This window comes from Nicotiana sylvestris, chromosome 1 (assembly GCF_000393655.2).
Source record: "Nicotiana sylvestris chromosome 1, ASM39365v2, whole genome shotgun sequence".
NCBI classification, from domain to species: domain Eukaryota; kingdom Viridiplantae; phylum Streptophyta; class Magnoliopsida; order Solanales; family Solanaceae; genus Nicotiana; species Nicotiana sylvestris.
In genome coordinates, this window is record NC_091057.1 from 87,538,383 (window position 1) to 88,691,815 (window position 1,153,433).

General features: G+C 40.1%; 7 protein-coding genes and 2 long non-coding RNA genes across 10 annotated transcripts; 2 read left to right on the forward strand and 7 right to left on the reverse strand.

Moving 5' to 3' along the window:
- The first annotated feature begins 188,085 nt into the window (after positions 1–188,085).
- LOC138872101 (uncharacterized) lies at positions 188,086–188,718 on the forward strand. The gene has a single exon (XM_070150119.1). The coding sequence runs from the start codon at positions 188,086–188,088 to the stop codon at positions 188,716–188,718; it is 633 nt and encodes a 210-aa protein (XP_070006220.1).
- Positions 188,719–223,478: 34,760 nt separating this feature from the next.
- On the reverse strand, positions 223,479–225,839 carry LOC104224377 (uncharacterized). Of its 2 annotated transcripts, XR_710339.2 has the most exons (4): positions 225,408–225,839; positions 225,189–225,323; positions 224,455–225,110; positions 223,479–224,390 (listed from the first exon to the last, which is right to left on the reverse strand). It is a non-coding gene; the product is annotated as an uncharacterized lncRNA (long non-coding RNA). The 2 variants fall into 2 exon arrangements; XR_710338.2 differs by having other exon boundaries at positions 225,189–225,839.
- A 35,972-nt stretch (positions 225,840–261,811) lies between these two features.
- LOC138872102 (uncharacterized) lies at positions 261,812–263,198 on the forward strand. Its single transcript, XM_070150122.1, has 4 exons — positions 261,812–261,931; positions 262,257–262,538; positions 262,587–262,835; positions 263,115–263,198. The coding sequence occupies exons 1-4, from the start codon at positions 261,812–261,814 to the stop codon at positions 263,196–263,198; spliced, it is 735 nt and encodes a 244-aa protein (XP_070006223.1).
- A 336,999-nt stretch (positions 263,199–600,197) lies between these two features.
- On the reverse strand, positions 600,198–600,728 carry LOC138872104 (uncharacterized mitochondrial protein AtMg00860-like). Its single transcript, XM_070150126.1, has one exon. It carries the CDS (start codon positions 600,726–600,728, stop codon positions 600,198–600,200), a length of 531 nt encoding a protein of 176 aa, XP_070006227.1.
- Positions 600,729–668,242: 67,514 nt separating this feature from the next.
- On the reverse strand, positions 668,243–668,662 carry LOC138872106 (uncharacterized). Its single transcript, XM_070150130.1, has one exon. The coding sequence runs from the start codon at positions 668,660–668,662 to the stop codon at positions 668,243–668,245; it is 420 nt and encodes a 139-aa protein (XP_070006231.1).
- Positions 668,663–669,537: 875 nt separating this feature from the next.
- LOC104244604 (uncharacterized) lies at positions 669,538–670,068 on the reverse strand. The gene has a single exon (XM_009800061.1). The coding sequence runs from the start codon at positions 670,066–670,068 to the stop codon at positions 669,538–669,540; it is 531 nt and encodes a 176-aa protein (XP_009798363.1).
- Positions 670,069–830,651: 160,583 nt separating this feature from the next.
- On the reverse strand, positions 830,652–831,564 carry LOC138879988 (uncharacterized). The gene is made up of 2 exons (XR_011402728.1): positions 831,149–831,564; positions 830,652–830,956 (listed from the first exon to the last, which is right to left on the reverse strand). It is a non-coding gene; the product is annotated as an uncharacterized lncRNA (long non-coding RNA).
- A 10,635-nt stretch (positions 831,565–842,199) lies between these two features.
- LOC104235639 (putative calcium-transporting ATPase 13, plasma membrane-type) lies at positions 842,200–845,298 on the reverse strand. The gene has a single exon (XM_009789478.2). The coding sequence runs from the start codon at positions 845,296–845,298 to the stop codon at positions 842,200–842,202; it is 3,099 nt and encodes a 1,032-aa protein (XP_009787780.2).
- A 90,628-nt stretch (positions 845,299–935,926) lies between these two features.
- Positions 935,927–937,288, reverse strand: LOC138872113 (uncharacterized). Its single transcript, XM_070150151.1, has 2 exons — positions 936,289–937,288; positions 935,927–936,141 (listed from the first exon to the last, which is right to left on the reverse strand). The coding sequence occupies exons 1-2, from the start codon at positions 937,286–937,288 to the stop codon at positions 935,927–935,929; spliced, it is 1,215 nt and encodes a 404-aa protein (XP_070006252.1).
- Between the last annotated feature and the right edge of the window lie 216,145 nt (positions 937,289–1,153,433).

Consider the following 1,153,433-nt stretch of genomic DNA (forward strand, 5'->3'; position numbering starts at 1 on the left):
AACTTAAATGTATTCCCGCATTATACTGGTGGGCGACCTAGAACTTAAATGTATTCCCGCATTATACTGGTGGGCGACCTAGAACTTAAATGTATTCCCGCATTATACTGGTGGGCGACCTAGAACTTAAATGTATTCCCGCATTATACTGGTGGGCGACCTAGAACTTAAATGTATTCCCGCATTATACTGGTGGGCGACCTAGAACTTAAAAGTATTCCCGCATTATACTGGTGGGTGACCTAGAACTTAAAAGTATTCCCGCATTATACTGGTGGGCGACCTAAAACTTAAAAGTATTCCCGCATTATACTGGTGGGCGACCTAGAACTTAAAAGTATTCCCGCATTATACTGGTGGGCGACCTAGAACTTAAAAGTATTCCCGCATTATACTGGTGGGCGACCTAGAACTTAAATGTATTTGAAATTGTTTCCCCGTTCTTCCGAGAAAATTTTTTGACAATCGGCAGAAAATTTTCTGCCCCGGTTTCGGTGACTTCCCTGGCGTTGCATCTTGCTGCCATCATCAATCCTTTGTTTTCCTGCAGCAGACAAAAGGATTTAATTAGTTTTCGTCGTGGTGGTAGAGGGTGCCTTTCTGGCGGATGATTTTCCTTTCTTCTCTTTTCTTGCTCTATGTCCCAATTGATTAGTGGGCAAAGTTGCCTGTTGGGGGCCTCTAGCCTGCTGGGGATTGGCTTTCAATTAATCCCCTTTTCCGCTTTCTCTTCAAGCATATTCTGCGGGAGTCTGCTTTTAACTCCCGAAACCACTCCCTTTAGGAGCTCACTTCCTCCAAAATTGCCGGGCACGATCCCTGCATTGCCTGGGATCGGCTTCTAAGACTGTTTGTATTATCCTGCATTGGGTGAATTCCCCTCCAGTTTCTGGTAGTAAGCTTTGAAAAATCCTTTCAAGACACATTTTAGGAAAAGAAATAAAGATATGGAAAAGAGAAAAACTTTCTGAACCAATATTTTGTGGGAGGAGACAATCCAAAGAACTTATCTGGAGGACACAACTGGTCCCCGTGATCATGGCGTGCACCATAGATTCCGACCCAGTCTATTTGTATCAATTGATCTGCTCGATGGTTTGACTTGCTGGGGATGATAAAGGAGTGTTCATTTCGTTTCGAATGTGGTAGCTTTGCTGATCTGTCTTGTCGCCTCATAGTGCCCTTCGAGGGGTTTTCACTAATGAGACTCTCTCTTTTCTCTCATCTCCCGGCGCCTTATGGTGCCTGTGAAGGTTTTCACCAATAAGACTCTCTCATTTCACATCCCTCATCTTACATCGCCTCTCGGTGCCTGTGAAGGTTTTCACCGATAAGACTCTCATTTTATTTCTTTCGAGGAATCGGGGCGTTGTAGATACGACCCTCTCTTCTGGAGATTCCTTTGACCATCAATTCATTCCCAGTCTTACGATCCTCTTCTTTGCTGGAGATCGGTCCTAGACTACCCGGACAATAGCATAATAGTAGTTACGCACAGACTCTTGTCACCTCGTACGTACGTAGCCCCCACAAATAGGAGCACATAATCAATTAACTCACCTATGGGAACAAATCCCTCTTACAAGGTTAGAAAAGAGACTCACCTCGCTCGGAAGATCCATAACCGGCATTTCATGCCCTTCCGAAAACTCGAACCGGTGCACAATGCTTCAAAGCTAGCCAATAATAATGCAAATCCATTAATATATATGCTCAATTACTCATAGCGATCCAATTTATAACAATTCCTAACCTCGATCGAAAAGTTGACAAATACGCCCTCGGGCCCACGTGCCCGGATTCCAAAATATTTCGAAGAAAAACTTTACCCATAACCTCACAAACTCAAATATATAATTTACTCTCAATTTCATACCCAAAATCGTGGTCAAATTCCAAGAATATCAATTTTTAAGTTTTCCCTCAAACCCCAAGTGTTTACCAATTTACATGCTAAAATCCATACATAATCGATATATTTAACTCAAGATATGTGGGATTAGCTTACCTTATCGTTGATGATGTAAATCCCTTTTTGAAACTCTCTAACAATCGCCCAAGCCAAGAAAATATGAGAGAAAATGGTCAAATCCCGATTTTTAAAAGAACCATTCTGCCTCTAGCATTTCCGCACCTGCGGTCCTCGACCGCTTCTGCGGTTCCGTAGGTGCGGCACTTCTACCGCTTCTGCAGATATCTCACCAGGCCTTCCCTTCCGCTTTTGCGACTCAACCACCGCAGGTGCGATCTCGCTTTTGCGGCTGCTCGACTGCATCTGCGGTCCCCTTCACTTTTGGCCCAAACCGCATCTGCGGCTCCTCTGGCCGCTTCTGCGGCTCCGCACCTACAGCCCAATTCTCGTAGGTGCGGTTATACCAGCAACCAGCAACTTCAGCCTTCTAAAATTTTTATTTTCGATCCGTTAACCACTCGGAACCCACCCGAGGCCCCCGGGACACCAACCAATCATACCTACCAGTCCCAAAACACATTACGGACTTGCTCGAGGACTCAAATCATATCACACAATGCTAAAACCACGAATCGGCATCCAATCCAAGTTATTCTCGGCCTCATTTGCCTGACTCGACATCTTTTGAACATTGATCGGGAGGTCTTTTGGACGTTGATGTTGGTTTTGGTGTGGAGTTAAAGAAAGGCTATGAAATTGAAAATAATTTGATGGGTGGTGTGCTACAACTTTTGGAATCAAATCTTTGTTGGAACTTAAAACATAACCTCTGCCCCAGTTTTCTTGCTTGGGGAATTTATTTTTTTACACTTATGTTGCGTTATGTGCGTTACGCACAATGTGCTTATTATGCACACTATGTACCTTATGCATCCTATTATTCACTATGATGCATACTATGACCGAGCCGTGAGGCGCCTACGTATCCTCTTGGAGGAATCAGGTCAAACGTAGTTCCCAAGGTTTTGTATTTCTTGTGATTTTATCTTTTTTTTTTCTTTTCCTTCTTTTCATTTTCTTTTCTTTTTCTTTCCTTTTTTTTTCATGTCTTTTCCATTAGTGATTCCAAAAGAGGGGTATGAAAGAATTACTTAAGGCTAAAAAGGGGGAAGCAAGGGTTAAAAGTGTTTGGATAGAAGAAAGAATTGCCTCCGTCATCTCATTATCCAACAAATGCCAAATACAAACAAATAAACTAAAAATTGCCATAATTAAAGAAATTACGCATAATATCTCTTGACTGCATCTGAATTGATAGCCATGTCGACACATCTACCCTCGACATCTGTCAAACACAAAGCGCCGTTGGACAATACTCTGGTCACGATATAAGGCCCTTGCCAATTTGGGGCGAATTTGCCTTTTGCCTCGACCTGATGTGGGAGGATCTTCATCAATACCTGCTGCCCTACTTCAAACTTCCTGGGGCGCACCTTCTTATTATATGTTCTTGCCATTCTCTTCTGGTACAGCTGACCATGGCACACTGCTGCCAATCTTTTCTCATCTATCAGGCTCAACTGTTCCAATCGAGCTTTGACCCATTCATCATCATTAATCCCGGCTTCAGCGACAATTCGGAGGGACGGAATTTCGACCTCCGCTGGTATTACGGCCTCAGTTCCATACACCAACAAATAAGGAGTTGTGCCTATGGAAGTTCGGACGGTAGTGCGGTAACCCAACAAAGCAAAGGGTAATCTCTCGTGCCATTGTCTGGACCCTTCCACCATTTTTCGCAGTATCTTCTTGATATTCTTATTGGCTGCTTCGACTGCTCCATTCGCCTTGGGACGATATGGGGTGGAATTGCGGTGTGTAATCTTGAATTGTTGGCATACCTCTCTCATCAAGCTGCTATTAAGATTCGCACCGTTATCCGTGATGATCACTTTTGGGATCCCAAATCTGCAGATGATATGGGAGTGAACAAAGTCCACCACTGCCTTCTTGGTTACTGATTTGAAGGTTTTAGCCTCAACCCATTTGGTGAAGTAATCAATGGTCACTAGGATGAACCTATGGCCATTGGATGCTGCCGGCTCGATGGGCCCAATGACATCCATGCCCCATGCCACAAACGGCCAGGGTGCTGACATCTTATGTAACTCTGTTGGCGGAGAATGAATCAAATCTCCATGTATCTGGCACTGATGGCATTTCCTCACAAAAGTGATACAGTCGTGTTCCATGGTGAGCCAATAACACCCTGTTCGAAGGATCTTTCTTGCCAATACATATCCGCTCATGTGTGGCCCACAAACTCCAGCATGTACCTCTGCCATAACCGTCGTTGCTTGACTGGCATCTATGCATCTCAACAATCCCAAATCCGGGGTTCTTTTGTACAATACTCCTCCACTGAGGAAGAAACCATTCGACAAACGCCGAAGGGCTCTTTTTTGGTCTCTAGAGGCATGTTCTGGATATATCCCCATTCTGAGGTATTCCTTGATATCATGAAACCAGGGTTCGCCATCTGCTTCTTCTTCTATGGCATTGCAGTAGGCGTGCTGATCACGGACCTGGATGTGTAGAGGATCAACATACATTTTGTCAGGGTGGTGCAGCATTGATGCTAAGGTGGCTAAGGCATCCGCAACCTCATTGTGAACTCTCGGGATGTGTTTGAACTTCACCGATCGAAATTGCTTGCTCAGATCATGCAAGCATTGTCGGTATGGTATGAGTTTTAGATCTCGTGTTTCCCATTCACCCTGAATTTGATGTACCAAGAGGTCCGAGTCTCCCAAGACCAAGACGTCTTGGACATCCATGTCAGCAGCCAAGCGCAGACCCAGAATGCAAGCCTCATACTCGGCCATATTGTTGGTGCAATAGAAGCGTAGTTGAGCCGTAACAGGATAATGCCGTCCTGTTTCAGAAATGAGTACTGCTCCTATTCCAACCCCTTTTGCGTTTGCAGCTCCATCGAAGAAAAGCTTCCAACCCGGTTCCTCAGGCAATTCCAACTCATTTGTATGCATTACCTCTTCGTCAGGAAAATACGTTCTTAAGGGCTCGTATTTTTCATCAACGGGATTCTCTGCCAAATGGTCTGCCAGCGCCTGGGCTTTCATGGCCGTCCTTGTTACATAGACGATATCAAACTCTGTGAGCAGAATTTGCCATTTTGCCAACCTTCCCGTGGGCATAGGTTTCTGAAAGATATACTTCAATGGGTCCAAACGGGATATGAGATAAGTAGTATACGAAGACAGGTAGTGTTTCAACTTCTGAGCTACCCAAGTTAGGGCGCAACATGTTTTCTCGAGTTGAGTGTACTTGACCTCATGTACTGTGAATTTCTTGCTAAGATAGTAGATGGCTTGCTCCTTCCTTCCTGTGTCATCATGTTGCCCCAATACACAACCAAATGAATTTTCCAAGACCGTCAGGTAAAGAATTAGGGGCTTCCCGGGCTTAGGCGGGACCAATACGGGTGGATTAGACAGATACCCTTTGATTTGGTCGAAAGCCTCCTGACACTCTGCCGTCCAACCTACCGCAGCATCCTTTCTCAGCAGCCGAAATATGGGCTCACAAGTTGCTGTGAGTTGAGCGATGAACCTGCTGATGTAATTGAGTCTACCCAGCAAACTCATTACCTCTGTTTTGTTCCTTGGCGGTGGCAAATCTCGGATGGATTCAATTTTGGATGGGTCTAACTCAATCCCCCGTCGACTGACGATGAATCCTAGCAACTTTCCTGATGGAACCCCGAATGCGCATTTGGCCGGGTTAAGCTTGATATCATACCTCCGGAGTCTTTGGAAAAATCTCCTTAGGTCTGCCACATGGTCCTCCTGACGCCAAGATTTGATGATCACATCATCGACGTACACCTCTATTTCTTTGTGTATCATGTCATGAAACACAGCAGTCATTGCTCGCATGTACGTTGCCCCGGTGTTCTTTAACCCGAATGGCATTACCCGATAGCAGTAGGTTCCCCATGGCGTAGTAAACGCTGTCTTCTCAACATCCTCCTCGTCCATTAGGATCTGATGATAACCCGCATAGCAATCCACAAAGGATCCGATCTCGCGCCCAGCGCAATTATCGATCAGGATATGAATGTTGGGTAATGGAAAATTGTCCTTGGGACTTGCTTTGTTGAGGTTGCGGTAGTCGACGCACACCCTGATTTTTCCATCCTTCTTTGGGACCGGTACCACATTGGCCAACCACTCGGGATATCGAGTGACCCGAATGACCTTTGCTTGCAACTGCTTAATTACTTCTTCTTTGATCTTTACACTCATTTCTGTTTTAAATTTCCTTAGTTTTTGCTTGACCGGAGGGTATGCCGGGTCAGTGGGCAATTTGTGAACCACTAAATTGGTGCTCAATCCAGGCATATCGTCATAGGACCATGCAAAAACATCTTTGAATTCCATGAGGGTTCTGATCAATTCTTCCCTGACATTCGGCTCAATGTGGATGCTGATTTTGGTTTCTTGGACGTTATCAGCGTCTCCTAGGTTTACAGCCTCAGTGTCATTTAGGTTAGGCTTGGGTTTTTCTTCAAATTGGCATAATTCTCGGTTTATCTCTTCGAAGGCTTCACCTTCATCACATTCAGATTCATCATCACAAACGACCTCTTGCATCATTGAGTCAGATTCAGATTGATTTATTAGACTAGGTCGAAGATCCGCTGTGCATGCCATGTCATTAGAACCAGTAAAAAGAGAACTGTTCAGAAAGAAAAAGAACAAAACAAAATTAAAATGGGACAAAAGAAAAGAACTTTATTAAACTTGCGGGATAAAAGGGTTCACACTTTTACAAAAACGAAAGTAAAATTTGGATTACACCCTTGAATAATCCGAACAAACAAACAAACAAAACATAAATCAAGGCCTACTACCAAGACTCCCCTCGGATAGGAAGAGGAGTAACCGTCCAATTGTTGGTCTTGGCCTCAGGCCCCACAAATTGTATCTCTGCTCTGCTGGAACCTTCCCCAGCTTCCACCATACTGACATCCGCGAATAGCCTCTCAAAACTCTGATTCAGGTCTTCATCTATACCGATCAAAGGTCCTCGAATCTTTGGGACCGGCGACCCCTTGGCACTTGCTTTGACAAAAGACCTTGAGAGACGTGGCACTGGTTTAGGCAGAAACCAAACCCTTTTCTTCATTTTTCGCGCTTGCTTCCTATCTGCTGCGGTTGGTTTGAACCCCAATCCGAAAGTTTCCAGATTTTTAGGAAGGGAGACAGGTTGGACAATCCCTTGAAGCTCGACTCCCAGGCCTTTTCCTGGCACAAATCCATTACCCAGCATTTCCGAGACCATCATGACTATCGCAGCAGCTATCCTAGGGTGCGGGATGATTTCTCCTTCAGAAATTTTGTTGGCTGACCCTGTATCGAAAATCTGGTAGACCCAAGGACCTTTGTCATCAGCAGTCTCTATGAAAGGTACAATCGCTCCGCCCCTGGTGCACGCTGTATCCTCGCCGTGTAACACGACCTCCTGTCTTTCCCACTCGAACTTCACCATCTGATGTAGGGTGGAGGGCACTGCTTTTGCTGCATGAATCCATGGTCGTCCTAACAGCATGTTGTAAGATACTGTGGCGTCTAACAACTGGAATTCCATGGTAAACAGGACTGGACCAATGGTCAGTTCAAGTACAACATCTCCTACAGTGGCTGTTCCATTTCCGTCAAACCCTCGGACACAGATACTGTTCTTGTGGATTCTTCCGCGGTCGATCTTTAACTGGTCCAGAGTGGATAATGGACAAATATTGGCACTTGAGCCGTTATCCACCAATACTCGAGTTACCACCGAGTCTTCACATTTGACAGCTAGGTATAGAGCTTTATTATGCTCCGTACCTTCCGCCGGCAGGTCATCATCTGAGAATGTTACCATGTTCACCTCGAAAATCTTGCTGGCAATGGTTTCCAGGTGGTTTACAGAAATCTCACTGGGTACATGAGCTTCGTTCAATATCTTCATCAGGGTCCGACGATGCTCCTCAGAATGGATCAGTATTGACAACAGTGAGATCTGGGCCGGTGTTTTTCTCAGCTGTTCGCCCACATAATAGTCCTGTACTTTAATCTTCCTCAGGAACTCTTCAGCCTCTTCCTCGGACACAGGTTTCTTGGTTGCAACTGGGTTGGTTCTTTTTAGCTCCACCGGAGCAAAACATCTACCTGATCGAGTCAGCCCTTGTGCTTCACAACTGACTTCTTCCACCTGTTTTCCTTTGTACATCACCACCGCCTTTTCATATTTCCAAGGCACAGCCCTGCTGTCAATCATCGGCAGCTGGACCATAGGCTTTATGGTCACCCGTTCTCTACATACCCCTTTCAACATGACCGCCGGTGTGGGCGGGATCCCTGGTATTACCAACTTGCTTGGCTCGGGTTTGCTTGTCATGGCGGATGGGATCTTTCCCAATATCACTACTGGCTTGACGCTTTCTCTCTGCGACTGTACACTCGTTCTTCCACTGGTTGAAACTTCCTTTGGGGCGGCTTGGATCATCATCACTGTTTGTGAGGGTTTTCTCAATTCTCCTCCCTCACACACCAACTCAATCATGTGAGTTTCGTGGTGCGCTGGCAGTGGGTTTTGGTTGATGTTAGGAGCTTCTGGTGTCTGGACCTCGATCTTATTGGTGTCGATAAGATCCTGTATGGCATGCCTTAACTTCCAACACTTCTCGGTGTCATGCCCGAGCATCCCTGAGCAGTATTCACAACTTATTGATCGATCCAAATTCTGAGGTGGGGGATTTGGTTCTCGAGTCTGGACAGGACTAACCAAACCCAATTGCCTCAGCTTGTGGAACAAAGCGGTGTAGGTTTCTCCCAGCTTTGTGAAAGTTCTCTGCTTCCGTAACCTGTCATTCCTAGCATATGGATTTCCCCGAAAACCTGCCCCTGAAGGGTTTCTATATGCCCTTGGTGGAGGGTAGGTATTTTGTGGTGGTGCATATATATTCTTAGGAGCCGGTGCGCGCCATTGTGGGCGAACCGGAGGCTGAGTGTATGCCTGGGCTTGGTGTACGGAACAATGTGGTTCTCGAGGTGGATAGAAATTTTGTGGTGGGTTGTATGGGTATTCTGACCTGTGAGGTCTGGGTTGGTTGTAGTGTGGCCTGCCAGCCCTGGACCAACTGTCTGCCTCGATCGTGGCAACCTCTTCTTTCTTTCTTCTCAACGCACCTCCCGTGCCGTTTTGAATAGCCTGGGTTGTGGCCTTGAGTGCCGAATAGTTCAAGATCTTGTCAGACCTCAAACCCTCTTCTATCATGACCCCTATCTTGACCACCTCGTTGAAAGATTTTCCAACCGTTGTCACCAAGTGACCAAAGTAGGTTGGATCCAATGTCTGCAAAAAATAGTCCACCATCTCTCCCTCTCTCATGGGAGGATCGACTCTAGCTGCTTGTTCTCTCCAGCGGAACCCGAACTCGCGAAAACTTTCCCCGGGTTTCTTCCCAGTTCTCAATAATGTGAGACGGTCAGGGACTATCTCGAGATTGTACTGGAAATGACCTGCAAAAGCCTGCGCCAGATCATCCCACGTGTACCACCTGCTGGAATCCTGCCTGGTATACCATTCTAGTGCAGATCCGCTCAGACTTTGGCCGAAATAAGCTATCAACAGCTCATCCTTGCCGCCTGCCCCTCTCATTTTGCTACAGAATCCCCGCAAATGTGCCATGGGATCACCGTGCCCTTCATATAAATCAAACTTAGGCATCTTGAACCCAGCCGGGAGTTGGACGTCTGGGAAAGGGCACAGATCTTTGTATGCTACGCTGACTTGATTGCCCAGCCCGTGCAAGTTCCTGAAGGACTGCTCCAGGCTTTTGAACTTTCTCAATACTTCATCCTGTTCAGGGGCCCTAGCCGGCTTCTCAATCTCTGCCGGCACTTCTAAATGTTGATTGTAAGCTTGAGGCTCGGGTGTATGGAATGTAGGCTCAGGGGGATAGTATTGGGTATCGTGAGCCTGAAACAATGGCTCACTGGTCGTTCTCTGCAAAGGGGCTGACGCAGGTCCCACAAAAATGGGAATATTAGGTGTTGGGAGAGGTTGGTGGGGTGGTGGAGCTTGGGAGTCATGAGGGCTTCTTTCTTGATGATAAAGGGGATTTGGGCGGCTTGTGGAAGGGCCAGAGTGAGGGTATTCCGGCATGTGTCCCAGTGTTTCAGGGCTCTTTTGTGTTTTGGCTAGGGCTAGTTGCATTGAATTCATCTCTAGTCCCATCCTTTCAATCTTTTCCATCGCTTCTTTTAACAACTGGCTCATCAGCCTTTCTTCCTCATTGCTATTCTCCAAAGTAGTCATGCTTGTTGCTACCGGTCCTTTGGATCTGGTTTGGTATGAGTGTGTTGCCAGAATTCTTTAACAACTAACTGTCTGGTATCAGACAACAACAAACTTTGTTAGCGTTAGATTTTAACAGATTTGATCATAACACATAGAGGATGCAATGCACCTAGGCAGTTAATCGTTTCTACATGCTTTGCCTCAAACAACATGCGTCATCCCGGTTTGCTCATTCGTCCCTTTTTAAAAGTACTTTGGGAAACCCGGTGTTTTATTTTATTTTGTATTTTCTTTTTTTTCTTTATTAAAAACGGTCGAATCTTATGAGGATTGCCTACGTATCACGTCCCCGCGTGAATCAGACCAGGCGTAGTTCTGCCATGAGGCTAACATTTATAAAAAGAAAATGAACAAACATTACATTTGAATACTTTGTAAAAACAATGTCTTGAAATACACACAAAAGAAAATGAACAAACATTACATTTTAAAACTTTGTAAAAACAATGTCTTGAAATACACACATTCAAATTGAAATAAAAAGATACAATTCTTAACATCTCATAACGTGCCTCACTTTCCACTTGTGTTGTAAATTATTAGATCATTTGCTCAAGGCGGGGCTTGACCCAGATGTCCTCCCAATGTTCGATACATCCTTTCCAACTCCACTGCTAGATGACGGGCAAAGGTAGGTGCATGCTCGGTAAACCTTTCATAATCCATTCCTTGGCAGTTTACATAACTTTGAGAGGTGTAGACCGCCAGGTCTTGGATCTGTGCCCTGAAATCTTGGAGATGTTGGCCTTGATTCTGCAATTGCTGCTGGCGAGTGGTGGCTATATCTCGGATACGGCCTTCACGATCTAGGGCTGACTCTAATAGAGCTCGGAGTCTGGCCTGCTCTAATCTCATCTGCGCTCTTTCTCTATCAGTGTCCGCTTGTTGATGCTCTCTGTACCTTCTTGCCTCTTCTAGTTGTGCACGAAGTTGGTCTTCTGATCGTATCCAATGGTCTTTTTCCTTCTTGAATTGTGCCCTGTCTTTCTCGGATTGCCTATTTTGGCGTTCCTTATCAGATCTGGCTTCTTCGTTTAATTGTTGGATCCTTTCTTTTGCTTTGCTCAACGCCCTTTCTTTTGCAGCAAGAATGGAATCATAATCCTGCATTCTTTCAAAAAGATTGGCGATGGTTTTTTGATCCTTCCAATTCCTCATTGGCGTTTCAGAAGCCTTTTTCATTTTCAGAAATCGAGCATGAAGACTTTCATTCTCACAGGCTAGACTCTTCTTCTCGCCTTCAGCTTCTTGTGCTTGCAAATCCTTCTCCAGACTGAGGTTCCTTAGATTTTCCTTTAGGGCGTGGATAGTTGCTTTGTACCCCTTCTCTTTTCTCCCCAGATCAACCGCTCTTGGATTTTATCATTAAAGTTTTGAATATGGGGTCTTTTAGTTGGCCTTCTCAGCTCAGGTTCTGGTACCTCATCCACGCGAGACCGTTTCTCGAACCACCTTGCATATCCAGGATTTATCTCACCCTTTGTAGTGTCTGGGACTTGAGTATCGCTTTTTAAGTATCGACATCCATTCCACATCTGCTGAAGTAACGCCTCAGGAATAGTGGCCTCTGGGTGTAGTTCGATTTCTTGCGCACTCAAATCTTCATCATCAGGAACTACTTGATATCTTCCTAGTTGTCTTAGGACTCTCAATGGCGCGTATGGCTGGATGCTTCTCAATCCCAATAGTAGCAGATAACTATTTGAGTTTGACATATGTATCACTTCCCTCATTGATAGCCATCCCAGAGTCCATTCAATTTGATTTGCCGTTAGAGCCCTTAGCCGAGATACCCATGCTTCTGTCCCTTCTGGAACCTGATAATTTTTCACTCTTTCCTCATAACCCTCGATGTAATTATCGTTGTTTGGCCTGTACTGTATGATCTTGGGCTGTTGTTGGAGATGTTCAATCAGCCACATTTGCAACAAAATTTTGCATCCTTCGAAGACTTTCGCTCCCGCTTTACATAAAGTCAAAGCCCGATAAATGTCTGAGAGAATGATGGGGACAAGGGTGTGGTTTTCCTTGGAGGTGAGGATTTGCACAACTTTTGCGGTGCGAATATCGATTGTTCGTTCTTTGTTCGGGAAGACCATGATTCCTAGAAAAGCCACCATGAAGGCGAAACGACGGTGAACCTGCCATGCGTCTTTGTCTTGTTTGTTAGTAAGGCCTTTCTCATGAATTTCGAACCCATCTGACTTTCCGAACCTTGAATACAAAAAGTTGAAAGAACAACATCCGTTGACGACATTGCTTTTCCTGATTTGACTGCTGATGTTCAGAAGACCGAAGAATCGATGTACCGAGGGAGCCTTCGTGAATATCAAGCTTTGATTCCTTAAACTTCCGTCAAAACCAACATATCCAGCTACCTCTTCTAATGTAGGAGTGAGCTCGAAGTCAGAGAAACGAAAGACATTGTGAACAGGGTCCCAAAAAGTCACTAATGCCGCAATCAGATCCTCACGGGGTTTAACTTTCATAATGTCCGGGAGATTTCCCAAATGCTTGATGACCCACTTTTGACCATCTTCGCCTAATTCACACCACCACATTTGAAGCTGGAATAGAAACTCTTCTTGTATTTGCGGAGGAGGGGTTTTGTGTGGTGCTCATTTTGTATCTGAAATTTAATTTAATAAAGTCAAGACTCATTTTGAAAACATACTCCAATCGTTTTCAGTTAAAACTATTTCAAGATTTAAAACTATTTTTGGGAATTTTTCCAACTATTTTCAAGACTAAATACCTTTCAAGATTAAATACCTTTATTTCAAGATTTGAAAACTATATTTTATTTTTATTACATATATATATATATATATATATATATATATATATATATATATATATATATATATATTTTATTATGACCCATTTTATTCCTCAGCTCTTACCATGATTTCATTTAAGCCGGTCAGCAAGCATGTTCGAGGCAAATGAATGCACATATAGCAAGTAGGATGCATCAGGATGGTCTTTTTATTTCGGGTTCACCTGTCTTAGACAGACCCAACCCCTGTGTTGAGTCCCCTAAGTCAAATGCACGTGATGCAAATAAACGTTCCTACTAGGGATCCGGTACATGGCTGAGTTATTCTAAGTGTAACCCTGAGGTTGATTGTTCTAAACCTGGCTTACCCAAACAGACAGTTTGAGCCGAAGCGGGGGCAACGTACCGGGAGCACGAAAGTCTGCCCGGCCTAGTTACTTGTCCCAACTCCGTCTTATTTGGTATGACTTTAACAGAAAGGTGGGTCACGCGCACGTGTACACCATAAATTCAGAAGACTCAGAAAGAAGGGTTTCGTAGCAGTTTTATATACACAATTCAGATAATATTAAAGCGGTAAAAGCATCATTTAGCACATTAAGCATATATCATGTAAAAATCAGATAATAAATAAAGCCAACCATAACAATTATTCTAAGCTCGAATTCTTAACCCTGAACCAACGGTTTTGGGTGGCCCAGTCCCCAGCAGAGTCGCCAGAGCTGTCACACCTCCTTTTTCTGCACCCGCGGGGGTGCAGGGGAGTTTTTTTCCAATTAAAGGACAATCGAAACGGGATTTGTTTATTTCTTTCAGAGTCGCCACTTGGGAGATTTAGGGTGTCCCAAGTCACCAATTTTAATCCCGAATCGAGGAAAATAATGACTCTATATTACAGTCTGCATACCAGAAATCCGGATAAGGAATTCTGTTAACCCGGGAGAAGGTGTTAGGCATTCCCGAGTTCCGTGGTTCTAGCACGGTCGCTCAACTGTTATATTCGGCTTATTTATCTGATTTTTAATACAATTATGAACCTATGTGCCAATTTTATCTTTTATCCGCTTTTATCGTTCACTGTTATTTTTATAGGACTTGCAACGTCGTGAAAACATATCTCGAACCACGTTACATCAATGCACCCGTGGTTATTGATATATCTCGACTCGGTTGAGATTTGGATTTGGGTCACATAAATGTGCACCCGAATTAAGGAAAATAAATTATTAAGGGCGCGCCTAAAGCGACTAGCGTATTTATTTTGGGTAGGACCGTGGAATTTCACTAAACGGTCCATCCTAAAATCTAAACAATTTGTAAAGCAAATATTTACTGAGGGCCCCGCAATTTGTATTTTATTTGGTGAGGCTCATCTCATTCTTAAAAATGAATTTGCAACGTCATGGACACGCACCTCGAATCACGCCACAATCAATGTACCCGTGATTAGAAACACATTTCGACTCCGTTGAGAATTGGATTTGGGTCACATAAATGTGCACCCGGGTTTAAGAAGGTAAGATTTATTAAGGCGCGTCCTAAAGAGTCTAACGTATTGTTATTTTAGGAGGGTTGTGAGATTTGCTAAACAACCCATCCTGGAAACTAAATGCTTCGATAATATACGTTTAACGAGGGCCCCGCATCTTGTGCGTTCTTGTTTGTCGAAGCTCATCTCGTCTTTATTTTAACAGGATATCCTATAGCAACTACGTTTCTTGTAGCATTTGTCTCTACTAGTTGAGGATAAAAATGACCCTATTCAATTACATGCTTGCAGGTTATTATAACGGAATTCCGAGTGCCTTTGCGGAATAAGAAAACATGGCCATGCCCATGGGCAGCTAATCGAGCATCGTGGGCCCAAACCCAGCCCACACGGTATCGGCTGGACCTGGGCCAATGCCTTTCTGATGAAAGGCTGCTGGGTTCGTTTGATTCGGGCTCGACCTTCGTGAGGTTGAGAAGTGCAGCCTTGCGCCGTTTATTTTAAGGCAATGGTTTGCCAATTGTGAGGAGACAGTTTATCAAAAGGACATGAAATTAACTAACATGGATAGTTCTATGTTTTTAAGGACATGCTAACCAAAAAAAAACCTAAGATACAACCTACTGCATTCGAGACCCTTTTATCTATCAACCTACATATACAAACTAGCATTCAATCACCACATATTGACATCTACTGGGCACACAGGCTACCTTCAGTATCTAAACAAGAATGCAAACTATTACATATTACATGAATATTTAATGTAACCATCTATGTATAAAGATATTCTTCAGGACTTTCATTTATATTCATGCTCAAATTTCCCAATTACATTTGACAGTGCATTGGTTGTGTACCTGGTATAGAAGACAAAGAAGAAAGGAATGATCAGCTGGGCAGTATGCAGTAAACACAGCAACAGCAGATACACAGCAATAACACAGCAACAACTCAACAAACCAAGTGTTTTCCACAACCCACAGACAACCGACAATATTTCCCAGAACAAAGAGAACCAGCAAATAGTCGAGCACCAAATGAGCAATCCCAGGAAAGAGTAATGAAACAACAGCAATAACTGAGTGTTCAATGCAGCAAAACCACCAGTTCAACAACCACAAACAGCTCAGTCAATGCAAACAATAGAACCTGGCCAAGACAGCTTGACCAATATGCACTCTTATACAACTTTCAGGCAGTGTTTGATTACAATGTTTATTGGAAACTACCTTATGCTTTTCAGTTTTCTTTAAACTCACTAGACCTCTCTTCAAACCAAAAGTTCCAGCCTCAAGACTAAAAATTCCAGCCCCTTTTAAGTTCTCAAATGGCCTATTTATAAGCCAAATAACCCAGTGCAGCTAAGCTGCCTCCCCCCTACTTGCAGACTGCCCATCCTCTTTTAACCCATGCTTAAGCATCTTTGATGCCAGCCATTGGTTCCTCACGCCTGGTTTTCTTTAATCAAGAGTTATGGGCTTATTTTATTATTCATTTTAAGCCCCATACTCTTGTGTCTTGTTCCCCATTGGTATTAGTTTAATCCCAAATTAGTACCCTACTTGTCAGCTCACTTAAACTAATCTTTTCTGTCCTTTTCAAACCCCAGAATACCCTTGTTAGCCCTTGATTATTACTGCCCTACCCATTGCAGTATCAGGGCATTTTTGAACTTCTGAAAGTTCAATTTCAGAATTGCCCTAGCCTGATTCTTTTAATTGTTTTTTTACAATGTAGTTACAAACCAACAGTCATAGATAATGTTCAACACTCAAATCACAATACAGGTCCATTCAGTCAAGTGAGGTTGTACATATTAGAATATTTGATCATTCAGTCGTAGGAAGTTAATCGACGACATTTATCAGGTCGACTATACTAATTATAACAGGTAATAATCAGTCGCTCATATAAACAATACGTTCAGGGACCTAAAGGGCTTCGGACAACTTTGGTCAATCACTGGGAACCTCTATAAGTTAACTTATTTGACGATTAATCTAATCGACGAATATGTATATCACAGAGTACATTCAGAACACACACATAGAAAATCAATCGACCAAATAAAGGTCTTTGCTAGAGATGGAAGAAAACAGAAAAAAGTAACAGACAATAACAAATACTCACAACAAAGTATGTTAACAACTCAATCAAAACTAAAACAAACAGCAGGAAAACTTACTGAAAAAGTTTAAACCAAACTGTCCCAAATCTGATTTAGCTTTGACCATTTGAGGCCGAACAAATTTTAACCAGGGTGTTCTCACATGAGAACACCTTGGTTAAGATCCATTAAACCTCAAACCCCTTTCAAGACCGGCCGGATTCCCCAGGTGCATGTGTTCTAGGTTTTGGATCTTCAGATCTAATTTTTTGGAAGTTGTGGGTAGATTCGGACCAAACCAAGTTTGGTTTGGTCACGATGAGGGTCATGGGAGTGTCTGATACAAAGATGGTGAGGTTTGGTATAGATCGAGTTTTGTCTCGAATCTTCAAATCCAGATTCGAGACGATAGGAGGTGATTCGAGGTTCATGGTTAGTGGATTCGTGTTCAGGGTGGTTGGATGCTTCAGGGGTGTGAAGGGGGTGGTCATCGGCGTTCATGCCGCCAGGTTCTGGTGAAAGGGGAACTAGAGCGGCGTTAGGGTTTGGGGTTTCAGAGCTTAGGGAAGGGGACGAGTGAAGGGTGGGGTTCGGATAGGGGGTATGGGGTGTAAGAGAAGGCTTATATACGGAGTAGGGGATTGGATCTGAGCCGTCAGTTCAGATGATCTCAACGGCTTGGATCTGATGGTGAGAAATGAGACGGGGTCGTTTGATAGTTAAACGGGGTCGTTTGGTTTAAGTGAGGGGTTGGGTTAGATCGGTTATTGGGTCGGGTTTGAACACGGGTTGCTGAAAGAGATCCTGAGCCGTTGGATTGGCCTGGACGGGTGGCTCAGATCAAACACCCTATGCGGCGTCGTTTTGGGGACGTGCCTGGGCAGGCCTGGTTTGGACTGGGTCTTGCCTTGGCTTTGGGCCTCATTTTGGGGCCCAATCCGATTTTCCCTTTTTTTTCAAATCAACAAATTAAACTAACAATTCCTAAAAATTGTAAAAATTAAAATAAACTTACACACATATTGGTTAACACCTATAACAATTAACACACCATTTTAACATATATTTTTGATTTTCTTTTTCTTTTTGGAGTAACTTTCGCGAAGCAAAAATCACGTGCTTACAAACATCAAATGAAATATTACCTTTAACAAGAAATTTAATAATTATCTTAGTAGAAATTCCATTTTTAAGTAAAATACAACCTCAGACGGTTTAAGAAAATTTAATTGAGTAACTAAATGAATTGAAGATGAAACAATTATTGAAATTTGAAGTATTGAAAAATATGTAAATACAACCCTAGATGTCATGTAGCCTCCTGATTATAAATGTGGCGCGCTACACATCCATAATCAAGACTCTACTAGACACGGCTCATAGACAACCCCTAGGACAGACTTGCTCTGATACCAAGTTTGTCACGACCCAAACTGAAGGGCCATGACTAGCACCCGACCACACTTGCCGAGCACCAACGTACATTTCATCTAACCTTCATTATTATCTTTTAGGGCTGACGAGATCAATATAAATGGTAGACCTAGATCATGGACAACCAGCAATAAAATATGACGGCATGAACATACATAGCAGGGGATGACCAGACAATCAAGAAACTACATATAAGGTATGAGCTACCACGCTACTATGAAAGACTATACAACAAAAACTAGCCGACAAGGCATACCAAACTATACATGAGCCGACACCTGTCTATGAGCCTCTAAAAGAACATAAGTGTTGCAACATAGCCGGAACAGGGCCCCGACATACCCATAATGTCTATAACAAAAATTGCATACCAAGACCAAGGCAAGTCCGGAGAAGGGATCTCGCCAATCACCGCTGAACTGGACAGTCTACTGTGGTGGGGGAGCTGCACCTGCCTGTCTATCAGGACCTGCAGCATGACATGCAGCGTCCACAAATAAAAGGACGTCAGTACGAATAAAGTACTGAGTATGTAAGGCAAGGAACCATAAATACGATCAGTAATGTAAGCAAGGATAGAGAATATACAACATGTAACATCTTAGTACCTCTGAGGGCTACTTACATGAAATGCATGATACATATGTATAAATACATAAACCTTTAAAGCATTCGCCTCTGTGGGCATCATCATCATCATATCGTACCCGGCCATAATAGGCTCGGTAGAATCGTACCCGGCCACGTGGAGCTCGGTAAAACCCAACTGATCAGTGGTTGCACAATAGGTGCCGTACCCGGCCAACTATAGCGTGGCTCGGTAGAGTAAAATAGATACATATATATAATGCATGCTCGACTCATGGAATCACATTCTAAACCTTTCGGAGTGACGTAAGGTCGGTATCCTCTGTACACGTTATTAGGACTAACTCTTCACTATGAACCTTATAAGAATCAGGAAGTACCAACAACATTGATAACATAAGAATAAGAGAAGCAACATTAACATCAATCGTTCCATAAGAGGGAAAACAATGTAAGTACTGCTAGCTTCTAAGAGTAGAGTATCTTGGAAGCTCGTTCATTACATTATGTACAATCGGAGTCGTGCAAAAGAAGGAAAGGGATAGCCTCACATACCTTATATATACTGCCCCAATCTCAAGCTATGCAATTGTCAAAACTCCTTAGTCTACAATAAGAGAAACGATACTATCGTTATCATTTAAGCGTCATAACTATTATGTATCGACCACAACCTATTTTACGATGAAACGGACAACACCTCCCCTATATATATGACCTCACACCATTCAAAACAGTCACCAAACAGCCCAAACAACATCAATAATAAACATATTGAGCCTCCCAAAATAGTCCACACACAGCCTAATCACTCCATACATACGACGACCACCGTAGTCGTGTCAAACAACCTGGAAATGTTACGAATAACTATCAGCCCATAACCCTACATATATATGGTGTTTCTCCACACCCTTCCTCCTCCAAAACTCCACAAGATAGTAGTAAAATACGCAGCCCAACAACAACGCAAAACAGTCCACAAAACAATAACATTACTACCAAGCCTTTCGATATATATTTCACAAGTTCTAGCTTTAATGGCTTAGCCGCAACTTGGATAATCTTAAATACATATAGATTAAGAGGTTCCTTACCTTTATACAGAAATAAAAACTCCAATTTGACCTTAAATTTCCATGAAATATCCCTCCAATGCTGCCACAACAACAAAAAAGCGAAACTAGCGATCAATTAGTGTTTTTCGGCACTAGAATCACTTTAGAAGGCTTGAAATCACCTAGGATTGATATTAAGAACATGAGGGAGTATTTACAGAACATAAACCCTTTAAAACAACCTCCCACACGGGCTGGAACGACACAAAAATGAGCAACAACAAGAAGAACAAGAGACTTACTAGCGCCACGGAATTCCCGACACTTGATTTGTGTTGTTTGCCCTTTGTTTGGGTCTTGAATCTTGAGAGAACCTTGAGAGGATGTTCCTAGGGTTCTAAGGTCTGAAAATAGTGAGAAGAAATGACTTAAAACGGGTTGGAGGCATCCTATATAGGTCCAAATATCTTAAACCGCCTTAGTGGGCCCCATAGAGAGGTGCTTGGCGCAGTCTCGCGAAAATGCGAATATTTATCTACTCCAAGATCGTATTGATGAACGGTTTAATGCGTTGGAAACTAGACCCATAGATCTTTAATTTGGTTGGTAGATCACTCCGTAATTCCCTGTAAATTAGGAGAAAAGATTAGAAATATTTGACCTAATGTTTAAGTAAAATTATGAACCTAAGTTGCGACAACTTTTGTCGACTTTTGTTTCATAACTCGTTTGACTTCAAGACTTATGATACGGATATTATATGATTAAAATACCTTAATAAATGAACTCTTGAGTGTATTAAGCACCGCTAGATTACTTGAAAATACGAGTTACAACATCCTTGATTCATTTAACTTCTAATACTTGTTAATCACCCTTATACACTCTTGTATCACTTAAGACCAATAGGATTGACTTCTTATCATCTCAAAGATAATTCTTTCATGGATTTATGTTAACTAATATATGGCATGAACTAACACATGTGGATATGGGTTGTAACACCCTCCCCCCTTAGGAACATTCGTCCTCGAATGTAAGGGTTTATGGGGAGTTTAAATCATCGTGGATTCCAATGGAAATTTCCGATCAATTTTCCCCTATAAAATGGTCACTAGCAAAACTTGCAAGTAATTAAGCCCAACATATGGCTTCACAAGGCTACACAAAGCATTATGCATATTTACATTATCTACATATCACCATTTTGTATTAAGGAGGAGTATTCTCAAATTATTGCTTACCTCATAGAGCCGTTTCACCTTCCAATGTATCCTGTCTTCCACCAGCATCCTTGTTATCTTCATTCTGGAATAAGTAAGGGTATTTAGACTTCATCTCCTCTTCTGCTTCCCATGTCATTTCTTCCATATTTTTGTTCCTCCACAATACTTTGACGGAAGCTACATCTTTTGTTCTCAGCTTGCGGACTTGCCGATCTAATATCGCCACTGGCACTTCTTCATATGATAGGTCCTCTGTAACTTGTACATCTTTGATAGGGATGACTCGAGAAGGGTCTCCAATACATTTTCTCAACATAGATACATGGAATACCGGGTGGACAAATTCCAATTCGGATGGCAATTCTAACTCATAAGCAACCTGTCCAATCCGTCGAAGAATTTTATACGGCCCGATATACCTAGCTTTGTTTATTTTTGTGATACTTAAGTATTCATATTCTATATATAGTTTCTTTAGTTTCTTCCTAATTTTCTGCGATTTCTTAGTTATTTTGATTGTTTCACTGTTTTGCGGGTTTGTACTATTAATGTCAGTGTTATTTTTCATGATTTGCTTCTTAATATAAATGTTTATTTTTCATAGCTCTGATACCAATTTGGGGGTGATTACAACAGCTAGAAAGTCAGCAGCATGACTATAAAAATGCGGAGCTAAGTCAATCGGAAGACTCTAAACTTCCAGAGGTAGAAGGAGACGTTGGGAAACTCCAAAAAACCCATAACACAGTTGCTTTATATACAGCTGCAGGTACAAGCAAACAAGTTAGCAAAAAGCCACATATCATATGTTCCTTTATAATAATAGTCTCTAAATGCACAAGTATATTCATCTATATAACACATATTACATATTGCTAATTTTGTCATTAAATTTCTATTTGTAATTTTTTCTTTATTTTGTTCTTCTACTTCTGTTGTCATACTACTAAATTCATTTCTTATTGCTATTTCATATTTATTTTTTATGTAGTTGTGGAATTAAATGCTTTTTCATGATTATCTGTAGCTAGCGAAATTAACCTTGAAATTTCTTTTATATTTTCAAGTGTGTATTCTAAGTATTTAATATCTTTAGTTTTTTGATATTCTTCTATATTTTTTTCTAATATTATTTTTGACATATTTATATGTTTTAGAATTTCTAACCAGTACTTAAAATATTTGTAACTATCAATTTTTGATTTGTTCATATTAATACTGAGATGTATACCTGTTGATACATATATCCATGGTTTCTATATTTCTCAGTGTTATTTCTTTTCTGTGTTGATAACTTTCAAGTTTATCTTCATAAAATTCAATTTCATTTTCTATAGTTAATAAAGCTTTATTACGTAATTTATTATATCTAATAATATCTTTGCAGGTTTTAATATTGTATTTAACACAATCTATTTTTCTATTTATGTTACTGAGGTTTTTAAGAAGTTTCCATTTCTGGGTATTATAGAATCTTATATAATGAAAAGTGTTATGTTTCATTTATAAAAAGATTTTATTAACTTGATATGTGATCATTAGTCTGAATATAAATCTAGTTCATATAGATCTAATATATCTATTTCATGTGATACAATTAGTTCTGTAAATGCTTGTTCCATTACATATATTATTTCAAAAGTAACTAAAATATCGTAAATTTTTCTTTTAACATCGTTATTAAGTCTCTTAAAGATATATAACATAAGTATTTTGTAGTCAATATTTTCTTCTAATAAATACGTGTGGTTGTTCATTTAGATTTATTATTTATCCTTATCATGTGTTTACTAAACATATTCCCTCTAACCTCTTTGTTTATCATAAAGTTTATCATATTTTAATAAGTTATACTGAACAATCTTTTCTGGTCACTACCATGTTTTTCATGCTTCAATCATTTACCCTAACAGCGCCTCAACTCTGTGTACTCCCCTAAACGGCTTCCTTGCCTACTGGTTTCCACTTTAGGATGGCATAGTCTGGGCTTAACTACTCTCAGCATTATTAGACAGGCAAACTTTCTCAAGATGTTCTTTATAACAGTACTATAACATGATAAACAATTATGATATTCAAGAGATTATAAGGAATATATGAGTTTAGTTAAACATGATTATGAATAAACTTACCTGGTTTTGTAACTCGTTTGAATGCTCCATAGCTGTTTTAGATACTTGTAAATAACTCAGATATTTCTTACAAGAGAGAAGATAAGAGAGAATATTAGAGAGAGAAGGTAAGGGTGAGGATGTCTGAGGATGTCCTCCTTCCTCAGATTTACATTCTATATAAAGAAAATTAAAACGACTCTTACTGTTTACAAATGACTCCTACTATTCATGAACGACCTTTACTGTTCATGATTATGACATATACTATTTACTTTATGACTCTTACTATTCATGAACGACCTTTACTGTTCATGATTATGACATATACTATTTACTTTATGACTCTTACTATTCATGAACGACCTTTACTGTTCATGAATGCGACTAGTACTATTTACTTTACATTATATGTTTCCAGTAGCTGTCTTCTTCTTTTGTCTTCTTGTTGATACCTTCATTCTAGTTGGACTTCTGGTACATAGTTATCATCTCCGTTGCACTTTGAACATATGTGGTCTGGATATTTGTGTCCTACTAGTTTGCAGTATCTTGTTAATAACTCGTTTGAAATAAATTCTTTTTTCAATGCTCTGGTAGTTGGTTGCATTTCTGGTTTTAATAATGATAAAATCCATTTCTGGACTTCATCCATATCTCCTTGGCGTAGTTCCTTCGAGTTGGCATATATCATCAATTGGTCTCTGGAATAGTAGCTCCAGATAGCATTTCCTTGTAGATAATTGTTAGCTAGTTCTTGAATAATAGTTGCTATACCAATTATTCTTTTATTAGCATAGAAACTTGGTATCTCCATTTTCTGTATCTCCGGTTGTTTCTCTATCTCTTCCGGTATTATCATATCTCGTGTTAGTCCTATTTTTATCACCTGTATTATGGGTTTTATTTCATCATATAGTATTTCCGCTGGTGCTGTATAGAATTTGATGAAGAATAGGTTGCCTTTTGTAATTCTCTTGAAGGTGACAAATGCTTTGTATAGCTCTGGTATTCCAATTATTTCTTCTCCGTCATGGGTATATACTGTGCTGAGTAGTCCGTAGTTGTAACATGTTTTTACTAGGTTTGCTTTTGTTTTTGGCTGGGCTATAAGCCTATTATATCCCTGTAGTTTTTGGGTTACATAATCTTGTGTTGGATCTGTAGTAGTTGTTGATCTAGGGTTTAGGTTCAGAAATGTCTGGATTTTATATATATTCTCAATATATGTTTGAGTAATATGGTTATATACCTTTTTGTTGTGGTGTAGGCTATTAGCATAGGTTGAAGTTTGTGGGGCTATAACTATTGCTTCTCTTGGCTTTTTTGATGTAAATGGCTTATCAAATACGGTATTTAGGTTTACATTGATATGTGGCTTTTTGCTAACTTGTTTGCTTGTACCTGCAGCTGTATATAAAGCAACTGTGTTATGGGTTTTTTGGAGTTTCCCAACGTCTCCTTCTACCTCTGGAAGTTTAGAGTCTTCCGATTGACTTAGCTCCGCATTTTTATAGTCATGCTGCTGACTTTCTAGCTGTTGTAATCTTTTTCCCATACTCTCCATCTGTAAGGATAGAGTAGTAAGGATTGTAAATATGTCTTTTGATTCTTGGCTTTCATCTGTTTGGGTACCTTTGTCTTGATAGGTAGTCTGCAATAACATTCTTGTCAGTCCGTATTACTTCAATTGTAAATGTAAAATTTTGTATATTTAATACAAGTCTCCTTATTTCCTTTGTAGTTACTGAATCCTGTACTTTCCGAGTTATCCACCATTTTACTTGTGTATTATCTGTTCTTACTATAAATTTGTTATAAACAATATATGGCTCAAATGCTAACAAACATTTATATAATCCAAATAGTTCTTTCCTATTTATTTCCCATTTTAATTGTGGTTCCGTGTATGATCCGGAATAATATCTACAATGGTGTTCAATTTTTTCATTATCATATTTATATTTTAGAACTCCTCCGTAGCTGTGATCACTAGAATCAGTTTCTACAATATATGTAAATTGTTTCTTTTCATCTGGAAAATATAGTTTTGGTAATTTTTTACACATATTTTTTATCTTCTGTATATGTATTTTATCTTTTTCGTCAAAATGATATTCTATGTCCTTTTTTAATTTTTTCTGTAATGGTTTTAAGTTTTCTGCTAATTTAGGAATATATTCTCTTACTTGGTTAACCAATCCTAAAAATGATTGTAACTTCTTTTTTGTATCAAGTGTTTCATTCAAGTTAATTATCTTTTGTACTACATGGGTTTGCATTTTTATTCCGTTTTTATCTATTTGTATACCTAAAAATTCTATTTGATTTTTCATTACTTCTGCTTTCTTTTTACTTAAACTTATTCCTGATATTTCTACAATGTGTATGAATTTTTCTAGTAGTTTTATATGTTCGTTCTCTGTTCTAGAATATAGCAATATATCATCTATATATATTATACAATTTTCTAATTGGTTGAAGTAATTATCCATAAAATGTTGATACCTACCTGGTGCATTTTTATATCCAAAAGGTAATACGTTCCATTCGTAAAATCCTTGTGGTACTGTGAATGCTGTTAACTTTTTAGATTCATCTTCTAGTTTTAAATGGTAAAATCCTGATTTACAGTCAAATTTACTAAAATAGTTATATCCTTGTATTTGTCTAATTTTTAGTATTTTATTTGGTATCGGATAATTATATGTTTTTGTTTTTGCATTTAAGTTTCTATAATCTATAACCATACGGCTTTTTCCTCTTTTTTGTTCACTATGCTTATTTACTATAAATGCTGGGCTAGTATGTTTACTATTACTTTCTTGTATGTAGTTATTATCTAATAATTCTTTTATATGCATTTTAAATTCTGTTAAATCATTAAAATTGTATTTTAAAGGTTTTTGTGTTATTATGCTATTTTCATCTATTAGTTCAATCTTTATTTTTGTTTGATGTTTTTCCCATCCTTGGAGTGGATTATCATTATATAGTAATTCTAGTTTATCTTGTAGTGGTTTTATCTTATTTATTGAGAAAATGATTATCTCTATATTATGGTTACTTTGTATTATATTTTCTAATTTTTGGGTAATCTTTTCACTTCCTTTAATCCAGGGTGTTGTTTTTCTTACTTTATTATTTACTCTTTTTGCTCCTAATTTTTGTTTACACGGGGTAGTAAACCACCAATGTGTTTTTGTTATAATATGTGGGTATAATTTATCTAAAAATGGCATTCCTAATAATATATCTTTATTTGTGAATTCGTAACTATATATTTCTTCTATGGTTAATATTTTATCCCATATTTGTATTTTTATATTTCTTGCTTTATATGTTATCATACTACCTTCATTATTAAATCCTGTTACTACTATGGGGTTTTTTAGCTTTTCCCATTTACTTTCTGGTAAACAATTATGTCTACACATATTAGCTTCTGCTCCTGTATCCACCATAGGTGTATAATATCTATTATAATATCCTTCTACTATTATTTTGGAAAGTATGTATATCTTTGGCATTATATCAAAGTTCTTTTTATTATTATTTTCTTATTTTCATAACTTATTGTTAATTGCCTATCTTCTAATTTATATGGTTTGACTTTTTCTAACCATTTTATCCCTAGTGTAATATTTTTATCTCCTTGATATATTTTAAAATTTATTAATATTGGTATTCCTCCAATAATTAATTCTTTTTCAGTTGTTTCTTCGTTTTTTCTTAACGCTTTTGGTAGTTCTGAATTTTGTTGTTCTATTGTTACTATCTCTTGTTCTGGTATTAGTTCTCTTATAACATAATTCTCTTCCTGCCCTGTATTTATTAGTATTAAATATTTTCTTTGGTCCATTATTCCTGTTATATAATAATGATGTGGGTTTATTTCTTCTATTTTTTGTTCTATTAATTTTTGTGGAGTGGTATAATTTATTCTTTTTGATGTACTTCTTGATGTACTTCTTGATGATGTTTCTGGCATTTCATTATTTATTCGTTTTGATGTGCTTAATCTTTCTTTTACTATTTCTAAATCTTCATCCATGTCTATTTCTGTATAACTGTAATCATTGTTGTCTATAACTGATACTATTCTTTCGAATGGATTTTCTATTTTTATTTTATTTATTTTATTTTTAGCTGTTATCTTATGTTTTGTTGTTAAGACATATAGATTTTTACATCTTGCTGTGAATATTTTACTTCCTGGTGCTAATTCTATTCCAGACATTTTCCAGTATAATACTAATGATTTATCTATATTTTTATCATCTACTGCTACTGAATAGTTAGCACTTACTATAAATTTAAATTTTTGGTATATTAAGTTACCTCTTACAGCACTTATTATACTCTTTTCTATAGGTTGTACAATCCTATCATCTGCCAAGTATATTTCTATAGGGGTATCTATTCCTTCCCTAAAACATGCTTTTATTAGGATCTCCGTTCCTCCTAAGTGTACATATTTTATTGGATTTTTTGCTTTTATATCTTGTATTTCTTTATTTAGTAGTCTTTTATTTAAAATTGGTATTTGTGCTTTACCTTTGATGTATTTACAATCTATTATATGTTCTCTTTGGCTTACTACATAGTATTCTTCTTTTTGTCTTTTAAACCAATTCTTTATTGTTGGTACTTCTAATATTTTGTCTATACTTAGATCCAATTCTTTTCCTTTTATTTGTTCAAATATATTAGCGTCAAATATTATTTTTTGTTCTGAAGATTGTTCATCTTGGTGTTCTTCTTGTTGTATAATTTGTATATCTTTTTCAGTCATAATTTTCTTCATCTGACTCTTCTATATCCTTGTTTATTTCATTTTCAGAGAACTCGTTTTCTGATATCTCATATATGTTGTCTTCACTGCTTAATTCATAATCTACATATTCTACTTGTGTATATTTATCATTATCTATCAATATTTCGGTAATTTGTTTCTTCTTTGGGTTTTTTGGTAATTTACAATCTTTGGCTAAGTGTCCTAGCTTTCCACAATTATAGCAAGTACATTCTGTTAGTTTTTTCTTTTTCCTATATGGTTTTTTATGTTTATAATTTTTTACATAATATCTTCTTCTTGGTTTCCTATATTTATACTTTGAATATTTTGATTTAAATTTCTTTTTCTTTCCTTCTTTTTTGTAATATTTATCTGTGCAGCCAAATTGGGGTGCTATTCTACTTTTGCAACATGCCAAATTTTTTACTAATATTTTTTCCATTTTCATGTTTTCTTTATATTTTTCACATAATTCTATAAACCAGTTTTGTAGAAATTTTATCCTTACTCCTAATGTATCTGCTAGTCCTGCTTCGTTCCAACTTTTTATTATTTTTGAGCTAAAGGGTTCTGGTAATTTTGTAAAATATAATTTTCTTATCTCTTTACTTTCATCTGGACTATATGTTCCTTTATAATAATAGTCTCTAAATGCACAAGTATATTCATCTATATAACACATATTACATATTGCTAATTTTGTCATTAAATTTCTATTTGTAATTTTTTCTTTATTTTGTTCTTCTACTTCTGTTGTCATACTACTAAATTCATTTCTTATTGCTATTTCATATTTATTTAATATATCTGTAACTGTTGTTGTAGTTGTACCGTCAAGTTTTTTATTACTCCTTAATGTGTCTAAGCTTTCACTTGATAAATTTTGTAACCATAATTTTACAGTTCCTATTAATGTTCTTTCTATATATCCTGGTGTTTCCGTTATTGTTATTTTATTATCTATTAGTTGTTTTGAGATATATCCTATCCATAATTGTATTGTTTTATTTATATCTGCTACACAATCTAGATCTAAAAAATTATATTGTTCAGTTATCTGTCTTGGTGCCCATTTCTTATTTAACCTTTTATCCCATAATGTTTTGTTTCTGTCATATGCATCATAACTTACTCTGTAATAGGTTGGGTTTAATTGTTTTGGATTTTTTATTCCTGATATGCTAGGTTTATCTTCGTTCATATCTCCTGTATTTATTTCTGGGTTTATTTTTATCTTTTCTGTTTTTTCTATAAGTTCTGTGTATGTTTCACTTGTTTCTGAATAGTTTTCTCCTAGTTCTGTGTCTTTATCACTTTGGTCATTTATTTCGTTTATACTTATTTTTGATGGACTCTCCTGTACTTCTTCTAACTGTAATTTGAATCTTTCTATCTCATTTGTTAGTTTTAGTTCTTCTTCTTCTTCTTTACGTTTTTCCTTTTCTTTTAGTTTATTTGCATACATCTGTTTTAGCATCTCTAATTCTTTTTCTAATTCTGTTATTTTAGTGTTTTTTACTTCCTCTATCTGTTGTATTTTTTCTTTAGCTTGCTGTTGTATTTCTTTAATCTCTCGTTTTCTATCTATTTCTTCGTTTTCTTTTGTTATTCTAACCATGGCGGTTAAACTATCCTCTAGTTTTACAGTTTCTTTTTCTAACATTAAGTTTAGGTTATTTCCTATTTTTTTATATCTTCTTCCTAAGTTAGAAAATATTATTGTTATTTTTAATCCTTCTGGATTCTCATATGTTTTCTCTTCTAATGCGAATTCTTCTTTATTCATCTTTTATCCTTTAGATAACAAATATATTTATATTCTGTTTTAGATATTATATCGATTAATTTGGACAGCCTAGCTTTGTTTATTTTTGTGATACTTAAGTATTCATATTCTATATATAGTTTCTTTAGTTTCTTCCTAATTTTCTGCGATTTCTTAGTTATTTTGATTGTTTCACTGTTTTGCGGGTTTGTACTATTAATGTCAGTGTTATTTTTCATGATTTGCTTCTTAATATAAATGTTTATTTTTCATAGCTCTGATACCAATTTGGGGGTAATAACACAAAAACCTTTAAAATACAATTTTAATGATTTAACAGAATTTAAAATGCATATAAAAGAATTATTAGATAATAACTACATACAAGAAAGTAATAGTAAACATACTAGCCCAGCATTTATAGTAAATAAGCATAGTGAACAAAAAAGAGGAAAAAGTCGTATGGTTATCTCTCTCTAATATTCTCTCTTATCTTCTCTCTTGTAAGAAATATCTGAGTTATTTACAAGTATCTAAAACAGCTATGGAGCATTCAAACGAGTTACAAAACCAGGTAAGTTTATTCATAATCATGTTTAACTAAACTCATATATTCCTTATAATCTCTTGAATATCATAATTGTTTATCATGTTATAGTACTGTTATAAAGAACATCTTGAGAAAGTTTGCCTGTCTAATAATGCTGAGAGTAGTTAAGCCCAGACTATGCCATCCTAAAGTGGAAACCAGTAGGCAAGGAAGCCGTTTAGGGGAGTACACAGAGTTGAGGCGCTGTTAGGGTAAATGATTGAAGCATGAAAAACATGGTAGTGACCAGAAAAGATTGTTCAGTATAACTTATTAAAATATGATAAACTTTATGATAAACAAAGAGGTTAGAGGGAATATGTTTAGTAAACACATGATAAGGATAAATAATAAATCTAAATGAACAACCACACGTATTTATTAGAAGAAAATATTGACTACAAAATACTTATGTTATATATCTTTAAGAGACTTAATAACGATGTTAAAAGAAAAATTTACGATATTTTAGTTACTTTTGAAATAATATATGTAATGGAACAAGCATTTACAGAACTAATTGTATCACATGAAATAGATATATTAGATCTATATGAACTAGATTTATATTCAGACTAATGATCACATATCAAGTTAATAAAATCTTTTTATAAATGAAACATAACACTTTTCATTATATAAGATTCTATAATACCCAGAAATGGAAACTTCTTAAAACCCTCAGTAACATAAATAGAAAAATAGATTGTGTTAAATACAATATTAAAACCTGCAAAGATATTATTAGATATAATAAATTACGTAATAAAGCTTTATTAACTATAGAAAATGAAATTGAATTTTATGAAGATAAACTTGAAAGTTATCAACACAGAAAAGAAATAACACTGAGAAATATAGAAACCATGGATATATGTATCAACAGGTATACATCTCAGTATTAATATGAACAAATCAAAAATTGATAGTTACAAATATTTTAAGTACTGGTTAGAAATTCTAAAACATATAAATATGTCAAAAATAATATTAGAAAAAAATATAGAAGAATATCAAAAAACTAAAGATATTAAATACTTAGAATACACACTTGAAAATATAAAAGAAATTTCAAGGTTAATTTCGCTAGCTACAGATAATCATGAAAAAGCATTTAATTCCACAACTACATAAAAAAGATCCTATGAAAAATAAGATGAACTCAAACAACCACCCCCAAATTGGTATCAGAGCTATGAAAAATAAACATTTATATTAAGAATCAAATCATGAAAAATAACACTGACATTAATAGTACAAACCCGCAAAACAGTGAAACAATCAAAATAACTAAGAAATCGCAGAAAATTAGGAAGAAACTAAAGAAACTATATATAGAATATGAATACTTAAGTATCACAAAAATAAACAAAGCTAGGCTGTCCAAATTAATCGATATAATATCTAAAACAGAATATAAATATATTTGTTATCTAAAGGATAAAAGATGAATAAAGAAGAATTCGCATTAGAAGAGAAAACATATGAGAATCCAGAAGGATTAAAAATAACAATAATATTTTCTAACTTAGGAAGAAGATATAAAAAAATAGGAAATAACCTAAACTTAATGTTAGAAAAAGAAACTGTAAAACTAGAGGATAGTTTAACCGCCATGGTTAGAATAACAAAAGAAAACGAAGAAATAGATAGAAAACGAGAGATTAAAGAAATACAACAGCAAGCTAAAGAAAAAATACAACAGATAGAGGAAGTAAAAAACACTAAAATAACAGAATTAGAAAAAGAATTAGAGATGCTAAAACAGATGTATGCAAATAAACTAAAAGAAAAGGAAAAACGTAAAGAAGAAGAAGAAGAACTAAAACTAACAAATGAGATAGAAAGATTCAAATTACAGTTAGAAGAAGTACAGGAGAGTCCATCAAAAATAAGTATAAACGAAATAAATGACCAAAGTGATAAAGACACAGAACTAGGAGAAAACTATTCAGAAACAAGTGAAACATACACAGAACTTATAGAAAAAACAGAAAAGATAAAAATAAACCCAGAAATAAATACAGGAGATATGAACGAAGATAAACCTAGCATATCAGGAATAAAAAATCCAAAACAATTAAACCCAACCTATTACAGAGTAAGTTATGATGCATATGACAGAAACAAAACATTATGGGATAAAAGGTTAAATAAGAAATGGGCACCAAGACAGATAACTGAACAATATAATTTTTTAGATCTAGATTGTGTAGCAGATATAAATAAAACAATACAATTATGGATAGGATATATCTCAAAACAACTAATAGATAATAAAATAACAATAACGGAAACACCAGGATATATAGAAAGAACATTAATAGGAACTGTAAAATTATGGTTACAAAATTTATCAAGTGAAAGCTTAGACACATTAAGGAGTAATAAAAAACTTGACGGTACAACTACAACAACAGTTACAGATATATTAAATAAATATGAAATAGCAATAAGAAATGAATTTAGTAGTATGACAACAGAAGTAGAAGAACAAAATAAAGAAAAAATTACAAATAGAAATTTAATGACAAAATTAGCAATATGTAATATGTGTTATATAGATGAATATACTTGTGCATTTAGAGACTATTATTATAAAGGAACATATAGTCCAGATGAAAGTAAAGAGATAAGAAAATTATATTTTACAAAATTACCAGAACCCTTTAGCTCAAAAATAATAAAAAGTTGGAACGAAGCAGGACTAGCAGATACATTAGGAGTAAGGATAAAATTTCTACAAAACTGGTTTATAGAATTATGTGAAAAATATAAAGAAAACATGAAAATGGAAAAAATATTAGTAAAAAATTTGGCATGTTGCAAAAGTAGAATAGCACCCCAATTTGGCTGCACAGATAAATATTACAAAAAAGAAGGAAAGAAAAAGAAATTTAAATCAAAATATTCAAAGTATAAATATAGGAAACCAAGAAGAAGATATTATGTAAAAAATTATAAACATAAAAAACCATATAGGAAAAAGAAAAAACTAACAGAATGTACTTGCTATAATTGTGGAAAGCTAGGACACTTAGCCAAAGATTGTAAATTACCAAAAAACCCAAAGAAGAAACAAATTACCGAAATATTGATAGATAATGATAAATATACACAAGTAGAATATGTAGATTATGAATTAAGCAGTGAAGACAACATATATGAGATATCAGAAAACGAGTTCTCTGAAAATGAAATAAACAAGGATATAGAAGAGTCAGATGAAGAAAATTATGACTGAAAAAGATATACAAATTATACAACAAGAAGAACACCAAGATGAACAATCTTCAGAACAAAAAATAATATTTGACGCTAATATATTTGAACAAATAAAAGGAAAAGAATTGGATCTAAGTATAGACAAAATATTAGAAGTACCAACAATAAAGAATTGGTTTAAAAGACAAAAAGAAGAATACTATGTAGTAAGCCAAAGAGAACATATAATAGATTGTAAATACATCAAAGGTAAAGCACAAATACCAATTTTAAATAAAAGACTACTAAATAAAGAAATACAAGATATAAAAGCAAAAAATCCAATAAAATATGTACACTTAGGAGGAACGGAGATCCTAATAAAAGCATGTTTTAGGGAAGGAATAGATACCCCTATAGAAATATACTTGGCAGATGATAGGATTGTACAACCTATAGAAAAGAGTATAATAAGTGCTGTAAGAGGTAACTTAATATACCAAAAATTTAAATTTATAGTAAGTGCTAACTATTCAGTAGCAGTAGATGATAAAAATATAGATAAATCATTAGTATTATACTGGAAAATGTCTGGAATAGAATTAGCACCAGGAAGTAAAATATTCACAGCAAGATGTAAAAATCTATATGTCTTAACAACAAAACATAAGATAACAGCTAAAAATAAAATAAATAAAATAAAAATAGAAAATCCATTCGAAAGAATAGTATCAGTTATAGACAACAATGATTACAGTTATACAGAAATAGACATGGATGAAGATTTAGAAATAGTAAAAGAAAGATTAAGCACATCAAAACGAATAAATAATGAAATGCCAGAAACATCATCAAGAAGTACATCAAGAAGTACATCAAAAAGAATAAATTATACCACTCCACAAAAATTAATAGAACAAAAAATAGAAGAAATAAACCCACATCATTATTATATAACAGGAATAATGGACCAAAGAAAATATTTAATACTAATAAATACAGGGCAGGAAGAGAATTATGTTATAAGAGAACTAATACCAGAACAAGAGATAGTAACAATAGAACAACAAAATTCAGAACTACCAAAAGCGTTAAGAAAAAACGAAGAAACAACTGAAAAAGAATTAATTATTGGAGGAATACCAATATTAATAAATTTTAAAATATATCAAGGAGATAAAAATATTACACTAGGGATAAAATGGTTAGAAAAAGTCAAACCATATAAATTAGAAGATAGGCAATTAACAATAAGTTATGAAAATAAGAAAATAATAATAAAAAGAACTTTGATATAATGCCAAAGATATACATACTTTCCAAAATAATAGTAGAAGGATATTATAATAGATATTATACACCTATGGTGGATACAGGAGCAGAAGCTAATATGTGTAGACATAATTGTTTACCAGAAAGTAAATGGGAAAAGCTAAAAAACCCCATAGTAGTAACAGGATTTAATAATGAAGGTAGTATGATAACATATAAAGCAAGAAATATAAAAATACAAATATGGGATAAAATATTAACCATAGAAGAAATATATAGTTACGAATTCACAAATAAAGATATATTATTAGGAATGCCATTTTTAGATAAATTATACCCACATATTATAACAAAAACACATTGGTGGTTTACTACCCCGTGTAAACAAAAATTAGGAGCAAAAAGAGTAAATAATAAAGTAAGAAAAACAACACCCTGGATTAAAGGAAGTGAAAAGATTACCCAAAAATTAGAAAATATAATACAAAGTAACCATAATATAGAGATAATCATTTTCTCAATAAATAAGATAAAACCACTACAAGATAAACTAGAATTACTATATAATGATAATCCACTCCAAGGATGGGAAAAACATCAAACAAAAATAAAGATTGAACTAATAGATGAAAATAGCATAATAACACAAAAACCTTTAAAATACAATTTTAATGATTTAACAGAATTTAAAATGCATATAAAAGAATTATTAGATAATAACTACATACAAGAAAGTAATAGTAAACATACTAGCCCAGCATTTATAGTAAATAAGCATAGTGAACAAAAAAGAGGAAAAAGCCGTATGGTTATAGATTATAGAAACTTAAATGCAAAAACAAAAACATATAATTATCCGATACCAAATAAAATACTAAAAATTAGACAAATACAAGGATATAACTATTTTAGTAAATTTGACTGTAAATCAGGATTTTACCATTTAAAACTAGAAGATGAATCTAAAAAGTTAACAGCATTCACAGTACCACAAGGATTTTACGAATGGAACGTATTACCTTTTGGATATAAAAATGCACCAGGTAGGTATCAACATTTTATGGATAATTACTTCAACCAATTAGAAAATTGTATAATATATATAGATGATATATTGCTATATTCTAGAACAGAGAACGAACATATAAAACTACTAGAAAAATTCATACACATTGTAGAAATATCAGGAATAAGTTTAAGTAAAAAGAAAGCAGAAGTAATGAAAAATCAAATAGAATTTTTAGGTATACAAATAGATAAAAACGGAATAAAAATGCAAACCCATGTAGTACAAAAGATAATTAACTTGAATGAAACACTTGATACAAAAAAGAAGTTACAATCATTTTTAGGATTGGTTAACCAAGTAAGAGAATATATTCCTAAATTAGCAGAAAACTTAAAACCATTACAGAAAAAATTAAAAAAGGACATAGAATATCATTTTGACGAAAAAGATAAAATACATATACAGAAGATAAAAAATATGTGTAAAAAATTACCAAAACTATATTTTCCAGATGAAAAGAAACAATTTACATATATTGTAGAAACTGATTCTAGTGATCACAGCTACGGAGGAGTTCTAAAATATAAATATGATAATGAAAAAATTGAACACCATTGTAGATATTATTCCGGATCATACACGGAACCACAATTAAAATGGGAAATAAATAGGAAAGAACTATTTGGATTATATAAATGTTTGTTAGCATTTGAGCCATATATTGTTTATAACAAATTTATAGTAAGAACAGATAATACACAAGTAAAATGGTGGATAACTCGGAAAGTACAGGATTCAGTAACTACAAAGGAAATAAGGAGACTTGTATTAAATATACAAAATTTTACATTTACAATTGAAGTAATACGGACTGACAAGAATGTTATTGCAGACTACCTATCAAGACAAAGGTACCCAAACAGATGAAAGCCAAGAATCAAAAGACATATTTACAATCCTTACTACTCTATCCTTACAGATGGAGAGTATGGGAAAAAGATTACAACAGCTAGAAAGTCAGCAGCATGACTATAAAAATGCGGAGCTAAGTCAATCGGAAGACTCTAAACTTCCAGAGGTAGAAGGAGACGTTGGGAAACTCCAAAAAACCCATAACACAGTTGCTTTATATACAGCTGCAGGTACAAGCAAACAAGTTAGCAAAAAGCCACATATCAATGTAAACCTAAATACCGTATTTGATAAGCCATTTACATCAAAAAAGCCAAGAGAAGCAATAGTTATAGCCCCACAAACTTCAACCTATGCTAATAGCCTACACCACAACAAAAAGGTATATAACCATATTACTCAAACATATATTGAGAATATATATAAAATCCAGACATTTCTGAACCTAAACCCTAGATCAACAACTACTACAGATCCAACACAAGATTATGTAACCCAAAAACTACAGGGATATAATAGGCTTATAGCCCAGCCAAAAACAAAAGCAAACCTAGTAAAAACATGTTACAACTACGGACTACTCAGCACAGTATATACCCATGACGGAGAAGAAATAATTGGAATACCAGAGCTATACAAAGCATTTGTCACCTTCAAGAGAATTACAAAAGGCAACCTATTCTTCATCAAATTCTATACAGCACCAGCGGAAATACTATATGATGAAATAAAACCCATAATACAGGTGATAAAAATAGGACTAACACGAGATATGATAATACCGGAAGAGATAGAGAAACAACCGGAGATACAGAAAATGGAGATACCAAGTTTCTATGCTAATAAAAGAATAATTGGTATAGCAACTATTATTCAAGAACTAGCTAACAATTATCTACAAGGAAATGCTATCTGGAGCTACTATTCCAGAGACCAATTGATGATATATGCCAACTCGAAGGAACTACGCCAAGGAGATATGGATGAAGTCCAGAAATGGATTTTATCATTATTAAAACCAGAAATGCAACCAACTACCAGAGCATTGAAAAAAGAATTTATTTCAAACGAGTTATTAACAAGATACTGCAAACTAGTAGGACACAAATATCCAGACCACATATGTTCAAAGTGCAACGGAGATGATAACTATGTACCAGAAGTCCAACTAGAATGAAGGTATCAACAAGAAGACAAAAGAAGAAGACAGCTACTGGAAACATATAATGTAAAGTAAATAGTACTAGTCGCATTCATGAACAGTAAAGGTCGTTCATGAATAGTAAGAGTCATAAAGTAAATAGTATATGTCATAATCATGAACAGTAAAGGTCGTTCATGAATAGTAAGAGTCATAAAGTAAATAGTATATGTCATAATCATGAACAGTAAAGGTCGTTCATGAATAGTAGGAGTCATTTGTAAACAGTAAGAGTCGTTTTAATTTTCTTTATATAGAATGTAAATCTGAGGAAGGAGGACATCCTCAGACATCCTCACCCTTACCTTCTCTCTCTAATATTCTCTCTTATCTTCTCTCTTGTAAGAAATATCTGAGTTATTTACAAGTATCTAAAACAGCTATGGAGCATTCAAACGAGTTACAAAACCAGGTAAGTTTATTCATAATCATGTTTAACTAAACTCATATATTCCTTATAATCTCTTGAATATCATAATTGTTTATCATGTTATAGTACTGTTATAAAGAACATCTTGAGAAAGTTTGCCTGTCTAATAATGCTGAGAGTAGTTAAGCCCAGACTATGCCATCCTAAAGTGGAAACCAGTAGGCAAGGAAGCCGTTTAGGGGAGTACACAGAGTTGAGGCGCTGTTAGGGTAAATGATTGAAGCATGAAAAACATGGTAGTGACCAGAAAAGATTGTTCAGTATAACTTATTAAAATATGATAAACTTTATGATAAACAAAGAGGTTAGAGGGAATATGTTTAGTAAACACATGATAAGGATAAATAATAAATCTAAATGAACAACCACACGTATTTATTAGAAGAAAATATTGACTACAAAATACTTATGTTATATATCTTTAAGAGACTTAATAACGATGTTAAAAGAAAAATTTACGATATTTTAGTTACTTTTGAAATAATATATGTAATGGAACAAGCATTTACAGAACTAATTGTATCACATGAAATAGATATATTAGATCTATATGAACTAGATTTATATTCAGACTAATGATCACATATCAAGTTAATAAAATCTTTTTATAAATGAAACATAACACTTTTCATTATATAAGATTCTATAATACCCAGAAATGGAAACTTCTTAAAAACCTCAGTAACATAAATAGAAAAATAGATTGTGTTAAATACAATATTAAAACCTGCAAAGATATTATTAGATATAATAAATTACGTAATAAAGCTTTATTAACTATAGAAAATGAAATTGAATTTTATGAAGATAAACTTGAAAGTTATCAACACAGAAAAGAAATAACACTGAGAAATATAGAAACCATGGATATATGTATCAACAGGTATACATCTCAGTATTAATATGAACAAATCAAAAATTGATAGTTACAAATATTTTAAGTACTGGTTAGAAATTCTAAAACATATAAATATGTCAAAAATAATATTAGAAAAAAATATAGAAGAATATCAAAAAACTAAAGATATTAAATACTTAGAATACACACTTGAAAATATAAAAGAAATTTCAAGGTTAATTTCGCTAGCTACAGATAATCATGAAAAAGCATTTAATTCCACAACTACATAAAAAAGAAAATGCATAATACCCTTCATTGGTGAGATCCTCAGGAAAACCCAATCACCAACCTCAAACTCTAGATCACGACGTCGGACATCAGAATAAGATTTTTGCCTGCTTTGTGCCGTCCTCAATCGCTCCTGTATCACTTTCACCTTCTCAATAGCTTGGTGAATCAAATCTGGCCCATATAATTCTGTTTCACCGACTTCGAACCATCCAACTGGTGATCTACATCTCCTCCCGTATAGTGCCTCATATGGGGCCATTTTAATACTGGAATGGTAGCTATTGTTATAGGCGAATTCTATGAGTGGAAGATGATCATCCCAATTCCCCTTAAAATCTAGAACACATGCTCGTAGCATATCTTCCAGTGTCTGAATGGTACGTTCAGCCTGTCCGTCAGTCTGCGGATGAAATGCAGTGCTGAGATTTACTTGTGTGCCTAAACCCTTCTGGAAAGACCTCCAAAAGTTAGCCGTAAATTGAGCTCCTCGGTCTGATATAATAGATACGGGCACACCATGAAGCCTAACAATCTCCTTGATATACAACTTCGCATAATCTTCAGCCGTGTAAGTTGTCTTCACTGGCAGAAAATGGGCACATTTTGTAAGTCGATCAATTATCACCCAGATGGAGTCAAACTTATGATAAGAGCGAGGTAATCCAATAATGAAGTCCATATTAATCACCTCCCACTTCCAGGTCGGAATCTCTATATTTTGAAGCAATCCACCGGGTTTCTGATGTTCTATCTTTACTTGTTGACAATTGGGACACTGGGCTACAAATTCTGCAATAGACTTCTTCATATTATCCCACCAATACTGCTCCTTGACATCATGATACATCTTTGTCGAGCCGGGATGGATGGAATATCGGGATTGATGAATCTCATTCATAATCTTCTCTCGCAACCCTGCCACATTAGGCACACACAATCGGCTCTGGTATCTTAGTGCCCCGTCTTTTCCGATCCCAAAAGCCATACTTTTACACTGTTGAATGCTTTCTCTTAATCGTACTAAGATAGGATCTTCATATTGTCGTGCTTTTACCTCGGCTACCAAAGATGATTCTGATGTATTCTGTACAGTAACACCTCCGTCATCAGAGTCTAACAATCTGATTCTCATATTGGCTAGCTGATGAAGCTCTTTAATCAACCCCCATCTACCTGCCTCAATATGTACTAAGCTTCCCATTGATTTACGGCTGAGAGCGTCTGCCACAACATTGGCTTTACCGGGATGATACAATATCTCGACGTCGTAGTCTTTCAATAATTCAAGCCACCTACGCTGCCTCAAATTCAACTCTTTCTGCTTGAAGATGTATTGTAAACTCTTGTGATCTGTGTAGATGTCAACATGGACGTCGTATAAGTAGTGCCGCCATATCTTCAAAGCATATATTACTGCAGCCAATTCCAAATCATGGGTTGGATAATTCTTTTCATGCTTCTTCAATTGTCTTGATGCATAAGCAATCACATTCCCACGCTGCATCAATACGCACCCCAAACCTATACCTGAGGCATCACAATATACCACATAACCTTCTGTTCCTTCAGGAAGAGTGAGCACTGGTGCAGATGTCAATCGATTCTTCAGCTCCTGAAAACTACGTTCACAAGTGTCAGACCACTGGAATTTGGTAGCTTTTTGTGTTAACTTAGTCAATGGTGATGATATAGAGGAAAATCCTTCTACAAACCGCCTATAATATCCTGCTAGCCCTAGGAAGCTGCGGACTTCTGATGGTGTTGTAGGTCTCGGCCAATTCTTTACTGCATCGATCTTCTGAGTGTCGACACTAATACCCTCATCAGATATCACATGGCCAAGGAATGCTACTGAGTTCAGCCAGAATTCACATTTGGAGAGCTTAGCATATAACTTACGATCCTGAAGCGTCTGTAATACTATCCGCAAGTGGCCCGCATGTTCCGCCTCCGAACGAGAATACACTAGAATGTCATCAATGAATACAATCACGAACACATAAAGATAGGGCCTGAATATAGTATTCATGAGATCCATAAAAGTTGCTGGGGCATTAGTTAGCCCGAACGACATAACCAAGAACTCAAAGTGCCCATATCTTGTCCGGAAGGCTGTCTTTGGAATATCCTTCTCCCTAACCCTCACCTGATGATACCCTGAATGTAAATCAATCTTGGAGAAATACTTGGCACCCTGGAGTTGGTCAAACAGGTCATCAATTCTTGGAAGTGGATACTTGTTCTTTATAGTAGACTTATTCAACTGTCGATAGTCGATACACATCCGTAACAACCCGTCTTTCTTCCGCACGAATAGGACTGGTGCACCCCAAGGTGAAGTGCTAGGCCTAATAAAGCCCTTATCCAGCAAGTCCTTCAACTGCACCTTCAACTCTCGCAACTCTGCCGGGGCCATTCTGTATGGAGGAATAGAGATCGGTTGAGTGTCAGGCAACACATCAATGCTAAACTCAATCTCCCTTTCAGGAGGAAGGCCTGGGAGTTCATCTGGGAAAACATCTGGGAATTCGTTGACCACAGGGATTGATTGTAAAGTAGGCGGTTTCGCCTCCGCATCCCTAACGCGAACGAGATGATAAATGTAACCTTTTGAGATCATTTTCCTTGCCTTAAGATAGGAAATAAACCTACCTTTCGGTGTAGCAATGTTCCCTTTCCATTCAATGACGGGTTCACCCGGAAATTGGAACCTAACCATCTTCGTACGACAATCAACATTTGCATAGCATGAGGCCAACCAGTCCATTCCCATTATCACATCAAAATCAACCATTTCTAACTCAAATAAATTTGCCGAGGTTTGACGACTACAAATCATCACAGTGCAACCTCTATATACCCTTCTAGCAATCACAGAATCTCCTATCGGAGTAGATACCGCGAGGGGTTTACTTATCAATTCAGGTTCAATGCCAAACTTATTAGCCACAAAGGGTGTAACATATGATAATGTAGATCCCGGATCAATCAGCGCATATACATCATAAGAAAACACAGATATAATACCTGTAACAACATCTGGAGACAACTCGAGATCCTGTCGACCTACTAGAGCATAGGTTCAATTTTGAGCACTACTCGAACTCGGCACTGCACCTCTACCCCTACCACGACCTGTCGACTGCTGAAAACCCCGTGCTGGAGGTCGAACTGATGAGGAAGAACCAGACACAGATCCAGTCGGCTGAGCCATACCATCACCTCCTCTATTAGGACAATCCCGCATCATATGGCCAGGCTGCCCGCACGAATAGCATGCATCAGAACCTCGACGACACAGTCCAAAGTGGGCCTTGCCGCACTGATCACAATGTGGTGTTGGGGGTCTCATCTGACTAGTATCCCTGTGATGTTGCGAGCCAGATGCCCGCGAACTCTGACCTGGACCAGAATAGGATCGATCATATCGAGGCCTCTGAAACTGTGGAGGAGCACTAGCTACAGGTGGCGCCGAACTCCTCGAAAACTGTGGCCTGATGCGGCCTCTGAAGTCATCAGAATACCCTGCAAATCTCGCCCTCTTATGCTGGCCTCTATCCTGCTCCCTAACTGCCCTCTGCTGGCGCTTACGATCCTCTAGGGTCTGGGCATAAGCTTGAATACGGGAAATATCCATGCCCTCCACCAAGGAGGCTGTCGTACACTCATTTATCAGATGTGGTCCCAACCCATTCACGAACATATGCACCCTATCACTCATCTCGGCCACCATATGGGGAGCATACCTTGCCAAAGAATCAAACTGCATATTGTACTCTCGCACACTCATATTACCTTGTCTAAGGTTCAAGAACTTATCAGCTCTAGCTCGTCGTATCTCAACTGGCAAGTAGTGACGAAGAAAGGCCTCAGAAAATTCCTTCTACACAGCTGGAGGAGGGTTCGGACCCCTGGATCTCTCCCAACTATCATACCAGAGAACCGCTAAATCCCGTAGCCGATAAGAAGCCAACTCTACTGCCTCTGTATCACTAACATGCATAACCCGAAGTGTACGATGAACCTGGTCAATAAAAGTCTGTGGGTCCTCCTTGGGGTCTGATCCGGTAAACACTGGAGGGTCTAAATTAATAAAATCACGAACTCTTGTACTAACTGGTTTCTCAGCAGCACCTGTATTCTGCCTCTGAGCCTGAGCAGCTACCAAGCTAGTCAATAACTGCAAAGCACTCCGCATATCCTGGTCTGGAGTGCCAGACGGAGGAACTGGAGGCGCTGGGTGCCTTCTAATATCCTCTGGAGGAGATGGAGTAGATGAGGTATGAGAGGGCATCTCACTTTGAGCCTCACTTTGTCCTGCTCTGACTTGGGGCACCTGACTGGTACCCTCTCCCGCTGCTGTATCAAGCCGTCTACTAATCGTTTGCTTCCTAGTCGAAGGCATCACTGAAAAAAACAAGGTGAATATTAGAGACGAACACTTACGACTCAACTCTACGCACGATCTAGATTCAGGAAGAAGGTAACAACCCTAGATGTCATGTAGCCTCCTGATTATAAATGTGGCGCGCTACACATCCATAATCAAGACTCTACTAGACACGGCTCATAGACAACCCCTAGGACAGACTTGCTCTGATACCAAGTTTGTCACGACCCAAACTGAAGGGCCATGACTAGCACCCGACCACACTTGCCGAGCACCAACGTACATTTCATCTAACCTTCATTATTATCTTTTAGGGCTGACGAGATCAATATAAATGGTAGACCTAGATCATGGACAACCAGCAATAAAATATGACGGCATGAACATACATAGCAGGGGATGACCAGACAATCAAGAAACTACATATAAGGTATGAGCTACCACGCTACTATGAAAGACTATACAACAAAAACTAGCCGACAAGGCATACCAAACTATACATGAGCCGACACCTGTCTATGAGCCTCTAAAAGAACATAAGTGTTGCAACATAGCCGGAATAGGGCCCCGACATACCCATAATGTCTATAACAAAAATTGCATACCAAGACCAAGGCAAGTCCGGAGAAGGGATCTCGCCAATCACCGCTGAACTGGACAGTCTACTGTGGTGGGGGAGCTGCACCTGCCTGTCTATCAGGACCTGCAGCACGACATGCAGCGTCCACAAATAAAAGGACGTCAGTACGAATAAAGTACTGAGTATGTAAGGCAAGGAACCATAAATACGATCAGTAATGTAAGCAAGGATAGAGAATATACAACCTGTAACATCTTAGTACCTCTGAGGGCTACTTACATGAAATGCATGATACATATGTATAAATACATAAACCTTTAAAGCATTCACCTCTGTGGGCATCATCATCATCATATCGTACCCGGCCATAATAGGCTCGGTAAAAAAAACGTACCCGGCCATCATAAGGCTCGGTAGAATCGTACCCGGCCACGTGGAGCTCGGTAAAACCCAACTGATCAGTGGTTGCACAATAGGTGCCGTACCCGGCCAACTATAGCGTGGCTCGGTAGAGTAAAATAGATACATATATATAATGCATGCTCGACTCATGGAATCACATTCTAAACCTTTCGGAGTGACGTAAGGTCGGTATCCTCTGTACACATTATTAGGACTAACTCTTCACTATGAACCTTATAAGAATCAGGAAGTACCAACAACATTGATAACATAAGAATAAGAGAAGCAACATTAACATCAATCGTTCCATAAGAGGGAAAACAATGTAAGTACTGCTAGCTTCTAAGAGTAGAGTATCTTGGAAGCTCGTTCATTACATTATGTACAAGCGGAGTCGTGCAAAAGAAGGAAAGGGATAGCCTCACATACCTTGTATATACTGCCCCAATCTCAAGCTATGCAATTGTCAAAACTCCTTAGTCTACAATAAGAGAAACGATACTATCATTATCATTTAAGCGTCATAACTATTATGTATCGACCACAACCTATTTTACGATGAAACGGACAGCACCTCCCCTATATATATGACCTCACACCATTCAAAACAGTCACCAAACAGCCCAAACAACATCAATAATAAACATATTGAGCCTCCCAAAATAGTCCACACACAGCCTAATCACTCCATACATACGACGACCACCGTAGTCGTGTCAAACAACCTGGAAATGTTACGAATAACTATCAGCCCATAACCCTACATATATATGGTGTTTCTCCACACCCTTCCTCCTCCAAAACTCCACAAGATAGTAGTAAAATACGCAGCCCAACAACAACGCAAAACAGTCCACAAAACAATAACATTACTACCAAGCCTTTCGATATATATCTCACAAGTTCTAGCTTCAATGGCTTAGCCGCAACTTGGATAATCTTAAATACATATAGAGTAAGAGGTTCCTTACCTTTATACAGAAATAACAACTCCAATTTGACCTTAAATTTCCATGAAATATCCCTCCAATGCTGCCACAACAACAAAAAAGCGAAACTAGCGATCAATTAGTGTTTTTCGGCATTAGAATCACTTTAGAAGGCTTGAAATTACCTAGGATTGATATAAAGAACATGAGGGAGTATTTACAGAACATAAACCCTTTAAAACAACCTCCCACACGAGCTGGAACGACACAAAAATGAGCAACAACAAGAAGAACAAGAGACTTACTAGCGCCACAGAATTCCCGACACTTGATTTGTGTTGTTTGCCCTTTTTTGGGTCTTGAATCTTTAGAGAACATTGAGAGGATGTTCCTAGGGTTCTAAGGTCTGAAAATAGTGAGAAGAAATGACTTAAAACGGGTCTGAGGCATCCTATATAGGTCCAAATATCTTAAACCGCCTTAGTGGGCCCCATAGAGAGGTGCTTGGCGCAGTCTCGCGAAAACGTGAATATTTCTCTACTTCAAGATCATATCGATGAACGGTTTAATGCGTTGGAAACTAGATCCATATATCGTTAATTTGGTTGGTAGATCACCCCGTAATTATTTGTAAATTAGGAGAAAAGATTAGAAATATTTGACCTAATGTTTAAGTAAAATTATGAACCTAAGTTGCGACAACTTTTGTCGACTTTTGTTTCATAACTTGTTTGACTTCAAGACTTATGATACGGATATTATATGATTAAAATACCTTAATAAATGAACTCTTGAGTGTATTAAGCACCGCTAGATTACTTGAAAATACGAGTTACAACATCCTTGATTCATTTAACTTCTAATACTTGTTAATCACCCTTATACACTCTTGTATCACTTAAGACCAATAGGATTGACTTCTTATCATCTCAAAGATAATTCTTTCGTGGATTTATGTTAACTAATATATGGCATGAACTAACACATGTGGATATGGATTGTAACAATTTCACTTTCAGTTCATATCTCGCTGCAGGCGTACACCCCGATCCCATTTCTCATGTCTCGTTGCAGGCGTGCAACCCGCTCCCATTTCATATATATCTCGTTGCAGGCGTGCAACCCGATCCCATTTCATATATCTCGTTGCAGGCGTGCAAACCGATCCCATTTCATATATCTCGTTGCAGGCATGCAAACTGCACCCATTTCACATATCTTGTTGCGAACGTGCAACCCACTCCCATTTACAAATCATCATCAATAATAATAAAATCCCAGCAAGGGAACAAGAGTATAACTACAACATCCCCGCAAGGGAGACAATATCATAAATAATAACATCCCGACAAGGGAGACAATATTGTAAACAATAACATCCCGGCAAGGGAACAATAGTATAACAACAATATCCCGACAAGGTAAACAATGTGTACATAATAAGAGTCACGGAAAAACCAAGAAGCACGATATCCTCCACAAACAACAAGACATAATAAGCACGTGATAACTACACCGATAACCACAACAATTGGACGTGTAACATATTTGCACGAAGTCATAGAAGAGCTTACAATCAAGAAGTATCAAAACAATAAGGAAGGCAATCACTTCAATTAAGGCAATTAAGTGTCTATGTAACACGTAAGAATTAAAGGAGAGCTAAAAACATTATATGGAGCATATAGAGACAATTTAAGCAATTAGGAAACTCAATCATAACGAGATACTTTCCACATAAGGACCTAAGAACCCTAGAGGTAAATTTTCCATAAATAAGTCCAAGCACACACTCGTCACCTCGCATGCATGGACTACAATTAGCATAGAAGACTCAATTCCTAAGGGGAAGTCCCCCACACAAGGTTAGGCAAGATACTTACCTCAATCCGGCCAATTCAATACTGAATTTAGCTTTTCCTTTACCAATTCATCAATGCTCGGGTCAATCTAGCCAAAAATGACTTGAATACATCTAACAATGCAAGAGAAAATAATTCCAATTAACAAAACTATGATTCTTATACAATTTGCAAAAAGTCAACAAAAGTCAACTCCCTAGGCCCGCACCTCGGAACCCGACAAAATTTACAAAAATCGAATACCCATTCCGATACGAGTTCACCAATACAAAAATTATCCAATTCTGATACCATTTGGTCCTTCAAATCATCATTTTACATTTTTGAAAGATTTCACAATTTTTCCCAAATTCCATCTCAAGTCACGAATCAAATGATGAATTCAATGATAGATTCATGTATTCTAGCTAAATCCGAGTTAGAATCACTTACCTCGATGAATTTCTTGAAAAACCATCAAAATATTGCCAAGATCCGCGCTCTCTAGGTCAAAATATGAAATAAAACTCTAAACCTAGTATTTATAGTGCACCTCCTAGATTTCCATCACTGCTGACCACACAAAAACCACCGCTGACCGCGGTGCAGGTCCATCACCACTGACCGTGGAGAATGTTGACTGCAACGACATACTTTAAGGTTTTGGCCATAACTTTCTAAACAAATTTCCAAATTGTGATTTATTTACCTTTCTGGAAACTAGATACGAAGGGCTACAACTTTTGTTTTTGAATCATCTGAAAATTCCTTGTAGATCAAAAGATATAATCTTCCGAAGTCGGACCAGCAATCCTGCAGAACATCTTGATGTGTGGCCGCACACCAAATTGTGCGGTCCGCAAAATTTGTATGTTCCACACTCTCTTCTGCGGTCCACATATTTTTGGGCACTCCCAAAAGTGCCAGAACCATCTCAAAGTACCGAAATGCCCGGATTCGCTCAAAATTTACCCCGAAACTCATCCGGGCCCCCCGGATTCTTAACCAAATGTACCAACACATCCCATAACATCATACAAACTTAGCCCCACTCTCAAATGACTTCAAACATCGCTAAGACCACGAATCAGATGCCCAAATGCATGAAAATCACTATGAACTTCACAAACCTCTATTTTTGCAACCAAGCGTCCGAACCATATCAAATCAACTCCAAAGAACACCAAATTTTGCAGGCAAGTCCCAAATGACATAACGGAGTTGTTCTAACTTTCGGAATCTTATTCCGACCTCGATAACATAAAAGCCAACTATGGGTCAAACATCTCCATTTTCCAAACTTTAACTTTTCCAACTTTCACTAGAATGCCACAAATTACCCTACGGGCCTCCAAACCCAAATTCGAATACACACCCAAGTCGAAAATCACCATACAAAGCTATTGACATCATCAAAAACTCATTCCGGAGCCGTTTACACAAAAGTCAAATTCCGATCCAATTCTCTCCGCTTAAACTTCCAAAACTATATTCCTTCTTTCCAATTCGACTTCGATTCATCCGAAAACTGAATCCAACCATGCACACAAGTCGATATACATAATGTGAAGCTGCTCTTGACCTCAAACTGCCGAACCGGGTGCAATTTCTCAGAACGACCAGTCAGGTCGTTACATCCTCCTTCACCTAAACATATGTTCGTCCTCAAACGTGCCCGTAGTCGTTCCTAGGCCATTGAACCACTACATGAGCTCCTCATACATACACCGGGCGTGATTCCCTAACACCCAACCCATGCAGAACTGAAAATGCCACTTAATTGAAGGTCTTATCTCCTGCTTAGTCCATAACCTTAGAATAGTACACAAACCTCAACATCTGAAATTTATCATAGGATCTGAATTCCACGTCATCACACTGAACACACCCAAACAAGCTAAATCAAGAAACAAATTCTAATCGAGAATACAATCACATGCTGTTCCACATAACTCACATACTCGAAGCAATAACCTCTGATCACCATAGCTGCTCATATAACATCTTGGATGCCGACAATATACTTCACATTGAATACAACCTTATTCCGACTTCCACAACACTGCCCATGATAAAGAAACATGTGGGAACTCATAGCCGCCTATGAAGTCAATAAGTCAAGAAACCCTCTCGCCCGCTAGGACCATTACTTAAATCTTAGCAAAAACACCCACATACTTACAAACACTTCTCACCCCCAATACCGTAGTACCACTCTCATGTATAAGAACCACATCTCGGCCAATACAAGCAGCCTAACTGATGACTCATCACAGAAACACACAAATTCTCACACTACACAGCTCGTACACCGAACCAGATATAACTCAATTACGTAACACAAACAAAGAAAAGCAAAGTAGAAGAATTTTCTAACAAGTGTAACATGTGCCACAACAAAAATATAGTTTTCATCAAATTGTTCCACAGAGGAAAAATAGAACCCCAAATAAATACAAGTAAAGGGTATCTCATATAACATCCGCTAGGGCGCGCAGCCCACTCCCAATTACACATCAAGCCAAGATGCTCGGGTCCACTGATCATATGAATACTGATATCAAGCACAACATTGTGCACAAGTATAACTGTGGGAACAATGAATAGAAGTAATAAAATAGGAGAGAAGCAAGCACATATAAGGTGCAATAAGCAAATCAACATCACGAGGGCTATCTCACCCGTATCGCCATAAGGCCTGAACAGAATTACAACATGCGTGGGAAATAATCATACAACCTCACCGCCTAACATAGCATAGAAGAGTAGCACATAACATAGACTAGGGGCGCAAACAATATTCAGTTTGCTTGATAACATAACCATAATGACAATTCACAGGAGCACACAAACTCGACCTCATACGAATTACATATTCTTGTTGATCTTCCAAATAGGCCCAAACCTAATCCTGATCCTTCCCAATTAGGTAAATATTCTTCAAAAATCAACAACAACCTATCGATAATACATGCTATTAATTTCCCCATTCTCAACATTTCATCACAATCCACTAATAAGAAATAGCCCACATATGGAGACACCTAGTCTCAAAGCCTCAGGAATACTGAAAATTCCATACCCAGACTCAACTATGTAGATTAAATGGGTTATACATCACTCACCTTCCATCATCTTATCTAAGCACCCAAATAAGATGTTCGGCCGCATAACAAAACTTGAACCTCGAAAGCCTCAGAACCTAGTAATCACCATACTACCAACCACGTACTACAACCAAAACTCAAAGTCCTTTCCAAAAATGCACACTCTTCACATATGGTAGCCAATGATGCCAACACTCTATTAGCTTCAGATACCGATTCAGGAGAAACAACAATGTACCACATATTCTTTATGCCCATAGTAGACACCCAACTCAAGCCGAGTCGCACAAACCGTCCAATCCAAGAGTGCTGCCACAAATGCCAGTAGAGAATTCCCATTCAAAAAGACAATTTACTTCCATTGCTATGCTGACCCAGCACTACTGAACTGACTCATTTCCTCGGACACTCGATATGCAATAATTCCCATCAAGGCCCCACATACAGATAACCCTAGTATGAACCATGTAGCTCAGAAGATCATAAACCACCACATTTCCTCTGAAGCACCCTGTCCTGCCGCACCCACGATGCCCACACTAAATAGACCTTCTATAATTCTAAAGTTGTTCCTCCGACTCCCCTTGATGTTGAAATGTAGATCCATTAATAATGTAGAAATACTGTAAGCTCCAACATCATCTCGTGTAAGATCTCAGACCTTAGTTATATACAAATTTCGGGAACCTACCAACACCACACATACATATACCTCAGGCCGAAACTAATGCAAGTCTGACTATGCAATCCGAATACCGCTGATGGACTCCTCCAGTTGGCGCGAAGCCATAGAATATAATGTCTGATGATCCGCAGAGCTAACCTTCATAGCTCATACAACACAAATCACAAGGTACTCCAATATCGCCAACTATCCTCAATCAACACCCACCACGCTTCCGCTGCGCCTCCATGTAAAAAACTGAATAGTCTCTTAATAACTTTGTATCTTCAGTCTGGACAACACGTCGAGGCAATGCCTGAGTGTCCTTGACTCCTTTGTAGCTCGTCTGTAGCATCATGAACCACTGGCGCATGGCGAACGCTGAGAGCATAATATTATACACGAGTAGATGTAAAGGAACATAAGTTATATACTTCAAGCTGAATTAGTATCGCATGATAAGGAATGAAAAAGGGGAATTTCCTAACAGATCTGTTGCCTCTCGAAGATAAGTACAGACGTCTCCGTACCGATCCGCAAGACTCTACTAAACCTGCTTGTGACTTGTAGCACATATGAACCTAGAGCTCTGATACCAACATGACATAACCCAAAAATCCCTCCGAATGAGTCGTGATGGCAGCAAGTCTCTAAAGTAGGTAAGCGTAACATAAACTGAAATAACATTGATATTTACTAACTTTAGATTAATTTACTCTGAACAAATTACAATTCCCAAAACCAGTGGTACAAGTCACAAGTCTTTCTAAGAGTAGTTATACAAAATAAATACATCACTGCTCCAAAACAAAAAGGAACAAATGGAAATAAGTACAAATGAAGGTGACTCCTATTACGCCCGCAATATTATGTCGATATTACGTTCAGCAGTATTATATTACAACAATGTTATGCTTTGCAGTAATATATTACGATTGATGTTGCATCCTGCAGTATTAAGTTACGATAGTGTTGTACCCAATAGTATTACATTACGGTGATGTTACGCTTCTCAGTAATAAGTTACGACGATGTTGCACCCTCCAGTAATGTACGTTGAATTTGTCGTAAGGCAATTAATATCAGTCTAAGGAAATGATTAATTGGGGATAATAAGGATAAGTAATATCGAAGATAAGTAATTGGGGATTAATACGTGATGAGTAAATTCGTGAAGGTAAGAGGGTAAGTAATATCGAAGAAAACGAATTTTATCGAAGTTTGGCATGTTAGGGTAAAATACGGCCCGGGCTAAAATTACTTGATATTTATGGACTAGTACCATACAAGGTACCACATGCCCATGATAGTAAAGTGTACAAGGTTAGTTAAAAGAGAGTAGTATTTAATTAAGTTGAGTCAATTTTTAAATTATGCGGGTAATAGATTAATTACCGGGTAACAAAACATTACTCGGTTAACTAATAAGTGGATAAATTAAAATCACCCTCCCCAACTATAACGTGGAAGCAAGGAAAAACGTGGTCTAACGTGTAAACACTAAAATTCTTTAAAGGATTAGTGGCTTCTAACGTATAAACATTATAGGTATAGATAAAACTTCATCTATTTTAAAGACTTGGTTCATTTTGGTCAGAGACTAACTAATTAAAGTTAATAGTCTTTCTTTTGAATTCAATTCTTAGGGAAACAAACGCTTGGTTTTCTTTACACAAAGCTTTGTTTCATTTGACTTCATTATATACAACTTTTTTTTCTAACACAAAATCCTTCAGAAACAAACGCAGCTTTGTTTCATTTGACTTCATTATATACAACTTTTTTTTCTAACACAAAATCCTTCAGAAACAAACGCTACAACTTAAGCCTAACTTCCAACCAAAATTCTTGAGACCAAATCGATTCCAACGAGAAATTATTAGAGACTTTGCAACGTAAAATTTTGCGGTTTTAAAGGAGTACGGTGTCATCTTCTCCAAGAATATTATATGAAGTTTTTCCTACTCCAGGTATGCTAAGGCTATCCCTTCTTTCTTTTGGCATGGTCCAAATTATATTGAAGAAACGAGCAAATACACAACTTTCATAAATTACTCTATTCATAGAATTATTAGGGGTGTCTATATTCTTGATTCCCCATGAAAAATATTATTATTTTCTGTTCATGGATCTCAGAATAATACGCAGTTGGAAAAGTTTATCCGGAAGGAAAATATCGAGATTATTATGTATTTTTCATGCATTTCACTCATTTATACATGTGCATTGATCCATGACCAGATGACATTATATACGCTTATATATGTTAATATATGTTTATGGGATGTGGTAAAAGGTTACGGCGTTATATCCGCACCACCACCTGATCAGATGGTATATGATGATGATATTGCCCACATTGGCTAAAATATGATTCAAACGGCGTTATATACGTGTATATATGTATGTAGTCAAACAGCGTTATATACGCATATATATGTATGTATATATATGTATATGGGATATGGGAAAGGTTATGGCGTTATATACGTACCACCACCTGATCAGCTGGTATACGATGATGATTTTGCCCACAATGGCCGATATGATATGATGGGATGCCCTCTGAGGCTGATAATGTTATAAAACATGTAACTATGCACGACATGACATTCATACGCATATGCATGACGCTAAAAGTAATTTATAATTTACAGAGTTATCCAGACATATAGGTTGAGTCAATTACTCTATATTTCTTCCATGTTTGTTATTTACTTATTTATGTGCCTTACATACTCAGTACATTATTCGTACTGACGTCCCTTTTACCTGGGGACGTTGTGTTTCATGCCCACAGGTCCAAATAGACAGGTCGAGAGCCCTCCAAGTAGGCTATCAGCTCAGCGGAAGATGTTGGTGCGCTCCATTTGCTTCGGAGTTGCTCGTTTGGTTAGTATAATTTAGACGTATATTGTTTGGTAAGGCGAGACTCTGTCCCGACCTTTATGACATTTATGTACTCTTAGAGGCTTGTAGACATATGTCGTGTATGTGAAAGATTATACGGCCTTGTCCGGCCTATGTTTTGAGTTTATAAACGATTATGTTGGCCTATTGGGCTCATATGTCACATTTATATGATGATGTAATAAGAAAGATACGTTACGTTGGTGCTCGGTTTAGTAAGGTACCAGGTGCCCGTCGCAGCCCATCGGTTTGGGTCGTGACAAAAGTGGTATTAGAGCAGTTATGTCCTAGGGAGTCTATATGCCGTGTCTAGTAGAGTCTTATTTATGGGTGTGTCGTGTACCACATTTATAAACAGGAGGCTACAGGGAATTTAAGACTGTCACTCTTTTTTCTTACTCTAGATCGTGTGGTAGAGCTCACTTATAAGAATTCAGCTTCTGAAATTCTATTTTATTCGTAATAAGATGATGCCTATATCCGGAACGAAGGTTGGAGAGAGAGATAGTCGTGGAAGAGCTGAGTTAGAAGAATTGGATTTTTGTATGATACCTACGATAAGTAAATATGAGGTCTTTAGCAGATCATGGGTGTACTGAAAGGTGTAAGCTTCCTGATAAGAAGCCTTAAGGCAAGAATTCCTATCCACCTTTTTGGTGAAAGACAATGAGAAATTAAAAAGATAAATACAAGTTTCAACAAGCAAAAGAAGCAAGATGAAGGGACACATATTACCTTAGTGTGGCTCGTGTCCCTAGTAAAGCGAGAACGTTAAGCAACTTGAAGAGCTACTGGATGGAGCAAAGGGAAGTAAAAAGCAAAAAAAAAAATTGTCTTGTTCGAATTTTCAGAATAAAGTGATAGGCATAAATGTTAGCGGGAAATATGAAAAGAGTTAATGAAGCATTATGAGTAAGACGTGGCACATGGATGACAATAGTAGATCAAAAGATGACAATATTATAAAATCTATAGTCAAGTGAAGGAAGAGACGAGGGGTGACAGGCCTTAGGACAACAAAAAAGTATAGGCCATACAGCCATGTCCTCATTTCGAGAAATAAGTTCGCAACTCTAGCGCAATTACCAAGAGGAAAAGTTAGACCCCAGAGTAATAGAAATCAGTTTGGGCTGGTGAATAAGATAAACTAAAAATGAATTAGGGACTGAATGATTGGAAAGTACTCGGCATCATGGGAATTTCAGATTTCGTTCCGAATGTAATAGAATGGACCACAAAAGAAAATTCATGATGAATTCAGAGGATAGTCATTCAGGGAGATGCTTCCTTAGAGCAAGCAATGTGAGCAAAGATAAGCTTAAGGGACTGTATGTACCAGTTACATTAAGTGTCACCCTCGCGAGTAAGGGAATTTGTCATCCTTGGTACAGAAGGATTGCCGCAAGGCAAGTAAGGATCATTGATGTTGAGAAACGACGCCAAAGATGAAGAGGTAAAACATTTATAGGTAGATCCTCATGGCTTCAGCTCTTAGTACAACCCAAAAGGGGGGAATATGGAGTGATGTGGAATTAAGTCAAGATAAAGGGGTTCTAGTGACTATGGAATGGTAAAGGAAGAATGCGATAAATGAAAGAGGAATGAGAGGGCACTTATCCAAATATTACAGATACGCTACGATTCAAGAATATTGTGCAAGTACGACATCAAGAAGAGGAAGTAAAGGTTCCTGCTCGAGCTGTTATTAATAAATAAGGAGCAAGTGAGACGTAAGTTAAGACAAAGGAAGTAACCCAAGAAAGATTACGAGGATCATTGACATGATAATGGGCCAACGAGTAGTTAGTAATTGGTCAGGAAGATCCCGTTATAGCTAAACAGGAGGTTACAAACGAGTCATCAGATTGTGTAAGATAAACATAGTAGAAACCAACATGGAGAATTCAGCCTCAAAGAATATCATTATAATACGTGAGACATATTCAAACAAGAGTAGGGGTAGTTAAATGTACCGTATGAATGTTATAGGAATAAAAGAAAGTTCCACTAGGGAGACAGTCAAAATATCAGTTCAGAAGCAACCCTACAAGAACAATGGCATAGAGGTAAGCAACTACGAATAATTATAGGCAAGGAAGGACATCAAAAGGTCCATAATAAGCTCACAACTTTACAGGAATCAAGGGTTCTCCCTAAGTACTGTAACAAAAGACTAGCTCAGGAAATAAGGAAGAAGGCTTCAACCTAAGCAAAACGACCTAAAAAGGAAAGGGTCGTGTAACAACAGTCTCACAACAACATTGTAAGCACTCCAAAGGAAAGTGTCCCCTACCATGGACAATGAAAGGGAAGAAAAAAAATTAATTAAAGGCAAAATTCGAAGGTCATATGAGTTGCACGAAACTATAGCATGCGTGGGAACTAAGATAAGCTAAGTATGCGCGCAACGAGGGGACAGAAAGACCAGGAAAAGTAATAGCGTACGTTGAAAAAAAAGTTAAGATGGAACAAAAGAATTATTTGATCAATGATCTAGAGTTAGTACGTTATGAATACAATCAAGATTTTGGATCATTATCCAGGAAGCATATTTGTTGACAATCATACAGCCATAGAAGACTCCGATATAAGTTAAAAGAAAGAATTAATTATTAGAAGTGTCATGACCCAAACTGGAGGGCCATGACTAGCACCCGACCATACTTGCCGAGCACCAACGTACATTTCATCTAACCTTCATTATTATCTTTTAGGGCTGACGGGATCAATATAAATGGTAGACCTGGATCATGGACAACCAACAATAAAATATGACGGCATGAACATACATAGCAGGGGATGACCAGACAATCAAAAAACTACATATAAGGTATGAGCTACCACGCTACCATGAAAGACTATATAACAAAAACCAGCTGACAAGGTATACCAAACTATACATGAGTCGACGCTTGTCTATGAGCCTCTAAATGAACATAAGTTCTACAACATAGCCGGAACAGGGCCCCGACATACCCATAATGTCTATAACAAAAATGTACAGGTACCTGCACAATAGGTACCTCGACTCATGGGATCACATTCTAAACCTTTCGGAGTGACGTAAGGTCGATATCCTCTGTACACGTTATTAGGACTAACTCTTCACTATGAACCTTATAAGAATCAGGAAGTACCAACAACATTGATAACATAAGAATAAGAGAAGCAACATTAACATCAATCGTTCCATAAGAGGGAAAACAATGTAAGTACTGCTAGCTTCTAAGAGTAGAGTATCTTGGAAGCTCGTTCATTACATTATGTACAATCGGAGTCGTGCAAAAGAAGGAAAGGGATAGCCTCACATACCTTGTATATACTGCCCCAATCTCAAGCTATGCAATTGTCAAAACTCCTTAGTCTACAATAAGAGAAACGATACTATCGTTATCATTTAAGCGTCATAACTATTATGTATCGACCACAACCTATTTTACGATGAAACGGACAGCACCTCCCCTATATATATGACCTCACACCATTCAAAACAGTCACCAAACAGCCCAAACAACATCAATAATAAACATATTGAGCCTCCCAAAATAGTCCACACACAGCCTAATCACTCCATACATACGACGACCACCGTAGTCGTGTCAAACAACCTGGAAATGTTACGAATAACTATCAGCCCATAACCCTACATATATATGGTGTTTCTCCACACCCTTCCTCCTCCAAAACTCCACAAGATAGTAGTAAAATACGCAGCCCAACAACAACGCAAAACAGTCCACAAAACAATAACATTACTACCAAGCCTTTCGATATATATCTCACAAGTTCTAGCTTCAATGGCTTAGCCGCAACTTGGATAATCTTAAATACATATAGAGTAAGAGGTTCCTTACCTTTATACAGAAAGAACAACTCCAATTTGACCTTAAATTTCCATGAAATATCCCTCCAATGCTGCCACAACAACAAAAAAGCGAAACTAGCGATCAATTAGTGTTTTTCGGCACTAGAATCACTTTAGAAGGCTTGAAATCACCTAGGATTGATATTAAGAACATGAGGGAGTATTTACAGAACATAAACCCTTTAAAACAACCTCCCACACGAGCTGGAACGACACAAAAATGAGCAACAAGAAGAAGAACAAGAGACTTACTAGCGCCACGGAATTCCCGACACTTGATTTGTGTTGTTTGCCCTTTTTTGGGTCTTGAATCTTGAGAGAAACTTGAGAGGATGTTCCTAGGATTCTAAGGTCTGAAAATAGTGAGAAGAAATGACTTAAAACGGGTTGGAGGCATCCTATATAGGTCCAAATATCTTAAACCGCTTTAGTGGGCCCCATAGAGAGGTGCTTGGCGCAGTCTCGCGAAAATGCAAATATCTCTCTACTCTGAGATCGTATCGATGAACGGTTTAATGCGTTGGAAACTAGACTCATAGATCTTTAATTTTCTTGGTAGATCACCCCATAATTCCTTGTAAATTAGGATAAAAGATTAGAAACATTTGACCTAATGTTTAAGTAAAATTATGAACCTAAGTTGAGACAAGTTTTGTCGACTTTTGTTTCATAACTCGTTTGACTTCAAGACTTATGATACGGATATTATATGATTAAAATAACTTAATACATGACCTATTGAGTGTATTAAGCACCACTAGATTTACCTGAAAATATGAGTTACAACATCCTTGATTCATTTAACTTCTAATACTTGTTAATCACCCTTATACACTCTTTTATCACTTAAGACCAATAGGATTGATTCCTTATCATCTCAAAGATAATTCCTTCTTGGATTTATGTTAACTAATATATGGCATGAACTAACACATGTGGATATGGGTTGTAACACCCTCCCCCCCTTAGGAACATTCGTCCTCGAATGTAAGGGTTCATGGGGAGTTTAAATCATCGTGGATTCCAATGGAAATTTCCGATCAATTTTCCCCTATAAAATGGTCACTAGCAAAACTTGCAAGCAATTAAGCCCAACATATGGCTTCACAAGGCTACACAAAGCATTATGCATATTTACATTATCTACATATCACCATTTTGTATTAAGGAGGAGTATTCTCAAATTATTGCTTACCTCATAGAGCCGTTTCACCTTCCAATGTATCCTGTCTTCCACCAGCATCCTTGTTATCTTCATTCTGGAATAGGTAAGGGTATTTAGACTTCATCTCCTCTTCTGCTTCCCATGTCATTTCTTCCATATTTTTGTTCCTCCACAATACTTTGACGGAAGCTACATCTTTTGTTCTCAGCTTGCGGACTTGTCGATCTAATATCGCCACTAGCACTTCTTCATATGATAGGTCCTCTGTAACTTGTACATCTTTGATAGGGATCACTCGAGAAGGGTCTCCAATACATTTCCTCAACATAGATACATGGAATACCGGGTGGACAAATTCCAATTCGGATGGCAATTCTAACTCATAAGCAACCTGTCCAATCCGTCGAAGAATTTTATATGGCCCGATATACCTTGGACTCAGCTTACCTTTCTTCCCCAAACGCATAATACCCTTCATTGGTGAGATTCTCAGGAAAACCCAATCACCAACCTCAAACTCCAGATCATGACGTCGGACATCGGAATAAGATTTTTGCCTGCTTTGTGCCGTCCTCAATCGCTCCTGTATCACTTTCACCTTCTCAATAGCTTGGTGAATCAAATCTGGCCAATATAATTTTGTTTCACCGACTTCGAACCATCCAACTGGTGATCTACATCTTCTCCCGTATAGTTCCTCGTATGTGGCCATTTTAATACTGGAATGATAGCTATTATTGTAGGCGAATTCTATGAATGGAAGATGGTCATCCCAATTTTCCTTAAAATCTAGAACACATGCTCGTAGCATATCTTCCAGTGTCTGAATGGTACGTTCAGCCTATCCGTTAGTCTGCTGATGAAATGCAGTGCTAAGATTCACTTGTGTGCCTAAACCCTTCTGAAAAGACCTCCAAAAGTTAGCTGTAAATTGAGCTCCTCGGTCTGATATAATAGATACCGGCACACCATGAAGCCTAACAATCTCCTTGATATACAACTTCGCATAATCTTCAGCCGTGTAAGTTGTCTTAACTGGCAGAAAATGGGCACATTTTGTAAGTCGATCAATTATCACCCAGATGGAGTCAAACTTATGATAAGAGCGAGGTAATCCAATAATGAAGTCCATATTAATCACCTCCCATTTCCAGGTCGGAATCTCTATATTCTGAAGCAATCCACCGGGTTTCTGATGTTCTATCTTTACTTGTTGACAATTGGGACACTGGGCTACAAATTCTGCAATAGACTTCTTCATGTTATCCCACCAATACTGCTCCTTGACATCATGATACATCTTTGTCGAGCCGGGATGGATGGAATATCGGGATTGATGAATCTCATTCATAATCTTCTCTCGCAACCCTGCCACATTAGGCACACATAATCGGCCCTGGTATCTCAGTGCCCCATCTCTTCCGATCTCAAAAGCCATACTTTTACACTGCTGAATGCTCTCTCTTAATCGTACTAAGATAGGATCTTTATATTGTCGTGCTTTTACCTCGTCTACCAAAGATGATTCTGATGTATTATGTACAGTAACACCTCCGTCATCAAAGTCTAACAATCTGATTCTCATATTGGCTAGCTGATGAAGCTCTTTAGTCAACCCCCATCTACCTGCCTCAATATGTACTAAGCTTCCCATTGATTTACGGCTGAGAGCGTCTGCCACAACATTGGCTTTACCGGGATGATACAATATCTCGACGTCGTAGTCTTTCAATAATTCAAGCCACCTACGCTGCCTCAAATTCAACTCTTTCTGCTTGAAGATGTATTGTAAACTCTTGTGATCTGTGTAGATGTCAACATGGACGCCGTATAAGTAGTGCCGCCATATCTTCAAAGCATATATTACTGCAGCCAATTCCAAATCATGGGTTGGATAATTCTTTTCATGCTTCTTCAATTGTCTTGATGCATAAGCAATCACCTTCCCATGCTGCATCAATACGCACCCCAAACCTATACCTGAGGCATCACAATATACCACATAACCTTCTGTTCCTTCAGGAAGAGTGAGCACTGGTGCGGATGTCAATCGATTCTTCAGCTCCTGAAAACTACGTTCACAAGTGTCAGACCACTGGAACTTGGTAGCTTTCTGTGTTAACTTAGTCAATGGTGATGATATAGAGGAAAACCCTTCCACAAACCGCCTATAATATCCTGCTAGCCCTAGGAAGCTGCGGACTTCTGATGGTGTTGTAGGTCTCGGCCAATTCTTTACTGCATCGATCTTCTGAGTGTCGACACTAATACCCTCGTCAGATATCACATGGCCAAGGAACGCTACTGAGTTCAGCCAAAATTCACATTTGGAGAGCTTAGCATATAACTTACGATCCTGAAGCGTCTGTAATACTATCCGCAAGTGGCCCGCATGTTCCGCCTCCGAACGAGAATATACTAGAATGTCATCAATGAATACAATCACGAACACATCACGATAGGGCCTAAACATAGTATTCATGAGATCCATAAAAGCTGCTGGGGCATTTGTTAGCTCGAACGACATCACCAAGAACTCAAAGTGCCCGTATCTTGTCCGGAAGGCCGTCTTTGGAATATCCTTCTCCTTAACCCTCACCTGATGATACCCTGAACGTAAATCAATCTTGGTGAAATACTTGGCACCCTGGAGTTGGTCAAACATGTCATCAATTCTTGGAAGTGGATACTTGTTCTTTATAGTAGACTTATTCAACTGTCGATAGTCGATACACATCCGTAACGACCCATCTTTCTTCCGCACGAATAGGACTGGTGCACCCCAAGGTGAAGTGCTAGGCCTAATAAAGCCCTTATCCAGCAAGTCCTTCAACTGCACCTTCAACTCTCGCAACTCTGCCGGGGCCATTCTGTATGGAGGAATAGAGATCGGTTGAGTGTCAGGCAACACATCAATGCTAAACTCAATCTCCCTTTCAGGAGGAAGGCCTGGGAGTTCATCTGGGAAAACATCTGGGAATTCGTTGACCACAGGGATTGATTGTAAAGTAGGCGGTTTCGCCTCCGCATCCCTAACGCGAACGAGATGATAAATGTAACCTTTTGAGATCATTTTCCTTGCCTTAAGATAGGAAATAAACCTACCTTTCGGTGTAGCAATGTTCCCTTTCCATTCAATGACGGGTTCACCCGGAAATTGGAACCTAACCATCTTCGTACGACAGTCAACATTTGCATAGCATGAGGCCAACCAGTCCATTCCCATTATCACATCAAAATCAACCATTTCTAACTCAAATAAATTTGCCGAGGTTTGACGACTACAAATCATCACAGTGCAACCTCTATATACCCTTCTAGCAATCACAGAATCTCCTATCGGAGTAGATACCGCGAGGGGTTTACTTATCAATTCAGGTTCAATGCCAAACTTATTAGCCACAAAGGGTGTAACATATGATAATGTAGATCCCGGATCAATCAGCGCATATACATCATAAGAAAACACAGATATAATACCTGTAACAACATCTGGAGACGACTCGAGATCCTGTCGACCTACTAGAGCATAGGTTCGATTTTGAGCACCACTCGAACTCGGCACTGCACCTCTACCCCTACCACGACCTGTCGACTGCTGAAAACCCCGTGCTGGAGGTCGAACTGATGAGGAAGAACCAGACACAGATCCAGTCGGCTGAGCCATACCATCACCTCCTCTATTAGGACAATCCCGCATCATATGGCCAGGCTGCCCGCACGAATAGCATGCATCAGAACCTCGACGACACAGTCCAAAGTGGGCCTTGCCGCACTGATCACAATGTGGTGTTGGGGGTCTCATCTGACTAGTATCCCTGTGATGTTGCGAGCCAGATGCCCGTGAACTCTGACCTGGACCAGAATAGGATCGATCATATCGAGGCCTCTGAAACTGTGGAGGAGCACTAGCTATAGGTGGCGCTGAACTCCTCAAAAACTGTGACCTGACGCTGCCTCTGAAGTCATCAGAATACCCTGCAAATCTCGCCCTCTTATGCTGACCCCTATCCTGCTCCCTAACTGCCCTTTACTGGCGCTTACGATCCTCTAGGGTCTGGGCATAAGCTTGAATATGGGAAATATCCATGCCCTCCACCAAGGAGGCTGTCGTACACTCATTTATCAGATGTGGTCCCAACCCATTCACGAACATATGCACCCTATCACTCATCTCGGCCACCATATGGGGAGCATACCTTGCCAAAGAATCAAACTGCATACTGTACTCTCGCACACTCATATTACCTTGTCTAAGGTTCAAGAACTTATCAGCTCTAGCTCGTCGTATCTCAACTGGCAAGTAGTGACGAAGAAAGGCCTCAGAAAATTCCTTCCACACAGCTGGAGGAGGGTTCGGACCCCTGGATCTCTCCCAACTATCATACCAGAGAACCGCTAAATCCCGTAGCCGATAAGAAGCCAACTCTACTGCCTCTGTATCACTAACATGCATAACCTGAAGTGTACAATGAACCTGGTCAATAAAAGTCTGCGGGTCCTCCTTGGGGTCTGATCCGGTAAACACCGGAGGGTCTAAATTAATAAAATCACGAACTCTCGTACTAATTGGTTTCTCAGCAGCACCTGTATTCTGCCTCTGAGCCTAAGCAGCTACCAAGCTAGTCAATAACTGCAAAGCACGCCGCATATCCTGGTCTGTAGTGCCAGACGGAGGAACTGGAGGTGCTGGGTGCCTCCTAATATCCTCTGGAGGAGACGGGGTAGATGAGGTATGAGACGGCATCTCACTCTGAGCCTCACTTTGGCCTGCTCTGGCTTGGGGCACCTGACTGGTACCCTCTCCCGCAGCTGTATCAAGCCGTCTACTAATTGTTTGCTTCCTAGTCGAAGGCATCGCTAAAAGAAAACAAGGTGAATATTAGAGACAAACACTTACGACTCAACTCTACGCACGATCTAGATTCAGGAAGAAGGTAACAACCCTAGATGTCATGTAGCCTCCTGATTATAAATGTGGCGCGCTACACATCCATAATCAAGACTCTACTAGACATGGCTCATAGACAATCCCTAGGACAGACTTGCTCTGATACCAAGTTTGTCACGACCCAAACTGGAGGGCCATGACTACCACCCGACCATACTTGTCGAGCACCAACGTACATTTTATCTAACCTTCATTATTATCTTTTAGGGCTGACGAGATCAATATAAATGGTAGACCTGGATCATGGACAACCAGCAATAAAATATGACGGCATGAACATACATAGCAGGGAATGACCAGACAATCAAGAAACTACATATAAGGTATGAGCTACCACGCTACCATGAAAGACTATATAACAAAAACCAGCCGACAAGGCATACCAAACTATACATGAGTCGACGCTTGTCTATGAGCCTCTAAATGAACATAAGTGCTGCAACATAGTCGGAACAGGGCCCCGACATACCAATAATTTATATAACAAAAATGCATACCAAGACCAAGGCAAGTCCGGAGAAGGGAACTCGCCAATCACCGCTGAACTGGACAGTCTACTGTGGTGGGGGAGCTGCACCTGCCTGTCTATCAGGACCTGCAGCACGACATGCAGCGTCCACAAATAAAAGGACGTCAGTACGAATAAAGTACTGAGTATGTAAGGCAAGGAACCATAAATACGATCAGTAATGTAAGCAAGGATAGAGAATATACAACCTGTAACATCTTAGTACCTCTGAGGGCTACTTACATGAAATGCATGATACATATGTATAAATACATAAACCTTTAAAGCATTCGCCTCTGTGGGCATCATCATCATCATATCGTACCCGGCCATAATAGGCTCGGTAGAATCGTACCCGGCCACGTGGAGCTCGGTAAAACCCAACTGATCAGTGGTTGCACAATAGGTGCCGTACCCGGCCAACTATAGCGTGGCTCGGTAGAGTAAAATAGATACATATATATAATGCATGCTCGACTCATGGAATCACATTCTAAACCTTTCGGAGTGACGTAAGGTCGGTATCCTCTGTACACGTTATTAGGACTAACTCTTCACTATGAACCTTATAAGAATCAGGAAGTACCAACAACATTGATAACATAAGAATAAGAGAAGCAACATTAACATCAATCGTTCCATAAGAGGGAAAACAATGTAAGTACTGCTAGCTTCTAAGAGTAGAGTATCTTGGAAGCTCGTTCATTACATTATGTACAATCGGAGTCGTGCAAAAGAAGGAAAGGGATAGCCTCACATACCTTGTATATACTGCCCCAATCTCAAGCTATGCAATTGTCAAAACTCCTTAGTCTACAATAAGAGAAACGATACTATCGTTATCATTTAAGCGTTACGAATAACTATCATCCCACAACCCTACATATATATGGTGTTTATACACACCCTTCCTCCTCCAAAACTCCACAAAACAGTAGTAAAATACGCAGCCCAACAGCAACGCAAAACAGTCCACAAAACAATAACATTACTACCAAGCCTTTCGATATATATTTCACAAGTTCTAGCTTCAATGGCTTAGCCGCAACTTGGATAATCTTAAATACATATAGAGTAAGAGGTTACTTACCTTTATACAGAAAGAACAACTCCAATTTGACCTTAAATTTCCATGAAATATCCCTCCAATGCTGCCACAACAACAAAAAAGCGAAACTAGCGATCAATTAGTGTTTTTCGGCACTAGAATCACTTTAGAAGGCTTGAAATCACCTAGGATTGATATTAAGAACATGAGGGAGTATTTACAGAACATAAACCCTTTAAAACAACCTCCCACACGAGCTGGAACGACACAAAAATGAGCAACAACAAGAAGAACAAGAGACTTACTAGCGCCACAGAATTCCCGACACTTGATTTGTGTTGTTTGCCCTTTTTTGGGTCTTGAATCTTGAGAGAACCTTGAGAGGATGTTCCTAGGGTTATACGGCCTGAAAATAGTGAGAAGAAATGACTTAAAACGGGTTGGAGGCATCCTATATAGGTCCAAATATCTTAATCCGCCTTAGTGGGCCCCATAGAGAGGTGCTTGGCGCAGTCTCGCGAAAATGCGAATATCTCTCTACTCCAAGATTGTATTGATGAACGGTTTAATGCGTTGGAAACTAGACTCATAGATATTTAATTTGATTGGTAGATCACCCTTTAATTCCTTGTAAATTAGGAGAAAATATTAGAAACATTTGACCTAATGTTTAAGTAAAATTATGAACCTAAGTTGAGACAACTTTTGTCGACTTTTGTTTCATAACTCGTTTGACTTCAAGACTTATGATACAGATATTATATGATTAAAATACCATAATACATGACCTCTTGAGTGTATTAAGCACCGCTAGATTTACCAGAAAATATGAGTTACAACATCGTTGATTCATTTAACTTCTAATACTTGTTAATCACCCTTATACACTCTTGTATCACTTAAGTCAATTAGGATTGACTTCTTATCATCTCAAAGATAATTCCTTCTTGGATTTATGTTAACTAATATATGGCATGAACTAACACATGTGGATATGGGTTGTAACAAGAAGATTGTATCATGGATATTCCATAACGCCCATGAAAAGCTAAGGTAATAATTGATACCATGAGCCACAGATCGGAAGATAGCTTAATCCTACGTAAAGGCTGATCAGAAGGAAGAGGAAACTAAAGAATTACATCACCTAAGTAAATCAGGAGTCTGAATATTGGACCTAGAAAAATTATTGAAGTTGTGCTGGAGAACATGACAGAATCACTCTTAATATTAGATGTTCAAGAGAAATAACACAACAATCATAATCTATAATGACTCTACAAGCAAGCCAGTTAGAAGAAGTACTAGCCTCATAAGAAGTCAGTACGAAGCTCCCACCGGATTGTGTATGTACCAGAGGTACAATAATAGAACTTCAAGTTATGGATGTGAATTACACCTAGGTGGAAGGGAGGTTATGAAGGAGATAACCGATATGATACAAGATTTTAAGTAAGTAAGATAAAAGTGAGTAACGTACGAGATACTCAAATGCAGGAAGTTGTAAATAGTCCATACTTTGGATAGAAGGCTATAAGCATGGGAGTCCAATAACTGGGAATGATAGCGGCATCGTCGGCGGAATGCCTTCCAGCCTATGCTTTCTAGGTACTGAGAGATCTAGTTAAGAGAATAGAGAAAATTTGGAGATGATGTGATGTCTTGCTCGGCGTTCCAGAATGACATAAGGGAATGTATTATTCAAGCAAGTTGAAGGAAAGTTGCGAGTATTATAAATGGATATATATAGGTCGCAAGCTTAAGTATGATAGAGCAACAAAGTTTTAAGAAAACATGAGTAAGAATGAAGAAAGGCAAGTGAAAAGGTGACGAGAATGGATAAGTCCTCAGGATTAAGTCCATGAAAACAAGAGAGATAATGGTTTATCTAAATTATACAAAGCTCATTATAGCCTGAATAAACTCAAAGGAGTCTAAGACTAATAGCATTTAGAATGCTACCCTGGTAATAAAATGTGGGTGTAATTGTGATAGATAAAAGATGACGTTTAGGCCTTCGATTGACTAATGATTCAACGAAGAAAAGAAACAGATCTTATGAATTGGACAGGATTAAAGTACCCACGCAAGGTGAATCACATTGGGATTCTATGAGGTACGGTTATGAAAGTAGGGTATCGCCCCAGGTGGATCAATCTAATTATTTCAGACGTTCCCCGATAAAACATGAATCCTAGCAACAATATTACATAAAAAGTTAAGTTATCAGTGGTATATTGTGGATCAATATTAAGGTGAATCAACAATGGATGAAAAAAAGTTACAACGTATGAGATAAGATTAGGCCGTCATTCTTAAGACGAACGGTAATGAAGGAGCATTGAAGGGCTGAGATTTATACTTAAAGTATAGGCAACAAAAGTAATTGGGAGCTTGGTAAGCATACCTCAGTAGAGGTAGATTGAAGTATAAATTATGGTATAATATAACCCATGTAAATGCAGTAAAGTCACATGAATGGATAATCAGATCTATGAAATATGACATGTCCATATTCGCAAGTTTTACAAAGTATCGAGCAAAAGACTTCAATATATCTATAGAGGCATCCTATTAAGCCTTGTATATACAAAGTAAGGCCTACAGATTGACTAAAAGATAAAAGGAAAAAGGAAAGATGGATCACACAAGTGCACTTACAAAGCCAGGGTCATATAGGCTGCATGACAGGAGGTAACAACAGTTGCAATATTAGAAAGATTTCGACGACAGGTCATGATACGGGCAAAACGACTAAAGAGGGGAATACCCTAGACTCTGGATTTATTCACAGAGCAACTGCTTAAATGGAAAGAAGAGTATTAAGGTATTCACAAGAGATATAAATTACGAAAATGATAAAAGCATCAGTCAATATTCGAGGACGAATGTTCCAAAGGGGGAAATGATGTTACGCCCCACAATATTACGTCGATATTACGTTCGACAGTATTATATTATGACAATGTTATGCTATGCAGTAATATATTACGATTGATGTTGCATCTTGCAGTATTAAGTTACGACAGTGTTTTACCCAACAATATTATATTATGGTGATGTTACGCTTCTCAGTAATAAGTTACGACGATGTTGTATCCTGCCGTAATGTACGTTGAATTTGTCGTAAGGTAATTGATATCAGTCCAAGGAAATGATTATTTGGGGATTATAAGTATTATAAGTGATGAGTAAATTCGTGAAGGTAATAGGGTAAGTAATATCGAAGAAAACAAATTTTATCGAAGTTTGGCATGTTGGGGTAAAATACGGCCCGAGCTAAAACTACCTGGTATTTTTGGACTAGTATCAACAAGGTTCCACATGGTCATGATATTAAGGTGTACAAGATTTGTTAAAAGAAAGTAGTATTTAATTAAGTTGAGTCAATTTTTAAATTATGCGGGTAATAAATTAATTATCGGGTAATGAAATATTACCCGATTAACTAATAAGTGGATAAATTAAAATCACCCTCCCAAACCATAACGTGGAAGCAAGGAAAGACTTGATCTAACGTGTAAACACTAAAATTCTTTAAAGGATTAGTGGCTTCTAACGTGTAAACATTATAGGTATAGATAAAACTTCATCTTTTTTTTTGAGCAAACAGGAAATATATATATTAAAAGTTACGGATCATGCATTACATGGTTTTTGTAGTTAGTGTCACTTAGGACACTTTGATTACCTAGGCTTGCTAAAGTATTACAAGCATCATATGTTACGAGTTTTTCAAAAACACATAGGTCTAGTACATCATGTTCTACTAGGATAAAACTTCATCTATTTTAAAGACTTGGTTCATTTTGGTCAGAGACTAACTAATTAAAGTTATAGTCTTTCTTCTTAATTCAATTCTTAGGGAAACAAATTCTTGGTTTTCTTTACACAAGTTTGTTTCATTTGACTTCATTATATACAACTTTATTTTCTAAAACAAAATCCTTCAGAAACAAACGCTACAACTTAAGCCTAATTTCCAACCAAAATTCTTGAGACCAAATTGATTCCAACGAGAAATTATTAGAGCCTTCGCAACGTAAAATTTTGCGGTTCTAAAGGAGGACGGTGTAATCTTCTCCAAGAATATTATACGGAGTTTTCCCTACTCCAGGTATGTTAAGGCTATCCCTTCTTTCTTTTGGCATGATCTAAATTATATTTAAGAAACGAGCAAATACACAGTTTTCATAAATTACTCTGCTCATAGAATTATTAGGGGTGCCTATATTCTTGACTCCCCATGAAAAATATTATTATTTCCTGTTCATGGATCTCAGAATAATACGCAGTTGAAAAAGTTTATCCGGAAGGAAATATCGAGATTATTATGTATTTTTCATGCATTTCACTCATTTATACATGTGCATTGACCCATGACCAGATGACGTTATATACGCGTATATATGTAAGTATAAGTATATGGGATATGGGAAAAGGTTACGGCGTTATATATGCACCACCATCTGATATGCTGGTATATGATGATGATATTGCCCCCAGTGTCTAAAATATGATTCAAATGGCGTTATATACGTGTATATATGTATGTATTCAAATGGCATTTTATACGCATATATATGTATGTATATATATGCATATGGGATATGAGAAAGGTTATGGCGTTATATACGCACCACCACCTGATCAACTGGTATACGATGATGATTTTTCCCACAATGGCCGATATGATATGATGGGATGCCCTCAGAGGCTGATAATGTTATGAAACATGTACCTATGCACGACATGACATTCATACGTATATGCATGATGCTAAAAGTAATTTATAATTTATAGAGTTATCCAGACATACAGGTTGAGTCAATTACTCTATATTTCTTCCATGTCTGTTATGTACTTATTTATGTGCCTTACATACTCAGTATATTATTTGTACTGGCGTCCCTTTTGCCTGGGGATGCTGTGTTTCATGCCCGTAGGTCCAGATAGATGGGTCGAGAGCCCTCCAAGTAGGCTATCAGCTCAGTGGAGGATGTTGGTGCGCTCCATTTGCTTCGGAGTTGCTCGTTTGGTTAGTATTATTTAGACGTGTATTGTTTGGTAAGGCGAGACTCTGTCCCGACCTTTATGACATTTATGTACTCTTAGAGACTTGTAGACATATGTCGTGTATGTGAAAGATTGTACGGTCTTGCCGGCCTATGTTTTGAGTTTATAAATGATTATGTTGGCCTATTAGGCTTGTATGTCACGTTTATATGATGATGTAATAAGAAAGATACGTTACGTTAGTGCTCAGTTTAGTAAGGTACCAGGTGCCCGTCGCGGACCAATGGTTTGGGTCGTGACAACTTTGATGCCTGCGAACGCTATAGTAGGTTTACCTTTAGTCTCCACCGCAATGACCCGCACAGCTACTAACGATCAAATACTTGGATTTGTACACAAAAATGTATAGAAGTGTTGTATGAGCACACCACGGCGGTGCCCAGTAAGTATCAAGACTAACCTCGGTGGGTTAGTGACGAGGAACAGTCCAGACACCTACTGGTCAAATAAATTGAACAGGATTTGATAATAAACTATCAATCTAAAATGACATAGTAATATCAACAATAGGGAAAGAGCGAACTACAATCAGTAGAAACAATAAAGAGAAACATGGGTGGAAACGAAGATAACCAAATAAATTAACACCAATATAGCTGGAACAAAAACAAGTAAAAGAAAATGTACTCAAACAAGGAAGGCGATGGCAGCTCAATAACTCATATCGTTTCTGATGCAAAATTCCCAGCCATCTCAAAGATCGATGTCTCATATCATAACCTCAATTACCAAACTTTTAGCACATCCGGCACCTTGTGCCCACATATTTCTATCTCACTTTACACAACAACGTTCTCATGTTACTGAGTTCATAGGGTCTATAACAAATGCAATTAAGGTATTCAAGGAGCCTGATTTACATAACATAAGTGGAGTACAACTTCTAACTAATTAGTAACTCAGCAAGAAAAGATGAAGTGATTTGTTTGAAATCATTTAAATAAAGAAAGTATCGTTTTCAATTAAAGTACAACATCGAATAAAATATTATCTTTACCAAGAAATTTAATAATTATCTTAGTAGAAATTCTATTTTTAAGTAAAATACAACCTCAGACGGTTTAAGAAAATTTAATTGAGTAACTAAATGAATTGAAGATGAAACAATTATTGAAATTTAAAGTACTGAAAAATATGTAAATAAATACGGCAGAGTATTGAAAACATGGTAGGGTTCCTTCACAAAGGATCACAACGGTAAAGGTATCTGAACAGTTAGAACACTTGAATTGGTAACAACAAATAAACATAGCAAACCGAAGATGCATGACACCAAAATCCAATTACTAACAAGGATAAGGAAAACAAACACAGAATTTAACTTTCATTTCATATCTCGTTGCAGGCGTGCAACCCGATCCCATTTCTCATGTCTTGTTGCAGGCGTGCAACCCTGCGGCGTGCAACCCGCTCCCATTTTATATATCTCGTTGCAGGCTTGCAACCCGATCCTATTTCATATATCTCGTTGTAGGCATGCAACCCGATCTCATTTCATATATCTCGTTGCAGGCGTGCAAACTGATCTCATTACATATATCTCGTTGCAGGTGTGCAACCCACTCCTATTTCACATATCTCGTTGCAGGCGTGCAACCCGCTCCTATTTAAAAATCATCATCAATCATAAAAGAATCCCGGCAAGGGAACAAAAGTATAACAATAACATCCCGGCAAGGGAGACAATATCATAAACAATAACATCCCGGCAAGGGAGACAATATCGTAAACAATAATATTCCGGCAAGGGAACAATAGTATAACAAAAATATTCCGGCAAGGGAAACAATATGTATATAATAAGAGTCACGAAAAAACCAAGAAGCACGATAACCTCCACAAACAACAAGACATAATAAGCACGTGATAACTACACCGGTAACCACAACAATTAGACATGTGACATATTTTCACGAAGTCATAGAGGAACTCACAATCAAGAAGTATAAAAATAATAAGGAAGACAATCACTTAAATTAAGGCAATTAAGGATCTATGTAACATGTAAGAATTAAAGGAGAGCTAACAACGTCATATGGAGCATATAGAGGAAATTTAAGCAATTAGAAAATCCAATCATAACGAGATACTTTCCACATAAGGACCTAAGAACCCTAGAGGCAAATTTTCTACAAATAAGTCCGAGCACAGACTCGTCACCTCGCATGCATGGACTACAATTAGCATAGAATACTCAATTCCTAAGGGGAAGTCCCCCACACAAGGTTAGGCAAGATACTTACCTCAATCTGGCCAATTCAATACTCAATTTAGCTTTTTTCTTTACCAATTCATCAATGTTCGGGTCAATCTAGCCAAAAAACGACTTGAATACATCTAACAATGCAAGAGAAAATAATTCCAATTAACAAAACTATAATTCTTATACAATTTGTAAAAAGTCAACAAATGTCAACTCCCCGGGCCCGCACCTTGAAACCCGACAAAATTTACAAAAATCGAATACCCATTCCAATAAGAGTTCACCAATACAAAAATTATCCAATTCCGATACCATTTGGTCCTACAAATCATCATTTTACATTTTTGAAAGATTTCACAATTTTTCCCAAATTTCATCCTAAGTCACGAATCAAATGATGAATTCAATGATAGATTCATGTATTCTAGATAAATCCGAGTTAGAATCACTTACCCCGATGAATTTCTTGAAAAACCTTCGAATAATCGCCAAGATCCGAGCTCTCTAGGTCAAAATATGAAATAAAACTCTAAACCTTGTATTTATAGTGTACCTCCCAGATTTCCATCACTGCTGACCGCACAAAAACCATCGCTGACCGCAGTTCAGGTCCATCACCGCTGAACGCGGAGAATGTTGACTGCAGCAATATGCTTTAGTATTCTGGCCATAAGTTTCTATACGCATGTCCAAATCGTAATTTCTTTACCTTTCTGGAAACTAGACACGAATGGCTACAACTTGCGTTTTTAAATCATCTCAAAATTCCTTGTAGATCAAAAGATATATCCTTCCTAAGTCGGACTAGCAATACTGCAGAACATCTTGATGTGCGACCGCACACCAAATTGTGTGGTCCGCACTGAGGTCCGCGAAATTTTTGTGCGGTCCACACCCTCCTCTGCGGTCCGCATATTCGGTGCGGTCCGCACTCCCAAAAGTGCCAGAACCATCTGAAAGTACCGAAATGCCCCGACTCGCTCAAAATTCACCCTGAAACTCATTCGGGCCCCCGGAACCTCAACCAGATGTACCAACACATCCCATAACATCATACGAACTTAGCCTTACTCTCAAATCACTTCAAACATCGCTAAGACCACGAATCAGATGCTCAAACGCATAAAAATTACTATGAACTTCAAGAATCTCTAGAATTGCAACCAAGTGTCCGAACCATATCAAATCAACTCCAAACGACACCAAATTTTGCAGGCAAGTCCCAAATGACATAGCGGAGTTGTTTTAACTTTCAGATTTGCATTCTGACCTCGATAACATAAAATTCAACTATGGGTCAAACCTCTCAATTTTTCAAACTTCAACTTTTCCAACTTTCACCAGAATGCCACAAATTACCCTACGGGCCTCCAAACTCAAATTCGAACACACGCCCAAGTCCAAAATCACCATACAAGGCTATTGACATAATCCAAAACTCATTCCGAAGCCGTTTACTCAAAAGTCAATTTCCGGTCCAATTCTCTCCGCTTAAACTTCCAGAAATATATTCCTTCTTTCCAATTCGATCCCGATTCATCCGAAAACTGAATCCAACCATGCACACAAGTCGATATACATAATGTGAAGCTGCTCTTGACCTCAAACTGCCGAACCGGGCGCAATTACAGAACGACCAGTCGGATCGTTACACGACCCACCCGTTAGACACCCTTAAGTGAAATAGAACAACACTATGCCTATAAAGAGGAAAAGGAAAAGGAAATAGAGAATACAGAAAGGTAGTTATTCCAAATTTATGATTTTACTCCGCATATTGGGGTTTGCGTCTATCAACCGTATGTTAATATGAATCGCAAAATGCGTTGTTTTCGTCATGTATAAATTTGGGACCAAAGAAACGAGAGAGATAAAATCATATTGTTTCAGTGTCATATTTAATCTGATTGAATGTAATTTGAATAGAGACAACTAATAACATGATCTATGTAGATATATTTGGTGTCGATTTTCCTACCTTTGACGCACTTGTATTGTAGTGGTTTTTGTAGGAGTTTCGACATCATTTACATTTTTGGGAGTTCCAAACAATTGATCAAAAAAAAGGAACAACGAATCGAAGATGGACATGTCCAAGCCTAGTAAGAAAGAAAATCAAGTCACCATCCCTCAAAATATTTCTAATAATTAAGCTCATTTATTGGAATATTAGAGAGATAACGTCCAAAAAAGCTTTTGCAAGACTCAAATATTTGGTTAAGATACACAATGTTAATTTCACTACTCTTCGAGAACGTTTCCTACCAGCTTCTGACATTGAAATATATAGAATAAGGCTAGGATATGATCGTGTTGTGGCCAATGCCAATAGCAAAGTCTGGTTCTTCAGGAACTGCGATTTTGACTGCACTATCTATTCTAAAAGCCAACAGCCCCCATGTTGGCAACTACGATATTGTGCTAGGTGAATTGAGGAATGCCAACAGCCCCCATGAATTAAGTTATTGTAGGGACATTGAGGTCGATGAGGTCATGAAGGCAATGCGTAAGATGAGGAGGGGCAGAGCTACCGGGCCAGACGAAATTCCGGTTGAACTTTGGAGGTGTGTAGGTAAAGCAAGCTTGGAATGACTTACTGGGTTGTTTAATGTTATATTCAAGACTAATAAGATCCCTGAAGAGTGGAGGTAGAGTACAATGGTTCCGCTGTATAAAAACAAAGGCGATGTTCAGAGCTATAACAACTATAGGGGTATCAAATTATTCAGTCATACCATGAAAGTCTGGGAGAGAGTGGTAGAAATGAGAGCGTGAAGGACGGTGTCTATTTCAGATAACAAGTTCGGGTTCATGCCAGGGCGATCTACCACAGAAGCTATCCACCTTATTAGGAGGATGATGGAATAATACAGGGATAAGAAGAAGGATCTCCACATGGTGTTTATCGATCTAGAGAAAGCGTACGACAGGGTTCCTAGGGAGGTCCTATGGAGATGCCTAGAGGAAGCAGGAGTGGAAGTGAGGCTCGACTCTCAAGTCATCCCTAAGAGGGGTAGTTTCAAGTATCTTGGGTCAGTTATTCAGGGGACCGGGAAGATCGACGAGGATGTCACACATCGTATAGGGGTGGGGTTGATGAAGTGGAGGTTAGCAACGGGAGTCTTGTGTGACAAGAAAGTGCCACCGTTACTAAAAGGTAAGTTTTATAAAGCAGCGGTTAGGCCTGCTATGTTGTATGGGACCGAGTGTTGGCCGGTTAAAAATTCACACATCCAGAAGATGAAAGTAGCAGAGATGAGGATGCTTAGGTGGATGTGCGGGCATAAAAGGATGGACAAGATTAGGAATAAAGATATTCGAGATAAGGTGGGTGTGTCCCCCATGGAGGACAGGATGCGGGAAGCAAGACTTAGATGGTTCGGGCACATTTAGAGGAGGAGCACTGATGCACCAGTGAGGAGGTGTGAGCGACTGGATGTGGTAGGCACGAGGAGAGTTAAAGGGAGACCTAAGAAGTATTGGGGGGAGGTGATTAGGCAGGACATGACACGACTTAGGATTTCTGAGGACATGGCCCTTGATAGGGAATTGTGGAGGTCGAGCATTAAGGTTGTAGGTTAGGGGGAAGTTTGTGAATATTACTACAACGCACTAGAGGGAGACTAGCCATTTAGGAGTTAGACTTAGGATGTTACTGATCAGCTACTGATGCAGGGCTGTATCTGTTGGATATTAGTATACCTTACATCCTTTTCGTATTTCCTATATTTCTTATATTGTTGTTATTTTGTTATTTGATGTTATGTATTTTATGTTATTTACTATATGTCTATTTATAGTACTAATATATTGTCTCTTGTTGCTCTCTTGAGCCGAGGGTCTCCTGGAAACAGCCTCTCTGCCCCTCGGGGTAGGGGTAAGGTCTGCGTACATATTACCCTCCCCAGACCCCACTTGTGGGATTATATTGGGATGTTGTTGTATCATCTATTCTAAAAGCAACAAACAAATCACCCTCAAGGTGATTACAGTTGTTTATGCCAATGCCACCAATTCTAGAAGAAAGAAACTATAGAGGAAACTCAGAACTATTCAATCTCATGTTGTAGGCTATGGACTGTGTTAGGAAACTGCAACTCTATTATGACTAGGGATGACAAAATGGTTAAAAGAAAATAGTTAACCACCCATATTATCCACTAATAAATGAGTTGGATAATGAACTTTTTAAAAATGGGTCAAATATGGATAAGAATCATATTATCTATTTACAAAAATAGATAACCAATGGGTAACCAATGGATAACCAATGAGTCTAACTTTTACATTTGTAAAGCCTCAAATTGGGGGTTCCTCAAGTTAGGGAGACTAAAAATTCACCCCAAAAGTGATCTTATGCAAGAAGTCATGGATAATATGGTTACCCATATTATCCGTCGGTTAACCCCTTTTTTTATCCGTATTAAATATGAGTCGGGTCGGATAATTTTTCCAATTTTTTCATTGCTTGTTTTTTATCCGAACCATATCTGACCCGCCCCGCACGTTTGCCACTCCTAATTGTGAATACTGAAGAGAAATAGGGGGAGTTCCTCATAAATTGAGCAAAAGTGCTAATTTTATTAGTCGTATGGAGGATTGTAAATTATCTTATGCTGGATTTATAGGTCATCCATACGCATGGTGTAATGGTAGAAGAAATGGCAATAGAATTAGCAAAAGGTTGGATCTGGTGATGGAGAATGAAGAGTGGTATAATTCCTTTGGAGTATCTAGGATTGACCATTTGCCTAAGACATGGTCTGATCATAATATCCTTCTAATGTCCTGCTATAATAACAACCATGATTCTATTAATTATTTTAGGTTCCTTAATTTTTGTCCGCTTAAACAAGAGGATCCCCTTCCCCCTTCCTCTTTATCATTATTGTTGAGGTGCTTTCTAAGGCTCTCAATCAACTTCATTAGCTTTACCATGAGCAGAAGAGGTCCCCAAATCAATCATCTCAATTATGCAGATGATATTATTCTCTTTTACTCTGTCTACAATAAGTCCATTAAGTTCACTATAAATCAACTCAAAAAATAGCAAGATGCTTCAGGTCAAGAGATTCCTTAATTTCTAAGTCCATTGCTGGTCAGTGGATTTTGTAATCCCATGAATAGTGATCCCGTCACTATTCATCGGCCATAATTCCGTAATTCGGCAAGGTAAGATCACAATATTGGTACCAAAAGAACACCTTTCTCATTGTGAACAACCTCCTTTTGATTTTTCCCTAAAATCTATCACCATTCAAAACAGATCTTAATTTTACTTTTAAGAGTTACTGTAGCAACGACCTCCCATTAGCCAATTTCAACTTTTCTGCCAGTGATAACTATTGCTTTTGTAACGTGAAGCTTGAATGGTTGAATAACAACTTGGATGGTTTGTTTTTAAGCGTGATTCTCAGTTTTGAAGCTAAATCAACAACAAATTAAAAACAGATCTTATTTTGCTTTGAAGAGTTACTGTAGCATCTAATTAGCAAAAACTGTGCTTTTCTTGTCATAAGTATTAACGTGGAAAAGAGTTTTCATAGGTGCAAGAGAGTGTTGACGCGAAAGAGTTTTGATCTATGTTGTCTCAAGTTTTTTTTAAAAAAAAACACTTTACAGTTGGAAGATCCTTCACGGAGTGCTGCCATGGCCACTATGGCCAGTGGCCAGCTACCCGCAAACACTGGGACACCTCCCCAGCCTCCCCTTAACATCACCCAACCATGCACGACAATAATAAAAGTTCCAAAAACTATGGATTATGAAATGTTGTAAAACCCACGACCAGTACTTCGACAATGCAAGATCGAGCAGCAGTAGTTGATCCAATCCCCCCTAGACAAGCCCAACTCTTTCAAGGACAACCAACAGTATGCTTTACAGAATCAGAAGTTGAACGTATGAACTATATTGAAGGACTGCAACAGGCAGTTGTGTGCAAATGTTCATACGGATGGCCAGACATCAATGAAATACGTCGAATTGTTCCTATGCAGTATGGTATCAAAGCTGATTGCAACAATGGATATCTTCGTGACAGGCACATTTTGATTCAATTTTCATTATGGCAAGATTACGTAGATTTCTAGTCAAAAGGTGTGTACTATGTTAAGGATAAGCATGGGGATGAATATCAACTAAGAACTTTGATCTATGATGCAAAATTTAAAGTTGGAGAGGAGACACCTAAGGTAATGGCTTGGATTTCATTCCCTAATTTGCTGCCTACCTATTTTGTCAGAGAATGCTTGTTCTCTCTAGCTTCTACTGTAGGTAAACCCCTTCACTTGGATTTGGCTACTGTCAAGAAAACTAGACCTAGTTGTGCTCGTGTTAAAGTGTTGGTGGATCTGCTAGCTGACCTCCCCAAGAAATTTTGGATGGACATTGTCAATGAAGTAAATGGGGATGTTAGAACTGAATGGGTAACCATTAACTATGATTATTTGCAAAAGTAATGTAAAGAGTGCAAGTTACAAGGCCATGACATGCTTGAATGTTGGAGAATTAATCCTGATTTAAGGGAAAGAAAAAATGTCCAGCAGCAGGAAAATGTTGAAAATGTGAAACAAGGCACTAAGAAACCGGCAAAAACATGATGCATTAACAATACAGCTGTGACAAAACAAATACAAACAACCAACCAATTTGCAGTGCTAGAAATTGAAAATGGTGAGATCAATGAAGGTTACCAATTGGCAGTTGTGGAGGAAACTCCAGTTCAAAAAACCACAAGCAACAACATTCAACAAAATAATTCCATGGCAGGTGTAGAGAATGAGTCAGAGGAGCAGGAATTTGATTTTTCAACTAGACAAATAGTACAAAAGGTAACTTCTCCTAGCTCATATAGGAAACAATCATCCAAGACATAACCCAAGAAACTGAACCCTGCAGCACCTACTTTCAATCCTATAGCAATAAAAAATCATGCAGCAAATAGGGAAGCAACAACTCATTGTGTACAAAAAGATTTGGGGAATGAGCAGAATTTTCACAATAAGTCAACTGCCCTTTGGTTCCAAAAAGCATTCAAAAATAATGTTGTTCAAGTCAATACTTCATGTCAAGACATTCCTTCAAAGGACACCAAAGTTGAACAACAATTAGCAAACAACAAAGAAAATGAATTTGTTGAAGATACAGATTTTGAGAAATTCATGACCAATGAAAAAGAAAAATGGGCAGGAGGGAGACTATGGCTAAACCAAACAGAGGAAGACCTAGCAGATGGTCAGATTCCAGATACAATGCATAGTGATGAAGAATTTGGAGGAAATGAAGTGGAAGATGAGGATCAAAGTTTTAATTGTAATGCCAATGCAATCAATATTAAAAGCATCAGCGAATGCACAAATGCAGCAACAGAAAAGACAAAAGAGGGGAACATTAATATTATAGATCCAGGAGGGACTTCACATAATGCTGTTAGTAAAGTCTTGAAAGAAGCTGAAAATGCAGACAAGAAACAAGACAAGAATGCAGATAAGAACCGAACTATGACAGTGCAGTTTTATGCATGAAGTACTGTTCCCTTAAGCACCGTGCAGGATGTAGCAGGAAGTAACGTTCCACTGAACAATACAATGCTGTTGACCAATGAACATGCTGCAAAAGATGCTGAACTTATCAACCAAGTAGAGGATATTGTTACATCAAAAGAAGAAGTAGAAGCACATGATCAAGTTAACAACGCAGAAATTAAAGGTGGAGACATGGATGAGGAATTCACTACACAAAATTTCCTTAATGTTACCAAGCAGGGAGATCTATCGCCAAGGCTAATTGAACAAGTAAAATCTGCAGCAAAGGGAAAAAAGAAACAGTCAAAAGAGACTTCTACTATCCCAGTTAGTGGAGTACAAACAAGGAGAACACTGTCCAAATCCCAAAACATTTAATGGATGCCATTATATGGAATGTCAGGTCAGTAAACACAATGAAAGCATTTGAAAGGCTGATTACAATGCACAAAAAACATCATTTTGAGTTCATAGGAATCCTTGAGCCTATGCAACAGTCTCACAAAATAGAGAGGTATAGAGCAAGAATTGGTTTGGCACAGGCTATGGCGAATGTGTCAAACAAGATTTGGGCTTTTATTGATGACATTTTTGAGGTTACTATTTTATATAACATGACTCAACAGCTGACTTTGAGATTAATGCACTCTGAAACACATGTTGAGCTCATCCTTACACTAGTCTATGCCAAATGTGATCGCATTGAAAGAATAGAACTATGGGATACGTTGTCTGCAATGGCATCATATATGACGGTACCTTGGCTAGTTGGAGGCGACTTTAATGTGATATAGGATGAGGAAGAGAAATATGAGGGCTTGCCAGTTTCTCTCATTGAAGTAGATGACTTCAGACACTACATCAATACCTGTAATTTGACAGACTTGGGTTTTAAAGGAAGCATTTTTACATGGTGGAATGGAAGATCAGAGGAGGACTGCATTTTTAAAAGATTGGACAGATGTTTTGGCAATAATGAATTGCAACAGACATTTCCTGGATTGGAGATAACTCACCTATCTAAAATTGGGTCTGATCATTGCCCAATGCTGCTGAAATGTGATATAGAAACTCCTCCAATTAAGAAGTCATTCAGATTTCATAACTTCTGGACAAAGCATGAAACATTCAAAGATGTAGTAAAGGAGAATTGGAATGCTGATTTTAGTGCTAACCCTTTCTGCATTTTTAACTCCAAGTTAAAGAAGCTTAAACAAACACTATCTACCTGGAGTAGAGCTACATATGGGGATATATTCCAGAAGATTACAAGCCTTGAGGAGGTGGTCTTGGTTCATGAAATACAATTTGAAGTCAATCCTACACAGATGAATAGACAAAGATTAAAATAAGTCCAAGCTGAAATGATTAAATATCTTGCATTAGAAGAAGAATTCTGGAGACAAAAAGCTGGCATGTCATGGTTCAAAGATGGCGATAGAAACACTAAATTATTCCATGCTCAAGTTAATGGGAAAATGAAGAGACTAAAATTATCAAGGATCGAGAATAGCCTTGGTAACTGGATCAAAGAAGATCACTTAATAGCAGAAGAAGCAATAAAGTTCTACAAGGATCAATTTACTGAGACTGCAGTTCCAAATGATTTTGACATTCCAAATCATGTACCTTCAATGGTAGATAATGATCAACATGAAAGATTGATGGCCTTGCCTTCCAATGAAAAAATGAAGAGAGCAGTTATGGGGTTGAATGGGGACTCAGCTGGTGGACCGGATGGATTCACTAGAGCCTTTTACCAAACATGCTGGGAAATTATTGAAGAAGATGTAGTCCGCATGGTCAAGGCATTCTTTTGCGGTCAGCATTTGCCAAAGAGTGTGACGCACACAAACCTGGTTATATTACCAAAGAAAAAAGAAGTTACGACCTTTGCTGACATGAGCCCAATCAGTCTTAGCAACATTGTTAACAAGATTTTCTCTAGGGTTATTCATGAGAGGTTGGTTGAATTATTACCAAACATAATCTCGGAGGAACAGGCAGGTTTTGTGAAGGGCAGAAGCATAGTTGAGAACGTGCTGTTAACTCAAGAAATTATTACGGATATCAGGTTGAGAACAAAAGCAGGTCCAAACATTGTGATTAAGCTTGATATGACAAAAGCTTACGATAGGCTATAATGGCTATTACTGACCAAAATACTAAGGAAAATGGGATTTCCCGAAGCTTTTATTGGATTGATCTTTGATTTGATTGGGAACAATTGGTACTCTATTCTTATAAATGGTCAGCCTAATGATTTCTTCAAATCATCGAGGGGAGTTAAAGAGGGTGACCCTTTGTTACTAACTCTATTCATCTGGCAGCAGAAGCACTTTCTCGGGGATTGAATTCACAACACACTAACCTGTATTTATGTGGTTTTGGAATGCCAAAATGGAGCCCAAAAATAAATCATCTATCATACGCTGATGATACGATCATTTTCTGCTCATCTGATGAAACTTCATTGAGACTTGTCATGGAGGTTTTGAAAGCTTATGAATCATCATCTGGTCAACTAGTGAACAAAGCCAAATCAGCCATATACCTGCATCATTTAACGGATAATAAGGTGATTAATAAGGTGGAAAGGATTAGAGGTATACCAAGACAATGTTTCCCTATGACCTATCTTGGTTGTCCTATTTTTTATGCAAGAAGAAGGGGAGACTATTACCAGGGATTAATCACCAAGGTTATGGACAAATTGCAGTCATGGAAAGGCAAACTCCTATATATAGGAGGCAGAGTGGTTTTGATCGCAAATGTCCTGCAGAGTATCCCAATTCATATGTTGTCAGTAGTGTATCCACCAAGTTATGTGATCAACAAATTACATAGCATTTTTTCCAAGTTTTTCTGGAGCAGCAATGTGGGAGGCAGCACTAGACATTGGGCATCTTGGACTAACCTTTGTATGCGTTATGAGGAGGGAGGCATAGGTTTCAGGTCCCTATATGATGTATCCAAGGCACTGTTCTGCAAATTGTGGTGGAATTTCAGGACAAAGCCCAGTTTGTGGAGTGCATTTATTAGTCAAAAGTACTGCAAGAAACTAAATGCAGTAATTCTACCTTGGAAGGTTGGATCCCACGCGTGGAGAAAAATGCTAGAATGTAGGGACTTGATTGAGCATCAAATCTACTGGAAACTGAGAATGAGATCAACTCTATTCTGGTTCGACAATTGGACTGAGATGGGAGCCTTATATTTTCATGTTCCGACAGATTTTGGTATCGATGAGGATATTCATAATGTCAATGATATGTTTGAAAATGGTATGTGGAATGTGGATAAAATGTTTGAGAGCCTACCTGAAGGTTTGGCACACCACATTGTGCAGAATATTAGACCACCAACTGAAAGTTCACAGTTAGATACTCCTTTCTAGATGCTTGAAACAAGGGGAAATTTTACACTAAAGTCTGCATGGGATTACGTGCGAAGAAGAGCCAACCCAAGATTAGCTTACAAGATGATATGGGTAAAAGGTTTACCTTTCAAGATATCCTTCTTCATGTGGAATGTGTGGAAATCCAAACTGCCACTTGATAATTTATTGCGTAAACTAGGATACTCAATGCCATCTAAATGTTGGTGCTGTGTTGATCCTAAGGAGGAGTCATTACTACATCTGTTCTTCACATCCAATGCAGCTAGAAGTGTTTGGACTTATTTCCTGAGGAGAGCAGGAATTGCATTAGATGGGTTGTCATTACATCACGCAATTACAAAGTGTTGGACAACACCAGTTGTACCTAGATTGAAGCCAGTATTACAAGCTTTACCTGCATGCATCGTATGGGAACTTTGGAAGAGAAGAAACAGTTTGAAATATGGAGAAGCAGTGTGAGTGAGCAGAGTTATTTACCAGGTGTCGTCTACTGTGCAAGCACTTGTCCAACTGAAAAATCCTGGACTACGTGTGCCTCAAAAGTGGCTGGACTTACTGACAATGATGGAGCAATACACAGCTCAACTGAAATATGATAAAGTGTTATGGGAATTTCCTTCAAGAGGATGGATCAAAGTTAATACGGATGGAGCATGTAGAGGGAACCCAGGGAGGAGTTCAATTGGTTTCTGCATAAGGGATGAGGTAGGTGATTTGATATATGCAGAAGGAAGGGAGATTTCTGAAGGAACCAACAATGAATCAGAAGCGGTAACTATTGTGGAGGCATTGAAAATGTGCAAAAATCTTAATTATTTCCAGATATGGTTGCAGACAAATTCAATGTTGTTAAAGAACATCATAGAGGAATCATGGAAGCCTCCTTGGTATGTTAATGAACATGTAGAGGAGATTTTAAGATTGAAGGAACAAAGTATCATCAAGGTCACACACATATTCAGAGAAGGGAATACATTAGCAGACCACCTTGCCAATTATGCTCTAGATAAAGGAAATACTGAATGCCATGGTTTCTGGGATATGGACTCAATAGGAAGGAGGATTATTAACGAAGATAAGATGCAATGTCCTTACATAAGAGTGAAGGTTGCAAGGAATTAGGAGGAAAAAAGGATTCATTTTGTTACCACACTCGAATCATTCTTAAGGAGAGTTTGGATAGCAATTTTTCGGCTAACTTTGTTCACTTTTTTGCAGGTATTTCATCGAAGCTAAAGCCTAATCTTACAGTAGAATCTCAAGTGGTGGTATTAATGCATTGCATTCAATCCACTGGGAGGACATTAAAGGTGGGCTTTGGCGACTTTTACAATGTTCATTTCATGGCAGTCATTCACATCAAAGGGAAGTACTGACATAGCATGGGAAAACAAGAGGGGCACGTGAAGTTATGGACAATAACAGATGCCAAAACGCTTGGAGAGTGCACTAGCACGCTAGGGAATTTCTAGGAAATGCAGGAATCTCACGTTTTGGATGATGCAAACGAAAGGGTATTCTCTTAATACAAAGCACTGTGCATTTTGTCCTTCATAGATTCCTACAAATCTGTTCATGTGCACACATGGTTTACTGTGGAATGCATGGAAGAAAACACATGATGTTAACAAAAGTATCACATGGAAAAATGAAATTTATCTTGGATAAAGAAAAGCACGAGGCTGGAAATTTTCAACAGATGCTTTGCGACAGAAGAGTATCGCATACTTTCAGTTTACTAGGATACAAAAGTAGGTCGACAATGCATGTTTCCTGCGGAACACGCATGGCAGCAGATGCACGCTGCACACATCTTTTGCTGGAGAGGCACGCTTCGCAGTCATTCAGACGTGAGAGAATCCAACAACTTTATGCGACCAACGTGTGGGAGATAATCTTGAGGAATATTGATGCACGCATGGACGCTGGCATATTTGAAAACAAAAGCACATGCAACGTGCTTTTTTGGGAACAGATGAAATGCAGTATTCTATGACTGGATGCACGACTGCCTCGTTCGCGACTGACTTGGGAATGGGATTGCTGCAATTTTCGATGGATGCTTTTCCATCAGTGCTTCAAGCACTAAGCAATGGAGACAGAAGAGTCAGCTCACACCTGGTGCCGTTAAGGCAGGCTGGACAATGAATTGCAATTACAATTTTGGTCATGCATGAATTCTCACATTGCTGGAGATGCACACATTACTGAAAACATGAACATGGGAAGACAAGAATGTTTGTTTCGGATGCTGAAAAAGCAACATTGGAAACGATACATAAACAAAAGAAAAAGGCTGCCCCAAATTACTGTTAAAGAATGCCAGGACCGAAGCATGCGTGGGTGCAAATAACAAGGAACATGGGTGATAACCTACCAAAGAACATGAGAAGAGTGAGAAATAATATAATATTGTAATAAACAAAGACAACATGGAAGACAGATGTCTGCCAACTTTGATTGTTTATTCAATATAATAATGGCATGAGTAACATGGGTATGTGGAAGGAATGACAAGTCCAAAAACATCTGATAGTGAAACACAAGGAAATAGGCCATTTCTACAACCAATTTGACGCAGATTATGGCTACTTTTCAACATACTACACATTTGAATTGGGCTTCAATGGACTGGAAATACAAGGAAGCAAAGGACATCTTTGGCCTAGAATTAATGTGATATCAATTTTGAGTGGAATGCATAATTTTGATAATAGGCTATTTGTTAAGTTCAAATTTTATTCCTTTCATTTTGTAGGATATCATGACTTTGTATTTTGCTTTTTAATATTGTTATATAAAAAATTAGCCCTAGGCTCTTGCCAAAAAAAAAGAGATTAAAACAAGAGCTTCTTCCTCACTCGTAACAACATGGAACCTTCTAGCTATAAGGGGTAGACTGAAGGACATGGTACAAACATCATAATTTCCCATTCACATAAGTGGCAAGGCAATATGTTATTAACCGGTGAAAAAGCAATCATTATCAAATACATTTTGCAATCTTATGCATTACACTTTTTCTACTAAAACTATTTCCATCCCAATGGAAGGTATTTTTCTATCTTCTTTTGGAGTTTATGGGCGAATATTTGTTACCTCATTGAAGAAGGTGGCTTGGGATTCAAAAGACTTCAAAACGTGTGCTATGCATTCACTACTAAGAGATGGTGGAGATTAGAATAATAGACAATAATTGATCTAAAGTCTTAAATGCTAAGTACTGATGGGTTTCTAACACTTGGAAAGCCCTACTGAATAATTCACGACTCCGGTTCGCCCTCCATGAACCATCATGACGGCACCTAGTCTCTACAACTAGGTAAGCCTAAAACGCGGAAAATAAACCAATTTGTGTAAGAATACAATTTAAAACACAAATAATGTAATAAAACATCATTTTAAAAGTGCCGCTCGACATACAAAATATAATTCTCAAATCCAATATATATATCTCTCCCAAAACCCGAAAACCCATGAATCACAAGCTAAGGATATTACATAGTGCTCTAACTCCAGAATAGTCTAAAACAAGTAAATACAGAAGAGTTGTAACTACAAAAGAGAGACTACTCGGTCTGCGGATGCGGCAGATATACCTCGAAGTCTCCGAAGGGTCGCCTCGCCTCAAGGATGGTAAGTCTGAGTCAATGGACCTAGATCTGCACATGAAAAACATGCGCAGAAAGGGCATAAGTACACCACAACGATACTCAGTAAATGACAAGCCTAACCTCAGTCGGGTAGTGACGAAGAAGGTCAGGGCCCTACTGAGGTTAAATAAAATATAAAGTTCAAGAGTGTAGAACAAAACAATATAAATAAGCACAACAATAAAAGTAACACAAGATATAAAGGGCAACAACAACTATTACAGAGACAAGGTAAACACAGAAAGGAATACGGTTCAGCACCAAAATAACAATTGGGGATCTCCCAGGATACTGTCTTGTAGTCCCCAAATATACATATCCAATGGATCTCCTGGGATCCCATCCATAGTTCAACTCATAGTGCGCGGGGATCTATCGAAATCCCGTTCCATAGTCGCAATTGTAAATATCCAGTACTGGGGTGAATCTATCAGGTGCATTCCCGTAGTTCCATATAACTATACAGGGGATCTGCCGAAATCCCACATCCGTAGTCCCAAGATAAATAGGCAAGGGGGGGGGGAGCTACCAGAATCCCACATTTGTAGTCCCAATGTAAATGCACAGCAGCAATAGGAAGATATTCAGAAATGGCAAATTTCATATTAAGGCAAACAAGTAATTTTGGCCTAGCATGTTGCACACAATTCAGGTAAGGCAGTTTGAGCAAGTAAAACAATTAAGTCACTTAGACATGCTTTCCTAAGCTAACAACAGGCTTAATAGCCCAAGTAATAAAAACAGGACAGGAAACATACTAGTAATTACTTAATGAAAATTGGATTTCCAATAATTAGCACAAGTATGCACTCGTCACCTCACATACAAGGCATTTCAATTACCAAATATATCAAATCCTAAGGGGAAGCTCCCCCACACAAGGTTAGACAAGGCACTTACCTCGAACCGGCTCAATAATCAACCCGAGACCACGTTCTTGCCACGAGTATTCGACTACAAATGGCCCAAATCTATTCAATTCAATTGCATAATGTAAATAACACTTCAAGTAACTGATTCTACAAAGCAATTCTAAGCTAATACACGAAATTAGATAAAATGACCAAAATGCCCCTCGGGCCCACGTCTCGGAATCGGGTAAAATTTATATTTTCAGAATCCACATACTCTCACGAGTTCATGCATACCAAAATTATCCAAATCTAAGGTCAAAATTCCAATCAAAAGTCGAATTCTGGTACTAACAACTTTCTTCCAACATTTCCCCAATTTTCATCTCAAATCTGAAATTAAATGATGAATTCATATTTAGATTAATGGGTTACAAGCAAAAAGGAGTAAGGAATCGTTACCCAATTGATATCTCTGAAAATTCGTCAAAACCTCGCTTAAATCCGAGCTCCCAAGCTCTAGTTTTCACAAAAATGGCTAAACCCTCAATTTTGAACTTAAACATTCTGCCCAGCTAATTCCTTCTTCGCGAATGCGGAAGGCCCCTCGCGTTCGTGAAGCACAATTATACTTGGACCCAGATTTGTTCATCCCGAACGCGATGCATGGGACGCGAATGCGATTCAAAACTTCCTCCTCCTACGCGAACGCGGGAAAGCCATTGCGAACACATAGGTATAGAACTCCCAGCTTCGCGAACGTGGGAGATACTTCGCGAACATGAAGCACAAATTCCTTGACAGCCCCAGCTCCTCTTTGCGAACGCGATACCCCACTCGCTAACGCGAAGAAGGAAACCAGAGTTGACTGCTGCAACATTTTCTATAATTTTCTAAGTTCCAAAAATGACCCGTTGGGCATCCGAAACACACCAAAGGCCCTCGGGACCTCAACCAAACCTACCAACATATCCCATAACTTCATTCAAACTTTCTCCAGCCTTCAGAATGCTCAAAACAACATCAAAACACCTATTTTGGATCGAATTCAAGCGTAAGAATTCCAAAAACTCTAAAAATACGCATTCGATCAAAAAGTCTATCAAACCTCGTCCGAATGACTTGAAATTTTGCACACACGTCACATTAAACACTACAGAGCTACTCCAACTTTCGAAATTCCATTCTGACCCTCAGATCAAAATCTCACTATCGAACCGGAAACTTCAAAATTCAACTTTCGGTATTTCAAGCCTAAATTAACTATGGACCTCCAAAACACAATCCGAACATGCCCCTAAGCCAGAATCACCCAACAAAGCTAACGGAACCATCAAATTTCCATTCCAAGTCCATCTTCATACTATTCTGACTGCGGTCAACTTCCCAACACTTAAGCTCTCATTTAGGGACTAAGCGTCCCAAAACTCTCTAAATCTCAAAACCGAACATCCCGGCAAATCAAAATAGTAGAAATAAACATGGGGAAATCAGTAAATAGGGATCGGGGCATTAATTCTTAAGGCGACCGGATGGGTCGTCACATCCTCCTACACTTATACATTCGTTCGTCCTCGGATGAGCATAAAGACATACCTGATGTAGTGAAAAAATTAGGGTAACGGCCGCCCATATCCTGCTCGGTCTCCCAGGTCGCCTCCTCGACTGGATGGCCCCGCCACTAAACCTTTACTAATGTAATGTTCTTTGACCTAAGCTTTCTAACATGCCTGTCCAATATTGCAACTGGCTCCTTAACATAGGATAGATCCTTGTCCAACTGGTCTGAACTGAAATCCAACATGTGCGATGGATCACCATGATACCTCCGGAGCATCGAAATATGAAATACCGGATGAACTCCTGCCAAGCTGGGAGGTAAGTCAAGCTCATAAGCAACCTCCCCAACACGCCTCAATATCTCAAAAGGGCTAATAAACCTCGGACTCAACTTTCCCTTCTTTCCAAATCTCATAATTCCCTTATAGGTGATACCCGAAGCAGAACCCGCTCTCCAACTATATAGGAAACATCACGAACCTTCCGGTCCGCATAGCTCTTCTGTCCAGACTGGGCTGTACGAAGTCTATCCTGAATTACCTTGATCTTCTCCAAGGCATCCTTAACCAAGTCTGTGCCCAATAATTTAGCCTCACCCGACTCAAACCAACCCACTGGGGATCTACACCGCCTACCATATAAAGCCTTGTATGGTGCCATCTGAATATTGTACTGATAGTTATTGTTGTAGGGAAACTCCGCCAATGGCAAGAACTGATCCCAAGACACTCCAAACTCAATCACACACGCACAGAGCATATCCTCAAGAATCTGAATAGTGCGCTCGGACTCTCCGTCCTTCTAAGGGTGAAATGCTGTACTCAACTCTACCCGAGTACCCAACTCATGCTGAACGGCCCTCCAGAACCGTGATGTGAACTGAGTACCTCTATCTGAAATGATGGAAACTGGAATACCACATAGACGAATAATCTCCCGGATATAGATCTCCGCCAACCGCTCCGAGGAATAATTAGTACACACAGGAATAAAGTGAGCGGACTTGGTTAGCCGATCCATAATCACCCAAATAGCATTGAACTTTCTCAAAGTCTGTGGGAGCCCAAATACAAAGTCCATGGTGATCCGCTCCCACTTCCACTCCGGAATCTATATCTGCTGAAGCAACCCACCCGGTCTCTGGTGCTCATACTTCACCTGCTAATAGTTGAGGCACCGAGCCACAAATCCTACTATATCTTTCTTCATCCGCCTCCACCAATAGTGCTGCCTCAAATCCTGATACATCTTCGTGGCACCCGGATGAATGGAATACCATGAATTATGGGCCTCCTCCAGAATCAACTCCCGAAGCCCATCAACATTGGGTACACAAATTCGACCCTGCATCCTCATTACCCCATCATCACCAATAGTCATTTCTCTGGCATCACCGTGCTGAACCTTGTCCTTGAGGGCAAGGAAATGAGGGTCATCATACTGACGCTCCCTAATACGATCATATAAGAAAGACCGAGAACCACGCAAGCTAGAACCCGACTGGGCTCCGAAAGATCCAATCTCACAAACTGGTTGGCTAAAGCCTGAACATCCATCGCCATAGGCCTCTCCGATGCTGGTAAATAAGCCAAATTCCTGAAACTCTCTGCCCGACGAATTAAAACATCGACCACTACATTGGCTTTGCCCGGGTGATACAAAATAGTGATATCATAGTCCTTCAGCAACTCTAACCACCTCCTCTGGTGCAAATTTAGATCCTTTTGCTTGAACAGGTGATGCAAGCTCCGATGGTCAGTATAAATCTCATAAGGAACCCCGTATAAATAATGGTGCCAGATCTTCAGGGCGTGAACAATGACAACTAACTCAACGTCGTGGACAAGGTAATTCCTCTTATGTACCTTCAAGTGTCTAGACGCGTAGGCAATCACCCTACCGTCCTGCATCAACACCACTCCGAGGCCAATCCTCGAGGCATTACAATAAACCGTATAAGACCCCAAACCTGTAGGCAGTATCAAAATTGGGGCTGTGGTCAAAGCTATCAGGCGGCATGACTTGAAGATCAGTTGAAAACACATCAGGAAAATCCTGGACTACTGGAACTGAATCGACTGAAGGGGTATCAATACGGACATCTCTCACATAGGCTAAATATGTGTCACACCCCTTCTCAACCATACGTTGAGCTTTAAGAAAAGAAATAACTCTATTGGTTGTGTGATCTAAAGCATCCTTCCTTTTAACATACGGAACAGCTGGCACAACCAACATTACGGTTTTGGCATGTCAATGAAGGATAGCATAATGGGGCGACAACCATTACATGCCCAAGATAATGTCAAAATCTACCGTGCTGAGCAACAATAAATCAACTCTGGTCTCAAAACCACTAAGAGCAACCAAACATGATAGATAAATGCGGTCCATAACAAGAGAATCTCCCACAATAGTAGAAACATAAATAGGGGAACTCAAAGAATCCCGAGATACACCCAAATGCGGAGCAAAATAAGAAGACACATAAGAATAAGTGGAGCCTGGATCGAATAGAACCGATGCATCTCTGTGACAAACCAGTATAATACCTATGATGACAGAATCGGATGCAATAACCTCGGTACGGGTAGGAAGAGCATAGTATCTGGCCTGGCCTCCCCCTCTAGGGCGACCTCTACCTCCCCGACCTCCACCTCTAGCTGGCTGAGCAGGTAGGGTAGCAACTAGAGCTGTAACCATGGCCTAAGAACTTTGAGGGGCACGCTGTGGTTGAGAAGTCTGTAGAGGTGCAACCCTCCCAAGTCTAGGTCAATCCCTCACCATATGGCATGTGTCACCATACTCAAAACAAGCTCTGGGAGGACATGGTGGATGTGACTAGCTCGGGCCAAGTCTGCTGGACTGACCTCTAAAAGCACCCCGCGCAGGAGGCGCACTAGATACCGGAGGTGCATAATAAGGCTCCTGAGGTCTAGGAGGAGCTGAAATACCATTGGTTGCTGGAAGAGCTGAATGAACAGGGCGACTCATATAACCCCTACCATGACGACCTGCTGTAGGGGAACGAGCACCAGAGAAATGGCCCGACTCTCAAGACCTCTTGGCCTCCCTCTCATCTCTCTCATTAGCATGCATACCCTCAATCCTCCTAGCAATGCTCACCACCTACTGATAAGAAATATCTATCTCCAACTCACGAGCCATGCTAGAAGTGATGCTGGGAAAAAGGCCCTCAATAAACCGGCGAACCCTCTCGCGAACAGTAGAAACCAAGGAAGGTGTATGCCTAGCCAAATTGGTGTAACGGACAACATACTCTGAGACAGCCATAGCACCCTGGCGCAAATGCTCAAACTCTGCATGCCATGCATCCTTGAGGATTTGAGGAACATACTCCCTCAGGAAAAGATCTGAAAACTGAGTCCAAGTCAGTGAAGCAGCCTCATCCGGACTGTCTAACTCATAGGTGCGCCACCACTTATAGGAGGCTCCTCGAAGATGGAAAGTAGTGAAAGAAACCCCGCTCGATCCTGATATACCCAGGGTACGGAGAATGCGATAGCACTCATCTAGAAATCCAGAGCATCATCCAATGCTAGAATGCTGAAAATAGGAGGCTTGTACTTCTTGAACCTCTCAAGCCTCAGCTGCTCATCCTTGGAAGTCGCTGCCCTATCCTCGAGCCGATCTCGGACTGTAGACTGTATAGGAATAGTCTCAGGGACCTGCTCAACATGCACTCACTGCTCAGGAGTGCGGGCGGCAGGAGTCTGTGTTCCTCCCCCGAGCTGAGATGTAGTTGCAGTAAGAGGAAGAAACCCTGCCTGAGCCAAAGTGGTGTACATGCTCATCAATTGTGCAAGAGTCTCCTGAAAAGCTGGAGTAGTAGTAGTAGTAGTAGGCGTATCAGGTGCCTGGACCCCGGCTGGAACTGCTAGTGGTACCTCGGCGGCAGCTCGCGCAGGTGCTCTGGCTGCACCACGTGCGCATCCTCGGCCTCTACCCTGGCCCCGGCCTCTGACGGTTGCAGTAGGGGGCGCAGGTGCCTGATCATCTCGGGTTGCACGTGTCCTCACCATCTGTGAGGGAATAGAAGGAAGAAATTTATAATTGTGATATAAAAATCTCGCACGAAAAGAAAATCAAATGAAGTGGAATTTTCCTAACAGTTACATAGCCTCTCCTATATAAGTATAGACGTCTCCGTACCGATCAGTCAGACTCTAATAAACCAGCTTGTGATCCATGACTTCTATGAACCTAAAGCTCTGATACCAACTTGTCACGACCCTGGTTTGCCCTCTGTGAACCATCGTGACAGCACCTAGTCTCTACGATTAGGTAATCCTAAAACGCAGAAGATAAACCAATTTGCGGAAGAATACAATTTAAAACAGAAATAATGTAATAAAATAGCGTTTTAAAAGTACCGCTCGACATACAAAATATAACTCTCAAATCCAATATATATATATATATATATATATATATATATATCCCAAAATCCGGAAACCCATGAATCACAAGCTAAGGATATCACATAGTGCTCTAACTCTAGAATAGCCTAAAACAAGTAAATACAGAAGGGTTGTAACTACAAGAGAGAATAGAGAGAGACTCCTCAGTCTGCGGATGCGGTAGATATACCTCGAAGTCTCCGAAGGGTCGCCTCGCCTCAAGGATGGTAAGTCTGAGTCAAGGTACCTGGATATGCACATGAAAAACATGTGCAGAAAGGGCATGAGTACACCACAGCGGTACTCAGTAAGTGTCAAGCCTAACCTCGGTCGGGTAGTGACGAGGAAGGTCAGGTCCCTACTGAGGTTAAATAAAATATAAAGTTCAACAGTGTAGAACAGAACAGTATAAATAAGCATAGCAATAAATGTAACACAAGATATAAAGGGCAACAACAACTATTGAAGAGACAAGGTAAACACAGAAAGGAATACAGTTCAGTACCAAAATAACAATCAGGGATCTCCCAGGATACCGTCCTGTAGTCTCCAAATATACATATCCAACGGATCTCCCGGGATCCCGTCCCGTAGTCCAACTCATAGTGCGCTGGGATCTACCTGAATCTCGTTCCGTAGTCCCAATTGTAAATACCCAGTACTGGGGGAATCTACCGGGTGCATTTTCGTAGTTCCATATAACTGTGTAGGGGGATCTACCGGAATTCCACATCCGTAGTACCAACATAAACAGGCAAGGGGGGGGGGAAGAGCTACCGGAGTCCCACATCCGTAGTCCCAATATAAATATACAGCAGCAACAAGAAGATATTCAGAAATGGCAAATTTCATGATAAGGAAAACAAGTGATTCTAGCCTAGCATGCTCTACAGAATTCAGGTAAGGCAGTTTGAGCAAGTAAAGCAATTAAGTCACTTAGACATGCTTTCCTAAGCTAACAACAGGCTTAATAGTCCAAGTAATAAAAACATGACAAGAAATATACTAGTAATTACTTAATGAAAATTGGATTTCCAACAATTAGCACAAGTACACACTCCTCACCTCACGTACAAGGCATTTCAATTACCAAATATACCAAATCCTAAGGGGAAGGTCCCCCTCACAAGGTTAGACAAGCCACTTACCTCGAACCGGCTCAATAATCAACCTGAGACCACGTTTTTACCATGAGTACTCGACTATAAATGACCCAAATCTATTCAATTCAATTGCATAATGTAAATAACACTTCCAATAACTGATTCTACAAAGAAATTCTAAGCTAATACGTGAAATTAGATAAAATGAACAAAACGCCCTCGGGCCCACATCTCAAAATCTGGTAAAATTTATATTTTCAGAATTCTCATACTCTCTCGAGTTCATGCATACCAAAATTATCCAAATCTAAGGTCAAATTCCCAATCAAAAGTCCAATTCTAGGCCTAAGAACTTTCTTCCAACTTTTCCCCAATTTTAATCTCCAATCTGAAATTAAATGATGAATTCATATTTAGATTAATGGGTTACAAGCAAAAAGGAGTAAGGAATCGTTACCCAATGATATCTCTAAAAATCCCTCTAAACCTCGCTCAAATTCGAGCTCCCAAGCTCTAGTTTTCACAAAAATGGCTAAACCCTCAATTTTGAACTTAAACATTCTACCTAGTTAAATCCTTCTTCGCGAACGCGGAAGGCCCCTCGGGTTCGCGAAACAAAATTACACTTGGACCCAGATTTCTTCATCGCAAATGTGATGCATGGAACGCGAACGCGATTCAAAACCTCCTCCTCCTACGTGAACGCGGGAAAGCCATTGCGAACGCGTAGGTATAGAACTCCCAGCATCGCAAATGCGGGAGACACTTCGCGAACGCGAAGCACGAATTCCTTTCCAACCCCAGCTCCTCTTCGCGAACACGAGACCCCACTCGCGGACATGGAGAAGAAATTAGAACTGACTGCTGCAACATTTTTTGTAATTTTCTAAGTTCCAAAAAATGACCCGTTGGGCATCCGAAACACACCAGAGGCCCCCGGGACCTTAACCAAACCTACCAACATATCCCATAACTTCATTCAAACTTTCTCCAGCCTTCAGAACGCTCAAAACAACATCAAAACACCTATTTTGGATCGGATTCAAGCGTAAGAATTCCAAAAACTCTAAAAATACGCATTCGATCAAAAAGTCTATCAAACCTCGTCCGAATGACTTGAAATTTTGCACACACGTCACATTAAACACTACAGAGCTACTCCAATTTCTAAAATTCCATTCTAACCCTCGGATCAAAATCTCACTATCGAACCGGAAACTTCAAAAATTCAACTTTCGGCATTTCAAGCCTAAATTAGCTACGGACCTCCAAAACACAATCCGAACACGCCCCTAAGCCTGAAATCACCCAGCAGAGCTAACAAAACCATTTGATTTCCATTCCGAGGCAATCTTCACATTGTTCTGACTACGGTCAACTTCCCAACACTTAAGCTCTCATTTAGGGACTAAGTGTCCCAAAACTCTCTGAAACTCAAAACTGAACATCCCGGCAAATCAAAAGAGTAGAAATAAACATGGGAAAAATAGTTAATAGGGGATCGGGGCATTAGCTCTTAAGACGACCGGCCGGGTCGTCACAGAATATTAGACCCAAAGGGGAGCCTAATTATTTATGGAAGATTAACACAATGGAGATATATTATTTTGGTGAAATAATTGGACCAATGCAAGGTCAATCTATGCTCTTACAAACCCGTCCTCCAAACTAAGAAATATCAAAGTCAATCAATTCATTCAAGTCGACGAGTGGAGCTTGAAAAATCTCAAAAACCATGTTCATGATCATATTATCCAAATTAATACTAAAAAAAATATCGGCAATAGGGATATCAAAGATAACACCATCTGGTGCCTCAACATGATGGAAAATTCTCTTGTGCTAGTTCCTGGTATCATTTAAGGTAAAGAAGAAAGTATGTTGCTGACATGTTCAGGATTTGGAGAAAAGAGAACCAATTCAAAGTTTTCTTCTTTATGTGGAGACTGCTGAACAACAAACTGCCCTAATCCATGTGTGGAAATTGTTAATCACTGCTTTGCAACAGGGGAGGGCTAAAAGCCTTTGAAAGACTATGGCTGGACCTTTAGGTATTATAATTCTGAACAATCATTTGCTGGAATTTTGAAGGGTTGGTGGAACATGCATCCCAACAATGTTGCTCACAAGATAGTTCTTTATATCACTCTCCAGCTTCTCTTATGCGAATTATGGAAGGTAAGGTATGCTAAGATTTTCACGACCAAAAATTATATCGAGTCGTGATAGTGCCTAACCCAATTCGCTGGGTAAGCCAAAAAAAATAAATGGCACAACTTAAATGAAAGATCATCAATAAACAATAAATAAAATAGATGAACTCCATACAATATCTCAAGGACCTGTAGTACAACATATGTTTGAAATTTACATAAACAGAATTATAAGTCCTAAACTACCATGAACAAATGATAGCTTGAATCTTTATTACAGCTAAAACTTCAGTGCTAAGAGAACACAAAGTAGTATGAGTAAAATCGACCTCATGTACTCAGTAAGCATGCCGACTAACCTCGGTGAAGTAGTAACGACTAACCTCGCAATCTATGCTTGAAATCCGAAGAAGACATTAGTGCACATAGAGAAGATATTTATAAGTATTGTAGCCAACTGATAGTTCAGCATGTAGAGAATTAAGATACATATTTGATGTCAAATAAAACGTCAAAAATTGCATATAGAGAAGATATGCATGAATAAACGAGTCAGGTTACACGGACTAACATGTAAAAAAGATATGTGTCGTGAATGATCTCATAAAGTAAGGCAACATATAGAGAAAATAAGCATGAAAGGCATATATACATTTCCTAGCTAGCATATAGAAAAGATATGTTGTAAAAAGTATGTATGCATCCAAGGAGTTTATATATAGAGAAAATACACAAAATCCAACCAATGATTAGTTTTCCATAATCCGCATAAACATTATCAAGGAGAAACATGAGAGAACGACCCTAGGGGTGTGGATCCTTATCCACACGCTTTATGGATAACTCACACGCCATAATCATAACAACCATAGAGAGAACTCATGTGCCATAACAAGTGATATCTTGTCATGACCCTAAACCTAGATCCGGTCGTGATGGCGCCTCTCGTGAAGACAAGACCAGCCAACACAAAATCCAATTCATTTTAAGCAATTAAAATAAGACAATTTAAGTCTTTAACATGATTTCATCCAAAATAAATAGTGAAACAGTACAATTGCGGAATAGACACAGCCCGACATCGAGGTGTCACCAGTCATGAGCATCTATCATAATTCTACAAGTCCGAAAGGGTTTACACCATCTATTACATAACTAGGATAAGGGAAATAAAATAGGAGGGAGAAACACTGGGCTGCGAACGCCGAGTAGCTACCTAGTGGACTCCGAATAGCTTGCTGAGCAATCAACTCTTACTGACGGGACCTGAAGCTCCTGAATCTGCACACAAGGTGCAGGGAGTAAAGTTATTACTCCAACTCAGTAAGTTATAATAATAAATGAAGACTGAGCGATAAGAAATCACGTAAAATCACAACAACATGCTATAAAAGGTAGAGTAAAACCAGTAACGTGCAATAAAATAGTGAAATCTCATAAAACACCTTTGTTCAGTATATGTTTCCTTAAAATACCTTTTTATTAGTTAAACATGTAAATGACAGGTTTGTAGAAAAGATAAACAAATAAAAACCGCCCCTCGAGCACAATACCAACAGAATCAGCCCCTCGGGAAACAACATGAAACAACACCAGCCCCTCGGGCTATATCTCATATCACAATAGGTACCCACGCTCATTCGGAGTGTACAGACTCCGAGAGGGTCCCCTTACAGCATAAGCGCAATATCAAGACATCTCGTGGCATAATCAATAAGCTCTCAGCCTCATATTAAGCCACCTCGTGGCGTACAACTCAGGCCCTTGTCCTCGTAATCATAAATCAGTATATCACTGCTGCGACATGCAGACCGACCAAAAAGTATCCTCACAACACAGGCCCTCGGCCTTACTCAGTTAGAATCTCATAAGCCACTCGTGCAACACTAAAACATGATGCTCAGCCCAAAATATCAATTAATGTATTAAAATAGAGTAAACATGGATGAGTTATGAAAACAGTAGAATATAGCATGACTAAGTACAAGTATAAAGTCAAAACAATGAGGAATAGTAGTAAAAATCCCCTAAGGGTCCAAAATAGTTGGCACGATGCCTAAATATGGCATTCGGCCAAAAACGCGATTACAACAAACAAGTTTCAATCAAATACGCGGTAAAACAATCATTCGGGATGGACTAAGTCACAATCCCCAACGGTTCACGATCCCACGCTTGTCATCTAGCGTGTGTGTCACCTCAACATAGCACACCGATGTGTAAATCTGGGGTTTCATACCCTCAGGACAACATTTAAAATCATTACTCACCTCGATCCGGTCCAAACTCTAGCCCACGATACCTTTTCCCTCTCGAATCGACCTCTGAATGCTCCAAATCTAACTAAAACAAGTACATAGCCATTAAAATATGCTAAAGGAACAAAGCCCGCTCGAAAATATCTAATTTACATTAAAAATCCCAAAATTGCTCAAACCCGGCCCACGGGCCCATGTCTCGGAATCCGATAAAAATCACATCAATAGAATCCCCATCCTCTCTCGAGTCTACCCATATCAAATTCATCAAAATCTGACCTCAATTGCCAATTCAAGTCTCCAAAAGAATTTTTAAACTTTTCTTCCATTTTTCCCCAATTTCCACTCTAATTTCTCAAATTAAATGATGAAATTCAAGACTAAATCATGGAATTAAACCAAATATGAGTAAAGAATACTTACTCCAATAGTTCCACTGAAAATCTCCTTAAATTTCACCTTCTCCCGAGCTTTCCAATAGCTTTTGTGATATTGGACTTAAACCCTCGTTTTTAAAAATATAAACTGACTGCCTAGATATTCCTTCTACGCGAAGGCTAATCTTGCCTGCCTCCAAAAATGCTCGTCGCTAACGCGTCCACAGCTTCGCGAACGCGAAGCTTTGCCAACTCACTCCTTCACGAATGCGTTCCTTGACACGCAAACACATAGACCAAAGGGACCTGGGGTCCCCAGCTGCCAATAACCTTCGTGAACGCGGCCCATTGAACGCGAACGCATAGAACACTATACTCAACCTCCGCGTTCACGTCCTCTTCCTCACGAACACATAGAATACATTCCTCAGCTTCCCCATTTACTCTTCACGAATGCAGGACACCACCACGAACGCGATGAACAAGAATTTTCAGCAACAACACTAGAAAATCTACCAAGTCCAAAGTCCAAAAATTGATCCGCCGAGCATCCGAAACTCACCCGAGACCCTCGGGACCTCAATCAAACATGTCAACATATCCCATAACATAATTAAAACTTGTTACAACCTTCGGAATGCTCAAAACAACATTAAAACACTAAATCATCATCGAATTCAAGCCTAGGAATTCCAAAAACTTCTAAATTTCGCTTTCGATCAAAAAGTCTATCAAACCTCGTCTGAATGACCTGAAATTTTGCACACACATCACAAATAACACAACGGACCTACTTCAACTTCCGTAATTCCATTCCGACCCTTATATCAAAATCTCACCTATCAACCGGAAAATGCCAAAATAGAAATTTCACCAAATCAAGCCTAAACCTTCCGCGGATCTCCAAAACACATTCCGACCACGCTCCTAAGTCACAAATAACCTAATGGAGCTATCAAATTTAAGCTTGGTCAACCCTTTCAAATTTTAAGCTTCAAACTAAGAACTGTTCTTCCAAATTCACTCTGATTACCCTAAAAACCAAAACTGGCGATTTACATAAGTCATAATATATCACACGGGGCTAGTCATACCCGAGAACTGGTGAGCTAAGTGCAAAAGCTTAAAACGATCGGTCGGGTCATTACATATCCGGACGGACAACGCACATGATGTCAATCTAGTCCATCACATAGAAAGCATATACAAGACTTCATGTACTCAACAATAAATATCAAATCACATACTCATGGACTGACAAAGTAGCATGTGGAGGTGAATAAATGTGTGAAGTATATAAATACAACTCAAATCAGGCGGGTATTCCATACAATAGTAAATATTATGTTTAAAATCATATATCAACACATACACATGATTTCTAGAGTATTTTAAGTAGTTTACGTAATCGTATAAACATAATAAACTTGATAGAAGGAAGTAGAGTACCCAAAATAAGGCATGGTGTAGCCTAAAGACTACTTCAGTCATGAGTCATACATAGCACATGTATATACGCTTGTTAATACCCAATTTTTATCAATATATATTCAATATGTAAAATACCTTCAAAATAGCATATGTATTCATATATAACCATGTCAAGAGTTTTATTATTTTACCATATTTTTAAAGTTTTTTTAATTGATTTATTTCCCCCTTTTTATCAATAAAATCCCAATAATTATTTCGAAAATTATTATTTTGATAATTCATCTATTGGATTTATATATATATACCAAAATATGGCTAAAATATTTTTTTACATATTTTTACAATTTTATTTAGTATTTTTAAAGCTAAATTGCATATATTTGCAATACTAGCCCCTTTTAAGGTTTAATTAGGTTTTATATTCATAAAATTGGGTCCTGTAATTTTATATTATTAATTATGTATTATAAATCATTTTAGTACTTTGAATTTATTTTCATAAAACTATTTGCTATTTTTTATAATTTAAAAAGGGAAAAAGTAGCTATTTAACTCGTAGCCACATTTGGCTTTCAATTATAACCAAATCAAGCCCCAATTCCCCGTCCCAATTTCTAATTAAACCCGACCCTAACCCTTTTTAACCCTAACCAAACCCGAATCCCCACCTACCCCATTTAATCTAGGCCGTTGATCATTCAGATCAACGACCACCATTCCACCTGCCTAAAATAAACCTAAACGCCCCCTTAACCTAATTTATTTTTACCAACCCGCCGCCCTTGAATCCTTCTCCTCTCAAACCCTCTCTGAAACTTAAGGCTAACCCTAGCCGCCGCCACCCAAATCCACCCTAAACCCCTTCAATCCTCCCTCAATCCATGGACTCCTATGGCCGTTAGAGTTGTATACCGGTCTCCTATGTCTCCTGATTTCCTATTTTTGTGATTTCATGGAAAGATCTCGAAGAGATCTAGTCCAGACCTTGCAAACCTCTATCCATGGCCTTTCTCCTGCCATCCATGACCGTTCGAGTTGGATCCATGGCTTTTCCGACTAGATTGGTAACTTTTCGAAGTCTTTCTCATTTTTCTGGGTTCATCACAACCCTAACTTTAAAGGCTTTCTGATTTTCTTTTAGATCTGTCTTATATCTGTGTATGTTATGAACCTCTTAAGTGTTTTCCTTAAAGGTTTTTCAATTTTTCAAAGCGACTTTTCGTCTTCAACGATTAGGGTTTTTCTTTACCTCTTTTAAAAGATCTCTTCTCCGATTTTCAGTGTTGTTTTATGATTTTACTATGTTCAAATGATTTGTTTATGCTTTTCTTCTACCTGACTCAGCATGTTGAAAACCCTAAATATCTTTGGTTTTATCCAAGGTTCTGAAATTGTCTTTTATTTTGTATACTTGTTTCGACTGAGTTCTTTGTGTTTAAACCTTTTTCTTTGACTGATTCTGAGTTCTTACCCTTTTAGCTAAGCTCTGTTAAAACCCTAGTTTCTTGAAATTTTCCTCACTTGTTACTGAGAGTTTTTAAAAGATCTCCTTTACCTGTTGTTATGTGTTAGACTATTTCCTTTATTTTTTGGTTCTTTGTGACTACTTGACTTTGTTGACTACTATTCTTCGAGTAGGTTCTTTTACTACTGAGCCCTAGCATACTCCTGTTACTGTTGTATGTTTGTGTACATCTAGTTATTTCTTTTGTCAATACGGTTGGCCTTGCATGTTCATTCTTCTCTAATTATATGGCGAAATGCAGAATCATGACTCTTGCTTGATTGATCTTTATTTCCTCAAGTTACGACTGATTGCAAATATTTTCTTATAAACCCCTGGTTTCACTCGTTTTGTTTAAATTGATTGATTCCTTTACTTTGTTGTGATGTTTTACCCCTGTTGAATCCTTTCCCAAAATTATGTATATTTTGTACTTAGACTTAATTATTTACTCTATACTTTTACTATCCCCTATATGGTCAGAAATCAATCTTTCTCAAATTGATTTTCTTTCCTTAATTACCCCTGTTAGTATCCGTTTGAGCGGTAATTCCTCGATTAAAGGGAATACTTGTATTAATTGATTCTGACTGTGATTACTTCATATTTGTTTCAAACCTTTACTTGTTACCTTATTTTTCTACTAGTTTTAAAGGCTATTAATACCCTAATGCTTTCATTAATAAGACACGAACAACTGAGTTCAAAAACACACATTTACACATTCAAACTCTCTTTCTTTCTCTACTACTTGTGCTACTACCTTGTCTAGCCGGCTGAAAGCCAAGGCTAGTCTTTGGAACTCTGATTGCTTTACTTTTCTGCACTTTACTCCTTCAACTGGTATGTTCTTAATTTAAATTCTGAAACTCAACACCTATGTGTTCCCTTGTTGTCAATCACTGTCTCTTTATGCACTAACTTAATGGCTCGTGCTGTTGAGTTATACTGTTTATTTATTGCTTTATCAGCATGCTTAAAATTTTGCCCTTCCCTGTTCAAATGTGATCAACATATTTACTTGTTCTTGTTTATGTCCTTCAACTAGCATGTCTATAATGTACCTAATTCATGACTAATTGTGTGTTTCTGATTTGGGTCCTCTATGTCCCCAACCCCTACTCCCCTGTTTGTAACTACTAAAGCATGTAATTCTCTCTGAACTGGTTCTGTGTGTGTTGTTGTTGCTCCCACCCCATTTCCCTTTTCAAAAACAGTTTATTAGGAAATTCTTCTGCTGTTTTACAAACTCACTTCAAACATGTTGTTTCTAAAACTATTTTCCAACTCAACTCCTTTGAGTCCATGTCCAGCACTCTCACATGCACTGTTAGATCATTAGGTTCTGCCCCTCTTGTGTGATCCTTTCTTTGAGACCCTTGAGCTCCCTTTGAACCTGGACACATAAGAGATGGCCCTTTCACACTACACTAACTCTCTTGGTTATGCAATTTGGGTGTGAGCACTGCCCCGGATCCCTTGAGGTCCTCAGAGAACTCTGACACACCCAGATATAAAAAAAAGGCTTTGAAACAATATTGGCATTGAAGTTGTTTATTACACAACTCAGAGAGGAAGTCAAGATCACGCTTCCTATGATTGTAACTTCTTATTTTGTGCATTTTTTCTTATGTAATTCAATCAAATGGTCTGTAATAATTTGTAAACAACTCTGGGGATGGATAGTGAAAAGGGAAGGGTGACTATTCATGCTTTAGTTATAAAAAGGGGTAGAAAACATGTTATTAGATTTATTTTCCTACTTGTGCAATAGAAACCATCGTTAGGACTCATTTCATGCATTAGAGATCATGTTCCCTAGGATTTACACTTATTGTTTTCAGCATGTCCATTTCATTATCATATCATTTATAAAATCATGCGTTAATTATGTTAATAACCGGAGTTTCTACGATCATATTCCTACTGCCACACAAACTTAAAGATCCTGTTTTAGGCTAAACAACACTAACAAACATATCATTTCTGTATATTCTTGAAATCATGTTTAAACGCTGTAATATTTGTGCATATAGAAATCCTACTTAGGATTCTGTATCATTCTGCATCTCTATACATTAGATACCATGTATTTAGGATTTTATTTATATTCTCTTAAGCACGCTTAGGCTAACTATGAATCAACAAAAAGGAATAAAACAATTTTACTCAGTTTTTACAATCAACTGGCAATAATTCTATGTGTCGAACACCTAGAACTGTCGCGCCCCCTTTTTTTTGCTAAGCGAAAATAGGGTTTATGACATTTGGAGAGACAACCCATTCCTTTTGGGAACTGGGTTTGAATTTAGAGAGTTGCCACCTAATGATTAGGGTGCATTAGGACACCATAAGAGTTCGATTTGAATAACCAGAGATAGGGTAAGGGCTTGAAATTATTCTAAGGGGAAGGTGCTAGACACCCTTTAGAATCCACTAGTGTGGTTCCCGGCCAAACAATTATTGTGAATTGAGGTGCAATTAATGTATAACCAAATAAGGCTCAAATAATAGGGATTTCAACACATAATGGTTTGAAAGTAAACAAGTTTTGAAAGAACAATTAGAAAAGTTGATTTTTTAGAATAAAGAGTTAAATTGCTAAAAGAATAAAGAATAAAGGAAAGGAGGTCCTAGGTTTATTGAAAATATGGATCACCCCACACAATGTCTAGTAATCACTCCTCAATGTGGGGCTACACGTGACATTATCGCGTGGTCATCATATCCATATCTACCCTTCTCACCATGTTAAGGTATTAAAGCGCGGATTGGTCTCAATTACTTATTGCATGCTATTACCCGTCCCATTTCTATCAATCCCGGAGGCACTTAGGACTACTAATCCTAAAAGGGAGAGATGCTAGTCTTATTTGGAGTTTCAAAGGTAAAATTCTAAGGCAACATACAAAAACACATATTGCATATAAAAGGGGAAACACATAAGCATATAGGCTCAAGTATACCTCCTCGAACAAACACATAAAGTAGCATGTCTTACACATACTGCTTAGGTCTGATTGAAAAGCATTAAAGACGAGGGAGACGAGATTGTTGAGGCAGTTTTAGATTATTGCATAACTCAGATAAGAAGTCCGAATCAGGCCTGCCTGCTGGTTGTAGTGATTAACAGATTTAGTTTTCCAGTTATTATTCTAAGGCTTGCCTAAGTGTTTAGATGAGGTCCTATAGACATGATATTTACTGAATTTAAAAGGTGATGAGATAGTAGAAGCTTGAAATAAATTATTCGAAATCCTATAAGCATGCTTGTTAAACCTTGTTAAGCGAGGGAATTAGGTTATTAAGAGAAGCAGAATGAACAAAAAAAACTGAACTGGTTACAGGTTCTGCAGGTGGTAGTATCTACTGTTATCGACTTTAATTCCTAGGAGCATGTTATCTAACATTGACTGTGAATGAAAGCGAATCAGATTGATTTAAGAAACCCCTATATGCATGATTTCTATGCATTGCTCATTCTAAACCTTATAGGCATGACATCTAAATGAAGTTTGAATACACATAATTAAAAGTACCCTATAGGCAGGTTTTCCACATAAAGTTGAATATGCAGAATTAAAAGTACCCTATAGGCAAGTTTTCTACGTGAAGTTGAATATATATAATTAAAAGTATCCTATAGGCATGGTCTCTAGGTGAAGTTCGAATATGTAGGAGTTAAAACACCAAATAGGCATGTTTTCTACCCTTGCATGCATAGTTACCCAACCCTTTTCACTAGCCAGCCCCAAGTGTTTATTACAACTTATTACAAACCAGAATAGCAAATTACACCAGAACAGAAAAATACAAAGAAAGTACAACCAGAGAAGGCCTGATTCTTGACGTCCTCTCTGAGTTACGAGATAAACCAACTCAAAGACCATTGATCTAAAGTCTTTCTCCAATTTGAGTGTGTTAGAGTTCCCAAAGAGACTCAATGGGACTCCAGGCAGTGCTCACACCCAAATTGTATTACCAGAATAGGGACAAGTGTAGTGTGAAAATGCCAGCCCTCAAGTGTCCAAGTTTAGAGGGAGCTCATGGGTCCCAAAGCAAGGCTTACAAGAGGGGGAGGGGGGGCAGAACATAAGTCTAAGAGAGAGTGCAGGTGAAGAAACAGAGTAAAGAAAAGGGAGAGAGGTGCTGGGAAATAGTTACAGAGTTAAAGACTTCACACAAAAGGGGTTCAGGGATTGGGGATTGCAAAGAGCCTATGCACTTGGGCATTAGTTAATTCTGGGCATGCACAGAAATAGGGAGTGTTGTTATACTTACAAAATAAACAAGAATACACAATCACAAAATGGTAGCATAGAAGTTATGATCCCAAGGAAATCACGTTTGAGTCATAGACAGCAATACTTAATACTGTCATGCCTCAAACAAACCATCAGTATCAACATATTGGGGTAGGGGTTTAGGACACATAATAGATTCAAAACAGGTAGAAGGAAATTACATCATGCTAAATTAAGTACTGGACTAAACACAAGCAGTAGGCCAAAAAGAAGGAAAAAGTATTAGGTAAACATATTGTTGTGATGCTGAAATCTTAATCAGAATATACCAGTTCAAAGAAGCAAAATATAGTAAAAGCAGGTAGCAGGACTTTGAAGACAGGCCACAGTACAAGTAGCAAGAGAGAATATTTTGAGTGTAAGTGATTTCAGAACTAAGTGTGTTCGTGTGTGTGTGTTAATGAAAGAGCAGGGTATTTATAGTTTGAAAACAGGCAGAAAATAAGGCAAGAATTATAGTTTAGCAGTAATTATGGAACTATGTACCAATTAAAATCAAATCAGTATAAGGACTTCCTTTAATTAAGGAGTTAAAATCAAACGATAATGGGCAGAAAACATTTAAGGAAAGAAATCAAGTAAGCATCATATGCAAAGTAGACAATTAGGGGTAAGTGCATAGAGGTTCAATTAAGGAAACAACTAATGAATAATCAATAAAAATACTCGGTTAACCAAATAAGGTAAGAAACACAATAGATTTGCAAAATATGGAGACAATCAGCTCACAATAATTAGGGAGTCAAAGGTTTGAAATTACTGATTTAAGGAGAATCACACGGGTTCCCAAGAATAAGCAAATAAACCAAGTTAAAAATAGGTGAATCGAAAGTCTAAGGAAAGTTTTCAAATCAGGCACAGAAACAAGGAGCTCAGAATCAATCAAAGAGAGAACCATGAGTCCTGTTTTAGCATATAAATAGAATGCACAAAACATTAGGCATGTGAGGTTAAACTATGGAGAGAAGCAGCATGTAATAATAACTACAAAGTCAGTAGACAGTAAAACATGGTAGTCACATAGGTCAACTTAGTAATAGAGAAAAGAGGGTATCAGAAGCATGCAAAGGGTCAAGTAAAAAGGCCCTTCTGAAAAGTATAGTCTAGTTTCAATGATTGCAAGAAACCAAATCACATAGAGAAACAGAAGTTGAAACAAAAAAGACTTCGAATCCAGTCGAGCTAATTCAAACGGATGAAGTAGTTTTCAGAAGTTCGAATAGGTCCAGAGAAATTAGGGTTTTGAAATCAATCGAATTCAGAGCATGACGAACAAGTAAATCACATAGCAAGTAGTCTCAGGACTCGAATGAACCCAAAATTTTAGGGTTTTCACCATTAATCGAGTTCTAGAGATGAAAAGCAAGTAAATCAGACAAATACTAACAAAATAGATTCAGAAATATCAAAAGGTCAAAACCCTTAACATGCAAACTCAAGTAAATGAACAACATAAAGAAATACAGTAGAACATATTAGAAAATCAGAGAAAGCTTCAAAATAACTTAACAGAAACTCAAACCGGAAAAGATAAGGGTTCTTGAAGGTAGAGTTTTGAAAGAAACAGATCTAAAGAAATCGGAAGAACCTCAAAGGTTAGGGTTTCAGAAGAACCCTAGATGGTGAGAATGGCTTAGAAACCATCGATCTAAGCAGGAGAAGTCAAGAGTCAGGCTTGAATAGCCATGGCAGGCCGGAGAAAAGTCAAAGATGACCGGAGACAGCCATAAGAACTAAAATTGACCAAGGTCTGGACCGAGCTTTCACGATCTGGCCTTGAAACCATAGTACTCGAACACATAGAAGCCAAGGGAAGTGGATACATGCCTCCAATGGCTTTGGATGCCATGGATTTGGGAGATTTTCAGGTGGTAATTGAGGGCAGCTGCTAGGGTTTGAGAGGGGATTGATAGAGGAGGGGGTTTGAAGGCGGCTGTAGGTGAAAAATTACTAGGGTTTGGGGTAGGTCGGGATTAAAAAAGGAAAAGGCTGATGTGAGTTGTTGATCTAGGCGATCAACGGCTTGGAATAAAAGGAAATCCGGGAGAGTTATTTAAAAAGGGTCGTGGGTCGGGTAGATTAGGATTTGGGCTGGGTAATTGGGTTTAAAATTGGGGTTCAATTCAAGCTACAATTGAAACACAATTGGGCTATATTTTAAATAGCCACTCTTCCCTTATTTATTTTATAAAAAATAGTAGAATAATTTCTGGAAATAAATTAAATGTACTAAAATAATTAATAATACATAATTATCGAAATTAAACATATTGGACCTAATTTTTATAGACATAAATGTAATTAAATCTAAAAGAGGCTAATACTGCAATTATATGCAATTTAGCTTTAAAAATATTAAATAAATTTGTAAAAATATGCAAAAATTACATTAGCGATATTTTAGTATAAATATGAGAGTCCGGTAAATGAATCACCAAAAATATTTTGGGAATAATTATTGGGATTTTTCTGGATAAGATAGGGCAATAAATTGATTTAAAAATCTTTAAAAATTAAGGAAAATTAATAAAATATTTGGACATACTTATATATGCATACATATTCTATTTTGAAAGTATTTTGCATATTAAAAATATATAGGGAAAAATTGGGTATCAACAAGAACATCATGTTTTTAGGTAATAAAAATCGTCTTAATGATTCGGTACAACTACTGCATTGTTTTACGCCTAGGCAAGCCCTAGGTAATAACCTGAATAAAACTGGAACTGCCTTTTTTAATTATTAAATGTTACAACCAGCAGACAGGCCTGATTCAGACTTCTTTTCTGAGTTATATAATGAATCTGGTTCTGACTTAAACAACCTTCTTAGGACTATAAATTCAGACCTTAACTATGTATAAGTCATGCTATCTATGTGCATTCTTTGTGGATGTATAACTGAGCCTTCTACTTGCTTATATGTCCCCTCTAATTGCAGTCTTATATGTTTTTGTATGTCTCCTTAGTATTTTGCCTTTAAACTTGAGGGTCTGCCTAGAATCCCCTCCTTATAGGAATAGTAGTCCTAAATTCCTCTGGGTCTGATAGGAAGGGACGAGTAATAGCATGCAATAAGAGTCAAGACCAACCCTCACTTTAATTACCTTAACGGGGTGGGAAAGGGTAGATATGGGGATAGTGACCGGTGCGCTAATACCACGCGTATCCCCTCTTTTTAGGAATGTCATACCGGGTATTGCATTGATGTGATCCATATTACAAACAAACCTAGGACACACCCTTTACATTCATAAGCATGCCTTAAATTATAACACTTTTGAAAATTTCACCTTTCAATAATTGTTTTCAAACGCCTATATGTTTAACTTAAATCTCCTATTACTTGAGCGTTACTTGTTTATTTCCTAATTGCAAAAATCACAAAAACCATCTGGTCGGGAACCACACTAGTGGATCCTGAGGGGTGCCTAACACCTTCCCCTTAGGATAATTTAAAGCCCTTACCTATCTTTGGTTATCAAACATAGTTGTAGTTGAACCTTATATGTGTCCTAACGCACCTTAAAATTGTTAGGTGGCGCCTCTTCAAATACCCAATTCCCAAAAGGAAATGAATCATCACACCCCATAAATGTCTAAACCCGGACTCCTCTCCGCTAGAAGGGGAAAAAGGGGGTACGACAGCATAGCGACTCTGCTGGGGATATTTAGGCTTTTACCATTTTAGATTGTTCTTGTGAATTTGTACCCCTTCCTTATGTGCAATTATTTGTTCAACTTCTTTAAGCATTTAATTTCTCCTTCAAAAGCAAAACTGACATATCTTCTTTGTTTCTTTCCTTTATTGTTGCTTTAAATTATGAAACCGTTGTATTTATTGCTTTTTTAACGTGCAAATACATGTCAACATATTTTTTTATTATTACATAATCATGATCAACATCATACTCCACTCGTGCCAAACAAATACTATAGCAACGCTTGATGAGTGGTTGCGCTCTTCCTATATCATTACCCCCTAAATTAAGAAAGGCGTATTTGCGGTAACACTAGTCGATCAGCGGTGCAGTCGATAGTTCCGTGCCTTCCCCCTTGAGTTGTCCGCTCAAGAGTACCAGTCTAAAACCCCATAGAAACCTTACTTTGTTAAAATTGTGCATGCATAATGGTCAAACCTAGTCAGGTAAGTTATGTTGTTCACATAATGATCCTTTAAGATAGCCTTGTCAAAAGTCCACTGGGTTTCCCTAAAACCCAAATAGACATCGTCACGTTCTGTGCATTTATTTGGAGAACTAAATGTTTCATGCTAATTGTTGATGATAAATAGTTTTGTCTGGTGGGGTAGGATCTAACCCTTTTGTTTTGCAGAAAATGAGGCACGAGATCCCTATTTTCGGTATGACTAGCACACCCCCACTCTTGGTAGACTATTGGAGGAGTCTTCTATCAAATGACCAAATCAATGAGTGGAAAGAGAGGGCCCTCAAAGCTAGTGAAAAGTTGGAATATCTGGAATACAGTCTGCTGGAATTGGAAGGAAAAGTGAGGAAGAGAGTCACCGACTGCCAGAACACTGAGGGAAACGAAGGAGAACACATGACAATGGCATTTTTACTGGTGAACCTACGCGAGCTGGAGGATTTGATCAACAAGAGCATTCAACCTGAGGAAGGTCCTTCTGGTACCAAGTAAATAGGAGTTTATCTTTTTTGCTTTATCAGTGTAATAAAGCTAATGGCCATTAGTGACTTTTATTTCTTCCTTATTTAGTGTCGTTTTGGGATTCGTGTGTTTTTATCAATAAAATGAGGCATTTAGCATTCTAACTTCTCCAAATCAATTTGTCGCTAGGCCTACCTCGGGCACAACGAGGTTCCCAAATTAGGACATGCTTTTACATTCCCGCACTATGTGTTTAAATATTGCAATGCTTTTTACACTCTTCACTAACTTGGTTACCTTTTTGTTTTTATTACCCCCCTCCCCAAAAGTTAGTTCGTGCATTCTGGCATTGTCATCTTATTTCACAAGATCCAGGGGCCCTCCACCCACTCCTCCTCTTAGTCCTATCAAAGGAAAGAATAAAGACAAGATGGAAGATTTGAATAACATCAAGAAGGAGAACACAACTGAAAAGGTAGAGGCCATTGATGGCCAGGGTATTTGGGTTCCAAACGAGAATGCGTCACAACTTGAGTAGAAGCTGTTGAAATTTCAGGATGAGCTCGATCAAGTTCGGAATCTGGCAAGCCTGTCATTTTCCCTCAGCACTCCGGATGTCAACTTCCCCAACACTCAAAACCCTACACCTCCTCAAAATATCCCAAAACAATAGAATCATCCCGCTCCTCACTATCACATTGCTCCACCAAAGAACCAATGTAATACCTGCCATACCCCAAACAACACTCTACTACTCATCCCAGAACCCCAAAACTCCATAAACGACCATTTCCACATCCACACACCTGGCCACCATAACACTCCTATCTATGTGGAGACCATTCCATACTCCACCCAACCTATCTCAGGCACACCTAAGTCTGATGAAAAAGATCTGCTTATCAGAAACTTGGCAGAGGAACATAAGAAATTGACTAGCCGGATTCAGGGCGTTAAGGGAAGCAAAGGAATCGAAAGGCTGAACTATGAGGATCTTTGCATACAGCCTGATGTCAAAACTGCCCGAGGGCTAGAAACCTCCTAAGTTCGAAATGTTTGATTGTACGGGTGATCCAAGGGTCCATCTTAGGACATATTGTGACAAGCTGGTTGGAGTAGGGAAGGACGAGAGAATCTGCATGAAGCTGTTCATGAGGAGTTTGAAAGGAGATTCATTATCTTGGTACATCAGCCAAGATCCCAAGAAGTAGTCAAGCTAGGTAAGCATGACATCTGACTTTATGGATAGATTCAGGTTTAATGTAGAGAATGCACCAGACGTTTTCTATATTCAAAATTTGAAGAAGAAGCCCACAAAGACATTTTGCGAGTATGTTACTCGCTAGAGGTCCGAAGCTGCTAAGGTCAAACCTGCCTTAGAAGAGGAGCAAATAAACAAGTTCTTTGTTCGGGCTCAGGACCCACAATACTATGAACGACTGATGATGATTGAGAACCACAAGTTCTCCGACATTATCAAACTGGGTGAAAGAATTGAAGAAGGTATCAAAAGCGGTATGGTTACAAACTTCAAGGCCTTGCAAGCTACAAATAAGGCCTTACAGTCCGGTGGTGTGTCCAAGAAGAAGGACGTAGGGGCCGTGGTAGTTGCACAGAGGACCAAATCTCCCCTCAAATACCAAACTTACCCAACACCTCCACTCACATACCAGCCGAACCCAAACTACCAAGCACCCTCACCCTCGTACCAAGCTCTAGCACCAACTTATCAGTCACCTCCACCTCCTACATATCAACCTACGTCACCCAGATACTCCCAACCTGCTCATGTTTAACAAACCTATAATGCTCAACCATCCCACTATCAATCACCTCTTGCACGCCAGAATTTCCCTAGACCTCGACCAAATTTTGATCGCAAACCTCCAAAACAATATACAGCCATTGCTGAACCCATCGACCAGTTGTATGAGAGATTCAAAGTTGATGGTAATGTCACCCCTATCCCTGCTGCAAACCTTGAGAACCCTTCTCAGTGGGTTAACCCAAACAAATCCTATGCATACCACTCCGGCATGAAAGGGCACACCATCCATGAGTGTCGTTCCTTGAAAGATAAGATCCAGTCTTTGATTGACAACAAGATCATTGTGGCAAAATAACACGCTCCAAATATACGCAACAACCCTCTGCCAGACCATAAGGGTGTAGATATCCACATGATTGAAATAGAAGATAACTGGGATCTCGAGGGATCAATCGGGTTGATCGCAGAAGGTGATGACCCAAAGAATCCAACGATTACTCTCAATCCAATCATAGTCTAGATCCAACCGTCTAAGGACACTGAGGTGAATATGTCGGTACCACTTGAGTTTGAAGCAGCAACATCCGCAAAGACACCGTCACCAATTGAGGTTGAATTTGTGTCTCCGACAAATGCACCCGCACCATTTGAGGTTGCAGTCCTGCCACCCAAGGCACATGTTCCATTCGGAGTGAGGATAGCTGCACTGATCCCAGTGGCGATGTCAACCATGATGCCATTCTATACAAATGCCATACCTTGGGACTATACAGCCGAGGCGAGAAGGAAAGGCAAGGTCAGGATTGAAGAAACTATCGCAGTACAGGGTATGACAAGAACTGGTAGAGTCTATACTCTTGAACATCTAGTTGAATCAAGCAAGTAGGCCTCCAATCGGCCACCCCTCATTGAGATAGGTCTGGACAATCATTGGAGGAAGATACATGCCAAGGAATATTAGGTCATCAACCAGTTAAACAAGATGCCAACACAAATATCCATTCTCTCTTTGCTACAAAACTCTGAGGCACACAAGAATGCTCTGTTAAAGGTGCTAAGTGAGGCATACGTACCAAGTTACATCACTGGAGGGGAAGTGGCTAACATGGTAGGACAAGTGCTGGAAAGCCATAAGATCACCTTTCATGAGGACGAGCTGCCACCTGAAGGGTTGGGACATAACAAAGCACTGCACATCACCGTGCAATGCAAAGATTATTTCTTCACCAGAATCCTGATCGATGGAGGTTCCAGTCTCAACATTTGTCCACTGGTAACACTCAAGATGCAGGGTAAAGGACTGCATAAGATAAAAGATGGAGCAATCAATATGAAAGCCTTTGATGGTTCTTAGAGGTCCACCATTGGTGAGATTATTCTATGCTTGCAGATGGGACCAACATGGTTCGAGGTCGATTTCCAGGTGATAGATGTACCAACATCTTACAACTTGTTACTAGGATGGCCATGGATTCATGATGTTGGGGCTGTAGCATCAACGCTGCATCAGGCAGTAAAGTTCGAATGGAATCACCATGAAGTGATCATTCATGGCGACGATAGAAACCCTATATACAGTCGCCAAACCATTCTAGCGATCGAGGGAAGAAGGAAGCTGGGTGGAGAAACTTACCACCACATCGAACGGGTCAATGTTGTCGACAAAGACAAATGGTGGGATAACAAAATCGAGAGTATACTGAATTAGAGTGGGTACGAACCTGGCAAAGGGCTCAGCAAGAACCTCTAAAGAATCTCTAAGCCCATAAAACTCAAGAAACATGACACTACTTTCAGTCTCGGATATGATTACACCTGGGAAGAATTCAATAACTAGTCGCCACCATGGCGCGGTCCTTACTATCCACTACAGCAGCCAATACCGCATCTGGAGCAGACTTTCCAATAAGCTGATGTTATTTATGGGTCAGATGAAGAAGAAGCGCTTGCAGCGGTGGAGAACTTGTTCCTAGAAGACAATGATATGAACTGCTATGTTATTCTCGAAGAGGAGGGAGAGGAAGGCCCTTCCATACATGATGGAAGCAGAGGGGCATATCTCAAGAATTGGACTACCAGAACAACCAAAGCCCTACGTGCCTCGGTGTAGTAAGGCTTAAACAAGCATTATTCACCGTTTTATTTACTAAATGATTTTCTTTTCGCATTTTTCAATTCACGCAATAAAAGCTTCGATGTTCAAAACAGTTATTCAATTTATCAAAAGCATGTTTGATTTTCCGTATGATCTAATATTTATTGTTATCTCTCCTTACTTTACCGATACAACATTACTATTACTTATCTTGATGAACCAATGACTGTGACATGCAATGAGACAACGTAACAAACAGACATTGATTCAGAGAAAGATGACATACCTGACGCGATTGTCAAAGAAGTTGAGAACTTTGAGAAAAGACCTAAGTCCAACTTGGACGAGACCGAAATTGTCAACCTGGGAGATGCAGAAAACGTCAAGAAAACACGCTATCAGAACACAATGTCCAGATCCTTCAACAAGAGAGTTAAGTCAAGATAGTTCACACCGAGGTAGCTGGTGTTAAAGAAATTTTTTCCACATCAAGATAAAGCCAAAGGGAAGTTCTCTCCCAACTGGCAGGGTCCATACATGGTTCACCGGGTTCTGACAGGAGAAGCCCTCATACTTGCAGAAATGGACGGAGAAGTCTGGCCAAAGCAGATTAATTCAGATGCAGTCAAGCATTACTATGTGTAATCTTTATGCTTTCCTTATATAATGTAAATTGAACTACACCTGACCTAATTCCCAGTTAAGAGGGGATACATAGGCAGCCCTATGGATTCGGTCACAATTTAATAAAATTTTCATTTCCCCCCGCAATTGGAAACTGGGGCAGAATTTTGAGGAGGACCCTCAACATTCCGTTTCAACCAATCGCCACACGAGCAATAGTCAAAAGAGTCAACCTATCAAATTGGGGCAGAATTTTGAGGAGGACCCTCAAAATTCAGTAGCAGGAAAGGTTGCAATGTCCCGAACCACATCACAGTCGTCGGTTCATCTGAAAGATATTTTTAATCATACATTTATGTCATATTTTTGTAAAATCATGCATGTTTATTATTGAAACTGCTTTGTTTAGCAACGCTACCCCAGTGATACAGACGGTATCACTAGATCAAAGTCGCACGAGTCAAGAAAAGCCAGCGGGAATACGAACTAACCTTCCCCCCTACAAAACACATCATTTTTCTTTGGATGCAGGCACTAGGATTGCAAAATCATTAAACATATTGTACGCCCATAGAACATACATTGTTCAAGAGAACGACTCTCCGAACCATTGCACTTGCCAACATTTACTATCAGCACACACGAGTAATGCCCCGTAGGCATAATGCTCCCAGTAATCCCAATGCCGTCATCTGCTATTAGCTAAGAAAGCTCTACTATCATTCGTTATTTTATTATCTTGCATAAGGATACTATTCTTCCTTCTGAGACTAAATTCTGTCTCCATCTGCATTTGTATTGCATAAGGCTACTATTCTACCTTCTGAGACTAAACGCTGTCTCCATCTGCATTCTCATTGTATAAGGCTACCATTCTACCTTCCAATCTGAATAAGGTACCATTCTGCCTTCCGAGACGAAACGCTCTCTCCATCTGCATTTTTGCATCGCATAAGGCTACTATTCTGCCTTCAAATCTGCATAAGGCTACCATTCTGCCTTCCGAGACTAAACGCTGTCTCCATCTGCATTTCTACATCAGATAAGGCTACCATTCTGCCTTCCGAGGTTAAGCTCTACCTCCATCTACATTCACATATTTGCATAAGTCTTCATTCTGACTTCCAAGGCTAAGCTTTTCCACCATTTTTCTTCGAAATTAAGCACCATCTCAAGCACTATTTATTTCTCATTTCTTACGGGCTAAGCTCTGCCCTTCAAATCGTAAGACTGAGCTCTATCTTGTCCACATCATACTACTGCATCTTTCATGGTCTGAAATATCGCCAATTCATCGAAAGGTGTCATCGTTCGAAGGCACCATCTTCATAGCCCGAGAGCACCATGTCATGGCCTAAGGATCTCTTTCAATTTGCATATCATTATTCAAAGGCATCATGGTTCGAAGGCACCATCCTCATAGCCCGAGAGCATCATTTCATGGCCTGCGAATCCTTTATCATACGCTTCATGGCCCAGGACATCATGTCTAAAGACATCATCCTAACCGTCCAAAGGCAACATTTATGGTCCGACGGGAATTTGCATCATGTTTAAATTTATGCACAGTATACGCTTATATTGTTTCCAATTGCAAGTAAACCAGCAAGCAACGACCATACCGGCTTGAGCGGTCCCACTCTGGTTCCCCTAAGCCATGTCAAACCTAGCCATTCCTGTAAACTGTTCACTTACCCAGCCCTAGATATTGCGTCCATTCTGGAAAGGTCTTCATCGGTATACATTGCTGATGGATCCTGAACTACATACGACCTGATTCCTGTAAAACTATGGATATGTAGGAAGCTGAGAAGCCAGGTCATGATCTAACCTCTTCAAACCATTTTGCTCGGTCAAAATTGGCCATCATTTCTTTACCCGAAAACTCTTTCATCCTTCCCGGGTAAAAAGGGGCAGTTGTTGATACTCAATTTTTCTCTATATATTTTCAATATGCAAAATACCTTTAAAATAGCATATGTATTCATATATAAGCATGTCCAAGGATTTTATTATTTTTTTAAATTTTTAAAGTTTTTTATTTGATTTATTTCCCCCTTTTTATCTATAAAATACCAATAATTATTTCCAAAATTAATATTTTGATAATTCACCTATTGGATTTTTATATTTATGCCAAAATATAGCTAAAATATTTTTTTTTACATATTTTTACAATTTTATTTAGTATTTTTAAAGCTAAATTGCATATAATTGCAATATTAGCCCATTTTAAGGTTTAATTAGGTTTTATATTCATAAAATTGGGTCCTATAGTTTTATATTGTTAATTATGTATTATAAATTATTTTAGTAATTTGAATTTATTTTCAAAAAACTATTTGCTATTTTTTTATAATTTAAAAAGGGAAAAAGTGGCTATGTAACTTGTAGCCACATTTTGCTTGCAATTATAACCAAATCAAGCCCCAATTCCACGACCTAATTTCTAATTAAACCCGAACCTAACCCTTTTTAACCCTACCCAAACCCGGATCCCTACCTACCCCATTTAATCAAGGCCGTTGATCATTCAGATCAACGACCATCATTCCGCCTGCCTAAAATAAACCTAAACGACCCCCTTAACCTAATTCATTTCTACCAACCCACCTCCCTTGAATCCCTCTCCTCTAAAACCGTCTCTGAAACCTAATGCTAACCCTAGCCGCCGCCACCCAAATCCACCCAAAACCCCTTCAATCCTCACTCAATCCATGGACTCCCATGGCCGTTTGAGATGTATACCGGTCTCCTATGTCTCCTGGTTGCCTATTTTTGTGATTTCATGGAAAGATCTCGAAGAGATCTAGTCCAGACATTGCAAACTTCTATCCATGGCCTTTCTCCGGCCATCCATGACCGTTCGAGTCGGATCCATGGCTTTTCCGGCTAGATCAGTAACTTTTCGAAGTCTTTCTCATTTTTCTGGGTTCTCCAAAACCCTAACTTTAAAGGTTTTCCGATTTTCTTTCTGATTTGTCTTAGATCTGTGTATGTTATAAACCTCTTACATATTTTCCTTAAAGGTTTTTCGATTTTTCAAAGCGACTTTTCGCCTTCAATGATTAGGGTTTTTCTTAACCTCTTTTAAAAGATCTCTTCTCCGATTTTCAGTGTTGTTTTATTATTTTACTATGTTCAAACGAATTGTTTATGCTTTTCTTCTACCTGTATCAGCATGTTGAAAACCCTAAATATCTTTGGTTTTATCCAAGGTTCTGAAACCGTCATTTATTTTTGTATACGTGTTTTGACTGAGTTCTTTATGTTTAAACTTTTTTCTTTGTCTGATTCTGAGTTCTTACCCCTTTAACTCAGCTTTGTTAAAACCCTAGTTTCTTGAAATTTTTCTCACTTGTTACTGATAGTTTTTAAAAGATCTCTTTTACCTGTTGCTATATGTTAGACTGTTTTCTTCATTTTTTGGTTCTATGTGACTACTTGACTTTGTTGACTACTATGCTTCGAGTAGGTTCTTTTACTACTAAGCCCTAGCCTACTCCTGTTACTGCTGTATGTTTGTGTACATCTAGTTATTTCTTTTGTCAATACAGTTGTCTTTGCATGTTCATTCTTCTCTATTTATATGGCGAAGTGCAGAATCATGACTCTTTCTTGATTGATCTTTATTTCCTCAAGTTACGACTGATTGCAAATATTTTCTTATAAACCCCTGGTTTCACTCGTTTTGTTTAAATTGATTGATTCCCTTCCTTTGCTGTGATGTTTTACCCCTTCTGAATCCTTTGGGAAAATTAAGTATATTTTGTACTTAGACTTAATTATTTACTCTATACTTTTACTATCCCCTATATGGTCAGAAAATAATCTTTATCAAATTGATTTTCTTTCCTCAATTACCCCTGTTAGTATCCGTTTGAGTAGTAATTCCTCGATTAAAGGGAATACTTGTATTAATTGATTCTGACTATGATTACTTCCATATTTGTGTCAAACCTTTACTTGTTACCTTATATTTCTACTCGTTTTAAAGGCTATAAATACCTTAATGCTTTCATTAATAAGACACGAACAACTGAGTTCAAAAACACACACTTACATATTCAAACTCTCTTTCTTTCTCTATTACTTGTGCTACTGTCTTGTCTAGCCAGCTAAAAGCCAAGGCTAGACTTTGGAACTCTGATTGCTTTACTTTTTTGCACTGTGCTCCTTCAACTGATATTTTCTTAATTTATATTCTGAAACTCAACACCTATGTGTTCCCTTATTGTCAATCACTATCTCTTTCTTCACTAACTTAATGGCTCGTGCTGTTGAGTTGTACTGTTTGTTATTACTTTACTTAGCATGCTTAAAATTCTGCCCTTCCCTGTTCAAATGTGATCAACATATTTACTTTTTCTAGTTTATGTCCTTCAACTAGCATGTCTATAATGTACCTAATTCATGACTAATTGTGTGTTTCTGATTTGGGTCCTCTATATCCCCAACCCCTACTCCCTTGTTTGTAACTGCTGAAGCATGTAATTCTCTCTGAACTGGTTCTATGTGTGTTGTTGTTACTCCTACCCCCTTTCCCTTTTCAAAAACTATTTTATTAGGAAATTCTTATGTTGTTTTACAAACTCACTTCAAACATGTTGTTTCTAAAACTATTTTCCAACTCAACTCCTTTGAGTCTATGTCCAGCACTCTCACATGCACTGTTAGATCATTAGGCTCTGCCCCTCTTGTGTGAGCCTTGCTTTGGGACCCTTGAGCTCCCTCTGAACCTGGTCACATAAGAGCTGGCCCTTCCACACTACACTAACTCTCTTGATTGTGCAATCTGGGTGTGAGAACTGCGCGGGATCCCTTGAGGTCCTTAGGGAACTCTGACACACCAAGATATGAAAAAGGCTTTGGAACAATATTGGCATTGAAGTGGTTTATTACACAACTCAGATAGTAAGTTAGGATCAAGCTTCCTATGGTTGTAACTTCTTATTTTGTGCATTTTTTCTTATGTAATTCAATCACATGGTTTGTAATAATTCGTAAACAACTCTACGGATGGATAGTGAAAAGGGAAGGGGTGACTATGCATGCTTTAGTTATAAAAAAGGGTAGAAAACATGTTATTAGGTTTATTTTCCTACTTGCGCAATAGAAACCATGCTTAGGACTCATTTCATGCATTAAAGATCATGTTCCCTAGGATTTACGCTTACTGTTTTCAGCATGTCCATTTCATTATCATATCTCTTATAAAATTCTGCATTAGTTATGTTAATAACCGGAGTTTCTGCGATCATGTTCCGACTTCCACACACACTTAGAGATCCTATTTTAGGCTAAACAACACTAACAAACATATCATTTCTGCATATTCTGGAAATCATGTTTAAACGCTGTAATATTTGTGCATATAGAAATCCTGCTTAGGATTTTGCATCTCTGTACATTAGATACCATGTCTTTAGGATTTTATTTATATTCTCTTAAGCACGCTTAGGCTACCTATGAATGCACAAAAAGGAATAAAACAATTTTACTCAGTTTTTACAATCAGCTGGCAATAATTCTATGTGTTGAACACCTAGAACAACATGTTTTTAGGTAATAAAAATAGTATTATTGATTCAAAACAACTACTGCATTGTTTTATGCCTAGGCAAGCCCTAGGTAATAACCTGAATAAAACTGGAACTGCCTTTGTTTAATTATTAATTGCTACAACAAGCACGCAGGCCTGATTCAGACTTCTTTTCTGAGTTATATAATGAATCTGGTTTTGACTTAAACACCCTGCTTAGGACTTTAAATTCAGACCTTAACTGTGTATAAGTCATACTATCTATGTGCATTCTTTGTGGAGGTATAACTGAGCCTTCTGCTTGCTTATATGTCCCCCCCCCAATTGCAGTCTTACATGTTTTTGTATGTCGCCTTAGTATTTTGCCTTTAAACCTGAGGGTCTGCCTAGAACCCCCTCCTTATAGGAATAGTTGTCCTAAATTTCTCCGGGACTGATAGGAAGGGACGGGTAACAACATGCAATAAGAGTCGAGACCAACCCTCGCTTTAATTACCTTAACGAGCGGGAAATGGTAGATATGGATATGATGACCGGTGTGCTAATACCACGTGTATCCCCTCTTTTGAGGAGTGTCATACCGGGTATTGCATTGATGTGATCCATATAACAAATAAACCTAGGACACCCTCTTTACATTCATAAGCATGCCTTAGATTATAACACTTTTGAAAATTTCACCTTTCAATAATTATTTTCAAATACTTGTGTGTTTAACTTAAATCCCCTATTATTTGAGCCTTATTTGTTTATTTACTAATTGCACAAATTCACAAAAATCATCTGGCCGGGGAACCACACTAGTGGATCCTGAGGGGTACCTAACACCTTTCCCTTAGGATAATTTCAAGCCCTTATCCTATCTCCGGTTATCAAACATAGTTGTAGTTTAACCTTATTGGTTCCCTAACGCACCTTAAAATTGTTAGGTGGCGACTCTTCAAATACCCAATTCCCAAAAGGAATTGAGTCATCACACCCCATAAATGTCGAAACCCGAACTCCTCTCCGCTGGAAAGGGAAAAAGGGGGCACGACAATGCTCTTCACCTAGCATATATGTCACACATTTCAATTAGACAAATAAGATCATATCTTAGGGTTATTCCCTTAACAATATTAGGCAAGATATTTACCTCATCTGGGCTAGCTTTCAACCTCAGATTGCATAGGAAGCAATATTATAGGAAGCAATTCCAATCTATACAACTTTGATCATAGAAAAATTAATAACAAGTCAACAAAAGTCAAGCTGGGACGACATGCCCGAATTTCAGAATCAATGCAAAATCTTGATGACCCATAACCTACCGAGTCCAAATATGTGATTAAATTCCAAAAGTGGTTCCAAATTGGTACTCAGATCCCAAAATACACCCTTTTATAATGTAGGTAAAATCTCCAAATTTCATCTTAAAATTCCGTGTTTTGGGCGTTAACAATTCATGTAGATTCTTGAAATAATACCATAAATGAGTATAAATCATTTACCCTAAAGGCTTGTATAAAAAATCTCCAAGTAGAATCGTCTCTCTCCAAGTCTAGGGTTAAAATATTAGAGAATGAGTCAAAATCCCAAAATAAGCACTTAAATAAGTCTGCCTAGGGGCACCCTTCACGAACACAACCCAAGCCTCATATTTGCGAAGCACAACACTGCCGCTGCCCAAAACCTCTTATGCAATCGTAGAATAGAACATGCAATTTCGAACTACTGCAACTCCCACAACATGGAGACACAGACAAAACCACGCAAATACAAAGCACATTTCCCCTAGCTCCAAACTCCACAGTGCGAATGCGATCTCTAGCTCCACAAATGCGATGAATAATCTACCACCTATCACGTCCTCTACGCGAATGCAACATCATCTACGTGAACGCGAAGCACTGACCTAGGCACTATGCGAATGTGAAAGCCTTGTTGCAAATGTGATGAAAAAAATCCCAACTGCCAATATCTTTCTCTGCGATCGTCAGATCTTCTCGGCAATCGCAATGCACTGCAATACACCAGTACATCAGCTACTCCAAGCTCAACAAAAATAATCTGAAAGCACCCTGAATCACACCCATGGCTCCTGGTACCCCATCGAATAATACCTACAAGGCTAAATACATCATCCAAACTTATCCAAAGGCTCAAAATAATACAAAAAGTATCTAAACCACACATTGAAGATCAAATAATTCTTTTAACTTTTCAAACATTCCAACTTTGTCTAACGCGTCCGAACCATACTTAAACATTCTAGATTACAATTAAACTTTGCACACAAGTCTCAATGTAATGACCCGACCGGTCATTTTGAGCTCTAGCGCGTCATTCAGTGGTTTTAGGCCTTGAGTAGCTTTAGTTTATGTATTATGACTTGCATGTGTGGTTGGTTTTGATTTTCGAGGAGTTGAGAGTTGATTTTGAAGAATAATTCTCAATTCGAAAGTTTTAAGTTGGAAGAGTTGGCCAAGGTTTTGACTTTAGAGTAAATGACCTCAGAATCGGGATTTAAAGGTTCCAATAGGTTCATATTATGATTTTGGACTTTGGCTTTTATTCGAGTTGAGTATTGGATGGTTCGTGAGCGTTTCGACGCTTATTGTGGAAAGTTGGAATTTTAAAGATTTAGAATTTCTTATGTTTGATTTGAATAGGACTTTGGTGTTATTGATGTTCGTTTGGAATTCCGAGCTTGGTAATAGGTTCATATTGTGATTTGTAACTTATACGTAAAGTTTGGCGTTGTTCCGGAATTTTTAAGTGTGATCCAGACGCGTTTGACAAAGTTTGAAGTTTTAAAGTTAAAAGAAGGATTTTGGTCGTGATTCGGGATTTGTCATGTTATTCAGGCATTTCTAGCCTTTGGAAAAGGTATTGGGGCAGGTTGGCATGATTGGACGGGGTCCTGGAATCGAGTGTGTTTCAGGGTGGTTTCGGACCATGTCGGATTGTTTTTGTTCTTCGCGAATGCGGAGGGGTGCTCGCGTTTGCGAAGAATAATTTGATCTAGAGGATTATTTTTTCATCGCATTCCCAATGAGGTCCCGCATTCATGAAGGTTCGGGGCAGATGTGAATCGCATTTGCGACAAGGATCCGTGTTCGCAAAAAATAAATACTGGGCTTGGGGATTTTGGCATGCGTGTTGGCGTATATGGTGTTGCATTTGCGATGTGTCTCCTGTAGAGCTTTGCATTCGCGAGCTGCATCTCACGTTTGTGAAGGAGATTTTTGTAGCTGGTGCTGGCTGTGCTTCGCGAACGCGAGGGCAATGTCGTGTTCGCGATGAAGGGTTGCCTAGTAGTGTGTAAGTTGGGAAAGTTGGATTTTGGGTAATTTTATCTCAATATTTCTGCAGGAGCCGAGCTTAGGAGATGTTGAAGTGATATTTCATTAACCATCATGTAGTAAATGAATTCCTACACATTGTGAGCTAAATACATGAGTTATATATGGATTTAAACATGAAAATTTATAGAAATCGTGAAATTATTTGAAGAAATCCTAGAAATTGAATTTTTAATTTTTGTCCACGAAAATAGACATGGAATTAGGAATAAATTATATATTCAAGTTCGTGGTGTTAAAGGCAGCAATTATCTTCAAATATTTCATAATCCGGGCACGTAGGCCTGAGGGTTGACTTTGTTGACTTCTCGAGCGGAGTTGAAAATTATTATAAATTGATTAATTATGAGTATTGAAGTATAATTTTATTGGTTTGCACATTATTTTAATTCTTTCATATTGATGGGCATCAGTTTGAGGTGTTATAGAGGTATTGGAGCTGGTTATGGAACTTCGCAGTTAGGTAAGTCTCCTGTCTAATCCCGTGAGGAGGAAATTACCCCATAGGTATTATATTTATTATGTGCTACAGGTTATGGGATCTATGCACATATGACGAGTGTCCGAACGTATGCTATAGCTCCTGATTATGTACGGGTAGACTTAGACTCACTCCATGCTTTAATTGTACTATCTGAGTTATTCTTGCATGTTTAAATTCTTTAATTCACATTATGACCTTAAACTAGACTCACGTAGAATAATGTAATTGCTATTTTAGATACTTGACGAGCTACTTGATCAGCCGTAGAAATTGTACTTCCCTTACAGATTTCTCTCGCATTATGAGAATTCATCGAATTTTTTTCTTGAATTTAATAACTCACACATACATTCATGAGTGGGGTCAAGGACCCTCAAAAGCTTAATATTCTAATGGGATTGGGTTGAATGCCTCAACAGTACTCTTATGGGATTGGGCCGTTCGCCTCGGCTGGATATAGTAACACACTTTTATGGGATCGTGCCATTCGCCTAGGCAGGATATTGTAACACACTCTTATGGGATCGGGCCTTTTGCCTCAGCAGGATATTGTAACATACTCTTATGGAATTGTGTCGTCCACCTTGGGAGGATAATGTAACGGACTCTTATGGGATCAGGTCGTTTGCCTCGAAAGAATTGTTCTTATTATTTGATAAAAAATCAGTATACCCGTGAGTTTTCCTGACTTGAGACGTGATATGTTATCCGGTGTTGACTATTGTGTATTTCATTTGAGGTAGTATCCGATATTTGTGGACCTTGTGTTTACTATTTAGTTGAGGATCATTATGTATCTATATCTGCTTTTATTGTTTACTTACCATGTTTCACTTGTTTATTTTATAATAGTAGATTTATTGGAGCATTAATAAGTGTCAAAGTCGACCCCTCATCACTACTTCTTCGGGGTTAGTCTAGATACTTAGTGGGTACACGTTGATTTATGTACTCATGCTTCACATATGCACTTATTGTGCAGGTAATTACGGATCATTTGGGGCGTGTAGGTGCAGTTGCTGAGGGGACTTTATAGTGAACTGCATTCCATGCTACGATTCGCAGCTCCATCTTTATTACTCCCTCCGTTTTAATTTAGATGAGGTAGTTTGACTCGGCACAGAGTTTAAGAAAAAAGAAGAAGACTTTTAAAACTTGTGGTCTTAAAAGCTTAAGGGGTAAAAGTTTTGTGGGGCCATGACAATTGTGTGGTTATAAAAGCTTTTCATTAAGGGTAAAATGAGTAAAACGAAGAGTTTAATGTTGAATTATTTCCAAATTTAGAAATGTGTCATTTATTTTGGAATAGACTAAAGAGGAAAGTACCTCATCTAATTTGAAACGGAGGGAGTATTTACTTTATCCTATCTATCTTGTATTCCATACAGATGTTGTATTATTATTGTACTTCCTAGTATATTCCCGTGCATTTGTGATACCGGATTTTGGGATGTTCTAGAATTTGTTTGTGGTTTTGCTTAACATTGACACACTTTTACTTTATATTTTATTTAAATTGTATGTATCCATGATTTTTAATGAATTGATTTATATATCTAATTAAATTCATGATTAAGTTGATATTTCACCGTTGGCTTGCCTAACGGCAATGTTGGGTGCAATCACTACCTATAGTAGGAATTGGGTCGTGATAGCTTGGTATCAGAGCACTAGGTTCACTTAGGTATCGTGAGTCATGAGAAACTCTAGTAGAGTCTTACGGATCCGTAAGGAGACATCCTTACTTATCTTCGAGGGGCTATATGGTTGATAGGAGAACTTCCTTCCTAGATTCTTTATTGTCCGATTTGATTTTGTTGATGCTTATGCATTTGGTTCCTTCCTACTCATTCATACGCGACATCGGGAATTTGTTATCGATTGGGCACCGATGAGTTCTAAAGATGCTATAGATACGGTGTAGGATGTTTTTACCTACATATATAGGCGTACAATTATCGTCACCTTATAAAGGAGTGTTCTATCCATTAAGCCCCGTTGTTGGTGTTGTTTATAGTTTTGAGGCTATACATAGTCTATTATTATGTTCACGTGTTGTTATTGAAGTGCATGTGTGCATTGTAGGGTGCTTACTTATGTGTCGTGTCAATGAATGATTCAGGAGGAAGATTAATCTATTTATGATTGGGAGATTCGTCATTTGATTCAGCAAAAGAGAGGCAGTTAGATTATGGATGTTCAGGCATTGGTTGAAGGAGTCCCGAGGTCGGATATTTTTGAATTTGGTGGAATTCTTGTAAATATCGTAGTGTCACTGTCCTTGATTGAACGCATTAAGGCTCAACGGTATTTTGGTTGTCATTTGTTTGCCTCTAGGCACGGTATTATGAAATGGTATCTAAGAAGCAGTTATCAAAGATGGCGATGTGTTGCGACTATAGAATTGAATCAACAATTCCAGTATTGATGGTTCAATGGAGATGATCCCCGATGTATTTTTGTGCTTAGAGCTTGATTGTAATGTAGGAAAATGTGAGTGTTTGATTACTGTTTTGGATACAATACATCTTCGAGTTTCAAACATATTGTTGGACCGTCATGTGATGTTAACAAATGAAAGGATTCTTACGGCATATGGATCAGTGTGGACCCAGGGAGATTAATTGATTTATGATGGATCTAAATATTGCAATGACGTTGGAGATGTCGATATGGAGTTACACAGGTGGGCTATCTCATATGAGGATGTTAGGAGTTGCATGATTTCAGATGAAGTTTCTATGAAGAGTTCTACTCTATATCCAACGGGAGCATGTACTACGACGCAAGCTTGTATCGCTTGGGAAGATGGTCGACTCTTATGAATTTGAGTATGCATTTAAGACTACCAATTCGGGATGTGTGATGATTTCTGCAACACGAGATTGTGAGAAATCTTGTTGAGTAATAGTGTGGGATCATGGTAGCCAAAGCAGAAGTCGTTGTTGTTCCTTAGACTTTCCAACGGTGGCTAAAAGCCAAGTAGGGGAGCCTACCACCTATGATTGGGTCGAGTGATTTTGTGCCTTGGCAGTATCAGGTTATCGGTACATTGGTGTATTAGTTATACCTAAGGAAAGAAAATAACAATGGTAAGTTGAATAAGGAATTTGATGAACGTGTGCTACACTTCGCCTTATCGATTCATGTGCATATTCTGGGATGACTCAGATTTAATACTTCTTGTGGATGTGATGTACAAGGAAAAGAATTCATTTGGTTTCTTCTTTTGGAAGTGTTTGTGTGCTAACAGAGAACTGGAGTATGGTTATATATTCTGGACCAGGTCAGAGTGGGTGGCTCTCAATAATGGTTCTAGCGGGTTCAAGAATTTAAGTGCGGTGCCTAAGGATTTTCGGAATCATCGTATGGCTAAGGAATTACTTTTGCAGTGGAGTGTGAAATAGACTTGGAGTATTTCTATGAATGTCACCAGCTCTGCAGTATGATGTTAGAGAGATGGGAGAGCAACTTCGGGTTCGTAGGAGATCTTTCAAAATAAGTGTATTAGTTAGAGATACTATTGAGTGCATGAGGAGGGTATAAATGGCTTATTATTATGGAGACAACGTGGTCTCGTGATTTGGGTAACTCGGGATGAGTGTTGTTTAAGGTTTGTTGTGTGTTTGCATAGAACTATTATTTTGGTGGCAAGTCAAGAGTAAATCGGAAGAAGTTGAGTCAATTAGTAGTGGTTTGAATCACCATAGTTGTTGAAATGATCGGTTCCTTCGATATGGTAAGGTTGTACAAGTGATTCTTGTTGTACGTGCCGGCTTGATAGCCGTCGTAATTTGACTGATTTGGAGGTATTTAATTTTGATGCCGCTATTGTGTGTAAGCAAATCCTGGAAGAAATATAGCAGTTTAGAACACGACTTGAGTTCTTTGTCTCTTGCGGTTATGGGAAGTTGGTTGTGTGTGGCGATCCTTCTTCTAAAATGTGTTAAATGAAAGGTTTCGAGCGATGAAGTATTTATTCTACTGGTGGTTTAAGAGCCATGATGAAATTCCTGTACTCTCGCATAGCTGCATGATAGGTGCAGTGAGCGGTATGGAAATTTGAAGTTGAGGATCAAGGTTGCAGTTCAGTTTTGATAAGAACGTCACAAGCTTGGTGGAGCAGGGGAAGATTTCATACGTTCAGAGTATGCTGGTTCTATCTTAGTGTCTCCTGAGAATGGTGTTCTTGATTTTCATCACATTGATATTATGGTAAGTACCCATGGATGTACTGATTTTGCTACCTGGTGTAGTAGGTTGTGGGAGTAACTCCCATGGGATGATTCTGTAAGTGTGAAGTGGTAGTTATTCAAGTGGTAGATATCGAAATTATGTATGAAGATTCTAGTACTACCGCCGATTAGAGATTTTATGCCTAAGAGACGCTCTATTCCTTTGGTTGCGGATTGTAGAAGTTTGTTCTTGATTTGACAATTGATCGTATGCGTCATGGATAGGATCATTGTGGTTATTTAGAAGGTTATTGACCTATTTTGGGATGATCACAATTGGCTTTGAGGACCATTGGTAGACCTAATATGAATGTATACTCTACACTAGATCAGATATGCTAATTCAGCATAGCAATGCTTATGGATGCGTCTTCGGGCGTTAGATGTTATTCATGTCGTCATCTATTCCATGTACTACTCTCTTATTCCATGTGAGTTGTGACATGATTTGATTATTCACACATTTATTGTGATCTTGTGTAGCTTGTGGTATTATATGAGCGAGATGGCTCTCGAGAGGCATGTCGTGTATTTCACATTAGTCATGCTTGGCATCCTGTAGCGCATGGCTCTATTTGTCTCCCCAAGTAATGTTTATGCACTTGGCATGCTTGTTGTTGGTATATATGTGTTTTGTGGGTATGAGCATTTTGGCTCGACGAGTATTTCCCTTACTAATTGTTATGTGTGGATCGGGTGGCACGCTGCCACGGGTATGTTGTTTGGATCAGGTTGCACGCCGCAATGGTATCATCTGTGGATCGGGTTGCATGCCGAAACAATGAGGTGTTGAGTACTTGTTGATATCCAATTTTTTCCTATAATTTTTTCATGAAAAATATCTTTCAAAATAGTATGTATAAGCATATATGAATATTTTCCATGGCTGCATTGTTTTTCTTAAATTTTCAAAGACTTTTAAATTAATTTACTGCCCTATTTTATCAAGAAAACCCAATAATTATCCCCAAAGTTATTATTTTGGTGATTCATTTATTGGAGTCTCATGTTTATATTAAAAATATAGCTAAGGTATTTTTTACACATTTTTTTTACAAATTTATTTGGTATTTTTTAAGGATAGAATTGCATAATTGCAATATTAGCCATTACAGGTTTAAATTCGTCTCATATTCACAAAATGAGATTTTATATTTTTAAATCTATAATCATGTGTTATAAATCATTTTGATGATTTCAATTTATTTTCGAAAATTAATTTATTATTTTTTATAATTCTAAAGGAAAAATTGGCTATTTAAATAATAGCTCAATCCGTTTCAATTTTAGCCTAAGATCGGACCCCTAATTGGACCCCAATTTTAGCCCAATTTCAATTAAAACCCGACGCAGGCCCCAATTACCCCTACCCGACCCAAAACCTTATTAAATCCTAGCCGTTGATCAAATAGATCACGACCCTCATCCGTCCTTATCTTTTTTAACCAAACGACCTCCTAATATCCCGCTCATTCCTCACTCGTCTCTATCTCTCTACTTCTGGTTCTCTCTAGAACCTTCCCTCTCCTCTCCTCTCCGATGAGTTCTGTTCATTTTCTCCGGCCACCTTCTAACCTAAATCTATGGTGGTCTTACCACCCACCAAGCCACCTATGGCTCCTCAAGTTTGGTTAACTGAAGCTTCATGACTCGACCACGAAAATTTGGGTCCATACCTCTATTGATTCAAGCTTTACGGGCATCTCCGGCCCTACTCCGTCAAGCTATGTCTGTTTCAAGCCTGGCTACGACTCCTTCTGTTTAGATCCAAGCCTTTCTCACCCTTTGGGTTCCTCTAAAAACCCAAGTTTTTAGGTTTTTCTGATCTTTTTAGATCTGTTCTAGATCTATTCTTTCTCTATATTTTTAAACGATTTTCTGGATTTTCTTTCAAAAAACTACTTTCAAAACCATTTATTTTTCCGATCTAGGGTTTTTCTGAGATATTTAGAGGTTTCTCTGATTTTTTTTCTTTCTTTTGTGTGTTTCTTCTACTGTATTTTCCTCTACTGTGTTCTTGTGTGTTTTCTCTACTATATTTGCCTCTACTCTATTCTTGTGTGTTTTCTCTACTATATTTTCCTCTACTGTGTTCTTGTGTGTTTTCTTATTAAATTTCCTCTGTTGTGTTCTTGAGTGTTTCTTATTAAATTTCCTCTACTGTGTTCTAGTTAAGTTTCTTCTAATACTTCTTAATATGCTTCTCTTACTGTTCTTAGCATTTTTTTCATTATGTTCGTATTAGTTTCTTCTACCATATTTTCTTTGAGCACCTACTGTATTTCGCATGTTACTCTTCTACCATGTTTCTCATAAGTTTCTGTTGCTGAAAGGAACATGTTAAAGGTTTCAGTTCTTTTCTGAGACCACTGAACTTGTTCCGACTCAATTACTTGTCCTTTCATATCTGCACTCGATTGATGGTAGAACCCTAGAATTTCGGGGGTTTTCCAAGTTTGGAAACCATTGACTATGTGATTTGCCTGAACTGGTTTTGTTTCAAAAACCCTAACTCTTTCAGACCTATTTCGAGTCTCTGAACTGAGTTTTGAAATCCTTGTTTTTCATATAATTCTGACTTTTGCTAAACTCTTCTAAGGTCTTTTACACTGGATCTTTTGTATGCTACTAGGTACTACTTCTCTTCTACATTGCTAACCTATGTGACAACCACACTCCTGTAGTCTATTATCTACTGATTTTGCAATGACACGACATCTTCTTTCAGCTTAACATGTTTGTATGCTCTTTATATGTGATGAACTTCCCTCTAAAATGGCTTTCAAATCTTGATTAGTTTCAGACTTCCTTCTTAATAGGTTTGATTGATTTCTTTCCATTGTTTGTTGATTTCCCTGTGATTCGACTTAAGTTAAAACCTTTCTCAGCTTTTTTGACTTGGTTCATTCATAGACCAATAATTAGAAAATCTCTGACTCTTGATTTATTGGCTACTAATTGACTTTCTTACCTTATTTGTACAACCGTGTATTTCAAAATTCTGTCCCTTAAATAACTTTTATGTATTTGCCCCTAATTGCATGCTTTGCATAAAAGGTTTATTGGACTTCTTCCCTTAAGTAGTATTCCCATTTGAATCTGAATTACTTAATTAAATGAAGTCTCGTGTGATTGATTCTTAATTGATAATCAGTTCCTTAACTATTTTCATACCATATTTATGCCTGGTTTTCACACTATAAATGCACGACTCTTTTAGAAACACACCATCACTCATTCACAATCTTTCTGAACTCAGATTCATACATAATATATTCTCTCTTGTCTGCACTGTGGCCTGTTTACGAGACCTACTGCTTTTATCTATTTGTTTCTTTAAAACTGGTATGTCCTGATTTAAGCTTTAGCACCACAACAATGTGTTTATTTACTGACTTTGTATCCATGTCTACTTACTGTTTCTGTACTTGAATTAGCATGTTGATTTCTTTCCACCCACTCCTATTATGAATCCAAAACCCCTGCCCCCTATGTGTTTGAGCTGTGGTTTAAGGCATGACAATATTCAAATTATTGTCCATGAACTAAACTTAATCCCTCGGGATCCTAGCCTCTAAATGTGTTCTAGTAGGCTTCTGGGTGTATCAGCATTATCCATTACTGGTATATCCACAGCCTGCCTAGACTTTTCAACTTCCCTATTCCCCTTGTACTCCTATGTGCACTTATTTGTAGTTGTTTCCCTTTCCCTTTCCCCCTTTTAGAATTCTGTTTCTGCACTTGCACACTCACTTAGTCCTTAAGTTCTGCCCCCCCTCTTGTGAGCCTTACCTTGGGACCTTGAGCTCCCTCTGAACTTGGACACTTGAGGGCTGGCTCTTCCACACTGCACTTGTCTTAATCTGATAATGTATTTGGATGTGAGCATTGCACGGAGTCCCCTTTGAGGCTATTAGGAAACTTTGACACATCCAAATGACAAAAAGGCTTTGGATCATGATCTCTTGGAGTTGGTTTACCTCATTTTTCAGAAATGAAGCCTGAATTAGGCTCTCCTTGGTTGTACTTTTCAATTTCTGATGTATTCTTTTACTTTTTTCTGGGCTGTAATAATTTGTAATAATTTCTTGGGGATGGCTAGTGAAAAAAGGAGGGGTAACTATGTATGCAAAGGGTAGATATCCTGCCTATAGGTATTTCTGAAATTCTGCATTCCCACATAGATATCCTGCTTATAGGTATTTTTGAAATTCTGCATTCTCACATAGATATCCTACCAATAGGTATTCTGATTTTCTCACATAGATGCCATGTCTATAAGTATTTCTGAATTCTGCATGCTATCATATAGAAATCATGCCCATAAGTACCTGGAAATCTGAATTCTGCATATGCATATAGAGAAATATGCCTATAGGTCCTTTTAAATCCCGTATATCTGTTCTTCATCTAGCAATCATGTTCATAGGTCTTAAACAAAAAATTCAGCATCTATATATCATATCTATAAGGCTTCTACATTCTTTACCATGTCTATAAAAGGTTTTAAAATCGACAACACATAGAAATCATGTCTATAGGAATTATTAATCGAATCTGAATCGCTTCATTCACTTGTAAGGCTAAAACCAGTAATAACGACGTGTCATCATCTGCAAAACTTATAACCTTTTTGCTAAGAACTTGCCTTTATTTAATAATATGGCAACCTTTCCTAACTAGTACGCATTCAATTTATTTCAATGCTTTCTTAATTCATTAGACACCATGTTTATAGGATCCTTGTCCAACACTTAGGCAAGCTTTAGGGTGAAAATTATAAATAGAATCTTTTTTATTAATTACAACCAGCAGGCAGGCCTGATTCGGGTTTCTTATCTGAATTATGTAATAAATCAGTCTGCCTCAGCTTTTAAATTCTTAATCATACCCTAAACAGTATGTGTAAGTCATGCTAACTACATGCTTCTTTGATTGAAAGAGGTATATCTGAGCATTTTTTTACTTGTTATGTGCTCCTCCCCAATTTACTATACATGTTTTTATATGTCGCCTCAGAATTCTGCCTTTGAAACTAAAAATAAGCCTAATATCCCCCCCTTTTAGGATTAGTAGTCTTAAATACCTCTGGGGCTGATAGGATTGGGACGGGTAATAGCATGCAACAAGTAAACGAGACCATTCCGCGCTTTAATACCTTAACAAGGTGGGAAAAGGGTAGATATTGATATGATGACCATGCGATAACATCACGTGTAGCCCCTCACTGAGGAGTGAATATCGGATGTTGTGTGGTGTGATCCATATTATTAATAAACCTAGGACTCCCCTTTCCCTTTGTTTCTTTGTTTCTTCTACGGATTTCAAACTCTCTTTTTTAAGAAAAATCAGCTTTCTTTTAGTTCTTTCCAACTCTATTTGTTTATAAACCCTTATGTGAAAATCCCCTCTTATTTGAAGCTTTATTTGTTTACGCATTATTTGCACCTGAGTTCATAACAACAGTCTAGCCGGAAACCACACTAGTGGATCCTGAGGGGTGCCTAACACTTTCCCCATGGAATAATTTCAAGCCCTTACCCTATCACTGGTTACTCAAATCAAACCCTCTTGGTGTCCTAATGCACCTTAATCATTAGGTGGCGACTCTTCAAATTCAAACCCAATTCCCAAAAGGGAATGAGTTGTCCTCCCAAATGTCATGAACCCGATTTTGCGAGAAAAAGGGGGCGCGACAGTATTATTCCTTATACTTATTTTGTTTGCCTTGTTTCTCATATCAGAGATAGGTTCATAGCATCTATTTGGCCATTTTATTCGTTACGCGGGCCGAATAGTTCTTTACTTAAGTTCATTTTTCCTTAATTTGTCATATTCGAGTTGTGTCTTGTTGACGCATTATGTTTTCGTATGAAATTATAGTTGGTTTTTAATGTGGCTTGTCGATCAATCAACCTGCACTAGGTGATACGAGATTGTTTGACATGAAATCAGCGTAATCAGATTTATAGAAGGTATATTAGAGGGGAAAATGTCACTATTCAGTTCAGGATGAGACAATGGTTCTTGCCGAGTAGAGAGACTCCATTAGTTGTTGATTTGACAGGTGGTTATGAGTTTCTATGCATATATTTCTTTGTTGAAGTATTGAGAGGATTGAAATAGGGCTTATATGTTTGATAAAGCATATTGCGGGCACCAGGTTAGTGAATTTGCAGCTATTTTGGTTGGAGGATGTTGTTGCGTGCATACGAATTATGCGGTGCATTGTGTGATTTTAGCATGGGTGCATGATCAAGTTTTGGTTCAGCGTGTTGAGATTGATACGACGTTCGTATATTAGAATCAGACCTTGTAGATCATTTCAGATGTTGGAATTTGATTCTAAGGCTTGTGGGCTAAGATAGCAGGAAGGATCTTCAGTTTGGTTGAGCTAATGTCACGCCTCAAACCTCGGGAGGCATGGCTGGCACTCGATGCCGCACTGGCCCGAGCGAACCACTCTGCAACTATTTATTTCTTTGTAACTATCATGAGCCAATATGGTCACAACTCGTAATGCACAACTATAAGTGGAAAAACCCTGTATCAATGAACCGTCTTTCTTAAATCACGAATACATATATGCCGTCAAGACCTTTAACATACTATACAAAATGAACCTCTGTCTACAAAGCCTCAAAGATTGTTATACATCAAATTGGGCAGGGTACTGGCCTACCCATAAGTCTGTAGCAAAACTCTAATACGATGATTCATAGACTCGGCTGCACTCCGAATGAGGTGGAGTCTTACCGATCCTTCGCTGAATGTCAATCACATCTACTATGAGGGCTCGTCAAACTGATTATCTATACCTGCAGACATGAATGTAGCATGCACAACAAAAGAACGTCAGTACGAATAATGTACTAAGTATGCAAAGCAGAGCTGAAACATAACCATTATTCAACATTAGTTATAGACATATAAGAACCAACTTGAATCTCTGAAGTGCCACCGTATGTGCATACTTATTATACTTATATATATATATATATATATATATATATATATAATGCTTCTCTTTGAGACTATTATCCATATATATGATGCATGACTGCCCAACTGATCAGTGGTAACTGCCCGACCGTCCGTCGCACGGTGGTAAATGTATGACTGCCCAACCGGTGGTAAATAATGATACATAACTGCCCAACCGCCCAATAACTACCCGACCGACCGTAGCTCGGTGATAAATGCATGTCTGCCCAACCGGCCGTAGCACGTTGGTAAATACATATCTGCCCAACCGGCCGTGGCACGGTGGTAAATGAATATGCATGACTACCCAACCAGCCATAGCACGATGGTAAATATGTAACTGCCCCACTGTTCTGGACCATTAAATGATAATCAATATTCTCTATCTCCAATCTTTTCTTCATGCATGACACAAGATATGTGCCCTTAATTTAATCAAGTTTAAAAATCAGCTAAGGCTTTTCTTATTGCTAAGTTGCTCCAGAACAAAAGGTTTCAGTTGTCCCTTAAAGGAGTAAATATTGTTGCCTGAAGAAGGAATAGCATCTGTGATGCTACTGGCAATCTGGATACTTATCTCTTAAAATTAAAGCATGCTGCTAAGAAAGAGAAAAACGCACAAGCAACAACTTCTATGCGAGTTTTTTTTTTCCAACTGAAACGGTAATCTAGCATGACAAGATTAAGCTTTTACTAACACAAGTAATATTTCCATATACAACTGCAAGTATGTATTGCATAGAGAAACATGTTTTGCAAAAGGAAAAATAAATTACTATATTATAAATAACATCTTTATCAAATACTTCAATAAGGAACTATATACATACTTAGACATGCTTGAACATTACTTTACATGAATTAATAACATAGACATCCTTAACTGCTAAGAGTAGAATCACTTATGAAATAACATTACGTTTACGTATCGTTACATGGATCATGCAAAAAGAAAGAAGGAATATCCTTAACATACCTGAGTCGATTCTCTTGACAATCCTCTAACACACATTAATTATGACAAAACACAGAGCAAATCGTACGAAGAACTCGAAGTAATCACGTTGCTATGCAAAAAACATCTTGGCTAAAGCTCTTTCTTAATAGCGTTGCTATGTTCCTTGGTTGAAACACTCTTAAGAGATTAGAAAGTGATTTGAATCAAGAATGTTATCATTAACTAAGAGGTGCTGAACGTTCTTAAATCCTTCTTCTCACCAAATCATATGTGTATGATATATGTAGCCTTTCCAAAAATGAGAATAAATGGTCATTAGATGTTTGGCTTCCACCTACCATATGTTGGCGGTGGAAGTTCTACATTTATGACACATAATTCCTATTAAAACAAAAGATATAAATCACATGACTATCCTCATATTTTAGTACTTAATATATATAAAATTTACCCGCATAAATAAGAATTATCTCAAATTACTTAAAATACTACTCATTTTGAATACACTTTATATATATTTATATCTTATTATAAGAAACTTTACTATCATGGTCATGTGGTACCATATAAAATCAATATATACACTATCATTTCAATTAAACATCCATATAAATATATATATATATTTTATCAACTTCTAATTTTCCTAATCTCATATAAAAAGCATAATTTTCGTATGCTTAATTCTTAAAATAGTAAAAAGATAACCTTCTTTTCTCATGAAAAAAAAAATAATTCATATATTTACAATAAAGAAAATCTCATAAACTTTCTTATATTATGTGTATAATTTAAAGCAAATTCGAAAATACTAATATTAATACTATATGAAATAATATTTTTCAAACTTTTTTATTTTTTAAAAAATTGTCCCACTCAAAATACCATATCAAAATGTATATAACGGTATCAATGTTATTAACTCACGGGATGTAACAACTAATGTGCTCATCTGGGTAGTTGTGGCATGAGCAGGTGCACGAGGTGTTAAATAGTGATTTTGGGAAACTACGGAACGGTTCTTGGCACGTTCGAGGATGATCATATGTTTAAGTGGGTGAGAATGTAACGACCCGACCGGTCATTTTGAGTTCTAGCGTGTCATTCGACGGTTTGAGGCCTTCAATAACTTTAATTTATGTATTATGACTTGCGCGTGTTGCTGATTTTGGTTTTCGAGGAGTTTAGAGTTGATTTGGAAGAATAATTCTCAATTCGGAAGAATAATACTCAATTCAGAATCTTTAAGTTGGAAGAGTTAACCAAAGTTTGATTATTGAGTAGACAACCTCAAAATCAGTATTTGAAAGTTTCAATAGGTTTGTGTAATGTGTTTGGACTTAAACGTATGTTCGGGTTGAGTATTGGATGGTCCGGGAGCATTTCAACGCTTATTTTGGAAATTTGAAATTTTGAAGATTTTAGAATTTCTTAAGTTTGATTTGAAGAGTAATTTGATGTTATTGAAGTCCGTTTCGGATTCTGAGCGTGAGAATAGGTTTGTATTATGATTTTCGACTTGTACGTAAAGTTTGGCGTCTTTCCGGAATGTTTAAGTGTGATCCCAAAGCGTTTGGCGAAGTTTAAAAGTTAAAAAAAGTATTTTGGTTGTGCTTCAGGATTTGTGATATTATTCGTGGCATTTCAATCCTTTGGACAAGTTTGGATAAGGTAATGGCACTGATCGACATGATTGGACGGGGTCCCGAGGGCATCAGATGCATTTCGGGGTGGTTTCAGACCATGTCGGAGCATTTCGGGGTGCTCGCTTTCGTGATGAAGAATTTGAGCTGGAGGATTATTGTTTCATCGCATTCGCGATGCGGTCCCACTATTGGGAAGGTTCAGGGTGGATTTGAATCGCGCGCGACAAGGGTCCGTGTTAGCAAAGAGTAAATGCTGGTCAAGGGGATTTTGGCTTTTGCGTTCGCGTACATGGTGTCGCATTTTCCGTGAGTTTTCCTGACTGTAGACGTGCTATGTGATCCGGTGTTGACCATTATGTATTTCATTTGAGGTAGTATCTAATATTTGAGGACTTTGTATTTACTATTCAGTTGAGGATCGCATTATGTACCTATATATGTTTTTACTATTTATTTACCATGTTTTACACCTGTTTATTTTATTATATTGAATTTATTAGACCACTACTAAGTATCAATATCGACCACTCATCACTTCTTCTTCAGGGTTAGGCTAGATACTTATTGGGTACACATTGATTTACGTACTCATGATACATTTCTGCACAGATTGTACTGGATGAGATGCACTCCATGCTACGGTTCGCAGCACACAGTCTCCATCTTTATTATTTACTTTATCCTATTGTCACACCTTCTTTTTTACCTACACCCCCGGAGAGGGTGTATAAGGGAGTTTTTCCAATTAAAAGATAATCGAAACGGGATTATTTTTATTAAAAATTCAGAGTCGCCCCTTTGGAGATTTATGGTGTCCCAAGTCACCGTTTCAAATCCCGAGTCGAGGAAAAGGTTGACACTGTATTACAGTCCGCAAACACAGAAATCCGGGTAAGGAATTCTGTTAACCCAGGAGAAGGTGTTAGGCATTCCCAAGTTCCTTGGTTCTAGAACGGTCGCTCAACTGTTATATTCGGCTTAATTATCTGATTTTTGTACATGTTCAAACCTATGTGCATTTTCAACCTTAACCGCTTTTATTCATTTTTAGGAAGATTGCAACGTTATTAAAACACGTCTCAAATCACGTCACATAAATGCACCCGTGGTCTTCGACATATTTTAACATCATTGTTGAGATTTGGATTTGGGTCACATAAATGCGCACCCGAGTTTAGGAAGGTAAATTAATAAATAGCACGCCTAAAGCAACTACGCATTTTAACTTTGCGAGTGCCATGGATAATTTGCTAAATGACACGCCTCGAATTCTAGGAATTTTTAAAAGAAATAATTAAATGAGGGCCACGCATTTGAGTTTTTATTTGGCGCAGCGCACATCAATTCCAATTCTTGAAAGGGAACTCAACACTCTGTTTTGGAGGCCATAAACTATTTTTATTGTCTAAGATGGCTCACCTTCAATCTTCTTTCAATAGAGTCAAAGTTAAAAACAAACCTCAAGTCATACAAAATGGGCCTTGCCATGGTTCTAACTTAAATTGAAAGAAGAACAAAACGCAAAAATCCAATCCCTTTTCAAACCGGGGCCCAAAAGGGAGCCCAATTGGTTACTGCACACGCTACTGACCCACTGATTTTCGGTGACTTACATTAAAATACAAATGAAAGAACCCAACATTGTAAATGCAGGCCGTTGTAAGGACATAAGACTGGACTCAAGATTGAGTCTCCCAGCGTGCGAAGGCATCAGAGTATTTGTGCACCATTCCTTTAAAAAAAGTCATCGGTAATCTCAAATGGCCTTGATTTCATTAATTGGGCCAATGCTGGGCCTAAGTTTTCAGAACCTGTCTTTGTGCACAATGGATTAATTATAAATCAATCAAGACACTACATGAAGCATGAGATGGAATTAACCTTCTACCTCCTGACTTTCAACTATTCGAGCACAAATTGATCAACTAACCATTATGAGTTGAAAAGCAATAAACCCAACTCAAACCTATTCGTGATTAACACCAAAATAAACTAAAGGCTTCTGAATTCTAGCCCATTAATTGAACACTCGGAATTGTATCAATTAATCTAGCTTAATCATGCTCACAGTTAGCCATAAAATACGCCGACAACTGCTTTATTATTAGTGCAGTATGGACCAAATCTTCCTCCCTAAACATAATTCCAGACCCCTGAAATTCAAGAATACATTCAGCTAAACCAATATATGAGCACATGACCAATCTAACATGATTAACATATTACAAATAAAAATTAAAAGAACTATGTATCCTTAAAAGGAATCAGGTCGAACATAGTTCATGTCATAGAAATTACTTTGTGGTTGTGATTTTCTCTTCTCTCTTCCTTTGCTCTCTCTTTTTGCTTTCTTTTTCTCTTTTTGTTGTCTTTTCTTTCTCTCTTACTTTTTTCATTCTTTTCTTTCTCTTTTCATTCATTTATTTCTCTTTTCATTCTTTTCTTTCTCTTTTCATTTTTCTTCCTCTTTTCATTCTTTTCTCTTTTTCTCTCCTTCCTTACTTATCTTTTACGCTTGTGTTTCCGATGTTTGCTACTGATTCCGAAAGAGGGGAATGAAAGAAAATAAATAAGGCTCAAAGGGGGGTGACAAAGGATAAAGTGTTTTAGATAGTAGAACAAAATACCTTCATCATTCCACGTCTTCAAAGATATGCCAAGTACAAACAAATATAAATTAACCAAAGAGAATCATACATAGTATCTGTTGACTGCATCAGAGTTGATAGCCATTTCTACACATTTGCCTTCTACATCTATCAAATACAATGCACCATTGGACAACACTCTAGTTACAACGAACGGCCCCTGCCAGTTTGGGGCAAATTTGCCTTTTGCTTCAACCTGATGTGGAAGGATACGTCTTAACACTTGCTGACCTGCTTCAAACTTCCATGGACGCACCTTCGTATTATATGCTCTTGCCATTCTTTATTGATATAGTTGGCTATGACACACTGCTGCCAATCTTTTCTTGTCAATCAAACTCAATTGCTCCAAGCGGGTTCTGACCCACTCGTCATCATCGATCTTAGACTTCGCGACAATTCGAAGGGATGGAATTTCCACTTCTGCGGGTATCACTACTTCGGTGCATACACCAACAAATAAGGAGTTGCCCCTACTGAAGTACAGACAGTAGTGCAATAACCTAACAACGAAAACAACAGCTTTTCATGCCACTGCCTAGAACCCTCCACCATTTCTCGAAGTATCGTCTTTCTGTTCTTGTTAGCTGCCTCGACTGCTCCATTCGCTTTGGGACGATATGGGGTGGAATTGCGGTGCGTGATCTTAAACTGTTGACATACCTCTTTCATCAAATAACTATTGAGATTAGCACCATTATCTGTAATGATTACCTTCGGTATCCCGAACCGGCAAATGATATTTGAGTGCACAAAATCAACCACCGCCTTCTTGGTTACAGACTTGAATGTTTTAGCCTCAACTCACTTAGTGAAATAATCTATGGCCACCAGAATGAACCTGTGCCCATTCAATGCTGATGGCTCAATTGGCCCAATTACATCCATTGCCCACGCAACAAAAGGCCACGGTGCAGACATCGTGTGCAGTTCAGATGGTAGAGAATGAATCAAATCTCCATGCACTTGGCACTAATGACATTTACACACGAAACCGATACAATCTTGCTCCATAGTGAGCCAATAATAACCTGCTCGGAGAATCTTCTTTGCCAATACATACCCACTCATGTGCAGTCCACAAACTCCAGAATGTACTTCGGTCATAATAGTTGTATCCTGCCTAGCATCCATGCACCTCAGTAGGCCAAGGTCTGGAGTCCTTTTGTACAGAACCCCTCTGCTGAAGAAAAAACCGCTTGCCAATCGCCTAATTGTTCTCTTTTGATCACTTGTGGCTTGTACCGGTACTTCCCATATAACCCGCTATCTCTTCTAAGGTGGGTGTGAGTTCAAAATCCGAGAACTGCAAGACATTGTGAGCTGGGTCCCAAAACGTAACCAACGCCTTTATGATGTCTCCTCTAGGACTGATCTTCAACAACCCGGTGAGGCCTCCCAAATGTAGATTGACCTTATCTTGCTCTGATTTACCCAGATTCTCCCACCACACATGCAACTCCAAAGGGATCTTGTTCCTAACTGTTATTGGCAAACTTTGACTCGTGCTCATTCTGCACATTTATTAGGGTGATTAAGTAAAAAAAAATCAATACTCATTTGACTCAAGGACAAAGTTGACACTTTTATTTTTTTTTTCAAATTAAAAATAAAATCCGGTTTTGCAAATACGGCCTTTCAGCACCTCGAAAACTAAGATTTAAAGGTTGTGTTGGCTAACAGGAGAAAACCTTGAAAAATGACCACAGGCAGTTGTTCTTACGAAAGCAGCCTTCTGGTGCCCTTTTAGAGACATTCGGCTATTTTTAACAAGAATGGCATCACCCTAATTATTTTCAAATAAAAGTAATTTTTTTTGTTCTTTTGGGCTATTTTTGCAAAAGGGATGTTGGACCCGATGAGGGTTGCCTACGTATCTCACACCCTGTGAGAATCAAACTGGCGTAGTTCGGGAAATTTTAAAATAAAAACCAACATTTTTTTTCTTTTCTCTCTCTTTTTTTTCAAAATAAAACATTTTTCCCTTTCAAAATTTCGGCAGAGTTTCAGTACCATTTGGACATTGGTTTCACAAAACAGGTGATTATCTCACTTAGCCTCGCACTGCTATTCTCTTTTTTCAACTTTCTCCTATTATTCAAAAGCCGGTCAGCATGCGACTTCGAAGCAAATAAATGCACAAGTAGCAAGTAAGATGCATCAGGATGGTCTTTTCATTTCAGGTACACCTGTCATAGACAAGCCCAACTCCTGTGCTGAGTATCTAAAGTCAAAATGCACATAATGAAAACAAACGTTCCTACTAGGGATCCGGCATGAGGTATTGTTATACTAGGTTTAAAAACTTGGGTTTATTTGTTCTAGACCTGGCTTACCCGAGAGGACAACTCGAGCCGAGGGGGGGGGGGCTACGTACCGGTAACCAAAAGAAGATCCGGCTTTGCAACTTGTCCGAACCTCGTTCTATTTGGGATATGACACTAACAGAAAGAAGTCACGACCAGCGTGCACTCCTCGGGAGAGAGAATAGAGGGGTTTCGTAGCAGTTTATATATACAGTTCAGATAATATCAAAGCAGTAAAAAACAACATTTAGCACATTAGGCCCAAACATGTAACAAAATCAGATAAAGCCAAATATAACAATTTATCTAAGCTCGAATTTTGAACCCTGAACTAGAGATTCTGGGTTCGATCCCCAGCAGAGTCGCCAGAGCTGTCACACCTCCTTTTTAGGGTGTATAAGGGAGTTTTTCCAATTAAAGGACAATCTAAACCGGATTATTTTTGTTAAAAATTCAGAGTCGCCACTTGGGAGATATATGGTGTCCCAAGTCACCGGTTCAAATCCCGAATTGAGGAAAAGGTTGACTCTGTATTACAGTACGCGAACACAGAAATTCGGGTAAGGAATTCATTTAACCAGGGAGAAGGTATTAGGCATTCCCGAGTTCTGTGGTTCTAGCACGGTTGCTCTACTGTTATATTCGGTTAATTATCTGATTTTAGTGCATGTTCAAACCTATGTGCATTTTCAACCTTAACCGCTTTTATTAATTTTTAGGCAGATTGCAACGTTATTAAAACACGTCTCAAACCACGTCACATAAATGCACCCGTGGTCTTCGACATATTTTAACATCATTGTTGAGATTTGGATTTGGGTCACATAAATGCGCATCCGAGTTTAGGAAGGTAAATTATTAAATAGCGCGCTTAAAGCAACTACGCATTTTAACTTTGCGAGTGCCATGGACAATTTTCTAAATGGCACGCCTCAAATTCTAGGGATTTTTAAAAGAAATAATTAAATGAGGGCCACACATTTGAGATTTTATTTGGTTCGAACTTAAATTGCAAGAAGAACAAAACGCAAAAATCCAATCCCTTTGCAAACCGAGGCCCAAAAGGTAGCCCAATTGGTTACTGCACACACTACTGACCCACTGATTTTCGGCGACTTACATTAAAATACAAATGAAAGAACCCAACATTGTAAATGCAAGCCGTTGTAAGGACATAAGGTTGGACTCAAGATCGAGTCTCCCATCGTGCGAAGGCATCGGAGTATTTGTGCACCATTCCTTTAAAAAAAGTCATCGGCAATCTCAAATGGCCTTGATTTCATTAATTGGGCCAATGTTGGGCCTAAGTTTTCAGAACCCTTCTTTGTGCACAATGGATTAATTATAAATCAATCAAGATACTACATGAAACATGAGATGGAATTAACCTTCTACCTCCTGACTTTCAACTATTCGAGCACAAATTGATCAACTAACCATTATGAGTTGAAAAGCAATAAATCCAACTCAAACCTATTCATGATTAACACCAAAATAAACTAAAGGCTTCTGAATTCTAGCCCATTAATTGAACACTCGGAATTGTATCAATTAATCTACCTTAAGCATGCTCACAGTCAGCCATAAAATACGCCGACAACTGCTTTATTATTAGTGTAGTATGGACCAAATCTTCCTCCCTAAACATAATTCCAAACCCCTGAAATTCAAGAATACATTCAGCTAAACCAATATATGAGCACATGACCAATCTAACATGATTAACATATTACAAAAAAAGAACTACTCGACAACCAAGCCTCAACACCATTTACAATTACCATACTCCTCAAGCATGCATATGTGACTTGAACTTCAATCCATTTAACAAATTGTCCCCAGGTCTCGTAGAAATCCCAGATCAACAACAAAGGGGCAAAAATTTAACTACTTAAAACAGAGATCAGCTAAGCAATATGGCACACTAAGTAGGAAAAGAAGCTCCAAATAAAACATGATTGAATCAGAAAACCACTAAGGTTATGCTTTAAAACCTTTCTTCTCATTTTTATTTTTTCAACTCAAAGCTTCACCAAAACATGTAGAGTTTCTGGAGATATGTACCTGGGAATGAAAAAGTAAAGGGAAAAGTAAGGAATCAACAGTATCAAGTGCAGAAATCAGCATCAGCAACAGAATAACCCAGATTCAACCAAAATCAACAATGAAATCAAACCAGAAGGAAGAAACCAATCCGACTACTTAAACCAGATCTTTCGCTACCCAAGTTTAAACCATTTTTGACATAAAATAGAATCAGCTATTATTCAGAAAATGAAAGAAAACTTCAGTTCAAAGCAGAAATTCCAATGGAACAGTATTTTTCTCCAAATTTTAGCAATTTATCTTGTTTCTGATTTTTATCTCCGAATCTCCTTCTTTCCAATGCCAAGTTAGAGATTCCTTTATAGCCAAAGCATTAGGGCAGCCCCTAGGAATCAGTTTTTGCATTTTGCCCCTTTTGGAATTTTCATTATAGCTTAGATATCCCTAGTTAAAAAAACCAGAAATTCACAACTAACCCCAACCCGAGCTTCCTAGAAGCTTCCTAGGTAGTTATTCAGAGATTCTTTACCTAGACTACCCAAAATACCCCTTAATAACCCTGTTTTTTTTACCTTAAGAAACAGGACAGAGCATGGGTCAAATTGATCTAAATCAATTTGGTATGGGTTTGTATATCGAGATCTTGGACTTCAAATTTTCAGGGTCCAAGTCAAATTGAATTCTGACAAACCCAAATTCCGAAATCAGCAAACAAATTTTATTGGCCTAAGTGACCTATCAAGTCATAAAGACTCATGAGGTCTTGGGCTCAAAGGAAAAATAAAAGAAGTTCGAACCAATCTAACACAAAAATGAAATCATGTTAATTAAGCAAGTTAGTACTAAATGCATAAAGAACATGACCCTAAAGAACTAGGAAGAAATAAGACAGAAACCAGAAGAAAAGAAAGAAACAGAAAATATAAAAAATGATGAAAAAGAAAGGAGGGAAAGATTAAACTAAAGTAAAAAGGAGATACCTACAAAACTTGGACAGTAGGAACTGAACTTGAGTCTTCAAACCTTCCAATTCTCGGCTTAATTTGATAGTAATCGTGTGTTCTTATCAAGAACATACGAATAAAATCAAACTAGGCCTAAAATCTTCACTGAAATCTCGATTCGGAAGTTTTGGGATTTAAGGGTTCGAACTTTGATTCAAGATTCGATGAGGTCTAGGGTGATTCAAGGGCAAAAAATAATGGATTTGGGATGAGGGGGCGAAGGGGGTTCTGCGGTGTGAATTTGGGCTGGTTTGGTGGTGGCGCCGCCAACTAAGAGCGGTGGAAGCTGAGTGCGGCGATTTAGGGTTTTTGAGGTGGGGTGTTGTGAGAGAGACAATTGAGGGGGGGGGGACGATTCGAACCGTTATATATTAAGTACGAGTAAGTTCTAGACCGTTTGATCAACTGAGATCAACGGTCTAGATCAAAAATGAAACGATGTCGTTTTAATTTTGAGGTGGGGCAAACCGGATTGGGGCGGGTCTGGGCTGATAACGGGATGGGTTTCAGGGCAAAATATTTGGGTATATGGAATTTTAAAAAAGAATGACCCAAAACCAGGCTTCATATTTAATTCTTTTTCTTTCTTTTCAAATTAATTTTTATTTCTAATTCCTTTTAAATTAAAATTAAAATTAAACATAAACTTAAATTAATTCCTAAATAAATTATCCTTCAAATTGAATTAACTAACTCTAAATAATAATTACCACGACTAATTAAATACCAAATTAAAGAACAACTACCAAAATTCAACTTGGTTTTGGTTAGTGAATCATTGGGGTAAGTAATTCTAACTTGGTTTTGGTTGATAATCATGAATATATCATTGATTTCATCATTTGATTAGTGATTTGGGATGATATTTGGGGAAAATTTTGTGGAGTTTTATAAAATGAACTTTTGGGATTAGGAAGCCGATTCGAAGTCGGAATTGAGTGAAACTAGTATGGTTAATCTCGAATTCAAATGGGTTGTTGGATTTTGTGACTTTCGTCGGATTTCAAGACGTGGGATCGGGGCCTAGCTTTTGAGTTGACTTTTGACTTTTGACCTTAAGCTTAGCATTTGCTTATGGGATTGAACCCCTTAGCTCGTGTTGATTGTATAGAATTGTTTGTGGCTAGATTTGAGGCATTTGGAGGCCGGTTCGAGAGGAAAGGGCATTGCGGAGATAGATTTTTGATCGGTTTGAGATAAGTAATAATTGTAAATCTAGTCTTGAGGGTATAAAACTGTGGATTTTTGAATCGTTTTACTATTTTGAGGTGACGCGCATGCTAGGTGACGGGTATGTGGGTGTGCATCGTCGGGAATTGTGACTTGGTCCATCTCATACCAACTATAAGTTGCGTATTTGGTTGAAACTATATGATACTTATGCGTTTTAGAAAGAATTTCCTATAAATTAGGCCGAATGCCATATTTGGGCCTTGTGCTAGAGATGTTTGGACCCTTAGGGGCCTTTTTGTTATTATCCTCTCATCCTATAAATTAGGCCGAATGCCATATTTGGGCCTTGTGCTAGAGATGTTTGGACCCTTAGGGGCCTTTTTGTTATTATCCTCTCACCGTTTTGATTGAAAATCTGTAATCAGTCATGCTATGTTTTATTGATCTCATAACTCATTCTTTATTACCTCGTTTTGATGCATATGAAATGTTATTTTAGGCTGAGCACCTTATTTTTACTGGTAACCTGAGTGGCTTAAGAGGTCTGTGACTGAGTAAGGTCGAGGTCCTGTTTGTGAGGATATTATGGGATCGGGTTGCGCGCTGCAACATGTTGTTACTGATTCATGATTAAGTAAGGCCGAGGGCCTGATTGATTTATGCCACGAGGTGGCTTGATATAGCACTTGGGCTGTAGGAGCCCTTCCGGAGTCTATACATACCCCAGTGAGCATAGATACCTACTGAGTGCGAGTACCGAGTGACGAGTAACTGGGATACAAGAGTGATGGTGAGGTATGCCCGATGGACTATTTACGAGTGATTGTGAGGTATGCCCGAGGGGATGTATATGAGTGATTGTGAGGTTTGCCCGAGGGGCTATTTATGATTCATGTTTGTCCGAGGGGCTGTTCACGAGTAATGTTTTTTCCCGAGGGGTTGTTTAAGTTTTCATCAATTTTACTCACCATTTCATCACTTTGTTTGAAAACTGTTGAAAGATGTTTTAAATGGTTTTATTGAAAGATGATTTAAATGAGCTAAGTTGATTCAAAACCCAAACATAAAAAGCCTACTATATTCTATTGAGATTTCATTATATGAATTGTATATATTTTATTGCTCGTTACTACTACTCAATCTTTATTTATTTTTATTACTCATTGAGTTGGCGTACTCACATTACTCCCTGCACATTATGTGCAGATCCACGTATTTCTGAACCCGGTAGCCTATGTTGATTAATCAGTGGCAGGTCTATCGGAGATAGCTAGGCAGCTGCCTAGCGATCGCAACCCTGCTTTTTACCTCCTTATCTTCCCTCAGTTGTATTCAGTTCCATCAGAGTTAGCAAGGTAGCTGCCTGTCGATCGCAGCACTGGTTTTTCCCTCCTTATCTTCCCTTAATTGTATTCATTTATTTCCAAGCTACATCCCGAAAATAAGGAAGAAAAAAGCAGGGCTGCGATCGCCAGGCAGCTACCTTGATAACTCTGATGGACCTGCCACTAAGTAATCAACACATGCTATCGGGTTCAGAAATACTTGGATCTGCATACAATGTGCAGGGAGTAATGTGAGTATGCCAACTCAGTAAGTAATAAAAATAAATAAAGACTGAGCAGTAGTGACGAGCAATAAATCATATACAGTTCATATAGTAACATCTCTGTAGAATACAGTAGGATTTTGAAATCCGGGTTTTTGAATCAACTTATATCATTTAAATCATCTTTCAATAAAACCATTTAAAACATCTTTCAACAGTTTTCAAACAAAGTGATGAAATGGTGAGTAAAAATGATGAAAACATAAAAAAACCCTCGGGCAAAAAACATCACTCGTGAACTGCCCCTCGGGCAAACATGAATCATAAATAGCCCCTCAGGAAAACCTCATAGTCACTCATATATAGCCCCTAAGGCATACCTCATAATCACCTGTAAACAGTCCATCGGGCATACCTCACCATCACTCATGTCTCCCAGTCACTCGTCACTCGGTACTCGCACTCAGTAGTTATCTGCACTCACTAGGTGTGTATGGACTCCGAAGAGGCTCCTACAACCCAAGCACTATATCAAGATACCTCGTGGCATAAATCGATCAGGACGTCAACCTTACTTAATCATGAATCAGTAACAACATGCTGCGACGCGCAACCCGATCCCATAATATTCTTACAAACAAGCCCTCGGCCTTACTCAGTCATAGACCTCCCAAGCCACTCGGGCTATCAGTAAAAACATGGTGTTCAACCTAAAATAACATTTTATATGCATCAAAACGAGGTAATAAAGAATGAGTTATGAAATCAGTAAAACATAGCTTGACTGATTACAGATTTTCAATCAAAACAGTGAGAGGATAATAAGAAAAAGACCCCTAAGGGTCCAAACATCTCTAGCGCAAGGCCCAATTATGGCATTCAGCCTAATTTATAGGAAATTCATTCTAAAACACATAAGTATCATATAGTTTCAACCGAATACACAACTTATAGTTGGTACGAGATGGACCAAGTCACAATCCCCAGCAGTGCATGCCCACTCGCCCATCACCTTGCATGCGTGTCACCTCAAAATAGTAAAATGATACAAAAATCCGAGGTTTTGTAATCTCGGTACTAGATTTAGAATTATTACTTACCTCAAACCGATCAAAAATCCAACTCTGCCATGACCTTGCCTCTCGAACCGGCCTCCAGATGACTTGAATCTAGCCACAAATAATTCGATACAATCAACACGAGCTAAGGGGGTCAATCCCAAAAGAAAATGCTAAGCTTAAGGCCAAAAGTTAAAAACTCAACTCAAAAGTCGGGCCTCAAGCTCACGTCTCAAAACCCGACCAAAGTCATAAAATCCAACAACCCATTCGAATACAAGATTAACCATACTAGTTTCACTTGATTCCGACTTCGAATCGGCTTCCTAATCCCAAAAGTTTATTTTATAAAACTCCACATAATTTTCCCCAAATTTCATCCCAAATCACTAATCAAATGATTAAATCAATGATATATTCATGATTATTAACCAAAACCGAGTTAGAATTACTTACCCCAATGATTTCCTTGAAAAACTCTCGAAAATTCACCTCAAACCGAGCTCCCAAAGTCCAAGATGTGAAATAATACCCTAAACCCCATTTATATAGTACACTCTCTGATCTCCACTATGCGATCTGCGAAAATCCAGATGCGGCTGCGAACATCCAAGCCCCTGCGGTCGCAAAAAAGTGGTGCGGCCACACTTTTGGTGGCTGCACTGCCAGGCTTTAGTATATTGGTCATAACTTTCTATACAGATTTCCAAAAAATGATTTATTTACCTTTCTGGAAACTAGAGACAAAGGGCTACAACTTTTGTTTTTAAATCATCTTAAAATTATTTGGAGATCAAAAGATTTAGGCTTTTGAAATCGGACGAGCGAATCTATAGATCTTCCCTAGAGCGCGGCCGCGACCAAAATTATGCGGTCCACGGCCCATCCACCGCGGTCCGCAAAATTTTGCCGAGTTCTGGATTTCCAAGGCTCCAGAACCATGCCAGAGTTTCAAAAATTCCTCGACTCGCTCAAAACTCACCCGAAACACACCCGAGGCCTCCAGAACCTCAACCAAAGGTACGATCAAGTCCTAAAATACTATACCAACTCAATCGAGCTCTTGAATCACATCAAACAATAACAAAAACATAAATCGCACACCAATTCAACTTTATGGACTTGAAACATCAAACTTTCACAACTGATGCCGAAACCTATAAAACCTCGTCCGAATGACCTCAAATTTTGCATATACATTATGTGGAGCTAGTCATTCCTTCAAAAAATCGAGCGAAGTGCAAATGCTCAAAACGACCGGTCGGGTGGTTACAATTCTCCTCCACTTAACATACTTTCGTACCCGAATGTTCCAAAAGTCATGCAAAAGTCATCGAATCATTGTATAGACTAATCATGCATATAACCATGCGTGATCTCATGTCACCTCAATCAATATAAGCCCACAACACTATCCTAATATAAGATTCTTCCTGCAACCTTGGTCCATATGTCCTTAAACCAAATTTCAACATCCAGAACTTCCTCTAAGATACGGTTCTTATATATATATATATATACAATGTCTCAATCCCCACAAGCTGCATCAAGCCATAAGTATATTCCCAAGATATAAATACACAATTTACAGCACAACTTATATACTCATAGCAATATCTTCTGACCACAATAGTTGTTCACTACAAAAATTGATACCGATAATATACCTCGAATCAAATAAAAATCTTTTACCAAACCTTTGCAATTCTGATAATGATGAAAGAAATATTTAGAAGCTAATAAATACCCATCAAATCAATAACTTTTGGAGTCCTCTTGCCCACAAGAACCATTGCCAAATTCTAAACTGATTGATGAAATTCTTCTCCAAACATACCTTATACAAATCTAATTGCACTAATTCTAGGTCTAATAACCTTATCTCACCCAGTACCAGATGCACGACCAACATTCTACGCCAAATGCCACCTAGAACCACATACGACATATTTCATCCACCAAACGAGCAACTACTTGAATATAACAAATAGTGGAGAGAGAAACAAATAAGAGAATTGTCCAACAAGTTTAACACATACAACCACAAAATCACAATGCTATGAACCCATTTCACAAGGGAGAAGCAAGACACATGAATTAATCACAGGAGTCGTATTCAATCATAACTCCATTGCGGGGCATAACTCGATTCAATTATATCGATCCACATGGAATACCCATCAAGCCATAATGCTCACAATTATCAAACACGTGTAGCAACAAATACCTTAAGTGCATGACCATAACTATGGAGAGATAAATAGCACAATATACCACAGATAGGCAAAACACAACTAAGATGAAATAAGCAATTCAACATCTCAAGAGCCATCTCTCTCAAATGTCACCTTAAGGCCTAAATAAAATTGCATCATGTGTGTGAATAGTCAAGTAGAGTCACAATTCATCCTTGAATAAGAGAATAACACATGAAACATATCTGGATATGAATAAGATCAGCTCTAGCCGATGACACACCCCTAACAATTATTGTGCTGAGTAAACAAATCCAATCCTGTGCACAATATACATTCCTACTACGCCTACCAACATGCCCTCAAACCAATTCAAACCATTCCAAATAGATAAATAGGCTCGTAAATATCTATAGTGACCTATCTATAAAACATACAATCAGCTGTCTAACCCTTAACACACATTTACAATCCCCAATCAAAGGGACAGTCTGCCTCTGTGTCCCACCCCAAACCTTGGGACACGTGGCTGGCACCCGGTGCTGCATTTTCCTGAGCGAACTACTCTGTAACTCATTTTTTTCTTCTGTAACTATCATGGGCCAACATGGCCACAACTCGTAATGTATAACTATAAGTAGGAAAACGTTGTATCAAAGAACCATCGTTCTTAAAACATAAGTACATACGGGTCGTCAAGGCCTCTAACAAACTGTACATAATCAACCTGTATCTGCAAAGCCTCTAAGAGTATTTTACATCAAATGGGATAGAGTACCGGCCTACACATAAGCCTGTAGCCAAACTCTGACACAATGACTTATAGACTTAGTTGCACTCCGAATGAGGTGGAGTCTTACCGATCCTTTGCTGAATGCTAACCTCGTCTACTGTGAGTGCTTGTCAAACTGATTATCTATACCTGCAAGCATACTTATAGCATCCCCAACCTGAATTAAAGATGTATAATGATCAACCTGAATCTCTATATATGCATAATTATTATACTTATATATAAATATAATGCTTATCTTCAAGACTATTATCCATATTGTATGATGCATGACTTCCCAACTGATCAGTGGTAACTGCCCGACCGGCCGTAGCTCGATGGTAAATGCATAATTGCCCAGTCGGTGGTAAATAATGATACATAACGGCCCAAATGGTAGTAACTGCCCGACCGACTATAGCCCGGTGGTATATAAAGATGCATGTATACCCAACAGGCCATAGTATGATGGTAAATGAAGATGCATGTCTGCCTAACCGACCGTAGTGCGGTGGTAAATTAATATGCATGACTGCCCAACCAATCGTAACACTGTGGTAAATGAATATGTATGATTGCCAACCGGCCGTAGCACGGTGGTAAATGCATGATGATGCATGTATCACTATATCAAGAACATTACCATCTTTATCATATACCTCAATAGAGACTTATAAACATACTTAGACGTGCTTGAGTATCATTTTACATGAATGAAAAATATAGACATCCTTAACTGCCAAGAGTAGAATCACTTGTAGAATAACATTAAATTTACACATTGTTACTTGGATCATGCCAAAAGAAGGAAGGACTAGCCTTAACATACCTTACCTGAGGAATTTATCAAACACTTTTACTTGAGCTTGCCAAGAATAACTTTTGCTCCTTTAAATCGTTGAACAATAACTAAGCACTTCTTATGATCATGGCATATTTCATGTTGCTAGACATATAGAGTACAATGGAAGTATGTTTTTGCTGTGTTTCTAAAGTTGGAGACTCCCTAATAATAGAAGGAAAGATTTCAACTTTCTTTCTATATCTCAATTGCAAAAGAAGTATAACATGAAGACTTAAAGGCTTGCATTGTCATGTGTAAACAAGGCACACCAAGTGCTATGACTCATGTGCATATTGGTGCCACCCTTAGCCAACTTCATGCCATGTGGCAACCCAGAAATTCCGCTGAAATGCCACCTAATCTCATAAACCAAAGATTCACCATTTTTCTTGATCAATACCCATACTTGCTGCCACGTTAGGAAGCCTATTAGGCTCATCCATATCTACAATTTCCAATTACATATTAATCTCCCACAAAAAATCAATAATTAACCAATTATCCACATAATTGATAATTATCTCAAATTACTTTAAATATTACACTTTTAACATACTTTATACATTTTACTATCATGATCATGTGGTACTTGTATGGAACTAGTCCATAAATATCGGGTATTATAGTTTGAACCATATTTTATCTCTAAATGTCAAACTTCAACCAACCTCATTTTCTTCAACTCATTTACCTTCTCATCTTCATGACTTTACTTATCACTTGTTTGAAATATCATAAATACTTATAACCTCAAAATAATATTGTCCTCATCTTATAGTACTACTATTAAAATATTAATAAATTATGGTATCATATAAAATCAATACATACACTATTATTTCATTAAAACGTCCATGTAATAATACATATTTTCTGAACTTCTAATTTTTCTAATCTCATATAAAGAGTACAAATTTTCATATGCTTAATTCTTAAAATGGTAAAAAGATAGCCTTCTTTTCTTGTAAGAACATAATCTCTATCTTTACAATAAAGAAAATCTCATTAATTTCCTCATATTATATGTATAATTTAAACCATATTCGGAAGTAGTAATATTAATAACTTTATAAAATCATATTTTTTAAAATTTTACAAAAATATACCACTCAAAATACCATATCAAATGCATATAACGGTATCAATGTTGTTAAACTTATGTGGTCTTATAATAGCATAGTCACAAATCCTCTATAACCTCATGAATGGTTTTAATCCCTTCAAGTTCATAAGGATTAATACGATTCATCCTAATATTAAAGTATCGGATGTAACACTCTCAGTACATCCAACCTCTAAGTGCATATAACGGTATCAATGTTGTTAAACTTATGGGGTCTTATAATAGCATAGTCACAAATCCTCTATAACCTCATGAATGGTTTTAATCCCTTCAAGTTCATAAGGATTACTACGATTCATCCTAATATTAAAGTATCGGATGTAACACTCTCAGTACATCCAACCTCTAAGTGTCATAAATATAATAATCTCCATACCCGATCTAAAAAACATACACTTAAATAATGACCACATCATGCATACACACTCACCTTATGAAAAATAGTCCCATAAACCCTCCATATCGAGTATAATATATGGACATCAATGATTACCGACCACGCGATTTCTATATTACTAGTCAAGCATCTGCAGATTATTACACAATGCATGTACTACACCATACATCCTCCTCAAGTGATATAAAATAATTCTAGAAACCTCCTAAACGTCTTAAATATCTCATGATTATAGAACTCATGACCTTCCTTTCGAAACTAAATTACAACTTTGTCCCTACAATCTCAATCCCACATGGGCCACCATATCTATCATGGTAACATATGAAAATATGTGAATGTCATTATCTACTCTGAATCATAAGCAGGATAACCACTCCATCAACCAGGAACCTTCCACTTAACTCAACCCACGAAGAAAATGCGGCACACAACAAACATTTTATACTCATAGGAGACATCAGTCTTAATTCATGGTCAAGACTACCATAACCTCTTCGGAACCCCCTTTTCACATAACCAAGCCATCAGAGCTGAATCCCTCTAAATCAATCAAGTTACGCAGATTGCCAAACCCAAAATGATTTCCACAACACCAATAAAGCTCTATCATACCAAAGGAACCGATCATTTCTATTATTATGCTAATCCAATCACTGCTAAGCTGACTTAACTTTTTCATATTCCTCTTGACTTGCCTTCAAGGTAGCACTTCTCTTTTTCAATACTTTATGTACCTCAATCAAAACTCATCCCAAGTGATCCCAATATGAAACACGTCTTCCTAAGACTAGTAAAACATTTTCTTCCCTCTACTGCACCAATAGTACCTCAAACTGTAATGCCCGCTCCGAAGAGGCTTTCTACGAATCCAAAGTTATTTCTTTAATCTCTTTAATACTGCAATGTAGAATCATTAATGATATGGAAATACCACAAGTCTTGGAACCATCCAAGGAAAACCTCAAGTCTTAGACATACAAAAATCCAGGAACCCTTGATAACATCATATGAATCATGAACCCATTAGACCCTTCCAAGAGTTACCCACTCTGTACTAGTCCCAAATACATAATGTATATGGTAAAATCAGAGGGTCCAATTTTTCGTCGTTGAGATGCCTTGTAAGCACATTTCAAAGGTTCGAGACTACAGTCAAGATTCACCACTCGAGGGTAATCGATGCCTGACCTCGATGCAGCATAGATCATCAGGTATGGTGAAAAAGTGGGAAGTTCCCAAGGTGTGTAGCTAGAGCCAACAAAGTCTGCCAGGCTAGTCTAAGCCCGCATCATGAAATTAACTTGATGTACTAGCTCCATATCTTTGTAATAAATGTATTTGTACTATGTTGGGATTTCCTCTTATATATAAAAGGGATCCTTGTCATTTTGTAACCATCTGATGCTCAATAATGAATACAAAAGAACATTCTCTCTACTCTCTAACACATTCTCTTGATATCATTGCTTCCATTTATTGCTTACATTTATTGTGTTCTATTTATTGTTCTTCATTTATTCCTTATCATTGATCATAAATAGTCATTATTTTAGCTCTCATAACTGTTAGTCCTCCCTCGATTGCCCTAAGCCGGTATCCTGATTCGACCTCGAGGCCTCATATACGGTAACTCGAAGCCCCGACCTCCAGCCGCTCGGTTCGATTATCACATCGTCTCTCAGCTATAATCTTTCTTTATAACCTTTTACTTTGCATCCGTTGCCTAACAACTAGCATAAAAATAGATCACGTATTTTTAGACCTACAAAATCAAATTTAATTGTTATTACAATTTTCACTATAAACAGTTTGGCGCCCACCATGGGGCTAAAAATAATAGCGATTATTTTTTTGTTGGTTTACTACATAACGCAAGTTACCTTTTAAACTTTTTCTTGTCCAAGATCTTTGATCAGGTCAAAATGTCTAACTCAGTAAGCAACAATCTTGAGGACCATGGAGAGAATGGTGTAGATGTTCCAGATGTTAGTGTACAACCACGAAACCCTGAGAATGCACCGGAACCAATTCCCGTGGATGCGGTCTCAGGCGATGCCCAACACGTCGATATAAGCTCCCACTCTAACAGGAGCATGCACCAAGGAGACCAACAAGAAGCTAAGAAAACCCCAACTAGGGAAGAACGGTAGGTTAGCCTTCACGTTATTTTTGAAATGTAACAGGCACAACAACTAACGATTTCTCAGCAACAAATTCACCAAAAAACTCCCAGCATGGTAGCACCGGTGACGGCTCCCTCTGCCGAGCAGGAACCGGAGTGATCAAGCAACAATGGGTTGGCAGCCGACCTCTCCATCGTAAAGATGCTCGAGGACCTCACAAAGAGGGTCGAGTCGGGCAAGAAGAAAATAGAATCCAACGACGAGACGATAGAGGCCTACAATTCTAGGGTCAATCGAATTCCGGGCGCACCTCCGATTCTGAAAAGTGTAGATTCGAAGAAGTTTTTGCAAAAGTCGTTCCCTCCAAAAGCGGCCCCAAAACCATTCCAAAGACGTTTAGAATGCCCGAGCTTTCAAAGTACAACAGAACCTCAGACCCGAATGAGCACGACACTGCCTACATATGTGCAGTGAAGGGCAACAACCTAAGGGATGACGAGATCGAGTCTGTCCTGCTAAAAACGTTCGGGGTAACACTCTTGAAATGGGCAATGATGTGGTATCACAACCTGGCCCTAAATTCAATAGATTCATTTGCCATGCTGGAAGATTCTTTCATAAAGGCACGTGTTGGTGCCATCAAAGTAGCAACAAGGAAATTCGACGTCTTCAAGATCAAATAGAGGGAGAATGAGATGTTGTGAGAGTTTCTATCTCGCTTTCAAATGGAACGAATGGAACTACCACCAGTCTCCGACGATAGGGCAGTGCAGGCATTCCCTTAAGGTCTAAATGAACGAAGCTTGGTGGCCTCGAAGTAGCTGAAACAAAATCTGGTTGAATACCCCACCGTGACCTGCTCGGAAATTCACAACCGATATCAATCGAAAATCAGGGTCGAGGACAACCAATTAGGAGCCCCCTCTGACTCGGTATACCCAAGAAGGCTTCTGGCAAAGGAGTCAAATCCAAATAAAGAGAGATACCAAAAATATACCGAAGATAGAAAAAATGGCCCAAGGCATAACATACCCCGGAATGATCAAAGAACAGACCGAGGCCAGAACCCTCGGGGACTTGTTAGCAGAGCTGGATTCGATTGGCACATAGGGACAACGGAGGCACCTCGCTTGTCGGAATACAACTTCAATGTCGTTGTTTCAGACATCGTATTCGCCATGAGTAAAATTAAAGACACCAGGTGGCCTAGGCCTGTACAATCAGATCCTTCGCAAAGAAATCGTAACTTAGTATGTGAATTTCACAACATGCATAGTCACAGGACCGAGGATTGCCACCAGCTCAGGGAAGAAGTAGCCCGACTACTCAGCAAAGGTCACCTCTGAGAATTCCTCAGCGACCGGGCCAGAACTCAGTTCTGGGAAAGATAGGCGACCAAGAAGAGCGATACAAATGAGCCACAACATGTCATCCACATGATCTTGGGAGGCATCGATGCCCCACAGGAACCCATGATCAGAAAAGCAAAAACATCTATCACCAGAGAAAAGCGAACTCGAGGTTACATAACCGAGGATGCCCTCACATTCAGGGACGAGGACATCAAGACCTTGTCTCAGCCTCACAATGACGCACTAGTAATCTCTTTCCTTGTAAATACATTTCAAATTAAACATGTACTTGTGGATCCAGGTAGCTCGGCCAACATTATCAGGTCGAGAGTGGTGGAGCAGCTCGGACTACTTGACCAAATCATGCCCGCCTCTTGAGTCCTCAATGGATTCAACATGGCGAGCGAAACAACGAAAGGAGAAATCACCCTCCCAGTCAACGTGGCCGGCACAACCCAAAATGCCAAATTCCATGTCATCGAAGGAGACATGAGATACAATGCCTTGCTCGGAAGGCCATGGATACACTACATGAGAGCAGTACCATCCACCCTCCATCAAATAATAAAACTCCCGACAAAGGATGGGATAAAAACCGTCTACGGGGAACAACATGCAGCAAGAGAAATGTTTGTGGTGCACAATGTGACGCCGACACTAGTACCTCCACCTTCGGAGGAGCCAAAGAATAAACAAATAGTAAAATAGTGGTAACAATCTACACTCTCGGAAACCCCCGACTAAACAAAACAAAGGACTGTAAGGAGTCCTTATAACAAGCGATTGAATCACAGCGAAATCATCGTCAGCGCTAAGGTATGGACGTCTCCCTTTTTCAGTTACATTTTATACTAACTTGAATGCAGGTATCCGATCGAAACGGCTGAGGCACTATCCAACTCGAAGACCTTAAGGTTTCAAAGCATACGTTGCACTCTTTTCCTTTGACCGGGTTTTTATCAAGGGTTTTACTGGTAAAGTTTTTAACGAGGCAACATCTATATGCTACCTAAGGAAAACTCAACAAGTATTCAAGGTTTCTTTTGCAATCAACCTCGAATACTGGGGGGGCATCCCCCCGGAAGGTCACCTACTCGGAGAAGCCAAGATGCGCCAAATGGGGTCTCGATAGGAAAATAATGTAACAGGCCAAACGGTTGAATGAACCGTGTCCGTATAGAACAACTGAGCCCTTAACATCAAAAGGCATGTATACTTGTACCAAGTAATCAAAGAATACTTTCTAAAAGCATTTTGCATTTCAAAGAAGTTTCGTATTTTTGTAAAATGGCTCATCTATCCAAAACGTCCCGAACACTCAGGGACTGGCGTCAACAATATAAAACAATGAGACCCCCGAGTCGGAGTTTCAAACTAGTAACCCCTCAACAAGGCAACAACAAGATCACAAAACAGTTCCAGAGCCAAAAATATCCCGAATACTCGGGGACTGGCGTCGAAAACTTAAGGCCACATGACCTCCGGGTCGAAAACTCCGAAATCGTAAGCCCTCAATGAGGCAATACCAAGTTTACAAGTAATGTATCCCGAGCCAAGAAACCCTCGATGACTCGGGGACTGCCGCCCATCGCCACCCCCATCGACTTTTCAAAATCGGAGGCCATAAGACTACATGCGGGCAGTCTCGGTCTCATAAGACCTATATAAGGCAACAACAATATCTGTAAGACCTCAAGCAAGTCATGAACCACACTCGTACCAAGTGAGAAACAACAATATCTGTAAGACATTAAGCAATGCATGAACCATACTTGTACCAAGTAAACAAAACTGTAAGTCCTTAAAGGCATGTAAAATTTGTAAGACCTTACTAAAGGCATAATACCGATCTTAAAGTTAAGGCTATATATCGAACTTGTAAGACCCCTAAAAAGGCATACCCTCGATATAGACGTCGAAACTACTTCACTCGGGGACTGAAAGGCTCCATCCAAACACAAATGACTATGGTCACAAGGTTGTACCAGCCAATCTAACGCAACACGGGGATGCCCGACCGTCTCTATAAAATCACAAGCCTTCAATTACTTCAAAAATACTTCAAAAAGAACAGGTTAAACAAGCTACCCTCAACATAGGCGAAAGAGCTTCGACCATGTTAGCTCTAAACTATAAGGCTACGAGATACTCAGCCGCCGAGTCAAACCTCCCGAGGTGTTCTCATCTCCATATAACGACTGACAATCGAGGTTTTTATCAAACCGTCGAATAGTCTGGCAAAGACAATTTCAAAATGTCCTTAACGAGGGAAAATAAAGCCTATATAAGAGGTCGTACCGACCCAATACGTAAGAGCCGCTATTGCCAGCCCATATAAGAGGTTGTACCGACCCAATGCGTAAGGGCCACTATCGACAACCCATATAAGAGGTCGTACCGACCCAACCCCTAAGAGCCTAAGGGCCAACTTTAAATTCAAAAACTTGAAGGTCGAATGAGCTCGAGTCGAAACCCGGCTCGGAGACTGCACCCAAAATAGTTAACTAAATTTGCCTAAGAGAAAAAGCATAAGATCTCAAACGTCGGCTTATACTAAAAGGTCGTACCGACCAAGCGCGTAAGAGCCTATGGGCCAGCACAATAAGCCCCAGGGCCATAACATGAATCTGAGGGTTCCTTTTAAGTTGAAGACCAGTTCATCTGGCTAAAATCAAAGCAAAGAGGAATGTATGAAAAATAAAACCGCAAGGCTTCCTTTTATACATGTATGCGAAAAAATACAAGCTCCATTTACAAGTGTTCCATGAAAGAACTATATGCACAGAAGGAAGGCCTAATCTACGTCCCCCTCGGGGACTATAACCCGTCATCCTCTTTCTTGCTATCTTTGGCATCAGACAGAAGGAACTTAGCATCATATTCTTTCGCCTTCACCTGATTTATCTCTTCTGCGAGATCGAAGCCCCTTGCATGAATTTCCTCGAGGGATTCCCTCCGAGATTTACACCTCACATACTCTTTATTCCTACTCTCCTGGTCGAGATCCCTCCTTAGCTCAGCACTGGCATCGGCAACATCCTTCAAATAGATAGCCACCTTTTTAATAGTACGAACAACCTAAACCTACCTCCGAGTAAAGCCAATGAGCTTCCTCAAGAGTTGAGCATACATCTACTGGTCTAGCTCTATCTACCCCGATAGAACCACCTCGGTTTGGGACACGGCCGCCCGATATACGCTCCCCTTAGCATCGAACATCCCTCTAAGTGCCTGCAACGAGAGAAAAAGCCAGCGACAGAGAACCCTCGCTCCTCGAAGCATCTTCAATGGTAAAGGAAGATGCAGCAGAGGAGGGACTGTTTCTCTAAAGCCAAAGACCTCAAGTGCTGCAAGTTCGGCTGATACGCCCTCTAAGCCTCCGGGTTGGACTCGTCTTGCTACAATCACTGTCGTCCTGCAAAGGTCTTTTCTATTTATTGCTGTTATTATCATCCCTCAGTCCTGAGGTCGGCGGTCTTTGTCCCTCTCCTAGAGGGCATGACCTCGCTTTAAAGGACTCTCCAATGCCTACGATGACAGAGTTAGTACGCAGAAAGAAAAAGTGCCTTTCCAAGAAAAAGGGGAGGGGGAGCAAATCGCATAGCACGTACCGTGGTGTTTTGCCTCCCACATATCCTTAGATAAAGCTCGCCACTTACCCTCATTATAGGTTGAGTGGGTCGCTAACTTCCGAACCCAATCCGATAGATCGGGAACCTTGCCCAGTATCCATGAAATCACTGCAGAAAAGGAAAGGAAGGTTCATTTACATAGCCTGCCTTCACCACAAACAAAACTACGAAGGCACGAGCGTACCACTTACATGTAAAATTCCATTCCTCAGGAAATGGCAGAAACTCCACATGGATAATATTGACAGTCCATACTCAGACAAATCAGCTTATCCAACCCCGATCTCCGTCTTCTTAATCATTAACAACAAAAGGCTTGGTGGATCGACATCGTAGGGTTAGCAGACCTCGATGGTGAAAAGGCTGATACAACCTGTTGAGATAGCTAAGAGTGAATTCAAGTCCTGCTTTCTCGCAAAGAACCTCATCATCAATACTATCTACCAAAATGATGGATGAATATGCACCAAGTTAACCTGGTATTTTCAACATAAAACGAGCACAACCCTATCAAGGGGGCCTAGCGTAAAGGGGTACGTGTACACGTTCAAAAACACCTCGGTATGGTCCATGATGTTTTCCTTCGGGGAATTTGCCCACAGTACTACCTCTTCTCCCCCATCCACAATCCTTACTCGTCGACTCAAGAAGATCCCCCCTCGAAACAAAATGCTCAGAGATGGAACTTGTTTCTCTTTGCCAAGCGGAACCTGACGTGGCAACCATGACTGTGGTAAAACTAGGAGATTGGAGTGAGAATTTGAGCAAGGGCATCAAAATTGAAATGGCAAAGAAACTAACATAGGAAATGAGAACTCTATAAAAGAGGATAACTAATCGGAACAATAGAATCTCCAAAAGGGCAAAGACAACCCTATATATGGAAAAGGCGGCGACTACCTGCTTGCCTCAAAGACCGATTAAAAATACTGGCTAAAGCATTAATCACTTTGGGAAGATGTGCCGGCAGGATTGCCTCAGTTATTTCATAACCCTGTCATACACTTGACGCTGCCATATGACATTTTGGGCTCAGATATCCCCACAACAACCAAGCCTCGAGAGGGTACCAGATCTCGAGGACCTTTGCTAAATAAAAGAAAGGCTCTAAGGAGACATCAATACCATTGCAGGACTTAAGATGGTACCCGATCTCGAGGACCTTCGCCAAAAAGAAGAAAGGCTCTAAGGAGCCATCAATACCATTGCAGGCCTCGAGATGATACCCAATCTCGAAGACCGTTGCCTAAAAGAAGAAAGACTTTAAGGAGCTATCAATATCATTGCAGGCCTCGAGATGGTACCCAATCTCGAAGACCTTCGCCAAAAAGAAAAAAGGCTCTAAGGATCCATCAATACCATTGCAGGCCTCAAGATGGTACCCGATCTCGAAGACCTTCACCAAAAAGAAGAAAGGCTCCAGGAAGCCATTGGCATCACTACACATCCCGAGATGGTATCCAATCTCGAGGACCTCCACCAAGAAGAAGATATGCTCTAAGGGTCCATTAATATCATTGCGAAACTCGAGATGCTACCCGATCTCGAGGGCCTCTCTCAAAAGGAAGATAAGCTCTAAAAACCTACTCATATGGGCTTGGCCTCGAGGTACCATCTAAACCCGGGTAAGACCTCATCCACGGTCTATCTACAATGCCTCAAGTATCTCTACACTAAGTTCAAAGCAAGATTCTAGGTACCCCGAGCTTTAGTGAATGCCCACTCGGGGACTGCTCCCGAAAGACTAAAGGCTATCTTTATTCTTAGGCATCTGAGCAAACCTCCCCCCCTATCAAGGATTATCGTGGGGTCTAAAAGGTTAAGTCTTGTACTTAAAGTTCAAAACCCTACTGTCATTCAACTTGAAGTCGGGGATCACGACGACCCGAGTTTATCAAATCGATTCGGGCTCGGTCCATGGAAAGGAAAAGGGTTCTATGGGGAATCATGTTAATCAATCAAGGGCTAGAAGAAATACTTGCACTCGGATTTGATATTCGCACCAATCGATGGATTCATGCATTCACATTCTCCAAAAACGCAGATAAAGAGAAATATAGCATAAATCAGAGACAAATTGAAGAAACATCTTTGTATTCATAAGAACATGATTACAAAAGCCCATGAAGGGTCCTTACATATGATTACAAAAAACCACGAGGGGTCCTTACATAGAAACAAAGAAGCAAAAAAAGAGATACATATATAATAAAAGCCAACAGTATAATGTAAACTCAGGGGTGCATCCTCGGCGGTAGTATCTTCGAGCACCACCTCCTTGGGGGCCTCGTCTCGATCTTCTAAAACGACATCTTCAAGGGAGAATATGGAGAAGAGGAAAGTAACGCAAAAGAAGCAGAAAGGGATGAAGAAGTGATTGGGTGAAAAATCTGGCTAGTATGGATTTTGCTAGCACTACTATTGTGAAGCCACTTTTTGAGACATTACACCGGTGCGGGATGCAACAGTTAGGAGAGAGGCGTCACACCGGGTAGTCAGGAGAGATGAGTAAAAGTTCATAGTCCTCGGATCCTCTAATACGAGGTGAAAGGCTGTTGAAGAACATTTGAATGAATAAATAGTTAAAGGAGACTCCCATTTATTGAAAGGGTTGCAGCGTAACCGACGGCGCCATCAATGTATTTGAAAGACATATCGGCAGACGCAATCAATGCATTTTTGGGAGCTAAACCGGCAGCGACATTGTTGTTTTGAAGAATAAGAATCGGCAGTGCATTGAATGATTGTGGAAAGATGAACCGACGGGATGCCTCGGTTATCACAAAGTCTCACATCATAAGTACAACATCATTATGAGAAGATCGAAGAGATGGATATCGAAGTCGTTTCTTATCGTTCCACTCTAAGAAACGCGGAGACTATCTTTATACGGTAAAATCGGAGGGTCCAATTTTCCATCATTGTGATGCCTCATAAGCACATTTCAAAGGATCGAGACTATGTTCGAGATTCACCCCCGAAGGCAATCGATGCCAGACCTCGAGGCAGCATAGATCAGCGGTTACTGTGAAAAAGTGGGAACTTCCTAAGGCACATAACTAGAGCCAACAAAGTCTGTCAGGCTAGTCTAAGCCGGCATCATGACATTAGCTAGCTATACCAGTGCCATATCTTTGTAATAAATAAATTTGTACTATGTTGGGATTCCCCCTCATATAAAAAGGGGATCCTTGTCATTTTGTAACCATCTGATGCTCGATATTGAATACACAAGATCATTCTCTCTGCTCTCTAACACATTTTCTTGATATTATTGCTTCCATTTATTGCTTACATTTATTATGTTCCTCATTTATTGTTTATCATTGATCATAAAGACCCATTATTGTAGCTCGCATAATTGTTAGTCCTACCTCGATTGCCCTTAGCTGGTCTCCAGACTCGACCTCGAGGCCTCATATATGGCAGCTCGAAGGCCCGACCTCCAGCCGCTCAGTTCGATTATCACATCATCTCTCAGCTATAATCTTGCTTTTTAACCTTTTACTTAGCATCCGTTGCCTAACGACTAGCATAAAATAGATCACGTATTTTTAGAACTGCAAAATCAAATTTAATTGTTATTACCATTTTTACGGTAAATACATAACCTATCACACCAATGACTAGAGCTCCACTAGCACATGAATACTCCAAAAAGAAACAACTGAGAGATGCTATCCTCCTTGTAAACCCCATCTACAATAAATATCAAACCTGAATAATTCTAAGATCTCCATATAACCATAAGTACAATTCACCATGAATCCAGCAAATTCCTTTCCCGATCATCCTCTTCAAGTCATAGAAAATTCACAGGTGTCTCTTAGGCCATAAACTAATATAACACATGACCATGTGATCCGATTGTCGATAGTAGACTCCCTTAATTGGTCCAGAGCTACATGACACATCATCTATTAACCCACAATACTCTTTCTTCATAACTACGATGATTTCGCATTGTCGTCCAGCAAAGTCTCCTCATAATTTCATGAAGCACTCGTCAACGCATACTCATCCTGTGTTAGTCATTCCATCTTCCTCAAGCGATCCAAACTCTAATCGTAACAAATTCATTCCAGAAAATGCTTCATAGAAACCTTATAAGAATCACACAACATCAAACCCTTTCGCAGGAGAAAAACCACCTACTTAGTCTCAAACCTATATCTCCCCATTACCCTATCATGGTCAAAACCACAATGTAATCAATTAATCTTACCGAGTCTATACTTATCAATAAGATATAAAAATCTACTTTATTTTACAAATGAACAACTATAAGATCAATTAGCATACTCATAATTCAAAACTTCATTGTATACCCGGAAAATAATTAAGCATCCAGAGCCCTTTTCATCCTAAGTAAATCCTTCTCCTTAAATCCACACCATTTAACGTTAGTCCTTGGTCGCATAATACTCATTATATAGTTATCTTGCCATTTACTAAGCCATTGATTCCACTCCTATGGACAATACTGGAAATAACAATCCAAAGGCATATACTCCCACAGCTGAATCTATAAAGTTCAAGCTGCAGTCTAGACCTGGCCTCAAGTCCTCTAGATTGGCCTACCTTTACAACATTGAAGCACATCTCGCACCACATGCACAGTATCACAAGTCATCGATGTAGAGTTGAGATCGAGCGCTCAATATGACATATGATTGAATACAATAAACAAATATATAAGCTTCAAATTGAATCAAGACCGCACAATATGGAAATAAAGAAGGTGAAGTTTCCTAGATACCATGTGTCATGTCGAATATAAGTATGGATGACATCCTACCAATATGAAAGACTTTACTAAACATTTGCTCATACATCGTAAAACCTATGAACCTATAGCTCTGATACCAACTTGTTATAATAAGAAATCTCATCAAGACATGATGACACTTAACCAAACGCTCTAAGTAATCCAAATAACAAATGACACAACTCGAATTAAAGATCAACAATAATCAATAAATAAAATAGCTGAAGTCCATATAATATCCTAAGGACAAGTAGAACAATTCATGAGCTACTAAGACTATAACTACAACTTTAGTACAAAGAAATAGTACAATATATGTTTGAAGTTTACATAAAAAAAATTATAAGTCCTAAACTACCATGAACAAACAGTGACATGAATTTGGAACACATTTACAACTTCAATGCTTGCCTTTGCCATCCACAAAAACTTATCTCCAACATCTGCACGCAAGGTGTAGAAATATAGCATGAGTAAAACTGACTCCATGTACGCAGTATCCGGACTAACATCGGTAAAGTATTGATGAGGTTTCGGTTCAAAGGATACTCACTTTACATAACCTGTAAATCTCAATAAGATATATATGTACATAGTAAAAGTATCAAAACTAAGCCTGAAGTCCAGATAAGGCCATCAGTGCAGATAAAGAAGATATGCACAAGCCTTATAACCAACGAACAGTTCAACATATAGAGAAGATATGCATTTGATATCAAATAACACGTTAACAATTACATATAAAGAATATATGCATGAATAAACAAGTAAGGTTACATAGACTAACAAATAGAGAAGATATGTACCGTGAATCATTTCATCAAGTACGACAGCCTATAGAGAATATATGCAAAAAATGCATGTATACATTTGGTAGCTAGCATATAGAGAATATATGCAGTATTAATCATGTATAAATCCGAGTTTGCATATAGAAAAGATACACAAAATCCAACTACTGATAAGTTTTCCATAATCTACGTTTACATCATCAAGGAGAAAAATGAGAGACCACATATAGGGGGATGGATCCTTATTCACACTCTACACGAACAACTCACGTGCCATAATCAAAACTATCCCACAGACAATTCACATGCCATAACTAGTAACATCTACACCTACAACTCACATATTGTCAATGTAGTCCATAACACATAAAACACATACAAGGATACATGTATTCAATAACAAATATCAAATCACATACTCATGGACTGACAAAGTAGCATTATAAGGTATATGCATGCACGAAGTGTGCAACTACAACTCTGATCAACCGGATAGCAAATAATATGTTCAAAACTTGAAATCAATACCAACACATGGTCTCTAGCATATTTCAAGAGGTTGATGAAATCTTAGAAGTATAATAAACATGATAGCAAGAAGCAGAGTATCCAAAACAAGTCATGGTATACATATGCTTGTATCATATGTAGTACCTATATATAGGCTTGTCACCTTCCATCACATCCCATAAATTCCAACTAAACAAATAAGGTTATATCAGCTTATTCCCTCTGCAAGATTAGACAAGATACTTAGCTCATCTAGGCTAGCCTTCTGTTACGCCCCGCAATATTACGTCGATATTACGCATTGTAGTATTACATTACAATGATATTACGCTTTGCATTATTATATTACGACAATGCTACACCCTATAGTATTATACGTGAAATTGTTGTAAAATAATTGACCTCAGTTCAAGGACAAGATTATTTGGAGATTATAAGCATTATGGTATTTCAAATAAGTAATGATTAAATTCATGAAGAATAAAGGCAACACAAATTAAAGAAATGAGTTTCGTTGAAGGTTATCGATTTGGGATGAAATACGGTCCGAGCGATAATACCCGATATTTATGGACTAGTGCTATACAAAGTACCATATGACCGTGATAGTGTGATATATAAAGTATATTAAAAATGAGTAGAATTTCAAGTAATTTGAGGCGATTTTTAATTATATGGGTAATTGTTTAATTACCGGATAATGGGACATTACCTAATTAACTAATAAGTTGGATAAAGATTAAAATTTCCAACTCCACCCCCACGTGGCAGCAAGTCACTTATTAAGCCAATGACTCATAGTCATTCTTTTCTAAGTGGCATCCTAATACACTAAGTTCAAGACACCTCAATATTCAAGACTTTCAATACAAAATCCCTACACCATAATCAGATGGGGAGTTATATACATTAATGAGATTTCTTGCAAAATCCCTACACTTTCCTACAAAAAAGTATACTACAACATGACTTCCTACAACAAAATAGTTCCAGAAAGAATTGTTAAAATCGTAGCAACGTCAAAATTTTGCAGTTCTAAAGGAGTACGGTGCAACATTTTCAAAGAATATCATAAAAAATTTTCCCTACTCCAGATATGTTAAGGTTATCCCTTCTTTCTTTTTGGCATGATCTATGACACGAATGAAGCAAGCAAATGCACAAATTCCATAAATGGCTCTATTCATAGAAGTATTAAAGATATGTATGTTCTTGAATTCCCATATGTCTTATATATATATGTATATATACGTATTTATGTATATATGTATATACGTATATACGCACCACCACCTGATCAGATGGTATACGTTGATGATTTTGCCCATAGTAGCTGAGATGATATGATGGGATGCCCTAAAAGGCCTGATGATGTTATGGAACATGTACCTATGAATGATATGGCATTCATACGCATGTGCATGACACTATAATTGTTTCATCATTGATAGAGTTATCCAGACTTACAGGTTGAGTCATTTACTCTATATTTCTGCCATGTCTATTATGTACTTATTTATGTACCTTACATACTCGGTACATTATTCGTACTAACGTCCCTTTTGCCGGGGGACTCTGTGTTTCATGCCCGTAGGTCCCGATAGACAGGTCGAGAGCCCTCTAAGTAGGATATCAGCTCAGTGGAAGATGTTGATACACTCCATTTGCTTCAGAGTTGCTTGTTTGGTTAGTATGATTTAGACGTGTATTGTTTGGTATGGCGGGACTCTGTCCCGACCTTTATGAAAATTATGTATTCTTAGAGGCTTGTAGACATATGTCATGTTCGTAAAAGACTATATGGCCTTGTCGTTCTATGTTCAGTATACGAGTGATTATTTTGGTCTTACACGCCTGTATGTCTTATGTATAAGTTGGTATCATATGTTGTAATCTACTTATCTCACCACAGCTTTCTGGCTTAGTTATCTATTATAGGATGACATGAAAAGATAAGTTATTGTCACTCCCCAATCTCGGGAGGCGCGACCCGTGCTCAATTGAGTGAACCCAACTAAGCAAGCCTTATTAATACTTTCTACCCAACTGAATGCGATTAAGAAACCATGCTTTTGTTTATTTAGACAATATAAAAATTGTACATGCAACATTGTTAGTTCATTCTCATATCACGAACCTTAAGTCGTGGTTTGAGTCAACATCTGAATAGCTCCCATAAGATCCCCATCAGAAATACCAAAATCGGAAGCTAGGGCTGGAGGTGGAACATGAGTATCAATAGTCGGGATAATAGTACCCTCCGCATGTGTAGGGACTGGGGTAGTTTGCTCTGGAATAGGAGAACCCGACAGGGTGATAGCAGGGCGACTACCCTCAACCACAACATCAAACAGTGATTCATCAGCCACTTCTGAGGTGGCATTGGCTCAGGCAACAGAGAACCGTAAACTAAAAAACAAGATGGAGAGAGAGGCTAACAGTAAGACCCGTTCTACGAGAAACATGGGTGAGTCACTAGGTGGGGGAAGATCAGTTTTTTAGGGAGGGACATCAGGGTCGTCCCAGTCTGCTACACAGTCTTCAGCTAGTGCACCATCATTAGGGCCCAAGCAGCAGCATTAGTGGAATCATTTCAGGCCCAGTCAGGGAAACAGAGGATCCCATCAGCGGGGTCGGTCAGGTGGGGGATCCAAGCAGCAGTAGAGGTCCCCGTGCCCCAACTGCGGGAAGATACTCTTAGGGATTTGCTACTTGGAGTTACCCATATGTTATGGATGCAGGATGAGGGGACACATTCAGAGGCATTGTCATACATCCCGCCATGGTGCGGGTAAGGGCATAGTAGAGTCATCCAGTCTAGCAGTTACTATATATTCAGGACCCTCTCCCACTCGAGGTAGCCCTAGCAACCGCGGGGCGAGGTGCAGCTAGGGGTGGTTCATAGAGTTTGGGAGGACCCAACGGTTCTATGCCATGATTGGCCGCCAGACTACCGAGGCTACTCCAGATGTTGTTACAAGTATTCTGACTGTCCAATCTCATGAACTGTATACACTTATTGATCACGGTTCCACCTTGTACTATGTTGCCCCTTTTGCTGCTATGAAATTTGGGATAGAACCAGAACAACTTCATGAACCATTCTCGGTATCTACTCCAGTGGGTGAGCCTATTACGGCTGCACGAGTTTATAGAGGTTGTGTTGTCATGGTACGTGGTAGGGATACCATGGCCGATCTCATTGAATTAGGGATGGTCGATTTTGATGTAATAACGGGAATGGATTGGCTATATTCATGTTTTTCTAAACTTGATTGTTGTACTAGGACTATGAGGCTTGAGTTTCCTAATGAGCCCGTTCTTGAATGGAAGAGGGAGATAACGTAGTGCCTAAAGGTCTGTTCATTTCTTACATTAAGGATACAAAGATGATCAAGAAGGGGTGTATCTATCATTTAGTTCACATTACGGACATTGATGCCGAGACACCTAGCCTCGAGCCCGTACCAGTTGTGAATCAATTTTTGGATCTCTTTCCAGATGAGCTCCCTAGGATTTTATCAGACAGGGAGATTAATTTTGGGATCAACGTGATGCCAGGCACGCAGCCTATATCAATTCCACCTTACAGAATGGAACTGGCAGAATTGAAAGAGCTAAAGAAACAACTGAAGCATTTGCTAGAAAAAGGTTTCATTCGACCGAGCGTGTCATCGTGGGTCATATGGATTCGGTATGGCACTTTGAATTTCTGGTGATGTCTTTTGGGATCACAAATGCCCCGACAGCTTCCATGGATCATATGAATCGAGTCTTCATACCTTTTCTAGACTCCTTTGTGATAGTGTTCATTGACGATATTCTTGTGTATTCACGAAGTCAGGAGGACCATGCTGACCATCTCAGGGCAGTTCTACAGACTCTTGAGTAACATTAACTGTATGGAAAGTTTTCAAAATGTGAATTTTGAATCGAATCTGTCGCGTTCTTCGGTCATGTCATCTCTGGGAAAGTAATTATGGTTGATCCTCAAAAGATTGTAGCAGTGAAGAATTGGCCTAGACCTACCACTCCAACAGAAATTCGCAGTTTCTTAGGTTTGGCTGGGTACTGTAGGAGATTTGTGGAGGGGTTTTGTACTTTTGCCTCTCCATTGACTAAACTAACGCAGAAAGTAGTTAAATTCCTATGGTCCAATGCTTGTGAAAGTAGTTTCCAAGAATTGAAATCAAGATTGACTACAGCACAGGTATTAGCCCTGCCAGAGGGTACAGAGGGATTTGTGGTGTATTGCGATGCCTCAAGGATTAGGCTTGGGTGTGTGTTAATGCAACATGCAAAAGTTATAGCCTACACTTAGAGCTTAGAGCTTGCGGTAGTGGTGTTTGCGCTAAAGATATGGCGACATTATTTGTATGGGGTCTATGTAGATGTATTTACGGACCACAAGAGCGTTCAATATATTTTCAAGCAGAAGGAATTGAATTTAAGACAGAGAAGATAGCTAGAGTTACTCAAGGACTATGACATTGATATTCTCTACCACCCGGGAAAGGCTAATGTTGTGGCGGATGCTCTTAGTAGAAAATCTATGGGAAGTTTGGCTCATTTGGAGACATATGAGAGGCCATTGGCCAGGGAGGTTCACCAGTTGGCTAGTTTGGGAGTTCTTCTTGCGGACTCTAATGAAGGAGGAGTGATCGTACCAAGGCCGCCTATGTGTTCCAGATATTGACGGTCTTCGGGAAAGGATCATGGCAGAAGCTCACACTTCAAGGTATTCTGTGCACCAAGGGTCTATGAAAATGTATCATAATCTCAAGGAAGTTTATTGGTGGAATAACATGAAAAAGGAGGTGGCGGACTTGGTGGCAAAATGTCTGAAATATCATCAAGTGAAGGCCGAATATCAAAGGGCCGATGGATTGGCTCAAATCATAGAAATTCCAATGTGGAAATAGGAGATGATTAACATGGATTTTATGGTAGGGTTACCACGCACTCCGTGCAAGTTTGACTCAATTTGGGTGATCGTGCACCGACTCACGAAATCAGCGCACTTCTTTCTAGTTAAATCTTCCGACACAATGCAACGGTATTGTCAGTTGTATATCAAGGAAATAGTTAGGTTTCATGGTACTCCAGTCTTAATAATTTTATATTGAGGGGCTCAATTCACGACCAACTTTTGGAAGAAATTTCAGCAAGGTTTGGGCATGCAGGTAAATCTTAGCACAGGTTTTCACCCTCAGACAGATGGGCAAGCAGAGTGAACTATTCAGACGCTTGTGGACATGTTGCGTGCTTGTGTTCTCGATTTCAAGGTAGCTGGGATAATCATTTTCCACTCATAGAATTTGCTTATAACAACAACTTCCATGCTAGTACCCAGATGGCCCTATTTGAAGCATTGTATGGTAGGAGATTTAGGTCTCCCATTGAATGGTTCGAGGTTGGAGAAGCAGAGTTGATAGGGTCAGACCTTGTGCATCAGGCCACGGAGAAAGTCAAAATGATTAAGGAGAAGTTGAAAAACTGCTCAAAGTCGCCAAAAATCTTATTCAGACGTTCATCGTAGAGATTTGGAGTTCAAAGAAGGTGATTGGGTATTTTTGAAAGTTTCCCCCATGAAGAGTATCATGCGGTTTGGAAAGAAAGGAAAATTGAGTCTGAGGTATGTCGGACCGTACCGAATCATTTAGAGAATTGGTCAGGTGGCATAGAAGCTCGAGCTACCACTCGAGATGTCATTGGTACACCAGTCTTCCATATGTCTATGTTGAAGAAGGTAGTGGGAGATCCGTCCACTATTGTGCCAGTTGAAACTATTGAGGTTAACGAGGAACTGTCATATGAAGAATTTCCAGTTGCAATTCTTGACAAGCTAGTCCGAAAATTGTGAAATAAGGAAATTGCCTCCGTAAAAGTGTTATGGTGGAACCAGCAGATTGAGGAGGCCACTTGGGAAGCTGAGGAAGAAATGAGAAAGAAGTACCCACATTTGTTTGTATAGCCATGTAACAGCTTTTTATGCATTTGGTCTTTATGAACTCTTATCTTTTGATTTGATCTATGTAAAATTGTTCTGCCTTGGTTATATGTTGCTTATGCGGCCATGGTTGGTGTTGTACAAGTTATATTGTGTATATGGAACATGTATATGCTGTTAGGATATGTTTTTGGGCTCTTTGACAGGTGGATAGGCCTAGTTACAAGGGAAACCCTAGCAAACTTTTTGGGAATTTAGAGAGTTAGCCAAATTTGGGGCTGTGATATGTTTCATGTTGTGAAAAGCTGAGGTTTCATAAAAATTTCTAATAAGTGAACCTTAATCCTTATTCGAGAATGAACGATCTTAAGTGGGGGAGGATGTAAGGCCCTGTGAAAGTTTATACTCAAAACCCCAAAGCATGGTTTCTTAATCATATTGAGATGGGTAGAAATTGCTAAAAAGTCTTGCTCAGTTGGGTTCACTCGATTCAGCGCCAGTCGCGCCTCCCGAGGTTCGGGCATGGCAGATATGTTGGTACTCGGTTGAGTAAGGTACTGGGTGTCCATCGCGGCCCATCTGTTTGGGTCGTGACACATTCGACCTCATATCACAATAAGAACCTCGCTATAGCCCTCTAATCACGCATTCCTAGCCAATCATCAGAAAATGATGTAAAACAATGCTATAGGAAGCGATCTCTCTATAGAGCTTTGATCATTGAAGAATTCCTAAGAAGTCAACAAAAGTCAACCTAGGCCTACATGCCCGAATCGGGAACAAACACCAAATATCGATGACCCATAACCAACCAAGTGTCATGACCACAGTGCAGAAAGAAAATAATTAAGACTAAGATACAAAATGAAACAGTGTTTAAGATGCCGCCTGGCATATAACAATACTAAATATCAACCTAACACTCCCAAAATTCGAAACCCCATGAATCACAAGCTAAGAGATTACATAAAAAGCTCTAACTCTAGAAATGTCTATCAACAAGAAAAATACACAAGGGTTGTACTAGTACTGAGAATAGAAAGGGACTCTTCGGTCTGCGGACACGGCAGATATACCTCGGAGTCTCTACAACAGTGCTCGCCTCAAGGATGATGAGACTGAGTGGAAGTACCTGGATCTGCACATGAAAAACATGCGCAGGAAGGGCATGAGTACACCACAGAGGTACTTAGTATGTGCCAAGCCTAACCTCTGTCGGGTAGTGACGAGGAAAGTTAGGGCCCTACTAATATTAAATGAAAACTAAGGTATAACAGTGTAGAATAAGATAGTATAATTAAGTGCAACAGTAAGAAACAACATAGAATAGAAAGAACAACACCAAGTATAATAGAGACAAAATAATCACGGAAAGAAGTACAGCTCAACACAGAGATAACAACAGGGGATCTCCCAGGATACCGTCCTGTATTCCCCAAATATAAATGTCCAATGGATCTCCCGGGTGCAGTCCCATAGTCCAACTCATAATACGCGGTGATCTACCGGAAATCCAATCCGCAGTCCCAAAGGTAAATATCCACTACATGGGGAATCTACTGGGATACCATCTCGTAGTTCCAAAGTAAATGTGCAGGGGGATCTACTAGAATACAAATCCGTAGTCCCAAAGTATACATGTAAGGGGGATCTATCAGGATACCGTCCTGTAATCCCAAAGTAAACATGCAGAGGGGGATCTGCTGGGATACCTTCCCCTAGTCCCAAAATAAACACACAGCAACAGCAACGAAGAATACACAATTCAATTCAAATTCCATACTAAGGTAAAACATGTACTTCTAGCCTAGCATGCTGTACATAATCCAAATAAGGCAGTTTGAGCAAGTAAAGCGATTAAGTCAATTAGGCATGCTTCACTAAGCTAACAATAGGCTTAAATTGCAAGTAGTATAAACATGGAAAAAAAGAAACACAATTAAAATTTCTTAGAGAAAACCGGATTTTCAACAATTAGCACTAGTACGTACTCGTCACCTCACATACAAGGCATTTCAAATATCAATAATACCAAATCCTAAGGGGAGTTTCCCCACACAAGGTTAGGCAAGCCACTTACCTCGAACCGGCTCAAAATCAACCCGTAACCACGATCTTGCCACGAGTACTCAACTCCAAATGGCCCAAATCTATTCAATTCATTTGTATTATGTAAATAACACTTCAAACAACTGATTCTACAACAAATTCTAAGCTAATACGTGAAATTAGGTAAAATGACCAAAACGCCCCTCGGTCCCACGTCTCAGAATCAGGTAAAATTTACATATTCAGAATCCTCATACTCCCACGAGTCTAACCATACCAAATTATCCAAATTCAATGTCAAATCCCCAATCAAAACTCGCATTTTGGCCTAAGAAATTTTATACAAATTATGAATTTAAGTGATGAATTCATGTTTAGATTAATGGGTTACAAGCAAAAAGGAGTTAAGAATCGTTACCTAATCGATGTCTTTGAAAATCTCTCAAAACCTAGCTCAAATCCAAGCTCCCAAGCTCTAGTTTTAACAAAAATCACTAAACCCTCGATTTTGAACTTTAACATTCTGCCCAGGTATTTCCTTCTTCGCGAACACGTAAGGACCCTCGCATTCGCGAAGCACACCTTCGCTTGGTCCAGCTTTCATTCATCGTGAACGCGATGCCCTGGTCACGAACGTGCTGCACAATCTCCTCCTCCTACGCGAACGGGGGAATACCATCGCGAATGCGGGAGAAACATCACGGATGCTAAGCATTAAACCTCCCCCATCACCAGCTCCTCTTCGCGAACGCGAGACCCCACCCACGAACGCGAAGAAGGAAACCAGAACTGGGTTGCTGCAATTTTCTGCAATTTCTCTAAGTTCCAAAATGACCCGTTGAGCATCCGAAACATACCCGAGGCCCCCGGAACCTCAACCAAACATGAAAACCAATCATAAAACATCATTCAAACTTGTTTCAATTTTCGAAAAACTCAAAACAACACAAAAACACAACACTACATTCAAGCACAATGACCTGAAATTACACTACATTACACTTTCGATTAAAAAGTCTATCAAACCTCGTCCGAATGACCTGAAATTTTGCAAGCACGTCACATTCAACACTACGGAGCTACTCCAACTTCCGGAATTCCATTTCGACCCTAAGATCAATATTGCACTACCGAACCAAAAATTTAAAAATTCAACTTTTGGCATTTCAAGACTAAATTAGCTATGGACCTTCAAAACACAATGCAAACACGCCCCCAATCCCGAAATCACCCAACGGTCGGAACCGACAGTATTCCATTCTGAGACCGTCTTCACACTGCTGCGACTACGGTCAAAATTTCTAAAACTTAAACTCTCATTTAAGGACTAAATGTCCCAAAACACTCCGAAACTCAAAACCAAACATCCCGGCGAATCAAAATAGCAGAAACAAACACGGGGAAAGCAGTTAATAAGGGATCGGAGCGTTAATTCTTAAAATGACCGACCGGGTCCTCCTACACTTAAATATTTGTTCGTCCTCGAACGAGCATAGAGACATACCTGAAGTAGTAAAGAGATAAGGGTAATGGCTGCGCATATCCTGCTCGGCTCCCAGGTTGCCTCCTTAACCGACTAAACCCACCATTGATCCTTTACTGATGTGATGTTCTTTGACCTCAACTTTCGAACCTGCCTGTCCAATGTTGCCATTGGCTCCTCAACATAAGATAGATCCTTGTCCAATTGGACTAAACTAAAATCCAACACGTGCGACGGATCACCGTGATACCTCTGGAGCATCGAAACATTAAATACCGGATGAAGTCCTGCCAAGCTAGGAGGTAAGGCAAGCTTATAAGCAACCTCCCCAACATGCCACAATATCTCAAAAGGACCAACAAAAACCTCGGACTTAACTTCTCTTTCTTCCCAAATCTCATAACGCCCTTCATAGGTGAAACTCGAAGCAGAACCCGCTCTCCAACCATATAGGAAACATCACGAACCTTCCAGTCCGCATAACTCTTATATCTGGACTAGGCTGCATGGAGTCTATCCTGAATTACCTTAACCTTCTCCAAAGCATCCTGAACCAAGTATGTGCCCAATAATCTAGCATCGCCCGGCTCAAACCAACCCACCGGGGATTTACATCGCCTACCATATAAAGCCTCATACCATGCCACCTGAATGTTGGGCTGATAGATGTTGTTGTAGGCAAATTCCACCAATGGCAAGAACTAATCCCAAGACCCTCCAAACTCAATCACGCACGCACGGAGCATATCCTCAAGAATCTGGATAGTGCGCTCGGACTGTCCGTCCGTCTAAGGGTGAAATGTTGTACTCAACTCCACCCGAGTACCCAACTCATACTATACGTCCCTCCAAAATTGTGATGTGAACGGATTACCTCTATCTGAAATGATGGAAACTAGAATACCATGCAAACGAACAATCTCTCGGATATAAATCTCCGCTAGACGCTCCGAAGAATAGGTAGTACACACAGGAATGATGTGTGGCGGACTTGGTCAGCTGATCCACAATCACCCAAATGGCATCGAACTTCTTCAAAGTCCATGGTGATCCGCTCCCACTTCCAATCCGGAATCTCTATCTGCTGAAGCAACCCACCCGGTCTTTGGTGCTCATACTTCACCTATTGACAATTGAGGCACCAAGCTACAAACCCAAATATATATTTCTCTATCCGCCTCCACCAAAAGTGCTTCCTCAAATCCTGGTACATCTTCGCGGCACCCAGATGAATGGAATACCGTGAACTATAGGCCTCCTCTAGAATCAACTCCCAAAGCCCATCAATATTAGGCACACAAATCTGACCCCGTATCCTCAATGGCCCATTATCACCAATAGTCACATCTCTGGCATCACCGTGCTGAACCTTATCGTTGAGGACAAGCAAATAATGGTCGTCAAACTGACTCTCCCTAATACGATCAAATAAGGAAGACCGAGAAACCACGCAAGCTAGAACCCGACTGGGCTCCAAAAGATCCAATCTCACAAACTGGCTTGCTAAGGCCTGAACATCCATTGCCATGGGCCTCTCCGCTACTGATAAATAAGCCAAACTCCCTAAACTCTCTACCCGGCAACTCGAAGCATCGACAACCACATTAGCCTTGCCCGGGTGATACAAAATAGTGATATCATAGACCTTCAGCAGCTCTAACCACCTCTTCTTGCGCAAATTAAGATCCTTTTGCTTGAATAGGTTCTGCAAACTCCGATGATCGGTATAAATCTCGCAAGGAACACCGTATAAATAATGACACCAGATCTTCAAAACGTGAACAATAGCAGCCAACTCGAGACCATGGACAGGATAATTCTTCTTATGCACTTTCAATTATCTGGACGCGTAGGCAATCGCCCTACCGTCCTGCATTAATACCGCTCCAAGTCCAATCCTCGAGGCATCACAATAGACAGTAGAAGACCCCGAACTTGTAGGCAATATCAAAATTGGGGTTGTAGTCAAAGCTATCTTGAGCTTCTGAAAGCTCGCCTCACACTCTTCCGTCCACTGGAACGGAACACCCTTCTGAGTCAACCTAGTCATAGGGGCTGCAATCGATGAAAACCCCTCAACAAAACGTCGGTAATAACCAGCCAATCCAAGAAAACTACGGATCTCTATAGTTGAGGATGATCTGGGCCAACTCTACACTGCCTCTACTTTCTTCGGATCCACCTGAATACCCTCACTCGATACCATATGGTCCAACAATGCCACGAAATCAAACCGAAATTCACATTTAGAGAACTTAGCATATAACTTTTTTCCCTTAAAGTTTGGAGCACTATCCTCAGGTATTGCTCATGATCTTCCCGACTCTGGGAATATAACAGAATATCATCAATAAAGACAATGACGAACGAGTCAAGATATGGCTGGAACACATTGTGCATCAAATGCATAAAAGCTGTTGGGGCATTGGTCAGCCCAAACGAAATAACAAGGAACTCGTAATCACCATACCGAGTCATAGAAGTAGTCTTCGGGATATCTGGCTCCCGAATATTCAACTGATGGTAACCTGAGCACAAGTTAATCTTAGAAAACACTCGTGCACTCTGTAACTGGTCAAACAGATCATCAATACGAGGCAAAGGATAACAGTTCTTCACTGTAACTTTGTTCAACTGGCGATAATCAATGCACATACGCATAGAACCATCGTTCTTCTTCGCAAAAAAGATAGGAGCACCCCAAGGTGATACACTGGGCCGAATAAAACTCTTATCAAGAAATTCTTGTAACTGATCCTTCAGCTCCTTCAACTCAGGAGGAGCCATACGATACGGAGGAATAGAAATGGGCTAAGTGCCCAGCAATAGATTAATGCCAAAATCAATATCTCTATCGCGCGACATGCTCGTAAGATCAGTTGGAAACACATTAGGAAAATCTCGTACTACTGGGACTGAATCTATTGTAGGGGTATCAATAGTGATATCTCTCACATAAGCTAGATACGCGTCATACCCCTTTTCAACCATTCGCTGGGCCTTAGGGAAAGAAATAACTCTACTGGGAGTGTGATCTAAAGCACCCCTCTAGTCAACACGCGGTATACCTGGCATAGCCTGCATCACAATTTTGGCGTGACAATCAAGAGTAGCATAATGAGGCGACAACCAGTCCATGCCCAAGATAATATCAAAATCTACCATGTTGAGCAACAATAAATTGGCTCTGGTTTCAATACCACTAAGAGCAACCAAAGACGACCGATAAACGCGGTCCATAATAAGAGAATCTCCCATAAGAGTAGAAACATAAATAGGGGAACTCAAAGAATCTCGAGGTATACCCAGATGCGGAGTAAAATAAGAAGACACATAAGAATAAGTGGAGCTTCGATCGAATAGAACCCATGCATCTCTGTGACAAACTAGTACAATACCTGTGATGACATAATCGGATGCAACAACCTCGATATGGCCAGGAAGGGCATAGTATCAGGCCTAGCCTCCCCCTCTAGGGCGACCTCTACCTCCGCGACCTCTAGCTTTAGATGGCTGAGCAGGTGGGGTAGCAACTGGAGTTGTAACCATAGCCTGAGAACTCAGCGGGGCACGTTGTGGCTGAGAAGTCTGTATAGGTGCACCCCTCCTAAGTCTGGGGCAATCCCTCACCATAGGCGTTTGTCACCACACTCAAAACAAGCTCTTGGAGGACATGGTGGTTGTGACTGGCTCGGGCCAAGTCTGTTGGGCTGACCACTAAAAACACCCCGTGTAGGAGGCGCACTAGATACTAGAGGTGCATAATAAAGCTCCTGGGGCCTAGGAGGAGCTGGAATACCAATTGTTGTTGGAAGAGATGAATGAACAGGGTGACTCATATAACCCCTACCATGATGACCTGCAGCTGGGGCACGAGCAACAGAATAATGGCTCGACTCTTGAGACTTCTTGGCCTCCCTCTCCTCTCTCTCCCTAGCTTGCATACCCTTTATCCTACTAGCAATGCTCACCACTTGCTGATAAGAAATATCCATCTCCAACTCACGAGCCGTGCTAGATCTGATGCTGGGAATAAGCCTCTCAATAAACTGGCGAACCCTCTCGCGAATAGTAGAAACCAAGGCTAGGGCATGTCTATCCAAGCTGGTGTAACGGACACCATACTCCGAGACAGTCATAGTATCCTGGCGCAAATGCTCAAATTCTGCGCACCATGCATCCCTAAGGCTTTGAGGAACAAACGTTCTTAGGAACATATCTGAAAACTAAGTCCAAGTCAGTGAAGCTGCCTTATCCAGACTGTCTAACTCATAGGTGCGCCACCACTCATACGCGACTCATCAAAGCAAGAAGGCAGTGAAAGAAACTGAACTCAATCATGATATACCCATAGTGCGGAGGATACGATGACACTCCTCTAGCCAAAGTGGTGTACATGCTCATGAACTACGCAAGAGTCTCCTAAAGTGCTGGAGTAGTAGTAGAACTAGGCGTATCAGGTGCTTGGACTCTAGCTGGAACTGCTGGTGGTACCTCAGCGGTAGCTTGTGCGGGTGCTCTAGCTGCACCACGTATGCGTCCTCGGCCTTTACCCTAGCCCCAGCCTCTGACGACTGCAGTATGGGGCGCGAGTGCCTGATCAGCTCGAGTAGCACGTGTCCTCACCATCTGTGAGAGAATAGAAGGTAGAAGATTAGAGTTGTGACATCAAAATCTCACACGACAAGGAAATCAAATGATGTGAAATTTTCCTAACGGTTACTTAGCCTCTCGTAGATAAGTACAGACGTCTCAATACCGATCTGCGAGACTTTAATAAACCGACTTGTGATTCATGACTCCTATGAATCTAGCGCTCTAATACCAACTTGTCACGACCCCAGTTCACCCTCTGTGAACTATCGTGATGACACCTAGTCTCTACAACTAAGTAAGCCTAACAAATGTGAATAAGGAACAATTTGCGGAAGAAAATAATATAAAACAAAAAATAACAACATGAAATAGTATTTAAGATGCCACTCGGCATATACAATACAACTCTCGAAACTAAAAACATTTCCCAAAACCTGAAATCTCATGAAACAACAAGCCTTTGAATGTCTACAAGTATCTAACTCCAGAATGTCTAACAAAAGTAAGTACAGAAGGGCTAATACTTAAAGAGAGAATAGAAAGGGACTCCTCGGTCTACGAATGTGGTAGATATACCTCGAACTCTCTGGGAAAGTCGCCTCGCCTCAAGAGTGATAGGACTGAGTCGAAGTACCTGGATCTGCACATGAAAAACATGTGCAGAAAGGGCAAGAGTACACCATATCGGTACTCAGTAAATGCCAAGCCTAACCTCGGTCGGGTAGTGATGAGGAAAGTTAGGGCCCTACTGAGGTTAAATGAAATATAAGGTGTAATAGTGTAAAAATAAGACAGTATAATAAGTGCAACAGTAAGGAATAACACAGAATAGAAAGAACAACAAAAACTACTACAAAGGCAAAGTAAACATGGAGAGAAATACAGCTCAACACATAAATAACAACCGGCGATTTCCTAGGATACCGTCTTGTAGTCCCAATTGTAAATATCCAGTGAATCTGCCGGGATACCGTCCCGTAGTCCAACTCATAGTGCAAGGGGATCTCCCAGAATACCGATCTATAGTCCCAAATGTAAATACTCAGTACAGGGGGAATCTACCAGGTGCAGTCCCATAGTTCTAATGTAAATGTGTAGGGAGGTCTCCTGGAATACCGTTCCGTAGGCCCAACGTAAACATATAGGGGGATCTCCCAGGATATTGTCCCGTAGTCCCAAAGTAAACACACATCAACAATAGAAGAATGCACTGTTCAATTCAAATTCCCCAAGGTAAAACAGGTATTTCTAGCCTAGCATGTTGCACGTAATCCAAATAAGGCAACTTGAGCAAGTAAAGCAATTAAGTCAATTAGTCATGCTTCCCTAAAATAATAACAGGCTTAAATTGCAAGTAGTATAAACAGGAAAAAGAAACACAATTAAAATTACTTAAGAAAAACCAGATTTTTCAACAATTAGCACAAGTACGCACTCGTCACCTCACGTACAAGGCATCTCAAATATCAGCAATACCAAATCCTAAGGGGAGTTTCCCCTACACAAGGTTAGGCAAGCCACTTACCTCGAACCAGCTTAATATCAACCCGAAACCACGTTCTTGCCACGAGTACTTGACTCCAAATGACCAAATCTATTCAATTCAACTGCATAATGTAAATAACACTTGAAGTAACTGATTCTACAAACAAATTCTAAGCTAATAAGCGAATTTAGGAAAAATAACCAAAATGCCCCTCAGGCCCACATCTCAGAATTAGGTAAAATTTATATTTACAGAATCCTCATACTCTCATGAGTTTAACCATACCAAAATTATTAAAATCCAATGTCAAATCCCCCATCAAAACTCAAATTTTTGGTCTAAGAACTTTCTCCAAATTTTCTTACAAATTTCGAAATTAAATGATGAATTCATATTTATATTAATGTAATACAAGAAAAAAGGAGTTTAGAATCGTCACCCAATCGATATCTCTGAAAATCCCTCAAAACCTCTCTCAAATCCGAGCTCCCAAGCTTTAGTTTTCACAAAAAAGCTAAACCCTCGACTTTGAAATTTTATATTCTGCCCAGACACGTTCTTCTTCGCGAACACGAGACTACTATCACGAACGCGATGCACAAAAATCCTACTAGCCAACTTCCTCTTTCGCAAATGCGAGGTCCACTCACGAACTCGTAGCTTACAGTAGCGAACCCTACTCGAACGTGCGGACAATGTCGCGAACGCAAAGACCAAAGGGTTCATACCCTCGCGAATGCGGGACATCATCACGAACGTGAAGAACGATTCAACTATTTCACCTAGATGCTCTACGCAAATGCGAGATTCTCTCCCGAACGTGATGAATTCTTTCTCTACAACACAACAACAGAAAATCTGCAATCTTTCCAAGTCCAAAAACAACCCGTTGAGCATCCGAAACACACCCGAGACCCCCAAGACATCAACCAAACATGCCAACCAATCCTAAAACGTTATTAAAACTTTTTCCAATCTTCGGAACACTCAAAACAACATCAAAACACCAATTAAACAACGAATTCAAGCCTAAGAACTCCAAAAACTCTCAAATTACGCTTTCGATCAAAAAGTTTATCAAACCTCGTCTGAATGACCTAAAATTTTGCAAGCACGTCATATTCAACACTACGGAGCTACTCCAACTTCCAAAATTTCATTCCAACCCCATTATCAAAATCTCACTATCAAACCGGAAACTTTAAAAATTCAACTTTTGGCATTTCAAGCCTAAATTAGCTACGGACCTTCAAAACACAATCCAAACATGCCCCTAAGCCCGAAATAACCCAATGGAGCTAACATAATTCCATTTCGAGTCTATCTTCACACTGCTCCGACTACGGTCCAAATTCTAAAGCTTAAGCTCTCGTTTAGGACTATGTGTCCCAAAACACTCTGAAACTCAAAACAAAACATCCCGGGGAATCAAAATAACATAAAGAGACACAGGGAATGCAGTTAATAGGGGATCGGGGAATTAATTCTTAAAACGACTGGCCGGGTCGTTACATCAGCCCGTGTAGCAGGGTTTGAGAATCTGAAGCAAGGTAGCAGAAGTGTGTAGGAGTACCACATGGAGTTTGCCCGCCTGTCCAAGTATGCTATTCACATGTTTCCCACAATGGAGACCAGGGTGCGCCGGTTTGTTCAGGGACTTAATCCTTTAACTATTAATGAGGCTTCTACTACTGCCTTGAATTTCGACATGAATTATGGGAAGATGGTAGCATTTGCTCCGGCCACAGAGAACCGTAAATTGAAGAACATGATGGAGAGAGAGGATAACAACAAGGCCCGATCTACGGGCAACATGGTAGAGTCACTAGGTAGGGGAAGATCATCGTTTTGGGGAGGATCATCAGGGTCATCCTAGTCTGTCGCACAATCTTCAACTAGTGCACCGCCATCAAGGCCCAGCCAATAGCAACAATAGAGTCATTTCAAGCCCAGTCAAGGTAGCAGGGGAACCCACCAATAGGGTCAGTCAGGGGGGAGATCTTAGCAGCAGAAGAGGTTCCCGTGCCCTAAGTGCGGAAAGGTGCACTTAAGGATTTGCTACATGGAGTTACCCATATGCTACGGATGTGGGATGAGGGACCACATTCAGAGACATTGTCATGTATCCTACCAAGGTGCGGGTAAGGTTACAACACAGCCATCCAGTCCAGCAGCTGCTACATCTTTAGCACCCTCTCCAACTCGAACTGCTCCAGCACCTGCGGGGCGTGGTGCAGCTAGGGGCAGTGCGTAGAGTTCGGGAGGACCCAGCCGGTTCTATGCTATGAGTGGTCGCCAGACCGCAGAGGCTTCTCTAGATTTTTTTATAGGTATTCTTACTATACAATCTCATGATGTGTATGCACTTATTGACCCCGGTTCCACCTTGTCCTATGTTACCCCTATTGTTGCAATGGAAGTTGGGATAGAACCGGATCAGCTTCATGAGCTATTCTTGGTGTCTACTCCGATTGGTGAGTCTATTACGGCTACTCGAGTTTATAGAGGTTGTGTCATTATGGTGCATGGTAGGGATACCATGGCCGATCTTATTGAATTGGGGATGGTTGATTTTGATGTAATAATGGGAATGGATTTGCTTTATTCATGTTTTGCCAAACTTGATAGTCGGACTAGAACTATGAGGCTTGAATTTCCTAATGACCCCAATGTGGAATGGAAAGGAGATAATGCAGTGCCAAAATGTCGGTTTATTTCTTACCTTAAGGCTACAAAGATGATCAAAAAGGGGTGTATCTATCATTTAGTTCGGGTTACGGATACCGATGCCGAGGCGCATAGCCTTGAGTCTGTGCCAGTTCTGAATAAATTTCCAGATATCTTTCCAGATGAGCTCCCTAGGATCCCACCAGACAGGGAGATTGATTTTGGGATCGACGTGATGCCAGGCAAGTAGCCTATATCATTTCCACCTTATAGAATGGCACCGGCAGAATTGAAGGAATTGAAGGAACAGTTGAGGGATTTGTTAGATAAGGGTTTCATTCGGCCAAGTGTGTCGCCCTGGGGTGCACCGGCCTTGTTTGTAAGCAAGAAAGATGGGTCGCTACGGATGTGTATTGACTACCGGCAACTAAACAAAGCCACAATCAAGAATAAATACCCTCTACCAAGGATAGATGATTTGTTTGGTCAATTGCAAGGTGCTAAGTGCTTCTTAAGAATTTACTTGCGGTCCGGATATCATCAATTGAAGATAAGGGAGCAGGATATTCCAAAAACAGCTTTCAGGACCCGGTATGGTCACTTTGAATTTCTGGTGATGTCTTTTGGGCTAACAAAGGCCCCGACAGCTTTCATGGATCTTATGAATCAAGTCTTCAAGCCTTTTCTAGACTCCTTTGTGATAGTGTTCATCGACGATATTCTTGTGTATTCCCGAAGTCGGGAGGAACATACTGACAATCTCAGGGTAGTTTTGCAGACTCTTCAGCAACATCAACTATATGCAATATTTTCGAAATGTGAATTTTGGCTTGAATCTGTCACGTTCTTGGGTCATGTGGTCTTCAAGGAATGGGTTATGGTTAATCCTTAAAAGATTACAGTAGTAAAGAATTGGCCTAGACCCTACCACTTCAACAGAGATTCACAGTTTCTTGGGTTTGGCTGGGTACTACAGATGATTTGTGGAGGGATTTTCTACTCTTGCCTCTCCATTGACTAAATTGACACAGAAAGCAGTTAAGTTCCAGTGGTCCGATGCTTGTGAAAGGAGCTTCCAGGAATTGAAATCAAGATTGACTACCATGCTGGTATTAACCCGGCCAGTGGGTACAGAGGGATATGTGGTGTATTGTGATGCTTCGAAGATCGGGCTTGGGTGTGTGTTAATGCAACACGGCAAGGTTATAGCTTATGCTTCTAGGCAACTCAATAATCATGAAAAGAACTATCCAACCCACGACTTAGAGCTTGAGGCAGTGGTGTTCGCGCTAAAGATTTGGCGACATTATTTGTATGAGGCCCATGTGGATGTATTTACGGACCACAAGAGCCTTCAATATATTTTCAAAAAAAAGGAGTTGAATATGAGGCAGAGAAGATGGCTAGAGTTACTCAAGGACTATGATATCGATATTCTCTATCACTCAGGAAAGGCCAATATTGTGGCGGATGCTCTTAGCCAGAAATCTATGGGAAGTTTTGCTCATTTGAAGGCATATCAAAGGCCATTAGCCCGGGAGGTTCACCAGTTGGCTAGCTTGGGAGTTCACCTTGTGGACTCCAATGAAGGAGGAGTAATTGTGTAGAATAGGGTTGAATCATCACTTGTGGCGGAGGTGAAAGAGAAGCAATTCAACGATCAATTATTGGAACAGCTGAAGGAGGGGATTCATAATCACAAGACCACAACTTTTTCTTTTGGCATGGATGATGGTACCCTACAATACCAAGTCCGCCTATGTGTTCCAGATATTGACGGCCTTCGAGAAAGGATCATGGCCGAAGCTCACACTTCCTGGTATTCTGTATACCCGAGTTCTACGAAAATGTATAATGATCTCAAGGAAGTCTATTGGTGGAACAACATGAAAAGGGAAGTGACAGACCTTTTGGCAAAATGTTCAAACTGTCAGCAAGTGAAGGCCGAACATCAAAGGCCTGGTGGATTGGCTCAAAGCAATTCCACTGTGGAAATGGGAAATGATCAACATGGATTTTGTGGTAGGGTTACCGCATACTCCGCGCAAGTTTGACTCAATTTGGGTAATCGTGGGTCGACTCACAAAATTAGCGCACTTCTTGCCAGTTAAATCTACCGACACAGTGGAACAATATGCTCAGTTGTATATCAAAGAAATAGTTAGGTTGCATGACACTCCAGTTTCAATCACTTCAGATCGAGGGGCTCAGTTCATGAGCAACTTTTGGAAGAAATTTCAGCAAGGTTTGGGTATGCATGTAAATCTTTGTACAACTTTCCACCCTTAGACATACAATGGTACACCCAGTCTTCCAAGTGGAATACAAGCTTGAGCTACCGCCTGAGATGTCAATGGTACACCCAGTCTTCCATGTCTCTATGTTGAAGAAGGTAGTGCGATATCCGTCCACTGTTATTCCAGTTGAAACTATTGAGGTTTATGAAGAAATGTCATATGAAGAAATTCCAGTTGCCATTCTTGACAGGCAGGTTCGGAAGTTGATAAACAAAGAAATTGCCTCTGTGAAAGTGTTATGGAGAAACCAGCAGGTTGAAGAAGCCAATTGGGAAGCCGAGGAAGAAATGAAAAGAAAGTACCCACATTTGTTTGTATAGCCATGTAATAGTTTCTAGGAATTTGGTCCCTATGAGCTTTGTATCACTTGATCAGTCTATGTAAAACTGTTCTATTTTGATTACATATTGCCTATGGGGCCGTATTTAGTGTGGTTATGAATTATGCCATGTCAATAGATTGTGTATATGCTATTCGGATATGTTTCTGGGGCTCTATGGCAAGTGGATAAGCCTAGATACAAAGGAAAATCTGGCAACATTTCTGGAAATTTAGGGAGTTAGCCAGATTTGGGGGCTGTTGATATATGGAGTGAAGCCGAAATTGCCTAAGTTGCTGAAAAGTGAATCTTGTTCCTCATTTGGAGATGAATGATCTTATGTGGGGGAGGATGTAAGGCCCCATGTAATTTCTACTCAAAAACCCGAAATCTCATAGTTCCAAGTTAAGAATATGTGTTAGAAATTACTTTCCAGAAGAGCGCATTTTTGCGGCCCATTATGCGGCCCACATTGTTGTTATGCGGACAACTGTTGGCTAATTTTGAGGTCAACTGTGCGGCCAATTATGCGATCACATAATTGATATACGAGCTGCATGGTCATTGCATAACCTCCATGTTATTTTTGCGAAGGGCAGTTATGCGGTGCATTATGCGACCGCAGAACATGTATGTGGACCACATATTGGTCGCATACCCGGGCAGTATATTCAACTCTTAAGGGCCACTTTTGCGGGCCGCATGTCTGTTATGCGATTGCAGATTGAGTCGAGGCTCCTATTTTCTAACTTTTAAAACACGACCCCATTCCATTAAAAATACCCCATTAGACTCTCTTGTGCCATTTTCTACTACATTTAGAGTGAGAGAAAGAGTTCTAGAGGGAAAAAATGATCCTCACTAAGTCACTATTAAATCCTTGCCCAAATCCTTGAAGATTACCAAGTAAAATTACTAAGCCTTCATCCTAAGAGGTAAGAACTTGTACCCTAACCTTTGATTTCGAAATTCATACAAGAATAGGTAATTAACAAGTGGGTTCATGGGTATAATGGTGGATTTTCTTGCATGCATGTGTGATAAAGGGTATGGGGAGCCTATGAGCTAAAAATGTAACAAATAGGGTGTAGGATGATAGAAACTCTCACCAAAGAGGGTCTTAAAAATTATAATGCACACTTAGTGCTTGATAATATGCCCAAATGAGCTAGAATCCTGATTATCCCTCTAATTCTTGGTTAAACTTGTAATTATCATAAAATAGATCAAAGTTTATAGGAGTTCCAGAAATATTATAAGAACTTAAGGAAAGCTCTATTGAGGTATGTATGGATAAAACCCCCTCTTCTTAGAAATTGAGCTCCCATGATGTCCATGAAAATATTTTAAGTCCGAAATTAGATTGATGTAGTGCTTGTTATTTAAATGAATTGGTGTTGTGAGAATATATGTAAAAGGTGTGTCTCCATGTGTTTAATGTGATATACTTTGTAAGTTGAGAATGTCTGAAGAATATGAATTATGTGCTAAATTGCCTAAATTTCAAGTCTAGCTTAAATTGTGATTATTATGCTGAACTATGTGATTTCCCCTCAATGCTTACAACTCGGATTGCTCTCGTATGTGCCCATTATCTTAAATGGCAAGGTTAATGCTGAAAGTGGAAATAATGTGAAACATGAGTTATGAAATGTGACCAAGTGCCAAGTATGATGTGATAATTGTGTCCCCAAGTGCCGATAAACTAATATATGTGAAACAAAAATTGAAAGTGAGATGATTAATGGAAAAGGTAATGTCTTGGTAAGACGGCTTAGCCGATCGGGCCATGATCGGACACCATGCTACACACATGGTGGTATTGTGTTGATATTGAACCCGGAAAGTGAGAACGAAATAGTGATTGAGGTTTATGTCTCAAATGAGGCAGCTTAGCCGATCGGGCCGTGATCGGACTCCGCGCAAGAAAGCGGTTGACCTAAAGCTATGGAAACTAAGTGAAAGTTATGTGATTTATTGTATTTGATGATGTGGTGATTGTTAAAGCTTTTGTTAGTCCATATGATTTCTTTATTATTATATGGTTGTTCTTTCTAATAAGATGGTGTTTAGTTATACATACTAGTACTATTCTATGGTACTAACGTTCCTTTTGTCGGGGCTGCTATATCTTTTGAATGAATGTAGGTGGTGCCGTAGCCGACAGTGCCAATCGCAGGTAGTGGAGCATCCTCCTCTCAGAAGTCTTAGTGAGCCCCTTTCCTTCAGGGGTTATGTTGTACATCTTTTGTTATAAATCTCCACTTTTGAGGTATAGCTGGAGCCTTGTTGATTTCATTATCATAACTATCCTTTGTATCCTTAGAGGCTCCGTAGACGTTTTGTGTGGGTTATGTACGGGCATTGGACGGGTCACTAGACTATGTTGTAATTCTAAACTCTTGTTTCCTCTAAACTGTAACAGCATAATATCTTGGGAATATAGCTATAGTTTAAGGGTTGTAATAGAAAATGAATTAGCGAGGTGCATGATTGATCTTACTTATTGTCTAATTAAATGAAAGCATGGTTACTTACTTAGAGTGAGTTGGGTAGAAGATGTCCATAAAAGGCTTGCTCAGTTGGGGTCACTCGATTGAGCGTCGGTCGCGCCTCCTGAGGTTGGGGCGTGACAAACAACAATTACCAATCAAGAATCCAGATAGCTCTATATGAGGGCCAATATGGGAGATAGTGTCGTTCTCCAGTTTGTTGGTTTGAACTGGGAGAGGCTTAAGTTATTGGGAACAGATTTGGTTTGAGATGCCTTGGAGAATGTCAAGTTGATCAAGAATTAGCTTTGTACAGCCCAATCTACATAGAAGATATATGCGGATTGGAAGTTTTGTAATGTTTCATTCATGGTTGGAGTTCGAATTTTGCTCCGGGTTTCAGCTATGAAGGGTGTGATAAGGTTCGAAAAGAAGGGCAAGTTGAGTCCTTGATATATCAGACCTTTTGTGATCACTGAGAGGATTAGTGAGGTGGCATACATGCTTGCATTACCACTTCATTTGTCTGTGGATCATCTGGTGTTCCATGTTTCTATGCTCTGAAAGTGTTATGGTGATCTGTCACATGTATTAGACTTCAGCACTATTCAATTGTATAAGGATTTGACTAATATTTAGTAGTCGGTGGCTATCATGGATAGAAAGGTCCGGAAGTTGAGATCAAATAATATTGCTTTACTGAAGTTTTAATGGAGGGGTCATCCGGTCCAGGAGGTGACTTAGGAGACCGAACACTACTATGAGAAGTCTATACCCTCATATATTCATCACTTTAGGTATGTCCTTATGTATGTTCGAGGACGATCATTTGTTTTAAGAGGGGGAGAATGTGACGACCCGACCGATTGTTTTTTATAATTTTTCCTATTACCCCTTTTGATACTTGGAACGTGTTTGTTTATGATTTTATGACTTGCGAGGTAGGTTAGTTTTGTTATGGGAAGATTTCAGGTTGTATTGGACCCTTTCGTTCTTGACTTAGAATATTAAGTTGGAAATATTGACCAAACTTTGACTTATGTGAAAACAATCCTGCAACGGTGTTTTGATGGCTCCAATAGCTTCATATCACAATTTTGGATTTGGGCGTATGCCCAAAATTGAATTTGGATGCCCGTAGATTGATTTACGTTGGTTTGTTGGAATTAGGCAATTTGAAGTTGAAAAGTTTGACCGTAGGATGACTTTTAGCTATCGAGTTCGGAATTTTATTTTGGGACGTGGAATAGGTCTGTTATGCTATGTAGAACGTGTCTAAAAATTTTGGTATCATTTGGAATTGAATTAATAGGATTCAGATGATAAGTTGCAATTGTAGAGATTCTTGAAATAAACTTTGAAACTTATGCGTTGTAGTGTTCGATTCCTAGTTTTAGCTATTATGTTTGTGTTCTGATCACGCGAGCGAGTTCATATAATGTTTTTGGACTTGTGTGGATGTTTGGTTTCGAGCCCCGAGGACTCAGTTGAGATTCGAACATGTATCAGAGTGTTTTGGACCGAAATAAAGAATCTGGTGTGTTGATGCCTCAGGTATCACCCTTGTGAACAGCAGGTTTGCAATTTCTAGATTAGCAGTGGGGCCTCAGGTATCGCAATTGTGATACCTCGCTCACTATTGTGAAGTGGATAATTATTTTGGGTAGCTCGCATTTGCTACTAAACTATCGCTTTTGCGAAGGGGCAGGGTTCGTATTTGAGAACCCATTTGTCGCAATTGTGATGTCCTTGTATGCTGGTCAGTGGCCGTATTTGCAATGAGTTCTTTGTATTTGTGTTATTTGCAACTGATCAAAAGGGCTGGAAGTCGAGAAATCATCTCATAATCTCTTAATTTTGGAACCCTAAGCTCGATAGGAGGTGGTTTGGAAAGGGGATTTTAATCTACAAACTTTGGGTAAGTAATTCTAATCTATTTCCATCTATAATCCATCAATGCATCTTATATTTGAATATCAAAATCATGTGAATCAAAGTGAAAATTTGTGGAACCTTGTCAAGTTTTTTAAAAAAAGAATTTGAGTTTTGAGAGTCGATTTCACTAACTAATCATATATATGAACTTGTGGGGTTATGGGTAGTCAGAATCTACCCTTGGACATGTGGTTGAACGGGCAAGTCCTGGGTTGATTTTTGTTGAAATTGCAAAGATGATACCTTTATCTATTGCAAATGATATCCCTTGCATTGTTTGTTGATATTAAATCAATTTTTGTTAGATTTGAGCCGTATAGAGGAGAAGCGGCTAAACGCACACGCAAGTATACACAATTGTCAAATAATAAAGTGATAAAATAGAGTGTCGAACCCACGAGGACTTGTTATCAACTATTAACTACATAAGATCATCCTAATAATCTAAACAAGGAGTACACCCAAAAGTACCGATGCTAAAGCATTTAAACTAAAAAGAAAATAAATAACGAACTTTGAATAAAAGAAGATTAGAGTTCTTGCTTGCGTGGTTTACTTTGTGACATAAAAGAAAATAATGATCGCACCATAGAATGCCAGTATAACGACCCCCATTTACTTTTCCACAAGTACACGGTTCAGTATTGTGATGCCAAGGAGGTTTCTATTATAGATGATGGGGTGTTTCAAATGTAGCGCCGGTTATGTGTGCCCAATGTAGATTGGTTGTGTGAGATGATACTTTAGGAGGCCCACAGTTTTTGGTACTCCATTCATACGAGTGCCGCTAAGATGTATCAGGATTTGAGGCAGCTCTATTGGTGGAGGAGAATGAATAAAGTCATACTGGAGTATGTAGCTCAGTACCTCAATTATCTGCATGTGAAGTATAAGCATCAACGCCAGGGCAGTTTGCTTCAGAGACTTGAGATTCCCAAGTGGAAATGGGAGCATGTTACCATAGACTTCGTTATTTGTCTCCCACGGACTCAAAGGAATATTGACGTGGTATGGGTGATTGTGGACAGGTTGACCAAGTCAGATCATTTCATTTCGGTAGTGACTACCTATTCTTTAGAGTAGCAGGCTCAGGTCTATATCCACGAGATTTTCCGACTTCATGGTGTGTCGGTATCCATCATCTCTGACTGAGCCACGCAGTTCACATTGCATTTTTGGAGAGTTATGCAGCATGAGTTAGGAACATGGGTTGAGTTGAGTATATCATTTCACACCTAGATGGACGGTCAGTCCGAGCACACCATTCAGATATTGAAGGATATGCTTCATGAATGTGTTATGGATTTCGGCAGTTCTTGGGGTAAATTCTTGCCGCTTGCCGAGTTTTCCTACAACAACAACTACCAATAAAGCATTCTGATAGCTCCTTGTGCGGCCCTGTACGGGAGACGATGTCGTTTTTTAGTTTGTTGGTTTGAACCAGGAGAGGCTAATTTATTGAGTATAGATTTGGTTCGAGATGCCTTGGTGAAGGTCAAGTTGATCCAGGATTGGCTTCGTACAGCTCAATCTAGATAGAAGAGTTATGTGGATCGAAAGCATCGTAATGTTGCATTCATGTTTGGAGAGCGAGTTTTTCTCCGGGTTTCACCTATGAAAGGTGTTATGAGGTTCAAAAAGAAGGGCAAGTTAAGCCCTAGGCATATTGGACCTTTTGAAATCTTTGAGAGGATTGGTGAGGTGGCCTATAAGCTTGCATTACCACTTAGTTTGTATGCGGTTCATCCGATGTTCCATTTTTTATGCTCCGAAAGTATTGTGGTGAGACATCTCATGTTTTAGACATCAACACTGTTAAATTGGACAAGGATTTTACTTATATTGAGGAGCCGATGGCTATTTTGGATAGACATGTCCGGAAGTTGAGATCAAAGAACATTACTTCAATGAAGGGGTAATCCAGTCGAGGAGGTGACTTGGGGGACCGAGCATGAAATGCGAAGTCGATATCCTCATCTATTCATCACTTCAGGTATGTCCTTATGCATGTCGAGGATGAACATTTTTTTAAGCAGGGGAGATGTGATGACCCGATTGGTCGTGTTTTGCTATTTCTGCTTATTTCCCCTTTTGATACTTCGAATATGTGCGTTTATGATTTTATGACTTTCAAGGTTGGTTAGTCATTGTTCCGAAAAGATTTCAGATTGTTTTGGACCCTTTGGTTCTTGACTTAGAAGATTAAGTTAAAAATGTTGAACAAACCTTGACTTTTGTGAAAATGACCCAGAACGGTGTTTTGATGGCTCTGATAGCTTCATATCGCGATTTTGGATTTGGGCGTATGCCTGAAATTGAATTTGGATATTCGTACATTGATTCATGTTGTTTTGCCAGAATTTGGCATATTGAAGTTGGAAAGTTTGACCATAGGTTAACTATTAGCTATCAAGTTCAAAATTTGATTTTGGAACTTGGAATAGGTCTGATATGATATATAGAACTTTTCTGCAAAATTAGGTATCATTTAGAGTTGAATTGATATGATTCGGACGTTAAGTTGCAATTGTATAGATTTTTGAACTTTACTTTGAAACATATGCGTTGTAGTGTTCAAGTCGTAGTTGTAGATGTTATTTCGTGTTTTGATCACGAGTGAGTTCATATGTTGTTTTTAGACTTGTGTGGATGTTTGGTTTGGAGCCTCGAGGGCTCGGACAAGTTTCAGGCAAGTATCTGAGTGTATTGAATTGAAATACAAAATATGGTGTGCTGATGCCTCAGGTATCGCACTTGCGAACACCAGGTTCACAATATCGAGCTTAGCAGTGGGGCCTCAGGTATCACAATTGCGATACCTAGCTCGCTATTGTGAAGTGGCTTAGGATTTTTGGTAGCTTGCATTTGCGACTAAACTATCGCTTTTGCAAAGGACAGTGCGAACCCATTTGTCACAATTGTGACGTCCCTATAAGCTGGTCAGTGGCCTTATTTGCGATGAATTTTTCACAATTGCAATATCTGTAGTGGATCAAAAGGGCAGAAAGTCGGTATTTCATCTCATAATCTCTCATTTTAGAACCCTAAGCTCGGTAGGATGCGATTTGGAGAGGGGCTTTTCATCTACAAACTTTGGGTAAGTGATTCTAATCTATTTCCAACTATATTTCATCAATATATTTTAGATTTTAACATCAAAATCATGTGAATCAAAGTGAAAATTTGTAAAACTTTGTTAAGTATTTAAAAAATAAGAATTTGAGTTTTGAGAATCCATTTGGACTCAAATTTTGAAACTAATCATATATATGAACTTGTGGTGTTATGGGTAGTGGAAATCTATCCTTTGATCCGCATTTGGCTGGGCAAGCCACGGGCTGACTTTTGTTGAAAAATATAAAGATCATAGCTTTATCTATTGCAAATGATTTCTCATGCACTGTTTGCCGATATTAAATCAATTTTTGTTTGATTTGAGCCGTGTGGAGGCGAAGCGTCCAAACACACATGCAAATATATGTGATCTTCAAGTAATGAAGTGATGAGATAGAGTGTCGCACCACGAGGACTTGTTATCAACTATTAACTAGATCAGACTATCTTAATTATATAAACTAGGATTAAACCCAAAAGTAGTGATGTTAAAGTAATTAAAATAAAAAGAAAATAAATAACAAATTTTGAACAAAAGTAGAGAAGAATTTTATGTTACCAACGTAATGAAAACGATTTAGGATGGGCAATCTAACCTTCCTATCATATTCTTCAATTGAATTGACTAACTAATTTATCTACTTTATTGGTTGACAAGGTTAATATTGCTATCTAGTTTATTGGTTGACAGAGTTAATTTATCATGTACATCAATCAAGTAAGGCAATTAGGTATATGTCTATTGTTGATGGCCTATTTTGACCTTCCATTTAAAATTAATTTACTTATACTTGATAATTTTTCTTATGAGTTATCAAATTAGAGCATGCACAGAGTCTATCTCATGGTTCATCATGAGTATTCAATATCCAGAGGTCAAACGCAGTGACCTCCGGACATTAGGGTTTAACCGTTGGTCCAAAGGCTTCAATGGTCGACCTCTTCGTGCTCAGGTAAATTCGACATTGTTTTTACCATATGTTTTTTTTCCGATTTCACTCAATTGTGCTTACGTCATCTACAATTTATCAGTTTGCACTCACAATTTGAATATGTTGAAACCTTAGAGCCATAAATTGAACTATATATAGGGGCTCTAGTGTTCTCACCTAAGAAGACCAACAACCTCCTATGTGCTAACAAAAACACAAAAGTAATTCTATGATTTCATAAATCTAGGGTTATGTCACGACCCTAACCCGGACCCGATTGTGATTGCGCCTCTCGTGAAGACAAGGCCATCCAACTATTTCCAATTCGACGTTAAACAGTTAATCAACAATAAAAAGTCTAAACCATGATTAATAGTATGAAGTGGTAGATAATATCAATTAAATGCGGAAGTACAACCAAACACAGCCCTAATCGGGCTGTCACAAGTCACGAGCATCTAACAACACTAACTCCTCAAATATAACTACAGAGTTTAAATACTGAACTAAGGACATAAAGGAAAGAGAAAGGGAAGAGCTCCGGAATGCGAACGCCAACATCTACCTAAAGACTCCTCGAGATCCGCCTGAAGTTGGAATGAATCAGCACCCAGGAGCAGTACCAGCTACGCCTTATTCTTCACACGCGGTGCAGGGAGTAAAATGAGTACTCCAACTCAGTGAGTAAGAAATGTAAATAATGACTGAAAGTAAGAAAACACGTAAGGCATACGACATTCTATAATGAAGCTGTAAAAATCATTTAAATGCAGTAAACTAGTGAAAAATAAAGTAAAACTTCTTTCAACAAGTAAACAAGTAATTGACAGGTAATTAAGGTAAAGTAAACAAATAGAAGTTCGCCCCTCGGGCACAGTATCATCAAATCCGCCCCTCGGGCAACATCTCAAAACAATACCAGCCCTTCGGGCTCAATCTCACGTCACAATGGGTACCCGCGCTCACTGGGGGTGTGCAGACTCCTAGAGGGGCCCCTTATGGTCCAAGTGCAATATCAAGTCATCTCATGGTATCATCTCTAGGCAGTCGACCTCATATCAACAAGCCACCTCGTGGCGTACATATCTCAGGCCCTAGGCCTCAAATCAGTATCAGTGTTTTCCTTACAACTAGGTCCTCGGCCTTACTCAGTCAAAAATAATCACAAGCCCCTTGGGCAATAGTAAAGCTGTGTTTCTCAGCCCAAATATCATTTAAATCTTTAAACTGAGTAAACATGGCTAAGTAATAAAACAGTGGAAAATAATATGACTGAGTTCAAGTTTAAAGTCAAAACATTGAGGATATAGTAATGAAAATCCTCGAAGGGTTGAAATAGTTGGCACGAAGCCCAAATATGACATTCAACCCAAATAATGGTGATAGCAAATAGTTTTCAGTCAAATACGCGGTAAAATCATCAACCGGGATGGACCAAGTCACAATCCTCAATAGTGAACGGCCCCACACCCATCATCAAGAGGGTGTCTCACCTCAATATACCACTACGATGTGCAAGTCTGGGATTTCAAACCCTCGGGACATCATTTACAATCATTACTCACCTCGAACGGGCTAAATCTCTAGCTCACGATGCCTTTTCCCCTCGGATCGGCCTCCACGCGCATTGAATCTATCCAAAATCAGAACGAGAACGTCAAAATATGCTATGGGAAAAAAGCCCAAGCGAAAACAATCAATAAAGGGCACAAATCCCGAAATTACCAAAACCCGACCCCGGGCCCACATCTCAGAATTCGATAATTTTTATATCAATAGGTTCCTCATCTCCCCACAAAAGTTCTTAAATCCGACCACAAATGGTACTTCAAATCCACAATTAAAGGCCTAAGTTTCCAAGCCCTAGTTTCCCCAATTTTAACCTTTGATTTTCAACAATTTCTAGCTCTAATCCATGAAATAATAACATAGGAACGAGTTTTAGGTCCGAATTCCTTACCTCAATGAAGTTCCCTTGAAATCCCGCTTTCAAATCGCCCAAAAAGCTCCAAGGCAGAAGTAAAAAATGGTGGAATAGCTCAATTTTGCGAAATGAAATAACTTATATGTTTTGCCCAGGCCTTTCCGCCTCTGCGGTCCAAAACCCGCTTCACGGTACCGCATATGCGGTCTAATCCTCCGCTTCTACAGAATTCACTTACCAGACCAAATACCGCATCTGCGGTCCACTTCCCACATCTGCGACTCCGCATGTGCGGTCCCTCTACAGCATTTGTGGTTCCTGATTCTACCTCACCATTCCGCATCTGCGAGCCTCCCTCTGTATCTGCGATTCTGCAAATGTGATCCCATTAGCCGCTTCTGCGGTTTCCTATTCCTCAAGCCTCTCCGGCATCTGCAGTCAAATCTCCGCTTATGCGGCGTCACACCTGCGGTCCCTAAATCGCAGGTGCTAAAACACCAGAAGCAGCAAAACTTCAGTAGCTGTAATAATATCTCAACTCCTCTGTCAACCATCCGAAATCACCCCGAGGCGCCCGGGACATCAACAAAAAGTACAAACATAACCCTATACCTTATTCAAACTTGTTCCAATCATCAAAACACATCAAACAACACCAAAACAACTAAAACACCTCAGATTCAAGCCTAAGTTTCTAAAATCTTCCAAATTCCGGTTTTGATAAAAAAACTCGACCAAACCACACCCGAATAACCTGAAATCTTGTACAAACATCCAAAATGACACAACGAAACTACTACAAATCTCAGAATTCCATTCCGACCCCTATATCAAAATATCGCTTAGCAACCGGAAATTGCAAAAATATCAACTTCGCCAGTTCAAGCCTAAATCTACTCCAAACCTCCAAAACCCATTCTGATCACGCTCCTAAGTCATAGATCACCTCCCGAAGCTAACCGAGCCATCGGAACTCGCATCTGAGCCTCTAACACATAAGTCAACATCTTGTTAACTTTTCCAACTTAAGCTCCCTTAAAAGAGACTAAGTGTCTCAAACCTTACCAAATTCCTTCTGTATTCGATCCGACCAACCCGATATAACATAACACGGATAAAAAAAGCATAAAGAAGTAGAAATGGGGAAAACAGAGTGGTAACTCATGAGACGACTGGCCGGGTCGTCACATCCTCCCCAACATAAACAAACGTTCGTTCACGAACGAATCAAGAAACATACCTGAAGCCTCAAACAGGTGAGGATATCTGCTCCGCATCTCCCGCTCGGTCTCCCAGGTAGCCTCCTCCACAGGCCGACCTCTCTACTGCACTTTCACTGAAGCTATATCCTTTGACCTTAACTTCCGATCCTGACGACCCAAAATAGCTACTGGTTCTTCACCATAGGTCAAATCATCATCTAGCTGAACCGTGCTGAAATCCAGAACATGATACGGATCCCCAATATACTTTCGAAGCATAGGAACATGAAATACCGGATGCACACTCGACAAGCTGGGTGGCAAGGCAAGCTCATAATCCACCTCCCCAATCCTCTGAATCACCTCAAAAGGCTAAATAAGACTCAATTTCCCTTTCTTCCCAAATCTCATAACACCCTTCATGGGTGAAACCTTCAACAGAACCTTCTCGCCAACCATGTGGGACACATCTCGAACCTTCCTAACGGCATAACTCTTTTGCCTCGACTGCGTTGTATGCAGCCTCTCCGGAATCACCTTCACTTTCTGCAAAGCATCCTACACCAAATTAGTCCCCAATAGCATAGCTTTGCCGGGCTCGAACCAACCAACTGGAGATCTACACCGCCTCCTATACCAAGCCTCATATGGAGCCATATGAATACTCGACTGGTAGCTGTTGTTATAAGCAAACTCTGCAAGTGGTAGAAACTCATCCCATGACCCTTCGAAGTTAATGACTCAAGCACACAACATATCCTCCAATATATGAATAGTACGCTCGGACTGCCCGTCCGTCTGAGGATGAAAAGTTGTGCTCAACTACACCTGAGTACCCAACTCTCTCTGCACGGCCCTCCAAAACTGTGAAGTAAATTGAGCACCTCTATCTGAAATGATAGAAACTGGGACATTGTGCAAGCAAACAATCTCCTTAATATAGATCCCTGCCAACCGCTCTGAAGAATAGGTAGTACACATAAGAAAGAAGTGCGCGGACTTGGTCAGCCGATCCACAATCACCCAAATAGCTTCGAACTTTCTCAAAGTCCGTGGAAGTCCAACAAAAAAGTCCATAGTGATCCTCTCCTTCTTCCACTCGGGAATAACCATCTATTAAAGCAAGCCACCTGTCCTCTAATGCTCATATTTCACCTTGCTGACAATTTAGACACCGAGCCACAAATCCCACAATATCTTTCTTCATTCTTCTCCACCAATAGTGCTGCCTCAAATCCTGATACATCTTCGCGGCACCCGGATGAATGGAATACCGCGAGCTATGAGCCTCCTCTAGAATCAACTACCGAAGCCCATCCACATTGGGCACACAAATCCGGCCCTGTATCATCAACACTCCATCATCACCAATGGTCATATCTCTGGCATCATCATGCTGGACTCTGTCCTTCAGGACAAGCAAATGCGGATCATCATACTGGCGCTCTCTGATGCGATCATATAAGGAAGACCAAGAAACCACACAAGCCAATACCCGACTAAGCTTCGAAATATCTAGCCTCACGAATGGATTGTCCAAGGCCTGAACATCAACTGCCGGAGGTCTCTCCCCAACTGGAATATATGACAAACTCCCCATGCTTACTGCCTTTCAGCTCAGAGCATTGGCCACCACATTGGCCTTTCCCGGATGGTACAATATAGTAATATCATAATCCTTAAGCAACTCCAACCATCTCCGCTGCCTCAAATTAAGATCCTTTTGCTTGAACAAATGTTGAAGTCTGCGATGTTTTGTGAACACCTCACAAGATACGCCATACAAGAAATGCCTCCAAATCTTCAACGCGTGAACTATGGCAGCCAACTCCAAATCATGAACGAGGTAGGTCTTCTCATAGGGCTTCAACTGACGAGAAGCATAAGCAATAACTCTACCCTCTTGCATCAATACACAACCAATCCCAACTCTCGAAGCATCACAATACACGGTATATGAACCTGAAGCTGATGGCAAAACCAACACTAGAGCTGTAGTTAAAGCTATTTTAAGCTTCTGAAATCTTTCCTCACACTCGTTCGACCTTACAAATGAAGCACCCTTATGGGTCAACTTTGTGAAAGGCGATGCGATAGATGAGAATCCCTGAACAAACTGGTGATAATAGCCTACCAAACCAAGAAATCTGCGAATCTCTGTGGCTGAGGATGGTCTAGGCCAACTCTAAACTGCCTCTATCTTCTTCAGATCAACCTGAATACCCTCGCTGGACACCACGTGCCCCAAGAAAGCCATTGAACTGAGCCAAAACTCACACTTGGAGAACGTTGCATAAAGCTTCTCTTCTCTCAATCTCTATAAGACAACTCTCAAATGCTCCGCGTGCTCCTCCTGAATACGCGAATACACCAAAATATCATCAATGAAGACTATGACAAACAAATCGGGATAAGGCCAGAACACGTTGTTCATCAAATGCATGAACGCTGTTGGGATATTGGTCAGCCCAAAAGACATCACTAAGAACTCATAATGAATATATCGGGTCCTGAAAGTCGTGTTAAGTATATCCGAATCCCTGATCTTCAACTGGTGATAACCCAAATGGAGATCAATCTTGAAGAATACCCTCGGTCCCTGAAGCTGGTCGAATAGATCACCAATGCGAGGCAAATGATACTTGTTCTTAATTGTTACCTTGTTCAATTGCGTATAACCAATGCACATTCTCATTATTCTATCCTTCTTCCTCACAAACAGAACCGGCACACCCCAAGGTGACACACTAGGCTGAATGAACCCCTTATCTAGGAGTTCCTGAAGCTGCTCCTTTAACTCCTTCAACTCCGCTGGTGCCATATTATACGACGGAATAGAAATGGGCTGAGTGCCCGGCACCAGGTCAATACCAAAATCAATATCCCTGTCCGATGGAATGCCTGGCAGGTCTGCAGGAAACACATCTTGAAAATCCCTCACAACTAGAACCAAATCAATACTGGGAGTCTCAGCTCCGACATTCCTCACAAACGCTAGATATGAAAGACAACCCTTCCCAACCATACATTGGGCCTTCAAGAAAGAGATAACTCTACTAGGAACACAATCAGTCACATCTCACCACTCGATCTATGGCACACCCGGCATAGCCAATGTGACTGTCTTAGCATGATAGTCCAAAGTAGCACGACACGGAGATAACCAATCCATGTTCAAAATGACATCAAAATCCACCATGCTCAATTGTAATAGATCCACTCGGGTTTCTAGACCCCCAATAGTCACCACACACGACTAGTACACATGGTCTACAACAACAATATCACCTACTGGGGTAGATACATGAACAGGTAAAGCAAGAAACTCATGGGGCGTACCCAAATAACGAGCAAAGTATGATGACACATAAGAAAAGGTGGAATCGGGATCAAATAATATAGAGGAATCTCTGTGGCATACTAAAACAATACCTGTAATGACAACATCTAAAGCAATAGCATCGGGTCTACCTAGGAGTGCATAGAAATGGGTCTGACCACCCCCTGAACGACCTCCCCCTTTGGGGAGACCCCTAGTTGACTGACCTCTACCCCTAGCTGGCTGAGCGGGTGGTGGCGAAGAAATTGGTGCTAAAGCCGATGACTGACCCCTCTATTGTGACGAACTAGCAACGCGATGAGGACACTGCCCCCATATGTGCCCCATCTCACCACACTCATATCAACTCCCAGGTGCTAGAGAAGAGGACTAAAGGGAAGCCCTCACACGGGAGGGACTAGCAGATGCACCCAGCATGGAAGAGCCCTGAATTGATGGAGCACGGGTTGAACTCTAAGCTGGAAGGGCACTAAGTGATGACTAACCCTGTTGAGAATCATGATAACCATGACCTGAAGACACCACACGATAACGTGGGTGAGCTGGCTGAGCAGACCTGAATGAACAACCTTTGTCATGCTGAAACTGACCCCTCAAAGGTGCACTACTATAGCTGCCAGATCCTCGAGGCCTCTTGGCCTCCCTCTCCTCTCGCTCCTAACGGCGAACCGACTCAATCTCACGGGCAATATCAACAAACTCCTTGAATGTAGCCCTAGATACCCTCTCCCTAGTCATAAGAATACGGAGTTGATAAGTGAGACCATTAAAAACCTCCTAATTTGCTCTCGATCTGTCGGAACCAACCAGATGGCATGACAAGCCAACTCAAAAAACCTCAACTCATACTGCGACACGGTCATCTCCCCCTGTCGCAACCACTCAAACTGCCTACGCAACTCCTCTCTGCAAGACTATAGCACTAACTTCTCTAAGAAGAGAACGGATAATTGCTGCCAGGAAAGGGGTGCTGCACCAATAGGCCTACGCCTCTCAAAATCCTCCTACCAAGTGAAAGCAGCTCCTGAAAACTAATAGGTGGTAAAAGCGACCCCGCTGGATTCCAGAATACCCGCTGTACGAAGCATCCTCTAGCACTTATCTATGAAACCATGGGCATCTTCGCCCTTTACACCACTGAATGACGGAGGCTGAAGTCTACCAAACCTCTCCAACCTACGCTGCTCGTCCTCCGGCATGGAAGGAACTACATAATCCTGAGCAACTGCATTCGGCTAGGCTGGATGCGCTCTTGGCGTCTGAAGTCCCTGCACGACCTACTCAGGTGTTCGAGCGACGGGAGTCTGATTGCCTCCCACGGCCTGTGAAGTAGCTGTGGCTATAGTGGCTGAAAATGCCTGAGCTAGGCCAGTGCAAACTGATAAGATCTGAGCCAAGGCATCCTAAAGACCCAGAATCACAATGGGCACAATTGGTGCGTGAACTGGTGTTGCTAGAGCATCCATAGCTGGAGCCTGATCCTGAGCCGGGGTAACTGGTGGATTTACAGGTGCTGCTCTTGCTGCTCTGCCTCTACCACGACCATGGCCGCTTCATCGGCCTCTGGTGGCCATGGCTGGTGGCACTGGTGGTCGTCTACCCTGTCCGATAGCGTGTGTCCTCACCATCTGTGAGAGAATAGAATAACGGAGGTTTAGTACTCGGATCAACAAATTCGCATGAAAAGAATATCAAGAATATGAAGTTTTTTTTCCTAAAGGTTCTGCAGCCTCTCGATGATAAATACAGACGTCTTCGTACCAATCTTGTAGACTCTACTAAACTTGCTCATGACTCGTGAGACCTATGTAACCTAGGTTGTGATACCAACTTGTCATGATCCTAACCCGGACTCGGTCGTGATGGTACCTCTCGTGAAGACAAGGCGAGCCAACTATTTCCAATTTAACGTTAAACAGTTAATCAACAATATAATAGCCTAAACCGTGATTAATAATACAAAGTGACAGATAATATCAATTAAATGCGGAAGTACAACCCAACACACCCTTAACTGGGGTGTCACAAGTCACGAGAATCTAACAACACTAAGTCATCAAATATAACTGCAGAGTTTAAATACTGAACTAAGGACATAAAGGAAAGAGATAGGGAGGAGCTCCGGGCTGCGAACGCCAACAACTACCTAAAGACTCCTCGAGATTCGCCTAAAACTGGAATGAATCAACACTCGAGAGCGAGACCAGCTACGCCTGAATCTGCACACGGGGTGCAGCGAGTAAAGTGAGTACTCCAACTCAGTAAGTAACAAATGTAAATAACGATTGAAAGTAAGAAACCACGTAAGGCATACAACATTCTATAATGAAGCAGTAAAAATCATTTAAAAGCAGTAAACCAGTGAAAAATGAAGTAAAACTTCTTTCAACAGGTAAACAAGTAATTGACAGGTATTTAGGGTAAAGTAAACAAATAGAAGTTCGCCCCTCAGGCACAGTATCAGAAAATCCGCCCCTCGGGCAACATCTCAGAACAATACCTGCCCCTCGGTCTCAATATCACATCACAATGGGTACCCGTGCTCACAAGGGGTGTGCAAACTCCTAGAGGGGCGCCTAATGTCCCAAGCGCAATATTAAGCAATCTCGTGGCATCATCTCTAGGCTTTCGGCCTCATATCAACAAGCCACCTCGTGGCGTATATATCTCAGGCCCTCGGCCTAAAATCAGTATTAGTTTTTTCCTCGCACCTAGGCCCTCAGCCTTACTCAGTCAAAAATACTCACAAGCCCCTCGGGCAATAGTAAAATAGTGTTTCTCAACCCAAACATCATTTAAAATATCATTTAAGTCTTAAAACTGAGTAAACATGGCTGAGTATTAAAAAAGTGGAAAATAACATAACTGAGTTCAAGTATAAAGTCAAACCAGTGAGGAAATAGTAATGAAAATCCCCAAAGGGTCCAAATAGTTGGCACGAAGCCTAAATATGACATTCAACCCAAATAATGGTGATATCAAATAGTTTTCAGTTAAATACGCGATAAAATCATCAACTAGGATGGACCAAGTCACAATCCCCAGTAACACACGACCACACGCCCGTCATCAAGCGTGTGTCTCACCTCAATATAGCACTACGATGTGCAAATCGGGGGTTTCAAACCCTCAGGATATCATTTACAATTATTACTCACCTCGAACCGACTAAATATCTAGCTCGCGACGCCTTTGCCCCTCGGATCGGCCTCCACGCTCATCGAATCTATCCAAAATCAGCACGAGGATGTCAATCAATAAAGGGCATAAATCCCGAAATTACGAAAACCCGACTCCCAAGCCCACATCTCGGAATTTGATAATTTTTACATCAATTGGTTCCTCATATCCCCACGAGTTCATACATATCAAAAGTTCATAAATCCAACCCCAAATGGTCATTCAAATCCACAATTAAAGGCCTAAGTTTCCAAGCCCTAGTTTCCCCAATTTTAACCTTTGATATTCCACAATTTCTAGCTCTAATCCATGAAATAATAGCATAGGAATGCGTTTTAGGTCCGAATTCCTTACCTCAATGAAGCTCCCCTGAAATCCTTCTTTCAAATAGCCCAGAAAACTCCAAGGCCGAAGTCAAAAATGGTGGAATAGCTCAATTTCGCAAAAAGAAATAACTTATATGTTCTACCCAGGACTTTCCGCATATGCGGTCCAAAATCCGCTTCTGTGGTACCGCATATGCGATCTAATCCTCTGCTTCTGTGGAATTCACTTACCAGACTAAATACCGCATCTTAGGTCCACTTCCCGCATCTGCGACTCCGCGGGTGCGGTCCCTCTACCGCATCTGAGGTTCCTGATTCTACCTCACCATTCCGCATCTACGAGCCTCCCTCTGTATCTGTGATTCAACAGATGCAATCCTATTAGCCACCTCTGTGGTTTCCTTTCCTCATGCCTCTCCCACTTTTACGGCCAAATCTCCGCTTATGCGGCGCCGCACCTGCGGTCTCTAAACCGCTGGTGCGAAAATACCAGAAGCAGCAAAACTTCAGCTGCTGCAATAACATCTCAACTCCTCTATCAACCATCTGAAATCACCCCGAGGACCGCAGGACCTCAACCAAAAGTACAAACATAACCCTATACCTTATTCAAACTTGTTCCAATCATCAAAACACTTCAAACAACACCAAAACAACCAAAACACCTCGGATTCAAGCCTAAGATTCTAAAATCTTCTATATTCCGCTTTTGATCAAAAACCTGACCAAAACACATTCGAATAACCTAAAATTTTGCACACATCCCAAATGAAACAAAACTACTGTAACTCTTGAAATTCCATTCCGACCCATATATCAAAATCTAGCCTAGCAACCGGAAATCGCCAAAATATCAACTTCGTCAATTCAAGCCTGAATCTACTCCAAACCTCCAAAACCCATTCCAATTATGCTCTTAAGTCATAAATCACCTCCCGAAACTAACTAAACCATCAGAACTCACATCCGAGCCCTCTAACACATAAGTCAATATCCTGTTGACTTTTCCAACTTAAGCTCCCTCAAAAGAGACTACGTGCCTCAATGCTTACCAAATTCCTTTCGGATTCGATCCGACCAACCCGATATCACATAACACGGATAAAGAAAGCATAAAGAAGCAGAAATAGGGAAAACAAAGCGGTGACTCATGAGACGACTCGCCGGGTCATCACAGGTTACCTACTGATTTCTGTCTTTTTTCATTTTCAAGTGATTTCACTGCTTCGAGCTTGAAGCTTTGAGTCTTAAGCAAATAAGAGAAATCCTTCTTTGGTCTGTTGCCCTAGAGAAGGTCAGTATTCCTCCATCTCTTCTCTTTTGCTTATCTTATTTTAATGTTATGAGTATGTTCGTTGTCTTCTTTTAACTTTAGTGGTTTGGGATGTTTATCGAGTATAGAAATGTTACCTCAAGTTCATGATAAGGTGTTGTTGATTTGTGGTCATTTTTCATGTTTCTGAATATCTTTAAATTGATATCGGCTAGAGTGTTATGTGACCTTAATGACTCTCATTTGTGAGTCCAAATAGTTTACATGGTTATGTTTTTTTCTTTATATGCCTCAATGACTTTCCATGGTGGTCCAGACTTCAGATTTTCTATAAATGATTCAATTGTCATCTTTACCTCTATATACCGCTTTCCTGCATCTTTGTGGTCGAGATTTTTGTTTGCTAATCCTAATTAGGACAAAGCCTAAAAGTATATAGTTTAATCTTTCACAACTTATTTGAAGCATGAAAAGTCTATGTGTTTATGTGATATACTTTTCTATATCTCTATATGTCAACTCCGAGAGCAAATTTTGAGTTGTCACCATGGTAATCTTATGTTCATATCTAACGGTTGATTGCATCTATATGAAAACAGTCTTGTTGAGGTGAACTCTCATGAACATTAGTAACCCTTCTGCTGATATTATGTTATTATCAAATTGTCTTTTGCAAAATTGGTCATAGTTATGTTATGTTATAGTTGAATGGTAACAGTTGTTAGGTTAAACATAACTGCCTCATGTTTAGATGTAACACTCAATTGCATAGCTGAGTTAAACCTGTTTGGTATAACTTTTTTTGTGTCCTTAATTTCCTTTATGATACTACTAACTTTATGAGTCTTACATTCAGTTATCATTAAGTTATCTTTCATAAAAGCAAGATATAGTAATTTTGTTATAGTTGAGTGATAAATGTTTTCAATATGAAGATAAATGTTTCATATTCAGATGCTAATTTTAGTCTATACACCCAAGTTAAATTTGTTTGGTATAATCTTTCTCTTGTCTATAGCCCCCCTTCCTTTATGACATTTCTTACTTGATCCTACAATAAGTGAAGCTTACCCTCTATGTCTAAGATCACAACCCTATTTGAAGTATCTATGTATAGTTGATCAAATGTTACATGTATCCCTATTTTGTCTACATGACTTCATGATTCCATACTTCGTTATAAGGTTACACTCATTACTCTCTTTAATATTAATCAAAATTGAATCTGATCTGTAATTCCCAAAAGAACTTCTTATTGTTACTACTTGGGCCTACCTGTTTCAATATAGGATTAGTATTCTTATGAAGATGTGATTCTGCCTTCAATCCCAAATATAGTGTGGTTAATGACCTATATTTTTGTTAAGCATCTTTAAGAATTGCATGTTTGAATCTCTAACCTATAGTCATGCTAAAAGTCCTGATGTCTTTGATAATACCTATAGTGGTTGTTAATCACAACCACCTGTCTGAGTCGTTGTTGATTTTTTTATAGAAGAAGTTTCAAGTGGTTTGTCAATTTGTGCATATGGTAGTCACAAGGCTTGAGCTAACTAACATGTTGTTAGAGGCATTTGTGTTGCTGCATATCTGAACGATGTGTTTTTACCTTTCTTTTTGAATGTGTTCTTCAATGTTTAGACCTTGAAGAGTACTATTATAGTGTTTCTGTTCTCTTCCCATATGTATTTGAAGTCTGACCTTTAGATTTACTTAATATGTGTATTATTCATTTGGTATTAAAAATGCAGTCATAAAAATGAAATTATTTTTGTGTCCTTATGCTATTCTGTTAAAAGGAAAAGTATTCGTCTGTGGTAGGGAGTATTATGGTAGTTAGTTTACATTGAAAGGTTCTCATTGGCACTTGACCCCATAGGAAAAATGAGTCGTTAGTGGTTAGGGATATTTGGGAGTGGAGTTTAACTTTAGGTTGGGCTGCTCTCCCAAGCATAAGCATTGCCTTAGGCCTTGAGACCCTTGGGAACTTTGAAGTGTCGGGGAATTCAAAAAGAGGTATTGACCTTGAGTAGTACTCTATCCTTAAACCAAATTTAGTAAGAGCGGCAGCCACATTTTCAAAAGTAAAATCAGATTAGAAACATAAGCTTATTTCCAAAAAGAGAATCCAATTATCTCAAAAATATGAAGTGCTACTCCAAAAGGATTTTTGAAAAATGGCTTTTCTTCAATTCTAAAAGATCAAGGTACATTTAGGCCTACTCATGCTTAGGAACAAGTGTATAATTTAATTTTCCCCTTTCACATACATCCTCAAAAACAAATATCCCATACTCCTTTAAAGCTCCTTTCAAGCATATATATACTAGCGTTATTTTTTTATGCTAATCCATATCCTTTTAAAGTACACCTACCCTTTTAAAAAATTATGTCCTAATATGCGATAAACCATATTTTTAAAATGCTAATTGTTAGTTTTGGTATCGAAATAGTATGCATTATTGTGTCAAAGAATATACAATTTATAGAATAAAACCAATCAATAATAAAGAAAATAATCCCCATGATTCCAAACAAAGGAGTATTTCTAATCAAATCTATGTCGCGCCCCCTTTTTCTCCTGAAATCAGATTTATGACATTTTTGGTTGAGAAAACTCTCTCCTTTTGGAAAGGGGATTTGCATTTTTGAAGAGTCACCACCTAACTATTTAAGGTGTGTTAGGGCACCTATAAGGTTCATTTATAACTATGTTTGGTAACCAGAGACAGGGTAAGGAAAATCCTAAGGGGAAGGTGTTAGCCACCTCTCAGGATCCACTAGTGTGGTTTCCGGCCAAACAGTTTTTTGTAATTTTGTGCAATTAGCAAATAAACAAGTATGGCTCAAATATTAGGGGATTTAAGTTTACATACACAGATGTTTGAAAACAAAACAATTAATGAAAAGCAAGATTTTTTAAAAGAATTACAATATAAGCATATTTGTGAATGTAAAAGGGGTGTCCTAGGTTTGTTTATAATATGGATCACATCAATGCAATACCCGATATGACACTCCCTAAAGAAGGGCTACACATTATATTAATGCACCGGTCATCATATTCATATCTACACTTTCCCGCCCCGTGAAGGTAATTAAAGCGAGGGTTGGTCTCGACCTTATTGCATGTTGTTACTCATCCCTTCATATCAGTCCCGGAGGAATTCAGGACTCTTATCCTATAAAAAGGGGGTTCTAAGCAGACCCTTGAGTTTAAAGGTAAAATACTAAGGCGACATATAATAATCAAGTAGGACTTCAATTAAGGGGAGCATGGAAGACAAATGAAAGGCTCAGATATACCTCCACACGCAGTACACATAAACAGCATGACACATACACAATTAAAGTCTAAATTCAGATCCTACGCATAATATCTAAGTGATAACAGTAGATTCAAATTTATTACATAGCTCGGAGAAGAAGTCCTAATCAAGCTTGCCTACTGATTATAACATGCTGATAGTTAAACATTAATCACAAAGACGGTTCTAGTTTTTATTTTAAAGTTGATTACCTAAGATGTGCCTAAGCGTAAAATAATATGCAACAGTTGCCAGATTAAAAAAACAGCTTGGAAGTTATTTTACCTAAAGCATGTTGTCTTAAACGCTGCAAAGAGATGGAGGAATTGTGACCAGTTTCACTTAAACAGGATAATCAAACATGAGACTGTTTTATGTCCTTTTTCATGCATTAGTAGTTTAACTAGGTGTGACAAAGTGAGTGTGAACAAGATCCTAAAGCAGGGTATCTAACGTGCACATATCAAAATGCAGAATGATTGCAGAATTTCTAAAGCATGATTTCTAAATGCCCAAAGAGTTACAGCATGACTTCAAGACGTGTAGGAGCAACATTTTTATGTTGATGCTATTATTTAGCCTGAAGCAGGATTTCTAAGTGGTAAAGTGATGCCAAATGAGATGTTGAAATAGTAAACCTAAAAACATGGTATCTAATGCATGACATACTTTGAATGGGTTGATGTTACACATGGATTCTAATGCACATATAGGAAATGTAAACCTAAGACATGATTTCTACCCATTGATGTTGGTAGCATACATAATGTTTACCATGAAAATGGTAACAACAATTAAATTTGTAAATGGGATTCTAAAAATACGTGATCTATTCTTGAGCTAGTTGTTAGAGCAGTTGATGCTAATAATATGGAGCTTAGTGATGAAATGCAAGCTAAAACGAGATAGTAATCGAACCGAATGGCCTGCTGCCCGGGTATAGGTCTGGTCGATGGGGGACCTCAAGGTCGACGTCAGGATCAAGTTCAAGCTATCGAGGATAATCGGTAATGGGATAACAACTAAGGATATAATTGAACAAGGCTCTTTACGGCCAATGCTGAGCTATATAATGAAGAACAAGTAAGAGAGCGATGATATTAAGGTGACTTCAGGCTAGTACCAAGCGATAAATAGAGAACATACAAGAAAGTAGTAAAAGCTAAATGGCTTCGAGCCAGTGAGGGCAAGCGAGTTAGAGAGGAGAAAGAGAGAGAATATATTATTGCGTTTGAGTAGAATGGAGAAACATCAGCCGAGCCTACAAAGTAATAGGGATCCCTTTTATATAGGAAGGGAATCCGTTATGGTACAGAACGTGTTAACCGTAAAGTTATGGAGATAGGATGGCTAGACATGACATCTTGGAAATAGGCCCCGGATAGACCAACCATGTCAGGTTAAGTTGCGTGCCTTGGGAACTCCCCGCTCGCCTACCATAGCTTGCGTACTTGTTAGATTACGATATCCTTCGAACCAATATATATCGAACCTCGAGGATGAGTCTCGACCTTGGCTTTGAGCTTCGAGGGGCATGACCGCAAGATGGTTCTATGACGGGGCAATTAGGCCCTCGAATTCACCGTATACAGATAGTCTCTATGTTTCTTAGGGTGAAGGCGACAAGAAACGATAAGAAATGGTTCTGAACCCCTGCTTCCTGTGGTGCCCTTGCGAACGGATACAAGGTATTAAGGCGCATTACGTGCACCGTTCCTGTAGATTTCAGCATTGACTGCGGCGGTTGGCTTCCTTCAATATATCCATGATGCTTTTATAAATACTCGTCTCTTCCTTTCTAGATTCCATCTTGTGTTCAAAACCCTTAGTGAGGTCTGTTGCCCTTCGTTCTCACTCTTTCCCAGGGACGCAAACCCCCTTTTTCTTCTTTCCTCAGTTTTCCCCAAGGATGACGAATATTTCCACTTCTGCTTCCCAGGAGGTTGTGGGCTCATCCTCTTTGCTTTTCTCTCGAGGCAAAGTGACCACTCCCCCCATGCCGAGGAGTGTATTCCGGGACCGTTTGTGATGACCTCCGATTTTAGGGTCGAGAAACCCTTCTCGAAGTCAGGGCGCCATGAGCCTATAACTCGATATATTAGCTCTATAACATACATCAAAAGAGTGGAGGCAGACTGCTGCTAGGGAGATATCGTACTCGTGGAGATTCATGCTCGGGATGAAGATATTATGGCTCATAAAGCCGACTTTCTGAGTGTGTACACCTACACATTCTCTTCAGGGCCGGTGGGGCCATCCTCGCCCCTAATCAACCCCGTGATTCTCGAAATCTGCTGGAGTTACCAGGTGACTCTAGGTCAAGTCCACCCTTCGTTCTGGCATGTGGTTTATATGATCAGGCATTATTCGAGCATGATAGAGGGAATGCACTTTACCCTGAACTATTTGATCCGGATGTATAGCCCATATCTGCTTCGCGGAGGCTTAGTCAAGCTTCATTGTCGAGCCTCGAGGTCCCTTTTTGTCTCCATCAAGGAGTTTGGGGATGATGGGTGGTTAAGCCAATTCGTCCGAGTGAGGACGTCTGATCTGATTCAAGCGGAAAAGATATCGTTCCCTAAGAAGTGGAATGTTGGGCATAAGTAGACGTGGTGCCCTTGCCCTTTCTTGGTAATTTTTCTTTATACATATGACTCTACCTTTCTTGTCTTTTTAGCCGCAGTGATCTACCATGGCGCGGTGTCGGACCTTCAAACTTGGGTCGGCCATTTGTACTTAATCTGCCCATATACCGACCAAGCATGGCGGGATTTATCCCAAGCCCGGTGGGAGGCTAGAGGCCCTGGTAAGCCTTGAGTGTTGATGCATCCATGCATTTTGATGTAGCTTGTTGTTAGTAGCTTTCTTCGTACCATGCATTTTAACATCTGCATCTATGTATGTCTAAGAGGATTCCTACTGATAAGGGAGGTACCGTCCGTTGGAGGGGACACTTAGATGCATGACGAGAAGAGGAAAAGGTAGGAGAGCCTATCAGTTGAGCCACTGGAGCCCAATAGGATCAGAGTGGAGGATTCCAAGGTTGACCCATTGGCTCCAGTATCCGCGGAGATGGGAAATCCTCGTGCTGAAGGTGAGGGAGAAAGCAGCTTCTTGGCACCCTTCGAAGAGCATTTGGGGTTGATTGATCCTCGGGCCATGGGAATAGATGCTTCTGGATAGGAGTTTGATGCTGACGCGGCTCAGATTCATGGTGGTGAGTCAATGGATGGGGTATCGAGCACTGACCTTGAATTGACAGGTGGTCGGAGTCCCGATCTAGGGCGCCCTTGACAGGCAGTTTGGAGGGACCTCGAGCTGGGACCCGGGATGAACAGAGGACGGAGATTCAGGTTAACCCTGTTTGCTTGTTGGATATTGTTGATTCTCCAAAGGGGGAGTTCCTTCTATCTTTCGGAATACAAGAGGAGTCTCGCGAGGAGCCTTTCATGGCGGGAGCACTAATCAAAGGCGGAGACGCACTCGGGGGGCCAGCGATCATTCTTGAGGGTAGTTCCGAGGTCAATGCCTCATCTATTTTGAGCGAGATGGTCAGGCTTTGTGAGCGGGTAACTTCATCTAGCCTTTTCTACTGCTTCGGGCTGCTCCGTCCTTTATCCTCTTAACTTTTTTATGCGGTTTCAGGCTAAGGTGATTTATAAACGGGCCCTCGCCCAGTATCAAGACGAGGTGAGTTGTCATGAGCATGAGAAAACATTTTCACCGAACATGTTATCCATCCCTTGTTCTCGCTATCATTTGAGCCCTAGTAAAATTTCGTCGATTTTAACTCTTCGTGCCCCAATCTGTGCAGTTTGAGAAGGAAAACGCCCTACTGAGAGGGGAGCTTCGGGCCAAGGATGCTGAAATCTCCGAGCTTAGCCTGCATATGAGCGAGGCGTCTTCTGAAAGGGACAACCTCATGGAGAGAGTTACCTTGATTGAGCGTCAGCTTCAGGGCGTGAAGGAGGATAGTGGCAAGTATAAGAGCCTTCATTCTGAGTTGATGGTTGCATTGCTCCGGATCAAAGTTGAGGCCGAGGAGATTGTATCTTCGCATAGGGGAGGAGCGGTTGTCGCATATTCCTGCATTGAGAGGGCGTTCGAGGGGGCTGGCCCATTCTACCTCGAACTGTGGATCACGCTTGGTCGGGTTCCCGGGGGCTAACGTCAAGGGCGTATTGGAAGGCAGCTTGAGCAAGGTTAAAAATGGGGGTGGATCCCCGGAGAGTGGGGACGCTGTCGAGAAGGGGACATCGGGGGATCTGTAATTTCCTAGATGCAACCTTTGAGGCCATCAGTTCGGCGATAGAATAGGATCTGTTGTTTTTTCCTATTGATCTCCTTATTTGTTGTACAGTAATTTTATTTTGGCATATGTATGAGGAGAATTCCCATGACTCTGTTTTCCTTATTCCCTTTCTATTTTGAATTCAGCAATGATTGGCGAAAAAACCTTAGACCTGCAATATAGCCCTGTGGCCTTTTTGGGCTGGCTCGAGAATTGTCGTGTGGCTGGTTGATGCAGCCTCTGACATGAACCGCCGTGAGGGATCTCACGCTTTTGCCCCGCCATCTTGTATTGGGTTTCCGGGCCGGGTTTGTCCCGAGCCTTGTTGATTTTCGCTCTCCCGTGCCCGCGCGGTCGGGCAATGACGGTTCTTACCTTTTTCCCTTGGGCATTTCCCTATTTCAACTATTTTGGTTCCAGTCTCCGAGTCGCGTTGTGATTCGAGCTTTAATTGCCTCTAAAGTCCTTTCCTGCCTACATGGGCGGGCAACGATTGCCTTTTGTATTTCGGGTCAAAGTGACCTTACAGGCGCGTGGCCCGGAGGCTTACTCGGCTGGTCGATAGTGGCATTTATGCCATTCCCTTAGGCATGTTGTAGTTTAACTATTTCAGGTCCAGTCTCCAAGTCGCGTTGTGATTCGAGCTTTAATTGACCCTTAAGTGTTTTCAGACCGGCGATAGTGCCTCTTATGCTGGTTTGGTGGTAGAGACCTTTCAATTTGTGGCCCAGAGGCTTGCATAGTTAACTATTTTAGATCTGGTCTCCGAATCGGGTTACGATTCTAGCTCATTTTAATCCTCAAGTTGTCAATTTTTAAGATGGCGACAATGGCTCTTACGCTGTTTGGTCATAGAGACCTTTCAATGTGCGACCCGGAGGCTCGTTTGGCTTGCGACAGTGGCTCTTACGTTGTTTTGCTCGTAGGCTTTTTGTAGACTTTTTTTCCACTCGTTAAGGTCTTTTGAAATAATTTTGTCTGACCTATCGTCGGTTTTGGAAGAACCTCGATTTCAAGTCAATATCGGTGATGTTTGAGCACCTTGGAAGGTTCATAGCTTGTAGGCTGAGTAGGTCGAAGCCTTATGATTTGGAGCTAACATGGTCGAAGCTCGCTTTTGCCAGTTGAGGGAAGCTATTTTAATCGGTTCTTTCAAAAGTATATTTGAAGTAGTGGCCTTCGATTTTTGTTTAGCAATGGTCGGGCGTCGCCGAGTCACGTTAGTTTGGTTGTATCAGCCGTTTTGACAATAGTCATATGTGTTTTGCTGGAGCCATTTTGATCCCGAGTGATAGTTCAGGCATCTACACCAAGGGTATGCCCTTTCGGGACTCTTACAAATGCGACGTATAGCCTGAACTTCGAGATTTTCATGCCTGTTGAGGTCTTACAGTTTTTCATGCTTGTTGAGGTCTTACAGTTTTTGTTGTAATGTAGAATAGATTTGGTTACGCCGAGTCTGCCCTCTAGGGGTCTTACAGTTTCAGGTTTTCTAGCGCATGGCGATTAATGACAGTCTCCGAGTCATCGAGTTTGTTTAAGCTTGAAGACCGCTTTTCGTGAGCTCGGAATCACTTTGTAAGGGCTTTATGAGCCCAGAGTTCCGACCCTGGGGTTGTGCGGGTGCTGGATTGTTGACGCTAAGTCTCCGAGTATCTCGGAATGCGTTTGGTGGAGAGGCCTTCGCCGTGAGCATGTTGAAATCCCCTTTTCTAGAGTACGAGATGCCGAAAGATATTCTTTATTGCTTGGGGTAAATACATGCTATTTTGTTTTTGCGAGTTCGGCTCAACTGCCTTCTGTGATTGTTATTTGCCTCCATTTCTCGTGCTTGTATCTGCAATGGAGTTAATAGCCCTGGACGTATGTTTATCTCTGCGAATTTGACAAATCCCTCATAGCGATGGAAATTTGATAACTTGATGCAAGGTTGAAGGAACAGCATCCATTACATGGATCCATGGTCTCCCCAGAATTTTGTTGTAAGCCATCTCCATGTCTACTACCTGGAACTTTGTATCTTTGACGACCCCTTCAGCAAAAGTGGTGAGTGTTACCTCTCCTTTTGTGACGACACTGGAATTATCAAATCCAGATAGAGTATGTGCCTTTGGTATTACTCAATCTTCAGCTTGCATCTCACGTAGCACTCTTAGCAAAATAATGTTCACGGAACTACCTGGATCAATCAAAACTCGTTTCACATTAGTATCATGCACAATTAAAGATATTACCAATGCATCGTCATGAGGGATTAATACGCCATCTGTATCTGCATCATTGAATGTAATATTGCCTTCTTCTAGAACATGCTGCACTCGTTTCCCTTGGGTAATAATTACTTTGGAAGTTTTGTTAGCTGCAGTATATGACACACCATTGATGTCTTCACCCCCACTTGTAACGTTAACAGTTCTTTTGGGAGAAGGTAGTTTTAGAGGCTCCTGCTTGTTCTTCATGTAAGCATGCTTGCCTTTCTCGCTGAACAACTTAGTAAGATATCCTTATTTTAATAAATGATCAACTTCACTTTGTAAAAATCTGCAATCTGTTGTTTTATGCCCGTGATCATTATGGAACTCGCACCAATGGTCAGGGTTGCGCCTGTTTGGATTCGATCTCATTTCCTTTGGCCATCGAACCTTATCTCCCATGCTTTTCAAAACAGCTACGAGCTCGGAGGTGCTGACGTTGAATTTGTAACCTCCGCATCTCGCTTTTAAATTTCTATCATCATCCCGTGACTCATAGTTGTTTCGCTCGTTCCTAAATCTTAATGAAGAACCAGATTCTTTGTTTCTTGATCTGTGATCATGCCTTTGATTATCCTGTTTTGACCGCGAGTCTTTCCCCGCAGGTCCCATATAGGGCTCGTACCTGTTTTTACCCGATCTCTTTTCGTTCTCTGCACGTCTTAAACGTATACTTTCTTCTTTTTGAGATCGGGGAACAGTATCTTCCTCAATCCTCAACTTCGTGCTATACCTGTTATCAACATCATTCCACGTTGTAGCTGGAAATTCTCGAAGGCTTTCCTTGAGTCTCCTCGTAGCTTCCGAGCTTTTTTCATTCAAATTGCTTGTGAATGCTATAGCTGCCCAGTTATCAGGTACACGCGGCAATGTCACTCTTTCGCGTTGAAATCTGTCCACGAAGTCTCTAAGCAATTCTGAATCTCCTTGCTTAATTTTGAAAATATCCTCCATTCTTTTTTCCACTTTTTGGGCTCCCGAGTGTGCTTTGATGAAAGAATCTGCAAGCTCAGCAAAAGAGTTTATAGAATTTTCAGGTAAAAAGGAATACCATGTTAGTGCTCCTTTGGTGAGTGTTTCACCAAATTTCTTGACTAATACCGATTCGATCTCCTACTTAGTCAAATCATTGCCTTTTATGCCCATTGTGAATGCAGTCACGTGGTCTCGTGGGTCTGTTGTTCCATCATACTTTGGAATGTCAGGCATTTTGAACTTTTTTGGAATTGGGAGTGGGGCAGCACTTGGCTTCCAGGGTTGTTGCGAATATCTGTCCATGTCTACCCCTTTGATTATGGGCGGCACCCCGGGTATATGCTCTATGCGTTCACTTTGCTCATTGAGCTGTCTCTGCAAGGTTAGTACTAAATTTTGTAAATCAGAATTAATTACATTACCTGGTTCTCTCTCCTGCGGTTTACTGGGAGTTCCACCGCTGCCTGAGTTAACAAGCCCGGAACGAGGGTTTTCTATAGTGTTATTATTTGGAGAAGGTGTGGGTGTTGCAACAGGTAACTGGTTAACAAGTGACCTGAGCAGTAATTAATTTCTTCAAAGCTTCATCAACAGCTTCAGCATTTTCAAATTGAGCATACTCGTTTATTTGAGATCCATCAGGAGTACCCTCACGAGATTGCCGTGGAGAGTCCTGCGGAGTTGGAACTTGAATGTTAATATTCTGTGGGCCTCTCTGACTTTGTTGGTTCTCTTGGTTTCCTAGGGTGTTGTCATTGTTATTCGACATAATTGATGTAACAAGGAAGGTCAAGTGAAAAGGAAATAGATTATCAGATTCCCGGTAACAGAACTAATTTGTTTAACCAAAAAATAGAATTTCAGTCAAAGTTAGAATTTAGAAGAACGCGGGTTACTGATAATCAAAAGAATATGTAAAAGAAAGTAATTTAGAGTAACCAGAGTGTAATCAGGAGAAAAGCAAGTGAATCAAAGTATATTCCGATTGTGTCTTGTCTTTACAAGTGACCAGATACCTCCCTTTTATAGGTATCTTGAAGATATGCGTTTCCTCCAAATCATAATGAGGCTATTATGAATAATTAAAGACATTGAATGCTATGTTACACAGTCATTGTAATCAATACAAATTCTCTAACGTATCCAGTAATTAATGTCTGTCGAATTCCGTATTTGCGCTCTTTATTATGGTCAGATCCATTCCTTTTGATAAATGATTTAAATAGGTACGGGCGCTGAATCCTTCAAATGTCCTCCAGTGCCTCTTCCTTTGGCTTTGCTCGTTTCTACTGCTGCCCGTGTCTCTTGACTAATTATAATTCTTTGACTATTTGACCAGTTCACGTGTCTCAACATGTCACTTGCATATATAAATGCAATTTTTCCCGTTCCGAAAGAGGGTCAATGAGGAACGATCCTTATGCTAAGTGTTCTTGTTCATGAATCTGATGAGTAATTCCCGATCATAACAACATCATCGGATGCCACATACCCGGATTTGGTCTAAAAACTTGTTTAACAAAAGTTAAAGTATGAACGCTTAAGAACTTTAAGGACAACCAAAGCTATCACCAAAATCCTGGAGTACATTCCTTGGAACATAATTACAGAAGAAAGTTAAAGCGGGAAAACCTTCACGGTTAAGTGTTAAGTGATCGGGTAGGGAAACTCCAAGGCTCCATCTAATACCGGTACACATCCTTCATTTCTAAAGAATTATTAGCTCGCTTTTGATAAAATAGCATTTAAATAAAGCTAAGTGTTAGGAACAAAGGAGGACAAGCCTGAAAAGCACAAAAAGAAAGTAGATATTATAAACACAACCAATCACATACACAACCGAGAAAATTTTGAATTTTATTTAATGGGAGCAAACATTATTTGTGCATTAGGGGTCTAAAACGTCTGACCCGGGCACCCAAAGATACAAACAAAAAATATACAAATACAGACATCCACGGAGGACTAAGCAAACTCGATATAACTAGGAGTGACCGAAAGTGCCTGCGGAGGTTGATGGGCAGTTATTGAAGGGCCTAGATCAGAGAGATGAGAACGTGGCCGAACACTATTTCTTTAATAGTGTTGCTTTTCTTGCCGGATGAGCTCTCCAAATCAAGATCGCCCTTCGAAGAACTCTGGTAGGGTTCCAAGGCGGCCAAGGCATTGACTTATAGGACTCGGACCTCCTTAAGCCTCTAAGCAGGATCTACGGCGTTAAAGATAAACGTCCTACAGTGCCACCCTCCGTGCGCTCAGCTGGCTTGTAGTACTTAGAAGATCTCCTTTTTCGGCGTCAGCATTAGCCATTTTTACTTCCCGGGCATTTTTTAACAGAAGATCCTCCTATCGAGATTTGAGCTGAGCTTAAAATTCATTTCTCGGGTAGCGGAAGCTTGCAGCTCGAACTTGGGGCTTTTGGGCCTTCCTTAGAGCCGGCTTAGCTCCTCAGTAAGAAAAGCTTGTCGCTGCTCCTGGAGACAATCTTTTAGCTCATGAGATTGGACCTTGCCAAAGAGATCACAATCATGAGCGATTGAGGTAGCAAGCTTGCCCTTGAATTCTAGAGCATGTAGCTTCTTTGTGGAAATGGCTTCCCAAGCCTCAGCAAGCTGTCGTCCGCGGGCCTCTGTCTCTTACTTCTCTGCGAGAAGTTCTTGATCACGAGCTAATAGACAAGACTTTAGCTCCTCCATCCCCTTAAGCCATTTTGCCTTCTCAGCGTGATAATTACGGAGAATCATAGTAGAAGATGAGTGGATCTGTGGAAAGAAGGAGTTATAAATGGAGTAGGAGCATGAATGCATCAAAAAGGGAGTATGTTACCTTCAGTGTAGTGTGCACCGACTTGTTCAGGAGATCTTCAGTCGACATCTCGCTCAAATGCTCTTGGTATTCAATCCTAGAAGGGCCTGCTATTTGGATGGTACGCTGGACCAGCATAGCAAGAGAACATGTCCTCTCAAGGGACCGGAGATCGACAAGCTACATACCCAGTCAGATGAAGGCCCTCCCTGTTCTGGTGTAGAAATATTTGGGGAGAGCACAGAGGGAATGGGGATGCCGATTGTTCGGAACTCTAAGTATCCAGTGCGAAATTTACTCAGTCTCAATCGGCAGTCGAAGGATCGATCAAGGTAGGGATCTCCACCTTATTAGGTCAAACTTCGAAGATAAGGTCGTGATAGTAGTAGCGGGAGCTACGTCCTCGCTGTCTCCCGCATCGATCATGGTGTTATTAGTCATGGCGTTATCCCCTTCATACACGAGGCGAGAACGAACTTCTTGGGTCCTCACCCTCTGGACCAATACATCATCCCCCTCAGCAGAATCGGGTTGTTTCAACTTTTTTGTCTTTCGTCTCTTGGAAAGGGCAGCAAAGCGAGCAGTAGAAGAGTCGGGCCTCTTCTTGATCCCCTTAGCCATATCCCCGAGCATCAGGGGCTTAGTCACCCCGTGAGGGACTTTCTTGGTTAGAAGCCCTGCAAAAAGGTAAAGAGAAGTCAGAACCCAAATTGATAAAGGAGGGTCAAAGTATGGAAGCAAAAAATTACGCTTACCCTGAGGCTTGGGCTTCCACACGGTGATTTTGGCCACTAGGACGGGTCTTCCGGAACGTTCAGTCCAAGGAGATCTAGAAAGACCTATATCTAGACAAGTAGATCGGGGATGACGACCTCAGGCCCAGTATTGGACTGTGAAATCAAAAAAAGAGGGGTGAATAAGCGTACTGAGCGTAAAATAAAGTAATGATTGGAGGAAGGAAGCAGAACACATACCAGTGTCGTTCTAAGACTTCGAATATAGTCTGTCTTTATAGGATAATGTCAAAAATTGGGATCAACTAACCCAGGTTGTTGTCATCGTCAGTATTGGTAAGAATGTTATTGCCTCCGTGGCTAGACAGCATAAAAACACCACTCATAAAGATCTTGGGTTTTCTGAGGCTAATACGGTGCTCAAGAGTGAGAGGAAGACGTGCCTTCGTATAGAAAAACGAAGGCGAACGACCACCCTCTAGATGGCGGGGCCGACTTGTGCTAGGCACACCTTGCATTGGAGGCAGACACTATTAGAAATCCGGAGAAAAACGATCGCAAAAAGCGACCAGAATTGGTTGCTATTGGGCTAAAAAGCGACCAAAAAGCGACCACAGGGGTCTGGTAGCTATATTGATGGTCCCTTTTATTTAGGGACCAAAGTTGGTTGCTAATCTCTAAACTAAATGGTTTTTCCGGATATTGACTATAGAGACCAACTTTGGTCGCTTTATTAATTTAATAATATAAATTTGGCGACCAAAGTTGGTCTGTAAATATAAAATACGTTTTTTATTTATTTATTATTAATCATTAAAAACCGACCAACTTTGGTCTCTAATCCAAATATTATATTTTAAAATCTGGAAACTAGAGACCAATGTTGGTCGCTTTTTTATTCAATTATTTATTTATTTTATTAAACTAGCGACCAACTTTGGTCCCTAAATACATGAATTTAATTTATTTTTTAAATATTAGCGGCCAACTTTGGTCGCTATATCACCAGAAATTTTAATTTTTTAATGAAATAGCGACCAAGTTTGGTCGCTTTTTGTAGAAATCTGGGTATATAGCGACCAACGTTGGTCGCTATTCTCCAGAAAATTATTTTTTTAACATGAAAAGCGACCAAATAGATACCAACTTTGGTCGCTTTTCTGTGTATTATTTTGGCAGAAACTGCCTGTTTTGGCAGCTACACCACCTGCCAGTCATACCAAAACTCTAACAAGCAACAACAACAACAATTCCAATAACAATACCAAACAAAAACCCAACAACAACAACAACAACACAAAAACAATATTAAAAGCTACATTAAAACCAAGAAAGTGTAAATTTCAATAGAACTACCAAACTAAGTTACTCTTATTACAACCCAATGGAAAACAAATTGTATTTGTCTAGTTCAAATTGTCTAAAATTCATTCATTATTTGGTACATCATTATCATCACCGTCTGATGAAGTTTCATCATCATCAAGGTATTGAGAAGGGTCTACTTGTCGATGACGGGAAGAATGATCACCGGGAGGACGGAAGGAACGGTCACTTGGAGGACGGGACGAACGAGCACGGGGACGGGGAGCCTCTGGCGATGATGGCCGAGACCGGGGAATCGAAAAAGATCCAGCTAGGAGATTTTTGATCTGCTCTTGCATGCTCTGGCACTGAGCGACCACGCCAATATACTGAGCATCTCTAAGCTTTTCTCTTTCCTTGGACGCTTCTAGCTCGGATGTGAGCTTTGTCACAGTCTCCCGCATAGCGGAGAGGCTCTCCCCATCAAGTTGCTCGGCTTGCGAGGAAGTCCCTATTCCTTGCATTCCACACCTATAGCGATGGAATGTCTTAGTAGGAAGGCCGTATACCTTCCCCCATTTTGGACCGCCTGCAGCCCGCGTCCATAGTCTTTCAACATCCTCGGCCGAAAGTTGGAATGGCGCGCCCGACTCATTAGGTGGCTGGCTGTGTATGAATTCCTCAGCTTCAACTCTGAAGCGATCCTATAAGAAAAAGTAAATTGAATTAGTATTTTAAAATTTACATAAAAGTAAATGAAAATACTTAATGAAAAGTGAAAACTTACATGTACAGTCGAGGCACGTCCCTCGACCCACCTTTCTTGATTTGTCTCTTTCTTCTTCTTCACAATATGAGTCTCCCTGAATAGCTCATCTTGGTTCATCAGACGGCCCAACTTCTTTTCCTGAAAACTCATAAATTTTAATTAATAAATATAATAGATATACTTTGAAAATTAAAATAAATTAAGCAATTACGTACCATTCTTCTTTTTATCGTCTCCTGGTTGACCGCACCTCCAGTGTGCAATGATCCTCCCTTCTCAGATGCGCGAGCTTTCTTTACCTTTTCGCTCTTCTGTAAGAACTCTGCAGTAAGCCATTTCCTTTGCAAATCATCCCAAAACTCCTGAAGCAACCAGTCAGGCTTCTGGTTCAGCTGTCTAGCTATGGAGAAAGAATGCGACAACCGCTTGCGAGCTTTGAGATTAAAATTTGCAGCCACGTCCGCGCTATACTGGTGTTCCCATACACACTTGCTCTGTATTTCAAAAGTTAAATATTATATGGAAATATCATAAATATAAATAATTATACTGCTTAAAAGAACATTTATACCTTAAATTCATTGAAAATTGCCTCCTTCAGTGAGAATGGGAATTCACGCCAAGACGCATAAGGGGCATCATAAAGCTTTCAGGTTGCTTTGGTGATTATCCTCGTAGTAATATTACTCGGGAGGAACCTACAATTTAATAAATAAAACAAATTAATATCTTAGTAAAAACTGTACAAAAAAATAAACATAAAAATAACAAATAACTCTTACCCATCACCCTCAGGGACTATGATGATCCTGCCATACTGATCATAATACACCTCCTCGTCAGTAGTAGTAGCAGCATCATCGTCCGAAACATGTGTATCAGAGGCATGTGTGGAATGAGTAGGGGGGTCAGAGCTACTATCCCGCAAGCGAAGACCTCCAATAGGTGGAGTCGCTGATGACGATAGATGTGATCCCTGTGACTGCGACATAGCTGCACGGATCATAAATGGGGCTGTGATACTGACTGCTGTGACCCGAGTGGCTGTGACCCGACTGGCTGTGACACTGATGACTGTGATCCATATGGCTGTGACATAGATCGATGCGATCCATGTAATGTTGCTGGGCGGGATCCACGTGGTAGTGAGGCAGGTGGACTGTATGTCGGATGCACAGTCCGATGGCCCTGTGAAGAAACACCCGGGGTCTACATGAATGTGTAGGGCTGGTGATTTTGTGGCAACTCAGTATAGCCATGGGGTAGAGGTTGTGGCATAGTGATAGGCAAATCAGAAGATGGTGGAAAAGATTGATGAGTAGTATCTTCTACCCTCCTCTTTTGCTTCCTAGCCTTTTCTCGACCCCGAGAACCACTACCTTCATTGTTACCTCGACCCTTGCCTGTCATCTGCATAATATAATACATATTTAGATTGAAACATATAAGGAAACTATCTATAAACGAGAGTTATCGAAGAAACCAACTTTTTAAAGCTCATCAACGTATTCTTCCTCGTCAGAGAATTCTTCTTCCTCGTCAGAGAATTCTTCTTCCTCACTAGTTTGAGCTTCATCAGTTGATTCTTCTTCCTCGTTTTCTATAATTCTTACTTCATTTATATCAACTTCTTCCAATATGTGTTCAGGATGTTCCAAATCATTTTCTAAAAGTTCGTCCACTATTTGGTGAACACTGGAGATATCGTTTTGATATGCAACATCCAACACATTCTCGACTTCGACCCTACCTACAAGCTTAGTTTTGATTACAACCCACCAATCAGACTTATTCTACCGAAATGGATAAGGAGCATAATACACTTGCCTAACATTATGTGCAATTATAAAAGGATCATAGCGATCATACTCCCTCGTATGATTAACCTCAATTATGTTATATTGATTGTGTACTCTCGTACCTCTTGTTGGATTTGGGTCAAACCACTTGCATCTAAAGAGAATAATTTTCTTAAATGGCCTACCTGAATATTCTAGTTCTATTATTTCTTTGAGCACACCATAATAATCAATATCTCCAACTTGGTTGCCATCACCACCTTGAACTCATACCCCGCTGTTGTTGCTTTTTTTATTTTTAGAGCAACCCTCTATATAAAACTTATAACCATTCACAACGTACTTGGAATATGTTGTGACCTCAACCCCAGGTCCCCAAGATATATCTTTCAAAAATTGATTTACACCATTATTTGGATCATTTACCTACATATTGTTAACAAAATTCATAAGTTAGCATAACTTCCAAACATTGTTTACCTACATAGTGTTAGAATATTTTAAGGATATACTTACAAATTGTTTGAACCACCTATGAAATGTCGTATATACAGCATCTTGGCCAAATTGACCCACGAAGTGACTGTGACACATCAAATATTTTTAGTAGTTGCATTGAGATGTAATCACAGTAAATTTTATATTTTGATAACTATTAAATCAATACTTACTTGAGAAATGGTACTACTTCGGGACAATTTAGCAACACATGAAGTGTAGCTGACTTGAACTCCATATCACTCAAATTTCTCTTTTCTACCATCCTTAGAACATCGGCCTGGTTGATTGAATATGGACATAGGCGGATATAATGGATCATTCGTAAGGTCGACCGTGTGCCTGTTGGGCCTATTCCTAGCACATGGCACGTTGCTCTCAAAATAATAAGAACAAAAATGAGCAGTTTCCTTTGCAAGATAAGCTTCGCATATAGATCCTTCAATTCTATTCCTCTGCTTAACAAATTGTTTGCATTTGCCAATTGTCCTACATAATTTTAGGTTAGCCAATAACATTCAAATAAAACAGAAAATTATATATGGACTATAATATTACCTATCAAAGGGATACATCCATCTGCATTGAACAGGCCCTCCAAGTCGTGCCTCGTGTACAAGGTGGATTGGAAGGTGTTCCATCACATAAAAAAAACACATGGAAATATCTTTTCCATCTTACCCGAAGTTACACGAATGTTCTGATCCATCCGGCGTAGGTTTTCTTCCCTTAATGTGGAAGAACACAAGTCTTTGAAAAACAAACTAATCTCAGTGATGGGTTTCCAGATTCTTTCAGGCAAACCAAAAAATGCAATAGGCACTAAGGTCTCCATGAAAACATGTCAGTCATGACTTTTCAAATGGCTCAACTTCCCTACCTCCATATCAACTTTTTTCTCAAAATTTGACGCATAACCCTCAGACATCTTCAATTTCGTTACCCAATCACAAATCTACCGTCTTTCCTCCAAAGTGAATGTGTAACTTGCTTTGGGCTTGAATAACTTACCATTGTTTGTTGTCTGCAAGTGTAATTCAGGCCGCCTGCAATATTCTTGTAAGTCCATTCTAGCATTCGGGTTATCCTTTGTCTTACCTTTAACATCCATCACTGTGTTGAACAAATTGTCAAAATAATTCTTCTCAATATGCATGACATCAAGGTTGTGATGGAGAAGATTATCCTTCCAATAAGGCAACTCCCAAAATATACTCTGTTTGGTCCAATTATGAGTAACACCGTATCCGAGGAATCTATGCGGTGGAACTTCAGTAACTTTACTGAAGTTCTGGACCCTCTCCCAAATTTCATGTAACGACCCGATCGGTCGTTTTGAGCTCCGGTGCGTCATTTAGCAGTTTGAGGCCATGAGAAGCTTCATCTCAGGTATATTGACTTGAATGTATGGTCAGAATTAAAATTCAGGAAGTTTGGAGTCAAATCTAAATGGAAATTCTCATTTTGAAAGCTTAAAATTGAAGAAATGAACTAGGATTGGAATTTTGAGTAAAAGACCTCGGAATTGGGATCCGTTCCAGCAGGTTCGTATGATGATTTCGTACTTGGGCGTATGCCCGGATCGGGTTTTGGATAACCCGGGAGCGTTTTGGCGCCTATTGTGGAAGATAGCATTTTAGAAGAAATTGCATCAGTTTGGCTTAAAATGCATTTCAGTGTTATTGATGTCCGTTTGGAATTCCGAGACTGGGAGTAGCTTCGTATGGTGATTCTGGATTTGGGAGCGCGATCGGAAGTGAATTCGGAGGTCCGTAGGTCATTTTGGAGTCGTTTGGCTAAATATAGAAATTTGAAGGTTTTTGAGAAAATTCGACCGGAAGTGAAAATTTTGATATCGGGGTCGAAATGCGATTCCGAAAGTTGGGGCAAGTCCGTAATGTCGAATGTGACTTGTGTGCAAAATTTGACGTCATTCCTGAATGATTTTGGTAAGGTTTGAGACACTTAGTCTCTTTTAAGGAAGCTTAAGTTGGAAAAGTCAACCGGATATTGACTTATGTGTTAGAGCGCTCAAAATTTGAATTTTATGGTTCAGATAGCTTTGTTAGGTGATTTGGGACTTAGGAGTGTGTCCGGAATATTTTTGTGATGACCGGTGTAGAATTAAGCTTGAATCGGCAAAGTTAGTATTTTGGCGAATTCCGGTTGATAGGTAAGACTTTGATCCGAGGCTCAGAATGGAATTCCGAGAGTTGATATAGCTTCGTTATGTCATTTTGGACTTGTCTGCAAAATTTGAGATCATTCGGACTAGTTTTGACGTGTTTCGACATCGGATGTGAAAATTTGAAGTTTCAAAGTTCATAGGCTTGAATCCGTGGTGAATTTAGTATTTTTGCGTTGTTTTTGGTGATTCGAAGGAACAACTAAGTTTGTGTCATATTATGGGACTTGTTAGTATACTTTGTTGGGATCCCATGAGGCTCGGACAAATTTTGGAAGAGTTTTTGGAAGATTTTTGCCGTTTTGAGCATAAATGTAATGATCTAAAGGTTCATTTTTAGTTCTAGAGATCCAAATTTGATTCCAATACTTCTGGAATTTTGATAATGAATTATAGGACTGATCTGGAAATTTTAGTCTAATTTCATCAAGTCGCGATTAGGTTTTTGACGCGAAACATGAGTAATTGTTTAACGAGCGAAATGGATATCGCACTGGGCAAATGAGCTCCGAATTGAGTTTCGATTAAAGGTTTGTGTTCGTATTATTATTTGTGACTCATAGGAACAAGAATCGTCTAATTCCGAGTTCGTATGCTGGCGTTAGAGTCATTTTAGTGAAAAATAGCTGTGCTGCAATTTAAATTGGCTGCTGGTGCATTTTTTTTAGCAGCAGCGAACAGTAACCCGCACGTGAACAGTACCGCGCGGGTGAACAGTAATTGCGAAAAATATGGGCAGTGAGTTTATATCCGATTTTGGGTCATTTTTCCACCATTTTCAGTCATTTTGAGAGCTTTTGGACGGGGATTGAAGGAAGTTTCAACTGAGATCGATTGGAGGTAAGTTTTATGAGTTAAATACATGATTTTATTGAAGAATCATCCTTGAAATCCATGAAAACATAGCCAAATTATAAGAAATTAGGGCTTGATATTGAAATTCTAAAATGAAGATTTGAGGGGTCATTTGAACTCCGATTTTGGTAAATTTTATATGTACGGACTCGTGACGAGACGAGGAATCCGGTGATGTGACTTTCGTAATTTTTAGAGAAGTGGGCCCGGGGCTTGAGTTTTGCAAATTTCATGATTTTCGATATTTTTCGAGTCTTTTCGATTGAGTTATATTCCCTTAGCCTATTGTAATATATTCCTTGTGGTTTTGGCAAGATTCGACGCGCGAGGAGGTCGATTCGAAAGGAAAGGGCATCGCGGAGTAGACATTTGGCCGTCTTGAGGTGAGTAATAGATGTAAATGCTGTTCTGAGGGTTTGAAACCCCGGACTTTCACATCGTAACGCTATATTGAGGCGTGACACGCACTCCATGGCGAGTGCGGGGTCAGATACTATTGGGGATTGTGACTTGGTCCATCCCGTGTGATGTTTATACTATACTGGTGATTGATACACATACTTCATTGATATTACGGGGCTTGATGCCATGTTTGGGGCCTTGTGCCGATTTGTAAAATCCTTCGAGGATTGATATTACTGCTTAGCATGATTTGCATATCATTTAATTTCAGTCCAAGGTTTTAAATGTTGTTTTGCAAACTCAGCCATAATTCTAAGTGTTGAAAACTTAAATGATATTTTTAAATGTATTCCGGGCTGGGAACTTCTGTTTTGTAAATGCCCAAGGGGCTTATTATATTATTTTCTGGACTGATTATAAAGTGACTTGAAATAGTGGTAACAATGACACTGTGTGATATACTTGAAACAGTGGTAACAATGACACTGTGTGATATACTTGAAATAGTGGTAACAATGACACTGGATGATATACTTGAACAGTGGTAACAATGGCACTATATGATATAAATTGGTCAGGTAACAATGGCTGACCGGCCAGGTAACAATGACTGACCAAGATATTGCGCTTGGGCTCTAGGAGCCCCTTCGGAGTCTGTACACACCCCCAGTGAGCACTGTCGATGATAAATAAATATGGATGGCTCGGGCTGCACGCCGCAGTGGGTACTGGAATGTACCATCATATGCATTGCATTCATGTATTTCTATTTATATTGTTGTTTAGCTGCTCAGTTCCATATGTTGCTGTATATTTGGATTTAGCTTACTTTGTGTATTTACTGGATTTTCTTATCTTCGGACTGTAGTTACATTTATTACTCATTGGGTCGGAGTACTCACTTTACTCCCTGCACCTTGTGTGCAGATCCAGGGCAGTCTCAGGCTCAGTAGATCCAGTTGATCAGCAGATCCAACTTCTGGGAGTATCGAGGTAGCTGCACGGCGTTCGCAGCCATTGATCTTCTCCCTCCTATCTTATCTCTTTATTTTCGCATTATCAGACTTTGGATATACCATGTATTAGGATGATATTCTGTATTCTAGAGGCTCAGATTCGTGACACCGGGTCCTAGTGAGATTACATTGTGTATTTTGTTAAATTCTTCAGCACTTTAATCTTGCTTAATTGATATTTCTTTCCGCTATTTTTGATAAATTGGGTTAAGTGTTGAATAATGGTCGAGCTTGCCTAGTAGAGTGCTGGGCGCCATCACGACCGGGATTTGGGTCGTGACATTTCATCACTTGAAAGTATCGGAGGTGGATAATCATATTCCAGTTTATTCTTTTTGAAAGAATTTTTCATCCTTCTAAACTCATGACCCTCAGGCAAGAATTGACGATGACAATCAAACCATGATTGCTTTCGGCCATGTTTCAAAGTGAATGCTTTACTATTTTCCATGTAGTAAGGACAAGCTAGCTTCCCAGCAGTCATCCACCCAGACAACATTCCATATGCAGGAAAATCATTAATTGTCCACATTAAATTAGCACGCAAATTGAAATTCTGCTTGGTTGATATGTCATATATTTCAACACCATCGTACCACAATTGTTTTAGCTCATCAATCAAAGGGTTCAAATATACATCTATCAAACTTTTCGGATTATGTGGACCGGGGATAATACAATTTAAGAATATATATGGACTAGTCATGCACAACTCGGGTGGTATATTATAAGGTGTAAGAAAGACGGGCCAACATGAATACGGTGTCGCAGATACAGAAAAAGGCGTGAAGCCATCCGCACACAGACCTAACCGAATGTTCCTTGGTTCACTAGCAAAACATGGATATGTCCTATCAAAGTGCTTCCAAGCTTCTCCATCTGAAGGATGGCACATAACACCAGATGGTCTTCTATTTTCAAAGTGCCATCTCATATAAGGAGCAGAACTCATCGACGCATATAACCTCTTTAGCCTAGGTATAAGAGGTAAATAATGCATCGCCTTGATAGAGACCATCTTTCCGCTGGAAAGCATCTTGAAACGAGACTTTCCGCAAAATTTACAACTGCTTAAATTTGCATCATCTTTATAATATAACATGCAACCATCTTCACAACAATCAATTCTCATTGACGAAAGTCCTAACTTAGAAACTAATCTCTTTGCCTTATAGAAATCACCAGGTAATTCGATTTCCTCGTCAACTAGTTCACGCATAAGGTCAATGAAAGAATCCATGGCTGCTTGAGAAATATTCCAATCAGATTTGATACTTAGTAATCTAACTGCAACAGACAACTCAGAGTGCGGACGTCCTTCACGTAGTGGACGACTAGCTTCCTCTAACTGTTCATAAAAATGTCTTGCTTCATCATTAGGAGTTTGTTCAACATTTTCGTTGGGCTCACCCCCAAAGTGCATTCCAAAAGCATTCGCAACCATATCATGAATTCTGGAATCACTATTTCTATTCTCCCTCGACCTACTACTTTCACCAACAACCATGTTATGAAATATCCCATGGCTACCATCCATCTCTCCATGATTAGTCCACACAAAGTAATTCGCTATAAACCCTACCATATAAAGATGAACCTTAACTTCCTCCGGTTTTCCAAACTTCATACAGTCGCACTTAACACAAGGGCACCTAATTACTCCTTCTTTTATGTATGGCGGAAGTGACATTGCATGTCTAATAAAGTCCTCAACCCCTTCTACAAAATCCTCCCGCAATCCCCGCTGATTAGGATAATTCCTATTGTACATCCAAGAACGATGTTCCATTTATTTAAATAAAGCAAGAACAAATTAAATTAGTTAATTCATAGCCTAATCTTTTTTTAGTTAACTGAAAGTCCAATTCATATCCTATTATTGTTGCTTCATAAAATGAAATTTAACCCCATATATAAATTAGTCTACCTAAATAGTTAATTTATTTGAACCTTAAAAGTATTAATAAGAACCCTAAAAATTGCAAATAATATATAACATGGAGAAATTGAACCCTAACATGGAGAAATTGAACCTTAACATGGAGAAATGAAACCCTAACATGGAATTAACTTTTAACTAAACATAGTTGAACAAATAATATATAACTTTGAACCCTAATATATTGGAATTGGACCCCTAAAATCACTGTTTTTCGGAAAAATAAAAGAAAGGAGAGAGAAACTAACCTTGGGAGTGGAGGTCGCCGGAATTTGCTACTGCCGTCAGGGGTCGCCGGTGGCGGGGGCGTCGCTGCTGCTGGAAGTCGGAGGGGGGAAGGGGTTTTGAGTGTTAGAGGAGAAAAATTTAATTTGGGGAATAATTTTGAAAGAATGGACCTGAAACCCGTTTTGGCTCTTGTTAAAAAAAATAGCGACCAAACTTGGTAGCCAAATTATTTTTGACTGTTTGACCAAAATAACGACCAACGTTGGTCGCTATATTTGAAAATAGATAAATAAAATAATTATTTTCCTCTTTTATATATATATATATATATATATATATATATATATATATATATATATATATATATATATATATATATTTATATATATATCCTATAAAAGCGACCAACTTTGGTCGCCTTTTGGTTAAACGGTCAAAAATGGCGACCAACGTTGGTCGCTATTTTGGTCAAACAGTCTATACTTAGTGCATAGTATAGCGTAAGTATGTATATTATATATATATAAGCTATATTCGATACGGTATTACCTAATACACTTATACTTAGTGCATAGTATAGCGTAAGTACATATATTATATATATATATAAGCTGTATTCGATACAGTATTACCTAATACACTTATACTTAGTGCATAGTATAGCGTAAGTACATATATTATATATATATAAGCTGTATTCGATACAGTATTACCTAATACACTTATACTTAGTGCATAGTATAGCGTAAGTACATATATTATATATATATAAGCTGTATTCGATACAGTATTACCTAATACACTTATACATAGTGCATAGTATAGCGTAAGTACATATTATATATATATATATATAAGCTGTATTCGATACAGTATTACCTAATACACTTATACTTAGTGCATAGTATAGCGTAAGTACATATATTATATATATATATATATATATATATATATATATATATATATATATATATATATATATATATATATAAGCTGTATTCGATACAGTATTACCTAATACACTTATACTTAGTGCATAGTATAGCGTAAGTACATATATTATATATATAAGCTGTATTCGATATAGTATTGCCTAATACACTTATACTTAGTGCATAGTATAGCGTAAGTACATATATTATATATATATAAGCTGTATTCGATATAGTATTACCTAATACACTTATACTTAGTGCATAGTATAGCGTAAGTACATATATTATATATATAAGCTGTATTCGATATAGTATTACCTAATACACTTATACTTAGTGCATAGTATAGCGTAAGTACATATATTATATATATAAGCTGTATTCGATACAGTATTACCTAATACACTTATACTTAGTGCATAGTATAGCGTAAGTACATATATTATATATATAAGTTGTATTCGATACAGTATTACCTAATACACTTATACTTAGTGCATAGTATATAGCGTAAGTACATATATTATATATATAAGCTGTATTCGATACAGTATTACCTAATACACTTATACTTAGTGCATAGTATAGCGTAAGTACATATATTATATATATAAGCTGTATTCGATACAGTATTACCTAATACACTTATACTTAGTGCATAGTATAGCGTAAGTACATATATTATATATATAAGCTGTATTCGATACAGTATTACCTAATACACTTATACTTAGTGCATAGTATATAGCGTAAGTACATATATTATATAGATATATAATCTGTATTCGATATAGTATTACCTAATACACTTATACTTAGTGCATAGTATAGCGTAAGTACATATATTATATATATAAGCTGTATTCGAAACAGTATTACCTAATACACTTATACTTAGTGCATAGTATAGCGTAAGTACATATATATATATATATATATATATATATATATATAAGCTGTATTCGGTATAGTATTACCTAATACACTTATACTTAGTGCATAGTATATAGCGTAAGTACATATATATTATATATATATATAAGCTATATTCGATACAGTATTACCTAATACACTTATACTTAGTGCATAGTATAGCGTAAGTACATATATTATGTATATATATATATATATATATAAGCTATATTCGATAAAGTATTACCTAATACACTTATACTTAGTGCATAGTATAGCGTAAGTACATATATTATATATATAAGCTATATTCGATACAGTATTACCTAATACACTTATACTTAGTGCATAGTATATAGCGTAAGTATATATATATTATATATATAGACACACACGCCCGCTTCGTAGTACTATTCATCCCTTGTATTACAAAAGTGTTAATAACTTACATTTATATTATTTACATAGTAAATACAAAAGTGATTTCTAATTTTGACCATATAGAGACCAACTTTGGTCGCTAACTGTAAATGAATTTAATTTAGCGACCAAAGTTGGTCACTAACAGTACATGAATTTAATTTAGCGACCAAATTTGGTCACTAAATTTTAATCAGATTTATTTATATTTTATATAATATTTAAATTAATAATAAAAATTATTAAACGTTAGAACTGGGTCCCACATTGGCGACTAACGTTGGTCTCTATTTCATTAGGCGACCAACGTTGGTCGCTAGCATTTGAATTATATTTATTTATATTTTAATTTTTTTTTAAATAAATATATATTTATTAAAATATTATAACTGGGTCCCATGTTAGCGACCAATGTTGGTCGCTACCAGCTTATCCTTCAATTAGCGACCAATGTTGGTTGCAAGTTTTAAATTATATATATTTATATTTTATAAGTTTTATAAAATAATGATAAAATTATTAACAAATTTAATGTGGGTCCATTGGTCGCTAATCTCAGTATATATTTGACCAAACAAGTCTGACCAGTTCAGTCAACAATTTGACTAAATTTGCGGCCAAATAGAGACCAACTTTGGTCGCTAATATATTTCAAATATTTTTTTTTCTTATTTTCGGCAGTTTGGCGACCAACTTTGGTCGCTTTTCTTGACAGACCAAATTTGGTCGCTAATTTTTGGTCGTTTTTTCCCGGATTTCTAGTAGCGAGATATCCAGAATTACCAAATCAATCGGCAGGTTGAATCCCAGGGGGAATGGGTACATATAGACAAATAGAGAATCGAAGCGATTATTTTAAACACAGAGCAATCTTCTGGAACCCCGGGGAGAATCTTTGAAGTAATAAAAAAGGGGAGGTATTCCACCATCGTATCTCGATTCCTGATTTTAAAGTCCGATTAGGTGGATCAGTCTTGAGTAAAATCCCAACTCTTAACAAGGCGTAGCTTGGCGAGCTATTTTCCTTTCTTCCTGAGGAGAAGGGGTTGCTTCGTGATAGGTTATCTTAGCTTACTGCCACAGAAACCTCTTCCACAGTGGATGTAGTTGATCTTGACGGGTTTTTGACTGAATTATAGGAGATGGAACTTTCAATATTGAAGGAGCGGGTGGAAGTTAAAGGAAAGTCACTCAGGAACAAAAATACAGCTCTACAAAAGAGAAAGAAGGAGGCTGAAAAGGAAGGGATGCAAAGAGGGAATTCTAAAGTTAAGAAGATACTAAAAGATATTGAACATGTGATAAGAAAAAGGGGGTTTACAAGGACGGAGAAAAGGTGCCTTTTTGCCATGGCCTTGGATCAAGTTGAACGGGGTAATCCACTCAGGATTCAACGCATGGTAGAGGTGTAGTATATGAAAAGAAAGGTAACCGGGGTCTTAAGTGCGAAAGGATGCCTATGCTCAGATCATCAATTGCGCGGCAGCGTGAGACTTTCCGCCTATGAATTATGCGACTCTTCCACCTCCCGAATATATTTCATCGAGTATCCAAAAAGTGGGGGACTATCGTACGGTGTAAGAATCTGGACATGTCAAGTATACTAACAGGGATGTGACACATGGGAGTCTGGACCCACCGAAACTCAACAGTCAAGGTATTACGGTGAATGGCCCCGGTTCGAGACTCCGAGATCGTGATAACCAGTGTTTCGGAGCAATGATGATATATACAAGTGATTAATGCCCTCGTGGACCGGTTGCGTAGTGGGCCTGAGTCCAACAGATCTTTTCTTTGACCGTGACTCCGGGCCCAGCTGGAGCGCATTCTTACCAATCCTCTGACAAAAACCATTATCGAGTTTCGTGCTAAACCAGAGACGTCTTTTCAAAAAAAAGCTCTTATTTATCTTATATAGGTAGCTTCTCAATGAAGCTAAAGCCCATGCCTATCACAACATAAGCACCCCAATCTTTCTCTCTTCATCTCTCTATGTATGATTTTTGAAAGAAAGAACTTTAATCAAAAGAAAAAGTGTATGATACTATTTGGTTGATGTCTTAAGCATCGTGTTGTTGATTCATTGAATTTTTTATCTTAAACTTTCATAGGGTCACACGATTCAAACTAGCTCCGGAAAAGTTTTGGATCATTTTTTATTCACTTGCTTTTAATCCCTTTTTCCTATATGAAAACAATTGTTAAAAAGATCAAGTGATTTTCCCAGTAAACAATTAGTAGGAAATAAAAGATTCCTATGAGTAATCAAGAACCTAGGTTAGTAACTATTGCAAATTAATTTATTTGGATAAAGATTTGGTCGCACCAAGAAAGGGTAGCCATAACCTTAGGCTTTTTACTTGTGAATGCTTTAAAAGTATGCAAGTTCGCTTTTATTGCTATTTGTTAATTTAGTTCTTAATTAATATTAGTTTAGATCTAAATCACCCAAAATTATCATGATTTTGATTATTTAACACTTTCATCTCACTTATTACTTGAGTAATCTGTATACTTGCGTGTATATTGAAAACAATTAACAACAACCTTTTTTCGTAGTCCACTATTTGCAAGGACGGATTTACATATAAAAATTGGGTGTCCGAACAACCATTAACCTTGACCTCGAGTATATATAATTATAAAGAGAACTTAAGAAAAGAGATATAATAAAATAGCAAGCTCCCAAATAACAAAAGGCATGGTAGGTGCTTTGGTTTATGAACAGTATTGAAGGGCTCTAAAAGTCCAAGGGCGAGAGATTGAATCTCACTCCTAGCAAGATTTTTTCCTCCATTTTTTTTGGTTAGGCTATATATATATATATATATATATATATATATATGTATGTATGTATGTATTAAATTACCAGTTATGATAAAGCAGTAGCAATGGTTTTTTTTTGGGCGGCGCGGGGTAGGTTTGGGGTATGAGGATTCCCCTGCAACATGATCAAAAGTGTTAATATTACAGGCCAAATTTTTTCTAGAGAAAACAGTTCTTGAGATGTTCGCCCAAAAAGCTTGATTTGCAAACACCGGAGGAATTATCGTTAAACTAATGCTATCAAAAAGCTCCTTGCTTGCACCCTCCTTTACCATCAGGTTAGCTATTTTATTTGTCTCCCTGTAGTTGTGCTTCACCACCACGTCTACTAGTCTTAGGATGATTGACCTGCATTCAAAAATAGTAGAGTCAAATACATAGTTACCCGAGTTAAGCATTCTTATTACTCTCTTTCTTTTGCCCCAATTATTAGTTCATCTATTTTGCTCTTTCAGTTTTCACTAGCGACTTTTTTTTTTTTTTTTAACAATTCTACTACTTTTATTCTTTTGGTTCACACTTTGTTTTACTTTCTTTTCTTTTCTTTTCTTACTTTATCTAATTCAACATAGCAAAGAAATAAAAGAAAATTTGCTTTTAAAAAATCAGGGATTCCTCCGAAACCGCAAAATCCACTAATCTTTTAGCTTACTAATTGTGTTGTTCAGCACAGTTTTACGGCGTTAGTAATATAGTACTATAGTTTTCTCACTAATTTTTTTATCGTGATATTTAAATAATTGCACACTTATACAATGTATTATTAGTAATTTTACGTCAAAAAAAGTTAAGCACTCACAAACCTAAATTCTGGATCTGCCATTGACCATATGTAACAACCTTGGTATTCAAGACAATTTTTGTCGTCTTGGGGTATCCAAATTAAAAAAATCTAAGCAAAACAATTACATAGTCTTTGACCCTGTGGCCATTAAATCTTGTTATTTTTATCCTTTGGCGAGGCTACCCCTTCTTAGTTCAAATAAAGGAGTTGAGTTACATTTTAATCTTTTCTACCTTAATTAGACTGTTGCATTAATAAGTACTACTATGTATCTTCGTTAAGTTTCAGCTTTCTTAGATAAAAATTATATATGCAACCCTATATATATATCACACAATTTTATTTTTTGCCAAAAGAAGCTGTTTATCCTTTTTCTTCTTTTTATATTTTCATTTACCCGACTCTTCCGTAGCATAAATGACGGTCAGAAATTAATAAATCAATGCTCCAAATTGCTATTAAACTCTATGTAAACCCAATATTAAACAAATAGAACTCAGCATTTTGGTATAAATTAACTTATGGAGCTTACTCATCCTTCCACTTTTTAATTGAATTATTCTTGTTATGGTTCTATAATATTCCTCCTTTTCTTCAGCCTCAACTATATGAACATTTGCTTCACTACGTCTCTTTCAGTCCCTTAGTATTGAGTCTTGGAGTAACTGATGAATTGAAATGCCCAGCTGGATGTCACTTCAGGGGACCATTCCATTTGTAGAATGCAACAAAACCCTAGAAGTAAACTGATTTTTTCTTCTTATTTCCATCAAGAGTAAATAAATAACCAAACCAAGAATCATATTGGAAAAGTAAGGAAAGAATCAAATAACTTTTATATGCATATCTTTTTTTTTTTTACTAAGTATAAGAAAGCTCTCAAGATTCTTGCCCAAATATGAACCTTCCTAACTAGGAAAACAAGACAAACTTAAAAGTCTTGCTCAACTGAATTTTGCATATGCATGTGTATACAAAACAGTTTCATTTCACTATCAGAGAAAGAAAAAAAAAACATAATTGAGTAAGGATTGGGGGGTTGAGGGATATAACTTTTGTTGGTTGTATCTACTAATCAAAAAAGGGCCTCTGTGATTTCACATGCATGCATCTGTTTTTTAATGGAAAATTTGTTGTATTCCAAGCTGTCTATTGTGATTCCACATAAAGGAATTCTTGATGGAAACGTATAGACATCTTGTGTAGCAAATGGTAACTTTTTTCTTTGGCTGTTCATTATGTTTTCTTACATAATTCATGTTACACTATCTAACCAAACAGGAGAATTAACCTAGTTAATGTTGTTCTAAACATCCCTTTGAAGTATGAGGTGGGAGGGGATGATTTGTTAGTATTACACCAACAATAACAATTGCGAAAAAATATTAATTGCGGTTCAATCACAAGCAAGTTGTGGTCTTCAATGTCAATCTTTATCGTTCATATTGCTACATTTGATGTAACCGGTAAAGTTACTGCGTTGTGACCAGGAGGTCACAGGTTCGAGCCGTGGAAACAGCCTCTTACAGAAATGCAAGGTAAGACTGCGTACAATAGATCCTTTCAGTCAGCCCTTCCCCGGACCCTGCGCTTAGCGGGAGTTTGGTGCACCCGGCTGCCTTTTTTTTTTTTTTGTTGCTCCATTTGAACTCATCTCAGTCCATTGTTACTTATAACAAAAATAAAAATAAGCACTAAATTTAGGTTGACCGTCAATCTATTGCAACTCTGCTCCTTTGTTCAAGTTTGCGTCCGGCAATATGAACAAGCTCATATATATATATATATATATATATATAGGCAGAGTTATTTGTTAATCTTAAACGACAAAAAATGTTTTTTCCTTCGTTTTAAATTAAAAAGAAGAAATTGGTGTCACAAAAATGTGGGGCTGTCGCTCTTTAGTGATGCCTAAAGAAATAAACAGAAAGATATATATTGATTATAAATGCAGAGGCAGATATGCTAGATGCTTAGGACAATAGAATCTTCACATAAGACAAGTCTGCTGTTTCATTTTTGTACTCACTCAGATCCACTGGGAGTTGAAACAGCTAAGCCCTTCCAATTTTTTGTTTATTGTTGACACACATATGATCTCACGATGTAGGAGCATAAGACAAACACTTGTAACAACACATGGGATGAACTGAAACTTGGGAAAAACAAGTATATATTTCTGAGCAATAAATATTTTAAAAAAAAAAATAAAAAATTGAGGAAATAGTTCCTACTCCCTAACTTCCTTCCCCCTCAATCCTATTTTACATCAAGAATTTCCAGAAGAGAAAAAAGTTCTAGTGTTTAAGTAATTGAGTAACATTAATGTTTAATATATATTTCTTCTTTCTTCTTCTTCTTCTTCTTCTTCTTTTTCTTCTTCTTTTTTTTGGCTTCCCCTTTAAGGTGTCCATTGCACTTAGTCATTGTAATCGTTTAGCATCATTTCATCCAAAATAAAGAAATAATAAACCGTAAAGAGGAATTTGATGATCATTAAATGATCTGTTGTGGTGTTATACCGAACTGGTTCTCATAATTAAAGGTCTCCGTGTCTCTTCCACATTTTAAAGAATGTAGGACAAAATCATTTCATTTCCCATTCGAGAAAACCATGATATTTAAATGTTCAAAGTATGATAGGTCATTATGCAAATTAGGTCTCCAACGTTTTCACCTTCCTTTCTCCTTGATGTGATTCTTTCTTTAGCAAGTTTGAAGAACACTTAATGTATAATGAAAACAAAAGATCCATAATTCACTTTACTTTAGAACACCACTGAATAAAGCGATGAGGCAACCTTAGGTTAAAAAAAAAGATAGAAAAAAAATAAGGTCAAGTCAAAATCATCAGTACTAAAACAAACGGCAGCCTCAAAAAGAAAAAGAAAAAAAACGTGAAATATCAAAACTTGGTCCATTTTCTGCGGCAAACAAAATTAGCAGAGGAAACAGTACGAAGAAAATCTTGGTTTTATTGATAAGGCTCACCCCTCCAAGCATATTTAGGAATCTTCAAAATAATCATGAGATTGTTAACTCAGAAATCAAAATACCAACACCAACAGCACCATTAGTATTCTCTTTCACCAAATTCTAAATATACGAAAACCTTGAAAATATTTGAGAAGAATTGAATAAACAAGAACAAGAATCGATAATCAAACGAAACCCAAAAATACCTCCCGATTTATCAGGTATACTACGAAGAATGGCATCGATTAGTAAAATATACCATTCTAACACAATATTTGGTGGGATAGACGTCGGATTAACAGGTTTATAATCTTTTCAAGTGACGATAAGAATTAAGAAATCAATTCAGATGAAATTCATAGTAAGTAAATCCAAGAAACTAGATTAGAACATTACCCTTTTCTCCGTCCCGAGGAAATAACCTGCAAATACAATTATCTGGTGGGAAGAGCAATACAACAGTATTCAAGAAATTAGGGTTTTATGAGGAAAAATAACAATAATAAGGGAATTTTCGTAGTACCAACTAACGGGTGAAGCCACCACATGATCTAATCTTCCCTCAAACTTAATTAATTACAAGAGGTAAGTTTAGATCATGCTGGCAGCTTCAACTGATAGTGGTGTACGGTGTAAACATTATTCAAAGAAAACCCTAATAAGAAGAGAGGAGAAAAGAAGAAGACCTAAGGTTATAAGAGGAGAGAGCGAAGAGGCGGTATAAATAGGGAAGTGAAGAGAAAAATAGAGGGGAATTATCTCCTTTTTTTTTTTGTGGAATATGATAAAGATAAGAGAAATTAATATTGGTGAATGGAAAAGGTCTGGTAAATTCATATACAAATAGAAACAAATGAATTTGTAGATGTAGGGGGGGGGGGGTCCCAAGTGATGCAAATTGAATATTGTCACGCCAACACTAGGCACCATGCAGATAGCAGATAGCAGATAGGTTAGTGTGAGTTTCTATATTTTTGTAAGAGCATTTATTAACTTTAGGCTTGGAAGGTGGGGACCCTTTCTTGCACCTCTAATTTCTTCCTCTACTCCCTCCGTTTCAAATTAGACGATATAAATTCCTTTTAGTCTGTTTTAAAATAAATAATATATTTTTAAATTTAAAAATAATTTAACTTTAAAATCTTCATAGCCCCACAAAACTTTTACCCCTCACACTTTTAAGATCACAAGTTTTAAAAGTCTACTTTTTTTTAACTCCCTATCGAGTCAAACTACCTCAACTAAATCGAAATGGAATGATTATTGCATTTACCTATCAGTTGGTGTGTCTGATATGACGAAAGTTATTTTTAATGAAATATATTTTATTTTGAAATTTTCTTCATGAAAAATACTTTCCTAAAAGAATATGTTTTGGTGTTTGGTTATAGCAATTAATGTAAATTTAAGATAACTTATAAGGAAAATGATTTTCACCTCTAAGTAAGAGAATATTTTTTTTTTATGAAAAATATTTTTCTCCGTAACTACTAGTCACACGACGAAAAATAACTATCTCATGGAAAATAAATTACTTCCATCATACTAGGCACACCCTAACTTTATATATAGTTCAAGTTGAACGCAACACCGCGCTCAAAACCTCTATATCTCCGCTGCTGCCTTCCGTCTCCCAACCCAGTTCAGAACCTTTTCTCTCCATACATGATATGTGTGGAGGGAAGGTATATGCAGTGAAACACAAAGTGCATCAAGCACAAATAAATCATTAATGGAGGATGAAATTTGGTCGGATAATAGTTGTTGGGAAGATGCAAAATAATTTTGAAAAAGAAAAGAAAAAGGAAATTGGGTGGGGCTCGGGATAATAGGAAGTAAATACTTATCCGCATTATATATTTGCATCAAACTAGAGTATTTTGTCTTGGCAACTAATAATTAAAGTCAAAATACATACTATTTAACTATAATTACGTGATAATATATGTATAAAAGACATATATCTTGTATCCATAAATACTTAAGCAGGAGTAATTTTTCCCCTTAACTAGTGGACCATATATTTCCAATGACTTAAAGCTGTTGCAAAGAAAAGATTAAGGTAAAAGAAGAAATGGAAGGAGCATCTTAACCAGACAAGATTATTATTAATAAAAAGTAATGTGCATTTAAGACATTCCTCATTAGCTGATTTTTCTTTTTATTCAGTTTTAGTGGCATTTTCCTCCATTTGTTGGATACTTACTTCTCGTCACATAGATGCACATTGGTGACAGCTGGTTTTAATTTATGGTTTTCTTATACATATGACTTGATGCAGACAATCAAGAAAATGACTATTGTTAGTAATTAAACTGTAAAAGCAGTAAAAAGTATATTAATTCGTCCTCGGAAATCTCTCCATTTAAAAAAAAAAATTTAAAAGTAGAAGTGTAATTATTGTAAACCCAAAATAAATAAATAAATAAATAAATAAAAAAAAGTGAATCTTCTCAAACGATTAATCTTTTAAATGAGGTGGTTCATACAATTCATTACTAATATATATTAATTAATCTTTTATGCAAATTCTGTTCCGTATTCTATAGAGCCTAGCTAGATTTGAACTTATTATGAGGATATATGCCAAAAGCTATCATGGAGTGCACTCAGTAGAATTATTGTTGGATTATTCCTCTAAACATGATTAATCACATAATTTGTTGATGGTATTAAAAGCTTCCAGATGAACAATCTTCAATTCTTTTACAATAAAAATTCTCTTTTTAATTAGTTTATCTTTCCTTTCCCTTTCACAATTTTTCTATAGATTTTCTTTTTCATTCCTGGAACATATTCCATTGGTTCTTATATTCCTCAAAGATGCACTTTGTCCATTAGAAGATCACTCAGTATCTGATTTTATGATTAAGTCCAATAACATGTAAACACTTAAGAAATTAAAGTAGATCAATTTATACTGTGTTAATTAAACAGTTTGATATAATGATCAGTCGCTTATATTCTATGATTCCCTAGGGGATAATACGTGTGCACGCAGTTTTGGTTTTAGCAAATATTTAAAGTTCTTCTTAAGAAAGAAACAGTGAAATCTTTGGCGAATTTTCATTGGAGCAGATAGTATAAGATGATAAATTAGGGGTGTTTACTTTGTTGAAATGAAGATGCATTAATTATATGCAGGAATCTAACTCAAGGCTCTAAGAAAACATTAGGAATTTCGAATTGATTTATTCTTGCAATTTAAAGATACTATAGTCTACAAATAAGTGAGAGTATAACACATAGCAGCCACAGAAAAGCGAGAACATAAATGTTAAAGATATCATTGGACTCCATAAAATCCTAGGATTGGGATAAAGTAACGTGTAAAAGAACAAAGAGTTAGATATAATTATAATAATAATAATAATAATAATAATAATAATAATAATAATAATAATAATAATAATAATAATAATAATAATTTAACTCACTTATTTTTGTGTTATTGTTTAGAGTGAAAACCATCCTTTAAGATATTTCAAAAACAAATAAGGACAATGGTGCATCCATAATCATAATGTGCTAGCTTGCTTAACTATCTTCATAAGAAACTTGCACCATCATGCGCACAAATCTGAAAAGAACATAATACAACTTTTTCGGTTTAGATTATTATTAATTTCAATGAGAGCTACCCATTTGTTTATTAGGTGTTTGTCCTGATTTTCTTCCCATATTTATTTTTTTATCTCTTAAGGAAGGATAATATATTTACCATAATTGATTTAACCTTTCACGAAAATTCTTTCATATTTGGCTAATCCTTTTCTAGGAGAAAAGCTTTTGGACCTCTATATATTAATGATCATTCATTCTAATTTAGTAGCATTTACAATGTAGCCACAAGGCATTTTAGGGTCTTGTTTAGGGAAAAAAGTTTTGGACTTTGTAAGATTATTCACTCGATATTTTAGATTCTGTTTTATATAGTGAATTGCTCATCTCCGCATGTGGATGTAGGTCAATTGACCAAACTACATGAAAAGGGCCTAAAATACCCCTGTAGTTTTCGCGAGGTGCACAAATACACTCCGTTAAATATTGAGCCTATTTGTGTCCATGTCGTTACCCAAACCGTGGTATTATTGCCCCTCTAGGCTGATGGGTCCTTACTTTAGCCTAATACAGATTTAAGTGTGCCACGCGTCTTAATAAAATAAACTAATTAAATTTCCCTTTTTTACTACCCCCCCCCCAATACCTTTTTACCTGATGGGTCCTTACTTTAGCCTAATACAGATTTAAGTGTGCCACGTGTCTTAATAAAATAAACTAATTAAATTTTCCTTTTTTACTACCCCATACCTTTTTACCCGACCCATTCTTATATACCCACTTTTTCACTTTTTCCTTTATTATACTTAGACAAAATCGATCGGTCCCTCTCCAATTTCACCACACTTCAACTAGAATTTTCACTGCTGGGCATAATCGTGAGGAGAGATTGGTTGAAAATTGATGTCTGAGTTCAATGACAAAATCAAGGTCAGTAGCTTTTATAATTTTACTTTCAAGTTTTAAACCCTTCTATTCTCTGAAGGGTATAGGGTTTTGTAAAGCCTTGTTCTTTTTTTTTTTTAATTTCTGGTACAATAATCATGTGAAAATGATAGTTTATTGTGTAAAGGTGTGACTTTTTATGGTTATGTTGGGTGTTTGTTGGTTCCGATTTAGTATCTTACTTTTATATTTTTTTAGTCATTTTCTTTTGTCATTTATCGATAGCTGATGTGATCCATCTGTGTTTGCTTATCCCCTTTTTAGCATGTGCTTCCTTCAAGGATGATTGATAAGGTGGATATTATTTTCAACTATGGGGGTCATTGAGTCCTTTCACCTCAGTTACTTTATAGTGGTTTTCTAGTCAACAAATGGACTGATTTTTATCCAGATTTATTGTCTGTTAGAGACATTAGTGAAGAGTTCATCAATATAGGGTTTAATGAAGTTAAACAACTTTTAGTGAAAGGCTCATCCGACAAGTATTATGTGGTTGATAATGATAATAGAATTAGGGCACTTCAGCTTCTCATTTCTTCTCAATTCAAGGTTATAGAGTTCTTTGTTGTTGATAGGGATGACCTTGAGCTTACTGTATTTACTTTAAATATCATATAGCATACTGAAAATCTTGATGTACAAGTAGAAATTTCTATTGAGGGTGAAAAAAGTGATGATTTGTTTCAGTTTGGTGCATCTGACTATGATGAATATAATTCTGAGGAACTTGAAATACTTAACCAAGAGAGGAGGAAAAATCTAGGTACAAAATTGAAAAAATATATGGATCTATACTTAGGTATGACCTTTAAGGATATACATGAAGCAAGACATGTCATCAATTTCTATTCTGTTGCTAATAAGGATATACAAGGGTTTAAAATCAAGACTTTAAATCCAAACCACATATGTGATGATGCTTTTTGTGTACAAGAGATCTGATACTTCTACATTGGCTCATTACTTAAAAAACAAAATCCAAAACAACCCAAAATTTAAGGTGAGGGATATGAAAAAGGAACTAAAGGATGATTACATGTTAAATGTCTCCAAATGAAAATTGAAGAGGGACAAAATATTGGCTTTGCAAAAACAAGAGGGCAACTTTGTTGATCATTACAAGAAGCTTGAGGCATATTCTCAAGAAATTGGGAATAGTAATCATGGAAGTGATGTTATCATAAACATATCAAAAGAAGAATTGTTGGCAGGAAAAAGAAGATTCCTTAGAATGTACATATATTTTTATGCTTTGAAGCAAGGTTGGAAAAATGGTTTGAGGCCATTTGTAGGGTTAGATGAGACTTTCTTTGTCATGACCCAATTTCCCCTCTGTTGGGTTTCGTGATGACACCTAGTCTTAGGGACTAGGTAAGCTAACATTTACTGAATAACAACAATAATAAAGAAAATCTAACAGCCTCTATATAGAAATCTTTACAAAACTTACAAATTTCCAAAACCGGTAGTACAAGTCATAAGTTCTATAAAGTTGCTAAAAATCCTCTAAAATATAACTGTCTCGAAATAAGAATGAACGGTGTAAATACAAATAAGAAGGTGACTCCGAAACCTGCGAAAGTAGCAACAGGTTGCCTTGAGTTTCCAAAACAACGGTCCGCACAGCTACTAGCGATCCAATGCATGTATCTGCACAAAAATGTACAGAAGTATAGTATGAGTACATCACAGCAGTGTCCAGTAAGTATCAAGACTATCCTCGGTGGAGTAGTGACGAGGAACAGTTAAGACACCTACCGGTCTAATAAACTACACAAGTATAAGTATTGAAACAACAGAACATGATATCTATATAAAGACTACGAGATGTGTCTAACAATACAGTAATTGCAATAAGGAAAGAAAACAGCAAGTAACAATGGAATACCATAATAAGAACACATAAAAGTGAACGGAAATACAACACAAATTTGAAATCACAAATATAGTAAAGACAAGTCATAACTCAGCAATTACGGCAGTTTTCACATTAGGTCTTTGCCAACAAACTTCAATCAATTAGTCAAATCCTTCAAGTGATAAAAATATTTCAAAATATACTTCTTTCAAATAAATATTTTTCAAAAATAGTTCTTTAAAAATGAATACCTTTCGAATATAATCTTTTCAAACAAATATCCTTTGAATATAAGTCACCTTGTGACACCTCATCTCATAATCATACAATACGGGTCTCAATACATGAACCTTAATACTTGGCATCCTGTGCTCTCATCATGCCTCATGATCATACTGACAACTCACGTTCCAAATAGAGTCATTCTCACATGGAAGGCAAATAAACAAGGGTGTGCGTCTATACTCAGCAATATCAAGAAGCCTCTTATCCGTTAAGGGTGCTTAGCCACGTGTATGCTTGTGCAAGTGTCCTAACATAGTTCATACAGGCTAGTAAGCATAAGGAAAAGAACAGACAACACGTAGAATGTTTACACATGGATAGGATCAATGAAAAACAACAACTCAGCACACAGTGATAATAACAGGGGATCTCCCGGGATACCGTCCTGTAGTTCCAAACGTAAATGTGTAGAGACATCTACCAGAATACCGTTCTGTAGTCCCAAAGTAAATATGCAGAATAAGGGGATCTATCGGGATACCGTGCCGTAGTCCCAAACGTAAATGTGCAGGGGATCTACCGGAATACTGTTCCATAGTCCCAAAGTAAATAGGCAGAACAGGGGGATCTACCGGGATACTGTCCCGTAGTCCCAAACGTAAATGTGCAGGGGGATCTATCGGAATACCGTTCCATAGTCCCAAAGTAAATATATTGTGCAACCAACAAATATAACAGTTACTGCACGGCGGAAACCTCGTACATCACCACAACAAGTACAATAGCAAAAATGACAATAATACAAAGTATGGTGAGTAAATCAATTCAAGAAATTTAAATCACAAAGAAGCGGTAGAACTAATTCACAAGGAATAACCACAGTAAAGAATGCTACGCATAAAGGGAATAGTTCAATAAGGGAAACCTAACATGTAGCAACAACCCCACAATATACAAGTCAACAATAAGGAAGCCAACACGAGTCAAATAGTTCCAAATAAAGGCAAGTCAACTAAGATATAAGTTATCTAAACTCCTTTTAAGATTGCGCAATTGCGAAGGATATTCAACAATTTAAATAATGGTAAGCAGCAGAAGATAGTCATCACTCCAATTAAGACTAAACAATTATATGATGAGATAATAACAATTTCAATTAAAGATAAGCAGTTATGAAAAGATAGCATGACAATAAAAGAGGCAAATCTTCAGTTTAGTCAAATAAGAGTCAAATAGGCAATAAGAGTGAATCCTAAAGCAATTAATTCTAACTAAAGCATGTAGAAGTGAAACCAACAAATAGGAACTCAAACGTATCACGAACAACTTCATACACAGTGAGTATAAGGACCTAAGAAACCTAAAGGCCAACTTTTCACAAATAAGTCCAAGCACGCACTCTTCACCTTGCGTACACAAACTAAAATCAACATAGAAGACTCAAATTCTAAGGGAAAATCCCCCACACAAGGCTAGACAAGATACTTACCTCAAAGAAGACATACCGATAATCTAAAATGCGCTTCTCGGGTGAAAAAACCTCTGGACGACTCAAATCCAACCAAAATAACTTCAAGCACAAATAAAACTCAGAAGAAACTATTCCGGATCATAACATTTCAATCTTTAACAAAATCCAAAATTTGGTCCAAAAGTCGACCCCCGGGCCCGCACTACGGAACCCAATAAATTTTACAAAAACCGAATCTCCATTCCAATACGAGTTCAACCATACAAAAATTATCAAATTCCGGTACTATTTGGTCCCTCAAACCATGATTTTTCATTTTAGAAATTTTCTTTAAAAACCAACATTTTCCTCAATCCAAAACACAATTTAAATGATGAAAACAAGGATAAAATCATGGAATATGTTACATTCTAGGTGAAGAACACTTACCCAATCGATTTGCTTGAAAAATCCAAAAAGAAGCTCCCAAAATCGAAATCCAAAACTCAAAATATAAAAGAAATGGCCATACCCTCGATATAAAGGATTCTACCCAGCACTTCCACATCTGCGCTATCGTATTTGCAGGCAGACGTTCGTATTTGGGAACTTAACTTATAGGCCTAGGTCCACATCTGCGGACAATTAGCCGCATCAGCGTCACCACAGAAGCGATAACTGGAGCGTAGAAGCGGACTCCTTCGCAGATGCGATAGACCAACCGCAGAAGCGGTTTCACACATGCGTTCCAGCATTCGCAGAAGTGAGCTTGCTTCTAGGCCTCAAAGATCACAGATGCGATCAGGCTCACGCAGAAGCAGATTCGCACCTGCGCTCCAAGGTCGTAGGTGTGAAAACACTAGAAATCAAACATGTTCCAAAACCATGCAGAGCATCCGAAACTCGTCCAAAACACACCCGAGGCCTCCGGGACTCCATCTACACACACAAACAAGTTCTATAACCTAATACGGACTCGCTCCTGATCTCAAAACATATCAAACAATGCATAAAATGCAAATCGCGCCATGAATCGAACTATAAACTTCCAAATCTTCCAACATTGAAAACTCATGCCGAAACCAATCAAACCAACCCGGAATGACGCCAAATTTTGCCGACAAGTCCCAAATGACAAGATGGAGCTGTTCCAACTCCCGGAATCCCATTCTGACCTCGATATCACAAAAGTCAACTATGTGTCAAACTTCTCCATTTTCCAAACTTTAACTTTTCCAATTTTTTCCGAAATGCTTCAAATTACCCTACGGATCTCCAAATCTGAATTCGGACGCACACGTATGTCCAAAATCACCATACAAAGCTGTTGAAATCATACAAAACTCATTCTGGAGCCATTTACACAAAAGTCAAATTCCGGTCAAATTCTCACAATTTAAACTTCCAAAACTAGATTCCTTCTTCCAATTTAACTCTGAACCATCCGGTAACTGAATTCAACCATGCACGCAAGTCGATACACATAATATGAAGTTGTTCAAGATCTTACACCAGCGAACGAAGCTTAAATTCTCAAAATAACCGATCGGGTTGTTATACTCTTGAAAGGAAGGGCTAAAGGCCAGTTGTTGGTTGTCATTGGTCAAGATGCTATGAACCAATTCTATCCATTAGCATGGGTTGTGGTTGATAAACAAAATAGCATGACATGGACCTGGTTTATGGAGATGCTGCAAAGTTCTTTGGACCTAAAAGATGGTACTGGAGTGACATTTATTTTTGATATGCAGAAGGTAATGTTTATTATAGCATTCTGAATTTTAATTGTTCTCCTTGTTTTATGAATTTCTGTAATTTTTGTTTTTCTGTTCTTTGATATCATAGGGTTTGCTAGATACATTGAAGACTGTGCTGCCTGAAGAACATCACATATATTGTTTGAGATATATTGAAGCAAACTGGTATAAAAATGGAGAAGGGGTGAAACAAAAAAACTAATATGGTGGTGTACCTGGAGTAGTTATGAGGAAGCATTTGTAGATCAATTGTCAAAATTGGGAGAATTGTCTAAGAATGCTGCAGAAGATTTGTTGCACTATCTACCAACCTCTTGGTGTAGAGCTTACCTTGATACTCAGTGTAAGAACATGGTGGTAGACAACAATTTTGTACTTAGTGTAAGAACATGATAGTAGACAATAATTTCACTAAGTGATTCAATGTTAGGATATTGGAGGCTAGGAGCAAGCCTATCATCAAAATATTGGAAGAAATTAGGGTAATAAAAGTAATAAAATTGTTGGTTGCTAATGAAGCTAAGGTGAGCAGGTAGACTGTTGATTACAACCCACAAAGCATGAAACTCTTTAGTGATTATAGGCAAATTGCTCAAGGTTGTAAGGTGGGTTTTGGTGGTAATAGTGGATATGAGGTATCAGAAGGTGGGGATAGACACACAGTCAATCTCCAGCAAAAGAGATGTACTTGTAGGCTTTAGGACTATTTCAAGAAAGGGAGGTCAGATTACTTGAAGCAAATGTGGTGAACAAAACCACAATGCAAGAGCATGTTACAAGGTAAAGATTTTCATAATTATTATCTACTTTCAGTTACATTATTGTAATTGATATATAATCTTGGCATGATAGGATACTGATGCTGGAATGTGCTCACACATGAGGAAAAGAGCAGCATGCAGTCAAACCTCTAATGCATTTCAAAGTGAAGAAGAGATTGATGCATTTCAAAGTGAAGAAGAGTCTAATGCATTTCGAGATGCCACACAACAATCCCAGCAATTAGTGTTTTCCAGCCAATGTAAAACTTTTGCCACACAAACTTCTGCTGCATATGGTCTCTAGATTGGGAATGAAGAAAAGCCCCCATTGAGGCCAATGATTATTTCTGAGACACAAACAAGACTACAAAAAAAGAATGACTAGGCAAAGCATAACTGGAACAAGAAGGATTCGGTTCAAGAGAGATCACATTGGTATATCAATGCCAACCAACTTGCGTTACTCACCAAAGAAGGTCACTTGGAAAGGAAAGACAGATATGACATCCAACTAGTTGCAAAAAGAGACAACAAAAACAAAAACTGAAGGTGACGGGAAGGAAGGGAAAAGGAGCAGCAGCTAATTCAGATCTTTCTATTTAAGTGAAGTTGTAGTTAATGATTGTTTTGTGGATGTTTAAACTCTATGGTAGCTCTTTTATCTTAACCATCAGGTGGTTGAGTACATCTTATTTTTTTTCATTGGTTAAGAATAATTATGTTTTGGTAATTGTGAATTTTCATATCTAACTTTGAATGATATGATCATATTTAGTAAAGACTTGTTTGAATGTGATTGCACTTTTCATTAGCATATAATTTGTTTGAATGTGATAGAAGAAAATATTGCAACTACTTTCATTTCAATATTACACTATACATGTAAAGAAAAATAACTTCAAGTTGTTCAAAACATTACAACAATATTCCCAACAAAAGTTCAAAACATTGCAACTTTTAGTAGTTCAACAGTTGACAACTTCAAGTAGTTCGAAGCAGCACCATGATAGTCACATTATATTATCCAACTTGAGATTAAACCAACAAAGCAACACCATGATATTCCAATGACAATCCATTGCTTAAACACTTTATCCTTCAACTTTTGAATCAACCCAACATCAACTGCTAGCAAATTCTCAAGCTCTATAACTTTCTTCTTCAAATCATCATTTCTTTCACCTTCTCAATTCCTTCAGCCATATAGTTTTCAAAATCGACCATCCTTTGCTGCAAAAATATTTTTTTCTTGTAGAAGACTATCTTTTTCCTTTTTTAACTTGCAGATTAGTTCTTGATTCTAGAAGGAAGCTCGTCATCCTCCCATTCCCAATAAGAACTTTTTTTCCCTGTCCAAATATCACAAAGAATTAACCCGAAACATCTATTTACCTGTAAATTGATCTTATTCCACATAAAATTAATTGAGACTTACCTCCGGCCTTGAACATTTGAAAAACTGTCTCCCAACATGCTTACCGGGACTACTTAATGAGCCAATAGAAGGGTCTTTATTTTTATATTTGGCTCGAAATTGCTTTTCAGTGATTTTTCCTTTTTTCTTGGATTTTGGTTTGGTCTTGTTGAGGCCAAATCTTTCCCAATGAAGTAGATGGTGTTCATTATATTCTCCAATTGGGTCTTCCAGACAGTTTTGGCAGTCGCAACTAAGATCCCAGCAGCCTTTCTACAGTGACAATTTCTCCAACTCAATTTAGACACTAGAACACTCAGACATTTTCTTTATGGGTGGAGATGCTTTAGATGATAGAAAAATTACCCTAAACCTAAACTTATTTCAAAGTTTATGAGATGGCAAGAAAAATTGAGTTGAGATTAGTGAAATCATAGAATAATAATAATAATAATAATAATAATAATAATAATAATAATAATAAGAAAAAGAAGAAGAAAAAAGGAAAGAGGCAATAAGGAGTAAATAAAAGGAGGTGGTGTTGGTAAAAAGGGGTAGGGTTTGGTAAGAATTGGTTAACATTAATTAAGACTTATTAATGGTGGCAGGAGGCTAAAGATATGTCTGTTAGCCTAAAGGGGCAATAATACCACGGTTTGGGTAACGATAGGGACATAGATGGGCTCAATATTTAACGGAGGGTATTAGTGCACCTGAGCAAAGACTATAGGGGCATTTTAGGTACTTTTTCGTTAAATATTTTTGTATCTTTTGGTATATTTTTCTTTTTCTATTTGATTTATCTTCGTTCAAGATTTGCTTTGTTAGCTTCTACATGACACCTGATTATTTCGATTCTAACAAGTAGTATCAGAGCGAGACTCAAAACAGGTTTATCTAGGCGGGTTTAGTTCTAGCTGCAACCTATTTGACGGTAATCATGATTTATGTTTGAGAAATTTTTACTAGGGTACTATTCACTTACAGAAAAACTTTGCGCTAGAGATTTGGAGATGCAACTTGCTGAAGAATATATGAAGAACGTGTATCAAGTTTATTTTATCAGAAAATTCAGGCCAAGGAAGAGAATTGTTCGATTTTTGTCCTAATTTTCTTACCATATTTGATTTTTCTATATCTCAAAGTAATGGAAATATATGTATCATAATTGATTTTACCTTTTACGAAAAAAAAATATAATTTTTAAAATTTGGCTAGTCCTTTTTCTAAGAGGAAAAGGTTTTGGACTTCTATGTGAGGACCCTTCTTTCTCGTTTAGTAGCATCCACAATCTAGCCATAAGGCATTTGAGAGTCTTGTGACAAGTGTTATTCTGCCACTTGTATCTGTCTCTTTTTGAGTTTATTCCCTTGATATTTTGTACTCTATTTTATATAGTGAATTGCTCATCTCTGCATGTGGATGTAGGTCAACTGACCGAACCACGCTAAATATTTTTTTTTCTCTTTTGATATATTTCTCTTTTGTTGTGTGATTTATCTTCGTTCAAGATTTTCTTTGTTAGCTTATGCATGACACCTGATTATTTCGATCCTAACAAGTCGTATCAGTGCAATGTTCAAGACAGATTTATCTAGGCAGGTTTAGTTCTAGCCGCAACCTATTTGACGATAATCATGATTTTTGTTTGAGAAATTTTAATCGGGGTGCTACTCACGAGATTCAAGACGGGTTCACTAGGCAGGTTTATTTCTAGCCGCAACCTATTTAACAATAATCATGAGTTTTATTTGAGAAAATTGGACCGAGGTGCTACTCACGTTAAGATAAACTTTGGGGTAGAGATTTGGAAACACAACTTGCTTAAGGTTACGTGAAGAATGTGGGTCAAGTTTATTTTATCAAAAAATTCAGGCGAAGGGGGAGAATTATTAGGTATTTGTCCTAAAAAATTTTTTATCATATTTCTTTTTCCTAGCTCTTGAAGGAATGACAATATATTTATCAATAATTAATTTTACCTTTTACAAAAAAAAATATAATTTTTTCATATTTGGCTAATCCTTTTTCTAAGAGGAAAAGATTTTGGACTTCTATAAATTGATGATCATCCCTTCTCATTTAGTAGCGTCCACAATGTAGCCATAAGGCATTCGAAGAGTCTTGTTTAGGAGGAGAATTTTTGGAACAAGTGTTATCCTACCACTTTTGTGTGCCTCTCTGCATGTGAATGTAAGTCAATTGACAGAACTACGTTAAATATTTATATCTCTTTTGATATATTTCTCTTTTACTGTTTAATTTATCGTTGTTCAAAATTTATTTTATTAGCTTCCGCATGACACGTGCTTATTTCAATCCTAACAACTTTACATCAAGATTGACATACAAAATCTTCAATTATTAATGTTATTGTTGCATCTTGTAACTATTATATTCGGTTTACTATCTGTCTTTTAAGATACATATATATATATATATATATATATATATATATATATATATATATATATATATATATATATATATGTATGTATGTATATATATATGTATGTATATATATATATATGTATGTATGTATATATATATGTATGTATGTATATATATATGTATGTATGTATATATATATGTATGTATGTATATATATATGTATGTACACTTGTGTAAGGACTTTTAATATTTTGTCTTAATAATCACAAAAGTATTTGTTTAAACTATTATTTATTTCTCTTAAATATCTCACTTATTTAACAATTCTCTCTTAAATATCTCACAGAGTGTGAATTATGAAAAAATGAAGCAAGTAATAGCAAATATTTGCAAAATATTAGAAACAGATTTAGTTAATATTTACGGAAGAGAATATTGGCAGCAAGGAGCAGCTCATAAAATAGTTCGATCCCAATAGATTTTTGTTCACATTTATTCGTACTTTCTGCTAACTACCCTCACCGAAGATCACTTAACAGAACCAATATTTCCCTAATCTATATTAGATTGTTAGACACCAAAACAAAATGAGGGCATTAATTAGTTTTAATATCGTATCTTTTCGTAACATTCCACATATAGCAAATGAGGAAATAGGGTACCGTGTCGTCCTTCTGCATGTACTTACCTTTCGTATATATTCAAATAAATTGTTAAAAATCCATCAAAGTTGACACAACCTAGGCAATTTTTTCTTTTAGAAAGAAAGTAAAAAAAACAAATATTACAGTATTAACATGGCTCTTTTTTCATAATTCAGATGATATTCACTTACATTCTTTTTAAAAGAAGAACGATTAGTTTGATTTTGTAATGCTTTTTTCTTTTAAGGTGGAAGCGTCTGAATGTTTCGTAATGAACTATGAACAACATGTAATTCAATTTTAAGATGAAATAGAAGACATTTTACTCACTTGAATTTTCGTTTTATTTAATTTACCTTTCTCCCACCCCTCATCTCTCTCATCCTACATCTTTATTTCCTTTATCCCGTGGTTTTCGTCGTCCCTCTCAATGCCGGTGGGACGCCTGCGACTACTTTCACCCCCGACTCTGTTGGCCGTTCTCTCTTCCTCTCGTACCCTTGCCCCAGACTTGTGTGCGTGTGGGAGTGTGTTTCTTTTTCAGGTGTGAACAAGGGCAGCCGACACTGGCGATATCCAACCTAGTCGTGCCGGCGTGTGGGAACCACGAAACCCGTCTTTCAAGCCACTTAAGTCATCATCCAGCAACTCCGGGAAGATCTCTGATGATGGTACCATGTTCTACATTTTTTTTTTGGTTGCACTCTGTTTTTGTTATACTTTGTTTAAATCTGTTCTCTGTTCATAGTGTATTCTCTATTAGTTGTTGTGCTCTAGCCATGGTTTACTTGTTTAGATCACTTGTTTGTTCATTCATTTGTATTGCTTAGATCACTTGTATTTGCTTTTGGGCCTATCAGCATCGTTGAGGGTACTTAGATTTATTTGCTGCTACTATCTTTCTCAGTACCTTAGTTTTTCCCCACTTTTGTGTCTTTTAGTTCAAGATGTACTCTCGAAGTCATAGTTTGCTTTGATTATAGTGGCTATACTTAATGATGGTAGGGTAAGGTCATGTCCTTAGGGAGGGAGTGGTCCTCGAAGGGGTAGGAGGGTGGGGGTAAGGGTGGTAAGGGTGCTTCTAGGATAAGAGTTGGGTTCTGGAACATAGGGACCTTGACGGAAAAGTTTATAGAGTTAGAAAAGAATCTCTATATGAGAAATATAAATATTGCTTGTCTCCAGGAGGCAAGATGGATGGGAGATAAGGCACAAGATGTAGACGGGTTTAAACAATGGTACTCTAGATGCATGGGGCCAAGAACGGGATAGGAATTTTGGTTGATAGGGATCTCCGGGAGCTAGTGGTGGAGGTTAGGAGGGTGAACGACCGGGTGATGAGCATTAAGCTAGTTGTTGGGAGTTTTACTTTAAATGTGATTAGTGCGTATGCACCCAAGTGGGCTTGGACGAGGAGGTTAAAATGCGCTTCTGGGAGAACTTGGATGAGGTTCCCCCTCCCCCCTCTTTCTTAGAATTCAACATTTATGATATATTTTTCATATTGTTCGCCCACTCTTCATTCAGTGGGTTGGTCTGGTATGAGAAGTTATGGGAAAAAGTATATTACAGCATTTCTAATTCATGAATTTATAATGATTTCCGTGTTCTACATGTTGGATCTTCTACTATTCTATGTTCTTCTCTAAAAGGTGTTAATCCCTATGTTGTGCGGAGCTGAGTATCTTCTATCCATTGGGATAAGCATGACATCCTTCATACTGAGAAGCTTTTCATAGGAAAGGATTTTAATGGACACATTAGGGCGGTATATGGGGGTTGCGATGACATGCATGGAGGCTTTAGTTTTGGGGTTAAGAACGGAGGAGGAACTTCGCAGCTAGATTTCGCAAAGGCGTTTGATTTGGTGATAACTAACTCAAGTTTTCCGAAGAAGGAGGAGCACTTGGTTACTTTTCATATTTCGGTAGCTAAGACATAGATGGACTATCTACTCTTCAGAAGATTTGATATAAGTTTGTGCGCGGACTACAAGGTCATCCCGAGTGAGAACGTCACAACCCAACATAGGCTCCTGGTCATGAATTTGGAGATTATATGGAAGTGAAGAAAGAGGGTTACGCATGGTCTACCTAGGATCAAGTGGGGAGCTTTGACTAAAGACAGAGCCCTAGAGTTGGGGGATAAGTTTTTGGCTATGGAGGCATGGAGGAGCAGTGGGGACGTGAGTGGTATGTGCACCATGACTTTGAATTGCATTGGGAGGTTGCTAGGGAGGTATTAGGGGGTCTCGAAGGGCCCCATCTGGTGGTCGCAAAAGGGACTGGTGGTGGAGCACTGAGGTCCAAGGTAAAGTGGAAGTTAAGAAAGCGGCATATTTGAAGCTTTTGGAGAGCACGAACGAGGAGGAGAAGAGGACGAACAGGGAGCGGTGTAAGGTGGCTATGAAGGAAGCGAATATAGCAGTAACAGTGGCTAAGACTTCTACATTTGAACGCTTGCAAGAAGAACTAGGAGGAAAGGGAAGGGATAAGAAGTTGTACAGGCTAGCCAAGGTGTGTGAAAGGAAGACCCATAATCTGGACCAAATGAAATGAATCAAGGACGAGGAAGGCAGAGTGTTGTTGGATGAGGCACTTATTCGTCGGAGATGGCAGACTTACTTTCATAAACTCTTGAACGAAGATTGGGATAGGAACATTGTGTTGGGTGACTTAGATCACTCCAAGAGTCATCGGGACTTTGGGTATTATAGACTTATAAAACTTGATGAGGTAAAGGTGGTTATGCGTAAGATGAGCAAGGGGAAGAACGATCAGACAGACAAAATCACGATGGCATTTTGGAAGAGCGTGAGTAGGGCAAGCTTGAAATGGATAACTGGGATGTTCAATATTATTTTTAGACGAAAATGATGCTCGAGGAATGGAGATGGAGTATGATAATCTCGTTGTATAATAACAAGGCTGATATCAAAAATTGCAACAACTATCGGGATATCAAGCTACTGAGCCATACTATGAAAGTATGGGAGAGGGTGGTGGAGCTTAGGATGAGGAAGATTGTATCTATTTTAGTGAACCAATTCGACTACATAAGTTATTCACCTAGTTAGGATGTTGATGGAGCAGTGTGGGAAGAGGAAGCGAGATTTACATATGATGTTCATCGACTTAGAGAAGGCTTATGATAAAATGTTGATGGAGGTGCTGTGAAGATGTTTGGAGAATAGAGGTGTTACTGTTGCATACATTAGAACTATTAAAGATATGTATGATGGAGCTAAGACTCGGGTGAGGAAAGTGGGAGAGGACTTGAAATACTTCCCGATTGGGATGGGGTTGCACCAGGGGTCAGCCCTTTGCCCATTTTTGTTTGCCCTACAATCAACGTGCCTATGCGACACATTCAAGGGGAGGTGCCATGGTGCTTGTTATTTGTAGATGACATTGTACTGATTGACGAGATGTGAGGTAGTGTTAACGAGAGGTTAGAGGTTTGGAGGCAGACCCTGGAGTCTAAAGGTTTCAAGTTGAGCAAGACCAAAACAGAATACTTGGAGTGCAAGTTTAGTGGCGCGACTTAGGAAGTGGATGAAGATTTGCGGCTTGATTCACATGTCACGCCCCGAGCCTGGAGGCGAAACCGGCATACGGTTCCTCACCTATCCTTACGTACAAACTTGCGACTCAGGAACTCTGGACATATAATGTCATACTTTGGCCAGAGCCACATTGCAAAAGAATTTGCGAAGCAAAATATAAAACTGAATGGAAACTAACGATGACTAAATGTCAATATAAAGCTGGGCCGGCAAGGCCGTCATAACTTCTACAACTGTCAAGCCAACAAAATATACATACAGGCCTACAAGCCCAACATACTGCACTAACTAACAGGATATGTCTACAAGCTACTGATGGATGTATTGTGATCGGAACAGGGCCTCGACCTACCCATAGCCCATATGTATATATACATAAGATGTAGACAAAACTTCTAAACCCGACAACTCTGAAGGACGTGAAGCTTACTGATAAAGCTGAACTTGAACAATACCTAATGAGGAGGTCTACCCGCCTGTCTATCTGAACCTGCACGCATGAAATGCAGCGTCCCCCAAAAAAGGGACGTCAGTGCGAAATAATGTACTGAGTATGCAAGGCAATAATATAAGTGAAAGCTGAAACTGAACTGATAATATAATGGCTGAAAGTAATTGGGAGTCGAAGATAATCTGAAGATATATTTAACTACTGATACTGACTCAACTCTCTCAATATAGTAAGTAAAATAGTTGTCCGACCCTATAAGGCTCGGTATATATATATAACTACTCTTCTATAGTAGGCTCGCTCATAGGAGCTTGGCCATACTAGGCTCTATATCTCAACCAACTGGCCTCACTCATAGGCGCTCGGCCACAGTAGGATCGGTATAGAACTTACCATCTAACCAGAGGTAGCCCAATAGGGGCCTGCCCATTGATTATAGCTCGATGGTAATGAAAATACTATAATACTGCATATATAGACTCTCTGCTCTCTTGACTGAAAGAAGGAAATACTCAATTGAATATGAAGTCTCAATAAGGAGAATATTTGTATCACTAGACTAGGAAAATATACATAAATTTTGGGATATGAATTTCTCTTTATGTCTCGTTATCAAACGCATGTAATTATGTGATCATGCCAAAATGAAGAAAGGGCTTAGCCTTAACATACCTGGAGTAGGAAAAAATCCGTATGATATCCTTGAAAAAGGTTGTACAGTGCTCCTTTAGAACCGCAAAATTTTACGTTGCTAAGGTGCTAATAATTCTCGTTGGAATTGTTTGGTTGCAAGAAGTTTTGTTGAAATTTTTTAGGAATTGCTAACGTTCTGATTGTAGTGTTCTTGGTGTTGAAAATCTTAGAAATGAAGTGTTTTGGTAACTAGCACAGTATTTTGCTTGCAATGTTCTTGGTATTGAAAATGACTAACATTCTGATTGTAGAAATGAAGTGTTTTGGTAACTAATACATTATTTTGCCACCTAATCAAAATTGACTAAGAGTCATGTCTTTAGGAAGCGGCTTTCTGCCACGTAGGTATAGGGGAAAATTTTAATCTTATCCCATAACAAATTAATTAATTAGGTAATATTTTATTACCCGGTAATTAACCAATTACCCATATAATTAAGAATTGTCTCAAATTACTTAAAGTTCTACTTATTTTTAATATACTTTATACATCATACTATCATGGTCATATAGTACCTTGTATGGTACTAGTTCATAAATATCGAGTATTATCGCTCGGCCCGTATTTTATCCCAAATAGACAACCATCAACGGATCTCATTTTCTTCTATTTGCTTACCTTCTCTCCTTCACAAATTTGATCATCATGTGTTTGAAATAACATAATGCTTATAATCTCAAGAAAATCTCATCCTCGAGTCTACGTCAATTAACTGAAGATGAAACTTTAACGTACGAAAAACGCGAGATGTAACATCCTTTCCCCATTAGAAACATTCGTCCTCGAATGTCTACTCTTAGATACTTTGGGAATTTTTTTGCAGAGTCTCCTCTGTACACTAGACTAAAACCACCCTGCACGCAGCCAGATAAACATACTATATATACCACACTTGGCCTCATACAGCTGTCTATTATAAATTCGGAAAGTAAAAAATAAGAGCTTACATGAGGACCTACTGGCCTGAATAGGGTTGTGCTGAGGTATCCCACCTCGAGCCATATCTCCAGTTTGAAATAGGTGGGGGTATTTAGACTTCATTTCTTCCTCTACTTCTCATGTCATCTCTTCCACATTCTTGCTTCTCCATAAAACCTTCACGAAAGCTACCTCCTTATTTCGTAGCTTGCAGATTTGTCAGTCTAGGATGGCAACCGAAATTTCCTCGTATGACAAGTCCTTTGTAATATGTACATCATCCTTGGGAACCAATCGGGTAGGATCGCCAATGCACTTCCGTAACATAGATACGTGAAAAGTATGATGGATAGACTCCAATTCCAAGGGCAATTCTAACTCATAAGCTACTTGTCCCACTCTTCGAATGATCCTATAAGGCCCAATATACCATGGTCTAAGCTTGCCTTTCTTGCTAAACCTCATCACGCCCTTCATAGGTAACATCTTTAAGAATACTCAGTCATTAAACCCGAACTCTAAGTCTCATCGCCGCACGTCAGAATATGACTTATGACGACTCTGAGCTGTCACAATCACTCCCGGATAAGCTTTACTTTTTATATGTCCTGCTGAACCAGGTTCAGTCCATGTAACCAAGATTCTCCAACATCAAACCACCCTATAGGAGATCTGCACTTACGCCCATACAAAGACTCATATGGAGCCATCTAGATACTAGAGTGGTAACTGTTATTATATGCAAACTCGATAAGAGGTAGATGTTCATCCCAAGTTCTTTTAAAATCCAATACACATGCTCGTAACGTTTACTCAAGCGTCTGAATTGTGTGCTCGACTTGTCCATTAGTCTGTGGATGAAAAGCTATGCTGAGATTCACCTGAGTCCATAAACCTTTCTGAAATGACCTCCAAAAATGTGTTGTAAGCTAGGCCCTACGGTCAGATATAATAGATATTAGTACTCCGTGCAGTCGCACTATCTCTTTAATATATAACTTTGCATAATCTTCTGCTATATATGTAGATCTGATCGGTAGGAAATGAGCTGATTTCGTGAGCCTATCTACTATCACCCATATAGAATCAAACTTACTATGAGAATGAGGTAAACCCGTGATAAAGTCAATGTTTATCGCCTCCCATTTCCATGTCGGGATCTCTATAGTCTGCATTAGCCCTCCGGGCTTCTGGTGCTCTATTTTCACTTGCTAGCAACTAGGACACTGAGTGACATACTCAGCAATGTTCTTCTTCATATCATTCCACCAATACAAATCCTTGATGTCATGATATATCTTCATCGACCCAGGATGAATGGAGTACCACGAATAATGTGCCTCTAAAATAATCCTGTCTCGTAGCTCTGCTACATCTAGAACACACAAACGACCTTGTACTTAAGAACCCTATCTCCCTTGAGTTCTAACAACGACTTCTTCTGCTGCAGAAGTCTCTCTCTCAACTCGACCAACTCTGGGTCCTCGTACTGCCTCTCCTTTACTTCATCTATGAGAGATGATTTTGTAGTATTTTGGAGTACAACTCCACCATTGCCAAAGTATACTAACTGAACCCCCAAACAAGCCAATTGATGAATCTCTCTAGTTAATTGTCTTTTCTCGGCCTCTACATGTGCTAAGCTACCCATAGATCGGTGACTTAAGGCATCTCCTACAATATTAGCTTTCCCTGGATGGTAGAGAATGTTAACATCGTAATCTTTCAATATCTCAAGCCATCGCCTCTGTCGCAAATTCAACTCTTTTTTCTTGAAGATATATTGCAGGCTTTTATGATCTGTGAATACATCAACATGAACACCATATAAATAATGCCTCCATATCTTAAGTGCATGGACAACCACAACTAACTCGAGGTTGTAGGTTGGATAATTCCGTTCGTGCTTCCTTAACTGCCTTGAAGCATACACAATTACCTTCCCATGTTGCATCAGGACACATCCTAACCCTATACCTCAAGCATCACAATACATGGCATAACCATCTGGACACTCTGGAAGTGCTAGAACTAGCGTTGAGGTCAATATGTTCTTAAGCTCTTGGAAACTCTGCTCACAGGCCTCTGTCCACTGAAACTTAGTTCCTTCTTACGTCAACTTCGTTAATGGTGCTGAAAGAGAAGAAAAACCCTCTACGAACCTCCGGTAGTATCCTGCTAAGCATAGAAAGCTACAAATCTTTGTCGGAGTGGTAGGTATAGGCCAAGATTTCATAGCCTCAATCTTCTAATTGTCTACCTTTATACCTCCATCGGATACAATATGCCCCAAGAATGCTATAGACTTCAACCAGAACTCGCACTTAGAAAACATAGCATATAATTTACTATCACGGAGGGTTTGGAGCACCACTCGTAGGTGGTCCGTATGCTCATCCTCTGAACGTGAATAAACTAGAATATCATCAATAAATACTATCACAAACAGATCTAAAAATGGCCAAAATAGGTTATTCATCAAGTCCATGAACACGTCAGGTGCATTCATCAACCCGAAGGACATGATAAGGAACTCGAAGTGGCTATATCGGGTCCTGAAAGCTGTCTTGAGAATATATTTCTCTCGAACTCTGACATGGTGGTACCCCGACCTAAACTCTATCTTTGAAAAGCATCTAGCCCCCTACAACTGATCAAACATGTCATCTATCCTTGGAAGTGTATACTTATTCTTAATAGTTACCTTGTTCAGCTGCCTATAATCGATACACATTCTCAACGAGCCGTCTTTCTTCCGTACAAATAGTACTAGTGCACCCTAAGGTGAGGTACTGGTCCTAATGAAACCTTTCTCCAGCAAATCTTTTAACTACTCCTTCAATTTGGCAGGTGCCATTCTATACAGAGAGATGGATATAAAATCAATCTCTCGCTCTGGAGGAATACCTGGAAGTTCACCTGGAAATGCATCCGCGTAATCCTTTACTACTGGAATAGACTAAAGTATAGGTATCTCAGCATCTATATCTCTAACTCGCACAATATGATAAATGTACCCTTTGCGATTATTTTCTTTGCCTTCAGATAGAAATAAACCTACCTCTGGGTATCACTGTATTACCTACCCATTCAAGGACTAGCTCACCTGGAAAATGAAACCTGGATGTCTTTGCTCGACAATCAATTGTGGCATAACAAGCTGCCAACTAGTCCATGCCCATGATAGTATCAAAATCTAGCATCTCTAGCTTAACTAGGTCGGCTGAGGTATGACGACCGCAAACTATTACCGTATAACCTCGGTAAACCCATCTAGCAATAATCGATTCTCCAACCGGTGTAGATATCGCAAAAGGATCACTTAGTATTTCAGGCACTATACCAAACTTCCTCGCAACAAATGGGGTAATACATGATAAAGTTGATCCTGGGTTTATTAAGGCATAAGCATCAGAAGAGCAAATGGTTAATATACCTGTCACAATATCTGGTGAGGACTCCTAGTCCTGTCGACCCGCTAATGTATAGCTACAATTCTGGTTACCACCAGAACTGGAACCTCTCCCTCTGTCTTGACCTCTACCATCCGAAGACTGAAACTCGTGCCCTGAAGGATGCATGAACATAGATGATCCTGTTCTGAATTTGCTGGTTGTGCCATACCCCCAGAATCTCTATTTGGGCAATCTCACATGATATGCCCCGAACGTCTACATGTATAACAAGCATTAGAACTGGGTCGATATTGGCCCAAGTGTCCTCTACCACAGATGGCACACTACGGCGGAAATGGCCATGTCTGCCCCGAACCTCACTGTCGCTGCAAACTTGACGCTTGGGAGCTTTCACCTGGTCTTGACTGAGTATAACAGTCATACCTCTAACTAAGGTGGCGGATGCCTAGGTGGCCGTTCGAAGTACTGGGGCCTATAACTACCTTATGAATGCTCCTGAGACCTAGCAAATCTCATCCTCTTACGCTGCCCTGACTCGGTCCTCTCCGTACCTTGCTACTGACGCCTACCCCTTTCTATATTCTGGGTGAATGCCTAAATCCAAGAGATATCCATACTATCCTACAATCCAACGGTGGCACATGCCTCGGTCAACTCTGAGGCCAACCCTGCTATAAACATGTGGATCTTGTCCCGCGTAGTAGCAACTATGGATGGTGCATATTTGGCCAATGAGTCAAAACGTAGACTATACTCTCGAACACTCATATTGCCTTACTTGAGGGCTAGAAACTGATCGACTCGGGCCTGTCGGATCTCCTGCTATAAGTACTGGTCAAGAAAGGCATCTGAAAAATTCTCTAAAATAGCCGGAGGTGCATTACGTCCCATGGACCTTTCCCATCCCTTGAACCAAAGGATGGCTATATCTCAGAGTCGAAAAGCTGCTAGCTCAACTGCCTGTTTCTCCATGGCATGTATAACCCAAAAGATCCTGTGAAGCTGATCTATGAAATCCTGCGGGTCCTCCCTCTGATCTGTCCCCGTGAACTCTGGGGGACTCAAACCAATAAAATCTCAGACCCTTGAACTCCCAAGCCCCTTAGAAGGTCCTACACTAGAAGATTCCCTAGCTTGTTGCTGGGTAGCTACCAACTGTGTCAACAAATGCACCGCACTCCTCAAGTCCTAATACAATGGAAGCGGAGGGGGAACTGGATGTGTGATCTCCCTAGGAATCTCCTCCGGTGGTGGAGGAGTCGGTAATGGCTGAGTAGGGGTCTCTACCTGGGCCTCCAATTGGGCCCCATCTACTAGGGGTGCCCTGTTAGTCCCCTCACCTACTACTGTATCTCTCCTCTGGATAGCCGTAGTCTTCCTAGTTACCGTCATCTGTAAATGCAAATTACCTATAACTCAGTGCTACAACACGATTTAAATTTGAAAGAAGGGTAACCAACTCCTAAATGTCCTGTAGTCCCCTACTTATATAATGTGGTGCACCACACATCTACAAACAAGACCCTACTAAACACGGCTTATGGACTCCCTTGGACAAAACTGCTCAAGAGAATTTGCAAAGCAAAATATAAAACTAAATGGAAACTAACGCTAACTAAATATCAATATAAAGTTGGGCCGGAAAGGCCGTCATAAATACCACAACTAACAAGCCAACAAAATATACATATAGGGCTTACAAGCCTAACATGCCGCACTAACTGACAGGATATGTTTATAAGCCTCTACTGATAGATGTACTGTAATCGGAACAGGTCCCCGACCTACCCATAGCCTATATGCATATATGCACAAGATGTACACAAAACTTCTAGACCTAGCAACTCGGAAGGACATGGAGCTTACAGATAAAGCTGAACTTGAGCAACACCTACTGAGGAGGTCTACCCGCCTGTCTATCTGAACTTGCACGCATGAAATGCAACGTCCCCGAAAAAGGGACGTCAGTACGAAATAATGTATCGAGTATGCAAGGAAATAATATAACTGAAAGCTGAAACTGAACTGATAATATAATGGTTGTAAGTAACTGGGAGTCAAAAATAATCTGAAGATATGTTTAACTGCTGATACTAACTCAACTCTCTCAATATAGTAAGTAAAACAGTTGTCCGTCCCTTTAAGGCTAGATATATATATATATATATATATATATATATATATAAAACTTCTCTGCCGTAGTATGCTTACTCATAGGCTCTCGGCCATACTAGGCTCTGTATCTCGACCAACTAGGCTCGCTCATAGGCACTTGGCCACAGTAGGCTCGGTATAGAACTTACTATCTGATCAGAGGTTGCCCAATAGGGGCCTGTCCATCGATTATAGCTCGATGGTAATGAAAATACTGCAATACTGTATATATAGACTCTCTGCTCTCTTGACAGGAAAAAGAAAATACTCAATTGAATATGAAGTAGCGATAAGGAGAATATTTGTAACTCACGAGACTAGGAAAATATACATAAATTCTGGGATATGAATTTCTCTTTATGTATCGTTATCAAACACATGTAATTACGTGATCATACCAAAATGAAGGAAGGATTTAGCCTTAATATATCTGGAGTAGGGAAAAAGCCGTATGATATTTTTGGAAAAGGTTGTATCGTGCTCCTTTAGAACCATAAAATTTTACGTTGCTAAGATGCTAATAATTCTCGTTGGAATTGTTTCATCACAAGAAATTTTGTTGAAAATTTGTAGAAATTGCTAATTTTATGATTGTAGTGTTCTTGGTATTGAAAATCTTAGAAATGAAGTGTTTTGGTAACTAGCACATTATTTTGCTTGTAATGTTCTTGGTATTGAAAATGACTAACGTTCTGATTGTAGAATTGAAGTGTTTTGGTAACTAACACATTATTTTACCACCTAATCAACAATGACTAAGAGTCATGTCTTTAGGAAGTAGCTTGATACCATGTGGGGGTATGAATTTTTTTTAATCTTATCCCATAACCAATTAATTAGGTAGTATTCCGTTACCCGATAATTAACCAATTACCCGTATAATTAAGAATTGTTTCAAATTACTTAAAATTCTACTTATTTTTAATATACTTTATACATTATACTATCATGGTCATGTGGTATCTTGTATGATACTAGTTCATAAATATCGGGTATTATCGCTTGGCCCGTATTTTATCCCAAATCGACAACCTTCAACGAAACTCATTTTCTTCTATTTTCTTACCTTCTCTCCTTCACGAATTTACTCATCATATGTTTGAAATAGCATAATGCTTATAATCTCAAGAAAATATCATCCCCGAATCTACATTATTTAACTGAATATGAAACTTTAACGTACGAAAAACACGAGATGTTACATCACAAGTCATCCCTAGGAGAGAAATTTTCAAGTACCTTGGGTCTGTTATACAAGGGTATAGGAAGATCAACAAGGATGTCAGACACTGTATTGGGGTGGGATGAATGAAATGGAGGCTCGCTTTCGGTGTTGGAGGGCTAACGGAGTGGTAGAGGCAGGACGGAGAAGTATTAGAGAGAGGTGATTAGGAAAGATATGGCATTGCTCTAGCTGACTGAGGTCATGACCATAGATACGAAGGAGTGGAGGTTGAGAGTAAAGGTAGAGGGTTAGGTAGACGAGTGTTGTCCTTGTTTGTAACAGTAGCTTTGATACATCACTTAGTGTCCTTCGTGTATTTTCTTATCCCTAGATTTCTGTTATTACTTGTTGCTACCTTTGTTTCAGTTTTCTGATTGTATTACTTAGTGTTAGTTTTGTATTTTAGCTTCGGTTGTTACATTGGTTTACTTGTTATTTTCCCTCCCTTTTCTCTTTCCTGAGCCGAGGGTTTACCGAAAATATCCTCTCTGCCTTTTTAAAGGCAGGGGTAAGGTCTGCGCATGGGCGAAGCCACATTGTACTCTGTTAAGGTGGTCAATTGTCATAAAATTACATTGCATATATAGGCAAAATATTAGTTTTTGGAGATAAATAACATATATTGAATACCCTTTGTCGGAATCTTTTTTTACTCATTTCAAGTTTGAACCCCCTTGAAGAAATTTCTGGCTTCGCCACTGGGTCAGCGTACACTCTACCCTCTTCAGATCCCACTTGTGAGACTACACTGGGTATGCTATTGTTTTTGTTGTTGTATTTGCTTTACCTTTCTATGATGACGTTCTCTTAATTCTTGGTAAGAAGCTCTAGATATGCAAATATCGTGTTTATCTAGAACTTCTGAGGAAGGGAAAATTTGAAAAATAAGAGAGAAGATTATAGGGTAAAGTCTTGATAATACATAGGGATTTGAAAAATGAACAATACATTGGGGAGTTGAAGAAAAATTGTTACAGAACATGGCATTTTTGCGGTCCATTATGTGACCACAGAACTACTCCACGGACTGCAGATCCACTGCGGAGTGAAACAGAAAAATGGCCAATTTTTAGAGGTCTTTTTGTGGTCAAATATGTGATCGCATAATCATTTCGCAGGCTGCATTTTCCGTCACAGAGTTAGTACGAAGAATTTCGTTGGGTGATTCTACGGTCCATTCGCTACATAACTGGTATACGGGCGGCAGACCTGGCCGTGGACTTGACCAAGCTAGCCCAGTTTTTGGGACCATTTATGCGATTCATTTTGTCGGCCGTAGACAAATTTACGGTGCACCCTGCGATCGCAGGTTTGAGTTCGGAGGGTCCATTTTCTGCCATTGGGGCTCGTTTAGAAGGTAAAAATCTGGTGTTTAGAGAAAGGGGAATGGAGCTAGAGAGAGGAGCAAGGTCACCCAACATATCCATACAACAAATCATTGCTCAAGCCTTGAAATTCAACAAGGAAGGCTCACAAGTTTTCATCTAGGAGGTAAGATTCTACCCCCTAGCCCTCAATTTTGGGATTGGACTGAAAGTAGGTAATGGGAAGAGAGCTTCTTGGGTGTAGGTGTTGTTCCTTTTGCATGCATATACCACCAAGAGTTGTGAGGAGGTTGTTGAACTCAAGTGGGTGAACATTGGGTTGTAGGATGAAAGAATCCACCATAGAAGAACCTTGGATTCATATTGCACACCTAGTGCTTGATAGAATGCTTAAATGAGTCGAACCAATGAATATCTTCCTAATTTTGGGACACTTTTGGTTATGTTTCTAAGTAGATTGAAGTTCCTAGGATTTTTGGAACATTATAGAAATTTAAAGAAAGCTCAAAGCGAGGTAAGTTGGCCAAACTCCTCTTGTAAAATCGAATTTCATTATGTCCTCATGAGTTGCGATTATGATTGGCTCAATTTCTTATTTCTCATGTTCTGAGTCATTCCTAATTATTTTGATTATTCTAAAATAAGTGTTGCATTGAAAGATGTATGTACTTAAAATGTTTTCCAAATGTTCCCATCATATTATGATTCCCTCTTAGAATGTAACATAGTATGACCAATGCATAAAAGGTGTTGTGACTTAAAAATCATGTTTCAATTGCGAGTTTTTATGACTAATTGTGGAAGAGAAACTCAATGTAATTAAAACTCTTATTGCTTATATATACACTTAAAGTCTTGATTAGAAATTCCCTTATTGTTGATAATCCATGATGATGCTTAAAAGTTATAGGTGTGAGTATGGAATATGAAATATGGCCGACGTGCCAAGAACGAAATTACACTTATGGCTACTAGTGCTAGTGAAATGGAAAGACGTGTGTTAGATTATGAAATGATTTGTGAATCCTTTATATAATAAATATTTTGGGAGTACCGTTTAGTCACCAAGGAAGGGTAGGTTAAAATAAGCCTAACCCCGAAACTACACGTGTCGGTGTAGGAGCGGTTACGAGGTAAAATACCCGTGTTGATGTGATGAGATTGGTTCCCCTTATATAGGATGAGATGGTTGCTAGTGGAAAGTGACATCGACTCATATGGCATTGTGGTGAGATGGCTTATCCGATCGGGCTGAGATCGGATCCCATGCTACACACATGGTGGTGTTGTGATTGGATGTCTCTGATGAGATGGCTTAGCCGATCGTGCCGAGATCGGACTCCATGCTGAAAAAATGGTGGTGCATCGGTACTAAAGATCTCTCAACTTAAAAATATTGAAAGGTAATTGAAACTTACCTTTCTCTTAACTTGACACTTTGATATTGTTTGAGGTTCTCATTGATTCCACGCTTCTTTCTCATTGTATTGTTACTCCTTCTATTGAGAGGGTGCTTAGTCTTACATACTATTACTATTCCATATGTACTAACGCTCCTTTTGTCGGGAGAGCTGCATATTTAGTAGATGCAAGTGATTCCATAGTAGGCGGCATCGATTCGTGATAGAAGCACACCCTCTCCTCAGCTGACTTGGTGAACCCTACTTCATTTTGAGGTCTTGTATCTTTTGACCTCTGTGTATAGTATTTTGGATGTATAACGGGAGTCTTGTTGCCGATACCATTATAATCTTCTTTTATATCTATTAGAGGCTTCGTAGATGTAGTGTGAGTTGTATCTTGTTTTGGAAAAGTTAAGCTAAAGCTGTTATATTTGTATCGCACGTTTCCTCTCCTAAACTATGAATGTGTAATGTAGTATTTTGGGAACTTTTTATGGAAGTTCTAATGGAAATAAAATTGGTATTGTTCGCGTAATCTTCTCATTTCCTAATTAATGGAATACGTCTTCACTTTATTGCAGGTAAGGTCGGGTAGATAGTATCTAGTAGGCCATCTTGACAGGGGATCATGGTTGAGCGCCGGCCGCGCGCCCCGAGGTCGAGGCGTGACAAACGGAGAGGTAGAGGCAGGCCGAAGAAGTATTGGAGAGAGGTGATTAGGCAAGATATAACATTGTTTCAACTGGCTGACGTCATGACCATGTATAGGAAGGTGTGGAGGTTGAGAGTAACAGTAGAGGGTTAGGTAGCCGAGTGTTGTCCTTGTTTGTAACAGTAGCATTGATGTCACGACCCATTTTAGAAATAGATCGTGATGACGCCCAACACCGTTGTCAGGCCAACCAACGCAGAAATATTAGTGAATTCTTATTTTTCTTACCAGAAGCGGTTATAACACTTTTCTTAATTAACAATTTAAAATAGGTGATAATAAGCAATATTTAATAATAATTATACAACCCAAAAGAACTGTCTACTAATGTGTGTGTCAAGACCTGGTGTCACAAGTAGTGGGCAACTAGTAGAATGTACAAAAGAATAAAACTATCATACTGTCCGGGATATAATAGACACCAAAAGTAAAGAGAGACCCCATCAAGCTGTTGACCGACACATGAAGGGAGCAGCTCACCGTGGAAGTCTCGGTCTATGAATCAGGGGCGCGCACGAGAATGCTAGCCAGATGTACCTTCCTTAGATCCTGTACAATTAAGTACAGAAGTGTAGTATGAGTACATAAACAATATGTACCCAGTAAGTATCCCATATAATGTCGAAGAAGTAGAGACGAGAGGTTGACGTGACACTTACTAGGCTCAAATAATATAATAAAGTCTGCGAGGCATGATAGTCACAAATAATCAACAGTTTGTAGCAAGAGGTAATAAGTCATGTTCTTAACAATTTTACAGCTAATCGTATACATTTCAAATATTCAGCAGAACAAGTCATGGATAAGATTTCACGCACACACACACACACACACACACACACACACACACACACACACACACACACACACACACATATATATATATATATATATATATATATATATATATATATATATATATATATATAATGCACACATTATGCCAATGTCGACGGCCCGATCCAATAGAAAAATAACTGTGCACTGCCAGAGGGTCGAATGGCGTGAACCATAGATACATTTATTTCTACCGAGGAGATCGGCCTGATCCACAATGCCAATTTATATCAAGAAACACATGAATGCGCAATTATTTCCAAGTAAATTCATACAAGTGTCCAACAAGTGTATACATTTGCTTATATTCCTTTCCAAATCTCTAGCATGTCCTAAGTAATCACATTAGCAAGAAAATATAGAGACATTCACAAACATAGCATGATACGGGCCCTAGACTACCCGGACAATTAACATAATAGTAGGTACGCACGGACTCTCGTCACCTCGTGCGTACGTAGCCCCCGTATTTAGTAGCAAATTACTCAATTATTACACCTATGGGGACAATTCCCTCTTACAAGGTTAGAAAGGAGGCTCACCTCACTCCAAAGCACACTTCCAATACCAAGAACGAGTCCAAACCCTCAATTCGGAGCCGAATGATCCAAAACTAGTTAAATGAGGTAGGAACTAATCAATATAAGCTCACAAAATCGTATTCTAACTACTTAAACAATTTCGCATCCCTTACCACAAGTTTCCTAAAACCCGACCCTGGGCCTACGTGCCCGGATACCGAAATTTTTCGAAGGAAGTTGTTCTCATTAACCTAAGGATCAATAATATATGATTTCTAATTCATTTCATAACCAATTTCGTGGTAAAATCTAAGTTTTATTAAAACCCTAGGTCTAGCTCTAACCCCTTGATTTCTCCAAATATTTAGGTGTTAACCTACCCAAAACTTGAGTGTGTAACTTAGAAATAAGGGGGATGAACTTACCTCACGATGCTATGTGGAAATCCCTTCTCAAAAGCTCCAAAATCGCTCAATACCCGTGTGCCAAATGGTCAAAAATGGCTGGAGCTCGACTTAAATGAAGCTCACTACTTCAGCAGTTTCCGCATCTATGGTCAGGGGACCGCATCTGCAAGAGGAGACCGCATCTGCGGAATTGTCTAAAAGGGCTAGGACTGCTTCTGCATTCTTGAAGCCGCATCTGCGTAGCCACTTCTAGGTTTGGCCTGGCTAGCTCTGGGCCGCATCTGCGAGGCTACGACCGCTTCTGTGGTGTCGCACCTACGATAGACCAACCGCATGTGCGGTTATGACAGAAGCAGATGCTTCAGCACTTCCTAAATTCCCAACTTCACTCGAGCCTCGTCCCGAAACAATGCTAAATCTAAGAGTCACCCCCTAAAACCAAATGAATCAAACTTATGAACTTCAAGTTCTTAATTTTCCTCTAACGAGCCGAAACGCCCTAAAACTACTCGGATTGACACCAAATTTTGACGCTCGGGGATCCTAGGCCCCGCCCGAATATACCGACATGTCTAAAATCATGAGACATACCTCCTCAAACTTTCCCAAAACAAAGCTAAATCTAAGAGTCACCCCCTAAAACCAAATGAATCAAACTTATGAACTTCAAGTTCTTAATTTTCCTCTAACGAGCCAAAACACCCTAAAACTACTCGGACTGACACCAAATTTTGCGGGCAAGTCTTAAATGATATATCGGACCCGTACCAGGCTCCGGAACCAACATATGAGCTCGATACCCATGGAATCAATTATTAATTAGTTTCTTTAAATCCTTAGAATTTTAGTTCAACAATTTCTAATAAAAATTAATTACTCGGGCCAGGGACCTCGGAATTCGATTCCGGGCATATGCCCAGGTCCCATATTTTCCTATGGACCCTCCGGGACCGTCAAATCACGAATTCTGGTCCGTTTTATCAAAATGTTGACCAAAGCCAAGCTTAGCCTTTTAAGAAAATCTTTAGGAATCAAATGAGCATATTTCACTCCAAACTCTTCTAAATCCCGAACCAACTATCCCCGCAAGTCATAAATTAGTTAAAGCAGGCGCGAGAAGTTTTATTTAGGGGAACGGGGTTCTAAAAGGAAAAACGATCGGTCGGGTCGTTACATTCTCCACCTCTTAAACAAATGTTTGTCCTCGAATAGACATAGAAAAGTACCTGAGCTACTGAATATATGTGGATATCTGCTCCGCATGTCCTCCTCGGACTCCCAGGTTGCCTCCTCGACTGGTTGGCCTCTCCACTGGACCCTCACCGCAGAAATCCTCTTGGACCTCAACTGGCGATCCTGCCTATCAATAATAGCAACTGGCTCCTTCTCATAACCTAAACTCTCATCCAGCTGAATAGTACTGAAGTCCAACACATGTGACAAATTGGCATGATACTTCCGAAGCATCGATACTTGAAAAACCGGATGAACTCCCGATAAGCTGGAGGGCAAAGCAAGCTCGTAAGCGACCTCCCCAACTCGTCTCAACACCTCAAAGGGGCCAATAAATCTAGGTCTCAGCTTGCCCTTCTTCCCGAACCTCATAATGCCTTTCATTGGCGAGACTTTCAAGAGAACCTTCTCGCCAACCATGAATGATACATCACGCGCCTTCTGATCCGTGTAGCTCTTCTGTCTGGACTGAGCTGTGTGAAGCCTTTCCTAAATCAACTTTACCTTGTCCAAGGTATCCTATACCAAATCTGTACCGTATAACTTAGCCTCACCAGGATCAAACCACCCGACAAGAGAACAACAATGTCGACCATATAAAGCCTCGTATGGAGCCATTTCTATGCTTGACTGATAGTTGTTGTTGTACGCAAACTCCTCCAAGGGCAAGAACTGATCTCACTGCCCTCCAAAGTCAATCACACATACTCTGAGCATGTCATCCAAAATCTGAACTGTCCGCTCCGACTGTCGTCGGTCTGTGGATGAAATGCTGCGCTAAGCTCCACGCGGGTCCCCAACTCACCCTAAACCGCTCTCCAGAAGTGGGAAGTGAACTGAGGTCCTCTATCGAATATAATGAAAATAGGCACACCGTGTAACCAGACTATCTCCCGAATGTAAATCTGAGCCAATATCTCTGAAGTGTAAGTAGTCACCACCGGTATAAAGTGTGTTGACTTGGTCACCCTATCCACAATGAACCACACTGCATCAAACTTCCGCAAGGTCCGGGGCTGAAGTAGGCCACCCGACCTCTGATGTTCATACTTGACCTGCTGGCAATTCAAACACCTAGCCACATACTCCATTATGTCTTTCTTCATCCTCCACCACCAGTAATGCTGCCTCAAGTCACGATACATCTTTGTAGCTCCCGGATGAATGGAATACCACGAACTGTGTGCCTCCTCGAGTATCCTCTCCCTCAGATTATCAAAATTAGGAACACATAGATGACCCTGGAGCCGTAAAACACCATCCTTGCCAATAGAAACCTCCTTGGCACCTCCCTGAAGCACCGTCTCTCTGAGAACCACAAGATGTGGATCATCAAACTACTAGGCCTTTATCTGCCCCAATAATGAAGACTGAGAAACAACACACGCAAGAACTCGGCTGGGCTCCAAAATGTCCAACCTCACAAGTCTGTTAGCCAAGGACTGAATGTCCAGAGCGAGTGGTCTCTCATCTGCTGGAATGAATGCCAAGCTACCCATACTCTCTGCCTTTCTGCTTAAGGCATCCGCGGCCATATTTGCCTTGCCCGGATGATAAAGAATGGTGATGTCATAATCCTTCAGTAACTCAAGCCACCTGCGCTGCCTCAAATTAAGATCCCTCTATTTGAACAAATGCTGTAAGCTGCGATGATCCGTATAAACCTCACATGGCACCCCATACAGATAATGCCTCCATATCTTAAGAGCATGAACGATCGCGACCAACTCTAGGTTGTGCATAGGATAATTCTTCTCATGAACCCTTAACTAGCGCAAAGCATAGGCAATAACCCGCCCCTCCTACATCAATACACATCCCAATCCAACGCGTGAAGCATCGCAATATACTGTATACATCCCTGAACCATAAGGCAACACAAGAATTGGTGCTATAGTCAAGGCCGTTTTGAGCTTCTAAAAGCTCGCCTCACAATCATCGGACCAATGGAAAGGTGCACCCTTCTAGGTCAATCTAGTTAGAGGTGATGCAATAGATGAAAAGCCCTACACGAATCGTCTGTAATAACCTGGTAACCCTAGGAAACTCCTAATCTTGATCATCAAAGTAGGACGTGGCCAACTCTGAACTGCCTTAATCTTCTTGGGGTCCACCTTAATACCCTCTCTTGACACAACATGGCCCAAGAATGCCACTGAATCCAGCCAAAACTCACACTTGGAGAACTTAGCATATAGCTTCTGCTCTCACAAGGTCTGAAACACTACCCTCAAATGTTGCTCGTGCTCCCCCAGGCTACTGGAGTATATCAAGATGTCGTCAATGAAGACGACGACAAATGAATCAATGTAAGGCCTGAATACCTTGTTCATCAAGTCCATGAATGTTGTTGGGGCATTAGTCAAGCCAAAGGACATCACCAGGAACTCATAATGGCCATATCTAGTTCGGAATGTAGTCTTCGGAACATCCGAGTCTCGAATCTTCAGCTGATGATACCCTGACCTCAAGTCAATCTTGGAGAACACCCTAGCACCCTGCAACTGGTCAAACAAGTCATTGATTCGAGGCAACGGATACTTGTTCTTGATGGTGGCTTTGTTCAACTGGCGGTAATCAATGCATATCCGCATAGTCCCTTCCTTCTTCTTCACAAATAACACTGGTGCACCCCAAGGCGATACACTAGGTCTAACAAACCCCTTTGCTAACAACTCCTCAAGATGCTCCTTCAACTCCTTCGGAGCCATACGGTACGGTGGGGTTGATACAGGCTAGGTGCCTGGAGCCAAATCAATATAGAAATCAATATCACGATCCGGTGGCATGCAAGGAAGATCAAAAGGAAACACATCGGCGAACTCTCAAACTACTGGAACTGAATCAATCGTTAGAGACTCTGTGGTGATGTCCTGAACATAAGCTAGATAAGCCAGACACACCTTCTCGACCATATGCCGAGCCTTTAGGAAAGAAATAACCCGGCTAGACATATCAACTATGGAACCCTTCCACTCCAACCCTGGATACCTTGGAATTGCTAAAGTAATAGTCTTGGCATGGAAATCTAGGACGGCGTGATACAGAGATAACCAATCCATGCCCAGGATGATCTCAAAATCGATCATATCGAGCAACAAGAGATCTGCTCTAGTCTCGAAACCATAGAGTGTGACCACATAGGACCAGTAGATCCGATCCACAACCACAGAAACACCCATAGGAGTAGACACATGAACAAGAGTGCCCAAAGGCTCAGGAGAAATAACCAGGAAATGGGCAAACAGAAATGATACAGATGAATAAGTAGACACTGGATCAAATAATTGTAGACATGTGATTTTTGACCTTCCCCAAGATTTTTTATATATTAGCGTAAAATATTTAATTTAGGCATAATATAGATATTTTGAGTAATTTTGACTCTTTTACTTTATTTTATTACAAGAAAACAAAAAATTACAAAAATAGGTTCATTAATGTTTTGTAGCCATTTTTAATCTAAAAAAACAAAATATATACAACAATAGTATCATATTTTTATTTTAATATGATATTTAAAAATACCAAAAATAGATTTATTTTAATGGTTAGTTTTATTTTAATATTTATTTGAATAGTAGGAATAATTAACAAATGGGCCCATATTTTTAATCTCGTTCGCAGCGAAAGAATAGAGCTTGGGCTCGAGCAACCTATCTTTAGGCCTAATTTTGGATCTAGCCCATAACTTTCAAGCCCATAATTCATAGGCCCATAGCCCTTAACCTAAAACCCTACCTAAACCTAGACTATATAAATAAAAAGAAAAAACAAAAAATAACGATAACTGAAACGAGAAAGAGGTTGGAACGAAAAAAGCAGCAAAGCTGCGCATAATAACGAAGAAGGAAATACGCAGCAGCTGCACAAAAATGACCCCCCCCCCAGTATCGTCTTCTTCACGACCCCTCGACCCTCTCTGCGCGTCGCTGTTCCTGTCCAAATGACCCTACGCTGCCGGCGATGCTGTTCTGTCCAAACGACCAGCCTACACCTTGAGCAACCATACACGACCCATGCACGCCAGAGAAAACACCAACGACCTCGTCTCTGCCTGAAACTCGCCGGAAAAACAAGCTCCACATACTTGTCGGATCAACGAGTTCCAGATGCGACAAACAGAACCAAGCAACCTCACCCAGCTCACCATCGTCGCTGGACCTCCGTTCACCGTGAAGCTGCCATTTCCGGCGAAGCTTCACGTCACAAACGACTTGCCATAGAATCCGGCGAATCGGGTTCGAACCCAGCGGTAAACCTATCTCCAAAACTCCCTGAAACTAACTCAAATCAGTGCGAAAGTCAGCTCGAAGACGCTACCCAAATCCATATCAAGTGAATCTGTTTAGTTCCGTCGAGGTGTTCGTTGATACGCTGTACGAGATTTCGACTGTTTTGAATTTCCGGCGGGATCTTCGGTTTGTCGAGGTTGCTGGTCTGAGGTCCATTCGTGGGTGACCATGTTTTCAATATGAACGATTCACGGCTATATGCTCTGTTTAACCAGGTTGGTCGCTACTTATTTGAATTCTTAGAGCGTCGAGTTTGCATTTCCTTACAGTTTGTGTCATGTTGCTTTTAATTCGTTTGAATTTGCACTTCTTATAAATGCTATTATGTCGGTTCTGTGCATGACCATTTTATATACATATATAAAACTTTGAGAAGTATAATCGCCTACTTTTCTTTCCTTGAGTTTTCCTTATTTAAATTATGTTGTCAAGTTGTTACTTGTATTTGAAGTTGAATAGCACAGTAGACGTATGTTTGGTTTTGGTTTGTGCTCAAAGGAAATCGACTGATTTCAAATAGCCCTTTTGTGGCCTTATCTTTGGAAATCGATTAGTTTCATCAAAATTAGACCTACGGGTACGGAGTTTGAGAGGTCTTACTGTATTTTGTTGATCTTTTGAGGGATAAGTTTTATTCCATTGCTAAATCGTACATGGTAGTGCTGAGTGGTGGGTGATAGTGTTAAAGAGAAGCACATTAGTATTTGTGGAATTCGATTGTGTTCGATTGTTATAGTTGATACAAATCTCTATTTCAAAGAAATTGAAGCTCGTGTTTACTCAAATTGGTTATAGCTGAACATGATTTTGTCACAGTATGAAAATTGGGTTACTATTCATAAAAAACTACGTCAATTAGATTAAAGGTGCTCGGGTGTGCATTTCATGTGACCCTGCCATAATTTTGGATAGTAATAATAATGAAATAAGCATGTTAAAATCCGGGGGTGCATTTCATGTGACCCAGTTCTCATTTCCAACAAGGTTAAATAGAGCGTGTCATGAACCACGGGTGCATTTCATGTGGTGTCGCTTGCGATATGTTTTAAATGACCTTGAATTAATTCTTTAAATAAGTAAAAGCAGTTTTTCAAAAGTTAAAAAATGCACTTAGGTTTCATAATTGTTTAAAATCAGATAATTAAGCTGAATATAGTAGTTAAAATCCTCGATTTGGGATTCAACCGGTGACTTGGGACATCATAAATCTCCCAAGTGGCGACTCTGAATCTTTTAAATAAATCCCGTTTCAATTGTCCTTTAATTGGAAACCTCCTTTACACCCTTCCGGGGGTTTAGGTAGAAAAAGGAGGTGTGACAGCTCTGGCGACTCTGCTGGGGATCAAACCCAGAATCTCTGGTTCAGGGTTGAAGAATTCGAGCTTAGAATAATTGTTATAGTTGGCTTTATTCATTGTCTGATTTTGTTACATGATTTGGGCCTAATGTGCTAATTGATTTCTTTTACCGCTTTGATATTCCGTGAACTGTATATAAACTGTTGCGAAATCCCTTTTCTCTCTGTATTCCCGGCACGCTGCCCCCCCGCAGCTCGAGCTGTCCGCTCGGGTAAGCCAGGTCTAGAACAATAAACCCAGGTTTTGAACCTAGTACAACAAGACCTCATGCCGGATCCCTAGTAGGAACTTTTGCTTGCATCATGTGCATTTAACTTTGGAGACTCAACACAGGAGTTGGGTCTGTCTAGGACAGGTACACCCCAAAAAACTAACAGACCATCCTAATGCATCTTATGTGCTACAAGTTGCATTTATTCAAGGGTAAAAGGGTCATTTGGCGGACCAATGATAGCTGAGTGTAAATGAAGAAATGAAAAAAAAGAAGAAGAAAACAATGAATAGAAAGAAGAAAAAAGACAAAGAGAGAGGTTGAAGTGTGAGGATGAAGCGAGTAGGGCCCAATTATATTTTTGTTCCATTTTATTAAGAAAAGAGCATGGAAACTTCAAAAAGATTTTGCACTCTTTATCATTTTCAAAAATCGAAAAAAAAGAAAATCCAAAAAGATTTTGCATGTTTCGTCATTTTTCAAGAAAAAGCAAGAAAAAATGTGATTTCAATGAATTAGTGGTTTTTTATTATTCTCGCCCGTATCCAATCTACCCGAACTACGCATACCTGATTCTCGTCTTTCGGGGCGTGATACATAGGCAACCCACATAGGGTCCGGTCTTCCTAGTAAATCTTAGGTTCTTGGCATTGCGGGGTCATAGCCAAATTTTGCACTTCTAGCCACCTTTTCCCAAATAAGCCAATTTGGAAAAATAGCCTCAATCGTGTCTTGCATGTGTCTTAGGGAATGTTATTGTCTCACATAGTGCTGGTTCAAGTTTTCTTATACAGGTGTGGATTTATTTATCGGAGTTGGAGCATGACGGAGCCCTAGGACAACTAGTTAGGATCACTGCATTCAGGAGCTGCTCGAGGAGCCATTTTATGTTTTTAGTCAATTGTTTTTATTTTATTTTTCTAGTCCTGTATAGTAGTATTTAGTCTTTTAGGTGATGTTAGAGTTTGTATTGTCTAATTAAGTTTGTATAGTCTGTTGTTACTGTATTTCTTATTTTGCATTTGGAAATGTGTTACAAGTAAAAATCCAAAAAAAGAGAGATATTGCAATTTATATTTCGTTATAAATTTTCTTTAGAATACTAATTCTAGAAATGAAAAAAAAATTTAGTACTTCTTTAAAAACTTTCTTTAAGGTGTTAATTCCAAAATCCAAAAAGATCTTCTTTTGAGGTGTTTCTTCGGGAAATTAGTGAAAAATAAAAAAAATTCTTTTATTATCATTAGAACTTTAGGATATTGTACATAAAAAATATACTTTATCTTTTGTTTATCATTGGAATTTTTCCTTTAGGCAATCAAAATTGAAATCCAAAAACATTCTGTTTTATCTTTTTCATTGCTTGCTTCGAGATCTTGCGTCAGGATATCAAATGAGGATTCAAAATGTCTTCCTGTGGTTTATTCTTTAGATTTCCTTCAAAAAAAAGAACCAAAAAATATTTTTCTCTTTTAGGGTTTTTCCTTGATAATTTCTCATAGAGTACCTGTTTCAAAAAAGAAAAGAAGAAAAAAAGAAAAGAAAAATGGAAACGTTAGTTTGTTTACTTTATTCCCGATCTTCCAGAACTACGCAAAGATCTAATTCATGCGGCGTCATGATACGTAGGCAACCTACATAGGGTTCAATCGAATCATTTTTTTTTACTATTAAGAGAAAAGACAAAAAAAGGATAAAGAAAAAAAAAAGAAGAAAAAGGGGGAAACGAAAAAAAGGGTGAAATTGTGGGATGTGAGATATGAGAGAAAGAAAAGAGTGATGAAAAAAAAAGAGAAAAAGAAATGAAGGAAAATGGGCAAGCTAGCGAGTACCAGAAAAACAAAGAGAAGAGAGGTTGAAATGAACAAATTGGGATGATGCCAAGTGACCTTGTGACCCTCGAAGTCATTCTTGGACCGTAAATTATTTCTAGGTGCATGGCACGAAATGTGATATTTTTAGCTATTAAATGATCTAACGCTAACATGATGACTTCATTTTGTTCCTTTTGTTCTCCTCATTGTAACAGAAGGGTGGTTGGTTTGTGGTTTTTAAGACAACTCATCCATTCAACACAAGGCCAAAGGGCAAGGTAGCCATGACTAGCAAAAACTTGGGCATGAGAGTTGTTGACCCGTCAAGGGAGTTTGTAGAGTCAGAGTCTAAATTGAAAGTGGAGTTCCAAAGGGTGAAACAACAGATGGCAGAAATGTATCAGTCTTAGATCAGGGGGCATCCTCCGCCTTCATTCCCCACTAACTACACCGAAAACCCTGCAAATGTCCCACAACTATCCCAAATCTAGATTCCCACTGCTGCTGATATCACCCCACAACCTTTTCACACTCTACCCGCCAAAACCACCTCGTATCCCGCTCCTTTGGCCACTCACGATCTTGTAGCTCCTCCCTCAGCTACTTTTCCTCGATCCTCTAACGAGGTTGTATTCAAAGTCCCTGATGCCCAACACTATGCACCAGAACCAACTTTCAAAGTCTCAGATTCATACTCTCCCGCTCCTCATTTTGAGCCTCCCGGCGAAACGGAAAAGCTTGCTAAGACAATGGAGCAAGATGAGATGTCCAGGAAAGTGAAAATCTTAGAGCAGTATTTAAGAAACATGCAAGGGATAGGGAGCCAGATGAGCGTGTATTACAAAGACTTGTGTTTGTTTCCTGATGTCCAACTGCCTACTGGGTTTAAGATGCCAACGTTTGATTTGTATGACGGGCACGGAGATCCCATGGTCCACTTGAGAGGTTACTGTAGTAAGATGAGAGGAATCGGTGGGAAAGACAAATTATTGATGGCATATTTTATTCAGTGTCTGAGTGGGGCAGCTCTGGAGTGGTACACCCGCCAAGATGCTAGCAGGTGGTACATGTGGGATGATATGGCTCAGGTCTTTGCCAGGCACTTTCAGTACAAAATAGAAATTGTCCCAGATCGCATGTCCCTCGCCAAGATACAAAAGAAGCCTAATGAAAGCTTTAGGGAATACGGGCTCAGATGGAGAGAGCAAGCTGCCAGAGTCCATCCTCCCATGGAAGAAAAAGAGATGGTCGAGTACTTTCTTCAAGCTCAAGAACCAACTTACTTTGGGCATTTGATCACGGCTGTGGGTAGGTCTTTTAATGATGTGGTAAAAATGGGAGAAATGGTAGAAGATGGGTTGAAGTCTAGCAAGATCATGAGTTATTCTGCTTTAAAAGCCACAACACAAGCAATTCAGAATGACACAGGAAGCTTGCTGGGTCAGAAGGAACATGATGGTTTTGCCATAGTTGTTTCAGAGTCACGACATGGACCAAAGGGTCCGCCTCACCAATATACCCAGCCTCAACTCCAACCTTAAACCTGTCCTTGAGCTCCACATAATCCACCTCAGTATTATCCTCCGAACAATGTCCGGTCATATGTCCAACCACCAGGTCACTCCCTATGGGGAGTGCCAACACCACATAATGCATTCTTGACTTCACAACGTTTTCGAGCACCCAAAAACCCTAGAAAATAGGGGCAGGGAAGGGAACAAAGGCAAAGAAATAGTTTCACGTCAATTGAGTAGTCCTACACAAGCTTGTTTGAAAAGTTAAAGCATTCTGGCCTGATTGAGCCGCTCCTCGGCTATACTCCAGACCCATATGCAAAAGGCTTTGATCCTACAGTACGATGCATGTACCACTCTAATGTCCAGGGGCATAGCATTGAAGATTGTCGTTCTTTGAAAAGGGAAATAGAAAGAATGATTCAAGAAGGGGTAATTGTGATCAATGACAGTGATAGGGAGCATGCGAATCCTCTTGGGAACTTGCAGACTGAAGTTAATGATATTGAAGTTGTTAATGGTTTTGGTAATATTGATGGGGAACCCAGTGGCTAAGATGCCGTTCTTGGTAATTGGAAAGACGGTTCATCTCTTGGCTAGCTGGAAAGGAGTCTTGGTGGTTTATTTTGTTGTCATTTCTGTTGTCCAGGTTATTTTCAGGGTTGTAATCCGGATATTGTCTTGTGATTCAAACCCTTCTATCCTCTTATTTTGCCTAGTTTATTTTTCGTAGTAACTCGTTTAGTGTTGTCTAGGTTTGTTCCAGGGTTGTAACTCAGTTTAGTTTGCTTGTTTTGTTGTTCAAACCCTTTCACCATCTGTCTAATGCAATTTTCTGTTATTTTTAGTCATTTTTGTTTTGTTTTCTTTTCCTTTTATAGTCTTTTTCCTGTTGACTCTAGTGACATGACATGCACTCGTAATTCTCAGCTTGGTTTTAAAAGTCAGTTTAGTCACGAAGCAATGAAACAACGTTGAAGATGTAGGGACATTAGAGGGAAATAAGTGAAGGCATTTTGAGATCACTTCAAGCTCGAATTATGTGAAACTGGGGCAGGTGGAACATAAAAATACACTATTGAAATGCATCATACTGCATCGGGTGAAGATAATGGCAAGTTTGCCCCAAATTTATAGGGGGCCGTTCGTGGTAATGAGAGTGAGGGTGTTGTCCAATGGGGCTTGGTAATTAATAGATGTAAAAGGCGAATGTGTGGGTATGGTTATCAAGTCTAGTACAATCAAAAGATGTTACAAATGTTTTCCTTGGTCTGTTTAATTGTATAGTTTGCACTTGGCATATTTTGGAGATTGGAATGACGAAGGCATTTTGTTCTGCTATCTAAACACTTTATCCTTCGTTACCCTTTTTGAGCCTTATCTATTTTCTTTCATACCCTTTTTTCGGAATCAGTAGCAAAGATCATAAACGCAAGCGCGAAATATGAGTAAAGGAAAAAGAGAAAAGAAAAAGAATGAAAAGAGAGAGAAGAAAAAGAAGAAGAAAGAGAAAAGAAAAAAAAAGAAAAAAAAAGAAAAAAAACAACAAGAAAAGAGAAAAGAAAAAAAGAGAAAAAGAAAAGAAAAGAGAAGAAAAACAACAACAAAAAGAAAAGAAGGAAAGAAGAGAAAATAAAAAGAAAAGAAAAGTCACAACAAACAAGGTAATTCCTATCACATGAACTACGTTCGACCTGATTCCTTGTAAGGATACGTAGGCAGCCTCACGGTTCGGTCCCATCAAAATAAAAATCCAAAAGTCCCCAAGCAAGAAACTGGGGCAGAAGTTGTGTTTGTTGCAAGAAATCTGATTATGAAAGTTGTAATTTTGAACCCATGAGAATTGGTTTGAGCCTTTGATACCCTTTCTTTCTAACCCTATCCAAAAAGCCCACATTACGGTCCAAAGAAAGACCTTCTGATCAGTCTTCGAGAGATGTCAAGTCAAGCAAGGAGAGGTAATTCATATCAGGGGCAACACTCTGGTCCAAGCAGAAAAATAATGAAAATAAGGGAGTCTTATTGGTGAAAACCCTCACGGGCACCGTAAGGCGACTGGAGCTGAGAGAAGTCAAAAATGAGAGAGTCTTATTGGTGAAAACCCTCACGGGCACCGTAAGGCAACGGGAGCTGAGAGAAGTCAAAAATGAGAGAGTCTTATTGGTGAAAACCCTCGCGGGCACCGTAAGGCGACGGTAAGTTGAGAGAAAGAACAAATGAGAGAGGCTTGATGGTGAAAACTCTCCGGTACTACAAGTCGAATAAGGATTGTGAGTCAGATTGGATAATTGGAGCATTGAAGCCCAGTTTCACGGTTAAGGGGTACAACAGGAGTTGGACATCAGATTTTCTCAATAGAATAGGCCACAAGTGCATGTCATGGTCATTATAGTTGGTATCCATATCTGATAGGTTTCTACTTTGTAGTTTTCTTGTTAGGAATCACTTCTTTCCTTTGTCCTTTAATCTGTTCTTTTTGTCTTGTTTATTTCCTCTTCCTGAGTCTGTTTGGCCAAAATAAGTGAGAAATGGCTTCAAAATTTGCCACCAGCTTTCCAATTGCACAAAATAAGATCTGGCTAGCACATCACAGTGTCATAAGTCAGGAAAGAACAACAAGCGCACTGAGTTGGTAACGATCAACATGCTTTGGGGTCCATGAGAAATACAAAGGTTTGGTATATTTCAATTCGTGAACAGTGCAACAGATAGAGGATGTTGTGTGAACGGGTCAAAGGTATTCTCTGTGATGAGATCAACAAAGAAAGTGGTTAACCAGTGACAAGCGAGGTCTTCCAAGCAGAAATCAAAGTTATCGTGACAAGTGAGGGAACAATAGACTTCAAGGCCAAGGCCAGTGATTTAAGTCAGGAAAGAAAACAGCATGTGCACTAAGTGGATGGCAATTAACGTGGTTTGGGATTCATGTGAAACACAAAGGTTTGGTAGACGTCAGTTCATGAGCAATGCAATAGATAGAGGGTATTGGGTCTGAACGAAGAAGAGGAATTTTCTGTGATAAGGGTGACAGAGAAATTGGTTAGTCAATAAGTGAGCAATGTCTTTCAAGGTGAAATCAAAGTTATCATGGCAAGTGAAGGAGCAACTGCCGCAAAGTCAAGGCCACAAACCAACCACCATGTTTAAACTCATAAGTTTTCTTTGTCTGAAACGGGGACGAAAGCTATGTTCATATCAAAGCTTGGAAGGTTGAAATTTTCCGGTGTAATGCCCCAATTCTGCTTACGCAAAGGCTATTGAGAAGATCACACTTCACCCCTAGGAGATGCACTTCCTAGTCTGGGTCTTTCGGGTTATATTTTTGCTTTAGGAGACACACTTACTAAATTGAGATTTTACCACTAGGAGACACACTTCCTATTTAGTTCATTTAAGTTCATTCCTAGGAGACGCACTCCCTAGTTTGAGTCATTGATGTTTCACCCCTAGGATACGTACTTCCTAGTATGGGTAGTTCATGTTATATTTTTGTTTTAGGAGATACACTTCCTAAATTGAGATTTCACCCCTAGGAGACGCACTTCCTAGTCTGGGTAGTTTAGGTTATATTTTTGTTTTAGGAGACGCACTTCCTAAATTGAGATTTCACCCCTTAAAAGACGCACTTCCTAGTCTGGGTAGTTCAGGTTGTATTGTTGTTTTAGGAGACACACTTCATAAATTGAGATTTTCTCCTAGGAGACGCACTTCCTAGTCTAGTTCATTTAAGTTCATTCGTGGGAGACACACTTCCTCGTTTGAGTCATTGAAGTTTCACCCCTAGGAGACGCACTTCCTAGTCTGGGTTTTTCAGGTTATATTTTTGTTTTAGGAGACGCACTTCCTACATTGAGCTTTCCCCTAGAAGACGCAATTCCTGGTTCCACGCACTAAAGTTATACCCTTAGGAGACACACTTCCTAATCTGGTTTTTTTTAGGATACATTTTCAGGAGACGCACTTCCTAGTTTGGATCGTATGAGTTTTAGTCACTGAAGTTCTCACCCCCAGGAGACGCACTTCCTAGTCTCGGTCATTTAAATTCATTCCTAGGAGATGCACTTCCTAGTTTAAGTCATTAATGTTCCACCCCTAGGAGACGCACTTCCTAGTCTTGGTATTTCAAGTTATATTTTGGTTTACAATATTGCTAACAACTTACAAATCGCCCAATTACCAAACTGGGGCAGAAAAGTTTCTTTGTTTTGTCTATTTTGTTGAAGTCAGGAGCCCGCCTGGAGAGAAGGGAATACATTTCAAGTTAGCAGTCAGGAGCCCGCCTGGAGAGGAAGGAATACATTCAAGTTTAGTAGTCAGGAGCCCGCCTGGAGAGCATGGAATATATGTCAAGTTCAGTGGTCAGGAGCCTGCCTGGAGAGCAGGGAACACATTTCAAGTTAGCAGTCAGGGAGCCCCGCCTGGAGAATAGGGTCAGTTTTTACTTTAGTCAAACTTAGTTTATAGTTTTCCTAGTCTATTCTTTAGTTTACTTTCATCATTGCATGAATAGTACAAGTGGTTTACAATTTTGCTAACAACTCACAAGTCTTCCTAGTGCAAACTAGGGCAGAAAAATTTCTTTGTTTTGTCTGTTTTGTTGTAATCAGGCGCCCACCTGGAGAACAAGGGGAGACAACTCAAGTTTTTATGGAAAACAGTGTCGAAAGAAGACAACTCGAGTTTCAAGGGAAAGCAGTTTCGAAGGAAGACGGTTCAAGTTTCAGGGGAAAATGGTTCAAGGTGCAAAGGAAAACAGTGACAAGTAACAAGAGAAGACGGTTCAAGTTCAGCAATCAGGCGCCCACCTATAAGAAAGGGAATTCAATTCAGAATGCAATTCAGGTCAGTAACAAAAGAAACTCGCGTCAAGAATGCAAGTCAGCAGTCCTAGATGATCAACAAAAGTTAGTCACAATAAAGGAAAATGAGAGAAAGGCAACAAGTTAATCCAAATGCAGAAGTTGATGAAGGATGTGAGCTGCTCAAGACATGGCCGAGGTCACAAGCACTACATGTCCGGTCTTGGTCCAAAACTCTGAAGAAGAACGAGCTAGCACCTGCAACTAGCAAGCGTCAAGGTTCAAATCTAAAGTCTGCATGAAGAACCATTCAAAACTCAAGATCAAACTTCAGAAGACTTATAGATAGGAATCTTGTAACTCGTAGTTGATAGGCTTAGCTAGTCTTTTTCATGATTTGATTTTTGATGTAATAACAGGACTGCGGACCGGAACCTCGGCGGAATGGCACCTCGACCGGATCTCCACCTCGGCATACTCCGTCATCTCACTCGTTTCTGAATTACACGTGGCCTGATTCCTTTATAGCCAAGGATATGTAGGCAACCCAGATACCAGGGCTCGGTCACACTCCCTTCTCTCTTAGCTTTAGTCTCTCCAAATAAGGGTCGGGTCAAAAATCTGTCTAGTCAGTCTTTGTCTGAAAACTCTGTACGTTTCCAGTCAAAGAGGGGCAGCTGTAGATATGTGATTTTTGACCCTCCCCAAGATTTTTTATATATTAGCATAAAATATTTAATTTAGGCATAATATAGATATTTTGAGTAATTTTGACTCTTTTACTTTATTTTATTACAAGAAAACAAAAAATCACAAAAATAGGTTCATTAATATTTTGTAGTCATTTTTAATCTAAAAAAATCTTTAAAAAAATATATATATACAACAATAGTATCGTATTTTTATTTTAATATGATATTTGAAAATACCAAAAATAGATTTGTTTTAAGGGTTAGTTTTATTTTAATAATTATTTGAATAGTAGGAATAATTAACAAATGGGCCCGTATTTTTAATCTCGTTCGCAGCGAAAGAATAGAGCTTGAGCTCGAGCAACATATCTTTAGGCCTAATTTTGGACCTAGCCCTTAACCTAAAACCCTACCTAAACCTAGACTATATAAATAAAAAGAAAAAACAAAAAATGATGAAAACTGAAACGAGAAAAAGGTTGGAACGAAAAAAAGCAGCAAAGCTGCGCATAATAACGAAGAAGGAAATATGCAGTAGCTGCGCAAAAATGACCCCCCCCAGTGTCGTCTTCTTCACGACCCCTCGACCCCCCCTGCGCGTCGCTGTTCCTGTCCAAATGACCCTACTCTGCCGGCGACGCTGTTATGTCCAAACGACCAGCTTACACCTTGAGCAGCCATACACGACCCATGCACGCGGGAGAAAACACCAACGACCTCGTCTCTGCCTGAAACTCGCCGGAAAAACGGGCTCCACCTGCTTGTCAGATCAACGAGTTCCAGACGCGACAAACAGAACCAAGCGACCTCACCCAGCTCACCATCATCGCTGGACCTCCGTTCACCGCGAAGCTGCCATTTCAGGCGAAGCTTCACATCACAAACGACATGCCATAGAATCCGGCGAACCGGGTTCGAACCCAGCGGTAAACCTAGCTCCAAAACTCCCTGAAACTAAATCAAATCAGTGCGAAAGTCAGCTCGAAGACGCTACCCAAATCCATGTCGAGTGAATCTGTTCAGTTCCGTCGAGGTGTTCGTCGATACGCTGTCCGATATTTCGACTGTTTTGAATTTCCGGCGAGATCTTCGGTCTGTCGAGGTTGCTGGTCTGAGGTCCATTCGTGGGTGACCATGTTTTCATTGTGAACGATTCACGGTTATATTCTCTGTTTAACCAGGTTGGTCGCTACTTATTTGAATTCTTAGAGCGTCGAGTTTGCATTTTCTTACAGTTTGTGTCATGTTGCTTTTAATTCATTTGAATTTGAACTTCTTATAAATGCTATTATGTCGGTTCTGTGCATGACCATTTTATATACATATATAAAACTTTGAGAAGTACAATTGCCTACTTTTCTTTCCTTGAGTTTTCCTTATTCAAATTATGTTGTCAAGTTGTTACTTCTATTTGAAGTTGAATAGCACAGTAGACGTATGTTTGGTTTTGGTTTGTGCTCAAAGGAAATTGACTGATTTCAAATAGCCCTTTTGTGGTCTTATCTTTGGAAATCGATGAGTTTCATCAAAATTAGACCTACGGGTACGGAGTTTGAGAGGTCTTACTGTATTTTGTTGATCTTTTGAGGGATAAGTTTTATTCCATTGCTAAATCGTACATGGTAGTGCTGAGTGGTTGGTGATAGTGTTAAAGAGAAGAACATTAGTATTTGTGGAATTCGATTGTGTTCGATTGTTATAGTTGAATACAAATCTCTGTTTTAAAGAAATTGAGGCTCGTGTTTACTCAAATTGGTTATAGCTGAACATGATTTTGTCACAGTATGAAAATTGGGTTACTATTCATCAATAGAATTACGTCAATTAGATTAAAGGTGCTCGGTTGTGCATTTCATGTGACCCTGCCATAATTTTGGATAATAATAATGAAATAAGCATGTTAAAATCCGGGGGTGCATTTCATGTGGTATGGATTGCGATATATTTTAAATGACCTTGAATTAATTCTTTAAATAAGTAAAAGCGGTTTTCCAAAAGTTAAAAAATGCACTTAGGTTTCATAATTGTTTAAAATCAGATAATTAAGCTGAATATAGCAGTTAAGCGACTGTGCTAGAACCACGGAACTCGGGAATGCCTAACACCTTCTCTCGGGTTAATAGAATTCCTTACTCGGATTTTTGGTTCGCGGACAGTTAAACAGAGTCATATTTTCCTCGATTCGGGATTCAACTGGTGACTTGGGACACCATAAATTTCCCAAGTGGCGACTCTAAATTTTTTAAATAAATCCCGTTTCGATTGTCCTTTAATTGGAAAAACTCCTTTATACCCTTCCGGGGGTGTAGGTAGAAAAAGGAGGTGTGACAATAATACCGAAGCATCTCTACCACCAACGGAAATAATACCTGTGATGACGGCATCTGAGGCCAATGCATTTGGCCTGGCTGGAAGGGGATAAAATCTGGCCGGAGCGCAGGCTGACCGGCCTCCACCTGACTGAGCAGTAGCTGGCTGACCTCTCCCTGCATGGCCTCTACCTCTAGGACGACCCCTACCAGTCTGCCCTCCACTGCTAGGTGGCGGGGCAACCGGTTCTAAAATCATAGGTTGCTGACCCTACTGTACTGCCTTGCCCCAAAGCCTGGGGTAGTATCTCCTCATATGACCAAGGTTTCCGCACTCGAAACAACCCTGTGGTGCGGCGACCTACTGCACTGATGGCTTGTAGACCCACTGGAAGAAGCCTAAATAGCCAATGGACGGTATTAACTCTCCTACATAGCACTAAAATAAGAATCAGAAGAACCCTGTGGACCTGAATAACCGCCGGAGGAACCCTGAATAGCTGGTAGGCTGTAAGAACTCTTCAGTATAACATTGAAATATGGTCTCACTAGAGCACCTTGGGGAGGTGGTGGTGGGGCTGAATACAGGGGTCTGCTGGGCTGACCCCTCCCGAAGTGACCTCTACCCCTAGCTGGGGCACCTCTGAACTCTCCCGAGAACCGGGCCCTCTTGTCCTGCTGAATCTGCTCCCTACCCCTCTGGCGATATCCCTCAATCTTGCGAGCAATCTCTACCACTAGCTGATACTCAGTAACCTTCTCCACCTCTCGGGCCATGCTAGCTCGAATATCGGGGTGCAACCCCGCAACAAATCTCTGCACTCTCTTTGCGTCAGTGGGAAGTATCATGAGTGCATGACGAGACAACTCAGAAAACTTTGCCTCATAATCGGTCATGGAGATCTGACCCTGCTCCAGATACTCAAACTGATACCGCAGCTCTTCCCTCTCAGAGGGTGGAATGTACCTATCCAAGAATAACTGTGCGAACTGACCCCAAGTGAGGGGAGGGGAACCTGCCGGCCTGCCAAGAACATAAGACTGCCACCATCTACGGGCCCTACCCTATAACTAAAAAGTAGTGAAGTCAACCCCATGCAACTCCAATATCCTCATGTTGTGCAGTCTGTCCATGCACATGTCTATGAAGTCCTGGGCATCCTCATGACGCTCGCCCCCGAAGACAGGAGGGTAAAGTCTGGTCCATCTATCCAATAACTTCTGCGGGTCGCCATCCGCAGCTGGTCTGGGCTGGGGCGCCACTGCAGCCACTGGTTGGGCCCCATTTATGGGTTGTGCATCCGGAGCCTGATACACTGCAGCTGCATGTCTGGGAGCTTGAGCAGTAGGGGTCTGTGCTCCCCCTCCTGCCTATGATGTAGCTGGGTCTGCTGGAAATAAACCAGCCTGAGTCATAGAATCCATCAACCGTAGTATACGACCCATGACCTCCTGAAATTCTGATGCTGTCATAAAGTCCGCCGGGGTAGGCTCAGCTGCGGGCACCTCGCCCTGCTCCTCGATGATAGGATCTCTTGTGGGATCTGCTGGTGGTACTACTAGGATAACTCTAGGACACCCTCGTCCCCAACCTCAGGTCGATTCCCTCCCATAGCCTCTGCCTCGACCTCTAGCAACGAGGGGAGAAGCTCCGCCCGAGTCTGGAACATTAGCCGTGCGTGTCCTCACCATCTGTGAGAGAATAGAAGAGGAAAATTTTGCATAACAACCACTGCATGATAGGAAATGAATAAAGAGTAGTTTTTCCTAATACCCTATAGCCTCTCGAAGATAAATATAGACGTCTCCGTACCGATCCGCAAGACTCTATTAGGTTTGCCCATGACTTGTGAGACCTACATGAACCTAGTGCTCTGATACCATGCTGTCACGACCCATTTCCAAAATAGATCGTGATACCACCCAACACCGTTGTTAGGCCAGCCAACGCGGAAATATTAGTGAATTATTATTTTTCTTACCAAAAGAGGTTATAACACTTTTCTTAATTAATAATTTAAAACATGTGATAATAAGTGATATTTAATAATAATTATACAACCCAAAAGAATTGTCTACTAATGTGTGTGCCAAGACCTAGTGTCACAAGTAGTGGGCAACTAGTAGAATGTACAAAAGAATAAAACTATCCTACTGTCCGGGATAGAATAGACAGCAAAAGTATAGAACGACCCCATCAAGCTGCTGAACGGCACAGGAAGGGAGCAGATCACTGCAGAAGTCTCGGTCTGTGAATCAGGGGCGCGAACCAGACTGATAGCCAGATTTACCTGCCTCAGATCCTGTACAATTAAGTACAGAAGTGTATTATGAGTACATAAATAATATATACTCAGTAAGTATCCCGTCTAATCTCGAAAAAGTAAAGATGAGAGGTCGACGTGACACTTACTAAGGATAAATAATAGAATAAAGTGTTATGCTAGGCATGGTAGTCACAAATAATCAACAGTTTGTAGCAAGAGGTAATAAGTCATGTTCTTAACAATTTTACAGTTAACCATATACATTTCAAGTATTCAACAGAACAAGTCATGGATAAAATTTCACACACACACACACACACACACACACACACACATATATATATATATATATATATATATATATATATATATCATATGCACATTATGCCGAGGTCGATGGCCCGATCCAACAGAAAAATAATTGTGCACTGCCAGAGGGTCGAATGACGCGAACCATAGATGCATCTATTTCTAGTGAGGCGATCGGCCCGATCCACAATGTCAATTTATATCAAGAAACACATGAATGCGCATTTATTTCCAAGTAAATTCATACAAGTGTCTAACAAGTGTATACATTCGCTTATATTCCTTTCCAAATCTCTAGCATGTCCTAAATGATCACATTAGCAAGAAAATATAGAGACATTCACAAACATAGCATGATACGGGTCCTAGACTACCCGGACAATTAATATAATAGTAGCTATGCACGGACTCTCGTCACCTTGTGCGTACGTAGCCCCCGTATTTAGTAGCAAATTACTCAATTATTACACCTATGGGGACAATTCCCTCTTACAAGGTTAGAAAGGAGACTCACCTCGCTCCAAAGTGTACTTCCAATACCAAGAACGAGTCCAAACCCTCAATTCAGAGCCGAACGATTCAAAACTAGTTAAATGAGGTAGGAATTAATCAATATAGGCTCACAAAATTGTATTCTAACTATTTAAGCAATTTCCCATCCCTTATCACAAGTTTTCTAAAATCTGACCCCGGGCCCACTTGCTCAGATTCCGAAATTTTTCGAAGGACGTTGTTCTCTATAACTTAAGGATCAATAATATATGATTTCTAATTCATTTCATAACCAATTTTTTGGTAAAATCTATGTTTTATTAAAAATCTAGGTCTAGCTCTAACCCCTTGATTTCTCCAAATCTTTAGGTGTTAACCTACCCAAAACTCGAGTGTTAAACTTATAAATAAGGGGGATGAACTTACCTTACAATGCTATATGGAAATCCCTTCTCAAGAGCTCCAAAATCGCTCAATACACGTGTGCCAAATAGTCAAAAATGGCTGGAGCTCGACTTAAATGAAGCTCACTGCTTCAGCAGTTTCCGCATCTGCGGTCAGGGGGCCGCATCTGCGGAATTGGCTAAAAGGGTTGGGACTGCTTATGCGGTCTTGAAGCCGCATCTGCGGCTAGGGAGCCACTTCTGTGGTTTGGCCTGGCCAGCTCTGTACTGCATCTGCGAGGCTACGACCGCTTCTGCGGTCTCGCACATGCGGTCGACCAACCGCAGGTGCGGTTATGACAGAAGCATATGCTTCAGCACTTTTCCAAATTCCCAAGTTCAGTCGAGCCTCGTCCGTTTGACGCTCCGGTCTCCCAGGCCCGACCCGAACATACCGACAAGTCTGAAATCACAAGACGAACGTCCTCGAACCTTCGGAACGCCCGAAATAATGCTGAATCTAAGAGTCACCCCCTAAAACCAAATGAATCAAACTTATGAACTTCAAGTTCTCAATTTTCCTCTAACGAGCCGAAACGCCCTAAAACTACTCGGATTGACACCAAATTTTGCAGGCAAGTCTTAAATGATATATATCGGACCCGTACCGGGCTCCGGAACCAACATACGATCCCGATACCTATGGAATCAATACTTAATTAGTATCTTTAAATCCTTAGAATTTCAGTTCAACAATTTCTAATAAAAATTTATTACTCGGGCCAGGGACCTCGGAATTCGATTCCGGGCATACGCCCAGGTCCCATATTTTCCTACGGTCCCTCCGGGACCATCAAATCACTAATCCGGGTCCGTTTGCTCTAAATATTGACCAAAGTCAAACTTAGCCTTTTAAGATAATCCTTAGTAATTAAATGAGTATATTTCAATCCAAACTCTTCCAAATCCCGAACCACCCATCCCCCCAAGTCGTAAATTAGCTAAAGCAGGCGTGGAAAGTTTTATTTAGGGGAACAGGGTTCTAAAAGGCAAAACGACCGGTCGGGTTGTTACAGTTGATACATCACTTACTGTTCTTCATGTATTTTCTTATCCCTAGATTTTTGTTATTACTTGTTGCTGCCTTTGTTTTGGTTTTTTGATTGTATTACTTAGAGTTAGTTTTATATTTTTGCTTTGGTTGTTACATTGGTTTGCTTGTTATTTTCCCTCCCTTTTCTCCTTCCTGAGCCGAGGGTATACCAGAAACAGCTTCTCTGCCTTTTTAAAGGCAGGGGTAAGATCTGCGTACACTCTATCCTCTCCAGATCCCACTTGTAAGACTACACTGGATTTGTTGTCGTTTTTGTTTTTGTATTTGCTTTGCCTTTCTATGATGATGTTCTCTTAATTCCGGGTAAGAAGCTCTAGATATGCAAATATCGTGTTTATCTGGAACTTCTGAGGAAGGGAAAATTTGAAAAATAAGAGAGAAGATTATATGGTAAAGGCTTGAGAATACATAGGACCACTTATTCCTCCAAATCGTCATAAGTTCCTTACCCTAAAAAAGACACTTCTTCTAGGGCGAAGAGTATGTGTCGAACAGCAAATACTCTGTATTGTGCAATATGATTGTTCCTTTCACGCATCTTTGGATCTAAAACCTTCTTCTTCTTCTTTTTTAACAAATATGAAAATGGGAATTTATTTAAATGAATCCTAAGAAGTGAATTGTCTTGTAATTCACCAGTAGAGCTGTCATCTTGTATTTGACATTCGACTCTACTAGACCCTTCCTTCCTGGCAGTGGTTGCAAAACGGATAAAAAAAAATAATTATTCGCTTATATTATCTATTTAAAAATGGGTTGAATAATGAATTTTTTAAAAATGGGTCAAATATGAATTAGAACTATATTATTCACTTAGAAAATAGATAACTAATGAATTTAATTTTTACATTTGTAAAGCCTCAAATTGGGGTTTCTTCAAAATTGGGAGATTATATTCAAGAAGTCATGAAGAATATGAATATCCATATTATCCGCCGATTAACCTATTTTTTATCTATATTAAATATGGGTCGGATCAAATAATTTATCTATTTTTGTATTACTCATTTTTTACCCGTTTCATATCCGACCCGACTAGCTTGTTTGCCACCCCTACATCCCTGTAACCTATCTCTGGCCTCTTCTACCCCCAAAAGAAGTTAATTAAAAACATTTTAAAAAATTCCTTAGAAGAACATCAATTTTAGCTGTAAAAGAATCACAAATGAATAAGCAAATTATATTAAGATCAAAGTATCCATACTTTAAATTAATGGTTTGACGAGCTGTAAAAGCAAAGCCACTAGAGATAACAGTTAACACCAAAGTATTGGTAATGGTGTCTCCAACAGCACCTAAGAACCCTAAAACCCTATACCTATACATTCTAGATATAAAATATTACATTAATATACAAATATAATCATAGGAAGAGCTAAAGTTTTAAAATTCGGTAAAACCCAATAGATTTAGCTTAAATCTTGTATTTGTGTTTAGAAATCTACTGAATATATATGTAACTAATTTATATTCAGAATTTAATAAACTATCTTTTCTATTATCCAAAATTTATAAACTTAAAATTTTGAATTAGCCACTCCATATATTTGTATGTATGTATGTGTATGAACCGCGAGTGTACACACGAGGGAGGCAGGCAAAGGTGGTCCTAAACTGATAACGAAATGGCTGGCACAACCCAGGCAGAAGAAGGTTGAAGAAACAAGGTGGTGTTATATTTATATAGTCTATGAGTAGACTATAGAGTGGTCCTCTCAACTGATTCTTGCTCCATTTTAGGTTCTTCCTTCTATGTAAATATTATTCTCCCCCCCCCCCCCTTTTCCCCTTCCTCTCTTTATGATAACGTGACATAACATTGGACAGGGCGGAGTAGCGAGAACAGACTTAATCCCTTCGTTAATTATAATATATATATATGTAAGGCTAAAATTATTTTTTATGTATATATAATATTTTTAATAAAATTTTTGGCTCTGCCACTAGTACTCAGTAGCTCTTTGTGACAACGGGTCTAGATTTAGTATGACTATTTATTTTTATGGGATCTTTATATAAATAGTCGAATGAATTAACTGTTTATTTTTCTAACCCGATATACATAGATATATATAATGATTATACACGATTATGCACATATTGTATAATGAAGTATACATGTACTATATATCATTTGTTGACTATTTTTAGTTTAAACAATTATGTGAGCGGCTATTTAAATTATTCTACATTCATTTTTTTTATAACACGAGTCAAAGATGAGTATACTCAAACATGTTAACTTACATATACATATTCCGCACCCTCACCCACTGATCTTCATGTACATACCGATGTCATATAATTTCGTTTTTATTCATGTAAATTTGGCATAAAGGTTTCTGATGAGAGATTCTTGAAATTCATGTCGTTATGGTTGACGAAATCATGAGAAAAATAAAAGATTGATAATCTAAATCAATGGAACGTAAAAAGGTGTTACATTGTTGTTTCCATACATAATAAAGTTACTAGAAAAATAACTTCTTCGATCAATCCACATTAAAAATGTAACGTTTAGTACGTATAATATAGGAGTAAAGATATTCTCATCTCAAATAGGAACACCCCATGCTAACGTGCCTAATTAGATAATTCAGCATTTATGTTCATATTTAACTAATCCATGTGGCTTAGAGTCATTACAGTTTAGGCACAATAATGCAATTATAAGAGACGATACTCAAAATCTTGCGTTAAGCAATGGATGAACTGATTAACCGTAGAATAAAATTTATATTTATAACGGATAGTGTATATGACGGAGACGCAAAGTCTCCGATCCCTTAACGTATATGAAATAGCCATAGAATACATCTGTAAAAAAGAAAAAGAAACAATTTTGATTGGTGTAAAATGCAAATAAATTTCAATATTTCATTGTCAAGGGACAGAAGTATTATCCATTTTCAGTAAATAAATGGCAGTCATGAGAAAGGAGGACAACCGAAATGCAGGAAAAGAAAGGAAATTTATATTTGCAGGCGGGCAAACTCATTTATTAGTCTGTTTCTGTTTCTATTAAAAGAAAAGTCTGTCGAAGATCGCTCTCATGAACCTATCCTTTCAAAATCTCAGTTGCTTTCTGCTTTTCTATTTTAAATAAAAGATGTTGTTAGTTGTTCTATAGGAATGGTCCACAGACTTTTCTTTCTCATGTCGCCAAATTTTTGTGGACTAGATAATTAGTGGTGCACAGTTCGAAATGCGATGATGGATAATGAAATTGTTCATTATCCTTCTCCACATAGATGCTAAAATTTTTCTACACAAGAGTATTATTTTGTCACTTATGTATAACTTACCCATCACGCGCTAAGCTTTTATCACTAGACTAAAGTTCCGGAGGCAGAACGATCCAGGCATGTGATGACCCAAAGGGTCATCTTTTATTTTAGAATCTGAATCCTGGTTCTGAGACCTTGAAAACTTTATTTTCCTTCTCCTTGATTTATATGCCCAGTCCGAACACATTTCTGGAAAGCCTTTGTGTGAAATTTAAGAAAAATATTGAAATTTACCTTTAAAATTGATTAAAGTTTACTTTGGTCAATATTTTTGGTAAACGGATCTGGAACCGTGATTTGACAGTCCCGTAGGGTCCGTAGTAAAATATGGGACTTTGGCGTATGCCCGAAATCGAATTCTGAGGTCCCTAGCCCGAGAAATGAATTTTTGAAGGAAATTGTTTGCTGGAAAATATAAGGATTTTTAGAAATGGAATAGTGTGTATTCTTGTTGGTATCAAGCCCGTATTTTGTTCCAGAGCCTGGTACAGGTTTGATATAGTATTTAAGTCGTATCTGTAAAATTTGGTGAAAAACGGAAGAGATTTGAAATAATTCGGACCCTTGGTTGAGAAACTAGAAATTTTGAACTATCTTGAGAATTTCATGAGTTTTGGTGTTAAATTCGTTGTTTAATATGTTATTTTGGCGATTTGATCACATGAGCAAGTCCGTAAGATGTTGTTAGACTTGTGTGCATATTTGGGTTGGAGCCCCGAGGGTTCAGGTGAGTTTTGGATAAGCCACAGAGTGAGTTCGGACTTAGAAAAAATTGCTGTTGCATCTGGTATTTGTTGCAGGCTCTGATTTCGCAATTGCGCGGTCAGGCTTCACAATTATGAGCCTCACGGGCTTGGCAATTGAGAGGGCTTTATCACAATTGTGAAGAAGTTCTGGCCAGTATAGTTCGCATTTGCGAACATTCCTTCGCATTTGCAAAGTCAACAGGGAGGGTCAACCTTCACAATTGCAACAAATTGTTCGCAATTGCGACAGAAGCAGACATGCAGCAGGTTCATATTTGCGAAGCCTGTCTCGCAATTGCGAAGCTCATGTCACAAATGCGACATCTGCAACTGATCAAAACATCACTTGGACAGGATTTTGAACCCATTTCTCAAATTTTCAAACCCTAAGCTCCCATAGGCGATTTTCCTAAACGAGAGTTCTTCCCCAAATCATAGGTAAACGATTTTTAACTCATTTTCTTCAATTTATTTCATCTTTTTGCATGATTTCATCTCAAAATCTAGGGGTTTTCATAGGGAATTGGGTGTTCTTGGTTAGAATTTAAGAATTTCAAAATTTGTGGATTTGGACCTCAAATTGAGTTTGAATTTCAAAATCAACTACATAATTGCGTTTGTGGGTGAATGGGTAGTCGGGTTTTGTTCGAATTTCGAGTTTTGACTAAGCAGGCCCGGGGTCGGTTTTTGATTTTTTTCAAAAAATTGGAAAATCTATACTCATGCATTAGAATTGGATTATTTAGTATTAATTAATATTAATTAGTTAATTATGCATAGATTCGGACAGTTTGGAAGTGGAAATTAAAGGAATAACGGTAATTGAGGCTTGATTTTTGGCGGTGGAATCGATGTAAGTGTTTGGTCTAACCTTAGCTTGATGGAATAGGTGTGGTGTCTTATTTGCTACGTGTTAATGTTGAGTACGACGTATAAGTATGGTGACGAGTATCTATATGTTGGTATCGAGCATGCAAGTGAGTCTTATACTATGACTGTTGTGACTCTTATTATGTACTGTTCCTGCTACTTGCACTCCGGAGCAGATGACTCCCCAATTCCAGACTCAAACAGCTCAGCCAGTAGGAGTAGCTCAACCAGTTGTTGCGGCTCAGGCTGCTGGTGGATAATCAATGTCTTCTAAGGCTTTGTTGAGATTGGATAAGTTCACCAAGTTTTTCCCAATTCATTACAGTGGGGTAGCTTCTGAGGACCCCCAGGATTATCTTGACCGCTGCCATAAGGTGTTGAGGAACATGGGATAGAAGAGACCAGTAGGGTTGACTTTGCTGTATTCCAGATGATAGGGTCCGCTAAGAGATGGTAGAATGATTTTGTGTTGACTAGACTAGCTGGGTCACCTGCCTTAACTTGGGACAAGTTCTCTCAGCTATTTCTCGAGAAATTTCTTCTTGTCACTCAGAGAGAGGACTACCGCAGGCGGTTCGAGTATCTTCAGCAGTACGAGACTAGGTTTATTTGATTTGGCTCGTCATGCTCTTCTTATACTCCCCACCAAGACAAAGAGAGAGTGATGAGGTTCATTGAGGGACTCGCTCAACCTATCAAATTGCATATGGCTAAGGAGACGGGTAACGAGATTTCTTTTTAGGATGCGGCCAATATGGCCCAGCGAGTTGAGGTAGTTCTAGCTCAAGGGAGTGGTCAGGGGTCTGACAAGAGGCCTCGTCATTCTGGTAGGTTCAGTGGTACTTCGTCTGGAGGCAGGGATTGTTTTGGTAGGGGCCATCCTCCCAGGCCGTTTCATTCAGCACTTCAGGCTTCTCACGGTGCTTCAGGTGGCCGTGGTTCTCATATGTAGTATTCTGATCAGCTACCCTACAGTGCACCACCAGCTCCTATCAGTGCACCTCCACTCCAAAGTTTTCAGGGTGGTTACTTAGGCCGTTAGGGTCAGTTTCAGGGTCAGTAGTCCCAGCAGCCGAGGACTTGTTATACTTGTGGCGATCCGAGGCACATTGCTAGATTTTTCCCTCGAGCATCGAGCAGTTCTCAGCATCAGGGTTCTCATGACGTAGTTCCGGCAATAGGTGTTCCACTGCCCGCTCAGCCAGCTAGAGGTGGAGGTCGAGGTATTAGAGGTGGAGGTCAAGCCGCTAGAGGTGGAGGCTAGCCAATAGGAGGCCATCCCAGGGATGTAGTTCAGAGTGGTGGGGCACAACCCTGATGTTATGCTTTCCCAGCCAGGCCTGAGGCCGAGGCATCCGATGCCGTTATCATAAGTACGATTTCATTTTGCAGTAGAGATGCTTCCGTTCTATTTGATCCAACGTCTACATACTCCTATGTGTCATCTTATTTTGCTATGTATTTGGTTGTGCCTCGTGAATCTTTGAGTGCTCCTGTATATGTGTCCACATCGGTGGGTAATTCTATTATTGTAGATCGTGTCCATCACTCGTGTGTGGTTATTATCAGGGGTTCTTGAGACCCGTGTAGACCTTCTACTTCTGGATATAGTCGATTTTGATGTCATTTTAGGGATGGATTGGCTGTCAACTTATCATGCCATATTGGACTGTCACACCAAGACCGTGATCTTAGCCTTGCCGGGGTTGCCTCGATTGGAGTGGAGAGGAACTCTTGGTCATTCTACCAGTAGGTTTATTTTTTATATGAAGGCTCGTCATATGGTTGAGAAGGGGTGTTTGGCCTATTTGGCTTATGTTCGCGACTCAAGTGCAGAGATTCCTTCAATGGATTCCGTACCAGTTGTTCGTGAGTTTCCAGAGGTATTTCCTGTAAACCTGCCGGGGATGCCACCCGACAGGGATATTGACTTTTTCATTGATGTGGCTCCGGGCACTGAGCTCATTTCCATTCTGCCATACCGCATGGCCCCGCCAGAGTTGAAAGAATTAAAGGAACAGTTGCACGATTTGCTAGATAAGGGCTTTATTAGACCTAGTGTCTCACCCTGGGGTGCGCCGGTGTTGTTTGTTAAGAAGAAGGATGGGTCAACGAGGATGTGCATAGACTATCGGTAGTTGAACAAAGTCACCATCAAGAACAAGTATCCATTGCCGAGGATTGATGATTTATTTGATCAGCTTCAGTGTGCCAAAGTGTTTTCGAAGATTGATATGAGATCTGGCTACCTTCAGCTGAGGATTAGGGCATCCGATGTCCCTAAGATAGCTTTTCGCACTCGATACGGGCATTATGAGTTTCTAGTAATGTCATTTGGGTTGATAAATGTCCCAGCAGCATTCATGGATTTGATGAACTGAGTGTTAAAGCCCTATCTAGATTCCTTTGTGATTGTTTTCATTGATGATATCTTGATCTACTCCCGTAGCCGAGAGGAGCATGAGCAACATCTTCGAGTCGTTCTCTAGACTCTAAGAGACAACCAGTTATATGCTAAGTTTTCGAACTGTAAATTTTTGTTGAGTTCTGTTGCATTCTTGGGTCATGTTTTATCAGCAGAGGGTATTGAGGTGGATCCTAAAAAGATTGAGGCAGTCAAGGACTAGCCAAGACCCACATCAGCTACAGAGATCCAGAGTTTCTTGGGTTTGGCAGGCTACTACCGTCTGTTTGTGGAGGGGTTTTCATCCATAGCAGCCCCGATGACTAGGTTGACCCAGAAGGGTGCCCTGTTCAGGTGGTTGGACGAGTGTGAGGCGAGCTTTCAGAAGCTCAAGACAGCTTTGACTACAGTGCCGGTATTAGTATTGCCCACAAATTCAGGGCCATATATAGTGTATTGTGATGCATCTCGTATTGGACTTGGTGTGGTGTTGATGCAGAATGGCAAAGTTATTGCATATGCTTCACGATAGTTAAAGATCCACGAGAAGAATTATCCAGTTCATGATTTGGAGCTAGCAGCCATTGCTCACTCGCTGAAGATTTGTAGGCATTATTTATATGGCGGGTCATGTGAGGTGTTCACGGATCACAAGAGTTTGCAATATTTGTTCAAGCAGAAGGAGCTAAACTTGAGGCAGAGGAGGTGGTTGGAGTTACTGAAGAACTATGATATCACCATCTTGTATCATCCTGGGAAGGCCAATATAGTGGCCGATGCTTTGAGTAGGAAGTCAACTAGTATGGGCAGCCTTGCGTATATTCCAATCGGTGAGAGACCGCTTGCTTTGGATGTTCAGGCTTTAGCCAATCAGTTCGTGAGGTTGGATATTTCTGAGACCATCCGTTTTCTAGCTTGCACAGTCGCTCGGTCTTCATTATTTGAGCGTATCAGAGATCAACAGTATGATGATCCTCATTTGCTTGTCCTTAGGGACACAATGCGACACGAGGATGTCAAGAAGGTTTCAGTTGGTGATGATGGATTTTTGAGGATACAGGGTCGTGTTTATGTGTCTAATGTGGATGGACTTCGTGAATTGATTCTAGAGGAGGCCCATAGTTCCCGGTATTCTATTCATCTGGGCGCCGCCATGATGTATCAGGATTTGTGGCGTCATTATTGGTGGAGGAGAATGAAGAAGGATATTGTTGCATATGTAGCTCGGTGTTTGAATTGTCAGCAGGTAAAGTACGAGCATCAGAGACCTATTAGTTTTGCTTCAGAAGATTGAGATTCCTGAGTGGAAGTGGGAGCGTATCACTATGGCTTCGTTGTTGGACTCCCACGGACTCAGAGAAAGTTCGATGCAGTATGGGTCATTGTGGATAGGCTGACCAAGTCAACGCATTTCATTCCTATGGCATTTTTCTATTCTTCTAAGCGTTTGGTAGAGATTTATATCTATGAGATCATCCGTCTTCATGGTGTTCCTGTGTCTATCATTTCAGACCGAGGTACACAGTTTACCTTGCATTTCTGAAGGGCAGTTCAGCGTGAGTTGGATATGCGGGTCGCGGTTGAGCACAACATTTCATCCTTAGACGGACGGACAGTCTGAGCGTACTATTTAGATCTTGGAGGACATGCTTCCAGCCTGTGTTATTGACTTTGGTGGTTCTTGGATTGGTTTTTGCCGTTAGCGGAGTTTGCCTACAGTAATAGCTATTAGTTATGGTAGACAGTGTCGATCGCCAGTTGGGTGGTTTGATCGGGGAGAGGCTCAGTTGTTGGGTACAGATTTAGTACAGGATGCCTTGGATAAGGTTAAGATTATTGAGGATAGGCTTCGTACAGCTCAGTCCAGGAAAAAGAGTTATGCCGACCGTAAGGTTCGTTATGTGGCATTCATGGTCCGAGAGCGAGTGTTGCTTCGGGTGTTGCCCATGAAGGGCGTGATGAGATTTGGAAAGAAGGGCAAGCTAAGCCCTAGGTTCATTAGACCTTTTGAGATCCTTGATCGAGTGGGAGAGGTGGCTTACAGAATTGCATTGCCGCAGAGTTTATCAGCCGTGCAACCAGTGTTTCATGTGTCCATGCTTCGGAAGTATCACATCGATCCGTCCCATGTGTTAGACTTTAGCACTGTCCAGTTGGACAAGGATTTGACCTACGAGGAGGAGCCGATGGCCATTTTAGACTGGTAGGTTTGTCAGTTGAGATCGAAGAGTTATCCTTCGATTCGTGTTTAATGGAGAGGTCAGCCTGTTGAGACAGCTACCTAGGAGTCCGAGTCCGATATGCAGAGTCGATATCCCCATCTTTTCTCCGACTCGGGTACTTTTCTATGTCCGTTCGAGGACGAACATTTGTTTTAGAAGTGGAGAATGTTGCGGTCATTTTTGTTTTAGAATCCGAATCCGGGTTCCGAGGCTTTGCAAACCTCATTTTCCTTCTCCTCGATTTGCGTGTGCAGTCCGGGCGCATTTCTAAAAAGGCTTTTTGTGAACTTTAAGAAAAATATTAAAATTTGCCTTTAAAATTGATTAAAGTTGACTTCGGTCAATATTTTTTGTAAACGGACCCGGACCCGTGATTTGACAATCCCGTAGGGTCCGTAGTAAAATATGGGACTTGGGCGTATGCCCGAAATCGAATTCCGAGATTTCTAACCTGAGAAATAAATTTTTGAAGGAAATTGTTTGCTGGAAAATATAAGGATTTTCAAAAATGGAATAGTGTGTAATCTCATTGGTATCGGGACCGTATTTTGGTTCTGGAGCCCGGTATAGGTTTGATAGTATTTAAATCATATCTGTGAAATTTTGTAAAGAACGGAAGAGATTTGATGTAATTCGGACCCTTGGTTGAGAAACTAGAAATTTTGAACTATCTTGAGAGTTTCATGAGTTTTGGTGTTAAATTCATTGTTTAAGATGTTATTTTGGAGATTTGATCGCATGAGCAAGTCTGAAGATATTTTTAGACTTGTGTGCATGTTTGGGTTAGAGCCCCGAGGGCTCGGGTGAGCTTTGTATAGGCCACAAAGTGATTTTGGATTTAGAAAAAATTGCTGTTGCATCTGGTATTTGTTGCAGGCTCTAATCTCGCAATTGTGAGGTCAAGCTTCGCAATTGCGAGCTTCACAGGCTTGGCAATTGCAAGGGCTTTATTGTGATTGCAAAGAAGCCCTGGCCAGCATAGTTCGCATTTGCGAACATTCTTTCGCATTTGCAAAGTCAACAAGGAGGGTCCACTTTCGCAATTGCGACAAATTGTTCGCAATTGCGACAAAAGCACACATGCAGCAGGTTCGCATTTGCGAAGCCTGTCTTGCAATTGCGAGCTTCGCAATCGCAAATGCAAAATCTGCAACTGATAAAAACATCACTTGGACGGGATTTTAAACTCATTTCTCAAATTTTCAAGCCCTAAGCTCCTATAGGCAAATTTTCCAAAGGAGAGTTCTTCCCCAAATCATAGGAAAACGATTTCTAACTCATTTTCTTCAATCTGTTTCTTCTTTTTGCATGATTTCATCACAAAATTTAGTTTTTTCATGGGAAATTGGGTATTCTTGGGTAGAATTTAGGAATTTCGAAATTTGGGGATTTGGACCTCAAATTGAGGCTGGATTTCAAAACCAATTGCATACTCGGATTCGTGGGTGAATTGGTACCCAGGTTTTGGTTTGAACTTCGAGTTTTGACAAAGCGGGGCCGAGGTCGATTTTTGACTTTTAAGGAAAATATTAGGAAATCTATACTCATGCATTAGAATTGATTTATTTAGCATTAATTGATCTTAATTAGTTAATTATGCATAGATTCGGGTGGTTTGGAAGTGGAAATGAAAGGAAAACCGATAATTGAAGCTTGATTTTTGGCCGTGTAATCGAGGTATGTGTTTGGTCTAACCTTATCTTGAGGAAATAGGTGTGGTGTCTTATGTGCTACGTGTTAGTCTTGAGTACGACGATTGGTGTGGTGACGAGTATCTATATGTTGGTGTCGAGCATGCAAGTGAGTCTTATACTGTGACTATTGTGACTCTTATTATGTACTGTTCATGTTTACATTGATGATTATCCATGTTGAACAAGTCCTATGATATTTTCTTGGTATTTGATCATTGTTGAGTATTGACTCATGTTGAGACTTATTTTGTGAAGTTTACTGTTGAAACGAGATTGGTTATAGCTGATTCCTTTTCCGAGATGTTATTCTTTCTATTCTTTGGGTGAGGAAGAGTGTAAAGTACAAAGGGTGATGCCGTGCACAATATTGTGAGAGAGTGTTAATGCACGAAGGATGATGCCGTGCCATATTCAGTGAGTGTTAATGCACGAGGGTTGATGCCGTGCCTATTTCTGTGAGTGTTAATGCATGAAGGGTGATGCCGTGCCATGATTATGAGAGAGTTAATGCACAAAGGGTGATGCCGTGCCGTTTCTGTTGATTTTATGGTGAGGACGAGAGTAAAAGCACAAAGTGTAATGTCGTGCACGTGTTACTGGGTTATCATTTCTGTTGGTTCAAGTTTGATATTTACCTTGCTTCTTTACTTTGTTGTTGTCATAATCTGATATTCCCCTCAGCATGTTTCCCCTCTTCCCGTCTTTATCTGCTAAATTTCTGTTATTATTGTTTCTCGTATATGATTTAACTGACCAGATTTATATGGTTGTCGTGTCCTAGCCTCATCACTATTTCGCTGAGGTTAGGCTCGACACTTACCAGTACATGGGGTCGGTTGTACTGATATTGCACTTTGCACTTCTGGGCAGATTTTGGTGCTGGACCACGTGAGTAGTGTTGAGGTTGTTGCCTTCAGTCCACGGGAGACCCAAGACAGATCTACCGGCGTCCGCAGATCCTGGTGTCCCCCTTCCCCTTATTTTGGATTATTTGTCTCTTTCCATTTCGAGAACAGTTGTAATTCTTTTAAACCAGTATTTGTAAAACTTTTTCGACGTTTGTGAATTGTGACACCAGATCGTTGGGATAGACATGTATTGGTGTATTTTGAACTGTTATAACACTTCCGCATCTTATATCTGTTTAGCTTTAGTTATTATTTATTTCTGTTTGGGTTAATTGTTAATGTGTTAAAACCGTAATTGTTGGTTTGCCTAGCATTCAAGAGTTATGCGCCATCACGATACCGACGATGTGAAATCCGGGTCGTGACACCACACTTTCCCAATTCTATTTCTCACACACTTAAAATCGCCGTTATTAGCGAATTTAGTCCACTAACACTTGCAGTTACAAAATGTAAAAGTTTTGTAGCTCTTCTTTGTTTTTCTTTTTTCTATCATAATGGTTAATCAACTCTTGCAAGACTTCATTTTTTGTTCCTAAGTAGTAGCAAACCCTTTAACTAATTCTCTTATTTAGCCTACGTTATTACGTACACTACATATACGCAGGTTTTTCAAATACTCATATGTATTCGACTAATATCTTAGCTAGTTACTTATTATGATGGTAAATACACATATTCACAGCTTTGTTTGGGAAGAGGAAGGTTCCATTCAAATGGAAAATAGTTACTCTACAAATATAGTATTTTTACTAGAAATAAGAAAATCAGTGGCTAGATTTATCGAGAAGCATCCTTTTGTTAACCACCAGAAACATCTAAGAGTTTATGAAGAAATTTGACAAAATTGTATATGTGAAATCAGGGGAATCAATTTCTCATTAATAAGGCATTCTGAGAGGTCACCTCGGAGGTTCGAGACTACGGACCGAACACCTCCTCCTCGAGATCTATTGACACCCGACCTGGGGATAATGTTGGCCGAGACCCCAACGGGTAGGGGGCGTTTTCGAGGAATGCAGCAGGGGCCGGTTGAGTCTATCAGGCTAGTCTAAATGCTGGTCTGCGCCTGCATCATGAAACTAGTCAGCTGTCCCATCCCGCTTTCTTTACAATTAATGCATTCTGTACTATCTTGGGATTCCTCTCCTATATAAAGGGGATCCTTACCATTTTGTGAACCTCCCTGTTGTTGCTCCAACTATTCTACACGAAATATACAAGAACTCTTTCTTTTCTCTCTAACATATTCTCTCGACCCTATTGCAATTGCTTATCGCTTTCATACTTGTTCTTCATTTATTGCTTGTTATTGGCCATAAAGAGCCTCCTTTAATTATATTCTAACTGTTAGCCCTCTCCCGATTATCCCTGATAGCTCAAGCCCGAGTCCAGGTATCGACCTCGAGGCCCCTCATCAGTCAGTCCGAGGCCAGAATAGCCAACCTATCGGTTCGATTATAACTCCATTTTAGCTCGCATTTTATCTTTTATCTTCACATATCTAACATCAACTGCTTAACAACTAGCATAAAAATAGATCACATATTTTTAGAGTCCCATCAACAAATTTAATTGTTATTACCATTTTCGCGGTAAACAGTTTGGCGCCCACCGTGGAGCTAAAAATAATAGTGATTATTTTCTTGCTGGTTTCGTTACACAACGCAAGTTATCTTTCACGCTTTTTCTCATCCAAGATCTTCGATTTCATGTCAAAATTTCTGGCTTAGTGAACAGAGTTGAGAAAGACAACCTTGAAAACCACAGAGAAAACAGTGTGGCTATTCCAAGTGTTGGCGCGCCACCACAGAACCTCGATAACGCACCTGCATTCCAGCGGACACAGGTTCGCAAGACGCACAGCAGGTCGACGAAACCTCACGCACCGACATGAGCATACAACATGGTGACCAACAGGAAGCCCAATAAACCCAGCTCGGGAAGAACGAGAAGTTAGCCTTCATGTTATTTTTGAAAAGTTGCAGGCACAATAGTTGGCTATCGCTCAGCTGCAAAGCCACCTAAAGACTCCCAGCATGGTAGCACCGACGACTGCTCCCCTAGCCGAACAGATACCTGAGAGATCGAGCAACAACTGATCGATAGCCAACCCTGCCATCGTGAAAATTCTTGAAGTCCTCACCAAAAGGATCGAATCGGGCGAGAAAATGATAGAAGCGAACGATAAGAAGGTCAAGACCTACAACTCTAGGGTCGACCAGATCCCGGGCGCACCCCCGGTCCTGAAGGGTGTGCATTCGAAGAAGTTCATATAAAGGCCGTTGCCCAAAGAAGCGGCCCCGAAACCCATTCCAAAGAAGTTTAGAATGTCGGAACTCCCAAAGTACAACGGGACCTCAGACCCCAATGAACACGTTACTGCCTACACTTGCACGGTAAAGGGCAATGATTTAAAGAACGATGAGATCGAGTCCGTGTTGCTGAAAAGGTTCGGGAAACACTCTCGAAAGGGGCCATGATGTGGTATCACAACTTGGCTCCAAACTCGATAAATTCATTCGCCATGCTAGTAGACTCCTTTGTAAAGGCGCATGTCGGTGCCATCAAAGTAGCGACGAGGAAGTCCGACGTTTTCAAAATTAAGCAAAGGGAGCATGAGATGCTGTGGGAATTTGTGTCCCGCTTTCAAATGGAACGGATGGAGCTACTGCTAGTCTCCGACGACTGGGCAGTGCAAGCTTTCTCTCAAGATCTGAACGAACAAAGCTTGGTGGCTTCAAAACAGTTGAAACAGAATTTGATCGAGTATCCAACTGTGACCTGGTCGGACGTCCACAACCGGTACCAGTCAAAAATCAGGGCCGAGGATGACCAGTTAGGATCCCCTTCGGGCTCAGTACACCCAAACAGGCTCCCATAAAGGAACCAAAATCAAACAAAGAAAGATGTCAGCCGTACATCGAAGATAGGAGGAATGCTCCGAGGCACAACCTACCTCGCAACGATTGGAGAATGGATCGAGGACAGGATCCTCGAGGACTCACCAACAGAGCCAGATTCGATAGGAACGCAGGGCCAATGAATGCACCTCATTTGTCAGAATACAACTTCAACGTCAATGTATCAGACATCGTGTTTGCCATCAGTAAAATCAGAGACGCCAAGTGGCCCAAGCCTATACAATCAAATCCCTCACAAAGGAATCACAACTTAGTGTGCTAGTTTCACAACACACACGGTCACAGTACCGAGGATTGCCACCAACTTTGAGAAGAGGTAGCCCGACTACTTAGCAAAGGGCATCTCCGGGAATTCCTTAGTGATCGAGCTAAAAATCAGTTCCGAGAAAGAGAGGCAACCAAGAAAAACGAGACAAACGAGCCACAACATGTAATCCACATGATCATGGGAGGTGTCGATGCCCCGCAGAAACCCGTAATGAGAAGGACAAAAATATCCATCTCTAGAGAAAAGTAGACTCGTGGATATATTCACGAGGACGCCTTCATATTCAGCAAAGAGGACACCGAGACCTTGTCTCAACCTCACAATGATGCACTGGTAATCTCTTTCCTTGTAAATTCTTTTCAAATAAAACGTGTACTCGTGAATCCAAGTAGCTCGGCCAACATTATCAGGTCGAGGGTGATAGAGCAGCTGAGACTGCTCGATCAAATCGTGCCCCCACTCGGGTCCTCAACGGATTCAACATGGCAAATGAAACAACGAAAAGAGAAATCATCCCCTCGTTGTCGGCATGACCCAAAACGCCAAATTCCATGTCATTGAAGGAGACATGAGGTATAACGCCTTATTCGGACGACCGTGGATACACTTCATGATAGTGTTACCATCCACTATTCACCAAATGATGAATTTCCCAACAAAATAAGGAATTAAAACCATCTATGGGGAACAACATGCTGCGAGAGAAATGTTCGCGGTGCACGATTTGGCACCGGCACTCGCACCTCCGCCAGCAAATGAGCCAAAAGGTAATCGAGCCACACCATCGATCAAGCTCGATTAAACAAAATAAAGGACTGTACCGCGTCCTCATATCGAGTGATTGGAACATATATATTCTTAAAACAGCGCCGACGCGTCCCACATTAAGGTATGACCATTTCCCTTTTCATTTCGTATTTCAGACTAACCTTTATGCAGGAACCCAATCAAAGTGGTCAGAACGCTAACCCAGCTCGAAGACCTTAAGGTTTTAAAGCATCCGTTGCACTCTTTTCCTTCGACAGAGTTTTTATCCCTATAAAGGGTTTTACTGGCAAGGTTTTTAATGAGGCAACATCTGCATGCTACCTAAGGGAAACTCAACAAATATTTGAGGCTTCTTTCGCAATTAACCCCAAACATTGGGGGGCATTCCCCCCGGAAGCCACCCTCTCAAAAAAACTAAGAAACGCCGAACGGGGTCTCTATAGGAAAGTAATGTACCGGGCCAAACGGTTAAACGAACCATGTCCATATAGCCAGGCATCCAACGGTGAATACATGTACACTTATATCAAATAATCGAAGAACATCTTTTGTCAAGGAATCTCGCGCTCCGAAAGAGACTCGGCACATTCACAAAAACAATTCCTCCACCGTAAACGCCCTGAATACTCGGTGACTGGCATTGACAATTCAACACTTAAACGACCTCCGAGTTGGGACTCCGAAATCATAAGCCCTCAGGTGAGGCAACACAGAAATTGCTAAACATCTTCAATGCCAGAAGCGCCTCGAGTACTCGGGACTAACATCAAAATCTCAAAAGAAAAGCACACAACCTCAGGGTCGGGATCTCCAAAATTGTAATCCCCCGATGAGGCAATTTGAAGTTTACAAAAAATGGCTCCCGAGTCAGGAAATTCTCGACGACTCGGGGACTACCGTCAAAACTCCACCTCTATTGACTTATCAAAACACGAGGCCATAAGACCCCGAGGGCAAACTTGGTCTTGTAAGACCTCCATAAGTCATCAACTAAAACTGTAAGACCTCAATAGGTATGAAAAAACTGTAAGACCTCAACGACATGAAAAAATTGTAAGACGTCAATTGCATGAAGAAACCGTAAGACCTCAACGGCATGGAAATCCTGTAAGACCTCAATAGGCATGAAAAAACTATAAGACCTCAACGACATGAAAAACCTGTAAGACTTCAACGGCATGAAAAAACTGTAAGACCTCAACGACATGAAAAAACTTTAAGACCTCAACAGGCATGAAAAAAATGTAAGACCTCAACGGCATGAAAAACCTGTAAGACCTCAACGGCATGAAAAACCTGTAAGACCTCAACGACATGAAATATTTTTAAGACCTTACTATAGGCATAAACTTGATCCCGAAGTTATATCGAATTTGTAAGACCCCTAAAAAGGCATACCCTCGATATAGACACCCAAACTACTACACTCGGGACCAAAAAATGGCTCCAGCCAAACATAAATGACTACGGTCATACGACCGTACCAACCGAATTAACGCTACGCGGGGACACCCGACCATTGCTACAAAATCGTAGGCTATTACTTTGAAGCTATTTCGAAAAGAACTGGTTAAACAGGCTACCCTCGACAGGAAAAAGAGCTTCGACCATGTTATCTCCAAATCACAAGGCTTCGAGCTACTCAACATATGAGCTAAACTTTTCGAGGTGCTCGAACATAGCCGCAAACAAGCTGAAATCGAGGTTCTTCTCGAACCAACAAAGGGTCAGGCAAAATCATTTCAAAAAGTCCTTAACAAAAGGAAAACAAAGCCTACATAAGCCTAAGTGCAAAGCGTAAGAGCCATTGTCGCAGCCTAATGAGCCACAGGGCCACACATATTAAACAGTCGCCAGCTTAAATTTGAATGTTGGAGGGTCAAAATGAGCTCAAGTCGTAACCTGATTCGGAGACCGAATCCAAAATAGCTAACTATCCATGCCTAAGGGCAAAACATTAGAGCCATTGATGCCAGCTTAATGAGCCTCAGGGCCGTGCATATGAAAGGTCGCTTCGAGCCAAGGCGTTAGAGCCATCGTCGCCAACCCAAAGAGCCCCGGGGCCATGTCACTACCCTAAGGATTCTGACCAACGCAAGAACCAACTAGCCTGGCAAAGATCAGGGCAGAAAAAGATGCGAAAGGAGTAAAGCCGCAGGGCTTTCTTTCATACACATGCAAGAGATGCAACCTCCAACTACAAACATACTTTGGAAATGTTACATACATATGAAAAAATCTATGCCCTCCCCCTGGGGGCTATGGCCTGCCGGTTTCACCCTCACTTTCCTCGGTATCGGGTGAAAGCAATCGAGCATCATGCTCATCTGCCTTTGCTAGCGCTAGCTTCTCCGGTAGGGTAAAACCCCTATCAAGGGTCTCCTCGAGGGTCTTTATTCATGACTTGAAATGAGCATATTCTTCAATCCTCCCTTCGTGACCGACGATCCTTTTCAGCTTGGCTTGAGCATCGGCATCATCCTTCGAATAGATAGCCATCTCCTGGTCAGCCTCAATCCAACTCATTGCAACTTCAGCTTGCGAATCAACGACCTCAGCCCCGACTTTTGAAAGCTCGGACTCGAGCTCTTCAAACATTTTTGTTTGAGCCAAAGCACTACCGCGAGCTAGGCGAAGTTGAGCTTCAAAAGTAGGAACTTTGGCCAGAGCATTCACCCCCCTAAAGCCTGAGCCTCCACTCGAACTTTCAACTCATCACGCCCTGGCCTGGCAAACTTCACCTCCAAGTTATTCCAAGGCCTCCATCTTTTTCTACAGCTGAAATGAACTAAGTGTTAGCCCCAGAAGCCAGAAGGCGGAATGCACATTCATCTGGGATAGAAAGCTACTCGCTCATTCAGGTGGTTTTTGTAGTTTAAGCTCCGGCTCGCCTCACACTGCAAAATGCACCAACTTGACCTCTTTTTAATCACAAAGGAGCCTCGGGGGTCTCTCTTCATCCAGGGCTTTACATAGCCAGGATTCACAATGAAGCAGCCTGGAATAAAGCTTGTCAGATGCCTGCAAAAGAAAACTCAGTAAAGAAAGGAAGGCGTAAAGCTCGAGAAACCTGTGCCAAAATCACCGCAAAGTAAAGCCGCCGGGCTTCCTCAAAGACCGAACGCACACCTGCCAATCCAGTCCCTTCGTCCCTAAAAGAGACTGCTGCGGTCGAAACACGATCACTCGGCGTATATGATCTCAGGTCTTTAGTATCTCCTGAAATGCCATCAACGGAAAAGGGAAGGTGATATCAAGGAAGGAACAACACAACACTCACCATGATATATCGCTTCCCACCTGCCTCGGAACAAAACTCACCACTCACATTCCGCACATGTCGAGTAAGTCTCCAATTCTCGGACCAAGTCTGGCAGATCATGAACGTCGCCCAGAGCCCAGCGCCCATAAAACCGCTGCAGAGGAAGAGAAGAAAACACGATTACGAAACCGGTTCTCGCCATAGACAAAACTATTAAAGCACGAGATGCACCTCTTACGAGTATAGCTTCATTCCTTAGTAAATGGCATGAGTTCCTCGGGTATAATATCAATGGTCTACACCCAGATGGAGCGACTCATCCATACCCAGTCTCTGTTTTCCTCGATAACAACAACGAAGGGCATCGTCAATCGACACCGCAAAGTTAGCAGACCTCAATGGTCCTGAAGACCGGAGGCAGACCTCTCCCCTCACCGCCGGACAGACCCCGACATAGCTGCCGTGGCAGTCACAAAATTTGAGAACTAAAAAATCAGGGATATGTGCAGATGCGTTAGTGCTGGAGTGACGAAGGGCTGGCGCATAAAGAGAAAGACAACTGCTTAAAATGGGGTAACCCCCGAAAAGGCAGAAACAATCCTATTTATGCGTGGTAAAAATGGCGACGATTCGCCTGCCTCAAAGCTGGTTAGGAACAATAATCGAGAACACCCTCTCAAGTCCCGAGGTGGTACCCGACCTCGAGGACCTCCATAAAGACAAGGCTAGGCTCCAGAGAGCCGATGACGCCTTCACCAAAGGAGATACTCGACTTCAGGGAATTTTTGTCAAAAGGGAATCAGGATCAAAGGAAATAAGCATTTGAATTCCACCTGTATGGGCTTGGCCTTCAGTACCATCCAAGATCGGACAAACCCTCTTTCAAAATCTATCGACAGTACCATATGGCTATTCACACTAAGCCCAGAGCACATTTCCAGGTGGTCCGAATTTGAACGAATTTTCGCTCGGGGACTGCCCTCAAAAGATCAAAGGAAACCCCTGCCTATTGGCCCCCGAGAAAATTTCTTCTCAAAGGTTACCACAGAGTTTAACTAGTAAGTCATGATTCCAAGGCCTAAAACATTATTCTTATTTTACTCAAAGTCAAGGTCCCGGCGACCCGAGTCTATCGACCTTATTCAGGTTCGATCCAAGGAATCGCAAGGGATTATGCGCAAAGCCATTGTTATCAACCAAAGGTCGGAAGATATACTCGTATTCGGGTTCGGTATTAGCAATGATAGAAAGAGTCATGCGTTCGGAGCCTCCGCAAACATAAAACAATAAAGCAAGCATCAAAGACAAATCGGGAAAAAATCTTTGTATTCAAGAAATATTCCATTACAAAATCCCACAAGGGGTCCTTACATATGATTACAAAAGCCCACGAGAGGTCCTTAAACGGGAACAAAGAAGCAGGAGTGTGTACATACAATAAAAGCCTAAGAACCTAGCCTATTCTCAAAGGTGCGTCCTCAATAGCAACATGTTCGATATCATCTCCTCAAGCACGCGTCCTCAAAGACAATATCTTCCAAGCCCAATCCCCTCGGGAGTATTATCTCGATTCTCTAGAATGGCATCTTAAAAAGGACAGACAACGAAGGGGAAACTAATGGAGAAGAGTAAAGTGACGCGGAAAAAGCAGGAAGGAATGAAGAAGTGGCTGCGTGAAAAATCTGGCTAGTATGGATTTCGCCAGGCTATTGCTGTAAAGCCACTTCTTGAGATGTTGCGCTGGTATGGGAGGCGATAGTTAGTATATAGTGCCGCCACACCCCAAGGAATCCAAAAGGGGTGTAATGCGCCAAGCCGGGGGAGAAGGGTGGGCAGCGGTGTATAATCCGAGCCCCCTCTTGAGCAGCGGTGTATAATCCAAATATTCCCTCGGGTCAGAGGAAATCAGTCCTCTGCTTCATCGTCCTAAGCCGACGAAGATGACAACAATAACAATAACAACTACAACAATAACAACATGAAAACAGCGTGATCTCGCTCAACCAGAGAAGGTCCGGAAGATAGGCCATTGCATGCTCGATATCTCCATAAAAGCTTGAGGCCATGGGCCCCAAACATGGTGAACGATAAAGAATAAAGATAGCGTGAAAGGAGGAGTGGATAAGAATGGAAAGATACTTGGGTAAAAAGTTGATCCCAAGAGACCTCTATTTATAGAAAGAGGGATAACGTAACCGACGGTGCTATTATCACCCTCGAAAAACATAACGACAGGCGCATTTAATGCGTCCATGGGAGCTGAATCGACGAAGGCATTATGGCTCTGAAGAATGTGAAACCGCAATGCGTTGAACGGTCCTACAAAAGCGAGACAACGAAACGTTTCGATAATCATGGAAGCTTGCATCATCAGCATGACGTCATTACGGGAAGCCCGCAGAGTGGGATGTCAAAATCGTTTCTTGTCGCTTGTCTCTAAGAAACGCGAGGACTATCTGTATATGGTGAAATTAGGGGAACCAATTTCTCCTTAATAAGGCATTCGGGGAGGTCACCTCGGAGGTTCGAGACCACGGACCGAACACCCCCCCTCGAGATCTATCGACACCCGACCTGGGGATAATGTTGGCCGAGACCCCAATGGGCAGGGGGAGTTTCCAAGGAATGCAGCCGGGGCCTGTTGAGTCTATCAGGCTAGCCTAAAAGCTGGTCTGCGCCTGCATCATGTAGCTAGTCAGTTGTCCCATCCCGCTTTCTTTACAACTAATGCATTCTGTACTATGTTGGGATTCCCCTCCTATATAAAGGGGATCCTTTCCATTTTGTGAACTCCCTGCTGTTGCTCCAACTATTCTACACGAAATATACAAGAACTGTTTCTTTTCTCTCTAACATATTCTCTCGACACTATTGCTATTGCTTATCACTTTCATATTTGTTCTTCATATATTGCTTGTTATTGGCCATAAAGAGCCTCCTTTAATTATATTCTAACTGTTAGCCCTCTCCCGATTATCCCCGATAGCTCGAGCCCGAGTCCAGGCATCGACCTCGAGGCCCCTCATCGATCAATCCGAGGCCAGAATAGTCAACCCCTCGGTTCGATTATAACTCCATTTTAGCTCGCATTTTATCTTTTATCTTCACATATCTAGTATCAACTGCTTAACAACTAGCATAAAAATAGATTATGTATTTTTAGAGTCCCATCAACAAATTTAATTGTTATTACTATTTTCGTGGTAAACAAAAATATTCAATTTTTGCGAATTGTATTTCCTTATCTCCAACAGTGAAAACATTTTTCAGCTTAAAATCAAGAAAATGGTTTTCAACTTTTTTGCTCTTTCAGCAAGACATGAAAGAGAGAATTATTATTACAAAATCTGGGACCCCCCCTCCGCAGGAGGGGAGGGGGTAAAGGGGCTTAGATTGAACTATGCCCAGAAAAATGATAATCTTTACTATTTTGGAGATTTTTTGCTTATGTTTAACTCAATTTAAAACATATGCTGCTTAGCTGGTTTTTTTTATTTTGTTGTGAACATACAAATATTTAACTATAAAAGCAATTGTATTGGCGGAAAAATAAACTCGCTACATGGATTAATGATATGCTGAAATACAACATAAGAGTCAGAACAATAAAGAAGAATGAAGATTAGAGAAGGCATGGGTAAAACACCCATGTGATCGTTTACAAGGATATCGTATTTAATAAGTAACAGCTAAAAAAGTAAAGATAGGTGCGTGATGGATAATTAAAGATCACAAGACAACCACAAATATGGAAAGAAATCGGCATAGTCACTGATTATGCGTGATTAACTATTATTACCATAACCGTTTCAAATTACTCATGTAACGGGTAATAAATGTAATTAATGTTACTAACGGACAGGAATTAACTACGCTAAAACAATTATAAATTGTACCCTTACATTAACCCCTTTACTATATCTTGTACACTCATTGAGAAATTCGCGAAATTATACTGTCAATTGCTTATACTTTTATTTTCTGCTGTTTGGAAGTTCTCATTCTCTCCTTTTGGAAAGAAGTTGCGATTATCAATAAGATTTTTATTTTCTTATTCTATCAATATTTTATTTTCATTATATACTGTCAATCTATATCAGGATAAGTGAAGTAAAATTGGTTATTAATGTCACACCTCCTTTTTTACTACACCCCTGAGAATGGGTGTATAAGGGAGTTTTTTCCAATTTAAGTGACAATCGAAACAGGATTATTTATTTATTAAAAATTTAGAGTCGCCACTTGGGATAATTTATGGTGTCCCAAGTCACCGGTTCAAGTCCCGAATCGAGGAAAAGATTGACTCTGTATTACAGTCCGCGAACCAGAAATTCGGGTAAGGAATTCTGTTAACCCGGGAGAAGGTGTTAGGCATTCCTGAGTTTCGTGGTTCTAGCACGGTCGCTCAACTGTTATTATTGGCCTATTATCTGATTTTAATACATGTTTTAGCCTATGGTACAATTTTAACTTTATAATCGCTTTTATTCATTTTAAGGAAGATTGCAACGTCATTTAAAATACGTCTTGAACCACATCACATAAATGCACCCGCAGTCCGCAACACATTTTATCTAACGTTGTTGAGATTTGGATTTGGGTCACATAAATGTGCACCCGAGTTTAGGAAGGTAAATTATTAAAACAACGCGCCTAAAGCAACTACGCGTTTGCCACTTTGCGAGGGCCATGGAAATTCCACTAGATGACACGCCTCGAATTCTAAGGATAAAACAAAATTACTTAAAGCGAGGGCCGTGCAATTGTAATTTTTGTTCGGCACGGGACGCCCCGATCTACTCTAGCAAGAGGTTTCTAAACTACATTTTAAGGGCCATAAATTATTTTATGTTATCCAATATGGCTCGCCTCAATTTATTTAAAAGAAACAAGCTAATTAAAGGAAAAAGGTTTTTTTTGTGATGTCAAAATCCCAACTTAAATTTGCAGAATGAATAATTTAATGCCCATCCCCCTTTTAACTTGGGCCCAAAAGGGAGCCCAATGACTCATTGCATGCTACTGAATCGCCAATTCTCAAGGACTTAAACTAATCTCCAAATGAAAGGCCCAGATGACCAACGTAAACAACTGTAAAGAGGGACTCAAGAGCAAGTCCCTGCAAAGGCCAAATGTCGTACGTCGCTTATCGAAATTGAAATCGAACCCAGAACATACATGTGAATTACTAATTAGCTATGAGATTTAATTGTTTCAGCACGACATGAACAAGCAATCATTTTTGGAACTCGCAACTTTGATGATTATCAAGCAATCAGGCTTGACTCCATTTTTCGAAAAAAAACATACTTCAAAAGACAATTTATACAATTTCACACAAATTTCAAAAGACAACTTCAAAAGACAATTTCAAAGCTAAGCCAGTGTGACTTCACAAACATCATTTGGCATCTAACAATACTTGAAATGGAACTTTCAAAGATCAAAACCCAATCAACTCCCATTTGAACCTCTCTTATTCTCGGAGAGCTTAAGACATTCGCAAAAATAACTCAAGCCAAACTCTAAGGCTATGCAAGGACAGGCTTTAGCAGGATTGTTGGAAAACTACTTTAGTAACTCATAATTGCAATTAACATGTATTTAAAACCTATGATTATGGGATCAAAATCAAACACTGTAACCAATTAAACTTGCAAATCACAGTCCATAATTATTACATGTCTCACCAGGTCTAAAACATGAATCTCTCATACTCACATGAAATCTAGATTTAACATCTAAAATCAAATTGTATTTCATGATAAATCTGTACAGTGGACTAAACTAAATATGAGCAACACAAAATTGAATCACATAGTAGTTATAACAGAAAACTAGTTTGTTTCATTCAAATCTGATTCATATTCACAGATCCTTACACCCATTCAGTCAAACTTAAACTCCATTCAAATTTCACGAGCATACCTGGATATAGAAGAAACAGAGAAAAAGGGTAGGGAATCAGCAACAACAATGCAACAATCAACAGCAGTTTAAGACCAATTTCAAGCTCAGGAAATGATATAAAGTAGTCCAGGAATCAGTTTCAAGCAAATAATACACCAACAAACATCAAACCAAGCTTGAATGACTCGACCTCAAACCATTTCGACCCCAAATAAGTAGAAATTAATTCAGAAAATGAAGACCTTAAACTTTCAAGCATAAAGCTCAATAGAACAATATTTTTCTGTCAAAATCTTCTTTTCTTTTTTTTTTAGCCGTTTGCAGTTTTTTTGGATTTTTATCACTTAATTTCTAATCTCTGAATTTCTCTTAGCTGTTTTGACTTTCAGATTTTTCAGAGTATTCATGGTTGATCCATATTAAGAGAAAGAGGTCTTTATATAGGCATCCCTAAGACAGCCCTAACCTTGCTGACCATTTCCCATTTTACCCCTTTAATTCCTGATCATTTTACCCTTTTAACCTTTTAAAATATCTGAAAATCCTCTGCCCTTAACAAACCAGCTCTCATCTTATCCTCTAGAACTTTCCCCCAACAGAAAATGATTCCCTTAAGACCCCAAATGTCCAAAAACACCCCCTGACATCCCCTTTCTTATGTTTAGCAGGCCAACCTGGATCAATTTAACCCAAGACCCCAAATAAAGTCTTGAGCCCAAAGGAAAGACCAATTGGCAACTTAAACCAATAAATCCATAGATGAAAAAATAGACTTTAAAGAGATATCCGGAAGCAATAACTTGTAAACAATGCACCTAAAAAATCGATATCACAATTAACTAAGGCAACAATTAATAAACAGGCCTAATTCAACCTAGGATGCAATTAAATCAAACATGGCACCAAGAAATCAATAAAAAAAACTGCCCTGCCAACTCTCTCATCTTACTCTCCGATGAATGTCGTTTGGGCTTGAGATGCCCAGCCCATGAATGCACGGTCTGAACTATGCCAAACAAACCCAAAATCAAAAAATGAGAACCAATCACAAATTGAAAACATAAATTTCCCTTTTCATCAATCAACTTAAATTAACCTAATGAACTGGATTAAACTTTGAAAATCACTTAAAACGCAGACAAGAAGAAGAGCATACCAATTCCGACGCGTCTTGAACTCGAATGCGCTCTGCCCAGTCAAGGCAAATCGACCAAACTTTGACAAATCCAGAATGAGTCAAAACTCCCATTAACCAACGACTTTTGATAAAATTCATTAACTAATATTAGTTTTGACTCAAAGTATGCCGAAAATTCAATGAAAGATTGGAAGAACAGAGGCTTGACGCTTTCAGCCTATTTTAGATCTGAAACTTAGGGAGTTCTAAGGTGTTTCGAAAGAAACTAAAGTGGGATATGAAATGAGGGAAGTGTGGGGGTTGTCTGGTATCGATTTGGGGTTGCTTGGGTCATGTCGCCGCCGGTGGAGGCTTGAGATTTTTAGGGCGGCGACTAGGGCTCATCGTCTCTGAAAGGGTGGGATTCTGAGAGAGACAAGTGAGATAGGGGGTGAGAGGTTTCAGAAACTTCTATATTTCCAATAGGATCAGTTCCCTACCATTGATCTGATTGAGATCGAACGGCTCAGGACAAGGATCACTAAAACGGGACCATTTGGTTTTAAAGAAACAGACTGGGTATTGGGCCGAGTTAGACGCGGACTTGGGAGGGTATTAGGGGTAATTTTGACTGGGCTGGGGTGGAAAATCAGAAGGCTTGGCCTAAAAAAAAAATCCTTCTTTTGTATTCTTTCTTTTTCATTTCTTCTTTCTCTTTTTTTTTCTTTTACATTAAAACTAAAAATAAACAAAAATTAATTCCTAAAACAAATTATCCTACCACATTAAATTAATTGAACTCTAAATTATAATTATCACAACTAAATTAAATACCAAATTAAGTGAGAATTACCAAAAATTAAAATTAAAACTAAAAAGCAAAATGAACTATTTTTTGTGATTTTCCATTTTTGTAAAGCAACTTAATTGCTAATTAATTCTTAAAAATGCAAAGTTAAATCCTAAATGCAAATGCAGCCTATTTTTGTATTTTTCATTAATTAAATAAAATAAACATGCCTAGACAATATGCAAACAATTAACAAAAAATGCCACAAAAATCCACAAAATTGTAAACAATGGAAAAATTTTCTTATTTTGAATTTATGGGAGTAATTCATATAGGGCAAAAATCATGTGCTCACAACTGCCCCTCTTTGCTCGGAAACACGAAAAGTTTTCGTACAAAGATGAAGTGAGCGGATACGAGTGATTTTTGCCCGTTTAAATACTCCGTGAGAAGCATTTTTTGAAAGATTTGACCGCACACTACTTCCATGGTTGCCTACATATCCTTGGCTAAAAAGGAATTAGGTCAGTGTAGTTCGGAAAGTTTTGGTAGTTGGGACTACCATGAAGATGTGATTTCACTGTTACTACTGCTGCTACTACTACTGCTTACTAACCTCCTTATTACACCACGACAAAATGAAAGAAACTAGACTAAACTATGATCTACGAATTACAAGAATCCTAACTATATCTTCAAACTTGATCTTGCGGTTCTTGTTGCCTTGTTGACATTTATTCTCCCGGTGAGGTTCCTTTGTTGCCGATTTGAATTGTAATCTGAGATGCTTTCCCTTTTCTCCAGGTGGACGCCTGATTGCCGAACTTTGAACTGTATTCCCGTGCTCTCCAGGTGGGTGCCTGTCTGCTAAACTTGAACTGTATTCTCGTGCTCTCCAGGTGGGCGCCTGACTGCTGAACTTGAACTGTATTCCCGTGCTCTCCAGGTGGGCGCCTGACTGCTGAACTTGAACTGTATTCCTGTGCTCTCCAGGTAGGCGCCTGACTGCTGAACTTGAACTGTATTCCCGTGCTCTCCAGGTGGGCGCCTGACTATTGAACTTGAATTGTATTCCCGTGCTCTCCAGGTGGGCACCTGACTGCTGATCTTGAACTGTATTCCCGTGCTCTCCAGGTGGGCGCCTGACTGCTAAACTTGAATTGTATTACCGTGCTTTCCAGGTGGGCACCTGACTGCTGATCTTGAACTATATTCCCGTGCTCTCCAGGTGGGCGCCTGACTGTTGAACTTGAACTGTATTCCCGTGCTCTCCAGGTGAGCGCCTGACTGCTGAATTTGAATTGTATTTCCGTGTTCTCCAGGTGGGCACATGACTGCTGAACTTGAACTGTATTCCCATTCTTTCCAGGTGGGCGCCTGACTGCTGATCTTGAACTGTATTCCCGTGCTCTCCAGGTGGGTACCTGACTGCTGAACTTGAATTGTATTCTCCCTGTTCTCCAAGTGGATACCTGATTTCAACAAAAATAGACAAACAAGAAAATTTTCTGCCCCAGTTTGGTAGCTGGGCACATATGTGAGTGTTAAACTAAATCATGTTACCAAATATTACTAAGAACTTGAAAGCTAGATCCCATTATCTAGGAGGGTCCTGACAACTCCTGGTTAAATGACAGTTTTTAAAAGTTGAATTATGTTTTCTAAAGGTATGACTTCCGCTAAATCTTGTTATGTAAGAAGGTCTTAAAACTACATCCCATTATCCATGAGGGTCCTGACAATCGAAAATCAAGTTATCTTAAGAGTGATAATTTTTAAGGCTGAATTATACTACCCTACAACAGAACTTATGATAAATCTTGTTATCTAATGGAAATCTTAAAGCTAAGTCCCATTATTCAGGAGAGTCCTGAAAACTCCTAATTGAATCCTATCTCAAGCATGAAAACTTTGAAGCCAACTTATATTCCTTTGGGGTACATTTATGCAAAATTTTGCAACTCATAATTGTTTTGAATTTTAAACTAGGTCCCATTTTCCAGGAGGGTCTTGAGAATCAAAACCAAACCTGTCTGGTGCTTGCTTTTCCCCTACGGAGGGTTTCCCCGAACAATCGAAAACTTTCAGCCCCTGTTTCAATCAAAGAAAAATCTTGTCAGTTTAAAATGTGGTGGTTAGTTTGTGGCATTCTTGCTGAAAGTGGCCTCCCTGCTGTCGTGCTTGGTTTTGACTGACTTCCCCTGAACTGGTGAAGAACCGTTGACTTCCCGACTGACTTTCAAACCACATGACCTCAGATGACCCGAGTATTATATACCCCAACTATTGTTTCACACCTCTGACCCCTTTAACTGAACCTCTGCATCTCCCATGAAATTACTAAATCATTCCGCCAATGGAACTTTCGCTGGCACTTTATATCCCACTTTACATCATACTATCTTTGGTATGTTTTGGCCACACTATGCTTTACAATTTTTGAAGTTGGTAGTGAGCTTTGAAATCCTTTCTTGTTTTCTTGACCAAGACTGACATTGAAACATCTTAGAGAAATGAAACCCAAAAGAACTGAAATGCAATGACCCTGAGAGTTAAGGATACATAATATCCAAAACTGAATGACTTGCTAAAAAGTAAAAAGGAAAGAGACTTATCTGAGTGGAACAGCTGATACCAATGATCATGACATGCATTTCGGATTAATCGGCCCAATCTGTCCAACCAATCAACTTTCAGTTGCCATACTTTATTGCCCCGGAGTTTCTATAACCTGACTTCTTCGCCAAAACCTTGACCTTGTTCGGCCCGCTGTGCCTTGAAGGATTTTTACCAACAAGCCTCTCTCATTTGTTCATCTCTCAACTTACTTTCACCTTACGGTGCCCGTGAGGGTTTTTACCAATAAGACTCTCTCATTTTTGATTTCTCTCAGCTCCCGTCGCCTTATGGTGCCTGTGAGAGTTTTCACCAATAAGAATCTCTCATTTTTTATTTTCCTGCTTGGACCAGAGTGTTGCCCTTGATATGAATCACTTCTACTTTCTCGACTTGGCATCTCTCGAAGACTGATCAGAAGGTCTTTCTTTGGACCGTAACGTGGGCTTTTGAAATTACAACTTTCGGAATCAAATTTCTTACAACAACCACAACTTATGCCCTAGTTTCTTTGCTTGGGGACTTTTGGATTTTTGTTTTGATGGGACCGAACCGTGAGGCTGCCTACGTATCCTTAAAAGGAATCAGGTCGAGCATAGTTCATGTCGTAGAAATTGCTTTGTTGTTGTGATTTTTCTTTTCTTTTCTTTTTTTTTTCTTTTCTTCTTCTTTTTTCTTTTTGTTGGTTTTTCCTCTTTTCTCTTTTTCTTTTATATTTTTTTCATTCTTTTCTTTCTCTTTTCATTCTTTTCTTTTACTTATCTTTTGCTCTCGCGTTTCCGAGTTTTGCCACTGATTCCAAAAGAGGGGGATGAAAGGAAATAAATAAGGCTCAAAAAGGGGTAACAAAGGATAAAGTGTTTAGATAGCAGAACAAAATGTCTTCGTCATTCCAATCTTCAAAATATGCCAAGTACAAACAAATACAATTTAAACAAAAAAATCATACATAATATCTCTTGACCGCATCAGAATTGATGGCCATTTCTACACACTTGCCTTCTATGTCTGTTAAATACAAAGCACCATTGGACAACACTCTAGTTACGATGAACGGCCCCTGCCAATTTGGGGCGAACTTGCCTTTAGCCTCTGCCTGATGTGGAAGGATACGTCTCAACACTTGCTGACCCACTTCAAACTTCCACGGACCCACATTCTTATTATATGCTCTTGCCATTCTCTGTTGATACAATTGGCCATGACACATTGTAGCCAACCTTTTCTCATCGATCAAACTCAATTGTTCCAAGCGGGTTTTAATCCATTCATCATCGTCAATTTTAGCTTCTGTGACAATCCGAAGGGATGGGATTTCGATTTTCGCGGGTATCACTGCTTTCGTGCCATATACCAACAAATAAGGAGTTGCCCCTACTGAAGTACGAACAGTAGTACGATAACCCAACAATGCAAAAGGCAGCTTCTCATACCATTGCCTGGACCCTTCCACCATTTTCCGAAGTATCTTCTTTAGGTTCTTGTTGGCTGCCTCGACTGCTCCATTCGCCTTGAGGAGATATGGGGTGGAATTGCGATGTGTAATCTTAAACTGTTGACACACCTATTTCATCAAATGACTGTTGAGATTAGCGCCGTTATCTGTGATGATCATCTTTGGGATCCCGAACCGACAAATGATATTTGAGTGCACAAAATCGACCACTGCTTTCTTGGTCACAGACTTGAAAGTTTTAGCTTCAACCCACTTGGTGAAATAATCAATGGCCACCAGAATAAACCTGTGCCCATTGGACGCTGCTGGCTCGATTGGTCCAATGACATCCCTGCCCCACGCAACAAAAGGCCATGTTGTAGACATTGTGTGCAATTCAGATCGTGGAGAATGAATCAAATCTCCGTGCACTTGGCACTGATGACACTTGCGCACGAAACTAATACAATCTCGCTCCATAGTGAGCCAATAATAACCTGCTCGGAGAATCTTCTTTACCAGCATGTGCCCACTCATATGCGGTCCACACACTCCAGAATGTACTTCGGTCATGATAGCTGTGGCTTGTCTAGCATCTATGCGTCTCAACAATCCAAGATCTGGAGTCCTTTTGTACAAAACCCCTCCGCTAAAGAACAATCAGCTTGCCAAATGCCGAATTGTTCTCTTGTAATCACCTGTGGCTTGTACCGTATATACCCCCATCCTGATATATTCCTTGATATCGTGAAACCAAGGCTCACCATCAAGTTCTTCTTCTACCACATTGCAGTAAACATGCTGATCGTGGACCTGAATATGCAATGGGTCAACATAGGCCTTATCTGGATGGTGTAACATTGATGCCAAGGTAGCTAAAGCATCAACAACTTCATTATGGACCCTTGGAATATTCCTGAACTCTACTACCCGAAACCGTTAACAAAGATCATGTAAACATTGCCGGTACGGTATAAGTTTTAAATCCCTTGTTTCCCATTCCCCTTCGATCTGGTGCACCAAAAGGTTCGAGTCTCCCAAGACCAAGACTTTCTGGACACCCATGTCCGCAGCCAACCTCAAACCCAAAATGCATGCCTCGTACTCAGCCATGTTGTTAGTGCAATAGAAACGAAGTTGAACCGTAACAGGGTAGTGATGCCCTGTTTCAAAAATAAGTACTACTCCTATCCCAACGCCTTTCATGTTAGCAGCTCCATCAAAGAAAAGTTTCCATCCTAGCTTTTCAACCTGTTCCAACTCATCAATATGCATCACCTCTTCATCAGGGAAATAAGTCTTCAAGGGTTCATATTCCTTATCCACCGGATTCTCAGCCAAATGGTCGGCCAATGCTTGCGCTTTCATGGCAGTCCGAGTCACAAAGACGATGTCAAACTCTGTGAGTAAGATCTGCCACTTTGCAAGTCTTCTTGTGGGCATAAGCTTCTGAAAGATATACTTCAATGGATCCAAACGAGAGATGAGGTAAGTAGTGTAAGATGACAAATAATGCTTAAACTTCTGTGCTACCCAAGTTAGGGCGCAACATGTTCTTTCCAGGTGAGTGTACTTAACCTCATAAGATATGAACTTCTTGCTGAGATAATATATGGCCTGCTCTTTCCTACTGGTGATATCATGCTAGCCCAATATGCAGCCGAATGAATTGTCCAAAATCGTCAAATACAAAATCAAAGGTCTCCCCTGTTCTGGCGTGACCAACATAGGTGGGTTTGACAAGTACCCCTTTATCTAATCAAATGATTCTTGACACTCATTTGTCCACTTAACCACAACATACTTCTTCAATAGCTTGAAGATAGGCTCACAAGTCGTCGTAAGATGAGCAATAAACCTGCTGATGTAATTCAACTTCCCCAACAGACTCATCACCTCAATCTTGTTCCTCGGGGGTGGAAACTCTTGGATAGCTTTGATCTTTGACGGGTCCAATTCAATACCTTGGCGACTGACTATGAATCTCAACGATTTTCCAGATGGCACACCAAATGCACATTTTGCAGGATTGAGCTTAAGGTTGTACCTGCGAAGCCTTTGGAAGAATTTTCTCAAATCTCTGACACGATCAGACTGCTTTCTAGACTTTATGATTACATCATCCACATAAACCTCGATCTCCTTATGTATCATGTCGTGGAATGTGGTTTTCATTGCCCTCATGTAAGTTGCCCCAACATTTTTCAAACTAAAAGGCATGACCCTGTAGCAGTATGTTCCCCATGGCGTGATGAATGCCATCTTCTCTACATCTTCCTTATCCATTAGGATCTGATGATAGCCCGCATAACAATCCACAAAAGACCCAATCTCATGTTTGGCACAATTGTCAATCAGAATGTGGATATTTGGCAGTGGGAAGTTGTCCTTGGGACTTGCCTTGTTGAGATCACGGTAATCAACACACACCCTGGTCTTGCCATTGTTCTTTGGCACAGGTACTACGTTGGCTAACTAAATGGGATACCGAGTGACCCGAATGACCTTTGCCTCAAATTTCTTTGTGACCTCTTCGTTAATCTTTACACTCATGTCTGTTTTAAACTTCCTCAACTTCTGCTTGACAGGAGGGAATGCCGGGTCAGTGGGCAATTTGTGAACTACCAAGTCAGTGTTTAAACCCGGCATGTCGTCATATGACCATGCAAAGACGTCTTTGTACTCAAGTAACGCTTTAATTATCTCCTCCCTAAGTTGAGGTTCAAGATGGACACTTATCTTAGTTTCTCTGATATTATCTGGGTCCCTTAAATTGATTGCTTCTGTATCACTCAGGTTAGGCTTGGGTTTTTCTTCAAAATGGCTTAATTCTTTACTAATCTCTTCAAAGGCCTCATACTCATCATATTCTAATTCATCATCACACTCTATTTCTTGAATTACTATTTCAGAATTAGATTGACTTTTAAGACTGGGCCGGAGATTCCTCATGCATTTCATGTTATTGAAACCAGCATAAAAAGAACTGTACAAGGAAGAAAAGAAAACAAAAATAAAACTGTCATGAATGAGGAAAAATGGAAATTGCATTTCATTGAAATTAAAAGATAACAAGGTTTATACATCCAAACAAACGGAACATAGAATCTGAATTACATCCCTAGAATAATCCAGATAAACTAAAAGAAAATCAAAGCAAACTACCAAAACTCCTTCCTGGTGGGGAGAGCAGTAGCTTCCCAATTGTTAATCTTTGCACTGGGTCCAACAAATTGCACATCAGCCTTGCTAGAACCCTCTCCAGCTTCCACCATGTTCACATCATCGAATAACTTCTCGAACCTTTCAATCAACTCATTATCAGGACCAAACACAGAACTGGGAACTGTAGTTACTGGGCGTTTCTTGGTGCCAGGCCTGACAAATGATCTGGAGAGCCGTGGGATGGGCTTTGGGAGGACCCAAACTCTCTGTTTCAACTTTTTGGCTCTTTTCACGTCCACAACTGTGGGCTTGAACCCTAAACCAAATGTATCCAAGTTTTAGGGGAGAGACATCGACTGTACGATACCTTGTAGAGATGCACCCAAACCCTTGCCCGGTATAAAACCATTTTTCAACATTTCAACGACTACCATGACTGATGCAGCAACTACCCTCAGAGGTGGAATGCACTTCCCTTCTAGAATTTTCTCTACCGATACCGTGTCAAAAACCTGATAAACCCATGGCCCCTTGTCATCTTCAAACTCAAAGCACAATGGCATCACTATGAGCACACCGATTATCTTCGCCGTGCATAATAATTTCCTATCTATCCCATTCAAACTTGACCATTTAATGTAGAGTAGACGGGACTGCTTTGGCAGTATGAATCCAGGGTCGACTTAACAGCAGATTGTAAGAAACAACCACATCGAGTACCTGAAACTCCATGGTAAATTTAATTGGCCCTATTGTAAGCTCAAGTACTATGTCCCCGACTGAATCTTTCCCTCCAACGTTGAATCCCCGAACGCAGATACTGATCTTGTGAATTATTTCATCATCCACCTTCAACTTGTTCAGAGTGGAGAGAGGGCAAATGTTCGCATTAGAACCATTGTCGACCAGTACCCGAGTAACCACAGAATCTTCGCACTTCACCGTAAGATAGAGGGCTCTATTGTGCTCAGTACCCTCCCCGAGCAACTCATCATCTAAAAAAGTGACTATGTTTACCTCAAATATATTGTTAATATCTTTTCCAAGTGGTCTAAGATTCTATCAAGGAATATGGGCCTCATTCAGGATCTTCATCAAAGCCCGACGATGCTCATCTGAATGGATCAACAATGACAATAGTGAAAACTGAGCCGGTGTCTTCCTCAACTGTTCTACAATGGAATAGTCCTGCACTTTCATCTTTCTCAAAAATTCCTCTGCTTCTTCCTCAGTCACAACTTTATTCACTAGCACCGGGTTATCTTTGGAGATCTTAACTTTTCTCAACTCTTCAGGGGCAAAGCATCTCCCCGATCGCGTCAAACCATGAGTCTCACAAACATCGTCTTTAACCTCTTTCCCCTTGTAAGTCACTATCACTCATTCATAATTCCATGGGACCGCCTTGCTGCTGACTATCGATAATTTAGTTACCGGCTTGATAATGACAGGATCTGTGCGGGCACCCTCCACAATTACAACAGGATTGTTTGCCACTGCTGGCACAACCACTTTTTCTCTTTCTTGTTTTACTGCCACATCACTTGGGGTCCGCTTCTTGACTACTGCAGATAGTTCACTGTTTGCCCCGCTCAACCTGATCACTGATTTCTCACTTGTCGGCTCTTCAACCAGCCTGACTTCATTGGACCGAATCATCATGACGGTCTGTGAAGGCTTCTTAGGCTCCCCTCCCCTATGCACTATCTCGATCATATTTGTCTTATGATGGGCCGGCAACAGGTTTTGGTTGATATTGGGCGCCTCTAGAGCTTGGACCTCAATCTGATTAGTATTAGTGAGCTCTTGAATAGCTGTTTTCAATTGCCATCATTTCTCTGTGTCATGCCCCGGAGCACCGGAACAATATTCGCAACTCACAGAGTGATCAAGATTCCTCGGGGGAGGATTTGGCAGTTTTGGCTCGATCGGACTCAGCATACCCAATTGTCACAACTTGTGGAACAAACTAGTATAGAATTCTCCCAATGGAGTGAAGGTTTTCTTCTTCTGCAACCTCTCGTTCTTAAATACTTGGTTGGGCCGGAAACCTAATCCAGGAGGGTTTCAGTAGGCTCTTGGGGGTAGATAGGTATTTTGTGGAGCTGGGTATGTATTATATGGGACTGGCGCACGCCATTGTGCGTGGGCCGGAGGTTGGCTGTATGTTTGGGCATGGTGGACAGACAAATGGGGGTCTGGTGGTGAGCAGTAATATTGGGGTGGATTATACGGGGTATGGGGGTAGGTTTGATGGTGGGGTCGAGGCCGGTTATAGTAATGTGATGGGCTCCTAGGTCCAAACCAAGCTCCTGACTCGATCGTTGCGACATCCTCTTTCTTCTTCTTTCCAATTGCTCCCCCAGTTCCACTTTGAATGGCCTGGGTGGTTGCCCTTATCGCCGAATAACTTATGATTTTGTTTGTCTTGAGCCCTTCTTCTACCATACCACCCATTTTTACTACTTCATTGAAGGACTTGCCTATAGCCGACACCATATGTCTGTAATAAGTAGGTTCTAAGGCCTGCAGAAAATAATCCACCATTTCACTTTCTTTCATTGGAGGGTCAACCTTCGCTGCCTGCTCTCTCCAACGAAAACCATATTCTCTGAAACTTTCATTGTGCTTTTTCTCATGTTTCGTCAAAGACAGACGATCCAGAATAATCTCAAGATTATACTGGAAGTGACAAGAAAATTCCTGGGCTAGATCATCCCATGTGTAACATCTTCCGTGATCCTGCCGAGTATACCATTCTAGCGCTGAACCACTCAAACTATGACTGAAATACGCCATTAGCAACTTGTCTTTCCCACTAGCTCCCCTCATTTTGCTACATAAACCTCTCAAATGCTCCACTGGATCACTATGCCCATCATACAAATCAAACTTGGACATCTTAAACCCTGCCGACAATTGCACATCTGGAAACAAACATAGGTCTTTGTAGGCCACACTTACTTGACCTCCCAACCCCCGCATGTCTCTGAATGACTGTTCCAGGCTTTTAACTTTCATGAACATCTCCTCCTGTTTTGGATTTTTAGATGGTTTTTCGGTTTCCGCAGGGAGGTCAAATGAGGAGTGTAGGAATAGGGTTCTGGAACCTTTAAAGTGGGCTGCGGGGGGTAATACTGGTTGTCGTGAGTCTGGAACAGAGGCTCACTGGAGGATCGGTGTAATGCAGCAGGTGGGGGTTCCACAAAAACAAGAGTGACTGGTGGAGGAGGGTATGAGACTTGTTTAGGTGGTGGAGCTTGTGATGTATGGGAAGTGGTGCCGTAGCATTGTTGGTAGAGGGGAAAGGCCAGAGATGAGTTCACAGTGGGAGGTTCCTGGGGCTGAGCCAATGGCGGGATAAAAGCAGGGTTGGCGGGGTAAACTGGAGGTGGGTGCCCTTTTGCCCATGCTTGGTACATTTCAGCCATCTTCTGCTTCAGCTTATAAAACTCATCTTTCAGATTAACCTCCGATTCTTCCACCTCTTTTGACGGATCGACAATAATTGCCTCAAGTTCCTGGTGGGCCATGTTTAGCTTGTTTTTGGACCGGGTGTTGTAGGAGTGACTTGCCAGAATGCCAATCAAACTAACCATCTGCCTGAACTGGAATTTCATCAATAACAAACTTGTTAGAGATTAGGGCTTTAACATATAGGCAACCGCACATTTGAGAAGTGAATGCACCTAAGCAGTTAACCGTTTCTATTATGCATTTGATCGGTTGCTTGCGTCATCCCGGCCTTTCCTTATTTCCATTTGCAATCTCTTTTCTCTCTCTTTTTTTCTTTTTCATTCTTGCCTTTCCTTGCTTGATCTCTCTTTGTTTTTATTCTTTCATGTCACTTTCTTGTTTCGCCATTGTTTCCTTCTCACGATTTCTTATTTTCTCTCTCTTTTCTTTTCATTTTCTATCTTGTTTTTCCTCTCTCTTCTTATTTTTCTTTTCTCTTTTTTTTTTCTTTTCTTTCTTTTGGTTATGGTTTAATCCTATAGAGATTGCCTACGTATCATGACCCCTCATGAATCAGACCGAGCGTAGTTCTTGGGGATAAGTGTAAAAATAAAATATTTTTGGGATTTTCAAATTTTCATAAAAAGAAAATGCTTTGATTACAACGACTCAAAAACTAACAGACTCAAAAAGACACTAACAGACTTTGATGAAAAGATGAAAATACAAACTCAAAAATAAAAAGACAAAAATACAGACTCGAAAACGCACTAACAGACTCCAATGAAAATTATGAATACATCAACGCTTCAACTGCTCCTGGGACCCGCGAGACATCATTCGGTCTCACCACAGGCCTACGCGCTAAATACCCTTGGAGGTGGTAGAGATCTTCTATTATCTGGCGGACAAAGGTCATCACAGTGGCAAAGAACATGGATCTAGTCATATCCTCACAACTACTGCACTTCATCGCGATGTAGTCAGCGATCCTTCTGACTTTCTCTCTTATGACACCCTTTTTTGCAACAAATGCCCAATCTGCTGGGCCCTGGCTTCCAAATTTTGTTTGGCTACTTGATTCTGTTCTTGGAGTTGGTGCAGGTCTCTTTCTAACTGTGCCATTGCTGTATAACAGTGTTCTCTTTCAGCCTTAAAATCTTTCGCATGCTTGATCATTTTGTTCTCAACGGTGATGACCCTTTTCTTCAACCCCGCAACCTCATTATCATATTTCTCTTTTAACTGTTTAACCAAGCGCGCTCGTTCTTCCGCATTCTTAGCCAATTTTGTTTGAGCCCTGGCAAGTTCACCTCTGCTTTGTTCAAATCGAAACCATACTCCTCCACCTTCTGCCTAAGGTTCTTTATAAGTTTTTCATCCTTTGCACTTCTGGCGGGATATTCAGCTACTATTTTCATTTCCCGAATCTGGGCTCGAAGGGCCTCATTTTCTTTGGCTAGCTTCTTCTTTTTACCCTCATCCTCCGCGGCTTGCAAACCATTCTCAAATTGGAGATCCCTGACTTGCTTTTCATGTTTCTCTATTGTGGCCCTATACTTATTCTCCTTGGCCAACCAAGCCTACTGTTCTTGCGACGCCTCAACGAATTCCCGAATGTGAGGATTTTTGGCTGGTCTTTTAGGTTCACCCCTTGTGGTGTTCTTCTTTCTATACCAGGCAAGATAGGAAGGTGATACCTCACCTCTATATAGGCCACGCACTCGATTGTTCGCTGTCAAATACTGGCACTCGTTCCAAATAGAACAAACTGTTTCTTCATGAAATTGGCCGTCGGAGCTAACCTCGACCGCATAAACACTAAGATCTTCATCTGGGTGCATCACTTGACACCTTCCCAACTGTCTTATCACCCGGTATGAAGCGTATGGCTGAATGCCTCGAAGACCCATTAGGAGGAAGTAAGGACCGGTGGCGGGCATATACACAATTTCTTCAAAAGGAAGCCAACCCAGTGTCCATTCTATTTGCCCCGCAGTGATGGAGCGAAGGCGGGATAGCCAATCTCCAAACCCCTCTGGTAACTTGAACCCTAAAATCCTTGTGTCGAACTCTTCAATGCAACTTTTCTGTACGGACCCATAACTCATATACTGAGGGCGGTGACACAGGTTTTCGATCATCCATATTTGTAGTAGCAAATTGCATCCCTCGAAGAAATCTGCCCCAGCTTTACAAGCTGTGAGATATTGGTATATCTCAGATACTATCATAGGGGCAAGGGTTCTCTTGGTGTTGGTAATCAAGACTTTGACGACTCCAGCCACCCGTAGATCGATATTCCCATTTTTCTGGGGGAACACCATGAGGCCTAAGAAAGCTACCATGAAGGTGAAACGCCTATGCTTATCACATTTTGCTCGGTTCCCTTTTGGTACAAACCCCGCTTTCCGGGTTGTCGAATCCTCCTACATACCCGTACCTCCGATATATGAAACGTAGAGTGGAAAAACCGTCCGCCAACTCAGAGTGCGGGATTCCCTTGATTATTTTTATCAAATCCATGAATTTGTGAGAGTTAACAGCTCTTGGAGAGATCAGATACTTATGCCTTAGACCTTCAATACTTCCCATATAACCTGCTATCTCTTCTAAGGTGGGTGTGAGTTCAAAATCCGAGAACTGCATGACGTTGTGAGCTGGGTCTCAAAACGTAACCAACGCCTTTATGATGTCTCCTCTAGGCCTGATCTTCAACAACCCAGTGAGATCTCCCAAGTGTAAATTGACCTTATCTTGCTCTGATTTACCCAGATCTTCTCACCATATATGCAACTCCAAAGGGATCTTGTTCATGACTGTTATTGTCAAACTTTGCCTCGTTCTCATTCTTTACATTTATTAGGGTACTTAAGCAAAATCAAGACTCATTTGACTTAAAAACAAAGTTAACACTGCTTTTTCTCTCTCTTTTTCAAATTTTTATTTCAAAATAAAATTCGGCTTTGCAAATACGACCTTTCAGCAATTTCTCGGAGAAGATTTTAAAGTTGTACTTGCTAACCGACCAAAATGCCAAAAAAGAGACCAAAGGTGGATGTTCTTGCAAAAACAACCTTCCGGCGTCCTTTTGGGGAAATTCGGCTATTTTCGACAAGAATGACTTCACCTTACTTATTTCCAATCAAAGTAATAAAATTTTGGTGCCTTTCGGGCTATTTTTTTCAAAAAGGAAGTTGGACCCGATGGGGTTTGCCTACGTATCCCACATCCAGTGAGAATCAAACTATCGTAGTTCGGGCAATTTTGACAAAACAAACAATCAACTATATTCTTTTTTTTTTCAAAATTTCGGCAACGTTTCAGTATATTTTGGACATTGATTTTTCAAAAACAGACAATCTCAGTCCTCACATTTACTTTCCTTTTCTCAACTTTTCCCTATAAGCCGGTCAACATGCAAATCCGAAGCAAATGAATGCAAAAGTAGCAAATAGGATGCACAGGATGATCTTTTGATTTCAGGTTCACCTGTCCTAGACCGACCCAACCCCTGTGTTGAGTCCCCAATGTCAAAATGCACATGATGAAAATAAACGCTCCTACTAGGGATCTGGCATGAGGCTGAGTTATTCTAAGTTTAAAACCTGGGTGTATTGTTCTAGACCTGGCTTACCCGAGCAGAAAACTCGAGCCAATGGGGGCTGCGTACCGGTAACCAAAAGATCATCCGGCTTTACAACTTGTCCAAACCTCGTTCTATTTGGGATATGACACTAACAGAAAGAAGTCACGACCAGTGTGCACTCCTCAGGAGAGAGAAGAGAGGGGTTTCGTAAAAGCAACATTTAGCACACTAGGCCCAAACATGTAATAAAATCAGATAATAAATAAAGCCAAATATAACAATTCATCTAAGCTCGAATTCTGAACCCTGAACCAGAGATTCTGGGTTCGATCCCCACCAGAGTCGCCAGAGCTGTCACACCTCCTTTTTCACTACACCCCCGAGAAGGGGTGTATAAGGGAGTTTTTTTCAATATAAGTGACAATCGAAACAGGATTATTTATTTATTAAAAATTTAGAGTCTCCACTTGGGATAATTTATGGTGTCCCAAGTCACCAGTTCATGTACCGAATCGAGGAACCGATTAACTCTGTATTACAGTCCGCGGATTAGAAATCTGGGTAAGGAATTCTGTTAACCCGGGAGAAGGTGTTAGGTATTTCCGAGTTCCGTGGTTCTAGCACGGTCGCTCGATTGTTATTATTGTCCTATTATCTGATTTTAATACATGTTTTAGCCTATGGTTCAATTTTAACTTTATAATCGCTTTTATTCATTTTAAGGAAGATTGCAACGTCATTTAAAATACGTTTTGAACCACGTCAAATAAATGCACCCGCAGTCTTGAACCACGTCACATAAATGCGCACCCGAGTTTAGGAAGGTAAATTATTAAAACAACGCGCCTAAAGCAACTACACGTTTGCCATTTTGCGAGGGCCATGGAAATTCCACTAGATGACACACCTCGAATTCTAAGGATAAAATAAATAAATTAAAGCGAGGGTCGTGCAACTATGATTTTTTTTCGGCACAAACGCCCCGATCTACTCTAGCAAGAGGTTTCTAAACTACATTATGAGGGCCATAAGTTATTTTATGTTATCCAATATGGCTCGCCTCAATTTATTCAAAAGAAACAAGCTAATTAAAGGAAAAAGAGTTTTTTTTTTGTGATGTCAAAATCCCAACTTAAATTTGCAGAATGAATAATTAAATGCCCATTCCCCTTTTAACTTGGGCCCAAAAGGGAGCCCAATGACTCGTAGCATGCTCCTGAACCGCCAATTCTCAGGGGCTTAAACAAATCTCCAAATGAAAGGCCCAGCTGACCAACGTAAACAACTGTAAAGAGGGACTCAAGATCGAGTCCTTGCAAAGGCCAAATGCCGTACGTCGCTTATCGGAATTTAAATCGAACCCAGGACATACATGTGAATTACCAATTAGCTATGAGATTTAATTGTTTCAGCACGACATGAACAAGCAATCATTTTTGGAAATCGCAACTTTGATGATTATCAAGCAATCAGGCTTGACTCCATTTTTCGAAAAAAAAAACTATCTTCAAAAGACAATTTATACAATTTCACACTAATTTCAAAAGACAACTTCAAAAGACAATTTCAAAGCTAAGCCAGTGTGACTTCACAAACATCATTTGGCATCTAACAATACTTGAAATGGAACTTTCAATGATCAGAACCCAATCAACTCCCATTTGAACCTCTCTTATTCTCTGAGAGCTTAAGACATTAGCAAAAATAACTCAATCCAAACTCTAAGGCTATGCAAGGACAGGCTTTAGCAAGATTGTTGGAAAACTACTTTAGTAACTCATAATTGCAATTAACATGTATTTAAAACCTATGATTATGAGATCAAAATCAAACACTTCAACTAATTAAACTTGGAGATCATAGTCCATAATTATTACATGTCTCACCACGTCTAAAACATGAATCTCTCATACTCACATGAAATCTAGATTTAGCATCTAAAACCAAACTGTATTTCATGATAAATCACAACAGTAGGCTAAACTAAATATGCAACACAAAACTGAATCATATAGTAGTTATAACAGAAAACTGGCTTGTTTCATTCAAATCTGTTTCATATTCACAGATCCTTACACCCATTCAGTCAAACTTCAACTCCATTAAAATTTCAAGAGCATACCTGGATACAGAAGAAACAGAGAAAAGGGTAGGGAATCAGCAGCAACAATGCAGCAATCAGCAGCAGTTTAAGACCAATTTCAAGCCTAGGAAATGATATAAAGTAGTCCAGAAATTAGTTTCAAGCACATAACAGACCAGCAAACATCAAACCAAGCTTGAATGACTCGACCTCAAACCATTTCGACCCCAAATAATTTGAAACTAATTCAGGAAATGAAGACCTTAAAATTTAAAGCATAAAGCTTAATAGAGCAGTATTTTTCTGTCAAAATCTTCTTTTCATTTTTTTAGCCGTTTGCAGTTTTTCTGGATTTTTATCACTTAATTTCTAATCTCTGAATTTCTCTTAGCTATTTTAACTTTAAGGTTTTTTAGAGTGTTCATGGCTGCTCCATATGAAGAGAAAGAAGTCTTTATATAGGCATCCCTAAGGCAGCTCTAACCTAGCTGACCATTTCCCATTTTACCCCTTTAATTCCTGATAATTTTACCCTTTTTAACCTTTTAAAATATCTAAAAATCCCCTGCCCTTAACAAACCAGCTCTCATCTTATCCTCTAGAACTTTTCCCCAACAGAAAATGATTCCCTTAAGACCCCAAATGTCCAAAAACACCCTCTGACATCCCCTTTTTTACATTTAGAAAGCCAACCTAGGACAATTTAACCCAAGGCCCCAAATAAAGTCTTGAGCCCAAAGGAAAGACCAATTGGCAACTTAAACGAATAAACCCATAGATGAAAAAATGGACTTTAAAGAGATATTTAGAAGCAATAACTTTTAACAATGCATCTAACAAATCGATATCACAATTAACTAAGGCAACAATTAATAAACAAGCCTAATTCAACCTAGGATGCAATCAAATTAAACATGGAACCAATAAATCAATAAAAAAACTGCCCTGCCAGCTCTCTCATCTTACTCTCCGATGAATGCCTTTTGGGCTTGAGATGCCCAGCCCATGAATGCACGGTCTGAACCATGCAAAAAATGAGAACCAATCACAAATTGAAAATAGAAATTTCCCTTTTCATCAATTAACTTAAATTAACCTAATGAACTGGATTAAACTTTAAAAATCACTTAAAACGCAGACAAGAAGAAGAGCATACCAATTCCGATGCGTCTTGAACTCGAATGCGCTCTGCCTAGTCAAGGCAAATCGACCAAACTTTGACAAATCCAGAATGAGTCAAAACTCCCATTAATCAATGAATTTTGATAAAAGCCATTAACTAATATTAGTTTTGACTCAAAGCATGCCGAAAATTTAACAAAAGATTGGAAGAACAGAGGCTTAACACTTCTGACCTATTTTAGATCTGAAACTTAGGGAGTTCTAGGGTGTTTCGAAAGAAACTGAAGTGGGATATGATATGAGGGAAGTGTGGGATTTGTCTTGTATCGATTTGGGGTTGATTGGGTCATGTCGCCACCGGTGGGGGCTTGGGATTTTTATGGCGGAGGCTAGGGTTGATCATCTCTGAAGGGGTGAGGTTCTGAGAGAGACAAGTGAGATGGGGGGTGAGAGGTTTCAGACACTTTTATATTTCCAAGAGGATCGGTTCCCTACCGTTGATCTGATCGAGATTGAACGGCTCAGGATAAGGATCACTAAAACGAGACCGTTTGGTTTTAAAGAAACAGACTGCGTATTGGGCCGGGTTAGACGCGGACTTGGGCGGGTATTAGGGGTAATTTTGATAGGGCTGGGGTGGAAAATCAGAAGGCTTGGCCCAAAAAAATCCTTCTTTTGTATTCTTTCTTTTTCATTTCTTCTTTATTTTTTTTTCTTTTACATTAAAACTAAAAATAAAACAAAAATTAATTCCTCAATCAAATTGTCCTACCACATTAAATTAATTGAACTCTAAATTATAATTATCACAACTAAATTAAATACCAAATTAAGGGAGAATTACCAAAAATCAAAATTAAAACTAACAAGCAAAATAAACTATTTTTTGTGATTTTCCATTTTTGTAAAGCAACTTAATTGCTAATTAATTCTTAAAAATGAAAAGTTAAATCCTAAATGCAAATGCAGCCTATTTTTGTATTTTTCATTAATTAAATAAAATAAACATGCCCAGACAATATGCAAACAATTAACAAAAAATTCCACAAAAATCCACAAAATAGCAAACAATGGAAAAAAATTGCTTATTTTGAATTTATGGGAGTAATTCATATAGGGCAAAAATCATGTGATCATAATTAGAAACCCGAATTACATTATTATTTATTTTGACCACAAAAACTATTTTTTGGTTAAATAAATTAGTTCTGTTACCGGAAATTCTAGTAATTTTTCACTTTGTTTTTACATATTTATCTTAAGCAACAAATTAAGTCTGGAACTAATGAAATTATTCAGGTTGAGGATGGACAACAACAGAGGACTCCTCCACACAACATACCCACACATTCTCCACGACGTTCACGAGAAAATTCACCCGTCAGATCTGTTAATCGTAATGCTGGGCAACAACTTGAGGAATAGTCAAATGTTCAGGATGACTCGAAACAGTTCATTGCGCATCAGATATGTGAAACTTTGCGTACTTTCACTAGTGGGTTACTAAGTGTTGTTCAGACTCGACCACCAATTAATACGACTGCGGAAAATCCTCATTCAATGCTTGAAATCTCTGAAAGTAGAGAAATACTAAATAATTCTAGAGCCGGAGGTTCAGGTACGCCAAATAATTCCAATTTCTAAAATCTAGTTCTAACTATGCAGAAACAACTCAAAGAGCAAAAGGAGCGGATAGAATAAATACCGGAAGTACCACCTATGATTAAGGAAGTGTATATTGATAAGTATTCACAACATCCATGGAAGCCAAGTGCAGCACCATTACCAATACCGAAAAAGTTTAAAATGCTTGATATTCCCAAGTATGATGGGACTACCGACCAACGGGATCACGTCACCGCATTTACTAAAGGAGTCAAGAGCAACGATTGAACCAAGCAGAAAAATCGAATCAGTATTGGTGAAATTTTTTGGGGAAATCCTCACAAAAGGGACACTAACATGGTAATCTTTCTTACCTGAAATCAATTGACTCCTTTGCTGAGCTCAGATTCATTCATAACATCACATTTGGAAGCTAAAAAGTAGAGAAAAGAATAGAAGATATCTTCAAGTAAAATAAGGGAGTACGGAATTGCTCGAAGAATTTGTGGATCGATTCCAGCGAGAAAGAATTATGTTACTTCGTGTACTTGATAATTGGGCGGTAATGAAATTTGCAAGCAACTTGAATAAGAGAAGTTCAGAAGCCAAGAGAAGATTAAAAGAAAGTTTAAGGCAATTTCCTGCAACTAGTTAAAATGGTGTTTATAACAGGTATAACACAAAGTTACAATAAAAGAAGATACGGGGAACCAACCAAAGGTGGAGGAGAGGTTCGCACCTAGATGCTCAGAATCAGAAAGGAGATCCAGAAAATAGGTACGAACCTTACATGGGACTTGCGGGACAAGATCTTAGGTCAAAACCATACAGACACGGTTTGACCAGAGATCAAGGCAGAAGGAGACAAGTTCTTCTTCTCGATTTGTAAAGGAACAGGATACAACAAGGAGGAACGATCAAAATTCTTGATCAAAAGTAGGATATTATAATTTCAACGTCAGTACTTTCGAGTTAGTAGCTGTATCAAAAGGCATGGGGTGATAAAGTGCGATAGCCAAAGGAGAAAATATCAAATCCCAGCAAAAAAAAGTCACAAATTCTTGTGTGAATTCCATAATGATCATGGTCATAGAATAGTAGATTGCAGGCTCTTACAGGTGGAGGTGGAGATTTACTGCAAAGGGGTTATCTCACTAAACTATTTAGTAAGAAATGAAAGCAGTCTAATATGCAAAATATGGAAGAACCATCAGAACCCCTATCGCCAAAAAGGACGATGAATGTAATAATCGGGGGTGAGGAGGTTAATGGAGCTACATACACGGTAGCAAAAAGAACAAACAAGATCTCAGTGACCTACGGAAAGTGGATTCGACAAGTTTTAGAAGGAGGCATCATACATTTGACGATGAGGAGGTAGTTTACTTGTTCATCCCTAATAATAATGCACTTCTAATATCTATACTTGTTCATGATATTAATGTCAAGCAAGTTTTGATTGATCTAGGTAGCTTTGGGAATATTATATTGTTAAGAATGCTCAATGAGATTCACATGACCGATCGTGTTATACCCTAGGCTCGATCTATGTCTAGTTTTGACAATTTAAGTGTTATAACAAAGGGAGAATTTACATTATCCACATTTGTAGAGGGTGTCGTGAAAGACACCAAATTTTAAGTGGTGGATGCAAAACTGGCTTATAACATTATTTTAGGAAGGCCACAGATTCATGATATGGATGCAATGTCACGACCCAAGTTTTACTCCGTAGGATGTCATGACGACACCTAGTCTCTAAGACTAGGTAAGCTTAACAATTGCATAAAAGATCTGAAATAACGACTAAAATCTTAACATCAACAGATAATATATAACCAAAAACTGCCGCTCGACATGTACAAGTAAAATTGCAACGCAAAGAAGAATAACTCCCAAAACCCATTAGTTTTAATCCACAAGCTCGAAGGAAGTACTAAATATCTCTATACATCAGAGACTAAGAGAATAAAGAAAAATAACATAATAAGGATAGAGGGGGGCTCCGAGGTCTGTGGACGTTGGCAGATATACCTTGAAGTCTCCAAGGAGCAGCACCCGCTATACTATTAGGCTGATAAAATGTACCTGGGTCTGCACAAAATATGGTCATAAGCGTAGAGTACGCCCCAATGGTACTGTCATGACCCCGATTCGCCTTCCGTGGCCATCGTGACGTCACCTAGTCTCTACAACTAGGTAAACCTAAAGTACAGAAGATAAACCAAATTTGAGGAAGAAAAGAAAACAATTTAAAACAGAAATAGTGTAATAAAACAACATTTGAAAGTGCCACTCAGCATACACAGTACCAACTCTCATAAACTAATACAGTTTTCCCGAAACCGGGAAACCCATGAATCACAAGCTATGAATATAACAAAAATGCTCTAACTCCGGAATGTCTACATTAACATAAGAAAATATAAGGGCTATCACTACAAGTTAGAATGGAAATGGACTCCTCGGTCTACGGACACGGTAGATATAACTTGAAGTCTCTAGAGTAGTCGCCTCGCCTTAAGGGCGATAGGATTGAGTCAAAGTACCTGGATCTGCACATGAAAAACATGCGCAGAAAGGGGTATGAGTAAACCACAGTGGTACTCAGTAAGTGCCAAGCCTAACCTTGGTCGGGTAGTAACGAGGAAGGTCAGGGCCCTACTGAGTTAAAATAGAAATATAAGGTATGACAATATAAGATAAACAGTATAGTTGAAGGCTAACAATAAGAATTTAATACAGTAAGACGAGGAACTCAATATTTTAAACAGAGGAAAAAACCGGTACAAAAAAATAATCGAGGATCTCTCAGTATCTTGAGGATCTCTTAGTACCCTCAATATATATGTCAGGGATCTCTTGGTATCCCGAAGATCTCTCGGTATCCTCAGTATATGCTAGGGATCTCTTGGTATCGCGAGGATCTCTCGGTATCCTAAATATATGCTAGGGGTCTCTTGTTATCCCGAGGATCTCTCGATACCCTCAATATATGCTAGGGATCTCTTGGTATCACTAGGATCTCTTGGTGTCCTCAATATACATGCTAAGGATCTCTCGGTACCGCACCTCAGCTCAAATCGTAATTACATGCAGGAGATCTCCCGGGATGTCGTCCCATAGTCCCAAAGTAAATCACACAATAACAACATAAGGAATACTCATTAAACCTCAATTTCGTACCAAGTAAACAAGTAATTGTAACCTAGCATGCTTCACATAATACGATCAAGACAGTTTAATCAAGTAAGCAATTATTTCAGTTAAACATGCTTTTCTAGGCTAATAACAGGCTTAAAGTGCAGGTAGTATAAGACAAGAAAAAGGAACACAGTTAAAATTTCTTAAAGAAAACCGGATTTCCAATAATTAGCTCAAGTAGGCACTCGACACCTCACGTACAAGGAATTTTAATTATCAAATATACCAAATCCTAAGGTGAAGGTCCCCCACACGAGGTTAGGCAAGCCATTTACCTCGAACCAGCTCAAATCAATCTGAAACCACGCTCTTGCCACGAGTACTCGACTCCAAATGACCCAAATAAATTCAATTCAATTGCATAATGCAAATAACACTTCAAGTAACTGATTCTACAAAGAAATTCTAAGCTGATACGCAAAATTAGATAAAATGACCAAAATGCCCCTCGGGCCCACGTCTCGGAATCGGGTAAGATTTACATTTCCAGAATCTTCAAACTCTCACGAGTTTAGTCATACCAAAAGTACTAAAATCGGATCTCAAATGGTCCCTCAAATTATCACTCAAAGGTCTCTAATTAATCAAGCCCTAACCCACAAATTATCACTGATTCTCCTTAATTATTCATACTTATAATGATAAAAATAACTTCAATAACGAGTTTTGGGACCAAAGACCTTACCCCAATGAACTCCTTTGAAAATCCTTCTTGCAAAATGCTCCCCAAGCTTATTTCCGTCTGAAAAGAGGTGAAAAATAGCTAAATTTCGCGAAGGCAAGTATTTATATGTTTCTACCCAGTTAATCCGCTTCTGCGGCTTTGGGACCGCATCTGTGGTCCCGCTTCTGTGAGGACATGGTCGTATCTACAACCTTTCACTTAAAGACCAGCTTCCGCACCTGCGATTATCCATTTGCAGATGCGGTACCGCTTCTGCGGTAAGTCTCCCGCATCTATGGACCATGCTGATCCTCCCCAATTCTGCTTCTGCGATTGCTCCATCGCTTCTGCGGCTCTGCACCTGCGGGACCCAACCGCAGGTGCGGTTATGACAGATATCAGCAGCTTTAGCTACTTCAAACCACTTCCAATTCTTCCGACAACAATCCAAAATCATCCCGAAGCCCCCGAGACCTCAACAAAAAGCACAAACAAGTCTAATACCACTGTCCAAACTTATACCAAACCATAAAATACCTAAAACAACATCGAAACGACGAATCAACCACGGATTCAAGCCTAAGAACTCCAAAACTCTAAATATACTCTTTCGATTAAAAAGTCTATCAAACCTCGTCCGAATGACTTGAAATTTTGCACACACGAAACATTCATCACTACAAGCTACTCCAACTTTCAGAATTCCATTCTGACCCTCGGATCAAAATCTCACTAACGAACTGGAAACTTCGAAATTCGACTTTTGGTATTTTAAGCCTAAATTAGCTACAGACCTTCAAAACACCATCCGATCACGCCCTTAAGCTTGAAATAACCCAACGGAGCTAGGGACTAAGTGTCCCAAAACTCTCCGAAACTAAAAAACGAACATCCCGGCAAATCGAAATAGCAGAAATAAATACGGGAAAAACAGTTAATAGGGTATCGGGGCGTTAATTCTTAAGACGACCGGATGGGTCGTCACATCCTCCTACACTTAAATATTTGTTCGTCCTTGAACGAGCATAAAGACATACATGAAGTAGTGAAAAGATGAGGGTAACAGCTACGTATATCCTGCTCGGTCTCTTAGGTCGCCTCCTTGATCGAGTGACCCCGCCACTGAACCTTTACTGATGCAATGCTCTTTGACCTCAACTTTCTAACCTGCATGTCCAATACTGCCACTGGCTCCTCTATATAAGATAGATACTTGTCCAACTAGAGTGAGCTGAAATCCAAAACATGTGATGGATCACCGTGGTATCTCCGGAGCATTGAAACATGAAATACCGGATGAACCCCTGCCAAGCTGGGAGGTAAGGCAAGCTCATAAGCAACCTCCCCAACATGCCTCAATATCTCAAAAGGGCCAATAAACCTTAGACTCAATTTCCCCTTCATCCCAAATATCATAACGCCCTTCTTAGGTGAAACCCGAAACAGAACCCGCTCTCCAACCATATAGGAAACATCACGAACCTTCCGGTCTGTGTAACTCTTCTGTCTGGACTGGGCTGTACGGAGTCTATCATGAATCACCTTAACCTTCTCCAAGGCATCCTGAACCAATTCTATGCCCAATAATCTGGCCTCACCCGACTCAAACCAAACCACCGGGGATCTACACCACCTACCATATAAAGACTCATACGTGCCATCTGAATGCTGGACTGATTGCTGTTGTTGTAGGCAAATTCCGCCAATGGCAAGAACTGATCCTAAGACCCGCCAAAATCAATCACACATGCAGGGAGCATATTCTCAAGAATTTGAATAGTGCACTCGGACTGTCCGTCCGTCTGAGGGTGAAATGTTGTACTCAACTCCACCTGAGTACCCAACTCATGCTGAACGGCCCTATAGAATCGTGATGTGAACTGAGTACCTCTATCTAAAATGATGGAAACTTGAATACCATGCAGACGAACAAACTCCCGGATATAAATCTCCACCAACCGCTCCGAAGAATAAGTAGTACACACAGGAATGAAGTGAGCAGACTTGGTCAGCCGATCCATAATCACCCAAATGGCATCGAACTTTCTCAAAGTCCGCGGGAGCCCAACTACAAATTCCATGGTGATCCGCTCCCACTTCCACTCCGGAATCTCTATTTGCTGAAGCAACCCACCCGGTCTCTGGTGCTCATACTTCACCTGCTGACAGTTGAGGCCCAGAGCTACAAATCCAACTATATCTTTCTTCATCTACCTCCACCAGTAGTGCTGCCTCAAATCCTGATATATCTTCGCGGCATCCAAATGAATGGAATACTGCTAACTATGGGCCTCCTCCAGAATCATCTCCCAAAGCCCATCAACATTGGTTACACAAATCCGACCCTGCATCCTTAATACTCCGTCATCACCAATAGTCACATCTCTGGCATCACCATGCTAAACCTTGTCCTTGAGGACAAGCAAATAAGGGTCATCATACTGACGCTCCCTGATACGATCAAATAAGGAAGACCGAGAAACACGCAAGCTAGAACCCGACTAGGCTCCAAAGTTCCAATCTCCCAAACTGGCTGGCTAAGGCCTGAACATCTATCACCATATGTCCCTCCAATGCTGGTAAATAAGCAAAACTCCCCAAACTCTGTGCCCGATGACTCAAGGCATCGGCTACCACATTGGCCTTGCCCGAGTGATACAAAATAGTGATATCATAGTCCTTCAGCAACTCTAACCACCTCCTCTGGTGCAAATTTAGATCCTTTTGCTTGAGCAGGTGCTGCAAGCTCCGATGATCAGTGTAAATCTCACAGGGAACCCCATACAAATAATGACGCCAGATCTTTAGGGCGTGAACAATGGAAGCTAACACAAGGTCGTGGACAGGGGAATTTTTCTCATATACCTTCAACTGTCTGGACACGTAGGCAATCACCCCACCGTCCTGCATCAACACCGCTCTGAGGCCAATCCTCGAGGCATCACAATAGACCGTATAAGACCCTGAACCTGTAGGCAGTATCAAAATTGGGCCTGTGGTCAAAGATGTATTGAGCTTCTGAAAGCTCACCTCACACTCTTCCATACACTAGAACGGAGCACCCTTCTGGGTCAGTCTGGTCATAGGGGCTGCATTCGATGAAAACCCCTCAACAAAATGGTGATAGTAACCCGCCAAGCCAAGGAAACTACGGATCTCTGTAGCTGAGGATGGTCTGGGCCAACGCTGCACGACCTCTATATTTTCTTCAGATCCACCTGAATACCCTTACTCGATACCACGTGACCTAAGAATGCCACGGAATCCAACCAAAACTCACATTTTGAGAACTTAGCAAATAACTTCTTCTCTCTTATATTCTGAAGCACAGTCCTCAGGTGCTGCTCATGATCTTCCCGACTTCGGAAATACACCAGAATATCATCAATAAAGACAATGACGAACGAGTCAAGATACGAGCGGAACACATTGTGCATCAAATGCATAAAGTCTACTGGGCCATTGGTCAGCCCAAATGACAAAACAAGGAACTCGTAATGACCATACCGTGTCCTAAAAGCAGTTTTCGGGATATCTGGCTCCCGAATCTTCAACTGATGATAACCTGACCACAAGTCAATCTTAGAAAGCACCTGTGCGCCCTGAAGCTGGTCAAACAGATCATCAATAATAGTTCTTCACTGTAACCTTGTTCAACTGCCGATAATCAATACACATACGCATAGAACCATCCTTTTTCTTCACAAACAAGATAAGAGCATCACAAGGTGATACACTAGGCCGAATAAAACCCTTATCAAGCAATTCCTGTAACTAATCCTTCAACTCCTTCAACTTAGGAGGAGCCATACGATACATATGAATAGAACTGTGCTGAGTGCCCGGTAACAGATCAATGCCAAAATAAATATCTCTATCAGGCGACATGCCCGGAAGATTAGCTGGAAACACATCGGGAAAATACCGTACTACTGGGACTGAATACTATGAAGGGGTATCAATACTGACACCTCTTACCTAAGCTAAATACACGTCACACCCCTTCTCAACCATACGCCAAGCTTTAAGGAAAGAAATAACTCTACCGAGAGTGTGATCTAAAGTACCCCTCCACTCAACACGCGGTACACCTAGCATAACTAGCATCACGGTTTTGGCGTGACAATAAAGAATAGCAAAATGGGGTGACAACCAGTCCATGCCTAAGATAAATCAGCTTTGGTCTCAAAACCACTAAGAGCAACCAAACACGACCGATAAATACGGTCCAGAATAAGAGAATCTCCTATAGGAGTAGAAATATAAATAGGGGAACTCAAAGAATCCCGAGGTACACCCAAATGCGGAGCAAAATAAGAAGACATATAAGAGTAAGTGGAGCCTGGATCGAATAGAACCGATGCATCTCTATGACAAACCAGTATAATACTTGTGATGACAGAATTGGAGGCAACATCCTCGGTACGGGCAAGAAGGGCATAGTATCGGGCCTGGCGTCCCCCTCTAGAGCGACCTCTACCTCCCCGACCTCCACCTCTAGCTGGCTGAGTAGGTGGGGTAGCAACTGGAGCTGTAACCATAGCCTGAGAACTCTACGGGGCGCCCTGTGGCTGAGAAGTCTGTGGAGGCATACTCCTCCCAAGTCTAGGGCAATCCCTCACCACATGGCATGTGTCACCACACTCAAAACAAGCTCTGGGAGGTCGTGATGGCTGTGACTGACTCGGGCCAGGTCTGCTGGACTGACCTCTGAAAGCACCCCGCGTAGGAGGCACGCTAGATACCGAAGGTGCATAATAAGGCTCCTGAGGTCTAGGAGGAGCTGTAATACCACTGGCTGTTGGAAGAGCTGAATGAATAGGGCGACTCATATAACCCCTACCATGATGGCTGCAACTGGGGCACGGGTACCAGAATAATGGCCCAACTCTCGAGACCTCTTGGCCTCCCTCTCCTCTCTCTCCCTAGCTTGCATACCCTCAATCCTCCTAGCAATTCTCACAACCTGCTGATAAGAAATATCCATCTCCAACTCACGAGCCATGCTAGACCTGATGCTAGGAATAAAGACCTCAATAAATCGGTGAACCCTATCGTGAACAGTAGAAACCAAGGCTAGGGCATGTCTAGCCAAACTAGTATAACAGACAGCATACTCTGAGAATATCATAGCACCCTGGCGCAAGTCCTCAAACTCTGCGCACCATGCATCCCTAAGGCTCTGAGAAACATACTCTTTCAGGAACAGATCTGAAAACTAAGTCCAAGTCAGTGAAGTAGCCTCATCCGGACTGTCTAACTCATAGAGTTTCTACCACTCAAAGGCGGCTCCTCGAAGCTGGAAAGTAGTGAAGGAAACCCCACTCAATCCTGATATACCCATGGTATAGAGAATACGGTAACACTCATCTAGAAATCCTAGAGCATCATCCGATGCTAGACCACTGAATACAGGAGGATTGTACTTCTTGAACCTCTCAAGCCTCAATTTCTCATAATCGGAAACCCCTACCTATCCTCGGGCTGATCTCGGACTACATGCTATAACGGAATAATCTCAGGGAACTGCTCAAAATGAACTCGCTGCTTAGGAGTGCGGGCGGCGGGAGTCTGTCCCCCCCCCCCCCCCGGCCTGAGATGTAGCTGCAACAAGGGGAAGCAACCCTGCTTGAGCTAAAGAGGTGTACATGCTCATGAACTATGCCAGAGTTTCCTGAAGAGATGGAGTAGTAGTAGCAGTAGGCATATAAGGTGCCTAAATTCCGATTGGAACTGCTGGTGGTACCTCGGTGGCAGCTCACGTAGGTGCTCTGGCTGCACCACGTGCACGTCCTCAGCCTCTACCCCGGCCCCGACCTCTGACAGCTACAATAGGGGACACGGGTGCCTGATCATCTCGGGTAGCGCATGTACTCACCATCTGTGAGAGAATAAAAGACAAAAGTTTAGAAATGTGATATCAATATCTCGCACGACAAGGAAATCAAATAAAGTGGAATTTTCCTAACAGTTACATAGCCTCTCGTAGATAAGTACAGACATCTCTATACCGATCAGTGAGAATATAATAAACCGTCTTGTGATTCATGACTCCTATGAACCTAGAGCTCTTATACCAACTTGTCACGACACTGGTTCGCCCTCCGTGAACCATCGTGATGGCACCTAGTCTGTACGATTAGGTAACCATAAAATGCGGAAGATAAACCAAATTTGCGAAAGAAAAGAAAAACAATTTAAAACATAAATAGTGTAATAAAACAATATTTGAAAATGCCACTCGGCGTATAGAGTACCAACTCTCATAAACTAATACAGTTTTCCCAAAACTCGGAAACCCATGAATCACAAGCTACGAATATAATAAAAATGTTCTAACTCCGAAATATCTACATCAACAGAAGAAAATAGAAGGGCTAGCACTATAAGATAGAATGGAAAGGGACTCCTCGGCCTACGAACGCGAAAGATATACCTCGAAGTCTGTAGAGCAGTCTCCTAACCTCAAGGGTGATAGGACTAAGTCAAAGTACCTAGATCTGCACATGAAAAACATGCGCAGAAAGGGGCATGAGTACACCACATTGATACTCAGTAAGTGCCAAGGCTAACCTTGGTTGGGTAGTGACAAGGAAGGTCAGGGCCCTACTGAGTTAAAATTGAAATATAAGGTACGACAATATAAGATAAGCAGTACAGTTGAAGGCTAACAATAAGAATTTAATACAGGAATACGAGGAACTCAATAGCTGAAACAGATGCAAAAATAGGCACAAGGAAATAACTGGGGATCTCTCAATATCCCGCAGATCTCTTAGTACCTTCAATATATATTCCATGGATCTCTTGGTATCCCAAGGATCTCTCAGTATCCTCAATATATGCTAGGTATCTCTTGGTATCCCGAGGATCTCTCGGTATCCTCAATATATGCTAGGGATCTCTTGGTATCCCGAGGATCTCCCAGTATCCTCAATATACATGCTTAGGATCTCTCGATATCTTGCACCTCAACTCAAATCATAAATATATGCAGGGAATCTCCCGGGATGCCGTCCTGTAGTCGCAAAGTGAAACACGTAGCAACAACATAAGGAATACTTATTAAAGCTCAACTTCGTACCAAGTAAACAGATAATTCTAACCTAACATGCTTCAAATAATACAATCAAGAAAGTTTAAGCAAGTAAGCAATTAAGTCAGTTAAACATGCTTTTCTAGGCTAACAATAGGCTTAAATTGCAAGTAGTATAAGACAAGAAAAAGGAACACAATTAAAATTTCTTAAAGAAAACTGAATTTCCAATAATTAGCTCAAGTACGCACTCAACATCTCACGTACAAGGCATTTCAATTATCAAATATACCAAATCCTAATGGGAAGGTCCCCCCCACAAGGTTAGGCAAACCACTTACCTCGAACCAACTCAAATCAATATGAAAACACGCTTTTACCACGAGTACTTGACTCAAAATGGACCAAATCTATTCAATTCAATTGCATAATGTAAATAACACTTCAAGTAAATTATTCTACAAAGAAATTCTAAGCTAATACGCGAAATTAGGTAAAATGACCAAAACTCCCCTTGGGCCACGTCTTAGAATCGGGTAAGATTTACATTTCTGGAATCCTCACACTCTCTCGAGTTCAGTCATACCAAAAATACCAAAATCGGACCTCAAATGGTCCCTCAAATCATCACTCAAAGGTCTCTAATTAGTCAAGCCCCAACCCCCAAATTACCACTGATTTTCCTTAATTTTTCATGCTTATAATAATAAAAATCACTCAAATAACAACTTTAGGGACAAAAGACCTTACCCCAATGAACTCCTCTGAAAATCCCTCTTGAAAAATGCTCCCCAAGCTTCTTCCCGTTTGAAAAGATGTGAAAAATAGCTAAATTTTGTGAAGGCAAGTATTTATATGTTTCTGCCCAGTTAATCCGCTTCTGCGGTCCCGCTTCAGCGAGGACATGGTCGCATCTGCGACCTTTCGCTTAAAGACCACCTTCCGCACTTGCGATTATCCATTCGTTGATGCGGTACCGCTTCTGCTGTAAGTCTCCCACATCTGCGGACCCTGCTAATCTCCCCAATTCAGCTTCTGCGATTGCTCCGCCGCTTCTGTGGCTCCGCACCTGCGGGACCTAACCGTAGGTGCGGTTATGACAGATATCAACAACTTCAGCTACTTCAAACCACTTCCAATTCTTTGGAAAATCATCCAAAATTATCTCGAGGCCCCTGGGACCTCAACCAAAAGCACAAACAAGTCTAATACCACTGTCCAAGCTTATACTAATCCTTTAAACACCTAAAACAACATCGAAACTACGAATCAACCACAGATTCAAGCCTAAGAGCTCCAAAACTCTACAAATACGCTTTCGATCAAAATGTCTATCAAACCTCGTTTGAATGACTTGAAATTTTGCACACTCGTCACATTCAACATTACAGAGCTAGTCCAACTTCCGAAATTCCATTCCGACCCTCGGATCAAAATCTCACTATCGAACCGGAAACTTTTAAATTCGACCTTTCGGCATTTCAAGCCTAAATTAGATATGGACCTCCAAAACACCATCTGATCACGCCCCTAAGCCCAAAATTACCCAACGGAGCTAACAGAACCATCAAAATTCTATTCTGAGGTCGTCTTCACACTGTTCCGACTACGATCAACTTTCCAACACTTACGCTCTCATTTAGGGACTAAGTGTCCCAAAACACTCCGAAACTCAAAACCGAACATCCCGACAAATCGAAATAGCAGAAATAAACACGGGGAAAGTAGTTAATAGGGGATCGGGGTGTTAATTCTTAAGATGACCAGCCGGGTCGTCACAAGTACCTAGTAAGTACCAAGCCTAAGCCCGCTTTAATAGTGACGAGGTCTGGTCATGACCTTACTAGAATATAAGAGATAAAGCAAAAGGCAAAATGATAAAATAATGGCAGGTCAGCAAAACAATAAGAATGTACAGAAAAGTAACAACACGAGAAAACAAGAAGAAAAATATAACACGTAAGGAAACGAACGTCCTACAAGTCAAGGAATAACAACAACAACAAACAACAACGCAAATGGTGGAAAACAGTAACTGCACAGCAGAAACCTCGTACCACAATATCAATCCGAACAGAAGAAACCTAGTGCCAAATAACAATCCGCACGAAAGAAACCTCGTGCCAATAACACTCCACATGGAAGAAACCACGTTCCAATCACACTCCACACGAAAGAAACCTCGTGCCAATCACACTTCGCATGGAAGAGACCTCGTGCCAATAACAATCCGCACGGAAGAGACCTCATGCCAATAGCACTCCGCATGGAAGAAACCTCGTGCCAATAACACTCCGCATGGAAGAAACCTTTTGCCAATAACACTCCGCATGGAAGAGACCTTGTGCCTATAACACTCCGTAGAGAAGAGACCTCGAGCCATTCACACTCTGCACAGAAGAAACCTCATGCCAATCACACTCCGCGCGTAAGAAACCTCGTGCCACAACCAAACAGTCATCTAAATAAGAATCATGAAAAATCCAACACATAGTAAATGAAATATTGATAATACAAGCAAGGAATCCTGCAGTTAAAGAGTGAATACAGAATCAAGGAAACATGTAATTCAACTAAGCATGTTTTTACAAATTGCAATTAAGCGATGAGATATGTAGACATGTGAAATTAGGCTAAACATGATGTCTAGACGTGCTAGAATAACTCATTTAAGGCATAAAAAGGAAATTACTTAGCAATGGCTGGATTTCAACATTTAGCACGTGTACACACTTGTCACCTCGTGTACACGACACTCACATATCACAATTTCTTACAACAGTACCAAATCCTAGTACGATTTCCCCCCATACAAGGTTAGACAAGTCTCTTACCTCAAACCAAGCTCAATCATTCAATAAGAATGTCTTTCTCTTGACTTTCCGGCATCGAACGGTCCAAATCTAACCAAAAGTAATTACATATTATAAATATAACTATAAGAAAATAATCTAATTAATGAAATCATGACTTAAACAAGAAATTAGAAAATCGTCCCAAAAAATTTACCCGGGCTCATGTTTCAAAATCGGGTAAAAGTCACAAAATCCGAACACACGTTTAACCACGAGTCCACCCATACAGAAATTACTCAAATCCAATACCAAAACCTCGGTCAAAACCTCAAAATTCGGTCTAAGAACTTTACACCGTTTCCCCCAATTTCTCAACCCAAATCCCTATTACATGAAGAAATTAATGATAGATTAATGGAATATAATTAAAAATGAGTCAATAATCCTTACCCAAATGTTTCGTTAAACCCCATATTTTCGTACATAAAAGTATGTCGCAAGTCAATTAATGTAAGCTATGAAATAAGATCATCTATGAAAGTACATAAAGTAAGGTAATCATGTTAACTTGGAGGTTACAAATATTTAAGATCATGAATACCAAGTACCAAGAGGGTTTGAAGGCTTAGAAGCTAAACGAATTGAAGAAAATAAGTTTCGCCAAAAGTCGACAAGTTGGGAATATTATAACATGTACTTTTGGGGTGAGACTAGGGTACTTAACATGATAAAGATATTACTTTATGAGTTATGTTATCGTATGATAGTCGTGCGTTATGTGCTTAAGTCAATTGAGTAGTGGAATAAAAGTCGATGAAAGTTATCACAAGTTACATTCATAAGTTTTACTGAAATTTGGGTCAAATGTAAATGCAATTTTCTCCCAATATACTTATAGTTAAAGGGTGTTCCCCCTATCAAATTGAATATCTGTGAATCAATTTTCTAATGCATTAAATCATTTTCAATAGGACATTGGAGTAAAGAGATATATGAGTTTTTGCGAGACTGCACAGAGTAGTAGGTGACAAGTAGGTGTGTCACCTACTTGCTTAAATGAAAGGATTAAATATGCCCAAAAAGAGGCTAATTGGGGTCGGCCAAAGATTCCATTTAAGGTATTATCTCCTGCAATATAACACTCATTATATAGCACAATAACCAGACATAAACCCCTGCAATAATCCTTCCAAAAATTACACACAAACCCTAAGTGGTTTTCTCTCCTTTTCAAGTTCTAGTTGGAGGGAAAACCCAGAGTTTGAAGAACTAAGATAGGAGCTGAGTTATTCAACAAATAAGGTAAGTTTACTACTCTCTTTTATCCATTTTTTTTCTATAAAGGTATGGTAAGTCGTTCTATAATTGTAAGAACTCATGAGATGGTGATCGGAAGCCGTGAATTCGAGTTATTCAACTAGTAATGGACTGTTTTGTGGGTTGTTTCGTGTTGCTATTGGGTTATCTCTTTTTCTACTATTTTTATGGAGTTTTGGAGGAGTAAAGTTGTGGAGAAACACCACATAATAGCAGGGTGGTTTGCTGGCTGTTCGTCCTAAAATTTTCGGGTTGTTTGCCACTACTAGGGTTGTGGTTTTGTGCATGAACTAATTGGGGTATGTGGGCTGTTTTGTGGTATTTTGTGATGTATAAAAGGTTGGAAAATGATGTAAAAATGTTGTTATTGTTGTGTTTTTTGCTTTGTTGGTGCTATGTCGAATTAGGAGGAAGTAAAGATTATAAGGAAAATGTTGCCTGTTTTATTATAAATTAAGTTTGTCGTTCGTTATCCGATAGTCGTACCTTCCATAACATGATGACAATATTTTTATCCTTGTTTTAGATTAAGGTGAAACGAGATGAGTTTAACGTGGTTATTGCACAGATTGTGATAAGGTTTTAAGGCTAGACCTTTCCATTATTTTGGCATTATCCTGTAACTACATGTATTTGATAATGAGACATAAAGCGAAGTTCATATTCTTGAACTTATGTACATTATCCTAGTCTCATAAGTTATCATATTCTACCTTGTTGGGACTTTATATTCAATTCAGTATTGAATTTTTCCAGACAAGAGAGCAGAAATTCTATATATATTCAGTATATTCACTACCATTTAGCTATAATTGGTGGGAAGGTCCCTATTGGGCAACCTTTGATCAGATGGTAAGTTATATACCAAGCCTACTATGGCCATGTGCCTATGACCGAGCCCATAATAGCCGAGATACAGAGCCTACTATGGCAAATCGCCTATGAGCGAGCCTACTATGGCAGAGCAGTTATATGTACTGAGCCTTATAGGGCCGGACAACTATTTTACTTACTATATTGAGAGAGTCGAGTCAGTATCAATAGGTATGCATATCTTCAGATCATCTTTGACTCCCAGGCACTTTCAGTTATTATATTATCAGTTCAGTTTTAGCTTTCAGTTATTTTATTGCCTTACATACTTAGTACATTTTCGTACTGACGTCCCTTTTACTCGGGACGTTACATTTCATGCCTGTAGGTCCTGATAGACAATTGGACAGTCCATCTCAGTAGAAAGAGTCAAACATCAGCTTGGTTGGTAAGCTCCACTTCCTCAGAGTTACTAGGTCTAGACCTTGGAGTCCATTATATATATATATAAAGGTTTGAAGGGTCAGTCGAGGCTCTGTCCCGACCATAATACAATTCAATTATCTCTAGAGGCTTGTAGACGAGTCTTGTATATTTTGTATATTAGTACATTTTCATGGCGGCTTCGTCAACCTGCACATTTATATATATTAGGTTTTGGGGCATGTTTACTCCTCATATGAGAGAGAAGTTATTTTCAAGTGATTCAGAATATGGCCTCATCGGCCTAAATTGAGGTTTACCCCTCTAAAGTTCACAGTTATAGAGTGGTACGCTCGAACCGAGTATGGCACTGGGTGCCGGCCACACCTCTTCAGGTTTGGGGTGTGACATACTTTGTATGAGATCAATTCTATCTCAGGGAGTCTACAAGCCGTGTCTAGTAGAGTCTTATTTAGAGATGTGTTGTGCTCCACATTATATAAACAGGAAGCTACAGGGCATTTAGGAGTTTGTTACCCTTCTTTCAAATCCAAATCGTGCTATAGAGCTGAGTCATAAGATTTCACACCAGGATTTATGTTTGATAATGATATAGAGTTGCTTGCAATTAGAAAAATTACAGCTAGCCAAAGGACTAATACATCAGCAGGCAAGGGCACTAGTAGAGAGATAATTCTTGACAACGTGGCCTAGATTGAGGCCTTATCAGATCATGCATACTAGCTGTGCAAATTTCCAACTTAAGTCCCTAAGATGCGAATGTCAAACACACCTCGTGAATAGCAAGCCATGGGAATATCAAAAAGTAAGAGTATAAGTTTTAACAGGTAACATAAGCAAAGTGAAGGAGGGTATGAGGTACCCTATTAATGAAGATTATAAGTATTTACAATTCAGGCAGAGAAATATAAGCATTTTAAGTTACCTCCAACAGTAATAGATGTATGTTCAATTGGCCACAGCCATCTCAGTTATGCCATGTGGAAGCTAACATATATAGTTTAAGAGAAGGATGAGATATCAGGATCCAGCTGGGGTTAGTGTAACCAAAAATGGTGGATAAATTGTTAGCATTAAATGACATTTCCGAAGGATATTTCAAACATGGTAATTGTTCTCCGTGGGAGACACCCAGATAGTGCACTCTAGAATAGTATAGTTAGATATGAATATTAGAAGGTTGTACGCAGCAAAATCAGAGAACTCGATTTCTTGCTGTCAAGTCACTTCGGAAGAACGCCTCGAGACCCCGAGGGCGAGAAGCCACAACTGAGTTCCCAACCTCGGGGCACGTTGAGGCCCGAACTAGAAAAAATGGAGATCTAAGCCAGGACAAAGGGGGAAGCTCCCAAGGCACACGGCTAGGGCTGACAGGGCCGGCTTATACAGAGCCTATGTTGAGGCGTCGTGTCGAGCCATTCCATTTCCATACTTTGTAATTAATCTCCACATGCTGGTAACCGAGCTCCCCTCCTATATAAAGGTGACTCACACTACCTTGTAACGGACTGATGTTGCTCCATTTTTCCACAAGTGCAATAATATATCTCTCTCCCTCTTTTCTTTCTAAGCTTGTTCGTTCTCACTGGCCCGAGGTCACCTTGATATTCATCGCTTTCTTACTTGTTCTTCGTCATACAGCCTAGTATTGGCCATAAGGAGCCTTGTTTAATTATATTGTCAATTGTTATCCCATCCCCGACTATCCCCGATAGCTCGAGCTCAACCCCGACGTCGACCCCGACTATCCCCGATAGCTCGGGCAGCAAGCCCTATGGTTCAATTACTATCTCGTTTTAGCTAACTTTTTATCATTAGATTCCATATTATTAGCATTAACTGCTCTAATAACTAGCTCGGGAATAGATCACGTATTTTTAGAATTCCATTTACAAATTTAATTGTTGTTACCATTTTCACGGTAAATAGTTTGGCGCCCACCGTGGTGCTAAAAATAATAGTGATTATTTTCTTGCTAGTTTCATCACACAAACGCACACTATCTTTCACACTTTTTCTTGTCCAAGATCCATTGATTTCAGGTCAAAATGTCTAGCTTGGTAAACGGAGTTGAGAAACCTCGAGAATCAGGGGAAAATGGCATGGTTGTCCCGGTCGCCGGAGCACCACTATAGAATACAGATAACGTGCCTGGACCAATTCTAGCAGATGTGGACTCACAGGACACACAACAAGTCGACGAAACCTCTCACACCAATAGGAGCATACGGCACATCGACCGACAGGAAGCTCAAAAAACCCCAACCCGGGAAGAACAAGAAGTTAGTCTTCATGTTATTTTTGAAATGTTGCAGGCACAGTAGCTGGCCATTGCTCAGTTGCAAAGCCATCTGAGAACTCCCAGCACAACAGTACCGGAGGTAGCTTCCCCCGCCTAGCAAGTACCCAAAAGATCAAGCAATAACGGGTCAATAGCTGACCCCGCCATAGTGAAGATTCTTGAGGACCTCACCAAAAGTATTGAGTTAGGTGAGAAGATGATTGTAACCAACGATAAAAAGGTCGAGACCTACAACTCTAGGGCGGATCAAATCCCGGGAGCACCCCTGGTCCTGAAAGGTTTGGATTCGAAGAAGTTCATACAGAGGCCGTTCCCAGAGGAAGCGGCCCTAAAGCCCATCCCTAAAAAGTTCAGAACGCCGGAACTCCCCGGGCGCGACAGGACCTCGGATCCCGACAAGCGCGCCACCACTTACACATGCGCGGGGAAGGGAAGTGACCTTCAAGAGGATAAGTTCGAGCCCGCCTCGTTGAAGAAGTTCGAAGAAACACGCTCGAAAGAAACCATGATGTGGCGCCACAGCCTATCGCCCGACCTCACATACTCGCTTACCGTACTGGTAGATTCCTCCGTAGAAGCGCATGCCGATGCCATCGAGGCAATAATAGAAGAGCCTAGTACATCGGAGGCCAAACAGAGAGAGAATGAAACACCACAGGGAGTCGCGCCTCATCTCCCGATAGGACAAGTGAGATTGTCCCCGAATTCGGATGACTGGGCAATGCAGGTCTTCGCCCGAAGCTTAAAGGAGGCATACCCGATGACTCCAGATCTTTTCAAACGATGCCTAGTCAGGTACCCAGCCCAAACCCGACTGTATGACTGTACCCGGCACCGACCACCAATCAGGGGTGTGGACAACCGTCCGGGAGCCTCTACGGTCCCGATATACCCAAGCAGGCCCCCACCGAAGAAACTAATGCCGAACAGGTAGAGATACCATCTATGCACCGCGAATAAGAGGAATGCCACAAGATGCGACCTATCACACAACGGTAGGGAAATATTTTGAGGGCAACGTCCTCGAGGAACTTTTAGTAGAACCGGATCTCACGAGGTGCAACTAGCAGAATACAGTTTCAACATTGATATACCAAACATCATGATCACGTTGAGCGACTTAGGCTTATTCGACCAAGACCCTTTCAAAAGAACCACAACCCGACGCAGGAACCGCAGGGCGCGTGCGACCACGGGTCAGAAATGACTCCCCATCTCGGAGAGACAACAGGCGTAATACTCAATTGAAATCACTCTCGAGTACCATCGAGCAGTACGATTCAGATCCATCCCCAATGAAGGAAGGCAACCTGGAAGAGTGGAGTGAACAAACCACGACGTATTACCACGATAGTGAAAGAGCGGCGACACCCTCCGTGGATTCATAAAATGGAAAGTGAAAATGTTTGCCACCAAGAAAAGACGGGTCCAGGGAAGTATTCCGGAGGACACCCTTACATCCAAGGAAAAAAACATCGAGACTTCGCCTCGGCATCACGCTAACACATTAGTAACCCTCTCCCTCATTTGATCTATTTCAAATAAAACATGTGTTCATGAATTCAGGTGGTCCAATCACGTACAACAACGATGTCAGACCAGAGTCAATAGGGCGGTTCGGGCAAACGGACCAAATCACTCCCGCATCCCGAAACCCTGGCAAATTCCTAATGACGAATCGCCACAAAGACCTTTCTCTTAATACGGCCCGCATGAGCTCGGGCCAGAGCATCGAGATCTTCACTATCGGAGAAGGTGCAATGCACAGATGTCTTATTCAGATGACCGCCAGCATACCACCCGGAGACAGTATCAGCTCCATTTTGCCAAAGCCGTGGAATCCCTCGCAAAAGGCAGAACCAAAATAAGTCGACGGAGAACAATACGCGACAAGAGGAAATTCCTCACTATATGATGCATCGCCGACATCAATGCCCCCGCCCTCGGAAGGATCAAAGGGTAAGCAAACCACATCTTCGGCCAAGCCTGATAAGACATGGCGGAGGACTGAACCAAGGCTCGTGCCCCAAAAGAATAAGAACATACCAAATCTCAAAATGTCACTGATAAATCCCGTGGTGAGGAAGGATTCCTTTACTCCCTTGTTATTTTTCCGCTAAATTGTATGTAGATAGCTGGTCAGGATATTCAGAGGTTCTAACTCCACCCGGAAACCCCTAGACCACAGTCGGGCTTTTGCCCCAAAGAGGGCCTTGTAAGCAAGATTATTAGAAGGGCAGCATACCCCCAGAAAAGGATCCGATAAGGTTGTAGGACTTCTCCTACAAGCCAACAACGAAGCGATGATCTTCTTCTAAGGACATCGTCCCCCCCGGGAGGACTAGGAAACGGCAGACTAAACCCCAATCGGGAATTATGTACCGGATCGAATGGTCCGAGAAGCTGCGCCTGTGCGGGCCAAGCTCACGACGATGTATGTCTACACCAAGCAATAAAATGATATCTTTTCAACACATTTTTCTCCGAGCGAGGAAATCTTAAGTATATCCCCGAGAGGGGCCTCTCCACCAAATGCGTCCCAAGATACTCAGAGCCTTAGCGTTAGCAATTCAGCACCCACACGACCCTAGGGTCAGAACTCCAGGCTCACAAAGCCCCTACAAGGCAACTCCGAGCTCACGAAAAGTGGTCTTCATGCTTAAACAAATTCGATGACTCGGAGATTGTCATTCGTCGCCAATTGCCATGCGCTGGAAAACTTGAAACTGTAAGACCCCTAGCGGGCAGACTCGGCATAACCAGATCTATTCTACATTACAAAATCTGTAAGACCTCAATAGGCATGACAAACTGTAAGATCTCAACAGGCATGAAAATCCCGATGTTCAGGCTATACGTCGCATTTGTAAGAATCCCAAAAGGCCATACCCTAGGTGCAGACGCCTGAACTGTCACTCGGGATCAAAAATGGCTCCGGCCAAACACATATGACTACGGTCAAAGTGGCTAATTCAGCCATATTAACGCGACTCGGGGATGCCCTACCATCCCTAAAGAAAAATTGCAGGCCACTACTTCAAATATACTTCGGAAAAAACCGGTTAAAACAGGCTTCCCTCAATAGGCAAAAACGAGCTTCGACCATGTCAGCTCCAAATCACAAAGGCTTTGACCTACCCAGCCTATGAGCTATGAGCCTTCCGAGGTGCTCAAATATTGCTGATAATGACATGAAATCGAGGTTCTCTAGAACCGACAACGGGTCAGGCAAAAATCATTTAAAAGACCTTAACGAGCAAAAAACAAAGCCTACAAAAAGCCCACGGGAAAAAACAACGTAAGAGCCATTGTCGCCAGCTAAGCAAGCCTACAGGCCGCATATTAAAACGTCTCAACGACCAAATAGTGTAAGAGCCATTGTCTCCAGCTAAAAAATTGACAACTTAAGGATTAAAGTGAGCTCGAATCGTAACCCGATTCGGAGACCTGATCCAAAATACTTAACCATGCAAGCCTCCGGGCAACAAATCAAAAGGTCTCAATGACCAAAATAGCGTAAAAGGCCATTGCCATCCGCCCATTCAGGCAGAAGAAGAACTTAAGAGTCAATTAAAGCTCGAATCGCAATGCGACTCGGAGACTGGACCCAAAATGGCTAAAATACAAAATGCCTTAGGGCACGGCATAAATGCCACTATCAACCTGCCGAGTGAGCCTTCGGGCCACATATGGAAAGGTCTCGACGACCAAAAAAAGGGCACAAAAGGCCATCACCATCCGCCCATGTAGGCGGAAGAGAGCTTAAGGGTCAATTAAAGCTTGAATCGCAATGCGACTCGGAGACTAGACCCGAAATTGCTAAACTACAAAATGCCTAATGGCACGACATAAATGCCACTGTCAACCAGTCGAGTGAGCCTCCAAGCCATATATGGAAAGGTCTCGACGACCAAAAAACAAGCATAAAAGACCATCACCATCCTCCCATGTAAGTGGAAGAAAACTTAAGGGTCAATTAAATCTCGAATCGCAACGCGACTCGAAGACTGGACCCAAAATAGTCTAAATGGCAAAATGCCCAAGGGCAAGAAATGGGAGCAATTACTACCTGCCCGCACGGGCATAAATGACTTAAGGACTAGAAGGCTCGAGTCGAAGCCCAACTGGGAGACTAAGCCCAAACAGCCGGGCAAAACACGGAGGTCCCAGCGCCTACTCGCGTCAAGGATCGCACCTAAGAGCCCCCAGGCCTGTCCGATCAGCTCCGGACCTACGTGGATCCTGCCAAGCACAGAAACCAGCCTACCTGGTAAAAAACAATAATAGAAAATAGATGCAGAAAAAATAAAGCTTCATGTTTCCTCCTATATTACATACGCAAAGAAGGTGCACTCTCTATCTACAGAGATGCTCTACGTATATAAAAAACAAAGCGACAAAACGGCAAAATCTATGCTCCACCCCAAAGGGCTACTACTAGCTGGGTTTGCACTTTGCCTCGTCATCGAGAAGTGATTGCGCATCGCGCTCGTCCGCCCTTGCTCGAGTCAATTCCTCTAAGAGAACGAAGCCCCTCGCACCAATCTCCTCGAGTACTTCTCTTCGGGATCTGCAACGAACATATTCCTCGATCCTCTTTTCCCAGTCGAGGGCTCTCCTCAACTCGGCTTGAGCGTCCGCAATATCATTCATACGAATCGCCATCTCCTGATCAGCCTTGGTTCGGCTTAGTACCGCTTCAGCCCCAGCATCAATTATTTCAGCCCTGATATTCGAGAGGTCAGACTTGAGTTTCCCGATCATATCCGCTTGGACTTCGGCATTATCAGGAGCCAAGAAAAGTTAGGCTTCGAAGGCAAGGACCTTGGCCGAGGCGCCTGCCTCCTCTAAAGCTTTAGCTTGCACCTGAGCCCTCAGCTCACCACAAGCAATTCTGGCGCGGGCAACATCGCCCTTAAGGTACTCCAAGGTCTAAAGGGAGTAAAACACGAGTTGCAGAAAGTTACCTGCTCCGTCAAATAGCTCTCATAATTCAAGCTCTGTTACGCCTCATATCGCTAATGCTGCAACTCAATCTCCTTCTCCTCGCTAAGGAGCCTAAGGGACTCGCCCTCGTCCAGAATTTTCTGGAGCCTGGCCCCTTGACAGAGCAGCTTAGACATAAGCCTATCACAGGCCTGCACAAGGAAAGTTCAATAAAGAGAGGATGACACGGAATACAGGGGAAATGTTCCCAAACTCACCACAAAGTGAAGCGGACGAACTTCTTTGAAGTCTGAACACACTCGTGTTGTTCCTGACTCTTCGGCCCCAGGAGAACCGACCTCGGGCGCAGTATGTTCACTCAAAAGAATCGCCGACCAATAATTAGGTACTTCGAGAGCAGCTGACTCAGATGATGCCATCTCCTCGGAAGCACAGGACCGATCAGCACCACTAAAAGCTCCATCATACCGTAGATGTTGATCCCTCTTATTGCCATCGTCCCTTGGTTCAGAGGCCGATGACTCCTTCCCCTCTTTGTAAGAGTACTACCTCATCCCAATGAAACGCCTGGTATCTACAAGCGGCGAATCCTGTACGAATGAAGAGGTAAAATGTTGCCTCAAATAAACGAAGGCCAAGGCAAAGGCAACATGCATACATACCTTGGTATTTGGCTCCCCATCTGGCACGGAATACAACTCGCCATCGACGCTCATCGTAGGACGAATGGGTCACCAGCCTCCGAACCCAGCCAGGCAGGTTGAGGACTTTGCCCGACGTACATGAAGTTGCTGCAACAAGGGAGACAGCGTTATTACTCAACTGATTTTGGCTATTGGCAAAATCTGAAAAAACACCAGACGCTCCACTCACGTGCATAATTCCACCCTTCGGGAAAGGGAAAAAGCTCCACGAGGATAATGTCGACCGTCCGGACCCGAATAAACAAACCGGCTCACTCTCGACCCCCGTCCTCTTTGTTGTCAACTACAAAAGGCATGGAAGAACAACACCTCAGGGTTAGCAGGCCCTGGAGATGAAAGGCCCGGTATAGCCTGAAAGAGATGGTTAAACATAAATTCAAGCCCACCCTCCTCCGCAAAGAGCCTCATCATCAGCACCACTCGCCAAAACGACGAATGTATCTGTGCCAAAGTAACCCGATACTTCAAGTAAAAGTCAAGCAAAACCCTGTCAAGGGGACCAAACGCGAAAGGATACAGATATACGCTCAAGAATACATTAGTAGAGTCCGTAATACTCTCATCCGGGGGAAGCACCTGCAGCGCTACCCCCTCGTTCCATCCACAGTATTTCCTCACCATCTCCATATGTTCCTCTGTTATCAAATACGCCGTCTTCAGAGCGAACTCCCTCGAATCCTAAGCGTCGGGAGCAATGCTACCCGTTCCCTGCCGGACCGGCCCCAAAGTGGTTTCCAAGACTATGGTAAAACTAACAGGTCAAAGCAAGGGCGTGCACCAACACTTTTGTGCCTAAAAAGATGAAGTACCCTATGCCAAACCAGAAAAGCAGCTATCTAAAAAATAGTGAGGTCTTGCGAAGAAGCCAAAGCCGTACCACAAAGAAGCAGCGACGACTCGCCTACCCGGAGTTAGCCCTGAGAAACCTACAGCTTCGATGCAAATTGACCGGGTCATACCCGATCCCGAAAGCATCCTTCGACGAGAAGCCTAAGTTTGAGAAATTCTCCATATTATCTCCAATCTCGAGACAACGCTCTACCCCGAGGATCCCCGCCAAGGAGAATTCGGAGTTCAGGGAGCTTTCAACGCCATTACTCGACGTAAGGAAAGTACCTGGTCTCGTGGTTCCCTCTTTCAAAAAAGGAATAAACACAGGAAGTTCCGATCACGAAAGTTCCACGAAGCTCCGAGGCAGTGCCTGAGTACAGGCAACTCCTCAGCAAAAATCTATCCTGTGCGTTTTAAAAAGGGCTATCTACATCAGGATCAAAAGGGGACCCCCGGGTACCCGAAGCTGACCTTCATTCAGGGTAACATTCCCAAAGGACCCGAAATTCGACGCATTATCTCCATACAACTCGCAGGGCCTCGATAACCTGGGCCTATTAGATCAATCCAGGATTGGTCCGAAGTACGACGATGGGTTCGAAAGAGAGCCATGTCGATCAGCGGAGGATCGGAAAGAACGCTTGCGCCAAGTCAAATATCAGTAGTTAACATATAAAATACGATATTCAAAGGGCCTTGAAAGGGCATGAGAGCATACAGAAATGAGCAAACCAGAAGTCAATAAAATGTATTCTTTTTCATAAAAATTTGTGTACAAGCAGACCTCGAGGGGTCCTTACATACAATTACAAAACTCCTATAGAGGATCTCTACGCATGAAGGAAGAGACAAAGGGATGCACATGCAAAGCCTGAAGACCGGTCCACCTTCGGAGGTCCGCAGCGGGTGCTTTCGGACGCATATCCTCGGGAGTTTCATCCTAACCATCCATACTGATATCCCCAAGGGGAAAAGTGAGTGGCAGGGAAGGGTGAAAAAATGCCATAGCTCTCCAAAGCTCGAGGACCCTCTTTGGCCAAGGGAGCCTTGAAGAGACAGCGGACCGAACAATCTCCGGTCCTGCTTGCATGACTACTTAGAATCCACTTCTTGGAATGTCTAGCCGTGCAAGCCCGCGACTCAGAGCAAGGCACCACGTTGAGCTGGGGTATGAAGGTGAGCAGGGGTGTATAATACAAGCCCCCTTTTGAGTAGCGGTGCATCATCCGAACGACTGTCTGCATGAGACGGAAACCAGCTCCCCATCCATCATCATCTCGGGCCAATAGCAGCAGCCATAGTGAACATGATAACAACCACGATAGTAGTAGGACAACATGGTTATGCTCGACGAAGGGAAGCCCCGACAAAAGGCCACAACACAATCTAAGGATGCTCTGCCTAACGACCTTGAGTCCATGAACACCAAGCATAATGCTCAAAGGTAGAAGAAGATGGTAAGAGGGAATAGGCAAGCAAGCCAACAAAGGCATTGGGATAAGAAAGACAATGCCAGAACATCCCCATTTATAGGGGGTTACGACACGGTCATCAAGGCTTCAAAAGATTGACCTACGGATGTAGTTAATGCATCCTTGGAAAAACAAACCGACGGCGATACCTTCACCTTAGGGAGTAGGAATCAGGAGTGTATTGAATGAAGTTGAAAATGCATGAACCCGGGGATGGACCAATCGCCACAAAGCTCACGCCAGGAGCTCGAGGAGTCAGAATCATTTCCCATCACTTTTTTATGGGAAACGCGGAGACTATCTGTACGTGGAAAAATCAGAGGACTCGATTTATTGCTGTCAAGTCACTTCGGAAGAACGCCTCGAGACCCCAAGGACGGGAAGCCACGACTGATTTCCTGACCTTGGGGCATGTCGAGGCCTGACCTAGAAAAAATGGAGATCGAAGCTAGGACAAAGGGGAAGCTCCCAAGGCACACGGCTAGGGCTGACAGGGCCGGGCTATATAGAGCCTATACTGAGGCGTCGCGTCGAGCCATCCCATTTCCATACTTTGTAATTAATCTCCACGTGCTGGTAACCGAGCTCCCCTCCTATATAAAGGGGACTCACACTACCTTGTGACAGACTGATGGTGCTCTATTTTTCCACAAGTGCAATAATATCCCTCTCTTCCTCTTTTCTTTCTAAGCTTGTTCGTTCTCACTGGCCCGAGGTCACCTTGATATTTATCTCTTTCTTACTAGTTCTTCGTCATATAGCCTAGTATTGGTCATAAAGAGCCTTGTTTAATTATATTGTCAACTGTTATCCCATCCTCGACTATCCCCGCTAGATCGAGCTCAACCCCGACGTCGACCCCGAGGTCCTTCATCGATCAGACCTATACTCGAGCAGCAGGCCCTACGGTTCAATTACTATCACATTTTAGCTAAGTTTTTATCATTAGATTCCATATTATTAGCATCAACTGCTCTAACAACTAGCTAGGGAATAGATCACGTATTTTTAGAATCCCATTTACAAATTTAATTGTTGTTACCATTTTCCAGTAAACAAAGGTTCAGAAAAATTGAGAAGGTACGCACTTGTCATGACCCCAGTTCTCCCTCCGTGAACCGTCGTGACGGTACCTAGTCTCTACGACTAGGTAAGCCTAACAATTTTGGAAAAAGGGAAAACAACAGATAAAACTAATAAAAATTGTGGAATAAACCTAATGAAGATTTAAAATGCTGCTCGACATATACAAATATAACACTCAAACTAGACAACTTCCCAAATCCCGGAATCTCATGAAATCACAAGCTATGAATACTACATAGTGCTCTAACTTCAGAATGTCCAGATCAAAGTAAATACAGAAGGGCTATAACTAATAGAGAGAGTGGAAATGGACTCCTCGGTATGTGAATGTGGCAGATATACCTCAAAGTCTCTGGAGAATCGCCTCGCCTCAAGGATGATAGGGCTAAGCCGAAGAACCTGGATCTGCACATGAAAACATGCACAGAAAGGGCATGAGTATACCACAATGATAATCAGTAAGTGCGAAGCCTAACCTCGGTCGAGTAGTGACGAGGAAAGTCAGGGCCCCTACTGAATATAGATGAAAAAAACAAGGTAAAATATTATAGAATACGACAATATAATTAAGTGCTAGCGGTAGGAGGTAACACAGGATAACAAGAATAATAACAACTACAACAAAGAGAGAAAACATGTAGAGAATATAACTCCACACAGTAATAGCAATCGGGGATCTCCTAGGATACCATCTTGTAGTCCCCAAATGTAAATATCTAGTGGATCTCCCGGGTGTCGTCCCGTAGTCCAACTTATAGTGCACGGGGATCTACCTGAATCCCGATCCGTAGTCCCAAATGTAAATACCCAATACTGGGGGAATCTATCGGGTGCGGTCCCGTAGTTCCAATATAAATGTGCAGGGGGATCTACCGGAATACAAATTCGTAGTCCTAATGTAAACATCCAGGGGGATCTCGCGGGATACCATTCCATAGTCCCAAAGTAAACATACAGCAGCAACACAAAGGATATTCAATTCAATCCAAATTTCTTACCAAGGTAAAACATGTATTTCTGACCTAGCATGCTGCACAGAATTCAATTAAAGTATTTTGAGCAAGTAAGGCAATTAAGTCAATTAGACATGCTTCGCTAAGCTAACAGTAGGTTTAAACTGCAAGTAGTATAAACAGGGAAAGAAACACAGTTATAGTTACTTAATGAAAATAGGATTTTCAACAATTAGCACAAGTATGCACTCATCACCTCATGTACAAGGCGTTTCATATATCAACAATACCAAATCTCAAGGGGAGTTTCCCCCACACAAGGTTAGGCAAGCCACTTACCTCGAACCAGCTCAATCAACTCGAAACCATATTCTTGCCACGAGTATCCGACTCCAAATGGCCCAAATATATTTAAAGTAATAACATAATGTAAATATAACTTTAAGTAACTAATTCAACTAATTAATTTGAAGCTAATACGCAAAATTAGGAAAAATGCCCAAAAAGCCCCTCGGGCCCACGTCTCGAAATCGGGTAAAAATTTTAAATTCGGGGTCCTCACACTCTCACGAGTTCATTCATATCAGAAGTACCAAAATCCGACCACAAATGACCCCTCAAATCTCAAATTTTAGGTCTCCAATTTTCCAAGCCCTAACCCCTAATTTGCTACTGATTTTCACATAGATTTCAAGTTTACAACCTTAAAAATCATCATAAAAATGATTTTAGGGACCATGGACCTTACCTCTAAGAAACACTCTTGAATACTCCCTTGAATTTGTTCCCTAAGGCTTCTTCCCATTTGAAAAGAGATGGAAAATAACTCAAATTCTCGAAGGCATCAATTTATATGTTCTGCTCAGCGATACCGCATCTGCGATCTAATCCCCGCACATGGGGGACCGCTTCTACGGTTTTTTCGTTTAATCCACTTATCCGCACCTACGTCCCAGGCTCTGCATCTGCGGGCTCGCAGGTGCAACACACCTTCCGCATCTGCGGCTTTTACCTTCTTCGCCTATGGCTACATCTGCGGTTTGATCTCGCATTTGCGGTCATCGCACCTATGGCTCCCCAACTGCAGGTGCGGTTATGATAGAACTTCAGCAACCATCAAATTTCTCCTAAATCCAATTCGACTTCCGTTAGGCACCTGAAACTCACCCGAGGCCCCCGGGACCTCAACCAAACATGCCGACCAATTCTAAAAAATCATACGAACTTATTCTAACCCTCGAATCACATCAAACAACGCTAAAACCTCAAATCGCTCTCCAATCCAAGCCTAAGGATTTCCAAAACTTCCAAATTCCACTTTTGATCAAAAAGTCTATCAAACCTCATCCAAATGACCTAAAATTTTGCACGCATGTCACATTCAACACTACAGAGCTACTCCAACTCTCGGAATTCAATTCCAACTCCTAGATAAAAATCTTACTATCAAACCAAAAACTTCAAAAATTCAACTTTCAGCATTTCAAACCTAAATAAGCTACGGACCTCCAAAACACCGTCCGAATATGCCCCTAAGCTCGAAATCACCCAACGGAGCTAACTGAACCAACAAAATTCCATTCCAAGGCCGTCTTCACACTGCTCCGACTACGGTCCAAATTCTAAAACTTAAACTCTCATTTAGAGACTAAGTGTCCCAAAACTCTCCGAAACTCCAAATAAATCCTCCCGGCAACTCATAATAGCAGAAACAAACACGGGGAATCCAGTTAATAGGGGATCGGGGTGTTAATTCTTAAAATGACCGGCCGGGTCGTTACAACACTGGCATCTTAGAACGGATAAATATTTACTTAAGTATGACTCTCGTCTCTAGTAAAGAGAGAATGTTAGGCGACCTGAAGGGCTAGTGAGATGGATCAAGGGGAGCTAAAGTGAAAGAATGTTTCATTGATGTTTTTAAAATAATGTAATAGGTAGAGATATTAAAAAAAGATTAAGAAAAGAGTAAATGAAGCATTATGAGTAGGATATGATAAAGTCTATAGTCAAGTGAAGGAAAGGACAAGAGGAATAAGCGTTGATACTATAAAAGAGTATATGCCATAAAGTCGTATCCTTTTTTTGAGAAATGAGTTGGTGACTCCAACATTATTACTAGAAGGCTAAGTTATATCCCTAGAGTAATAGAAGTTAGTATGCGCTGGTAAACGAGAAAAAAAAATCGAACATAATTTAGGGATTGAAGGATTTGGTAATAGTCGACATCGTGACAATGGACAACAGAAGAATATCATTTAAAGTTCATTCAGGAAGACGCACCCCTAAAGCAAGCGCTGTGAGCATAGTTAAGCTTAAGGGACTAAGTATACCCGTTACACTAGGTGTCACCCCTCGTGCGTAAGAAATTAAGTTATCCTTGGTACAGAAGGATTATCGCAAGGCGAATAGGAGTAAAGATGTGAAAAGACGCCATAGATGAAGGGGTAAAACATACATAGGTATCTTCACATCATTAAATGTTAGTACTCCCCTAAAGGGAGAAAGATGCGGTGATATTGTATTAAGCCGGAGATAAGTGATTTAGGTAACTATGGAATAGTAAAGGAAGGATGTGATAAAAAGGAGAAAGGAATAAGATTGCATTTATTTTTATCCTACAGATATGTTACGACTCTAGAACATTATGCAAGCACGATGCCGGAGAGAGGCAGTAAGTGTTCTCGACGAGGATGTTATTGATAAATAAGTGTGAATGGACACTTGATACATTAGGAGCCAGTGCGAAAGGTAAGTTAGGACAAAAGACATAACCCAAAAGAGGTTATGTAGAATATAAATATAAGGATGTACTGACGAGTAGTTAGTAGTTGATTAAGGAAGAGCCTAGTTATGGCTAGACAAGAGGTCTCAGATAAAATCAACAGATCATGCAAGATAAACATAGTGAAACCCAACACATGAAATTTAGTCTCACAGATATGATATCATTATCCTTGAGAAATATTCAGATAGGAGTTGGGATAGTAAAAGGTACCGTATAAGTATTATGGAAATAAAAGAGAGTGCCAAGGGGGAGACAATAAAAAATTTGAATTCAGATGTAACCCTATGAGAACAAGGGAACATAGTATATAACTAAGGATATTTATAGGTGAGTAAGAATGTCAAAATTTCTATGGGGTATACAATGTAATATGCTCGCAGGTTTACGAGAGTCAGGGGGTCTTCCCTAAGTGTTACGATGAAAGACTTGCTAAGAAAATAAGGAAGAAGGTTTCAACCTAAGAGTAACTTGAAGAATAAATGGTATTGTAACAGAAGTCTCACTAATATTGTATGCACTCCATAAGAAAGTGACACCTATCGTGACTAAGGAACGGAAAGTAAAATTCAAAGTAATTTTTGAGATCATATGAGTTGCATGAAATTCCAATATATGTGGGCACTATGATAAGCCTAAGTATTCATGCAACATGTTCCAGAAAGACCAAGATAAGTAATTATTTATGTTTAAAGACAACAGAGAAGGCACAAAAGGAATTATTCGATCTATGATCGAGAGTTAGTTACGTTACGACCGAACATAAGATTTCAGAGTATTATTCATGCAACATATATGTTGATATTAGTTCTAGGTTATTATTATTGCATGTCATCTATTTTATGGTTTTTAGGATGTTGTCACTATTTCTATGGTTATGTTGACGATACTGATGAATTATCTTTTCTTGTTTTATTTCCATCTTCTTGAGCCGAGGGTCTATTAGAAATAGCCTCTCTACCCTATCAGGGTAGGGGTAAGGTCTGCGTACACACTACCCTCCCCAGACCCCACTTAGTGGGAATTTACTAGGTCGTTGTTGTTGTATTATATATGTTGATATTCTTGTAGTTATAGGAGACTCTGGTATAAGTTAAAGAAATAATTGAGCCCACGTCACACATAAAGGCTTGAATTGTTAGAAGTTTATATCATAGATGTTCCATAGCGTCCATGAAAGGCTAAAGTAATAACTAATACCTTGAGCCGCAGATCGGAAGATAGTTTAAGCATACTTAAAGGCCGAGAGAGACGAGGAAACTAAAGAGTTACATCAGCTAAGTAAATTATGACTCTTAATATTATATCTAGTTAATTATAGAAATAGGGATTCAGAATATTGCAGAATCACTCTTTATATCAGAGGTTCGAGAGAGATAGTACAACTAACGGCTCTACGATAAATCCAGTTAGAAGAGTATCAGCCTCATAAGAAGTCAATATGAAGATCCCACCGAAATGTGTATGTATCAGAGGTGCAAGTACTCTACTAGTGTGGACATGAATTCTACCTATGAGGAAGGAAGGTTAAGAAAGTGATAGAATATACAATGCAAGATTTAAAGTTAAGAAAGGTAAAGGAAAAGAAGGTAGAGACACTAAAATGCATAAGGTTGTGAGTAGTCTAGACTTTAGATAGAGGGATAAAAGCAGCGTGATTCAATATCCACAGATGATAGTGGTGTCATCAGTGGCATATCTTCCAGCCTATGATTTCCAGGTACCGAGACGTCAAGTTAAGAGAGTAAATAATAGTTAGAGACGATGTGATGTCTTGCTTGAAGTTCCAGAATAACGTAAGAAAATCTGTGGTGATAGCAAGTTAAAGGAAGGTTGCGAGTAGTATAAATGGATATGCATAGCTTGCAATCCAACTTATGGTAGAGCAATAAGGTTTTAGGTAGTCAAGAGTAAGGATAAGAAAAGGTGAGTGAGAAGGTGACCGAATAAGTAAGTCCTTGAGATTAAACCCAATCAAAACAAGAGAGCTGATGGTTTCTTGTCACGAACCCGTTTCGCCCTCCGTGAACCATCATGACGGCACCTAGTCTCTACGACTAGGTAAGCCTAACAATGAGAAAAATAAACCAATTCGCGGAAGAAATAATTAAAAACTGAAATAGTGAAATAAAATAGTATTTTAAAGTGTCACTCGGCATACACAATATCAACTATCGAAAACTAGTAACATTTCCCAAAACCCAGAATCTCATGATCACAAGCCTTTAAATGTATACAAGTATCTAACTCCGAATGTCTCACAACAAATGAAAGTACAGAACGACTAATACAAAAGGGAGAGCAGAAAGGGACTCTTCGGTCTGCGGACGCGGAAGATATACCTCAGAGTATCTATAAGCGCCTTGCCTTACGAGTGATAAGTCTGAGTGGAGGTACCTGGATCTGCACATGAAAAACATGCACAGAAGGGCATGAGTACACCACAGCGGTACTCAGTAAGTGCCAATCCTAACCTCGGTCGGGTAGTGACGAGGAAAGCTAGGGCCCTACTGAGATTAAATAAAATATAAGGTATGACAGCATAAGATAAAGTGGTACAGTTGAAAGATAATAATAAGAATCAAATATAGGATAATAAGGATAACAACGACTGAAACATAGGTAAAACAATCACAAAGAATACCACTCTTCACAAAGATAATAACCGGGGATATCTTAGTATCCCGTCGATCTCTTAGTACCCGCAATATATGCAAGGGATCTCTTGGTATCCCGAGGATCTCTCGGTATCCTCAATGTATGCTAGGGATCTCTTGGTATCCTCAATATACGTACTGGGAATCTCTCGGTATCCCGCACTTCAGTTCAAATCAAATACGTACAGGGGATCTCCCGGGATGCCATCCCGTAGTCCCAAAGTAAAGTACAAAACAATAACACAAGGAATACTCAATTAAACTCAACTTCATACCAAGGTAAAATAGGTAAGTCTAAACTAGCATGCTTCACATAATACAATTAAGGCAGTTTAAGCAAATAAATCAGTTAAGTCAATTAAACATGATTTTCTAAGCTAGCAGCAGGCTTAAATTACTTTAGTGAAAAGAGGATTTTCAACAATTAGCACAACTACACACTTGTCACCTCACGTACAAGGCATTTCAACTATCACATTACAAATCCTAATGGGAAAAGTCCCCCACACAAGGTTAGGCAAGCCACTTACCTGGAACCAGCTCAAAATCAACCGAAACCACGCCTTTGCCACGAGTACTCGACTCCAAATGACCCAAATTTATTCAATTCAATTGCATAATGTAAATAACACTTCAAGTAACTGATTCTGCAAATAAATTCTAAGCTAATACGCGAAATTAGGTAAAATGACCAAAATGCCCCTCGGGCCCACGTCTCTGAATCGGGTAAATTTATATTTTCAAAATCCTCATACTCTCACGAGTTCATGCATACCAAAATTATCCCAATCCGACATCAAAATCGTGATCCAAATTCAAATGTTAGGTCTAAGAATTTTTCCAACTTTTCTTTAATTTTTCCACCCCAAATTTGAATTTAAAGGATGAATTTAAGTATAGATTCATGGAAAACAATCAAAACCGAGTAAGAATTGCTTACCCAAAACACCCAGGTAAAAATTCCTCTCAAAATTGCCAACCCCCAGCTCCTAAAACAATTTTTAACTTTTTGAAACTAAACCCTCGAAACTAAAATTTTCTGCCCAGCAAATCCGCTCTTGCGGTCCACCCATCGCATCTGCGATACCGCTTCTACGGTTCTCACTTAAAATTCCCTTTTACGCACCTACGACCCATGTGTTGCATCTGCGATCACGCAGGTGTGGTAAGACATCCTCTTCTGCGATTCCTGCACACTTTCCCCTTGGCCGCTTCTGCGGCTTGACTCCGCATCTGCGGCCTCTCAACCACAGATGCGGTTATGATAGCAGCACAAAAGACTTCGGCTGCAAATTCCAACTTTCCAACTTCCCGTTAACCACCTGAAATCATCCCGAGGCCCCCAGGACCTCAACTAAAAGCACGGACAAGTCATATACCACTATCCAAACTTATACAAAACTCCAAAAAACCTCAGACAACATCGAATCAACCAATTAGCATCGGATTAAAGCCTAAGAACCTCAAAAACTCTCTAAATACGATTTCGATCAAAAAGTCTATCAAACCTTGTCCGAATGACCTAAAATTTTGCACACACGTCACATTCAACACTACAGAGCTACTCCAACTTTCAGAATTCCATTCCGGCCCTCGGATCAAAATCTCACTATCGAATCGAAAACTTCAAAAATTCAATTTTCGGCATTTCAAGCCTAAATTAGCTACAGACCTCCAAAACACAATTCGAACATGCTCCTAAATCCGAAATCACCCAACAGAGCTAACGGAACAATCGGAATTCCATTCCGAGGCCGTCTTCACACTTTTCCTACTACGGTCAAATTTCCAAAACATAAGCTCTCATTTAGGGACTAAGTGTCTCAAAACTCTCCGAAACTCCAATTAATTCCCCCCGGAAACTCACAACAGTAGAAACAAACACGGGAAAGCAGTTAATAGGGGATCATGGTATTAATTCTTAAGACAGTCGGCCGGGTTGTCACATCCTCCTACACTTAAACATTTGTTCGTCCTCGAAAGAGCATAGAGACATACCTGAAGTAGTGAAATGATGAGGGTAACGGCTGCGCATATCGTGCTCGGTCTCCCAGGTCACCTCCTCGACCGGCTGACCCCGCCACTGAACCTTTACTGATGCAACGTCCTTTGACCTTAGCTTTCGAACTTGCTTGTCCAATATTGCCACAGGCTCCTTAACATAGGACAGATCCTTGTCCAACTAGACTGAACTGAAATTCAATACGTGCGACAGATCACCATGATACCTCCGGAGCATCAAAACATGAAATACCGGATGAACTCCTGCCAAGTTGGGAGGTAGGGAAAGCTCATAAGCAACCTCCCTAACACGCCTTAATATCTCAAAAGGGAAAATAAATCCCGAACTCAGCTTCCCTTTTTTCCCAAATCTCATAACACCCTTCATAGGCGAAACCCGAAGCAGAACCCGCTCTCCAACCATATAAGAAACATCACCAACCTTCTAGTCCATGTAACTCTTCTGTCTGGACTGGGCTGTACGGAGTCTATCCTGAATCACCTTAACCTTCTCCAAAGCATCCTGAACCAAGTTTGTGCCCAATAATCTGGCCTCACCCGGCTCAAACCAATCCACCGGAGATCGACATCGCCTACTATATAAAGCCTCATACGGTGCCATCTGAATGCTGGACTGATAGTTGCTATTGTGGGCAAACTCTGCCAATGGCAAGAACTGATCCCAAGACCCTCCAAACTCAATCACACATGCACAAAGCATATCCTCAAGAATCTGAATAGTGCTCTCAGATTGTCCATCCGTTTAGGGGTGAAATGTTGTACTCAACTCCACCCGAGTAAACAACTCATGCTGAATGGCCCTCCAGAACCGTGATGTGAACTGAGTACCTCTATCTGAAATGATGGAAATTGGAATACTATGCAGACAAACAATCTTCGGGTTTTAAATCTTCGCTAATCGCTCCGAAGAATAGGTAGTACACACAGGAATGAAATGAGCTGACTTGGTCAGCCGATCCACAATCACTCAAATGGCATCGAACTTCTTCAAAGTCCATGGGAGCTTAACTACGATGTCCATGGTGATCCGCTCCCACATCCACTCCAGAATCTCTATCTGCTGAAGCAACCCACCCGGTCTCTGGTGCTCATAATTCACCTGCTGACAATTGAGGCACCGAGCTACAAACCTAACTATATCTTTCTTCATCCTCCTCCACCAATAATTCTGCCTCAAGCCCTGGTATATCTTCGTGGCACCCGGATGGATGGAATACCGCAAACTGTGGGCCTCCTCTAGAATCAATTCTCGAAGCCCATCAACATTGGGTATACAAACATGACATTGCATCCTCAATACCCTATCATCACCAATAGTCACATCTCTGGCATCGACATGCAAAACCTTGTCCTTGAGGACAAGCAAATGAGGGTCATCAAACTGGCGCTCCCATATACGATCAAATAATGAAGACCGAGAAACCACGTAAGCTAGAACCCAACTAGGCTCCGAAAGATCCAATCTCACAAACTGGCTGGCTAAGGCCTGAACATCCATCGCCATAGGCCTTTCCGATGCTGGTAAATAAGACAAACTCCCTAAACTCTCTTCCTGGCAACTCAAAGCATCGGCCACCATATTGGCCTTGCCCGGGTGATACAAAATAGTGATATCATAGTCCTTCACCAACTCTAACCACCTCCTCTGGCGCAAATTTAGATCCTTTTGCTTGAACATGTGCTGTAAGCTCCGATGATCAGTATAAATCTCACAAGGCACACCGTAAAAATAATGAAACCAGATCTTTAAGGCATGAACAATGGCAGCTAAATCGAGATCATGGACATGATAATTCTGCTCATATACCTTCAACTGTCTGGATGTGTAGACAATCACTCTACCATCCTGCTTTAAAACTGCTCCAAGGCCAACCCTCGAGGCATCACAATAGACAGTATAAGACCCCGAACCTGTAGGCAAGATCAAAGTCGGGACTGTAGTCAAAGCTGTCTTAAGCTTCTGAAAGCTCGCCTCACACTCTTCTATCCACTAGAACGGAGCACCCTTCTAGGTCAGCCTAGTCATATAGGCTGCAATCGATGAAAACCCCTCCACAAAACGACTGTAATAACCCGCCAAACTAAGAAAACTACGGATCTCTATAGCTAAGGATGGTCTTGGCCTACTCTGCACTGCCTCTACTTTCTTAGGGTCCACCTGAATACCCTCACTTGATACCACGTATCTTAAGAATGCCACGGAGTCCAACAAAAACTTACATTTCGAGAACTTAGCATATAACTTATTTTCCCTCAAAGTCTGGAGCACAGTCCTCAAGTGCTGCTCGTGATCTTCCCGACTCCGGGAATACACCAAAATATCATCAATAAAAATAATGACAAATGAGTCAAGATATGGTCGGAATACACTATGCATCAAATGCATAAAGGCTGCTGGGGCATTGGTCAGCCCAAATGACATAACAAGGAACTCGTAATGACCATACCGAGTCCTGAAAGCAGTCTTTGAGATATTTGGCTCTCGAATCTTCAACTGATGGTACATTGGACGCAAGTCAATCTTAGAAAACACTCGTGCACCCTGTAGCTGGTCAAACAAATCATTAGTACGAGGCAAAGGATAACGGTTCTTCACTATAACTTTGTTCAACTGGCGATAATCAATGTACATATGCATAGAACCATCCTTCTTATTCACAAACAAGACAGGAGAACCCCATGGTGATACACTAGGTCGAATAAAACCTTTATCAATCAATTCCTGTAACTGATCCTTCAACTCAGGATAAGCCATACGATACAAAGGAATAGAAATGGGACGAGTGTCCGGCAATAGATCAATGCTAAAATCAATATCTCTATCAGGCAGCATGCCCAAAAGATCAGCTGGAAACACATTAGAAAATGATCGTACTACTGGGACTGAATCAACTGAAGGGGTATCAATACTAACATCTCTCACATAATCTAGATATGTGTCACACCCCTTCTCAACCATTCGCTGAGCCTTAAGGAAAGAAATAACTCTACTAGGAATGTCATCTAAAGTATCCCTCCACTTAACACGCGGTACACCTGGCATAGACAACACCATGGTTTTGGCGTGACAATCCAGAATAGCATAATGGGGCAACAACCAGTCATGCCCAAGATAATATCAAAATCAACCATGCTGAGCATTAATAAATCGGCTCTGGTCTTAAAACCACTAAAAGCAACCAAACATGACCGATAAACGCAGTCCACAACAATAGATTCACAGGAGTAGAAACATAAACAAGGGAACTCAAAGAATCCCGAGGTACACCCAAATAAGTAGCAAAATAAGAAGACACATGTGAATAAGTGGATCCTGGATCAAATAGAACCGATGGATCTCTGCGAGAAACTAGTATAATACCTATGATAACAAAATCAGAGGAAACAACCTCGGTACAGGCAAGAAGGGCATAGTATCTAGCCTGGCCTCCCTCTCTAGGGCGACCTCTACCTCCCCGACCTACACCTCTAGCTAGTTGAGCAGGTGGGGTAGTAACTGGAGCTGTAACCATAGCTTGAGAACTCTACGGGGCGTACTGTCGCTGAGAAGTCTATAGAGGTGCACTCCTCCCAAGTCTAGGGAAATCCCTCACCACATGGCAGGTGTCACCACATTCAAAACAACTAGGAGGACGTGGCGGCTGTGACTGGCTCGGGCCAGGTCAACTAGACTGACTTCGGAAAGCACCCCGCGTAGGAGGCGCACTAGATACTGGAGGAGCATAATAAGGCTCCTGAGGCCTAAGAGGAGTTGGAATACCACCGGCTATTAGAAGAGCTGAATGAACAGGGCGACTCATATAACCCCTACCATGATGACCTGCAGCTGGGGCACGAGCACTAGAATAATGGCCCGAGTCTCGAGACCTCTTGGACTCCCTCTCCTCTCTCTCCCTAGCATGCATAACCTCAATCCTCATAGCAATACTCACCACCTGCTGATAATAAATATCTATCTCCAACTCATGAGCCATACTAAACCTGATTCTAGGAATAAGCCACTCAATAAACCGGCAATCTCTTTCGCGAACAGTAGAAACCAAGGCTGGGGCATGTCTAGCCAAGCTAGTGTAACAGACAGCATACTCTGAGACAGTCATAGAACCCTGGTGCAAATGCTCAAACTCTGCGCGCTATTCGTCCCTGAGGATCGGAGGAACAAACTCCCTCAAGAACATATTTGAAAACCAAGTCGAAGTCAGGGAAGCTGCCTCATCCAGACTGTCTAACTCATAGGTGTGCCACCACTCATAGGCGGCCCCTCGAAGCTGAAAGGTAGTGAAAGAAACCCCAATCAATCCTGATATACCCATAGTGCGGAGGATATAGTGACACTGCTCTAGAAATCCCAAGGCATCATCTGATGCTAACCCACTGAATACAGGAGGATCATACTTCTTGAACCTCTTAAGTCTCCGCTGCTCATCCTCTGAAGCCACTGCCCTATCCGCGGGCTGACCTGGGACTACAGGCTATACAGGAATAATCTCTGGGATATGATCAACATGCGCTTGCTGCTTAGGAGTGCGGGTGGTGGGAGTTTGTGCTCCTCCCCCGGTCTGAGATGTAGCTGCATCAAGACGAAGCAACCCTGCCTAAGCCAAAGTGGTGTACATGCTTATGAATTGTGCCAGAGTCTCCTGAAGTCCTGGCGTGGTAGTAGCACTAGACGTATCAGGTGCCTGGGCTCTAACTGGCACTACTGGTGGCTCCTCAGTGGCAGCTTGTGCGGGTGCTCTGGCTGCAACGCATGCGCATCCTCGACCTCTACCCCGGCCCCACCTCTGAAGGCTCTACAAGGGGGCGCGGGTGTGTGATCATCTCTGGTAGCACGTGTTCTCACCATCTGTGAGAGAATGGAAGACAGAGGTTTAGGATTGTGATGTCAAAAATCTCACACGAAAGGGAAACCAAATGAAGTGGAATTTTCCTAACAGTTACATAGCCTCTAGTAGATAAGTATAGACATCTTTGTACCGATCAGCGAGACTCTAATTAACTAGCTTGTGATTCATGACTCCTATGAACCTGGAGATCTGATACCAACTTGTCACGACCACGGTTCGCCCTCCATAAACCATCGTGACGGCACCTAGTCTCTACGACTAGGTAAGCCTAACAATGCAGAAAAATAATCAAATTTGCGGAAGAAATAATTAAAAACCAAAATAGTGAAATAAAACATTAGTTTAAAGTGGCGCTCGACATACACAATATCAACTCTAGAAAACCAATAACATTTCCCAAAACACGGAATCTCATGATCAAAAGCCTTTGAATTTCTACAAGTATCTAACTCAAGAATGTCTGAAAAGAAACGAAAGTATAGAACGACTAATACAAAAGGGAGAGTAAAAAGGGACTCTTCGGTCTTCGGACACGGTAGATATACCTCAGAGTCTCTATATGTGCCTTGCCTCACGAGTGATAAGTCTGAGTGGAGGTACCTGGATCTACACATGAAAAACATGCATAGAAAGGGCATGAGTAAGTTCCAAGCCTAACTTCGGTCGGGTAGTGACGAGGAAGGTAAGGGCCGTACTGAGATTAAACAAAATATAAGGTGTGACAGCATAAGATAAAGTGGTATAGTTGAAAGATAATAATAAGAATCAAATACAGGATAATAAGGATAACAACGACTAAAACAGAGGTAAAACAATCACAAGGAATACCACTCTTCACAAAGATAATAACTGGGGATCTCTTAGTATCCCGAGGATCTCTTAGTACCCTCAATATATGCCATGTATGTTTTGGTATCCCGAGGATCTCTCGGTATCCTCAATGTATGCTAGGGATCTTTTGGTATCCCGAGGATCTCTTGGTATCGTCAATATGTGCTAGGGATCTCTTGGTATCCCCAAGATCTCTTAGCATCCTCAATATACATGCTAGGTATGTCTAGGTATCCCACACTTCAGTTCAAATCACATACGTACAGGGGATCTCCCGGGATGCCATCCCGTAGTCCCAAAATAAAGTACACAGCAATAACACGAGGAATACTCAATTAAACTCAACTTCATGCCAAAGTAAAACAGGTAACTCTAACCTAGCATACATCACATAATACAATTAAGGAGGTTTAAGCAAATAAAGCAGTTAAGTCGATTAAACATGCTTCTCTAAGCTAGCAACATGCTTAAATTTCAAGTAATGTAAGTAGGAAAGGAAAACACAATCAAAGCTACTTTAGTAAAAACAGGATTTTCAACAATTAGCACAAGTATGCACTCGTTACCTCATGTACAAGGCATTTCAACTATCGCAATCCCACACAAGGTTAGGCAATCCACTTACCTCGAACCTGCTCAAAATCAACCCGAAACCACGCCTTTGCCACGAGTACTCCACTCCAAATGGCCCAAATCTATTCAATTCATTTGCATAATGTATATAACATTTCAAGTAACTAATTCTACAAATAAATTCTATGCTAATACGCGAAATTAGGTAAAATTACCAAAATGCCCCTTGGGCCCACATCTTGGAATCAAGTAAAATTTATATTTTCAGAATCCTCATACTCTTACGAGTTCTTGCATACCAAAATTATCCCAATCCAAATTCAAATGTTAGGTCTAAGAATTTTTCCTACTTTTATTCAATTTTTCCACCCCAAATTTGAATTTAAAGGATGAATTTAAGAATAGATTCGTGGAAAACAATCAAAATCGAGTAAGAATTTCTTACCCAAAACACCAAGGTGAAAATCCCTCTCAATATTGCCAAACCCGAGCTCCCAAATCAATTTCTAACCTTTTGAAATTAAACCCTCGAAACTCTGATTTTCTTCCAAGCAAATCCGCTCTTGCGGTCAACCCATTGCATCTGCGATACTGCTTCTGCCGTTGGGGAACCGCTTCTGCGGTTGTCACTTAAAATTCCCTTTTACGCCCTACGACCCATGTTCCACATTTATGTTCACGCAGGTGCGGTAGGACATCCGCTTCTGCGGTTCCTGCACACTTTCCCCTTGGCTGCTTCTACGGCTTGACTCCGCATCTGCGGCCTCTCAACTGCAGATGCGGTTATGGAAGCAACCCAAAAGACTTCAGCTGCAAATTCTAACTTTCCAACTTCCTGTTAATCACCCAAAATCATCCTGAGGCCCCCAGGACCTCAACCAAAAGCACAGACAAGTCATATACCACTATCCAAAATTATACAAATCTCTAAAACACCTCAAACAACATCGTATCAACCAATTAGCATCAGATTCAAGCCTAAGAACCTCAAAAACTCTCAAAATACGATTTCAATCAAAAAGTCTATCAAACATCGTGCGAATGACCTACAATTTTGCACACACGTCTCATTCAACACTACGGAGCTACTCCAACTTTTGAAATTCCATTCCAACCCTCATATCAAAATCTTACTATCGAACCGGAAACTTCAAAAATTTAACTTTCAGCATTTCAAGCCTAAATTAGCTACAGACCTCAAAAACATAATCCGAACACGCTCCTAAACCCGAAATCACCCAACGAAGCTAACGGAACCATCTTAATTCCATTCTGAGGCTGTCTTCACACTATTCCTACTATGGTCAAATTTTCAAAACTTAAGCTCTCATTTAGGGACTAAGTGTCACAAAACTCTCCGAAACTCTAAATAATTCCTCCTGGTAACTCACAACAGCAGAAACAAACACGGGGAAAGCAGTTAATAGTGGATCAAGGCATTAATTCTTAAGACGATCGTCTGGGTTGTCACATTTCTGTAAGTTATCAAAAGCTCAGTATAGCTTGAGTGAATTCAGAGGAGTTTGAGACTATGGGAATTTAGAAAATATAGAATACTGCCCTGGTAGTATAATGAGAGTGTAATTGTGATAAATGATAAGAGAATGATGTTTAGGCTTTTGATTGAGTAATGATTTCAAGAAAAGGAATTTCGTGAATTGCCCAGGATTAAAATACCCCCATAGGATGAACCACATTATGATGCCATAAAATACAGTTATTGAAGTGTAGTATCGCCATAGGAGGATCAAGTGAATTATTTCAGAAGTTCCTCGATGAGTCGTGAGCCCTAATGACAATGTGTTACATAAGAGGTTTTAACTTATCAGTTGTAGATTATAGATCAACATTAAGGTGGATCAACAATAGATGGATAAAAGTTCCAAAACATGAGATGAGATTAGGTTGTCATTCTTAAGATGAACAGTAATAAGGAAGCATTAAAGGACTTAGATTTATACATATAGGTTATGCAGCAAGAGAGTAACCTAGAGTTGGATAGCAAACCTCGATAATAACAAACTGAAGTAATTGTTATAGTATAGTATGACCTACCTAGATGTACTAAATTAATAAGGATAGATAAACGAGGTTATGAAAGAAGATATAGAAATATTCGTAAGTTCGACAAAGTACCAAGCGAAGGACTTCGGTACACCTATAGATGCCTAGAGGGACAACTTGTCAAAATTCTATATATATTCACAAAGTGAGACATAGAGATTGGATAATAGCTAGAGGGAAAAGGAGAGAAGAGTCTCATAGGCACACATATAGGGATAGAGTCGTACAGGCTGCACGACAGAAGGTAGCAACAATAACGATATTTGAAGAATTCCGACTACAGGCCATGGTGCGAGAAAGAGGCCTAAGGGGGAATGCCCCGAGATTTGGATTTATTCACAGTATAGTTGCCTAGATGACAAGGAAACTAATAAAGTATTCATAAGAGCTATAGGTTTTGACAATATTAAGTGCATCAGTCAACATTCGAGGAAGAGTGTTCCAGGGTGAGGGGGATGATGTTACAACCCATTTTTTCGTACGTAAAAGTATGTCACAAGTAGATTGATGCAAGCTATGAAATGAGATCATCTATGAAAGTATATAAAGTAAGTTAATATTGTTAACTTGGAGGTTATAAACACTTAATATCATGAATACCAAGTACCAAGAGAGTTTGAAGGCTTAGATGCTAAATGAATGGAAGAAAATAAGTTTTGTCGAAAGTCGACAAATTGGGAATGTTATAACATATGCATTTGGGGAGAGACTAGGGTACTTAACATGATTAGGAGGTTATTTGATGCATTATGTTATTATATGATATTCGTGTGTTATGTTTTTAAGTCAAGCGAGTTGTGGAACAAAGGTCGATGAAAGTCATCACAAGTTACATTCGTAAGTTTTATTGAAATTTGTGTCAAATGTAACTACTATTTTCTCCCAATATACTTAGAGTTACGGGGTGTTCAACCGATTAAATGGAAGATCTATGAGTCTAGTTTCTAAATCATTAAACGGTTTATCAATACGACACTGGAGTGAAGAGACATATGAGTGTTTGCAAGACCGCGCAGACTACTAGGTGACAAGTAGGTGTGTCACCTACTTGCTTAAATAAAAGGATTAAATATGCCAAAAAGGGGCTATTTTGGGTCGTCCAAAGAGCCCATTTAAGGGATTATCTCATGAAATGATTATATTGCACAATAACTAGACATACACCGCCGCAACAATCCTCCCAAAAATTTCCCACAAACCCCAAATAATTTTCTCTCCTTTTCAAGTTCTAGTTAGAGGAAAAATCTAGAGTTTGAAAAACCAAGATAGGAGCTGAGTTATTCAAAAAATAAGGTAAGTTTTTTTTTTGGCAATCCGCTAGGCAAGCGCCTAGGGCTAGGTTTTTATTAATAACAAAAAAGAAAAATACAACAATTAGGAAAAGTACAAATAAGGGGGACAATAGCACCAGAATTGTTACCCATATGCCTTGGCTATATAATCACTCCTCTGCACCTAACATTGCTTTATGGTAGCCTAATGTAGAGGATTCACGGTGTAGCTGCCTGCAAAGTCTCACGAGGGCATATAATCTCATAGCCGTGTGGATAATTTCCAAAGGCATAGGACCAAGGCAACACAAACCGAGCTAAACCTTACCATACTATTCCTATTGAGGTGAAGAAAAAGCCTCATCTTCTAGCAAGCATGTAAAAAATATGAACTTGAAAGTACCAAGTACTCTATGATCGCCATAGAGTTTATAACACACTCTATGATGCTGTTACAAGTGATGATGCTTTGAAAATGATAAACTAAAACAATGTAGAAATTAGTATCTTGCCCCTCATTTATCAAACTTGTGAGTTCTTCAATTTGAACTTCCTTAAAATCCTCTTGAACTGTCTTCAAAAAATCTTCAAAGTTCTTCATTTCTTATCAGATCTTTTGGACTTCGTAGATGTGGGGGGGGGGGCAGCCCTTTTTTTCTTTGCAGCTCTCATTGGGAGTTGTCTGAGTGTTATTTCTTGAGTCACCTTATTTTTTTCACTGTTCTTATGAGCGATTCTAGCCGCCTCTTCCGGACAAGATTCAATAAATTCTTCCTCTTTTGCTTCTTCGGAGATGGCAACGCGTAAGTTGGACTCAAGTTTTTGATTTGCTTCATCTTGTATAACCATCCACATGGTTCATGCCTTTTCAATGTCTTTGCACTACGTGATTCATGTCTGTTTGTCACTGAAAATTTCAGCTTCAGTCCAGATGTTTTTGAGCATGATGAGAATGCACTTTTGTGTGGTTTTGGTCTGCACAAAGCATCCATCAACTTTCTGTCATCCAACGAAATAACATGTATATCAGTTACCATTACTACAGCTCCAGTCGAGTTTGCATTGGACTGCTGCTGCCCAGTCGTGTTTGCATTGGACTGCTTCTGCCCAGTTGTGTTTGCATTGGACTGCTGCTACCCAGGATTAGTATTAACATCAGCTGCAGTTGTTGATGTACTAGGGACAAAAACAGGAGCATTGTAGTTAAGCTTTCTTTTGATAAGAGAAGTCGATGCATTCTATTTTCTTGGCATAGGTGGTGAGCCAACTGAGAGTAAGTCTTCATCGGCACTCTCTTGAATATCATCATCAGTAGAAGCATTATCTTCGCCAGCTGAGTATCCATATCTGTGAGGTTTTGGATTGTCCAAAACATCCAATAGTGCCTGGTCATGGTTAGAAATCTCCAAGTCTACTATTGCATTGCTTGAAGTGATTGCATAGTGCTGTTGTTTTTGTAGTGGACTTCCTGTAATCAGCTGCTGCGTTCCAGCCATGAATTGTCCTGCTTTTGGATGCAACAGTGCATCACCTGTACCTTTGTGTTGCTGCGCATGAGATTGACCAACCACATAAGCATCTTCTTGACGATGTTGTTGCTTCCCAGATTTACATGTACTGACTTTTTGTGATTTGGTAGTCACAATTGCCTGATCACTGTCAGCATTATCTTTCTCCATTTTAAACTGATCTGCCCAGCTTTTGGATAGTGCAGAAGACTTCATGGAAACTTCCTATAGAATATCTGTTGGGTGCACTGAGTCTTTTGATTTGTTGAGTTGCATTATAAGAATTGGAGATTGATTTCCAGGGAAAGATTGCAATGGATTTGTATTCTTCATAATTTGTGAACCAAGTGAAGTGAATTGCACAGTCGATGGAGTGGAGGAGCTGTTTTGATCCATGTGGTGTGCATCATTATCCTCCACCAACTGAAGATTCTGCTCAGCCTGCTGCAAGTTACTCAGGTCTGGAGTCTGCCCTGTATTTCGCCTAATTATAAAATAAAGTTGATGTGAGCATGACCCTTTAGCATCCCTAGATGCGACTGTCACTGCCTTTTGCTCACCAACTAGAACACTTTCCTTAGAGACAACAAGCTGCCCACCTGCATCGTGATCAACCTGCTGTATAGTCGTCCCAAATCTGGACTGGAAATATGCACTGTTGGAACAGCTGTAGCTTGCATTTCTACTTCCCCTTCTTTGTGATCATCAGAAGGATTTAAGTCCCTTTCTTTATGTGGTCGAGCAGCTGCATTTTTGGAATTTTGATGCTTTTTTCCATTGCCTGGAGAATTGGCTTGAGGAGCAACTAAATTTGCATCACAATCTTGCAAGTTCTTCCCATCACTTTCTGAACCATGTTCATTCCCCACAGTCAAACCATCACAATTATAAGAGCTGCTGATGTTTGTTTCAATAGAAACTTATTTTTTGCGACTGGAAACATCATTTTCACTAGGTGATAGGTGCGCAGGATTTACTACTTTCCAGATTTCACCCTTAGCTTGTTGCACACCTTGAGCACCAGTAGATAAAGTACCTGCTGATTTTTCAACTGCAGCAACTCGATCACCAGTTGTATTCAATGCAGCTGTAACATCCAAAGTCGAACCAAAAATAGCTGGTTCTGTTAACTTCTGTAAGTTAATTTGCCCATGTCCTTTAGATATTTGATGGCCAGATTCTGTAGTTTTTTGCCCAGCACTTTGACCATTATGAAGACCAGTTGAGCCTCGATCAAAAAAAGGAACTATAGCATCCTTCAGGTCATTAGCATGCCTATTAAGAGCTGCTGCAACCGAAACTACCACAACACCATCAACAGCTGCTATATGTTGCGACCTAGCAGCATCTGATCCTTGACCAGCTTCCTTAGTGTGTGAGGCAGCAACTCGATCAGCTGCATCAATCAAATCTTGCTGCTCTACTCCAACTGCAAACTTAACACCTTTACGCACCCTACTTCCATCACCAATAGTGTTCTCCACACTTGTTGCTACCCCATTATTTTCCATCTGATCAGTTATATTTTGAGACAAACCATCACCATGACCAATAACACTAGCTGGGACAGTTTGCACAACACCAGCACTCCCTGTCACACTTCTAACAGTTGGCTCCACACCAGTATCATTGGCCACGGCCACTTCCTTATTAGCTCTAGCCAGAGTTCGATCACCTAATGCGCCTTCCTTTTGTAACAACTGTTGCTCGACCAATTCATTCTTTGTTGCTTCATCTCTCAAATTATAATATTGTGTTGCTACTTCCTTACCTATTTGTTCAGGTCTTTTAGCATTTAGATAGTCCCTAGCATCTCCTTGAAGCTGTGCATTCATGGATGCATCTATAACTGGCAGATTACTCTCGATTGGTGCACTTGTTGTGACTATCTCCTTTGCACCTTGTTCTTTCCACAATCGACACCCTTTACCATCATGTCCTTGATGCTTACAATATGTACAATATTTTGGAAGATTGTCAAAAACAACTTCCTGGTAATGCACGATTGTTTTACCTGTAACTTTATCGACAATCAAAATTTTAACCTTCTTAGGATGTTTTTCCAGAAGATCAATAATGACTTTAACTCTAGCAGCACTATGCCTAGTTCTATCCTGTGTTGCCATGTCCACAGCAAGAGGTTTACCCATAGCAGATGAAATAGGCAATAAGGACCTCTTAGCGAAGAAACTAGGCGCCATACCTGGAAACGAAATCCACACCACTGCCATGGACGTTTCCTCTTTAGGATTGAATCCTAACATCCATGCGAAGGTTCTGAAAAAAAATTCATCACCTTTTGCCTTGACATATCCAGTTGATCTTGATAAACATTGAACATAATCAATGTATAGATCAAATCTAACTAAGATATGATGAAATTCCAGTAGTCCTATGTTACAACGTCCTTGAATATCGAATTGCGACGAGAAAACTTTTCAAAACTCTTGAAGATCAGGTTTCCCGTAAGAAAACTTCAAGATAACAGCTTGATGTAATCCTTACTCTCTTGTGAATTGATTAATCTCATACATTGAGAATTCTATCGTTGGTTCACCATGTACAATAGTTACAGGAATCAAATCGATTTTGGACAACATTGTGGCAGAATGATTTCCATTGAGCTGCGATGCATATGAATGTTTTAAAATGTGGTTTACCTGTGTTTCTTTACTGCTTTGGGTAGACTCTCCCACAACTTGGATATGGGGAGAGATGAAAGTATCAATGGATGCTCTAAACCTCACATAACTGACGCGAAGAACATCCAAAAAGGCCAAAAATCTGGAAAATATTTCTCGATGCTACAGTAGTCGCGAAATAAAATTTAAGATCTGGAAAAATTGGCTATGAATTTGAGGATGAAACCAATTGGGGATTGTGCGCAAAGAGAAAATAAATCTTTTGATACCAATTTTGCGAAAATCCACCGCTAGATTCCGAAGTTATGGCCGATGAATAGTAACGGGTTTACTATTCACCCTTCTTCTTATCAGTTTCTCTCTTGTAAATATTCATTTTACTTTCCGCATTTTTCTTTTCTGTGTAAGGTAAGTTTAATTCTCTCTTTCATCGATTTTTTCTTCTGGAAAGGTATGGTAAGTCATTCTATAATTATAAGAACTCACGAGACGGTGATCAGAAGCCGTGAGTTCGAGTTATTCAACTTGTAATGGACTGTTTTGTGGGCTATTTCGTGTTGCTGTTGCATTGTCTCTTTTGCTACTGTTTTTATGGATTTTGCGATGAGAAAAGGTGTGGAGAAACACCACATAATGGCAGGGTAGTTGGCTGGTCGTTTATCATTACATTTTCAGGTTGTTTGACACTACTAGGGGTGTCGGTTTGTGTATGAACTAATTGGGGTGTATGGGCTATTTTGTTGTATTTTGTGATGGATATAAGGTTGGAAAATGATTTATACATGTTGTTATTCTTGTTATTGTTGGTGTTATGTTCGAATTAGGAGGAAATAAAGATTATAGGGAGATGCTGCCCGCCTTATTATAAAATAAGTTTGTCGTTCATTGTGCGATAGTTGCACCTTCCATAACTTTATGATAGTATTGTAGATTATGGTGGAACGAAATGAGTTTAAGTGGTTATTGGACAGTGTGTGATAAGGTATGTTAAAGATAAACCTTTCCTTTATTTTGGCATGATCCCGTAACTACATGTGTTTGATAACGATACATAAAGAGAAGTTCATATTCTTGAACTTATGTACATTATCCTAGTCTCATAAGTTATCATCTTCTCCCTTGTCGAGACTTTATATTCAGTTAAGTATTTACTTCTTTCAGTAGAGAGAGTAGAGAGTCTATATATACACACACACACACATAAAATATTACAGTATTTTGACCACCATCGAGCTATAATGGTGGGCAGGCCCCTATTGGGTAGTATTACAGTATTTTCACCATCATCGAGCTATAAATGGTGGGCAGGACCCTATTAGAAAAATTCTGATTAGATGGTAATTTATATACCGAGCCTACTGTTGCTGAGCACCTATGAGCGAGCCCATATTTGCCGAGATACAGAGCCTAGTATGGCTGAGCGCCTATAAGCGAGCTTACTATGGCAGAGTAGTTATATGTACTAAGCCTTATAAGGCCGGACAACTATTTTAATTACTATATTGAGAGAGTTGAGTCGGTACCAACAGGTAAGCATATCTTCAGATCATCTTTGACTCCTGATTACATTCAGTTATTATACTATCAGTTCAGTTTTAGCTTTCAATTATTCTGTTGCCTTACATACTCGGTACATTATTTCGTACTGACGTCCCTTTTACTAGGGACACTGCATTTCATGCCTACAAATCCTGATTGACAGTTGGACAGACCCTCCCAGCAGACAGAATCAAACAACAGCTTGCTTAGTAAGCTCCATTTCCTCAGAGTTACCAAGTCTAGACCTTGGAGTCCATATTATATATAAAGGTTTGAAGGGTCGGTCGAAGCCCTGTCCCGACCATAATACAATTCAATTATCTCTAGAGTCTTGTTGACGAGTCCTATATATTTTGTATATCAGCATATTCTCATGGCGACTTTGTCAGCCTACACACACACACACACACACACACACACATATATATATATATATATATATATATAAGATTTTGGGTATGTTTACCCCTCATATGAGAGAGAAGTTATTTTTAAGTGATTTAGAATATGGCCTAATCGTCCTAAGTTGAGGGTTACCCCTCTAAAATTCATAGTTGTAGAGTGGTACGCTCAGACCGAGTATGGCACCGGGTGCCAGCCATGACTCTTCAGGTTTGGGGCATGACATGTTTCCTATGAAAATCACCTTAAATTTCGCCTCAATCCGAGCTCTCAAAATTCCCAAAATTAAAATGAGAGAAAACCCTCAATTTTGAAATATAATCTGCTGCCCAAGTGTTTACACTACATCGCAGAACTACCCACATGATCACGTAGAACAAAATTCCATTAGCTCAAAAATACTTATACGCGAACACGGAAGATTGGTTGCGAAGGCGGACCACTACCATGCCAAGATACGCGATCGCCTAACACCACACGCGACCACATAGAGCAAATCCTTCCACTGCCCAGATCCTCCCTTCTTCACTGCGAACGCGACAAAGCCCACGTGTTTGCAATTCACTGGCCCATGCAAGCTCACAGATTCATTCGGGTGATCGCATAGAACAAAAACTATTACTGCCAATCTCAGACCTTTGTGGTCGCGTGCCTACTCATGCAATCACATAGGAGAAAACCAGTAACTGGAAACCACTAATCTTCAACAACCTTTTAAGTCAATTTTTTCAATCCGTTAACCAACCAAAATCCACCCGAGGCCCATGGGACCTCAATCAGACCTACCAACAAGTCCTAAAACATCATACAAACATAATTGAGCCTTCAAATCATATCAAACAATGCTAAAATCTCGAATCGCACCCCAATTCAAGCTTAATGAACCTATAGACTTCTAACTTCCATATTAGATTCCGAAACCTATCAAAACACGACCGATTGACCTCAAATTTTGAACACAACTCACACTTGACATTATAGACCTTCTCCAACTTCCAGAATCGGAATCCGACCCCGATATCAAAAAGTCCACTCCTGGTCAAACTTCCCAAATATCTTCCAATTTTCCAACTTTCGCCAAATAATGCCGAAATGACCTACGAACCTACAAATCAACGTACATGCCCCTAAGACAAATATCACCATACGAAACCAACAAAACTCCATTCTGGGGTCGTCTTAATACAAGTCAAACTATTGTCAACTCTTACAACTTAAACTTTAATCTTAGGGATATTGTGTCCCATTCCACTTTGAAACTCTCCCGAACCTGACACCGAGAACCCCGGTAAGTCAAGTAACCATAAAATGAATCATAGAGGACAATAAATAAGGGATCAGGGCTAATATTCTCAAAATGACCTGCCGGATCGTTACATTCAGTTCTATCAACTTTGTATCAGGTAATCAAATTTCTGTAACAGTGTGGATTTCATCAAATCATGGGAGATCAAAAAGTGGCATGTGAAACTAACACATTTGCGGTGGAAAGTTAAACGTGTCAAGACAAAGGATGGAAAATAGCAATTACAGTGTTCAGTTATGGAGAATGTTTTTCTACCTCAACTGAAAGTGCGAGGAACAGAGCACATATAGATGTGAGACTAGACGTGATCCAAGACCTAGAGGAGAACAAAAATATTAAAACAACAATGGAAGAACTCGAAGCTGTTATGTTGTTTATCCACTGGCCCGATAGAAAAGTTTATATTGGAACAAACATAAGCCTATTATTACGCGCTAACGCTAATTGTTTTTCCTGGTCGCACTCAGATATGATAGGTATTCCACAAAAGGTAATGACCCATAAGTTAAATGAAGATCTGTTACACCCCCGGGTGAAGAAAAATAAACGAAGCAAGGAGAATTCAAAAATCAGGTAAATCAAGGTGAGGTGTCGAAACTTCTAAAACTTGGTTAAATTCAAGGGGTAAAGTACTCTAACTGGTTAGCTAATACTGTTGTAGTGCCAAAAAAAATGAAAAATGGCAAATATGTGTAGATTATACTAATCTAAATAAGATGTGCCCTAAAGATCTATTATTTTTACATATAGATCAACTAATTGATTCTACCGCTAGTCATGAATTTCTATGATCTTTAGATGATTATTATGGATATAATCAAATAAAAATGGATCCCCTAAATGAGAAATAAAAACTTATTTTATTACAGACAAGGGGACTTATTGTTACAAAGTCATGCCTTTTGGCTTAAAGAATGATGGAGCTATGTACCAAAGATTGGTGACAAAAATGTTCCAAGAACATTTAGGTTAAACCATCAAAGTCTACATCGATGACATGCTAGTAAAATCGGCACAAATAATAGATCATCTCTGGCATTTTAATGAAACCTTTGACATACCTCACAAGTATAACATGAAGATAAACCTGAGAAATGCACCGTAGGCGTTCGGGTAAATTTTTGGATTTCCTTGTCTCTAACAGGGGGATCAAAGTAAATCCGCCTCAGATTAAAGTGATTGAAGAGACACCAGATATGCTCATGAGTAAAAAGGAAGTACAAAGGTTAATAGGGAGAGCATCAGCTCTGGGGAGATTCATAGCTAGATCCTCAGAGAAGTATTTTAAATTCTTCTCGTTATTGAAAAAACAAAATCAATTTGAATGGAATGATGATTGTCGATGTCATGACCCAAAATAGAGGGCCACGACGGGCAGCTAGTGCCTTACCCAAATGAGTACCAACGTAACGTATCTTTCTTATTATCCCATTATGGGTAAATGAGATGTAACGGACATCATAATATAATCAGAATAAAACATAAGGGAATACTTGACATAGGACGACTCAACATAAAATACAAACTTATACATATGACATATGGGCCTATAAGACCAAAATGGTCACTCGTACACTAAACAGAGGCCGAAAATGCCATACAATCTTTTATATACATGACATCTGTCTACAAGCCTCTAAGGGTACATACACATCATAAAGGTTAGGACAGGGCCCCGCCATACATATCAATATATGTCCAAATCATACTAACCAAATAGGCAACTCTGTAGCAAGTGGAGTGCACCAACACCTTCTGCTGAGCTGATAGCCTACTGGGAGAATTGTCATCTGTCAATTGGGACCTGCGGGTATGAAACTCAGCATTTTATGGCAAAAGGGACATCAGTACGAATAAAGTACTAAGTATGTAAGGCAGGAAAACATAAATAAGAACAATAATGTGAAGTGAAATAAAGGAGATACAACCCATAACATCTGAGGGTTACTAACATGAAATGAATGGTACATATATATATACATAAACTTTTAAAAACATACACCTCTATAGGCATCATTATCATCATCATATTGTACCTACCTCGAAGAGGAATTGATAAAAATGTACCTAGCCATCATAAGGCTCGGTAGAACCGTACCTGGACACGTGGAGCTCGGTAAATGCAACTGATCAGTGGTTGCACAATAGGTGCCATACCAGGCCGACTATAGCGCGGCTTGGTAAAGTAAAATAGATACTATATATAATGCATTCTAGACTCATAGAATCACATTCTAAACCTTTCGGAGTGACGTAAGGTCGTTTCACCTTTGATTAACCTTATGGACATCCATACTCTCGAGATGAACCTCAGTAGGATTCAAGGATCATACACACTTGCTTAGAATAAATTTATAAAGAAAGAACAACATGGACAACCTTAGTCCCTGGGAGTAGATCCATTATGAATTAGTGTATTGTTTATTTTCAATTCACTCTAGATCATGCCAAAAGAAAGAAGTTGTCACGACCCCAATTACCCCGGTCATGATGGCGCCTATCACAGTACTTGGCAAGCCAATCCAACACTTACCACATCGAATTCTTTTTATAAATTCATTTTTCTAAAGCAGATTAAGTCTCAAATCTCTCATATGGAATATATAACTCAACAGAAATATGCAAAAAATAGTATAAAAATACACTAAGTAAAGGCAACTCCAGAAAGAGAATAGAGAATTGCTGCCAGGTAAGGGGCGCTGCATGAACAGACTTACGCCTCTCATATGCTTCCCACCAAGTAAAGGCAGCTCCAGAAAAGTGAAAAGTAGTAAATGTTATACCACTGGTCTACAAAATACCTGATGTATGAAGGATCCTCTAACACTTGTCCAAGAAACCCGGGGCATCCTCGCCCTCTGTACCATTGAAAGTCGGAGGTTGAAGTCTACCAAACCTCTCCAATCGACGTTGCTCGTCGTCAAGCATAACCGATACAACATTGTCCTAGGATGGTGTAACCGGCTGGGCTGGAGGTGCCCAGTGTCTGAAATCCCTGCACAACCTGCTCAGGTGTGCGAGCAGCAGAAGTCTGAGTGCCTCCCCCGGCCTGAGAAGTAGTTATGGCTGTAGTAACTGAGACTGCCTGAGCCAGGCCAGTGCATACTGATAGAATCTGAGCTAGGGCCTTTTGAAGGCCTGGAATCATAATTGGCACAGCTGGTGCCAGAGCTGGTGCTGCTGGAGCATCCGTAACTGGGACCTGATCCTGAACTTGGGCAGTTGGTGTATCTGCAGGTGCAACCCTAGCTGTTGTGTGGGCTACACACCCTAGGCTCTGATACCAAATTGTCACAACCCCAAATACCCCGGCCGTGATGGCGCCTATCAGAATACTAGGCAAGCCAATCCAACACATAACATATAAAATTATTTTTATAAATTCATTTTTCTAAAGCAGATTAAGTCTCAAATCTCTCATATGTAATATATAGCTCAACAGAAATATGCAGAAAATAGTATAAAAATACACTAACACAACTCGAATCTGGTTTCACTAGTCATGAGCCTCTAAGTACAACCAAAACATTGTTTGAATAATACAAAATAGTCTGAAATAACAAAATGCTAAGATAGGAAGGAGGAAGGCAGGGTTGGGATCCCGTGCAGCTACCTTGCGATCTTTAGATACGACTCTGAGAGTGCTAGAATCTCTCACTCTGATGCTCGGGCACCTAGATTTGCACACAAGGTGCAGGCAGTAAGCACACAAGGTGCACACAAGTACGCCAACTCAGTAAGTAACTAACATAAATAATGCCCGGGTGTAGTGATGAGCATTTAAAATCATATAAGAAATCTCAATACAAATATCAAGTCAAAATCTACAGTTCAATAGCTAGTTATCTTGTAAAATTCTAGTTTCAATTAAAATTCCTTTGAAAACATTTACTCGACATTTTTCAATAGAGGATCAGCATAAAAAGATGTGTGAAAGCAGCAAAATGTCGTAAACAAACCCCTCGGGCAAGGTATCACTCACAAATATAGCCTCTCGGGTAAGCCTTTCAGTCACTTGTGACTCAGCACTGCGGTTCAATAAATATCTCATAATAATAGTAATCGTTACGGCGTGCATCCCGATCCGTAATATATAGTCGACTACGCTCACTGGGGGGGTGCAGACTCCGGAGGGGCTTCTACAGCCCAAGTGTCATATTGTTGATGCATGCAGCCCAATCCAATATATATATTGATGCGGCGTGCAACCCGATCCAAATGTATATCCATACGGCGTGGAGCCCGATCTATATATATAATATCATTGCGGCGTGCAGCCCGATCCATAACATATATATATATAATCCTCACCATTAGGTCATCAACCTCTCTCAGTCATTAACTCAGCCCATATAGTTTTCATGTATTGAGATGTAGGATAATGAAACTGGAACAATAGCAGGTCAAACATGACTGAGGATATACTTTCAAACCAAAACAATGTGAGAAAAGTAGTAAAATAACCCTAAGGGTATAAACGGTTCGGCACGAAGCCCTAAACATGGATATCATATAAGGTATATCAAAATATGCAACTATACAGTCGCCACGGGACGGACTAAGTCACAATCTCTATGGGTGCACGCCCACACACCCGTCACCCAGCATGTGCGTCACCACATTTACCAAAACAATACGAGATTTCGGGGTTTCATACCCTCAGGTCTAGATTTACAATGGTTACTTATCTCAAACCAGATGAAATACTACTCTGCGACTCCCTTGCCTCTCGACTCGGCCACAACTCACATCAAATCTATCCAAAATCGAGATTATAACATCAATATATGCTAAGGGAATGAAGCCCATGCAAAAATAAACAATTTACATCAAGAATCGCGAAATTGGTCAAACCCAACCCCTGGGCCCACATCTCGAAATCCGATAAAATCACATCCACTGAATCCTTATCCTCCCGCGAGTTCATACATAACAAATACATCAAAATACGACCACAAACGACCCCTCAAACCCTCAAATCAAAGCTCTCCAATTACAAGCCCTAATCCCTCAATTTTCTTCCCTAATTTCCACTAATACCATGATTAAACAATGGAAAAATGGTCATAAACACAAGTAATGAAGGTTAAGTGGCTTACACAACTGATAACCTTCAATTTCCCTTGAAGAATCACTGCCCTAGCTCACTTTCCGTCTTCAAAAATGGAGAACTTAGCAAAAATTTGAGAAGGAAACCTTATATACTTTCTGACCCAGGGATTTTGCACCTGCGGTCCTTTTCCCACTAATGTGGTACCCCTTTTGCGGTATTCACTTACGTTCCTGGTACCACACCTACGCCTCACTTATCGTACCTGCGGTCTAGCAGGTGTGTTCAACCTTCCGCACCGGCGACTTCTGGCCTTCCTGCTCATGGCCGCATCTGTTGCATCTCTTAAGCTTCTACGATCTTGCACCTGTGGTCCCCAATCCGCAGGTGCGGTTATGACAGGGGAAGCAGCTGAAGGTGCACACTTTCAAAACCAACCTTTCTGAAAAATCTTCTGAATCCATCCCGAGGCCTCCGGGACCTCAACTAACAATACGAACAAGTCACATAACTATTCAAGATTATACCAACTTTTGGAACACTCAAAACAATACCGAATCATCAAAACACCCTCGGATTCAAGCCTAAGGTTTCGAAAAAACTTCTAAAATTCCGCTTTTGATCAAAAGTGTATCAAACCTCGTCCGAATGACCTAAAATTTTACACACATGTCCCAAATGACACAACGGACCTACTCCAATTTTCAGAATTTCATTCCGACCCCTAAATCCAAACATCCACTACCAACCGGAAATGCCAAAATTTAAATTTCGTCAATTCAAGCCTAAATCTACCATGGACCTCTAAAATACATTCCAATCACGCTCCCGAGTCCCATATCACCTAACAAAGCTATCTGTATGCGGCAAAATCAGAAAGTCCAATTTCTTCCTATCAAGTCACTTCAAAAGAACATCTCGAGACCCCAAGGGTGCGAAGCTTTGACTAAGTTCCCTCCCCCGGAGCCCGTCGAGGTCCGACCTAAAGAGGATACCGATCGAGGCTAGAGTAGAATGGGAAACTCCTAAGGCCCGCGGCTAAGTCTGGCAAAGCCGGCCTATTCGGAACCTGTATCAAGGTGTCAGTCTAGCCGTCCCATCTCTATCCCTTTACAATTAATATTCTTTGTACTATGATGGATTTCCCCTCCTATATAAAGGCGATCCTCATCACTTTGTAAGGGGTTGTTGTTGCTCGAACCATTCTACACAAGATCAATAACAATTCTCTGTCTCTTTTCTCTCTAACTTACTCGCTCGAGACTACCATTTTCAGTTATTGTTTTCATACTTGTTCTTCATTTATTGCTTGATATCAGCCATAAAGGGCCTCCTTTAATTATATTCTAACTGTTAATCTCTTCCTTGTTATCCCCGATAGCTCAAGCCCGAGCCCAGGCATTGACCTCGAGGCCCTTAATCGGTTAGCCAGAGGCCCAGACGGCTAACCCTTCAGTTTGATTATAACTTTGCTTTAGTTCGTAATTTTGCTGGTAAGCTTCACATATCTAGCATCAACTGCTTAAACAACTAGCATAAAAATAGATCACGTATTTTTAGAGTCCCATCAACAAATTTAATTGTTGTTACCATTTTCACGGTAAACACTATCTGAACTATCGAAATTCACATCCGAGACCTTTTTCACATAAGTCAACATCTGGTTGACTTTTCCAACTTAAGCTTACTCAAAAGAGACTAAGTGTCTCATTTCACTACAAAATCACTCCGAACCTGAACCAACCAACCCGATACCAACAAATACAACTGAACAAGACATAAAGAAGCAGAAATGGGGAAAACAAAGCAGTAACTCATAAAATGACCGGCTGGGTCATTACATTCTCCCCCTCTTAAACAAACGTTCATCCTCGAACGAGTCAAGAAATATACCTGAAGCCTCAAATAGGTGAGGATTTCTGCTCCGCATCTCTCGCTCGGACTGCCAAGTAGCCTCCTCCATGGGCCGACCTCTCCACTGCACTTTCAATGAAGCTATATTCTTTGATCTCTACTTTCGAACCTGACGCTCCAAAATAGCCACTAGCTCCATATCATAAGTCAAATCATCATCTAACTGAACTGTGCTGAAGTCCAAAACATGAGACGGATCTCCAATATACTTCCGGAGCATAGAAACATGAAATACCGGATGCACACTCGACAAGCTGGGTGGCAAAGCAAGCTCATAAGCCACCCCCCCCCAATCCTCCGATGCACCTCAAAAGGCCCAATAAACCAAAGAATCAATTTACCCCTTTTCCCAAATCTCATAACACCCTTCATCGGCAAAACATTCAGTAGAACCTTCTTCCCAACCATGTAAGACACATCACGGACCATCCTGTTAGCATAGCTCTTTTGTTTCGACTGCGCTGTAAGAAGCCACTCCTGAATCACCTTCACCTTGTCTAAAGCATCCTGCACCAATTGTGTACCCAAAAGCTCAGCCTCACCCGGCTCAAACCTACCGACTGGAGATCTACACCGTCTCCCATACAAAGCCTCATATGGAGCCATCTGAATACTCGACTGATAACTGTTGTTATAAGCAAACTTTGCAAGAGGTGGAAACTGATCCCATGACCCTCCAAAATCAATGACACAAACGCGCAACATGTCCTCCAATATCTGAATAGTGCGCTCAGACTGTCTGTCCATCTGAGGGTGAAAAGATGTGTTCAACTCAACCTGAGTACCCAACTCTCGCTACACGGCCCTCCAAAACTATAGAGTAAACTGAGTACCCCTATCTAAAATGATGGAAACTGGAACCCCATGCAGGCGAACAACTTCTCGGATATAAATCCCTGCTAACCGCTCAGAGGAATATGTAGTACACACAGGAATGAAGTGCACGAACTTGGTCAACCGATCCACAATCAGCCAAATAGCATCGAATTTCTTCAAAGTCCGTGGGAGCCCAACTACAAAGTCCATGGTGATCCGCTCCCACATCCACTCTGGAATATCCATCTGCTGAAGCAAGCTACTCGGTCTCTGATGCTCATAATTCACTTACTGACAATTTAGACACCGAGCTACAAATCCCACAATATCCTTTTTCATTCTACTCCACCAATAATGTTGTCTCAAATCCTTAAACATCTTCGCGGCACCCGGATGGATGGAATACCGCGAGCTGTGGGCCTTCTCTAAGATCAAATTCCGAAGACCATCTTTATTGGGCATACATATCCGGCCCTGCATCCTCAACACCCCATCATCACCAATTGTCACATCTCTAGCATCATCGTGATGAACTATGTCCTTAAGGACAAGCAAATAAGGATCATCATACTGGCGCTCTCTGATGCTATCAAACAAGACCGAGAAACCAAACAAGCTAAGACTTGACTGGGCTCAAAAATATCCAACCTCACAAACCGATTGGCCAGGGCCTGAACATCAACTACAAGAGGTCTCTCCCCAACAAGATTATACGCCAAACTCCCAATACTTACGCCTTCCTACTCAAAGCATCGACCACTACATTGGCCTTTCCCGGATGGTACAAGATAGTAATATCAAAATATTTTAGCAACTCCAATCATCTCAGCTGCCTCAAGTTGAGATCCTTCTGTTTGAACAAGTGCTGGAGGCTATGATAATCAGTAAACACCTCACAAGACACACCATACAAATAATGCCTCCAAATCTTCAACGCGTGAACAATGGCAGCCAACTCTGGATAATGAACACGGTAGTTCATCTCATGGGGCTTCAATTGACGAGAAGCATAAGCAGTCACTCTACCCCCCTGCATCAACACACACCTAATACCAAATCTCGAAGCATAACAATACACGGTATATGAACCTGAAGCTGATGGCAAAAGTAATACTGGAGATATGGTCAAAGCAGTCTTGAGCTTCTGAAATCTTGTGTCACAGTCATTAGACCACCTGAATAAAGCACCCTTTTGAGTTAATTTGGTCAAGGTGATGCAATAGATGAAAATCCCTGAATGAACCGACAGTAATAGCCTGCCAAACCAAGAAGCTGTGAATATTTGTGGCTGAGGACGGTCTGGGCCAACTCTGAACCGCCTCTATCTTCTTCAGATCAACCTGAATACCCTCACTAGACACCACGTGCCCCAAGAAAGCCACTGAACTGAGCCAAAACTCACACATGGAGAACTTTGCATAAAGCTTCTTCTCCCACAATCTCTACAACACAACTCTTAAATGCTCTTCGTGCTCCTCCTGACTACGCGAGTGCACAAGAATATCATCAATGAAAACAATTACAAACGAGTCGAGATAAGGCCGAAATACTCTGTTCATCAAATGCATGAACGCTGCTGGGGCATTGATCAGCCCAAACGACATCACAAAAAACTCATAATGACCACAAAGGGTCCACAAAGCTGTATTAAGAATATCCGAGTCCCTGATCATCAACTAGTGATACTCTGAATGAAGATCAATCTTGGAGAACACTCTAGCTTCCTGAAGTTGGTCAAATAAATCATCAATGCGAGGCAAAGGATGCTTGTTCTTGATTGTAACTTTGTTCAACTACCGGTAATCAATGAACATCCTCATTATGCCATCTTTTTTCTTCACAAATAGGACAGGCGCACCCCACGGCGACATACTAGGCTGAATAAACCTCTTATCAAGGAGTTCCTGAAGCTGCTCCTTCAACTCTTTCAACTACACTGGTGACATACGATACGGTGGAATAGAAATGGGCTGAGTGCCCGGCACCAAATCGATACCAAAGTCAATAACCTATCCGGTAGCATGCCCGACAAGTCTATAGGAAACATATCGGGAAAATCACTCACAACATGAATAGAATCAATACTAGGAATCTCTGCACTGACATCCCTCACAAAGGCTAAGTATGAAAGACAACCTCTCCCAACCATCCGTTGGGCCTTCAAGAACGAAACCACCCTACCGGGGACAAAATCAGTCGAACCTTGCCACTTAATCTGTGGTACACCCGGCATAGCTAATGTCATTATTTTAGCATGAATGTCTAATATAGCCCAACACGGAGATAGCCAATCTATGCCCAATATCACATCAAAGTCCACCATACAAAGCAACAAAAGGTCCACTCAGGTCTCCAGACCCCTAATAGTCACCACACACGACCGATACACATGGTCCACAACTATAGTATCGCCCACCGGATTATATACAGGACCACATGACACTATAGACTCATGGGCGTATCAAAATAACGATAAAAATATGATGACACATATGAAAAAGTGGAACCAGGATCAAATAACACAGAGGCATCCTTATGGCAAACTGAGACAATACATGTGATCACGACATCTGAAGCAATAGCATCGAGTCTAGCTAGGATTGCATAGAATTGGGCCTGACCGCCACCTGATCGACCTCCCCCTCTGGGGAGACCCCTAGCTGACTGACCCCCACCCTAGCTGCTTGAGCGGGTGGTGAAGTAACTGGAGCTGAAGTCGAGGGCTAACTCCTCTGTTGAGATTGACCCTCAAGAAGACGAGGACACTGCTTTCTCATATGTCCAAACTCTCCACACTCGTAACAACTCGTTGGGGCATGGAATAGGAGCTAAAGGGAATACCTAGTATCGGAATGACCAGTAGAAGGACCTCGTATGGAAGAAACCTGAACCGATGGAGCACGGGACAAACTCTGGGCTGGTAGGGCACTGAGTGATGAATGACTTTGATGTGAGCTGTGAGAACCATGGCCCGATGACACTCCACGATGAACTGGGCAAGATGACTCAGTATGTCTGAATAGATGGCCCTTGCCGTGCTAAAATTGACCTCTCGAAGGAGCACTACTAAAACTACCAGATCCCCAAGGCCTCTTGGCCTCCCTCTCATCTCGCTCCTGGCTACGAGCTGACTCAATCTCGCGAGCAATGTCCACAACCTCCTCAAAAATAGCACCTAACACCCTCTCCCTAGTCATGAGAATCTGAAGCTGATATGTAAGGCCATTAATGAACCTCTTAATCCTCTCTCTGTCCGTAGGAACCAACCAAACAACATGACAAGCTAACTCCGAGAACCTCATCTCATACTGCATCACAGTTATATCTTCCTGATGCAACTGCTCGAACTGCCTGCGCAGCTCCTCTCTACGAGACTGTGACACAAACATCTCCAAAAATAGAATGGAGAGTTGCTGCCAGGTAAGAGGCGCTGCATCAACAGGCCTACGCCTCTCATAAGCCTCCCACCAAGTAAAGGCAGCTCCAAAAAAGTGAAAAGTATTAAATGCTACACCACTGGTCTCTAGAATACCCGCTGTACGAAGGATCCTCTAACACTTGTACAAGAAACCCTGGGCATCCTCACCATCTGTACCACTAAAAGCCGGAGGCTGAAGTGTACCAAGCCTCTCCAATCAACGTTGCTCGTCGTCAGGCATAACCAATATAACATAGTCCTGGGCTGGTGTAACCGGCTGGGCTGGAGGTGCCCGCGGTGTCTAAAGTCCCTACACAACCTACTCAGGTGTGCGAGCAGTAGTAGTTTGAGTGCCTCCCCCGGCCTAAGAAGTAGCTGCGGCTGTAGTAATTGAGACTGCCTGAGCCAGGCTAGTGCATATTGATAGAATCTGAGCTAGGGCCTCCTGAAGGCTTGGAATCATAATAGGCACAGTCGGTGCCAGAGCTAGTGCTGCTGGAGCATCCGCAACTAGGACATGATCCTTAATTGGGGTGGCTAGTGGATATGCAGGTGCTACCTTAGCTGCTGTGCGGGCAACTCCCCTGCCCCTACCATTTCCTCGATGCGTTCTCGACCTCTAGTAGCCCCAATTGGTTGTACTGGTGGTCGTCCATCCTAATTGGTAGCACGTGTCCTCACCATCTGTGAGATAATAGAATAACAGAAGTTTAGTACTAGAATTAAGAGATTCGCACGACAGAAATTTCAAGAATGTGAAGTTTTTCCTAAATGTTCTACAGCCTCCTAAGGATAAGTACAGATGTCTCCGTACCGATCCGCGAGACCCTACTAAACCGGCTCAAGACCTGTGGTATTAGGTAACCTAGGCTCTAATACCAACTTGTCACAACCCCAAATACCCCGGTCGTGGTGGCGCCTATCACAATATTAGGCAAGCCAATCCAACACATACCACATCAAATTCTTTTTATAAATTCATTTTTCTAAAGCAGATTAAGTATCAGATCTCTCATATGTAACATATAGCTCAACAGAAATATATGGAAAACAATATAAAAATACACTAACATAGCCCGAATCTGGCTTCACTAGTCATGAGCCTCTAAGTACAACCAAAACATTGTCTGAATAATACAAAATAGTCTAAAATAACAAAATGCTAAGATAGGAAGGAGGAAGGCAGGGTTGGGAAGCTATCACTCTGATGCTCGGGTACCTGGATCTGCACACAAGGTGCAGGGAGTAACGTGAGTACTCCAACTCAGTAAGTAACTAAAGTAAATAAAATTTGAGTGCATTGTCGAGCATTTAAAATCATATAAGAAATCTCAATAGAAATATCAAGTCAAAATCTGCAGTTCAATAGCCTGTTAACTCGTAAAATTCTAGTTTCAATTAAATTTCCTTTGAAAATATTTATTCGACATTTTTCAACAGAGGCTCAATATAAAAAGAAGAGTAAAAGCAGCAAAATGTCGTAAACAAATCCCTCGGGCAAGGTATCACTCACAAATATAGCCTCTCGGGTAAGCCTCTTAGTTATTCTTGACTCAGCCCTTGTCAATCAGTACTCACACTCAGCAATCCGGTTCAATAAATATCTCAAAATAATAATAGTAACCGCTGCGGCGTGAAGCCTGATCCATAATATATAGTCGACTACGCTCAGTGGGGGGTGTGTAGACTCTGGAGGGGCTCCTACAGCCCAAACGTCATATTGCTGCGGTGTGTAGCCCGATCCATATGTATATCGCTTTGGCATGCAACCCGATCCATATATTTAATATCGCTGCAGCGTGCAGCCCGATCCATAACATATATATATAATCCTCACCATTAGGTCCTCAACCTCTCTCAGTCATTAAGCTCACGGCCGCACGGTCATGTCAGTGAAAATTAGGGAAACTCCGCCCAAGCAGTTTTCATATATTAAGAAGTAGGATAATGAAACAGGATTAAACAGTAGTAGGTAAAACATGACTAAGGATATACTTTATGTGATGACCCAAAATCTCATCACTTGATATTCGGGTAAATTCTATGTTTTGAGGCCTTAAAAACTTTCTTTTATCTCACCTCAATTTGTGTGCATGGTCCGAACGTATATCCGAAATGCTTTTATGTGGAAATTTGATAAAAATGCAAATTTGGTCTTTAAAATTGAATTTAAGTAGACTTCGGTCAATATTTAGGTAAATGAACTCGGACCCATTATTTGAAAGTCCTAGAAGGTCCGTAGAAAAATATGGGACTTGGGCGTATGTGCGAAATCGAATTCCGAAGTCCCAAGCCTGAGAAATGAATTTTTGAAGGAAATTGTTTAACTGAAATTTTAAGAGATTTTGGAAATTTAAATGTGTTTGAAATTGATGGTATCTGGCCCGTATTTTTGTTCCGGAGCCCGATACAGGTCTTATATTGTATTTAGGTTGAGCTTGTAACATTTTGTAAGAAACGGACTTGATGTGACGTGAATCGGACCCTCGGTTGTTAAAATTTGAACTTAAGAGTTCTTGAGATTCATCTTTGATTTTGATGCTAAATTCGTTGTTAAAGGTGTTAATTTGGCGATTTGATCGCACGAGTAAGTCCATATGATGTTTTTGAGTTAGTATGCATGTTTGGTTTGGAGCTCCGATGGCTTGGGTGAGTTTAGATAGGTTTCGGGGTGTTTTAGACTTAGAATTTTCTGCCGTTTTGCTGCTTCTGGTGTGCTGGTGTATTGTTCTTTGTGTTTGCAAAGGATCTCTCGCAAACGCAAATAGTAAATCAGTCTGAGGGACTTTTTCCTCTATGCAAACGCGAGGCTCAGGACGCGAACGCGAAGAATTGGGGGTGTTACCCTTCGGGAACACGACTTGGCTATCCCGAACGCGAAGGCCATTTAGCCAGGAACTGGGGGAAGCGATTTTACCCTATGAGAATGCAAAGGTCATGGTGGTTAAACCTTCGCGAACATGATAGGCTTCTCGCAAACGCGAAGAAGACCTATCTAGTGAATTAAAAACAGAACCAAAAATCGGAATAAGCCATATTTTCATACCTCCTTTCTTAAAATCAGACCTTAGGCGATTTTTAAAGAGCAAATTCAATCCCAAATCATAGGTATGTGTTCCTAAACTCATCTCCTTCCTTTCCCATCAACACCCATTAGATTTCTAGGCTTAAATATTGTTCTTCCATGGAAGAAATTAGGGATTTGGGTAGAGTTAGGGCTTTTTGAATAATTAGAAATTAGACCTCATTCTAGGGTCGAATTTTGAAACTAATTGTATATTTGGGCTTGTGGGTGAATAGGTGATCGAGTTTTGGTCTGAACCTTGAGTTTTGACAAAGCGGGCCCTAGGTTAATTTTTCACTTTTTGGGAAAAACAATAGAAAACCTATAATTAAGCATTGGGTATAAATTCTTTAGCATTTATTGATGTTGCTAAATTAATTTGGACTAGATATAAGTAATTTGGAGGCAAATTCTATAGGAAAAGTGGTATTGGAGGCTTGAGTTGGCCGTGGAAGTTCAAGGTAAGTGTTTGGTCTAACCTTAGCTTGAGGGAATAGGTATTGTGCCTTATTTTCTATGTGCTAGTATAGTATATGGCGTATAGGTGTGGTGATGACTATCTATACGTCGGTGTCAAGCATGCCCGTGAGTCTTAAATTGTAATTGGTGTATTTCTTAATAAGTACTAGAATTGCCTAAACTGTTCATTCTTCGTGTTGAGCAAGACCTATGATTAACTTGTGGTATTTGTTTATTATTGAGCTTTGGCCCTAGTTGAGGTTTCGATTGTGAATTTAAGTGTTGGTACAAGTTTGGTATAACTTATTCCCTTGCCGGGACGTACTTATTTCTTACTGTTGATTCCTTTGCCGGAATGTGTTTATTCTTGTTGTTGATTCCCTTGCCGGGATATTGTTGTTGCTATTGTTTGGGTGAGTAAAGAGTGATAAAGCACGAAGGGTGATGCCTTGTACCTTTTTATTGATATTGATGCATATGGTGAGTAAGAGAGATAAAGCACGAAGGGTGATGCCGTGCACATTTCTAATATTTATATGGTGAGGAAGAGAGATAAAGCACGAAGGGTGTTTCCGTGCACATTTTCATTATTTGATTGCATTGGTGAGGATTGAGAGTAAAAGCAAGAAGGGTGATTCCATGTACTTATTGTCTGTTTATTTTGATTTCTTGCTGCTTTAGTTCAAGTACCTTAATTGTCTTAATCCACTATTGTTGTGATTCATTATGTTGGTATTTTCCCCCTAGCATGTTCCCCGTTAATTTTGAATTACTTTGATTATTGTTATCCTGTTAGATACTATTTAGTTGTAGGTTATTGGTTGTGTCCTAGCCTCGTCACTACTCCGCCGAGGTTAGGCTCGATACTTGCTAGCACATGGGGTCGGTTGTGCTGATACTACACTCTACGCTATTTTGTGCAGATCCCGATACTGGGGCATACATACCTTAACTAGGGGTTATTGCCTTCAGTCCATCATGAGACCCGAGGTAGTCCTGCAGGCGTCCGAAGGCCTTAGTGTCCCCTCCTTATCTAGTTTTCATCTGTTCTTTTTACTATTTCCGAGATAGACATGTACTTTTTTGTTCAGACTTTATTTTAGTTTTCTTAGATAGTCCGTGAGATTGTGACACCAGTTCTGGGTAGTTTATATTATGGATTCGTATTGATATTAGCTAAATTGTTAAATTTTCATTCTTCCACTCTATTAATTTTCGCTGTTTATAAATGTCAAATTATAATTGTTAATGGATTAAAAATGAAAAGGGTAAAAATAAGCGGCTTGCCTAGCTTTCACTAGTAGGCTCCATCACGACTCCCGAGGGTGGAAAGTGCAGGTCGTGACACTTTCAAACCAAAACAGTGTGAGGAAAGTAGTAAAATACCCCTAAGGGTCTAAACAGTTTGGCACGAAGGCCCCAAAAATGGCATTCGGCCCAAGTTAGCAAACCAATTTCTAAAACACATGGATATTATATAAGGTATATCAATATACAACTATACAGTCGCCAGGGGATGGACCAAGTCACAATTTTCTATGGGTGCACGCCCACAGTCCCGTCACCTAGCATGTGCGCCACCTCATTTACCAAAATAGTATGAAATTCCGGGGTTTCATACCCTCAGGTCTAGATTTACAATGGTTAGTTACCTCAAACCGGATGAAATACTATTCCGCGATGCCCTTGCCTATCGATTCGGCCTCAACTCGCATCGAATCTATCCAAAATCAGAATTATAACATCAATATATGTTAAGGGAACGAAGCCCATGCGAAAATAATCAATTTAAATCAAGAATCCCGAAATTGGTCAAACCCAACCCTGGGACCCGCGTCTCAGAATCCGATAAAAGTTACATCAATAGAATCCTTATCCTCCCATGAGTTCATACATACCAAATACATCAAAATCTGACGACAAACGACCCCTCAAACCCTCAAATCAAAGCTTTCCAATTACAAGCCCTAATCCCTCAATTTTCTTCCCTAATTTCCACTAATACCATGATTAAACAATGGAAAAATGGTCATAAACACAAGTAATGAAGATTAAGTGGCTTACCCAACTGATAACCTTCGATTTCCCTTGAAGAATCAATGCGCTAGCTCACTTCCCGTCTTCAAAAACGGAGAATTTAGCAAAAATTCGCGGAAGAAACCTTATATACTTTTTGACCTAGGGATTTCGCACCTGCAGTCTTTTTCCCGCTCCTGCGGACCGCTTCTATGGTTTTCACTTAAGTTCCTGGAACTGCACCTGTGCCTCATTTACCGCATCTGCGGTCTCGTAGGTGCATTCAACCTTCCGCACCTGCGACTTCTGCCCTTCCTGCCCATCCGCATCTGCAGCTTCTCTTATGCTTCTGCGATCTCGCACCTGTTGTTCCCAATCCGCAGGTGCGGTTATGACAGGGGCACTAGCTGAAGCTGCAGACTTTCAAAACCAACCTTTCCAAAAAATCTTCTGAATCCATCCCGAGGCCCCCAGGACCTCAACCAATAATACGAACAAGTCACATAACACTATTCAAACTTATACCAACCTTTGGAACACTCAAAACAACATCGAATCATCAAAACACCTTCGGATTCAAGCCTAAGATTTCCAAAACTTCGAAATTCCGCTTTCGATAAAAAAGTAAATCAAACCTCGTCCAAATGGCCTAAAATTTTGCGCACATGTCCCAAATGACATAACAAACCTTCTCCAATTTCCGGAATTCCATTCTGACCCCTAAATCAAAACTTCCACTACCAACCGGAATTGCCAAAATTCCAATTTCGCCAATTCAAGCCTAAATATACCACGGACTTCCAAAATACATTTTGATCACGCTCCCGAGTCCCACATCACCTAATAAAGCTATTCGAACCATCGGAATTCACATCCGTGACTTTTTTCACATAAGTCAACATCTGGTTGACTTTTCCAACTTAAGCTTACTCAAAAGAGACTAAGTGTCTCATTTCACTACAAAATCACTCCGAACCCGAACCAACAAACCCGACACCATCAAATACAGCTGAACAAGACACAAAGAAACATAAATGGGGAATATAAAGTGGTAACTCATGAAACGACCGGCTGGGTCGTTACAGAAGTAAGTGCCTTAATATACCTTAACCATGTCGAGTCCTTAATACTTTCCAGCCAAATCTTCAAACAAGCCAACTCAATCTATTATAGTATAAGGAGATTCAAAATCAGTATTGACAAAAGGCTAAGTCTGTAACTTAAGTTAGTAGATGATTTACGTAAATTCGGTCAGCAGCTCCCCTGTAGCAAGGTCCTCTTCCCATACCATATACCAACAACAACAGCCAGAGAAATCTAGTAACATATAATTATCAATAAAAAGACACCATATAACAACAACATGTCACAACTACTTCATGACGAGTGACATGCTCAGATTGGAATCTGTATAACCCATATTACCGCTTATAAACTTCTTACATTAACTTATCAGAATAATTAACATGATAATTAAGTAATTCATCAATGATTCCATACTTATACCATATATTTATAACAAAGGAAACAATCCACAACTCTAACTATCTTCAATTAGCAACTTTATTCAATTGTTCATGTCTAGTCCAACCATTTAACTTAATCAACATCAAGATAACCTTAAGCACCTGCAATAACACAATACAAATACCTCCTACAGAAGCTTCAAGTCGAAAACCAAGTTATATTTTACCTACAACAACCCTCAATGGCAATACGACACCATAAAAGTGACTTAAGCTAATTCAAGTATTATCTTGTAGTTTATCATCCTAAAAACGTAAACAACATACAACCAATGTTAAGCACAATTAGTAGGCTATTATACTTGCCTTATCCAGTAGCAACAACCTGAAATTACAGCAAAACATAGCCCGCAACTATCCTCAATGGCAACACAACCTCAAATTGGTGTTATTCTTTGCTTGACTTCAAAATGTTGCACACGACTATCATTCGACTAAAATAAATCATAACATAGCCTCCTTATCATGTTAAGAACCATAGTATCACCCTAAGGTACATGTTATAACATTCCAAACTTGTCGACATTCGACGAAACTTATTTTCTTCAATTAGTTTAGCTTCTAAGCTTTCCAACCCTCTTGGTACTCATTATTCATGATTTTAAATATTTGTAACCTCCTAGGTAACATGATTAAATTAAATTATATGCTTCTAAATATTATCTTATTTCTGAGCTTACATCAATTTACTTACACTGTACTCGCACGTACGAAAACATGGGGTGTAACATTATTCCCCCCTTTGGAACATTCGTCCTCGAATGTTGATTGATGTACTTATCCGTCTCTTAAGCAATAGCTTTTACGAATACTTTAATATTTTCTATTCCATATAGGGAGTTTTTCGGTGAATAAATCCAAATGCTAGGGCATTCCCCCGTTTGGGCCTCTTTCTCACGCCACAACTTGTGGTAGAAATTCTTCCAATATCATAACTGTTTCTACCTTCTTTCACGTAGCATGTACGATTCTGACCTTGTATGTGCACCTATGCGACTCTTATCTCCTTTTTTCGTTAGCTTTTAACCAATCTCTAGACCTAAATTTATGAGCATATATAGTACTATGACAAGTTATCCCTCTACGAATCTATAGGTGTACCAAAATTCTTCGCTCGGTACTTTGTCGAACTTATGACTATTGTTGTATCTTGTTCCATAGCTTGAGTTATCTATGCTTATGGCTTTACTAACACTAGGTAGGTCATACTATTCCACTACTCTTACTTTGGTTTATTATTATCGAGGTCTGCCACCCAACTCTAGGTTACTCTCTTACCACTTATCTTATATGTATAAATCTAAATCCTTTAATCCTTCCTCATTACTGTTCATCTTAATAATGACGGTCTAATCTCATCTCATACTTTGTAACTTTTATCCATCTACTATTTATTCACCTTAATGTTGATCCATAATCTACCACTGATAACTTGCAACCTCTTGCATAATAAATTGTCACTAGGGCTTACGTCGCATCGGGGAAAATTTGAAGTGATTGTCCTGATCCACCTAGGGACAATATTATACTTCAATAACTGTATTTCATAGCACCCCAATGTGATTTATCTTATGGGGGTATTCTAATCTGGTGCAGGTTCATGAAATCCCTTTTCTTAAAATCATTACTCAATCAAAGGCATAAACGTCATACTCTTATCTATTACCATTACACCCTTATTCTACTACCAAGGCAGCATTTCATCTCTTCTAGTTTCTCCTAGTCTTAGACACCTCCAAGTTCATCCAGGCTATAATGAGCTTTTTATTATATACATAAACCATCAACTCTCTTGCTTAATGGGTTTAATCCCGATGTCTTACCTATTCATGTTACCTGCTAACTCATCTTTTCTTATCCTTACTCCCATCAACCATAAACCTTGTCACTCTACCATACTTTAGCTTGCGACCTACACATATCTATTTGTACTACTAACAACCTTCCTTTAACTTGCTAGCACCATAGATTTCCTTTTGGGCCTTCTCATATGTGTTTAAATGTAAACAATTACTTTTCTTGGTCATTCTGCCACTTTTTGCATGAATACTTGGCTTATATTAGGGACCACACATATTGGAATTCCATGAAACCCATATGATCTCGATAATTACTTTTGATTTTACTTCCCGTTCATTAGTCACAATAGGTGCCACTTTCATATAGAGTGCATGCGATTTTGTAGTGAGACTGTTGTTACAAGACCATTATTTTTTAGGTCACTATGCTTAGGTTGAAGCCTTCTTCCTTATTTCCTCAACTAGTATTTCGTTGTATTACTTAGGGGATACCCTTTGACTCTTGTAACGTTGTGAGCTTATTACATTGTGTACCCGAAAAAATTATCGATGTTCTTACTCGCCTATAAATATCCTTAGTTACATAACTTCATACCTTTGTGCTTGTAAAGTTACTTCTAAACTCTTATTATGATTGTCTCCTTAGTGGCACTCTCTTATTTTAGTAAAACTTAAATGGTACCTTTAACTGCCTCAACTCCTATCTGAAAACTTTTAGACGATTGTGATCTCGTATCTGTGAGACTGAATTCCCTATGTTGCGGTTCACTATATTTATCTTGCATGATCTATTTATTTTTGTATGACCTCTTGTCTAGCCATAACTAGGCTCTTCCTGAATCAACTACTAATTACTCGTTAGCCCATTCTCATATCTATATTCTATGTAATCTCTCTTGGGTTATGTCTGTTTTCTTAATTTTACCCCTCACACAAGCTCCTTATGAATCAAATGTTCATTTGCACTTATTTATCAATAACATCCAGTGCTGGAAACCTTACTTCTTCTCCATGTCGTCATGCTTGCATAATATTCTGGAGTCATATCATATCTGTAGGATCTGAATAAATGTAATCTCATTCCTCTTGCCTTTCTACCACATTCTTCCTTTATTATTCCATAGTTACCTGAACCACTAACTCCGACTTAATACTATATCCCACCATCTTCCCCTCTTTAGGAGAGTACTAAGATTTAGTTCCACGACGATCAACCTATAGATGTTTTACCTCTTCATCTTTGACGTCTTTTCACATCATCAATGACCCTTACTCGCCATATGGTAACCCTTATGTACCAGGGATAATTGAATTTCTTACGCACGAAGGTGACACCTAGTGTAACTGGCACACTTAGTCCCTTAAGTTTAACTCTTCTCACAGTGCTTGCTTTAGGGAAGCTTTTTCCTGAATGAACTTTAACGGTTATTCTTTTATTGTCCATTCTATTATTGCCAGAACGCTATGTCTGAAACACTCAATATGGCAACTATTATCAGACCTCGTGATCCCTAATACATGTTCAATTTATCTTGTTCTCCAGGCCATAGTGATTTCTATTACTCTAGGGTCTAACTTTTCATTCTGGTCATCATGTTGGAATCACCAACTTATTTCTTAATACGAGGATATGACTTTATGGCTTATACTCTTTTATTGATTCAATGCATGTCTCCTCTTGTCTTTCCCTTCACCTGAGTAGAATCTGACATCCTGTCATATTTTGATTTACCGTTATCACCCATTTATCACATATTACTCATACTACTTTATTTACTCTCTTACTATTCTTCGATTAATATTTTTGTCTATCACTTTATTCTGAAAACTTCAACAAAATATTTTTTTCACTTTTAGCTCCGTTTTCTTCGTCTCACTGGCTCTTCGGGACACCTAACTTTCTCTTTTTTTTACTAGGGGTGGGAGTCATGCTAAGGTAAATATTTATCAGTTTAAGGATTCCATTGCCTATCTTCGGAATTTTTTGAACATTCTAGTATACATATGTGACTGTACTATTCTAGAGTGCACCATATGGGTGTCTCACAAAGAAATCTATTACCATGTTTGCACTATCGTTCGGAAATATTAGATAATGATAACGATCCTTCCACAATTTTTGGTTACTCTAACCCCATATGGATCCTGATATCCCATTCTTCTCTTAAGTTATATTTGTTAGATCCCATAGGGCATAATTGAGATTGGTATGGTCAATTGTATATATCTCCATTACTGTAGAAAGTAATTCAAAATGCTTATATTTCTTTGCCTGAACTATAAAAACTGATAATCTTCACTCATTGGGTACCTCGTACCCTTCTTCACCTTGCTTCTCTTACTTGTTGAAACATGTATCTACCATCTGATTCTCTTGTTTCTTTTTACCATATGGGTGGATGAATATACTTGTCTTAGGGCTCCTTTTAATGAAGCTTACACGTCTTAGTATACACATAATCTACTGAAGACCTCACATTTACTCATCATAAACATGATGCAAAATAAAATTCCTCTGACTCAACTCTTCCACAACCACATTCAATCTCTTACCAACTATCTTTCTAGATGGAGGTATCATTGTATTACGAATAAAATAGAATTTAGAAGTTTGAATTATTACAATTGGGCTCTATCACACGATCTAGAGCAAGAAGAAAGAGTGATAGTCCTAAATGCCCTGTAGCCTCCTTCTTATAAGTGTGGTACACAACACACCCATAAACAAGACTCTAATAGACACGGCTTGTGGACTCCTTAGTACGGAACTTCTCTAAGACCACTTTTGTCATGACCCAAATCGGATGGCCGCGATGGGCACCCAGTGCCTTACCCAACCGAGTACCAACATAATGCATCTTTCTTATCATACCATCATGAGTAAATGGTCCAGAAGGGGCGTCATGATTTAGCAAGACTAAAACATAAGGGAATACTCGACATAGGACGACCCAACATGTAATTCAAACTTATACATGTGACATATGGGCCTATAAGACCAAAATGATCACTCGTACACTAAACATAGGCAGACAAGGCCATACAATTTTTTATATGCATGGCATCTGTCTACAAGCCTCTAAGAGTACATACACATCATAAAGGTCGAAACAGGTCCCCGCCATACCAATCAATACATGTCCAAATCATACTGACCAAATAGGAAACTCCGAAGCAAGTGGAGTGCACCAACACCTTCCACTGAGCTGATAGCCTACTAGGAGAACTGTCAACCTGTCAATAGGGACCTGTGGGCATGAAACGCAGCGTCCCCAGGCAAAAAGGATGTTAGTACGAATAAAGTACTGAGTACATAAGGCAAAAAACCATAAATAAGAACAATAATGTAAAATAAGATAGAGGAGATATAACTTGTAGCATCTGAGCGACTCTAAGGACTACTGACATGAAATGAATGGTACATATATATACATAAACTTTTAAAAACATACGCTTCTGTGGAAATCATCATCATCATATCGTACCCGGCCTTAAAGAGGACTCGGTAAACCCAACTAATCAGTGGTTGCACAATAGGTGCGTACCCGGCCGACTATAGCATAACTTGGTAGAGTAAAATATATAGTATATATAATGCATGTTAGACTCATGGAATCACATTCTAAGCATTTCGGAGTAACATAAGGTCGTTTCACCTTCTATTAACATTATCGACATCCATACCCTCAATATGAACCTCAGTAGGATTCAAGGATCATACACACTTGCTTAGAAAATCTTTATAAGGAAAGAACAACATGGACAACCTTAATTCCTAGGAGTAGATCCGTTATGAATTAGCATATCATTTCTGTTCATTTCACTCTAGATCATGCCAAAAGAAAGAAGTAAGTGCCTTAACATACCTTAACCACGTTAAGTCCTTAATACCTTCCAAGAAACTCTTAAAACAAGTCAACTCAATCTACCATACCATAAGGAGATTCAAAATCAGTGTTGAGCAAAGGCTAAGTCTGTAACTTAAGCTAGTAGCTAATTTACGTAAATTCGGGCAGCATCTCCCCTGTAACAAGGGCCTCCTCCAATACCATATACAAAAAACAACAGCTAGAGAAATCTAGAAACATATAAATATCAATAACAAGACACCATATAATAACAACAAGTCACAACTACATCACGATGAGTGGCAAGCTCCGATTCGAATCCGTATAACCCATATCACCCCATATAGACTTTTGAAATTAACTTAAAAGCATCATTAACATGATAATGAAGTAATTCATCAATGATTCCATCCTTATACCAAATATTTATAACAAAGGAAACAATCCATGTCACGACCCATGTTCTCTGTCCATGAACTGTCATGACGGCACCTAGTCTCTACAACTAGGTAAACCGAACAAATTGCGGAAAAAGGAAATGAAATATGAAATTTGCAAGTTACAGGTAAAACATAAATAAAGAGATTAAAAATGCCACTCGGCATATACAATATATAGTCTCAAAATTTAATCAAACTCCGAAAACCCGAAATCTCATGAAATCACAAGCTATAGAAAACTACACAGTGTTCTAACTCCACAATGTCTAATCAAAAGTAAATACAAGAATTCTAACGCTAAAGGGGAGAATAGAGAGTGACATCCAGGTCTGCGGATGCGGCAGATGTATCTCGAAGTCTCTTATATGGACCGCCTCACTGATAGAACGGCTGAGCTGAAGAACCTGGATTTGCACACGAAAAACATGTGCAGGAAAGGGTATGAGTTCACCACAGTGGTACCAGTAAGTACCAAGCCTAACCTCGGCCGAGTAGTGACGGGGAAGGTCAAACCACACGGTCTCTGGTGCTCATACTTTACCTATTGACAATTGAGTCACCGAGCTACAAACCCAACTATATATTTCTTCATCTGCATCCACCAATAGTGTTGTCTCAAATATTGGTAAATCTTCCCGACACCTGGATGGATGGAATACCGCGAACTATGGGCCTCCTTTAGCATCAACTCCCGAAGCCCATCAATATTGGGTACACATACCCGACCTTGCATCCTCAATACCCCATCATCACCAATGGTCACATCTTTGGCATCACCATGCATAACCTTGTCCTTGAGGACGAGCAAATGAAGGTCATCATACTAATGCTCTCTGATATGATCAAACAAGGAAAACTGAAAAATCACACAAGCTAGAACCTGACTAGGATCCAAAAAGATCCAATAGCACAAACTGCTTAGCTAAGGCCTGAACATCCATCGCCATGGGCCTCTCCCCTTCCAGTAGATATGCCAAACTCCCCAAACTCTCCGCCCGGCGACTCAAAGCATTGGCAACCACATTGGCCTTGTCTGGGTGATAAAAGATAGTGATATCATAGTCCTTCAGCAACTCCAACCACCTCCTCTAGCTCAAATTAAGGTCTTTCTACTTGAACAGATGCTGCAAACTCCGGTGATCAATATAAATTTCATAAGGCACACCACACAAATAATAACGCCAGATCTTCAAGGTGTGAACAATAGTAGCTAACTCAAGATCAAGGACAAGATAGTTCTTCTCATGCACCTTCATTTGTCTGGACGCATAGGCAATCACCCTACTATCCTGCATCAATGCTGCTCTAATGTCAATCCTCGAGGCATCACAATAGACAGTATAAGGCCCCGAACCTATAGGTAATATCAATATTGAGGCTGTAGTCAAAGTTTTCTTGAGCTTCTGGAAGCTCTCCTCATACTCTTCCGTCCACTGGAACGGAGCACCCTTCTGGGTCAGCCTGGTCATAAGTGCTGCATTAGATGAAAATCCATCAACAAATCGACGGTAATAACCTGCCAAGCCAAGAAAACTACATATCTCTGTAGCTGAGGATGATCTGGGCCAACTCTGCACTGCTTCCAATTTCGTTAGATCCACCTTGATCTCTTCATTCAATACCACGTGACCCAATAATGCCACAAAATCCAACCAAAACTCACATTTTGAGAACTTCACATATAATTTCTTTTCTCTCAAAGTCTAAAGCACTGTCCTCATGTGTTGCTCATGATCTTCCTGACTCCAAGAGTATACCAGAATATCATCAATAAAGACAATGACGAACGAGTCAAGATATGGCCGGAACACGCTGTGCATCAAATGCATAAAGGCTGCTGGGGCATTGGCCAGCCCAAATGACATTACAAGGAACTCGTAATGACCATACCGAGTCCTGAAAGAAGTTTTCGAGATATTTGGCTCTTGAATCTTCAATTGATGATAACCTGAACGCAAGTCAATCTTGGAAAACACTCGTGCACCCTGTAACTGGTCAAACATATCACCATACGAGTCAAAGGATATCGGTTCTTCTCTGTAACTTTGTTCAACTGGCAATAATCAATGCACATACCCATAGAACCATCCTTTTTATTCAAAAACAAGACAGGAGCATCCCACAGTGATACACTAGGCCAAATAAAACCTTTGTCAAGCAATTCCTGCAACTGCTCCTTCAACTCTTTCAACTCAGTAGGAGCCATACGATAAGGAGGAATAGAAATGGGCTAAGTGCCTGGCATCAAGTTAATGCCGAAATCAATATCTCTGTCGAGTGGCATACCCGAAAGATCAATTGGAAATACATCAAGAAAATCCATCACTACTGGGATTGAATCAACTATAAGGGTATCAATATTGATATATATCACATAAGCTAGATACGCATTACACCCCCTCTCAACTATTCATTGAGCTTTAAGAAATGAAAGAACACTAATGAGAGTGTGATCTAAAGTACCCCTCCACTCTACTCGAGGTACACTTGGCATAGCCGACATCACGGTGTTGGCGTGACAATCAAGAATAGCATAATGGGGCGACAACCAGTCCATGACCAAGATAACATCAAAATCTACCATGCTGAGCAATAATAAATCAACCCTGGTCTCAAAACCACTAAGAGAAATCAAACACGACCGATAAACGCAGTCCACAACAAGAGAATCTCCCACAGGAGTAGAAACATAAATAAGGGAACTTAAGGAATCCCGAGATACGCCCAAATGCAGGGAAAAATGAGAGGACACATAAGAATAAGTGGAGCCTAGATCGAATAAAATCGATGCATCTCTATGACAAACCAGGACAATTCCTGTGATGACAGAATTAGAGGTAATAGCCTTAAGGGCATAGTATCTGGCCTGGCCTCCCCCTCTAGGGCGACCTCTAACTCCCTGACCTCCACCTCTAGCTGGATGGGTTGGTGGGGTAGCAACTGGTATTGTGATCATAGCCTGGGAACTCTGCGAAGCACGATATGGCTGAGAAGTCTGTGGAGGTGAATCCCTCCTAAGTCTGGGGTAATCCTTTACCATATGGTATGTGTCGCCATACTCAAAACAAGCTCTGGAAGGACGTGGTGGCTGTGACTGGCTCGGGCCAGGTCTGCTAGACTGACCACTGAAAGCACCCCATGTAGGAGGCGCACTAGATATTAGAGGTGCATAATAAGGCTCCTGAGGTCTAGGAAGAGCTGGAATACCACTGACTGCTGGAAGATCTGAATGAGCAAGGCGACTCATATAACCTCTACCATGATGAACTGCAACTGAGGTACAAGCACAAGAATAATGGACCGACTCTCGAGACCTCTTGGCCTCCATCTCCTCTCTATCCAGATCATGCATACCATCTACTCTCTTGGCAGTTCTCACCACTTTCTAATAAGAAATATCCATATTCAACTCCCGAGCCATGCTAGCCTTGATACTGGGAATGAGCCCCTAAATAAATTGGCGAACTCTCTCACGAACTATAGAAACCAAGGCCAGTGCATGCCTATCCAAGTCAGTGAAATAGATATCATACTCCAAAATAGTCATAGTGTCACGACCCAAATCGATGGGCCACGACGAGCACCCAGTACCTTACTCAACTGAGTAGCATCATAACTTATCTTTTCATGTCATACTTTCATATATAACTGAGACAGAAGGTTGTCGTGGGATAAGTAGAATACAATATGTGATACCAACTTATACATAAGACATACGGGCCTATAAGACCAAAATAACCACTCGTATACTGAACATAGGCCGATAAGGCCATACAATATTTTACGTACATGACATCTGTCTACAAGCCTCTAAGAATACAAATTTTCATAAAGGTCGGGACAAATTCCCGCCATACCAAACAATACACTTCTAAATCATACTAACCCAACAAGAAACTCTAAAGCAAATGGAGCGCACCAACATCTTCTGTTGAGCTGATAACTTACTTGGAGGGCTCTAGACCTATCTATTGGGACCTGCAGGCATGAAATGCAGCATCCCCGGGCAAAAGGGACGTCAGTACGAATAATATACTGAGTATGTAGGGCACATAAATAAGTACATAACACACATGGAAGAAATATAGAGTAAATGGCTCAGCCTGTAAGTCTGGATAACTCTAAAAATTATGAAATAATTATGGTGTCATGCATATGCGTATGAATATCATGTTGTGTATAGGTACATGTTTGATAATATCATCAGGCCTCTAAGGGCATCCCATCATATCATCTCGACCACCGTGGGCAAAATCATCAATATATACCAGCTGATCAGGTGGTGGTGCGTATATAATGCCATAACCTTTCCCATATCCCATATATATATATATACATACACGCACACAAACGTATATAACGTCATCTGGTCATGGGTCAATGTTCATGTATAAATGCATGAAATGCATATGAAATACATTAATAAAATCTCTCGGTACGTCATTAGACCATTATGCCTCTGATTGATATCATGATATAAACTTTATCAACTTACATACTTTTGAGACCCATGAACATATGATAGAATAATATGTCACATGGGGAATCAAGAAAATAGAGACCCCTAGTATTTCTATGAATAGATTTGCTTATGAAAATTGTGTGCTTGCTCGTTTCGTCCGTATAATTTGGATCATGCCAAAAAGAAAGAAGGGATAGCCTTGACATACTTGGAGTAGGAAAAAATTCGTATGTTGTTCTTGGAAAAGGTTGCACCATACTCCTTTAGAACTGCAAAATTTTACATTGCTAACAATTCTCGTTGGATTTCTTTTGGTTGCAAGAATTCACATTTTTGTTGAAACTTGAAGAATGGATAATGTTATTATAGCTTTGCAAAGAATATGATACACCAAATGAAGAAAAAAAATGGCTGAATGTTATCATAGCTTTGCCAAGAATGAGATACACCAAATGAAGCAAAAAAAGGTTACAAATCTTCTTAAGTATGTGTTTGAATGGGTGTGTGGGATTACTTCTGGTGGTGGCTTAGCCACATAACTTTAGTTGCCACATTACAATAATAGTCATATATGTACAAGCATAATGGGCTGCCACGTGAACTCCTTTGGTCTTTATCCAAAAGACCTTAACCACCCACTAAATTCTTAATCAATTAGTTAATCTCGCATTAACTAATAATTAATTAATTACCCACATAATTAAGAATTATCTCAAATTATTTAAAATACTACTCACTTTTAACACACCTTATACACCTTACTATTATGACCATGTGGTACCTTGTACGACACTAGTCCATAAATATCGGGTATCATAGCTCGGATCGTATTTTATCCCAAAATATCAAACTTTGACGAAACGTATTTTCTTTGATTCATTTACCCTATAACCTTCACGAATTTACTTATCACTTGTTTGAAATGACATAATACTTATAATCTCAAAAATAATCTCATTCCCGAGCTTATCTCAATTTACTCATGGCATACTTTCATATACGAAAACATGGTATGTAACATCATTCCCCCTTTTGGAACATTCGTCCGCAAATGTTGACTGGTGCATTATTACTCTCTTTGCCATTTAGGCAACTGTTTTGTGGATAAATCTAAAGTCCAGGGCATTCCCCTCTTTAGGCCTCTCTCTCACACCACGACTTATGGTCGAAATATTCCTAGTCTCGTAACTGTTGCTACCTTCTATCATGCAGCTTGTATGACTCTGACCTTATAAATGCGCTATACGACTCTTCTCTCCTTTTTCCCTCTAGATTTTAGTCAATCTCTAGGCCTGACTTTGTAAACATATACAGAGCTTGACAAGATGTCCCTCTGGGCATCTATACGTATACTTGAAGTTCTTTGCTCGGTACTTTGTTGAACTTATGATTACTGCTATATCTTATTTTATAGACCCAGTTATCCACTCGCATGCCTTTACTGCATCTAGGTAGGTCATGCTATACCATAACTCTTACTTTGATTTATTGTTACTGTGGTCTGCTACCAAACTCCAGGTTACGTTCGTTGCTTATCCCATATGTATAAATCTATGTCTTTTAATGCTTCCTTATTACTGTTAATCTTATGAATGATGGCCTAATCTCACCTCATACTTTGTAACTTTTATTCATCCATCATTGTTTCACCTTAATATGGATCATAATTTGCCATTGATAACTTGACCTCTTATGTAACATTGCCGCTAGGGCTCACGTCTTGTCGGGGAACATCTGGAGAAATTTCTTTAATCGTATTTCAAAGTATCCCAATGTGATTCACCTTATGGGGGGGATTCTAATCCTGTGCCGTTCATGAAATATTTTCTTCTTCTTTTTTATTCAAATCATTATTCAATCGAAAGCCCAAACATCATTCTTTATCTGCCACAATTACACCTTTATTCTACTAGTAGGGCAACATTCCATCTCTTTTTAAATGCTACTTACGATGAGTAACTCCTTTGAGTTCGTTCAGGCTATATTGAGCTTTCTATAACTTTGAGAAATCATCTGATCTCTTGTTTTCACGGGCTTAACCCCGAGAACTTACCCATTTCTCGGGACTATCTCATTAGCCCTTTCTTGTCCTTATTCCTCTCTTTGTAAAACCTTGTTGTTTCGCCGTACTTTAGCTTGCGTCCTACATATATTTATTTATACTACTCGCAACCTTCCTTCAACTTGATTGCATCATAAATTTTCTTATGTCATTCTGGAACATCAAGTGAGACATCACATTATCTCTAACTCTTCTTTACTCTCTTAGTTAGCCTCCTTGATACCTAGAAACCATAGGCTGGAAGACATGCCACTGACGATGCCACTATCATTCGTGGATACTAAATCACTGCGCTTCTAGCTTTCTATCCAAAGTATGGACTATTCACAACCTCTTACATTTGAGTATCATGTATGTTGCTCACCTTTACCCTACTTACCTAAAAATTTTACATCACATCTTGTATCTCTTTCATGACCTTCCTTCCACATAGTTATAATTCATATCCATAACTTGAAGCTATATTATCGTACTTGCACATATGGTGTATACATAATTCGGCGAGGGCTTTATACTGACTTATTATGAGGCTGGTATTCTTCTGATGCACTTATAGAATATGGCTATTGTACTGTCTCTCTTGTACCTTTGATATTTAAGAGTGATCATGTAATATTCTCAATCATCAGGTCTATAATTTTTTGGGTCCAATAATCAGACTCCTAATTTACTTAGTTGGTGTAACTCTTTAGTTTCCTCTTCCCTCTGATCAACCTTTATGTAGGCTTAAGTTATCTTCCGATTTGTGGCTCATGGCATTAGTTATTACTTTAGCCTTTCATGGAAGCTATGGATTATCCATGATACCATCATCTAACAATTTAATCCTTTGTCTATAACCTGGACTCAATAATTTCTTTTAACTTATACCAGAGTCTTCTATGGCTGTATGATTGTCAATCATATATGTTGCATAATACTCGGAAATCATAGGTGCATTCATAATGTAATTATCTCTGGATCATTAATCGAATAATTCCTCTCAACTTTCTATAAATGCGAGCAATTGCTTTTCTTGGTCGTTTGCCACTTGTTGCATCTATACTTGGTTTATCTTAGTTCCCACACATATTGGCCATGATAGGTGCCACTTTCTTATGGGGTGCATACAATGTTGTTGTGAGACTGTTGTTACAAGACCATTTTTTTTCTCCTTCGAGTTACCATGTTTAGGTTGAAGCCTTTTTTCTTATTTCCTCAGCTAGTCTTTCGTTGTTGTACTTAGGAAGACCCTCTGACTCTTGTAAAGCTGCGAGCTTATTACATCGTATTCCCAATAGAATCTTTGATATTCGTACTCACCTATAATTATCCTTAGTTACTTACCTCCACACTCATGTGCTTGTACGGTTGCTTCAGAAGCTGAAGTTTTGGCTGTCTTCGTAGTGGGACTCTCTGTTATTTCCATAATACTCATATGGTACCTTTAACTGTCCCAACTCCTATCTGTGTATATCTTCAAGTATTGTCATAACTTCGAGGCTGAATTTACTATATTAAGTTTCTATGTTTATCATGTATGATCTGCTAATTTGTCTATATCCCCTTGTCTAGTCATAACTAGGCTCTTCCTGAATCAACTACCTGCTACTCGCTGTCCTATTCTCATATCAATATCCCATGAGATTTTTCTTGGGTTATTTCCTTTGTCTTATCATACATATTATGCTAACTCCTTATCTATCAATAAAATCTCGGCAGGAACCCTTACTTCCTTTCCTTGACATTATGTTTGCATACTATTCCGGAATCGTAGCATATCAGTAGAATTTGAGTAAGTGTAATCTCATTCATTTCTCATTTTTATCGCATTCTTCCTTAATCATTCCATAGTTACTAAACCACTTATACTATTTTTGTCACATAACTCCATATTCCCTCCTTTAGGGGAGTGCTAAGATTTTGAGCTACGATGATCTACCTATAGATATTTTACCTCTTAATCTTTGGCGTTCATTCATATCATCGATGACCCTTACTCGCCTTGTAGTAATCCTTTTATACCAAGGATAACGAAATTCCTTACTCATGAGGGTGACAATTACTATAAATGGCACATACATTCACTTAAGCTTAACTCCACTCACAGTGCTTGCTTTAAGGAAGCGTCTTCCTGAATAACCATTCTTTGAATTTCTCATGAATCTTATTTTGTTGTCCCTTGTATTATCGCCGGAACGCAATCTAAAATTCTCACGATACCGACTATTATTGAATCACTCAGTACCTAATTCATGTTTAGTATATCTTGTTCACCAACCCATACTGGTTCTATTACTATGAAGTCTAACTTTTCCTTTTAGTAATCATGTTAGAGTCACGAACTTATTTCTTGAAATGAGGATATGACTTTATGGCCTATGCTCTTTTGTTGTCTTAAGGCCTACCACCTCTTGTCTTTTCTTCACCTGACTATGGACCCAGTAATATCGTCATCTTTTTTAACTACTGTTGTCATCCATATATCACATCTCACTCATAATTTTTCCTTATGTCTCTTCTCATTACTCTTCTAATATTTCTCATATTGCTTGCTTTAGGGAAGCGACTTCCTGAATGACCATTAAAGGGCATTCTTTTGTCATCCATTCTATTATCGTCGGAATGCAACCTCTGAAATTCTCATGATGTCGACTATTATCATATCATTTAGTCCCTAGTTCACATTTAGTTTATCTTGTTTACCAACCCATACTGATTTCTACTACTCTGGGGGTATATCGTTTCCTGCTGTTAATCGCGTTAGAGTTGCGAACTTATTTCTCGAAAAGAAGATATGACTTTATGGCCTATACTCCTTTGTTGTTTCAAGGCCTGTCACCTCTCATCTTTTTCCTTCACTTAAGTGTACACTCTATAATTCTGTCATTTTCATCATCATTTTTTTTTCAACCGTTGTCATCCATGTGGACATCTTACTCATAATTCTTCATTAACTCTATTCTTATTTTCCTACTAACATTTATGTTTATCACTTTATTCTGAAAACATCAACAAGATATTCTTTTGCTTTTAGCTCCCCTTGCTTCACCTCACTGGCTCTTCGGGATGCTTAAAATTCTCTCTCCTAGGGACACGAGCCATGATAAGGTAATATTTATCCCTTCAAGGCTTCCAGTGGCTATCTTTATAGTACTAATATCTAGCTATACTATTTTAGAGTGCGTCATCTAGGTATCTCACAAGGAGATTTATTAGCACATTTGCATTATGCTTCAGAAATTGTCAACTAACACAAACAATCAATTCACCATTATGGGTTATCCTAACCTCAACCGGATCCTGATATCTCGTCCTTTTCTTAATCTACACATGTTAGCCCCCAATAGGGTATAACTGAGATGGGTATGGTCAATTATACATACCTGTGTTACTGTTGAGGGTAACTTACAATGCTTATATTTTTCTGCCGGAGATGAAAATACCGATAATCTTTATTAACTAGGTGCCTTGTACCCTTCCCATCTTGCTCCTTTTACTTGTTGAAGCTTGTATCTATCTTTTGAATCTTTCATTGCCTTTAGGGGTGGATAGATATTCTTTGCCTTAAGGCTCCTTATCGAGAAGCTTACACTTCTTAGTACACACATGATCTACTGAAGACCTTATATTTACCCATCATATGCATCATGCAAAAATCGAGCTCCTTTAACGCAACTCTTTCACAACCACATACAATCTTTTACCAACCATCTTTTTAAATGTAGGTATCGTTGTATTACGACTAAAGTCGAATTTAGGAGTTTGAATTCTTACAACAGAGCTCTAACACACGATCTAGAATAAGAAGAAAGTGTGACAGTCCTAAATGCCTTGTAGCCTCCTGCTTATAAGTGTGGTGCACTACACACCCATAAACAAGACTCTACTAGACACGACTTCTAGAATCCTTAGGACAGAACTGCTCTGATACCACTTTTGTCACGACCCGAATCAGAGGGCCGCGACGGGCACCCGGTGCTTTACTCAACCGAGTACCAACGTAACATATCTTTCTTATCATACTATCATGAGTAAATGAGCCAGAAAACCGGTCATGAGATAACAAGAATAAAACATAAGGGAATACTCAACATATAAAGACCCAAAATGATATACAAACTTATATATGTGACATACAGGCCTATAAGGCCGACATGACCATTTGTAAACTCAAAACATAGGCCTACAAGGCCATACATATGTCCGTACACCTGACATCTGTCTACAAGCCTCTAAGAGTACATAAAATCATAAAGATCGGGACAAGGCCCCGCCATACCAATCAATACATATCTAAAGCATACTGACCAACTAGGCAACTTCGGAGCAAGTGGAGTGCACCAACACCTTCGCTGAGCTAATAGCCTACTAGGAGGACTGTCAACCTATCAATCGGGACCTGCGGGCATGACACGCAACATCCCCAGACAAAAGGGATGTCAGTACAAATAAAGTACCGAGTATGTAAGGTAGGAAAGCATAAACAAGAACAGTAATGTAAAGAGAGATAGAGGAGATACAACCTTTAACATCTGAGTGCCTCTGGGGGCTACTGACATGAAATGCATAATACATATATATACATGAACTTTTTAAAAAACATTCGCCTCTGTGGGCATCATCATCATCATATTGTACCCGACCTCAAAGAGGACTCGGTAAAAACGTACCCGGCCATCATAAAGCTTGGTAGAATCATACACGGCCACGTGGAGCTCGGTAAACCCAACTGATCAGTGGTTGCACAATAGGTGCCATACACGGCCGACTATAGAGCGGCTCGGTAGAGTAAAATAGATACATATATATAATGCATGCTCGACTCATGGAATCACGTTCTAACCCTTTCGGAGTGATGCAAGGTCATTGCACCTTCGATTAACATTACAGACATCCCTACCATCAATATGAACCTTAGTGGGATTTATGATCATACACACTTGTTTAGAATAACTTTATAAGGAAATAACAACATGGACAACCTTAGTTTCTAGGAGTAGATCCGTTATGAATTAGCGTACCGTTTATTTTCATGTCACTTTAGATCATGCCAAAAGAAAGAAGTAAGTGCCTTAACATACCTTGTATATTCTTCCCAACCTCAAGCTATGCAATTTCACGACTCCTTAGTCTACAATAAGAGAAATGACACTCTCGTTATCGTTTAAGCGTCGTAACTATTGTGTATCGACCACAACCTATTTTACAATGAAACGGACAGAACATCCCCTATATATATGACTTCACACTAGTCAAAACAATCACAAACATCCCAACATACCCCTATCACTTCATACACAACACGACAACCATAATAGTGTCAACCAACCCGAAAATGTTACGACGAACGACCAACAAACAACCTTGCCATTATGTGGTGTTTCTCCACAACCTTCCTCCTCTCAACTCCATAAAAATAGTAGTAAAAGAGACAACCCAATACCAACACGAAACAGCCCAAAAATATTCCCACAAGTTCATCAACTCAAAAATAATTTTTCAGTTTACTTAAACACGTTTCGACTTGTCTTTTCTTTCAAATTGGGAAATACAACCAAAAGTACATCATTATACCTCTTATCCAATAAACCAGCCATGAATTCAACTTAAAAATAAGTTTACAACCAGCCAACCATTACACAAGAACAAACAACATACCATTCTTTCGAAACTAGCTAGGTCTATTCTTTACGATCGAGTTACAACTCGCAAATCCATAGATAATAGAAGGAGAAGCATAAACTTACCTTGTACTGAGTATAACCCACGAAACCTGGTCCGTTTTCATCAAAAATAAGTTCCTCAACACGGATACAAGAAGGAGAAAGAGAAACTAGCAAGCTGTCCGGACTTTTCAGCACTAGAATCGCGTCATAACACCCGGAATACCCTAGGGTTTGTGTGGGATTTTTGGGGAGGAGTTGTAGGGGTTCAATTAGGTTTTCTTGGTCTGAAAGATAGGTGAAATAACTGAGTTTATAATCCCTTAAAACTCCCCTCTTGACCGACTTAGTTGAGGCCTCTCTTTTTGGCAAGTAGGTGATGCACCTACTTGTCACCTACTAGCTGCGCGTTCTCGCGAAAATGCAAATATCTCTATACTCCGAGATCGTATTGATAAACGGTTTAATGAGTTGTAAACTAGACTCATAGAACTTAAATTCAATATGTAGATCATCCCTTTATTCAAAGTATGTTGGGAGAAAAGCTCATGTACATTTAACCTAAGTTTCAACTCATTTTTGAATGTAACTTGTGATGACCTTTTCCAACTTTTGTTCCACAACTTGCTTGACTTAAAAACATAACACACGACTATCATGCGACTAAATTAACTCATAACATAACCTCATCATCATGTTAATCACGCTTGTCTCACCCCAAAAGTATAGGTTATAACATTCCAAACTTGTCGACATTCGACAAAACTTATTTTCTTTAATTCATTTAGCGCCTAAGCTTTCCAACCCTTTTGGTACTCGTTGTTCATGATCATAAAGATTTGTAACCTCCATTATAAAAGGATTAACTCACTTTACGTACTTTCAAAGTTGATCTCATTTCTGAGCTTACATCAATTGACTTATAGATACTCTAACATACGAAAACATAGGGTGTAACACCTTGCTTCATTCATCGGCTCTTTGGGTTGCTCAACATCCTCGCTCTACTAGGGATGAGAGTCAAACTAAGGTAATGTTTGTCCCTTATAGGCTTTCAGTGCTTATCTTTATAGTACTCATATCTAGTTGTACTATTTTAGAGTGCACCATTTGGGTGCCTCACAAGGAGACCTATTAGTACATTTTGCAATATCCTTTAGAAATGTGAACTAATGCAAACAATCCATTCACCATTTTGAGTTACTCTAACTCCAGCCAGATCCTGATATCTCGTCCTTCTCTTAAACTACACTTTTTAGCTTCTGTATGGCATAAATGAGATGGGTGTGGCCAATTATACATACCTTTGTTACTGTTGAAGGTAACTCACAATGCTTATATCTCTTTTTCCGAATTGTAGATAATGATCATCTTCACTAACTGGGTATCTCGTTCCCTTCTTCACCTTGCTTCTTTAACTTGTTTAAACTTGTATCTATCTTCTGAATCTCTTATTGTTTTTCACCATATGGGTGGATGGATATTCATGCCTTAGGAATCATTTTCCAAAAGCTCACACTTCTTAGTACACACACAATCTGCTGGAGACCTTACCTTTACTCATAATAAGCACGTAGCATAAATCGAGTTGCTCTGACTCAACTGTTCCACAACTATATCTTTTACCAACCGTCTTTCTGGATGTAGGCATCGGCGTTTTATGAATAAGACAGAGTTTAGAAAATTGGGTTCTTATAATTGAGCTCTACCACACGATCTAGAGTAAGAAGAAAGAGTGATAGTCCTAAATGCCCCGTAGCCTCCTTCTTATAAGTGTGGTGCATGGCACACCCATAAACAAAACTCTACTAGACATGACTTCTAGACTCCCTAGGACAGAACTACTCTAATACAACTTTTGTCATGACCCAAACTAATGGGCCGCGACAGGCACCTGGTACCTTACTCAACCGAGTACCATCATAACGTATCTTTTCATGTCATACTTTCATAGAGAACTGAGCCAGAAGGCTCCCATGGGATAAGTAGAATACAACATGTGAAACCAACTTATACATAAGACATACGGGCCTATAAGACAAAAATAACCACTCGTATACTGAACATAAGTTGACAAGGCCATACAATCGTTTACGTACATAAAATTTATCTATAAGCCTCTAAAAATACACAATTTTCATAAAGGCCGGGATAGAGTCCCACCATACCAAACAATACACATCTAAATCATACTAACTTAACAATAAACTCTGAAGTAAATGGAGCACACCAACATCTTCCGTTGAGCTGATAGCTTACTTGGAGGGCTCTCGACGTGTCTATCAGGACCTACGGTCAAAAAACGCAGCGTCCCCAAGCAAAAGGGATGTTAGTACGAATAATATACCAAGTATGTAAGGCACATAAATAAGTACATAATACACATGGAAGAAATATAGAGTAAATGACTCAACCTTTAAGTCTGCATAACTCTGTAAATCATGAAATAATTATGATGTCATGCATATGCATATGAATGTCATGTCATGTATAGGTACATGTTTCATAACATCATCGGGCCTCTGAGGGAATCCCATCATATCATCTCGACCATTGTGGGAAAAATCATCAACGTATACCAGCTGATCAGGTGGTGGTGCGTATATAACGCCATAACCTTTCCCATATCCCATATACATATACATATACATAAGACCATTATATATGAAAACCATTAGGCCTATATAACGCAATCTGGTCATGGGTCAATGTGCATGTATAAATGCATGAAATGCATATGAATTATGTTAATAAAATCTCTCGGTACATCATAAGACCATTAGGCCTCTGATTGATATCATGAAATAAACTTTACCAACTTACGTATTTTTGAGACCCATGAACAGATGATAGAATAATATGTCACATGGGGAATCAAGAACATAGAGACCCCTAGTATTTCTATGAATAAAGTCGTTTATGAAAATTGTGTGTTTGCTCATTTCTTCCGTATAATTTGGATCATGCGAAAAAGAAAGAAGGGATAGCCTTAACATACCTGGAGTAGGAAAACATTCGTATGATGTTCTTGAAAAAGGTTGCAATGTACTACTTTAGAACCGCAAAATTTTATGTTGCTAACAATTGTCGTTGGATTTCTTTTGGTTGCAAGAATTCACATTTTTGTTGAAACTTGAAGAATGGATAACGTTATCATAACTTTGCCAAGAATAAGATACATCAAATGAAGCAAAAAATGGGTTGAACGTTATCATAGCTTTGCCAAGAATGACATACACCAAATGAAGCAAAAAAAAAGGTCACAAATCTTCTTAAGTATGTGTTTGAATGGGTGTGTGGGATTACTTCTGGTGGTGGCTTAGCCACATAACTTTAGTTTCCACCTTACAATAATAGTCATATATGTACAGGCATAATGGGCTGCCACGTGAACTCCTTTGGTTTTTATCCAAAAGACCTTAACCACCCACTAAATTCATAATCAATTAGGTAATCTCCCATTAACCAATAATTAATTAATTACCCACATAATTAAGAATTATCTCAAATTATATAAAATACTACTCACTTTTAACATACTTTATACACCTTACTATCATGGCCATATGGTACCTTGTATAACACTAGTCCATAAATATCGAGTATTATAGCTCGGATCATATTTTATCCCAAAATATCAAACTTTGACGAAACTCATTTCCTTTGATTCGTTTACCCTCTAACCTTCACGAATATATTTATCACTTGTTTGAAATGACATAATACTAATAATCTAAAAAATAATCTCATTCCCGGGTTTATCTCAATTTACTCATGGCGTACTTTCATGTACGAAAACGTGGAGTGTAACACATAGCACCCTGGCGCACATGCTCAAACTTCGTGCGCCATGTGTCCCTAAGGCTCTGAGGAACTTACTCCCTCAAAAACATATCGAAAAACTGAGTCCATGTAAGGGAAGCTGCCTTAGTTGGGCTATCCAACTCATAAGTACGCCACCACTAATAGGCTGCTCCTCGAAGCTGGAAGGTAGTCAAAGAAACCCCACTCAATACTGATATACCAATAGTGCGGAGAATACGGTTGCACTCCTCCAGAAATCCCAGGGCATCATCTGATGCTAGACCAATGAATATAGGAGGCTTGTACTTTTTGAACCTCTCAAGCCTCCGATTCTCATCCTCTGAAGCTGCTTCCCTATCCTCAGGCTAAAATGGGCTACAGGCGGCACCGGTATAACCTGTGGGATCTGATCAACCTGGACACGCTGCTCTGGGGTGCAAGCGGCCGGAGGCTGCGCTTCTCCATCAGCTTGGGATGTGACTGCAACAAGGGGAATAAACCCTGCCTGAGCTAGAGTGGTGTACATGCTCACGAACTATGCAAGGATCTCCTGAAGAGCTGGAATAGTTGTAGCTGTAGGCGTATCAGGTGCCTGGGCTCCAGTTAGAGTTGCTAGTGGCTCCTCTGCGGTAGCTCGCATGGGTGCTTTGGTTGTACCCCGGCCCCGACCTCTGCCAGCTCTAGCTGGGGGTGCAGGTACTTGGTCATCTCCGATAGGATGTGTCCTCACCATTTGTGAGAGAATAGAAGACAAAGGTTTGGAATTTTGATATCAAAATCTCTCACGACAAGGAAATCAAATGAAGTGAAATTTTCCTAACAGTTACATAGCCTCTCATAGATAAGTACAGACATCTCCGTACCGATCCGTGAGACTCTAATAAACTGGCATATAATTCACGACTCCAATGAACCTAGAGCTTTAATACCAACTTGTCACGAACCAAGTTCTCCCTCCGCGAACTGTCGTGATGGCACTTAGTCTCTACAACGAGGTGAGCCAAACAAATTGCGGAAAAAGAAAATGAAACATGAAATTGGCAAGATACAGGTAAAACATAAATAAAGAGATTAAAAATGCCACTCGACATATACAATATATAGTCTCAAACTAAATCAAACTCCCAAAACCTAGAATCTCATAAAATCACAAGCTATAAAAAACTACATAATGTTCTAACTCCAAAATGTCTAATCAAAAGTAAATACATGAAGTCTAAAGCTAAACGGGAGAATAGAGAAGGACTTCTAGGTCTACGGACGCGACAGATGTACCTCGGAGTCTCTGATATCGCCCTCCTCACTGATAGAACGGCTGAGCTGAAGAACCTGCATCTACACACGAAAAACATGTGCAGGAAAGGGCATGAGTACACCGCAGCGATACCCTGTAAGTGTCAAGCCTAACCTTGTTCGAGTAGTGACGAGGAAGGACAGGGCCCTACTAGTCATAGATATATAAAACAAGGTAAAATAGTATGAAATATCACAGTAAAATTTAGAGTACTAAAGCCGATAAAGAATAAAATCATAGAATGAATATAACTCAGTACACAGAGATAGCAACAAGGGATCTCCCAGGATATCGTCCCGTCGTCCTCAAACATAAATGTACAGAGGATATCCCGGGATATCGTCCTATAGTCTGAATCATAAGTATGCAAGGGAATCTCTCGGAATACCAATCCGTAGTCTTAAAGTAAATATCAAGTACAGGGGAATCTCTCGGGATGTCGTCCCGTAGTCTCAAATATAAATGTGCAGGGGGATCTCCCAGAATACCGATCCGTAGTACCAAGTAAACATGCAGGGGGATCTCCCGGGATATCTTCCCGTTCTCCCAAAGTAAAAGCACAATAGTCTCAAGAAAGATTCTACAATTCTATAAAAGTTTGTACCAAGAAAGCAGAGATTTCTATTCTAAACATGTTGCACAGAATTTCAAGTAAACAGTTTAAGCTGATAGAACAGTTAAATCACTTAAGCATGCCTTCCAAAGATAAATAGTAGGATGTAAAATACAAGTAGTGTTTAACAAAAACGAAACACATATATTTACCTAATGAAAATGGGGTTTTCCAACAATTAGCACATGTACGCACTCATCACCTCACGTACACGACATTCATATAATAACAATACCAAATCCTAAGGAGAGTTCCCCCACACAAGGTTAGGCAATCCACTTACCTCGAACCAACTCAAAATCAATCTGAAATCACGCTCTTACCACGAGTATCCAACTCCGAGTAGCCCAAATCTAATCAAATCAATATCTTAATGTAAATATAACTACAAACAATGAGTTTAGCTAAAAGAATCGAAGATAAGGTAAGAAAATAGGAAAACACTCAAAAATCCTCCTCGGGCCCACGTCTCGGAATTGGGTAAGAGTCACAAATTATGTGTATACGGTGAAATCGGAGAGGCCAATTTCTCGTTGTTAAGGCATCTCAGAAAATCACCTCAAAGGTCCGAGACCATGGACCGAGTACCCTCCCTCAAGGTTCGTTGATACTCTAACTCAGGGTAATGACGACCTCAGCGATGGTAGGAATGGCAAGCTCCCTAGGCGAACGACTAGGACTGACAAAGCCTAGTGGACTAGTCTAAGACCCGAATTAGGGTGTCATCTAGTTGTCACATCTTCGTATCATTGTAATTAATGTTTGTTGTACTATGATGGAATTCCTCTTCCTATATAAAGAGGATCATTGTCACCTTGTACGCTGTTGCTTCAATTGCTCCACACGAAATATATAAGAATATTCTCTTTCGCTCTCTAACATATTCTCTTGACATTATTGCTCTTATTTATTATCTTCATTATTGTTCATCATTTATTGCTAATTATTGGCCATAAAGAGCCTCTGTTAATTCTATTATAAATGTTAGCCGCATTCTATTAATTGTAGCCGATAGAATCATGCATTCAGAGTCTCCATAAACGCAAATAAAAGGAAATATAGCAAACATCGAAGACAAAGCTAGGAAAACATCTTTATAATCAAAAAACATATGATTATAAAAGCCCACAAAGGGTCCTTACACAGAAACAAAGAAGTAAGAAGGTATACATATAGTAAAAGCCTAAGAGCCTAGCCTACTCTTGAGAGCACAACCTCGGCAGCAGCATCTTCGAGCACTCTTCTCGAGCATGCATCCTCGACGGTGATATCTTTGACCGCCACCTCCTCTAGGTTCCCATCTCAATCCCACAACGCAATATCTCTGAGGGCGAAGATGAAGAAGAGGAAGGTGATGCAGAAGAAGCAAAAAAAAAAAGAGACACAGCCCGCCGAAGCCGAAGGTAGAAGATTCGCGGGCCTTAACCCTACTCGCATGACCACTTCAAGTCCACCTTCCGGGACATTAGGCCATGTGAGCTTAACGACCGGTTGTTCCATTTTATCCCTTGGGAAGAAACCTGAGGGATGAATTGCCACACCAGGACAGGGCAGGAGAGTAAGCAGCGGTGTATAGTTCGAACACTCTCTCGAGCAGTAGTGTAGATTCCAAACATCCTCAAAAGTCAAAATAGGCCGACCTCCTTATCTCATCACCTCGATCCAACGACGACTGTAGTGATAACCGTAACAATAACCACAACAGCGACGAGAAAGTATAGTCTCGCTCAGCACTGGAAAACCCAGGCAAAAGGCCATGGTGTGGCTGATAAGAATGCATCCATAAGACATTAAAGCTAGAGACCCCAAACATGTCGGGTATTGATGAAGAAGGAAAATGAGAAGAAAGGGATGGAAAGATGTTGAAAAGCATGTGGATAAAAAGATAGTATTGAAAGGCCCCAATTTATATGGGATGATAATGTGGCCAACAATGCCATCAATGCCTTTGAAAATCACCTCGAAGGCCCGAGTCCACGAACCGAATACCCTCCCTTGAGGGTAGTCGATACTCACACTCAGGGTAATGACGACCTCGACGATGGTAGGAATGGGAAGCTCCCTAGGCGTATGGCTAGGATTGACATGCCTAGTGGACTAGTCTATGACCCGAATCAGGGTGTCATCTAGTTCTCACATCTTCGTATCTTTGTAATTAATGTTTGTTGTACTATGATGGGATTCCCTTTCCTATATAAAGGGGATACTTGTCACCTTGTAGGCTATTGCTCCAATGCTCTACACGAAATATAAAAGAACATATGCTTTCGCTCTCTAACATATTCTCTTGACATTATTGCTCTCATTTATTATCTTCATTATTGTTCATCATTTATTGCTTATCATTGGACATTGAAAGCATCCGTTAATTCTATTATAAGTGTTAGCCGCATTCCGAGCCCCCTCGATAGCTCCCTGCCAAGCTCCGGAATCGACCTCGAGGCCCCGAATCGACAGTCTCAAGGACCCGATAATTGGCCCAACGGTTTGATTATCACCCTATTCTTAACTGTTATTTCGTTTCTAAGTCTCATATACGTAGCATCAACTACCTAACAAGCTAGCATAAAAATAGATCACATATTTTTAGAGTCCCATAATCAAATTTAATTATTATTACCATTTTCACGATAAATAGTTTGGCGCCCACCGTAGGGCTAAAAATAATAGTGATTATTTTCTTGCTAGTTTCGTCACACAACACAAGTTATCTTTCACGCTTTTTCTTGTCCAAGATCTTCGATTTCAGGTCAAAATGTCTAACTTAGTGAATGGAGGCGAAGACAACAATCTTGAGGACCACAGAGAAAATGGTGTGGACATTCTAGGTGTTGGTGTGCCGCCATAAAACCCTGGGAATGCTCCAGAACCAATCCCTATAGAGGCGGTCTTACGCGATGCCCAACGGGTCGATATAAGCTCGCATACCGACAAGAGCGTGCATCAAGGAGATTCACAAGAAGCTCAGAAAACCCCAACCAGGGAAGAGCGTGAAGTTAACCTTCATATTATTTTTAAAATGTTGCAGGCACAATAGCTAGCTATTGCTCTGGTGTAAAGTCACCAAAAAACTCAAAGCACGATAGCACCGGGGATAGCTCCCCCAGCCGAACAGGTACTGGAGAGATCGAGCAATAACAGCTCGATGACTGATCCCGCCATTGTAAAAATGCTCGAGGACCTCACCAGAAGGATAGAATCGGGTTAGGAAATGATAGAAGCCAATGACAAGAAGGTCGAGACCTAAAACTCCAGGGTTGACCAAATTCCGGGCACACCCCCAGTCCTAAAAGGTGTAGATTCGAAAAAGTTCATATAAAGGTTGTTCCTAGAGGAAGTGGCCCCCTAAACCCATTCCAACGATGTTCAGAATGCCAGAACTCCCAAAATACAATGCGACCTCGGACCCCAATGAGCACGTTACTACTTACACTTGCACAGTGAAAGGCAACGACGTAAAAGACGACGAGAACGAGTCCGTCTTACTGAAGAATTTTGGGGAAACACTCTCGAAGGGGGCCATGATGTGGTATCACAACCGAGCTCCTAACTCCATAAAATCATTTTCCATGCAGCAGACTCCTTTATAAAAGCACATGACGGTGCCACCAAAGTAGCAACGAGGAAATCTGACGTCTTCAAGATCAATCAAAGGGAGAACGAGATGCTGCGAGATTTCGTATCCTGCTTTCTAATGGAATGAATGGAACTACCACCGGTCTCCGACGACTAGGCAGTCCAAGCTTTCACTCAAGGTCTGAATGAACGAAGCTCGATGGCTTTGAAGCAGCTGAAACAGAATCTGGTCAAATATCCAGCCGTGACCTGGTCAGACGTCCACGATCGATACCAGTTGAAAATCAGGGTCGAAGATGACCAGCTGGGAGCCCCCTCGGGCTCAGTATACCGAAGCAGACTCTTGGCAAATGGGCCAAAGCCAAACAAAGAACGATATCAACCATACACCGAAGATAGGAGGAACGCCTAGAGGCATAACCCACCTCTCAATGATCAAAGGATAAACCGAGGATAGGATCCTCGGGGACTCATCAACAGAGCCAAATTCGATAGGAACGCAGAGCCAACGGGGGAACCTCACTTATCGGAATACAACTTCAACGTCGATGTATCATATATCGTGTTCGCCGTCAGTAAAATTAGAGATTCCAGGTGGCCCAGGCCTATAAAATCAGATCCTTCGTAAAAGGAATCATAACTTAGTATACGAATTTCACTACACACACAACCACAGAAGTGAGGACTGCCACCAATTCTAAGAAGAGGTAGCCCGACTACTTAACAAAGGTCACCTACGGGAATTCCTCAGCAACCGAGCTAAAAATCAGTTCCAAGAAAGAGAGGTGGCCAAAAAGAATAAAACAAATGAGCAACAACATGTCATGCACAGGATTTTGGGAGGCATCGATACCCCACGGGAGCCCGTGATGAGGAAAACAAAAATGTCTTTCGTTAGGGAAAAGCAAACTCGGGGTTACATACCCGAGGACGCTCTCTCAATCAGTGACGAGGACATCGAGACCTTGTCTCAGCCTCATAACAACGTACTGGTAAACTCATTCCTTGTAAATACATTTCAAATTAAACGTGTACTTGCGGATCCAGGTAGCTCGGCCAACATTATCAGGTCGAGGGTGGTAGAGCAGCTCAGTCTGCTCGACCAAATCGTGCCCGCCACTTGAGTCCTCAATGGATTCAACATGGCAAGTGAAACAACGAAAGGAGAAATCACCCTCCTAGTCAACATGACTGGCATGGCCCAGAATGCCAAATTCCATGTTATCGATGGAGACATGAGATACAACGCCTTGCTAGGAAGATCGTGGATTCACTGTATGAGAGCAGTACCATCCACCCTCCATCAAATAATGAAAATCTCGACAAAGGATGGGATAAAAACTGTCTATGGGGAGCAGCATGCGGCAAAGGAAAATTTCGCAGTGCATGACGTAGCGCCAGTGTTGATACCTCCACCACCGAAAAAGCCAAAGGATAAGCAAACAATAAAATAGCGATGACAAGTTAAATTCTCGGCTACACCCAACTTAACGAAACAAAGGACCGTACCGAGTCCTCATAATAAACGATAAAGTCACACCAAGATCCGAAGTGCCATTTGCTCTAAGGTATGATCGTCTCCTTTTTTCGGTTGCATTTTATACTAATCGAAATGCAGGTACCCGGTTGAAACCGAAGCTCTTCCCAGCCCGAAGGCCTTAGGTTTCAAAAGCATACGTTGTACTCTTTTCCTTCAGCCGAGTTTTCATCCCAAGAAGGGTTTTATTGGCAAGGTTTTTAACAAGGAAACATATATATGCTACCTAAGGAAGATCCAACAAGTATTCAAGGCGTCTTTTGCAATCAACCTCGAACACTAGGGGGCATCCCCCCGGAAGGCCTTCCGCTTGGAAAAGCCAAGAAACGCCAAATAGGATCCCAATAGGAAAATAATGTGTCAGGCCAAACGGTCGAACGAACCCTGTCCGTATATTTGGGTCCACGATGGCGAAAACATGTACACTTGTACCAAATAATTGAAAAATATCTTTTATAAAAGCATCTCACGCCCCCAAAAAAACCCGACACCTCCGCAAAAGCAACTTCTTCGCTGAAAGTGCCCCGAATACTCAGGGACTAGCGTCAAAATCTCAGAAAATGCACTACCTCAAGGTCGGGATATCCGAAATTGTAAGCCCTCAATGAGGATACAAAGTTTAAAGTAACGACTTCCGATCCAAGGTACCCTTGATGACTCGGGGGCTGTCGCCAATATCCATTCATTAAAAAACCCGAGGACATAAGACCCCGAGCAGGTAGACTCGGTCTCGTAAGACCTACATAAGGCAGCAACTATATCTGTAAGACCTCAAGCGAGGCATGAACTACACTTGTACCAAGTGACAATATCTGTAAGACCTCAAGCAAGGCATGAACAATACTTATACCAAGTATCCAAAACTGTAAGACCTCAAAGGTATGTAAAACATGTAAGACCTTGCTAAAGGAATAATCTCGATCTCAAAGTTTCGGCTATATATCGAATTTGTAAGACCCCTAAAAAGGAATACCCTCGATATAGATGCCGAAACTATCTCACCAGGGACTCAAAGGCTCCGGCCAAATGCAAATGACTCCGATCACAATGTTGTACCAGCTAAACCAACACGACTCGGGGATGTTTGACCGTCGCCACAAAATCACAGGCCTTCAATTACTTCGAATCTACTTCAGAAAGAACTAGTTAAACAGGCTACCCTCGATACAAGCAAAAGAGCTTCGTCCACTTCAGCTCTTAAACATCGGCTTTGAGATACTCAACCGCCAAGCCAAACCTCCCAAGGTGCTCGATCATCACCATATAACGACTCACAATCGAGGTTTTTATTAAGTCGTCAAAGATTCAGACAAACACTACTTTGAAAATTCTTATTGAGGGAAAAATAAAGCCCACATAAATGGTCTCATCAACCAAACGCGTAAGAGCCATTGTCACCAGCCTAATGAGCCTCAGGGCCACATACATAAAAGGTCACTTCCACCCAAAGCATAAGAGCCATTGTCGCCAGCTCACACAAAACTTGAGGGTCAAAATGAGCTCGGGTCGTAACCCGATTCGAAGGCTGGGCTCAAAATAGTTAACCAAATATGCATAAGGGCAAAAGCATAAGAGCCATTGTCGCTAGCCTAATAAGCCTCAGGGCCACCCGCATAAAAGGTTAGTTCGACCCAAGGCGTAAAAGCCATGGTCGCCAGCCTAATGAGCCCCAAGGACGTATCACAACTCTAAGGATTCCTACCAATTCGAAGACCAGTTCACCTGGCCAAAACAGAAAGAGATACAAAAAGAAATAAGTCGCAAGGTTTTCTTTTACACACATATGCAAAAAAACACAATCTCTATCTACAAACTTATTTTGAAAATGCTACATGCAGATAGCAAAATCTATGGCCTGCCGGCCTCATCTTTGCTTTCTTCAACATCGAGCAAAAGCAACCGAGCATCACGCTCGTCCGCCCTCGCTCGTGCCAACTTTTCCGAGAGGGCAAATCCCCTATCACGGATCTCCTCGAGGGTCTTTTTTTGAGATTTGCAGCGAGCATATTCTTCAACCCTCTCTTAACGGTCGAGGATCTTTCTTCGCTCAGCTTGATCATCGGTAACATCCTTTAAATAGGTTGCCATCTCCTGGTCGACCTTAGTTCGGCTCATTGCAGTTTCTACCTGGGGATAAACGATCTTAGCCATAACCTTCGAAAGCTCGGACTCGATCTTCGCAATCATTTCTGTTTGAACCAAAGCATTATCACAAACTAAGTGAAGTTGAGCTTCAAAAGCAGAAAATTTATCCAGAGCATCCTTCCCCTCTAAAGCCTGAGCCTCCGCCCAAGCTTTCAGCTCATCACGCTCGCACCTGGCCCCGCCAACTTGATCCCGATGGCACTCCAAGGCCTCTGTCTTTTTCTGCAACTGAGGTAAATGAAGTGTTAGCCTCGGGAACTAGAAGGAGAAATGCACGCTCACCCAGAACAGAAAATTACATGCTCCTTCCAGTAGCTCTCATAATTCAAGCTCTGGCCTACCTTATACCGCAAGTATACCAATTCGACCTCCTTTTCATCATAAATGAGCCTAAGGGATCTCTCCTCATCCAGAGCTTTCCGCAGCCTGGCTTCATGACGAAGCAGCCCGGACTTAAGCTTGTTGAAGGCCTGCAAAAGAAAACCCAGTAAGGAAGGGAAGGCACAAAGCCCAAAAGGCCTATGAAAAAACTCACAACAAAGTGAAGCCGCCGGGCTCCCTCGAAGGCCGGGAGCACACCTGCCAATCCAATTCCTTTAGCCCTGCAAGAGTCGATTCCGGTCAAAGCATGGTCGCTCGGTGTATGCGACCTACTGTCGAGGAAAAAAAAAGGCAACATCAATGGAGAAACCCTCTCTCCAGAACTAGGAACCGCTGACACTGCAAGCTTGGATGATGCTTCCACTCCGAAGCCCCGGTACCGTTTTGCCTTGCTTTGAATGCCATTGCCCTATAAAAGCATCTCTTGCTTATTGTTTTTGTTCTTTAGCCCAGAAGCTGGCAACTCTTTCAATTCTCCGAAGGAGCATGGCCTCTCCTAGAAAGACTCTCTAATACCTTTGTTGGAAGGATTAATACGCATACAAGGAAAATGCCTCTCCAAATAAAGGAAGAGAGGGGAAAGAATAGCATAGCACTCACCACGTTCTTTTGCTTCACATCGGCCTTGGGATAAAGCTCACCACTTGCACTCGTCACAGGTCGTGGGTCACCAACTTTTAGTCCCAATCAGACAAATCAAGAACGTCGCTCGATGCCCATAAGATCAAGAAAAGAGGGCACAGTTACGAAACTAGCCTTCGCCATAGGAAAAATTGAGAAAGCACGAAGTGCACAACTTACGTGTAAAGTTCCATTTCTCAAGGAATGGCATACTCTCATTGGTCCCAAATGCCAGAGGCAGAGCTCTCCCCTCTCTGTCGTACAAACCCCGACGTAGCAGTCATGGCTATGACAAAATTGGAGAACTAAAGCGGGAATTTATGCAAGTGTGTTAGAGCAGAAGTAATAAAAGGTTTGATACGGAAAGATAAGGGTAACTTCTTAAATAGTGAGATCTCTAAAAGAGAAGAAACAATCTTATTTATACATGGAAGAAATAGCGACGATCTACCTACCTCAAAGCCGAGTAAGGACACTGACCGATGTCATTATCGCCAGTCCCGAGGTGGTAACCGACCTCAAGGATCTCCATCAGAAAAAGGTTAGGCTCCAGGAAGCCAATAACACCTTCACTAGTCCTGAGGTAGTACCCGACCACAAGGATATCCATTAGAAAAAGGTTAGGCTCTAGGAATCCAATAACACCTTTGCTAGTCCCGAGGAGGTACCCGACCTCAAGGATCTCCATCAGAAAAAGGTTAGGCTCCAGGAAGCCAATAATACCTTCGCTAGTCCCGAGGTGGTACCCGACCTCGAGGATCTCCATCAGAAAAAGGTTAGGCTCCAGGAGGCTAATAATACCTTCGCCAGTCCCGAGGTGGTACCCGACCTTGAGGATCTCCATCAGAAAAAGATTAGGCTCTAGGAAGCCAATAACACTTTCGCCAGTCCCGAGGTGGTACCCGACCTCGAGGATTTCCATCAGAAAAAGGTTAGGCTCCAGGAAGCCAATAGCACCTTCGCTGGTCCCGTGGTGGTACTCGACCTCGAGGATCTCCATCAGAAAAAGGTTAGGCTCCAGGAAGCCAATAACACCTTCGCCAGCCCCGAGGTGGTACCCGACCTCGAGGATCTCCATCACAAAATGGTTAGGCTCCAAGAAGCCAATAACACCTTTGCCATTCCCTAGGTGGTACCCAACCTCAAGGATCTCTATTAGAAAAAAGTTAGGCTCTAGGAAACCAATAACACCTTCTCTAGTCCTGAGGTGGTACCCGACCTTGAGGATCGCCATTAGATAAAGATTAGGCTCCAGGAAGCCAATAACACCTTCGCCAGTCCCGAGGTGGTACCCGACCTCGACGGCCTCTGTCAAAAGGAGAAGTTAGTCTCTAGAAAGCCAAAAGCACCTCTGCTAGTCCCTAGTTGATACCTGACCTCGAGGACTTTTATTAGCGAGAAGTCAGGCTTTAAAAGTCCAATGGCGTCATCACCAATCCCGAGGTGGTACCCGACCTTGAGGGCCTCCATTAAAAAGAAGTTTGGCTCTAAGGAAATAAGCACTTAGGCTCCATCCGTATGGGCTTGCCCCCGGGACACGATCTGAGATTGGACAAACCCTTTTTCAAGATCTATCTACAGCGCCTTAAGGCTATTTACACTAAGCGCAAAGCACGTTTCCAGGTGGTCTGGATTTGAACGAACCTCCACTCAGGGACTGCCCTTGAAAGATCAAACACAGTATCTGTCCACGGTCCTCCGAGCAAATTTCTCCTCAAAATTTACCGTGGAGCTTAAGTGATAAATCACAGTTTCAAGGTTCGAAGCATTACTTTCATTCGACTCGAAATATGGGGCCCGATGATCCGAGCTTATCGATCCAATACAGTCTCGACCCAAAAGATGACGAAGGGTTCCACGGAAGGTCGTATTAGTCAAGCAAAGGTCAGGAAAAACATCCGCATCTGGGTTCGACATTAATTGTAGCCGATAGAATCATGCATTCAGAGTCTCCATAAACGCAAATAAAAGGAAATATAGCAAACATCGAAGACAAATCTAGGAAAACATCTTTATAATCAAAAAACATATGATTATAAAAGCCCACAAAGGGTCCTTACACAGAAACAAAGAAGTAAGAAGGTATACATATAGTAAAAGCCTAAGAGCCTAGCCTACTATTGAGAGCACAACCTCGGCAGCAGCATCTTCGAGCACTCTTCTCGAGCATGCATCCTCGAAGGTGATATCTTTGACCGCCACCTACTCTAGGTTCCCATCTCAATCCCACAGCGCAATATCTCTGAGGGCGAAGATGAAGAAGAGGAAGGTGATGCAGAAGAAGCAAAAAAAAAGAGACACAGCCCGCCGAAACCGAAGGTAGAATATTCGCGGGCCTTAACCCTACTCACATGACCACTTCAAGTCCACCTTCCGGGACATTAGGCCATGTGAGCTTAACGACCGGTTGTTCCATTTTATCCCTTGGGAAGAAACCTGAGGGATAAATTGCCACACCAGGACAGGGGAGGAGAGTAAGCAGCGGTGTATAGTTCGAACACTCTCTCGAGCAGTAGTGTAGATTCCAAACATCCTCAAAAGTCAAAATAGGCCGACCCCCTTATCTCATCACCTCGATCCAACGACGACTGTAGTGATAACCGTAACAATAACCACAACAGCGACGAGAAAGTATAGTCTCGCTCAGCACTGGAAAACCCAGGCAAAAGGCCATGGTGTGGCTGATAAGAATGTCTCCATAAGACATTAAAGCCAGAGACCCCAAACATGCCGGGTATTGATGAAGAAGGACAATGAGAAGAAAGGGATGGAAAGATGTTGAAAAGCATGTGGATAAAAAGATAGTATTGAAAGGCCCCAATTTATATGGGATGATAATGTGGCCAACAATGCCATCAATGCCTTTGAAAATCACCTCGAAGGCCTGAGTCCACGAACCGAATACCCTCCTTCGAGGGTAGTCGATACTCACACTCAGGGTAATGACGACCTCGACGATGGTAGGAATGGGAAGCTCCCTAGGCGTATGGCTAGGATTGACAAAGCCTAGTGGACTAGTCTATCACCCGAATCAGGGTGTCATCTAGTTCTCACATCTTCGTATCTTTGTAATTAAAGTTTGTTGTACTATGATGGAATTCCTCTTCCTATATAAAGGGGATCATTGTCACCTTGTAGGCTGTTGCTTCAATTGCTCCACACGAAATATATAAGAATATTCTGTTTCGCTCTCTAACATATTCTCTTGACATTATTGCTCTTATTTATTATCTTCATTATTGTTCATCATTTATTGCTAATTATTGGCCATAAAGAGCCTCTGTTAATTCTATTATAAATGTTAGCCGCATTCCGACCCCCATCGATAGCTCCCTGCCAATCTTCTAAAATCGACTTCGAGGCCCCAAATCGACAAGCTCGAGGCCCTGATAATCGGCCCAACGGTTTGATTATTGCCTTATTCTTAGCTCTTATTTCATTTCTAAGCCTCACATAGCATCAATTGCCTAACAAGCTAGCATCAATCTAATTTTTGAGTTATGAACTCAAACCCTCAATTTTGGAATTTAAATTCTGCCAAGATGTGTTCTTCTTCGCGAATGTGAGACCACTATCGCGAACGATCTACATACCTCATAGCCGAGTAAGGACACTGACCGATGTCATCATCGCCAGTCCCGAGGTGGTAACCGACCTCGAGGATCTCCATCAGAAAAAGGTTAGGCTCCAGAAAGCCAATAACACCTTCACTAGTCCTGAGGTAGTACCCGACCTCGAGGATATCCATTAGAAAAAGGTTAGGCTCTAGGAAGCCAATAACACCTTTGCTAGTCCCGAGAAGGTACCCGACCTCAAGGATCTCCATCAGAAAAAGGTTAGGCTCCAGGAAGCCAATAATACCTTCGCTAGTCCCGAGGTGGTACCTGACCTCAAGAATCTACATCAAAAAAAGGTTAGGCTCTAGGAAGCCAATAACACCTTCGCCAGTCCCAAGGTGGTACCCGACCTTGAGGATCTCCATCAGAAAAAGGTTACGCTCAAGGAAGCCAATAACACTTTTGCCAGTCCCGAGGTGGTACCTGACCTCGAGGATTTCCATTAGAAAAAGGTTAGGCTCCAGGAAGCCAATAACACCTTCGCCGGTCCCGAGGTGGTACTCGACCTCGAGGATCTCCATCAGAAAAAGGTTAGGCTCCAGGAAGCCAATAACACCTTCGCCAGTCCCGAGGTGGTACCCGACCTCGAGGATCTCCATCACAATATGGTTAGGATCCAAGAAGCCAATAACACCTTTGCCATTCCCTAGGTGGTACCCAACCTCAAGGATCTCTATTAGAAAAAAGTTAGGCTCTAGGAAGCCAATAACACCTTCTCCAGTCCTGAGGTGGTACCTGACCTTGAGGATCGCCATTAGATAAAGATTAGGCTCCAGGAAGCCATTAACACCTTCGCCAGTCCCGAGGTGGTACCCGACCTCGACGGCTTCCGTCAAAAGGAGAAGTTAGTCTCTAGAAATCCAAAAGCACCTCCGTTAGTCCCCAGTTGATACCTGACCTCGAGGACTTTTATTAGCGAGAAGTCAGGCTTTAAAAGGCCAATGGCGTCATCACCAGTCCTGAGGTGATACCCGACCTTGAGGGCCTCCATTAAAAAGAAGTTAGGCTCCAAGGAAAGAAGCACTTAGGCTCCACCCGTATGGGCTTGCCCCCGGGACACGATCTGAGATTGGACAAACCCTTTTTTCAAGATCTATCTACAGCGCCTTAAGGCTATTTACACTAAGCGCAAAGCACGTTTCCAGGTGGTCTGGATTTGAACGAACCTCCACTCAGGGACTGCCCTTGAAAGATCAAACACAGTCTCTGTCCACGGGCCTCCGAGCAAATTTCTCCTCAAATTTTACCACGGAGCTTAAGTGATAAATCACATTTTCAAGGTTCGAAGCATTACTTTCATTCGACTCGAAATAAGGGGCCCGATGATCCGAGCTTATCGGTCCAATACAGGCTTGACCCAAAAGATGATGAAGGGTTCCATGGAAGGTCGTATTAGTCAAGCAAAGGTCAGGAAAAACATCCGCATCTGGGTTCGACATTAACTGTAGTCGATAGAATCATGCATTCAGAGTCTCCATAAACGAAAATAAAAGGAAATATAGCAAACATCGAAGACAAAGCTAGGAAAACATCTTTATAATCAAAAAACATATGATTACAAAAGCCCACAAAGGGTCCTTACACAGAAACAAAGAAGTAAGAAGGTATACATATAGTAAAAGCCTAAGAGCCTAGCCTACTCTTGAGAGCACAACCTCGACAGCAACTTCTTCGAGCACTCTTCTCGAGCATGCATCCTCGACGGTGATATTTTTTACCCCATCTCCTCTAGGTTCCCATCTCAATCCCACAACGCAATATCTCTGAGGGCGGAGATGAAGAAGAGGAAGGTGATGCAGAAGAAGCAAAAAAAAAGAGACACAGCCCGCCGAAGCCGAAGGTAGAAGATTCGCGGGCCTTAACCCTACTCGCACGACCACTTCAAGTCCACCTTCCGGGACATTAGGCCATGTGATCTTAACGACCGGTTGTTCCATTTTATCCCTTGGGAAGAAACCTGAGGGATGAATTTCCACACCAGGACAGGGTAGGAGAGTAAGCTGCGGTGTATAGTTCGAACACTCTCTCGAGCATTAGGGTAGATTCCAAACATCTTCAAAAGTCAAAATAGGCTGACCCCCTTATCTCATCACGTCGATCCAACAACGACTGTAGTGATAACCGTAACAATAACCACAACTGCGACGAGAAAGTATAGTCTCACTCAGCACTGGAAAACCCAGGCAAAAGGCCATGGTGTGGCTGATAAGAATGCCGCCATAAGACCTTAAAGCCAGAGACCCCAAACATGCCGGGTATTGATGAAGAAGGACAATGAGAAGAAAGGGATGGAAAGATGTTGAAAAGCATGTGGATAAAAAGATAGTATTGAAAGGCCCCAATTTATATGGGATGATAATGTGGCCAACAATGCCATCAATGCCTTTGAAAATCACCTCGAAGGCCCGAGTCCACGAACCGAATACCCTCCCTTGAGGGTAGTCGATACTCACACTCAGGGTAATGACGACCTCGACGATGGTATGAATGGGAAGCTCCCTAGGCGTACGGCTAGGATTGACAAAGCCTAGTGGACTAGTCTTTGACCCGAATCAGGGTGTCATCTATTTCTCACATCTTCGTATCTTTGTAATTAATGCTTGTTGTACTATGATGGGATTCCTCTTCCTATATAAAGGGGATCATTGTCACCTTGTAGGCTGTTGCTTCAATTGCTCCACACGAAATATACAAGAATATTCTCTTTCGCTCTCTAACATATTCTCTTGACATTATTGCTCTTATTTATTATCTTCATTATTGTTCATCATTTATTGCTTGGTATTGGCCATAAAGAGCCTCTGTTAATTCTATTATAAATGTTAGCCGCATTCCGACCCCCCTCGATAGCTCCCTGCCAAGCTCCGAAATCGACTTCGAGGCCCCAAATCGACAGGATCGAGGCCCCGATTATTGGCCCAACGGTTTGATTATCTCCCTATTCTTAGCTCTTATTTCATTTCTAAGCCTCACATAGCATCAATTGCCTAACAAGCTAGCATAAAAACAGATCACGTATTTTTAGAGTCCCATAATCAAATTTAATTGTTATTACCATTTTTACGATAAACATTATGAACACCCATTCACTCAGGAGTCTAACCATACCAAATTCACTCAAATCTGACACCAAAATCTTGATCAAAACCCCAAAATTAGGCCTAAGAACTTTTCTCAAATTTTCACCCCAAATCCGAAATTATATGATGAATTTATGTTTAGACTAATGGGTTATAATCAAAATGGAGTTAGGAATCATTACCCACAAACTTCCTCCAAAAATCTCTCTATATTTTGCCTCCTAGCGAGCTCTCAATCCAATTTTTGAGTTATGAACTCAAACCCTCGATTTTGGAATTTAAATTCTGCCCAGATGCGTTCTTCTTCGCGAATGTGAGACCACTTTCGCGAACGCGATGCACAAAAATTCCACTGGCCAAATTCCTCTTTCGCAAACACGAGGGTCCACTCGCGAACGCGTAGCTTGCACTGGCGGACCCTTCGCGAATGAGAGGACCTTTTCGCGAACGCATAGGCTACAGGGTCCACTCCTTTGCAAATGCGGGAGCATCATCACGAACGCGAAGCACAACTTAGCTGCCTCTCCACGATACTCTTCGCGAATGCGAGACCCCTCTCGTGAACGCAAAGAAATATTTCTCTGCAACAAAACACCAGAAAATCTGCCACTTCTATAAGTTCAAAAATGACCCGTTGATCATCCGAAATACACCCGAGGCCCCCTGGACCTCACTCAAACATGCCAACCAATCCGAAAATAATATACGAACTTAATCCAACCCTCGGATTACATCAGACAATGCTAAAACCACGATTCACCCTCCAATCCAAGCCTAATGAACTTTAAATCTCAAGAATTCTACAACTGATGCTGAAACCAACCAAATCATGTCCGATTGACCCCAAATTTTATAAACAAGTCACATTCAACACTATAAAGCTATTACAACTTTCAGAATCGGATTCCGAACCCGATATAAAAATCTCACTATCGATCCGGAAACTTCAAAAATTCAACTTTCGGCATTTCAAGCCTAAATAAACTACGGACCTCCAAAACACAATCTGAATACGCCCTAAGCCCGAAATCACCCAACGGAGCTAACGAAATGGATGTAATTCTATTCTGAGGCTGTCTTCACACTGTTCCGACTACAGTCCAAATTCTAAAGCTTAAGCTCTCATTTAGGGACTAAGTATTCCAAAACACTCCGAAAGTCAAAATGAATCTTCTCGACAACTCACAATAGCAAAAATAAATACAGGGAAAGCAGTTAATAGGGGATCGAGACATTAATTCTCAAAATGACCGGTCGGGTCGTTACACTCTACAACTCCAACTATCTTCAATTAGCAACTTTAATCACTAGTTCATGTCTAGTCCAACCATTTAACTTAATCAACATCAATATAACCTTAAGAACATGCAAGAACACAATACAAATACCTCATATAGTAGTTTAAAGTCGAAATAAAAGTTATATTTAGCTTAAAACAACCCTCAACGGCAATACAATATCATAGACTTAAGCTCCCTACTAGAAAAATGCAAATTTTCCAGGGAAATTTCCCACAGATATATTATCAGTGGCAGTTCCCAATGAAATGTAAAAATATTCAGTGGGAAATAGAAAAGTTTTCCTTTACCTTTTTTTAAAAATATTCCCACAGATTATAGGTGGGAACTAGTTGGTGCAAAAAAGTGCGTAATTTGTTTCCCACCGAATTAGTGGGAATGTCATTAAAAATAAAATTATTAAAATCTAACCCGTGAAATGGCAGGAACCTAAGAAAAAAAATTATTTTAATATTTCCACTGATGTAGTGGGAAGCTCAAAATTTTGAATTCTTATATTTGGTCTAAAAAACCCACGAGTTTAAAAATTATCTCACCATAAAATTTAATTTATATAAAGACAATTCCCCCAAAAGTACCTAGTGAATCAGTGGAAAAGTATTTCCTATTACATTAGGTATACCCCTTATTTTTTTTTATCTCTTTTTTACTCTCATTCTTCTCTTTCTCTCTCATTCTCTTCTTCGATCGAGCATACCTAATTCCCCCATTTTCGCTGATGAGCTACTAAGCTCATGAAAAATCAGTAAGGCTCCGCCCCCTCTTTCTGTCTCTATCGCTCTCCCCCCTTTCTTTAATTTCCTCCTTTCTGATTTTACTAAACCTAGGATTCCAGATTAAGTTGGTCATTTCTTATACTGTAGATGTTTTTTGAATTTTCTTCTGAAGTTTTTCAATCTTCTCTTTATGTTAGTTGGTTTTTGTGTGTTTAGTGATAGGTGAGGGGAAAAATGTCAGCTGAATACAGAAATTTATGATGACATTACCAACAAGGTTGGTCTCGTACCTATTGTTTGTTGAGATAACGTCGTCTGTTATGAAGTTTCCATGGTTCTGTGGTACTATTAATTGCAGCTTAAATTCAATCTAGCTTGTAGTGAAGTTTCTCTATTTAATGTCTCTTTTTTCAAGCATATGCACAATTCTGCTTCTCTGTCTTTAATTGAATGGAATTTCATTATAAAGGTTTTCAATTTTGATCTATTGTGCGTGTCAATAGTTTGATATGTCCTAGTCTACTAAATTACTATGATATGGGAAACCTCAACTTGGATTCAAGAATGGTTTATTTAAATCTTGGTGCAACTTCTTCAGTGCTGAAGAGCCTGAAAATGACTTTCAGTAGCTTGAAGGGCTATTATGTTTTGGTAAAAAACTCTTTGGTATTTTTATTCAATTGCTTCCAATCAGTTATTTGTCATTAGATATAGGGTCAAGGGTAATCCTAATGAAGAGCATCTGAAATATAGTAGTAGTAGTTAACTGTTTACTGCTCTTTTTGTGATTACTATTATTTTTATTTTTATCTTTTCAAATACTTAGTACTTTGTTTGTTTCATTTATGGGTCAAAGGTGAAAGACTCAGGTCTCGAAGTAATTTCCTTTCGTTTATCACTTTTCATTAAAAGTAGGAGTTAGATTAATTCTTTTTAGATGAAAACCTATTACTCCTACGATCTAGGATAATAGCCCTATGAATATGCTACTCCAATAATTGATGGTAAATTTTTGATAATGCAATAAAATATTTATAGTGTTATTGCAATTTAACTTGTTAGAGAAAGTTACTTACTTTTTCTTAAATTTTACTTGTTATGAGTAATTAACTTCAATAGGTTTTCAAGTACCATAATAGGGTAATGAAATATAGGTTTCCTATTCTCATAGAAATCAATGGAATTATGCTACTTTAATTAAGTTTGTACGTGGAAAAGTTGATTTCCTAACCTTGCGCATTAATAGCGATTTCTCCAAACAGTTTTCATGGAATATATGCTTACAAGTTTCCGACTTTTTTAAGTGACCAGGAAGTGAAGATACAAAAGTATAAAAGAAGACAAAATCAGATTATAAGTCTTGAGGTAACTTCATTTGCTAATTTCTAGGTTGGTTTCAGCTGTTAAATTGCTAGAACAACTACATGAATTTATTTAGCTTTTACCTTGATAAAAATCCTTTATTGTGAATATTATATCTATCCTCCAAGTTTAAATTTATTAATGGATGATAACCAATGTGTTAGAACCTTGGTTTGCCTTTTAAACTGATTCCAAGAACTTAATAAAAAGACCAATGAAAGTGAGTTCTTTAAGGTATACTATTCATAATTAATTGTAAACTAAGTGAGTTCTTTAAGGTATACTATTCAAAATTAATTGTAAATTAACTTGAAACAAATAAATTGTTCTAAGTATATTCATTTGTTTGTGTGTGTTTGTGTACTAGATGGAACGTGAACATCGTAGATAGATGTACGATAGGAATCATCCTAATTGTTGTGGATTAAAGGAACAATTTGTTTAAGTTGTTAAAGGATTTATTGCACATGCTAAAACACTTCCTAAATTTTGTAATGAAAGAACAATTAGGTGTCCTTGTGTGAAATGCAAGTGTACAAAGTTGTTGCAATCAAAAAATGTTAAAGTTCATCTTTATAGCAAGGGGTTTGTGGAAAATCATTATGTGTGGACTGTTCATGAAGAGAACTATTGTAGTGTTGGTGATGCTCATTTTCAAAATCTAGTTAGTGGTGAGAGAAGTACACAAATGGATAATAACGTTGAAAATTCTCGATTACATGAAATGCTATCAGATGCTTTTGGTTTTTACCCAGGGGTTCAATCCTAATAAAATGTTGTTGAGCCTCTCAATGATGAGGAAAAGCGCTTCTATGAGTCATTAAAGTCGTCTAGTCGTCCACTCTATAAATGCTCAATGCACTCTAAGTTGTCTGTTGCAGTTAGATTACTAACTATTAAATCAGATTGGAATATTTCTCAAGTGGGCATGAATGCTATAATTAGGCTCTGAGTGAAATTAGTCCGAGTATTAACTTACCCAATGATTACTATAATGCAAAGAAATTGGTTTCTAAGGTAGGACTTTCCTCAACAAAAATTGATTGTTGTGAAAATGGTTGTATGTTATATTATAAAGATGATGCGTCTCTAGAAGCGTGCAAATTTTTTGGACTGTCTCGTTTTAAGGAAGTCACAAATGCCAAAGGTTAGAAAGTTGCAGTTAAGAAGATGCATTACTTACCAATTATTTCTAGATTAAAGAGGATGTATGCATCAATGAGTTTTGCTCCTCACATGAGATGGAACCATGAAAATAGAATGCCACCTGGTGTTTTGTGTCATCCTTCGGATGGAAAAGTGTGGAAGCATTTTGATAGGATGTTTCCAAACTTTGCTAATGAACCAAAAAACGTTAGGTTGGGTTTGTGTGCTGATAGATTCACTCAATTTTCTGTCTCTCTGCACCATATTCATATTGGTCTGTCTTTGTTATGCCATATAATATTCCACCTGAAATGGGCATGACAAGTCCATATTTGTTGCTAACTTGCATAGTTCCGGGTCCAAGTAATATAAATGGTTCAACTGATGTATATATGCAATCGTTGATTAATGATCTAAAATTATTGTGGCATGAAGGTATTGAAACATACAACATATTAACTAAGCAAAACTTTAGATTGCGTGCTGCTTTGATGTGGACTATTAATGATTTTCCTGCTAAGGAATGTTGTTTGGGTGGTTGACTGCTGGAAAGTTAGCTTGCCCCTACTGTATGGAATATACAAAAGTATTCACTTTGAGACATGGAGGTAAAAACACATGATTTGACTGTCACCAGCGGTTCTTGCCAATGGATCCTGAGTTCAGGAGAAATACTAGTGCGTTTATGAAGAATCAAATAGATTATGATGAGCCACCACCAACATTGTCAGGTGAGAAAATTTGGGAGAGGGTTAAAGATCTACCTAGGGTGATGGAGTCTCCATCGGCTAGAATACCTGGTTATAGTGTTGAGCATAATTGGACTAAACAAAGAATATTTTGGGAGTTACTTTATTGGAAGCATAATTTGGATGTCATGCATATTGAGAAGAATTATTTTGATAAACTATTTAATATTGTTATGGATGACAAGAATAAGACAAAACATAACTTGAAGGCCAGTATGGATTTACAAGAATACTGCAGGTAAAGAGAATTAGAACTAAAATAAGTAAATAACAGGATGGTGAAGCATAAGGCTAGTTGTACATACACTTTGGATGATAAACGAAAGATCTGTGACTGGGTTAGGAATTTGAAGATGCGCAATGGGTATGCGTCAAACATATCTAGGTGTTGACATGAAAGCAGAAAATTTGATGTATATGAAAAGCCACAATTGTTGCATTTTCTTGGAATCATTTATTCATATTGCATTTAGTTCATTTCCTGAGAATATGGAAACCCATCACAGAGATAAGCTTGTTTTTTAAGGACTTGTGTTCTTGTCACGACCCCAGTTCGCCCTCCGTGAACTATCGTGACGGCACCTAGTTTCTACGACTAAGTAAGCCTAACAAGTGCGGAAAAAAGGAAAAAAATAATAGATAAAACAATAAAGGCTTCAGAATAAACAAAATGAAGGTTTAAAATGCCGCTCGGCATATACAAATATAAACTCTCAAACTGAACAACTTTTCCCAAAACCTGGAAACCCATTAATCACAAGCTACGAATATAATAAAAATGCTCTAACTCCGAAATATCTACATCAACAGAAAAGGTAGAAGGGCTATCACTACAAGATAGAATAGAAAGGGACTCCTTGGTCTACAGATGCGGCAGATATACCTCGAAGTCTCTGGAGCAGTCGCCTCGCCTCAAGGGAGATGGACTGAGTCAAAGTACCTGGATCTGCACATGAAAAACATGCGCAGAAAGGGCATGAGTATACCATAGCGGTACTCAGTAAGTGCCAAGCCTAACCTCGGTCGGGTAGTGACGAGGAAGGTTAGGGCCCTACTGAGATAAAATAAAAATATAAGGTATGACAAAATAAGGTAAGCAGTACAGTTCAAATCTAACAATAAGAATTTAATACAAGCAAATAAGGAACTCAATAACTTAAATAGAGGCAAAAACAAGAACAAGAAGATACCATTCTTCACAAGAATAATAACGGGGATCTCTTAGTATCCCAAAGATCTCTCAGTACCCTCAATATATGCCAGGGATCTCTTGGTATCCCGAGGATATATCGGTATCCTCAATATATGCTAGGGATCTCTTGGTATCCTCAATATACGTGATAGGGATTTCTCTGTATCCCGAGGATCTCTTGGTATCCTTAATATACATGATAGGGATCTCTCGATATCCCGCACCTCAACTCAATATAAATACGTGCAGGGGATCTCCTGGGATGCCGTCCCATAGTCCCAAAGTAAAACACGCGGCAACAACACAAGAAATACCTAATTAAGCTCAATTTCATACCAAGTAAAATAGGAAATTCTAGCCTAACATGTTTCACATAATGCAATTAAGGCAGTTTAGGCAAATAAGCAATTAAGTCAATTAAACATGTTTTTTCTAAGCTAACAGCAGGCTTAAATTTCAAGTAGTATAAAACAGGAAAAAGGAACAAAATTGAAATTACTTAAAGAAAATCGAATTTTCAACAATTAGATCAAGTACGCACTCGTCACCTCACGTACAAGGCATTTCAATTATCAAATATACCAAATCCTGAGGGGAAGGTCCCCCACACAAGGTTAGGCAAGCCACTTACCTCGAACCAGCTCAAATCAACCTGAAACCACGCTCTTGCCACGAGTACTCGACTCCAAATGGCCCAAATATATTCAATTAAATTGCATAATGTAAATAACACTTCAAGTAACTGATTCTACAATTAAATTCTAAGCTAATGCACGAAATTAGGTAAAATGACCAAAACGCCCCTCGGGCCCACGTCTCGGAATCGGATGATATTTACATTTCCAGAATCCTCACACTCTCATGAGTTTAGTCATACCAAAAGTACCAAAATAGGACCTCAAATGGTCCCTCAAATTATCACTCAAAGGTCTCTAATTAGTTAAGCCCTAACTCCCAAATTACCATTGATTTTCCTTAAATTTTCATTCTTATAATGATAAAAATTACCTCAATAACGAGTTTAGGGACAAAAGACCTTGCCCCAATGAATTCCTCTAAAAATCTCTCTTGAAAATGCTCCCCAAGGCTTCTTCCCGTTTGAAAAGAGGTGAAAATAGCTCAAATTCGCGAAGGCAAGAATTTTTATATTTCTACCCAGCTAATCCGCTTCTGCGGTCCCGCTTCCATGGATCCAAGGTTGCATTTGCGACTTCTAATTAACTCAACATTTCCGCTTCTGCGACATGCTCCCCTCGCCTGCAACATTGCAGGTGCAGCCTAACTCTCGCATCTGCATATCTAGCCCATCTTCCTCTTAGCCACATCTTCGGCTTCCCTTATCGCTTCTGTGGGCTCGCACCTGTAATCCCCAAGCCGCAAGTGCGGTTATGATAGCAGATTTGAAACTTCAGCTGCAAACTCTCAACTGCAAACTTCCTGTTACCCACCCGAAATCATCCCGAGGCCCCCGGGACCTTAACCAAAAGCACGAACAAGTCATATACCACTACCCAAATTTATACCAATCCTTAGAACACCTAAAACAACATCGAAATGACGAATCAACCACGGATTCAAGCCTAAGAACTCCAAAACTCTAAATTTATGCTTTCGATCAAAAAGTCTATCGAACCTCGTCCAAATGACCTAAATTTTGCACACACTTCACATTCAACACTACGGAGCTACTCAAACTTCTAGAATTCCATTCTGACCCTCGGATCAAAATCTCACTATCGAACCGGAAACTTCAAAATTTGACGTTTCGGCATTTCATGGAAAATAATATTCCTTTAATCATAAATAAACTAAGTAAAGTTTTTCCATGTGGTTTATTCAATGTAATGGAACATCTCCCAATTCACCTTGCACAAGAGGCACGACTTGGAGGACCGGTTCAATCTAGATGGATGTATCCCTTCGAGAAGTAAGGACCATTAACTATTTTCTCTTTATGTATTTTAGTTAAAAGAATTCCTATCGAAAAGTGTGGTATGCAGGATTATTAGAAAATGTAAACGGACCATGAAACAAAAGTCCAAGATTGAGGGATCAATATGTGAAGTGTATCTACTTAGAGAAACCTCTCACTTTTGTTCGTATTATTTTAAAAATCATGTTCCATTTTGAGAAATAGGCCGAAAAGGCATGATGAAGGCGATAATGATCCTTTGGAACCCCTTATATCCATATTCAATCAATTGGGTAAACTTCGGAGAAGTCGTCAAAAAAGAAGTTGGACTGATAAGGAAAAAAAAGTGGCTACAACACATGTATTATTGAATGTCACGACCTTAAAATCGACCCGGTCGTGATGGCGCCTATCGTGAAACTAGGACAACCAACACATTTCCCAAATCAACCCTTTTTCTATAAAAGTTATTTTAAGACATTCAATTTAACAAGAAATCCCATAATAAAGGTCCAAATAACTAGTGCGGAAAACATAACACAAGCCGACATCGGGATGTCACAAGTCACGAGCATCTACTAAGGTCTGGATACAACGAAGAGTCTGAAAATATACTAAAAGCAGTCTAAGGAAGACACGAGAAAGAAGAGCAAGGCTGGAAACGCCGGGCAGCTACCTTGTTAACTCCGATGACTCTGCCACTGAGCAATCAATGCCCACTACCAGTTTCAGAAATACCTGAATCTGCACACAAGGTGCAGGGAGTAATGTGAGTATGCCAACTCAGTAAGTAATAAAAGTAAATGAAAGCTGAGCAGTAAGAAAACACGTAAACCATGTCATAACGCTACAGTAAATACAGTACATTTTCAAAACAGTACAAAAATTATTTATTTCCTAAATCAGACTCAGTTTCAGTAAAAACCCTTTTCTTTTTAAAAAATCTTCCAATAATTTCAAACGAGTGATAAAACAGTGAGTAAAAATGATAAAAATGTAAACAGCCCTTCTGGCAAAACATGTACCATAAACCACTCCTTGGGCATAATATCAATAGAACCAGCCCCTCGGGCTACCTCACAATCACTCGTAATCAGGCCCTCGGGCATAACATGAATCAAGAACAGTCCCTCGGGCAAAACATGGATCAAGAACAGCCCATCGGGAAACAACATGAAACAACAACTGCCCCTCAGGCTACATCACATCACTCACACTGGGTACCCGCGCTCACTGGGGGTGTTCAGACTCCGGAGGGGCTCCTACAGCTCAAGGGCTATAACAAGCCATCTCATGGCATAATCAAATAGGACCTCGGCCTCATAACAAGCCCCATCGTGGCATAACAAACCAGGCCCTCGGCCTCATAATCATGAATCAGTAACCACATGTTGCGGCGCACAACCCGATCCCATATTATCCTCACAACATAGGCCCTTGGCCTCACTCAGTCAGAAATCTCTCAAGCAAATTGGGCAACAGTAAAATATGATGCTTAACCCAGAATATCATTTAAAATATGAAATGGAGTAAATACGGTTGAATTATTAGAACAGTAGAATACAGCATGACTGAGTACAAATATGAAGTCAAAACAGTGATGAATAGTATTAAAAATCCCCTAAGGGTCCACAACAGTCGGCACGAGGCCAAAACATGCCATTCAACCCATAACATGGTAATATTTTCCAAAACACAATGATATCAAATAGCTTTCAGTCAAATACGCGACTTAACAGTCATACGGGACGGACTAAGTCACAATCCCCAAAGGTGCACGATCCCACGCTCGTCATCTAGCATGCACGTCACCTCAAAGTAGAACAACAATGTGAAATCCATGGTTTCATACCCTCAGGACAACATTTACAATCATTACTTACCTTAATCCGGTCCAAACTTGAGCCCGCGATGCCTTTGCCTCTCGAATCCGTCTCTAAATGTTCTGAATCTAACCAAACTCAGTTACACATTATTAATACACGCTAAAGGAACAAAGCCTAAGCGAAAATAATTGAATTAACTAAAAAAATCCAGAAATTGGCCAAACCTGACCCCCGGACCCACGTCTCAGAATCTGAAAAAAATCACATCAATACAATCCTCATCCTCCCACGAGTCTATACATACCAAGAATATCAAAATCGGAGCTCAAATGACCCCTCAAATCTCCAATTCAACTCTCCAATTTTCATCCCAAATTCCCAAATTAAATGATAAAATTAAGATAAAATCATGGTATTCAACCAAAATTGGGTGAAGAACACTTACCCCAATCAATCCTCTGAAAATCCCCTCCAAAATCGTCTTCTCCCGAGCTCTATAGCTCCAAAAATACAAAAATGGCCGAAATCCTGGAAATAGAGTACTTTATAAAGCTGCCCAGGCTTCCTCTTTCGCGAACGCATGACAACTATCGTGTTCGCGATGAAGAAAAATTCGACTCCCAAAAAAATGCTCTACGTGTTCGCGGCACAAGCCTCGCGAACACAATACCTCTGGAGACCTAACTAAGCGAACACGACCACCAACGCACGAATGCGAAGAACACAACATCAACACATCACGAACGCGACACCCAAAGAGAACGTGAAGAACAAAATTCACCACCTTAGAGAACATTCTTTGCAAATGCGAATCCCTAACCAAGGACACGAAGAACAAACCGTCTACTACAAAATAGCAGCAAAATCTGCCAGCCTTTCAAGTCCAAATATGACCCGTTGAGCATCCGAAAAATGCCCGAGGTACTCAGGACCTCAACCAAACATGCCAAAACATCCCATAACATCATTCAAACTTGTTCCAACATTCGGAACGCTCAAAACAACATCAATAAATCAAATCACCCTCAGATTCAAGCCTAAGAATTCAAAAACTTCCAAATTCCGCTTTCGATCGAAAAGTCTATTAAACCTCATCTGAATGACCTAAAATTTTGAACACATGTCACAAATGGTACAATGGACCTACTACAATTTCTGGAATTCCATTCTGACCCCGATATCAAAATTTCCACTGCTAACCAGAAAATGCCAAATTTCTAATTTCGCCAATTCAAGCCTAAATCTATCACGAACCTCTAAAATACATTTCGGACGCGCTCTCAAGTCCAAAATCGCCTAACAGAGCTAACCAAATCATAAAAATCCAAATTCGAGATCGAATACTAAAAAGTCAAAACATGGTCAAACCTTTCAAATTTAAAGCTTCAAACTGAGAATTGTTCTTCCAAATCTATTCCGATTATCCTCAAAACAAAAACTGACAATTTACATAAGTCATAACACATCACAGGGGGCTAGTCATGCTCGAGAACTGGCGAGCTAAATACAAAAGCTCAAAACGACCGGTCGGGTCATTACATCCTCCCCCACTTAAACATATGTTCATCCTCGAACGTGCCAGAGTTATTCCGAAAATCATCGAATCGCTATGTAACCTTACCATGCACATACCCGGGGGTGATCCAATGTCACCCTATATCATATAGGTCCGATAACAGAATGTAACTGAAATTTCACAATCCAACCTACCCCATAAACCTTATAACCAAATTTCAACTTCCGAAATCATCTATAAGGTCAGAACCTCACATCTATACTCTGAATAAGTCCGAACAAGCTGTATCAACCATACTCGTACCCAAGATGCAATTACATGATATACCCCATAATTGAGACACTCCTAGCGATAACTTCTAATCACAGCAATTTCCCAAAACAACCGAATACCGATAATAAAAATCTTATCATATAAAGCCCCATTCCAACACTTTCATATTTTGCCAATGATGAATGAAACACGTAGAAAGTCACAACCATTCCTCAAATCAACCATTCATGAACCTCCCTCGCCGTTGGCACGGACCATAGTAAATTCCTAAGCCGAACATTGATATTATCCTCCCAACATGCAGAAATCGAATCCGATAGTATTCATTCTAGATCCCAATGACCTCATCTCATTCATTACGACTACTCTAGTGACATGACACATCGATACAATCTCAAGCCACATCCCGTGCACCAATAAGCAATAGTCCAAATATACTCAAATCATGGGAAGTGACTCAATTGAGAGAGTTGTACTACAAGCTCACCAGTACTACCACAACACGATACTAGGAAGTCACCACACACCGTAGAACCAAAATACACAAATCTAACACGAAGGATAATGCCTCCACATAACTTCGCTACAATGCGCAACCTTATCAAAACGCTGGTCCACATGAAGCACCTCAAGTCACTATGCTCAAAATCAACAATCTCGCGCCATTTGATGCATAGTACCAAAAGCAAATCATCATAACCATGGAGAAGCAACTGACATGTTACCACACAAACCCGAAAGGACATAGCCAATATGCCATCCACTGAGCAACACCCAATACTCTTCACGCTCGAATTCCATTATGAGACCCTAATAATACCGCACCACATGTGCCTATAGTGCACAATCATAACGCCTTGCGACATGGAAAGGTAACTCATAGATCACTCTGGAACTCTAATAAGCTCAATAACAATTAAATCAACACATCCCTCGACAATAGTAACTTGGAGTCAACAAAGCTGACTCGATGCAGATCATACATCTATATAGGCCTACCAATGAACCCCTTATCAAGGAGTTCCTAAGGTTTCTTCTTCAACTCCTTTAACTCCACCGGTGCCATATGATACGGTGCCCGACACCAAATCAATACCAAAATCAACAATCTTACCCGGCGACATGCCTGGCAGCAGGAAACACATCCAGAAAGTCCCTCACCATTGGAACTGAATCAATGGTAGGAGCCTCTACATAGATATCCCCATGAAGGCCAAATAAGAAAGACAATCCTTCCCAACCATCCGCTGGGTCTTCAAAAATGAAATCACCCTACTGGGAACATAATCCCTCGAACCTCACCACTCTAATCTGTGGCATCCCTGGCATAGCTAACGTTGCCGTCTTAGCGCGACAGTACAGAATAACACGAAACGGAGACAGTCAGTCCATAGCCAACATCACATCAAAATCTAACATACTAAGCGACAAGGGATCCACTCGGGTCTCCAAACCCCGATAGTTACCACACAAGGCCGATACACACGACCCACAACCACAACATAACCTGTTTATAAGAACTTCCAGTCTCCAAGTCCATATTGCAAACGAATCACCATATTCGATCCCAAATCAACCGTCCGAATATATAACACACCTCTAATATCTAATCATCCCACGAGGGGTACTCCTATAATTCTCCTGTGCCGCCAAGCAAACTCGAACATCAGCAGTCGATCAAACAAGAGAGTGACACAATACTAATGAAGTATCCATAACTCAAACACATCGCCCCTTTTTGAAATATATACCCTCATCAAGCCACACCAATCAGTGATCTCATTTATCTAGTCATCTGAAACTATCCATGTTGCCTAAGAATTTGTGACCTTCCTTTCAAAACTAAACTGTGACCTTACACAAGCAAATCTCAATCCTACACAACATACCGCATATACCATACCATCCTAGGATAAACATGACAACTTCATATCCATTCTGAGTCGCAAGCAACTATGTACTCAACTAGCTAAGAACTTTCCATTGATCCCATATAGAAGAAAATCACTATACATCACATGCTCCTCACGCTCGTAGAAAAGGTACATCTCCAACTGCGGTACAAACCATCAAGGACTCTCCGAATTCCATTTGCGCCCGACCAAACCATCAGGTTAGAATCTTTTTAACTTGATCAAGCTACGCAGATCACCAAAAACCCAAGAGCATTGCCACGAAATGCCTGTAGAAACTCATGACCTCGTAAGCATCCAAAAAACTAATCATATCCCTTACCATGCCGGTCCAGCCTACTACCAAGCTATCCTATTTATCCCAAGCTCCTTCTAAATTACCTTCATATTGATACTTCTCCTTGCCAAAATACCATAATCCTCAACCTAGACTCACTATGCGATACCCAAGCATAAAATTACACTGCCCTAAGCCCCTTGGACCATTGTATTCTTCTGAAGCACCCCCAAAAGTACCACAACCGAGATACCCACTCTGTAAAAACCTTCTGCGAATCAAAGGACGTTACCTTTGCCTTCCTGATACTGGTATGTAAAATCCATAATGATACAGAAATGCCACAAGTCTTGTCATCCTCCAATGTAAACCTCAATTTCTAGCCAAATACACACCTGAAATCCAAATTATTACATGTAAATTCTTTAACCATTAGGACCATTCTTGAGAGTCATCCACTCTTCTCAAACCTCAATTAGACTGACCAAACGGTTCGAACAGCCAGTGCCCATTAGAACAGCAACACCTATGGAAGTAACCCCACCTTAATGCAACCGAACAACTTCTTGTTCTATGCACCGTACATCCTCTACCAATAACAACTCAAGTCATTCCGTGATTCTCATACACCCATAAAGAAGAACATAACCTTTATTGACATTTCCTTTACTCAAGCCATCCTCTATCTCAACCTCTGTAAACCATAACAAATTCACCGGTACGCCTTAAACTGGGGCCAACATAGCACATAACCGTGCAATCAGCTGATCAATAGCAGACTCCCCCACTTGGCTCAAAGCCATAGGTCAAAACACACAGAACTCACAATGCCCATAATCTACTACCGCCATAATACCATGGTGACGTTAAACTAAATCCTTTATAAGCTCATGCAACACAAACCCTCTAGCACTTCAAATCTTCTGCAAATCTCGCATTCACCCTCGTAACAGTAAAGACAACTCCCATACATGATCCAAGCTAAAATTGCAACGCATATATTTCACTGCTAAAAGGGGTCTTCCAACAAACAATATAAGGATCACACAAACTTCAGAACACTCCGTAGAAGATAACCCACCTGCTTCACCTCAAACTAACATCTCTCTATACCCTTCCACCGTCGTAACCATTACGCAATCACTTAATATTCCTGAGTCTAAACTCATATCATAACATGAAATCTACTTCACTTCCCAACCGGACAACATGAAAGGATCCATCAACACACCCACAATTTGCACTATACAACAAATCATGATGGAAATCAAGCACAGATAGTTCTTTCTATCCTCAAGCAGACCCTTCTCATCACATCCAAATCCTATGAATACATCTCGGAGTCACATCATACTTATCACATAGTCATCCAGCCATCACTTCCACTAATAGGGACACTACCGAACATATAAATTCAATAGCACGTGCTCACACAATCAATGCCTCACTACTCAAGCTACAGGCAAAACCCGGCCTCAAGCCCTCCAGACTGGCCCAACATCAACAAACAAAAATCACATCTCGCCCCTCGATTAGGGAATCACAAGTCGTCGATGCACAACCGATACCGAGCGCTCATGCGTGCATACGAACGCCTGGATGGAATTTCAAGAGTTACATTTCATACTGAATCAAGGATGCACGATAAGAATTCAAGAATTCGGGATTTTCTAAAGGTTTTGCAGCCTCCCGAGGATAAGTACAGACGTCTCTGTAATGATCCGCGAGACTCTACTAAACCTGCTCATGACTCGTGAGACCTATGTAACATAGGATCTGATACCAACTTGTCACGACCCTAAAACCGACAAGGTCATGATGGCGTCTATCGTGAAACTAGGCCAACCAACATATTTCCCAAATCAACCATTTTTCTATAAAATTCATTTTAAGCCATTTAATTTAACAAGAAATCCCATAATAAAGGTCCAAATAACCAGTGCGGAAATATAACACAAGCCCGACATCGGGGTGTCACAAGCCACGAGCATCTACTAAGGTTTGAATACAACGGAGAGTCTGAAAATATACTAAAAACAGTCTAACGAAGACAAGAGGGAGAAGAGCAAAGTTGCGAATGCCAGACAGCTACCTTGCTAACTCCAATGACTCTTCCACTGAGCAATCAACGCCCACTGTCGGGTTCAGAAATACCTGAATCTGCATACAAGGTGCACGGAGTAATGTGAGTACGCCAACTCAGTAAGTAATAAAAGTAAATGAAAGCTGAGCAATAAGAAAATACGTAAATCACGTCATAACAGTACAACAAATAGTACATTTCCAAAACAGTACAAAAATCATTTATTTCGTAAATCAGACTCAATTTCAGTAGAACCCATTTTCTTTTTAAAACATCTTCCAATAGTTTCTAAAGAGTGATAAAATAGTGAGTAAAAACCACTCATTGGGCATAATATCAACAGAACCAGCCCTTCGGGCTACCTCACAATCACTCATAATCAGCCCCTCGGGCATAACATGAATAAATCATAGCCCTCGAGCAAAACATGGATCAAGAACAGCGCCTCGGGCAACAACATGAAACAACAACAACCCCTCGGGCTACATCACATCACTCATACTGGGTACCCGCACTCACTGGGGGTGTTCAGACTTCATAGGGGCTCCTACAACCCAAGCGCTATAACAAGCCATCTCATGGCATAATCAAATAGGCCCTCGACCTCATTACAAGCTACCTCGTGGCATAACAAATCAGGCCCTCGGCCTCATAATCATGAATCAGTAACCACATGTTGCAGCGCACAGCCCGATCCCAAAATATCCTCACAATACAGGCCATCAAACTCACTCAGTCAGAAATCTCTTAAGCTACTCGGGCAACAGTAAAACATGATGCTTAGCCCAAAATATCATTTAAAATATCAAAACGGAGTAAATAAGACTGAGTTATTAAAACGGTAGAATACAACATGACTGAGTACAAATATGAAGTCAAAACAGTGAGGAATAGTAGTGAAAATCCCCTAAGAGTCCAAAACAGTCGGCACGATGCCCAAATATGGCATTCAGCCCAAAACATGGTAATACTTTTGAAAACACTATGATGTCAAACAAATTTCAATCAAATACACGACTTAATAGTCATACGGGACGGACTAAGTCACAATCCCCAAAGGTGCACAACCCCACGCTCGTCATCTAGGGTGTACGTCACCTCAAAGTAGCACAACAATTTGAAATCTGGGGTTTCATACCCTCAGAACAACATTTACAATCATTACTTACCTTAATCCGGTCCAAACTCTAGCACGCGATGCCATTGCCTCTCGAATCGGTCTCCAAATTCTCTGAATCTAACCAAAATCAGTTCCACGTCATTAATACACGCTAAAGGAACAAAGACAAAGCGGAAATAATTAAATTAACTCAAAAATCTCGAAAATGGCCAAACCCGACCCCCGGGCCAACGTCTAGAAATCCAATAAAATTTGGACCTCAAATGGCCCCTCAAATTCCCAATTCAACCCTCCAATTTTTCTTCCAATTTTCATCCCAAATTCACAAATTAAATGATAAAAATTAAGGCAAAATCATGGTATTCAACCGAATTTGGGTGAAGAACACTTATCCCAATCAATCCTATGAAAGTCCCCTCCAAAATCGTCTTCTCTCGAGCTCCATAGCTCCAAAAATGCAAAAATGGCCGAAATCCTCGAAATAGAGTACTTTATAAAGCTACCCAGGCTTCCTATTTCGCTAACGCGAGACAACTATCGCGTCCACAATGAAGAAAATATCGGCTCCCAAAAAAATGCTCTACGCGTTCGCGACACAAGCCTCGCAAACGCGAAACCTCTGGAGACATAACTACGCGAACACGACCACCAAAGTGCGAACGCGAAGAACATAGCATCAACACATCACGAACGTGACACCTAAAGCGCAAATGCGAAGAACATAATTCACCACATCAGAGAACACTCTTCACGAACGCGAGTCCATGACCGCGAACGCAAAGAGCAAACTGTCTACTACAAAATACCAGCAAAATCTGCCAGCCTTTCAAGTCCAAAGATAACCCGTTAAGCATCTAAAACATGCCCGAGGCCCTCGGGATCTCAAACAAATGTGCCAACACATCCCATAACATCATTCAAACTTGTACCATCCTTCAGAATGCTCAAAACAACATCAAAACATCGAATTACCCTCGGATTCAAGCCTAAGAATTTCAAAACTTCCAAATTCCTCGTTCGATCAAAAAGTCTATCAAACCTCATCCGGATGACCTGAAATTTTGTACACACATCACAAATGATACAAACGAACCTACCCCATTTTTCAGAATTCCATTCCGACCCCGATATCAAAATTTTCACTGCCGACCAGAAAATGCCAAATTTCTAATTTCGCCAATTCAAGCCTAAATCTACCACAGACCTCCAAAATATATTCCGGACGCGCTCTCAAGTCCAAAATCACCTAACAGAGCTAACAAATTATTAAAATCCAAATTCGAGATCGAATACTAAAAAGTCAAACCTTGGTCAAACCTTTCAAATTTAAAGCTTCAATCTAAGAATTGTTCTTCCAAATCTATTCCGATTATCCTGAAAACCAAAACCCACAATTTACATAAGTCATAATATATCACACGGGGCTAGTCATGCCCGAGGACTTGTGAGAAAAATGTAAAAGCTCAAAACGATCGGTCGGACCGTTACACTGAATTGCCCTGAAGTTCAACAATTTTACAAGTAGGTTTAAAAATATACTATTGTCATATGTGCATAATCTATTTAAAAATTATAAAATGTCTGACAATTACTTTGTGAGTCAGTTCGGCCATGCTGATGTTTATCCTAGATTTTCAGAGTGGTTTTGAGAATACGTATGTGCTAATTAATATGTAACAAATTTTTTATTATTTACACACTATATGATTTTCTAACTTCTTGATTTTCTTCAACTCTATATAGGTTCATAATCCAAAAAATGGTATATGTGATCCTTTTTTGCGTGATATAGCTTGGGTCCTACCGCACAAGTCAAAATCATATCTACGTATTTTATCAATGGATACAAGTTTCATACGGAAGAATGGTCTAAGAATGAGAAAACCATTAATAGTGGGGCATGGGTGAAAGGTGGTGATGGTAACCAAGGTGGGGATATTGATTATTATGGTGTGCTCCAAGAGATTTTAGAAATAAAGTATGTTGGTTGGCCAAAGAAACGATTGGTACTTTTTCGATGCAAGTGGTTTGATCCCACACCAAATAGAGGTACCAAGGTACACCCACAATACAAAATAGTAGAAGTTAAGCACGCCAAGGAGTACGAAAGCTATGATCGATTTGTTATAGCACAAAATGTGAAGCAAGTATATTACGCTCCTTACCATCGACGTGTAAAAATATGAATGAAATGTGGGTAGTTATTAAAACTAAGCTAGTTGGAAGAGTGGAAGTTGAGGATTCACTGGTTGTAGCGTACCAAAATGATAGATCAAGTGTTCAACAAATTGTGGATAATAAATAAGAATATGAGCTGCATAGTGAAGGCATATACGAAGAAGTTGATCTGTCAGTTGAACAAAATTATGAAATTGGGACATCTATGGCCAATGCGGAGGAAGATTCAGGTGATGAAAATGAATTCATTGAGAAGGAAGAATTTTCTGATGAAAATGAAACAAGCGAGGAGGATGAAACTGATGATGAAAATGTACCAACCGATGACGATGGAATGGATGATGAAAATGAAACAAGCGATGATAATAATTGACATGTTTGTTTTTTCTAACTTATGTGGTAATTATGCTTTTAAATTTATTGCTAAGAGAATTAACATGCTATTTTTTTTCTTATGCTTGTATTATTCAGATGGCTGCTGGAGGTAAATAAAGAAGAAGAAACAAGTTTCACGTAACTTAGGTCATCTCCCTACCCCTCCACCACCTGCACCTTCTGGTCCGCATGTGCCTCCACCTACATGTCCGTCTTTAGTTCCACCTCCCTCATACTCTATACCATGCCTAGGGTATACTACTCCATCCTCTGGCCCTTACTATCATCATATGTCTTCCCAAAACATAAATGGGACGTTTTCATCTAGACCTGCTTGCCCATCTATGCCTACACCTAGACCTGGCATACACCCATCATTTACTCCAGTCATTCCATCCCATGGCATTCAAACATCATCGTCTCCCGTTATTCCTTTATCATCTTCCCCCGGCATACCCTCTTATTCTTCCCCTAGCATGCCCACATCTTCTAGTCGGCCTACAAAGCACTCTTTCATGCCTTCATCTGAATCTACTCCATTATGTATAGGACGTTGGTATGTGTTTATTATACTAGTCTAGTCCTGGCATCTTCCTGTGGCATAGCACAAGCATCTTGCATAAAACTAGGAGTCTAATGACTGATAGAGTCTTTAGTATTATGGACAGACGTTTCGTGGATATCTTGTATGGCAATTCCCCTTTGATCTGCAGTTATGCGTTAGAAACCATTACTGTTTTTCTCTCCAATATGAAGACAAATATAAATCATGAAGCAAGAGGTGTCTTATCTTTGTTTTTGATCTTTCATTTTTTGGGTTGAGTAAACTACTTTTGCTCATTTTGATCCTAAGACCTGAGTGTGCATCTGGAAAACATATCTTATTTGGTATGTCAGAAGTTTTAGTTGAATTGGTTGTCATTGCCAAACAAATGCCTTAGCTGGTCAGTAGATTGATAATATTTAGTACTTAGACATATTTAGTATATTGATAATATTTGTTGTTGTTGTTGTTAGTACTTACACAAATTGTTTTATTTTTTTGAATTACTATCTTATCTTCATTGTATCATTTCATACTAATGAGTAGTTCCAAAAGTTTGTATTTTGAATATTTTGTGTATTAGAATCGGTTTTTTTTTGTAAAAATAGATTGGTCCATCTATTGACATGTTGATTTGCTTGTGTATTAGAATCTGTTTTTTGTTTCTTTACCTAAGAATTCATTAATCTTACATTCTGCAGAAAAGGAAGAAACTATTTCCACTTTGAGAAAGATTTGGTTTTTAATAGGTACTTGAATGATCATCTTTTCTGAAATCCGAGAGCTGCGTATTTCTTCAACATTCATATGTCTTATACTTAATTCCTCTACTGCAGACTTTGCTAAACTACTATTTTCATCGTCTTCTAGTTTGATTACTTCCTCTATAATCTTCTATAGGTACATGCTCAAATTCATTGAAGCAATTTCCATTTTTTGACCATTCCAAATTCATGGCCCCTGCATTATATTTCACATTAAAGAAGGTCCTTAACTGATGAGCAACATGCTAATCTTTTGAGGTTGCGCTTCCTTCAGTTTGCAGAAAGAAAGCTTGACTTGCATCAAAATTTAGCTATGAAATATCCTAAAATTTAAGCTGTGATCTAAAACAGTATGATCTTGAAAGAGACAAAAAAACTTAAGCCAAATAGAAAAGTTTAAATTACTTGCTTTGACGTGGATGTCAAATTCTGCTTCAATAGTTATTCTTGCAACAAATTGTAGGACACATAATCAGTGCTTCCACATTGACTCACGAGTTGTAACTGATAATGTATTTAACAGGAAAAGTTTTTAAAAAGACCAGCTACTCAAGATGAGGTATTTGAGTATACACATATGAAGAAGCTAAAGGATGGAACAAAGACAATTGGGATCGAGCCGCGAGCCAAGACAACCTATGTAAGATTTCAAGTTACTTTTTAATATTTTTTATTAATTAAATTTGTTCATATAATAGTTGTAATTTTTTTGCAGAATACTTGCAAACAATCCTTGTATGAGTTCATTCAAACCAACCAACTGATGATCAAGGAAAGCCAATCCAACCATCGCATGAGAATTATATGGACTTGTGGATTAAGGCGGCTGGTGGCGTACACAAGGGAAGAGTTTACGGCCTTGGATCAGAGTTTAGTTCTAGCCGTCGGTCTTCTGGTGGCTCATCTTCCTCAAGGTCCTCGATTAATCAGAATAAGTTTGAGCTATTGAATAGAAGAATATCATAGATCACTTAGTTGTATGCACAGGAAAGGGTTGCGCGGGAGGAGGAGGCAAAGCAAAGGGAGGAAGAAGATAGGGGAGGGAGGAAGAGGAGAGGCGGAGGGAGGATGAAATGAGGCAAAAGGATGGTGCATTTGCACGTGTCACTAGTGACATTGAAAGCCTCAAGGCCCAGCTAAACTCCCTCTTAGCATCTGGTGCATTCCTTTACCACGTTCTACATCACGCTCTAACAATACTAAGGAGTAGTTTTTTTTTATTAATCTAATTTTGGGTGGGACTAGGATGTTGGATATTATGTATCAATTGGATAAGATTAAATGCTGAATTTCTTATTTGAATGTTTAGTTGCATTATTGGTTTCTAGTATTTTCAGTTTTGGTTGGTTGTTAATGAAATAGATCGGGAGATGCTGAATTTTGTGTGTGAATGTTTAATTATATTTAGGTTGTTAGTGGTATTTTTTGTTTGTAGGTGGTGCAGTATAAAAAGCAGCATTATGCACAAAAAAATTTCTAGATTTCCCGTGCACTTCCCACTGAATCCGTGGGAAGGTTCGTCAATTTAGTTACAGAACTTGTATATTTCCCACTGATATCGGTGGGATTGTTCATACGTTTTTTAAGAATTTGCATTTATCCCACTGATATCAATGGGAGAGTTCATACTTTTATTTTCATAATTTACATATTTCACACAGATACTTGTGGAAAAGTTCATACTCTATTTTTCTGCATTTGCATATTTCCCACGGTTATTAGCGGAAAATCTCATACTTTATTTTCAGATCCCCATGCATTTTCCCACCATTTCCCTCGCTAATGTATTAAAATTAATAAAAGTTACTAATAATATTTCCCACTGATTGGTGGTGGGAAACTTCTTTATTTTTCATATTAATTCTTCGCTGGGAAAACCGTGGGAAATTTCCCACCTCTTCTCTGGGAAGATATTTCCGGTAATCTGTTTCAGTGAGAGTGCAGTGGGAAAACTCGATTTTTCCACCAGTTTTCCACTGATTTCGCCGTGGGAAAACCATGTGTTTCTAGTAATGGCTAATTCAAGTATTATCTTGTAGTTTATCATCGTAACAACATAACCAACATACAAGCAAGCTTAAAACAATTAGTAGGCTGTTACACTCACCTTAGGCAGTAGCAACAACTTGAAATTTCAGCAAAACACATCCACAACTATCCTCAATGACGACACAACCTCAAAGAGATGTTATTCTTCACTAGAACTAACTTTTGATGTTGAAATATGGTGTAATCCATTTGCTAGACTTGAAATAACCTAGGATTGATATAAAAACCATGGGAGAGTATTTTACATAACATAATCCACTAAAAAAACCTCCCCCACGAGTTGGAACCACCCAAAAATCAGCAACAACAAGAGAAACAAGAAACTTACTAGCGCGATGGGATTCCCGACACTAGATTTGTATTGTTTGCCCTTTTTTGGGTCTTGGATCATGAGAGAACCTTGAGAGAGTTATTTTTGGTGTCTAGGGTCTGAAGATACTAAAAATGAATGAGTTCAAATGGGGTTGAGGCATCTATATATATCAACATATCTAAATGCCTATGTAGGACCCATAGAGAGCTGTTTGGCACAATGTCACTAAAATGCGAATATCTCTCTACTCCAAAGTCGTATTGTGATGACCCAAAAGGTCATCACTTATTTTGAAAGTAAATTTTGCGTTCCGAGGCCTTAAAAACCTCTTTTTGTCTTACCTCAATTTGCGTGCGCAGTCCGGGCGCATTTCCGAAAAGATTTTATGTGAAATCTAAGTAAAATAAGAAAATTGACCTTTAAAATGGATTAAAGTTGACGTTGGTTAACATTTTTGGTAAACGTACCCGGACCCGGACCCGGACCCGTGATCCGACGGTCTCGTAGGGTCCGTGGTAGTATATGGACTTGGGTGTATGCCCAGAATCGAATTCTGAGGTCCCACGCCCAAGAAAAGAATTTTTAATGAAAATTGTTCGCTAGAAAAAATAAAGGCTTTTAGAAGTGAATTGATGTAATTTGTTGATGGTATCGTGCCCGTATCTTGGTTTCGGAGCCCAGTACAAGTTTAAATTAATAATTAAGTTGAATATGTGATATTTGGTAATGATCAAAATTGATTTGGTATAAAACGGACCTATAGTTGAGAAAATAGAAATTTCAATGTTCTTGAGTGATTTCATGAATTTGAGGTTTAATTCATAGTTGTTGAGATTATCTTAATGATTTGATAGCATGAGCAAGTGCGTATGATGTTTTTGGACTTGCGTGCATGTTTGGTTTGGAGCCCCGAGTGAAATTGGACTTAGGAAAAATTTCTGGTACCTCGTATTTTTGCCCAGGTCTCTGATCTCACAATTGAAAGATCAGGCTTCGCAATTGCGAAGTGGACATACTTGGTAAATGCGACCCCACTGTCGCAAATGCAAACCAAGCCTAGGTAAGCCTTTTTCGCAAATGCGAACACTGGGCTGGGAATTGCGAAGCACACCCCATCGCAAATGCGGCATTTCCTTCGCAATTGCGAAGATGGCTAAATTTAGCAGGGGTCACAAATGCGATAGTTTCTTCGCATTTGCGAAGACAACAAGTTTCCAAAGAGGTTCACAAATGCGAACCCTTGTCGCAATTGCGACAACTGAGACCTGCTAAATGAAATTTTGATGGGATTATTCCCCATTTTCCAAACTCCTTCAAACCCTAAAACATCTTGGGCAATTTTTTGAAGGCACCAACTCTTCCAAATCAATAGTAAGTCATTTTTAACTCATATTTTTCAATCTAATCCATCTTTTTACATGATTTTATTTCAAAATCAAGGGTTTTTCGTGGGAAATTGGGTGATTTTGGGTAGAACTTAGGATTTTCAAATTTTGGAGATTTGGACCTCGATTTGAGGTCCGATTTCAACACAAATTATATATTTGAGTTCGTGGGGAATGGGTAATCGAGTTTTGGTTCGAATCTCAGATTTTGACCAGCGGGCCAGGGGTCGATTTTTGACCTTTTTGGATAAATCATTAGAAAACCTATTTTCATGCATTAGAATTGGTTTATTTAGTATTTATTAATGTTATTAAGTAAATTATGGCTAGATACAAGAATGTTGATGGTGGAATCAAGAGGTAAAGCGGTAGTTGAGGCTTGATTGTGTTCGTGGCATTGAGGTAAGTGTTTGGTCTAACCTTAGCTTGAGGGAATATGAGTTGTAGTCTTATTTTCTATGTGTTAATTGTTGAGTACGACGTATAGGTATGGTGACAAGTATCTAGCTATATGTTGGTATCAAGCATGCCCGTGAGTCTTATACTATGATTGTTGTAACTCCGTTATGTATTTTCCGCTTAATATGATGATTTCTAATGTTGAACAAGACTTATAGAAGTATTCTTGGTAATTGAACATTGTAGAGCATTGGCTCAAGTTGAGAATTGTGTTGTGAAGTGATTGTGGAAAAGAGAAGACGTTTATGATATTGTTTCCCTTACCTGGATGTTATTGCTTATGATATTGTTTCCCTTGCCGGGATGTTATTGCTTATGATATTATTTCCCTTTCCGGGATATTATTGTTATACTATTGTTCCCTTGCCGGGATTCTATTGTGATTTTATTGATAATCTTGCCTGAATTGCTTTGTGATTGTTGCTTGGGTATGGAAGAGTGTAAAAGCACGAAGGATGATGTTGTGCGTGATATTTGTGAGTGAGTGTTAATGCACGAAGGGTGATGACGTGCCGATATTGTAAATGTAAAAGTACGAAAGGCGATGTCGTGCCATGATATGAGTGATAATGCATGGAGAATAATTTCGTGCCATAATTATGTGAGGTAAAAGCACGAAGGATGATGTCGTGTCGAATCTATTGATTCTTATGGTGAGGACGAGAGTAGAAGCACGAAGGGTGATGCCGTGCACTTGTTACTGTTTTCCTTATTCTTGTTCATAATTGATTTATGGTGTTCTTTGTGCCTCTCTACTGAAATTCTATTAGTACTTGTTATCCCCCGCAACATGTTCCCCCTTCCCATCTTTAACTACTAGTTTCTGTTTTTATTATTTGTTGTGTATGATATAACTGCATAGGTTTATTTGGTAGTCTTGTCCTAGCCTCGTCACTACTTCACTGAGGTTAGGCTCGACACTTACCAACACATGGGGTCGGTTGTGCTGATACTATACATTGCACTGTGTGCAGATCCCGATTCTGGAGCTTTTGGACTAGAGTGAGGTTGTTGCCTTCAGTCCAGTGGCGGAGACCCGAGGTAGTCCTGCAAACGTCCGCAGGTCTTGGCATCCCCTTCTATCTTTCCATTCTGTTTTTATGTATTTTAGAGACAAATTTGTATTTTTATTCAGACCGCTGTTCGTAGAATTCGTAGAGGGTCCATGACATTGTGACACCAATTCTGGGTAGAGTAGTATGTTGGATTTTGTACTAGTATTTGGTTAAACTATTAATTTTTTTCTTCCGCATTTCTGATTATTATGAGTATTCCGTTGTTGATCACATGTTAATTCATAACTATTAAAAATTTAAGGAAAAAGGGTAATAAAATCGGTAATACTCGGCTTTCCTAACTTTCACGAGTAGGCACCATCACGACTCCCGAGGGTGGAAAATCTGGGTCGTGACATGTTGGCATCATAGCTCTAGGTTGCCTAGGTATTACAATTCACGGACAAGCTTAGTAGAGTCTGAAGGATCGGTACAGAGATGTCTGTGTTTATCCCCCAAAGGCTACAGAGTTAGGAAAAACTTCACATCCATTCTTTCCTATCTTGCGACTTGATTTCTCAATGCTAATTGAACTTCCACTATATTCTTTTGCAGATAGTGAGGACACATACCGCTTCATCATCTGACCAGCAGCCCAAGCCCCCAATAGCAGCTCCTGCGAGGGGCAGAGGCCGAGGCCGTGATAGGGCCTAATGTAGAGGTAGAGCTCAGCCCGGAGCTCGAGCAGCAGCACTAGCAGCGGAGCCTCAGGTTGAGTTTGATGATGAGGTTCCATCCCAGACAGTTCCAGCAGGACCAGCTCAGGTCCCAAAGGTGTTCATCGCCACCACGGTACTTCAGGATTCTCTGGTCCGACTAGTGGGCCTTATGGAGAGTGTCTCCCAGGCAGGCTTGCTTCTTATAGCACCAGCCATCTCTTAGGCTGGAGGAGGAGCCTAGACTCCTCTGCTCGAACTTCGGAGCAAATGGCTCCCCAGTTTCAGACTCCAACAGCTCAGCCAGTTGGGGTAGTTTAGCCAGGTGTTGTGGCACAGACTAGTGACCTTGTCCAAGCTTTTTACTACTACTTTTGGTGGTATATCTTCTGAGGATCCCTAGGATTATTTGGATAGTTGTCATGAGGTTCTACGGAACATGGGGATAGTGGAGACCAATGGGGTCGAATTTGCTACTTTTTGTCTCTTTGGATCCGCCAAGACTTGGTGGAGAGATTATTGTTTGGCTATACTAGCTGGGTCACCGGATTTGACTTGGGATCAGTTCTCCCAACTATTTCTGGAAAAGTTTCTTCCTATCACTCAAAAGGAAAACTATCGGATGCAGTTTGAGCATCTCCAGCAGGGTTATATGGTTGTCATTCAGTACGAGTCTAGATTTATTGATTTGGCCCGTCATGCTCTTCTTATACTTCCCATTGAGAGAGAAAGGGTGAGGAGGTTCATTTAAGGACTCGTTTAGCCTATTCGATTGCAGATGGCTTAGGAGACGGGGAGCGAGATTTCTTTTCAGGATGCAGCTAATGTGTCCAAGAGAGTTGAGATAGTTCTATGACAGGGGAGTGATTAGGGGTCTGACAAGAGGCCTCGTCATTCAGGCAGGTTCAGTGGTGCCTCGTTTAGAGGCATGGATTCTTTTGGTAATGGCCATCTTTCCAGGCCATTTCATTCAGCACTACAGGTTTCTCACGGTGCTCCAGGTGGCCGTGATTCTCATATGCAGTATTCTGATCAGCTGCCCTACAGTGTATCACCAGCTCCTATCAGTGCACCTCCACTCCAAAGTTTTCAGGGTCTTTAGTCCCAGCAGCCAAGGGCTTGTACACTTGTGGCGACACGAGGCATATTGCTAGATTTTGCCCTCGAGCACCGAGCAACTCTCAGCATCAGGGTTTACGTGCCATGGTTCAGGCACCGAATGTTCCACCGCCAGCTTAGCCAGCCAGCAAGAGGCCGTTCCATAGAGGTAGTTCAGAGTGGTGGGGTCCAACCCCAATGTTATGATCTTCCAGCGAGGCCTAAGGCTGAGGCCTCCGATGCAGTTATCATAGTTACTGTTCTGGTTTGTAGTAGAGATGCTTCAATTCTATTTGATCCAGGATCTACATACTCCTATGTGACATATTATTTTGTACCATATCTGGTCATGCCTAGTAATTCATTGAGTGATCTTATATATATGTCTACACCGGTGGGTGATTCTATAATGTTAGATTGCGTCCATCGTTCATGCATAGTTGTGATTGGGGGTCTTGAGACTCGAGTAGATCTATTACTTTTGGATATGGTTGATTTTGATGTCATATTGGGGATGGAGTGGTTATCACCTTACCATGTTATCTTGGATTGTCATGCCAAGACTGTGACATTAGCCTTGCCGGGGTTGCCTCATTCTGAGTGGAGGGGGACTTCTGGTCATTCTACCAGTAGGGTTATCTCATATTGGCGCAAGGTTGAGAAGGGATGTTTGGCCTATTTGGCGTATGTTCGTGATTTTAGCGCTGAGGTTCCTTCCATGGATTTTGTGCCTGTCGTTCGTGAGTTTCCTGAGTTATTTCCTTCAGACCTGCCGGTTATGCCACCCAATAGGGATATTGACTTTTGCATTGATTTGGCTTCGGGCACTCAGCCCATTTCTATTCCGCCATATCGCATGACCCCACCTGAGTTGAAAAAATTGAAGGAGCAGTTTCAAGACTTGCTTGATAAAGGCTTTATTAGACCTAGTGTCTTGCTTTGGAGTGTGCCAATGTTGTTTGTTAAGAAGAAAGACGGATCGATGAGGATGTGCATAGATTATTGGCAGTAGAACAAGATCACAATCAAGAATAAGTATCCATTGCCGAGGATTGATGATTTGTTTGATCAGTTTCAGGGTGCCAAGGAATTTTCGAAGATTGATTTGAGATCTGGCTACCATTAGTTGAGGATTAGGGCATCTGATGTCCCTAAGACAGCTTTTCGCACTCGGTATGGGCATTATGAGTTTTTGGTGATGTCATTCGGGTTGACAAATGCCCCTGCAACTTTCATGGATTTGATGAACTGATTGTTCAAGCCTTACTTGGATTCATTCATGATAGTATTCATTGATGATATTTTGATCTATTCCCGTAGCCGGGAGGAGCATGAGCTGCATTTGAGAGTTATTCTTCAGACTTTGAGAGATAGTCATTTGTATGCTAAGTTTTCGAAGTGTGAGTTTTGGTTGAGTTTAGTTGCATTCTTGGGTCACGTCGTATCAGCAAAGGGTATTAAGGTGGATCCGAAGAAGATAGAGGCAGTAAAAGACTGTCCTAGACCCGCATCAGCTACAAAGATCTGAAGTTTCTAGGGTTTGGCAGGCTATTACCATCGGTTTGTGGAGGGGTTTTCATCTATTGCAGCCCCTATGACCAGGTTGACCCAGAAGGGTGCCCAGTTTAGGTGGTCGGACGAGTGTTAGACGAGCTTTCAGAAGCTCAAGATAGCATTGACTACAGTGCCGGTGTTGGTTCTTCCCATAGGTTTAGGGCCATATGCAGTGTATTGTGATGCATCTCGTATTGGACTTGGTGCGATATTGATGCAGGATGGCAAGGTCATTGCTTATGCTTTGCGACAGTTGAAGATTCATGAGAAGAATTATTTAGTTCATGATTTGGAGTTAGCAGCCATTGTTCACTAGATAAATATTTGGAGGCACTATTTATATGGCGTGTCATGTGAGGTGTTCACAGATCACTAGAGTCTACAGTACTTGTTCAAGCAGAAGGAGCTAAATTTGAGGCAAAGAAGGTGGTTGGATCTATTGAAAGACTATGATATTACCATCTTATACCATCCGAGGAAACCCAATGTAGTGGCCGATGCCTTGATTAGAAAGTCAGTAAGCATGGGCATTCTTTCGTATATTTTGGTCAGTGAGAGACCGCTTGCTTTGGATGTTCAAGCTTTAGCCAATCAGTTCGTGATGTTGGATATTTCTGAGCCTAGCCGTGTGTTAGCTTGCACAATCGCTCGTTTTCATTATTTGAGCGAATTCGAGATCGACAGTATGATGATCCTCATTTGCTTGTCCTTAGAGACACAGTGCGGCACGGAGGTGCCGAGCAGGTTACATTAGGAGATGATGGAGTTTTGAGGATGCTGGGTCGAGTTTGCATGCCTAATGTAGATGGACTTCGAGAGTTGATTTTGGAGGAGGCTTATAGTTCCCATTATTCCATTCATATGGGCGCCGCTAAGATGTATCAGGACTTGTGGCAGCAGTACTGGTGGAGGAGGATGAAAAAGGATATTGTTGCATATGTGGCTTGGTGTTTGAATTGTTAGCAGGTAAAGTACGAGCATCAGAGACCTGGTGGGTTGTTTCGGAGGATTGAGATTCCTGAGTGGAAGTGGGAGCGTATCACTATGGACTTCTTTGTTGGACTCCCATGGACTCAGAGGAAGCTCGATACAGTGTGGGTTATTGTTGATAGGCTGACCAAGTCAGCGCATTTCATTCCTGTGGCAGTTTCCTAGTCTTCTGAGAGATTAGCCGAGATCTATATCCGGGAGATTGTTCATATTCATGGTTTGCCCGTGTCTATCATTTCTAACCGAGGTACGCAGTTAACCTCACATTATTGAAGGGTAGTTCAGCGAGAGTTGGGCACACTGGTCGATTTGAGTACAACATTTCATCCTCAGACAGATGGGCAGTCCGAGCGTACTATTCAGATTTTGGAGGATATGCTCCGAGCTTGTGTTATTGACTTTGGAGGCTCGCGGGATCAGCTCTTGCCTTTAGCGGAGTTCGCCTATAAAAACAGTTACTACTCAAGCATCCAGATGGCTTCCTATGAGGGATATATGGTAGGCAATGCCGGTCGCCGGTTGGATGGTTTGAACCGGGAGAGGCTCGGTTGTTGGGTACGGATCTAGTACAGGATGCCTTGGACAAGGTCAAGATCATTCAGGATAGGCTATGTACAGCTCAGTCCAGGCAAAAGAGTTATGCCGACCGTAAAGTTCGTGATGTAGTATTCATGGTCGACGAGCGAGTGTTGCTTTGGGTGTCTCTTATGAAGGGCGTGATGAGATTTGGAAAGAAGGGCAAGCTAAGGCCTAGATTCATTTGTCCTTTTGAGATTCTCTATAAAGTGGGAGAGGTGTCTTACAGACTTGCATTACCTCTGAATTTATCAATCGTGCATATAGTGTTTCATATGTCCATGCTTCGGAAGTATCACGGTGATCCATCCCACGTGTTAGATTCAGCACTGTCCAGTTGGACAAGGACTTGTCCTATGAGGAGGAGTCGGTAGCTATTCTAGACCGGCAGGTTCATCAGTTGAGATTGAAGAGTTTCCCTTATGTTCGTGTTCAGTGGAGAGGTCAGCCTGCCGAGGCAGCTACCTGAGAGTTCGAGTCCGATATGCAGAGCCGATATCCCCATCTTTTCTCCGACTCAGGTACTTTTCTAATTTTCGTTCGAGGACGAACGGTTGTTAAGGTCATCACCTATTTTGAAAGTAAATTCTACGTTTCGAGGCCTTAAAACCTTTTTTTTCTCACCTTGATTTGCGTGCATAGTCCAGGCACGTTTCTGGAAAGCTTTTATGTGAAATCTAAGTAAAATAAGGAAATTATGTGACGACCCAAAGGGTCATCACCTGTTTTTAATTGGATTCTATGCCTCCAAGGCCCTAGAAACCTCATTTAGAGTAACCTCGATTTGCGTGGGCAGTCCGGGCGCGTAGCCTTAAAGCTTAAATATGAAATTCTGTGAAAAATGTTAAGTCTTGACTTTAAAATGAGTTAATTTGACTTCGGTCAACCTTTTGGGTAAACGGACACTGACCCGGACCCGTGATTTGACGATCCCAGAGGGTCCGTAGGAAAATATGGGACTTGGGCGTATGCCCGAAATTGAATTCCAACGTCCCAAGCCCGAGAAATGAATTTTTAAGTGAAATTTTATAAGGAAATTCGAAATGAAAATTGATTAGAAGGTGATGGTATCGGGCCCGTATTTTGGTTCCGGTGCCCGATACAAGTATTATATATGATTTGAGTCATTCCTGTGAAATTCGGTTAAAACGGACGTCGTTTGACGCGATCCGGACCTTAATTGAGAAATTTGTTGTTTAAAAGAGTTTGAGAAATTTCATTGATCTCGAGGTTTAATTCGATGCTCGTGATGTTATTTTGGTAATTTGATTACACGAATATGTCCGTACAAAATTTTTGAGGTTGTGTGTATACTTGGGTTCAAGTTTCGAGGGCTCAGGTGATTTTCGAGTAGGTTTCGTGATGCCTTAGGCTTAGAAAGTTAGATGTTGCAGGTTCAGGAAGTTGCAGGTCTCTGAACCCTTTAGTGTGGTCCACGAGAAATCGTGTGCGACCGTGGAGGGGTCAGCGCGACTGCGGTCGCCTTTGTGCGGAGCGCGGTGGAGGTTGTGCAGCCGCAATCGCCTCTGTGCGGTCCGCACAGGGTGCTGAACTGTAGGTCTTCAAGGAGGCTTGTGCGGCTGCGGTCCATTTGATGCGGTCCGCACAGGGGGGTCTGAGAGGGGTATAAATTAACAGGAATTTCAGTTATTTTTCACTTTTCAAAACCCCAAAAACATAAGAGGCAATTTTTCAATCAACCTTTCTTCTCCCGAACGTTGGTAAGTGATTTCTAACTCATTTTCTTCACTCCTTAACATCTTTTAACATGATTTCAACTTCAAATCAAAGATTTTCATGGGGTAAATTGGGTATTTTGGGTAGAACCTAGGTTTTTCTAAAATTGGGGATTTGGACCTCAATTTGAGGTCCGATTTCAAAACAAATTATATATTTGGATTTGTGGGGGAATGGGTAATCGGGTTTTGGTCCGAACCTCGGGTTTCGACTACATGGGCCCGGGGTGATTTTAGACTTTTGGGTAAAACTTTGGAAAACTCATTTTCATGCATTGGTGTTGATTCATTTAGCACTTATTGATGTAATTAAGTAGCTTGTGACTAGATTCTAGCGGATTGGTGGTGGAATCGAGGGGTATAGCTATAATTGAGACTTGAGTGGTGTTCTAGGCATCGAGGTAAGTGTTTGGTCTAACCCTAACTTGAGGGATTAGGAGTTGAGTCATATTTGCTACTTTCTTCTTGTTGAGTACAACGTATAGGCATGGTGATGAGTATCTATACGTTAGTGTCAAGCATGACCGTGAGCCTTAAATTGAAAGTTGTTGTGTTCTTAAATGACACTTGGGTGCTTTACTTAATGATCTTCTATGATTGAGCATTTTCAATAATTGTACTGAGTACAAGCTAAGTTGAGATTGGTTATAGCTGATTCTCTCTTGCCGGGATAACTGTTTCAATATTGTTGTTCCCTTCCCGGGAAAATTATTACATTGTTGTGTTCCCTTGCCGGGAAGTTATTATATTGATTATTTTCCATTGCTGGGATTCCTTGAAATTACAAGATATTATGAAATGGGAGCGGATGGTATTCTTACACAAGATATTATAAAATAGGAGCGGGTGCTACGCGTACCATAAGATATTATGAAATGGGAGCGGGTGGTACACTGTCACACCTCTTTTTTCCTACACCTGAAAGCGTATAAGGGGAGTTTTTTTCAATTTAAAGAGACAATCAAAACGGGATTAATTATTTAAAGATTCAGAGTCGCCACTTGGGATAATTTATGCTGTCCCAAGTCACCGGTTCAAATCCCGAATCGAGGAAAAGATTGACTCTGTTTTACAATCCGAGAACACAGAAATTCGGGTAAGGAATTCTGTTAACTCGGGAGAAGGTGTTAGGCATTCCCGAGTTCCGTGGTTTTAGCACGGTTGCTCAACTGTTATTATTGGCCTGATTATCTGATTTTAAAACATGTTATAGCCTATGGTAGATTTTAATTTATTAACCGCTTTTAGTCATTTTTAAGAAGGTTCAATGCTATTTAAAACGCACCTTGGACCATGCCACATGAAATGTACCCACAGTCCGCGACACATTTTATCTAGCGTTGTTGAGATTTGGATTTGGGTCACATGAAATGCACACTCGAGTTTAAGGAAGTTAATTTAAATTACGCGCCTAAAGCAACTACGCACTTTCAAGTTTGCGAGGACCATGGAAAATTCACTAAATGGAACACCCCGATTTCTAAAGAATTAAAGTTAATTAAGTGAGGTCCATGATTTGTGATTCATTGTCTTTCAAAATATCTTCAGATGTAGTCTTATTTATCCAAAATGTTGCAGTTACTCATTTCGTCATAATTACATGATACAATAAAACATCTGAATAAAAAATATTTTTTTGACATAATAATTCGACAAACATAACTCACACAGTGAAATCTCAAATTCATAGGAGAAAAATAAATAAGGAAATGCATCCTGGAGTCAACTTCACAAATCTGATATTGAAATCATTGGCACTCAACGTATTGATGTGAAAATAATCTCATGTTAGTGTATTAGATCCATTTCTACAGTAGTTTCCAAAGTCATTGTACAACTCTATACTCTCCTTTATACAACCAAACACAGAATTGTCCAAAGTGAAGGTAAAGTAAAAACGGACATAACCATCCAACTCGAACAACTCAAGGCAGGCTACCACCACATGCTAACTTAAAAAACTAAGAAAACAGTAAGCAATTATGGCTTGAACATCCGTCAACAATAACAAATAAAACAGTAAGACAATCGTAGATCAATCCATAAGTAGAGAAGATAGATGACACAAAAATTCAACCTTATGGCAAGCATAATATGAATTGGGATACAAAAATTGGAAAACGAAACATTGACCTTTTGTAGCTTTCAACTTATCAAAGAGCTTCCTGCCCATCTACAAAGAAAACCAGGCCGACGAAGCTAAACACGAACATACCTGTTAACAAAGACCACGTCGGAACCTCGATTCTTCCTGGAAACATCGAACTATGGCCTCAAACGACATCAACAGCTCAATTTCGATATCAGCAGTTTCGACGAATATCGTCGGTTTTCTATTCGTTCGGAGTCGATGGTGCAACTCCACCGAAACAGTGACAGTAGAAGGGGAAGCAAGGACAGGAATAGTAGTTAAATATAGGGGTGACAGTCATGGCCATCGCGAAGCCCCGCCGAATTTGGCTATCTCGTCGGCGAGACAGAATTCGACGAGAGCCAAACGAGGCGGAGAGGGGGGTGATTTTCCGAGATTTGTTCTCTTTTTCTTGTTTCTATGTGTGTGCGTTGCTGGTTTTCAGAAATGGAGGGATCGTGGCTAGTTTGTGTTGTTAGAGGAAGAAAGTAGTTGATGGAGGGGATTTTGTTGTTTATTGTTGATGTCCCTTATTTGCTGAAGAAGATGATGGCTCAAAGGGAGGGGGTCCTATGGTTTTTGCTGGTTTTCCAATCGATGAAGAAGAAGCAGGACGATGGATCTCTGTGTATTTGTTCAGAACGGCGCTAATTACCCTCTGTTCAGATTTTCTAGGCGTTAGTCTATATTCCCTAGTCTAGGTCTATATTTTTGTATATTTTGCCAACTAGTCCCTAGGTCTTTTGTGTATTAGGTCCCTAGGTTTTTTAAAAAAAAGTTTTTCTAGGTTAAAAGAGTATGGTCTTGGTCTTATTGGGCCTAAATTTAGAAGATTGGGGTAAGTTCATGTCTTGTTGGGTCTTAAAATTGGGCTCCAAGACTCCAAAAAATTATTATTCAAAACCATAGCTAAATTCCTTTAATATAAGATAAATACACTACATGATGCAAAAACAAATTCTAATTAATTACACTAAACTATATTAAAACATGAAACTATTTTATATTTTTTGTATTTTCAAGATTATGTAAAGATAAAAATAAGGTATTATTTTTGTATTTTTTAATATTAAAAATGACTACAAAATGTTAATGAACCTATTTTTTTGCAATTTTTGTTTTCTTGTAATAAAATAAAGTAAAATAGTAAAAGTGAGTTGAAATAGCTATATTAGGACTAAATTAAATATTTACGTGCTAAATATGAAAAATCTTGGGGAGGGTCAAAAATCACATGTCTACAGCTGCCCCTCTTTGACTGGAAATGTGAAGAGTTTTCAGACAAAGAACGACTAGACAGGTTTTTTGACCCGACCCTTATTTGGAGAGACTAAAACTAAAAAAAAAGTGGAATGTGACCGAGCCCTGGTATCTGAGCTGCCTACATATCCTTGGCTATAAAGGAATCAGGCCACGTGTAGTTCTGGGGTGAGTGAGATGATAGAGTATACCGAGGTGGAGAGCCGGTCGAGGTGCCGTTCCGTCGAGGTTCCGATCTACGGTCCTGTTATTACATCAAAATCAAAACAAATGAAAAAGACTAGTTAAGCCTGTCAACTACGAGTTATAAGATTCCTATCTATAAGTTTTTAGAAGCTTGATCTTGAGTCTTGAATGGTTCTTCATGCAGACTTTGGATTTGAACATTGACGCTTGCTAGTTGCAGGTGCTAGCTCGTTGTTCTTCAGCTTTTCGGATCAAAACCGGACACAGTGCTTGTGACCTCAACCATGTCTTGAGAAGCTCACATCTTTCATCAACTTCTGCATTTGGATTCCCTTCTTGCCTTTTTTTTTCTTTTTTCTTTTTTTTTTCTATATTCTGGATTGTGACTAACTTTTGTTGATCACCTCAGACTGTTGACTCGCATTCTTTCCGCGAGCTTCTTTTGTTGCTGACTTGCATTGCATTCTGAAGTGAATTCATTTGTCTCCAGGTAGGCACCTGATTGCAAATATTCGAACTGTCTTCCTTTGAACCTTGCTGCTTTCCCTTGAAATCTATGCTATCTTCCTTTGAAACTTGAATTGCTTTTCCTTTGTTCTCCAGGTAGGCTCCTGATTACCAACACTTGAATTGCTGCTTCCCTTCGTTCTTCAGGTGCGCTCCTAATTACCAACACTTGAACTGCTTCCCTTTGTTCTTCAAGTGGGCTCCTGATTACCAACACTTGAATTGCTGCTTTGTTCTACAGGTGGGCTCCTGATTACCAACACTGGAATTGCTGCTTTGTTCTTCAGGTGGGATCCTGATTACCAACACTTACATTGCTTCTTTGTTCTTCAGGTGGGCTCCTGATTACCAACACTTGAATTGTTTCTTTGTTCTTTAGGTGGGCTCATGATTACCAACACTTGAATTGCTGCTTTGTTCTTCAGGTGGACTCCTGATTACCAACACTTGAATTACTGCTTTGTTCTTTAGGTGGGCTCCTGATACTTCCTAGTTTGAGTTATTGAAGTTTCACCCCTAGGAGACGCACTTCTTAGTCTCGGTCTTTCATGATACACCTGTAGGATACGCACTTCCTAAATTGAGATTTCACCTCTAAGAGACACACTTCGTAGTTTGAGTCATTTAAGTTCGGCCCTAGGAGACGCACTTCCTAGTCTGGTTTATTGAAGTTTTACCTATAGGAGACACACTTCCTAGTTTGGTTCATTCAAGTTTCACTCCTAGGAGACACACTTTCCAATTTGGTTCATTCAGGTTTTATTTTTAGCAGACGCATTTGCTAGTCAATTTTTTTTTTACTCGTAGCAGACGCACATCCTAGTCTAGTCTTTAGTTTACTCATCATTTCATCAATAGTGTAAGTGGTTTACAATTTTGCTAACAACTCACAAATCTTGCCAGCGCAAACTGGGGTAGAAAATTTTGTTTTTTTTTTGTTTTGATTGCAGGAACCCACATGGAAAATAAGGGAACACGGAAAGTTAGAGCAATCAGGCGCCCACCTGGAGAACAAGGGAAGACAGTTCAAGTTTCAAGGGAAAACAATTCAAGTTTTAGAGGAAAGGAAAACAATTCAAGTGTTGGTAATCAGGAGCCCACCTGAAGAACAATGCAGCAATTCAAGTGTTGGTAATCAGGAGCGCACCTGGAGAACAAAGTAATTCAAGTTTTGGTAATCAGGAGCCCACCTGGAGAACAAAGCAATTCAAGTGTTGCTACTCAGGAGCCCACTTGAAGGACAAAGCAGCAATTCAAGTGTTGGTAATCAGGAGCCTGCCTGAAGAACAAAGCAGCAATTCAAGTGTTGGTACAGGTGTATTATGAAAGACCCAGACTAAGAAGTGCGTCTCCTAGGGGTGAAACTTCAATGACTCAAACTAGGAAGTGTGTCTCCTATAAATGAACTCTCAATTTAGGAAGTGCGTCTCCTAAAGGTGTAACTTCAATGACTCAAACTAGGAAGTGCGTTTCCTATGAATGAACTCTCAATTTAGGAAGTGCATCTCCTATGGGTGAAACTTCAATGACTCAAACTAGAAAGTGCGTCTCCTATGAATGAACTCTCAATTTAGGAAGTTCATCTCCTATGGGTAAAACTTTAATGACTCAAACTAGGAAGTGTGTCTCCTATGAATGAACTCTAAATTTAGGAAGTGCGTCTCTTATGGGTGAAGCTTCAATGACTCAAACTAGGAAGAGTGTCTCCTATGAGTGAACTCTCAATTTAGGAAGTGCGTCTCCTAAAGGTGTAACTTCAATGACTCAAACTGGGAAGTGCGTCTCCTATGAATGAAGTCTTAATTTAGGCAATGCATCTCCTATGGGTGAAACTTCAATGACTCAAACTAGGAAGTGCGTCTCCTATGAATGAACTCTCAATTTAGGAAGTGCGTCTTCTATGGGTGAAACTTCAATGACTCAAACTAAGAAGTGCGTCTCCTATGAATGAACTCTTAATTTAGGAAGTGCATTTCCTACAACAACATATAACTTGAAAACCCAGACTAGGCAGTGTTTCTCCTAGGGTGATGTGCGATCTTCTCAATAGCTCACTTGAAAATTTCAAGCTTCCAAGCTTTGATATGAACATAGCTTTCGTCCCTGTTTCAGACAAAGAAAACTTGTGAGTTTAAACATGGTGGTTGGTTTGTGTCCTTGACTTTGCGGCGATTGCTCTTTCGCTTGCCATGATAACTTTGATTTCACCTTGAAAGACCTTGCTTGTTTATTGACTAACCACTTTCTCTGTCAGCCTTATCACAGAAAATACCTTTGCTCCATTCATACCCAATACCCTCTATCTGTTGCATTGCTCATGAACTGACATTTATCAAACTTAGTACATTGATTGTTACCAACTTAGTGCGCATACTGTTCTTTCCTGACTTATTTTGCTTTGATGTGCTAGCCAGACTCCGCTTTGTGTAATTGGAAAGCTGGTAGCAAATTTTGAAGTCATTTCTAACTTGTTTTGACCAAACAGACTCAAGAAGAGGAAGTAAACAAGACAAAAGGAATAGAGTAAGGGACAAAGGAAAGAGATGATTCCTAACAAGAAAACTACAAAGTAGAAACCTATCAGATGTGGATACCAACTCTAATGACCATGACATGCACCTGTGGATTAAGTGGCCTAATCTGTCAAACAAGTCCGATGTTCAACTCTTGTTGTACCTCTAAAACGTGAAACTGGGCTTCAATGCTCATATTATCCAATCTGATTCACGATCCTTATTCGACTTGTGGTGCCCGAAGGGTTTTCACCATCAAGCCTTTCTCATTTTGTTATTTTTCTCAACTCACCATCGCCTTATAGTGCCTGTGAACGTTTTCACCAACAAGACTCTCTTATTTTGTTCTTTTCTTCTTATTTCCTCTGATTCTGCATATGGCAAGGCATCAACCACGGTAAAAATATCATGTGCTCCTGGCATGGCTAACTCAGCACTCTCAAAGATTATATGGGAGGTCTTTTTGGACTATAATGTAGCTTTTGGACAGGGTTAGAAAGAAAGGATATCATAAAGGCTCAAAATAACTAAGACAATGGGGTTAATTTATTTACAACTTTTGGAATCCATTCTAAAAACTTTGCCCCAATTTCTAAAACAAGGAATTCTCTTTTTCCTTTTTTTTGATGAAGTTACTAAGAAAGACCGCCCCACTCTCGACTTCGTGGGATTATGAAATTTTTTTATAATTTTATTTTGTATGACCGAACCCTAAGGCTGCCTACATATCTTGTGGTGACAAGAATCAGATCAAACGTAGTTCACAAAACTACTTTTGTTGTTGCGATTTTTCTTTTTCTCTTTTTTTCTTTTCTTTCTTTTTCCCCTTTTTTTTATTTCCCTTTTTTATTTCTATTTTGCTTTTTTTTTTGAATTTTCCATTTAGTATGAACCTTTTCAAATAAACCTATTGGGACATAAACTTTTTTTCTCTTTTTTTTATGACTCTAACTTGATTCCAAAGGATGGGAGGTCAAAGAAACTAGTATAGTCTCAAGAGAGTATCAAATGGTATAAGTGTTTGGGTAGCTGAAAGAGGGCTTCCCAATCCCTAAAAATGCCAAGTGCAACACATGCAACTTGAAAAAGAATTTGAAGATCATGCACAATAATTCTTTTGCTGCTTCGGCGTTGATATCACTGATATACCTTCCACTTTTCTTTAGCATCTTGTCAAGTACAGAACCCTCGTTGGATGATTCCCTTTTCACAGTGGATATCCTCCGTCAATTTGGAGAAAACTTCATTGACTTTATCTTGTTACTTGAGGTGCACTTAAACTCAAAGTGGCTTGCTTCAAATCGTTCGAGATGCATTTTCCTTTAAAAATTCTTGCCAACCTATTAACTTCCCAAATTATCTGCCCCAGTTTCACATGGTTCGTGCTTCAAATGATCTCAAAATGTCCAAATCTGTAATTATTTTCCTCAAATGTCCCTATCATCTTTAAAATTGATTCATGATTAAACAAACTTTAAGACCAGGCCTAGAATTATGCGTGCACGTCAAGACACTAGAGCCATCATGAGAGAAAAAAAATATAAAAGGAGGAGAGAACTAAACATAAATGACTAGAAATAACAAAAAATAGAAAATTGCATTAGACAAACGGTGAAGGGGTTTGAACAACAAAACAAGCCCTAAATAGGGGTTACAACCCTGGAAAAAACCTAGACAACACTAAATGAGTTACTACGACTAAACAAACTAGGAAAAATAAAAGGATAGAAGGGTTTGAGCCACAAGACAATATCCGGATTACAACCCTGAAATATCTCGGACAACAGAAATGACAATAAAATAAACTACCAAAACTCCTCCCTAGCTAACCAAGAAAAGAGCGTCTTTCCAATTACCAAGCTCAACATCTTAGCCACTGACTTCTGGATCAACAATACTAGGACCTTCACAAGTCTTCATCACACTGTTCTTAACAAATTGCTTTTGGGTTCCCTTTGCCTGCTCATTCTTAAGATCAACCTCTGATAGTGCTGAAAGCTTTGCAGCATGTGGACCTCTGAGGATCTCAAAAGAATTCTCATATTCCTTTTCAAAACAAATCATACCCACCATATGCGTCTCGTTACGAACAGGTGATGGACTTTGGCTAGTGTCTGCTGCATCTAGATTTTGCACGACAATGTCACCTGCATCAATAAGCTTTTGAATTGCATTTTTCAGGTGCCAACACTTTTCTGTACTGTGACCCGGGGCATCAGAGCAATATGCGCACCTTTGAGAAAAATCAAACTTTTTTGGCAGAGGGTTTGGCATTTTTATCTGAATCGGCTTCAACATGTCCAATTGCCTCAACCTTTGAAACAAACTGGCATATGATTCTCTAATAGGGGTGAAAGCCTTTTCTTTTTTCAGTAGTCTTTTCAGTTAGTATTCCGGCCTCATTTGGAACCTTTTGCGGGCAGGTGGCTGATATGCTTTAGGGGGCGGGTAAGACATTTAGTGAAGTGGTGCGGGCCATTGCAGGACTCATGGGTGTGGAGCATATGGTGGTGCATTGTGGATAGGGTACGGGGAAGGTGAGGTATGACTTTGGGGATTTTGTGGAGAGAAGTAGTATTGGGGATAAATATTTTGAGCACGAGGATATCCATGTGGTCGATATTGAGGCTGAAAGCGTTGAGCAGGAGTGCCCACCGGACCATCCTTTCATTGGCGGGGCTCAGCAACATCTTTTCCACTAACCGGAGAACTGACCCGAGCAGCTTGTTCGTTCCATCTGAACCAAAATTCCCTAAAACACTTCTTGGGTTTCTTTTCCATATGAGATAGGGAGGAACAGTTTAGGACAATGTCTATATTGTACTGAAAGTGTCGCACAAAATCTTGAGCCATGTCACCCAATGTACGCCACTTACCGACATATTGACGATTATGCCATTCTAAAGCTGCCCCAGTCAAGCTCTTACTAAATACTCCATCAACAAATCATTTTTCTCGCCAACACTTCTCATTTTAATGCAACATGTAGCACAAAGGATGCATCAAGACGGTCTGTTATTTTGGGTACACCTGTCCTAGATGGATCCAACTCCTGTGTTGAGTCCCCTAAGTCAAGTGCACATGATGCAAACAAACGTTCCTACTAGGGATCCGGCATGAGGCTGAGTTATTCTAGGTTTAAAACCTGGGTTTATTTGTTCTAGACCTGGCTTACCCGAGTGGACAGCTAGAGCCGGGGGGGGGGGCAGCGTATCGGGAATACCGAAGCTTTGCCGGCTTTGTAACTTGTCCGAACGTCGTTCCAAATTTGGGATATGACTCTAACAGAAGAGAAGCTACACGAAGTGCACCCTTCTCAAATTATTTAGAAGAATTAGAGAGTGGAGGGATTCGTAACAATTTATACACAATTCACCAATATCAAAGCGGTAAAAAGCAACATTTAGCACATTAGGCCCAAACATGTGAATAAAACCAGATAATAAATAAAGACAAATATAACAATTCATCTAAGCTCGAATTCTGAACCCTGAACAAGAGATTCTAGGTTCTTGTCCCCAGCAGAGTTGCCGGAGCTGTCACACCTCCTTTTTCCTACACCCGAAAGGGTATAAGGGTAGTTTTTTCCAATTTAAAGAGACAATCGAAACAAGATTAATTATTTAAAGATTCAGAGTCATCACTTGGGATAATTTATGGTGTCCCAAGTCACCGGTTCAAATCCCGAATCGAGAAAACGACTGACTCTATTTTACAGTCCGCGAACCCAGAAATTCGGGTAAGGAATTCTGTTAACCCGGGAGAAGGTGTTAGGCATTCCCGAGTTCCGTGGTTCTAGCACGGTCGCTCAACTGTTATTATTGGCCTGATTATCTAATTTTAAAACATGTTTTATCCTATGGTAGATTTTAATTTATTAACCTCTTTTAGTCATTTTTTAAGAAGATTCAACGCTATTTAAAACGCACCTTGGACCACGCCACCAGAAATGCACTCGCAGTCCGCGACACATTTTATCTAGCATTGTTGAGATTTGGATTTGGGTCACATGAAATGCACACCCGAGTTTAAGGAAGTTAATTTAAATTACGCACCTAAAACAACTACGCACTTTCAAGTTTGCGAGGGCCATGAAAAATTCACTAAATGGCACACCCCAATTTCTAAAGAATTAAAGTTAATTAAGTAAGGGCCATGATTTGTGATCCATTGTCTTTCAGAATATCTTCAGGTGTAGTCTTATTTATCCAAAATGTTGCAGTTACTCATTTCGTCTTAATTACATGATATAATAAACCATCTGAATAAAAAATATTTTTTTAACATAATAATTCGACAAACATAACTCACACATTGAAATCTCAAATTCATAGGAGAAACAGAAACAAGAAAATGCAAAAGGAAATGCATCTTGGAGTCAACTTCACAAATCTGATATTGAAATCATTAGCACTCAACGTATTGATGTGAAAATAATCTCATATTAGTGTATTAGATACATTTCTACAGTAGTTTCCAAAGTCACTGTACAACTCTATACCCTCCTTTATACAACCAAACGCAGAACCGTCCAAAGTGAAGGTAAAGTAAAAACGGACATAACCATCCAATTCGAACAACTCAAGGCAGACTACCACCACATGCTAACTAAAAAAACTAAAAAAACAGTAAGCAATTATGGATAGAACATCTATCAACAATAACAAATGAAACAGTGAGACAATCGTAGATCAATCCATAAGCAGAGAAGATAGATGACACAAAAATTCAACCTTATGGAAAGCATAATATGAATTGGGATACGAAAACTGGAAAACGAGACATTGACCTTTTGTAGCTTTCAACTTATCAAAGAGCTTCTTGCCCGTCTACAAAGAAAATCAGGCCGATGAAGCTAAACATGAACAGACCTGTTAACAAAGACCACGTCGGAACCTCGATTCTGGCCGAAAACATTGAACTACAGCCTCAAAAGACATCAACACCTCAATTTCGATATCAGCAGTTTTGACGACTATCACTGATTTTCTATTCGTTCGACGTCGATGGTGCAACTCCGGCGAAACAGTGACAGTAGAAGGGGAAGCAAGGATAGGAACAACAGTTAGAGACAGGGGTGACAGTCATGGCCATCGCGAAGCCCCACCGGATTTGGCCATCTCCCCAGCGAGATAGAATTCGATGAGAGCCAAACGAGGGGGAGAGGGGGTGATTTTTCGAAGATTTGTTCTCTTTTTCTTGTTTCTATGTGTCTGCGTTGCTAGTTTTCAGAAATGGAGGGGTTGTGGCTAGTTTGTGTTGTTAGAGGAAGAAAGTAGCTGATAGAGGGGATTTTGTTGTTTATGGCTGTTGTCCCTAATTTGCTGAAGAAGATGATGGCTCAAGGGGAGGGGGTCCTGTGGTTTTCGCTGGTTTTCCAATCGAAGAAGAAGAAGCAAGACGATGGGGTCTCTGTGTATTTGTTCAGAACGGCGCTAATTACCCACTGTTCAGATTTTCTAGGCGTTAGTCAATATTTCCTAGGTCTAGGTCTATATTTTTGTATATTTTGCCAACTAGTCCCTATGTCTTTTGTTTATTAGGTCCCTAGGTTTTTAAAAAAAGATTTTTCTAGGTTAAGGGAGTATGGGTTTGGTCTTATTGGGCCTAAATTTAGGAGATTGGGGTAAGTCCATGTCTTGTTGGGTCTTAAAATTGGATCCAAGACTCCAAAAATTATTATTCAAAACCATAGCTAAATTCATTTAATATAAGATAACTACACTACATGATGCAAAAATAAATTCTAATTAATTAAACTAAACTATATTAAAACATGAAACTATTATATATTTTTTTGTATTTTCAAGATTATGTAAAGATAAAAATAAGGTATTATTTTTGTAGTTTTTAAGATTAAAAATGACTACAAAATATTAATGAACCTATTTTTTTTTTTGCAATTTTTGTTTTCTTGTAATAAAATAAAGTAAAAGAGTAAAAATGAGTTGAAAACCTATATTAGGGCTAAATTAAATATTTACGTGCTAAAATATGAAAAATCTTGGGGAGGGTCAAAAATCACATGTCTACATACGCCTACCACAAGATATTATGAAATGGGAGCAGGTGGTACGCCTACCACAAGATATTATGAAATGGGAGCAGGTGGTACGCTTACCACAAGATATTGTGAAATGGGAGCGGGTGGTACGCCAACCACAAGATATTATAAAATGGGAGCGGGTGGTACGCCTACCACAAGACATTATGAAATGGGAGCGGGTGGTACGCCTACTACAAGATATGAGAAATGGGATCGGGTTGCACGCCTGCAACAAGATGTAAACTGAAAGTGAAAGCCATCTTTACTTCTCTTTATCTGTGTTAGAAGTTATATTGTTAGCTTCCTTGTTATTTCTTGTTATTTTGTTTTGTCAGCTACCCCCGAAACATGTTCCCCTTTCCCAGCTTTAATTGCTTATTATCTGCTTACTTTTCTGCCATATATTATATAACTGCACATGTTTATCTGGAGTATGGTCCTAGCCTCGTCACTACTTCGTCGGGGTTAGGCCAAGCACTTACCAGCACATGGGGTCGGTTGTGCTGATACTACACTCTGCACTGTGTGCAGATCCCGGAGCAGCTTTAGGACAGTAGTTGGAGGGCTTCCTTCAGTCCATCCGGAGACCCAAGGTAGACCTGCAGACGTTCGCGGGCCCTGGCGTCTCCCTCTATCTCTATTTCCTCTTTCCTTTATCTCTTGCTCGGGAACAGTACTATGTATTTTCTTCAGACTTTGTATGTAGTGACTCTTAGACAGTCTGTGGTACTGTGACACCAGGTTTTGGGGTATTTGAGGTTTTAAAAGTTATAGTAGACGTAGCCTTCAGACATTTCATGGTTATCTTCCGCTTAATCATTTAAAGTTCTGCGGTTTTTTATGTTATTGCTCGTAATTGTTAAAAGGAAGTAATTTGGTAAGTAATTAGATAGTTAAGGGTTGGCTTGCCTAGCTCTCATTAGTAGGCGCCATCACGACTCCCGAGGGTGGGAAATCCGGGTCGTGACAAATTGACATTTAAAAATAGATTAAAGTTGACTTTGGTCAACATTCTTGGTAAACAGACCCAAACTCTTGATCCGATGATCTCGTAAGGTCCGTACTAAAATATGGGACTTGGGCGTATGCCCGGAATCAAATTTCAAGGTCCCAAGCTCGAGAAAAGAATTTTTAAAGAAAATTGTTCGCTGGTAAATATAAAGGCTTTTAGAAGTGAATTGATGTAATTTCTTGATGGTAGCGGGCCCGTATCTTTGTTACAGAGCCCGGTATAAGTTTAAATTAATAATTAAGTTGAATCTGTAAAATTTGGTACAGATCGAAATTGATTTGGTACCAAACGGACCTATAGTTGAGAAAATAAAAATTTCAATGTTCTTTAGTGATTTCATGAATTTGAGGTTTAATTCATAGTTGTTGATGTTATTTTGATTATTTGATAGCATGAGCAAGTATGTATGATGTTTATGGACTTGCGTGCATGTTTGGTTTGGAGCCCCGAGGACTCGGGTGAGTTTTGAGTAGGACATAGAGTGAAATTGAACTTAGAAAAATTTGCTGGTATCTGGTATTTTTTCCCAGGCCCTTTTCACAAATGCGAACACTGGGTTGGGAATTGTGAAGCCCACCCCATCGCAAATGCGGCATCTCCTTCACAATAGCAAAGATGGCTGGATTTAGCAGGGGTCGCAAATGCGATAGTTTCTTCGCATTTGCGAACGCAGCAGGTTTCCAAAGGGGTTTGAAATTGCAAACTCTGGTCGCAATTGCGAGAACTGAGGCCTGCTAAATGAAATTTTGACGGGATTTTTCCCATTTTCCAAACTCCTTCAAACCCTAAAACATCTTGGGCGATTTTTCAAAGGCACCAACTCTTCCAAACCAATATTAAGTCATTTTTATCTCATTTCTTTCAATCTAATCCATCCTTTTACATGATTTCATTTCAAAATCAAGGGTTTTTCATGGGAAATTGGGTTATTTTGTGTAGAACTTAAGATTTTCAAATTTTTGGGATTTGGACCTCGATTTGAGGTTCGATTTCAACACAAATTATATATTTGAGTTCATGGGGGAATGGGTAATCGGGTTTTTGTTTGAACCTCGGGTTTTGACCAAGCGGGCCCGGCGTAGATTTTTGACTTTTTGGAGAAATCATTAGAAAACCTATTTTCATGCATTAGAATTGGTTTATTTAGCATTTATTAATGTTATTAAGTAAATTATGGCTAGATACAAGCATGTTGATGGTGGAATCAAGAGGTAAAGCGGTAGTAGAGGCTTGATTGTGTTCGTGGTATTGAGGTAAGTGTTTGGTCTAACCTTAGCTTGAGGGAATAGGAGTTGTAGTCTTATTTGCTATGTGTTAATTGTTGAGTACGACGTATTGGTGTGGTGACGAGTATCTATACGTTGGTATAAAGCATGCACGTGAGTCTTATACTATGATTTTTGTGACTCCATTATGTATTGTCCATGCTTAATATGATGATTTCTAATGTTGAACAAGGCTTACGGAAGTATTCTTGGTAATTGAACATTGTAGAGCATTGGCTCAAGTTGTGAATTGTGTTGTGAAGTGATTGTGGAAAAGAGAAGAGGTTTATGATATTGTTTTCCTTGCCGGGATGTTATTGCTTATCATATTATTTCCCTTGCCGGGATGTTATTGCTTATGAAATTGTTTCCCTTGCCGGGATACTATTGTTATACTATTGTTCCCTTACCATGATTCTATTGTTATTTTATTGATTCCCTTGCCCGAATTGTTTTGTGATTGTTGCTTAGGCAAGGAAGAGTGTAAAAGCATGAAGGGTGATGTCGTGTATGATATTTGTGAGTGAGTGTTAATGCACGAAGGGTAATGTCGTGCCGATATTGTAAATGTAAAAGCACGAAGGGTGATGTCGTGCCATGATATGAGTGATAATGCACGAAGAATAATGTCGTGCCATGAATATGTGAGGTAAAAGCACGAAGGGTGATGTCGTGCCGAATCTATTGATTCTTATGGTAAGGACAAGAGTAGAAGCATGAAGGGTGATGCCGTGTACTTGTTACTGTTTTTCTTATTCTTGTTCATAATTGATTTATGGTGTTCTTTGTTCTTCTCTACTGAAATTCTGTTAGTACTTGTTATCCCCCGCAACATGTTCCCCCTTCTCATCTTTAACTACTAGTTTTTGTTATTATTATTTGTTGTATATGATACAACTAAACAGGTTTATTTTGTAGTTTCATCACTACTTCACCGAGGTTAGGATCGACACTTACCAACATATGGCGTTGGTTGTGCTGATACTACACTCTGCGCTGTGTGTCGATCCCGGTTCTTGAGCTTTTGGACCACAGTGAGGTTGCTGCCTTCAGTCTAGTGGCGGAGACCCGTGGTAGTCCTGTAGATGTCCGCAAGCCTTGGCGTCTCCTTCTATCTTTCCATTCTGTTTTTATGTATTTTAGAGATAGATTTGTATTTTCATTCAGCCCGCTGTTTGTAGTATTCGTAGAGGGTCCGTGACATTGTGACACCAATTTTAGGTAGAGTTGTATGTTCGATTCTGTACTAGTATTTGGTTACACTATTAGTTTTCGTCTTCCGCATTTCTAATTATTATGATTATTCCGCTATTGATCACATGTTAATTCGTAACTGTTAAAAAGTTAAGGAAAAGGGTAATAAACTCGGTAATACTCGTCTTGCCTAGCTTTCACGAATAGGAGCCATAACGACTCCCGAGGGTGAGAAATTCGGGTTGTGACACGTGTAGATGAACGGTTTAATGTGTTGGAGACTAGACTCATAGATGTTAAATCTGGTAAGTAGATCATCCAATAATTCCAAGTATTGGGAGAAAACCTCAGTTACATTTGACCTAATTTTCAACAATTATGAATGTAACTTGTGATGACCTTTGCCAACTTTTGTTCCACAACTTGCTTGACTCCAAAATATTGTACACGACTATAATACGACCAAAATAACTCATAGAATAACTTCCTTATCATGTTAAGAACCATAGTCTCACCCTAAGGTACATGTTATAATATTTCAAACTTGTCAACTTTCGACAAAACTTATTTTCTTGAATTGGTTTAGCTACTAAGCTTTCCAACCCTCTTTGTACTCGTTATTCATGATCGTAAATATTTGTAACCTCCAAGGTAACATGATTAAATTACATTATATTCTTCCGAATAGAATCTTATTTCTGAGCTTACATCAATTGACGTACACCGTACTCGCACGTACGAAAACATAGTAACAGTCGATAAGTTTTGAGAGATTGGAAAGCATATTTATCAAAACCGCCTCTATTGTCAAAGCCAAGGGATGGAGAGAGATTACTCGTCTACTTAGTCATATCAGAAGTAGCAGTAAATGCGGTATTGGTGCGGAAAAAAAAACTGCGCAATCTCTAATTTACTTTGTTAGTAATTCTTTGTCGGATACTGAGACACGACACCCTTATCTATAAAAAATAACACTAGCATTCATAATGGCATCAAGAAAGTTACGACTGTTGATACACAATTTTTCCCTTATATTTTATGAAATATTATATGTACTTTCAAAATATCATTTCTGCATCATTACTCAATTTACAAGAGGAAAATAAGTATTTTCTATAATTTTTCATAATTTTTAAAGCTTTAAAATTGGTTTTCTTGCATTTAAGTTTTTCAAATATTTATTAATTATCTTTTCAAATTATTTTGTGATGACCTAATCATTCAAACTTATTTTTACACCCATATATATGCTTTATAATATTTTTACTTCAATTCATATGATTGCATTTGTATTTTTGATCTATTTACACATATAATAATAGCCTACATTTTATACATAACTATATCTATTATATTATTTGTGTTAGAATAGCATTTTTATATTTTTATACTGTTAAGCTAATATTTTTCAGCATTTACTGCATAAATAATATTTTTATTATTTATTAATCACTTTATTTAAAATAATTTTCGCATATTTAATTTCATAGCCAAAAATTAAGCCAATTTTCGAACCCAAGCTGCCAGCCCATACCTCAAAACCCTTGGGCCAATCCCCTAGCCCAAACCAAAAGACCCTTTGATTTCAATCCGGTCGGGACCCGACGGACCCGCACCATCCCTCTCTTTAAAATCACAGTTGTTGATCTCTCAAGATCAACGACTCAAAATACCTTCCCCTTCTTTCCTTATATCTCAATAACCCAACCCTAAAGACCACTCCTCTCAAATCAGCTGCCTCTTTACTCTCTTGAACCTTCTCATCTCTTATGCAAACCCTAGCAGCCGCTGCTTAGTTCCTCTCTGATCCTGACCCAGAGATGGAATCTACCAATGATCTACTTACCTTATTAGTCTTCTCTCATTATTGGTCATTTGTTGATGGTGTTACTTAGGTACTTGCCTAAGTTTGGCAAGTATCACTTCCAAGATCGGTCTGTAATGACTTGAATCTTTGGATTTTGGGCGGTATTCCATCAACATACGCTCAACAAGGAGCTATTTTCACTCTTGGTTCGATTTTCAGACAATTGAATCCAATTAGGATTTGAGACTTTCCATCTCCTCTACTAATTTTGATTTGCATGTGATATTTTCTTTCCTTATTTGTGCTTAATTGATTGTTTTCCATGTTTGTTATTTCTATTTCTACCACTATATAAACCCCCTTCCCCCGCTTCCCCTCTAGGTCTTAACGACTATTACTACGACTACTATTCTACCACTCTCATTCATTCTATATTATTCTGAAATTTTGATTTTGGCTGGCTGAAAGCTAAGGCCACCGAATTCCGTTCATTAACCTCCTCCAATGCAAGCACTGCTCGGAGTCCACTTCGAGGCCTTTGTGAACTCTAAAGCATAGGGGATTTGGGGTTTCATCGCTTCCAGTAATCGCAGCTATTCTTGAGATTTTGAGTTCTTCATTCTTTGTTTACTTTGCTCGCAACTAGTTAGTACCTTATACTCTCATAATTTTACTTCCCTCTGATTTTGTTTATGTTATGTGCATTCCTTTGGGTGTTTAATGTTGTGCCACTTCAAGCCTGCTAGTCCTAATACCATCTTGTAGTTCCAACTATGTTCTAATTCTAATTTTTGCATAGTTAGCTAAGTTGATTCATGACGTTTGCTTGGTTTGCAATTAAACCTAATTGATGTTTATTGCACTTTGTTTGGATTCTTGGGAAATTATGTCATTTCTCAGAATCTTTTTCTCCATGTTGAGTCCCTTATGCATTACCTGCTATTTTGCTGAAAATTATGTGATAACACTGCCTAAGTGCTTAGCCTAATATGCTCTTCCTTGACATTACTAGCCTTAATGCATGCCTATTGTAGATGTCCAACTTGATTGATTGCTTATCTTCACGTTTAAGTCTAATTGATCACTTAAGACTGTTGCTTATCATGAATTTGTGACGTAGAATCTCCTAGGGAACTAATGCATGCCCAGAACTTATTGGAATGTGTCTTTGCTAAGTCTTTCATATACACCTGTTATTTCCTTGGAATCAGCTTGTCATTATATGAATTCTATATGCTCATACTGTTGCAATGCCAAGGCAGACTTATTCTTTGCTTTTATGTTGTGTGCTCACTAATCGTTTAAGACTCCCAGGGTGAATTCCAATCCATGTCTAGTTTATTTCTCCTTATGTCAACTAAGACAAGTTCATGTCCTCTTCAAGTGATGCCTGCTTACCTTATTTAGTTAAATCCAACCTCTTCTTGTCTAAATGCTTACCTATTGGATTTAAAACTTTTTTGTGGTGAATTGTATTTGTTTGAATATTTCACATGTTAAGCTCTGCAAGTTAGTTTTTCTCATTGGGCTCTCATGTTAAGGCTTCCATGCTAAAACTGTATCTCACATGTTCTTGTTTATGGAACTATTAGGTTTTCATGTTCAAACCTCTACCAAAAGCTCTCTAAGATAGTCCTAGGCTAAGCACTGTTTTGAAAATTTATTTGAAATAATCTTGTTGCTCTTAAGTTCTATTTCTGGAATGATAAGAATGAACTTGCCTCATATGTGTAATGCATATCTTCCAATTTACTCATGGTCATGCTGATATGCCTTGATTAGAATGGTTATTAGCTACAACTTTAAGAATAGTTCTATTACCTATATGGCTAAATTTAGCATTCCCTAGATTAATCATTGGAATTATTGGGCCTGGTATGTTGGGCATGCCTTTTGTTTGAAAGTACTGTCTGCACCTAGAGTTTGGGCTTGTTGTCCCCATGTAGTCCTAAGCCTAATTGAAGTCCTAGATGTATTAGTGAAAAGGGGTTGGGGCATTTTGATTCCCGCATGAACGGGTAGAAATTTTGGCCATAGGATTTAATTGCCTTGCTATTCGATTGGCATGCTCCTATTTTACACACTCATGTGCACTCTTCCAAGCATGTTAGTATATTCCATACTTGTTTCTATGTCTATTAATGTGCATACTTAGATAAAATTCCTATAGGATACAATAACGTAAGTTTTGCTAATGATACCATGTCGATAGGGTTTCAACTAATCAATCAATCATCCACTTCTATTACTTTTAGCACACTGCTCATCTATATATCATGACTATAGGATCTTAATCAACTAATCAATTACTTTGTTGCTTCGTTGTATCGCCATACTTGGATGACATGCCTATAGGGATAAAGTATTATAAAATCATTTTTAATTGTCAACTGTTATAAATCATGCCTAGAGGATACTGTTACTCATATTAGACAGAATGTCTATAAATCAAACGTCATTAACCCTGAGCTTTCGAATAGTCTTACTGCCTCATTGCATGAACAATGTAGATGTCATGCCTATAGGTTTGTAATACCTTTAATTTGCAAATCCTTTAGCCTAAAGCTGCAATGCCTCCTGTATAAAGTGGGATATTAGAATCACATAGAAACTATGCCAATAGGACTTAATGATTCTAATGCATCTTAAATTGTCCACTGCCTAATCTACCCATGTACATTTGTTGTTTATGCATGGCGGCTAACTTGAGCCCTTCAATGTCTTTATATGAAGACCTATATATTTTGAATGTGCGCCTGGTTTTATCATTTTTGAGCATCCTAAGTATAGTCTAGAACCACCAAATAGTAGGCAAGGGATGGGTAATGCACGCATAGGATACGACCTAGAATTGAATTAGAACACCTTTAGGTAAACAACTTTAACATAGTAATCAGGTAGCAAGAGTAGATAGTCTGTGTCCGCTAAATAATATGAGCAACCCCTACCTTAAAGGAGTTGTGAAGTATTATTTATGCTACACGAGGTGATTCTTTAGGTTAAAAAACTTAGAACACTCCTCTTTTATATGTTTATTATTTACACTTAGTCATCAAATATAGACTAATCAAGTTGTACCTTGTAACCTCCAAAGACTTGTACTAATCATCTATATAGTTTGATTTTTGCCCGATTTTCTTTGCACGTGTTCATAATAGAACCTTTAAATTCCTTATCTTCTCTCACTTGTATGATCACTTAGGACAATTTTAATCCAATAATCCCACATAATGTAAACTTCGGTCAGGACCCACAATTGTGAACCTCGAAGAGTACCTAACACCTTCTCTTTGAGGTAATTTGAGCCCTTACCCAATCTTTGGTGGCGTTGACTAGTCCAAAAAGAGTTATTTGCAAATAGGTGCCTTAACTCACCTTAAAATTATTAGATGGCAACTCCTCTATTTTAATACTCATTTAAAAGAGTTATTACATGTCAAAACCCGCTTTAGCGAGAAAATGGGGCGCCACAATGGCCTTATTTTCAATACCATACTATTTCTACTGTAACCACTTTTCCATTAAGACATAATTTACCAAACATGAATTATTAGGAAGTTTAGCTGAATGGGCAATAGAATGTTGTGAATATGATATTGTTTATTAGCCACAAAATGCCATAAAGTCATAGGTACGAGCAGATTTCATAGCAGATTCCAACTTGAGTTTACTTCCTGAAGAAGCTCAAAATGAGATACAAATATTTACCGGATCTAATATGGCTACTTGGACAATATATACTGATGGATCCTCGAATGTAAAAAGGAGAAGGTTTGGTTATTTTTTAATTTCACTTTCAGGAGAAATTATTAGGCAAGCAATAAAATATAACCCTATAATTAAAATGAAGCCAAATATGAGGCAATGATTGCAGGTTTGGAACTTGTAAAAGAGATGGAAATTGATCAGGTTAAATCAGAAGCAATTCACAACTTGTTGTAAATCAAATGTAAGAGAATTACGTGGCTAGAAAAAACACAAATACAACAATACTTGGAAAAAGTGTGTCAGTCATTGCGTCAGTTCCGAGTGTAAAAAGCAATTCAAATTTTAAGAGAGGAAAATGTGGAGGCTACTGCATTAGAAAATCTGAGATCAGTAGTCGATGTGTGAAATACGAAAATGCAATTGTGGTACATCTATTCCACTCAGCACTCGATCAAGTCAGGAATGAGGTAAATTTCAATAATTTAACATATGAGTGGAGAAATGAATTTGTGAGTTATCTACAATATGGAATATTTCCGGAGGATAAAAAATAATCCCAATTGTTGTGAATAAAAGTAGCTCGATACTGTTTAATAGAATGAAATTTGTATCAAAAGATGTTTGTGTAATGACCCGGTCGGTCGTTTCATGAGTTACTACTCTGTTTCCTCCCATTTCTACTTCTTACTGCTTTTTTTACCAGTGTTATGTGTGATCGGGTTGATTGGCTCGGGTTCGGAGAGGTTTTGGTAAGGTTTGAGACACTTAGTCTCTTTTGAGGAAGCTTAAGTTGAAAAATTCAACTAGATATTGACTTATGTGTTAGACGGCTCAGATGTGAATTCTGATGGTTCGAATAGCTTTGGGAGATGATTTGGGACTTAGGATCGTGATCAGAATGTTTTTTGGAAGTCCGGAGTACATTTAGGCTTGAATTGGCGAAATTGGAATTTTGGTGTTTTCCGATTGATATGTGAGATTTTGATATAGGGGTCAGAATGAAATTCCAGGAGTTGTAGTAGGTCCATCGTGTCATTTGGGATGTGTGTGAAAAATTTTAGGTCATTCGGACGTGGTTTGGTAGACGTTTTGATCAAAAGCGTAATTCGGAAGATTTTGAGAACCTTAGGCTTGAATCTGATGTGTTTGGTTGATTCAATCTTGTTTGAGGTATTTTGAAGATTGGTATAAGTTTAGATAGTGGTATTGGACTGGGTTGTGCTTTTGGTTGAGGTCCCAGGGGCCTCGGGTAATTTCGGATGGTTGGCGGAGAGTTTAGAAGTTGGATGTAGCAGCTAAAGCTAAGTCTGCTGTCATAACCGCACCTGCGGCTAGGGAACCGCAAGTGTAAGCTTGCAGAAGCGTAGAGGGAGTTGCAGATGCGGCCAAGAGGAGGATCAGCTGAAACCGCATAAGCAGTAAGGGGAGCGCACCTGCAATAGCGCAGGTGCGGGCAGTGCATCACAAATGCGGATATTGGCCCATAAGTGAAAACCGCAGATGAGGTGTCTTGGACCGTAGAAGCGGTACCGCAAATACAGTAGATGGACTGCAGGTGCGAAAAGCCTGGGCCAGAAGGTGTAAAAGAATTCCTTCGCGATTTTTGAGTTGTTCTTCACCATTTTAAGTTGGTTTTGGAGCTTTTTGGGAGATTTTGAAGAGGGATTCAAGGGATAACGGCTGGAGGTAAGATTTTTGACCCTAGTAATCAATCCTATGGCATTATTTCACTGATTTGACCTAAGATTAATAGAAATTAAGGGTTAAAATTGGGGATTAGGGCTTGGTATTGGAGACCTTGACTTGAGGATTTGAGGGGTCATTTGTGGCCGGATTTTGGGACTTTTGATATGTGTGAACTCGTGGGGAGACAAGGAATCTATTGATGTGAATTTTATCTAATTTCGAGATGTGGGCTCGGGGGTCGGGTTTTGGCTAATTTCGGGATTTATGTTGTAAATTGATTATTTTCGCATGGGCTTCATTCCCTTAGCAGATTTGTTACGTCGTGATTCTGATTTTTTGATAGATTCGACGCGAGTTGAGGCCGATTCGATGGGCAAAGGCGTCGCGGACTAGAGTTTGGACAGGATTGAGGTGAGTAATGATTGTAAATATTGTCCTGAGGGTATGAAGCCCCAGATTTCACATCGTTGTGCTATATTGAGGTGATGCACACTCTAGATGACGAGCGTGGGGTCATGCACCGTTGGGGATTGTGACTTAGTCCATCCCGAATGACTGTTTTACTGCATATTTTATTGAAAACGGTTTGTTATCATCATATTTTGGGCTGAATGCCATATTTGGGCCTCGTGCCAACTATTTGGACCCTTATGAGATTTTTACTGCTATTTCCTCACTATTTTGATTTTAATATCTATACTCAGTCATGAAATATATTATACCGTTTTCATAACTCAGCCATGTTTATTCTGTTTTAACACATTAAATGATATTTTGGTCCTAGCATCATGTTTTACTGTTGCCCGAGTGGCTTATGAGATTCTTACTGAGTAAGGCCCAGGGCCTGTGTTGTGAGGATACTTTTGGGTCGGGCTGCACGCCGCAGCAGTGATACACTAATTTATGATTATGAGGCCAAGGGCCTGAGATTTTACACAACAAGGTGTCTTGATATGAGCCCGAGAGCCTATTGATTATGCAACGAGATGGCTTGATATTGCGCTTGGGCCGTAAGGGGCCCCTCCCGGAGTCTGTACAACCCTAGTGAGCGCGGGTACCCATTCTGATATGAGATATAGCACGAGGGGCATTTTTTATGTGTTTATCTCTTCTAGTTGCCTGTCATTTACTTGTTTAACTGTTAAAAAGGTGTTTTAATGAAGCTTATTATGAACTAGGGTGTTTTTATAAGATTTCACTGTTTCTTTGCCTTTCATTGGTTTTTACACTTCTTCTTTATAACATGTTGTTGTGTTTTTACGTGATTTCTTATCGCTCAGTATTCATTTATTATTATTACTCACTGAATCGGAGTACTCACATTACTCCCTGCACCCCTGTGTGCAGATATAGGAGCCTCGGGTCCCGCTAGCGAGTGCTGATTGCTTCCAGCTCAGGCGGTTCGGAGTTCACTTGGTAGCTGCTCGGTGTTGGCAGCCCAATGCTTCTCCCCCTATCTTATTTTTCCTTGTTTAAGTTCTGTAATAGACTATGTAGACTCTTCCTACTTTTAATTGGTTACTAGATACTCATGACTGGTGACATACCGATCTCGGGCTGTGTCTATTCCGCAAATTGTATTGTCTCACTGTTTATTTGAGATTTAATAATGTTAAAGACTTAAATTGTGTCATTTTAATTGCTTAAAATGAATTGAGTGTTGTGTCGGCTGGACTTGTCTTTACGAGAGACGCCATCACGACCGGGTCTGAATTTAGGGTCGTGACAGTTTGGTGGACCTTTAGCTCAATGCATTGGACCCTCACAAACTAAATATGTGATGCGAGAGGTATGTGAAGAACATTATAAAAATCATGCTAGTGGAAGGTCACTGGTGAAAATACTAATAAGACTAGAGTATTATTGGCCAAAAATAGAAGACGGAGCAGAAAAGTTCGCAAAAGAGATGCCACAAATGCCAACAGTATGCAAATAATGTGCATCAACAGGCAGAGTTGCTCCATACGATCATTGTACCGCGACCGTTTATGAAGTGGGGAACGCATATTGTATGTCCTCTATTGTAAGCACGAGAAAACATACGACTTTTATTAATTTTAACTGATTATTTTTCTAAGTGGGTGAAAGCAGGTGCCTTCAAGAAGGTGCGAGAAAATGAAGTTATCGACTTATTTTGGAGGAATATAATATATAGATTCGGAGTTCCAAGGGAAATCATATGTGATAATGGGCCAAAAATTACTTCGGCACCATATTATTCGATAGCAAATTAACAAGCAGAGTCGACAAATAAAATTATTGTCAATAATATAAAGAAACACAAAAAAACTCCATTTTCACTTATTTATGGCACTACGGTATTTATTCCGGTGGAAACAGGAGAACCAAGCCCAAGGTTTGAACATACAAATAAATTATCCAATGAGGAAGAATATACAAATTTGGATTTGATAGAAGAACGAATGGAAGAAGCTTTTATACGGATAACAATGCAAAAGAAAAGGATTGAGCTATATTACAATAGAAGAGCGAATCTTCAATACTTTAAGATTGGAAACATTGTCCTTAAGTAGGTATTTCAGTCAACACATACAATAAATGCAGGGAAATTATGTCTTAAATAGGAAGGATCATATTGAGTTCGAGGTATTGATCCACTCCCAATCCATAGTCAACAATGAGTGGAAGAGATCGTTGGAAAAATAGTACCCAACTATGAGTCGGGGTCAGTTTCCTCATGGAACTAACAATGTGTGTTAACGTGTATACTTGATGCGTGAAGATGAAACAACTTAAATACACTTCCATTCAAATTGGTTTTGAAAATTACTTATATAAACTACACTATGCTCAATTAGAGAAATGACGCTGGCAATTGACTAATTGTTTTTGGTTATTTTCAAATTGGTAAAAAGCCTAGGGACGTAACCTTCGCCTAGGTGTTACCCTAATTGGTTAATTACGTTGACAATTATTTTATTGATTGGGGTGTATGATAGTTCTCAACTCTAAGTTACCTACTCAATACCTCTCGGTAATAGAGTGATTTTGCCCAATTTAGTTTTCTCAATCCCAAATGAGTATCAAGCTAAATAGTTGATATGAGCTCAAGTTAGGTTTTCTCTATCTCTAGTTCAAACCCCTTAATTAGGCTAGTCAAATCCTTAACCAGCCCAATTTCTTGTTAGTTAAGTTTTCCTAGACTAGATCCCTCTTTTTCAAGTAAAGACCAAGTCAAAAAGACAAGAGTCAATGTTTGCAACCATTAATTCTGAAATTAAAGCATGAACAAGGCTAAATAACAAATACCCAATCATAAACAAGCATTAAATTAAATACCCATAAGGTTTACTTACTAGGGTTGGGTCACAACCCTATGTCTAGCTACTCATAGTAGAAAATGAAGAACACAAAGAAGAATTACTAAATAAACACATAATATTAAATTAAAATGATAAATTACGATATTTTTGTTCCAAAATAATCGCAAATTACCCAAAATGGTAAATTACAACGGCTATAACAAAAAAAACTTCAAACCTTGACCTAAAATGTGATTCACATCTATTTATAGTGGCTTAAAATTCACTGATAAAAATGCACCTCGAGATGTTCTGAGGCCGCACAATTCCATATGCAGTCCACACATTGCTTAATCTTTAGGGGGATAGGTTCTACAGCCACACTATTTGATCTAAGGCTACAACTTTAGCTATTGTGGCCGCACAATTCATGTGTGGTCCGCACTTTAGGCTAGGCTTTAGTCTTGGTCATTTTGCACAGTCTCTGAACTTCTTCTTATCACGACCGCACATATTGTGCGCAGTCCACACTTATTCTTCCTTTACATCAGGGCTTCTATATCAGATCTGCGATCGTAAAGAGAATTTTACGGTTTTCATTTGCTTTTGCGGACCGCACTTCGGGTCTGTTGCTCCTCTTCTTGCCTTGTGAGTCGAAACACTCTTTTTTGAGTTGGATTTCTTCATTTGAACCCACATCTCAAACATTACTGCAATTTGCATACTTTCATTAGTTTTAGGAACATAAATCAACACTTTTGGATTTAAACAAAAGTAAAAAGATACTAATAAGTGGTCAAAATTCACACTTATCAACTTCCCCAAACTTAAGTCTTTGCTTGTCCTCAAGAAAATAGATTAGTTCCTAAAGGTCATTATAACGAGTAAATGGTGAGCCACTCATATTCAGTTGGGACCAATAATCACCACACTACACATGCATTTTCAACAAGATGACAAGTCAACTATCATGCACATATAGTTCTAATATGACATTTGAGCTTCAAGAATTAACTTTACTTATCAAGAACTCTTGTTCTATTATGTAGGCCATGGTGGACTCCAAACGCTTCCTCCTATACCTTCCATTTACAATCTCACTTCAAAGGCTATCACTTAATTTTAAGTTCATGAAAGGTTCACTCTTCTCTCACAAGAGAATGTCACAAGTACGATTTCAAGTACCATAGGCTTGCCCTTCATGTAGATCACCACTAAAGCTTACTCGATTCAAAATCAAGTAGGCATTCTTTCAGGTTGTAATGAAGGCTTTTGTATTACGGAAGGATACAATATGGGTAAGTAGTTACACATTTCCTTAAGCACTCCACATTTTCATTTCTTGGCTCACAATTACCATTTCTTAGAGGTATTCGCTTTTTATTGGGGGCTAGAGAGCCTTGACATCACTCTTTCTTGTTCATTTCATTCTTTTTCTCCATTGATTCTCATTTTAGGGATCATTACCTCTTTTAAATGCATCAACCATTCCACTTATTTTCTCTTTTGCATTTTTCTTTTTGATCTTTTTCTTTTCTTTCCTTCTATTTTCTTAGAGATCATTTCTTTTTTCCTTTTGTGCCTTGATACCTTTTTCAAATTTCTCAACTCTCCCCTAAAATTATGATTTAAGCCACTTGTTTCACAAGAAGGTTAAGGAAAATTTGAGTGCCAAGAGAGTATCATAATAAAACGCGTAAAGGCTTATATCATGGTTGCCAAACGAGAAAGGCTAAAGGCTCGAGGGGTTGACTAGGGATAACAAAATTGGTCAGTTAAAGAAGCTCAAAACGGCCAAGGAAAGCCTACAATCATTTCTCAAACCAAGAAAAACTTAAGATTTTGCCTTAAAGCACATTCGTGGCAAGTCCTAGACCTTACGCATGGGTGATTGGACTAGCAACAAATCATCTCACCCCTAACGCAACTAGACCGTAAAAGAGAATAGAGTCGAGAGCCTACACCGATCACAATCAAGTTAAAGATCACTATGATCTAACTAAACCACTCGATGATTACCGAAATCAATTCAAAACTCTCAAAGTCACTAACTAGAGCTATTTTCTTTCAAAACCTAGTTTCAAACCATAAACACATAGTTAAGTGTGTTGGTACCAAATGAAATATGAGCAACTCTTTTTCGATAATGACTTAATTAGGCCTTTTATTCATTACTACGACTACTATTATTACCTAAATACAAAAATTGACTCATTTCCTTAAGAAGGTTGTCACGCCATCCATCGTTGGGACAAGTCACCCGGTTCACACAAAACTATCTTTGGAAAGAACAATGGCATTAAGATAACTAAAGTTTTATCATCTACGAAAACATAAAAAGAAGCTACTAACTATACAAGAACTAAAGTGAAAAAATAAATAAGCTAACGAATAATAACTACTAAAGATAGATAAACTACAAATATGAAAAAAGGAGCAGAATTATTTCTAAAATACCTAAATCGATACAATCAACGACAATTGAATTATTTCTAAAATCCCTAAATATCGAAACATTCGAAGTGGTTAATCAAAAGATCCAATGTCTCTCGTTCCATCTCCCATTTTAAACTCAAAGATGACATCTAAACCTACCCAAACCCTAATCATTTCCCACCTCTCCTGCCTCTCTTTCCCTTTGCTCTCTCTTTTCTCTTATCCATATTAGTCCATCAATCTCCAAAACCTTGAAATCACTAAAAATCATCCCTTGTGTCCTTGCTACACAGCGAATCCCGCTTGAACATTTCCAATTCCATCGCTACAATTCAAAATTCTAAATTTGAAACCCTATGCTCGAAAGGAAAAACCTCAAATAATCTGATTTGTCTCATGAGTTATCAAATGGAGCATGCATGGAGTGTTTCTTAGTGTTCATCACGAGTATTCGATGTCCATAGGTCAAACCCAGTTACCTCTGGACATTAGGATTTAACTGTTTGTCCAAAACCTTTAACGGTCTTCCTCCTCATGCTCAAGTAAACTCGACACTATTTTTCCCCTACGTTTCTTTTCGATTTCACTCAAACGTGCTCACATCATCTACTATCCATCATTTTTCACTCACAATTTTGAATCTATTGGAACCTTATAGCCTTAAATGGCACTATAAATAGGGGATTTAATGTTTTCACCCAACACGAACAACCTAACAGAGAAAAAGTGAAGAACACCAAACAAAAGCAAAAAATAAATATAGTAGTGTTTCAAAATTTCTTTGACTAAGGTAAGTTCTTACTCGATTTTTGATTTTGCTCTGATGTACTCATTTGTTGAAGTTTTTGAGTTCTTGGATTCTAAATGGCTAAATGAACTCTTACTTGGTCTGCTGCCCCAGAAAAGGTCAGTACATTTTCATCCTCTTCTCTTTTGATTGACATTCTTGAATATCATGAGCATGCTGTCACCTTTTGTCAATTATGTTTATTTATGATGTTTGTAATTAGTGTATAGATATTATCTCCCATTCATGTTAGTGTGTTGTTAACTTGTGGTCATCTGTCGTACTTCGAATGTCTCTAATCAGTGTTGATTAAGCTATTGTGTGACCTTAATAACTCTTATTTCTGAATCTAAATAGTCTACATGATTAATTTTCCTTAATATTCCTTAATGACTTCTCATTCTTACTTAGACTTCATAGTTTCCATTGATGATTCTATTATGATCTCTATCTCTACACATTGTTTTCTCATTCTGTTTGTCATGTGGTCGAGATATTATTTTCTAATCCTAACTAGGATCAACCTGAAAGTTCATAAGTTCATATCTTTTTTCATTTAACTAAAGTATAAGAAATGTAAGTGTTTAAGTGCTCTCTTTCTCTATATCTATGTCTGTTATTTCTGATAGCAGCTTTCTAAGTTATTATGATAGTATTATGTTCATATCTAATTGTTGGTTGCATATATATGAAACAGTCTTACTAATCTAAAATCTTATGTATATACTCTGCTAAGATTAAGTAATCTCTTATTCATAAAAATGGATCATAGTTATGTTTGTTATAGTTGAATGGCAATTGTTGTTAAGCTAAACATAACTACCTCATGTTTAGATGGAATTCTTAGTTACATGGCTGCATTAAATCTATTTGGTATTGCACTTTTCTTGTCATTAATCTGTTTTATGACATTGTTGACTTTATGAAATTTACTCTGTTTTCTATAAGATTATAACCTCATGTAAAGTATCTATGAGTAGTTTATTTAAAATGTTGCATATCATCTATTTGTCTGCATGACCTCATTTTCCTATACTTTGTCTTGAAAATTGCACTTGGTCCTTTCTTTTCCTACTGATGAACTGAACTTAGTCTGTAAACCCTAAGAGAATCTCCTATTATTGTTGCATGGACATAATATATTACCTAAGGTTAATACAATGGAGATGTGATTATGTCTTAATTTCCAAAAATGAGATAAGATTGGTAATATGTGATCTCGTGAAGCATTCAGGGAATTCCATTATTCAAATTTGAAAATCTGTAATCATATTATGAGTTTTGATAAAGTTCTGGTATCTATAATAACATTTGTAAAGTTGGTAGTTATAACTGTTTGTCTATACTAATGCTTTTAAAAGTTCCAAGTAGTATTGTTAATCTATACATTTGCTAGTGATAATATCCAAGCTAATCAATCTATGGTTGGTTTTCCAAGGCACAAGTATCTCTATTTCTGGGCTACTGCATATCTGAGTTGTATGTTCTTTACCTACCCTTTAAATGTGATCCTAAGTGTGTGTAGATCTTTACAATAGTGCTATAATGTATCTGCCTCCACCCTTCCCTATATGTGTTTGAAATCTAACTTCCAGACTTGTTTAATATGTTCATCATTCATTTAGTATAGGAAGTGCAGTTATAAAAATAAAACTGTTCTTATGTCCTTATGTTATTCCGTCAAAGGAAAATTATACTTTTGTGGTAGGGAGTATTATGGTAGTTAGTTTATATGAAAGGGCCTCATTGGCACTTAAACCCATAAGAAAAAACTAGTCGTTAGTGGTTAGTGGTATTTGGGAGTAAAGTTTAACTCTAGGTTGGGCTGCTCTCCATGGAACAAGCATTGCCCTAGGACTTGAGACGCTTGGGAACTTTGAAGTGTCAGAAGATTCAAAGGGGGCATCGACCTTGAGTACAACTCTCTCCTTAGCCCCTAATTCATTGACAGCTGTTGTTCTTTAGGACTTTAGTGTTTAATGACAACTAATGGTTTTTAATGTAAATTATCTTCCATGTATGACAACCACATTAGTACAAGTTTCTTATAGTATTGAGTATTGATATTTTGTTATATTTTGCTCCAATCATTTGTTTATGTATTTCATACATAATAGAACATGCATAATATGTATCTAATAACTTTCTTTTTTTAACATGTGCCTCTGTCTGGGTGTCACGACCCTAAACCCGGACCCGGACGTGATGGCACCTACCGTGAAATAAGGCCAACCGACAAAAATCTCCAATCCATTTAAACAATTGTAATAATTCAATTTATGTCATTAGTAAGTAATAAATCCCAAAATATAGTGAAATAGAACGAATGCGGAAATAAAAACAGCCCGACATTGGGGTGTCACCAGTAATGAGAATCTAAACATCCTTCTAAGAGTAGGAAGAGTCTACATAGTCTACCTCAAATCCAGTACAAATGGAAATAAATATAGGAAGGAGAAGCACTAGGCTGCGAATGCCGAGCAGCTATCTAGCTAACTCCGAACAGGCTGCTGGAAGCAATCAACCCTCGCTAGCAAAACCTGAGGCTCTTGAATCTGCACACAGGGTGCAGGGAGTAATGTGAGTACGCCAACTCAGTGAGTAATAAAAGTAAACGCAGCTGAGCGATATGAAAACACGTAAAACATAGCAAAATGCTTTAAAGAGGTAGTGTAAAACCAATACAATGCAATAAAACAGTTAAAAACTTGTAAAAACACCTTAGTTCAGTATAAGCTTCTTTAAAACATCTTTTAACAGTTAAAAGAGTGGAGGTAAAATCGTGAGAAAAGATAAATACCTAAAACCAGTCTCTCGAGCGAAGTACCGACAGAATCAGCCTATCGGGATATCTCACAATCACTCATATCAGCCCCTCGGACAATAGCATGGAACAACATCAGCCCCTCGAGCTATAACATATCTCACACTGGGTACCCGCGCTCACTAGGGGTGTACAGACTCCGGTACGGGTCCCTTACGTCCCAAGGAAATAACAAGCAATCTCGTGGCATAGTCAAATAGGCTCTCGGCCTCATATCAAGCCACCTTGTGGCATACAACTCAGGCCCTCGGCCTCATAATCATGAATCAACATAATATTGTTGCGGCACATAGCCCGATCCCACAGTATCCTCACAACACAGGCCCTCGGCCTTGCTCAGTCAGAAACTCACAAAGCCACTCGGGCAAAGTAAAAATAGGATTCTCAGCACAAAATATCATTTAAGATGTCAAAACAGAGTAAATATGGTTGAATTATAAAGATAGTAGAATACAACATGACTGAGTACAAATGTGAAGTCAAAGCAGTGGGGAATAGTAGTAAAAATCCTCTAAGGGTCCAAAACAGTTGGCACGAGGACCAAATATGGCATTCAGCCCAAAACATGATGATAGCAAACAATTTTCAATCAAATACGTAGTTAAACAGTCATACGGGATGGACTAAGTCACAATACCCAATGGTTCACGACCTCACGCTCCTCATCTAGCATGTGTGTCACCTCAAAATAGCACAACGATATGAAATCTGGGGTTTCATACTCTCAGGACAAGATTTACAATCATTACTCACCTCTATCCGGTTTAATCTCTAGTCCGCCATGCCTTTGCCTCTCGAATCGGCCTCCAAATGCTCCAAATCTAACCAAAATTAGTACATAACCATCAAAATATACTAAGGGAACAAAGCCCACTCGAAAGTAATCAAATTACAACACAATTCCCGAAATTGACCAAACTCGACCCCCGGGCCCACGGCTTGGAATTCGATCAAAAGTACATGAATAGACTCCTTGTCTTCCCACGAGTTCATACATATCAAATACCTAAATATCCGACCACAAATGACCCCTCAAATCCCTAGATTTAGGTCTCCAATTTCCAAGCCCTAACTTCCAATTTTTAGGCTTAAATTCTACAAATTCCATGATTAATTAGGATGAAATCACATTAGGATTGAGTATTAAGTCTATAAATCTAACCTCCAAGTGTTTCCCCTTGATTCCCTCTTCAATCATCCTCGAAAAGCTCTAAAATCTCCCAACAATGGTGAAACTTAGGCTAAAAATCGCGGAATTGGTCTTTTAAAATATCCTGCCCAGCACTTAACACCTCTTCTTTGCGAACACGGTCAATGCCTCGTGTTCGTGAAGCACAACCTTGCGTTGAACACTTTTTCCTTCATCGCAATCGCGACTCCCCATACGCGAATGTGAAAGCTTAACATCCCCACTTATCGCGAACGCGACTCCCCACCCGCGAACGCGAAGAACAAGCCCTCGAGGACCCCATCTGCTCATTTACCTCTACGCGAACACGGCAAGAACCTCGCGAACGCGATGACCACGAGCCTCAACCCTTCGCAAATGTGGGACCACCTTCGCGAACGTGAAGGCCAACTTCCCAGCCTCACATCTCAACCCTTCGCAAATGCGGGACATGCATTGTGAACGCGAAGGTCAAAAACCTAAAACACTAACAATAGTTTTTCTGCAATTTCCTCCAAGGTGAAATGGTCCGTTTAACCACCCGAAACTCACCTAAGGCCCTCAGGACCTCAACCAAACATACCATCATAACCCATAACATCATTCAAACTTGTTCCAACCTTCAGAACGCTCAAAAAACATCAAAACACCAAATTTGCATCGGATTCAAGCTTAAGAATTCCAAAAACTTCCAAATTCCGCTTTCGATCAAAAAGTCTATCAAACCTCGTCCGAATGACCTGAAATTTTGCACACACGTCACAAATGACACAACGGACCTACTCCAACATTCGGAATTCCATTCCAACCCCTATATCAAAATCTCACCTATCAACCGAAAAATGCCGAAATTCCAATTTCACCATTTCAAAACAAAATATACTCTAGACCTCCAAAACACATTCTGATCACGTTCCTAAGTCCCAAATCACCTTCCTAAGCTATCTGATCAGCTGAAGCAAGCCACCCGGTCTTTGATGCTTATATTTCACCTGCTGGCAATTGAGACACCGAGCTACAAATCCCACAATGTCCTTCCTCATTCTTCTCCACCAATAATGCTGTCTCAGATCTAGATACATCTTCGCGACACCCGGATGAATGGAATACCGCGAGCTATGGGCCTCTTCTAGAATCAACTTCCGAAGCCCATCTACATTGGGCACACATATCCGGCCCTGCATCCTCAACACCCCATCATCACCAATAGTTACATCTCTGGCATTACCTTGCTGAACTTTATCTTTAAGGAAAAGCAAATGAGGATCATTATACTGGTGCTCTCTTATCAGATAAGGAAGACCGAGAAATCACACAAGCCAATACCCGACTGGGCTCCGCAATATCTAACCTCACAAACTAATTGGCCAAGTCCTGAACATCAATTGCAAGAGGTCTCTCCCTAACAAGAATATATGCCAAACTCCCCATACTCACCGCCTTTCGGCCCAAAGCATCGGCCACCACATTGGCCTTCCCCAGATGGTACAAAATAGTAATATCATAATTCTTTAGCAACTCTAACCATCTCCGTTGCCTCAAATTGAGATCCTTCTGCTTGAACAAGTACTGGAGGATACGATGATCAGTAAACACCTCACAAGACATACCATACAAATAATGCCTCCAAATCTTCCACGCGTGAACAATGGTAGCCAACTCCAAATCGTGAACAGGGTAGTTCTTCTCATGAGGCTTCAACTGATGAGAAGCATAAGCAATAACTCTACCCTTCTGCATCAATACATACCCAATACCAACTCTCAAAGCATCACAATACACGGTATATGAACCTGAAGCTAATGGCAAAACTAACACTAGAGAAGTGGTCAAGGTAGTCTTGAGCTTCTAAAAGCTCTCCTCACACCCATCCGACCACACGAATAGAGCACCCATCTACGTCAAATTTGTCAAGGGTGATGCAATAGATGAAAATTCTTGAATAAACCGACAGTAATAACCCGTAAAACCAAGGAAGCTGTGAATCTTTGTGGCTGAGGACGGTCTGGGCCAACTCTGAACCGCCTCTATCTTCTTCAGATCAACCTGAATACCCTCACTGGACACCACGTGCCCCAGAAAAGCCACTGAACTGAGCCAAAACTCACACTTAGAGAACTTTGCATAAAGCTTCTCCTCCCTCAATCTCTGCAACACAACTCTCAAATGCTCCGCGTGCTCCTCCTGACTACGCGAATACACTAGAATATCATCAATGAAGACTATGAAAAATGAGTCGAGGTAAGGCCGAAACATGTTGTTCATCAAATGCATGAATGCTGCTGGGGCATTAGTTAGCCCAAAAGACATCACCAAGAACTCATAATGACCATATCGGGTCCTGAAAGTTGTCTTAAGAATATCCGAGTCCCTGATCTTCAACTGGTGATAACCTAAACGGAGATCAATCTTGGAGAACACTCTCTCTCCCTGAAGTTGGTCAAACAAATCATCGATACGAGGCAAAATATACTTGTTCTTGATTGTTACTTTGTTCAACTGCCTATAATCAATGCACATCCTCATCGAGCCATCCTTCTTCTTCACAAATAGAACAAGAGCACCCCAAGACGACACACTAGGCCGAATAAACCCCTTATTAAAGAGTTCCTGAAGCTGCTACTTCAACTCCGTTGGTGCCATACGATACAGTGGAATAGATATGGGCTGAGTGCCTGACACCAGATCAATACCAAAATCAATATCCATATCTGGTGGCATGCCTGGCAGGTCTGCAGTAATCACATCGGGAAAATCCCTCACAATAGAAATAGAATTTGTACTAGGAGTCTCTGCACCGATATCCCTCTCAAAGGCTAAGTAAGAAAGACAACCCTTCCCAACCATCCGATGGGCCTTCAAGAATGAAATTACCATACTGGGAACAAAATACGTCAAACCTCGCCACTCAATCCGTGGCACACCCGGCATAGCCAATGTCACTGTGTTAGCATGACAGTCCAAAATAGCACGACACGGAGATAGCCAATCCATGCCCAATATAACATCAAAGTCTACCATACATAACAACAAAAGATCCACTCGGGTCTCCAAACCCCCAATAGTCACCACACATGACTGGTACACACGGTCTACAATAACAGTATTGCCCACTGGAGTAGATACACGAATAGAAGAAACAAGAGACTCACAAGGCATATCCAAATAACGAGCAAAGTATTATGACACATAAGAAAAAGTGGAACTAGGATCAAATAATACAGAGGCATTTCTGTGGCAGACTGAGACAATACTTGTGATCACAGCGTCTGAAGCAATAGCATTGGGTCTAGTTGGAAATGCATAGAAACAGGACTGACCACTACCTAATCGACCTCCCCCTCTGAGGTGACCCCTAGTTGACTTACCTCCACCCCTAGCTTGATGGGTGGATGGTGGTGAAGTAACTGGCGCTGAAGCCGATGGCTGACCCCTCTGCTGAGATGAACCCCCAAGACGACGAGAACACTGCCTCCATATATGACCCAATTCTCCACACTCCTAGCAACTCTGTGGTGCTAGAGACGGGGACTGAAGGGAACCCCTAGCACCGAAATGACTAGCAGATGCACCTGGCATAGAAGAGCCCTGAACTGGAAGGGCACTGAGTGATGACTGGCCCTGATGAGAACTGTGAGAACCATGACCCGATGATGCCCCACAATAACCCAAGCGAGCTGATTGACCATGCCTGAATGGACGACCTCTACTGTGCTGATACTTACCCCTCGAAGGAGCACCACCATAACTACCAGATCCCAGAGGCCTCTTGGCCTCTCTCTCATCTCGCTTCTGGCGATGAACTAACTCAATCTCATGAGCAATGTCTACAAACTCCTCAAAAGTAGCACCAGACACCTCTCCATGGTCATGAGAATACGTAGATGATAAGTGAGGCCATCAACGAACCTCCTAATCCTGTCTCTCTTTGTAGGAACCAACCAAATAGCATGATGAGATAACTTCGAGAACCTCATCTCATACTATGTCACAGTTATCTCTCCCTGATGCAACCACTCAAACTATCTATGCAGCTCCTCTCTACGAGACTGTGGCACATACTTCTCCAAAAGGAGAACAGAGAACTGCTGTCAGGTAAGGGTTGCTGCACCAACAGGCCTACACCTCTCATAAGCTTCCCACCAAGTGAAGGCCGCTCCAGAAAACTGAAAAGTAGTGAATGTGACCCCGCCGGTCTCCAAAATACCCGCCGTATGAAGAATCCTCCAACACTTGTCCAAGAAACCCTAGGCATCCTTGCCCTCTGCACTACTGAAAGTCGGAGGCTGAAGTCTACTAAACCTCTCCAACCTACACTGCTCGTCCTCTGGAATAGCAAGAGCTACATAGTCCTGAGCAGCTGCAATCGGCTGGGCTGGAGGTTCCCCTGCTATCTGAAGTCCCTGTACGACTTTCTCAGGTGTGCGAGCGGTGGGAGTCTGAGTGCCTCCCCTGGCCTGAGAAGTAGTTGCGTCTGCAGTAACTAAGACCGCCTGAGCTAGGCCAGTACATACTGATAGAATCTAGGCTAGGGCCTCCTAATGACCCGAAATCACAATTGGCATAGCTGGTTCCTGAGCTGGTGCTGTTGGAGCATCCACAACTGGGACTTGATCCTAAACTAGGGTGGCAGGTGGATCTGCAAGTGCTTCCCTAGCTGCTGTGCAGGCTACACCCCTGCCCCTACCGCGACTTCGACCGCATCCTCAGCCTTTGGTGGCCCCAGCTGGTAGTACTGGTGGTTATCCATCCTGGCTGGTAGCACGTGTCCTCACCATCTGTGAGATAATAGAATAACAGAAGTTTAGTACTCGGATCAATAGATTTGCACGACAAGAATTTCAAGAATATGAGGTTTTTCCTAAAGGTTCTGCAACCTATCGATGATAAATACAGACATCACTGTACCGATCCACGAGATGTACTAAACTTGCTCATGACTCGTAAGACCTATATAACCTAGGCTCTGATACCAACTTGTCACGACCTTAAACCAGGACCGGTCGTGATGGCACCTATCATGAAACAAGGCCAGCCGACACAAATCCCCAATCCATTTAAACAGTTGTAATAATTCAATTTAAGTCATTAGTAAGTAATAAATCCCAAAATAGAGTGAAATAGCACGAGTGTGGAAATAAACACAGCCCGACATAGGGGTGTCACCAGTCATGAGCATCTAAACATTCATCTAAGAGTAGGAAGAGTCTACATAGTCTATTACAAATCCAGTACAAATGAAAATAAAGATAGGAAGGAGAAGCACTGGGCTGCAAACGTCGAGCAGCTACCTAGTGAACTCCGAACAGGCTGCTGGAAGCAATCAAACGTCGCTAGCACGACCCGAGGCTCCTGAATCAGCACACAGGGTGCAAGGAGTAATGTGAGTACGCCATTTCAGTGAGTAATAAAAGTAAAGGCAGCTGAGTGATATGAAAACACATAAAACACAGCAAAATACTACAAAAAGGCAGTGTAAAACCAATACAATGCAATAAAATAGTGAAAAACTTGTAAAAACACCTTAGTTCAGTATAAGTTTCTTTAAAACATCTTTTAACAGTTAAAAGAGTGAAGGGAAAATAGGGAGAAAAGACAAACACATAAAACCAGCACCTCAGGCGAAGTACCAACAGAATCAACCCCTCGTGCTATCTCACAATGACTCGTATTAGCCCCTCAGGCAATAGCATGGAACAACATCAGCCCCTCGTGCTATAACACATCTCACACTAGGTAGCCGCACTCACTGGGTGTGTACAGACTTTGGGTGGGGCCCCTTACGGCCCAAGCGCAATAACAAGTCATCTCGTAGCATAATCAAATAGGCTCTCGGCCTCATATCAAGTCACCTTGTGGTGTACAACTCAGGCACTCAGCCTTATAATCATGAATCAGCACAATATTAATGCAGTGCGTAGCCCATAGTATCCTCACAACACAGGTCCTCGTCCTTGCTCAGTCACAATCTCACAAAGCCACTCGGGCACAGTAAAAATAGGATTCTCAGCCCAAAATATCATTTAAGATATCAAAATAGAGTAAATATGGCTGAATTATGAAAATAGTAGAATATAACATGACTGAGTACAAATGTGAAGTCAAAGCAGTGAGGAATAGTAGTTAAAATCCCATAAGGGTCCAAAACAGTTTGCACGAGGCCCAAATATGACATTCAGCCCAAAACATGATTATAGCAAACAGTTTTCAACAAATACGCAGTTAAACAGTCATACGGGATGGACTAAGTCACAATCCCCAATGGTGCATGACCCCACACTCGCCATCTAGTGTGTGCGTCATCTCAAAATAGCACAACAATGTGAAATCCGGGGTTTCATATCGTCAGAACAACATTTACAATCATTATTCACCTCTATCCGGTCCAACCTCTAGCCCGTGATGCCTTTGCCTCTCGAATCAGCCTCCAGATGCTCCAAATCTAACCAAAATCAGTACATAACAATCAAAATATGCTAAGGGAACAAAGCCCACTCGAAAATATTCAAATTACAACACAATTTCCGAAATTGACCAAACTCGATCCCCGGGCCCATGTCTCGGAATTCGATCAAAATTACATCAATAGACTCCGTGTCTTCCTAAAAGTTCATACATCAAAATTCGACCACAAATGACCCCTCAAATCCCTTGATGTATGTCTCCAATTTCCAAGCACTAACTTCCAATTTTTAGGCTTAAATTTTACAGATTCCATGATTAATTAGGTAGAAATCACATTAGGATTGAGTATTAAGTCCATAAATTTTACCTCCAAGTGTTTCCCCTTTGATTCTCTCTTCAATCTTCCTCAAAAAGCTCTAAAATTGCCCAACAATGGGGAAACTTAGGCTAAAAATCGCCGAATTGGTCTTTTAAAACATTCTGCCCAACACTTAAAACCTCTTCTTCGCGAATGCGGTCAACGCCTCGCGTTCGCGAAGCACAACCTTGCGTTCACCACTTTTTCCTTCATCACGATTGCGACTCCCCGTACGCGAATGCGAAAGCATGACTTCCTCACTCATCGCGAACAAGACTCCCCACCCGAGAATGCGAAGAACAAACCCTCTAGGACCCCATCTGCTCACTTACCTCTACCCGAACGTGGCAAGAACCTCGTGAACGCGATAACCATGAGCCTCAACCCTGTGTGAATGCGGGACCACCTTCGAGAACGCGATGACCAACTTCCCAGCCTCACATCTCAACCCTTCGCGAACGCGGGACATGCATCGCGAACGCGAAGGTCAAAAACATACAACACTAACAACAATTTTTCTACAATTTCCTCTAAGGTGAAATGGTCCGTTTAACTACCCGAAACTCACCCGAGGTCCTCGAGACCTCAACCAAACATGCAAACATAACTCATAACATCGTTTAAACTTATTTTGACCTTCGGAACGCTCAAAACAACATCAAAATACCAAATTTGCATCGGATTCAAGCCTAAGAATTCCAAAAACTTCTAAATTCCGCTTTCGATCAAAACGTCTATCAAACCCCATATGAATGAACTGAAATTTTGTACACACGTCACAAATGATACAACAGACGTATTCCAACTTTCGAAATTCCATTCCAACCCCTATATCAAAATCTCACCTATTGACCGGAAAACGCCAAAATTCCAATTTTGTCAATTCAAGCCTAAATCTTCTCCGTACCTCCAAACTACATTCCGATCACGCTCCTATGTCCCAAATCAACTCCCGAAGCTATCCGAACCATCGAAACTCACATCCTAGCCCTTTATCATATAAGTCAACACCAGGTTGTCTTTTCCAACTTAAGCTCACTCAAAAGAGTCTAACGCCTCATTTGTTTTCACTTAATGTAGGTCTTAATCTTAATCATTCAGATCTTAGACATTAAGTGCGTTTGTTTTTAAAGTCTGAATCATAATTATTCAGATCTTAATCATTAAGTGTGTTTATTTTTTTTTCACAACCACTTAATGTACCTGAATAGGTCTGTATGATTAAGATATATAACAGAGACTTAATTTCATTAAGATGCTATCATATATTTATTATTAACTGCCTCCACCGCCTACCATTATCAACTATCACTGTGCCACCACCACAACCATACAAACAACACCACCACCCCTCCGCCACGCAACCATCATCCTTAATCATAGCCGCCACAATTATCGACCATCACCACCTACTATCTCCACCATTCCGACCACCACCATTCTCACCCACAATTAACACTCATCCACCTCAACTACCACAACTGACCACCCCATCACCATCAATAACCGCAACTAGCACTGCCTATCATTATAATCTACCACCACCCACCTACCACCATCCTCAGTCACAACTACTACCACCACCCGCCAATATTAACTATGACCACCATCCTCAATCATAATCGCCACCACTACCAATCACTACTATCTACTAGCATGAACCACCATCATCAACCAAAACTACCACCAACCATCGTCTCTAGTTGGCATTCACCCGTTAGCCATCACCACCAACAACAATAATATTTTAAAACACCATATATTTTGTTGATAGAACATTAGATTAGTTAGTATTTCATTTGAATTTTATATTTATTAAATTTCAAATAAAGATAAATTTTAGAAATTCAGATGTACAAATCAAACATTCTTAATTATTTAGTATTCAGATCTTAATATACATCTTAATTTATTCAGATATGTATTCAGATTTATATGTCTTAATCTTAATACACATCTTGATATTCATATGTGTATTCAGATGCAGACGTCATAATCTTAAAAAAATAAATGAGACCTAAGTGTCTCAAACCTTACCAAAACCTCTCCGAACCCGATCCAATCAACCCGATAACATATAATACAACTGAACAAGGCAACAAGAAGTAGAAATAGGAAAATGGAGCGGTAACTCATAAAACGACCGTCCGGGTCGTTATATTGGGCCATCTGAGTTCCTAAGGAACTCAGGCCCAAACCCAACACTGCTGCCATTTTTTGGAAGTCTGAAGTCAGCTATAGCAGCATCTTTTACTGTTGGGCCTACCTCTTTGAGGCCCAAATACCAAAGTTCAATCCTTTCCCTCTAAATTCCTTTACTATTATTTACTGCTTTGTTACCCTTAATCTACTTCCTTGTTGCTTTTTTGTTCATCTTTTATTGTTATTATATCTCACATGTATACAATATTTATATATTGGATTGCATGCTTTACTTTATACCTTAATGTCATATAAAACATAGGCAAGCCCTAAATAATATAGGATTAAATAGAATTAGTTAGTAACTAATTTCTTGATCGCCAATTATAATAGCTTATATCATTACTATATTTTTGATCACCTTCTGTCTCTTAAAATTGATTTTGAAGCCCAAAGCTTAGAAAAATGGCAGCCCCATTTTCAAAAAGGAAAATTAGATCATAAACGCAAGTTTTATCTCTGAAAGGGAATCAAATTACTTCGGAAATATAAAGTGCCTTCCCCAAAAGGATTTTTTAGAAAAAGGTTTTTCTTCGAGTCTAAAAGAATCAAAGGTACATTTAGGCTTACTCATACTTTGGGAACAAGTGTTTAATTTAGCACCCCCTTTCACATACTTCCTCAAAACCAAACATCATATACTCCTTTAAAGCTCTTTTCAAGTATATATACACTAATATTATTTTCCTCTACAATCCATATCCTTTTAAATTACACCTTCCTTTTGTAGGTAGCCATATCTTTAGAATGCTAATTAAGGCGTAGTATAAATAATTGATTCCAAATCTAGTCTAAGTCTTATGGAGCTACCTCAGATAGATTTTAAGGGGTGCCTAACATCTTCCCGTTAGAAGAACAAAAATCCTTACCCATAATCTCTCCGGTTAGTAGACTAATAAAGAATATGACTTAGTAATTAAATAGATACCCTAGTATACCTTTAAATATTTAGTGGCGACTCTCTTTTATCAACAACGAAGAAACACAAGTTGAATCTTATTTTGAACAGTACAAAATAGGGTGCAACAACATGGCGACTCTGCTGGGGAAACCCTCTTCTATCTAACCTTATCAGACTTAAACTAATTTTGTATTTAGATTTGTTTGTGCTTTCCTTAGTTGTAGACAATATTGCAATTACATGCTTACCTACCTTATTTGCTCTTTATGCTTATTATCATGCTTATTGTTGCTACACTCTTATCTGTTACTGCTTTATATACATTGTCATCATATTTCTTCCTATCGAGTCTTTCTCGTACATTATCGCACACAATGTCAGGTGAGGGTTGTCTTTTATACCTCTCTGAAACTTCTTTTCAAAACTCTCTAGTCTCAGAGAATGGCTTTGTTAGGTCAACTGACATAAATTTTCGCAACCTTCAGTCTAACTCAAAAGTAGGAAACACTCTACTCTAGCAAAGATAGGGCATACTATATAAACCTTAGGTGAGTCGGTCCTTAGCATTGACACACAGTTAGAAAAGCCACCCTAATGTCGATGGGTCATGCACCCGACGACATGACCTCTGTGGAAAGACAAACAAAAGTGATAAGACACTTAAAGATCCGAAAAAAACATTTACCAAGTACCTTTCTTTTACCCACTTCAGAAAAATGAAAATCAACCACAACATCTATGAGATTAACAAGGTAACGGGAGCACCACATAAATTGAAGCAGTGGTGGAAGAATATTCACCGGGAACTCGAAGATGAGGTTCGGATGCACATGGGGGCACTAACTACTTTGCTGAATGTAAGGCCCCATGAAAATTTCTACTCAGAACTCGAAAGCTCGTAGTGCCAAGTTAGGTTTCGGAACCTTTGAATTGATCTGTGCATTAAAAATTTAAGGAACAATGTTTTTCAGAAAAGTGCATTTCTGTGGTCCATTATGCGATCGTAGAATAGCTCTGTGGACCGCAGAGTCAGGCAGTTTGATGGTTAATTTGAGGTCAACTATGCAGCCAATTATGCGATCGCATAATCAATATGCGGGTCGCATAGTCATCACAGAATCCCCTTGGAAAATTGTTGAGGGGCAGTTCTGCGGTGCATTATACGACCGCAAAACAAGTGTGCGAGCCGTATTTCTGTCGCATACCCGGGTAGTTTGTTTAGGTTTTGGGGCGATTTTTGCGGTCCATTCTGAGGGCCACATGATGCGATCGCAGATCGTGTCGGGGCTCCTATTTTCTAACTTTTAAAACCCAACCCCATCCCATTAAAACAACCTATTAGACCCCTTTTAAGATATTCTTCTGCAAAAAAGAGTGAGAGCGGAAGTTCTAGAGAGAGAGAGTGACCATCATCAAATCCCCACTCAATTCTTGCCTAAACTCGTGAAGATTATCAAATAAAATTTGTTAGGCCTTCACCCCAAGAGGTAAGAACTTGAGCCCTAACCTTTGGTTTCTAAATTCACACTAGAATGAGTAGTTAGTTTGGGGGTTCATGGGTATAAGAATGGATCTTTTTGCATGCATAAAATATAATAGGGTATGGGGAGGTTGTGAACTAAAGAGATAGTAATTGGGGTGTTAAATGATAGAAATCTCTCACAAAAGAGTCCGAAAATCACTGTGCACACTTAGTGCTTGATAATTTACTTAAGTGAGCTAGAATCTATTTCATGTCTCTAATTCTTGTTTCAATTTGTAATTTTCATAAAATAGATCAAAGTTGCTAGAAAATTCCGGAATTTATTATAAGGATTTAAGGAAAGCTCTATTGAGGTATGTATGGGTAAAAACCCCTCCTCTTAGAAATTGAGCCTCCATGGTGCCCGTGCAAATGTTATAAGTCCGAAATTTGATTGATGTAGTACTTGTTATGTCAAATGAATTGATGTTGTGAAAATGTATGTGGAAGGTGCTTCTCCATGTGTTTAATGTGTTATTCTTTGTAAATTGAGGATGTGTGGAGAATATGAGCTATGTGCTAAATGCCTAAATGTCAAGTCAAGGTTACATTGTGATTAATATGCCGAACTAGATGCATTCCTCTCTATGCTTATAACTTAAATTGCTTTTGTATGTGCCTATGATATTAAATGGCAAGGTTAATGTTGAAAATGGGAATAATGTGAAACGTGAGTTATGGAATGTGGTAATTATGGCCCCAAGTGCAGATGAACTAATACATGTGAAACCAAAGATTGAGGTGAGATGATTAACGGAAAAGGGTAACGTCTTGGTAAGACAGCTTAGCCGATCAAGCCGTAATCGGACACCATGTTATACACACATGGTGGTAATGTATTGATAATTGAAACTGAAAAATGAGAATGAAATAAGGGTAACGTCTTGGTGATCGAACTCCGCTCAAGGAAGTGGTGGTATTGTGGATGATGATATATGGAATGCCCCAAGCTAAAATTTCGGAAACTATGTGAACCTTTTATATTGCTGACGTGGTGTATGTTTGAAGCTTTATAGTCCTTATGATTTCTTTTTACTCTTGTATGGTTTTTCTTTCTAACAGGATGGTGTTTATTTATAAATACTAGTACTATTCCATGGTACTAACGTCCCTTTTGTCGGGGGTGCTACATTTTTTAATGAATGTAGGTGGCTCCATAGCGGATAGTGTCGATCGAGCATAGCGGAGTATCCTCCTCTCAGAGTCTTGGTGAGCCCCCTTTCTCCTCCAAGGGGTTATGTTGTACATCTTTTGTTATAGACTTCCACTTTTGAGGTATATCCGGCAATTGTTGCCGGCGTTGTCATAATTATCTTTTGTATCTTTAGAGGCTCTGTAAATGTTTAGGTGGGTTGTGTTCGGATGTCGGATGGGACAATGTACTGTATTGACATTCTAAACTCTAGTTCTTTTAAGCGGTAACTGTATGAAATCTTTAAAACTTAACCACGAATTAAGGTTCATGATATGAAAATGAATTAACAATGTTGAATGTACGATTTTGCTATTGTCTAAATAAATGAAAGCATGGTTTCTTAATCGTACTGAGCTGGGTAGAAATTGTTAAAAAGGCTTGCTCAATTAGGTTCACTCGATTGAGCACCGGTCGTGCCTCTCGAGGTTGAGGCAGGAAAAACTTGGTATCAGAGCCTAAGGTTTTAAAATGTCCTAGGATATCTCAGAGTCGTGTCTAGTAGAGTCCTTCTTATCGGTATGTAGTCGACCACATCTATAAGTTGGAGGCTACTTGGGCATTTAGGAATAATACCCTTCTTTGATATTCTGGATCGTGCGGAAAGACTTGTTACGAATCTATCTTTCAGTAAATGGCACATAAGAAGAAAGAGACAATTGGCCAAGGAGCCAATGCCACTTCAGGAGTGGCTGATGAATCACTGCTTGATGTTGCGGGTGAGGGTAGTCGCCCTGCTATCACCCTGTCGGGTTATCCTATTCCAAAGCAGACTGCCCCAGTTCCTATACCTTCAGAGGGTACTACTATCCCTCCCATTAATACTCTTGTTCCACCTCCAGCCCCAACTACCGATTCTGGTATTTCTGATGGAGATCTTATGGGAGCTATTTGGATGTTGACTCAGCTAGTGGACTCTCAGGCCTAGAGGTAAAATGTTGCACCCAGTTCATCTAGCCAGCAAGAGGATTCCACCAGTTCCAGGGTGAATAGATTTCTTCAGTTAGACCCTCTAGTGTTTACGGGTGCCAATCCAGAAGAAGACCCTCAGGATTTTATTGATAAGATGTACAAAACCCTTAGTGTTATGCGTGCAACTGAGACAGTGGGAGTAGAGTTGGCCGCCTATCGTCTGAAAGGGGTGGCCTATTCATGGTTTGAGTTGTGCGAAGATCCCCGTGAGGAGGGCTGATGCCTTTATTGATCATTTCCTACCTGCTGAGACAAGGGTAGCCCGAGCAGCAGAGTCTTAGGACCTGAGATAGGGTAGAAGAAGTGTGTGGGAGTACCATATGGAGTTTGCCCGCCTGTCGAAGTATGCTATTCACATGTTTCCCATGATGGAGGCCAGGGTGCGCCGGTTTGTTCAGGGCCTTAATCCTTTGACTATTAATGAGGCTTCTACAGCTGCATTAAATTCTGACGTGAGTTATGGGAAGATGGTGGCATTTGCTCAGGCCACTGAGAACCGTAAACTGAAGAACAAGATGGAGAGAGAGGGTAACAGAAAGACCCGGTCTATGGGCAACATGGGTGAGTCACTAGGTGGGGGAATATCAGCTTTCCAGGGAGGGACATCAGGGTCGTCCCAGTCTATTGCACAGTCTTCAGCTGGTGCACCGCCATCAGGGCCCAGCCAGTAGTAGCAGTGGAGATGTTTCAGTCCCAATCAAGTCAACAGAGGATCCTATTAGCAGGGTCGGTCATGAGGGGGATCCCAGAAGCAACAGAGGTCCTCGTGCCCCAAGTGCGGGAAGATGCACTCAAGGATTTGCTACTTAGAGTTACCCATATGCTATGGAAGCGGGATGAGGGGCCACATTCAGAGGCATTGTTATACATCCTGCCAAGGTGCAGGTAGGGGCACAACACAGTCATCCAGTCCAGTAGTTGCTATATCTTCGGCCCCCTCTCCAGCTCGAGGTACCCTAGCACCCGCGGGGCGAGGTGCAGCTAGGGGTGGTGCGTAGAGTTCAGGAGGACCCAGTCAGTTCTATGCCATGAGAGGTCGCTAGACTGTAGAGGCTTCTCCAGATGTTGTTACAAGTATTCTAACTGTCCAATCTCATGACGTGTATACACTTATTGACCCCGGTTCCACCTTGTCCTATGTTACCCCTTTTGTTGCTATGAAATTTGGGATAGAACCAGAATAACTTCATGAACCATTCTCGGTATCTACTCTGGTGGGTGAGCCTATTATGGCTGCACGAGTTTATAGAGGTTGTGTTGTCATGGTACGTGGTAGGGATACTATGGCCGATCTCATTGGATTGGGGATGGTCTATTTTGATGTAATAATGGGAATGGATTGGATATATTCATGTTTTGCCAAACTTGATTATCGTACTAGGACTTTGAGGCTTGAGTTTCCTAATGAGCCCATTGTTGAATGGAAGGGAGATAATGTAGTGCCTAAAGGTCGGTTTATTTCTTACCTTAAGGCCGCAAAGATGATCAAGAAGGGGTGTATCTATCATTTAGTTCGGGTAACGGACACTGATGCCGAGGCACCTAGCCTTTAGTCCATACCAATTGTGAATAAATTACCGGATATCTTTCCAGATGAGCTCCCTAGGATTCCACCAGACAGGGAGATTGATTTTGGGATCGACGTGATGCCAGGCACGCAGCGTATATCAATTCAACCTTACAGAATGGCACCAGCAGAATTGAAAGAGCTAAAGGAACAACTGAAGGATTTGCTAGAAAAGGGTTTCATCCGGTCGAGTGTGTCACCATGGGACACACCGGTCTTGTTTGTAAGGAAGAAAGATGGGTCGTTACGGATGTGTATTGATTACCGGCCGTAGACATGTGATTTTTGACCCTCCCCAAGATTTTTCATATTTTAGCACGTAAATATTTAATTTAGGCCTAATAGTGTTATTTCAACTAATTTTGATTCTTCTACTTTATTTTATTACAAGAAAATAAAAATTACAAAAAAATAGTTTCATTAAGGTTTTGTAGTCATTTTTAATCTTGAAAAATACCAAAAATAGTTTTGTCTTAACGGCCAGTCTCATTTTAATAGTTATTTTACTTAAGTAGGATTAATTAATAAATGAGAACGTATTTTTAGTCTCGTTCGTGGGGAAAGAATAAACTTGGGCTCGAGCAACCCATTTTTAGACCTAATTTTTGGACGTAGCCCATAATTCACAAACCCATAATTACTAGACCCATACCCCTTAACCTAAATATAACCCTAAAATCCTAATAAAAAGAAGCTAACACCTAACACCAAAAAGGGGCGGAAAAATAAACAAGGATCACCCAGTCCTAGTCTAGCAGCCAGTGAATCGCCCAGTCCTATTCTAGCAGCGAAAATACAAATCGAAATACATCTCTCTTTCGTCAAAACTCCTTTTTTGCCTTTGTGTCAAACAAGGAAAGTGATAGAATAAGCACTCCTTCAGATGGCACTAGCAGTAGTCTCCAAATAATTTGGCCTTTGCATGGGAAAACTAGTGGTCCTACGAGACGTTCGAGAAAGGGGCAGTGGACTACTGAAGAATTGACTTGCTGACTAATTTGTTGTTACAATAGCTTGATTTGCACACATAGCCGATTTTATGATCCCTTTTTTTAATTGATGTTTGGAGCCGTTTTTGAGTTTGAGTCGTGTGGAAGTTAAGTTGAAGGTTTAAGTCCGAAATTTCGGCTCGATTTGTATTGATTCCGTTGAGGTCATCGAACCCCTGTTTACTGTTCTAGTTGTGGTCATTTTCCGGTTTGGTCTTATGAGTTGCAGTTTGTTCATCAATAAAAGTGTGAACGGTGATTAATGTGTGGGTTTGAATCCGTGTTTGGTTGTGTTTCCGGTGCTAATTCGGGTTCCGTCCACGATTCGTTACATTTTGAGTGTTAAACATTGAAGCAACCAATTTTCCGGCTATAGTGAGGTCCAATTCTATCATCCACTATCCGTTTTATTCAAGATTAATGTTAAATATTTGTTTGGTGATATGATCGTTGTTTGTGTAGTTGTTTTTCATAGTTTTGAATTTGCTCATTTAGTTACCTGCTCGTATGTTTACTCGAATTGGTTATAGCTGAACATGATGTTGTCACAATATAGAAATTGGGTTGCTATTCATCAATTGAACTACATCAAATTAGATTAAAGGGGCTCGGGTGTGCATTTCATGGGACTCTACCATAATTTTGAATAATAATAATAATAATAATAAACATGCTAAAATCCGGGTGTACATTTCATGTGACCCGAATCTAATTTCCAACAAGGTTAAACAGAACGTGTCGTGAACCGCGAGTGCATTTCATGTAGCGTGGCTTACGATGTGTTTTGAATAACCTTGAACTTTCCCGAAATAATAAAAGTGGTTTTAAAGTTAAAAATGCACATAGGTTTAAAAGTGTTTTAAAATCGGATAAATAGGCCAATAATAATAGTTGGGCGACCGTGCTATAACCACGGAACCCGGGAATGCCTAACACCTTCTCCCGGGTTAACAGAATTCCTTACCCGAATTTCTGTGTTCGCGGACCATAAATAAGAATCAACTTTCCTCGATTTAGGATTTAAAACCGGTGACTTGGGACACCATAAATTATCCCAAGTGACGACTCTAAATTTTAATATAAATAATCCCGTTTCGATTGTTACTTAAATTGGAAAAAACTCCCTTATGCCCCTTCGGGTAGTAAAAAAAGGAGGTGTGACAGCTCTGGCGACTCTACTGGGGAGCGAACCAGAATCTCTGGTTCAGGGTTCAAGAATTCGAGCTTAGAATAATTGTTATATTTGGCTTTATTTATTATCTGGTTTTATTCACACGTTTGAGCCTAATGTGCTAAATGTTGTTTTTTACCGCTTCGATATTGTTGAACTGTATATAAATTGTTACAAAACCCTTCTTCTCTCTGAGTCTTCTAAATCATCTGGAAAGTGTGCACTTCGTGTGACTTCTTTTCTGTTAGAGTCATATCCCAATTTTAGAACGAGGTATGGACAAGTTGCAAAGCCGGTGAAGCTTCTGTATTTCCGGTACACTACCCTCCCTCCTCTCCCCCTCCCTTCCCCGGCTCAAGCTGTCCGCTCGGGTAAGCCAGATCTAGAACAAATAAACCCAGGTTTTTAAACCTAGAATAACATAGCCTCATGTCGGATCCCTAGTAGGAACGCTTGTCTGCATCACGTGCATCTGACTTTGGGGACTCAACACAGGGGTTGGGTCCATCTAGGACAGGTGTACTCCAAAAAAATAAAATACCATCTTGATGCATCCTAATGTGCTACATGTTGCATTTCTTCAAGGGTAAAAGGGTTATTTTGGCGGACCAATAATAGTTGAGGGCAAATGAAAAAGGAAAAAAAAAAGGAAAGAAAAAAAGAGGGTGAAGTGAAATAAAACAAGTAGGGCCCAATTATGTTTTCTGTCACATTTTTTATTAACAAAAGAAAAAAAACGAAAAATTCAAAAAAAAGATTTTGCACTTTTTCATCATTTTCCGAAAATCAAAAAAAGAAAAGAAAAGAGGAAAACAAAATCCAAAAAGAGTTTACATGTTTCATCGTTTTTCAAAAAAGACAAAAAAATATATTTTCTCTAAATTAGTTATTTTTTTAATTCTTGCGTGTATCCAATCTATCCAAACTACGCGAACCTGATTCTCGTCCCTCGGGGCGTGATACGTAGGCAACCCACATAGGGTTCGGTCTTCCTAGTAAGTTTTAGGTTCTTGGATTCGCGGGGTCTTAGTCAAATATTGCATTTTAGTCGTTTTTAGCCTCATAGGTTAATTTTAGAAAAATAGTCACAATCATGTCTTGCATGTGTCCATCAGGAAGGGATATTGTCTCACATAGCATTCTAGGTCTTTAACTTATTTGGTTTTAATTTTCTCATACAGGTGTGGATTTACTTACCGGAGTTTGAGCATGACAGAGCCCCACGACCATCTAGTCAGGATCGCTCATTCAGGAGTGGATTAAAAGAAGATTTTTTTTTATGTTTTGAGTCTGTTTTTCTTTTTATGTCGTCTTTTACCTTCTAGTTTTGAATAGTAATGTCGAGTTTTTTTATTGTTATTGTACTTTCTATTTTGCATTTAAAAAAGTGTGTTATAAATCAAAAATCCAAAAAAAGAAATTTTACGTTTTTATATTTCCGTTAGAAGTCTTCTTTGGAATACTAATTCTAGGAATTAAAAAAAATAAAAAATTCATTTGAGGTGGTTTTTCCTTTAGGCAATTAATATCTAGAACTTAAAATAAATTATTTTATATTCCCCTTTAGTATATTAGGACTAAAAATTCAAAAAAAAAAAAGAATTTTCTTTCAATACCTTTTTAAAAGATTTTCTTTAAGGTATTAATTTCAAAAATCCAAAAAGATTTTCTTTTGAAGTGCCTCTTTGGGAAATTATTGAAAAATGAAAAAAAAATCTTGTTATTTTCATAGAAGAAAAAAAAATACTTTATCCTTTAATTATCTTTAAAGTTTATTCTTTAGGTAATCAAAAACTGAAATCCAAAAATATTTTTTTATCTTGTTCATTTCTCGTTTCGAAATACTTCTTCTGGGTTATCAAATGAAAATTCAAAATATTTTTCTTTGGTTTATTGTTTAGATTTCCTTCCTTAAAAAAAGAATCAAAAAAATATTTTTCTCTTGTACGGTTTTTTCCTTAATAATTTCCCATAGATAGTTTGTTTCAAAAAGAAGAAAAGAAAAAATATATGCTCGTTAAGCTTGAGTTTGGAATAGGATATAGAACATTAAGTCTAGAAAATTCAAAAAAAAAAAGGTTTTGCTTCTTTTATTTCTCTTTTCTCTAAAAGAAAAAAGAAAAAAAATGATGAGAATGTTAGTTTGTTTACTTTCTTCCCGAACATCCCGAACTACGCAAAAATCTGATTCATGCGGTGTCATGATACGTAGGAAACCTACATAGGGTTCGATCGAATCATTTTTTTATTAAAAGAAAAAAAAAGAGAAAAGAAAAAAAGGTGAAGTCATGGAATGTGAGAAATGAGAGGAAGAAAAGAGTGATAATTAAAAGAAAGAAAAAAGAGGAAGGAAAATGAGCAAGCAAGCGCTAGAAAACAAAAGAAAAGATTGAAATGAACAAATTGGGATGATGCCAAGTGACCTTGTGACCCTCAAAATCATTTTTGAACCGTTAATTATTGCTAGGTGCACTGCACATAATGTGATATTTGCAGCTGTTAAATGCCCTAACGCTAACAGGATGTCCCATTTTGTGCCTTTTGTTATCTTCGTTGAGCAGAAGGGTGGTTGGTTTGTGGTTCTTAAGGTAACTCATCCATACAACACAAGGTCAAAGAGATAGGTAGTCATGGCTGGCAAAGGGTTGAACATGGGTGTTACTGATCCATCTATGGAGATGGCTGAGTAAGAATCTGAATTGAAAGAAGAGTCTTAAGGTTGAAAGGACAGATGACCGAAATGTATCAAGCCTTGATTAGTAGGCGTCCTCCACCATCAGTTCCCACAAACTACACTGAAAGTCTTGTCACCATTCCTCCACTGTCACAAGTCCAGGATATCTCCCCACAACCTGTTCACACTCCACCCCCAGAACTACCTCAAATCCCGCTCCTTTGGCCACTCATGCTCTTGTAGATCCTCCTCCAGCTATTTTTCCTCGATCCTCTAACGAGACTATGTTCAAAGTCCCCGATGCCCAACACTATGCTCCAGAACCAACTTTCAAAGTCTTGGATCCATATTCTCATGCTCCTCATTTTGGGCCTCCCGGTGAAACTAAAAAGCTTGCTAAGACAGTGGAGCAAGATGAGATATCCAGGAAGGTAAAAATCTTAGAGTAGTCTTTAAGAAACATGCGAGAGACAGGGAGCCAGATGAGCGTGTCTTACAAAGACTTGTGCTTGTTTCCTGAGACCCAACTGCCTGCTGGGTTTAAAATGCCGAAGTTTGATTTGTATGACGGACATGGAGATCCTGTGGCCCATTTGAGAGGCTACTGTAGTAAGATGAGAGGTACCGGTGGGAAGGACAAATTATTGATGGCGTATTTCAATGAGAGCCTGACTGGGGCAGCTTTGGAATGGCATACTCGTAAAGATGTCGGTAAGTGGCATACATGGGATGACATGGCTCAAGATTTTATGTGACACTTTCAGTACAATATAGACATTGTCCCATACCGCTCCTCCTTATCTCAGATGGAAAAGAAACTCAAGGAAAGTTTTAGGGAATTTTGGTTCAGATGGAACGAACAAGTTTCTCGGAACAGTCCTCCCATTGATAGAAAAGATATTGCTGAGCCCCGCCAACGACATGATCCAGTGGGCATTCCTGCTAAACACTTTCATCCTCAATACCGACCCCATGAACATCCCCAAACTCTACATAATCCACCCAAGTATTATCCTCCGAACAACATCCGGCCATCTGTCCAACCACCGGGTCATTCCTCATGGTGAGCGCCAGCACTGCATAATGAACTTTTGCCTTTACAACTTTTTCGAGCATCCAACAACCCTATGAATTTGGGGCATAGAGGGGAACAAAGGCAAAGAAATAGTTTCATGCCAATCGGAGAATCCTACACAAGCCTGTTTGAAAAGTTAGAACATTCTGGCCTGATTGAGCCGCCCCTCGGTTATACGCCGGACCCATATTCAAAATGATTTGATCCTATTTTACGGTGCATGAACCACCCTAATTTCCAAGGGCATAGCCTTAAAGAATGTCGTGCTTTGAAAAGGAAAATAGAAAGAATGATTCAAGAAGAAATAATTGTGGTCCAACGTAGTAATACACCAAGTGTCACACATAATCCTCTACAGGTACATGACAACACACAGATTGTTGGGATGATTTGCAATGACGAAGGTGGTCAAAGGAGTCAATGAGCCACTTGGTGAAGTTAATGATATTGAAATTGGTAATGGTCTTGGTAATATTGATATGGAACTCAGTGGATAAGATGCCAAGCTTGGTAATTGGAAAGACGCTCCTTTCTTGGCTAGCCAGGGAGGAGTCTTGGTGGTTCATTTTGTTGTCATTTCTGTTGTCCAGGTTATTTCAGGGTTGTAATCCAGATATTGTCTTGTGACTCAAACTCTTCTATCCTTTTACTTTGCCTAGTTCCTTTAGTCGTAATAACTCATTTAGTGTTATCTAGGTTGTTCCAAGGTTGTATCCCTAGTTTATTTTGCTTGTCTTGTTGTTTAAATCCTTTCACCGTCTGTCTAGTGCAATTTTCTGTTTTCGGTTATTTCTAGTCATTTCTATTTAGTTCACTTCTCCTTTTATAGTTCTTTTTCATGCTAGCTTTAGTGACATGATATGTCATAATTCTAGGCCTGGTCTTAAAAGTTAGCCTAATCATGAAGCAGTGAATCAATTTTAAAGATGATAGGAACATTTGAGAGAAGTAAGTAAAGAGATTCTGAGATCGTTAAAGCCCGAATTTTGTGAAACTGGGGCAGATAATTTGGAAAGTTAATAGGGTAACAAGAATTCGTTAAGGGAGAGTGCATCCCGGACGATTTGAAGCAAGCAACTTTGAGTTCAAGTGCATCTCAAGTTATAAGATAAAGTCAAGGAAGTTTTCGCCGAATTGACGAAGGATACCCATTGTGAAGAGGGAATCACCTAACGAGGGTTCTGTACTTGACAAGACGCTAAAGAAAAGTGGAAGGCATATCAGTGATATCAATGCCGAAGCCGCAGAAGAAATGTTGTGCATCATCTTCAATTTTTATTTCAAGTTTCATGTATTGTACTTGGCATTTTTAGGGATTGAGAGGCCGTCTTTCAGCTACCTAAACACTTATACCATTTGATACCCCTCTTGAACCTGTGCTAATTTTCTTGACCTCCCTTCTTTTGGAATCAAGTTAAAGTCATACGGAAAAAAAAAGGGGGTTCATATCCCCATAGGTTTATTTTAGAAAGTTCATTCCAAAAGGAAAATTTTTTTTTAAAAAAAAAGAGAAAAAAAAAGAAAAAGAAAAAAAAGGAAGAAAAAAGAAAAAAAGAAAAAGAAAAATGAGAATAGTAATAAAAGTAGTCTTGTGAACTACGTTTGACCTAATTCTTGTCACCACAAGATACGTAGGCAGCCTTACGGTTCGGTCATACCAAATAAAATATTTCATAATTCCACTAAGTCGAGAGTGGGGCAGTTTTTCTTAGTAAAAAGAAAAGTAAAAAAAAGAATCAAATTCCCTTGTTTTAGAAATTGTAGCAAAGTTTTCAGAATGGATTCCAAAAGTTGTAAATAAATTAAACCCGTTGTCTTAGTTATTTAGAGCCTTTATGATATCCTTTCTTTCTAACCCTATCCAAAAGCCACATTACAATCTAAAAAGACCTCCCAGATAATCTTTGAGAATGCTAAGTTAGCCATGGCAGGAGCGTATGATGTTTTTACTATGGTCAATGCCTTGTCATCTACAGAATCGGAGGGAACAAGAAGAAAAGAAAAATGAGAGAGTCTTATCGGTGAAAACCTTCACAGGCACCATAAAGAGACGGTAAGTTGAGAGAAAGAACAAATGAGAGAGGCTTGATGGTGAAAACCCTTCGGGCACTACAAGTCGAATAAGGATCGTGAATCAGATTGGATAATCGGAGCATTGAAGCCCAGTTTCATGGTAAAGAGGTACAACAAGAGTTGAACATTATACTTGCTTGACAGAATAGGCCGCAGGTACATGTCATGGTCATTAGAGTTGGTATCTACATCTGATAAGTTTTTACATTGTAGTTTTCTTGTTAGGAATCATCTCTTGTCCATTACTCTATTCCTTTTGTCTGGTTTATTTCCTCTTCCTGAGTCTGTTTGGTTAAAACAAGTTTGAAATGACTTCAAAGTTTTCCACTAGCTTTCCAATTGCACAAAACGGGATCTGGCTAGCACATCAAAGTGGCATAAGTTAGGAAAGAACAACATGCGCACTGAGTTGGTAACAACCAACGTGCTTTGGGATTTATGTGAAATTAAAGGTTTGGTATATGCCAATGCATGAACAATGCAACAGATAGAGGATGTTGGGTGAATGGATCAAATGTATTTTCTGTGATAAGGTTGACAAAGCATGTGGTTAACCAATGACAAGCACGGTCTTCCAAGCGGAAATCAAAGTTATCATGGAAAGTGAAGGAGCAATAGACCTCAAGGCCAAGGCCAGTGGCATAAATCAGGAAAGAATAGTACGCACACTGAGTTGGTAACAATCAAACCTTTGGGATTCATTTGAAATCCAAAGGTTCGGTAAATGTCAATTCATGAACAGAATGCAACAGATAGAGTATGTTGGGTTTGAACAGATCAGAGGTATTTTCCATGATAGGGGTGATAGAGAAAGTGGTTAATCAATAAACAAGCAAGGTCATTCGAGTTGAAACCAGAGTTATCATAGGAAGCGAAGGAGCAATCATCCTCAAATCCAAGGCCACAAACCAACCACCACATTTATAAGCTCACGAGTTTTCTTTGTTTGAAACAGGGACGAAAATTGTGTCCAAATCAAAGCTTGGAGGTTTGAATTTTTTTCAAGTGTCGTGCCCAAATTTTGTCAACACAAAGGCGGTTTGAGAAGGGGAAAGAAAATTTGTTCGGTCTACAGGAACCCTCCATGGGGAAAGCATGGTTCAGGGGAAAGTAATTTTGTTCGTTCTGCAGAGATCCTCCAAGAAGAGAGCGTGGCTCAGGTAAGTTCATTCTCGGCTTTTCAGGACCCTCCTGGATAATGAGATTTAATTTAAAATTTTCAGGACCCTCTTGGATAATGGAATTTAATTTAAAGTTCTTACGACCTTCCTAGATAATAAGATCTAGTTAAGTTTCAAGACCTTCATAGATAACAAGATTTAGCGTAAGTTCTACTTTTGGAAAGTATAATTTAGCATTTAAAGTTTTTCACTTTTGAGATGAGACTTGGTTTGAAATTTTCAGGATAAGAGAATTTAGCTTAGAATTTATTTTGATAACAAGAATCACAGATGTCCCCAATATCAAACCGGGGCAGAAAATTTCTTTTCTTTTGTCTGTTTTGTTGTAATCAGGCGCCCATCTGAAGAACCAGGGAAGACAACATGAGTTTCAAGAATAGAAGACAGTTAAAGCTCAAGCAATCAGGCACCCATCTAGAGAAACAAGGGAAGATAGTTCAAAAGGAAAGCAGTTTCAAGAAGAGGACAATTCAGGTTCAGCAATCAGGCACCCACCTGGAGAAACAAGGGAAAATAGTTCAAGTTTCAAGGGAGAGCAGTTTCAAAGAAAAGCGGGTCGAGTTCAGCAATCAGACACCCACCTTGAAAAACAAAAGGAGGACAATTCAAGTTTCAGAGGAAAGGAAGATAATTCAAATGTTGGTAATCAGGAGCCCACCTGGAGAACAAAAGGAAAGCAATTCAAGCATTAGTAATCAGGAGCCCACCTGGAGAACAAAGGGGAAGCAGTTCAAGTATTGGAAATCAGGAGCACACCTGGAGAACAAAGGGAAAGCAGTTCAAGTGTTGGAAATCAGGATCCCACCTGGAGAATAAAGGGAAAGCAGTTCAAGTGTTGGAAATCAGGAGTCCACCTGGAAAATAAAGGGAAAGCAGTTCAAGTATTGGTGATCAGGTGCCCGCCTAGAGAACAAAGGGAAGCAGTTCAAGTTTCGAGGAGAAACAGTTCAAGTGATGGAAATCAGGAGCCCACCTGGAGAACAGAGGGAAACAATTCAAGTCTCAAGGAAAAATAGTGCAAATGTTGGTAATCAGGAGCCCACCTGGAGAACAAAGGGAAAGCAGTAATGTTCAAAGGAAGACGGTTCAAGTTCAGCAATCAGGAGCCCACTTGGAGAACAAAGGAAAAACGAGTCAAGGGAAAAATAGTACAAGTGTTGGAAATCAAGAGCGCACCTGGAGAACAAGGGGAAAGCAGCAATGTTCAAAGGAAGACAATTCGAATATTGGCAATCAGGCGCCTACCTGAAGAATAAAAGAATTCATTTCATAATGCAATTCAAGTCAGCAACAAAAGAAGTTCGCGGCAAGAATGCAAGTCAACAGTCCGAAATGATCAACGAAAGTTAGTCACAACCTATGTATATATATAAAATAAAAAAGAAGAAGGGGAAAGGCAAAAAGTGAATCCAGATGTGGAAGTTGATGAAAATGTGAGCTGCTCAAGGCATGACTGAAGTCACAAGCATGGTATGTCCGGTTTTGGTCCGAAAAGCTAAAGAAGAACGAACTAGCACCTGCAGCTAACAAGCGTCAAGGTTCAAATCTAAAGTCTGCATGAAGAACCATTCAAGACTCAAGATCAAACTTCAGAAGACTTATAGATAGGAATCTTGTAACTCGTAGTTGACAGGCTTAGCTAGTCTTTTTCATTTTTTATTTTTTGATGTAATAACAGGACCACGAACCGGAACCTCGGCAGAACGATACCTCGATCGGCTCTTCACCTCGGTATACTCCCTCATCTCACTCACTTCTGAACTACACGTGGCCTGATTCCTTTATAGCCAAAGATATGTAGGCAGCTCACATACTAGGGCTCGGTCACATTCTCCTTCATCTTAGTTTTGGTCTCCTTAAATAAGGGTCGGGTCAAAAAACCTGTCTAGTCGTTCTTTGTCTGAAAATACTTCGTATTTCCAGTCAAAGAGGGGCAGTTGTAGACATGTGATTTTTGAGCCACCCCAAGATTTTTCATATTTTAGCACGTAAATATTTAATTTAGGTCTAATAGCGTTATTTCAACTAATTTTGACTCTTCTATTTTATTTTATTACAAGAAAATGAAAATTACAAAAAAATAGTTTTATTAAGATTTTGTAGTCATTTTTAAACTTGAAAAATACCAAAAATAGTTTTGTTTTAACGGTCAATCTCATTTTAATAGTTATTTTACTTAAGTAGGATTAATTAATAAATGAGATCGTATTTTTAGTCTCGTTCGCGGGGAAAAAATAAAACTTGGGCTCGAACAGCCCATTTTTAGGCCTAATTTTTGGACCTAACCCATAATTCACAAGCCCATAATTCCTAGGCTCATACCCCTTAACCTAAACCCTAAAACCCTAAACCTATAAAAAGAAAGCTAACACCTAACCTAAAAAAGGGGCGGAAAAATACATAAGGATCAGCCAGTCCTAGTCTAGCAGCCAGTTAATCGCCCAGTCCTAATCTAGCAGCGAAAATACAAATCGAAATCCATCTCTTTCGTCAAAACTCCTTTTTGCCTTTGTGTCAAACAAGGAAAGTGATAGAATAAAAACTCCTTCAGATGGAACTAGCAGTAGTCTCCAAATAATTTGGCCTTTGCATGGAAAAACTAGTGGTCCTACGAGACGTTAGACAAAGGAGCAGTGGACTACTGATGAATTGACTTGCTGACTAATTTGATGTTACAATAGTTTGATTTGCACACATAGCCGATTTTATGATCCCTTTTTTAATTGATGTTTTGAGCCGTTTTTTAGTTTGAGCCGTGTGGATGTTGAGTTGAAGGTTTAAGTCCGAAATTCCGGCTCAATTTGTACTACTTTTGTTGAGGTCGTCGAACCCCTGTTTACCGTTTTGGTTGTGGTCATTTTCCGGTTTGGTCGTATGAGTTGCAGTTTGTTCATCAATAAAAGCGTGAACAGTGATTAAAGTGTGGGTTTGAATCCGTGTTTGGTTGAGTTTTCGGTGCTAATTCGGTTTCCGTCCGCGATTCGTCACATTTTGAGTGTTAAACATTGAAGCAACCAATTTTCCGGCTATATTGAGGTCCAATTCTATCATCCTCTATCCGTTTTATTCAAGCTTAATGTTAAATGTTTGTTTGGTAATATGATTGTTGTTTGTGTAGTTGTTTTTCATAGTTTTGAATTTGCTCATTTAGTTACCTGCTCGTATGTTTACTTGAATTGGTTATAGCTGAACATGATGTTGTCACAATATAGATATTGGGTTGTTATTCATCAACTGAACTATGTCAAATTAGATTAAAGGGGCTCGGGTGTGCATTTCATGTGACCCGACCATAATTTTTAATAATAATAATAATAATAATAATAAACATGCTAAAATCCGGGTATACATTTCATGTGACCGGAATCTAATTTCCAACAAGGTTAAACAGAACGTGTCATGAACCACGGGTATATTTCATGTAGCGTGGCTTACAATGTGTTTTGAATAACCTTGAATTTTCTCAAAATAATAAAAGTGATTTTAAAGTTAAAAATGCATATAGTTAAAAGTGTTTTAAAAACAGATAAATATGCCAATAATAATAGTTGGGCGACCGTGCTAGAACCACGGAACCCGGGAATGCCTAACACCTTCTCCCAGGTTAACAAAATTCTTTACCCGAATTTCTGTGTTCGCGGACCATAAATAAGAGTCAACATTCCTCAATTCGGGATTTAAAACCGGTGACTTGGGACACCATAAATTATCCCAAGTGGCGACTATGAATTTTAATATAAATAATCCCGTTTCGATTATCACTTAAATTGGAGAAAACTCTCTTATGCCCCTTCGAGTGGTAGAAAAAGGAGGTGTGATACCGGCAACTCAACAAAGTCACAATCAAAAATAAATACCCTCTACCAAGAATAGATGACTTGTTTGATCAGTTGCAAGGTGCTACGTGTTTCTTAAAAATTGACTTGTGGTCCGGATATCATCAATTGAAGATAAGGGAGTAGGATATTCCAAAAATAACCTTCAGGACTCGGTATGGGCACTTTGATTTTCTGGTGATGTCTTTTGGGCTCACAACTGCCCCGACAGCTTTGGCATGTGGATTTGGCGACATTATTTGTATGGGGTCCATGTGGATGTATTTACGGACCACAAGACCATTCAATATATTTTCAAGCAGAAGGAATTGAATCTGAGATAGAGAAGATGGCTAGAGTTACTCAAGGACTATGACATTGATATTCACTATCACCCGGGAAAGGCTAATATTGTGGAGGATGCTCTTAGTCGAAAATCTATTGAAAGTTTGGAACATTTGGAGGCATATCAGAGGCCGTTGGCCAGGGAGATTCACCAGTTGGCTAGTTTGGGAGTTCGCCTTGCGGACTCTAATGAAGGAGGAGTGACTGTACAGAATAGGGCTGAATCATCGCTTGTAGCAGAGGTGAAGAAGAAGCAATTCGACGATCCATTATGAGCACAACTGAAAGAGGGGATTCATAAAAACAAACCACAACTTTTTTCCTTGGGCATGGATGATGGTACCCTACGGTACCAAGTACGCCTTTGTGTTCCAGACATTGACTAACTTCGGGAAAGGATCATGGCAGAAGCTCAAACTTCCAGGTATTCCGTACACCCAGGGTCTACGAAAATGTATCATAATCTCAAGGAAGTTTATTGATGGAACAACATGAAAAAGGAGGTGGCGGACTTTGTGGCAAAATGTTCGAACTGTCAGCAAGTGAAGGCCAAACATGAAAGGCCCGGTGGATTGGCCCAAAGCATAGAAATTCCAATGTGGAAATGGGAGATGATCAATATGGATTTTGTGGTAGGGTTACCGCTCACTCCACGCAAGTTCGACTCAATTTAAGTGATCATGGGCCGACTCACAAAATCAGCATACTTCTTGCCAGTTAAATCTACCGACACAGCGGAATAGTATGACCAGTTGTATATCAAGGAAATAGTTAGGTTGCATGGTACTCCAGTCTCAATCATTTCAGATCGAGGGTCTCAATTCACGGCCAACTTTTAGATGAAATTTCAGCAAGGTTTGGGCACACAGGTAAATCTTAGCACATCTTTTCACCCTTAGACCGACGGGCAAGCAGAGAGGACTATTCAGACGCTTGAGGACATGTTGTGTGCTTGTGTCCTCGATTTTAAGGGTAGCTGGGATGATCATTTGCCACTCATAGAGTTTGCTTATAACAACAGCTTCCATGCTAGTATTCAGAAGGCGCCATTTGAAGCATTGTATGGTAGGAGATGTAGGTCTATCATTGGGTGGTTCGAGGTTGGAGAAGCGGAATTGATAGGGCGGACCTTGTGCATCAGGCCATGGAGAAAGTCAAAATGATTAAGGAGAAGTTGAAAACTTCTCAGAGTCGCCAAAAGTCTTATTCGGATGTTCGTCGTAGAGATTTGGAGTTCAAAGAAGGTTATTGGGTATTTTTGAAAGTTCCCCCCATGAAGGGTATCATGCTGTTTAGAAAGAAAGGAAAATTGAGTCCGAGGTATGTCAGACCGTATATAATCATTCAGAGGATTGGTGAGGTGGCATACAAGCTCGAGCTGCCACCCGAGATGTCATTGCTACACCCAGTCTTCCATGTGTCTACGTTGTAGAAGGTAGTGAGAGATCCGTCCACTATTGTGCCAGTTGAAACTATTGAGGTTAACGAGGAACTATCATATGAAGAATTTCCAATTTCCCTTCTTGACAGGCAAGTCTGAAAATTGAGAAATAAGGAAATTGGCTCTGTAAAAGTGTTATGGCGGAACCAGCAGGTTGAGGAGGCCAATTGGGAAGCTGAGGAAGAAATGAGAAAGAAGTACCCATATTTGTTTGTATAGCCATGTAATAGCTTTTTTATGCATTTGGTCTCTATGAACTTTTATCTTTTGATTTGATCTATGTAAAAGTGTACTGCCTTGGTTATATCTTGTCTATGCGGCCATGGTTGGTGTTGTACAAGTTATGTTGTGTCTATGGAACATGTATATGTTGTTAGGATATGTTTCTAGGGCTCTCTGACAGGTGGATAGGCCTAGTTACAAAGGAAACTCTAGCGATTTTTTTTGAAATTTAGGGAGTTAGCCAAATTTTGTGAAAAGGTGAGGTTACATAAAAATTTCTAATAAGTGAACATTGATCCTCATTCGAGGACTAATGATCTTAAGTGGGGGAGGGTGTAAGGCCCCGTGAAAATGTCTACTCAAAGCCCGAAAGCTCGTAGTGCCAAGTTAGGTATATGTGCTAGAGATTTATAAAATTCTTCGCGTCGGACCCTTTGGATTGATCTGTACATTAAAAAGTTAAGGAACAATATTTTATATAAAAGTGTGTTTCTACGGTGCATTATGCGATCGCAGAATAGCTATGCGGACTGCATAGTCGCTACAAAGTTAGGCAGTTTGATGGTTAATTTGAGGTCAACTATGCGGCCAATTATGCGATCGCATAATCAATATGCGGGCTGCATATTCATCGCATAATCCCCTTGGAAATTTTATGAGGGGCAGTTCTGCGGTGCATTATGTGACCGCATAACAGGTGTGCGGCCGCATTTCTGTCGCATACCCGGCAGTTTGTTCAGGTTTTGGGGACATTTTTGCGGTCCATTCTACGGGCCGCATGTCCATTATGCGATCACAGATCGTGTCGGGGCTCCCATTTTCTAACTTTAAAACCCGACCCCATCCCATTAAAAACACCCCACTAGACCCCTTTCAAGATATTCTTCTACAAAAAAAAGTGAGAATGGAAGTTCTAGAGAGAGGGTGACCTTCATCAAATCCCCACTCAATTCTTGCCTAAACCCTTGAATATTATCAAATAAAATTTGTTAGGCCTTCACCCCAAGAGGTAAGAACTTGAGCCCTAACCTTTGGTTTCGAAATTCACACTAGAATGAGTAGTTAGCTTGGGGGTTCATGGGTATAAGAATGGATTTTCTCGCATGCATAAAAGATAATAGGATATGGGGAGGTTGTGAACTAAAAATATAGCAATTGGGGTGTAAAATGATAGAAATCTCTCACAAAAGAGTCCTAAAATCAATGTGCACACTTAGTGCTTGATAATTTACTTAAATGAGCTAGAATCTTATTTATGTCTCTAATTCTTGGTTCAATTTGTAATTTTCATAAAATAGATCGAAGTTGCTAGGAAATTCCGGAATTTATTATAAGGATTTAAGGAAAGCTCTATTGAGGTATGTATGGCTAAAACCCCATCCTCTTAGAAATTGAGCCTTCATGGTGCCCGTGCAAATGTTGTAAGTCCAAAATTTGATTGATGTAGTACTTGTTATATCAAATGAATTGATGTTGTGAAATTTTATGTAGAAGGTGCTTCTCCATGTGTTTAATGTGTTATTCTTTGTAAATTGAGGATGTGTGGAGAACATGAGCTATGTGCTAAATGCCTAAATGTCAAGTCAAGGTTACATTGTGATTAATATGCCAAACTAGATGCATTCCTCTATATGCTTATAACTTAAATTGCGTTTGTATGTGTCTATGATCTTAAACGGCAAGGTTAATATTGAAAATGGGAATAATGTGAAACGTGAGTTATGGAATGTGGTAATTGTGTCCCCAAGTGTCAATGAACTAATATATTTGAACCCAAATATTGAGGTGAGATGATTAACAGAAAAGGGTGACGTCTTGGTAAGACGACTTAGTTGATTGGGCCGTGATCGGATGTCATGGTATACACACATGGTGGTAATGTATTGATAATTGAAACTGGAAAGTGAGAATGAAATAAGGTTAACGTCTTGGTGAGACGGCTTAGCCGATCTGGCCGTGATCGGACTCCGCTCAAGGAAGCGATGTTATTGTGGATGATGATGCCACAATATAGAATGCCCCAACCTAAAACTTTGGAAACTATGTGAACCTTTTATATTTCTGACATGGTGTTTGTTTGAAGCTTTGTAGTCCTTATGATTTCTTTTTACTCTTGTATGGTTCTTCTTTCTAACAGGATGGTGTTTAGTTATACATACTAGTACTATTCCATAGTACTAATGTCCCTTTTGCCGGGGGCGCTACATTTTTGAATGAATTTAGGTGGCTCCATAACGGACAGTACCGATCGCGCATAGCAGAGTATCCTCCTCTCAAAGTCTTGGTGAACCCTCCTTTCTCCTCCAAGGGGTTATGTTGTACATCTTTTGTTGTAGATTTCCACTTTTGAGGTATAGCCAGGGCCTTGTTGCCGGCGTTGTCATAATTGTCTTTTGTATCTTTAGAGGCTCTATAGACGTTTGGGTGGGTTGTGTTCGGATGTCGGATGGGATAATGTACAGTATTGACATTCTAAACTCTAATTCTTCTAATCGGTAAATATGAAATCTTAAAAACTTAACCACGACTTAAGGTTCGTGATATGAAAATGAATTAATAATGTTGAATGTATGATTTTGCTATTGTCTAAATAAATAAAAGCATGGTTTCTTAATCATAATGAGCTGGGTAGAAATTGTTAAAAAGGCTTGCTCAGTTAGGTTCACTCGATTGAGCACCAGTCACGCCCCCCGAGGTTGGGGCGTGACACTGAACATCCAAGCAGACAAGGTTCTCACTCTCCTATTGATAGAGTTTTGGGATTCGGCCAAGGTGGTGTTCAAGTTTGTCGACTGCGAGTTAGTACTGACATTGGAGGAAGTCATTAGTTTCACGGAGCTGCCGTTTGACGAAAGGAAGCTGTTATTTCTAGTTACTATGCCCGATTATCGGTTCTTAGATGTTTTAGTTCTGGCTAATAGGAGAAGTTTCAGAAGTATCGAGAACAGATGTGTGAGCCTTAACCAACTATTCAATAACTTTGGGCACCGTAAAAGCTACAAATGGTATTCGGGAGAGTTTCAATGTGACCAAGCGACGTGGGAGAGTCTCAGGCATATCACTTTCTCAATGACACTATTGGGATTATTGGTCTTACCGCAAAGAAGGGGTCAGATCAACATCAACATATGACCTCTGGTTCTGGTGACCTTCCGTGGCAACCTTCAAGCTACATTAGAGCTGATGGTGCTAGCTAAGATGCTGAGGGCTTTGTACACATGTGAACGGGGTATGATTTTTTTAAGGGTTGTAACTTGCTTCTTCAGATCTGGGCTACTTAACATTTCTTCCAGTGAGAGGCCACCATCGACTACTTTGTGGCATCAACAACATAATCTATAGCCACAAAGAAATGATAAGACATTGGATCTCCCCACATGGAAAAGAAGAGTGGAGAGAAATGCTGACCAATATAAGAAGGGAATAGATCAATTGGAAGCTCTCACAGTTAGGTGGAAGATCAATCTTAAGGGCCCCTCAGAAATACTTCATTGAGCTGATCGGGCTTGAAAGTATTCAACAATACTCACCCTTGCGGGTTCTCAGACAGTTTGGGATGATCTAAGATGTGCCTCTATGGACAAGGACAACATTATACACCGATGAGTACAACAGACAGATTCCAATCCCCAAGATAAGAGCACTCGAACAAGAGTAGAACGGCCTGGTCACAATGCCAATGGGTCAAAACTCGTGGTGCACCCCTGAGTATTATGTCTGGATCAACAAGTGTAACGCCCCGACCGGTTATTTTGAGAGTTGTAGCCCTGTTCCCCTATTTACTGCTCATTTTGTGCTTTATATCTGTTATGTGAGTTGTCAGGATAGTCGGTTCGGGTCCGGAGGGATTTCAGAATGAATTGAGACACTCTGTCTTAAGGTTTAAAGTTTAAGTTGAAAAGGTTGACCGGATGTTGGATTATGGGTAAGCGACTCCGGAATGGAGTTTTGATGGTTTCGTTAGCTCCGTTGGGTGATTTAGGACTTAGGAACGTGTCCAAATTGTGATTCGGATGTCTATAGTTGAATTATGCTTGAAATGGCGAAAGTTGGAAATTTGGAAAGTTTGACCAGGAGTGAACTTTTTGATATCGGGCTCAGATTGGGATTCCAAGAGTTGGAGTAGGTCCGTGGTGTCATTTGTGACTTGTGTACAAAATTTGGGACCAATCGGATATTGATACCCAATTTTACCCTCATATTTTTCCAAAAGGTATATATATTTTCAAAATGTCCTTCTGCATCATTACTCAATTTACAAGATTTATACATATATTTTTATAATTTTTCATGATTTTAGAGCTTTAAAATTATTTTTCTTGCATTTAAATTACTTAAATATTTACTAATTATCCCTCAAATTATTTTAAGATGACTTAATCAACCAAAAATTACTATTTGCATCCACATATATGTTTCATAATATTTTTACTTCATTTCATATACTTATATTTGTATTTTAAGCTATTTACATAATTTTGCGATAATAGCCTATATGTTATGCACAATTACAATTATTAGATTATTCGCGCTGAAATAGAATTTTTATATTTTTATAATATTAAGTTATTATTTTCATTCATATTATGGCATAAGTAATATTTTATTATTTATTAATTATTTTTATTTAAGCGATTTTGTGTATTTAATTCTTAGCCCATTTTTAGGCTAATTTCGGACCAAACCAGACCCAAAGCAGCTTTTGATACACTCGAATATCTCTTCTTTCACTCGTTCACTTCTTCTAATACACTTGAATATCTTCTGAAATCATTGAATTTTTTGGCCAGCTGAAAACCAAGGACATAATACTATCAAAACAACCTCCTCCGGTACAAGCATTGCTCGGATCCCTTCTCGAGGCTCTTGTGAACTCTGAAGCATCGGGGATTTGGGGTTCTCTTTCAATTGCTGCTACTGGATCACTATTAATATTCTAAAATCCTCACTCTTTTGCTCATTTAACTTTGCTACTAACTACGTGTCCTTGACTCTTACAATTTTAACTATTTTTCTTTCTGTTTGTCTATGACATGTGTGTTCTATGTGCTAATGTTTTTTAAAATTTGTAAGCATGATTCAGTTTCCTCGCTATTTATGGATCTTTGATACTGTATTCTTTACTGTCATTGTATTTTTTTAATGATCCCATGCAGTTCCATGTTCTCTATTAATTAAATTCAGTAGGCTTCAGTACATGTAATATGTTTTCATTATCGAAATGGATTACAGCTTTCTTAAGTGCTTCAAGACAAATGTGTGTTCCCTACCTTGTCTTATATTTCTATATTTGTGTTCTAGACCTTGTTGAGTTCTTCTTTCCCATCATGATAGATCTCTAAGGCTGTATTGATTAGCTAAAGCATGTTTCCATGCCATTTAAGTTCTATTGTATGTTTGGTGTTTTAATCTTATTTCTTTAGAATGGCTTCTAGGGAAATTTTCTATGTTAGTTTCCCTTCTTTTTCGGTAATGGTACGAATGATTATTCTTGCCTATCTTATTCCCCCTAAGTGATATATATTCTCCCGAGTTAGAACACTGTTGTGGTCTATTGTAGACCATGCTACTAGTTTGTTGCTATACTGCTTGTGGTCCCGTTAGGCTCCCATATTAGAAATCTTCATGTGAAATTGCATATCCCTCTAACTATAATTATTTTGAATAAGGCTCACTTGTTAAAAGTCTTTTCTGATGAATTTTGGTTAATATCTTTGGCTAAATTTGATTTTTGGAAATTTAGCATGTGTGTGTGTTTGTCCTGTTAACTCAAAAGACTTGCTTCTTAAGCCTTCTTAATGTGTAATTGTGTTCAGCATGCTACACCCTTTTCTTTGTTGAATGATTGCTCAACATGGTGCTAGTTCTTCTATGTCAAACTTGCTATGTTAAAGTTGTCCACTTAGTTGGTATGTTCAAGCCCTTTTGTTTGACCAATCTTGTTCCTTTAGCTTCTAAGAATGATGATATATTTGTGTAATCAATGTTAATATACTTTAGGGTTGTCAATTGGTTACCATATAAGGTTTCTCCCTCTAAGCCTAGTACGAGTTCGTGTGTGGCCTTGGGTTGTATAATTGATACACTCTCATGCTTGAGGTATGCTTGGATCTGGGTCTGTTGTTCGTATGAAAAATGAACTTGCTGAAGGCCCACATGTTACTGGGTTATTTCTCTTTTGGGCCTGCTCTGATTAATGGGCTTGTAGTCTTTCAATATGTAATATTCACACTTGTATTCATTATTTTGGGCCTATAATAATTTATAAACAAAACAGATGGGGAAATTAGTAAATAGGGGTAGGGTACTCTAATTCTCACATGTATGGGTAGAAAGCATGCCTATTGGATCGATGTGATATATCTGCTATTTGCTTTACATGGTTTTAATTTCATGTGTAGAAAAAATACCTATAGGAGTCACGTATTTGATGTACCTGTTTCCATTAATGTGCACTCCTAGATAACATGTCTATAGGGTGCAACAATGCAATATTGTTTGCTTAGATATCATGCCTACAGGAAACTAAAACTATCCACCTGCTCAACATGCCTAATGCCCGCAGACTATCAGAATGTTTGTAAGAACTTAGGTGTTTCATTTATTATCATGCTTACTTCTATGCACTCTTAGAGAATATGGCTATAGGATGCAATCAGACAATACCTTTGATAATATTGATATCGTGGCTATAAAGATTGATAATTTAACCAGCTGCTCCATATCGTTTGTACTGCTTTGTTTAGATAGCTTGCCTATAGGGATAAAGCTATAAAATCAATTTCAATCGTCGACTACTAGATATCCTGCCTCTATGACACTGTCACCTGCCTAAGAAATTTGTCTATAAAATCAACGCTGGTAATTCATGATTCTAGGATTGTTTCACTGCCTCTTTACGCAAACTATCTAGAGATCATACCTATAGGTTTGTAATCTGCAAATCTGTTGCTTGTACGTTGCTGTAAATAAAATCATCTAGGAGCAATTCTTATAGGACTCACGACTATAATACGCCTTAATTCTTAAATTATCTACTACGTAATATGAAAATCTGCTTGCGTGCTTTTATTGTTATATGTGGAGATTAATTTAGGCCTATAATTATCTTTATGTGAAGTCCTATCTGTTTTGAATGTCTCTTAGTTTTATCATTTTTGAGCAACCAAAGTAAGTCTAGAACCACCCAAATAGAGGTCCAAAGCCTCCTGGACCATAGGCATGGGACGGGTAGTGCACGCATAAGATACAACTTAGAATTTAATTAGAATGCTTTAGTTAAACAACTTCAACATAGTAATCGGGTAGTAGGAGATGATAATCTTTCATCGCTGAATAATATGAGCAACTCCTATCTAAAGAGAGTTGCGAAGTATTATTTATGTTGCACGGGGTGATCCTTTAGGCTAAAAAACTTAGGACCCCCCTCCTTCCTATTATATATTTTCCATTTACACTTAGTCATTTAACATAGGCCAATATATGTACCCTTCTAATCATTAAGGATTTGTACCAATTCCCTAGTGTAATAATAAAACTCTTCCACTTTTATATTTTCTTATTTTATTTGATCACCTAGCCTAATTACATAATCCACATTATTTAATGTTCGACCAGAAACCATAGTTGTGGACCTCAAAGAGTGCCTAACACCTTCTCTTTTAGGTAATTTAAGCCCTTACCCGATCTTTGGTGACATTGACTAGTCAAACAGAGTTATTTGCAAATAGGTGCATTAACAATCGTTAGGTGGAAACTCTTCTCTCTTAATACCTTTCTTTAAAAGAGTTGTCACACGTCGAAACCCGCTTTTTCGAGAAAATGGGGCACGACATCGGACGTGATTTGACAGGGTTTGACGCCACTGGTAGAAATTGGAAGTTCAAAGTTTATTAGGCTTGAATCTATATGTGATTTGTATTTTTTCTGTTGTTTGAGAAAATTTGAGGGCTCGACTAAGTTTGTATGATAGTTTTGGACATGTTAGTATGTTTAGTTGAGGTCCCGAGGGCCTCGGGTGAGTTTTGGATGGTTAACGGATCAAAGATGAAACTTATGAGATTGCTGAACTGGGAGCCTTCTGGTGTGATCGCACCTGTGAAAGTTTTGAGATGGTGTGCAGGTGCGGAGAATGGCTGGACTGGGGTAGGACACAGGTGCAAGGGTTAATCAGCATTTTCGAGCAAGGCTCCACAGCAGAGAAGAGGGGTGTAGGCTATTTTTACAGTAGCGGATCGTGGGCCGCATAAGACCCTCTGCAGGTGCGGAACTTGGAGCGTAGGTGTGAACCATTGGGACATAAGTGATTTCTAGAGAAGTGGAGGAATTTTCCACAAAAGCGGTTCTGCACATGCAGATGTTTGGCCACAGGTGTGAAAAGCCTGGGCAGTGTCTTATAAATGAGGGTTTTGAGATTTTTCACCATTTCTAACATTTTGAGCTTGAGTTTTAGCGATTCTTGAGAGGATTTTTGAGGGGATTCTTGAGGTACGTCCCTTGTGCTCGTTTTGATCAATAATCTTGTTTCCCTATTGATTTTCCCACCTCTTTTGTCTCTATTTAAGTAAAATTTTGGAGTTTGAGGCGAGGGATTTGAAGAGTTTGATTTGGGGATTTGGTGTCAGATTTTGATAAATTTGTTATGGTTGGACTCGTGGTTGAATGGACTTTCAGGTTTTGTGACTTTTATCGAATTTAGAGACGTGGGTCCGGGTGTCGGCTTTGAGTTGATTTTTGACTTTTCATTAATAACTTCATATTTTATTGTAGAATTGATTCCTTTAGCCCGTGTTGCTTGTATCATACTATTTTTGTTGGGGTATTTGGAGGCCGATTTGTGAGGCAAAGGTTTGTTGGAGTAGAGATTTGCTAGGATTGAGGTAAGTAACGGTTCTAAATTTGGTCATAAGGATACAAAACCCCAGATTTTTTGTTACGTGATTGGTTATGAGGTGACACACATGCTAGGTGGCAGGCATGTTGGCGTGCACCATAGAAATTATGACTTGTTCAAATTCCATGGAACCGCGTAGTTGAATAATCTATTGTTATCCATATATTTTCCCGCATGTTAGAGAAATTGAACTACAAATCATATTTAAACCATGTGTTGACACTTTAGTGGCCCATAGAGGTCATGTACTTGTTAAATTATTTGTTAATTGTTGTCTTGTACTCAGTCAGAGTTTTACTTGCATATCATATCTCAATCTTTTTTGTTCCTTGTTGATACATTAGCTCAATCTGTTTGGGTTGATTTTTCATGATTTTTGAACGCCCGAGAGACTGGAGAGGTTTGTGACTGAGTTGGGGCCTGTGTGCCGAGCTGTGAGCGATATATGTATACATGTAGATTAAGTTGCACGCCACAACGAGCCTTAGGACTGCTATATATGTAGATCGGGTTGCACGCTGCAATGAGCCTTATGGCTATATATATATATATATATATATATATATATATATATATATATATATATATATGGGATCAGGCCATATACCGTAACATGTTTCATTGAATTATGCCATGATTGGCTTGATATAGCGCTTGGGCTGAAGGAGCCTCTCCAGATTCTGTACATACCCCAGCGAGTGCAAGTACTTACTGAGTGCGAGGGCTAAGTGCCAAGTGCTGAGTGCTGAGTGAATGGGAGGGCTAGGTGACTTTTGCCCTGAGAGGAAGCATTGGATTTTATTATTGTTGCACATAGCTGCCATGTATCATTGTCTGCAAATTTCTGGAAGATATTACACTTTGTTTCACCTAAACTTGTCATGAAGTAACTGATTGAACTAAAATTGTTAAGCTTGGAAGCATGCCTACTTTCCTATGTTGAAATCACTGAAATTGGTTTATAACTTGTAAAACTCATCACCACTTTCAATTCTTTATTTAGTCTTGTCACTTACTGAGTTGGTTGTACTCACGCTACACTATGCACTTCGTGTGCAAATCCAAGTGTTTCCGGACACGGTGGGTGTTTATTCTTTATGTAGTTGAACCTTAGGAGATTTCGAGGTAGCTGCTCAGCGTTCTTGAAAACATTGTTTCTCCTTCCCTATCCTTCCACTTATTGTATTTTTTGGTATCGAGTTATGATAAACAGTATTTTCCCCAGACTTGTAATATTTAGATGCTCAGGTACTCAGTCATACCCCGACGTTGGGAGTTCTACATTGTGTTTTGGATTTTTCTATCCCCTTTATGAGAAGTTTTACTGTTTAATCTGTTTTAAATCCATTTTTTTTCTTAAAACTATTGGAGTAAATTCGTAAATGTCAGCTTGCCTAGTACCACATTAGGCGCCATCACAACAGGCTAGTTTCGGGTTGTGACAAGTTGGTATCAGAGCCTAGGTTACATGGGTGTCACGATTCATGAACAGGTTTAGTAGAGTCTTGCGTATTGATACGAAGACATCTTTACTTGTCTTCGAGAGGCCACCGAACCCTTATGAAACTTCACATTCTTGTATTTTTATCGGGCAAATTTGTTGATTCTGATATCTAAACTTCTATTATTCTATTCTCTCACAGAAGGTGAAGACACGTGCTACCAGGTGATTTGGACAGCTACAAGTAGCACCTGCTAGGGCCACGAGAGGTCGAAGTCGCAGTAGGGGTAGATGTGCAGCTCGTACAGTAGCTAGGGCAACACTTGCGGATACGTTAGTTGCCCTAGTTCAAGAGCAGGTTCCAGTTATGGATGAGTAGTGGGGCTAGGTCGGTCACCAACTATGCCCATTGTGATTCCGGGCCTTCAGGAGGCCTTGGCTCAGATTCTGACTGTGTGCACTAGTCTTGCTCAGGCGGTCTCAATTCTGGCCGAAGTAGCCACTTCTTAGGCCAAGAGATGTACCTAAACTCCCGCCGCCCATACATCAGAGCAGGAGGTGTAGGGACTATAGGCATCGGGGGCACCACCAGCCCAGCCGGTCGCAGCGGCTCAATCCCAGGTGGTTCCTACTATGACTAACGATGAGAAAAAGAGGCTCGAGAGATTTGGGATGCTTTAGCCGCCATCATTTAGCTGGGCTGAATCAGAGGATGCCTAGGGTTTCTTAGACAAATATTAGCGGATTCTTCGTACAGAAGGTATAATAGAGACTAGTTGTCACGCCCCAACTTTGGGAGGCGCGACCGGCGCTCAATCGAGTGAACCCAACTGAGCAAGCCTTATCAACCGCTATCTACCCAACTCGATAGGAATAAGGAAGCCATGCTTACCTTTATTTAAACTAGGAAAGATAGTGCATTTAACATCTTAGTTCATTTTATATCACAACATTTAAAATGTGGTTAAACTTCCAAGGTTCCCTACAAGTTATAGTGTAGAAGAAAGCAAGAGTACAAGATTACAACATGGTCCATTGACCTATCTGTGAGCACGTGATTTTTGCTTCACAAAGAACTACTCCAAAAGAAATCAAGATAAAATAATTTTTCCTTTATACGAAATTTTGAGAGTTTTTTTGTGGCATGTTGTTAATTATCTGTATTTGTCTGTGCATGTTTGTTTTCATTTTATTAAAGGAAAAATACAAAATATATGTTGCATGCGCATTTAGGATTTAATTTTGCAATTAGGAGTTAATTGAACCATATTTGTTTTTTAAAAGAGCGAAAATCACAAAATATGTATTGTAGTCCAATTGTGTGATTTTGTTTGTAATTGATGTTTAATTGTGTTAATAGTTGTAATAAAAGTTAATTTGTGTTTTTAACAAGTTAATTTAAGTTCTATAATTTAATTTAAGATTTTTTGGAATTTTAAAAAGAAGTTAAAACAAAAGGAAGAAGTGAAAAATCCAAAGAAATCGGAACTGGGTCGTTTTATTTTGACCAAAACCAGGCCCAAATTTCACCCCTGTACCCGGTCCAGTCGATCTGGCAAAACGATCGCTCAAACGACGTTGTTTCTGTCATGCTCAATCTGGACCGGTGATTTGTTTTGATCGAAAGGTCCAGACCACTCCTCCCATAACCCGTTTTTGACCCAACCCGGACCACCCCAGTACTACTCCAAACGACACCGTGCCTATTAGTAAAATGATCCAGGCCATTGATCTGATTGATCCAACGGCCAAGATCAAATGCCCCATCCCGTATATAACCCTAATCCCTTACCCCACGCCCCAAACCAAACCCCCCTCACCCCATCGTCTCTCTCAAGCTCAGAGACGGACCAGACCCAAACCCTAGCCGCCATTGTTACACCTCCGCCTGAAACCCGGCAGCAACAAAGCCGCCGGTCACCAAATTAACAACCCTAAGCCATCTGACCACCCTCGTTACAGATCCGCTAACCGTTTGCCTCGAATCAACCTCCAGATTCTCGAATCTTCAATCGAAGATTCGAGCAGAACCTAAACCTACCCCAACCAGTCCCAAACTCATATCGGACATCTCCCTGACCTCCCTCATCACCAAACCACCGTTGGTTTGGTTCGAATCAGACCAGAACCATTCGAACCCCAAATCGAACCCCCAAGAACCCTAGAAAACCAAAGTTTGAAATCTGTCCAAATTAAAGGATGATTTGGGGTCTAATCGACCTTAGTCGAAGTGTTCTCAGTTGAGAACACTCGATTAAGGTCCGTTCGACCTCAAAGAGTCCGAGTCAGAGTCCAAGTCAGGGTCGTCCAGTTTCCGAGTTCTTGAGGTATTTTTCCTTTCCTGTTTGTTCCATTTTGTATTTGTTTATATCTGTTTATTTGTTTAGTTTAGTTTTATTGATTTTTCAATTCTTTTTGTCGATTGATTCTGTCCTTCTTCAATGACCTTTTATTTGGTCGAACTTTTTCTGGTCATGGTCAAGTATATGATAAACTATATAATCGATTTGAATGAGTTTCGTCGATTAGTTAAGTTTTATTATAAATCCCTGTTTCTATCAATACGACTCGAACCACCTGTGTGCCTGTTCGATTCTGATTTGCTACTGATTGTATTTGTTATAATTCGTGTAGTCGATTGGATAAGTGTCGTCGATTAGTTTTACATGCTTGAATGTTAGAATAACCTGATAATAATTTGATTCATATTGCTTCAATTCTGATTGAATCATTGTTTGAATTTGGTTGTGAATTGGTTATAGCTGTAGTACTTTAGTGATCAGTTAGAAATCAGTTGTTAAGGTTATAACTTATAGAGTTCTACCATCAGATTAAGAGGTTTAGGGCAGGGCAGTAATGTCAGGGACTTCAGGAGGGTATTTTGGGATTGAAAGGTTTGAAATTGGTTTAAGTTGAATGTTCTATAGTAGGGTACTAAAGGACCATTAAACTAATGAATTGTTTAAATGCTAATGGGGAACAAAACATAATGGTGGGGGAAGGTTGAAAGGAAATGGATTAAGAAATAGGTGTCCATACCTATTTGAATTTAAATAAAGGGAAGGACAAGGGATAATGGGAAAAACATACTCTAGTGGGGAACAAGTGAATTAAAAGGAGAACAAAACATGTAGTAGTGGGGAGAAATAGTTTCCTAATTAGCTAAGTGCTTCTTAGAGCTGGAAAGGGGCTGAGGTTTGGGTATAAATAGGGGTCTGGACAGAATTAGTGGGGGGATGGTTTTTTGGAGAAGAAAAAATCAGTTTTCTTTCAGTTTTTTTCAGAGAGTCTAGGCTGGATTTTGACATCAGAAATTCAGAGTTTAAGAGTGAAATACAAGCTGAGTTTTTACCCTAAAGAGTTCAATAGGTTGAGAGCTAAATACTGAAAAAGTGAGGTCTTCTTTACTATTGAAAATCAGAATCAGTTTGTTACTGTTTAATTGAGATTCTGAGTGTCTTTATATGAGAATCTGAAGAAAAGAAATCAGAAAATCTACTCTCCTGTCCCATTTCTGAATACATTCTGTTCCTATCTGTCAATCGCTTGGTATTTTCTGGTTTCACTCCTGGGTTTTTGGACTGTTTGTGCTGGGTGTTATTTCTGCTGTGTGTTCTGGGCTGAACTGGTTGCGTTCGTGGCTGTTTGAACTCCAAATCTGCTGTTATGCCTGCTGTTTGCTACTACTGACTGCTCCTTCTTCATTGTTGTAAATTCCAGGTACACGTCTCAATATTGCCTTGATGTAGCTGTTGAAATAGAAATGAGATCAGCATGTTCATGTTCTCTATGTGTCGTACAATGATGGCTAGATAAATGTTAGTTAGTGTGTATATTGTTGAGGCAAATCAAATTTGATGTGTAATAATCTGGACTTTGAACGATATTGGACTGTTAAATTTGAATTAGAATTTGTTCATTCTGAATAGTAGTTTTAGTGTAGTGTATCTTGAATTCATGTGATAATTATTTATTACGGCCTAAAATTGGCTTTGAAATCAGAATGTAGATCATGATAATGTTAAAATCGGGCCTAGTAATTGATTTAGTAAGTGCAACACTTTAGTTTTGATACTAGTGATTTGAGCTTAAGATCAGGGAATAGGCACTCAAATTGGTGAAGAGTGTTTGATAGCTCAACTCAGTCGTTAATCACTCCATTGCCTTCGGAATATTGTGGTAATACATCAGTTAGGCATAACCCAAGATTAAAATTGGAATCGAAATGATCAGTGTTTGCTAATTTGAGTAGGTGTACCTTGTTCTTACTTGTTACAAATTATAGAGGGCACATGGAATAGCTTGAAGCAACTTCAGTAGTATTCATTTAATTTGAATTAAGCTTGCTTGGTACAAAGATCAAGGCCCAGCGGCCTGTTTCCGGTAGTTTGAGCTTCAGCTCCTCTGACGCGGGCCCAGGCCCAGTTTTAATTCCCTTCACGTTTGGACCTGGGACAAGGTCTACGACTGGCCAATTCTGGGGTACAAACCTGGATGTAATCTCTCTTTGTTGGGCTTATCGTGGAGCCCGATGGCTAGACTGTGGTGCAGAATTATCATTTGGTCCAGTAACAAATTAATTAGGACTTTTTCTTTTATTATTAGAGACAAATAGAAATAGCAAATCATAGTCGCTTTTAGGTTTGCCTTTTAAATAATAAATGAGACGAGCTTCGCCGAACAAAAAATACCTAAATTGCGGGGCCCTTAATAAATGGTTAAAAATGAGACATTTAGAATTCGGGAGGGGCCGCTTAGTGAGTTTCATGGCCCTCCCCAAAGATAACAATGCGCTAGTCATTTTAGACGCACTTTTAATAATTTACTTTCTTAAACTCGGGTGCACATTTATGTGACCCAAATCCAAATCTCAACGGAGTCGAAATGTGTCAATAAATCACGGGTGCATTGATGTGACGTGGTTCGAGATGTGTTTTCACGACGTTGCAATTCTCGTTTAAAATAATAGTAATGAAAGCGATAAAAGAGTAAAAATCTGCATATAGGTTCAGCATGTATAAAATCAGATAAATAAGCCGCATATGACAGTTGAGCGACCGTGCCAAAACCACAGAACTCGAGAATGCCTAACACCTTCTCCCGGGTTAACAGAATTCCTTATCCGGATTTCTGGTTCGCGGACTGTAATACAGAGTCAATATTCTCCTCGATTCGGGATTCAACCGATGACTTGGGACACCATAAATCTTTCAAGTGGCGACTCTGAATTAAACAACAAATCCCGTTTCGATTGTCCTTTAATTGGAAAAACTCCCTTTGTGCCCCTGCGGGCGCGGGCCAAAAGGAGGTGTGATACTATCCAATACCCATACATAACCCACACAAACATCTACGGATCCTCTAGGGATACAAAAGAGTGTTGCAATACTTGTCGGTAACAAGGCTCCAGCTATACCTTACGCAAATACAAAAATAAGATTTCTGGGAGGGAAAGCAGCATGAGCCACGCAGGGCCCCGAGAGGAAAAAGGGGCTCACCAACACAATTGACGGAAAGTGAAGGAGTGCTACTGTCGGTGGACTGGAGTACCTTCTATACAAACACCTATAATCATAACACGAATATAGCGCCCCCGGCAAAAGGGACGTTAGTATATTTGAATTGTACTGGCATGTATTAACAAACTTTACCCCAAGTAAAATCAAGAAATACACAGGTAACAAACTGTAATAGAATCAACAACACAATGCACATGAAAGGAACAACCAAAGCAAAACAAGTTCCACAATCTCTCCTTTTCCCCTTTCAACATTATTTCACTAACTTTACCCCAAGTATAATCAAGAAATACACAGGTAACAAACAGTAATAGAATCAACAACACAATGCACATGAAAGGAATAACCAAAGCCAAAGAAGTTCCACAATCTCTCATTTTTCCCTTTCAACATTATTTCACTAACTTTACCCCAAGTAAAATCAAGAAATACACAGGTAACAAATAGTAATAGAATCAACAACACAATGCACATGAAAGGAACAACAAAAGCCAAACAAGTTCCACAATCTCTCATTTTCCCCTTTCAACATTATTTCATCACATCAAAGGTTTCACAACTTTCACATATTTTCATTTCAATAGTGATTTCGATCACTTTTCCACCCTTATTACCTCGGGCACTCTTATCACCACAACCCACACCTTATAACTTCGTGTTGCGGCGCGCAACCCGATCCCACTGGACAATTACATTTCACACGACAACACAACAATTCACAAAGAATTTTCATAGACATCAATACCATTTCCATTATATGCAATAGTCCGTATACAATTTAAGTCACAACGATAATTGCCGTGACAAGTCACGTATGATATTACCACAGTTGTTTCAATTGCATTAATTACGATTTCTTTCCATCATTTGTTACACAGCTCTTACCACATAAGCACCTTCACACACACACGTTAGGCTTGTTTCCATTTACTTACACCATTATATCAGGAAACTTATCCAACAACGTTCAAGGCATATTAATCACAAGAATTCACAAATGGTCCACATAAATAACACATACCAATTACTCGTACACCAAACAAGGTGACTTTACAAAGGTTAAAGTTAGCCATACATACCTCAAATTCGCCCTTAGTGATACTACAATGATCCAATACACTTAAGCAACCTCAATCTACAATACAACATTCAATAGGGCCAATATTAGTAATAAATTCCGTAACTTATGCCATTTAGGCATATCATCAAACACCTTGTAGGTATAGATCTTTACACCCCATAACTATAGTATTGGTTAACCCAACTATCACCATTAACGAACAATTTATTCCACCATCATTCCTTACTAATTTATAACTTCCAACAACATATGTGTCACAACCCATCTTCACCCAACCAACAAAATTCCATCAAATAATCACCTTCCAATCTCTACAATGAATATGTATTTATATTAGGAACTTATGGCTTCTAATCACCACACCAAGAGTTCCAATACTTAATTCACACTCATATACCATAATAAATTCATACATGTAAGTCTAAGGGGGGTAGGATTACTTTTTGGAAGAAATCTTGCAAAACTCTCCTTTGAGTTCTTGAAGGTATTTCTTGAAGATCTATGTGTTTTATGAGTAGATTTTTTCAATACTAGTGTAAGAATAATGGAATTTTATAACAAGTTAATTAATATTTCTTACCTTGAAGATAGGAGGGGTTGGAGGTCTTGAGAGGGTGAAGAAAACCACAAAATTCGAGCTTGAATGATCAAAAAATGAAGGAAATGTAATACCCCTTCGGTCTTTACACTGACCAGGGATATTTTAGACATTTTACATGTTCCACCGTGTTCTGCCGTGGTCTGCTGCGGTTTACAGGCAAAGAAACCTTGGTTTGCCGCGGTTCGTCGCGGCCGCGCTCCTGGGCGCGCTGGTGAAGCATGTCCGGTAAAATGGTCATAACTTTCTGTATACACCTCCAAATGATGAATGGTTTGTTGTGTTGGGAACTAGCCTCAAAAGTATTTAATTTGATAGGTTTTGCATCACTAAAAACTTTGTATAACTAGAGATTTGGTTGTCCAAAATGAGATCTTGTGCGCATTTACTTACAACTTTAGCCTATTATGAAAATTTTCCAACTTGGCTTAGACTTAGGCCTCTCCTTTGACCCCAAACTACTTATAATATGACTTATACACTTATTAAATTATCTAATTGATATCCATTATATCATGAACCCTCACTTGCACACAAGACAAAATAATTAGCCTATCTTGGCACCACAAAATCTTAGATTACTTAGCAAAATTTTCTGGCGCTTTACACTAGTGGGGTCTCATTCACTACTTTTTAGTTTTTGATGGCTGCCTTTAGATGGTGGAAGGCTTATGAGAGGTGTAGGCCGGTCGGTGCAGCACCACTTACATGGCAGGAGTTCTCCGTTCTCTTCTTGGAGAAGTGCATGCTGCAATCTCGCAGAGAAGAGCTGCGCAGACAGTTTGAGCATTCACGTTAGGATTGCATGTCTCTGACGCAGTACAAGATGAGGTTTTCTGAATTGGCTCGTCACATAGTTTCGTTTGTTCCCACTGATAAGGAGAGGATCAAGAAGTTTATTAAAGGCCTCACATATTAGCTGTGGTTGCTTATGACTCGAGAGAGAGTGTCTGTTCCTATTTTTCATGTGGTAATCGACATTGCCTGGCAGATAGAGATGTCCCATAGTCTGGAGCGGGGTAAAAGGGAATATAAGATGATTCGTGGATCAGGTGGGTTCAGTGGTGTTCCTTCTGGGGTTAGCTCCCCTACGATAGGGGTCGTCCTTATACGCATGCTCACACGGCTTGTCCAGTTTACCGTGGTGCATCATTCAACCATGGTTCATACAGTTCTCATCAAGGTCAGTCATCTTCCAGTGCCCGTCCAGCTCAGAGTTTGTCCCATGCTACATCGGTTTAGGGTTTATCTATGTCAGGTCCTTCTAGTAGTTATCCTGATGCTCGAGGCTCCCCTCAGTCCCCACTAGCATTGTCAGATTGGGGTTGCTATGAGTATGGGGAGCTTGGTGATATCAGGAGCAGTATTCCTACCTCTAAGGTGGTCCAACTCAATAGAGGAGTCAGACTATGACTTCAGCAGTAGTAACTTCCCCACCCATCCACCCAGCTTGGGGTAGGGCTCAGGCTGCTAGGGGTTTCCCTAGAGAGGGAGGCCAATCAGGTGGCGTCCAGGCCCAATTCTATGCTCTTCCTGCCATACCAAATATCGTTGCTTCAGACATAGTGATTACAAGTATTGTCTCAGTATGCCACAGGGATGCTTCTATATTATTTGACCTTGGTTCCACTTATCTGTATGTCTCATCGTATTTTTCTCATTATCTGAATATGCCACGTGAGTCCTCAGTTTCATCTATTCATGTATCTACGCCCGTGGGTGATACTATTAATGTGGACCATATATACCGGTCGTGTGTAGTAACTATTGGAGGATTGGAGACTAGAGTTGACCTTTTGTTGCTAAGTATGGCAGACTTCGGCATTATTTTGGGTATGGATTTGTTGTCTCCATGTATGCTATTCTGGATTGTTATGCAAAGATCGTGACGTTGGCGATGTCGAGGTTGCCAAAGATTGAGTGGAGAGGTTCTCTAGACTATGTTCCCAGCAAAGTGATTTCATATTTGAATGCCCAGTGGATGATTGAGAATGGTTGTTTATCTTATTTGGCCTTTGTGAGGGATGTTGGTGCTGATACTCCTACTATTGACTTTGTTCCGGTGGTGCAAGATTTTTCAAATGTGTTTCCTACAAACCTTCCAAGCATGCTGCCCAATAGGGATATTGACTTTGGTATTGACTTGGTGCCGGGCACTCAGCCCATTTCTATTCCTTCGTATCATGGCGCCAGTTAAGTTGAAGGAATTGAAGGAGCAGCTTCAGGAACATCTTGATAAGGGGCTTATTAGGCCTAGTGTGTCACGTAGGGGTGCACCTTTTCTATTTGTGAAGGAGAAAGATGGTACTATGAGGATGTGCATTGATTTTAGGCAGTTGAACAAAGTAACAATGAAGAACAAACATCCTTTGCCGCGTGCTGATGATATTTTAGATCACCTTCAGGGAGTGAGAGTGTTCTCTAAGATTGTTTTGAGGTTTGGGTATCACCAATTGAAAATTCAGGACTCGGATATTTAAAGGACCAAATTTATGATCTGTTATGGTCATTATGAGTTCATTGTGATGTCTTTTGGGCTAACCAACGCCCCAGTAGCATTCATGCATCTGATGAACAATGTATTTCAGCCTTATCTCGAGTTATTTGTCACTGTATTCATTGATGATATCCTGGTGTACACTCGTAGCTAAGAGGAGCATGGCCAATATTTGAGGATTGTGTTGTATCGGTTGAGGCAGGAGAAGCTTTATGCCATGTTTTACAAGTGTGCATTTTGGCATAATTAAGTGGAATTCTTGGGCCACGTGGTGTCCAGTGAGGGGATTCAGGTGGATCTGAAGAAGATAGAGGTGGTTCAAGGTTGGCCCATACTGTCCTCAGCTACGGAGATTCAGAGCTTTCTCGGCTTCACCGGTTATTATCGTCGCTTCGTGTAAGGTCTCATCTATTACATCGCCCTTGACCAAATTGACCCAAAAGGGTGCTCCTTTCAGGTGGTCGTATGAGTGTGAGGAGAGCTTTCAGAAGCACAAGAATGCCTTGACCACAACTCCAGTTCTAGTTTTGCCTTCAGCTTCAAGCTCTTATAAAGTGTATTGTGATGCTTCTCGAATCGGAATTGGCATGTCTTGATGCAGGTAGGTAGAGTGATTGCATATGCTTCACATCAGTTGAAGCCTCATGAGAAGAACTATCCTGTTCATGATTTGGAGTTGGTTTCCATTGTTTATGCATTGAAAATTTGAAGGAACTATCTCTATGGTGTGTCTTGTAAGGTATTTATAGATCATCGTAGTCTCCAACACTTTTTCAAACAGAAGGATCTAAATTTGAGTCAACATAGATGGTTGGAACTACAAAAGGACTATGATATTACTATTTTGTATCATCCAGGGAAGGCCAATGTAATGGCGATGCCTTGATTAGGAAGGCTGTAGGTATGAGTAACCTTGCATTTATTTATATTGGTGAGAGACCACATGTAGTTGATGTTCAGGCTTTGGCCAACCAATTTGTGAGATTAGATGTTTCGGAGCCTAGTCGGGTTCTAGCTTGTATGGTTTCTCAGTCTTCCTTATTTGATCGCATTAGAGAGGGCAAGTATGATGATCCTTATTTGCTTGTCCTAAAAGACTAAGTTCAGCACGGTGATGCCATAGATGTTACTATTGGAGATGATAGGGCATTGAGGATGCAAGGCCGGATATGTGTGCCTAATTTGGGGTCAACCGGACGTGCTTTGATATGTTTCGGTATCGTTGGTAGAAATTGGACGTTAAAAGTTCATTAGGCTTGAATCTATGTGTGATTCGTGTTTTTGCTATTTTTGAGGCGATTTGAGGGCTTGACTAAGTTCGTATGATGTTTTGGGACTTGTTAGTATGTTTTGTTGAGGTCCCGGGGGTTTCGGGGGCCTCCGGTGAGTTTTGGATAGTTAACAAATCAAAAATGAGACTTAGGAGATTGCTGAACTAGAAGCCTTCTGGTGTGATCGCACCTGCAAGGGTCTTGGCCGCAGGTGCGGCATGTGGTGCGCATGTGTGGAGATAGGTTGGGCTGGGCTAGGACGCAAGTGCGAGGGGTAATCCGCTTCTGCGAGCCCATAGGTGCGAGAAAGGCTCCACAGATGTGGAGAAGATGGGTGTAGGCCATTTCTGCAGAATGGGTTCACGATCTGCAGGAGTGGCTCCACAGGTGCGGAACTTGGAGCGCAGGTGCGATTTCTAGGGACTAAAGTGATTTCCGCAGAAGCGAAGGATTATTTGGCCAAAGCGGTTCCGCAGGTGCGGATATTTGGCCGCAGATGCAAAAAGCCCAGGAAGTGTCTTTTAAATGAAGGTTCTGAGATTTTTCACCATTTCTAACATTTTGAGCTTGGGTTTAGGCGATTCATGAGAGTATTTTCGAGGGGATTCTTGAGGTTAGTCTCTTGTGCTCGTTTTGATCAATAATCTTGTTTCCCCATTTATTTTCCCGCCTAGTTTGTATGTATTTAAGGTGGAATTTAGGAGTTTGAGGCTAGGGATTTGGAGATATTGCTTTGAGGATTTGGGTGGCGATTTGATGTTAAAATTTTATAAATTTGGTATGGTTAGGCTCGTGGTTGAATGGACTTTTGGGTTTTGTGACTTTTGTCGGATTTGGAGACGTGGGCCTGGGTGCCGGCATTGAGTCGATTTTTGACTTTTGATTAATAACTTCGTATTTTCTTGTAGAATTGATTCCTTTAGCCTTTGTTGTTTGTATCGTACTATTTGTGGCTAGATTTGGGGAATTTTGAGGCCAATTTGCGAGGCAAAGGTGTGTTGGAGTAGAGATTTGCTCGAATTAAGGTAAGTAACATTTCTAAATTTGGTCCTGAGGGTACGAAACGCCGGATTTTGTGTTATGTGATTGGTTCTGAGGTGACGCACATGCTAGGTGACAGGCGTGTGAGCGTGCACCGTAGGAATTGTGACTTTGTCAAATTCCATGGAACCGCGCAGTTGAATAATCTGTTGTTATCCATATATTTTCCCACGTATTAGAGAAATTGAACTGCAAATCATGCGTAGACCACGTGTTGACACTGTAGAGGCCCACAGAGGTCGTGTACTTGTTGAATTATCTGCTAATTGTTGTCTTGTACTCAGTCATAGTTTTACTTGCATATCATATCTCAGTCTCTTTTGTTCCTTGTTGATACATTACCTCATTCTGTTTGGGCTTTTCATGATATCTGAGAGCCCGAGAGATGTTAGCGACTGAGTTCGGTCCTGAGTGTCGAGCTGTGAGCAATATATGTATATATATGGATCGGGTTGCATGCCGCAACAAGCCTTAGGCCTGTATATATGTTGATCAGGTTGCATGCCTCAACTAGCCTTATGGCTATATATATTTATGGGATCGGGTTGCATGCTACAACGTTTTTCATTTATTTATTCCATGATTGTCTTGATATAGCTCTTGGGCTGAAGGAGCCCTCCCGGAGTCCGTACACACCCTTGGTGAGCGCAAGTACCTACTGAGTTCAAGTGTTGAGTCCGAGTGTAGAGTGAATGCGAGGGCTGGGTGACTGTTGCCTTTAGAGGAAGCATTTGATTTCACTATTGTTGCACTTAGCTGCCATGTATCATTGTCTTGAAATTTCTGGAAGATATTACGCTCTGTTTCACTTAAACTTGTCATGAAGTAATTAATTGGACTTAAATTGTCGAACTTGGAAGCATGCCTACTTTTCTATGTCAAAATTACAGAAATTGGCCTATAATTTGTAATGCTCGTCACTACTTTCAGTTCTTTATTTAGCCCTGTTACTTGCTGAGTTAGTTGTACTCACACTACACCCTGCACTTCGTGTGCAGATCCAAGTTTTCCGGACATGGTGGGTGTTGATTCTCTGCACAGTTAACCATTCAGAGATTTTGAGGTAGCTGCTCGGCGTTCTTGCAGACCTTGTTTTTCTTTCTCTTTCCTTCCACTTATTGTATTTTTGGTTTCAGGCTATGCTAAATAGTATTTTCCCTATACTTGTGATATTTAGATTCTCATGTACTTAGTGACACCCCAATGTTGGGAGTTATGCGTTCTGTTTTGGATTTTCTATCATGTTTATGAGAAGTTTTACTATTTAAACTACTTTAAATCTATTTTTTTTGTAAAAAGTGTTGGAGTAAATTTGTAAATTTTGGCGTCCCTTGTACCGTGTTAGGTGCCATCACGACAGGCTAGTTTTGGATCGTGAAAACAAGGACGACGAGCTAGCTTGGCCAAGTAGCGAGGTTATAGCCTGATTAGAGGACACAATGGCTACTTTCCAAATTTACCATGAGATCCTGCCATATTAGTTGTGACTACTTTAATGCACCGTCAAGTGGTCCACGATCCATCAATCATATGTTGCCACCTGCTAAAGATGATGACCAGGTAGTGGAGTGCATCTAAATAGAATCCAGCACAGAGCCATAAGAAGATCTCGAGGAGGAGTCATAGTTTAATGATGACGAGGAGGTGTTTGAATAAGACCTAGAGGAGGAACTGAAAGTAGTGCCAGAAGAAGAGGAGGAGATGGGAAACGACTCAAGGGATGGTTATTAGATCTTGTTGATTTCCCCTTTTTCCTGCTTTGTACCTTTATTCCTAGTTTTCTTTACTTTCTGAAAGGGAAAGTTGTCCAAGCCCATGCAGTTCTATGAATGTATACGGCAAAAATCAGAGGGTCCGATTTTGTGACCGTTGAGGAACCTCGTAAAGACCTCCCCTAAAAGGCTCGAAGTTCAACTTGGGCTCGACCCCAAAGGTTCTTAATGATCGACCTTGATGCAGTACAAATCAGCGGCTATGATGGACTAACGGGAAGTTCCCAAGGCGCGTGACTAAAGCTGACCAAGTCTATTAGGCTAGCTCAAGCCCGTACTGTGACATTAAATGGTTGTATCAGCTGTATATCATTGTAATAAATGCATTTGTACTATGTGAGGATTCCCCCTGATATATAAAGGGGACCCTTGTCATTTTGTAAAGAGGAATATACAATATTGAATACAATACAAGAACATTACCTGCTCTCTAACTTAAACATATTCCCTTGGTTTCACTACTTACATTTATTGTTCTTCATTAATTGTTCATTATTGGTCATAAAAAGCCTTCGTCAAAGCTCTCAATACTTTTAGCCCTTCATCAGCTATCTATAGGTCAGTATCGAGCTCGACCTCCAGGCCCAGTATAATCAGGCTCGAGGCCCCGATTCTCAGCCGCTCGATTTGCTTAAACACACTATTTTCAAATTCTTACCTTAATTTCTAATCTCACACTTATCATATATTGCATAACAACTATCATCAAAATAAATCACGTATTTTTAGAACCATAAAATCAAGTCTAATTGTAATTACCATTTTCAAGGTAAATAGTTTGGTGCCCACTGTAGGGCTAAAACTAATAGTGATTGTTTTCTTGCTGGTTTACTACATAACGCAAGTTATCTTTCACACTTCTTGTTATCCAAGAATCTTTGGTTTCAGGTCAAAATGTCTAACTCAGTGAATGCATATGAAAAAGACGGTCTTGAAAACCATGGAGATAATGGTGTAGCCGTTCCAAGTGTTGGAGTACCACCACGAAACCTTGAGGACGCACCAGAGCGAATTCCTGTAGATGTGGTCTCACGTGATGCCCAACACTCCGATATAAGTTCCCACACTAACAGGAGCGTACACTAAGGAAGCCAACAAGAAGCTCAAAAAACCCCAGCTCGGGAGGAATAAGAGGTTAGCCTTCACGTTATTTTTGAGACATTTCCGGTACAACAGCTGGCAATTGCTCAACTGCAAAGCCGCCAAAAACCCCAAGTATAGCGGCCCCGGAAACGGCCCCTCAAACTGAATAGGTACTTGAAAGGTCAAGCAACAATGGGTCAGCAGCCGACCCTGCTATTATGAAGATGCTCGAAGACCTCACAAAGAGGATTGAGTCGGGTGAAAAGATAATAGAAGCCAACGACAAAAAGGTAGAGACCTACAACTCAAGGGTCGACTAGATCCCGGGCGCACCCCCGGTCCTGAAGGGTGTTGATTCAATGAAATTCGTACAAAAGCCATTCCCATCAAATGCCTCTCCAAAGCCCATCCCGAAGAAGTTTAGAATGCCTGATCTCCCAAAGTACAATGGGACCTCGGACCCTAACGAGCACGACACAACTTACACTTGTGCGGTAAAGGGCAATGTTGTGGTATCACAACCTAGCTCCAAATTCAATAGACTCATTTGCCATGCTGGCAGACTCTTTCATAGAGGCGCATGACGGTGCCATCAAGGTGGATACAAGGAAATCCGACGTCTTCAAAATCAAATAAAGGGAAAATGAGAAGCTACGGGAGTTCGTATCCTACTTTCAAATGGAGCGGATAGAATTACAACCAGTCTCTAATGACTAGGCAGTGCAGGCCTTCACCCAAGGCTTGAATGAGCGAAGCTCGGTGGCTTCGAAGCAGCTGAAGTAGAACTTTGTTGAATACCCCGCCGTGACTTGGTCGGATGTCAACAACCGATATCAGTCAAAGATTAGGGCCGAGGACGACCAATTGGGAGCCCCATCGGGCTCGGTATATCCAAGTAGACTCCTGGCAAAGGAGCCAGATCCAAACAAGGAAAGGTACCAACCATACACTTAAGATCAAAGAAATGCCCCAAGGCGAAACATACCCCAGAACGACAGACCGAGGTCAGAATCGTCGGGGACTCGTAAGTAGAGTCATATTCAATAGACACACAGGACCGACGGAGGCACCCCACATGTCGGAATACAACTTTAATGTTAACATTTCAAACATCGCATCTGCCATCAGTAAAATCAGAGACACCAGGTGGCCAAGACCTATACTATCAGATCCATCGCAGAGTGACCCCAACTTAGTGTGCAAATTTTACGACACACACTGTCCTAGGACCAAAGATTGTAGACAACTCTAAGAAGAAGTAGCCCGGATACTCAGAAAAGGTTACCTTAGAGAGTTCCTTAGCGACCGAGCCAAAAATCAGTTCCGGGAAAGAGAAGCAAATAGGAAGAACGAAACAAATGAACCACAAAATATCATTCACATGATTGTTGGGGGAATCAACGTCCCACAAGAACCCACTATCAGAAGAACAAAAATATCCATCACCAGGGAAAAGCGAACTCGAGGTTACATACCCGAGGACACTCTCACATTTAGAGATGAGGACATCAAGAGCCTGTCTCAGCCTTATAACGACGCACTGGTAATCTTTTTTCTTGTGAATACTTTTCAAACTAAGCATGTACTTGTGGATCCAGGTAGCTTGGCCAACATTATTAGGTCGAGGGTGGTGGAGCATCTCAGACCGCTTGACCAAATCGTGCCCGCCTCTTGAGTTCTCAACGGATTCAACATGGTGAGTGAAACAACAAAAGGGGAAATCACCCTCCCGGTCAACGTGGCCGGCACGACCCAAAATGCCAAATTCCATGTCATCGAAGGAGACATGAGGTAGAACGCCTTGCTCGGAAGCCCGTGGATACACTGTAAGAGAGATGTTCGCAGTGCATGATGTAGCACCGACATCGACGCCTTCAACATCGAAGGAGCCACATGATAATAAAATAGTGAAATAGCAATCATAAGACACATTCTCAGCTATACCCGAATAAAACAATCAATGGACCGTGCCGCATCCTCAGAGCAAACATTGAAGGCGTATCGAGGCTCGAAGCGCCATCGCCACTAAGGTATAACCATCTCCCTTTTTATTTACATCTTACACTAACTTTTGTGCAGGTGCTCGATCAATACAGTCGAAGCGCTATCCATCTCGATGATTTTAAGGTTTCAAAGAATACGTTGCACTCTTTTCCTTAGATTGGGTTTTATCCCAAGAAGGGTTTTACCGATAAGGTTTTTAACGAGGCAATATCTATATGCTACCTAAGGATAATTTTACCAGTGTTCAAGGCTTCTCTTCATTCAACCTCGAACACTGGGGGGGCATCCCCCCGGAAGATCACCTTCTCAAAGAAGCCAAGATGAGCCGAAAAGGGTCTCAATAGGAAAATGATATATCGGGCCAACCGGTCCAATGAACCGTGTCCGCATAGAATAATTGATCCCTTGACGGCAAAAACATGTATACTTGTACCAAGGAATAAAAGAATATCTTCTCCTCCATCAAAACGCTCTACGCATCAAAGAAGTACGCTATTTTTGACAAGAAACGGCTTTAGAGCCAGAAATTTCCCAAACAGTCGGGGACTGACGTCAAAAACTTTAATCCATACGACCTCCAGGTCGGAAACTTCAAACTCGTAAGCCCTCAATGAGGCAACAACAAGTTTACAAAGAATGGCTCCAGAGCAGAAAAACTTTCGACGTCTCGGGGACTATCGTTAATTGTCATCCTATCGAGCAATCAAAAATTCAAGGTCATAAGACCCCACGCGAGCAACCTTGAGCCCGAAAGCCCTCCATGCGGCAATACTAGAAAATGTAAAACCTCTATGAGGCATCATCAACAATATAAAACCTCCATAAGGCAACACCAAAACTGTAAGACCTCAAGCAAGGCATGAACCATACTTGTACCAAGTAACCTACCTGTAAGACCTCGAGCAAGGCATGACTCATACTTGTACCAAGTAACTTACCTGTAAGACCTCAAGTAAGGCATGTTAAACTTGTAAGACCATACAAAAGGCATAATCCTGATCTTAAAGTTAAAGCTATATATTCGAACTTATAAGACCCTAAAAGGGCATACCCTCGGTATAGATGCCGAAACTACCTCACTCAGGAACTAAAAGGCTCTGGCCAAACGCAATGACTCTGGTCACAAGGCTCCAGCCAAACTCACGCAACTCTGGGACGCCCGAGCATCGCTATAAAATCACATGCCTTCAATTACTTCGAAAATAATTTGAAAAACCCGGTTAATCAGGCTACCCTCGTCATAAGCAAAAAGAGCTTCGATCGTATCAACTCCAAAACAACAGGCTTCGAAACAATTTAGCTATCGAGCAAAACCTCCCGGGGTGCTCATTTATCGCTACATAACAGCTCACAATCGAGGTTTTTATCGAGTCGTCGAAGAGTCGAGCGAACATAAAAACTACAAAAAGTCTTTAATGAGGAAAAATAAAGCCTACACTAAGAGGTCGTACCGACCTAACACGTAAGAGCCACTGTCGCCAGCCTATACTAAGAGGTTATAAAGACCCAGCGTGCAAGATCCACTATCGCCAGCCTATATTTAGAGGTCGTACTGACCCAACGCATAAGAGCCACTGTCGCCAGCCTATATTGAGAGGTCGTACCGACCCAATGCATAAGAGCCTAAGGGCCAACTTAAGAACTTAAGGGTCAATGAGCTCGAGTTGAAATCTGACTCAATGACTGAGCCCGAAATAGTTAACTAAAAACGCCTAAGGGCAAATGCATAAAAGCCCAGATGCTAGCCTATATTAGAGGTCGTACCGACCCAACACGTAAGAGTTTACGAGCCATACCAACAAGCCTCAAGGCCGAGTTACAAACCTAAGGAGTTTTACACAAAGGCCAATTCGTCTGGCTAATCATTGATAAAATGTCAAAACTCAAGACAAAGGAAGACATACACAAGAAAATAAAAATTCATGAAAGGAGAAAACCGAAAGATTTCATCACATATACACATGTATGAAATAATGCAAGGCTATAATTACAAAGTTCTCTAAGAACACTATATAAGGAATCAAAGAGAAAAAAAGCCTAGTCTATTTTCCCCTCTGGACTACGGCCCCATCGGCCTTTTCTCCACTATTTTCGGCATCAGACAAAAGGAATTTGGCATCGTATTCATCGGCCTTGGCCTGCTCTATCTCTTCCGAGAGATCGAAGCCCCTAGCGTGAATCTCTTCGAGGGTTTCCCTCTGAGATTTGCACCGGGCATACTCATTGCTTCTGCTCTCTCAATCAGAAGCACCTCTCAACTTTGCAGGAATTTCAACAGTGTCTTTTAAGTAATCGAACAATTTTTTGTTGGCCTTAAACTGAATCTCTTCAGCTTCAACCTGGGCGTCCACAACCTCTGCCTTCATCTCCAAAAGTTCAGATTCGAGCCTTGCAATCCCGCTCGTCTAAACCGAGATGTTCTAACAGGCGTTATGGAGCTGCACCACAAAGACAAAAACCTTAGCCAGAGCGTTCTTCTTGGCTGCAACATGGGCGTCTATCTGAGCCCTTAGCTCGTTACAGTCATGCTTGGCCTGGCCAACCTCACCCCAAAGGCGTTCCAAATCCTCTGTCTTGCCCTACATCTGAGGTATCAAAATATTAGTCTCTGAGGATAGAATAAGGAGCATACATTCCCTCAGAACAAAAGTTACTTGTTTCTCAAGGTGGCTCTCGTAGTTCAGGCTTTGACTCGCCTCGTACCGAAGGTGCCTCAATTATTTTCCCCTTTCATCACAAAGAAGCCTGAGGGATTTCTCCCCATCCAAGGCTTTACTTAACCGAGCTTCACAGCGGAGCAGCTCGAACTTAAGCTTGTCAAAAGCCTATGAAAAAGAAGCTCAATAGAAAACAAAAACGTAGAATCAGAAGATCAACAAAGTCAACCAAAGATCACCATAGAACAAAGCCACTGAGCCTCCTCAAAGGTTGAACGTGCACCTACTGGCCTAGTCTCATCGCCCCCAGTTGAACCTATCTCGATTGGGGCATGGTCGCTCGAGACCCCGCTTGATTTAGGCAACCCCTGGTCTCGAACATCCCTCGAAGTACCTTCGACGGGGGGCGAGGACGGCTGTTGAACACTTGTATCCCTCGAAGTACCTTCGGTCGGAAACGAGGACGACGGCAATAGAGGAACCACTTTTCCATGGCTAGAAGCCTCAGATACCGCAGGATCAACAGATACATCTTCTTTGAACCTTCGAACAAGGCTTGCCTCTCTATGAATAGTCTCGTCCTTTGAGGACTCCTTTTGTTTTTTATCAGTCATCGACCCCAAAATTGACGATTCTTCCTCCTCCCCGAGGGGGCACGGCCTCATCTCAAATAATTCTCCAATGCCTGTGGTGACAGAGTTAGTACATACAAAAAAGAAAGTACCTTTGAAAGCAAGCCACACATCACGTACCATGATGTTTTTCCTCCCATCTACCCTTGGCCAGTTCTCGCCATTTACGCTCATCGCAAGTCGAGCAAGCTGCCAGTTTCCAAGACCAATCCGCCAGGTCGAGAACCTCGTGTGGCATCCACGGGATTGATGCAGAAAAGAAAAGAAAAAGAAAGCATCTTTGTAGAGTCCGCCTCCACCATGGAATGCATAAGAACACAAGTGTACCACCTACGTGTGAAATTCCATTTCTCAAGAAATGGAAGGGACTCTGGGGATAATATCGATAGTCCACACTCGTACAAAATGAGTCATCCACCCTCGATCCTCGTTTTCTTCATTGCTGACAACAAAGGGTCTGGTGGGTTGGCATCGCAAAGCTATCAGGCCTCAACAATGAAAGGTTCAGTACAACCTGATAAGATGGCTAAGGGTGAACTCGAGCCCAGCTTCTTCCACAAAGAACCTCACCACCAGCACTGTCCTCCAGAACGATGGGTGAACCTGTGCTAGGGTAGCCCGATATCGTCGACTAAGTCAACCATGACTCTATCGATAGGAACCAATGTGAAGGGGTACGTTTATACATATAAAAGCCCCTCTATATGAGCCGTAATGTTCTCTTCCGGGGAGGGTACATGTAGTACCACCTTTTATCCCCATCTGTAGTCTCTCATCACTGCCTCGAGGTGTTACTCTCCTATTGATGAATAAAGCCTTGTTGCATGATACCAATGGCATTCGACATTGGGAGGCCTCTCTAGCAAAAGGTCCCTCCTCGAGGCAAAGCGTCTCAAGATTGACTCGCCAAACGTCGGTGGTGTACCACCGATTGAGTGGGAAGAAGAAGCGGAACCCTCCTCTTCTTTATGAATGGATATAGGCGTGGAGGCCATGACTATAATATATCATGAGAAGGAAAATAAAACTCAAGAAAAACATTGAATTAAAATGATGAAAAAGCTGATGCAAGGAAAAAGAACTCTATGAAAAAGCATAGCGGCTTAAAATAGTGAAATCCTCAAAAAAGAAGGAAATAAACTCATATATAGAGCAAGTAGTGGCTGTCCACCTACCCTACGAGGCCATTAATTCTGACTAGGCCATTATCACTTTCATGGAGATGAACCGGCAGGATCACCTCAATCATTTCATGACCATGTCGTACGATTAACACTGACGTACGACGTTCGAGGGATCAAAAACCCCCGCATCAACCTATCCTTGAGATGGTACCCGATCTCGAGGATCTCTATCAAAATGAAAATAGGTTCTAAGGAGCTATCGATATCAACTAGCCTCGAGATGGTACCCGATCTCGAGGATCTATGTCAAAATAAAAATAGGCTTTAAGGAGCCATCAATATCAAACTAGCCTCGAGATGGTACCCGATCTTGAGGATCTATGTCAAAATGAAAATAGGCTCTAAGGAGCCATCAATATCGTTCTAAACCTTGAGATGGTGCCCGATCTCAAGGATCACTGTCGAAACGAAAAATAAGCTCTAAGGAGCCATTCATATAAACCTAACCTCGAGGTGGTGCCCTATCTCGAGGGTTTTTGCTATTGCAAGTGTAGGCCATCCACCCGATTCTTTGGCCCTCAAGCTACCTGAGCCCGAGCTAGTTCTCATTCGAGAATTGCTAATAAAGCCTTAGAGTTGTTTTCGCTTACAGATCAAGTGAAACGCTCTCTCAATTACTTTAGTCCAGGGGCCATCCGAGTCCAGGTGTATTCTCATCTGGGGTCTATCTATAACGCCTTAGGGCTATTTTCACTCTAAGTTCAAATCAAGTTTTTTAGGCCACCCAAGCTCGAGCTAACTCTCACTCGGGGACTATTTGTGAAAGTCTTAGGGCTATCTTTATTCTTATGTGTTTGAGAAAATTCTCCATAGAGGACTATCAACAGGGCCTAAAAGGCTAAACTGTGTCCTAAAATTCGAAGCCCTATTCTCACTCAATTCAAAGTCAGGGGTCCCGGTGGCCTAAGTTTGTATCAATTCAATCTGGATTCAGTCCAAGGAATGGCAAAGGGTTCTAGGGAATATCATATTAACCAATCAGGAACCGAGGGAATACCTACACCCGGGCCTAACATTCGGACCGATGGTAGAGTCATGTGCTCAGATTCTTCACAAATGCAAATAAAGGGAAACCCAGCACAAATCATAGACAAATTGAAGAAACATTTGTATTAATAAACGATGATTACAAAAGCCCACAAAGGGTCCTTACACATGCTTACAAAAGCCATAGAGGGTCCTTACAAAGAAGCAAAAAATAACAGCTAAAAGTCTAATCTACTCTCGAGGGTATATCCTTGTAAGCGACATCTTCAAGAACCATTTCCTCGGGGGCCTCATCTCGATCTTCCAAACGGCGTCTTCAAGGATCTAGAAGAAGCAGAAAATGATGAAGAAGAAGTAGAAAAAGATGAAGAAGTGGCTGGGTGAAAGATTTGGCGAGTATGGGTCTCGCCAGCACCACTATTGGGAAGCCACTTCTTGAGACATTGCACCGGTGTGGGATGAAAAAGTTGGTAGATGGCACCACCTCACTCCATGGAAAGCAAAAAGAGTGAAGTGCCACACTAGGTTGAAGTTAAGAGAGGTGAGCAGCAGTCTATGGTCCACATATCCTCTGATACAAAGATAATTTGAGATTCCTCTCTCATTAATTCGGGCCAACAACAACAACAACAATAAAAAACCAGTGCGATCCCACTCAGTAGGGGAAAGCTCTGAGAACAAGCCATAACATAACCGGCGAGAACACTACCGTATGACCTTACGGCCACGGGCTTTAAACATGTGAAATAGAGTTGGATGAGGATAAAGAAAAGAAAGGAGTTAAAGGTTGTTGAAGAATGACTGAATGAAGTTTTTATTCAAGAAAGCTTCAATTTATAGAAAGGTGGCAGCATAACCGACGGCGTAATCAATACCTTTGGGAAACGTATCGACATGCGCAATCAATGTTTTTTGGGGAGACGGATCGGCGGCGATATTATCGCTTTGAAAAATAAACTGGCACTACATTGAATGCTTTTGGAAAGATGTACCGATGGGACGCCTCAGTTATCATAAAAGCTTACGTCATAAGCATAATGTAATCATAAGAGGCTCGAGGAGATCGGTGTCAAAATTGTTTCTTATTATTTTAATCTAAGAAATGCAAGGACTATCTATATACGGCAAAAATCAAAGAGTCCGATTTTGTGACCATTGAGGCACCTCGTAAAGACCGCTCCTAGAAGGCTCGAAGTTTAGCTCGGGGCTCGACCCCGAGGGTTCTCTATGATCGACCTCGACACAGTACAAATTAGCAGCTATGATGGACTAACGGGAAGTTCCCAAGGTGCGTGACTAAAGCTGCCCAAGTCTATTAGGTTAGCTCAAGCCCGTACCGTGGCATTACATGGATGCACCACCTGTATATCTTTGTAATAAATGCATTTTTACTATGTGGGGATTCCCCCTGATATATAAAGGGGACCCTTGTCATTTTGTAAAGAGGGATATACAATATTGAATACAATACAAGAACATTCCCTGCTCTCTAACTTAAACATATTCTCTTGGTTTCACTGCTTACATTTATTGCTTAAATTTATTGTTCATTATTCATCATAAAAAGCCTTCATCAAAGATCTCAATATTGTTAGCCCTTCAGCGCCTATCCATAGCTCAGTATCGAACTCGACCTCGAGGCCCCGTATAATCTGGCTTGAGGCCCCGATTCTCAGCCGCTCAGTTTTCCTAAACACACTATTTTCAAGTTCTTACCTTATTTTCTAGTCTCACACATAGCATCTATTGCATAACAACTACCATAAAAATAAACCACGTATTTTAGAACCACAAAATCAAATCTAATTGTAATTACTATTTTCAAAGTAAACAATGAAACAATGGCAATCCTTAATCCCTCTTATATCAGTCTAAATTATCAATGAAAAACAAAATTTCTTCAGATCTAAATGTGTCAAATCTAAATGTCTGTCAAATATCTGCACTTTAGGCCTACCTTCGGCAATGAGAGGCCCACACGAATTCTAGGAAACGCGCTAGTCTCAATACACGAATTAATTGCTTTGTATGATTTTTTGCTTGTATAAATGAAGAAATTGACTCTTGTTTCTTTCTCTTTCTTCCCATTTTTCTTTTGTTTTATTATTACCCCTAAAAGAAGAAAGAAATTTATTTTGTTGAAATTTGTTTTGTGTGGACCAAAACCCGAGGAACCACCATACAATCTAAGGTCACATGGAAAGATGTCAGCTACAAAAAATCCGAGTGAACATACTCTTGTCATAGCCGATAGCCCGGGGAAATCGGGGGAAAAGGAAGATACCTGGAATAATGAACACATTGCCAGGATGGCCTAGGAAATGGAATCTCTAAGGGAGGAAGTGCATCATATCAGGGAACTAGCGCATCTGGTCGTAACAACGCTTCCTCAACCACTTTGTTTCCTTCTTGGGATTCAATCCCTGATCATTATCCTCCCACATCACGCCAAAATAACAACACCCCAACTTCAGTTCCTACCCCTCAATTCATACCTTCAGTAACCCCCACAAACCACCGAATCCCCCTGTCCATACTCCCTACATACCGTAGTACGTTCAAACACCACAAAACTCGCCTATCACCACCAATGCAACTTACACCCCACCTCGTGACGGAGTCACTTTTTCCACTAACCAACACATACTTGTGGCACATACCGCCGCCCATGAGCGATATGTTCTTCATGTATATGCCATTTCTAAAACCTACCTTTATAGCGACTGTCACGGTCAGGGTGTCTTATGAGATTGACCAATACGCCGAGATGGAAAGGGAGGCCAGATGTAAGGAATAAGAGTAAGTATTCGAGCAGCTGCAAATCTTGAGAAAGCAAATGAATAACCTCTAAGTTTCTCGAGGAAGTGAAAGTTTTGACTACGAGGATTTATGTATTCATCCGGATGTGGATATGCCAACAGGGTATAAACATCCAAAGCTTGATATCTTCGATGGGATGGGTGATCCCCACGCACATTTGAGGGCATATTGTCACATGCTAGTTGGAGTGGGGAGGAATGAGAAGCTATGGATAAAGTTATTTATAAGGAGCCTGATGGGAGAAGCACTCACCTGGTATACTCAATAGGATCCGCGAAATTGGAGAACATGGTGAGATATGGCAGAGGAATTCATGAATCGCTTTCGATTCAACACAGAGATCACTCCTTATTGGTTCATGCTGGTAAACTTTCCAAAAAACTATCCGAGCCATTCAAATAATATGTACGTCGGTAGAGGTTAGAGGCCTCCAGAGCGCAATCTCCATTAGACGATAGCAAATTAGCCAAGTATTTCATTAGACCCCATAAAGGGATATACTTTGAAAAGATAATGGGAATGATGGGACAGAAATTCCCGAGCTGGTCACGATGAGAGATATCTTCAAAGATGGCATAAAATCTGGTAAAGTACAATCCATGGCAGCACTACAAGTAGCCAGAAAGGCCATCCAATTAGGGTCAATCGGTAGTGGAAAGAAAAAGAAAGAGGAGGTCCCAACAGTCGTCCCTTACTATTATCCCAATCCATATCACGGAAACACTTCCTATTACACAAACAATCATTCACCACCACCCACTTACGCTCTAGTCTATAACACCTAGACATATTATCATTCTCAGCCATAATACCACCATTCTCAAGCCAACAACAACCCAAACCCACAACGACCATATGCTTTTGTCCAAACTACTACTCACCAAAATCGATCCGCTTATGCACCACGCCCTCGTCCCAACTTTGAAGAGAGGGGTCCAAAAAATTATACCCCGATTGCTAAGCCTCTGGCCCAATTATTCTAGAGATTGAGAAGAGCAGGATTGATATATCCAGTTGATGGAAGGGTTCCTCGGCATGATACTGAAGATTGCTTTAAGCTGAAAATGAGATTGAAACACTAATCAAGAGCGGAGCTCTTCAGACCACTTCGAGGCCAGCCAATGTGAATCGCAATCTACTGCCAAATCACCAAAACCAAGGAGTTAACATGCTCCTATTGGACGAAGAGTATAATCTAAATGAGACAATTATCACTATAGGAAATGTAGAAGCCTCTAGAATCCCTCCTCAAAGGGCTCAAATGATTACATTACAAGTGAAACCTATAGTGACTGCTCAGACTTATCAATGACAACCTCCTGTTTCTACATGAGACGAATAATGTTGGGAATACAAAACCATCCCATGGACGTAACAGCAAAACTGAAAGGCAAAAATGATAGACTCTATCGCAACTCATGGTACGACTAGGTCCGGAAGATTGTGCGCTCTTGAAGATGTCAATCGAGGGAGCTTTGGAAGAGAGCAAACTCAAAGGAGTAACATAACAAACTGAGACCGCAGAGTTCTGGAAGAGAATGTCGACCAAAGAGTATTATGTAGGGGAGCAGCTGAAGAAAACTCCAACATCGATATCAATTATGGACATGTTAATGAGTTCTAACGGTCATAATGATGCCTTATTGAAAGTACTAAGTAGGGTAAGCTTGCCAAGTAACACCATAGTGAGGTGCTAGCCGCGATAATTGGAACAATGGTCAAAGAAAATATGACCACTTTCAGAAGAGACGAACTTCCTGTCAAAGGCACAATTCACACCAAACTTCTCCATATAACTATCAAATATGGGGACAAAGTGGTGTCCCGAGTGTTGGTCGATGGAGGGTCTATAGTCAATATTTGTCCTCTCTCCACCCTACATGAGTTAGGAATTCATTTGAGGGAAGTCAAGGAAATCCATCTGAGGGTGAGGGCCTTTGACAGTTCACAAAAGGATATTATTGGAGAAATTTATTTGGCCTTGCAGATCGGGCCGATCAAATTTCCCATACTGTTTCAAGTAATGGACATCTCTTCTTCCTACAACTTGCTTCTAGGAAGGCCTTGGATACATATGGAAGGGGCCGTCCCATCCACTTTACACTAATGTATGAAATTTGAGAGGGGATGTCAGGAGATCGTGGTCTACGGCGAATGGGGTCACTCCGCTTATTTGGAGCATGTGGTTCCATTCATTAAAGGACTAGATGGCATTGATTTCCATGTAGTGGAAATCATGCAGACTACTAAAATGGAGGAGATAGAATAAAACTTGGGAATTCAGTCGCCGTAAAGATCCAAGATTTCTATGAGGGAGATGATGAAATATGGATACAGGCCATGAATAGGGTTGGGAGCCAGGTCGGACAGAATCATAGAGCCAATTTAACCTAACAGGCAGAAAGGAAGGGTCAGCGTAGGATATCAGCCTCTGTAAGGGAAAGCTCATATTGTCAGCTCCGAGAAAAAGGTTTGTGTGCTAGAGCATGTTTCAAGTCCGGGTCAATGTTTAGTACCAAAAGATGATATCATCGATGGATGGGAAAGTTGTTTGTGAATATGATTGAAGAATGTCGTGAAGGGACTAACATCAAGTCACCGACTATCAAGGATGCCGAACCAGGGGAAGAGCTTTGGAAATGGACCGCCAGTCCGTCTTTGGTTCGCCAAGAGTCATGGTATTATGGAACTGCAAAAGTTTTCTTTTGAAAAGCGCACGGTCAATTGAGGTCTGCACCGTGCCTGTACCTTTTTGTCATTTGCCTCTTTTGAATGCTTAAGATATTCCTCTTTTGATGAAATAAAAAGAATCATTTTCCTAAAATATTGTAACTTTATTTACAGCTTCATTTATAATTAGCTTTTTTTTAGTAATCAAAATGCCAAAAACTCGCATTCCGCAATTGTGGCATGTAAAACAACTGTCGAGTGTGACCAAGATTACGAGGAGTATGACAAAAGTATGAAGCCAGAAAATCTCCCTAGGAGATCAAACAACTGGAGAGTCAAAAAAATCCCAACCTCAAAGAAACAGAAGTTGTCATTCTTGGAAGTGAAGAAGAAATAAAAGAAACTAGAATTAGTATTCATCTAGAAGCCGAGCTGAAAAAAAAACTAGATGAGCTCCTCCGGCAGTATATTGATGTGTTCGCATGGTCATATGATGATATGTCGAGATTAAGCATTGATATCGTCTTGCATCGACTGCCCACCGATCCTACCAGACCTCCAGTCAAGTTTTCTTTCTTGAAATTCAAACTCGATTCTAATATGAGGATAAAGGAGAAAGTGACCAAGCAAATAGAGGCGAATGTGGTAAGGGTCACCAACTATCCAAGTTGGATGGAAAATATCATCCCAGTACCCAAGAAACACGGAAAGATCAGAATATGCGTGGATTACCGAAACCTCAACAATGTTAGTCCAAAGGATGATTTCCCTCATCTACCAAATATCCATATCCTTATTGACAACTGCGCTAACCATGAACTATAGTCGTTTGTGGATTGTTCCACTGGGTATCACCAAATATTGATGCACGAGGAAAATGTAGAGAAGACAACCTTCACCGTACCTTGGGAGTTTACTGCTATAGAGTCATGTCGTTCGGTCAAAAGAATGCTGACGCCACCTATATGAGGTCTATGACGACCCTTTTTCATGACATGATTTATAAAGAGATTGAAGTCTATGTGGATGATATCATCACAAAGTCTCGAAAGAGTTCAAAGAAAATGGATGATTTTTGAGGAAAATTTTTGAACACCTGAGAAGGTACAGTTTGAAATTGAACATGGCAAAGTATGCGTTTGGAGTCCCCGTTGAAACGTTGTTGGGCTTCATTGTAAGCAGGAAGGGGATAGAACTGGTCCCATAAAAATCAAGTCCATTAAGGAATTTCCACCACCAAAGACTAAGAAAGATATTATTAGTTTCCTGGGTAGCTTTAATTACATTAGTCGCTTCAGAGCCCAGATCTGTGAACCCATTTTCAAGTTGCTGAAAATGGATGTTGCCACAAAGTGGACAGAAGAGTGTTAGAAAGCCTTCGATAGAATTAAAGTATTTTTGTCAAATCCGTCAATGTTGGTTTTCCCTGAATGCGGGAAGCTATTGTTACTATATTTGTCAGTCTTGGATAACGCCTTCGGTTGTGTGTTGGACAATATGATGAAACTAGGAGAAAGGGGCAGGCGATCTACTAATTAAGTACGAAGTTCATGCCATGTAAGGCCAAATATACTTTGATAGAATGCGCTTGATGTGTTCTGACTTGGATTGCCAAGAAAGTAAGGCATTACATGCTAGCATACATTACATCTGATATATCAGCTCGACCCACTCAAGTACATCTTACAAGAGTTGATGCCTATTGGAAAGCTAGCTAAATGGCAAATTCTCCTCATCGAATTTCACATGTGTACATAACTCAGAAGGCTATCAAGGGACAAGCTTTAGCAGACCACCTCATAGAGAATTCAGTGGATGGGTATTACGAGTCACTTACTCCATATTTTCCTGATAAATAAGTATTATTTGCTCGAGAAGATATTACAGAATCGTACCCTGGTTGGAGAATGTTTTTCGATGGAGTAGAAAACTTCAAAGGAGTTAGCATTAGAAAAGATAAGATTCCCTTGTACCAATAATATGGCCGAATATGAAGCGCGCATCCTTGGGATCAGAATGGCAATCGACATGAATGTCAAAGAACTTTTGGTCATAGGGGATTCAGATCTATTGATACATCAAGTCCAAGAGGAATGGTCCATCAAGAATGTTAATATACTTCCTTACCTACACTGCATGAAATAGCTATGCAAAAAGTTCACGAAGATTGAATTCAAGCACGTCCCTAGGATTCAGAACGAGTTCACCGATGCCCTTGCAACCCTATCATCTATGATCCACCATCTAGATAAGAACTACATCGACCCAATCAAGGTGGAGATTAGGGAACAACGTGCCTATTGCTTTCATGTAGATGGAGAACCAGATGGTAAACCATGGTATCAAAACATCAGGAAATTCCTTGCAACAAGAGAATACCCGGAGAATGCTACAAATGGTCAAAAGTGAGCCCTCAGAAGGCTGGCAAACAACTTTTTCCTCACCGGGGAGATCCTGTACATGAGGACCCCAGATTTAGGTTTGTTGAGATGTGTAGACGTTGTCAAGGCAACCAAGATATTGGAAGAAACACATGCAGGAATGTGCAGACCCCACATGAATGGATTCACATTAGCCAAGAAAATCTTGAGAGTTGAATATTTTTGGATGACTAAGGAGAGCGATAGTATCCGATGTATACACACACGTCATCAGCGCCAGATTCACCAGAATTTCATCCGGGTTTCGCCAAATGAGTTAAACATAATGGGTTCACCCTAGTCGTTCGCCACTTGGGGAAGGTACGTGATCGGACCTATAGAGCCTGCCACGTCAAATGAACATCGCTTCATCTTGGTAGCTATCGAATATTTCACCAAATGGGTCGAGGCTTCTACTTACAAGCCTGTCACAAAGAAGGTAGTGGTAGATTTTGTTCGGAACAACATTGTCTAAAGATTTGGTATACCGGAATCTATCATCACTAATAACGTCGCTAACCTCCAAAGTGACCTCATGAGAGAAATCTGCGAAATGTTCAAAATCGTCCACCGCAACTCCACAACCTATAGATCACAAATGAATGGGACAGTAAAGGCAACCAACAAGAACATTAAGAGGATTCTATGAAAGATACTAGACAATCACATACAATGGCACAAAAAATTGTCTTTCACTTTACTGGGTTACCGGACCACCATGAGAACATCTACTGGGGCAACGCCATATATGTTGGTATACGGTACTAAAGTTGTGATACCCCCAAAGGTCGAAATACAATATTTAAGAGTCATTCAAGACGCATAATTGGACGACGCAGAATGGATATGGGTAACACCGAAGTAACGCATGCTCATCAATGAGAAATTAATGGATGTAGCATGCCATGGTCAGCTATATAAGAATAAGATTACCAGTGCATTTAACAAGAGAGTGAAGCATCGCCAGTTCGTACTAGGGTAGTTGGTGTTCAAGAAAATCTTCCCCAGCACGAGGAAGCCAAAGTAAAGTTTGCATAAAACTAAAAAAGTCCTTACGTGGTTCAACGAGCACTTTTGGGTGGAGCTCTAATCTTGACAGAAATGGATGGAAGAATCAACACGAAGCACATCAACTCAGATGCAATAAAGAGATACTATGTTTGAAAACAAATAGAATTAGGTTTTTGTTGTAACAGAACTACGTTCAACCTGACTTCCCATAGAAGGATATGTAGGCAACCCACCTACGGTTCGGTTTCTCCCCCCCCCCCCTTCTTTTTTCTAATAGAAAAAACAAAAATCACTTTTGTATATTGCTTAGGAACTACGCCAACTTTATTTTTGTAGAAGGAATATGTAGGCAATCCTCATTGAATTCAATGGTCTTTTGTAATTGAACTACATTTTGGCCTAATTCCATTTGGATACGTAGGCTACCTGAGTCAGGATCGGTCAGTTTCATCATATTTTATCATAAACCACTAACTACGTTCAGACTTGATTCCATTTTGGATACATAGGAAACCTGAAAGGGTTTGGTCATAACCTTAAGAGAACCTTTGTAATGCATTAGATTGAATTAGTACATAGTCGTAATGGCAAGCAGCCGCGTTGTTAGAAGCATTATGAAAGATCAACATCAACATGATAAATTTTCAAGAAGAAACATTTGTTTGTGTAGAACCTTTCGAAACATGTCATAGTCCGGAACGACGGCATTTGCCTTAAAAACAAAGTATTTTCCAACAAAACACTAATATGTTCCACCTAACGAACTTCGCGGTGCAACCATGACAAAGACCGGGGCAAACCAACACTGTGGATAGCACAAACCAACTTCCCTACCCATACTAAGAGTTTTTCTTTGAGTGCAGGGTCAAGTGGGAGCAAGGAAGCACTAACACCACACTGAGGCAAATGACGGAGTAGCCACTTGCCTATGATTATCTCTCTCTCTCTTCTATTTGAATTTTTCTAGTACAACTAAGGCTAATGTTTTAATCCTTTGCAGGTAACTCGGAGTCCGACCGCTGATATGGGAAACCATGTACATAGCAAACGGCCTGCTCAACTAATCGGAGCACCCTATACAAAATAAGTTGTCGGCTTCACCAATTGAAGTCCTGTATATAGCAAACCGTCAACTCAATCAATGAAAGTGACCCGTACAAATCAAACATCGGATTTGCCAATTGGAGCCTTATATATAGAAAATTGCAAACCCCGACAACAAAAGCAATTCGCATCACTGCTCTGTCACAATGGATGCTAGTATATATAGTCGCAAATCTCGTCACCCACATTCTGCCAATCAATGTGTCACGACCCAAACCGATGGGCCACTACGGGTGCTTGAGTCTTACCTGTCAAACACCCCTAAGCATGTGTCTAGGATATGAACTTGTATAACATCTGCTGAATTACGAAAATAACATACAAGAAGAAAACCTGCCTTCAAGACATATGTATGTATACAGGCAGAATATAGAGGGTGAGCCGGCAAGGCTGCAATAGACAACTATACATCCAAAACTGAAAGCCGATAAGTACACATACAACCCAACTAGACATACTATCTACAGACCTCTAATAGAAACATAACTGTACAAAGACGGGACTGAGCCATGTCATACCCATATACACACACACATATATATATACAAATATATCGTACCAAAATCAAAGTAGCTCCGGATCAAGTGGATCACGCCAACTCATGCTGATCAGGGATCCTAAGAAGAGGGACCTTCAGCTTGCCTACCTACACCTGCGGGCATGGAAAGCAGGCCCCGTGAAATAGAGCATCAGTACGAAAAATGTACTGAGTATGTAAGGCATGAAAATTAGTACGTAAAAGACATAGATGAAACATGGAATAAGGAAACACATCTTTAAATCTAAATAACTTTGTAAATTCTAAAACGTTTATAATGTCATGCACGTGCGTACAAATGTCGTGCCATGCATAGGTATGGGTGTACATAATATCATCAAGTCACTGAGGGCATCCCATCATATCATCTTGGCCACTTTGGACAACATCATCAACATATACCAGTTGATCAGGTGGTGGTGCATATATAACACCGTAACCTTTTCCCATATCCCATATACATATATTTACATATATACGCGTATATAACGCCATCTGGTCATGGGTCAATGCATATGTATAAATGAGTGAAATGCATGAAAAATATGTAATAATCTCAATATTCCTTCTGGATAAACTTTTTCAACTGTGTATTATTTTGAGACCCATAAACAAAAGATAAAAATATTTTTCATGGGGAATCAAGAATATAGACACCCTTAGCATCTATATGAATAGAGTAATTTATGGAAACTGTGTGTTTACTCGTTTCTTCAATATAATTGGACCATGCCAAAAGAAAGAAGAGAGGGTCTTAACATACCTGTTCCTTGAATTATTTGAATGAATATGTTTCTGCGAAATATGGATGAAATTCTACTTGAATCTCTTCTAATTTTGAACGAAATTTGGTTAGCTCTTTGAAATTCCAATCGAAATGTTGCTAAAGATTTTGGACGAAATGATTTTGCTACTAACGTCTTTGGTAACCAAAGACAGAAGGTACTTTTATCTAATGAATTCCTTACTAAGTTTCCTAGATACAAGTCTTATTTGCTAAGACTTGAATGTAATGTCTTGGTCATATTCATGATTAGCCATCTGGCAAAAGCAACTACTTAGTCATTTCCCATTTTGTGGCTTCTTGCCATGTGGGGTGGGGGTGGGATATTAATTTTTTTTATCCACTTATTAGTTAACTGGGTAATGTCCTATTACCCAGTAATTAATCAAGTATTCGCATAATTTAAAAATTACCACAAATTACTTAAAATTCTATTTATTTTTAAAATACTTCATATATACTTTATATATTATACTATTGTAGTCATATGGTAGCTTGCATGGTACTAGTTCATAATTATCGGGTATTATCGCCCGATCCGTATTTTATTCCAAATTGTCCACTTTCAACGAAACACATTTTTTTTAATCCGTGTACCCCTTTATCCTTCATAAGACTTATTTATCGCTTGTTATAAATAGCTTAAGTACGTTAACGTCAAGATGATCACATCCCCGAGTCTACGTCGGTTAAATAAAAACAAAATTTTAACGTACGAAAACGCGAGATGTAACACCCTTCCCCCCTTAGAAACATTCGTCCTCGAATGTTCAATTCCCCGTGATTCATATAACTTTGGTAGGGTCGCCTCTCTAACAACACTACTACCAACTCTCCCCGTAGAAACTTAATAATCCAACGACACATAGGACCATGATTATGAATAACGAAAAAGGCCCCACATGACCAACAGTCGATCCCCAATCAACTTTACTTTTTCTATGGCTCGATGAACCAAATCTGGCCCGTGTAATCCAGATTCTCCAACATCAAACCACCCTATAGGCGACTTACACTTCCATCCGTAAAGAGCTTCGCATGGAGCCATCTGAATACTGGAATGGTAACTATTATTATATGCGAACTCAATAAGCGGCAGATGATCATCCCAGCTACCTTTGAAGTCTATTACACAAGCTCATAACATATCCTCCAGTGTTTGAATAGTACGCTCAGCTTGTCCGTTTGTCTGGGATGAAATGTTGTACTAAGACTTACTTGAGTCCCCAATCCTTTTTGGAAGGACCTCCAGAAGTTAGCTGTAAATTGAGCTTCTCTATCCGAGATAATAGATACAAGGACACCATGCAGTCATACTATCTCCTTAATATAAAGCCTTGCATAATCCTCTGAGGAATATGTAGTTCTAACAGGCAAAAAATGGGCTGACTTTGTAAGCCTATCAACAATCACCCATATTGAATCGAACTTACGCTGGGTACGAGGTAAGTCTATGATGAAATCCATATTTATTACTTCTCATTTCCAAGCCGGAATCTCCATAGCTTGTAATAACCCACCGGGTTTCTGATGCTCAATCTTAACCTGCTGACAGTTAGGACAATGAGCAACAAATTCTGCTATATCCTTTTTCATTTCGTCCCACCAATATACTTCCCAGATGTCATGATACATCATTGTTGCTCCTAGATGGATACAACAACAACAACAACAATAACACAGTATAATCGCACAAGTGGGGTCTGGGGAGGGTAATATGTACGCAGACCTTACCCCTACCCCGAGGGGCAAAAAGGTTGCTCCTGGATGGATAGAATAATGAAAATAGTGAGTTTCTCCCAAAACCTGCCGATGCAGCCCTGCAACATTAGGCATACATAATCGTCCTCATTATCTGAGGACCCAATCTTCTATAATTTCAAACGGCGCCTTCTCCTTCTGAAGGGTGGTATCTCTATAATGAACTAACACAGGTCCTCGTACTGGCGTTCTTTTACTTCAGTTACTAAAGAGGATGTTGTCGTATCCTGAAGAGTAATTCCAACGCCACCTGAGTCCGGTAATCGAACTCCAAGACTAGCTAACTGATGAACCTCATGGGCTATTCCCTTCTTTTTTTGTTGCAAATACAATAAGCTACCCATAGATCTACGGCTGAGGGCGTCGGCTACTATATTTGCCTTCCCCAGATGGTATAAAATATCAACATCATAGTCCTTAAGTAGCTCCAACCATCTCCTTTGACGTAGATTCAATTCCTTTTGCTTGAAGATGTACTGAAGGCTCTTATGATCCGTGTAGAAATTAACATGAATACCCTACAAGTAGTGCCTCTACATCTTTAGTGCATGAATCACTATAGATAACTCTAAATAGTGATTCGGGTAGTTTTTCTCGTGTTTTCTTAGTTGTCTAGAAGCATAAGCCACAACCTTACCACGTTGTACCAGCACACAACCCAACCCAACGCTTGAAGCATCACAATAGATAACGTAACCATCGGTCCCTTCTAGAAGTGTTAGAACTGGTGCTGACATTAATCTTTCCTTTAATGCCTGGAAACTCCATTCACAACCATCAGTCCATTGAAACTTTGCTCCCTTCTGAGTCAACTTTGTCAAAGGTGCTGAAAGGGAAGAAAATCCCTCTACACACCTCCTGTAATAACTTGCCAAACCGAGAAAACTACGAACCTCCATCGGTATTGTGGGCCTAGGCCAAGTCTTTAGTGCCTCAATCTTTTGTGTATCCACCTGGATGCCTTCACCCGAAATGATATGCCCAAGGAAAGTTACAGAGTTCAACGAGAATTCACATTTAGAAAAATTTGCATACAGCTTCCCTTCTTGTAGAACTCTGAGCATAGTACGTAGATGATCTGCATGCTCAGCCTCTTAACGAGAATATACCAATATATTGTCAATAAATACAATTACGAACAGATCTAAAAAAAGCCTGAACATACGGTTCATTAAATCCATGAATACTGCTGGGGCATTGGTTAGACCGAATGACATAACCCAAAACTCAAAGTGCCCATATCTAGTCCTGAATGTTGTCTTCGAAATATCTTCATCCTTAACCCTTACCTGATGGTACCCGGACCTCAAGTCTATCTTTGAAAAACACTTGGCATCTTATAACTGATCAAATAAATCATCAATTCTCGAGAGCGGGTACTTATTCTTGATCGTCACCTTATTCACCTACCTATAATCAGTACACATTCATAAGGAACCATCTTTATTTCTCACAAACAAAATAGGTGCTCCCCACGATGGCGTACTAGGTCTAATAAAACCTTTTTCAAGCAAGTCCCTTAGTTGTTCCTTTAACTCTTTCAGCTCTGTGAGGGCCATTCTATAGGGAGGAATAAATATTGGGTGAGTATCTGGTATTAGGTCAATAGAAAACTCAATTTCTTGCTCTGGCAAGAGACTCGGAAGTTCATCGGGAAACTCATTAACCACTGGGATGGACTGAATGGTTAGTTACTTCACTTCCACATCCTGAACTCGAACTAAGTGATAAATATATCCCTTATTGATCATCTTCCTTGCCTTGAGATAGGAAATAAATCTACCTCTCGGCGATGTCGTGTTACCTTTCCATTCTAAAATAGGCTCCCCTGAAAATTGAAATCGGACTATCTTTGATCTACAATTAACGTTGGCATGACAAGAAGCCAACCAATCCATACCTATTATAACATCAAATTCTACCATATCTAACTTGATTAAGTCTGCTATGGTAGGTCGACCATGAACTACTATTATACAACTCCTATATACTTGCTTAGCTATAACTGAGTCCCCAACAGGTGTAGATACCTCTAAAGGTTTAACCAATTCAGGTTTTATTCCAAACTTACCAGCAACTAGAAGAGTAACGTATGATTAGGTGAAACTTGGGTCAATCAGTGCATATACAACATATGAGGAGACTGATAATATACCTGTAACAACATCAGACGTTGACTCCTGGTCATGTCGTCCTGCCAATGCATAAATGCGGTTCTGAGGGCTGCTCGAGCTAGATGCTCCGCCTCTGCCTCTACCACGAGTTATGGGTGCTTGGGGACCTTGCCTAGGGGGGGCGTACTGATTATGACGAACTAGTTGCATATCTCGACGGTTGAGCTATGCTTGCATCACCTCTCATTGGACAATCCCTCATAACGTGGCACGGATAACCACAAGTATAACAAACACCTAACCCCATACGGCACCCGGTATGCTGCTTACCACATTGAGTACATCTTAGCAAGGGTGGCTTCATCTGATTTGACTCACCCCTATACTGAGAACCTGAGGCCCTAAAATTCTGACCAGACCCTGAATATGAGAACGATCAAATCTCTTACCGCCAAACTGAGGGGGTGTGCTAGCCGATGGCTGGGCTGGATACCTCGAGTATTGCTGCCTCTAACCACCTCGAAACTCACCAGAAGGACCTGAAGACCTCGCTCTCTTATTCTGGGCCCTATCATGCTCACAATCGACCCTCTATTTTTGTTTACGGTCCTCTATACCCTGAGCATATTCCTGAATACGAGAAATATCCATGTCTGGCTAAAGCAAGACTGACATACAATCGTTAAGCAAGTGAGGCTCTAATCCCATCATGAACCGGTGAACCCGATCCTCCTTCTTAGATATAATAGTGCGAGCATACCTAGCCAACGAATCAAACAGAAGATTGTACTCCCAAACACTCATGTTACCCTGTCGAAGGGTCAAGAACCTATCAACTCTGGCTCGCCTAAGCTCTGGTGGCAGATAATGACGAAGAAAAGCTTCTCTAAACTCCTGCCATACTGCTGGAGGGGCATCCTCACCTCTGGACAATTCCCAAGACTCGTACCAATTAACTACAACATCTCGGAGTCTATAGCAAGCTAGCTCAACAGACTTAGTCGCAATGGCCCTCATTACCCGTAACATCCTCTGCACTCTATTAATAAATACCTATGTGTCCTCATTCGGATCTTCCCCACTGAATACTAGAGGGTCTAAATTAATGAAGTCACAAACCCTCGCACTGATGGATCTATCTGCATGACCAATACCTATATCTTGACGTCGAGCCTGCACGGCTACTAATTGGGTTAATAGCTGAATGGCATCTCGCATCTGCTGACCCGGTGCATCCGACTGAGGTGCTGAATGTACAGGGGCAGGCACTGGATCTGGTGCCCTTCGGAGCTCTTCTAGAAAGGGTAGGGTATGTGAACTTTCAGATGGAACCTCACCATGAGACTCTCCCCGAGCCGTGGTAACACGTGGCGCTCGACTAGTAGTCTCACTAGCCACGGACTTTCCCTTTTGGGCGGTCGTACTCTTTGGAGGCATCAGTGAAATTATAACATATCGTTAGGAACATGAATTCTTGTGTCGCACGATCTAAGATAAAAAGAGAGGATAACATCCTATATGTCCCATAGCCTCCTATTTATAAGTGTGGTGGACAACACACCCATAAACAAGACTCTACTAGACACGGTCTATAGACAACCCTATGATAGAACTAGGTCTGATACCACTTTTGTCACGACCCAAACTGATGGGCCGCGAAGGGTGCCTGAGTCATACCTGTCAAACACCCCTAAGCATGTATCTATGATATGAACCTGTATAACATCTGTTGAATTACGAAAATAACATACAAGAAGGAAACCTGCCTTCATGGCATATGTATGTATATAGGCAGAATACAGTGCGTGAGCCAGCAAGGCTGCTATAGACAACTATACATCCAAAACTGAAAGCCGACAAGGCCACATACAACCCAACTAGACATACTGTCTACAAACCTCTAATAGAAACATAACTGTACAAAGATGGGACTGAGCCACATCATACCCATATACATATATATATATATATACAAACGTATCGTACCAAAATCAAAGTAGCTCCGGATCAAGTGGAGCACGGCAACTCTCGTTGATCAGAGATCCTAAGAAGGGGGACCGTCAGCTTGCCTACCTACACCTGCGGGCATGGAACGCATGCTCCGTGAAATAGGGCGTCAGTACAAAAAATATACTGAGTATGTAAGGCATGAAAATTAGTACGTAAAAGACATAGATGAAACATGGAATAAGAAAACACGTCTTTAAATCTGAATAACTTTGTAAATTCTGAAACGTTTATAATGTCATGCACGTGCATATAAATGTCGTGCCATGCATAGGTATGGGTGTACATAATATCATCAAGCCACTGAGGGCATCCCATCATATCGTCTCTTTGCCACTGTGGGAAACATCATCAATATATACCAGCTGATCGGGTGGTGGTGCGTATATAATGCCGTAACCTTTTCTCATATCCCATATACATATATTTACATATACACGCATATATAACTCCATCTGGCCATGGGTCAATGCACATGTATAAATGAGTGAAATGCATGAAAAATACGTAATAATCTCAATATTTCTTCCGGATAAACTTTTTCAACTGTGTATTATTTTGAGATCCATTAATAGAAGATAATAATATTTTTCATGGGGAATCAAGAATATAGACATCCCTAGTATCTCTATGAATAGAGTAATTTATGAAAACTGTGCGTTTGTTCGTTTCTTCAGTATAATTGGACCATGCCAAAAGAAAGAAGGGAGGGTCTTAACATACTTGTTCCTGGAATTATTTGAACGAATCTACATCTACGAAATACGAGCAAAATTCTGCTTGAATCTCTTAAAATTTTGAACGAAATTTGGTTAGATCTTTGAAATTCTAATCGAAATGTAGCTAAAGATTTTGGACGAACTGAATATGCTGGTAACGTCTTTAGTTTGAAACTAAAGTCAGAATATACTTTTATCTAAGTCTTATTTGCTAAGACTTGAATGTAATGTCTTGGTAATATTCATGATTAGCCATCTGGCAAAAGCGACTACTTAGTCATTTCCCATTTTGTGGCTTATTGCCATGTGGGGTGGGGGTGGGGGTGGGATATTAACTTTTTATCAACTTATTAGTTAATTACCCGCATAATTTAAAAATTACCACAAATTCCTTAAAATTCTATTTATTTTTAAAATACTTCATATATACTTTATATATTATACTACTGTGGTCATATGGTATCTTGCATGGTACTAGTTCATAATTATTGTGTATTATCGCTCGACCCATATTTTATTCCAAATTATCCACTTTTAACGAAACTCGTGTTCTTAAATCTGTGTACTCCTTTATCCTTCATAACACTTATTTATCGCTTGTTATAAATAGCGTAAGTACGTTAACGTCAAGATGATCTCATCCCCGAGTCTACCTCGGTTAACTGAAAATAAAATTTTAACGTACGAAAACGCGAGCTGTAACACGATGGCTGCAACTTAGCTTCGCAGTCAAGAGTATCTCTTGGGCATGCTTTATTTTCTTTGTTGTTAGTTTGAATGTTTTGACATTTTGCTCATGCAACTTCAGGCATGATTATGGTTTAGTCAATCATCCCAAGCAGAGATTACTTTACATTCCTGTGCGAAGCTCTTCTAACAAGCGGAGACTCACTTTACAAATCAAGCTCTCCCAGCAAGCAGAGACATTTCTCAATGCACAGCTCTCCCAACAAGCGGAGACGCACTCTACAAATCAATCTCTCCCAACAAGCGGAGACATTTTTAAAATGCTCTGATAGGTGCGAAATGGACACAGCCCGGCTAACAAATTTAGGCAAGATCAAGTATCCCATCATACCAATCCAAAATAACTGCTAGCGGCAACCAGTCATCATCATTCCTGCATCATTTATATCGCATCTTAATATATTTTGCATAGCAATATATTGGTATACGTGTATTTCATTTATTTTTCAAGAACAAACATCGCAGCGTGGAACATTTTTTAAGCACCAGACCAAACTACAATGCTATGAGGGATAGCAAACCCATTAGCGGCCAAGGATCCAAGTTCAAGCAAAAAACGACCTGTGAAACTCAAAATTTTCAAATCCTTAAAATTAAGCCGCAAAATTCAGGCTATCATGAGTGCCCAATCCTCCGTCTCGTCGTATCGTCATAATAAAATACTGGGGAAGTTCCTGCGAGTATCGCTTCCTCGAAAATCTAAACTACAGAACTACATGAGGCTTGATCCTCGTTAAGCCCGAGTTATGTAAGTAATTCAAAGTCAGAATTCGGCCCCAATTTCTCTAAATTTCTTCCCAAAATCTTCCTTAACTCAATCTTGCAACTCATAATCTTCATGCCACTCCTGGAATGCATGCCTAAGGTTGGGATAAAATTAGCTTTTGCTTAATTTCTTTGCCCGAAAACTCTTTCATCGTCTCCGGTATAAGAGGAGCAATTGTAGATGGCCAATTTTGACCCTCCCTTTTGAAATCAATTTATTTATACTTAATAATTTACAATGCATATTTTGAAAGTATTTTCTAGTATTAAATACATGTGTCTAAAAATTAATTAATTATTAGTTTAAAAAATAATTACCTGGCATTAGTATTATGTAGTTATAAAATAATCACCTAGCAGCACTATGTTAATAATTCGAAGTTAGTTTCATAATTTAGGATATACAGTATTTTATAAATAATTGCAATAATTAGTAGTGTATTTGATAATTATGATTTTACTATATTTTTTAGGAAATTAATTAAGTTTATTAAATTAGTTTTAAAAGGGATTAAAAGACAAAAGGCTACAATTGCAATTCTCAACTAAATACAAAGTTTCCATCTTTTAAATTCATTTTGGCCCAAATGTGCAAGCCCAGTCCGAAAATACCCAACCCAAACAACCCCTTCATCCCCGTTGGCAATTTTTGCCTTTATATTTGAACCAATCACCAAGTTCCATGTCGCTCATCTCTCTCACTCACAAAGAAAGCACAAATGAATCTAGACCGTTGATCTATCTTATCAATGGTCTGTATTTAATCCTCAATTTCCTATTTGTCTTTAATCATTATAAGTCAGAGAGATCCAACGGCCCTCAATTTCCCAATTGATTTATTTCTAAAACCCTAAATATCGAAACAGTTGGAGTCGTTGATCAACATATCTAACGTCTCCCATTCCATCTCTCATTTTAAACTCAGAGATGACCTCCAAACCAACCCAAACCCTAATCATTTCCGACCTCCCCTACTACCTCTCTTTCTCGTTCCTCTCTTTTTTCTCTCATCCCCATCAGCCGATCAATCTCTAAAACCTTGCACAAATTTGTGCAAGGTCGCTCGAAATCACTCAAAATCATCCTTTTTGTCACTTCTACACCGCAAAATCCCGCCTGAACATTTCCAATTCCATCGTTTCAATTCAAAATCGCAAATCTGAAACCCTAATCTCTAAAGGTAAAACCTCAAATCAACTGATTTATCTCATGAGTTATCAAATCGGAGCACCTATGGAGTTTTTCTCAGGGTTCATCATGAGTATTCGATGTTTAGAGGTCAAACGCAGTAACCTCTTGAAATTAGGGTTTAACCTCTAGTCCAAAGGCTTCAATTGTCGACCTCCTCGTGCTCAAGTAAGCTCGACACTATTTTTTCCCTCTATTTCTTTCCGATTTCACTTAATCGTGCTTATATCATCTATCATCCGTTATCTTTTACTCACGATTTTGAATCTGTTGAAACCCTAGAGCCTTAAATGGCACTATAAATAGGGTCTTTAATGTTCTCATCTAATACAAACAACCCTAACAGAGAAAAAAACGAAGAACACCTAACAAAAGTATAAAACCAATATAGTAGTGTTTTAGAATTTCATCGACTAAGGCTAAGTTCTTACTCGATTTCTGATTTTGCTCTAAGGTACTCATTTGTTGAGGTTTTTTAGTTCTTGGATCCTAAATGGCTAAACAAACTCTTATTTGGTCTACTTCCATAGAGAAGGCCAGTACACTTTCATCCTCGTCTCTTTTGATTGACTTACTTGAATATCATGAGAATATTCTTACCTTTTGTTAATTATGTTTGTTTATGATTTTTTGTAATTAGTGTATAAATTCCATCTCTAATTCATGATAGTGTGTTGTTAGCTTGTGGTCATCTGCCATACTTTGAATGTGTCTAATCAGTGTTGATTAAGCTATTATGTGACCTTAATGACTCTTATTTCTGAATCAAAATAGTCTACATGATTAAGTTTCCTTAATATCCTTAATGTCTTCTCATGTTTACTTTGACTTCATAGTTTCCATTGATGATTCTTTTGTTATCTCTATCTCTACACATTGTTTCCTGTATTCTATTTGTCTTGTGGTCGAAATTATTTTTTGATAATCCTAACTAGGATAAACCTTAAAGGTCATAAGTATATCGTTCACCATTTAACTGAAGCATAAAAAATTTAAGTATTTAAGTGCTCTCTTTCTCTATATTTGTGTCTGTTAACTCGGAGAGCAGCTTTTTGAGTTATTATTATGATAGTCATGTGTTCATATCTAATTGTTGGTTGCACATATATGAAATTATCTTACTAATCTGAACACTTATGAATATCAACAACCCTCATATATATACTCTGTTAAGCTTAGGTTATCCCTTTTCATAAAAATAGATCATAGTTACGTTTGCTACAGTTGAATGGTAACTGTTGTTAAGCTCAACATAACTGCCTCGTGTTTAAATGGAATCCTCAGTTGCATGGTTGAGTTAAATCTATTTGGTATAGCGCTTTTCTTGTCTTTAATCTCTTTTATGACATTGTTGACTTTGTGAAATTTACCCTATCTTCTGTAAGATTATAACCTCATGTAAACTATCTATGAGTAGTTGATTTAAAATGTTGCACGTCCCTCTGTTTGTCTGCATGACCTCATGTTCCTATATTTTGTCTTGAAATTGCACTTGGTTCTTTCGTTCTCTATTGATGAACTGAACTTAGTCTATAAACACTAAGAGAATTTCCTATTGTTGTTTCTTGGACATAATATTTTACCTAAGGTAAATACTATGGAGATGTAATTATGTCCTCAATTCTAAAAATGAGGTAAGATTGGTAATCCGTGATCCTGTAAAGCATTTTGGGAATTCCATTGTTCAAACCTGAAAGTTTGTAGTCATATTAAGAGCCCGTTTGGACATAAGAATTTTTTCACATTATTTCGAAAATTTTTTTACTTTTTTTTTTTTTTGAAATTAGTATTTGGCCATAAAAATTTTAATTTTCACTTGAAGATGAATTTTTTAATTTTTCAAAAAATTGAAAAACTTCAAAAGATATTTTTTAAAATTTTCACTCAGATCACTCTTAAATCTTTTAAAACAACCCAAAATTATATTTATTTCCAAGAACAATTCTAATTTCCAAATATCATATTCACTAAAAGAAATTCACTTTTTCGGAATTTTACAAATCTTATGTCCAAATGCCAACTAAAAGTTTTCATTATGTTCTAGTATCTCTAATAACATCTATAAATTTTCCAGTTATAATTATTTGTCTGACTTTACTAATGCTTTTAAAAGTTCTAAGTAGTGTTGTTAATTTATACTTGTAGTGGTGATAAGATCCAAGCTAATCAATCTATGGTTAGTCTGCCAAGGCAGAAGTATCGATATTTCTGGGCTACTGCATATCTGAGTTGTGTGTTCTTTACCTACCCTTTAAATGTGATCCTAAGTGTGTGTACATCTTTACAATAATGTTATAATGTATCTGCCTCTCCCCTTCCCCATATATGTTTGAAATCTAACTTCCAGACCTGTTTAATATGCGCATCATTCATTTAGTATGGGAAGTGCAGTTATAAAAACGAAACTGTTCTTATGTCCATATGTTATTTCGTCAAAGGATAAGTATACTTCTGTGGTAGGGAGTATTATTGTAGTTAGTTTATATTGAAAGGCCCCATTGGCACTTAAACTCATAGATAAAAATGAGTCGTTAGTGGTTAGAGGTATTTGGGAGTGGAGTTTAACTCTAGGTTGGGCTGTTCTCCCTGGCACAAGCATTGTCCGGGCCTTGAGACTCTTGAAAACTTTGAAGTGTCGGGGAATTCAAAGGGGGCATCGACCTTGAGTAGAAGTCGCTCCTTAGTTGTTAATTCATTGACACTTGTTATTCTTTAGGGGTTTAGTATTTAATGACAACGAAAGGTTTTTAATGTAAATTATCTGCCATGTATGACCACCACATTAGTATAAGTTTCTTATAGTATTTGAGTATTGATATTTTGTTATATTTTTCTCCAATCATTTGTTTATGTGTTTCATACATAATTGAGCATGCATAATTTGTATCTAATAACCTTCTTTATTTAACATGTACATCTGTCTGGGCCTGCTGAGTTCCTAAGGAACTCAGGCCTTAACCCAACACTGCTGCAATTTTTTGGAAGTCTGAAATCAGCTGTAGCCGCACCTTTTACTGCTGGGCCTGCCTCTTTGAGGCCCAAATACCAAAGTCTAATCCCTTTCCTCTGAATTCTTTTACTATTATTTACTGCTTCGTTACCTTTAGTCTACTGCCTTATTGCTTTTTGTTGCATCTTTTATTGTTATTATATTTCACATATATACAATATTTATTAATGGATTGCATGCTTTACTTTATACCTTAATGTCATATAAAATATAGGCAAGCTCTAAATAACTTAGGATTAAAAAGAATTAGTTAGTAACTAATTTCTCGGTAGCCAATTATAATAGCTTATATCATCACTATGTTTTTGCTCACCTTCTGTCTCTTAAAAAAGATTTTTGAAGCCCAGAGCTTAGAAAAATGGCAGCCCCACTTTCAAAAAGGAAAATCAGATCAGAAATGCAAGTTTTATCTCCAAAAGGGAATCAAATTATTTCAAAAATATGTAGTGTTGTCCCCAAAATAATTTTTCAAAAAATAATTTTTCTTCAACTCTAAAAGAGTCAAAGGTAAATTTAGGCTTACTCATATGTTAGGAACAAGTGTTTAATTTAGCTCCCCCTTTCACATATTTCCTAAAAACAAACATCCTATACTCCTTTAAAACTCTTTTCAAGTATATATACACTAACGTTATTTTTCTCTATTAATCCATATCCTTTTAGATTACACCTACCCATTGTAATAATTATGTCCTAATATATGGTAAGCCATATCTTTAGAACGCTAATTAAGGCATAGTATAAATAATTGATTCCAAATCTAGTATATGTCCTATGGAGCTACCTTAGGTAAATTTTAAGGGGTGCCTAATACCTTCCCCTTAGAAGAACAAGAACCCTTACCCATAATCTCACCGGTTAGTAGACTAATAAAGAATATGACTTAGTAATTAAATAGGTACCCTAGTATACCTTTAAATATTAGGTGGAACTCTCTTTTATCAACAACAGAGAAACAACAAATTGAATCTTATTTTGAATTGTGCAAAATAGAGTGCACCGCCCAATCCCCAAATAAAAGTAAGCATTGTCCTCAATGCTTAATAAAATAAGAGTGAAAGGATAGAGGGCGAAGAAACCTCTCTAAGGATTCTTGAACATCTCAGTGTTCCCAGCAATATCATCTCTCGTTAGGTTAGCCAATTGTATCTCATCAACATTATATCTAGGCATGGCGGGAGTGGTAAACATCGCACGCACTGCCTCAGCAGTGTCGGTAGCAAGGTATGGCTCCTCAGACTGGCCAGTTGGTGCAACCGGTGCACATGGTGCCAATAGATCTGGGATGAACTGGTACGGGTCAAGTAACATATCTAAAGGTAGATCCCAAGTTTTCGCAAGATCGGTCACCTCCTTCCTAAGCTTGTCAACTGACTTATTGCTTTCTTGGGACTTCCTCATCTTCTTCACTTCTTTGGCAAACTCCTCAATAACCAACCCGTGTTGTACCAGAGTGTTCATGATCATATTCTAGTTTTCTAGAATCTTCTTCAACTTCTCATCAAGATCAGAGGAGACATGTTGTGCCTGTGTAGATGACTATGCTGCAACAGTACTAGATATGTCATACAAATTTGAAGTAGTTGTATGCATCCCATTATTGAGACTCGCCAATATCTAGGAGACTCGCAGAGCAGATAATTGAGTTGTAAGCATGGGCACTGGCCTCGGAGCTCAAGTAGGGCTGCCCTAGGGGATGTGGTAGGATCTGAAGGTGGTGGCGGAGGCAGAGCAATAGCACTAGAGGAGGGCTCAGTAGAGGTAGATGGAATGTCACTTGTCTTAGTAACTACCACCGCCAACTCATTAAACTAGCCTACAATGGTAGAAGGTTGAGCTCTCTTCTTTGGGTCCGTCGCAACCATCAATGAATACTAGTCAAATGGCTTATTCAGTTTCACCTTGGTGTTATAAGTTATTGGCTCTATCTTTGCATCACTGAGGTACTATGTGATGGTTTTGAGATAAGGATAGGCCAATCTAAACTGTTGTGTTACCAATAAAATATTGGTTGACATTACGTCACCCATATTAATTGGGTTCCAGGCCATGATAGAAGCCATAAGAACAACACGTGGATTAGGCAAAAGAGTCTCGTTCTGGCACGGGTCAAGTTTGCTTCATACAAAATCCTGTCATCCCTTTGCCTTATAACTCAATGTATTGTTGTGGATGGGAACCCCAATAGTGATTTACGGTGGTGGTAGCCTTGGCGGTGCTAAGATCTCTGCTAGCGAAGGGCAGACTTCTTTTTTTGTTGAACATTTCTCCAGATACTCCTTCGGCTCCAAGTCCTCAAACCCCAAGTACGTGTTTAGTGTGTACTAATCAAACCTCACATTCAGGTTACGTACTTTAGTCACCTTCGTCCCTTCTTGATGTGAGAAACATTTGCGTAGAACTCTCGGACTAGGTACCCCTTGGCATCCACAACTCTCTCAATGAACCACATCCAAACCTTTTTTCTTTGAACTGCCTCAACATCACCGGATTGTATTTATCCAAATATTTCAATAGAAACTATCACTCAAGTGTCAAAGATCTCACTGGCCACCACATACGGAAATAAGTGAAGGCAGCCAAGCTGACGAACCTATCCTCCTATATCTCCCTTTTCTTCATTCTCTCAAAACTCGTGGATGTACCATCTCCCCTTCTACCATTATCGGGGATATCCTGTATAGTCTGTGCCTCTATGTCTGGGGCAACTGCTGGCTCAAAGTTCTGGTTGGCACTTTTTGACCCCTCAGAAGTGTTGTAAGAAGACGAGGCCTCATCTTTGAGCTAAAATAGCCCATGTGTCCTAGAATGTGTAGCTGCCTGCTCCTCCTGAATAGAGGCGGAGTTGCCCACGGAAGCTTCCCTATATGTGACATAGGAACTAGACTCGGAGAAGTCTGCACCTCTCCCTCTTCCAGTTGTGGACTTCCTCCAGATAGTTTTGGGTTGGCCAAGGGGTAAGGTACCTCTGCCTCGACCCCTAGAAGATTCACCTCTTCCTTTTGTCATTTCGCCGTGGCCGCGTGATCGAACCATTGTCTGTATCAAAGCAAAGAAGATTGTTAGTTGCAAGTCATCATTCAAGACTTATGAAGGCAAGGGGGAGCATTGTGGACATAGTGGGATTATGACAAAAATAACAGGTTGCTGAAACTAGGGTATGCGGTCTACAGATTTTTTATGTGCGACCGCAAACTTGAAGTGTGGACCGCACAAATACAAGTGCGGCTGCACTTCTGTCAAAGAATATTAGAGGCTCAGAAGGTCCTTTCTGAAAAAAATGTGGAGCCTATTGTGCGGCCGCAGGAAAAATCTGCGATCCGCACATAGGGGTCTTAAAAAGGATAGACCTCTGATGGCTAAGTGCAGTCGCTCCAAAATTCTGCGGTCCACATATTTTAAGTGCGGCCGCAAAAGCGCTAGCCTTCAACAATTTGTTCAAAACACCAAATTGCAAAGCGTACAATTTCAAGTGCGTCCACAGAGATTTTAAACATTACATACAAGCAATATTTTCCTACTTAAAATTTTGAATTACTTGTACAATTTAGTATGGAAACATGGTATAAACATGAAATTTTATTAACCCAATCCCATTAGAGTATGTATTATCAATTACCAGTTCAGATCTACCCCACATGGACACATGGATGAACTCTAATAACTGATGGCCTAAAAAGCAACTAAAATTTTAAAATTTAAATTAACACAAGAAATTTAACATGAAATAAAGCATACTAGATAAAGCGAGTGCATTGGGTGTATAAACACAAGTAGTTGTGTGTGGGGACAGTGGAAATCTCTCAAGAAAGTTGCAAAGGTATAGTGAGTTTTAGGAGAGGGAAAAGTGTAAAATGAACTCTAGTTTCCTATTTATACTAAAAAATCCTAAGATGTAAAGGGGTCGAGCGTGACAACAGATTTTCACTTTCGGTCCGCACTCTATCACTCTAGGGAAGCTATCTCTGCTTTAGATGTGTGGTACGCACATTCTTTGGTGCGGCCGCAGATTTCCACTTGCGGTCGCACATTAGCCTCTGTACTGACAGGCTCAAACTTCAGAGAGTTAACATTTTTACACTTTTTCAAGATTCCAATTGTGTGGTCCGCATGACAAATGTGTGGCCACGAATGCCCTCCTGCTATGGCACACAAAAATGTGCAGTCCTCACAAATAAAGTGTGGTCCACGGATCTTTGAACACTAAGCCATTTTTTTAATTCACCCTTTTGCAAGGCACATTCAACCTTGTAGCACACTTCAAATCAAGTAAGAACACAAATATCACCTAACTACAAAAGAAAAAGGAAAAGAACATGGGTTGCCTCCCAAGAATCGCCTGATTTAATGTCGCGACATGACACAAAATACCCTCAAGTGAAGTAAATCACATCCACCACATGACTATCTCCAACCTTGCCCAAGTAGTGCTTCACCCGATCACCATTTACTCGGAATACTTCTTTGTTTTTGTTCTTCAATTCTAATGCACCAAAGGTGTCACACCAACAAATTCAAATAGACCATTCCACTTGGATTTTAGCTTCCCAGAAAACATTCTCAACCTTGAGTTAAACAACAAAACAAGATCTCCCACCTTGAACTCTTTGCTCAAAATTTATTTGTCATGAAAATATTTCATCTTTTCTTTGTACAAGGACGAACTCACATAATCATGGTACCGGAACTCATCCAACTCATTCAAATGTGTAACCCGCAAGTTAGAGGCCACGTCCCAATCAAGATTCAACTTCTTTATAGCCCACATTTCCTTGTGCTCTAGTTCCACCAAAAGATGACAAGTTTTCTCGAACACCAACTGGTATGGAGACATTCTGGTAGGTGTTTTGTAAGCAGTCCGATAAGCCCATAATGCAATCAAGCTTCTTCGGCCAATCCATCCGATTAGCATTCACCATTTTAGAAAAGATACTCTTTATCTCCCGGTTGGAGACTTCCACTTGCCCACTATCTTTTGGGTGATAGGGAGTCGTGACCTTGCGAGTAACATTATACTTGCTAAGTAAAATGTCAAAAGCTTTGTTGCAAAAGTGTGACCTTGCACATGGAGCACAAAATCTAGTGAAAATATTCTTCTTCAAGAAGGCCACTACACTTCTCGCCTAATTGTTGGGTAAAGCGAACACCCCAACCCATTTGGACACATAATCCACCGCGACCAAGATATAGGTATTTCCAAAAGAACTCACAACCGGGCCCGTCAAGTCAACGCCCCAAGAATCAAAAATATCAATATCCAAGATGGTTGTGAGAGGCATTTTATTTTTCTTTGATATTCCACCGGCCCTTTGACATTCATCATATCTTTCCACCAAATCACTAGCATTTTTGTAAAGAGCAGGCCAATAGAAACCACAACTAAGCACTTTGGCTGCCATTCTTGCTCTACCATGATGACCGCCATATGGAAAAGAATGACAAGCCCCAAGAATATCACCTTTCTCTTCTTCTTGTACACACCTCCTAATCACCCCATCCGTACAAATCCGGAAAAGATATGATTCATCCCAATAATAATCTTGACAATCTCTTTTGAGCTTCTTTCTTTAGCTTGAAGAGAACTCATCCGGAATGATTCCACACACAAGAACCAAGTCTATGAACCATGGAACCTATTTCATTGAAATTGTCAAAACGTTGCTCATCGAGAAAGGAGTTATTGATTTCAAGGCAATCATGCGGTCTCCCCTTCTCCTCAAAACGAGACAAGTGGTCCACTACTTGGTTTTCACTACCTTTCCTATCTTGGATGTCAATATCAAATTCTTGTAACAAGAGTATCCATCTCATCAACCGAGATTTGGAGTCCTTTTTCCTCAAACAATAATGAAGTTGTCGTACGGTTCATGTGGACAATAACATTTGTACCCATCAAGTACGGGAGGAACTTCTCAATTGTAAACACAGTATCAAGGAGCTCTTTTTCCATAACGGTATAGTTGACTTGGACACTATTCATGGTCTTACTAGCATAGTAGACTAGATGGAAAATCTTGTTGATACGCTGCCCCAAAATAGCCCCGACTGTGACGTCACTTGCATCACAGATGAGTTTAAAAGGCACACTCCAATTTGGAGCTATGACGATGGGAGTAGTTGTCAAATTGAGCTTCAACAATTCAAAAGCTCTCACGCAATCATAATTTAAATTGATCTTGGCATCCTTCTCAAGGAGCTTTCACAATGGATTCACCACTTTAGAGAAATCTTTGATAAAGCGCCATTAAAAACTCGTATGGCCTAGGAAAGTCCTTAGACCCTTCATTGAACTTGGTGGTGGAAGCTTAGAAATCATTTCAATATTTGCCTTGTCAACTTCAATTACATTTCTTGAGATTTTATGGCCAAGGACAATACCTTCCTCGACCATAAAATGGCATTTCTCCTAATTAACTACCAAGTTAGTTTCATCACATTTGGCCAACACTTTGTCCAAGTTTTCAAGATCAAAAGAATCCCCAACCACTGAGAAGTCACCCATGAAAACTTCAAGGTAGTATTACACCATATCTGTAAAAATATTACCATGCACCGTTGAAAAGTTACCGGAGCATTGCACAAACCAAATGGCATCCGCTTGAAAGCAAAAGTACCGTAGGGACATAAAAGGGTGTTTTCTCTTGATCTTCCAGGGCAATGAGAATTTGGTTGTAGCCCGAGTACCCATCAAGAAAGCAATAGAAAGCACGACCGGCCAATCTATTGAGCATTTGATCTGAGAAACGAAGTGGAAAATAATCCTTCCTTTTTGATCTTGCAATACGATATACACACCCTCCAACTGGTTATCGTTCTCGTAGGAATCAATTCATTCTTATCATTGGTGACCACCGTCATGCCTCCTTCTTTGGGACACAATGAACTGGAGAAGTCCGTGAACTATTGGAGATGGGGTAGACAACCTCGGCATCCAACCACTTGATAATCTTCTTCTTGACAACTTCTTGAATAGACTCATTGAGTCTTCTTTGATGTTCAACAAATGGTTTAGCACCATCCTCAAACTTGATCTTGTGCATGCAAAAGGCGAGGCTTATACCCTAAATATCTGCCAAGGTCCACCCAATAGCCTTCTTCCTTTTTCATAACACTGTTAATATGGAATCTACCTGCAATTTAGTCAAACAAGGGGAAAGAATAACCGATAAAGTAGAACAAAGGCCAAGAAAGTCATACTGAAGGTGTGGAGGCAATGACATCGACACCAAGGTAGGTGGCTCTTCAATAAAAGGCTTTGTAGGAGGAGTTTTCCTATTTTCAAGATCCGAGGAAAATTTCCAGGGTGCATAGTTGTTGACCCCATTCCTTGCAAAGAGTTCACACATTCCATGAAACCATCCATCTCGTCATCGCCAAAGTTGAGGAAGACGGCCTCCAACATATCACCAACATTGATAGCACTTGTATCATCAATAATAACATCGGTCATAAAATCCATAAAAGAACACACCTCATTGCTATTTGGTTTCTGCATGGACTTACACACATGAAATACTACTTTTTCATCACCAACCCAGAAAGTGAGTTCTTCGGCTTCAACATCACAAAGAGCCTTACCTGTAGCAAGGAACGTTCTTCCAAGAATAATTGGCACTTTGTAATCAACTTCACAATCTAGAATGACAAAGTTCACCAGAAGAATGAATTTATCAACCCAGACCAAAACATCTTCAATCACAACCAATGGCTTTTTTATGGTACAATCGCCATTTGCAATCTCACAGAAGTGGGTCTTGGTTGCCCAATCTCCAAAGTATTGGAAACTAAATAGGGAATCAACTTTATACTTTCCCTAATATCATAAAAAGCTTGAGTAAACTCGGCACTTCCAATTGCACAAGCAATCGTGAAAGCACCGGGATCCTCCAACTTAGGAGTCATTAAATGAACAATCACACTCACTTGATAAGTGACTTTGATAGTTTCAAAATTTATCGACCGCTTCTTTGTCCCAAGATACTTTATAAACTTTGCATAATGGGGCATTTGTTCCAAAGCTTCTACCAATAGCACATTGATTGAGAGACTCTTCATCATTTGAATGAACTTCTTGAATTGATTCTCACCATTTTGCTGTGCAAGTCTTTGATGGTATGGAGGTGGAGGATTAGGCAATGGTGCCTTTGCCTTTTGCACTATCGGCTCCAATATGTCAATGATGTGTTCCTTGGGCGAGTTCACTTACTCTTGAGTCTCTTCCACAATATCATCAATATCACTCCGAACTTCCTCATTTGGTTGAATAACATCATTTGGGATCTCTTATTCTTGCATTACTTGATCCTCCTCATCAAGTCGCCTTCCACTTGAGGTGGGTGCATTCCCGCCTTTTCCACTTCTTGTGATAATCGCCATAGCATGTTCTATATTGTTACCACCCTTTGTGTTTACCACTGTGTCACTTGGTAGTGCACCCTTAGATTTTCCCCATTTGAACATATAGATTGTATATTGGTGTGTTGTGGGAGGCAAGTTTGGCATCAGAATCGGTATTCTTTTCTATCATTTTCTTTAACATATACTCAATATGTCTCATCTTATTGTTTAAGAACTTTATCCATGGGAAAGATAAGGAGGTGAGTTGATCGGTTGTTGATACATTGGGGGCCTTTGAAAACACGACCCCGGGTTGCATTGATTGTTACCCTAACCACCTTGGTTGTTGCCTTCCCAATTTCCTTGGTTGTTCCTACTCCAATTTCGTTGATTATTATTGTTATGTCAATTCCCTTGATTGTTAGAATTCTAATTGTTATGATTATTTTGTGGTCGCCATTGTTTTAGGCCTTGGAAGTTGTTTCTTTGCCCTTGAAAATTGTTCATATATTGCACTTCCTCCTCTTACTCATTATAAGAATCATCTTGATCAAAACAACCATCATATTGCACATAGTTCTCCACTTGAATTTGCACTTGTAGACCCTTAGTCCTACTCTTGTTCACTAGAACATTCACTCCCTCCATAGCATGAACTTGCTTAGGGGCTTGCACTTGATTAAGTTGGGCCTTTGCTAGTTGAGTCATGGTAGTGGTCAATTCGGAAATGGCTTGCCCATGGTCTTGCAATTTTCTTTGGAGGTGGATCATGTTCGGATCACCTTGTGAAATATTGGCCTGGGAGTGCCAAGCCAACGACGTTTCCGCCATCTCATCTAAGATGTCAAATGCTTCCGCATAAGGCATAGTCATAAAGTTCCCACATGCTAGTTGATTCACTACACATTGGTTAGTTGTGTTAATCCCACAATAAAAGGTTTGTTATATCATGTTATCCGTCATATCATTGTTGGGACATTCCTTAACCATTGTTCTAAGTTCTCCCAAATTTGGTTTATTCGGCTTTTGTTTGAATGCTAAGATCTCATCTCGAAGTGTAGCCATGTGCCTGGGAGAGAAAACTTTTGCAATGAACTTGGCCGTCAACGCATCCTATGTGTGAATTGTATAGTTCGACAAACATTCCAACCAATCTAAGGCTCCCCCCCCCCCATAGAGAGAAGACAAAAAGCTTTAGCCTCAACGCATCCTCGAAAACATTAGTTTTCTTTCTCCCCCAACATATATCCACAAAGCCCTTCAAATATTTGTAAGCATTTTGAGTTGGTGCACCGTTAAAGAAACCTCTTTTATCAAGTAATGTGAGCATCACGTTTCTTATTTGAAAGTTGCCCGCCTTGGGGAGAGACTATTAAACTAGCATAACCTTCGTTGGGAAATATCCGGTGTTGAACCACTCGTGGTAGAGGTGGGGGTGGAATGGGCACGTTGTCATGTGGTACCTAGCCTATCCGATTGGCTTGTGGCTCTTGAGGTACCTCATCTACTTGTTCCTCCTCACCGTCCAAGTCCCCCAAAAGGAAAATTTTTGGGCTCGTTATTTGCCATGTTTATACCTATATTTTCTTAAACAAATTAGTAAAACGAAAGGGAAAGAATATATTCCAAAAACACACTCAAAGATATAGCTAACACTATTTTAACTCCCCAACAACAGAGCCAAAAATTGATTCACTCCCAATTCACACTCAATAATGAGTGGAAGAGGTCATTGGAAGAATAGTACCCAACTATGAGCCAGAGTCGAGGTCGATTTCCTCAGGAGTTAACAATGGATGTTAGAGTGTATACTTGATGCGTGAAGACGAAACAACTTAAATACACCTCCAATCAAATTGGTTTTGCAAATTATTTCTATAAACTACACTATCAATTCTCAATTAGAGAATTGAAACTAGCAATTAACTAATTATTTTTGGTTGTTTTTAAACTGGTAAAAAGCCTAGAGATGTAACCTTCGTCTAGGTATTCGCCTAATGGGTTAATTACGTTGACACTTGTTTTATTAATTGGGGTGTATTATAGCTCACAACTCTAAGTTTTCCACTCAATACCTCTCTACTATAGAGTGATTTTTTCCAATTTGGCTTTCTCAAGCCCAAATGGGTATCAAGTTAAATAGTTGAAATGAGCTCAAGTCAGATTTTACCTATCTCCAGTTCAAACCCTTTAATTAGGCTAGTCAAATCCTTAACTAGCCCAATTTCTTATTAGCCAAGTTTTCCTAGACTAAGTCCCTCTTTATCGAGTAAAGGCCAAGTCAAAAAGGCATGAATCAATATTTGCAAACATTAATTCTAAAATTAAAACATTAAAAAGGTTAAATGACAAACACCCAATCATAAAGAAGCATTAAATAAAATACCTATAACGTATACACACTAGTGTTGCGTCACAACCATAGTAAATGTCTAGCTACTCATAGTAGAAAATAAAGAAAACAAAGAAGAATTACTAATTAAACCCATAATATAAACTTAAAATGATAAAGTATGATGTTTTTGTTCCAAAATGATCACAAATTACCTAAAATGGTAAACTACACTGGCTACAGCTAAGGAAACTTCAAAACTTGACCTAAAAAAGTGATTCCAGTCTATTTATAGTAGCTCAAAACTTGCTGACAAAAATGTCCCTCAGGAGGTTATGTGGCCACACAATTCCATATGTGGTTCTCATATTACTTGAATTTGTAGAGGGATAGGTTCTGCAGCCACACAATTTGATCTGCGGCTGCACTTCAGCTTCTTCGGGCACATAATTCATGTGTGGTCCGCACTTCAGGCGAGGTTTCAACCTTGGTCATTTTTCACATGACTCTCTGAACTTTTTAAATTCTTGTCAGTGCGATCATGTTCTGCGTCCGCACATATTGTGTGCGGTCCGCACTTCTGCTTCTTTTACTTCTGGGCTTCTACCTCAAATCTGCGATCTTAGAGAGAATTATGCGGTCCGCACTTTCTTCTGCATGCACTTCTGGTCTGATGCACCCCTTCTTGCCTTGTGAGTTGGAACACTCCTTTTTGAGTTGGATTTCTTCATTTGATCCCACATTTCCAACATTCTTTCAATTTTCATACTTTTATTAGTTTTGGGAATATAAATCAATACTTTTGGACTAAAACAAAAGTAAAAAGGTACTAATAAGTGGCCAAAATCTACACTTATTAGGTATCGCTGGAAAAGGAGCCTATGAGTTAGAGACCATGAATGGAAAAGTATTATCTTCCAATTTGTGTGAGCACGTGATTTTTGTTTTACGCGACAATCGCTCCAAAAGAATTAAAAAATGTATGTGTCATGCGTAATTTAAACCATGACCCGTTTGTTAGATGGAAAATTACAAAAATACGCATTTTTTCTTTTGTCCTGATTTGTTGCCGTGTTTAATTTTGCCTACTTTTAACATTTTATCCGCGTGAAATAAATATGTTAAGTGTTAATTAGTGGTGCTTGGTTTTATTTAATTAGTTTGTGTATTTAGGAAATTAGAAATAAAGAAAAAGAAGACAAAATTTGTTGTAAAATGAATTTGGGTCGTGCCCATTTCAAAATCTGGAGCCCAATTGAACAGCCCAAACCCCCAGTCCGAACAGCCCACCCCAGGACACAAAACGACGTAGTTTAACACCAAAACTACGTCGTTTCAAGGCCGATCCATCTCAACCATTCAAACCAAACTGATCCAACGGCCAAGATCTCACACCCCGTACCCACTAACAAACCCGACCCGTCTCACCCGGACCGAACCCAAACCCTCAAAACGACACCGTTCCATTTAAGCCTTCAGATCCAGACCGTAGATCTAGATTGATCTAACGGTCGAGGTTCACCCACCCACTAACTATATAAGCCCTTCACCATACCCTGCCCCCCTAGCTAACACCCCTGCCTTCGTCTTCACCGAACCCATCCCTTTCAAACCCTAGCCGCCCCTGCACACCTTCACAAGAAACCCGGCGGCCTGAACGCCGGTGACCTCCACTTGAACACCATAGAATCCCCTCACCACCCTGAACATAGACCTGTTAACCGTTTGGTTCGAATCACCCCCCAGGTCCTCGAATCTTCATTTGAAGATTTGAGTCAAAACTCGATCTAACCCAACCAACCCCAGTTTCATACCAGACACTCCCCGGACCCTCCTCGTGACCAAACCATACTTGGTTTGGTCCGAATCTAACCAGGGAAACACGAATCCCAGATCTAAGTTTTTGAACTCTAGTTTTCCCTGTGCATGTTCCGTGTTTTGTTCAAAACGAAGAGATTAAGGTCTAATGGACCTTAATCGAGGTGTTTCTCATCCGAGAAACACTTCGTTTAAAAGTCCATTCAACCTTAAAGAAGGTCTGTTCAAACACCAGTGGATTTTTCTGATTTGTTCCTTAAAAAGATTTGAGGTGAGTCTTGTTTTCTTTTCTTTATTTTTGTTTTATTTCATGTGATTTGTTTTTTAAAAAGGGTTCTGTTCATATTTGTTTTGAGTTTTGTTTGTCCACTTTGCTTAAACCTCTGTGTTTGTCTAAATCCCCCCCCTCTTATTCTGATAAGGCATGTGTATTGGTTGTGTTTCGAGTTTGTACTGACTAGCTAACTCCTCAAGTGCATCTCTGCTTAGTCAGTATAATTCAAACCATGTATCGATACTGTTAAATGTCGGATTTTTGGTTACGATTGTGTATGTCAATGCTAATATAGTCGAGTCGACATATGTCGTCAATTAGTTTCAACTGTCTGAACAAAGTAAATCGATTTGTTTCTGATGAACATTTGCCTTGAGTCAATTAAGAACCAGCTTTGTTTACTTATAGATTGTTTGAATTGATCAGTTAATGTAAAAAGGATTGTTTATGTTTAAATTCTGAATTGGAAAGCAGGTGCACTCGTGCACAGCATGTGCATTGGTGCACCTCATGTGCCTTGTGCACAGCCTATTTTTCTGCATAAGAAGGCTTTTAAGTTTTAAACAATTTGACAGCATATGCTGTCAGGTATATTCTGCCGCCCATACCTTGCTTTAAGTTTAAAAAATGTTAAACATTTTAAAAAGTAAGTCTGCCAGGGAATGTTGATGGGGTTTAAATATTTAATTAGCTAAGTTGGAATTGAAATGGAAGGCACATGGGAGGGGCACTGGGGTGTTCTGAAAATAGGCTGTTTAAAAGGGATGGTGTTGAGGCCTATAAGAGGAGGAGGTGAGGAGACAAAAGGGGGATACAAAAAAGAAAACGGACTTTGAAGGTTAAAGGAAAAAGAAAAACACAAACACATATAGAGAGAGGTTAAGGGATAGAAACTATACAATCAACAATCAGAAACTTTTTCCTCCTATTATTATTGGTTTTCAGTTGCTCAACTTGTTGAAATCCATTCTGATTCTTTGAAATTCCAGTTGTGTCTATTAGTCGAGTGTTTTTCATTGGTTTACTACTAGTTTGGTCTGTCTGGAGTTCTGATTCTACTCCACTGGGTGTTGCTGCTATTTGGCTATTGCTTTCTATTGGCCATAGTTGCATCTCTGCACTCAAGCTTGTTTCTTGCTGTATTGTTTTGCCTGCTGCTATTCTGCCCTGCTGCTACTGATAATGCTGTGATTGCTGCTGCATTTTGTTGTCATTGTTACTCTACTGATTGCCCTTTTCTTCAATTGCAAATATTCCCAGGTACACAACCTTTGAACCTTGTATTGTTGAAAGTTTGAAGTTGAAGCAGAAATAAAGAAATGAACATCAATTTATGTTATAGCACTGGTGTAAAAAGATAGTTCGAATGTTAGTTGGGCCTGTATTTTTACTGCGAACTGCAAATATTCTGTATAAACTAGCATACATTCTGTTTAAGATGAACTGTTAGATAGCATGGTTCAACAGTAATGACAGCATGACATAGACAGCATGTTTTGATTTAGTATATATTCAGTTCAGTATAACACTTGTTTGGTTTAGTTATGACTGTATAACATAGAGTCATGGTAAGCACTTGTATGTATTTTGCCTAGACCACTGAATTGACAAAACTGTGGTACTGGGTCCGGGATAAATGTATCCCAAACAAACTCCCATACAGTCACATTAAGAGTCTGGCTATGAATGCCAGTTCTCCTGTCAGTTTATTCGTTCCAATGCAGGTTCGATACTGGGTTTCGGTATAGATTCTTTGTTTCGAAATGATGTGATGATTGTTGAGAAAAACTAATAATCATTTTTGAGTTCAATTAGTAGTAATTTCCCTAATAAAACAGCCGATTTCGTTTTATCAATTTCAAATAGGTTAGAGTGTTAAAAATAGAACTTGGAGGTCGTTAAACATAACTTAATATATGTTGTTAGTTTGTTTGCAATCTCACTTAGCGAATTAATAAGCATATTCACTCGATGAAGACAAAGCATGCGGTAACCCTCACCTCATGAACAATCAATCAGGTAATCAAACAAGTTTAGGTTCGGCAAACATAATAAGGATTCAGTCCGTATTTGTCCAAACCCGCAAAATTCGGCATCATCCTTCTCTTTAAAGATAAATGTAGTAGAAATGTAGTCATTGTAGGGTACCCTTCTAAAATAATGAGACGAGCCTCGCCGAATAAAATGCAAATTGCGGGGCCCTCAATAATTGATCATAATAAATACTTAGAATTTGGGACGGGCTGTTTAGTGAATTCCACTGCCCTCCCCAAAGACAATAACGCGTTAGATTCTTTAGGTGCGACTTAATTAAATTACATTCTTAAATTCGGGTGCGCATTTATGTGACCCAAATTCAAATCTCAACGGAGTCGAAATGTGTTAACAACTACGGGTGCATTGATTGTGACGTGGTTCAAGATGCATTTTCACGACGTTGCAATTCTATAAAAATAAATGATAATAATAAAAGCGGTTTAAACTTAATAAAAGCACATAAGTCACAACCTGTATTTAAATCAGATATTTAGCCATTGTAACAATTTAAGCGACCGTGCTAGAACCACGGGATTCGAGGGTGCCTAACACCTTCCCTCGGGTCAACAGAATTCCTTACTTAGAATTTCTGGTTCGCAGACTTCATTTGGAAAAGTCGAAAATTTCCTCGATTTGGGATTCAAGATAAACCGGTGACTTGGGACACCAAAAGCCAAACCTTTCCCAAGTGGCGACTCTGAATTAAATAAATAATCCCATTTCGAATATTGTCACTTAAATTGGAAAAACTCCACCCGCGCACTTAACACTTCGGGGACGGGCGCGCAAAAAGGAGGTGTGACAGCTCTGGCGACTCTGCTGGGGAAGATTTCACCTAGAACCACTGGTTCAGGGTTCAAGAATTCGAGCTTAAAATAATTGTTATTATTTGGCTTTATTTATTATCTGGTTTTTTACGTGTTTGAGCCTAATGTGCTAAATGCTGCTTTTACTGCTTTGATATTATTTGGACTGTATATATAAACTGTGCCGAAACCCTTCTCTTCTTACCTCCGGGGAGAAGCTCGCTGGTCGAGACTCCCTATTCTGTTAGTGTCAATACCCGAAATAAGAAAGAGGACGGATAAGTTACGAAGCCGGACGGCCTTTTGGTTCCCGGTAAGTTGCCCCTCCTCGACTCGAGTTGTCCGCTCGGGTACACAGTCTAGAACAAATACCAAGGTTTGAACCTAGTATAACTCGACTTCATGCCGGATCCCTAGTAGGAACGCTTATTTGCATCATGTTGCATTTGACTTAGGGGGCTCAACACAGGGGTTGGGTCCGTCTAGGACAAGCAACCTGAAATGAAAAGACCACCTTGCTGCATCCTATTTTGTTTTGCGCATTTATTTGCTTCGGTTCCGCATGTTGATCGGTTTCTAAAAAAAAAAGAAAAATAGCAGCGTAGGGAGATAATTACTTATTTTGGAAAAATAAAACCAATGTCCAAGTAGTGTCGAAACCTCGTCGGAATTTTTCTAAAAAAAGGGAATAAAACCAAAAGTTGCCTTTTAGTTTGATTTATTAAAAAAAAAACACATATTGTTCTTTTCTTTTAAGAAAAAAAGAGGGTATTTATTTCAAAAAAAAAATATAAAAATGGAAAACTCATAATTCAAAAAAAATGTGTTGTTTCTTTTGTAGTACCCTTTTATAAATTCGGACTGATAGTCCAAATATTGCAAAAAAAAAAAACAAAAAAAATATATATATTTTTTTAGTATTTATCTTTCTCAAAAAATAATAAAAATGCTTATTCTTGATTACTAGGTTTATTTGATTTTCTCTATTCGCGATATGACCGAACTACGCCGGTTTGATTCTCGCACGGGGTGAGATACATAGGCAACCCTCGGCGGGTCCAACCTCCCGTTTTCACAAAAAAAAAAAAAATCTAGATAATTTTAATTTTTGAGTCTAATAAAGTTTATCGCCTTAAATAAATGTGCAGGATGAGCACGATACAAAATGAATCGTTTTCAATAATGACCAAGATCCCTTTTGAGTTGCGATTATGGTGGAACGACTTAGGCAAAGAAGGGCAAGGCAAAGTGAGGAAATATCTGAAAAATCTCCCGGATTTACTAGACATTCAGCCTCGGGGTGATATTATCAGATCATTGGTCACTTACTGGGACTCGGCGCACAATGTATTCCATTTTTCAGACTTCGAACTCACCCCGACGCTGGAGGAAATAGCGGGATACATTGGGGGTGATGAAGCTCCGTTAAGGTTCAAGTACTTGATTGCACCTAGAGCCGTCACGGTACACCGATTTTTGGACTTTCTGAAAATACCCCGAACATTTCACCATCCAGATCTTGCCAAAGGCTTCTGCAGTCTCCATCTCATGTATGCTAGATACGGTCATGAGGGTGGGTTCAATAAGCCGGATTTCAAACTATGTAGTAAAGGCAACCGGCAAAAATGGGACGAACACATGCAATTGGCTTTCATGACGGCTTTCTTAGGTCTTATAGTGTTCCCGAGGAAGGACGGCAACATCGATCTAAGAATATATGGGGTTGTCAGTACTTTGCTTACCCAAGATAAAAGTACTCTGGCGCCTATGATTATGGCTGACATTTTCCGGGCTCTCACTGTTTGTCGAGCCAGGGGTGACTTCTTCGAAGGATGTAACCTACTGTTGCAAGTATGGATGACCGATCATTTATGTCATCGCTCCTCACTTTTGGGTTATGGTTCGCCAGAGAAAACTTGTATTGGAGAATTCTACACGAGAATCAAAGGGCTCAATTTACCTGAGGGAGTCACATCATGGACCTCATTTCTCCGAACTCTCACTGCCAGCCAAATCCAATGGACGCTCGGATGGTCACCTATCGAGGAAATCATATACATGCCGGCAACCCGGCCTCACTTTCTGTTGATGGGACTGAAAAGTATCCAACCCTATGCACCGTATCGGGTTTTGAGGCAACTTGGGAGGTACCAAGTGGTACCGAAAGATGAAGATTTGAGTACCCAAGTGATTGAAATCAGTCCGCACGGTCATTTCCCTGAAGAAGAAGTTCGCCAAATCTGGAGTGAATGCCAACATCTGACAGCAAACACTTGTGTGATCGATACGGCAAAAGGGGAAGTCGCCCCAGGATATCACGCTTGGTTTAGAGGTAGCCTGTCTTACGAAAGACCGGCTAAGAGGCCGCATCTCAAAGATTTCGTAGAATCATCCCAAGGGCAATGGAACTGGTTAGCAAAAGAGAAGGGTTATCGAGCAGAGATTGGCGATTTGAAGCTACAAATAGATAGTTTGAAATTCGATAACAGCGTACAAATCGCGGCGGATCGAAGCGAAAAGAATAGGTTGATCCAAGAGAATGAAGAACTTAAGGCCCAAGTCCAAAAATTGAGATTGTCTCTTGATGAGCAACCCAGAAGTCAATCAGACCAGCGGTTGATAAAGGGTTTGAAAAGAGAGATCACGGAATGGCGAGACAGGTTAGAAGAATCCGAAAAGGTCATGACAGAGTTCAAGGCACGGTGGGAAACAAGAGTAGATAAGCATCGCCGATGTTTGAACCAATTGAAACGTGACCACGAGAAGGCTGTTTCCAAAATAAAGAGGGAGATGGCTACACTTGAGTTTAAAGCAGTTAAGCAGGCCAGGGATTTCCAAATGGAGAGTAGATACTGTTACGACTTGTTGGCCCAAATGAAGGAAGAAGTGCGGCAGCTGAGGGATCAGCACATACAGGACTCACAGGTATTCAAGACGTGCAGTGATCAGATAAGGCACCTACTCATAGAGAAGAAGCAAACCAGAGATAGGATCAAGGCCATTGCCCATGCCATCACCAGACGATGTCTACGATGTGAGAACATGTCCAGCGCTACCGTCCTCTCGGCAGTAATGGGTTATGTCAAGCAGACTATGCACGAGCTGGAGCAACTTGAGAGGGATCTCACGCCTAGGACCGCGGCGAGGCCGAACGATGCCCCGCGGAAACCAATTTTTAAAACCATAATGCATTCATAGGTCAAATCTGTATTTTAGCATCTTCTGCCTGTTTTTTCATCAAGGTGATTTTCAGTCTATTTTGAGTCTAGGTTCATTTTCCAAGTTTGCTCTTTCTTTTGCAAAATGTAGCTTGTAATAGAACGTTTCAACAATAAAGAGGTTGTTTCTTTTACGCCCATTTGTGTTTTTCGAACTACGTAATGATCTGATTCACGTAGGCATCGTGATACGTAGGCAATCCTCATCGGATCCGGTCGCATTTCTTTTACTGCAAAATAAGAAAAAAAACAAAACATAAAGGAAAAACAAAAGAGAAAAAGAAAAAAAAACTAATAAAAAATGCCGGAATGACGCATGCTCTCGTAGCAAACATATAGTAATCCACTTAACTGTATAGGTGCATCATGCCCAACGTGATATTAACTATCTGTTACTTGCTACAAATTAACCGTGCGTTTGTCATTGAGCATTTTCCCAGGGTTTTTGAAAAGACGGTTGGTTTGGTGAAAGTCTGGCCTCGCACTCATACTTCACGAGGTCAAGGAGAGGTGTTCAACTACCTGTTGTTAGGACCAGAAGCAGTACTCACACTTACTTCACCAGGTCAAAAGGAAGTGTGGAAATGTCTTCGGAAATTCCATTGCAAACAGTCCCCGTCTCTGAGGAGAGCTCAATCTCAGCCGTCCTCACACCTGAATCCGCAACTGCGGAGGAAAATAGGATCCTACGGCTCCGCATGTTGGAAATGCTGGATGACTGGAACAATGGGAAAGAGCCGCCAAGTGTCGTCCCCGGATTCCCTGAACTATTCTCCAGGTCAAGTGGGACTTCTAATGTTCCCATAAATTACCCTGCTACCCCATTTGGGTACCCAGCCACCTCCGCCTTCTCTGCAGGATCACCTTCTGAGCCTCATCCCCGAATGTCGGCCAATGATGCAAGCATGAACATCTTTACTGCATCGCCTTGCCCAGCTACGGCACAGCCTGCCACGTACAAGCCAAGCCTTGACTCATCCTCTTTTACATTCCAAGCACCGTCGTTCTCAATGGAACCAACTAGGTTCACTACCAGTACTAATCCTCTACCGCCTCAGTGCGAGCTTGTACCAGGGCAGGATCAGAACCCCAGAGTTGTAGAACAAAATGAGATGGCCAAAAGGATGAGAAGCCTTGAGCAAAGTCTGAAGAATATGCAAGGATTGAGCGGGCAAAAGAGCGTCTCTTACGCCGACCTATGCATGTTTCCTCACGTACACCTGCCAACGGGTTTCAAGACCCCCAAGTTTGAGAAATACGATGGGCACGGTGACCCCATTGCACATCTTAAGAAATACTGCAACCAATTGCGGGGAGCCGGCGGAAAAGAAGAACTGCTAATGGCATACTTTGGGGAAAGTTTAGTAGGGATAGCTTCGGAATGGTATATGGATCAGGAAATGTCCCGATGGCATATATGGGATGATCTCGCCAGAGATTTTGTAAAACAATTCCAGTATAACATCGACATTGCGCCAGACCGAAACTCTCTGTCGAATTTGAAGAAGAAGCCTTCGGAAAGCTTTAGAGAGTATGCTATTAAGTGGCGTGAACAGGCGTCGAGAGTGAAGCCTCCCATGGATGAAGTGGAAATGGTCACTACCTTTCTCCAGGCTCAAGAGTCTGACTATTTCCAGAACATGATGTCGGCCATGGGTAAGCCATTCGCGGAAGCGATCAAGATTGGAGAGATGGTGGAAAATGGGTTGAAAACGGGAAGGATTTTGAGTCAAGCAGCCATAAGGGCAACCTCCCAGGCCGTCCAAAGCGGGTCTGGAGGAACAACAAGGGGGAAGAAGAAAGAAGAAACGACTATGGCAGCCTCTGAAGCAAGGGAGTATCGTCATCCCAGGCCCCATTTTCCGGAAAGAGCCCCACAACACTATTACCCCCATTCAAATTCGGCATATGCTCATCAACCTTATATGGTCATGAATGCCCAACCTTATAACCATCCACCACAACAAGCCAACCGAGGCCCAGCTCCACCTCCCAGAAATCAGCCTCCTTACCGCAACCACTATAACCCACAACCCCCGCAGAATAACTACCGCCCCCAGGAGCCACCTCGACGGCGGACTTTCACGCCCATCGGTGAACAATACTCTACTTTGTTCCCTAAGCTAGTCCAATTGGGTTTCTTGCAACCAATTCCCCAAACGAGGCAAAACCCAACATCGCCTTCTTACAAAGCCGGAGTCAGATGTGCCTATCATTCAGGGGCCGAGGGACATGATACAAACGACTGCTGGTCATTGAAAAGAGTGGTCGAAAATTTGATAGAGCAGGGGAAAATAGTGTTAAGGGACGAAGAGATCCCAAATGTGACTAACAATCCATTGCCCGCTCACAATAATGGGCCGCTGATTGGAATGATTTGTGAAGACAAAGAGTTCGACCCTGCTCTGAAAGCCATAATTGCCATTGTCGACACGGGGAAGAGGCCTGAAATAGACCAGAAACCAGAAAAAGGGGAAGAGGTCAAGGCTATAAAGAACAAGCCTGAAAAGAAGGTAGAGAAGAAAGTGGTACCTGTAAAAAATGAAGTTCTTTACGTACCGCGAGGTCAAGCTGAGAAGACGCAGAAATCCGGGATCAAAAAGACAAAACCTATGTACGTGCCAAAAGGGGCCTATGTGGTCCGGGGGACGATTCAACCACCTCGGCTGAATGAGCCAGTGGTTATCGGACGCGTGCCACAAAAGCCAATGACCAACCCGTCCACAGTGCCGTGGAATTATCAAAAGACTTTGGTAATGTACAAAGGTAAAGAGGTCATGGGAGAACTTCCAGAAAATACTTTCATTGGAGGGTACTCAAATACCCAAGAACTGAACAACGCCACACAAAGGCGCTTCCCTCCAAAGAAGCCCGTGAGTGTTGAAGAAGCGGAATTGTTCTTCCAACAAATGAAGATGCCGGATTACGAAGTGATAGATCAGCTGCGCAAGCACCCTGAGCAGGTTTCCATGCTATCATTATTGATAAGGTCGGCCGAGCATCAAAAGATCTTACTGAAGACCCTGAATGAGGCATATGTGCCAGTTGAAACCTCGGTTGGGCAACTAGAGCGGATGACAGAAAGATTCTTCGCCGTCAACCAAATCTCTTTCAGCAAGAATGATTTACCCCCGGAAGGAGCGGCACACAACAAGGCCTTGCATTTAACAGTTAAATGCGAGGACTACTATGTCAAGCGGGTAATGTTGGATGGAGGCTCAGGCGTTGACATTTGCCCGCTCTCCACGCTGCAAAGAATGGAAATTGAGACCGGAAGAATCCGACCCAACAACGTCTGCGTAAGAGCTTTCGACGGCATCAAGAGAGATACCATGGGAGAAATAGACCTGCTGCTGGTCATAGGACCAGTCGAAATTCGAGTAACCTTCCAGGTGATCGACATGGACACGTCCTACAATTTCCTCCTTGGCAGACCTTGGATCCATGCGGCAGGAGCCGTGCCTTCCACTCTTCACCAGATGGTGAAGTTCGAGTACAAAAACCAAGAGATCGTGGTCCATGGGGAAGACGAACATGCCATTTATCGAGACCCATCCATCCCGTATCTTGAACCGAGAGAAGGGAGCGAACATACGGTCTATCAAGCTTTCGAGGTTGTACTGGCAGAGCAGCACGAAGAGGGAATACCCTGCCCCCAGCCTTTCTTGTCTAATGCTTCGGTTATGGTGGCCAAAGAGATGATCCGACACGGATTTAGGCCAGGGAAGGGACTTGGACGAACCCTTCAGGGAATAACAGAACCCGTTACTTTACCAGTCATCATGAAACCTTTTGGACTAGGTTTCAAACCTGCTCCAGCAGACGAAAAATGGGCAAAGAAAAGGAGAAATGAGGGCTGGAAGTTGCCTCAACCACTCCCGGATTTATATGCGACTTTCATCAGGCCAAGGTACGCTGAAGAAGAAGATGATGAGGTCTTCACAGCTGAGGAAATCGAGGAAATATGTGGGGCAATGAGGGAAATGCTTTACGAGGTCCACATGGTTCAACCAGGTGAAGGCACAAGCACTGCTGAGATGATGTACATGGGGCCAAACGCCAAACTCCAAAACTGGGAGGCCACGCCATTCCCGACTAGACGGAAGTCCGGGTAGACCTGTCCTGCCACCCTTTCCTGTATCACAAGTTATCTCCGGGACATAACTTGAACGTTTTCTTCTTTTTTGTTGTTTTGAATTCCTAGTTGTAAACATTGTTGTCTTCCAATTTTCCAAAGAAAATATAAAAAAAAATCATCATTGCTTTCCTATTCTTTCTTTTGTTCTGATTTTTATTAGTTTTCCTTTTATCTTCCTTTTCAGTCCTAATAATGCGGCTTTAAATATGACATGCTTGCGGACTTCACGCCCAGATCACAATGAGCTATTTAACTAAGAATTAATGAACCCAGAACCAGAATATGATGCGGAAGAGGCTTTTAGGGAGATAAACCGAGAGTTAGAATATTTCGAGAATAAACCTAAGCCAAATCTGAATGACACTGAACCGGTAAACTTAGGAACCCCGGAAGAAGCCCGGGAGACCAAGATAAGCATTCACACGGACAAGAAAACGCGAGAGGCGATAATTCAACTTCTTCTTGAATTCAAAGACGTGTTTTCTTGGTCATATGATGACATGCCGGGACTAGGTGTTGATCTGGTGGTTCATAAATTGCCGATTCATCCTGACTGTCCTCCAGTCCAACAAAAGCAACGAAAGTTCAAAACTGAGGTCAGTGACAAGATTAAAGAGGAGATCACCAAACAACTGAAAACGGGAGTGATTCGGGTAGTCCAATATACAACATGGTTGGCGAATGTGGTTCCAGTACCAAAGAAGGACGGGAAAACTCGAGTATGTGTAGATTACCGAGATTTGAACAGAGCAAGTCCTAAGGATAATTTCCCGCTGCCCAACATCCACATCCTCGTTGATAATTGTGCCAAACACGAGATACAGTCTTTTGTAGATTGTTACGCTGGGTATCATCAGGTACTGATGGATGAAGAGGACGCCGAGAAAACCGCCTTCACCACGCCTTGGGGCACCTACTGTTACCGGGTCATGCCATTTGGTCTGAAGAATGCTGGGGCTACTTACATGAGGGCCATGACTGCCATTTTCCATGACATGATGCACCAGGAAATAGAGGTGTACGTGGACGATGTGATAGTCAAGTCCAGGACGCAGGATAATCACATCCAAGACTTGAGGAAATTCTTCGAGAGGCTAAGGAAGTATGACTTGAAGCTAAATCCAGCCAAATGCGCTTTCGGAGTTCCGTCAGGCAAACTTTTGGGTTTCATCGTAAGCAGGAGAGGAATTGAGCTAGATCCAACTAAGATAAAATCCATCAGAGATCTACCTCCCCCGAGAACGAAGAAAGACGTGATGAGTCTGTTGGGCAGGTTGAACTACATCAGTCGGTTTATTGCCCAGCTGACAAGCACGTGTGAGCCCATATTCAAGCTGTTAAGGAAAGATGCGGCGATTAAGTGGACAACGGAGTGTCAAGAAGCCTTTGATAAAGTCAAAGAATACCTTTCGAATCCCCCAGTCTTGGTCCCTCCAGAACCAGGGAGGCCACTTTTCTTGTATCTGACAGTCTTGGAGAACTCTTTCGGTTGCGTCCTCGGGCAACACGACATAACCGGAAAGAAGGAACAAGCAATCTACTACCTGAGCAAGAAATTCACCAGCTACGAGGCCAAATACACTCTGCTGGAAAGGACATGCTGCGCTCTCACATGGGTTGCTCAAAAGCTGAGACATTATCTCCAAGCCCACACTACATTCCTCATAAGCAGGTTGGATCCCTTGAAGTATATATTTCAGAAACCAATGCCTACTGGGAGACTGGCTAAATGGCAAATCTTGCTTACGGAATTCGACATAGTTTATGTCACTCGCACGGCAATGAAAGCCCAGGCGTTAGCAGATCATTTGGCCGAAAACCCGGTCGATGAGGAATACCAGCCATTAGATACCTACTTTCCAGATGAAGAGGTAAACACCGTAGAAGTGATCTCGGAGGAAGCTCATGTTTGGAAGATGTTCTTTGACGGAGCCGTGAACGCCAAGGGTATAGGGATTGGGGCAATTTTGATCTCACCTGCCGGTCAGCATTATCCCGCCACAGCTAGACTTCGTTTCTTCTGCACAAATAATACAGCTGAATATGAAGCCTGCATTATGGGCATGCATATGGCAATCGATCAGGATGTCAAAGACTTACTGATTATGGGAGATTCTGACCTGATCATCCGGCAAGTTCAAGGAGAGTGGGAAACTCGGGATGTCAAACTTATCCCATACCGACAACATGTGGAGGACCTCAGCAAGCGCTTTACCTCAATAGAGTTCAGGTATATTCCGAGGTGTCACAATGAACTGGCAGATGCACTTGCTACTCTGGCTTCTATGCTACCCTACCCGGGCAACGCCCACGTCGATCCTTTGGAAATCCAAATCAAGGAAAGACACGGTTACTGCAGTGTAATCGAGGCGGGATCAAATACGCAGCCTTGGTACCATGACATCAAGAGGTTCCTGAAGACGCAAGAATACCCCGAGCACGCTACTGGAGATCAAAAGAGGACCATTAGGCGACATGCAAGTGGTTTCTTTTTGAGCGGTGAATTGTTATATAAGAGGACTCCGGACCTCAATCTCTTAAGATGTGTCGATATCGAGGAAGCAAAAAAGATCATGCACGAAATACACGCAGGTGTGTGTGGACCTCACATGAACGGGTATGTCTTGGCGAAGAAAATCCTTCGAGCAGGTTATTACTGGATGACCATGGAAAAGGATTGCTTTAGTTTCGTTCGGAAGTGTCATCAGTGTCAGGTGCACGGTGATTTGATTCATGCACCCCCCACGGAACTGCATCCCATGTCCGCACCATGGCCATTTGTCGCCTGGGGCATGGACGTCATTGGACCAATTGAACCAAAGGCCTCGAACGGACACAGGTTTATACTAGTTGCCATAGACTACTTTACGAAATGGGTAGAGGCTGTCACTCTCAAGTCGGTCACCAAGAAAGCTGTGGTGGATTTTGTACACTCAAATCTTATTTGTCGCTTCGGTATTCCTGCGACTATCATTACAGATAACGCAGCAAACTTGAACAGTCACTTGATGGGAGATGTGTGCGAGCAATTCAAGATAACACACAGGAATTCCACTCCTTATCGGCCAAAAGCCAATGGTGCTGTGGAAGCTGCAAATAAAAACATCAAGAAGATTTTGAGGAAAACAATACAAAGTTCCCGACAGTGGCATGAGCAGTTACCTTTTGCATTATTGGGGTACCGCACTACGGTACGCACATCGGTGGGAGCGACTCCTTATCTTTTGGTTTATGGGACCGAGGCCGTAATACCGGCAGAGGTAGAGATTCCTTCACTTCGAATCATTGTCGAAGCAGAAATCGAGGACAGCGAGTGGGTTAAGACTCGACTGGAGCAATTGACGTTGATTGATGAAAAGCGGATGGCTGCAGTTTGTCACGGACAGTTATACCAACGAAGGATGGCCCGTGCTTACAACAAGAAAGTCCGACCTCGGAATTTCGAAGTAGGACAATTGGTACTGAGGCGTATTCTGCCGCATCATGAAGAAGCAAAAGGAAAGTTTGCCCCAAATTGGAAAGGCCCATACATCGTAAGGAAAATATTGCCAAGAGGAGCATTGTATTTAGGTGATATCGAAGGAAATGACCCCGACACAGCAGTAAATGCAGATGCAGTCAAGAGGTACTACGTCTAAATCATACTCCAGTGGTCCTGACACGTTTGAAAATGGCGAAGGTTTTATTCCCCACTACTCCCCAAACACTACCCAATCCTCTCTACAAAAAAAAAGAGAAAAAAAAAGAAAGAAAACAAAAACAAAATTTGATTGAGGCCTGAACTACGTTTGACTTGATTCCGAAAGGATACGTAGGCAGCCTCTCCCTGAGGTTCAGTCACACCAACAATAAAATCCCATCCACCCTGAAATTGAAAACCGGGGCACGTCGAGCAGTTGAGAAGTTAGTATCACTACCTCTCTTTACCAAGCACAAGCCTTCAAATCAATTACCAAATATGGTGGGGAATCAATAAGCGTCACAAACGAAGACCATCACACTCTGAATTGAGAGAGATAAAATGAGAGAGTCTCGGCGGTGAAAACCTTCGGGCACCACGAGGCGACGGGAGTTAGAGAAACCAAAATGAGAGAGCTTGTTTAGTAAAAACTCGCAAAGGGTGCTATCAAGCGATGACAGGAAGAGAAATGAGAGAGGTCAGCCAGCGAAAACCCGCAAAAGGGCGCTGTTGGCAGAAAAGAATGACTCCATCCCAAGGAAGTTTCGGCAGAGTGCCACCAGTTTGGAATCACAGATCCGTTCTGGTTCAGGAAAACGCAAGCTCTTAGAAGGTCAGACGTCCAGTCCAAAGAGCATGTCATGTCATTTAAAGCCAGCGTTATCTTCCTCAGATAAGTTTTCCTCGTCCCGAGAAAGGTGTTCCTTTTCTGATTTATTTTCCCCTTTCTTTGTTTCTTTTCGAATCCTTTTTGCATGTTAACCCCGAGTTCAGGACACACCGGAAAGGACAGGTGGCATGGTTTGTTTGAACGGAATCCCGTCTCATGAAGGAAAGCGCCTCATCTCATTGATATGATTGCCCAAGCATGATGAATCATGACGTTTGATGGTGTCCCGGAGTAAAGAAAAGAGAGAAATCTTGAAATCTCCCCCAGCAAGTCCACTTTCGGACAAATCCCCACAGAGTCTCCCCCTGTACAGAACCCAACAGAGTTTCTCTTTTGTACAATCTTCCACAAAATCTCCTTAGTATAAAAATAAAAAAAAATCCCCGTTGGAATTTCATCAGCACATCCCCAGCGAGTCTTTTGTAAATATTCCCCAACAAGCTTACCCCAACAAACCCTGGGAAACTCATTTTTTGAAATAAATCCCCAACCCCATTGTACAAAAAATCCACACAAAGAATCCACTTTGAAAATATTCCCCACAGAGCTTCCGTTGTTGTACAGAGCTTCCTTACGAAGCAAGTCATCACAGAATCCGGAAATACAAGCCTGTGCAGTCTAAATGTTTCGCCATTCGAATCGAATCAATGGCGGGACTTCGCAACAGAAGTAAAGACGCAACGAAGCAATTGGGAACGATCAAGGTCACCGAACCGACCGTCATTTCCGAACTAACAATTGTTCTTTGTCTGAGAAGTTGAAACAGGTTTTAATCCAAGACAACCGTGCAAGAAGCAGGTGTCGCCCAAGGAAGAAGGTACACGGGTATACGAGACATTTTGGCAATAAGGAATTCACTCAAAAGGTAAGTTCCCGCAAAACTCTCTTTTATCTTCTATTAAAACAAGAAAACTCAAAAATAGATCGTGTAGTATTCTCGAGCTTTATCCCCAGCCAATCAGCATTAGGGTTTTAAACCCTAAACTGAATTTTTCTTTTGGTCAGCATTAGGGTTTTAAACCCTAAACTGAACTTTTTCCTTCAGCCAGCATTAGAGTTTTAAACTCTAAACTGAGCTTTTCCATGCAGTCAGCATTAGGGTTTTAAACCCTAAACTGAATTTTCCTTTTGGTCAGCATTAGGGTTTTAAACCCTAAACTGAACTTTTTCCTTTCAGCCAGCATTAGAGTTTTAAACTCTAAACTGAGCTTTTCCATGCAATCAGCATTAGGGTTTTAAACCCTAAACTGAATTTTCCTTTTAGTCAGCATTAGGGTTTTAAACCCTAAACTGAACTTTTTCCTTTCAGCCAGCATTAGAGTTTTAAAACTCTAAACTGAGCTTTTCCATGCAATCAGCATTAGGGTTTTAAACCCTAAACTGAATTTTCCTTTTAGTCAGCATTAGGGTTTTAAACCCTAAACTGAACTTTTTTCTTCCAGCCAGCATTAGAGTTTTAAACTCTAAACTGAGCTTTCCCATGCAATCAGCATTAGGGTTTTAAACCCTAAACTGAATTTTCCTTTTAGTCAGCATTAGGGTTTTAAACCCTAAACTGAACTTTTTCTTCCAGCCAGCATTAGAGTTTTAAACTCTAAACTAAGCTTTCCGATGCAATCAGCATTAGGGTTTTAAACCCTAAACTGAATTTTCCTTTCAGTCAGCATTAGGGTTTTAAACCCTAAACTGAACTCTTTTTTTCAGCCAGCATTAGAGTTTTAAACTCTAAACTGAGCTTTTCCATGCAATCAGCATTAGGGTTTTAAACCCTAAATTGAATTTTCCTTTTAGTCAGCATTAGGGTTTTAAACCCTAAACTGAACTTTTTTCTTCCAGCCAGCATTAGAGTTTTAAACTCTAAACTGAGCTTTCCCATGCAATCAGCATTAGGGTTTTAAACCCTAAACTGAATTTTCCTTTTAGTCAGCATTAGGGTTTTAAACCCTAAACTGAACTTTTTCTTCCAGCCAGCATTAGAGTTTTAAACTCTAAACTAAGCTTTCCGATGCAATCAGCATTAGGGTTTTAAACCCTAAACTGAATTTTCCTTTCAGTCAGCATTAGGGTTTTAAACCCTAAACTGAACTTTTTCCTTTCAGCCAGCATTAGAGTTTTAAACTCTAAACTGAGCTTTTCCATGCAATCAGCATTAGGGTTTTAAACCCTAAATTGAATTTTCCTTTTAGTCAGCATTAGGGTTTTAAACCCTAAACTGAACTTTTTCCTTTCAGCCAGCATTAGAGTTTTAAACTCTAAACTGAGCTTTTCCATGCATTTAGCATTAGGGTTTTAAACCCTAAACTGAATTTTCCTTTTGGTAAGCATTAGGGTTTTAAACCCTAAACTGAACTTTTTCCTTTCAGCCAGCATTAGAGTTTTAAACTCTAAACTGAGCTTTTCCATGCAATCAGCATTAGGGTTTTAAACCCTAAACTGAATTTTCCTTTTAGTCAGCATTAGGGTTTTAAACCCTAAACTGAACTTTTTCTTTTCAGCCAGCATTAGAGTTTTAAACTCTAAACTGAGCTTTTCCATGCAATCAGCATTAGGGTTTTAAACCCTAAACTGAATTTTCCTTTTAGTCAGCATTAGGGTTTTAAACCCTAAACTGAACTTTTTCCTTTCAGCCAGCATTAGAGTTTTAAACTCTAAACTGAGCTTTTCCATGCAATCAGCATTAGGGTTTTAAACCCTAAACTGAATTTTCCTTTTAGTCAGCATTAGGGTTTTAAACCCTAAACTGAACTTTTTCTTTTCAGCCAGCATTAGAGTTTTAAACTCTAAACTGAGCTTTTCCATGCAGTCAGCATTAGGGTTTTAAACCCTAAACTGAATTTTCCTTTTGGTCAGCATTAGGGTTTTAAACCCTAAACTGAACTTTTTCCTTTCAGCCAGCATTAGAGTTTTAAACTCTAAACTGAGCTTTTCCATGCAATCAGCATTAGGGTTTTAAACCCTAAACTGAATTTTCCTTTTAGTCAGCATTAGGGCTTTAAACCCTAAACTGAACTTTTTCTTTTCAGCTAGCATTAGAGTTTTAAACTCTAAACTGAGCTTTTCCATGCAGTCAGCATTAGGGTTTTAAACCCTAAACTGAATTTTCCTTTTGGTCAGCATTAGGGTTTTAAACCCTAAACTGAACTTTTTCCTTTCAGCCAGCATTAGAGTTTTAAACTCTAAACTGAGCTTTTCCATGCAGTCAGCATTAGGGTTTTAAACCCTAAACTGAATTTTCCTTTTGGTCAGCATTAGGGTTTTAAACCCTAAACTGAACTTTTTCCTTTCAGCCAGCATTAGAGTTTTAAACTCTAAACTGAGCTTTTCCATGCAATCAGCATTAGGGTTTTAAACCCTAAACTGAATTTTCCTTTTAGTCAGCATTAGGGTTTTAAACCCTAAACTGAACTTTTTCCTTTTAGCCAGCATAGAGTTTTAAAACTCTAAACTGAGCTTTTCCATGCAATCAGCATTATGGTTTTAAACCCTAAACTGAATTTTCCTTTTAGTCAGCATTAGGGTTTTAAACCCTAAACTGAACTTTTTTCTTCCAGCCAGCATTAGAGTTTTAAACTCTAAACTGAGCTTTCCCATGCAATCAGCATTAGGGTTTTAAACCCTAAACTGAATTTTCCTTTTAGTCAGCATTAGGGTTTTAAACCCTAAACTGAACTTTTTTCTTCCAGCCAGCATTAGAGTTTTAAACTCTAAACTGAGCTTTTCCATGCAATCAGCATTAGGGTTTTAAACCCTAAACTGGAACTTTTTCCTTTCAGCCAGCATTAGAGTTTTAAACTCTAAACTGAGCTTTTTCATGCAATCAGCATTAGGGTTTTAAACCCTAAACTGAATTTTTCTTTTAGTCAGCATTAGGGTTTTAAACCCTAAACTGAACTTTTCCTTTTAGTCAGCATTAGGGTTTTAAACCCTAAACTGAACTTTTTCTTCCAGCCAGCATTAGGGTTTTAAACCCTAAACTGAGTTTTTCCATGCAATCGACATTAGGGTTTTAAACCCTAAACTGAATTCTTCCTTTGTTCGGCATTAGGGTTTTAAACCCCAAACCGAACCTCTCCCCAGCTAGCCGGTGTTAGGGCTCCAACCCTGAACTGAGCATGCATATCCTCTTTCATCAATTTTATGAACTTCCTGGTGAATAATTAACGAAATTTTCCTAGTGAAACTGGGGCAGAAAATTTCGTTCGTTTGTTTGTTTTTTCCCGCAGGTCTAACCTCGAGCCACACGGATCGAAATGACCTACGAGATGAGTCTCAACTCAGAATCAAAGAAGAAAAAGACAAAAGAAGACATTCCGAGATATCAGAGTGAATGGAGAGCGGATTGACTCCAACGTTTAATTAAGGGCCTGAACCTTGCCAATCGCGTCTCACTCAGTATCCCAGAGGTTACACAAGTCGCCGCAACTCGCAAGCATCAAGATTCAGATCGGAGTCTACAAGCAGAATCAGCTAAGACCCAAGATCAAGTCGTAAAAGAATCATAGATAGGAATCTTGTAACTAGCAGTTGACATACATATAAGTAGTTAGTTCAGTTTCTAATTTTCGTTTGGTTGTAATAAGGCGGTCAGTAACGTAGCAGTGACAACAGCAGCAGCAGTAGCAGCAAGCATTGCAATCCCATGGTAGTCCCAGCTACCAAAACTTCCCGAACTACATTGACCTGATTCCTGTTTAGCCCAGGATATGTAGGAAATCTTTGAAGCAAGATTCGGTCAGATCTTTCAAAAAACATGCTTCATACGGAGTAGTCCATAGGCAAAAATCGCTCATACACGCTCACTTTGTCTTTGCACGAAAACTCTTCGTGTTTCCGAACAAAGAGGGGCAGCTGTGAGCACGTGATTTTTGTTTTACGCGACAATCGCTCCAAAAGAATTAAAAAATGTATGTGTCATGCGTAATTTAAACCATGACCCGTTTGTTAGATGGAAAATTACAAAAATACGCATTTTTTCTTTTGTCCTGATTTGTTGCCGTGTTTAATTTTGCCTACTTTTAACATTTTATCCGCGTGAAATAAATATGTTAAGTGTTAATTAGTGGTGCTTGGTTTTATTTAATTAGTTTGTGTATTTAGGAAATTAGAAATAAAGAAAAAGAAGACAAAATTTGTTGTAAAATGAATTTGGGCCGTGCCCATTTCAAAATCTGGAGCCCAATCGAACAGCCCAAACCCCCAGTCCGAACAGCCCACCCCCAGGACACAAAACGACGTAGTTTAACACCAAAACTACGTCGTTTCAAGGCCGATCCATCTCAACCATTCAAACCAAACTGATCCAACGGCCAAGATCTCACACCCCGTACCCACTAACAAACCCGACCCGTCTCACCCGGACCGAACCCAAACCCTCAAAACGACACCGTTCCATTTAAGCCTTCAGATCCAGACCGTAGATCTAGATTGATCTAACGGTCGAGGTTCACCCACCCACTAACTATATAAGCCCTTCACCATACCCTGCCCCCCCTAGCTAACACCCCTGCCTTCATCTTCACCGAACCCATCCCTTTCAAACCCTAGCCGCCCCTGCACACCTTCACCAGAAACCCGGCGGCCTGAACGCCGGTGACCTCCACTTGAACACCATAGAACCCCCTCACCACCCTGAACATAGACATGTTAACCGTTTGGTTCGAATCACCCCCCAGGTCCTCGAATCTTCATTTGAAGATTCGAGTCAAAACTCGATCTAACCCAACCAACCCCAGTTTCATACCAGACACTCCCCGGACCCTCCTCGTGACCAAACCATACTTGGTTTGGTCCGAATCTAACCAGGGAAACACGAATCCCAGATCTAAGTTTTTGAACTCTAGTTTTCCCTGTGCATGTTCCGTGTTTTGTTCAAAACGAAGAGATTAAGGTCTAATGGACCTTAATCGAGGTGTTTCTCATCCGAGAAACACTTCGTTTAAAAGTCCATTCAACCTTAAAGAAGGTCTGTTCAAACACCAGTGGATTTTTCTGATTTGTTCCTTAAAAAGATTTGAGGTGAGTCTTGTTTTCTTTTCTTTATTTTTGTTTTATTTCGTGTGATTTGTTTTTTAAAAAGGGTTCTGTTCATATTTATTTTGATTTTTGTTTGTCCACTTTACTTAAACCTCTGTGTTTGTCTAAATCCTCCCCTCTTATTCTGATAAGGCATGTGTATTGGTTGTGTTTCGAGTTTGTACTGACTAGCTAACTCCTCAAGTGCATCTCTGCTTAGTCAGTATAATTCAAACCATGTATCGATACTGTTAAATGTCGGATTTTTGGTTACGATTGTGTATGTCAATGCTAATATAGTCGAGTCGACATATGTCGTCAATTAGTTTCAACTGTCTGAACAAAGTAAATCGATTTGCTTCTGATGAACATTTGCCTTGAGTCAATTAAGAACCAGCTTTGTTTACTTATAGATTGTTTGAATTGATCAGTTAATGTAAAAAGGATTGTTTATGTTTAAATTCTGAATTGGAAGGCAGGTGCACTCGTGCACAGCATGTGCATTGGTGCACCTCATGTGCCTTGTGCACAGCCTGTTTTTCAGCATAAGAAGGCTTTTAAGTTTTAAACAATTTGACAGCATATGCTGTCAGGTATATTCTGCCGCCCATACCTTGCTTTAAGTTTAAAAAATGTTAAACCTTTTAAAAAGTAAGTCTGCTAGGGAATGTTGATGGGGTTTAAATATTTAATTAGCTAAGTTGGAATTGAAATGGAAGGCACATGGGAGGGGCACTGGGGTGTTCTGAAAATAGGCTGTTTAAAAGGGATGGTGTTGAGGCCTATAAGAGGAGGAGGTGAGGAGACAAAAGGGGGATACAAAAAAGAAAACGGACTTTGAAGGTTAAAGGAAAAAGAAAAACACAAACACAGATAGAGAGAGGTTAAGGGATAGAAACTATACAATCAACAATCAGAAACTTTTTCCTCCTATTATTATTGGTTTTCAGTTGCTTAACTTGTTGAAATCCATTCTCATTCTTTGAAATTCCAGTTGTGTCTATTAGTCGAGTGTTTTTCATTGGTTTACTACTAGTTTGGTCTGTCTGGAGTTCTGATTCTACTCCACTGGGTGTTGCTGTTATTTGGCTATTGCTTTCTATTGGCCATAGTTGCATCTTTGCACTCAAGCTTGTTTCTTGCTGTATTGTTTTGCCTGCTGCTATTCTGCCCTGCTGCTACTGATAATGCTGTGATTGCTGCTGCATTTTGTTGTCATTGTTACTCTACTGATTGCCCTTTTCTTCAATTGCAAATATTCCCAGGTACACAACCTTTGAACCTTGTATTGTTGAAAGTTTGAAGTTGAAGCAGAAATAAAGAAATGAACATCAGTTTATGTTATAGCACTGGTGTAAAAAGATAGTTCGAATGTTAGTTGGGCCTGTATTTTTACTGCGAACTGCAAATATTCTGTATAAACTAGCATACATTCTGTTTAAGATGAACTGTTAGATAGCATGGTTCAACAGTAATGACAGCATGACATAGACAGCATGTTTTGATTTAGTATATATTCAGTTCAGTATAACACTTGTTTGGTTTAGTTATGACTGTATAACATAGAGTCATGGTAAGCACTTGTATGTATTTTGCCTAGACCACTGAATTGACAAAACTGTGGTACTGGGTCCGGGATAAATGTATCCCAAACAAACTCCCATACAGTCACATTAAGAGTCTGGCTATGAATGCCAGTTCTCCTGTCAGTTTATTCGTTCCAATGCAGGTTCGATACTGGGTTTCGGTATAGATTCTTTGTTTCGAAATGATGTGATGATTGTTGAGAAAAACTAATAATCATTTTTGAGTTCAATTAGTAGTAATTTCCCTAATAAAACAGCCGATTTCGTTTTATCAATTTCAAATAGGTTAGAGTGTTAAAAATAGAACTTGGAGGTCGTTAAACATAACTTAATATATGTTGTTAGTTTGTTTGCAATCTCACTTAGCGAATTAATAAGCATATTCACTCGATGAAGACAAAGCATGCGGTAACCCTCACCTCATGAACAATCAATCAGGTAATCAAACAAGTTTAGGTTCGGCAAACATAATAAGGATTCAGTCCGTATTTGTCCAAACCCGCAAAATTCGGCATCATCCTTCTCTTTAAAGATAAATGTAGTAGAAATGTAGTCATTGTAGGGTACCCTTCTAAAATAATGAGACGAGCCTCGCCGAATAAAAATGCAAATTGCGGGGCCCTCAATAATTGATCATAATAAATACTTAGAATTTGGGACGGGCTGTTTAGTGAATTCCACTGCCCTCCCCAAAGACAATAACGCGTTAGATTCTTTAGGCGCGACTTAATTAAATTACATTCTTAAATTCGGGTGCGCATTTATGTGACCCAAATTCAAATCTCAACGGAGTCGAAATGTGTTAACAACTACGGGTGCATTGATTGTGACGTGGTTCGAGATGCATTTTCACGACGTTGCAATTCTATAAAAATAAATGATAATAATAAAAGCGGTTTAAACTTAATAAAAGCACGTAAGTCACAACATGTACTTAAATCAGATATTTAGCCATTGTAACAATTTGAGCGACCGTGCTAGAACCACGGGATTCGAGGGTGCCTAACACCTTCCCTCGGGTCAACAGAATTCCTTACTTAGAATTTCTGGTTCGCAGACTTCATTTGGAAAAGTCGAAAATTTCCTCGATTTGGGATTCAAGATAAATCGGTGACTTGGGACACCAAAAGCCAAACTTTTCCCAAGTGGCGACTCTAAATTAAATAAATAATCCCATTTCGAATATTTTCACTTAAATTGGAAAAAACTCCACCCGCGCACTTAACCCTTCGGGGACGGGCGCGCAAAAAAGAGGTGTGACAATTGGAATCCAGTACACTAGAAGAAATACTACTTTTGAGCATGTACTCACGTTCAGGTATCTTAAAGTTCATTATTTATTTGATCATTTAAATTTACTAACCATTTTAGATGATAAGAAAAAAGCTATCCCAAACCAGATGATTACATTAGACCGGAGACACACGAAATACTTAATTATTCTTAGTCTATGTTACAATATTTTTGATGGGAAATGGTAAGCAGTCATCATCTAAAAAATTACCCCTGAGTCCCCTGTGTATTTCCTTTTTTAGGTAAAGGACCGTGGAGTGAAGTTGATCCAATGTTTAAGTTTTCATACTTCAAAGCTCAAACATTGGGATACTATGCATATGGAAGAAGTATATCCCAAAAGCATAACTCAATGGTCAAAGAAAAAACCGTGAAGAAAATTTCGAATTCTCCAGCTCTTGAATGGGAGATGAAGCTGAAGAATAAACAGGAAATTGAAGATTCAACAGAAAACTCCCAAGAGCTATTAGGTTAAGGCTAAAAATATAGCGGGATAACTATGCTCGTACTGTAAACCTGATTCAAAGAAAGGAGTTATGAAAATAATGTAAAATATGTACATGAAGATAGATTTTGAAAGTTGTATATGGTAAAATCGGAGGGTCTAATTTTCCGTTATTACAATGCCTCGTCAGCACGTTTTCAAAGGCTCGAGTTTATTGTCGAGATTCACCAATAAGGGGATATCGACGCCCGACCTCGGGGCATTATAGATTGGCGGTTATGGTGAAAAAGTGGAAAGTTCCCAAGGCGCGCAGCTAGAGCCGACAAAGTTTGTCAGGCTAGCCTAAGCCCGCATCATGGCATTAACTGGCTGTACCAGCTCCATATCTTTGTAATAAATGTATTTGTACTATGTTGGGATTCCCCTTCATATATAAAGGGGATCCTTGTCATTTTGTAATCACCTGATGCTCAATATTGAATACGCAAGAACATTCTCTCTGCTCTCTAACACATTCTCTTGATCTCGTTGCTCCCATTTATTGCTTACATTTATTGTGTTCTATTTATTGTTCATCATTTTTTGCTTATCATTGATCATAAAGGCCATCATTTTAGCTCTCATAATTGTTAGTCTCCCCTCGATTGCCCTAAGCCGACCTCCAGACTCGACCCCAAGGCCTCATATAATGTAGCTCGAGGCCCCGACCTCCAACCGTTCGGTTTGATTATCACATCGTCTCTAAGCTATAATCTTGCTCTTTAATCTTTTAATTAGCATCCATTACCTAATAACTAGCATAAAAATAGATCACGTATTTTTAGAACCACAAAATAAAATTTAATTGTTGTTACCATTTTCACGGTAAATAGTTTGGCACTCACTGTGGGGCTAAAAATAATAGTGATTATTTTCTTGCTTGTTTAACTACATAACGCAGGTTACCTTTCACACTTTTTCTTGTCCAAGATCTTTGATTTCAGGTCAAAATGCCTAACTCAGTAAACAACAATCTTGAGGACCATGGAGAGAATGGTGTGGATGTTCCAAGTTTTGGTGTACCACTACGAAACCCTGAGAATGCACCAGAACCAATTTATGTGGACGCGGTCTCACGCGATGCCCAACACATCGATATAAGCCCCCATACTAATAAGAGCGTGCACCAAGGAGACCAACAAGAAGCTCAGAAAAACCCAACTAGGGAAGAATGGGAGGTTAGCCTTCACTTTATTTTTGAAATGTTACAGGCACAACAGCTGGCTATTGCTCAGCTGCAAAGTCACCAGAAAACTCCCAGCACGGTAGCACCGGGGACAGCTCCCCCAGCCGAGCAGCTACCAGAGATATCAAGCAACAACGGGTCAGCAGCCGACCCTACCATCGTAAAGATACTCGAGGACCTCAAAAAGAGGGTCAAGTCGGGTGATAAGAAGATAGAAGCCAACGACAAGAAGGTAGAGACCTACAATTCCAGGGTCGATCAAATTCCGGCTGCACCCCCAATTCTGAAAGGTGTAGATTCGAAGAAGTTTGTGTAAAATACGTTCCCGTAGGAAGCGGCCCCAAAACCCATTCCAAAGAAGTTCAGAATTCCTAAGCTTCGGAAGTACAATAGAACCTCAGACCCCAACAAGCGCGTCACTGCCTACACTTGCGCAGTGAAGGGCAACGACCTAAGGGACGACGAGATCGATTCCGTCCTACTAAAGAAGTTTGGGGAAACACTCTCAAAAGGGTCCATGATGTGGCATCACAACCTAGCTCCTAACTCTATAGACTCATTTTCCATGCTGCAGATTCTTTCATAAAGGCACACGCCGGCGCCATCAAAGTAGCTATAAGGAAATCTAACGTCGTCAAAATCAAGCAAAGGGAGAATGAGATGCTGCGAGAATTCATATCTCGCTTTCAAATGGAATGAATGGAACTACCACCGGTCTCCAATGACTTGGCGGTGCAGGCTTTCACTCAAGGCTAGAACGAGCGAAGCTCGGTAGATTCGGAGCAGCTGAAGCAAAACTTAGTCGAGTATCCCGCTGTGACCTGGTTGGACATCCACAACCGATACCAATCAAAGATCAGAGTCAAAGATGACCAACTAGGAGCCCCCTCAGTCTCGGTATATCCTAGAAGGCTTCCAGCGAAAGAGTCGAAGCCGAATAAAAAGAGATACCAACCATATCCTGAAGATAGAAGAAACGCCCTGAGATGCAACCTACCCCACAATGATCGAAGAATGGATCGAGGCCAGAACCCTTGGGGACTTGTCAGTAGAGCTGGATTCGACAGGCATAAAGGGCCAACGGAGGCACCTCGCTTGTCGGAATACAACTTCAATGTCGATGTTTCAGATATCGTATTCGCCATCAATAAAATTAGAGACACTAGGTGGCCTAGGCCTATACAATCAAATCCTTCGCAAAGAAATCGTAACTTAGTGTGTGAATTTCACAACACGCACGGCCATAGGATCGAGGATTTCCACCAGCTTTGGGAAGAAGTAGCCCGACTACTCAGCAAAGGTCACCTCCGAGAATTCCTCAGTGACCGCGCCAAAAATCAGTTCCGAGAAAGAGAGGTGACCAAGAAGAACGAAACAAATGAGCCACAACATGTCATCCACATGATCTTGGGAGGCATCAATGCCCCCACAAGAACCCATTATCAGAAGAACAAAAATATCCATCACTAGAGAAAAGCGAACTTGGGGTTACATACCCGAGAATTCTCTCACATTCAACTACGAGGACATTGAAACCTTGTCTCAGCCTCACAACGACGCACTGGTAATCTCTTTCCTTATAAATACATTTCAAATTAAACGTGTACTTGTGGATCCAGGTAGCTCGGCCAACATTATCAGGTCGAGGGTGGTGGAGCAGCTCGGACTGCTTGGCCAAATTGTGCCCGCCTCTCAAGTCCTCAACGGATTCAACATGGCGAGCAAAACAAAGAAAGGGGAAATCACCCTCCCAGTCAAATGGCCGACACAACCCAAAATGCCAAATTCCATGTCATCAAAGGAGACATGAGGTACAATGCCTTGCTCGGAAAGCCATGGATACACTTCATGAAAGCAGTACCATCCACCCTCCATCAAATGATGAAATTCCCGACAAAGGATGGGATAAAAACCATCTACGAGGAACAGTATGTGGCAAGAGATATATTTGCGGTGCACGATGTGATACCGACACCAGTACCTCCACCTTCGAAGGAGCCAAAGGATAAGCAAATAGTAATAGCAATAACAAGTTACACTCTCGGCTAGCCCCAACTAAACAAAACAAAGGACCCTACTGAATTCTCATAATAAGCGATTGAATCACATCGAGATCCGAAGCACCGTCAGCACTAAGGTATGGCCATCTCCCTTTTTTAGTTACTTTTTATACTAACCTGAATACAGGTATCTGATCGAAATGGCTAAAGCGCTTCCCAACTCGAAGGCCTTAGTTTTCAAAAGCACGCGTTGCACTATTTTCCTTCGACCGGGTTTTTATCTCAAGAAGGGTTTTACCGGTAAGGTTTTTAACAAGGCAACATCTATATACAACGTAAGGAAGACCCAACAAGTATTCAAGGCTTCTTTTGCAATCAACCTCAAATACTGGGGGGCATCCCCCCGGAAGGTCACCTACTCGGAGAAGCCAAAATGCATTAAATGGGGTCTTGGAGAAGCCAAGATGCACTAAGTGGGGTCTCGATGGGAAAATAATGTATCAGGCCAAACGGTCGAACGAACCGTGTCCGCATAGAACAACCGAGCCCGTAACAGCAAAAATGTGTATACTTGTACCAAGTAATCAAAGAACATTTTCCCCTTCATCAAAGCATTTCCCGTTTCAAGGAAGCTCAGTATTTTTTGCAAAAAACGGCCCCAGAGCCAAAAAATGTCACGAATACTCGGGGACTGGCGTCAATAACTCAAAGGCGTTTGACCCCCAGGTCGGAGCTTCAAACTCATAAGCCCTCAATGAGGCAACATCAAGATCACAAAACGGTTCCAGAGCCAAAAACGTCCCGAACACTCGGGGACTGGCATCGAAAACTCAAGGCCACATGACCTCCAGGTCGAAAACTCCGAAATCGTAAGCCCTCAATGAGGCAATACCAAGTTCTCGAGCCAAGAAACCCTTGATGACTCGGGGACTGCCGCCAATCGCGACCCCCATCGACTTATCAAAATCCGAGGCCACAAGACCACATGCGGGCAGCCTCGATCTCGTAAGACCTATATAATGCAATAACAATATCTGTAAGACCTCAAGCAAGGAATGAACCACACATGTACCAACTGACAATATCTGTAAGACCTCAAGCAAGGCATGAACCACACTTGTACCGAGTAACAATATCTGTAAGACCTCAAGTAAGGCATGAACCATACTTGTACCAAGTAGCCAAAACTGTAAGACCTCAAAAGTATGTAAAACTTGTAAGACCTTACTAAAGGCATAAACTCGATATTAAAGTTAAGGCTATATATCAAACTTGTAAGACCCCTAAAAAGGCATACCCTCGATATAGACACCGAAACTACTTCACTCGAGGACTGAAAGGCTTCGGCCAAACACAAATTACTACGGTCACAAGGCTGTACCATCCAAACTAACGCGACTTGGAGACGCCCGACATTCGCTATAAAATCACAGGCATTCAATTACTTAGAGAATACTTCGGAAAGAACCGGTTAAATAGGCTACCCTCGATATAGGCAAAAGAGCTTCAACCATGTTAGCTCCAACTATAAGCTTCGAGATACTCAGCCACCGAGCCAAACCTCCCGAGGTGCTCGATCATCGCCATATACACACAATCGAGGTTTTAATCAAACCGTCGAAGAGTCAGGAAAACACAATTTCAAAAATTCCTTAACGAGGGAAAAATAAAGCCCATATAAAAGGTCGTACCGACCCAATGCATAAGATCCATTATCGCCAGCCCATATAAGAGGTTGAATCGACCCAATATGTAAGAGCCACTGTCGTCAGCCCACACAAGAGATCGTACCGACCTAACGCATAAGAGCCTAAGGGCCAGCATGAAATTCAAAAACTTGAGGGTCGAATGAGCTCGATTCGATACTCGACTTGGAGACTGAACCCAAAACAGTTGATTAAGTATGCCTAAGAGCAAAAGCATAAGAGCTCAAATGTCAGCTTATACTAAAAGGTCGTACTGACCAAGCGCGTAAGAGCCTACGGGCTAGCCCAATGAGCCCCAGGGGCATACCATGAATCTGAGGGTTCCTTTTAACACGAAGACCGACTCATATGGCTAAAATTAAGGCAAGAGAAATGCATGAAAAATAAAACTGCAAGGCTTTCCTTTATACATATATGTGAGAGAATACAAGCTTCATTTACAAAGTCCTTTGAAAGCACTCTACGCATAACAAGGAAGGAAAGGCCTAATCTAATCCACATCCCCCTCGGGGAATATGGTTCGTTGGCCTCTTTCTCGCCATCTTCGGCATCAGACAGAAGGAACTTAGCATCATATTATTCCGCCTTCGCCTACTTTATCTCTTCCGAGAGATCAAAGACCCTGGCATGAATTTCCTCGAGGGTTTCCCTCCGAGATTTACACCTCACATACACTTTATTCCTACTCTCCTGGTCGAGAGCCCTCCTTAACTCAGCATGAGCATCGGTAGCATCCTTCAAACAGACAACCACCTTTTTATTAGCCTTAGTTCAGATTGTACGGCTTCAGCCCGGGCATTTACAACTTCGGCCTTCATCTTCAAGAGCTCAGACTCGAGTAGAGGAATCATGTCCATTCGGACCAAGCTATTCTTGTGAGCGTTGCGAAGTTACACTTCGAGGGCGTAAGCCTTGGCCGAAGCATCCTTCTTAGCTGATATCTGGATGTCCACCCGAGCCTTTAGCCTATCGCGCTCGAACTTGGCTTGACCAACTTCGTTCCTAAGGCGTTCCAGGTCCTCCATCTTTTTCTGCAGCTAAATTAAACGAAATATTAGCCTCGAAGGATAGAAGAAGAAATGTGCACTCCCTTGAAACAGAAGTTACCTGTTCCTCGAGGTAGCTTTTGTAGTTCAGACTGCGAATCGCCTTATACCGCAAGTGTGCCAACTCATCTTCCCTTTCATCACAAAGAAGCCTGAGGGATTTCTCCCTATCTACGGCTTTTCGCAATCTGGCCTCACGGCGAATCAGCTCAAATTTGAGCTTATTAAAAGCCTATGGAAGAGAAACATGGTAAGAAAGTGAAAATTACAAAACTATAAAACCAGTACGAATGGCCAAACCTACCTCCAAGTAAAGCGGCTGAGCTTCCTCGAAAGTTGAGCGTACATCTACTAGTCTGGATCCATCTACCTCGGTAGAACCGCCTTGATTTGGGACACGGTCGCCCAATATACGCGCCCCTTGGCGTCGAACATCCCTCAAAGTGCCTTCGATGGGAGAAGAAGCCAGCGGTAGAGAACCCTCGTACCTCGAAGTACCTTCGATGGTAAAGGAAGATGGCAGCAAAGGAGGGACCATTTTTCTAAAGCCAGAGACCTCAGGTGCTACAGGTTCGGTCGATGCGCCATCTCTAAGCCTCCGAGTCGGACTCGTCTTTCTACAATCACTGTCAGCCTACAAAGGCCTTTTATGCTTATTGTTATCATTATCATCTCTCGATCCTGAAGCCTGCGATCTTTCTCCCTCTCCTAGAGGGCACGACCTCACTTTAAGGGACTCCCCAATGCCTACGATGATAGAGTTAGTACGCAGAAAGAAAAAGTGCCCTTCTAAGAAAAAGGGGGGAGCAAATCACATAGCACATACCATGGTGTTTTGCCTCACACCTATCCTTGGACAAAGCTCGCCATTTACGCTCGTTGTAGGCCGAGTTAGTTGCCAACTTCCGAGCCCAATCCGGCAGATCGGGTATCTCGCACGACATCCATGAAGTTGCTGCAGAAAAGGAAAGAAAGGCATATTTACGGAGCCCGCCTTCGCCATAAGCAAAACTACGAAGGCACGAGTGTACCACTTACGTGTAAAATTCCATTCCTCAGGAAATGGCAGAAACTCCACAGGGATAATATCGACAGTCTGTACTCGGACGAATCGGCTCATCCATCCCTGATCTCCATCTTCTTCATCGTCAATGACGAAAGGCGTGGTGGATCGGCATCGCAGGGTTAACAAATCTCGATGGTGAAAGGGCCGATACAGCTTGATGAGATGACTAAGAGTGAATTCAAGACCTGCTTCTTCCAGAAAGAAGCTCATCATCAATACTATCCTCCTAAATGACGGGTGAATCTGCCCCAAGGTAACCTGGTACTTTCGATAGAAGATGAGCAACCCCCTATCAAGGGGGCCCAGCGTAAAAGGGTACATGTACACGTTCAAAAACCCCTCAGTACGGTCCATGATGCTTTCTTCCGAGGAAGGTACCTGCAGTACTACCTCTTTCCCCCATCCACAATCCTTCCTCACCAACTCAAGAAGATCCCCCCCTCGAAACAGAATGCCTAGAGGCGGAACTCCCTTCTTCTTGCCGAGCGGACCCTGACGTAGTAGCCATGACTGTGGTAAAACTAGAGAATTGGAGCGGGAATTTGAGCAAGGGCGTCAAAATTGAAATGATGGAGGACCTAACGCAGGAAGGAGAACACTATAAAAGAGGATAACTACTCAGAATAGCAAAATATTCAAAAGGGTGAAGACAACCCTATATATGAAAAAAGCGGCGACTATCCACCTGCCTCAAAAACCAATTAAAAATACTGGCTAAAGCTTTTATCGCTTTAGGAAGATATGTCGGCGGGATCGCCTCGGTCATTTATTAACCATGTCATATACTTGATGCCATCGTATGACATTTTGGGTCAGAGAACCCTGCATCAACCAAGCCTCGAGATGGTACCCGATCTCGAAGGCCTCCGCCAAAAAGAAGAAAGGCTCTAAGGAGCCATCAATATTATCGCAGGCCTTGAGATGGTACCCGATCTCGAGGACCTTTGCCAAAAAGATACAAAGGCTCTAAGAAGCCATCAATATCATTGCAGGCCTCGAGATGGTACCCGATCTTGAGGAACTTTGCCAAAAATAAAAAAGGCTCTAAGGATCCATCAATATCATTACAGGCCTTGAGATGGTACCCGATCTCGAGGACCTTCGCCAAAAAGAAGATAGGCTTCAGGAATCCATTGGCATCATTACGAGTCCCAAGATAGTACCCGATCTCGAGGACCTCCACCAAGAAGAAGACAGGCTCCAAGAAGCCAATGACATCACTACACGTCCGGAGATGGTACCCGATCTCGAGGTCCTCTGTCAAGAAGAAGACAGGCTCTAAGGAGCCATTAATATCATTACGAGACTTGATATGGTACCCGATCTCAAGGGCCTCTCTCAAAAAGAAGATAAGCTCTAAAAACCCGGGTAAGCCCTCATTTGGGATCTATCTGCAATGCCTTAAGGCTATCTACGTTGAGTTCAAAACAAGTCTCCAGATAGCCCGAGCTTGAGCGAACCCCCACTCGGGGACTGCTCCCGAAAGCGTAAAGTCTATCTTTATTCTCAAGCATCCGAGCAACCCCCCCCCCCTCATCGAGGACTATCGCGGGGTCTAAAAGGCAAAGTCTCGTACTGAAAGTTTGAAGCCCTACTCTCATTCAACTCGAAGTCGGGGATCCCGATGACTCGAGTTTATCAAACCGATCCAGACTCGGTCCAAGGAATGGCAAAGGGTTCTACGGGGAATTGTGTTAATCAATCAAGAGCCAGAAGAAATACTTGCACCGGGCTCGATATTCGCACCAAACGGCGGAGTCATGCATTCAGATTCTTCACAAACGCAAATAAAAAGAAATATAGCTTAAATTGAAAAAACATCTTTGTATTCAGAAGCACATGATTACAAAAGCTCACGAAGGGTCCTTACATATGATTACAAAAGCCCACGAGGGGTCCTTACACAGAAACAAAGAAGAAAAAAAAAGATACATATATAATAAAAGCCAAGAGTCTAATCTATCCTCGAAGGTGCATCCTCGGCGGCAGTATCTTCGAGCACCACCTCCTCGGGGGCCTCGTATCGATCTTCCAGAAAGATGGAGAAGAGGAAAGTGATGGAGAAGAGGGAAGTGATGCAGAAGAAGCAGAAAAGGATGAAGAAGTGGCTGGGTGAAAAATCTCGCTAGTATGGATTTCGCCAGCACTACTATCGTGAAGCCACTTCTTGAGACGTTACACCGGTGCGGGATGCAACAGTTAGTAGATAGTACCACCTCACTCCACGGAAAGAAAAAGGAGTGAGTCGTAGCACTGAGTAGTCAGGAGAGATGAGTAGAAGTTCGAAGTCCTCATATCCTCTAATGCGAGGATAATTTGACATTTCTCTCTCATCACCTTGGGACAACAACAAGAACAACAATAACAAAAAATCAGTGTAACCTCACTCGGTAAGGGAGATCCCTGGAAAAAAGTCATGGCGTGACTGATGAGAACACCGCCATGCAACATTAAGGCCACGGGCCTCAAGCATGGGAAATAACAATGGATGAGGGTGAGGAGAAGAGAGAGGTGAAAGACTATTAGAGAACATTCGAATGAAGAGTCGGTTCAAGAAGGCTTCCATTTATAGAAGGGGTGGCAGTGTAGCCGACGGCACCATCAATGTCTTCGAAAGACGTATCGGTAAGCGCAACCAATACGTTTTTGGGAACTGGACCAACGACGATATTATCGCTTTGGAGAATAAGAGTCGGCAGTGCATTGAATGATTTAGGAAAGATGAACTGACAGGACACCTCAGTTATCACAAAGGCTTACGTCATAAGTATGACATCATCGTGGGAAGCTCGGAAAGATGGATATCAAAGTCATTTATTATCGTTCCACTCTAAGAAACGAGGGGACTATCTGTATACGGTAAAATCGAAGGGTCTAATTTTCCATCATTTCGATGCCTCATCAACACATTTTCAAAGGCTCGAGGCTATGGTCGAGATTCACCCCCGAAGGGCTATCGACGCCCGACCTCGGGGCAGTATAGATTGGCGGTTATGGTGAAAAGGTGGAAAGTTCCCAAGGCGCGCAGCTAGAGCCGACAAAGTCTGTCAGGCTAGCCTAAGCCCGCATCATGGCATTGACTACTGTACCAGCTCCATTTCTTTGTAATAAATGTATTTGTACTATGTTGGGATTCTCCTTCATATATAAAGGGGGTCCTTGTCACTTTGTAATCACCTGATGCTCAATATTGAATACATAAGAACATTCTCTCTACTCTCTAACACATTCTCTTGATCTCATTGCTCCCATTTATTGCTTACATTCATTATGTTCTATTTATTGTTCATCATTTATTGCTTATCATTGATCATAAAGGGCCATCATTTTAGCTCTTATAATTGTTAGTCCCCCCTCGATTGCCCTAAGCCAACCTCCAGACTCGACCCGAGACCTCATATGCGGTAGCTCAAGGCCCCGACCTCCAGCCGTTCGGTTTGATTATCACATCGTCTCTAAGCTATAATCTTACTCTTTAATCTTTTAATTAGCATCCATTGCCTAACATCTACATAAAAATAGATCACGTATTTTTAGAACCACAAAATTAAATTTAATTAGTTATTACCATTTTTACGGTAAACAAAAGTTTAAATAAAACTTCTTCAAATTACTTTATATATATCATAGTTTACATTAATATGAAGATGAGACATCATCTTCATCAGTATCATTCAAAAAAAAAGCTTAATTTTATAATTAAGACCATATATATTTAGTCGTGGCATATTAAAGCATTCAATCTACGTAGATAATGCTGAAAAAAGTTCGAAAATAAAAGAGCAAAAGCATACATAAAAATATGCTAAAAGTTTACATTAAAATTGTTAAATGTTTACAAAAAAAAATTGAAAAAATCTAGAAATGTCCAAGAAAACATCAAAAATTATTGTTGAAAGAGAAAACTAGGGAGCATCTTGAGAAGGAGCGAAAGGATCAACTTGGGGACTAGAAGATGAAGGTTGGGAACCAGCAGGATTAGCCTTTGAACCATCTTTGCTTATATTACCCCCGGAACTATTATACTCGAGTGTAGAGAAACTTTGACGTTGCTGATTAGTTTCAATTTCATCCTTAGCCTTGGAAATCTCAGCTTTGAGATGACAGCCCTCCTGGCTTGCCTTAGTCAAACATTCAAGAGGAGTGTTCAGGAAGGCCTAACTCATATCTAGAGTTAGTTTATCCTCGAGAGCCTCGTAATTACTCTCCAGTTGTTCAACTGCAGCCCTCAACTCTTCTTTTTCAGCCTCAATAGCTTCATAAGAAACCTTCAAAGGTTCCAATGTAGGTTACAAGGGACTTAATTTTGTTGGATAAGGTGCGAAGATCTTCTTGGGCTTGATTCATTATTTGGACCAACTCACCAGCGTACACTTTTTTTATTCAGAAGTTCTTTCAAAATCTAGATCTCCTCAGTAGCCCTTGAATGTTGCTCGGCAAACGTGGTCTCCATCCTGGCTTTATCCTTTTTTTCCTGATTAGCAGAAGCTTTTATTACTACTAACTCAGTAGTAGTAATCCAAATTTGCTGCTCTAAAGTCTCTTATTCACCTGCCAAAACATCCTCCTCTAACTAGAGGCTCTCAAATTGCTCGTTCCAATTATCGACTTCCGTGCTCAATTCTGCAACCTACTGCTCAGTCCAAGCTACTCTCTTCATCAGCTCCATACCTATTAAGTGGATCTGCAAAAATGAAGGGGGAAAGTGTTATAAACTTAAAGAAAGTATAAGTAAAAAAATGTAAGAGAGGAAAGACATACCTTGAGAGCAGAATGAATTACATCATTTATTAGAGTGATAGAAGAGTGGGAATCAAGTTTTTTTCCTTTCGAGGAGGCCGATTTTTCAACCAAACCACGGGTTAGTTAGATTTCTTCAGCAAGCTCATGCCCTCGGGGACTTCAATCATAACTTGTTTCATACTATTCCTAGAGGAAGGACCAGCTTCATCTGCAGGGATAGCAACAGTAACATCAGCAGGAGCATCAGTGGGAGCAACGGGGCTCATAGGAAGGGTTGTAAGAGGTAGTTCCTTAGAAATGAAGCCAAACTCTTCTTCTTCACCCTCAAATCCCCAAGCAAATAGCCTCTCAAAAGGACTTGCAGGAGGGTTCAAGGTAGAATTAGCATCTTCATCCTCTGAAATTCCCAAAGGGACATCTTCAGGCTCGTCAACTAAGTGGAAAGGCTAGTTCTGAGGGGAGTTGGATTCATCATCCAGAATGACATGCCTCCAGACTCTAGGCCTCTTCACTAAGGAGCCTTCATATTCTTCCTCTTCATCAAAGGCACATGATTCTTTATTTTTCCTCTTTGAGGACACATTTAATATCCGCTCCTGAGCAGTGTTGACATCAAGTCTAACTGTAGGAGCGGGATCAGGACGAATTTTGCGGATTCCAAATCCTGACAGTTGAAAGAGATGTCAAAATAAGAAGGAAAAGGGAAAATTTTACGGTGACCGTGTGTTTTAACTTTCCATCCAAACTTTTAGTATATGAACTTCCAAAATCTTTTGCTCCACAGGAGCAACAAATAACATTCTTTATACCTAATCAGGAAAGTCGGGAAGTTCACTGAAAACTTCCATGATTGCTGGAAAATAAGGAAATACGAACAAGAAATTAGTATTTTAAGAAAGGAATAATAGTATAGTGAAGACGTAAAGGGAATACTCACGTGTGAAATTCCACTTCTCGAGAAAGGGTATATTTTCTTCCCCTACTAAGACACGGGTCAGGGTAGTCCCAATCCGAGCATACCAACCTCGGTCACGATCATCATCAAGTCTGATAAAGACTTGTTTGCTGCTTGCTGTGAGTGTGAAAATACCCTTGCAGAAAAGCTTTGGGGAATACAGATGGAGGAGATGACAAAAAAAGAAAGGGACAGAAACTAAACCCAATAAATAGCAAAGACATGCTATCTCCCTCCATATTATCGGGCCTCTTTGTCCGAAACAAATATTGAAATAATGGCATAATTTAATAATCAATGGGTTAATTGGTGGTTTGAATCCTAAGGTGATAGGATAAGTATAGATAAATAAATAACCCTCACGATAAGTGGTTATTCGGTCATTGGCACTACGGGCTGTGATTGGGAAATTAGATTTTCAATAACATTCTCGGCGTACGGGAGGAACAATACCAGATGTGATAAGAGAAGGAAACTAATCAACAGGGTTAAGTTGTTCTAGGGAAGAAACTATTTTCTTTCATGCTTCACGGTCACATTTAAAAGAAAATTCTTGAGGAATAATCTCTAAAACTAAAGATTCAGGCAATGGTTCGTTTTGATATCTAGCTTTAGAATAAGATTTAGGGGTGGATGTAGATTTAGCTTCGGAGGAAGAAGTAGGTTTAGAAAGATTTTTCTGGAAAGAGGTGGTACTTCAGCTCGATATGGAACCCAGGCTACAAAGTCCACTACCTCTATTCCTACTTCTAGCCAGAGCAGTAATAGAAAGGAGTACATCAACAACAATAGCCCGACGAGGTTCAGAAGATGAAGAAGGGTTTAGACATTGTGAATCCATTGTTAGGAACAGCAGAAGTATGAAGATAAAATGAGAGTTGCAAAGAAGGCTTAAAAAATGAAAGAGAGTAGGAGAAGTTTTGGAAGATACGAGATGCAACATTTATAAGAATAAAACTTCATTATAAACCGTCGTCAAACTGACACAGCCGCAGAAACCCTAAAAAGCCACCGTAAAACTATGGAACCGACCATGTTAAGATACGTGTCTCGAGCATTAAATGGACGAGACATACGTCTCTTCGCTTCTGAAGGCGGCAAGATATTTTCGCCATAAATAAATTCACCACTTTCCGAATATTCAGAAAGTGGGGAGACTATCTGTATTGGTGGAAAAGTACACTCGCCGCGTGGTTTAATGATATGCTGACATGTGGCATAAGAGTCAAAACAATAAAGCAGAGTGAAGATTAGAGAAGGCAAGGGTAAACATCCACGGGATCATTTACAAGGATACCGTACCTAATAGATGAAAAAGTAAAGATAGGTGTGGAATGGATAATTAAAGACCACAAGTAATGAAGGTTCTTTAATAGCCACGAATATAAAAAGAAATCGACATAATTCCTGATTATACATTAAAGGAAATTATGACACTTGTCACTTCAAATCCTAGATACGCCTCTGATTAGTGTGTCCTATATATAAATTCACCACCCCACCATAGAGAAAATAATCTATCATGAACTTTACAATTTGAATAAAAAAATATTCTACAAAGATCTCATGTATTTTATTTATCAATTTACTGAGTTATTTCTTACCGACTCCCCGTAAAAATAGTCTCATTACTTAAAAAATTTATAATAGGTTATAAACCCGATCTCCATGTGCTAATAGGCCAATCAAGAAGACATCAAAGTGATAAATTAAACGACAAAATGAAGGGTCAGCAAATGATAGTGTTTTCTACCCAATTTGGGGACCACTTACCTTGTTGCTTTAGAAAAAGTTACTTGTATTAGATATTTTAGTATAAATATTTTAAAGCAATGTGGATATTCTTAGAATTAGTGTGCAATGAGTTAAACAAATTTAAAAGAAGAAAAATATAAGCTCAAAACTAATTAATAGTGAGCCTACTATGCTTCAACACCACATACTTTATACATCAATATGAGCAACATCGGCTATGGTAGCAAGTGCTACTTGTCTTAAACTTTGTGCCTTATGTTTAAGAAACTGTAGCCTCCTCTTTTTCACAGTTGTGTATATGTCAAATAGTTGTTATCGAATAAAAGTAGAATTTTGTCGAAGTTGTAGAGAAATTCGATCAACATATGTCTTCCCTAGGATCACTAAAAAATCAACATCAATGTTATGGTGTACAACTGCATAGAAATAGTAGTTAATTGTGAAAGATATACATAATAATTATTGAAATCAATAAATGTAATTTATATTTATAAATCATAATTGCACGTACATGTACCCTTTATCCGATTCAAAATTATGAGCTCTTTCGTCTGTGAATTTGAATGAAGAATATTAGTTGAATTGCATAAATACAATAGTATGTAATTTTAACACGCCTATCGCATGTCAAATGTTGATAGTTTGATTTTTTTATGTAGATTAGAGAATGATTCACACAAATTAATTTTCGATGAGAATTTATATATTGTCTCATAAGTTTTTAAGTAAACATTTTCATATTAAAGAAAAGATAAAAGATGATAAAATTTATGAATAAAATATGTAACAACAACACGAAAGTAGGAACCGCAAATGTTTTGTGTGTGCTCAATTTTTCCACCATAGAAACTTGTCGTGCACCTTTATAGAGTATAACTAAGAATATTTAAAAAGCTATAGTACAAAAATATTATAACTGGTGAAGATGAAAGAAATGCTACAAAATCACCAAAATCAAAATAAAACAAGCAAATAATAATAGCACTACAATAAAAAATAAAAAAAAAGGAAGAAAAAAAAGGATTGTATTAGCTATTACTTGTCTCACAAGAAGGATGTAGCTATGAAGAATACTTAAACAGTATATACACAATCATCGTTAATATCAACATTAAATATTAATGAAGATGGTGAATTTAACACTCATCAAAATAATAAGGCATTGGAATTAGGACAAACAAATCGTGATAATACCAAATAATTTGCAACAAACATATTCTGCACTAAGTACTATAGTGGTTAATTAGCTTTGATCCAAAAGTACTTAAGCGAAGTCTACAGCTACAGCAGAAGCTAATTAAATATAACATAACAATAATAATACTAAATAATTCGCAACAAACATTACCAATAGTCAATTAGCTCTGATCCAAAAAGGACCTAAGCGAAGTCTACAATTGCATCATAAGCTATTTGAACATAACATGACAATATAAAGGTTTTCTACGGTCCTAAATATTCTCCATATTAACTTATGATGCTCCAGACTTTCTAGAGGATTTTCACATTTAGTACTCTGTTTAACTTTAGAACTTTTTAAGAAAATCGCATAACTAAGAATAATAGGTTGCTAACTATGATCCAAAAAGGACTGGAAAAAAAAAGTCAATATTTACACCATAAAATAATTGAAACATATATACCCGTTGTAGATACTGGTGCGTGAAGATACTCTTTTGCCAAAAAAGCAAATCTCGCCGAAAGAATACAAAAAGGATAATGAGATAAAAATACCTTATTGTGCACTTATATAGTGTGTGGTGAAGAATGTGAAAAGATTTTGAAAAGAAGTTACTAATGTTGAATATGAAAGACAGAAACAACAATTAACTAAGGTAATTACATTGACATAAATAAAGAATGTAAAAAAGGAGGTTACCATGGAAGATGAAACAAACAAAATATAAAGAGTGAAACTCAACAAATTCTCCATTCGTTGCTTACATGCTTATCAGATATCCTTTTTTATTTTACCTTCTGATTTTCCCTAATGATTCAAATTTGTATTGTTAAAGCTCTTGGAAATTAAGAATTCAAGAGAAATGGAGAAGAGGGAGAAACGTTTCCGTGGTAATTATGAGGAAATAATTAAATGAGAACGTTTGTGGAAGGAAAATATGAATGGCCTAAACCTCATTGAATTCATTGAATTGATTTGATGAAGCATTAAAGTATTACAACATCATCGGCTAACTTCTAATCAAATTTGAATATTATTTAATTAAAGGTTTTTTTTTCAAGGAGAAAATTGTAACTCAAATTTTAAAGGATATTATCGTAATTCAATTTTGAAGTTAGTAGCTTCCTACTTTTAGTATAACTAGTCTCTACGTTCGTGCGATGCACAAATATTTTATATCAAATATTATCACATACTTTTCTGAAAGTAATAGCTAAAATGACATAATTATGCAATTAAAGTAGTAAATCGCTTATAGTATGCAACAATACTTTAACATTTTTTGGTGATTGGATGATTTACTTTAATTTAGTTAAGTATTAATGATTCAGGTACATAAAAGTCATATTTCTTTATATTAAGATACATTAATAATGAAGAATACAAAGATAAAAAGTCATTAGCTAATAAGTCAATCTCTAGATTGAACTCCTGATTAAACTTCAATCATGTGTCTCTTACATAAGTGTACATGCTCATGCATGAAATAGTTTAGTATGTCCAAATATTGGTTATTACTCATGTATCTACATATATTAGTTCTGTTTTTTTCTCTCAAAATAATCAATGTGGTTGTTCATTATTTGCATCATATTAGAACGCTTTTAGCTTGTAATCTATTTTGTTATATCATTAGTGAGTTGTGAATTTTGGTTCAACTTCGTAGCGACTAAACTTTTATATATTATAATCCATCCAACAGAAAAAAAAAATTATAAGAAATAAAGTTATCTTTTAAACATAAAAATCAGCTTACATAACATATGATATAAAGTGTTACTTTTTTTTTTGTTTTCCATCTTCCGTTTTCTATTTGTTTCCTGGCCTAAATAATCCGGATTCTTTTTCTCTTTAAAACTTTGGAACTAATATTGAGCATATCTTTTCTTTGCCATGTAAATTAAGAGGAGATCACTTATAATTGAAGTCGTACAACAAAATATTAACCCAAAACCCGCAAGGAAAAGAAAAGGAAGAGTGATTAGACAAAAATTTATTAATTGATGAATTTTCTTAATTTTAAGAAAGTTAAATAAGATCTTCAAGTTAGTTAGTTGTGTACTTTAACAAGTTGTATGAACAATGGTTTTTCTCAAGATTTTTATGCAAATCTATTGTACGAATCACCCATTATCTATTTAAGAGTAATATAGTAAAATATAGTAATCACAAACAAAAATATAAAAAGTAAAATAAAAAATAAGCATATTCCTGATTGAGAAATGTCTAAAAAATATGTTTTGAACATTTATAATAAATATATAAGTAAATAAAAAATAATAAATAAATAAATGCTAATACATTATTATTCAAAAGACCGCGTACTATCCAAATAAAGTTAACTATTTAAACTATTGTACAATACTCTAGGAAGTCGGAACCGAGTTACTTAATAAAAGAAAAAAGAAAAAAGGTTTTAAAAATTATTACTACACTATTTTTGGAATACCAAAAACAATCACAAATCTTATTTTGTACTCCTACTTGAAAAGCTATCGAAAACTTATTATTTTTCCTTGCATAATAAACCCATTTTTTTTACTGTTGCAATTGATTTAATAATAAAACATATATATGAGTTGGCTTTCTGTTAACGTCAAACTTTGTAAAATTGAACGTAGAAATTTATTCTACTTGTATCTATGTACCAATTTGACTTGAACTCTACAATTACTGAATTACTTTTACGTTTTTGTACATTAATAATATAAGAAGTCAACTAATATTTTAGGGCTATTTTTGTTATGTTTATGTCCTAAAACTAATAGAAGTACAAGGCCAATATCTAAAATTTCGGTTATGTTTTTTTATTATTAGTTATTATGCTTAATATTATAAGATCATTTTTGTATACTGATATTATATTCATGCTTTTATAATAATATAGATATGATGATAATTGAGATTATAATAATTAAAATTTTGCTCCTATATCATGGCAGCTCGGCAATTCCAATTTCCATGTGATCATGTATCTGTTGCAAGAAAACAATACAAGGAAAGAACGATATCTTAGGAGAAATCACATGAAATACTCAATATTTTTGGTAATTATCATATTTTATTACCAAGGAACGAAATTACAGCGCAAAAACAAACACTAATTCTGGACATCTTCCTAGAATTAGTTTTTCCTATACTTCTATTTTCCTACCTACTAACTACGAGCTAACAATTGCGTTTAAGGGTAGAAATTTAACTCTTCTAATCTTCTTCTCAATCTTGATAATGTATATCCCCTTCCACAAACCATTTGTATAATCTGCTTCATCAGTACTCCTGCTAGTCTCAGTTGAGTTCTGAAAATTCTATGATTCCTCTCCTGCCATACATAATAGACACAACTTGCTAATGCTATTCTGTAGATCTCTGCATTTGCTGATCTGCCTCGAACGTTGTTGCATGCCCATTCTATTTCTTGACTCCATTCTATCGGTCGTCTATTAACATTCATCCACTGCAGTAGTTTCTCCCATATTGTTGTTGTGTATGTACACTTGAAAAATAAGTGTTTCATGCTTTCCTCTTCTTCGTTGCATATAGGACATAGTAGATCATTTGTTATTCCCCATCTTCCTAATGTATCTCTTGTATCCAGTTTTCCCATTATTGCCACATACAGAATAAAAATCCACTTTGGCATACCTCCATTGTTACATATCAGCTTCCTCCAAGGCATCTTCTGGTGATCCTGTTTCAACATCTTGTATATGTAGTTGATGGTTATGTTCTTCTTGTCAAGTATCTCATCCAAGTTTGCCCCAGCATCAGTCATGTATAGTTTTGCCTTCAAGATCTTCTGTACCAACCATGAAGCTTGCTTAGTTTCTATGTGTTTTACATGCTTTCCTTTTTCATAATAAGTATGAATCCATACCACCCAGAGTTTATCCTTTTTTTTGAGCTAAGTTCTATAGCAGCTTACATATTGCAGCTTTATTCCACAACTCAACATTTAACATATTCCAGCCCCCCTTGCTTTTGGTTGACATAGTTTATCCCATGCCACTAGAGCTTTTTTTGTCACCTCAACTCCCCCAGACCATAGGAATTTCCTGCATATGGCTTCAATGAGATGAATTACCTTCTTAGGGAATACAAATATTTGAGACCAGTATATTTGGATAGATATCAGCACACTTTTTATTAACTGTATTCTGCCAGCATATGAGAGAAATTTGGCAGTCCAAGATGTTATTCTATCAAGCATCCTGTCCAGGAATGGCTGGAATTGAATAAATGACATCCTTTTTGTGCTCAGTGGGACTCCTAGGTACCTTATAGGCAACTCTCCTTTTGAAAACCCCAGATCATCCATGACCTTTTGCTGCATTGTTGGATTTACACCACCAAAATATATGGAACTCTTACTCTTATTTGCAGTTAGACCTGACACCTTTGAGAATTCCATAAATAAGTTATATAACATGCGGATGGAAACTTCATCACCCCTACAGAATAGCAATAGATCATTAGCAAATCCCAGCTGAATAATTTGCAGCTTTTCACATCTTGGATGATAGTTAAAATCTGGCTAGTTCTTCAGAGTTCTGAGTAACATGCTGAGATAGTCCATTGCTATGACAAACAAATAAGGAGATAGTGGATCCCTTTGTCTAAGACCCTCCCTAGATTGAAAAGGACAACTTGGACTCCCATTAATCAGAATAGAATATGAGACAGTAGAGAGACAGTTCATGATCCATTCCACAAATCTGGCAGGGAAGTTCATTGCTATCAATATCTGCTTTAAGAAACACATTCCAGAGAATCATATGCCTTTTGCATATCTAGCTTGATCATATACCTTGGAGTAATACCCTTTCTTCCATTGCCCTTCACCAATTCATAACTTAGGATGATGTTATCAAAGATGACTCTGCCTGGTACAAAGGCAGCCTGGCTTATGTCTATGAGATTCTCCATAATCTTCTGCAATCTTGTAGTGATCACCTTTGATATTATCTTGTATAAGACAGTACAACAAGATATATGCCTATATTCCTTGATTGAACTAGGATTTTTAACTTTTGGGATCAATGTCACAGCAGTGTAGTTTATAGGCTTGTAGATCTCTCCAGTGTCAAAGAACTGCTTTGTTGCTTTGATTATTTCTTCTCCTACAACTGACCATGCTTTCTTAAAGAAACAAGCATTGAAACCATCACAGCCTGGGGCTTTGTTATCATCTATGTTGTTCACAACATTACATATCTCATCTGTGGTGATTGGTTCTATTAGCTTCAGTTGTTGTTCTCTTGTCAGTATTGCTCCATTCTTCATTATTGTTGGATTAATCATTGGCATTTGTTCTGTTGCATCTCCTAGTAAGTTCTTGTAGAACCCTACAATTTCCTGTTGCACCTCTTGATCATTCTGTAATAGCTTTCCATCCTGATCAACAAGGGATTTGATATGGTTCATAGAAGTCCTATTTTCCAAACATGCATAGAAGTAAGCACTATTTGAATCCCCCAGTTTCAACCATTTTGATCTAGACTTTTGCCTCATTGTGCTCTCATATATCATTGCCCATTTTTCCAATTTGCCTCTTAGTTCCTTCTCTATATCAGCCAAACCTGTTTGATAGTTTGGATCATGCATTTGTTCTTGTGTATCCTGAAGTTGTCTCCTTATTAATTGAACTGTCTCTCTAACATTTTTAAATTTTCTTGTGTGCATCTTCTTCATTTCCTGTTTTACTGCTTTAAGTTTCTGCCACACTTTTTCCATTCCTTGCCCTCTTTGTAGTTGTATTCCATGCTTGTTTCACCACTGTTAGAAATTCTGGCAGCTTAGCTACATAGTTATAGAATCTATATAGTTTAGGCCCCTCCTTCCTTGCTTCCTCCAGATGAAGGCATACTGGTGTGTGATCAGATATAAATGGTTTCATCACAATTATTTCCATTTGCTTCATTGTTGTCATCCACTCTGCATTGACAATGACTCTATCAATCTTACTCCACACATGATTATTTGTCCATGTGAACTTCCTTCCTATATATTTTAGTTCATTCATGTTATTATTAAGCATGAATTCCCTAAAATCCCTTATTTCTACTTCTTGCACTGGGTTATCACTCTTCCTATCTTCAACCCCCAGCACTACATTATAATCCCCCATTGCTATCCAAGCCCATCAACTCCATACTTGAACCTCTCTAGCTCCTACCATAATACTTTCCTATCCTCAACAGTGTGGAGCCCATACACTACTGTGAAATAGAATTGTATTTTGCATGCACCAGTTTCCACCTTCCCATGTATCAGCTGACTACTATTCCCCAACTCAGTGAATTGGATATTGTTTGGATCTCATATTACCCATATCTTACCTTTCCCATTCTCATCATAGTTTGTAATATAATTCCAACATGCTGCAATTTTCTTCATGATCTATTTCCCTTTTTCTTCATTTGTTCTATGTTCAAAAATAGCCATAATGCTAATTTTATTTATACTAATAAACCTACATAACTCCTTTTACTTAAAGGTCTTATTTAGACTCCTTATATTCCAGACTACTAACTTCATTCTTGTTGGAACAGATTCTGCACAACCCTAGTATTCTCACCTCTACTACTCTGCCCTCTTTCAACTATTCTACCTTGGTCATAATGTTGATCAAATTCATTCTGCTTATTCAGCACATTAAAACCATTTGTTATGCTCATCCTACCTTCATCTGGCACATGTATTGGCTTTGCTGCTGATTTCCCTTTTACTGCCTTCCATCCTTCATTGTTTTCTGCTACTAACTGGCTTTCAGTATTTGTTGGATTCTCTTTCTCTTTCATTTTTTTCTGTTTTTGCCCTGCTGCCTCTTTTACTTACCATATTTATTCTGTACATTTTTTCTTCATTACTTTGACATTTTTCTGCTGCCTTGTCTCATTGCAACAGTGACCAATCATCAAACATTTGCCACAATACTCAGGCTTCCATATATACTCCACTCTTACTGAATTTCCTACCATTTGGGTCCTGCACCTTAATAGCTTATGGTAATGGAACTGTTACATCCATTTCAATAAGGATTATAGCATATGATATTCTTTCCGTTTTAGTCGTGCACTCATCATCATACAAAGGGACCTCTAAACCACTCCCAATTCTACTCAATGAGTCTGCACTCCAACAATTCGACGGGAGGTTTGGCAAGGTGACCCATAGTAGAATAGTTTTCAGGATTTCATCTTTGAAATTAAACTCTGGTGTCCAAATTTTTGTGATTATAGGTTTGTTTCCAATTGTATGAGGTCTAGAATACAGAATAGCATCTCTATCCTCCATATTATTGAATTTTATCACAAAATACCCCTCATTATGGTAAAATATCATTGGCTTAGCTACAAAATTCCACTGGCTTACAATGAATCTCTCCAGAGCTCCAATCGTAGGTGTATTACCTACAACATACAAAATCAAAGCATTCCTCCATTTCTCTGTTTCCTTTTCTACTTCATTTTTTGCTAGTTCCACAATTGTTTCCCCATTTTGAACAATTGGAGCTACAAAGCTAAGATTCATACCTCGTAGTCCAAATCGATTATTTCCCACTAGGTTTGCCCATGTCTTATTCTCCGGCCTTTTAGCTTATGTTTCCTCCTTTATCTGCTGCATGTCCTTCTCCTTATCGTCTCCCTATTTTATCAGTTCCTATTGAGTTTGATTTCCACATACATATACATGCACCATGGATTGAGGAGTTCCTTTTGTCTGGTTGTTTCTCATCTGCATAAATCCGCTCGGGATTACAAGTCTGTTAGGTCCACTTCTTCGATTTGGTAGATTTGGCCATTCTGTCACTTCTTCTACGGCTTCACCATCGCTGCATGTTGTTGTTACACCGATCCTTTTAGCAATGGCTTCAATGACCACTACTGCTTTGTTATTTTGCTTCTTCGTCGGCCTTCCTCTGGCCATTCCGATGGCTGAGCACGGTAATTCACTAACGTGCTCAATATTACCAAGCAAACAATTAAAAAATGTGAAAGACAAAAAACATAATGTCAAAGATAAAGAAAAAGCACTTGGTTCTTAATAGATGTCCAAAAGCCTATCTCCACTTTGTATGAGTGCACAGTTATGAAAGGAACAGTGGCAATGGATACTTAGGAAAAGTACTACAGACCAAAAAAAAACCCCAATAAATACCCAATTTCACGAGTGATACTCATGCTCCTTCTAAATGGACCCTCCGGACAGCGTCATACCGATGCGTCTAGAATGTCAAATGCTCACACCACTACGGAGAATCCAAATATAGATGCTATTAATGGAAATCTCTCCCTATGAAACAAAAGTGACATCAACACCAAGTTCAACTGTGACCCCAAATCGCTATGAACGAGAATCGGTGATTACTAAGCAAACTATGCAAAATGGAATGCCAGCTGTTCTTTTTAAGGCTACAGACTATTACGGTATCATGGCTGCCAAATGCAAGCTTACGATTTGGTAGATTCCTCAAACCAAGACCTCAAATTGATCGACTAAGGTCCAAATTTAAGGAACGGATTTCTCTTAAGGGCTCTACCAAGATCGTAGTTTACCACAATTATAATATTTTCCTTGATTTTACCAATGAAGACGACTTCAATATGGTCTGGTATAGACGAGTTATTGAAATCAACGGCCAGGAGGTGTGGCTTCCGAAGTGGTCTCCCGACTTCAATCCTGAAGAAGACCTACCTATTGCTGGTATGGGTCTTTTTATTTGGTCTTCCTTTGCACATGCATACTTGGAATTATGTCAAACAAGTTGTTAGCTCTATGGGAACTTCTTTGAAATGGACATGGCTACAAGAGGTAGGACTAGGCCTAGTGTGGCTAAAGTCAGGGTCGAAATTGATCTATTAAAACCTCGACCTTAAACTATTTTTGTGGGATTGAAATATGACAACTCCTCATTGAAAGGCTATGTCTAGAAACTTAAATATGAAGTTTGTGATGACCCAAAAGGTCATCTTATGTTTTAGATTTCGATTCTGCGCGCTAAAGCATTAAAAATCTCATTTTTACCCTCCTCGATTTGCTTGCACGGTCCGGCATGTTTTCAGAAAGCTTTTATGTTTACAGTTGATAAAAATAATAATTTTTGCCTTAAAAGTTGATTTTAGCTGACTTTGGTTAACGTTTGAGTAAACGGATCCAAACCCGTGTTTTAACGATCCCGGCAGGTCCGTAATGAAATATGGGACTTGGGCGTATGCCCGAAATCGAATTCCGAGGTCCCTAGCTCGAGATATAAATTTTTGTTGATTGAAAGACTGAAATCTAATGGCTTTAAGAATTTGGTTAATGTTTGATCATGTTGGTATCCGGCTTGTATTTTGGTTCCAAAGTCTGGTACAGGTTTATTAGGATATTTAGGAATTGTCTACGAAATTTGGTGAGAAACGGAGTTGCTTTGACGTGATTTGGACGTCCGGTTGTGAAAATAGAGATTTTAAAGCTTTCTTGAAAATTTTATTCGATTTGGTGTTCAATTCATAGTTCTAGGTGTTATTTTGATGATTTGATCGCGCGAACAAGTTCGTATGATATTTTAGGACTTGTGTGCATGTTTGATTTGTAGCCCCGAGGGCTCAGGTGAGTTTCAGATAGGCTACGGATGTTTTAGACTTAGAAAAAATCTGGTGTTTGCTTCACCTGGTGTCCGGTGTAGACTTGTATGCGATCGCGTATGTCCAACCACGATCACAATAGGAAAATTGGGACTAGGGGAGAATACCCTATGCGAACACGAGGCACAGGACGCGAACGTGGAGCAGGCGGGGGACTACCCTTCACGAACGTGGAGCAGTGGGGGGACTACCCTTCGCGAATGTGTAGCATTAGACGGGCTGGGCTGGGGAACTTGAGGTTATCCCCCGAACTCGAAGGTCGGGGGGCTAAACCTTCGCGAACGCGTGAAGCCTCTTACTATCGCGTAAGCTATTAAGGCGCAGCTCTTTGCGAATGCATCAGTGTTCACGCAAACGCGATGAACACTAGTGCCCAGTGATAAAACAATCCCATTACGAGATTTTGGCCCATTGTTTCAAAATTTCAAAATTAGAAGACCTAGAGGCGATTTTCAAAAGATAATTTCTTCCCCAATTTGTTGATAAGTGATTCTAACCTACTTTCTTTTAATTACCCATTACATTTCATGAATTTTCAACCAAAAGTCTAGGGTTTTCATGGTGAAAATTGGGGGTTTGGGTGGAATTAGGGATTTTTGTATAATTGGAATTTAGACCTTGAATTGAGGTCGGATTTCAAAACAAATTACATAATCGGGCTCGGGGGTGAATGGGTAAATGGGTTTTGGTTCGAACCTCGGGTTTTGACCAAGCAGGCCTGGGTCAATTTTTGATTTAATGGGGGAAAGTTTGAAAATCTAAGTTTATGCATTGTAGTTAATTCCTTTAGCAATATTTGACGTTATTGAGTTAATTGTGGCTAGATACGAGTGGTCTGTAGGTGAATTCTAGGGAAAAGGCCCTGGTAGAGCTTTGAATTGACCGCGGAGTGAGGTAAGTGTTGTATCTAACCTTGACTTGAAGGAATTAGGAACCCTCAGACTTTGTGCTATGTGAATTACATGTGAGCGGCGTATATGCAAGGTGACGAGTGCTTATACGCTACCGAATTATTTGTTCTCCCTGATTTACCCTTTTCTTTCTTATCTTAATTGTTACATGCTCTAAATGTTTTTCATGCTTAACTGTTACGTGTTAATTAATATCTTTCTCTGTGAACCATGTTAACTCTTTCCATAGTTCCCCTAATCTCTGCTATTTGCTTAATTTGACTTGTTTGCACCTCCTAACTGTAAATTGCTGGTTTGGTCTCGCTGTGTAGTATTATTTGAGTAGATTCTATATTGAACATGGTCTCCTTTCATTCCTAGTTTAGTTTGGTATTTATTTATCGTAAAGGCCTTGTGATCTAGATTGTTGAGTTGACTGTGTACAATGAGTGTTTGGTACTGATATGGTGGGATCGGGCTGCACGCCGCAACAGGTATAATAAGGGAGGATTGTTAAGGTGGAATAAGAGTGGATATGTTTATACAATAGGATCGGGTTGCACGTCGCAATAGGTGGAATAAGGGTGTATGGGAACCGGACCTGAGTTTCGACGATCCCGGAGGGTCCATATTAAAATATGGGACTTGAGCGTATGCCCGAAATCGAATTCCGAGGTCCCTAGCCCGAAAAATAAATTTTTGAAGGAAATTGTTTAAATGAAAATATAATGGTTTTTGCAAAAATAATAAGATTTGATCTTGTTGGTATCGGGCCCGTATTTTGGTTCTGGAGTTCGGTACAGGTCCGTTATGATATTTAGATATTATCTCTGGAATTTGATGAAAAACGGAGGTGATTTGATGTAATTCGGGCTTTTAGTTGAAAAGCTAGAAATTTTGAACTATCTTGAAAATTTCATGAGTTTTGGTGTTGAATTCATAGTTCTAGATGTTATTTTGGTGATTTGATCGCGCGAGCAAGTTCATATGATATTTTAGGACTTGTACATGTTTGGTTTGGATCCCCGAGAGCTCGGGTGAGTTTTGGATAGGCTACGGAGTGATTTTTGAACTTAGGGAATTGATGGTATGCTTCAACTGAGTTGCAGGCCTCTGATCTCGCAAGGCTTTGCATTTGCGAGCTTCAAATGCTTGGCAATTACGTGGCTTCCATCACAAATGCGAAGGAAGATGGGCCTGGGCATGTTCGCAGTTGCGAACTACTATTCGCATTTTCGAAGAAATCAGGGCAAGGGGTGTCGCATTTGCGACCAAATGGTTTGCATTTGCGATAACATCAGAAGTGCGGAAGGTTCACAATTGCGATGTCGTTCTCGCATTTGCGAGCTTCGCAATTGCGATATCTGCAGCAGTTAAGTTGGGACTTAGATGGGATTTTCACCCATTTTTCACATCTCTCAAATCCTAAAACCCTAGAGGCAATTCTCCCAAGACCAAATCTTCCCCAAAATCTTGGTAAGTGATCCCAACCCACTTTCTTTCACTTTTCCATCACATTTCATGAATTTTCAACCAAAAATCTAATATTTCTATGGTCAAAATTGGAGGTTTGGGTAAAATTAGGGATTTTTATAAATTGAAAATTTAGACCTCAATTTGTGGTCGGTTTCCAAAATCAATTGTGTATCCGAGCTCGGGGGTGAATAGTAGTCAAATTTTGGTCTGAATTTCGCGTTTGGACCAAGCGGGCCTGGGTCGGGTTTTTGACATTTTGGGGAAAATATTAGAAAACCTATAATTATGCATTGGAATTGAGTTATTTAGCATATATTAATGTTATTAAGTTAATTGTGATTAGATACGAGTGAATTGGTGGTGGAATCGAGAGGTAAAGCGGTGATTGCACTTAGATATACCCGTTGGCTTGAGGTAAGTGTTTAGTGTAACTTTGACTTGAGGGATTAGGGATCTCCGACTTATTTGCTATGTGAAATTCTATGTGTGTAGCGTATAGGTGTTGTGACGAGTACCTATGCACCACAAAATTATCATTTTAACTTGTTCCCTTACTCGTTTCCCTATATATTGCTCTCATGCCTTAATTGCTACTTACTCATAAATATTTCCATGTCTAATTGTTTCATATTAAATGTTGTTCTCTTTATTAAAGTATTTAATTTTTTCATGGTTTTGTTTTATTACTCTGTTGGCTTATATTGGTTTATTGGTGCCTTCTGGTATACCTTGGTTGGTCTCGCTACATAGTTTACACTGGTGAAGTTTCATAATCGTAGTAATATTCCATTGTGTAGATTGAGGTATAAGTGTTGTGGAGGATTTGAATTAACTTGTGAAACACTTGTCTTTATTTTTGTGATTGGTGCTAATTTATATATTGGGATCGGGTTGCACGCCGCAACAGGAGAAATAAGGGTGAGTGTGATTGTTTGGTGGGATCGGGTTACACGCCGCAAAAAGGAGTAATAAGGGTGGACAGGTAGGATCGGATTGCGCGCCGCAACAAGAGGAATAAGGGTGATATGTGTTGAGGAGTAATAAGGGTGGACTGGTGGGATTGGGTTGCATGCCGCAACAAGGAGTAATAAGGGTGAATATTGATACTGTTATTGTTTATATGGTGGGATTGAGATGCACACCACATCAGTTATTGTTTTAGCATTTATTTCTGTTGAAGTTCATTACTGAGATGTTGAAATTCCCTAAGAATTGGTTATAGCTGAGTACGGGTAGAACGACTGGTTTCCGTATTCATTTAATGCAAGTCTCTGTTATATTTCATTTCGTATTTCCTTTCCATTTTTGTATAAACTGTTGCAGGTTGTATATGTTGTGAAGCCCCGTCGTAGCCTCGTCACTACTTCGTCGAGGTTAGGCTCGGCACTTATCAGTACATGGGGTCAGTTGTACTGATACTATACTCTCCACTTCTTGTGCAGATTTCGGAGCTAGTGGTTGAACGAGAGGTTGGTTGCTGTTGATGCATTCCGGAAACCCAAGGCAGTCTTACAGGCGTCCGTAGGCCCTAGCGTCCCCTTCTATTCTACTTCATTTCTGTTTTATCTACTTTCGAGACAGATGTTAACTTTTCGTTCAGACCATTATTTGTAGTATTCGTAGACTGTTCGTGAGTTGTGAACACCTGTTCTGGGTGGAATTTATTTCGATTTTCGTTAGTAGCATAAAAATAATCTTTTAAACCGTGTTCTTCCGCATTTATTTCCGCTGATTTACTTTTGTTAAGTTTTTATTATTAAAAGATAAAGGAAAAAGGTAAAATATTATGTAACGTTGGCTTGCCTAACGAGTGCAATGGTAGGCGTCATCACGGTCCCGACGGTGAAAAATTCGGGTCGTGACATGCGTGCCACGACAACCTATATGTTTCTATTTATTGAGTTGCATTTTTTTGGTATTTTGTGGAAGTGGTAAGGATTGGTAAATTCTGGATGACACCGGTTTATTTTTGAGGCTCTGGTTATCATTATTTGTTGGTTGTTTAATTTTGTACTGTATTTCAATTATTCTGTCATTATTATATACTACAGGTTTTAGTGTAGGGGACCCGCCTTAGCCTCGTCACTACTTCGTCGAGGTTAGGCTCGGCACTTACCAGTACATGGGGTCGGTTGTACTGATACTACATTCTGTACACTGTGCAAATTTTGGAGTCGGTCCCAGCGACGATTGTTAGCGTGCTCGGATTGGACATTGCCGGAGACTTGAGGTACGGCGGTTCAGCGCCCGCAACTTCTGGAGTCCCCATCCTCTTTTCTTTTAGCTGTACAACTTCATTCAGACAGCTTTGTACTTATTTCAAACCTTTATGTGTATTATTTTAGAAGCTCGTGCACTTGTGACACCAGGTTCAGGGAATTGTAATAGACGTTGGTTGTTTAGCTTCCGCATTTGTACTTAGAACATATCTGTTATTTCAGTTCGTTATTAATGTTATCGTTTAAGCTGCTAAAAGAAGTAAATTGTTCTGACGCTGGCTTACCTAGCAAGTTAAATGTTAGGCGTCATCACAATCCCGACGGAGGGAATTCCGGGGCGTGACAAAGGCATACCAAAATATTGCAAAATATTGTTAAAAAATATGGACACATGATGATTAACTGCCAAGTATTAGAAAGGAAGAACGCTGTTGAGAACGGGGAAGAAGAAAAAACAAAAAACAAAGATCTCTTAAGAACTGAAAATTTCATGGAAAATGAAAAGGGGAACAATGAGAATAATGATGCTGGAAATGATGTCAAGAGAACTGGTGAAATAAAGGAAGCCTCCCCACCCACCCACCCCAAACAAAGGAAGGAAGACAAATTAGCTCTACCCATATATTTCCATGATTAATGTAACTTTCTGAAATATAAGAGGGGTGAAATAAAAAAAGGCCATTCACAGGCTCAAAAATCTTATCAATATCAATAAGGTGGAGGTTACTGCTATTCTAGAACCTTTTGTTAGCATGAACAAGGTTGATGCTTACATGAAGTACCTAGAATTTCAACACTGCATTTCTAATGTCAACGGCAAAATTTGGTTTTTTTGGTCTGGGAATTATCATACCTATATAATTGAAAATAATGACCAATAGATTACCATCAAATTAAATCAAGGAGCTACTACTACAGACCTTTATATCACTACGGGCTATGCTAAATGTACAACTGCAGAGAGGAAAGATTTATGGAGTAGCTTAGAAAATGTTCATCTACAAGTGAAGAGATCATGGTGCATTGGAGGCGAGTTCACCAGATGAAAAAATTGAAGGCAAACCTCATAGAATGTACAAGAGTTTAGATTTTAGCAACTGCATGGACTCTTGTGAAGTTACAGATTTGAGCTTTGTAGGACCAAGGTATACTTGGTGCAATAACAAAAGATCAAGGAAGAGGATTTGGAAAAGCTTGATCGAATTTTCATTAATGATAGTTGGGCTCAAGTATTTCAAAGTAGCGTGGTTAGGCATCTTGAGAGAACAGGTTGCTCATAACCAGTCAGAACGATCAAACAAAAGGCATCAAGTACTTTAGATTTTTGGACTTTTGGGTTGAACAACCAACTTTTATGCAGATGGTGGAGGAAGGGTGGAACACTAATATCACTAGAAACTCCATGTGGATATTTCAACAGAAATTAAAGATCCTCAGCAAGAAACTCAGTAATTGGTTTAGAGAGATAGTAGGAAATGTCTTCGATCATGTCAGTAAATGGGAAGCCAAAATACAAAGCTTGGAAGAACTAGACCTCTTATACAACAATGGGCAATGTTGAGAGGATCTTAACAATACATCAAGTGGCTCAACATGGAGGAAGCATTACTGAAGAAAACAATCTCAAGTTAAATGGATGGAAGAGGGTGGCTGCAATAGTAAATACTTCCATAGTCTCTTGAGGGACAAAAGAAGGAGATTGCAACTTCACAGGATAAAAAACCACAAACACAGATGGGTTCAAGGGGACGATAAGATTGCCAAAGCTGCAATTCATCACTTTGCACAATTATTTAATCAGAAGCATTTGTTCAAAGACTACATGATCTTGGATAATATTACTTGTTATATCACTGATGAGGACAATGAAGTCCTTACTGCCATACCCGACATGGATGAAATTAAGGACGCTATATTCGGTATGAGTGCCTCTAGTTCTGCTGGACCTGATGGGTATAATGGCACCTTCTACCATAAATGTTAGGACATTATCAAGGAGGACCTGAAGAACCTAATTCAAGACTTCTTCTCGCACAACTATCTTGTCTTATTTCTAATGTTGATTCCCCTACCAAATTTTCGGAGCTTAGACCTATAAAATTGAGCAACTTTTCTAGTAAAATCATTTCCAAGATCCTCTCCAGAAGACTCAATCCTATGTTTATTAAACTCATATCTAATAATCAGAGTGGTTTTCATTAAAGGGGTTGTAATCTGAGGTCACTGCTCCTTTTTGCTAATACAGCACGACCCAGACATTAGCTGGGCAAGTTTAATCTTAAAAAAAATGTCCAAACACCTCAATTAACAGAGAGTTCTCATTATGGAGTGGAAGCCCTAGCTTTCGATGACCATTAACTGAAAAATCTTTATGTTTCGTCTCCGGCAAATGATCATTTACATAAAAAATGACACTCTCTGAATCACATCTCTTTCCATGAATATCTTTTCCACGGAAATTGATGCTCCATCTTATAAGGACGCTCTTAAATCTCAAAATCCTAGTGGGATAATGCTGCTTCTAACAATGAGACGTTTCCTATGGCTTCTGATTATACTAAGGCTGATGGAGATTATGATCATAAGATAAACTCTTTCGAACCGGAGAATAATAGTGAAGAAAATTCACAAGTATTTTTCCATGATAAGCAACACTCTTTCGTTATGGAAGTGGATGAGGATTTTGAAAACTCAGAAAATTGCAAAGTCTTAGCAGAAATTTGTTGTCGTGAAAATGTTGGGCAGGGAAATTAATTTTCAAAATTTTCGCGAAAAAGTTAAAAAAGTATGACAGCCGAATAAAGGATAGAAAGTGATTGATTTGGATCGAAATTATTATCTTGTGCAATTTGATTCTAAGAATAATACGTGCACATTTTTCTAGATAAATCATGAATTATTCTAGTTCATTATTTAGTTGTTTAACCATAAAAACCTATTTTTTTCCGTTGGATGACTAATACCTCAATCACTGGAATTCACATTGAACTCGAGTTTTGAAGAGTTGATCTAGGAGTTTGGCGGAGAAACTTGAAGATTACAGCTTATGAAACGCAGAAATTTAATTGAAAGAAAAGAGGATGAGAGAGAGATTGTAGTTGTATTTTATTTGATGATTGTAAAATGATACATTGTTGTCCTTTTATAAATGAATACATGACTCTTTTCGGGAAGCTTCTTATCTCTAGCTAACTATTCTAACTAACTTCCTTCAACTAACTTTCAGTTGACTTGGGATAACTAACTAATTGCTTTAGCTGAGTTGGAATCTCCCACTTGAATTGGTTGCGATCACGTTGAATTTAGCATATCAATACTCCCTCCTGCAAAAAAACATTGACCACATGGATCAAAGTGAGGAAACCTGACCTTCAGTGCATTCAGGAATTCCCATGTAGCATAATCTGGAGGCAAACCTGTCCATTTAATCAGGAGTTGAGCCACAACTTTATTTCCCCTTTGACCATCTTTCTCTCTAAAACAGCCTTAGGATTAGGACAATGTGGACTGGCAATATCAGTAGTGGGAGGGTAAGTGATTTGTGTTGGCAATTCATGGCATTTTTTTAGGAGAGACATTGTATAGTAGAGTGTAGTTTTACTGATGGAGGAAATAATAAAGTGTAGGCCATAGATCCCACCTTCCCGATAATCTGAAATAGTCCATAGTATTTACCAGACGATTTATGGAATGGTTGAGTAGTAATGCTCACCTGCCTGAAAGGCTGAGTCTTCAAATAAACCTAATCCCCTACTTTAAAGCTATGAGATTCAGCTTGCTGCTTCATTCTTAGCTGAGCTCTCAACAAGTGGTGTTGCAAAAATTGCAGTTTCAATTCTCTGTTGATAAAAGTGCTATTTTCATCAGTTGAAGGTGATTCAACTGGTAGATAAGGCAAGTGCATGGGTGGTGGTCTTCCATAGAGGGCCTCGTAAGGGGTGGTTCTTATGGCTGAATGAAAGGAAGTATTGTACCAATATTCAACTATGTATAAATAAGAATGCAAGTCAGTAGCTTCCTCAGAACAAAAGTACATCAAATATGTGTTTACCGTAAAAATGGTAACGACAATTAAATTTATAAATGGGATTCTAAAAATACGTGATCTATTTTTATGCTAGTTGTTAGAGCAGATGATGCTATGAATGTGGAGTTTGACGACAAAATACAAGCCAAAACAAGGCAGTGATCAAATCGAGGAGCATGCTGCCCTGGCTTCGGAATGGTCGATGGAAGACCTCGAGGTCGATATCTGGGCTCGATCTCGAGCTATCGAGGGTAGTCGGGAATGGGATAACAGTTAGAATATGATCAAGCAAGGCTCTTTATGGCCAATACCAAATAATAAATGAAGAACAAGTATGAAAACTATAGACACTAAGAGTGGTCTCGAGCCAATAAGAACGGGCAAGTTAGAGAGAAAAGAGAGAGAGAGATATTATTGATATTGTGTAGAACCGTTGGAGCAACATCAACCCTTTACAAAGTAGTGTAGTTTCCCTTTATATAGGAGGGGAACCCGGTTATAGTACAACATACATTAATTGTAAAGTATGGATATGGGACGGCGAGATGCGACGCTTCGGCATAGGCTCTGGATGGGCCGACTCTGTCAGATTTTAGCCGTGCGCCTTGGGAGCTTCCCCTTCTGCTCTAGCCTCGACCTCTGTCTTCTTCGAGTCGGGACCCAACGATTCCCGAGGGAGGGGACTCGATCGCGGCTCCACGTCCTCGGGGTCTCGAGGCATTCTTTCGAAGTGGCTTGATAGCGAGGAATTATGTCCTCTAATTTTGCCGCTTACAGATAGTCTTCGCGTTTCCCAGAACGAAGCGATGGGAAATAATTCTGACACCTGACTTTATAAGCTTCTTATGGCGACGTCGTACCAATGACGCAACCTGTGGCACTAGCTTTTGTGGAAACCAGGTTGTCCCATGGATTTGTGCATTTTGACATCATTCAATGCACTGTCTATTCCCGTCCTCCAAGGTGAATGTGCTGTCGTCAATTCGGTTATTCAAGAATGTAGTAATTGCGCCCGCTGGTCAATATTCCAAAGCCTCGATGACCGTGTCATTACCCCTATAAATGGGGGTGCCTTGTCGTTGTTTTTTCTATCCCAGTACCTTCGTTGGCTCATTTGCCCATTTCTTCTCACCATCTTCTTCTATCCTTGAACATTATGTTTGGGGATCATGGCCTCAAGGCCGTTTGGCAGAGCTCCCGTAGGTTGTGTTGCGGTCTCCTACAGGACCTTCCCTTTGTCGAGCATGACCATGTTGTCTTGTCCCTACTGTGGTTGTCGTTAAGTTTGTCGTTGTTGTTGCCGTTGCTCAAGATGATGACGGACGGGGAGTCGGTTTTCCCCTTATGTAGACAGTCATTTGGACTATGTACCACTGCTCACTCTCCTACCTAGGCCTGGTGTGGAACTTCATCCCTTGGGTTTTTCCTTTCCCAAGGGATAAAATGGCACTACCGACCGTTGAGGCTGGGGCCCCCCGAATCTTCAACCTTTGGCTTTGGCGGGCCATGTCTCTTTTCTCTTTCTCCTCTGCATCCCATCCTTTTCCTCTTCTTCATCTTTTCCCTCGGTGGGGACCCCCCAGGGGATCGAGCTGGGAACCTAGATGAGGTGGTGGCCGAAGGAATCACCCTTGAGGATGCGTGCTCGAGGGGGAGATGCTCGGGGATACTGATACCGGAGATGGGCCTTCAAAGATGGACCGGGCTCTCGGGTTTCATCATATGTACATCCTTCCGTTCCTTAGTTTTTGTGTAGAGACCATCTGTAGGCTTTTGTAATTGTATGAAAGGACCCCTCAAGGGCTGTTGTACATGGATATTTATGAATATGAAGATACTTCCTTGATTTATGTTTTCGAGTCTTGCCTTATTATTGTATGTTCTCGTGCCCTTCGAGGCCTTTGAATTTTTTCCTTTGTCATTGACCGCTGATATCTAACTCGGACGCGAGTGTTCTTTTCGATCTTCTACCGATTGACATGGTTCTTTTCCGAGTCCATTATCATACCTTGGACCAAGCCCGAGTTGTTCTGGTAGACCCAAGCTGTCGGGGCCTTCGGGTTACATGGAGATAGTTCACCAAGTTTCGGAGCCTTCGAGAGTGGTATCCTGAGCGAGGATCAGCTTCGGGTACCCGAAGGCCTTTTTTGAACTTGATGCAGATAGCCTTTTTAAAGCGTAGTGGATAGACTTCCTTTGAGGGGTTGCCTATACTTAGGTGATGCCTCGAGCCCTCCTAGAGCCTTCATGATCGTAGCTTTATGTGCTTATTTTTCTTTTTAGGAAGAAAAATTATGAGATCGGGTACCGCCTCGAGTTCTATGATGGCGTTGAAAGCTTCCCGAAGCCTGACTTCTTTTTTGGCGGAGATCCTCGAGGTCGGGCACTACCTCGAGACTGGAGACAATACAGTTGACTCCATAAGGCCTGATTTCTCGTTGATGGATGCCTCTGGGTTGGGTACCACTCCGAGATCTGCATTGAGGCCGTTAGCCTCCTGAGGCTTACCCTGGATAGGCGAATCGTCATTGTTTCCTGCATATATGTGGGGTGGCTTTTGTTTCCTTGGGAGATCTCATTATTCTGGATTGTTATCCCTCCGCCTTGGCATCGGGTCCTTTGTCTCTTCAGGCGTAAAAAGCGTTGAGGCATGTCTTAGCCTCAGTCTGTCAATTCTACCATAGCCATGGCAGCTACTTCGGGGCCGGCCGGCGGGGAGGGGAGAGTCCCACTCCCAGCGTTCATGATCCGCGGGAGTTCACTCTAAAAACTGTGTCTTTGATAAGAGAGGAACATCTGTAGATGGTGAGGAGATACTACGGATGGCGCGAGGGGATCGCGCTGCAGGTGCTCTCCCCGGATGATAGTATCGGACTTTGCTGATGGATTCTTCAACGTATACCTATACCCTTTCGCATTTGGCCCCCTTGATAGGGTCGTGCTTGACTTCTTCTTGGAGTATCGTGTTACTTTGGGGCAGATACAGCCGTTGTTTTGGCGAGTGGTGTTGATGATGAGGTTCTTTGCAGAGAAGGCTGGGTTTGAATTCACGCTCAACCACCTCGTCAGGCTGTACCGGCCCTTCTATCACTGAGGCATGTTAACCTTGAGGTGTCGTTCGTCTATGTCCTTTGTTGTCTATGATGGAGAAGATGGGGACTAAGAGTGGGTCAGTCGATTCGTCCGGGTTGGGACGGCTGACATTATCCCTATGGAGCTCTTGTCATTTCCCGAGGGATGGAATTACGCGCGTGAGTGGGGTGTCTTGTGCTCCTTTTGATTTGCTCATAGTAAAAGCCAGTTGGATAATCATGTCTCTTCTTGTTTTGCAGCAACTTCATGGACGTCGGGCAAAGTTCTCGATCTGCCCGGCTGGGTCCGGAGGTTGGAGACCCATTCGACTTGCAATGAGCGTAGATGGCGAGCTGTGTTCCGCGACAATGGGGAACGAAATGCCAGGGTATGCGCGTATGCTACTCCTACTTTTGCCTTTGTATATTTGAGATGACATTTCCATCTCTGTTTGATACCGATTTTGCCGTTGCAGGTATCGAGCGGTTCCTTGTGGTGAGGTTGTGCTCCTTCAGAGAGGGGAAGGAGTCACTGGCCTCCGGGCTGAGGGATGATGGCGATAAACAGGATTTGCACCCGCAATGTGATGGAGCTTTGAATGGGGATCAACGGGCCCGTGTCTTCGAGGAGAGGACATTGCTAGAACCTACTATCCCCAGAGTGCTTGATTCCAGAACGGTGGTTCCTCCAAGTGAATATGATTTGCCCGAGGTTGATTCATCCGGGGACGAAGGGGCAGGATCGACGGGAGTGTGCTCTGCTTTCAAGGAAGTCCGCCGACTTCATTTCATGGTGAGTTTTGGTGCAGTCCTTCTGTATTTCGCGTCTTCCTTTCTTTATCAAGTTTTTCTTTTGTAGGACTTTGATAGGCTCAGGTCTGAGCTGCTCCGTCATAGAGCCAGGCGTCGGAAAACTCTGGATAAGGGTGAGTCCCTCAGGCTCCTTAGCGAGGAGAAGGAGGCTGAGTTGATGCACTGGCGATATGAGGCGTGTTGGAGCTCAAATTATAAGAGCTTTTTGATGTAGCAGGTAACCTTCTGTAGTACATGTTTCGCTCTTTTTGACCCTTAAGGTTAATCCTTTTACCTATCTTAGCTACATAAAAGGACAGAGGCCTGGGAGTACCTTAAGGGCAAAGCCGACCGCGTCAGGAATGCTTGCGGTGAACTGAGGGCTCAGGTGCAGGCTCAAGCTTTAGAAGATAGAGTCGCCTTGGCCAAGGTCCCCACCTTCGAGTCCCAACTCCGCTTGGCTCGTGACAATGCTACAGTTCAAGTGGATATGATCGGGAAGCTCTAGTCCGATCTCTCGAAGATTCGGGCTGAGATAATTGATGCCCGAGTTGAAGCAGCATTAAGTCGAACTAAGGCTGATCAGGAGATGGCGATTCATATGAAGGATGTCGCTGATACCCAAGACAAATTGAAGCGGGTCCTCGATCATAAGAAGAGGATCGAGGAATATGTTTGTTGCAGATCCCGAAGAGAGGTACTTGAGGAGATCGGTGCCAGGGTTTTCATTCTCTCGGAGGAGTTGGCTCGAGCTAGGGCAGACGAGCGCGATGCCCGGTCCCTCCTTGCTTATGTTACGGAGAGTGAATCCGGGGCTAGCAGGCTGTAGCCTTTTAGAGCGGAGCGTAGATTTCGCCGCTTTTCCATTTTGTACTTGATATTTGCAAAGCCTGTTTGTAGATGGATAGCGCGCCTTTTGCGCATGTAAATAAGAGAAAACTTGAAGCTTTATCTCTTTTGTGTTACTTTTTTCATTGCTTTCAACCAGGTAGGATGGTTCTCGGTGTCTGGTGGGAACCCTGTGAATCCGGAGGTTACTAGGTGGGCCCGGAGGCTCTTAAGTGCGATTTCTAACGTGAGTAGGCGTCAGGGACTTTGTGGTTTGCCCGGATGTTTAGGCCTAGTCTCCGAGTTGGGCCTTGATTCGGGCTTACCTTACCTCCAATCTCCCACGCCTGCATGGGCGGACGACGATTGTCCTTATTCCTTGCCCTTGGGCATTTGTGTTTTAACTATTTTGGGTCCAGTCTCCGAGTCGCATTGCGACTCGAGCTTTAATTGAGCCTCAAGTTCTTTCGTGCCTGCATAGGCGGATGACGATGGCTCTTGCGCCTTGGGTCGAAGCGACCTTTTGGGTGTGTGTCCTGGAGCCTTGTTTGGCCGGCGACCCGTGGGCATTTTGTAGTTAACTATTTTGGATCCGGTCTCCGAATCAGGTTACGACTCGAGCTCATTTTAATCCTCAAGTTTTCAATTTTCAAGCTGGCGATAGTGGCTCTTACACTGTTTGGTTGTTGAGACCTTTTAGTGTGCGTCTCGGACGCTCGTTTGGATGGCGACAATGGCTCTTACGCTTTTGTCCGTGGGCATTTTGTAGGCTTTGTTTTCCTCTCGTTAAGGTCTTTTTGAAATGATTTTGCCTGACCCGTCGTCGATTCTGGAAGAACCTCGATTTCAAGTCGTTAGCGATGATGTTCGAGCACCTCGGAAGTTTCTTAGCTCGTAGGCTAAGTAGCTCAAAGCTTTATGTTTTTTGGAGCTGACATGGTCGAAGCTCGTTTGCCTGTTGAGGGAAGCCTGTTTTAACCGGTTCTTTTCGAAGTTTATTCGAAGTAATGGCCTGTGATTTTGTTGGCGACAATCGGGCGTCCCCGAGTCTTGTTAATTTGGCTGGAGCAACCGTTTTGACCGTAGTCATATGTGTTTGGCCGGAGCCATTTTTGATCCTCAGTGATAGTTTAGGCGTCTACACCGAGGGTATGCCTTTTCGGGATTCTTACAAATGCGACATATAGCCTAAACTTCGGGATTGAGTTTTATGCTTGTAGAAAGGTCTTACAAAATTTTCATGCATGTTGAGGTCTTACAGTTTGTCATGCCTATTAAGGTCTTACAGTTTATCATGCCTGTTGAGGTCTTACAGCTTTTGTTGCTATGTAGAATAGACTTGGTTATACCGAGTCTGCCCGCTTGGGGTCTTACGGCCTCGGGTTTTCCAGTATGCGACGATTGGCGACAGTCTCCGAGTTATCGAGTTTGCTTAGGCTCGAAGGCTGTTATTCGTGAGCTCGGAATTACCTTGTTGGGGCTTTATAAGCCCAGAGTTCTGACCCTGGAGTCGTGCGGGTGCCAAGTTGTTGATACTAAGTCTCCGAGTGCTCCGGGACGCATTTGGTGGAGGGATTCCTACCGAGAGTATGCTGAAATTCCCCCCCCCCCCTTTTTGGAGTGTGAGATGCTGAAAGATATTTTTATTGCTTGGCGTAAATACATATCTTTTCATTGTTGTGAGCTCAGCCCGCACGGATGCGGCTCCTTGGACCGTTTGGTCCGGTACATGATTCCCTATTGAAGCTTAGTCTGCCATTCCCCGATCCTGCCGGGCGGTGTCCTTCATCGTTTGATTGCAGAAGAAGGCTTGTCATCTTGTCGGATCCTCCTCAAGGGTACGCTGCTCCACTAAGAATTTTGCTGGCGAGACCTTTTTTGGGGCGGAAGTCCGGCAGAGGGGAAAGAGCGCGGCGGGTTCCGTTAAGGCCTTGAGGTCTCCGGGTAGAATTATAACTTCCGAACGCCCCGGCCGATTGTCTGCATACAGGTTAGTAAAAAAATAACAAATGAGGGAAGTAGTTTCTCTTTACCGCGTGATGTGTAGGCGATGTTCCGAAGTTTGGTACATTCCTGCTATTTCAGGGCGCAGATTCTAGTACAGCCCTCTGTTGTGTTTAATCGGGCTTGAGCGATGATGTGGTTCGCTTACCCTTTGACTCTTTGGAGAGTGGAGATATTGGTGTAGGCGACGCGTTATGTGATGCGGGATTTCCCCTTGCCGCGTATTGGTTCCCGCCGATGGTTTTAGTTCTGTTCTTTGTGTGATATTTCATCCTTTTGGCAAAGTGGGGGCGGCCCTGTCCTCGGGTGATACGCCCGTGGTCGTCTAGATAAGGCGTCCGTGCCTTGCACCTCTTTTGATGATATGGAACTCGACGTTCCGGTCTTTCTCCTTGTCGTAGCGATTGTCATTTGGAATCTGCCAAAGATTCGAGAGGTGATTGTGTTTTGACCCAGCAGTCCGAGACGCCTCATAATCCTTGGCCCATCGTTGCCGATCGAGTCACCTGCACTCATGTGCACATATTTTATTTAAAAATGGATCGAGTGAGGAAGAAGGTTACCGGTGCATCATCGTGAGGTCGAGATGAGGTCTTGGTACCCTCTTTGCTGAGTGTAAGGGCGTCCTTGGGGGTATATCCCCAAATCTGCCTTTCTCCGGTGGCGAGAAATTTCGCTCTCCCTTTTACAAGTCCTTGGAAAGGGTCGTCAGTCCTCTACTATCGTGGTAATACGCTGCGTCCCATTTGCTTCATTCCTCCTGGCCGCCTTCTGTACTGGAAACTGAACTTGAATTCGGTTGCTTGTCAGTTTCTGGTGGTGATTTTTGTTGAGCGGCTTGGCATCTTTCCTTCGGAGCTGGTGGCTATCTTCGGCCTCGCGGCCACTCTTGCTATGTAGTTCCCGCGTCGGGTCGTGATTCCTTTGAGAAGAATTTGGCCGAATTGGTCCGAGCCATTTGACGTCTCTGGTTTCGCCAACGGCAAACACGATGTTTGGTATAGCGATGTGGAAATTGTACTCTAATGGGCGAGGCACCCTTGCCAGCCATGCGTCCTTGTCGAATCTGGCTTCGTTATCGATTACTCGATGATATTTTCCCCATGTCGTACTCCGATCATTGCACGGTATATTGCATCTCAGGGCGTTCCTCCTGTCTGTGGCGCACGGCGGTACCTCCCTCTGTTTGGCATTGGTTTCTTTGTGAGTAGCATGTTTGAGTAAGCTGGGCCCGGGGGGCTCCCGGATGGCCATCCATGACCCTGATTTGCGACCGATACTGGGTACGTGCATCCAACCAAGTCTTGGCTGGGTACCTGATCAAGTTTTGTTTGAACTGCCCTGGGATCATCGGGCCTAAGCTGTTTAGGCTATGAGTGAAGGCTTGTGTTTCCCAGTCATCTGAGGCCGGGGGCAATCTCGTTTGTTCTACCGAGGAATAAGGTGTGAATTCCAGCGTCGTTTAATTCTCCCTTTGTTCGGCCCTAGCGCGTCAGGCTCTTTCGTCGCTGCTTCGATGGCATCGGCGTGTGTCTCTATGGAGGAGTCTGTCGGTATGGTAGGCAAGTTTATGGGATTGGGCGCTAGGTTATGACGCCATATCATGATTCCTTTTGAGAGTGTTTCCCTGAACCTCTTCAATAAGGCGGGTTTGAACTCGTCATTTTGCGGGTCATTGCCTTTTCCCGCACATGTGTATGTGGTGATGTGTCCGTTGGGATTTGAGGTCCCATTGTACTTAGGGAGTTCTAGTGTTTTGGACTTCTTTGACATGGGTTCTTGGGCCGCTTCCTCGGGGAACGGCCGTTGCACGAACATCCACGAACCTGACTCGATCTTTTTGGAGAGATCCCCAAGCATCTTTGCTATTACAGGGTCGGTTACCGATCCGTTGTTGCTTGATCTCTCGAGTACTTGCTCGGCGGGGGAGCTGTTTTTAGCGCTGCTATGTTGGGAGTCTTCGGATGGATTTGTAACCGAGCGATGGCCAACTATTTTGCCTGCAACATTTTAAAGATAACATGAAGGGGTCCAGGTGTGTTATCGGGGTTCCGTGGTGGCGCGCCAACGACTGGAACAACCATACCGTTTTCTCCGTGGTTCTCGAGGTTGTCATTCTCGGCTCTGTTTTCCGAGCCAGACATTTTGACCTGAAATTAAGAGATCTTGGACAAGAAAAGGTGTGAAAGATAACTTACGTTTATGTAATAAAACCAGCAAGAAAATAATCACTATTATTTTTAGCTCCACGGTGGGCGCCAAACTGTTTACCGTGAAAATGGAAACGACAATAAATTTGTAAATGGATTTCTAAAAATAAGTGATCTATTTTTATGCTAGTTGTTAGAGCAGATGATGTTAAGAATGTGGAGTTTGATGACAAAATACAAGCCAAAAAGGGGCAGTGATCAAACCGAGGAGCCTGCTGCCCTGCCTTCGGAATGGTCAATGGAAGACCTCGAGGTCAATATCATGGCTCGATCTCGAGCTATCGGGGGTAGTAGGTAATGGGATAATAGTTAGAATATTATCAAGCAAGGATCTTTATGGCCAATACCAAATAATAAATGAAGAACAAGTATGAAAACTATAGACGCTAAGAGTGGTCTCGAGCCAATAAGAACGGGCAAGTAAGAGAGAAAAGAGAGAGAGAGATATTATTGATATTGTGTATAACCGTTGGAGCAACATCAGCCCTTTACAAAGTAGTGTAGGTTCCCTTGATATAGGAGGGGAACCCGGTTATAGTGCAACACGCATTAATTGTAAAGTATGGAGATGGGACTGTGAGATGCGACACTTCGACATAGGCTCTGGATAGGTTGGCTCTATCAGATTTTTGTTGTGTGCCTTGGGAGCTTCCTCTTCTACTCTAGCCTCGACCTCCATCTTCTTCGAGTCATGCCCCAACGATCCCCGAGGGAGGGGGCTTGATCGCGGCTCCACGTCCTTGGGGTCTCGAGGAATTCTTCTGAAGTAGCTTGATAGCGAGGAATTATGTCCTCTAATTTCGCCGCATACAATATGTGTCTAGGAGTCTTTTTAGAACCTCAGTCTGCCCATCAGTTTGTGGGTTATAAGGTGATGATGTGTGTAATTGGACTCCTTGTATTGAGAGGAGTTCCTTCCAAAAAGAACTTAAGAACACTGTGTCCTTGTCACTCACAATGGAATCTGGTAGACCATGAAGTCTGTAGATGATTTCCATAATCACTTTTGCTACATATTGAGCAGTATAAAGGAGTTTAAGTGGTATAAAGTGGCAATATTTACTCAGCTTATCTACTATGACTAGTATCACCTCATATCCTTTTGATATAGGTAGTCCATCAATAAAATCCATGATGATTTGAGACCATACCACTTCTGTAATTAGGAGAGGTTGTAGGAGACCAGGATAAGCAGCTGAGTCAGGCTTATTCCTTTGACAGATATCACACTTCTAAAAAAAGAGCTTTACATTTTCTCTTATGCTCTTCCAATAGAACAAGGTCAATATTCTCTTTAACGTTGCCTCTGTACCTGAGTGACAACCTTATGGGTCGTTTGGTATGCAGACAAAATAGTACCCGGATTATAATCCTGGGATTACAATCCCGGTACTAATTTATACCACTTGAGATATGGTATAAAATAATACCACATTTGATGACATAAGATGGGATAAGATGAGATAGATGAGATAATAGATGGGATTAAATTTATACCTTGTTTGTTTGGAGATATAAATTTATCTTGGAATTAATTTATACCTCCAACCAAACAAGGTATAAATTTAATCCCACCTCTTATCCCACCTAATCTCTTTTACCAAACGACCACTTAAGGTGTAGAATGCCACAAAGCAATAATGTCCAATATAAGTTCCGGTACTTTGCCAACCACTAATTTGACATTTCTCCTCAATTGATCCTAATTCCAAGTGAACTATTTGCGAGCTTTAGGATCCACCTTCAGTTGCTCAATAATTGCTTTTAGCTCAAGATCTGTATCCCAACTGTAGGCTATATCTTGTAATAATTTTGATCTGATAGTGGAGATGACTAATGAAAATAGTTCAGCCACAAATACCCTAGAAAGAGCATCTGCAACATTATTTTCAAGTCCTTTCTTATACTCATGGTATAGTAAAAGGGCATCAGCTTTGTTAACCACATCAACTAAGAATTGATGTGAAGCTTATATTCCACTAGAGTTTTGAGAGCTCATTGATCAGTTCTGATAATAAACTTCCGGAAAAGCAAGTATAGAGACTACTTGGTTACAGCATGAACAACAACTAACAATTCTCTGTCACAGATTGAGAGAGCAGCATGTCTAGGTGAAAGGTCTTTGCTGATAAAAGCAACTGGGTGGCCCTGTTGCATGAGGACATCACATATTCATTGTCCACTTGCATCAATTTCTACCACAAAAGTTTTATTTACATCAAGTAATGCCAAGACTAGTGCTTAAGTAAGAGCAGATTTCAATTGTTCAAAAGCTGCAAAGGCAACAGGTGACCATTTGAAGTTTTCTTTTTTAAGGAGATCAGTTAATGTCTTACTGATGATCCAAAATCCTTTGATGAATCTACTTTAATACCCTTCTAGACCTAATAATCCTCCTAGTTGTTTGATAGTAGTGGGAAGAGGCTAGTTCTTCACAGATTCTATCTTCTGAAGGTCTGTTGATACTCCTTCAGTAGTAATGAAATGCCCAAAGTACTCTATCCTAACTATTATAAGGAAACACTTGTTATGCTTAGAAAATAGTTGGTGTTTCCTTATCTCATTGAACATAATGTTCGGATTATGTGACTTTTACCCGATTCCGAAGCATGGGCCCGGGTCGACATTTTGGAGCAAATTTCTAATTTCTTGTTAAAGTCATGATTTCATTATTTAGATTAGTTTTTTATAGTTATATTTATAGTATATAATTGCTTTTGGCTAGATTTGGGCCGTTCGGGGTCGAAAAGTCGAGGGAAAGGCATTCTTATTGGCTGATTGAGCTTAGTTTTAGGTAAGTGACTTGTCTAACCTTGTGTGGGAGAAATCCACTTAGGATTTGGTACTATTGTAACAATTTATGATATTTGAGTGCCGTGTACGTGAGGTGACGAGTGCGTACACTGACTTAATATGAAAATTCCAGTCTCTGCTAAGTAGTTTTATTTTTATGCTTTAATTGAGCTATTCTAGCACGTGTAGTCATCATGTTTAGCCTAATTTCACATGTCTACATGTTTCATCTCTTAAATTAAAATTTGTACAACGTGCTTAGTTGAATTATCCATGTTTCTTAATTTCGTATTTGTTCTTTAACTCTAGGACTCTTTGCATGTATTATCATTAGTTCATTTACTACGTGTTGATTTTTCGTGATTCTTGTTGTGATGTCTATTTGGTTTGCCACGAGGTTTTTCCGTGCCGAGTGTTACTGGTACGAGGTTTCTTCTATGCAATGTGTTATTGGAATGAGGTTTCTTCCGTGTGGTGTGTTATTGGCACGAGGTATCTTCTGTGTAGTATGTTATTGGCATGAGGTTTTTTCAATGCGAAGTGTTATTAGCATGAGGTTTCTGCTATGCGGAGTGTGATTGGCACGAGGTTTCTTCCATGCGGAGTGTGATTGGCACGAGGTCTCCTCCGTGCGGAGTGTTATTGGCACGAGGCTTCTGCCATACGGTTACTGTTTTTTTCCCTCTATTTCCTATGTTGTTTGATGTTGTTGTTGTTCCTTTACTTGTAAGATGTCCATTTCATTACATGTTGTAATTGTCTTCTTATTTTCCCGTGTTGTTTCTTTGTCGTACTCTCTTATTGCTTCATTAACCTGCCATTTATTTTATCATTTCGCCTTCTGTCTTATTTCATATATTCTTGTAGAACCCTAACATGACCTCATCACTACTCTACCGAGGTTAGGCTTGGCACTTACTAGGTACCATTGTGGTGTACTCATACTACGCTTCTGTATATATTTTTGTGCAGAACCAGGTACGTCTTATCAGCCTCGATAGTAGAGCATTGGCTGCTACTTGGAGATTTCAAGTTATATCTACCAGCATCCGCAGACGTCGGAGCCCCCTCTATACTTATTATGTTGTCTTTTCTTTATTCTCTTAGACTCTGATGTATAGAGAATATTTAGCACTTTCTTAGAGCTTCTGGCTTGTAATTATCGGGTTTTGAGAGTTGTTTCTTCTCTGAGTTTCAAACTTTACTTGTATATGCCGAGCGATAGTTTTTTTTTTCCAGTTATATATATACACCTATTGATGTGGAGCTTAGTCGTTATTTCTGCACATTGGTTAGACTTACCTAGTCTTAGTACCGTCATGACATTTTACGCTAGGAAAGTTGGGTCGTGACAAGTTGGTATCAGAGCTCTAGGTTCATAGGTGTTATGAGTCACAAGCAGGTTTAGTACAGTCTCGCGGATCGATACAAAGACATCTGCACTTATCTTCGGGAGGCTATGGAACTGTTAGGGAAAAATTCACTTTTTGATTCTTTGTCGTGCGAAATTATTGACTTCAGGATTCTAAACTTTTGTCTTTCTATTCTCTCACAGATGGTGAGGACATGTATGGTCGGATCAGATGACTAGACACTCGCGTCCCCTACTAGAGCCGCGAGAGGCCGGGTACGGGATAGAGACCGAAGACGTCCATGTGGTGCAGCAAGAGTACCCTTACAAGCTGCTATATAGGAGTCACCTATAGCTCCAGTCGGAGCGCAGGCGCCTGAGACACCTGTTACTGCACCAGCTCTTCAGGAGACCCTTGCCCAGTTTCTGAGCATGTTCTGCACTTTAGCTCAAGCAAGGTTGATCCCACTTGCTCCTGCTATATCTCAGGCCGGGGGAGGAGCACAAACCCCGACCGCTCGTACACCATAGCAGCGGGTTCAAGTCGACTAGGTTCCAAAGGTCATACCAGTGGCCGGTAGCCCCAATTCAGCCCGAGGTTAGGATATCAGTTTTTGAGGGGGGCAGCTCAGGCTTGAGAGGTACAAGAAGTACCACCCTCCTACTTTCAGTGGCTTGGCGTCAGAGTTTGCCTAAGTTTTTCTTGAGGAGTGCCACCGTATCTTTCGTACAATGGGTATTGCAAAGACTAGCGAGGTTTCTTTCACTGCGTTCCACCTTAGGGGACCGACTTATCAGTGGTGGCGAGCCTATTTGCTGGGTAGCCCGACCGAGGCAGCTTCACTCACTTGGACTCAGTTATGGGATATGTTCTTGAGGGAATATATTCCCCAAAGTCTTAGAGATGCATGGCGTGTAGAGTTTGAGCAGTTACGCTAGGGTTCTACGTTTGTGTTAGAGTATACGGTCCGGTTCTGTAATTTGGCTAGACATGCCCCAGCATTGTTTGCTATTGTTAGAGAATGGGTCCATCAATTCATCAAGGGGCTTAACCCCAGTATCAGATTTAGCATTGCCCAAGAGTTAGAGATAGACATCGCATACTAGTAGGTAGTAGGACTTGCTATAAGATTTAAGGGTATGCTAACTCGGGAGAGAGAGGAGAGAGAGTCCAAAGGGTCTCGAGAGTTTGGCACATACAGTGGTACTCGTGCCCCAACTTAGCTTGTCAGGGTAGGGGCTATGTGAGTTGCCTTATTCATTCAGTATTTCCAGTCGGTAGTGGTTTTTCGGCCACTCCGAGGCCCCAGGCTCCCTATTATGCACTGCTAGTGTCTAGGGCACCTCATACACCGGGTGTTTTTAGAGGTCAGTCCAGCTGATTAGGCCCGAGCCAGCCACAACAGCCACGTCCTCCGAGAGCTTATTTTGAGTATGGTGACACTCGTCATATGGTGAGGGATTGCCCCAGACTGAGGAGGGGCACACCTCCAAAGACTACTCAAGCACCGCGTGCTCCACATGGTCCTCAGGCTTTGGTTACAGCACCAAATACAATTCCACCTGCACTAGGGCTGTTTATTTGGATCAGATATCCGAAATCCGAACCGATCTATTCAATTTCGGTTCGAATTGGATCGTATTTCAGATCGGATTTGGATTGGTATAATTTAAATCTAATTTGATCCAATCCGATCTGATCCGAAATTCGAAATTATTAGTGTATGTATAAATACTAAACTTTAATTTCAGATATTTAGTACTTCCTTTACATTTTTCTCCAAGTTATTACCGTTACAATTGATGGATTTAGCTATATTGGCATTATAGTACTCTTATAATTGTAGAAACATGAATTTTTCTTATTGTATTGTCTCTTTTACAAAGAAAATATACATATGAGTTTGCAACTTTGAGGCATAATAATCCGATCCAAAATTCAAAAATCTAATTTGATCAAAACTTTAAAATCTGATCTGATCTTATGTTAATTCGGATTGCATTTTCTAGAATCCAAAGTATGCCAAATTCGATCTGATCCAATCCATGCACAGTCCTAACCTGCACAGCCAGCCCAAGGTGGAGGTCAGGCAGGTAAAGGTCACCCTAGAGGGGGAGGCTAGGCTAGATACTATTCTCTTCCTGCTTGGACGGAGGAAGTTGCATCGGACTCTGTCATTACAGGTATTGTTCCAATTTATCATAGAGATGCATCAGTCTTATTCGATCCAGGATCCACTTATTCCTATGTGGCATCTTATTTTTCTCCGTATTTGGGTGTATCCTGTGATTCTTTGAGTTCTCATGTCTATGTGTCTATGCCTGTGGGAGATTTTATTATTATTGGTCGTGTGTATCGGTCGTTTTTGGTTGTTCTTAGTGGTTTTGAGACTCGAGCCGATCTATTATTGCTCAATATGGTAGACTTTGATATTATTTTGGGCATGAACTGGTTGTCGCCCTATTACGCTATTCTTGATTGTCATGCCAAGACCGTTAATTTAGAGGTTCGTAGGTCATTTTGGCGTTAATTGGCGAAAGTTGGAAAATTAGAAGGTTTTCGGAAAGTTTGACCAGGAGTGAACTTTTTGATATCGGGGCCGATTCCAATTCCGGAAGTTGGAGTAGGTCCATAATGTCAAATGTGTCTAGTGTGCAAAATTTTAGGTCAATCGGACGTTATTTGATAGGTTTCGGCATTGTTTGTAGAAATTAAAATTTCCTTTGTTTTAATAGGCTTGAATTGGAGTGCTACTCATGTTTTTTATGTTGTTTGATATTATATGAGGGCTCGACTAAGTTCGTATTGTGTTTTAGGACTTGTTGGTATGTGTAGTTGAGATACTGGAGGCCTCAAGTTGATTTCGAGTGGTTACCAGACCAAATTTTAGACTTGTGCTATTGGTGAAGCTTCCAGCATCTGGTGTCATCGCACATGCGGTGCGAGTGGCCAAAGGTGAAGACTTGCATGTGCGAGCGGGGAATCACAGAAGTGGAACTGGATAGTCCAGGTAGGACTCGTAGGTGCAGAAAAGTTTCTACAGAAATGACTTTGCTTCTAGGGGACTTATGTCAAGTCCTCACTTGCGATGGAAATTCCGCAGATGCGGCTGTGGGTTCGCATATGCGAATTTTCTAGGCAGAAAAGGCCTAAGTTCGAGGGTTTTGATTTCATTATCCATTTTTGGACCTTATGAGCTCGGATTGATGCGAGAATTTGAAGGATTTTTAGAGAAAATATTTGGGTAAGGATTCTTGACTCATTTTTTATTATATTCCACTAATCTATCATCAATTTCTTCATTTAATTGAGGTTTTAGGTGAGAAATTGGGGGGAAAAGGCGTAAGGTTCTTAGACTGAATTTTGAGGTTTTGATCGAGGTTTGGTATAGAATTTGAGTAAATTTGGTATGTTTGGCCTCGTGGTTGAACGGTGTTCGGATTATGTGACGATTACCCAATTCCGAGACATAGGCCTGGGCCGACTTTTTAGGCAATTTTCTAATATCTTGTTAAAGTCATGACGATTTCATTAACTAGATTAGTTTCTTATAGTTATATTTATAGTATGTAATTTCTTTTGGCTACATTTATGTCGTTCGGAGTCGGAAAGTCAAGGGAAATCCATTCTTGTTTACTGATTGAGCTTGGTTTGAGGTAAGTACATGTCTAACTTTATGTGGGGAAAATCCCCTTAGGATTTGGTAGTATTGTAAAAATTTGTGATATTTAAATGTTGTGTGCGCTAGGTGATGAGTGCGTACTCGGGCTAAATGTGGAAAGTTTGGTCTCTGCTAATTATTTTCCTTTTATGTCTTAGTTGAGTTATTCTAGCACGTGTAATCATCATATTTAGCCTAATTTCACATGTCTACGTATTTCATCTTCTAAATTGAAAATTGTAAAACATGGTTAGTTGACTTACCCTTGTTCCTTGATTTTGTATTTGTTCTGTAACTGTAGGACTCCTTGCCTATATTATCATTATTTCATTTACTACGTGTTGATTGTTCGTGATTCATGTTGTGATGACTGTTTGGTTTGGCACGAGGTTTCTTCCGTGCAGACCGTTATTGGCATGAGGTTTCTTCTGTATGGTGTTTCATTGGCACAAGGTTTCTTCCGTACGATGTGTTATTGGCACGAGGTTTCTTCCGTGCAATGTGTTATTGGCACGAGGTTTCTTTCATACGGAGTGTTATTGGAACGAGGTTTCTTCCGTGCGGAGTGTGATTGGAACGAGGTTTCTTCCGTATCGAGTGTGATTAGCACGAGGTCTCTTATGTGCGGAGTGGTATTGGCACAAGGTTTTTGTCGTGTGGTTACTATTTTTTTTCTCGATTTGTTGTGTTGTTTGTTGTTGTTGTTGTTCCTCAACTTGTAAGATGTCCGTTTCCTTGTTGTAATTATCTTCATATTTTCTCATGTTGTTTCTTTTCTATGCTCTCTTATTGTTTCATTAACCTCCCATTTATTTTATCATTTCGCCTTCTACCTTATTTCATATATTCCATTAGGGCCCTGACCTGATCTCGTCACTACTCTACCGAGGTTAGGCTTGGCACTTACTAGGTACTGTTGTGATGTACTCATAATACGCTTCTGCACATGTTTTTATGCAGACCCAGATATGTCTTATCAGCCTTGATAGTAGAGCATTGGCGTGCTGCTTGGAGACTTCGAGTTGTATTTGCTAGCATCCTCTGACCTCAGAGTCCTCCTCTATCCTTACTATGTTGTCTTTTCTTAATTTTCTTATACTCTGATGTATAGAGAATATTTAGTACTTCCTTAGAGATTGTGGCTTGTAACTACTGGGTTTTGGGAGTTGTTTCTTCTTTGAGATGCAAATTTTGCTTGTACATATCGAGCGGCAATTTTTCAGTTATATATATATATACACACACCTATTGATGTTGAGGTTTAGTCGTTATTTCAGTTATTCCACATATTGGTTAGGCTTACCTAGTCTTAGAGACTAGGTGCCGTCACGACATCTTACGGAGTAAAAGTTGGGTCGTGATAGAATGATACCATATTCCAACATTTGCTAAACTAATGACTCAATGAAGTCCTTCTTGACTGTTGGATATCTATATATCCTTTTGTTTATAGGTTCAGTATTAACATGTAATATGATTCTGTAATCAAACAACTCTCTACTATTGTTCCTTTGATCTGCATTTCTTCTGCTAAAGTTCATTAATGAATTTGCCATAGGTGAAGGTGTTCTGATAGCAGAAAGATAAGCTTATTGCATTCTAGCATTTTTGTAGACTTGTGACAAAATCGTAGAGTGGGTGATTATCACAGCAATATTCATTTCATGCTTCAAGCCGCCAAGAAAACAACTTATGGCATTTTCTTCAAATAGATTTACGCTTGTGAGATGCCTTTCAAACACAACTTGGTACTCCTTAACACTACTCGGTTATTTTACCTTCTTGAGATCCTCCATAGGATCATCAAAGTTCACCCCAAATATTTCAACCAAATCCACTACACACTCAGTCCACATAGTAGGTTGGAGTTACTGCCTATACGTCATGTATGATAAATGCTACTGAATAGCTTCTCCCTTCAATTACATTGCAGCCACTTCTATTTTTTCATCAGTTGCAACCTTCTCCATGGAGAAGAATTATTCGATCTTGAATAGCCACGACTTTAAGTCTTCACCTGAAAGTACCAAAAATGCCAATCGAGACCACCTATGGAAGTTGAATGGTGATGATTGCAATTAGCAAGGCTCTTCTTCCTCTGAGGCCTTCCATCAAATAGTTCTTCCTCCTAGTGCAATGGAGTCTTATCCCTTTGATTTTCCTCTAAAGTTGCCATTTGTTCTTGCAAATCTTGTATCATCTGATCTAACCTCTTAAGGCTAGACACTTCTCCAGCAAGAGCTTCAATGTCGGAAATCATCTTCCCATTAACTCGCGCAATTTTCTTACTTCTGTCGAAGAACTCTGGTTTGATCTTGCTCCCTTCGTCATTTTTGTGCCTACGAAAAGTCTGCTCTGATACCACTGATATCTAAATCGCAGAAATTTACGGAGAACTCGAGGATTGAAGAGCTGAGCTAGGAGTTTGGCGGAGAAACCCGAAGATCACAGCTTATAAAATGCAGAAATTGTAATTGAGAGAAAAGAGGATTGGGGGAGAGATTGTAGTTGTATTTTATTTGATAATTGTAAAGTGATACATTATAGTCCTTTTATAAATGAATGCATGACTCTTTTGTGGAATCTTCTTATCTCTAGCTAACTATTCTAACTAACTCCTTCAACTAACTTCCTAACCAACTTTCAGCTGACTTGGCATAACTAACTGCTTTAGTTGAGCTGGAATCTCCCACTTGAGTTGGTTGAGATCATGTTTAATTTAGCTTATAAATGATCAGATTAATTATATTAGGGCTTAGGATTGCTTTCATGGACTTCCCATTCACTTATACCACAAGAAAGATTTAAGAACTCTTGGAGATAACATTTGGCGTCTTGTTAAAATTGACTACACTACTGCACAATGTGTAGATATAGAGCATGATTTAATAAGATTACAATGGAGGTGGATCTGACTAAACCTTTAATCTTTTTTTATTGAGTTCAAGGAAAAATATCAAATGGTCTCTTAGGATGGACTACTAGAAATATATTTTCAATGTGGCAAATTCGAGCATATCATTAATTATTATAGGAATAATCCTGCAAATGTGAATAATTTGCCAAGCGAATCAGAAAAAAGTTGTTAATTCTGATAGAAGTGGTGATAAGACTGATTCTACAAAGATAATATTTATTATCCCTGGATGGTGGTACAACATCGTCCACGAGAATTTAATGAAAAGTAATATAAAAACCAGGCAGCAAGCAATAAAGCAGCTAAAGACCTTAATATCTCTCCATTTGTAGTATTGGATGGTTTGGAGATAGAAAATTAATTTGTTGAGAATACGGCATTTGAAAGTGAATTATCTTCTCATGGTACATCTGATTCTAAAAGGTGCAATCTCAGTTCTCTTAGTATTTGCAAAAGTCACCAGAATACAATAAAAAGTTCTCTTCCATGTTTAATCCTGTAGTGGTTGATAAACTTAATAAAATAGTTTCTAATGGTGTTAAAGTGAATGGGAATATTATTTACATTGACATTTCTGATCCTAATGTGAATATGATAGATAGCAATGAACCTCTTCATGACAACTCCAGTTCGTTTCCTAGATCCTCTAGAATGCCAAATTTAATTTTTTTGGTCTTAGACTCTTTAGTGCACAAAGTTGTGATAACCCTCGACCCAAATTGCCTCAATCAAAGAATACCTTTATTGTTATTCGTGATAGAGTTATTAATAAATATAGTAAATTGGTCATATCTAAATTTAGTGATAATAAACCGCTTGATACGCAACTTAAATGGCTGGTTAGTCCCATCAGACTCTGCCTCCTAATTTTTTTTAATTTGGATAATGCTTTAAAAATTGAACAGTCTCGAATTAATATGATTTTTGAGTATGCTGCTCTCTTGGAGGTTCATACTCTTGAAGAAAAGGCTCTGGTTAACTGTTTGTTGGATAGGAGTGCTTGAACTTTTTCTAACTATTTTTATTAATTTTAAGTCCTTTATTTGGAATTGCCAAGGTGTAGGCTCAGCTAAAAGAATTTGTTATCTTCATGATATGATTAATCAACACCCTATTTCTTTTTTGGTTCTCTTAAAAATCAGAGTTAGTGATGTTCAAGCAGATGAAGCCATTAAGAGAAATTTTTTTCTCGCTCTTTTCGTGTTGAGATGGAAAATTTTCAGGTAGCATATGGTTTTTTGGTGGGATTACTTAGATGTTGAGGTTTTATCTTTCACTTTTCAGTATGTTAATTTGAAGATTTCTAATTCGGGTTTGTCGAATTTTATTTTTATGGTTGTTTATACAAGTCGAATGGATGGTATTGGTAGAAAATTCTGGGATGAGTTTACTCATCTTTCTAATTATATTTTTTTTTTGTGGTGTTTAGTTGGAGATTTTATGCTTTATTATTCTCTCACTCGAGAATTGATGGGGTTGTTCGAGGGAGTCAACCTTGCTCTTCCTTCTAAAATTTTATTAATTTCTCTAGCTTGATTGACATGTAATTTTAGGGTCCTATTTTGACTTGGCACAGGAGATAAGTTAAAGAGATTGGAACGATGTCTTTTCAGCCTGAAATTGCATTTGATGTTTGATCTTTCTTCAAGTTATTCAGTTGCTAGGGTTTTATCTGATCATCGGTACGACCCAAAATCTTCTAGTCGTAATGGCACCTAACCCAACCCATTAGGTCATCCACTTAATAAATAACACATTTCTAATAAAATAAAGGTGATCAACAAATGATATATCTGGATTCCAGACAATAACCCAAGGACTGGTAATACAAGTCATGAGCTTCTAAGACGGGATTGTTATAAAAACTGATATGAAATGAATACAACTTCTGTTTGAAATGTACATACATAGAATTCAACTCTAAAACTACTCAGGGACAAGTGGCAGCCACGTCCGGAAGGCATGAACACCTTCAGAGTTAGCTTCCGTCATCCAGCTCTGCTCCGCTCCAAAATCTGCATGCAAGGTGCAAAAGTGTAGTATGAATACAACCGACCCCATGTACTCAATAAGTATCTTGACTAACCTTGGTGAAGCAGTGACGAGGCTTTTTAGTTAAAAGATACTCACTGATATATTAACATGTGCAATAGACTAGCAATAGAACAATAGTAGAACATAACAGAAAAGAGTTCAAGAAACAAATATGCGAAGCAGTAAACGATTACTAGAAGAAATCACGATTAATATTTTTCAATATCACGACCAATCATTTCCTTAGAGCGATAACCATCAAACCACAATAGTAAATCCATTACTTTCATAGTGTGATAAAAATACTCAATATATCAACTCAAACTGTACGGCAACCCCTTCGTGCATTTATCTCATCCTTCGTGTTTTACACTCTTCCTCACATGATAATGTATATGAATAACAAGCAAGGTATGAAGCATGAATAACATCAAGGAGAATGTTTAAGCGAATATTCCAAATGAACATCAATTACAGCTTTCAAGCCAATAACAATTTGATAAACCTCAAGTACTTTATTGTTCAAGTATTTCAACAAGTCTCAAAAATGAACTTCAACTCAAGTATAGAATCCAAGATCTCATGAATAACGGTTGTAGTGATATATTAATGATCAAACATAGTGATGACCGAATTTAACACATCAATAGTTTCACAAAAATCGGTCAAATTTTAATCAAATTATAAATAAGCTAAATCTTGATTTCTATCATTTAATTTCATTTTCTTAGTAATCTAGAAGTCAAGTAAGATATGAAACAAGAAGGTCATAAAATTCTACAAGACACAATTAATCGTATCATTTACGCTCCAGCATGATTAACCCTGGAACATGCATATATGTTCGTCACCTCATATATGCATCGCGCATGTAGCAAACAATGTCAATTAGTAGGAAAAATTTCTCCAACAAAGTTACGCAAGACACTTACCTCAAATAAGCCAAATCGATACACTAGAAGTGTCATCCCGCTCAACTCATCCTTCAAGCGGCTCGAAACTAGCCAAAAGCAACTCAAAATCATCAAATAATATCATAGGAAGCAAACCCAATGGATAAAGGTCGAATCTTTACACTTTACTCAAAGTCAACCAAAAAGTCAAACCCGAGCCCGCACCTTGAAACTTGACTAAACTTATAAAATCCAACAACTCATTCAATTACGAGTCCAACTATGCTAATTTTACTTAAATACGACTCTGGATCGATGTTTAAAACCCAAAAATTTACTTTTAGGTAGACAAAAAACCCCAATTTCTCTTTAAAAATCATAATTCAAATACCAAACTCGAAGATAGATTCATGAATATAATCAAAACCAAGTAGCGAGCAGTTATCTCAATCCTTGTAGTGAAAATCGCCTCCAAATTCACCCGAATTCAAGCTCCAAACTCAAAATATGATAAAATGACCAAGACCTTCGAAATATAGTACTTTATAACACTTCTCCAGCAATACCCTTCGCGAACGCGGTAACAGCCTCGCGTGCGCGAAGCACATTTTCACAGCCCCTAAATAACCCTTCGCGTTCGCTTCCCAATCCCCGCGAACGCGATGCACAGACCAAGCCACCCTCCCCGAACGCATAAGCTCCATCGAGAACGCGAATAACAAATCTCCTCCAGCCAAATTCCTTATACGCGAATGCGATGTCTCCTTCATGAACGTGTTGAACAAATATCTCCACTGACAAAAATACCCATTGCGATCATGTACCTTCTCTCGTGATCGTGAAGCACAACTAAAACACCAAAAAACCAGCAATCACATGCAACTCTAAAATGGTCTGATATTAATTTGAAACACACCCGAGTCCCTCGGGACCCTGTTTGATAATGTCGACAAGTCCCATAACATAACGCAGACTTATTCGACGCCTCAAATCACGCATAACAATATCAAAATCATGAATTGCACTGTAAATCAAACTTAATATACTTTTGAACTTTCAACTTCCAAAATTCGTGCTGAACCATATCAAATCAACTCGGAATGACTTCAAATTTTGCACACAAGTTCCAAATGACATAACGAACCTATTCCAACTCCTGGAACTAAAATTTAAACCCGATATCATCAAAGTCAACTTTCGGTTAAACTTATGAACATTCCAAATTACCATCTTTCGCCAATTTGCCCCAAAACCTTCAAAAAATCCAAATGCAAATCCGGGCATACCCCCAAGTCTAAAATCACCACTCGAACCTAACATAACCATCAAAACTCCGATCCGGGGCCAAATACGCAAAAGTCAAGCTTGGTCAACTCTTCCAACTTAAAGCTTCCTAGTTGACAATCATTCTTCCAAATCAACTTCGGATTACCTGAAAATAAAAATCGACGATTTACACAAGTCAAAATAAATTATATGAAGCTACTCAATACTTCAAACAACAGAACAAAATGCAAATGCTCAAAATGACCGGTCGGGTCGTTTCAAGCGGCCCATCCTAATACACAGGGGAGGATCCTAATAAGAGGAGCTAGGCTGGGGGGAGTTTTAATGTTCCGCGTTCGCGAAGAAGGAATATCTTGGCAGTATTTAAATAGCCCATCCGCGACCCTTCTTCATTTTTCCACCATTTTTGAATGAGATTGAAGCTTTTGAGGGAGATTTTTTAGGAAACCAAAGGGGAATCAATTGAAGGTAAAAATTTTGACTTCATAACTCGTTTCTATATGATTAAAGGTCTAATTAGTGGTGAAAAATGTGGGAAAAATCAGTGCAAAATGGGTAATTAGGGCTTGAGATTAAGAGACCTTAAAATGGGTATTTGAGGGGCCAATTGAATTTCGATTTCAGTGTTCTTGATATGTACAGACTCATGAGAGTATGAGGATTCTGAAAATATAAATTTTATCCGACTCCAAGATGTGGGTCCGAGGGACATTTTGGTCATTTTTTCTAATTTCGCGTATTAGCTTAGAATTTCTTTGCGGAATTAGTTACTTGAAGTGTTATTTATATTATGCAATTGAATTGAATAGATTTGGGCTATTTGGAGTCGAGTACTCGTGGCAAGAACGTTGTTTCAGGTTGACTTTTGAGCTGGTTCGAGGTAAGTGGTTTGCCTAACATTGTGTGGGGGACATTTCCCTTTGTGTATTATTGATAATTGAAATGCCTTGTACGTGAGGTGACGAGTGTATACTTGTGCTAATTGTTGAAAATTCGGTTTTCATTAAGTAATTACTAGTATTTTCTTTTCCTGTTTATACTACTTGCAAATTTAAGCATGTTGTTAGCTTAGGAAAACATGTCTAATTGACTTAATTGTCTTACTTGCTCAAACTGATTTATTTGGATTACGTGCAGCATGCTAGGTTAGAAATACCTCTCTTACTATGGCATGGAACTTGAATTGAACTGTGTACTCTTCTTGTTGTTACTGTGTGTTTACTTTGGGACTACGGGACGGTATCCCGGGAAATCTCCCTGTATGTTTACTTTGGGACTATGGAACGATATTCCGGGAGATCCCCCTGCACATTTATATCGGGACTACAGGACTGCACCCGGTAGATTCCCCCTGTACTGAGTATTTATATTTGGGACTACGGATCGGTATTCCGGAGATCCCATCGCATTATGAGTTGGACTACGGGACGGTATCCCGGAAGATCCACTGGATATTTATGTTTGGGACTACAGGACGATATCCTGGTAGATCTCTGGTTGTTATCCTTGTACTGAGCTGTATCTCTTTTTGTGTTACTTTGCCTCTGTGGTAGTTGTTGATGTCCTTATTATCCTGTATTTAATTCTTATTATTATCTTTCAACTATACTGCTTTATCGTATGTTGTCATACCTTATATTTTATTTAACTTCAGTAGGGCCTTGACCTTCCTCGTCACTACCCGACCGAGGTTAGGCTTGGCACTTACTAAGTACCGCTGTGGTGTACTCATGCCCTTTATGCGCATGTTTTTCATGTGCAGATCCAGGTACTTCCACTCAGACTTATCACACTTGAGACGAGGCGCTTGTAGAGACTCCGAGGTATATCTGCCGCGTCCGCAGACGAAAGAATCCCTTTCTACTCCCCCTTTTAAGTATTAGCCCTTCTATATTTTCTTTCCTTTGTTAGATATTCTGGAGTTAGATACTTGTAGACATTCAAAGGCTTGTGATAATGAGATTCCGAATTTTGGAAAATGTATTTAGATTTCGAGAGTTGATATTGTGTATGCCGAGCAACACTTTTAAACACTGTTTTATTTTACTATTTCGTTTTTATTATTTCTTCCGCAAAATTGATTTATTTTCCGCATTGTTAGGCTTACCTAATCGTAAGAACTAGGTACCGTCTCGATGGTTCACGGAGGGCTAACCGGGGTCGTAACAATATTTTATTAGTATGCAAAAAAGAATAGGTAATAAAAATATTGAAATGACAATGCTATCAATAAAGATAGGCTCAGCTCTCGCGGTTAAGCACCTAAAATTCTTCTGAATTGTTGCAGGTTCAAACCATAGTAGCTATGATTATGGGTTTTTTGAAGTTTTGAGCATTGTTGGGTCTAGGCATCAAACAAAATCAAACCGTTTGTTTTATTCAGCGGCAAAAATCACTCATTCTCTGCAATTTTGTGGATTTTTTGTGCTGATTGCTATTATTTTTATTGTAAGTTATCTTGCTATCTTATCTTTTTTTTGGCCAACTAGATTGATTTGCAAAATCCAAAAAGATGACGTTTCTTTTAGTGATTATGTTTGGTTCTTATATACTGATGAAGTATTAGCACTATTTTCAATTGGATTATTGTGAATACATTTTTAAAAAGTAAATAAAAACTTTCTGAAGAGAATTGTAGTAGTGTACTTTATTAATATGTTGAACTATATATGATATCATTATATTTGATTTGTTCATTTATTTTCTTTAAATGTCGACATCGCTTACAAAAAATTATGTGTACGTCCCTGCTAATACAGCTAAACAATATTTAGTCTCGTTCTAGACCTGTTTCTTTTCGTTTTCTAGATGCATGAGTTCTTCATAATAATTTTTAAAATTTTACTGCAAATTCCTGAAACTCTTATGTGGATATTGTTGAAGCTCTCTCTTCTTTTGCTAAAATTTCATATTGGAAGAAAAATATGTTTTGAAAATATTTTTAAAAGGAAGAAGTATAGCTTAGCTCGCCTTCAAGGTATTGGGAGGTTCTTGGCTATTAAGGATTCAAGGTATCTTTCTAACATTGAAAACGAGTTGTGCCTTGAATATGAAACTATTCGGAATCATGAGGACATTTTTTGGAAGCAAAAATCTCATGCTGACTTGTTAGTCTCTGGAGACCGAAATGCATCTTATTTTCATGCTAGATTTAAAGGGCAATATAGAAAGGTTGTTATCAAGTGTGCATATTGGTGATTTAGAGTGGTGGTTTGATAAAACTATCTTAGAGAAGCCTGTTGTGAATTTCTTTAGTGCACTTTGTACTTCAGACTCGGATACTGCGCTTGTTGACACTCAATTTCGCCATCATATTTTATAAAGTATTTCTATATATTTTTCAAATATTATTTTTCATACTGTCGTCAAATTTTTATTACAAGAATTCCATACAAATAATTTTACCACTGTTATGCTTTCAAATTGATTTTGGCATTTTAAATTGGTAAATATTTATTAATTATTTCTTCAAAATTATTTCTGGGTGACTAGTTGTCCAAATTAATTATTTACACCTACATGCATATTTTATAATATTTTACTTCATTTATATAATCAAATTTGCATTCTTTATTTCATTTGCAATAATAGCCAATATTTTTAATAATTGTCTTTACTATGCTATTTAGGTCAAAATAAAATTTTTATATTTATTTATAGTTATATTCCATTGTTTTGAAAGTAATAATTTCAAAACAGTATTTTTATATTATTTTTATTAATTTCCATATTTTTGAAATTCCAGCCCACAAACTAGGCTAAAAATCGGACCAAAACCGGCCGAAAATGCTAGGCCCAATCCCTAGACCCAAGCCAAACGACCCCTTTACTCACGACCCGATGGGACCCATTTCTTAACCCGCGCGCCTTCCTTTTAATATTGGTCGTTGATCTTAAATGATCAACGGTCCACAATGAAGCCCACATTCCTTATATCCCCTCACCAAACCCAAATCCCATTTCTATTCGTCCGCCGCCATCAAATCCTCTCAACCCTTCCCCCTCTTCTCTATAAAACCCTAGAAGTCGTCTCCCCCAAATCCTAGTCTCCATCCGAGGTAATATGAAAATTTTCCATATTTCCTTTCCTTTTCTGCACGCACAGCGATTCTTTCCATATTCTCAACACTACGCGTTTGGTACCGAGTTACTTATGGAAGCTAATCAATGGATGTTTGTTCGACGACGATTCGGTATAATCACCGTGTTATTGATACGAATAGCTTGAGCCAGTAGTACCTTGTGCTTGTGAAGCAGGACAACAGTGGTTAAGTGAGTTTAATCAGGAGCTGAAGAGAAGTTGAGGAACTATTAGTTTAGCCCACTTAGTTTTTAAATTATAACTTATAGTTATTACACATTAGCCCTGTAATTTTCCTTTTTTTATACAAAAGGTCCAAGTGACCAAATAGGGAAAGCACGGGTGTTAGCTAAGGGAATTTCACCTCACTCACTCTATATATATATTGTAATTCCTGTTTCAAAGAAATCAATCAGAGAATATACTTCTTATTTTGCCCTAGCTAGCTTCTTCCTCTTTATTTCCTTTTGTTCATTTCTGTCGCAGTCTTTTTCTTTTCTTCTTACTGTTCCATTGCCCATTTCGTATCAGTGGTATCAGAGCGCTTTCTTGGCTCTGTGGATAAGACTAGTGAGATGAACGAGGTCATGGATGCATTACATAAGATATCTATTGAGATGTCTGGTTTTACAGCTCGACAGGGGCAGCTGGAAGCTACTCAAGAACAAAGTAGCAAACAGCAAGAGGAGTCCTTGAATGAGCTGAGGGAGGTTCTTAACGAGGTCCTTCTTGGAGGTAAAAGGCCTGAGAGGGACAAGAAGACGTTGCTGGGTGAAGGTGAGCTCTACTCCCCTAGTGATAGGCCTTTTGATTTTGGAGATCTAGCTACACCTAGCACTAGCAACCTAAACACCCCAGCCATGGTTGTCCTTCCCTCCCCTGTTAATGTCAATACGCAGAACCCTAGACCAGCTACTACCAACCTTCCAGTTAGTGGTATTCCCTCTTCTACACTTCCAATGACACAGCTAGTTCATATAGCTGCAGCTCAGGGCCAGCCACAATCCCATTCTCTCCGCTCAGTCATGATAAACACACCCCTCATACAACACTCTCAATCCCAACCTTATGTGCCTCCAAACCTGCCTTCTCCCTATCCTAGAACTACTACTTTTCAACCCCAAAACTTCCCAAATCCACCTCTTAATGGAAGGTTTTACCAGCCCACAATGAATTGGAACCAAGGCTCACCTATGAGAGCATTTCCTTCTTACCTTCCTTACCCCCAAGCCACCCAGTACCCTTTCCCCTATCACACCCAAACTGCACATGTACCAACCCCTCCTCAGTATCAGTATAATGCCAATACACAAAACCAACCCCAAACACCAAACAATCCAACAGTACCCTTGCCCAATATTCCTTATACTAAATACACTAAGGTTGAGTTCCCTAAATTCAATGGGGATAACTTAAGAACATGGTTGTATAAGGTGGAATAATTTTTTGCGGATGAAGATGTCACCATTCAGCAAAAGATGAAGTTAGTCTCACTACACTTTGAGGGTGATGCATTACAGTGGCACTTAGGGTATATGAGGAGTAGAGGTCCTATGCCTTTACCTACTTGGGATGAATACTTATGGGCTCTTTGTGACAGCTTTGGAGCTGAGTATTCTGATCCTATGACTGAGCTAATGAACATTAAGCATACCAGTTCTGTCAAGGACTATCAGAAGTCTTTTGTGAGTGTGATGACTAGGATCAATCTCTCTACAGAACATGCTATCAGTATTTTTCTGAATAACTTGAAACCTGAGCTTAGCCATGCTTTCAAGGTGTGCAATCCTACCAGTCTTCCTCAGGCCTATTACTTGGCTAGATTGCAAGAGGCCAGTTTTGCTGCCCAAGCCAAGGCAATCAAAGGTGCCTTTTCAGCTTCAACTGTATACAAGACACCTGTAGTCCCAGGAAATGGGGGCATGTTTAAAGGAAACCAGACCCCCTACAAGAAACCTGTGGTTGCTAACTTTGACAACAACAGAAGAAGGAGGCTCACACCAGCTGAGATGGATGAGAAAAGAGCAAATGGAATTTGTTTTTTCTGTGATGAAAAGTTCACACTATGGCACAAGTGCAAGGTAAAACGACAATTGTACTCCATGGAAATTGAGGAGGAACAATTGAATGATGTAGAAGAACCAGTTTTAAAGGAAACCACTGAATATCTGGAGGTGGAAGAAGAAGAACCCATTGAGAACTGTGAGATTTCCTTGGAAGCCTTGAATGGCTCTAGAGGCTATAAGACTTTGAGGATTCAAGGCTTCACTGAGCAAAAGCCTATCAATGTCTTGATTGATAGTGGTTCCACTCACAATTTTATCAATGAACATACAACAAAAAGGCTTGGGTGCAAGGTTTATCAGATGAGTCCACAAGATGTCTCAGTGGATGATGGTAGAGTGATACAATCAGTAAAGGGCAGCAAGAGTTTTACGTGGCTAATGCAAGCTGTGATGTGGTCTTAGGAATAAAATGGCTAAGTAAGTTGGGGGATATTCAAGTCAATTTTGCAAAGCTATGGATGCAATTCATGTACCATGGGAAGTCAATCACCTTGCAAGGGATCCACCCTACCTTCAAGACTGTGAATGCTAAGGCCCTCAATAGTATCACAGTTAACACTGCTCAATTGTTTTTGATTAAGGTCTGCCCAGAGGGAAGCAGTGAGGATGAGTCAGATTCCAAGCAGGAAGAGGAACCCCTTGAAATACAGATGCTAATGGAGGGATATAAGGAACTATTTGCTGAGCCGACACAACTTCCTCCCTCAAGAGGGGTGTTTGATCATCATATCCCTCTATTAGAGGGTAGTCCACCAGTAAACTCTAGACCCTACAGGTATTCCCCTATTCAAAAAGATGTGATTGAAAAAATGACTCAAGAAATGTTAAGTCAAGGTATAATTCAGTACAACACCAGTTCTTATGCATCCCTTGTGGTCCTAGTGAGCAAGAAAGATGGCTCTTGGAGGTTATGTGTGGACTACAGGGCACTGAACAAACTGACTATCAAATATAAGTTCCCCATACCTATCATTGAAGAGCTACTGGATGAGTTAGGGGGTTCCAAAGTCTACTCTAAAATAGATTTAAGGGCTGGATACCATCAAATCAGGATGACACCTGCAGACATTCACAAAACAGCCTTCAAGACTCACTCTGGACACTATGAATACCTAGTTATGCCCTTTGGCTTAACTAATGCCCCTTCAAGCTTTCAACGATTGATGAACCATATATTTAAGGCTTATCTAAGGAAATTCATACTGGTCTTCTTTGATGATATCTTAGTGTTCAGTAAGAGTTTAGAGTATCATGTCCAACACCTTAGAACTACCTTTGACCTACTGATGCAACACCAACTCTTTGCTAAGAGGAGTAAGTGTGTCTTTGCTGTTGACAGAATTGAGTACCTCGGGCACTACATATCAGCTGCAGGTGTTGCCACTGACCCTAAGAAGATAACAGTTGTACAAGCCTGGCCTGAACCTGCTAACCTCAAGCAACTAAGAGGATTCTTGGGTTTAGCAGGTTATTATAGGAGGTTTATCAAGAGTTATGGAGTTATAAGTAAACCTCTGACTGATCTGCTCAAAAGGGACAACTTCCAGTGGTCCTGCAAGGCAACTGAAGCTTTCAACAAACTGAAGGAAGCCTTAACTTCTGCACCTGTGTTGACTCTACCAAATTTTTCAATTCCCTTTGTGGTAGAGACTGATGCATGTAGCATGGGAATAGGGGCTGTTCTAATGCAAAATGGACAACCAATTGCTTATTTAAGCAAGGGACTGTCTCCCCAGCACCAATCCCTTTCTGTTTATGACAAGGAACTTCTAGCCTTGGTAATGACAGTTAACAAATGGGCTCAATACTTGACAGTAAGGCCTTTCACAGTAAAAACAGATCAAAAAGCTCTTAAGTTTCTCTTAGAGCAGAAGTTGCACATAGGGTCCCAGCTTAAATGGATCACTAAGCTCATGCAGTATGACTTCATTATTGAATACAAGAAGGGGAAGGAGAATAAGGCAGCAGATGCATTGTCTAGGTTACCATTGGTGGAGCTAGCTGCCTTGACACTGTCCACTGTCAAAACTGATTTGTTAAGTCTCATTATGCAAAGTTGGGCCCTAGACACTGAACTCACTAACCTTACTACTGCACTCAAAATAGGGGATGCTGAGATCAATGGCTACTCCTTTGTACATGAACAACTCAGAAGAAATGGGAAGCTGGTGGTAGGCCCTGATGAGCAGCTAAGGAAGAACATCATCCAACTGTGGCACAACTCCCCCTGTGGAGGGCACTCAGGTATAGATCATACCTACAGAAGGTTAGCTGCACTTTTCTATTGGAAAGGCTTGAAGGAAGATGTTCAGACTCATGTCAAACAGTGTGACACATGTCAAAGAAGCAAGTATGAGACCACACCCTATCCGGGATTACTGCAACCTCTCAAACTACCTTCACTGGCCTGGACTAGTATTAGTATGGATTTCATTGAGGGGTTACCAAAGTCTCATGGAAAGTCTGTTATTTGGGTAGTTGTTGATAGGCTAACAAAATATGCACATTTCATTGGAGTGTCACATCCCTACTCAGCTGGTGATATTGCTAAATTGTTCATGGAAAATGTGTTCAAATTACATGGAATGCCAGAAGATATAGTCAGTGATAGAGACCCTATATTCACTAGCAAACTATGGCAAGAGCTATTCTTCATGCATGGAGTCACACTCAGTACCTCCACAGCCTATCATCCTCAATCAGATGGGCAAACAGAAGTTGTCAATATATGTTTAGAGACCTATCTTAGGTGTTTCTGTGCTGATTCTCAGAAGGATTGGTTCTCCTATTTGGCAGCTGCTGAGTGGTGGTATAATACCACATTCCACTCCTCAATCCAAACCACACCCTATGAAGCCTTGTATGGACAACCTCCCCCACTTCACTTACCTTACATTGCTGGGGATTCTATCATGGAAGAAGTCGATAGAAGCCTACTTACCAGAGAATTCAAGTATCAGCTGCTGAAACACCATCTACAGAGAACACAATAAAGGATGGCTTCACAAGCTAACAAGCATAGGTCTGACAAACAATTCAAGGTAGGCGACTGGGTGTACCTCAAGATTCAACCTTATAGGCAGCTCAGTATGTCAGGTTCTCATTTCTCCAAACTCTCAGCCAAATTCTACGGACCATACCAGATCCTACAAAGAATTGGAAATGTAGCCTACAAACTATCCTTACCCTCTCAACTCCTCCACTGTCACACCTCCTTTTTGCGCGCCCGCCCCGAAGGGTTAAATGCGCGAGGGGAGTTTTTCCAATTTAATTGACAATATTCGAAATGGGATTATTTATTTAATTCAGAGTCGCCACTTGGGAAAGGTTTGGCTTTTGGTGTCCCAAATCACCGGTTTATTTTGAATCCCAAATCGAGGAAATTTTCGACTTTTCCAAATGAAGTCTGCGAACCAGAAATTCTAAGTAGGGAATTCTGTTGACCCGAGGGAAGGTGTTAGGAACCCTCGAATCCCGTGGTTCTAGCACGGTCGCTTAAATTGTTATAATGGCTAAATATCTTATTTAAATACATGTTGTGACTTACGTGCTTTTATGAAGTTTAGACCGCTTTTATTATTATCGTTTATTTTTATAGAATTGCAACGTCGTGAAAATGCATCTCGAACCACGTCACAATCAATGCACCCGTGGTTGTTAACACATTTCGACTCCGTTGAGATTTGAATTTGGGTCACATAAATGCGCACCCGAAATTAAGAATATAATTTCAATTGAGTCGCGCCTAAAGAGTCTAACGCGTTATTATCTTTGGGGAAGGCAGTGAAATTCACTAAACAGTCCATCCCGAATTCTAAGTATTTATTATGGTTAATTATTGAGGGCCCCGCAATTTACATTTTTATTTGGCGAGGCTCGTCTCATTTTATGAAAGGATAAACCTAATGGCGACTACATTTTTTTCTATTTTTTTTTGTGTTTATCTTTGAGAAAAATGAAAGAAGGAAAAGTACACACTAATTAAATTACATGCTTGACCAACTTTGGATTCTTATTTGATTATCTGATTAGTTTTTTATGAGACGTGAATTGTTTCGTGCCTTATTTCATGGATGGACATGCTTTTAATTCGCTAGAGGATATTAATATACAAGATTAATAAAACTGCCAAAACCTACGTTAAAATGTTCTTCAATCCTGAATTTAAACTAACTTATTTAAACTAAGTCAGTAGAATTGACTATCGGAAACTGCTACTAATAGGGTTCGAACGTGGTCATGTAAACTGCCTAACGAGATCCGATAAAGTTAGAACTCAAAAGATTAAAACTACATTGTATTCTGCAGGGTTAAAACATTCTGCCCTATATATACAAAATATAGCTGAAATGAAATCTAATTATCTGTATGCCAACCACTCACGTGTTCTTTATCATACAACCAACTAGATAACAGAAATCACAATTTTAAGCACACTAAACTTCAATTAAGTACAGGCTACCCTATGTGTTCTTCATTGAGTTGCAAACTAAACAGGTTACACAAATCTAATAACGTTTATAAAACTCTAAATGCAGCAACGAACGATTAAACTCCCGCGTATCTTTTATTTCATGCTTTCATTGTTACATCAATGCGGAGTTCTAGTGTGTACCTGGATGTTGAATATAATAGAAGAAGCAGGGAAGTCAGTAGCAATAGGACCAATACCAAACAACAGCAGTAACAGCAGGTAACAAACAAGAACAAGTCCCAGTGCAAGATACAACTATGGCCGATGGAAAAATGGCAAAATGACAGCAGCAAATAGTGCAGTAGAAATAGAAGTCAAAGACAGACCAAATCCAGGAAACAAACCAATGCGAACCACAACCAGTAAACTTTGTCGAGACTTGGAAGAAATCAGTATTGATCAAGCAAATCGAAATCAGTAAAATCAAGACAGCAATGAGAAGAAAAGCTTCTGTATTTTTTGTTTTATGCCTCTCTATTTTTCTCCTCAAAGATGTTTTCCTCTCCTTTTAAAATCCAGTGTCAATTTCTAGTCTCAAAATCTGTCTGCGTTCCCTCTTTGAACTAATGGAAGTTCTCCTCCCTTTATAGCCTAACATCAGCCCCTTTTAGTCTGTTAAACATATCAGAACCCCCTCCTTTCTTGCTGTTTTTTCACTCAACATTTTAAAAATATGAAAACCTCCCATGAGATTCCTGACAACCCTTTTAATCAGCTTATTAAACTAAAAGCAGACATGGGCAGCAAGAATATAACCTGACAGCATATGCTGTCAAGTTATTTTAAACTCTAAAAAGGGCCTTTATGCACATGTTGTGCACAAGTGCACATGCCACCAATTCAGACTGCAACTACAAACCAAATCCTTAGATTTCTGATTCATATTAACAACTATAAGTAGCTATACTCGATTCTCAATTTTGATTCAAACAATGTTCAGCAAGAACAGATCAAATTGTTATCATTCAAACAGCTGAAATTATTCGACGACATGTATCGAATGACTATACTAATTATAACATATACAATCAAAGACAAGGATTGGAATCAACTGTATTGCACAAAGGGTTCAGATTGCAATGTCAAAACAAAGATGACCTTGGGAATTGATTACTCAACCAATTTCAAATCAGTCGACTGTGCAGTTTACATACACATACATTACCAGTGAATGAAGAAAGAAAAAAAAATTGATCAAATACAGGGGTCCGGGCAAGGTGGGCAACAAATAGTTAATAAAAATTCAAAAATACAAATTAAACAAGACGTTTGGCCATACGAACAGACCTTTAACAAACACACAAACTGAATAAAGAAAAGAAAAACAAACTTACCTTAAAAGCCCTTGAAAAATCAGGAAGCCTTAGCTCGTATATGAAAAGACCCTTCTTGGGGTTGAACGGACTTTAATCGAAGTGTTCTCAACTGAGAACACTTCGATTAAGGTCCATTAGACCCTAATCAACTTGGCTCAAACGGACACAGACCAGGCTCGAGGTTTCTAGGGTTCCTAGATGGCAGATTTAGGATTTGGGTTTCCACGGTTAGATTCGGACCAAACCAAGCATGGTTTAGTCACGAGGGAGGTCCGGGGACTGTCTTGTGTGAAGCTGGGGTAGATCGGTGTAAGTCGAGGTCCGACTCGAATCTTCAAATGAAGATTCGAGAAGGTGGGAGGGGATTCAAGCTAAGCGGTTGGTGGATTTGGGTTCAGGGTGGTGAGGGTCATCTATGGTGTTAAAGTGAGGGTCACCGGCGTCCATGCCGCCGGGATTAATGGTGAGGGGAAAGGGGGTGGCTAGGGTTCCGGGGTTTGGGTCTGTTGGAAAGGATGATGACGAAGGAGGGGTATTTGGATAGGGGGTGGGGTATGAGTGGAAAGCTTATATATAGGGTGGATGGCTTGATCTCAGCCGTTAGATCAATCGAGATCAACGGCCTGGATTTGGAAGTTTAAATGAAATGGTGTCGTTTAGCTTACTAAGGGTCATGGTTGGTTCGGGTAGAACGGGTCGGATCTGTTCGTGGGTATGGGGTATGTGATCTTGGCCGTTGATCTCAGAATGATCAACGGCCCAGATCAAGCACGACCCAAACGACGTCGTTTGGGATACTCCTGGGGCCGAACTGGACTGGACCGGATAATTTAGCTTGGGCTTGTCTTATTAGACTGGCCCAATCCGAAATCCCTTTTCCTCTTTAATCCCTTAATTAAATTAAACAACACTAATAAAAACATTAAACAAACAATTAATCACATAATTAAAAAAAATAACATCACTTTATATTTTTACACACGACACATATATTTTGTTTTTGATAAAAATACAAAAGGGGAAGATCACAAATAATTACCGAAAATGCCACGTAAAATCCGAAAAATTGTGCAGCAAGACCAAACTACTATTATTTTGTTTCTTTTGGAGTGATTGTCGCGAAAACAAAAATCACGTGCTCACAACTGCCCCTCTTTGTTCGGAAACACGAAGAGTTTTCGTGCAAAGATAAAGTGCGGATATGAGCTATTTTTGCCTATTGGACTACTCCGTGTGAAGCACATTTTTTTTTTGAAAAATCTGACCGAATCTTTGCTTCAAAGATTTCCTACATATCCTGGGCTAAACAGGAATCAGGTCAATGTAGTTCGGGAAATTTTGGCAGCTGGGACTACAATGGGATTGCAATGCTTGTTGTTACTGCTGTTGCTGTTTGTCACTGAACTAAATACTTATTCTTGTCACTTTCTAGTTACAAGATTCCTATCTATGATTCTTTTGCAACTTGATCTCGGGTCTTAGCTGATTTTGCTTGTAGACTTCGATCCGAATCTTGATGCTTGCAAGTTGTAGGTGCCTGTTTATTTCTGCGACGCTGAGTGAAACGGGAGAGGTAGAACTCGGGGCTTTGATCGAAACTTGGAGCGATACGCCCTTCATTTTTTCAAGCATCTCGGAACATCTTCTCCCCCTTTTTATTCTGGGTTGAGGCTCATCTCGTGGGTTTTCTCGATCCATGCGCCTCGAGGTCAGACCTGCGGGAAAAAACAAACGAACGAAATTTTCTGCCCCAGTTTCACTAGGGAAATTTCGTGAGTTATTTGCTAGGAAGTTCATAGAATTGATGAAGGAATTGAATCAACGATATTGCCACAAGGTAAGAATACTCAGTTTAGGGTTGGAGCCCTAAGGCTGGCGGAATGGAGATAGTTCAGTTCAGGGTGGGAGCCCTAATGCTGACTAGCTGGGGAGAAGCTCAGTTTAGAGTTGAAATTCTAATGTTGACCAACTGGAGAAAAGTTCAGTTTAATGTTGGGGCCCTAATGCTGACTGAATGGACAGAAGCTCAGTTTTAAGGTTGACGCCCTAATGCTGACTAAGGAAAAGTTCAGTTTAGGGTTTAAAACCCTAATCCTAATTAAAGGGAAAAGTTCAGTTTAGGGTTTAAAACCCTAATCCTGATTAAAGGGAGAAGTTCAGTTTAGGGTTTAAAACAATAATCCTGATTAAAGGGAAAAGTTCAGTTTAGGGTTTAAAACCCTAATCCGAATTAAAAGGGAAAAGTTCAGTTTAGGGTTTAAAACCCTAATGCTGACTAAAAGGGAAGAGTTCAGTTTAGGGTTTAAAACCCTAATCCTGATTAAAGGGAAAAGTTCAGTTTAGGGTTTAAAACCCTAATCCTGATTAAAGGAAAAAGTTCAGTTTAGGGTTTAAAACCCTAATGCTGACTAAAGGGAAAAAGTTCAGTTTAGGGTTTAAAACCCTAATGCTGACTAAAGGGAAGAGTTCAGTTTAGGGTTTAAAACCCTAATGCTGACTAAAGGGAAAAGAGTTCAGTTTAGGGTTTAAAACCCTAATGCTGACTAAAGGGAAGAGTTCAGTTTAGGGTTTAAAACCCTAATGCTGACTAAATGGAAGAGTTCAGTTTAGGGTTTAAAACCCTAATGCTGACTAAAGGGAAGATTTCAGTTTAGGGTTTAAAACCGTAATACTGACTAATGGAAGAGTTCAGTTTAGGGTTTAAAACCCTAATGCTGACTAAAGGAATAAGTTCAGTTTAGGGTTTAAAACCCTAATGCTGACTAAATGGAAAAAGTTCAGTTTAGGGTTTAAAACCCTAATGCTGACTAAAGGAAAAAGTTCAGTTTAGGGTTTAAAACCCTAATGCTGACTAAAGGAAAGAGTTCAGTTTAGGGTTTAAAACCCTAATGCTGACTAAATGGAAAAGTTCAGTTTAGGGTTTAAAACCCTAATGCTGACTAAAGGAAAAGTTCAGTTTAGGGTTTAAAACCCTAATGCTGACTAAAGGAAAAGTTCAGTTTAGGGTTTAAAACCCTAATGCTGACTAAAGGAAAAGAGTTCAGTTTAGGGTTTAAAACCCTAATGTTGACTAAAGGGAAGAGTTCAGTTTAAGGTTTAAAACCCTAATGCTGACTAAAGGAAAGAGTTCAGTTTAAGGTTTAAAACCCTTATGCTGACTAAAGGGAAAAGTTCAGTTTAGGGTTTAAAACCCTAATGTTGTCTAAAGGAAAAGTTCAGTTTAGGGTTTAAAACCCTAATGCTGACTAAAGGAAAAGTTCAGTTTATGGTTTAAAACCCTAATGCTGACTAAAGGAAAAAGTTCAGTTTAGGGTTTAAAACCCTAATGCTGACTAAAGGAAAAAGTTCAGTTTAGGGTTTAAAACCCTAATGCTGACTAAAGGAAAAGAGTTCAGTTTAGGGTTTAAAACCCTAATGCTGACTGAAGGAAAGAGTTCAGTTTAGGGTTTAAAACCCTAATCCTGATCAAAGGGAAAAAGTTCGAGGATACTAACCGACACCCTTTTTTTGAATTTTCTTGTTTTAGTAAAAGGTAAAAGAGAATTTTGTGGAAACTTACCTATCGAGTGGATTCCTTGTTGCCGAACTGTTTCTTGTACTCATGTACATTCTTCTTTGGGTGACACCTGCTTCTTGCACGGTTGTCTTGGATTATACCTGTTTCATCTTCTCAAACAAAGAACAATTGTCAGTTCGGAAATAGCGGTTGGTTCGGTGACCTTGATTGTTCCAGTTGCTTTGTTGCGTCCTTATTTCTGTTGCGAAGTCCTGCCATTGATCGGATTCAAATGGCGAAACCTTTTTAGACTGCTCAGGCTTGTATTTCCAAATTCTGTGATGATTTGCCTTGTAAGGCTCTTTTTGTGTCCCGTTTTGTTTGGAGATTCTCAACGAGGATTTTATTGGGGATACTCTGTGGGGATTTGTACAAGGCGGACTTGCCGGGGGTTTGTTGCAAAGCGGACTTTCCAGGATTTGTTGGGAAAGCTCGCTGGGGAATTTTTACAAAGGGAGGCTCTGTGGGGATTTATACAAAGGGAAGTTCTGTTGGGATTTGTACAAGGGAAGTTTTGTGGGGATATGTACAAGGCGGACTTTCTGGGGGAATTTATCTTTTTTTTTTCTTTTTTTTTACTTTAAATGTAGTCGAACATCATGATTCATCAGGTTTGGACAAACGTGTCAACGAAACGGGGCATTTCACTTGCAAAACGGAATTCCGTGAAACCAAGCCTACCACCTGTCCTTTCCGGTATATCTGGAACTTAAGGTTAAAAATGAAAGGGATTCGAAGAAAAACAAAGAAAGGAGAAGGTAGACTTCAGAAAAGAAGTGCCCCTTTCGGGACGAAAAAGACTTATCTGAGGAAGACAATGCTGACTTTAAATGGACATGACATACTCTTTGGACTGGACGCATGACCTTCAATGAACTTGCATTTCTTCCCGAACCAAAATGGGTCTGTGTTTCAAAACTGGTGGAACTTTGCCGAGACCTCATTAGGTAGAGTCGTTCTTTCGGCCAACAGCGCCCTTTGCGGGTTTTCGCTAGCTGACCTCTCTCATTTCCCTCCTTGCTGTCGCTTGATAGCACTCTTTACGATTTTTTACTACACAAGCTCTCTCATTTTGTTTTCTCTACTCTCGTCGCCTCGCGGTGCCCGAAGGTTTTCACCGACGAAACTCTCTCATTTTATTTCTCTCAATTTACAGTGTACCGGTCTCCATTCGTAACGCTTTTGGCTTCCCGTTACCTTTGGTGATTGATCTGAAAGGCTTGTGCTTGGCAAAGAAAAGTAGATGATACTACGACTTCTAAGCAGCTTGACGTGCCCCGGTTTCAATTTCAGGGAAAATGAGATTTTATTGTTGGTGTGACTGAACCTCAGGGAGAGGCTGCCTACGTATCCTTTCGGAATCAAGTCAGACGTAGTTCAAGCCTCGATCAATGTTTTGTTTTGTTTGTTTTGTTTTTTTTTGTAACCAAAGAACTGTAACTGGCTTAAAGGCTTGTAGAGAGAGTTGACAGAGTTTGAGGTAGTGGGAATAAAACCTTCAACATTTCAAATGTGTCAGGACCGCTGGGGTGTCATTCAGACATAGTATCTCTTGACTGCATCTGCATTTACTGCTGTTTCGGGGTCATTTCCTTCGATATCACCTAGATACAGTGCTCCTCTTGGCAATATCTTCCTGATGATGTATGGGCCTTTCCAATTTTGAGCAAATTTCCCTTTTGCTTCCTGGTGATGTGGCAGAATGCGCCTCAGTACCAGTTGACCTACTTCGAAATTCCTAGGTCTGACTTTCTTGTTGTAAGCACGGGCCATTCTTCGTTGGTACAACCGTCCGTGACAAACCGCGGCCATTCGATTCTCCTCAATCAAAGTCAACTGCTCCAATCGAGTCTTAACCCATTCGCTGTCCTCGATTTCTGCTTCAACAATGGTTCGAAGCGAAGGGATTTCTACTTCCGCCGGTATCACAGCCTCGGTCCCATAAACCAAAAGATAAGGAGTTGCTCCTACTGACGTGCGTACCATAGTGCGATACCCCAACAATGCAAACGGTAACTGCTCATGCCACTGTCGGGAACTCTGGATCGTTTTCCTCAAAATCTTCTTGATGTTTTTGTTTGCTGCTTCTACAGCGCCATTGGCCTTTGGCCAATAAGGAGTAGAATTCCTATGCGTTATTTTGAATTGCTCGCATACATGTCCCATCAAGTGACTATTCAGGTTTGATGCGTTATCTGTAATGATAGTTGCAAGAATACCGAAACGACAAATAAGATTTGAATGTACAAAATCCACTACAGCTTTTTTGGTGACCGACTTGAGAGTGACAGCCTCTACCCATTTTGTGAAGTAGTCGATGGCAACCAGTATAAATCTATGTCCATTTGAGGCTTTCGGCTTGATCGGACCAATGACGTCCATGCCCCAGGCAACAAATGGCCAAGGTGCAGACATGGGATGCAATTCCGTGGGAGGTGCATGAATCAAATCACCGTGCACCTGACACTGATGACACTTCCGAACGAAGCTAAAGCAGTCCTTTTCCATGGTCATCCAGTAATAACCTGCTCGAAAGATTTTCTTCGCTAAGACATACTCGTTCATGTGAGGTCCGCACACACCTGCGTGTACTTCGTGCATGATCTTTCTTGCCTCCTCGGCGTCGACACATCTTAGTAGGTTGAGGTCCGGGGTCCTCTTGTACAACAATTCACCGCTCAGAAAGAAACCACTTGCATGCCGCCTAATGGTTCTCTTTTGATCTCCAGTAGCATGCTCGGAGTATTCTTGTGTCATCAAGAACCTCCTGATATCATGGTACCAAGGCTGTGTATCTGATCCTGCCTAGATTACGTTGCAGTAACCGTTTCTTTCCCTGATTTGGATTTCCAAAGGATCGACGTGGGCGTTGCCCGGGTAGGGTAGCATTGAAACCAGAGTAGCAAGTGCATCCGCTAGTTCATTGTGACGCCTCGGGATATACCTGAACTCTATTGATTTAAAATGCTTGCCGAGGACCTCCACGTGCTGCCGTTAAGGGATAAGCTTGACATCCCGAGTTTCCCATTCACCTTAGGCTTGCCGGATAATCAGGTCAGAATCTCCCATAATCAGTAAGTCTTCGACATCCTGATCGATCGCCATATGTATGCCCATGATGCAGGCTTCATACTCAGCTGTATTGTTTTTGCAAAAGAAACGCAGTCTAGCTGTGGCTGGATAATGCTTACCGGAGGGCGAGATCAAAATTGCCCCAATCCCTACACCTTTGGCGTTTACGGCTCCATCGAAGAACATCTTCCAAACATGAGCGTTCTCCGAGACCACTTCTACAATGTTTATTTCTTCATCCGGAAAGTAGGTACTCAATGGCTAGTATTCCTCATCGACTGGATTTTCGGCCAAATAATCTGCTAGCGCCTGGGCTTTCATTGCCGTGCGAGTGACATAGATTATGTCGAATTCAGTAAGCAAGATTTGCCACTTGGCCAGTCTTCCAGTAGGCATCGGTTTCTGAAATATATACTTCAAAGGATCCAGCCTGCTTATGAGGAAAGTAGTGTGAGCTTGGAGATAATGTCTCAGTTTCTGAGCCACCCACGTTAAAGCGCAACACGTTTTTTCCAACAGAGTATACTTGGCCTCGTAGCCGGTGAACTTCTTGCTCAAGTAGTAGATTGCTTGTTCTTTCTTTCCGGTTATGTCATGTTGTCTGAGGACGCAACCGAAAGAATTTTCCAAAACCGTTAGGTACAAGAACAGTGGTCTCTCTAGCTCTGGTGGGACCAAAACCGGGGGGTTTGAAAGATATTCTTTAATTTTGTCAAAAGCTTCTTGACATTCGGCCGTCCATTTGATCGCCGCGTCTTTCCTCAAAAGCTTGAATATGTGCTCACACGTGCTCGTCAGCTGGGCAATGAATCGACTGATATAGTTTAACCTGCCCAACAAACTCATCACGTCTTTCTTCGTTCTTGGGGGAGGTAAATCTCTGATAGATTTTATCTTTGTTGGATCTAACTCGATACCTCTCCTGCTACTATGAAGCCTAAAAGCTTGCCCGATGGGACTCCGAAAGCACATTTGGCTGGGTTCAGCTTCAAGTCGTACTTCCTCAGTCTCTCGAAGAACTTCCTCAAGTCCTGGATATGATTATCCTGCGTCCTGGACTTGACTATCACGTCGTCCACGTACACCTCTATTTCTTGATGCATCATGTCATGAAAAATGGCAGTCATGGCCCTCATGTAAGTAGCCCCAACACTCTTCAGACCAAATGGCATGACCCGATAACAGTAGGTGCCCCAAGGTGTGGTGAAGGCAGTTTTCTCAGCGTCTTCTTCATCCATCAATACCTGATGATACCCAGCGTAACAATCTACGAAAGACTATATCTCGTGCTTGGCGCAATTATCAACGAGGATGTGGATGTTGGGTAGTGGAAAATTATCTTTGGGACTTGCTCTATTCAAATCTCGGTAATCTACACATACCCGAGTCTTCCCGTCTTTTTTCGGTACTGGAACCACATTTGCCAACCATGTTGTATATTGGACCACCCGAATCACTCCCGTTTTCAGTTGTTTGGTGATCTCCTCTTTAATCTTGTCGCTGACCTCAGTTTTTAACTTTCGTTGCTTTTGTTGAACTGGAGGACAATCAGGGTGAATTGGCAATTTATGAACCACTAGATCGACACCTAATCCCGGCATGTCATCGTATGACCAAGCAAACACATCTTTAAATTCAAAAAGAAGTTGAATTATCGCGTCTCGCGTTTTCTTGTCCGTGTGAATGCTTATTTTGGTCTCCCGGATTTCTTCAGGAGTTCCTAAATTAACCGGTTCGGTGTCATTCAGATTTGGCTTAGGTTTATTCTCAAAATGTTCCAACTCTCGGTTTATTTCCCTAAAAGCCTCTTCTTCATCATATTCTGGTTCTGGGTTCATTATTTCACAATTAAATAGCTCGTTGTGATCTGGGCGTGAAGTCCGCAAGCATGTCATATTTAAAGCCGCATTATTATAACTGAAAGAAAAGATAAAGGAAAAATAACAAAATCAGAACAAAGGAAAAATGGGAAAACAACGATGATTTTTATTTATTTTTCTTCTTGAAATTTGGAAGACAACAATGTTTACAAACTCAGGAATTCAAAACAACAATTAAAAGAAGAAAACATCCAAGTTATATCCTGGAGATAACTTGTGATGCAGGAAAGGTGGAAGGACAGGTCTACCCGGACTTCCGTCTAGTCGGGAATGGCGTGGCCTCCCAGTTTCGGAGTTTGGCGTTTTGCCCCATATATAGTATTTTGGCGGTGCTGGTGCCTTCTCCTGGTTGAACCATGTGAGCCTCGTAGAGCATTTCTCTCATTGCCCCACATATCTCCTCGATTCTTTAGCCGTGAAAACCTCATCGTCTTCTTCTTCAGTGTATCTTGGTTCGACTAAAGTTTCATATAAATCCGGCAGTGGCCGAGGCAATTTCCACCCCTTATTCTTCCTCTTCTTCGCCGATTCTTCATCTTCTGGAGTGGGTTGAAAACCTATCCCAAAAAGTTTTTTGGCGGAAAGCAAAGTGATGGGTCCCGTTATTCCTTGCAGGGTTCGTCCGAGCCCTTTCCCTGGCCTGAATCCGTGTCGGATCATCTCTTTAGCCACCATGATCGAGGCGTTAGACAAGAAAGGCTGGGGGCAAGGTATTCCCTTTTCATGCTGCTCTGCTAACACAATCTCGAAAGCTTGATAGACCGTGTGTTCACTCCCTTCTCTTGGTTCCAGATATGGGATGGACGGGTCCCGATAAATAGCATGCTCGTCTTCTCTATGGACCACAATCTCTCGGTCTTCATACTCAAACTTCACCATCTGGTGAAGAGTGGAAGGCACATCTCCCGCCGCATGAATCCAAGGCCTGCCGAGGAGGAAATTGTAGGACGTATCCATGTCAAGCACTTGGAAAGTTACCTCAAACTCCACTGGCTCTATGGTCAATATCAAATCTACTTCCCCAAGGGTGTCTCTCTTGATGCCGTCAAAAGCCCTCACGCAGACATTATTGGGGCGGATTCTTCCGGTTCCAATTTCCATTCTCTGTAGTGTGGAGAGCGGACAAATGTCAACACCTGAACCCCCATCCAACATTACCCGCTTGACGTAGTAGCCTTCGCATTTAACTGTTAGATGCAGGGCTTTGTTGTGTGCCGCTCCCTCTGGGGGTAGATCGTTCTTGCTGAAAGAGACTTGGTTGATGGCAAAGAACCTCTCCGTCATCCGTTCCAATTGTTCAACTGAGGTTTCTACTGGTACGTATGCTTCATTCAAAGTCTTGAGTAAGATCTTTTGTTGCTCGGTTGACCTCATTAGCACAGATAGCATGGACACTTGTTCAGGGCACTTGCGCAGTTGATCTACTACTTCGTAGTCCGGCATTTTCATTTGTTGGAAGAAAATTCCGCTTCTTCAACGCTTACATGCTTCTTTGGCGGGAAGCGTCTCCGTGTGGCGTTGTTCAGCTCTTGGGTATTTGAATACCTTCCAATGGAAGTATTTTCCGGAAGTTCTCCCGTGACTTCTTTACCTTTGTACGTTACCAACGTCCTCTGATAGTTCCACGGTACTGTGGACAGGTTTGTCATCAGCTTTTGTGGCACGCGTACGATAACCACTGGCTCATTCAGCCGAGGTGGTTGAATCGTCCCCCGGACCACATAGGCCCCCTTTGGCACGTACATAGGTTTTGCCCGTTTAACCTCGAAGCTCTGCGGCTTCTCTGCTCGACCTCGTGGGATGTAAAGAACTGCATTCTTCACAGGCACCGCCTTCTTCTCCACCTTCTCTTCAGGCTCGCACTTTACAGTATTGGCCTTTTCCCCTTTTTTTGGTTTCTGGGCTGTTTCAGGCTTTTTCCCTGCGTCAACAATGGCAATTATAGCTTTCAAAGCAGGGTCAAATTCTTTGTCTTCGCAAATCATTCCGATCAGCGGCCCATTATTGTGAGCAGGTAATGGATTGTTAGTCACATTTGGGACCTCCTTGTCCCTTAGCACTATTTTCCCTTGCTCTATTAAATTCTCGACCACTCTTCTCAATGACCAGCAGTCATTTGTATCGTGCCCCTCGGCCCCTGAATGATAGGCGCATCTGACACCGGCTTTGTAAGAAGGTGACGTCGGGTTGTGCCTTATCTGAGGGACTGGCTGCAGGAAACCCAACTGGACTAGCTTCGGGAACAAAGTAGAGTATGGCTCACCGATAGGCGTGAAAGTCCTCCTTCTAGGTGGCTCTTGAGGACGGAAGTTATTTTGCGGAGGCTGTGGGTTATAGTGGTTGCGGTAAGGAGGCTGATTTCTGGGAGGTGGAGCTTGGCCTCGGTTGGCTTGTTGCGGCGGATGGACATAAGGCTGGGTGTTCATGACCATGTAGGGTTGAGGAGGATATGTCGCATTTGAGTGGGGGTAGTAGTGTTGCGAGGTCCTTTCCAGAAAACGGGGCCTGGGATTACGATATTCCCTTGCTTCTGAGGCTGCCATGGCTGTTTCTTCCTTTTTCTCCCCTCTTGCCATTCCTCCGGACCCACTTTGGATGGCTTGGGAGGTCTCCCTTATGACTGCTTGACTCAAAATCCTACCTGTTTTCAGACCATTCTCCACCATCTCTCCAATCTTAATCGCTTCTACAAACGGCTTTCCCATGGCTGACATCATGTTTTGGAAATAGTCAGACTCTTGAGCCTGGAGAAAAGTAGTGACCATTTCCACCTCATCCATGGGAGGCTTCACCCTCGACGCCTGCTCGCGCCACTTAATAGCATATTCTCTGAAGCTTTCTGAAGGTTTCTTCTTCAAGTTTGACAGAGAATTTCGGTCTGGTGCGATGTCGATGTTATACTGGAATTGTGTCACAAAATCTCTAGCGAGATCATCCCATATATGCCATCGGGACATGTCTTGGTCCATGTACCATTCCGAGGCTATTCCTACCAGACTTTCCCCGAAATATGCCATTAGTAATTCCTCTTTTCCGTCGGCTCCCCGCAATTGGTTGCAATATTTCTTGAGGTGAGCAATGGGGTCACCGTGCCCATCGTATTTCTCAAACTTTGGGGTCTTGAAACCCACTGGTAGGTGCATGTGAGGAAACATGCATAGATCGGTGTAGGAGACGTTTTTCTGTCCGCTCAAACCTTGCATGTTCTTCAAACTCTGTTCAAGGCTTCTCATTCTTTTGGCCATCTCATTTTGTTCAGCAAATCTGGGGTTCTGATCCTGCCCAGGTGCAAACTCGCACTGAGGCTATGGAGGATTAGTGCTGGTGGCGAACCTAGTTGGTTCCATTGAGAAAGATGGGGCTTGGAATGTAAACGAGGACGAGTCAAAATTCGGCTTGTATGCAGCAGGTTGTGCCGTGATTGGGCAAGGTGGTGCAGTAAAGATATTTGTGTTTACATCCGTCGTTGACACTCGAGGATGAGACTCAGAGGGCGATCTAGCAGAGAAGGCTGAAATGGCTGGGTATCCGAATGGGGTAGCAGGATAGCTTATGGGGACATTAAAAGTCCCGCTTCTCCTGGAGAATAACTCAGGGAATCCAGGGACGATGCTTGGTGGCTCTTTTCCATTATTCTAGTCATCAAGCATTTCCAGCATGCGGAGCCGCAAGATTCTATTTTCCTCCGCAGTTGCGGATTCGGGCGTGAGTACGGCCGAGATAGAACTTTCCTCGGAAACAGGGATTGTTGGCAACGGAATCTCTGAAGACATTTTTACACTTCCTTTTGACCTTGTGAAGTAAGTGTGAGCACTGCCTCCTATCTTAACAATAGGTAATTGAACACTCCCTTTCGATCTCGTGAAATACGGGTGCGAGGCGAGACTTTCACCAAACCAACCACCTTTTCCAAAAACCTGGAAGGAACTCAACGACAAACGAACGGTTAATTCGAATCAAATAACAGATAGGCAATCTCACGTTGGGGCATGATGCACCTATACAGTTAAATGGATTCCTACATGTTTGCGACGAAATCATGTGTCATTCCGGCATTCTTTTAGGCTTTCCTTTTATTATTTTCCCTTTTTTTCAATTTTTCTCTTTGGTTAAACCGCGACCGGATCCGATGAGGATTGCCTACGTATCACGATGCCACGTGAATCAGATCATTACGTAGTTCAAAACACAAATAAGCGTAAAAGAGGCACACCTTTTATTGTTGAAACGGTCTAATACAAACTAAATTTTGCAAAAGAAAGAGCAAACTTTGAAAATAAACCTAGACTCAAATAGACTAAAACCACCCTGATGGGAAAACCAGGCAGAAGATCCTAAGATACAAACTCGACTTATGAGTACATTATGGTTTTGAAAATTGGTGCCCGCGGGGCATCGTTCGGCCTCGCCGCGGTCCTAGGTGTGAGATCCCTCTCAAGCTGCTCCAGCTCATGCATGGTCTGCTTGACATAACCCATCACTGCCGAGAGGACGGTAACGCTGGTCATGTTCTCACATCGTAGACATCGTCTGGTGATGGCATGGGCAATGGCCTTGATCCTATCTCTGGTTTGCTTCTTCTCTATGAGTAGGCGTTTTATCTGATCGCTACACATCTTGAATACCTGAGAATCCTGTATATGCTGATTCTTCAGTCATCGTACTTCTAACTTCATCTGGGCTAACAAGTCGTACCAGTATCTGCTCTCAATTTGGAAATCCTCGGCCTGATTAACTGCTTTGATCTCAAGTATAGCCATCTCTCTCTTTATTTTGGCAACAGTTTTCTCGTGGTCGCCTTTCAATTGATTCAAGTATCGGCGCTGCTTATCTGCTCTTGTATCCCACTGTGCTCTGAGCTCCACCATGATGTTTTTGGACTTTTCTAAACCATCTCGCCATCCCCTAACTTCACTTTTCAACCTTTTTATCAATTGCTCGTCCGATCGACTCCTTGGCTGTTTATCAGCATCCGTCCTCATCTGTTTGATCTGGACCCTAAGCATCTCGTTTTCCTGAGTCAACTTGTTTTGTTCTCCCATATCGGTAGCAACTTGCACGTTGTGCTCATATTTCAGGCTTTCCACTTGTTGCTTCAACCGGCTGATTTCGGTACAATAGCCTCTTTCTTTTGCCAACCAATCCCACTGCTTTTGCGACGACTCGGCGAAATTCAGGATGTGGGGTCTTTTAGCCGGCCTTTCATGTTCGAGTTCTCTTCTGTACCATGCCAGGTAGCCTGGTGCTGTCTCACTTTTGGTCTGATCTCGCACGCAAGTATCTGCTTTCAAATATTGACATTCGTTCCAGATCTGGCGGATTTTTGCTTCCGGAAATTGTCCGTCAGGACTTATCTCAATCGTTTGAGCGCTAAGATACTCCTCGTATGGTATCATCTGGTATCTTCCGAACTGTCTCAAGACTCGGAAGGGCGCGTAAGGTTGAATGCTCTTAAGTCCCATCAGCAGGAAATGAGTTCTAGTTGCTGGCATATATATGACCTCATCAACAGGCAGCCATCCCAGTGTCCACTGTATTTGGTTGGCAGTAAGAGCTTGAAAGAATGAGGTCCATGCCATAACTCCTTTGGGCAGACTGATCTCTTTGGTTCTCGTGTAAAATTCTTCTATGCAAGTTTTCTCTGAAGAACCATGGCTCAAGAGCTCGGAGCGATGGCAGAGATGTTCAGTCATCCACATTTGTAGCAGCAAGTTACAACCTTCGAAGAAATTCCCCCCGGCTTTGCAAGCTATGAGAGCTCAAAAGATATCAGATACCACCATAGGCACGAGAGTGCTATCGCTTCGAGTGAGCAAAGTACTGACTACCCCGGACATCTTCAGATCAATATTCTCATCTTTCCTTGGAAATACTAAAAGGCCCAAAAATGTTATCATGAAAGCCACCCGTCTGCGCTTATCCCACTTCTGACGACTACCTTTGCTGCATAGTTTGTTAATCGGGATTGTTAAATCCTCCTACATGACCATACCTGTCATATATGAAGCATGGATTACAAAAACCGGCGGCAAAATCTGGATTGCGGACCGTCCTGGGTATTTTTAGCGAGTCCAGGAATCGATGCACCGTGACGGCTCTTGGGGCGACTAGGTATTTTTGCCTTAACGGAAGTTCAGCGTTCCCGATATACCCAGCCATTTCTTCCAGAGTCGAGGTGAGTTCAAAATGGGAGAAATGGAAAACATTGTGTGCTGGGTCCTAGTAGGTAACCAAAGCTCTTATGATATCCCCTCGAGGTAGGATTTCCAGTAAACCCGTGAGACCTTTCAGATATTTCTTGACCTCGTCTTGCCCCTCAACACCTAAATCATTCCATCATAGCCGTAACTTGACAGGGATTTTGGTCATTATTGAAAAATGTTCATTTTGCATCGTGCTCATCCTGCACATTTATTAGGGTGATTTTAACAAAAATAACTTGACTCAAAAATATTTTACAAGAAGGATCAAGTTTTTGAACACGGCCTTTCAACGCTTCGGGGATGAAGATTTTAAGGTTGTGTGGGTCAATTGGACAAAACACGACCCAAAAGGTGGCTGTTTATGCTAAGTCAGCCTTCCGGCGTCCCTTTTGGGAACATTCGGCTATTCATGATAAAACAGCACTACCTGACTTATTTTGACACATTTTTTGTTTTGTTGGTTTTGGCTATCTTAGCAAAAAATGGGTTGAACCCGATGGGGGTTGCCTACGTATCTCACATCCGGTGAGAATCAAACCAGTGTAGTTCGGTACCTCGTGAAATAAAAGTAAATTAATTAAACCCCTTTCTTTTGGAAATTTTTAAAAGAAAAAGCAAGAAAGTATTTTTTTGATTTTTATATATTATTATTATAGTTTTTTTTTTATTTTTCTTTCAAAAAGAGATAAAGAAAATATTCTCAAGGACTGCTAAATAGCATTTTTTGGACTTCTAATAAATCAAACTAAAAGGCAAATTTTTATTTTTATTTTTTTTTAAAAAAAAATATCGGTGAGGTTTTGACATTACTTGGACATTGGTTTTATTTTTTTCCAAAATAAGTACTTATCTCCCCTACACTGCTATTTTTCTTCCCTTTTTAAGTTTTCCCCCTTTTTTTTAGGAACCAGTCAACATGCAGATCCGAAGCAAATAAATGCGCAAAACAAACAGGATGCAGCAGGATGGTCTTTTTATTTCAGGTTGCTTGTCCTAGACGGACTCAACCCCTGTGTTGAGTCACCTATGTCAAATGCAACATGATGCAAATAAGCGTTCCTACTAGGGATCCGGCATGAAGTCTCGTTATACTAGGTTTATAACCTGAGTATATGTTCTAGACTGTGTACCCGAGCGGACAACTCGGGTCGAGGAGGGGGCTACGTACCGGGGACCCGCGAGATCGTCCGGCTTTGTAACTTGTCCGGCCTCTTTCTTATTTCAGGTATTGACACTAACAGAATAGGGAGTCTCGACCAGCGAGCTTCTCCCCGGAGGTAAGAAGAGAAGGGTTTCGGCACAGTTTATATACAGTTCAGATAATATCAAAGCGGTAAAAGACAACATTTAGCACGTTATGCCAAAACATGTAATAAAGATCAGATAATAAAGCCAAATATAACAATTATTCTAAGCTCGAATTCTTGAACCCTGAACCATTGGTTCTGGGTGAACTCTCCCCAGCAGAGTCGCCAGAGCTGTCACACCTCCTTTTTGCGCGCCCGCCCCGAAGGGTTAAATGCGCGAGGGGAGTTTTTCCAATTTAAGTGACAATATTCGAAATGGGATTATTTATTTAATTCAGAGTCGCCACTTGGGAAAGGTTTGGCTTTTGGTGTCCCAAGTCACCGGTTTATCTTGAATCCCAAATCGAGGAAATTTTCGACTTTTCCAAATGAAGTCTGCGAACCAGAAATTCTAAGTAAGGAATTCTGTTGACCCGAGGGAAGGTGTTAGGCACCCTCGAATCCCGTGGTTCTAGCACGGTCGCTTAAATTGTTATAATGGCTAAATATCTTATTTAAATACATGTTGTGACTTACGTGCTTTTATGAAGTTTAGACCGCTTTTATTATTATCGTTTATTTTTATAGAATTGCAACGTCGTGAAAATGCATCTCGAACCACGTCACAATCAATGCACCCGTGGTTGTTAACACATTTCGACTCCGTTGAGATTTGAATTTGGGTCACATAAATGCGCACCCGAAATTAAGAATATAATTTCAATTGAGTCGCGCCTAAAGAGTCTAACGCGTTATTATCTTTGGGGAAGGCAGTGAAATTCACTAAACAGTCCATCCCGAATTCTAAGTATTTATTATGGTTAATTATTGAGGGCCCCGCAATTTACATTTTTATTTGGCGAGACTCGTCTCATTTTATGAAAGGATAAACCTAATGGCGACTAAATTTTTTTCTATTTTTTTTTTGTGTTTATCTTTGAGAAAAATGAAAGAAGGAAAAGTACACGCTAATTAAATTACATGCTTGACCAACTTTGGATTCTTATTTGATTATCTGATTAGTTGTTTATGAGACGTGAATTGTTTCGTGCCTTATTTCATGGATGGACATGCTTTTAATTAGCTAGAGGATATTAATATACAAGATTAATAAAACTGCCAAAACCTACGTTAAAATGTTCTTCAATCCTGAATTTAAACTAACTTATTTAAACTAAGTCAGTAGAATTGACTATCGGAAACTGCTACTAATAGGGTTCGAACGTGGTCATGTAAACTGCCTAACGAGATCCGATAAAGTTAGAACTCAAAAGATTAAAACTACATTGTATTCTGCAGGGTTAAAACATTCTGCCCTATATATACAAAATATAGCTGAAAGGAAATCTAATTATCTGTATGCCAACCACTCACGCGTTCTTTATCATACAACCAACTAGATAACAGAAATCACAATTTTAAGCACACTAAACTTCAATTAAGTACAGGCTACCCTATGTGTTCTTCATTGAGTTGCAAACTAAACAGGTTACACAAATCTAATAACGTTTATAAAACTCTAAATGCAGCAACGAACGATTAAACTCCCGCGTATCTTTTATTTCATGCTTTCATTGTTACATCAATGCGGAGTTCTAGTGTGTACCTGGATGTTGAATATAATAGAAGAAGCAGGGAAGTCAGTAGCAATAGGACCAATACCAAACAGCAGCAGTAACAGCAGGTAACAAACAAGAACAAGTCCCAGTGCAAGATACAACTATGGCCGATGGAAAAATGGCAAAATGACAGCAGCAAATAGTGCAGTAGAAATAGAAGTCCAAGACAGACCAAATCCAGGAAACAAACCAATGCGAACCACAACCAGTAAACTTTGTCGAGACTTGGAAGAAATCAGTATTGATCAAGCAAATCGAAATCAGTAAAATCAAGACAGCAATGAGAAGAAAAGCTTCTGTATTTTTTGTTTTATGCCTCTCTATTTTTCTCCTCAAAGATGTTTTCCTCTCCTTTTAAAATCCAGTGTCAATTTCCAGTCTCAAAATCTTTCTGCGTTCCCTCTTTGAACTAATGGAAGTTCTCCTCCCTTTATAACCTAACATCAGCCCCTTTTAGTCTGTTAAACATATCAGAACCCCCTCCTTTCTTGCTGTTTTTCCACTCAACATTTTAAAAATATGAAAACCTCCCATGAGATTCCTGACATCCCTTTTAATCAGCTTATTAAACTAAAAGCAGACATGGGCAGCAAGAATATAACCTGACAGCATATGTTGTCAAGTTATTTTAAACTCTAAAAAGGGCCTTTATGCACATGTTGTGCACAAGTGCACATGCCACCAATTCAGACTGCAACTACAAACCAAATCCTTAGATTTCTGATTCAAATTAACAACTATAAGTAGCTATACTCGATTCTCAATTTTGATTCAAACAATGTTCAGCAAGAACATATCAAATTGTTATCATTCAAACAGCTGAAACTATTCGACGACATGTATCAAATCGACTATACTAATTATAACATATACAATCAAAGACAAGGATTGGAATCAACAGTATTGCACAAAGGGTTCAGATTGCAATGTCAAAACAAAGATGACCTTGGGAATTGATTACTCAACCAATTTCAAATCAGTCGACTATGCAGTTTACATACACACACATTACCAGTGAATGAAGAAAGAAAAAAAAATTGATCAAATATAGGGGTCTGGGCAAGGTGGGCAACAAATAGTTAATAAAAATTCAAAAACACAAATTAAACAAGACGTTTGGCCATACGAACAGACCTTTAACAAACACACGAACTGAATAAAGAAAAGAAAAACAAACTTGCCTTAAAACCCCTTGAAAAATCAGGAAGCCTTAGCTCGTATTTGAAAAGACCCTTCTTGGGGTTGAACGGACTTTAATCGAAGTGTTCTCAACTGAGAATACTTCGATTAAGGTCCATTAGACCCTAATCAACTTGGCTCAAACGGACACAGACCAGTCTCGGGGTTTCTAGGGTTCCTAGATGCAGATTTAGGATTTGGGTTTCCACGGTTAGATTCGGACTAAACCAAGCATGGTTTGGTCACGATGGAGGTCCGAGGACTGTCTGGTGTGAAGCTGGGGTAGATCGGTGTAAGTCGAGGTTCGACTCGAATCTTCAAATGAAGATTCGGGAAGGTGGGAGGGGATTCGAGCTAAGCGGTTGGTGGATTTGGGTTCAGGGTGGTGAGGTGCATCTATGGTGTTAAAGTGGGGGTCACCGGCGTCCATGCCGCCGGGATTAATGGTGAGGGGAAAGGGGGCGGCTAGGGTTCCGGGGTTTGGGTCTGTTGGAAAGGATGAGGACGAAGGAGGGGTATTTGGATAGGGGGTAGGATATGAGTGGAAAGCTTATATATGGGGTGGATGGCTTGATCTCAGCTGTTAGATCAATCGAGATCAACGGCCTGGATCTGGAAGTTTAAATGAAACGGTGTCGTTTAGCTTACTAAGGGTCATGGTTGGTTCGGGTAGAACGGGTCGGATCTGTTCGTGGGTACGGGGTATGTGATCTTGGTCGTTGATCATTCTGAGATCAACGGCCCAGATCAAGCACGACCCAAACGACGTCGTTTGGGATACTCCTAGGGCCGAACTGGACTGGACCGGATAATTTAGCTTGGGCTTGTCTTATTAGACTGGCCCAATCCGAAATCCCTTTTCCTCTTTAATCCCTTAATTAAATTAAACAACACTAATAAAAACATTAAACAAACAATTAATCACATAATTAAAAAAAATAACATCACTTTATATTTTTACACACGACACATATATTTTGTTTTTGATAAAAATACAAAAGGGGAAGATCACAAATAATTACCGAAAATGCCACGTAAAATCCGAAAAATTGTGCAGCAAGACCAAACTACTATTATTTTGTTTCTTTTGGAGTGATTGTCGCGAAAACAAAAATCACGTGCTCACAACTGCCCCTCTTTGTTCGGAAACACGAAGAGTTTTCGTGCAAAGATAAAGTGCGGATATGAGCTATTTTTGCCTATTGGACTACTCCGTGTGAAGCACATTTTTTTTTTTTGAAAAATCTGACCGAATCTTTGCTTCAAAGATTTCCTACATATCCTGGGCTAAACAGGAATCAGGTCAATGTAGTTCGGGAAATTTTGGCAGCTGGGACTACAATGGGATTGCAATGCTTGTTGTTACTGCTGTTGCTGTTTGTCACTGAACTAAATACTTATTCTTGTCACTTGCTAGTTACAAGATTCCTATCTATGATTCTTTTGCAACTTGATCTCGGGTCTTAGCTGATTTTGCTTGTAGACTTCGATCCGAATCTTGATGCTTGCAAGTTGTAGGTGCCTGTTTATTTCTGCGACGCTGAGTGAAACGGGAGAGGTAGAACTCGGGGCTTTGATCGAAACTTGGAGCGATACGCCCTTCATTTTTTCAAGCATCTCGGAACATCTTCTCCCCCTTTTTATTCTGGGTTGAGGCTCATCTCGTGGGTTTTCTCGATCCATGCGCCTCGAGGTCAGACCTGCGGGAAAAAACAAACGAACGAAATTTTCTGCCCCAGTTTCACTAGGGAAATTTCGTGAGTTATTTGCTAGGAAGTTCATAGAATTGATGAAGGAATTGAATCAACGATATTGCCACAAGGTAAGAATACTCAGTTTAGGGTTGGAGCCCTAAGGCTGGCGGAATGGAGATAGTTCAGTTCAGGGTGGGAGCCCTAATGCTGACTAGCTGGGGAGAAGCTCAGTTTAGAGTTGAAATTCTAATGTTGACCAACTGGAGAAAAGTTCAGTTTAATGTTGGGGCCCTAATGCTGACTGAATGGACAGAAGCTCAGTTTTAAGGTTGACGCCCTAATGCTGACTAAGGAAAAGTTCAGTTTAGGGTTTAAAACCCTAATCCTGATTAAAGGGAAAAGTTCAGTTTAGGGTTTAAAACCCTAATCCTGATTAAAGGGAGAAGTTCAGTTTAGGGTTTAAAACAATAATCCTGATTAAAGGGAAAAGTTCAGTTTAGGGTTTAAAACCCTAATCCGAATTAAAAGGGAAAAGTTCAGTTTAGGGTTTAAAACCCTAATGCTGACTAAAAGGGAAGAGTTCAGTTTAGGGTTTAAAACCCTAATCCTGATTAAAGGGAAAAGTTCAGTTTAGGGTTTAAAACCCTAATCCTGATTAAAGGAAAAAGTTCAGTTTAGGGTTTAAAACCCTAATGCTGACTAAAGGGAAAAAGTTCAGTTTAGGGTTTAAAACCCTAATGCTGACTAAAGGGAAGAGTTCAGTTTAGGGTTTAAAACCCTAATGCTGACTAAAGGGAAGAGTTCAGTTTAGGGTTTAAAACCCTAATGCTGACTAAAGGGAAAAGAGTTCAGTTTAGGGTTTAAAACCCTAATGCTGACTAAAGGGAAGAGTTCAGTTTAGGGTTTAAAACCCTAATGCTGACTAAATGGAAGAGTTCAGTTTAGGGTTTAAAACCCTAATGCTGACTAAAGGGAAGATTTCAGTTTAGGGTTTAAAACCGTAATACTGACTAATGGAAGAGTTCAGTTTAGGGTTTAAAACCCTAATGCTGACTAAAGGAATAAGTTCAGTTTAGGGTTTAAAACCCTAATGCTGACTAAATGGAAAAAGTTCAGTTTAGGGTTTAAAACCCTAATGCTGACTAAAGGAAAAAGTTCAGTTTAGGGTTTAAAACCCTAATGCTGACTAAAGGAAAGAGTTCAGTTTAGGGTTTAAAACCCTAATGCTGACTAAATGGAAAAGTTCAGTTTAGGGTTTAAAACCCTAATGCTGACTAAAGGAAAAGTTCAGTTTAGGGTTTAAAACCCTAATGCTGACTAAAGGAAAAGTTCAGTTTAGGGTTTAAAACCCTAATGCTGACTAAAGGAAAAGAGTTCAGTTTAGGGTTTAAAACCCTAATGTTGACTAAAGGGAAGAGTTCAGTTTAAGGTTTAAAACCCTAATGCTGACTAAAGGAAAGAGTTCAGTTTAAGGTTTAAAACCCTTATGCTGACTAAAGGGAAAAGTTCAGTTTAGGGTTTAAAACCCTAATGTTGTCTAAAGGAAAAGTTCAGTTTAGGGTTTAAAACCCTAATGCTGACTAAAGGAAAAGTTCAGTTTATGGTTTAAAACCCTAATGCTGACTAAAGGAAAAAGTTCAGTTTAGGGTTTAAAACCCTAATGCTGACTAAAGGAAAAAGTTCAGTTTAGGGTTTAAAACCCTAATGCTGACTAAAGGAAAAGAGTTCAGTTTAGGGTTTAAAACCCTAATGCTGACTGAAGGAAAGAGTTCAGTTTAGGGTTTAAAACCCTAATCCTGATCAAAGGGAAAAAGTTCGAGGATACTAACCGACACCCTTTTTTTGAATTTTCTTGTTTTAGTAAAAGGTAAAAGAGAATTTTGTGGAAACTTACCTATCGAGTGGATTCCTTGTTGCCGAACTGTTTCTTGTACTCATGTACATTCTTCTTTGGGTGACACCTGCTTCTTGCACGGTTGTCTTGGATTATACCTGTTTCATCTTCTCAAACAAAGAACAATTGTCAGTTCGGAAATAGCGGTTGGTTCGGTGACCTTGATTGTTCCAGTTGCTTTGTTGCGTCCTTATTTCTGTTGCGAAGTCCTGCCATTGATCGGATTCAAATGGCGAAACCTTTTTAGACTGCTCAGGCTTGTATTTCCAAATTCTGTGATGATTTGCCTTGTAAGGCTCTTTTTGTGTCCCGTTTTGTTTGGAGATTCTCAACGAGGATTTTATTGGGGATACTCTGTGGGGATTTGTACAAGGCGGACTTGCCGGGGGTTTGTTGCAAAGCGGACTTTCCAGGATTTGTTGGGAAAGCTCGCTGGGGAATTTTTACAAAGGGAGGCTCTGTGGGGATTTATACAAAGGGAAGTTCTGTTGGGATTTGTACAAGGGAAGTTTTGTGGGGATATGTACAAGGCGGACTTTCTGGGGGAATTTATCTTTTTTTTTTCTTTTTTTTTACTTTAAATGTAGTCGAACATCATGATTCATCAGGTTTGGACAAACGTGTCAACGAAACGGGGCATTTCACTTGCAAAACGGAATTCCGTGAAACCAAGCCTACCACCTGTCCTTTCCGGTATATCTGGAACTTAAGGTTAAAAATGAAAGGGATTCGAAGAAAAACAAAGAAAGGAGAAGGTAGACTTCAGAAAAGAAGTGCCCCTTTCGGGACGAAAAAGACTTATCTGAGGAAGACAATGCTGACTTTAAATGGACATGACATACTCTTTGGACTGGACGCATGACCTTCAATGAACTTGCATTTCTTCCCGAACCAAAATGGGTCTGTGTTTCAAAACTGGTGGAACTTTGCCGAGACCTCATTAGGTAGAGTCGTTCTTTCGGCCAACAGCGCCCTTTGCGGGTTTTCGCTAGCTGACCTCTCTCATTTCCCTCCTTGCTGTCGCTTGATAGCACTCTTTACGATTTTTTACTACACAAGCTCTCTCATTTTGTTTTCTCTACTCTCGTCGCCTCGCGGTGCCCGAAGGTTTTCACCGACGAAACTCTCTCATTTTATTTCTCTCAATTTACAGTGTACCGGTCTCCATTCGTAACGCTTTTGGCTTCCCGTTACCTTTGGTGATTGATCTGAAAGGCTTGTGCTTGGCAAAGAAAAGTAGATGATACTACGACTTCTAAGCAGCTTGACGTGCCCCGGTTTCAATTTCAGGGAAAATGAGATTTTATTGTTGGTGTGACTGAACCTCAGGGAGAGGCTGCCTACGTATCCTTTCGGAATCAAGTCAGACGTAGTTCAAGCCTCGATCAATGTTTTGTTTTGTTTGTTTTGTTTTTTTTTGTAACCAAAGAACTGTAACTGGCTTAAAGGCTTGTAGAGAGAGTTGACAGAGTTTGAGGTAGTGGGAATAAAACCTTCAACATTTCAAATGTGTCAGGACCGCTGGGGTGTCATTCAGACATAGTATCTCTTGACTGCATCTGCATTTACTGCTGTTTCGGGGTCATTTCCTTCGATATCACCTAGATACAGTGCTCCTCTTGGCAATATCTTCCTGATGATGTATGGGCCTTTCCAATTTTGAGCAAATTTCCCTTTTGCTTCCTGGTGATGTGGCAGAATGCGCCTCAGTACCAGTTGACCTACTTCGAAATTCCTAGGTCTGACTTTCTTGTTGTAAGCACGGGCCATTCTTCGTTGGTACAACCGTCCGTGACAAACCGCGGCCATTCGATTCTCCTCAATCAAAGTCAACTGCTCCAATCGAGTCTTAACCCATTCGCTGTCCTCGATTTCTGCTTCAACAATGGTTCGAAGCGAAGGGATTTCTACTTCCGCCGGTATCACAGCCTCGGTCCCATAAACCAAAAGATAAGGAGTTGCTCCTACTGACGTGCGTACCATAGTGCGATACCCCAACAATGCAAACGGTAACTGCTCATGCCACTGTCGGGAACTCTGGATCGTTTTCCTCAAAATCTTCTTGATGTTTTTGTTTGCTGCTTCTACAGCGCCATTGGCCTTTGGCCAATAAGGAGTAGAATTCCTATGCGTTATTTTGAATTGCTCGCATACATGTCCCATCAAGTGACTATTCAGGTTTGATGCGTTATCTGTAATGATAGTTGCAAGAATACCGAAACGACAAATAAGATTTGAATGTACAAAATCCACTACAGCTTTTTTGGTGACCGACTTGAGAGTGACAGCCTCTACCCATTTTATGAAGTAGTCGATGGCAACCAGTATAAATCTATGTCCATTTGAGGCCTTCGGCTCGATCGGACCAATGACGTCCATGCCCCAGGCAACAAATGGCCAAGGTGCAGACATGGGATGCAATTCCGTGGGAGGTGCATGAATCAAATCACCGTGCACCTGACACTGATGACACTTCCGAACGAAGCTAAAGCAGTCCTTTTCCATGGTCATCCAGTAATAACCTGCTCGAAAGATTTTCTTCGCTAAGACATACTCGTTCATGTGAGGTCCGCACACACCTGCGTGTACTTCGTGCATGATCTTTCTTGCCTCCTCGGCGTCGACACATCTTAGTAGGTTGAGGTCCGGGGTCCTCTTGTACAACAATTCACCGCTCAGAAAGAAACCACTTGCATGCCGCCTAATGGTTCTCTTTTGATCTCCAGTAGCATGCTCGGAGTATTCTTGTGTCATCAAGAACCTCCTGATATCATGGTACCAAGGCTGTGTATCTGATCCTGCCTAGATTACGTTGCAGTAACCGTTTCTTTCCCTGATTTGGATTTCCAAAGGATCGACGTGGGCGTTGCCCGGGTAGGGTAGCATTGAAACCAGAGTAGCAAGTGCATCCGCTAGTTCATTGTGACGCCTCGGGATATACCTGAACTCTATTGATTTAAAATGCTTGCCGAGGACCTCCACGTGCTGCCGTTAAGGGATAAGCTTGACATCCCGAGTTTCCCATTCACCTTAGGCTTGCCGGATAATCAGGTCAGAATCTCCCATAATCAGTAAGTCTTCGACATCCTGATCGATCGCCATATGTATGCCCATGATGCAGGCTTCATACTCAGCTGTATTGTTTTTGCAAAAGAAACGCAGTCTAGCTGTGGCTGGATAATGCTTACCGGAGGGCGAGATCAAAATTGCCCCAATCCCTACACCTTTGGCGTTTACGGCTCCATCGAAGAACATCTTCCAAACATGAGCGTTCTCCGAGACCACTTCTACAATGTTTATTTCTTCATCCGGAAAGTAGGTACTCAATGGCTAGTATTCCTCATCGACTGGATTTTCGGCCAAATAATCTGCTAGCGCCTGGGCTTTCATTGCCGTGCGAGTGACATAGATTATGTCGAATTCAGTAAGCAAGATTTGCCACTTGGCCAGTCTTCCAGTAGGCATCGGTTTCTGAAATATATACTTCAAAGGATCCAGCCTGCTTATGAGGAAAGTAGTGTGAGCTTGGAGATAATGTCTCAGTTTCTGAGCCACCCACGTTAAAGCGCAACACGTTTTTTCCAACAGAGTATACTTGGCCTCGTAGCCGGTGAACTTCTTGCTCAAGTAGTAGATTGCTTGTTCTTTCTTTCCGGTTATGTCATGTTGTCTGAGGACGCAACCGAAAGAATTTTCCAAAACCGTTAGGTACAAGAACAGTGGTCTCTCTAGCTCTGGTGGGACCAAAACCGGGGGGTTTGAAAGATATTCTTTAATTTTGTCAAAAGCTTCTTGACATTCGGCCGTCCATTTGATCGCCGCGTCTTTCCTCAAAAGCTTGAATATGTGCTCACACGTGCTCGTCAGCTGGGCAATGAATCGACTGATATAGTTTAACCTGCCCAACAAACTCATCACGTCTTTCTTCGTTCTTGGGGGAGGTAAATCTCTGATAGATTTTATCTTTGTTGGATCTAACTCGATACCTCTCCTGCTACTATGAAGCCTAAAAGCTTGCCCGATGGGACTCCGAAAGCACATTTGGCTGGGTTCAGCTTCAAGTCGTACTTCCTCAGTCTCTCGAAGAACTTCCTCAAGTCCTGGATATGATTATCCTGCGTCCTGGACTTGACTATCACGTCGTCCACGTACACCTCTATTTCTTGATGCATCATGTCATGAAAAATGGCAGTCATGGCCCTCATGTAAGTAGCCCCAACACTCTTCAGACCAAATGGCATGACCCGATAACAGTAGGTGCCCCAAGGTGTGGTGAAGGCAGTTTTCTCAGCGTCTTCTTCATCCATCAATACCTGATGATACCCAGCGTAACAATCTACGAAAGACTATATCTCGTGCTTGGCGCAATTATCAACGAGGATGTGGATGTTGGGTAGTGGAAAATTATCTTTGGGACTTGCTCTATTCAAATCTCGGTAATCTACACATACCCGAGTCTTCCCGTCTTTTTTCGGTACTGGAACCACATTTGCCAACCATGTTGTATATTGGACCACCCGAATCACTCCCGTTTTCAGTTGTTTGGTGATCTCCTCTTTAATCTTGTCGCTGACCTCAGTTTTTAACTTTCGTTGCTTTTGTTGAACTGGAGGACAATCAGGGTGAATTGGCAATTTATGAACCACTAGATCGACACCTAATCCCGGCATGTCATCGTATGACCAAGCAAACACATCTTTAAATTCAAAAAGAAGTTGAATTATCGCGTCTCGCGTTTTCTTGTCCGTGTGAATGCTTATTTTGGTCTCCCGGATTTCTTCAGGAGTTCCTAAATTAACCGGTTCGGTGTCATTCAGATTTGGCTTAGGTTTATTCTCAAAATGTTCCAACTCTCGGTTTATTTCCCTAAAAGCCTCTTCTTCATCATATTCTGGTTCTGGGTTCATTATTTCACAATTAAATAGCTCGTTGTGATCTGGGCGTGAAGTCCGCAAGCATGTCATATTTAAAGCCGCATTATTATAACTGAAAGAAAAGATAAAGGAAAAATAACAAAATCAGAACAAAGGAAAAATGGGAAAACAACGATGATTTTTATTTATTTTTCTTCTTGAAATTTGGAAGACAACAATGTTTACAAACTCAGGAATTCAAAACAACAATTAAAAGAAGAAAACATCCAAGTTATATCCTGGAGATAACTTGTGATGCAGGAAAGGTGGCAGGACAGGTCTACCCGGACTTCCGTCTAGTCGGGAATGGCGTGGCCTCCCAGTTTCGGAGTTTGGCGTTTTGCCCCATATATAGTATTTTGGCGGTGCTGGTGCCTTCTCCTGGTTGAACCATGTGAGCCTCGTAGAGCATTTCTCTCATTGCCCCACATATCTCCTCGATTCTTTAGCCGTGAAAACCTCATCGTCTTCTTCTTCAGTGTATCTTGGTTCGACTAAAGTTTCATATAAATCCGGCAGTGGCCGAGGCAATTTCCACCCCTTATTCTTCCTCTTCTTCGCCGATTCTTCATCTTCTGGAGTGGGTTGAAAACCTATCCCAAAAAGTTTTTTGGCGGAAAGCAAAGTGATGGGTCCCGTTATTCCTTGCAGGGTTCGTCCGAGCCCTTTCCCTGGCCTGAATCCGTGTCGGATCATCTCTTTAGCCACCATGATCGAGGCGTTAGACAAGAAAGGCTGGGGGCAAGGTATTCCCTTTTCATGCTGCTCTGCTAACACAATCTCGAAAGCTTGATAGACCGTGTGTTCACTCCCTTCTCTTGGTTCCAGATATGGGATGGACGGGTCCCGATAAATAGCATGCTCGTCTTCTCTATGGACCACAATCTCTCGGTCTTCATACTCAAACTTCACCATCTGGTGAAGAGTGGAAGGCACATCTCCCGCCGCATGAATCCAAGGCCTGCCGAGGAGGAAATTGTAGGACGTATCCATGTCAAGCACTTGGAAAGTTACCTCAAACTCCACTGGCTCTATGGTCAATATCAAATCTACTTCCCCAAGGGTGTCTCTCTTGATGCCGTCAAAAGCCCTCACGCAGACATTATTGGGGCGGATTCTTCCGGTTCCAATTTCCATTCTCTGTAGTGTGGAGAGCGGACAAATGTCAACACCTGAACCCCCATCCAACATTACCCGCTTGACGTAGTAGCCTTCGCATTTAACTGTTAGATGCAGGGCTTTGTTGTGTGCCGCTCCCTCTGGGGGTAGATCGTTCTTGCTGAAAGAGACTTGGTTGATGGCAAAGAACCTCTCCGTCATCCGTTCCAATTGTTCAACTGAGGTTTCTACTGGTACGTATGCTTCATTCAAAGTCTTGAGTAAGATCTTTTGATGCTCGGTTGACCTCATTAGCACAGATAGCATGGACACTTGTTCAGGGCACTTGCGCAGTTGATCTACTACTTCGTAGTCCGGCATTTTCATTTGTTGGAAGAAAATTCCGCTTCTTCAACGCTTACATGCTTCTTTGGCGGGAAGCGTCTCCGTGTGGCGTTGTTCAGCTCTTGGGTATTTGAATACCTTCCAATGGAAGTATTTTCCGGAAGTTCTCCCGTGACTTCTTTACCTTTGTACGTTACCAACGTCCTCTGATAGTTCCACGGTACTGTGGACAGGTTTGTCATCAGCTTTTGTGGCACGCGTACGATAACCACTGGCTCATTCAGCCGAGGTGGTTGAATCGTCCCCCGGACCACATAGGCCCCCTTTGGCACGTACATAGGTTTTGCCCGTTTAACCTCGAAGCTCTGCGGCTTCTCTGCTCGACCTCGTGGGATGTAAAGAACTCCATTCTTCACAGGCACCGCCTTCTTCTCCACCTTCTCTTCAGGCTCGCACTTTACAGTATTGGCCTTTTCCCCTTTTTTTAGTTTCTGGGCTGTTTCAGGCTTTTTCCCTGCGTCAACAATGGCAATTATAGCTTTCAAAGCAGGGTCAAATTCTTTGTCTTCGCAAATCATTCCGATCAGCGGCCCATTATTGTGAGCAGGTAATGGATTGTTAGTCACATTTGGGACCTCCTTGTCCCTTAGCACTATTTTCCCTTGCTCTATTAAATTCTCGACCACTCTTCTCAATGACCAGCAGTCATTTGTATCGTGCCCCTCGGCCCCTGAATGATAGGCGCATCTGACACCGGCTTTGTAAGAAGGTGACGTCGGGTTGTGCCTTATCTGAGGGACTGGCTGCAGGAAACCCAACTGGACTAGCTTCGGGAACAAAGTAGAGTATGGCTCACCGATAGGCGTGAAAGTCCTCCTTCTAGGTGGCTCTTGAGGACGGAAGTTATTTTGCGGAGGCTGTGGGTTATAGTGGTTGCGGTAAGGAGGCTGATTTCTGGGAGGTGGAGCTTGGCCTCGGTTGGCTTGTTGCGGCGGATGGACATAAGGCTGGGTGTTCATGACCATGTAGGGTTGAGGAGGATATGTCGCATTTGAGTGGGGGTAGTAGTGTTGCGAGGTCCTTTCCAGAAAACGGGGCCTGGGATTACGATATTCCCTTGCTTCTGAGGCTGCCATGGCTGTTTCTTCCTTTTTCTCCCCTCTTGCCATTCCTCCGGACCCACTTTGGATGGCTTGGGAGGTCTCCCTTATGACTGCTTGACTCAAAATCCTACCTGTTTTCAGACCATTCTCCACCATCTCTCCAATCTTAATCGCTTCTACAAACGGCTTTCCCATGGCTGACATCATGTTTTGGAAATAGTCAGACTCTTGAGCCTGGAGAAAAGTAGTGACCATTTCCACCTCATCCATGGGAGGCTTCACCCTCGACGCCTGCTCGCGCCACTTAATAGCATATTCTCTGAAGCTTTCTGAAGGTTTCTTCTTCAAGTTTGACAGAGAATTTCGGTCTGGTGCGATGTCGATGTTATACTGGAATTGTGTCACAAAATCTCTAGCGAGATCATCCCATATATGCCATCGGGACATGTCTTGGTCCATGTACCATTCCGAGGCTATTCCTACCAGACTTTCCCCGAAATATGCCATTAGTAATTCCTCTTTTCCGTCGGCTCCCCGCAATTGGTTGCAATATTTCTTGAGGTGAGCAATGGGGTCACCGTGCCCATCGTATTTCTCAAACTTTGGGGTCTTGAAACCCACTGGTAGGTGCATGTGAGGAAACATGCATAGATCGGTGTAGGAGACGTTTTTCTGTCCGCTCAAACCTTGCATGTTCTTCAAACTCTGTTCAAGGCTTCTCATTCTTTTGGCCATCTCATTTTGTTCAGCAAATCTGGGGTTCTGATCCTGCCCAGGTGCAAACTCGCACTGAGGCTATGGAGGATTAGTGCTGGTGGCGAACCTAGTTGGTTCCATTGAGAAAGATGGGGCTTGGAATGTAAACGAGGACGAGTCAAAATTCGGCTTGTATGCAGCAGGTTGTGCCGTGATTGGGCAAGGTGGTGCAGTAAAGATATTTGTGTTTACATCCGTCGTTGACACTCGAGGATGAGACTCAGAGGGCGATCTAGCAGAGAAGGCTGAAATGGCTGGGTATCCGAATGGGGTAGCAGGATAGCTTATGGGGACATTAAAAGTCCCGCTTCTCCTGGAGAATAACTCAGGGAATCCAGGGACGATGCTTGGTGGCTCTTTTCCATTATTCCAGTCATCAAGCATTTCCAGCATGCGGAGCCGCAAGATTCTATTTTCCTCCGCAGTTGCGGATTCGGGCGTGAGTACGGCCGAGATAGAACTTTCCTCGGAAACAGGGATTGTTGGCAACGGAATCTCTGAAGACATTTTTACACTTCCTTTTGACCTTGTGAAGTAAGTGTGAGCACTGCCTCCTATCTTAACAATAGGTAATTGAACACTCCCTTTCGATCTCGTGAAATACGGGTGCGAGGCGAGACTTTCACCAAACCAACCACCTTTTCCAAAAACCTGGAAGGAACTCAACGACAAACGAACGGTTAATTCGAATCAAATAACAGATAGGCAATCTCACGTTGGGGCATGATGCACCTATACAGTTAAATGGATTCCTACATGTTTGCGACGAAATCATGTGTCATTCCGACATTCTTTTAGGCTTTCCTTTTATTATTTTCCCTTTTTTTCAATTTTTCTCTTTGGTTAAACCGCGACCGGATCCGATGAGGATTGCCTACGTATCACGATGCCACGTGAATCAGATCATTACGTAGTTCAAAACACAAATAAGCGTAAAAGAGGCACACCTTTTATTGTTGAAACGGTCTAATACAAACTAAATTTTGCAAAAGAAAGAGCAAACTTTGAAAATAAACCTAGACTCAAATAGACTAAAACCACCCTGATGGGAAAACCAGGCAGAAGATCCTAAGATACAAACTCGACTTATGAGTACATTATGGTTTTGAAAATTGGTGCCCGCGGGGCATCGTTCGGCCTCGCCGCGGTCCTAGGTGTGAGATCCCTCTCAAGCTGCTCCAGCTCATGCATGGTCTGCTTGACATAACCCATCACTGCCAAGAGGACGGTAACGCTGGTCATGTTCTCACATCGTAGACATCGTCTGGTGATGGCATGGGCAATGGCCTTGATCCTATCTCTGGTTTGCTTCTTCTCTATGAGTAGGCGTTTTATCTGATCGCTACACATCTTGAATACCTGAGAATCCTGTATATGCTGATTCTTCAGTCATCGTACTTCTAACTTCATCTGGGCTAACAAGTCGTACCAGTATCTGCTCTCAATTTGGAAATCCTCGGCCTGATTAACTGCTTTGATCTCAAGTATAGCCATCTCTCTCTTTATTTTGGCAACAGTTTTCTCGTGGTCGCCTTTCAATTGATTCAAGTATCGGCGCTGCTTATCTGCTCTTGTATCCCACTGTGCTCTGAGCTCCACCATGATGTTTTTGGACTTTTCTAAACCATCTCGCCATCCCCTAACTTCACTTTTCAACCTTTTTATCAATTGCTCGTCCGATCGACTCCTTGGCTGTTTATCAGCATCCGTCCTCATCTGTTTGATCTGGACCCTAAGCATCTCGTTTTCCTGAGTCAACTTGTTTTGTTCTCCCATATCGGTAGCAACTTGCACGTTGTGCTCATATTTCAGGCTTTCCACTTGTTGCTTCAACCGGCTGATTTCGGTACAATAGCCTCTTTCTTTTGCCAACCAATCCCACTGCTTTTGCGACGACTCGGCGAAATTCAGGATGTGGGGTCTTTTAGCCGGCCTTTCATGTTCGAGTTCTCTTCTGTACCATGCCAGGTAGCCTGGTGCTGTCTCACTTTTGGTCTGATCTCGCACGCAAGTATCTGCTTTCAAATATTGACATTCGTTCCAGATCTGGCGGATTTTTGCTTCCGGAAATTGTCCGTCAGGACTTATCTCAATCGTTTGAGCGCTAAGATACTCCTCGTATGGTATCATCTGGTATCTTCCGAACTGTCTCAAGACTCGGAAGGGCGCGTAAGGTTGAATGCTCTTAAGTCCCATCAGCAGGAAATGAGTTCTAGTTGCTGGCATATATATGACCTCATCAACAGGCAGCCATCCCAGTGTCCACTGTATTTGGTTGGCAGTAAGAGCTTGAAAGAATGAGGTCCATGCCATAACTCCTTTGGGCAGACTGATCTCTTTGGTTCTCGTGTAAAATTCTTCTATGCAAGTTTTCTCTGAAGAACCATGGCTCAAGAGCTCGGAGCGATGGCAGAGATGTTCAGTCATCCACATTTGTAGCAGCAAGTTACAACCTTCGAAGAAATTCCCCCCGGCTTTGCAAGCTGTGAGAGCTCAAAAGATATCAGATACCACCATAGGCACGAGAGTGCTATCGCTTCGAGTGAGCAAAGTACTGACTACCCCGGACATCTTCAGATCAATATTCTCATCTTTCCTTGGAAATACTAAAAGGCCCAAAAATGTTATCATGAAAGCCACCCGTCTGCGCTTATCCCACTTCTGACGACTACCTTTGCTGCATAGTTTGTTAATCGGGATTGTTAAATCCTCCTACATGACCATACCTGTCATATATGAAGCATGGATTACAAAAACCGGCGGCAAAATCTGGATTGCGGACCGTCCTGGGTATTTTTAGCGAGTCCAGGAATCGATGCACCGTGACGGCTCTTGGGGCGACTAGGTATTTTTGCCTTAACGGAAGTTCAGCGTTCCCGATATACCCAGCCATTTCTTCCAGAGTCGAGGTGAGTTCAAAATGGGAGAAATGGAAAACATTGTGTGCTGGGTCCTAGTAGGTAACCAAAGCTCTTATGATATCCCCTCGAGGTAGGATTTCCAGTAAACCCGTGAGACCTTTCAGATATTTCTTGACCTCGTCTTGCCCCTCAACACCTAAATCATTCCATCATAGCCGTAACTTGACAGGGATTTTGGTCATTATTGAAAAATGTTCATTTTGCATCGTGCTCATCCTGCACATTTATTAGGGTGATTTTAACAAAAATAACTTGACTCAAAAATATTTTACAAGAAGGATCAAGTTTTTGAACACGGCCTTTCAACGCTTCGGGGATGAAGATTTTAAGGTTGTGTGGGTCAATTGGACAAAACACGACCCAAAAGGTGGCTGTTTATGCTAAGTCAGCCTTCCGGCGTCCCTTTTGGGAACATTCGGCTATTCATGATAAAACAGCACTACCTGACTTATTTTGACACATTTTTTGTTTTGTTGGTTTTGGCTATCTTAGCAAAAAATGGGTTGAACCCGATGGGGGTTGCCTACGTATCTCACATCCGGTGAGAATCAAACCAGTGTAGTTCGGTACCTCGTGAAATAAAAGTAAATTAATTAAACCCCTTTCTTTTGGAAATTTTTAAAAGAAAAAGCAAGAAAGTATTTTTTTGATTTTTATATATTATTATTATAGTTTTTTTTTTATTTTTCTTTCAAAAAGAGATAAAGAAAATATTCTCAAGGACTGCTAAATAGCATTTTTTGGACTTCTAATAAATCAAACTAAAAGGCAAATTTTTATTTTTATTTTTTTTTAAAAAAAAATATCGGTGAGGTTTTGACATTACTTGGACATTGGTTTTATTTTTTTCCAAAATAAGTACTTATCTCCCCTACACTGCTATTTTTCTTCCCTTTTTAAGTTTTCCCCCTTTTTTTTAGGAACCAGTCAACATGCAGATCCGAAGCAAATAAATGCGCAAAACAAACAGGATGCAGCAGGATGGTCTTTTTATTTCAGGTTGCTTGTCCTAGACGGACTCAACCCCTGTGTTGAGTCACCTATGTCAAATGCAACATGATGCAAATAAGCGTTCCTACTAGGGATCCGGCATGAAGTCTCGTTATACTAGGTTTATAACCTGAGTATATGTTCTAGACTGTGTACCCGAGCGGACAACTCGGGTCGAGGAGGGGGCTACGTACCGGGGACCCGCGAGATCGTCCGGCTTTGTAACTTGTCCGGCCTCTTTCTTATTTCAGGTATTGACACTAACAGAATAGGGAGTCTCGACCAGCGAGCTTCTCCCCGGAGGTAAGAAGAGAAGGGTTTCGGCACAGTTTATATACAGTTCAGATAATATCAAAGCGGTAAAAGACAACATTTAGCACGTTATGCCAAAACATGTAATAAAGATCAGATAATAAAGCCAAATATAACAATTATTCTAAGCTCGAATTCTTGAACCCTGAACCATTGGTTCTGGGTGAACTCTCCCCAGCAGAGTCGCCAGAGCTGTCACACCTCCTTTTTGCGCGCCCGCCCCGAAGGGTTAAATGCGCGAGGGGAGTTTTTCCAATTTAAGTGACAATATTCGAAATGGGATTATTTATTTAATTCAGAGTCGCCACTTGGGAAAGGTTTGGCTTTTGGTGTCCCAAGTCACCGGTTTATCTTGAATCCCAAATCGAGGAAATTTTCGACTTTTCCAAATGAAGTCTGCGAACCAGAAATTCTAAGTAAGGAATTCTGTTGACCCGAGGGAAGGTGTTAGGCACCCTCGAATCCCGTGGTTCTAGCACGGTCGCTTAAATTGTTATAATGGCTAAATATCTTATTTAAATACATGTTGTGACTTACGTGCTTTTATGAAGTTTAGACCGCTTTTATTATTATCGTTTATTTTTATAGAATTGCAACGTCGTGAAAATGCATCTCGAACCACGTCACAATCAATGCACCCGTGGTTGTTAACACATTTCGACTCCGTTGAGATTTGAATTTGGGTCACATAAATGCGCACCCGAAATTAAGAATATAATTTCAATTGAGTCGCGCCTAAAGAGTCTAACGCGTTATTATCTTTGGGGAAGGCAGTGAAATTCACTAAACAGTCCATCCCGAATTCTAAGTATTTATTATGGTTAATTATTGAGGGCCCCGCAATTTACATTTTTATTTGGCGAGACTCGTCTCATTTTATGAAAGGATAAACCTAATGGCGACTAAATTTTTTTCTATTTTTTTTTTGTGTTTATCTTTGAGAAAAATGAAAGAAGGAAAAGTACACGCTAATTAAATTACATGCTTGACCAACTTTGGATTCTTATTTGATTATCTGATTAGTTGTTTATGAGACGTGAATTGTTTCGTGCCTTATTTCATGGATGGACATTCTTTTAATTAGCTAGAGGATATTAATATACAAGATTAATAAAACTGCCAAAACCTACGTTAAAATGTTCTTCAATCCTGAATTTAAACTAACTTATTTAAACTAAGTCAGTAGAATTGACTATCGGAAACTGCTACTAATAGGGTTCGAACGTGGTCATGTAAACTGCCTAACGAGATCCGATAAAGTTAGAACTCAAAAGATTAAAACTACATTGTATTCTGCAGGGTTAAAACATTCTGCCCTATATATACAAAATATAGCTGAAAGGAAATCTAATTATCTGTATGCCAACCACTCACGCGTTCTTTATCATACAACCAACTAGATAACAGAAATCACAATTTTAAGCACACTAAACTTCAATTAAGTACAGGCTACCCTATGTGTTCTTCATTGAGTTGCAAACTAAACAGGTTACACAAATCTAATAACGTTTATAAAACTCTAAATGCAGCAACGAACGATTAAACTCCCGCGTATCTTTTATTTCATGCTTTCATTGTTACATCAATGCGGAGTTCTAGTGTGTACCTGGATGTTGAATATAATAGAAGAAGCAGGGAAGTCAGTAGCAATAGGACCAATACCAAACAGCAGCAGTAACAGCAGGTAACAAACAAGAACAAGTCCCAGTGCAAGATACAACTATGGCCGATGGAAAAATGGCAAAATGACAGCAGCAAATAGTGCAGTAGAAATAGAAGTCCAAGACAGACCAAATCCAGGAAACAAACCAATGCGAACCACAACCAGTAAACTTTGTCGAGACTTGGAAGAAATCAGTATTGATCAAGCAAATCGAAATCAGTAAAATCAAGACAGCAATGAGAAGAAAAGCTTCTGTATTTTTTGTTTTATGCCTCTCTATTTTTCTCCTCAAAGATGTTTTCCTCTCCTTTTAAAATCCAGTGTCAATTTCCAGTCTCAAAATCTTTCTGCGTTCCCTCTTTGAACTAATGGAAGTTCTCCTCCCTTTATAACCTAACATCAGCCCCTTTTAGTCTGTTAAACATATCAGAACCCCCTCCTTTCTTGCTGTTTTTCCACTCAACATTTTAAAAATATGAAAACCTCCCATGAGATTCCTGACAGCCCTTTTAATCAGCTTATTAAACTAAAAGCAGACATGGGCAGCAAGAATATAACCTGACAGCATATGTTGTCAAGTTATTTTAAACTCTAAAAAGGGCCTTTATGCACATGTTGTGCACAAGTGCACATGCCACCAATTCAGACTGCAACTACAAACCAAATCCTTAGATTTCTGATTCAAATTAACAACTATAAGTAGCTATACTCGATTCTCAATTTTGATTCAAACAATGTTCAGCAAGAACATATCAAATTGTTATCATTCAAACAGCTGAAACTATTCGACGACATGTATCAAATCGACTATACTAATTATAACATATACAATCAAAGACAAGGATTGGAATCAACAGTATTGCACAAAGGGTTCAGATTGCAATGTCAAAACAAAGATGACCTTGGGAATTGATTACTCAACCAATTTCAAATCAGTCGACTATGCAGTTTACATACACACACATTACCAGTGAATGAAGAAAGAAAAAAAAATTGATCAAATATAGGGGTCTGGGCAAGGTGGGCAACAAATAGTTAATAAAAATTCAAAAACACAAATTAAACAAGACGTTTGGCCATACGAACAGACCTTTAACAAACACACGAACTGAATAAAGAAAAGAAAAACAAACTTGCCTTAAAACCCCTTGAAAAATCAGGAAGCCTTAGCTCGTATTTGAAAAGACCCTTCTTGGGGTTGAACGGACTTTAATCGAAGTGTTCTCAACTGAGAATACTTCGATTAAGGTCCATTAGACCCTAATCAACTTGGCTCAAACGGACACAGACCAGGCTCGGGGTTTCTAGGGTTCCTAGATGCAGATTTAGGATTTGGGTTTCCACGGTTAGATTCGGACTAAACCAAGCATGGTTTGGTCACGATGGAGGTCCGAGGACTGTCTGGTGTGAAGCTGGGGTAGATCGGTGTAAGTCGAGGTTCGACTCGAATCTTCAAATGAAGATTCGGGAAGGTGGGAGGGGATTCGAGCTAAGCGGTTGGTGGATTTGGGTTCAGGGTGGTGAGGTGCATCTATGGTGTTAAAGTGGGGGTCACCGGCGTCCATGCCGCCGGGATTAATGGTGAGGGGAAAGGGGGCGGCTAGGGTTCCGGGGTTTGGGTCTGTTGGAAAGGATGAGGACGAAGGAGGGGTATTTGGATAGGGGGGTAGGATATGAGTGGAAAGCTTATATATGGGGTGGATGGCTTGATCTCAGCTGTTAGATCAATCGAGATCAACGGCCTGGATCTGGAAGTTTAAATGAAACGGTGTCGTTTAGCTTACTAAGGGTCATGGTTGGTTCGGGTAGAACGGGTCGGATCTGTTCGTGGGTACGGGGTATGTGATCTTGGTCGTTGATCATTCTGAGATCAACGGCCCAGATCAAGCACGACCCAAACGACGTCGTTTGGGATACTCCTGGGGCCGAACTGGACTGGACCGGATAATTTAGTTTGGGCTTGTCTTATTGGACTGGCCCAATCGGAAATCCCTTTTCCTCTTTAATCCCTTAATTAAATTAAACAACACTAACAAAAACATTAAACAAACAATTAATCACACAATTAAAAAAAATAACATCACTTTATATTTTTACACACGACACATATATTTTGTTTTTGATAAAAATACAAAAGGGCAAGATCACAAATAAATACCGAAAATGCCACGTAAAATCCGAAAAATTGTGCAGCAAGACCAAACTACTATTATTTTGTTTCTTTTGGAGTGATTGTCGCGAAAACAAAAATCACATGCTCACACCTCCATCCTACATTCCATGTCTCACAGCTCAAACCTTGCCACAAGCTACCTGATAAGATTTCCCACCCTCCGGTCATTGATATTTCCAGTCCCTATTGCCCTCAACCTCAACAAATTCTAGACAGACGCATGGTGCAAAAAGGAAACAAAGCCATTGCTCAAGTACTCATTCAGTGGGAGAACACAACACCTGAGCAAGCCACTTGGGAGGAGTATCATTCCCTGAGGACCAGATTTCCATCTTTTCTTTCTTGAGGACAACGAAGATTTTGACAAGGGGGATCTGATATGAATAGCTTGAGCCAGTAGTACCTTGTGCTTGCGAAGCAGGACAACAGTGGTTAAGTGAGTTTAATGAGGAGCTGAAGAGAAGTTGAGGAACTATTAGTTTAGCCCACTTAGTTTTTAAATTATAACTTATAGTTATTACACATTAGCCCTGTAATTTTCCTTTTTTTTATACAAAAGGTCCAAGTGACCAAATAGGGAAAGCACGGGTGTTAGCTAAGGGAATTTCACCTCACTCACTCTATATATATATTGTAATTCCTGTTTCAGAGAAATCAATCAGAGAATATACTTCTTATTTTGCCCTAGCTAGCTTCTTCCTCTTTATTTCCTTTTGTTCATTTCTGTCGCAGTCTTTTTCTTTTCTTCTTACTGTTCCATTGCCCATTTCGTATCAGTTATTGACTTGATACATTCACAACAAGGTCATATGGGTTCGATTCAGTGAGATCTTTAACTATTCAATTCTCCGTCTGAGCTAGGGTTTGCTGGATTGAGCCCTAATCCGATTCAAAATTGGTTTGCATGAGATTCTTTCCTTATTTTTGTGATTTAATTTATGTTTCTTTTTTATCTGGATAATTTGAACACTATATAAACCTCTTCCTCAATTCCCCTAAGTACAGACCTTAATGACTGCTTTCTCTTTCACTCACTCACTCACTCACTCTGTTACACTCGAATATTCTGAAACTGTTGGATTCTTGGTCGGCTGAAAGCTAAGGTCACTGGGGTTGACTCATCGACTTCCTTCGGTACAAGCACTTCTCAGAGATCATTCGAAGCACTTGTGAACTATGACACACCGGATTTAGGACTTCGCACTGTTCTCTCTCGACTACTGCTAATTAAGCTACTTCTGAAACCTAGTTTTCTCATTTGTTTGCTCGTTAATTTGCAACTGGTTAGTACTCTTAACTCTTTCAATTCTATTTCCCTTTTGCTTGTGTTCATGTTCCGTGTACCAATATTATTTGAACTTCTGTGAGCCAACATGATTTCGACACTGTATTACCTTTTGTATGCAATAGTATCGTCTTAATGCTATTCTATAATTCTATGTTTTCTAGCATCAAACCTGCCTAAGTCCTATGTTTTAGAATATGTTTACCATGTGTAGTTAACTGGGTTGATTCCTGACCTTCTTAGGTTTTCCTAGTTTATTATGTTAAACATGATTCCTGTATTTGTCGCCTATTACGGGTTAATCTTCATGCCCTACTTTGGATTTCTGTACTAAGACCTCGTAGGAAATTGATGTCTGCCCAGAATTTGTTCGAATATGCTTTTCATGCTAAGTCGTTCATGTATAACTTGCTACTTGTTAATCTTCTTAGAGATAATGACCACGCATGCCTTAAACTCCCGTGCTTAGTCCCTTTTCTATAAGAATTCATGATTGTCAGATTCTTGCAATTACAACTCTCCTTATCCTGAAATCCATCTTTGTGATTCTATCACTTTGAATTTGTTTGTTGCTGTATATGTTTATAAGAGCCCTATGTACGTGCTCGTGTGCTCTTCAGCCTATTAGACATCACCTTTAGGATGATACTTAGAAAATCCTGGTGCTGATAATTATGATATTAGGAATCCATGTGTGTGTATCATTGCCCACACTCTAAGTCATCTGACTGACTATTTGAACTTGTGTTCTTATGCTCCTGTTGTTTATTAATAGGTAAGAAAGACAATTGTTTCTGTGCTTGGGCCTGGTTTATTGGATCATGCCTATTGTTGGATCTGAACACTGAATCCAGACGTGCTTTAATCATCCTTGAGCACTTGGAATTTGGGCTTGTACGAAGATTGAGGCTAGTGAAGGCCCAGAGGCATCACTGGGTTATTTGTATTTGTTTTGGGCCTGTAATTATTCTATTTGGGATTGTAATTAATCTATTTGGGTTTGTAATAATTTGTAAGAACAAATGATGAGGAAATTAGTAAAAAGGGGGCTAGGATACTCTAATTATCGCATGAATGGGTAGAAAAAAATGCTTATAGGGTCTAAATGCTTTATTTGCTATTTTATTTGTCATGCTCTATTCTTGTGAACTACTTGCATATAGACAACATGCCTACATGCCATCAACCTCGCATATTCACCTGAGAACATGATCTAGGACACTAATTAACTCGAATATTAATCTTGCCAACAAGACTCGTAACATGTCTAGAAAACTTACTTATATGATGCAATTGATTTCATTTGTTATTTGTACGGCTCGCCTCATTTCTGTGTATAGACAGCATGCCTATAGGACCCCACATTGAATGTTTGAGACTGTTTACACTGATAGCTTCTTTATTTGTGTTGCTCTCTTAGAAATCATGACTTTAGGGTTAAAGAAAATTAAAATTTGCACCACTCAATTGTTTCATACATGAAATTGCCCTAATTGGATCATTTAGAAATCATACCTATAGGACTTAAATGATGCAGCATGTTCATCAACTGTCCATGTATGAATTCTAGGTATGCTTACTTTAACTGGACATCCACATGCCCCACCTAGTGACCATGTCTTTGGTTAATCAAATTTGAAAGGCAATTGTTCGTTTAATTCTGATTAGAATGCTTTTTTACTTGACCATTCTACTGTCATCTGTTACTCGACAAAATACGTGCATATGAACCTATGTGTGGACGTAAACATGAAACCCCCTTTGTGATAATTGCATCCTACATGAAGTCATATTTGTTTCAATTGTGTGACGCCTAGTTTTCTCATTTCCAGCAGCCTATATTGAGTCTAGAGCCACATATATAGTGGTTCAAAGCCTCATGGACCATACGCATGAGACGGGTAGGAATGCATAGGGTACGACTTAGAATTGAATTAGTGCACTTTAGATAAATAACTTAAAGATAGTAATCGGGTAGTGGAAGATGATAGTCTATGCTCGCTGGATAATATGAGCAATCATTGTGCTCTAAAAGGGTTGCAAAGTATTATTTATGTTGCACGTGGTGATTCTTTAGGCTAAAAAATTTAAGACCCCCATGTCTAACTATTCCTTATATATTGATTTGTCGAGAAACGTAGATTTGACGAGGATAAATCTTGTAATTGCCAAAAGAGTTATCCCAATTATTAGTGGACAAGTTATTTCCTACACTTGTGTACGATTCTCTTAATCAATTGTTTCGTCCTATTTTCACTTCGAATAGTTGATCAATTGCTCGGACTCTTTACTCTCCCTTAATTGGCATGCTCACGCAAAGTAGTTCTAATTCGATAATCCGCGTGTAGTGTAAATTTCAGCTGGGAATCACATTTGTGGACCTCGAAGAGTGCCTAATGCATTCTTTTTGAGGTAATTTGAGCCCTTACTGATCTTTAATGACACGGATTAGTTAAAACAGAGTTATTTCCAAGTTACTGCCCTAATGCGCCTAAAAATGTTAGGACTTCTCTTTTAATATCCATTTAAAAGAGTTGCCACGTGTCGAAACCCACTTTCATGAGAAAACGGGTCGCAATAGTATGGCAACTCTGATAGGGATATACTTAGGCTATTACCATAAAGAATTTGGCTTGTGTATATTATTGAGTTGTTTGTTTGACTTCTTTCATGTACCTCTTTTTTCCTGTCCCTTTATTTTCTCGAAATTGCTACATCATGAACCTTCATTCCCCATCTCTTTTATTTGCTTTATTTAATTATGTTTTTCGAATCGAGCGAATTATGCTAACTATTTACTTTGTTTTTATTTTCCCTTTCTCTCCCGCTCATTTATCGTATTATTTAATCTGCCTTTATGTGATTTTACCATATAAATTACTTGACTATATGTTATCACTTTCGCATAAGGATGTTTTTAACATCATGTTTCACTCGTGCCAATTATCAACATAGTGACACTTGATGAGTGTCCGTGCTTTCTGTAAATGCCCTTGTCAAATCTAAAAGGCTTATTAGCAATAGACTAGTCGATCAACAGTGTAGTCGACAGTCCTGTGCCTTTCCCTCTCAAGATGTCCACTTGAGGGTATCAGTCTAGAACCTTCTAGAAACCTACTCGAATGGAAACTTTGCATGCATCATGTTAAACTTAGGATGGATTAAATACCCGTGGTATATTAAATTCGTTTAGATAAACCTTGTCCAAAGTCCATATGGATCTCTACAATCCTGAGAGACACATTCATGCTATGAGCATTACATGGTGAAAATGTGCCAACGTGTTCACCATTATCGCTTAATTAGTCAAATCAGGAGGGGAAAGGGCTAACTCTTTTGTTTGATGCAGAAAATGAGGGACGAAATTCCCAGGTTTGGCATGGGCCAGAACATCCCACCTCTGTTGATTGATTGGTGAAACGACCTCGCACCATGTGACATGAATCATGTAAGAAGGATACTGGATAATTTACCATACTTGATGGACATCCGGCAAAGCAGAGAACTAATTGAGGTAGCCACTATGTTTTGGGATGAAAAGAGGGCCATCTTTTAGTTTGGAAATATGGAAACGACACCTCTTCTAGAAGAAATTGGAGGTTTCACTAGACTTCCATGGGATAGTTTGGGTTTGTTAGTGCCAGAAAATCGTACACCTCACGTTTTTCTGAAAATGGTTGGGTTCAAGAAGAATGATGAGCTAGGTTGCTTGAAGAACTCCTACATTCCCTTTGACTTTTTGTACGAACAGTTTGGACATAGAAAATCATACCGCTTGTATCATGAGGTATTGGCCATTGCCTCCATTGGATGGGTTTATCATCTAGTTTATGTCTTCATAGTCTGTTTTCTAGGTTTGCTAATTTTCCCAATGCAAGGAGGGAAAATTCACACTTATTTAGCCATGCTCGCCAGGACCATGATAAAAGGGATCGAGAGACAAAACTACACTAGTATTCCTATGATACTAGTTGAGATGTACCGAGCCTTGGACTGATGCAAACAAGGGGCTGGATATTTTGAAGAAAGTTGTCACGGCCCTAAACCCAGACTCGGTCATGATGGCGCCTCTCTTGCAGACTCTGAGAGAGAAGAAGTTATATGTTAAGTTCTCGAAATGTGAGTTTTAGTTGGATTCAATGGCATTCTTAGGCCACGTGGTATCGAGTGAGGGTATTCAGGTGGATCCGAAGAAGATAGAGGCCATGCAAAATTGGCCCAGACCATCCTCAGCTACCGAGATCCACAGTTTCCTTGGCTTGGCGGGCTACTACCGTCGTTTTGTGGAGGGGTTTTCATCGATTGCAGCCCCTATGACCAGGTTGACCCAGAAAGGTGCTCCATTTCAGTGGACGGGGGAGTGTGAGGCGAGCTTTCAGAAGCTCAAGACAGTTTTGACTATAGCTCCAGTTTTGATATTGCCTACAGGTTTGGGGTCTTATATGGTGTATTATGATGCCTCGAGGATTTGCCTCGGAGCGGTGTTGATGCAGGATGGTAGGGTGATTGCCTACGTGTCCAGATAGTTGAAGATACATGAGAAGAATTACCCTGTCCACAACCTTGAGTTAGCTGCCATTGTTCACGCCCTGAAGATCTAGCGCCATTATTTATACGGTGTGCCTTATGAGATTTATACTGACCATCGGAGCTTGCAGAACTTGTTCAAGCAAAAGGATCTAAATTTGCGCTAGAGGAGGTGGTTAGAGTTGCTGAAGGATTATGATATCACTATTTTATATCACTCGAGCAAGGCCAATGTGGTGGCCGAAGTCTTGAGTCGTCGGGCAGAGAGTTTGGGGAGTTTGACTTATTTACCAGCATCGAAGAGACCTATGGCGATGGATGTCCATACCCTAGCCAACCAGTTTGTGAGATTGGACCTTTCGGAGCCTTGTCGGGTTCTAGCTTGCGTGGTTTCTTGGTCTTCCTTATTTGATTGTATCGGGGAGAGACAGTATGATGACCCTCATTTTCTTGTCCTTAAGGACAAGGTTCAGCACGGTGATGCTAGAGATGTGACTATTGGTGATGATGAGGTATTGAGGATGCAGGGTCGGATTTACGTACCCAATATTGAAGGGCTTCGAGAGTTGATCTGGAGGAGACCCATAGCTCGCAGTATTCCATTCATTCGGGTGCCACGAAAATGTATCAAGATTTGAGACAGCATTATTGGTGGAGGCGGATGAAGAAAGATATAAAGATTTCGGAGTGGAAGTGGGAGTGGATCACCATGGATTTGTAGCTGGGCTCCCACGAACTTTGAGGAAGTTGGATCACCATGTTTTAGGATTGGTTGACAGGTTTGGTTGAGGTCCCAGGGGATTCGGGTGAGTTTCGGGTGGTCAATCAGACCATTTCATGATGTTTGGAGTTGCAGAAAATTGCAGATCAGTGCTGCAGAGAAATGACCTATGCGTTTGCGAGTGGGTCCTCACGTTCGCGAAGGGTCAGCTGCTGAAGATGGGAACTTAAGCCTTCGCGTTCGCGAGGAAGGCTATGTGTTCACGAAGGGCTGGGCGATTGGTCATCGCGTTCGAGTGAAGTGGATCGCGTTCGCGTAGAGGAAAAATGGTCAGCTGGGTTTGAGGTATTTTATTCATCTCGTTCGCGAGAGGGGGAACACGATCACGAAGGGTGGTCTGATTAAAACATCTCGTTCGCGGTTGGAAGGTCGCGATCACGAAAGAGGAAATTTGGTCAACGTTAATATGTGCTTCGCGAACGCGAGGCTTTGACATCGTTCGCTAAGAAGGAATTAGCTGGGCAGAATGTTTAAGTTCAAAATCGAGGGTTTAGCCATTTTTGTGAAAACTTAAGCTTGGGAGCTCGGATTTGAGCGAGATTTTGAGGGATTTTTAGAGATATCGATTGGGTAACGATTCTTAACTCCTTTTTTCTTGTAACCCATTAATCCAAACATGAATCCATCATTTAATTTCGGATTGGAGATGAAAATTGGAGAAAAGTTGGAAGAAAGTTCTTAGACCTAGAATTCAACTTTTGATTGGAAATTTGACCTTAGATTTGGATAATTTTGGTATGCATGAACTCGGAAGAGTGTGAGGATTCTGAGAATATAAATTTTACCCGATTCCGAGATGTGGGCCCGAGGGGTGTTTTGGTCATTTTACCTAATTTTGCGTATTAGTTTAGAATTTCTTTGTAGAATCAGTTACTTGAAATGTTATTTACACTATGCAATTGAATTGAATAGATTTGGGCTATTTGGAGTAGAGTACTCGTGGCAAGAGCGTGGTTTTGGGTTGATTTTGAGCCGGTTCGAGGTAAGTGGCTTGTCTAAACCTTGTGTGGGGGACCTTCCCCTTAGGATTTGGTATATTTAGTAATTGAAATGTCTTGTACGTGAGGTGACGAGTGCGTACTTGTGCTAATTGTTGGAAATCCAATTTTCTTTAAGTAATTACTAGTATATTTCCTTTCCTGTTTCTATTTTTTGCTCTATTAAGCCTGTTAGCTTAGGAAAGCATGTCTAAGTGACTTAATTGCTTTACTTGGTTAAAGTGTCTTACCTGAATTTTGTGCAGCATGCTAGGCTAGGATTACTTGTTTGCCTTAATATGAAATTTGCCATTTCTGAATATTTTTCCTGTTGCTGTTGTGTATTTACATTAGGACTACGGATGTGGGATTCTGGTAGCTCCCCCTTGTCTGTTTATTTTGGAACTACGGATGTGAGATTCCGGTAGATCCCCCCTGCACAGTTATATGGAACTACAGGAATGCACCTGGTAAATTTCCTAGTACTGGGTATTTACATTTAGGACTACGGAACAGGATTCCGGTAGATCCCCGTGCACTATGAGTTGGACTACAGGACGGGATCCCGGGAGATCCATTGGATATGTACATATGGGACTATAGGATGGTATCCTGGGAGATCCCCGGTTTTTATTTTGGTTCTAAGTCGCATTTCTTTCCGTGTTTTGACTTATTCCGGTAATAGTTGTTGTTCCCCTTTTTATATCATGTGTTAGTTTTACCGCTATATTTATTTATACTGTTCTATTCTACATTGTCAAACTTTATATTTTATTTAACCTCAGTAGGGCCTTGACCTTCCTCGTCACTACCCGACCGAGGTTAGGCTTGGCACTTACTGAGTACCGCTGTGGTGTACTTACACCCCTTCTACGCATGATTTTCATGTGCAGATCCAGGTACTGCGACGCAGTCCTATCACCCATGAGGCGAGGCGACTGCTCTAGAGACTTCGAGGTACATCTGCCGCGTCCGCAGACCGAGAAGTCCATTTCTATTCTAGCTTTTAAACATTTTCCCTTCGGTATTTCTTTTCCTTGTTGGATATTCCGGAGTTAGACACTGTTAGACATTCAAAGGCTTGTGGTTCCGTGAGTTTTCGGGTTTTGGGATAGTGTATTAGATTCTGAGAAGTTGTGTTGTATATGCCAAGCGACATTCTAAATATTGTTTCATTCGGTTATTTTTGGCTTTTGATTATTTCTTCCACAAGTTTCGTTTATTTTCCGCATTTGTTAGGCTTACCTAGTCGTAGAGACTAGGTGCTGTCACGATGGTTCATGGAAGGCGAACCGGGGTCGTGACAGAGACAAACTACCCGACCAACGATTTAGAGTTAGCCGCGGTGATTCATGCACTAAAGATATGGATGCACTACTTGTATGACATTCATGTTGCTATCATACAGATTGTAAGAGCCTTCAGTATATCTTAAAGCAAAAGGAATTAAATTTACATCAAAGGAGATGGTTGCAACTACTTAAAGACTATGACGTTGATATTTTATACCATCTAGGGAAGGTGAACTTGGTAGCCGATGCCCTCAGCCGTAGATCGATGGGTAGCCTGTCATATTTATAGCCGGAAAAGAGAGGAATAACCCATGAGGTTCATTAGCTAGCCAGTCATGGAGTTCAGTTACTAGACTTAGGTGATATTGGAATTACTATTCAGGATACGACAACACCCTCTTTAGTAACGGAAGTAATAGAATGCCAATACGAGGATAATGTGCTAGTTCATTATAGGGATACCACCCCTCAAAAGGAGGAGACACCATTTGAAATTACAGAAGATGGGGTCCTTAGGTATCGATGATGATTATGTGTCCCTAATGTTGCAGGGCTGCACCAGTAGGTTCTGGGAGAAACTCACTATTCTCGTTATTCTATCCATCCAGGAGTGAAAAAGATGTATCATGATATCAGAGAAGTATATTGGTGGGACGGAATGAAAAAGGATATAGCGGAGTTTGTTGCTCAATGTCCTAACTGTCAGCAAGTTAAGATTGATCATCAGAAACCCGGTGGATTATTACAGGCTATGGATATTCCGACTTTGAAATGGGAAGTAATCAATATGGATTTCATCGTAGGCTTACCTCGTACCCAGCGTAAGTTCGGTTCAATATGGGTGATTGTTGATAGGCTTACAAAGTCAGCCCATTTTCTGCCCGTTAGAACTATATATTCCTCAGAGGACTATGCAAGGTTTTATATTAAGGAGATAGTACAACTGTATGGTGTGCCTGTATCTATTATCTCACATAGAGGATCTCAATTTATAGCTAACTTTTGGAGGTCCTTCCAAAAAGGATTGGGGACTCAAGTAAGTCGTAGTACAACATTTCATTCCCAGACAGACGGACAGGCTGAGCGTACTATTCAGACACTGGAGGATATGTTACGAGCTTGTGTGATAGACTTCAAAGCTAACTGAGATGATCATCTGCCGCTTATTGAGTCCGCATATAATAATAGCTATCATTCCAGTATTCAGATGGCTCCATACGAAGCTCTTGACGGACGGAAGTGTAGGTCGCCTATAAGATGGTTCGATGTTGGGGAAGCTACGTTAGTAGAACCAAAATTGGTACAACAGGCAATCGAGAAAATTAAGCTTATACAGGAAAGGCTATTAGCATCTCAAAACTGTCAGAAGTCTTATGCGGATAATCGACGATGAGACTTGGAATTTCAGGTTGACGATTGGGTATTCCTCAAGGTATTACTGATGAAAGGCGTTATGAGGTTTGCAAAAAGGGGAAAACTTATCCCTCGGTACATTGGACCAAATAGGATCATATGCAAGGTAGGCCAGGTAGCATATGAGTTGGACTTGCCTTCGGACTTGGAATCTGTACATCCAATCTTTCATGTGTCGATGTCCGTAAATGCATCGGATATCCTTCCAGAATTGTGTCAGTTGACGATGTTCATCTCACAGAGCAGCTATCATATGAAGAAACTCCCATTGCTATACCAGACAGATAGGTTCAAAAATTGAGAACTAAAGACGTAGGTTCAATGAAAGTACTTTGGAGAAACAACAATGTGGAAGAAATAACTAGGGAGGCCGAGGAAGACATGAAATCTAGATATCCTTACTTATTTCCACCTCCAGAGAAAGGTCCAACTAGGACAATACAACCATAAGGTACGTGTATGAATTCTTGTGTTGGTTATTGTTATTGGTCGTAAACGCCATTGTCGTTATTGATGATTGTGGTCCTATGTGGCATTGAATTATTGAGTTTCCACAGGAAGAGTTGGTAGTAGTACTGTTACAAAGGTGACTCTACCAAAGTTATATAGATCCCAAGGAGTTGAACATTCGAGGATAAATGTTTCTAAGGGGGGAAGGATGTTACATCTCGCATTTTCGTACGTAAAAAGTTTCATCTTCAGTTAATCGACGTAGACTTGGGGATGAGATTTTCTTGAGGTTAACGTATTTACGTTATTTATAAAAAGCGATAAGTAAGTGTCATGAAGGATAAAGTGTACATGAATTAAAGAAAATGAGTTCCATTGAAAGTGGCCAATTTGGGATAAAATACGGGTCGAACGATAATACCCAATAATTATGAACTAGTACCATACAAGGTACCATATAACTATAGTAGTATAATGTATAAAGTATATTAAAACTAAGTAGTATTTTTAGGTAATTTGAGATAATTCTTAATTATACGGGTAATTGATTAATTACCGGATAACGGGACATTACCTAGTTAATTATAAAAATATAAGATAAAGATTAATTCCCCAAAACGTGGCAGCTAGCCACATTTTAAAACCATGACTTATAATAGATCTTTATTAGGTGGCAACTTAAGATACTACTTAAGAGACACTTCAACAATTTGAATATAAGACTTATAAAGTAATAAGTACACTGGGGAATAAAAAGACCTACAATCAGAATGTTTTAAAATGTTCTTAACTGTTAAGCAATTCATATGTGAGCTTTTCACTTTGGAAATGAAATTGTTTAGCAAAGTCCTACAAAAATCCTTCAAAATAGAACGTGTCGTTATAAAATCTTCAACAAAGTTCTAATTCTACACAAGGTTCCAATGAGAATTTTTAAGAATCGCAGCAACATAAAATTTTGCGGGTCTAAAGGTGTACGGTGCAATCTTCTCCAAGAATATTATACGGATTTTCCCTACTCCAGGTATGTTAAGGCTATCCCTTCTTTCTTTTTGGCATGATCCAATTTATACAGAGAAACGAACAAATACACAGTTTTCATAAACGACTCTATTCATAGAAATACTAGGGGTCTCTATGTTCTTAATTCCTCATGTGACATATTATTATATCTTCTGTTCATGTGTCTCAGAATAATACGTAGTTGAAAAAGTTTATCCAAAAGAGTATTGATATTATTACATATTTTTCATGCATTTCATTCATTTATACATGTGCGTTGACCCATGACCAGATGGCGTTATATACGTGTATATATATATATGGGATATGGGAAAAAGGTTACGACATTATATACACACCACCACCTGATCAGTTGGTATATGTTGATGATGTTGCCCACAGTGGACGAGACGATATGATGGGATTCCCTCAAAGGCTTGATGATATTATGCACACTATAAATGTGCATGACACGACATTTATATGCACATGCATGACATTATAAATCTTTCAGCATTTATAAAGTTATTCAGATTTACAGATGGATTTCTTTATTCCATGTTTCATCTATGTCTTTTATGTACTGATTTTCATGCCTTACATACTCAGTACATTTTTCATACTGACGACCTATTTCACGGGGCCTGCATTTTATGTCGGCATGTGCAAGTAGGCAAGCTGACGGTCCCCCTTCTTAGGATCCTTAGTCAGCGAGAGTTGGCGTGCTCCACTTGATCCGGAGCTACTTCTGATTTTGGTACAATATGTTTGTATATATATGGGTATGATGTGGCTCAGTCCTGTCTTTAGACAGTAATATTTTTATTAGAGATCTGTAGACAGTATGTCTAGTTGGATAGTATATAGTCTTGTTGGCTTCCATTTTTTAGGTATATAGTTGTTTATAGCAGCCTTGTCGGCTCGCCCTACGTATGTTGCACGTATATGTACATATGCCTTTTGGGAAGGTTTCCTTCATGTATATTATTCTCATAATTCATTAGATGTTATTCAGGTTTATATGACAGGTAGGACTCGGGCACCCATCACGGCCCATCGGTTTGGACCGTGACAATACTGAGGATGCACATGGTTTTGTTGATCAGTGTCATCATATTCTGCGCACTTCAGGTTTGATGGATTCAAATGGGGTTGACTTTACTACCTTCTAGTTGTTAAGGCTAGCATACAGGTGGTGCCAGACTTATGAGTTGAGTAGGCTAGCTGGCTAAACACCACTCACATGGCCTAAGTTCTTAGTTCATTTGTTAGAGGAGTTTATTCCACAGACTCGCAAGGATGAGTTGCACAGTGAGTTCAAGCATCTGCGCCATGAGGATATGATAATGACCCAATATGCAATGTGGTATATAGAGTTATTACGATATGCATGTCTTTCTGTTTCCACTGAGAAAAAGAGGGTCTATAGATTTGTTGAGGGACTCAGCTAAACCTATGTTCGAGATGGCATGAGAGATGGAAAATGAGACTACCTTACATCAGATTGTGGATATTTCTAGGAGACTAGAGCTTATTCGCAGGAGGGAGAGAGAGGATAGAGAGGCCAAGAAGACTTGTAGTTTTAGAGGATTTAGTGGGGCCTACTGTAGAGGCAAGGGTTGTCATGGTAGAGGTTATGTCAGTTGTCCAGTACAGTCAACACTTCGGGTTTCACATGGTGATCTGGCTTAGCCATGGATTTTAAAGAACTTGTCTAGGCAATCATCCTTCAATAAACCTACCACACATAGTTCTTACAATGGGTATTCCAATCATTCGGGGCAGGCTCAGTCTCAGCAACCACGTCTGTAGAGAGCTTGTTTTGAGTATGGTGATTTGAGGCATATGAGGAGAGATAGTCCTAGGCTTCAGATGGATGTACCTTAGTGGGGTAACTAGGATATGATTCCCACGCCAAATGCTACACCAACTGCACAACCAGTTAGATATGGGGGACAAAAGGGTAGAGGTCGTCCTAGAGGGAGAGATTGGACTCGTTGTTATGCTTTCCTAGTACGACTGAGGCAGTCGTATCTCATACAGTCACAATAGGTATTGATTCGATCTTTCATAGAGATGCTTCACTATTATCTTATCCGCAGCTTATTCGTATGTATTATCATACTTTGCATTATATTTGGATGTGCCTTATGACTGTTTATGTAGTCCTATTTATGCGTCTTTTCTTGTTGGGGATTCTATTATTATAGATCATGTCTATCGTTCTTTTGTGGTTAATATTAGGGGTTATAAGACTAGAGTTGATCTTCTGATGCTTAGCATGGTTCATTTCGAGATGATTTTGTGTATAGATTGGCTACCGTACGATGCTATTCTTGATTATCATGCTAAGACCGTGATGTTGCCTATGCCGGGGCTGCCAAGGTTGGAATGGAGGTGTTTGCTTGGTCACGCTCCTAGTAGGATGATTTCACTTCTGAAGGCTCAACAGATGGTTAAGAAGAGATGCTTAACATACCTAGCCTTTGTTAGAAATGTTAGTGTTGATACTCCTATGGTTGATTCAGTCCTTGTAGTGAGAGAGTTTCCAGATGTGTTCCAAGCAGGCCTACCGAGCATGCCATCTGATAAGAACATTAATTTTGGTATTGATTTGGCACCGGGCATTCAACCTGGATCTATTCCACCATATCGCATGGCTCCAACGGAGTTGAAGGAATTGAAGGAACAATTGTAGGAGTTGTTGGATAAGGGTTTCATCTAAACAATTGTTTCACCTTGAGTTGCGCTGGTATTATTTGTGAAGAAGAATGATGGTTCCATCAGGGTATGCATTGATTATAGGCAATTGAACAAGGTTACCATCAAGAAAAAGTATCCACTACCTCACATTGATGATTTGTTTGATCAGCTTCAAGTGCTAGGGTGTTATCAAATATTGACTTGAGATTGGGGTATCATCAATTAAAGATTAGGGCCTTAGACATTCCTAAGATGACTTTCAGGACCCGTTATGGGCATTATGAGTTCTTGGTGATGTCTTTTGGTTTGACTAAATCCCCCAACAACTTTCATGCATTTGATAAACAGTGTGTTCTAGCCTTATTTAGATTCTTTTGTCATTGTGTTCATTGATGATATCTTAGTATATTTTCGTTAGGCTATCAAATTTGGCCCAAGCCTAGACGACCCACCTAACCCGCCCATTTATTGAAATCAGCCCATCTTGACCCAAGCCATCTCAACCCATTTAAAGTTGGGCAAATTTGTAGCCCAAATTAATCCATGAGTATCTTTGTCAAAATATCTTAGAAATAATTCTTTTTTGTTTGATATATTATATATGACCATAACAAAAGAAAAAAGTCTTATTTAGTAATTATACAATTCATAAAAAATAATACATATTAATTAAAGTTGGGTAAGAGCTGGGCAAATTGGGTTATGACCCAAATTTTAGCCCATCTTGACCCAGCCTATCTCAGCCCAAGTAATTTTTGGGCGAGTTAATGACTCACTCATATATTGACTCAACAAATTTTGACCAGCCCAAAATTGGCCAAACCTGCCTATTTGACACCCCTATTTTCTGTAGTAAGGATGATCACGAGCAACATTTGAGGATTGTGCTTCAGATTCTGCGGGAGAAAAAATTGTAAGCCAAGTTATCCAAGTGTGAGTTCTGGGTTAATTCAGTAGCATTCTTGGGATACGTGGTGTCTTGTGATGGGATCAAGGTGTATCCGAAGAAGATTGAGATGGTTCAGTGTTGGCCCAGACCTTCTATAGCCACAAAGATCAAGAGGTTTCTGTTTGGCCGATTACAATCATTGCTTTGTGGATGGTTTCTTATCTATTGTAGCTCTATTGTCCAAGTTGACTCAGAAGGGTGCTTCATTCAGATGGTCTGACAAGTTTGGGAAGATCTTTCAAAAGCTCAAGCCTATCTTGATGAACTCCAATTTTGGTATTGCCCTCCGGATTAGAGTTGTATACAGTCTATGTTGATGCTTCTCACGTTGGTCTTGGGTGTGTGTTGATGCAGGATAGTAGGGTGATTGCCTCTACGTCGTGAAAGTTGAAGACCCATGAAAAGAATTATTTAGTTCATTATTTGGAGTTAGCAGTTATTGTGCACGTGCTCAAGATTTGGAAGCATTACTTATATGTGTGTCTTGTAACTTATATATGGATCATCGGTGTCTTCAACAATTGTTTAAGCATAAAGATTTGAATTTGAGGCAGCAGAGATGGTTGGAGTTGTTGAAGAATTATGATATCACTATTCTGTATCCTTTAGGAAATTCTAATGTGGTAACAGATGTTTTGAGTAGAAACATGGACAATATAGGGAGTTTTGCATTAATTCCAGTTGTAGAGAGGCCTTTAGCTATGGATGTTTAGGTTTTAGCCAATAGATTGGTAAGATTGGATATTTCTGAGCCGAGCTGAGTCCTTGATTGTGTTGTTTCAAACTCGTCCTTGTTTGAGCGCATTAAGGCTCACCAATGTGATGATACCCATTTTTTGTCCTTAAGGACACGATACTGCGAGATGGTGCTAAGGAGGTGACTATTGGTGATGATATTGTATTGCTATTTTAGGGTCAAGATTGTGTTCCTAATGTCGATGTCTTAATAGTGTTAATTCTTGAGGAGGCTCATAGTTTGTCGTATTCTATTCACCCTGGTGATACAAAGATGTATTGCGACTTTAAGCAGCATTATTGATGGCGAAAGATAAAGAAAGACATTGTTAGGCATGTTTCACGGTATTTGAATTGTCAACAAGTCAAGTATGAGCATTGGAACTTAGGTGATTTGTGTCAGATGATTGATATACCAGAGTGGAAGTGGGAGCACATTACTATGGAATTTGTGGTAGGGTTGCCATATAATTTGAGGAAGTTTGATTCCATTTGGGTCATTGTTGATCGGTTGACCAAGTCGGCGTATTTCATTATGGTCTTGACTTCTTACACTTCAGAGAAGTTGGGTCAATCTACATCAGAGAGATTGTTTGCTTGGATGGTGTACCTATCTCTATCATCTCAGATCGCAGCACTCTATTTACTTTGTACTTTTGGAGAGTTGTGCAATATAAGTTAGACATGCAGGTGGAGTTGAGTACTGTATTTCACCTTCGGAGGAATGATCAGTCTAAGCGGACCATTCGGATTCTTCTAGGATCTATTAAGGGCATGCATTATTAATTTCAGAGGCCAATGGGATAAGTTTCTACATTAATGGTGTTTGCCTACAACAACAACAGCTAGTCTAGTATCCATATAGCTCCATATGAGGCCTTATATGGGAGGCGGTGTCGTTCTCCGATTGGTTGGTTTGAGCCTGGGGAGGCTAGGTTGTTGGGCATATAATTGGTTCATGATGCTTTGGAGAAGGTAAGGTTGATTCAGGAAAGGCTTCACACAACTCATTCTAGGAAGAAGAGCTATGCTGATCGGAAGGTTCGTTATATGGATTTCATAGAGGGTGAGAAAGTTTTTCTTAGAGTATCGCCTATGAAGGGCATGATGATGTTTGAAAAGAAGGGCAAACCGAGCCTGCGGTTTATTGGTCCATTTGAGGCATTGGAGAGAGTTGGCGAGGTTTCTTATAGAGTTTCTTTGCCTCCTATTCTTTTGGGAGTTCATTCATTGTTTCATATTTCTATGCTTTGGAAGTATCATGAAGATAATTCACATGTTTTAGACTTCAGCATAGTGCAATTAGAGGAAAATTTGGCTTATGAGGAAGAGCCGTGGCCATTTGGATAGGCAGATTAGAAAGCTCAAGTCTAAGGAGATAGTGGCAATGAAGGTTTAGTGGAGAGCACAATCGGCGGAGGAGGCAACTTGGGACCATTAAATGACAAATCAAGTAAGGCATTTGTATGACTACATCTAAATTATAAATTCCAACATGGTGAAAGAAATCTGTCATGTCCAAATCAACAAGTCATAACTCTAGCATAGTCTCTAACCATAATTAACATTCATCATTAGTCATAGCATGAGCGAGACATGGATAAACAATTTACATAATCAGAATAAGGTATATTATAAGCCTAACTCTATCCGGCTATGATCATCACCTAGTGTGATGACCCAAAAGGTCATCACTCATTTTGAAAGTAAATTCTGTGTTTCAGGGCCTTAAAAACCTCTTTTTATCTTACCTCGATTTGCGTACACAGTCCGGGCGCGTTTCTGGAAAGCTTTTATGTGAAAACTAAGTAAAATCAGGAAATTGACTTTTAAAATTAATTAAAGTTGACTTTGGTCAACATTCTTGGTAAACGGACCCGGACACATGATCTGACGGTCTCGTAGGGTCCATAGTAAAATATGGGACTTGGGCGTATGCCCGGAATCGAATTCCGAGGTCCCAAGCCTGAGAAATGAATTTTTAAAGAAAATTATTTTCTGGAAAAATATAAAGGCTTTTAGAAGTGAATTGATGAAACTTCTTGATGTTATCGGACTCGTATCTTGGTTCCGGAGCCTGGTACAAGTTTGAAATAATAATTAAGTTGAATATGTGAAGTTTGGTAAGAATCGGAGTTCTTTTGGTATAAATCGGACCTTATTTGAGAAAATAGTAATTTCAATATTCTTGAGTTATTTCATGAATTTGAGGTTTCATTCATAATTGTTGATATTATTTTGATGATTTGATTGCACGAGCAAGTCCATATGATATTTTTGAACTAGTGTGCATGTTTGATTTGGAGCCCCGAGGGCTCGGGTGAGTTTTGGATAAGCCACGGAGTGAAATTGGACTTAGGAGCAATTGCTAGTATCTGATATTTTTGCCCAGGTCTCTGATCTCGCAATAGCGAGATGTCATGACCCAATTTAAGATCATGACCGACGCCTAGGAGCAAGTGCCCCCAAGTAAGCCTCATCGGTATTTTATAGAAAATCGAACAGAGTTTCCCCTGTTTTAGGACTATCCAAAAATAATTTCTTGTCTCAAAATCAACAACCAACCATCCTAATATTAAACCAACCAACCAACAACTTATCAATTAACCGAAACAAGTCTCCACCATTAATAATCAACCCACTAACAACCAGACTCCTAATTTATCTCCAAATTTGATAAGAAAGTGAAATACTCATTATAAGTCTACAATAACGAAGAAAACTCTCGACACTAAAATAATGACTATGGAGTGATTCTAAGAGTTTCAAGAAAAGACCATAAAAATAAATAAAATCTCCGCCCACGGGAATAAGTGCGAGGCCTACCAATGACTATCAACCTGTGCGCTCTAATTAACGAAATCCTTGCCTACGTCAATTGATGTCTCTGTAAATAAATAGCGGGGAGTGAGTCTCTAGCTCAGTGAGTAATAACACTTGACCACAATCGTTTTTAACGGGGACAAGTCAAAAAAATGCTAGTATATTAATCAAAAAATATCATAAGAATGCCCTTTGTAAAACAATAAATATAATCAGTCTATTCATGTGTTTCTTGTAACATAAATCAATTTAACATATCGATAATAAACTAGGTAAACACTGTCTCATAGCAAATCTTTATGTTTAGGAGGTTTCCAAGAAATGATCATGTAATCTGTATCACTGTGTGGACCCTTTCGTAAAAGGACTCAAATATAACTGTAGGTCCCTAGTCGAGGGAAAAACTGTAACTGTATGCTAGTTCTACCTTCCCACTAGCGAGGGCTATAACTATATACTCGATAATCGATAAATACAAGATGTACCAGGTTTAACGAACCCGCCGTTAGATACGGGATCCTTCAAAGTCTCCTCTCATTTATACTTTTCTTTGTAATAATAAATATTCACATGAAAGCATTTTCAAAATAGTACAGGGCATTTCAATTCTTATCAAATCATGTAATCCGATTTCGGTAACGGTAATCATATCTCAAATACCAGTAAAACATGTCTAGTAACATGAGAACATTTTAAATAACTATAAATCTCTCAAGTAAACTATTCAGTACCATATCAAGTAAAGGACTTGTCCCACATGCAATTTAGAACATTCACTAACACATTTAATTTTTAAAATCATGTATAAACCATGAAGGTTATGAAAATACAAATTGCAGTAAGATTACTACTCACAGTCTCGTGCCGAATTACCAAATGCTTCACCTCGAGCAAGCGTACAACTTCCTCCAATGAATCTATAATCACATAATATTTAGAATACCCAATCCTTAGAGTTTTATGTTTTATCATCAATTTATCGAATTATATTTACCCATGCTATGAGTAATTTAAATTAGTCCAAAATCTTCTATTAAAAAAATATTTATATAGTTTATTCCTTGTACTATTCAATTTTCGTAGTCATGCGTATAAGTTGAAACTTTAATAGAACTGTTGTCCATAATATTTTTTTTGTATTTAATTTTCAATACCCGATGGAATCCTCTAAACACATAAATCAAGATTTAAAGAAATCCACCAGTAAATTGAAGAAGAATCAAAGAAAGGGGAAAATTGACCTTTTTGTGCTGAAGAATTGTTTCGCTTGAAGCTGCAATATAAGTTCAATTCTCCTACTTTTTTATTGTAAATATTAATGTCAAAAGCTTATCTTTTTGCACTTTTGCTTGTCAAAGTTGTTCCAACAACTACTCTTTCTTCTTCTTCTCTGTTATTCCTCCTCTACATTTTTTCCCCACTGTTACAACTTCTGTTTTAGCTGCAGCAAGGTTGCGTTTCCTTGTTCCTCTCAAAATCTTTTATTTTTTTTCTTTTACAATCCTACAAGGCTAAGGACTCAAATCTCATTTTTGGTTTCAGTTACGCCACTTCCGTTGGCTATAAGCTAACTAGCTCTTTTTTTTGTCCTTTTCCTTTAATTAGTTTGTTCTCTCTTTTTTTGGCAAATTACTTAACTATCCTTATTTTTTTTTTTAATGGGAGGTATTACATTCGTCCCACCTTATAAAATTCGGTCCCCGAATTTAACTCAACTATGTACCTGTAGATTGAAATAAATGAGGATATTTCACTCGCATAGCATTTTTCACTTTTCATGTAGCTTCTTCAACGATATAATTTCTCCACTAAGATTTTAACGAACACAATTTCTTGTGACTGTAGCTTTCTTATGTGTCAATCAATAATAGCCATAGGCTCCTCCTTATAAGACAACTTCTCATCAAGCGATATAGTTAGTGTCTCAAGCACTTGAGAGGAGTCTGATATACATTTTATAAGCATAGAGACATGAAACACTGGATAAATAAAAGATAACTCAGGAGGAAGGGCCAAACGATATGTCACAACTCCCACTGGTTCAAGTATCTCGTACGGTCTTACAAATTTGGGACTTAATTCTCCTTTCATGGGAGAGATACATGGGAAAACTCGATCTCTAACTAAAAACTCTTAGTCTTTTTTCCCTTTATCAGCATAAGATTTTGTCTACTTTGAGCTGCGAGCAATCTCTGCATGTTGAACTCGACCTTGTCAATAGTTTCTTATACCAGATCAGGTCCCGATAAGTTAGTCTTACCAGCTTCAAACTATCCGATAGGAGAACAACATCTCCTACTATACAATGCTTCGTATGATGCCATCTGTATGATGGACTGAAAGTTATTATTATAGTCAAATTCAACTAAAGATAGATAGGCATCCCAACTACCTCCAAACTCAAAAGTGTAATTTTTCAACATATCCTCCAAGATCTGTATAATACATTCAGATTGTCCGTTTGTCTGTGAATAAAGTCGATACTAAGATCTACTCGTGTACCCAACATAGCTTGAAAAGATTTTCTATCATAGATGATAGACAATAGAACCCTATTGAGTCGGAGTATTTTCTATCCATGTATATCTATGCATATTTTTCCTCACTGTAAGGAGTTTTGACTAGAAAAAAATGTGCCTTCTTTGTAAGCCAATTTAAAATTTTCCCACACATAATCATGCCTCTAATGGTTTGGGTAATTCGTTCATATAATGTATTGTAATTCTATTGTATTTCCACTTCATAATCTTGAGTTATTGTAGTGGGCCTACGAGTATCAAGTGTTTTGCGTTAACATGCTGACTAGCAAATAGTTAGAAACAAAGTTAACAAACTCTTTGTTCTTTCTTTTCCAACCAATCCAATTTTCTTCTAGTCATGATACATTTTATGAACCTGAAATATATAGTGTATCTAGAGTTGTGAGTTTTACCATGTATCCCCTATCTCAACCCATATATATTTGTTGCTATTAATTGATTACCTAGTCGAAGAATACCATCACTATTAAAAGTCATATCCTTGCACCAATTAGGGCCTAGTCTTGTGTACTTAGAGCAATCGCTCATCCTCGTATTGAATAGCCTTATAAGTACACAAATAATAAAAACTTGGATTGAATATCAGCCAATAATGCCTCTGAATTTTTCATAATAAATATAATACTTGCACCTTCTAGTCTCTTTGCCGGAGTAATATATATATATCAAACTACCCATGAATATTTTACTCAACGCATCAGCCACAACAAATATCTTTCGAGGATGACAGAGAATAGTACAATTATAGTCCTTGAGTAATTCCAGTCACCACCTTTACCAAATATTCAAATATCTTTGAAATCTAGTGGTAATGCTTACATTGGTATGTCGATCAAATATGTCTTGAGCTTATGAAAGCATCTATACACTTTTCTCCACCTGTTGAAACTTCGGGTTCTTCTATGTTAGCTTGGTTAGAGAAGTTTTTTGTTAAATCATGCACCAAACTCCTAAAATAGCCTACCTAACCCAAGAAGTTACGATTCTCTATCAGAATAATGGGTCTTTGATATTGCTGAAATGCTTGTCTCCTTAGGATCCATCATAATCTCATTCCTTGATACAACATGCTGGAGGAATGCTACAAAGTCTAGCAAAAATTATTTTTGAGAACTTAACAATATGTCGATTTCTGTGGTTGCAACACAATTCTCAAATGATCCTCATATTCTTCTTAGGTATTAGAACATACTAAAATATTATCTATAAATACATCGACATGTCTGTCCAGAAACAACTTGAACAACCTGTTCATTAAGTCCATGAGTGCGGCTGGAAAATTTTCAGTCTGAAGCATCGTAAGAATGCATAATACAGTGGCGAGTCCTAAAGGTTTTCTTAGGAATATCTTCCTTTCCGTTTTTGAGTTGATAATAACCAGAAGCAACGAGCAATCTTACAAAGCGAGCAGCTCATTATAACTAATTAAACAGGTTTTCTCTATGAAATTATGGGTATTCATTATGTATTATTATCTTATTTGGTACTTGCAGTCATTGCACATTGTATGGAGTCATTTATTTCTTCTTCTATACAAACAATATCGGTGCACTCATTGGTAATAAACTCGATTAAAAAAAAACTCTTATCTAATAAATCTAGTAATTATTCTTTTACCTCTAGCAATTCTACTAGTGCCACACTATAAGGGGGTATCACTATGGGCCGCATGTCAGGTACTAAATCAACACCGAAATCTATTCCTTGTATTGGCGATAATCTTGGTAAATTCTCGAGGAAATATATTGGATTATTCTCACCATGAGTACTTTTTCAAACTAAGTGTTTACTCTCTTGTGTCCTTATCATTGTCAAGAGACCGAAATAATCTTTCTTTAGTAATCGTTGAGCTTTCATAAAAGAGATGACTTTACCAATCTTTGGAACTTGGCCCCCTTTTAGAATAATATAGGGTTAATTCGATATCTCAAATTTAATTATCTTTCCAAACAATTGAGGATAGCTTGGCAGGAAGATAATAAGTATGTACCCGTCAATATGTTAAATAGACCACATTAAGTAATATCAAGTCAACTAGGATATCTCTATTCTCAACTTGAAGACAAGCTTGTTGAACATATTTAATTAGCTCAAATTCTCTCACATAAGCAACAACCCAAAAAGATCATGTCAATATCTCACATACCAAAGTTTTTCGACGACCATTTAAATGTGTGTCAGAAAATTCCCAAGTCTTGTTCTTCTCCCATCAAACTTTAGTTGTATGCCTATCCTGTCCATATTTTCAATCTTTCTAACACGCTTAACTACAACAAAATAGGCCATATTTGTCACGACCCAAATCAATAGGCCGTGACGGGTACCCGGTACCTTACTCAACTGAGCACCAACGTAACGTATTTTTCTTATTACATTATCATATACACGTGACATACGGGCCTAATAGGCCAACATTATTACTTATAAACTCAGACATAGGCTGACAAGGCCGTACAATCTTTCACGTATATGACATATGTCTACAAGCCTCTAAGAATACATAAATGTCATAAAGATCAGGATAGAGTCCCGCCATACCAAACAATACACATCTAAATCATACTAACCAAACAAGCAACTCCGAAGCAAATGGAGCGCACCAACATCTTCCGTTGAGTTGATAGCCTATTTGGAGGGCTCTCGACCTGTCTATGGGGACCTGCGGGCATGAAACGCAGCATCCCCAGGCAAAAAGGACATTAGTACGAATAATGTACCGAGTATATAAGGCACATAAATAAGTACATAAGAGATATGGAAGAAATATAGAGTACATGACTCAACCTGCAAGTCTGAATAACTTTGTAAATCATAAATTACTTTTAGCGCCATGCGTATGCGTATGAATGTCATGTCGTGAATAGGTACATGTTTCATAACATCATCAGCATCTAAGGGAATCCCATCATATCATATCGGCCACTGTAGGCAAAATCATCATCGTCTACCAGCTGATCAGGTGGTGGTGCGTATATAATGCCATAACCTTTCCCATATCCCATATATATATATATATATATATATATATATATATATATATATATATATATATATATATATATATATATATATACGCGTATATAACGCCGTTTGAATACATACATATATACGCGTATATAAAGCCGTTTGAATCATATTTTAGCCATTGGGGGCAATATCATCATCATATACCAGCTGATCAGGTGGTGGTGCGTAGATAACGCTGTAACCTTTTTTCATATCCCATATACATATATTTACATATATACGCGTCTATAACGTCATCTGGTCATGGGTCAATGCACATGTATGAAATGCATGAAAAATATGTAATAATCTCAATATTCCTTCTTGATAAATTTTTCCAACTGCGTATTATTCTCAGACCCACGAGCAGAAGATAATATATTATGACACATGGAAATTCAAGAACATAGATATCTCTAATACTTCTATGAGTCATTTATAGAATTTGTGCATTTACACATTTCGTTCGTATCGTATGGATCATGCCAAAAGAATAGAGGGGATAGCCTTAACATACCTGTTCACGGAATTATTTGAACGGAATGAAGCTTCTACTTCCGTGAAATATATTGAACGAAATTTGTGGTGGCTTCTTTTGAAATTTCAGTTGAAATTCTTGAATTGGCTAAGTAATTGAATTGTTTTGACGAAATATTTGTTGTTTTCCAAATTTTTGATTTCATGCCAAGCTAATTTTTGCAAGAATAGATGGAAAGTTTTCTGTTTCTATGTTCCTTGTTTCTATGTGAAAGCAGATTATTGCTTTAGTTTCTTTTGCCAAAAAATGACATTAAGCCTTTATGGATAATGGTTAAGGCTTACAAGATTCTGAGTCTTATTTAAGACTTTAAATTTTGGACTCTTTAAGCTTGAGACACATATACATATATTCATGAGTCATTCTTTTCCATTAATGGCCTTGTGCCACGTTTATCTTCTGTAATTGATTAAATTTTGTCCGCTTATTAGTTAATTGGGTAATGTTATGTTATTCGATAATTAATCAATTACCCGCATAATTTAAAAATTACCCCAAATTACTTAAAATTCTATTTATTTTTAAAATACTTCATATATACTTTATATATTATACTACTTGGTCATATGGTACCTTGCATGATACTATTTATAATTATCAAGTAATATCGCTCGACCCGTATTTTATTCCAAATTGACCACTTTCAATGAAACTCGTTTTTTTTTTTATCCGTGTACCCTCTTATTCTTTATAACACTTATTTATTGCTTGCTATAAATAACGTAAGTACGTTAACGTCAAGATGATCTCATCCCCGATTCTTACATCGGTTAACTGAAAATGAAATTTTAACGTACAATACTTCAGGGTGCAACATCGTCGTAACTTAATACTGTGAAGTGTGACATCACCATAATATAATACTGCAAGGCACAACATCATCTTAATATAATATTGCGGAACGTAATATTGCGGGGTGTAACATCATTCCCCCCTTTGGAACATTCGTTCTCGAATGTTGACTAATACTCTTATCATTTTCATAACTTATATCTTACGAATACTTTAGAACTTACCTTGCCATCTAGGCGACTGTTTTTGAATAAATCCAAAGTCCAGGGCATTCCCCCCTTAGGCCACCTTCTCACCCCACAACTTGTAGTCAAAATCCTTCCAATCTTGTAACTGTTGCTACCTTTCATCGTGCAGCTTGTACAATTTTGACATTGTTAGTGTGCCCAATCTCTAGGCTTCATATGTAGATCTTGATAAGATGTCCCTTTGGGAATCTATGAGTATACTGAAGTTCTTTGCTTGGTACTTTGTTGAATTCACGAATATTTATCTTATCGCATAGGTCCATTTAGTCATCCGTATGAATTTACTGCCATAAATCTTACTTTAATTTATCGTTGCTGAGGTCAGCTACCAAATCCCAGTTTACTCTCGTTGTTTGTTCCATATGTATACATTTAAGTCCTTTAATGCTTTCTAATTACTGCTCATTTTTAGAATGACGGCCTAATCCCATCTTATGCTTTGTAACTTTTGTCCATCCATTTTTGATTCACCTCAATATTGATCTACAATACACCACTGATAACTTGAAACTTCTTACGTAATACTTTGCCCCTAGGGCTTACATTAAGTCAAGGAATATTTGAAGTAATTTTTCTGATCCACTTAGCGGCGATACTGTACTTCAATAACCGTATTCTATAGCATCCCAGGGTTATTCTATTACATGAGTATTTTGATCCCGTACAATTCATGAATCCCTTTTCTCTTTTTTTAAAATTTTTTTTACTCAATTGAAGGCCAAAATGTCATCCTTTATTTATTATAATTACACCCTTATCCTACTATTAGGGCAACATTCCATCTCTTCTAAATGCTACTTATGAAGAGTAACTCCTTTGAGTCAATTCAGGCTATACTGAGCTTACTATAACATAGAGAAGCCATTAGTTCCCTTGTTTTCATGGGCCCAATCCTGAGGATTAATCCATTCTCATCACCTTCTCTTTCTTATCCGTAGTATGGACTATTTATGATCTTCTGTCATTGAGTATCTCGTACGTTATTCACATTTACCTTACTTACCTTAAAATCTCACATTATATCTTCTATCTCTCTCATGACCTCCCTTCTACTTAGGTGTAATTCAATTATAATACTTGCACCTCTGGTACATACACAATACCGTGGGAGTTTCATATTGACTTCTTATGAGACTAGTACCCTTCAAATTGCTTTATCGTAGAGCCGTTATAGAACATAGTCGTTGTGCTATCTCTCTTGCACCTTTAATATTAAGAGTGATTCTGCTATGTTCTCAATCACGATTCCTATAACTTCTGGGTTCAATAATCAGATTCCTGATTTACTTTGTTGATGTAACTCTTTAGTTTCCTTCTTCTTCGGATCAGCCTTTATGCTATTTTAAGTTATCTTCCAATCTGCGGCTCATGGTATTAATTATTACCTTAGCCTTTCATGGGAGTTATGGAATATCCATGATACAATCCTCTAACAATTCGATCCTTTGTCTATGCCCTGGGCTCAATTCTTTCTTTTAACTTATACCGGAGTCTTTTATGGCTGTATGATTGTCAACAAATATGCTTCCTAGATAATGCTCCAAAATCTTGAGTGTATCCATAACGTACTAACTCTAAATCATTGATCAAATAATTCTTGTGTTCCATCTTAGCTTTCTTTCTATGTAAGCTATTATTTTTCCTGGTCTTTCTGTCCTCTTGTTGCATCCATACTTAGCTTATCTTAGTGCCCATACTTGACAGAGTTTTCATACAACTCATATGATCTCGAATATTACTTTTAATTCTTACTTCCCGTTCATTAGCCACGGTAGGTGTCACTTTCCTTTGGAGTGCTTACAATGTTGTTGTGAGACTGTTGTTACATGACCATTTCCTCTTTAGGTCCTTGTGCTTAGGTTGAAACCTTCTCCCTTATTTCCTCAGTTAGTCTTTCGTTGTAGTACTTAGGGAGAACCCTTGACTCTTGTAAATATGTGAGATTATTACGGACCTTTTGATATAATTATCCGTAGTTTCTTACCTCCGTGTCCTTGTACTTGTAGGGTTGCTTCTGAACTGATATTTTGACTGTCTTCTCGGTGGCACTTTCTTTTATCCTTTAATACTTATATGGTACCTTTAACTACCCCGACTCTTATTTGAATATATATACAAGTATTATAATGATATTTTTCGAGGCTGGATTTTCCATGCTGGGTTCTACTAAGTTTATCTTACACGATCTGATGACTCGTCTGTAACCACTTGTTTAGCCATAACTGGAATCTTCCTGACCAATTACTAACTACTCGTTGGCCCATTCTCATATCAATATTCCTCCTAATCTTTCTTGGGTTATTTCCTTTGTCTTAACTTACTTCTCGCACTGGCTCCTTATTTATTAATAACAGCTCGGGCAGGAAACTTTACCCCTATCCTTGACGTCGTGCTTGCACAGTATTCTTGAATCGTAGCGTATCTATAAGGTTTGGATAAGTGACATCTCATTCCTCTTTCATTTATCGAATTCTTCCTTTACCATTCCATAGTCACTAGAACCACTTAATTCTGACTTAATGTCACATCACTCCATATTCCCCCCTTTAGGGGTGTACTAAGATTTAGTACGATGATATACCTACAAATGTTTTACCTCTTCATCTTTGGCGTCTTTTCATATCATCTATGACCCTTACTCGCCTTGCGGTAATCCTTCTGTACCAAGGATAACAAAATTCCTTACTCACAATGGTGACACTTAGTGTAACTGGCACATACATTCCCTTAAGCTTAACTTTGCTCACATTGCTTGCTTTAGGGAAACGTCTCCCTGAATGACTATTCTCTAAATTCATCGTGAATCTTCTTCTGTGGTCCATTCTATTATTGCCGGAACGAAATCTGAAATTTCCATGATACCGAGTACCTTCCAATCATTCAGTCCCTAATTCATATTTAGTTTATGTTATTTACCAGTCCATACTGATTTCTGTTACTCTAGGGATTAACTTTCCCCTCTGGTAGTCACGAACTTATTTCTCGAAATGAGGATATAACCTTATGGACTATACTCTTTCGTTGTCTTAAGGCCCATCACCTTTCGTCTCTTCCTTCATTTGACTATAGGTTCCGTAACACTCTATCGTTTTCATCCATGTATCACACATTATTCATAATGCTTTCTTATCCCTCTTCTCATTATTCTGCTAATATTTTTGCATATCTCTTTTCTTGTGAAAATTCAATACGACATTCTTTTGCTTTTAGCTTTCCTTTGCTCCATCCAGTGGCTCTTCAAGTTGCTTAACGTTCTAGCTTTACTAGGGACACAAGCAACACTAAGATAATATTTATCCCTTCAAGGCTTATAGTGCATATCTTTGTAGCACTCATATCTGGCTGCACTATTTTAGAGTGCACCATCTAGGCGTCTCACAAGGAGATCTATTGGCATATTTGTAATACTCTTCGGAAATGCCAACAAATGAAAGTAATCCATTTACCAATTTGGGTTACTCTAACCCCAGCCGGATCTTGATATCCCATCCTTCTCTTAACTATACATGTGAGCCCCTACAGGGCATAACTGAAATGGGTGTGACCAAATGTACATACCTCTGTTGTTGTTGAATATAACTCAAAAAGCTTATGTTCCTCTGCCTCATTATAAACACTGTTAACCTACATTAACTGGGCATCTCGTATCCTTCTTCATCTTACCTCTTTTACTTGTTGACACTTGTATTTACCTTCTAAATCTCTCATTGTCTTTAACCATTAAGGTGGATATGTATTCTTACTTCAAGATCCTTACCAAGAGGCTTACACCTTTTAGTACGCACATGATCTGCTGAAGACCTCACATTTACTTATCATAAACATGATGCAATGTCAAGTTCCTCTGACTCAACTCTCCCATAACTATATATCTTACCACCTGTCTTTCTGGATGTAGGCATTGTCGTATTATGAATAAGGTAGAGTTTAGGAAATTGAGTTCTTACAACTGAGCTATACCATACGATCTAGAGTTAGAAGAAAGAGTGACAGTCCTAAATGCCTTGTAGCCTCCTGCTTATAAGTGTGGTGCACGACACACCCATAAACAAGACTCTACTAGACACGGCTTGTAGACTCCCTAGGACAGAACTGCTCTAATACCACTTTTTGTCACGACCCAAACCAATAGGCCGTGACAGGCACCCGGTACCTTACTCAACCGAGCACCAACGTAACGTATTTTTCTTATTACATTATCATATACACATGACATACGGGCCTAATAGCCCAAATGATTACTTATAAACTCAAAATAGGCCGACAAGGCCGTACAATCTTTCACGTATATGACATATGTATAAAAGCCTCTAAGAATACATAAATGTCATAATGGTTGGGATAGAGTCTCTCCATACCAAACAATACACATCTAAATCATACTAATCAAACAAGCAACTCCGAAGCAAATGGAGCACACCAACATCTTCCATTGAGCTGATAGCCTACTTGGAGGGCTCCCGACCTGTCTATGGGGACCAACGGGCATGAAACGCAGCATCCCCAGGCAAAAGGGATGTCAGTACGAATAATGTACCAAGTATATAAGGCACATAAATAAGTACATAAGAGACATGGAAGAAATATAGAGTACATAACTCAACCTGCAAGTCTGAGTAACTTTGTAAATCATAAATTACTTTTAGCGTCATGCGTATGCGTATGAATGTCATGGCGTGCATAGATACATGTTTCATAACATCATCAGCCTCTAAGGGCATCCCATCATATCATATCGGCCAATGTAGGCAAAATCATCATCGTATACCAGCTGATCAGGTGGTGGTGCGTATATAACGCCATAACTTTTCCCATATCCCATATACATATATATACATACATATATACGCGTATATAACACCATTTGAATCATATTTTAGCCACTGTGGGAAATATCATTATCATATACCAGCTGATCAGGTGGTGGTGCGTATATAACGCCGTAACCTTTTTCCATATCCCATATACATATATTTACATATATACGCGTATATAACGTCATCTGGTCATGGGTCAATGCACATGTATGAAATGCATGAAAAATACGTAATAATCTCAATATTCCTTCTTGATAAATTTTTCAACTGCGTATTATTCTGAGACCCACAAGCAGAAGATAATATATTATGACACATGGAAATTCAAGAACATAGATATATATAATACTTCTATGAGTCATTTATAGAATTTGTACATTTGCACATTTCGTTTGTATCGTATGGATCATGCCAAAAGAATAGAGGGGATAGCCTTAACATACCTGTTTCCGGAATTATTTGAACGGAATGAAGCTTCTACTTCCGTGAAATATGTTGAACGAAATTTGTGGTGGCTTCTTTTGAAATTTCAGTTGAAATTCTTGAATTGGCTAAGTAATTGAATTGTTTGGACGAAATATTTGTTGTTTTCCAAATTTTTGATTTCAAGCCAAGCTAATTTTGGCAAGAATGAATGGAAAGTTTTCTGTTTCTATGTGCCTTGTTTCAATGTGAAAGCAGATTATCGCTTTAGTTTCTTTTGCCAAGAAATGACATTAAGCCTTCATGGATAATGGTTAAGGCTTACAAGATTCTGTGTCTTATTTAAGACTTTAAATTTTGGACTCTTTAAGCTTGAGACACATATACATATATTCATGAGTCATTCTTTCCCATTAATGGCCTTGTGCCACGTTTATCTTCTGTAATTGATTAAATTTTGTCTGTTTATTAGTTAACTGGGTAATGTTTTGTTATCCGGTAATTAATCAATTACCCGCATAATTTAAAAATTGCCCCAAATTACTTAAAATTCTATTTATTTTTAAAATACTTTATATATACTTTATATATTATACTACCGTGGTCATATGGTACCTTGCATGGTACTAGTTCATAATTATCAGGTATTATCGCTCGACCCGTATTTTATTCCAAATTGACTACTTTTAACGAAACTCGTTTTCTTTTATCCGTGTACCCTCTTATTCTTTATAACACGTATTTATTGCTTGCTACAAATAACGTAAGTACGTTAACGTCAAGATGATCTCATCCTCGATTCTTACATCGGTTAACTGAAAACAAAATTTTGACGTACAATACTTCAGGGTGCAACATCGTCGTAACTTAATACTGTGAAGTGTGACATCACCATAATATAATACTGCAAGACACAACATCATCTTAATATAATACTGCGGAACGTAATATTGCGGGGTGTAACAATATTATCCATATATGGGGTTACAACCATGTCTAGAAGGTTAAGCATTTCCTTATGTTAGTCTTTAAATATGAGATGATGTTAGTATCTCTATGAGAAATCTGGTATTATATGTTAGTACCTCTATCTTCTGAATTCTCTCTTAACTACTAGATTCACTCTTTTGACTTTTCAAGAAAATTTAGTGAACTCATTTTCAAATCAGTTGTGCACTCCTATTTGTGTTCTCAACAGTACATTATCATACCATGTATTGGTCATATTGTCCAATGTGCAAGTTGCTAGCTCTACAGACTTCTTGTTTTAACATCTTAGAGCTCATAATACTTTAAGTATTTCCACATCGACAAGAACCTATGAGGATCCTCACCATTAACAAAAATGGTAAACTTTGTGTTTTCAATTTTAGAAACTACATTAGAGAAACTATCTTAGTGCCAGACTTAATCTAAATATTTGAGGATTCTGGAGCCCTTTGTTGTTTCTCATTCTTCTCTTGTCTATCAATTGTATCCATCGAGATCTCAATTTCCCCTTCCATGAAGGTAAGAACCTTTGGGATGCCACTTACTATTAGTATAATAGTGAACTCATACTAACTTCAGGAATGGACTATATTACCCATCTTAGAGGTAAGACTCTCATTATGGAACAACACCCCTTTTATTGGCCTAGTCTACTACTTCTGTTGCTTTTCTTTACCGGGAGATGGTTGTCTGCCTAGTGACAGTATTTGATGTCTTTGAACCTCTAGTCAAATTCTATTATCAGGTGATAGATCCAAGTCATACAAGAAAATGATAACAATGACAGATTCAGTTATTTGACCCTAATCGTCATACACGTACGGAGGAATAAGAAAGAAAGACAAGACACATCCTATCACACCTTCGCAGAATCACAATTATGGGAATGGCCAGCTACATAACCATAATTGAGATTCTACTACCGACGTGTGCTCCATTAGTCACAAGAATAACCTAGGCTCTCATACTAACTTTATCACGACCCAATTTAGGATCATGACCGGTGCCTAGGAGCAAGTGCCCCAAAGTAAGCCTCATCGGTATTTTACAGAAAATCGGGCAGAGTTTTCCCAGTTTTAGGACTATCCAAAAATAATTTCCTGTCTCAAAATCAACAACCAACCATCCTAATATTAAACCAACCAACCAACAACTTATCAATTAACCAAAACAAGTTTCCACCATTAATAATCAACCCACTAACAACCAGACTCCTAATTTATCTCTAAATTTGATAAGTGCAATACTCATTATAAGTGTACAATAACGAAGAAAACTCTCGACACTAAAAGAATGACTATGGACTGATTCTAAGAGTTTCAATAAAAGACCATAAAATAAATAAATTCTCCACCCACGTGAACAAGTGCGAGGCCTACCAAAGACTATCAACCTGTGCGCTCTAATTAACGAAATTCTCGCCTACGTCAATTGTTGTCTCTGTAAACAAATAGCGGGGAGTGAGTCGCTAGCTCAGTGAGTAATAACACTTAACCACAACCGTTTTTAACGGTGACAAGTCAGAAAACATACTAGTATATTAATCAAAAAAATATCATAAGAATGCCCTTTCTAAAACAATAAATATAATCAGTCTATTCATGTGTTTCTTGCAACATAAATCAATTTAACATATCGGTAATAAACTCGGTAAACCCTGTCTCATAGAAAATCTTTATGTTTAGGAGGTTTCAAAAAAAGGATCATGTAATCTGTATCACTGTGTGGACCCTTTCGTAAAAGGAGTCAAATATAATTGTAGGTCCCTACTCGAGGGAAAAACTATAACTGTATGCTAGTTCTACCTTCCCACTAGCGAGGGCTATAACTGTACTCGTTAATCAGTAAATACAAGGTGCACCAGGTCTAACGAACCCATTGTTAGCTACGGGATCCTTCAAAGTCTCCTCCCATTTATACTTTTCTTTGTAATAATAAATATGTAACGACCCCAACCCCGGTCATGATGACGCCCAACACACTGCTAGGCAAGCCCGACCATTCAACAACATTATCCCAAATTCTTATTCAGATTATAAATAAATATCACAGAGAATTTACTACGTCATTTCATTCAAGTGTATAATTAATAATAAAATCCGCGGAAGTTCAATTAAAATACCACACCATAGCCCAACAGAATCCGGTGTCACGAATATGAGCCTCTAATACAGAATATCCACCTATTACAAGTCTGTCTAGGAAAAATACGGAATAAAAGATAGAGATAGATGGGAGAGATCAAGGCTGCGAACGCCATGCAGCTACCTCGATACTCCCAGATATTGCTGCTCAGCTAAATAAATCCTCACTCAGCCTGTAGTATACCTGGATATGCACACAAGGTGCAGGGAGTAATGTGAGTACTCCGACCCAGTGAGTAATAAACATAAATAAAAGATGAGAATAAGAAATCATGGAAAAATACAAAGTAAACTATAACTGGCAGTTTAGAACAACAAATAGTGAAGCAACAAGTCAATTAAGTCAGAGTACCAAATACTGAGACAGGTATAATAGATAAAAACAAATGCATGAGTGCAATGCAATGCATATGATGGTACACTCTAGTACCCACTGCGGCGTGCAGCCCGAGCCATCCATTTATTTATCGTCGACGGCGCTCACTAGGGGTGTGTGCAGACTCCGGAGGGGATCCTATAGCCCAAGCGCAATATCAAGCCATCTCGTGGCATAAAATCTAGGCCATCGGCCTCATATCAATCTCAGTATAATCACCCAGGCTCTCGGCCTCAATATCAATGTAATCATCTAGGCTCTCGGCCTCAATATCAATGTAATCAACCAGGCTCTCGGCCTCAATATCAATATAACACTGCTACGGCGCGCAACCCGATCCATGCTCAGTCCAGAAATCATCATAAGCCCCTTGGGCATTTGTAAAACAGTAGTTCTCAGCCCGAAATATCATTTAGAAATATCATTTAAGTTTCCAAATCTTAGAAAGATGGCTGAGTTTGCAAAACAGTATTTAAAACCTTGGACTGAGGTCAAATGATATGCAAAATATGTGAAAGCAGTGATATCAATCCCTGAAGGATTCAAATAATTGGCAAGAAGCCTACAATTGGAAACATGACTGAGGATATAAATTCTTTAACAAAATAAGTGAGGAAAACCAGTCAAAAATCCCCTAAGGGTTCTACAGGTCGGCACAAGGCCCCAAGCATGGCAACAAGCCCAATTCACAATAATAAAGTATACGTCTCAACCAAAAATGTAGTAAAATATCTCTCGGGACGGACCAAGTCACAATCCCCAACGGTGCTCTACCCCACGCTCGTTATCCGGTGTGCAAGTCACCTCAATGTAGCGTTACGATTTGAAATTCCGGGGTTTCAAACCCTCAAGACATCATTTACATCAATTACTCACCTCGATCCGATCCAAAATCTAGCCCGCGATGCCTCGCCCGCATGAATCGACCTCTGGATGCTCCAAATCTAGCCACAATCAGTACATAATCATTAAAATATGCTAAGGGAGCGAAGCCCACTCGAAAATATCCAATTTAACATCAAAATCCCGAAATTGCTCAAACCCGGCCCCCGGGCCCACGCTTCGAAATTCGACGAAACTCACAAAATCCGATAGTCCATTCAACCACGAGTCCAACCATACCAAAATTACTAAATTCCGATAACAATTCGGCCTCCAAATCTAGAATTTTCGTTTTTGAAAAGTTTACAAATTTTCTCCAATTTCTTCCATTTGATTCACTAATTCTTGATGAAAATAACCATGAAATCATTAAATATAATCACTTTTGGATATAGAATACTTACCTCAATCCATATGGTGAAAATCGCTTCGAAAATCGCTTCAATCCGAGCTCCATAGCTCCAAAAATGAGAAAACTCTCGGACTGCCCGAATTATACACTGTCCAGACATTTTTGCGGTTACTGTTCACGCATTTTACTGTTCACGCATTTTACTGTTCATGGGGTACTGTTCACATGTACTGTACACGGATACTGTTCATGTTTACTGTACATGATATTGTACACAGATATTGTTCACGCATGTGCGGTTACTATTCACACGTGCGAAAAATGCAGAAACTGCCCAGAAAATTGCAGCAGCTTTTCGTTTCACTAAAAAGGCTCTAACTCCATTATACGAACTCGGAATTTGATGATTCTTATTCCTATGAGTCACAAATAATAATACGAATATAGCCCTTCAATCGAAACTCAATTCGGAGCTCATTTGCTCAGTTCAATACTCATTTTGCTCGTTAAACAATTAACTCATGTTTCGTGTCAAAAACCCAATCGTGACTTGATGAAATTATACCAAACTTTCCAGATCACTCCTATAATTCATTATTTAAATTTTGGAAATCTCGAAATAAAATTTCGATCTCTAAAACTAAAAATGGACCTTTGGATCATTACATGCTTATGCTCAAACGACAAAAATCTTCCAAAAACTCTTCCAAAACTTATCCGAGCCTCATGGGACCCAGACCAAACATGCCAACATAATTCATAACATTATTCAAACCTCTTCCAATCATCAAAACACCCCAAACAACATCAAATTACCCAAAACTCATCGAATTCAAGCCTAATTTTCTAAAAACTTCCGAAATACACTTTCGATCAAAAACTCGACCAAACCACGTCCGAATGACCTGAATTTTTTCACACATATCCCAAATTACCTAAAGAAGCTACAGCAACTATCGGAATTCCATTCCGACTCTCGGATCAAAATCTCACCTATCAACCGGAATTCGCCAAAATACTAACTTCGCCAATTCAAGCCAAATCCTTCCACGGACTTTCAAAATGCATTCCGATCGCGCTCCTAAGTCATAAATCATCCCCCGAAGCTAACCGAATCATCGGGATTCAAATCCGAGCCCTCTAACACATAAGTCAACGTTCAGTTGACTTTTCCAAAACAAACCTTCCTTAAAGAGACTAAGTGTCTCATTTCCTACTAAAACCAATCCAAATCAACTCGTTCACACCCAACACTGATAATGAAGCATAAAGAAATAGGAAATGGGGAAAACGGGGCGGTAACTCACGAGACGACGGGTCGGGTCGTCACATCCTCCCCAACTTAAACAAACGTTTGTCCTCGAGCGTACCCAGAGTTGTCCTAGAAGCCAACCAATAGCTGAACGACTTTATACCCGTGGGTGATCCCACACTACCCTATCTCGCATAGGTCCGATAACACAACATAGCTGAAATTTCACAATCCATCTAGTCCATAAACCATAGAACCACACTGCACCTTCCGAAATCATACACAAGATTAGAACTTCACATCCATACTCAGAATAAGCCCAAACCAGCTGTAATAACCCATACCTGCAATATCAGGTGCAATTATCTGATATACCACATAACTCAAACACTCGAAACAATAATTTCTATTCACAGTAGTTGCACATAATAATCGAATATCGATAGGAAACCTCTTAACAACTAAAGCCTCATTCCAACACTTTCACATACTGTCAATGATAAAGGAAACACACAATAAATCATAACCATTTCCTATGTCAACCATTCATGAAGTCATTTCTCTCCTGGTAATTACCATAGCAAATTTTGAACTGAACCTCAATATTTACCCATCACACATACTGAAATCGAATCCGTTCGCATTCATTAATGATTTCAACGATCTCTTCTGACCAAACACACTACTCAGGTGACATGACACATCAATACATGCCTAAGCCACAACTTGCATAATACGTGCACTAATAAGAAACGGTCCGAACATACTCAAATCATGAAAATGACTCAACTGAGAGAGTTGTACCTCATACTCACCAGTATTGCCACAACACAAGGCTGAGACCCTGTCTCACATCATAGAAATAGGACACACAAATTTGACCCGTAAGGTCATGTTTCCACACAGCTTTGCTGCAACGCGCGATCCTATCCAAATACTACTCCACATGAAACACCTCAAGTCACTATGATTGAAATCGACAACCATGCTCAATTGATGTCTGGAGCCAAAGCAAATCATTACACCCATGGTGAAACAAATAACACACATCACGCAAACCTGATAGAACATAACCGGTATGTTATCCACCGAGCAACACCCAATTACTCATCCTGCTCGACTTCCACTACTACAACTCTTATCGGAGCCAGACGATCCGGTGCCCGGCACCAAATTAATAACGAAATCAACAACCTCGCCCGGTGACATGCCTAGCCATATGAAACTCATCTGAAAAGTCCCCCAACACCGGAACTCAATTAATGATAGCAACCTTTGCACTGACATCCATAACGAATGCCCAATTAAGAAAGCAGTCCTTCCCAACCGTCCGCTGGTCCTTTGAAATATAAACAACTCTATTAGAACATAATCCAATGCACTTAATCACTCAACCCGTGGCATTTTCGGTATTTCCCGTAGCGCAATAGTTCAGAATCACTCAACACTAAGACAACCAGTCTGAATTCTGACATCACATCCAAAATCTGACATACCAGCAAACAAAGATCCACTCGAGCCTCAAAATCCCGATTGCCGCTAAACGGTGCCAAATACACACGATCCACCACCACAACCTAGCCTGTACATGAGAACTCCCAGTCTCCAACTCCATATGGCACACAAATCATCATACCTGATTCCAGTTTCCACCGTACGAATACATACACACCTTTGATACCCAATCATTCCACGATAAATACTCTAAAATTTCCATGTGCCATACAAGCAACTCGAATATCAGCAGTCGATCCACCCTTAAAGTGTCGCAATACTATTGAAGTGCCATCAACTTAATCACATTGGCCTTTTTTCTGAAACATATACCCTCTACAAATCACTATGATTAGAAATACAATTTCCTTAATCATCTGAAGATCATTCACCCTAATCATCTGGAGCTCATCCCTCTAATCACCTAAAGCTACCCATACTGCCTAAGAATGTTATGAATTTCCATTCAGAACTGAACCATAACCTTACACACGCAAATCTCAATCCTTCACAACATATCGCATATACCATATCATCCTAAGGTAACATGAGGACTTCACCTCCCTTCCGAACCATGAACGTTTACGTACTCAACTAGTCAAGAACTTCCATTGATCCCATCTAGAAGAAAAATCATTACACATCCCATGCTCTGCATGACATACATAGGTCTTGTTCAAATTCTTACAATACCGACACGACGGATGAGATCTGTATAAATTCATAACACCGCCGAATCAACAATTCATTGGGTCTATACTTCTGGCAAGAACTATCACCTCATTATGAACCAAACAATGGTCTTAGCCCCTTAATTTACTTCATATACTCAGATTGCACTGATCTTGAATTCAATGATCTCGTCTCACCCATTACGAACTGCTCAGGCAATAAGACACCCTAGACATAATCAAAAGCCGCATATGATGCCCTAATATGCCAATAGGCTACCAATTCGAACGCGATACAAAAAAAGAAAACGAACTATGGAAGGAATTACCAATCCCACGCACTAATACGGACTTTCCTTAGAAAACAGGAAGCAAGGCATACAAAATAGCATATAGAAAACTATACTCAACATCACACTGTTGCGGCGTGCAACCCGATCCAGATAACATACCCATGGCGGCGTGCCACCCGATCCACACATAGATCTCACATAAGGAGATGCACATCGAGCCAAATTTGCTCATTACAACAAAATACCGAGTATCGGTCGTAAGCATGCTAAGTGCATAATAATATCTCTGAAGGACATATAGCGCTATAAGCTACAAAACACAAGCACAATTGAGGTGCGATGTACAGTCTGAATTTCAAGAGCCAAGATGCTCATATAACGTCATTCCTACGCAGATTCTCAACACATAGCAATTTCTCAAGCCGTCTCACAACTCACACGGTGCAATACATTACTATGCGAAATATCTGACAATGAAACATCAACATAACTATTCCTCCATAAGGACCGCGTTACTAAAATGCACACATCTGGCCTGATATAGAGCCATTATTCATATTAAATCTATCCACCGACTGCAAGCTGATTCTGACCACACTGAACTAGTCTGATAACCTTTTAAAGGTCCATAATAACTCCCATTTTTCTCATAACACACAAGAACAACCATCACAATCAGAGTAATCCTCCCCAGTTCACAACCCAATAAGCCAAGTGCCCTCCAGGCATGAATCTTCAATTTAATGACACCATCCCAAACTTCATACTTTGTTTACATCTTTAATCAATCAAGTGATCACATGCCACACTTATATAATCTTCCCGTGGGACACACTCCCACAACCTACCACAACAATATCTGGAGCGTACCTCCAAACCACCGATCGCACTAATGGTGAAGAGCGATCAAGAATCATTAACCAGGACGCAAAACCCTTTTTACAATACCAACTTACCGTAAACATCAAAACTTATCTCCTGCTCATCCGAGCTCATGACATCTTGTCAAAATTTTCCGTCACTCATGTCATTCTCGGCCCAATTTCCACAACCAGAACTGATTCACCAGCATGCATCAAATCGGAACTAACATAGTACATAACCGCACAATCCGCTAACCAATAGCAAGCTCCCCAACTTGGCTCGAAGCCATAGATCACAACACACTATACTCATAACGCATATACTCCATTGTTGCCTCAATACCTTAGTGAGGTTAAACTCAAATCCTCTGTAAGCTTGTGTAAACACATTTCATCTAGTACTTCAACTCTTTGGCAATCTCGCAACAGTTAAACTCACTCTCTTAAGTGAACCAAAAATTTCAAACTTCAACACTTACAATTCATTTGCACATGAGATCTTCTGTCATTCACGTGAGGATCACACCGCCTCAGCACACTTCACGGGAGATAACCCACCTGTTTCGCCTCAATATAACATTTTCGTATACCTTCCACCGCCATAAGCATTACGCAGTCACTTGATCTTCCTGAGTCTGTGCTCATACCGCAACATGAAATTTACTTCACTCCCAACTAGGAGTCATGAAAAGATTCTTCAAACGCCCATAACTCGGGCTATAACTTGAATCAAGATAGACTTCAAGCATCTACTAATTCTTTCATCATTCAACAGACCCCTTCTTATCGCTTCCAATTCGTATGGATACGCCTCGTAGTACTAACATACTCCTCACATAGCCACAACCATCATTTTCACTAACGGGGACACTACCGAACATATAAGTTAAAAAACACTTGTTTACACAATCAGCACCTCGGAGCTCCCGCCATAGGCAAAGATCCAACCTCAAGTCCTCCAGACTGGCCCACCATAAACTCACAGAGATAACACCTCACCCCTCGATCAGGGAATCACAAGCCATCGAGGCACATCTGATACTGAGCGCTCATGCGCGCATACAAATGCGTGGAAGGAATTTCAAAAGTTTCTTTTCAAGATGAATCAAGGACGCACGATAAGAATTCAAGAATGTGAAGTTTTCCTAAAGGTTCTGCAGCCTCTCGAGGATAAATACAGATGTCTCCGTACCGATCCGCGAGACTCTACTAAACCGGCTCATGACTCGCGAGACGACGGGTCGGGTCGTCACAAAATATTCACATGAAAGCATTTTCAAAATAGTACAGAGCATTTCAATTCTTATCAAATCATGTAATCCGATTTCGATAACGGTAATCATATCTCAAATACCAGTAAAACATGTCTAGTAACATGAGAACATTTTGAATAACTGTAAATCTCTCAAGTAAACTATTAAGTATCATATCAAGTAAAGGACTTGTCCCTCATGCAATTTCAAACATTCACTAACACATTTAATTTTCAAAATCATGTATAAACCATGAAGGTTATAAAAATACAAATTGCAGTAAGATTGCTACTCACAGTCTCGTGCCGAATTACCAAATGTTTCACCTCGAGCAAACGTACAACTTCCTCCAATGAATCTATAATCACATAATATTTAGAATACCCAATCCTTCTAGTTTTATGTTTTATCATCAATTTGTCGAATTATATTTACCCATGCTATGAGTAATTTAAATTAGTCCTAAATCTTCTATTAAAAAAATATTTATATAGTTTATTCCTTGTACTATTCAATTTTCGTAGTCATGCGTATAAGTTGAAACTTAAATAGAACTGTTGTCCATAATTTTTTTTTGTATTTAATTTTCAATACCCTATGGAATCCTATAAACACATAAATCGGGATTTAAAGAAATCCACCAGAAAACTGAAGAAGAATCAAAGAAAGGGGAAAATTGACCTTTTTGTGCCGAAGAATTGTTTCGCTTGAAACTGCAATATAGGTTCAATTCTCTTTCTTTTTTGATTGTAAATATTAATGTCAAAAGCTTATATTTTTGCACTTTTGCTTGTCAAAGTTGTTCCAATAACTAGCTCTTTTTTTTTGTTTTTTTTTTATCCTTTTCCTTTAATTAGTTTGTTCTCTTTTTTGGCAAATTAATTAACTATCCTTATTATTATTTTTTTAATGGGAGGTATTACACGAGATCAGGCTTCGCAATTGTGATGTCCTCAGGCATGGGAATTGCGAACCAAGCATCGCAAATACGAACCTAGCATGGGCAGGCCTTGGTCGCAAATGCGACCCTTTTATTGCAAATGCGAAAAGGGTTGTGTCGCAAATGCGAAGGCAACAGGTTCTAAAGGGGTTCGCAGTTGTGAACCCTGGTCGCAAATGCGACATCTAAGACCAGTTAACTTGGATTTTGACAGGATTTCATTCATTTTTACAACTCTTCAAACCCTAAAAACATCTTAGGCGATTTTTCAAAGACATCAACTTCTCCAAATCATTAGTAAGTCATTTCCAACTTATTTTCTTTAATCTATAATGTCTTTTCACATGATTTCAATTCAAAATCAAGGGTTTTAATGGGGGAAATTAGGTATTTTGGGTAGAACTTAGGATTTTCAAATTTTGGGGATTTGGACCTCGATTTGAGGTCCGATTTCAAAACAAATTATATATTTGAGTTTGTGGGTGAATGGGTAATCAGATTTTAGTTTGAACCTCGGGTTTTGACCATGTGGGCCCGGGGTCGATTTTTGACTTTTTGTAGAAATCTTTAGAAAACCTATTTTCATGCATTAGAGTTAATTCATTTAGCATTTATTGATATCGTTAAGTAAATTTTGGCTAGATACAAGCGAATTGGTGGTGGAAACAAGAGGTAAAGCGATAGTTGAGGCTTGAATTGTGTTCGTGGCATTGAGATAAGTGTTTGGTCTAACGTTAGCTTGAGGGATTAGGAGTTGTGTCTTATTTTCTAGGTGTTAATTGTTGAGTGCGACATATAGGTGTGGTGATGAGTATCTATACGTCGGTGTCAAGCATGCCCATGAGTCTTATACTATGATTGATGTGACTCCATTTCGTATTATTCTTGTTTTATATGATGATTTATACTGTTGAACAAGGCTTGTGGAAGTATTATTGGTAACTGAACATATTAGAGCATTGGCTCAATTTAAGAATTGAGTTATGAAGTAATTGTGGAAAAGAGAAGAGGTTTATGATATTGTCTCCCTTGCCGGGATGTTATTGCTTTTGATATTATCTCGCTTGCCGGGATGTTATTACTCGTGATATTGTTTTCCCTTGCCGGAATATTGTTGTTATGCTATTGTTCCCTTGCCAGGATTCTATTGTGATTTTATTGATTCCCTTGCCTGTATTGCCTTGTGATTGTTGCTTGGGTAAGGAAGAGTGTAAAAGCACGAAAGGTGATGTCGTGCATGATATTTGTGAGAGAGTGTTAACGCACAAAGTGTGATGATGTGCCGATATTGTGAGGTAAAAGCACGAACGGTGATGCCGTGCCACACGATGTATAATGTCGTGCAATGATATGAGTGAAAATGCACGAAGGATAATTCTGTGCCATGATTATGTGAGGTAAAAACACGAAGGGTGATGCCGTGCCAATTATATTGATTCTTATGGTAAGGACGAGAGTAAAAGCACGAAGTGTGATGCCGTGCACTTTCATTGATTTCTTTATTCTTGCTTACAATTGAATTTTCATGTTCCTTTCACTTTTTTATTGAAATTTATTTGTACATGATATTCCCCGCAGCATGTTTCCCTTTTCCATCTTTAACTGCTAGTTTCTGTCATTATTACTTGTTGTATATGATATAACTGCACAGGTTTATTTGGTAGGCTTGTCCTAGCCTCGTTGCTACTTCGCCGAGGTTAGGCTAGACACTTACCAGCACATGGGGTCGGTTGTGCTAATACTACACTCTATACTGTATGCAGATCCTAGTACTGCAACATTTGGACCACAGTGGGGTTGCTGCCTTCAGTCCAGCGGCGGAGACCCGAGGTAGTCCTACAGGCGTCTGCAGGCCTTGGCATCTCCTTCTATCTTTCCATGCTGTTTCTTTTATGTATTTTAAAGACAGCTTTGAATTTATCTTTCAGGCCACTATTTGTAGTATTCATAGATAGTTCATGACATTGTGACACCAAATTCTGGGTAGTGTTGTATGTTGGATTCTGCACTAGTATATGGTTAAACTATTAGTTTTTGTCTTTCGCATTTCTGTTTATTATAATTATTCTGTTGTTGATCACCTATAATATTGGACTGTTAAAAAGGCTAAGTGAAAGGGTTGATGAATCTATAATACTCGGCTTGCCTAACTTTCACCAGTAGGTGCCATCATGACCCCCGAGGGTGGGAAATCTTGGCCATGACAAGTTGGTATCACAGCTCTAGGTTGCTTAGGTCTCACAGTTCACTAACAAACGTAGTAGAGTCTGAGGGATCGATACAGAGATGTCTGTATTTATCCCTAGAGGCTATAGAGTTAGAAAAAACTTCACATCTATTCTTTCATGTCGTGCAACTTGATTTCTCAATGCTAATTGAACTTTCACTCTATTCTTTCTCAGATGGTGAGAACACGTACCGCTTCATCAGCTGACCAGCAGCCCGAGCCCCCAGTAGTAGCTCCTGTGAGGGGCAGAGGTCGAGGCTGTGATAGGGCTCGAGACAGAGGCAGGGCTCAGCCAAAAGGCCTCGTCACTCGGTCAGGGGAGTGGTCAGGGGTTTGGCAAGAGGCCTCGTCACTCGGTCAGGTTCAGTGGTGCCTCATCTGGAGGCAGAGATTCTTTTGGTAGGGGCCATTCTTCCAGGCCATTTCATTTAGCACGTCAGGCTTCTCACGGTGTTCCAGGTGGCCATGGTTCTCATGTGCAGTATTCGGATCAGCTTCTCTATAGTGCACCGCCAGCTCTTATCAGTGCACCTCCGCTCTAGAGTTTTCAAAGTGGTTATCCAGGCCATCAGGATCAGTAGTCTCAACAGCCAAGGGCTTGTTATACTTATGGCGACATGAGGCATAATGCTAGACTTTGCCCTCGAGCACCGAGCAGCTCTCAACATCAGGGTTCCCGGGCCATGGTTCAGGCACCGAGTGTTTCAGCGCCCACTCAACTAGCTAAAGGTGGAGGTAGAGGTGCTAGAGGTGGAGGTAGATGTATTATATGTGGAGGTCAAGCCGCTAGAGGTGGAGGCTAGCAAGCAGGAGGCCATCCCAAAGATGTAGTTCAGAGTGGTAGGGCCCAACCTCGATGTTATGCTATTCCAGCTAGGCCTGAGGCTGAGGCCTCCGATGCAGTTATCACAGGTACTGTTCCGGTTTGTAGTAAAGATGTTTCGGTTCTATTTGATCCAGAATCGACATAGTCATATGTGTCATCTTATTTTGCATCGTATCTGGTCATACCTAGTGATTCCTTGAGTGCTCTTGTATATGTGTCTACACCAGTGGGTGATTCTATTGTGGTAGATCATGTCCATCGTTCATGTATAGTTGTGATTGGGGGTCTTGAGACTTGAGTAGATTTGTTACTTTTGGATATGGTTGATGTTGACGTCATATTGGGGATGGACTAGTTATCACCTTACCACGCTATCTTGGACTGTCATTCCAAGACTATGACCTTAGCCTTGCTGGATTTACCTTATTTAGAGTGGAGGGGGACTCTTGGTCATTCTACCCGTAGGGTTATCTCATATATGAATGCTCGGTGTATGGTTGATAAGGGGTGTTTGGCCTATTTGACGTATGTTCGTAATTCTAGTGTCAAGGTTCCTTCTATGGATTCTATGCCTATTGTTCGTGAGTTTCCTGAGGTATTTCCTTTAGACCTACCGGGTATGCCACCCGACAGGGATATTGACTTCTACATTTATTTGGCTCCAAGCACTCAGCCCATTTCTATTCCGATGTATCGTATGGCCCCGCCAGAGTTGAAGGAATTGAAGGAACAGTTGCAAAACTTGTTCGATAAAGGCTTTATTAGACCTAGTGTCTCACCTTGGGGTGTGCCGGTGTTGTTTGTTAAGAAGAAGGATAGATCGATGAGGATGTGTATAGATTACCGGTAGTTGAACAAGTTTACAATCAAGAATAAGTACCAATTACCCAGGATTGATGATTTGTTTGACCAGCTTCAGGGTGCCAAAGTGTTTTCGAAGATTGACTTGAGATCTGGCTACCATCAGTTGAGGATTAGGGCATCTGATGTCCCTAAGACAGCTTTTCGCACTCGGTATGGGCATTATGAGTTCTTTGTGATGTCATTTGGATTGACAAATGCCCCAGCAACTTTCAAGGACTTAATGAACCGGGTGTTCAAGCCTTACTTGGATTCATTCGTGGTAGTCTTCATTGATGATATTTTGATTTATTCCTGCAACCGAGAGGAGCATTAGCAGCATCTGAGGGTTGTTCTTCAAACTTTGAGAGATAGTCATCTGTATGTTAAGTTTTCAAAGTGTGAGTTCTTGTTGAGTTCAGTTGCATTCTTGGGTCACGTTGTTTCAGTAGAGGGTATTCAAGTGGATCCGAAGAAGATAGAGGCAGTCAAGATATGGCCTAGACTCCCTTCAGCTACAGAGATCCGGAGTTTCTTGGGTTTGGCAGGCAATTACCGTCAGTTTGTTGAGGGGTTTTCATCTATTGCAGCCTCTATGACCAGGTTGACCTAAAAGGGTATCTAGTTCAAGTGGTCAGACGAGTGTGAGGCGAGCTTTCAGAAGCTCAAGAGAGCTTTGACTAAAGCGTCGGTGTTGGTATTGCCTACAAGTTCAGGGCCATATACAGTTTATTGTGATGCATCTCGTATTAGACTTGGTGCGGTGTTGATGCAGGATAGAAAGGTCATTGCTTATGTTTCACGACATTTGAAGATTCATGAGAAGAATTATCTAGTTCATGATTTGGAGTTAGTAGCCATTGTTCACGCGCTGAAGATTTGGAGGCACTATTTGTATGGTGTGTCATGTAAGGTGTTCACGGATCACAAGAGTCTACAGTATTTGTTCAAGCAGAAGGAGCTAAATTTGAGGTAGAGAAGGTGGTTGGAGCTATTGAAGGACTATGATATTACCATCTTATATCATTCGGGGAAGGCCAATGTGGTGGCCAATGCTTTTAGTAGAAAGTCGGCCAATATGGGCAGTCTTGTGTATATTCCGGTCGGTAAGAGACCGCTTGCTTTGGATGTTCAGGGTTTGGCCAATAAGTTCGTGAGGTTTGATGTTTTTGAGCCCAGCCGTGTATTAGCTTGTACAGTCTCTCGTTTTTCATTATTTGAGCATACCAGAGATCGGCAGTATGATGATCGTCATTTGTGTATCTTTAGGGACATAGTACGGTACGGTGGTGCCAAGTAGGTTGCATTAGGAGATGATGGATTTTTGAGGATGTACGGTCAAGTTTGTGTGCTTAAAGTGGTTGGACTTCGAGAGTAAATTTTAGAGGAGGCCGATAGTTCCCGGTACTCTATTCATCCGGGCGCCGCTAAGATGTATCAGGACTTGCGGAAGCATTATTGGTAGAGGAAGATGAAGAAGGATATTGTTACATATATGGCTCGGTGTTTGAATTGTCAGTAGGTAAAGTACAAGCATCAGAGACCTGGTAGTTTGTTCAAGAAGATTGAGATTCCTGAGTGGAAGTGGGGGCGTATCACTATGGACTTCGTTGTTGGACTCCCACGGACTTACAGGATGTTCGATGCAGTGTGGGTTATTGTTGATAGGCTGACCAAGTCAGCACATTTCATTTTTTTGGCAGTTTCCTATTCTTCTAAGAGGTTAGCCGAGATCTATATCCGGGAGATTGTTCGTCTTCATGGTGTGCCTGTATCTATCATTTCGGACCGAGGTACGCAGTTTACCTCGTATTCCTAGAGGGCAGTTCAGCGAGAGTTGGGTACACGGGTCGAGTTGAGAACATCATTTCATTCACAGACAGACGGGCAGTCCGAGCGTACTATTCAGATTTTGGAGGATATGCTCCGAGCTTGTGTCATTGACTTTGGAGGCTCATGAGATCAGTTTTTGCCTTTAGCGGAGTTTGCCTACAACAACAGCTACCAGTCGAGCATCCAGATGGCTCTTTATGAGGCTTTATATGGTAGGCAGTGTCGGTCACCGGTTGGGTGGTTTGAGCTCGAAGAGGCTTGGTTGTTGGGTACGGATCTAGTACAAGATGCCTTGGACAAGGTCAAGATCATTCAAGATAGGCTTCATACAGCTTAGTCCAGGCAAAAGAGTTATGCCGACTGTAAGGTTCGTGATGTAGCATTCATGCTCAGCGAGCGGGTGTTGCTTCGGGTGTCACCTATGAAGGGTGTAATGAGATTTGGAAAGAAGGACAAGCTAAGCCCTAGATTCTTTGGTCCTTTTAAGATCTTGATCGAGTAGGAGAGGTGGCTTATAGACTTGCGATGTTGTCGAGTTTATCAATCGTGCATCCAGTGTTTCATGTGTCCATGCTTCAGAAGTATCACGGCGATCCATCCTACGTGTTAGACTTTAGCACTGTCCAGTTGGACAAGGACTTGTCCTATGAGGAGGAGCTGGTAGCTATTTTACACCGGCAGGTTCATCAGTTGAGATCGAAGAGTTTCCCTTCTGTTCGTGTTCAGTGGAGAGGTCAGCCTATTGAGGCAGGGACCTAGGACTCTGAGTCCGATATGCGGAGCCGATATCCCCATCTTTTCTCCGACTTAGGTACTTTTCTTATGTCCGTTCGAGGATGAACGGTTATTTTAGCAGTGGAGAATGTGATGACCTTGGGTCATCACTCATTTTGAAAGTAAATTTTGTGTTCCAAGGCCTTAAAAACCTCTTTTTGTCTCACCTCGATTTGCGTGCGTAGTCCGAGCACGTTCACGGAAAGCTTTTATGTGCAAAAATAAGTAAAATAAGGCAATTGACTTTTAAAATTAATTAAAGTTGACTTTGGTCAACATTCTTGGTAAATGGACCCGGACCCTTGATTTGACAGTCTCATAGGGTCTATAGTAAAATATGGGACTTGGGCGTATGCCCGTATTCAAATTTCGAGGTCCCAAGCCCGAGAAATGAATTTTTAAAGAAAATTATTTTTTGGAAAATATAAAGGCTTTTAGAAGTGAATTGATGTAACTTCTTGATGTTATCGGGCATGTATCTTGGTTCTGGAGCCTGGTACAAGTTTGAAATAGTAATTAAGCTAAATCTGTGAAGTTTGGTAAGAATCGGAGTTCATTTGGTATAAATCGAACCTTTATTTGAGAAAATAGTAATTTCAATGTTCTTGGGTGATTTCATGAATTTGAGGTTTAATTCATAGTTGTTGATGTTATTTTGATGATTTGATTGCACAAGAAAGTCTGTATGATGTTTTTGGACTTGCGTGCATGTTTGGTTTGGAGCCCTGAAGACTCGGGTGAGTTTTGGATAGGTCACAGAGTGAAACTGGACTTAGGAGAAATTGCTGGTACCTGGTATTTTTGCCTCGGCCTCTGATCTCGCAATTGCGAGATCAGGCTTCTCAATTGCGAAGTCCTAAGGCATGGGAATTGCGACTCAAGCGTCGCAAATGCGAACCTAGCATGGGCAGACATGGTCGCAAATGCGACCCTTTTATCCAAATGCAAAAAGGGCTGTGTCGCAAATGCGACTAATCCCTCGCAAATGCGAAGGCAACAGGTTCTAAAGGGGTTTGCAATTGTGGAACCTGGTCGCAATTGCGACATCTAAGACCAGTTAATTTGGATTTTAACGGGATTTCATTCATTTTTACAACTCTTCAAACCCTAAAAACATCTTGGGCAATTTTTTAAAGACATCAACTTCTCCAAATCATTAGTAAGTCATTTCAAACTCATTTTCTTTAATCTATAACATCTTTTCACATGATTTCAATTCAAAATGAAGGGTTTTCATGGGGGAAATTGGGTATTTTGGGTAGAACTTAGGATTTTCAAATTTTGGAGATTTGGACCTCGATTTGAGGTCCGATTTTAAAATAAATTATATATTTGAGTTCGTGGATGAATGGGTAATCGGATTTTGGTTCGAACCTCGGGTTTTGACCATGTGGGACCGAGGTCGATTTTTGACTTTTTGGGAAAATCTTTAGAAAACCTATTTTCATGCATTAGAATTGATTCATTTAGAATTTATTGATTTCGTTAAGTAAATTGTGGCTAGATATAAGCAAATTGGCGGTGGAAACAAGAGGTAAAGCGGTAGTTGAGGCTTGAATTCTGTTCGTGGCATTGAGGTAATTGTTTGGTCTAACCTTAGCTTGAGGGATTAGGAGTTGTGCCTTATTTGCTATGTGTTAATTGTTGAGTACGACGTATAGGTGTGATGACGAGTATATATACGTCGGTGTCAAGCATGCTTGTGAGTTTTACACTATGATTGATGTGACTCTGTTTCGTATTGTTCATGTTTTATATGATGATTTCTATTATGGAACAAGGCTTGTGGAAGTTTTTTTGGTAATTGAACATTTTAGAGCATTGGCTCAAGTTTAGAATTGAGTTGTGAAGTAATTGTGGAAAAGAGAAGAGGTTTATGATATTGTCTCCCTTGCCGGGATGTTATTGCTTTTGATATTAACTTCTTGCCGGGATGTTATTACTCATGATATTGTTTTCCCTTGCCGGGATGTTGTTGTTATGCTATTGTTCCCTAGCCGGGACTCAATTATGATTTTATTTATTCCCTTGCCCGTATTTCCTTGTGATTGTTGCTTGGTTAAGGAAGAGTGTAAAGCACGAAGGGTGATATCGTGCATGATATTTGTGAGAGAGTGTTAATGCACAAAGGGTGGTGTCATGTCGATATTGTGAGGTAAAAGCACGAACGGTAATTCTGTGCCACACGATGTACAATGATGTGCCATGATATGAGTGAAAATGCACGAAGGATAATTCCGTGCCATGATTATGTGAGGTAAAAGCACGAAGGGTGATGCCATGCCGATTATATTGATTCTTATGGTGAGGATGAGAGTAAAAGCATGAATGGTGATGTCGTGCACTTGTCATTGATTTTCTTATTCTTGCTTACAGTTGAATTTTTGTGTTCCTTTCACTTCTTTACTTAAATTTTGTTTGTACATGATATACCCCGCACCATGTTTCCCTTTCCCATCTTTAACTGCTAGTTTCTGTCATTATTACTTATTGTATATGATATAACTGCACAGGTTTATTTGGTAGGCTTGTCCTAGCTTCGTTGCTACTTCGCCGAGGTTAGGCTAGACACTTACCAGCACATGGGGTCAGTTGTGCTGATACTATACTCTACACTGTGTGCAGATCCCGATGCTGCAGTTTTTGGACCACAGTGGGGTTGTTGCCTTCAGTCCAGTGGCTGAGACCCGAGGTAGTCCTGCAGGCATCCGCAGGCCTTGGCGTCTCCTTCTATCTTTCCATGCTGTTTCTTTTATGTATTTCAGAGATAGCTTTGTATTTATCTTTCAGACCACTATTTGTAGTATTCGTAGATAGTCCGTGACATTATGACACTAAATTCTGGGTAGAGTTGTATGTTGGATTCTGCACTAGTATATGGTTAAACTATTAGTTTTTGTCTTCCACATTTTTGTTTGTTATAATTATTCCGATGTTGATCACCTGTTATATTGGACTGTTAAAAAGGCTAAGTGAAAAGGTTAATGAATTTATAATACTCGGCTTGCCTAGCTTTCACGAGTAGGCGTCATCACGACCCCTAAGGGTGGGAAATTCGGGTCGTGACACCTAGCTATACATATACACTTGTCAACTCGCATATATGTGGTACCTAAACTAAGTAACAAGTAGCAAATAGATCACCTATGAGAAGAATTCCTTCTTACAAGGACAAACAAGAGACTTATCTCTTCGCAGCTGGATTTAATCAACTATAACTACCTTTCCTTTCAAATTCAACATAAAATGACTCGAATCTAGTCAATACAAGTTTTAGGAAATTTTTTCATAACAAAAAATTTGGGAATTGATTCCGTAACAAAAGGATTCAATCTTTAACCCAAATAGAAAATTAAAAAAATGCAACCTGGGGCCTGAGCCCAGAATACTAAATTGATCATAGAAATAGTTGACTCATAACCCCACGATTCCAAATATATGATTAGATTCCAAATTGGGTTCCAGTTTTATGTTTAAAATCATGTTCTTAATTGCATACCAAAAATCTCATTTTTACACTTTAAATCCTTGATTTAGGGGTTAGAAATCCATGTATATTCTTAAAATATAATCACATATAAGTAGTTACCCTCTTTCCAAGGATGAAAATCCTCTTGCAAAATCGCTCCTCTTGAAGTCTATGGTTCCAAATATGAGAAAATAGGCAAAACCTTGAAATTACACTTAAAATATACTGCTAGTGATACCCTTCCAGGTAAGGAATTTTGTTAACCCGGAAGAAGGTGTGAGGCACTCCCAAGTTTCGTAATCTTATCACGGTCACTCAACTATTAATAATTGTCCTAATCATCTGATTTATTAAATGTTTATAACCTATTGTGCATTTTATCTTTCACCACTTTTAATTAAATTTTTAACCGCTTTTAGTATTTATGGAATTTATTTAAATAAGTCGTGATGTCGCGCATTTATTGTTCTTATACATATTGTGAATCGCATCACGTGAAACGCACCCACGATTTATAATATTATTATTATTATTATTATTATCATTTGAAGTTATGGCCGAGTCGCATGAAACACGCCTAATGTATCTTGACTATGCCACGGGAATCGGACTCATAGTCATAATGTATTATTATTAATCGCGCCTAAAGCAAGTTACAATGTTCATGCATTGTTCATGTCATGCCCCAAACTCGGGGAGCGTGACTAGCGCTCAACCGAGTGAACCCGATCGAGCAAGCCTGTTAGATACTTTCTGCCCAAATCACTCATGAACAAAGAGAAGACATACTCCCATTAATTAGATAATAGGGAGATCATGTGTACAATACCATATCATTTCCATTAGTTACTTTATTTTTATAAAGTCTCAAAATATACACACTTTCATAGTCTGAAGTGGAACAAGTGATTCAAACATAACATGAATTGTTTGACTTTCCCCAACACCGACATACAAACCTACACTATGTCTATGGAGCCTCTAATAGATAAAGAAGAATACAATGATAGTGCCGACAACAAGGCTCCAGCTATACCTCAAAATATGATAATATAATGAACAAAAGATACATGACCCCGAAATGAAGTGAGGCTCACCAAGTCTGTTGGGAGGAGGGTGTACCACTATCATTGATCAATGATGCCTACTGTGGAACCACTTGCATCTATTAAAGATGCAGCACCCTGGGCAAAATGGATGCTAGTACCGTCGAATAGCACTAGTATGTATAACTAAATACCCTCTCAATAGAATGAATAATAATATAAGGAGGAACAATCATAAAATCAATGGAAGACTCAAACAATGCCAAAACAACAAGTTATGAACCAAATAAGTTTTCAAGTAATTATCCATATTTTTAGGTTGGAAGGTCTTTAGCACCGATATACCATCAAACACAATACCACTGTACTTTTACACGGAGTCTGATCACGACCCGATCGGCTAGGCCGCCTCATTTGAGACATCAACCACAATCAAAATTTTAATTACAATTTCCATCATATTCACCATTATGTGTTCGGCATGGCATCTGACTACGGCCCGATTGGCCAAGTCATCTTACCTGAGGCATTACCCTTTTCTATCAATCATCTCACTTCATACTTCATTCATATATTTTTAATTCATTGGCACCAGTGGCCGCAATTACAATATCATTCTTGGAACTTGGTTGTATTTCATATTTCATGCTCCCCTTTTTACTTTCACACATCATCATTATTATCAATAACAAGACTTTACACTTTAAGACTTTAGGTACATATGCGAGCAATTAAGATTCTGGGACATATAGAGACTTTTTACATAATTTGGCGTGATAACCTTCATTCAAACTTGACTCGAAGTCGTAACATTTATAACACACAGCCTACACTTTTAACATATTCTTAAACGATAATATAGCATGATAAAAGCATTTGTAACACATACTGATCATATATCTTTCAGCACAAGTTTACTCGGAATAGCCAATTTCATAATGATCAACTCGGGTCTTACATAACTTATATGAACACCGTGGAATTCAATTCTAAGAAAGGAGTTTAGCTAACATACCTCAATGGAGCTTCCTTAAACTCTAAAATATTCTGGAATTCTTAGAAACTTCAATCTATTTTAGAAATATAACAAATTGAACCAAAATTAGGAAGATGATCATGGTTCTAGCCCATTTGAGCATTTTATCAAATACTAGGTGTGCATTAAGGTTTCAAGGCCCTTTTAATGGAGGATTCCATCACCCTACAACCCATTCTTTACCATTTTTAGCTCACAATCTTCCTACACCCTTTAATAACACATGCATGCAAAATAAACAACTCCCGTACCAAGAATCGTCTTGCTAATTACCCATCTCTAGTTAAATTTCAAAATTAAGAGTCAGGGTGTAGAATCTTATCTCTAGGATGAAGACCCAGTGTGCTTTCCTTGTTAATCTTCCAAGATTTGAGTAAGAATTGGTGGATGAAGTTTAGGAACTCCCTTTCTTACTGTATGCCAATCTCTCCCTCTAGAAATATATGTTTTATCCTTCTAAAATGATCCCCAAAGGTGCTTTATTAGAATTGAGTTGGGTTCAAAAATTAGAAAAATAGAAGCCCTGACACGGGTCTACGGTCGCATATGCGACTGCATAATGCTTCTACGGTCCGCGAAATGGGCTGCAAAGTGGCCCTCCGGAACTGAGCAGGTCTGCCCCACTCTGCGACCATTATGCGGTCCGCGGACCTGTTCTGCGGCCACATAATGCATCTCAGAACCTTCCTTCGAATAATTTTCATGCTAAGACTGCGATCAGTGTGTGCCCCACGAAATCGTTGTGCGGCCGCATAATGGACCGCAAATTGGTCCTATAATTTTGCTCAAGTTTGTTCTTCACTCTGCGGCCATTCTATGGCTTGTAGAGTGATTCTATGGCCGCATAGTGGGCCACAGAAATGTTTTTTTCTGACAACAATTTTCCTTAACTCCTGAGTGCACTGTTCAATCCAAAAAATCTGTACCACGGCGAAATCCCCAATTTTAAGTAAAATTTTACAGGGCCTTACAGTTCATTCAATGGTTCAAGATTATATGTGAAAGGTTATAGGGGACGGTATTTATTTATGGATAGACATACATAAATTAACTAATTCTAATCTTGGGGTCTTTTGATGTGTTAAAGTTTATTAGGCAATCACGTGTACAACAATAGAGGATTGCTTAATTTGATATTTCAAAAAAAAATCATTTGAATATTATAGACATGTGATTTTTGACCCTCCTCAAGATTTTATATATTTTAGCGTTCAAATATTTATTTTAGGTCTAATATTGCTATTTTCACCAGTTTTAATCTTTTTGCTTTATTTTTCTCTTCAGGCGAAAACTACAAAAATATTTTCCTTTATTTTAGCAAGTTGATATTTTGTTTCGTTAGTTTTACCTTTGAAAAAAAAAATACAAAAATAGTTTTGAAATTTTATTTTTCCTAAAGATAAGAAGAAAATTTCAAAAAAAAAAATATTTACTTATTTTAGTTTTAAAGTTGTAGGTCTTCAATAAGTGTTGAGTAGCATTAAGATTTCTTTAATTTGGTTATTTTGTTTTCATTTTAGTTATTTCCTATTATTTTAGATAATTAGCATTTTTTGGGTTTATCTTTAGAAGAAAAGAAGAAGAAAAAACAAAGAAAAAGAAGAAATTAGAAAAGAAAGAACGGAGATAGCAAATCTAAAAAAAAAAAAAAAAAAAAAAACGGAAAATGCTTTCCTTTGGTTATAGAAAATAGCAAATAGCAGTGATTGATTGGCATTTAAATTTGCTTGGCAATTTTTATTTATTAACTTTGAATAGTTAATTGTTTTCTTTTTTCCTAATATTTAGTAACATATTACTAGGAGTTAGCATTAAGATGTATAGTATTTTTTTTTAATTAATATTTTTATTACATTTATCTTAACACTCCTCATCACAAAATATTCTCTCAATCCCCTTAGCAGTGCACGTCCCTCACCTACACATATTTTATTTTTTGTCATTTTGCACACACTATAATTTTTTTATTTTTTTTTTAAATCCGCTAGGCAAAACGCTTAGGGCTAGTTTTATTTATAACCATATAAAATACGAAATACAATGTCATGATATTCTACGAACTGAAAGAAACAAATAAAGTTTGAACTTAACAAGTATCCGTTCGTCCATGGTGGTTGCAGCATTGCACTTAATTTATTGCACGTCATCTGCTCGTAGCCTACTTCGACGCACGACACGCTGAGTAGTCAATATAGGTTCGAAGTACGTGAGCTACACCTAGTGCCTTTGCTCAACATCATGTGTTGTCTGCCATGCCTTCCACATTAAATCATGTCTGCACATTAAAATATTATTATAAATCATAAAAAGCCTCAAAGCATGGTTCCTGCGTGCTCATTGTTCCCAAACACTTACAGCTGCTGTGTACACGATCAGCACATTATCATGCACATTATCTTAAAATATTATTCTTGCTTCATCAATTGAAGCTTTGTGGAATAACGTGATCTCCAGCAAAACTCATGCAAAATGAGTTTTTGCCATGCCTTCCACCTTAAACATTGTGTGCATTTAAAGATTATTTAATCCTAAAGTGTATTGAAGCATGCGTTAATAACACATTGGCCTTTGTTGCCCTGCTTTTCTCGAAAAAACATAATTGCTGCACATGATAATTGTGTTTCCAAAGCCATTTGCTTCTTGTTGTGCTCGAAACGAGGAGTAACCAATTTTATATTCCCAGATTCTGTTTGTAACTGAACCATGTGTGCGATATTAAACACTTTTGCAATTTTGATGCTAGCCTTTGATTCCATTGGGGTCCATATGTTTTGGGCCTTTTCTTCTTAATTGGATATTACCCACAAAGGAAAAAAAGAGAAAAGGAGACCTAATCTGGGGAGGTATCAGCAGTACACCACAAAAAGAAAAGACACACTGCAAACAAGTAGGGGGAGCAGATCGACGCCCTACCCTAGCTTCCAAGAGATCAGCCGTTATTTACATTTTGGAGACCATATCATTGGGAGTTTCTGGGAACAAAAAAGGATATGAATTAAAAAGAATATGGCTGCCTTCATCTTCTTCTTCAGTTAGGACTCAACTAATTAAAATGGCTCCCTTCTTCATTAAATACAAAAACACACACACGAATTTTTGAACTTAGACACACTCAACTATTTCATCTTCTCTGAAAGAAAGAAGCAGCCATGAGAGAGCGACCTTCCACCCAGAACCAAAAGCTTCAGCCGCTGATCTTCTTCTTCTTCCTCTAACAAAAAACACCAGCCGCACCCTCCTCCATCAAAGAACGACTCAACACAGCAACCCTTCTGCTGCTTTTTCAGCCACACACACGCATGATATAAAAAAACAGAGGAGTCGAGGAGGTTCCGTTGGTCCTGTTCAAGTTCTGAAAATTCGTTTAAGGTTATTTTCATGGTCCGCGGATCAATCTCTTTCTGTTGTTGCATTTTTCAGTCAGAGATTAATTGCTGGGTTCCTGTAACTGAGTTCTCATTAATAGAAAGGAAAGCTTGACGAGGTCCAATTCTCTTCACTGATCCTACTTGATTTTTCTATTTATATTCTCTTATTTCTAATATCTTTTTATCTTAATTGTTCCGTCGTGATTTCTGCGTAAATAATTCTTGATTTCTACTTGAGTGAGTGAAAAATGATTTCATGATTTCGCTAGGAATTCAATTTGTTTAAATCTGAAAGTACTACTGTATTTGGAAAATGGACAATTGTGATTTGATTACAAATTTGGATGATAACTGGATCATAGGTGGTTTAGGTTAAATGCACAGAATTCAACTTTAGATATTTTATTGTTTCCATTATTTCCTTATTACTTTCATATTATTCGTTACGGATTTTGTTCGTTTCGAGGCGAGGGGTCGTTCCCTTAGTTAAATTTATCCGGAGAATGCCCCGAAGGACTTGTATATATTTTATTCTGGGGAATGCCCCGTAGTACTTGTATTTGGAGGCCAAAAGTAGAGCTTGCAATATTTTATTTTTATTTTTATTTTATTAGGTGAGGACGACCTTGAGCCTCGTGTGTGTTTATTTTTCTGTGTTTGTTTTACCTCAATTTGAATATTTTAAAAGTCGACTAGATCAAGTATGCAACCATACTAGTTACGGGACTTGGGGAGTGCCTAACACCTTCTCCCCTAGTCAAATGAACCCCCTTATCTGAATCTCTGGTGCGGACTTAATTTGGAGTCCAAAATGTTTTAAAAGGAAAATTATTTTAAAAAAAATGGTGACCGGGCACACCGAATCAAATGTCAGGTGGCGACTCTGAGTTATCTCCTTTTAAACACATTTTGTCACTTTCTAATTGAAAACCCTTTTCGAGCTTTACTAAATCTTTTATTTATTTTTAAGAGGGTTTAGTGAGGTTTGATAAAAAAGGGGTATGACATCTCTAGCGACTCCAATGGGGACACTTGCGGGTTCGAGTTAGTACTTGATTTTGTTGGCTTTTAGAATATTTGGTTGAGGTTTTATGCTTTTTCATTAGCTTTACTTAATTTTTATTATGTTTTTATATCTTGTTATTTGCTAGTTGTTTATGTGTTTACAGTTTTTGCTTTATGTGTTTACTGTTTTATAACTGTCATCATATGCATTACCCAGTCAGTTCTTTCTGCAACAAGTCTCGGAGCATGCGTCACGTGCACGAACACTTTGTTGAGTCATCCTTGATTTAGGAGGGGGGCCGTCGGACGTATGGAGTGGGTGGAAAGCTTGAGCAGCCACCATCGACCATACGCTTGCCCGAATTGCCTTGTTAGTGAACCCCAAACTTAGGTCAGCCTTTAGGTCATTTTTATTTGCATCATGTCATTTAGACCTAGTAGAGCTCGGTCCCAGGTACCGTGTCCCTTTGTAGGAAGCCTGTCCAAATTTTGTCAAAATGGGCTTGTGGCCCAAAATGACATTTAATCATCCTATGTGCTAAATATTGTATTTGTGAGGGTAAAAAGGTCATTTGGCGGACCGATGCTTGGGAAAGAAGGGTGAAAATGAAGAAAGTAGGGCCCACTCACATTCTTTTTCATAGTTTTCCAAAAATCAAAATGAAAATGAAAAATCCAAAAAAGATTTTACACTTTTCCATTATTTTCCAAAAAAAAAATTGAAAATAGAAAATCCAAAAAGATTTTACATTTTCCATCATTTTCCCAAAAATTCAAAAAGGGAGAAAAAGAAAAATCCAAAAAAAAAAATTTCAATTTTCATCAAAAATCCAAAAAAAATAGTTTTTCCAAATTAGTTGCATTTTTTTAAAGGCTTCCTCCCATGTTCAATCTTCCCGAATTACGTGAACCTGATTCTCGTCTTTCGAGACGTGATACGTAGGCAATCCACATAGTGTCCGGTCTTCCTAGTAGGTCTTAGGTTCTTGGCTTCCGGGGTCGTAGCCGAATCTTGCATGTATAGCCATATTTGGCCACATTGGTCGTTTTTGCAAAAATAGAAGTGTTTTCTCAAAGTAGTTTGTTATCTCTTGTCTTAGGATCTTGAGTCTACAATAAAGTGTCCTCTTAATTCTAAGGTTCATTCCTGTCAAATTTGCATATCTAGCCACTTTTGGCCACATCGGCCATTCTGGCAAAATAGGATTATTTTCGTAAGAGTTGTTCAATTACCCATGTCTTAGGATCTTGAGTTTATAACTCGGTGTCATATCACTTTAAGGTCCATCCATGTCGCGTTTGCGTCCCTAGCCACATTTGGCCACATCGTCCATTTTTGAAAAAAAAAAGGGTCAATTTCCGCAAAGTAATTTTTAAGACCATGATTGTCGGGATATTAGAGTCATGTAAGATTTAAATGGAGTATTTCTCATGCATTAGGGGTCAACTTTGTCAAGTTTGCGCTAATAGCCACTTTCAGCCACTTAGGCCATTTTGCAAATATAGCCAAGTTGTGTCTTGCATTTGTCCACTAGAAAATATTGTGGGGTCACATAGTGTCCCGAGTCGCTAACCATGCTTGCTTCATTCAGGTATGGACCTGCTGATTCGATCCAAAGTGCTAATGGTAGTAAAGATTCCTAGGAAGTTGATCAAGTGGTGGAAAACGTTTTCATCGTTAGAGCAACATGAGTTAATGTAGAAATTGGGCACCCTAACTTCCCTTCTTGATATCACACCCCACCCAGACTTAGTGGAGGCGATGCTGACTTATTAGGATCCGCAAAATTTGATTTTCAGATTTGGAGAGTGTGAGATAACTCCTACCTTGGTGGAAATGTCTGGCCTAACTCGTTTAAGCTATATAGGCAAGGACATGATACTTCCCCGAGACCACTCTAGGACAAGATTCTTCAGCGACCCGGGCCTGAGAGATAATAAGCATTTAAAATGTCTCGAGCAGTCCTGGATATCCTTTGGATTATTTGTTTGCTAGATTTGGACCACAGGATAGTTTTGACGTCTTTTGGGATGAGTTCTGCACAACCTAAGGCAAAGTGGCAAAGACATCGCCTCGAAGCTTTCAGCCTTGCTTTGTTGGGATTATTGGTTTTTCCATTAGATGATAGGCACATTAGCACCCGTCTGTAGTCAGTGGTAATGGCACTATTTCATAAGAAGCAACGCAAAACCGTTACCGTTGTGCCGATGATCTTAGCAGAGTTGTACCGAGCCCTGAGTGAGTTTAGGGGAGGTGTTAGATATTTTGAGGGAAGTAACCTTTTGCTACAGCTGTGGATGATGGAGCATTTGCACACCGCTTCCTTACTTTGTCCTATCGACCGTGCCTTGAGGGATCGGGTGGTATGCATCGAACGTAAGATGAAATCTCCTAAGTTTACGTACCCAGTAGGCATCACGGCTTGGATTGAGTCCCTTGGTTTGAGGACAAATGGGAATGTTTTGTGGGCTTACCTTTGGCTACCTTTGGATGATATCTTGGTAGGGTGCCTCATGCAGCCTTTCCTGATGCTGATAGGACTCAAGTGTGTCAGTTCGTACACTCCCTTTAGGGTAATGCGGCAATTGGGCAGAAGACAAGAGGAGCCTCCAACTTTGAATTTTCGGAGGCACATCATAAATTTTAGCAAAAAGGCGGCTGATGAAATCAGGTATGTGCAATACTGGAACACTGCAAAGAGGATGAAGAAAAATACATTAGTAGAGGATGTTGGCAGGCCCGAGTGTACTCAAGAGTACTTGATTTGGTTACAGTCCGTCCCGCCAGGGGTCAGCACCCCATTGCCAGCACAACTTAGGGGTCGGGCAGTTCAGACAGATGATTTTGAGGAGGCATCGGACCAAGATCCCTGGGATAAGCTTGAGTTAATAAAGTCTCAATTAGCGGGATTGGCAGCAAACGTGGAGCAGCATGGCCAGTATTTGTTTAGGGTCGACCTTCAGGATGCGGGGGCACACGCCAGGGCCTTTATTCCCAGCATCAGTGTTTCTTTACGAGGCATGTTACAGAGTTTGAGCATGACGGACAGCCCAGGATCATCCCGGTCAGGACAGTCACATTCAGGAGCAGCTTGAGAAGTCATTCTATTTAGGTGTTTGAGATTGTCTTATGTTGTCTTTTACTTTCGTGTCTTGTCTAGAAGTACCGAGTCCTTTAGGTAGTGTCAGAGTCTGTCGTAGTGTAGTTGAGTCTGTCATGTCTTTCATTATCGTATTTCCCTTTGTATTTTAATATCGAAAAGTTTTAAATGAAAAATCCCAAAATGATTTTGTTTTAGTTTATTTTCCATCACCTTTCCAGAACTACGCTTGGTCTGATTCATGAGGGACATGATACGTAGGCAACCTACAGCAGGTTCGATCAAATCATTTTTGTTTCAAAATAAAAAGAGAAAGAAAAAGAGAAAAGGGTGATAAGAAGGGTTGGAAAAGAAAGAGAAGGAAGGACTGAAATGAGCAAATCGGGATGATGCCATATGACCCTGCGACCCTCAAAGCCATTTTAGAACTGTTAATTGTTGCTAGGTGCATTGCATGTAATGTGATATTATTATTTGATAAATGCCCTAACGCTAACATGGTGGTTTCGTGTTGTTGTCCTCTGTTATCTTTATAGAGTTTCAGAAAGGTGGTTAGTTTGTTGGCATCCTGGCAAGTCATCCATACAACACCCGATCAAAGCGTCAAACAGTCATGGCTAGCAAGGAAACAGGCACTGGAGTTGTGGACCCACCAAGGGAGATTGTTGAGTCGGAATCGAAATTGCAAGAGGAGGTCTGGAGGTTGAAGCACCAGATGGTGGAAATGTATCAGGCCTGGATTAAGGGACATCCTCCACCCTCGTTCCCTACCAACTACACAGAAAACTCTACTTCCATTCCACCACTCTCTCAATCCCAGATGCCCAATACCATTGATCTTTCTCCACAACACGCACCTGGCTTTACCCCTTACCACAACTACCACCCCGGCACTTTAGCCCAAACTGTTCGTGCTTCGCCAGCCAAAATAACCTCGTACCCTTCTCCGATATCTGCTCTTATTTTTGTACCCCCTCCACAAGCTACCCTCCACCGATCCTCTAGTGAGCCCGCATTCCCCGCTACAGATGCCCACTACTATGCACCGGAGCCCACCTTCAAAGTCCCAGATCCTTACTCTTACACTCCCCAATTTGAGCCTCATGTTGAAACTGACAAACCACCCAAGAACGCAGAGCAAAAAGAGATGTTTAGGAAGGTACAAAGTCTGGAGCAATCATTGAGAAATATGCAAGGGTTGGGAAACCAAGTGAGTGTGGCCTATAAGAATTTGTGTTTCTTCCCCGATGTCCAATTGTCTGCCGGGTTCAAGATGCCCAAGTTTGACTTGTATGACGGACATGGGGATCTTGTAGCTCATCTGAGAGGTTATTGTAGTAAAATGAGAGGCGCCGGGGGAAAAGACGAATTACTAATGACATACTTTAGCCAAAGTCTGAGTGGGGCAGCTTTAGAATGGTACACCCGCCAAGACGCCAGCAGGTGGTACACCTGGGACGATATGGCTCAGGCCTTTGCCCGACACTTTCAGTACAATATAGACATTGTTCCAGATTGCCTATCTCTGACCAAGGTGGAAAAGAAACCCAGTGAAAGCTTTAGAGAATATGGGTTCCGATGGAGGGAGCAAGCTGCACGAGTCAATCCTCCAATGGAAGAGGACGAGATGGTTAAATGCCCACTTACTATGGCCACTTGATCTCAGCCATTGGTAAGTCTTTCAATGATGTGGTGAAGATGGGACAAATGGTGGAAGAGGGGCTCAAGTCGAGTAAGATCATGAGCTATTCTGCTATAAAAGCAACCACCCAGGCAATCCAGAGTGGTACCGGAAGTTTGCTAGGCAAGAAGAAGAAGGAAGATGTCGCTATGGTTGTCTCCGGATCATGGCATGGCCAGAGGGGTTCACCTCATCAATACACCCATCCTCGACCCCGACCTCAAGCCTACGCCCAAGCTCTATATAATCCACCTCAACATTACTTTTCCCCGCAAAACCCCCAATACTCAGCTAGGCCATCCCAATACCTTGTTCACCACGCACAGTCATATGCTCAACTCCCTCCTTACCTGCAATGGCGTGCTCTAGCTCCGCAGAATATCTACCCAGCTCCACAAAATACCTATCCACCCCCACAACCCTATCAAAACCCCACTGGTTCAAATTTCCGATCAAGGCCAGAGTATAGGAGAGAGAGACAACAGCGAAAACAAACTTTTACCCCGCTTGGAGAGTCCTATGCTAGTATGTTTCAAAGGTTAAGGCAGTTGGACGTCTTGAGGTCGATTGAGTCAAAAATACCAAATCCCCCTCGAAAGAACCTCGATTATTCCCTAAGATGCGCCTATTGTTCTGATGCTCCAGGTCATGACATAGAGAAGTGTTGACATTTGAAACGGGCAATCCAGGAGCTCATTGATACAAACCAAATTGTAGTTCAAAGCCCAGATGCGCCAAACATCAACCAAAACCCTTTGTCAGCCCATGTAGAGACACACATGATTGAAATAGTTCACAAGGATGGGGAGCCTAAGAAGTCTTCTAAGTCCGTCATGATGATTCGGGCCAGTGAAAGCAATTTGGTTAAAGCTCCAGACTCTACCAAAGCAACGCCCTTGATAGTTGAAGGGATGACAGAAAAGCCGAGCTCACTCAATTCGAAACAACCAGTGTTGGTCGTGAAAGGGCTGTCGAAAGATATCGGGGCAAGTCTAGAAAGTTCAAAAGTGGTAGTACCAGGGATTCCAAGTAAGCCTATCATAGTTGTGAATAGGGCTCCTATTACCCCTATCATCATTAAACCAGTAACCCAACTGCCAGTGGTGGATGCCAAGGTTGTTCCGTGGAATTATAAACAAGTGATAGTGACATATAAAGGAAAAGAAATAGAGGAAGAAGTTAATGAAACTGGAGGATTGACTCGCTTTGGGAGATGTTTCACCCCAGAAGAATTAAGGAAAGCCAAGCCATTCAAGGATAGCCCAATGCCAGTAAAGAAATCGGTCACCGAGCAAGGGGCTGAGGAGTTCCTGGAAAAGATGAAAGCGCAGGATTATTCCATTGTAGAGCAGTTAAGGAAAACACCAGCTCAGATTTCTCTTTTGTCTTTGTTGATACATTCAGATGAACATCGCAAGGTCTTGATGAAGATTTTGAATGAGTCACATGTTCCTGATAAGATAACAGTGAACCACTTGGAAAGGATAGCTGGCAAGATCTTCGAAGCAAATAGGATCACTTTCTCGGGCGATGAACTTCCTATGGAGGGTACAGAACACAACCGAGCTCTTTATCTCACAGTGAAGTGTAAAGATTCTGTTGTCTCAAGGGTTTTGGTTGATGGCTCTAGTGCAAATATTTGTCCCCTGTCTACTCTGCAAAAACTGAAGATTGGCACCGAAAGAATCCACTTGAACAGTATGTGTGTTAAAGGCTTTGATGGGGGAGGTAAAGATTCTGTTGGAGATATAATGCTCGAATTGTCGATAGGGACTGTTGAGTTTACCATGGAATTCCAAGTGTTAGATGTGGCTGTCTCCTACAATCTGTTGTTGGGCAGACCCTGGATACATGCTGCTAAGGCAATCCCATCTTCTCTGCACCAAATGGTGAAGTTTGAATGGGACAGGCAGGAAATAGTTGTGCACGGTGACGAGGACTTGTCAGCTTGTAATGATATAATTGTTCTGTTCATCGAAGCTGAAGATGATAAGGGACCTTGGGTCTATCAGACTTTCGAAACAGTGTCTGTTGAGAAAATTCCTGAAGGAAAATGCATTCCGGGTCCTAAGCTATCCTCCGCGTCCGTCATGGTTGCGAATGAAATGTTGAAGAATGATTTTGTGCCGGGCAAGGGTCTGGGCTCATCTCTGCAGGATATTGTGCATCCAGTGCGCCCCAGTGGGAATCCTGGTACATTTGGTTTGGGATTCATGCCCACCGAGAAGGACGTGAAAAAGGTTAAAAATCTGAAACAGAAGGTATGGTCGCTCCCCAAGCTCGTCCCACACATCTCTAAGTCTTTTGTCAAGCCAAGGGCCGAAAAACCTCCAACCTCCTCAATCCCAAAACCTGTGGTCGATGTTGATGAAGAGCTGATCAAGAGGTTCCAAAGTTTGTTCGAAGAGGTCAATATGGTAGAAGTTGGTGAAGGCTCTAGTAAAGCAAATGTGCAGCTCGTTGGCCCAAACGTGAAGCTTAGCAATTGGGAAGCTACTCCTCTCCCCACCAGGAAGGAGTTTTGGTAGTTTGTTTTGTTTTCCTTTCTGTTATTTGGGTTATTCCAGGGTTGTAATCCAGATTTTTAGGTTTTGCTTGTTTTGATGTTCAAACCCTTCTATCCTTTTATTTTCAATGAAATGCAATTTTTCGTTTTTTGTTATTCTTAATAGTGTTTTATTTTGTTCTTTTTTCTTTTGTACTGTTCTTTTTATGTTGGTTGCGGTGACATGACATGCATGAAGAGTTTTCCGCTGAGTCTTAAAAGCCAATCTAATTCTGAAATAATAATCCAAGAAGTAGAATATGATGATGAAATAGAATATGATGAAGAAGCAGCATTTGAGGAAATCAGTAAAGAGCTAAAACAATTTGAAGAAAAACCAAAGCCTACTTTGAGTGAGACCGAAGCAATCAATTTAGGGGACCAGGATGATGTTAGGGAAACCAAGATAAGTGTGCATTTAGAACCACAAGTTAAGGAGGAAATAGTCAAAATATTGCTTGAGTATAAAAATGTCTTTGCATGGTCATATGATGATATGCCGGGCCTGAGCATTGATCTGGTAGTTCATAAATTGCCAACTGATCCAGCATTCCCTCATGTCAAGCAAAAGTTGTGAAAGTTCAAGACTGATATGAGTGTGAAGATCAAAGAAGAAATCACAAAGCAGCTTACTACAAAGGTCATTCGAGTCACTCGATATCCCACTTGGTTAGCCAATGTTGTGCCAGTACCAAAGAAGGATGGTAAGACCAGGGTCTGTGTTGATTACCGTGATCTTAACAAAGCAAGCCCAAATGATGATTTTCCATTGCCGAACATTCACATTCTGATCGATAATTGTGCCAAGCATGAGATTGGGTCTTTTGTGGACTGTTATGCGGGATATCACCAGATCTTGATGGATGAGGAAGATGCAGAAAAGACAACATTCATCACGCCATGGGGAACATACTGTTATCGAGTAATGCCATTTGGTTTGAAGAATGCTGGGGCAACTTACATGAGGACGATGACCACCATATTTCATGACATGATATAGAGGGAGATCGAGGTTTATATAGATGATGTGATCATAAAGTCAAAGAAGCAGTCTGACCATGTCAAGGACCTGAGGAAGTTTTTCCAAAGGCTCCGCAGGTACAACCTCAAGCTCAATCCAGCGAAATGTGCATTTGGTGTCCCGTCTGGGAAACTACTAGGATTCGTGGTCAGTCGATGCGGTATTGAGTTAGACCCGTCGAAGATCAAAGACATTCAAGAGTTACCACCGCCAAAGAACAAAACAGAGGTGATGAGTTTGCTTGGAAGGTTAAATTACATCAGCAGGTTCATTGCTCAGCTCACGACAACCTGTGAGCCCATCTTTAAGCTGCTGAAGAAATACGTTGCGGTCAAGTGGACTGACGAATGTCAAGAAGCATTTGATAAGATTAAGAGGTATCTGTCGAATCCACCTGTGTTGTTTCTACCAGAGCCTGGAAGACCTTTAATTCTCTATTTGATAGTCTTGGATAATTCTTTTGGCTGTGTATTGGGTCAACATGACGTCACGGGAAAGAAGGAACAAGAAATATATTACCTCAGTAAGAAGTTCACTCCCTATAAGGTTAAGTACACTCTGCTTGAGAGGACATGTTGCGCCCTGACTTGGGTGGCGCAAAAGTTGAAGCATTATCTATCTTTCTACACTATTTACCTCATTTCTCACATGGATCCTCTAAAGTATATCTTTCAGAAGCCTATGCCCACAAGAAGACTTGCAAAGTGGAAGATTTTACTTACAGAGTTTGACATCATCTATGTGACTCGGACCGCGATGAAAGCCCAAGCCTTGGCCGACCACTTGGCCGAGAATCCAGTGGATGATGAATATGAGCCATTAAAGACTTATTTTCCTAATGAAGAGGTCATGTGTGTTGACGAGGTTGACCATGATGAAAAGATAGGTTGGAAACTCTTCTTTGATGGAGCTGCTAACATGAAAGGGGTCGGAATAGGGGTTGTACTTATCTCTGAAACAGGGCAACACTACCCTGTAACAGCCCAGCTTCGCTGGTATATGGAACTGAGGCAGTTATACCTGCAGAAGTTGAGATTTCATCCCTTCGAATCATCTCGGAAGCCGAAATTGATGATGATGAGTGGGTCAAAACCAGGCTCGAGCAATTGAGTTTGATTGACGAGAAAAGATTGGCTGCAGTATGTCATGGTCAATTGTATCAGAAAAGAATGGCAAGAGCATACAACAAAAAGGTGCGTCCTCGGAAATTCGACGTGGGCCAGATGGTATTGAAATGCATCCTTCCTTATCAGGTGGAAGCCAAATACAAGTTCTCCTCAAACTGGCAGGGGCCATTCGTTGTGACAAGAGTGTTACCCAATGGTGCTTTTTATTTAACAGACATAGAAGGTAAATGTGTAGATATGACTATCAATTCTGATGCAGTTAAGAGGTACTATATATGATTTCTTTGCTTACCTTCAGTTGTATTTTGTACTTGGCATATTCAAAGTTGAAATGACGAAGACATTTTGTTCTACTACCCAGACACTTTCATCCTTTGTTACCCCTTTTGAGCTTTATTTATTTTCTTTCTACCCCTCTTTTGGAATCAGTAGTAGAAGTAGAGAATGAAAAAAATGATGATGAATGAGTGAAAATAAGAAAAAGGAAAAAAAAAAAAGGAAAAAGAAAAGAAAAAAAGAGGAAGAAAAGAAGGAAAAGGAAAAAAAGAAAGAAAAAAAAAGGGAAACAAAAACAAACAACTTTCAGTTTTGAACTACGTTCGACCTGATTCATTTTAAGGATACGTAGGCAGCCTCACGATTCGGCCCCATCAAAATTAAAATTAAAATTCCCCGGACCCAAAGAAACTGAGGCAGAAGTTTTGGTTTTGAAAAGATCTGATTCCAAAAGTTGTAATTTTGACCCCTTTTCGTCTTAAGTTAGTTTGAGCCTTCATGCCACCCTTTCTTTCTAACCCTGTCCAAAAGCCTACATTACGGTCCAAAGAAAGACCTTCCGATCAATCTTTGAGGATGCCAGGTCAAGCGAGATAGAGGTATGATTTGCATCATGGGTAACACTTTGTTCACGGGCGCAAGAGAGAATATTTAAAATGAGAGAGTCTTATTGGTGAAAACCCTCACTGGCACCGTAAAGCGATGGTGAGTTGAGAGAAAATTTAAAATGAGAGAGTCTTATTGATGAAAACCCTCGCGGGCACCGTAAAGCGATAGTGAGTTGAGAGATGAACAAATGAGAGAGGTTTATAGGTGAAAACCCTTCGGGACGCTACAAGTCGAATGAGGCTCATGACTTTACAGAGAAATTGGATCAGTGAAAGCCCGGTTTTGAAGTATGAAGACTCACATGAACTGAAAATATGATTGGTTGGACGGATTAGGCTGATCAGTCCGAAATGCATGTCATGATCATTGGAGTTGGCTGCTTCCCTCGGATAAGTCTTCTTTTCTCATTCTTCTTCATATAGTCATCTGTGCTCAAAATTTTCCTTTGTTCTTTTTGTCAAAAATCATTTCACTTTGCTCTTTGAGTCTATCTTTATGGGTCTCTTTTGAGTCAGCCCTTGTTGAACAAGCAGGAAAGGATTTCAAAGCCTACTACCAGCTTCTAAATTGCACAAAGCGGAGTCCGGCCAGGCACATCACAATTGACTTGATTTAGAATAAGCAGTATGGTGATAACTGAGGTTCAGGCAATCAAGTGAATCTTGAATTTTGAGAAAATACAAGGATTCAACAACTTTCAAAATGAAAACACAATGCAACAAGTGAGTGTGAGAGATTCAGGTCATGCAGAGGTTTTGTGGTCCAATTCTAATCAAAAGGTCAAACAACTTCTTGCTAGCCCGAAGCAGCTAATCAGAATGAAGCATGGCAGTGGCAGAAGCAGACACTCAGCAAGGATGCCACAAACTAACCACTACGTTTTCAAACTAACAAGATTTTATTTGTCTGAAACAGGGGCAAGAAAATTTTTAAATCCACAGGGACCTCCTATGGAAAAGCATGGTTCAGGGAGCAAGAAATTCTGTTCAGAATCCTCAAAGATGAGAACATGGCTCAGGTAAGTTCATTCTCAGTTCTCAGGACCCTCCTGGATAATGGGATTTAGTTTTTAAATTTCCAGGACCCTCCTGGATAATGGGATTTAGTTTTAAAATTTTCAGGACCCTCCTAGATAATGAGATTTAATTTAAAATTTTCAGGACCCTCATGGATAATGAGATTTAGTTTTTAAATTTTCAGGACCCTCCTAGACAATGAGATTTAGTTTTTAAATTCTCAGGACCCTCCTAGATAATAGGATTTAGTTTTTAAATTTTCAGGACCCTCCTAGACAATATGATTTAGTTTTTAAATTCTTAGGACCCTCCTGGATAATGGGATTTTTGTTTTTAAATTTTCAGGACCCTCCTGGATAATGGGATTTAGTTTTTAAATTTTCAGGACCCTCCTGGATAATGAGATTTAGTTTTTAAATTCTCAGGACCCTCCTGGATAATGGGATTTAATTTAAATTTTTCAAGACCGTCCTAGATAATGAGATTTAGTTTTTAAATTTTCATGACCCTCCTGGATAATCGGATTTAGGTTTTAAATTTCAGGACCCTCCTGGATAATGGGATTTAGTTTTTAAATTCTCATGACCATCCTGGATAATGGGATTTAGTTTTTAAATTTTCAAGACCCTCTTGGACAATGAGATTTAGTTTTTAAATTCTCAGGACCCTCATGGATAATGGGATTTAATTTAAAAATTTTAGAACCTCCTGGATAATGAGATTTAGTTTTTAAATTTTCAGGACCCTCCTGGATAATGGGATTTAGTTTTTAAATTCTCAGGACCCTCCTGGACATTGAGATTTAGTTTTTAAATTCTCAAGACCCTCCTGGATAATGAGATTTAATTTAAAATTTTTAGGACCCTCCTGGATAATGGGTTTTAGTTTTTAAATTTTTAGGACCCTCCTGGATAATGAAATTTAGTTATTAAATTCTCAGGACCCTCCTGGATAATGGGATTTAATTTTAAATTTGCAGGACCCTCCTGAATAATGAGATTTAGTTTTAAAATTTTCAGGACCCTCATGGATAATGAGATTTAATTTTAAGTTTTAGCGTAAGTTCTCCCTTTAGAAAATATAATTTAGCTTTAAAGTTATCACTCTTAAGATGAGATTTAATTCAAAGTTTTCAGGGCCCTCCTGGATAATGGGATTTAGCTTTTAAATTCTTAGAGCTCTGTAGGTAACATGATCCGATTAACAATCACAAATATGCCCAGATCCCAAACTGGGGCAGAAAATTTCTTTTGTTTTGACTGTTTTGGCAATCAGGCGCCCACCAGGATAACGAGGAAATACAGTTCGAGTTTTTGGTAATCAGGCACCCACCTGGATAACGAGGGAATACAATTCAAGTTTCTGGTAATTAGGCACCCACCTGAATAACAAGGGAATACAGTTTCGAGTTTTGGTAATCAGGCGCTCACCTGGATAATGAGGGAATACAATTTCAAGTTGTTGGCGATCAGGCACTCACCTGGATAACGAGGGAACACAATTCAAGTTGTTGGTAATCAGGCTCCCACCTGGATAACGAGGAAACTCATTTTATACCAATGTCAAGCTATTGGCAGGCGCCCACCTGGAGAACGAGGGAATTCATTTCAGAGTTACTTTCAATTCGCAAATTCAAGAAGCATCAGGAGCCCGCCTGAAGAACAGGGTCCACTTTTCAGTCTCATGTTGAAGATAAAGTAGAGATTCAAGGAAGATTCAAGACAAGAAGCAGATATGATCTTGTATTTTTCTTTTACTTTTGCTGTAATTTTTCCGTTTTATTTCGATGTAATGGCAGGAACAGCGGACCGGAACCTCGACGACACTTCACTCGACTCTCCACCTCGGTATACTCCATCATTTTACGCACTTCTAAACTACATGTGACCTAATTCCTTTATAGCCAAGGATATGTAGGCAGCTCAGATACCAGTGCTCAGTCACATTCTCTTCATTTCTCTTGGTTTTTGGTCTCTCTAAATAAGGGCCGGGTCAAAAAAAATGTCTAGTCGTTCTTTGTTTGAAAATACTTCGTATTTCCAGTCAAAGAGGGGCAGTTGTACACATGTGATTTTTGACCTTCCCCAAGATTTTACATATTTTAGCGTTCAAATATTTATTTTAGGTCTAATATTGCTATTTTCACTAGTTTTAATCTTTTTGCTTTATTTTTCTCTTAAGGCGAAAACTACAAAAATATTTTCCTTTATTTTAGCAAGTTGATATTTTGTTTCGTTAGTTTTACCTTTGAAGAAAAAAATACAAAAATAGTTTTGACATTTTATTTTGCCTAAAGATAAGAAGAAAATTTCAAAAAATAAAATTTGCTTATTTTAGTTTTAAAGTTGTAGGTCTTCAATAAGTGTTGAGTAGCATTAAGATTTCTTTAATTTGGTTATTTTGTTTTCATTTTAGTTATTTCCTATTATTTTAGATAATTAGTATTTTTGGGGTTTATCTTTAGAAGAAAAGAAGAAAAAAAACAAAGAAAAAGAAGAAATTAGAAAAGAAAGAATGGAGATAGCAAATCTAAAACAAGAAACGGAAAATGCTTTCCTTTGGTTATAGCAAATAGCAGTGATTGATTGGCATTTAAATTTGCTTGGCAATTTTTATTTATTAACTTTGAATAGTTAATTGTTTTTTTTTTTCCTAATATTTAGTAACATATTACTAGGAGTTAGCATTAAGATGTATAGTATTTTTTTTTAATTAATATTTTATTACATTTATCTTAACACTCTTCATCACAAAATATTCTCTCAATCCCTTTAGCAGTGCACGTCCCTCACCTACACATATTTTATTTTTTGTCATTTTGCACACACTATAATTTTGATGCTAGCCTTTGATTCCATTGGGGTCCATATGTTTTGGGCCTTTTCTTCTTAATTGGATATTACCCACAAAGGAAAAGAAGAGAAAAGGAGACCTATCTGGGGAGGGATCAGCAGTACACCACAAAAAGAAAAGACACACTGCAAACAAGGAGGGGGAGCAGATCGGTGCCCTACCCTAGCTTCCAAGAGATCAGCCGTTATTTATATTTTGGAGGTCATATCATTGGGAGTTTCTGGGAACAAAAAAGGATATGAATTAAAAAGAATATGGCTGCCTTCATCTTCTTCTTCAGTTAGGACTCAACTAATTAAAATGGCTCCCTTCTTCATTAAACACAAAAACACACAAACGAATTTTTGAACTTAGATACACTCAACTATTTCATCTTCTCTGAAAGAAAGAAGCAGCCATGAGAGAGCGACCTTCCACCCAGAACCAAAAGCTTCAGCCGCTGATCTTCTTCTTCTTCCTCTAACAAAAAACACCAGCCGCACCCTCCTCCATCAAAGAACGACTCAACACAGCAACCCTTCTGCTGCTTCTTCAGCCACACACACACATGATTTAAAAAAACAGAAGAGTCGAGGAGGTTCCGTTGGTCCTGTTCAAGTTCTGAAAATTCGTTCGAGGTTATTTTCATGGTCCGCGGATCAATCTCTTTCTGCTGTTGCATTTTTCAGTCAGAGATCAATTGCTGGGTTCCTGTAACCGAGTTCTCATTAATAGAAAGGAAAGCTTGACGAGGTCCAATTCTCTTCACCGATCCTACTTGGATTTTCTATTTATATTCTCTTATTTCTAATATCTTTTTATCTTAATTGTTCCGTCGTGATTGCTGCGTAAATAATTCTTGATTTCTACTTGAGTGAGTGAAAAATGATTTCATGATTTCGCTAGGAATTCAATTTGTTTAAATCTGAAAGTACTACTGTATTTGGAAAATGGACAATTGTGATTTGATTACAAATTTGGATGATAACTGGATCATAGGTGGTTGGGGTTAAATGCACAGAATTCAACTTTAGATATTTTATTGTTTCTGTTATTTCCTTATTACTTTCATATTATTCGTTAAGTGTATGTTTAGGCCGATTTCAGTTGGGTAGGCAAGCCGTAGGATTTTGTTCGTTTCAAGGCGAGGATTCATTCCCTTAGTTAAATTTATCCGGGGAATGCCCCGAAGGACTTGTATATATTTTATTCCGGGGAATGCCCCGTAATACTTGTATTTGGAGGCCGAAAGTAGAGCTTGCAGTCTTTTATTTTTATTTTTCTTTTATTAGGTGAGGACGACCTTGAGCCTCGTGTGTGTTTATTTTTCTGTGTTTGTTTTACCTCAACTTGAATATTTTAAAAGCCGATTAGATCAAGTATGCAACCGTACTAGTTACGGGACTTGGGGAGTGTCTAACACCTTCTCCCCGAGTCAAATGAACCCCTTACCCGAATCTCTGGTGCGGACTTAATTTGGAGTCCAAAATGTTTTAAAAGGAAAATCATTTTTAAAATAAAAACGGTGACCTGACACACCGAAGCAAGTGTCAGGTGGCGACTCTGAGTTATCTCCTTTTGAACACATTTTGTCACTTTCTAATTGAAAATCGTTTTCGAGCTTTACTAAATCTTTTATTTATTTTTAAGAGGGTTTAGCGAGGTTTGATAAAAAAAAGGGTATGACAAACATGAATTGGAAAAAGCTCTCATGGTCATTTAAAAGTAGGATCACAACTTTGTACGGATTGAATTTTGAACGTGCATCATTGGATATCAACAATTGGGCTTGGAGTCCATTGGACTCCAAACTTACTGGCAGATCCAGTCCTAATAAGACTATGGCCTAAATTACATTTTATGGTCAGTAAATAATTATAGAAAATAACTTCTTTTCAAAGCAAACTAATATTGCCGTCCAAACTCAGATTTTCTACACTACCAGAAAATTAACTGCAGAATAGAACATCAAATTTTGTGCTTGCATTCAAAATTCACAGCTAACTAAATCTCAGAATTTACAATTACAACTCCTTTAGTTACATTTTGCAATGAGTTTACATGAACATGCACTTGTAACAAAAATACAGTCATCTATACCAATATCCAGGTCTAAACAATGAAAAAAACTAAATGCCAGCTTATTCCTGACTAACAGCAATGATTTTGATATTTATGATATTCCATTTTTGGCCTCAAATTGAACAGCTGAGCAATTAGTAACTAGATCTGCCAGTACAACCATACACGCCACAACAACAGCCGTTTTCATCATCAACTAACGCCAAAACTTCTTATCTGAACACGAACTTGTAATTGCATTTTTAGTAGATTCATTCTTAACAATCATGATATACAAATCAGTAGTAACATCTAATGAACCTTAATAAATAAAAACACATTCTCATATTTTACCTACTATCATTCTACAATAAGCATGTTTCATTGATTCAGAAATGAAAATCACATAATCAGGGAGGTAAGTAATACCTTGATAGCAGTAATAAGTCCTTAAAATTGCCAAATAATGGCTGAAAAATGCGACAATTTGGAATTCAGCTACCAGTTGACAGAGAACATCCACGCATCAATGATAAACCTAACTAGATCAACTTAGAAGCCCAGAAATGCAGGATGAATACAGTTTTCTGAAACAAACTACAACTTTTGAATTGTTTTGATTACAAAAATTTGCTTCAGATTCTACTGTTTTTCTCCTTTTCCAGAACTTTTTTTTTTTGGTTTCAAGTTTTTTCTGTATCAAACTTGAACTTTTTAGAGTGTTTATTTCTTTTTAGAGAGGTTAATATTGAATGAAAATAAACGTGTTCCTTTCTGCCCAAAATTTCATCCGTTATATAAAGTGTAGGAATTGAATTATATCAGAGAAAATGGGAAAGGATATAGGGAAAATGTCCGCTAAAAATTAGGGGGGAGAGCATCTGTTTTATAACAGAAAATGGACAGATTAGCATCTTTTCTAACAGCTGTCCCTTTTAACTTCTAAGTTACAACCCTTTTTATCCCAATCTGACCTATTTATTGTATTTTAGTCCCTCTTTTATCTATAGAACCTTCTCAAACAGTTATAGCCTAAGATTCTTTCATATTTAAAGACTAAATTGCCCTTCCAACCTTTTGTAATTACCCCTCCCTTTATCTTGCCTTCAATTAAAACTCTAGATGTGAATTCGAATTACAGAAACAAACAATACCTTAAACCGCAATTAATTAACACCCAATTAACTAATATTAAAAATAAAAATAAGTACACAACGGACTATATTTTAGGAGACTTAAACCACATGCTAAAGAGAATTGCCTAAACAACACTAATTTGTTGATGATTCCAAAAAGAAAGAAAAACTCACAACATTAACGTGACTGAAATTCAAAGAGAAAAGAAAAGGAAAGTAGATATACCCTTAAACGGAGCTAGAACAACAGATTAAACGCCAATAAGCAACTATACAAACACTAACTCTTGATTCGACCAAATTTTGTCAACCATGTAATTAGTCGAAACTAACGTCAATACATTGTTCTCGTTGAGAACAATCAAATGACGTTAATTTCAATCTCACACAGACCCAGATTGGGAAAAAGAAAAGAAAAAACAAGAAATGAAATAAGGGAAAGAAGTCTAGGGTTTCAGGGTATTCTAGATACGAAATTCGGAATATTTGGTGGGGGTTTTTTTTGGGGAAAACAATGATAGACTAGGGTGAGGGGAAGATGAGGATTGCAGGGTGTTGATTTGGGGTTAATTGGTGGTGGCCGCCGGAGTGGGGAAGGTAAGGGATTTGGGGCGGCTAGGGTTTGGGAAGAGGGTGAGAAAAGTGAAGAGTGAAGTGAGTTTGGGGGTTAGGGGGGTCTGTTTGGACAGATATAAGGGATTGGGATAGAGAGTTTCCTGTCGTTGGATCGAAGAGGATGGAGTGTAGGGATTGAATGTTACAAAAACGGGGTCGTATGGATTTAAAGGGGGAACTGGACCAGTTAGGGGGAAATGAGGTTGGGGCGAATTAGGTTTGAGGGGAATTTTGGGCCTACTGAAATTGTTTTGGCCCAAATTTTGACTATGACCAAATAGACTCCCTTTGTTTTCTTTGACTTTAAATTCTACAAAATTAATAAAAATCATAATTAAATCCTAATTTAAGTCTAATTTGCAAAATTAACCTACTGTAACGATCCGACCGATCATTTTGAGCTCTAGCACGTCATTCAGTAGTTTGAGGCCAAGAGGAGCTTCACTTCAGGTATTATGACTTGTACGCGTGGTTGAAATTAAATTCTGGGAAGTTCAGATTTGATTTGGAAAGAGAATTCTCATTTCGAAAGCTTGAAGTTGGAAGAATTGACTAAGATTGGATATTGGAGTAAACGACCTCTGAATCGGGATTCGAAGGTTTCAATAGGTTTGTATGATAATTTCGGACTTGGGAGTATGTCCGAATCGAGTTTTGGAAGACCCGGGAACGTTTCGACACCTATTGTGGAAGTTGGTATTTTTTAAAGAATTTTACAAGTTTGAGTTGAAGTGCATTTCAGTATTATCGATGTCCGTTTGGTATTTCGAATCTGGGAATAGCTCCGTATGGTGATTCTGATGTTGGGAGCGCGATCGGAAGTGAATTCGGAGGTCCGAGGGTCATTTTTGAGACATTTGGCTAAAAATAGAAATTTTAAGGTTTTTGAGGAGTTTGACAAGAAGTGGACTTTTTAATATCGGGATTGGATTCTGATTCCGAAAGTTGAAGTAGGTCTGTAATGTTGAATATGACTTGTGGCAAAATTTGAGGTCAATCGGACGTGATTTGATGGGTTTCGGCATCGAATATAGAAGTTTGAAATTCTAAAGTTCATTAAGTTTGGATTGGAGTGCGATTCATGATTTTAGCATTGTTTGATGTGATTTGAGGCCTCGAGCAGGTCCATATTATGTTATGGGACTTGTTGGTATGTGTTGGACGGGGTCCCGGGGGCCTCGAGTATGTTTCGGGGTGGTTTCGGATCATTTCGGGTTGTTTGCAATAGTTGATGGTTGTGTCTGGTGTTGTTCTTCACGTTCGCGAGGATCCTCTCACATTCACAAAGAAGGAATTGGCTTCAGGGACTTTGTTCAGCTCGTTCGCGAAGAGATCCCCGCGTTCGTAAAGAAGGAAATCTCTATTGCACAAGTCTAACTTCGGAGGCTTATGTCTCGCAATCTATAAGGAATTTATAGATGATACAAAAATAAAAGTTATAGTTCTTTGTGTCTAGTTTTCAGAAAGGTATACTATTTAGCATTTGGATTTTTTTACAAAATGTTATGGTTGGTACACTACAGGCTGTCCAGAAAGATGAAAAAGAAATTTGTGTTGCACAAGGTTGATTTTGGCAGCTTATATCTCAAAATCTATAAGGAATTGGGAGATGAGAAAAAAACAAAAGTTGTAGATCTTAGTGTCTAGTTTTCAAAACATTAAACCATTTGTCATTTGAAGTTTCGTACAAAACGTTATGGCCATTATACTAGAGGTTGTCTGAGAAGAGTTTGGAAAATGATTTTTGGGAGTTTTCTTCTTCGCGAATGCGATGGGGGTCTCGCGAACGTGAAGAAGAGTCGTCTGGGCAGTGTATACGTGTAAAGAAATGGGTTTGGCTCATTTCATCTCATTTCCTCCATGGGAGCCGACCTAGGAGCGATTTTGGAGCTCCATCTTCATCATCTCTATCAAGGTAAGTGATTCCCACCTATTGCAAGTTAATTACTTGGATTATATCAAGATTTTAACATGAAAAATCATGTAAATTAGTAGAAATTTTGGGATTTTGAAGAAAATCTAAAAAATTTATATTCTTGGATTTTGACCACGATTTTGGACATGAAATTGAGAATAATTTATATATTTGAGTTCGTGAGGTTGTGGGTGAACTAAATTATTATGTGCTTCTATTTGAAGGGGCTACATACGCACGAGCTGACGAGAGTCCGCACGTTGCTACTAGATATGCCCGTGCCCGGGTAGTATAGGCTTACATCATGCTTTGTTGATATTGTCGTTAATTTACGTTATTGTTGTCTTGAGAAGAAACAAGATTATGGTTGCGTAATGATTGTGTTGAAAGGAATTTGAATTGAGGAATTTAAGATTTTTAAGGATTTTCATGAAACTTTGTCTTTTCGAAAGAATTGAGAAATATTATAATGACTTAAGAAATCTATGTGTAACCGCGTCGCATGTGCATTTCGCGAGCGGAAAAAATCTCTTTAAAAGCTTCACGTTGAATTGTCCTTATTTTGAAAGGATCAAGAAGAGGATTTTGATTTATTAATAAATTATATTTGATCGCGTCATATGTATGATTCACGAGCGGGGTATTTTCTTCTACTACTCTTTTGGGATCGGTTCGCCTCGGTAAGATTTATGTACCACACTCTCATGAGAGCAGACCATTCGCCTCGGTAGGTTAATAGATGCATCTATGGTTCGCGCCGTTCGACCCTCGGTAGTGCACAATTTACTTTTTTATATATATACATCATTCTTATGGAATTCGTGCGTAATATTTGGCTAGAAGCCGGTGTATCTTTGGGTTTTTCCCTGATTTGATTTATGACAACCTCTTGATGATATTCACTGTATCTTTATATATATGCTCCGGTTACGGAGGGAACTTGCTAGTTGAGAGGTCGAGCAAAAATTGTAAAGAAGGGAATTTGATACATGTTTATCTCATATATTTACTCTGTTTCATATTTATTTTTTTCTCTATTGTATTTGATATTATTGGACCACTAGTAAGTGTCGAAGTTGACCTCTCATCGCTACTTCTTCGAGGTAATATTAGATACTTACCGGGTACACATTGCTTTCGTACTCATACTACACTTGCTGTGCTTTTTTATTGCACAGGCACATGTATGTCTAGTGGCCTCGTTAGGCCCAACAGCATGGTTGATACGGAGACTTAGGTGAGCTGCATCTCTCGGGACGACCCGCAGCCAGCAGAGTCTCCTTCAGAGTATAGTATTTTCCTTTCTGTCCAATTTATATTCCGGACAGTTATTGTATTACATTTTAAATTCTTGAAAATTGCTCATGCACTTATGACACCGGGTTCTGGGATGACTATGGGATTTTTCAGTATTCAATTTGTTAAAGACATCACTATCTACTCAGTGAAGTTTATTATATATTGTTTAATGTAAGGAAAAGAAAGGATTTTAAAAATACTAAATTGAGAATTTCATTAACTTTTTGGTGTTGGCTTGCCTGACAGTGGTGTCCGGCGCCATCACGACCTTTAATGAATTTTGGGCCATGACACCTACTCACTATTTTTCTAATATTTCAAATAATTACTAACTTAACACTAACGGAAGGAAATTATGAATTTAAAACTAAAAGCTAAAAATGTAAAAAAAAAATGACCATTGTATTGTGTGATTTTTACTTAATAATGCAATTAATATGTGATTAAATTCTAAAAATGTAATTAAAATCTAAAATGTCATGCAATGAAGAATTGAACATATATTTTTTTAATGATTTTCTATGATTTTAAAATGCACAAAAATGCAACTAAATGCAAACAAACAATTAAAAAGAAATTCCTAAAGTTCTATAAAAATAAACTAGAAAAAAATTATTTTTTGTGGATTTTGTGGGAGTATTTTCATCGGGCAAAAATTACGTGCTCACAATACTCACTCCATTTTAATTCCCCTAAAGCAAATAGTGTTGTTGTTGTTTCCTGTATAGTACTTCTTATCTGGTATAAATATGGAATGATGGAAGATCAAGTTTTAACTTTTCCACTCTTAGATATATATTATCCTCTTTATCAGCTACCTACAGCAGTAACATACATAAATATAAATGATATAACTGAAACAAAAATTAATTCGAGCCCACTGAACAGTGTTTCCTTAAGGAATTTAATCCCCTCCTAGTACCCAAGGTTATGGATTATTTCCTCTCAGGATAGAACGAATTACACACTGGTGTAGCGGTACTTCAAACCCCAGTATTTCAGCGAACGCAAATTTCGGCAGCAAATCACACTTCTAGTTGCTTTGTTTGTAGTTTTAAAACAATGCAGAACAAGGGAGGAGAACTCAGAAGTCGAATGGAAATTCTGAGAGGAAGGAATGCAATGTATAGTCGATGTTGAATTCTTACTGAAGAGGATATCAGATTGCAATTCGTTTTTTCAGTGTATACACAGTGTATACAGAGTGTAGTTTGAGTGTATACAGAGTGTATATCAATTGTATACTGAGTGTTTCGAGTGTTTTTTTCCAGTGTGTTCTTCTTTCTCTACAACTTCTGCTCTATTTATAGCAGTCATGTGAGAAGAAATCGCCCCCTCCATGGTGGAACAAGCATTAGGATATCATGGAGAAAGCACTTACATGGTGGAATGAACACTTGCTTGGTGGGAGGAGCACTTGGCCATTGTGGGAGGTGCACTAGGCATCTTGTTACTTTCATGGTGCAACACAATACACGGATTGGAAAAAATCCATTACAAACACGAATTATATCACGTTAATATTCACTATTAACAAATAAATTTGGTCCAAATAATTAATCAATCGATCGATCATTTGATCAAATCCGAATCCAAATCCAAATCCAAATCCCATTTCCCATTCACTCTCATTATACCGCTCCTCCACCAATAGTGAATACATATCCACTTGTGGACTTCGAATCAGTTGAACCGGAAATCCAATTTGCATCACAATATCCTTCAATCACCACAGGATATTTACTGTAGTGCAAATCAAAGTTTTGGGTATGTTCTAAGTATCCCAAAACTCGTTTCATTGTCATCCAATGAGATTGACCTGGATTGCTCGTGTATCGACTTAGTTTACTTATAGCACAAGCTATATCTGGTCGTGTACAATTCATGATGTACATTAAGCATCCCAACACACGAGCATAATCCAATTGTGATATGTTTTGGCCTTTATTCTTTGCTAGTGCAAGATTTACGTCAATTGGAGTCTTTGCAACTTTAAAGCCCAAGTGCTTGAATTTTTCAAGTACTGTCTTAATATAATGAGATTGTGACAATGCCAGACCTTGAGGAGTCTTTTGGATCTTAATCCCCAGAATTAAATCCGCAATTCCCAAGTCCTTCATATCAAACTTGCTAGTTAGCATACGCTTAGTAGCATTTATGTTGGCAATGTTATTACTCATTATCAGCATATCATCCACATATAGGCAAACAATGACTATGTGATTTGGAACATTTTTAATGTACACACATTTATCACATTCATTTATCTTAAAACCATTTGACAACATTGTTTGGTCAAATTTCGCATGCCATTGTTTGGGTGCTTGTTTTAGTCCGTAAAGGGACTTAACAAGTCTACATACCTTATTTTCTTTACCTGGAACCACAAACCCTTCAGGTTGTTCCATGTAAATTTCTTCCTCCAACTCTCCATTTAAGAAGGCCGTTTTAACATCCATTTGATGAATTTCAAGACCATACACTGCAGCTAATGCTACTAACATCCGTATGGACGTAATCCTTGTAACTGGGGAGTATGTATCAAAGTAGTCAAGACCTTCTCGTTGTCTATACCCTTTGACAACAAGTCTTGCCTTAAATTTATCAATAGTGCCATCATCTTTCATTTTTCTCTTAAAAATCCATTTAGAACCCAAAGGTTTATTTCCAGGAGGAAGATCAACCAATTCCCATGTATGGTTGTTCAATATGGATTCTATTTCACTATTGACTGCCTCTTTCCAGAACAATGATTCCGAAGAAGACATAGCTTCTTTAAATGTTCGAGGCTCATTTTCCAATAAGAAAGTCACAAAATCTGGTCCAAACGAAGTAGACGTTCTTTGACGTTTACTACGTCTTGGATCCCCCTGATTAAATGTACTTTCTTTTGTTTCTTCCCGAGGTCGTTTAGATCCTTCACCAATCGACTCGCATTCCTTTTTATATGGATATATATTTTCAAAGAACTCAGCATTATCTGATTCTATAACCATATTATTATGAATGTCGGGATTTTCTGATTTATGAACCAGAAATCGATATGCTTTACTATTAGTCGCATATCCTATGAAAATACAATCAACTGTTTTCGGTCCTATTTTTACCCTTTTGGGTTTAGGAACTTGCACTTTTGCCAAACACCCCCACACTTTAAAATAATTCAAGTTGGGCTTCCTTCCTTTCCATTTTTCATATGGAATGAATTGTGTTTTGCTATGGGGTACTCGATTTAGTATTCGGCTGGCCGTAAGAACGGCTTCCCCCACAAGTTCTGTGGCAAACCAGAACTTATCAACAATGCGTTCATCATCTCCTTTAATGAATGATTCTTTCTTTCCGCAATCCCATTGGATTGGGGTGTGTAAGGGGCTGTTGTTTGATGAATAATTCCATATTCTAAACATATTTGTTCAAAAGGAGATTCATATTCACCACCCCTATCACTTCTTATCATTTTGATTTTCTTGTTAAGTTGCGTTTCAACTTCATTTTTGTATTGCTTGAATGCGTCTATTGCTTCATCTTTACTATTAAGTAAGTAAACATAGCAATATCGAGTACTATCGTCAATAAAAGTTATGAAATACTTCTTTCCACCGCGAGATGGTATTGACTTCATGTCACAAATATCTGTGTGAATTAAGTCTAAAGGATTTGAATTCCTTTCAACCGACTTATAAGGATGTTTAACATACTTAGATTCCACACATATTTGACATTTTGATTTTTCGCATTCAAACTTAGGCAATACTTCCAGTTTAATCATTTTTCGCAAGGTTTTATAATTGACATGACCCAAACGTACATGCCATAAATCATTTGACTCAAGTAAGTAAGAAGAAGCTGAAGTTTTATTATTAGTTTCAACAACTATTACATTCAGCTTGAAAAGGCCCTCAGTAAGGTAACCTTTTCCTACAAACATTTCATTCTTACTAATCACTACCTTGTCAGATACAAAAATGCACTTGAAACCGTGCTTTACAAGAAGTCCAGTAGAGACTAAGTTCTTCCTAATCTCGGGAACATGAAGGACGTTGTTCAAAGTCATGACCTTGCCAGAAGTCATCTTGAGAAATATCTTACCGTATCCTTCAATGTTTGCTGTCCAGCAGAAGCATATGTAGAAAATGCTTCCCTCACAGCACAAACATGGCGAGTGGCTCCAGAATCAATCCACCACTCCTTTGGGTTTCCTACCAGGTTGCATTCAGAAAGCATGGCGCACAAGTCATCAACATCATCATGCTTTTCTACCATGTTTGCTTGACCCCTTTGCTTGTCTTTCTTCCGAGCACGACACTCCGTAGATTTGTGTCCGGTTTTCCCACAGTTGTAGCAGTTTCCACTGAACCGCTTCTTGCTTGGGTTGTATTTCGGACCAGAAGCCTTCTTTCTCTTTTTGTTATCTTCAACAATATTTGCTCCCATTATTGTTGAATTTCCACGGCCTCTCCTTTCAGCAGCTTTATTGTCCTCTTCGATTCTCAATCGAACAATGAGATCTTCAAGGGACATCTCCTTTCGTTTGTGTTTCAAATAATTTTTAAAGTCCTTCCACAATGGAGGCAACTTCTCAATTATTGCTGCTACTTGGAATGCCTCATTGATGACAAGACCTTCAATGAAAATTCCGTCAGTAAAATTACTAAATTTTTTACTTTCAACATTAACATTCATTTGAAATATACCTTCAGCAAGTAGATCATGAATAATCACTTGTAACTCCTGGACTTGGGTAATAACAGATTTGCTATCTACCATTTTGTAGTCCAAAAATTATGCAGCGATGAATTTCTTCATCCCGGCATCTTCAGTTTTGTATTTCTTTTCAAGTGCATTCCACAATTCTTTTGACGTCTCCACGCCACTGTATACATTATACAGATTATCCTCCAGTTCGCTAAGAATATAATTCCTGCACAAGAAGTCAGAATGCTTCCACGCCTCAATCACGAGAAAGCTATCATTCTCTGGAGTTTCATCTGGAAGATCAGGAACATCTTCCTTGATGAACTTCTGTAGACATAACGTAGTCAAGTAGAAGAACATCTTTTGCTGCCAGCGGTTGAAATCCATCCCGAAAATTTTTTCGGGTTTCTCTTCCGGTGCCAACGCCGGAGTTTAAGCACAAAAAGTACAAAAATAAGCCAAAAGCTAGATATTAACAACTTATGACTTTTAGCTTTTAGCTTAAAAACTATTTTTTATAAGCCAATCCAAACACCCTCTAACTCTTATTTTCCTTGTCTCTGTTGAGAATTAAATTCACAAAGCGTTACCATTTTTTTTTTTTTTGGGTTCTCCTTAAAACCATTTCTGATATTTCAAGTGACTCTCTTTGATGGGTTTTCTATTTTCAAACTAATGCAAAATTGCAAGTCATAAATGTCATAGCTACTGAAGCAAGTGTTGTATCAAGCTTTCTGTTTCAACCTAGGGCATCTTCAACCTTTAGCCTATTTTTGGTCCCCAAACGGGGATTTTCCCATATTGGGGACAATTTACTTCAACCATTTCCTCATTTTTTTTCCCAAACTTTTTTTATATTCTTCTATCTCTTCTATATTATATTATTATCTTTTATTTCAATTTCATTTTTTAATTTTAATCAAACAAATTCCATCTTTTATACCATTCATTTTTTGAGATAATTATATATTTTTTGTACAATTATAACTTATAATTTTACATAAAAATAATAAATGCACGAAAATTAATTTATCAAAACTATACACCAAAGTTAAGATGTAAAATTAATATTATAAAGACATTACATAAACATAATTAGGTATATATAAAGAGATAAATTAAAAGATTAAATAATAAAATAATAATAAAAAGGTGATGAATATTAATGGAGGAGATGAATAATGTACCCTATATTTGAAGGAATACTATTCATCCCCATTTTGGAGAGAAAAATAATGGAGGGTTGAAGCTAAATTACCCCAAAAATTGATCCCATTACGGGGATGGGTGTAAGATTGGAAATGGCGTTAGAGGTTGAAGCTTTTCCTACTCCAAATATGTTAAAGTTAAGTTTTTCCTTCATTTTGCATGAGCGGAGTGCTGGCCATTCAAGAAGCAAAAATAAAAATGGTGAGATGTGTGGGCACAACGGGATAAATAAGAGTATAAGACTAGGAATTAAAATATTGGGGACAAGGTAAGCATGGCCCCCATAGAAGACAAGATGTTGGAAGCGAAGCTTAGATGGTTTGGGCATGTGAAGAGGAGGGGTACAAATACCCCATTAAGGAGGTGTGGGAGGTTGGCTTTGGTGGGTCTGAGGAGAGGTAGAGATGGGCCAAAGAGATATTGTGGAGAAGTGATTAGGTAGAACATGGAGACATGGCGCTGCTTCAGCTTACTACGTGTTGTTTCTTTCGCTTCAGTATCTTGTTATCTTGCTGGCGTTGTTGCTGATAAAAGGAAACTGCCAATAATAAATGAATTATAATGTACAAGCAGATATGCTAGGAAATGACAATGCAACTTGTACAACTAGTCTATAACCAAGCACTTGATCCAAATCTGGAATAACTAAAGTTTTGGTTTTTCCTACAGCTAAACAAAGGCTTTCCTGGAACAGGTACGCACTTTATGAGCCAACTAACTGGCCATGACAGAGCAGCTATCCCAATGCACACTTTCCACTGCTGCCAATTCAACCTCTCTGTACATGCAAACTTCTTCAGCATTTCTACCATTGCAACCTGGATAAGGACTATCATTCCCACTATCCCCCAAAATAACCTCTTTGTTCTTAGCTCCCCCAGGAGATCTCCTTCATACTTTCTCATGTTGAATATGTTGAAGAGTTGACAAAGCACAAAGATGTTGAATATCATGGTGTCTTTTTCCTTGTCACTTAATTGGTATGTTGATTCACCTGTGAATTGTATGGTCAGCAAAACCGAGATCAGGTACAGAGCTTGGCCCACTATATTCTTCCACATAATATTGGTTATAAATGGCTCATTTTGGTAAGTTGGTGGCTGTTGCATGAGCTTTGTTCCAGGCTTATCTATAGTGAGAGCCAGAGCTGCTAATGTGCCCACCATCAGCTTTACCCAAAGTACCTGAAGCATTGCATAGGGAACTTTGCCTGCTGAAATTACTGTGACAATGTTGATGGTCACGGGCTCGCTAGCTGAAATTGCTGTCACAAAGTCTATCACCAAAGCAGCAATAGTTGCTGTTAGTTGGAATTGTGTGAATACCTGAACATTGTTATATGTGGTTCTTCCCCAACTTAGAACTCTGGCTACGGAAGCAAAGTTATCATCCATGATGACAATATCTGAGCTGTCCCTCGCGGTATCAGTTCCTTGATTACCCAGTGAAATCCCCACATTGGCTTCTCTAAGTGCTTCTGCATCACCCACACTTTCTCCAGTAACTGCAACAACATGACCATTCTTTTGCAAGCATCGCACTATCAGAAGCTTGTCCAATGTTGAGGCTCTTGCGATCACCCGAATGTTTTCAACTCTCTCCATTCTTTCATCTTCAGCATATTCTTGGAATTCATTTCCTTCTATGACTTCTCCAGTGGATATGTCATGATTAGGCTCAAGTATACCACAATCGACAGCTGATGCACGAGCTGTGTGGATATCATCCTTTGTAATGATTTTGATGTTCACACCAGCATTTTGGCAGTTCATCACAGCTTTCCTTGCTTGTGCTCTACATGGAGCTTTCAGACCTACAAATGCTAATAAGATCCAATCATCTTCTTTGATCTTGGGATGGAAATGACCTTCACAATCAATCGGATGTTCTTCTGGCACACTTCTATATGCAAAAGCAACACAGTGCAGACCATCCCTTTTCATCGTTGTAACTGTTTGCTGCAAAGTTGCTCTAGCATCATCATTTATATCTTTGATATCCCCTGTCTCCTTATAGTAACGTGAACACATGCTCAGTATTGCCTCTGGAGTTCCTTTGTGGTGCATATGGACTCTGCTGTCAGCATTCCTCCTGATCAAAACACGCCCTTGGTATTCTGAGGAGAAGCTTTCGCCGTAGACAACTGTACGGTTGTTTTTCAGTTGTTCTACATCCATCTTCATGCTTTTGATGCCCCAGGCCAAAATTGCATTTTGAATTTGCTCCTCAATGTGTTCAAATGAAGTTCCTGGTTGGCTCTTGGTATTATTCAGAGCCATTCCCTCATGAAGCAGATCAAGAATTTCTGGTGCGAATGAGGAGAAAGTACTTTTTCCAATATATTTTTGGCCTAGCCAAAATTGGCTGACCTGCAGAGAGCTTTCAGTCAGTACGCCTTCCTTATTCGTACAAATCACTGTTGCGGAGGCCATTGCTTCACAAGCTGAAAGACTTCTGACAAGTGCCTGATCAGCGATCATCTTCTTGGTTGAGTAAGCTATAGTTAACGCACAAGCTAGTGTCAAACCTTCTGGAATGGCTCCCGATGAAATTGCTACTGGAGTTGCTAGAATTCCAATAACGGCTTTCCATACATCTTGTATGCTCGTTTTACCTCCACTGAACAACTTTCTGCCATTGTTTCGCATATTCCCTGAGAAATAACGGACCAACAGCACTATGAGAATAAATGAACTGATTGCCAGACCAACCTTTGCTATATGTGAAGTCAATTTGTGCAATTTCTTTTGCAAAGGTGATTTATGATCATGATTGAAGCAAGTTGGAGTTATGATTTCTGCCAATGCTGTATTCATGCCCACTGCTGTGACAAGCATTCGACCATTACCCCTCAAGACTTTGCTACCGGATAGCAAGAATACGTTGCTGCTATTGTTGACCTCCACATGGTCATTTTTCCTTGTTATGGTTGATTCATCAATTTGCAGGGAATTCTGATCTATGTAGAGCCCATCAGCAGGCACCTGATCTCCAGCTCTCAAGCGAATGACATCTCCGACAACTGCTGCAGATAATGAAATATGCGTGTCCTTCCCGTTTCTAATCACAAGAATGGGGACAGCTTCAATAGGCCTGCAAAGTTCATAAAGTTGCCGTTTATGCCAGTAGTTACAAGAAGCTGAGAGACTGATGACAAGAAACAAGGCAACTAATATGCTTCCCCCATCAAAGCATCCTTCCAACCCCTGCTTTTTGACGCCAAAACCAAGGGATAGAACAGCATATAGTAGTAAAATGATGATGTTGGGATCTTTGAGGCTCTTCAACAGCATTTGCAATAGATTTATTGGTGGCTTCTTAAATGTGTTGGTCCCAAAATGTTTGCGTCGGGAAGCAATGTCCTTACCATCACCTAGTATTCCCTTTTCAGGATTTGATTTGAGAGTAGAAAGCAATCCTTCCACCCCATCAAGCTGATCGAGCTTTTCAACGTCTCTCAATCGAACGAGTTTTGCCAAGGTCGGCTTGCTGATGCTCGAAAAACATTCTGGTTCGATATCAACTGCTGTATAAGATCGAGAGCGTGAAAAGTTGCTCAAGAGCTCAGTCTTGTTTTCAGCAACAATCTTCTTGGCAGAAGATAGAATTGCTCTGGCAGTATAGAGAATTTTAAAGGCCCAGTGCCATCTCTTCCTGGCGGGGGAGCGTAAAGTAGGTACTGTTAACTGCACTTGCAAGATGTCACACATGATTTTGGTATAATATCCAAATGGGTGACTGAAGATGTTGTTTCTAGTTTGAGAATCTGGTGAGCTTAAAATATTCTTGAAATGTATATTTTTGAAGAGGAAAAAATGGATTCTGTTGCTGCATCGAATATCCGATTATATAGTACGAAGTTCATGGTAAAAATTAAACCGTGGCTGCACCGTGTACCGTAGAGACAGTATGCTAAGAGTGAGGAGTGAATGAGTGATATACTTTTGGAAGTTGCAATGAAAGTTAAGGTCACTAAAGATCTTTGTTTTTGCATGCTTGTCTTTTTGTTCATGACTTGAGCAGTGGTCTTTGTTTAAAGCTAACTACAGTATTGGATACCAGCTTAGCGATAATTGTATTATATCAGAAAATGGAAACGATTGAATTATCATGAATTCAAGAGGTTACTTTGTACTATATAATCGGATGTTTGGAAAACATGCACGTAGTTAACGAAGTTCCTATAATTGATAATTAGCGATGTAAAGTATTTTTACATTAACACTAAAAATAGCAAGTCATTTTTTTTACATATGGATAATTAATTTACTAATATTTATTATAGAAATTTACTTCTAATTACTTTAAATGATCTAATTGCATAAATATATTATAATATCCATGCATCTAACTTATTGATGTACTACATATAGTCTAAGGGGTGGCAAAATGGTTAAAAGAAAATAGTTAATCATCTATAGTATCCACTAAAGAATATGTTAGATGATAAATTTTTTAAAAACGGACAAGAACCAAATTACTATTATTTGTGATTCTGATGGAGTTGTTGTATTTACACTAAAACTTGGTTTGATGTTCGCTAGAAACACATATTCCGTGCATGCGTGATATATAGGCAACATTGATATGACTTTTAATGTGTCTTGAAAAACAATTTATTTTATTATTTAAACAACAAAAATATCCTTAAACTATTGGAAAAGGTTTAAAAATACCCTTCATTTAACTATTAGGCTAAAAATACCTCTTCATCCACTTTTTTGGTTCACGTATGCCCTTTGACCATTAGGTCAATGCTAAATTAAAAATAATTTTTATTCTTTTTGTAAAACTTTAAAAAAATATTTTGCAAAATATTTTCGTTTTTTTAAACTAATGCACCAATAGCCCACTAATTTAGTAAAGTCTTTTAATTTTTTTCCTCAGTTTTTACAAAAAACAATTTAGTTTTTACAAATAATATTTTTTTCAGTTTTTTAAAGAACCTTTTTTTTTGTAAAAACTGATTTTTTTTTTGTAAAAACAGGAAAAAAATGTTTTTAATAAAATATTTTCATTTTTTAAAACTAAAAAAAATATTTTCAACAAAATATTTTCGTTTTTTAAATATATATATATTTTCCAGTTTTTTGAAGCATTTTGTTTTATTTTCATTTTTCAGTTTTTTTTAAAGATTTTTTTTTTAAAAAAACTGAAAAATTAAAAAAAAAATATTTTTCAAAAACGAAAATATTTTGTTGAAAATATTTTTTCCAGTTTTTAAAAAATGAAAATATTTTATTAAAAACATTTTTTTTTGTTTTTACAACTTTTTTTCAGTTTTTACAAAAAGAATGTTTTTAAAAAAACTGAAAAATAAAAAGAAAAATATTTTTTTTGTAAAAATTGAATTGTTTCTTATAAAAACTGAAAAAAGAAGAAGAAGACGACTTTACTAAATTAGTGGACTACTGGTGCATTAGTTTAAAGAAACGAAAATTTTTTGTAAAATATTTTTTTTAAGTTTTACAAAAAGAATAATAATTATTTTTAATTTAGCATTGACCAAACGGTCAAATGGTATAAGTAAACCAAAAAGGTGGATGAAGGGGTATTTTTAGCTCAATAGGTGGATGCATGGTATTTTTAAACCTTTTCCAATAGTTTGGGGGCATTTTGAACCCTTTCTCGTTTAAACAAAATGAATATGAATAGAGCAAAATGAATATAGATGATTCATATAGACGACTTTAACTAGTTTGAGATTAAGACACGGTCAACAAAGTTCCCACGTATTGATTATATGTCACGACCCAAAACCGACCCGATTGTGATAGTGTCTATCGTGAAAGAAGGCCAGCAGACACAATCCCAAATCAAACCAATATTTCATAAAAGGAACGTTTAAGCTATTAATCAATAACATTTCATAACATGAGTCTAAATAACAAGTGCAGAAAGAAAACACAAGCCGTCATCGGGGTGTCACTAGTCACGAGCATCTACTAAGGTCTGAATACAACGAAGACTACTACAGTTTGGAAAATACTAAAACAATCTAAGGAAGATGAGAGGGAGAAGAGCAAGGCTGTGAACGCCAAGTAGCTACCTTGCTAACTTTGATGGACCTGCCATTGAGTAATCAACACCCGCTACCGGGTTCAGAAATACCTGAATCTGCACAAAAGGTGTAGGGAGTAATGTGAGTACGCCAACTAAGTAAGTAATAAAAGTAAATAAAGACTGAGCAGTAAGAAAACACATAATCCACGTCATAACACTACGATAATTACATGATATTCCTAAAACAGTATATAATCAAGTCATCTCGTCAAAAATCCAATTTCAGTGAAAATCCTTTAAAATATGTCTTTCTAACAGTTTCAACAGAGATTCAATAAAGTTTAAAATAAAAATGATGAAAGTCATAAATAGCCCCTCGGCAATACATGTATCATAAACCCCCCATAGGTATAACATCAATCAAAACCAGCCCCTCGGGCTACCTCACAATCACTCGTAATCAGCCCCTCAGGCAACATTATATCACTCATTCAGGGTACCCGAGATCACCGGGGGTGTTCAGAATCCGAAGGGGCTCCTACAGCCCAAGCGCTATATTGCTGCGGCGTGCAGCCCGATCCAATATCACTGCGGCGTGCAACCCGATCCACACATCGCTATGGCGTGCAACCCGATCCGTATATCGCTGCGGTGTGCAGCCCAATCCATATACATATATATCGCTGCGACGTGCAGCCTAATTCATAATATCCTCACAACGCAGGTCCTCGGCCTCACTCAATCAGAAACTTCTCAAGCCACTCATGCTATCAGTAAAACAGGGTGCTCAGCCCAAAATATCATTTTATGCATCATCACAGAGTAATAAATACTGAGTTATAAAATCAGTAAAATATAACATGAATAAGTACAAATCTTAAGTCAAAACAGTAAGGAAATAATAAGAAAGTCCCCTAAGGGTCCAAACAGCTTGGCACGAGGCCTAAATATAGCATTCAACCCAAAACATAGTAATACTTTTCAAAGCACAATAGTATCAAATAGTGTTCAGTCAAATATGCGACTTAATAGTCATACGAGATGGACCAAGTCATGATTCCCAGTGGTGCACACCCCCACGCTCATCATCTAGCGGGTGCGTCACCTCAAAGCAGTGAAACGATGTAAAATCAGGGATTTCATACCATCAAGACAAGATTTACAGCCATTACTTACCTCAAACCGTACAAAACTCTAACTCGCGATGCCCTTGCCTCTTGGCTCGGCCTCCAAATGCTCCAAATCTAACCAAAATCAGTATCACATCATTAATACATGCTAAAGGAACAAAGCCCATTCGAAAATTATCAAATTAACTCAAAAATCCCGAAATAGGCCAAATTCGACCCCCGGTCCCACGCCTCGGAATCCAACAAAAATCATAAAACCAGAATCCTTATCCTCCCACGAGTCCATACATACCAAATTTACGAAAATCCGACTTCATTTGGTCACTCAAATTATTAAAAATCCACTCTTAAATTTCAAGACTTAAATTCCCAAATTTCTAGTCCAACTTCTCAATTAGATGATGAATAAGATCATAGATTCATGAAATTTAAACCATTATAGGTTAGAATCACTTACCCCAATGTTGCTCCTTCAAATCCCTTGAAAAATCGCCATTCTCTCGTGTTTTTTAAGCCCAAAATCGAAAAATAAAGAACAAACCTCGAGCTGGGGGTTTTCTGTCTAGCAAAAACCGCAATTGCGGTCCAATACCCGCTTCTGCGGCACTGCACCTGCAGAATTTCCATCGCAGGTGCGGAACCCACTTAATGAACCACTTTCCGCATCTGCGGTCAAACCATCGCACCTACGACTCATCTTCCGCTTCTGCAGAATGGACAAAACTCCACAGCATCCGCATCTGCGGCTCTGAGCTCGCACATGTGACCTCGCACCTGCGGTCCCCAATCCGCAGGTGTGGAAATGATAGAAGCAGCAAAATCAGCAGCATCAACTCAAAGCCAAACTTTCAGTCAACCACCCAAATCCGTCCCAAGGCCTTCGGGACCTCAGCCAAACATGCCAACAAGTCACATATCGCCATTCAAACCTATTCCACCCTTCGGGCACTCAAAACAACATCAAAATACCCAATCACCCTCGGATTCAAGCTTAAGGATTTTCAAACATCCGAATTCCGCAAACGATACCAAAACCTATCAAACCTCATCCGAATGACATGAAATTTTGCACACACATCACAATTGACACTATAGACCTACTTCAATTTCGAGAATTCCATTCCAACCCCGACATAAAAATTTCTACTACCGACAGGGAAACGCCAAATTTCTGATTTCGTCAATTCAAGCCTAATTCTACCATAGACCTCCAAATCACATTCCGGACGCGCTCCTAAGACCAAAATCACCTAACGGAGCTAACCAACAACAACAACAACAACCCAGTATAATCCCACTTAGTGGGGTCTGGGGAGGGTAGTGTGTACGCAGACCTTACCCCTACCCTAGGGTAGAGAGACTGTTTCCAAATAGACCCCCGACATCCTTCCCTCCAAGAACTTCCCACCTTGCTCTTGGGGAGACTCGAACTCACAACCTCTCGGTTGGAAGTGGGGGTTGCTTACCATTAGAGCAACCCCTAACGGAGCTAACCAAATCATAAAAATCCAATCCGAAATCAAATACTAAAATGTCAAAACTTAGTCAAACCTTTCAAATTTAAAGCTTCAAGCTGAGAATCATTCTTCCATATTTGTTTCGATTAGCCTGAAAAGCAAAACCGACGATTTACGTAAGTCATAATACATCGTACGGGACTAGTCATGCCCGAGAACTGGCAAGCAAAGTGCAAATGCTCAAAACGACCGGTCAGATCGTTATATCCTCCCCCACTTAAACATACGTTCGTCCTCGAACGTGCCCAGAGTTGTTTCGAAAGCCATCAAATCATTGTATAACCTTACCATGCACCTACCTGGGGGTGATCCCACGTTACCCTATCCCATATAGGTAGATAACGTAACATGACTGAAATTTCACAATCCAACCAAGCCCATGAACCTTAGAAACAAATTTTCACTTTCGAACTTATCTATAAGATCAGAATCTCACATATATACGCTGTATAAGTCTAAACAAGCTGTACCAAACCATATCCGTAAACCAGGATGTAATCACATGATTTAACACCTAACTCAACCACTCGTAACGAAAACTTCTAATCATAGCAGTTGCTCAAACAACCTAATAACGGTAATAAACCCTATTATCAAACAAAGCCTCATTCCGACACTTTTGTATACTACCAATTATGAAAGAAACACGAAGAAATCATAACCATTCCTCAGATTAACCAGTCATGGAGTTCCCTATCCTTTGGCAAGAATCATTGTAAATTTCTAAGCCGAATTCTAATATTATCCTTCCAATATGCTGAAATCGAATCTGATAATATTCATTCTAGATCCCAATGACCTCATCTCACCCAACACTTCTAGTAACATGGCACATTGAAACAATCTAAAGCCATAACCCGTGCAACCCGCGCACTAGTAATCAACAGTCCAATTGTACTCAAATCATGGAAACTAACTCAAATGAGATAGATGTACCGCAAGCTCACCAGTACCACTACAACACAATGTTAAGAACCCATCACATACGTAGAACTAGAACACACGAGTCTAACCCGAAGGATCATACTTCCATATAACTTCATTGCAATACGCGACCCTATCCAAACACTGGTCCACATGAGACACCTCAAGTCACCATGCTCAAAAATCATTAACCACGCTCATTTTGATGTCTAGTACCAAAAGTGAATCACCATAACCATGGAGAAGTAAATGATGCAATGCCATACCAGTCCGAAAGAACATATCCAATGCGCATTCCGTCATGCAACACCCAAATACTCGTCCCACTCAAATTCTACCACAAAGCCCAAATAGAACCATATTACTTGTGCATAAAATCAACGAATCACAACTCCTCGCAACATGGAAAGGTGACTCACAGATCACCCCCGAACGCGAATAAGCTCAATGATTATCGGATAGCTCATCCCTCAACAATAGCAATTCGGAATCAACAAAGCCGACTCAATGCAGACCACACATTCATTTTGGCCTACCAATGAACCCCTTATCAAGGAGTTCCTGAAGCTGCTCCTTCAACCTTAACTCTGTCGATGCCATTCGATGCGGTGGAATAGAAATGGCCGAGTGCCCGACACCAAATCAATACCGAAGTCAATAACCCTATACAGAGGCATACCCGACAGGTCTGTAGGAAACACATCCGCAAAATCCCTCACTACCGGTACTGAATCAATGGCAGGAGTCTCTGCACTGACACCTCTCACGAAGGCCAAATAAGAAAGACAACCCTTCCCAACCATATGCTGGGCCTTCATAAATGAAATCACCCTATTGGAAACATAATCCATCGAACCTCGCCACTCAATCCGTGGCATCCATAGCAAAGACAACATCACCATCTTAGCATAACAGTCCAAAATAGCACGACATAGAGAAAACCAATCCATACCCAATATCACATCATAATCCACCATACTAAGCAATAAAATATCCACTCGTGTCTTCAAACCCCCAATAGTCTCCACACAAGACCGATATACGCGATTTACAACCACGACATAACCTGTTTATGAGAACTCTCAGTCTCCAAATTCATAAAGCACACGAATCACCATATCCAATCCCGACTCCATTGCCCATACATCTAACGCACCTCTGATACTCGATCATTCCACAAAGGATACTCCTATAATTTTTCTGCACCGCTAAGCAAACTCGAATATCAATAGTCGACCAAATAAGAGAGTGTCGCAATACTAAAGACGTATCCTTAACTCAAACACATTGCCCTTTCTGAAATGTATACTCTCATCAAGCCGCACCAATTAATAATGTGATTTACCTAGCCATTTGAAACTGTTCATGCTGCATAAGAACTTATGACCTCCCTTCTAGAACTGAACTGTGACCTTACACACGCAAATCTCAATCCTGCATAACATACCGCATATACCATGCCATCCTATGATAAATATGAGAACTTCATAATCTACTCTGACCAACAAGCAACTACGTACTCAATTAGCCAAGAACTTTCCATTTGATCAAATCTAGGAGGAAAATCACTACACATCACATGCTCCTCACGCTAGTAGAAAATATACATCTCTAACCGTGTTAGAAAACCATCAAGAACTCTCCGAATCTCATTCGCACGGAACCAAACCGTCAGGACTGAATCCTTCTAACTCAACCAAGCTACGCAGGTCACCAAAAACCTAGAGCATTGCCACGAAACACCTATAGAAACTCATTACCTCATAAGCCTCTAAAGAACTAATCATATCTATTACCATGCCGATCCGACCTACTACCAAGCTGTCCTATTTATCAAAGTTCCTTCTGAATTACCTTCTAATTGATATTTTCCCTTGCCATAATACCGAAACCAAATTCATCACATGAGACCCAAGCATAAAAACCGCACCATCTAAGGCTCATAAGTGATCGCGACCTACTCCGCACTACTATTGAGTAGCGAGAGAGGGTCAGAGAAGCTTTTACCCGATTTAGGGTCAGGATCAATTTCCACAGAGAGCTAGAATTTGGAATCGAGTATCTATCTAGTGTAGAGTTGCGTATGTGTTCCAAATTACACTTCTAATCATTTTTGGGGTTTTTGTTTTACTTCTACTATTATCATCTACAAATGGTAAATACAACTAGATTAAGCTAAGAGTTAATCTAAAAATGGTTGTTCAAATAGATTAAAAGGCACTAGGGTAATGACTTTCACCTAGGTGGTTAATTGACGGGTAATTAAATCTAAGACACGATTGACATAATTGGGGAGTATGATATAATCGTTGCACGATATTGCCCACTCTACACCTCTCGGTGCTTCGAGTGATTTTGCCCGAATTGACTTTTTCAAGATCAATTGGGTATGCAAATTTGCACAAGCAACTAGGGTTCAAGTCGGGTATTACTCTCTCAAGGTTTAACCCTTTAATTGGGGCTATCAATCTCTTGAGTACGCCCCAATTCCTTGTTGGATCAATTTCGGAGACTTAGGCTCTCTTTCTCAAGAAGAGCCCTAGTTAACTAAACACAAACTAGAGTTTGCAACCACTAATTCAGCAATTAACCATGAAATTGGCCCAAATATCAAACACCCACAGTCAATCTAGCCCTAAAATACAAGACCCATTAATTACCCACACTAGGGTTGAGCTACAACCCTAGCTTATAGGTCTAGCTACTCATAATTAAAGAAGAAAAGCAAGAAATAGATGAAGAACAACTCATATTAATTAATCACTAAGGTAAATAACAAGATTCAATGATGAAAAGTAGATAAAATTGCCCAAAATAGCTAAGAAAGTCGAACCCACAAGTGCATCTATGTTACAAAACTATCTGATACCCTAAAAATGGGAAAAGAAGCTATTTATACTAAGCTAAAAATTCTGGAAAAAAATGCCCCTGCGGGGTTAGTGCGGACTGCACAAAATGGTGTGCGGCCACACTAGGGCTCTGAACTTGAAAATATGGCTCTCTGAACTTGAGCAATGCGGACCGCACATAATGGACTACGGCCGCATAGGCTTCTAGTGCGGTCCGCATAAAATGGACTGCGGACCGCATAGGCTTCACTTCTCAAATCTGGCACCTCTCTGATCTTGGGTTCTGCGGACTGCACTAAATCGAGTGCGGCCACATTGCCTTTAGTGCAGACTGCACAAAACCTAGTGCGTACGCATTGCATCTTTGCCTGGAAATCAACCTCTCTGAATCTCCTAGTGCGGACCGCACAAAATGGTGTGCGGCCGCACTGGGACTGCTTTGCCTGAGCTTGTTTTGTCTTTGGCACTTGTGCAAGTTTCACTCCTTTTGAGGTGATCTTTGACATCTTGTCATTTTTTTGATCAAACCTGCAATCAAGCACAACTTGTGAGCCTTTTGGGACTATTTTGTACAAATTTCTAATCAAAACTTAAGCAAGAAGGAGTATAAAATGTATTAAAATCCCTAGTTATCAATATGCAGCTGAATACTCTCTTAAATATCCCCAAAAGCACCACATTCAAAATACTTACCCTTGAGAGACTTCCTGCGAATCCAAAGCCATTACCTTCACCTTCCTGATACTGATATACAGAATCCATAATTGATATAGAAATGCCACAAGTCTCGATACCCTCCCAATGTAAACCTCAGTTTCTAGCCAAATACACATCATGAAGATCTCTGATTATTACATGTAAGTCTTGAATCCATTAAAACCATTCTCGAGAGTCATCCACTCTACTTATGTTTCCATTAAACTAATCAAACAAACAAAACGACCGGTGCTCCATTAGAATAGCAACACCTATGGAAGTAACCCATCTTTCTAAGCAGTCGAGTGATATCCTACTCCATACCCGTTACATCCCTTACAATAACAACTAATTCATCCAACGATTTCTCATATACCCATAAAGCATAACACGCCATTATCCATAATTTCCTTTACTTGAGTCATCCTCGATCTCAACCTCTGTAAGCGACAACTGATCCGCCAGTATACCACAAACTGAAACTAATACGACACTTAGTCGTGCATTCAACTTATCAATAGCAAACTCCCCCACTTGGCTCAAAGCCATAGGTCAAAACACACAAAAACTCGCAAAGTCCATACTCAATTACTGCCATAATACTATAGGAAGATTAAACTAAATCCTTCATAAGCTCATGCAACACAATCATCGAGTACTTCAAATCATCTGTAGTCTCACATTCACCCTTGTAACAGTCATGCCCACTCTCATAATCGATCCAAACTCAAATTGCAATACATATATTTCACTAGTAAAAGAGGGCTCTCAACAAACAACATAGGGATCACACAAACCTCAGAACACCCGCATAAGATAATCCACCTGCTTTTCCTCAAACTAACATCTCTTCATACCTTTCCTCTATCATAAACATCACACAATCACTTAATCTTCCTGAGTCTGAACTCATATCACAACATGAAATCTACTTCACTCCTCAACTAGACAACATGAAAAGATCCTTCAACACACCCACAACTCGGGGCTATACATCAAATTACGATGGAGATCAAGCACCAGATAGTTCTTTCTACCTTCAAGCTGATCCTTCCCGTCATATTCAAATCATATGAACACATCTCGCAGTCACATTATACTCATCATGTAGCCATCCAGTTATCACTTCCACAAATAGGGACACTATCGAATATATAATTCCAAAAGCACATGCTCACACATTCAACACCTCAGTGCTCAAGCTCTAGGCAAAGCCCGACCTCAAGTCCTCCAGACTTGCCACATCAACATAAGCGCATACGAACAAGTGGAAGGAATTTCAAGAGTTATTTTTTAGACTGAATCAATGATGCACAATAAGAATTCAAGAATGTATAATTTCCTAAAGGTTTTACAGCCTCTCGAAGATAAGTACAGACGTCTTCGTACCGATCCACGAGATTCTACTAAGCCTGCTTATGACTCGTGAGACCTATGTAACCTAGGCTCTAATACCAATTTGTCATGACCCAAAACCAACTCGGTCGTGATGGAGTCTATTGTGAAACTAGGCTAGCCGACACAATCCCAAATCAAACCAATATTTCATAAAAAGAACATTTAAGCTATTAATCAATAAAATCCAATAACATGAGTCTAAATAACAAGTGCGGAAAGAAAACACAAGCCGTCATCGGGGTGTCATAAGTCACGAGCATCTACTAAGGTATGAATACAACGAAGACTACCACAGTCTGGAAAATACTTAAATAGTCTAAGGAAGATGAGAGAGAGAAGAGCAAGGCTGCGAACGCCAGACAACTACCTTGCTAACTCCGTTGGACCTGCCAGTGAGTAGTCAACACCCGCTACCGGGTTTAGAAATACCTCAATCTACATAGAAGGTGCAGGGAGTAATGTGAGTTCGCCAATTTAGTAAGTAATAAAAGTAACTGAGTAGTAAGAAAACACATAATCCACGTCATAACACCACAGTAAGTACATGATGTTCCCAAAACAGTATATAAATCAAGTCATCTCGTCAAAAATCCAATTTCAGTGAAAGTTCTTTAAAAATGTCTTTCTAACAATTTCAATAGAGATTCAATGAAGTTTAAAATAAAAATGATGAAAGTCGTAAATAGCCCCTCGGCAAGACATGTATCATAAACTGCCCCATAGGTAATCAATCAGAATCAGTCCCTCGAGCTACCTTATAATCACTCGTAATCAGCCATTCAGGCAAAACCTATATCAAGATCAGCCCCTCAGGCATCATTATATCACTCACTCAAGGTACCCGAGCTCACTGGGGGTGTTCAGACTCTGAAGGGGCTCCTACAGCCCAAGGCTATATCGTTGCAGTGTGCAGCCCGATCCACATATCTCTACGGCGTGCAGCCTGATCCATATATATATATATATATATATATATATATATATATATATATATATATATATATATATATATATATATATATATATATATATATATATATATATTGCTGCGGCGTGAAGCCCGATCCATAATATCCTTACAACACAGGCCCTTGGCCTCACTCAACCAGAAACCTCTCAAGCCACTCGGGCTATCAGTAAAACTGGGTGCTCAACCCAAAATATCATTTTATGCATCAACACGGAATAATAAATACTGAGTTATAAAATCAGTAAAACATAATATGACTGAGTATAAATCTAAAGTCAAAACAATGTGGAAATAATAAGACTGGTCCCTAAGGGTCCAAACAGCTAGGCACGAGGCCCAAATATGATATTCAACTCAAAACATAGTAATACTTTCCAAAGCACAATAGTATCAAGTAGTTTTTAAGTAAAATATGCTACTTAATAGTCGTACTGGATGTACCAAGTCACAATTTCTAGCGGTGCACGCCCCCACGCTCGTCATCTAGCGTGTGCATCACCTCAAAGCAGTGAAACGATGTAAAATTCGGGGTTTCATACCCTCAAGACAAGATTTACAGTCATTACTTACCTCAAACCGGACAAAACTCTAACTCGCGATTCCCTTGCCTATCGACTCAGCCTCCAAATGCTCCAAATATAACCAAAATCAGTATCACATATTTAATACATGCTAAAGGAACAAAGCCCATGCAAAAAAAATTATCAAATTAACTCAAAAATCCCAAAATTGGCCAAACTTGACCCCCGAGCCCACGTCTTGGAATCCAACAAAAATCATAAAACTAGAATCCTTATCCTCTCACGAGTCCATACATACCAAATTTACCAAAATCCAACCTCATTTGGTCACTCAAATTCTCAAAAATCCACTCTCAAATTTCAAGCCCTAAATTCCCAAATTTCTAGTCCAACTTATCAAATACATGATGAATAAGATCATAGATTCATGAAATTGAAACCATTATAGGTTAGAATCACTTACCCCAACGTTGCTCCTTCAAATCCTTTGAAAAATCGCCTCTCTCCCGAGTTCCTTAAGCCCAAAATCGAAAAATGAAGAACAACACTCGAGCTGGGGTTTTCTGTCCAGTAAAAACTGCACCTGCGGTCCAATACCCACTTCTGCGACATCGCACCTGCAGAATTTCAATCATAGGTGCAGAACCCACTTAATGAACAACTTTCCGCATCTGCGGTCAAACTATCGCACATGCGGTGCGTGCCTACGACTCATCTTCCGCTTCTGCGAAACTGACCAAACTCCCCAACGTCTGCATCTGCAGCTCTAAGCTCACACATGTTACCTCGCACCTACGGTCCCCAATCCGCAGGTGTGGAAATGCCAGAAGCAGCAAAATTAGCAGCATCAACTCAAAGCCAAACTTTCCGTCAACCACCCAAATCCATCCCGAGGCCCTCGGGACCTCAACCAAACATGCCAACAAGTCAGATATCACCATTCAAACTTATTCCATCCTTCGGGCACTCAAAAAAAATATCAAAACACCCAATCACCCTCGGATTCAAGCCTAAGGATTTTCAAACTTCCGAATTTCGCAAATGATGCCAAAACCTATCAAACCTCATCCGAATGACCTGAAATTTTGTACACACATCACAATTGACACTACGGACCTAATCCAATTTACAAAATTCCATTCCAATCCCGACATCAAAATTTCCACTGTCGACCGGGAAACGCCAACTTTCCAATTTTGCTAATTCATGTCGAATTCTACCATGGATCTCCAAATCACATTCTGGACGCGCTCCCAAGACCAAAATCACCTAACAAAGCTAACCAAATCATAAAAATCCCAATCCGAAATCGAATACTAAAAAGTCAAAACTTGGTCAACCTTTCAAATTTAAAGCTTCAAGCTGAGAATCATTCTTCCATATCTGTTCCGATTATTAAACCAAAACCGACGATTTACATAAGTCATAATACATCGTACGGGGCTAGTCATGCCCAAGAACTGGCGAGCAGAGTGCAAATGTTCAAAACGACCGGTCGGGTCGTTACTGTGAGCACGTGATTTTTGTTTACGCGACAATCACTCTAAAAGAAATAAAAATAATGGCAAATGGTCTTGCTGTACAAGTTTTGGATTTTACGTGGCATTTTTGTTAGTTATTTGTGATCTTGTTCGTTTTTATTTTTATCAAACAAAATACAAAAATGTGTCGTGTATAGCTGGACCATAATCCGGTTATTAAAAGGAAAATCACAAAATATGCATCTTTTGTCCTATTTGTTGCCTTGGTGTGATTTTACCTACTTTAAATATTTTAATATGTGTGTAATAATTACATTAAGTGTTAATTAATGGTGTTTAATTTTATTTAATTAGGTTTTGTGTTTAAAAATTAGAAAAATAAAAGAAAAAGGGTGCAAATGAGTTTAAACTCGGATTGGGCCCATTTTTCTTTTTAAACCTGAGGCCCAAAAGCAGCCAGTCCAAACAGCCCATCTCCAGGCCACTAAAACGATGTAGTTTGACACCAAAACTACGTCGTTTCAATGCCAATCCATCTCGACCATCAAATCAAATTGATCCAACGGTCCAGATCTCTCACCCATAACCCCATTACCCGACCCGTTACCCGAACCAACCCTGACCCCAATACTAAGCCAAACGACACCGTTCGTTCAAACATTAAGATCTAGGCCGTTGATCTCGATTGATCTAACGACCGAGATCAAGCCATCCACCCCATATATAAGCTTTCCTCTCATACCCCGCCTCCTATCCGAACACCCCTCCTTCGTCCTCATCCCCTTCACAGACCCAAAACCCCGGAACCCTAGAGCCGCCCCCCTTTCCCCTCACCAAAAACCCGGTGGCATGGACGCCGGTGACCCCTACCTTAACTCCATAGATGCACCTCACCACCCTGAACCCAAATCCACCAACCGCTTAGTTCAAATCAGCCCCCAGGTTCTCGAATCTTCATTTGAAGATTCGAGCAGAACTCCGATCTACACTGATCTACCCCAGGTTCATACCAGACACTCCCCTGACCTCCCTCGTGACCAAACCATGCTTGGTTTGGTCCGAATCTAACCAAGGAAACACAAATCCCAAATCTGCCCCTTAGGAACCCTAGAAACCCTGGGCCCGGTTTGTGTCCGTTTGAACCAGATGATTAGGGTCTAATGGACCTTAATCGAAGTGTTCTCAGTTGAGAACACTTCGATTAAAGTCCGTTTAACCCCAAGAAAGGTCGATTCAAAACCGATTCAGGGTTTGCTGATTTTCCAAGACTTTAAGGTATTTCTGCTTTCCCTTTTTCTTTATCAGTTCGTGTGTTTGTTGTAGTTAAATGTTTGTTCATTGCCCCAAATGTTTGGTTGATTTTATTTTTGAATTTTGGTTGACTGTCCTGTCCACCTTGCCCGGTCCTCTGTATTTGGTCAAGTCCTTCTTCATTCACTGATAATGTGTGTGTATGTAAACTGTATAATCGACTGAATTTGAGATTGGTCGATTAATTAGTTCCCAGGGTCATTCCTGTGTTGTCAGTGCAAATCTGAATCCCCTGTTCAATACTGTTCGATTCCGATCATTGGCTATTGGTTGTATATGTTATAACTAGTATAGTCGATTCGATACGTGTTGTCGATTGGTTTCAACTGTTTGAATGATAACAATTTGATTTGTTTTCTGCTGAAGTCTTACTTAAATCAAATTAGGAATTGAGTATAGCTACTTATAATTGGTGTATTTGAATTAGAAAATCTAAGGATTGGTTTGTTAGCTGCAGTCTGAATTGATGGCATGTGCACTTGTGCACAGCATGTACATTAGGGCCTTTTTAGAGATTAAAATAACTTGACAGCATGTGCTGTCAGGTTATATTCTTGCTGCCCATGTCTGCTTTTAGTTTAATAAGGTGATTAAAAGGGTTGTCAGGGAATCTCATGGGAAGGGTTCTACTTTTAAAAGATGAGTGGAAAAACAGCAGAAAAGAGGGGGGTTCTGATTGTGTTTAACAGGCTGTAAATGGCCTAATGCTAGGGTATAAATAGAGAGATCACACGGACAAGGAGGAAAAAAAGGGGGACAGACATATACAAAGAGAGATACCACAAAGACAGGCATATACATACATACACTGAGTGATAAAAACACAGATAGAGAGAGAGAGCAAGAAATAGAAAACATACAGAAAAAAATCAGAAACTGTTTCTTCCTATTGTTGTTTGGATTTCACTTGTTTTTAACCTGTTTAATCAATACTGATTCTTCCAAGTCTTTAACTGAGGTTACTGGTTGTGTGTTGTATTAGTTTATTCCTGGATTTAGTCTGTCTGGAGTTCTGTTTCTACTACACTGCTTGCTGCTGTCATTTTGTTACTTTTCCATCGGCTATAGTTGCATCTTGCACTGGGATTTGTTCTGTTTGTTACCTGCTGTTACTGCTACTGTTTGGTGTATGCTACTACTGCTCTACTGACTTTCCTGCTTCTTCAATTGTAAGCACTTTCCAGGTACACACTCGAATCTCATACTGATGTAACACTAAAGGCATGAAATGAAAGATGCAAAGGAACCTAGTCATCTGCTGCACTTACAACTTTTAAATGTGTTTGGGTTTGTGTAACTTTCAGTTTGTAGCTCCATAAAAATATACATTTGTGCAATGTGTACTTAATAGAAGTTTAGTCTATTTAACACTATTTGGTTTCAGTTGTTAAGTCGTCTGTATGACGAGGAGTGCGCATGTGTTTAGTACATTGGCAGTTAAATCTCAGCTTCTATCTTTATTCCTAAACATGTAAGGCAGGATGCTTTTAATTCGACAAAAGTCGCATCATAATTCTGAGTCATTTAAACTAACTCTATCAAAATTGGGTTTTGTTAGGCAGTTTATAGGACCACGTCCGAACCCCATTGGTAGTAGCTTATAGTAGTCAATGCTATTAATCTGGTTAAAAGGTCAGCTTAAATAAAAATGGGACAGACGTCTAGGGTGAGTTTAGCATGCTATTTGTCTTGTATGCAATTTCTTTTATCAAACTGAAAGCATGTCCAATAAGGTACAAAAATTTCCCATCTCGCAGAGAATTAATCCAATAACTAATAAGAGGTCAAATTGGCCAAGCATGCAATTTAATTAGCACGTATTTTCTTTCTTCATTTATTTTAGAAAAACAAAAAAAATAGAAATGTAGTCATGCTAAGATTATCCTTTTTAAAAATAATGAGACGAGCCTCTCCAAATAAAAATGCAAATTGCGGGGCCCTCAATAATTGGTCATAATAAATATTTAGAATTTGGGATGGATTGTTTAGTGAATTTCACTGCCTTCTCCAAAGATAATAACGCGTAGACTCTTTAGGCGCGACTTAATTAAATTACATTCTTAAATTCGGATGCGCATTTATGTGACCCAAATTCAAATCTCAACGGAGTCGAAATGTGTTAACAACTACGGGTGCATTGATTGTGACGTGATTCGAGATGCATTTTCACGACGTTGCAATTCTATAAAAATAAATGATAATAATAAAAGCGGTTTCAACTTAATAAAAGCACATAAGTCAGAACATGTATTTAAATCAGATATTTAGCCATTATAATAATTTAAGCGACCGTGCTAGAACCACGGGATTCGAGGGTGCCTAACACCTTCTTCTCGGGTCAACAGAATTCCTTACTTAGAATTTCTGATTCGTAGACTTCATTTGGAAAAGTCGAAAATTTCCTCGATTTGGGATTCAAGATAAACCGGTGACTTGGGACACCAAAAGACAAACCTTTCCAAAGTGGCAACTCTGAATTAAATAAATAATCCCATTTCGAATATTGTCACTTAAATTGGGAAAACTCCCTCGCGCATTTTTACCCTTCGGGGCGGGGCGCGCAAAAAGGAGGTGTGACAGCTCTGGCGACTCTGCTGGGGACTAATGGACCCAGAACCACTGGTTCAGGGTTCAAGAATTCGAGCTTAGAATAATTGTTATATTTGGCTTTATTATCTGATCTTTATTACATGTTTTTGCATAATGTGCTAAATGCTGTCTTTTACCGCTTTGATATTATCTGAACTGTATATAAACTGTGCCGAAACCCTTCTCTTCTTACCTCCGGGGAGAAGCTCGCTGGTCGAGACTCCCTATTCTGTTAGTGTCAATACCTGAAATAAGAAAGAGGCCGGACAAGTTACAAAGCCGGACGATCTCGCGGGTCCCCGGTACGTAGCCCCCTCCTCGACTCGAGTTGTCCGCTCGGGTACACAGTCTAGAACATATACCCAGGTTATAAACCTAGTATAACAAAACCTCATGCCGGATCCCTAGTAGGAACGCTTATTTGCATCATGTTGCATTTGACATAGGGGACTCAACACAGGGGTTGGGTCCGTCTAGGACAGGCAACCTGAAATGAAAAGACCATCCTGCTGCATCTGGTTTGTTTTGCGCATTTATTTGCTTCAGTTCTGCATGCTGACCGGTTTCTAAAAAAAAAAAAACTTAAAAAAAAACTTAAAAAGGGAAGAAAAATAGCAGTGCAGGGAGATAATTACTTATTTTGAAAAAATAAAACCAATGTCTAAGTACTGTCAAAACCTCACCGGTATTTTCTAAAAATAAAATAAAATTTGTCTTCTAGTTTGATTTATTAAAAAATCCCAAAAAACATGCTATTTAGCAGTCCTTAAGAATATTTTCTTTATCTCTTTTTGAAAGAAAAATAAAAAAATAATAATAATATATAAAAACCAAAAAAAACATATTCTTGATTTTTTTTTTAAAAAAAATTTGTATTAAAAAAAAAGGGGGTTTGATTGATTTACTCTATTCACGATTGACCGAACCACGCCGGTTTGATTCTCACCAGATGTGAGATACGTAGGCAACCCCCATCGGGTTCAACCCCACCTTTTGTTAAGATAGCCAAAACAAAAGATGTGTCAAAATAAGTCGGGTGATGCTGTTTTGTCATAAATAGCCGAATGTTCCCAAAAGGGACGCCGGAAGACTGACTTTGCATAAACAACCACCTTTGGATCATGTTTAGGATTTTTTTGACCCATACAACCTTAAAATCTTCATCCCCGAAGTGCTGAAAGGCCGTGTTCGAAAACTTGATCTCCCTTGTAAAAAAATAAAATAAAAAATAATATATATAGTCAAAATATTTTCGAGTCAAGTTATTTTTGTTTAAAGTCACCTTAATAAATGTGCAGGATGAGCACGATGCAAAATGAACATTTTTCGATAATGACTAAAATCCCTGTCAAGTTACGGCTATGGTGGAATGATCTAGGTGCTGAAGGACAAAATGAGGTCAAGAAATATCTGAAAGGTCTCGTGGGTTTATTGGAAGTCCAGCCTCGGGGAGATATCATAAGAGCTTTGGTCACCTACTGGGACCCGACACACAATGTTTTCCACTTCTCCGATTTTGAACTCACTCCGACTCTGGAAGAAATGGCTGGGTACATCAGAAATGCTGAACTTCCGTTAAGGCAAAAATACCTGGTCTCCCTAAGAGCTGTCACGGTACATCGATTCCTAGACTCACTAAAAATACCCAAGACGGTCCGCAACCCAGATTTGACCGCCGGCTTTTGTAATCCATGCTTCATATACGACAGGTATGGTCATGTAGGAGGATTCAACAATCCGATTAACAAGCTATGCAGCAAAGGTAGTCGTCAGAAGTGGGATAAGCACAGACGGGTGGCTTTCATGATGACATTTTTGGGCCTTTTAGTATTTCCAAGGAAAGATGGGAATATTGATCTAAAAATATCCGGAATAGTCAGTACTTTGCTCACTCAGAACGATAGTACTCTCGTGCCTATGGTGGTATCTGATATCTTTCGAGCTCTCACAGTGTGCAAAGCCGGGGGAATTTCTTCGAAGGTTGTAACTTGCTGCTACAAATGTGGATGACTGAACATCTCTGCCATCGTTCCGAGCTCTTGAGCCATGGTTCCTCGGAGAAAACTTGCATAGAAGAATTTTACACGTTTACCAAAGAGATCAGTCTGCCCGAAGGAGTTATGTCATGGACCTCATTCTTTCAAGCTCTTACTGCCAGCCAAATACAGTGGACACTGGGATGGCTGCCTGTTGATGAAGTCATATATATGCCAGCAACTAGAACTCATTTCTTACTGATGGGGCTTAAGAGCATTCAACCTTACGCGCCCTGCCGAGTTTTGAGACAGCTCGGAAGATGCCAGATAGTACCACACGAGGAAGACCTTAGCGCTCAAACAATTGAGATAAGTCCTGACGGACAATTTCCTGAAGCAAAAATCCGCCAGATCTGGAATGAATGTCAATATTTGAAAGCAGATACTTGCGTGTGGGATCGGGCCAAAAGTGAGATGGCACCAGGCTACCTTGCATGGTATAGAAGAGAACTCGAACATGAAAGGCCGGCTAAAAGACCCCACATCCTAAATTTCGCCGAGTCGTCGCAAAAGCAGTGGGATTGGTTGGCGAAAGAAAGAGGCTATTGTACCGAAATCAGCAGGTTAAAGCAACAAGTGAAAAGCCTGAAATATGAGCACAACGTGCAAGTTGCTACCGATATAGGAGAGCAAAACAGGTTGACTCAGGAAAACGAAATGCTCAGGGTCCAGATCAAACAGATGAGGATGGATGCTGATAAACAGCCAAGGAGTCGATCAGACGAGCAGTTGATAAAAAGGCTGAAAAGTGAAGTCAGGGAATGGCGAGATGGTTTAGAGAAGTCTGAAAACATCATGGCGGAGCTCAGGGCACAGTGGGATACAAAAGCAGATAAGCATCGCAGATATTTGGATCAATTAAAAGGCGACCACGAGAAAACTGTTGCCAAAATAAAGAGAGAGATGGCTACACTTGAGATCAAAGCAGTTAATCAGGCCGAGGATTTCCAAATTGAGAGCAGATACTGTTATGACATGTTAGCCCAGATGAAGTTAGAAGTGCGGCAACTAAAGAATCAGCATATACAGGATTCTCAGGTATTCAAGATGTGCAGTGATCAGATAAGACGCCTACTCATAGAGAAGAAACAAACCAGAGATAGGATCAGGACCATTGCCCACGCCATCATCAGACGATGTCTACGGTGTGAGAACATGACCAGCATTATCGTTCTCTCGGCAGTGATGGGTTATGTCAAGCAAACCATGCATGAGCTGGAACAACTTGAAAGGGATCTCACACCTAGGACTGCGACGAGGCCGAACGATTCCCCGAGGGCACCAATTTTCGAAACCATAATGTATTCATAGGTCGAGTCTGTATCTTAACATCTTCTGTCTGCCTTTGTCGCATCAGGGTGCATTAGTCCGTTTGAGTCTATGTTTATTTTCAAGTTTTGTTTTTCCTTTTTCGAAAATGTTGCTTGTAATAGATCGTTTCAGTAATAAAATGTGTGTTTCTTTTACATTCATCTGTTTTTGAACTACGTAATGATCTGATTCACGTGGCATCGTGATACGTAGGCAATCCTCATCGGATCCGGTCGCATTTTAACCACAAAAATTGAAAATAGTAACAAAAGGAGAAAGGAAGAAAAATAAAAACATAATAAAAAAAATAAATCCTAAAAAAGGAAGTTGGAATGACACATGCTTTCGTCGCAAACATGTAGGAATCCACTTAACTGTATAGATGCATCATGCCCCAACGTGAGATTGCCTATCTGTTATTTGTTTCGAATTAACCGTTCGTTTGTCGTTGAGTTCCTCCAGGTTTTTGGAAAAGGCGGTTGGTTTGGTGAAAGTCTGGCCTCGCAATCATACTTCATGAGGTCAAAAGGGAGTGTTCAATTACCTGTTATTAAGTCAGGAGGCGGTGCTCACACTTATTTCACAAGGTCAAAAGGAAGTATAGAAATGTCTGCAGAAATTCCTTTACCAACAGTTCCTGTTTCCGAGGAGAGTTCGATCTCGGCCGTCCTCACGCCCGAGTCCGCAACTGCGGAGGAAAATAGAATCCTGCGGCTCCGCATGTTGGAAATGCTGGACGACTGGAATAACGGAAAAGAGCCACCAAGCGTCGTCCCTGGATTCCCTGAGTTATTCTCCAGGACAAGCGGGACTTCTAATGTCCCCATAAGTTATCCTGCCACCCCATTCGGGTACCCAGCCATTTCGGCCTTCTCTGCCGGATCGCCCTCTGATTCTTATCCCCGAGTGTCAACAACGGATGTAAAAACAAACATCTTTACTGCACCACCCTGCCCGATCACGGCACAACCTGCTGCATACAAGCCGAATTTTGACTCGTCCTCGTTTACATTCCAAGCACCATCTTTCTCAATGGAACCAACTAGGTTCGCCACCAGTACTCATCCTTTACAGCCTCAGTGCAAGCTTGCACCTGGGCAGGATCAGAACCCCAGAATTGCTGAACAAAATGAGATGGCCAAAAGAATGAGAAGCCTTGAACAGAGTTTGAAGAACATGCAAGGTTTGAGCGGACAGAAAAGCATCTCCTACACCGATCTATGCATGTTCCCTCACGTGCACCTACCAGTGGGTTTCAAGACCCCAAAGTTTGAGAAGTACGATGGACACGGTGACCCCATTGCTCATCTTAAGAAATATTGCAACCAATTGCGGGGAGCCGGCGGAAAAGAGGAACTACTAATGGCATATTTTGGGGAAAGTCTGGTAGGGATAGCCTCAGAATGGTATATGGACCAGGAAATGTCCCGATGGCATATATGGGATGATCTCGCTAGAGATTTTGTGAGACAATTCCAGTATAACATCGACATTGCACCAGACCGAAATTCTCTGTCGAACTTGAAGAAGAAACCTTCAAGAAAGCTTCAGAGAATATGCTATTAAGTGGCGCGAGCAGGCGTCGAGGGTGAAGCCTCCCATGGATGAGGTAGAAATGGTCACTACTTTTCTCCAGGCTCAAGAGTCCGACTATTTCCAAAACATGATGTCAGCCATGGGAAAGCCATTCGCAGAAGCGATTAAGATTGGAGAGATGGTGGAGAATGGTTTGAAAACAGGTAGGATTTTGAGTCAAGCAGCCATAAGGGCAACCTCCCAAGCCGTCCAAAGCGGGTCCGGAGGAATGGCAAGAGGAAAGAAAAAGGAGGAAACAACCATGACAGCATCAGAAGCAAGGAAATATCGTAATCCTAGGCCCCGTTTTCCAGAAAGGACTCCACAACACTACTACCCCCACCAAAACATGGCATATGCTCATCAACCCTACATGGTCATGAACACCCAGCCTTATGTCCATCCGCCACAATAAGCCAACCGAGGCCAAGCTCCACCTCCCAGAAATCAGCCTCCATACCGCAACCACTATAACCCACAGCCTCCTCAAAATAACTTCCGCCCTCAGGAACCACCTAGAAGGCGGACTTTCACGCCTATCGGTGAGCCATACTCTACTTTGTTCCCGAAGCTAGTCTAGTTGGGTTTCCTGCAGCCGGTCCCTCAGACAAGGCATAATCCGGTATCACCTTCTTACAAAGCCGGTGTTAGATGCACCTATCATTCAGGAGCGGAAGGGCACGATACAAATGACTGCTGGGCTTTGAGAAGGGTAGTCGAAAATTTAATAGAGCAAGGGAAAATAGTGCTAAGGGACGAGGATGTCCCAAATGTGACTAACAATCCATTACCTGCTCACAATAATGGGCCGCTGATCGGAATGATTTGCGAAGACAAAGAATTTGACCCTGCTTTGAAAGCTATAATCGCCATTGTCGACGCAGGGAAAAAGCCTGAAACAGCCCAGAAACCAGAAAAAGGGGAAAAGGCCAGTACTTTAAACTGCGAGCCCGAAAAGAAGGTGGAGAAGAAGGCGGTTCCTGTGAAGAATGGAGTTCTTTACATCCCACGAGGTCGAGCAGAGAAGCCGTAGAGCTTCGAGGTCAAAAGGGCAAAACCTATGTACGTACCAAAGGGGGCCTATGTGGTCCGGGGGACGATTCAACCACCTCGGCTGAATGAGCCAGTGGTTATCGGACGCGTGCCACAAAAGCCGATGACAAACCCGTCCACAGTACCGCGGAACTATCAGAGGACGTTGGTAACGTACAAAGGTAAAGAAATCACGGGAGAACTTCCGGAAAATACTTTCATTGGAAGGTATTCGAATACCCAAGAGCTAAACAATGCCACACGGAGACGCTTCCCACCAAAGAAGCCTGTAAGAGTTGAAGAAGCGGAAGTTTTCTTCCAACAGATGAAAATGCCGGACTACGAAGTGGTAGATCAACTGCGCAAGTGCCCCGAGAAAGTGTCCATGCTATCATTGCTGATGAGGTCGGCCGAGCATCAAAAGACCTTACTCAAGACCCTGAACGAAGCATACGTGCCAGTTGAAACCTCAGTCGAACAACTGGAACGAATGACAAAAAGGTTCTTCGCCGTTAACCAGGTCTCTTTCAGCAAGAACGATTTACCCCCAGAGGGAGCGGCACACAACAAAGCCTTGCATCTAACAGTTAAATGCGAAGACTACTACGTCAAGCGGGTAATGTTGGATGGGGGTTCAGGTGTTGACATTTGTCCGCTCTCCACGCTACAGAGAATGGAAATTGGGACCGGAAGAATTCGCCCCAATAATGCCTGCGTAAGGTCTTTTGACGGTATCAAGAGAGACACCCTTGGGGAAATAGATTTGGTGTTGACCATAGGGCCAGTGGAGTTTGAAGTAACTTTCCAAGTGCTCGACATGGATACGTCCTACAATTTCCTCCTCGGCAGACCTTGGATTCATGCGGCAGGAGCTGTTCCTTCACTCTTCACCAGATGGTGAAGTTTGAGTACGAAGACCGAGAGATTGTGGTCCATGGAGAAGACGAGCATGCTATTTATCGGGACCCATCCATCCCATATCTTGAACCAAGGGAAGGGAGCGAGCACACGGTCTATCAATCTTTTGAAGTTGTGTTAGCAGAGCAGCATGAAGAGGGAAGACCTTGCCCCCAACCTTTCTTGTCTAACGTCTCGGTTATGGTGGATAAAGAGATGATCCGACACGGATTCAGGCCAGGGAAAGGGCTCGGACGAACATTGCAAGGAATAACGGAACCCATCACCTTGCCTTCCGCCAATAAACTTTTTGGGATAGGTTTTAAACCCACTCCAGAAGATGAAGAATGGGCAAAGAAGAGAAAGAATGGGTGTTGGAAACTGCCTCGGCCACTGCCGGATTTATATGAAACCTTCGTCATACCAAGATACACAGAAGAAAAAGACGATGAGGTTTTCACGGCTGAGGAAATCGAGGAGATATGTGGGGCAATGAGAGAAATGCTCTATGAGGCTCACATGGTTCAACCAGGAGAAGGCACCAGCACCGCCGAGATGATATATATGGGGCCAAACACCAAACTTCAAAACTGGGAGGCCACGCCATTCCCGACTAGGCAGAAGTCCGGGTAGACCTGTCCTGCCACCTTTCCTACATCACGAGTCATCCCCAGGATATAACTTGGATATTTTCTTCCCTTCAATTGTTGTTTTGAATTCCTGAGTTGTAAACATTGTTGTCTTCCAAATTCCAAGAAAAATAAAAAAAAATCATCATTGTTTTCTCATTTTTTCCTTTGTTCTGATTTTTGTTATTTTTTCCTTTATCTTTTCTTTCAGTTATAATAATGCGGCTTTAAATATGACATGCTTGCGGACTTCACGCCCAGATCACAACAAGCTATTTAATTATGAAATAATGAACCCAGAACCAGAATATGATGAAGAAGAGGCTTTTAGGAAAATAAACCGAGAGTTGGAACATTTTGAGAATAAACCTAAGCCAAATCTGAATGAAACCGAACCAGTTAATTTAGGAACTCCTGAAGAAATTCGGGAGACTAAAATAAGTATTCATACGGACAAGAAAACACGAGACGCGATAATTCAACTTCTTTTTGAATTTAAAGATGTGTTTGCTTGGTCATACGATGACATGCCGGGACTAGGTGTTGATCTAGTTGTTCATAAATTTCCAATTCACCCTGATTGTCCTCCAGTTCAACAAAAGCAACGAAAGTTCAAAACTGAGGTCAGTGACAAGATTAAAGAGGAGATCACCAAGCAGCTGAAAACGGGAGTGATTCGGGTAGTCCAGTATACAACATGGTTGGCAAATGTGGTTCCAGTGCCGAAAAAAGATGGGAAGACTCGGGTGTGCGTGGACTATCGAGACCTGAATAGAGCGAGTCCTAAAGATAATTTCCCATTGCCCAACATCCACATCCTTGTTGATAATTGCGCCAAACATGAGATCCAGTCTTTCGTAGATTGTTATGCTGGGTATCATCAGGTATTTATGGATGAAGAAGACGCCAAGAAGACTGCCTTCACCATGCCTTGGGGCACTTACTGTTATCGGGTTATGCCATTTGGTCTGAGGAATGCTGGGGCAACTTACATGAGAGCCATGACTGCCATTTTTCATGACATGATGCATCAAGAAATAGAGGTGTACGTGGACGATGTGATAATCAAATCCAGGACGCAGGATAATCACATCCAAGACTTGAGGAAGTTCTTCGAGAGACTGAGGAAGTACGACTTGAAGCTGAACCCAGCCAAATGTGCTTTCGGAGTCCCATCGGGCAAGCTTTTGGGCTTCATAGTAAGCAGGAGAGGTATCGAATTAGATCCAACAAAGATAAAATCTATCAGAGATCTACCTCCCCAAGAACGAAGAAAGACGTGATGAGTTTGTTGGGCAGGTTGAACTATATCAGTCGATTCATTGCCCAGCTAACTAGCACGTGTGAGCCCATATTTAAGCTATTGAGGAAATATGCGGCGATCAAATGCACGGCTGAGTGTCAAGAAGCTTTTGACAAAATTAAAGAATATCTTTCAAATCCCCCAGTTTTGGTCCCACCAGAGCCAGAAAGACCACTGTTCTTGTATCTGACAGTCTTGGAAAATTCTTTCGGTTGCGTCCTCGGGCAACATGACATAACCGGAAAGAAAGAACAAGCAATCTACTACTTGAGCAAGAAATTCACCAGCTACGAGGCCAAGTACACTCTGCTGGAAAGGACATGTTGCGCTCTGACGTGGGTTGCTCAAAAGCTGAGACATTATCTCCAAGCTCACACTACTTTCCTCATAAGCAGGCTGGATCCTTTGAAGTATATATTTCAGAAACCAATGCCTACTGGAAGATTGGCCAAGTGGCAAATCTTGCTTACCGAATTCGACATAGTCTATGTCACTCGCACGGCAATGAAAGCCCAGGCGCTAGCAGATCATTTGGCCGAAAATCCAGTCGATGAGGATTACCAGCCTTTGAGTACCTATTTTCCAGATGAAGAAATAAACACCGTAGAAGTGGTCTCGGAAAACGCCCATGTTTGGAAGATGTTCTTTGATGGAGACGTAAACGCCAAAGGTGTAGGGATTGGGGCAATTTTGATCTCGCCCTCTGGTCAGCATTATCCAGCCACAGCTAGACTGCGTTTCTTTTGCACAAACAATACAGCTGAGTATGAAGCCTGCATCATGGGCATGCATATGGCGATCGATCAGGATGTCGAAGACTTACTGATTATGGGAGATTCCGACCTGATTATCCGGCAAGCCCAAGGTGAATGGGAAACTCGGGATGTCAAGCTTATCCCTTACCGATAGCACGTGGAGGACCTCGTCAAGCGTTTTAAATCAATAGAGTTCCGGTATATCCCGCGGTGTCACAATGAACTAGCGAATGCACTTGCTACTTTGGCTTCAATGCTACCTTACTCAGGCAACGCCCACGTCGATCCCTTGGTAATCCAAATCAGGGAAAGACACGGCTACTGCAACGCAATCGAGACAGGATCGAGTATACAGCCATGGTACCATGATATCAAGAGGTTCTTGAAAACACAAGAATACCCCGAGCATGCTACTGGAGATTAAAAGCGAACCATTAGGCGACATGCAAGTGGTTTCTTTTTGAGCGGTGAGTTGTTGTATAAGAGGACCCCGAACCTCAATCTACTAAGATGTGTTGATGCCGAGGAGGCAAGAAAGATCATGCACGAAGTACACGCAGGAGTGTGCGGACCTCACATGAACGGGTATGTCTTGGCAAAGAAAATCCTTCGAGCAGGTTATTACTGGATGACCATGGAAAAGGACTATTTTGGCTTCGTTCAGAAGTGTCATCAGTGTCAGGTGCACGGTGATTTGATTCATGCACCTCCCACGGAGTTGCATCCCATGTCTGCACCTTGGCCATTTGTTGCATGGGGCATGGATGTCATTGGACCAATTGAGCCAAAGGCCTCAAATGGACACAAATTTATACTGGTTGCCATCGACTACTTCACAAAATGGGTAGAGGCTGTCACTCTCAAGTCGGTCACCAAAAAAGCTGTAGTGGATTTTGTACATTCAAATCTTATTTGTCGTTTCGGTATTCCTGCAACTATCATCACAGATAACGCAGCAAACCTGAATAGTCACTTGATGGGAGATATATGCGAGCAATTCAAAATAACGCATAGGAATTCTACTCCTTATCGGCCCAAAGCCAATGGCGCTGTAGAAGCAGCAAACAAAAACATCAAGAAGATTTTGAGGAAGACGATCCAGAGTTCTCGACAGTGGCATGAGCAGTTACCGTTTGCATTGTTGGGATATCGCACTACGGTACGCACGTCAGTAGGGGCAACCCCTTATCTTTTGGTTTATAGGACCGAGGCTGTGATACCAGCAAAGGTAGAAATTCCTTCGCTTCGAACCATTGTCGAAGCAGAAATCGAAGACAGCGAGTGGGTTAAGACTCGATTGGAGCAGCTGACTTTGATTGACGAGAAACGAATGGCTGCGGTTTGTCACGGGTAGTTATACCAACGAAGAATGGCTCGAGCTTACAATAAGAAAGTCCGACCCTGGAATTTCGAAGTGGGTCAACTGGTACTAAGGCGCATTCTACCGCATCACCAGGAAGTAAAAGGGAAATTTGCTCCAAACTGGAAAGGCCCATACATCATCAGGAAGATATTGCCGAGAGGAGCATTATACCTAGGTGATATTGAAGGAAATGATCCCGAAACAGCGGTGAATGCTGATGCAGTCAAAAGATACTATGTCTGAGTGACACCCAGTGATCCTGACACATTTGAAATGAGGGAGGTTTTATTTCCACTACCCCAAACACTATCAACTCTCTCTACAAGCCTTTGAGACGGTTACAGTTCTTTGGTTACCAATCAAAAAAAAAAGGAGAAAGAAAAAGAAAACAAACAAAGCAAACAAAACAGTTCATTGAAGGTCAGCCTGAACTACATCTGACTTGATTCCGAAAGGATACGTAGGCAGCCTCTCTCTGAGGTTCAGTCACACCAACAATAAAACCACCATTTACCCTGAAATTGAAATCGGGGCACGTCAAGCGGCTTAGAAGTCATAGTATCATCTACTTTTCTTTGCCAAACACAAGCCTTTCAGATCAATTACCAAAGGTAGCGGGAAGCCAAGAAGCATCACGAATGGAGACCGGTACACTGTAAATTAAGAGAAATAAAATGAGAGAGTCTCGTCGGTGAAAACCTTCGGGCACCGCGAGGCGACGGGAGTAGAGAAACCAAAATGAGAGAGCTTGTGTAGTAAGAACTCGCAAAGAGTGCTATCGAGCGACAGCAAGGAGGAAATGAGAGAGGTCAGCCAGCGAAAACCCGCAAAGGGCGCTGTTGGCCGAAAGAACGACTCCACCCAAGGAGGTCTCGACAAAGTTCCACCGGTTTGGAAACACAGATCCATTTTGGTTCGGGAGGAAATGCAAGTCCATTGAAGGTCAGGCGTCCAGTCCAAAGAGCATGTCATGTCCATTTAAAGTCAGCATTGTCTTCCTCAGATAAGTCTTTCTTGTCCCGAAAGGGACACTTCTTTTCTGAAGTTTGCTTTCTCCTTTCTTTGTTTTTCTTCGAATCCCTTTCATTTTTAACCCTAAGTTCGAGATATACCGGAAAGGATAGGTGGCAGGTTTGGTTTCACGGAATTCCGTTTCACGAAGGAAAACACCTCGTTTCGTTGGTACGTTTGTCCAAACCTGATGAATCATGATGTTTGACTACGTTTAAAGTACAGTAAAAAAAAAGAGAGAAATTTCCCCAGCAAGTCCGCCTTGTACAAATCCCCACAGAACTTACCTTTGTACAAATCCCCACAGAGCCTCCCTTTGTAAAAATTCCCCAGCGAGCTTGCCCCAACAAATCCTGGCAAGTCCGCTTTGCAACAAATCCCCAGCAAGTCCGCCTTGTAAAAATCCCCACAGAGCTTCCCCTTGTACAAATCCCCACAGAGTATCCCCAATAAAATCCCAGTTGAAAAATCCCCAAGCAAAACCGGATGGAAAAACCAAAGCCTTACAAGGCAAATCATCACAGAATCTGGAAACGCAGGCCTGAGCAGTCTAAAGTGTTTTGCCATTTGAATCCAATCAATGGCAGAGTTTCTCAACAGAAATAAGGACGCAGCAAAGCAACTGGAACAATCAAGGTCACCGAACCAACCGCCATTTCCGAGCTAACGATTGTTCTTTGTTTGAAAAGTTGAAACAGGTATGATCCAAGACAACCGTGCAAGAAGCAGGTGTCACCCAAAGAAGAAAAGAAACACATGAGTGCAAGAAGCAGTTTGGCAATAAGGAATCCACTCGAAAGGGAAGTTTCCACAAAATTCTCTTTTACATTTTTACTAAAATAAGGAAAACTCAAAAAAAAAACGGTTCAGTTAGTATCCCCAGAACTTTTTCATTCCCGCCAGCATTAGGGCTCCAACCCTGAACTGAGCATTGTTCTGTTAGTCAGCATTAGGGCTCCAACCCTAAACTGAACTTTTCCCTTTAGTCAGCATTAGGGCTCCGACCCTAAACTGAACTTTTTCCATTTAGTCAGCATTAGGGCTCCAACCCTAAACTAAACTTTTCCATTTAGCCAGCATTAGGGCTTCAACCCTGAACTGAGCATTGTCTGTTAGTCAGCATTAGGGCTCCAACCCTAAACTGAACTTTTCCCTTTAGTCAGCATTAGGGATCCAACCCTAAACTGAACTTTTCCCGTTAGTCAGCATTAGGGTTCCAACCCTGAACTGAACTTTTTCATTTCCACCAGCATTAGGGCTCCAACCCTGAACTGAGCATTGTTCTGTTAGTCAGCATTAGGGCTCCAACCCTAAACTGAACTTTTCCCTTTAGTCAGCATTAGGGCTCCAACCCTGAATTGAACTTTTTCATTTCCGCCAGCATTAGGGCTCCAACCCTGAACTGAGCATTATTCTGTTAGTCAGCATTAGGGCTCCAACCCTAAACTGAACTTTTTCCGTTTAGTCAGCATTAGGGCTCCAACCCTGAACTGAACTTTTTCATTCCCGCCAGCATTAGGGCTCCAACCCTGAACTGAGCATTGTTCTGTTAGTTAGCATTAGAGCTCCAACCCTAATCTGAACTTTTTCCATTTAGTCAGCATTAGGGCTCCAACCCTGAACTGAACTTTTTTCCATTCCGCCAGCATTAGGGCTCCAACCCTAAACTGAGCATTGTCTATTAGTCAGCATTAGGGCTCCAACCCTAAACTGAACTTTTCCCTTTAGTCAGCATTAGGGCTCCAACCCTAAACTGAACTTTTTCTGTTAGTCAGCATTAGGGTTCCAACCATCAACTGAACTTTTTCCTGTTAGTCAGCATTAGGGCTCCAACCCTGAACTGAACTTTTTCCATTTGGCCAACATTAGGGCTCCAACCCTGAACTGAGCCTTTTCCATTTAGTCAGCATTAGGGCTCCAACCCTGAACTGAACTTTTTCCAGTTAGTCAGCATTAGGGCTCCAACCCTGAACTGAACTTTTTCATTCCCGCAGCATTAGGGCTCCAACCCTAAACTGAGCATTGTTCTGTTAGTCAGCATTAGGGCTCCAACCCTAAACTGAACTTTTCCATTTAGTCAGCATTAGGGCTCCGACCCTAAACTGAACTTTTTCCATTTAGTCAGCATTAGGGCTCCAACCCTAAACTGAACTTTTCTATTTAGCCAGTATTAGGGCTTCAACCCTGAACTGAGCATTGTCTGTTAGTCAGCATTAGGGCTCCAACCCTAAACTGAACTTTTCCCTTTAGTCAGCATTAGGGCTCCAACCCTAAACTGAACTTTTCCCGTTAGTCAGCATTAGGGTTCCAACCCTGAACTAAACTTTTTCCATTCCGCTAGCATTAGGGCTCCAACCCTGAACTGAGCATTGTCTGTTAGTCAGCATTAGGGCTCCAACCCTAAACTGAACTTTTCCCTTTAGTTAGCATTAGGGCTCCAACCCTAAACTGAACTTTTCCCGTTAGTCAGCATTAGGGTTCCAACCCTGAACTGAACTTTTTCCTGTTAGTCAGCATTAGGGCTCCAACCCTGAACTAAACTTTTTCCATTTGGCCAGCATTAGGGATCCAACCCTGAACTGAGCATTTTCCATTTAGTCAGCATTAGGGCTCCAACCCTGAACTGAACTTTTCCATTTAGTCAGCATCAGGACTCCAACCCTGAACTGAACTCTTTCCATTTAGCCAGCATTAGGGCTCCAACCCTTAACTGAGCGCTTTTCTGTTTAGCCAGCATTTGGGCTCCAACCTTAAACAGAGGATTTTTACCTTATGGCAATATTAGGGATCCAATCCCGGAGTTGCATTTGGTAGGCTGAAATTTTTCAATACATTCATCAATTCTATGAACTTCCCGGCATTTAACTCACGAAATTTTCCTAGTAAAACTGGGGCAGAAAATTTCGTCCATTTGTTTTTCCCCGCAGGTTTGACCTCGAGACGCAGGGATCAAGATGACCCACGCGATGAGTCTCATCCCAGAAAAGACAAAGAAGAAGATGCCCCGAGATACTGGAGAAAACAAAGGGTGGATCGCTCCAAGATTCAATCAAGGTCCCGAGTTTTGCCAATCCCGTATTACTCAGTATCCCAGAAATAAACAGGCACCTACAACTTGCAAGCATCAAGATTCAGATCGAAGTCTACAAGCAAAATCAGCTAAGACCCAAGATCAAGTTGCAAAAGAATCATAGATAGGAATCTTGTAACTAGCAATTGACAAGCACAAATAGTTAGTTCAATTTCAATTTCCTTTTGGTTGTAATAAGGGAGTCGGTAAGCAGCAGCGGCAACGACAATAGCAGTAACGGCAAGCATTGCAATCCCATGGTAGTCCCAGCTACCAAAGCTTCCCGAACTACATTGACCTGATTCCTGTTTAGCCCAGGATATGTAGGAAATCTTTGAAGCAAAGATTCGGTCAAATCTTTCAAAAAGTGCTTCACACGGAGTATTCCGATAGGCAAAAATCGCTCATATCCGCTCACTTTATCTTTGCACGAAAACTCTTCGTGTTTCCGAACAAAGAGGGGTAGCTGTGAGCACGTGATTTTTGTTTACGCGACAATCACTCTAAAAGAAATAAAAATAATGGCAAATGGTCTTGCTGTACAAGTTTTGGATTTTACGTGGCATTTTTGTTAGTTATTTGTGATCTTGTTCGTTTTTATTTTTATCAAACAAAATACAAAAATGTGTCGTGTATAGCTGGACCATAATCTGGTTATTAAAAGGAAAATCACAAAATATGCATATTTTGTCCTATTTGTTGCCTTGGTGTGATTTTACCTACTTTAAATATTTTAATATGTGTGTAATAATTACATTAAGTGTTAATTAATGGTGTTTAATTTTATTTAATTAGGTTTTGTGTTTAAAAATTAGAAAAATAAAATAAAAAGGGTGCAAATGGGTTTAAACTCGGATTGGGCCCATTTTTCTTTTTAAACCTGAGGCCCAAAAGCAGCCAGTCCAAACAGCCCATCTCCAAGCAACAAAAACGACATAGTTTGACACCAAAACTATGTCGTTTCAATGCCAATCCATCTCGACCATCAAACCAAATTGATCAAACGGTCCAGATCTCTCACCCATAACCCCATTACCCGACCCGTTACCCGAACCAACCCTGACCCCAATACTAAGCCAAACGACACCGTTCGTTCAAACCTTCAGATCCAGGCCGTTGATCTCGATTGATCTAACGGCCGAGATCAAGCCATCCACCCTATATATAATCTTTCCTCTCATACCCTGCCCCCTATCCGAACACCCTTCCTTCGTCCTTATCCCCTTCACAGACCCAAAACCCCGGAACCATAGAGCCGCCCCCCTTTACCCTCACTAAAAACCCGGTGGCATGGACGCCGGTGACCCCCACCTTAACACCATATATGCACCTCACCACCCTGAACCCAAATCCACCAACCGCTTAGTTCGAATCAACCCCAAAGTTCTCGAATCTTCATTTGAAGATTCGAGCAGAACTCCGATCTACACCGATCTACCCCAGGTTCATACCAGACACTCCCCTGACCTCCCTCGTGACCAAACCATGCTTGGTTTGGTCCGAATCTAACCAAGGAAACACAAATCCCAAATCTGCCCCTTAGGAACCCTAGAAACCCTGGGCCCGGTTTGTGTCCGTTTGAACCAGATGATTAGGGTCTAATGGACCTTAATCGAAGTGTTCTCAGTTGAGAACACTTCGATTAAAGTTCGTTTAACCCCAAGAAAGGTCGATTCAAAACTGATTCAGGGTTTGCTGATTTTCCAAGACTTTAAGGTATTTCTGCTTTCCCTTTTTCTTTATCAGTTCGTGTGTTTGTTGTAGTTAAATGTTTGTTCATTGCCCCAAATGTTTGGTTGATTTTATTTTTGAATTTTGGTCGACTGTCCTGTCCACCTTGCCCGGTCCTCTGTATTTGGTCAAGTCCTTCTTCATTCACTGATAATGTGTGTGTATGTAAACTGTATAATCGACTGAATTTGAAATTGGTCGATTAATTAGTTCCCAGGGTCATTCCTGTGTTGGCAGTGCAAATCTGAATCCCCTATTCAATACTGTTCGATTCCGATCATTGGCTATTGGTTGTATATGTTATAACTAGTATAGTCGATTCGATACGTGTCGTCGATTGGTTTCAACTGTTTGAACGATAACAATTTGATTTGTTTTCTGCTGAAGTCTTACTTAAATCAAATTAGGAATTGAGTATAGCTACTTATAATTGGTGTATTTGAATCAGAAAATCTAAGGATTGGTTTGTTAGCTGCAGTCTGAATTGATGGCATGTGCACTTGTGCACAACATGTGCATTAGGGCCTTTTTAGAGATTAAAATAACTTGACATCATGTGCTGTCAGGTTATATTCTTGCTGCCCATGTCTGCTTTTAGTTTAATAAGGTGATTAAAAGGGTTGTCAGGGAATCTCATGGGAAGGGTTATACTTTTAAAAGATGAGTGGAAAAACAGCAGAAAAGATGGGGGTTCAGATTGTGTTTAACAGGCTGTAAATGGCCTAATGCTAGGCTATAAATAGAGAGATCACACGAACTAGGAGGAAAAAAGGGGACAGACATATACAGAGAGAGATACCACAAAGACAGGCATATACAGACATACACTAAGTGAGAAAAACACAGATAGAGAGAGAGCAAGAAATAGAAAACATACAGAAAAAAATCAAAAACTGTTTCTTCCTATTGTTGTTTGGATTTCACTTGTTTTTAACCTGTTTAATCAATACTGATTCTTCCAAGTCTTTAACTGAGGTTACTGGTTGTGTGTTGTATTAGTTTATTCCTGGATTTAGTCTGTCTGGAGTTTTATTTCTACTACACTGCTTGCTGCTGTCATTTTACTACTTTTCCATCGGCTATAGTTGCATCTTGCACTGGGATTTGTTCTGTTTGTTACCTGCTGTTACTGCTGCTGTTTGGTGTATGCTACTACTGCTCTACTGACTTTCCTGCTTCTTCAATTGTAAGCACTTTCCAGGTACACACTCGAATCTCGTACTGATGTAACACTAAAGGCATGAAATGAAAGATGCAAAGGAACCTGGTCATCTGCTGCACTTACAACTTTTAAATGTGTTTGGGTTTGTGTAACTTTCAATTTGTAGCTCCATAAAAATATACATTTGTGCAATGTGTACTTAATAGAAGTTTAGTCTATTTAACACTATTTGGTTTCAGTTGTTAAGTCGTCTGTATGACGAGGAGTGCGCGTGTGTTTAGTACATTGGCAGTTAAATCTCAGCTTCTATCTTTATTCCTAAACATGTAAGGCATGATGCTTCGACAAAAGTCGCATCATAATTCTGAGTCATTTAAACTAACTCTATCAAAATTGGGTTTCGTTAGGCAGTTGATAGGACCACGTCCGAACCCCATTGGTAGTAGCTTATAGTAGTCAATGCTATTAATCTGGTTAAAAGGTCAGCTTAAATAAAAATGGGACAGACGTCTAGGGTGAGTTTAGCATGCTATTTGTCTTGTATGCAATTTCTTTTATCAAACTGAAAGCATGTCCAATAAGGTACAAAAATTTCCCACCTCGCAGAGAATTAATCCAATAACTAATAAGAGGTCAAATTGGCCAAGCATGCAGTTTAATTAGCACGTATTTTCTTTCTTCATTTATTTTAGAAAAACAAAAAAAATAGAAATGTAGTCATGCTAAGATTATCCTTTTTAAAAATAATGAGACGAGCCTCACCAAATAAAAATGCAAATTGCGGGGCCCTCAATAATTGGTCATAATAAATATTTAGAATTTGGGATGGATTGTTTAGTGAATTTCACTGCCTTCCCCAAAGATAATAACGCGTAGACTCTTTAGGCGCGACTTAATTAAATTACATTCTTAAATTCGGGTGCGCATTTATGTGACCCAAATTCAAATCTCAACGGAGTCGAAATGTGTTAACAACTACGAGTGCAATGATTGTGACTTGATTCGATATGCATTTTCACGACGTTGCAATTCTATAAAAATAAATGATAATAATAAAAGCGGTTTAAACTTAATAAAAGCACATAAGTCATAACATGTATTTAAATCAGATATTTAGCCATTATAACAATTTAAGCGACCGTGCTAGAACCACGGGATTCGAGGGTGCCTAACACCTTCCCTCGGGTCAACAGAATTCCTTACTTAGAATTTCTGGTTCGCAGACTTCATTTGGAAAAGTCGAAAATTTCCTCGATTTGGGATTCAAGATAAACTGGTGACTTGGGACACCAAAAGCCAAACCTTTCCCAAGTGGCGACTCTGAATTAAATAAATAATCCCATTTCGAATATTGTCACTTAAATTGGAAAAACTCCCTCGCGCATTTTTACCCTTCGGGGCGGGGCGCGCAAAAAGGAGGTGTGACAGTTACATTATATTACTTGTACATTAATAGCCTGCTTGGTCAAATTTCTAAAATTAGCTTAGTTTGAGAAGTGGTTTAAAATGTTCTTTTAAAAGTACTTTGAGTGAGAAGCAGTTTGTGTTTGGTTAATTAATTTGAAAAATACTTCTAACATTTAGTGTTTGGTCAATCTTTTAAAAAGTGCTTCTTAGTGTATTTTTCTTCAAAACTGCTTGTCCTGCTACTCTGCACTTTATCTTCTTTTTTAAGCTTGGTCAAACACTTCAGTTTTAATATAAAAAATACTTTTTTTGACCAAAAAATTATTTTTTTGGTTTCGAGAAACGTGACCAAATTGCATTAGTATAAACTCCAGTAGTGGTGACAAAATGGCTAAAAGAAAGTAGTTAACCACCTGTATTATCCACTAAAAATGTGTTGGATAATAAATTTTTTAAAAACGGGTCAAATATGGATAAGAACCATACTATCAATTTAGGAAATGGATAGCCAATGGGTAACAAATGGACAACTAATGAGTTTTACTTTTATATTTGTAAAGCCTCAAATTGGGGGTTCCTCAAGTTTGGGAGACTAGGAATTCTACCAAAAGTGGTCATATTCAAGAAGTCATGGATAATGTGGTTATCCATATTATCTGCCAGTTAACCCGTTTTTTATCCGTATTTTATATGGGTCGGGTCTAATAATTTTTCCGTTTTTACATTGCCCATTTTGACCCGAACCATATCCGACCCGGCCCGTCCGTTTTCCACTCCTAAACTCCAGTATTAAAAAAAAATTTATAAATGAATCCAAGCACAAATAGAATTCTTCCATTTGGAACTGATGTCCGATTAAAATTTCTACTATGTATAAATGGAGGTTGTGGCGGACGAAAATGATTAAAATTGGAAATAAACATTTGTTCCAATCTTTGGGGATGTTGTACTCTGCTCATTGGTTGCAAGTAGGGATACGCGTGTATAAACTGAATACATACGCATATGATTGGATAATTGGAGTGTGATTTGTGAATCCCTGTATCGGATATCTTGTTACCTCTTATCAAGAGTTTTATTTATTTCTTTGTGGCTTTTATGCCAGAGTTTAGAAGTTTTGATTTTCTCCCTATTTTAGTAGTATCTTATTATTTGGAACGATTCGATCAATCCTTTTGAGCATTGGCATTCAGTTCGCTGGTTTGAGGTCATGAGTAGCTTCATGTGGTGTATCATGACTTAAATATATCATCGGTGTTGGTGTTCGAGTGGTTTGGAATTGATTCAGAAGAATGATTTTTATTTTAGAAGCTTTGAATTGGAAAAGTTGACCAAGTTTGACTTTTGTGAATTTGACATTGGATCAAAGTTTTTATGGTTCTGTTAGGTCCGGATGGTGATTTTGGACTTGGGCATATGCGCAGATTTGCATTTAGATGTTTCTAAAAGGTTTTGGTACTATTTGGCGAATATTGGCAATTTGAAGATTTGGAAAATTCATAGGTTTGATCGGGAGTTAAATTTGATGTTATTGGGTGCAGATTTTTGCTCTAAAAATAGGAATATGTTCGTTGTGTCATTTGGAACTTATGTATAAGATTTGAGGTGATTTCGAGTTGTTTAGACGTGTTCGACGTAAGTTTGAATTTCGCAAATTTGAAATAGTCCATTAAGCTTGATTTGGGGTACGATTCGTGGTTTGATATTGTTATTTATGATTTGATGCCTCGAGTAGGATCGTGTTATATTTTGGGACTTGTTGGCATATGTGGACAGAGTCCCGAGGGGCACGAGTGCGTTTTGGATTTTTTTATGGATCGTGTTGCACGCCACAACATGTCATATTGGCTTTATTATTATGTGGATCGGGCTGCACGCCGTTGCAGACATTATTGGCTTTTGATTAGCTCTTGGTCAGAATCCGCCCCTCCGAAGTCCGACATACCAGCAGTGAGTGCTGGCATGATGTTATACATACACGTGCTTTAGTAAGGGCATTGATGTCAAACACCCGTACAATTCTGAGTGATTGCGTATGTGATGAAGTGGGCATTTGAGACAAACAACTTGAGTAAGTTGAGAGTGAACATACCTGAGGATATCACCATAAAATTATTTATTTCACATGCATAGTTAACATATAGGCATAAAGATGCATTTTTCTCATGCTAGATGGCATATGATAATTGATGACTTGATATGTATATTGACATGTAGGCGTAAAGATATACTTTCCTCATGCTAATTGGTAAACGAAACTTCTTGTGCGGTGTTGTGAATTGGGAATACAGTTCTTTTGATAAACTCATATTTTAGTTGATTTTTAGTGGTAAGATTTGAACTTGACTGTTATACTTGAAAAGCATATCTACTTTTTCGTAATTGTGAACGAGCTGAGCATAATATCTTTTGAGTTGTTGTTTTTACTGCCCTCATTATATTATTATGAGTTACTTGGCTATTGGTGTTGGACTCTGACCGTTTTCGAGCTCGTCATTACTTTCAACCTAATGTTAGATTTGTTACTTATTGAGTACATGAGTTTGGATGTACTCAAACTACACTTCTGCACCTTGCCTGCAAATCTTGGAGCTGATGTTGCTGTGTATGGAGGGAGATGACATTAAAGATATACATGCGTTTCGCTTATAGCTTCCACTTGTTCTTTGTAGCTTTAGATTTGCGAATCTATTCATATATAATTCGATTAGATGATGTATTTATTTCGTATCAGCTTTGTAAAATCTAAGTCTTAGAAGCCAAACCAATCGTTGGGAGATTTGTAGTATGAACTCCGCCAGTATTACTATTATAAATCCACTTCTTGAGATGTTGCCCCGGCATGGTAGGCGACAGTTAGTACATAGTGTCGCCATACCCCAAGGAATCCAAAGGGGGTGTAATACGCCATGCTGAGGAAGGAGGGTGAGCAGCGGTGTATAATCCGAGCCCTCTCTTGAGCAGCGGTGTATAATTCAAATACTTCTTCGGGTCGGAGGAAATTGGTCCTCTGCTTCATCACCCCGAGCTAGCGGAGACGACAACAACAACAACAACAACAACAATAACATAAAGGCAGCATAACCTCGTTCGACCAGAGAAGGTCCGGGAGATAGGCCGTAGCACGGCTGATGTCGCCATAAAATCTTGAGGCCATGGGCCTCAAACATGGTAAACAACAAAGAGTAAAGATAGCAAGAAAGGAGGAATGGATAGATATCGGAGGATGCTTGGATGAAAAACTGATCACAAAAGGCCCCATTTATAGAAGAGAAGGACAAAGTAACCGACATCTCCATTATCGCCCTCAAAAAACATAATGATAGGCGCATTCAATACATTCATGGGAGCTGAATCATGACGACATTATGACCCCGAAGAAAGAGAAATCACGACGCATAGGATGGCCCTGAAAAAGCGAAACGATGAAACGTTTCGGTATTCATGGAGGCTTGCGTCATCATCACGACGTCATTATGGGATCCCATAGAGTGGTATGTCAAAATCATTTCTTATCGCTTCTCTATGAGAAACGGAGGGACTATCTGTGTACGGCGAAATCGGGGGGACCAATTTCCCATTGATAAGGTACTTCAGGAGATCGCCTCGGAGGCTCGAGACCTCGGGCCGGGTACCTCCCTCAAGATCTATCGACACCCGTCCTAGGGATAATGTTAGCAGAGACCCCAACGAGCATGGGAGGCTTCCGAAGAAGGCATTCAGGGCCAGTTAAGTCTACCAGGCTAGTCTAACGCTGGTCTACGTCTACATCATGAAACTAGTTAGTTGTCCCATCCCGCTTCCTTTATCATTTTATGTATCTTGTACTATGTTTGGATTCTCCCTCTTATATAAGGGGGATCATTGGCACTTTGTAAGCGTGTGGCTCCAACTATTCTACGCAAGATCAATAACAACTCTCTCTCTTTTCTCTTTAACTCACTCGCTCGAGACTACCAGTTTCATTTATTGCTTTCGTACCTGTTCTTCATTTATTGCTTGATATCGGCGTAAATAGCCTCTTTTAATTATATTCTAACTGTTAGTCCCTTCCCGGTTACCCCCGATAGCTCGAGCCCGAGCCCAGGCATTGACCTCGAGGCCCTTAATCGGTTAGCCCGAGGTCCGGACAACTAACTCATCGGTTTGATTGCAACGCTATTTTAGCTCTCATTTCACCTTTATCTTCACATATCTAGAATCAACTGCTCTAACAACTAGCATAAAAATAGATCACGTATTTTTAGAGTCCCATCAACAAATTTAATTGTTATTACCATTTTTACGGTAAACAGATATATTGATATTCTAGGGCCCTCTGTTATTTGTATTCTCATTTCATTCACTTCATGATTATTTGTAGCTCTTTTTCGTATTGCTCTATCTGCTTATCATCTGCATAGGTAACATATTGAGTGAATATCTTATAACTTAAACCTCGTCATTAAATCACCGAGGTTAGTCAAGATACTTATTGAGTACATGAGGTTAGTTATACTCATACTATACTTCTGCACCTAGCGTGCATATCTTGAAGTTGCGTAGCTATGGTAGACGAAGCTTGGCATTGAAGACGTTCCAGTGTTCTAGATTCATTGTACTTCTTTTTCTTGGTAGTTTAGGACTTAAATTCTGTTATGTATACTTCAAACAGACATTGTATTATTTTCATACCAGTTTTGTAAATTTAAGTCTAGGTCCATGACTTGTACTGCCAATCCTTGGGTTATTGAATAGAAATTGAGTTATTTCACTTATTGGTTCTTATTAATTTGATTAGAATGGTGTTGATTGTTATTTGGTTTACGTAACGATTTGGGTTAGGTGCCATCACGATTATGTGAATTTTGGGTCGTGTTATTATTATATCTTTTTCATGTTTTCTTATTTGTATATGTCACACTAGTTTCTTTTATTAAGAGATGAATATATAGGTGCAGAATTAAATGAATAAATTGAGGGGGTGGACAAATGCTGAAAATTTTGATGTTATAAATGCAAAAAAAGAAGATATATGACATTTCTAACATTAACAAATATTTTATCCTCAACCCAACATAAAACAAAAAGTAAAAAATAAACATGGATGTGTGTGAAATTTCTCTCACTGGAGGTATGTCAAATTCTCATTAAATTGTATCATCATGTTATTTGTGCGATTACATTTATCACATATATAGAAATAAAGAAAAAAGTTCAAGCAAAAAAAATACTACAATTAAGTCAAAATGATGATTGTTTTCTAAATAAGATTCTAATAAGTTTGAGAATCTGATAAGCTTAAAACCTTCTTGAAATATCCTAAGATATACTGATCGATGAGATCTTTGAAAGAATAAAAGCTGTCACACGTTTAAAGGGAAAAAAGCAAATATATCTTTGGAAGTTGAACTGAAAGAGAATGTTGCTAAAAAATCCTACTTTCTCCGTGCTTATCTTTGTGTTCACTTAAGCAGTGGTCGTTGCTCAAGCAGAGTATTGTAATTTATCACTTAATTGAAAAATGAAAAATGATTGGATTATCATGAAATGAAGTGTGTACAGGAAAACACTTTTCCAAAAAGTAAAAAAGAAAAAGGGTAAAAAGTAAGCCCAGTGGTGGTGTGAAAGCTCATTATTGCCATATTTCTATTTGGCAAACCTTAACGAAGTTTCCGGTAATTGATATAATACGTGTAGCATAACGTCAACAAACTCTACACAAGTTGACTATAATACTTGTGCGATAAGTTTTCGGGCATAGTTACACACTTTCTTCGAGTATACTGAGTAATCTTCCATCCAAGATACTAGTGTAACTGAAATTTTACACAAATCCATACAATTTAATCTGTTGTAAAAGTCATTTGCCTTTTTATTTTTAAAATTATTAGTTTCTTGCCATGCACGTGTATGCTTAATCTTATAGTAAGCAGCTTGTAAAATAATTAATATCGATACTAACAAAACAAAAGTTTTGAATAAATAATTACAAATGAAGAATAAAGTACAAATTTTTGTGCATGAAGCTCAATGCAATAAAATACCATTAGGACGACAAAGGTTCTTCTATTATTTCAAACTAGTAAATTGACGGCGCTTTGCGCAGTTATATAATATATCGATTTAGAAATAACTTTTCATAAAAACTACCAGCTGAAAACTTTAGTCGCATTTAAAAAATAAACTTTTTTTTACATGTTTATTATATCAAAAGTGTATATGGTCAAGCAAATTGTACAAAAAAATTATTATCACAAAATCATGTATGAGTCACTTTGTTAAATTATGAAACAATCATCTTTTTCTATCATCTGAATATAAGAAAATATTTTTAACAAAAATTTTGAGACCTTTAGTTACAAATAGACTATCGATATTTTATTTTATTTTGAAAAAATTACAAAATATTATTTTATTTCAAAATTCTTAGATGATTTTTCCGAATCTATCTTTATTCTATAAAAATGTTATATTTTTATTCTTATATAATTAATTCTCTGCATTATTTCTTTGTATAGTGTTAGTATCTACAATTCTGTACATACATCATATTCTTAGATACATAATATTCTTTAATTTAAGTAGGTATATATTTTTTTTAAATTTTCCTCAAAACGTTGAAATTTTCTACTTTTATCGCTTTCCCCTATTTTAGTATATCACAGGGAAAAAAAAGCAAGAGAGAAATGAGAAAGCTTAAAAAGAGAAACAAAGGTTTCTACAACCTTACCCAACCCCATCCCCTTTTTTTGTAAATAAAAAATTTCTATTACCAAGTAGAGTTAAATACAAATCTGAAAAATAAAGTCTTTTGAAATAAAATTTGATTTTTTCTAATTTAATAGTGATAGAGCATTGTATTATATGAGAAAAAAGATCCACATAGATACAAGTATCGCTTATTTTTTTTGGTCATTATTATAATAAAAAACATAACCAATCATAATGCAGGTAAACTTCTATTCCTTTGTTGGCGCACATGAAAGACAAAGGCAGAATTAGAAACTTAAAATTGAAGTTAAAGGAAAGTTAATGGTTTTCCTATCACGTTCAATTGTTCGGATTACCAAGAAAGAAGACGATAATTGTTAATATACTCTTGTCACCATAAAATACGTAGCCATTTACATTTAAGAGAAAGTATTTATTGAACTTCTATGCATAAAGATATATGGTGTTCCTTTCCCATTGCTCTATTTGTAAGATGAAATTTACTATGAGCAATTATTTTCTCTTCCATAAACCGCATTGGTGGAAATCTACATCCAAAATACAGATACTCACCTAAAGCACTGTAACTAAGCCACCAACCTGATTACCAGGACTTTGGCTCTAAAAAGTAAAGATGAGGATTCACTTACAAATTCGACATCAATGATGCTAATGTAACTCTCAAGATTTGAATAATTCTGAAACCAGAGAAATACAAATAACAAAAAATAGCCTATTTTCTTATATAAGATTATTATACTTTACAATGTAACAATCGACAACGGATCAGTCTAAAAGGCAAATGTACTATGTAAGTGAAGAAAAAATACGTTGATAACAAATTCAAACCAGCAAATCGAAGCTTAAAAAAACAGAGAAGGATTAGTCAATCCTACATAGTTGAACTTCCACGACCCACAAAAATAATCACAAAGAAAGGTAAATTTATAGGAACAGAGGAGGAGCAATTAGAGGAGATCGATGAAAAGGTTCGCAACTGAAATGTAATTATAATGTTAAATCAAGAGTCATTTTTTTCAAATTCTTAATATACTTAGCACATAAAGATTTGCACCTGCCGATATAAAATGATAAGGTTTGAAACTGATATGAAAGGATAGTGTTTGATGAACAGTGATATCTTCTGGATATTTTAATATATACCTCTAATAAATCTAACTCAAAAAAAGAAGGAAATAATTAATATGAAGCAAAATTAAGTCGTTTAATCTCCCGTATTATAAACATGCATAATGCATTTTATTAAAGAAAGAATTTCAACTATGATGTCACGACCCGGAATTTTCACCATCGGGAGTCGTGATGGCGCCTACTCGTAGAAGCTAGACTAGCCACGAACTTAGAAATCTTTAGCTCTTCTGTGTTAATCCTTTTTTTTTACAACTCATTTTAACAAGTGATAAACACCTACATGACAGTGGAATACGAGATTTAAGCGGAAGTCTTAAATAAAAATAAAACCAAAATGTTTCGAAAGTCAACACATGCCTCTACCTAGAAACTGGTGTCACAATATCCACGGACTATTATGAATACTACATACAACAATTTGAAGGAAAAATAACATTGTTTGTCTCGGATACATGAGATAACAGAACATAATAAAAGATAGAGGAGACGCCGGGCCTGCGGAAGCCTGCAAGGCTACCTCGGTGTCTCGGTGGACTGAAGGCTGGCTCTCCTGCTGCTACTGATCAAGTGCCACTCCGGTATTTGCACAGAGTGCAGAGTGTAGTATCAGCACAACCGACCCCATGTGCTGGTAAGTGTCTGGCCTAACCCCGGCGAGGTAGTGACGAGGCTAGAACCAGACTCCACATAAACCTGTGCAGTTATATAATATACAGCAGAAATATAAACAGGTAATAACAGTTTTAAAGGGAGGGGGGAATGCTTCGGAGAAACATATCAATTCTATTATAAACTTAATAAAGTATGAAAGAACACTCGATGTCTACAATCAGTACAATAACAATACTGTTGCGGCGCGCAACCCGATCCCTTATCATTTAGCATTGTTGTGGCGTGCAACCCAATCCACATATATAACTGTTGCGGCGTGCAACCCAATCCAATATAATATCTGTTGCAGCGTGCAACCCGATCCAATATAATATCTGTTGCGGCGTGCAACCCCATCCAATATAATATCTGTTGCGGCGTGCAACCCCATCCACATATATGACTATTGCGGCGTGCAACTCGATCCAATATAATATCTGTTGCGGCGTGCAACCCGTTCCAAATATACAGTCAATAATAATCATAATTAACCGTCCCGGCAAGGGATCAACAATAGACTACACTATCCCGGCAAGGGAACTCCACAGTACAAGTATATACGTTCCGGCAAGGGAGAAACAACCATAACCAAACTTGTTCCAACACCTAACTATCTCACCTATAACTCAACTAGTTTCAACATCTAACTACCTCAACTATAACTACACTTGTTACAACACCTAACTGCCAGCTATAACCAAACTTATTACAACACCTAACACAAAGAATCATCAACCTGAGCGTTCGTAATATCAATTAAGAACACAATGTAAGGGAACTTCAACTCAACAATAGCCCGGCAAGGGGCAACAAAATGATCTCTTCTCTTTCTCACTTTTACTTCACAATTCACTTTACAACTCGAGCCAATGCTCTAGAGTTTCGATTATCACTTATACTTTCACAATTCGTTATATAACTGGAGCCAACACTCCTCAATGTTCGGTCACAATTCTTTCCACGACTTTACACTACAAATAGAAATCTTTACCAAAGCATAAATAATACAACGAGATCATGAAAATCACAATATAAGACTCACATTCATGTTTGACACCAACGCATAGATACTCGTTACCATGCCTATACGTCGTACTCAACAAGGAACAAATAGCAAATAGGACACAACTCCTAATCCCTCAAGCTAAGTTTAGACCAAATACTTACCTCGATGCCTCGAACACAACTCAAGCTGCAATTATAGCTTTACCCCTTGATTCCTCTGCCAATTCGCTCATATCTAGCCACAAGTTACTTAATTACATCAATAAACGCTAAATGAATCAATTTGAATGCACGAAAAATGAGTTTGCAAAGTTTTACCCAAAAAGTCAAAATCGTCCCCGGGCCCACGTGGTCAAAACCCGAGGTTCGAACCTAAACCCGATTATCCATTCCCCCACGAACTCAAATATATAATTTGTTTTGAAATCGGACCTCAAATCGAGGTCCAAATCCCTAATTTTTGAAAAACCTAGGTTCTACCCAAAACACCCAATTTTCCCCATGAAAATCATTGATTTGAAGTTGAAATCATGTTAAAATATGTCATTTATTGAAGAAAACTAGTTAAAAATGACTTACAATTGATTTGGAGAAGAAAGGTTGTTTGAAAAATCGCCTCTTATGTTTTTGGGGTTTTGAAAAATGAAAAATGACTAAAAATCCCGTCTATTTATACCCCTTCAGACCCCCTGTGCGGGCCGCACAAAGTCGACTGCGGCCGCACAGCAGCGCCCCGTGCGGAACGCACAAAGCCGACTGCGGCCGCACAGCCTTCACCGCGCTCCGCACAAGGTCGATCGTGGACCGCACTGATGGGGTTCAGAGACCTGCAAATTTCTGGTTTCAAGCCTAAAACTTCCCGAAACCTACCCGAAACTCATCCGAGCCATCGGAACTCAAAACCAAGTGCACACAAAACCTCAAGAACATCCTACTGACTTATTCATGTAATCAAATCATCAAAATAACATCATGAACATCAAATTAAATCTGAAGATCAATGAAATCTTTTCAAAACTTCTTTAAACATCAACTTTGCAATTTAAGTCCAAATCACGTCATATGACATCCGTTTTCACCAAATTCCACAGAAATGTCTTAAATCATATATAAGACATGTACTGGGTGCTGGAACCAAAATACGGGCCCGATACCATCATGTTCTGATCAAATTTTATTTCAAATTTCTTTAAACAATTTCAAAAAATAATTTTCTTTGAAAATTCATTTCTTGGGCTCGGGACCTTGGAATTCGATTCCGGGCATATGCCCCAGTCCCATATTTTTATACGGACCCTCCGGGACCGTCAAATTACGGGTCCGGGTCCGTTTACCCAAAATGTTGACTGAAGTCAAATTAGCTCATTCTATAATCAAAACTTATCGTTTTTCACAGTATCATATTTAAGCTTTCCGGCTACGCGCCCGGACTGTGCACGCAAATTGAGGTGACTCTAAATGAGGTTTTCAAGGCCTCAGAACATGGAGTTTAATTTTAAAACAAGTGATGACCCAAAAGGTCGGGATAACGGCTTCACATATCGGACTCGGACTCCCAGGTCGATGCCTCAGGAGGCTGACCTCTCCACTGAACACGAATAGAAGGAAAACTCTTCGACCTCAACTGACGAACCTGCCGGTCTAGAATAGCTACCAGCTCCTCCTCATAAGACAAGTCCTTGTCCAACTGGACAGTGCTGAAATCTAACACGTGGGATGGATCGCCGTGATATTTCCGAAGCATGAACACATGAAACACTGGATGCATGACGGATAAGCTCGGCGGTAATGCAAGTCTATAAGCCACCTCTCCCACTCGATCTAGAATCTCAAACGGGCCAATGAACCTAGGGCTAAGCTTGCCCTTCTTCCCAACTCTCATCACGCCCTTCATAGGCGACACTCGAAGCAATACCCGCTCACCTACCATGAATGATAAATCTCGAACCTTGCGGTCTACATAACTCTTTTGCCTGGACTGAGCTATACGAAGCCTATCCTGAATAAACCTAACATTGTCCAAAGCCTCCTGAACCAGATCCATACCCAACAATCGAGCCTCTCTTGGCTCAAACCATCCAACCAGAGATCGACACCGCCTACCATATAAAGCCTCATAAGGAGCCATCTGGATACTCGACTGGTAACTGTTGTTATATGCAAACTGTGCTAAAGGCAAAAACTGATCTCACGAGCCTCCAAAGTCAATGACACAAGCTCGGAGCATATCCTTCAAAATCTAAATAGTCCGCTCGGACTGCCCGTCCGTCTGTGGATGAAATGCTATGCTCAACTCAACCTGCGTACCCAACCTTCACTGAACTACTCTCCAGAAACGCGAGGTAAGTTGCGTACCTCGGTCCGAAATGATAGATATAGGCACACCATGAAGTCGAACAATCTCCCGGATATAGATCTCAGCTAACCTCTCGGATGAATAGGAGACTACCACAGGAATGAAATGCACAGACTTGGTCAGCCTATCAACAATGACCCATACTGCGTCAAACTTCCTCCGAGTCTGCGGGAGTCCAACAACGAAATCCATAGTAACCTGCTTCCACTTCCACTCGGGAAGCTCAATTCTCTGAAATAGACCACCAGGCCTCTAATGCTCATACTTAACCTGCTAACAGTTCAAACACTGAGCTACATATGCAATGATATCTTTCTTCATTCTCCACCACCAATAATGCTACCGCAAATCCTAATACATCTTTGCGGCTCCCGGATGAATAGAGTACGGGGAGATATAGGCCTCCTTTAAAATCAACTCTCGAAGCCTATCCACATTTGGCACACACGCTCGACTCTTCAATCTCAAAACTCCATCATCATCTAAGGTAACCTGTTTGGCACCTCCGCGCTGCACCGTGTCTCTAAGGACGCACAAATGGGGATCATCATACTGCCAATCACGGATACACTCCAATAAAGAAGAATGAGCAACCGTGCAAGCTAATACCTGACTAGGCTCAGAAATATCCAACCTCACGAACCAATTGTCCAAGGCCTGAACATACAAAGAAAGCAGCCTCTCACAGAACGGAATATAAGCAAGGCTGCCCATACGTGCTGACTTCCTACTCAAGGCATCAACCACCATATTGGCCTTTCCCGGGTGATATAAGATAGTGATATCATAATACTTCAACAACTCCAACCACCTCCTCTGCCTCAAATTCAACTCCTTTTGCTTGAACAAATACTGAAGACTCTTGTGATCTGTGACACCTCACATGCCACGCCATACAGATAATTCCTCCAAATCTTCAATGCGTGAACTACGGCTGCCAACTCTAAATCATGAACTGGATAGTTCTTCTCATGAATATTCAACTGGCATGAAGCATAGGCAATGACCTTGCCATCCTGCATCAACACTGTACCAAGCCCAATACGAGAAGCATTACAATAAACTGTATAAGGCCCTGAACCTGTGGGCAAAACGAACACCGGTGCCGTAGTCAGAGTTGTATTGAGCTTCTGAAAGCTCGCCTCACACTCGTCCGACCATCTGAACTAGGCACCCTTCTGGGTCAGCCTGGTCATCGGGGCTGCGATAGATGAAAACCCATCCACGAATTGGCGATAGTAGCCTACCAATCCTAAGAAACTCCGAATCTCTGTAGCTGATACTGGTCTAGGCCAGTTCTTGACTGCCTCAATTTTCTTCGGATCAACCTGAATACCCTATGTGGACACAACATGACCCAGGAATGCAACTGAACTCAACCAGAACTCACACTTCGAGAATTTAACATATAACTGACTATCCCTCAAGGTCTGAAGAACCACTCTAAGATGCTGCTCGTGCTCCTCCCGACTGCGGGAATATATCAAAATATCATCAATAAAGACTATCACGAACAAATCCAAATAAGGTCTGAACACTCGGTTCATCAAATCCATAAAAGCAACAGGGGCATTTGTCAACCCGAATGACATAACCAAGAATTCATAATGCCCGTACCGAGTGCGGAAAGCTGTCTTAAGGATATCGAATGCCCTAATCCTCAACGGATAGTAGCCAGATCTCAAGTAAATCTTTGAAAATACCCTGGCACCCTGAAGCTGATCAAACAAATCATCAATCCTCGACAATGGATACTTATTCTTGATTGTAACCTTGTTCAACTGCCGGTAATCAATACACATTCTCATCTATCCGTCCTTCTTCTTAACAAACAACACTGGCGCACCCCAAGGCAAAACACTCGGCCTAATGAAACCCTTCTCAAGCAAGTCTTGCAACTGCTCCTACACCTCTTTTAACTCAGGCGGGGCCATACAATACGGCGGGATATAAATGGGCTGAGTGCCCGGAGCCAAATCAATGCAAAAGTCAATATCCTTGTCGGGTGGCATACCCGGCAGGTCTGAAGGGAAAACATCAGGAAACTCTTGAACAACGGGCACAGAATCAATAGAGGGAACCTCGGCACTAGAATCACGAACATATGCCAAATAGGCCAAACACTTCTTCTCGACCATACGCCGAGCCTTCACATAAGAGATAACACTACGGGTAGCATGACCAGGAGTCCCTCTCTAGTTTAAACGAGGCATACCCGGTAAAGCTAAGGTCACAGTCTTGGCATGACAGTCCAAGATAGTGTGGTAAGGTGATAACCAGTCCATCCCCAATATAACATTGAAATCGACCATGTCTAAACGCAACAAATCTACATGAGTCTCAAGACCCCAAATAACCACAATACAAGAATGATGGACTCAACCAACTACAATAGAATCACCGACCAGTGTAGACACATCAACGGGAACACTCAATGAATCACTAGGCATAACTAGATACGGTGCAAAATAAGATGACACATACGAGTAGGTGGACCATGGATCAAATAACACTGAAACATCTCTATCACAAACCAGAACCATACCTGTAATAACTGCATATGAAGCCTCAGCCTTGAGCCTGGATAGAAGAGTATAACATCGGGGCTGGGCCCCACAACCCTGGGCTCCATCTTTGGGATGGCCTGCAGCTGGTTGGCCTCCACCTCTAGCGGCCTGAGCTCTACCTCTAAATCCTCTACCTCCACCTCTAGCACCTCTACCCCCACCCCTAGTTGGCTGGGCGATCTGTGGAACACCTAGTGCCTGGACCATAGCATGGAAACCCTGCTGCTGTGACTGAGTACCCACCAACCTCGGACAAGTCCTCCTAATATGACCATACTCACCACACTCAAAATATCCACCTGAGTGTTGTGGCTGAGGAAATTGAGACTAACCCTGGCGACCCGAATGACCACCCCAAAAACTCTAGAGCGGCGGTGCACTGATAGGAGCTGGTGGTGCACTGTAGGACTGCTGATTGGAATACAACATCTGCGGACCATGGCTACCTGAAGCGCCGTGAGAGACCTGAAGAGTTGACTGAAATGGCCTAGGAGGATGGCCTCTACCATATGAATCCCTTCCTCCAGATGAGGCACCACTGAATCTACCTGAATGACGGGGCCTCTTATCCGACCTATGACCACCACCCTGTGACAGGACCATTTCCACACTACGGGCCACATTGGCCGCCTCCTGAAAAGTGATCTCACTCCCAGCCTCCCTAGCCATCTGAAGGCGAATTGGCTGAATAAGACCATCAATAAACCTCCTTACACTCTCTCTCTTGGTAGGAAGTATGACAAGATCATGGAGAGCTAAGTCGATGAACCTGGTCTCATATTGGGTAACCATCATGGAACCCTGCTGGAGGCGCTCAAACTGCCTCCGATAAGCCTCTCGCTGAGTAATGGGGAGAAACTTCTCCAGAAATAGCCGTGTGAACTGCTCCCAAGTCAAGGCTAGCGATCCGGCTGGTCTAGCTAAGCAATAATCCCTCCACCAAGTCTTGGCAGATCCAGACAAGCGAAATGTAGCAAAATTGACCCCATTGATCTCAACAATACCCATGTTCCTGAGAACCTCGTGGTAGTTGTCTAGATAATCTTGGGGATCCTCAGAAGATACACCGCTGAAAGTGGAAGTAAAGAGCTTGGTGAACCTATCCAGCCTCCACAAAGCATCGGCAGACATAGCCACTCCATCACCGGTCTGAGCTATCACACCCGGCTGAACTGCTCTAACTGGCTGAACCGCTGGAGTCTGAATCTGAGGAGCTACCTGCTCCGGAGTGCGATTAACAGGAGTCTGGGCCCCTCATCCAGCCTGAGAGACGACTGGTGCTACAGGAAGCAAGCCCACTCGGGTGACACTCTCCATGAGGCCCACTAGTCAGACAAGAGCATCCTGAAGGACTGGGGTAGAAATAAACCCCTCTGGGACCTAAGCTGGGCCCACCGGAGCTGCTAGAGCCGAACCTCATCATCAAAGTCAACCTGACGCTCCGCTACTAGGGCTGATGCTCGGGGCTGAGCTCTACACCTACCTCAGCCTCTGGCACGGCCTCGTCCTCGCCCTCTACCCCTCATGGGAGCTACCGCTGGGGGCTCGGGCTGCTGAGTGGTAGACGAGGAAGTGTGTGTTCTCGCCATCTGCGAAAGAACAGAGTAGAACTTCAATTAGCATTGAGAAACAAAACCGCACGATGAGAAGGAACAAATGTGAAGTTTTTCCTAACTCTGTAGCCTCTAGGGCATAAATACAGATGTCTTTGTACCGATCCCTCAGTCTCTACTGAGCTTGTTCGTGAATTGTGAGACCTATGTAACCTAGAGCTCTGATACCAACTTGTCACGACCCGGAATTTCCATCCTCGGGAGTCGTGATGGCGCCTGCTCGTAAAAGCTAGACAAGCCACGAACTTAGAAATCTTTAGCTCTTCTGTGTTAATCTTTTTTTTTACAACTCATTTTAATAAGTGATAAACACCTACATAATAGTGGAATATGAGATTTAAGCGGAAGTCTTAAATAAAAATAAAACCAAAACGTTTCGAAAGTCAACACATGCCTCTACCTAGAAACCGGTATCACAATATCCACGGACTACTAGGAATACTACATACAACAGTTTGAAGGAATAATAACACAATTTGTCTCGGATACATGAGATAACAGAACATAATAAAAGATAGAGGAGATGCCGGGCCCGCGGACGCCTGCAAAGCTACCTCGGTGTGTCGGTGGACTGAAGGCTGGCTCCCTTACTGCTACAGATCAAGTACTGCTCTGGTATCTGCACAGAGTGCAGAGTGTAGTATCAGCACAACCGACCCCATGTGCTGGAAAGTGTCTGGCCTAACCCCGGCGAGGTAGTGACGAGGCTAGGACCACACTCTAGATAAACCTGTGCAGTTATATAATATACAACAGAAATATAAACAAGTAATTACAGTTTTAAAGGGAGGGGGGGACATGCTTCGGAGAAACATATCAATTCTATCAGAAACTTAATAAAGTATGAAAGAACACTCGATGTCTACAATCAATACAATAACAATACTGTTGCGGCATGCAACCCGATCCCTTATCATTTAACATTGTTGTGGCGTGCAACCCGATCCACATATATAACTGTTGCGGCGTGCAACCCGATCAAATATAATACCTGATGCGGCATGCAACCCGATCCAATATAATATCTGTTGCGGCGTGCAACCCGATCCAATATAATATCTGTTGCAGCGTGCAACCCGATCCACAAATATAACTGTTGCAGCGTGCAAACCGATCCAATATAATATCTGTTGCAGCGTGCAACCCGTTCCAAATATACAGTCAACGATAATCATAATTAACCGTCCCGGCAAGGGATCAACAATAAACTACACTATCTCGGCAAGAGAGCTACACAGTACAAGTATATACGTCCTGGCAAGGGAGAAACAACTATAACCAAACTTGTTCCAACACATAACTATCTCAACTATAACTCAACTAGTTTCAATATATAACTACCTCAGCTATAACTACACTTGTTACAACACCTAACTACCCAGCTATAACCAAACTTGTTACAACACCTAACATGAAGAATCATCAACCCAAGCGTCTGTAATATCAATTAAGAACACAATATAAGGGAACCTCAACTCAACAATAGCCCAGCAAGGGGCAACATAATGATCTCTTTTCTTTCTCACTTTTACTTCACAATTCACTTCACAACTCTAGCCAATGCTCTAGAGTTTCGATTATCACTTATACTTTCATAATTCGTTATACAACTGGAGCCAACGCTCCTCAATGTTCATAGGTCACAATTCTTTCCACAACTTTACACTACAAATAGAAATCTTTACCAAAGCATAAATAATACAACGAGATCATGAAAATCACAATATAAGACTCACGGTCATGCTTGACACCAACGCATAGATACTCGTCACCATGCCTATACGTCGTACTCAACAAGGAACAAATAGCAAATAGGACACAACTCCTAATCCCTCTAGCTAAGGTTAGACCAAACACTTACCTCGATGCCCCGAACACAACTCAAGCTTCAATTATAGATTTACCCCTTGATTCCTCTGCCAATTCGCTCGTATCTAGCCACAAGTTACTTAATTACATCAATAAACCCTAATTGAATCAATTTGAATGCATGAAAAATGAGTTCTCCAAAGTTTTACCCAAAAGGTCAAAATCGCCCTCGGGCACACGTGGTCAAAACCCGAGGTTCGAACCTAAACCCGATTACCCATTCCCCCACGAACTCAAATATATAATTTGTTTTGAAATCGGACCTCAAATCGGGGTCCAAATCCTCAATTTTTGAAAAACCTAGGTTCTACCCAAAACACCCAATTTCTCCCATGAAAATCATTGATTGAAATCATGTTAAAAGATGTTAATGATTGAATAAAACTAGTTAAAAATGACTTACAATTGATTTGGAGAAGAAAGGTTGTTTAAAAAATCGCCTCTTATGTTTTTGGGGTTTTGAAAAATGAAAAATGACTAAAAATTTCGTCTATTTATACCCTCCTCAAACCCTCTGTGCGGACCGCACTCAGTGTACTGGGGCCGCATAGCAGGGCCCTGTGCGGACCGCACAAAGTCGATTGTGGCTGCACAGCAGTGCCCTGTGTGGACCGCGGTCGCACAGCCTTCACCGTGCTCCGCACAAGGTTGACCGCGGACCGCACTGGTGGGGTTCAGAGACCAACAAATTTCTGGTTTTAAGCCTAAAACATCCCGAAACCTACCCGAAATTCACCCGAGCCCTCAGAACTCCAAACCAAGTGCACACAAAACCACAAGAACATCCTACAGACTTATTCGTGTAATCAAATCATCAAAATAACATCATGAACATCAAATTAAATCTCAAGACAATGAAATCTTCTCAAAACTTCTTTAAATATTAACTTTGCAATTTAAGTCCAAATCATGTCATATGACATCCGTTTTCCACAAAATTACACAGAAATATCTTAAATCATATATAGGACCTGTACCGGGCGCCAGAACCAAAATACGGGCCCGATACCATCATGTTCTAATCAAATTTCATTTCAAATTTCTTTAAACAATTTCAGAAAACAATTTTCTTTGAAAAGTCATTTCTCGGGCTCGGGACCTCGGAATTCGATTCCGGGTATACGCCCAAGTCCCATATTTTCTTACGGACCCTCCGAGACCGTCAAATCACGTGTTCGGGTCCATTTACCCAAAATATTGACCAAAGTCAAATTAGCTCATTCTATAATCAAAACTTATCGTTTTTCATAGATTATCATATTTAAGCTTTCCGGCTACGCGCCCGGACTACGCATGAAAATTGAGGTAACTCTAAATGAGGTTTTCAAGGCCTTAGAATACAGAGTTTTGTTTTAAAACAAGTGATGACCTTTTGGGTCATCACATATGCTCGGATAATAACGAAAGGGATAATAATATGTTACAAGTGATATTCATTTTTCTAACTTCTCTCACTTCCTAATAAATGTTGCGCATAACATTATTCTCCCTTCCTTTTTGTCTTAAAACACTTATTTCGGATAATATGTTAAAACATTTTTATCCCTTCCTGTTTTAATAATATGTTAAAATGATAAGGTTTGAAACTGATATGAAAGGATAATGTTTGATGAACAATGATGTCTTCTAGATATTTTAATATATACCTCTAATAAATCTAACTTAAAAAAGAAGGAAATAATCAATATGAAGCAAAATTAAGTCGTTTAATCTCCCGTATTATAAACATGCATAATGCATTTTATTAAAGAAAGAATTTCAACTATGCTCGGATAATAACGAAAGGGATAATAATATGTTACAAGTGATATTCATTTTTCTAACTTTTCTCACTTCCTAATAAATGTTGCGCATAATATTTTTCTCCCTTCCTTTTTGTCTTATAATGGAGCATAAAATTAAGCAAACAACCAAGAACTTTCCACAACAGAATTCTTGCTTTTAATACATACCAGTACTCGGTGCGACTGTCCAAAAAACAAAAGAATGTTAACTTGATACACAAATTAAATCAAGAGATAAACATAAATTAAAGACCACAAGTGAGATTTGGAGAAAATAACGAATAAACGAAGGAGGGAAGAAAGAGGAGATGTTTGGTTTTTCCAAATCAAAATCCAATTCAAGTCCCCATCATGCTCCAACATAAGTAAAAAGTTAATTGAATTTCAACATGAAATGCCTGCTAGGCTGCCACATTCACAAAAGCGAAATAATGATCTTCTTTTAGGAATGGTCAAACACATATCGCACGAAGTGAGTAAAGTGATAATTAAATTGAAATTGAATAAGAGAAGGAAAACAACAAAAAGAGTGTACAAGTAACTTAGATCTTCAAATGTGTTCCAGATGAAGCTTATTTGAGATTCTCGTACATGATTTTATTCCTAACAGGAAAATCACCCGAAAGAAAAGAAGAATAGTCCATCTATGTGCAGGAATTTCTTGTAGAACGGTTGAGGAGAGCATTATGTAGTTAACCCAATCAAAAGTATGATTTTTCAGTTTCTTAAAAAGAGGATTGTGCAGTTAATAGAATTTAGGGTGTGACTTTTCAGTTGCCTTATTTATGAAGTGACGTTTAGGTTTATATGAGATGTCTTTTTTTAATAGTACATAGACGAAAAAATAGGAGAAAAAGTCAAAAAAAATGAGAAAAAGATAAAGAGGTATCCTACACCATAGAGATGCCACATCACTTCTCTCATGTCCCTCATTTATATAGATATATAGATATTTAGCTTGACTATTTTCTTGTATTTAGATATTTCAGCAATACATTAGAAATGTGAGTATGAGTAACTTTAATTATAGTTACAAATATTTTACGTCTTAATTTTTTTTCATGTTTTAAGAAAATTGTAGCCTCTCAAAATCATACTTTAAAAATCTTAGCGGACAAACACAAGGTTATATTGAGGAAATAACCTATCCAAACCTTAATAAATGAATAGCTTACGTTGAGTGAAATCTATCCAACAGTTGCGCTTAGAAAAACGAAAATATCAGTTACATCCTCAAGGTCTATCTTGGAAGAAGTGTGAAGTCAGCAAAGACAAACAATTTAGAAATTAACTTTCACTCATCACTAGGGGCGGTAAACAGGCGGGTTGGATCAGATATGAACGGGCCGAAAACGGGTAATTTAAAGAATGGATAAATTATCTAACCCGAACCATATTTAACACTGCAAATGAATTCAGGGCAGATCCAGCCCAAAGCAAATGAATCAATAGCAACTGTGCTCACCGTAGGTGTGCAGACTCCGAAGGAGCAAATCCAGCACAAGCGCTATAATAAGCTAAATCCTTACATGAATCAATAAAGTCTGCTGCAGTATGCAGCCCGATCCCATAAATATAACTCACAACAGGCCCCCGGCTTCACTCAGTCATCAATCTCTCCAGTCTCTCGGGCTCACAACACTCATGCTAAGCATCCATAATCAATGATACGAGATGTAACAATATACGATGATAAAGACTAAGATATGATATGTAATGATCAATACGATTGAGTACATAATTACAATTTAGAAAATAACTCAACGACAAAGAACAATAATTGTGGGTCTCAATAGTACCAATATATAGCCTAAACATGATTTCTAGCATAAATGATACCTCAAGTTCTCTAACACATAGAGTACAGTAAAAATGTTCAGATAAAATAGCTACACAGTTCCATAGAATCTACTAAATCACAATTAGTACGGTGCATGCCCACACGCCCATCAGCTAGCATGTGTGACACCTCAACATCAATTGCATAACACGTAATTCGAGGTTTCATACCATCAGAACCATGTTTAGAAGTGTTATTTACCTCAAACCGTGCAAAACTCTATTCCAACAAGCCCATGCCTCGCGAATCGGCGTCTGAATGCCTCAAATATAGCCATAAACAATTTGATACAATCAACACGAGCTAAAGGAATCAACTCTATACGAAAATACTAAATTCTTAATCAAAAGTCAAAACGTCAACTCAAAAGTCCACCCTCGGGCCCACATCTCGGAATCCGGTAAAAGTCACAAAATCTGGAAGCCCATTCAGTCACTAGTCTAACCAGACCAAATTCCGACACCAAATAATCACTCAAATACCCAAATTAACTTTCAAAATCCCTAGCGTCAAACTCCCAAAATTCCACTTAAAAAACACATAAACTAGGTAGGAAATTCAATGGGGAAACAAGATTACTGAATAAAAATGATAACAAGTGACTTACCTCAAGAAACCCCTCTAAATCCCCCTAAAAATTGCCTTAATTTGAGTTTGTAAAGTCAAGAAATGATAAAAACCTCGGAACCTAACGTTTATATTCTGTCCAGGGCTTTTCGCACCTACGACGAACTTGCCTGCATCTGCGATGTCGTAGACGTGACAAATCTCCTGCTTCTGCGGTGAATCACTGGATACCCGACCTAAACACCTGTAGAACAAGCTCTGCTTTTGCGCTAACGCAGGTGCAACCTCAGTCATGCTTCTATGCTGCTCCTCGATTCTGCGCTCAAACTCACAACATCTGTGATTCTACAGATGCGCCCACAATGCCACTTTTGTGCAACCAGCCCACATCCTTTTAGGTCGCTTCTGCATTTTCCTCTACGCACCTACGACCTCGCACCTGCGACCATGACCTTCGTAGGTGCCATTACAACAGTCCAACACTCTTCAGCATTTTCCAAAGCCTAAAATTCGATTAGTTTACCATCCTAAACCAACCCGAGGCCCTCGGAACCTCAACCAAACATGCCAATAAGTCATAAAATACGATATGAACTTAGTCGAGGCCTCAAATCACATCAAATAACATCAAAAAAATGAATCGCACCTCAATTCAAGCCTAATGAAACTAGGAAATTTCCAGCTACTACGATCGATGTTGAAACCTATTAAATCATGTCCGATTGACCTCAAATTTTGCACACAAGTCATAAATGACATAATAGACCTACTCCAACTCCCTGAACAAAAATTCGAGCCCAGTAACCACAAAGTCAACTCTCGTTCAATCTTCTTAATTTTCAAAACTTCTAATTTTCCAACTTTCGCTATTTCAAGCGTAAATCAATTACGGACCTCCAAATCACTATCCAGACACACTCCTAAGTCCAAAATCATCCAACGGACCTATCGAAACCATCAAAACTCTATTCTGGAGCCATTTATACATAAATTGTAACGACCTAGATGGTTATTTTGAGAATTAACACCCCGATCCCCTATTAGTTACTTCCCCCATTTCTATTTCTGATATTGTGATTTTTCGGGATGGTTCATCTTGAGTTTCGGAGTGTTTTGGGACACTTAGTCCCTAAATAAGAGCTTAAGTCTTAGAATTTAGACCGTAGCTGGAGCAGTGTGAAGACAGCTCCAGAATGGAATTCTGTCAATTTTGTTAGCTTCGTTGGGTGATTTTGGGCTTAGGGACGTATCCGGATTGTGTTTTGGAGGTTCGTATCTTATTTAGACTTGAAATGGCGAAAGTTGAATTTTTGGAGTTTCGGGCTAGTAGTGGAATTTTGATATCGGGGGTCAGAATCCGATTCCGAAAGTTGGAATAGGTCTGTAATGTTGAATATGACTTGTGTGCAAAATTTGGGGTCAATCGGACATAGTTTGGTTGGTTTCGGAAACGATTATAGAATTTTGGAAATTCAAGTTCATTAGGTTTGGATTAAAGTGTGATTCGTGGTATTAGCATTGTTTGAGGGCTCGACTAAGTTCATATGATGTTTTAGGATTGGTTGGTATGTTTGGTTGAGGTCCCAGGGGCCCTCGGGTGAATTTCGGATGCTTAACGGATGAGAATTTGGACTTAGGCAAATTTCTCAAGTGCTGAACTAGTTGTTTTCGCACCTGCGGATTTTGGACAGCAGGTGCGGTGCCGCAGAAGCGACTGAGTGAATCGTCGAAGTGGATTTGGACTTCTTCATCAACGATTGCAGATGTGGCTAGGGAACCGTAGATGCGGAACCGCAGATACGGCATAGTGACCGCAGATGTGGCCCTAGCCCGGATAAGTGATTTCCGCACATGCGATAGTTTTTCCGCAGGTGTAGTACCGCAGATGCGGTGGACCCCTCGCAGAAGCGGGATCTCTAGCAGAAAAAAGTCCAAATCGAGGGTTTTATCCCATTTTCAATTTTGGGACTTTTGGAGCTCGGTGGGAGGCGATTTCTTGAGAGATTTTGAAAGAAAACTAGTGGGTAACGAATTCTATCTCTAATTTGGTTATAATACATTAATCTATTATTATGTTCCTCATCTAATTGAGAAATTTTAGGGTGGAAGTTTGGAAATGAGGGAAAAAGTTCCCCAATGGAAAATCTGAGTTTTGAATAGGAATTTGACGCCGAATTGGGACGATCTTTGTACGAGTGAACTCATGGGTGAATGGGTGTTCATAATTTGTAATTTTTACCCGATTTCGAGACGTGGGTCTGGGGAGGGTTTTTGGAAGTTTTTCTATTTTCTCGTCTTAGCTTTAAATTCAGTAGAAAAATTAGTTTCTTGTAGCTATATTTATGTTATGTAATTGATTTGATTAGATTTGAGCCACTCGGGGTGGGATACTCGTGGCAAGAGTGTGATATCGGATTGATTTTCAGCTTGGTTCGAGGTCAGTGACTTCCTTAACCTTGTGGGGGGGAACTCCCCTAAGGATTTTGGTACTGTTGTTATATGAATGTTGTGTACGTGAGGTGACGAGTTGGTACACGTGCTAATTGTTGAAAAAAACCCCCGTTTTGATTAAGTAAATATCTATGTTTCTTTTAAATTGAGCAATACTATTATTTGTGGCCTCCTATTTAGTGTAGGAAAGCATGTTTACGCGCCTTAACTACCTTATCTGCTTTAACTGCCTACCTGGACTCTGTGTAACATGTTTAGGGTAAGAATTACTCGTCTCTTTGATATGAACCTGAATAGAACTATTTATTTCTTGTTGAGGCTGTTGTGTGTATTGATTCGATTGTGTATTTACTTTGGGACTACGGAACGGTATTCCGGGAGATCCCCCTGCACATTTATATTTGGGACTACGACACGATATCCCGAGAGATCCCCCTGCGCATTTACATTTGGGACTACGACACGATATCCCGAGAGATCCCCCTGTTATATATACATAACCAGTAAGGCCCGGACCTAATATCGTCACTATTCGACCGAGGTTAGGCTTGGCACTTACTAGGTACCGCTGTGGTATACTCATACCCTTTCGTGCACATGTTTTTTGTGTGCAGATCCAAGTTCTTCTTCTCATCCATACTTCTAGTAAGGCGAGTCGATCCAGAGACTTCGAGGTATAGCTGCCGCATCCGCAAACCTAGAAGTACCTCTTTATTCTCCCTTCAGTTATAGACTTTTCCCTATATTTTTCTTCGTTATTAGACTTCCGGAGATAGAAAACACAGTGTATTTCTTTAGCTTGTGATTCATGAGATTCCGGGTTTTGGGAATGGTATGTTCAGTCGAGAGTGTTATTATTGTATATGCCGAGTGACACTTTAGAATCTTTTATTATATTTACCTGTAAATTGTTAGTTTTTTATCTTTAATTCATTTCCCGTAAATTGTTAGGCTTACCTAGTCATAGAGACTAGGTATCATCACAACAGTTCATAGAGGGAGAACTTGGGTCGTGACAAGTTGGTATCAGAGCTCTAGGTTCTAGGAGTCATAAGCCGGTTTATTAGAGTCTCGGGGATCGGTACATATACGTCTGTACTTATCTTCGAAAGGCTACATAACTATTTGGAAAATTATACTTCATTTGATTCCTTATCGTGCAAGATTATCGATATCGAAATTCTAAACCTCTGCCTTTTATTCTCTCACAGATGGTGAGGACACGTGCTACCGGAGATGACAAGGCACCCACGTCCCCTGCTAGAGCCGCCAGAGGCCGGGGTCGGGTAGAGGCCAAGGACACGCACATGGTGCAGCCAAAGCACCTGCGCGGGCTGCTAAAAAGGAATCGCCAGCAGCTCTAGCCAGAGCCCAGACGCCTGGTACGCCTACTGCTACTACTACTCCAGCTCTCCAGGAAACCCTTGCACAGTTCATGAGCATGTACACCACTCTAGCTTAGGCAGGGTTGATTCCCCTTGCTACAGCCATATCTTAGGCTGGGGGAGGAGCATAGACTCTTGCCGCCCGCACCCAGACCAGTGGATTCAGGTTGATCAGATCCCAGAGGTTATACCGATACTGCCTGTAGCCCAGTTCAACCCGAGGATAGGGCAACAACTTCAGAGGATTAGCAGCGGAAGCTTGAGAGGTTCAAGAAGTACAAGCCTCCTACATTTAGTGGTCTAGCATCTGAGGATGCTTAGGGATTTCTGGAAGAGTGCCATCGTGTCCTCCGCACTATCGGTGTATCAAGGTCGAGTGGGGTTTCTTTCACTGCCTTCCAGCTTTGAGGGGCAGCCTATCAGTGGTGGCGTACTTTTGAGTTGGATTGTCCGTCTAAGGCAACTTCCCTTTCATGGACCCAGTTTTCGGATATGTTTTTGAGGGAGTATGTCCCTCAAAGACTCAAGGACGCATGGCGCACGGAGTTTGAGCATTTGCGTCAGGGTACTATGACTGTTTCAGAGTATACTGTCCATTTCAGTAAATTGGCTAGGCATGCACCGACCTTGGTTTCTACAGTTCGTGAGAGAGTTCGCCGGTTTATTAAAGGGCTCATTCCCAGCATCAGGTCTAGCATGGCTCGGGAGTTGGAGATGGATATTGCTTATCAGTAGGTGGTGAGAATTGCTAGGAGAGTAAAGGGCATGCTTGCTCGGGATAGAGAGGAGAGAGAGGCCAAGAGCTCTTGAGAGTCTGGACATTATTATGGTACCCATGCCCCAGCTGCAGTTCGTTATGGTAGGGGTTATGTGAGTCGCCCCGTTCATTCAGCCCTTCCAGCAACCAATGGTACTCCAGCACCTCTTAGACCTTAGGAGCCTTATTATGCACCTCCAGTATCTAGTGTGCCTCCTACACGGGGTGCTTTTAGTGGTCAGTCCAGTAGACCTAGCCCGAGCCAGTCACAACCGCCATGTCCTCCCAGAGCTTGTTTTGAATATGGTGACACACGCCATATGGTGAGGGATTGCCATAGACTTAGGAGGGGTGCACCTCCATAGACTTCTCAGCCACAATATGCTCCGTAGAGTTCCCAGGCTATGATTACAACACCAGTTGCCACCCCACCTGCTCAGCCAGCTAGAGGTGGAGGTCGGGGAGGTAAAGGTCGCCCTAGAGGGGGAGGCCAGGCCATATACTATGCCCTTCCTTCCCGTACTGAGGCTGTTGCCTCCGATTCTGTCATCACAGGTATTGTTCTAGTCTGTCATAGAGATGCATCGGTTCTATTCAATCCAGGCATCAGTTATTCTTACGTATCCTCTTATTTTGCCCCGCATTTGCGTGTATCTCGGGATTCTTTGAGTTTCCCTATTTATGTTTCTATTCTTGTAGGAGATTCCCTTATTGTGGACCGCATTTATCGGTCGTATTTGATTGATCTTAGTGGTTTTGAGACCAGAGCCGATTTATTATTGCTTAACATAGTAGATTTTGGCATGGAATGGTTGTCGCCCCATTATGCTATTCTTGATTGCCATGCCAAGACCATAATGTAGGCTATGCCAGGTGTACCGTAATTAGAGTTGAGGGGTACTTTAGATCACACTCCCAGTAGAGTTATTTCATTTCTTAAAGCTCAGCAAATGGTTGAGAAGGGGTGTGACGCGTATGTAGCTTATGTAAGAGATGTCAGTATTGATACCTCTATAGTTGATTCAGTTCTAGTAGTGCAGGATTTCTCTGATGTGTTTCTAGCTGATCTTCCGGGCATGCCTCTCGACAGAGATATTGATTTTGGTATTGATTTATTGCCAGACACTCAGTCCATTTCTATTTCTATTTATCATATGGCTCTATCTGAGTTGAAGGAACAATTATAGGAATTTCTTGATTAGGGCTTTATTCGGCTCAGTGTGTCACCTTGGGGTGCTCGTGTCTTGTTTGTGAAGAAAAATGATGGTTCTATGTATATGTGCATTGATTATCGCTAGTTGAACAAAGTTACAGTGAAGAACCGATATCTTTTGCCTCGTATTGATGACCTATTTGATCAGTTTCAGGGTGCTTGAGTGTTTTCTAAGATTGACTTGCATTCAAGTTATTATCAGTTGAAGATTCGAGAACCAGATATCCCGAAGACTGTTTTCAGGACTCGGTATGGTCATTACGAGTTCCTTGTTATGACATTTGGGCTGACCAATTCCCCAACAACATTTATGCATTTGATGCACAGTGTATTTAGGCCATATCTTGACTCATTCATCATTATCTTTATTGATGACATTCTGGTATACTCCCGGAGTCGGGAGGATCATGAGCAACACCTGAGGACAGTGCTTCAGACCTTGAGAGAAAAGAAATTATATGCAAAGTTCTCGAAATGTTAGTTTTGGTTGGATTCCGTGGCATTCTTGGATCACGTTGTATCGAGTGAAAAGATCAAGGTGGATCCAAAGAAAGTGGAAGCAGTGCAGAGTTGGCCCAGACCATCCTCAGCTACAGAGATCCGTAGTTTTCTTGTCTTGGCGGGTTATTACCGTCAATTTGTTGAGGGATTTTCATCTATTGCAGAACCTATGACTAGGCTGACCTAGAAGGGTGCTCTGTTCAGGTGGACGGAAGAATGTGAGAAGATCTTTCAGAAGCTCAAGACAACTTTAACTACAACCCTAGTATTGATATTGCCTACAGGTTAGGGGTCTTATACTGTCTATTATGATGCCTCGAGGATTGTCCTTAGAGAGGTATTGATGCAGAACGGTAGGGTAATTGCCTACGCATCCAGATAGCTGAAGGTGCATGAGAAGAATTATCCTGGACATGATCTCTAGTTAGCTTCTATTGTTCACGCCTTGAAGATATGACATCATTATTTGTACGATATTCCTTGTGAGATCTATACTAATCACCGGAGTTTCCAGCATCTATTCAAGAAGAAGGACCTTAATTTGCGTCAGAGGAGGTGGTTAGAGCTGTTGAAGGACTATGATATCACTATCTTGTACCACTCGGGGAAGGCCAATGTGGTGGCCGATGCTTTGAGTCATCGGGCAGAAAGTTTGGGGAGTTTGGCTTAACTACCACTAGCAGAGAGGCCCATGGAGATGGATTTTCAAGCCTTAGCCAGCCAATTTTTGAGATTGATATTCGGAGCCCAGTTAGGTCCTAGATTGTGTGGTTTCTCGGTCTTCCTTGTTTGATCGTATCAGAGAGTGTTAGTATGATGACCCTCACTTGGTTGTCCTCAAGGACAAGGTTCTGCTTCCTGATGCTAGAGATGTGACCATTAGTGATGACCGAGTATTGAGGATGCATGGTCAGATATGTGTACCCAATGTTGATAGGCTTCGGGAGTTGATTTCGGAGGAGGCCCATAGTTCGCGGTATTCCATCCATCCGGGTGCCGCGAAGATGTACCAGGATTTGAGGCAACACTATTGGTAGAGGAGGATGAAGAAAGATATAGTTGGGTTTGTAGCTCAATGACTCAATTATCAACAGGTGAAATATAAGCATCAGAGACCGGGTAGCTTGCGTCAGTGTATTGACATTACAGAGTAGAAGTGGGAGCAGATCACCATGGACTTCGTAGTTGGACTCCCACGGACTTTGAGGAAGTTCGATGCCATTTGGGCGATTGTGGATTGGCTGATTAAGTCCGTACTCTTCATTCCTATGTGTACCACCTATTATTCAGAGCAGTTAGCGGAGATTTATATCTGAGAGATTATTTTCCTGCATGGTATTCCAGTTTCTATCATTTCAGATAGAGGTACTTAGTTCACATCACGGTTCGGGAGAGCCGTTCAACACGAGTTGGGTACTCGGGTTGAGTTGAGCACAACATTCACCCCTAGACAGACGGACAGTCCGAGAGAACTATTCAGATTCTTGAGGATATGCTTCGTGCATGTGTGATGGAGTTTGGAGGTTCTTGGGATCAGTTCTTACCACTTGCGGAGTTTGCCTATAACAACAGTTACCAGTCCAGTATTTAGATGGCACTATATGAGGCTATGTATGGTAGGCAGTGTAGATCCCAGCGGGTTGGTTCGAGCTGGGCGAGGCTAGATTATTGGGCACAGACTTGGTTAAGGACACTTTGGAGAAGGTTAAGGTGATTCAAGATAGACTCCGCACAGCCCAGTCCAGACAGAAGAGTTATGCGGACCGAAAGGTTCGTGAGGTTTTATTTATGGTTGGAGAGCGGGTCTTGCTTCGGGTTTCACCTATGAAGGGCGTTATGAGGTTTGGGAAGAAGGGCAAATTGAGCCCAAGGTTTATTGGACCCTTTGAGATATTGCGACGTGTTGGGGAGGTTGCTTATGAGCTTGCCTTACCTCCCAGTTTGGTAGGAGTTCATCCAGTATTTCATGTTTTGATGCTCCGGAGATATCATAGTGATCCATCGCACGTGGTGGATTTCAGTTCAGTCCAGTTGGACAAGGATCTATCTTATGTTGATAAGCCAGTGGCTATATTGGACAGGCAGGTTCGAAAGCTAAGGTCAAAGAATATTGCATCAGTAAAACTTCAGTGGCGGGGTCAGCCGATCGAGGAGGCGACTTGGGAGACCGAGCAGGATATGCGCAGTCGTTACCCTCATCTTTTAACCACTTCAGGTATGTCTCTAAGCCTGATATGTTGAGATATCTTATGTCGATTTCTTAATGAGTTTATGTACATCCGTAGTTGAGTTGTAATCTTGTTATTTGATCTTCATTATATTTCCTAGTTTGCTTTCTTAGAAGCTTTGTCTTACGAAAAAGCCAAAAATCCGTAAACTTCCGAGTTTATGTTGTGACTAGGAATAGTCATAAGTTTAAAGCCTTTATAACTAGGAGAGTTATAAAGTGACTTATGGTGAGAGCATCACAAGTTAGTTGAAGTCTTTGTAATAGGGTTACTGCAAAGTGGCTTATAATAGGGATATTGCAAGTTAGTGAAGTTAAAAGCCTACAAGAGTAGGTCATGGTCTTTTGATCCCATTGTGTGAGATTTTTCCACGTAAAAATCCCTTGTCTTCTTTACTTTCAGTTTCTATAGCATGCTCAGCATTATGTCATACAATACCAGGTACTCTACAGTTTGGTGGACTCATACAAACTAACAGTTCCCCAATGGAAAATCTGAGTTTTGAATAGGAATTTGACGTCGAATTGGGACAATTTTTGTACGAGTGAATTCGTGAGTGAATAGGTGTTCATAATTCGTGATTTTACCCGATTCCGAGACAGGGGCCCGAGGAAGGTTTTTGGGCATTTTCCTATTTTCTCGTCTTAACTTTAAATTCATTAGCTGAATTAGTTGCTTGTAGCTATATTTACGTTATGTAATTGATTTGATTAGATTTGGGCCACTCGGGGTGGGATACTCATGGCAAGAGCGTGATATTAGATTGATTTTGAGCTTGGTTCGAGGTAAGTGGCTTGCCTAACCTTGTGTGGGGGAATTCACCTTAGAATTTTGGTACTGTTGTTATATGAATGCCGTGTACGTGAGGTGACGAGTGCGTACACGTGGTAATTGTTGAAAAGAAAAACCCCCGTTTTCATTAAGTAGATATCAATATTTCTTTTAAATTGAGCAATACTAGTATTTGTGGCCTCCTGTTTAGCATATGAAAGCATGTTTACGCGCCTTAACTGCCTCATCTACTTTAACTGCCTACGTGGACTCTGTGTAACATGTTTAGGGTAGGAATTACTTGTCTCTTTGATATGAACCTGAATAAAACTATATATTTCTTGTTGAGACTGTTGTGTGTATTGAATAGGTTGTGTATTTACTTTGGGACTACGGAATGGTATTCCTGGAGACCCCCCTGCATGTTTACTTTGGGACTACAGAACGGTATTCCAGGAGACCCCCCTACACATTTACATTTGGGACGACGAGACGGTATCCCAGGAGATCCCCCTGTACTGGATATTTACTTTGGGACTACGGAACGGTATTCCGGGAGATCCCCTACACATTTACGATTTGGACTATGGGACGGTATCCCGGGAGATCCTCTGTACGTTTACGTTTGGAACTACGGGACGTTATCCTAAGAGGTCCCCTGTTGCTATCTCTGTGTACCGAGTTATTTCTTTTTGTGATTTCATTTTTCATTGATTGTTTGTATTTTAACTATACTGCCATATTTCATACTGTTTACCTTGTTATATATACATAACCAGTAGGGCCCGGACCTGATCTCGTCACTACTCGACCGAAGTTAGGCTTGGCACTTACTAGGTACTGCTGTGGTCTACTCATGCCCTTTCTAGCACATGTTTTTCGTGTGCAGATACAGGTTCTTCTTCTTAGCCGTACTTCCAGTAAGGCAAGTCGATCCAAAGACTTTGAGGTATATCTGCCGCGTTTGCAGACCTAGAAATCAATCTCTATTCTCCCTTCAGTTATAGACTTTTTCCTGTATTTTTCTTTGTTATTCAACTTCTAGAGTTAGAAAACACTATGTATTTCTTTAGCTTGCGATTCATGAGATTTCGGGTTTTAGGAGTGTTATGTTCAGTCAAGAGTGTTATTATTGTATATGCGGAGTGACATTTTAGGCTCTTTTATTATATATACATGTATATTGTTAGTTTTGTAACTTTAATTTATTTCCCGCAAATTGTTAGGCTTACCTAATCATAGAGACTAGGTGCCATCATGGCTGTTCACGGAGGGAGAACTTAGGTCGTGACATAAGTCAACATTCGGTCAACCTTTTCAACTTAAGTTTCCAACCTTGAGACTAAGTGTCTCAACTCATTCCAAAACATCCACGGAACCGAACCGACTACCCCGACAAGTCACGTAACAACAATTTAGCATAGTATAAGAAGTAAAATGTTGAAACGAGGGCTACAACACTCAAAATGACCGGTCGGGTCATTACATCCTCCCTCTCTTAAACAAGCATTCGTCCTCGAACGGTCTAGAAATGTACTTGGAGTCTCAAATAGGCGTAGTATCTGCTCCGCATCTGCCGCTCGATTTCCCAAGTAGCCTCCTCAACTAGCTGACCTCTCCACTGCAGCTTAACTAAAGATATGTATTTTGACTTCAACTTTGGAACCTGCCAATCCAAAATGGCCACTGGCTCCACATCATAAGTCAAATCACCATCCAACTGGACCGAGCTGAAATCCTAAACATAAGACGGATCGCTGATATACTTCCGGAGCATAAAAACATGAAATACTGGATGATCACTCGAGAGACTAGGAGGCAAGGCAAGCTTGTAAGGAACCTCTCTAATCCTCTGAAGCACCTCAAACGGCCCAATATACCGAGGGCAGCCCAACTTTTCATTCTTCCCGAATTTCATAGTACCCTTCATGGGTTAAACCTTGAGCTGTACCTTCTCCCCAGCCATATAAGCAACATCACGAACCTTCTGATCGGCGTAACTCTTCTATCTAGACTGCACCGTGCGAAGCCAATCCTGAACAAATTTAACCTTGTCCAAAGCATCCTGAACCAAGTCAGTACCCAATAGCCTAGCCTTGCCCGGGTTAAACCATCCTGCCGGAGACCGACATTGTCTCGTATACAAAGCCTAATATAGAGCCATCTAAATGCTTGATTTGTAGGTGTTGTTATAGGAAAACTCTGCGAGCGGCATAAACTGAACCCATGAACCCCCAAAATCTATGACACAAGCACAGAGCATATCCTCTAATATCTGAATAGTGCGCTTGGACTGTCCGCCCATCTAAGGGTGAAACGTTGAACTCAACTCAACCCGTGTGCCCAACTCTCGCTAAACTACTTGATGACGTCCAAGTCCACTACTAAAAAGTAAGTGGACACGGTCGCATGCAATATAATGTACCCAACTATGAGTGGGGATCGAATCCCACAGAGAACAATATGTAGGTTATTAGGCATTTAAGAGAATTATCAATTATTATGCAATGCCAAACACTTTGAATGGTCTTTGAGAAAATATTTATGTCTAAATGCGAAAAATGTAAACTAACTTAGAATGCAAGTGAAATGATCAATGGCTACTAGCATGGATACAAGGAAAATTACACTCTAGTAACGATCTAATATATTTCACGATTTTATAACTATGACCAAGTTTATATTAATTTGCCTAGGGTAATAATTCAATATTAACTTCTTCCGAAGACTAACAAGACTTTCTAGTTGAATTATCCCTTAAATAATTAAGAGATTAAGCATACCGAATATGGCTACAAGTAGTTTAATCCTATCCCTGGGTAAAATCTATAAAATGAGGATTAAAGCCTCAAGTTCTTGTTAATTAATCTTTCCCAACTCCAAATTATTTTCCCAAAAATAATTCGAAGTAAATGGGCGAGTCCTAGGGTTAGCTAATCCCTTTGGAAATATTAAAGAACAAGAATTATTAAAGAAACAATAATTCACTTCAATATAGATAAAAATTGTTTAATACATAAGCATAACAAGATATTTAATCCACACTTTAAATATGAGTATTCCCATAAACAAGATTCAAGTGGTTGAAAAATACTACACACTTAGATATACAACATAAAGCAAGGACATGAAAAAATGAACATGAACGTGTAAGAAATTCTCAACCAAAAGCTTCAATTCTTCAAGACTCAAGTGTGTGTGCAAGAACCCTAGCTTTCAAACTTGTCTTCTCTAGTGAAGAGACTCAAAAACAGTTCAATGATTGGCCAAATATATGTTTCCAATAATCTAGGCCGTGTAGGAAAGGGTTTGGGATAAGGAAAATATGAAATTCCAAATCTGTCCAGAGCCGGAGGCCGTTGGCCGCACCTGCGGAAGAATCATCGCAGGTGCGATTCGGCATATGTGGATGCCTGATCGTAGAAGTGAATTTTGGTAAAGATGGATATTCCACAGAAGCAAACAATAGATCACAGAAATAGAAGCGTGACCACAGATGCAGTAAATCAATCGCAAATGCGATTTCTGCCTCCAAGGTCTGGAAACGTTTTCACTTCTTTTACTCTTTTTTGTACAATTCCACTTCATTTGATCTCAGCTCCTTCAAGACATCATTTACCTAAAAATCAAACAATACACACCATAAACAATCTCATATTATAATTAAAGGACACAAAAATTAACTAAAGAAAATATACTAGAATAAATGATAAAATCACCACTCATCAACACCCCTAACTTAAAGCTTTTGCTTGTGCTCAAGCAAATCAAAACCAAATACTCAATGAGGCTCTAATATTTAAAGCTCAATTAGCATTGCTATCATTTTCAAATCACATTCTCCAATTAAGCACCATACTTATGACTTTGGTTGGTACTAATAATTTAGCTCAAGCATGTAAATCTCAACACAATAATTCCCTGATTTAAAACTCAATCTCAAGATCATCAAGTGACAACAACCAAGCCTCAAGAAGTTACACAAAAGTACTAGTCTACTACATATGCTCAATTTACTCAATTTGAAATATATCAATGTCATCAATCCATCATAATTCATGTGCCTTCACAAGAAACAAAGTTCCAAAATCACCTTATTTACAATAAAAACTTAAGGGACAAATGCACTAAAACACTCACTCTCAACAAAGAATTTCAAGTGTTACAAAATATCATACCATAAGCTTGCCCTTATTTAATTCGCCAGCTATTCAAAAACATTTAGATGGAAATCCCATAAGGACTTTTCAAGCTCATAAAGTAGGTTTAGGGAAGGGTAGGATAAGTATTTGGGATGCAAGTGACTACACCTTCCTTGAACACTACTCACATTTGTCTTTCTTTTTGCACTTTGCTTATTTTTAAACTACATAACCCTTATTGACATCTAGTTACCAACATAGAACCACCTTAAAGTACCTCTCTAATTTTCTCAATACTCCATATATATATATATATATATATAATTTTTTAATACAACTATTTTCTTTTGGAGCTTGAGTATCTTCATATAAACAACATTGAGGTATGTATTTCTACACATAATGTACATCTTCACCATTTTCCAATTAACAGCAACACCCGCAACTTAGTATTTTATCCTCATTCTTAACATTCAAGGAGGGAAAAGTTCAAAAGAGAGAATTATTTTACAAAAAGAGTAAAGGTTTGTAATGAGGTAGCCGGAGAAAAGGTTAAAGGCTCAAATGATGGTAACTAGTGATAATATTTATGCAATAGTAGGCTCGAAGGGCTAAAGAAGCTTTTTAAAAGAGATCACAAAGAATGCCTAAGGTCATCCCTCCAACCAAACATAATAATATTAGCACTGAAAGACCAACCGGGCAAGTTCTAGATGATAAAAGTAAACAAAAGAATTATTTTTAACAAAAACTAACACGCATGGAAACTAATCAAGACAGATCAATTTCACTTCTTAATAAGAATAATAAGAGCAATATCATGCCAACTAGTGCGCAAAGAGTCACAAATTGAGTCAAAAACTTATCACAAAAATTATTCTTCCCCATGCAACTTACTTTTTAAATTTACAACCAACTTTCGGTGGGGTATTCTTAATTCACGCTTCACATACAAAAGACTAATTTTATTAGTACCACACAATCAAAAAGTCTCCACATAATAAAATAAGACTAATTCCCTTAAGAAAGTTATCACGCCATCCATCATAGGGAAAAATCACCCGGTTCAACACAAAAATATTCCCCGGGAAAGAATCGTAGCATAAAACAAAACCCAAGAATATTTATTGAAAAGTATATTACTACTAAAGAGATAAAAATAATATAAACTAAATACTACTAAAGAAAATAAAAGAATAAATAAAGAGCAATAAAATAGAATAATAGAAGCGACTAATTCACAAATGTATCACCAATCACAAACTACGCCCGACAAAGGCACATGATAAACAATAGTAGAACAAGCCCGACAAGGGCACACAATATCCATACAAAAGCATAAGTACGACAAGGGAACACGTCAAGCATCAATGTACAAATAAAGTATACTCCCTAAAGCCACCCCTAAATAAAAACAATGCAGTGTCCTCACTGCACAATATCAAGATAAAATAAGAGTAGTTTGAGGGTCTCCCTGAGGTCAGCATCAAACTAGCAGACAACGGGAAAAGGATAATCACTGCCGTGTAGATCTCTCGGCCTTGTCATCATCGGTAGCATTAGTATCACCATCAGCAGGACTCGACAAGAAGGAATACTATTCACTATCATCTTCTTCCTCGACCAGTATCTTCCTGTTCGGCTGCCCCCATTTGAAGATGGCCTTGATGCCTCCCCATATCTTAATCATGAACTTGTACTTCTTCTTATTTCTCTCTTTCTCCTTTTTGAAGTCCACCTGATGATCTACATGTGCCTTGGCCATATTGCCATAGGCAACCTCGAGCCTGCCAACAAAAGTTGCCAGTTTCTTGTGAGAATCTGCCTGCTTTTTCTGGACCTCCATGTAGGTCTTCATTTCTCCCTGGTAAAATATTCAGGCATGTTGGGAGTGTGAAGGACACTAGGGATCTATTGGACTAAGTCGCAAATGGAGGCAAACTGGGAATTTAGCATCCCAAATGGTCCCTCAGCCCGTGTAGCCTTTGAGGAGGACCCCTCACCTACAGAAATCTCATTTTCCTCTTCTTTCTCTTTACCACACTGCCTTCTCCTAACGTTCTCAATGGGTGAAAGCGCTTTACTGCCGGTATCAAATGATCTCCATTCCATTTCTCAACCTGTACATGCCAGCATAATTCTGTAATCAATGATGGAAATTTCATTATCGAGCCACCTTGAAACATATACTCCTTCAGATCCTGAACGATGTAGTGACCAACATTCACTGGAATACCATCAAGGATGCAAGCAATTAAAAGGGCCCTAGTATATGTGACATTAGACACATTCCCACAAGGAGACACTCTGCTCATAATAATATACAACCATATTTTTGTTTCAGCTGTGAAATCACCACATTTGATGCCTTTTTTGTTTTTAGCCCAAGTCACTGTTTGACTTGTAGGACAATGCTTTAAGACTAGGCAATCACCAATTTCTCATGTATCTCTTTCTCGCATTGGCTTGAACGGATAATTTTGAAGCCCATAGACATCATTTATATCTTCAACTCCAAATTTCACAATCTTGCCCCTTATTGTAAGTTCATGATTTTGGAAATGTGTACGCCTTAAGTATGCGTAAAATTACCTAACCCATTCCTTATTGTCCTTGCATGGAGTGGGGATGAAGCAGGTCCAGCCGCTTGAGACTAGTTGGCCATGGAAATACAGAAGGAACTCGACCACTTTATCATCGACAATTCCTTTCTCAAGATTGAGCTTCTTCGGGAGGAGATCATTATAATACCGATTTTGGCACTCGGGAGACATGAATTTGTTGGCATCATAGTTTAAATCCTCAGCCACTCCTTAAAATTCTTGATCAAGCGCCACATTTTTGTTCATGTTTGGGTCCATTTTATGCTCAAAGTACATTCAAAAATCAAAACCAAGTTTTGATGACGTTTAAATCCACTACTAAATAGGAAATGGACATAGCCGCATGCAATATAATTTACCCAACTATGGGTCGGGTATTAGATTTATGTTAAGAAATAAAAAATAATGCAATTAGGTCAAAGAATCAAGCCAAACGAGCCCAGCAAGCCAATGTTGCATAATTACTATTTTTGCACAAACTGCCCAGTTACCACACTTGTAAAAAAAGCCTCGCAGGTGCAAATCCACTTTTGCGGAAATTCTGTGGCTTCTGCGATCATTCACAATTGACCAAACATCACATCTGCATAAATTCCTCAAAGGTGCGACCCTTTTTTGTGTCTGCGAGTGTTCATAAAAGGGTTCAAAAGCCCAGAACTGTTGTTTTTTTTTTCAATTTCAAAAATAATTTTGGCGCACAATTTATACTCAAGACTTCTAAATTTGTGCACTAAATGATTAGGAGACTCAGTTACACATGATTTCAAGGCCAATGGCAAGATTATTTCACTTGGACAATTTGTCGACACATGACAAACATAGAATGTATTGACTTTTCTTTAAAACAATTTGGGTAATTAAGACATTCCCAATTTCTTTTCAACAACACCATGCAAACACACTACACTTAACCAATTTCCTCACCCCTAATACTAACACTAATCAGAAGGAAATAGGGAATTAGGGGATACGACCATGGAAACTCAAAAATGATGAAGAAGAAGAAGAAGAAGAAAAGAGAAGGAGATTAGAGATAAATATTTACCTAAGTTGTCTTGTGTGAGAGCAGTAGAAATTGAGAGCAATGGGGAGGTTGAGTAGCAGTTATGTGATCGAGGAGTTGGAGTTTGGGAAAAGAGTTTAAAATGTTACTTGTAAGAGAGGCCTTTTTCTTTAAACTCACCTGACATGTCGTATCTGCGGGGTTTATACCGCTTTTGTGCCTGTGCTTTTGTGATCAATGAACCGCTTCTGCGAAAAAGTTCATTTTCGCTCCAACTGGCACTTCTGCGCGACCACATCTACGAGTAGTTTTCTGTAGATACGGTTGCACCAGATGACTGATGCACAGATTTTTGGCACCAATTGTTTTTATGCACTCCAACACCTCAAACTCCTCAATTCAACTCCAAAAAATCTAAAACTTTGATGATTAATGAAAAATAACATAATAAACTATTCTAAAAAAATAAATTCAAAAACGTCAAAAAAATTTGAAAACGGCAAGCGTCAGATTTACCGTCGTGGCATGACGAAAATTAATTTTACCACTTTTCTTTCCACTTGAACAATAGGAATTGGACATCTAACTCGGAATCAAGCTTGTGACCAAGAGCGATGGAGGGTGGTAAGTAGATGATCAAGCCAAGAATTAATTTCTTCATTTTGCATTTATCTGCTTTCTTTTGAGGAATGTCATTTTGCATTCTTGAATATTCAAATTGCAAGATGTATGGCTCTTGTCTTTCTTCTTTACATTGCCACATGGATTCACATGGTTTAATTCCAATATCAACATACAAGTCCAAAGTTGAAAAGTGCTTGGAATGAGATATCAAACTCCCAAATTGCAACATTTTCCGGATTTGACATCCTCTCCCCCCCGAAGTAGAGTAATTTTCAACCATCTTTTCAACTACATCAGTTGACTCTAATTTCATATTTTTCTTGGCATCATTAATAAGCGTGGAGTTGGTTGGTACATGTTCAATTGTTGATTCCTCAAAATAAAGCTCACTTTCTTCCTCGAAGTTGGACTCTTCTTAACTTCTTTCCACACTCTTATATTGATAGGCATAATGCCTCTTAATCAATGATTTTATTTGATCTTTCAAAGTGCGGATAGTCTCATCATTTTGATGTATTACTTGTTTTAAGTCTCGAGTGTAGGTCTTGCTTCTCCTAATTTTCAAGAATGGCCTCCAATGTGAGCATCATCCTCTCATTTTGAGCATTTGAGAGTTCTTCTTGATTTTGATCAAGTGCCAAAGGAGAATTTTCGGCTTCAACATCTAAGGAGGGTTCTTGGTTATCATTCACTTACGAGGCTTTTTGGACCTCTAAAACTTCAAGAATTTCTCCTATTTGTAAGTTCAACCTTTCAAGTGTCAAATCATTTTGTAGACTAGTGTTTACCGTGAAAATGGTAATAACAATTTAATTTGATTATGGGACTCTAAAAATACGTGATCTATTTTTATGCTAGTTGTTCAGTAGTTGATGATATGTGTGAGACCTAGAAACGAGACAAGAGTTAGGAATAAGATGATAACCAAACCGATAGGTTAACAATCGGGGCCTCAAGCTTGTCGATTCGGGGGCATCGAGGTCGGTTCCGGGGCTCGACTAGGAGCTATTGTAGGCAGTCAAAGTATGGCTAACAGTTATAATAAAATCGATGAAGGATCTTTATGGCCAATGATAAACAATAAATGATGAACAATGATGAAGATAATAAATTAAAGCAACAATATCAAGATAATATGTTAGAGAGCAAAGAGAATGTTCTTGTATATTTCGTGTAGAACAACTGAAGCAACTGAAGCAACATGGGTTTACAAAATGACAAGGATCCCTTTTATATAGGAGGGGAATCCCAACATAGTACAAAATACATTAATGATAAAGAAGCAGAGATGGGACAGCTAGATGACATCCTGATTAAGGGCTAGGGTAGTCCACTAGGCCCTGTCAGTCCTAGCCATGTGCCTTGGGAACTCCCCATTTCTATCATGGCCGTAGTCAATGTTGTCCCATGATCGGGCATCGACAAAACTCAAGAGAGGAAGCTCGACTATAGCCTTATAGCCTCGAGACTTCGAGATGGTCTTCTGAGGTGCCTCGATGATGAGAAATTGGACCCTCCAATTTCACCGTATACAGATAGTCCCCCCGTTACTTAGAGAGGAGCAATAAGAAATGATTTTAACATCCGACTCTTTGAACTTCCTGCAATGACGTCATACTGATGACGCAAGCCTCCATGATTACCGAAACATCCTGTCGTTTCACTTCTCTAGGATCATTCAAAGAATTACAGTTTCTCATTTTTCAAAACCATAATGTCACCGCAGGTTTAGCACCCAAGAACACATTAAATGCTCCTGCCGTTACATCTTTTGAGGGCTATAATGGCGCCGTCGGTTATGGTGCCTCCTTTTCTATAAATGGGAGCCTCTTGGGATCAACCTTTCATCCAAATATCTTCCTGTATCTATCCATTCTTCTCTTCTTACTATCCTTATTCATTTTGATTCACCATGTATGAGGCCCATGGCCTCAAGATTGGACGACGACATTTCTATCAGCCATGCCACGGCCTATCTCCTGGACTTTCTCTGGTCGAGCGAGATTATGCCGTTTGTTGTTGTTGTTGCTATCATCGTTGGCTCAGGACGATGAAGTATGGGGCCAATTTCTCCTGACCCAGGGAAATATTTGGACTCTACACTACTGCTCAAGAGGGAGCTCGGACTATACACTACTGCTCACCTCCCTCGATTACCCGGTGCGGTGCCTAACTCCTTTTGCTTACCGTGGAGTAAGGTGGTACTATCTACTAACTATTTCATTTCACAACGAGGCAACGTCCCAAGAAGTGGCTTTATAATAGTAGCCAGGCGAAATCCATACTAGCCGAATTTTTCACCCATCCACTTCTTCGTTCCTTCCTGCCTCTTCCTCGTCACTTTGCTCTTCTCCATCACTTTCCTTTTTGTCATCACCCTTTTTGAAGATTCCATTATGAAGTATCGAGATAAGACACCCGAGAAGATGATGCTCGAAGATGCTGGTGCCGAGGAAGTGCCTTTGAGAGTGGACTAGGCTCTAGGCTTTTACTACATATGTGCCTTTTTGCTTCTTTGTTTTTGTGTAAGGACCATTCGTGGTCTTTTGTAATCATATGTAAGGACCCCTCGTGGGATTTTGTAATCAAATGTTTTTATGAATACAAAGAAGTTTCTTCAATTTTGTCTAGGATGCTTGTTGTATTCCCTTTTATTTACGTTTATGGAGATTTTGAATGTATGACTCTACTAGTTGCTGCTAATATTGAGCCTAGATGTGAGTGTTTTTCCTGATTTTTGATTGATTAGTATGGCTTCTCCTGGATCCTTCGCCGTTCCTTGGATCGAGCCTGGATTGGACCGATAAGCTTGGGTCATCGGGACCCTTGCTTCGAGTCGAATGAAAGTAACGCTTCGAGCCTTGAAACCGTGATTTATCACTTAAGCTTTGCGGTAACCTTTGAGGGGAAATTTTCTCGGAGGCCCGTGGATAGGGACTGCCTTTGAGCTTTCGAGGGCAGTCCCCGAGTGGAGGTTCATTCAAATTCGGACAACCTGGAAACTTGCTTTGAACTTAGTGTGGATAGCCTTAAGGTGCTATAGATAGATCCTAGAAGAGGGTTTGTCCGAACTCAGATGGTACCTCTGGGCCAAGCCCATATGGGTGGAGTTTAAATGCTTATTTCTTTGGAGCCTAATTCCTTTTTGACGAAAGTCCCCGAGGTCGGGTACCACCTCGAGCCTTGTAAGGATGTCATTGGCTTCCTGAAGTTCAACCTTTTTTTGATGGAGGTCCTCAAGGTCGGGTACCCCTTGGGGATTGGCGGTGATGCCGTTTGCATTTTAGAGCCTAACTTTTCTTTGATGGGGGTCCTCAAGGTCGGGTACCACCTTGGGACTAGAGAGGATACTGTTGGCTCCTCAGAGCCTAACTTTTCTTTGATGGGGGTTCTCGAGGTTAGGTACCACCTCGGGACTGGTGATGATGCTATTGGCTTCTTAGAGCCTAACCTCTCCTTGCTGGAGGTCCTCGAGGTCAGGTACCACCCCGGGACAGGTGATGATACGATGATTTCCGTTCTCAAAATATTACATGGCATTGCCTAATGTATGATATGGTTGCCAAGTTATTGGGGAGATTTGGTGATATCGGCCAGTGTTTTTAATCGACTTTAATGTAGGCGGACCGTCACCATTTTTTCCATATATATATAAGTATGTTTCCGCTCTTTTGGAGATCCCATCATTTAAAGTAGTTACCCTTCTTTTTCTGCGTTAAGTCTTTCATTACTTCAATACCAATTTACTTGCAAAGATTCCCGCTTTAGTTCTCTAATTTTTCCATAGCCATGACTGCTACATCAGGGTCTATTCGATAGAGAGCGGAGAGTTCCGCCTTCGACATTCAATATCAACGAGAGTATAACTCGAAGATCACTTCTTTGATAGGAGAAGAGCACCTTGAGTTAGTGAGAAAAGACTGCAGATGGGGGGAGAAAGTGGTGTTACAGATATTTTCCCCTGATGAGGGCATCAGGGATCGTACCGATGGATTTTTGAATGTGTACACATATCCTTTCACACTAGGCCCCCATGATAGGTTGTGTTCAACTTATGTTTAAAGTATCAGGTTAACTTGGCATAGATCCATTCATCATTTTGGCGAACAATGTTGATGGTGAGATTTTTTGCGGAGAAGGCGGGGCTTGAACTTACGCTTAGTCATCTTATTAGACTGTACCAGCCTTTTCACCATCGAGGTTTGCTAACCTTGCAAGCCAATCGACCACACCCTTCGTTGTTGATGTTGAAGAAAATGGAGACCAGGAGTGGATGAGTCACTTCATCCGAGTGCAGACCACTGAGATTATCCCCGTGGAGCTTATATCATTCCCTGAGGAATGGAACTATACACATGAGTGGTGCATTCCGTGCCTTCTCAGTTTTGCCTATGGCAAAAACTGGTTTCGTAACCGTGCCTTCTTTTATTTTTCTGTAGCAGTTTCATAGGCGCCGAGTGATGTTCCTGATTTGTCGGATTGTGTTCAAAAGTTGGCGACCCACTCGACCTATGATGAGTGCAAGTGACAGGCTTTGTCCTGGGGCAGATGGGAAGCAAAACATCATGGTGCGTGTTATGCTATTTTTTCCTTTCTCTCTTTCCTTCATTTGGATAGGCATTTTCCCTTTATGCGTATTAATCTTTCTGTCATAGGCATCACAGATCTTCCGGGGCGAGGCCGCGCTCCTCTGGATAGGGGGAAAGGTTGCTAGCCTTAGGGCTAAAGAACGACAATAATAAGTGAGAGATTCTTTTATAGGGTGATGGCGCTCAAAGCAAGGCAAAACGAGATCGGGGCTTTGGAGAAGAAGCACATCCGAGCCTGCCATGTCCGTGGTTCCTGGTTCTGAAAAGATGGTTTCCCCGTTACTGTAGCCCTCTTTTTCCATCGATAGTACTTCGAGGGATACTAGAAACCCGGGGTCGCATACACCGAGCGACCGCGCCTCGTTTGGAGTCTACCTTTTCAGAGCTGATGGAACTAGGTTGGCAGATGTGCGCTCGTCCTTAGAGAAAGCCCAGCGGCTTCACTTTGTGGTGAGTTTCGGCACAAGCCTTTTGAGTTTTGCGCCTTCCCGTCCTTATTGGGTTTTCTTTTGCAGGCCTTCGACAAGCTTAAGTCCGGGCTGCTTCGTTATGAAGCCATGCTGTGGAAAGATCTGGATGAGGAGAGATCCCTTAGGCTCCTTTACGATGAAAAAGAAGTTGAGTTGGTACACTTGCTGTATGAGGTGGGCCGGAGCTTGAATTACGAGAACCACTTGAAGGAGCAGGTAATATTTTGTCCCGGGTGAGCGTGCATTTTGCTTTCAAGCTTCTGAGGCTAACGCTTTGTTTATTTCAGTTGCAGAAAAAGACGGAGGCCCTGGAGCACCTTCGGGATGGAGTTGGATGAGCCAGGTGTGACCATGATGAGCTAAAAGCTCTGGCGGAGGCTCAGGATTTAGAGGGGAAGGGTGCTCTGGCTAAAGTTCCCACTTTTGAGGCTCAACATTGCTTAGTTCGTGATAATGCTTCGGTTCAAGCAGATTTGATTACGAAGCTCGAGTCCAAGCTTTCAAAAGTCAGGACTGAGATCGTTGATGCCCGAGCTAAAGCCGTAATGAGCCGAAGTAAGGCTGACTAGGAGATGACGATCTATTTAAAGGATGCTATCGATACTCAAGCTGAGCTGAGAAGGATCCTTGACCGCAAAGAGAGGATTGAAGAATATGCTCATTGTAAATGTCAAAGAGAGACCCTCGAGGAGATCCGTGCTAGGGGTTTCGTCCTCCCGGAAGAGTTGATACGAGCCAGGGCAGACGAGTGTGATGCTTGGTTACTTCTGTCCGACACCGAAGAAAACGAAGATGACGCCGGCAGGCCGTAGCTCCTAGGGGGCGTAGATTTCATCATCTGTATATAGTATTTTCAAAGCATGTTTGTAGATGGAGATTTCATTTTTTTGCATGTGTATAAAAGAAAACTTTGCGGCTTTATTTCTTCTGTATCTTTTTCTGTCTCAAATTTGGCCAACTGAACTGATCTTTGAGTTGGTAGGAATCCTTAGATTCGTGATATGGCCCTGGGGCTCATTAGGCTGGCGCGTAGGCTCTTACACGTTTGGTCGATGCGACTTTTTTAATTAACTATTTTGGGTTCAGTCTCCGAGTCAGGTTTCGACTCGAGCTCATTCAACCCCCAAGTTTTGTATATGTGCAGGCGGGCGACAATGGCCCTTACGCCTTGGGTCGATGCGACCTTTTATGTTTGTGGTCTTGAGGCTTATTAAGCCGGTGACGATGACTCTTATACTTTTCTCTTAGGCATATTTTAGTTAACTATTTTGGGTTCAGTCTCTGAATCGGGTTACGACTCGAGCTCATTTGATCCTTAAGTTTCCGGATTTTTGTGGGCTCACGAAAGTGGCTCTTATGACTTGGGCCTATGTGGCCTTTTAGTGTGGGCTGGAGACAATGGCTCTTATGCCTTGGGCCGATGCGGCCTTTTAGTGCGTGCTAGCGACAATGGCTCTTATGCCTTGGGTCGAAGTGACCTTTTATTGGCTTTATGTTTCCCTCATTAAGGACTTTTTTGAAATTTTTTTTGCCTGACTCTTCGATGGTTCAATAAAAACCTCGATTATGAGTCGTTTTGTGGCGATAATCGAGCACCTCGGGAGGTTTGGATCGGAGGCTGAGTGTCTCAAAGCCTATGATTTGGAGTTGACATGGTTGAAGCTCTTTTGCCTATGTCGAGGGTAGCCTATTTAACCGGTTCTTTTTGAAATAGATTCGAAGTAATTGAAGGCCTGTGATTTTGTAGCGACGGTCTGCTGGTACAGCCTTGTGACCGGATTCATTTGTGTTAAGCCGGAGCCTTTAAGTCTCGAGTGAAGTAGTTTCGGCATCTATATTGAGGGTATGCCTTTTTAGGGGTCTTACAAGTCCGATATAGCTAAAACTTTGAGATCGAGTTTATGCCTTTAGTAAGGTCTTACAAGTTTTACATGCCTTTGAGGTCTTACAGTTTTGGATACTTGGTACAAGTATTGTTCATGCCTTGCTTGAGGTCTTACAGATATTGTTGCTGCCTTATGTAGGTCTTACGAGATCGAGTCTGCCCGCTCGGGGTCTTATGGACTCGGGTTTTTTAATGAATGGCGATTGGCGACAGCCCCCGAGTCATCGAGAGTATCTTGGCTCGGAAGCTGTTACTTGTAAACTTTGTATTGACTCATTGAGGGCTTACGTTTCGGAGATCCCGACCCTGAGGTCGTGCATTTTTTGATATTTTGACGCCGATCCCCAAGTATTTGGGGCACTTTCGACCTTGGAGACATTTTGTGGCTTTCATGTTGCCTCCTGAGGGCTTATGAGTTTGGAGTCCCGACCCGGAGGTCGTTCATGTGTTGAATTATTGACGCTAGTCCCCGAGTACTCGGGACATTTTTGTCAAAAGAGTCATTTTTGCAAAGGTGTTGCGTTTCTTTTGGTGTGTGAGGTGCTTTGACAAAAGGTATTCTTTGATTACTTGGTACAAGTATACATGTTTCCTCCGTCAGGGCCCGGCTATACAGACACGGTTCATTCGACCGTTTGGCCCGGTACATCATTTTCCTATTAGGACCCCATTTGGCGTTTCTTGGTTTTTCTGAGTAGGTGGCCTTCTGGGGGATGCCCCTCAGTGTTTGAGGTTGATTGAAAAAGAAGCCTCGAATACTTGTTGATTCTTCCTTAGGTAGTATGTAGATGTTGCCTCATTAAAAACCTTGCCGGTAAAACCCTTTTCGGGATAAAAACTCGATTGAAGGAAAAGAGTGCAACAAATGCTTTAAAACCTTAAGGTCTTCGAGTTGGGTTAGTGCTTTGACTGCTTCGGTTGGGCGCCTGCATAAGGGTTAGTGTGAAATATAAAATGAAAAGGGAGATGGTTATGGTTATTCCTTAGTGTGAGATGTGCGGGCGATGTTTCGAGGTCCGATATGTCTCAGTCGCTTGTGGTGAACACGCGGTACGGTCCTTGGTTTTGTTTAATTGAGCTTAATCGAAGATATAATTTGATTACCCTTTGGCTCCTTTGTGGGTGGAGGTATCGGTGCCGGTGCCACATCGTGCACCGTAAACATTTCTCTCGCCGCATGCTGCTCCCTGTAGACGGTTTTAATCCCATCCTTTGTCAGGACTTTCATCATTTGGTGGAGGGTGGATGGTACTACTCTCATGCAGTGTATCCACTACCTACCGAACAAGGCGTTGTACCTCATATCTCCTTCGATGAAATGGAAGTTGACATTCTGGGTTGTGCCGGCCACGTTGATGGGGAGGGTGATTTCTCCTATCGTTGTTTCACTTGCCATGTTTAATCCATTGAGGACTCAAGTGGAGAGCACGATTTGGTCAAGCAGTCTGAGCTGCTCTATTTCTCTCGACTTGATAATGCTGGCCGAGCTACCTAGATCCATAAGTACACGTTTTATTTGAAAAGTATTTACAAAAAAAGAGATTACCAATGCGTTATTGTGGGGTTGAGACAAAGTCTCGATGTCCTCTTCGCTGAATGACTTGCCTAAGGTAGTAGTCGGCTGACCCTTGTTCTTTGGGTTCCTCGGGTCCTTCAGAGAATTCCAATTGAAGGGCTTCTTCACCCAACCTTTGTGTCAAAACTCTTTAAATCCACCCCTTCATCTGTAAGATACTCCATGATAGTGTCGGGATACGGGTAGGAGCTGTTACCCTACCTACCGACAAATACATGTTGGCTGACATGATTGTTTACCGTAAAAATGGTAATAATAAATAAATTTGTAAATGAAACTCTAAAAATACATGATCTATTTTTACGCTAGTTGTTAGAGCAGTGGATGCTAGATATGTGAAGTTTAATGATGAAATACAAGCTAAAATGGGGCAGTAATCAAATTGAGGGGCTTGCTATCCGGGCCTCAGACTGATCGGTGAAAGGCTTCGAGGTCGATGCCTGGGATCGAGCTCGAGCTATCGGGGGTAACTACAAAGGGAATAACAGTTAGGGTATAAATAATGGAGGCTCTTTATGGCCAATACCATGAAATAAAAGAAGAACAAGTATGAAAGCAATAAATCGAAGAAGTAGCCTCGAGCGAGTAAGTTAGAGAGAAAAGAGAGAGAGAATTGTTATTAATCTTGTGTAGAGTAGTTGGAGTAACAGCATCCCCTTACAAAGTGATGAGGATTCCCTTTATATAGGAGGGGAATCCCGTTATAGTAAAACGTACATTAATTGTAAAAGCATGAAGTTGGGACGGTTAGACGTGGCGCCTCGATACTGGCTCTGGGTAGGCCTGCTCTGTTAGACTTAGCTGTGTTCCTTGGGAATTCCCCATTTTGCTCTAGCCTTGCTCTTTATCTTCTTTGAGTCGGGCCTCGACGAGCCCCGAGGGAGGGAACTCGATCGCAACTCCGCGTTATCGGGGTCTCAAGATATTCTTCTGAAGTGACTTGATAGCAAGAAATTAGGCTCTCTAATTTCGCCGCATACAATGATGGCACCCACATTGATTGGGTAACCGACCATGATAGATGCAACTAGAATATCCCTCGGGATTGGGAGATTGGTTTCATTCTGGTACGGGTCTAGTCGACTGCACACAAAGGTCTGCCATCCTTTTGCTTCAAAGTTGAGGGTGTTCCGATGAATAGGTACCCCTGCTGTTATCCATGGTGGTGGTAGTCCCGAAGCTGCCAAAATCTCAGCCAGCCATGGGCAAGCTGCATCACCTAATGCGAACTTCTCCAAATATTGTACCGGCTCCACATCCTCAAGCCCCAAATATGTGTTAAGGGTGATCTAATCAAATCTCACTTTTAAGTTCCTCACTTTCGTCACTTTGATGCCCTTCTTGATATGCGCCACATTGGCGTAGAATTCATGAACCAAGTGCTCATTAGCATACACCACAAATTGAGTGAATCATGTCCACCCTTTTCTCTCCTAGAATTGTATTGACACATTTGGGTTGTAAACCTATCAAAATCTTTCAATTCAAACCGACGCTCAAGAGTGAGAGATCTCTGAGGCCACCACTCTCGGAATCTGTTGAATGCAGTCAATCTCACGAACCTATCTTCCAAAACTTTTTTCTTTTTCAACCTCTCAAGGTCGGACGCTTTGGTATCACCCCCCGGCCATCATTCGAAATATCATCATCATGCACTACAACAGTTGGTGCATCGGGGGCATATGTAGATGTGGGCTCTAAACCCAGATTATCATCTTCCGAACCCTTAGAAGTGCTTGCTGAGGTGGAAGGCTTATCACGGAGCTGAAATCTCCCTTGAAGCTGCCTTAGCTGTAATTAAGCATCAGGTTGCTCTTGCATAGAGTCGCCCTCCGATGCTTCCATAGACGGGACATATGAACTAGACTTAGTAGGCTCTGGAGCTCTCCTAGCTGTTGCCTTTTTTGCTACTACTCTTTGCACTGCGAGTGGTAGGATACCCCTGCCTCGGCCTTGGGAGGATTCACCCCTTCCTTTTGATGTATCACCACATCCACAAGACCTAATCTTTTTCTACAATACACAACAATAGGATCCAGTTGTTGTTCAAGAGTAGATAAGCAGACAGTTGCAGAACAAAATATTATGCAGGGTGGGAAACTGCGGTCTGCACATTTTTGAGTGCGGACACATATAGGGTTGTGCAGACTGCACAATTTGAAAGTGCGGCTACATTGATGATTCTGCAGTTCGCACAATTTTTAGTGCGACCGCACATCAGATGTGCGTCTGCACAATTTTGGGTGCACAATTTTGGGTGCGGTCGCACATTGGAACATCAAAAATGATAACTCTCTAAGATATTGAATTGCTTGATCTATGGCCGCACACACTTTTTTGTGGCCGCGGTTGAATTTCTGCAGACCATGCAATTTCAAGTGCGGTACGCAAAATCATGCTAAAACAAATGCCTTAGCCTACTGATCTGCAGACCGCACAATTCCTTGTGCGGCCGCACAATTCAAAATCAAATCGGGCAGAAAATTTGGGGTTTCAATTTTAAGCATACAAAAAAGTGTGGACTATAAATTGATACTTAACGGGTTGGGCAATAGTTCAAGATATGAGTGCAGTTGCAGAATTCCTTCTGCGATCTGCACTCTGATACATGTTGTGCATTTTCCCTTTAATGATTTGCGGTCTGCAGAATTATTTGTGCGACCGTATATTTAAATGCAAAACACGCATTTCCTTGTGCGACCACACTTAGGCCATTTCTCTGATAGGCAAACTTCAGAGTGTGTGCAATTTTTTCTTTCCAATTGTGCGGCCGCATATCCTTTCTACTGTGGCATTCCAAATTGTGTGGTCCACACGTTTTCCATACTTAGCCAATTTTTCTGAGCATAGTTCTTGTAAAACACACTCATTCCTGCAACACACTTAAAAACTAGTTAGCATAAAATAATACCTATCTAAAAAGAAGAAAAATAAAAAGAAAAAGAAACAGGGATTTCCTCTCAAGAAGTGCCTGATTTAACGGCACAGCACGATGCAAATTACCATCATCACTTGAAATGAATTACCGCCACGACGTGGCCATCACCAACTTTTCCCAGATAGTGCTTCACCAGGTGACCATTGACTCTAAATACCTCCTCATTTTTATTCTTCAAGTCCAATGCACCAAAGGGTGTCATGCCTACAACCTCATATGGTCCACTCCATTTAGACATTAACTTTCCCGAAAACATCCATAACCGAGAATTGAACAAAAACACAAGATCTCCTTCATTAAAATCCTTTTTTGAATGTACTTGTCATGGATGTACTTCATCTTCTCCTTTTATAAGGATGAACTTGTGTATGCATGGTACCAGAACTCATCCAACTCATTCAATTGTGCCACCCTTAAGTTGGCGGCGACATCCCACTCAAGATTTAACTTCTTTAAAGCCCACATGGCTTTGTGCTTAAGTTCCATCGGAAGATGACAAGCTTTTCCAAACACCAACCGGTATGGAGACATTTTTATTGGTGTTTTATAAGACGTTCTATAAGCCCATAAAGCATCATCAAGTTTCCTGGACCAATCCTTCTGGTAAGCATTCGCTGTTTTGGACAAAATATTCTTTATCTCCCAGTTGTAGGCCTTCACTTGACTGCTTGCTTGTGTATGATAGGGAGTCGTGATTTATGAGTGACACCATACTTGGTGTCAAAAGCTTTATTTCAAAAATGCGATCCCCCATCACTTATGATAGCACTTAGAGTACCAAAACTTGTAAAAATGTTCTTCTTCAAAAATGCCACCACACTTCTCGCTTCATTGTTGGGAAAAGCAATGGCCTCAACCTATTTGGACACATAATCAACCGCGACCAAGATGTAGGTGTTTCCACAAGAACTGACAAAAGGACCCATGAAGTCAATACCCCACACATTGAAAATATCAATCTCCAAAATGGTGGTGAGGGGAATTTCATTTTTCTTTGAGATTCCACTGGCCCTTTGACATTAATCACAATGATTGACGAGATCACTTGCATCCTTGTAAAGAATGGGACAATAATATTTCAATTTGCTCCTCCTCCAGTACACATCTTCTAATCACTCCATTTGTACAAATTCGGAAGAGGTACGGTTCATCCCAATAATAGCCTTGACAATATTGTTTTGAGCTTCTTTCTTTTGTTACTCAACCAGAATGATACCACTAACAAGATAATTTGATAAATCCAAGAACCAAGGCACCTCTTCCATAGAAAAATCCAAGAGTTGCTCATTGTGGAAGGAGTCATTGATTTAAAAGCCATCATGTGGCCTTCCCTCCTCCTCCAAACGGGACAAGTGGTCTGCCACTTGGTTTTCACTCCCTTTTGCGATCTTGGATGTCTATATCAAACTCTTGCAACAAAAGTACCCATCTAATCAAATGGGCTTTGGAATCTTTATTGCTCATAAGATAGCGAAGTGCCGCATGATTCGTATGGACAATTACTTTTGCACCCATTCTTTGAAATCACCTCAATTTTTGCCTTGTCGACTTCAATGCCATTCTTTGAGATCTTGTGACCAAGGACAATGCTTTCATCAACCATGAAATAACATTCTCCCAATTGAGCACCAAGTTAGTTTCTTCACATCTTGCCAACACTTTACCCATGTTTTCTAGACAATCATCAAAAGAATTCTCGACCACCGAAAAGTCACCCATGAAGACTTCAATGAAATCCTCCACCATGTATGTGAATATAGCCATCATACACCTTTGAAAAGTTGTTGGTGCATTACACAACATAAATGGCATCCGCGAGAATGCGAAAGTACCATAAGGACATGTGAAAGTAGTTTTCTCTTGATCCTCTGGAGCAATAAGAATTTGATTGTATCTGGAATACCCATCAAGGAAATAATAGAAAGCACAACCAGAAAATCTATCAAGCATTTTATCTAGGAAGGGAAGTGGGAAATGATCCTTCCTTGTGACTTTGTTGAGCTTCCCGTAGTCCATACACACTCTCCACCTGGTCACCGTTCTTGTAGGAATCAACTCATTCTTATCATTGGTGACCACAATCATGCCCTCTTTCTTTGGGACACATTGAACCAAAGAAGTGCACGAACTATCAGAAATGAGATAAACAACCACGACATCCAACCACTTGATGACCTCTTTTTTGACAACCTCTTGCATGGCTTCATTGAGTCTCTTTGATGTTCAATAGATGGTTTGGAACCTTCCTCCAAGTTAATCTTGTGCATGCAAAATGCTGGGCTTATTCCCCGAATATCCTCCAATAGCCTTCTTTCTCTTTTGTAGCATCGCCAATGTAGAATCTACCTACACATTAGTGCAAGGAGAGGAAATATAACCAGTAAAGTAGAAGAAGGGACAAGAAATTCATACTAAAGATGTGGAGGCAATGGTTTTAATCCAAGATGAGAGACTCCTCGATTGAAGGCTTTGTTGGATGAGCGGTTCTATTTTCAAGATCCAAGGACAATTTGCGGGGCTCATAAGTGTACGACCACATTCCTTGCAAAGAGTTCACACATTCCATGTAACCCTCCATTTCTTCGTCATCACAATTGTGAAAGACGACCTCAAATGTATCATCAACATTCATCACATCACTTGTTTCATCTACAATCACATCGGTCACCAAGTCCACGAAAGAGCACACCTCATTGCTATTGGGTTGCCTCACAGACTTTCACACATAGAAAACCACTTTTTCGTCACCAACCCGGAAGGTAAGTTCTCCAGCTTCAACATCAACTAGATCCTTACCTGTAGCAAGGAAATATCTCCCAAGAATAATCGGCACCTCGTTAACCTCACAATCACGAATGACAAAATTCGCCGGAAGAATGAATTTATCAACACGAACTAACACATCATCAATCACTCCCAATGGTCTCTTCACTGTACGATCGACCATTTGTAATCTCATAGATGTGGGTCTTAGTTTCCCAATTCCCAAAGTCTTTAAAACTAAATAGGACATCAAATTGATATTTGCCCTAAGATTACATAGAGCTTTAGCAAATTCAACACTTCTTATGGTACAAGGAATTGTGAAAGCGCCGTGGTCTTTCAATTTAGGAGCCATTAAAAGAACAATTGTACTCGCTTGATGAGTCATCTTTATAGTTTCAAAATTCATTGATCGCTCCTTTGTCACCAAATCCTTCATGAACTTTGCATAACTGGGAATTTGCTCCAAAGCTTCAACCAATGGTACATTGATAGATAGACTCTTCATCATGTTCATGAATTTTTTTAATTGATTATCACCATTTTGCTTGGCAAGCCTTTGAGGATATGGAGGAGGAGGCCTAGGCATTGGTGCCTTAGCCTTTTGTACTACCGGTTCTGGTATGTCAACAATGTGCTTCCTAGACAGGTTCACTTCCTCATGAGCTTCCTCCGCATTGTCATCAATATCAATCCGCACTTCATCATTTGCTTGAACCATATTGTTCGGGATTTCATATTCTTGTACCACTTTCTCATCATCCATAATTTTCCTTTGACTTGAAGTGGGTGCATCCCCACCTTCTCCACTCCTTGTAGTAACGGCCATGGCATGTCCCGTGTTGTTCCCACCCTTTGGGTTCACCATCGTGTCACTTGGTAGTTCCCACTTAGGATTAGTGTTTAAAGCTTGAGAGATTTGCCCTAATTGAACTTCCAAGTTGCGAATTGATGTGTTGTGTGAGGCTAGTTGTGCATCGGTGTCGGGATTCTTCTCCATTAATTGGTTGAACATATTCTCAATTTGTCCCATCTCATTGCTAGAAGAACATAGGCCATGGGAAGGATAAGGAGGTGGGTTGTTTGGTTGTTGGTACATTGGGGACCTTTGAAAATCCGACCCCCAATTGCCTTGGTTATTGTTCCATCCCCCTTGGTTGTTGCCTCCTTGATATCCTTGGTTGTTTCCACTCCAATTGCATTGGTTATTTTGACCATTCCAATTCCCTTGATTGTTACCACCATTCTAATTACCTTTATTGTTCAAATTCCAATTACCCTAATTACCTTGAGGTCGCACTTATTGTTGATTCGGGCCTGAAGAGTTGTTTTTTGCCCTTAAATGTTGTTCACATATTATACTTCCCCCTCTTGTTCATTGTAAGATTAATTTTTATAAAAACCACTATCTTCTTGCACATAATTTTCCACGCGGTTTTGCACTTGTAGACCCTTTTGCCTTCTCTTGTTCACCATCATACTAACTCCCTCCATTGTATTGATTTGCTTAGGACCTTGCACTTGTTGAAGTTGAGCCTTGGCTAATTGATTCATTGTGGTGGTCAACTCGACAATGGCTTTCCTATGATCATGCAATTCTTTATGTACGTGAACAACATTCTGATCTCCCTGAGGAACATTTTCTCTACGTTGCCATGCTGATGAAATCCGCCATTTCATCTAAGTTCTCACAAGCTTTCACATACGACGTTGTCATGAAATTTCCACCGGCAAGTTGGATGACCACACATTAATTGGTAGTATTAATCCCCCTATAGAAAGTTTTTTGAATCTTATCCTTCGTCATGTCATCATTTGGGAACTCTTTCACCATGGTTCCATACCTTTCCCATATTTCCTGTAACGGCTCATTGGGTTCTTGTTTGAATACTAGAATCTCATCTCTAAAAGTAGCCATATGTCCTAGAGAAAGAACTTGGAAATAAATTTCTCTGTTAATTCATCCCATGTATGGATTGAATGGTTTGGCAATCCCTCTAACCAATCCAAGACATTCGCTCATATAGAGAAAGTAAATAGCCTCAACCTTAAAGAATCCTTGAAGACATTTGTTTGTTTACTCCCCCAACAAGTGTCCACAAACCCCTTCATGTTTTTGAATGCTTTTTGACTCGGAGCCCTAGTGAAGAATCCCCGTTGCTCTATAAATGTGAGGATTACATTTGTGATTTGAATGTTGCCCGCTTTAATGCAGGGGGGGGACTATGGCACTTGCATGCCATATATTTGGCAACACATGGTGTGGAGCCGCTCTTGGTGGAGGTGGGAGTGGAACTGGGACTTTGTCTTGAGGCTGTTGGCCTCTTCTATTTGCTTGAGGTTCAGAAGGAAACTCTTCAACTTGGTCATCCTCAACGTCCACATCCCCCATAGGCATGTTTCCGAGTGGATCATTATTGAGAGCCATTGTTTCACCTACAATTGTTTCTCAAAAAAACATTAGTAGCACGGAAGGAAAAGAAGACAATTCACACACAAAACCAAATATGAAGCTAAATTTGTTTTAAGCTACCAGGCAACGGCGCTAAAAATTGTTCTTGTCCAAGTCACACCACTATTTGAGGTTATGAAATGCTCGATGCAATAGTAATACCCAACAGAGAGTCGAGGTCGAATTCCACAGGAAGCTATATGAATGGGACTTGGAGGTATATATTATAGTGAATGAGTTTGAACTATCTTAAGTTACACTTCCACAAAATTGCTTTCTAGGTCTAGTTTAAACTAAGTTTGCAAGATAAATAATTGAAACTAAGAAATTGTTTTTCTTGTTGTTTTCAAATAACGTAAAAGGCTTAAGCCTATGACCTTCTCCTAGGTGTTTGCCTAACAGGTTGTAAACTTTAAAGCTTTTTTTTGTTGGTCTGAGTGTATTATAGCTATCAACACTCATGTACCCACACAATACCTCGAAGTAACAGAGTGATTTTGCCCAATTTGGACATCTCAATTCCAAATGGGTATTGGGCAAAATAGTTGATAAAATGCTCAAGTTGGGTTTTACTATCTCTAGGTTCAACCATTTAATTGGGACTATCAATCTCTTGATTTTGTCCCAATTTCTTGTTACACAAGGTTTCCTAGGCTAAGTTTCTCTTTCTCAAGTAGAGACCAAGTCAAATAGGGATGAACTAATATTTTCGACCATTAATTCTACAATTAAAAGTAAGAACAAGGCTATATAATAAATACCCAACCATAAACAAGCCATAAATCAAAAAATTATTAGGTTTACACTCTAGGGTTGGGTCATGTTTACTGTGAAAATGGTAACAACAATTAAATTTATAAATGGGACTCTAAAAATACGTGATATATTTTTATGCTAGTTGTTAGAGTGGTTGATGCTAGGAGTATGAAGTTTAACGATGAGATACAAGTTAAAACGGGGCAGTAATCAAACCGAAGGGCTTGCTGCCAGGGCTTCGGACTGGTCGATGAAAGGCCTCGGGGTCGATATCTGGCTCGAGCTCGAGTTATTGGGGGTAATCGGGAATAGTACAATAGTTAAGATATAATTAAAGAAGGATCTATATGGGCAATACCGAGCAATAAATTAAGAACAAGTATGAAAACAATAAATGAAAAGAGTGGCCTCGAGCGAGTAAGTTAGAGAGAAGAAAGAGAGAGAGAGAAATATTATTGTTTTTGTGTAGAATAGTTAGAGCTCTGCCTTACAGAGTGTTAACGACTCCCCTTTTATAAGAGGGGGAGTCCAAACATAGTACAAGATACGTTGAGTGATAAAGGAAACGGGATGAGATATATAACTAGCTTCATGATGTATACGTAGGCTAATGTTAGGTTGCCCAGGTAGACTTAATTGACTCCGGATGCACTCTTAGGAAGCTTCCTGTGTTCGTTGGGGTTTCGGCCGATGTTATCCTTAGCTGGGTATCGACAGATCTTGAGGTAAGTAACCGGCTCGAGGTACCGAGCCTCTGAGGCGACCTCCTAAAGCAATTTGTTGATGAGAAATTGGTCCTTTGATTTCACCATACACAGATAGTCTCCGCGTTTCTTAGAGGGAATAGATAAGAAATGATTTTGACATCCCACTTTATGGGCTCCCATAATGACGTCGAGCTGATGGCACAACCCTTTTTACAAGAGTCGAGGTGTTTCACCCTTTCGCTTCTTCAGGGTCGTTCGAAGTGTCGTGGCTCCTTGTTCTTCGGGGTCATTATATTGTCGTCGATTCAGCTTCCATAAATGCATTGAATGCGCCAAATGTTATGCTTTTCGAGGGTGATAATGGCACCGTCCGTCGGTTACTTTTCCCTCCCCCTATAAATGGGGCTTCTTGTAATTAGTTTTTCATCCAAGCATCCTTCGATATCCATCTTTTCCTCATTTCTTGCTATTTTTGTTCTTTGCCATCTCAACATGTTTGAGGCCCATGGCTTCAAGATCTCATGCCGATGTCATGCGTGCTATGGCCCAACTCCTGAACCTTCTCCGGTCGGATGAAGTTGTGCTGCTGTGATGCTATTGTTGTTGTTGTTATTGTTGTTGTCTCCGTTAGCTCGAGGCGATGAAATAGAGGACCGATTTTCTTTGACCCGGGGAGATACTTGGATTATGCACCGCTGCTCAAGAGGAAGCTCGAATTATACACTGCTGCTCACCCTCCTTCCTCGGCTTGGCGTATTACACCCCATTTGGATTCCTGGGGGTTTGGCGACACTCTCAACTGGCTGTCACCTCCCGAGCCGAGGCAATGTCTCAAGAAGTGGCTTTATAATAGTATTACCAGCGGAAATTGTACTAGCCAGATTTTTACCCAGCCGCTTCTTGTCTTCTTTCGGCTTCACCTTTGTCACTTTGCTCTTCTCCATCGCTTTCCTCTTCTATATCCTTCCTTTCGAAGATGCCATTCCGAGAGGGTTGAGATGATGTCCCCGAGGGGATTGGACTTGGAAGATATTGTCTTTGATGCCTCATGCCTGAGGAGATGATGTCGAAGATGTCGTACTTTAGGAATAGGCTAGATTCTTCTACTTTTTTTGTATGCATACCCTTGAACTTCTTTGTTCCTATGTAAGGATCACCTTGCCAGATTTTGTAACCACATGTAAGGACCCCCCGAGGGCCGTTATAAGCAAACATTTATGAATACAAATATACTTTCTTGACTTCTACCTTTGATACTTGTTGTATTTCTTTATGTTTGCGGCAACTCCGAATGTAATATCCTGTTTGTCGTTGCTAACACTGAACCCGGATGCGAGTATTCCTTCCGACCTTCAGTTGATGGAAACACCTTCGCGCGGGGCCCTTTGCCGTTTCTCGGACTGAACCCAAATAAGGCCAAAAACCTCGGGCCGCCGGGACCCTAACTTCGTATGAAAATGAGGATAATGTTTTTGGGCCTAATAATAACCTTTGAGAAGAAATTTTCTCGGGGACCTGTGGATGGGGTATGCTTGTGATTTCTTGAAAGCAGTCCCTGAGCGAAGGCTCACTCGCACTCGGACCATCCTGGACAGCACCCGAAGCCCGGTTCGTACGGGCGATATTTAAAAAATGCTTATCTCTTCATTGACTGGTTCCCTTTGACGGAGATCTTCGAAGTCGCGTGCCACCCTTGTGTTGGTGAAGGCATTGTTGGCTCTCTGGAGCGCCGCCTTAATTACTATGAAGGACGTATTCGAGATCGGGTATTGTCTCGAGGTTGGAGAGGGTGCTATTGGTTAGTATCTACGGTCGGCTGTTTCCGCCTACTCAGTGGTTACCCTTCTCACGCAGCTGCCATTTCCCACGTCATGTTTCCGGTATTAACACGCCTGCACTTATTTTTGCCTTTTAGTCTTTCAACTCTGCGACTGCTATGGCGGCAATGTCGGGATTAATATGACAAGAGGGGAAGTTCCCCCCCAGTATTCAGGATCATCGGGGTCTGCTGACTCCATGGTGCTGGTAGATCACGCCCTTAATCACTACTGCTGGTGATGGTAGAGGTCGAGTATGGACAAGTCACTTTGTCTAGGTGCTGACTGATGGTACTATACCTTAGGAACCCGTATTATTCATTGGAAATGGAGCAATACTCTTAGGCAGCGCGCCCCCGTGTTTTGCCCATTCTGCCTATGGCGAGAGCGGATTTAGTAGCTGTGTCTTCCTTCCTTCTTCTGTAGTGGTTATACGGGCGTTGTAGGTATCGAACGGTCCCCTAGGGGTGAGGCTGCGCTCCTCCAAATAGGTGGTGGAGAAGTTGGCTTCCGAGCTAGGGGACAACGATAATAAATGGGATATGCACTCGCAGTGCAATGGAGCTTTTAGCGGGGCTAAACGGGTTAGTGTCTCTAGAGAGAGAACATAACCCGAGCATGCTGTTCCTGAAGTTTTAGTTCCAGAGCGGTGGTTCCTCTAAGTGATCATGCTTCAACCGAGGTTGGTTCTTCCAAGGCCGAGGGGGCTGGACCAATCAGGGATGTGCTCGGCCTTCGAGGAAGTACGTCGGCTTCTTTTCGTGGTGAGCTTCGGCATAGCTCTTTTGCATCTCGTGTCTTTCCTTCCTTATCATGTTTTCCTTCTGCAGGACTTTGATAGGCTCAGGTATGTGTTGCTCTGTCACAGGGTTCTGCTTCGAAGAGCTCTGGATGAGGGTAAGTCCCTTAGGCTCCCTAGCAAGGAGAAGGAGGTTGAGTCGATGCACTAGCGATATGAGGTGCGCCGGAGCTCGAATTACGAGAGCTATTTGATGGGGCAGGTGACCTATCGTAGTAAGCGTTTTGCTTTTTTAACCCTTAAGGTTAGGCTTTTTGCTTATCTTAGTTGCAGAAAAAGACGAAGGCTCTAGAGTTCCTTAAGGGAAAAGCCGACCGAGTTAGGAATTCTTGTGGTAAACTGAGGGCTCAGGTGCATGCTCAAGCTTCAGTTCAAGTGGATATGATCGCGAAGCTTGAGTCTAATCTCTCGAAGGTCAGGGTCGAAATAATCGATGCTCGGGCTGAAGTAGCATTGAGTCGAACCAAGGCTGAATTGGAGATGACGATTAATTTGAAGGATGTCACTGATGCCTGAGCTGAGTTGGAGCGGGCGCTCGGTAATGAGAAGAGGATAGAGGAATACATTCGTTGTAGATCCCGAAGAGAGGTGCATTAAGAGATCAGCGCCAGGGATTTTGTTCTCCTGGAAGAGTTAGCTCGAGCGAGGGCGGACGAGCGCGATGCTCGGTTACTTCTTGTCGATGTCACGGAGAGCGAAGCTGGGGCTGGTAGGCCGTAGCCATCTGGACCGGAGCGTAGATTTTTCCATTTTGTATTTTCTATTCGTAGAGCATGCTTGTAGATGAAGAACACACCTTTTGCTCTTGTAAAAAAGAAAACTTGAAGCTTTATCTCCTTTGTATCTCTTTCCGCACTGCTTTTGACAAGGCGGGCTGGTTTTGTAGTTTGGCGAGAATTGTTAGATTTGTAATACGGCTTCGGAGTTCATCAGGCTGGCCCAAAGGCTTTTGTACACTCGGTAGACATGGCCTTTAGTGGAAGCTGGCGTTATAGCTCTTATGCTTTGCCCAGCTGTTTTGGGTTGAGTCTCCGAGTTAGGTTTTTGACTCGAGCCTACTTGACCAATAATCTCCTGTGCCTACATTGGCGGGTGACAGAGGGTCCTACGCCTTGCCCTTGGGTATTTGCATTTTAACTAATTTGGATTCAGTCTCCGAGTCGGGTTGCGACTCGTGCTTTAACTGACCCTCAAAATTTTTTGTGCCCGCATGGGTGGATGATGTGGCTCTAACGCCTTGGGTCAAAGTGACCATTTAAGTGTGTGACCCTGAGGCTCATTTGGCTGGCGACAATGGCACTTACGTTATGCCCTTAGTCATGTGTACTAAACTATTTTGGATCCGGTCTCCAAATTGGGTTACGACTCGAGCTCATTTTAATCCTCAAGTTTTAGATTTTCAAGCAGGCGACAGTGGCTCTTATGCTGTTGGTCGTTGCGACCTTTTAGTGTGTGGCCCTGAGGCTCGTTTGGCTGGTGACAATAGCTTTTACGCTTTTGCCCACGGGCATATGTAGGCTTTGTTTTCCTTTCGTTAATGACTTTTTAAAATAATTTTGCCTGACCTGTACCGTTTCAGGAAGAACCTCGATTTCAAGTCGTTAGCGGTGATGTTCGAGCACCTCGGAAGGTTTTTAGCTCGTAGGCTGAGTAGCTCAAAGCCTTGTGATTTGGAGCTGATATGGTCGATGCTCGTTTGCCTAATGAGGGTAGCCTGTTTTAACTGGTTCTTTTAGAAGTAGATTCAAAGTAATGGCCTGTGATTTTTGTTTTTCATGAAAATGGTAACAATAATTAAATTTGTAAATGAGACTCTAAAAATATGTGATCTATTTTTATGCTAGTTGTTAGAGCAGTTGATGCTAGGAGTATGAAGTTTAACGATGAGATGCAAGTTAAAATGGGGCATTAATCAAACCGAGGGGCTTGCTGCCCGAGCTTCGGATTGGTCGATGAATGGCCTCGGGGTCGATATCCGGCTCGAGCTCGGGCTATCGGGGGTAACCAGGAAAGGGATAATAGTTAGAATGTAATTAAAGAAGGCTCTTTATCGCCAATACCAAGCAATAAATGAAGAACAAGTATGAAAGAAATAAATGCAAAGAGTAACCTCAGGCAAATGTGTAAGAGAGAAAAGAGAGAGAGATATTATTGATCTTGTGTAGAATAGTTAGAGAAACAACATCCCCTTACAAAGTGGTGTAAATTCCCTTTATATAGGAGGGGAATTCGATTATCGTACATTATACATTAATTGTAAAAGCATGGAGATGGGACGACTAGCTGTGATTCCTTGACACAGGCTCTAGGTAGGCCAGCTCTGTCAGACTTAGCAGTGTGCCTTGGGAGTTCCCTTTTTTGTTCCAGCCTTGATCTTTGTCTTCTTTGAGTCGGGCCTCGATGAGTCCTGAGAGAGGGGACTCGGTTGCAACTCTACGTCCTTGGGGTCTCAAGATATTCTTCCGATGTGGCTTTGATAGCAAGAAATTAAGGCCTCTGATTTCGCCGCATAGAGATAGTCTCCGCGTTTCCTAGAACGAAGTGAGGGTAAATTATTCTGACACCTGACTCCATGTGCTTCTTGCAGTGACATCATATTGATGATGCAACCTGTGGTGTGAGTTTTTGCAACAACCGGGATGTCCCATGGACTTGTGTATTTGACATCATTCAATGCACTGTGGATTCACATTATCGAAGGTGAAAGTACTACCATCAATTTAGTTCTTCAAGAACGCAGTAATTCCATCCGCCGTCAGTCTCACAAAGCCTCGATGACCGTATCATTTCCCCTTATAAATGGGGGTGCTCTAGTATTGTTTTTCTTGTCCAAGTACCTTTATGTGCTCATTCGCCCATTTCTTCGTGTCATCTTTCTTTAACTTTGAACATCAAGTTTGGCGTTTGTGGCCTCAAGGTCATTTGGCAGAGCTCCCGTAGGCTGTGTTGCGGCCTCTTACCGAAGCTTCCCCTTGTCGGGCACGATCATGCCGTGCTGTCGCTGTTATGGTTGTTGTTACATCTGTTGTCGCTGCCCTTGTTTCATAGAGATGGTGATATACGGGGGTCAACTTTCCTTGCTCGTGAAAATCTCTTTGGATTATATACTGCTGCTCAAAAAGGGGGCTCGGATTATAGACCGCTACTCACCTTCATACCCAGGCTCGACGTGGCGCTCTTCCCCGGGATGGTAGCTTGCACGGATAAGTGCTCCTAGAAGTGGATTCTAGGTAGTCGTGCAAGCGAGGTCGAGGCTCACCCGGTCCGTTGTCTCTCCGAGGTTCTCTTGGCGAGCGAGGGTCCTAGACCTTCGGCGAGCTATGGCATTTTTTCATCCCTCCCTGCTTCTAACCCTGTCCATTGGGGATATCAGTGTGGAAGGCCGGGATGAGGCTTTTGAGGATGCGTGCCCGGAGGCACTTGTTGCAAAAGATGGACCTTCCAGTTTCTAGGCTTTTATCACGCGTGTGCACCCTTTTGTTTCTTCCTTTCAGATTAAGAACCCCTTGAAGGCTTTTGTAATTGCATGTAATGACCCTTCGAGGGCCGTTATAGCTGATATTTACAAAATATGAAGGTGTTTCCTTTACTTTTACTTTTGGTTTTTGTTGTGCTCTCATATATTCTTGTGCGTTTGCGAAGATTTTGAATGTATGCCTCTGTTGACGATTGTCGAGATTTTTCTAGTCTTTGGTCGATAGAAATGGCTCCTTTCTGAGCTCATCACTGTCCCTGGAATCAATCCCAGATTGGACCGAGCCCTCGTGGAATGCTTATGAGGAAGTGGCTATTCGTGTTTAGGCCATTTTCTGCGGTCGAGCCCTCGTGGGCGGAGCTTGAAGTGCTTATTTTTTTTAGAAAGGAAAACAACGAGATCGGATTCCGCCTCGAGCTGTTAAAGGCTTTCCGAATCCTCACTTCTTTTTTATGGAGGTCCTCGAGGTCGGGCACCACCTCGGGACTAGAGATGATGCAGTTGGATCCTTTAAGCCTAACTTCTTGTCGATGGAGGTCTCTGGGGTAAGGTACTACCTCGCGATCTATACCGAGGTCGTTGGCCTCCCGGGGCTTACCCTGGATAGGCAAATCGTTGTTGCTTCCACATATATGTGGGGTGGCTGTTTCTTCTTTAGAAGATCTTATTATTTTAGATAGTTATCCTTCCACCTTGGCATCGGGTCCTTCGTTTCCTTAAGCACAAAAGTGTTGGTGTAGGTCCCTGCTTTAATCTGCCAATTATACCATGGCCATGACAGCTACTTCAGGGCCGGCCAGGCAGGGAGGGGAGAGTTCCATTCCTAGTGCTCAGGATATATAGGAGCTCATTTTGAAGACTATGTGTTCGATAAGAGAGTAACATCTGGAGGCGGTGAGGAGACACTGCAGATGGGGTGAGGGGTAGCGTTGCAGGTGCTTTCCCCAGATAAGAGTATTACAAACTCCGCTAATGGATTCCTGAATGTATACTTATACCCTTTCGCACTAAGCCCCCTCGATAGGGTCGTTCTTGATTTCTGCCTGAAGTATCGTGTTACTTTGGCCCAGATACATCTGTCGTTTTGGCAAGTGGTGCTGATGATCAGATTTTTTGCGGAGAAGGCCGTGCTTGAATTTATTCTTAGTCACCTCGTTAGGCTGTAGCAGCCCTTCCACCATCGAGACTTGGTGAACCTGCGGTGCCGTTTTCCCATGCCCTTTGTTGTTGATGATGAGGAAGATGAGGATCAAGAGTGGGTCAGTCGTTTCGTCCGGGTTCGGACGACTGACATTATCCTCCCGGAGATTATTCCCTTTCCCGAGGGATGGAATTACGCACGTGATTGGAGCGTCCCGTGCTTTCTTAGACTGACTTATAGTGAAAACCAGTCGGGTAATTATTTTCCCTCCTATTCTACAGCGACTTCATGAATGCCAGGCGCAGTTCCCGATTTGCCCAGCTGTGTTCGAAGGTTGGCAACCCATTTGTCTTGCAATGAGCGTAGGTGGCGAGCTGTGTTCCGGGGCATATGGGAAGCAAAATACCAAGGTATGCGCATATGCTTCTTTTACCTTGGTCTTCATGTGTTTGAGATGACATTTCCCTCTTTCTTTTGTATTATCTTTGCCATTGCAGGCATCGGGCGGTTCCATGGGGAAAGGCTGTGTCCTTCCGGAGAGGGGGAGTCATTGGCCTCCAAGCTAAGGGACGATGGCGATAAACGGGATTTGCACTCACAGTGAGATGGAGTTTTTAGCGGGGCTAGACAGGCCCGTGTCTTCAAGGAGAGATCATCGCCCGAGCTTGCTGTTCCTGAAGTCTTTGGTTATGGAGTGGTGGATCCTTCGAGTGATTATGCCTTGAGCGAGGTTGGTTCTTCCAGGGCCGGAGGGGCTGGACCAACAGAAGTGTGCTCGGCTTTCGAGGAAGTCCGTTGGCTTCACTTCGTGGTGAGTTTTGGCGTAGTCCTTATGAATTTTGCATCTTCCTTTACTTATCTAGTTTTTCATATGCAGGCCTTTGATAGGCTCAGGTCTGAGCTGCTCCATCATAGGGCTAGGCTTCGAAAAGCTCTGAATAAAGGTGAGTCCCTTCGGCTCCTCAGTGAGGAGAAGGAGGTTGAGTTGATGTAGTGGCAACATGAGATGTACCGAAGCTCGAATTACGAGGGCCATTTGATGGAGTAGGTAACCTTTTGTAGTACGCGTTTGCCCTTTTGACCCTTAAGGTTAATTCTTTTGCCTATATTAGTTGCAGAAAAAGACGGAGGCTCTAGAGTATCTTAGGGGCGACCGAGTTAGGAATGCTTGTGGTGAACTGAGGGCTCAGGTGCAGTCTCAAGCTTCGAGGGCAAACTTTTCTTGGCTCGTGACAGCGCTTTAGTTCAAGTGGATATGATCGTGAAGCTTGAGTCCGATCTCTCGAACATCAGGGCTGAGATAATCGATGCTCGGGCTGAAGAGGCATTGAGTTGGACTAAAGATGATCAGGAGATGACGATTCACTTGTAGGATGCTACTGATTCCCAAGCTTAGTTGAAGCGGGCCCTCGATCATGAATAGAGAATCAAGGAACATGTTCATTACAGATCCCAAAGAGAGGCACTCGAAGAGATTGGCCCTAGGGGCTTCGTTCTCTCGGAGGAGTTGGCTCGAGCGAGGGCGGATGTGCATGATGCTTGATCACTTCTTGTTGAGGTCACGGAGAGCGAAGCTTGGGCTGGTAAGTCATAGCCTTCTGAAGCGGAGCATAGATTTTGTCGTTTTGCATTTTGCATTTGACATTTACAGAGCATGTTTGTAGATGGAGAACACACCTTTTGCATATGTAAACAAAAGAAAACTTGAAGCTTTATCTATTTTGTATCTCTTTCTGCTTTACTTTCGACCAGGTGGGCTAGTTTTGGCATTTGGCGGGAGCCCTACGGATGTGGAGCTCATTAGGCAGGCCCGTAGGCTTTTTCATGCTCGGCCCAGTGTGAATTTTAACACAAGTATGCGTTAGAGCTTTTGTGCTTTGCCCAACTATTTTGGGTGTAGTCTCCGAGTAAGGCATTGACTCGAGCTTGCCTAACCTTCAATCTCCCGTGCCCGCGCGGGTGGATGACAATGGTTCTTACGCCTTGCCCTTGGGCATTTGTATTTTAACTATTTTGGGTTCAGTCTCCGAGTCGCATTACGACTCAAGCTTTAATTGACCCTCAAGTTTTTTATGCATGCATGGGCGGGCGACAATGGCTCTTACGCCTTAGGTCGAAGCGACCTTTCAAGTATGTGACCCTGAGGCTTCGTGGAGCTGACGACAATGGCTTTTACGCTGTGCCCTTAGGCACGTATAGTTAACAATTTTTGATGCGGTCTCCGAATTGGGTTACGGCTCGAGCTCATTTTAATCCTCAAGTTTTCAATTTTCAAGCTGGCCGCCGTCTTACACTATTGGTCGTTGCGACCTTTTAATGTGCGGCCCTAAGGCTCGTTTGGCTGGTGACAATGGCTCTTACGCTTTTTCCCGTGGGCATATTGTAGGCTTTATTTTCCTCTCGTTAAGGTATTTTTGAAATAATTTTGCCTGACCCATCATCGGTTCGGGAAGAACCTCGATTTCAAGTCGTTAGCGGCGATGTTTGAGCACCTCGAATGGTTTAGCTCGTAGGTTGAGTAGCTCGAAGCCTTGTGATTTGAAGCTGACATGGTCAAAGCTCGTTTGCTTGTTGAGGGTAGCCTATTTTAACCGGTTCTTTTCGAAGTAGATTCGAAGTAATGGCCTGCGATTTTGTTAGCGACGGTCGGGCATCACCGATTCGCGTTAATTTGGCTGGTGTAGCCGTTTTGACCGTAGTCATATGTGTTTGGATGGAACCATTTTTGATCCCAAGTAATAGTTTAGGCATCTACATCGAGGCTATGCCCTTTCAGGAGTCTTACAAATGCAAGATATAGCCTAAACTTCGGGACTGAGTTTCATGCCTGTTGAGGTCTTACAAATTGTCATGCCTGTTGTGTTCTTACAGTTTGTCATGCCAGTTGAGGTGTTACAGTTTGTCATGCCTGTTGAGGTCTTAGATTTTTTGTCATGTCTGTTGAGGTCTTACAGTTTGTCATACCTGTTGAGGTCTTACAGTTTTGGTCATACCTGTTGAGGTCTTACAATTTTTGTTTCTATGTATAAATAAATCTAGCTAGACCGAGTTTGCCCACTCAGGGTCTTACGACCTCGCGTTTTCCAGTGTATGGCGACTGACGATTGTCTCCGAGTCATCGAGTTTGTTTAGGCTCGAAGGCCATTATTTGTGAGCTCAAAATTGCCTCGTTTGGGCCTTATGAGCCTGGAGTTCCGATCCTAAGGTCGTGCGGGTGCCAAATTGTTGACGCAAAGTCTCCGAGTATTTCAGAACATATCCGGTGGAGGGAATGCTCGATGTGAGCATGCCAAAATATTCTTTTTTGGATTACGAGATGTCGAATGATATTGTTTAATTGCTTGGCGTAAATACATGTTGTTTCGTTGTCATGAGCTCAGCCCACACGGGCACGACTCCTTTGACCCTTTGGCCTGATATATGATTTCCCATTAGGATCTGATTTGTCATCTCCCAGTATGGGGTTGATTTCGAAGAAAGTCACTTTGTTGAATCCTTCCCAGGAGGCATGTCGCTCCGCTAAAAACCTTGTTGGCAAGACCCTCTTCTGGGCGGAAGTCCGGTAGAGGGGGAAGAGTACGACGGATGATGTTAAGGCCTTGGGATCTTCGGGTAGAGTTAACACTTTCGGACGTCCTGGCAAGGTGTCTGCATACAAGTTAGTGTAAAATAACGAAGGAGGGGGTAGTTTTACCTTATCGCGGGGTGCGTAGGTGATGTTTCGAGGTCCGATATGTCCCTGGCATTTTAGAGCAAGGACTCTAGCACATCCCTTTCTCTGTGTTCAATCGGGCTTGGCCGAAATCATGGTTCGATTACCCTTTGACTCTTTCGAGAGTGGAGATATCAGTGCCGGCGATGCGTTATGTGATGCGGACCTCTCTCCTTACGGCAGGCTGCTTTGTGTCGACGGTTTTAATTCTGCCTCTTGCGTGGAATTTCATCCTTTTAGCAAAGGGGGGACGACACTGGCCTCGCGCGGTGAGTTTGCGGTCATCTGAATAAGGCGTTCATGCCTTGCGCCTCTTTTGATGATATGGAACTCGGCGTTCCGATCGAGTCCAGTGATGCTAAGCTGAGAGAACGGTCCTTCTCCTCATCGTTGCAACCGCCGTTTGGAATCCGCCAAAGATTCGAGAGGCGAGCATGATTTGACCCGGCGGTTCGAGCTGCCCTATTACCCTCGACCCGACAATGTTGATCGATCCACCTGAATTCATGAGTACATGTTTTATTTAAAATGGATCGAGTGAGGAAGAAGGTTACCAGTGCGTCAGCGTGAGGCCGAGAAAAGGTCTTGGTGCCCTCTTTGCTGAATGTGAGGGCGTCCTCGGAGATATATCCCCAGATCCGACTTTCTCTGATGACGGGCATTTTTACTCTCCCTTTTAAGAGTTCTTGGGAAGTGTCGTCGCTCTTCCACTATCGTGCTAATACACTGCGGCCTATTTGCTTCGTTCTTTCTGGCCGCCCTCCCTACTCGGAACTAAAATTTAATCCGGTTGCTCGTCAGTTCTCGGCGGTGATTTTTGTTGAGTGACTTGGCTTTTTTCCTTCGGAGCTGGTGGCCATCCTCGGCCCCGCTTCCACACTTGTTGCACAGTTCACACACCAAGCTGTGATTCTTCTGAGAGAGATTCTACTAAATAGGTCTAGGCCATCTGGTGTCTCTGGTTTCGTTGACAGTAAACACGATGTTTGATATAGGGATGTTGAAATTTTACCTTGATGAGCGAGGCACCCTCGCTAGCCTTTTGTCCCTGTCGAATCTTTCTTTATTAACGATTCCTCGAAAATATTATCCTCTAACCATTCTCCGATCGTTGCGAAGTAGATTGCGTCTCGGGGCGTTCCTCCTATCTGCGGCGTACGGGCGATACCTTTCTCTGTTTGGCATTGGTTTCTTTGCTAGGGCCTGCTTGGGCATACTGAGCCCGAGGGGGCTCCTGGATGGTCATCCATGACGCTGGTTTGCGACTGGTGTCGGATATGGGCATCCGACCGGATCTCGGCTGGGTACCCGATCAAGTTTTGTTTTAACTGCCTTGAAATCACCAAGCTTGTTTGTTTAGGATTTGAGTGAAGGCCTGTACCGCTCAGTAATCCGAGATAGGGGGTAATCCCGTTCTTTCCATTTGAGAATGAGATGTGAATTCTCGCAGCATTTCATTCTCCCTTTGCTCGGTCCTGGATCTGTGGGGCTTTCTCGCCGTTGGTTTGATGGCACCGGCGTGTGCCTTTATAGAGGAATCTGCCAGTACGGTAAGTGAGTTCATGGGGTTGGGTGCTAGGTTACGATGCCACATCATCGCCCCTTTCGAGAGTGTTTCTCGGAACCTCTTTAATAAGACGGACTCGGTCTCATCGTCTTTTGGGTCATTGCATTTTACCGCGCGCGTATAGGTAGTGATGCGTTCGTTGGTATCTGAGATCTCGTTGTACTTAGGATGTTTTGACGTTCTAAACTTCTATAGAATGGGATCCAGGGCCACTTCCTTGGGGAACGACCGTTGCACGAACTTCCACGAATATACACCTTTCAGGTCGGGGGCCGCGCCCAGGATTTGGTCGACTTTGAAGTTGTAAGTTTCGACCTACTTGTCGCAGGCTGCTATCATTTTCTCATCTGACTCGATCCTTTTGGTAAGGTCCTCCAGCATTTCACAATGGCGGGATCAGCTACCGATCCGTTACTGCTTGATCTCTCGGGCACCTGTTCGGCTGGGCGAGCTATTTTCGGCACTGCTATGTTGGCACTTTTTGGATGGCTTTGTAACTGAGCGATGGCCAACTTTTGTGCCTGCAGCTTTTCAAAAATATCATGAAGACTAACTTCATGTGCTTCTCGAGCTAGGGTCTTTTGGGCTTCCTGTTGGTTGCGATGTTGTATGCTTCTGTTGGTGTGTAAGGTTTCGTCGACCTGCTGCGCGTCTTGCGAACTCGGCTCCGCTGGAATCGGTCCAGGTGCATTATCGGGGTTCTGCGGTGGCGCACCAATGACTGGAACAGCCATACCATTTTCCCCGTGAATTTTGAGGTAGTCATTCTCAACCCTGTTTACTGAGCCAGACATTTCGACCTAAAATCAAAGATCACGAACAAGAAAAAACGTGAAAGATAACTTGTGTTTGTGTAATGAAACTAGCAAGAAAATAATAACTATTATTTTTAGCCCCACGGTGGGCACCAAACTGTTTACCGTGAAAATGGTAACAACAATTAAATTTGTAAATGTGACTGTCAAAATACGTGATCTATTTTTATGCTAGTTGTTAGAGCGGTTGATGCTAGGTGTATGAAGTTTAACGATGAGTTGCAAGTTAAAACAGGGCAGTAATCAAATCGACGGGCTTGCTGCCCGAGCTTCGGACTGGTCGATAAATGGCCTCAGGGTCGATATCCGACTCGAGCTCAAGCTATCAGGGGTAACCGGCAAAGGGATAACAGTTATAATGTAATTAAAGAAGGCTTTTTATGGCCAATACCAAGCAATAAATGAAGAACAAGTATGAAAGCAATAATTGCAAAGAGTAGCCTCGGACAAATGGGTTAGAGAGGAAAGAGAAAGAGATATTATTGATCTTGTGTAGAATAGTTGGAGCAACAATAGCTCCATACAAAGTGGTGTAAATTCCCTTTATATAGGAGGGGAATCCGGTTATAGTAAACTATACATTAATTGTAAAAGCATGGAGATGGGACAGCTAGATGTGACGCCTCTACACAGGCTCTGGGTAGGCCGGCTCTGTCAGACTTAGCCGCGTGCCTTGGGAGTTTCCCTTTTTGTTCCAACCTCGATGTTCGTCTTTTTTAAGTCGGGCCTCGACGAGCCCCGGGGGAGAGGACTCGGTCTCAACTCCACGTCCTCAGGGTCTCGAGATATTCTTCCAAAGTGGCTTTGATAGCAAGAAATTAAGCCTTCTGATTTCGCCGCAAACAATTTTGTTAGCGACGGTCGGGCATCCCCGAGTCACGTTAATTTGGCTGGTGCAAACATTTTGACCGTAGTCATATGTGTTTGTTCGGAGCCATTTTTTTATCCCGAGTGATAGTTTAGGTGTCTACATCGAGGGTATGCCCTTTCGGGAGTCTTACAAATGCGACACATAGCCTAAATTTCGGGATTGAGTTTTATCCCTATAGTAAGGTCTTACAAAATTTTCATGCCTGTTGAGGTCTTACAGTTTGTCATGCCTGTTGAGGTCTTAGAATTTGTCATGCCTGTTGAGGTCTTATAGTTTTTGTTGCTATGTAAAATAGGTCTGGCTAGACTGAGTCTACCCTCTCGGGTTTTTCGGTATATGGCGATAGATGATAGTATCCGAGTCATCGAGTTTGCTTACGCTCAAAGGCCGCTATTTGTGAGCTTGGAATTGCCTCGTTGGGGCCTTATGAGCACGGAATTCCGACCCTGAGGTTGTGCGGGTGTCAAATTGATGACGTTAAGTCTCCTAGCATTTCAGGACGTACTTGGTGGAGGGATCCTTGCCGTGAGCATGCCGATCTTTCTTTCTAAGTATGAGATGTTTTTGGTGAAAGATACTCTTTGATTTCTTGATGTAAATACATGTTGTTGTGCTGAATAGATCTTTCCTAGATCGAGTTTGCTCGCTTGGGGTTTTATGACCTTGGGTTTTTAAGTGCGCGACAACTAACGACAGTCTCCGAGTACTAAAGGTGCCTTTGATGTTGGTGACGCTTGGCGATTTCCACATTGCCTTACCTGAAGGTTTTGTGATTTCGAAGTTTTGACCCGGAGGCCATCCGAGTGTTGAATTGTTGGCGTCAGTACCCGAGTGCTCGAGACATTTCCGGCGAAGGAATTGCTACCTTACTTTGCGAAGGCATATTTGACAAAAGGTATTCTTTGATTGCTCGGTGCAATAGTACACGTATTTGCCGACGGGAGCCTGGTTATATGGACATGATTCGTTTGACTATTTGGCCTGGTACATTACTTTCCTATAGGAACCCCATTTGGCGTTTCAAGGCCTTTTCGAGCGGGTACCTTCCTGAGGAAATGCCCCTCAACGTTTAAAGTTGTCTTCAAAAGAAGTTTTGAGCATTTGCAAAGTTTTAGAGCCTCAAGGTCTTGGGCAGTGTTAGCGTTCTAACTGCTCCATTCGAATGCCTACATTAAGGTTAGTCCTAAATCCAAAACAAAAAAGGGAGATGGTCGTACCTTGAAGTGAGATATGCTGGAGATGCCTCTGGATTGATTTGTTACAATCATGAGGGCTGATTTGTTTCAATTGCCTGAGGCAAAGATGAGGTATATCTCTTTACTTCATTTTATCAAGTTTGATCGAGGGTGAGGCCCGATTTGCCCTTTGGTTTATTCGGTGGCGAAGGCACGAACGTTGGTACCACATTGTGTATTGCGAACATTTCCCTCGTCACGTGCTATTCCCCGTAGATGGTTTTAGTTCCATCCTTTGTTGGAAATTTTATCATCTTGTGAAGGGTGGATGGCACTTCTATCTGCAGTGTATCCATGACAGCCCGAATAAGGTGTTATACCTCATGTCCTTCGATGACATGGAATTTGGTGTCTTGGGTTGTGCCGGCCATGGTAACCGGGAGGATGATTTTTCCTTTCATTATTTTGCTTGCCATGTTGAATCCGTTGAGGACCCGAGTGGCGGGCACAATTTGGTTGAGTAATGCGAGCTGCTCTATCACCCTCGACCTGACAATATTAGCTGAGCTACTTGGATCCACGAGTACACGTTTTATTTGAAAAGAATTTACAAGGAAGGAGATTACCAGTGCGTCGTTGTGGGGTTGAAATAGGGTCTTGGTGTCCTCTTCGCTGAATGTGAGGGCGTCTTCGGGTATATATCCCTGAGTCTGCTTTTCTCTGGTGATGGATATTTTTGTTCTTCTCATTATGAGTTCCTGCGGGGCATCAGTGCCCCCATGATCATGTGGATGGCATGTTACGGTTCATTTGTCTCGCTCTTCTTGGTTGCCTCCCTTTCTCGGAACTGATTTTTGGCTCGATTGCTAAGGAATTCCCGAAGTTGTCCTTTGTTATGAAGCCGAGCTACCTCTTCTCGTAGCTGATGACAATCCTCGGTCTTATGGCCATGCGTGTTGTGAAACTCGTATACTAAGTTGTAATTCTTTTGCGAAGGATTTGACTATATAGGTTTGGACCACTTGGCATCTCTTATTATACTGATCCTCGATCTATTTTCGATCATTGCGAGGTGGGTTGCGCCTTGGGGCGTTCCTCCTATCCTCAAGGTATGGTTGATACCTTACTTTGTTTGGTTTCGGTTCTTTTACCAGGATCCTGCTTGGGTATACTGAGCCTGAAGGGGCTCCCAACTGGTCATCCTCGGCCCTGATCTTTGACTGGTACCGGTTGTGAACGTCTGACCAGGTCATGGCTGGATACTCAATAGGGTTCTGTTTCAGTTATTTTGAAGCCATCGAGCTTCGTTCGTTCAGGCTTTGGGTGAAGGTCTGCACTGCCCAGTCGTCGGAGACTAGCGATAGCTCTATCCGTTCCATCTGGAAGCTAGACACAAATTCCCGTAGCATCTCGTTCTCTCTTTGCTTGATTTTGAAAACGTTAGACTTACTTGTCGCTACCTTGATGGCTCCGGCATGTGCCTTTCGAAGTAGTCTGCTAACATGGCAAGTGAATCTATGGAATTAGTAGCCAAGTTGTGATACCACATCATGACCCCCTTTGAGAGTGTTTCCCCAAATATTTTTAGCAATACGGACTTGATCTCGTCATTCTTTATATCGTTGCTTTTTACCGTGCAGGTGTAGGCAGTAACGTGTTCATTAGGGTCAGTGGTCCCCTTGTACTTAGGGAGTTCCGGTATTCTGAACTTCTTTTGAATGGGCTTCGGGGCCTCCTCTGGGAATAGCCTTTGTATGAACTTCTTCGAATCCACGCCCTTGAAGACCGGCGCACACCCAGAATTTGGTCGACCCTAGAGTTGTAGGTCTCGACCTTCTTATCATTGGCTACTATGATTTTATCGCCCGAGTTCTTTCCCTATAAGCTCCCCTAGCTTCATCTCATTAGAATGCCTAACATTCTTTTTTTTTTACTCGGGGCTAGAGTCATACTAAGGTAAATATTTGTCCCTTCTAGGATCCCACTGCCTATATTCTGAAATTTTTGAATATTCCAGTATTCGTATCTGATTGTACTACTCTAGAGTTCACCATCTGGGTGTCTTAGAAGGATATCTTTTACCACATTTGTACCATCTTTCGGAAACATTGGTTAATGATAACAACCTATCCACAATTTTTGGGTTACTCTAACTCCAACTGGATCCTGATATCCCATCTTTCTCTTAAATAATATCTGTTAGCTCCCATAGAACATAACTGAGATGGGTGTGGCCAATTGTACTTACCTCTGTCATTGATGAAGGTACCAAAATGCTTATATTTCTCTGCCTGATTTGAAAATATTGATAATCTTCATTATCTGGGTGCCTCGTACCCCTTCACTTTACTTCTTTTACTTGTTAAAACTTGTATCTAGCTTCTGAATTCCTCATAGATTTTCACCATATTCGTGAATAGATATCCGTGCCTTAAGGCTCCTTATTAAGAAGCATACACATCTTAGTACACACATGATCTGTTGAAGACCTCATATTTACTCATCATAAGCATGATGTGAAATCGAGTTCCTCTGACTCAACTCTTCCACATCCACATGCAATCTCTTACCAACTGTCTTTGTGGATGTAGGTATCGTTGTATTACGACTAAAGTCGAATTTAGGAGTTTGAATTCTTACAACTGAGCTCTACTGCACGATCTAGAGTAAGAAGAAAGAGTGACAGACCTAAATGCCCTGTAGCCTCCTGCTTATAAGTGTGGTGCACAACACACCCATAAACAAGACTCTACTAGACACGGCTTGTAGACTCCCTAGGACAGAACTGCTCTGATACCACTTCTGTCACGACCCAAACCGAAGGGCCGCGACGGGCACCCGGTGCCTTACTCAACCGAGTACCAACGTAACATATCTTTCTTATCATGTTATCATGAGTAAATGAGCTAGAAAACTCGTCCTGAGATAACAAGAATAAAACATAAGGGAATAGTCAACATATGAAGACCCAACATGATATACAAACTAATATATGTGACATACGGGCCTATAAGGCCGACATGACCATTAGTAAACTCGAAACATAGGCCGACAAGGCCATACAATTATCCATACACCTGACATATGTCTACAAGCCTCTAAGAGTACATAAAATCATAAAGGTCGGGACAGGGCCCCGCCATATCAATCAATACATATCCAAAGCATACTGACCAAATAGGCAACTCCGGAGCAAGTGGAGTGCACCAACACCTTCGCTGAGCTGATAGCCTACTAGGAGGACTGTCAACCTATCAATCGGGACCTGCGGGCATGAAATGCAGCGTCCCCAGGCAAAAGGGACGTCAGTACGAATAAAGTACCGAGTATGTTAGGCAGGAAAGCATAAACAAGAACAGTAATGTAAAGAGAGAGATAGAGGAGATACAACCTGTAACATCTGAGTGCCTCTAGGGGCTATGATATGAAATGCATAATACATATATATACATAAACCTTTTAAAACATTCGCCTCTGTGGGCATCATCATCATCATATCGTACCCTGCCTCAAAGAGGACTCGGTAAAAGTTTACCCGACCATCATAAGGTTCGGTAGAGTCATACCCGGCCACGTGGAGCTCGGTAAACACAACTGATCAGTGGTTGCACAATAGGTGCCGTACCCGACCGACTATAGCGCGGCTCGGTAGAGTAAAATAGATACTATATATAGTGCATGCTAGAATCATGGAATCATCTTCTAAACCTTTTGGAGTGACTTAAGAACATTATGGACATCCCTACCATCAATATGAACCTTAGTAGGATTTAAGGATCATACACACTTGTTTAGAATAATTTTATAAGGAAAGAACAACATGGACAACCTTAGTTGCTAGGAGTAGAGTCATTATGAAATAGCGTATCGTTTATGTTCATTTCATTTTAGACCATGCCAAAAGAAAGAAGAAAGTGCCTTAACATACCTTAAACCCGTTGAGTCCTTAATCCCTTCCAAGCAACTCTTCAAACAAGTCAACTCAATCTATCATAGTATAAGGAGATTCAAAATCAGTGCTGAGCAAAGGCTAAGTCTATAACTTAAGCTAGTAGCTCGTTTACGTAACTTTGGGCAGCATCTACCTTGTAACAAGGGCCTTTTCCAGTACCATATATCAACAACAATGACTAGAGCAATCCATCAATATATAATTATCAATATAAAGACACCATATAACAACAACAAGTCATAACTACATTACGATGGTAGATTCATGTAAATGGTAAAACAATGATAGATTCATGTATATTAACCAAATCCGAGTTATAATCACTTACCCTAATCAATTCCTTGAAACTCCCTCCAAGAATTGCCTAAATCCGAGCTTCTAAAGTCCAAATGTGAAATAACGCTCTAACCCTCATTTTGAAATTTTATAATCTGCCCAGAAACTCCTTTTCGCGATCGCGCAACAAAAAAAAAGAGCTTCCAAAATAATCCTTCCCGAACGTAGAACCCCAAATGTGAACATGTTGCACAAGGACATAATGCTATGTGATCGCGAGCCTGCTTACGTGATCTCAAACCTAGTCACGGAATCACAAGTCCGGTCACACGGTCGTGCTGAACAAACGCGTGGCTTCCAAGCCACCCCTCTTTCCTTCTTGGCGAACGCGATACAACCTTCACGTTCGCGTAGTACCACTGCCCAAAGCTCTGCGATCTGGTAGCAGGCTATAATCTCGTGTTTTAGTCACTTATTGCACTCCAATTTACTGCACTTTAATTGAGTTTGAGCTTTTATCGCTAGTGTTTTGCACTAATTGTGTGTTTTATGCCTTGTATGAGTGATTCCGATTGATATAGATGTTTTGGAGCTAATTCGAGCTATTTGGAGATTTGAAGTCTGAGTAACAGCCCAAGGGATTAAGTTGAGATCGCGTTCGGGGGTCGAGAACAACGTCTGAACCTCAAAAATCAACAAAAAAGATTTACTCTTAAAAACGTCCACAGTCGCGGCATGTGGGGCGGCACATGGCTGCCAAATTTATCTTCCTTGTTAAATTACATGCTCTCTAAAGTTTGCCACAACTTCCTCGCCTGGTGCGTCACCTAATGCGGCGCGCCTGTGCATTTTTTACGGAGCTAGAATCCTATTTCGTGCAGGAAAAGGTATTTTCATATGGGCCCGACCCTACTTAGTATATATACATGTAAAGACATTATTTTGAGGACTTTTGACACATCTTAGACCTAAGGAAGCTAAGGAGGAGGTGGAGAAGCAAAAGCACGAGGAATTCATCATTCAATCCTCACTCCAGACAAGAGTTTAGATTGTTTTACGGTTTTCTATACTTTAGACAAATTTGTGATGAATTGCTCTATATCTATGGGGCAGTTCTATTTAAGGTTTGATGGATTTGGTGTCCTGATACTTGTTTCTGAATAATTAACTATAGTTTTTATGTATTGAATCATTTTGGATGTTTTAATTGTTGCATCTATGTTCACTAGTTAATGTAATAAAGAGAGGCATTACTTGTGATATCGTTGCATTCTATTTTGTTGGGTGAATTCAGTAATTATTCTTAGTAATCGGAAGAGGCTAGTTGAATTGTTGATTAAACCTAGTTAGGAGGATAATCGAGTGAGGTTCTCCAAAAGACCAATCCACTACGAATTCTTGCATATCGTTACGTGCTTAAATTCGTTCATCTTGTGAGGTTAACACTTAATCAAGAGAGGAGTTTCTACGAGTCAATTGAATTTATAACCAAGTGAATTCGAGAGACTCACTTGTATATTAGAAGTAAATTATCTAGAGTTATATCCCAAATAATTGTCTTGCACCTATCTTATAAACCCTATCTTCTTCCAATTGATAACTTTTTTTGCTTATACTTGCGTCGATTGTCATTAGCCAATAGTTGAGAATCTTAGTAAATTTTAGTTTAAATCACACAATTCTCAATTGTTAATCATCTTGGATAGTAAACAAGCTATAAACTACAAACATACTGTTTAACTTCAATCCCTATGGATACGATATTTTATTTTACTATATTTGACTAGCGAGCATATTTAAATGTGTGTTTTGCGCTCTTCAAACTTTAGCATCGTTGCCGATGATTGGCAATCAATATAGTTTGAAATAGTTGTAGTACTAATTCAGGAATTTTTCTTTTTATTTTATTTTTCTCTTTTTACGTTTGGTGTTCTTTGACTGTGCGCAGGCTACAAGTTAGATTGGTGCATGACTCAATCTTCTGGGAAAGAAGTGCAACCATACGAGCCAGAAAGCGAGAAACAACTACTACAGTTAATGAAGAAAAAAAATCTCCGCGAGAATATAGAGAAGGTTGGATAATCCTCACCCAAAGAAAATATGGGTGGAGATGATGATAATGTAGCTTTAGCTGCGAAAGAGGCAGCCCAACTTAGAGAAAAGGCTGCTCAAGATGCTGAGGAAGCAGCTATTAGAGATTCAGAAATTGCATATGAAGAAATTGCAGTAGTAAAAAAATACTTACATTTATTGTTTCGCTTCTCCAGAAACTAATGATCTCTGCATGAACTAAATCACGGAGAGGAACGACCACAAACATGTCGTATTATTTAAGATCATGATCATCCTCCAGGTTCATAATAGTAGAATTGTCACGGTTGTAAATAGTGAAAACTCCACCCCGAAAAAGTTTTGAGGAGTACAGATGTAGAATGTATTGAATTGAAAACACTACCTCAATCAAGTCGACAATTACCACAGGAATGATAGGAGCTAGAGCTATCAACATGGGTGGGACCGGGATAGCCTAGCCTAGCCCAAATGGGCTTTAGAAATTGACGAGTTGGGTAGGGCTAGCCCACTATTTTGATGGGCCTTATAATAGTTATCCCACCCTAGCCCAATGTGGGTTACGAGCCTCCACGGGTTGGCCCATCATTTTTTAAAATATAATTTTATATTTTTGTAATGACCCGGCCGGTCGTTATAAGAATTAACGCCCCTATCCCGTATGAACTGATGTCCCTGTGTTTGTTTCTGCCATTTTTATTTGCTCGGATGTTTCGTTTTGAATTTCGGAGTGTTTTGGGAAATTTAGTCCCTAAAAGGGAGTTTAAGCTTTAGAATTTGGACCGTAGTCGGAGTAGTGTGAAGACAGCGTCGGAATGGAATTCCATCGGTTCTGTTAGCTCGGTTGGGTGATTTTGGGCTTAGGGGCGTGTTCGGATTTTGGAGGTCCGTAGCTTATTTAGGCTTGAAATGCCGAAAATTGAATTTTTTAAGTTTTCGGTTCGATTGTGGGATTTTTATATCAAGGTCGGAATGAAATTTCGAAAGTCAGAGTAGATCTGTAGTGTTGAATGTGATGTGCTTGCAAAATTTCAGGTCATTCGGAGGAGGTTTGATAGAATTTTTATCGAAAGCGTAATTTGAGAGTTTTTGTTCTTAGGCTTGAATCATATGTTAATTTGGTGTTTTGATGTTGTTTTGAGCATTCCAAAGGGTGGAACTAGTTTGAATGATGTTTAAGGATTGGTTGACATGTTTGGTTGAGGTTCCGAGGGCCTCAGTTGTGTTTTGGATGCTTAACGGGTTATTTTAGACTTAGAAAGATTGCAGATTTTCTGTTGTTGTGTTGCTGACAAAACCTTCTTCACGTTCGCGAGAGGGTTCTCGCGTTCGCGTAGAGCATTTGCGTGAAGCAGCTGAATCGTTCTTCACGTTCGCACTGATGTCCCGCGTTCGCGAAGGTATGAACCCTTTGGTCTTCGCATTCACGATATGGTCCTCATGTTCGCGTAGGGTCCGCCAGTGTAAGCTACACTTTCGCGAGTGGACCCTCGCATTCACAAAAGAGGAAGACTGGCCAGTGGATTTTTTTGCATTGTGTTCGCGAAGAACAACAGTTCTGGGCAGAACATAAAATTTCAATGTCTAGGATTTATCAATTTTTATCAAAACTAGAGCTTGGAGCTCGAATTTGAGCGAGATTTTGAGGGGTTTTCAGAGATTTTGATTGGGTAATGATTCCTATCTCTTTTTTGCTCATAAACCATTAAACATGAATTCAACATCCAATTTCAGATTTGGGGTGACAAATTGGGGAAAATTTTGAAAAAGTTCTTAGACTTAATTTTTGAGTTTTGATTGGGGATTTGACATCGGATTTGGATAATTTTTGTATGGTTAGACTCGTGAGTGAATGAGGGTTAAGAATCCGTAACTTTTACCGGATTTTGAGATATGGGCTCGGGGACATTTTGGTCATTTTTCCTAATTTCACGTATTAGCTTAGAATTAATTAGTGGAATCAGTTACTTGAAGTTATATTTACATTATGCAATTGATTTTGATAGATTTGGGCCATTTGGAGTTGAGTACTCATGGCAAGAGCGTGGTTTCATGTTGATTTTTGAGCCGATTCGAGGTAAGTAGCTTTCCTAACCTTGTGGGGGGGAACTCCCCTGAGGATTTGGTATTGTTGATATTTGAAATTTCTTGTATGTGTAGTGACGAGTGCGTACTTTTGCTAATTGTTGTAAATCCTGTTTTCATTAACTAACTATAATTGTGTTTCCTTTCCTGTTTATTCTAATTGCAATTTAAGCCTGCTGTTAGCTTAGGGAAGCATATCTAATTGACTTAATTTCCTTACTTGCTCAAACTGCCTAATTTGGATTATGTGCAGCATGCTAGGTTATAAAATACCTCTATTACCGTGGTATGAAATTTGAATTGAATTGAGTATTCTTCATGTTACTGTTGTGTGTTTACTTTGGGACTACGGGATAGTATCCCGGGAGATCCCCCTGCCTGTTTACTTTATCCTACGGATTTGTATTCCGGGAGATCCTCTGCACATATATTAATTTGGACTGTAGTGCGGGATACCAGGAGATCCCCAACATGTATATTGAGGATACTAAGAGATCCTCAGGATACCGAGTGATCCCTAGCACATATATTGAGGATACTAAGAGATCCTCGGGATACCAATAGATCCCCAGTACATATATCGAGGATACTAAAAGATCCTCGGGATACCGAGAGATCCCTAGCACGCATATTGAAGATAGTAAGAGATCCTCGGGATACTAAGAGATCCCCGGTGGTTATCTTTATGTTGAGCTGTATTCCTTCTGTGATTATTCTGTCTTTGTAATAGTCGTTGTTATTCCTATTATCTTGGGTTACTTCATACTATTTGCATTTAATTATATTATCATATTCTATACTATTTTACCTCGTTTTACAACTATAATCAGTAGGGCCTTAACTTTCCTCGTCACTACTTGACCGAGGATAGGCTTGACACTTATTGAGTATCACTAGTGTGTACTCATGCACTTTCTGTGCATGTTTTTCATGTGCAGATCAGGTTCTTTGGCTCAGTCCTACTCCCTATTAGGCGACGTGATTCTCTAGAGACTTCGAGGTATTTATGCCTCGTCCACAGACCGACGAGTCCCTTTCCATTCTCTCTTATAGTTTTAGCCATTCTATATTTATCTTGATTTAGACATTTTGGAGTTAGATCACAATGTAGTATTCATAACTTGTGATTTCATGATGAGATTTCAGGTTTTTGGAAGTTATTCATTTTTTGAGCTCTTATATTAGTATATGCCGAGCGGCATTTTAAACGCTTCAATGTTGTTTATCTTCAATTTTGTTTAGTTTTTCCGCAATTGTTAGGCTTACCTAGTCGTAGAGACTAGGTGCCGTCACGACAGTTCATGGAGGGCGAACTTGGGTCATGACAAGTTGGTATCAGAGCTCTAGGTTCATAGGAGTCATACATCACAGGCCAGTTTATTAGAATCTCGCGAATCGGTACAGAGACATTAGTACTTATCTTCAAAAGGCTATGTAACTGTTAGGAAAATTCCACTTCTTTTGATTTCCCTATCGTGCGAGATTTTGACATCACAATCCTAAACCTCTATCTTCCATTCTCTCCCAGATGGTGAGGACACATGCTACCGAAGATGCCCAGGCACCCGTGCCCCCAACTAGAGCCGTCAGAGGTCGGGGCCAGGGTAGAGGCCGAGGATGCGCCCTTGGTGCAGGCACCCGCGTGAGCTGCCACAAAGGAGCCACCAACAGCTCCAGCCGGAGCCCAGGCGCTTGATACGCCTACTGCTACTACTACTCCAGCACTTCAGGAGACCTTAACATAGTTCCTGAGAATGTTTGGTACATTGGTTCAGGCAAGATTGATTCAGGTTGTACCAACTACTTCACATATCGGGGAAGGGACCCAGACTTCCGCTGCCCCCACTCTAGAGTAGCCAGTTCACATTGGTCAGGTTCTAGGTGTCATGGCGACATAGCCTGTGGTCCCAATTCAGCCGGTGGTGAGGATCTCAAGCCGAGTAGAGGATAGGTGGGTCCAAGAGAGAGAGGTCAGATGAGGTCCAGGAGAGAGAGGACAGACGAGGTCAGGAGAGAGAGTATAGGGAAGCAAGGAGACCTTGTAGACCGGAGAAACCCACCGATCCTTATTTTCGAGGAAGAGTACGGCATGGTAGAGGTTTTGTGGATCAGCCAGCTTAGTTTGCGTCTAAGGCTTCACACAGTGTTTCAGGTGTTCAGGGTCTTAGAGTAACCGTACCGCACAGTTCCCACTAGCACGTCAGTCGCGAGGTTGTTTTGACTGTGGTGTCATACGCCGTAAGGTAAGGTATTGCCCTAGACTAGGGACGGGTGTACCTCAACAAACATCTCAGCCATAGTTTACCCCGCTGAGTTTTCAGGCTATGATTGCAGCACCAGTTGCTACCCCAGCGTCTCAACAAGCTAGAGGTTGAGATCGGGGAGGTAGAGGTCGCCCTAGAGGGGGAGGCCAGGCCAGATATTATGCCCTTCCTGCGCGTACCGAGGCTGTCGCCTCTGATTCTGTCATCACAGATATTTTCCTGGTTTGTTATAGAGATGCATCAGTTTTATTCGATCCAGGCTCCACTTATTCTTATATGTCTTCTTATTTTGCCCCGCATTTGGGCGTATATCGAGATTCTTTGAGTTGCCCCGTTTTTGTTTCTACTCCTGTGGGAGATTCTCTTATTGTGGACTGCATTTATCGGTCATGTGTGATTGCTCTTAGTTATTTTGAGACTAGAGCCGATTTATTATTGCTCGGCATCATAGATTTTGATGTTATCTTGGGCATGGAGTGGTTGTCGCCCCATTATGATATTCTTGATTGTCATGCCAAAATCGTGACGCTGTATATGCTAGGTGTATGACGAGTAGAGTGGAGGGGTGCCTTAGATCATACTTCTAGTAGAGTTATTTCATTCCTTAAGGCTCAGCATATGGATGAGAACGGGTGTGACATGTATCTATCTTATGTGAGAGATGCCAGTATTGATACCCCTACAGATGATTCAGTCCCGGCAGTACAGGATTTTTCTGATGTGTTTCCAGCTGATCCTCTGGGCATGCCGCCCGATAGAGATATTGATTTTTGGCATTGATTTGTTGCCGGGCACTCAACCCATTTCTATTCCTTCGTATCATATGGCCCCTCATGAGTTGAAGGAGTTGTAAGATCGGTTACATGAATTGTTTGATAAGGGTTTTATTCGGCCTAGTGTATCACCTTAGGGTGCTCCTGTCTTGTTTGTGAAGAAAAAGGATGGTTCTATGATTATCGCCAGTTGAACAAAGTCACAATGAAGAACCATTATCGTTTGCCCCGTATTAATGATTTGCTTGACCAACTAGAGGGTGTACGAGCATTTTCAAAGATTGACTTGCGTTTAGGTTACCATCAGTTGAAGATTCGGAAGCCAAATATCCCGAAGACAATTTTTAGGACTCGGTATGGTCATTACGAGTTCCTTGTTATGTCATTTGGGCTAACCAATGCCCCAACATCCTTCATGAATTTGATGCACAGTGTGTTCTGGCCATATCTTGACTCGTTCGTCATTATCTTTATTAATGATATTACCACTCCCGGAGTTAGGAAGTCATGAGAAGCACCTAAGGACAGTGCTTCAGACTTTGAGGGAAAAGAAGTGATATGCAATGTTCTCAAAATGTGAGTTTTGTTTGGATTCTGTGGCATTATTAAGCCACATGGTATCCAGTGAGGGTATTCAGGTAGATCCGAAGAAAGTGGAATCAGTGCAGAGTAGGCCCACACCATCCTCAGCTATAGAGATCCACAATTTTTTTGGCTTGGCGGGTTATTACCATCGTTTTTGTTGAGGGGTTTTCATCTATTGTAGCCCCTATTACCAGACTGACCCATAAGGGTGCTCCGTTCCAGTGGACGGAAGAGTGTGAGGCGAGCTTTTAGAAGCTCAAGACAGCTTTGACTACAGCCCAAGTTTTGATATTATTTATAAGTTTGGGGTCTTATACTATCTATTGTGATGCCTCGAGGATTGGCCTTGGAGCGGTATTGATGCAGGATGGTAGGGTGATTGCCTACGTGTCCATGCAGCTGAAGGTACATGAGAAGAATTATCTTGTCCATGATCTCAAGTTAGCTACTATTTTTCATGCCTTGAAGATCTAGCTTCATTATTTGTACGGTGTACCTTGTGAGATTTATACTGATCAGCGGAGTTTGCAACATCTATTTAAGCAGAAGGATCTTAATTTGTGCCAGAGGAGATGGTTAGAGCTGCTGATGGACTATGATATCACTATCTTGTATCACCCGGGCAAGGCCAATGTGGTGGCAGATGCTTTGAGTCACCGAGCAGAGAGTTTGGGGAGTTTGGCTTATTTACCAGCAGCGGAGAGGCCCATGGCGATAGATGTTCAGGCCTTAGCCAGCCAGTTTGTGAGATTGGATCTTTCGGAGCCCAGTCGGGTTCTAGCTTGCGTGGTCTCTCGTTCTTCCTTATTTGATCGTATCAGAGAGCGTCGGTTTGATGACCCTCATTTGCTTGTCCTCAAGGACAAGGTTCTGCATGGCGATGCCAGAGATGTGGCTATTAGTGATGATGGGGTATTGAGGATGCAGGGTCAGATTTGTGTACCCAATGTTGATGGGATTTGGGAGTTGATTCTAGATGAGGCCCATGGTTCGCGGTATTCCATTCATCCGGATGCCACAAAGATGTACTAGGATATGAGATAGCACTATTGGTGGAGGCAGATGAAGAAAGACATAATTGGGCTTGTAGCTCAGTGCCTCAATTGTCAGCAGGTAAAGTATGTGCACCAGAGACTGGGCGCGTTGCTTCAGCAGATAGAGATTTTGGAGTAGACGTGGGAGCGGATCATCATGGACTTCGTAGTTGGGCTCCCACGGACTTTAAGAAAGTTCGATGCCGTTTGGGTGATTGTGCATCTGTTGACCAAGTCCAAACACTCCATTCCTATGTTTATTACCTATTTTTCAGAGAGTTTGGCGAAGATTTATATCCGGGAGATTTTTCGTCTGCATGGTATTCTAATTTAAATCATTTCAGATAGAGGTACTCACTTCAAATCATAGTTCTGGAGGGTTGTACAACATGTGTTGGGTACTCGGGTGGAGTTGAGTACAACATTTCACCCCTAGACGGACGAACAGTCCGACGCACTATTCAGATTCTTGAGGATATGCTCTGTGTGTGATGGAGTTTGGAGGTTCTTTGGATCAGTTCTTGCCACTGGTGGAGTTTGCCTATAACAATAGCTATTAATCCAACATTCAGATGGCACCATACGAGGCTTTATATTGTAGGCGGTGTAGATCCCCGGTGGGTTGGTTTGAGCTGGGTGAGGCTAGATTATTGGGCACAAACTTGGTTCAGGATGCTTCGGAGAAGGTTAAGGTGATTCAGGATAGACTCCGTATAGCCTAATCCATACAGAAGAGTTATGTGGACCGGAAAGTTCGTGATGTTTCCTATATAGTTGGAGAGTGGGTTCTGCTTCGGGTTTCGCCTTTGAAGGGCGTTATGAGATTTGGAAAGAAAATGAAATTGAGTCCGAGGTTTATTGGTCCCTTTGAGATATTTCGGCGTGTTGGGGAGGTTGCTTATGAGGTTTCCTTACCTCCCAGCTTGGTAGGAGTTCATCCGGTATTTCATATTTCGATGCTCCAGAAGTATCACGGTGATCTGTCACACGTGTTGGATTTCAGTTCAGTCCAGTTGGACAAGGATCTATCTCATGTTTAGGAGCCAGTGGCGATATTGGAGAGGCAGGTTCGAAAGCTGAGGTTAAAGAACATTGCATCAGTGAAGGTTCAGTGGCGGGGTCATCCGGTCGAGGATGCGAACTAGGAGACCGAGCAGGATTTGCGCAACCATTACACTCATATTTTCACTACTTTAGGTATGTCTCTATACTCGTTCGAGGACGAATGAATGTTTAAGTGTATGATGATGTAACGACCCGGCCGGTCATTTTAAGAATTAACTCCCTAATCCCTATCAACTATTGTCCCCGTGTTTGTTTCTGCTATTTTAATTTACCGGGATGTTTGGTTTTTAGTTTTAGACTGTTCTGGGACACTTTGTCCCTAAAAGAGAGGTTAAGCTTTAGAATTTGGAGTGTAATCGGAGCAGTGTGAAGACGACCTCGGAATCGAATTTCTTTGGTTCTGTTAGCTTCGTTGGGTGATTTCCGGATTAGGTGCGTGTTCGGATGGTGTTTTGGAGATCCGTTGTTTATTTAGACTTGAAATGCCGAAAGTTGAATTTTTTATTTTTCGGGTTCGATAGTGGGATTTTGCTATCAAGGTCTGAATGGAATTCCGGAAGTTGGAGTAGCTCCGTAGTGTTGAATGTGATGTGCTTGCAAAATTTCAGGTCATTCAGACGACGGTTTGATAGACTTTTTGATCAAAAGCGTAATTTGAGAGTTTTTGGAATTCTTATGCTTGAATCTGATGTTAATTTGGTGTTTTGATACATTTTTGAGCATTTCGAAGGTTGGAACAAGTTCGAATGATGTTATAGGATTAGTTGGCATGTTTGGTTTAGGTCCTGGGGGCTTGGGTGTGTTTCGGATGGTTAACGGGTCATTTTTGGACGTAGAAAGATTGCTAATTTTTTGTTATTGTATTGGAGAGAAAACCTTCATCACGTTCGCGAGAGGGTTCTCGCGTTCGTGTAGAGCATCTGGGTGAAGCAGCTGGATCGTGCTTCGTGTTCGCGATGATGTCCCGCGTTCGCGAAGGTATGGACCTTTTGGTCTTCGCGTTCGCGACTTGGTCCTTGCGTTCGCGTAGGGTCCGCCAGTGTAAGATATTCATTTGCGAGTGGATCCTCGTAATCGCAAAAGAGGAAGATTGGCCAGTGGATTTTTTTTGCATCGCGTTCGCGTAGAAGAACGCGTCTTGGAAGAACATAAAATTTCAAAGTCGAGGGTTTAGCTATTTTTATCAAAACTAGAGCTTGGGAGCTCGGATTTGAGCGAAATTTTGAGGGGCTTTCAGAGATTTCAATTGGGTAATGATTCCTAAATCATTTTTGCTTATAACCCATTAATCTAAACATGAATTCATCATCTAATTTAGGATTTGGGGTGCAAAATTGGGGATAAATTTGGCAAACTTCTTAGACCAAATTTTCGAGTTTTGATTGGTGATTTGACATTGGATTTGAATAATTTTGGTATGGCTAGACTCGTGAGTGAATGAGGGTTCATAATCCATAACTCTTACCCGATTCTGAGATGTGGGCCCAAGGACATTTTTGTTATTTTTCCTAATTTCGCGCATTAGCTTAGAATAAATTAGTGGAATCAGTTACTTGAAGTTGTATTTACATTATGCAATTGATTTGAATAGATTTGGGCCATTTGGAGTTGAGTACTCATGGCAAGAGCGTGGTTTTGGGTTGATTTTTTAGCCGGTTCGAGGTAAGTGATTTGAATAGATTTGGGCCATTTGGAGTTGAGTACTCATGGCAAGAGCGTGGTTTTGGGTTGATTTTTTAGCCGGTTCGAGGTAAGTGGCTTGCCTAACCATGTGTGGTATTGTTGATATTTGAAATGCCTTGTACGTGACGTGACGAGTGCGTACTTGTGCTAATTGTTGTAAATCATGTTTTCATTAAGTAACTATAATTGTGTTTCCTTTCCTGTTTATACTACTTGCACTGTAAGCCTGCTATTAGCTTAGGGAAGCATATCTAATTGACTTAATTGCCTTACTTGCTTAAACTTCCTTATTTGGGTTATATGCAGCATGCTAGGTTAGAAAATACCTGTTTTACCGTGGTATGAAATTTTAATTGAATTGAGTATTCTTCGTATTGCTGATGTGTGTTTACTTTGGGACTATGGGACGGTATCCTGGGAGATAGCCCTGCCTATTTAATTTGGGACTACGGATTTGTATTCCGAGTGATCCCCTGCACATATATTGATTTGGACTGTAGTGCGGGATACCGGGAGATCCCCAGCACATATTTTGAGGATACTAAGAGATCTTGGGGATACCGAAAGATCCCTAGCCCATATATTGAAGACACTAAGAGATCCTCGGGATATTGAGATATCCCAAGTACATATATTGAGGATACTAAGAGATCTTCGGGATACCGAAAGATCTCCCACACACATATTGAGGATACTAAGAGATCCACGGTGGTTATCTCTGTGTTGAGCTGTATTCCTTCTGTGATTATTTTGTCTTGGTTATAGCCATTGTTATTCCTATTATCTTGTGTTACTTCATACTGTTAGCATTTAATTATATTGTCGTATTGTATATTGTTTTACCTCATTTTCCAGCTATAATTAGTAGGGCCCTGACCTTCCTCGTCACTACTCGATCGAGGTTAGGCTTGGCACTTACTAAATACCGATGTGGTGTACTCTTGCCCTTTCTGTGCATGTTTTTCATGTGCAGATCCTAGTTCTTCGGCTCATCCCTACTACCCTTGAGGCGAGGCGATTCTCCAGAGGCTTCGAGGAATATCTGCCGTGTCCGCAGACCAAAGAGTCCCTTTCCATTCTCTCTTATAGTTTTAGCCCTTCTGTATTTTTGTTGATTTATACATTCTGGAGTTAGAGCACAATGTAGTATTCATAGAATGTGATTTCATGAGATTCCGAGTTTTGGGAAGGTGTTCAGTTTTTGAGATCTTGTATTGGTATATGCCGAGCGACATCTTAAACGCTTCTATGTTGTTTATCTTCGGTTTTTATTAGTTTTTCCGCATTTTGTTTATTTTTCCGTAATTTTTAGGCTTACCTTATCGTAGAGACTAGGTGCCGTCATGACAGTTCACGGAGGGCAAACTTGGTCGCTACAATTTTTTGTTTAAGTTTTAACCTAAAAATGATAAATAATTAAAAGTTAAAAAAAATTATTGGAATTTTTTTTACAAAACTTAATAACTTTTTATATTGTTCCAATATATGATAAACTCTAAAAAAGTAAAATACAAGACTAATATTTCATTCACTAAAAGTCAAAACTCAAAACAAACTATTCAAGAGAATGTCCATGATGCTTATGGGATATCCAACACATCATCTTCATCAAACACATTTGAATCCACTTGTGAGAAGGTTGTCTTGATATCTTCACTTTCATTTACATCTACAATTCTTATGCAATATTAATTAGTTAAATATTAAGAATAATTAAACTTTTAAAACTAATTAATGTTTTAAGACTTTGATCTTTTAATATGATGACCTTGATAAACTATAAGGTTGGATACTCTTATTGATATTTTTGTGTCGTATAACTTTTATATTTTATATATTTCAAATACATATTTTAATTAGGCTGATAGGCCGGCCCAGCCCAGCCTCTGTCAAGCCTCACGGGCCACGGACTTACTCGGGCTGAACTTAAAAGCCTCGTTTTTAAATAGGCTCCAAAAATTATATGCCAAACCTACTAAATCATAGGCTATAAGCCTCCAAATGTTAGGATTTACTTGAATTAAACACACTTTGAAGGGCTTGTAAAAATCCAAGAAAACAAAATCGATTATCGAAACAAATTCGAATATACATGTATGTATATAGAAAAGAAAAACCAGCCCGACAACTAGTAATTCGTTTATTCTCTTGAACAACGTGGATATAGACATATTATTCCCAATAACAATCTGTCCAAGCGAAAGGAATATGCTCCTACTAAATGAGGGAGGAAAATTGTCCTAATAGGTATTGCAATTCCTAGTTTGCGCATTGATTTTGTTCCACATCTTACAATCTGCCATGGTATCTAATTGCATTGGGAAAATTTCTAAAACAAGGTGTTCAAGAAGTTTAACCTCCTATTTTGCCGTAATGACCCTATCGGTCATTTTGAGCTCCACTGTGTCGTTTGGCAGTTTGAGGCCTTGAGTAGTTTCACTTCATGTTGTATGACTTGTACGCGTAGTCGGAATTGAATTTTAGAAAGTTCGGAGTTGATTCAGAAGGAAAATTCCCAATTCAAAAGCTTTAAGTTGGAAGAGTTGACTAAGGTTTGACTTTTGAGTAAACAACTTCAGAATTGAAATTTGAAGGTTCCAATTGGAGCTTATTGTGGAAAGTTAGCATTTTGAAAGTTCCAGAATTTTCTAAGTATGATTTGAAGTAGACTTTGGTGTTATCGATGTCTGTTTGGGGTTCTGAGCCTTGGAATAGGTTCTTATCATGATTTGTGACTTGTTCGTAAAGTTTGGCATCATTCTGGAATGTTTAAGTATGATTCTGACGCGTTCATCGAAGTTTGAATGTTTAAAAGTTGAAAGAAGGATTTTGATCATCAATTCGTGATTTTTGATGTTATTCGCGGCATTTCAAGCCTTTTAATAAGTTAGGATAAGGTATTAGGAATTTTGGTATGATTGGAGGGCTTGGGAGTGTTTCGGGATGATTTTGGACAAATTCCCCTTGTTTTATCGCTGCTGGTTTCTGGAGTGCTAGGTGAGCATCGCGATCGCGGAAGGGTGGTTGCGATAGCAAAGGGCTAACTGGACTGGTCGCATTTTTTTTCAACGTTATCGCGTAAAAGAAGTTGCAATCACGAAGCTGTAGCAAGTTGTTCTTCGCATTCGCGTGGGCAGATTCACAAATGCGGTGGGTTGTAGATGCAAACCTATATGGGAGAGTTATGATACAAGATTGCGGAAGAGAAGAATCTATTGAGGCTATGCTTGGCCTCCGCATTCGCGGTAATGGGCTTGCGTTCGCGGAGTTCTGGGCAGGTTGTGCTTAGCGATCGCGAGAAGGACCCTGCATTTGCGTAGAGTAATTTCATGGGTAAGGCTGGTTGGCCTTCATGATCGAGAAGAAGGATCGATGGGCAAAACATTTCTAACATTGTGAGGAGGAAACTACCCAGTAGGTATCAAATTGTTATGTGCTACTAGTTGTGGGTACTACGTACGTACGAAGTGACGAGTGTTCGTGCATAGCTAAAGCATGTTTATGTACAGGTAGACTTAGGATTCTATCATGTAATATTTGAACTATTTGAACTCAACTTTGTTAGCTTAATTAATTGAAGTTATAATTGAAATTGATTTAGGAATATATTTGGTCGAACTTTATCACCTTCATTTCTTTTGAAAGATATTTAATAAACAATAAAGGTTATATTCACTTTATGCTCATGTACCTGTGTTGTAAGCACGTGACTATTGTACCTGTACTTGTGTATATGGTCAAAACCGGGCTCGCCCCTTATGTAACTAATCGAGACTTGAATATGATAGGTTAAAGTTTGACCTCGTATTATCTCGAACCATGTTACAAAATTAGATCGTCGAGCTCATGACCCAGAGACCGATCAAGATCTAGATCGAGCAAGATCGGGACCGATAAAGATCGAGACAGAGAAAGATCGAGGAAAACTAATCGAGCCAAATAACGGAAAGCCAAAACATCTACAATCGATCGAGGATCACGGTGGAAATCCCGGCACGTATCAAGAAGAGGCCGATTAATTAGCTAATCATGAGATATCTTACCTCATATAGAACTGTACCAAGAGTAGGACTCCCCTACTATATAAAAGGAGTCTAATCGTTTGTAAAAGATATCTTTTTTACGCAACATAAAGCAATATATTGTCATTTTCTAGGTTTTCTTATCTTTTTAGTCTATTCAAACGTCAATTGAAACATCTTTGGTTCAAGGGTGATTGAACTCGAGGGACAACGTTATTCGATTCGTGTGGATTGCATTTATTCTATTATCACCAATTTTAATATTAATCTATCCTCTTAATTTGTAGGAAGTTATATCATGTATCCTTAAAACTACGTATAAATTCAATTGTTATCCAATTTTAGGGTAAACATTTTGGTCCCCACCATGGGGCTGAGGATAATAGTGATTACCTGGTACAATCTTTCGTAACACACACTATTTTACACTTGTTCTTCGAAGAATCTTTGATTCCAGGACCAAAATGGCAAACTCTTAGTCAGCACATCTACACGTTGACAATGACTTCGGCCGCCACGGTGAAAATGACAACATAGCAAAAGGAAATGACATACCCTTGGCTGGCATCGATGGAGTTCCAGTTGTAGATCCAATCGCCTTTAGCTCACATATGGCCATTAACACAAATTTTGCCATTGATCCCAAGGGTAGCATCTGCGGAAATGTTCGATCACCTGCTCAAAGCACTCATGGTGGCGAAGATGGTGGGATCAGCCTACGAGTGATCTCAGAAATGTTGTAGGCTCAATAAACAGCGACTGCCCAGCTCCGAAATCAGAATCACCCACCAAGTAGGAACAAGCCCGAGCCATCCCAGGAAGTTGTTCACAGGGTCGAATCGGATTCAAGGAAATTGAACGAGAATGAATCAGAGACCAATCCTGCAATCATGAAGATGCTCAAAGAATTGACAAAATGAATTGAGTCGGGGTAAAAGAAGATCAAGGCAAATGACAATAAGGTGGAAACTTACAACTCTAGGGTCGATCAAATCTTGGGGGCACCGCCAATATTGAAAGGACTGGACTCCAAAATGTTTGTGCAAAAACCTTTCCCCCCGAGTGTGGCTCCAAAACTGTTCCCCAAGAAATTCCACATGCCTGAGATTCCTAAGTACAATGGAACAACTGATCCAAATGAGTGTGTGACCTCTTACACATGTGCTATCAAAGGGAATGATCTAAAGGACGACGAGATCGAATTTGTCCTGCTAAAGAAATTCGGAGAGACCCTGTCAAAGGGAGCTATGATATGGTACCATAATTTTCCACCTAATTGTATTGATTCATTTGTAATGATTGTAGTCTCTTTCGTAAAGGCACACGCCAGGGTCATCAAAGTTGAAACCAGGAAATCGGACCTTTTCAAGGTAAGGCATAAGGACAATGAAATGCTCAGGGAATTCGGGTCTCGATTCCACATGGAATGGATGGATCTACAACCGATCACTGATTATTGGGATATTCAAGCTTTAACCCAAGGACTCAACGTTCGAAATTCGGTGGCTTCACAGTAGTTGAAGAAGAATCTGATAGAGTATCATGCTGTTACTTGGGCCAATGTGCATAATCAGTACCAATCAAAGATCAGGGTCAAAGAATATCAACTTGGGGGTCCTTCCAGATCCGTTTATCCTATCAGAACAGTTGATAGAATCAAGGATATTGACCGAGAAGCGAGACGAACCATTGTATAGGCTAGACGCATAAAATGGAGATCGAAGGAACAACGGATCTGGGCAAAATTCTGCGCAAAGCGAAAGAAGAAGTGATCGAGGCTAGAGCTCTCAGGGGCTTATGAGCAAGAACGGATTTGACAAGCCCATAGGACCTAAAGAAGCACCACGATTGTCGAAGAACAACTTTAATATTGATGCAACTACCATTGTATAGGCTAGACGCATAAAAGATTCCAAGTGGCCTCGACCTTCACAAACTAATCCAGCCCAAAGGGATCCCAACCAAATATGCAAGTATCATGGCACATATAGCCATAGAACGGAGGATTGTCGACAATTGAGAGAAGAAGTAGCCTGGTTATTCAACAACGGGCACCTTCGGGAATTTTTGAGCGACCAAGGCAAAAATTATTTCAGAAATAGGGATTCCAACAAACAAAATGAGCAAGACGAACCTCAGCACGTCATTCATATGATTATCGGAGGGGTCGATGTTCCTCAAGGTCCGATGATAAAGCACACCAAAGTGTCAACCACAAGGGAAAAACGGGCCCGAGATTATGTACCAAAAGGAACTTTATCTTTCAATGACGAGGACGCACAAGGAATCATGCAGCCTAATAATGATACATTGGTAATTTCTGTACACATGAATAAAACTCGAGTTAAACGTGTGTTAATTGATCCAGGTAGTTCAGCCAAAATCATTCGATCGAGGGTCGCAGAACAACTCGGCCTACAGGACCAAATCATGTTTGCAGCCCGAGTGCTAAACGGATTCAACATGGCTTGTGAAACTAATAAGGGATAAATAACGTTACCGGTAAACGTAGCCGGTACAACCCACAAGACTTTGTTTTATGTGATCGACAGGTACATAAGGTATAATGCCATGTTCGGGAGGCCATGGATCCACAACATGGGGGCTTTACCCTTGACCTTCACCAAGTATTAAAATTTCCAACACCAGAAGGGATAAAGACTTTGCGGGGAGCAACCCCGCCGCAAAGGAGATGTTTGTCATTGATGAAGTCATTCCGGTATCAACACTCTCACCAACAAAGGACTCTGCTTCGAAAGCAAACTAGGAAGCCAAATAGCAATCACTGATGCCAGCCTCGATCCAACCAGACAAGTAAGGGATTGAGAAAGATGATGATTACGGATTTCATCGATCCTTTATCACTCCCAATGATACCGACACTACCAAATCAATGGTTGAAGAGATGAAACAGATCGTGTTGATTCAACATCTGCATAATTGAAAGGTATACCTAGGCACGGGGTTAACTCCTAAGCTCAGGAAAAAGCTCATTAAATTTCTTATAGCTAATATGGATTATTTTGCTTGGTCCCATCTCGGTATAACAAGGATCCCACAGGGGATCACAACTCACAAGCTGAGCTTTGACCCGAAGTTCCACAGGTAAAGCAAAAAAATAGATTCCAGTGCGAGACCAAGCATGCCTTCATGACGACGTAACTAAACTCCTTAAAATAGGGTCCATCCGGGAGGTCAAATACCCGAAATGGTTAGCAAACGTAGTAGTAGTTCCTAAAAAAGGGAGCAAACTAACAATGTGTGTGGATTATAAATATTTAAATAAAGCATGCCCCAAAGACTCTTTCCCTTTGCTTGATATCAATCGCATGATCGATGTCATGGTCGATCAAGAGATTCTCAGTTTTCTCGATGACTACTATGGGTACAACCAAATACGAATGAACCTGGATGATCAAGAAAAGACCTCTTTCATTACCAAGTATGGCACATATTGCTATAAAGTAATGCCATTTGGATTAAAAATGTCGGTGTCACTTACCAATGCCTAGTAAACCGAATGTTCAAAGAACAAATTAGAAAATCCATGGAAGTTTACATTGACGATATGTTAGTTAAGTCCCTGCGAGCAGAGGACCATTTAAAGCATTTGCAGGAAACCTTCAGTATATTGAAGAAGTACAACATGAAGTTGAATCTAGAAAAATACGCGTTCAGAGTTGGATCAAGTAAATATTTTAGGCTCATGGTGTCCAACCGAGGAATCATGATCAACCCAACAAGATCAAAGATATCGAGGAAATCACGGTAGTGGATAATGTCAAGGTCATATAAAGGCTAAGCGGGTGCATTGCAGCCCTGGGCCAATTCATCTCGAGGTCTTACGATAAATGCCATCTATTTTTCTCATTGCTGAAGAGCAAAACCAACTTCACATTGACCCCGGAATGCCAACGGTTTTAGAAGAACTTATGCAATATTTATCGAGCCCGCCATTACTTCACACGCCAAGGGTAGACGAACAACTATACTTTTATCTAGCAGTATCGAAAATAGCGGCAAGTGGAGTCCTAGAACGGGAAGAACAAAGTACGCAAATTCTAATTTACTATGTTAGCAGGACCTTAAGCGAGGCCGAAATCAGATATCCTCAACTAGCAAAATTAGCACTCGCTTTGCTAAGTGCCTCGAGAAAACTTAAACCATATTTTCAGTGCCATCATATATGTGTTGTGAACCTACCCTGAACTCTCGGGACGATTAGCCAAATGGGCCGTATAAATCAGTGGGTAGAATATCGAATATCAAACTCGAACAGCCATTAAATCTTAAATTTTAGCAGATTTTGTGGCCGACTTTACGTTGGCCCTAATACCTGAAGTCGAAATAGAGTTGTTGGTAAACTCGGGAACGTCTTCAGGAATCGAGACCCTCTTTAAAAACGGTGCCTCGAATGTAAAGGGTATGGACTTGTCATCATTCTCAAGCCACCCGCAGGCAATATAGTTAGACAATCTATTAGAACTTTAAACTGACTAACAACATGGCAGAAAATAAGGTAATAATTGCAGGTCTCGAACTAGCCAAAGTCTTGGGGGCAGAGGTGATCGGAGCTGAGAGTGACTTCCTCCTCATAGTAAACCAAGATAACAAACGTTCGAAGTCAAGGAAGAACGAATGAAAAGGTACCTAGATAAGTTACAGGTAACATTGCATCGGTTCAAAGAGTGAACTTTGTAGCACGTGACTCGAGATCAAAATAGTAAGGCTGATGTCCTTGTAAACTTAGGGTCGTCGGTCGAAGTCGATAAGCTCAACTTGGGGGCGATAGTATAACTCATGAGGTCGGTAGTACAGGAATAAATACATAGAGTATTTCAAGACTGGGAAACTTTCCTCGGACCTAAAGGAATCGAGGGCACTGCGCACAAAGGCAGCCCGATTTAGGTTGTCCGAGGACGGAACATTGTATAGGAGAATGTTTGATGGCCCACTAGAAATATATCTGGGGCCAGGATATACCGAATACGTTCTAGGGGAAGATCATGAAGGCACTTGCGAAAATCATTCAGGCACCGAATCATTGGTTCAAAAGATGATCAAAGCTAGTTATTACTGGATCGACATGGAAAAGGATGCGAATGAGTTCGTACGAAAATATGATAAGTTCCAAAGTTATGCTCCGATGATTCACCAACCCGGGGAGCTGTTTTATTTGGTCTTATTGCCATGTCCATTCATGAAGTGGGGGATAGACATCGTCGTCCCTCTTCCATGGGCACCAGGTAATGCTCAATTTATCTTATTTATTGATGACGTCCAAATCCACTACTAAAAAGTAAATGTACACGGTCGCATGCAATATAATTTACCCAACTATGAGTTGGGGTCGAATCCCAGAGAGAACAATATGTAGGAAATTAGGAATGTAAGAGAATTATCACTTATCGCGCAATGCCAAACGCTTAGATTTTGGTTTAGAAAATGTTTTATACCGAAATGCGGCAATATAAACTAACCTAGAAAGCATGTAAAATGATCAATGGCTACAAGTATGGTTGCATCAGGAATTACACTCAAGTAACAATCCAATGTATTTCATGATTTTACAAATATGAGTGAGTTTATGTTAATTAGCCACGGATATAATTCTTAATTAGCTTCTTCTGAAGACTAACAAGACTTCCTAATTGAATTATTCCTAGCCCGATTAAGAGGATAAGCACACCTGTATATGGCTATAAGTAGTTCAATTCTATCCCTAGGTAGAATCTATAAAATAATGGTTAACGCCTCAAGTTCTTGTTAATTAATCTTTCCCAACCCCAAATTATCTTTTCCAAGATTAATTCGTAGTTAATGAGCCGAGTCCTAGGGTTGGATAATTCCTTTGGAAACATTAAATAACAAGAATTATTAAAGTAACAATAGCTCACTTCATAAAAAGATAAAAATTATTAAATACATAAGCACAACAAGGTATTTAATCCACACTTTAAACATGAATATTTCCATAAACAAGATTCTAGTGTTGGAAATAAATACTACACACTTAAATATTCAATACAAAGCAAGGAGATGAAAAAATAAACATAAATAGGTAAGAAATCCTTAACCACAAGCTTGAAATCTTCAAAACCCAACTATGTGTGCAAACCTAGCTTCCAAAACTTGTTCTCTCTAGTCTCTTATAACTGAAAATAAGACAAAGATTCTTAAAAATATCTGCTAGGTCATGTATAAAAATAGTTTAGGGTTGAGAACATGTGAAATGCCTAAATTGCCCAGGTCTGATGCCCGTTGACCGCACCTGCGGAAGAATCCTCGCAGGTGCGGCTCCGCAGAAGCGAAGATCCCATCGCAGAAGCGAAATGTCAAGTAAACTTTGTCACCGCAGATGCAGTTCAGCAGGTGCAGATGCACAACCACAGATGCGGTTTCTTGCAAGCTCAGACAACTTCACAGAAGCGGGCCTTTTCACGCAGAAGCGGGGTCGCTTCTGCCACCAACCTTCCGCAGTTGCGGAATAAAAGGGGAGTTTTTGCATGGTTTTCACCCTTTTTTGCTCATTTCCACTCCAACAACAACAACAACAACCCAGTATGATCTCACAAGTTGGTTCTGGGGAGGGTAATATATATGCAGACCTTACCCCTACCCCGAGGGGCAGAGAGGCTATTTCCAGGAGACCATCGGCTCAACACAGCGACAAGCGACGATATATTAGTACTATCAATAGACTCATAATAAAATAACATAAAATAACATAGCATAACAGAAAATAAAAATACTAGCAATATAAGAAATATAGAAAGTACGAAAAAGATGGAAGATATAATAATATCCAGCGGATAAAGCCCTGCATCAGTAGCTGACCAGTGGCATCCTAAGACTAACTCCTAACTGGCTAGTCTCTCTGTATTGCGCTGTAGAAATACTCACAACTTCCCCCTAGCCTACAACCTTAATGTTCGACCTCCACAATTCCCTATCAAGGTCCATGTCCTCAGTAATCTTAAGTCGCATCATGTCCTGCCTGATCGCCTCTCCGCAATACTTATTAGGTCTCCCTCTACCTCTCCTCGTGCCCACCATAGCCAGTCATTGCTTAATTCCACTCCAACTGAATTCAAATCACTTCATGGAATTATTTACCTGAAAATCTAACAATACACACCATAAACGACCTCATATTATAGTTAAAGGACATAAAAGCTAAAGAAAAGAGACTATAATGAGTGGTAAAATCACCACTCATCAACAACCCCAATTTAAAGCATTTGCTTGTCCTCAAGCAAATAAAAACCAACACTTCAATGAGGATTTGCCATTTAAAATACAAGTGGTATTGCTATTATTTACAAATCACATTCTCCAATTAAGGACCATACTTATGGATTTGGTTGGTACTAATAATTAGGATTAAGTATGTGCATCTTTCCCGAATGACTCCCTCATTTAAAACCAACATCAGGAAGTGCAAGGGAGTTTCAAAATAATCAAGTGACAAGAATAAGACTCAAGAAGTGACTCAAAAGCACTAGTCCACTATATATGCTCAACTTACTCAATTTCATCAATCCTTCTTAATTCATTTGCCCACACAAGAAAGAAAGTCCCAAAAATCACTATATTTACAATACAACATAAGGGACAAATTTACAAAGACACTCACTCTCACAAAGAATTTCAAGTGTTACAACATTTTATACCATAAGCTTGCCCTTATTTTAATTCATCGCCTATTCAATAACATTCAGTTGGAGGTGCCTTAAGGACTTTTTAAGCTTGTAATGTAGGTTTAGGGAAGGGTCGGATAAACATTTGGATTCAAGTGACTTCACCCTCCTTGAACACTACTCACATTTGTATTTCCTTTTGCACTTTGTTTCTTTTCAAACCCCAATGCCTTATTGGCATCTAGTCACCAACATAGAACCACCTTAAATACCTCTCAAATTTTCTTCAAGGCTCCATATTTATATACATACATATATTTCTTTTGGAGCTTGAACAATTTAATATGAACACTTTGAAGTATATGCTCCTACACTCAATGTACAATCATACCAATTTCCACTTTGACATCACACCCCCAACTTAGGCTTTTTGCCTCATTCTCAATGTTCAAGGAGGGAGGGGTTCAAAAAAAGGAATTATTTTGCAAAAGGGGAAAGGTTTGTAATGAGGTAGCCAAAGAAAAGGTTAAAGGTTCAAATAGGGTACTAGCAATAGTATTTATTCACTGGTAGACTTGAAAGGCTAAAGAGGTTTTACAAATATCACAAAGAATGCCTAAGATCATACCTCCAACCAAACATACTATCATTAGCGTTGAAAGACCAACCGGGCAAGTTCTAGATGATAGAAGTAAACACAAGATTTATTTGTACAAACACTAACACACATGGCACATGAATTAATCAAGATGAATCAATTTCATTTTCTAATAAGAGCATCTAAAGCAATATTATTCAAACTAGTGGGCAAAGAGTCACTAAAAAAGACAAAACTTTATCACAAAAACTATTCTTCACAATGCAACTTACTTGTTTTAATTCAAAACCAAAATTTGGAGGGATATTCTTGATTCACATTTCACATACAAGAGACTAATTCTGTTAGTACCAAATAATCCAAAAGTCTCCTCCTAGCAAACAAGACTAATTCCCTTAAGAAAGTTGTCACGTCATCTATCATAGAGAAAAGTCACCCAGTTCACTTCAAAAATGTTCCTTGGGAAAGAATCGTAGCATGAAGAAAACCCAAGGAAATACTACTAAGGAAATAAAAATAAAAGAACAAAACTACAATAAAAGCGACTACTAAAGAAAATAAATAACGAAAGAAAGATAGAAATAGACTAATCACACCAAGCTCGGCAAGAGCACTTGATGCATAAAATGGTCCGGCAAGGGCACGCAGTATCTTTAACAACACAAAATAAGCCCGGAAAAGGCACACAATATCATAGTATGAATAATGTATACTCTTAAATCCATGCATAACTAAAAACATTGTAGTGTCCTCACTACGCAATATCAAAAATAAAGCATAAATAGTTTGAGGGTCTCCCTAAGGTCTGCATCAGACTAGCAGACTGTGGGAGGAAGGCTGATCAATGCTATGCTGAACTGGTAGCCTCATCATCATCAGTCTCATCATCATCATCACCATCACCGGCCTCTGACATGAAGGAATACTACTCGCTATCATCTTTATCCCCCACTGGTATCTTCTTGCCTGGCTGCCCCCATTTGAAGATGGCCTTTATGCCTCTCCACATTTTGATCATGAACTTGCTCTTCTTCTTGTTCTTCTCCTTCTCCTTCTTGAAGCATGATTGGAGATCTGCATGCACCTTAGCTAATGTACTGTAGGCAATCTTGAGTTTGCCAACTGATGTTGCCATCTTCTCATGAGACTCTTTCTGACTCTTCTGCACATTTAGGTAACTCCTCATTTATTCTCTGGAGAAGTATGCAGGCCTAGGCTAGGAGGATGAGGGCCCACTTGGAAGTTGTGAAACTAACTCCCTGATGGATGCAAGCTCGACGTTTAGCACCCCAAATGGTCCTTCAGGTGCAGCTGCCTGTGATGAAGACTCTGGACCGGTAACAGAAGTGGTGACCTTCCTTTTCTTACTTTTGATTGCACTACCCTCTCCTGTCACTCTCAGTGGGTGAAAAGGTTTATTAGCTAGTAACCATCGATCAATGTTGCGCACCTCAACCTCTGCCCTCATGCATAGTTGTGTGATCAATGAAGGGAACATCAACCCTGCATCATTGTCAAGCAAATACTCCCTTAGCTCCCACAGGATATAGTAACTGACATTCACAGGAATGCCGTCCAGGATGCATGCATTTTGGGGGGGGTTGTTTGAGTTCATCTTATTTTTCATAGGATCTTTTTTATGTAGTTGTGGAATTAAATGCTTTTTCATGATTATCTGTAGCTAATGAAATTAACCTTGAAATTTCTTTTATATTTTCAAGTGTGTATTCTAAGTATTTAATATCTTTAGTTTTCTTGATATTCTTCTATATTTTTTTCTAATATTATTTTTGACATATTTATATGTTTTAGAATTTCTAACCAGTACTTAAAATATTTGTAACTATCAATTTTTGATTTGTTCATATTAATACTGAGATGTATACCTGTTGATACATATATCCATGGTTTCTATATTTCTCAGTGTTATTTCTTTTCTGTGTTGATAACTTTCAAGTTTATCTTCATAAAATTCAATTTCATTTTCTATAGTTAGTAAAGCTTTATTACGTAATTTATTATATCTAATAATATCTTTGCAGGTTTTAATATTGTATTTAACACAATCTATTTTTCTATTTATGTTACTGAGGTTTTTAAGAAGTTTCCATTTCTGGGTATTATAGAATCTTATATAATGAAAAGTGTTATGTTTCATTTATAAAAAGATTTTATTAACTTGATATGTGATCATTAGTCTGAATATAAATCTAGTTCATATAGATCTAATATATCTATTTCATGTGATACAATTAGTTCCGTAAATGCTTGTTCCATTACATATATTATTTCAAAAGTAACTAAAATATCGTAAATTTTTCTTTTAACATCGTTATTAAGTCTCTTAAAGATATATAACATAAGTATTTTGTAGTCAATATTTTCTTCTAATAAATACGTGTGGTTGTTCATTTAGATTTATTATTTATCCTTATCATGTGTTTACTAAACATATTCCCTCTAACCTCTTTGTTTATCATAGAGTTTATCATATTTTAATAAGTTATACTGAACAATCTTTTCTGGTCACTACCATGTTTTTCATGCTTCAATCATTTACCCTAACAGCGCCTCAACTCTGTGTACTCCCCTAAACGGCTTCCTTGCCTACTGGTTTCCACTTTAGGATGGCATAGTCTGGGCTTAACTACTCTCAGCATTATTAGACAGGCAAACTTTCTCAAGATGTTCTTTATAACAGTACTATAACATGATAAACAATTATGATTTTTAAGAGATTATAAGGAATATAAGAGTTTAGTTAAACATGATTATAAATAAACTTACCTGGTTTTGTAACTCGTTTGAATGCTCCATAGCTGTTTTAGATACTTGTAATTAACTCAGATATTTCTTACAAGAGAGAAGATAAGAGAGAATATTAGAGAGAGAAGGTAAGGGTGAGGATGTCTGAGGATGTCCTCCTTCCTCAGATTTACATTCTATATAAAGAAAATTAAAACGACTCTTACTGTTTACAAATGACTCCTACTATTCATGAACGACCTTTACTGTTCATGATTATGACATATACTATTTACTTTATGACTCTTACTATTCATGAACGACCTTTACTGTTCATGATTATGACATATACTATTTACTTTATGACTCTTACTATTCATGAACGACCTTTACTGTTCATGAATGCGACTAGTACTATTTACTTTACATTATATGTTTCCAGTAGCTGTCTTCTTCTTTTGTCTTCTTGTTGATACCTTCATTCTAGTTGGACTTCTGGTACATAGTTATCATCTCCGTTGCACTTTGAACATATGTGGTCTGGATATTTGTGTCCTACTAGTTTGCAGTATCTTGTTAATAACTCGTTTGAAATAAATTCTTTTTTCAATGCTCTGGTAGTTGGTTGCATTTCTGGCTTTAATAATGATAAAATCCATTTCTGGACTTCATCCATATCTCCTTGGCGTAGTTCCTTTGAATTGGCATATATCATCAACTGGTCTCTGGAATAGTAGCTCCAGATAGCATTTCCTTGTAGATAATTGTTAGCTAGTTCTTGAATAATAGTTGCTATACCAATTATTCTTTTATTAGCATAGAAACTTGGTATCTCCATTTTCTGTATCTCCGGTTGTTTCTCTATCTCTTCCGGTATTATCATATCTCGTGTTAGTCCTATTTTTATCACCTGTATTATGGGTTTTATTTCATCATATAGTATTTCCGCTGGTGCTGTATAGAATTTGATGAAGAATAGGTTGCCTTTTGTAATTCTCTTGAAGGTGACAAATGCTTTGTATAGCTCTGGTATTCCAATTATTTCTTCTCCGTCATGGGTATATACTGTGCTAAGTAGTCCGTAGTTGTAACATGTTTTTACTAGGTTTGCTTTTGTTTTTGGCTGGGCTATAAGCCTATTATATCCCTGTAGTTTTTGGGTTACATAATCTTGTGTTGGATCTGTAGTAGTTGTTGATCTAGGGTTTAGGTTCAGAAATGTCTGGATTTTATATATATTCTCAATATATGTTTGAGTAATATGGTTATATACCTTTTTGTTGTGGTGTAGGCTATTAGCATAGGTTGAAGTTTGTGGGGCTATAACTATTGCTTCTCTTGGCTTTTTTGATGTAAATGGCTTATCAAATACGGTATTTAGGTTTACATTGATATGTGGCTTTTTGCTAACTTGTTTGCTTGTACCTGCAGCTGTATATAAAGCAACTGTGTTATGGGTTTTTTGGAGTTTCCCAACGTCTCCTTCTACCTCTGGAAGTTTAGAGTCTTCCGATTGACTTAGCTCCGCATTTTTATAGTCATGCTGCTGACTTTCTAGCTGTTGTAATCTTTTTCCCATACTCTCCATCTGTAAGGATAGAGTAGTAAGGATTGTAAATATGTCTTTTGATTCTTGGCTTTCATCTGTTTGGGTACCTTTGTCTTGATAGGTAGTCTGCAATAACATTCTTGTCAGTCCGTATTACTTCAATTGTAAATGTAAAATTTTGTATATTTAATACAAGTCTCCTTATTTCCTTTGTAGTTACTGAATCCTGTACTTTCCGAGTTATCCACCATTTTACTTGTGTATTATCTGTTCTTACTATAAATTTGTTATAAACAATATATGGCTCAAATGCTAACAAACATTTATATAATCCAAATAGTTCTTTCCTATTTATTTCCCATTTTAATTGTGGTTCCGTGTATGATCCGGAATAATATCTACAATGGTGTTCAATTTTTTCATTATCATATTTATATTTTAGAACTCCTCCGTAGCTGTGATCACTAGAATCAGTTTCTACAATATATGTAAATTGTTTCTTTTCATCTGGAAAATATAGTTTTGGTAATTTTTTACACATATTTTTTATCTTCTGTATATGTATTTTATCTTTTTCGTCAAAATGATATTCTATGTCCTTTTTTAATTTTTTCTGTAATGGTTTTAAGTTTTCTGCTAATTTAGGAATATATTCTCTTACTTGGTTAACCAATCCTAAAAATGATTGTAACTTCTTTTTTGTATCAAGTGTTTCATTCAAGTTAATTATTTTTTGTACTACATGGGTTTGCATTTTTATTCCGTTTTTATCTATTTGTATACCTAAAAATTCTATTTGATTTTTCATTACTTCTGCTTTCTTTTTACTTAAACTTATTCCTGATATTTCTACAATGTGTATGAATTTTTCTAGTAGTTTTATATGTTCGTTCTCTGTTCTAGAATATAGCAATATATCATCTATATATATTATACAATTTTCTAATTGGTTGAAGTAATTATCCATAAAATGTTGATACCTACCTGGTGCATTTTTATATCCAAAAGGTAATACGTTCCATTCGTAAAATCCTTGTGGTACTGTGAATGCTGTTAACTTTTTAGATTCATCTTCTAGTTTTAAATGGTAAAATCCTGATTTACAGTCAAATTTACTAAAATAGTTATATCCTTGTATTTGTCTAATTTTTAGTATTTTATTTGGTATCGGATAATTATATGTTTTTGTTTTTGCATTTAAGTTTCTATAATCTATAACCATACGGCTTTTTCCTCTTTTTTGTTCACTATGCTTATTTACTATAAATGCTGGGCTAGTATGTTTACTATTACTTTCTTGTATGTAGTTATTATCTAATAATTCTTTTATATGCATTTTAAATTCTGTTAAATCATTAAAATTGTATTTTAAAGGTTTTTGTGTTATTATGCTATTTTCATCTATTAGTTCAATCTTTATTTTTGTTTGATGTTTTTCCCATCCTTGGAGTGGATTATCATTATATAGTAATTCTAGTTTATCTTGTAGTGGTTTTATCTTATTTATTGAGAAAATGATTATCTCTATATTATGGTTACTTTGTATTACATTTTCTAATTTTTGGGTAATCTTTTCACTTCCTTTAATCCAGGGTGTTGTTTTTCTTACTTTATTATTTACTCTTTTTGCTCCTAATTTTTGTTTACACGGGGTAGTAAACCACCAATGTGTTTTTGTTATAATATGTGGGTATAATTTATCTAAAAATGGCATTCCTAATAATATATCTTTATTTGTGAATTCGTAACTATATATTTCTTCTATGGTTAATATTTTATCCCATATTTGTATTTTTATATTTCTTGCTTTATATGTTATCATACTTCCTTCATTATTAAATCCTGTTACTACTATGGGGGTTTTTAGCTTTTCCCATTTACTTTCTGGTAAACAATTATGTCTACACATATTAGCTTCTGCTCCTGTATCCACCATAGGTGTATAATATCTATTATAATATCCTTCTACTATTATTTTGGAAAGTATGTATATCTTTGGCATTATATCAAAGTTCTTTTTATTATTATTTTCTTATTTTCATAACTTATTGTTAATTGTCTATCTTCTAATTTATATGGTTTGACTTTTTCTAACCATTTTATCCCTAGTGTAATATTTTTATCTCCTTGATATATTTTAAAATTTATTAATATTGGTATTCCTCCAATAATTAATTCTTTTTCAGTTGTTTCTTCGTTTTTTCTTAACGCTTTTGGTAGTTCTGAATTTTGTTGTTCTATTGTTACTATCTCTTGTTCTGGTATTAGTTCTCTTATAACATAATTCTCTTCCTGCCCTGTATTTATTAGTATTAAATATTTTCTTTGGTCCATTATTCCTGTTATATAATAATGATGTGGGTTTATTTCTTCTATTTTTTGTTCTATTAATTTTTGTGGAGTGGTATAATTTATTCTTTTTGATGTACTTCTTGATGTACTTCTTGATGATGTTTCTGGCATTTCATTATTTATTCGTTTTGATGTGCTTAATCTTTCTTTTACTATTTCTAAATCTTCATCCATGTCTATTTCTGTATAACTGTAATCATTGTTGTCTATAACTGATACTATTCTTTCGAATGGATTTTCTATTTTTATTTTATTTATTTTATTTTTAGCTGTTATCTTATGTTTTGTTGTTAAGACATATAGATTTTTACATCTTGCTGTGAATATTTTACTTCCTGGTGCTAATTCTATTCCAGACATTTTCCAGTATAATACTAATGATTTATCTATATTTTTATCATCTACTGCTACTGAATAGTTAGCACTTACTATAAATTTAAATTTTTGGTATATTAAGTTACCTCTTACAGCACTTATTATACTCTTTTCTATAGGTTGTACAATCCTATCATCTGCCAAGTATATTTCTATAGGGGTATCTATTCCTTCCCTAAAACATGCTTTTATTAGGATCTCCGTTCCTCCTAAGTGTACATATTTTATTGGATTTTTTGCTTTTATATCTTGTATTTCTTTATTTAGTAGTCTTTTATTTAAAATTGGTATTTGTGCTTTACCTTTGATGTATTTACAATCTATTATATGTTCTCTTTGGCTTACTACATAGTATTCTTCTTTTTGTCTTTTAAACCAATTCTTTATTGTTGGTACTTCTAATATTTTGTCTATACTTAGATCCAATTCTTTTCCTTTTATTTGTTCAAATATATTAGCGTCAAATATTATTTTTTGTTCTGAAGATTGTTCATCTTGGTGTTCTTCTTGTTGTATAATTTGTATATCTTTTTCAGTCATAATTTTCTTCATCTGACTCTTCTATATCCTTGTTTATTTCATTTTCAGAGAACTCGTTTTCTGATATCTCATATATGCTGTCTTCACTGCTTAATTCATAATCTACATATTCTACTTGTGTATATTTATCATTATCTATCAATATTTCGGTAATTTGTTTCTTCTTTGGGTTTTTTGGTAATTTACAATCTTTGGCTAAGTGTCCTAGCTTTCCACAATTATAGCAAGTACATTCTGTTAGTTTTTTCTTTTTCCTATATGGTTTTTTATGTTTATAATTTTTTACATAATATCTTCTTCTTGGTTTCCTATATTTATATTTTGAATATTTTGATTTAAATTTCTTTTTCTTTCCTTCTTTTTTGTAATATTTATCTGTGCAGCCAAATTGGGGTGCTATTCTACTTTTGCAACATGCCAAATTTTTTACTAATATTTTTTCCATTTTCATGTTTTCTTTATATTTTTCACATAATTCTATAAACCAGTTTTGTAGAAATTTTATCCTTACTCCTAATGTATCTGCTAGTCCTGCTTCGTTCCAACTTTTTATTATTTTTGAGCTAAAGGGTTCTGGTAATTTTGTAAAATATAATTTTCTTATCTCTTTACTTTCATCTGGACTATATGTTCCTTTATAATAATAGTCTCTAAATGCACAAGTATATTCATCTATATAACACATATTACATATTGCTAATTTTGTCATTAAATTTCTATTTGTAATTTTTTCTTTATTTTGTTCTTCTACTTCTGTTGTCATACTACTAAATTCATTTCTTATTGCTATTTCATATTTATTTAATATATCTGTAACTGTTGTTGTAGTTGTACCGTCAAGTTTTTTATTACTCCTTAATGTGTCTAAGCTTTCACTTGATAAATTTTGTAACCATAATTTTACAGTTCCTATTAATGTTCTTTCTATATATCCTGGTGTTTCCGTTATTGTTATTTTATTATCTATTAGTTGTTTTGAGATATATCCTATCCATAATTGTATTGTTTTATTTATATCTGCTACACAATCTAGATCTAAAAAATTATATTGTTCAGTTATCTGTCTTGGTGCCCATTTCTTATTTAACCTTTTATCCCATAATGTTTTGTTTCTGTCATATGCATCATAACTTACTCTGTAATAGGTTGGGTTTAATTGTTTTGGATTTTTTATTCCTGATATGCTTGGTTTATCTTCGTTCATATCTCCTGTATTTATTTCTGGGTTTATTTTTATCTTTTCTGTTTTTTCTATAAGTTCTGTGTATGTTTCACTTGTTTCTGAATAGTTTTCTCCTAGTTCTGTGTCTTTATCACTTTGGTCATTTATTTCGTTTATACTTATTTTTGATGGACTCTCCTGTACTTCTTCTAACTGTAATTTGAATCTTTCTATCTCATTTGTTAGTTTTAGTTCTTCTTCTTCTTCTTTACGTTTTTCCTTTTCTTTTAGTTTATTTGCATACATCTGTTTTAGCATCTCTAATTCTTTTTCTAATTCTGTTATTTTAGTGTTTTTTACTTCCTCTATCTGTTGTATTTTTTCTTTAGCTTGCTGTTGTATTTCTTTAATCTCTCGTTTTCTATCTATTTCTTCGTTTTCTTTTGTTATTCTAACCATGGCGGTTAAACTATCCTCTAGTTTTACAGTTTCTTTTTCTAACATTAAGTTTAGGTTATTTCCTATTTTTTTATATCTTCTTCCTAAGTTAGAAAATATTATTGTTATTTTTAATCCTTCTGGATTCTCATATGTTTTCTCTTCTAATGCGAATTCTTCTTTATTCATCTTTTATCCTTTAGATAACAAATATATTTATATTCTGTTTTAGATATTATATCGATTAATTTGGACAGCCTAGCTTTGTTTATTTTTGTGATACTTAAGTATTCATATTCTATATATAGTTTCTTTAGTTTCTTCCTAATTTTCTGCGATTTCTTAGTTATTTTGATTGTTTCACTGTTTTGCGGGTTTGTACTATTAATGTCAGTGTTATTTTTCATGATTTGTTTCTTAATATAAATGTTTATTTTTCATAGCTCTGATACCAATTTTGGGGGGGGGATTGTTTGAGTTCATCTTATTTTTCATAGGATCTTTTTTATGTAGTTGTGGAATTAAATGCTTTTTCATGATTATCTGTAGCTAATGAAATTAACCTTGAAATTTCTTTTATATTTTCAAGTGTGTATTCTAAGTATTTAATATCTTTAGTTTTTTGATATTCTTCTATATTTTTTTCTAATATTATTTTTGACATATTTATATGTTTTAGAATTTCTAACCAGTACTTAAAATATTTGTAACTATCAATTTTTGATTTGTTCATATTAATACTGAGATGTATACCTGTTGATACATATATCCATGGTTTCTATATTTCTCAGTGTTATTTCTTTTCTGTGTTGATAACTTTCAAGTTTATCTTCATAAAATTCAATTTCATTTTCTATAGTTAATAAAGCTTTATTACGTAATTTATTATATCTAATAATATCTTTGCAGGTTTTAATATTGTATTTAACACAATCTATTTTTCTATTTATGTTACTGAGGTTTTTAAGAAGTTTCCATTTCTGGGTATTATAGAATCTTATATAATGAAAAGTGTTATGTTTCATTTATAAAAAGATTTTATTAACTTGATATGTGATCATTAGTCTGAATATAAATCTAGTTCATATAGATCTAATATATCTATTTCATGTGATACAATTAGTTCCGTAAATGCTTGTTCCATTACATATATTATTTCAAAAGTAACTAAAATATCGTAAATTTTTCTTTTAACATCGTTATTATTGACTTCCTTACACACTCTCAAGTCGGTGGGCATAGTGGGCCTCAACCAATATTTTCATTTGAGCTTCCAAAGTGAAGATATGTTCATCATTGTGAGCCAAACCTTGTTTCAAGTCCTCGAGTGCAAAGTTATGCTTCTCCTCATTTTCAAGAATGGTCTCCAACATGAGCATCATCTTCTCATTTTTAGCATTTGAGAGTTCCTCTTGGTTTTGATCAAGTGTCGAGGAAGGTTTTCGGCTTCCACATGTAAGGAAAATTCTTGGCTATCATTAACTTCCGAGGATTTTTGGACCTCTAAAGCTTCAAGCATTTCTCCCATTTGTGAGTGCAACCTTTCAAGTGCCAAGTCATTTTGGAGACTATTCTCCAAAAGCTCCTCCAAGTCACTTTGTTCTTTGTTTCCTCCTTCAAGTAGACATTCCCACATGATCTTGAACTCTCCATTTTGACAATGCTCAACTTCTTCCACTTCCATATCCCTAAAATTTTCATCACAAAAAGTAGAATCATCATAGTGAGGGCTTGGGTAAGGGAAGGGCAAATAAGCACAATACTCCCAATGAGCATTTTGACAACCACACTTATCACAAATACTCCACTCATGGGTTTTAGATTGTGCGCACAATCCACCCCCTGGAGAATTTAAACAATTTTTCCACGAGTGTGGTCCTTCACAATAAGGACAAGGGTCATCAAAGTATGAACAACTACCATCCGACCAATTTTTATTAAATGATGCCATTTTTCACAATTAAGAAAATAAACAAGAACAAGAAAAATAGACCAAGGTAAGAAAATTAATTACACAAATATTCACAATTTTGGACCAAAGCATTTACGCTTATTTCTCAAACAACCTAAATTACACAAAATTGTTCCCCGTCAACGGCTCTAATTTTGATGACGTCCAAATCCACTACTAAAAAGTAAATGGAAACGGTCGCATGCAATATAATTTACCCAACTATGATTCGGGGTCGAATCCCACATAGAACAATATATAGGAGATTAGGAATATAAGAGAATTATCACTTATCGTGCAATGCCAAACACTTAGATTTTGGTTTACAAAATATTTTATACCTAAATGTGGAAATGTAAACTAACCTAGAAAGCAAGTAAAATGATAAATGGCTACAAGTATGGATGCATCGGGAATGACACTCAAGTAAATATCCAATGTATTTCATGATTTTACAAATATGAGTGAGTTTATGTTAATTAGTCATGGATAATAATTCTTAATTAGCTTCTTCCGAAGACTAACAAGACTTCCTAATTGAATTATTCCAAACCCAATTAAGAGGATAAGAACACCCGGATATGGCTACAAGTAGTTCAGTTATATCCCTAGGTAGAGTCTATTAAATGAGGGTTAATGCCTCAAGTTCTTGTTAATTAATCTTTCCCAACCCCAAATTATCTTTTCCAAAATTAATTCAGAGTTAATGGGCGAGTCCTAGGGTTAGCTAATCCTTTTGAAAATGTTAAAGAACAAGAATAATTAAAGAACCAATAGATCACTTTATAAAAAGATTAAAATCATTAAATACAAAAGCACAACAAGGTATTTAATCTACACTTTAAATATGAATATTTCCATAAACAAAATTCAAGTGTTAGAAATAAATATTACACACTTAAATATTCAATACAAAGCAAGGAAATGAAGAAATAAACATAAATGGGTAAGAAATCCTTAACCACAAGCTTGAAATCTTCAAAACTCAAGTATGTGTGCAAACCCTAGCTTCCAAAACTTGTTCTCTCTAGTCTCTTGGAACTAAAAATAAGCCAAAGATTCTTCAAAATATCTACTAGGTCGTGTAGAAAAATGGTTTAGGGTTGAGAACATGTGAAATGCCTGAATTTCCCAGGTCTGATGCACGTTGACCGCACCTGTAGAAGAACCCCCGCAGGTGCGGCTCCATAGATGCGGAGATCTCATTACAGAAGCAAAATGCCAAGTAAACTCTGTCACCGCAGATACGGTTCACCAGGCGTAGATGCGCAACTACAGAAGCGGTAATCTAACTGCAGATATGGTTTCTTGCAAGCTCAGACAACATCGTAGAAACGGGCCTTTTCACGCAGAAGCGGGGTCGCTTCTGCGACCAACCTTCCGCAAATGTGGATCACAGGGGAGTTTTTGCATGGTTTTCATCCTTTTTTGCTAAATTCCACTCCAATTGAATTCAAATCACTTCATGACATCATTTACCTGAAACTCTAATAATACATACCATAAATGACCTTATACTATAGTTAAAGGACATAAAAGGTAAAGAAAAGAGACTAGAATGAGTGGTAAAATCACCACTAATCATTTATCACTAACTATTTTTCTAAGTAGGTTGAAGCACAAACATATGTGAAGGTCAGGGAGAAGGAAGTCATCAACTTTATTTTGGAACACATCATATGTCGGTTCGGGATATTGTCCTAAATTGTATGTAACAACGGAAAATAGTTTATCGGCAGTAAAGTGACCAAATTTCTCGAAGATAATTAGGTCAAAATGTTATTATCGACACCTTATCACACTAGTGGTAATGGACAAGCCAAATCAACCAACAAAACCGTAATCCAAAACCTTAAGAAAAGGTATAATGACGCTAAGGGAAAATGGAAAAAGATCATGCCCGAAGTTCTTTGGGCATATCGCACAACTTTAAAGTCCGATACCGGAGCTATCCCGTTCTTATTGGTTTATGGCATCGAAGCTTTAATATTGGTCGATGTCGGGGAGCCAAGTATCAGATTCTGATATGTAACAAAGGAATCAAATGATGAGGCCATGAATATGAGCCTCGAGCCATTGGATAAAAGGCGTGAAGCCACACTTGTTCGATTGTCCGCCCAAAAGCAATGGATCTAGAGGTATTACAATCAAAGGACCAACCTTCGATACTTCAATGTTAGGGAATTAGTACTAAGAAAGGTCACACTAAGCACCCAAAATCCGAACGAAGGTAAATTGCGTCCGAACTGGGAAGGACCATACCAGATTCTCAAGGTTACAAGGAAAGGATCTTATAAGCTCAGAATGATAAACGGAGAATAACTACCGAACAATTGGAACGTAACTCACCTAAAATGATATTACTACTAAGGTATGACCCCATTTCATTTTTTAATTTTAATTTTTATTTTCGGACTGACACTTGCTGGTGGTTGACAAGGAGTGGCACGAAGTCTCTAGGTCTGAAAGCACATGTTGCACTCTTTTTACCTTGAATCGTTTTTGTCCCAATTGGGTTTTTTTGCAAGGTTTTTAGCGAGGCAACAATGGATCGTGCTAACTTAGAATCAAAGGCCGATCACAAATCAATGTCGATGATAGCATTAACAGTATATGCGGTTCCTCTATAATCAACCTCGGATACTGGGGGTGTTACCCTTGGACATTGACTTTTGCGAGGAAATTACTTCGTAATGGAAGGATCTCGATAGGTAGAATTTGTTGTAAGGGTCAAACGATCAAACAAACCATGCCCACGTAGTTTGCTCTAGCCCTAACACAAAACATGTACGTATGTTTAACTGTTTAGCACAAGAATAAAGAGAAGTACTTTCCTTGTAGTCATCTTATGTTTAAAAATTTCCTCTTTACATCCCTTAATGAATTTTGTACTTTCAATCTCCTAAATGAATCGAGCTCAAGGGCGGATTATAAATAGAAGTCGGATGATCACTCCCTCACTCGAAGATTGCTGCCCGAAAACAAACTTGAATAGATCGAGCTATTAAACATCGGGGACACAAGACCTATTAGGCAACCCCCAAATTTTAAAATGCTACGGCCATATTAACACGGCTCGGAGGCATCCATGAACCGTAACAAAAAATAGGCCTTCAAAATTTTCATAACTGGTTTTAAAGGCTACCCTCGATAAACTATAATCTGAGTTACTTACTTTGGGAGAAGGTTCTTGGTAGCACCGAACCTCCAAGAAGCCTCAAAAATAAGAATAATGTTAAAATAGGGTTTGTTCGAACTTTCATAACCTAAAGTTATTTTATGCTAAGGCATTCCGATCTTTGTGAATACAAGTAATGAAACAAAGAAAAAATTTGAAAGCCGAAAGGGAAAGAAAGCCTTGTATATATATACCCAATAATCTTTTTACAAAGGCTAGAATGGCCTAGTACAAAAGTCTACAATGGATGAAATGGCCCCAAAAAAGATGCAAAAAATCAAAAGATAAAAACATATAAAGGCCTAAGTGGCCTGATCTTCATCGGAGGTAGCATCTCCATCCTCGGAATTTTCTCCCCCTTCAAACTCGCTAAAACTCTTGGAATCTTCCTCGTGAAAGGCCAGCTTCTAGGTTTTCTTCTTCTGCTTTGGTATTCTCGATTTCAGACAGTATATCTAAGTCTTGAGCATGGACTCTCTTGAGGACTTCCCTTTGAGCTTTCCACCTTGCATGATCCACCATGCTCTTGGCTTGTGCCTGAATGGCCTCGACGTTGACCTTGAATACGACCATTTTTAGCATCATCTTTGGTATTGGACACGGCCACCTCGTATTTGGATGCCTTAAGTTCATTGGCCAAGCTTTCCTTATAAGAAATAGCCAAGTCCAATTTGGATTGAAGCTCCTCAATTTTCTTGACCTTCACCAAGGCATTCCCTTTTTAGCTCGGAGGTGCGCCTCAGCTAACTCTAGTTGTGCTTGGATAGCTTCCTTTTTTTAGGCTAAGATGTCCATATTTTTTTTGAACTCCTCAGCATCAACTTTAATCGTATCTATATGCCTGAAGCTTCCCAATTTGTTCAAGCCTTTGCCAAACCTGCATGATTAGATCGCTAGTCACTATCTTCAATTCGTCTTCATTGTCGTGAATCACTCAAAATACCTGCTCGGCTATCTTGGCATGCTCACTCCGAGCCGCTTCTAACTCGTCCTAAAGCTTCTCACTCAAAAGCTTGTAAGTATCCCTCTTCACGGTAAGCTCCCAAACCTCAACCTCGTGTTGGCATAACTCCTCCCAAATTCGGACGAAAGGCTCATGATGCAATACTGAGGCCTGCAAGCACAAAGAAAGGTGTTAGGATTATTTATAACTTCAAATTTAAAATAATTAATGAAGTGAAACTCGAAGTTACCCGATTCAACGCATGTTGGGCCTCATTGAATTGGCAAGGCACTTCCAACGCATCCATCATGGCCTGGTCCTCCTCAGTCACCAAGCAACTGAGGTAGCTAGGAACCCCCATGCGAGTAGAGAAATTCCGGGCAACCTCCAGGATAGAAAAAATTAACGACCTCATGCGGTCGGGGTTAACAATTGGGGCCGGGAATCGATCTACTAGTTTTAGGCTCGATGAAGACTCAGTGGCACTCGATGATGGTACCTTCCTTGGCACCAGCATGTCACCAAGACCGGTGATATCTTTCGAATTAGTAGACTCTAATCAGTCCAAGAAGTGGTGGATATCAGTCGCCCCCTGAGGACCCTCGTAGGAACGACTTTCTAACATACTGGCCTCACAAATCATGGCGTTTGTAATTTGTGGGGACCCGCTAATGTCGACCGCCCCAAGCTCGTATCTTAGGTCACCTTCCTATGCTCGAGAATCATCTCCCCTGATCTCTCTCCCGACCCCCTAGCTTGGGGCGGAGTGGCCATAACCCCTTCTGGTTCGGGAGCTTCGACTAGTTCTCCCTCATCGATCTCCTCATGTTGGGACGGTCCAATTTTGGCATCTGCTTGTTCATAGGACCCTTGTATCATAATACCTAGCCATATACGGGCCACCAACTTGGATTTCTCTTCCTCTTTTTCAAGCTCATCCCTTCATCAGCGGATTGAGTCCCAGGATAGAGTGTTGGTACTTCCCATGGGCTTGCGTAACCTCTTCTTTGTTTTCTCCTTTTCCGAGTTTGATGAACTCGCGGCCCTTTTTCTTTTGTTTTCATCACCCTGCCTCGGATCAAGGGACTCGAAAGGCCCATTCTCCTCACCGAATGGAGGCCTCATGGCAATATCTTTGGGGAGACCTACAAAAGAAAATAGAGTGATTAGAATTCAACTGCACGAGGAGGGAATTAAACATTATTACATCACCCTTTGATAATTCCATCCAAGCATGCTCGGAATATGGTCTCTGTGACACAAGTCCCTTGACCCATTCCTTGAGTTCAAGAACTATGTCCGGCACTTGGGCCACGGTTGCAACACCAAAAACAACGATAAGGAAGGAGATAAGAGGTAAAACAACAAGATTGAACCTTCAAGATGAAGTACTACTTACGTTTCATGTTCCATTTCTCGGGAAATGGCATGTCATCGACAGGAATCAGGTCTGAAGTCTTTATTTGAACAAATTGGCTCATCTAATCTCAGTCCCGAGCCTCATCTATACTAGAGAATAGGGCCCTTTAGGCCCGGTGAGCAAGCTTGATCATCCCTCCTTGATAGACCCGGGGACTGTAGAGGCACATAAGGTGATCGAGGGTAAAGGTACATCCCTCGATTTTGCTTACGAAGAATTAGAGGAGAATCACTATTCTACAAGGAAGGGTGGATCTGGCAAAAATTCACGTCATACCACTAGCAGAAGGCAATGATGATCGGGTCTAAGGGACCTAACGTGAAGGGGTAATTGTAAACACTTAAAAAATCCTCCACGTAGGTAGTGATCGATTCCTCGGGCGAAGGTACCACCACATTCTTATTGACCTAGTTGCAATCCTCTTTAACGTTGGTGAGGATATCATCGGCAATTGTGCATATGTACCTCGAGACTGGCTCACATCGACCCATTACCGAGGAGGTCTTTTCAACACTAAAATCAGGAACAATAGGGCATCCTGCAAGAACGAATTCATCGGGGTGAGGTTCTGCCGCAACCCCATTGCCAGAAGGTCGTGATGAAGAAGCGACCTCGTTTTCCAGTACAATCTTAGAAGATTTCACCATTATAGAATAGAAGAAAAGGGAATTAGGATGGTATGTGGTTTGCTGAAAGTTTAAGAAATTTGGGTACAAGAGTTGCAAAGCAAAGGGATTTAAAAAAAAAAGAATAGAAGGAGCTTTGAATGTAAAGTTTGAATAAAGGAAAGTTAGGGTACTTATATCAGGCTAGTGATGGTTCAGACCCCATAGTGGACAACCATCCACTGACAGGAATTTAATGTCAGGTGTCTCAGTAACCATTCATCGCTTATGTCATGACCCATTGAGATGAGATTTAGAAGTTCATATCATTTCTCGTCATCTTCTCTCCGAGAATGAGGGGACTATCTGTATACGGTCAAAATCTTGCTCACCCCTTGTTTGTCTAATCGAGACTGGAATATGATAGGTTAAGGTTCCACCTCGTATTATATAGAACCATGGTGCAAAATTAGATCATCGAACTCGTGAACCAGAGACTGATCAAGATCGAGGTCGAGCAATATTGATACTGAGCAAGATCGAGGGAAACATCTACAATCGATCAAGGTTCACGGCGGAAATCCTAGCACGTATTAAGAAGAGGTCGATTAATTAGCTAATCATTAGATTTCTTACCTCATATAGTACTGTACCAAGATTAGGATTCCCCTACTATATAAAGGGGGTCTGATCATTTGTAAAAGACAGTGTTTTTTATGCAACATAAAGCAATATACTGTCATTTTCTATCTTTTATTATCTTTCTACTCTTATCATATGTTAGTTGAAACATCTTTGGTTCAACGGTGATTGCACTCGAGGACCAAGGTTTTTGGATTCGTGTGGTTTGCATTTATTCTTTTATCGTCAATTTCAATATTAATCTATTCTCTTAATTTGTACCAAGTTATATCACGTATCCTTCAAACCACATATAAATTTAATTGTTATCCTATTTTAGGGTAAAAACATTTGTTTTATGCTTTCTATGCTACGTATCGAAGCCCTTAGAGTCTTCATCTTATTGATTTGACTTTATCCTATCAATATTATATCTTAGATAGATATTGTATCATTATTGGCCTCTTTAGCAGATGCTCATGCACTTGCGACATCGATTTTTGTGATGTTCTAGAATTTGTTTATGTTTTGTTTAACACCCACACACTTTTACTTTATTGTTTAATGTGAAAATGGTAACAACAATTAAATTTGTAAAAGGGATTCTAAAAATACGTGATCTATCCCTGAGTTAGTTGTTAAAGCAGTTAATGCTAAGAACGTGAAGTGTAATGATAAAATGCGAGCTAAAACGAGGCAGTAATCAAACCAAAGGGGCCTGTTGCCCGGATGTAAGGCCGATCGATGGGGACCTCGGGGCCAAGGCTTGAACTGAGCTCGACCTACTCGGGAAATCGGGAGCGAGATAATAGGAAGAGATATGATTAAGCAAGGCTCTATATTGCCAATATTGAATGACATGGTGAAGAACAAATAAGAAAACGATAAACATTAAGGAGGCCTCGGGCCAGTGAGAATAAACAACTTTGAAGAGAAGAGAGAGAGAGAGAGATTATTGAACTTGTGGAGAAATAAAGCAACATCCATCCCCTAGAAGGTGGGGCGAGTCCTCTTTATATTGGACGGGAGACTCGGCTACAAGTATGTGGGATTAATTACAAAGTATTGCGATGGGATGGCTTGACTTGATGCTTCATCATAGGCTTTGGATAGCCTGGGCCTGTCAGATGTAGCCATGTGCCTAGAGGGCTTCCCCCTCTATCCTGGCTTCGGTCTTCATTTTCTCTGAGTCGGGCTTCGACGAGTCCCAAGGTAGGGAATTCGTTCGCGACCTCCTACCCTCGGGGCCCCAGGGCATGCTACCGAAATGTCTCGACAGCGAGAAATCAAGTCTTCTGATTTCGTCGCATACGGATAATCTCCGCGTTTCCCATATCGAAGTGATGGGAAATGATTATGACATTGACTCCTCGAGCTTCTTTCGGCGATTCCATATCGATGATGCGACCCCTGGCTCGTGCTTTTCAACCTCATTCATTGCACTCCCTGATTTTTTCTTCCTAAGGTACAGGTACCGCCGTCGGTTTAGTTCTTCGTAGATGCATTAACTGTACCCGTCGATCAGTCTTCCAAAGCCTAGATGACCTTGTTATAATCCCCGATAAATGGGGGGTTCCTTGTGTTTGTTTTTCCTATCTCAATGCTTCAGTTGGCTTGCTTGTCTTTTCCTTCCTATTATCTTCTTTCACCCTTGAACATCATGTTACGGGCTTATGACCATAAAGCCGTTTGGAGTAGTTCCCTTTGACTGCATTGTGGCTTTCTACCGCGGTCTCCCTTCGTTGTACTTTGGACCAATATTGGATTGATTCTGATAGATCCAGGCTACCGAGGCCCTCTGAGTTGTTTGGAGATCTTGCGTCGAATTCTGGGGCCTTCGGGAATGTTACTCTGGATAAAGGTCATCTTCGGGGTACTTGGGGATCCCTATTGATCTTGATGTAGATAACCTTTTTTTAGAATGGATAGGATTGACATCCACTAGGAAATTTGCGATCGGAGCTTCCTGTGTTTATTCCTCTTTTTCAGGAAGAGGGGATCACGAGACTATGTGTTTGCCTTGCGTCGAGTGTCGGTGTTTAAAGCTCACCGAGGCCCGACTTCTTTGGGCCAAGGGTTCTTAACGTAGAGTGCTGCCCCGAGCATGGAGATAATACGAATGACCCCTTGAGTCGTGACTCCTCGTTAGAGAATGCTTTCTGGATCGGGTATCGACCCGTCGATCTATATTGAGGCTGTTGGATTTCAAGGGTTTGCCTCAGGCAAGCGAATCGTCATTGATTCTCGCATATATATGGGGCAGCTTTAGCTCGTTAGCAAGATTTCACTACTTTTAGATAGCTGCCTTTCTGCTTTGGCGTGGGATACTTCATCCTTTTAGGCGCAAAAAGTGTTGGTGCACGCCCTTGCCTTGACCTGTTAGTTTTGCCATAGTAATGGGAACCACTTCAGTTTTGATCAGGTAGATCACGGGGGCGCGCTGCTCCTGGTGCTCAGGAACCAAGGGATTTCGTTCGGGAGACGGCATCCTTGATAAGAGAGTAACACCTGGAGATGGCGAGGAGGTACTACGGCTGGAGCGAGGGGGTAACACTGCAGGCGCTTTCCCCAGATGAAGGCATTATGGACTCCACTTATGGGTTCTTGAGTGTATACCTATGCTCTTTCGCATTTGGCCTCCCTAATAGGGTTGTGCTTGATTTTTTCTTGTAGTATCGGGTTACCCTAGCACAGATTCATTCGTCGTTTTGGCGAATGGCACTGATGATGAGATTTTTCACGGAGAAGGCGGGGCTTGAATTCACGTTGACCACCTTGTCAGGCTATATCAGCCCATTCATCATCGAGGCATGTTAACTCAGAGGTGTCGTTCATCCACATCCTTCATTGCTGACGACGAGGATGGCGGGGATCAAGAGTGGGACAGTTGGTTTATCCGAGTCCAGACGACCGATATTATCTCTGTGGAGTTTTTGCCATTTCCCAAAGGGTGGAATTATACACGTGAGTAAGGCGTTTGGTGCTTTTTTAGATTCTGCGTATAGTGAAAATCAACAGAGTAATAATGCTGTTTCCCTTGTTGTAGCAACTTTTTGGATGCCGGGTGAGGTTCATGACCTGCCCAGTTGGGTTCGGAGGCTGGTCACCCATTCATCCTGCGACGAGTGCAGATGGCGAACTGTACTTCGTACCGGATGGGGAGTGCAATACCAAGGTATGCACGTTTGCTTCCTTTGCCTCGCCTTTGTATACCTGAGGTAACCCCTTCCCCTTCCATTTGTGTTATTTACAGATATCAGGAGGTTCCCTGGGACAGGGCAATGTTCCTCTAAAGAGGGGAATGAGTCATTGGCTTTCTAGCCGAGAGGCGATGGAGATAAGAAAGATCAGCACCTGCTGTGTGACGAAGCCTTAAGTGGCGGTCGTCGAGCTCACATTAATGAGGAAAGTGTGTCGGCTGAGTCTGCTGCTCCCGGAGTGCCTGATTCACTGTCGGCGGTTCCTTTGAGCGAATATGTTGTGCCCGGGTTCAGTTCTTCTGGGGCCTCAGGGGCAGGATCAACAAGAGTGTGTTCCGACTTCGAGGAAGTCCAGCAGCTTCACTTTGTGGTGAGTTTTATGTACAGTTTCCCTGTATCCCATGTCCTCCTCCCTCTATTGAATCTTCCTTGTGCAAGCCTATGATGGGCTTAGGTCTGAGCTGTTCCGTCAAGGGGCCAAGCTTCAGAAAATTCTGGGTGAGGGCGAATCTCTTAGGCTCCTTAGCGAGGAGAAGGATGCTAAGCTACATCATTGGCGATATGAGGCATACCAGAGCTCAAACTATGAGAGTCATTTGATGGAGCAGGTAACTTCCTGTAGTGCGTGTTTCGATCCTTTCTAACCTTAAGGCTAATTTGTTTTTGCCGTATCAGTTGCAGAAAAAGTCAGAGGCCTTGGAGTACCTCAAGGATGACGTTAATCGCATCAGAGTTGCTTGCGAGGAGCTAAGGGCTCAGGTTGTTACAACCCATATCCACATGTGTTAGTTCATGCCATATACTAGTTAACATAAATCCAAGAAGGAATTATCTTTGAGATGATAAGAAGTCAATCCTATTGGTTAAGGTGATACAAGAGTGTATAAGGGTGATTAACCAGTATTAGAAGTTAAACGAATCAAGGATGTTGTAACTCGTATTTTCAGGTAATCTAGCGGTGCTTAATACACTCAAGAGGTCATTTATTAAGGTATTTTAATCATATAATATCCGTATCATAAGTCATGAAGTCAAACGAGTTATGAAACAAAAGTCGACAAAAGTTGTCGCAACTTAGGTTCATAATTTTACTTAAACATTGGGTCAAATGTTTCTAATCTTTTCTCATAATTTACAAGGAATTATGGGGTGATCTACCAACCAAATTAAAGATCTATGAGTCTAGTTTCCAACGCATTAAACCGTTCATCGATACGATCTCGGAGTAGAGAGATATTCGCGTTTTCGCGAGACTGCGCCAAGCACCTCTCTATGGGGCCCACTAAGTCGGTTTAAGATATTTGGACCTATATAGGATGACTCCAACCCGTTTTAAGTCATTTCTTTTCACTATTTTCAGACCTTAGAACCCTAGGAACATCCTCTCAAGGTTCTCTCAAGATTCAAGACCCAAAAAAGGGCAAACAACACAAATCAAGTGTCGGGAATTCCGTGGCGCTAGTAAGTCTCTTGTTCTTCTTGTTGTTGCTCATTTTTGTGTCGTTCCAGCTCGTGTGGGAGGTTGTTTTAAAGGGTTTATGTTCTGTAAATACTCCCTAATGTTCTTAATATCAATCCTAGGTGATTTCAAGCCTTCTAAAGTGATTCTAGTGCCGAAAAACACTAATTGATCGCTAGTTTCATTTTTTTGTTGTTGTGGCAGCATTGGAGGGATATTTCTTGGAAATTTAAGGTCAAATTGGAGTTGTTCTTTCTGTATAAAGGTAAGGAACCTCTTACTCTATATGTATTTAAGATTATCCAAGTTGCGGCTAAGCCATTGAAGCTAGAACTTGTGAGATATATATCGAAAGGCTTGGTAGTAATGTTATTGTTTTGTGGACTGTTTTGCGTTGTTGTTGGGCTGCGTATTTTACTACTATCTTGTGGAGTTTTGGAGGAGGAAGGGTGTGGAGAAACACCATATATATGTAGGGTTATGGGCTGATAGTTATTCGTAACATTTCCAGGTTGTTTGACACGACTACGGTGGTCGTCGTATGTATGGAGTGATTAGGCTGTGTGTGGACTATTTTGGGAGGCTCAATATGTTTATTATTGATGTTGTTTGGGCTGTTTGGTGACTGTTTTGAATGGTGTGAGGTCATATATATAGGGGAGGTGCTGTCCGTTTCATCGTAAAATAGGTTGTGGTCGATACATAATAGTTATGACGCTTAAATGATAACGATAGTATCGTTTCTCTTATTGTAGACTAAGGAGTTTTGACAATTGCATAGCTTGAGATTGGGGCAGTATATACAAGGTATGTGAGGCTATCCCTTTCCTTCTTTTGCACGACTCCGATTGTACATAATGTAATGAACGATCTTCCAAGATACTCTACTCTTAGAAGCTAGCAGTACTTACATTGTTTTCCCTCTTATGGAACGATTGATGTTAATGTTGCTTCTCTTAGTCTTATGTTATCAATGTTGTTGGTACTTCCTGATTCTTATAAGGTTCATAGTGAAGAGTTAGTCCTAATAACGTGTACAGAGGATACCGACCTTACATCACTCCGAAAGGTTTAGAATGTGATTCCATGAGTCGAGCATGCATTATATATATGTATCTATTTTACTCTACCGAGCCACGCTATAGTTGGCCGGGTACGACACCTATTGTGCAACCACTGATCAGTTGGGTTTTACCGAGCTCCACGTGGCCGGGTACGATTCTACCGAGCCTATTATGGCCGGGTACGATATGATGATGATGATGCCCACAGAGGCGAATGCTTTAAAGGTTTATGTATTTATACATATGTATCATGCATTTCATGTAAGTAGCCCTCAGAGGTACTAAGATGTTACAGGTTGTATATTCTCTATCCTTGCTTACATTACTGATCGTATTTATGGTTCCTTGCCTTACATACTCAGTACTTTATTTGTACTGACGTCCTTTTATTTGTGGACGCTGCATGTCGTGCTGCAGGTCCTGATAGACAGGCAGGTGCAGCTCCCCCACCACAGTAGACTGTCCAGTTCAGCGGTGATTGGCGAGATCCCTTCTCCGGACTTGCCTTGGTCTTGGTATGCAATTTTTGTTATAGACATTATGGGTATGTCGGGGCCCTATTCCGGCTATGTTGCAACACTTATGTTCTTTTAGAGGCTCATAGATAGGTGTCGGCTCATGTATAGTTTGGTATGCCTTGTCGGCTAGTTTTTGTTGTATAGTCTTTCATAGTAGCGTGGTAGCTCATACCTTATATGTAGTTTCTTGATTGTCTGGTCATCCCCTACTATGTATGTTCATGCCGTCATATTTTATTGCTGGTTGTCCATGATCTAGGTCTACCATTTATATTGATCTCGTCAGCCCTAAAAGATAATAATGAAGGTTAGATGAAATGTACGTTGGTGCTCGGCAAGTGTGGTCGGGTGCTAGTCATGGCCCTTTAGTTTGGGTGGTGACAAACTTGGTATCAGAGCAAGTCTGTCCTAGGGGTTGTCTATGAGCCGTGTCTAGTAGAGTCTTGATTATGGATGTGTAGCGCGCCACATGTATAATCAGGAGGCTACATGACATCTAGGGTTGTTACCTTCTTCCTGAATATAGATCGTGCGTAGAGTTGAGTCGTAAGTGTTCGTCTCTAATATTCACCTTATTTTTTTCCAGTGATGCCTTCGACTAGGAAGCAAACGATTAGTAGATGGCTTGATACAGCAGCGGGAGAGGGTACCAGTCAGGTTCCCCAAGTCAGAGCAGGACAAAGTGAGGCTCAAAGTGAGATGCCCTCTCATACCTCATCTACTCCATCTCCTCCAGAGGATATTAGAAGGCACCCAGCGCCTCCAGTTCCTCCGTCTGGCACTCCAGACCAGGATATGCGGAGTGCTTTGCAGTTATTGACTAGCTTGGTAGCTGCTCAGGCTCAGAGGCAGAATACAAGTGCTGCTGAGAAACCAGTTAGTACAAGAGTTCGTGATTTTATTAATTTAGACCCTCCAGTGTTTACCGGATCAGACCCCAAGGAGGACCCACAGACTTTTATTGACCAGGTTCATCGTACACTTCGGGTTATGCATGTTAGTGATACAGAGGCAGTAGAGTTGGCTTCTTATCGGCTACGGGATTTAGCAGTTCTCTGGTATGATAGTTGGGAGAGATCCAGGGGTCCGAACCCTCCTCCAGCTGTGTGGAAGGAATTTTCTGAGGCCTTTCTTCGTCACTACTTGCCAGTTGAGATACGACGAGCTAGAGCTGATAAGTTCTTGAACCTTAGACAAGGTAATATGAGTGTGCGAGAGTACAATATGCAGTTTGATTCTTTGGCAAGGTATGCTCCCCATATGGTGGCCGAGATGAGTGATAGGGTGCATATGTTCGTGAATGGGTTGGGACCACATCTGATAAATGAGTGTACGACAGCCTCCTTGGTGGAGGGCATGGATATTTCCCGTATTCAAGCTTATGCCCAGACCCTAGAGGATCGTAAGCGCCAGCAGAGGGCAGTTAGGGAGCAGGATAGAGGCCAGCATAAGAGGGCGAGATTTGCAGGGTATTCTGATGACTTCAGAGGCCGCATCAGGCCACAGTTTTCGAGGAGTTCGGCGCCACCTGTAGCTAGTGCTCCTCCACAGTTTCAGAGGCCTCGATATGATCGATCCTATTCTGGTCCAGGTCAGAGTTCGCGGGCATCTGGCTCGCAACATCACAGGGATACTAGTCAGATGAGACCCCCAACACCACATTGTGATCAGTGCGGCAAGGCCCACTTTGGACTGTGTCGTCGAGGTTCTGATGCATGCTATTCGTGCGGGCAGCCTGGCCATATGATGCGGGATTGTCCTAATAGAGGAGGTGATGGTATGGCTCAGCCGACTGGATCTGTGTCTGGTTCTTCCTCATCAGTTCGACCTCCAGCACGGGGTTTTCAGCAGTCGACAGGTCGTGGTAGGGGTAGAGGTGCAGTGCCGAGTTCGAGTGGTGCTCAAAATCGAACCTATGCTCTAGTAGGTCGACAGGATCTCGAGTCGTCTCCAGATGTTGTTACAGGTATTATATCTGTGTTTTCTTATGATGTATATGCGTTGATTGATCCGGGATCTACATTATCATATGTTACACCCTTTGTGGCTAATAAGTTTGGCATTGAACCTGAATTGATAAGTAAACCCCTCGCGGTATCTACTCCGATAGGAGATTCTGTGATTGCTAGAAGGGTATATAGAGGTTGCACTGTGATGATTTGTAGTCGTCAAACCTCGGCAAATTTATTTGAGTTAGAAATGGTTGATTTTGATGTGATAATGGGAATGGACTGGTTGGCCTCATGCTATGCAAATGTTGACTGTCGTACGAAGATGGTTAGGTTCCAATTTCCGGGTGAACCCATCATTGAATGGAAAGGGAACATTGTTACACCGAAAGGTAGGTTTATTTCCTATCTTAAGGCAAGGAAAATGATCTCAAAATGTTACATTTATCATCTCGTTCGCGTTAGGGATACGGAGGCGAAACCGCCTACTTTACAATCAATCCATGTGGTCAACGAATTCCCAGATGTTTTCCCAGATGAACTCCCAGGCCTTTCTCCTGAAAGGGAGATTGAGTTTAGCATTGATGTGTTGCCTGACACTCAACCGATCTCTATTCCTCCATACAGAATGGCCCCGGCAGAGTTGCGAGAGTTGAAAGTGCAGTTGAAGGACTTGCTAGATAAGGGATTTATTAGGCCTAGCACTTCACCTTGGGGTGCACCAGTCCTATTCGTGCGGAAGAAAGACGGGTCGTTACGGATGTGTATCGACTATCGATAGTTGAATAAGTCTACTATAAAGAACAAGTATCCACTTCCAAGAATTGATGACCTGTTTGACCAACTCCAGGGTGCCAAGTATTTCTCTAAGATTGATTTACGTTCAGGGTATCATCAGGTGAGGGTTAGGGAGAAGGATATTCCAAAGACGGCCTTCCGGACAAGATATGGGCACTTTGAGTTCTTGGTGATGTCGTTCGGGCTAACAAATGCCCCAGCAGCTTTTATGGATCTCATGAATACTATATTCAGGCCCTATCTTGATGTGTTCGTGATTGTATTCATTGATGACATTCTAGTGTATTCTCGTTCGGAGGCGGAACATGCGGGCCACTTGCGGATAGTATTACAGACGCTTCAGGATCGTAAGTTATATGCTAAGCTCTCCAAATGTGAATTCTGGCTGAACTCAGTAGCATTCCTTGGCCATGTGATATCTGATGAGGGTATTAGTGTCGACACTCAGAAGATCGATGCAGTAAAGAATTGGCCGAGACCTACAACACCATCAGAAGTCCGCAGCTTCCTAGGACTAGCAGGATATTATAGGCGGTTTGTAGAAGGATTTTCCTCTATATCATCACCATTGACTAAGTTAACACAAAAAGCTACCAAATTCCAGTGGTCTGACACTTGTGAACGTAGTTTTCAGGAGCTGAAGAATCGATTGACATCTGCACCAGTGCTCACTCTTCCTGAAGGAACAGAAGGTTATGTGGTATATTGTGATGCCTCAGGTATAGGTTTGGGGTGCGTATTGATGCAACGTGGGAATGTGATTGCTTATGCATCAAGACAATTGAAGAAGCATGAAAAGAATTATCCAACCCATGATTTGGAATTGGCTGCAGTAATATATGCTTTGAAGATATGGCGGCACTACTTATACGGCGTCCATGTTGACATCTACACAGATCACAAGAGTTTACAATACATCTTCAAGCAGAAAGAGTTGAATTTGAGGCAGCGTAGGTGGCTTGAATTATTGAAAGACTACGACGTCGAGATATTGTATCATCCCGGTAAAGCCAATGTTGTGGCAGACGCTCTCAGCCGTAAATCAATGGGAAGCTTAGTACATATTGAGGCAGGTAGATGGGGGTTGATTAAAGAGCTTCATCAGCTAGCCAATATGAGAATCAGATTGTTAGACTCTGATGACGGAGGTGTTACTGTACAGAATACATCAGAATCATCTTTGGTAGCCGAGGTAAAAGCACGACAATATGAAGATCCTATCTTAGTACGATTAAGAGAAAGCATTCAACAGTGTAAAAGTATGGCTTTTGGGATCGGAAAAGATGGGGCACTGAGATACCAGAGCCGATTGTGTGTGCCTAATGTGGCAGGGTTGCGAGAGAAGATTATGAATGAGATTCATCAATCCCGATATTCCATCCATCCCGGCTCGACAAAGATGTATCATGATGTCAAGGAGCAGTATTGGTGGGATAATATGAAGAAGTCTATTGCAGAATTTGTAGCCCAGTGTCCCAATTGTCAACAAGTAAAGATAGAACATCAGAAACCCGGTGGATTGCTTCAAAATATAGAGATTCCGACCTGGAAGTGGGAGGTGATTAATATGGACTTCATTATTGGATTACCTCGCTCTTATCATAAGTTTGACTCCATCTGGGTGATAATTGATCGACTTACAAAATGTGCCCATTTTCTGCCAGTGAAGACAACTTACACGGCTGAAGATTATGCAAAGTTGTATATCAAGGAGATTGTTAGGCTTCATGGTGTGCCCATATCTATTATATCAGACCGAGGAGCTCAATTTACGGCTAACTTTTGGAGGTCTTTCCAGAAGGGTTTAGGCACACAGGTAAATCTCAGCACTGCATTTCATCCGCAGACTGACGGACAGGCTGAACGTACCATTCAGACACTGGAAGATATGCTACGAGCATGTGTTCTAGATTTTAAGGGGAATTGGGATGATCATCTTCCACTCATAGAATTCGCCTATAACAATAGCTACCATTCCAGTATTAAAATGGCCCCATACGAGGCACTATACGGGAGGAGATGTAGATCACCAGTTGGATGGTTCGAAGTCGGTGAAACAGAATTATATGGGCCAGATTTGATTCACCAAGCTATTGAGAAGGTGAAAGTGATACAGGAGCGATTGAGGACGGCACAAAGCAGGCAAAAATCTTATTCTGATGTCCGACGTCGTGATCTAGAGTTTGAGGTTGGTGATTGGGTTTTCCTGAGGATCTCACCAATGAAGGGTATTATGCGTTTTGGGAAGAAAGGTAAGCTGAGTCCAAGGTATATCGGGCCGTATAAAATTCTTCGACGGATTGGACAGGTTGCTTATGAGTTAGAATTGCCATCCGAATTGGAATTTGTCCACCCGGTATTCCATGTATCTATGTTGAGAAAATGTATTGGAGACCCTTCTCGAGTCATCCCTATCAAAGATGTACAAGTTACAGAGGACCTATCATATGAAGAAGTGCCAGTGGCGATATTAGATCGGCAAGTCCGCAAGCTGAGAACAAAAGATGTAGCTTCCGTCAAAGTATTGTGGAGGAACAAAAATATGGAAGAAATGACATGGGAAGCAGAAGAGGAGATGAAGTCTAAATACCCTTACTTATTCCAGAATGAAGATAACAAGGATGCTGGTGGAAGACAGGATACATTGGAAGGTGAAACGGCTCTATGAGGTAAGCAATAATTTGAGAATACTCCTCCTTAATACAAAATGGTGATATGTAGATAATGTAAATACGCATAATGCTTTGTGTAGCCTTGTGAAGCCATATGTTGGGCTTAATTACTTGCAAGTTTTGCTAGTGACCATTTTATAGGGGAAAATTGATCGGAAATTTCCATTGGAATCCACGATGATTTAAACTCCCCATAAACCCTTACATTCGAGGACGAATGTTCCTAAGGGGGGAGGGTGTTACAACCCATATCCACATGTGTTAGTTCATGCCATATACTAGTTAACATAAATCCAAGAAGGAATTATCTTTGAGATGATAAGAAGTCAATCCTATTGGTCTTAAGTGATACAAGAGTGTATAAGGGTGATTAACCAGTATTAGAAGTTAAACGAATCAAGGATGTTGTAACTCGTATTTTCAGGTAATCTAGCAGTGCTTAATACACTCAAGAGGTCATTTATTAAGGTATTTTAATCATATAATATCCGTATCATAAGTCATGAAGTCAAACGAGTTATGAAACAAAAGTCGACAAAAGTTGTCGCAACTTAGGTTCATAATTTTACTTAAACATTGGGTCAAATGTTTCTAATCTTTTCTCATAATTTACAAGGAATTATGGGGTGATATACCAACCAAATTAAAGATCTAGGAGTCTAGTTTCCAACTCATTAAACCGTTCATCAATACAATCTCGGAGTAGAGAGATATTTGCGTTTTCGCGAGACTGCGCCAAGCACCTCTCTATGGGGCCCACTAAGTCGGTTTAAGATATTTGGACCTATATAGGATGACTCCAACCCGTTTTAAGTCATTTCTTTTCACTATTTTCAGACCTTAGAACCCTAGGAACATCCTCTCAAGGTTCTCTCAAGATTCAAGACCCAAAAAAGGGCAAACAACACAAATCAAGTGTCGGGAATTCCGTGGCGCTAGTAAGTCTCTTGTTCTTCTTGTTGTTGCTCATTTTTGTGTCGTTCCAGCTCGTGTGGGAGGTTGTTTTAAAGGGTTTATGTTCTGTAAATACTCCCTCATGTTCTTAATATCAATCCTAGGTGATTTCAAGCCTTCTAAAGTGATTCTAGTGCCGAAAAACACTAATTGATCGCTAGTTTCATTTTTTTGTTGTTGTGGCAGCATTGGAGGGATATTTCTTGGAAATTTAAGGTCAAATTGGAGTTGTTCTTTCTGTATAAAGGTAAGGAACCTCTTACTCTATATGTATTTAAGATTATCCAAGTTGCGGCTAAGCCATTGAAGCTAGAACTTGTGAGATATATATCGAAAGGCTTGGTAGTAATGTTATTGTTTTGTGGACTGTTTTGCGTTGTTGTTGGGCTGCATATTTTACTACTATCTTGTGGAGTTTTGGAGGAGGAAGGGTGTGGAGAAACACCATATATATGTAGGGTTATGGGCTGATAGTTATTCGTAACATTTCCAGGTTGTTTGACACGACTACGGTGGTCGTCGTATGTATGGAGTGATTAGGCTGTGTGTGGACTATTTTGGGAGGCTCAATATGTTTATTATTGATGTTGTTTGGGCTGTTTGGTGACTGTTTTGAATGGTGTGAGGTCATATATATAGGGGAGGTGCTGTCCGTTTCATCGTAAAATAGGTTGTGGTCGATACATAATAGTTATGACGCTTAAATGATAACGATAGTATCGTTTCTCTTATTGTAGACTAAGGAGTTTTGACAATTGCATAGCTTGAGATTGGGGCAGTATATACAAGGTATGTGAGGCTATCCCTTTCCTTCTTTTGCACGACTCCGATTGTACATAATGTAATGAACGATCTTCCAAGATACTCTACTCTTAGAAGCTAGCAGTACTTACATTGTTTTCCCTCTTATGGAACGATTGATGTTAATGTTGCTTCTCTTAGTCTTATGTTATCAATGTTGTTGGTACTTCCTGATTCTTATAAGGTTCATAGTGAAGAGTTAGTCCTAATAACGTGTACAGAGGATACCGACCTTACATCACTCCGAAAGGTTTAGAATGTGATTCCATGAGTCGAGCATGCATTATATATATGTATCTATTTTACTCTACCGAGCCACGCTATAGTTGGCCGGGTACGGCACCTATTGTGCAACCACTGATCAGTTGGGTTTTACCGAGCTCCACATGGCCGGGTACGATTCTACCGAGCCTATTATGGCCGGGTACGATATGATGATGATGATGCCCACAGAGGTGAATGCTTTAAAGGTTTATGTATTTATACATATGTATCATGCATTTCATGTAAGTAGCCCTCAGAGGTACTAAGATGTTACAGGTTGTATATTCTCTATCCTTGCTTACATTACTGATCGTATTTATGGTTCCTTGCCTTACATACTCAGTACTTTATTCGTACTGACGTCCTTTTATTTGTGGACGCTGCATGTCGTGCTGCAGGTCCTGATAGACAGGCAGGTGCAGCTCCCCCACCACAGTAGACTGTCCAGTTCAGCGGTGATTGGCGAGATCCCTTCTCCGGACTTGCCTTGGTCTTGGTATGCAATTTTTGTTATAGACATTATGGGTATGTCGGGGCCCTGTTCCGGCTATGTTGCAACACTTATGTTCTTTTAGAGGCTCATAGACAGGTGTCGGCTCATGTATAGTTTGGTATGCCTTGTCGGCTAGTTTTTGTTGTATAGTCTTTCATAGTAGCGTGGTAGCTCATACCTTATATGTAGTTTCTTGATTGTCTGGTCATCCCCTGCTATGTATGTTCATGCCGTCATATTTTATTGCTGGTTGTCCATGATCTAGGTCTACCATTTATATTGATCTCGTCAGCCCTAAAAGATAATAATGAAGGTTAGATGAAATGTACGTTGGTGCTCGGCAAGTGTGGTCGGGTGCTAGTCATGGCCCTTTAGTTTGGGTCGTGACACAGGTGCAGGTTCGAGCTTTAGAGGAGATGAGCATCTCGGCTAAGGTCCCTACCTTTGAGGCCCAACTCAGCTTGACTCATGACAATGCCAAAGTTCAAGCATATATGATCGGGAAATTTGAATCTGATCTCTCGAAGTTTAGAGCCGAGATAATCGATGCCCGAGCAGAAGCGGCATTAAGTCGAACCAAGGCTGATCATGAGATGGCGATACGTATGAAAGATGCTGCTGATGCCCAAACCAAACTGAAGAGAGCGTTCGACCGGGAGAAAAAGATTGAGGAATATGTTCGCTATAGATCCCGTAGAAAGGTACTCGAGGAGTTCAGAGCAAGGGGCTTCGTTCTCTCGGAGGAATTGGCTCGAGCAAGGGCGGACGAGCATGTCGCACGGTCACTTCTTGTTGATGTTGCGGAGGGCGAATTTGACGAGTTGTAGCCCTTTAGCGTAGAGTGTAGATTTTGCCGTGTTGTCGTTTTGTCTCTAATATACGTAGGACATGCCTGTAGATGGAGAATGTGCCCTTTTCGACCATGTAATATATAAGAAAGAGTTTGAAGCTATATTTCATTTGTGCCTCTTTTTTCTCTTCTTATTTTTTTGTTGTTGCTTTTGACCGGTCATGCCGGTTTTGGTGTTTAGCGAGGTCCTCATAGGTTCGGGATGGATCAGACGGACCCGGGGGCTCTCAAGTGCGATCCTTGATGCGAGCAGGTGCTGGGGCCTCTGTGCCTGGCCTGGCCGTTTAGGCTTAGTCTCCAATCACATTGTGACTCGTGCTTCAATTGGGCCTCAGGCCCTTTCCTTCCTGCGTGGGAAGATGATGATGGCTTTTGTGCTTTAGGTCAAAGTGACCTTATGGGTGCTTGGTCCGGAGGTTTGTTTCGCTGGTGACAATGACATTCATGCCGCACCCTTGGCCATATGGCAGCTTTTGGTTACAGTCTCTGAGTCGCGTTGTGATTCGAGCTGTAATCGACCCATAAATTTTCATGATTCTCCGGCCAGCGATAGTGGCATCTATGTCGTGCCCATAGGCATATTGCAGCTTTTGGGGCAAGTCTCCGAGTCGCGTTGCGATTCGAGCTGTAATCGACCCATAAATTTCCATGATTCTCTAAACGGAAATAGTGGCATTTATGCTGCTTGGTCGTTGATACCTTATGTGGCATGGAGGGTTTGCATAGTTAACTATTTTGGATCCGTTCTGCGAATTGGGTTACGATTCGAGCTCATTTTAATCCTTAAGTTGTCAGGTTTTTTTAGCTAGCGACAATGGCTGTTACGTTGTTTGGTCATAGAGACCTTTCAATATGAGGCCCGTAGGCTTGCTTAGCTGGGGACAATGGCTCTTACACTATTTTTGCCTGTGGGATTTTTGTAGGCTTTGTTTCCTCTTATTAAGCTCTTTTTATAGTATTTTTTCCTGACCCGTCGTCGGTTCCAGAGGAACCTCGATTTCAAGTCGTTGTCGGCAATGTTTCGAGCACCTCGTAAGGTTCATAGCTTGTAGGTCAAGTGGATCGACGCTCTTGAATTTTTGGAGCCGACATTGTCGGAGCTCGTTTTTGCCTGTTGAGGGAAGCCTGTTTTAATCGATTCTTTCCGAAGTATATTCGGACTAGTGGCCTGTTCATAGCATCCCCGAGTCACGTTATTTTTGTTGTTTCATCCATTTTGACCGTAGTCATATGCGTTTGGCCATAGCCATTTTTGATCCCTAGTGATAGTTTAGGCGTCTACATCGAAGGTATGCCCTTTAGGGATTCTTACGAATGCGACATATAGCCTAAACTTCGGGATTTTCATGCCTGTTGAGGTCTTACAGTATGTCATGCCTATTGAGGTCTTACAGTTTTCCATGCCTATTGAGGTCTCACAGTTTGTAGAATAGATCTCGTTACGCCGAGGTTGCCCGCTAGGGGTCTTACAGTTTTGGGTTTTCCAGTTGTATGGCGATTAACAGGAATCTCCGAGTCATCGAGTTTGTTTAAGCTTGAAGACAGCTTCTCGTGAGCACGGAGTTGTCTTCCAGGGGCTTGATGAGCCCGGAGTTCCGACCCTGGGGTCATGCAAGTTGTTGAATTGTTAATGCTAAGTCTCCGAGTATATCAGGACTCATTTGATGGAGAAGCATTTGCCGTGAGTATGTCAAAATCTCCTTTCCTGAAATACGAAATGTCGAAAAGGTATTCTTTATTGCTTGGCGTAAATATATGTTGTAAATACATATTGTCCCATTGCTGTGAGCTCGGCCCGCATGGGTGCGGCTCCTCTGATTATCTGATCCTTTTACATGATTCTGTTTTGGAACTTAGCCTTCCATTTATTGGCCCTTCCGATGGGATGGTGCCCTTAAGAGGAGGTCATCGCACGTCGTCCGACTATAGAAGAAAGGTTTGCAATCTTGTCGGATATCCTTCTTGGGGGTACGTTGCTCCGCTAATAATCTTGCTGGCCGGACCTTTAGGTTGGAAACTTGGCCGAGGAAAAAGAGCTCGGCGGGTTTCGTAGAGGCCTCGGATCTCCGAGTGGAGTTTAGAATTTCTGAATGCTTGACTGACTGCCTACATGTAGGTTAGTAAAAGGAAAGAAACAACAAAGGAGCGGAGTAGTCCTTCCCTGTTGCGAGGCATGTAGGCAACATTTTCGAGGTCTGGTATGTTCTTGCCATTTCGAGGTGCGAGCCCTAATGCAGCCTTCAGCCGCGTTCAACCGGGCTTGGCCGAAAATACAGTTTTCCTTACCCCTTGATCCCTTTGAGGGCAGAGGCATTGATGCCAGTGACGGGTCATATGCTGAGGGATTTCCTCTCGTCACATGTAGCATTTTGTCGAATGCCTTAGTCCCACATTTATCGGGGAGTTTCATCCTTTTGGCGGAGTGGGCTTGAAATCGCCTTTGGGCGGTGTGCCCGTTGTCATCCGAATAAAACATCCGCGCTTCACGGGCTCGGCGTTCTAGTCCGAGCTCAAGTGAGCTGTAAAGAGGGAGCGACCTTCCTGATTGTTGTGGCGATCGGCGTCTGTAATCCACCGATATTCAAGGTGTGGGAATGATTTGGTTCGTTTGTCTGAACTGCCCTATTGGCTTTGGCCTGATGCCGTCGGTATAGTTGGTCGAACCACCTGCACTTATGAACACATTCATTATTTGGAATAAGTTAAATGAGGGAGGGGGTTACCAACGCGTTAATACGAGGCCGAGCCGAAGTCTCGGTGTCCCTTTCCTTATATGCAAGGGTGTCCTTTGGGTATATTTCCTAGACCCGTCTTTTCCCGGCGCCGAGCACTTTCTCTCTGCATTTTATGGGTCTTTGAAGGGTGCCTCCACCCTTTTACCGTCGTGGCAATATGTTGTATCTTGTGAACTTTATTTTTCCCGATATCCTTCCTCCCCTGGAGCTGATTAATTGGATAGCAGCTCCGGGGAGTAGGAATTCTTCCTCAGCAGATGATCCCAGGTTTGCCAGGGCATCGGCCTCGCTGTTCTTCTCTCGGGGTACATGGACTAAGGTCCATTCCTTGAAGCGACGCAATGTGACTTGGATCTTATCCAAATACCTCTACATCCTGTCTTCTAGGGCTTCGTACCTCCCATTTACCTAACTTACCACGAGGAGTGAATCACATTTTGCCTCGATGACCTTGGCCCCCATGCCCTTGGCCAACTCCAAACCTGCAATCATAGCCTCATACTCGACTTTATTCTTAGTTAGCTTTGTAGTTTTTATGGACTTTCGGATTATGCCGCTGATGGGCGTATTTAGAACTATACTGAGTTCGGATCCTCTGATGTTTTTGGAACCATCGGTGAACAGGGTCCATACCCTAGAGGACGTGCCTGATTTTAGTAAAAGTTCCTTCTCTACATCGGGGACAAAGGATGGCAAAAAATTAGCCACAAAATCCGCTAGGCTTTGGGATTTAATGGCCGTCCAAGTTGATACTCGATATCATACCCTCCGAGTTCAATGGGCCATTTGGCTAGTCGACCCGACAACTCAGGTTTGTGCAGTACGCTCCGGAGAGGATAAGTCGATAGGACACAAATGCGGTGGCATTGAAAGTAAGGCTTCAGCTTGCGCGAGGCGCTTATTAGTATGGGTGCCAATTTTTCTAGATAGGGGTATAGGGTTTCGGCGTCCCCCAAGGTTTGACTTACATAATACACAGGAAATTGCGTACCTTTCTCTTCTCGGACTAATACACCACTCATCGCTATTTCGGACACGACCAGGTACAGGTACAGCGTTTTATCCTCCTTGGGCGTGTGCAGCAAATGCGGGCTACACAGGTACTGTTTCAGTTCTTCCAGGGCGTGTTGGCATTCCGAAGTCCATTCAAAGTTGCTCTTTCTTTTGAGTAGGGTAAATAAGTGGTGGCTTTTGTCTGACGTCCTTGATATGAATCTGCCTAGGGCCGCGATCCGCCTAGTCAGCTGTTGGACGGCTTTCACGTTGTTCACCACTGCGATTTCTTCGATGGCCCCTATTTTGTCAATTTTCATCTCGATCCCCCTGTTTGAGACCATGAAGCCCAGGAATTCGCTCGAGCCTATTCCGAAGGCACACTTTTCGGGATTGAGCTTCATGTTGTAGCTTCTATTTGATGCTCGAACATTTTATTAACTAGGCGTTGGTATGTCGCTCCTGCATTTTTTTACCCCAAAGGGTATCACGTTATAGCAATATGTACCATATTTCATGATGAACGAGTTCTTTTCCCTATCCTCGGGATTTATCTATATCTGATTGTACCCTGAGTAGGCATCGGGAAAGATGAGGGTCTCGTGGACGACCATGGCATCGATCAGACGATCGATATTAGGCAGCTGGAAGGAATCTTTGGGGAATGCTTTGTTTAAATCTTTATAATCTACGCACATTCTTAGATTATTCCCCTTTTTGGTACTGCCACTAAAATAGCTAGCCATTCGGGATACTTTACCTCCCTAATGGATCCAATTTTAAGACGTTTAGCTACCTTCTCTTTGAGGAAGGTGTGCTTTAACTCGGACTGCGGTCTCCTCTTCTTCTTCACGGGTTTGAATTTGAGATCAACGCTCAGCCGGTGGGAGGTTATTTTCGGTGGGATACCTGTCATATCTAGGTGGGACCAGGAAAAATAGTCGACATTGTTACTAACAAATTGAATAAACCATGTCCTGAGTTCAGAGGTCATCCCCGTTCACAGGTATACCTTGCGCTCCGGGAGCTTCTCAATCAGAACAGTCAGTTCCAGCTCTTCGACTGTCGACTTGGTCGTATCCGATTCTTCGGGGGCGACAAAAGTTCGGGGGGCGAAGAAATCTTCCTCGTCGTCTCCTAGAGTTTGCATGCTTCTCTCCTCGTTTGAGGCCGAGTGTGCGGGGTTTGGTGTATCACGGTGGACCGCTAACATTTCCCTTACTGCCCGCTATTTTCCATGTATTGTTATGATGCCATCCCTTGTGGGGAACCTTATTACCTGGTGCAAGGTCGAGGGCACTGCCCTTATATTGTGTATCCAAGGCCTGCCAAGTAAGGCATTGTACCTCATGTTGCCGTCGATGACCTGAAACCCGGTGCTCTGGGTTGTGGCAAACGTGTTGATTAGGAGGGTGATTTCTCCTTTCGTCTCTTCTCTGACCATGTTGAAACCGTGGAGAACTCGAGGGATGGGGACAACTTGATTGAGCAACCCAGCTGTTCTACTACTTCTGAACTACCTAGGTCCACAAGCACGCGCTTTATCCTTGTGTTGTTTAAGAGAAACGAGATCACCAGCGCATTGTTATGTGGTTACCCCATGGTCTCGAGGTCTTCCCCGGTGAATATAAGGGTTTCTTTGGATAAGTGTTTTCGGGCTGGTTCCTCTTCTGTAGCGGATGTTTTCATTTGTTTGGACATGGGTCCTTGGAGATCGTTAGTTCCTCCGATAATCATATGGACACTATGCTGGGGACCCCTCCATTTTGCTCGGATTGAACTCGGGGGCGCACCAAACTCTGGGTTGGTCGTGCCTACTTCCCTGTCGCTTTTGAGATCTCATTTTCCCATCTCACTAGCTGAGCCAGGCGTCCTACCCTGAAAGAGAAGATCTTGGGCAAGAAGAAAAGTGAAAGATAACTTGCATTTTTGCAACGAAACCAGCAAGAAAATAATCACTATTATTTTTAGCCCCACAGTGCCAAACTGTTTACTGTGAAAATGGTAACAACAATTAAATTTGAAAAAGGGATTCTAAAAATACGTGATCTATTCCCGAGCTAGTTGCTAAAGCAGTTAATGCTAAGAACATGAAGTGTAATGATAGAATGTGAGCTAAAATGAGGTAGTAATCAAACCAAAGGGGCTTGTTGCCCAGATGTAAGGCCGATCAATGGGGACCTCGGGGTCAAGGCTTGAACTAAGCTCGAGCTACCCGGGAAATCGGGAGTGAGATAACAGGCAGAGATATGATTAAGCGAGGCTCTATATTTCCAATATTGAATGATATGGTGAAGAACAAATAAGAAAATGATAAATGTTAAGGAGGCCTCAGGCCAGTGAGAATAGACAACTTTGAAGAGAAGAGAGAGAGAGAGATATTATTACACTTATGGAGAAATAGAGCAACATCTGTCTCCTACAAGGTGGGGCGAGTCCCCTTTATATAGGAGGGGAGACTCGGCTACAAGTATGTGGGGATTAATTACAAAGTACACTGATGGAATGGCTTGACATGATGCTTCATCATAGGCTCTGGATAGGTCGGGCCTGTCAGACGTAGCCATGTGCGTGGAGGGATTCCCCCTCTATCCTGGCTTTGTTCTTCGTTTTCTCCGAGTCGAGCTTCGACGAGTCTTGAGGTAGGGAATTCGGTCGCGACCTCCTAACCTCGGGGCCCCGGGGCATGCTTCTGAAATGTCTCGATAGTGAGAAATCAAGTCTCCTGATTTCGCCGCGTACATTTATATTTTATATAAATTGTATGTAATTATGATTTTTAGTGCACTAATGTCTCTAGCTAATAAGATTCATAATTTCAAAAAACAATAAAATGAATAATTAAGTTGGTAGTTCATTGTTGTCTTGCCCAACGTCAATGCTAGGTGTTATCACGACCTATAGTGGATTTTGGGTCGTGACATTGGCCTTCTTGCCTTTAAATGATTTTTTGTGATTTCCACCTTTTCCTATTTATTTGGGAATTTACTCCTATATCAATTTTGTTAACAATGGTAGAGTGCCTTATAGTAGAATTATGACTCAGTAGAAAAGAGACTTCGGATATTAAGAGATCAAAATTTTGAGAATCCATAAGTTTTAAAGGATGAAATTATAAAAGAAATTTCAAAAGAGATTGAAGAAAATTATAGACATGTAAAAGTATATGAACAAATTGAAAAGTGAGAGAGAAGAAGAAAAAACTTTCATATATATAGGCAAGGAAACGACCTTTTAGAAGTTTCATTACGGAACCATCAACTCGGAATAGAGTTAATCATCATTGCCTCGGAAACCTCTGTCAATAGCATAACCAATAAGGTTTTGCTATGTGTGATGAGCATTAAATAAAAATAGCGCATGTCCTTCAATCATGTAATACGTCACTTCAATTTTGAGGTACGAGTATTAGATATGATATCTTTCCGGCCAATTGAGGGATTCAACAATGATTTTCTTTCCGTCAAAGATTTTCCACTTCCCCAAACTATCTTGTGAATTATCCGAAAAGTGAAGAGACTATTTGTACTGGTAAAAAATAATTTTAAAATGTTGTCTACTCGATTGTTAAAATTTGGTAAGTATTGCTAAGTCACCTGCCAACATAGCATACTGGTGGGTCAGGGTAGGCTCCAAGTTGTCTATTCCAAGGACAAGTAACGACTTTGAGAATGTACATTTCGAGTTATTGGAGAGGTGATCAAGCGTGTGAAAACCTATAAGTATTTGAAAAGCTTATAAATATTCGGATAAGAAAGATAGAGGATCGTCAGAAAAAGTTCGGGAATATCTGGAGTTCGACATTAATTCTGCAGTTACAAGATTCAGCATTCATTCCTCAACTACAAATCCTTCAGACATAACGAATGGCCAGAATGCTAGGTTGGACACAAGTCGTCCAGAATCTCGAGTGCCATTAGATGTCTTGGGTGATGGGAAAACTAGTGTGATATGGCCTTTTCCTGCACAAGTATGACAAATATTTGTTGACATATCTGAGGTTCAGGACAGAACGTTGGTGGATTGAGTGGTGTTCTGGAAACTATGTTGTTGAGTCATCGAAATAAAACCATAATTTTGAGAGCGTCTAAGACCTCTATTACCTCTACCTCTACCACGACCATGAGTGGGGGCAACAGAACTCTAAGTAAATTGTGTTGTGTGTGCTATGACATTAAGAGTCTCAACTCTCTTTAATTGCCGTTCTTCATACAACAATAATCTATACAAAGCATCAAACGAGATATCCTCTTGATGCGATTCAAGAGATCTTGTAAAGGGAAGATAGGTTGGTCCTAGTCCAGCAAGAACAAATTTGACTAAATCATCATTAGGAACCGGATACTACAATGCAGCTAACTTGTCCGCAATTTCCTTTGCATTTTGCACATAAGACTCGGTACTGGAATTGTCTCTCTGTAATGTGTGTAGCTGAGTTTTTAACTCACGAATATGGAGCTTCGAACCTGAGGCATAGGAAGCAACCAGTTTGTTCCAAGTTGTTTGCGTCGTCTCAACGCCACCTAGTTGGTGCAATATTCCTTCGGACACGGAAGCAACAATCCAACTTAACACAAGTTGATCTTCTCTTTTCCAAACGTGATAGTCTGGGTTAGGTTGATTACCAGTCAGAAACTGCTTGACTACCATCAATATGTTGATCAAGTCCACAACCTCGAACTATCGGAAGAAACTGTGTCTTCCACAGCAAAATATTTGATGATATAAGTTTAATCGGTAGTTGATGAGTAAGATTAGAAGACGGTAGAGTGGTGACCATGGAGTTCCGGCAGCTGTTCCTGAGGAACCTGATGGGATGTTGTCGTCCACCATTGATGTTGTTTCAAAGCTTCAGCGTTTTATATTTGGGTTGTTTTAACTTCTTAGGGCTCTTAATACCATGAAAAGGCTTTCTGATTAATTGTATTGAAAATACTTTGCCATATTTATACATATAAATCATGTAAGATTCCTAAAATAAGTTATATACACAGGATAACAATCATGTGCAAACTAGGACACAAATAGACAAAACCAATTCTTAATATACTACAACCTAACGTTATCCTTCTTCAGAAATGTGGTAAGTATTGCTAATTCACTTTCCAACATAGCATACCGGTGGGTTAGGGTAGGCTCCAAGTTGTCTATACTGAGGACAAGTAACGACTTTGAGAATGTACATTTCGAGTTTCTGGAGAAGTGATCAAGTGTGCGAAAAACCTATAAGTATTTGAAAAGCTTATAAATGTTCGGATAAGAAAGATAGCGGATCATCAAAACAAGTTCAGGAATATCTGGAGTTCGATATTAATTCAGCGGTTACAAGATTGGGTGAATGAAACAGTTACCCACAAAACAAAAACTATTTACCCTTACCTACCCATTTATTTTTCTACCCATCAAACTAATTACATTTCCTACCCATCGTAGTTTTTGTGAGAAATTTTCTCTTCTTCTCCTATTCTTTTTTATTTTTATGCTTCTTTTCTTTTTTTTTGTTTTTTTTCTTTCTTTTCTCCTTTTCTTTTTCTCGTTTTCTTCTTATTTTTTCTTTTTCTCTTTTTCCTATTCATTTATTTTTGCCCATTTTGACTCCATCTTTATTTTTTTTCTCTTTATTTATTTTCTTTATTTCTTGTTCCTTTTCTAATTCAGTTTAACTACTTTTTTTCTTTTTTTTTTATTTCTTGTTCCTTTTCTAATTTATTTTAACTTCTTTTTTATATTATTGTTCTCTTTATAATCTAATTTTATTTACTGTTTTCACTATTTTTTATTTTTTTATACAATAAGAAAAAATAATTGATATAGCAAATATTTGTTCACCTTTTTTAATATAACTAGCATAATATACCTTTTGTCTATTTTCTCATTATTTTAATTCAATTATTAAACTGAAATAATAGCAGTTGTTACTTGTTCTAATTCACTGAATATCACACTGACTGCTGCTGAGCGCCATAAATTACATAATCAGATTCTAAGAATCAACACGTGATTGCCATGCAAAGCTTGATCTCCTTCCCTACAAATATCAGTACATACTCTACCATTAGCAGTAGTACAACCAGTTATGGATCAAGAAAACATAATCTATGACTACAAAATCTCCATATATACTAGTTAGAATAGAAATGATAATAAAATATTGAAAAATGCAATAAAAGTATAAGTAGCAAAAAAGACTTCTAGTACCACATGATACCAATATGCTATACTATCACGACCTTAAATCCGAACACGATCATGATGGCGCCTCGTGAAGACAAGGTCAACCGACATATTCCTGATTCATTTTTAAGCAATTAAGTAATATAAAACTAAGTCTTTAACATAATATTAAAAATCCCAAAATAAGGTAAACAATACAGTTGCGGAATAGACATAGCCCGACACCGGCGTGTCACCAGTCATGAGCATCTATCATAAAAAATACAAGTCTAAAAGAGTCTACACCACTATTACATAACTAAAAATAGGAGAAAATAAGATAGAGGAAGAAGCACTAGGCTGCGAATGCCGAGCAGCTACCTAGTGAATCTCCGGGATTTGCTGGAAAGCTCTCAACCCTCGCAAGCAGGACCTGATGCGCCTGAATCTGCACATGGGGTGTAGGGAGTAAAGTGAGTACTCCAACTCATTGAGTAATAATAATAAATGTTGACTGAGTAATAAGAAACCACGTAAAGGCACATCAACAGGCTATAAAGAAGCAGTAAAAGCCATTAAAAGAATTGAAACAGTGGAAAATAGGTAAAGTCACTTTAGTGTAGTTAAAACTTCTTTGGAATGCCTTTTTAACAGTTAAGTAAGTAAATGACAGACAACTAGGAAAGATAAACACATAAAGAACAGTCAATCGGGTACAATACCAACAGAATCAACCTCTCGGGCAACACATAGAATAATACTAGCCCCTCGGGCTATATCTCACCTAACAATGGGTACCCGCGCTCACTGGGGGTGTGGAGACTCTTGGAGGGGACCCTTACGGCCCAAGAGCAATATCAAGCAATCTCGTGGCATACAATCTCAGGCCTTCGGCCTCATAATCATGAATCAGCTCAATAACCTCACAACACAGGCCCTCGGCCTTACTCAGTCAGAATCTCATAACCCACTCGGGCAACAATAAAACATAATGCTCAGCCCAAAATATCATTTTAAGTGTTAAAACAGAGTAAACATGGTCGAGTTATGAAAATAATATAATATAGCATGACTGAGTACAAGTATAAAGTCAAAACAGTGAGGAATATCAGTAAAAATCCTCTAAGGGTTCAAATAATTGGCGCGAGGCCCAAATATGGCATTCAACCCAAAACATGATGATAGCAAACAATTTTCAGTCAAATACGCAGTAAAACAATCATTCGAGATGGACTAAGTCACAATCCCCAATAGTGAACGACCCTACACTCGCCATCTAGCATGTGCGTCACCTCAATATAGCACAACGATATGCAATCCGGGGTTTCATACCTTTAGGACAACATTTACAATCATTACTCACCTCTACCCGGTCCAAATCTCTAGCTCGCGATGCCTTTGCCCCTCGAATCGGCATCCAGATGCTCCAGTTCTGAACAAAATCAGTGCAAAACTATCAAAATATGCCAAGAGAACAAAGCCCACTCAAAAGAAATCAAATTTCGACAAAAATCCCGAAATTGGCCAAACTCGACCCCATGTCCCACATCACGGATTCTGATAAAAATTACATCAATGGACTCCTTATCACTCCCCGAGTTCATTCATACCAAAAGCATCAAAATCCAACCACAAACAACCCATCAAATCCAAAATTCTAGGTCTCAAATTACAAGCGCTAGTTCTTCAATGTTAGGCTTAAATTCCATGATTAATTAGGTATAATTCACATTATAATCAAGTATTAAGTCCATAAATCTTACCTCCAAGTATTTCACCTTGAATCCCTCTTCAATCCTCTTCAAAAAGCTCCAAATTTGATAAAAAATGGTGGAAGTCAACCCCAAAATCGCGGACCAAATGGCTATTTAAACATTATGCCCAGGCATCAAATCCTTCTTCGCGACCGCGGTCAAAGCCTCGCGTTTGCGAAGCACAACTTAATTTGACCAAAATTCCTTCATCGCGACACCCATCTCGCGAATGTGACTCCGTTTCCGCTAACCTGAATAACAATTCCACCTGAACCTCAGCTGCTCCACTTCCTCTACGCGAACGGGTCTGATACATCGCGAACAAGATGCAAAAGATCCTAGCACTTCGCAAACGCGGAGGCACCCTCGCGAATGCGAAGGCTAAATTCTCAGCCTCACCAGCTAACCCTCCGCGAATGCGAGGGCCTACTCGTGAATGCGAAGGTCATTTATCTGCAACACTGAACAAGAGTTTTCTGCATTTTTTCAAAACATGAAATGGTCCAATTGACCACCCGAAACACACCCGAGTGTCCCCGAGACCTCAACCAAACATACCAACATATCCCATAACATCATTCAAACTTATTCCAACCTTCGGAGCGCTCAAAACAACATCAAAACACCAAATTCGCATCGGATTTAAGCCTAAGAATTCCAAAATCTTCTAAATTACGCTTTTGATCATAAAGTCTACCAAACCACGTCCGAATGACCTGAAATTTTGCACACACATCCCAAATGACACAATGGAACTACTGCAACTCCCGAAATTCCATTCCGGCCCTTATATCAAAATCTCACCTATCAACCGGAAAACGCCAAAAATCTAATTTTGCTAATTCAAGCCTAAATCTACTCTGGGCCTCCAAAACACATTCCGATCACACTCCTAAGTACCAAATCACCTCCCGAAGCTATCCGAACCATCGGAACTCACATCCAAGCCCTCTAACATGTAAGTAAACATCTAGTTGACTCTTCCAACTTAAGCTTCCTCAAAAGAGACTAAGTGTCTCAAACTTTCTCAAAACCTTTCCGAACCCGAGCAAAACCAACCCGATCACATATAGAACCGATAAACAAAGAAATAACAAGCTAAAATAGGGGAAACAAAGAGGTAACTCAAGAGACGACTGGCTGGGTCATCACATCCTCCCCCTCTTAAACAAACGTTCGTCCTCGAGCGAGTCAAGAAACATACCTGAATCCTCAAACGGGTGAGGTTGTATGCTCTGCATCTCCCGAGCGGTTTCGTAGGTAGCCTCCCCCACGAGCTGACCTCTCCATTGCACTTTCACTGAAGCTATTTCCTTTGACCGCAACATTCAAACTTGATGCTCCAAAATAGCTGCTGGCTCCACATCATAAGTCAAATCACCATCTAACTGAACCATGCTGAAATCCAGAACATGAGACGAATCCCCAATATACTTCGGGAGCATAGAAACATGAAATATTGGATGCACACTCGAGAAGATGGGTGGAAAATCAAGCTCATAAGCCACCTCCCGAATCCTCCGAAGCACCTCAAAAGGCCTAATAAACCGAGCACTCAATTAACCTTTCTTCCCAAATCTCATAACACCCTTCATGGGCGAGACCTTCAACTGAACCTTCTCTCCAACCATATAAGACATATTCCGAACCTTCCTGTCAGCATAACTCTTTTGTCTCGACGGTGTTGTACGAAGCCTCTCCTGAATTACCTTCACCTTTTCTAAAGCATCCTGCACCTAGTCTGTCCCCACTAGCCTATCCTCACCTGGCTCAAACGAACAAACTGGAGATCTACACTACCTCCCATTCAAAGCCTCATATGGAGCCATCTAAATACTCGACCGGTAGTTATTGTTATTAGCAAACTCTGCAAGCGATAGAAACTGATCCCATGACCCTCCGAAATCAATGACACAAGCACACAACATGTCCTCCAATATCTGAATAGTGTGCTCGGACTGCCCATCCGTCTAAGGGTGAAACGATGTGTTCAACTCAACCTGAGTACCAAACTCTCACTACACCGACCTCAAAAACTATGAAGTAAATTGAGTGCCCCTATCTTAAATGATGGAAATTGGGACACCATGCAAATGAACAATCTCTCGGATATAGATCTCTGCCAACTGCTCTGAAGACTAGGTAGTACACACAGGAATGAAGTGCACCGACTTGGTCAGCCGGTCCAGAATCACCCAAATAACATCGAACTTCTTCAAAGTTCGTGGGAGCCCAACTACAAATTCCATGGTTATCCGCTCCCACTTCCACTTCGGAATATCCATTTGCTGAAGCAAGCCACCCGGTCTCTAATGCTCATATTTCACCTGCTGACAATTGAGACACCGAGCTACAAATTCCACAATGTCTTTCTTCATTCTCCTCCACCAATAATGTTGTCTCATATCCTGATGCATCTTCACAATACCCAGATGAATGGTATACCGCGAGCTATGGGCCTCCTCCAGAATCAACTCCCGAATCCCATCCACATTGGGCACACAAATCCGGCCCTGCATCCTTAACACCCTATCATTACCAAAAGTCACATCTCTATCATCATCATGCTGAACTCTATCATTAAGGACAAGCAAATGAGGATCATCATACTGACACTCTCTGATGCGATCATATAAGGAAGACCGAGAAAACACACAAGCCAATACCCGACTAGGCTCCGAAATATCTAACCTTATGACCTGATTAGCCAAGGCCTAAATATCAGCTGCAAGAGGTCTCTCCCCAACTGGAATATATGCCAAACTCCCCAGACTTATCGCCTTTCAGCTCAAAGCATCGGTTACCACATTGGCCTTTCATGGATGGTACAATATAGTGATATCATAATCCTTTAGCAACTCCAACCACCTTCGTTGCCTCAAATTGAGATCCTTCTGCTTGAACAAGTGCTGAAGGCTACGATGATCAGTAAACACCTCACAAGACACACCATACAAATAATGCCTCCAAATCTTCAACGCGTGCACAATGGCAGCCAACACCAAATCATTAACGAGGTAGTTCTTCTCATGGGACTTCAATTGACAAGAAGCATAAGCAATAACTTTACCCTCCTACATCAATACACACCCAATACCAACTCTTGAAGCATCACAATACATGGTATATGAACCCTGAAGCTGATGGAAAAACTAACACTGGAGTTGTGGTCAAGGCTGTCTTGAGCTTCTGAAAGCTCTCCTCACACTCATCCGACCATACAAATGAAGCGCCCTATTGAGGAAAATTGGTCAAGGGCGATGCAATAGATGAGAATCCCTGAACAAACCGGCGATAATAGCCCGCCAAACTAAGAAAGATGCGGATCTCTATAGCTAAGGACGGTCTGGGCCAACTCTGAACCGCCTCTATCTTCTTCGGATCAACCTGAATACCCTCGCTGGACACCACATGCCCCAATAAAGCCACTGAACTGAGTCAAAACTCACACTTGGAGAACTTTGCATAAAGCATCTCTTCCCTAAATCTCTGCAACACAACTCTCAAATGTTTCGCGTGCTCCTCCTGACTACGCGAATACACTAGAAAATCATCAATGAAGACTTTGACAAATGAGTTGAGATATGGCCGAAACACACTGTTCATCAAATACATGAACGTTGTTGGGGAATTGGTCAGCCCAAAAGACATCACTAAGAACTTATAATGACCATATCGGGTCCTAAAAGTTGTCTTAAGAATATCCGAGTCCCTGATATTCAACTGGTGATAACCTGAATGGAGATCAATCTTGGAGAACACTCTCGCTCCCTGAAGCTGGTCGAATAAATCATCAATATGAGGCAAAGGATACTTGTTCTTAATTGTTACTTCGTTTAGTTGCCTATAATCAATGCACATCCTCAGAGTGCCATCCTTGTTCTTCACAAATATAACCGGCACAGTCCAAGACGACACACTAGGCCGAATGATCCCCTTATCAAGGAGTTCCTGAAGCTGCTACTTTAACTCCTTCAACTTCACTAGTGCCACACGATACGGCGGAATAAAGATGGGCTGAGTGCCCGACACCAGGTCAATACCAAAATCAATATCCCTGTCCGGTGGCATGCCCGACTGGTCTGCAGGAAATACATCAGGAAATTCCCTCACAACTAGAACATAATGAATACTGGATGTCTCTACACCGACATTCCTCACAAAGGTTAGATATTAAAGACAACCCTTCCCAACCATACGCTAGGCCTTTAAGAATGAAATTAACCTACTGGGAACATAATCAATCAAACCTTGCCACTCAATCCGTGGCACACTCGATATAGCCAATCTGACTGTCTTGGCATGACAGTCCAGAATTGCACGACATGGACATAGCCAAACCATGCCCAAAATGACATCGAAATCCATCATACATAATAGTAAAAGATCCACTCGGGTCTCCAAACCCCCAATGGTCACCACACACGACCGGTACACACGGTATGTGGCAAACTGAGACAATACATGTAATAGTAGCATCGAAAGCAATAACATGGGGTCTACCTAGAAGTTCATAGAAAAGGGCCTGACAGCCACCTAATCAACCACCCCCCCTCTAGGGAGACACCTAGCTGACTGACCTCCACCTCTAGCTGGCTGGGCAAGTGGTGGTGAGGTAACTGTGCTGAAGCCGATGGCTGACTCCTCTGTTGAGATGAACCCGCAAGGCGGCGAGGACACTACCTCCACATATGACCCATCTCTCCACACTCATAGCAACTCCTGAGTGCTGGAGATGGGGACTGAAGGGAACCCCTAGCACCGGAATGACTAGCAGATGCACTTGGCATAGAAGAGCCCTGAACTGATGGTGCACGGGACGAACTCTGAGCTGGAAGGGAACTACGTGATGACTGGCCCTAATGAGAACTGTGATGAGCTAACTCAGAGAAACTCATCTCATACTGTTTCACAATCATCTATCCCTGATGTAACCACTCGAACTACCTATGCAGCTCCTCCCTGCGAGACTACAGCACAGAACGGAAAATTGCTGCCAGGTAAGGGGTGCTGCACCAACAAGCCTACGTTTCTAAAAAGCATCCCACCAAGTGAAGGCAGTTCTAGTAAACTGATAAGTAGTGAAAGCGACCCTGCTGGTCTCTAGAATACCCGTTGTGCAAAGCATCCTTTGACACTTATCTAAGAAATCGTTGGCATCTTCGCCCTCTGCACCACTGAAGGTCGGAGGCTGAAGTCTACCAAACCTCTCCAACCTACGTTCCTCGTCCTCTGGCATGGCAGGAACTACATAGTCCTGAGCAACTGCAACCAACTGAGCTGGATGCGCCCCCAGTGTTTGAAGTCCCTGCACGACCTGCTCAGGTGTGCAATCCGTGGGAGTCTGAGTGCCCCCCCTTGCCTCCCCCGACCTGAGAAGTAGTTGCGGCTGTAGTAACTAAGTTCGCCTGATCTAGGCTAGTGCAAACTGATATAATCTGGGCCAAGGCTTCCTGAAGACCCGGAATCATAATGGGCACAGCTAGTGCTGCGGGAGTGTCCACAACTGGGACCTAATCCTGAACTGGGGCGGTTGGTGGATCTACAGGTGCTTCTCTAGTTGTTGTGTGGGCCACACCCCGTTCCTACAGCGACCACGACCACGCCCTCGGCCTATAGTGGCTATAGGTGGTGTCATTGTTGGTCGTCCATCCTAACTGGTAGCGCATGTCCTCACCATCTATGAGAGAATATAAGAACAGTAGTTTAGTTCTTGGATCAACAAATTCGCATGACAAGAATTTAAAGAATATGAAGTTTTTCCTAATGGTTCTGCAGCCTCTCAAGGATAAATACAGACATCTCCGTACCGATCTGCGAGACTCTACTAAACCTGCTCATAACTCGTGAGACCTATGAAACCTAGGCTCTAATACCAACTTGTCACGACCCTAAACCCAAACCCGATTGTAATGGCGCCTCTCGTGGAGACAAGGCCAGCCGACACATTCCCAATTCATTTTTAAGAAATTAAGTAATAAAACTAAGTCTTTAACATCATATTAAAAATCCCAAAATAAGGTAAACAATACAGTTGCGGAATAGACATAGCCTGACATTGTGGTGTCACCAGTCATGAGCATCTATTATAAAAACTACAAGTCTGAAAGATTCTACACCACTATTACATAACTAAAAACAAGAGAAAATAAGATAGAGGAAGAAGCACTAGGCTGCGAATGCCGAGCAGCTTCCTAGTGAATCTCCGGGATCTGTTGGAAAGCTCTCAACCCTCGCAAGCAGGACCTGATGCGCGCGAATCTGCACATGGGATGCAGGGAGTAAAGTGAGTACTCCAACTCATTAAGTAATAATAATAAATGTAGACTAAGTAAAAAGAAACCACGTAAAGGCACATCAACAGATTATAAAGAAGCAGTAAAAGCCATTAAAAGCAATGAAACAGTGGGAAATAGGTAAAGTCACTTTAGTTCAGTTAAAACTTCTTTGGAATGCCTTTTTAACTGTTAAACAAGTAAATGACAGGCAACTAGGAAAGATAAACACATATAGAACCGCCCATCGGGCACAATACCAACAGAAGCAACCCCTCAGGCATCACATGGATTAATACCAGCCCCCCGGGCTATATCTCACATCACAATGGGTACACGCGCTCACTGGGGGGTGTGTAGACTCCTAGAAGGGCCCCTTACGACCCAACCACAATATCAAGCCATCTCGTGGTGTACAATCTCAGGCCCTTGGCCTTATAATCATGAATCAGCTCAATAACCTCACAACACAGGCCCTCAGCCTTACTCAGTCAGAATCTCATAAGCCACTTGGGCAACAGTAAAATATAATGATCAGCAAAAATATCATTTTAAGTGTTAAAACAGAGTAAACATGGCCGAGTTATGAAAACAGTAGAATATAGCATGACTGAGTACAAATATAAAATCAAAACAGTGAGGAATATTGGTAAAAATCCTCTAAGGGTTCAAATAATTGGTGCGAGGCCCAATATGGAATTCAGCCCAAAACATGATGATATCAAACGGTTTCAGTCAAATACGCGGTAAAAACTCATTCGGGATGGACTAAGTCACAATCCCCAATAGTTCACGACCCCACGTTCGTCATCTAGCGTGTGTATCACCTCAATATAGCACAACAATGTGCAATCTGGGATTTCATACCCTTAGGACAATATTTACAATCATTACTCACCTCTACCCGGTCTAAATATCTATCTCGTGATGCCTTTGCCCCTCGAATCGGCCTCCGGATGCTTGCTAAGGGAACATATCCCATCGAACGAAATCAAATTACAACACAAATCCCGAAATTGGTCAAACCGACCCTTGGTCCCACGTCTCGGATTTCGATAAAAATTACATCAATGGACTCCTTATCACTCCCCAAGTTCATTCATACCAAAAGCATCAAAATCCAACCACAAACGGACCCTCAAATCCTAAATTCTAGGTCTCCAATTACAAGCCCTAGTTCTTCAATGTTAGGCTTAAATTCTATGATTAATTAGGTAGAATTCACATTAGAATCGAGTATTAAGTCCATAAATCTTACCTCCAATTGTTTCCCCTTGAATCTCTCTTCAATCCTGTTCAAAAAGCTCCAAAATCGCTCAAAAATGGTGGAAGTTAACCCTAAAATCGCGGACCAAATTGCTATTTAAACATTCTACCCAAGCATCAAATCCTTATTCGCGAAGCACAAACTTACTTTGACAAAAATTCCTTAATCGCGATCATGACACCCAGCTCACGAACGCAAAGGCTTAGCACCCTTACTCACCGCGAACGCAACTCCCCTTCCGCTAATGCGAAGAACAATTCCACCTGAACCCCAGCTGCTCAACTTCCTCTACGTGAACGCATGTAATACCTCGCGAACGCGATGCACAAGATCCCAGCCCTTCGTAATGCGGAGCCTCCCTCGTGAACGCGAAGGATAAATTCTCAGCCTCACCTGCTAACCCTCCACAAACGCGAGGGCCTACTCGCGAACGCGAAGGTCATTTGTCTGCAACACTAAACAATAGTTTTCTACATTTTTCCAAAACATGAAATGGTCCGATTGACCACCCGAAACTTACCCGAGGTCCCCGGGACCTCAACCAAACATGCCAAGATATCTCATAACATTATTAAACTTGTTCCAACCTTCAAGAAGCTCAAAACAACATCAAAATAAAAAATTCGCATCGGATTCAAGCCTAAGAATTCCAAAATCTTCTAAATTACGCTTTTGATCAAAAAGTCTACCAAACCACGTCCGAATGACCTGAAATTATATATATACATCCCAAATGACACAACGCAACTACTACAACTTCCGGAATTCTATTCCGACACCTATATCAAAAACTCACCTATCAACCGGAAAACGCCAAAAATCCAATTTTTCCAATTCAAGCTTAAATCTACTCCGGACCTCCAAAACACATTCCGATCACGCTCCTAAGTCCTAAATCACCTCCTAAAGCTATCCGAATCATCGGAATCATAGCCGAGCCCTCTATCACATAAGTCAACATCTAGTTGACTTTTCCAACTTAAGCTTTCTCAAAAGAGACTAAGTGTCTCAAACCTTCTCAAAACCATTCCGAAATCGAGCCAACCAACCCTATCACATATAGAATCGATAAACAAAGAATAAGAAGCATAAATAGAGGAAGTAGAGCGTTAACTCAAGAGATGACTGGTCGGGTCGTCACATCCTCCCCTTCTTAAACAAACGTTCATCCTTGAACGAGTCAAGAAATATACCTGAAGCCTCAAACAGGTGAGGATATTTGTTCTGCTTCTCCCGCTCGATTTCCCAGGTAGCCTCCTCCACGGGCCGACCTCTCCACTGCACTTTCACTGAAGCTATATCCTTTGATCTTAACTTTCGAACCTGACGATCCAAAACAGCTATTGGCTCCACATCATAAGTCAAATTACCATCCATTTGAATCTTACTGAAATCCATAACATAAGACAGATCCCCAATATACTTCCGGAGCATAGAAACATGAAATACCGGATGCACACTCGACAAGCTGGGTGGCAAAGCAAGCTCATAAGCCACCTCCCTAATCCTCCGAAGCACCTCAAAAGGCCTAATGAACCGAGGACTCAATTTACCGTTCTTCCCAAATCTCATAACATCCTTCATGGGCGAGACCTCCAACAGAACCTTCTCATCAACCATGTAGGATACTTCCCGAACCTTCCTGTCAGCATAACTCATTTATCTCGAATGCGCTGTACGAAGCCTCTCCTGAATTATTTTCACCTTTTCTAAAGCATCCTTCACCAAATGTGTTCCAAATAGCCTAGCCTCACCCGGCTCAACATCCGAGCCCTCTAACACGTAAGTCAAAATCCAGTTGACTTTTCCAACTTAAGCTTCCTCAAAAGAGACTAAGTGTCTCAAACCTTCTCAAAACCTTTTCAGAACCCGAGCCAACCAACCCGATCACATATAGAATCGATAAACAAAGCAATAAGAAGCGGAAATGGGGGATACTCAGCAGTAACTCATAAGAAGACTGGCCGGGTTGTCACATATACATGTATACCAACAGAGTATAGAATATTGCTATAACTATGTGCGACTATACTACTACACCAAAACATTAAAGGATGCAATAAAAGTATGATAGAATTACATGCTCGCATTGCAAGCTAAATATTCGCAAAGCAACTTGCTCATTCCGTATACTAACAAGGTATATACTTCGTTCCAACAATTTCTTATAACTATTTATTACATAATGCACATAATCTATGTCTATCGTCACAAAAAATTCCAGCACTGCAAATCATGTTTATATAAATAATTTCATAATAGAATTCACTTAAAAATGTAGCTAAAACAATCAAAAAAGGTTCAGACTACCATATGATACCAATATGGTATATAACTATACCAACATGGTATACAGTTTTACTAGTTAATTTCCTGCAACTATATGACTATGCTATTATTACATAACACACATGCATAGAGAAAAAAATAAAAAAATAGTGTACCACTAATTAATATAATAAAGTATTTTAAGATATTGTACTATATTACTTTTATTAAAAGAAAATCAAATAGTTTACCAATCAATGCAGCTAATATAACAAAAAAATGATCCAACTAGTATATGATACCATATAGTATATAGCTATATTAATAGGGTATATAGTTGTACGAGTCATTCCAACAACTACATATAACTATAAAAACTATTACATAATACAACAAAATCTATGTCCATAAATACAAGAAAATCCAACTTAGCAAAACATGATCATATAAATTATTTCAAAATAAAATTCACTTAAAAATACAGCTAAAACAGCCAAAAAATGTTCAAACTGCCATATGATACCAATATGACATGTAATTATACCAATAGGGTATACAATTCTACTTATTAATTTCAGGCAACTATATATGACTATACCACTATTACATAATACACATGCATAAAGAGAAAAATTAAAAAATAATGTACCACATATTAATATAATAATGTATTTCAAGATATTGTACTATAATACTATTGTATAAAACAAACGCATAAAGAAAAAATCAAAATGATTACATAATACACATGCATAAAGGAAAATTAAAAAAAGTCAAGACACTTTACAATTCTACTATTAATAAGAAAAATCAAATAGTGTATTAATTAAATGTAGTTAATACAAACAAAAAAAATCCAACTAACATATGATACTAGTATAATATATAGCTATACCAATAGAGTATACAATTGTACGTAAAGAGTTTGATTTTTTTTTTAATTTAATTATTAAACTGAAATAATATCAGTTGTCAATAAAAATTTCAAAAAATTATAAAAGGACCTAATAGAAAGAGTATACCATTACATTATATAGTATACTTAATAGTATATCATTGGAATGAACTGTATACCAAAATAGTATATAGTATATCATTTTGGTATACAATATTGTTTACCTTGAAAATGATAATAACAATTAGATTTTATTTTGTGGTTCTAAAAATATGTGATCTATTTTTATGCTAGTTGTTTAGACAATAGATGCTAAGTGAAGGATGAAAAAAAATAATATAACAGCTTGTAGATAGTGGAATAATCAAACCAAATGTCTGGAAATCGGAGCCTAGAGCTTGCGTATTCGAGGCCTCGAGGTCGAGTCGGGAGCCCGGCTAAGGGTCGTCGATGGAAGATTAATAATTATGATAAATTCAATGACAGCTCTTTATGGCCAATAATGAGCAATAAATGAAGAACAATACATAGAACACAATAAGTATAAGCAATAAATGTAAGTAGTGAGATCAAGAGAATATGTTAAGTTAGGAAGTGGAGAGAATGTTGTTGTATATTCAATATTGAGTACCATATCCCCTATGAAATGACAAGGATCCCCTTTATATATAAGAAAAAATCCAAACATAGTACAAATGCATTTATTACAAAGATATATGGCCGGTATAGCTATTTAATGCCACAGTACGGGCTTATGCTAGCCTAATAGACCTAGGTCAACTTTAATCACGTGTTTTTGGGAACTTCCTGTCTGTTTATCGAAGCCTTTGATTTGTACTACCTCAGGGGCGAACTACAAGTTAAACTTCGAGCCTTTCGGGGGTGATCCCCACGAGGCGCCCTAATGATCATAAAATTTAGCCTTCAGATTTTACAGTATACAGTTAGTCCCCATGTTTCTTGGATTAAAATGATAAGAAGCTATTGTGACACCAATCTCTTCGAGCCTCTTATGGTGATGTCATGCTTATGACATTAGCTTTTGCGATAACTGAGACATCCCATCGATACGTCTTTTCTAGGAACATTTATTGTAGCGCCTGTCACGACCCCAAATACCCCGGTCGTGATGGCGCCTATCACAATACTAGGCAAGCCAACCCAAACAAGTAACCACAATGAATTAAATGAACCATTTTATAAAAATGATTAAGTCTCAAATTTACATAAGAAATATCTAAATCACTGAAATGTGCGAAAAACGGTACAATAACAAACCAACACAATCCAACAATCTGGTGTCACAAGTCTAGAGCCTCTAAATACAACCAGTCCGACTGACTAATACATAATAAGCCTAAAAATGCAGAAAACAAAGATAGGAAGGAGGAAAGCAGGGTTGCGGACGCTGTGCAGCTACCTTGCAGTCTCTAGTAAGCTCTGATAATGCTGGGGACCCTCACTCTGCCGCTGGGGCACCTGGATCTACACACAAGATGTAGGGAGTAACGTGAGTACGCAAACTCAGTAAGTTACTAAAGTAAATAAGGTTTGACTGCAGTGACGAGCAGTTAAAAATTATATATATAAGGGTATTTAGTAGAATATCAAGTTAAACTCAACAGTATAAAAGCCAGTTACTTCATAAAACTTCGGTTTCGATTGAAATACTTTGAAATCATTTACTTAGCAGTTTTCAACATTGGATCATTATAAAAGAAGAATGAAATCAGCAAAAATGTCATAAATGGGCCCCTCGGACAATGTATCACTCGTGACTTAGCTCTCATCACACAGTACTCGCACTCAGGCTCAATAATATCTCATAATAAAAATAATCATAATAACCGCTGCGACGTGCATCCCGATCCATAGTTTATAGTCGACTACGCTTACTGGGGGTGTACAGACTCCGGAGGGGCTCCTACAGCCCAAACGTCATATCGATACGGCGTGCAGCCCGATCCAATATATATATCGCTGCGGTGTGTAGCTCGATCCATATAAGTGTCGCTGCGATGTGCAACCCGATCCATAATATATACATATAGTATTGCTGCGGCGTGCAACCCGATCCACAATATATATATATATACATATATATATAATCCTCACAATTAGGTCCTCAACCTCTCTAAGTCATTAACCTCATAGCCACTCGGGCATAACAGTGGAAATCAGGGAACTCAGCCCAAACAGTTTCTCACATTTTAAGAAGTAGAGCGATAAAAACCGGATTTAAACAATAAACAGGTAAAACATGACTGAGGATGTGCTTTCAAAACAAATAAATTGAGGAAAACAGTAAAAATGACCCTAAGTGTCTAAACAGGTCGGAACAACGCCCCAAACATGGCATACATCCCAAAATATAGTATAAATCTCAAAAAATATACGGGATATGATAAGATTCCAAATCAAATACGCGGCTTAAAAGTCGCAGCTGGACGGACCAAGTCACAATCCCTACTGGTGCACGCCCACGATCGTCACCTAGCATGTGCGTCACCTCATTTATCAAAACAATACGAAATACCGGGGTTCTATACCCTCAGGTCCAGATTTACAATGGTTACTAACCTCAAACCTGATGAAATACCACTCCGCAATGCCTTTGCCTCTCGCCTCGTCCTCAACTCGCATCGAATCTACCCAAAATCATAAACATAACATTAGAATATGCTAAAGGAACGAAGCCCATGCGAAAATAATCAGATTGTACCAAAAATCCTGAAATTGGTCCAACCCGACCCCAGGGCCCACATCTAGAAATTCGATAAAAATCACATCAACGGAATCCCTATCCTCCCAAGAGTTCATACATACCAAGAACACCAAAATCCGACCACAAATGGCCCCTTAAATCCCTAGTTTAAGGTCTCAAATTCCAAGCCTTAACTCCCCAATTTTAGGCTTCAATCCCCCAAATTTCATGTTTAATTAGGTAGAAAACACAATAGGATCGAGTATTAAGTCCATAATTCTTAACTCCAAGAAGTTCTCTTTGATTCCCTCCTCAATATCTCTCAAAAAGCTCCAAAATCGAGTAAAAAATGGTTGACGTAGGCCAAAAATTGCGAAAATAGCCTTTTTAAACATTCTGCTCATCTATTAATTTTTCTTAATTGTGATAACGGGAATTCCATTGCGATCGCGAAGCACAAACTCCGCTGGCCCAAAATTTCACTCTACGCGATCGTGTATATATCCACGTGAACGCGACGCACAGAGTCTTATACCTACGCGATCGCGAATAAAGCCACGCATTCACCATTCATCACTTGCTCAACTGACGCGGTCGCGACTCAAGTGGCGCGATCATGACTCAAGTTATGCGATCGCCAAGAATGACCTGAACTGTCCCCTATCAAAGTTCTACGTGATCTCAAGCTTCCCCACTCGATCGCGAAGTAGGAAAACCTGCAACAGCTGAAGCCAAAAATCTGCAACATCTCAATTATGCATTTGGTCTGTTTAACCACTCGAAACTCACCCGAGGCCCTCGGGACGTCAACAAAACATTCCAACATATCCCCTTTCCTCATTCAAACTTGTTCCAATCTTAGGAACACTCTAAACAACATCAAAACACCAAATTTACATCGAATTCAAGCCTAAGAATTTTAAAAACTTCCAAATTCTGCTTTCGATCAAAAAGTCTATCAAAACTAGTCCGAATGACCTAAAATTTTGCATACACGTCACAAATAACACAACGGACCTACTCCAACTTCCAGAATTCCATTCCGACCTCTACATAAAAATCTCTTATATAAACCGGAAAACACCAAAATTCTGATTTCCCCAATTCAAGCCTAAACCTACTCCGGACCTCCAAAACACTTTCTAATCACGCTCATAAGTCACAAATCACCCCCTGAAGCTATCCGAACCATCAGAATTTACATCCGAGCCCTTTTTCACATAAGTCAACATTCGGTCGACTTTTTCAACTAAACCTTACTCAAAAGACACTAAGTGTCTGAAACCTCACCAAAACCTCTCTAATCCTGAACCAATCGATGTGATAACATATAATACGGTTGCACAAACATTAAGAAGTAGAAATGGGGAAATTGGGGTGGTAACTTATGAAATGACTGGCCGAGTCGTTACAACACCGATTTACTTTCTCAAGGCAATAACATCGCCATGGATCGATCTCCCAACAGGCATTGATTGTGCCTGTTGATACGTTTCCCAAAAACATTGATTGCGTCATCAGTTGCGTTGCTACCTTTTCTATAAATAGAGGCTTTATTGAACCAAAGCTTCATTCAATCGTTCTTCACCAGCCTTTTTACTCCATTCTTCTTTTCATCCTTATCTAGTGCTATTTCTCATGTTTGAAGCCCATAGCCTTAAGGTCACATGGCAGTGTTCTCGTCAGTTATGCCATGGCCCTTTCCCAGAGCATTCCCCAACATAACGAGATTGTTGGCCCGAGGTAATGAGAGAGAAATCTCAAATTATCTTCACATTAAAGGATATGCAGAAACTTCTACTCATCTCCCCTAATTACTTGGTGCAGCGCCTCACTCCTGTTGATTTCCATTAATTGAGGTGGTTCCATCTACTAACTGTTGCATCCTGCACTGGTGTAACATCTCAAGAAGTGGATTCACAATAGTAGTGTTGGCAAGACCCATACTCGCCAGACTTTTCACCCAGTCACATTTTCATCTTTCTCTGCTTCTTCTTCATCTTTTTCTGCTTCTTCTTCATCTTCTTCTACTTCTTCTTCATCTTTTTCTGCTTGTTCTTCATCTTTTTCTTCCTCTTCTTCATCGTTTTCTGCTTCTTCTTCAATCTTGAAGATACCGTTTGAGACCGAGATGAGGCCCCTGAGTAATCGGTTTTCGAAGATACTGCCCCCGAAGAGTAGATTAAGCTTGTAGCTGTTGTATATGCTTTTTTTGTTTCTGTGTAAGTACCCTTCATGGGCTTTTGTAATCATATGTAATGACCCTTAGTGGGCTTTGGTAATCATCGTTTACTAATGAAAAAGTGTTTCTTCAATTTTATACCTGATTTATGCCAGATTTCCTTTTATTTGCGTTTGTGAAGAATCTGAGTACATGATTCTACCAATCGGTCCGAATACCAGGCCCTGGTGTAGGTGTTTCCCTGGTCCTTGATTGGTTAATACGATATCCCATGGAGCCCTTTGTCGTTCCTCGGACTGAGCTCGAATTGAATTGTTACAAGGTTAGGCCCTCGGGACCTCCGACTTCGAGTTGAGTGAGAGTAGGGCTTCGAATTTTTAAAATGGAACTTAGCCTTTCGGACCCTGTCGATAGTCCTCGACGGGGAAACTTTCTTGGAGTCATGAGAATAAGGATAGGCCTTAGGTTTTCGAAGGAAATCCCTGAGTGAGAGTTCGCTCAAGCTTGTGCGACCTGAAAACTTGTTTTGAACTTAGAGCGAAGATAGCCTTAAGGCGTTAAAGATGGATCCCGAATGAAGGTACGCCTGGACTCGGATAGCCCCTAAGAGGGTGTTTAACTTGATTCGAAGGCGAGAAACAGCCCTAAGGCTTTATTAGTAGTTTTCGAATGCAAATTGGCGGGGGCTCAGGTAGCTCGAGGGTTAGAGGATCGGGTAAATGACCTACATTTGCAATAGCAGAAATCCTTGAGTTAGGGTACCACCTCGAGTTCAGGCCCATATAAGTAAATTTTTAGAACTTATCTTATTTTTGCCAGAGGTCCTCGAGATCGGCTACCATCTCGAGGCTGGTATTGACATCAATGGCTCCTTAGTGCCTATCTTCTCCTTGATAGAGGTCCTCGAGATCGGGTACCATATCGAGGATTGTAAAGATACCAATGGCTCCTTAGCGCCTATCTTCTCCTTGACAGAGGTCCTCAAGATGGGGTACCATCTCGAGGCTTGTAATGATACCAATGGCTCCTTGGAGCCTTTCTTCTTTTTTGGCGGAGGTCCTCGAGATCGGGTACCATCTCGAGGCTTGTAATGATATTAATGGCTTTTTAGAGCCTACAGTCATGGGAGCAAAAATCCTCGAGATCGGGTACCATCTCGAGGCTAGGTTGATGCAGGGATCTTTGATCCCAAAACGTCATTTGGTAGTGTCAACTGTCGAAAGTATCGTGCTACCTTGGCACAGGTTCATCCGTCATTTTGGAGGATAGAATTGATGATGTGATTCTTTGCAGAGGAAGTAAGGCTCGAGTTCGGCCTTAGCCATCTTATCAGGTTGTACCGGCCTTTTCACCACCAAGGCCTACTAACCCTATGATGCCGGTCCACTAGGCCCTTCGTTGTCGACGATGAAGAAGATGGGGATCGGGGGTGGATGAGCTAATTCATCCGAGTACGAATTGTTGAAATTATCCCCGCGGAGTTTTTGCCGTTTTCTAAGAAATGGAATTTTACACGTAAGTGTCAAACTTTTGCCTTTGTTGTTTTGTTTATGCAGGAGGCGGGCCCTATAAATGCATTTTTCTTTCCCTTTTTGCAGCTTCCATGGATGCCATACGAGGTCCCCGACCTGACGGATTGGGCTTGGAAGTTGGCGACCCACTCGACTTATGATGGGCGTAAGTGTCACACCCCGGATTTTCTACCTTGGGAGTCGTGATGGCACCTACTAGTGAAAGCTAGGCAAGCCATCATTTCAATTATTTAACCCCTTTTCATTTTTAATCCTTTAACAGTTGTGAATTAACATTATATAAACAGCTGAATAATAAAGCGGAAGAATAAAATGTAACAATTTAATAATAATACTGATACCAATCCATAAACATAAGATACCCAGACCTAGTGTTACAATCTCACAGACTATCTAAGAATACTACAAACAGGGTTCGAACAAAATAGATACATGTATGTCTCCGAAATAGTAAATAATAGAAGAAAATCTAGATAGGAAGGGATGACAAGGCCTGTGGATGCCTGTAGGACTGTCTCGGGTCCCCTGATTGACTGAAGGCAACAACCTACTCTAGTCCAAAAGCTACAACACCGGGATTTGCACACAGTGCACAGTGTAGTATCGGCATAATCAACCCCATGTGCTGGTAAGTGCCTAGCCTAATCTGTGCGAAGTAGTGACGAGGCTAGGACCAGTCTACCAAATAAACCTGTGCAATTATATCATATACAACAAGTAATAATGACATAAACTAGCAGTTAAAGATGGGAAGAGGAAACATGATTTGAGGAATATCATGTACAAACCAAATCTCAGTAAAGAAGTGAAAGGAACACGAAAATTCATCTTTAAGACAAGAATAAGGAAATAAAAGACAAGTGCACGACATCACCCTTCGTGCTTTTACTCTCGTCCTCACCATATGAATCAATATAATCGGCACAGCATCACCTTCCTGCTTTTACTCTCATCCTCACCATATGAATCAATATAATCGGCATGGCATCACCTTCGTGTTTTTACCTCACATTATCATGGTATGGAATTATCCTTCGTGCATTATCACTCATATCATGGCACGACATTGTACATCGTGCAGCATGGCTTCACCCTTCGTGCTTTTACCTCACATAATCGTGGTATAAAATTATCCTTCGTGCATTATTACTCATATCATGTCATGACATTGTACATCGTGCGACACGGCATCACCCTTCATGCTTTTACCTCACAATATCGGCACGGCATCACCCTTCGTGCATTAACACTCTCAAAATCATGCACGACATCACCCTTCATACTTTACACTCTTCCTCACCTAAGCAACAATCACAAAGCAATTTGGGCAAGGGAATCAATAATATTACAATAAAATCCCGACAAGGGAACAATAGCATGACAACCATATCCCGACAAGGGAAACAATATCATGAGTAATAACATCCCGGTAAGGGAGATAATATTAAAAGCAATAATATCCCAGCAAGGGAGACAATGTCATAAACCTCTTCTCTTTTCCACAATTACTTCACAACTCAATTCTCAACTTGAGCCAACGCTCTACAATGTTCAATTACCAATAATACTTCCGCAAGCCTTGTTCAACAATAGAAATCATCATATAAAGCATGAATAATATGAAACAGAGTCACATAAGTCATAGTATAAGACTCACGGGCATACTTGGCACCGACATCTAGATACTCGTCACCAGCCTATATGTCGTACTCAACATTTAACACATAGCAAATGAGACACCCTCAAGCTAAGGTTAGACCAAACACTTACCTCAATGCCACGAACATAATTCAAGCCTCAACCTTAACCTCTTGATTTCATACCTAATTCGGTTGTATCTAGACATAGTTTACTTAACGATATCAATAAATGCAAAATGAATCAATTCTAATGAATGAAAATAAGTTTTCTAAAGATTTCCCCAAAAAGTCAAAAATCGACCCTGGGACCACATGGTCAAAACCCGAGGTTCGAACCAAAACTCGATTACCCATTCACCCACAAACTCAAATATATAATTTATTTTGAAATCGGACATCAAATCGAGGTCCAAATCGCCAAAATTTTAAAATCCTAAGTTCTACCCAAAACACCCAATTTCACCCATGAAATCCCATGATTTTGAATTGAAATCATGTGAAAAGATGTTATAGATTAAAAAAAATGAGTTAGAAACGACGTATAGTCTATTTGGAGAAGAACATTTCTTTGGAAAATCGCCCAAGAGAGCTTACGGTTTGAGGGAGTTTGAAAATAAAGAATTTTCGGCTAAGTGATAATTTGCGCAGGCACAGATATCGCATTTGTGATGCCAGGTTTGCAAATGCGAACTCGCAATTGCAGCAAAAGCTTCTCAATTGCGAAGGAAGGCATGCCTCTGAATTCTTCGCAAATGCAAACAACTGTTTACGATTGTGGTGCCTGCTAAGGTCGCATTTGCATCATAAGCCTCACAAATGCAATGGTTCCTTGCCCCAGCCCATCATCGCAATTGCGATGATTCTTCACAAATGCGAGCTCGCATTTGCGAGCCAGGCTTAGGAATTGCGAAGCCTGCAGACCTGCAACACAACATCAGTTTTCCTAAGTCCAATTTCATTCCGCGGCCTATCCAAATCTCATCCGAGCCTTCGGGCCTCCAAACAAAACATGCACGCAAGTCTAAAAATATCATACGGACTTGCTCGTGCAATCAAATCGTCAAAATAATATCAACAACTATGAATTAAACCTCAAATTCATATAATTACTCAAGAACATCAGAATTTCTATTTTCTCACTTAAAGGTCCGATTTATACCAAACAAACTCCGATTTTTACCAAACTTTACAGATTCAACTTAATTATTACATAAGACCTGTACCGGGCTCTGTCACACCTCCTTTTTACCTACACCCCGCAAAGGGGCGTAGGGGGGGGGAGTTTTTCCAATTAAAGGACAATCGAAATGGGATTTATTATTTAATTCAGAGTCGCCACTTAGGAGATTTATGGTGTCCCAAGTCACCGGTTGAATCCCGAATCGAGGAAAAAATTGATTCTGTATTACAGTCCGCGAACCAGAAATCCGGATAAGGGATTTTGTTAACCTGGGAGAAGGTGTTAGGCATTCCCGAGTTCCGTGGTTCTAGCACGGTCGCTCAACTGTCATACTCGACTTATTTATCTGATTTTAATACAATTATGAACCTATGTGCAAATTTTAATTTTTAACCGCTTTTATTACTATCATTATTAATTTAACAGAGAATTGCAACATTGGGAAAACATATCTCGAACCACGTCACATCAATGTACCCGTGGTTATCGGCACATTTCGACTCCGTTGTGATTTGGATTTGGGTCACATAAATGTGCACCCGAGTTTAAGAAATTAAATTATTAAAGGCGCGCCTAAGCGACTAGCGTATTATCATTTTGGGCAAGGCCGTGAACTTTTGCTAAACGGCCCATCCCGAAGTCTAAGGAATTTTACAAACACTTAAAGAGGGCCCCACAGCTTATGTATTTTGTTTGTCGAGGCTCGTCTCGTTCATTATGTAAAAAAAAGAATTGCAACATCATGGAAATGCATATCGAACCACGTCACATCAATGTACCCGTGATTATCGACATATTTTAACTTCATTGAGATTTGGATTTGGGTCACATAAATGTGCACCCGGGTTTAAGAAGGTAATATTATTTAAAGTACGCGCCTAAAGAGACTAACGCATTGTTATTTTGGGAAAAAGGCCGTGAAATTTGCTAAGCGGCCGATCCCGAGTTCTAAGTAATTAATATATACAATTATCGAGGGCCCCGCAGTTTGCAAGTTATTAGGCGAGGCACGCCTCGTTTATTTTTTAGGATATCTTAAAGCGACTATGGTTCTCTATTTACCTTTGTCTCTAAAGATAGAAAAAAGGCCTAATTAATTACAAGTGTGCAATGTTCCAGCTTTTGTTGTTCGAACCAACAACTTAACGATGACGCACCTCAACGACAATGCATACCTTCATTTTAATTGACAGACATGAACTCCCAAAATTCCTAAACCAATTTATCATACCCATTAAGTACTACGAACTATGGGTTTTAATGAACCGATTTAGTGTAAATGAACATTTCTTTTCCTGACATTTAACTGTTTTCAACACTAATCTACCAACAACAATTCAGGTTTTGCTTACTATCGAATTTAGAAACTGTTATTCAACAAAGACATACTAATACACTAGCATGATTAATGATAAAATTACTAGCGAGTAGGGTGAATATTACTAGATTAGCTCATGAATTGTAATCCTATTACAAGTTCATTACTCTTTTAACCTGACATTAATCTAGACCCGCCTATTACTGATGACAATCGAGTTCCTCCCAACTGATTCAACAATCCCATTTCACGAACCTATTGAACTGACTACACTTCATGCCATTCCAAGGATTCAATTTAACAGTTCAATGTTATACAATGCTTAACAGATAACCCACCATAAGAAACAGTTTTGATTATACACATAACTACCATCTATATAACAGGAAAACGTCTAAACTAACATCAATTAAAATGCAGGCAGTCCTCAGTTGAACAATAAATGTGTTCGAACATTTCCTATCAAACTTCAACTAGCTTACATCAATGTGGTTAAGGGTAGTGTACCTGGTATTGGAATACAAGAAGAAGAAGATCAGCGGAGTAGTATGCAACCCAGCAACAACAACAAGAACCAGCAACAACCAGTAGAAATAACCTAGTAATAGATTTAAAAGGAACCAGCAGAATTCCAGCAATACCAACAGCAACACAAACACCCAGTAATTGACCCCAAAACAGCTTGATAGCAACCAAATACCAATCAAAACACAAGCAGAAACACCCCCTAGAATTCAGTAATCAAGAGAAAATTCGAAAATACAACTCCACAGTTAAGCTGAAGCTCTTTTCAGTCTCAATGGAATAGTACTAGTTGAACTAGGCTCACTCTTAAGACTCTTCTAGTTTTTCAGAATGTCTAATACCCTCAAGATTTTCAGAATGTTCTCCTCTTAAGGTCTGCCCAAAAGAAAAGCCAGCCCCTAAACTGTCTTCTTCTCTTTTAACTCTCTCTTTTCTACCTTCCAGTTCTGACCCAGAAGAAGAACCAAGCCCAGACTCGACTAAAAGATATTAAGAGAAACTGATGTTTTTTGCTCCAAAAAAAACCAGCCCCCTATCCTGTGTAAAAAAAACCTCCCTTATGTCTAAAAATGACTCTATATATAACCCCCAAAACAGACCTGCCCCCTCTGCCTTATCAGATTTTCTGCCCATGATATTCCTCCACCACTACTACATGTTTTGTTCTCTTTGTAATTCACTTGTTCCCCACTACCCTTTATTTAAATTCAAATAGGTATGTGCACCTATTTCTTAATCCATTTCCCTTAAACCTTCCCCTACCACTATGTCTTGTTCCCCATTAGCACTAAACAAGTGCATTAGTTTAATGTTAATTAGTATTTACTGGACAGAACACTAAAACTAGCCATTTTTAAACTTTTCAATTCCCAAATTACCCTCCTAAAAGCCCCTGAAATTACTATCCTACCCAATCCCTTTCACTCTGCATTGAACCTTTCAACTCTAACCTATTCAAGCCTACCAACTAACTAAGCTGAATCCAACGAATTACAACAGCTATAACCAATTCAAATCAGTTAGCAATTCAAGATATTAAATTAAATGGCATTAAAATGAAAACTAAGGGTTCAGGGCAACACATATTGAACTAACTATATTGGGGAACCAATCATATTTAGCTCAACAACAGATGAACCGAAATTAACTAGACGAGCATATGCCTTAGTCAGATTGGAATACAAAAGAGAAAACAGCCAGAAGATCCTTAAGGGGATTGACAGATTCAGGATAACAAATGACCAATAAATTCAGTTTAATGAACTGAATATACCAACAGGCTCAGTTCTAAGTTCAAATATACCAACGAGCTCATTTTAATACAAACTTTAGAAGACAAACGAGGTAGGAGGGAAACAGACAAGAATGAACCACAAATTAGACTATTATCATTCTAATCTAACATTCAAGCATACCAGACTAATCGACGACACTTATTCAATCGATTACACAAATTATAACATATAGCAATCGACAACAAACAGAAGCAATGATAAAATTGGACAAAATAAAAGGTCTGATGAAAAAGAAGAAAGAACAATGAACAAGACTGGATTATAACTAACTAAACACAATTAACCATAACCAAATAGAACAATAAAGGAGAAAAAAAAGGTACCTTAACAAAACAGAAACTGGACGAACCCAGGTCGAACCCTTGACTCGAACTTTTTTTTTTTTGAGGTTGAACGGATCTTAATAGAGTGTTCTCAACTGAGAACACTTCGACTAAGGTCCATTGGACACCCAAATTCCTCTAATTCGGACCAACTCCAGCCTTTGGTTTTCTAGGGTTCTTGGGGTTTGATTTGGGGTTCGAACGGTTCCGGCCTGATTCGAACTAAACCAACGGTGGTTTGGTGACTAGGGAGGTCAGGGGTGCTTTGGTGTGAGTTTGGGACCGGTTGGGGAAGATTTAGGTTCTGCTCGAATCTTCGATTGAAGATTCGAGAAACTACAGGCTGATTCGAAGCAAACGGTTAACAGATCCATAACGAGGGTGGTCAGGGGGTGACTTGGTGTGAGTTTGGGACTGGTTGGGGTGGGTTTCAAGTTTTGCTCAAATCTTTGATTGAAGATTTGAGAAGCTACAGGCTGATTCGAGCAAAACGGGTAAGGGATTCGTGGAGAGGGTGGTTAGGTGCTCTAGGGGTGTTAGTTTCATAATCATCGGCGTTGTTGCCGCCGGCTTTCAGGCGAAAGGGTTTCAGGGCGGCTAGGGTTTCGAGGGTCATTTGGTTTGTCTCTGAAAGAGACGATGAACCGGGGGTATGGCTTAGGGGGGTTCTAGGTAAGAGGTTGGATTTATATACGGAGGAGGTGGTTTAATCCTGGCCGTTGGATCAAGCACGATCAATGGCCTAGATTATTTTGCTAATAGGCACGGTGTCGTTTGGAGTAGTACCGGGGCGGTCCGGGTTGGGTCAAAAACGGGTAAGGGAGGAGTGGTCGGGACCGTTCAAACAAAACAAATCACCGGTCCAGATTGAACGTGATAGAAACGACGCCGTTTGAGCGGTCGTTTTGCCAGATTGACTAGACCGGGTACAAGGGTGAAATTTGGGCCTGGTTTTGGTCAAAATCAAGACGGCCTAGTTCCGATCTGGTCCAATTTTCACTCCTTTCTAAAAACCAATTTTCACTCCTTTCTTTTAATTCCTAAAAACCAAAATTCCTAAATTAAATTTTAAAACCAAGCTTATTTTAAAAAGATATTAATTAACCCTTAACAATAATTAACACAAAAGATCAAACAAAAATAAAATCACACAATTAAACAATAAAAATGACAAAGCTACCAAAATTCCTATTTTTGTGATTTTCATTCTTAAAAATAGGACATGGTTTAATTAATTTAAAAATGCACAATTAAATCCTAAATATGTATGCAACATGTATTTTGTATTTTTCTTAATTAAAGTAGAAATAAACATGCACAGACAAAATACAAATAAATCACAAACAACACAAAACCATTTTATTTTGAATTTTTGGGAGTAGTTCTCATAGGGCAAAAATCACGTGCTCACAGCTGCCCCTCTTTGTCCGAAAACACAAAGAGTTTTCGTGCAAAGATAAAGTGAGCGGATACGAGCGATTTTTGCCCGTTGGAATACTCCGTGTGAAGTATTTTTTAAAAGATTTAACCGAACCTTTACTTCAAAGGTTTCCTACATATCCTTGGCTAGAAAGGAATCAGGTTAATGTAGTTTGGGAAGTTTTGGTAGCTGGGACTACCATTGGACTGCGATGTTGCTGCTACTGTTGTTGCATGCTGTTACTACTGCTTTTCGATCTCCTTATTACACCATTGCTAGAAAGAAAACAAAAAGCTAGACTAGACTAATGATTACAGAATCTTATCTATCTTCGACTTGCTCTTGTAGTCTTCTTTCAGATTTCTGAAATGGGATTCATGCTGGGGGTATTTTTGTTGTAACCCTCCACATTACTGACCTCTGATTTGATCTTGAAATGTATTCCTCTGTTCTGCAGGCGGGCTCCTAACTCCAACTTGACTTTAAAAGATAATACGACCTCCATTCTCCAGGCGGGCTCCTGACTTCAACGACTTCTTAAAAATATAACACCTCTATTCTCCAGGTGGGCTCCTGACCTCGACTTAAAATTATAACAACCTCCGTTCTATAGGCGGGCTCCTGACTTCTTTGACTTAAAATTATAACAACCTCCGTTTTACAGGCGGGCTCCTGACTTCAACAACAATTTAAAGATAAAGCAGCCTCCGTTCTCCAAGTGGGCTCCTGACTTCAACAACAACTTGAAATTTAACAACCTCCATTCTACAGGTGGGATCCTGACTTCTTTGACTTAAAATTATAACGACCTCCATTCTACATGCGGGCTCCTGACTCCAACTTGACTTTAAAAGATAATACGACCTCCATTCTCCAGGTGGGCTCCTGACTTCAACGACCTCTTAAAAATATAACACCTCTATTCTCCAGGCGGGCTCCTGACCTCGACTTAAAATTATAACAACCTCCGTTCTACAGGCGGGCTCCTAACTTCTTCGACTTAAAATTACAACAACCTCCGTTCTACAGGCGGGCTCCTGACTTCTTTGAATTAAAGTTATAACAACCTCCGTTTTACAGGCGGGCTCCTGACTTCTTCAACTTAAAACATAAAAACCTCCGTTCTATAGGCGGGCTCCTGACTTCTTCAACTACAACTTAGAATGTAATACCTCCATTCTCCAGGCGGGCTCCTGACTTCACTACTTCTTAAAAAAATAGCACCTCCATTCTCCAGGCGGGTTCCTGACTTCAACTATAAATTTAAAATATAACACCTCCATTCTCCAGGCGGGTTCCTGACTTCAACTATAAATTAAAAATATAACACCTCCATTCTCCAGGCGGGTTCCTGACCTGACTTCAACTATAAATTAAAAATATAACACCTCCATTCTCCAGGCGGGCTCCTGACTTCAACTATAATTTGAGATATAACACCTCCATTCTCCAGGCGGTCTCCTGACTTCAATACTTCCCAAAACATAATACCTACATTCTCCAGGCGGGCTCCTAACTTCAACTACTTCTTAAAAATATAGCACATCCATTCTCCAGGCGGGTTCCTAACTTCAACTATAAATTAAAAATATAACACTTCCATTCTCCAGGCGGGCTCCTGACTTCAATAGCTTCCTAAAATGTAACACCTCTATTCTCCAGGTGGGCTCCTGACTTCTATTACGACTTAAAATTTAACAACCTCCATTCTGCAGGCGGGCTCCTGACTTCTTCAGCAATCACTTCCCTCATACTGCTGTTTTCACTTCTCTGAAACCTGCCGGGGATAACACTGCTGGGGAATTATCCTCCTTTTTTAAGACTAGTTACTTTCCTCCTTTTAACAATGGTGGGAATGATACCGATTCAAAGACCACTACATTTAAAACATGGGTTATCTTGCTTCTTCCAAGATTGCTTTCTTTAAAACCTGTATTGCCTTCTCCCTAAACTGCTGGGGATTCCACTTCCATCAAAACTTGTGTTATCTTCCATCCTCCCCAAGTGGCTATCTGATTTCAAGAAAATTTTCGCAATGAGAGAAAATTTTCTGCCCCAGTTTGATAATCTTCTTGTGGCCATGTCTTCTCGCTGTCAATAACATTTCCTTTCCCTGCTTCAAATCAAAGAAAAATTTGTTAGTTTAAAACATGGTGAGTGGTCGTGCCACTCCTGCTGGGGATGGTTTTTCCCTTCTCCCTTTCCCTGCTTTGCGCTTTATTACAAAACTTGTTGGGGATGATATTATTTGCTGGGGGTGATATTCCTGCCGGGGATGGTTTTTCTTTTCTCTTCCTTCCCTGCTCTGTGTTGTCCGACCATCGCGGAAATGGTCGATAATCTGTCGGAGTTATTCCTGCATCTCGCAAATCTGCTGGGGATCCTCTTGGAATTTGATCCATAACTTTTCAACTGTTGTTTTTTTCTGTTTTTCTCCAACTTCCCCTGAAATTCGGTCCTTTTGGAATCTAGACCCATTCATCATTTGGTCTTGCGACAAACTTCTTTTCGCTTTGTCGCCTTATCTTTGTCCTGTCCTATCTACATTGTGTTTTTTCACCATCTTGGCAACTGGTAATAAGCTCTGAAAAATCCTTTTCAAAAACAAACTGCTGGGGAGATAAAGTCTTTAGACCAAGAAATGAAAAAGTGATGATTTCAAAAGATAGAAAAAGAAGAAATCTTTCCGAACAAATGTTGGGGAAAAGGAAAGAAAAGAACTTATCTAAATGATATAACCGATCCCAACGATCATGTCGTGCATTCCATATTAATCCACCCAGTCTACTTGTATCAATCAATCTTTCGAACGGCCTCAACTTGCTGGGGATAAATAGACACTCAACTCTTTGCCAAATGCGGATCCTTTCCGCCAATCTTGTCTTGTCGCCTCATAGTGCCCTTCGAGGGGTTTTTACTGATAAGACTTTCTCATTTCTCTCAACTCTCGTCGCCTTATGGTGCCTGTGAAAGTTTTCACCGATAAGACTCTCTCATTTCTCTCAACTCCCGTCGCCTTATGGTGCCTGTGAAGGTTTTCACCGATAAGACTCTCTCATTTTATTTTATTTTTTCTAGCTGGGGATCGGAGTGTTACCGATATGACTCTCTCTGCTGGGGATTCTTTCGGCTACCAATTCATTTCCAGCTTATGATCCTCTTCTCTGCTAGGGATCAGAGTGTTATTCCCGACTTCCGTTTACATGACTTGGCGCTTCTCGGATACTGATCGGGAGGTCTTTTTTGGACATCAATATGGGTTTTTGTGTATGGCTAAATAAAAAGGGTAAAAGGTTCAAAATAATTTTGATGGGTAAAACAATACAACTCTTGGAATCAAACTTCCTTTACAACTTCTGCCCCAGTTTCTTGCTTGGGGATTTTTATTATTATTTTTTCTTTTTACACTATGACCGAGCCGTGAGGCGCCTACGTATCCTTTTTGAGGAATCAGGTCAAACGTAGTTCCCATTCGTTTATTTTTCTTGTGACTTTTTTTTTGTCTTTATTATCATTATTTTTCTTTTCTCTTTTCTTTCATTTTCATTACTGATTCCAAAAGAGGGGTATGAAAGAATAAATAAGGCTCAAAAGGGGAAGCAAAGGTTAAAGTGTTTGGATAAAAAAAAGAATTGCCGCCGTCATTTCATTCTCCGATAAAAGCCAAGTACAAACAGACAAACATCAATTGCAATCAAAGGAATTACACATAATATCTCTTGATTGCGTCAGAATTGATAGCCATGTCGATGTATCTTCCCTCGACATCTGTCAGACATAAGGCGCCGTTGGATAACACTCTGGTCACAATAAACGGCCCTAGCCAATTCGGGGCAAACTTGCCCTTTGCTTCGGCCTGATGTGGTAAGATTCGTTTCAGCACCTGCTGTCCTACTTCAAATTTCCTGGGATGCACCTTCTTATTATATGCTCTTGCCATCCTCTTCTGATACAACTGGCTATGACATACTGCTGCCAATCTCTTTTCATCAATCAGGCTCAACTGCTCCAATCGGGCTTTGACCCATTCATCATCATCAATCCCAGCCTCAGCGACAATCCGAAGGGATGGAATTTCAACTTCCGCCGGTATCACTGCTTCAGTTCCGTATACCAACGAATAAGGAGTTGCACCTACTGAAGTGCGAACAGTAGTGCGATATCCCAACAATGCAAATGGTATTTTTTCATGCCATTGTCTGGACCCTTCAACCATTTTCCTCAGTATCTTCTTTATGTTTTTGTTGGCTGCCTCAACTGCTCCATTTGCCTTGGGACGATATGGGGTGGAATTGCGGTGTGTAATCTTAAACTGCTGACATACCTCTTTCATTAAATTGCTGTTAAGATGTGCACCATTATCTGTGATGATCACCTTCGGGATTCCAAATCTACAGATGATATGGGCGTGAACAAAATCTACCACTGCCTTCTTGGTTACCGACTTGAAAGTTTTAGCTTCAACCCACTTAGTGAAATAATCGATGGTCACCAGAATGAACCTATGCTCGTTGGATGCTGCTGGCTCAATTGTTCCAATGATATCCATGCCCCAGGCGACAAATGGCCATGGTGCTGACATTGTATGCAATTCTGTCGGCGGAGAATGAATCAGATCTCCGTGTATCTGACACTGATGGCATTTTTGCACAAAACTGATACAATCGTGCTCCATAGTTAGCCAATAGTACCCTGCTCGAAGAATCTTCTTTGCCAATACATATCCGCTCATATGTGGCCTACAAATTCCAGCATGTACCTCTATCATAATTATCGTGGCTTGACTAGCATCTATACATCTAAGCAATCCAAATCTGGTGTTCTTTTGTATAACACTCCTCCAGTGAGGAAAAATCCATTTGCCAGTCACCGAATGGCTCTCTTTTGATCTCCGGTGGCCTGCTCCGGGTATATCCCCATCCTGAGGTATTCCTTGACATCATAAAACCATGGCTCGCCATACATTTCTTCCTCTATCACGTTGCAATAAGCATGTTGATCATGAACCTGGATATGCAATGGGTCAATATGAATTTTGTCTGGGTGGTGCAACATCGATGCTAAGGTGGCCAAAGCATCGACAACCTCATTATGAACTCTTGGGATGTGTCTGAACTCCACCGATTGAAATCGCTTGCTCAGATCGTGCAAACATTGTCGATATGGTATAAGCTTCAAATCCCTTGTTTCCCATTCACCCTGAATCTGATGCACCAGGAGGTCCGAGTATCTAAAGACCAAGACTTCCTGGACATCCATGTCTGCAACTAGCCGTAGATCCAAACTGCATGCTTCATACTCAGCCATGTTGTTGGTACAATAGAAACGCAGCTGAGCCGTAATAAGATAATTATGTCCTGTTTCAGAAATAAGTACCGCTCCTATTCCAACTCCCTTCGTATTTGCGGCTCCATCGAAAAAAGCTTCCATCCCGGTTCCCTGGTCATTTCCAACTCATCTATATGTATCACTTCTTCATCAGGAAAATACGTTCTCAAGGGCTTGTATTCTTCATCAATAGGATTCTCAGCCAAGTGATCAGCCAATGCTTGGGCCTTCATGGCCGTCCTCGTCACATAGACGATGTCGAATTCTGTGATTAAGATCTGCCATTTCGCCAATCTCCCTGTGGGAATAGGCCTTTGGAAAATATACTTCAGTGGATCCAAGCGTGAAATGAGATAAGTAGTGTATGATGACAGATAATGCTTCAATTTCTGGGCCACCCAAGTTAGGGCGCAACATGTCTTCTCGAGTTGAGTGTACTTAACCTCATAGCCTGTAAATTTCTTGCTGAGATAATAGATGGCTTGCTCCTTCCTTCCCGTAATGTCGTGCTGCTCCAATATGCAGCCAAACAAATTCTCCAGGACCGCTAGATAAAGAATTAACGGTCTTCCCGGCTCAGGTGGAACCAACACAGGTGGATTTGATAAATATCCTTTGATTTTGTCAAATGCCTCCTGACATTCTGCCGTCCATTCTACTGCGGCATCTTTCTTCAGTAGCCGAAAATGGGTTCACAAGTTGTTGTGAGTTGAGCAATAAACCTGCTGATATAATTCTACCTTCCCAACAGACTCATTACTTCTGGTTTGTTCTTCGGCGGTGGCAATTCCTGGATGGATTTGATTTTTGATGGGTGCAACTCAATGCCTTGCCGAATGACGATGAATCCCAACAACTTTCCAGATGGAACACCAAATGCACATTTGGCCGGGTTGAGCTTAATATCGTACCTTCGAAGTCTTTGAAAAAACTTCCTTAGGTCGGCTACGTGGTTTTCCTGATGCTTGGATTTCATGATCACATCGTCCACGTATACCTCAATCTCTTTGTGCATCATGTCATGAAACATAGTAGTCATTGCTCTCATGTATGTTGCCCCAGCATTCTTCAAACCAAATGGCATTACCCAGTAGCAATAAGTCCCCCACGGCGTAATGAATGCCGTCTTTTCCGCATCTTCTTCATCCATCAGAATCTGATGATACCCCGCATAGCAATCCAAAAAAGACCCGATCTCACGTTCGGCACAATTATCAATCAAGATATGGATTTTGGGTAATGGAAAGTTATCCTTTGGGCTTGCCCTGTTCAGATTGTGGTAATCGACACACACCGTCATCTTCCCATCTTTTTTCGGCACTGGCACCACATTAGCCAACCAATCAGGATATCGAGTGACCCAAATAACCTTTGCTTGCAGCTGCTTGGTTACTTCCTCTTTAATCTTCACACTCATGTCTGTTTTGAACTTCCTCAATTTCTGCTTGACGGGAGGGCATGCTGGGTTAATGGGCAATTTGTGAACCACTAAATCCGTGCTTAACCCCGACATATCATCATACGACCATGCAAAAATGTCTTTGAACTCAATAAGTGCTTTGATTAGTTCTTCCCTGATATTCGGTGCAATGCGGATGCTTATTTTAGTTTCCCTGATATCATCTGCATCCCCTAAATTGATGGCTTCTGTGTCACTTAAGTTGGGCTTGGATTTCTCTTTAAACTGGCTTAACTCTCTGTTTATCTTTTCGAAGGCTTCATCCTCATCGTATTCCGATTCATCATCATAATCGACCTCTTGTACAATTAGTCCGGAATCAAATTGATTTCTTAGACTGGGTTGAAGATCCGTTGTGCATGCCATGTCATTAGAACCAATATAAAGAGAACTGTTCAGAAAGAGCAAAGAAGAAAACAAGTAAAGCAAAATAAGAAGAACAAAAGCTTTCACTTTATTAAAATATGGGGTAACAGAGTTTCACACTTTGCCGAATACAAAACAAAACTGGATTACAACCCTAGAATAATCCAAAAAGACAAGAAAGAAAAATCAGAGCCCACTACCAAAACTCCCTCCAGGTAGGAAGGAGAGTAGCCATCCAATTGTTGATATTTGCCCTAGGCCCCACAAACTGTACATCTAACATACTGGACCCTTATCCAGCTTCTATCATGTTGACATCGGCGAACAGCCTTTCAAAGCCCTCATTCAAATCTCCATCTGGCCCAATCAGTGGTCCGTGAACTTTCGGGACCGACAACTTTCTGATACCTGCTCTGACAAATGATCTGGACAGGCGCGGGATTTGCTTGGGAAGGACCCAGACTCTTTTCTTCAACTCGCAGGCTCGTCTCACATCCTCCGATGTAAGCTTGAACCCCAACCCAAAGGTATCCATATTTTTGGGCAAAGAAACCGGCAGAACAATACCCTGAAGATCAGCCCCTAAACCTTTGCCTGGCACAAACCCGTTCTTCAACATCTCCGAGGCTACCCTGACAGTTGCAGCTTCTATTTTGGGAAGTGGGATGCTTTCACCTTCGGGAACTTTGTCCACTGAAACCGAATCGAAAACCTGGTAAACCCATGACCCCTTATCATCATCAGTCTCTATGAAGGGTACGATGGCATCACTTACGGCGCTTGCATTGTCTTCCCCATGTACTATGATCTCTTACCTATCCCACTCGAATTTGACCATCTGATGTAATATAGAAGGCACTGCTTTGGCGACGTGGATCCAGGGTCTCCCCAACAGAAGATTATATGACACTGCCACGTCTAACACTTGAAACTCCATAGTGAACTCGACTGGACCAATTGTTAATTCAAGTATGATGTCACCCACTGTGTCAGTACAACCACCATCAAACCCTCAAACATAGATGTTGTTCTTCTGAATCTTGTCACCATCGACCTTCAGTTTGTTCAATGTGGCCAAAGGACAGATATTGGCACTGGACCCATTATCAATCAGTACTCGAGTGACTACCGAGTCTTCACACTTCACAGTCAAATAAAGGGCTCTATTATGTTCTGTACCCTCCATGGGCAACTCATCGTCTGAAAAAGTGACCCTGTTGACCTCAAAAATCTTGTTTGCTATTTTCTCCAGATGGTTCACAGAGATCTTATCCGGAACATGGGCTTCATTCAGAATTTTCATCAATATCTGGCAGTGCTCGTCTGAATGGATCAACAATGATAATAATGAGATCTGTGTCGGGGTCTTCCTCAACTGCTCCATAATGGAGTAATATTGCACCTTCATTTTCTTTAAAAATTCTTCCACCTCTTCCTCGGTAACTGGATTCTTTTTCTATACTGGATTGGCCCTTCTTAACTCTATGGGAGCAAAACACCTTCCCGAACGAGTTAACCTCTGTGCCTCACATGTTTCCTCCACAACTTCCTTCCCCTTATGCATTACCATTACTGGACCGTAGCTCCATGGCACAACTTTCTCGCTGATTATTGGCAACTGCATTACTGGCCTGATAACAACTGGTCCTGTGCATGCCCCTCCACGACTACTGGCTTGCTTGATATCTCTTGCACCGTTACTTTGACCGGCTTTGGATTCTTGGAAACATCAGACGAACTCTTCCCTATCACCACCACTGGCTTGCCTTCTACCCTTTCCGACTGTACTACCGCTTTTCCACTGATCATACTTTTCTTTCGGACTGACATGGATCATCATTACCGTTTGTGAGGGCTTCTTAAGCTTCCCTCCTTCGTGCACTAGTTCGATTATGTGGGCTTCATGGTGTGCCGACAACGGGTTCTGATTGATGTTAGGTGCCTCTGGCTCCTGTACCTCGATCCTATTTGTGTCAATGAGATCTTGTACGACAGTCTTCAACTTCCAACACTTCTCAGTATCATGCCCGGGAGCCCCCGAACAATATTCACAGCTTACCGAGTGGTCCAGATTTTTGGGAAGGGGATTTGGCAATTTGGGCTCCACAGGACTCAATAGGCCTAACTGCCTCAATTTGTGGAACAGAGTAGTATAAGTTTCTCCCAGCGGAGTGAAAGTTCTCTGCCTCTGCACCCTTTCATTCCTGAAGGTCTGATTCCCACGGAAGCCTGGTCCCGAAGGATTCCTGTAGGCCCTTGGTGGTGGATATGTGTTTTGTGGAGGTGGATATGTGTTTTGTGGGGGTGGATATGTATTTTGTGGAGGTGGATATGTATTCTAAGGAGCCAGCGCACGCCATTGCGGGCGAGCCAGAGGCTGGGTGTAAGTTTGGGCGTGACGGATAGAGAAGTGTGGCTCTTATGGTGGGTAGTAGGGCTGTGGAGGGCCGTATGGAATGTTTGGGTAATTTGAGTGATGAGGTCTAGGTTGGTAGTGAGGGGGGGACCTTTGGATCTGGACCAAGTACCTGCCTTGACTGTTGCGACATCTTCCCTTTTCTTCTTTCCGAGTGCACCTCCTGTTCACTCTCGATGGCCTGAGTGGTTGCTTTAATCGCTGAATAGCTCAAGATTTTGTTGGACTTAAGTCCCTCTTCAATCATACCGCCCATTTTTACTACTTCATTGAAAGATTTGCCAACTGACGTCACCTAGTGACCAAAGTAAGTTGGATCTAGAGTCTGTAGAAAGTAGTCCACCATTTCCCCCTCTCTCATCGAAGGATCAACTCTTGTTGCTTGTTCTCTCCACCGGAACCCAAAATCTCGGAAGCTTTCCCCGTGCTTCTTCTCAAGTTTCAGCAATGTGAGATGGTCAGGGACGATCTCAAGGTTGTACTTGAAGTGGCCTGCAAAGGCTTGTGCCAGATCGTCCCAGGTGTTCCACCTGCTCGGATCCTGTCTTGTGTACCATTCCAGTGCAGACCCACTTAGACTTTGACCAAAGTAAGCTATCAGCAGCTTATCTTTACCACCTGCTCCTCTCATCTTGCTAAAACCTCACAAATGTGCCATAGGATCGCCTTGCCCCTCGTATAGATCAAACTTTGGCATCTTGAACCCTGCCGGCATATGAACGTCAGGGAAAGGGCACAGATCTTTGTAGGCCACACTGACTTGGTTGCCTAACCCATGGATATTCCTGAAGGACTGCTCCAGGCTTTTTAAACTTTCGAAGCACTTCGTCTTGCTCTGGGCTCTTAGCCGGCTTTTCAGTCTCTACCGGGATATCAAAGTGAGTATTATAAGTATGAGGCTCGGGTGCTTTGAAGGTTGGTTCAGGGGGGTAATATTGGATATCGTGAGCCTGAAACAACGGCTTGCTGGATGATCTTTGCAGCGTGGCTGGTGGGGGTGCCACGAAATCAGGAGCATTTAGTGGAGGAGGGTTCTGATTGGGTTGTGAAGCTTGGGGATCATAGGCATTTCTTCCCTGATAGTATTGGTGACTGGGGAATCTTGTCGAAGGGCCGGGGGGAAGGTATTCCGGCGTGTGTCCTGGTGGGTGAGTGGGAATAACGGGAGGATTAGGCACTTTTTGTACCCTAGCTAAAGCCAGCTGCATTTCTTTCATCTCTTGTCTCATCTTATCCATTTCTTCCTTCAGCATTTGATTCTCCGTCCTTTCATCCTCGACACTTTAGTCTGAACTAGTCATGTTTTTTAGTACGGGCCCTTTGGATCTTGTTTGGTAATGGTAATCTGCCAGAACGTTCTAACAAACTAACTGGTTCAAAATCTCTGGAAGGGAAACAAACTTGTTAGCGTTAGAGTTTAACACATATTGCAATTTCACATTGGGGAATGCAATGTTCCTAGGCAGTTTAACCATTTCTAACATGTCTTTGCTTCGACCGCATGCGTCATTCCGGCTTTCCTTGTTTAAGTGTTTATGAAACCCTCTTTATCTCTCTTTTTATTTCTTTCTTTTCCTTTCTTTTATTTACTTTGCCTTTTTTTTTCTTTTTCTTTTTAGTGGTGGTCGAATCTTATATGGATTGACTACGTATAATGTCCCCGCATGAATCATACCGGGCGTAGTTCTGTCCTATAAGTGCGAAAAGTAAAAAGATAATTTTTGGAAATTTTCGATTTTTCTCTAATAAACATTCTATTACAAACCAGACGCTTTTTTGGAAAGGAAAATAACATACTCGAAACCCAGCCAAGTACGAACTCAATAACTACTGACAGACTCTGACGCGAAAGAAAGAAAAACACTAACAGACAACATACTCTAGGAAAAGGAAAAATGCAGATTCAAACTATGAACACATTAAAGTTTATAATTTAGGTGCCCGCGGGGCGTCATTCGGCCTCGTCGCGGGTTTAGGTGTAAGGTTCCTTTCCAGCTGCTCCAATTCATACATGATTTGCTTCACAAATATCGTCACTGCCAAGAATAAGGTAGTACGGGTCATGTTTTCACACTCCCGACATTTCCTGGTAATAACACGAGCAACAGTCAGAATCTTGTTCCTGGTTTGGTCTTTTTCTAGGAGTAGGCGTTCTATCTGATCCCCTCTAGCCTTCAAAACCTGAGAATCATGCAGATGTTGTTTCCGTAACTGCTGCATTTCATCTTCAATCGAAGCCATCAGATCATAGCAGTGTTTACTCTTGGTTTCAAAAGCCTTGGCTTGTTTAGCCGCCTTGGTCTCGAGGGTGGTCACCTTCCTTTTTAAACTTACAATGGTCTTTTCATAATCTTTTTTTGCCTGCTGTAAGTACTATGCGCGCTCTTTCGTTCTCTTTGCCCATTGTGCCTGGAGTTGTGCTAAGGTATCCTCATATTTCTTCAAATCATCCTAGCACTCACCGATTTCCTTTTCCAATCCTTTCATTAACCGCTCATCCGACCGACTCCTTTTTTGTTTGCCAGCATCTCTCCTCATTTGTCGGATTTGGCCTTTCAGCGCCTCATTTTCTTGGGCCAATTTTCTCTTTTCTCCCCAATCGACATCAACTTGCAGACTATTTTCAAATTTCAGGTCTCTAATCCGTTGCCTCAGCTTGCCTATTTCTGCCCTGTAACTTTCTTCTTTAGCCAACCAATCCAACTGTTCTTGCGACGCCTGGACGAACTCCTGGAGATGGGGCCTCTTGGCCGGTCTCCCAAACTCGATTTCTTTCCTAAACCAAGCAAGGTATCCCGGTGAAACTTCACCTTTGGACCGATCACGTACACATGTATTGGATGTTAAGTATTTACACTCGCTCCAAATTTGTCGGACTTCTGCTTCAGGAAACTGTTCGTTAGGCCCGATCTCGACTACTTGGCCACTAAGATCTTCACCTTTCGGAACTATTTGACATCTCCCCAACTGTCTCAAGACATGATACGGTGCATAGGGCTAAATACTCCGGAGTCCCATCAAAAGGAAAGGGGTCCAGTGGCTGGCATATATATGATTTCATCCACAGGAAACCATCCTAGTGTCCACTGTATTTGGCTGGCGGTGAGGGTCCGAAAGAATGATGTCCACGCCGTAACTCCCTCGGGTAGACTGACCCCCTTGATTCTTGTGTGGAACTCTTCTATGCAAGTTTTCTTCGAGGAACCATAACTCAAGAGCTGGGAATGGTGGCAGAGATGCTCAGTCATCCATATTTGTAGCAACAAGTTACACCCCTCAAAAAAGTTCCCTCTGGCTTTGCAGGCTGTGAGAGCTCGGAAGATATCAGATACTATCATAGGCGCAAGAGTGCTTTTATCTTGAGTGAGCAAGGTACTAATGACCCCGTCTATTTTTAGATCAATGTTTTCGTCTTTCCTTGGAAATACCAAAAGGCCCAAAAAGGTTATCATAAAAGCCACTCGTCTATGCTCGTCCCATTTCTGACGGTAACTTTTGCTGCATAACTTGTTACCCGGGTTGTTGAATCCACCGACATGACCGTATCTGTCATATATGAAGCGCAAATTACAAAAACCTGCGGCCAGATCTGGATTATGGACCGTCCTGGGTATCTTTAACGAATCTAAAAACCGATGCACAGTGACAGCTCTTGGAGCAACCAGGTATTTTTGCCTCAACGGAACTTCAGCATTTCCGATGTACCCGGCTATTTCCTCCAAAGTCGGGGTGAGTTCAAAATCGGAGAAGTGGAAGACATTGTGTGTCGGGTCCCAGCAGGTGACCAAAGCTCTTATGATATCCCCCGTGGCTGGATTTCCAATAAACCCGTAAGACCTTTTAGATATTTCTTGACCTCATCTTGCCCTTCACCACCTAAATCATCCCACCATAGCCGCAACTTGAAAGGGATTTTAGTCATTATTGAAAAAGGTTCATTTTGCATCGTGCTCATCCTGCACATTTATTAAGGTGATTAAGAAATAAAATTTATTTGACTCAACAAATTGACTATTTTTAAATTTTCACAGATTAAAAGGAAGATTCGGCTCCGCATACGGCTTTTTAGCACTTCGGGAACGAAAATTTTAAAGCTGGGTGAGTCAACCGGTTCAAAAATCCAAAAATAACTAAAAGTGGCCGTTTATGCAAAGTCAGCCTTCTGGCATCCCTTTCGGGAACATTCGGCTATTCTTGCCAAAAACGGCATCACCCGACTTATTTATGTTGACAATGAAAATTTGACATTTTTGGCTATTTTTGTAAAAGGGGAGGTTGGACCCGATGAGGGTTGCCTACACATCCCGCACCCTGTGAGAATCAAACCGGCATATTTCGGGTCGATAAAACAAACTTCTTTTGAAAACCAGACTCTTTTCACTGGCAAATAAAACTTACATTTTTTCTTTTTTTCTTTTTTTCCACTTTCTCAAAAAAATTCGGCAGAGTTTCGACACTATTTGGACATTGTTTTTTTTTTCAAAAACAGGCGATTAACTCTCCTTAACCCTCATACTGCTATTTTGCTTTCCTCAAAAAGTCGGTCAGCATGCAAGTCCGAAGCAAATAAATGCACAGGTAGCATGTAAGATGCATCAGGATGGTCATTTCCATTTTTTGGTACACCTGTCCTAGACACACCCAACCCCTGTGTTGAGCCTCCAAAGTCAAATGCACGTGATGCAAACAAACGTTCCTACTAGGGATCCGGCATGAAGCAGAGTTATTCTAGGTTCATAACCTGGGTATTTGTTCTAGACTGTGTACTCGAGCAGACAACTAGAGTCGAGGAGGGGGCTACATACCGGGAACCAAAAGGCCATCCGGCTTAGTAACTTGTCCGGCCTCTTTCTTATTTAAGGTATGACACTAACAGAATAGGGAGTCTCAACCAGCAAGCACATCCCCAGAGGTAAGAATAGAAGGGTTTCGACACAGTTTATATACAGTTCAGATAATATCAAAGCGGTAAAAGTACCATTTAGCACATTAGGCCCAAACATGTAACAAAATCAGATAAAGCCAAATATAACAATATATCTAAGCTCGAATTCTGAACCCTGAACCAGAGATTCTGGGTTATCTCCCCAGCAGAGTCGCCAGAGCTGTCACACCTCCTTTTTACCTACACCCCGCAAAGGATCGTAGGGGGGAGTTTTTCCAATTAAAGGACAATCGAAATGGGATTTATTATTTAATTTAGAGTCACCACTTAGGAGATTTATGGTGTCCCAAGTCACCGGTTGAATCCCGAATCGAGGAAATAATTGACTCTGTATTACAGTCCGTGAACCTGAAATCCGGATAAGGGATTCTGTTAACCCGGGAGAAAGTGTTAGGCATTCCCGAGTTCCGTGGTTCTAGCACGGTCGCTTACCTATCATACTCGGCTTATTTATCTGATTTTAATACAATTATGAACCTATGTGCAAATTTTAACTTTTAACCGCTTTTATTACTATCATTATTATTTTACAGAGAATTGCAACGTTGTGAAAACGTATCTCGAACCACGTCAAATCAACGTACCCGTGGTTATCGACACATTTCGACTCCGTTGAGATTTGGATTTGGGTCACATAAATGTGCACCCGAGTTTAAGAAAGTAAATTATTAAAGGCGCGCCTAAGCGACTAGCGTATTATCATTTTGGGGAAGGCCGTGAACTTTTGCTAAATGGCCCATCCCGAAGTCTAAGGAATTTTACAAACACTTATAGAGGGCCCCGCAGCTTATATATTTTGTTTGTCAAGGCTCGTATCGTTCATTATGTAAAAAAAAGAATTGCAACGTCATGGAAATGCATCTCGAACCACGTCACATCAATGTACCTGTGATTATCGACATATTTCGACTTCGTTGAGATTTGGATTTGGGTCACATAAATGTGCACCCGGGTTTAAGAAGGTAATATTATTTAAAGTACGCACCTAAAGAGACTAACGCGTTGTTATTTTGGGAAAAATGCCGTGAAATTCGCTAAGCGGCCGATCCCGAGTTCTAAGTAATTAATATATACAATTATCGAGGGCCCCGCAGTTTGCAAGTTATTAGGCGAGGCACGCATCATTTATTTTTTAGGATATCCTAAAGCGACTATGGTTCTCCATTTACCTTTGTCTCTAAAGATAGAAAAAGGCCTAATTAATTATAAGCGTGCAATGTTCTAACTTTTGTTGTTCGAACCAATAGCTTAACGATGACGCACCTCAACGACAATGCATACCTTCATTTTAATTGATAGACATGAACTCCCAAAATTCCTAAACCAATTTATCATACCCATTAACTACTACGAACTATGGGTTTTAATGAACCGATTTAGTGTAAATGAACCTTTCTTTTCCCGACTTTTAACTGTTTTCAACACTAATCTACCAACAACAATTCAGGTTTTGCTTACTATTGAATTCAGAAACTGTTATTCAACGAAGACATACTAATACACTAGCATGATTAATGATAAAATCACTAGCGAGTAGGGTGAATATTACTAGATTAGCTCATGAATTGGAATCCTATTACAAGTTCATTACTCTTTTAACCTGACATTAAACTAGACCCGCCTATTACTGATGACAATTGAGTTCCTCCCAACTGATTCAACAATCCCATTTCACGAACCTATTGAACTGACTACACTTCATGCCATTCCAAGGATTCAATTTAACAGTTCAATGTTATACAATGCTTAACAGATAACCCACCTTAAGAAACAGTTTTGATTATACACATAACCACCATCTATATAACACGAAAACGTCTAAACTAACATCAATTAAAATGCAGGCAGTCCTCAGTTGAACAATAAATGTGTTCGAACATTTCCTTTCAAACTTCAACAAGCTTACATCAATGTGGTTCAAGGTAGTGTACCTGGTATTGGAATACAAGAAGAAGAAGATCAGCGGAGTAGTATCTAACCCAGCAACAACAACAATAACCAGCAACAACCAGTAGAAACAACCCAGTAATAGATTTAAAAGGAACCAACAGAATTTCAGCAATACCAACAGCAACACAAACACCCAGTAACTGACCCCAAAACAGCTTGATAGCAACCAAATACCAATCAAAACACAAGCAGAAACACCCCTAGAATTCAGTAATCAAGAGAAAATTCGAAAATACAACTCCACAGTTAAGCTGAAGCTCTTTTCAGTCTCAATGGAATAGTACTAGTTGAACTAGGCTCACTCTTAAGACTCTTCTAGTTTTTCAGAATGTCCAATACCCTCAAGATTTTCAGAATGTTCTCCTCTTAAGGTCTGCCCAAAAGAAAAGCCAGCCCCTAAACTGTCTTCCTCTCTTTTAACTCTCTCTTTTCTACCTTCAAGTTCTGACCCAGAAGAAGAACCAAGCCCAGACTCGACTAAAAAAAATTAAGAGAAACTGATGTTTTTTGCTCCAAAAAAAACCAGCCCCCTATCTTATGTAAAAAAAACCTCTCTTCTGTCTAAAAATGACTGTATATATAACCCCCAAAATAGGCCTGCCCCCTCTGCCTTATCAGATTTTCTGCCCATGATATTCCTCCACCAATACTACATGTTTTGTTCTCTTTTTAATTCACTTGTTCCCCACTACCCTTTATTTAAATTCAAATAGGTATGGGCACCTATTTCTTAATCCATTTCCCTTAAACCTTCCCCTACCACTATGTCTTGTTCCCTATTAGCACTAAACAAGTGCATTAGTTTAATGTTAATTAGTATTTACTGGACAGAACACTAAAACTAGCCATTTTTAAACTTTTCAATTCCCAAATTACCCTCCTAAAAGCCCCTGAAATTACTATCCTACCCAATCTCTTTCAATCTGCATTGAACCATTCAACTCTAACCTATTCAAACCTACCAACTTACTAAGCTGAATCCAATGAACTATAACAGCTATAACCAATTCAAATTAGTTAGCAATTCAAGATATTAAATCAAATGGCATTAAAATGAAAACTAAGGGTTCATGGCAGCACATATTGAACTAAATATATTGGGGAACTAATCATATTTAGCTCAGCAACAGATGAACTGAAATCAACTAGACGAGCATATACCTTAGTCAGATTGGAATACAAAAGAGAAAACAGCCAGAAGAGCCTTAAGGGGATTGACAGATTCAGGATAACAAATGACCAGTAAATTCAGTTCAATGAACTGAATATACCAACAGGCTCAGTTTTAAGTTCAAATATACCAACGAGCTCATTTTAATACAAACTTTAGAACACAAACGAGGCAGAAGGGAAATAGACAAGAATGAACCACAAATTAGACTATTATCATGCTAATCTAACATTAAAGCATACCAGAATAATCGACGACACTTATTGAATCGATTACACAAATTATAACATATAACAATCGACAACAAACAGAAGCAATGATAAAATTGGACCAAATAAAAGGTCTGATGGAGAAGAAGAAAGAACAATGAACAAGACTGGATTATAACTAACTACATACAATTAACCATAACCAAATAGAACAATAAAGGACAAAAAAAAGGTACCTTAACAAAACAGAAACTGGACGAACCCAGGTCGAACCCTTGACTCGATTTTTATTTTTTGAGATCGAACGGACCTTAATCTAGTGTTCTCAACTGAGAACACTTCGACTAAGGTCCATTGGACACCCAAATTCCTCTAATTCGGACCAACTCCAGCCCTTGGTTTTCTAGGGTTCTTGGGGTTTGATTTGGGGTTCGAACGGTTCCGGCCTGATTCGAACCAAACCAACGGTGGTTTGGTGACTAGGGAGGTCAGGGGGTGCCTTGGTGTGAGTTTGGGACCGGTTGGGGTAGATTTAGGTTCTGCTCAAATCTTCGATTGAAGATTCGAGAAACTACAGGCCGATTCGAGGCAAATGGTTAATAGATCCGTAACGAGGGTGGTCAGGGGGTGCCTTGGTGTGAGTTTGAGACTGGTTGGGGTAGGTTTCAAGTTTTGCTCGAATATTTGATTGACGATTCGAGAAGCTACAGGCTGATTCGAGCAAAATGGGTAAGGGATTCGTGGAGAAGGTGGTTAGGTGCTCTAGGGGTGTTAGTTTCATGGTCATCGGCGTTGTTGCCGCCGGCTTTCAGGCGAAAGGGTTTCAGGGCGGCTAGGGTTTCGAGGGTCGTTTGGTTTGTCTCTGAAAGAGACGATGAACAGGGGGTATGGCTTAGGGGGTGCGAGGTGAGAGGTTGGATTTATATACGGAGGGGGTGGTTTAATCCTGGCCGTTGGATCAAGCATGATCAATGGCATGGATTATTTTGCTAATAGGCACAGTGTCGTTTGGAGTAGTACCGGGGCGGTCCGGGTTGGGTCAAAAACGGGTAAGGGAGGAGTGGTCTAGACCGTTCGATCAAAACAAATCACCGGTCCAGATTGAACGTGACAGAAACGACGCTGTTTGAGCGGTCGTTTTGCCAGATTGACTGGACCGGGTACAGGGGTGAAATTTGGGCCTGGTTTTGGTCAAAATCAAAACTGCCCAGTTCCGATCTAGTCCAATTTTCACTCCTTTCTAAAAACCAATTTTCACTCCTTTCTTTTAATTCCTAAAAACCAAAATTCCTAAATTAAATTGTAAAACCAAGCTTATTCTAAAAAGTTATTAATTAACCCTTAACAATAATTAACACACAAGATCAAACAAAAATAAAATCACACAATTAAACAATAAAAATGACAAAGCTACCAAAATTCCTATTTTTGTGATTTTCATTCTTAAAAATAGGACATGGTTTAATTAATTCAAAAATGCACAATTAAATCCTAAATATGCATGAAACATGTATTTTGTATTTTTCTTAATTAAAGTAGAAATAAACATGCACAGACAAAATACAAATAAATCACAAACAACACAAAACCGTTTTATTTTGAATTTTTGGGAGTAGTTCTCATAGGGCAAAAATCACGTGCTCACAGGCTCCGAAACCAAAATACGGGCCTGACACCATCAATTCAAACCTCTTTTCATTCCAAAAACTCTTATAATTTCAGTTAAACAATTTCTTTCAAAAATTCATTGCTTAGGCTTGGGACCTTAGAATTCAATTCTGGGCATATGCCCAAGTCCCAAATTTTACTACGGACCCTACGAGACTATCAGATCACGGGTCCGGGTCCGTTTACCAAGAATGTTGACCAAAGTAAACTTTAATCAATTTTAAAGGCCATTTTCCTTATTTCACTTAGTTTTCACATAAAAGCTTTCCGGAAACGCGCTCGAACTGTGCATGCAAATCGAGGTGAGACAAAAAGAGGATTTTAAGGCATTGAAACATATAATTTACTTTCTAAACAAGTGATGACCTAAAAGGTCATCATTATAAGTGGCGAGACTTGTCTACGGGTAGGCGGGAGGCAAAACACCACGGTACGTGCTACGGGATTTGCTCCGTTTTTTGAAAGGAACTTTCTTTTTACATGTACTAACTCCATCACCATAGGCATTAGGGAGTTATTCGAGGTGAGATCGTGCCCTCTTGGAGAAGGATCGTCAGCTTCGGGACCGAGCAATGAGAATAACAAGAAAAAGAGGCCTTCGTAGGGTGACGATGCCTGTAGCAAGACGAGTCCAGGCCGGTAGCTCAAAGAGGGTGCATCAGCCGATCCTGCAGCACCCAAGATTTCCAGCTTTAGAAAAATGGTCCCTCCTCTGTTGCCATCTTCTTTTCTCATCAAAGGTACCTTGAGGAGTGAGGGTTATCTACCGCCGACTTCTTCTCCCGTCGAAGTTACTTCGAGGGACATTCGGAGCTAGGGGCCGCATATATTGGTGGTCATATACCAACCAGGAGTGGTTCTACTGGGGTTGATGGAGCCTGGCTAGCAGATGTGCACTCAACTTTTGAGGAAGCTCAGCGGCTCTACTCTGGGGTGAGTTTTAGCCGATCGTATTGGTTTTATAGTTCTCGCAATTTTCACTCTCTTATCGAGTTTCTCTTCCATTAGCTTTTAACAAGCTAAAGTCTGAGCTGCTTCGCGTGAGGCCAGGCTACAAAAAGTAGTGGATGGGGATAAATCCCTCAGGCTTCTTTGCCATGAAAGGGAAGACGAGTTGGGACACTTGCGGTATGAGGCGAGCCGAAGTTTGAACTACGAAAGCTACCTCGAGGAGTAGGTAATTTGTGTTCCAAGAAGGAGCGTGCTTCTTCTTCAATCTTTTGAGGCTAATGTTTTGTTTTCTTCAGTTGCAGAAAAAGACGCAGGACTTGGAACGCCTTTGGTATGAAATTAGTCAGGCCAAGCGTGAGTGCGATGATCTAGAGGCTCAAATGGATGCCCATATCACGGCTAAGAAGAATTCTTTGGCTAAGGTTTCTGCTCTTGAGATATAGCTTTCGAATGCCCGTGAAAATAACTTGGTTAAGACAAGAAAGATTGCATGTCTCGAGTCTGATCTTTAAAGATGAAGACCGATGTCGTGGATGCCTAGGCTGAAGCTGAAAAGATTCAGGCTAAGTCCGACAAGAAAGTGGTTATCTAGTGAAAAGACGTTGCTGATTCTCGAGCCAAATTAAGCGGTGCTTTCTATCGGGAGGGAAGAAGAAATGAGTATGCCTAGTATAAATCTCGGAGGGAAACTCTCTAATAGATTCATGCTAGGGGCTTCGATCTCTCGGAGGAGATAGCGTAGGACAAGCTGGATGAATACGATGCCAATTTCCTTTTGTCTGATGTCGAGGATAATGAGTAAAAGGCCGACGGGCCACAGTCCCTGAGGGGGACATAGACTAGACCTTTTCTTCTTGATTCTTTGTACAGTGTTCTTTAGAGAACTTTTGCAAATGCAACCTTTGCATAGTTTCATACGTGCATTTATAAAGAAACCTTTCGGTTTTTTCCTTCAATGGATTTCTATTTGCTTGTGTATGCCCTTCTTTGTTTTTGAGTTTTTATATTTTGTCAATGATTAGCCAGGTGAATTGGCCTTTGAGAAAAAACCTTTGGGTTTACAGTTCGACCCTGGGGCTCGTTAGGCTGGCTCACAGGCTCTTACGCATTTGCCTTCAGGCGTATTTAGTTAACTATTTCGGGCTTAGTCTTCGAGTCAGATTTCGACTCGATCTCATTGTCCCTCAAGTTTTTAAGCTGGCTCTTAGGCTCTTATGCATAGGGTCGGTATGACCTCTTAACATGGGCTAGCGATAATGGATCTTACGCGTAGGGTAGGTATGACCTCTTAATATGGGCTGGCAATAGTGGCTCTTATGCATAGGGTTGGTATAACCTCTTTAGGCTTTGTTTTCCCTCGTCAAAGATTTTGAATTTTTGTGTTTGCTTGACTATTCGCGATTGTGAGTCGTTATGTAACGATAGACGAGCACCTCGTGAGGTTTTACTCAGCGGCTGAATGTTTTGAAGGCTATAGTTTGGAGCTTATATGGTCGAAGCTCTTTTGCCTATGTCGAGGGTAGCCTGTTTAACCAGTTCTATTCGAAGTACTTTCGAAGTATTTGAAGGCCTGTGATTTTATAGTGACGTCGAGCATCCCCGAGTCGCATTAGTTTGGCTGGTACAAACTTGTGACTGTAGTCATTATGTTTGGCCAGAGCCTTTCAGTCCCCGAGTAAAGTAGTTACGGCGTCTATATCGAGGGTATGCCTTTTTAGGGGTGTTATAAGTTCGAATATACAGCATTAACTTTAAGGTCGGGATAGTGCCTTTTCATAAGGTCTTATAATTTTTACATGCCTTTGAGGTCTTATAGTTTTCATTACTTGGTACAAGTATGGTTCATGCCTTGCTTGAGTTCTTACAGTTTTGGTTACTTGGTACATGTATGGTTCATGTCTTTCTTGAGGTCTTACAGTTTTGGTGTTTCCTTATAAAGGTCATACGGGGTTGAGGTTACCCATATGGAATCTTATGGCCTCGGCAGTTCCTAGGACATTGAAAGTTTAGTTGGCCCTGGAGTCATTATTGTAACTTGAAGTTTCCTCGTTGAAGGATTACGAGTTTGAAGCTTCCAACCCTAGGGTCGTACGGTTTCAAGTTTTTGACGTCAGTCTCTGAGTGTTCGGGGCGTTTTTGGATCTGGAGCCATTTTTGTAACCTGGATGTTGCCTTATTGAGGGCTTACAAGTTCGAAGCATCCGACCCGATAGTCAAACGGCTTCGAGTTTTTAACGTCAGTCCCCGAGTGTTCGAGACGTGTTTTGCTTTGGAGCCGTTTTTGTAAGAAATACCGAACTCCTTTGAAACGCGGAATGCTTAGATGGAGGAAAATTATTTATTGATTACTTGGTACAAGTATACATGTATCTGTTGTCAAGGGCTCGGTTATTCTATACGGACACAATTTGTTCGACCGTTTTGCCTGGTACATCGTTTTCCTATCGAGACCCTATTTATCACATCTTGGCTTCTCCGAGGAGGTGACCTTCCGCGGGGATGCCCCCCAATATTCAAGGATGATTGAAGAGAAACCTTGAATACTCGTTAAGTCTTCCTTAGGCAGCATATGAATGTTGCCTCGTTAAAAACCTTGCCGGTTAAACCCTTTTCCGGATTAAAACCTAGTTGAAGGAAAAGAGTGCAACGTATGCTTTGAAACCTTAAGGTCTTCGAGCTGGATAGCGCTTCGACTGTCCTAGTCGGACACTTGCACAAAGGTTAGTGTAAGATGTAAACAAAAAAATAGGAATGGCCATACCTTAGTGTCAATGGTGTTTTGAGCCTCGATATGCTCATAACGTTCGCTTAGAGGATGCAGTATGGTCCTTTGTTCGTTGTATTCAGGTGTAGCCGAGGATGTTCCTCGTGAGCGCTATTTTACTGTTTGCTTATCCTTTGATTCCTTTGATGTCAAAGGCGTTGATGCCGATGCCACATCATACACTGCAAACATATCCTTGGCTGCATGTTTTTCCTCATATAAGGTTTTTATTCTGTCTTTCATAGGAAATTTCATCCTTTGATGCAAGGTTTATGATACTGCTCTCATGTATTGTATCTATGGCCTCCCGAGCAAGGCGTTTTACCTTATGTCTCCTTCAATCACATGGAACTTGCCATTTTGCATTATTCCGGCCACGTTGACCGGGAGGGTGATTTCCCCTTTGGTTGTCGCTCGCCATATTGAATTCGTTGAAGACTCGAGAGGCGGGCGCGATCTGGTCAAGTAGTCCGAGCTGCTCCACGATTCTTGACCTTGAAAATGTTGGCCGAGCTACCTGGATCCACAAGTACATGTTTAATTTGAAATGTGTTCACAAGAAAATAAATTACCAATGCATCGTTATGTGGCTGAGAAAGGGTCTTGATGTCCTCGTCATTGAATGTGAGAGTGTCCCCGGGTATGTAACCTCGAGTCCACTTTCCTCTGGTAATGGATATTTTTGTTTTTCCTATAATGTGTTCCTGTGGGACGTCGATTCCTCCCATGATTATGTGGATGACATGTTGCGGCTCATCTGTTTCATTCTTCCTATTTGGCTCTCTTTCTCGAAATTGAATTTTGGCTCGGTCGCTAAGGAACTCTCGGAGGTGTCCTTTGCTGAGTAGTCGGGCTACTTCTTCCCAAAGTTGTCTGCAGTCTTCGATCCTGTGATCGTGTGTGCTGTGGAATTCACATGCTAAGTTGTGGTTCCTTTGTCACGTATCTGATTGTATGGGCCTTGGCCACCTAGCATCTCTAATTTTTCCAATGGCAGATACGATGCCCGACACGTGAATGTTGAAGTTGTATTCCAATAGGCATGGTGCCTTCGTTGGTCCTGTGTGTCTATTGAATTCGACTCTATTCACAAGTTCCCAAGGGTTCTGACCACGGTCTGTTCTTTGGTCATTTCAGGTTATGTTACGCCTTGGGGCATTTCTCCTGTCATCGGTGTATGGCTGGTACCTTTATTTGTTTGGCTTTGACTCTTTTGCCAGAAGTCTGCTTGGGTATACTGATCCCGAGGGGGCTCCTAGTTTGTCTTCATCGACCCTGATCTTCGATTTGTATTGGTTGTGAACATCCGACCAAGTCAAGGCGAGGTACTCAACCGAATTCTGCTTCAGCTATTTTGTAACCACCGAGCTTCGTTCATTCAAACCTTGAGTGAAGGCCTGCACTATCCAGTCGTTGGAGACTGGTGGTAGTTTCGTTCATTCCATTTTAAAGCGAGATATGAACTCTCGTAGCATCTCGTTCTCTCTTTGCTTGATTTTGAAGACGTCGGATTTCCTTGTTGCTACCTTGATGGAAACAGCATGTGCCTTTATGAAGGAATCTGCCAGCATGGCGAACGAATCTATCGAGTTTGGGGCTAGGTTGTGATACCATATCATTGCCCCTTTTGAAAGCTTCTCTTCGAACTTTTTCAGTAGGACGAATTTGATAGCGCCGTCCCTTAGGTCATTGCCCTTTACCGCACACGTGTAAACAGTGACGTGCTCATTGGTATCCGAGGTTCTGTTGTACTTCTGAAGGTCTGGCATTCTGAACTTCTTTGGAATGGGTTTTGGAGCCATTTCCTATGGGAACGGCTTCTATAAAAACTTCTTCAAATCCACATCATTTAGGATCGGGGGTGTGCCTGAAATTTGGTCGACCCTGGAATTATAGGTCTCTACCTTCTTGTTGCTGGTTTCTATCTACACTTGACTCAATCCCCTTTGTGAGGTCCTCGAGCATCTTTATGATGGCGGGGTCGGCTGACGACCCATTGTTGCTTGATCTTTCTGGTACCTACTCGGGTTGGGGAGCCATTTCTTGTGCTAATGTACTGGGAGTTTTCTCTTGGCTTTGTAGCTAAGCAATTGCCAGCTGTAGTGCCTGTAACATTTCAAAAATAACGTGAAGGCTAACCTCTTGTTCTTTCCTAGCTGGGGTTTCCTAAGCTTCTTTCTGGTCTCCTTGGCGTACGCTCCTATTAGTGTGGGAGCTTATATCAACGTGTTGGGCATCGCGTGAGACCACATCCATGGGGATTGGATCCGGCACACCTTCAGGGTTTAGCGGTGATGCGCCAACACCTGGAACAACTACACCATTCTCTCCATGGTCCTCAAGACCGTTGTTTTCAAATGCATTTACTAAGTTATACATTTTGACCTGAAATCAAAGATTCTTGGATAAGAAAAAACATGAAAGATAACTTGTGTTATGTAGTAAACCAACAAGAAAACAATCGCTATTATTTTTAGCCTCACGGTGGGCGTTAAACTGTTTACCTTGAAAATTGTAATAACAAGTAAATTTGATTTTGTGGTTCTAAAAATACGTGATCTGTTTTTATGCTAGTTGTTTAGACAATAGATGTTAAGTGAAGGATGAGAAAATAATATAACAGCTTGTAGATAGTGGAATAATCAAACCGAATGGCTGGAAATCGGGGCTTAGAGCTTGCGTATTTAGAGCCTCGAGGTCGAGTCGGGAGTCCGGCTAAGGGTCGTAAATGGAGGATTAACAATTATGATAAATTTGATGGCACCTCTTTATAACCAATAATGAGCAATAAATGAAGAACAATAAATAGAACAAAATAAATATAACCAATAAATGTAAGTAGTGAGATCAAGAGAATATGTTAAGTTAGGAAGCAGAGAGAATGTTATTGTATATTCAATATTGAGTATCAGATCCCCTATGAAATGACAAGGATCCCCTTTATATATGAGGGGAAATCCCAACATAGTACAAATACAATTATTACAAAGATATATGGTCGGTACATCCATTTAATGCAACGGTACGAGCTCATGCTAGCCTAATAGATCTAGGGAGGCTTTAATCACGTGCTTTAGGAACTTCCTATCTGTCCATCATTGCCTTTGATTTGTACTGCCTCGGGGTCAACCATTGATAATCTTCGGGGGCAAACTCCCAGTTAAACTTCGAGCCTTTCGAGGGTGGTCGCCATGAGGCACCCTAACGATCATAAAACTAAGCCTTCCGATTTTACCGTATACAAGTACGAATTCTTCTTCTCCAGTTCAACGCAATAAATTATACATTATTGAATTAAATACTATATACCAAAATAGTAGTATATTGTTGTAATTAATTATATAATCTTGAATTAATTATTATATACCAATACAGTATACAATATAATTGTCACGACCCCAACTACCCGGTCTTGATGGCACCTATCAGAATACTAAGCAAGCCAACCCAATCAAATATCCACAGTAAATCTCTTAAAATAAAAACATTTTTCTAACATTAATTATGTCTCAATTTTTCATACTTAATATTTAAATCACCAAAATGTGCAGAAAATAGTAAAACATCAAACCAACATAGCCTAACAATCTGGTTCCACGAGTCTAGAGCCTCTAAATACAACTAGTCCGACTGTCTATTACATAATAAGTCTAAAAATGCGAAAAAAAGGATAGGAAGGAGGAAAGCAGGGTTGCGGACGCCATGCAGCTACCTTGCAGTCTCCGGTAAGCTCCAAAAATGTGGGGGACCCTCTCTCTGCCGCTAGGGCACCCGGATCTGCACACAAGGTGCAGAGTATAACGTGAGTATACCAACTCAGTAAGTAACTAAAGTAAATACGGTCTGAGTGCAGTGACAAGAAAATCAAATATAAGAGTACACAACAGGGTATCAAGTCAAACTTAATAGTTTAAAAGTCAGTTACTTCGTTAAAACTTCAGTTTCAATTGAAATACTTTAAAATCATTTATTTAGCAACTTTCAATAGAGGCTCATTATAAAAAAGAGTGAAATCAGCAAAAATATCATAAATGAGCCCTTCGGGCAAGGTATCACTCATAAATATGGCCTCTCGGGCAAGCCTCTCAGTCATTCGTGACTCAGCTCTCAACACTCAGTACTGACACTCAGCACTCAGGCTCAACAATATCTAATAATAGTAATAATCCTACTAACCAATGTGGCATGCAGCCCGATCTATAGTTTATAGTTGACTATGCTCACTGGGGGTGTACAGACTCCGGAGGGGCTCCTACAGCCCAAACGTCATATCGCTGTGGCGTGCAGCCCGATCCAATATATATATCGTTGTGGCGTGCAGCCCGATCCATAATACTTACATATAATATTGACGTAGCATGCAGCCCGATCCATAATATTTATAATCTTTATCATTAGGTCCTCAACCTCTCTCAGTCATTAACCTCACATCCACTCGGGTATAATAGTGGAAATCAGGGAAACTCAACCCAAACAGGCTTCACATTTTAAGAAATAGAGTGATAAAAAATAGGTTTAAACAGTAAACATGTAAACCATGACTGAGGATATGCTTTCAAACAAATAGAGTGAGGAAAACAGTAAAAATGCCCCTAAGGCTCTCAACAGGTCGGTACAAGGCCCCAAACATGGCATACAACCCATAATATAGTATCAATCTCTAAAATAAGTGATATCATATGATTTAAAAATCAAATACGCGGTTTAATAGTCACTACGGGACGGATGAAGTCACAATCCGTACCGGTGCAAGCCCACACGCTTGTCACCTAGCATGTGCGTCACCTTATTTATCAAAAACAATATGAAATACCGGGATTTGTACCCTCGGTTCCAGATTTATAATGGATTCTTACCGCAAACCAGATGAAATACTACTCCACGATGCCTTTTCCTCTCGCCTCGCCCTCAAGTTGCGTCGAATCTACCCAAAATCAGAATAATAACATTAGAATATTCTAAGGGAACGAAGCCCATGCGAAAATAATAAAATTATACAAAAAATCCTGAAATTTGCCAAACCGACCCCGGGCCCACATCTCGGAATCCGATAAAAATTATATCAATAGACTCCTAATTACTCCCCGAGTCCATTCATATCAAAAGCACCAAAATCCAACCACAAACAACCCCTCAAATCCCAATTTCTAGGTCTCCAATTACAAGCCCTAGTTCTTCAATATTTAGGATTAAATTCTACAAATTACATGATTAATTAGGTAGAAATCATGTTAGGATTGAGTATTTAGTCCATAAATCTTACCTCCATGTGTTCCCCCTTGATTCCCTCTTCATTCCCTTTCAAAAAGCTTCAAAGTCGCCCAAAAATAGAGGATCTTAGACCCAAAATCGCGGAAATGGGTCTTTTAAACATTCTGCCCAGCACTTAAAAATCATTGTTCGCGAACGCGGTCAACGGCTCGCATTCGCGAAGAAGAAATTTGAGTTAACCAATATTCCCTTCATCACAAACATGACCCAACGCACGCGAACGCGAACCTTTAGCTTCACAACTCCTCGTGAACGCGAAGGCTAACCTGACCTGGACCCAGCTACTAGCTTTTCCTCTACGCGGAGGCGACTAACACACGCGAACGTGATGACCATTGAGCTCAAACCTTTGCGATTGCGGGACCTCCTTTGCGAACGCAAAGGCAACTTCACAGGCTCACGTCTTAGCCTTTCGCAAACGCGAGGGTCCACTCACAAATTCGAAGCACAACTATCTACAACATCAACAACAAATTTGCTACAATATTTTTCAACTTGAAATGATCCGTTTAACCACACGAAACTCACCCGAGGCCCTCGGGTCCTCAACCAAACAACATCATTAAAACCTGTTCCAACGTATCCCATAACATCATTCAAACTTGTTCCAACTTTCAGAACGGTCAAAACAACATCAAAACACCAAACCAGATCCACTTCCAAATTCCGCTTTTGATCAAAAAGACTACCAAACCAGATCCGAATGACCTGAAATTTTGTACAGACATCCCAAATGACATAACGGACCTACTGCAACTCCCTGAATTCCATTCTGGCCCCTATATAAAAACCTCACCTACCAACCGGAAATGCCAAGATTCCACTTTCGCCAATTCAAGCCTAAATCTTGTCCGTACCTCCAAAATACATTCTGATCACGCTCCTAAGTCCCAAATAACCTCTTGAAGCTATATGAACCATCGAAACTCATATCCGAGCCATTTAACCCATAAGTCAACATCCGGTTGACTTTTCCAACTTAAGCTTACTCAAAAGAGACTTAAGTATCTCAAACCTTATCACAACTTCTCTGAACCCGAGCCAACCAATCCGATAAAACATAATACAGTTGAACAAGGCAATAATAAGCAAAAATGGGGAAAACGGAGCAATAACTCATGAAACGGCCGGCCGGGTCGTTACAATAATATTTTAGTATACAGTACAAATATATCTTTTTTGCTAGTTCAACTCAATTCAACCCAAATGTTAATAATCTACTCTGACATCTTCACCAAATTGACTCTTTAAATATAAATTTAATATTTTAATTATTACAACTGTAGACAATAAATTACATCGAGAAAATAAAATCAAGATCGTAAATTATTGCAACAATCATAGTATTTTATTTTGAATATTTGAGTGTACATTCTTTATGAATCCTCTGATTCATCCTTCCAATAGTAAATAAATTCAAGGGCCTTTGAGCTTGATCTTGAATCTATATTTGTGGTCATGAATAATAATCTTAAATTCAACTATCACGAACTTTGATTTGAACTCGTACTCCTTAAATGTTGATTTGTTCTTTGTTCCTAAGCTTGAACTTGATTCGTTTTTTGTTCTTGAGCTAGAACTTGATTTCTTGAACATGAACTTGATTTCTTGAACATGAACTTGATTCTTGATGTCATCTTGGACTTAATGAAGTGGGTTCGTCACTTTAGCCCAATTAAATGAGCTAGCCTAATGGATTAAGACTTATCCATATATATTGGACTTATATAATTAATCTAATTATATTAGCCCATAATATTTATTTGGACTATCATATTTAATATGTAATACAAATAATTTTATTGAACTAACTTCAATAAATTTTACATGCCTACTATTACGCAACGCCTTCCTAATATTCTTTGGAAGGGCAACGTAAGGCTAAGCAACCGATGTCAGTCCGGTTGCTGTCCAGCAATGAGGTCCCCTCCTCACGCTAGACTAGATTGTTAGTGTCGTGCGGGAAAACCAATGTCACAAGCAATTGCGGAAGCTGAGAGAGAATTGGGTTTTGAATGATGATGATGATTTTATTGATGAATTAAATGTTGATTACAAAAGGTGCGGTGTCGAGGGGGAGAGACACCAGTTCAGAAAATTGCTTGCTTGAAAATGTTTGACTGTTTGATCCCCCCTAATAATACTTAAAAAAAATAAACCAAAGTTGCAAGACTAGTCCTAATAAAGCTGTAGAAGCACACTAAATGAAAATGATGTAAACTAGCCTATAATTACAATGAAAAGGACTTAGTTTATTACAATGTAGAACTAAGTCCGATGGCAACAACTTTGTCTTGCGGATCAGGGTCCACGCGCGCGATGCTGTTGGCGCGCGCGACACTTGTTGTGTTGGCCTGAGGCTGGGCACTAGTGCTTGGCATCAGGGTTTGTGCGTGAGGCGTTGCTGGAATGGGCCTGCAGCTGGGCGGTGGCGAGGAATCAGGATTTGCGCGCGCAGCATTGTCAGGGCGCGCGACACTGTTATTATTGGCCAGCCACTAGGCACTGGCGAGCGGCATCGGTGGGCGACAGAGGCGCATGCACGCTTGTCACTTGGCGCAGCCAAGACCACGGGGCCGACCATGGCGCTAGGCATTGTGAGGCTTTCTAGGCCGCCTTGGGGCGCGGCCAAGGGGTCATGGGGCGTGTCTGGAAAGCAGCCCACGACATTCTCCCCCACCTGAGTTGGCGCCGTCCTTAGAGCCTTATGATGATGATGATGATGATGATTTTGGTGGTTGTTGGATGGGAGATCTTCGCCCCTCTGTCCTTTGAGCTTGCTGTTGTAGCGATGCAATGATTTCATGAGGCTGACATGGAAGACTGGATGGATCTTCCACCAGGATGGAGTTTTCACCTGGTATGTGGACTTCCCAATGCGTTTTTCAATGGGTATGGGCCGGATGTATCTTTGTTGCAGGCGAGGGTCATGGGTCCTCTCTACAAACAAGTATCGATTTGGGATGCATAGCATTACTTTGTCCCCTACTTGATGTTGGGCAAAGCAAAGCTTTTGTTCGGTGAACCTTTTTGCCCGCTCTTGGGCTTTGACGAGATCGCTCTATACTATCCCTATGTTGCGCTCCCATTCACTCGAGAAGTGGTCAGCTCGAGGAGATTTCGGCATGGTTGATGCATTCACCGTTTGCGGGAGAAGCGGTTGCTGTCCGGTAAAAATTTCTAAAGGGCTTTTGTTTGTATGATGGCTCTTTTTAGAATTGAAACATGGTTGAACAGCATCCAAGAGCTTCACCCAATGCTTCTGTGATCCGATTGCAAAGTTGCGGAGATATTCCTCCAGCATGTTATCGAACCGATCTATCTGGCCATCCGATGGTGGATGGATGTCTGAGTTGTGACTCAATGTTGACCCAAAGCACCTGAAGAGATGGGTCCAAAAGTTGCTAGTGAAGCGTGAGTCGCGCCTACTAACAATGTCTTTGGGCAGGCCCCAATGTTTGACAATGTGCGAGAAGAAGAGTCGAGTTGTATCTTCTGCTGAGATGTGCTGCGGGGCTGCTATAAAGGTTACATAGTTTGAAAACTAATCTATGACAACCAGGATGGATGCAAGATTACCGACTTGGGGTAATCCCGTGATGAATCTGAGGGAAACACTTTCCCATGGTCTTTGAGGGACATGTAATGGCTGCAAGTGTCCCGTCTGTGATGAATGATCTGATTTGTCCTTATGGCATGGTTGACAAGTCTTCACACGATGAGGAGCATCACCAATCTTTTGAGGCCGATGACATGATGGCTGATTGTTGCTGCGAAGGGTAGCCGTAACCAAGGGTTCATGTTTGTTGACTACCTTCTCCAACGGCATGACTGAGATGTTTTCAGCGGTCATCTTTATGGGAAAACATGGTATGGTGCAGGGTTTGGCCCCGTTTTCCCCCAACATTAGGAGCATGTTGGCATATGGCATTGGTATGGTGTTGGTCTGCCTCATGAACTCCAAACCCACTATCATGTCGAAGTCATCTATGATTGCGATGCGCAGGTCGATGCTTCCTTTGTATGGGCCAAGTGTCATTGGGACATCTATAGCAGTTCCACCCAATTCCTGGGGTGGCGAGCTGATGGCCTTGACGCAACCTTTGCTCTTTTGCACAACAAGGTCGAGGCGCTCTACTTGAGTTGAAGTCAAGTAGTTGTGGGTAGCACCCGTGTCTATCAATGCACGAAGGGGCTTGCCGTTCACTTTCAATTCGATGAACATTAGGGTCCTTTCTTGTTTAGGAGGCCTCTCGTCCATCTTTTCCTTCCCTTTCTTGGTGATTGGGACTGAGATTTTCTTAGGAGGACATGCACTGGTCCCCGCTAAGGCATGTGGGATAGAGCCAACAATGGCATTGAAGGTGCCTACCTGGTCTGATTCTGATGTGTCTGATGCATCTGACTCGTCCTCGATAGTCTGATGAGCATTGACCTTTATGTTTGGGCATTCATTGTTCCAATGTGCCCCACCTCAATGACGCCATTCTGAGGGAGGCTTTCTCCCCTGATTGTTGTTGATGGATGCAGCACTGTTGCTGTTGGAAGGAGGAGTCTTAGTTTTGGATTAACTCCGATCTCCCCCACTTTTGCTTGGGCCACCATTGCTGGGATGGTTCCCGTTGAATCCCCCTCGGACAGACGGCTGGGGCCTGTCGTTCTGAGTTCCCAAATGATAATTGCCAAGGCATTCTGCAGCTTGAATGGCCTTGGGCAGGGTGTCTACCTGTTATCTCTGTAGTTCCATATGGGCATGAGGTTTCAAATCTTCTATGAATGCGAAGAGTTTGTATTTGTCCCCCATGTCGCGTATGTTTAGCATGAGTGCGGATAATTCGCGCCTGTACTCCCGCACTGATCTGGTGTGGAAGAGCTCCCGTAGCTTTCTCCTTGCATTGTATTCCACATTTTCGGGGAAGAACTGCAGGCGTATGGCTGCCTTCAGCTCATCCCATGTCTGGAGAGTATCTTCACCGGCCCTGATGGCTTCGTATTTGACCCGCCACCAAATTTTGGCATCGCCCTGAAGATACATGGCAGCAGTTGCTACCTTTTTGGATTCTTCCAAGTGGCCCATGACATCGAAGTATTGTTCGATGTCGAAGATGAAATTTTCCACTTCTTTAGCATCCCGGGATCCGTCGTATGGCTTTAGCTCCGGTATCTTAAACTTTTGTGGAATGGGGGTGAGGTTTGCTGCACCCCTGATATGGTTGTTGCCTCCTCGAAGTAGGCTCTGTAGGGCAGCATTGACAACATTGAGCTTGCCTGTTGGAGGTCCTCAAATTTGCCATGAATATTGGTAATTGCAATGGCTACCATTTGTTGGTCATCCTCAGAGTCACGACTGATGTTTGCAATGTCATTTTCCGCCTGCCGCATTCGGCGGTCCAGGTCATCCAACCTTTGCATTAGGTTGTTGTTTCGATCATGCACTGTATCCACGAAGGGTCGTAATCGGTCAACCATCTCTTCTAGGGAGGCCAGGTACTCCGCATGATTCACCATGGTCAGAAATGGCGATGATGGCAAATGCGTTTCCTCGTCTGATGTCGAGCCTATGCTCTGATACCAACTATTACACAACGCCTTCCTGATGTTCTTTGGAAGGGCAATGTAAGGCTAAGCAACTGATGTCAGTGCGGTTGTTATCCGCCAATGAAGTCACCTCCTCACGTTAGACTAGATTGTCAGTGCCGTGCGGGAAAACCAATGTCACGAACAATTGCGGAAGCTGAGAGAGAATTGGGTTTTGAATGATGATGATGATTTTATTGATGAATGAAATGTTGATTACAAAAGATGCGGTGTCGACGGTGAGAGCCACCAGTATAGAAAATTGCTTGCTTGAAAATGTCGGATTGTTTGATCCCCCCTAATAATACTAAAAAAAAATAAACCAAATTTCCAAGACTAGTCCTAATAAAGCTGTAGAAGCACACTAAATAAAAATGATGTAAACTAGCCTATAATTACAATGAAAAGGACTTAGTTTATTACAATGTAGAACTAAGTCCGATGGCAGCAACTTTGTCTTGCGGGTCAAGGTCTGCGCGCGCGGTACTGTGGGCGCGCGCGACACTTGTTGTGTTGGCCTGAGGCTGGGCGCTGGTGCTTGGCATCAGGGTTTGGGCACGAGGTGCTGCTGGAATGGGCCTGCAGCTGGGCGATGGCGAGGCATCAGGATCTGCGCGCGCGGCATTGTCATGGCGCGCGGCACTGTTGTCATTGGCCAACCACTGGGCACTGGCGAGAGGCATCGATGGGGAGACAGAGGCGCATGCGCGCTTGCCACTTGGCGCAGCCAAAACCACGGGGCCAACCATGGCGCTAGGCATTGTGAGGCTTGCTAGGCCGCCATGGGACGCGACCAAGGGGTCATGGGGCGTGTCTGAAAACCAGCCCATGACACTACAAATGCCCCTACTTCAATGTGTTGCCGGTACATAAACATGATTATTAATGACGAGGCCTTGAAGTATCAATGAAGCCTCAAACATGGGTGTCGAATTGGTGCTTCCAACGGAATAATTCCCATAATTAACTTGCACTTTGCCTCAAAAATATTAATGGTAATCATATTTGAACATGAGTAAGGCAAAAGAGTTATCATTGAAGTTTGCATTTTATATATTGTGAGCTCATTCACGTGATTTTACAGTTATGGTTGGCAATTTACTTTGCAAAGTAATTGTCTTTGTCTCTAGTAAGGATTCTATGAGATTGATTTCTTTTTAACGTGGGAAGCGAATCGCTGTTGCTAGCGAAATCCTTGTAGAAAACCAATTATAACAATGTTACACATCGAAATTTGCTTCTCAATAGACGAATTTTATTATCTATATAAGGTTGCACTCTCTTCAACTCATGAGTATCAGTTCGTAGTATTTGTAAGACACTTGAGTCTATTTTTGTGGACTCGGAAGCATTAACACGAAGGTAATTTCTTTTTATTTTTTTGTGCTTTTCTTCCTTTTACTGTTTTTTTTGTAGATCAAACAAGAAGGATATATTCTTGTTTAACAAGATGATCCATGCATGATGAAGACAGTCTTAGGGTACGAGGGGATGGGTACTCATTCCTGCCCGAATATCGGAGAGATTACTCTTATGGCCCGACTATCGGAGAGATTACTCTCAATATTGCCCTACTACCGGAGAGATTACTCTCAATATGGCCCGACTAACGGGGAGATTACTCTCAATGTAGCCCGACTACCGGAGAGATTACTCTCAATGTGGCCCAACTACCGGAGAGATTACTCTCAATGTGGCTCGACTACCGGAGAGATTACTCTCTGTATACTGTAAAATCGGAGGGACCAATTTTCCGTCATTACGATGTATCATGAGCACCTTTCCAAAGAAGCGAGACTGAGGTCCAGATCCATGCCTGCGGGTTATCGACAACGACCTCGGGGCAGTACTGATCGATAATCATAGTAAGAAAGTGGGCAGTCCCCAAGGCATGCAACAAGAGCTGATAAAGTCTAGTAGGCTACTTCAGACCATAATTATGGCATTAAATGGATGTACCAGCCCCATATATTTTCAATAAATGCATTTGTACTATGTTGGGATTCCCCCTCATATATAAAGCGGATCCTTTTCATTTTGTAAGGGATGTGATGCTCAATATATAATACACAAAAACATTCTCTCTGGTCTCTAACATATTCTCTTGATCTCACTACTTACATTTATTGCTTATATACATTATGTTCTATTTATTATTCATCATTTATTGCTCATTATTGATCATAAAGTGCCGCCATAGCAGCTCTCATAACTGTTTATCCCCCCTCGATTGCTCCTAGACAAGATCCGACTCGACCTCGAGACCTGCATACGCCAGTTCGAGGCCCCGATTTCCAGCCCTTTGGTTTGGTGATTATACTATCTACAGGCTCTTATCTCATTTTCTAATCTCTTACATAGCATCTATTGCCCAAATAACTAGCATAAAAATAGATCACGTATTTTTAGAAGCACAAAATCAAATTTAATTGTAAGTACCATTTTCAAGGTAAACAGTTTGGCGCCCACCGTGGGGCTAAAAATATAGTGATTATTTTCTTACTGGCTTTACTACTTAACGCAAGTTACCTTTCACACTTTTTCTTCTCCAAGTTCTTTGATTTCATGTCAAAATGTCTAACTCAGTAAATGCACGTGAAAACAACAACCTTGAAGACCATGGAGAAAATGGTGTGGATGTTTTAGGTGTTTGTATACCACCACGACACCCTGAGAATGCACCAGAACCAATTTCCGTGGACGTGGTCTTGCGCAACGCCCAACACATCGAAATAAGCTCCCACACCAATAGGAGCATACACCAAGAAGATCAACAAGAAGCTCAAATAACCCCGGCTAAGGAAGAAAAATGTGTTAGCCTTCACGTCATCTTTGAAATATTGCAAGCACAATAGGTGGCGATTGCTAAGTTGCAAAGTACAAGACCCAAACCAATGGGCTGCGATGGGCACCCAGTAACTTACTCAACCATGTACCAACGTAACGTATCTTTGTTATTACATCATCATATACACGTGACATATGGGCCTAATAGGCTAACATCATTTATAAACTTAAAACATAGGCCGACAAGGCCGTACAATATTTCACGTACACGACATATGTCTACAAGCCTCTAAGAGTACATAAACGTCATAAAGGTCGGGACAGATTCCCGCCATACCAAACAATACACGTCTAAATGATACTAACCAAACAAGTAACGTTGAAGCAAATGGAGCGCACCAACATCTTTCACTGAGCTGATAGCCTACTTGGAGGGCTCTCGACCTGTCTATCGGGACCTGCAGGCATGAAACGCAACGTCCCCAGGCAAAAGGGACGTCAGTACGAATAATGTACTGAGTATGTAAGGCACATAAATAAGTACATAATAGACATGGAGGAAATATACAGTAAATGACTCCACCTATAAGTCTGAATAACTTTGTAAATCATGAGATAATTATAGTATCATGCATATGCGTATGAATGTCATGTAGTGCATAGGTACATGTTTCATAACATCATCAAACTCTAAGGGCATCCCATCATATCATCTCGGCCATTGTGGGCAAAATCATCAACGTATACGAGCTGATCAGGTGATGGTGCGTATATAACACCATCACCTTTCCCATATCCTATATACATATATATATATACATACATATATACGCATAAATAATACCATCTAGTCATGGGTCAATGTATATGAATGCAATGCATGAAAAGTACATTAATAAAATCTTTCGAAATGTCATAAGACCATTTTGCCTTTGAGTAATATCATAAAGTAAACTCTTTTCAACTTTTGTATTTTTTTGAGACCCATGAACAAATGATAAAATATTACGATACATGGAAATTCAAGAACATAGATATCTCTAACACTTCTATGAATAGAGTCATTTATGGAATTTGTGCATTTGCACGTTTCGTTCGTATAGTATGGATCATGCCAAAAAGAAAGAAGGGATAACCTTAACATACCTGAACCGATTCTCTTGACAATCTCTTTAACGCCCGTTAATTGCGACAACACGTATAGACGGATCAAAGTAGGGGAAAATCCGTATGATATTCTTGAGAAAGATTGCACCATACTACTTTAGAATCGCAAAAATCCCGTTGCTATAACATAACGTAGTCTCATGTGATTTTTGTAGCAAAATTCACGTTGCTAACATGTTGATTGAGTTACTGAAGCTTTCATGTCATTGTAGTGACTAGAAAATGAATTGGGAAAGGTTTTCTTAACCTTTGGGAGTGGGCCCTACTTAATGGCTTAGTTGGCCAATAATTTCTCCAAACTTTGCCACCTTTCATATGAAATTAAGAGTCATCATTCAAGACCTCTATGGCTGCCACATAAATGGTTATAAGCCTTATCCAAAAATCATCCACCTAATTCCTTAATCAACTCATTAATCCACACTAATCCAATAATTAAGAATTATCTTCATTAGTTAAAATACTACCCACTTAAACACACCTTATATAACTTACTATCATGGCCATGGGGGTACCTTGTATGGTACTAGTTCATAAATACCGGGTATTTTAGCTCGGCCGTAATTTACCCCAAAATGCCAAACTTTAACAAAAATTCATTTTCTTTGACTTGCTTTCCCCTTTCACTATCACTTGTGAAATAGCATAATCCTTATAATTTCCAAATAATATTTTACTTGTACAAATGTCAATTACCTTACAACAAATTCAACGTACAATACTTCATGGTACAACATTGTCGTAACCTAATACTGCAAAGCGTGACATAGCTGTAATGTAATACTGTTGGGTGCAATATTGACTTGTGCAGTGAAGGGCAACGACCTAAGGGACAACGAGATCGAGTTCGTCCTACTGAAAAAGTTCGAAGAGACGATTTCAAAAAGGGCAATGATGTGGTACAACAACATGGACCCAAACTCGATAGATTCATTTGCCATGCTGTCATATTCTTTCATAAAGGCACATGTCGGTGAAATCAAAGTAGTTACAAGGAAATCCGACGTTTTCAAAATCAAGCAGAGGGAGAACGAGATGATGTGAGAATTCGTATCTCGCTTTCAAATGGAACGAATGGAACTACTGCAGGTCTCCGACGACTGGGTGGTGCAGGCCTTCACACAAGGTTTGAATGAGTGGAGCTAGGTAGCTTCGAAGCAGCTGAAGCAAAACTTAGTCAAATATCCTGTCGTGACTTGGTCGGACGTCCACAACTGATACCAATCAAAGATCAGGGTTGAAGACGACCAGCTAGGAGCCTCTTCGGGCTCGGTATATCCTAGCAGGCTTCCGGCAAAGGAGTCAAAGCTGAATAAAAAAAAGATACCAATCGTACACTGAAGACAGAAGAAACGCCCCAAGGTACAACATACGTTACAATGACTAGAGGATGGACCGAGGCCAGAATCCTCGGGGACTTGTTAACAGAGCTGGATTCGATAGGCACATGGCCGACAAAGGCATCCCGCATGTCAGAATACAACTTCAACATTGACGTGTTAGACATCGTATATGCCATCAATAAAATTAGAGACACTAGGTGGCCAAGGCTAGTACAATCAGATCCTTCGCAAAGAAACCATAACTTAGTGTGCGGATTTTACAACACGCACGGCCACAGAACAGAGGACTTCCGGCAACTCCGGGAAAAAGTAGCCTGACTACTCAACAAAGGTCACCTCTGAGAATTCCTCGACGACCGAGCTAAAAATTAGTTTCGGAAAAGAGGGGAGACAAACAAGAATGAAACAAATGACCCACAACATGTCATCCATATGATCTTATGAGGCATCGATGCTCCACAAAAACCCATGATCGGAAAAACAAAAGTATCCATCACCAGAGAAAAGCAAACGCGGGGTTACATACCCAAGGATGCTCTCACATTCAGTGACGAGGACATCAAGACCTTGTCTCAGCCTCGCAACGACACACTGGTAATCTATTTCCTTGTAAATACATTTCAAATTAAATGTGTACTTGTGGAACCAGGTAGCTCGGCCGACATTATCAGGTCGAGGGTTGTAGAGCAGCTCGGACTTCTTGACCAAATCATGCCCGCCTCTCGAGTCCTTAATGAATTCAACATGGCGAGCAAAACAACGAAAGGGGAAATCACTCTCCTAGTCAACGTGGCCGGCACAACCCAAAATGCCAAATTCTATATCATCGATGGAGACATGAGATACAACGCCTTGTTTGGGAGGCCATGGATACACTTCATGAGAGCAGTACCATCCACCCTCCATCAAATGATGAAATTCCCGACAAAGGATGGGTTAAAAATCGTTTATGGGGAACAGCATGCGGCAAAGGAGATATTCGCGGTACACGATGTGACACCAACACCAATACCTCTGCCATCGAAGGAGCCTAAGGATAAGTGAATAGTAAGATACCGATAATAAGCTACATTCTCGTCTATGCCCGACTAAACAAAATGAAAGATTGTACTGACTCCTCATAACAAATGATTGAATCGCATCGAGGTCCGAAGCACCGTCAGCACTAAGGTATGATCATCTCTCTTTTTAGTTACATTTTATGCTAACCTGAATGCAGGTATCTGATCAAAACGGCCGAAAATCTTTCCAAATTGAAGGCCTTTGGTTCCAAACGCGTACGTTGCACTCTTTTCCTCCAACTGGGGTTTTATCCCAAGAAGGGTTTTACCAGCAAGGTTTTTAACGAGGCAATATCTATATGCTACCTAAGGAAGACTCAACAAATATTCAAGGCTTCTTTTGTAATAAACCTAGAATACTGGGGGGCATCGCCCCGGAAGGTCACCTACTTGGAGAAGTCAAGATGCACTAAATAGGGCCTCGCTAGGAAAATAATGTACCGGGCCAAACGGTCGAACGAACCATGTCCGTATAGAATAATCGAGCCATTAACAGCGAAAACGTTTATACTTGTACCAAGTAATCAAAGAATACGTTCCAAAGCATTTCACATTTCAAAGAAGCTCGGTATTTTTGCAAAAATAGCTCTATAGCCAAAAACGTCCCGAACACCCGGGGACTAGCATCGAAAACTCAAGGCCACATAACCTCCGTGTCAGAAACACCGAAATTGTAAGGCCCCAATGAGGCAATACCAAGTTTACAAGTAGTGGCTCCCGAGCCAAGAAACTCTCGATGACTTGGGGACTACCGCTAATCACCACCCCCATCAACTTATTGAAACCCGAGGCCATAAGACCACATGCGGGCAGCCTCGGTCACGTAAGACCTATATAAGGCAACAACAATATCTATAATACCTCAAACAAGGCATGAACCACACTTGTACCAAGTGACCAAAACTGTAAGAGCTCAAGCAAGGCATGAACCATACTTGTACCAAGTAATCAAAACTGTATGACCTTAAAGGCATGTAAAATTTGTAAGACCTTACAAAAGGCATAATCCTGATCTTAAAGTTAAGGCTATAAATCGAACTTGTAAGACCCTAAAAAAGATATACCCTCGATATAGATGCCAAAACTACTTCACTCGGGAACTGAAAGGCTCTGGCCAAACACAATAACTATGGTCACAAGGCTGTACTAGCCAAATTAACGCGACTTGGGGATGCCCGATCATCGCTATAAAATCACAGGTCTTCAATTACTTCAATAATACTTCGAAAAGAACTGGTTAAACAGGTTACCCTCGACATAGGCAAAAGAGCTTCGACCATGTTAGCTCAAAAATATAGGCTTCGAGATACTCAGCCACCAATTCAAACCTCCCGAGGTGCTCGATCATCGCCATATAACTACTTGCAATCGAGGTTTTTATCAAACCGTCGAAGAGTCAGGAAAACACAATTTGGAAAGTCCTTAATGAGGGGAAAATAAAGCCTACTAGAGGTCGTACCGACCCAATGCATAAGAGCCATGGCCGCTAGCCCATGTAAAAGGTCGTACCGACCAAATGTGTAAGAGCCACTACCGCCAGCCCATATAAAAGGTCGCTCCGGCCCAATGCGTAAGAGCCACTGCTACCAGCCCATATAAAAGGTCGTACCAAACAAATACGTAAGAGTCACTATTGCCAGCCCATACTAGAGGTCGTACCGACCCAATGCGTAAGAGCCACTACCGCCAGCCCATATAAAAGGTTGTACTGACCAAACGCGTAAGAGCCTAAGGGCCAGCTTTAAATTCAAAAACTTAAGGGTCAAATGAGCTCGAGTCGGAACCCGACTCGGATACTGAACCCGAAACAATTAACTGAATATGCCTAAGAGCAAAAGCATAAGAGCTCAATATTAAATACACAAAAACATTCTCTCTGGTCTCTAACATATTCTCTTGATCTTACTACTTACATTTATTGCTTATATACATTGTGTTCTATTTTTTATTCATTATTTATTGCTCATTATTGATCATAAAGAGCCTCCATAGCAGCACTCATAACTGTTAATCCCCCCGCGATTTCTCCTAGCCGAGCATCCGACTCGACATCGAGACCCGCATACGCTAGTTCGAGGCCCCAATTTCCGGCCCTTCGGTTTGGTCATTATACTATCTACAAGCTCTTATCTCATTTTCTAATCTCTTACATAGCATCTATTTCCTAAACAACTAGCATAAAAATAGATCACGTATTTTTAGAACCACAAAATAAAATTTAATTGTAATTATAATTTTCAAGGTAAACACTCTCAAAATGACCCGACCATCGGAAAGATTACTCTCAATGCGGTCAGACCACCGAAGAGATTACTCTCAATGTGGCCTGACTACCGGAGATATTACTCTCAATGTGACTCGACTACCTGAGAGATTACTCTCAATATGACCATTCTCAAAGGCAAACCCACGAAGAAGCCAACTTAAGGTGCAAAGGGACTTATATGTCCACCTTATGATTGGAAAGTTATAAAGCTTCAACTCGAAGACTTCATATACTTCATGAAGTCGACTTGAACACTTGGAAAACTTTGAAGATTTGGCAGACTTTGCAGACTTCAACCTGAAGACCGACAAACTTGAAGATTCGGCGGACTTTGACATTTCAACCTGAAAACTTTGAGGGCTCAAATACTTCCACTTGAAGACCAACAAGTTTGAGGACCTCAACTTGAAGACTTCACATTGAAGACTTGGAGGTTTAAATATTTAGATTTTAAGACTGACGAATTTGAAGACTGAAACTTGAAGACCGACGGACTTGGAGATTTCAACTTAGAGACTTTGAGGGAATAAATATTTCATCTTCTCTTTTGCTTTACATTGTCCGACTTTTATCTTAGTTGCATAATTTTTAGCTTTACGCGCTTGTATCAAAAGATTCATATTTTGTCGAGGGAGAGTCCAAATAATGAACCGTTTTATTTCTCGCAAATTAGACTTCAATATCTAAAATATTTCCAAAATTTAGAATAAATAACCCTCAGAATCGCCCCAGATGAGATTTTTAAACCAACTTCAGATTCCACTACGTTGAAAATTTCAGATTTGTGCAATCTCACCAAAACTATCATATTTTGTAGTAGAAATATCGCAATTGCAAAACCGTTTGGTTTCATGAAAACTAGAATTCCAAATATAGAACATATCCAAAATTTTCAATCAAATAACTTCAGAGTCGTCCCAGATAATATTTTGAATTCAACTTTATATTGCTGCACGCTATCAATTCCAGATTTGCGCAGTCTCACCAAAAAATTCATATCTCGGTGTAGAAATATCGCAATTGCAAACCTTGATTTCAATAAAACTAGACTTCAAACTCTAGAACATATCCAAAATTCTCAATCAAACAACTTCAGAATTGTCCCAGATAATATTTTGAAATGAACTATATATTGGATCACGCTATCAATTTTAGATTTGTGCAGTCTCACCAAAAAATTCATATCTTGGTGTAGAAATATCAAAATTGTGAACCGTTTAATTTTTCAAAATTAAACTTCGATATATAAATCATATGTAAAATGAAAAATTTAATACATTAAGGATAGTTTTAGATAATATTTCAAAGTCAACATAAAATTCTGACACGCATACGATTTCAGATTTGTGCGACTTCGCCAAAAGTTTTGTATCTTAAAGTAGAGAAATCGAAATTATGAACCAATTGATTTCTTGGAAACTAAACTTCAAAATATAAAATGTATCCAACATGTAAAATTTAATGCTTTAAGGATAGTTTCAGATGATACTTCAAAGTTGACTTCGATTCCTGATATGCCGACAGTTCCAAATTAGCGCTATTTCACCAAAATTTTTGTATCTTGGTGTGGAAGCCTCGAGATTATAAGAAATTTTTAATATTCAGAAAATTAAATTCAAGAGCTTCATTCTTTCCAAATATCTTGGGTTCAAGTCTAACTGAATTTTTAACATCGTAAAGGTACACCAAAAACTCGAAGGTTTGACGAACATGCAGGCATAGCGAATCCTCGGACTTCAATGCAAATGTTTGGCAGCCTCCTAAAAGATAGTAATCGTTTTATTGAAGAATCCAATTTACAATAGCGGATGTCCCCTTTAAATCAAATGGGATCCAAAGTTTAATAGAAAAATGGTATCTCAGCTCGATTTTCAAGTGTTGATTGAATGAATTATACTCCATCGTACTTCATTCAGACTATGATTGGCGGATTATGTAACTTTTGAACTTATGCGACTGAACTCAGAATAAAACTCTAAGCTGCATATGTATCTCGGTGAAGAGGATTAAGTTATACCTTAGTTCAGAATGGGTGGATTTTTTTTATGTCCTAACTTTTGCCTAGGCCGCCTCTTTCGAGGTTTTCACCCTAGAGGACTCCTTTTTTTATGGTCCATACACAGTTTATACTGTTGCAAGCCAAGAGTGTAGAAACATGCCGTTTAGGCTCATGCGTGAAGGAGCATTGCAACTTCAAGGATAATACTTCTTCAAAAACTTGCCATTGATTGGGTTGATTCTCATGCAATCTGCATCAATCAGCTTATAAGCCCCACATGAATAGGCCTCTTGCACGACATATGACCCATCCCATTTTAAAGTGAACTTCCCTACAGGTTTATGGGAAGTAATAATGGATCTTCGTACAGCAACGACTTGATCTCCTACTTGAAAGAATCTCGGGTGAACTCTTTTATTGAAGGCGCGAGACAATCGAGCTTGATAACATTCAAGACTATGTTGAGCTTCCATCCTCTTCTCATCAAGAGCCTCCATCTCTGCTAATCGAAGTCGGGCATTTTCTTCATCAGTGATCCCTTCTTGAATAGCTAATTGTAATGAAGGTATTTGACACCCGAGTGGTAGGACGACTTCGACTCCATAGACAAGTGAATAAAGGGTGGCTTGCGTTGGCGTGTGGTGAGTTGTCCTATATGCTCACATAGCTTCTTCTATACGGTCATGCCAATCTCGTTTGGATTTGGAGACGACTTTCTTGAACAAGTTGCATAAAGTCTTGTTGAATGCCTCAGGTAGACCATTAGCAGCAGCGTTGTATATAGAAAAGTTATGTTGCTTGAACACAAAGAGATCACAAATCTTGTTCGTCAACCTATTATCGAATGGATTTCCATTATCCGTTATTGTGTAACAAGGAATACCAAAGCGATATATAATGTTTACTCGGATGAAACTTGCAACATTTTCCTTCTTTACTTCCCTAAAAGCAACATCTTCAACCCATTTTGAGTAGTAGTCAATTGCAGCCAAGATGTATAGGTGCCCACCAGAAGACTTTGGCAGTGGTCCAACAACATCAAATCCCCAAGCGTCAAATGGCCAGGATGTAACAGTCGGGTGCAATACTTTAGGAGGTTGATGAATAAAATTCGCATGGAATTGAAAAGCCTTGCATCTTAGAGCATAGTCCAAGCAATCTTTTACAATCGTTGGCTAATAATATCCCATACTTTTTATCTGGAAGTGGAGCTTTGGTCCAGATTGGTGTGACCCATATACCTCAGAATGTGCCTCTTGCAAAGCTTGGGGTGCTTCTTCTTCCCCTAAGCATCGCAAGAGTTCTCCTTCAAAAGACGTTTTGTATAGAGTATCTTTGTAGTAAAGGAAGCAAGGTGCACGACGACGGATTTCATTTCTTCTACGCGGATTTTCTGGAAATATCCCATAGCATAAGTAGTCGATAATGGGTTGTCACCATTCTTCTTTCTCAACTTCAGAAACAACGACAAGATGCTTGAGTTCATTTTCTTCCCCTTGTGCCTCATTTAGCGGCGGTACTACCCATTTTTGGCAGACAGTAACTTGCGCTTGATCAGGAAGGATTAACGATGAAGTCAGGGTAGATAAAGCAACAGCCTTCTTATTTTCTTTCCTTGACACGTGCTCAATAGTCACATCACCGAGCCGCAACATTAATTTTTTAGCGTAATCATGATAGTTCAAGCTTCATGAGCTTGTAACTACCTAAAAGTTGATTGACCACTAACTGGGAGTCACCAAAGACTTGCAATTGCAGTTGCAATTGCTTCATATTAACGGCCATTTCAAGCCCAAGTATTAATGCTTGATACTCATCAACATTGTTGGAACAGAGTTGTGTTAAGGTGAAGGAGTAGGGCAAGACTTCACCTTGGAAATTGAAAAATACTACACAAGCACCAGCTCCTCCACTATGCGCGGCACCATCAAAGTACATCTTCCATGGAGGTTGAACTTCAACGACCATTGCGTCCTCGTTAGGTAGTTCGTCAGTTAGCTCTCAATCATCAGGTATAGGGTGACCTGCCAAGAAGTCCACTAACACTTGTCCTTTTATATCCTTTTGAAGGATGTACATGATTTCAAATTGTTGAAACTGGAGGTACCACCTTGCTAGTCGATCACTAAGGGTAAGTTTTGACATCACGAACTTGATGGGATTTTCTCTAGAAACCAAACGAACGACATGAGTTTGAAAGTAGTGCTTCAACTTTTGGATTGAGAATACTCGCACCAAACATAAATTTTCAATTGGTGAATAATTCAGCTCATTTGGTGTCATCATCCTACTTAAGTAGTAAAGGTAGTTTTCTTTCCCTTCACTATTTTCTTGGCCCAACAGCGCTCCAACAGACCTTTCTTGTGCTGAAATGTATAGTATCAGTGGCTTTCCAAGTATAGGGGATTCCAAAACTGGAGGCCACATCAAGTAGGATTTAATGCTCTCAAATGCTTTACTACACGCTTGATCCCATTTGAAAGGGACACCTTTCTTCATAAGGCCACTGAATGGTTGGCACCTCCCAGCTAGGTTTAAGATGAATCTCCTAAGGTATGCTAGCTTTTCTTTCAAACTTTTCAATTCATGAATATTGCCGGGCTTAGGCATTTTCAAGATTGCATCTACTTTAGCTTGATCTATTTCAATCCCTCGATGTTAGACAATGAAACTCATGAACTTTTCGGAGGTAACTTCAAAGGCACATTTTAATGGATTCGTCCTAAGTCGGTATCTCCGAAGCAACTCAAACATCATTCTCAAGTCTTTCAAGTGGTTGCTTTTCTTTCTTGGTTTTACCACCAAGTCGTCAACATAGCATTCGACATTCTTGTGGAGAAGGCCATCAAAGATATTCTTCATAGCTCATTGGTAAGTAGCACCAGTGTTCTTCAAGCCAAAAGGCATTACCTTGTAGTAATAAATACCCCTGGGGGTATGGAATGTAGTAAGCTCTTCATCTTTTGGCGCCATACAAATTTGGTTATATCTTGATGAACTGTCCATAAATGATAGTGCCTCATACCTAGTAGTACCATCAATCATCAGTTCTGGAATGGGAAGCAAGAACTCATCTTTCAAACATGCATTGTTAAGATCCCTAAAGTCAATGCACACTAAAATCTGGCCATTTTTCTTCCTTACATGGACAATGGTTGAACCTATGTTGGGTATTTAACTTCACGAATAAAGCCAGCTTCGATGAGTTTGTTAACTTCGGTTTCAATCATGGGAACCAAGTCCGGCCTAAAGTGCCTTTGAGCTTGTTTAACAGGGCGAGCACCATTTTTGACTGCAAGGTGATGGACTGCTACTTTCGGGTCCAAGCCAGTAATCTATTTGTAACTCCAAGCAAAGACATCCCTGAACTCCTTGAGTAACTCAATATAAGTGCTCTCTTCATCCACTTCTAGTAAAGCGCTTAGGTTGGTGGGTCTTGGTTCTTCATTGGTGCCAAGGTTAACTTCTTTTATGGCATCAATTGTCATCTTCACTCCTTATTCAAGTTCAGGTGGAGCATCTTTCGCATCTTCATCTTTTTGAGGGTCCCCATCATTGAAGGATATGTAATAACATGGTGAAACATCCTCCAATTCTGCATTATCCTCCACTGACGATGGAACACCATTCTCGCCTTGTACAGTAACATGATATGAAGAACCCACACTTTCTTCATCTTCGTCACGTTCCTTAGTGTAGACCACAGTATATGGCTTTACCTTTAGTAATTCTTTACATGAAACCACAAGTTTTGTTTGTCGCCTCATTCTAGAAGAAACCAAACTTTGGAAATCCTTATAGATCTTCTGGATTTTGGGCGAAGCGGGTGTTCTTATGCTTTGAAAATTTCTCTGGAACTTGTTCCCCTTCTTTAATGGACCCAATCTCACAAACACGGAGGTCCTTACAGGTGATTTTCCAAGTCGATCAAAGACAGAAGGCTTATTAGAAGTGGCTGATTCATCTTCTACAGTGATATAATTGCTACTCGCCTTTCTTATGGAGATGCGCATCGGTGACGGTTTCTTGTATCCCAAACTTTCAAGTGGTTATCTCGTTGCAGCTTTTGATGGTAGCTTCCCTAACATTAACAGCTCATTAGGATTGTATCCAGCTTTTGCAAATAGCCTGTAAGTGTTAGGATCAAAACCTTCAACTGTTCGCTTTGTAGGGAATGCCACATTCTACAAAAGATTTTGGGCTACAAACCCTGCAAGTGGCTTTGAGGACAACTTTACTGCCTCAATTCGTTTTACTAGAAGATTTAACTCCTTTAGCATGTTAGTTTGGGGATTAGATATTTGAGCGCATGACTTACTTTCTTGCCAAAAGACACAAGATTCCCTCTATAGGATTTATTCATATTGGGTTGTACCACTTCAGTAACAGCTTTGGCTTCACCAGTAGTCACCTCTGATCTTTAGTTGTGGGCTCGTCATTCTTGCTTTTTATTTCATCATCAGCTTTTAGCTCATTCACAATGTGATTCTTCGAGTAGAACTTTGTATCGGTGAAGTGTGACTCAGCCTCAGTGAATGGCTAATCATCAGCAACTATCTTCTTCTCGACTTCACCCTTGTAGTATATTAGACATTGATGGTAGGTAGATAGAACTACTTTATTCTCATGTATCCAAGGCCTTCCAAGCAAGATGTTGTATCAGTCTTTGCATTGAACACATGTAGGCATGCACTTGATTGCATATCTTCAATAGTGTTTCCAGCCTGATCGCACCTATGTCTTTTTGCCCCCCTTGGTTGAATCCTTGTATCATCACATGACTTTCTGAGAGTTCGTTCATGGGAATACCAAGTTCTTTCATAGTGTGAATTAGCAAAATGTTCACTGAGAATCCTCCATCAATAAAAATGTTTTTACCCTTTCATCACGCATATAGCCTATCAGGAACAATGGACGGTTATGAAGAGTGTCACCAAGCAAAAGGTCATCGTTTGTGAACGTGACTTATTCCTCACAAGCATTAACCTCTTGAGGAGTGGAATTGATGATCTTTCTTAGAGATGGTGCCAATGGTAGGTCATCACTCTTTTCTTCCCCTTTGTCAGTATGGCAACAAGAGGCATCGATACCCTCACGGGAAATCATCGTGCAGAACCAACTTGGTAAAAACTCCTCTAAGGTCACTGGATTTCTTGGCTTTTGAGGATGGTGCACCTCCACTTTTGCTTTGTTCAAATATTTAACTGGATTCCATGTCCTTGGTATTTTAACCATCATTTTTCTTGTTGGTTGTTCTATTGATTCTTTTTTGTGGGCTCCTTTTGTGGTGCCTACGATGAGTCACCAACGTCCAACCTTCATCATCATCAGGTTGATTGACTTCAGCTTTGTCTTTCTCCAGTAATTATTCATCTTTACTTTCTTTAAAACCACATAATTCATCTGAACTAAATGAGGCAAATGGGATAGAGACTTGGTTTGCGCTTGCTTTCTCATCTTCAAGCACGATCTTCTTTTCGCGAGCCAAGTCCATGACTTTGTCCTTGAAGAAAAAGCACTTCTCCAGAGGGTGGCTCACCAGTCGATGCTATTTGCAGTAATTTGGGTCATTTGTTTTCCCAGCATCATTTGGTCGCTTCATCTCTAGAAGCACAATGAAATTTTACTCGAGGAGCTCTTCAAAAATAGCTGGCATATCAGAATCTAGAAATGGGTACTCTTTCTCTTGCATTTCTTTTAGAGCCATCTTTCCACTTGTCTTATTTTGAAAAGAAGTGGATTTCATACTCTACTTCTTGCTCGCCTTCATTGTGAACTGCACATGTGATGTGTTAACCTTCATAGCTTCTTTGTTTTCATATTTAGGTACAAACTTGCTCCATTTCTTGACTTCTTGCTTGTCGTTCCCTTTTAGAGGCTCATAGATAGGCAACCTTTCATTTCCAGCGGAGGCCATGCTCAACTCCATGTCATGGGCACGAGTCGCAAGTTCTTCAAATGTGCTAGGCTTTGTACCTTGAAAGATGTACCGTAGCGCCCAATGCATGCCTTGGATGAACATCTCTATGCCCGAAGCTTCACTAAGCCTATCTTTGCAGTTGAGGCTTGCATTCCTCCAACGATTGATAAAGTCGATAACTGGTTCACCTTTTCGTTGATGAGTATTTGTAAGTTCTATCATACTTACAGTACGTCTCGTGCTATAAAAGCAATTGAGGAATTCTTTCTCTAGCTGATCCCAGCTATTAGAAGATCCAGCCTCGAGGTCCGTGTACCAATCAAAAGCATTTACTTTTAATGAGCGGACAAACTGCTAGACGAGGTAATCTCCATAAGTCCTAGCATTGTTGCATGTATCAACGAAGTGCGCCACATGTTTCTTTGGATTGCCTTTGCCATCAAACTGTTGAAATTTTGGAGGTTGATAGTAGTAGACATCTTCAACATATCGATCCTTGAAGTGTACGGCTTTGCGTAGGTAAAGGAGGACTTGGAAGCAACTTCATACTTGTTTTTTTATAGTCTCTTCATTGAACTCCTTTAGTTGACTGATTGGAATCATCCCTTCGAAAGAGACTGGAATTTCCTTAGTGGATGCAACTTTTCATAGGGGAGGATCAATCTCTTGAACTTCTGGGAGTTTGCCAGGTGCATGGGTGGATTCTTCTTCCATCAAGATTTCCACCATGTTTGTTAGCTTGTCAATTCTAGCCTCTTGATTTTGCATGCATTTGGTCAAGCCAGTAATTGCTTCTGTCAATTTTGCCAACTGCTCCTACACATATGAAGTGGTTGTCACCATGGCTTGCATGATTGTCGTGGACGATGGAGAGTAGCGTGGATTTTCAAATAGATTGATCCTTGATTGTCTCACGCTATGTGGTGTAAGTGGGGAGGATCCATCACTTGAAGCATCATCATCTTCCTTCACAATAGAGTGCTTGGATCTGGAGAGGTAAAGCAGAGCAAGAGTTTTCTTTATCGTTTCAGCAACATCGCTTCCTCCCTCAGATGCGTTTGTGGAAGATATTGCTCCTTTTGAGGATGAATATCCGAAAATAGGGTTGATGCGGACAACACTTGGGGTTCTTACTGTCCTAAAAAGCTTGCTTTACCCCTCGTAACTGGTCAAAAGCTTCCAAAGGTAACATCGAGGATGCTTTCCACATCAGCATAGAACATGGAGTTAGCATCCTTAGTGGAAGTTGAATCGGAGTTGATTTTCATTGAAGCCATTTCAATGTTCCTGAACTTTGGTGATTGAAAGGTTGAGATGAGTGGTAGAGATTATCCCACTGGGCGTGCCAGAATTAGAATAAATTGCGCAAGATCAAAAAATATTGCAACAATCGTAGTATTTTATTTCGAATATTTGAGTGTACAATCTCTGATGCTTCTTTCCAATAGTAAATAAATTTAACTATATTTGTCGTCATGAACGATGATCTTGAATTCAACTAGCACGAACTTTGATTTGAACTCATACTCCTTGAATGTTGATTTGTTCTTCGTTCTTGAGCTTGAACTTAATTTCTTCTTCGTTCTTGATCTTGAACTTGATTTCTTGAACATGAACTTGATTTCTTGAAGCTTGAAGCTTGTGGAGAAATTTGCAGAGTTTGATCCATGAGCTCTTTCTTACTTCTTATTATAACTTCTGGTGTCTTTTCTGGGTTATGAAGACCCCTATTTATAGTTGTGGAACGGAGGAGTTGTGATAAGAACAAACTTTTTCCGACCAATCAAATTGAAGTGTGACATGGCTGCATTTGATTGGCCAGAACATGTCACTTGCACACGTGGTGCGACTTCGTTGGCCTTTTGATTTGGCTTGACATGCCTTGTAATTTTGACACGTGGCATGATCCCATTGGCTTTTCTATTTGACTTGGCATGCCACGTCATTTGACGCGTGGCACCAAACTAGGCCTATAGGAAGATGTCATCTTGGGCTTAATAAAGTGGGCTCATCACTTTAGCCCAATTAAATGAGCTACCCAATGGATTAAGACTTATCCATATATATTGGACTTATATAATTAATCTAATTATATTAGCCCATAATATTTATTTGGACTAACATATTTAATATATAATCCAAATAATTTTATTATACTAAATCCAATAAATTTTATATGCCTACAACAACATCTTTAACAAATTTTAATAGTAAAAAATTACAAAAAATAGAGTAATATGTTAGATATTAAAATATTTTTATATATAGAAGAAAAAGAAAATTCATATAAAATATTTTCTATTAACTAGGTTTTAATAAAAAGCTAGTTATTTTAGTATTTTTTTAATTTCTCTTGTTGTAATCTAATTATCTATATTTTTATGAGTCTAAAAATAATAAGATAATATATTTATTTTTATTTTAGCTTTTGAAAAGAAAAATAAAATGACAAAAAAAGGGAAAAGATAAGCTAAATAAAAGGACAAAAAAATAAAGAAAAGAAGTGTTGGGGAAAAATAGAATTTCTTAGAAAAATAATACTTGGCATACGGTGAAACAAAATTCAGTGTTAGCTAATTTACTTTCTAAATATGTTATTTAATGTGTGAGCATAAACATAGATGGATACCTTTTCAAAATAATAATAATAATAACAATATCTTTTTTGCTTTCTAGGTTCATATATGTTTATAATATTATATATTGTTTATATTAATATATTACATTATTGTGATGACCCAACAGGCCATCTTATGATTTAAAACAAAATTGTATATTTCAAAGCCTTAAATATCTCATTTTTGCCTTTCTCGATTTGTGTGTGTGTTCCGAATTTTTTCTGGAAGGCTTATATGTTAAAAACTAATAAAAATAAATTTTGAGTAAACGGATTCGGATTCGTATTTTGACGGTCCTGATGGGTCCGTATCAAAATTTGGGACATGGGCGTATGCCCGAAATCAAATTCTGAGGTCCCTAGCTCGAGATATGAATTTTTGTTGAAAATTCAAAGTTTGAAAGTTTAATGAGTTCTAAGAATTAACTGATGTTTGGCCTTACTGATACCGGATTCGTATTTTGGTTCCAGAGTTCGGTATAGGTCCATTATTATATTTACTACTTGTCTGTGAAATTTGGTGAGAAACGGAGTTGGTTTGACGAGATTCGGACGTTTGGTTGTGAAAATAAAAGTTTTAAAGTTTTCTTGAAAATTTCATTTAACTTAGTGTTCAATTCGTAGTTCTACGTATTATTTTGGCGGTTTGATCGCGCGAGCAAGTTTATGATATTTTTGGACTTGTGTGCATGTTTGGTTTGGAGCCCCGAGGGTTCGGATGAGTTTCGAATAGGCTATGGAGTGTTTTGGAACTTAGAAAAATCTGGTGTTTTGCTTCAGCTGATATCTTGTGTGTTCTTCTTCTCATTCGCGAAGGTACTCTCATGTACACGAAGAGTGAACTGGGCTGAGGAAGGTTTTCTTCTTCGCGAATGTGAAGGTTGGGTTGTGAACACGGCGCGATGGGATCCTTACCCTTCGTGAACGCGACCAGCTCATCACGAATGCGTAGCTTTAGGGACCTGGGGGAGGGGTCAGTCATCTCTTCATCGCGAACGCGAGTACAGGCTCGCGAATGCGACGGCCAGGGGGAACAGCCATCGCGAACGCGATGAGGGACTCACGAACGTGAAAGCCACTCGGGCTGCTGCTTTTCTCAAACGCGTCAGTGCTCTCGTGAACGCGATGAACATTGACGCCTAGTGATAAAACAGTCCCATTATGGTATTTTTGCCATTCTTTCAAAATTTTAAAACTAGAAGACCAAGAGATGATTTTCCCAAGATATTTTCTTCCCCAATTTGTTGGTAAGTGATTCTAACCTACTTTCTTTCAATTACCCATTACATTTCATGAGTTTTCAACCAAAAATCTGGGATTTTCATAGTGAAAATTGGGGGTTTGGGTAGAATTAGGAATTTTAGTATAACTGGAATTTAGACCTCGAATTGAGGTCGGATTTCAAAATAAATTACATAATCGGGCTCGGGGGTGAACGGGTAAATGGGTTTTGGTCCGAACCTAGGGTTTTGACCCAGCTAGCCCAGTGTCGATTTTTGACTTTTTGGGGGAAAGTTTGGGAAATCTAAATTTATGCATTATAATTGATTCCTTAAGCAATATTTGATATTATTGAGTTAATTATTGCTAGATACGCGTGGTTTGGACGTGAGTGATAGGAGAAAGGCCCTGGTAGAGCTTCGAACTGACACCGGAGTGAGGTAAGTGTTGTATCAAACCTTGACTTGAGGGAACTAGGAACTAAGAGTGTCATGCGTGATGGTCCAGGCCTGGAATCGCGGACCATGTGGGCTTAGGCCTAAATGGTCCTTAACCGGTTAGAACCGGGATCATGGATGTAACAACCCGACCGGTCATTTTGAGCTCTAGTATATCGTTCGGCGGTTTGAGGCCAGGAGCAACTTCACTTCAGGTATTATGACTTTTACGCATGGTCGGTATTGAATTTGGGAAGCTCGGAGATGATTTGGAAAGAAAATTCTCATTTCGGAATCTTTAAGTTGAAAGAATTAGCTAAGATCAGATTTTGAGTAAACGACCTCGGAATCAGGATTTGAAGATTCTAGCAGGTTTGTATGGTAATTTTGAACTTGGGCATATATCCAGATTGGGTTTTGGATGACCCGGGAGCGTTTCGGCGCCTATTGTGGAAGTTAGCCTTCTAGAAGAATTTCATAAGTTTGGGTTGAAGTATATTTCAGTGTTATCATTGCCCATTTGGGATTCCGAGTCTGAGAATAGCTCCGTTTGGTGATTCTGGTATTGGGGGCACGTCCGGAATTGGATTCGGAGGTCCGTAAGTCATTTTGGAGTCATTTTGGAGTCCTCTGGCTAAACCATTACAGAATTGTTAACCCAATAACCCGCTACAGATAACCCAATAAGTTTTTTTCGGTTCGGGCTATCAGTTTTACCCGATATATTCCTAGCCCTATTTAGCGTCACCCGAGATTGGTGCTTGTGTAGGAGGCTTTGCATCCTAGTCACGGATTCTGGATTTGCTTTACAGCATTAGTGTGGCTGGTGGTTTGGAAGTGTGGACTTGTTACTTGGTTCATGAGATCGTGGAAGTGTATCTTACGGGAAGATTGTATAAGTGTGACATGTAGTCACTTGATCGATTGAAAATTAAACCATGTATGAAGATTTTGGTAATATCATTAATTTGAGAATTTATGCCTAGAAGGCACTCGGTTTATTGGGCTATGGACGGTGGATGTTGCTCCAGTTATGATGGTTATTCTAGTGTATTATGAGAAAAAAGAGGTAATTATAGACCCATGAAGGTTATTAGCCTAGTGCGGGAGATCATAATCAGCTTAAGGTCTGTGAGTGGACTTAAATATGAACATGGGATCTACATTAGGCCGGATGTGTTCGTTTCAGCATAGCACTCTTTATGGAGGAGTATTCGAACATTGGATGTTGTTTCGGTGTTAGCTATTTCAGGTAATACTATATTGTGCCATGTGAGTCGTGAAACGACTTGATAATTTTCTTATGTGTTGAGGTTCCGCGTAGCGATGGTGTTATGTGATCAGGATGGCTCTTGAGCTTCAGATCATATATTGCACCTCAGTTGTGCTTAAGTTTTGTAGCTTATGGCGCTATATGTGTCTCCCAAGGGATGGTATTATGCACTTACCGTGCTTGTGAACGATATTCGGTATTTTTTAGTAAGGAGCAATTTAACTCGGTGTGTATCTCCTTATGTGAATTTTACATGTGGATTGGGTGGCACGCCGCCATGGGTATGTTGTTTGGATCGGGTTGCACGCTGCAACAATGTGATGTTGGGTGTAGTTCCCTATATCTATTTTTGTGTGTTTTGTTTCCCATTTTCTGAGGAAGGTTCATATTAATTGCATGAGTTGAGTAGTCCCTTCCAAAGTTCGTTTTCCTTATGCATCATGTTCGAGTTTGTAGCTTATTAGCACATTGTGGCATTATATGAGACTTTTGGTCATGTCTGTAGTGGCTTATTGCCTGAGCAGCTCGTACTGGGTAAGATGAGATTATTGGATCTAGGATCAGTGCGATCGGATTATATTAAGTATATTAAAGAGCAAATACCATTATTTGGTTCAGAATAATGTAATGGTTCTTGTCAGGAGTATAGCCTTAATGATTTGTTGACTCAGTAGTTGGTTAGGAATTTCGACACGTCTCTTTCATCGTGGTGGTATTGTAAGAGTTGGAATAGGACTTATATATATCATGGGGTGCATTATAAGCATCAGATTCGGGAAATATCGGCTATTGCGATCAGGGAGTGTTATTATGGTTTGTGAATGATGCGGTGCATGGTGTGAATTCAGGGTGTGCAGTCATGTTCTGGTACATTGTGTGGTGATTGATACGGTGTTTGTTAGTTGGAAGCAGGCTTGGCAGAGAATTTTGGGTGTTAGAATTTGGGTTCTAATCTTATTTTCTTGAATAAAAGGGAATATCTTCATATTTGCTCGAGCTAATGTGCTCAGCTGAGTTGTGGTAGCACGGGTAGGTGCACGAGGTGTTTATCACTGATTGCAGACAACTCTAGCGCAGTTCTTAGAATGTTCGAGGATGAGCGTATGTTTATGTGGGAGAGAATGTAACGACCCGACCGGTTGTTTTGAGCTCTAACGTGTCGTTCGGCGGTTTGAGGCTAGGAGCAGCTTCACTTTCGGTATTATGACTTGTACGCATGGTCGGAATTGAATTTCGGGAAGCTCGGAGATGATCTGGAAAGGAAATTCTCATTTCTGAAGCTTTAAGTTGAAAGAATTGGCTAAGATCGGATTTTTGAGTATACGACCTCGGAATCGGGATTTGAAGGTTCCAGTTGTTTTATAAGTAGATTCGGAAGTCCGTAAGTCATTTTGGAGTCATTTGGCTAAAGTTAACAAATTTGAAGGTTTTTGAGAAGTTTGACCGGAAGTGGACTTTTTGATATCAGGGTCGGAATCCGATTCCGGAAGTTGGAGTAGGTCTGTAATGTCAAATATGACTTTGTGTGGAAAATTTGAGGTCAATCGGACAAGATTTGATGGGTTTCGGCATCGAAGGTTGGCGTTTGAAATTCTAAAATTCATCAAATTTGAGATGGAGTGGGATTCATGGTTCAAGCGTTGTTTGATGTGATTTGAGGCCTCGAGCAAGTCCGCGTTATGTTATGGGACTAGTTGGTGTGATTGGATGAGGTCCCGAGGAGCTTGGGTGGATTTTGGGCAGTTAACGGATCGAAATTTGGAGTTGAGGAATAGCCGAAGCAGCTGGGCACCTAGTGTAACCGCACTTACGCGAGGAGGGCCGCAAATGCGGGAGATGGCTCGCAGAAGTGGAAGGTACCAGGCCGCTGAAAACCACAGAAGTGCAAATGTTTGTGCACCTACGACGGTGTAGGTGTGATGCCAGTCACCGCTGAAGTGGGAAGAGCCACAGGTGAGGAAAAGGAAGCCGTAGAAGAGGAAGCGCGGATGCGGCCAAAGAGTGCAGGTGCGGAAAGTCGCTGGGGCAGTGAGGGTTTTAAAAACGGGAATTGGCTATTTTTCTCCGATTTTTCATTTGGTTTGGGAGATTTTGGAGAGCTTCAAGGGGAGATATTCTTCAAGTATTACAAGGTAAGTTGTTCCCACTCATTATAAGTTAAATACATGATTTAGATACAGATTAAAGTATGGAAATTAGTAAAAACTTGGGGTTTTAGGGAAAAACCTAGAATATTGGTATTCATGGATTTTGACCACGATTTTGGACATAAAATTTACAGTAAATTTTTGTGAGATTGTGGGTAAACTTTATCTTCAGAACCCGGGCACGTGGGCTCGAGGACAATTTTGTCAACTTTTCTATTGGGGCTAGAAACTATTATAAATTGGATTATTATGAGTAATTGAGCATATATTAATGGGTTTGCATAATTATTGGCTAGTTTTGGATCGTTGTGCATCGATTTGAGTTTTCGGAAGAGCGTGGAATGCCGATTATGGAACTTCAGAGCGAGGTGAGTCTCCTTTCTAACCTTGTAAGAGGGAAATATCCCCATAGGTGAATTAATTGGATATGTGCTTCTATTTGTGGGGGCTACGTAGACACGAGGTAACGAGAGTCCGTGCGTATCTATTATTATGCTTAAGTACGGGTAGTCTAGGACCCGAAAGCATGCTATACTTGAAATATTTATAGAATTATTGACAATTTAAATTGCTTAAATCATATCGAATTGGTAAATGAATTTCTAAAGAAATGAAACATTATTTTTTCTTGATCGTTAAAGAGAAATTGCCATTTCTTTTGGTAATTGATTCCATGATGAATTCTTGATTGACTGATTGATGTGTTATTTATATTTGACCGCGTCGCATGTATGATTCGCAAGTGGGGTAATAGATTCATCTATGGTTCGCTCCATTCAACCCTCTGGCAGTGCATAGTTTAAATATTTGTTGGATCGGGTCGTACGACCTCGGCATGATTTGTGCATGCTTGTATTGCTTGGTTTGTAAACTTATAAATGATAATATTGCCTCCCCGACTTGAGATAAATGTATAAATGATGAAAAATAAATTTGGAAATTCCCTATTAATGAAAGAATTGTTTACTTGCTTCATGCTATTGAGTTACAACCGTGTTTATGAAAATTCTCGATTTACTATATTATCGGTATATTATTGGACCATTAGTAAGTGTCAAAGTCGACCTCTCATCACTACTTATTCGAGATTATACGAGATACTTACTGGGTATGCGTTGTTTTCGTACTCATGCTACACTTGTTGTGCATTTTTGTTGCACAGGCACATGTATGTCTAGTGGCCTAGTTTGGCGAAGCAGAATAGTTGATACGAGGACTTAGGTGAGCTGCACTTTTCGAGATGACCCGCAGCCAGCAAAGTCTCCTTCAGAGTATTGTATTGTAGTTTCTCTACTGTTCAACTTGTATTCCGGACGGTTATTGTATTATATTATTTCCTAGAAATTATTCATTCACTTGTGACACCGGATTTTGGGATGTCTATGGGATTATTCAGTATTTTAAAATTGTTAAAAGTATCATTATTTATTCAGTGAAATTCATTATTTATGGTAATGTAAAAAAGAAATGATTTCAATAAATACTAAAATGGGAATTTAATTAACTTCTTGGCATTGGCTTGCCTAATAGTGGTGTCTGGCACCATCACGGCCTTTAGTGGATTTTTGGGTCATGACAGTGGAGGTGGGCCGGTCTTCTAGGTCGATCCTTCACAAAAAATCGCAAGACCAGGACCGTTTGAGACCGGGATCGGACCGGTCCTTGGCGGGCCTAAACGGTCCCAAAAAGTTCCAATGGTCAAAAATTTTAAAAAAAACTCTACTCGTTTGGACGTTTAAAATCTAGTTGTTTGGGCTGCCAAAATAGCCGTTGGCTATTTACAAAATAACCATTTAACCCCCCCCCCCCAACTTTATTTTAACGCCAAACTTTTTATAATTACACTTTTTCTCTGTTTTCAACAATAAATACCTCCTCATTCTTTCATTTTTCTCACAAAATCATCAATCTCTCTCTAATTTTCTTCTATAATTGCTACTATTGCTTACTTTATTGTTACAATTTGTGAAAAAATTGTAAAGTTGGTGAATTGAAGTCTTCAAGTCTTCAGCGATAATCAATTTTCAACAAGTTGTTCGTCAATTCGGTAAACTCATTCCAACTTACAATTTTTAATATTATAGTTTTATTTTTTATTTTTTTTTCTATTATTTGATTAATTACAATGGCTTCCTTAAAAACCTTTTGGTAAAAATAAGAAAAAATTCAAGAGTGGCGAATCTAGTGGTCAATCTGTTCCTCCTCCACTGCCCCTGGCTCCCCGACCCTAACCACATATCCGTTCTACACATGTAATTCTTGATAACGATAATAGTTTATTACAATTTAATAAGAGTCAATTTTGCCATAATATTGGGGCTGGTGAACAATTAAACCATGAATTAATGAATGCTCTTTATTCTAATCCAATTATTGATGAAACTGATGAGGAGGAAATAGATTTTGATGAAACTCAATCGGATGACAATACACTGTTACCGGTCATTATGGCAATCTCTAATCCAACTACTGGGTAAAATTAATTTTAACCGGGAATTAACATTGTTACCAGTGGTAGTTTATATTATGATCCAAAAACAAATCGGGAAGAATTGGCAAAAATGGTTATTGTTATGTGCTTACCCTTTAGTTTTCCTTCTGACCCTCACTTTGTGCATTATATTATAAAAAAATTTAATCCTACTTATAATGCCACGACTCGGTATTCCCACCGTCGGGACCGTGATGGAGCCTAACATTTCACTTGCTAGGAAAGCCAACATTAGAAATTATTAAACCAAATTCTTATATTGTTCAGTGATTAACAACAACTAAGACATAACAAGTTATAAAAGTGCGGAAATCCATAACAACCTTAATATTTATACATAACTACCTAGAATCTGGTGTCACAATTCATGAACTTCTATGATTAACTACAAGTAACTGACTGAAAGAAAGTAAAACTATTTTTAAATTAAAAGAAACAGTAAACTGAAACAGCTAGAAGGGGACTCCAAAGTTTGCGGACACCGACAGATCTACCTAGGGTCTCCTATGGAATAAAGTCAGTAGCTAGTCTTAAGATCAGCTCAAACCGACACTAAAATTTGCACAGGAAGTGTAGAGTGCAGTATCAATACAACTGATACCATGTACTAGTAAGTATAGAGCCTAACATCGGCGAAGTAGTGACGAGGCTAAGACAAGACACCCACGAACAACTTGTGCGGTATATCTATATGTATACCAATGACAGCTGTAAAGGAAGAACAATACAAGTAATATCTGGAGGGGGACATGCTGAAGGGATCACAAGGTAAAGAAACAAAGCAGTGATAAAGACTTGATCAATCACTATGCCTTAAACAGATATAACAAGGAAAAATTGTAAAGGAAACTGCACGACATCACCCTTCGTGCTTTAACTCTCAACCTCACCATATGAAACAATAGAAATGGCACAATATCACCCTTCGTGCATTACACTCACAATATGGCATAGCATCACCCTTCATGCATTATCACTCACAAAATATGGCACGGCATCACCCTTCGTGCTTTTACACTCTCCCTCACCAAGAACAAGTAACAATAATAACAGGGAGATAGAAATTGCGTTAACAAATCTTATTTCAACATTTGATTCCACAATATCACCCTCATCTTTGAGTTAATACTCAATTAATGCCAAAGTTCATAAACATGATGGTAGTGCTCAACATAACAAGTATCTAGTCTAAACAAGGATAATATGATCCAAGAAAATAATAATCACAAGTATAGGACTCACCCGTATGCTATAACTTGACAACAACGCATATGTACTCGTCACCTCACCTATACGTTGTATCTAACATTCAAATACGTAGCAAATAGGCACATAAGATCTAATCCCTCAAGCCAAGGCTAACCACGACAAATACCTCGCTCCAATGGCCAACTCAAAGCTCAATCACCGTTTTTCCCTTCATACAAGCCTATGAACAAATAGAATCTAGAAAATTACCAACCAAATGATTCAATTTAAGCCTTAGGAACTACCCACGATAGAAAAGGATTCAATTTAGGCCATTTATTAATAAGTAAACAAAAGTTAACACCCGGGATCACTTGGTCCAAACCCAAAATTCGGACCAAAACCTGATTACCCATTCAACCCCGAGCCCAGATATATATTTGGTTTTGGAATCCGACATCAATTTAAGGTCTAAATCCCTAAATTTCGAAATCCCTAATTTCTACCCAAAAATTCCCGATTCCACCATGAAAACCTTTGATTCTAGGTTTAAATCTTGTAAAATAAACTGAATGATTGAAATAAACTAGTTTAGAATCACTTGCATATGATTTGGGGAAGAAGGGTTCTCTAGAAAATCGCCACTTGTGTTTTAAGTTTTGAAAATTTGAAGAATGGGAGAAAAATCTCGTCTAAGTCTCTTTTCATCTATTGCAGATGTCGCTTTTGTGACCTGGGATTCGCAAATGCGAAGCTCGCAAAGGTGAGAAAAGTATCTCAAATCTGAAATCCTCGCATCTCTGCTGCCTTCGCAAATGCAAAAAATTTGTTCGCAATTGCGACCTTGAAACCATCTCAAATGCGAGAATCCCAGTCCCAGCCCCTGCTCACAAATATGAAGCTTCTTCACAAATGTGAGACTCACATTTGCGATCTAGACCTCACAAATGCGAAGTCTGCATACCTGAAGCATACCAACTTTGATTTCTAAGTTCAACTCACTCTGTAGCCTATCCGAAACTCATCCGAGCCCTCAGTGCTCAAAACCAAGCTTGCACACAAGTCTAAAAATATCATATGGACTTGCTCGCGCGATCAAATTGCCAAAATAACACCTGAAACTACGAATATAGCACCAATTCAAGTGAATTTCTCAAGAACACTTTAAAATTTTTATTTTCTAAACCGGACGTCTGAATCATGTCAAACCAACTCCATTTGTCACCAAATTTTAGAGAAAAGTTATAAATATTATATTGGACCTGTACCAGGCTCCGGAACCAAAATACAGACCCGTATCAATAAGTCCAAACATCAATCAGTTCTTTAAAACTATTAGATTTTCACACTTTTAATATTTAACAAAAACTCATAACTCGAGCTATGGACCTCAAAATTTGATTCCGGGCATATGCCCAGGTCCCATATTTCATTACGGACCCATTGAGATCGTCAAAACATGGTATTGGGTCCGTTTACTAAAAGCGGGTTGACCGAAGTCAACTAAAATCAATATTAAGGCAAAAGCTCTTATTATTATCAACTTTCAACCTAAAAGCATTCCGAAAATATGCCGAATTGTTCACGCAAATCGAGGAGGGTAGAAATATGATTCTTAAGGCTTAAGAGCACATAATCGAGTTCTAAAACATAAGATGCCCTTTTGGGTCATCACATATAAAGGTTTTCCTCGCACAACCGTAAAGTGCGATATTTATAAATATAAACATAAATATGAACAATATTTATGCTATTTATTTACTCATTTACTCATATAAATTATCGTGTTGCTAGTGCATATGATATTGATAGAAGTAGTAACGACTGTGATTACCTTACTGTTACCAATCATTGGATTGATAAGGATTGGATAATGCAAAAGCGCATTATTGCTCATTCCATAGGAGGGAGGAAGTCTAAGAAATATATTGCCATATTTTTTAATGCTATAATAAAATTATAACGCATTTCTTTGAATATCTCTTTACAATATTTTTGTCTTTAATTTGAATTAAAAAATTTAGGTCACAATTCTATAATATAATTTACAAGGAATTGCCTTAGATATTTTTATTACTATATTTTTTCTCTAACTTCTATAAAAAAAAATTAAAAAAAATCCATTGGGACCACTTAGTCCCACTTAGTCCTGGGACCGAACCACTTAGCCTGGAACCATTAGTTCGTGCGCCCGGTCCAGGGTTGGTTCTTACAAAAGGACCACTAAGACCGAGACCGTGAAGCCCGTTTAAATTGGGATCGGCCCAGAACCATCCTACCTAGGACCGACCCACATGCTACCCTTACTAGGAACCCTCGAACTATGTGTTTTGTGAATTACATGTATGCGGCATATATGTGAGGTGACGAGTATTTATACGCCGCCGAATTATCTGTTTTCCCTGATTTTCTGCTTTTCCTTAATTATTTACTTTCATGTATTAACTGTTATATGCTCTAAATGCTTTTCGAGCTTAACTGCTACTTCCTAATCAATATCTTCTCCTGTTAATAATATTAGCACTTCCATTGTTTCACGATTCTCTGCTATTTGCTTAAATTGAGTTACTTGCACCTTCTAATTGTCAATTTCTAGATTGGTCTCGCTGTGTAGTATTACTCGTGTAGATTCCTATATTGTGCAAGGTTTTCCTTTTTTGGTGTAGCTTGATATTTATTGATCGTAAAGGTTTTTTTTGTGGTTTGAACCATTGATTTGATTGTGTATTGGGTATTTTGGTACTGATATGGTGGGATTGGGCTGCACACCGCAGCAGATGTAATTAGGGTAGATTGATATGGTGGAACAAGGGTGAATATGTACTATACGGTGGGATCGGATTGCACAATGCAACGGGTGGGATAAGGGTGGATTGATATGGTGAAATAAGGGTGATTTATGATGCTGATATTGATACATTGCGGAATCGGATTGTGCACCACAACATATTTATATATATTATCTCTGTTATTGATGTAATCAAGGTGGAATAAGTGATAGTTTTGTGTTGTCTGGTGGGATCGGGCTGCACGCCGCAACAACCTATATGTTTCTTATTCTTGAGCTGTGTTGGTTCCGGTATTTTTATTTGGGCTACTATGGATTGGTAAATTTTGGACGACACTGGTTTATTTCTTAAGGTGATGATTATTATATTTAGTAGACTGTTTTACCCTGTCTCGTATTGCTATTTCTATGTCGTTATTATTTACTGCGTTCTGGTTGTAGTGTAAGTATCTCGCATTAGCCTCCTCACTACTTTGTCGAGGTTAGGCTCGTCATTTACCAGTATATGGGGTCGGTTGTACTGATATTACACTCTGAACTTAATGTGCAGATTTTGGAGTCAGCCCCAACGACAGTTATTAGCTTTTATGGATCGAACACCCTACGGAGACTTGAGGTACAGGTACTTAGCGCCAGCAGCTCCTGAAGTCCCCTTCTTATTTCTATTTAGCTATGTATTTTCTTTTCAGACATCTTTATGTATCTGAGGGCTCTATACGGAGATGTCTGTACTTGTCTTCTAGAGGCTGTGGAGTTAAGAACAGTTTCACTTCTATTCTTCTCTATCGTGCAATTTAATTCAATCATTGCTGATTGGACCCTTCTATTTTGTTCTCTCGAATATGGCAAGAATGCGTACTGCATCTTCAGCTGAGCAGTAGCCAGAGCCCCTAGTGGCAGCTCCTACGAGGGGCAGAGGTCAAGGCCGAGGCCGTGCTAGAGGCTGAGGTAGGGGTAGGACACAGCCTAGAGATCGAGCAGCAGCACCAGCAGCGGACCCTCAAATGGAGTTTGACGAGGAGGTTCAAGCCCAGGCTATGCTAGTCGGACCAGCTCAGGTCCCGGAGGGGTTCATTTCCACGCCAATACTTTAGGACACTTTGTTCTATTTGGTGGGCCTTATGGAAAAGAGCATAAACTCCTATTACTCACACTCCAGAGCAGATGGCTCCCTAGTTTCAGACTCCAACAACACAACTAGTTGGGGTAGTTCAATCGGGTATTGTGGCATAGGCCGGTGATGGTTCAGCTATGTCTTCTAAGGCATTATGGAGATCTAACAGTTTTACTAAGCTCTTTCTAGTTCACTTTAGTGGTGCATCTTCAGAGGACCCCCAAGATTATCTTGACATTTGTCATAAGGTGCTACGGGACATGGGTATAGTGGAGACCAATGGGTCGATTTTGCTGCATTTTAGTTGTCGGTTTCCGCCAAGAAATGGTGGAGGGATTATGTGTTGACCAGACCAGCTAGGTCGCCTGCTCTTACTTGGGACTAGTTCTCTCAACTATTTCTTGACAAGTTCCTTCCTATCACTTAGAGAGAGAGTTATCGCAGGCAGTTCGAGCGCCTCCAGCAAGGTAGTATGACTGTTACCCAGTATAAGACCCGCTTTATGGACTTATCCCATCATGTTATTCTTCTACTTCCTACCGAAAGAGAGAGAGGGTAAGGAGGTTTATTGAGGGACTCACTCATCCTATAAAGTAGCAGACGGCCAAAGAGACTGGGAGTAAGATTTATTTTCAAATGGCTGCCAATGTCGCCAGGCGGATCGAAGATGTTCTTTCACAGGGCAGACGGTCGGGGTCAGATAAGAGGCCTTGTCATTCTGGTGGTTTAAGTGGAGCCTCATATAGAGGCAGGGGTACTTTTGGTAGGGGCCATCCTCCCAGGCCATATCATTTAGCACTTCAAGCATCCCACAGCGTTTCACGGAGCTATGCTCCTTATGTGCCTCATTTTGGGTAGGTAGCCTACAGTGCAACACCAGCTCTTATTATTGCACCTCTTATTCATAGTTACTACCATAGTCATCCGGCCTATTCGGGCCAATCTCATTTTCAGCAGTCATAGCACCGTGATGGATGTTATGAATGTGGTGGTGTTGGGCATAACAGGAGGACTTATCCGAGATTATTGGGCGGCATGCCACAGTAGAGTTCTCGTGCCATGATTCCGGAACTGGTTGCATCATTTCCCGCTCAGCCGGCTAGAGGTAGGGGTCAGAGATCCAGAGGTAGAGGTCAGACCGCTAGAGGTGGAAGTCAGGCTATTAGAGGTTGAGGTTAGTCTGCTAAAGGTGGAGTCCATCCAGTAGGAGGTCGTCCTAATATGTAGTTCAGAGTGGTAGGGCCCAGCCTCGATGCTATGCCTTTCTAACCTGGCCTGAGACTTAGTCATCTGACTTGGTTATCACATATATGGTTTCAATTTGTAGTAGAGATGCCTCAATTCTATTTGATCCGGATTCTACTTATTCATAGGTGTCGTACTATTTTGCTTCATATTTGGTTATGCCTCGTGATTCTTTGAGTGCTCCTGTGTATGTGTCCACACCTGTGGGAGATGCTATTGTGGTAGATCGTGTTCATCGTTCTTGTATGGTTACCATTAGGAGTCTTGATACTAGTATAGATATTCTACTTCTCGATATGGTTTATTTTGATGTCATTTTGAGTATGAATTAGTTGTCACCTTATCATGCTATATTGGATTGTCACGCCAAGATGATGATCTTAGTCATGCTAGGGTTTCATCGATTAGAGTGGAGATAGACTCCTCGCCATTCTACCAGTAGGTTATCTCTTATGTGAAGACTCGACATATGGTTGAGAAGGTATGTCATTCTTATTTGGCTTATGTCCGTGATTCTAGTGCGGAAGTTCCTTTCATGGATTCAGTACTAGTTGTTCGTGTATTTCCAGAGGTGTTTCTTGTAGATCTGCTTGGGATGCCACTCGACAAAGATATTGACTTCTGTACTAATTTGGCTCCGGGCACTCAACCCATTTCTATTTCGCCATACCGTATGGCCCAACCAGAGTTGAAAGAATTGAAGGAGCAATAGCAATATTTGCTTGATAAGGTATTTATTAGACCTAGTATCTCGCCTAGTGGTGCGCTTGTGTTGTTTGTGAAGAAGAAGGCTGGATCGATGAGGATGTTCATAAATTATCGGTAGTTAAACAAAGTCACCATCAAGAACAAGTATCCATTTGCCGAAGATTGATGACTTATTTGATCAACTTCAGAGTGCCAAGGTGTTTTTGAATATTGATTTGAGGTGGCTACCATCAGTTGAGGATTAGGGCATCCGGTGTCCCTAAGATAGCTTTTCGGACTCGGTATGGGTATTATGAGTTTCTAGTGATGTCATTTGGATTAACAAATGCCCCAGCAACATTTATGGATTTGATGAATCGGGTGTTCAAGCCTTATTTGGACTCTTTTGTGATTGTGTTTATTGATGATATTTTGATCTACTCCCACAGTCGAGAGGAGCATGAGCAGCACCTTCGGATTGTTCTTCAGACCCTGAGAGACAGCTAGTTGCATGCTAAATTTTCAAAATGCGAGTTTCGGTTGCTCAGTTGCCTTCTTGGGGCAGGTTGTATCAGTTGAGGGCATTCAGGTAGATCATAAGAAGATTGAGGCAGTTCAAGACTGGCCTAGACCCATATCAGGTACGGATATCCAAAGTTTCTTGGGGTTGGCACGTTATTACCATCGGTTTGTGGAGGGTTTTTCATCTATAGCATCCCCGTTGACCAAGTTGACCCAGAAGGGTGCCCCCTTTAGATGGTCGAACGAGTGTGAGGCGAGCTTTCAGAAGCTCAAAACTACTTTGACTACAGTACCAGTGTTGGTGTTGCCCACAGGTTCAGGATCTTATACGCTATACAATGATGCATCTCGTATTGGACTTGGTATGGTATTGATCCAGGGTGGCAAGGTAACTGCATATGCATTGCGGTAGTTGAAGGTTCACGAGAATAATTACCGTGTTCATGACTTAGAGTTAGCAGCCATTGTTCATGCTCTGACGATTTGGAGGCACTATCTTTACGACGTGTCGTGCAATGTATTCACAGATCATCGGAGTTTGCAGTATTTGTTCAAGCAAAAGAAGCTCAATTTGATGTAGAGAAGGTGGTTGGAGCTATTGAAAGACTATGATATCACCATCTTGTATCACACCGGGAAGGGCAATGTGGTGGCCGATTCTTTGAGCATGAAGTCAGTGAGTATGCGCAGCCTTGCGTTCATTCCAATCGGTGAGAGATCGCTTGTATTAAATGTTCAGGATTTGGCCAATCAGTTCGTAAGGTTGGACGTTTCTAAGCCCAATTATTTTCTAGATTGTACCGTTGCTTGGTCTTTATTGTTTGATCGTATCTGGGAGCGGTAGTATGATGATCTTCGTTTACTTGTCCTTAGGGACATAGTGCGACAAAGAGATGCCAAGCAGGTTACGGTTGGAGATGATGGAGTTTTGAGGATGCAGGGTCGTATTTGTGTGCCTAATGTGGATGGACTTCGTGAGTTGATTCTAGAGAAGCCCTGCAGTTCCCAGTATTCTATTCATCCGGGCACCGCCAAGATGTATCAGGACTTGCGGCAGCATTATTGGTAGAGGAGGATGAAGAAGGACATAGTTGCACATGTAGCTCGGTGTCTAAATTGTCAGCAAGTAAAGTATGAGCATTAGAGACCTGGTGGTTTGCTTTAGAAGATAGATATCCCTAAGTGGAAGTGGGAGTGTATCACTATGGATTTCATTGTTGGACTCCCACGGACTCATAGGAAGTTCGATGCAATTTGGGTAATTGTGGATAGGCTATCAAAGTCAGCCCATTTAATTCTTATGGTAGTTACCCATTCTTCAGAGCGGTTGGCAGAGCTTTACATCCGCGAGATTATTCATCTTCACGGTGTGCCCGTGTCTATCATTTTTTGTCAATGCAAACAGTTTACCTCGCACTTTTGAAGGGCAGTACAGCATGAGTTGGTCACACAGGTTGAGTTGAGCATAGCATTTCATCCTTAGATGGACAGACAGTCCGAGCGCACTATTCAGATATTGTAGGATATGCTCCGCGCTTGTGTTATTGACTTCGGATGCTCTTGGGATCAGTTCTTGCCACTTGCGGAGGTTGCCTACAACAACAGCTACCAGTGGAGCATTTAGATGGACACATATCAGGCATTATACGGTAGGTGATGCCGATCGTCAGTTGGATAGTTCGAGCCGGGAGAAGATCGGTTATTGGGTACACATTTGGTACAAGATGCCTTGGATAAGGTTAAGATCATTAAGGATAGACTTCACACAGCTTAGTACAAGCAGAAGAGTTATGCCGATCGTGAGGTTCGTGATGTTGCATTCATGATCGGAGAGAAAGTGTTTCTCTATGTGTCACCCATGAAGGGTGTAATGAGGTTTGGAAAGAAGAGCAAGTTGAGCCCTAGGTACATAGGACCTTTTGAGATTCTTCATAGAGTGGGTGAGGTAGCTTACAAGCTCACATTGCCACCTAGTTTGTCAATAGTTCATCCAATATTCGATATGTCCATGATCCGAAAGTATCACGGTGATCCCTTTCATGTGCTAGATTTCAGCTCTGTCCAGTTGGACAAGGATTTGACTTATGAGGAGGAGCCGGTGGCTATTCTAGCCTGGCAGGTTCACCAGTTGAGATCAAAGAGTTATCATTCAATTCGAGTGCAGTGGAGAGATCAGCCCATCGAGGCAGCTACTTGGGAGTTTGAGTTGGACATGCGGAGTAGATATCCACACCTTTTCTCCAGCCCAAATACTTTTCTATGTCTGTTCGTGGACGAATGGTTGTTTTAGAGGTGGAGAATGTGATGATCCGATATGCCATCTTATGATTTAGATCAAAACTCTGTGTTCTGAAGCCTTAAATATCTCATTTTTTCCTTCCTCGATTTGTGTGCGCAATCTGGATGTTTTTTTGAAAGGCTTATATGTTAAAAACTGATAAAAATAAGAATTTTTGCCTTAAAAATTAATTTGAGTTGACTTCGGTTAACGTTTTGAGTAAATGGACCCGGATCCGAATTTTGACGGTCCCGGTGGGTCTGTATCGTAATTTGGGACCACGGCGTATGCCCGAAATAGAATTCTGAGGTCCCTAGCTAGAGATATGAAGTTTTGTTGAAAATTGAAATTTTGAAAGTTTAATGATTTTTAATAATTTACTGGTGTTTGCCCTTGTTGATACTGGGTCCATATTTTGGTTCCGGAGCCCGGTAAAGGTTCGTTTGAAAGTTTAATTATATTTACGACTTATCTGTGAAATTTAGTAAGAAACGGAGTTGGTTTGACACGATTCACTTCATAGCCTATCCGAAATACACCCGAGTCCTCAGGGCTCCAAACCTAACATGCACACAAGTCTAAAAACATCATACGAACTTGATCATGTGATCAAATTGCCAAAATAACACCTGGAACTACGAATATAGCACCAAATCAAGTAAATTTCTTGAGAACACTTTAAAATTTCGATTTTCTCAACCGGACGTCTGAATCACGTCAAACCAACTTCGTTTCTCACCAAATTTCAGAGAACAGTTATAAATATTATATTGGACCTGTACTGAGATCTAGAACCAAAATACGAACCCGATATCAATAAGGCCAAACATCAATCAATTCTTTATAACTATTAGATTTTCAAACTTTTAATATTCAACAAAAATTCATAGCTCGAGCTAGGAACTTCGGCATTCGATTCCGGGCATACGCCCAGGTCACATATTTCATTACGAACCCATCGGGACCGTCAAAATATGGTTTTGGTCCGTTTACTCAAAACATTGACTTAAGTCAACTAAAATTAATTTTTAAGGCAAAAATTCTTATTTTTATCAACTTTCAACCTAAAAGCTTTCCGGAAATACGCCCAAATTGTGCATGCAAATCGAGGAAGCTAAAAATAAGATTTTTAAGGCTTAAGAGCACATAATTGAGTTCTAAAACATAAGATGCCCTTTAGAATCATCACATATAAAGATTTTTCTCGCACAACCGTAAAGACCGATATTTATAAATATAAACATGAATATGACCAATATTTGCGCTATTTATTTACTCATTTACTCATATAAATTTTCGTGTTTCTATTACAACTGATATTCATAAAAGTGGCAACGATTGTGATTACCTTACTGTTACCAGTCATTGGATTGATGAGGATTGGATAATGCAAAAGTGCATTATTACTCATTCCATATGAGGGAGGAAGACTAAGAAAGATATTGCCATATTTTTTGAATGCTATAATAAAATGATAATATAATTTACAAGGAATTACATTAGATATTTTTATTACCATATTTTTTTCTCTAACTTCTATAAAAAAAATTAAAAAAAAATACCCGTTGGGACCACTTAGGCCAACTTGGGCCCACTTAGGCCCGAGACCGGCCCACTTAGCCTGGGACCATTAGTTCGTCGGTCCGGTCCCGGGCTGGTTCCTATAACAGGACCACCAAGACCAAGACCATGAAGCCTGTTTAAATTGGGACCGGCCAGGGATCGGGACCAGCCTACCTAGGACCGGCCCACATGCCACCCTTACTAGGAACCCTCGAACTATGTGTTATGTGAATTACATGTAAGCGGTGTATATGCGAGGTGATGACTGCTTATACTCTGTCGAATTATCTGTTTTCCCTGATTTTCTGCTTTTCCTTAATTATTTCCTTTCTTGTATTAATTGTTATATGCTCTAAATGCTTTCCAAGATTAACTTCTACTTGCTAATCAATATCTTCTCCTATTAATATGTTAGCACTTCCATAGTTTCATCATTCTCTGCTATTTGCTTAAATTGACTTACTTGCACCTTCTAATTATCAATTTCTAGATTGGTCTCGTTGTGTAGTATTACTCATGTAGATTCTTATATTCTCAAGGTTTTCCCTTTTTGGTTTAGCTTGGTATTTATTGATCGTAAAGGTTTTTTTGTGGTTTAAACCATTTATTTGACTGTGCATTGGGTATTTTGATACTGATATGGTGGGATCGAGTTGCATGCTACGATAGGTGCAATTAGGGTGGATTATTATGGTGGAATAAGGGTGAATATGTACTATACGGTGGGATCGGATTGCATGCCGCAATAGGTAGAATAAGGGTGGATTTATATGGTAGCATAAGGGTGATTTATGATACTAATATTGATACATGGGAGAATCGGGTTGTGCGCCGCAACATATTTATATATATTATCTTTGTTATTGATGTTATCACGGTGGAATAAGTAAGAGTTTTGTGTTCTCTGGTGGGATCGGGTTGTGCGTCGCAACAACCTATATGTTTCCTATTCTTGAGTTGTGTTGGTTCTGATATTTTTATTTGGGCTGCTAAGGATTGGTAAATTCTGGACGACACTGGTTTATTTCTTGAGGCGGTGATTATTATTTTTAGTAGACTGTTTTACCCTATCCTGTATTGTTATTTCTTTGTCATTATTATTTACTGCGTATAGGTTGTAGTGTAAGTAATCAGCCTTAGCCTCGTTACTACTTTGTCGAGGTTAGGCTCGACACTTACCAGTAAATTGGGTCGGTTATACTGATACAACACTCTGCACTTGTTGTGTAGATTTTTGAGTCGGCCCCAGTGGCGGTTATTAGCTTGCTTGGATCGGACACCCTACGAAGACTTGAGGTACAGCTGCTCGGCACCCCCAGCTCCTGAAGTCCCCTTCTTATTTTTATTTTGCTATGTAGGCACCCCCAGCTCCTGAAGTCCCCTTCTTATTTTTATTTTGCTATGTATCTTCTTTTCAAACATCTTTATGTTATTTCAGACCCTTGTATATACTATTCTAGTAGCTCGTGCACTTGTGACACCGGGTTCAAGGATTTGTAATAGATGTTTGACCTGTTTATCTTCTGCATTTACACTTTAGATTATTTCAGTTATTTCAGTTCTTTATTAATATTAACATTTAAACTATTAAAAGAAATAAGTTGTTCTAACGTTAGCTTGCCTAGCAAGTGAAATATTAGGTGCCATCACGGTCCCCGATGCTGGGAATTCTGGGTCGTGACAAGTTGGTATCAGACTACTAGGTTACATAGGTCTCACGAGTCATGAGCAAATTTAGTAGAGTTTGGGGGATAAGTACGGAGATGTCTGTACTTATCTTCTAGAGGCTATGAAGTTAGGAACAGTTTCACTTCTATTCTTCTCTATCGTGCAATTTTATTCCAACATTGCTGATTGGACCCTTCTATTCTATTCTATCGAAGATAGCAAGAATGTGTACTGCATCTTCATCTAAGTAGAAGCCAGAGCCCCCAGTGGCAGATTCTACGAGAGGCAACGGTCGAGGCCGAGGTCGTGATAGAGGCTGAGGTAGGGGCAGGGCTCAGCCTAGAGCTCGAGTAGCAGTACCAGCAAAGGAGCCTCAACTGGAGTTGGAAGAGGAGGTTCCAGCCAAGGTTGTGCTTGTCGGACCAGCTCAGGTCCCGGAGGGGTTCATGGCCACCCCGGTACTTTAGGATGCTTTGGTCTGTTTGGTGGGCCTTATGGAGAGTATTGCTCAGGCCAATACATTTCCTGTGGCACCAGCTATCTCTCGGGCTGGGGGAGGAGCATAGAGTCCCACTAGTCACACTCCGTAGCAGATGGCTCCCTAGTTTCATACTTTGACAGCCCAGCCAGTTGGGGTAGTTCTATCGGGTGTTGCGGCACATGCTGGTGATGGACCAACAATGTTTTCTGAGGCTTTATGGAGATTGGACAGGTTTACTAAGCTTTTTCTAGTTGACTTTAGTGGTGCGTCTTCATAGGTCCCCCAGAATTAAGTTGACAGTTGTCATGTGGTGCTACGGGACATGGGTATAGTGGAGACCAATGGGGTCGATTTTGTTGTATTTCAGTTGTCGGGTTCGCCAAGAAATAGTGGAGGGATTATGTGTTGACCCGATGTTATGCCTTTCCAGCAGGCCTGAGACTGAGTCATTTGACGTGGTTATCACATGTACGGTTTCAATTTGCAGTAGAGATGCCTCAATTCTATTTGACCCGGGTTATACTTATTCATACGTGTCGTACTATTTTGCTTTATATTTGGTTATGCCTCATGATTCTTTTAGTGCTCCTGTGTATGTGTCCACACCTATGAGAGATGGTATTGTGGTAGGTCGTGGTCCTCGTTCGTGTGTGGTTACCATTGTGAATCTTGACACTAGTGTATCTATTATACTTCTCGATATGGTTGATTTTGATGTCATTTTGGGTATGGATTAGCTGTCACCTTATCATGCTATATTGGATTGTCACGCCAAGACTGTGATCTTAGCCTTGTCGGGGTTGACTCGATTAGAGTGGAGATGGACTACTGGCCATTCTACTAGCAAGGTTTTCTCTTATATGAAGACTCGATATATGGTCGAGAAAGGATGTCTAACTTATTTGGCTTATGTCCGTGATTCTAGTACGGAGGTTCCTTCCATGGATTCAGTACTACTTGTTCGTGAGTTTCCAGAGGTGTTTGCTGCAGATCTGCTGGGGATGCCACTCAACAGAGATATTGACTTCTATATTGATTTGGCTTTGGGCACTAAGCACATTTCTATTTCGTCATACCGTATGGGCCCACCAGAGTTGAAAGAATTGAAGGAGCAATTGCAATATTTGCTTGATAAGGGCTTCATTAGACCTAGTGTCTCGGTTTGGGGTGCGACTATGTTGTTTGTGAAGAAGAAGGATGTATCGATGAGGATGTTCATAGATTATTAGTAGTTGAACAAAGTCACCATCAAGAACAAGTATCCATCACCGAAGATTAATGGCTTATTTGATCAGCTTCAGGGTGCCAAGGTGTTTTCTAAGATTGATTTGAGGTCTGGCTACTAATAGTTTAGGATTAGGGCATCTGATGTCCCTAAGATAACTTTTAGGACTCGGTATGGGCATTATGAGTTTCTAGTGATATCATTTGGACTAACAAATGCCCCAACAGCATTTATGGATTTGATGAACCGAGTGTTCGAGCCTTATTTGGATTCTTTTGTGATTGTGTTTATTGATGATATTTTGATCTACTCCCACAGTAGAAAGGAGCATGAGCAGCACCTTCGGATCATTCTTCAGACTCTGAGAGACAGCCAGTTGTATGCTAAGTTTTCAAAATGCGAGTTTTGGTTGCTCAGTTGCCTTCTTGGGGCACGTTGTAACAACTGAGGGCATTCAGGTGGATCATAAGAAAATTGAGGCAGTTCAAGACTAGCATAGACCCATATCAGATACGGAGATCCGAAGTTTCTTGGGGTTGTCTCTACTTACCGTCGGTTTGTGGAGGGTTTTTCATCTATAGCATCCCCGTGGACCAGGTTAAACTAGAAGGGTTCCCCGTTTAAATGGTTGAACGAGTGTGACGCGAGCTTCCAGAAGCTCAAGACTACTTTGACTACAGCGCTAGTATTGGTGTTGCCCACAGGTTCAGGATCTTATATGGTATATTGTGATGCATCTCGTATTGGACTTGGTGCGATATTGATGTAGGGTGGTAAGGTGATTGCATATGCGTCGCGACAGTTGAAGGTTCACGAGAAGAATTACCGTGTTCATGACTTAGAGTTAGCAGCCATTGTTTATGCGCTGATAATTTGGAGGCACTATCTTTACTGCGTGTCTTGTGAGGTATTCACATATCATCAGAGTTTGCAGTATTTATTCAAGCAAAAAAGCTCAATTTGAGGGAGAGAAGGTTGTTGGAGCTATTGAAAAACTATGATATCACCATCTTGTATCACCCCGGGAAGGCTTATGTGGTGGCCAATGCTTTGAGCAGTAAGTCAGTGAGTATGCACAACCTTGCGTTCATTCCAATCAGTGAAAGACCGCTTGCATTAGATGTTCAGGCTTTGGCCAATCAGTTCGTGAGGTTGGACGTTTCTGAGCCTAGTCGTGTTCTAGCTTGTACCGTTGCTTGGTCTTTATTGTTTGATTGCATCTGGGAGTGGTAGTATGGTGACCCTTATTTACTTGTCCTTAGTGACATAGTGAGGCACAGAGATGCCAAGCAGGTTACGGTTGGAGATGATGGAATTTTGAGGATGCAGGGTCATGTTTGTGTGCCTAATGTTGATAGACTTCGTGAGTTGATTCTAGAGGAGCCCCGCAGTTCCTAGTATTCTATTCATCTAGACGCTGCCAAGATGTATCAGGACATGCGGCAGCATTATTGGTAGAGGAGGATGAAGAAGGATATAGTTGCATATGTAGCTCGGTGTCTATATTGTCAGCAAGTAAAGTATGAGCATCAGAGACCTGGTGGTTTGCTTCAGAAGATAGAGATCATTGAGTGGAAGTGGGAGTGTATCACTATGAATTTTGTTGTTGGACTCCCACGGACTCAGACGAAGTCAGATGCAATTTGGGTAATTATGGATAGGCTGACAAAGTCAGCCCATTTCATTCTTGTGGTAGTTACCCAATCTTCAGAGCGGTTGGCATAGCTTTACATCCGCGAGATCATTCATCTTCATGGCGTGCCTGTGTCTATCATTTTTGATCGAGGCATACAGTTTACCTCGCACTTCTAGAAGGAAGTACAGCGTGAGTTAGGCACATAGGTTGAGTTGAGCATAGCATTTTATCCTTAGACGGACATACAGTCCAAGCGCACTATTCAGATATTGGAGGATATGATCTGCGCTTGTGTTATTAACTGTGAAGGCTCTTGGGATCAGTTCTTTCCACTTGCACAGTTTGCCTACAACAACAGCTAATAGTCGAGCATTTAGATAGCCCCCTATCGGCATTATATGGTAGACGATGTCGATCGTCAGTTGGATGGTTCGAGCCGGGAGAAGCTCGGTTATTGGGTACACATTTGGTACACGATGCCTTGGATAAGGTTAAGATCATTCAGGATAGACTTCGCACAGCTTAGTCCAGGCAAAAGAGTTATGCCGATCATAAGGTTTGTGATGTCACATTCATGATCGGAGAGAGAGTGTTGCTCCGTATGTCACCCATGATGGGTGTAATGAGGTTTGGAAAGATGGGCAAGTTGAGCCCTAGGTACATCGGACCTTTTGAGATTCTTCAGAGAGTGGGTGAGGTAGCTTATAAGCTCGCATAGCCACCTAGTTTGTTAGCAGTTCATCCAATATTCCATGTGTCCATGATCCTGAAGTATCACGGTGATCCCTCTCATGTGCTAGAATTCAGATCTGTCCAGTTGGACAAGGATTTGACTTATGAGGAGGAGCCGGTGGCTATTCTAGCCCGACAGGTTCGCCAGTTGAGATCACAGAGTTATCCTTCAATTCGAGTTCAGTGGAGAGGTCAACCCGTCGAGGAAGCTACTTGGGAGTCCGAGTTGAACATACGGAGTAGATATCCACACCTTTTCTCCTGCCTAAGTACTTTTCTATGTCCGTTCGAGGACGAACGGTTTTTTAGAGGTGTAGAATGTGATGACCTAATAGGTCATCTTATGATTTAGAAACAAACTCTGTGTTCCGAAGCCTTAAATATCTCATTTTTCTTCTTCCTTGATTTGTGCGCGCGATCTGGATGTTTTTTCGGAAGGCTTATGTGTTAAAAATTTATAAAAATCAGAATTTTTGCCTTAAAAATTAATTTGAGTTGACTTCAGTTAATGTTTTGAGTAAATGGATCCGGATTCGTATTTTGACGGTCCCGATGGGTCCGTATCATAATTTGGGACCACGACGTATGCCCAGAATCGAATTCCGAGGTCCTTTGCTAGAGATATGAATTTTTGTTGAAATTTTGAAAGTTTAATGATTTTTAATACTTGACTGGTGTTTGGCCTTGTTGATACCGGGTCCGTATTTTGGTTCCGGAGCCCGGTACAGGTCCATAATTATATTTACGACTTATCTGTAAAAGATTTAGTGAGAAACGGAGTTGGTTTGACATGATTTGGACGTCCGGTTGTGAAAATAGAAGTTTTAAAGTTTTCTTGAAAATTTCATTTGATTTGATGAACAATTCGTAGTTCTATGTGTTATTTTAGCGATTTAATCACACGCGCAATTTGTTATGATATTTTTGGACTTGTGTGCATGCTTGGTTTGGAGCCCCGAGGGCTCGGGTGAGTTTCGAATAGGCTACAGAGTGTTTTGAAACTTTGAAAAATCTAGTGTTTTGCTTCAACTAATATCTGGTTTGTTCTTCTTCGCGTTCGCGAAGGTACTCTCGCGAACGCGAAAAGTGAATTAGGCTGGGGAAGGTTTTCTTCTTTACGAACGCGAAGGCTGGGTCGTGAATGCGGAGCGATGGGGGCCTTACCCTTCATAAACACGACCAGCTCATCGCGAACGCATAGCTTTAGGGACCAGGGGGAGGGGTCAATCATATCTTCATCGCGAAAGCGAGCACGGGCTCACGAACGCGAATGCAGGAGGGGAAAAGCCTTCTCAAACTCGATGAGGGACTTGCGAAAGCGAAAGCTACTCAGGCTGCTGCTCTTCGCGAATGCGTCGGTGTTCACGCGAACGAGATGAACACCAACACCTAGTGATAAAATAGTCCCATTACGGGATTTTGCCATTCTTTCAAAATTTCAAAACTAGAAGACCTAGAGGCGATTTTCCAGAGAGATTTTATTCCCCAATTTGTTTGTAAGCGATTCTAATCTACTTTCTTTCAATTACCCATTACATTTAATGAGTTTTCAACCTAAAATCTAGGATTTTCATGGTGAAAATTGGGAGTTTGGGTAAAATTAAAAATATTTGTATAATTAAAATTTAGACCTCGAATTGAGGTCGGATTTCGAAATAAATTACATAATCGACTCGAGGGTGAATGGGTAAATTGATTTTGGTGCGAACCTCGGGTTTGACCGAGCGGGAACGGGGTTAATTTTTGACTTTTTGGGGAAAGTTTGAAAAATCTAAATTTATGCATTTTAGTTGATTCCTTTAACAAATATTTGATATTATTGAGTTAATTGTGGCTAGATACGAGTGGTTCGAAGGCGAATTCTAGGGGAAAGGCCCCAATAGAGCTTTGAATTGAATGCGAAGTGAGGTAAGTGTTATGTATAACCTTGACTTGAGGGAATTAGGAACCCTCAGACTATGTGTTATGTGAATTTCATGTGAGCAGCGTTTATGGGAGGTGACAAGAGCTTATATGCCGCCGAATTATCTATTTTTCCTGATTTTCCTCTTTTCCTTAATTATTTCCTTTCATGTATTAACTGCTATATGCTCTAAATGTTTTCCATACTTAACTTCTACTTGCTAATCAATATCATCTCCTGTTAATAATGTTAACACTTCCATAGTTTCATGATTCTCTGCTATTTGCTTAAATTGACTTACTTGCACCTTCTAATTGTCAATTTCTCGATTGGTATCGCTGTGTAGCATTATTCGTGTAGATTCTTATATTGTACAAGGTTTTCCCTTTTTTGGTGGAGCTTGGTATTTATTGATCGCAAAGGTTTTTGGGGGTTTGAACCATTGATTTGACTGCGCATTGGGTATTTGGTACTGATATGGTGGGATCAGGTTGCACGCCGTAGCAGGTGTACTAAGGGTATATTGATATGGTGGAATAAGAGCAAATACGTACTATAAGGAGGGATCGGGTTGCACGCCGCAACAGGTGGAATAAGGCTGATTGATATGGTGAAATAAGGATAATTTATGATACTAATATTGATACCTAGTGGGATCGGGTTGCACGCCGCAATATATTTTTATATATTATTTCTGTTATTGATGCTATCATGGTGGAATAAGGGAGGATTTTATGTTGTCTGGTGGGATCGGGTTGCGCGCCGCAATAACCTATATGTTTCCTATTCTTGAGTTGTGTTGATTTCAGTATATTTATTTGGGCTGCTAAGGATTGGTAAATTCTAGACGACACTGGTTTATTTCTTGAGGCGGTGGTTATTATTTTCAGTAGACTGTTTTATCCTATCCCGTATTGCTATTTCTTTTTCATTATTATTTACTGCGTACAGGTTGCAATATAAGTCGTCTGCCTTAACCTCGTCACTACTTCGTCGAGGTTAGGCTCGACACTTACCAGTACATAGGGTCGGTTGTACTGATACGACATTCTTCACTTATTGTGTAGATTTTGGAGTTGGTCCTGGCGGGGGTTATTAGTGTTCTCGAATCGAACAGCCTACGGAGACTTGTTGTACAGTTCCTCAGCGCCCGCAGCTCCTGAAATCCATTTCTTATTTTTATTTAGTTGTGTATCTTCTTTTCAGACAGCTTTATGTTATTTTAGACCCTTGTATGTGCTATTCTAATAGCTCGTGCACTTGTGACACCAGGTTCATGGATTTGTAATAGATGTTTGGATAGTTTAGTTCTGCATTTACACTATAGATTATTTCAGTTATTTCTGAATATTAACATTTAAATTGTTAAAAGAAATAAGTTGTTCTAAAGTTGGCTTGTCTAGCAAGTGAAATGTTAGGCGCCATCACGGTCCCGACGGTGAAAATTCCAGGTTGTTATTAGTCGTACCCGCACGATGTGCGGTCAATATTAAAAAATATTAATTAAATTAAATTGTGATCGGACTTGTTTTAACATATTAGATCATATTGCTTTAATAAATTTTAATTTTCATCTTATTTGTCACTATGATATACACAATAATAAAATCTCTATTAAATTAAAGGGACTTATATAGTCATTGAATAACTTTTTTGTTCTATATTTTTCTTTTTTCTGTTATCCAATATTTAGTATTTTTCCATTGTTAATAGAAAATTTTATTAGCATATTACTATGTTTAGTATTTTTGTCTGCTCGCTTTTTTTTTTTGTAATATAAGAGAAGATATATATGTTTTATTAATCTTGAAATATTTTAAATTTTATTCTGTTGTTGTCAATAATATTATCTTAATTTTAATGAATAGAATCTCTATTAAATTAAAGGGACTTATATAATCATCGAATAACTTTCTTGTTATGTATTTTTCTTTATTATATTATCCAATATTGCATTGTTAATAGAAATTTTTATTAGCATATTATTTTGTTTAATATTTTTGTGTATTGCTATTTTTTGTAATATATATATATATATATATATATAAATACACACACTCTTGAAATATTTTTTTTATTTTAAATTTTATTCTAATGTTCTCAATAATAATGTCTAAAATTTAATAATATTAAATTAACTAAAGAGACTTGTATAGTCATTGAACAACTGCTTTGTTCTATATTTTTCTTTATTATACTTATCCAATATTTAATTTTTTAACATTGTTACTAGGAATCTTTATTAGCAGAATACTTTATTTAATATTTTTTTATGCTAGTTTCTTTTTATTATATAATAGAAGATAGATATTTTTTATTTTTTATTTCATTCTATTATTCTCAATAGTATTTTTAGAATAAATAAGAATTTATAAAAAGAAAAAAAAATTACTAAAAAAATAAAGAAATCTTGAATTGGCAGTTTTTTATTTTTGTAATTTTAGTTTTTTATTTTAAAATAATATAAAAAATCCAAGTTGAAACTACTCTCCAATTTGAATGAAATTATTTTCAAAATTTTCGTTTTTTATTATAAAATATTTTATTTTATTATTTTATAGATATTTAAATTCAAAAACAATAACCAATAAATAATTATTAACTACTTATGCATGTAGCTTTTTTCTAGGCAGCCACTTGGCTTAAGGAGAGGGCTCTTGAAATATTTTTCTATTTTAAATTTTATTCTAATGTTCTCAATAATATTGTTTGAAATTTAATGAATAAATTCTCTATAAATTAAAGAGGCTTGTATAGTCATTAAATAAATTTTTATTTCTATATTTCTTTTATTATGCTTATCCAATATTTAGTATTTTTACATTTTTAATAGAAATTTTATTATCATATTAATTTATTTAATATTTTTGTATGCTACTTTCTTTTTATAATATAAAAGAAGATCTTTTTTTTTTCTATTTTATTCTATTATTCTCAATAATATTTTCTAAATAAATAAACTTTTTATTGTGAAAAAGAATAACAAAAGTATTTTTTTATTTTTGTAGTTTTATTTTTTTTATTTAAAAATTCCAAGTTGAAACTACTGTTCAATTTGAAACTATTTTAATTTTCATCTTTTATTATAAAATAGTTTATTTATTATTTTATAGATATTTAAATTCAAAAACAATAACCAATAACTACTTATGCCATGTGGCTTTTTTCTAGGTTGCCACTTAGCTTAAGGAGAGGGCTTTTTCGCTTCTTTTAATAATATATAGATTGGGATTGATTTGCGTTTGGACATAAGAATTGTAAAATTCCAAAAAATGGTAAAAAAAAAATTCAAGTGAAAATAGTATTTGAAATTTAGAGTTGTGTTTGGACATAAATTTCAGTTTGGGTAGTTTTTGATGTTTTTTAGTGAAAACTTTGAAAAATAGCATTTTGGAGTTTTTAAAATTTTCAAAAATTTCCAAATTGCATCTTTAAGTGAAAATTGAAAATTTTATGGATAAATGTTGATTTTAAAAACAAAAGTGATTTTTTTTTGGAAAAAAATATTATGTCCAAACGGGCTTTATTAGTTCTCAATGAGTTCTGAGAAGACAGAAAGAAGATAATGAATCATAGATTAATGGTTATATTTCACTTGGCATTTTGAAACACTCTATTTCACAACGGATCTATTTAAAATGCTTGAGATATTTAGGTTGCTAGTTTCTCGACATGTGCGCTGCACGTGTATACCAAGTCATGTAATACATGATTTTAATAATATCAACATTATTAGTATAACAAAACTTTGAGTAGGTATAACTGAAAGAATAAACTATAAGTTTCTGTGAATACCGTAGATTTGAGACTGCATTTGGTAAGTATTTCAGAGTTTGTTGCCACAGCATCATTGATCCTGGTGATTCAGATAACATTAAGAGCATGCCTTGGACCAGTGAGATAGCAGTCGATGTTAGATCGTTTTTCTAATGGATTCTGCTCAATCGTAATTTTGGGAATCTCAGTAACATGAATTTTTTTTCTTGAAAGAAAAAAGTAGTGGATGCACGTGTATTCACAATTATGGGTTCAGACTATATATACACGTGTAAAGAAAGTTAAAAGTAACATCTTTGAAAATATATGTAGCAGCCCCAGTTATACACTTCCTTTATTCTACGAATCCTTGTTTATTGTTAACTTTGTACGGTGATGTGCAGTAAATGCCTTCAAATAACGGACTAAATTTGGTGGTTGGTCTGAGCTAAATTTCTCTTTTGAAAACCTGAAGACTTGAGAAGATAATTTGAAAATGCATGATGAATGCTACCAGCTTAAACTAATGCCGGATGAATGCTACCAGCTTAAACTAATGCCGGATGAATGCTACCAGCTTCAACTAATGGCAAATATTGGAAAGGATTTATTTAACTTTGTTTAGTTTTAATTTGTCATTTACATCATCTGTATTTTATATACCTACATAAGGAGTGTTCTCTATTTTGCATTAGTATATCGAACATGCATCTATTTTCCTTAGCCTGTATAAGTCATTGTTGATTTTGTTCTATAGCAGAGTGCACTACTTGTACAATAATTTACCTTATTAGACCTGAATTTTTGCACATATCCTTTGCTTCTCTTGCTCTCAATTAGCACAACCACTCGCTACCTTCGTGCTGATTATTTTCAAAAATAATGAGTAATTATACTGTGTATAATATGAAGCTATTCATCTCAGAAAAAATTTAAACAAATGCCAACTAATTGAGTCATTTCCAAATGCTATATTTTCATGTTCAAAGTTTTTCATGAAAACGTCATAGGAAAATAGGAAGCGCCTACAATAATTTTCTCCTAATACTTGTGAAGGGAATAAATGCAGTGTTAAAAAAGAATTTGCTGGAACTCTACAGATATTAGTTATAGACAAAAAAAATGTGCAAGACTCCATCAACATTGCATATAAATTTGGTGACCAAAAAGAATCTTCTTTATTTTAGAAAAGTATCTTACCACTAAAACTTTCACCAGTAGATAACAAAATCTTTGAACTATGGTAAACATACTTGAACACAGGCAACAATAAAATAGTAGAAAGGTAAATTAAAGCAATACTATGTAAGCCTTACCAAACACAACATTGCACTAATTGTATGATTCTTTATATCAAGATAAGAGCATATTTGCTCGAACCAACCATGAAATTTATCGCAAAAATCTCTATTATTAGGTTATGCAGTATATATATTTACATTCTATATTAGATATAAAATGTATTAAAAAAAATTCAACAACAAATAGTAAAGAAAAAGAAGTGCTAGAAACCGATACTAAGATAAATGCCTACACGATGCATCTTCATTTCAATACCTTGAATTATGTTTTCCTAAAGAAAACTGTGATGACCCAAAAGGTCATCACTTGTTTTAAAATAAAATCTGCATTTCGAGGCCTTAAAAATCTCTTTCGACATCATTTCAATTTTCGTGCGCAGTCCGGGCGTGTAGCCGGGAAGCCATTATGTGTAATCTGTGAAAAATGATGAATTTTGACTTTAAAATGGATTTAAGTTGACTTCAGTCAATATTTTGAGTAAACGGATCCGAACCCGTGATTTGACGGTCCCGAATGGTCCGTAAGAAAATATGGGACTTGGGCATATGACCGGAATTGAATTCCGAGGTCCCAAGCCCGATAAATAAATTTTTAAAGAAAATTTTTTTCTGGAATTATATATGAGTTTTGGAAATGAAATGCGTTTAGAATTTGATTGTATTGGGCCCGTATTTTGGTTCCGGAGCCCGGTGCAGGTCTTATATATGATTTAAGATGAGTCAGTAAAATTTGGTAAGAAACGAAAGTCGTCTGAGGTGATTCGGACCCGTAGTTGTGAAAATTGATACTTTGAAAGTTTTGAAAATTTTCTTAGATTTCTATGCTAAATTCGTTGTTTAAGAGGTTATTTTGGCGATTTGATCGCACGGATAAGTTCATATAATATTTTTGAGTTAGTATGCATGTTTTGTTTGGAGCCCCGAGGGCTCGGGTGAGTTTCGAATGGGTTTCGGAAGGTTTTGAACTTAGGAAAAATTGCAGGTTTTTGCTGTCTCAGTGCACCGAGGTTTTGTTCTTCGCGTTCGCGTAGTCCCACTCGCGAACGCGTAAGGCAATTTCCTCAAGGGCGAGTTTGCTCTTCGCAAACGCGGAGCTTGGGACATGAACGCGAGGCTATGGGGGGGAGTATCCTTCGCGAGCACGTCCAGGCACTTGCGAACGCGTAAGGCTAATGGCCTAGGGAGAGGGGTTCACATTTGTTCTACGTGAATGCGACCATCTGACCGCGCACGTGAAGGCTCTAGGAGCTGAAGCTCCGCGAATGCGAGCCGACTAACGCGAACGCGAAGGTCACCTAGGCTTGACCCATAGCGAATGCGATAGGCCAATCGCGAATGCGATGAAGTCCTGCCCAGTGATTTTTAAACGGTAACAGAACACTCGTGATTTCACCAAAATTTCATAACTTCTTCTTCCAAACTCCAAATTGGGCGATTTTTGAAAGAGAAATTCATCACAAATTCATAGGTATGTAATCTTAGACTCATTTTCTTCAATTTCCATTAACACCTATTAGATTTCTAGGCCTAAATCATGTTCTTAAGGGTAGAAAATAAGGGATTTGGATAGAGTTAGGGCTTTTTGTATAATTGGAATTTAGACCTCGTTTTGGGGTCGGATTTCAAAACTAATTACATATTCGGGCTCGTGGGTGAATGAGTGATCGGGTTTTGGTCCGAACCTCGTGTTTTGACCAAGCGGGCTTGGGGTCGATTTTTGACTTTTTAGGAAGAATGATGGGAAATATATAATTAAACATTGGAATTGAATTGTGTAGCATTTATTGATGTTATTTAGTCGATTATGTCTAGATACAATTGATTTAGAGCCAGATTCAAAAGGGAAAGCGGTGTTTGAGGCTTGAGTTGGCCGTGGAAGTTTGAGGTAAGTGTTTGGTTTAACCTTAGCTTGAGGGATTAGGAGTTGTATCCTATTTGCTACATGTTACTTATTGAGTACGACGTATAGGCATGGTGACAAGTATCTATACGTTGGTGTCAAGCATGACCGTGAATCTTAAATTGAAATTGTTGTGTTCTAATTAAATACTACAAATGCCTGAGTTGTTGATTCTCTGTGTTGAACAAGGATTATGATTATCCTCGTGGAAATTACTTATGATTGAGTATTGGTGTTGGTTGAGGTAGTTAGATGTTGGAAGAAGTTTGGTTGTAGCTGATTTTCCCTTGCCGGAACGTATTTACTTATACTGTCGATTCCCTTGCTGGGATAGTGTTATTTCTTTATTGATCCCTTGCCGGGACTCTTGTTGGGATTGGTGTTGAAATGTACATATGGATCGGGTTGCGCGCCGCAATAATATTATATTTGAATCGGGTTGCACGCCACAACAATATTATATTTGGATCGGGTTGCACACCGCAACAATGATATAATTGGGTCGGGTTGCATGCCGCAACAATAATATAATTGGATCGGGTTGCATGACGCAACAGTGATAAATGATATGGATCGGGTTGCACGCCGCAACAATGTTATTATATTTTGGGATCGGGTTGCACGCCGCAACAATTGATAATACGGGTTTTTATAGATTGGTTACGGGTTCCTTAATGTTTTTCTGTAAATTCTAAATTGCCCTTATGCCTTTCTCTTAATTTACTGTTGATATTGATATTCCCCCGCAGCACGTACCCCCTCCCATCTTTACTTGTTTATTCCTGTTTTATTTTCTGCTGCACGGGTTTATTTGGTAGTCTGGTCCTACCCTTGTCACTACTTCGCCGGGGTTAGGCCAGACACTTACCAGCACATGGAGTCAGTTGTGCTGATACTACACTCTGCACTATGTGCAGATCCCAGAGCGGCAGCTTTAGGACCGTAGCATTGGGAGGATGCCTTCAGTCTAGTTAGAGATTCCGAGGTAGTCCTGCAGGTGTTCGCAGGCCCGACGTTCTCTTCTATCTTTATATGTATTCTATTTTCATTTACTTCAGAGACTGATTGTATTTTTCTTTCCATACATTTGTATGTAGCATTGGTAGTTGGTCCGTAATATTGTGACACCGGATTTCGGGTAGAGATGTATGTTGGTATTGTCGTACTGGTTTGGCTAAGTTATCAAATTAAGTCTTCCGCATGTATTTATTTATCATTAATATTTCACTGTTGATCACATGTTAATTTAAATTGTTAAAAGGGCTAAATAAAAGAGTTGGTGATTCTATATTACGTGGCTTGCCTAGCTTTCACGAGTAGGCGCCATCACGACTCCCGAGGGTGGAAAATCTGGGTCGTGACAAGTTGGTATTAGAGAACTAGGTTACATAGGTCTCATAATTCATGGACAAACTTAGTAGAGTCTGAGGGATCGGTATGGAGACGTCTTTATTTATCGCCCAGAGGCTACAAAGTTAGGAAAAAACTTCACATTTATTCTTTCCTGTCGTGCAGTTTGGTTTCTCAATGCTAATTAAATTTCTACTTTGTTTTTTTGCATATAGCGAGAACACGCTCTTCCTCATCCACCAATCAGCAGCCCGAGCCCCCAGCAACAGCTCCCACGAGGGGCAGAGTGCGAGGCCGTACTAGGGGCCGAGGTAGGGGCAAAGCTCAGCCCAGAACAGAAGCACCAGCGGCGGAGCCTCAGGTTGACTTTGATGATGAGGTTCCGGCCCAGATCGTTCTGGTGGGCCCAGCTCAGGTCCCAAAGGGGTTTATTGCTACCCCAATACTCCAGGATGCTCTGGTCCGTCTAGTGGGCCTCGTGGAGAGTGTCACTCGGGCATGCTTGTTCCCGTAGCCCTAGTTGTCTCTTAGGCTGGAGGAGGAGCCCAAACTCCTGCTACTCACACTTCGGAGCAGATGGCTCCCCAATTTCAGACTCCAGTAGCTCAGCCAGTTGGAGTAGTTCAGCCGGGTGTGGTAGCTCAGACCGGTGAGGGAGCAGCTATGTCTACCTATGCTTTGTAGAGATTGGACAGGTTCACCAAGCTCTTCACTACTACTTTCAGTGGTGCATCTTCTGAGGATCCCCATGATTATCTAGACAGCTATCATGAGGTTCTCAGGAACTTGGGGATAATGGAGACCAATGGGGTCGACTTTTCTACCTTCCGCTTGTCTGGATCCGCCAAGACTTGGGGGAGAGATTATTGCTTGGCTAGACCAGCCGGATCAGTGGCTTTTACTTGGGAGCAGTTTACTCAGCTATTTCTGGAGAAGTTTCTCCCATCACTCGGAGAAAGATCTATCGGAGGCAGTTTGAGTGTCTCCATCAAAGTTCTATGACTATTACTCAGTATGAGACCAGATTCATAGACTTGACCCATCATGCTCTTATCATACTTCCCACTGAGAGAGAGGGGGTGATTTATTGAGGGACTTATTCAGCCGATTCTCCTTCAGATGGCTGAGGAGATAGGGAGTGAAATTTCTTTCCAGGAGGAGGCCAATGTGGCCAGGAGAGTGGAGATGGTTCTGTCATAGGGAGGTGGTCAGGGGTCTGACAAGAGGCTTCGTCATTTGGGTAGATTCAGTGGTGCCTCGTCTGGAGGCAGGGATTCGTATGGTAGAGGCCATCCTCCTAGGCCCTTTCAGTCAGCACTTCTAGTTTCTCACGGTGCTTCAGGTGGTCATGGTTCTCATATGCAGTATTCAGATCAGTAGCCCTACAGTGCACCGCCAGCTCCTATCAGTGTACCGCCGCTCCAGAGTTTTTGGGGTGGTTATTCAGGTCGTTAGGGTCAGTCTCAGTTTCCTCAGTCGCAACACTCAGGTGGATGCTTTGAGTGTGGTGAGTATGGTCATATCCGGAGGGCTTTCTGAGATTGGTGGGTACTCAGTCGCAGCAGGGTTCCCGTGCTATGGTTCAGGAACTAGGTATTTCGCCGCCCGCTCTGCCAGCTAGGGGTAGGGGTTAAGGTGCTAGAGGTAGAGGTAGAGGTGTTAAAGGTGGAGCTCAAACCACTAGAGGTGGAGGCCAGCCAGCCGCAGGCCGTCCTAGAGATGTAGTACAGGGTAGTGGGGCCCAGCTCCGATGTTATGCTCATCCAGTCAGGCATGAGGCTGAGGCTTTTGATGCAGTTATCACAGGTATTGTTCTGGTTTGTGGCAGAGATGATTTAGTTTTATTTGATCCAGGTTCTACATACTCCTATGTGTCATCTTATTTTGCACCATATCTGGTCATGCCTAGTGATTCCTTGAGTGTCCCTGTATATGTGTCTACACTGGCGGGTAATTGTATTGTGGTAAATCGAGTCCATTACTCATGTATAGTTTTGATTGAGGGTCTTGAGACTCATGTGGATTTATTACTCCTGGATATGGTTGATTTTGATGTCATATTGGGGATGGACTGATTATCACCTTACCACGCTATCTTGGACTGTCATGCCAAGACTGTGACCTTAGCCTTACCGGGTTTACCTCGTTTAGAGTGGACAGGGACTCTTGGTCATTCTACCCGTAGTGTTATCTCTTATGTGAAGGCTCGGCGTATGGTCGAGAAGGGGTGTTTGGCCTATTTAGCATATGTTCGTGATTCTAGTGCCGAGGTTCCTTCTATTGATAATGTGCCTGTTATTCGTGAGTTCCCTGAAGTATTTCCTTCAGACCTGCTGGGTAGGCCACCCGACAGGGATATTGATTTCTGCATTGATTTGGCTCCGAGCACTCATCCCATTTCTATCCCGCTGTATCGTATGGCCCCGCCTGAGTTGAAAGAGTTGAAGGAGCAGTTGCAAGACTTGCTTGAAAAAGGTTTCACCAGACCTAGTGTTTTGCCTTGAGGTGCACCGGTGTTGTTTGTTAAGTAGAAGGACGAATCGATGAGAATGTGTATTGATTATCTGCAGTTGAACAAGGTTACAATCAAGAATAATTATCCGTTGCCAAGGATTGATGATTTGTTTGATCAACTTTAGGGTGCCAAGGTATTTTCGAATATTGACTTGAGATTTGTCTACCATCAGTTGAGTATTAGGGCATCTGATGTCCCTAAGACAGCTTTCCGCACTCGGTACATGCATTATGAGTTCTTGGTGATGTCATTCGGGTTGCAAATGCCCCAGCAATTTTTATGGATTTGATGAACCGAGTGTTCAAGCCTTATTTGGATTCATTAGTTATAGTCTTCATTGATGATATTTTGATCTATTCCCGCAGCCAGGAAGAGCATGAGAAGCATATTAGGGTGGCTCTTCAGACTTTGAGGGATAGTCAGTTGTACGCTAAGTTTTCAAAGTGTGAGTTCTGGTTGAGTTCAGTTGAATTCTTGGGTCATGTCGTATCATTAGAGGGTATTCAGGTTGATTCGAAGAAGATAAAGGTAGTCAAGAACTGGCCTAGACCCGCATCAGTTGTAGAGATCCGGAGTTTCTTGGGTCTGGCAGGCTACTATCGTCGGTTTGTGGAGGGGTTTTCGTCTATTGCAGCCCTGATGATAAGGTTGACCCAGAAGGGTGCCCAATTCAGGTGGTCGGACGAGTGCTAGGCGAGCTTTCAGAAGCTCAAGACAGCTTTGACTACGGCACCGGTGTTGGTTTTGCCCACAGGTTCAGGGCCATATACAGTTTATTGTGATGCATCTCGTATTCGACTTGGTGCGGTGTTGATGCAAGATGGCAAGATCATTGACTATGCTTTGCGGCAGTTAAAGATTCATGAGAAGAACTATCTGGTTCATGATTTGGACTTGGCAGCCATTGTTCACGCATTGAAAATTTGGAGGCATTATCTGTATGGTGTGGCATGTGAGGTGTTCACGGATCACAAGAGTCTGCAGTACTTGTTCAAGTAGAAGGAGTTGAATTTTAGGCAGAGAAGGTGGTTGGAGCTGTTAAAAGACTATGATATTACCATTTTATATCATCCAGGAGAGGCCAATGTGGTGGTCGATGCTTTGAGTAGGAAGTCAGCCAGTATGGGTAGTCTTGCTTATATTCTGGTCGGTGAGAGGCCACTTGCTTTGGATGTTCAGGCTTTGGCCAATCAGTTTGTGAGGCTGGATGTTTCTGAGCCCAGTCGCATGTTAGGTTGCACGGTCGCTCATTCTTCTTTATTGGAGCGTATTCGAGATCGGCAGTATGATGATCCCCATTTATGTGTCCTTAGAGACACGGTGCAACACAGAGGTGCCAAGCAGGTTACCTTAGGAGATGATGCAGTTCTGAGATTGCAGGGTCGAGTTTGTGTGCCTAATGTGGATGGACTCCGAGAGTTGATTTTAGAGGAGGCTGATAGTTCTCGGTACTCTATTCATCCGGGCGGCGCTAAGATGTATTAGGATTTGTAACAACATTATTGGTGGCGGAGGATGAAGAAGGACATTGTTGCTTTTGTGGCTCGGTGTTTGAACTGCCAGCAGGTTAAGTATGAGCATCAGAGACCTGGTGGTTTATTCCAGAAGATTGAGATTCCTGAGTGGAAGTGGGAGTGTATCACTGTAAGCACGTGATTTTTGCCCTATATGAGAATTACTCCCAAAAAATTCAAAAATAAAATAATTTTTCTTGGTGAGCAATTTTTGTGATATTTTGTGGTATTTTTGTGTAATTATTTGTATGTTTGTCTGTGCATGTTTATTTGTTAAATTAATAAAAATAAAAAAATATGTCACATTTTGCATGTAGGATTTAATTCTACAATTGTTAGTAATTAAGTTTGTTTTACAAAAAAATAAAAATTACAAAAATAGGCATCATTTGCATTTTTAGCATTTAATGTCCGAATATACAATTTTATGCTTAATTATTACTTAATTGTGCGTTAATTGTTATTGGGAGTTAATTTGCGCTTTTATAACTTAATTTAGTTCTTAATAATAGTTTAAGTATTTTTATAATTTAGTTTTAGAAAAATAAAAGAAGAAAAGAGAGCAAAAATATAAAGAAAGTCGGAATTGGGCCTCTTCTTCGATTTCAAGCCACAGGCCCAAAAAATGACCCAATCTTCCCAAACGACCCAGTCCATTTCGAATTGGGTCGACCCAGTCCATAACCCAAAAGACCCAAACCCCCTTTGTCTTTCATTTTTCATAAAATACAAAACAAAACAAAAACAAAACAAAAAAACCAAAGAAAAACCCTAAAAGACTAAGCTATCTGCCACCCCCTCCCTATCTTCTTCTTCTTCATTTTTCTCCAAGGTCATCCATGGCTTCCCCCTCAAAGCTCAACCATGGCTGCCCGATGTCGACAAAACCAGCAGCTCCAACGAACAACATCTTCTCCAAACAAAACGCCAAGCAAGCTGCCTTTCTTCTTCGTCGTCGCATCCAAACGACCATCGTTGCAGCTGCTGCGTCGTTCGCGTCCAGCCGCTGATGCTGCTGCTCATGCAGCTGCTGCTGCGTTTTCTGCTGCCTGTTGCTGCTGCCCGTGGCTTCTTCTTCTTCTTCTTCCCGTCGACGCGGACTGCTGCCCACTGCTTCTTCTTCGTTGTCGTTGCTGCCATGGCAGCTTCTTCCAGCTTCCAAATCGCTGCTGCCCGCTGCGTTCTTCACGTCCAAGTGCTGCTGCTTCTCACCATAGCAACTTCCACAACTACACGCACACACACGGAGGAAAACAAAAGCAGTCCGGTTAAAGTCCGGCGAAGTTCTGTCAAAGTTTCGTTTGGATTCGTTTAAAATTCGTTCGAGTTCGTCGTTGGTCATTTATGGTTAGTTGTTCTAAGTTTATTTTTGTCCGTAATTTGTTTGATATTTTCAGATTTGGAATTAGTGTAAGTTTGCTTATTTATTTTTAGATAAAATTGTTAGTTTAATTATATTGTTGTTAGATTTAAGTTGAAGATTCAATTTAATTATTTTTCAGTTTGTTTTATTAATTTTAAGAGGATTTAGTTTTAATATAGAAAGGTGTTAGTTTAAATCGTTTAAATCCATTGTTTGTTACTAATATAAATTTAGTTCGTGTTCATCTTGTTTGAAGTTCGTTTTTAATTTAGTAATTTAATGCGAAGTTATGTTTTGGTTTTTAATTTTTGGATCATGTATCTTTGTTATAAGTTTTGTTGGATTTAATTTAAGAAAGATTAGTTGATTATTTGAAGATTGGTGATTTGAATATGTTTATTTGTTTTGTTTAAGTTTAATTCGAAGTTTGAATAAAGTTTGTTTGTTATTGTTATTGAATATTTTCATTCATGTTCATACTTTGTTTGGTTGATCTTGAATCCGAAATTTGTATAGTTTGATTTCTTGTTTATCATTTATGATTATTTCTTGAATTTGTCTCATAATCTTGTTTAAGTTTAATATAGGAATTGTTGGTTGTAATGTTGTTAGAGTTGATTTTAAGTTCAATATTATTGAATTTAGAAATCTGAATATACTTGTTTGTTGTTGTTGTTGAATCTGAAAATAGGTTTGTTTGTTGCTAAAAATATTGTTCAATCAAAATTTTAGTTGTTCTTTGTTGTTCAATTTGTGTTCATGTGATTTGTTGTTGAAATGTTGAAGAAATCATGTTCATGTGATTTGTTGTTTGAACATTGTTAGAAATTGGTCATATTGACTATATTTTGGTTAAGTTTGATTAATTGATTTGTTATAGCTGATGGGGTAATTTGGTAAATCGCAGTACATTTGGGGGTAAAATAGTAATTGCAATAAGGTCGGAGGGGTAGTTTAGGAATTGTACATTTTGTAATTTTTTATGTGAAGCATGGGGGACAAAATGAAATGGGGTGGGTTGTGATATAGTTATTTAATATAAAGGGGAGACAAGACAAATTTTAGTGTGGGGGAATCTTATATTTGTTTATGTTAGGCATGGAGGACAAAATATAATGGGGTGGTGTGATATATTTATTTAATGTAATGGGGGTGAGTGGGAAAATAATGGGTTTGGTAGAGAAAATGGGTTGATTTTAATTGATTAAAAGATTTATGGGATGAGATATATATAGAAGTCTTGAAACTGATTTATAGGACGGAGATAAGGAGAATAACAGAGAATAAGAGAAAAAAAAGAGCTGAATATTGAAGAGAGAAAGAAAAATTCCGAAAAATATTAAAACTTTCAAATAAAAAAAAACTAAAAAAAATCTTCTGCTTTCTTTCATTGTTTGAAATCAGCATTAATTGTTGTTGTTTCATCAAAGTTTGAAGCTTTTGTTTTTTGGGATTATTGCTCCACTGGTTTGCAAACTCTGTTCCTGGGTTGTTACTGCTGCTGGACTGTTGTTGTTGTGCTGTATTGTTATTACTGCTGCTGATTCTCATCTTCTTTGGTTTCCAATACCAGGTACACGACTGTAATACTAGCTATTGCAAAGCTAATAATGTGGAAAGCATGAATACATATGAAGAATGAAATTTTGAAGTTTTAATATCATTTTTATTTCCTTTTATCGATTGTATTTAAACTATTTCATGTATTACTGAATAATAATTGAAATAAGAAAAAAAATAACATAAGTTAGTCTTCAATGAATCGGTTTGGCAAAACGGGTTAATTCACTAGTTATGAAGGTTTCAAAATTATCAACAGTAGGTTAATCATGAATAAGTAGCTAAATTTAGTTAAGGCATGAATTTGAATTAATTTTCGAAAATTAGGCATTAAGGCATTTGAGTTCAGGCAAGATTAGAAACTTCGTTTAAGTCTAAAAGACTGTCTAAAAAGATTTAGTAATTATGGTAAAAATCTAGTTTCAAATGGTTGTGAATAATTAATCTCAATAGTTTTTTTTATAACAATGCCGAGTTTTAATCTAGCTGTATTTGATTCTTTTGAATATTAGTTGTCAAATTTCTATTTTATTTATAATTTCGAATTTTTTATTTTTTTTAAATAAAATTCATTTTCATCAATATTTGTATTAATCTAGCAATTAGTATGTCATGTTTTCTTAAATAAATAAAATAAAAGCTAGTAATTAATTAGGATTTTCTTTCTTTATTTTAGAGACTAATTTTTATAGAAAAATGTAGTCGCTTTAAGATTTGTCCATTTAAAATAAATGAGATGAGCCTCGCTTAATAAAATGTATAGATTGCGGGGCCCTCAATAAATGTACATTTAATTGCTTAGAATTCGGGAGGAGCCGTTTAGCAAATTTCTCGGCCCTACCCAAAATAATGATACGCTAGTCGCTTTAGGCGCGTATTTAATAATATTATCTTCTTAAACTCGGGTGCGTATTTCATGCAACCCAAATCCAAATCCCAAAACATTGAATAAAAATGTGTTCCGGATTGCGGGAGCATTTCATGTGATGTAATCCAAAGACATGTTTTAAATAATGTTCACATTCTGGTAAAAATAATAATAACAATAATAAGAGCGGTAAAAAGATAAAAATTGCACATGAGCTCATAATTGTATAAAAATCATATATTTAAGCCAAATATGACAGTTGAGCGACCGTGCTAGAACCACGGAACTCGGGAATGCCTAACACCTTCTCCCGGGTTAACAGAATTCCTTATCCGGATTTCTGGTGCGCAGACTGTAATACAGAGTCATTCTTTTCCTCGATTCGGGATTAAAATTGGTGACTTGGGACACCCTAAATCTCCCAAGTGACGACTCTGAAATAAATAAATAAATCCCGTTTCGATTGTCCTTTAATCGGAAAAACTCCCTTGTACCCCCGCGGGGGCGGAAAAAGGAGGTGTGACAATCACTATGGACTTCGTTGTTGGACTCCCATGGACTTAGAGGAAGTTCGATGCAGTATGGGTTATTGTTGATAGGCTGACCAAGTCATCACATTTCATTCCTGTGGCAATCTCCTACTCTTCCGAGAGGTTAGCTGAGATCTATATCCGGGAAATTGTTCATCTTCATGGTGTGCCTGAGTCTATCAATTCGGATCAAGGTACGCAGTTTATCTCCCATTTCTGGAGAGCAGTTCAGCAAGAGTCAGGCACACGGGTTGAGTTGAGCATAGTGTTTCATCCTCAGACATACGGGCAGTCCGAGCAGACTATTCAGATTTTGGAGGATATGCTCCAAGCTTATGTCATTGACTTTGGAGGCTCGTGGTATCAGTTTTTGCCTCTAACAGAGTTTGCCTACAATAACAGCTACCAGTCGAGTATCTAGATGGCTCCTTATGAGGCTTTGTATGGTAGGCGGTGTCGGTCACCGGTTGGATGGTTTGAGCCAGGGGAGGCTCGATTATTGGGTACGGATCTGGTTCAGGATGCCTTGGACAAGGTCTGGATTATTCAGGATAGGCTTAGTACAGCTCAGTCCAGGTAAAAGAGTTATGTCGACCGTAAGGTTCGAGATTTGGTGTTCATGGTCGGTGAGTGGGTATTGCTTCGAGTGTCACCTATGAAGGGTGTGATGAGATTGGGAAAGGAGGGCAAGCTTAGCCCTAGTTTCATTGGCCCATTTGATATTCTTGATCGAGTGGAAGAGGTGGCTTACAGACTTGCGTTGCCACCGAGCTTATCAGCCGTGCATCCAGTATTTCATGTGTCCATGCTTCGGAAGTATCACGGCGATCCATCCCACGTGTTAGATTTCAGCATTGTCTAGTTGGACAAGGACTTGTCTTATGAGGAGGAGTCGGTAGCTATTCTACACTGGTAGGTTCGTCAGATGAGATCGAAGAGCTTTCCTTCTGTTTGTGTTCAGTGGAGAAGTCAGTCTGCTGAGGCATCGACCTGGGAGTCCGGGTCCGATATACGGAGCCATTATCCCCATCTTTTTCTCGACTCAGGTACTTCCTTCTTATGTCCGTTTAAGGACAAACAGTTGTTTTAGAGGTGGAGAATATAATGACCCAAAAGGTCATCACTTGTTTTAAAATGAAATTTGCGTTTTGAGGCCTTAAAAATCTTTTTTAGCATCACCTCGATTTGCATGCGCAGTCCAGGCGCGTAGCTGGGAAACCATTATGTGTAATCTGTGAAAAATGATGAATTTTGACATTAAAATGAATTTAAGTTAACTTCGGTCATTTTGGGTAAACGAACACGGACCCATGATTTGATGGTCCCGGAGGGTCCATAGGAAAATATGGGACTTGGGCGTATACCCGGAATCGAATTCCGAGGTCCCAAGCCCAAGAGATGAATTTTGAAAGAAAATTATTTTCTGAAATTATTTATGAGTTTTGGAAATGAAATGCATTTAGAATTTGATGGTATCAGGCCCGTATTTTGGTTCCGAAGCCCGGTACAGGTCTTATATGTGATTTAAGATGAGTTTGTGAAATTTGGTAAGAAACGGAAGTCGTTTGAGGTGATTCGGACCCTTAGTTGTGAAAATTGATACTTTGAAAGTTTTGAAATTTTTCTCAAATTTATATGCTAAATTCGTTGTTTAAGAGGTTATTTTGGTGATTTGATCACACGAATAAGTTCATATGATGTTTTGAGTTAATATGCATGTTTGGTTTGGAGCCCCAAGGGCTAATGTGAGTTTCGGATGGGTTTCGGAAGGTTTTGAACTTAGAAAAAATTGCAGGTTTTTGCTGTCTCAGTCGCGTAGTCCCACTCGCGAACGCGTAAGGCAATTTCCTCAACTGCCAGTTTTCTCTTCGCGAACGCGGAGCTTGGGACGCGAACGCGAGGCTATGGGGGGAGTACTTTGTGAGCGCGTCCAGGCACTCGCGAACGCGTAAAGCTAATGGCTTGGGGGAGGGGTTCACATTTGTTCTATGCGAACGCGTCCATCTGATCACGAACGCAAAGGATCTAGGAGCTGAAGCTCCGCAAACACAAGCTGACAAAAGCGAACGCGAAGGTCACCTAGGCTTGACCCATTGCGAACGCGACAGGCCTATCGCGAACGTGATGAAGGCCTGCCCAGTGATTTTTATACAGTAATAGAACACTAGGGATTTCACCAAAATTTTATAACTTCTTCTTCCAAACTCCAAATTGGGCGATTTTTGAAAGTGAACTTCATCACAAATTTATAGGTATGTAATCTTAGACTCATTTGCTTCAACTTCCATTAACACCCATTAGATTTCTAGGCCTAAATCATGTTCTTAAGGGTAGAAAATTAGGGATTTGGGTAGAGTTAGAGCTTTTTGTATAATTGGAATTTAGACCTCGTTTAGGGGTTGGATTTTGAAACTAATTACATATTCGGTCTCGTGGATGAATGGGTGATCGGGTTTTAGTCCGAACCTCGTGTTTTGACCAAGCGGGCCCGGGGTCAATTTTTGACTTTTTGGGAAGAATGATGAGAAATCTATAATAAATATTGGAATTGAATTGTGTAACGTTTATTGATGTTATTAAGTCGATTATGTCTAGATACAATTGATTTGGAGCTAAATTCAAAAGGGAAAGCGGTGTTTGAGGCTTGAGTTGGTCGTGGAAGTCCGAGGTAAGTGTTTGGTCTAACCTTAGCTTGAGGGATTAGGAGTTGTGTCCTATTTTCTACATGTTACTTGTTTAGTACGACGTATAGTCATGGTGATGAGTATCTATACGTTGGTGTCAAGCATGACCGTGAGTCTTAAATTGAAATTGTTGTGTTCTAAATAAATACTACGAATGCCTAAGTTGTTGATTCTCTATGTTGAACAAGGATTATGATTATCCTCGTGGAAATTACTTATGATTGAGTATTGGTGTTGGTTGAGGTAGTTAGATATTGGAACAAGTTTGGTTATTGCTGATTTCCCCTGCCGGTACATATTTACTTATACTGTCGATTCCCTTGCCGGGATAGTGTTGTTTCTTTATTGATCCCTTGTCGGGACTCTTGTTGGGATTGGTGTTGAACTATATAAGTGGATCAGGTTGCGCCGCAATAATATTATATTTGGATCGGGTTGCACGCCGCAAAAATTTTATATTTGGATCGGGTTGCACGCCGCAACAATGATATAATTGGGTCGGGTTGCACGCCGCAACAATAATATAATTGGATCGGGTCCCACGTTGCAACAGTGATAAATGATATGGTTCTGGTTGCATGCCGCAATAGTGTTATTATGTTTTGGAATCGGGTTGCGCGCCACAACAATTGATAATACCAGTGTTTATGGATTAGTTACGATTTTCTTATTGTTTTGTTGTAAATTCAAAATTGGCCTTATGCCTTTCTCTTAATTTACTGTTGATATTGATATTCCCCCAAAGCATGTACCCCCTCCCATCTTTACTTGTTTATTCCTGTTTTATTTTCCGCTACACATTATATAACTTCGCAGGTTTATTTGGTAGTCTGGTCCTAGCCTCGTCACTACTTCGTCGGGGTTAGGCTAGGCACTTATCAGCACATGGGGTCGGTTGTGCTGATACTACACTCTGCACTATGTGCAGATCCCGGAGCAGCAGCTTGTGGACCTGTGACGACTTGGCCGGTCGTCTTAAGAATTAATGCCCCGATCCCCCATCAACTGCTTTCCCCAAGTTCATTTCTGCTATTTTGATTGATATTCGGTTTTGAGTTTCGGAGAGTTTTGAGATACTTAGTCCCTAAATGAAAGCTTAAGTATTGGAAAGTTGACCATAGTCAGAACAGTGTGAAGATGGCATCGAAATGGAAATCCGATGGTTCCGTTAGCTCTGTTGGGTATTTTGGGCTTAGGGGCGTGTTCGGATTGTATTTTGGAGGTCCTTAGCTAATTTAGGGTTGAAATGCTGAAAGTTGAATTTTTTAAGTTTCCGGTCCGATAGTGAGATTTTGACTTGAGGGTCGTA

Excerpts from the sequence above, each read along its gene's own strand:
- LOC138872113 (XM_070150151.1), bottom strand. The coding sequence starts at position 937,288 with ATGGGACAAATTGAGAATATGTTCAACCAATTAATGGAGAAGAATCCC. Across the intron at positions 936,142-936,288 it reads GAGATATTTCCTTGCTACAG|ATGAAACAAGTGATGTGATG; the intron begins GTAAGGATCTAG and ends ATGTGATTGTAG.
- LOC104235639 (XM_009789478.2), bottom strand. The coding sequence starts at position 845,298 with ATGTGTGACATCTTGCAAGTGCAGTTAACAGTACCTACTTTACGCTCC.
- LOC138872101 (XM_070150119.1), top strand. The coding sequence starts at position 188,086 with ATGAGTGGTCGCCAGACCGCAGAGGCTTCTCTAGATTTTTTTATAGGT.
- LOC138872104 (XM_070150126.1), bottom strand. The coding sequence starts at position 600,728 with ATGCTCAGAGTTCTACAAGAAGGGAAGCTGTATGCAAATTTTTCTAAA.
- LOC138872102 (XM_070150122.1), top strand. The coding sequence starts at position 261,812 with ATGCATGGAGGCTTTAGTTTTGGGGTTAAGAACGGAGGAGGAACTTCG. Across the intron at positions 261,932-262,256 it reads CGAAGAAGGAGGAGCACTTG|GGAGGTATTAGGGGGTCTCG; the intron begins GTTACTTTTCAT and ends GGAGGTTGCTAG. Across the intron at positions 262,539-262,586 it reads AGTTGTACAGGCTAGCCAAG|GACGAGGAAGGCAGAGTGTT; the intron begins GTGTGTGAAAGG and ends AAATGAATCAAG.
- LOC138872106 (XM_070150130.1), bottom strand. The coding sequence starts at position 668,662 with ATGGGGGATTATAATGTAGTGCTGGGGGTTGAAGATAGGAAGAGTGAT.
- LOC104244604 (XM_009800061.1), bottom strand. The coding sequence starts at position 670,068 with ATGAATCTTAGCTTTGTAGCTCCAATTGTTCAAAATGGGGAAACAATT.